Raw genomic sequence first — 1,082,609 nt, 5'->3', positions numbered from 1 at the left:
CAAGTTCCTGGTTCTCTTTATCCCTGAAATGTCTCAGTGTTTGAAAGTCGCACCAGCACCAATGTGTGTGCATTGCTAATCGTACCCCCGCCCAGCCATAAGAAATAGGAACAAGAGTAGCTCACATGGCCCTTTGTGTCTGCTCTGCTACTAAATATGATTACGGCTGCTCTTCAGCTTCAACTCCACTTGTTTCCTATATCCCCCGGTTCCCTGAGAGGCCTAGAGTCTGTCAACCTTAGCCTTAAACATAGTCAGTGATGGCGCATCTGCAACCCTCTGTACCAGAGAATTCCAAATTTTTCCTTTTCTCAATCCTAATTGATCGGTCCCTTATCCTGAGATTGTGCCCCCTGTGTTCTAGATTCCCCAGCCAGGGGAAACAACCTCTCAGTATCTACCCTGTCAAGCCCCTTCAGAATCCTGTACATTTCAATGAGATCACCTGTCATTCTAAACTCCAGAAAACGTAGACCTGAATCATTTAGCCCCTGACCCTGTGCAATGACAGCTCCCACTGCTATCACAGAATTTTAACAGTGAATTTATGCTTCACATGCTTCATGGAACTGTTAGAAAGTGATTCAGTACTGAAGTCAACACCAGCACTTTACTTCACATTACCTACACCAGGAGAAATCAGGAAGTCTGTTCTTTATGTAAAATGCAAGCTACTTGAAAGCGTTGGGAGTTCAGAGCCAATTTAGAAGTGAGGCTTGCATGATGCAAACTTGTAAATGTATCTTTTGTACATTTCTGTATCAAAACAGAAAGAATCTTGAAAGAAAGACGTGCATTTATATAGCGCCTTTCACAATCTCGGAACGTCCCAAAGCCCTTTGCAGCCAATTACATATTTTTGAGATGTAGTCACTGTTGTAATGTAGAAATGCAGGAGCTAATTTACACAAAGCAAGTTCCCACAAATAGCAACATGGTATTGACCCAATCATCAGTTTCTTCTTATTGATATTGGTGAGGACACCAACAAGAATTCCCCCGTTCAATGTACTGCTTTCAAAATATTGGCATCCATCTGCGAGAACAGATAGGACCCCATCAGAAAGGTATCACTGAGACTGCCACACTCCCTCAGTAGTGCCGCCCTAAGTTATCTCTGGACCAGGGCTTGACTCCAACAGCATGAGTGCAACCACTGAATAGCAAAGGGTTGGCTCCTTTCTGAGTTTTGTGAGTTGGTGCACTGTGCATTAAGAAAATGAGCCTCACAGACCAGGCAGATCCCAAGCTCAATCTGTCATCTGAGCTGTATTGGTGAATCTGAACCATATCATCAGCTTGAGTACCACTTTTGGCATCAGGGTCTCTGGGGAAGTAAAGGGAGGGGCATAGACAAGAACCAGGTTCTCGGCCCTGCAAACAAATTTGTGACTCCTATGCTCATGCAGCCTATACCAGCCGGAGTTTGCGCTTTTGGGAGAGATGGGGATGTCAGGAGCACTACTGAAAAATAGCACCCAGAACATCATAGATATCACTTCCAATACAGCAAAGGAAGGAAAATATCTGGATCCACCAGTCTAGGCAGCTCTTGTAGAGAGATATCAGCAGGTAGCCTGTGTGTCTCAGTCAGGATATAATGGACGGGATCAGAGAAGCAGCAGAAAAAAAGATAAGATCAGCAGGGCAATGGGAACAGCATCACCTTGAAGTGACACATTATGCTGATTTGTACGTGGGTCACTTTTCCTTCTTAGTCACTGGATGAAATTCCTGGAATTTCATACCGATTACCATTGTGGGAGCGCCATCAATGTCTGACTGCAGCTGGTCAGGGAGAAGACCCATCAACACCTTAGAGCAATTAGATTTGGGTAATCAATACAGCCTTGCCAGCAATTCTTACATTGTGAGACAAAATATATTAACAAAACTACTTGGGCTGGGCTCCATTAGACTTGCAATTATTCAACCTTACAAGTTTCTATGAGGTTCTGCACAGCAAGTTGCCATCAGCCAACCATCCAAAAAATGCAGCACCCTCTACAAAGGATCTGGGACCTGTGTGACAGGGCATGCAACTGTGTATTTCCTTAACAAATCAGACTGAAGAATCATTCATGAACACTGCAGAGTCTAACCCATAACGTGTGAGTTAGAATATTAATTCAATGCCAAATCATATACAGAGGTGACGGGAAGAAAGCTAGATTGAGAGCAATAAAAGACAAAGAAAAAAATGTATGTTGAAATATTTTAAAATCTCCAACAATAATTGACAGATGAAGGAATAAGATTCCACACTTATAAAGTTAATCTTCAATGCTAGCAAGATTGTTTAACAGTAATTTGGACTGACTACACTGCATAAGTGTACTTAGACTGGAATAGACAAGCCTTAACTTTCTGTAGCGAGTTTAACATGTATCTACAACTCCAGCACAGAGCTACTTGTCATTCAATATATTTGAATGGAGAGCCAGACAGCAAGGCGCCATTTTTGCGCAGCAGGGGCAGTACATCCCAGACAGCAAATTCCACATTTAACTGTACACCTGTACTCACTGGAAGTTGCTGTTCGATCTGCATATAAATAACAGTGAGTACTGTTAGCTTCCCCATTATTGTGCTTCACTGGGGCACAGAAGGACAGTGAACAGGGGTGACAAGATAGAGCAGGAACAGCTAGAGTGGAGGGATTTTAGGCTTTTCAAGGAAAGACATTGTACGGAATTTTATGGCCCTGTTGCACCAGAGGCTGGGCCATAAAATGCAGCGTGCCATTCAAAAGTCCATTGACTTCGGCGGGACTGGAAAACCCCATCAGCGGGAGGTGCCATAAAATTCCACCCATAGAATTATAGCAGCAGTAAACCAATCAAGGAGCGTAGCCCCTTCACAGCCTCTCAGTGTGAGCACATTGATGTTGTGAGTCCAGGCGCTCAGTCTGTAGGGCACCTCTTACAGCACAGATTGAATTGTAGGAGGTGGAGAGCAGCAGCGGATGGGTGACACCCTATACAGGTCAAATATCGCAGGTTCAGACTCTTGTCGGCTTCAGCGTAAGAACAAGAGAAGATGCTGCATGCGGCCACAGGATGGAGCTGTTGGTGTGTTAAACTCTTAAGGGTTCATGGACAATTCAACTGCGTTCGTACAGGATTACAGCTGTTTTCATGAACAGAGCAATCCCCTTTTTAATCTTAGCTAAAGTTTTAAAATGTTGTTTCGAAATCCACAAAGCAAAGAAAATAGTTGAGAAACAGATGGGTTTTTAAAAAAAATCCAGATAATATTATTCTGTAAAAGCTAAAGTGAGGGAAAAACTAAAGAAGCAGCTTCCCACCCTTCACCCCAGCACAGCATAGAAGCATGAATGTCGTAGAAATGTCAAGCACCATCTATGGGAATAGGACTGGAGAGTCATTTTGTCACTGTCGTTTATAATTTAGATCAAGTAATTCAGTCAACTGAGCACTGAACTCAGGCCCAGAAAGTCTAGGGTTCAAACCCCAGCTGTGTTTCCTTAGCTCTTCACCTTTCCTGAGGGGGAAATCATGAGTGTTTATGGTTTTTGGATTTGGAGGGAAAGCTGGGAGATGGTAGGGTCTGAGTAGATCTGGCTGTATTTGCCGGACTGTTGGGCAATGGGGATCAATGCTGCATCTGCTCAGCATTCTTCAGACTGACCTCTGCAAGTAACCTTCCACTCAGTCTTGTTATCAAAGAAATATAGACAGGTTGGAAATTTCCCCAAGGTCCCTTGTTTCTCCTGGTGCAAAAAAATTCATCGATCTCAGCCTTGGAAACATTCAATGACTGAGCATCCACAGCCCTCTGGAGCAGTGAATCCCAAAGATTCATATCCCTCTGAGTGAAGACATCTTTCCTCCTCTCAGTCCAAAATGGCCTAGCCTGAAACTAGGCCCCGGATTTTCGCGGAGTGCAAACGACTCCGGACATTTAAAAATGGCGGTCAGGATAAGATTCCAGGATTTCTGCCGCATTCCAGCGGTCCCAATTTTCACTGCTGCGGGATAAGGGTGTGGGTAGTGAGCCCATAGCCCTGCGCTCCCAACCTGGGGCAGGCATCTCCTGGCCCCCTGGCAATTTTTGTGGAGTTAAGCCAGCTCCATGACTCATGGTTCACAGCCTCTCCGAGTAACAAACCACAGTCTGGGATTCAGGGACCTTTTGAAAGGTAAGTTCAAAAGGTCCTAGCCATGCCCCTTCCATGCATTACTTGCCAACTTAATAGCCTCAATTAGGCCACAGGTCCACTCAACACCTCGCCCACCATAAAATCCAGCCCTATATCTTGTAATGGTATCGCCTCCCATACTATTAAAGAGTAAAGGCCCAATCAAATCGAACTCTCCTCATAGGAACACTCTCATTCCGCGAATCAATCATTGAACCTTTGTTGCACCCGCTCTAAGCCAGGTATGTCCTTCCTTAGGGGAAGGAGATTAAACCTGTACACATACTCCAGGTGTGGTCTCCCCAAAACTCGATACAATTGCAGCAAGATTTCATTATTCTTGAACACTAACCCCTTTGCAATACAGTCCAACATTTGATTTGCCTCCATAATTGTTTGCTGCACCTGCATGCTAACTTTGTGTTTGTATACAAGGGCACCCAAATCCCTCTGAATATCCACATTTAACAGCTTCTCACCATTTAGAAAATATCCTGTTTTCTATTCTTCCTGCCAAAGTGAATAACCTCACATTTCCCCACATTATACTCCATCTGCCAATTTCTTGCCTCTTCACTTAACCTGGCTATATCACTAACTGACTCCTTGTGTCCTTGCAACTTACTTCCCTGCCATTGTATCGTCAGCAAACTAGATTACTGTGTACATGGTCCATTTATCTAAGCCATTAATATAGATTGTAAATTGTTGGCACTCCAGCAATGATCCTTATGGCACCTTGGAGTCTGCCATTTTAGTGTAAGGCCCAGTGGCTCCCATACTGGTGACTACCTCTGTGTGCTGTGAGCTGCCTCTGCACTAAGCAGGGGTCCTAATAACATTGTGCTGAGCACAAGTGGTGTAGCCAGATTTCTCTTCTTAAAGGCAGTCTGTCCCTCTTAAAGGGAAGCTGCTCTGAATGTCAGGAGGCTGCTTGTGTATTATTTTAGTTTTGAACTTAGCTGCAACATTCTGAAATGCAATGTAAAATTCTACCATATTATGATCACTCGATCCCAGAGTATCCCTTACTGTGAAATTACTAATTAACCTTGTCTCATTACACAAAACAAGTTCTAAAATTGCGTGATGTGTTGTTCTAGAAAATTGTTGGGAATGTATTCAATCAACTTGTCCTCTAAACTACTTTTGCCAATTTGACTTTTCCAATCTATACGAAGACTAATATCCCCCATGATTATTGCATTGCCTTTGTTAGAAACTCCTCTTATTTCTTGATTAATACTTGTCCAACAGTATAGCTACTGTTAGGGGCCCTATAAGGGGGGCCACCAGTGTTTTCTGACCCGTGTTCTTTCTTATCTCCACCCATATTGATCCCATTTCCTGCATCCCTGAGTCAAGATCTTTCTTCATTACTGTCCTAACATCACCTTTTATTTTTTGGGTTACTTTTCCATTCTGTTTGTCTTTTTGAAACATCAAGTACCCTGGAATATTTAGTTTCCGACCTTAGACACCATGTTTTGTGGTAGCTATTAAATCAAACTCATTTATCACTATTTGGGCTATTAATTTGTCTCGTTTGTTATGAATACTTCATGTATTCAGATAAAGTGCCTTTAATTTTAACTTTTTACCATTTTTCCCCAAGTTTACTATATTCATTAAGGCACTGTTACTGCTGCTAATTTTTTTTTTTGTCCCTTCCTGTCACAGTCTACATATCTTTTCAAAATACTACACTGCCCTATGGCCTTGCCTTTCTTCTTTATATTTATAACATTTCCCTCACTTGAATCCTCTCCAACCCTTTTAAGTTTAAAGCCTTAATTATCAAGTTCACCAGGGCATTGGTCCCAGCTGGGTTTAAGTGGAGCTCATTTCAATGAAACAGCTCCTTATTTTCCCAGTACTGGCTCCAATGTCCAATGAATTGAAACCCTTATCTCCCACACCACTCTTTGAGGCACATATTCAAGGCTATAATCTGTTTGACCCCCATACCAATTTGCAAGTGACTCAGGCAGTACCCTACAGAGTGGAGCCTTTGAGGCTCTGTGTTTTGATTTGGACCCTTAACTCCTCAAACTCCCTCAGCAGAACCTCATTCTGCTTATTTTGTTGGTTTTCTGTGTGGACCATGCAAACTGGATCTTTCCATTCCAGGTTCTTCTCCGGCTGCAAGGCAACATCTTTAACTCTAGCACTGGACAGGCAACACAACCTTCAAAAACTCCTGATAGTGGTTGCAGAGAACAGCATCTATTCCTCTGAGAATACCCTCCTCTGCCACTACCACAATTCTTTTCACTCCCTCACTTAAGTGGTCTCCTGTACGGAAGTGCCAATGACAATTTGTTCATCCACCCGGGAAACCTTGCCCTCAACAGGCAGCAAGGATCTCATACCTGTTCAATAAGAACCAAGGCTAGGGCTCCTCAAACACTGCACCTGGGGTCCCCTTACCTGCCTGCACTCGCAGTCACACCCTGCTGCCCCTGACCGCTAATCAGACCTCTACCACTACTTAACCTAATGGCTGTTGACTACCTCCAGGATCCAAGTGTGCAGGTAACCATCCCCCTCCCTGATGCCCCCACAATGACTGCACCTCACTCTCCAGCTCAACATCTCTGAACTGAGGTCCCTCGAGATGCAGACACTTACTGCCGATGTGACTGTCTTGGATCGCAATGCTTTCCACAACCTTCTGGCACAGCACCCACACTGCAATCCCTATGTAACATTGTTCTATTTATTTAATTAATTAGCTGATATATTTTGCAACTTTATTTATACATTTTAGTCTTTTAATGACTAGATATAATTTAGGTTATATGCAGATTGAATTAAATATTTACTATATATATAATATGAAAACATGAAAACTACAAGTATCACAAGCAAAAAACCACCACTACCTTCCCCCTCTGCACTGGATCCCCACTTACACCAAATTCCCAACTCTTACACTCTGTTTGTAACCACTCCATGCCTTTGGGGAGGAATCTTGTTGTGGTGTTGGGAGTCTGGCCTGCCGGCCGGAGAGCTGGAGAGAAACCCATGGTGCCTCTCTACAGGATGGTGTGCTGAATCATACATCAATCAGGCAGTGGTGAGGCCAGTGGCGGACCTTCCCATGTAATCAGGACCCCAGGGGCTGAAGTCCCACCTAGTGAGAGCTTTCAGCCAATCAAAACCCAGCTGCTCTTGCGCTCAGGAGTGCTACTGAGAAGGTCATGTCTGCTGCTGGAAAGACACCACCCCAGAGACCCAGGATCATGGAATGTGGGGAGAGGGGAGAGGAGGGGGGGTTTCACTTGGTGAGGGCCACAGAGAGAGGTGCGTATGGGGGGTTGGCAGCAAGTGCATCAGGGCGGCCCTCAACGGGCTCCCCCCACCCCCACCGCAACCCCTTCCCGATGTCCAGTAGTCCCTTGATCAGGCACTGATTGTCTTTGATCGCGCACACTCCAATTACAAACAAGAATCTTAAACTTAAACAAAGCCAATTACATATTTATGAGGGGAGAGCTGGCGAAGGTAAATTGGGTAAATAGACTAAAAGGCGCGGCTGTAAATAAATAGTTGGAAACATTTAAAGATACAATTCAAAATGCCTAACAAAAATACATTCCATGGATAAACAAAAACTCAGCAAAAAAGACTCATCGTGGCTCACTCAGGAAGTTAGGGGTAGTATTAGATTAAAAGAAGAGGCTTACAATATTGCAACAAACACTAACAAGTCTGAGGATTGGAAGTGTTTTAGAAATCAGCAAACAATAACAAAAACATTGATAAAAAGGAAAAAAAGTAGAATATGAGAGTTAACTAGTCTGTAGTATAAAAACAGATTGTAAGAGATTTTATAAGTTTATAAAAAGGAAGAGGGTAGCTAAAGTTACTGTTATTCTGTTAAGATCAGTGACAGGAGAAATTTTCATGGGGAATGAGGAAATGGCAGAGGTATTGAACAAATATTTTGTTTCTGTCTTCACAATAGAAGACACAAGTTTCATTCCAGAAATAGATGGTAAAGTAGGAGCTAAAAAGAGTGAGGAAATATCAACAGAAAAAAAATATTGGAGAAACTTAAGGGACGAAAATGTGACAAATACCCAGGGCCTGATGGCTTACACTCTATTGTTCTAAAGGAGATAGCTGCAGAGATAGTGGATGCGCTGGCTATGATTTTCCAGAATTCATTGGATTTGGGAATGTTCCCATCAAATTGGAAGTTGGCAAATGTTACTCCGCTTTTCAAGAAAGGGGGGAGAGAGAAAACAGGGAACTGTAGGCTAGTTAGCCCAACATCATTTGTTGGGAAAACGCTGAAATCTGCTGTTAAGGAAGTGTTAACAATGCATTTAGAAATGTATAGTATGATTAGAACAAGTCAGTATGATTTTACTAAAGGGAAATCCTGTTTAACAAAATTATTGGGTTTTTTTGAGGATGTAACTAGTAAGGTAGATAAAGGGAAACCAATAGATGTAGTGCACCTGGATTTCCAAAAGGTTTTAATAAGGTGCCACATAATAGGCAAGGTAGGTGCACATGGAGATAGAGGTAATATATTAGCATGGATAGAGGATTGGTTAACAGATAGGAAGCAGAGAATGGGCATAAACAGGGAATTTTCAAGTTGGCAGGTAGTGACTAGCGAAGAACCACAAGGGTCATTGCTAGGGCCTCAGTTATTTAAAACCTACATTCATGACTTAGATGAAGAGACAGGGTAATGTACCTAATTTTGCTGATGATACAAAGCTAAATAGAGAGGTAAGTTTTGCAGAGGGCACAGAGAGGCTGTGAAGAGGTATAGACAGGTTAAGTGAGTGGGCAACAAGATGGTAGATGAATTATAATGTGGGGTAAGTGTGAAGTTATTCACTTGGTCGAAAGAATAGGAGAGTTGAATATTTTTTAAAAGTTGAGACACATGTAAGCATGGATGTTCAAAGGGACTTGGGTGTGCTCGTACAAGGAACACAAAAAGTTGGCGTACAGGTACAGCAAGCGATTAGGAAGGCAAATAGCATTATTGGCCTTAATTGCAAGAGGATTGGACTACAAGGATAAGGCGCCAATTATTTAGGACTGAGATAAGAAGAAATTTCTTCACTCAAAGGATTGTGAATCTTTGGAATCCTCTGCCCTAGAGGGTTGTGGATGCTCCATCATTGAATACATTTAAGACTGGGATGGACAGAGTTTTGGTCTCTCCGGGAATCAAGGGATATGGAGGGAATGGGCAGGGAAGTGGAGTTGAAGCCCAAGATCAGCCATGATCATATTGAATGGTAGAGCAGCGTGTCGGGCCATCTGGTCTACTCCTGCTCGTATTTCTTGTGTTATTGAAAGTTCGCGAAGTTCTGGTACTCCTCTACCCTGCCTAAGTAAATGCCCTTCCCACCCCCAAGCTCATCACCAATGAGAGAAGAAGGTTCCAAGTTTACTTTTATACAACTTTTACAAAGACAGCCAAGCAACAAGTGCTCTGGATCAGCTTCATGTTGACAGTAGTTAGCACTTAATCATACAGCTGATTTATCATTAATTGCCACTGACAGGCAGTTTGCATTAACTAACTTGCAGTTTCTTTTACAGTTTTTGTTTCATATCAAATTTTTAAATTTAAACTGAATCTTTGTTTGACACTACTCACCCACTACTACTTACCAGAGAGCTCCACTTACACCAAATTCCCAGCTTTTGCACATTGTTTGCAATGCACTTCACGAATGATCACACTGCATCAACCACTTATTTCCATTGAGAAAAGGGTTATAGAGATAACAAAGTCAATGATTCACGTTTTCTTTCAGGGGATTGCCTTAGCAACAATTACAGAGTATTTACAGCACAGAAGCAGGCTTTTTGGTCCAACACAGTATCACAGAAATGTTACAGCGCAGAACATAGGAACATGAGAACATAGGAGCAGGAATAGGCCATTCGGCCCTATAAGCCTGCTCCACCATTCAGTAAGATCATGGCTGATTTGGTTGTGGTCTCAGCTCCACTTTACTGTCTGACCCCATAACCCTTGGTTCCCTTGACTAACAAAAGTCTATCTAACTCTGCCTTAAATAAATTCAAAGATCCAACCTTCAAAACATTTTGGGGAAGAGAATTCCACACGCCAATGACCTTTTGGGAGAAAAAATTTTCCTTATCTCTGTCTTATCTTTTCTTACCTTTTTATTTCCTTTATAGTTTCCTTATCTTTTAAACTATGTCCCCTAGTTTTAGTCTCCCCCACAAGAGGAAACTATCTCTGGGAATCCATCCTATCAAGTCCCCTCAAGATCTTATATGTTTCAATTAGATCACCTCTCATTCTTCTAAACTCCAATGGGTATAGGCCTGAACTGTTCAACCAAGGAATCCATTCAGCCCATCGTGTCTGCACCAGCTCTCCAAATGAGCATTTCACCGAGTGCCACTTCCCCAACATCTCCCCGTAACTCTCCAGATTGTTTATTTTCAAATAACCATCTAATTCCCTCTTGAATGCCTCGATCAAACCTGCCTGCACCACACTCTCAGGCAGTGCATTCCAGACCTTAACCACCTGCTGTGTGAGAAAGATATTTCTCATATCGCCTTTTACCAATTATTTTAAATCTGTGCCCTCTGGTTCTCAATCCTTTCACAAGTTTCTCCCTTTCTACCATGCCCATACCTCTCATGATGTTGAATACTTCTATCAAATCCCCTGCCAACCTTACTTTCCCCAAGCAGAACAGTCACAACTTCTCCAATCTACCTTCATAACTGAAGTTCTCATCCTTGGAACCATTCTCATAAACCTCTTCTGCACTCTCTCCAATGCCTTCACATCCTTCCTAAAATGCGGCACCCGGAAATATACGCAATACTCCAGCTGAGGACTAACATGTCCATACCAGCGCTTGTATTCCACACAACATGCCTGTCATTTCTTTTCATTTAATCCTATCAATATATCTTTCTATTCCTTTCTCAGTTATATGCTTATCTAACATTCACACTAAATGAACCCTTGCTTTTCGGTTCAAATACCTCCTGTGGTATTATTTTAATGGACCTTCTTGAAACCTCTCCAGTGTCTCTATATCCTTTATATAATTTGGAGACAGACCTACTCACAGTACTCCAAGCGAGGTCTAACCAAGGTTCTATGCAAGTTTAAAATAAATCCTTTGCTTTTCAATTCTACCACTCTTGAAATTAATCCCAATGTTTTATTTGCTTTTTTTTATGGCATTATTAGTCTTTGTCATTCCTTTTAGTGATCTGCGTATCTGCACCCCCAGATCTCGCTGTCCACTATTTTATTGAGATACTTACTTTCAAGGAGTATTATCTCAAACTTAATTCCATTGAAGTTCATTTGCCAATCACCTGCCCCATTCTGCAAGTTTGTTAATATCTTCCTGTATTTAGTCAGAGTCCTCCTCTGTATTAAGTACACCCCCAAGTTCGGTGTTGTCATCAAATTTTGAAATTGTAATCTCAGAGTAGATTTGGATTCCCAAGTTGAAATGGTTTATGCAAATGGTGATCTACAAGTAGCTACATTTAAGTCTTTGTTTTCTGTTTTGTTTACCTTTACATTCATTCTACTACTTGTGCCCTAACTCCACATGTTCTCACCTTAGTCACGAATCTACTATGTGGTATCTTATTGAAGGCTTCCTGAAAATCCAAATATATTACATCTACTGCATACCCTATCTATCTTTCTGTTACTCCCTCAAAGAATCCTCTAGGGGTCATCAAGCGTCACCATCCATTTAGAATCTGTGCTGATTAATTTTTGTTATATTTTCAGTTTCTAGATGTGTTTTCTATTACAAATTTAAGCAAGGATTCCATTACTTGCCCTATAGCCAAGATTAAACTATTGGCCTATTAACATCTGGACTTGTTCTATCTTCATGCGTGTGTGTGTGTGTCTTTGTCTGCGTGTGTCTGTGTCTGTGTCTATGTGTGTGTGTGCGTGTCTGGGTGAGTGTATGTAATAATGCCTCTGCTATCTCTTCTCTTCTCTTCCCTTAGAGTAGGCTGTGATGTTATAGGTTGGAGGTTAGTGGGGTGGTGGTGCAGTAGCAAAAAAGTCAGTGATAAAAAAGTCCTACACAGGAGCAGGCCTGAAGAACCAGCTTGTACTTCAGATGTAAGGAAATCTCACCTAACCTGACATTTCACTGCACAGTTTGAAAAATAAACCTGAAATAAAAATAGAAGAGGCTAAATAAAATGTTCAGCAGGTAGGGCAGCATTACTTTCCCTCATTGAAAGGTGAATAACCTGGCACCATGCCAGTCTTGCGCCCATAGAACCTGTATGTTTTGCTGATTTGGTGATTTCATTGTTTTCATTCCAAAGTTATACAAGGAATGCCTGTAGATATAGATCCGGCTGACAGCCACAACGTAAGAATCAAAATGACAGCAGCAGAGAAATCTATCTTCCCCACTTTCTGATCTATTTAAAGGTTACATTTCAACTTAAAGGTTTTACAGTTATCAACAGTTTATTTCTGTTTGTGACAAAGACATAAACTGAGATTCGAACTGGAGCCAAATCTAATCAATTCCTTAACCACAGATTTTAATCGTCACTAAATTAAACAGTAAACAAATCTTGTCACGACCTGAAAGAGGCAGAACTGTGAACTGGAAAATTGAAAACAGTAACTTAATATTCCAATTAATTTGTTTCTTACTAATTTCTACATTCTCACTGCTCATGCTGGAAGAGGGTAAAGGAGAGATTTCTTGAATCACTTCACACTTCTCCGCACTGAGATTCATTTGCCACCTGTCTGCCCGTTCCACCAGCTTGTCTGTGTCCTTTTGAAGTTTTACACCGTACACCTCACTGTTCACAATGCTTCCATGCTACCCACCTGTAAAGATTATGCCAATGATATAACTATAGCTAGACAGGAGCTGTCAGCGCCACGAAAATGTCTGAACTACGGAGGGAACTCCTCTGGGGGCAAGGAAGAACATGGAGAGACAATATAAAATAAAGGGCACAATTCTAAAGGCGGGATCTGGGTGTAATTGTGCATGTCATTGAAAGTGGCAGGATAGGTTGAAAGAGCGGTTAATAAACCATGTTGCATCCTGGGCTTTAGTAATAGGGGTATAAACTACAAGAGCAAGGAGGTTATGTTGAATTTGTATAAGTCACTAGTGTGGCCTCAGCTGGAGTATTTCATCCAGTTCTGGGTGCTGCAATTTAGGAAGGATGTGAAGGCATTGGAGAGAGTGCAGAAAAGATTCCCGAGAATGGTTACAGAGATTAGGAGCTTTCGTTATGAAGATGGATTGGAGAAGTTTGGACTGTCTTTCTTGGAGAAAAGAAGGCTGAGAGGAGACTTGATAAAGGTATTCCAAATCCTGAGCGGGCTTGAGTAAATAGGAGGAAACTGTTCCCACCTGTGAAAAGATCAAGAACAAGACGGCACAGATTTGAAGTAATTGGTAAAAGAAGCAAACATGAGGAGAAACTTTTCCACACAGCAAGTGGTTAAGGTCTGGAATGTACTGCCTGAGAGTGTGGTGGAAACAGGTTCAACCGAACATTCAAAAGGGAATTTGATTTGATTATTGATGATAAAAGACACATTCTGTCAAATTAGACTGTTATAGAACAAGAACAAAGAAAAGTACAACAGAGGAACAGGCCCTTCAGCCCTCCAAGCCTGCGCCGGTCACATTGCCCGTCAACTAAAACATTTTGCACTTCCGGGGTCCGTATCCCTCTATTCCCATCCTATTCATGTATTTGTCAAGCTGCCTCTTAAACACCGCTATCATCCCTGCTTCCACCACCTCCTCTGGCAGCGAATTCCAGACACTCACTACCCTCTGCGTAAAAAACTTGCCCCGCACATCTCCTTTATAGTTTTCTCCTCTCACCTTAAATCTATGTCCCCTAGTAATTGACTCTTCCACCCTGGGAAAAAGCTTCTGACTATCTACTCTGTCCATGCCACTCATAATTTTGTAAACTTCTATCAAGTCGCCCCTCAATCTCCGTCGCTCTAGTGAGAACAATCCGAGTTTCTCCAACCTCTCCTCATAGCTAATAACCTCCAGACCAGGCAGCATCCTGGTAAACCTCCTCTGCACCCTCTCCAACGCCTCCATATCCTTCTGGTAATGTGGTGACCAGAATTGCACGCAATATCTGGAAAGGAAGAATGTACAAGATAACAGGGAGTAGGTGGGAGAATGGTGGGGGGGGGGTCCAAATTTTTTAATTTATTCTTTCATTCCGTCACTGGCACGATCAGCATGTCTTATCTAATTGCTCTTAAACTGAGTGGCTTGCTAGGCCATTTCAGAGGGCAGTTAAGAATCAACCATTTTGCCGTGGGTCTGGAATCACATGTAGGCCAGACCAGGTAAGGATGGCAGATTTACTTCCCTAAAGGACATTAGTAATCCAGATGGGTTTTTCTGACAATCAGTGATAGTTTCATATAAGATAAAAGCAAAAAACTGCGGATGCTGGAAATCCAAAACAAAAACAAAAATACCTGGAAAAACTCAGCAGGTCTGGCAGCATCTGCGGAGAGGAGCACAGTTAACGTTTCGAGTCCGAATGACCCTTCAACAGTTTCATGGTCACCATGACTGAGAAGAATTTTCAGCGCAGCTCCCTCTCTTCCAGTGCTCCACCATAAGGCTGGAGGACCACAATCCAAAAAGAGTCACATGGGCAGAATAGGCCTGTACCTGCAAGGTACCACAGCTGCTTCCCCTCAAGGGAGCCCAGGATGTTCTGGGCCAAACATAACAAATCATTTGGTTCCAAAAGGGGTCATTTCTACATTCAGGCATAAATGTTTCATAGCAAATCAAGGGCCTTTCAAAGGATGTTGGAAGAACTCATGCCATGCACTCAGCTCCATGCCCTTTAAGAGCATTAACGGTGCAATTCCTGGTGCAGCTTGGGAACACCCCTCCACAATAGGGCTCTATGGCCTGGCAGAGATGAACAGATAATCAGCTGCCCTCTCCCCCTGCTGAATAGAAAATGTTGTCACCAAAAACCAGTTGTGATCCTGGCATAAACAGGTTTGGCCAGAAATTCCAGCTAATCCGGCCTGATCCGGCCCAGAATTGTTCAAAAGGCAAATAGACTGGGAGAGTTAAGGTATGGGAAGGGTGAGTTTCAACAGGATGGGTGGCCTTTCCTTTGTTAAATGCAGTTGCAGCCCCAGAGAGACTGGAACATTAACTAATGACCCCTCTATATATTCTCTAATATATTTGCACCAGGTTATCCAGTTCAGCGGCCACTTGTCCATTAATGTTGATCTATGCAGAAATAGACGTGGGTGACTTGTCAGTATGAGTGAATTTGTAGCATTAAACTATAAGAATAATCTGTATATTAAATAGCCATTGCACAATTTTAGTAGAATGCAAACATTTTTTTTTCAAAAATAGAACACCTGCATTTTGTTTGCTTCTCCTGTTTCTGTTTCCAACTATGGATACTGCAAGAGCAACTGAACGCTTGCCAAATATTGCAATGCAATCACTTAACAGTTCCTTGTGTAAACTTTACATGTACAGTACCTGGCACCAAAACATAAAGAGAATTTCATTGTATCAAATTGAGTGAACTGCCAACATTTTATCCAATGCCTGTATAGGAGCTGATACTGAGTGTGGTAATGCATTTGGGGAAGGCTAACAAAGCAAGGGAATACACTGGTGTATTATTTACTGAAAAGTATAGAGGAAAAAAAGGACCTTGGAGTCTATGTTGTTGTGTCAACATGACAGAAAAAGAAATCCAAAACTATTATTTTTGCCATTTTTAAAATAGACTTTCTGCTGAACCAATAAAGATGGCTGCTACATGTCACATGACCAACAGGCATTACAAAGACAAAAAAAACTCTCTTTCATCATTGTGGAATCTCACACCCAATTGTAAGGACATTATAATCACAAAACCAGGGGACTCACAGATCAAAACTCATTATGCCTGCAGAGCTGTTAACAGATTCATCTCACACCTGGGGCTGCCCAGGCCTATTTCAAAAGGGGACCATTGAGGGGAGAATGGATGTCATTTGCATCTTGATAAGTTTACCCATCTAGCGGAGTCAGAGGGTCTGGCTAGAAAATGGCTTTTTAACACAAGACCCTCAGTATGGATGGTAACACATTCAAAAGCCAATGACTGGGACATTGTCAGTCCTGAAACCAAAGCCAATTCCAGACACTGAATAAACATCCCTTCTGAAAACATTGTAGAGAAAGAAGGTCACATGACTCAAGTGACCATTTTGAAATCTCTATATTCCTTTGAGAGCCAAGAAATCCTCATATTGCTGCTTTAACACCAAGTGGAAAGGATGCCACCAGCCCGGCTGACCAAGCAGGCAGTTACCATCTCTCAACTCCACAAAGCCTGCTTCATTTTATAAGTCTCTGATCAATGTCTGACAAGCAGCCTAAGCACAGAAATCCCATCGTGATGCAGCGTTATTCGTTTCAAGGATTTTTGGGTTGTTGTTTCCAACCAGAAATTCAACGGTACTGACCTCCGCCATAAAGGAAACTCCCTGTGTACTTTGATTTCTCGGACTCTGGAAATCATGTGAACTAATATTCATCCTGTAGTTCTTGTACTTTAAAACCTCATTTTTTTCTATTCCCCCTTACTGTGTGCGTGTGTGTGTGCAGTGGAATGGGACGTTGCAAACGCTCTTCCCTTGTGCTTTGAATGTGAATAAACTGACCTTATGAGTTCATCATAACCTGAGTTTGTTGCAAGTAAATTGGATCGCACAAACTGAGGGCTTGGAAACCATGCCACAGCATACTTTAAAAATCATTCAAAACACCTTCTGCTTACGGACAGTTGGCGAGAGGAAAGAAGAACAGTTTACCTGTCTGTCCTGTCCGTAACAATGTCCACAGATCCCTGAAGGTCGATGGATAGGTAGATGAGGTGGTATTTGGGATACTTGCCTTTATTAATGAGGCATAGAATGGGAGAGCTGGGAGGTTACGCTAGAACTGGATGAAAGACTAGTTAGGCCACAGTGGGAGTACAGCATGCAGCTCTGGCCACTGCTCTATAGGAAAGATGTGAATGCACTCGAGAGGTACAGAGGAGATTTAACAGGATGTTGTTTCTTTATTCTTTCCTGGAATGGGTACTTTACTGGCATAATACCCTTGAGCTGCATACCTTACTAGTCCATTTCAGAAGGCAGTTACTATGGTAGGATTTGAACCCTAGCCCCCAAAGCATTAGCCTGGGCCTTGGGGCTACTAGTCCAGTGATGTTACCACTGCCTGAATTGGAAAAATTTATTGATTGGACCAGCAAAGGTTGTTTTCTTTGGAACAGAGGCGGTGAGAGGGAGACCTTATTGAAGTGTTTAAAATTTTGACCAACCTGGGAATAAGGCCATATACCCCTTGGTTTGAGGGGTCTGTAACCATGGGGAACAGATTTAGAGTGAGAGGTAGGAGATTTAGAGGGCATTTGAAGGGAAACTCTTTCACCCAAGGGCTGGTGGGGATCTGGAACTCACTGCCTGAAAGGGTGGTAGAGGCAGAAACCCTCATAACATTTTATAAGTACTTGGATATGCACTACAAGGCTACAGACCAAATGGGATTAAGCCGGATGGCTACTTGTCATCCAGCACGGACACAATGGGCCAAATGGCCTCCTACCATGCTGTAAATTTCTATGATTCTGAGGCACACTCTAGCCATATAGGTTTTATCCAGTTCCTAGTGTATAGGTACAGGAGATGACACTTTGACACAGAGATCATAGTGAGAGCTGTGACTGAATGGTCAGTGTTTAGCTGAGGTGTACTGTACACATGCAGGATGCCCCACTGACACAAATAGGGGGATGATAGCACAGGGGTAGTATTTATGGACTCGAAATCCAGGGGGCGGGACTAATGTACCAGAGACATGAGTTTAAATCCCACCAGAGCAGCTAAGGAATTAATTAATAAGAATCATGAAACTACTGGATTGTAGTGAAAATCCAGCAGGTCTGGCAGCATCGGCGGAGAAGAAATCAGTCAACGTTTCGAGCCTTCACGGCCCTTCGGCAGAACTGAAGCATAGTTAGAAGAAGGGAGAAATATAAATTGGTTTAAGGTGGGGGTGGGGTGGTGGGGGGAGAGAGAGACATTGAGGGTGTGGTGATTGTGGAGATGAGCAGATAGTCAAAAGATGTCACAGACAAAAGGGTCAAAGAGGTGTTTTGTCTGAGAAAAGTGCTAATTAAGAATGGAGGACAGGATATTCAAAGTACAGCTCTAGTGGGGGTGGGGTGGAAAGACTAACAGGTTTTAGTTTTAGATTTAAAAATAATGGAAATAGGTGGGGAAAGAAGAATCTATATAAATTATTGAAAAAAAAGCGGGGGAGGGGGGCGTGGAGTTTAAGATCTAAAGTTGTTGAATTCAATATTCAGCCCAGAAGGCTGTAAAGTGCCTAGTTGGAAGATGAGGTGCTGTTCCTCCAGTTTGCGTTGGGCTTCACTGGAACAATGCAGCAAGCCAAGGACAGACATGTGGGCAAGAGAACAGGGTGGAGTGTTAAAATGGCAAGCGACAGGGAGGTTTGGGTCTTTCTTGCGGACAGACCGCAGGTGTTCCGCAAAACGGTCGCCCAGTTTGCGTTTGGTCTCTCCAATGTAGAGGAGACCGCATTGGGAGCAACGAATGCAGTAGACTAAGTTAGGGGAAATGCAAGTGAAATGCTGCTTCACTTGAAAGGAGTGTTTGGGCCCTTGGACGGTGAGGAGAGAGGAAGTGAAGGGGCAGGTGTTGCATCTTCTGCGTGGGCATGGGGAGGTGCCATAAGTGGGGGTTGAGGAGTAGGGGGTGATGGAGGAGTGGACCAGGGTGTCCCAGAGGGAACGATCCCTACGGAATGCCGTCAGGGGGGGTGAAGGGAAGATGTGTTTGGTGGTGGCATCATGCTGGAGTTGGCGGAAATGGCGGAGGATGATCCTTTGAATGCGGAGGCTGGTGGGTTGATAAGTGAGGACAAGGGGGACCCTATCATGTTTCTGGGAAGGAGGAGAAGGCGTGAGGGAGGATGCGCGGGATATGGGCCGGACACGGTTGAGGGCCCTGTCAACGACCGTGGATGGAAAACCTCGGTTAATGAAGAAGGAGGACATGTCAGAGGAGCTGTTTTTGAAGGTAGTGTCATCAGAACAGATGCGACGGAGGCGAAGGAACTGAGAGAATGGGATGGAGTCTTTACAAGAAGCGGGGTGTGAGGAGCTGTAGTCGAGGTAGCTGTGGGAGTCGGTAGGCTTTTAATGGATATTGGTGGACAGTCTATCATCAGAAATTGAGACAGAGAGGTCAAGGAAGGGAAGAGAAGTGTCAGAGATGGACCATGTGAAGATGATGGAGGGGTGGAGATTGGAAGCAAAATTAATAAATTTTTCCAGGTCCCGATGAGAGCATGAAGCAGCACCGAAGTAATCATCGATGTACCGGAGAAAGAGTTGTGGGAGGGGGCCGGAGTAGGACTGGAACAAGGAATGTTCCACATACCCCATAAAGAGACAGGCATAGCTGGGGCCCATGCGGGTACCCATAGCCACACCTTTTATTTGGAGGAAGTGAGAGGAGTTAAAGGAGAAATTGTTCAGTGTGAGAACAAGTTCAGCCAGACGGAGGAGAGTAGTGGTGGATGGGGATTGTTGGGGCCTCTATTCAAGGAAGAAGCTAAGGGCCCTCAGACCATCCTGGTGGGGGATGGAGGTGTAGAGAGATTGGACATCCATGGTGAAGAGGAAGCGGTTGGGGCCAGGGAACTGGAAATTGTTGATGTGACGTAAGGTGTCAGAGGAATCACGGATGTAGGTGGGAAGGGACTGGACAAAGGGAGAGAGAAGGGAGTCAAGATAACGAGAAATGAGTTCCGTGGGGCAGGAACAGGCTGACACGATCAGTCTGCCAGGACAGTTCTGTTTGTGGATTTTGGGTAGGAGGTAGAAGCGGGCCGTCCGAGGTTGGGCGACTATCAAGTTGGAAGCTGTGGGAGGAAGATCTCCAGAGGAGATGAGGTCAGTGACAGTCCTGGAAACAATGGCTTGATGTTCTGTGGTGGGGTCATGGTCCAGGGAGAGGTAGGAGGAAATGTCTGCGAGTCCTGGCAGACCGATCGTGTCAGCCTGTTCCTGCCCCACGGAACTCATTTCTCGTTATCTTGACTCCCTTCTCTCTCCCCTGATTTCTTCTCCGCCGATGCTGCCAGACCTGCTGAGTTTTTCCAGGTAATTCTGTTTTTGTTTTGGATTTCCAGCATCCACAGTAACTTTTAGCTTTTTGTTTTTATCTGTAGTAAAAACCCATCTGATTCACTAATGACCTGCAGGGAAAGAAATCTACTATTCTTACCCAGTCTGGCCTACCGTTCACTCAAGATCCACAGCAATGTATTTGACTCTGAACTGCCCTCTGAACTGGACTGGCAAACCACTCAGTTGTACCAGACTGCAGGTTATCAAGAAGGCTGCTCACCGCCACCTTCTCAAGAGCAATTAGGGATGGGCAATTAATGCTGCCAGCAATGCTCAAACCCCAAGAACAAATAAAAATAAAACCTAAATAAAACCTAAACGAAGAACGTACCCAAGGAAATTGCCAGGTTTCACAGACAATAGCCTTTCAAAGACAGTCAGTACTTTAACAGTTAACAGGTGTGTCGGATGTGAGCTGGGGTTGAAGTTTCCTGTGTCAATCGGACTGTCAACGTTTCCAGTCTCACATTAAGATTCGTGTTTGTTTATTTTTAATGATATCTAGAAGAGCTAATGATTTTATAACAGTACTGAGGCAGAGCAGATTAGTGCAATTTATTGTTTCCAACTAAACTCATTAATCCTGGAAAATCCTATAAAAAGGGGATCAGGCCAAATTGCTGGCATCGCTCTGCTCTGACTGATTCAATATTATCGGTCCACACAGCAGTCTACACTCACCAGCTAATAAAGATCTACGCATATTCCCCTTTATAGAAACATTCCTCATCTTATCCTGGAAATTGCCTTATTTTTTGTTTCAGCTTTACCTCTTGGTTACAGTTTACAGAGGCCAATGCAACTCCATAGCACCTCCCTCCTCTGTGACCTCTAGGTCAGAAAGGACAAAAGGAACCTCCTGTCTCCCCAAAGCCTGTTCACCATCCACAAGGCACAAGTCAGGAGTGAGATGGAATACTCTTTGCTTATCTGGACGTTGCAGCTCTAACAGCACTCAAGGAGCTTGACACCATCCAGGGCAAAGCAGCCTGCCTGATCGACACCCCATTCATCATCTTAAACACTTGCTCCCTCCATCACACACAGTGGCAGCAGTGTATACCATCTACAAGACACAGCAAGGCTGTTTTGACAGCACCTTCCAAAGCCACAACCTCTGTCACCCTGAAGGACAAGGGCAGCAGATAGATGGGAACACCGCCACCTGGAAGTGCCCCTCCAAGCCACTCACCATCCTGGAAATGCATCACCATTCCTTCACTGTTGCTGAGTCAAAATCCTAGCGCCCCCTTCCTATTGGCACTGTGGGTGTACATACACCACATGGACTGCAGTGGTTCAAGAAGGCAGCTCACCACCACCTTCTCAAGGGCAACTAGGGATAGACAATAAATGCTGGCCTTGCCAGCGATGTCTATCGTGAGAATAAATACAGAAGCAAATGAACCAATTAACCTTTCCTCTGTACTGGAGGGAAGACTCTTTTCTATTTAAATTGCATCTTGCTTTACTCTTTTTGCTGTTTGGTTAATACAGGTATCTCCTCCTTTGTTCTCTTACACTTCTCTTGGCCTTTGTTTTTAGTTAATTCCAAATGTGTCAGTTGTCTCTGGATCCTCAGCACTTAATGTTGAAAGTTGCCTTTCTTCAGGCAGGAACCCAGACTATGGGCATTGCTAGTTCTCTAGCAATGACATTCAATTGCATTACTGTCACTGATTCCCCCACTATCAACATCCCAGGGTTACCATTGACCAGAAACTGAACTGGACTAGCCATATAAATACTGTGGCTACTGTGATGCGTAACTCACCTCCTGACTCCCCAAAGCATGTCCACCATCTACAAGGCACAAGTCAGGAGTGTGATGGAATACTCCCCACTTGCCTGGATGAGTGCGGCTTCAATGACATTGAAGAAGCTTGACACAGTCCAGGACAAAGCAGCCCGCTTGATTGGCACCCCATCCACAAACATTCACTCCCTCCACCACCTACACACAGTAACAGCAGTGTGTACCATCTACAAAATGCACTGCAGCAGCTCACCAAAGCTTCTTTGACAGCACCTTCCAAACCCGCAACCTCTACCATATAGAAGGACAAGAGCAGCAGATGCATGGGAACATCACCACCTTCAAGTTCCCCTCCAAGATTCACACCATCCTGACTTAGAAATATATCGCTGTCCCTTCACTGTCGCTGGGTTAAAATCCTGGAACTTCCATCCTAACAGCATTGTGGGTGTGCCTACACCACATGGACTGCAGCGGCAATTAGGGTTGGGCAAATAGTATTGGCCTAACTAGTGACGCCTGCATCCCATAAATGAATAATTTGAAAAAAGTTACCTTCACGAGTGGTAGACATCCTCGCCCAAGCGAGGCACTTTCCACAATGGGCAGCGATTGGAAGCAGAAATCCTTGGATGGATTTTCCCTTTTTCCTGCCTAGCAGTGCTGCAACTTTCCTACCTCTTGCTACTCCGACGGAATTCAGATAACTTAGTGTAGAATGAGGATCAAACCTGGGATCATACTGCAGTTCTCCACACTGAGTGAGTATCACCAACTAGCTGAGCCATCAAGGGAATCTGCACCTGGGACTGCATTTAGACATCTGCTCACTTTATCCCCTGGCTGTGATCCCAGGGCCCTCCAAGTGGTTATAGGCCTTACGCCAATGTGCCTGTGCCATGTATTGAAGCGTTCCACATGACCAGATGTCCCCAGCGAGGAGGCACATCACGTAAGGAATATCTCTGGAGGTGTTTGCACATAACACCAAGCACAGACAGGAAACTTAGCTTCACAAGAGCCATAGAATAGAGTAGAATAGAATAGAATGATTGTAGCACAGAGAGAGGTGCGCAACTCATTGTGTCCATGCTGGCTCTCTGCAAGAGCAATTTAGCTAGTCCCACTTCCCCACCATTTTCCCGAAGTCCTGCAAATATTTTCCCTTCAAGTGCTTGTCCGATTCCCTTTTGAAAGCTACGATTGAATCTGCCTCCATCACACTCCCAGGCAGAGTATTCCAGATCCTAACCACTTGTTGCATAAAGAAGTTCTTTCTCATGTCGCCACTTCTTCAATTGCCAATCATGGTGTCCTTTGGGTTCCCAACCTTCCCACCGATGGGAACACCTTCAATCTATCTATTCTGACTAGACAACTTATGATTTTGAATGCCTTTATCAAACCTCCTCTCAACCTTCTCTTCTCTAAGGAGAATAACCCTAAGGAGAATAGCTTCTGCAATCTGTCCACATAACTGAAGCCCCTCATCATTGGAATCATTCACATAAATTTTTTTCCGCACTCCCACTAAAGCTTTCACATCCTTCCTAAAGTGCGGTGCACAGAATTGGGCACAATACTGCAGTTGAGGCCAAGCCAGTGTTTTATAAAGGTTCATCATAACTTCCTTACTTTTGTCTTCAGTGCCTCTGTTTGTGAAGCTCAGGATCTTGTATGTCTTACTAATCACTTTCTCAACCTATCCTGCCACCTTCAACAATTTGTGCACATATACCCCAGGTGTCTCTTTTTCCGCACCCCTTTAGTGTTCCGCCCGTTAATTTTTATATTGCCTTTCCTCTGAATCATTTCACACTTCTCTGCATAAAATTTCATCTGCCATGTGTTCACCCATTCCACCAGCCTGTCTACATCCTCTGTAGTCTATCATTATCTTCATAGTTCACAATATTTCCCAAGTTTTGAGTCAACTCCAAGTTTTGAATTTATGCCCTGTACACCTGAGTCTATGTGTGTATAGGGGCATAGAGCTGGAGCAGGTTGCAGAGTTAGGATGGAGTGAAGCCATGGAGAGATTTGAAAATGAGGGTTTCAGGGTAAATCAGTGAGGATAATATAATAAACAAGCTGGATTTAGTGTGAGAGAGGATACTTGCTACTGAGTTTTAGACAAATTGGAGTTTTATTGATAATGGAAAATGGGAGGCCAGAAGGAAGAGCGTGGGAATAACGGAGATGACAATAGGGTAAGAATTTCAGCAGCAGAGAGGCTGAGGTAGGGGTAGAGATGGGTAATGTGCACAGGGTAAATAGACAGTCTTGCTCTTGGGTAGGATGTGTAGCTTGAATCTGTCCTCTGGGTCAAATGGGGCACCAACTTTTTGTTGGCATGGCCTGGTTCAGCCAGAATGAGTGGACAGGAAGGGGATGAAGTGTTTAACAAGGCAGAGAGTTTAAGCGGAGGCCTCTCTGCCAAGTTGTAGCAAGCTGTGGCTTCACCAATGACTTGATGTCAGACAAGCAGTCTGTCAGCTTGGAGGTGGTGATGGCTTTGAGAGAGGTGGAAAAGAGTGTACGTCATCAGCATAGAAATGAAACTCAGTTGAGTATAAAGTTACTGCGGAGAAGTGTGTGGATGAAGAAGAGAAATAGCCCAAAGATGAAACCTGGTGGATATGTGGAGGTGATAATGCAGGGTGGGAAGATAAATCATTGATTAAGGGGTGCTGGTCTTTTTCAGATTGGTAGGAGTGAAACAAATGTCTTGTATTTAAGTAGCACCTTTCACAACCTCAGGACATCTCAAAAGTGCTTCACAGTCAATGAAAGTCTTTTGAACTGTAGTCACTATTGCAATGTAGGGTACATGACAGCCGATATGTGTACAGCAAGCACCCACAAACAGCAATGTGATAATGACAAGATAATGTTAGTCAGTGGTGTTGCTTGAGGTATAATATTGGCCAAACACTCTTCTTCAAGAATAGTGCCAGAGGAGCTTTATCTCAGGTGCTTGCACCTAGACCAAGACCGGAACCTACAAATCTTCTGTACACAGAGACAAGAGTGCTACGAACTGGGTTACAGTAAGGTCATCCTATGGCAGATGACAATGGAGGAGTAAGTGGTAGTCCCTGCCTCCAATCCCAAATTTAAATGAGCAATTGTGCAGAACCTTAGTCTTCCATGTATTGGGTGTTGATTGATCCGGCTTTATCCACCACTTTAGTAACTGTGTCAAGGAATTAATTAGATCTCTTTGACAGGGCCTATCTTTCACAAAACCATGCTGACTCTCTCTAATCAGCTTATACTTTCCCAGATACTGACTGCTATCCATTCTAGGAATGTTCCTTCTATAGAAATTAAACTTGGTGTCTTCTAAGTCCTTGGCTTATCCTTCCTTTCTTCCTTTGAATGGTGATTCGAGAAGGGGGAGGGTGGTAGTGGTAGTGGTGGTGATGGTGGTGGTGGAATTGAAAGCAGCTAATTGGCACCAGATCAATCTGAGCAACAGGAGGAATTGACAATCCATGAGTTTGGATTTTCACTTCCTGTAAAATTTGCCACTAATGAGAGTGATTAAAATTTTTCACAGCCAATTGTTATATTGAATGGGTAGAAAGGATAAGGGGAGAAAATAAAACCATGTCATGAAAAGAAATAAAGCACTCAGCCACAACCACACCCCACCCCACCCCTCCCCCACCCACCCATCCCATGGAGTATCCAGCCCTCCCACATTGCCTGACTGGCCAGCCAAGGTCCACACACCCAATGTTTTTGGAAATTTATTTGGCATGAGGGGCATCAACTGGCATTTGAAGACATGTGGGTCTGAACTCCTGCAGCATTGTTCCTTGTGGAGATTGCTGACAATCCCTTGGTGATACTCAGGCTCATTAGCCACTTTATCGTGGCTTTAACCCAGTGTGCTCTCATACAATAAGATCCAGCCTCCAAATCACAAGAATCACACAGCTTTGAAGGAGACAATGACCCATTGCGCCTGTGCCGGCTCTTTGAAAGGACAGCCTAATTAGTCCTACATTCACCTGCTCTCTCCCCATAGCTCTGGCAAAGCAAAGCTTCCTGTCCGTGAGTCATGGTGTGTGCAAACACCTTCAAAGATATTCTTCATGTGTCCTGGACAACCACATGCGCATTCTAGGAGGTGGTTAGGAAGGCAAATGTCATACTGATCTTTATTGCAAGGGAATTGGAGCACAAGAATATAGAAGTCTTGCTACAATTGTATATGACTTTGGTGAGATTGCATCTGGAGCACTGAGTGCAGCTTTGATCCCCACATTTAAGAAAGGACGTACTTGCCTTTAATGAAGGTTCCCTAAACTGGTCTCTGGGATGAGGGGCTGAGTAAATTGGGCTTATATTCTCTGGAATTTAGAAGAATGAGAGGCGATCTCATTGAAACCTACAAAATTCTGAAGGGCTTTGATAAGGTGGATACTGAGAGATTGTTTCCGCTGGTCAGGAATCCTACAACACGGGGTCTCAGGATAAGGGGCCAATCATTTAGGACTGGGATGAGGAAAAACCTCTTCACTCAAAAAGGTTGTGAATCTTTGGAATTCTCTACCGCAGAGGGTTGTGGATGCTCCATCGTTGAATACTTTTAAGGCTGAGATAGACAGATTTTTCTCTCGGGGAATTAAGGGATATGGAGAGCGGGCAGGAAAATGGAGTTGAAGACCAAGACCAGCCATGATCGTACTGAATGGCGGAGCAGGCTCGATGGGCCATGTGGTCTACTCCTGCTCCTATTTCTTATGTTCTTATGTCAACCCTCAGCTTAAAGAGGGATCAGGCAGAGAAGGAATGGGAGACTGCTGCAGGCAGTCAAAGAGAAACAGGCATGTGGTGCACGAGTTCCCTGAGTGCATCTTAATCTCTAACCTACATCTAAAAGGTGGCAGAATCATGAATATGGGGGCATAATTTAAAAATTGGAACCAGGCCTTTGAAAGTGAAATCAGGAGTCGTTTTTCACATGAAGAATATGGAAATTTGGAACTACCTGCCCCTAAACGTTGTGCATGCTGGAACATTCAAAACTCAGTTCAATAAGGATTTTGTCGGGGAAGGGCGGGTAAATGGAGCTGAGGGGCAGATCGGCCATTATCTAATTGAACTCCAATTTGTCTGAAACTCAGTAGCAAGTATCCTCTCTCACACTAGTGCAGGTTCGAGGGGCTGAATGGCCTACTCCAGTTCCTAATGCCCTTTAAGAAGGAACATGAGCTGTCTATTCCAATTCAGACATTACGGACACAAAAAAGGGTGTCACACCCCTAGCCCAAGACAATGAACAGCGGCTGCCCATTTTTAGCAGGGAGAGATTTGCACACGAGTTGTATCATTAAGGTACAGATTTACATGCGTCCCTTTTCTGTTGTTGTGATGGCTTTAAGTTATGGCCTTTGAAGCCTAACCAAGAAGCATTGGCCTTTTGAAGTTGCTGTGTGACAGAAACCATATTAGAGTGCATCAAGCTTCAAAACAAAGTTCAGTGCTTTAGTGGATTAAAGCGTAGTATTAAGATTCAGATCATGAAAAGGGAGGAAGGCTTCAGGCAATGTTTGGACAGATGGGAGCTGTATATCATGCTGAAGATGGAGAATAGAACACCAAAAGTCCCAGCGTGCCCATTAGAGTTTCCATGGCTATGTTCTGCAGATTCCCTAACACTTAATAAGTACATTCCTTTTCATCTGACTGCTACAGGCGCACTTTCAGGGCCGTCACCCCTCCCACCCCCACCCACCCCCCCGACTCCTGCCACTCCCGATTCCCCCGGACGATCCAACACTTTTCAAATTGTCACTCTCTTACAACGCCAGGTCCTGAATGCATCACTATTCGGGCCAAAATGAGGACAAAGAGGACAGGGGGCCAACACACAAAGGAACCTGTAAATAAACACTATCAGTGGGGATTGCTGATTAAACGATACTTGAACTGGCCCGTCGAGACTTCTCATTTCCAAAAACGAGATTTTTGACTGTGGCAGCCAAGTATGTGCACAGCTAAGGCTGTGCTTCAATGCAAGCGACTCTTAGCAGATTTCCTAATCAATTAATTAGCGGCTTGTCTTTTAACAGGAGTGTCAGCAATGCTGCAGATTGGAATGCTGCCCTTCTGCATGCAGTCATCATCTGAGACAGTCAACTGAGTTAAATAGGCATTACAGGCACAAAATAATGAAAGCTCTTTCCTTACTGGGGAGAAAAAGAGCATTGATTTTGCTGCGCCGTTTCAACCAGGGAACATTCTGGAAGACAAAAGAAATAATCAAATGATTTACAACGCATTGATAACACAAGCCCAAACGCACTATCCGGATTGTCAGAAGTGAGTTGATGCCACAAGGGTGACATGGTTGGCAGCACCGATTCAGACCCCATTAGGATCTTATCATAGCCAATCACATGATGAGCATTTGAGGCCATTGGAAATGGATTTGAGGATAGGCCAGGTTAGCTGCAGCATGTCTCACACAGCCTTAAGCTTTTCAGGCTATAAGATGTCATCGCCTGGTTTTTCCCAAAGGGAAACGTTGATTGAGATGTTTACTCCTGCAGGCCTTAAGAGTTTTTCACCTTTGAATTGGCTGGCAATGTTCAATCTATACCAACTGAACCCAATTACTGCTCTCTTACTGATAAATATGTAGGGCTTTCTCAGCACACTGCCCCAATTTGTTTCACTTAGGACTCTGTTGTAACAACCTTCAAAAATGTGGAATGTTCTTTTTTCAAATCCTACTCATGCCCCTTCCCTCACCTCTTTTTCCGGGACGTTGATGACTGAATCAGTGTCGTTTTCTGCTCTCACCCTGACCTGCAAAATTTCATCAACTTTGTTTCCAATTTCCACCCTTCTCTCACCTTCACACGTCCAGCTCCAACTCTTCATTTGCCTTCCTCGCCTTCTCAGTCACTGGGCTGAATGTTATGGAGGGGCAGACAGCTTCGTCACCCCACCCCCCAATGCAGCCCCACCCCACCGCGCCCCCCCACCACCCCAGCCCCCGCGGAAGGGAAGTCCCTTCCTGACCTGCTTCATGCCGGCAGCCATAACGTGCTGCAGTGGGGGGCTAAACAAGGGCCAAGTGGGACTTCTGCCCCCTCACTGGGGTGCAAGTCCCGCCCTCAGGGGCTGTCAGTCAATCTGATTCGCCGGCATCTCCACTATTGTGCTCTTGGCAAGGCCGGGACTGCAAGAGGAGGAAGCGGAAGGCCCCGGAAACAGACAAATCTGGGGTCTTGGGCAGGGAGGGTTTGGGCAACTCAGGGAAGGGGGTGGGATGAGGTGGGTGGGTTTAAGGTTACGGGCAGGTAGAAAGAAAATGGATGTTCTATCTTAGTGGGGGGCCGCTCCCCCGATTGGCAAAGGGCGACCCCCGAAAATAGAAACTCCCCACCTCCTTTGATGAGATTATTTAAAAACTCAGGCTGCCCACTCCTGCCCGACTGCCCATGCCAAATATTTGGTGGCGTGGGTAGCTTATTATCAGGGTCAATTGTCTTGGTAACAAGCCCAATTGCCCCTTGATTATCAATTTAAATATGGTCCCACTGTATTATGGGGGGTGAGCTTGGGGGTGGGTGGGAAGGTGGTGGGATGAGCAGCCGCCCTATTTTACATGCCTCCCCCACCAGCCCCCGCTGAAAACATGTAAAATGCAGCCCTCCATTTCTGGGGATAGCTGATCGATCAATATTTATTATATTGACTCCCACAGTTACCTAGACCACTCTTCCTCACACACTGCTTCCCCCATTCGCTTATCCCAGTTTTCCTGTCTCCGTCAGGTCTGCTCTGACAATGCAAATTTCTAGATCAGCACTCCCGCTATGTCTTCCTTTTACTTCAACCAGGAGCTTCCCCACCAGTGCCCCCTCCCACCCCACCAAGCCCCACCAATCCCCCAACGTGGTCGACAGGCCCCATGTGATGCTCTTCTGCTCCCACCCCTTCCTTCCCCCGCCTGCAATCTCAGCCTTCCTTTGATCTCTAACAATCAAACCACCCAGGCTTACCATCAGGCTAACGTCAGAACAGGTCACATGACCCCCTTCATTTACCCTAAATTTAAAGCGACAGCCCCAAAATGTGACAGTCGCATAAACCTCGTCATTGTGACAACCTCTTCTGATTCCATTTCAGTTGAAGTCCATGGAAATAAAAGTTAGAAGAGATGTAAATTACTCAATTTTACACTCTCACGTTAAAAAAAAACCACAACTGCTCAAAAGTGGAGGTGAGAAAATTTGATCCCCAGAGTTAGCTGGAAGAAATCTTCCACTCTCTGAAATAAAAACAGAAAGTGCTGGAAAGCTCAGCGGGCCAGGCAACATCTCTGGAGAGAGCAATAGAGCTATAATGTTTCACCTTTTGTTTTCTAGCCATTGGATGTAAGCATTGCTGGTTGGCCCAGCATTTGTTGCCCATCCCTAATTGCCCTTGAGAAGCTGGTGCTCAGCTGCCTTTTTGAACCACTGCAGTCCATGTGGTGTAGGCACAATTGACTTGTTCTTTTTTTAAGCAGTTTGATCCAACTGAGTGGCTTGCTAGGCCATTTAAAAGACAACCACATTGCTGTGGGTCCGGAGTCATACATAGGCCAGACCAGGTAAGATAGCAGATTTCCTTCCTTGTAAAAGGGCATTAGCAAATCAGATGGGTTTTTGCAACAATCACTTTGTGGTCATCATTAGACTTTTAATTCCCAGATGTTTATTGAATTCAAATTTCACCATCTGCCATGGTGGGAATCGGACAGAGATCCCCAGAGCATTGCCATGAGTTACTGGGTTACTAGTCCAGTGACAATACCACTACACTGCACCACCTCCCACTGTGACTGTTCTTCAGAAATGGGAACATTTAGCGATGTCATAGGTTTTAAGGAACTGAAAGGGGGAGGGTGTTGAACACAGAAGAGATTAAATGTCAAAAGAGTTCATGGTGCAAGGCCTAAGGGAATGGTAATGGAACAAGTAAGGAAATTAAAAAATGCTTCTAGAAGAGGCAAATGGCAAAATAATGAGCAACTACCATATGTAGGCAAAAAAAAAGGAGAAAAACAAGAGAGAAAAACCAAAGCCAGCAAAGAAAATGGGCACAGGGGTTGTGATGTGGAATTGTTGAACCCAATGTTGATTCCAGAAGACTTCAAAGTGCTGAATCAAAAGATAGTGTGCTGTTTCCAGAGCTCATCTGGAGCTTCGTTGGAACACTACAGGAGGTTGAGGACAGGGGGTAAGAGTGGGAGTTTGGTGGATAATTAAAATGACAGACCACTGCAAGCTTAAGGTCATGCTTGCAGCATGAGCAGAAGTGGTCCACACAGTGGCCACCCAATCTTTAGTTGGTCTTTCCTATGTAGGGGAGTGTATAAAGTATACAAAACTGAACAACATACAGTAAATCACTCTTTCAGCTGGAAGGAGTGTTTGGGGCCTTTGATGGGAAGAAGGGAGGAGGTGAAGAGGGCAGGCCTTGCATTTCTTGTGCTTGCACGGAAATGTGCCATTGGAAAGGGGAGGCTGATTGAGGAGTGGACCAGGGTGTCGCGGACGCAACAGCCCCTTCAGAAAGTTGAAAGGGGAGGACAGGGGAAGGTGTGTTTGGTGGTGCAATCAGGCTGGAGGTGGCGGAAATGATGGAGGATGAGCCATTGAACGCGGAGGCTGGTCGGAGTGAAAGGTGAGCACAAGGGAAACCCTACCATGGTTTTGGGAGACCTGGGAAGGGATGAGAGCAGAAGTGCATGAAATGGATCATTCTTTCAACCAATAACTGGAAGTTCAACTCTCTTTAAAAGTTTTGGTCTCTATGGAGGTTGTAACAAGATGTAAAATATTATTTATTACTTGGAAGGTGCGAATCTAGGTGGGGTATCTCAGAGTACAAATGCACCAATCAGTAAAAGTTATGCCATAGCTTAGCAGGGCCATTAAAAAAAAGCACTGAGCTTTATTCCTAGACAGAATATTATTTCTAGGGTAGAATTGAAAAGTAGGGAACTATTGCATCTTGTACTGTGTACAGTTCTGGCGGCCATATTATAAAAATGATATAAAGACACTGGGGAGGGTGCAGAGAAGATTTACAAGGATGATACCAGAAATGGGCAGGTATACATATCAGGAAAGGATTGACAGGCTGAGTCTAAGAAAGCTGAGGGGTGACCAAAAGAGGGAGTTTAATATTATGAAAGATTTTAATAAAGTGGATACGGAGAGAATGTTTCAACTTGTGGGGCAAAGCATAACTACAGGCTATCGTTATAAACTAGTCGCCAGAATCTTCTTTACCTCAAAGAGTGGTGGGAATGTGGAACTCACTACCACAATGAGTGGTTGAAGTGAATAGTTTTGATGCATTTAAGGGGAAGCTAGACAAGTTTTTGAGGGGAGGTGAATAGTTACTGTCCATAGAACCATAGAACCATAGAAAAGTTACAGCACAGAAGGAGGCCATTCAGCCCATCTTGTCCATGCCAGCCCGAGGACACCCAGGTGCCCTTTCTAATCCCACCTTCCTGCACCCGGCCCATAGCCCTGCAGCTTACAGCACTTTAGGTGCAGATCCATCGTATGTTTTATATCTCAGGAACAAGTGTTGGCTCTGCCTAACTCTATGTATGTAGCAGGTTTTATTTACAATGCTTTAAAATGTCCACTCCATGCTTCAGCTCTGGCTTCCAGCTCTTTCCAACACTTTGTTTACTTTTCTCTGAGTCCACACCCAGGCTTAACTAATCAAGCACAGTGAGCATCAATAGTAAACAGGCTCACATAATCAAACACAGAACAAACAAACACAACAACTATTTCCCCCTTGTAAAACTAATGATTTTACTTTAAATTAAACCATCCTAAACAACAAACCTATGTACATCAAGTCATTTCTTAGCATTCAGCTTGTCCATTTCCTCTAAGTACAGAAATAGACTTGCGATATGAAGGGCTCTGATGACAATGCTGAGATCTATGAATCTGAGGTTGTGGTTCTGCATGATTAATTAGGTTGTGTGAAACTATGAGATATTCAACCCCGAAGTTATACGGATAAAGATGACCTGGTCATCTGTGGGTGCTTAGAAGTCAAAGACCAGACTCTGCCATGGCTAACAATGTAGTCAGCGTTGCGGAGGGTGAACTTTCTACTGTAGAGATACTTGTGCCAATGTTCATAAACGTAGATTCAGACTGATGCTTCCCACTCTCCAGGAGAGTATTTGCATTCAGTCTGTGTGACTAAGTTAGATGCTGCCTTTGCCAGCTAAACCACTGGGGGAGAAAGCTTTCATCCCATCAGGCCAGAATGGATTCAAACATGGGTACCATAAGCATTACTCCACTCGTCATGCAGTCTTCTCTTCGACCTCCTTCTCCAGCACCATTCCCAAACATCTTCCCTTGGCATCCATTTCCGATGGGATAGCATTCATTTACAAGGCGCCTGAGGGGTCTTTACAGGAATTAATATAACTGGAGTCTCTGAGTGAGAATGAGTTTGCCAATACAATCAGAAACACATTTCATGTTTAAAGGCCTCTCCCCAGGGGGAAGAAGGGGGCAGGAATGGGCTGTGATTAAAGGAGCAGAAACCATCATGAAAACTCAACACATGGTAATCAATATATATAGAGTGTATAGAAGTTGTCTAATACCGGAACCTCCCCTCCCACAAAGCCCATAAAACCCAGGCCCTAATAAAATCAATATGAGAATGTATTTTATGATTTAATTTATTCTCTCTTGCCAACTCTACTAACTGCCGTCAGATGTCGTCAGCCTCTATTGCAGACATCTCTTACACAATTTGAACAATGTTCAGTCCTGTGCGCTACTTGTTATTTTTTCCCTAGCCTCTAACTCACTTCTCTCTCTCTCTGTCTCTTTGTCTCTCTGTCTCTCTCTCTCTGCTGCCCACTCTACTCTCATGCTTGTGCCAAAATTGGGAGAGCTGTCTCACAGAATAGTCAAGCAACAGCCTGACATAGTCATCCTCACGGGATCATATCTTACAGATAATGTCTCCAACACCACCATCACTATCCCTGGGTATGTCCTGTCCCACTGGCAGGACAGACCCAGCAGAGGTGGCGGCACAGTGGTATACAGTCAGGAAGGAGTTGGCCTTGGAGTACTCAACATTGACTCCGGACCCCACGAAGTCTCATGGCATCAGGTCAAACATGGGCAAGGAAACCTCCTGCTGATGTTCGCTGATGATTGCACAATGTTCAGCACCATTCGCAACTCCTCAGATACTGAAGCACTCCACGTCCAAATGCAGCAAGACCTGGACAACAGCCAGGCTTGGGCTGACAAGTGGCAAGTAATATTCGCTGGGTGTGGACTCAGAGAAAAGTAAACAAATATATCGCCTTATAGGATATATATATCCTTCACAATCACTGGGTCAAAATCCTGGAACTCCGTCCCTAACAGCACTGTGGGTGTACCCACACCACATAGACTGCAGCAATTCAAGAAGGCAGCTCAGCACCATCTTCTCAAGGGCAACTAGGGATGGGCATTAAATGCTGGCCCAGCCAGTGAAGCCCACATCCCATGAATGAATAAAAAAAAATGCAATGACCATCTCCAACAAGAGAGAATCCAACCATCACCCCTTGATGTTCAATAGCATCACAATCACTGAATCCCCCACTATCAACATCCTGGGGGGTTACCATTGACCAGGAACTGAACTGGACTAGCCATAAAGATACTGTAGCTACAAGAGCGGGTCAGAAGCTAGAAATCGTGTGACGAGTAACTCACCTCCTGACTCCCCAAAGCCTGTCCACCATCTACAAGGCACAAGTCAGGAGTGTGATGGAATACTCCCCAAAAGCCTGGATGCGTGCAGCTCCCAAAACACCCGAGAAGCTTGACACCATCCAGGACAAAGCAGCCCACTTGATTGGCACCACATCCACAAACATTCACTCCCTCCGTCACTGACACACAGTAGCAGCAGTATGTACCATCTACAAGATACACTGCAGGTACTCACCAAGGCTCCTTCAACAGTGCCTTCCAAACCCACAACCACTACCACCTAGAAGGACAAGGGCAGCAGACACACGGGAACACCACCACCTGGAAGTCCCCTCCAAGTCACACAGCATCCTGACTTGGAAACATATCACCGTTCCTTCACTGTGGCTGGGTCAAAATCCTGGAACTCCCTTACTATCAGCACTATGGGTGTACCTACACCACATGGACTGCAGCGGTTTAAGAAGGTAGCTCACCACCACCTTCTCAAGGACAACCTGAGATGGGCAATTAATGCTGGCCCAGCCAGCGAAGCCCACATCCCGTGAATGAATAATAAAAAAATGCATGTCCGGCTAAAAAACTGGCAAAGGTCAACCTATAAAGAAAGATTTGACTTTTATATGGCATCTTTCACAACTTCAGGACATCCCAAAATTCTTTGCAGCCAATTAAGTAACTTGCTAAAGTATAGTCACAGTTGGAATGTATTAAACATGGCAAACATTGCGCACAGCAAGCTCCCACAAACAGCAACGTAATAGTGACAAGCTAATTCGATTTCTTTAGTGATGTTGGTCGTGGGATATACCTTTGCTCAGGACCCCTCCAAAATAGTGTCACGGATCTTTTAAACCACTTGAGAGAGAAGGCTTGGTTTAAAATCTCACCTGAAACGCATCACCTTGCAGCGCTCCCTCAGTGCGTCGAAAGAACTGAGATGCCCCAAACCCCTCCCACAAAAGCTAAACATTTAAAAATGTCCCCAACCTTTGAAATCAATGAGCTTTCTAGGTTCAGCAGTAAGTATGCCCATTGCTCCTGCTCTCTCCTGTGTTGTCCAGAGCTGTCTCTGCATGGTTCCACCAGTATCACTTGCACCGGCTTTTATACCCTCCCTGTGCTATTACCTCCAGAGTTCAGTGCCACCACTCCCAGCCTCCTCCCCGACACTTCTTTTCCTCTTCTGTGCAGTATGAACTCCCTTGGTGATTTCAATTGTATTCAATGGGTCATCTTCCATATGTATACCGAGATATACTGCTACCTCTCAACTCCCATCCACACACTCCTGTATCCCAGCCCCATGAAAGTCTCCATGCTCATCGCAATGTCAGTCCGATATCATCACTGATTAGACTCACCATTAGAAAGACCAAAGATATCTTTTTCTACACCGTCACAAACTCCAACTCCCTGACTGTGGTTCATACAAATTTCCCAGTCTGACGATCAAGTTAGGAAAACCTTGGCATCCTAGCCAACCCTTAAGCTGCACTCTTGGCTGCTGAGAATAGGGCCATCTGACTTCCTCTGTTGCCTTGCCTGTGGAGTCTTCAGCCCATACTTCCCCATCACCCTGTCCCTGGAAATGCAGGACCGCACTTCAGACAATGCAGGAGCAGGATGGCCAGTTTGTATTGATGTTTAACTGAAAGTGCTCACCATAGTGCTGACTGGTAGCACTGAATGGCGTTGATTAGTATATCCACACAATGCCCAATCCTTCTCCTGACCGTTCCTCTTTTGTCCCTCCTCAGCTCTGAACACGCTTCCTACTCTTGCTCACCTTACAGTCTCCTAATCAAACTCATTCTTTCCTGCCTAACTGGCACCTGGTTCTCCATCTTCATTTAAAAAAATCAGCATATCAGCAAATGTGTGTGTGTGTGTGTTTGTGTATGTGTGTGTGTGTGTATATGTGTGTGTGTATGTGTGTGTATGTGTATATGTGTGTGTGTGTATATGTGCGTGTGTGTGTGTATGTGTGTGTGTATATGTGTGTGTGTGTATGTGTGTATGTATGTGTGTATGCGTGTGTGTGCATGCATGTGCATATGTGCGTGTGTGTATTTGCGTGTGTGTGCGCGCGTGTGTATGTGTGCATGTGTGTGTGTTTATGTTTGTGTGTGTGTATATTATAATGAAGCTTGGCGTACAGTGAGGGGTCTGTAAATAGTGTATTTAATATATGAGGTTTGAGGCATGTGCATAATTCCAGTAAGGGCCTGTTATACTGTATAAAAGGAGATATTTTATAGAGCAGTATTATATATGAAGCATATGAGTGACTCTTGCAGTGAGAGAAGCTGTAAACTGTTGTGTATGTTTCATCGCGGCTCATAGTTTATGAATGATTTTCAATGAGGGGGTGTGTTATACTCCAATAATGAGGAAGCTGCAAATAATGGGAGAGCTGTGGTGTTTTTAACAAATGCTCTGTTACAACCCTATAACAAAAGGATCAAAGCTGGAAACACACAGCAGAACAGCCAGCACTCATGATGCGAACAGTCAGGTTCATGGTTCAGGGTTGGCCTTTCCTCAGAACTGAAAAGTTTTCTTTTTGACTTCATCTACGACTGTGCATTGTAGCCTATCTGTATTCATTTAACTCTGTTTTCTTTTATTCCTTTTGAGCAGCTGTGCAAAAAAAATACCTTCAGTGAATTTTATTACAGTGAACTATTCCTCTTGCAGCCAAAGAAGATAAGGTTGCTGCTTGATTGGTTTTATGGGACTATGTGGAAGCGTACAGGGAGGTTATGCACTAGACAGATGAGCTTTGAAGGTCAGCTGATGAGGTGAACATCTTGCTTAGTAATTTGATTATAGACTGTTGAATATATCTCGAGTTGTATATAATTTGGTAAGCCATAGCCCATATAAAGGTCACATGGCTCAATTTAACATTGGGTATAGGTGTAAAATGGGCCGTCCATTATACGCCAGGTCCAATTTTAAAAATCAGCCATGATGTGTTTAATGTGCAGCTAATTTGATATAACCACCGTCCAATGTTAAAATCGCACCCTGTAAGTATGTCATAGAAACATAGAAACTAGGAGCAGGAGTAGGCCATTCAGCCCTTCGAGCCTGCTCCACCATTCATTATGATCATGGCTGATCATCCAATTCAATAGCCTGCTCCCGCTTTCTCCCCATACCTTTTGATCCCTTTCGCCCCAAGAGCTATATCTAACTCCTTCTTGAAAACATACAATGTTTTGGTCTCAACTACTTTCTGTGGTAACAATTCCACAGGCTCACCACTCTCTGGGTGAAGAAATTTCTCCTCATCTCAGTCCTAAATGGTCTACCCCATATCCTCAGACTGTGACCCCAGGTTCTGGACTCCCCCACCATCAGGAACATCCTTCTTGCATCTACCCTGTCTAGTCCTATTAGAATTTTATAGGTTTCTATGAGATCCCCCTCATTCTTCTGAACTCCAGCGAATATAATCCTAATCGACTCAATCTCTTCACGTATGTCAGTCCAGCCATCCCAGGAATCAGTCTGGTAAATCTTCGCTACACTCCCTCTATAGCAAGAACATCCTTCCTCAGATAAGGTGACCAAAACTGCACACAATATTCCAGGTGTGGTCTCACAAAGGCCCTATACAATTGCAGCAAGACATCCCTGTTCCTGTACTCGAATCCTCTGGTTATGAAGGCCAACATACCATTTGCCTTCTTTACCGCCTGCTGCACCTGCATGCTTACCTTCAGTGACTGGTGTACAAGGACATCTACATATCTATTGCATTGTGGTCAAAGGTAGAAGCTTGTGGAAAGTACCTTACCTGGTATAACACCAAACCTCTTCACATAATTGCTGATTAGTTCCCAGAATAATGGGCAGGGTAACAGGAGCAGACTTTGAGAGATTCACAACGCAGACTAGAAGAACAGAAACCCAGTGGGTCCATCATTCAGCATCCTGAGTAAGTCCTAGGGGTTAAATGATGTATCCTATACCTAACGTACCCATGTTCTCATCAGCTCCATAAAAATAGCAAAGGTCATGGGAATGCAGTAGACTTTAAGCACTATTCACCCAGTGGCACTTTCAGACCAGCGGCTGAATTTTTTCCTAAGGGTAATGGTCATGGTGGAAGAACTGGAAGTGGGTGCCATTTCCATTGGATATTTGGCAGCCGGGCAAGGAAGGCAAGGCTTGGGGCTGTCCGTCCAAACCTGGGCCTGAGGTGGTAACACAAGTGGCAATGTCAACATCAGCTGATGCTGCAGCAGATGCTGGTGCCATATTTAAAGAGCTACCAGCCTGCATTTGTTGCTGCTTGAACAAAGGACTCCTTCCTGCTACAGCAGTCTTAACAGTCCTCCTCCTGCTGCCTTAACAGCCCTCCTCCTGCTGCCTTGAACAGTCCTCCTCCTGCTGCCTTGAACAGTCCTCCTCCTGCTGCCTTAACAGCCTTCCTCCTGCTGCTTTAACAGTCTTCTTCCTGCTGTCTTGAAAAGTCTTCCTCCTGCTGCCTTAACAGTCCTCCCCTGCTGCCTTAACAGTCCTCCTCCTGCTGCCTTAACAGTCCTCCCCTGCTGCCTTAACAGTCCTCCTCCTGCTGCCTTAACAGTCCTCCCCTGCTGCCTTAACAGTCCTCCTCCTGCTGCCTTAACAGTCCTCCTCCTGCTGCCTTAACAGCCCTCCTCCTGCTGCCTTGAACAGTCCTCCTCCTGCTGCCTTGAACAGTCCTCCTCCTGCTGCCTTAACAGCCTTCCTCCTGCTGCTTTAACAGTCTTCTTCCTGCTGTCTTGAAAAGTCTTCCTCCTGCTGCCTTAACAGTCCTCCCCTGCTGCCTTAACAGTCCTCCTCCTGCTGCCTTAACAGTCCTCCCCTGCTGCCTTAACAGTCCTCCTCCTGCTGCCTTAACAGTCCTCCCCTGCTGCCTTAACAGTCCTCCTCCTGCTGCCTTAACAATCTTCCTCCTGCTGCCTTAACAGTCTTCTTCCTGCTGCCTTGAACAGTCCTCCTCCTGCTGCCTTAACAGTCCTCCTCCTGCCGCCTCGAAAAGTCTTCCTCCTGTTTCCTTAACAGTCCTCCTCCTGCTGCCTTGAACAGTCCTCCTCCTGCTGCCTTAACAGTCCTCCTCCTGCTGCCTTAACAGTCCTCCTCCTGCTGCCTTGAACAGTCCTCCTCCTGCTGTCTTGAACAGCCCTCCTGAGTAGAGTAAGGGGCATTTGGTCAGCTCCTCAGCCTTGACACCAGGCAATGAAGTGCAAAATGAAGGAGGCAACAGCAGGACTGATTCAATCAAAGGCTTTGCTGGAACCTTTCTGAAAGAGCACAAGGGTCACAGGGAATGGTTCTGTGTTATAGGGTGTCTCGAGGCTCCCTTGCACATATCTCATTGCGCCTTTCCTGTTGGTCCAAGAGATCCCTCATCCTGCATCGTCTGGTCATCTGGCTCTTCCACATACCCACCGTCAGTGCAGGCATCACAATCAGTGATCTCCTCATTGTTCAACCCCTCCCCACTCTGCAGAGCACCATACTGACTCACAGAGGCATATTGAAGGGTTCCACTGGATCAGTGTACGCACCTGACTGGCATTTTCAGAAGGCCCAATGGTCTACTCGACCGTCGCTCAAGTTGACACATGGCAGATGTTGTAGCTCTCCTCTGCGTTCGTGCGTGAGTAGCCATGTATTTAGTGGGGAGCCCTTGTCTCCATGGATCCATCCCTGAAGGCATGCAGGGGAGGGCTGGAACAGCTGTGGGACTGCAAGGGTATGTAAGCGTCATGGCTACTTCTCAGGAACCATGTACATGGGAAGGATCTGCTTTAGCCGGTCGCAAACCAGTTGGACATTGATGGAATGGAAGCCCTTGCTATGAATGAAGGCTGCTCACCGGTCCATGGAAGCCTTGATGGCCACATGCATGCAATCCTTCGAAGCACCTTTCAAATCCATGACCTCCAATGCCTTGAAGGACAAGGGCAGCATATACATGGGTATTTTCTTTCCAAGCCACACAAAATCCTGACTTGGATCTATATCGTCATTCCTTCACTGTCACTGATACAAAAACTGGTTGCTTCCTTCTAAGAGTACTGTGGGTATAGCTACACCAAAAGGTCATAAGATGTAGGAGCAGAAGTAGGCCATTTGGCCCATCGAGTCTGCTCTGCCATTCAATGAGATCATGGCTGATCTGATAATCCTCAACTCCACTTTCCTGCCTTTTCACCATAACCCTTGATTCCCTTACTGATTAAAAATCTGTCTATCTCAGCCCCGAATACACCCAACAATCCAGCTTCTACAGCCCTCTGCGGTAAAGAATTCCACAGATCAACTATCTCTGAGAGAAGAAATTCCTTCTCATCTTTGTCTTAAATGGGTGACCCCTTAGTCTGAGATTATGCCATCTGCTCCTAGATTCTCCCACAAGGGGAAACAACCTCTCAGCATCTACCCTGTCAAACCCCCTAAGAATCTTACATGTTTCAATAAGGTCGCCTCTCATTCTTCTAAACTCCAATGAGTACAGGCCCAACCGACTCAACCTCTCCTCATAAGAAAATCCCTCCATTCCCGTGATCAACCTAGTGAACCTTCTCTGGACTGCATCCAATGCCAGTATATCTTTCCTTAGATAAGGGGACCAAAACTGTTCACAGTATTCTAGGTGTCATCTAACTAGTGCCTTGTATAGTTTTAGCAAGGCTTCCCTATTTTTATATTCCATTCCCTTTGAAATAAAGGCCAACATTCCATTTGTCTTACCTATTAGCTGCTGAACTTGTATGCTAGCTTTTTGGGATTCAAGCACGAGGACTCCCAAATCCCTCTGTGCTGCAGCTTTCTGCAGTCTTTCTCCATTTAAATAATATTCAGCTCCTCTATTCTTCCTGCCAAAGTGCATAACCTCACACTTTCCCACATTATATTCCATCTGCCAAGTTTTTGCCCACTCACTTAACCTGCCTATATCCCTCTGTAGACTCTTTGTGTCATCCTCACCACTTGCCTTCCCACTATTTTTGTGCAAACCTGGTGATAGTACATTCACTTCCCTCATCCACGTCATTAATATATATTGTAAATAATTGTGGCCCCAGCACTGATCCCTGTGGCACTCCACCAGTTACAGGTTGCCCCCCGTATCCCAACTCTCTGTCTTCTATTAGTTAGCCAGTCCTCTATCCATGCTTATATACTGGCCCCAACACCATGGGCTCTTATCTTATTAAGCAGCCTCATGTGTGATACCTTATCGAATGCCTTTTGGAAATCCAAATATATTACATCTATTGGTTCCCCTTTGTCTATCCTGCTTGTTACCTCCTCAAAGAATTCTAATAAATTTGTCAGGCATAGTTTCCCCTTTATGAACCATACTGACTCTGCTTGATTATATTATGCATTTCTAAATGCTCTGCCATTACAAGCTTTATAGTAGACTCTAACATTTTCACAATTATGGATGTTAAGCTAACTGGCCTACACTTACCTGTTTTTTGTCTCCCTCCCTTCTTGAATAATATGTTACTTTGGCAGTTTTCCTCTGGGACTTTTCCAGAATCTAAAGATTTTTGGAAGATTATTACCAGTGCATCTATTATCTCTGCAGCTATTTTCTTTAATATCCTAGGATGCAACCTATCAGGTCCAGGTGACTTATTGGCCTTTGGCCCCATTAATTTCTCTAGAAATTTTTCTCTAGTGATAGTTATTGTATTTATTTCCTCCCCCTCTTTTGCCCCGTGATTATTTAGTATTTTTGGAATGCTATTAATGTCTTCTACCGTGAAGACTGATGCAAAGTATGTATTCAACTCCACTGCCATCTCTTGGTTCCTCATTATTATTTCTCCAGCCTCAATCTCTAAGGGGCCGAGATTGACTTTGGCCTCTCTCTTCCTTTTTAAATAATTAAGGAAGCTCTTAATGTCTGTTTTTATATTACTTGCTAGTTTATTTTCTCCCTCTTTATTATATTTTTGGTCATCTTCTGTTGGCTTTTAAAATTTTCCCAATCCTCTAGTTTACCACTAATCTTTGCCACATTGTATATTTTTCTTTCACTTTGATACTATCCTTAACTTCCTTTGTTAACCATGGTTGGTTTATCCCCTTCCTACAATCCTTCTTCCTCACTGGGATATATCTTTGTTGTGAGTCATTAACTATTTTCTTAAACATCTGCCATTGTTTATGAACTGTCTTTTCTGCTAAACTTCTTTCCCAGTCCACTCCAGCCAACTTTGCCCTCATTTCTTTGTAATTACCCTTATTTAAGTTTAGCACAGTTGTTTCCAAACTAAGTTTTTCACTCTCAAACTGAATGTTAAATTCCACCATGTTATGATCACTGTTTCCTTGGGGATCTTTTACTCTGAGATAATTTATTAAACCTGCCTCATTACACATTACCAGATCAAAAATAGCCTGATTCCTGATTGGATCCACAACATATTGTTCTAGGAAACTGTCCCGAATACACTTTATGAATTCTTGCTTGTGGCCACCTCTGCCAATTTGATTTTCCCAATCTATATGGAGATTTAAGTCACCCATGATTAATGTACTGCCTTTTTTACATGCCCTCGTTATTTCCTGATTTATTCTCTGTCCAACAGCATAGCTACTGTTAGGGGGCCTATAGACTACTCCCACCAGTGTCTTCTTCCTCTTGCTATTCCTTACCTCCACCCATATGGATTCCACATCTTCTGATCCAAGATCATTTCTTGTTATTGTCCTTATTCCATCTCAAGCTAACAAAGCTACCCCACCAATCTTTCCTTCCTACCTATCCTTTCAAAAAGTCACACACCCCTAAATATTTAGTTCCCAGCATTGATCTCCTATAGCCATGTCTCTGTGATGGCTATAGGATCATACCCATTAATCTCAATTTGTGCCTTTAATTCATTTATTTTGTTCCGAATACAAAGTGCATTTAAATAAAACGCCATTAACTTTGCCTTTTTACCATTTTTTCCTCCATATTTGCTGTTGTTTTTTATGTTTGTACACTCTATCCCTTCCTGTCACACTCTGGGTATCATTACCTAAGTAGCTACCCTGCAATGCTGCCATATCCTTTTGCTTTGTAAGCCTACTTATCCCCCCTCCAGAACCCTTCCCCACCTCTATTTAGTTTAAAGCCCTCTCTACAGCCCTAGTTATTTGATTCACTGGGACACTGGTCCCAACATGGTTCAAGTGAAGCCCACCCCACCGGAACAGCTCCCTTCTACTCCAGTACTGATGCCAGTGCCCCATGAACTGAAACCCATTCCTCCCACACTAATCTTTGAGCCACGCATTTAACTCCTTGACTTTATTTATCCTATGCCAGTTTGCCCATGGTTCAGGTAGTAATTCTGAGATTATTACCTTGGAGGTTCTGCTTTTTAGTTTAGCTCCTGTTCAAGTTCTTTCAGCAGAACCTCCTTTCTCGCCCTATCAAGATCATTGGTACCAGCATGGACGATGACAACTGGATCCCTCCCTTCCTACTCCAAGTCCCTATCCAGCCCTGAGGAGATGTCCTTAACCCTGGCACCGGGAGGGCAATACAGCCTTCAAGACTCACATTCATGCCTGCAGAGAACAGTATCTATCCCCCTAATTATACTGTCCCCTAGCACTACTATGTTCCTATTTTCTCCCCCCACTTGAGTGGCTCCCTGTACCACGGTGCCGTGGTCAGTTCGCTCATCCTCCCTGCAGTCCCCGCTCTTGTCCACGCAGCTTGCAAGAACCTTTTAACTGTTGGACAATTTCAGGGGCTAAGACTCCTTGAACGCTACCCCTTGGGTGCCCATACCTGCCTCACCTGCAGTCACATCCTCCTGTCCCTGATCACAGACCAAATTCGAATTATCTAACCTGTGGTGTGTGACCACCTCCTGGAGCAAAGTGTCCAGGTACCTTTCCCCCTCCCTAATGTGGCGCAATGTCTGCAGCTCAGACTCCAGCTCATCAACTTGGATCCGAAGTTCCTTGAGCTGCAAAACTTACTACAAATGTGTTTGCTCCGGATCACCTTGGTGTCCAGCAGCTCCCACATGCCGCAGCTGCAACACATCACCTGTCCTGTCATCGCCATCATATTTTATTTAATTTATTAATTAATTACTCTAGTATCTCTGCTTTTTACACTTTATTGAATTTAATTATTTACACCAATATCAATCTTATACTTAACAGGCTATTTTTAAGAAAGAGAAAATAACAATCTAGAGATCTAAATACTAACCTTAATTTTAATCTAAAGACTAGAAATACTCACCAAACCAACTCACCAATCAGGTGCTCTCCACACTCTTTTTAAATAAAGTCTCCATGCTCTGTTTTAAATGAAGTCCACGCTCACTCACTCTTTGTTTAAATGAAGTCCATAAGCGCTCTCTCTGTAAATGGCCCCACTGTTTTTCACAAACTCTCTCTCTGTAAATGGCCCCACTGTTTTTCACAAACTCTCTCTCTGTAAATGGCCCCACTGTTTTTCACAAGTGCTCTGGCTGTAAATGGCCCCACTGTTTTTCACAAACTCTCTCTCTGTAAATGGCCCCACTGTTTTTCACAAGTGCTCTGGCTGTAAATGGCCCCACTGTTTTTCACAAACTCTCTCTCTGTAAATGGCCCCACTGTTTTTCACAAACTCTCTCTCTGTAAATGGCCCCACTGTTTTTCACAAGTACTCTCTCTGTAAATGGCCCCACTGTTTTTCACAAGTACTCTCTCTGTAAATGGCCCCACTGTTTTTCACAAGTACTCTGTAAATGGCCCCACTGTTTTTCACAAACTCTCTCTCTGTAAATAGCCCCACTGTTTTTCACAAACTCTCTCTCTGTAAATGGCCCCACTGTTTTTCACAAGTACTCTCTCTGTAAATGGCCCCACTGTTTTTCACAAACTCTCTCTCTGTAAATGGCCCAACTGTTTTTCACAAAATCTCTCTCTCTGTAAATGGCCCCACTGTTTTTCACAAGTACTCTCTCTGTAAATGGCTCCACTGTTTTTCACAAACTCTCTCTCTGTAAATGGCCCCACTGTTTTTCACAAACTCTCTCTCTCTGTAAATGGCCCCACTATTTTTCACAAGTACTCGCTCTGTAAATGGCCCCACTGTTTTTCACAAACTCTCTATCTGTAAATGGCCCCACTGTTTTTCACAAACTCTCTCTCTGTAAATGGCCCCACTGTTTTTCACAAGTACTCTCTCTGTAAATGACCCCACTGTTTTTCACAAACTCTCTCTCTGTAAATGGCCTCACTGTTTTTCACAAGTACTCTCTCTGTAAATGGCCCCACTGTTTTTCACAAGTACTCTCTCTGTAAATGGCTCCACTGTTTTTCACAAACTCTCTCTCTGTAAATGGCCCCACTGTTTTTCACAAGTGCTCTCTCTGTAAATGGCCCCACTGTTTTTCACAAACTCTCTTTCTGTAAATGGCCCCACTGTTTTTCACAAACTCTCTCTCTGTAAATGGCCTCGCTGTTTTTCACAAACTCTCTCTCTGTAAATGGCTCCACTGTTTTTCACAAGTGCTCTGGCTGTAAATGGCCCCACTGTTTTTCACAAACTCTCTCTCTGTAAATGGCCCCACTGTTTTTCACAAGTACTCTCTGTAAATGGCCCCACTGTTTTTCACAAACTCTCTCTCTGTAAATGGCCCCACTGTTTTTCACAAACTCTCTCTCTGTAAATGGCCCCACTGTTTTTCACAAACTCTCTCTCTGTAAATGGCACCACTGTTTTTCACAAACTCTCTCTCTGTAAATGGCACCACTGTTTTTCACAAGTACTGTCTCTGTAAATGGCCCCACTGTTTTTCACAAACTCTCTCTCTCTGTAAATGGCCCCACTGTTTTTCACAAACTCTCTCTCTGTAAATGGCCCCACTGTTTTTCACAAACTCTCTCTCTGTAAATGGCCCCACTGTTTTTCACAAACTCTCTCTCTTTCTGTAAATGGCCCCACTGTTTTTCACAAACTCTCTCTCTGTAAATGGCCCCACTGTTTTTCACAAACTCTCTCTCTGTAAATGGCCCCACTGTTTGTCACAAACTCTCTCTCTGTAAATGGCCCCACTGTTTTTCACAAGTACTCTCTGTAAATGGCCCCACTGTTTTTCACAAGTACTCTCTCTGTAAATGGCCCCACTGTTTTTCACAAGTACTCTCTCTGTAAATGGCCCCACTGTTTTTCACAAGTACTCTCTCTGTAAATGGCCCCACTGTTTTTCACAAACTCTCTCTCTGTAAATGGCCCACTGTTTTTCACAAACTCTCTCTCTGTAAATGGCCGCATTGTTTTTCACAAGCCCTCTCTCTGTAAATGGCCGCACCTTTTGTCACAAGGGCCCTCTCTGTAAATGGCCCCGCTGCTTTTCACAAGCGCTTTCTTGATAGATAGACAGCAGCGGTACAAGGAAGCAGCTCAACACCAGCTTCTCAAGGGCAATCAGGGATGGGCAATAAATGTTGCCCTTGCCAACGATGCTCACATCCCATGAAAGAATAATTTTTCACAGGAGCAATATAAAACAAAGGACAATACTGAAGAGATATTAGATCAGACGACCAAAATCTTGATCAAAGAGATGGGTTTTAATTGGCATTTTAATTACCTTAATTGGTGCCTCGCCGCCTGCCCTGAATGGTTTCACAGCTGGTAAAATTCAGAAGCAACATGTAGATGTCAGACTTCTGGCCAAAAATGGTCCACTCCCATTTTATGCCTCCACCTCACCTCCAAGCTCATTCTTAATAGCTCAGTAAAATACCAGCTCATGTTTCTTTTTCACTGAGTTAAGTTGCTAGATTGATAATGAAGTGCGATGTGGTGGAATGATTTGCTCGTTTTTGTCTGCAGTTTATACAAATCCTTTCATTCCTTGGCAAATTGCCTGTGTCTTTACCAGCATTCAACTCTATTACTGACTCCAGTGCCTGGAACTCTGTTTATGGAAGGAATGTTCCTTTAATCATATTGTTATTGCTTGCCATGCCATAATTTCCTACTGAAATGAGATCTTGTCACTGTTGATATTTATCAAGATTTTATTGGGCTGAAGCATTCCATATGTTGGAGTCAGATATAATCTAATGAATGATAAGGACCATGACTGTTGATGGTTCTGAAACCCCAAGGATGGTCCATTGAAAAAATACACTGTGTGGGTCTGAATCATCCTGGCGAACAAAGTCCCAGCTTCGAACACCGGGGTTCAGGATTATCAGAAACAAAGGCAGAAAATGCTGGAAAAACTCAGCAGGTCTAACAGCACCTGTGGAGAGAAAAACAGAGTTAACCTTTCGAGTCCGTATGACTCTTCCTCAGGCTAACGTGAAGTAAAAATGCGATGAAATTTATACTGTTTAAGGGGGGGTGGAGCAGGTGAAGCTGGATAGAAGGCCAGCGAGAGGTGGGGGCAAAGTAGAGATTGGCAAAGATGTCATGGACAAAAGGGCAAAGGGAGTGTTAGTGGTAGTGGTAAGGGCTTAAAAAAAGGTGCTGATGGTGGCATTAAGGTAAGAAAGCAGAATATGATAATAGCAGGACATGGATACGCACTCTGGAATGAACAACATGAACAAGTGACAGGTGGCCCTAGTTGGGGGTGGGGTGGGGGGAGGGGACAGTGGTGGGAAAAAAGATCGAAAATAGGATAAAAGGCGGGGATAAAACAATGAATAAGAATAAAAAATGAAAATAAATAAAACTAAAAATAACTAGATAAAAAAAATTAAAAATAAAAATGAATATTGAAAAAAAGGGATAAAAAAGGGGTGAGGGTGGAGGAGAGAGTTCATGGTCTGAAGTTGTTGAACTCAATGTTAAGTCCGGAAGGCTGTAAAGTGCCTAATCGGAAGATGAGGTGCTGTTCCTTCAGTTTGCGTTGGGCTTCACTGGAACATTGCAGCAGGCCAAGGACGGACATGTGGGCATGAGAGCAGAATGGTGTGTTGAAATGGCAAGCGACAGGGAGGTCTGGGTCATGCTTGCTGGCTGAGTGAAGGTGTCCCGCAAAGCGATTCCCCAGTCTGCATTTGGTCTCTCCAATGTAGAGGAGACCGCATTGGGAGCAGCGAATGCAGTAGACTAAATTGAAGGAGGTGCAAGTGACCTGAAAGGAGTGTTTGGGCCCTTGGACGGTGAGGAGGGAGGAGGTAAAGGGACAAATGCTGCACCTTCTGAGATTGCATGGGAAGGTGCTGTGGGAGGGGGATGAGGTGTTGGGGGTGATAGAGGAGTGGACCAGGGTGTCACAGAGGGAGAGGGCCCTACAGAATGCCGACAGGTGGGTGAAGGGAAGGTGTGTTTGGCGGTGGCATCATGCTGGAGTTGGCGGAAATGGCGGAGGATGATCCTTTGAATGTGGAGGCTGAGGGGGTGAAAAGTGAGGACAAGGGGGACCCTATCATGGTTCTGGGTGGGAGAGGAAGGTGTGAGGGCAGAGGCGCGGGAGATGGGTCAAACGCGGTTGAGGGCCCTGTCAACCACAGTGGGTGGGAAACTTCGATTAAGGAAGAAGGAAGACATGTCAGAAGTGCTGTTCTGGAAAGTGGCATCATCAGAACAGATGCGACTGAGGCGAAGGAACTGAGAGAATGGGATGGAGTCCTTACAGGAAGCAGGGTGTGAGGAGCTGTGGGAGTCGGTGAGCTTGTAATGAATATTGGTGGACAGTCTATCACCAGAAATTGAGACAGAGAGGTCAAGGAAGAGGAAGGGAAGTGTTGAAGATGGACCATGTGAAGGTGATGGAGGGGTGGAAATTGTAAGCAAAATTGATAAATTTTCCCAGGTCCAGAGAGAGCATGAAGTGGCACCGAAACAGTCATCGATGTACTAAAAAAAGAGTTGTGGGAGGGGGCCTGAGTAGAACTGGAATAAGGAATGTTCCACATATCCCATAAAGAGACAGGCATAACTGGGGCCCAGACCGGGTACCCATAGCCACACCTTTTATTTGGAGGAAGTGAGACAAGTTTAAAGAGAAATTGTTCAGTGAGAGAACAAGTTCAGCCAGACAGAGGAGAGTGGTGGTGGATGGGGACTGTTCGGGCCTCTGTTCAAGGAAGAAGTGGAGAGCCCTCAGACCATCCTGATGGGGGATGGAAGTGTAGAGGGATTGAACGTTCATGGTGAAGTGGAGGCAGTTAGGGCCAGGGAACTGGAAATTGTTGATATGATGTAGGGCATCAGAGGAATCGCGGATGTAGGTGGGAAGAGACTGGACAAGAGGATTATCAGATTAGCCATGATCTCATTGAATGGCAGAGCAGACTCAAGGGGCCGAAGGGCCTACTTCTGCTCCCACGTCTTATGATCTCATGGTCTTATGTGAGTGGCTTGAAGGGGAACTTCCAGGTGATGTTCCCATCTTTCTGCTGCCCTTGTCTTTCTAGTAGTGGTCGTGGGTTTGGAAGGTGCTGCCTAAGGATGCTTGGTGAGTTCCTGCAGTGCATCTTGTAGATGGTACACACTGCTGCCACTGTGCATTGATGGTGGAGGGAGTGAATGTTTGTGAAAGAGGTGCTAATCAAACAGGCTGCTTTGTCTTGGATGGTGTAAAGCTTCTTGAATATTGTTGATTTAACCAGTTGAGTTGAGTTAGCGAGGCTTATCCCAGGATATGGGACAGTAGAGGGTGCTAGTGTTAGCAAAGGGGGTGGGGAAGGAGCATTGGGAGGGAGCATGAAGTGAAACTAGCCAGGATTGCTAACCACCTCCCCCGTAGGATTAAGGGTAGACCATTCACCTTAATCAGATTGTTACCGCGTTCAATCTGATCATGGCTGACCTGAATGACTCCATTTACCTACCTTGCTTCCAGAACCCTTGATCCCCTTAACTACCAGTCTCAGTTTCTAAATTTTTGATTGATGCAGCCTTATAGCTTTTTAGAGGTGAGAATTCCAGATTTTTAGTACCCTTTGTGAAGAAGTGCTTGCTTATATAGCCCCTGAACAACCCACATCTAACTTTAAGGTTATGTCTCTTGTTCTGTGGTCCCACACCACCAACAGCAATTTGCATTTATATAGGGTTTTTAACATGGTAATGTGTTCTGAGGTGCTTCACACAAGTGTTAACAAAATTTGACGCCAGCCACATTCGGAGATATTAGGTCAGGTGACCAAAGCTTGCTCAAAAATGTTGATTTTAAGGAGAAGTGAAGAGGTTAAGGAAGGGTCTTCAGAGCTTAGCTCCTTGTAGCTGAAGACACAGTCACCAGTGGTGGAGCAATTAAAGTTTGGGATGCTCAAGAGGCCAGGATGCTCAATTGGAGCGCAGAGATCTGAGATCATTATAGGGTTATGGGAGGTTATAGGGTCAAAGCCATGGAGGCATTTAAAAACAAAGAGGGGAATTTTAAAATTGAGCACAGGGGTGATGGGTGAATGGGATCACGGCAAGTAAGGACACAGACAGCAGAGTTTTGGAATGACTTCACGTTTAAGGTAGAACATGGGAGGACAGCCAGGAGTAGCTGGAATAATCAAATCCAGAGGTAATAAAGGGGGTTTCAGCAACAGATGAGCTGAGGCAGAGGCTGAATTGGGCCATTTAACAGAGTGAAAATAGGCAGTCTTAGTCACAGCGTAGACATGTGGTCAAAAGTTTGTCTTGGGGTCAAATATGACCCTAAGGCTGCAAACAGTCTGGGTTAGTCTGGTATAGTCTCAAACAGTTACCAGGGAGAGAGATGGAGGTGATGGATAGGCAACAGAATTTGTGGTGGGAGCTGAAGGCAATGGCGCGAAATTCGGATCCATAGCACCACTGAAGGTGGCACTACAGAAGCTGAACACCCTCCTGGGCATGTGCCCTGTGCCACCACGTGCAGCACACCATGTTGAGAAAGGTGTTTGCCTGGCTGTCTCCAACCAGGTTTCAGGGGCAACTGATGTACTCTTCCAATTATGTCATTCAGCCCTACTGGCGGATGTGATTCTCATCTTCCAAATTTAGACCATGTAGATCCATTGAGTGAACTTGCTTGTCACTCACCAAAGTTCAGGCATTCAGCTGGAAGACATGCCCAGTTCAAGCATTACTTAAAGGGCCAGGCACCTAACTTGCAGGTAAGGTCATTCTAGCAAGCTACATATATTCATATGCAGGTCCCTGATTCTGCAGGCAAAGCAATATGTCCAGGCATTGCACCTTATTTGAATTAAGCAAAAGCCTGAAGAACAATAGTTCCCTGGTGCATTCCCCATGGCAACGTCTTGAACAATTAGATTCAACTTTGCAACCAATCAGCACCCTTTTCTAATGCAGTATATATTGTTGCTCCCTCTCAAATTTGGCATTTTTACTCCTGTCCTGATGAGTGCAAGATGAAAAGCTTCGACAACATGTCTCTTTCTTCAAAGTGTTTTTTTTTACAAAGTGTCTGGACCTACTGGGAATGGTTTTGGAGGTGTTGTGGTGAGTTCCTGGGGGGCGCGGGAGCATGAGGCATTACAGTTGCAATACCTCTGGGTCTGCACCATGATAGAGTGGGAGCAGAGGTTGTAGAGAGAGCATGCTCTGCACGATGTCCCCTGCCAAGCTACAACTGGACTCCTCAGCGCTCCTTGACAGTGACAGGATGCTGTCTGGTGGTATATCAGTGTGCATGTCCATCAGCATTCCCCTGTAGACCACACATCGATGTCCTCATCTAAGTCTCCCCATGGCAGAACTCATTTGCGACCTCACCCTCTGGAGACTTAGCACACAAACCACCCTTTACACCTAGCCTGGCTGCAGGTCACAGCCAGTGGACTTATCACATGCTGATCCCAACTCTGTACTAGCCTCCAAAGTATATGAAATGCCAATATCTGAGCGGGCGGCTAAGAGATCAAGTGACAAGGCCTTTTCATCAGCACTGCGCTGTTGCTCTCTCTCTGTCTCTGTCTCTCTCTCTCTTCCCCCCCCCCCCCCCCCCCCCCCCACCAACACCGCCTCTCCCCTCCTCCTGGGGCTGCTGTGGCTGGGTAGGTAGCAGCTTTGGGCATCTGAAATCAGATAATCAAAAGAGGGTCAGTGTGGAAAGCAAGAGGTTCATAGTGACACCATCAGCAGCTTGCTCATCAAGCCAGATAGCAGGATGCAGCTTCTGTCACAACTGACCACATGATGGCGCGATACACCCCCCTCTGTCAGGCTCAGGAGATGCCAGCAACAACCACATGCTGTGAATGAATTAAAAAAAGCTTAGAACCCTTACAGCTGGCAAAGGGAGGAGATTCTCTTGCCAACAAAGGAAGCCCAGGGGTAAAAGAACAGTGATCCATCCAGTCGCTAATGGATGTATAGCATTTGAATAGCCATATCAGCCTGAGTTAGCAGGGTTGTAAAGCCACTAGTTAGCTGACTGGGAATCTCCCTGTTTCCCCCTCCCTGTGGGACATGCTACTCTTGGGTAGGAACCTGGCAGCTGCTTGGGATTTTTAAAAATATCACAGCAACTTCCTCCAGAACGTCCAGAAAGCATTGGAAGCTTCCAGTGATTGTTTGTTCAAATTTCACCCATGACAATGCTGGTCATCAGGAATTAATACTGGAATCAACACAAAGGCTTCTCTTTGCCAACTTTTCTGAAGAGATTTTCACGTTAATCTGTGTGTATGAATAGACAATGAAAGATCAAGGTCCATCTAGTTCAACTTCTACCCTCCTGGTAACCATAATACAATGATAATGGAGTCGTTGACTAATCATAGGAATCAATCTCTGTCATTTAGTCCACAACAAACCCAGACATGGCACAAGGGTATCTCAGTGGGGGAGAGCTTTGGGAATCATAGATCCAAAGGTAGCCTTTTCCTCTCAGGCATGGTGTATTTAGCACATGCCATGTCATTAATCGCTCATACGCTGTATATCGTATAGCATGTCATTTTTTTACAGGAACTTATTTGTCCAAAAATGATTTCTCCATTCCCCCACTAACAATATAAAATAACCTCTCTAGCGTAATTAGTAAAACATTACAGAATGTTTCACATGGAACAGGAGAAGAGGAACAGGCATTGAGTAGGTGTTAGAAAAATTGGGGAAAGTAACCACGAAGAGGTATTTTTTTCTCATTCATGGGATGGGATGTGAGGATCGCTGACAAGGCCAGATTCATTGCCCATCCCTAATTACCCTGGAGAAGGCGATGGTGAGCAGCAATATATTTCCAACTCAGGATGAGGTGAATCTTGGAGAAGAGCTTGCAGGTGGAGGTGTTTCCATATGTCTGCTGACCTTGTCCTTCTGGGTAGCAGAGGTCGGGGCTTTGGAATATGCTGTCAAGAGCCTTGGTGAGTCGCTGTAGTGCACCTTGCACACTGCTGCCCCTGCACACTAGTGGTGGAGGCAGTGAATGTTTAAGGTGATGAATGGGCTGTCAATCAGGTAGGCTGTTTTGTCCTAAATGGTGTCAAGCTTCTTGAGTGTTGTAGGAGCTGCACTCATCCAGGTAACCAGGGAGTATTCCATCACACTCTCGGTTTGTGCCTTGTGAATGATGGGAATGCTTTAGGGAGTCAAAATGGGATACATACCACAGAATTCCCAACTTCTGACCTGAGTTTGTTGCCACAGTATTTAGAAAGCTGGTTCAGTTATGGTTCTGGTCAATGGAAACCCCCAGGATGTTGTTAATGGGGTTTCAGCGATGGTAATAAAACCGGACGGACCACCCAGCATCGACCTAGGTGCCGGAAATGGCAACGGCACATCCAGTCCAGCTGACCCTGTAAAGTCCTCCTTACTAACACCTGGGGGCTTGTGCCAAAATTGGGAGAGCTGTCTCACAGACTAGTCAAGCAACAGCCTGACACTGTCATACTCACGGAATCATACCTTATAAACAGTGTCCCAGACATCACCATTACCATCATCACCCAACGGCAGGACCAATTCACCAGAGGTGGTGGCATAGTGGTATACAGTCTGGAGGGAGCTGACCTGGGAATCCTCAACATTAACTCTGTACCCTAAGAAGTCTCATGGCATCAGGGCAAAAGGTCAACCACTTGCTGATTACCACATCCTTCCCCGTTCAGCTGATGAGTCAGCACTCCATGTTGAATACCACTTGGAAGAAGGACTGAGGATAGAAAGTGCACAGAATGTACTCTGGGTGGTGTTCAATGAAGAGTGCAGGAGAGCATGCCAGGAGCAGCACCAGGCATACTTTAAAATGAGGTGTCAACCTGGTGAAGCTACAACACAGGATTACTTGCATGCCAAACAGTGGAAGCAGCTTGCGAGACAGAGCTAAACGATTCCACAGCCAACATACGAGCATACGGACATATGAATTAGGAGCAGGAGTAGGCCACTCGGCCCCTTGAGCCTGCTCCGCCGTTTAATAAGATCACGGCTGATCTGATTATGATCTCAACTCTATTTTCCTATCTACTCATGATAACCTTTGACACCCTTGTCAATTAAGAGGTGAGAGTGACTGCCCTTGACTTCAAGGCCGCATTTCACCCCCTTGTTAATCAAGAATCTATCCAGCTCTGCCTTAAAAATATTCAAAGACTTTGCTTCCATCGCCTTTTGAGGAAGAGAATTCCAAAGACTCACAACCCTCTGAGAGAAAAATATTCTCCTCATCTCTGTATTAAATGAGCGACCCCTTATTTTTAAACAGTGACCCCTAGTTCTAGATTCTCCCACAAGAGGAAACATCCTCTCCACATCCACCCTGTCATGACCCCTCAGGATCGTAAAGGTTTCACTTAAGTCACCTCTTACTCTTCTAAATTCCAGTGGATACAAGCCAAACCTGTCCAGCCTTTCCTCATAAGACAACATGCCCATTCTAAGCTCTGCAGTCCTGCCAGATTCAGTCATGAATGGTGATGGACAATTAAACAACAAACTGGAGGACGGGGGTCCAGAAATATCCCCATGCTCAATGATGAAGGAGCCCAGCACATCAGTACAAAAGATAAGGCTGAAGCATTTGCAACAATCTTCAGCCAGAAGTGCCGAGTGGATGATCCATCTCAGCCACCTCCTGAGGTTCCCAGCATCACAGATGCCAGTCTTCAGCCAATTCGATTCACTCCACGTGATATCAAGAAACAGCTGAAGGCACTGGATATGTGACTAGACTATGGGCCCTGACAATATTCAGCAATAGTACTGAAGACATATGCTCCAGACTACCTGTACTCCGAGCCAAACTGTTCCAGTACAACTATAAAACTGGCATCTACCTGACAATGGGGAAAATTGCCCAGGTATTTCTTGTCATAAAAGGTAGACAAATTCAATCTGGCCAATTACCATCAGCAAAGTCCTGGAAGGGGTCGTTGAGAGTGCTATCAAGTAGCACATGCTTAACAATAATCTGCTCACCAATTCTCAGTCTGGGTTCCACCAGGCCCACTCAGCTCCAAATCTAATTAAAATCTCAGTCCAAGCCTGGAGAAAAGAGCTGAACTCCAAGTGTGGGTTAAAGTGTGACTATCCTTCACATCAAGGGAACATATGGCTGAGTATGGCATCAAGCAGCCCTTGCAAAACTGGAGTCATAGAAACATAGAAACTAGGAGCAGGAGTAGGCCATTCGGCCCTTCGAGCCTGCTCCGCCATTCATCATGATCATGGCTGATCATCCAACTCAATAGCCTGCTCCCGCTTTCTCCCAATATCCTTTGGTCCCTTTCACCCCAAGAGCTATATCTAACTCGTTCTTGAAAACATACAATGTTTTGGCTTCAACTACTCCCTGTGGTAGCGAATTCCATAGGCTCACCACTCTCTGGGTGAAGAAATTTCTTCTCATCTCAGTCCTAAATAGTCTACTCCGTATCCTCAGATTGTGACCCCTGGTTCTGGAGTCCCCCACCATCGGGAACATCCTTCCTGCATCTACCCTGTATAGTCCTGTTAGAATTTTATAGGTTTCTATGAGATCCCTCAATATTCTTCTGAACTCCAGTGAATTTAATCCTAACCGACTCAACCTCTCCTCATATGTCAGTCCCACCATCCCAGGAATCAGTCGGGTAAACCTTCGCTGCACTCCCTCTATAGCAACAACATCCTTCCTCAGGTAAGGAGACCAAAACTGCACACAATATTCCAGGTGTGGTCTCACCAAGGCCCTGTATAATTGCAGCAAGACATCCCTGCTCCTGTACTCGAATCCTCTCTCTATGAAGGCCAACATACCATTTGCCTTCTTTACCGCCTGCATGCTTACCTTCAGCGACTGGTGTACGAGGACATTCCCCCCTCTCAATTTATAGCCATTCAGATAATAATCTGCCTTTCTGCTTTTGCTACCAATGTGGATAACCTTGCATTTATCCTCATTATACTGCATCTGTCATGCATTTGCCGACTCACTCAGCTTGTCCAAATCACACTGAAGCACCTCTGCATCCTCCTCACAGCTCGCCCTCCCACCCAGCTTTGTGTCATCTGCAAATTTGGAGATATTACATTTAGTCTCCTCATCTAAATCATTAATATATACTGTGAATAGCTGGGGTCCCAGCACCGATCCCTGTGGTACCCCACTAGTCACTGCCTGCCATTCTGAAAAAGACCCGTTTATTCCTACACTTTGTTCCCCGTCTGCCAACCAGTTTTCTATCCATCTTAATACATTACCCTCAATCCCATGCGCTTTAACTTTACACGCTAATCTCTTATGTGGGACTTTGTCGAAAGCCTTCTGAAAGTCCAAATAAACCACATCCACTGGCTCCCCCTCATCAACTCTACTAGTTAATGTCAATGGGAATCAGGGGAAAAAATCTCCACTGCTTGAAGTCATACCTAACACAATGGCTGTGGTTGTTGGAGGCCAATCATCTCAGTGCCAAGAACTACAGTAGTTCCTCAGGGTAGTGTCTAGGCCCAAACATCTTCAGCTGCTTCATCAATATTCAGGCTTAGCCTGATAAGTGGCAAGTAACATTCACACCACACAAGTACCAGGCAATGGCCATCTCCAACAAGAGGCAATCTAACCATCTCCCCATGAAATTCAAGGCATTACCATCACTGAATCCCCCACTAACTACATTATGGGGGTTACCATTGACCAGAAATTGAACTGGACCAGCCATATATATATGAGAGCAGGTCACAGGCTAGGAATTCTGTGGCAACTCACTCTCTATTTTGAGTTGCTAGATCTAATAGGAAGCTATCTCATTTAGTGTGGTGGTGGCACCACACAACAGGATGGAGCGTGTCCTCAGTGTGAACTCTGCACTTTCTCTCCACAAGGAAAGTGCAGGGGAGGTTCCTATCAATCCTGTCACAGACAGATACATCTGCGACAGATTCCAATAGAAAAGATTTCAATAGTGATTGGGGGAAATGTTAAATGTGAGCACGTTAGAACTAAGAAAGGAGCTCAGGTAAAATGTTTAATTGAATGTGGTTTTGGAGTAAATTACTTGAGAAGTTCGGTGAAGCAGACAGTAAAATGGATTGAAGTGACAATGGGAATTATCCCAAGAAAGAGATGGGATTGAAGGATGTGAGAGAAAATGCAGGAAGATCTGGTTAAATTCAATGGTACATTTCTGTCCCTAACTATTACTACATGTTAATATTTTTTATCTTTTATTTAGGTGTTGCGCTCCTGGTCATGATACTTTTTATGTTCCTCACAGCAACATGTTTCCTTCTCATATCCCTTTAAATAGCTAGAGACTTGTCTTTCTTCAGTTGTTTGCTTTCTCATGCTGTTATCCACTTAATTCTCCTTGAAAATGATTTCATGGGCCAAATCTTTGATCTTTCAAAGCTCTGTATTGTTATTTTTGACCTTAATCTTTGTTTTGATATGAAGTCTAATTGTCCAGCAGTCACTGGAACCCAAGTGGAATTGATATCTCTTCCTTCCTCCTTCCCTGTGTATTTATTGTGCAAATCAAACAATGGCTGAATATATTCTTGTGCTAATTATGAAGATCACTAATTCATTTTTTTGCCCAAAGCTCTCAAAAAGAAAGTTTTAAATATACCTTCAGCTTCAAGCCCAGAGAGCACCAATGGCAAAAAATAGCAACCTCCATTTGGCCTTTAATATATGAAAATGTCCCAAAGCAAAAGGTGAAGGGACAGCCGCAGACACATGGAGCGAGGGATTAGGATTGGTGCCTAAAAGCTTCATCGTAATTATTGGTTTTGGGAAGGTTTTAAGAAAGGAGATAGATGAGGAGTTGTAACGGCTCAGGAAGGGTGATCCAAAGACTGCGGCCAAGGATACTAAAGGCTCAGGTCCCGTCTCTCTCCTGAGGTGAATCCCATTGCCATTTCAATCCATTTTACTGTCTAATTCACTGAACTTGTCAAGTAACTTCAAATGCTCATTAAACTTTGCAATAGAAGCTTCACCTGGTTTCCTATCTTAGTTCTAAATTCATCATATTTATCCCAATCACTGTTGGAATCTTTTCTCATATTCAGTAATTTCCTTGAGTCCACTTGTCAGCTCTTTCATAATCTCAACATATAAAACCATTAGACCATAAGATGTAGGAGCAGAAGTAGGCCATTCGGCCCATTGAGTCTGCTCTGCCATTCAATGAGATCATGGCTGATCTGATAATCCTCAACTCCACTTTCCTGCCTTTTCCCCATAACCCTTGATTCCCTTACTGATTAAAAATCTGTCTATCGCAGCCCCGAATACACCCAACAACCCAGCTTCTACAGCCCTCTGCGGTAAAGAATTCCACAGATTAACTATCTCTGAGAGAAGAAATTCCTTCTTATCTCTGTCTTAAATGGGTGACCCCTTAGTCTGAGATTATGCCATCTGCTCCCTAGATTCTCCCACAAGGGGAAACAACCTCTCAGCATCTACCCTGTCAAACCCCCTAAGAATTGTATATGTCTCAATAAGGTCGCCTCTCATTCTTCTAAACTTCAATGAGTACAGGCCCAACCTACTCAACCTCTCCTCATAAGAAAACCCTTCCATACCCAGGGTCAACTTAGTGAACCTTCTCTGGACTGCCTCCAATGCCAGTGTATCTTTCCGTTGATAAGGGGACCAAAAATGTTCACAGTATTCTAGGTGTGGTCTAATTAGTGCCTTATATAGCTTCAGCAAGACTTCCCTATTTTTATACTCCATTCCCTTTGAAATAAAGACCAACATTCCATTTGCCTTCCTATTCCCTGCTGAACTTGTATGCTAGCTTTCTGGGATTCAAGCACGAGGACTCCCAAATCCCTCTGTGCTGCAGCTTTCTGCAGTCTTTTCCATTTAAATAATATTCAGCTCCTCTATTCTTCCTGTCAAAGTGCATAACCTCACATTTTCCCACATTATATTCCATCTGCCAAGTTTTTGCCCACTCACTTAACCTGCCTATATCCCTCTGTAGACTCTTTGTGTCATCCTCACCACTTGTCTTCCCACCTATTTTTGTGCCAACCACAGACTTGGTGATAGTACATTCACTTCCCTCATCCAAGTCATGAATATATATTAGAAATAATTGTGGCCCCTACACTGACCCCTGTAACACTCTGCAGGTTGCCATCCTGAAAATGCCCCCCTTATCCCAACTCCCTGTCTTCTATTAGTTAGCCAAACATCTATCCATGCTAATAAAGTACCCCCAAAATCATGAGCTCTTATCTTATTAAAGTAGCTTTATGTGCAGTACCTTAACGAACACCTTTTCCAAATCCAAATATATTACATCTATTGGTTCCCCTTTATCTATCCTGCTTGTTACCTCCTTAAAGAATTCTAATTAAATTTGTCAGGCATAATTTCCCCTTTATGAACCATGCTGACTCTGTTTGATTATATTATGTATTTCTAAAAGCTCTGCCATTACAAGCTTTACAGTAGACTCTAACATTTTCACAATTATGGATGTTAAGCTAACTGGCCTACACTTACCTGTTTTTTGTCTCCCTCCCTTTTTGAATAATTTGTTACTTTGGCAGTTTTCCAATCCTGTGGGACTTTTCCAGAATCTACGGATTCTTCAAAGATTACTATCAGTGCATCCACTACCTCTGTAGCTACTTCCTTTAATATCCTAGGATGCAACCCATCAGGTCCAGGGGTCCTATCGGCCTTTAGCCCCCGTTAGTTTCCCTAGTACTTTTTCTCTACTGATAGTTATTGTATTTATTTCCTCCCCCTCTTTTGACCCTTGATTATTTAATATTTTTGGAATGCTATTAGTGTCTTCTACCGTGAAGGCTGATGCAAAGTATTTATTCAGCTCCTTTACCATTTCCTGGTTCCCCATTATTATTTCCCCAGCCTCATTCTCTAAGGGGCCTATGTTCACTTTGGCCTCTCTCTTCCTTTTTATATATTTAAAGAAGCTCTTACTGTCCGTTTTTATATTACTTGCTAGTTTACTCTCAAAGTTTATTTTCTCCCTCTTTATTTTTTTTGGTCATCTTTTGTTGGCTTTTAAAACTTTCCCAATCCTCTGGCTTACCACTAATCTTTGCCACATTGTATGTTTTTTCTTTCAGTTTGATACTATCCTTAACTTCCTTCATTAACCATGGTTGGTTTATCCCCTTCCTACAATCCTTCTTCCTCACTGGGATATATCTTTGTTGTGAGCCGTGAACTATTCTCTTAAACGTCTGCTATTATTCATCAACTGCCTTTTCTTCAAAACTCCTTTCCCAGTCCACTTCAGCCAACTCTGCCCTCATTCCTTTATAATTATCTTTATTTAAGTTTAGCACAGTTATTTCCGACCCAAGTTTCTCACTCTCAAACTGAATGCTAAAATTCCACCATGTTATGGTCACTGTTTTCTAGAGGGTCATTTACTCTGAGATCATTTATTAAACCTGCCGCATTACACATGACCAGATCCAAAATAGCCTGATCCCCGGGTGGATCCACAACATATTGTTCTAGGAAACAGTTCTGAATACATTTTATGAATTCTTGCTCATGGCTACCTCTGCCTGTTTGATTTTCACAATCTACATGAAGCGTGCCCATGATTGATGTACTGCCTTTTTTACATGTCCTTATTATCTCCTGATTTATACTCTGTCCTACACTATAGCTACTGTTAGGGGGCCTGTAGACTACTCCCACCAATGTCTTCTTCTCCTGGTTATTTCTTACCTCCTCCCATATGGATTGTACATCTTCCGATCCAAGGTCATTTCTTGCTATCATATCTATTCCATCTCATACTAACAAAGCTACCCTACCACACTTTCCTTCCTGCCTATCCTTTTGAAAAGTTACATACCCCTGAATATTTGCTTCCCGGCTTTGATTTCCTTGTAACCATGTACTGTCCCCTACCACTACTACATTCCTATTTCCTCCCCCCACTTGAATGGCTCCCTGTACCAAGGTGCTGTGGTCAGTTCACTCATCCTCCTTGCAGTTTCCACCCTCATCCACACAGCTTGCAAGAACCTCATAACTGTTGGACAATTGCAGGGGCTGAGGCTCCTTGAATGCTACCCCCTGCCTCACCTGCAGTCACACCCTCCTGTCCCTGATCACAGGCCAAATTTGAGTTACCTAATCTGAGGGGTGTGACCGCCTCCTGAAGCAAAGTGTCCAGGTAACTTTCCCCCTCCCTGATGTGACGCAATGTCTGCAGCTCAGACTCTAGCTCCTCAACTCAGATCCGAAGTTCCTCAAGTGCAAACATTTACTACAGATGTGTTTTCTCTGGATCATCTTGGTGTCCAGCAGGTCCCACATGCTGCAGCAGCAACACATCACCTGCCCTGCCATCGCTATCATATTTTATTCAATTTATTAATTAAGTACTCTAGTATCCCTGCTCTTTACACTTGAAAAATCCCCAATCTTTACACTTTATTCTAATTATTTTTTTACACTGGTATCGATCTAATACTTAACAAGCTAAGTAATAAAAAGAAGAAAAAAGACTAGAGACCGAAACACAAACCAAAGACCTTACTTTTACTTTAAAGACTAGAAATACTCACCAATCATACTCATCAATCAGCTGCTCTCCACGCTCTTTTTCCTCTCGTGCCTCTCAATGAAGTCTCATCGCTCTATTTCTCTCTCTCTCCTTGCTCTTTAATGGACACTCGCCTCTCTCTCCACACTTCTTAATGGACTCTCATCTCTCTCTCTCTGCGCTCTTTAATGGACTCTTGTCTCTCTCTCTGCGCTCTTTAATGGACTTTCATCTCTCTCTCCATGCTCTATAATGGACTCTTGGCTCTTTCTGTGCTCTTTAATGGACTCTCAGCTCTCTCTCCACTCTCTTTAATAGACTCTCGTCTCTTTCTCCACGCTCTTTAATGGAATCTTGTCTCTCTCTCTGTGCTCTTTAATGGACTCTCATCTCTCTCTCTCCGCGCTCTTTAATGGACTCTCATCTCTCTCTCTCTGTGCTCTTTAATGGACTCTCATCTCTCTCTCTCTGTGCTCTTTAATGGACTCTCATCTCTCTCTCCCCGCTCTTTAATGGACTCTCATCTCTCTCTCTGCGCTCTTTGATGGACTTGTGTCTCTCTCTCTCTGTGCTCTATAATGGACTCTCAGCTCTCTTTCCATGCTCTATAATGAATTCTCGGCTCTCTCTGCGCTCTATAATGGACTCTCGTCTCTCTCTCTGTGCTCTTTAATGGACTCTCAGCTCTCTTTCCATGCTCTATAATGAACTCTCGGCTCTCTCTGTGCTCTATAATGGACTCTCGTCTCTCTCTCTGTGCTCTTTAATGGACTCAGCTCTCTCTGCGCTCTTTAATGGACTTTCATCTCTCTCTCCTTGCTCTATAATGGACTCTCGGCTCTCTCTGTGCTCTTTAATGGACTCTCGTCTCTCTCTCTCTCTCCACGCTCTTTAATGGACTCTCGTCTCTCTCTCCGCGCTCTTTAATGGACTCTCGGCTCTCTCTGTGCTCTTTTCTGGACTTTCGGCTCTCTCTCCATGCTCTATAATGAACTCTCGGCTCTCTCTGTGCTCTATAATGGGCTCTCAGCTCTCTCGCTGTGCTGTTTGATGGACTCTCATCTCTCTCCTCATGCTCTATAATGGACTCTCGTCTCTCTCTCCCTGCACTCTTTAATGGACTCCCAGATCTCTCTCTGTGCTCTTTAATGGACTCTCGTCCTCTCCCCATGCTCTTTAATGGACTTTCATCTCTCTCTCTCTGTGCTCTTTAATGGGCTTTTTGCCCTCTCTCTGTGCCCTTTAATGGACTCTCCTCTCTCTCCCCACGCTCTTTAATGGACTCTCGTCTCTCTCTCTCTCTGCACTCTTTAATGGACTCTCGTCCCTCTCTCTCTGCGCCCTTTAATGGACTCTCCTCTCTCTCTCTGAGCTCTTTAATGGACTCTCCTATCTCTCTATGTGCTCTTTACTGGACTCTCGTTTCTCTCTCTCTGTGCTCTTTAATGGACTCTCGTCCTCTCCCCACGCTCTTTAATGGACTCTCATTTCTCTCTCTCTGTGCTTTTTAATGGGCTTTTGGCCTTCTCTCTGTGCCCTTTAATGGACTCTCCTCTCTCTCCCCATGCTCTTTAATGGACTATCATCTCTCTCTGTCTGCACTCTTTAATGGACTCTCGTCTCTCTCTGCGCCCTTTAATGGACTCTCCTCTCTCTCTCTCTGCGCTCTTTAATGGACTCTCGGCTCTCTCTCTCTGCGCCCTTTAATGGACTCTCCTCTCTCTCCCCATGCTCTTTAATGGACTCTCGTCACACTCTCTCTGCGCTTTTTCATGGACTCATGGCTCTGTCTCTCTGCACTCTTTATCTCAATTTGCTCACTCCGAATTGCCAAAGAAAACAGGTCCAACTTCCTTAACCTTCCCTCCTATCTTCAGTCAATGTTCCAGACTTCTCCATTAACACCAAGCAGCACCAATGATAGGATAGGGTAGGTGGAATGCACAAAAGGTCAGAGTGGGAAGACAAGACGGTTTGAGAGAGAACACAAGGATGGAGATGGTTGTGGAAGCATATGGGAGAGGGAACTGAAAATGTGAATAATGATTTCACATTTAATATGTTGATTAATATGTAGGTCAGCAAAAGGCAGGGTAATGGTCAAATTATATTGAGTATGGATGAGTGAGTTGTAGGCATGATGGATCAGTGTGATCAAATGCAGGGCTGATCAGCAGATGGGAATTATTGATGGGCAAGTGGATGAGAGGGTAACGGAGTGAGCAGGAGTTAGCGCAGGGAGTAATGGATGAGTGGGACTTTGTGATGGGAGCTATGGAGAGTGGGACTAGTGATGGGTGTTATGGTGAGTGGGACTAGTGATGGGAGCTGTGGAGAGTGGGACTAGTGATGGGTGTTATGGTGAGTGGGACTAGTGATGGGAGTTATGGCAAGTGGGGCTAGTGATGGGAGGTATCGTGAGTGGGACTAGTGAATGGAGATATGAGCAGGCTGAGCAGTGTAAGCAAGCCTTAGTGCAGGGTAATGGGCAAGAGGAATGGTTAAAAGATTTGAGCGACAGTGAATTAGTGCTGGGGTTCTGGGCATGTGTGTTATTGCTTTTATTTATTTAACTGATCAACATTTTAATTGTTGGCATCTTTGAAACGAGTGAAACCATAACAACATTAATTTGCATTTATGTAGCGCCTTCAACATATTGAAAAGGGGCTTCACAGAGTATAGAGCAGATAAGAATTGACAATGGCCAAGAAAGGAGACATTAAGACTGGCAAAGAGGTGGTTTTATGGAGAATTTTAAAGGATTAGAGAAAGGTTTTTTAAGAGGCTGCTGGAGTTAGATTAAATCCAAACTGATCGTAGCAGCAGTTGAGATGGAATTCTAGACCATTCGAAGAATATTGACATGCTAATGTGAGTTTAATCACATCATACAGAGCTGGGGCAATGCAACAGCCCACCAGAGAGTTGCTTTTATTCAAGGAATTGACTGCGTAATTTATAGTAAAGACCCAAGTGCAGGATGGCACACAAGTCGAAAAAGAAGCAATTTGGGATGCAGCTCTCCGGTATTTTATTGGCAGTGTTATTGCAGTTATTCTAAATGCTTCGTTTTTGGTTAAAATGTTTTGTTAAAATGGCAGACAAAGGAATTTCACACAAATTCATTAACACGTTTGCCCAACGTGCAAACTTTAAACCAGTATTGGGAGCGGGGGCGATTCTGCAATGCCACGATCCCGATCGTGCAGCTGCTCCCACTGCAAGCACGTCAACGGTACATGGGCACCCAGCAATAGCAACTTGCATTGATAAAGTAGTGAGGCAATCCAAAGTAGTTCACAGGAGCGTCATCAATCAAAATGTTCAAGTAACCAAAAATTTGGTCAAAAGAGGTAGGTTTTCAGGTCCGTCTTAAAGGAGGGAGAAATGCGGAATTTCAAGGAAGAAGTCCCATAGCTTAGGGCCCAGGCAGCTGAAGACCTGGCCACCAATCGTGGGGCAAAGAAAACCAATGGGTGTCAAATCAGAGGGTGTATTGTCTCTGTGGAATTGGCACCACAATACTCCGTATACTAGAGTTGGCATCTGCCTGGATTTCTTTCCACATTGGTTGCCTGAAAATTTATAAAGAGCAAGCGAGGCAGCATTACTCATCAAGGTTTCATTCGGTGACCTCACTTAGCAGGGAAATCATCAGGGGACTGAATTGTTCTGACAGACTCCTTCCGTAACGTCAGGGAAGTTGTGGTGAACTCCAGATGCCCTGGAAGTTTCTGGGACATCCTCGAGCAGTGCTTCCCAATTTCCTTTCCTGATGTGACCCCATTTTAATGCTTCAGACTTGGTGTGAACACCGCCACCCCCCCCCACCCCTCCCCCCCCCTCCAAGAGTGAAAATTTGGGATGGGGTACAAGAGTTGTTGAGCCAGGGTGGTGGAGTAGGGGCGGTAGATGGAGGCTTCAGCGGTTGGGGCAGAAAGGCTTTGAGGGGTGGGTTAGGGGCTTTAGTTCTTGATCAGGGGTGGGGAGTGGGAGGGGGGGGTGGGGGGCAACAGGAGTTGAGTGTGATGGGTGTTGACGAAAAGGCAGCTTTTCTACATAACAATGAACAACAACCTACTCTCAGGCTATTTTTACAGCTGCGATGAGACCTCAGAGAGCAGTCCATGAGGCCAGGCCCACTATGAAAAAAACCACAAGGATATAAAGGAGCCTCACAGCTTTCAGAAATTAGTTTGAACTCCAAGGCCTCCATTGCTGCCTCTGAGCTCACAACCCTAGAATTTTACCTCGTGACTTCAGTGGGGGCCACGACCCACAGTTTGGGAAACCCCTGCTTTTGAGGGAGCAGGGCCACTGGCAACCCCTACAAGATCATGCTGTAGGAACCCCCTGAGTTCGGAGTTCCCAGACACCTTCACCCCCTTACCCACCACCCCCGAAGTACCCCGCCAACCTTCACAAGTTGGGGACCCAGCAAATGGTGGGCACAAGCATGGCAGGTCTCACCAGGCATGCCTCACCGACAGGGCCGGGGTGCCGGCCTATTTAGTGGGTCCAGGCTGGCACTGGGGCCTAGATTTTTCTTTTTCATTCATTCATTCATGGGATGTGGGCGCCATTGGTTAGGCCTGTCCTTGAGAAGGTGGTGGTGAGTCGCCTTCCTGAGCCACTGCAGTCCCTGTGGTGTAGGTACACCCAGGCCAGAAGGACAGTGAAGATACCCAATGATGAGTAGCACAAATTTCTTTGCTAGTCAGGAGTCACTGGAGGAAGCCTGCTTCCCATTTCTGGGAAACATGCGACACTCCCTCTTGCCCAGGCCAATGTGACAAGCTCTGGCTGGTGTTCTCAGACTATGCAGCTGGATGCGGGGTGGGGTGTGTGGGGTGGGGTGGGTGTGGGGGGCAGGTGGAGGGGGCAGCGGGAGAGCAGGGTGGCTTGGTAGGGTGAGTGTGGGCTCTAAATGAGCACCCAAATTGCTAGAGGTTTGCTACTCGTGATTCCACTCCCTGGACCAGCAAACTTTAGTGGAGGGGTGGCGAGGGGGGCATTGGAGCTGGAGTGAAGAACACAAATGGCCACAACTCAGCACTCATGACAGGTGCCAACCCAACCCCTATCCCCAAACCCACCTGCCCTTATCCCCCGCTGCCCACCCAACACCCCTGGAGGATTCCCCAGCTCTAAAACTAAAGCCCCAGGTTCCATCTCCCTCCTGGGCCCTGGCTTGGTTCCAGCCTTGGCACTGAGAGATCCAATCTGGGTTCTTCCTCACCTGCCTTTTTTTCCCCAAACGACCAAATCCTCACATATCCTTTTTCTTCCTTAAATGTCAACCTTGGTGGTTTCAATTTGAAATATGTCTGCGTTGGATGACTAGTGGGGCCTCGTGCCATAACGGTCATGAGTTGCGCCACACTGAAGCAAGAAACTCTCAATAACACAACGCCAGCCAAGGAATCTTTACTGGACAACAACCATCCAGAACTCAAGGGTATGTGGGCAGCTCTTAAATGTCACTGCAGAGGCAACAGAGCATGTTGCTCTCAGTGACTCCACTGTTTTGAGCTTGTATAGTCCCTGCAGTCTGCAATATTGTCTTCTTATTATTCTTTCTGGTGTTATTCTAGCTGGTGTGACAACAGGGTGCATGCTCGAGCAGCTAATTGAGGCAGGGCAGAGTACAACCTTTTAGCAAGGCAGCTCCTGGCTGACAGGACCCGGTTCTGTGACATTAAAAACGTTTGGCATTAGAGCCTTGTTTTGACTGAAACCTCACTAAAAAGGGAAAGGGTAGCCATGCTCCCCCTCCCCTCCCCCAACTCCCCCCAACCACCACCACCCAACCCACCGCACTGACCTATCATCAGGAATGCGCAAGAGGCCAGAATCCGAGGAGCGCAGTTCTCAGAAGATCATAGGGCTGGAGAAGGTTACAGAGATTGTGTCTGGTCAGGTTGTTCATCCACAACACCCACGCCCGCCAACCGCTACCACCCTCCCCCCGGACACCCACCCTCCCACCTCCACCCCTGCCAACAATTTCCCCGCTTCTGTGCTGGCTTAAAGCCTGGTGCAACTTGAATCTCTTCCAGTCCTGAAAATAGATACTATTCGATATTCTCCAGTTGCAAAAGACCACACCATCCTTCCACTTGGTAAACACATTGGCAGCTTGGGATTTGTTCCCACGTTTTGGCTTGAATTTTCCCCGTGTTGGGCGGGCTCGGCGGGAGCAGGCAGGGGCAGTTGCGGAACCGACCGCTGCCCGCGATAGGCCAGGCACCGCGATTTCAGGCGGGCAGGCCAATTAAGGCCCACCCAGTGTGGATCGCGAGCAGTAGCGCTGAGCGCTACCTGTGCGGGCGGCGGGGGAGTAGGGAGAGTCGGGTCCAGCGCTCTTTCGCGCATGCTCGCAAAAGAGCGCTCCAATCTCCCTGAGGCACGGAGCCGCCTCAGAGAGATTGAAGTGCTTTTGAAAGAAATTATCGAAAACATTAAAAACGTAATGAAACATGTCCCCTCATGTGACTCGGACTTGTTTTTATTTTTCAACAAGAGATCTTGTTCAATTTGCTTTAGCTTTAGGAAGCCTCATCCCGCTCGTGGATGAGGTTTCCTAAAAAATGTAAAGGCCGCTTTTGCCTTTTTGCCTGCCCGCCAACCTTTAGGTTGGACGGGCGGTGTAAATTTCAAGTCATTGAGGTTGCTAATGGCCTTAATAGGCCTTTTAATTATCGGTGGGCGTGCAGCCAACTCCAGCACGCGCCCGTCGAACGAAATATTGTGAGACTGCGGAATGACGTCGGGACACATGCCCGACATCATCGCGCGTTATTTTACGTTCCGGTGTGTCGGGCCCGCCTCCGCACGCCAAATGTAAAATCCTGGTCTTAATGATTTAAAGTTGCTACCTCAGAGACAGCCTGGGAAACAGATGGGTTTTAGAGCTTCCCTCAGCTTGTAGCTATATTGTCTCTCCCACCCAAACATCATTCATAACTGTGAGGAGTTTGATGGTAGATGAGGAGAAACTCTTTCCATGAGCAGGGGGCAGTTGGTAACCAGGGGCAGAATTTTACATCCCGCGGGCGGGCGCGCCTGACCCGATCAGGCGTAAAATCGCACGAGAAGACGTCGGGGGAGTGTCATAGCCATAGAGTCATTGAGGTCTACAGCACAGAAAAAGGCCCTTCAGCCCATTGAGTCTGCGCCGGTCAAACAAGCACCTAATTATTCTAATCCCATTTTCAAGCACTAGGCCCATAGCCATGTATGCCATGGCATCGCAAGTGCACATCCAAATATTTCTGTCCCAACGTAATCCCGCGTCCACGCGATATTTCACTCGGCAGGCACGTGCAGAAGTCAGAAGCACACCCGCCGACAATTAAGAGGGAAATCAAGCCCACTAACAGCACAATTGTCTCCGGCTTTTCGTGGTCGGTCCAACCTTACGGTTGGCGGACGGGCGAATCAGCCAGGCGGACTTTGCATTTTTCATCAAACCTCATCCAAGGGTGGGATGAGGTTTTCGTTTTTAAATAAAATAAAAATAAAAATCTATAGAAAGCAATTTTATCATCTGCATGTTCAGGTGCCTGATTGTGATGTTTGGACATTTTTTTCCTGATTTTAAAAGTCTCAGGATGACCACGAAGTCATTGCCAATTGTCAAACAAACCATCTATTTCATTAACGCCCTTTAGAGAAGGAAATCTGCTGTCCTTATCTGGTCTGGCCTACGTGTGACTCCAGATCCACAGCAATGTGGATGACTCTTAAATGTCCTATGAACAAGGGCAATTAGGGATGGGCAATAAATGCTGGCCTAGCCAGCGATGCCCACATCCCATGAACAAATTTTTTTAAAGTATGGACATTCACAGCCAGCCGCAGAATTTACACATCTCTTTGTTTAGGGATGGACCATCCACAAAAGAACATTCCAGTCGGTTCATCTTTCTGTTTCACCCCATAGACAAAAGAAACATTAAAACTCAATGTGTGTTCGATAAATGTGAATGGATTTCCAATGCATTATGTTATGATGGTCTCTCATCAAACTAGACAGGAGGAATTTCAAAGTGTCAACGGACAACAGAGAGATGTATAATCAACACACCACCTCTTTTTAACAAAAAAGGACTTTCAATGTGGTGAGGAAGCCATTTTGTGTTCCAATTTAAAACTTCAGCAAGAAGCTGCTCAGACAGAAATTCATCAGAAGACATCAAACCCACTCTAAGTCAACTAAGCAGCCAAGGTAATAAACAGCCACACCTTGAAAGTGGAAGGACTCTCCTCAATCTGTTCCAACTTTGAGTTCACCTGAGAACCAACCTCCTGGAAAATCGACTACAAGAGTCTTCACAGCTTACTGAAAATCCTTTGTTTTACATGACCTTCACTTTAACCAAAGTATCAACTCAACTACAGGCCTACTACAACAATCATAAATTGTAATTGTATTGTTTTTCCCTTATCTAAATCTAATCTTTATGTGAGCGATAGTGTGGGTGAGTTGAGTAAATGAGATGTCACATTTTAAACCTCCAGGGCAAGTGTGTGAAAATAAATAACGTTCTTGTCTTTAAATGCACAAAAAGCTTGCTGCTGGAATGATTTAAATGGGGACAGTCACTCTGAGGATAAGAAAACACACAACCCTCACATATAAAATACTGATCATGGGCAGTAAAAGGAAAGACAAATTCAAAACATGACACCCGAAACGGAAAATAATGCAGTGGTTATGTGGGAATGGGACTAATTGAACAGCCCTTTCAAAGGATTGGCATGTTCAGAATGGGCCGAATCATCTGCTTCATGCTGTACAATTCGATGGTTCATTTTGTCCTAAATGGATTAATCAAGAGAGGCTATTTTCTGCCAATCGATGCCATGTGTTAAAAGGCCTGGCATTAAACAGTAGGAGACACATCACAGCAGTGACATGCTTACAATCTCAAATATGAGCTATGCAGCCAAGCTGGAGGTTTTTGAGGACAACATTATCCCTTTGTTTCTAGTAGCTGCTAAATACAACTATTATTGATGAAACATATGGAAACCGTCTCCCAAACAGACTTGGTGCCTCTGCTATCAAATTAATGAAAGCTGGATGTTGTTTATATATACATTAAATATATTATATATATATATATAATAAGTATATATAGTATATATACATATATACACACAAACATAAAGATGTATTTTTAAAAATCCTCACTAGTCTGCAGTCAAAATTAGCCTTATTACCATTGATAGGGAGTCAGAGGTGACTGCATCTTAAATATTCCGAAGCTGTTTGGGTGATTGGCGAGATAGAAATTTAGATTACCGTTTACATTCGCTATTGTCCTCAATCCCTGACTGGGACTGACCAATCGCTCGTCGGCCTGTTGGGCACAAGTGTGAGTGCTGTCGCGTGGACTTCAGTGGTGGAAACTTGGCAGGCTGGCACAGTATCCCATTGCATTCAGGGAATAAGCAAAAGCATGAAACCGACAATGCAAAAGAAGAGCAAGTGATCTTTCAGGGCTCAGCATATATCCTGGCTTGATTTAGAGAGGGTTGTAAACCTGCTGCAGCTTATTAAAACTTTGTATGTCACTCGAGTTTGTTGGGGGTGGAATGGGGTGAGCAGGGGTATAGGCAGCGAAATGGCCAATTGCTCCATCCACCCCTCTTGTTCACATAGTGTGACCCTGCATAGTTTCCCAAAACATTTTGAAATATTTAGCAAAGCTGCTATGTTTGTGTTACTTTTAGAACACCTTTCACTTTGACAATGATAGATCTTTAATTTATATATACAAGGGGAAATAATTGAAATTTTGGATTTATCCATATACCATGCGCCTATTTAACGAACGTTTCCCCACCCCTTGTCCCCTCACCCCTTCACCCACCCCTCACCCCCTCTGAGCCCTCATCTATCCCTCACCCGCTCAGGCCTTCCCCCTCAGCCATACCTCACCTTCTCACCCATTCCTCACCCCCTCACTCAACCCTCACCTCATCCAGCTCTCATTCCCTTCACAGAATCACACAGTGCAGAAGAGGCCCTTCGGCCCATCGAGTCTGTACTGACATATGAGAAACATCTGACCTACCTATCTAATCCCATTTACCAGCACTTGGTCCATAGCCTTGAATGTTATGATGTGCTAAGTGCTCATCCAAGTACTTTTTAAAGGATGTGAGGCAACCCGCCTCCACCATCCTCCCAGGCAGAGCATTCCAGACTGTCACCACCCTCTGGGTAAAAATGTTTTTCCTCACATCCCCCCTAAACCTCCTGACCCTTATTTTGAACTTTAGTCCCCTCGTGACTGACCCTTCAACTATGGGGAACAGCTGCTCCCTATCCACCCTATCCATGCCCCTCATAATCTTGTACACCTCGATCAGGTTACCCCTCAGTCTTCTCTGCTCCAACGAAAACAACCCAAGTCTATCCAACCTCTCTTCATAACTTAAATGTTTCATCCCAGGCAACATCCGGGTGAATCTCCTCTGCACCCCCTCCAGTGCAATCACATCCTTCCTATAATGTGGTGACCAGAACTGCACGCAGTACTCCAGCTGTGGCCTCACCAAGGTTCTATACAACTCCAACATGATCTCCCTACTTTTGTAATCTATGCCTCGATTGATAAAGGCAAGTGTCCCATATGCCTTTTTCACCAACCCACTAACATGCCCCTCCACCTTCAGGTATCTATGGACACACACGCCAAGGTCCCTTTGTTCCTCAGAACTTCCTAGTGTCATGCCGTTCATTGAATACTTCCTTGTCAAATTACTCCTTCCAAAGTGTATCACCTCACTGTTTTCAGGGTTAAATTCCATCTGCCACTTATCTGCCCATTTGACCATCTCGTCTGTATCTTCCTGTAGCCCAAGATATTCAACCTCACTGTTAACCACCCGGCCAATCTTTGTGTCATCCGCAAACTTACTAATCCTACCCCCCACAAAGTCATCTATGTTGTTTATATAAATGATGAATAATAGGGGACCCAGCACAGATCCCTGTGGTACGCCACTGGACACTGGCTTCCAGTCACTAAAGCAGCATTCTATCATCACCGTCTGTCTCCTACAGCTAAGCCAATTTTGAATCCACCTTATCAAATTACCCTGTATCCCATGTGCATTTGCCTTCTTTATAAGTCTCCAATGTGAATGTGGGACCTTGTCAAAGGCTTTGCTGAAATCCATATAAACTACATCAACTGCACGACCCTCATCTATACACCTGGTCACCTCCTCAAAAAATTCAATCAAATTTGTTAGGCGTGACCTCCCTCTGACAAAGCCATGCTGACTATCCCTGATCAAACCTTGCCTCTCCAAGTGGAGTTAGATACTCTCCTTCAGAATCCTTCCCCACTTTCACGCCCTTGCACCTACCTTGCATGGAGTGAAAAAGTTCAGGGGCAGGATTTTCCAGTTGTCAAGCGGGCGTGGCGGGCGGGCCAAGGAGCATGGGAAGCATGCTGGGAAACGGCCCGCCACTCCTGATTGGCCCCCCCCACCATGATTTCACGCTGGCTGGCCAATTAACGGCCAGGCAGCGTGAAAGGTGAGCTGAGGATCTCAGCGCTGCCAGGGTGAGGGTGGGAGGAGTGCAAGCGCTGAAGTCTGCGCATGCGCGAGGGAGCGCGCACTGAAAGCTCCCTGAAGGCACACAGCAGCCTCAGGGAGCTGAAGAACTTTAAAATCAAAAATAAAGACTTCAAAAATGAGAGAAACAGGTCCCCACATGTGACTCAGTCACATGACCAGGGACATATTAAAAATGATGTCCAAAGATCTTTTTTTCAATTACTGTTGGAAACCTCATCCCGCCCGTGGATGAGGTTTCATAAAAAATCCAAAGGCCGCCTGGCCGATTTGCCCGCCCGCCAACTGTAAGGTTGGACAGGCAGCGAAAAATGGATTTCAATTATTTGATTAATAGGCCTCTTAATTGTCGGCGGGCACGCTGTCGACTATCGCGTGCACCCACCAACCGAAATATCGCGCGAGTGCGCGCTGATGTCGTGACGCTTGCCCAATGTCATCGAGCGCTATTTTATACCCAATCAGGTGAGGCACGTGTGCACCCACCCACGGATCATAAAACCCTGCCCCAGGTGAATTATAAAACATATGGAAATGAGTCCCAGCTTAAAGAGTCCTGCTTTGTTCTGCATCCTAGCCCCACTCTCCTCTGTGCTGTTAGCTAGGGTAATATTAGGGTAAATCCCATAGGCACTGGCTCCTTTTTGGCACCTCGCCCTGTAACATGCCTTTAAGGGATAGCAGCATGTCATCACTCAAGGGGAAGTGTGTCATGAGATCCAGTCTCAGTTTCCCTTCGGCCTTTGAGAAGAACACAGCACACACAGCTCTGTTGCCCTCTGATGTCTTCAAGCTTTCTACTTTTATACATATGTTTTCATGTGCCTAGTCTTAATGAATGAACACATAAAGTGTTTACCCAATCCCTTATGAGTGATTGCTGCCTTTCCATCATTATAAAAACACAACATGCCCGAGGGACATGTGCATCGAGCTTTATGATCACAGGGGAAATCATGTACAAATCTAAACAGACTTGGCGCACATACTTTCAAGCAACAGGCCACTCAGCCCTGCTATTGCATTGAGGGTCAATTTCCTTTGTGCCTTGGGGCAGTGCACTAGCACTGGGCCAGGGATTGGGGGCCTGAAACCAGGCCATAGCCAGGTCACCTGACTACAGCGGATGCACTCAAAAGATCTGCACCCATGTGGAAATGCTAGAAATAGCCACAAAGATTATCTGACGGAAATATCATGGAGATACTCCTATATTGATGCTGGCAAGGCTACGAGAAATAACTTAAAAACTTTTGAGTGCAGAGGCATTGGTGCTTTTCAGTGGGATGCACATTGAGTTCCAGCCCTCGCTCATACTGCTGCAGCTGCAGGAGCTTATCTAGTGAGCTGTAATGAAAGAGTTAGTCTGGCCTTTAATCATTCATTTCAACATGGCTTCCTTCCAGTCAGCAGTGCATGTTTTATTAAATTAAAGTCAGACTGTGAGCTGATGCTACCCAGAGTTCAGACCATTAAAGCTGCACCCAAAGATATGTCATAAAAGTTTTACTGAATTGGCAGCGAGTGTGAGAAGCTGGCAGAGTCTCGATCGGGCTTAAAATGAATTAACAGCGATGTCGGTTTTCTTAAAGCTGCGATGGTCTGACTCTCAGCTTTGGTTGTCATTCAAAATCATCTCTCTTTGCTGGGCAGATGTTGTTCGTTGTCAGCCAAGCTAAGAGAGACTTACTAACTTCCTTATCGCCATGCTGAGCAGTGATTTGCTTTCGGGTTATACTTGCAGCTTTACTTTAACTCCTTGTTTTGACTTTTCCACCCTTCCCCCCCACTCCCTCTCTCTGACTGTATAACATTCCACAACTGGTAGGCTAGAAGCTAAAACCCACTAGTATAAAGAGCCCAGAGGTGAGGGGAAATCAGTTTGCAAGTCTAGCCCATGCTGTATTATATGTGGTAGTGGTGGTATGTTACAGTTCGCTAAGGGAATCCAAGTTGCTGTGGCTGTTGCATATTCAGTAGGCCTCACGAAGAGGTTCTGAGCCCTGTATCACAGAACCGCAGAATATTTACAGCGCAGAAGGAGGCCATTCAGCCCATCAACTCTGCACTGGCTCTCTGGAAGAGCATTCTACCTAGTTCCACTCCCCTGCCTTATCCCTGTAACCTTGCACATTCTCTTTTCAGATAGCAATCCAATTCCCTTTTCAATACCTTGATCGAACCTGCCTCCACCACCCTCTCAGGAAGCTCGTTCCAGACCCCAGCCACCCTCTGGGTGAAAAAATGTTTCCTCACATCACATTTACTCCTTCTGTCAATTATTTTGAATCTGTGCCCTCTAGTTCTTGATGCCCTCTTGAGTGGGAACAGTTTCTCACTATTTACCCTGTCCATACCCCTCAGGATCTTGTCTCCTCTCAGCCTTCTTTTCTCCAAGGAAAACAGTCCCACATCCACAAACATTCACTCCCCTCCACCACCAATGCACAGTAGCAGCAGTGTGTACCACCTACAAGATGCACTGTAGGAACTCATCAAAGCTCCTTAGACAACATCTTCCAAACCCATGACCACCACCTTCTAGAAGGACAAGGGCAGCAGATACATGGGAACACCACCGCCTGGAAGTTTCCTTCCAAGTCATTCACCATCCTGACTTGGGAACATATCGCCGTTCCTTCACTGTCACTGGGTCAAAATCCTGGAACGCTGTCTCTAACAGCACTGTGGGTGTACCTACACCACAAGACTGCAGCGGTTCAAGAAGGCAGCTCACCACCACCTTCTCAAGGGCAATTCACGATGAGCAATAAATGCTGGCCCAGCCAGCGAAGCCCACATCCCATGGGCGAATAAAAAAAGGTCTCCAATGTTCTTTCCACCACATGACCAGTAATCTCTCATGCTTTGATCACCTGTCATTGGCGTGTGTTGGAAGGATTTGCAGGTGGATACTCAAGCAGTTTGGCTGCATTTTGAACGCACCTTCCTTGGCCATCAAATCCTGGGGTGGGGCTTGAACCCAGAGCTTCTGGCTCCGAGGCAGGGACACTACCCATTGGGTCACAAGACCTCATGCATTATGAGCAGCACTAGCTTAATCTTTAGAAAGAGCACTTAGAAAACAAAAGCACTTTAGCCCATATTTTTCTGAGTGAAAAAAGCCAAGCTTTCACCATGTGAGAGAATCATGGGGTTTAGCAAATAGTGAGTGTAAAGGACTTTAGACAGGCCAACAATGAGGCCTGAGTCTCCAGTTTTGGGTTATTTATAATCCGCAGTTTTGGTTTCCTAACCAAATTTTGGGGTTCTCAACAAAACTCGCCATAACGTAGAAACACTAGGTATAACTGCTGGATCACTGCGTGCAACCATTTTAGCAAAGTTACTTTCTACAGACTCCCCTGCACCAGGGGCTTGTTGGGAAACTCTGAGTGAATAATGATTGGTGTGGTCAAACCCTGGCATATCCTCCTCACTGGGTGAGAGACAGAGACAATAGCTTGTTGGTGAATTTTCAGCATAGGAAGGTTGAAAGGTTTTTTTTAGTTCAATACATTGACTCACATATTAAGATACTTGGGGCAGCTGAGACAAATATTGACTTTGGAACATTGAGTGCTTTTGTTTACTCCTGCGACATATTGCAGCTGGTGCGAGGCTGCCCTCAGAAATTTAGGGCTTGTTGACACTTTCATACAAGAGCTTGTGCAGTGAAGGGAGCCAGCCATGTGTGCCCATGTTATCAGATCTGGTTACAAATCAGTATGGTCTGACTACAGAGTCTGGCATTAATCCCAGCAGTGCAATGAGAACAAAGTTGTGCGCAGTTGTCAGCTGTGGCTCAGTTGGTAGCACTCTTGCCTCTGGGTCCCACCCCAGAGACTTGAGCTCACAATCCAGGTCAATGTCCTGAAAGCAGTACTGAGGGAGTGCTGCTCTGCCAGGCCCCATCTGCCCTCCCCAAGAACCCATGGTGCTATTTTGAAGAAGAGCAGGGGAGTCATACCCGGCGTCCTGACCAATATTTATCCCTCAGCCAGCATCACAGAAAGAAAAATTAACTGGTTGCTCATCGCGAGCCTGAGGAGGATTTCCCATTTTATTGCTTCCTTTTCACATGCTGGTGGCTGTGGTGGCTCCACTAGATGGAGCTATAGATGCTCTAGGTAAGAGCAGCAGATCCCCACATCATCAACAGTGGACCCTTGAGCAAAGACTGTCCTAGACGATCTTCAATGGACAGCTCCAAGGTAGATCCAGTAGAACAAAAATAAAATATCACTGAAATCGTATTTCTCACCCTCTCACTCCTGTAACTGAGTGGAATCAATAATGCAATAAAAAAAATAAATGAGAAAGATTTCTTGTTGCTCCCCTGTCATTATTAAGCACACAAGTTCAGATCAGCTTTGATGATATTTATTCAGTCCTGACGGCTTACTGATCCTTAGGCTGGGGGAGTGATTATTAATGGAAAACTCGACTGAGTGAACTAAGGATTTGTTCCACTGCTATCACCGCCCAGTAACCCACCTAACATTACAAGCTTGATTGACTTGATACCGTGGTAGTATTGATAATTCTGTACACCTCCCCTCCCATCACTCCTCTGTCTGACTGGACCACTTCTGAGGACATCTGAAACTTGGGGCCATGAATCATAGAATCCTGGAGCACAGGATGAGGTCATTTGGCCCATCGTGACTTTGCTGGCTCCCTGAAAAGAGTTGCCCATTAGTCCCACAAATGTCAGGTATTCACTAATAAATCCAATAAGGAATTCGGGAGAAGTTTCTTTATTTATAGAGTGGTCGGAATGTGGAACTCGCGGAGTGCTTGGGACAAATGCCAGAGAGCCCTTTAAAGGGAAGGTAGAGAAAGATATGAAGAAGAAAGGAAGAGGAGGATTTGTCAGGAGGATGAGATGAAGTAGAACGGGAGAAGGCTCATGTGGAGTCTAAACACTGGCTTGGGCCATGGGATGAATGGCCTCTTTCTGTTCGGTGTTCATTCCCTTTATCCCACATCCATGCTACACCAACACACATACCAGCCTACTGAAATAGCCACTCAGGAACAAAATGGGGGCCCCCCAAAAATTACACAGCTCTCACTGAAAAAGAAGGGGAGGGGTTACAGTACATAGCTATGGAATCATACATAAGGGCAGTGGCAAGATCTCTCAATTCCCCCATTGCCAGTCTCTTGCCACTAATACCACTCCCTAACCCTTCTATCAATGGCTGATAAACAAGCACCACTGAATTCCAGCCATTAAGATAGCAAAAACGTGTGCCCACACCCTGCCCTGCCACCACTCAACAAACTGGTCACCTGTCTGCAGCAGGCAACACTCCATTGCTCCATCATCTACTTATTTCTACTATTCGGCCTCTCCTCCTCAAGTCCGAGTGACCACAGCTGATAGGAGATGCAGTGAGAGTGCTGTAGTGGCTCGGAGTCTGAATGAAGGGAGGGAAAGAGTGACAGACTCGGGGGAAAGCGACGACAGTGCAAGACCGGGCAAGAGAAAGGCACTTTTAAAATTTACAGATTTGCCTGCAGGAGGGGCCAGGACACACGGGCCTCTAATTTTAATCAAGATGGGATCGGTGCAGGTTGTGAGATTCCTGGGGCCTATGACAAACTCACCTTCTAGGGCCCAGGGAGCTTTTAACTTCTAGGCCTCATTATCAAAGTCAGACTTGGAATCCCACAGAAATATAGTCAGAATTACTGCCCAGTCAGTGGGCAGGAGCAGAAATTCAGATGGCAGGAGATCGCCACCTGGGACCTTCGAGAACAATGCCCAGTGAGAGGGGAGGGGAGGGGAATCCAAATCAGGAGAGGATGCAGAAGCTTGGGACTGGTGAAGCCTAAGATTTCTTTGTGGGAGCCAGAGAAGTAATTCTGCTTCTCCTGGCCCACGAGGAAACCGAAAGTAATTTTGAAGGCATTTACCTTGTTGAGCTTCTTCTAGCCTTCAATCCAGTTGGCTGCCTGGTTGGGAAACTATCCCTGCTCCCCTAACTGCTCATGTTTCCGCAGGTTGATGGTGTCACTTGCATACTTAATGAGGATCCCACTAGCCTGGGACAGGCTTGCTTTCTACATGCCACTTAAACTTGGAGTAGGTCAGATCAGAGTGAGAAAGGATGGGTAAGTCACCCCATTCAAGGGATTCAGTGATGATAATGCCATTGAACGTCAAGGGGAGATGGTTGGATACTGTCTTGTTACATTTGGCATTGCCTGGCACTTGTGTGGCACGAATGTCGCTTGCCACTTATCTGCCCAAGCCTGAATGTTGCCCAGGTCTTCCTGCATATGGACACAGATAGCTTCAGTATCTAAGAAGCTGTGAATGGTACTGAACATTGTGCAATCATCAGCGAACATCCTCACTTCTGACCTTATGATGGAAGGAAGGTCATTGATGAAGTGGCTGAGGATGGTTGGGCCTAGGACACTACCCTGAGGAACTCCTGAAACAATGTCCTGGGACTGAGATGATTGACCTCCAACAATCACAACCATTTTCCTTTATGCTAGGTATGACTCCAGCCAGTGGAGAGTTTTCCCCGATTCTCATTAATTTCAATTTTGCTAAGGCTCCTTGATTCCACACTTGGTTAAATGTCTTGATGTCAAGGGCAGTCACTTTCATCTCACCTCCTGAGTTCAGCTTTTTTGTCCATGTTTGGACCAAAGTTGTACTGAGGTTGGGAGCTGAGCCTGGTGCATCCCAAGCTGAGCGTCAATGAGCAGGTAATGATTGTGTAAGTGCCGCATGATAGCGCTGTTGACAACATCTTCTGTCACTTTGCTGATGATCGAGGGTAAACTGCTGGGACAGTAATTGGTTGGATTGGATTTGACCTGCTTTTTGTAGACAGGATATACCTGGGCAATTTTCCACATCACCGGGTAGATGTCAGTGTTGTGGCTGTACTGGAATAGTTTGGCTAGGTGCATGGCAAGTTGCTAGAATGTTGTCAGGGCCCAAAGCACTTTCTGCATCCAGTGCCTTCTGCCATTTCTTAATATTATGGGAAGTGAATTGAATTGGCTGAAGACTGACACCTTTGATGCTGGGGACCTCAGGAGGAGGCCGAGATGGATCATCCAATTGATTTTTCTGTCTGAAGATGGTTGCAAGTGTTTCTTTTGCATCGAGGCACTCGGCACCTCCATCATTGAGATGGGGATATTTGTGGAATCACCATTTCCTGTTGGTTGTTTAATCGTCCACCACCATTCACGACTGGATATGACAGAACTGCAAATCTTTGATCTGATCCATTGTTTGTGGGACCACTGAGCTCTGTGTCTTTTCTCTGGGGAAGACAAAGCCAAGAGGTGAGGGGTGACTTGATTGGAATTTGAAAGAGTAAATGTAGAAAAGGTGTTTCCACATGTGGGGGAGTCCAAACTAAGGATCATAAGTATGATATAATCAGTAATAGATCCAATAAGGAAGTCGGTAAAACCTCAGAGAGTGGTGAAAGTGTGGAACTCGATGCCACGTGGGGTGGTTGAGGCGTATAGCTTAGATGCTTTTCTGGGGAAGCTAGATAAACACACGAGGGAGAAAGGAATAGAACATTATGTTAATAGGGTTAGATGAAGTATGGTAAACGAGGCTCTTGTGGAGTATAAACACTGGCATAGACTAATTGGGTTGAATGAGCTGTTTCTGTGTTGTAACTTGTAGGTAACAACACTTGACTGACATTTTGAGCATCCAAACATTCACCAGTGGTAAAAGGAAGATCTCTGTGCCTTTTGTCATTGACATCTTTTGTCATATCTGAGATTTATATTTGTATATTATTCCAGTTTACAACATCAGCTTGTCCTGAGAAGAGTACCAACAACTCACCAAAACATCCCAAGGTGCTTAACAGTGGCGATTGAAAACCGGGCAGAAATGTGGAGAAGGCTCGGGTGGAGAGGTGATTATATGGACAAAGGTACTTTTGAAGTTCTTTAAAATTATGAGAAATGTGATTGTGTCCAGTAGGAACACTCTTGCATCTCACTCAGTTGTGGATTTAAGCCCCGTGTCAAGACTTGAGCGCATAATCTCAGTGCTGCAGGAGTGTTGCACTGCTGGGAGGTGCGCTTAACTCTCAACCAGCATTCATCTCACCACTGGTTTGTGGGACTTTGCTGTGTGTGACTTGGGTGCCATGTTTGCCTACAAAGCAACAGTGAAAATACTTCAAAAGTAATTCAGAGACAATTATCCCAGGAACCCATCTAGGTCCGTTTCCAAAATTTCGCACGAACTGTCTCTCCCACAGTAAATTTTCGAGCTTTGCTTCCACTTTCTAATCACTCTGGTTCTTCTCTACCTTCCCCTCTCAGTTAGGAAACACCAGACTCAACCTTGTACAATGGCGGCATTTCATTAGTAATTCAGACGGTGTTGAACCTGTAGTTGCATGAGGAGTTGTGCGACAATTGAGAAGGAATCGCGAAATTCGAGTTTCTAACGTTCCTTCGGATAACTTCTTCATTCGTGCCTTAGAAGTTTACATGGCTCTTTCAGATAACCCATTGGATAAGGGATGATATGGTGCTGTTCTAATATGTTTAATCCCATTTAAACTCATGAATCTCTGTAATTCCAAGCTAGTGAAGACATTATACGAAACAATGACTTCTGGTTGGCCGTGTACACTAAAACATTGGTGCAGCTTTTCAGTAGTTGCACACGATGTCAGTGATCTAACTTCATACACATCCATCCACTTAGAATGTGCATCGATGATCAATAAAAACATCGTACCTAAAAATGCACTGACAGTCACTATGTAGTCTAACCCAGAGTCGAACAGGCCTCTCCCACGGATGCAGTGGAGCTGAAACGGGAAGCTCCTGTTGTTGCTGACACTGGAGACAGTGTTTAACCATTTCCTTCTATATCACTGTCTATACCTGGCCGCCAGATATAGCTTCGCACAAGCATCTTCATCTTCAAAACACCTGATTGTGCACTGTGAAGCTCTGTCAGGAGTGATTCTCTTCCTTGTGAAGCGACGACGACACTTGCTCCCCACAAGTTTCCACATTGACAACTTAACTCAGTTTTACGGGCAGAGAGTAGTCTTATCTCTTCAGACACTGGTGCATTCGACCATCGTTGCAATGCCTGGTCTCGGACTTCTGATAAAATTGGATCCCAGTTTGTCCAATTCTTTATTTGCTTCGCACAGACCAGTGAGGATTCAAGGAAATTCAACACAAGTACAGCTTCTTGTGGCACTGGAGCATGTACAATGCTATCTGGCAAAGGAAGATGACTGAGGGCATCTGCATTTGTTATATGCATACCCAAACGGTGCATAAAGGTGTACTCATATGCTGACAAAATCAAAGCCCATCATTGAATTCTAGCAGAGACTATCGGCAGAATTGCTTTATCTTCACTAAATAAATCCATTAGTGGTTTATGATCCGACACTATGGTGAAATGTTGACCATGAAGATATTGATGGAATTTTTTTACTCCAAATATTACTGACAAACCTTCTTTTTCAAGTTGAGTAACCATTCTTGGCTGCAGAGCAGGTGCTGGAGACATAGCCAATTGGCCTTTCAGAACCATCTTCCAACCTGTGACAACACCGCTCCCACACCAAAGGGAGATGCATCATAGGTTAATATTAATTCTTTTGATGGGTCATAATGTACTAACAGACATGATGAGTGTAATAGCTTCTTGACTTTTACGAAGGTTTCTTCTTGTTGTGCCTTCCATGACCATCTATGGATATTTTTCGATAATAAGTGTAAAGGGGCTAACACTGTTGACAAGTTTGGCAAGAAGTGATCGTGATAATTCATCATGCCCAAAAATGGACTCGAGTTCAGTGACACTGGTAGGAGAGGGTGCCTCCTTGATTGCCCTGACTTTCTCCTCTACTGGATGCAACCCCTGGGCATCCACTCGATGACCCAAGTAAGTGACGTCAGTCGCTTGGAAAGTAACTTCTCTTTCTTCAATTGTACACCAGCTTCCAAAAATCTTTTCAAAACCTTTTCTAGGTTGGCCAAATGTTCAGCTTCCATTGATCCTGTGATCAGGACATCATCCAGGTACACTACTACTCAGGGAAGTCCTTACAATGGGCTTTCCATGGTTCTTTGGAAAATCACATATGTAGATGATACACTAAAGGATAGGTGTGTATATTGGTACAGGCTCTTGTGCGTGTTGATTGTTACATATCCTCTAGCTGTGCTGTCCAGCGGTAGCTGTTGGTATACATGGCTGATGTCCAGTTTGGTGTAATATTTGTCTAGCTTGGCGTACAGATCTTCAATCCTCAGGATAGGATATTTAACTAATTTAGCAGCCTTGTTCACAGTTAATTTGTAATCTCCGTAAATGCGAATAGATTGATCTGGTTTCATCACAGGGACTAAGGGCGCTGACCAGTCCGATAATTGGACTGGCTGGATGATGCCCAGCTTCTCTAGATGACACAATTCTGCTTCCACCTTCTCCTTTAGGGCATAAGGCACAGGCCTGACCTTAAAGAACCAGGGCGTTGCCTCCGAATTGACATATAGTTTTGCTTGTATCTTTTATTTCCAATTCATCACAGAATATGCAGTCATACTTTGTTAACAGCTCAGGAATTCCTCCTGTTTTACCTTGAAAAATTTCTGACCAGTTGAGCTTAATTTCTTTTAACCAATTGTGGGCCAGAAGACTACATCCTTCACCTGATACAATGATCACTGGAAGCTGGGCTGTCTGTTGCCTAGAGGACACAGGTACTATGGCGATGCCCTTGACTCTCCAGTGTATGTCTTCAGCTGAGCTGTGGTTTGCTCCAGATTCAGTGACTGGATACATTCATTTAGATATTTAAATGTGTGTTCTCCCACCACTGTGGTCGATGCTCCCATGTCTACCTCCATGACCAAAGGCTTCCCACTTACTTGAAGGGTGATGGTGATTGGTTCAGTTTTTACTGTTTTGGCAATGTATAGGGAATAGATATCAGTGTCAACAGCTTCCTGTTCAGTTATATTGTGCACTTCAATCATTTTGGTCTGCTGTCTGATTGGCTGTCTCGATTTTGCCCTGCATTGCTTTATAACATGCCCTTTTTTGTGGCAGTAAAGGCATTCTGCCTCTTTAAATCTGCAGGTTTCCGGTACATGGTTACCCCCACATTGGTAACAAATTAATTTCTGAATCACTGGTGAGATGCTTCCTGTATTCCTTTTAGTTTTTTGAGCAGTAGAAACTATTTCCCACTTCGCGGTTGTCTCCCAGGTTTTTGCGCCATGCCTGGTGGTAGTTTCCCACCCCAACTGAAGAACGGCGCCATGTTGCACACACTGCAAAGCCTGCGAGTCCCTCTCAGCGCTCTTCATTGCTAGCGCTATCTCCATGGTGTGCTTCAGATCAATATTAACTTCTGCAAGTAAACGGCGCTGAATGGCATCGTCATGAACGTCGCAAACCAAACTATCTCGCAACGTGACATTGAGCGTATCTCCGAAGTCGCAGTGCTCAGTCAATTGTTTGAGCTTCGATTGCGATTGACTTACCCAGGGGCCCTGACTCTGGAGTTGAACTTAAATCTTTGCATAATCACCAATGGCTTAGGCTGAAAACGTGCCTTCATGAGGTCCACCAGCTCATTAAAAGATTTAGAATTGGGTGTGTTCAGGGCCGTCAGACTACGGATGAGGTTATATGTTTTGCTCCTGCAGACACTTAAAAGAATTGCTTTCTGCATCTCCTCCGCTGTTATTTCATTGGCCACAAAATAAAAACCTAGTCGCCCTATGAACTGGCTCCAGTCTTCCATGGTCAAGTCATAAGGGTCGATCTTGCCGAAGAGTGGCATAACTGTTGAGTATACTTTTCTTTCTTTCCTTAAGAATTAATTTACCCACATTCAGGAGGCGAGGTGAAGCATTGGAACTATTTATCCTCGCCGCCAATTGTAATGAACTTGGTGTACTGGACAGGTTTCTTGTTAGAAACATTTAACTTTATTTATAGAGCTCTTGAAGAAGCTACATGCTTGAACCAGGCCCGAGGCTAGAAAGATCCGCCCCTAAGATTACCCGCACTTAGGCCTGATTTGTCAGTAAAATCACATGATCCCCAAAACAGCAGGAAAGGTTTTACTTACAATCACTACACTATGAATGTACAAACAGACTGAAAGGAAGAGATGAGCCAGAGCTCACCTGAGCCTTTGGACAGTGTCACCTTATTGCCCACCTTCACCAGGCACTTGCAAGACAGGCTTCCAGTGAGTCCAATAAAACTCAACCCACTGTCAGGAAAACACAGGAAAATCCTACCGGACTCTCTGAAGCAATAAAGGAAGCTCCAAGAAAACCATAGGTTACCCGTGACATACTCTTTGGGCAGAATTTTGCCGTTGGCGAGCAAGGGCCGGGACCTGCTCGCCGATGCGTAAAATGACGCGGGATGATGTTTGGCGTAACCCCCAACGTCATCCCGCCCCATTTAAATTTTCAGGAAGGCGGGCGGACAGCGAAATCAGCTGAGGGCCCACCGACCTGTCAATGGCCAATTGAGGCCATTGACAAGATCAATTATACAATCAAAGGACCTGCCCGTCCAACCTTAAGGTTGGTGGGGTCGGCCAGGAGCCCCGGCGGCAAAATAGTGGAAACATGAAACCTCATCCACCGGCGGGATGAGGTTTCATGTAGGGTTTTAAAAAGTTTAATAAATTTATTATGTAAATTATGAACATGTCCCATCTCATGCAATATTGTCACATGAGGGGGACATGTTAGGGAATTTTTTTTTCTATTTTTCAAAGTGTAAGCGATTTCCCTGAGGCAGCACTTTGCCTCAAGAAGATGTGAGCTCTTTCGTGTGCATGCGCAAAAGATCGCACTCTTGCTTTTGGGGAATCCCGCCCCCCCTGCTCGCACAGGGAGCGCACAGCGCTTCCCGCCGGACGTCACGCTGGGCGGGCCTTAATTGGCCCACCCACGTAAAATGGCGGCAGGGCCCGCTTCTCCGGCGGGGATTGGCTCCCTGCCCACCAGAGATTGGGTCAGACCCGCCTGCCCAACAGGCAGAAAATTCTGCCCTTTGAGTTTGCTCTGTGTTGCTGTGGACACACTAAGTGGAGAAAAAAAAACAAAATCTCACTGAATATATCAGTGCACTAGGAGAAGGTCAAACTTTCAGGAGCCAAAATACTGAAGTGTGTGAAGCCTGGAGTCTTCCTCTGAGTCTGGCACTGTAGGGGGTAGTGGTGTGTGTCAGCTTCACCTCTGACTTCTGAGCAGTCCGAATCGCTCCCACTCCCTGGGTTCTAGACCTTGGACTTATTTGGGGGTTGTGACAAAGTGCAGCAGACAACTGGTTCTGGTGCAAGAAAAATACTGAGTTTATTGAAGTCACAAATGAACTTATAACATTAGGATTACACTGAGATTATACAGACCTACAAAGTACACTTAGTTAAGAATGGGGAACACACGGCATAACGAGGGAAAATCACGCTACTAATCCCCTTACCCTTGTCCCACCCCCAAAACCTAACTAAATTGAACCAGGAGAGGTCAGGGATCATCTCACCAACCAGGGTTCCTTGACAGTTCAAAATCCAGCCAGGTAAGCCGGTTGCAGCTTTGGGGTACGCTCTTTGTGTCCTCTGGGGCCTGCCGTCCCCACGTGGTCCTGGTCTGTGGAATCTGCGAAGGTTCTTCAGCTGGGTAGAGGGCACGGTTGTGGGTGGTCGATCTTCGTGGAGGGCTCGTGGAGGGCTCGTGGAGGGCCCTGTGCCCCTCGCCGTGATATTGCCTGTGGGCCTGCAAATCTCCTCCCTGCGCTTGGCTCAGCTACCTCTCCCTGCTTAAACTCTGCTTCAACCACTCCAAAACTGCTCACCCTCCTCCCTTCGTAACTCGTGGCCCAGTTATACTGTTTTTTGAATTTCTTATCAGAAACCAAATCAAGGTTAGTTCTTCGTCTGAGTTGGGCTTCTTCAGGTGATTGTTTGTCTCGTTGTTTTTAATGGGCTCACATGATGTTTATCATTGTTTCCCTGTCCCTGTAACTAGTCTTGAACTGAAAGCCATTGTATATGTGGAGTATTGATTCATTTGCATAATTGCATTGATTGCTGCCTTCCTGCCTTAGTAGTTAGTAGCGATTATTTATGCAAGATTTTGATGGGCTTTAGTTTCAAGTAAGATGAAGTCTTTCTCTGGGTTGATTGTTTTAAAGGGAAGAATGCGTATTCTGTCTCCTCTTGTTGTCTGGTTACAGGCAACAATCCACATTGCACTCAACAAGCCCGGGCATGTCCAGTCCCAGGCCTTCATGGGCCTAGCCTCCTGTCTGCAGGGTTCTACACTTAACTCAGCAGTTGGGTCCTCTGCCATAAAACTCCAAAAAGTCATATCCTTGTTGATGATATGAAAAATGTGGGAATTTTGAGAACCCTTCAGCATACAACCATAACCTAGGAGAAGCTCAGATTCTTTTTTCAATGATATGTTACACCGAGGCATTCTTGCCTCTGAATTAGGAGCTTGTGGGGACGAATCCCTACACCATGGGCTCGAATACATGATGCAGGCTGGCACAGGGGTGCTGTACTGAAGGCATGCTGCATTGTCTGGGATTTTCATATGGGACCTGAATTAGACTCTCGTCTGTCCCATCCATGTGGACACTAAAGGTTCCCATGCCGCTATTTGGTTAAGAGCAACATTGCGCAAAAGAAACATTAGACGTGGGATCTTGCTGTGCACAAAATGCCTTCCCCCCCCCCCACCCCATTGCCCCCATTTGTTTATATAACATCAACCTCTACACTGCCAAGTGAGTCATTGTGTCTGGCGCTCTCTGGGGGGGCTTTTGACATGTGAGAGCCATATTGTCTGCACTGTGTGTGGTGTAACATGAACTGAATTACCATGACACCACTTCACATGATTTGGCCATCTTTCTTTTTTTATTTTTAAAAAAAAGCTCTGACGCACTTAACAGCGAGTTGTTTGACATGAAGTGCCAAGAGTTAAATTAAACACTGTTCAAGAGGATGCAAAGCAACCACCTCTGAAGCAATATTCGCTGAAATCAAAGGCAAAAATAGCTCCCAGCTCAAATGACAAACATCTTGAATTCAATCAAGATAATCAACCAATAAATAATCATATTCAAGTTTCCCTCAGCAATGATTCAAACGTCATTGCCATAGCAACCCAACTATGTGGGAAAAAAATAGCCCTTTTTGTTTTCCTGTCAATACATACAGAATTATGAAAATGGCTAAAATTACCATGACAAGGCCAACTCATTTGGATAGGCTCCCCGTGCTGGTGCACTCCAAGAGGATTATTAGCCCTATTAAAGGGCACACAACATCAGCTTTTGCTTCTGCCATCTTAAAACTTACTACAGTCGTAATCAACCCAAATAATAGCTCAAATGGACAAGTTTTTTTAAATTATAAAAATAAATACTCACCATGTAAGGGTAAAGAAAAATCTGGTTTTTACTCCTTAATAGGTCCCTGGCTTTATTATATTGCATTTGGCAAGGTATCTGTCAAAAACTGTTGGGATGATTATACCTAAACTGCCCTGGCAGGAAAGGCGAAGGTTCTGTTCAGTCAGTCGCATTACACCCCACCCAACCTTCTGAACGCAGAATTATTTTTTGTGCGTACTCTAGCAGACTAAGCCCAACCTCACTGCAGCCGTGGGTCTCGGTGTCTCACCCGGCCAACAAAAGAGGCCTTGAGGTAAATTGTGCGGCTGGCTATTAGTGCGAGGGTGTTGTCTGAAAAATTGGCAGAAAAATACAAAGGGCAGATGCAGATTCGAGCAAACACTTAAACTCGACTGCAGTCAGTCCCGAGGGCGAACTCCAAATTTTGTTCGGGGGCTGCCTGAACTCCATCTGGTGGCCGAACCAATATTGTCATAAATCTGACATTGGCACCAAATTTGAAGGGGCCTCAAATAGCACCATGGATCACAACCCATAAAGACTTGGCGATGCTTGTAGCTCTTCCCTCTGCTATTTTAGCTGCAATGCTAACCAAATTATTTTAAACTAGTTCGCCCCTTCCTCTAAGCCAGCACAGAGAGAGAGAGAGAGAGGGAAAGGGATTCCAGATGACTGCTTCAGGTCTTTCTTAGGGTTGCCAACCCTCCAGGGTTGTCCTGGTGCCTCCAATAGTTCAGGAGAAAGAAATAAAATCATAAAGGTTAAAATGAACTTTGTTTCATTTTTAACTTTCTCTAAGGACACTCACAAAAATTATTGGAGAGGGGAAGAAAAAAGGCTGTTTGACTGACAGTCGAGATTCATCCAGCTGGTTAACGCAGACATCATTTGCTTTCCGATTGATTGTATGACGTGGGCATGGGCATTTCAGGTCACCAATGGCAGGGCCATCAGCCTGGAGGAGGGACATCATGTGAGGGAGCCTCCTGGAATACATCCAACCAGAGCTAGAACCTTAGTGTGTGTACTCCAGTATCCGCTCTGCAACTTCAGGCTTCATGTTAATAAATGCAGGTAAGGAAGGCCACCCGGCCTGCTTAGCCCATCCTCCCATGGATACCTACAGTTCCCTCCATTCTCCACCCTTCCTTAGCACAGCATCTGACTGCCAGGCGTGTGAGATGGATCTGTGCATGGTCATTCTCACAAAGAAGTGATCTTAATGCCTAGAGTGAAGCAGGTCCATTAGAGATGATGGGGGATGGGGAGGGATCAGATAGAACCATAGAAAAGTCATAGCACAGAAGGAGGCCATTCAGCCCATCCAGTCCATGCCAGCCTGAGGACACCCAGGTGCCCTTTCTAATCCCACCTTCCTGCACCCGGCCCATAGCCCTGCGGTTTACAGCACTTTAGATGCAGATGCAGGTACTTTTTAAAAGAGTTTAAAGTTTCTGCCTCTACCACCAACTTGGGCAGCGAATTCCAGACACCCACTACCCTCTGCGTAAAAAGGTTCTTCCTCATGTCCCCCCCGACACCTTCTGCCACTTATCTTGAATCTGTGTCCCCTGGTTCTAGAATTCTCCATCAAGGGAAACAATTTTATCCTGTCCACTCTATCTATTCCCCTCATAATTTTGTACACCTCAATCAAGTCACCTCTCAGCCTTCTTTGTTCTAAAGAGAATGACCCCAACCTATCCAATCTCTCCTCGTGGCTACATTTTTCTAACCCTGGCAACATTCTTGTAAACCTCCTCTGCACTCTCTCCAGAGCTATTGCGTCCTTCCTATAATGTGGTGAGCAGAACTGCACACAATACTCCAGTTGTGGCCTCACCAGTGTTTTATACAATTCCAACATTACATCCTTATTTTTATATTCTCTACTTCTGCCAATGAAGGAGAGCATTCCATATGCTCCATTTGATGGAGGGAAACTCACAAAAACAATGGGTGGGGCAGATCTAAAAGCAGTTCTTGTGCTGAAACAGATCACAGGATATACAGTTCTCAGGCAAGCTAAGGAGAATCTAAGCAGTGAGTGGCTCACATTTAAGATCCATTAACTAATGGAATAGACGAACACAGCGTTGGATGTAGATTCAATCAAAGCATTCAGAAAGCAAAATGAAAAGACGCCCTGGGTTAGGAGGGAGAAGGGAATGCCTCACTTTCCAGAGCTGAATGGTCATCCTCTCAAAGAGCTGATCTTAATGACCCGAGTGAAACAGATCCAGGTTAGGACAGTCGTGGGAATGAGTTAGGATGTTTGCTTTGAGCTCCATAAATTCAATGGCTCAGCTTTATGAGACTTGGAGGTTATATGGACATTGGAATTTTACTTTAAGGAGCAGTCTTTTCAATCTGGAATTTTCAGCTACTTCATCGTGGGCACGGTTGTCAGGGAACATTCTTCAGCAGGCTTCCAGTACCATGTGCCTGATACAGTTTAATGTGACCGTCAGACTTGAGGCTGAACAGAGACAGAATGAAAAGCCCCTTAGTCTATACAGTCGATCTGTCCATGACCCATTACATATCCACACCCTGCATTGCAGTTTATAGCAATGTGAGACTGCAGTAACTACAAACAGTCCTTCCACCAGGCTTAGTTAAGGCGCAAAACACAGGAAATACATTTGCTGTTAGAGTACCATCATTTTCATTGATTTGGGAATGACCAGTTAATTTTTAATGACAGTGTTGGTTGGGGGAGGAATATCGGCCAGGACAACATACTTCAACTAGTACCACGGGATTGTTTGTAGAGGCCTGAACAGACAGAAAGCATCTCACCAAAAACAAAAACAAAAAATGCTGGAAAAACTCAGCAGGCCTGATAGCATCTGTGGAGAGGGAAACAGAGTTAAAGTTTCGAGTCTCTATGACTCTTCTTCAGAGCCAGGATCTGATACGGGATTCCATATCAGGGATCACCACTGAGGCCTACCTGACCCATATGGTTTTGTACACCTGAGGTCCATGGATGAATTCATATTTTAAATGGCTCTGGTTTCTGATTCTGTCCCGTGGCCTTTGAAACCTGATGGCCCTTGCAATTAATTAAACCTTGCAGTTCTCTTTTATTGCACGGCACAGTGCACAGATAAAGCACCTGTCCAACGCAGGGTGAACACTGAAGGAACATTCAGGCCGAATGCCCTGAAATTGTAAACATGGTTCACTTCAGTGCGGCGTTGCGGAAGTTCAACTCTCAAAAAACATTAATGATGAGCCAAAAATGTAAAACAATTTTGCGGTGAATTTTTTTGCTCCCAGAATGTGGGTAAATGTAGCATTTATTGCCTACCCTTTACTTGCCTGAGAGGCGACAGCGGGCTAATAAGAACAGAAAACGCCGGAAAAACTCAGCAGGTCTGGCAGCATCTGTGGAGAGAGAAACAGTTAACGTTTTCAAGTCCAGTGTGACCCTTCTTCAGGACTAGAGAGAGGTAGAAGTGTGATAAGTGGTGGTGGCTCCAGGCTGCTTCTTGTGGTGATGGTGCTGGTTCTTATTACTGTGTTTTACAACTGGGGCCTTTAAGGGTCAATCACATAACGTGAGACAAAAGCCAAATGTAGGCCGGGGCTGGCAGTTTCTCTTATCTAAAGAGAGGAAATCAATAAAAGAGAGGAAATGAGAAGAAATTATTTCACACAGACGGTTAAAATCTAGAACATTCTACCTGAAAAGGTGGTGAAATCAGATTCTATGAGAACTTTCAAAATGCAGTAACTGGAGAGAACTCATTTGCAGGATTGTGGGGAAAAAACTGCGGTGTGGGACTAAGTTGGACAGCCCGTTCAAAGAGCTGGTACAAATATGATGGGCCGAATAGCCTCCTCTGTGCTGTAATATTCTATGATTCTATCTAACAGCAGCTGCTTTGAGCCCTAAGGCTAACTGTGGCTCAGTTGGTAACCCTCTTACCTCTGAGCCTGAAGGTTGGGGGTCCCAAATCTTTGAATGATATAGCTTAAGTGAGGCCATTCTGCCTGTCGTGACTGTGTCAACCCTTTGGGGGGAGGAAAAAACTATCCAGTTAGTCTCTTTCCCCATACTCGTGCAAATTTCTCCAACTCCCTTTTAAAAGTTATGATTGCATCTGCTTCAACCACCTTTTCAGGCAGTGCATTCCAAGTCATAACAACTCGATCCATCAAAAACATTTTCCTCATTTTGCCATTGGCTTTTTGCCTAGTCTAGTGGATGGAGTGCTGCAATGTTGGAGGTGCCGTCATTCAGATGAAATGTTAAACCAAGGCCCCAGGTACCCTTGCTGATGAATATAAATGATCCCATGGAAGCGATGGCATTGTGGTATTGTCACTGGACTACTATTTCAGAAGAGTAATGCTCTGGGAACCTGGGTTTGAATCCTGCCACAGCAGATGGTGAAATTTGAATTCAATAAAAATCTGGAATTAAGTCTGATGATGACCACGAAACTATTGCCAATTGTTGTAAAAACCCACCTGGTTCAAACTAATATCCTTTAGGGAAGGAAATCTTCCATCCTTACCTGGTCTGGCCTACATGCGACTCTAGACCCACAGCAATGTGGTTGACTCTTAACTGCCCTCTGGACAAGGGCAATTAGGGGTGGGCAATAAATCTGGCCTAGTCAGTGATGTCCATATCCAATTTGTAAAAAAAAAGATTTTGTAGAAGAATGATATTTATCCCTCACTCAACGTCAATAAAACAGATTGATCGTCTAGGGAACTTTGCTTTGCACAATCAGCTGCCACATGTCCTACACAACAACACTGGCTGTATTTCCAAAGAATTTACATAGGAATTAGGAGCAGGAGTAGGCCATTCTGCCCCTCAAGCCTGCTCCGCCATTCAATAAGATCATGGCTGATTCAGATGTAGCCTCAACTCCAATTTCCTATCTACCTTCATACCCCTTGATTCTCTTATCAATTAAGAATCTATCTAAATCGGCCTTAAAGATGTTGATTGACCTTGTTTGCACTGGTCTCTGGGGAAGAGAGTTCGAAAGACTCAAGACCCTCTGAAAGAAAAAAATTGTCCTCATCTCTGTCTTAAATTGGAGACCCCTTATTTTTAAACTGTGTATCCTAGTTACAGTCCCTCCCACAACAGGAAACATCCTCTCAGCATCCACCCTGTCAAGTCCCCTCAGGATCTTATATGTTTCAATAAGATCACCTCTCAGGCCTAACCTATCCAACTTTTGCTCCTAAGATGATTCCCCCATCCCAGGTATCAGTCGAGTCAACCTTTTCTGAACTGCTTCTAATGCATTTATATCCTTTCTTAAACAAGCAGGCCAAAACTGTACACAATACTAGTGACCTCACCAATGCCCTGTACAACTGCAGTAAAACATCCTTATTTTTATATTATGTTCCCCCTTGCAATAAACGACAACATTCCACCTGCCTTTTTAATCACTTGCTGTACCTGTATACTAACTTTTTGTGATTCATGTACCAGGACACCCAGATCCCTCTGTAACTCAGGGTTCTGCAATCACTCTCCATTTAAATAATATGCTGCTTCTCTATTCTTCCTGCCAAAGCGGACACATTCATTGACTGTGAAGCGCTTTTGGGTGTCCTGAGTTGGTGAAAGGTGTTATATAAATACAAGCTTTTGTTTTTGGCATCTCCTGTGCACTGTGCAATTTTCCCGTCGTTGAGATATTGCGCTTTAGGACAATGCAGGCATATAGTGCCACTGAGCCGTTTAGCGATCTGGCATCTGACGCACGCATATTTATTTTCTGACATGTCCCATCTCATGTGACATTGTCACATGAGGGCGACATGTTAGGGAATTTTTTTTTCTCTATTTTTAATATTTTCAGAGTGTAAGTGATCTCCCTGAGGCAGCACTTAGCCTCAGGGAGATGTGAGCTCTTTCATGTGCATGCGCGAAAGATCGCACTCTCGCTTTTGGGGAATCCCTCCCCGCCCGCACAGGGAGCGCATAGTGCTCCCCGCCGGACGTCACGCTGGGCGGGCCTTAATTGGCCCACCCACGCAAAATGGCGGCAGGGCCCCCTTCTCCGGCGGGGATCGGCTCCCCACCCGCCGGAGATTGGGTCGGGCCCGCCCGCCCGACAGGCAGAAGATTCTGCCCCAAAGCTTTAAATATTTAAAGTAAACAGGTTACATCCTTCACAGGCAAAGGAACTTCACATATGCTTTAGTTCCCAAGCTTAATAGTGTCATAATCATGTAGGAATCGGAGCTGAATCAAGCTTCATTTCCAAACTGTACTGAACTCAAGCCTATATAAAGAGACAATTCACAAGTTAGGAAGAAAAAGCAGAATATAATCTCTGCTGGCGCATGACCACAACTGACCTCTTAAAACAGCTACAGGCTCCTATCGTTGCGGCCTGCATCGGGAGTCATAGCAACTAGAGAAGGGAGTTTTTCATTATATTTTTATAAATCAAGACATCTGGCTCTTAGTCAAGCGATGGAGCGTGCATCCGTTTCCTATGTGGTTGTGAATGTGTGTGAGCGTGTGCATTCTTTCTACATGTGTGTGTATGTGTCTGTACGGGTACGAGTGTGGAGAGTTTCACATTGGATTTGATGCTGGACACCTCCTCAAGGAGAGGGAAAAATGGGTGCAAAGCTCTCACTCTTGCATCCCCAGGAAGGCAGCACAGAGTAATGCTGACAGGACCCGAGAGCAGGCTGTTTACCTGTGACCTGACCTTGGTTTACTCTTCATCAGCAAGCTCTTCCTGCTCCAACATTTTAATGAAATAAAAGCAAAATACTGCGGATGCTGGAAATCTGAAATAAGAACAGAAAATGCTGGAAAAACTCAGCAGGTCTGGCAGCATCTGTGGAGAGAGAAACAGCGTCAACGTTTCGAGTCCGCGTGACTCTTCTTCAGAGCTAAAGAGTAGAAATGTGATGGCAGTTTAAGAGGGGGTGGAACAAGTGGAGCAAAATAGAAGGTCAGGGATAGGTGGGAGCTAAGGAGAAATTTGACAAAGATGCCATGGACATAGGACAAAGGGAGTGTTAATGGTAATGTTAAAGAAAAAGATGCTGATAGTGGCATAAAGGCAAGTCAGCAGAATGTGTTAATGACAGAACAAGGGTCAGCAGTCTGTGAAAGCACAAGAAGTGACAGATGACCCTGAACTACAGCTCCTCACACCCTGTTGCCTATAAAGACCCCATTTTCTCAGTTCCTTCGCCTCCGTTGCATCTGTTCCGATGATGCCACCTTCCAAAATGGCATTTCTGACACGCTTTCCTTTTTCCTTACCCGAGGTTTCCCCCACACTGTGGTTGAGAGGACCTTCAACCATGTCCGACCCGTCTCCCAAACCTCTGCCCTCACCCCTTCCCCTCCCTCCCAGAACCATGATAGGGTCCCCCTTGTCCTCACTTTTCACCCCACCAGCCTCTGCCATTTCTGCCAACTCCAGCATGAAGCCACCACCAAATGCATCTTCCCCTCACCCCCCGTAAGCATTCCGTAGGGACTATTCCCTCTGTGACACCCTAGTCCACCCCTCCATTACTCCCAACTCCTCATCCCCTTGCCACGCAATCGCAGAAGGTGTAACGCCTGCCCCTTTACCTCCTCCCTCCTCACTCCCCATGCTTCACTTGCACCTCCTTCGGTTTGGTCAATTGCATTCGCTACTCCCAATGCAGTCTCCTCTACATTGGAGAGACCAAACGCAGACTGGGTGACTACTTTGTGAAACACCTTCACTCAGTCCACAAGTGTGACCCAGGCCTTTCCGTCGCTCACCATTTCAACACACCACCCTGCTCTCATGCCCACATGTCCGTCCTTGGCCTGCTGCAATGTTCCAGTGAAGCCCAATGCAAACTGGAGGAACAGCACCTCATCTTCCGACTAGGCACTTTACAGCCTTCTGGACTTAACATTGAGTTCAACAACTTCAGACCGTGAACTCTCTCCTCCATCTTTGCCCCTGTTTTAATCTATTTATTTGTTTATTTTTTTAAATCTATTTTTAAAAAATTTTGAAATGTTAACTCTCTTTCTCTCTCTGACGTTAATGAAGATCATTATCAGTCGGTCCTTGGGCCTGAGTATTCAGGCGTAGGGATCATACCTGCTTCCAAGGACCACTCCCGTGCTCATAAATGGACTTCCTTGAATTTCTAGGCCATGGACTCCCGCTGGAGGAGACCTCCAGGCTTTCATGTTCTTAGGAGGAAGGCTGTTGTAATTATGAGAATACATTGTACTGGAGAGTTCATTCTAACAAAGCACCAGGGAAAGAGTTTCTGGACGTTCTGAGGCTGCAATCTAAGAACTGGAATTCGTAGGTGAGGCCTCCATTTAATGAAGGCAGCAACATTGTTGGGGAGGATAAATGGCAGCAGCCTGATAGTGGTGGGGGTGAGGGCGAGGTTTCAGCCAGGGTCTCTGATGATTGCTATCCAGAAAGGAAGGCTTAGATTTATATGGCATCATGTCCTAAAGTTTGAACAATTAAGAACGTTTAGCGTATAGTCACTGCTGTGGTGTAGGAAATAGCACAGCAAGATCCCACAAACAACTATCAAATAATTGACCAGATAATCTATTTTTGGTCATGTTGGTTGAGGGGTACTTGGTTGTAAAGTGCTCTGGGACATCCTGAGGTCAGAAAAGGCGCTATATAAATGCAAGGCTTTCTTTCTCTCTTGCATGTTTATTCCTTATTTTCCCCATTCCCCCTTCTCTCCTGAAGATGCCATCTCGGGCTGCGACAGGGTTCCGCTTACGTCATTCACCTCTTGCCATCTTCCAAACCCCGCAGGGCATTTTTTTATGTGCCAACTTAATACAAAATGTTAGTCAGCAGGGATGCGAGGCGGCAATCACATGGCACCGTAGTCTGAACCCATGCTCGTGTGGCGTCCACACGATAGTGAGCAGGCTGATTTCCTTACAATCTCTCTGAAGTAAAGTAGCAACTTGCCTATATCAAGCGCTTTTTACCTATTAAAACACCCAAGGCACTTCACAGGAGCATAATCAAACAAAAATTGATGCCAAGCCTGAAAGGAGGAGACAGAGGTGGAGGGGTTTAGGGAGGGAATTTCAGAACTTCGGGCTAGGCAGCTGAAGGCACAGCCACCGATGGTGGAGCCAAGGTAATCGAGGATGTACAGGAGGCCAGAATTGGAAGAACTCAAGAGTTCGTAGATTGTTGTAGGATTGGGGCAGGTTACAGAGATGGAGTGCGCAAATAATTTTTATTAAAAAAATTTGTAATTCAAATCCTCATCCACCTCTGGAGAGGGTGGCTAGGATTTTTTTTTAAATTCTTTCATGAGTCATGGGCATCACTGACTGGGCCAGCATTTATATTGCCCATCCCTAATTGTGCTTGAGAAGGTGTGACTCACCGTTTCAACTATTAGTTAACGGTACAAACATATCATGCCTGTGGTAGCTCAGTTAGGTGTCAAACCATCCTATGGCCTGTAGTTGAAGAATGCAGGTCTGGGAGGCCCCATAGCTCCAGACTTGGTCTCTGTCGAATAGCTTGATCTTAGCTGGGGTGGCAGTCGAGATAGTCAAAACTGCTGGGAATAAAGGAACTGCTAAACAAAAACTAATCAACCTCCATCGAGTTCACGCTCTACCATCCTGGTAGTCACATGATTCAATAATATTGGAGTTGTTGACTAACCACAGCAACAATCTCTGTCAATTAAGTCTACAACAGACCCAGACATAATGTGAGGAAACCCACAGCCAAGGAGAGCTATTGGTCTGAAATTATTTCTTCCTCCGCAAGCACATGTCTCTAAATCAGGATCAAGGAATGTTTAGATATTAAGGAATGTTTAGAAGAAACCTCGAATTCTCAGCCTACAGAAAGAAAGGAAACCACCTACACAATATTACATGTGGTGGAAACAGGTGACCCAGAGCTCAATTTCAAGTTAAGCTCTTATGACAAGGGGTCAATGGTACAAACTGGTAAAATTCAGGACTCTGATGCTGGGAAGGATTTCTTCACAAGAAGAACGATCAGTAGCTGGAACCAGATTTAGATACAGTTGGATGTTGTGATTGTTAGAGCTCTGCTCAAACTAATTGAGCTGATTGGGTTATCTGTACCTATCATTGTCATCTTCCTGCCAGGAGAGGCCATAGCTCAAGTGCATTCTTAGTCGAATGCCTTACTGGCACTTGATATCTAGACACACTCATAAGAAAAGGACGAGAGGATGATCATTGCTCCTGGAGGAGTTACCCCAGTGTGAACTGGTGCTTTTGAGTAAGATGGAGAGAAAATTAATGGAGGAACCATCAATTTTTGGCCACATCAGCTTGGTACCACCAACCTTGTTGTTGACTCAATGTGGACCCAGGTGATGCTTCTCTCTCTCTCACACACACACACACACACACACACACACACACATACAAAAGTGTTCTTTATTTAATATAACTATTCATACTAGTATAGCAATTTCAATGTCCACTGTCCTTCAATGGCTTTAGCACAGGCCTAGGAATGTTACGAAGCCCCATCTAGCAGCAAAGCTTCAGGCTTTTAGTCCACATCAGTCTATCAAAAATAATCAGCTCTTCAGGACTGCTCCAACAGGCAGGCCAGTTCCTTGTGGGAAATTTAAGTCCCATTGCTATATCATGGCTTTCCTCACAGCCAGGTCTCTGTAGTAAGGGGCAGCAGCTCCTTCAGTAGGCACAGGGTGGTTCTTCAACTGGAGCCATTGGACTCATGGGGGTCAAGGTGCTCAGGGAGCGGAATGCAAAGCTCGACGGGTCGTACAAGTATCGTGGCGGGGGGCAGCTGCCGCTGATGCTCTGGGGAAAAGACAAAGTGAAGACACGGTCAGCAATGGAGTCCAAGATGCTGTTAGTTTGAAGAAAATAGGAAGACTTCACAAGCACTTATCAGATCTCAGGTGCCCTCATACAATGAATTACTATGAAGTACAGGTATCTCTACAGGGTAAACATAGCAGCTATTTTGCACACATTAATAAAAGGAATCAATTCCTGGTTTTGCTGGTTGCGATAGCCAGAAAGTACTCACATTTATATAGTGCTTTTCACGAGCATCGGGCATCTCAAAGCACTTTACAGCCAATGAAGTGTAGTCATTTTGAAGTGTTGTCATTTTGGTAATGTAGGAAACACGGCTGTCAATTTGCACACAGCAAGCTCCCGTAAACAGCAATGTGATTATGACCAGATAACGAGGGCTAAGTATTGGTCAGGACACCCGAAATAACCTCCCTGCTCTTCTTCGAAATAGCGCCGAGGGATCTTTTATATCCACCCAAGTGGGCAAACTGGGCCTCAGTTTAACATCCCATCCAAAAGGTAGCACCTGTAGCACTGCCTGAGTACTGCACTGGAGTGCCAGCCTAATTATTGCGCTCAAACTCTGGAGTGGGGTTGGAACCCAGACCCTTGTGATTCAGAGGTGAGAGTGCTACCAACTGAGCAACAAGATATCTGAACTAACTGATCTTCTTTAAATAAAGGCATGGGGTCCTTCCCAATCTTTAACATAGGGCAGATGGAGACTTAGTTTAATCTCAGCATGATGGCAGCATCTGTGGAGAGAGAAACAGAGTTAACGTTTCGAGTCCGTCTGACCCTTCTTCAGAGCTGAAGCGCGGTAGGAATGTGATGGGTTTTACACTTTTGAAGAGAGGGAGTGGAGCAGGTAGGGCAAATTAGATGGTCAGGGATAGCGCGGAGCTGAGGAGAGATCTGACAAAGATGTCATGGACACAAGACAAAGGGAGTGTGAATGATCGCCTTAAAGGCTAGGCAGGTGCTAGTAGTGGCATAAAGGTCAGATAGCAGAATGTATTAATAGCAGAACAGCACTCTGAAAGGAAAACACAAGAACTAGTTACAGACTGGCCCTGTGGGGGGAGCGGGTTGGAAAAGATGAGGTGCTGTTCCTCCAGTTTGCATTGGGCTTCACTGGAACATTGTGGCATGGCAAGGGCAGAAACGTGAGCATGAGAGCAAATGGTGAATTGAAATGGAAAGCAGCAGGAAGGTCGGGGTCATTGCTTGCAGACTGAGCGAAGGTGTTCCACAAAACAGTCACCCATTCTGCCTTTAGTCTCCCCAGTGTAGAGGAGACCGCATTGGGAGCAGCAAATACAGTAAGCTAAATTGAAAGAAATGCAAGTGAATCACTGCTTCACTGGGAAGGTGATGTTTGGGGCCTTGGAAAGTAAGGAGGGAGGAGGTAAAGGGGCAGGTGTTACACCTCCTGCGATTGCATGGGAAGGTGACAGGGGAAGGGGATGAGGTGATGGGAGTGATAGAGGAATGGACCAGAGTGTCATGGAGAGAACGATCACTACGGAATGCTGACAAGGGAGGGGATGGGAAGATGTGTTTGGTTTAATCTCTCATTTGATTCAGGTATACACCTAACATTACTCCATCAATATTGCACTGTAGAATCAGACTAGATGATAGATAACGGGACATGAATTCACAAACTTCTGATTCAGACATGGAAACAGAAAATTTATGGGATAAAAGGAGGCCATTTGGTCTGTTGTGTCTGTGCTGGAATATATATTGTGCAGCAGGACACAGGGTGAAGGAGTGGGCAAGGAAGGTGAGAGGGCATTCAAAGATAAAAGACAGTGTCAAACAGCCTAGGAAGTGACAACAATCATTGGCAATTAACCTCAACCTTTACCTGACATCTGCAGAGCATGTTTGTGTGTGGTGTCTATGTGTACAAATGGTGTATGGATGTGCGTCCCTGGTATGCCATGGAGTTCCACTGGCTCCTCATCCCCCAATTTTCATTCTCAGTCTCACATTTAAATCCATCTTTGGCCTCACCTCTCCCTGTATTAGTGGTTCACTAATGTCCTTACCTGGTCTGGCCTACATGTGACTGCAGTCCTACAGCACTCTTAAATGCCTTCTGAAATGGCCAAGCAAGCCACTCAGTTGTATCAAAACTGCTACAAAGCCTACAAAAAGGAACAAAAGTGGGCAGATCACCCAGCATCGACCTAGGCACCAGAAATGAGAACAACCCCAGCCCAGGCGACTCTGTAAAGTCCTCCTTACTAACATCTGGGGGCTTTTGCTAAAATTGGGAGAACTGTCTCACAGACTAGTCAAGCAACAGCCTGACATAGTCATACTCACAGAATCATAGCTTACAGATAATGATCAGGCACCACCTGTTCACTGATTCTGTTTGGATCTGCCAAGGTCACTCAGCTCCTCACCTCATTACAGCCTTAGTTCAAACATGGTCAAAAGAGCTGAATTCCCAAGGTGAGGGGAGAGTGACTGCCCTTGACATCAAGGCAGCATTTGACCGAGTGTGGCATCAAGGAGCCCTAGCAAGACTGAAGTCAATGGGAATCAGGGGGAAAATTCTCTGCTAGTTGCAGTCATACCTAGCACAAAGGAAGATGGTTGTGGTTGTTGGAGGTCAATCATCTCAGTTCTAGGACATCACTGCAGGAGTTCCTCAGGGTAGTGTCCTCAGCCCAACCATCTTCAGCTGCTTCATCAGTGACCTTCCTTCCATCATAAGGTCAGAAGTGGGGATGTTCGCTGATGATTGCATAATATTCAGCACTATTTGTGACTCCTCAGATACTGAAGCTGTCCATGTCCAAATGCAGCAAGACCTGGACAATATCCAGGCTGACATTTGCGCCACACAAGTGCCAGGCAATGACCATCTCCAACAAAAGAGAATCTAACCATTGCTCCTTGAAATTCAATAGCATTACCATCACTGAATCCCCCATTATCAACATCCTGGGGGTTACCATTGACCAGAAACTAAACTGGACTAGCCATATAACTACTGTGGCTATAAAAGCAAGTCAGAGGCTAGGAATCCTGCGGCGAGTAACTCACCTCATGACTCCCCAAAACACGACCACCATATATAAGGCACAAGTCAGGAGTGTGGTGGAATACAAGATGCACTGCAGGAACTCACCAAAACTCCTAGGACAACCCCACGACCATTACCATCTAGAAGGACAAGGGCAGAAGATGCATGGCAACAAAACCACCTGCAAGTTCCCCTCTAAGCCACTCACCATCCTGACTTGGAAATATATCGTTGTTCCTTCACTGTCGCTGGGTCAAAATATTGGAACTCCCTGCCTGACAGGACCACAAGGACTGCAACAGTTCAAGAAGACAGCTCACCACCACCTTCTCAAGGGCAACTAGGGAATTGGCAATAAATGCTAACCTAGCCATCTATGCCCACATCCCATGAAGGAATATAAAAAAAAGTCTGCTCCTACCAACAACACAGACCCACCAGAGGTGGCGACACAGTGATATACAGTCAGGGGAAAATTGCCTTGGGAGCCCTTAACATCAACTCTGGACCCCATGAAATCAGATGGTATCAGGTCAAGCATGGGCAATGAAACCTCCTGCTGATTACCACAACCCCCACCCCCTCAGCTGATGAATCAATGCTTCTCCATGTTGAAGACCATTTGGAGGAAGCACTGAGGGTTGCAAGAACACAGAATATACTCTGAGCGGGGGACTTCAGCGTCCATCACTGTAGCACCACAAATGGGTGATAAGGAAGAGCCAGCATGGATTTCTAAATGGAAAATCATGTTTAATTAACTTGCTGGAGTTTTTTGAAGAGGTAACTGCGAGGATCGATGAGGGCAATGCTGTTGATGTGGTGTACATGAACTTTCAAAAGGCATTTGACATAGTGCCACAGAAAAGGCTTGTGGGAAAAGTTATTGCTCATGGAAAAAAAGGGACAGTAGCAACGTGGGTACAAAATTGGCTGAAAAATAGGAAGCAGAGAATAATGGTCAATGGATGTTTTTCAGGATGGAGGAAGGTTTGTAGTGAGTTCCCCAGGGGTAGGTATTATGACCCTTGCTTTTCCTGATATATATTAATGATCTAGATCTTGGCGTGCAGGGGACAATTTCAAAGTTTGCGGATGAAACAAAGCTTAGGAGTGCTGTAAACTGTGAGGAGGACTTCAAAAGGACACAGACATGTTGGTAGAGTGGGCAGATAGATGGCAGATGAAGTTCAATGCGGAGAAGTGTGAGGTGATGCATTTTGGTAGGAAGAACATGGACAGACAATATAAAATAAGGGGTGAAATTTTGAAGGGGATGCAGGAGCAGAAAGACCTGGGTGTATAGGTGCATAGATCATTGAAGGTGGCAGGATAGGTGGAGAGAGCAGTTAATTAAGCATGTAGTATCCTGGGCTTTACTGATAGGGGCATTGAGTATAAGAGCAAGGAGGTTATGCTGAATTTATGTAAGACACTCATTAGGCCTCAGCTGGAGTATTATGTACAGTTCTGGGCATTACTTTATAGGGAGGATGTGAACACATTGGAAGCAGTGCAGAAGAGGTTTACAAGAATGGTTCCCGGGATAAGAAACTTCAGTTACGAAGATAGATTGGAGAGATTGATAGAGATGTTCAAAATCATGAGTGTGCTGGACAGAGTAGATAGGGAGAAGCTGTTCCCGCTTGTAAAAGGATCAAGAATGAGAGGGCACAGATTTAATGCGATTTGCAAAAGAAGCAAATGTGTCATGAGAAAAAACATTTTCACATAACGAGTGGTTCGGGCCCGGAATGCACTGCCTGGAAGTGTGGTGGAGGCAGGTTCAATCGCGGCATTCAAGAGGGCATTAGATGATTATTTGAATAGAAACAATGTGCAGGGGTACGGGGGAAAAGGCAGGGCAATGGCACTAAGTCATAATGCTCATTTGGAGGGTCGGTGCAGACACTATGGGCCGAATGGCCCCCTTCCATGCCGTTAAGATTCTTTGATACTGTCTGAGCTGGCCAAGTCCTAAAAGACATAGCTGCTAGACTGGGTCTATGGCAGGTAGTGAGGGAACCAACAAAAGGGAAAAACCTACTTGACCTCAACCTCATCAATCTACCTGTTCCAGATGCATCTGTCCATGACAGTATCGGTAGGAGTGAACATCGCACAGTCCTTGTGGAGACAAAGTCTCACCTTCACATTCTGGATACCCTGCATCATGTTGTGTGACACTACCATCATGCTAAATGGGAAAGATTTTGAAGAGACCTAGCAACTCAAAACTGGGCATCCAGGAGGCACTGTAGACCATGCGCAGCAGCAGAGTTGTACTCAACCACAATCTGTAACCGCATAGCCCGGCATATCCCCCACTCTACCATTACCATCAAACCAGGGGATCAATCCTGGTTCAGGAATGAGTGCAGGTGGGCATGCCAGGAGCAGCACCAGGCATGCCTAAAAATGAGGTGTCAAGCTGGTGAAGCTACAACACAGGACGACTTGCATGCTAAACAGCTTAATCAACAAGTGACAGACAGAGCTAAGCGATCCCACAGCCGATGGATCAGATCTAAGCTCTGCAGTCCTGCCACATCCAGTCATGAATGGTGGTGGACAATTAAACAATTCACTGGAGGAGGAGGTTCCACAAATATCCCATTCTCAATAATGGGGGAGACCAGCACATCAGTGCAAAAGATAAGGCTGAAGCATTCACAACAATCACAGAATCATAAAGGTATTCAGCCAGAAGTGCCAAGTGGATGATCCATCTCGGCCTCCTCCTGAGGTCCCCAGCAACACAGATGCCAGTCTTTAGCCAATTCGATTCACTCCACGTGATATCAAGAAATGGCTGAAGGCATTGGATACTGCAAAGGCTATGGGCCCTGACAACATTCCAGCAATAGTACTGAAGACTTGTGCTCCCTTAGTCAAGTTGTCAGAGTACAGCTACAACATTGGCATCTACCCGGCAATTTGGAAAACTTCCCAGGTATGTCCTGTCCACAAAAAGCAGGACAAATCGAATCCGGCCAATTACCACCTCATCAGCCTACTCTCGATCATCAGTAAAGTGATAGAAGCGGTCATCAGCAGTGCTATCAAGCGCACTTACTCAGCAGTAACCTGCTCACTAATGCTCAGTTCGGGTTCCACAAGGGCCATTCAACTCCTGGCACTTGGTGGCATGAATGTTATCTGCCACTTATCTGAATGTTGTCCAGGTATTGCTGCATTTTGACATGTACTGCTTCAGTATGAATGGTGCTAAACATCTCCACTTCTGAAGGAAGGTCATTGATGAAGCAGCTGAAGATAGTTGGGCCAAGGACACTGCCCTCAGGAACTCCTGTAGCGATTCCCTTAGACCAAGATGGTTGACCTCCAACAACCACAACCATCTTTCGTTGTGCTAGGTATGACAACCAGCGGAGAGTTTTCCCCCTGATTCCCATTGACTCCAGTATTGTGAGGGCTCCTTGAAGCCACACACGGTCAAATGTTGCACTGATGTCAAGGGCAGTCACTCTCACCTCAATCTGGAATTCAGCTCTTCTTCTTTGTTTGGATCAAGGCTGTAATGAGGTCAGGAGCTGAGTGGCCCTGGCAGACCCCAAACTGAGCGTCAGTGAGCAGGTTATTGCTAAATGGACTAAATGCTTTGGTGCTAAATAAACAGTGGGAAACATTTAAAGAAATAATTCAAAATGTTCAGTAAAAATACATTCCATTGAAAAACAAAAGCTCAATGAGAAAGATCCATCTGTGAAGAAGGCATATGGGATACTTTCCTTTATTAGCCGCAGCATAGAATGTAAGGGCAGGGAGGTTATGTTGGAGCTGTATGAAATGCTAGTTTGGCCACAGCTGGAGTACAGTGTGCAGTTCTGGTCACCACACCACTGGAAGGATGTGATTGCACTGGAGAGGGTGCAAAGGAGATTTACCAGGATGTTGTATGGGCTGGAGCATTTCAGCTATGAAGAGAGACTGGATAGGCTGGGGTTGTTTTCCTTAGAGCAGAGAAGGCTGAAGGGGGACCTGATAGGGGTATACAAAATTATGAGGGGCACAGATAGGGTAGATAGGAAGAAACTTTTCCCCTTAGCGGAGGTGTCAATAACCAGGGGGCATAGATTTAAGGTAAGGGGCAGGAGGTTTAGAGGGGATTTGAGGAAAAGCTTTTTCACCCAGAGGGTGGTTAGAATCTGGAACATACATTGCCTGAGGGGGTGGTAGAGGCAGGAATTCTCACAACATTTAAGGAGTATTTAGATGAGCACTTGAAACGCCATAGCATACAGGGCTATGGGGCCAAGTGCTGGAAAATGGGATTAGAATAGATAGGTGCTTGATGGCCGGCATGGATACGATGGGCCGAAGGGCCTGTTTCTGTGCTATATAACTCTATGACTCCATGACTTACCAAGGAGGTTAAGGGTAGAATTAGTTTCAAAGAAGAGGCTTATAATATTGCAAAGAACAGTAGTAAGCCTGAGATTTGGGAGTGTTTTAGAAATCAGCAATGGGTCACCAAAAGGTTCATAAAAGGGAAAAAAAAGAATAGAATATGAGAGTAAACTAGCCCTGAATATAAAATGCAGATGATAAGAGCTTTTACAAGTATATGAAAAGGAAGACAGTAGTTGAAGTAAATGTTAGCCCCTTAGAAGCAGAGAAAGGAGAAATTATCAAAGGGAATGAGGAAATAGCAGAGACATTGAACAAACATTTTGTGTCTGTCCTCATAGTAGGAGATACAAGTTGTGTATCAGAAATAGAGGGTAAAAGGCTAATAAGAGTAAGGAAATTAATGTAATTGATATCAACAGAGAAAAAGTACTGGAGAAGCTCAAGGGGCTTAAATTTGACAAATATCCAGGGCTGAAAGGCCTGCAACCTCGAGTTCCAAAGGAAATAACTGCAAAGATAGCGGATGTGCTGGCTATGATTTTCCAAAATTCCCTAAATTCTAGGAAGGTCCCAAAAGATTGAAAGCTCGCAAACATGACACCGCTATTTAAAAGAGGAAGAATGAAGACAGAGAACTACAGACCAGCTAGCCTGACGTCAGTCATTGAGAAAGTGCTGGAATCGGTTAAGGAAGTCCTAACAATGCACTTAGAAAAGCATAGTATGATTAAAACAAGTCAACATGGCTTTATGAAAGGGAAATCTGGTTTGACAAATTTATTGTAGTTTTTGAGGATGTAACTAGTAGGATAGATGAAGGGGAACTAGTAGATATAGTATAATTGGATTTCTAAAAGCCATTTGATAAGGTGCCACAGAAAAGGTTAATACATAAAATAAGGACTCATGGAGTTGGGGATGGTATATTAGCATGGACAGAGGGATTGGTTTACGGTCAAGAAGCAAAGAGTAGGGAAAAATGGGGCATTTTCGTGTTGGCAGGCTGTAACTATTGGAATGCTGCAAAGATCAGTGTTGGGGCCTCAGCTATTTACAATCTATATTAATGACTTAGACAAAGAGATTGAGAGTAATGTATCTAAGTTTGCTGATGATACAAAGCTAGATGTGAAAAATCTGTAATTTTAAAAAGTCTAATGATGACCATGAAACCATTGTCGATTGTTGTAAAGTCCCATCTGGCTCACTAATGTCCTTTAGGGAAGGAAATCTGCTGTCCTTACCTGGTCTGGCCTACATGTGACCCCAGATCCACAGGAATGTGGTTGACTCTAAAATGGCCTAGCAAGCCACTCAGTTCTCAAGGGCAATTAGGGATGGCAATAAATGCTGGCCCAGCCAGTGATGCCCACATCCTGTGAAAAAAATTTTTTAAAGCTGTGAGGAGGCCACAAAGAGGCTGAAAAGAGATATAGACAGGTTAAGTGAGTGGGCAACAAGGTGGTAGATGGAGTATAATGTAGGGAGTGTGAGGTTATTCTCTTTGGTTGTAAGAATGCATGAAACTTCTAAACGTCGATGTTCAGAGGGACCTGACTCTACTCATACAAGAAACACAAAAAGTTAGCATGCAGGTACAGCAAGCAATTAGGAAAACAAATGTCATGTTGGCCTTTATTGCAAGGGGATTGGAGTACAAGAATTTAATTGTACAGGGCTTTTATGAGACCATACCTGGAAACATTGAGTGAACCTTAGCGGTACTGCCTCCAATTTAAGTATCTCCTTTATTAAATATGCAGTCCAAAATTGCACACAATCAGTCCCTGGGATGAGGGAGTTATCCTATGAAAGGCTGAGCAAATTGGTTCTATATTCTCTGGAGTTTCGAGACAGGTGATCTCATTGAAACATTCAAGATTGTGAAAGGGCTCGACAGGGCACATTCTAAGAGGTTGTTTCCACTGGCCGAGGAATCTAAAACAAGAGGGCACAGTTTCAGGATAAGGGGCCGGTCATGTAGGACCGAGATAAAGAGAAGTTAGTTCTTTCAAATGGTTGTGAACCTTTGGAATTCTGTGCCCCAGAGGGTTGCAGATGCTTCATCGTTGAGTATCTTGAAGGATGAGGAAGACAGATCTTTGGTCTCTCAGGGAATCAAGGGAAATGGGGAGTAGGTGGAAAAGCAGAATTGAAGCTGAAGATCAGACATGATCATTTTGAATGGCGGAGCAGGCCCGAAAGGCCATATGATCTTCTCCTGCTCTAACTTCTTATGCTTTTATGCTCTTATGTTGAAGGCCAGGTCTTCAGCTGTTCAGATCCTACATTCTTGAATTCCTGCCCTAAACTTCTCTTCATCTCTCATTTCATCTGAAAATCCATCTTTTACTCAACCCCCAACTTTAATCTGATAAGATTCCTGTGAAGGGCCTTGGGACGTTTCTCTGAATTATAGCCAGTCTCCTCAGAAAATAACTTCCAATTAGTGTTTACTTTATAAAAGGTGGGAACCCTTTAAAGATAAACCTCCTGTCACTCAAACTGGCCACAATATTGGCAACATAGGCAATGGAAAATGACGCAGTGGCAATTAGCAACACTCAACACCATAATTTCCAGACTTATTCTTTGTAGGAGAACATCTGTGATTCACACAGGAACGTTCAGTAAAGCTTTCTACACATTTAGACACATGAATCATGAGCATTTAAGAAGTGTTTACAAATCATGGATCTCTCAAAGTGCCACAGTGCTGCACGAGGGTGAGCAATTGTTAAATCAGGAACACAGGAACAAGAGAAGGCCATTCAGCCCCTCAAAGTTGTTCCAACATTCAGTTAAATCCACTTTGATTCTACAAGGAACCTCATACAACAAAAAGCTGTTAATCTCAGTTTTGAAATTTTCTATTGACCCCACAGCCTCAACAGCTTTTTTGCAAGAGGCGGTTCCTGATTTCCGCTACCCTTTGCGAGAATCCAGCATTACCCCCCGATTGGTCTAGCTCGAATTTTAAGGTGGCGTCCCCTCGCTGTGGGCTCCCCCCAACCAAAGGAAATACTTTCTCTCTATCTACCCCATCCACGCCTGTAATCAGCTCTAACACTTTGATTAGATCACCCCTTGGGAGTTGAGGCTTACTAGAGGAACCAGGCAAGCTTCACTCCACAGCTAACCCCGCTACGCCCGACCTGAGAATATCAGATCTGGGAAGGCATTTCATTCCGCAGCGCCCACGTGCCTCACAAAATTCACTCGAGAAAGAAAGTGCTTTACTGTTGCTAGGCTGCTGCTGCGAATCTACGTGGAGGCCTGGATTATCTTGTTGCACAACGAAACGGGACCCACTCAATTAAGCAAAAGAGCCCCCTCTCAGCACTGAGCCCGAACAAAATTAAATTTCACCAGCCTAAGCATTAGTGAAGCAGGAGGCAGGCCGCTTATTTTTTTATTTGGCTTTTGTGCTAATGGTTTACAAATGTTACAAGACTTGGTCAGCAGCCATCCCAGGCTTATTCACACGGTGATTTGATTACCAGAGTCATTGTGGCACAGGGAAGGGAGGGTGTGGAATTTGATCTTAAAGCTACAATATCACAGCTCATACTAATTTTTTAAAAAATCTCTTCAGTGCTGGCAGGAGCTAGGTGTCAACCATGTTATTTGGCAGCACGCTCATCTCTGAGTCAGAAGGTCATGGGTACAAGCCCTACTCCAGAGACTTGTGCAGAAAATCTAGGTTGACACTCCAGTGTTGTACTGAGAGAGTGCTGCACTGCACTGCCAACAAACCCAGAGCTCCCTGGGATGACAAGAGAGATAGAGAATAAGGCGAAACACAGAAAGTGTGCTTGTGGCAGATGTCCGGTGGATAATACAATTGAGAAGTAGGCCAAATATCGAAGATTCAGAGGGTAAGAGAAAAAGCAAATAAGAGAAGCAAAGTGAGAGTATGAGAAGAGACTGGCAGTTAACATAAAAGGGAATTCAAAAGTCTTCTATAGGTATATAAATAGTAAAAGGGTGGTATGAGGAGGATTAGGGCCAATGAGGGACAGAAAAGGGACTTACGCATGACGGCGGAGGTCTTCAATGAATACTTTGCATCTGTCTTTAACGAGGAAGAGCCTAAGTCATGGTGAAAGAGGAGGTAGTTCAGACACTTGAAGAGTTTAAAATTGATAAGGAGGAGGATTAGATAGGTTGGCTGCACTTAGAAGTTGAGGATAAGGACTTAAAAGGACTGGATAAGATGCATCCAAGGATATTGAGGGAAGTGAGGGTGGAAATTGCAAAGACACTGGTCATAATTTTCCAATCTTCCTTAGACTCAGGGGTGGTGCCAGCAGACTGGATAATTGAAAATGTTACACCATGTTTAAGAAAAAAAATGTTTAAGGATAAACCCAGCAACTACAGGCCAATCAGTTTAACTACAATGGTGGGGAAGCTTTTAGAAACAATAATTCAGGACAAAATTAATAGTCACTTGGGCAAATGTGGGTCAATTGAGGAAAGCCAACATGGATTTGTTAAGGCAAGATCTTGTTAATTTAACTTGCTTGAGTTTTTTGATGAGGGTAATGCTGTTCATGTGGTGTACATGGACTTCCAAAAGGCATTTGATAAAGTGCCACACAACAGGCTTGTGAGTAAATGGAATAAAAAGGACAGTAACAACAGATACAAAATTTTGCCAAGCGACAGGAAACAAGAGCAGTGGTGAACTGTTGTTTTTCGGACTGGAGGAAGGTTTATAGTGGAGTTCCCCAGCAGTCAGTGTTAAGACCCCTGCTTTTCCTGATATATATTAATGATCCATACCTTGGTGTACAGGGCACAATTTCAAAATTTTCAAATGACAGGAAACTTGGAAATATTGTGAACTGTGAGGAAGATAGTGTAGAACTTAAAAAGGACATAAACAGGCTGGTAGAATGGACAGACTAGTGACAGATGAAATTTAATGCAGAGAAGTGTGAAGTGATTCATTTTGGTAGAAAGAACGCAGAAAGACAATTTAAAATAAAGGGTACAATTTTAAAGGGGTTTGGAGCACAGGGATCTGGGTATTTATGTGTACTTTTTCACAGAGCGAGTGGTTAGGATCTGGAATGCACTGCCTGAAAATGCAGTGGAGGCAGATTCAATCGAGGCATTCAAGAGGGAATTGGATCATTATCCAAAAGGAAAAGTGATCAGGGCTACAGGGATGTGGCAGGGGAGTAGCACTGGGTGGATTGCTCCTGTAGAAGGCCAGCAGAGACACCACAGGCGAATGGCCTCCTTCTGTGCTGTAACCCCACTCCCCCACCTTTTCCCCTTAGCCCTGCAAGTTCTCTCTCTTCAGATAACTTTCCAATGCATTTTGAAAGCCACAATTGAATATGCCTCCACCACAGTCTCAGGCAATGAAACTCTTGTTTCACTTTAAAATTATGACATTAAAATCAAAACCTTACATAGTTAAAATGGGAAAATCTCATGAGGAATGTCTTCTCAAGCGAAGTGTCCTATCTTCCCCTTGCTATTGTCACTCATTCTTCCAACAAAGGTACTGTCCATCCTTTACCTTAACAGTGTGTGCGGGTGAGATAAGAGGCAGAAAGAGAGAGAGTGAGAGGCCATGACAGTCACAGGGAGTGAGCCAGACAGAGGATTAGGAAAAGATTGGAGAGACAGAGAGGCAGAGACAAGAATGAGCAAGGATTGAGAGAGAGAGATAGGAGAATGTAAGACAGTGAAAGAGAGAGGGGGAAAGAGAAATAAAGGAAGAGGAAAGGGAGAATAAGACTAGAAATTGAAAAAGATGGACAAGGAGATAGGGAGAAGTACAAGATATACAGGCAGATAAAACGATAAAGATAAAGGAATAAAAAAACAGTAAATGAGAGAGTTCAAAATTCAAAAGGAAGGATTATCAAAAGGTTCGATCTATTTGAGAATTCACCAGCTACAAAGGAACTTTGAGAAGCTCCAAGAAAGTACTGATTGGAATGAAAGATGATATCGAGCAGTGTTCAGCCGTGCAAAGCTAAAAAATCAAGCTCCATCTGGCTAGTTATTGAATGTTTGCTTAAAGCTGCAATGCATGCCCGGTGAATTTTAGGTCATTAACCCACAGAGGTTCCCTTTGTAAATTCATTGTAGTTTCCACACAGCTCTCCTATTTGGAAAGTGAGGGAGGAAGAATTATCACCTCAGAGATTCAACCCATGGAGAGAAAAAAGAAATAATGATCACCAAAGAAAGAGAAATGGAGAGACAGAGATTAAAGTGTGTCTTGCCTGCCTGAAGATGGCATAGAGAGCGGCGGAGAGAGCGAGAGTGTGGGAGCGCACAAGTGAGTGGGAGAGACCAAGTGAGCGTGAAAGAAAGCGCAAGAGAGGGAACAAGAGAGAGCAAGAGAGGCAGTGAGAGAGTGAGCGAGCACAAGAGAGCGAGAGAGAGAACGAAAAAGAGCAAGGGAGACAGCAAGAGCAAGCGAGAACTAGAGTGGGAGAGAGAATAAGGAAGAGAGCGAGTGCGTGCATGGGAGAGAGAGGGACAGCATGAGTGAGAAGGTGTGAGGGGGAGTGTGAGAGAGGGCTAGAATGAACAAGAGACTGGAGAAAAGAGAGGCAGTGAGGGTGAGCAATGGGAGAAAGGGAAAGGGCGAGAGGCAGAAACAGGAGGAAGAGACTGTGGAAGGAAAAAATCTGGGGGGGAAGAATAAGAAAGCAGACAGAGAAGAGAAGATAGGAAGAGGCAAAGAGAGACAAGGGAAAGAGGGAGAAGGGGAGAGAGAGTAAATGGGGAAGAAGTGGAGAGACAAAAAGAGGGAGGCAAAGAAGGAGAAAGGGAGACAAAGGATGAGAGAGGGAGATTTTGGGAAGAGAGAAAAAGGGGAAAAGGAAAGAAAAGATCAGGGAGAAAGACTAGGGCCTGAAATAGAAATTAATGGACACACAAGCTGAAGAGAGCTGAGGAATATAGTGAGTAATCGAAGTGGTGTGAGATCCTTCAGTCTATCTGCATCAATTAGGGCTGATTAGGGCTTTCCCCCACTGAATCCAGGCCAGGTTCAAAATTAAATTTGCCTTTTATACATAGATTTAGAAGTGGTAAACACTGTGTGACTCTTAAATTTATCGATAAAATTAAAATCGCTTTACATCAGCCAATTATAAACGGCGTTTCAGTGCTATTAATTTGAAACTGCTGTCTAAAGCTCAGCACCACATCAAACACTTTAAACTTTTCCACTCGAGTGTTATTTTTATTTGTTGACAGGTTCTGATGAAGTGCCACCGCCCTCCCTTTCCTCTGAAAAGTTGAGGTCATCCAAAACTCTGTTGCCCAAATCCTAACTCACACCAAGTTCCGTTTACCCATCACACCGGTGCTCGCTGACCTATGTTGGTTCCTGGTTGAGCCACACCTCAATTTTAAAATTCTCATCCTCGTTTTCAAATCCCTGCCATGGCCTCGTTCCTCCCTAACCTTTGTAACCCCCTCTAACCCTCCAAGATACCTGCGTCTCTTCAATTCTGGTCTCTTCAGCACTACCCCCTCCGATTTTACTCGCTCCACCATTGGTGGCCATGCTTTCAGCTGCCTGAGCACTAAAACTCTGGCACTCCTTTCCTGAACATCGCCTTTCTTTCCTCCTTTAAGCTGCTCCTCAAACCTTGCCTCTTTAACCAAGCTCTTGGTCTTTGGCACTTTATGTGGCTCTGTGCCAAATTTTCCTTTATCATGCTCCAGTGCAGTACCTTGGGACATTTTATGGTGAAGAAGTTATATGAATTTAAGTTGCTGTTGTTGATCATGACTAACAGTTTCCCTTCCTGATCCATACTTTCCTTGAAGTGATTTCACGATTTCCTGTCAGGGATTGAGAGTCTAAGAGGCAACAAAACTGCGTGGCAAAGAGGAAGATATTAAGAAAGTAGTAATAGTGGAACATACTGCAGTCTATCAGGACCAATTAGGACTAATGGTTTGCTCCTTGCTTTCCCCCACTGAATCCAGGCACTGACCCAGACAAGATTTACAAGTGCAGAATGGCAGATGAAATTCAATATAGATTAAGTGCTCATTGGAGGAAATAATGGCAATGTCGGAGCTCTTTATCCAACTGCACACACACACACACGCACACAGCGATTCTCCACAGCAGCTGCACAATTCGCAATTTCTGCCTTTACCCCGCAATAAATGGAACCAAACTAGATAAAGAAGGGGCTGAAAGAGAACATAAGAATACAAGAAATAGGAGCAAGATTTGCCATTCAGCCCATCCAGTCCACTCCGCCATTCAGTGAGATTATGGCCGATATTCTCCTTCAACACCTGCACTATCCCCGTATCCCTTGTGTTTTTAATATGTAGGAATCTATCGATCTCATTCTTGAACATACTCAATGACTGAACCTCCACAGTCCTCTGGGGTAGAGAATTCCAAAGATTCGCCACCCTTTTGAATGAAGAAATTCCTCCTCAACTCAGTCCTAAATGACCGGTCCCTTACTCTAAGACTTTGCCCCCTGGTTTTAGACCCCCCTCAGCCAGGGGAAACATCCTTCTTGCATCTACCATGTCGAGCCCTGTAAGAATTTTGTATGTTTGAATGAGATCATTTCTCATTCTTCTAAACTCCCGAGAATGAAGGCCCAGTCTATTTAATTTTTCCTCATAGGACAATCCCTCCAGCCCAGGGATTAGTTTGGTGAACATTCCCTGCACTCCCTCTATGGCAAGTATACCTTTCCTTAGGTAAGATGACCAAAACTGCACACAATGCTCCAAGGCTCTATATAATTGCAGTAAGACATCTTTACTCCTGTACTCAAATCCTCTTGTAAGAAAGGCCAATGGTTTGCCTTCTTAATTGCTTGCTATACCTGCATGTTAGCTTTCAGTGACTCATGAACAAGGACACCCAAGTCCCTTTGGAGTTCAACACTTCCCAGCCTCTCACCATTGAAGAAATACTCTATTTATGTTTATCCTTCCGAAGTGGTTAACCTCACCATTTCTCCACATTGTATTCCACCTGCCAAATATGGTTCTCTAAGCCTCTTCAAATCCCCTTGAAGTGTCTTTGCATCCTCCTCACAACTCACACTTCCACCTAGTTTGTCATCTGCAAACATGGAAATATTACATTTAATCCACACATCCAAATCATTGATATATATTATGAATAGCTGGGGCCCAAGCACTGATCCTTGCAGCCCCCCACTAGTCACATGCCAATCTGAAGATGATGACCCATTTATTCCTACACTCTGTTTATTTGAATAGAAACAATGTGCAGGGGTCTGGGGAAAAGGCAGGGCAATGGCACTAGGTCATAATGCTCATTTGGAGAGCCGGTGCAGACACGGTGGGCAGGATGGCCTCCTTCTGTACCGTTAAAATCCTGTGATTCTGTGAACCAGTTCTCAATCCATGCCAGTATATCCCCCCCACCGCTATCCCACATGCTCTAATTTTGTTTAATAACTTCTTGTGTGGGACCTTATCGAAAGCTTTCTGAAAATCTAAATATACACATCCACCAGTTCTCCCTTATCTATTCTGCTAGTTACATCCTCAAAAAGCTCCAACAGGTTTGTTAAACATGGTTTCCCTTTCATAAATCCATGTTGCCTCTGCCCGATCCTACCATTATTTTCTAAGTGTCCTGTTATCACATCCTTTACTATAGATTCTAACATTTCCCCTACCACTGATGTCAGAAGACGACACTGCAGAAGAGAACAGGTTAACCTAGAGCACTCATTCAAGTTAAACTACCATGTGCAGGACAAGGGGCCCTAGATACAGTTAGAATGTAAGTCAAGTACTGATGGCAGGAAGCATTTCTTCAGGCCGAGTGATCAATCTCTGGAGTGCTGGTCCAAAAACATCAACTCTCAGATGGACAGGGAAGATTCCACTGCAATATTTGAAGACAATTACTTGCCTAGCTAACACTCTTCCCACAGCCAACATTTCCAAAAACATTAACTGCTTACTGTTAGTGGGAACGTGCCATAACACGTTGGTTACTATACATTTGCCTATATAACAATAGTGGCTGCAGTTGAGAATTAATTCATCAGATGGGAAACATTTTGGAATGTTCTGAGGGTGTGATGAGGTATTATATAAATTATTTATCTTTTATATCTGCAATCCTAGACACTCTGCTAATATATCCTCTCAGACTCTGCCTTTGAAGACTGAAAAGCTAACCGCTCCTCATAAGGAGTTCCCCTGAAGCCAAGAACCAGCAAGTGGCTGTTCTCCATTTATCAGAGGTTATAGAAAACTAGGTCTACCAGGTCATCAGGCTGTCTATAATCTGCTTGGGAATCCATTCATTCACTCGAAACTAAAAAGTCCAGAAAGTTCATCGAGCCCTTTCTGGATCCATGTTGATGGCTATTTACTACAACACAGAGTCCTCAGGTTTATTCCTGATCATTAATTCTATTTTATCGGGTACTGATGTCTGCAGCCGTCTATTTCTTCTTAAAACCTTTGTTTGAATGCAAGCTCTACTATAGCTGGTTTCTAATCCAGTAGAGTCCCCTCAACACTCATCAAATTTCTCATGGTGATCATCAGAACTTCACAAATCTCATCCTAATTCTTTTATTCATCTCGAAGGATTTGTTCATCTTAAGCCCCTTTAGCTTGACTAGCACCTCATTGATGGGGGTGTTATCAAAGCTACTTAGATTATCTAAATTAATGATGGGGATGCTACTAAGTGAATACTTGAAGGAAATAATCAATAAGTACTTTAACTATTCTATGCCTTGTCCTTAGCTTCAGTCCTGTTAGCATCCTCTAATGTTTTGAACACATCTCTAACAGCATTCACATTTGAAAATAGCTCTTGACAATTTTGTTTTTGGTTTGGTTTAACATCTCCAGACACGCTCCTTTCAAATTCCTCTTTGCCCCTTTTAGCCATGTTGCAGGAGCTATCCGTACCCATCCGAATGGTTTCTCTTGCCTTACCCGGGAGATTTGAGAGCTTGTTTTACATTAAACTGCGTTGGCGATTCAATTAGAATCGTACTCGCTGTGTCTTGCTGATGCCGTTACGTTTACCATCCTCTGGGTAAAGTAACTAAACCATTTTCTGTCGAATTGCTCTCCTTCCTCATTCGCACCAACTTAGCAAAACTTAGAAAACCAGCAAGAGAGTTGATGCAGCACTCAAAAAGCTGACAACACAAAAGCAGCTCGAGTAGACTGTTCCTTCCACTTCCTGGGCCCTAAGCTCTGGAATTCCCACCCTAAACCTCTCAACTCCCTTCTTTCAGGATGCTCCTTAAAACCAACCTGTTTGACCAAGCTTTTTGTCGCCTGGCCAAATATCACCTTATGTGGCTCAATGTCAAATTTTGTTTGATAACACTGTCTTGGGACTCTTCATTATGTTCAAGGTCTTCAAAAAATGGAAGCTGTTGTTGAATCTGGCTGCTTTTGTAGTTGTTTCCTTCTGGTGCCAGCCCACAATAACCACATTCATTAAATTCAATTTGCCAACTTGATGGGGCTTGAACTCACAACCTTCGGTTTACTAGTTCACCAGTATGAGCAATGTGTTACCGTACCTATTACACTCAAAATATTTGTTCACACCAAAGTTAATATGCAAAGTAGAAGCTTGTGCCTGTGACAAGAGCAAAGTCGGGCAGAATCATCCCTGATTTGCACTAAGTGCGGCAGCGGGCGGGAAAAAGGACATTTTACACACCAGCCACAAAGGCGGCTTCACACGCTGAATTGTCCCGATCCCGCCTCGTTAATCATGCATTCCCAGGAAACATGCCCTTTCGATGGTGGGCGGGCTCTCATTTGCCCACCACGCCATCACGTCGCTGCTTCCTCATGCCGGGTGCCATATTTAAAGTGCAGCCGCACACATGCCTCTCAGTGCTTCCAGCCCAGGACTGCTGCACAGAAGACATGGCCTGAAAGGCAAGAAGACTGCAGTTCCCCAAATCAGTGACGCATCCCTGGGACGCCTTTTGGATGATGTGGAGGCATCACGTCCTCTACCCCCGCTCTGGCTGCAGGAGGTTCAGCAATCTCACCACTCCGGCTTGGTAGGTGATGGCAGTGGTGATCAGTGCCAATGCAACACAGAAGATGCTGGCCATCCAATGCAGATAGAGGATGAATGATTTCATCCGTGCTGCCAGGGTATGGCAACCATCCCATCACTCTAAACTCACGCACATTCACTGGCATTTCACTCACTGCCAGCTCAAGGGACATCACCACTCACTCTCTCACACATACCCTCACATCTCCATCTGGCTACATCTCCTCTGGAGGCTGCCTCCTCAGTCCTCATCACCTTGAGGCCACTTACACAGATCAACATATGCCCCCACAAAACCCCTGGGATACCCTCCTTCCCCAGTAATGCGCTAGCCCTGCAGCCTCTTCCCTTGCCTGAGGCCATCTCTTCCCCTTCCCCAAGCAAGCCCTAGCCCTGCAGCCATTGAAAAACCACACCCGCCTTACGGCTGGTCTGGTAAATAGAGACCTGCCTGTGAACCCCCCCAAAAGTGATGGGGTGCTGCCTGCGAAGCCTGGCGCTGATGGCCACAAGTGCAGCCCGAAGCGAGGTGGGCAAACAAACCTCAAAGTCCCAAGCGAAGTGCAGCTTTGCCAGGTGCATGTCGCTTATGTACAGTCGTGAAACACATCGGCGAGCAAGCACACCGACGTGCTCAGATGATCCAGTGTTGGGGTGGGGGGAGAATGATTCCAGCAAGCAGTGCAGATGTATTACAATGAAGTTCCCATTGCCCGACAGTGGGAAACACAGCCGGCCATTAACAGGCAGAGCGAAGGATTGTAAACTGGTTTCACAATGTCGTCAAACCGACTTTTGGCCTTCTCGCCATATTGTCCACTCACGCTGCCCAAATACGCCTGACGCCAGCGGGCACGGAGAATGCTGTCCATTATTTCCATGGACACGGTGCAGTTTGATCCCATATTTGTTTCCCCGAATTTAACCAGTATTTCTAAGGTAGATATCTGAAGAAAGAAGTCAAACAAAAGTCAAGGGTGTTCCTCGGACCCTTTCTGAACCAATGTCGATGGCTACTTACTATGAGACTGCTATAGAGCCCTCTACCCGACCAACACAGAGAGAGGGAGAAAGAAAGAGAGTGGGAAAGGGGTTTGGGATTGTTGTTATTGAGTTTAGGCCTGTGATGTCTAACCTGTATGCTGAGTAATATGCCTTCAGAGTCATTCCATTTCTCATCAACAGCAATGTTAACAGAAACATTTTATATGTATTTATTTCCACACCTCCAACAATTAGGATGTCACCGGTTAAGGATATAGAACAGAATGCGCATAAACACCAATTTGAAAAAAGGAATAATTGTTCAACATGAGGACTCGTTTTTTTTTTAAAAACAGGATACTGAGTGGGATGGCTGTGAAAAAAAATTATATTCTCAAGGGATTGACACAAGCTTACACGCTAAGGCAACACTCGCAAGTCGTTAGGTCACTGCATCAGATAAAGTACTCTTTGTGTTTAACACCTCCCACTCCAGCAGTATTCTGGTGGTGTTCTGAAAATACCCGAGTCCTATTATCTACTGCTTGTAACAAATCCTGCAGGAAGTTTCTCGGTCTTTGCTGCAAATTAATTTGACCAGAAGTTAATGGGTTGCAGCTGTTGCATCTAAAATTTAGAGTATGTCTCGTTAAAGGGAAAGTGTGCTCCAATAAATTGCTCCTTTTTTAAAAAAAAATCATTTTCAGGATGTGGGTGGTGCCCCACAAGGCCCATCACAATTGCCACCCCTCCCCCCCGGAGAAGGTTTTGTTGAGCCGAGTCCTTAAACCCTTGCAATCCATGTGGTGTAGGTACACCCACAGTGCTGTTAGGAAGGGAGTTCCAGGATTTGACTCGGTGACAGTGAAGGAACGGAGATATATTTCCGGGTCAGGATGGTGAATGACTTGGAGGGGAACTTGCAGGTGGTGGTGTTCCCATCTACCTGCTGCCCTTGACCTTCTAGGTAGTAAAGGTCGTGGCTCTGGAAAGCGTTGTCAAAGGAGCCTTGGCGAGTTGCTGCAGTGCATCTTGTAGGTGGTACACACTGCTGCTACTGTGCGTCAGTGGTGGAGGAAGTGAATGTTAAGCTAGCTTATGGTCTGCTAATCAGGCAGGCTGTTTTGTAAAATGTTTGGCCTTCAACTATCATAACTAACTTCTTATGTGAGACTTTATCAAAAGCTTTCTGAAAATCCAAATACACCACATCCACTGGTTCTCCATTATCTATTCTTCTAGTTACGTCCTCAAAGAACTCCAGTAGGTTGTCAAACATGATTTCCCTTTCATAAATCCATGTTGACTTTGTCTAATGCCATTGATATTTTCTAAGTGCCCGGTTATCACATCCTTGAAGATGGACTGCATGGATTTACTCACTCACAGCCGATAACTGAAGTTAGCTGGACAATCCAGGAACATGTCTGAGATGGCTTTGTGGCAAGGTATGGGAGCTCATGTTAAGAAAGAAACTACATTTCTTTTCCAAGGCAAAGGGATGTTTAAAATTAACCATTTATTTTTCCCAACCATAAAGGGCAAGATTGTGCTGTAACCCATGCTTCTGGGCACATGCTGGCATGGCCATAATAACTTTGCCCAATATACTTTTAAAAATTCCCAGATACTTTCTCCTTTTTTGCATCCTGATCTATTGGTCCTGTTCGGCCACCATCAAGTTGCAAGTCTTTTGCCCAATTATTCGTTGCATACATGAAACACGAATGCTCAAATGTTTCTGCAAGCAAAGCAATACGTGGCTTGTAGTTTAGCCAGTCAGAAATTGAGAGAGCCCAGTATAGTTGAGCGTTAAATTTAACAGCTCCTTTGCTTAGAGTCAAGATATGCCTCGAAGAAAAAGTCAAACAACGTGGTGTGCAAGCAACAGGAGGCCACTGTACTTGTGCAGCAACATTGGCCTCAAATTCCAACTTGTAATGCATCAGCTGAAATGTCTATTGGTTTTCAAGGTTCAAAGAGTTTCTGGATCAGCTCCTGGATGAGTTTTCCTCGTTTTCCTGCCTGTGATTCCAGTTCCATCGACCGGACTTTTCCAATGGTCCCTTAGGGGAGATCGCTTTACTAAAACACTTGGTGTGATTTTATCCAGGTCACATGTGGGAATTCTACAGCCTTCCCTGCACTGTGGATTCGGAACAAGTTCAATATTTGAGACACGCGCATTCACTCTAATGCTAACCATCACTTAACGCCAGTACAATGGCTCCAAATACACATTTGTCAGCATTAAGCTTTAGATTGATTCTTCTTGTAGCTTCAAATACTTTCCAAAGTCTGTCACGTTACTCTTCTAAAAAAAAAGTGATCTGTTAACAAATTTGCATGATCAATGCTCTCACAAAATGAATCTTTCTCCCATAGATTTCCAAAGCAAATGGAACATCCAAAAGAGAAGCCATAAGAATCTGTACCTTCCACAAACAGTATTGAATATGCAAATCTTGGAAGTTCCTTCATTCATTTTGAGCTGCCAGGGATCTCATTACACACTATACTGGTTCAGCTTTTACTTTGGCAAATGTTTGTTTTGTTGAGTCTGTGTGGTTGGCTATCCAAAACACAGGAGTCTCCAACTCACTTAATTTCCCTAGCAGGAAGCGTCCAAAGGGCACTGCACCACTTTCACTTGATCTTGTATTGCTTCTGATGCCCTGTGCTTTGTCAGAGATCAGATCCTGGTCCCTCAGCAGCTCAATGCTGTAGAATGACATCTGGTATCCCAGGCATCTGCCCCTCATTACCTGACTTACCAAACACATAGGTCTTACTGAAGTTACGTGTTTTTTTTGCTTTACGCATGTGCTGCATTTTTCTCTAAAGACATAAAACAGACAAGTCCGTTCCACCCCTAGCCCACCAGCCCATCCCACTCCAAAACTCTCAGAGTTTCTCCTCATAACTAGGCTCCAAGCGCTACAATATCCTCAATGAAAACAGTAAATGCTGGAAATATTCAACACGACACGCAGCAGATATAGAGAGAGAAAAACAGGTACCAAGTTAGGGCTATCTGTACCTTGCTCGTCCTGCTTTCAACCCTTAATTAGCACATTCCTTTGGATAATATCACCACCTTCAACACCTCTTTGTCCTTTTGTCTGTGACATCTTTTGGTTATCTCCACCTATCACTGGCCCTCTATCCAGCTCTACCTGTCCCAACAACCTCCCCCCCCCCCACCCCCCGCCCCTTAAACCAGCTTATATTTCACCCCTTTTCTATTTTTCCTTAGTTCTGTTGAAGACTCGAAACGTTAACTGTGCTCCTCTCCACAGATGCTGCCAGACCTGCTGAGTTTTTCCCGGTATTTTTGTTTTTGCTTTGGATTTCCAGCATCCGCAGTTTTTTTGCTTTTACCAAGTTAGAAATCGGTTTTGATTTGGTTTCTCGTCTCTTAAGGGGAGGGAGTGATGCACACGATGTTGCAACTCTGCATGCTAGCTTCTTTCCAGTGCAGAAATTTTTATGCTTTCGTAAATTGGAAATGACCTCTGCTGACTCATAATCAGATGTCCCTGGCCTGCTTAATAGCTTGATTAGCTGCATCAACAGATGAATGCTCTATAAAATGCCACAAATACTTAACCCTCTCCACTTTTATTGACTGGCACCCCTTGAGCATGTGGCTGATTTTTATGCTCCCTTTACCGGCATGCCTTGCAGTTCATGAATTTGCTTTACTAATGCGCGCAAAAAAACTGAGGTGGAAAATTGAAAGGCAATCACTCCCGCTACAAGTTGCCGCATAAACAGCATACCTGATCCTCACTCAACAAGGAGCATGGCAATAGGGTTTGTGTTTCGTACCCATACGACACCATTTTACCTCTGCACAAAATGGAGTCAGCAGCCAGCTCGCCCTGACAGGTAGGGGACCTACCTAAAATGTGGAAGACACAGCCCAATGAGGTTATTGGCGCTATAACACTGGAACAAGAGGAGGTCATTTAGCCCCTCCAGGCTGCTCCACCCAATTCCATGAGATCATGGCTGATCTGTGACCTAACTCCACATATCTGCCTTCACCCTACATCATTGAGTTTTTTGTTAGTCAAAAGTATTATCAATCTCAGTTTTAAGATTAACAATTGACCTAGCATCAAGCGCCTTTTGTGGAAGAGAGTTCCGAATTTCTACCAACCTTTGTGCATAGAAGGGCTTCCTAACTTCACTTAGAGTCTGGCTCTAATTTTTAGGTTATGCCTCTAGTCCTAATGTCACTAGCCAGCAGAAGTATTTTGTCTCTGTCTGCGCTATCTGTTTCCCCTTAATATCTTGGCAACTTTGATCAAATCACCATTCACCTTCTAAATTCCAGGAAATACAATCCTTTGTGCAATCATTCCTCGTAATTTAAATCTTAGAGTCCATGTTTCATTCTGGTGAAGCTTATTCAATTCCCAATACAATTCCCACTCCAGCTCACCAACAATGACCTCATTCCCTAAACCTCAATCTCTTAGTTTAGGGTGGGTTACAGATCCAAAATATTAAAATAAGGCTCCGGGGTTAAATTGGCCCAGGGAGTTACATTGAAACCTTCAAAGGGGCGTTGTGTGTCCAAATATGTCCAAAGTTAAAATTAGGCCAACAGTGAGGCACTAAAGGTATGGGGAAGGTAGGAGCGGCTGCACATTAAAACATAGCTTGGCATACTCACTCGAATTTTAATAATTCTTGTTTTAGCTCCACAGCTTTTCTTCAGTAACATCTTCTAAGAAAAATAAAATCAGATATTAAAAATTGAGTTTAAGAAAACCCACCTAGATCATTTTCAGAGATACAGAGCATAGGCCAGCACAGAATGGCAAAATGCCAGACAGTAGAGCACATCATAATACTGTGTTACATGCTGTATACTGCTGCATGTGGTACAATAAGAACATTAAGGAGCAGTAAACAGAATTAAGGAAAGAACTTGCCTTTCTGAAGCACCTTTCGCAGCCTCATGATGTTGCAATGTGCTTTACAGACTATAAAGTACATCTGAAGTGTAGTCACTGTTGTCTTGTAGGAAACATGACAGCCAATTTGAACGCAGCAAGATCCCACAAACAGCAAAGTGATAATGGCCAGATAATCTGTTCTAGCAATGCTTCTTAAGGGATAAAAATTAGCCAAGACACAAGGGAGACATGGTGCCAAGGGATCTTGATCTAAGAGAGCAGATGGGGCCTGAGTTTAATATCTCAACCAAAAAACTTGGTGGTCCCTGGTGAAGCCGCACCTAGAGCACTACGTACAGTTTTGGTCTCCTTACTTAAGGAGGGAGATACTTGCATTGGAAGCAGTTCAGAGAAGGTTCACTCGGCTGAATCCTGGGACAAGCGGCTGGTCTTTTGAGGAAAGGCTAAGCAGACTGGGCCTCTACTCTATGGAGTTTAGAAGAATGAGAGGTGATCTTACTGAACCATTTAAGTCCTGGAAAATTAAATCAGAATGGAAAAAATAGGGACAAAAACAGAAAATGCTGGAAAAACTCTGCAGGTCTAACAGCATCTGTGAAAAGAAAGACAGAGTTAACGTTTTGAGTCCGCGTGACTTCTTCAGAGCTCTGAAGAGTCATACAGACTCGAAACGTTAACTCTGTCTTTCTCTCCACAGATACTATCAGACCTGCTGAGTTTTTCCAGCATTTGCCGATTTTGTTTCAGATTTCTAGCTTCTGCAGTATTTTGCTTTTATCTGGGAAAAATAGGGGGCTGAGTAGAGCCAAGAAAGGTAAGCAGACAAGTGGAGGAAGAGACCTATATGTAAAGGCAGTTTTATGGTGCCCTCAAGCATTGTACTGCTCTTATAGCTCCAGATGTCCATCCATGGCCTTCCTGGCTGTGAAATATTGACCAATAAAAATCCTTATCCAGGAGTTCTGATGAAACGTCATCAATTTGCAATGTCAACCCTGTTTCTCTCTCTCTCCACAGATGCTTCCAAACCTTTGAGTATTTCCAGCCTTTTCTGTTTATATTTTAGCTTTCCAACATCTGCAGTATTCTGCTTTCGTTCTTACTCTTGTCTCTCGCTGTGAAGGAAAGGTAGGCAATGGGAATGCTGTTAGGTGGCAGGGCGGCTCTCCCAGCTTGTGTACAGATAGTCAAAGGCAACTACCTAATGGAAGGTGTTATTTTCCTCTTCCTCTGTAAACATCACAATGGGACGATTGAAATCATTGTGGTGCCTGGTGAGACAACACCTAAAGTGCTGTGTGTATTTGTGGTCACCTGACTTAAGGGGGGGATATATTTGCATTGGAAGCAGTTCAGAGGAATTTCACTGAGCTGAATCCTGGGATGAGGGGTTTTGTCTTATGAAGAATGTTTGAGCAGGTTGGGCCCATACTCATTGGAGTTTAGAAGAATGAGAGGTGATCTTATTGAAACATCTAAGACTCTGAGGTGGCTTGACAGGGTAGATGCTGACAGAATGTTTCCCCTCGTGGGGGAATCTAGGAGCAGAGGGTACCGTTTCAAAATAAGGTGTTTCCAATTTATGACAGAGACGGGGAGGAATTTCTTCTCTCAGAGGGTCGTGAGTGCTTGGGATTCTCATCCACAGAGAGCAGAGGAGGCTGGGTCATTGAAGGCTGAGTTAAGACAAATGTTTTGTCCACAAGGGAATCAAGGGTTACGGGGGTCAGGCAGGAAAGTGGGGTTTAGGCCATAATCAGATCAGCCGTAATCTTGTCAATTGGCGGAGTAGGATCAAACGGCCTATTCCAGCTCCAGTTTCTTATGCTCTTATGATAGGAATTGCAGACGCAGGCATGTCCCCTCAGTCCCTCGTGTGACATCCCTGAGAGTGACTCAAGATATAGGTTGGACTGCAGCCCTCAATAGGGGTATCAGTGAGTGATGCAGGACGTCACATCGTGATCAGCATGTTGCCAACAAAAAGATGGCTGAGGGCAGCACCTTTAAGGAGTGGCTCATCTCTGCATTGGGAAGCTACCAGTGATCAGGAAGAACGAGATAAAATTGGAATCATACATTTAAAGTGCAGAAGGAAACCGCTTGGCCCCTATAATGCCTATGCTGTCTCTTTGAGAGAGCTAACCAGTTATTCCCCTACTCTTTCTGCATAGCCCTGCAGGTTTTTCCTTTTCAAATCTTTATCTAGTTCCCTTTTGGAAAGTTATTACTGAATCTGCTTCCACCACCTTTTCAGATGGTGCACACCAGATCATGACAACTCATTGTTTATAAAAAAGGAATTCTCCTCACCTCCTCCCTGGTACTTTCGCCAATTATATTTAACCTGTGGAACGAAAGGGCTTCTTCATCAAAAGCCAAGTGCAATGGAATCAATGAGTCGGCCCCGACTTAAGAAACATGTCAGTACCAAATATTCCACAAAATTTAATATTGGGAAGCACTAGTGCCTTCAACAGAACACAGGGTATGGCCTCATCCTTTTCTAACTTTCCTCTCACTCCTCTGTCTCTTAAAAAAAAGTATCCTGGACAAAATGCTCTCATTAATTCACTCATGCAACACACAGGTTTGGGGGCTTCAAGAAAACTGAGGTGTGCTGCAGGGGAGGGGTCCTTATATTAGCAAGTATTTAAAGCTTTATCAACCCTTCAAGGAGTAAAAGGGCAGAAAGGTTGATCTAAAATCTCAAGATATCCACAGTAGAATTTTTCTCTTCCCTCTCCTATTTTGTAAATAATTGCCTCAGTATCTTTTGGGATTCTGCCACCGAATACATTGGTTAGGAGCCTCGGCCTGAATTAGCCGTCTCTCAGTTACCACGGTAACCGAATACCACAAAAGCGATCAACCCAGAAGCAGAAAATGGGTGATGAACGGGTTAAAAGGGTGAGTTTTTTTTTTAATCCTTGAGCAAAATGAAAGTGTCGGTGTTGAGACTGAAGACGGAGCCTGGCAGGGAGAATGACCCATTTCAACACAATAGAGTCTCGAGTAGTCTAGGCCTGGCTCTTTGTGCGAGGGAAAAACATCAACGTAGTGATGTCTGGTCTATTGTTGTATGTTTTCACCTTTACAGAAGTATATTTTCCATCAATTAAGATGATATTATGTGTCTGGAAGAGCGTGGACAAGAGAGGCCATCTCTCTCAGCTGCTTGTTCTACAGCTCACTTAGGATCCTGGCACCACAAAAGCTGGAAACAATATAAAAGCTGTCACAGTCAGAAACACAAGTTCTCCATGACACATTTCCAATAGTCCCTGATGTGGCTGCTCTGTGACCTGCTACCCAATCATACTGAAATCTAGGAAAGAAAGAAGAGGGGCTCCCAAGGGTTGAACCCGGCCTTGGACCTATCCTTAATCCCCTCCTGTTCCCTACCTACGTGTTGTCCCTCACACAACATCATCCACAGGCATGGTCAGCTTAGGCATGTACGCTAATGCTTCCAAAAGTCTACTACTCCAAAACTCCCCTTGATCTCTGCACTGCCCCTGTCTCACCAGAATGTTTGCCTTATTCGGATGAGCCACAAACCCAACATTGGAAAGGCTGAAGTCATCGTCTGCAACAAATTCCACACCAATGCCATTGATTCCAGCCCCTTCTTCAGGCGTCACACCGAAGCAGACCATTCACTATCCTGGCTCTCTATTCAACCGAGAGATTTAAATGCCACGACCAGTCCAAGGCCACTTACCTCCACCTCCGCAACACTGACCGTGCTTCCCCGACAGAAACGCTTTTTAAAAATGTATTCATTCATGGGGTGTGGGCATGGTTGGCTAGGCCAACATTTATTATCCATCCATGTGCCATTGCCGCCCACAGACTCAATGAGTGCTATGGTCTTTTTAATATCCTCCTTTCCTCCCAAAACTGCACTGTATGCAATCTGTCCCCCACTGTGTCCCATTTGACTATCGCCCCTGTCCTAGTATTGCCAACCCTCCAGGATTGCCCTGGAGTCTTCAGGAACTGAAGGTCAATCTCCAGGACACTGCTGTGTGCAACCCTGGTGAAAAATCATAAGGACATTAAAAAAGATTGGGGTTTATTTTTTGGTCATTTTCTTTGATTTGAACATTTCCCTTTAACTGGGTATAAAAATATTGAAAATGGGAAATAAAAGCTGTTCAGCTGACGGTCATGCGTCATCCAATTAGGTAATGAGTCTTTTTGCTTTCCCATTGGCGTAAGAAGGCAGCACGTCTCAAGGATGGATGTGTTGGTCGACTAATGGCTGGAGCATGGGGGCAGGTTGTAACAAAACCTCCAGGAATACATTTAATCGCAGTTGGCAACCCTACCCTGTCGTGGCTGACTGAAATAAGCATATCCTAAATGACAAAGTTCTTGAAATCTAGGGGGTGCTGATTTTAAGGGTTGGGGGTGCAGCGAAAAGGATCATAATGGGATTCTGAGTTTTACACATTAGGGGAAGTGAATGTGCAAAATAAGGAAGTGAAGCTGAATTTGTACATCACATTGGTTAAACCCAAAATAGAGCACTGCGTGCAGTTCTGGGGTCGCCATTATAGGAAGGAATGGTGCTGTGGAAAGGGTACAGCAAAGGCTTACAAGAATGTTACCAGCAATGAGGAGGTGACAGTTATAAAGAGAGACTTAAACACTCGAGGCTATTTTCACTGGGACAGACGGATGGGGTGAGGGGAGCAGGGGAAATTCCTAAAATATAAGCTAAAAATGGCAAATATTTTGAGAGGGCAAAAATACTGAATGTAAAATTGTTTCCACTAGTTGGAAAATCAGTAACAAGGGGACTTAAAGTGAGCGTTAGAACACAGGAGCAAATATGAAAAAAAATTCCATGGGTAAGGTTAGGGGGAATATTAGGACATGGTATGTTTTACCATAGCTATGGGTATAAGAAATAGGTGCAGGAGTAGGCCACTCGGCCCATGGAGCCTGCACTTATCCTGTCCTAGATGGTGTTATGCTTCTTGAGTGCTGTTGGAGCTGCACCCATCCAGGCGAGTGGAGAGTATTCCATCACACTCCCGACTTGTGCCATGTAGATGGTGAACAAGCTTTGGAGAGTCAGGAGGTGAGTTACTCTCCACAGAATACCTGGCTTCTGACATGATTTTTTTTTTATTCATTCATGGGATGTGGGCGTCGCTGGCTGGGCCAGCATTTATTGCCCATGCCTAGTTGCCCTTGAGAAGGTGGTGGTGAGCTGCCTTTTTGAACCGCTGCAGTCCCTGTGGTGTAGGTACACCCACAGTGCTGTTAGGAAGGGAGTTCCAGGATTTTGACCCAGCAACAGTGAAAGAACAGCGATATATTTCCAAGTCAGAGTGGTGAGTGAATTGAAGGGGAACTTCCAGGTGGTGGTGTTCCCATCTATCTGCTGCCCATGTCCTTCTAGATGGTAGTGGTTGTGGGTTTGGAAGGTGCTGTCGAAGGAGCCTTGGTGAATTCCTGCAGTACATCTTGTAAATGGTACACACTGCTGCTACTGTGCATCGGTGGTGGAGGGAGTGAATGTTTGTGGATATGGAGCCAACGAAGCGAGCTTGTTTGTCTTTTGACTGTTTCCAGCTTTTTGAGTGTTGTTGGAGCTGCACTCATCCAGGCAAGTGGGGAGTATTCCATTACACTCCTGACTTGCGCCTTGTAGATGGTGGACAGGGAGTCAGGAGGTGAGTTACACAGTATTTATATAGCTAGTCCAGTTCAGTTTCTGGTCAATGGTAACCCCCAGAATGTTGATCGTGGGGAATTCAGTGATGGTAATGCCATTGAACGTCAAGGAGCGATGGTTGGATTCTCTCTTGTTGGAGATAGTCATTGCCTGACACTTGTGTGGCGTGAATGTTACTTGCCACTTGTCAGCCTAAGCCTGGATATTGTCCAGGTCTTGCTGCATATGGACATAGGCTGCTTCACTATCTGAGGAGTCACAAATGGTGCTGAACATTGTGCAATCATCAGCGAACATCCCCACTTCTGACCTTATGATGCAAAGAAGGTCATTGATGAAGCAGCTGAAGATGGCTGGGCCGAGGACACTACCCTGAGGAACTCCTGTAGTGATGTCCTGGAGCTGAGGTGACTGACCTCCAACAGCCACAATCATCTTCTTTTACACTAGGTATGACTCCAAGCAGCGGAGAATTTTCCCCGATTCCCATTGACTCCAGTTTTGCTAGGGCTCCTTGATGCCACATTTGGTCAAATGCCTTGATGTCACGAGCAGTCACTCTCATCTCACCTTTGGAGTTCAGCTCCTTTGTACAGTTGATCTTTAAATTTCATTTAAACTGCACTCGCTTGCCAGGCTCAGCACAGTGCAAAGGAGAGACTCATAATCCAGATTTCCTCCTCTTTGATATTGCCCAGGCATAGAACATTAAAATCAAAAGTCCAAGATGGAAATCACCTAACCATTTTGCCTTGAGGCTCTGAGCAACATTGACACAATCCTGGAAGTAGATTGTCTATCCTATTTTTTCATGGGCTGGGGATAGCAGAAAGGACTAAGTTAAAGGAAGAAAAGTACATCTGGTTGCATGTGTTTCAATCCCACTGCTTAATTACAATATCTAGCCTAGCCAGGGGTCTATTAATTCATAACAAGGTCCCAGAAAAACAATAACATGTTTCACTTATTGAAAAACAAATGATGAAGAATTGGAAGGAAAAAAAAAGGCATTAATTTCAAGTCTCATCAACTCAACTTAAGGCCAACCCAGTCTGACAGGGCTGCAGATCCGTACGTCTTGAACTAGTTAACGGCAGCGTGCCTCCAAGCAGGGAGAACAATGGGGCAGAGGGGACGTCTGATGCAGCAGATGACAGGAGCACAAGGAGAGGGAGGAGGGGGGGTGCTGTGTTGGGGGCAGGGAGAGGGGTTGGCGTGAGGAGGGGCTTCGTGTCTGAGTAAAGTTCAACCGCACGGAAGCAGCAGTGGTTAGGTGTGGGTGGCCGAGAGCGGTGGGGTGGAGAGTGGGAGTTTATTCTGGGGCATGGAACAATAGGAATTGTGTCTTTGCCGCCCTATCATCAGCTAAGACATCTGCTCTCGAGCTATTTGTCCTCTCTCTCTCTCTTTCTCTCTCACTCAATCTCAGACTTTACCCCCTTTCTAATCAGCAGTGGTCTGAAGGGCCTTGCACTTCAGCAGTAATCCTTCTGAGCTGTAGCTGAATATAATAGCTGCTCTGTGACTCGACAGCCTGCACAGAATGCAGCCAAACCATGTAAAGAAGCAGGAGCGACTATGTTAATCTGTATAATCTACACGTTAAAACTCTTAATTCTGTCTCTCAGCCTTCCATTTCAAACAAACTCAAGACAAAAGGTGCAGCAAACACTTAAGACATATAAACACTTTGCAAATCCCAACAGAGGAGCCTAGTGTCTGTAGACTGACCGAGTGACAGTACATGTTAGATCCCTTGAGAAATGTATTAAACTGAGTTTGCATATTTGTCTTTTATTATACCTTTCCCTCTCCCCACACCCCAACCCCACTCTATCCCTGTCCCAAAAGGCACTGACTCCTTGCGGAGTTACTGTTTCAAAGGCAGTGGGGTTTACACTCCGTTACTTTGCCCAAAAGTGGCCATTATTTACATATATGCCTCAACCCTGATGCCAAAAGTTTTCTCCTGCAATAATTCTCACCCAACGTCCGGCAAGGGTGGCTGGGTGACTATCGGGAGTTTCCCCTTCCTAACCCCAGGGACATCTCAGCTAACCTTAGCACACATTCCTATTAAGTCAGCACAGATCCTGATCTCAGCATTGAAACACTTCCACTCCAGTTTACTTATTGCCTGGTTACAAAACAGCGGGATGACCCCGCCACCCCCACCCCATAACCCTTTCTGCATCCGTTAACTCTGGGGAATTCGAGTCTTTACATCACTGCACTCAATGGAATTTCTCTCCCTGATTTGGGGAGATTCTCGCCAGGCTATAATTCCTCCTGTACACAACCGTTATTCACCAGTCTCACGAAAGGCCTCAAGTCTAGTAGCAGAATTCTCTTTGTTTCTCCCCCAAGGCCACCTGGAAGAGGAATGGGAAAGGTGATCCGACCTGGATTAGCCAGCGTTCCCTCCCTGTTGCGGCGAATGGGGAACAAGGGAATGCAGTTAAGGATTGGGGTTAACCCAGTTTTCTTGCATCCAGCAACACTTGGCTTGGTCTACAGGTGAGAGCAAAGCTGGACAACAAAGAAGTCCCATCAAAACTTGCGTTGCCCCTTTCTTGAACCAAGGACATCCCAAGTGCTTTACAGCCAACGAAGTGCCTTTTTAAAGTGTAGTCATGGTTCCAATAGGAAGCGCAGCAGGCCGTTTGCACACAGCAAGCTCCCACAAAGAGCAATGTGATAACGATCAAATAATCTGTTTTCCTGATGTTGGTTGAAGGATTGATATTGGTCAGAGACTCCACTGTGCAGAAGCTTACCTGCAATGAAAGGTGCATAACTTCCACTGAGCTCCCCTGCACCATCTTCAAAATAGCTCCACAAGATCTTTTACATCCACCCAATAGGGCAGATGGGCCCTCGAGGTTACCGCCATTTAACGGTGTAGACTTAGACGTGTCCATGGTAAGGGAATGGAGGGGGGAAGGTTGACGTAAGCGTGCAATTTGAAACTATTTGAGTGGGTTACTACAGCAGGAGGTGAAAAGTCAAGCATGTATTTTCATATTCAATAACGTAAGCACCAAAGATAAACGAGCTGTTCAGAGAGATCGAACAAGCAGCATCTTTGAGAGGTTAAAGTCCTTGATCCAAAGGGGTTCAGTGTGTCGCAGATGGTCCATCACTGTGGAAGGAGACTAGCTGCTCTGCATGTTTATTCATCAAGCCCTCTAACAGGCCTTTGTGGCCACAGGATTAGATGCTCAATCCCTGCAAATAGGGATTTGCTGTTCTCAAGTACATGTCCAATCCTTGTAAACAGGGATGCTATTCTGGAATTAGGATCCCAATCCCTGTAAACAGGCTAAGGGAGTTAGCATCTTCAAATCCTGTTTTACAAGGAACTCCCTCCCTAACAGCATTGTGGGTGTGCCCACACCCAAGGGACTGCAGTGCTCAAGAAGGTGGCTCACCACCACCACCTCAAGGGCAATTAGTTTCAGGCAATCAAGTTCGGTCTTGCCAGCAACACCCATATCCCCAGAATGTTTTTTTAAACCATGTTGCTAACATGAAGTGATATCATCTACATTAGGCGGAATATAGTATAATAGGGTGCATGGCCAAACTTGACACTCCTAGTGTCTCGCCCTCAAACAAAAAGGGACAGACAATTCCAATCCCCTCCCCCAGCTGCAACACAACAGGTTGGCAAAACACAGGAACTCACCCAAACAAACCAGGACCCAGACACTTGAGAACTGAGCCCTTAATCTGCAGACTGGATGATGATGAAAACAGCATCTGTTTGAAACAATCATTAAGTATCCACAGGACTCTCCGGCCCCGACACCACAACAATAGAGCTCTTGTGTCAGGGCCACAGTAACACGCTTGCAGTGCTTTTTTTTAAGCTGGTGACAGTGCACAATGGGCTCTTGAGACAGGGGCACATTCGCAATGTTGCTTTAACCTCGCCTTACTGTCCTAAAAGGATCTAGTTTTGTGAGAAGTGCCTATACTTCATACACACTCGTCAATCAGGACTCCAAAAGGGACCTATGGTAAAGAAGAATGTGCATTTATATAGCACTTTTTCACTATTTCAGGACATTGCAAAGCGTTTAACAGACAATGAAGTACTTTTGAAAAGCAGTCACTGTTGTAATGTAGGAAGTGTGGCCACCAATTTGTACAAAGTGAGCTCTCACAAACAACAATATGACAATCACCAAATAAGCTTTTTTTTTTAAAATAAATTGACTTGTTCGAGGGATAAATATTGGCCCGGACATCAGGGAGAACTCCCTTGCTCTTTGTTGAAATGGTGCCATTTTACTTCCAGCTAAGAGAGCAGACAGGGCCTCGGCTTAATGTCTCATCTGAAAGGTGGTCCCTCCTGGAGCAGCAATCCCTCCAGTCAGCATTGGAGTCTAGATTTTGTGCACAAGTCTCTGCAGCAGGACTTGAACCCACAACTTCTTGACTCAAAAACAAGTGTGTTACCAGCTGAGAAATCACAGAAAATTTACAACACAGGAGGCCATTCGGCCCAGTGTGTCGATGCCGGTCATCAAAGAGCCACCCAGCCTAAGCTCCAGCCTCCGGCACTAGGTCCATAGACCTGCAAGTCACCATAAGTAAACATGAAGCCAGAGGTACAACAGGGCAAAGTTTGATCCACAGACTATGAGCCAAGGTCAAAAGCTTTGCTGCCGCCCTCGTAACGCATCTGTGCAGGTTGCTGTGGATCGCCCAGTGTATTCCTGGACTTGTTCTTCCCTCCAGTAGAATTCAATCCAGGGCACCTGTGCTTTAAAGCAGTCAAAACAACAAAGGATGTCTTCACCATCTTCCTATTTCAGAAATATAGGAACAGGAGGAGGCCATACAGCACAACAAGCCTGACCCACCATCAAATAAGATCATGGCTGGTGTGTGACCTAACTCCAAACACCCATCTTTGCCCCATCACCATTAATGCCTTTGGTTAACAGAAATCTATCAACCTTAAGAGCTAAAATAGTTTCCAAATTTCACTCCTGAAAGATCTGGCTCTAAATTTTGGACTGTGTTGCCAGGCCCAGACTCCCCAACCAGCAGAAATATTGGGTTAGGGTCCCCATGGACACACGAGACCAAAAGTAGGTCCCGAGCGCACACTTACAGGCAATGCAGCCAACAGCACAATCTTTCTGGGGGCAGCCTCCTCACTGGCCACCTCCGCGCTCAGCATCCTATTAAGAATAGCGGGCGGGCTTTTGATGCTGCCTGCCCAGAGCTCCAGCAGCTCTGGAGTCTCAGCAGGTCACTGGAGGGGTTGGGAGCTGCTAAGACAGACCAGAGGCTGAATGTGCCCGAGCTTGGAGGGGCTCTCAGAGGCACATATTTAAAGTTACAATGATTAAGGATGAAACGGGTAGGCCCCTTGAAGTGGAGGGGAAACTCCTCTGGGTGGATCATTTGGGCCCGTGCGTGTGGCCACTCTTGATGGCGGCCCCCTCTTTCAGGGGTGGCTCCAGTGCCACCCCCACCTCCCACCAGCCCAGGGAAGGCGTCTCCATGGCTTCCACATAGGGTGGGGAAGTGCTGCCATTTTATCCGCAAGATTGGGCCTAGATAGGTCCAAAAATCACATTAATTGGCTGCTTGCCTCTTTGCTGCAGGCATTTAATCCGGTTCCCCAACCACCCATAGAAAACTTCCCTGGAGACTTCCCCACCCCACAGACTCCAAGCCAGCCATCGCAGGGTTAGGAAAATTCAGCCCAGCTTCTTTCCATCTATCCTGTCTATTTTCCTTAAGTTCTTGAAAACTTATCAAATCACCCCTTCACCTTCTGAGCTGCGGGGAATACAACCCAGGTTTGTATTATCTCTCCTTGTAATTTAACCCTTGGAAATCGAGGCATCATTGCCTCCAAGACCAATTTATTCATCCAAAGGTGCAGAGTCCAGAACTGCTCGCAGTACCCCAGGGCTTTGTACAGCTGAAGCATGACCACAACCAGCAAAGGAGAACGAACGACAATGTTTTCAAAAACAACACGATGCGCTGGCTTCACTTGACCCTGGTTAGGATTCTAGCCCATCTCACCAACGACTGCACAAGAAAGGGTGCTGTGAGTGAAGTAGAATATGTAAATTCAGATCAAATCCCTCCACAAACGATTCAGTATTGTCGCTTAATAGCCAGGAAAAAGCTCCTTGTTCAACTGGCCTTAGCAACTCACTTGGCTAACTTGAGCTGCCATGGTGCTAATCCCCCCCTCACTCAATGGTAAACTCATTCACAAGAAGACAGATCCAACAGCTCATCGAAAATTTTGATGGCTCACTCACAGGCAGCTCATATGTTTAGCAGGGAACCTGCGCATGGAAAGCCAGGGACAGAACAATAAATGAAGACTTGAGAATTGCAAGCCAATCTGTTCTTCTGAACAATTCCAGATTAGAGTCCAATGTTCATTTGTCTTCTTGCCAGTTTTCTCTGCTTTCCTGATGGCGTTGGCTTCTGGTGAGGGTTTGGTTCCACAGATGTCAAGCGTCCTTCGCTTGTTGGAGGTCAATCATCTCAGTCCCAGGACATCACTGCAGGAGGTCTTCAGGGTCTTGCCTGAGGCTCAGCAATCTTCAGCTGTTTCATCAGTGACATTTCCTCCACCATAAGTTCAGAAGTGAGGATGTTCATTGATGATTGCACAATGTTCAGCACCGTTCATGACTCCTCAGATACTGAAGCAGTCCATGTCCAAATGCAGCAAGACCTGAACAATATCCAGGCTTGCGCTGACAAGTGGCAAGTAATATTCGCACCACACAAGTGCCAGGCAATGACCATCTCCAACAAGAGAGAATCCAACCATCGCCCCTTGATGTCCAATGGCATTACCATCACTGAATCCCCCACTGTCAACATCCTGGGGATTACCATTGACCGGAACCTGAACTGGACTAGCCATCTAAATACTGTGGCTAAAAGAGCAGGTCACAGGCTAGGAATCGTGCGATGAGTAACTCATCTCATGATTCCCAAAACCTGTCCACCATCTACAAGGTTCAAGTCAGGAGTGCGATGGAATATTCCCCATTTTCCTGGATGAGTGCAGCGCCAACAACACTCAAGAAGCTCAACACCATCCAGAATAGAGCAGTTCATTTAATCGTCACACTATCCACAATCTTAAACATTCACTCCCTCCACCACCAGCACGCAGTGCAGTACGTTGCAGAAACTTACCAACGTTTGTTCAGCAGCACCTCCCAGACCCAAACCCACGACCTCTGACCTCTACCACCAAGATGGACAAGGGCAACAGATGCATGGGAACACCACCACCTGCAAGTTCCCTCCAAGCCACTTGCCATCCTGATTTGGATATTCCTTCATCAGTGGGTCAAAATTCTGGAACTCCCCATCCGACAGCATTGCAGTCACGTGGAGAGTAGTGGTTCAAGAAGGCTGCCCATCACTGGTTTCTCAAGGGCAACGAAGGTTAGGCAATACATGTTAGCCTTGCCAGTGACATCTACATTTCAAAGAATAATAATATAAAGTGTAGCATACAAGCATAGAGCCTTATTTTATACACTTTTTAATACATCTGATATGTGGCCTCTACACCTGAGGCGTGGCTAATGGCCAGTGCTGTTCCAAGGGTGAGTTTGAGGGGGTGGGCTGAGGGGCTTAGATTTTCATGAGTAATTTGCACAGCAGCATCATTGCCAACACACTGCACGTGCTGAGGAAACAGACAACAGCTTATGTCGGCAACCTCTTCCCCTGTCCAAAACTGTATCTTCTTTCCATTCACACCTAACGCAATTTACCATCGAACAAATGGAAAACCAATAGCAACATGAGAGTTTTGATAAAATTGGAGAACTTTCTCTTTAAACAACCGTTACAACCTGTGGAATAAAAGCAAAAGCTTTAACTTATGACTATGCATGTGTATATATAATCTAATATATATACACATATACATAATATGTGTATATATATATACATATATATATACACACACACTGTACGTACACACACGCACAATAATGTGAGTATGTTTTTGAAGGAGAGGGATCAGAAAGCAAATCTGTGAACAAATCTGGCTGCAGAATCTCGTGTGTTTTTCCCCTCCGTTTCTCTTCCTCTCGCTGTCTTTCACCTCAACACTCACTGGCCTGTCTTGAACACTTGTTCCATTCACACCAGCCTCTCTATGCCTGTTTCCTGCCTCATCCTCCCACCGCTGGCTGCCTGCCCTCCCCCCTTGGCACCGACTGATCTGCCCTGGGCACTTGTTCCAGTCGCACCAGCCTCATCTCGCAGCAGCATCTCCCGTGCCCTAATAGAAACCAGCTCTAAAGTATCAGCTGCCAGCTTTGGGAGGGTGGGAGGGGGAGGATTTCCTCAAAATTCCACCAGAGTATGAATCTGCCAGTCTCTTTTAAATCCTTCTTTCTTCTGCCTGCCAAGCTGGAGAGCAGATATCAAAGAAAGAAGAAAAAAAATAAGCCCTTCTCAGTAAGGAGAAAGCATCATTCATGGTGGAAATGCAAGCAGTCTTGGCTTCAACACACAACGTCTCCTGTATAAGTCAAGCTTTGAAAAATATATTTTGGTCCTGGGATGACTGCTGTGGTGCGGCGGTGGTGGAGAGGGCATTAGGACCCTTGACCATGCGCAAGCGCCTCTTATGAAACAAGAGCAGAAAAACGCTGACAACTCCATGGAAGGGAAGAGACAGGTTAACGCATCAGGTAGGTGCCCTTTGCAATAGCAGAGGGATAAAAGCTGAAGGGTTTTCACCCGAAAATAATAATAGCCACTTACCACTTTTCTGTTTTTGTTTAATAGTCTGGCGATCCCTGACCTCCCAGTGACCCCGACCTCCCAGCCACCGAGAAGTCAGAAGTTTACATCTCAGATTCTGTGTAGAAATACACAGAAGTCACAAGACGAAAACAGGCCTTTCAGCCCAGTCTGTTATCGTGCTACCTTTCCACATCACCAAATAGGCCAAACCATATTTACTCACATTATTCCCATATAGTTTCAAACTCTTTTCCTTCATCCACCTATCCAATCTAATCTAGAACATTGACATTGTTTCTGCCTTAAACACTAACCCTGAAGTAAATGCCACATCATCAGAACTCTGTGTGATACTGTGTCTCCAGCCCTTCATGTTAAATCCCTTAACATTTTAACTTGTGTCTACGAGCCCCAACGTTTACAATCTCTCAACTACTAGAGATAGGTTACTTTTATCTGCTCTGACCCACACTTTCATAAATTTTAAACATTTCTACTGTACCATTCCATAATCTGCATTATCCTAACAAATAAAAACACCTCTTTCTTTAAAATCTTTCCTTATTTTTGCAGTCACTCAAATCTTCCAATTATTGTGGCCTATCTCCTTCCAGTTATTGACTGTCATTTCAATCATAGCCTTCAAAAAGAATTTGGAAATATACTTGAAAAGAAGGGATTTGCAGGACAAGAGGAGGGAACTGGTATTATTTTAGAACTGGGACTAATTGGACATTTCTTTCAAACAGCTGGCTCAGGCATGATGGGCCGAATGGTATCCCTCTGTGCTGTTAAGACTCTTATCTGACTTCTCAGATTGTAATGAGATGAAAATTCAGGGTTTGCACATTTTACCAAATGTGGGCTTCCAAGGAGTGAAGAATTTACCATTTCCCCTACTCTCCTGAGCCTTTTGTGTGAAATTGTGTTCGTTAGAAATAAAACCAATTTCAAGTGCTCCCAGCTCAGGCATGGCTTGATACTCAAAAGAGCACACACTGCTCTACCCCAACAATGCACATTAGACACATCGACACAAGGACTGAACACCTATTACTACCCCAGTGTCACATTCTCAGACTCCCTGCACCAGCCATCCTGCGGCCTATCATAGTCAGATGTGAAGTGAGAGTGAATACTCTTGACATCAAGCAGCATTTAACTGAATGTGACATCAAGGAGTCCTAGCAAAACTGGAGCCAATGTGAATCAGGGGGCAAACTCTCCACTGGCTGGAGTCATATCTAGCACCAAGTAAGATGGTTGTGTTTATTGGAGGCCAATCATCTCAGTCCCAGGACATCACTGCAGGAGTTCCTCAGGGTAGCGTCCTAGGCCCACCCATTTTCAGCTGCTTCATCACTGACACTCCCTCCATCATAAGGTCAGAAGTGGGGATGTTCGCTGATGGTTACACAACGTTCAGAACCATTCGCGACTCCTCAGATACTGAAGCAGTCCATGCCCAAATGCAGCAAGACCTGAACAATATTCAGACTTGAGCTGATGAGTGGCAAGTAACATTCATGCCACACAAGTGCTAGACAGTGACTATCTCCAATAAGAAAGAATCTAACTATTGCCCCTTGACATTCAATCGCATTACCATCACGGAATCCCCACTATCAACATTCAAGGGGTTACCTTTGACCAGAAACTCTGCCATAGGTCAGAGGCTGGGAACTCTGTGGCGAGTAACTCTGTCTCTGGTCAGTCCACATGTGTGAGAGGCCGAAAGAACACAGAGAAATGATGCTGCTATGGGTCTGTCCTTGCAATTCGGGCTGGATGGTTTAGCTTGGCCCCAACCTATCAATCAGTTGGCAAATAAACAAAAGCACCAAACCTCACATCCCAGCAACCAAAGATCATAGCTCCCAGGAGAGCCTCTCGATTCCCGCTTGACCTACTGGCCATACCAGGATTGCAATAGGAGCGGGAGCATACAGTGTCCGCTAGCATGCCTGGGGCATTCTGCGACCAGTGAACACACAGGTTGGGAATGTGTAAAAGAGACAGAAAATAATATTACGACTTTGATTATGCTTTGCCTTTTGTTTTGTTCAAATTAAACTTATGTCTAAATTATCCAATTAGTTGTGCCTTCTGATGATAAAGCGGTACCTGCAAAATAGTTCTTTATTCAGTGGTAGCGCTGGGGCAGCTCAGTGTCACTCTTACTGGTCAGGCAAAATTAGAATTTCAAAAAGCGATCTAACTTTCCGTGCACATGAGCTTCCACATGCTCTGGAGTGTTTTTTTATTCTTTCATGGGATGTGGGTGTCACTGGCTAGGCCATCATTTTTATTGCCCATTCTTATTAGCATTTGAGAAAGTGGTGGTGAGCCACCTTCTTGAATCACTTCAGTCCATGTGGTGTAAGTACACCCACAGTGCTATTCAGAAGGGAGTTCCAGGATTTTGGCCCAATGTAAGTGAAGGAGTGGTGATATAGTTCCAAGTCAAGATGGTGAGTGGCTAGGAGGGGAACTTGCATGTTGTGGTGTTCCCATTCATCTGCTGCTCTCCCCCTTCTAGGTGGTAGAGATCACTGCTTTGGAAGGTGTGGTCGAAGGAGGCTTGGTTGCTGCAGTGCATCTAGTAGATTATACCACTGCTGCCAATGTGCTTCGATGGTAGAGGAAGTGAATGTTTGTGGATGTGGTGTCAATCAAGCGGGCTGTTTTGTCCTGGATGGTGTAGAGCTTCCTGAGTATTGTTGGAGCTGCACTCATCCAGGCAAGTGGAGAATATTCCATCACACTCCTGACTTATGCCTTTAGATGGTGGATAGGCTCTGGGGAGTCAGGAGGTGAGTTACTCGCTGCAGAATTCCCAGCCTCTGACCTGCTCTTGTAGTCACAGTATTTATATGGCTGGTCCATTTCAGATTCTGTTCAATAGTAACCCATCAGGATGTTGATAGTGGGGGACGCAGCAATGGTAATGCCATTGAATGTCAAGGGGATATGGTTGGATTCTCTCTTGTTGGAGATGGTCATTGCCTGACATTTGTGTGGCACAAATGTTACTTTCCACTTTTCAACCCAAGCTTGAATGTTGTCCATGTCTTGCTGCATATGGGCACAGACTGCTTCAGTACCTGAGGAGTCATGAATGGTGCTGAACATTGTGCAATCATCAGTGAATCATCAGTGAACATCCCCAACTTCTGACCTTATGAAGGAGGGAAGTTCATTGATGAAGCAACTGAAGATGGTTGGGCCTAGGACACTACCCTGAGGAACTCCTGCAGTGATGTTCTGGAACTGAGATGATTAACCTCCAAAAACCACAACCATCTTCCTTTGTGCTAGGTATGACTCCAACCAGTGGAGAGTTTTCCCACTGATTCCTGTTAACTCCAGTTTTGCTTGGCTCCTTGATGCCATATTTGGGCAAATGCTGCTTGGTTATCAAGGGCAGTCACTCTCACTTCATCTCAAGTTCAGCTCTTTTATCCATGTTTGAATCAAAGCTATAATGAGGTCAGCAGTGGATTTGTCCTGCTTTTTGTATATAGAACATACCTGGGCAATTTTCCAATTGTCAGGTAAATACCACTGTTGTGGCTGTACTGGAACAGCTTGGCTAGGGGCACGGCAAGTTCTAGAGCACAAGTCTTCAGTACTATTGCTGGAATGTTGTCAGGGCCCAAAGCCTTTGCAGTATCCAGTACCTTCAGTTCTTTCTTGATATCACATAGAGTGAATCAAATTGGCTGAAGACTGGCATCTGTGATGCTGGGGACCTCAGGAGGAAGCCAAGATGGATCATCCACTCATCACTTCGGGCTGAAGATTGTTGCAAATGCTTTTGCCTTGTCTTTTGCACTGATGTGCTGGGCTCCCCCATCACGGAGGATGGGGATATTTGTGAAACCTCCTCCTCCAATGAGTTGTTTAACTGTCCACCACCATTCATGACTGGATGAGGCAGGACTGCAGAGCTTGGATCTGATCCATTTGTTGTGGGTTTACTTAGCTCTGTCTATCGCATGCTGCTTCCGCAGTTTAGAACGCAAGTAGTCCTGTGTTGCAGCTTTACGAAGTTGACACCTCATTTTTAGGTATGTCTGGTGCTGCTCCTGGCATGCCCTCCTGCACTCTTCATTGAACCAGGGCTGTTCCCCTGGCTTGATAGTAATGGCAGGATATGCTGGGCCTGAGGTTACAGATTGTGGTTATATACAATTCTGCTGCTGCAAGTGGCCCCAGTTTTGAGCTGCTAGATCTGCTCAAAATCAATCCCATTTAGCACAGTGGTAGTGCCACACCACACAATGGAGGGTATCCTCAATGTGAGGACAGGACTTCCACTCCACAAAGACTGAGGAGGTAACTCCTACCAATAATGTCATGGACAAATTCATCTGAGACAGGTAGCTTGGTGAGGACGAGGTCAAATATGTTTTTTCCTATTGATGGTTCCCTCACCACTGCAGCAAACCCAGTCTAGCAGCTATGTCTTTTCGGAGTCGGCCAGCTCGGTCAGTAGTGGTGCTACCGAGCCACTCTTGGTGATGAGAACTGAAGTCCCCCACCCAGAGTGCATTCTGTGTCCTTGACACCCTCAGTGCTACCTCCAAGTGGTGTTCAATGTGGAGGAATACTGATTCATGAATTGATGGGAGGTGGGGTGCAGGGTGTGACGGGTGGTAATCAGCAGGAAGTTTCCTTGCCCATGTCTGACCTGATGCCATGAGACTTCATGGGGGTCCAGAGTCTCTGGACAAGTTTCAACCTTCACCAACCAACACCACGAAAGAAAAAGAGATTATCTGCTCAGTAGCTCATTGCTGTTTGTGGGAGCTTGCTATGTCCATGTTTGACTGTCACATTTCCTACGATACATTCTCCATATTTTGGAAGCTTCCTTTCGATGAAGGCAGACATAGACGACAATTTCATCATCACTTGCAATGTGCCAGCGACTGAGGAAAAGAGTATTTGAGGACCAGGAACTTAAAGCTGGGATTAAGGTCATGATTTGCTGGGCAGCAGTGATCCCCATACTCCTATATGCTTTGGGGACTTGGACAACCTGTGGCAGCCACCTCCAAACATTGGAGAAGTACCAGCAGCAGTCCCTTCGCAAGATCCTCCAAATCTCGTGGCAAGAAAGGCGATCCGATAGCAGTGCCTGCTCCCAAAACAACATGCCCAGCATTGAGGCTCCAATCACTGTGCTGGCTGGGACATGTCGTTCATATGCCTGATACCAGGCTCACAAAATAACTGCTCTACTTGGAAGTTTGTTGCGGCAGCAGACTCCGAGGAGAACTGTGTAAAGGCTTTAGGGATGCCCTCAAAGCCAACCAAAATGAACAAGGTTCATTCGGGAAGGCAGCGAGCACAATGAAAGACTGCGGCAGGAACAAGCAGAGGCAAAGTCGAGGCATCAGAGGGAGCCCACAAACCTCCCGACAACTCTACCCAACCCTCCAAACACTCCCTGCCCTGCACATGGTAGAGTCTGCAGGTCACACATTGGACACACACACACACACAGACAAAGACAGGCGCAGGCACAGACATGCACAGAGACACAGACACGCACAGACTCACACACCACACAAACCACCCCAATTTATGCCCATTTGCATCTAAGGGATGACTTGAATGCTACCCGTGATAATGCTTAATAGAATTAGCCATACGGGGTAAAATTTCCTCCATGCAGTTATACCACAAATAGCAAACAGGAAATCTTTCATGAACACAGGCCACATTCATGTGCTCATGTCCTAACCGTCGAGAGGGGAGGGAAATGGGGGTTTGCTTCAAGGGTCCAGACTTGAGCACAAAAATCAAAGCTGACACTCTGGTGCAGTACTGAAGGAATACTGCCTTTTGGATGAGACATTAAACCGAAGCCCCCATCTGCCCTCTCAGGTGGGCACAAAAGATCCCATGGCACTATTTCGAAGATGTGTAAGGGAGTTATCCCCGGTGTGCTGACCAATATTTATGCCTCAATCAACATCACAAAAAACAGGTTATCTGGTCATTATCACATTGCTGCGTGTGGGAGCTTGCTGTATGCAAATTGGCTGACACGTTTCCTACATTAGAGCAGTGACTATACTTCAAATTAACTCATTGGCTGAAGAAACAGCCACCAGTGGAGTGATGACAACTGAGAGTGACCAAGGGGCTAGAATCGAAGCAGTGCTGAGATTGCAGAGGGTTTTAGGGTTGGAGGAAATTACAGAGATAGGGAAAGGTGAGGCCATGGAGGGATTTGAATATCAACATTAGGAACTGGAATGCACTGCCTGAGAGTGTGGTGGATGCAGATTCAATCGTAGTTTTCAAAAGAGAATTTAATAATTATCTGTAAAGAAAAAGTGTTATCGGGTTATGGAGAAAAGGTAGGGGAGTGGGACTAGCTGAAAAGCTCTTAGAGGGAGCCAGCATGATTACAATAGGCCAAATGAACAATATCCAGGCTTGGGCTGACAAGCGGCAAATAACATTTGCACCACACAAGTGCCAGGCAATGACCAAGAGAGAATCCAACCATCGGCCCTTGATATTCAATGGCATTACCATCAGTGAATCCCCCATTATCAACATCCTGGGGGTTACCATTGACCAGAAACTGAACTGGACTAGCCATATAAATACGGTGGCTACAAGAGGAATCGTGTGACGAGTAACTCACCTCCTGACTCCCCAAAGCCTGGCCACCATCTACAAGGCACAAGTCAGGGGTGTGATGGAACACTCCCCACTTGCCTGGATGAGCGCAGCTCCCACAACACTCAAGAAGCTTGACACCGTCCAGGACAAAGCAGCCTGCTTGATTGGCACCACATCCACAAACATTCACTCCCTCCACCACTGACGCACATTAGCAGCAGTGTGTACCATTGACAAAATGCACTGCAGGAATTCACCAATGCTCCTTAGACAGCACCTTCCAAACCCACGACCACTACCATCTAGAAGGACAAGGGCAGCAGACAGATGGGAACACCACTACCTGGAAATTTTCCTCCAAGTCACTCACCATCCTGACTTGGAAATATATCGCCGTTCCTTCACTGTCGCTGGGTCAAAATCCTGGAACTCCCTTCCTAACAGCACTGTGGGTGTACCTACACCACATGGGCTGCAGCGGTTCAAGAAGGCAGCTCACCACCACCTTCTCAAGGGCAACTAGGGATGGGCAATAAATGCTGGCCCAGCCAGCGAAGCTCACATCCCATGAATGAGTTAAAAAAAAGGGCTCTTTCTGTGTTGCAACCATTCTACAATTCTATAGTTTTACTTTGGTTCAGTTCTCTCCTCCATTTGGCACTTTTGTTCTTCACTCATGATTCTTAATGAAAGAACTGAATGATAAAATTTAAAGAATCGCTCCTTTTCTTTATTCTTTCATGGGATGCGGCATTTGTTCCCCACCCCTAATTGCCCTTGAACTGAGTGGCTCGCTAGGCCAATTCAGAGCACAGTTAAGACTCAGCCACATTGCTGTGGGTCTGGAGTCACATGTAGGCCAGACCGGGTAAGGATGGCAGATTTCCTTCCCTAAAGGACATTAGTGAACCAGATGGGTTTTTACAACAATCGATGATAGCTGCCATGGTCACCATTACTGAGACTACCTTTATACTTCAGATTGAATAATTGAATTTAAATTCCACCAGCTGCCTTGGTGGGATTTGAACCCATGTCCCCAAAGCAATAGCCTGGACCTCTGGGGTTATTAACCCAGTGACACTACCACTGCACCACCATCATAAATATAGAGAACAGAGCACCTTATATAGCACCTTAAACACCACAAGACGTCCCAAAGCACTCCTAAGGAGAACAAAATTGGACATGGTCCACATAAGGAGATATTAGGTCAGCATCTTCCAAACCCACAACCACTACTATCTAGAAGGACAAGGTCAGCAGACACATGGGAACACAACCACCGGGAAGGTCCCCTCCAAGCCACTCACCATCCTGACTTGGAAATATATCGCCGTTCCTTCACTGTCGCTGAGTCAACATCCTGGAACTCCCTTCCTAACAGCACTGTGGATGTGCCTACACCACATGGACTGCAGCTCACCGCCACCTTCTCAAGGGCAACTAGGGATGGGCGGATAAATGCTGGCCTAGCCAGTGACGCCCTCACCCCGTGTAAGAATTTGAAAAAGGATAACCAAAAGCTTGGTGAAAAAGGAGGTTTTAAAGAGGGATTTGAAGGAGGAAAGAAAAAAAGATACATAGGTTTAAGAAGGAAATTCGTGAGCTTAGGGCCTAGATGGTTGAAGGGATGGCCACCAAGGGAGGGGTGAAGAAAGTAGGGAATACACAAAGAGCCAGAGTCACAGAGTCGTAGGACTGGAGATAGCAATGAACATGGGGATGAGAATTTAATCAGGGTAGTGTTAAACAGACTTGAATGTACAGGAAGATAAAGCTGTAAATTAATAAAAGGTAACAGGGGCAGCATAGCTCTTTCAAGCAGCAGTTGAGAATTCGGAACAATACACTGGAGACCAGCTGTCTGGAGTTGTTGAAAACTGCCATGTTTGTAGTTCTCCCTGCCGAAACAGGGCCGAGTCTCACCGGAGCTTCTGTTAAGGCTTATCATTTGGTTATCTTAATTTAAAGAAAAAAAGGAAATTTTTATGAAATTTCACCCATTGTTTGCCATTGCGGTTTTGATTGGAGCCAAAGTATACTGAAAACACACACAGAAACTGATGCATACAAACAAACTCATGCAGGCGCATACAAGAAAAAGGGCTAAAGAACGGCATATCAAAAGATATCCATCTTAAACTCACAAGTGAATTCTAAACGTTCAGTCACCCGTCAAAAATAAATTGCATACACTTCCTGTGGTCATTTGGGCATTCCTTGCTGCAACATAGCCACGGAATGATTTATGATCTGAACTTGCACTTAGACATCCTTAGAAAGTGGAAGGGGAGGTGGGGAGGGGGTGGGGACTGAAGATTGACCTTTGACCTCCTCCCCACCCCCTCCACAGTTGAGCCTGTAGAACAGAATCATTTAAGGTGGGAAAAAAAGGATAACTTGCTATACCGAAACAGAATTACCTGGAAAAACTCAGCAGGTCTGGCAGCATCGGTGGAGAAGAAAAGAGTCGACGTTTCGAGTCCTCACGACCCTTCAACAGAACTCAGGTTCTGTTGAAGGGTCGTGAGGACTCGAAACGTCGACTCTTTTCTTCTCCACCGATGCTGCCAGACCTGCTGAGTTTTTCCAGGTAATTCTGTTTTTGTTTTGGATTTCCAGCATCCGCTGTAGTTTTTTGTTTTTATAACTTGCTATACCCACCATCCTGGATAACAACAACAACTTATATTTAAGGCCTTGACCTGGAGGCAGTGGAAGGATGTTAAGTCAGAAGTCTTGTGGCCAGTGGGTACAAAGAAGTGTTGCCTCACATCTCTTACTGCCATTCACTGAGCTGGTCCTCCTCCTTCCTGGTCTTCCATGTCCGATGACGACTGCTACTCTCCCCGTGACAAACACCGTCCTCTCTGTTATATCGAGGGTATGCAGGATTCAGCATGTCACTACGATGCAGGAGAATCCTAGGTTGTGTCATGATTCCTGGTACCTCTGCTTCAGCCTCTCAGTTGGATGTAAACTGATCCTGTGGTAGTATATTGAAGAGGTGAGGGGGCGGGGTTGGGGTGGGGTGGGGGGGGTGATGTTCTCCCCAGCATCCTGGCCAATTCCTAGCACTCAAACCACAACTAAAACAGACTACTTGTTTGTGGGAGCTTCCTGAGTGCCAATTACCTGCCACAATTCTTACATTACAACAGTGGCTACACTTCAAGCAAAAAGGCGCTCCAATGGCTGTAAGGTGCTTTGGGACATGAGGAAATGAAAGGCACAATAAAAATGCAAGTTATTTCTTTCTTTATGTTCAGTTATGTCCCTGGTGATCCCCTTGGCTTTGACGGTAGTCATCAGGGGTGATGGTGTTGAGGGGAGGGCTGTCATGAGCCATGTCGGTAAGGGGAAATCCTCATCACCCAGCAGCCATCCTACCACATTCTTGGGGAGGATCATTTTGGGAGGGTCAATTATTGGCGGGTAGAGTGGCACAGGATACAGTGTTGTGGCAGCTGCCAGGGTAACTTGCACAATTCTGTTTCTGTGATCAAACACTGACTGAAGAGTCTGAAGAAGAGTCATACGGACTCGAAAGGTTAACTCTGTTTTTCTCTCCACAGATGCTGTTAGACCTGCTGAGCTTTTCCAGCATTTTCTGTTTTTGTTTCCGATTTCCAGCGTCGGCAGTATTTTGCTTTTAACGGACTGACCATTATTGGGGAGGATGTTCACGGATGCTGCTCGCCTGAGATGGCAACATGCGGGCAGCCAGTGACGTCCCGCACACAAGGGAAGCTGACCATAGCTGCAAATCCACAAACTCACCCATGTCGGGCATTGAGATCAACGGGGGAGGTGGTGATGTCTAGGTCAGCCCAGGCAAAAAGGGCACCTGGGGGCTGCATAATACAGCTGGCTGCTGCAGGCTGAGAGACATGAGAGATGTCCACTGTAACAGACTGGAAGGAGACAGAGAAGAATAGGAGAAGGGCTGTGGTGACCCTGCAGGAGTTCCATAGGTAAACAGAAGAGGATATCCTACATTTTATTGGCCCAAAAGCAGAGACAAAATTGAAACATGAAAGATTTTATGTTTGGAAGGATTTGAGTTTCAAAGAGGTGCAAGAACAATGGAACCTGAGATGAAAGGGAGGAAAAGGTATTTTAAGAGTTACTGTGGAAAGCTTAAGATAGCTGTTAACTGTAGTTGTGGGCTATTAGCTGTGTGAGGAAGGTCTCATGGAAACAGCTCTAAGCTAAGAGAAGGTGCAGCTTGAATCAACCATCCAGTCGAGCCAGAAAAGTCTTGGGCTGCAAAAAGCCATCCTGTTCTAAAGTCTTAGATTTTCACAGCAGAGTGGGGGAAGAGTTTAAGAGATCATGTGGTATGCCTCTATTAAAGCTATAGTCTTGGGCAATAATACTGGGTTCTTATAGTTAAACATCTATGAGGGGCCATTGCCCGGAAGGTGTTTACTTGCGGGTCTGACCAAGTCCTTTTGGAGAATGGTTTGTAAGACTAATTTTAACTGTGCAACTGTAATCTTGTATGCTCAAATTTTCTTTTATTCTTGTTAATAAAACCTTCAATTTTTAAAATCCTAAAAGTGTTACTAAACTTCTTGCTGCTGAAATCAGTATGTTTTCTTCTCGTTCTCAGAATATAAAAAAAAGGGGTACGGCTCATAAGTCAACTTTCAATCTGGGATTCGGTTTGCACAGCAATTAACATCTGCTGTGGTCATAACACCTATCAAACCCCTTTCAAAACCTTAAAGACCTCCATCAGATCACCCCTCAGTCTTCTCCTTTCCAGAGCCCCAGCCTTTTTTATCTTCCCTCATGGAATAACCTCTCAGTTTTGGTGTTATTCCGGGAAATCGTTTTTGTACCTTCTCCAGTGCCTCTGATATCCTTTTCATAATATAAAGAACTGAACTGTTCACAGCACTTCAAATGTAGTCTAACCAAAGCCAGATACAAGTTTAACATAACCATGTGCTGAGTATGACCACCTACAAGCAGTGGTCACCCTTCCTCCACCCCTAATCTGTTGTCTTCCGAGAGAGACAGAGCTCCTCCAAACAGTCCTCAAACCAAATTAAATTAGCAATAATAGCACTCATGGTCAACACACAAAGCTTACGCAGATTGAAAAGGCACAAAACAAATTGCAAAAGATGCAATCTGGAAATTGGGTGTCTTGGCAAGCAAATTGCTTCTACGATCTATTTACCGCTCAGGGTTTCTTTCAGGAACTCGGTAGGGCTTTCCCCTTTTCTTTTGTTAAGAAAAATGAATTCTGGATCCCAACTGCGTCATAGAACTCTGATTTTAATATGTTCCGGGGATTGACATCTGCCTGTGATAATTGAGTGCCCTTCCCGAATCTAAATGCTACACAGTTAAAATGGCATCAGGTAAAAGAATGGTGCAAAAGGAGTGGTAAGTACGCTATCTCTATGTTAACCACCTATGTACCATGTTTCTCTCAGGCAGGCAGGGGTAAAATTGGACTCAGGCAAGCCACATCTTAATCCATTCTGGGCTACATTTGTTTATTCTGAGTTTGTTCATTTTAGAAATGAATTCAGACATAAGGCGGCTACAAAGTGACATAGGTAGGTTAACTGAGTGGACAAAGACCTGGCAGATGGAGTATAATGTTAGAAAATGTGAAATTGTCCATTTTGGCAGGAAGAATAAAAAAGCATATTATCTAAATGATGAGGGATTACAGAGCTCTGAGATTCAGAGGGATCTGGGTGTCCTAGTACATGAATCACAAAAGGTTAGTATGCAGGGACAGCAGGTAATTAGGAAAGCTAATAGAATGTTATAATTTATTATGAAGGGAACTGATTACAAAAGTAGGGAGGTTATGATTCCGTTATACAGGGCACTGGTAAAACAACATCTGGAGTACTGTGTACAGTATTGGTCTCCTTATTTAAGGAAAGATGTAAATGTGTTAGAAGCAGTTCAGAGAAGGTTCACTAAACTAATACCCGGAATGGGCGGGTTTGTCTTATGAGGAAAGATGGGACAGGTTAGGCTTGTATCCGCTGAAGTTTAGAAGAGTAAGAGGTGGCTTGATTGAAACATATAAGGTTCTGCAGGGCCTTGACAGGGTGGACATGGAGAGGGTGTTTCCTCTTGAGGGAGAATCTAGAACTAGGGGTCATGGTTTAAAAATAAGGGGTTTAATAATCAGAGATGAGGAGAAATTTTGTCTCTCAGGGAGTTTGGAACTCTCTTCTTCAAAAGGTGATGGAAGCAGGGTCTTTGAATATTTTTAAGGCAGAGCTAGATAGGTTGTTGATAAACAAGGAAGTGAAAGGTTATCGGGGGAAGGCAGGGATGTGAAGTGGAGGTGGCAATCAGATCTGCCATGATCTTATTGAATGGCTGAGCAGGCTCGAGGGGCCTACTCCTGCTCCTAATTTGTATGTTCCTATGTACCCTCATGCTTGACATTAAATGCATAATATTTGAAAGATATTACATAAAACGTACAGCCAAGAAAAAGGCCATTTGGCTCAACTGGGGTCTATGCCATTATTTATGTTCCACATAAGCCTCCTCCCAACCGCTAACCCTATCAGCAAATCCTTCTATCCTGTCTCCTTCATGTGTTTATCTAGCTTCCCCTCAAACACATCGATGAGGTCTTCATCATAGTTGCCTCAATTATTTCTTATGATGGCGAGTTCCACAGTCTAACCACTCTCTGGGTAAAGAAGTTTCTCCCGAATTCCTTATTGAATTTATTATCGATCAGCTTATATTTCTAACTTTGACGATCAAAACATCTTCTGTATGTCTACCCTATTAAATCCTTTCAGTCTTGAGACCTCTATCAGATCACCCCCTCAGCCTCTCTTCTCTAACTTTCCCAGTAAGTATAACCTCTCAGTTCTGGTATCATCCTTGGAAATATTTTTTACCTTCTCCAGTGCATCTAGATAACATGGAAATCAAAACTGTGCACAGTACTCAAAGCGCAGTCTAACCAAACTTTGATACAAGTTTAAGGTAACTTCTCTGCTTTTCAGTTCTCTACCAAGAATGAAACCTGTTTTGTGGCCTTCTTAACCCATATTCCACATGTCCTCTACGTTTATTGTACACCTATCTCAATCCATTTGCCTTAGTTAGTTCTGGAGAAAAGTCATACGGACTCGAAACGTTAACTCTGTCTTTTTCTCCACAGATGCTGTCAGACCTGCTGAGTTTTTTCAGCAATTTTTGTTTTTGTTTCAGTTTCAGATTTCTAGCATCCGCAGTAATTTGCTTTTATTTTTGCTTCAGTTAGTCCCTCATTTCTTTGAAGTGAACCCTTTTCATATTAAGTCCAACTCTCAGATCATACTGAAATGGATTGTTCTGTGGCTGTTATTCCCCCTGCCTCCCCGCATAATGCAGTGTTCATTTCCAGGACATTGGCCAGTTCAGTAATGGATACCAGGTTGAGATGAGCACTTCCTCATGCAGCTTCCATGATGGGACGGGTTATGAAGCAGTCATGGGTTGAATTTGACAATTTTGACTCTAAACCACTTGGGTTGCTCCCAGTTTACATTTGGTTAACTGAAGCCGCCCAGTAAATAACTCTCCACTTTTCGCATTCCCTTCCTATTGCTTTGTGAAGCAATTGCCTTCTACCTTACTATCTTATGTAGCAATTCTAGTTTGCATTTTTTAATATTTGGATGTGTCTAACCAGAGTGGTTGATATTTTAAGCTTTCCCTCCAAAGGCTCTGGTGCAGTGTGGCTGCAACACCTTGTTTCCTTTCTACTCTTATCTAGTCTGAGCACTCTATGGCCTTGAATATTAAAATTTGTGATGGTTCTCTTATTCTCACTACATCATCAGTCCACCACAGTGGCCATGTCTTCAGCTGCTTAGGCCCTAAGCTCTGGAATTCCCTCCCGAAACCTCTCTTCCTCCTTTAAGAACATGTATCTATTTGACCAAGCTTTTAATCGCCTATCCTAACATCTCAGTGTCAAATTTTGTTTGGCAATACCTCCTATGAAGTGCCTTGGGACCGCCATGTCAGCCATGGGTCAGTATCTAGCATTCTTGCCTTGGAGTTAGAAGGTTGTGGGTTCAAATCTCATTGCAGAGACCTGAACACAAAAATCAAAGCTATCATCATTGAGATGAGATACTAAACGAGGACCCATCTACCTTCTCAGATGGACATGAAAGATTCAATGGCAATACCTGGTACCCTGGTCAATATTTATCCCTCAAATATCACAAAAACAGGTTAATCTGATCATTATTGCATTTGTGGGAGCTTGCTGAGTGCAAGTCGGCTACTACATTTCCTACATTACAGCAGTGACATTTCGTTGGCTGCAAAGCACTTTGGGGCATTGAGGTCATGAAAGGCAGTAAAAGCAAGTCTACATAAATACTAGTTTTTGTTATTCTCTTGCCTTTTGTTAAGAAATTTCTAACGAGACACTTTTGGATTTATAACCGTCTTCTAATTAAATGAGGGATCTCCAAACACAATTGCTCCTTTATCAAAATACCACTACTCAAATTATACTTTTACCAGTTCCAATGCCAATCAAGGAAAGGGACAGCTTTAAGTGAGCAAGACAAGCAGATTCAAAATGCCAACCAGCAGCAGTCATGAGACTCAAACACAGTGTGTAGGTGTCCGAAGCCCTCCAGCAGCTAGACTTGACATTCCCAAAATACCTTTCTATATTAATTTTCACATTCAGGATGGCAGATAATCACTAAGGAGTAGCAGGATACGGAGAAATCATGGGTTTATTGTCCTAGGTATTGTTAATCCATAAATCTTGAATTCAAGCTGAGAACATCATGGAATTTAAGCTTTAGAAAAAGGAGCAGGCCTAATCGCCAACTTGGACACGTTCAACACTTTCATGATAAGCACCTTATACTCTGGCAATGATAACACCCTGCCTTCCTCCCCCACAAACTTTGAGAGCGCAGAAGAGGATTGAGGTGACAGAGATGGCTGAGCAAATTTGACCATTTACTGCTAATACTAAAATACACAAAAAAACTTACATTTACATAAACTCTTTTAGTATAAAGAAAATGTCCCAAGGAACTTCAGAGGCATAGAAAAAAAAAGCTGATCTCAAACCAAAGGGTGACGATTACAAGGGTCACATGAGGGAGGGTAAAAATGCCTACTCTATTATACCACTCCAAGTCTGACTATATCATTGTTTTTTTGTGAATTTAGCGAGGATGTGCTTTGCCAATAGTGCAGGAGTCCCACTGTGTACACTTTGATATTATAAAGACTTAACCAGACAGGGTTCCTGAGTTTAAACAAAGAACAAAACAAGTTTATTGACCCAACTTCGCAAATCAAAAAAAAACTAAGTAAACCGCAACCACCATTCATACTTCACACACATTCCCTGGGCTCACACACACTAGTATAGATGGTAGAATAAGAGAATAGTCTCAAAAATGTTTTACAGTTTGTGAAGAAAATAAACAACCAAAGACAGATCCGGTTAACTGTCCTTTGGCTGCTCTCGATGTGGTGATTCCATGTTCTGGCTGTTTTGTTCAATTGTCTCCCTGAGTGTAGTTGTACGGGGCAGATTTTCATATTTTAATCCCAAAAGATGTCAGTTTGCAGCAGGTTCCTCTTGCCAGGATGGCTACTTTGCAAATCCGGGTGCTATAATTTCAAGAGAGGGAGAGAAAGAAACAGTTTCCTTGCAGCTTTTCAGTGCAGCATTCTGATCTCAGTTTGTGTTCTCTCTGGCTTGGTAAACAAGCTCTTGAAAATCCTGCTGGCTGTATATTCCAGAGGAATTCAGTTACCATGACTGCTGCGGTCATTGTTTTTTTAGAGCAGGGTAATTGCATTCTGATGCCTCATCTCAGAAATTTTTGAAGAGCTTCAAGATAGTGTGAAAGCCAACAGGAAATGGGGGTTGGGATTCTCCAGCCCCAACAGGGGCGAGGTGGCCCCCTCAGCCAGAATTCCATTGACTTACAGCGAGACCGGAAGATTGCGGCAGTGGGCGGATGCGCAAAATCCTGGTGGGGATCTTTCACATTCCTCAGGTAGGGTTTGGGTGTCTGTTCCCTTTTCATCCCACTTGGGTGGAATGCAAGTTGTATATTCTGGTTGGTTAGCAGTCCTCCATTGTCTTAATAGGATTACAGTTTATTGTTTTTTTTTAAATCCAGCCAGAAAAAAAAGAGAATTAGAAATTGTCTATTTTTTAAAAATCCTCATAACAGTGATCAAAAAATATTAGTGACGGAGGTGGGTTTTAAGGATGGTCTTAAAAACATGAGCTAGAGACGGATGGGTTTCCAAGAATTGAAGCCTTGGCAGCTGAAGATACAGCCACCTACTGTTGGGCAAAAGAGTGCACAGGTCGCATGAGTTACAGAAACAGTGAGTATGGTGAGATGGGGGTAATTGCATAGAAGGAGGACATTACAGAGCGGGGCAAATCCATAGAGGCATTTAAACACAAGAAATAAATATTATAACCTTGCAGGGATAAGAGGGCCAGGAACCAATTTCCACCCGCAAGCACAGGAGTGATGAGTGAACAGGAATTGGTGCTGAATAGAGTGTCAGATAATCAATCAGAGTGTCAGGTGTGGTAGCGCTCACCTCCGAGTCACAAGGTTCTGGGTTCAAGTCCCACTCCAAGATTTGAGCACAAAAATCAAGGCTGACACTCCTGTGCAGTCCTAAGGGAGTGCTGCGCTGTCAGCGGTGCTGCCTTTCAGATGAGATGTTAAACCGAGGCCCCGTCTGGCTGCTCCGCAAATGTAAAAGATCCCTTGGCGTTATTTCAAAGAAGAGCAGGGGAGTTCCCCCCCCCCACCCGATGTCCGAGCCAATAGTTATCCCTCAATCGAGATCACAAAAGCAAATTATCTGGTCATTATCACGTTGCTGCTTGTGGGAGCTTGCTGTGCGCAAAATTGCTACCACGTTTCCTACATTATAACAGGGGTTACGTTTCAAAAGTACTTCATTAGATGTAAAGTTCTAGGAGATGCCCAGTAGTCATGAAAAGCGCTATGTAAATGCAAGCCTTTCTTAATAGGATATGGGCAGCAGAGTTTTGGATGAGTTGAAGTTCATGGTGCTTTGAGAATGGGAGGCCAGCCAGCGCTGATGTTACAAAGGCAAGTGAGTTTATGGAAGTGAAAGTACACAGTCTTTCTGCTCGAGACCATAGGGGCCAGAAACTCAGCTAAGGTCGAATGGGGAATTGTGTATGCAAATAGTAAGGTTCAGTTTAAGACAGTGACCAGGAGGAAAATGGAATCAGTGCCAAGGGTAAGAGGATCCTGGTGGTAGCCAAAGGAGGTTTTGATCAGGGAAGTGATCTGAAATTAACAGGGATATATGGTTATTTTAAATTTGTTTTATTATTCATTAAAATCGAAGGTTGAAAGGGGAAAAAAAAACTTGCATTTACATAAAACACCCTCCATGACCCATCCCCAAGCAGTTTACAGCCAATGAAGTACTTTTGAAGTGTGGTCATTGGTGTAGGAAACGCAGCAGCCAATTTACGCACAGCAAGCTCCCATCAATGGCAACGAAACAATGAACATGTTATCCGTTTTTGTGACGTTGATCAAGGGATAATTATTAGCCAAGGCACCAGGGGGAACTCACCTGCTTATTTTCAGAATATCACTATGGAATCTTTATCAGATAGGGAAGACAGGGCCGGAATTTTCCAGCCCCCCTACCGAGTTGGTTTCCCCTGCAGCGGCACTGACGAGCCATTGAAACCTCCATTCACATCGGCAGGACTGGAAGATTCCGCCAACGTGAGGGGCTGGAAAATTCCGGCCGTGGTCTCAGTTTAAGCTTTCATCGGAAAAAGGGCGCCCCTGACAGTGCAGCACTCTCAGTAGAGCACTGGAGCGCCGACCTAGACTTTGTGCTCATGTCTCTGAAGTGGGACTTGTGCCCACAATCCTCCAACTCTAGCGGCAAAAGTGTTACCAACTGAGCCACGGCTGAAACCATGGTTTACAATTATATTTAGTAAGGCTTTGAACAAGCTGACATACAAATGCCTCTTTTAGCTTAGAAATTCCATCTGGCAGACTTCTTGACTTGCACAGTCTGCACCTAACCGGTTGCATAAATGTTAAACCATCAGGCTGTTCAAAGACTGTTTATAAATGCTCATCCCAGACTGATGTGAAACAATGATAGTTCCTGAAGTAAGGGGCTATCTATAAAATGTTCAGCTTATATCATTCCTGGGTATTTGAGAGAAAAAAAATCTGGGGAGGGAGCAAAAGGCAGGATGAAAAGGTTTTAACTAGCAAAGCGTTGTTGGATTGTAGTCACCAGTTTGTTGGGACATATGGATCTGGGCTGTACGCTTGTTTTGGGATGGCCAAGTTGGTACAATAGACAGAGTTGATCAGCAGACAGTCCTTAGGTGGAACACGTTCTGTTTATTTACAAAGGTACTCAACAGCTACACTTGTGTGCCTTCAGCTCAAACCCTGTCTCCATACTTCTGCCTATTAACTCAGGCTACTGACTACAGAGGTAGCCCGTGCTACCCCTCTATAGGCTACAGAAGATCATGTGACCCTCCTTTATAACATCCTTCTTAAAGGTATACTATATATTACATAAAACCATAATTATCATGAGTGTGTAGGCAGTTTAGGGAGACTCTGGACTCCTTTACTTCAAATAATAGACAGGCAGCCATAATCTATCAGACCATAATTAAAAAGTGGCAGAGCGGAAAGAGAAACATGTCCCAACACGGCTGGTGGCCATTGTACTCCGCCTCAACCAGCCCAACATCCAACTGCTTGTTGAACACTTCTCATTTATTTAACTCCAATTCCTCATCTGGTAAACTATACCAAATATTATCGCCCTTTCACTGAAGAGCATTTTGCAAGATAGTTTTACGTTTACTCCAATAAATTTAACCTGCTTCCTCTTCCCCTACTGACTTATCCGAAAGAGGGGAGGGCAATCTGCAATTCGCTCTATCTACAGCTTCTAATAGTCGATCGGGACCCTCCTTTAGCCTTTTCTCTCACTGCCAGTCTTAGGTTTCTTTATTCTTTACTTTCAGCTCATTGCGTTTACTTTTGAGGTCAGGCTTGTTGCTTCTCTCTGCGTGTATGCCCTTTTAGAAGTGTGCTGACCAAATGTGTATACAGCATAAAGCCTCAGATAACCTTGGTAGATCATTACTTTGCTCTTATATAACCAAATATTCATTGCTTCTCCACATAGTCATGGCATTGAAAGTAACAGGTGCACTGTTATTCAGATTGCTTTCAGAGCTTCCATGTGCTCATTCCATTCCCTGCACTGCGGTTCCATTTGCGTTCACCTAATTTGCAAAACTTCCTATCTATTCTTGTTAAATGTAATTTGTCATTTGTCTTCCTAAGCCGATCGAAATCCTTCTATCCCAAGCTGCACTCCCTATTTTAGTGCTGAACACAAATCTACAGCGTTACATTTGGTTTCAAACAGGAGGGGTCCAAGCACCAAGCTGTCCGGTACTGCGGTCGAGATCTTCGGTCTGACATTAAATCCATACGCTTGGTTAAAATCTAGCCCTATGCCGCTAAAGAGCACTCAGGATAAAAACAGCTTCTTATTCAGTCCAACGTTTTGGATTTCCAATGTTTTTAGTTTTATTATGAGCTTTTCACCGAGGCCCTTTAATCAGAGCGATTTTGTCCATCTTCTCCTCCAACTCCAGCCTCTTGTCCATTTCCCACTTCCTTTGTCTCAACATTGACGACCCTGCCTTCAATCATTCAGGCTTCACGCCCTTGAATTCCTTCCCTAAACCTCACTGGCTCCCTACCTCTCTCCTCCTTTAGAGTCTATCCCTCAAATAATTGATTCTTTGGCTCAGTGTCACTTTTTATCTTGACTAGACACCAGTGAAATGCCTCTGGATTTTTCATACATCAAATGTATTTTGCAAATGCAAGCTGTTGTTCAACATGCAAATGTTCTGTGCAATACAATGCCCATCTGAAGTGAGAAAGCATCCAGCAATTCCAGATGTTGCCTTTCAATACGTGTCATAGCTGGAGAAAGCATCAATGGGCTACAAAACTCTATAGTTAAGTACTGAAAGTTACAAGTCTCTCACTATTATGGGAGCAATTTAACATGGTGAAATCAAGAGATCTCTTCCAGGTAATAAGCTTTCAAACTAACTTTTAAAAGGCAGCTTTATAATTTCATTGTACAGGGAGCAGATCTTCTCCTGTCACCAGGCCCCAAAAGAAGATTGGCACAACATGGATGATTGACTCTAATACAGTTTTCCCTGTAGCCTTTGTTTATTTATTTATGGGATGTGGACGTCGCTGGCTAAGCCAGCATTTATTGCCCATCCCTAATTACCCTCGAGAAGGTGGTGGTGAGCTGCCTTCTTGAACCGCTGCAGTCCATGTGATGTAGGTACACCCACAGTGCTGTTAGGGAGGGAATTCCAGGGTTTTGACCCAGCGACAGTGAAGGAACGGCGATACGTTTCCAAGTCAAGATGGTGAGTGGCTTGGGGGGTAACTTCCAGGTGGTGGAGTTCCCATATATCTGCTGCCTTTGTCCTTCTAGATGGTAGCGGTCATGGGTTTGGAAGGTGCTGCCTAAGGAATCTTGATGAGTTTCTGCAGTGCATCTTGTTGATGGTACACATTGCTGCTACTGTGTGTTGGTGATAGAGGAAGTGAATGTTTGTGGATGTGGTGCCAATCAAGCGGGCTGCTTTGTCCTGGATGATGCCAAGCTTCTTGAGTGTTGTTGGAGCCGTACTCATCCAGGCAAGTGGAGAGTATTCCATCACACTCCTGACTTGCGCCTTGTAGATGGTGGACAGGCTTTGGGGAGTCAGGAGGCGAGTTACTTACCACAGGATTCCAAGCCTCTGACCTGATCTTGTAGCCACAGTGCTTATGTGGCTAGTCCAGTCCAGATTCTGGTCAATCCCCCAGGATGTAGATAGTGGGGGATTCAGCGATGGTAATGCCAGTGAATGTCAAGGAGCGATGGTTAGATTCTCTCTTGTTGGAGATGGTCATCGCCTGGCATTTGTGTGGCGTGAATGTTACTTGCCACTTGTCAGCCCATGCCTGGATATTGTCCAGGTCTTGCTGCATTTGAGCATGGACTGCTTCAGTACTCAAATAGTAACTTATTACAGAATAAACTTGCTACAGTTATAGAGTTTGTGGCAGGGGCTGAAATCAATGGCTTCAACCTTCTTAATGTTGGAACTGGATGAAATTGTGGTTCATCCAGGAGCGAATGTCAGATAATCACCATCACACACCTTACTCTGGCCCAGGGCACATAACATTTTCAGTGAGAAGGTTTAATGAGTTTCACCAGTGGCCCCTCAACTCGTGACTGAATTTGCATTCAACAGCATAAAAGTGACTTCATCACCCCTTTCCTTGGCCCCAGGGTCAAGACCCCCACATGATGTGCACGGTGCCATAGGCTTCATCGCTCAGCAGCAGCTCCTGAGCCACCTTCATCAGGACATCTCGCGAGGCGAACCCTTCCACAGAGACAAGGACCAATGGCATGTACTCGCTGCAGTTTGACGTCGGCCCGGCTTGCGAAGCTGTTATAAGGTTAATGGCCAGGCTTTTCACCCAATTAATTTTCTGTGAAGCAAGCGGGGAATAATTCAGATTAAGGAGCCAGCCCTCCGTCTGTCCGAGTGGATTACAGGCCCCATTTAAATCACCCAAGCCCCCTCAGCTACTGTGCCAATTGCCACATTAAAGCATTTAAAAAAAAACACAAAAATAGGGATGGCTCAAGTGGAGATGTTTATCCAACTCATCAGAATTTAAAACATACATTGTAAACGCTGTCCACTATAACCCGAGATAAATGGCAGTCTGACCCTTGAAGGGATTCTATTGTATTTTAAACTCAAATGAGCCAGTTTACCAGAATGACTTCAGTCAAGGCAGTGAAGGTGAGCATGTGACCTGTGTATTTACTAGATACAAAAACATTATGACATTAAACTAGCTTTATTCCCAGGCCTCAGATGTAAGTGAATGTGCATTGCGTGTGCGCCTACCTAATGGATGGTAAACCTGGGTGAACATACCTAGCAACTTTCTTCCACTCTCCATGAGCTGTGAAATACTGCCCATCAGTGCTCCAGATATTTCAAGCTCTGGATACATCCCCCTTACCCCCTCTCCCCCCTTCATTTGTTGTGGACTCCACCCATCCAGCTGACTCAACAATTCATTTGTATACTGCTTTTAATGCAGAAAAACATCCAAAGACTCCCCACATCCAGCAGTCTTATAGAACAGCCCTGACATAAACAAGAATAACACAGTCTTGCCTCTTATGCTCCTCAAGCTCTCAAGCTGATGTGGTATGCAATAGCTGCTTTTATTTCAGAAACTTTGTACATTCTCCCTAGATATAACAAATAATGCAGGAGGGGATATGTTGGCATGCAACAGCCACATTATACTTGCTCCCAGTGAGTTCAGTTTACAACAGAAAATAGCAACACAAATCACCCTCCAATTTCAGAACATCAAGCTGACAATCACCCTCAAGAATAAGCCTGCTTAACAGTGACTATGCCATGTAATGAAGTGATTTAAAACAAATCATAGGACTTTCCTGATGATACCCATGGAAGACAGGACATGCCAACACCACAACCTTAATTGCTACAATCATAACCATTTACAAGTCCAAACGAGTTAGAGGTTTCCTTGATCTTTGAGGAGATCCTCGAGTAAGTTTGACAAGCTGAAACTAATAAGAGGAGCAGTCCATGGGAACCTCTCATGAAAATAAGCGAATTTCTTTGGAGACCATCCCAGGGTGCTCACACTAGAGGCAAGGCAATGTCCTGAGGATGAAACTGAAGTTGTTCTTCTTGAAGCAAAGGAAGTTGTGGGGAGACTCGATAAAGGTGTACAAGATTATGACAGGCTTAGAGTAAAGCTCTAGATTATGATACAAGGACCAGGAGACACAGAGATGCAGGGGATGAATGTGAGAAAGAACCTTTTTTTTTTTAAGTGCAGTGATTGCTAATGACCTGGAACTTGTTGCTTATGAGTGCGACAGAAGTGGATGAATGATCTCAAAAGGAAATTGGATGGGCACTTGAGGGAAATAAACTTGCAGGGCCACAGGGATAGAGTGAGGGAATGGACTGACTGGATTGTTCTACAGAGAGCTGGCATGCACTCAGTGGGCAGAATGGCCTCCTTATGTGCTGAAATGACTATGATTCCATGGCTGGCTTATGCCACATGGGAATAGGCAAACTATCTGCAACTTTCTGCAGAGCTGTAGCAGTTACTTAGTTGCCAATGTTAGGTTTTAAACAGCGGCATCACTTGGTATAACAGAGATAGATGATCAATGCCTTTTCATAATTGATCTTTCTTACACATCCACAGTAAACCATCCATTGAAGCTATAAGCTCCAATCTGTTCAGCAACAATTCATTTGTTGACATTCCCATGGAAATCATATATTATATTTCTCTCAACCAATATTGCTGCGAAGTTGGTGTCACAGTATGACAAAGCTTTCTTCTCAACACTGAGGAGAGGCTTAACTACAATTGGCCTTCCCCAGTTGTTGTCTATTTTCTCAGTTACGCCCTCATGCTCCATGCAAACCTAATCCACTAATATCCTTTCCTGTGGATCCACAGGAACAGCTATGGGTACACATTAAGGCGTACTTGAATGCCCTCTGTTATATCAAGTTTCAGACTGAACAAGGATTTGTACTTTTCCACAAGTACAGCTACAGGCCGAGGATAGGCAACTTTCTTCATATTGGTCCATTTCAATTTGAAGCTACCTTTGCCCTTTAACCCCAATTACAGTCAACTGCTTCACCAATCAATTGGTCAATCATCTCAAAAGGGCTGGCAATGGGTATCCAGAATAACTTTTTAAGCCACGTGTCAGTGTTTAGCAGAAATTTTCCAGACTCTTCTTATACATTTGATGATATAAAAATTCTCCCAGCCCCTGTAGGCAAGCCCAATCCAATCTAACTCTAACTTCCATTCTAACCCGACAGGGACCACAATTTCACATCACCCCTTTTCCTGTTCTGCAACATTCAGGAAGACACTGTTGTGGAGGTCATTAGATCCTCAGGCTCCTCATTATAATTAGCAGAATGGATGCTGCATTTTTCTTTTAACAGCCCCAATTCTCAGCTAAAAGTCCCAATTCTAAGCATTTATAGCACTTGACCATCTTAATAAGTGTTAATCTAGATGATGATCAGTTTTAGTACATCTCCAGCAAGGAGGAGTGTCTCTGTTCATTCAGGAGAAGTTGGGCCATCCCAGTGTCCTGAAACTCGCTGGCTTGGCAGCGTTCTCCATTCCAATTACTACATCAAAAGCTTCAGCCCACATTTTTGTTTTATTCTTTCATGGGATATGGGTGTTGCTGGCTAGGCCAGCATTTATTGCCCTTGAGAAGGTGGTAGGGAGCTGCCTTCTTGAACTGCTGCAGCCCATGTGGTGTAGGTACACTCACAGTGCTGTAAGGGAGGGAGTTCCAGGATTTTGACCCAGTGACAGTGGAGGAACAGCGATATATTTCCAAGTCAGGATGGTGAGTGGCTTGGAGGGGAACTTCCAGGTGGCGGAATTCCCATGTGTCTGCTGCCCTTGTCCTTCTAGATGGTAGAGGTTGCAGGTTTGGAAGGTGCTGTCTAAGGAGCCTTGGCGAGTCTGTCTTCCACTAAAAGTTTCCTTTGTGCCAGCCTTTCCATCACACCACATATCTAGTTGTCAAGAAACTCACTCAAAACCACATGCTTTGGACAGCACCCTCAGCTCTATCACGAGCCAAGAAACATTTTTATCCTCTATTTGCCTCCTCTGGTTAAACTTGAACCATTCCACAGTTAACCAATGGCCTCGAGCTTAAGATGTCCTTTGAGTACCTAGACTAGCTCCTTTCTTATTCAGGCTGGGCAGGTAACGATTAGATTCTTAATCGATGTATATGTTGCAGGTTCACAGATAACAAACAAAACTGGTCCTTTTTTCTTGCTGTCTGTTGTAAGTTTATTTTCCTCATGTGAAATATGAACAGAATCATTTTAATCTAACTCGCTGGACAGAATACCCAAGGGATCGAGTGGAATGCCGGTTTTACATCCAAACCATTGACTTCAATAGAGAATAACACTGAATGGGATATAAAACTAGCAGTGCACCGATCCTGTCAAATCCCAGACAGGCAACTGAGGTTAAATTGGCCTCTAAGGCTTTTTACATACTCACTCAAGCTAGATCTGGTTTAGTGCACCATGATTATTCCAATGCTGACAGGCAGTGCCAAGGCTGGGCCCTAACTAAATATTAGACATCTATTTTACTTAATCTTCATAACAACATTATCCGTTATACTTGTTGCCAACTGTTACACATTACAACTCAAGTCGGTATGGTAATGTAATGGCTGCTTTTATTTCAAACACACAAACATTACCCCTAAATATAACAACCTGTAAAAGAGGAAACCCTGGGGTGAAAGTCTCTTTCTCCCACCAGAATGCCTTCTACTGTTCAATTTATAATATACAGCACTGATCACCCTCCATCCAGGCTCCTCTCCTGCTTTGCCCATAATCCAGTGACAGGCCTCAACCCTGATCATTAATTCTTGTCTCCTTGTAAAGCAACCAACAGCACTGTTTTTAAGTCACGAAAATCACTTATACCAACTCATGTATCTGTATTCCCAAACTGCCCACCCCAAAACAACAACCACTTCCGTGAGGTTCCTTCTCCATGTCTGATCTGCTTGGGCCCACAGACCAATCTCCTGCTTTGCCACAAATAAAGCCAACCCTGCCCCAGTAGCATTATGTAGCATGGCTGTTTGTCCATTATACGAGCATCATCCTCCCCTCTTACAGAGCCTGTTCTCTCAATTCAATGACTATTGAATTATTTAAACTGTGATTGTGACCTGCAGAGAGCTCTGCAATCCTGATCATCGGGTGTTTGGAGACCAGTAATGAAAATGTAGGGTCTTTAGAGCTCCTTCGATATCCCCCAATGACTCAGCTGGTTACAGTGGTGACTAGTTGAGATACGCAGACCAGAATGGTCTCCCGGATTTGATCCCAGTTGCTCACGAATCAGTTAATATCAGCCAGGGGTTGTGATATAATTGGCCCTTGTTTACCAGGGTAGGTGAGGGGCATTTAACCAAGGCTCCCATTTTTTTTTTTTAAAACCACCATATAGATGGACACATGTACAGGTGCTGGGCAAAGAAAGGGTTTTGTCCAACTGTGGTGCCAATAATCACCATTTCGGTTCCCATATGAAGAACCGGTCATTGGATAAGGTACTAAACATTGTAAAGGTCATGAAATAAAAACAAAGTGCTGGAAAAACTGAGCAGATCACTGAGCCACATCAGTGGAGTGAAAAACAGAGTTAACAGAGTTTCAAGTCCAATATGACTCTTCTTTGGAACAGCTTTATGATATGGTCATGCACTTTGCTTTCATTGTATGGTCATGTACTGGGCTATGACACTGGGCTAGCAGACTGAGGGTTGTGAAGTCAAATCCCACCAGAATTTGATATATTTGGCAAGATAGGAGAGAAAAGTTAGATTTATTTTGGTTTAATCTAGTTAACATGGTTGTGGACTTTAGTGCAAACAGGGGTTAAAATTGGGACGTTAAAGTTGAGGGTTAAAATGCTCCCCCACCCTGCTATACAACAAGAGAAGACACCTGGGAAGAATTAGGCAAATGCTCTGATATTCAGTGCCTGAAATGGGATGAAAATAAAAAGGAGATCTATGTTGAGTACTGGATGTCACTAATCATCAACTTCATGTCACAGATACTGAGCTAACAAGTGCAATTCCCCTGTCACCTCAGCAAACACAAGAGTGCAACTGAAAAACAAACTGCCCCTTCCATTCCCCCCATCACACCTCACCCAATCCCCACCCCTTCCCCTCACCCATCCAGAACCATTAAGCTCAGGTGTCAGGTCTCGCTGTGTAGGCACATAGGAGGGTGGCCAATTTTAAACCCTGAATGCTTTAATGTCCATAACTATTCTAATTAGGTCGAACCATAATAAATCAGCAAATCTAACCTCTCTCTTCTAGCTTGCCAAATTTATCGAATTCAGCTTCATTACATGCCATGGTTTCATGACCTTTGGGTCTGCTGGACCAGTGCCATAACCAATTCATTTTTTTAAAAACATATGTCACCCATTTTAATGTAACTCATTAAAATTAAACATAGTTTTACGTGTTTAAATCAGTCTCACTTTTCTGGATCATAAAACCGCCTTCTAAAATTTCCCTTAAGCTTGGCAGATCTGCCCCAGTTCTGTTCCTTTGCTGCAAAATAATAGGAGGTTGACAACACAATGGAGGAGGGGAACATTTTACAATCAAACACTCGTTTATTGACCATTTTGTGTTCACCGGTAGGCTGGTTACCCAGTATGCTGAAGTTTGTGTAACTATCAGATAGCCGAGCATTTGCTACAGGCAATTTAGTTCCATCTGATCCCACTTTCCATCCTCCAGCCCCATCCCCCAGCCACCCAAAGGTCATTGGTGAAAGAGAAGGAGAATGAGAGAAGGAGAATGAGACCAATAAAAGCCCAGTTATCATACCCACACCCAACTTCACGCCATTAAAATCCTTCAGGACTTGGCAAAGTATCTTACAGCCAATAAATTACTTTCTATTGAAAGCACAGCCACTATTGTAATGTCAGGGCAACTCTTGTCCTCTCAGCCCAAAGACCTGTGGCTCCAGGGTTGGCCTGCCAAGACACCCAAGGCCACACAAATCATGAAACCAGGATGGTGTCTGCCAGGCTTCGAGGGACTGACAATGACAATTGTAGACAAGTACAGTAGTCAATTTGCATACAGCAAGTTCACACAAACAACGAGATAATGATCAGATTATCTGTTTTAGGGATATCTCTCTCTCTCTCTCGGCAGTCCCTCAGAATTGAGGATGGCGTCCGTCAGGCTTGGTGAGACTTCAGATGAATGAGGAGCCCAATTCTGGAGAAGCCCAGTTCTTCCACAGTGGGGGCACATTGCTGTGCAGGGGAGTAGAAATCGCAGCCTCGGGTTAGCTTCCTTCTCCTTCCTCTGCTGTCGCTGTTCCGCCTCACTGTTGAGTCGCTGAACCTCAATTGAGCCTGCGCCTTGATTGACCAGGTGCTGCCATGCTGAGCGATTGGCAGCGTTCTCCTCCCAGTCAGCGGTGTTAATGCCTCCGTGCTTTAGGGCAACCTTGAGCATATCCTTATAACATTTCCTTTGGCCGCCCTTTTGAGTGTTGGCCAATGGAAAGCTGTGAGAAGAGAACCTGCCGAGGGAGGCAGTTTTTGGGAATCCGGACACAATGGCCCATCCATCGGAGTTGGTTCTGCAGGAGCAGGTCTTCAATGCTGGTAGATGCAGTTTCATGGGGGACACTCGCGTTGGTCTGGCGGTCCTCCCATTTGATCCCCAGGATTCAACGCAAGCACCGCTGATGGTAGTTCTCCAGGATCTTAATATGGACTGTCTACCAACGCCACATTTTACTGCAGTAGGGGAGGGTCGTCAACACAATGGTCTTATAAGCCAGAACCTTTGTTGCCTTCCAAAGGTCGCTGTTGTCAGAGACACGTTGCAGCAGCTTGAAGAAGGCAGCGCTGGGACAGTTGACTTGACGCTGGACTTCCTCATCGATGGTAGCCCCTTGGGAGAGGTGGCTGTCGAGATAAGGGAAGTGTTGCACCTACTCCAGAGCCACCCCATTTACGTGGATGGCGCAGGGGATGCTCAATTGGCCCGGGGAAGGCTGGTGAAGGACCTTCACCGTGGCGATGTTTAAGCTCAGGCCAGGCTTCTTATACAAGATGTTAAAGAGGTCACGCATCCTTTGCATGTTCCATACAGAGTGAGCCATCACATAACAGTCATCCACAAACTGAAGGTCGTGGTTGTCCATGGTTTTGTTTTTGCCCAGAAGTGACCAAGGTTGAAGAGCTTCCCGTCCAGACCGTACTGAATGCTGACACCAGGTGGTAGCTCATCTCAGATGAGGTGGACGATGACGGTCAGGTAAATGGTGAACAAGGTGGGGGCGATCATGCAGCCTTGTATGACCCTGGTCTAGATGTGAAAGGTGTCAGTTTCGGATCCTCCACGCAGGATGGTGGCGGCCATGTTGTCCTGCAGGAGTCTCAGGACAGTGGCAAACTTCAATGGGCAACCAAAGTGTTGGCAGACGATCCATAGAGCTTCACGATTTAAAGAATCAAACGCCTTGGTCTAGTCAACAAAGGCGAGGGACAATTCTTGATTTTGCTCCCAACATTTTTCCTGGATCTGTCTAGCCACAAAGACCATGTCCGCAGTGCCCCAGGATGGTCAGAAGCCAAACTGGGTTTCCAGGAGGATCTCCTCAGCAACCAGACGAAGGCGGTTCAGGAGGATGTGGGCCAGTATCTTACCCACGATAGACAGGAGGGAAATCCCCCTGTAGCTTTCATGGAATTAGATTTGTCCCACTTCTTGTGGATAGTAATGATGGTCGCATTCTCGAGATCCTGGGGGATGTCCTCTTCATCCCAGAGGCGGAGGATAAACTGGTAGAGTCGTGACGTGAGCTGCTACATCTAAGGATATATCATCTGGCCCACAAGCATTGTTGGTTTTCATCTGTTGGATGGCCCACTTAAGCTCATCGATGATTGGTGGATCACCAAGGGAATCCTCCACAGGGCGTTGTGATGGCTTGGAGGGTCTCCTCCGATACGGTGGAGCCCCGGTTGAGGAGCAGTTCAGGTGACTGATGGCGCAGTCTTCCTCAAGGAGCCAGGAGTCATCCTGTGATCGGAGAGGGTTTTGTCTGGTCAAACAGGGTCCCTAGATCGTCTTGGTAGCCTGGAAGAAGTTGCACGTCATGCTGGCCGGCGTACCGAAGGTCGGGGATGTCCAAGGTGGTGAGTTTCGTTTTTGCTCAGAAGCGACCAAGGTTGAAGAGCTTCCCGTCCAGGCGATATGGAATGCTGACACTGGGTGGTAGGTCATCTCGTGCATCTTCTCCACCCACCAGTTGTTCTTCACATCTTGGATGCGTCGCTGGATCTCAGCTGGTGGTACACTGCTGTCATTCGCTGGGTACGTGGGAGATTTCGCCAGGCGATGAAGGATGCCCCATTTCCGCTTGAGGAGATTGCGGATTGCTGTGTCATTGGCATCAAGCCAGTCCTGGCTCCATCGTGGCACTAACCCAATAGTCTGTGCGCAGGTGTCCAGGACGGTGGACTGGAGTTGCTCCCAGCATGCCTGGATGGAAACGGCACCAGTGGTGGGTACTTGTTCCAGTGCACTGTGCAACTGGGCCTGCAGTTCTTCCAGCAGTCCCAGGTGCTTCACAGCTGCAACATTCAGCTTTCTCCAGGTGGCTTTTTGGGTCCTCTGGTGTCTTGGCACCGGGCAGATGTTCATCACTGAGCGCACAAGTCGAGCAATATTCAGAACCCTCCACGGCCCTCATGACAAGCATGTCCCTCGGGTCTCTGCCTCAGACAATGATGCAGTCCAGGAGGTGCCAATGCCCCGACCTCGGGTACCCCCATGTGGTCTTGAGCTGGCTCTTCTGGCAGAAGGCCGTGTGCGTCACAGTCAGACTGCATTGGATGCACTTGGTCAAGAGTAGGATGCCTTTGGCATTGGCCTTCCCCACGCCATTCTTGCTGATAGTTCCACTCCAGATTTCATGGTCACGTCCAATTCGGGCAATAAAGTCACCTAGGAGGATGACCTCATCATTCCTGGGGATGGAAGCCAAGGAAAATATTGGTTATAGGAGAAAAACTTTGTTCTTCTTGTAGTCTAGAGTTTTTATTCTCCATCCGAGGGGGCAAACAGGGCTTAGGTTTTGGCATCTTGTTTGAAAGATGGCACTTCTGACAATGCAACACTCCCTCAGTAGGGCCAACGTAGATTGCACAATCAAGCGCTGAAGTGGGGCTTGAATGCACAACCATCTGTCTTGTAGGCGAGGGTGCTACTGCTGAGCTGCGGCTGACACCACCAGTTCTGTGGCTGAGGTTCTAACCCTCAGTGTGGGCTCGCTTGGGCACTCCTGGCTTGCACTTGATGCTGCGATGGGAGGACGGGCCTTTGCTTTGGCTGGAAATGCTTCTGGAGTTTTTTGCGGAATCAGGAATCCTGCCCAGAGTTGCATGTTCCAGAGGAACAAATACCACCGAGACTCTCAGAGCACAATTTTACTGGAGAGCAGGCCACACTGTTATGATGGAGTGGTGTTACATCTAGCTTTGTTCATCAGGTAGCACAGATTGTGATCCTTGATCTCCTTATCTCAGGTGTAAAGTTATACATTGCTTATGAGACTCGTTATCACAGCTGGGGTCCTCTATCACATGAACTATAACCAGCGAAACAGTTAGTGGCTGCAAATTATTATTCATGATCCAATATAGCATACTGATGATTCAGTTATTGATGTAGTGTTTAGATGAGAAGTCATGTGAATTGGACAAGGCAAGCCATGACAGCATTGAAAATAGTGAGGCTGAATTTGTAAGTTGGGTATATGAATAGCATTAAATAGGGAGCTGGAACAGATCCTTGCTGCTCAGCGCTAACCAAGTGCCAATCCAATAGAAAGGGAATTTGAGAGAGCTCTCGGCTTTAGCGAAGCTGCTGATCAGCTTCTGGAGGTTTCCTGGGTTGACATATAAGCTGCATGCAACATCATTCTCACTGACATGTATACACACATCACATTGAATACCACTCACATCCACACATGCACATTTGTACATATAAAGCATCAAAACTGGACTCAAACAAACAGAAACAGAGGCCACATGCCGGAAATGGTCTCGCGCCACCGAACACGGCATTTCCTGTTTTCGCGGGGGCAGGACTAGAGTCGGGCCAGGGCTCACAAATGTGCATTTTAGGCAGACAAGTGACCATTTAAATCATCAGCTGCCTCCACTAAGTGAGATTGTGGCAGCCCAGGAGTGTGAAACCTGGTCTAATCTGCACACACCGGTAAGAACTGGTCTGAATTTGGTGAATTGGTTTGGGTAGCCAGGGTACCTCCTTTGGCGAGGCAAGGTACCCCCTGGGTATATCACAGTGGGGTGCCTGAAAAGTATATCTCCCCTTTGGGAGAGGTAAAGCACCCTTTGGGATTGTTAAAAGTAAACATTATTATGCACTTTTTATGCACAAACTCATTAGAATTGTCAAAGAACTGTCAAAGCTCATTGGAACTGCTAAAACTCATTGGAAACTGTCAAAGCCAAAAATGGATTTAACTTCTGCTGGGCTTTAAATTTAAATAAAACAGTCTGGAGTTCAAAAAAAAAGTGCTTGATATTTCATTGTCTGTTGGCATAAGCTTGAGGGTTATCATTATAGGATTTGTGCTGCAATGACTGATTTTACAAACTAACATCTTCACAGTGGGGTGCCTGAAAAGTGAGCAGTTTGATAGACAGCTCCAAGTGGTTATAGAATAAAAATGTTTGTTTTCATAAGAGAATAGTTGAAGGGGTTTCTATGTATTGAATTTATTTTTAGTCTATGAAAGTGTATGTTTAAAATTGTGATGTCATCAATAGACACAAAGCTTTATTTTATGTCAGCATGGGTCCTGAGGTTTGCCTATAGTGGATACTAGGTAAACTGGCATGGAGGCACTAAGGGCAAAGGGTGGTGCATGGGAGGGGCATGGGTTGGGATGAGTTGGCACTGAGTTGGCACAGGTGCTATGAGGGGCCATGAGAGATGGGTAGAGGGGGCACGTTTTGGTATAGGGGGTATGAGCAGCCATGAGGGTGGGTAGGAGCATGAGGTGGCATAAGTTGACATGAATAGGGCATGGGGAGTGTGTGGGGGGGGTAAGGAGGTTGGGGGTGGGGATTGAGGGGTGAGGGCTGTTTTTTCTTTTAGTTTCAAACATTTTTTTTATTGAATTTAAAAACAAGTGTCAGAGCACAGAGACAGGCCTTCTGCCCAGCCCACCTCCGCCCCCGACAGCCTCTGCACCCGTACGAGGGGCGGTGGGCTTGACTTCTAATCCAGCCACCGCCCGCCACCCCTCCCTCCCAGGAACGAAACTCAGGACCCCAGGCATCCATCTTAAAGGTCAGGTTTGCAGGACTAGGAATCCTCCCGTCTCTGCGCACCCAACTCGGGAGCGAGAATCTGGGCCAGAGTCACAAAGGACTTCTGTGAAGCAACTAAATTAAGCATATGCACAAACCGTTTCTGTTTCAGTAGTGTCAGCATCACAGACTAGTATCCCCATTCCACCGACATTTATATGGGTAGCACTAGCTGAAGCAGGCATGACCTGCTGAGATGGTAGTTTTGATGAAGAAAACTTATAAATGGGAATAACCCAAAGATGGGTCTTGAAGATTTCAAGTTTTGGGGCTGTCACTATTTCCTTTGGCAGATTGTTCCATTGTGGGATTGTTTTTGGGAAGAAAGATTATTGATGCACTGTCTTGGAAACAAATAGTTAGGTGCTCAGGACCTCCATATCAAACACTGGTAAGATGCACGGATCTTCCAGCTTCTTTCTAGAACATCCCAAACCACTCGAACTCTTGTCTCCTCCTTTAAGAATGGCCTCAAACCCACCCCTCAAGCCAAGCTTTTCCTCAACTATCCTAATCTTTCCTAGCTCCAATTCTGTTTTCCATGGGCCTCCGTGTAGTATTTAGGTTTTTTTTAATGTTTAAAAAGGTACTATATAAATGCAAGTTTCTGTTGTTGAAAGTCTGACACTGAACTATTTACCTAGTTATTGTAAGTTTTGTACGTGGGCAGAATCTTGAACTGTTCAACACTAGAGCAGTTACAGGTCCAGTGGCAGTAATTTGATGTTATGAATTTAGACTATTACACTCGGCAAGATCAAGTATAATTTTTGCCGCCAATAAGGTAAATATAGCCAAAACAACATCGATATCCCTCTTCCATCCCAATTGCTTCCATTCCATTGCTTATCACCACTGATGCTTTCTCATTCCATTCATTTGGACAAAACGCCACACCATTGTACCACAATGTCTTCTCCACAGCAACTGGTAGAATTTAAGTGTAATTATTATTTATTAATTTAAATAAAATCTGAAATTGAAAGCTGGTCTCAGTAATGCTGACCACCAAACCATCAATTGTTATAAAAACCCATCTGGTTCGCTAATAACCGCTAGAGAAGGAAATCTGCTGTCCTTACCCAGTCTGGCCTACATGTGACTACAGATCCACAGCAGTGTGGTTGATTCCTATCTGCCCACTGACATGACAAAGCAAGCCACTTTCAAGGGCAATTAGGGATGAGTAACAAATTCTGGCCTTGCCAGGGTCATCTACATCCCATAAAAGAATTACATATATATATATAAAAAAAGGAACAGCAGTGTCTCAAAGTTCTCCTCCAAGTCTCTCACACAACATTAACACATATCGTCATCCCCTCCAAGTCCTCTCCATACCCATTGTGACACCTTTTATTAACCGACATTCCATCCCTACACACCTATTCCTGCACCCGTTATCATAAACCAAACCCCAGGCTATCACATACTGGTAGAAATGCCATTTTGGAGGTAACTCATGGAAACGGGAGAGAGATTTCCCCCAAAAGTAACGCCCTTCCACGGCCCAGGACTTCATATGGGCGTCCTAGATAGAAAGATAAATGTTCACAAAGTACTTCACTCTCCAATTTCCATTCTGTAATTCAGGCTACTCCATACAAGTGTGTACTCATATTAAGTGGGTAAGAGACAATTGTTTCCTATTCAGTTAAGTGAGACCTGTTTGGTATAATATAATAGGAGGGCAAAGGTCAGCACTAGATAAAGGAAGCCATTTTGATTATCAGATTTTAAAAGGTTACCATCAACAGCACGATACATTCTGCATAAAAAGATCCAGTAGAGAATGAGACAGCCTACACCAAATTGCACAAGAGAAGCGACCAAACCAATACCATTGATAGAAGGTGGAATGAGGAGAGAAAAAGCACGGACAGGGCTCCCCCGATTCAGATGAGAGAGGGTGGGCAGGCTTGTCGGAGCAGGGCCCATGAGGAGAGGTCAGACAGATCAGCATGCAAGCACAATTGTTCCACTCAGCAGTATTCAGGCGACTCTTGCAGTTTTAATCTTCATTAAAAGTTGACAGAATAGTCAGCTCTTTATCAAATGATAAAAAGTATTGACAGTTTTCAAAAGGAAGCCAGTGCTGTGAAATGGGGCCAGTGCATGATCCCAAGCTTCTACTTGGAACCATTCTGTGGGTCATCGGCTTGGCAAGGTCACTCTCCCAGTTATGGTGTGGTCAGCATGGCACATGATTTGATACACGGTGAGCGTGGCATTCACATTCCTCCCTTTCTTGCGCACTCTCTGTCTCTCCCTTCTCACACGTGTTCTGTTCTTTTCTCCTTGTCTTGTGAAAACTTTAGTCGTGAGTTCCAAACAATCACTCAACATATTGCATCCTTCAGGCAACATCAGAGTGCATCACAAGGAGCAAAGGATGACAGCAAGCAGGAGACAGAAAGGATAAGAGGAGGAGGCACCATGACTGAAGGGTCATTTAATTTTTACAGAAATTTGAAAGAAGAAAAGGTGATTTTGCCAGTGTTCCAAAATTGGTTACAAAAAGTTTCCCACATTACAAATGGCGACGTCATTTCAAAAAATTACTATATTAGCTCTCAAGCACTTTTGGGGCATCCGGTGGCTGTAAGGATAGGAACACGAGGAAGCCATTTAGCCCCTTGAACCTGTTCCACCATTCAACGAGATAATGGTTGGATTTATGCCTTAACGCCAGCCACCTGTATATGCGCCATCATTTTATACCTTCGCCTAGCAAAAATCTATCAAGCTCGGATTTAAAAATCATCAACTGAGCGAGCATCTACTGCTTTTAATTGGAGAGATCCATTCCTCTAACACTCTTTGCGTGAAGTAGCGTTTCCTAACTTTGCTCTGATTTTAAAGGCTATGTTCCCTCAGCCTCGACTCCTCACCAGTGAAAACGGTTTCTCCATCTACCTATAAATTCGTTTCAAAATTCTAAAAGCCTCAATCAAAATCACCCGGTAACCTTGTACATTCCAGGAAAAACAAACCTAGTTTATATAATCTCTTCTCAGAATCTAACCCTTGGAACTCTGGTAACGTTGTGGTGAGTCTGCGCTGTACTCCCTTCAAGGCCAATAGATCCCTTCTAAATTGCGGTGCCAGAGTCGTTCAATGTAGAGTAATGGGTTAATTAATATGTTAATGAGACCATGATGATATTAGTGATGCAAGTGTGACATCAGTAGTCAGATGAGCGAGAGGCTCCAAGAGGGCGAGGTACAGCACAGACTGTGTCCTGTATACCTTGTGCATATGCTGAGGTCTTTGTAAATAGTTTGTAATATAAGGTTTGAAGTTAAACCACGTCGACTATCTCAAGTTACTAACATGCCCAACCTCACCCCTCCCACTGCTCCACCACCCCCCAGTGCCCCAGAATCATTACTTACTATCATCTAATTAGCTTCACCTATACCACCTTCCTTTCCAAAAAGTTGCTGAATTGCGTACCATCTATAAGATACACGGTAGCAACTCACCAAGGCTCCTCCGACAGCAGCTTCCAAACCTGCAATCTCTACCACCTAGAAGGACGAGGGCAGCAGACACATGGGAACACCACCAGCGGCAAGTTCCTCTCCAAACCAAACACCACTCTGACTTGGAACTATATCGCCATTCCTTCACTGCCGCTGGGTTAAAATCCTGGAATTCCCTCCCTAACAGCACTGTGGGTGTACCTACACCACATGGACTGCAACGGTTCAAGAAGGCAGCTCACCACCACCTTCTCAAGGGCAACTAGGGATGGGCAATAAATGCTGGCCCAGCCAGCGATGCCTACATCCCAGAAATAAATAAAAAGTGAAATGTGTCCAAAACTGGACGTGTTATTTTAACAGCAGCTGAATAAAAAGATAAAGAAAATTATTACATCTTTGCTTTTGTAGTCTATGCCCATATTTTCTAAAACTTAGAAGACCCTACGTGCTTTTAAAAACATATCATGAAAACCTTTCCACTTTTAAAAACGCAGTACAAGGCCAGAACATTGGCATGCCGGTGCTGTGCGGGGAGTGGGGGGGGAGGCGTGGTGAAGGGAAAAGCTACCCTTCAAGTAAGATGGTAAGTCAAACCATATACCGGTCGTGCTGCCATGTTTCTGGGTGTCAAATGTCCACAACTTACATTTGCCCACTTTATAACAAAAAGTAATAGATCGTGCACTTCGCAGTCAGCAGTAGGAAAAAGAGGCCGGCGGTCGCGTGTTTACTAGATCCTGAGAAAGAATTTGAGCAGATTAATTCTCAAGAGTCCTACCAAACATTTTCAGGAGTCTAATAGACCTTTCTGGCATCTCTGTGCTGCTGGCAGACAGTTCACAGGCCTTTCCGAACTGAATATGTGATGTGCACCAAGGGACTCTATCCTTAAAAGGCCTCTTAGCTAGACCTTTACTCGCCTCTGTCCCTCCTGGGTCTTGTTAAACATTGAAGAGTCTTCAGGCCCCCAGTTCTCCACCATTACCCCAGGTTAGCAGATACGAGCTGTGAGAGTCAGGGATCTGCTCAGGAATCCAACCCTTCACAGGTCTGAACTGAAAAAGCATCTTGTTACAGTGAGCCTGTTCATCGTAAATCACTGTCGCTATGGTTTCCGTTGTTACAAGCAAACAGACTCTGCTTTTATCGCCGACTTTCCTCATCCACACCATCACCGTGGATTCACCTGGTACCCTCCTACCATCAGATCGACCTAAGAAGACGCATTACACTCCTGTGCAGTATTGAGGGGGTGCTGTCTTTTGGAGGCCCTGTCTGCTCTCGGCTAAGAAATCCCATGCATTATTTTGAAAAAGTGCGGGGGTGCTTTCCCCTCGGTATCCTGGTCAATATTTATTCCTCAATCAACATAGTTTAAGACAGAGGATCTGATCGTTGTTGCATTGCTGTTTGTGGGAGTTTTCTTTGCACAAATTATCCCTACATTACAACAGTGGCTACACTTCAAAAGTACTTCATTAGCTGCAAGGTGCTTTGGGGATCTAGGTCGTGAAAGGTACTATACAAATTCCAGTGGGGATGGTAGCATAGTGGTAATGTTACCAGATTAGTGATTCAGAGACCTGGACTAATACTCCTGAGACACAAGTTCAAATCCCACCATGGCAGCTGTAAGAACTGAAATACGATTAATAACAATAATCTGAAATAAAATGCTACCCTCATTAATAATGGTCGTGAAATTACTGGATTGTCTTTAAAACTCATCTGATTGTACCTTCCAGAGCATGAAATCTACCATCCCTGCTGGTCCACAGCAAAGCAAAGTGGTTGTCCTCTAAAATAGCTGAGCAAGCATCTCAGTTGTATCAAACTGCTGCAGGAAAGAAGCAACATGTGTGTGTCCACACCAGATGGACTGCAGCCATTCAAGAAGGCAGCTAACCATCACCTTCTCGAGGGCAATTAATGCTGGCCTTGCTTGCAATGCACGTGTCTCAAGGACAAATGTTTTTTTTTAAATTCTTTTACCTGCCTTTGGAACCCGTATTAAATTTGGTCTACCACTCCTCTGGGCTGTTGGGCAATCCTGTTCTGAGGAACTGGGCTAAACTGAACCTTCCTAACTCGAGTAGCTTTTTCCACGTAGAACTCTCAAGGATCAACAGGCCCCATCGCCTCCTGAAGAGCGGAGCTCAGGAGTTGCTTCACGTGGGGTCTATTTGTAATGCAGATCCTCAGAGCAGCAGGCTATATGTAGCAGGAACTGTATTACATCAGGCCTACCCGTCCTCAGGGACTGGACAATGATTCATTTTTAAACCATGGAAGTAGCACCCACAGAAGTTAGATTCACAGCCAACTTTGCACCAACCTGTTGCATTTTCTCCAAGTCCAGGCTTGGCCTGCTGAAGTCTTGGCCCTGCCTGTGCCTTTTGCACGGGGTCGCCTGGTCAACCGAGGTGCCAACACTAGCCAGTATGATCTGTCCTGAGGGCCTTCGGACCAAGGGGTGGAGTCTCTTGGGAGGGGAGGCACTAAAGGGCACAGGGCTGCTACAGCTGTACTTCTGTTCGGCCTGTTGTACAGGCTTGAAGGACATGCCACACAAGTCTTTGACTTCTTCGTCACTGGAGGATGTACTGTCGCTGTAGCAACTGAGTCTGTTCACCTGAGACCACTTGCGCTTCTCCCTTCCAAACTCTCTGTTGATGCGTTCAAGTTCCTCCTCGGAGCTATCGCAGTCCAGGGGGTCAAATATTGTCCGTACTTTGCAAAGGTGCTCCTGATTATGTAGATGGCTTGGAGACAACGGTGACAAGCAGCAATTGCTTTGACTTTCTGCAAAGAATTTAGAAAAACAAGATCACATTTCATGCAGCACATCTTTAATTAACAAAAGAAAAAGCTGCTGAATGACACAGCACAAAATGAGGCCATTCAGCCCATCATGCCCATGCCATTGAAAATAAGCCGCGTCACGATTTGGATTCGGAATGAGGTTGCTGCGTAAAGCGTACGTTTAACAATCCCCCGTACACGTTTATCACAGCTTGAGAAAGATATCGGCCAGATAATTCTCAAGAGTTCTATCAAACATTTTCAAGAATCTAATAAGATGTTCTATTTAGTATGTTTACAACTACGGGATAAAAGCTGAAAATTCGTTAATTGAAAGTCCAAACACATTGCATTGACTCCAACATTAACTCATTCTGTTGCAAACAGGATAGAACCCCAGCCACTAGTATTGTGGCTATGTCACTACATAGTAATCCGAATTAACGATTCAGGGACGAGTTCAAACCTCACCACGGCAGCTGGGGACTTTAAATTCCGTAAATTCGGTGAATCGGGAATACAAAGTCAGTAATAGTGATCATGAAGCTGTTGTAAAAATGCATCTGATTTACTTTAGGAAACAAAATCTGCCAACCAACCTTATCTGGTCTGGCCCTATATGTGCCTCAAGGCGCGCAGCAATATGGTTGACTTTTAACTGCTCTCTGAAATGGTTAAGGTGGGCAGCTCACAGCCACTTACTCAGGGACAATTAGGGATGGGCAATAAATGCTAGACTTGACAGTGACACCCACATCCCATGAGCGAGTTTACAAACAAAACCTCCCTCACTCTCCACCCAACATTTCCGTATCCTTAAAAAAGCCGCGTTTAACACCATCTGAACATTAAACCATGATTTTCCTCATCATCCCTCCTCTTTCCAATTCCTTCCCGGAGGGGTAAAGAACTCCTGCAGCGCACGTTTCACGAGGTGATTTTTTTTAAAAATTAATTCAGCAGCATTTATTGCCCATCCCTAATTGTCCTTGAGAAGGTGGTGGTGAGCTGCCTTCTTGAACCGCTGCAGTCCATGTAGTGTAGGTACACCTGTAGGAAGGGAGTTCCAAGATTTTGACCCAACGACAGTGAAGGAACGATGATATATTTCCAAGTCAGGATGGTGAGTGACTTGGAGGGGAACTTCCAGGTGGTGGTGTTCCCATCTATCTGCTATCCTTGTCCTTCTAGATGATAGTAGTCATGGGTTTAGAAGGTCCTGTCTAAAGAGCCTTGGTGAATTCCTGCAGTACATCTTATAGATGGTACACACTGATGCTACTGTGTGTCAGTGGTGGAGGGAGTGAATGTTTGTGGAAGGGGTGCCAATCAAGCGGGTTGCTTTGTCCTGGATGGTGTCAAGCTTCTTGAGTGTTGTGGGAGCTGCACTCATCCAGGCTAGTGGAGAGTATTCCATCACACCCCTGACTTGTGCCTTGTAGTTGGTGGACAGGCTTTGGGGAGTCAGGAAGCCAGTTACTCGTTACAGGATTCCTAGCCTCTGACCTGTTCTTGTAGTCATAGTATTTATATGGCTAGCCCAGTTCAGTTTCTGGCCAATGCTGATAGTGGGGGATTCAGTGATGGTAATGCCATTGAATGTCAAGGGGCAATGGTTAGCTTCTCTCATATTGGAGATGGTCACTACCTGGCACTTGTGTGGCATGAATGTTACTTGCCACTTGTGAGCCCAAGCCTGGATATTGTCCAGGTCTTGCTGCATTTGGACATGGACTGCTTCAGTATCTGAGTGGTCACGAATGGTGAACATTGAGCAATCATCAGCGAACATCCCCACTTCTGACCTTATGATGGAAGGAACGTTATTGATGAAGCAGCTGAAGATGGTTGGGCTGAGGACACTACCCTGAGGAACTCCTGCAGCTGAGGTGACTGACCTCCAACAACCACAACCATCTTCCTTTGTGCTGGGTATGGTTCCAACCAGTGGAGAGTTTTCCCCCGACTCCCATCAACTCCTGATTTGCTAGGGCTCCTTGGTGCCACACTCGGTCAACTGCTGCCTTAATGTCAAGGGCAGTCACTCTCACCTCACCTCGGGAGTTCAGCTCTTTTGTCCATGTTTGAACCAAGGCTGCAATGAGGTCAGGAGCTGAGCGGCCCTGGCAGGACCCAAACTGGACATCAGTGAGCAGGTTATTGCTGAGCAAGTGACGCTTGATAGCACTGTTGATGTCCCTTCCATTACTTTACTGGTGATCGAGAGTAGACTGATGGGGCAGTAATTGGCCAGGTTGAATTTGTCCTGCTTTTTGTGTACAGGACATAGCTGGGCAATTTTCTGCACTGATTACACAATTACCCACAGCTAGTGTTTTGGAGAAATAGTGAGACAGAGGAGGGGACGCATCCTAAAAAAAAATGGAGGAAGGGGGAGAAAAAGGTGCTGAGGTTTAAATGAAGGAATTCCAGAGTTTACAGCCTAGACAGCTGAAGGCACAACCACTAACGGCACAGCGAAGGAAATCAAGGATGTGCAAGAGACCTAAAATGGAGGAACACAGAGATATTGGCAGATTGTAGGGCTCCAACAGTGCTTCCACCCATTCCCCCCAACACCCCACCTGCCGCATGTTTAAATGCCTTCCAGAATAAGCTCGAGAGATAACCAGGGACTGGGGGTGCAATTTGAAAACAGCTATTGGCCGTTACTAATGGAAGGAGGTCTACTGATAAATTATAAAACAGCAATCAAAACTTGGGTGGGTGGGTGGGTGAAGGTAAAACAGCTGAGGGATACACTGATGTATCAATGTACCAAGTAGGTAGAACATGAAGAATTCTCAACTTAAAAAGGAAACGTATTTAACTAAAATGTAACCTAACCCTCGATACTGTGAATGGGATCTCAATGTTCCCTAGGTTACTGAAGCTCACTAAGCAGTTACCTGGTTACGGTAACCCAGAGCAGCCTCAGTGCCAGGTGAGGTCTAATTCTCTTGTGGTGTACATGTACACCAAGGGAGGGCAACTTTAAAACTTAGTGGTGAATAAAAGCATACACTCCATGTGATCTGAAGTGGGCCATTGGTCCCGGGGGGCGGTGGTGGTGGGGGGGGGGGGGGGGGGGGGGGTGGGGGGGTTTAATTATTAGCCAAAGGGAAAAAAAGGGGTTGGACAGGGAGAAATAAAACCAACCAAGGTTCCCACCCAATGACCAATGAGTCCAAATATAAAGTGAAAAGTGGTGAAGCGGTTGGGGGGAGGGGAGGGGAAGGGGGAAAAGACTGTGACGCTCTTTGAGGTCAAACAGTGCGACACTCACTGCCTTCCCTCACACATTAGTCATCGCCACTTGAACAAACTACCAGATGGTTCACCTATGCTCATAGAAGAAGTGTTGATGTCCATTGTTTGACAACAAAAATAGGGCACTTGCAAGTGAAAGGCTCCTGAAAACAGCACTTTGCCTCAATTAGAGTGAGTGGGTCTGGGGTCAAAGGGCAGCCAGGGCTAAAAGGTCATTAAAAGTCCAAATAAATTGCCCACCACATCCATTTTTAAATGTAGGCTTTAAGTCATTTCCCTAACAATTTACATATTGTGCATTTAGATGTGCCCGTGCACAGTTGGTTCCAATTTTACTGAGAATGGTTAACAATGCAGGACTGACCAGGCCTTCATTCCCCACCTTGGTCGATCAGTGCCAGTTCCTGATTCTCTCCTTCAGAGTCGTCGCTGTTGTCCTCATCTCTTGGTGAGTAGGATATCTACGGAGACAAGTTGGCAAGATGAGGCACATTACTGAAAGGGATAAAAAGAGGAGCAGGTGACGTGATCAGTGAGCAGCTCCAGCCACACCGCCATATTGGAGGCGTGGCATGGCAGGAATGGTGCCATCTAGGGAACAAGGAGAGGATGTGCAGGGTTGCCAACTCTGGTTGGGCACATTTCTGGAGGTTTCATTGTATAGCCTTTCACCTGCCATCAAATACCTCCATCGTCAATTGTTTAAAGATGTTCACCCTTATAGTTTGCCAGCTCCCCCATCAATTTGAAGGCAAACAGTCTCTTCTTGGCCTTACTGAGTAAGTGATGCAGGCCCAAAGTCAGGAGTGCATCTTTTCCAATGCTTCACCCACTCCAGACTGATCTATTATATTCCAAGCACCCACACACACATGCAAAATTCATTTACTGAAGAAACTTAAAGAAAAAAAGCATAATAAAGACATTTTTTAACCTAGTCCAGTTTAGCAGAGCTGTGTCAATGGACTCTGCTCCATAATAGTGATTTGGCTGAACATACTTTGGCTTTTCTTTGGGTTGAGAGAAGACCTGTCTATTGCTCGCTCACATTTTCAGCCTGAGCTAGAGCGGGTCCACCTGTGAGCCTTCTAAAGGTGCATCCTAATGTGTGAGATTCATCTTAAGCTGACACCACAATACTCACTACCACACAGAGAGACACAGACACAGTCGCCCCTGGCCATTCTGAAATAAAACATTTCCTCCTGGTCATTTAATTTTCTGCAGTTATTTTTTTCAAATTCATTCTTAGGACAAGGGCAACATTGGCAAGGCCAGCACTTATTGCCCATACCCAGATGACCATTGAAAAGGTGGTGGTGAGTTGCCTTCAACCGCTGCAGGCTGCACATTGAAGATATGCCCTCCCTGCCAGTCGCTTGGCCAATTCAGAATTTTTGATTCAGCAACGATGAAGGAACAGTGATACATGCCCAGGTCAGGCTGGCGATTGACTTGGAGGGGGAACCTGGAGATGGTGGTCTTCCCATCTGCCTGCGGCCCCTGTCCTTTCAAGAGGTCAGCGTTGGGAAGTGCTGGAAAGTGTGGCACAGAATCTGCCTATATAGCAACAGTCTCCACCTTTCAGCAATTCACTATGTGAAACAGTTTGAAACATTTCAACAACACTAATGCTTTTCTATTGACCAAGATGAGCCAACAGTTTATTTCAAACACTTAATATCGCTCTCAGTAAAGAAGGTGGTCCTCATGCCCAGTTTAAATTTATTTTCCGCTAATTGTAATTCAGCTTATAAGTATTAACCTGGATTTACTTTATCTATATATAAATACCATTTAACATATTATACTTTAATGAGGTTCTATTTTAAACATGTAATTCCTTGATCTCAAGTTGTACGTTATATCAATGCAAGACAAAAAGGTTATGACTAAACCTGATTATTGCAACTCACAAGAATCTCAAAGCACTTAGCATACAATGAGATACTTTGAATACACCAACCCACTGTTGTGTAGGCAAATGCAGCAGCTAATTTGCATACAGCAACATCCCACTAAGAACAGCAACATGAACAACCAGCCCTTCTGTTTTTTTTTTAAAACCGATTTTGGCTAAAGGATGGATTTTGAGCAGAGGGTTATCCTCCTCAATGGCCCTGGAGTATCCAAAAATTAAAATATGAATCACCGGGGTGACAGCGGCAAATGGTAATGTCACTGGGCTAGTAATCCAGAAGCCCAGACAAATGCTCCGGGGACACATGTTTGAATCCCACCACAGCAGCTGGTGGAATTTAAATTCAATGAATGAAAACTGGAATCGAAAGCTAGTCCCAGTAATGGTGACCCTGCAACTATAATCGATTATTGTAAAAACCCATCTGATTCATGAATGTTCCTTAGGGAAGGAAATCTGCCATCCTTACCTGATCTGGCCTACATGTGACTCCAGACACACAGCAATGTGGTTAACTCTTAACTGCCCTCCAAAATGGCCTGGCAAGCCACTCAGTTCAAGAACAATCCAAGGTGGGCAACAAATACTGGCCTTGCCTGCGATGCCCACATCCCATGAAAGAATAAACGTCAGAGAACCCAGCCACTACCCAAAGACGTGTGTGTTGGGATTCGGTCTGTTCAGTCACATGAAGACCCATGGAAGAAACTCACAAACCTGAGTCGAAGTCATCCTCGAATCAAGGGACAGCCAACAACGACTAAAAAAAACCTGGGAGAACAAAATCGCACAGCTATTTTTTTTTTAAGAAACGTGTTTTCCACTTTTTTTAAACACTCACTTATTAGTTATGAAATATTGGAAATGGGAAAAAGAAATGGCTCTTTGAGGGGGTGGTGTAGACGGAGGCGGGAGATTGCATGATAAAAACCTCCGGAATACATCTAATCAGATTTGGTAAATTTATCTAAAAACGTCAATCTCTCAAACTGGCTGCAGGAGTCTCTGCCAAACAAGAGCACCTGTGACTAGCAACTTGTGGGGTACAGCACCAGCAAGTGTTGAACAGGCTAATCTCTACACAGCGAATGGTAGCAGAGACTCACTGTGGATCAATCCTTAGAGCAGAGTGTTAACGAAAGACTTAAATTTCTATAAGCACCTTTCATGGCCACTGGACATCCCAAAGCACCTTTCAGCCAATGAAGTAATTTTGGACTATAATTACTGTTGTAACTTTGGTTAACACAGTAGCCAATTTGCACATCTATTGCTATGATGTTGGCTAAGGGATAAATATTGGCCAAGATAGCAGGGAAAACACCCCTGCTCTTCTTCAAAATAGTGTCTCACAATCTCTTACATCCACCCAAGAGCATGGACAGAGCCTCCGCTCATCATCTAATCTGAAAGATGGCATCTCCGACATTAAAGAGCTCCCTCAGTACTGGAATGGTGAATCAGTCTAGATTTTTGTGAGCTAGTTCTAGAGTGGGGCTTAAAACCACAACCTTCTGTCTTAAGGGAATATTTAATAGATGTGTTCAAAACTATGAAGGGTTTAGATAGACTAAATGGGGAGAAACTATTTCCACTGCAAAGAGGGTTGGTAACTAAAGGATACAGATTTAAGATAGGTTGCAAAAGAAGCAGATGGTGAGGTGAGGAAAATTCTTCAAAAAAAAAGTGAAGTGTTATGATCTGCAATGCACTGCCTGAAAGGGTGTGGAAGCAGATTCAAACATGAAAGGGAATAGGATAAGTACTGAAAAGCAGGGCTATGGGGAAAGAAGTTGGACTAATTGGATAGCTCTTTCAAAGTGTTAACATAGGCACAATGGGCTGAATGGCCTCAACCTGTGCTATATGGAATTCTACAAATTTCCACTGGATCCAAGGCTTCCTCCTCTCATCAGCTAATTACAGTCAGCCAGCTTCATGAAACAGCATACGCACAAAGTGCAAAATAGCAGCGTGACACAAAGGTGCCCCCTATTTGAATCTCCCAAACCCAGCACCCTTTCCCCCAGGGAACCCACCACATGCAGTCACATCACAAGGAGGTAGAAAGGAGAAACTATTTCTTCTGGTGAGGGAGTCCAGAACATGATCTCTTAAAATTAGAGTTAACTGTTCCGGAGTGAAATCCAGAAACACATTTTCACAATAAGCGTTGTGAAAATCTGGAACTCTCCCTCTAAAAACTGCAAATGTTGAGCAACAGTTGACATTTTCAAGGCTGAAGGAGATAGTCTATTGCTGTTCCAATGTTCACAGCATCAACTACTTCCATAGTTTTTGTGTACACTACACTATCTTGATCCAATTTCATGTATTGAGCAGGGCTTCCCGATGTCAGTCTGAAGGCATGGAGCCAGTTTAAATCTACACCCATCCTGCCCTACTCAGAGTGCTTAGAACTGACAGCTTTGGAACAGGCTATTTGCCTCAACTGGTCTATGCCTGTATTGACACTCCACACAAGCCTCCTCCCACTGACCCCATATCTTTCTATCCCCTCTCTCTCATGTCTGCATCAAACCTCTCTCAGGTTTGACACATTCAATCTGTGTCAGCAAATTTTGAATATCACACAAGAAAAAGGACCAGGGAGTAAACCATTCATCCCATCAAGCCTGGGCCACCATTAATTATGGTGATCTTCTACTTCAAACCTATTTCCCACCCTTGATTGCTCCACTGTCCAAAAATCTATCAACCTCAGTCTTGAACATACTCAACAACTGAGCATTTACGGCCCTCTAGGTGAAGAAAGTTCTCATCTCAGTCCTAAATGCCCAACATCTGATCCCAAGATTATGATACTCGCTCGTTGTATTTGTAGACTCTCAGGTGTTTTATGAATTTACTACATCTCAATGGGATCACCTTTTGAAGTTCTAGAGAATATAGGTCCAATCTACTCAACCTCTCCTCACAGGACAACCCTCACATCCTCGGGCAACCCTCACATCCTTGGAATAAATCTACTGAACTTACACTGCTGCCTCTGAGGCAAGTATGTCCTTCTTAAGGTTCAGAGACCATGCACACTGTAGAGCAGTTCTGGTTCCAATTGCTACAAGATTTCCTTAATTTTATAATCCAATGCCTTTGCAACAAAAAGACAACTACAAGTTGCCTTCCTAATTGCTTGCTGCATCTGCATGTTAACTTTCTCTGATTTGTGTACAAGGACACACATCCCTTCTAAATATTAATGCCCAACAGTCTCCATCTTTTTTAAAAGATTCCAATTTCAGCTGCCAGTTGTGACTCAGTTGGCACCACACTTGCCTCCGAGTCAGAAGGTTGGTCCCACTCCAGGACTTCAGCCTCAAAACTAGACGGACCAACAAAACTGCAGTGCTGAGGGAGTGCTGCACTGTCAGTCAGAGGTGCAATCTTCCCAATGAAATGTTAAACTGAGGCCGTCCATCCTCTCAAGTGATTACAAAAGGTTCCACAACATGATTTTGAAGAAGGGCAGGGGAGTTATCCCTAGTGTCCCGGCCCTCAGTCAGCATTGCAAAAAACAGATTACCTGGTCATTATCACATTAGTGTTTGTGGGAGTTTGCTGAGCGCAAATTGACTGCTCCATTTCCTCTATTACAACAATGACTTGCACTGTGAAGCACTTTGGAATGTCTTGATATCACAAAAGGTGCTATACAAATGCAAGCTTTTCTTTCTTTTCTGTTCTTCCTACCACAGCAATTAATCTCACATTATCCCACATTATACTCCATCTGCCACCTTCTTCCCCATTCAATTAACCTCTCTATATTTTCCTTTGCAGTCTCTTTGCATCCTCCTCACAGTTTAGTTTCCCACCTCCCTCTGTATCATCCGTAAACTTTGATAAATTGCACTACATATGCTCACTACTCATAAATTCTTTATTTAATCTGATAGTACAGAAGATAGAAAGTGAAGATATAGAAATAAGAGGCACCTTCATTATAATTCTAAGGTGCCCCCTTGTTTGAAACCCAAGTGAATTAAAATGCACCAGCCATTCTCAGGGTGTGGCTGCAAGGCTAGTATTTTTTTTACTCAGGGTGAGAACAGGGTGGTTTGCTCAGCAGCTTTAAAAAGCAGTTATCAATCACATTGATGTGGAACTGGACTCACAAGTAAACCAAATCAGGTATAAGGAAGGCAGGTTTCCTCCCCAAAAAGATATTAGTGACCAAGTTTAATTTTTTTTGCAACTATCTGACAACTTCATGGTCACCTTTACAGATGCCAGCCATTTTTTTTTCAGGTTTTTTTTTTAAATGTAATTAAATTCTCAAATTGCCACGGTGGAGTCAAACTCCTACTCGCTGCAGTATGAGTCTAGGCCTTTCGATTACTGGTCCAGTAACAAAACTACGCCCAAATTTAAGTGGAAAAACTCAGCAGGTCTGGCAGCATCTGCGGAGAGGAACACAGTTAACATTTCGAGTCCTTATGACTCTTCAACAGAACTAAGTAAAAATAGAAAAGAGGTGAAATATAAGGGGGTTTAAGGGGGGGGGGTGGGACAAGTAGAGCTGGATAGAGGGCCAGTGATAGGTGGAGATAGCCAAAAGGTGTCATAGACAAAAGGACAAAGAGGTGTTAAAGGTGGTGATATTATCTAAGGAATGTGCTAATTAAGGGTAGAAAGCAGAACAAGCAAGGTACAGATAGCCCTAGTGGGGGCGGGGTGGGGGGAAGGGATCGAAAAAGGCTAAAAGGTAGAGACAAAATCTTTTAGCCTTTTTCGATTCCTTCATCCCACCCCACCCCCACTAGGGCTATCTGTACCTTGCTTGTCCTGCTTTCTACCCTTAATTAGCACATTCCTTAGATAATATCACCACCTTCAACACCTCTTTGTCCTTTTATCTATGACATCTTTTGGCTATCTCCACCTATCACTGGCCCTCTATCCAGCTCTACTTGTCCCACCCCCCTTAAACCAGCTTATATTTCATCTCTCTTCTATTTTTACTTAGTTCTGTTGAAGAGTCATACGGACTCAAAACGTTAACTGTGTCCCTCTCCACAGATGCTGCCAGACCTTCTGAGTTTTTCCAGGTATTTTTATTTTTGTTTTGGATTTCCAGCATCCGCAGTTTTTTGTGTTTCCTCCTTTGGGCCTAATGAGGAAAGGTCACGAGGATTACTGGTAAATTCACAAAACAATCTCTGGTACAGTTTGTTTCGTAAACAGGTCCATTTTAATTCTGCTGTGGGGGAGGAAAAAAACCGCTCCCAATCAATCAATCGACAGCATTTTGCTTTGCAACCATGTGGGCAACACAAAAGCCTCTTTATTCTCATCGAATCACAGGTCAGGTGAAGACCAACCAATCCCCGACATGGGCGGGAGGCTAACAGCTTATTCGCATTGTGTTCTTTATTTCTAGCCTTGATTGTGCTTTTTCTCTGTCACTGGAAACAAGGGGTAACAAAGGGACGTCATGGAAGTGGAGATATCCCAGAATCCTTTGCAGGACTGAAAGCCCTCTATTCCAACTAGAGGCTCTACATTTAATAGGGGGCATCCACTTCTGCTAGGAATGCTGGGACATTTCACGTCCATAAGCAAGTCTTGTCTTCTCCTTATTTTCAAAGGGGAGAAAACACACGTAAACCCCGTAATGCAGCCGCAGAAGGCATGCAAGCACACTGGCAAATATTCACAGTCAAAAAAAAAATAAAGAGGAGCAGGCAAAAAGAGGGACCAAGTGGATTAAGGGAAAACACAGAAGAATGTATAATACCATCTAACTATAACAAAAGCAAAATCATGGAAATCTGAAATATAAACAGGAAATACGGGAGTTACTCAGTGGAGGGTCAGACAGCATCTGTGACAAGATATACAGTCTTAAAAGTTTCAGGTTATGATCGGAAACCCATTCTGGCAAAAGGTCATTCGAAGAAGGTTCTCTTCCTACTGAGGCTGCCTGACCTGCCACGTGCTTCCAGCATTTTCTGTTTTTATGCATGGCAACAAAAGGACACTGAATACCAATCAGGAGGTGAAAGAACCAGGACAATTTTCACTTCTGCAATCCAGCAAGTACTCTGATCATAACATCATAAAATCATACAGCAGAGAACGAGGCCATTTGGCCCATTGTACCTGTGCTGATCTTTGAAGAGTGCTATCCAATTAACCCCAACCCACCCCTGCAATATTTTCTTTTTCAAGTGCACATCGAAGTGTAGCACTTTTATTGCTCCCCTGACCAAAATCAGCTCAAATCAAGAACTAATCCTTTTCTAACCTGAACCATCTGATCACATAATCACCTAATTGAACTGCAGGATGACATGGATTAGGACCTGAATATTGAAGGGTACATGACATTCAGGAATGACAGGAAGCTAGGAAAAGGTGGAGAGGTGGCTCAGTTAATTAATGATGGTATTAGCACAATAGAGAGGGATGACCCAAGTTCGGGAAACCAGGTTGTAGAAGCAGTTCAGGTTGAGATGAGAAATGATAAAGACAAGTTGTCATTTGTGGGACTGATGCACAGGCTCCCTAACAGTAACTGCATGGTAGGACATAGTATAAAGGAAGAGATAATGGGAGCTTGTCAGAAAGCTACAACGATAACCATGGGGGATTTTAATCTACATATAGACCAGAAAAATCAGATGCGAAAAGGTATCCTAGATGAGCAGATCATGGAATGTTTTCCGAATAGTTTCTTAGAACAGCACATTCTGGAGCCAACCAAAGGGCAGGGTATACCAGACCTGGTATTGTGCAACGCGACAGGATTAAGTGATGATCCGGTGTTGAAGGTGCCCTTAGGTAGCAACGATCATAATATTATTAAGTTTTACATTCATTTTGAGGAAGAGAAGAGTGGGTCCAAGACCAGTATTTTAAACTTAAGTAAGGGCAATTATGAAGGCATGAAAGTTGAGCTAGCTAAAGTGAACTGGCAAATTAGATTAAAGGGATAGGTCAATAGAGATGCAGTGGCAGAGACACTGTGTTCAGAAAACACAGAATAGGTATATTCCAACAAGAAAGAAAAATTCCAAAGGGAGGACCCACCATCTGTGGTTAACTAAAAAAAGGTAGTGTCAAAGAAAAAGCATATATTTGTGCAAAATGGACGGCAGGTCAGAAGATTGGACAGAATTTAAATACTGCAACGAAGGACTAAAAAATTGATAAGGAGGAAAAAATCAGTACAAGAGAAAGCTAGGTAGAAATATAAAGTAAGAGTTTATAAAGATATATTTTTTTTAATTAACAAAGGTCCTTTAGAAAGTGAGTCTGGGGAATTAATAATGAAAAATAGAAATGGCAGGTGAATAGAACAAGGTATTTTGCATCAATCTTCACTATAGAGGATACAAGTGACATCCAAGAAATAGCTGTAAATCAGGAGATGGAAGGGAGGGAGGAACTCAAGAAAATTACAATCACCCAGGAGGTAGTACTGAGCAAATTGGTGGAGCTGAGGGCTGATAAGTCCCCAAGTCCTGATGGGCTTCATCCGAGGGTCTTAAAAGAAGTGGCTAGTGAGATAGCTGACGTGTTGCTTTTAATTTTCCGAAACTCCCTAGATTCGGGGAAGGTTCCATTCGATTGGAAAATAGCAAATGTAATGAACTCCTTTTATTCGAAAAGGAGGGAGACAGAAAGCAGGAAACTACAGGCCAGTTAGCTTAATACCTGTCTTAGGGAAAATGCTAGAAGTTATTAAAGATATTATAAAGGTAATCAGGTAGGGTAAACATGGGTTTATGAAAGGGAATTTATGTTTAACCAATTTATTGGAGTTCTTTGAAGTAACAACATGTGCTGTGGATAAAGGGGAACCGGTGGATGTACCATATTTAGATTTCCAGAAAGCATTTGATAAGGTGCCACAAAGGTTATTGCGGAAAGTAAAAGCGCTTGGTAAAGGGGGTTACATATTGGCATGGATAGAAGATTGGCTAGCTAACAGGAAGTATAAATGGGTCATTTTCTGGTTGGCAAGATGTAACAAGTGGTGTTCCACAGGGATCAGTGCCGAGGCCTCAACTTCTTATAATTTATATAAATGACTTTGATGAAGGGACCAGAGGAATGATTGGTAAATTGCTGACTATTCAAAGATAAGTAGGAAAATAAGTTGTGAAAAGGACATAAGGAGGCTACAAATGGATATGGATAGGTTAAGTAAGTGGGCAAAGATCTGGCAAATGGAGGATAGTGTGGGCAAATGTGAAATTGTCCATTTTGGCAGGAAGAATAAAAAAGCTTATTATCTAAATGGTGAGAGATTGCAGAGCTCAGATTCAGAGGGATCTGGGTGTCCTAGTGCGTGTATCACAAAAGACTAGTATGCAGGTAAAGCAAATAATCAGGAAAGCTAATAAAATGTTGTTGTTTATTACGATGGGAATTGAGTGCAAAAGTAGGGAGGTTATGCTTCAGTTATACAGGGCATTTGTGAGACCACATCTGCAGTACTGTTACAGTATTGGCCTCCTTATTTAAGGAAGGTTGTAAATGCCTTGGAAGCAGTTCAGAGAAGGTTTATTAGACTAATACCCGGCCATAGGCAGGTTGTCTTGAGGAATTGTTGGACAGGCTAAGCTTGTATCCGCTGAAGTTTAGAAGAGTAAGAGGCAACTTGATTGAAACATATAAGATCCTGAGGGTTCTTGACAGGGTGGATGTGGAAAGGATGCTTCCCCTTCTGGGTGAATCTAGAACTAGGGGTCACCGTTTAAAAATAAGGGGTTGACCATTTAAGACAGAGATGAGGAGAAATTGTTTTCTCTCAGAGGGTTGAGTGTCTTTGGAACTCTCTTCCTGAAAAGGCGGTGAAAGGCTATCAGGGGTAGACAGGAATGTGGAGTTGAGGTTACAATCAGATCAGCCATGCTCTTACTGAATGGTGGAACAGGCTCGAGGGGCCGAGTGGCCTACTCCTGCTCCTAATTCATATGTTTGTATGCAATAAAAATGACCTCCCACTGTCCTCACACATATTCTGCTTTCAGGCCTTTTGAGAGTCATAAGGGAATGAATATGTGTGATAGTGATGGCCTATGGCTTTAATGTATGGCTTTCCAGTTGGTGCCATGATGTTCACAGCATGTTAGCAAGGTCCATTCTTACACTGAAGCACTAATCTGCTTGCAGTTGACCTAACATTGTCAACCTTTGTCATCTTGACATCCTCCAAACCTAGCCTTTGGCAAGTATTACACTTCACACTCCCATAAGCAATCCTTATCCCCGTTACTCTTACAAGGCATGATTGTGAAGCCAATTAAGCTGCATTTTCATTCTGTACGTGTAGTGCCTCAGTCCCCTGTTCACAGCTATGAGATTGGAGGGATGGCAAGTCAAGGTCTCTCCTGATTCACTCAATATCGTCCCTTGTGAAGACAAGAGCCAGGAAAAGGTCCAAGTGACAACTGAATGTAACACCAGCCCTGTGTTTGCAGAACGTGGGAAACAACAACAACTTGCATTTACATAGATCTCTTAACATCAAAAAACATTACAAGGCAATATGCAGGGGCAAAAACAAAATCAGACACTAAGCCACTTAAGGAAATATTAGATAATGGTGATTTTAAAAAGCACCTTAAAGCGGGGAAAAGAGAGACAAAGAGATAGAAATTGCTCTTAAAAGCCATTTAAGAGCAGTAAACTTCAAAAGCATTCTTTCTTTCATTCCACTACACCCTCCAATTTTAAAGTTATTGATTCCCTTCTATTCTCTAGCATCAGGCCTAATCCCAAATGTTAACAGAAAATGGTCTGTTCCCTAACATCTGTCCATGCCAATCTAGCTGCTTAGCACCCTGGTATAACTTGGCATCTGGCCTCAATGGGGAAATGGAGCCACTTTAGTTGAGACCGGAAACTTAGTTACAGAGGGTTTTTCTTTTGTTTTTAAAACCTTATTTTCTTGTTATTTCGCTCTTCACAGCAATTCCCAGACTAAACTTCTATTGACTCCGGCTACACTGCCATCTGGAGCAGAGGCTGATCAATCACCTGCAGGCCTGTGAAAATTACCAAACACTGCGGGAACATTACCTGGTCATTTATTTAACTGTTCTTTGCGGGAGCTCGTTGTGTGCAAGCTGCCTGCTGCATTTCCAATATTACAAATTGGCTGTAAAGCACCTTGGGACATCCTGAGGTGATGATAAGCAAACGCAAGCAATTAAAAAAAAAGATTATATATCCACATCCATTCACAGAAGCAGAGAGGTATCACACAACATAAGAAATGGGCACTTGGAATGACAGGAACAATTTGTATTTATATAGCTCCTTTAATGTATCAGAACATCCCAACATGCTCTTCAGAATTGTAATCAAACAAAATTTGACACTGTGCCACATATTAGAGATGATCAAAAGTTCAAACAAACAAAAAAAGATTTTAAGCAGCATCTTAAAGAGAGGTAAGAGAGATACAGAGGCAGAGAGGTTTAGGGAGAGAATTTCAGAGTGCAGGGCCGAGGTAGGTGAAGGCATGGCCAACAAGTGTGGAACAATTAAAAACCGGTGCAAGAGGCCAGAAATGGGGGTGCAGAGATCTCGGAAGGTTGTGGGGCTGGTGGAGGTTACAGAGGTAGGGAGGGGCGAGGCCATGGAGGGATTTGAAAACAAGGATGAGAATTTTAAAATTGTCCTTAGTCCGTGGAATTCCCTACCCCAGAGAGCCGTGGAGGCAGAGCCACTGAATATTTTTAAGGCTGAGTTTGACTCTACTTTCCTGTCTGCCCCTATACGCATTGGCTCCCTTGTCAGAGTTGGGGCCAAAATCAGGTCAGCCATGATTTTACCAAATGGCGGAGCAGGCTCTCAAGGGGTCGAATGGCCTACTCCTGCTCCTAATTCGTATGTTGATAGGTATGAGCTGTTGTTTAATAGGAACTATTATACATCAATGAAAACAGAGGTAATGGGTGAACAGGACAGGGTGCCAGTTAAGAGGACAACAGACGCCAGAGAGCTGCCAGCACCTGAGGACTTGTGGCCCAGTTGATGCCTTCAGAAACAAGGGGAGAAATCTGCATGGGAGGAAGGGCAGTTGTAAACTTCCAAGGCTGGACACAATCCCCAATCTGTTGATACAAGTGTGCCTCTGTCACTTTAAATCTGATGAAGCTTAACAGAATTCCTTCGTGCTACAAGTATGCTGGTGGGCCCCTCTTGTCAGAACAAAGCATTTGTTGTTGCTGCTGCATCAATACAGAAAGCAGACAATCATCTAAGTAAACTGTGAAATCATATCTAATTCAACCAGCAACAATCAAGTAACAGCACATTGTCTTGACTACAGCAACATTACCCTACGAAGGCTCAATCCATCAACTCACCTCTGAAGACCTTGTTTTGCTGAAGGCTGTTGATGATTCAGCATATTATTGTTTTGTTTTTTTCCTCTACAGATTAATATTAATTGTAGAGATAGAGAGGTACAAGATGCACTGCAACAACTTGCCAAGGCCCCTTCGACAGCATCTTCTAAATCCATGACTTCTACCACCCCGAAGAACAAGGACAGCAGGCCACATCATCCTTAGAAATATAACTGCCGGGTCAAAATCCTGGAACTCCTTCGTAACAACACTGTGGGTGTACCTGCATCACACCGACTGCAGCGGTTCAAGAAGGCAGCTCACTACCACCTTCTCAAGGGCAATTAGGGATGGACAATAAATAAATACTGCTCATGCCACAGTGGCCATATTAAAAACACAGAGATAGAGATATTGCCTTCTTTATTCTGGGGATTAGTATAGGTTGACAAACACAATTCCTCACACAGTCCATTTACAATTAGACACATACTGTAATGGAAGGAAATGGTAGTAAAGGCTGGGAAAGGGGGAAGGGTGGGGTGTGGTGGAATTCCTCTTTTAGTGATTAAAGAGGCATTGCCTGTTTCTCCCCTATATAAATAGCCCACTCGGAAAACACACCTTGGTCACGTTGCCAAATCCGGTTGGACCCTAGCCCAGGAAATTTTGTCAGGGTCACCTGCCAACAACCCCGCCCCCGCGCTCCCATCATTGGTTATCCGATATGTCCAGCATCTTGGAACGCCACCTTCCCAAACCAACTGGAAGCTCCACAGACTCATCATTAGCTGGTTGGCAGTCAAGAATCATCCAATTAAACAACACTTTCTTATCCGCAATTTTATTTTAAGTAAATAAAATTATTCAAAAGATGATGGCAAAAAACAATTTTGTTTAATGCTCCTAGGAATTATCTCCTGGATTATTCACAGCTGGTGTCCTGGAGATTAATCTTTAATTGGACTCCAGGATAATCCTGGAGCGTTAGCAACTCCACAGGTTTGGAATGGCTGAAATGCACAGGATTGTGTCCATTGAACTTTACCTCCCTCAAACTGGCTGTCAGGGGGCTAGAAATCTAGATCAGTCATGCAATGGCCAATGTTGAGCAAGATAAGTTAACACTGGGTGTTGTGTCCCTTCCCAAAAACATTTGGGGACAGAAACAAGCCATTCGGCCCAACGGAGCCATGCCAGTCACATGAGCTTCCTTCAGCCCTACCTCATCCAACTCCATCAACAAATCCATCTAGTTCTTGCCCTCTCATGTGTTCAATGCATCAATGCTATTCACCTCAACTACTCCTTGGAGGTAGCAAGTAATCATCTAAATCAGCATTTCCAGTACCAGCAAGTCATCATTATTTACATTATCTAAGGGTTCAGTTATCAGGCTGACCAGTTTGGGCCACAGTTTCGATAAACACACCTTATGCCCTACTCCTGCTCTCCGCTATCCAGTGCCATGACAGACGTCACCCAGCAGCAGGAAGAACAGGAGCAGCGCAGACTGGTTCACGTGCCAGTCTTTTTCAAGACCATCACTCAGTGCCTCCTGGCAGAAGTGAAAAACTGCTTCCGAGAATCACCAGCAGTCGATGGGAAGGTGGGGGGTGGAGGACAGGTGGAGAATGGGTAAGCAGGTTCACTCCAACCAACCACTCTGTAGCACAGCAAGTGGGCATATGTTACCAGCTGACTAGGTGCCAGCTCAATGTATTCAGCAGCTTCCAAAGAGGTCAACACCTTCTCTGCACATTAAGCAGCATATACCTCTCCAATGACCCTCGGCTCACTCCCTCACATATCCAAGAGCCCCTTGTAACTCAGGGAATCACCACAACTTCCCACGGGCAGAGAAAAATCATTGTTTGAGATATGGGGCTGTAAATGGGCCATGTATGTGAGGCACAGGAAGGGAAACAAGAGGTGAGGCAGTCCTTTTTACACAAAATATTAAGCAATATGGCATTTTATCAAACTGTGTGAACACACACATAAATGAAATGTGTAACATCTATCGATAGATATCTAAATGCTAATATGTCAAGTTAAGCCAGGGATCGATTTTTTTAAGAAACGGGTTTAAAAGTATCACAATTCTATTTATTTTTTTTTTAAAAAACCCCTCTGGTTTAATGGATAACTCGTATTAACTCGTATTAAACATCTCAAGATAATCGAATAATTAACTAACTCTCAATGTTCAGCGAGCCCACGAAACGGGCTTCTTTCTTCACGTGTCAGATGGTCCATTCATAAACTGACAAGGTTATTCACACGCTCCTGCGAGATATATATATATATATATTTTTTTTTAAAAAGTTGCAAACACGAGCCCTACTCACCTTAACTTGAACGGGCTGGATCTCATTTAGCGTCTGCGCTCTGAGCTTTTTGGTCAGGACCTTCAGCATTGTGTCAAAAGCAACAACAGCAACAACAACCAAAAAAAAACCCCAAGGGTTTATAAGATTGGAAACATTTAAAAAAAAAACCAAGAAGAAGTTGGAAGTAGGTGTGTTAAATATCAGTCAGTTAAGGCAGGACAAGAGGGGATCCCGAGAGATGCCAATAGCTGCGAGGGAACTTGTTGATTCTGCAGACGCTACCAATACTAAAGCCTTCCTCCTGACCGCCTCCTTTGAGTCCGATCTCCTCTATTAAACGATGCAATGGGAGTAGGGTTTTGTTGGAGGGAGGTGGTGGTAGTGGGGAGGGGATAAGAATGATCCGCAGCTTAACGATAACCAAGATCCGCTGCTTATAAGATCCCAGGACCTACACACACATACATACAGACACACACACTCTCTCTCTCTCTGCTCACACAGGCTGTTGAAGATTTTAATGATGTTTGAATGGGGGAGGGTCGATGAGGAAGCAGCCTTTACGCATAAAGCGTGCAGCCCACCCCCCACCACCACTCGTTCCCCTGATATTAGGACGTTACCATCTCTCCTCAGCCCACCGACCTTCCAGCACCCCGACAACCAGCACTGACCTGAAACTTAACGGAGAGAACCCCCCACCCACCCCAGCTCAGTGACAGCTAAGTGGCCCAAAGGGGAAAAAAAAAATAACATGAGCAGAGAAAGGCTGGCATCAGCCCTAAGGGGCGGAGTTAAACCTGAAAGAAGCTCTCTCTTTCCCTTAAATCTTGTACTTTTGACACCCCCTGTTGGTAATTGTAACACATTAGCTGTCTGGGGCTGTCTGCGAGTTAAAGGTGTTAATTGTAATGAGAGGTTTGCACGGCAATATTCCAGTTTGTATTTATGATGCTTGTAACTGATGTAGTAATCCTTGTGAAAAGTATGCTGACATGCAGATGGATAACTTTATGCAAATATGCGTGTCTGTGTGTGTGTGTTTGCACAGACTCAATAAAGGGCATTGGGTTAATTTATTTTCAAATTTAATTTGATTTAGTTTAAAACGAAAAAAAGATTGCATGGTTGGAGAGGGGAGGGCAGTGGGACTAATCGTTCAAAGAGCCAGCACAGGCAAAATGGGCTGAATAGGTCTCCTTCCATGCTTTATAACTCGATTTCTACACACACTTTCAGTTAGAGAATCACAGAATTGTTGCAGTGCAGGAGGAGGCCGCTCGGCCCATCGTGTCTGCACCTGCTCTCTCTGAGCATTTTAACTTAGTGCCAATCTCCTGCCTTTTCCCCGTAACCCTGCACGTTGTAGATACATTCAGAATAGATCCAGCAGCTCAAAACTGGGCATCCATGAGTTGCTGTAGTCCGTCAGTAACAGCAGCATTCAGCCTCATGGCCTGGCAAATCCCTCACTCTATCATTACCATCAAGCAAGGGAACTTCTAGAGGGGTGCAGAGGAGCATACAAGAACACAGCACGAGAGTGCAAGAAATAGGAGCAGGAGTAGGCCATTCAGCCCCTCGAGCCTGCTCTGTAATCCATCCATTTTCACACCGCCTCTCCTGGTGAGGGTCACGCTGGTAGTAAGCTGAGCAGGGCCAGCCAGACTTCCCTTTCCTCAGCCACAGCTTCCAACTCCTCCTGGGGGATTGCCAGGTGTTCCCAGGCCAGCTGAGAGATGTAATCGCTCCAGCGTGTCCTGGGTCGGCCTCAAGGTCTCCGCCCAGTGGGCTGTGCCCGGTACAGCTCCAGCAGGAACCTACCAGGGGGCATCCTTATCAGGTGCCCGAACCACCTCAACTGGCCCCCCCCCCCCACCCCCCCACCTTGATCCGGAGGAGCAGCGACTCTATTCTGAGGCTTTCCCAGATTGCCGAACTCCTCATCCTGTCCCAGAGCAACCCTGCAGAGGAACCTCATTTCCGCCGCTTACACCCACAATCCCTTCAGTCATTACCCACAGTTCATGACCATAGGTGAGGATGGGGACGTAGATCGACCGGTAAACCAAGAGCTTCAACCCTAAAACTCAGCTCCTGCTTCACCACCGTGGATTGGTAAGGTGCCTGCAGAAGTGCGGCCACTGCACCGATCCACTGGTCAGTCTCCCACTCCCCCCGCCATCACCTGGAGATAGCAACCCACTCCTTTCCGGGAGAGAACTGTGACCTCAGGTTTGGAGGTGCTGATCCACATCCCAGCCGCGTCACACTGGGCAGCGAAACAATCGATCACAGCAGAGATGTCACTCTCAAGCCCCCAAACTGGATGTTCTCCGTACCTCGGCTGCGCCTTGATATCCTGTCCGTGAAAATCACGAACAGGAGTGGAGACAAGATGCACCCTCGGCGGAGTCCAACGCCCCACCTTGAACGTATTCGACAACACCGGGAATGCGGACACAACTCTCGCTCTGTGGCTAGAGGAACCTGATAGCACACAGAAGCCGCCCCAGCACCTCATATTCCTGCAGCACCTCCCATAAAATATCCTGAGGAACACAGTCGTACGCCTTCTCCAGCTCCACAAAACAGAGGTAGACCGGATTAGCAAACTCCCACGAACCCTCAAATATACATGAGAGGGCAAAGAGCTGGTCCACTGTCCCACGGCCAGGGTGAAATCCGCATTGTTTCTCCTGAATCCGAGGTTCGACTAAGGGACAGAGCCTCCTCTCCAGCACTCTGGCATAGGCTTTCCTGGGGAGGCTGAGGAGTGTGATCCCTCTATTATTGGAACACACCCTCTGGTCCCCTTCCTTAAAGGTGGGGACCACCACCCTAGTTTGCCAATCCAGCGGTACAGTCCCTGCCTTCCACGTAACAGTGCAGAGGCGTATTAACCACAAGACCCCAAACTTGTCCGGCGCCTACAACATCTCCGGATGAATCTCGTCCACGCCTGCTGCCTTACCGCCACAGAGGCCCCTGACCACCACAGCGACCTCACCATCAGCAATAGATCCGATCTCGCTGGAGGGTTCTGGCACTGCCTCCTGTCAGGAGGATGTGTCCACCGGGTTGAGGAGTTCCCCAAAGTGTTCCTTCCACCACTCGGCGACCTCCCCAGTTGTGGTCAGTATTTCCCCACCTTTGCTGAGAACAGCTTGGGTGACCTCTCCTAAGGTGTCGAATGGTTTTCCAGAACAACTTTGATGCCGTCCGATAATCAGTCTCCGTGGCCTCTCCCAGCTTTCACTTCAGCGGCTGCTGTAGTCCTCCTGGCCTGCTGGTACCTCTCAACCGAATCAGGAGACCTCTCCGCCAGCATTGCCCGGGAAGCCTCCTTCTTCGATTTGAAAGCCTCCCTCACCACTGGTGTCCTAGGGTTGGCACCATGACAGGCACTAACGGCCTTCAAGCCACAGCTTTTCAAGGATTGAGGTCTTGCACATGGTCCATTCGAACTCAATGTCCTCGACCTCACCCGGGATGCAAGAGTAATTCTTCCAGAGGCGGGAGTTGAAATTATTTCACAGAGAAATGTCCGCCAGACTTTCCCAGGCGACCCTCTCAGCATGTTTGGGCCTCCCGTGGCTGTCTAGCCCAAGTCCTACTGTCAGTCATTAGCAAAGTGATGGAATGTGTCATTGACAGTGCTATCAAGCAACACCAATTCAGCAATAACCCACTTACTAATGTACAGTTTGACTTCATTGTAGCCTTGGTCCAAACAGGGATAAAAAAGCTCAACTCAAAAGGTGAGGTGAACTCAAAAGCTGAGGTGAGAGCGACTGCTCTTGACACCAACGCAGCATTTGATTTGACCAAGTGTGGCATCAAGGAGCTCCAGTAAAGCTGAGGACAATGAGAGTCAGGAGGTAAATTCTCCACTGGTTGGAATCATGTCTAGTTCAAGCACAGATGATCATGGTTCTTGAAGGCCTCAGTTCCAGGACATCCCTACAGGAGTTCCTCAGGGCAATGTTCTAGGCCCAACCATCTTCAGCTGCTTCATCAATGACCTTCCCTCCATCATAAGGTCAGAAGCAGGATATTCACTGTTGATTGCATTATGTTGAGTACTACTTGCAACTTCTCTGACAGTGAAGCAGTCTGTGTCCGTATGCAGCAAGACCTGGACCACAATCAGGCTTGGGCTGATAAGCAGTGCATAACATTTGGATCACAAGTGCCAGACAATGACCATCTCCCACAAGAGAGAATCTAACCATCTCCCCTTGATGTTCAACAGCATTATAATTGCCAAATCCCCCACCAATAACATCATGAAGGTTACCATTTGACAGAAACTTGACTGGGCCAGTCACATAAATACTGTGGCTATAAGAGTTGGTGGGCACTCTGTGGCGATTGACTAACCTCCTGACTCTGCAAAGTCTCTCTCCAACCTACAAGGCACAAGTCAGGACTGTGATGGAATGCTCTGCACTTGCCTGGATGAGTGCAGCTCCAACAACACACAGGAAAACCAATGCCATCCAGGATGAAGCAGTCAGTTTGATCGACAGCCCAGCTACTACCTTTAATGTCCATTCTCTCCACTACCAATGCACAGTAGCTGTCGTGTGTACTACCTGCAGGATGCTCTGCAGCAACTCACCAAGGTTTCTTCTGCAACACCTCCCAAACCTGTGATTTCTACCACCCAGAACGACGAGGGCAGCAGATGCATGGGAACACCATCACCACATAGTTTCTTCCAAGTCACACATCATCCTGCCGTGGAAATATATCACCCTTGCTTCATCGGCACTGGATTAAAATCCTGGGACTCCTTACGTAACAATATTTTGACAGCAGCTTCACCACATGGATTACAACAGATCAACAAGAAGGCTCACCACCACCTCATGGAACAACTGGGGATGACTAATAAATGGCAGACTTGCCAGCAATGCACATATCCAGGGAATGAATAAAATAAATATTCCATTCAGGCTTAGTACATTCCTAACAGATTCCTATTTCCTAATATTATATTGTCATTACGTTGAGACTCAATAGAGTCTCTTGCCTTCATGTTTTTGACCAAGGAAAGAATTTGACCATAAGTGATCTTAACAGATGCACCTAAGTATGGCACTTGGACCACATAAATGGGACTGAATTTCAAAACTGGCCACCCTGTAATTATCTTGATTTAAAAAACACAGCGCTCAGCCTCTGCAGTTAATTTAAACCTTACTGAAAATGAACTGGTTACAATGACTGTAAACGAGTAACCACATGAGTCTCTACCACCCGGATCCATGTGCAATGGAAAGGGGCCCACCATCTTTCATGTGTGGAGTCAAGGCACACAGTGCAGGGCTGCACTGGTTTAAGGAATAAAGAGTAGGAGAGAAGGAAGAGTAAATCAATATGGAGAAGTAAGGTGACATGAAATTTAAATTTTAAAGGGCTGAAGATTATAAGAGGGAGGGAAGGGATCTCACAGCTCTGAATACCTGAGAATTAAGTCAGGTTAGGAGGTGGTGTAGTGATTTTTAATTTCAATAAAGTGAAGATGCAGAAAGGTGGGGAGGGTATTGCATAGCGTACTGAAAGATTAGATAGAACAAGGGAAGAATCTGAGGGTCAAACTGGCAAAATGGTACCAAGGGCATTCATGTGGCAGGTGAACTTTAATGCACAGAAGTGTGAAGTGATGCATTTTGGTAGGAAGAATGAGGATAAGCAATATAAAATAAAGGGTATAATTCCAAATAACCACAACATATATTTACATAATACGTTTAATGTAATAAAACGTCCCAAGGTGCTTCACTGTAGCACTATAAAACAAAGGTTGACACCAAGTCATGTGAGGCGATATTAGGGCAGATGGCCAAAAGCAGCAGATGAGCTGAGGCAGGGGCTGAGTTGGCATATCTTACAGGGGAGGAAATACACGATCTTTAGCGATGGCGTGGAAATGTGTTCAGCAGCTCATCTCATGGTCAAATACGGCACCAAGGCTGCAAACAGTCGGGTTCAATTTCAGACAGTCACCAAGGAGAGGGATGGAATTGGTAGTGAGGGAAAGGAGTTTGAGGCAGGGTCCAAAGACAGTGGATTCAGTCTTCCCAATATCGGAGGAAATTTCCGCTCATGCAGTGTGATAATTTAGCAAAAGTGGAAGATCGCTGAAAAAAGAAACACAGTGTTGAAGCTTTCCATCTTGCATTCATCACAACAGGTTCACAAAAATACCATTTGTAAAGGAAACAACAATTTATACTGCATGAGAAGAGAGTGCTGATTGGTTGACAAGTGGACTCTGATCAGTAGAGGCATTGCCATGGAGAATGCACTAGGAACAGTTAACTGCCAAGCTTCTGTTTAAATTCAAACCAGGCAGGTCGATTCTGATTGGTCATTGCACTGCCATGGAGAATGAACCAGGGAATAGCTGTCCCCCAAACTTTTGTTTAGTTGAGAAAGGCACAATGCATGGACATGTTCCTTCTGTCTGAAAAGGACAGGGCCCTGTATGTGAATATCTGTAGCTTCTAGCACATGTAAGTGAGCGACACTACAAGCCCGGCTGATAATCTTAAATTGTTTGTCAATGTAAGTCTTGGCACAATCAGGATTGTTTAGCAAGTGTTGTTCAGTCATGGAATTACGTCTAATGTTGGACACTATGGATGGAATTTTCCGTTCCCGTTGGCGTCAGGTGTCATGGCAGGAGTGAGTGGGCAATATGGCAAGAAGGCCAAAAATCGGTTTCACGCCATCGTGAAACCAGTTTGTGACTGTCCACTCCACCTGTCAATGGTGAACAGCGTTTCTCACCGCTGCACGTCAGGAACATCATTTAAATACATCTGCGTATAATTATAAACCCTGCTCACCATAATCATCCTCCCACGCTGGATCATCCAGGCATGTCAGTGTGATTGCACGCCAACGTGTTTCACAACAGCCTTTAAAAGGCCTGCACCTGGCGAGCTGAACTTCAAAGGGAACTTGGAGGTGAGTGCACACTAATGTTGTTCAGCACTCACGAGGGTCGCCCGTTCAACCTCAAGGAAGAGGCGCCACGCATTCAGACGAGGACAAAGGCAAGTCACTTTTACCCGGCTGGCTGACAGTGCAGTTGGTGGGGGCAAGGCAACGTGGTCTGATGGAAGTGCACTAGCACATGCTGTGGTGGGAGAGGGAAATGGCCACGCATTAGGGAAACCTTGCATAAATTGACCATTCCTCGGCACCTCAGACAGTTCAGACACAGCCACACTGACATGCATGGAGTTGGGCCTCTAGATTATCTGCCCAATCAAGCAACACAGAGGCATGAAAGTGCCACAAAATGCTTCTGATCTTTTCACCTCTCGAGCACAGACTGCAAACTAATGAGCGTTTTAGAGGACTGCAGAACAGTTGGACAGCACACGTTGTACAATCTCCTTGCTAAAGCTGGTCATGGAGCAGTCACTGGTGGAGGCGTTCACAGCCCCTTGCAATGTCATCAACCTGGTTTGGACCAGTCTCCCCCATGGTTCAAGCTAATAGTGCAGCCTTGCAGCACGGGTTAGGAGAATGCCTGCCCCTGAGCTGAGAGCACAGCATGCAGTCCAATGGGCAAAGCTGCTGCCAATCGGTCAGGTGGAGTGGGGCAGAGGTGGGTGGGGTTTCAGGCAGCCATGCAGCGCACTAATCTCTGGCCATCCAAGTGGTGACCAGCACTCTCCGGGCTGCATTAAGGGGCCTTCAGACTTAACCAAGAGAGGTCCTTAATACACCCATGTTAACCCACATGTCTCTCTCTTACATCTTGCAGGAGGAGTACATCAGGAAAATGGAGCCTGGTGACCTAGCTGTATGCTTCATGGCTTACATGGGGTCCTGCTGTGTGGTGGTGGTACTGCCCTTGGCCTGTGGAACTGGAGCTGTTGGGGTCACAGGAAGAGGGGATTCGGATGGGCTGGACACTCGCAGAGTCACCTGGGTGGATGGCCCCAGGGTGTGCACCTGCTGATCTGCCTCCCTATAGGTGCCCGAGGGCCCTTCACTGGCTCCTTGAGAAGAAGGAGAAACTAGAGTGAGATTGAGCTGCCCCGTACCCCACTCACGTTGATGCTATTGGAGGCCAACTATGGCTTCAGCAATGGAGTTCAGCCCATGCAGCAGTGCAGGACCGATGCCCTGCACCAAGGTCTCTCTTGGCAGCCGCCATCCTACCAGTGTTGACCTCGATGTGTTGGCATGCCAGCACTATCATCTCAGGCTGAAGGCAGACAGACTCCTCCATTGTGCCTCGCAATCTGAGGAGTGCAGCAGACATCCCTTCCTGATGTTCCCGAGCTTGCCTTTGCAGCTCCAGCAACCATGTTTTGTATTCATTTTACGGGAAGTGTATGTCACTGGCAAGGCCAGCATTTATTGCCCATCCCTAATTGCCCTTGAGAAGGTACACCCACAATGCTGTTAGGGAGGGAGTTTCCAGGATTTTGACCCAGCGACAGTGAAGGAACAGCGATATATTTCCAAGTCAAGATGGTGAGTGACTTGGAGGGGAACTTGCAGGGGGTGGTGTTCCCATCTATCTGCTGCTCTTGTCCTTCTAGATGATAGTGGTCATGGGTTTGGAAGGTGCTGTCTAAGGAGCCTTGGTGAGTTTCTGCAGTGCATCTTGTAGATGGTACACACTGCTGCTACTGTGCGTGGTAGAGGGAGTGAATGTTTGTGGATGTGGTGCCAATCAAGCGGGCTGTTTTGTCCTGGATGATGTCAGGCTGCACTCGTCCAGGTAAGTGGGGAGTATTCCATCACACTCCTGACTTGTGCCTTGTCGATGGTGGACAGGTTTTGGGGAGTCAGGAGGTGAGTTCCTTGCTGCAAGATTCCTAGCCACTGACCTGCTCTTGTAGCCACAGTGTTTATATGGCTAGTCCAGTTCAGTTTCTGGTCAATGGTAACCCCCAGGATGTTGATAGTGGGGGATTCAGTGATAGTAATGCCATTGAATGTCAAGGGGCGATGATTGGATTCTCTCTTGTTGGAGATGGTCATTGCCTGGCACTCATATGGCGCAAATGTTACTTGCCACTTGTCAGCCCAAGCCTGGATATTGCCCAGGTCTTGCTGCATTTGGACATGGATAGCTTCAGTATCTGAGGATTCGTGAATGGTGCTGAACATTGTGCAATCATCAGGGAACATCCCCACTTCTGACCTTATGATGGAAGGAAGGTCAGTGATGAAGCAGCTGAAGATGGTTGGGCTGAGGACACTACCCTGAGGAACTCCTGCAGTGATGTCCTGGAACAGAGATGACTGACCTCCAACAACCACAACTGTCTTTCTTTGTGCTAGATATGAATCCAACTAGCGGAGAGTTTCCCCCCTGATTCCCATTGATTCCAGTTTTGCTAGGGCTCCTTGATGCCACACTCTGTCAAATGCTGCCTTGATGTCAAGGGCAGTCACTCTCACCTTACCTGAGGTATGACCAAGTCCAGAGGCTCCTCATCCGACTTGGACCCAGCAGATTTCTGGCACCCAGCAGCTTTCCTAGTGCCGGAGACCTGGGAAGTCCCTGCCGTCTCCTGCTGTGGATCAGACAGTGTAATGTGCTCACCAGATTGTGACCCTGAGGCTGCTCTAGAACTAGGCCCCACCGAGCCTAGTTGGTGGAGGATGTGGGTGAGTGCTGTGACGGGTCTTCAATGAGGGTGTCTTCAGATTCTTCTTCTGAGGTTTCTTTGGGTTTTGGCTCGAGGACGCAGACCCCTCTCGCTGCTTCCCAGATGTGCCTGTGAAAGCAAGGGGAGATCATTAGTGCATGACAGGGAACTGCGGAACAGGGAAACTGACTCACAGCATCGTTGTCCAACCGATGTTGCACCACTGGATCCTCACTTGGTTGAGCACTGCCAACTTCACCATCAGCACAGGAATGGTCCAGAGCATTGCCAGCCAGCTGGATGACTCTATTTTTAGGCATTCCTCCACCAGTCTATGACTTCTCCCTTTTGTTGTGTGCCAACTTGTCCTGTTATGAATACAGGTGAAGAGATTGTAAGCAGGATGCCTGCCAGACCAGATAATAAGGATGCTTGGCATGTGTGTGGGTGGTAAGTGGTACCATGGATGAAGACGCGATCCACAGGGCAGATGAAGGTGTGTGTGAAAGAACGAATGGTGATGTCTCTTGAACTTGGCAGTGAATGAGATCCCTATGGATGTGTGATGGGTTTGTGAGCGTGTGAGTTGAGAGCGATGAGAAGAGTGACTTACCCTGGCGGAATGGACGTCATTCATCCTCCTTCGGCACTGGGCAGCTGTCCTCTTTTGCAGGGCGTTGGCGTTGACCACCTCTGCCACCACCTCCCATGCTGGATTTGTCACCTTGCTTTCTGGCCTTGGCCCAGAGGGGGCGTAGAGGACATCACGGCGAGCCTCCACTGTGCCCAGTAGGCCCTCGAGGGAGATGTCACTCAATCTGCAGGCAGCATGTTTCCTCCCTTTGGCAGCCATCAGTTCCCAGCAGCTTCCTATCCCTTGAAGAGCACTCGCTCTTTGCAGGGAGGCTTTTAAATATGGTGCCCGGGTGACTGAAGGCCTGGGGTGATGGCGAGGAGAGCGAATCAGAGGCGGCCCCGCCAGCGACCCGGCGTGTTCCCCCGGGAATGAATTATTAATGAGGCGGGATACGCCAGGAGCGGGACGACGCAGCATGAGAAGCCGCCATTTTTCTCACCCATTATCGCGCTTAGCTCAAATCTGGGACGATTGTGCCTTACGTTTTGAGTTTTGCAAGTGCAGGCTGGTCGGGTACGGTCAGTACTTCGCCTGTTGTGAACAGCTGAAGGGACGTGATGTTTGATATAATCTGCTAGTCTTTGGGATTACACCAAAGACACCCTGCCTTTCCAAATTACCTTCACCCACCACGAGATATCCCTTACACTGGCACCAGGTAGGCAACATAGTCACATCTCCCTGCTGGACCCTCATTCATGGCTGCTACCTATTGTCCTAATTAGAGAATCACTACACCCCTAGCATCACACCGGCATTGAAATTCATACACCACATTGCTCATTTGTGTGATAGGCTAAACATCTTTTTGGCTCGGTGGCAGCATCCTGTTAGTAAAAGTACCACTCATGTTGCTACTTTTTACACTCCTGTTCTAGAACTCAATTTATTCCCTGACTATATATGTCCTCCCTCAGTTTCCCTGCCCAATGCTCTCCTTTCCTATTTCATTTATAATTTAGGCTTGTTTCATTTCTTGTGGATTCCTCTTCCTTTCTTCTTAGTTTAAAACTTTTGCCACCTCCTTATTTATATTGTTCCCATCCCAGTTCAGGCTGTCCCGTTGGTCCAGCTCCTTCCTCTCCCAGTGCCTCTACCATGAGAAGGACCCCCTCTTTCCCACGCCAGCCGTTTAGCCGTCTGTTAACTCTCCTGATCTGACTGTCTCTAAGCTAATTTGCTTAGACATAAATCCAATGATTATTACACATGAGGTCCAGCTTTTAATTTAGCTTCTAACTCATCAGGACTTATTCTCTTTCCCTCGCTATATTGCTTGACCTAGGATTGACAAGACTGGAATTTCCCCTGCCTTTCCAAATTACCTTCAGCCACTGCGAGATATCCCTTACACTGGCACCAGGTAGGCAACATAGTCACATCTCCCTGCTGGACTCTCATTCTGCTACCTACTGTCCTAATTAGAGAATCACTGTCACATTTCTATCCTGCTCTTCCCTGCCTGAGGCAGGGTGTAAACCATGGTGCCTTAGGCTACGTTCGAGGGTGATGGAAGGATGGTGGTAGTGTCACTGGGGTAATAATCCAGAGAGTCAGGCTAATGCTCTGTGGATACGGGTTCAAATCCCACCACGGCAGCTGGTAGAATTTAAATTCAGTTAATAAAATCTGAAGTTGAAAGCTAGTCTCAGTGGTGGTGACCATGAAACTCTCGTTAATTGTTGTAAAAACCCATCTGGTTCACATCTGCTGCCCTTACCTGGTTTGACCTACATGTGACTCCAGGTCCACAGCAAGGTAATGGCTCTCTAAAATGGCCTAGCAAGCCACTCAATTCAAGGGCAAATAAGGATGATAAATAAACGCTGCCTTGTCAGTGACACACACACATTCCGTGAAAGAATAAATAATGAACTTATGAACCCCAGCAACTTGTACAGTTGAGTTCAGTTTTAATGACACCATATATGCCCAAATAGGTGGTGTTGCCTTGGAATCCCCTCCAGGCCCAATTCTCACAAACATCTTTATTGGTTTCCAAGAGAAACGTGTCTTCGTGTCCCCAGAGCATTAGCCTGACTCTCTGGATTATTACCCCAGTGACACTACCACCTAACCTCCTACCCCTTGCATATTTCCAATACACCACCATCTAGATTGACAAGGGCAGCAGACACATGGGAATACCACCTCCTGGAAGTTCTCCTCCAAGTCACTCACCATCCTGACTTGGAAAGATATCGCCGTTCCTTCACTGTCGCTGGGTCAAAATCCTGGAACTCCCTTCCTAACAGCACTGTGGGTGTACCTACACCACATGGACTGCAGCGGTTCAAGAAGGCAGCTCACCACCACCTTCTCAAGGGCAACAAGGGATGGGCAATAAATGCTGGCCCAGCCAGCAAAGCCCACATCCCATGAATGAATTTAAAAATTGATACCTTTGCTATATTTGAATCTGCAGCTGTTATGTAAGAATTTCTTTACATGCCTTAAGGGCTCCATCCTGTGCTCGAATTCAACTTTGAAATGGAGCAGTCAAATTAAATCCCTCTCTTCAATGTGCTAGTTGAGAAATCTGCCAATGGATTCAAGGCTTCAGGTGGAATGCCATTGATTCCTTCATCTAAAAGTCCAACAAGGCAGCACTAGTTCAGGAACATTACTGAACGGAGTACGGGCCAGAGATGGGGGCTGCACCAAAGTGACGGCCTTAAATGATATGCAGGAATCCTGGAGTATGTAGAGCTTCAACCATAGCTTTTTAACTCAAAGGCATGAGCACTCCCACCAAGCTAAGCTGACGTTTAACATTCTGGGCTCACTTGATTTCTACTACTTAATATTTAATATACATCTCAATTTAACATATACCTCAGTCATACTCTGCCCCATCCACCCCACCTCCTTTTCCTAATCCACGAACTTCAAATTCTCTAACCCTTCCTTTGTAAGTAACTAACATTGGCAAACATGTTAATGAGACAAACTGTGCCATCGTTCTTTAGTCAGAGCTCCATCCTCTCAAATTACTGGTGCATTTCTAACCTCCTACCCCTCTAAGGCTATTGAAAATGTCACCAATAACCAACTTTGGCCACCTCTCTCATTACCCCCTTGAGGGGAGGCGGTGGCACAGTGGTATTGTCACTGGACTAATACTCCAGAGACTCAGGATATTGCTCTGGGGACCCGGGTTTGAATCCCACTCGGAATTTGAATTCAACAAAAAAAATCTAATGATGACCACAAAACTATTGCCCATTGCTGTAAAAACCCATCTGGTTCACTCTGGAAGGAAATCTGCTGTCCTTACCTAGCCTGGCCTACATGTGACTCTAGACCCTCCACAATGTGGTTGGCTCTTAAAATGCCCTCTGAACCAGGGCAATCAGGGATGGGCAATAAATGCTGGCCTAGCCAGTGATGCCCACATCCCGTGAAAGAATTAAAACCCTCGTCTTTGTCATTTCCAAACTTGATTACGCCAACATTCCCTCTCCGCCCTCTAGAAGTTTCGGATACAGGAACCTTACTGAACGGAGTATGGGTCAGAGATGGGGAAATGTAATAGCGTAGGAGCCTCGCTGAGTGGGATTGCTGGTTGGAAGTAAGGCTGGGACAGTCTAGGGAGAATTCTGTGAACCGCACCACCCTCACACTCCATTCCGTCGAGGCTACAGGTGAGGCGAGGTGTAATCTCAATTCTCATCACATTCAAACAGGATGGTAATAATTGTCCAGACATGAATTCCACTGCCATGCTGCTGGCATTGAACCCCTGCTCAGTGATTTTTGTTAGTGCAAACCGAAGCCAGGAAAAATGACCAGGCGCTTAAATCCTGTAAATTTATACACTTGTCCCTTCCATTGAATTTTTGCTGTCAATTTTATGCAAAAAATCCCAGACATATGAAAGTGATGGTTTCTATAAAGACCTGAGGGATGACAAGATTAGATAGTCGACGGAGTAGATAGGAAGAGACTGTTCTCATTGGTGGAAGGATCGAGGAGAAGAGGGCACAGACTTAAGGTAATGGGCAAAAGAAACAATGGAGACGTGAGGGAAGATGTTTTCGCGCAGCGAGTGGTTAGGGTCTAGAGTGCACTGCCTGTGAGTGTGATGGAGGCAGGTTCAATTAAGGCATTCAAGAGTGAATTGGATTATTATCTTTAGAGGAAGAATGTAGAGTTACAGGGAGAAGGTTGGGGAGTGGCACTAGGCAAGTTGCTCCTTCGGAGAGCCAGCATTAACAAGAAGGGCCAAATGGCCTCCATTTATTCTCTAACCATCTGTGACAAGTTTCTTACAATTATAAGATCTTACAGCCCAACAGGTGGCTTTTCATCCCATTGTGTCTGTGCTGGCTCTTTGAAAAAGCTATCCAATTAATCCTCTTGCTCTAGTGTTGTCCCCTTTAAGGAGACTGAAGTTTCACCATAGCGAATGCCAAAGAGAGTGATGATTATGCCCTTTGTTATCCTGGTTTGGTCAAATGCCAGAAAACATGGCGATCCTTGGAGTAATGGGAAAAGAAACAATGCCTTCGAGTGGCTGAGCTGGGAAGTGTAGCTAGGGAAAATGAGGTCAAACTTCCACAGCAGTTCCTCCTGATCGGCCTCCAAATCTTCAGCAGAAACCCCAGAGAGTTTCTCCAGAGTTCCAGATGAAAACCAGATGGGTCTTTAAACGATGATCTGGTTGTTTCATGATCATTATTGCAGAGACTGGTGAACCTTCAGAAACCTGTACAGATGTGAGATCGAGTGAGGCGAGGGCTGTTCACATTCCAAAATGGGTTGACCCAGAGTTTAAAGTAACCTCGCCTCGGAAAGTTTAGGCTTGCGCATGTGGAATAGACAGCCAAGTGGGCGAGGTGCTGGAGGACTGCTGGCAGCTATGGAACTTCACCGCAAGAAAAGAGGGAAAAGGATAAATTTGTCAGTGGGTGTATACTGTTTAAGGAAGTGGGGTTGCATTGTATTGCAACTGTATTGCATGGCATTCTGGAGGGAATTAGACTTGTTATCTGAAAAGAAAGAATGTGCAGGGTTACAGGGAGGTTATTCGGATAGCCGGTGCAGACAGGATGGGCCGAATGGCCTCCTTCTGCGCTGTAACAATTCTGTCAACAGTGCAACTTGCTGATAGAAACAGTCGACTGCAGCACCCTCTTCTGGTCATGCAAGTGCATTACACCACAGTGCTTATAGAAACTTCAGCTGCAGCACCATCTCCTGGTCTTATCAGCTCATTACATGACACCACGAACCTGGGCTGTAACTGCACCTCAACAAAAACAGAATTACCTGGAAAAACTCAGCAGGTCTGGCAGCATCGGCGGAGAAGAATAAAGTTGACGTTTCGAGTCCTCATGACCCTTCAACAGAACTGTTGAACCGCTGAGTTCTGTTGAAGGGTCATGAGGACTCGAAACGTCAACTCTTTTCTTCTCCGCCGATGCTGCCAGACCTGCTGAGTTTTTCCAGGTAATTCTGTTTTTGTTTTGGATTTCCAGCATCCGCAGTTTTTTGTTTTTATCTCTGTAACTGCACCTTACAGTCCAAACATTAGGCGTTACTCCCCTATATCAGCCAGAGTCCTTGGGTACCTTCATCTGTCGTCCTTCACCTGTACCCCATCACTGCCACAGACCTTACAAAATGTGTGTTCACAGCACCATAGCCCTTACAACAACAACTGGCATTTATTTTGCGCCTTTAACACAATAAGATGCCCCAAGGTGCAATCGTCAAGAACGTTTAACATCGAACCATATAAGGTGATATTATGTCAGGTGAGGTAGATTTTTTAAGGAGCAACTTAAAATGAAGAGGTAGAGAGGATTAGGGAGGAAAATCCAGAGTTTAGGGCTTAGCCACCTGAATACAGCTGCCAATGATGGAATAATTAATGAAGAGTCATACCGACTTGAAACATTGACTGTGTTCCTCTCCGCAGATGCTGTCAGACCTGCTGAGTTTTTCCAGCTATTTTTGTTTTTGTTTGTGATGGAATAATTAAAATTGGGGATGCACAAGAGTCCAGAATTGGAGGAGCACAGAGGTCTCGGAGAGCTGTAGGAGTGAGATAGCCAAGGCTAAAGGTAGCTATGTCATGAATGAGGGCTTCAGCAGCAGATCAGTGAAAGCAGAGGCAGAGACAGGCAGTGTTATCAAGAAGTCACATCTTGTTCTCTTTTCCCGATTCCTCTACCCCACCCTGTTTCAACTCTGTCTTTCCTCTCCTCGAATTTCTCCCCAAGATATCTTCCCTCTTGACCTCCATTAGCCTCCACATTGAGAGGCTTCAGTGTTCACCTCAATCTCCCTTATTCCTTACCCTCCAAATTCACTACCGTCCTGTTCCTCCCTAAGCCATGGCCTAGATGCCATCTCCTCGGCCTTACAGTCTCACAAGGACTCTCCTCTCCTGTGTAGCCAGGTCATGTTGACATCATCAGAGCAGGACATGCACACAATAAAATGGACCCCACGGGTGTCCTTATTGCCTGCTTGGTGGAGCCAGTTAAAATCTTAACTGGTGGCTCGAGGGTGGGTGTTTCCCCACCCAATTTTTGCCAGGCTAGTCAGATGAAAATTGTCCTACCCATGGATGAGCCATAATTTCCTCCCGCTAAGCATTGAAAAGACCATAGCCATCACCTTTGGCCTGATCAGAAACTTCAGACTCATGCCATGAATTGTACCTCACCACCAGTCAATGTGTAAGGCTGAACAAGATTGCTCTCAATTTTAGTGTCTTATTTGACGTGGAGCTGAGATTCCAACCCAAGATCCCTTCCATTGCAGAGGCTGCTAACGCTCATCTCCATAACATCTCTATTTTAATCTTACTTTAGCCCTTTCGTCGCTGAAACACTGGTCCATGTCTTTGCCAGCCCTGGAATTGACTATTGCAATAGTCTCTGAGCCAGTGCCTGGGCCCCAGCCCTTCACAATATATATCAATGATTTGGATGAGGTAACCAAATGTAATATTCCCAAGTTCTCTGACAACATGAAACTTGGTGGGAATGTGAGTGATGAGGAAGGCGTGAAGAGGCTTCAAATCAATTTAGACAGGTTGAGTAAGTGGGCAAATACATGGCAGGTGCAGTATAATGTGAAGTTATCCACTTTGGTAGGAAAAACAGAATGGCAGAGTATTATTTAAATTGTGATAGATCGGGAAATGTACAGTGGGACCTGGGTGTCCTTGTACACCAATCACTGAAAGCAAGCATGCAGGTGCAGAAAGCAGTTAAGAAGGCAAATTGGCCTTCATTGCGAGAGGACTTGAGTACAGGAACAAGGGTGTCTTACTGCAGCTGTGCAAGGCCTTAGTGAGACCACACCTGGAGTATTGTGTGCAGTTTTGGTCTCCTTACCTAAGAAAGGATATACTTGTCAGAGACTGAGTGCAGAGAAGGTTCACCAGGCTGATTCCTGGATTGTCGTATGAGGAGAGATTGGGTTGACTAGGGCTGTATTCACTGGAGTTTAGAAGAATGAGAGGGGATCTCATTAAAACATATAAAATTCTGACAGGGCTGGACAGATTGAATGTAGGGATGATGTTTCCTCTGGCTGGGGGGAGTCTAGAACAAGGGCTCACAGTCTCAGGATATAGGGCAGACCATTTAGGACTGAGATGAGGAGAAACTTCTTCATTCAGAGGGTGGTGAACCTATGGAATTCTCTACCACAGAGGGCTGCGGAGGCCAAGTCACTGAATATATTTAAGAAGAAAATATAGATTTCTGGGGTATGGGGAGTGCAAGGGATGACGGCGTTGTGGTAGAAGATTAGCCATGATCATATTGAAAGGAGGAGCAGGCCTACTCCTATTTTCTATGTTTCTATTTACATTACATTGGCTCTGCCTCCCCCCACCCCCCGCAAGAGTCCCCCGGTTAGAAGTTAAGTCTCTGTGAAGCCTTCACCATCCTTCCAGACCGTGTTGTTGTGACTGCCACGCGGGGCTGGTGGTCTGGAGGTGGTTCGTGGGCTAGGTCCGTATCTCACAAGGTGCTCGAAGCATTCTTAGGATCTTCATCCCACATCGTGTGGTATCAAAGACCTGTGGTCTGGTGGGTACTAGTGAAGCGAGGGCTCTCCTGTTGTGTTGGAAAGTACCAGATGATGTCTGGACCAGGGTTGATCATTGGTGTTCCGTTCTGGTAAGGACTGCCTTACCATCACGGATCCAAACTCCCTGGGCCTAGTGTTAAGGGTGGTAGTATCTTGACCGTATATCTGGAATTATACCACTGTTGTTGTTTCTCATGGAGACTCCTCTCCTTATTTCTCACCCTCTTGTGGTCAGCAGGGGTAACAGTTTGGAGGTTCCTTGCGAGTAGGGGAACATGTGTCTTTAGACATCAGCCCAATAGCAATTCAACTGGGGAGAATCCATTAGCTAGAGGCATGGCTCGATAATGCAACAGAGCTGAATGCCAGTCGGGATTCTTAGACATCAGGGTCTTGCTGGTCCTGGTCGCTTGTTCAGCCTCCCTCTTAGCTTGAGGATGAAGAGGGGAGCTGGTGATATGGGTGGTCCCATTGTCAGCAGTGAATTTCCAGAAGTGGGTCCTTGGCAAATTATGGACTGTTATCGTTGACGATTTTATCCTGGAAGCCATGGGTATAGAAGTTATTCTGCAGCCCCCCCGATCACCAACTCAGCGTGTGGAGTCTGACTACCTCCAGAAATCTAGAGTCACCTACGGCAACGAGGTATGTCTTGCCTTGACGGTCAAAGAGGTCGAACCCCAATTTCTGCTGAGGTCAGTGTGGAAAACTGGGAATGGCCCCAGGGATTCCATGGGTGTCTGGCTGTTAATGCGGCAGGTGTGGAGGGCGGAATCTCGAACAGGCGGCGAGATGCCCAGCCACCATGCAAACTGCAGTGCGCATGCTCTGTAATTTGCAATCCCCAGGTAGGCTCCCTGGAGCCTGTGGAGGATCTCCTTTCATGTGGGCCGAGGAATTACCAGGCGGTGATCAGAAAACTAAGAGGTCATCTACAATGGCCGAGTGGCTGTGTTGCTCGTGGGATTTATGGATGAGCTGGTCGGCAGGATTATATTGAGAACACGCTCGGAGGCAAAACTCTCGTATTGGAGCATATTCCACGTCCTCTTTCTGTGCTCGCCAGCTATCCTGGAGCTTCGTGGCAGAGATGGGCAATAGATTCACGACAGTCGAAGAGAATGCTTCCACTTCTGAGACATCCAAAACAATAGCTTGGTCTACTGTTGCTCTGGAGAGAGCGTCAGCCGTGGGTTGCAACTTTCCTGGGATGTAGATGTCCATGTGTTGATTATGCATCGGGTGAAGGTGAAACCGTTGAATGCGTAGGGGCATCTTAATGGTCTCCGTGGAATCCAAGAAGGTTTTTTTTTTTCATAGGACGTGGGCATCGCTGGCAAGGCCAGCATTTGTTGCCCAAACCTTATTGCTCTTGAACTGAATAGCTTGCTCGGCCATTTCAGAGGGCAGTTAAGAGCCAACCACATTGCTATGGGTCTGGAGTCACATGTAGACCAGACCAGGTAAGAATGGCAGATTCCCTTCCCTAAGGGGCGTTAGTGGACCAGATGGATTTTTACGACAATCAATGATAGTTTCATGGTCATCATTACTGAGACCAACTTTTAATTTTAGATTTATTAATTAAAATTAAATTCCACCAGCTGCCATGGTAGGATTTGAACACATGCTATTAGCCTAGGCCTCTGGATTACTAGTCTAGTGACATTACCTCTATACCACCATCTCCCCTGTGATGAGGGGTTTGTGGTCTGTCTCTAAGTGGAAGGGCAAGTCCATCAGGTAATCTGGGAACCTCTCAACAGCCCATGTGACAGCCAGTACTTCCTCCTCGACATTAGCGTAATGTTGTTCAGTTTCTGTTTACACTCTGGATACAACGTATACTGGCTTCCTGCCGCCATTCTTCTGGAGCTGGATAAGAACAGTGCCAAGGCCAGTGGAGGAAGCATCAGCTGCCACTACAGTGGGCAATGTGGGATCGTAATGTGCCAGCACATCAGAAGAGACTAGCCTGTCTTCATTACATTGAAAGTGTTAGGAACTAGGGATAGTTTAAGTAAGTTATATTTGTATTTCACAGAATCACACAGTGCAGAAGAGGCCCTTTGGCCCATCGAGTCTGCACCGACACGTGAGAAACACCTGACCTACCTACCTAACCCCATTTGCCAGCACTTGGCCCATAGCCTTGAATGTTATGACGTGCCAAGTGCTCATGCATGTACTTTTTAAAGGATGTGAGGCAACCCTCCTCCACCACCCTCCCAGGCAGTGCATTCCAGACTGTCACCACCCTCTGGGTAAAAAGCTTTTCCTCACATCCCCCCTAAACCTCCTGCTCCTCACCTTGAACTTATGTCCCCTCGTGACTGACCTTTCAACTAAAGGGAACAGCTGCTCCCTATCCACCCTGTCCATGCCCCTCATAATCTTGTACACCTCGATCAGGTCGCCCCTCAGTCTTCTCTGCTCCAATGAAAACAACCCAAGTCTACCCAAACTCTCTTCATAACTTAAATGTTTCATCCCAGGCAACATCCTGGTGAATCTCCTCTGCACCCCCTCCAGTGCAATCACATCCTTCCTATAATGTGGTGACCAGAACTGCACACAGTACTCCAACTGTGGCCTCACCAAGGTTCTATACAACTCCAACATGATCTCCCTACTTTTGTAATCTATGCCTCGATTGATAAAGGCAAGAGTCCCATATGCCTTTTTCACCACCCCACTAACATGCCCCTCCGCCTTCAGAGATCTATGGACACACAAGCCAAGGTCCCTTTGTTCCTTAGAACTTCCTAGTGTCATGCCATTCATTGAATACTTCTTTGTCAAATTACTCCTTCCAAAGAGTATCACCTCACACTTTTCAGGGTTAAATTCCATCTGCCACTTATCTGCCCATTTGACCATCCCGTCTATATCTTCCTGTAGCCCAAGACACTCAACATCACTGTTAACCACCCGGCCAATCTTTGTGTCATCTGCAAACTTACTAATCCTACCCCCCACATAGTCATCTATGTTGTTTATATAAATGACGAATAATAGGGGACCGAGCACAGATTCCTGTGATACGCCACTGGACACTGGCTTCCAGTAACTAAAGCATCCTTCTGTCATCACCCTCTGTCTCCTACAACTAAGCCAATTTTAAATCCACCTTATCAAATTACCCTGTATCCCATGTGCATTTGCCTTCTTTATAAGTCTCCCATGTGGGACCTTGTCAAAGGCTTTGCTGAAATCCATATAGACTACATCAACTACACTACCCTCATCTACACGCCTGGTCACCTCCTCAAAAAATTCAATCAAATTTGTTAGGCATGACCTCCCTCTGACAAAGCCATGCTGACTATCCCTGATCAAATCTTGCCTCTCCAAGTGGAAATAGATTCTCTCCTTCAGAATTTTCTCCAATAGTTTCCCTACCATTGATGTGAGACTCACTGGCCTATAGTTCCTTGGTTTATCTCTACAGCCCTTCTTAAGTAGTGGAATCACATTAGCTGTTCTCCAGTCCTCTGGCACCTCCCCCGTAGCCAGAGAGGAATTCAAAATTTGGGTCAGAGCCCCTGCAATCTCCTCCCTTGCCTCCCTCAGTAGACTGGGACACAAATTATCTGGACCTGGAGATTTGTTCAATTTTAAGCCTGCCAACACCTCCAATACCTTGTCACTCCCTATATCAATTTGCTCAAGAACCTCGCAGTCTCTCTCCCCGAGTTCGATACCTTCAGCCTCATTCTCTTGGGTAAAGACTGGTTGTGAAGTATTCATTCAACACTCTAGCGATGTCCTCTGGCTCCGCCCATAGATTGCCCCCTTGGTTCCTTATGGGCCCTACTCTTTCCCTGGTTATCCTCTTCCCATTGATATACTTATAGAACATCATGGGATTTTCCCTACTTTTACCAGCCAGAACTTTCTCATATCCCCTCTTTGCTCTCCTAATTGCTTTCTTAAGCTCCACCCTGCACTGTCTGTACTTCACTAATGTCTCCGCTGATTTGCTTCCCTTGTACCTGCTAAAAGCTTCTCTTTTCCTTCTCATCATAACCTGAATATCTTTGGTCATCCATGGTTCTCTGGGATTGTTATGCCTTCCTATCACCCTAGAGGGAACATGTTGAGCTTGTACCACCCCATTTCCTTTTTGAATGCCCCCCACTGCTCTTATGTAGATTTCCCCACAAGTAGCTGTTCCCAGTCTACCTTGGTCAGATCTTGCCTTATTTTACTAAAATCCACTCTCCCCCAATCCAAAACATTTTTTTGCAACTTGTCGATTTCTTTGTCCATAACAAACTTAAACTGTACCATGTTGTGGTCGCTATCACTAAAATGCTCCCCCACCACCACCTCAGCCACCTGTCCGGCTTCATTCCCCAGAATTAGGTCCAGCACTGTGCTGTCCCTTGTTGGACCCTCTACATATTGACCTAAAAAGTTCTCCTGTACACATTTCAAGAAATCCACTCCATCCAAGCCCTTAACACTATGTCTATCCCAATTAATGTTGGGAAAGTTGAAATCACCTAATATAATTACCCTATTGTTATTGTTTTTACACACCTCCGCAAATTGTGCACATATTTGCTCCTCAATTTCCCGCTGACTATCTGGGGGTCTATAATAAACATCTAACACTAAACACCTTGTTGCCCCTTTTTTATTCCTAAACTCCACCCACAAAGCTTCATTCAATGCCCCCTCCAAGATATCATCTCTCCTTACTGCAGTAACTGACTCCTTAACTAATAATTCAATTATTCCTCCTCTTTTACCCCCTCCCCTGTCTCACCTGAAGATTCTATATCCCGGAATGTTGAGCTGCCAATCCTGCCCCTCCCTCACCCACGTCTCAGTGATGGCTACTATATCACAATTCCACGTGTCAATCCTCACCCTTAACTCATCCGTTTTACCTGTAATACTCCTGGCATTAAAGTAGAGGCCATCCAGCCTTGCCTTACTCCCTTGAAGCTTATTGCAGCTGTACTCCCTCTGACTTGATTGTTTTACTGTATTATGACGTGTCCCTATTCTGCTAACATTCTGTGTCCATTCCCCCTGCCGAATTAGTTTGAACTCCTCCCAACAGCACTAGCAAACCCGCCCGCAAGGATGTTAGTCCCACTCTGGTTCAGATATAGACCGTCCCGCTTGTACAGGTCCCACCTTCCCCAGAAACAGTCCCACTGATCTCGGAATCTAAAACCTTCCCTCCTGCACCAATTCTTAAGCCACATACTCATCTGCGCTATTCTCCTATTTCTGTGCTCGCTAGCACGTGGCACTGGGAGTAATCCAGAGATTACAACCCAAGAGGTCTTGCTTTTTAGTCTACTGCCTAACTCCCTGAATTCTTGATGCAAGACCTCATCCCTCTTTCTACCTATGTCATTGGTACCAACATGTACCATGACCTCTGCCTTATCTCTCTCCCCCTTTAGGATGCCCTGCAGCCGTTCAGTGACATCCAGGACCCTGGCACCAGGGAGGCAACACACCATCCTGGAGTCACGCTGACAGCCACAGTAGCACCTATCTGTTCCCCTGACTATAGAATCCCCTATTACTATTGCTCTTCTTCCTTCCTTTCCTCCTGTACAGTCATATTTGTGGGTGTTAAGAATTCGTTTTAGCTTTAAGTTTAAGTTTCATTTGTGTTTCTGTATTGTTGTGTTAAGGAAGGGGGGAACTTGAGTTTTGGTTTCACATTAAAAGATGCCTGCATTTTCAATGAGGTTTTATGACTTTTGGGGCAGAATTTTGACCTCAGCGGGAGGGCTCGGCGGGGGCAGGCAGTCGCGGTTGGGAAGCCAACCCTCACCCGCGATCGAGTCCGGAAGGCAATTTTACGCAGGCTGGGCCAGTTAAGGCCCGCCCAGCATGAAACGCAAGCAGCAGCGCTCAGCACTGCCGCTTGGCCTTTTCGTCTGCCCGCCAACTGTAAGGTTGGACAAACAGTGAAAAATTGAAGTTAATTGATAATTTAAAGGCCTTAATGGGCCTTTTAATTGTCAGCAGGCGCACTGCCGCTTCCCACGTGTGCCCGCCAACTGAACTACTGTGCCACTGCGCGCTGACGTCGTGACGCTCGCCCAATGTCAATGCTCGTCATTTCACACTCGAGGGGTCAGGCGCGCACCCACCCGCCAGAGGTGAAAATTCTGCTCTTGAAGTAGAAAACTGTGCTGTTGCCTAGCAACCGGAGGCCCGCACAGACAGACAGAGAGAAACAGAAAAGCACTTTGAGTTCAGTTCGTCATTATGGTGACCTTAAGGTGAAGGAAGCAGTTTAAGTCTCTCTCTAGCTGACCATACTAGCAGATTGCTGAGGAAAATAAGTCTAAGAGTCTTAGAGGAGTTGCTCTGAAGTTAAAGCAACAATAAATTTCGAGTGAGTTCTCTTGATTTTAGGGAGATACCAAGTTGTCAGCAGTCAGCTGGGAGAGGGAGCTGCAGGAAGCGGGTCCTGAAGGAATAAGAAAAAGGTCCCAAGAAGACCTTTAAATTACAAGGAGCACAGAAGAAGGTTCCAGCTTAAAGGGAGAAAGCTGCAGGACACAGACTTAAAGCAAAATAGGCTTGCAAGAAGCCATAAGATTGACGGAGACAGCCGAAGGTCTGTGACTCTTTACTATAGGCATGTGAAGCAATGGTGTTCTGTTGGCATGGTTGAGTACCTGAGAGAGAGTGCGTAGAAGAAAGCTTGAATGCACGTGGCGATCCAGGGGAGAAGGACGTGGGAAGGAGAGTTCAAAAGCCTAGAGGTGGACTCTTGTGGGAGGTGCCTGAGAGAAAGCGTCATTTGGGAGAAGATTCCAAAACGAGTTCTTTGAGAGTGGAGATTGGGAACCCTCGTGTGAAAGAGTTCAATGAGATCGGTTGGCTCTCAATGTGACAAGCGCCTGTGGGGAGTTGATGAGGGATCCATAGCATCTGTTTGGGGTGGCGTCTGTCACTTGGTTTCAGAGGCCAGGATTTTGCCCTCATCGGGCAGGCTCGACAGGGGCGAGGAGGAGCTGTCAGGAAGCCAATGACCGCCCATGATCGGGGCGCGACCATGATTTCACGCTGACGGGTCAATTTAGGCCCACCCAGCGTGAAATGCATGCTGCAGTGCTCAGCGCAGCCTGTGTCAGGGGGGTGGAGAAGAAGGGCGAGAGCACTAGCTTAGGAAATGTAGATGGCCTTTGTATAACTCTCTTTGAATTTGATCTCTGCAGCCACAGGGGTCATTAGTGTCTCTTCAGAGATAATGAGGTGTCAGCTTCTTGGATATTGCCAGAAAGTTCCTTTTGCTCAGGGTTACAGGCAGACATTGCTTCAGCCTTTTTCAAATTTTTGTCCAGTTTTTAAAATTTTAGGAAATAGTCATATTGATATATACATAAAATATTGTGTGAGGTCTTAGCTGCTTAACGTAGTTTATTTACACTATGTCCAATATATACAAGGTGGATTACTGAGTAGGCACATCTCCCCTGAGTGCTGCCTGTCTGCTGTACAGAGCCTCTAGGACATGACTGCTGATGTCACAGATACATCACACTCTGCATCACTCTTTAAAATATGTATTCTATTAACTCATAACACTACACCAAGCATTCTTCCCTAACGCTGGGACCATTCTAGTAAATCTCTTCTGTACCGCCTCAAGAACCCTCACATCCTCCCTAAAGTGTGGTGACCAGAACTGGATGCAATACTCCAGGTAAGGCCTGACCAGGGCTTCATAAAGGTTCAGCATAACTTCCCTGCTTTTGTACTGGTTGCCTCTATTTATGGCTTCATGAATAGAGATATTGAGTTCAAATCCCACCATGGTACTTTGAGAATTTGAATTCAGTTCAAAAATTCTGGAGGGAAATAGCTGGTGTCAATAAAAAGGAACCATGAAGTTGTCAGGTTGTATTGTAAATCCACATGGTTCTTTAGGGAAGGAAACTGCTGTCTTGACCTGGTCTGACTTCTACGTGACTCCAGTCACACACCAATACAGTTGACTCTTAACTGCCTCCAAAGTTGCTTGGCAAACCCACTCATACATACATATGGACATGCGAATTAGGATAGGAGCAAGCCATTTGGCTCTTTGAGCCTGTTCCACCATACGATAAGATAATGGTTGATCTGGTCGTGGCCTCAATTCCACATTCCACCTACCTCTGATAACCTCTGACTCCTCTATTAGTCAAGAATCTATCTACCTCTGCCTTAAAATATTTATTGACCCTGCCTCCACTGCTCTCTGAGGAAGAGTTCCAAAGATTCAAAACACTCAGAGAAAATATCTTCTCATCTCCATCTTAAAAGGGGACCTCTTATTTTAAAACTGTGTCCCCTAATTTTAGTCTCTCCCACCCTTGACTCCCTTGCCGAACAAAAATCTGTCTAACTTTGGCTTGAATAAATTCAAAGATCCAGCCTCCACTACTCTCTGGGGAAGAGAATTCCACACACCAATGACCCTTTGGGAGAAAAAGTTTCTCCTGACCTGTCTTAGAAGGGAAACCTCTTATTTTTAAACTATGACCCCTAGTTTTAGTCTCCTCCACAACATATAAGATCCTGAGAGGACTTGATAGGGTGGATATCCTCTCTGTATCCACCCCATCAAGTCCTCTCAGAATCTTATATGTTTCAATAAGATCACCTCTCATTCTTCTCAACTCCAATGGGCATAGGCCCAACCTGTTCAACCTTTCTTCATAAGACAACCCCTTCATCCCAGGAATGAGTTGAATAAACCTTCTCTGAACTTCTTCTAAAGCAATTATATCTTTTTTTAAATAAGGAGACCAAAACTGCACATAGTACTCCAGATATGGTCTCACCAAGGCCCTGTACAGCTGTAGTAAAACTTCCCTATGTTTATATTCCATGCCCATTGCAATAAATGCCAACATTTCATTTGCCTTCCTAATCATTTGTTGTACCTGCACACTAACTTTATGGGCAGGATTTTACGCGTTGGCGAGCAGGGGGCGGGGCCCACTCGCTGACGCGTACAATGACGCACGGTGACATCAGGCGGAACCCCCGACGTCATCCCGCCCCATTTAAATTCTCAGGAAGGCGGGGGCGCAGCGAAATCAGCTGCGCGCCCGCCGACCTGTCAATGGCCAATTTTGGCCATTGACAAAGTCATTGAACTAATTAATGGACTTTTCCATCCAACTTTAAGGTTGGCTGGCAGGCCAGAAGCCCCAGCGCAAATTAGAAAAAGCATAAAACCTCATCCATGGGCGGGATGAGGTTTCATGTAGGATTTTAAAAATTTAATAAAGTTTTTGTGAAAATTATGGGCATGTTCCAACTAATGGGACATGTTAGGGAAATTTTATTTTTCTATTTTTAGGTTTTGTACATTTTGAGCCGATCTCCCTGAGGCTGCATTTAGCCTCAGGGAGATGAGTGTGCTCTTTCGAGCGCATGCGCGAAGGAGCGCACTCTCGATTTTGGGATTCCCCCCCACCCCCGCCCGCACAGGAAGTGCACAGCACTTCTGTGCAGACGTCACGCTGGGTGGGCCTTAACTGGCCCGCCCATGTAAAATGGCAGCACACCCCCAACCGGGGGCGCCGATCGGAAGCACACCTGTGCCCGCCCGCCCTTCAACTTCGCCACCGACGGGGGGAAAATTCAGCCCCTAAGTGATTCATGTACCAGGACACCTCATTCCCACTGTACAACTGAGTTCTGCAATCTTTCTCCATTTAAATAGTTTACTGCTTTTCTATTCTTCCTGCCTAATGGAACAAGTTCACATTTCCACATGTTATACTCCATCTGCCAAATTTTATACATCCTTCCCAAAGAGTCTTTCTTTCTCACTGGGATAAATCTTTTCTGAGCGCTATTAAACGCCTGCTTAAAAGTCTGTAAACACGCCCCAAGGTGCTTCTGCAAAGAATGGGCTACAGCCATTCAAGAAGATGGGCCCCCGCCAACTCCTCAGGGCAACTAGAGATGGGCAATAAATGCCAGTCTTGCCAGCGATGCCTCTGGCTGAATCTTCAGTATGCCACTCCAGGAATGCTACACTACCAGCAGTGCTGCCTTTGGGATGAGGTTGTCAGTATTTGACCTTCAGCCAGCCAACACCACCAAAAAAAGAGAGTATCTGGTCAATCCCCTCAACTTCCTCTAAGCCTAAGATCCCCAAGATCTCTGCATTCCTCCATTTCTGGCCTCTTGAGCATCCCCAATTTTAATCGCTCCACCATTGTTAGGCACGCCTTCAGCTACCAAGGGCTCCGAGCTCTGCAACACCCTTCCTAAACCTCTCTGCCTCTCTATCTCTCTCTCCTTTCTGACGTTCGTAAAAACCTACCTCCTTGTCCATGCTTCTTGTCACCTGTCCTAAAATCTCCTTATTTTTGTTTGATTACGTTCCTGTGAAGCACCTTGGGGTGTGTTTTATAGGGACGTAGGAACATAGGACTTAGGAGCAGGAGTGGGCCACCCTGCCCTTCAAACCTGCTCCGCCATTCAATAAAATCATGGCTGCTCTGGTTGTGGTCTCAATTCCACTTTCCTGTCTGCCCTCCCCACGCCATAACCTTTGACTCCCATATCATTCAAAAATCTATCTAATTCAGCCTTGAATTATGTTGGGTTCCTAAGACGCAGAAAGAAGCCAAATACTGCATTTTCAAAACTTTATCCTTATTGCTTACTTTTTAAAAACTGGGCTTTTTCTGCTAAGCAAAGAAGATTAAAATGGCTGCTACAAGTCACCTGATCATGGGCTTGGCCCTCTGTCCGGGAGTTATCCCCAGCAATTTCAAGAACAAAAGAATTATTTTCCCAGCTTCTGGAATTTAACACTTCATTGTACAAACCCCATTGTACAAACCCCTTGAAATCAACAAAAGCAGAGGAAGTGCAGATGAATTGGCTCCCCCATCCTGAACTAATCACAAAAGAGAAAGATTGAAACACGTTATACTGGAAGGGATGCTCATAACCCATTTTGTCTCTCTCCTAAGCAGCAACAATGGAATCCTGGCCAGAAGCACAGAAACTAATTGTTAAGCAGCAATTAACCGTTAATAGGCCACGTCACATGATCCAAGCCCATGGCCTTTTGGACAGTTTTAACATTGCAGCTTTGGACCTCACTGTCAGGTCACTGTTTTAACATCAGCTGGTCAGAACTCCAGCAGCCAGGCTGTGTAAGCAGCCTGTTCCATCTCTCAACTCCACAAAGCCTGCTAGATTTTGAAAGTCTCTGATCAACGCCTGCCAAACGGTCCAAACACAGAAAAGCCCATCGTGTCGCAGCATCATTCGTTTCAAGGATTTTCGCAACCAACCCAAAACTCATTGGAACTCAACTCCACTATGAAAGAAACAGCCTCTGGACTCTGGCTTCGGGCTCCGGAATTCATGTGAACTAATATTCCTTTTTTGCTGTGGCCCTTGTACTGCAAAACTCCTTTTCTCTATCCACGACCCCCCCCCCACATCACCAACCTTTACTGAATGTGTGTGAGTGTGTGCGTCTGTGTGTGTGTGTGTGTGTGTGTCTGTGTATGTGTGCATCTGTGTGTGTGTGTGTATGTGTCTGTCTGTGCATGTGTGTCTGTGCATGTGTCTGTGTGTGTGTGCATCTGTGCATGTGTGTGTATGTCTGTGCATGTGTGTGTGTGTCTGTGTGTGTGTGTGTGTGTGTGTGCACACTGAGTGGGAAGTTGTTAATACTCCTTTTTCTGGGTTTTGAATGTGAAAAATAAACTAATCTTCTGAGTTAATCCTAACTCGAATTTGCTATGGATTATTAGTAAAATTGGATCACAAAAACTGAGGGATTAGGAAAACATGCCATCACCTATTCTTTTAAAAACTAATTCAAACCATCTTCTGCTTCCAGACAGGAGGGGAGAGGAAGTCAGTGCAGGTTGTCTGTGTCTCTCCTGTCCATAACAAATAGATTCAATGACCCAGCCTCCACTGCTTTCTGGGGAAGAAAATTCCACAGACTAACGACCATCTGAAAGAAAACATTTCCCCTCATCTCCGTCTTAAAAGGGAGATCTCTTATTCTTAAACTGTGTCCCCTAGTTCAAGTCTCCCCCACTAAAGAAAACACACTGCTGGTACCCACCCTATCAAGTCCCTTCAGGATCTTCTATGTTTCAATAAGATCACCTCTCATTCTTTGAAACTGCAATGGGTATAGGCCCAACCTGTTCAACTTTTCTTCACAGGATAAGCCCTTCAACCCAGGAATGAGTTGAGTGAACCTTCTCTGAACTGCTTCTAATGCAATTATATCTTTTTTTCAAATAAGGAGACCAAAACTGTACACAGTAATCAAGATGTGGTCCCACCAAGACCCTGTACAGCTGTAATAAAATTTCCCTACTTTTATATTCCATTCCCCTTTGCAATAAACGCCAACATTCCATTTGCCTATCTGTATACTAACTTCTTGTGATTCATGTAGCAGGACACCCAGATCCCTCTGCATCGCTGAGTTCCGCAATCTCTCTCCATTTAAATAATATTATGCTTTTCTATTCTTCCTACCAAAATGGACACGTTCACATTTTCCCACATTTTACTCCGTCTGCCAAAGTAAATAGTTTTGCAGGTGCTATATTGCAGGTGCCGTTACGGGTGCTATACGAATGAGGTCAGAAGCTCAGTTCACCCACTCCAGTTGTGAGGTGTCCTCGGTTGCTGAGGGAAGCTAGTGTGGAGATAGCAGGAGCTCTGACTACAGCCTTTCAATCCACTTTGAATGTGGGAGCGGTAGCAGAGAACTGAAGGGTTGCAAATGTTCGATAAAGGGGGAGGGAAGAACCTGGTAATTACAGGCTAATCGGTCTAATGTCAGTAGTGGGGAATCCATTAGAAACTAATGTCAAGGAAAAAATTAATTATCACTTGAAGCATGGGTTATTAGGAAGCAGCCAGCATGGATTTGTTAGGGGAAAATTGTGTCTGATTGATGAAGTAACAGAGCGGGTTAATGAAGGTAGATGTCATACATATGGGCTTTCAAAAGGCAATAGGTAAAGTACTAAAATAGCAGTCTTATTTGGGGGAAAAAAAAAACACGTCCCTGGTGATAACTTGGGGACATAATTATCTAAGGGATACGATGCAGAGAGTAATGGTGACCAGATCCTTTTCTGGCTGAGTTTGCTCCAGGGTTCGGTATTAGAACCATGGGCAGGATCTTTCGGATGACGGGGTTTCCTGCCCCAGCACCTGAAGAATTGGCGGGGAACACAGCCCTGCTGATACTGGCTTCCCTGCAGCCATTTAAAGCTCATGACTCCCCCACCCCCCCACCCACCCCTGGGGAGGAGGTCCCGCCTTAGAGAGCTGCCAGGCTCAAGCGGCGGTCGCTGCCGGAAGTACAAGAGCTAACGAAGGCCGGGCTGAAGGACTAGGTCCAGGCTATCTGCTGGGCCTGGCTAGCAGGCCCCAACCAGGGGAGTGAGGAGGTCGGGGGGTGGGGTGGGGGGGGGGGGGGGGTGTTGGTTTTGAGATGCCGATGGTTGGGAGGGTTAATGGGTCTATGACCTTGGGGAGCGGTGCCTCCAATGGGCACACTGGAGCCGCAAAGGAGGTCCTTCCCCCTGCCGAACACCAGCCCACGCCGCTAAAGCTGCTGGGCTATCTACCTGGTGTGTGCTTCAGGTAAAAATAGCAGCGGGGTGGGATGAGGCATTAAATAGGCCCAAGATCGGACAAGCCGTCTGACACCTTCACTGCCCCCAGTATAATGGGAGATTGGTCAGTGCGATGAGGTAGGTGGCTGGCAGGCTATGTGCTGCATTTTATGAGCCTCCCCTCCCCCCACCTTTCAACCTGCCGCCAGGAGGACTGTAAAATTCCACCCCATATATTTTCTTGTGATAAATAAAAGAGCTGGACTTTTTTTTATTCTTTGATGGGACATGGACATCATTGGCAAGACCAATATTTGTTACCCATCCTTAAATGCCCTTGAACTGAGTGGCTTACTAGGCCATTTCAGAGGGCAGTTTAGAGTCAACCACCTGTTGATCTGGTGACATATGTAAACCAGACAGGTTAAGGATGGCAGATTTTCTTCCGCGCATGTGTGTGTGTTTGTGTGTGTGTGAGAATGTTTGCATGTGTGTGTGTGTGTATGAGCCAGATGTGTTTTTACGACAATTGGTGATCATTCCATGGTCACCATCACTGAAACTAGTTTTCAATTCCAGATTGTTTTTATGTTAATTGAATATTGTGTTCAAATTGAATTTAAATTCCACCAGCTGTACTGGTGAGATTTGAACCCATATCCCAAAAGCATTAGCCTGGGCCTCACAATTACTAGCCCAGTGACATCACAACCACACCGCCACTACCCCCCCCACCGTCAACTTGTATTTGGGCATAAGGAGTACAATCTTGAAGTTTGCAGATGATACAAAACTTGACAACATAGTAAGCAATAAACAATAAGCAGCAGACTTCAGGACAACATAGACAGACTGGTGAAATGGGCAGACAAATGGCAGATAAGAGTAAAGGGATGCACTGCAGGACAAACAATATGGAGAGGCAATAAAGTCTAATTGGTAATATTATGAAGGATTTGCAAGAAGGTGGCAAGAGAAGTTGATAAGTCAGTTAAGGAAGCGTATGGGTTGACTTTATAGGAGCTTTGAACACAAAAACAAAAAACCAGGGTACCACACTTTAGGGAGGATATCAAGGACCTTGCAAAGTACAGAGGGGGGCTTACCAGGATGTTGGGGGTTTTGGGGGTGGGCTTCAGTTATGTGGCTGGGATTTTCCTCCTCAGATCAGAGAAGCTTGAGGTAGGCCTCATAGAGGCATTCAAAATTAGGAGGAGTTTTGAAGTAAGCTGTTTCCTCGGGCCAGTGGGATCACAGACTTAAAATAATAGAACAAGGAGGGAAATGAGGAGAAATTTCTTGACACTTTGGGTGATTGTGTCCTGGAGCGCGTTACCTAAAAGAGCCGTGAAAGTAGATTTCACGGTAAATTCCAAAAGTCAATTGTACATGTATTTGAAGAGAATTAATTTACACTGTTATGAGGAAAATGTTGGGGTGCGGGGCTGAAGGTGAAATTTTCTGCTCTCATTGTTGGCGAGCTGGGAGGAGGGAAGGGCGTGCAGTCAGGTGGGATGGTGACGTATGGGAACCCCGCCGACTTCCCGCCTCTGTCAGAATTAAGTTCTGGCCGGGAAGGCCCATGGTCAACCATCCAGCCCCACTGTCTATTGAGGCCCTTAACTGGCCAATTAATCAACACTTAAGGGCCTCATCCCACCTCCGCCCGTTGACATGAAGTGTGCATGACAGGTAAAACAGCTCAGTCAGCTTGTGAGGGGAGAGGGGAGAGGGGCTGGGGTTCCCTCGGTCAAAGGCACTCGATGCCTGATCGAGAGACTCGCCATCAGGAAGGGAGGGCTGAAGGCCACCCACCAACCCTTGCTGCCGATCTCCCTACACCACTCTTCCAGTGACACCCACCATGCAAAAATCCCTCCCCCCCCCACCCCACAACCCACTTCACATTACTTACCTGTGGCCTGGGGCACTCCCCGATCCTAAGACTCTGGTGCCTGTCCTTCCAGCAGCAGCAACCGCTGCCTCATGCAAAACTTTTCCTTGGCTCCCAATCCCCACCTGTCAGGCTCTACATCTTCTCATAATCTGCCTTCACCACGCAAGACAAAAACCGTTCACTTGATCGGCACCCCATTCACCGCCTCAAACATCCACTCTCTCCACCACTGTTGTACCATGCAACATCGACTGCAGCAGCTTGCCAAAACCTTCTTTGACAGTACTTCCCAAACTCATGACCTCTCGCACCCAGAAGGGCAAAGGTGCATGGGAACACCATCACCTCCAAGTTTCCCTCCCAAGTTACACACCATCCTGACTTGGAATCATTCTGCTGTTCCTTCACTTTTAACTATTGGTCAAAATCCTGGAACTGCCTCCCTCACAGCATTATGTGAACGCCTTCGTCGGGCAGATTGCAACAGTTCAAGAAGCAGGCTCACCACCACCGTGTCAAGTACGACCAAGGATGGAAAATAAATGCCAGACTTATTGGTTATACCCACCTGCCCAGAATGAGTAATATAAAGAATTATGTAGAGATTACAGTGCAGAAACTGGCCATTCAGCTTAACTGTTGCATGCTAGCGTTCATGCCCCAAACAAGCCTCCTCCAACCCTGCCTCTTCTATGCCTATCTGCACATCCTTCTAGTCCTTTCGCACTCATGTGCTTATCTAGCTGCCCCTTAAATGCATCTGTGTTTTTTTGCCTCAACTACTCCATAGGAATTGCAAGTTCCGCTTTCTGGATAAATAAGTTTCTCCTGAATTCCTTATTGGATCTATCAGTGACTGCCTTATACTTATAGCCCCTAGTTTTGGACTCCCCACAAGTGGGACCATCTTTGCAACATCTACCCTATCCAGCCCTTTCATAATCTCAAGACATTGATCAGTTTCACCCCTCAGTCTTCTCTTTTTTAGAGAAAATGGGGCCACCTAGATATCACCTCTCAACTCCTGTATCATCCTTGAATTCAGCCATTATCTCATTGAGTGTCAGAACAGGCTAAAGGGGCTGAATGTCCTGCTCCTGTTCATAAAGCTTTTCCACACCTTCTCCAGTGCAACAAGCAAAAATGCCAGTGTTCTCTGCTTCACCGAGGGTATGGTTAGAGTTGGGTTAGACACCGTACAGTTCATCTTTTCCCAGAGTTTAGCATGCCTATATAACAAGTTATGTGGTGTGTTGTGTCTTGCACTGAGTAAGACCAACACCTGTTCAACTGCAGGCAGCCATCATTGAACAAACTTTATTTACACCTCCCCAACAAAGAGGGCAGCAGAGAAGGGTCTACACTACACTCCCTCCCCATTTAAAAAAAAACACATAATTTCCAAAAAAATTTATTAAAAATTTTAAAACGCTACATGAAACCTCATCCCACCTGTGGATGAGGTTTCGTGTTTTTTCTACTTCCCGCTGGGGCTCCTGGCCTGCCCGCCAACCTTAAGGTTGGACGGGCAGGTCCACTAATTACTTCAATTGGTCTGTCAATGGCCTCAATTGGCCATTGACAGGTCGGCGGGCGCACAGCTGATTTTGCTGCGCCCCCGCCTTCCTGAAAATTTAAATGGGGCGGGATGACGTCGAGAGTTCTGTCATTTTACATTCTACCCCAGCTCGCCGATGGCAAAATCCTGCCCTCTAAGTTTCATGCCTCATGGATCATGGCTCATCTTCACTTTGCCTTGCTTTTCTCTTACTTTGCTATTGGCATCAGGCTTAAGCAAACTGATCCTTGCCCCGGGAGCATGTTTAAGCACTAACTCATAAGGTGAGCAACCTGTTGTAGACTGTGGGGTTATTCTGTAAGAGAACAGTAAATTGTCTAATCTGTGTTGAAGAAAAACATGGAAATTGCTGCTTAGCTTGTCATCTAGGAAATATTTCTTCAAAGACCATTTCACAAACATGGACAAAGGAGCTGAACTCAAGAAGTGAGGTAAGAGTGACTACCCATAATGTCAGGGCACCATTTGATCAAGTGTGTCATCAAGGAGTCCTAGAAAAACTGGAGTCAATGGGAATCAGGTGCAAACTCTCCGTTGGTTGAAGTCATATCTGGCACAAAGAAAGATGGTTGTGGTTGTTGGAGGTCAATTATCTTCGTCCCAGGACATCACTGCAGGAGTTCCTCAGGGTAGTGTCCTAGGCCGAACCATCTTCAGCTGCTTTATCAATGACCTCCCATCCATCATAAGGTCAGAAATGGGGATATTCGCTGATGATTGCACAATCATCATTTAAGGAGAGGCAGTGGCATAGTGGTATAAAGGGGAGGTGGTGATGTAGTGGTATTGTCACTGGACTATTACTCCAGCGACCCAGGGTAATGCTCTGGGGACCCGGGTTTGAATCCCACCATGGCAGATGGTGAATTGGAATTGAATTAAAAGTCTAATGATGACCATGAAACCATTGTCGATTGTCGTAAAAACCTAATGTCCTCTAGAAAAGGAAATCTGCCATCTTTACCTGGTCTGGCCTACATGTGACTCCAGAACCACAGCAATGTGGTTGACTCTTAAAGATGCCCTCCAAAATGGCCTAGCAAGCCACTCAGTTCTCAAGGGCAATTAGGGATGGGCAATAAATACTGGCCCAGCCACATGAACAAATTAAAAATAAAATTCACAACATCTCAGATGCTAAAGAAATCTGTGCTCATATGCAGCAAGACCTGGACTTAGGTTGATAAGTGGCAAGTAACATTCATACCAAATAAGTGCCAAGCAATGACTGTTGCCAATAAGAGGCAATCTAACCATCCCCCCTTGACATTCAATGGCATTACTATTGCTGAATTCCCCCTCTATCAACACCCTGGGGGTTGCCATTGAGCAGAAACTGAACTGGATCGTCCATAGAAATACTTTAGTTACAAGAACAGGTTAGACGCTGGTTATGCTGCAGCGAGTAACTCACCTCCTGGCTTTCCAAAGCCTGTCCACCATCTACATGGCACAAGTCAGGAGTGTGATGGAATACTCTTCACTTGCCTGGATGAGTGCAGTTCCAACAGCATTCAAGAAGCTTTGTCCAGGACAAAGCAGCCTGCATGATTGACACCCCATCCACTATGTTAAACATTCACTCCTTCCACCACCGAAGCACAATGGCAGCACTGTGTATCATGTACAAAATGTACTGCAGCAACTGTTCAAGGCTCTTTCGACGGTACCTTCCAAACCCGCAACCTCTACCATCTAGAAGGACAAAAACAGACACTTGGGAACACCACCACCTGGAAGCTCCCCTCCAAGCCACTCACCATTCTGACCTGGAAATATATTACCATCCTTGGAACTATATCACTGTTCTTCACCATCATTGGGTCAAAATCCTGGAACTCCCTCCCTAACAGCACTGTGGGTGTACCTACACCACAGGGACTGTAGTGGTTCATGAAGACAGCTCACCACCACCTTCCCAAGGGCAATTAGGGAAGGGCAATAAATGCTGACCCAGCCAGTGATGCTCACATCACATGGAAGGCTAAAAAAAATATTAGTACACTTCTTTCTGCAGCACCATGGAATGATGAGTGATATGGTGGTATTAGAGTGTGATTGATTCCAATATTACTCAGAAATATTTCAAACTCTTCTGATGTCAACTGCGGATCATTATTCTACACTGACATCTTTGGTGACCCATAAATTGCAAACTAACTTATACAAACTTCAATAGTATTGGCACTTGTGACACTGGGCATTAACTAAACACTATCTCCTTGCTATAACTATTGACCAAAATAAGGTACTCTTTCTCTTCCATCACAAAAAAGTTGACATGTACTCATTCCCATGGTTTTTTTGCGTTTGAATGAAAGGAACCTTGATTGGAGCATTTCTCACCCTGAGACACACTTCACAGCTTTTCACCAACTCTTCAATATCTCTATCTACCTTTGGACACCAAAAGTAGTTCCTTGCTTCTGCTTTCATCCAGACTATCCCTGTGTGCTCTTGATGAAGTTCCTGTAAAAATCTCTATCTAAACCTTGGCAGAATGATGACTTAAACCTATATAGAAGACAGCCTTGATCTACACTCAGGTCATTTCTATGTGTGCAATATTCCTGCAATTTCTCATCATTACACCCTCTACACCAGCCATTCACAACATAATTGAACGCTTTACCGCATACCACACCCTCACGGGTTTCTTTACCAATGTCTCTGGCAGACACTGGCATGTCATTTGTGTATGTAAAGTAATTCACAGGTAACCCAGTGGCTAGAAATGAATCAGAATTCATGGGAAATCTTGAAAGAAGTCCTAATTAGCATGACCTGCTGACGTACGATATTTAATGTCATACTGGTGGGCCATCAAAATCAACGCCCATCTCTGAAACCATGTCGTCACTGAGGATGGTACTCCCTTCTTTGAACCAAATATGATCGCAAGGGCTTGTGGTCAATGAACCTAGTGAACTTCCGACCGTACAAATATTTGTAACATCATATGTGAGCACTAATGCCTCTTTCACAACTTGTGAGTAAATTGGCTCTGATTTTGTTAAAGTGCATGAAGCATATGCCATAGGCTTCTCCTCACTGACTTCCATTAGATGAGATAACACCACACCTAATCCATGTGGTGAGACATCACATGCCACAGCCAATTGTTTCTTGGGATCATAATGTATCAAAACAGCATCACTGGTCAACACTTCTTCAATTGCTTTCCGACACTCCACAGACCCCTCCCAATATATTCCATATTTGAGAAGTTGATACAGTGGAGGAAGTGTATTAGCTAAGTTGGGGATGAACTTAGAACATTCACAGGGATTGTTGTGCATTATTCTAAGCTCTCCTTTTTTCTCTGGTTTTTTTGCTTTCAAAATCCCCTCAACCTTCTCCTGTGTGGGTGGATATCTTCACCATCTATCTGGTGGCCCAGGTATGTTACACTCGACACCATGAAGCAAAACTATGCTTTTTAGCTTTGATGCCATATTGTTAAAGTCAATCCAAGACTTTGTTTAACCTGAGAATGTGCTCTTTTTCTGTCTTACTCTCAATTATGATATCATCTAAGAAGCAGCACACTCCTTCCATCCCATGGCGCTCTGGAACACCACGAGAGTTGTAGACACTGCAAATGATAACCTTTTGTACTGTTATAACCCTTTGTGTGTATGAATGGTAAGCAGTTCCTTGCTCTTGCCAGTTGATTCTAATTGCAAACATGCATTTGACAATTCATCTCACTGACACCTTTCCATTGGCTAAATTAGAAAACGAATCTTCACTTATGGGAGTAGGTAAGTATCATTTTCAATCACTTTATTTAAGTTTGTTTATAATCTCCACAAATCCAAAAGGACCCATCTGCTTTCTGAACCACCACAATGGATGCACCCCATTCACTGTTCTTCACCTTCTTGCCTGCCCATGTTCTTTCTAATCAATTCAGCTCTTTACTCACTTCTTCTGTGTATGAGGCGCTGCCTAGCCTTACAAAATGTTGGCTATACAAATGTCCTTTATCTTGACTTCGGCCTTATGATGCCTAATTTTATCATTTGGTCCTACTTGCTCAAAGACCATTTTGTGCTCTCTTATCACTTCCATAATGTCAGATGTATTGCTACGGACCCCTACTGTGAATAACTTGGTCCAGTTTAATCGTATTCTCTTCAATCAATTTCTTCCCGTCAGGGAAACTTCGTTCCCTCCAACTACTGCCAAAGGCAAGTAATAGGATACATCATCGTACTCCACCCTAACACTAACGTGACTTAGCGTTGGAACACTGTTATTAGAACAACTGGTGAGTTTCACACCAGTTTTGCAAAAGGGAATATGTATTAGGGACTTCTTGTATTCTTCTTCTGGGATAACAGACACGGTTGCAGCTGTATCAACAACAAAAAAAAAGTTTTGAATCTCCAACTTTCATTTCTACTCTTGGCACTGGAATTTTATTTTCACCCTTATTACTGTCATTTTCCATGTGCTGTTTTCTTTGCTCTCTGACTGAGTACAACTCTTGATCTTCCTGCTCGATAACATCACCTTCTGTTTCCACATTTATCAAATGTGTATTCTAGGGCTTCTAGGCTCCAGAATTAGCTTTAGCTCTATCACGACCTCGACTTGCTGCATGACTGAAACCTGGAGCTTTACCACAACCTGGAGCACATTACTGTTTCCTCTACTCCTGCAAGCTGTCTGGCTTTAACCAACTTTCCCACAGGCATAGCACTCTGACTGGAAATGGGAGCATTTAACTGATTGTTGGCTACTATGCTAACGGTAGCATCTAAATGTCTGACTCTGAGACTGTGGACTTGGCTGCCTGGATCTCACGGAAATCCAGTGGCCACCCACCGGCAGCCCAGGGAAAAAAAAAAACTCCCTTGCAATTTGCAACTATCTCTTTCTGCCGTTTCCATGGCTGTGGCCTCAGCACAGGCCTCCTTCCACATCAGCTTAGTGCCTTTGCTCAAAATATTGGCCTGGATTTTATTGTATTTTATACCCCCTATGAACCTGTCTCTAAGGCTGATTTCTAAGCTTGTGCCATACCCACAAGTGATGAGAGAGTTTCTTTAATTCGAGAATGTAATCTGCAACAGTTTCACTTGGCAACTGCTTCCTCTCACAGAATGAAACTCTCAGTGTAATCTCATCCCTAGTCATGCCATAATATAAATCCAGAACCTCATTAATTTCAGAATAGTCCATACTACGGGGATCTCATGGGCAACCTTGGTTAGACACCACCTCGAAAGCCCAACCTGTTGAGGAAAACATTTACTGTATCATCATCTCCTATTTATTTGTTTTCAGCCAAAGACACTACATTTGTTTATAATTACACCAGTCCCCTTTATTATTGTTGAAATCCCCTTTTGCCCCCAAATATATCTCCAGTGCCATTTTTCAATTGCATACCGTGCTGACTCACTGTACACGATATGCACACAGGGCAAACTGCTCCGAATCAATTTTAAGAGTTACCAAATATGTGTCACAATGTGCTCCAATCCTTAATTTCCCAAATGCTATCCCAGCCTCATTGCCACGTTTCTGTTGTGTATTGCGCTAAGACTAACACATGCTCAACTCTCGGCAGCCATATTGAACTAATTTTAATTACACCTCCCCAATAGAGAGGGCAGCAGAGAGGGCTCTGTACTACATGGTGAGTGCACATTCTCTGTACACCTTTAAGAGATTGCTTTCTTGATTAGAAAGAAAATCACATCTTATTAAAGATAGGTAACAGGTCTGGTGCTATGTGTATCGTCAGCGTGGTCCTTAGACTAGTTCTGATCGCCTAAGAGGTCAAAGAAGAATGTTGCAAATTTTAATTGCTGATTTGCCTTGTTCATTTTTTCCCTGTTATTTCCTTCACCCAGAAGATTACCTGCCAGGCGGGTGTGTGCGCTGGTGAAACACTATACCTAGATGCATGAACACTAAACACTAAACCCCGACTCAGTGAGGGTCCTCCCATGTTGTGGTTCTGTGGGCAACCTCAATGGACCAACTTGTCTTTCTCAGCCCATCAATTTTATATGTTTGAAGTGAAAATATGACAAAGGAAAGCAATACCAACAGCAGAAAGAGTACGAAGTCCTTGAAAACTGTTCAATTTTTTAACAAAGGATTTCGGTACACAGACTGCAGCAGTTCAAGAAGGCAGCTCACCGCCTGCTTCTCAAGAGCAATTAGGGATGGGCAATAAATGCTGGCCTAGCCAGCGACACCCACATCCCTTAAATGAATTTTTTAAAACTCCAATCCTAACTCATTTGCTATAATAAATGCAAAGTACTGCAGATGTTGGAATTCTGAATTAAACACAGAAAGTACTGGAAATACTCAGCAGATCTGGCAGCAACTGTGGAGAGAGAAACAGAGGCAACGTCTCAGGTCAAGCACCTTTCAGAGTTTCACAGAAGCTGCCAGACCTGCTGAGTATTTCCAGCATTTTCTGTTCCTTTTCTTTAATATTCAGGGCTGAAACTATTTCTCCTCCCCGCCCCCCCCCCTTAAAATGTTACAACTGCCTCCTGAATTTTATCCCTGTGAGCTTTATAATTGTCAACTTATGAAAGGGCCACTAGGTGGCTCTCTTAGACAGGTGGAGGTTACACTAGTTACAAAAGTTATGTAAGAACACAATGAGCAAGAGTAGGAATAGGCCATTCAGCCCTTTGAGCCTCCTCTGCCATTCATGGCTGTATTCTATCTCAACTCCACCTGACCACACTGTCCCAGTACCCCCTTAATTTCCTTAGTAACCAAAAATCTATCGACATCTGTCTTGAGTGTTTAAGAGCAGTCACACAGCCAAACCTACAGGTGGCAGTACAGCACAGTTTATCACTGTACTTTTTAATTAAGGTTAGCCTTCCAACTGGTTCAGAGATTAGTTTCAGTCTAATTTTAGAGTGTCCAAAATGTAGCTTTTCTACATATAAATCCCAATCAGCATTAAGCTATAAGCCCTTCAAATACTTATGGACTAAAACACAAACAAACTTACAAAGCCACCAAAATAATTGTCTTACCAGTCACCAAAACTCAAACCAGATCCCCTAAACCACAAAATCAAACTCATTATACCAGTAAACCAGGCTCACCATAGCTCCAGACCAAATAACCAACTCATAAGCAATCAGACACCAGACCAGAGAACCTACCAAAGCCAAATCCAGGCACAGACTGAGTAAACACCAAACACCAATCATTTAACTCAGTTCCAGGCTAATTAAACACCAAACCAGACTTACTATTACTACCAGAGCAAGCTATCAGCTCACAGGGGTGCAGTAGCATGGTGGTAAGATCACAGGAGTAATAATCTAGTTGCTTGCACTAGTGCTCTGAAGACTTAAGTTTAAATCTCCATCACAATTGCTGCAGGAATTTAAATTCAATTAGTTAATACATCTGGAATAAGTTGCTAATCATCATTACTAACACATCTGGTTCATTAATGCCCTTCAGGAGAGGGAAATCTGCCACTCTTACCTGGTCTGGCCTACATATGACCCCAGACCAACAGCAATGTGATTTACTCTCTTAAATGGCCACTCAGTTGCAGGTGACTCATTTCAGGGCCTACTGAATAGTTATTAGAGATGGGCAATAAAAATTGGCCTGACCAGCAATGCTCACATCCCAAGAATAAATAAAAATATACAAACTGATCAGACCTCAGGTTAGAGGAACAGCCAAATCCAGACTGACTAAACACCAATGTTTTTTTTAATAACAAAACAAAAGTATTTAAACAAATATTTATTTTAAAAAGCACATCGTTTTGTTTGATGCCCCTGTGATTTTCTGTTCATGCAGTCTCCTGAAGATTAGTTCCCTGGAGACTCCAGGGACAATACTGGAAGGTTGACAATCCATTGGATGTGCAGCAACTACAGATGACTTTATATCAGTCATTTGAAAAATTTCTTTTACTGTAATTGTTATAGAGTTGATCTTCAGTCAACTTTCTTAGTGGAAACATTTAACTTTATTTACAGGACAGCAGCAGTAACTACACGTGTGCATCAAACGCCATACTGAAGAACATCTCTACTATAGAGGTTCTCTGCGCTGCTAACACATTGGTTTACACAGATCATGCGATCTTACAACACAGGATTATTCTTAAAGCTACAGTCCTATATTTCCCAAAACTATAATTACTACAGTAATTAACTTCTCAAATGTGATGGGTGTTGATTTCAGGAGTTGCTGCTCATTTAGCTCCCAGTGCCACACCTCAATCTGACTAATGGTGGCTGGTACCCAGTATTTATCATGCCATTGGGTGGGTGTGCAGCATGAGCGGTTGGTAACGCTATCCTGATTCCCCACCGGCCTCACTGGGTTGTAGGTCCAGCAAATCATGGTATAAATATATAGGTTGATATGAGCAGTGAGCTGAAGAGCCCAGATAAACGTACAGTCTGTCAAACAGCCAATTCAGCCCCACAACATTTTAAAACTAGTGAGGGAACAGGCCACAACTTCAACAGCAACTTGCTTTTATATAGCCTTAAGTTTAGTAAAACATCCCTAGACATTTCACAGAGCCATCTAACAAGCAGACAAAAATTGACACCAACACAAAGAAGGAGATAGTAAGATAATTGACCCAAAAGCTTGATGAAAGGGGTAGGTTTTAAACAGCTCCTTAAAAGAGGAGAGATAGAGAGGCGGAGAGGTTTAGGATGGGAATTGCAGAGCTTAGGACCTCTGGCAGCTGAAGACATGTCCACCTAAGATGAGATAATGAAAATCTGAGCTCTGCAAGAGGGCACAAGAGGATTGCAGAGATCACGGAGGGGCATGGAGGGCCGTGGCCTTGGAGGGATTTGAGAACTAGGATGAGAATTTTAAAATTGAGGCATTGATGCACTGGCAACCAATATAAGACAGTGAACACGGGGGCGCTGGATGAACAGGACTTGGTGTGAATAAGGATACTGGAGACTTTAAGGAGTTGAGGCAGAGAGGTGAAGAGGTTTAGGAAGGGATTTCTAGAGCTTAGGGCCTAGATGGCTGAAGACACAGTCACCAATGGTGGAGTGGAGGAAGTGAAGAATAGGCAGAGTCCAGAATTGGAGGAACGCAGAGATCTTCTGTGCACAAACTGCCGTAAAAATAACCTGAAGAATTTGATACAGCTGTGGTTATTGACATGAATCATGGTACATGGTAAATGGTATGAAATATTTTGCACACCAAAAAACATTTTTTCTTTGTGTTTTTATTCATTTACAGGATATGGGTGGTGCTGGCCCTAGTTGCCCTCGAGGAGGTAATGGTGAGCTGCCTTCTTGAACTGCTGCAGTCCATGTGGTGTAGGTACACCCACAGTGCTGTTAGGAAGGGAGTTCCAGGATTTTGACCCTGCGACAATGAAGGAACAGCGATATATTTCCAAGGCAGGATGGTGAGTGACTTGGAGGGAAACTTCCAAGTGGTGGTGTTCCCATCTATCTGCTGCCCTTGTCCTAGATGGTAGTGGTCGCAGGTTTGGAGGGTGCTGCCTAAGGAGACTTGGTGAGTTGCTGCAGTGCAACTCACCAAGGTACATATGGTACATACTGCTGCTACTGTGCGTCGGTGGTGGAGGGAGTGAATGTTTGTGAAAGGGGTGCCAATCAAGCGGGCTGCTTTTTCCTGGATGGTGTCAAGCAGCCATCAGTCTAAAGCATATAGGCAATGAATAACCATCAATCAGCATGCACTTTTCAGTCTGCAGTCTTTTCAACATTTTTGAATCTTAAGACAAAAGGATGTGTTAGAGGAAGGAAAGATACTGGAATTAGTCAATCTGGCACTCCACATCCTCGTGGATGAGTGAGAGAGGACAGCGAGTGACACCTTTGACGGTGTGACCAAGGCCGCTGTGAAGCAGTGGTGGGCAGTGAGACTTGCAGGACTCGTGGTATCTAAGCAACGGGAAGGATTGATCATGGAAGAAGCAATCCAAGGGACAGATTTGCGCAGAACCAGTGAAAGAAGAGAGTGATTCACATCTACCAAGCATCTTTCACATCTACAGGATGTCCCAACACTCTCCACTACCACTGAAGTATATCTGAAATGTATTCGCTGTGGTTAAATGGACAAACATGGCAGCCAATTAGTCTCACCCACAGCAATGAGGTATTCAAACAATTCATCTGATTTTGGCTAAGGAGTACATATTGTAAAAAAGAAAAATTTGCATTTCTGTAGTGCCTTTCACAACCTTGTGACATCCCGAAGCACTCTGCAGTCAATGAAGTACCTTTTATTTAAGTGCAATAACTGTTGCAGTGTTGTAGTAGGAGGTGCATCAGTCAATTTGTACATGGCAAGATCTCACCAACAGCAAGGTGCTAATGACCAGTTAAAAAATCTGTTTTTAGGCGTTGGTTGAGGGTTGAATATTGGGACAGGCCACGACTTCCCCTGCTCTTTTTCAAAATAATGCCATGGGATCTTTTGCACCCCAGAGGGCCCAATGGAGCAGGACAGCTCACTGGTCTACTTTTACATAGTGGCACAAGATCTCTCAAATCCATCTGACCACACAGACAGAGAATCGGTTTAATGTCTCATCTGAACAATGGCACCTCTGACAATGCAGCACTCCCTCATTCCTGTGCTGTAAGTCTTAGCCTAGATAATGTAAGTCCTGAGGTGGGCCTTTTGGAACTCTCTCCCTGAAGAGGCAGTGGAAGTTGAGTCTTTGAATATTTTCAAGGCAGAGCTGGATAGATTCTTGGTAAGCAAGGGGATGATAAGTTATCAGGGGTAGGTGGGATGCAGATCTGAGGTTACTATCAGATCAGCCATGATCCTATTAAATGGCAGAGCAGGCTTGAGGGGTTGAATGGCTCCTTGTTCGTATGTTTGTATGTTTAAGGCACAATCCTTAAAGTAACCAAGCAAACTAGCGCAAACTAATATATAAATACAAGTCATTGGTTTCCTGTTTCCTTGGCTGAATCTCCCAATTTTTTATTTTAATTTATTTTATGCTTTAGTCGTTTTCTGACTAATCATTTGAAATTTTCATTTTTGTTCTACTCTTTTGTTTCTGTTCATCCCATATCTCTTACCTCAACCATCATCAGGAAGATCCTAAAGTGCTTCATAGAGTGAATCACTTAGACATCCAGTGACTGTTTCTTATGTAGATAAGCGCACAGTCATTTTGAACACAGCAAGGTCCCACAAATAACAATGAAACAAACTAGTTATAGAGTCATAGTCATAGAGTCATAGAGTTTTACAGCAAGGAAAGGGGCCCATCGTGTCCACGCTGGCCCTATCTACTCTAATCCCATTTTCCAGCACCTGGCCCACAGCCCTATATGCTATGGTGTTTCAAGTGCTCATCTAAATACTCCTTAAATGTTGTGAGGGTTCCTGCCTCTACACCCCCTCAGGCAGTGTGTGTTCCAGATTCCAACCACGCGCTGGGTGAAAAGGTTTTTCCTCAAATCCCCTCTAAATCTCTTGGGACAAGTGACCTTAAATCTATGCCCCCTGGTTATTGACCCCTCCAATAAGGGGAAAAGTTTCTTCCTATCTATGGCCCTCATAATTTTGTATACCTCAATCAGGTCCCCCCACAGCCTTCTCTGCTCTAAGGAAAATAACCCCAGCCTTTCTAGTCACTCTTCATCTCTTCATAGCTAAAACCCTCCATCCTGATGAATCTCCTCTGCACCCTCTCCAGTGCAATCACATCCTTCCTATAGTGTGGTGACCAGAACTACACTCCAGATGTGGCTTAACTAACACTTTATACAGCTCCATCATAACCTCCCTGCTCTTGTATTCAATGCCTCGACTAATAAAGACAAGTATCCCATATGCCTTCTTAACCACCTTATCTACCTGTCCTGCTGCCTTCAAGAATCTACGGACATGTACACCAAACTCCCTCTGATCCCCTGTACTTCCTAGGATCCTACCATTCATTGTGTACTCCCTTGCCTTGTTAGTCCTCCCAAAATACATCACCTCACACTTTTCAGGATTAAATTCCATTTGCCACTGTGGTGCCCATCTGACCAGCCCGTTTATATTATCCTGTAGTCTAAGGCTTTCCTCCTCGATATTTACCACACCACCAATTTTTGTGTTATCTGCGAACATACTGATCATACCTCCTACATTCATGACTAGGTCATTAATGTACACTACAAAAGGCAAGGGACCCAGCACTGAGCCCTGCAGTATGCCACTGGACACAGGCTTCCAGTCACAAAAAAAACCTTCGCCCATCACCCTCTGCCTCCTGCCACTAAGTCAATTTTGGATCCAATTTGCTAGATTGTCCTGGATCTCTTGGGCTTTTAACCTTCTCGACCAGTCTCCCATGTGAGACCTTGTCAAAAGCCTTACTGAAGTCCATGTAGACTACATCAACTACACTACCCTCACCTAGTCACCTCCACTAAAAATTCAATCAAATTTGTTAAACATGATCTCCCCCTGATAAAGCCATGCTGACTATCCTTGATTAATCCTTGCCTCACCACGTGGAGGCTAATTCTGTCCCTCAGAATTTTTTCCAAAAGTTTCCCTACCCCTGATGTTAGACTCACTGGCCTGTAGTTCCCTAGTTTATCCCTACCACCCTTCTTGAATAATAGCATCACATTAGCTATTCTCCAGTTCTTGGGCACCTCTCCTGAGGCCAGAGAGGAGTTGAAAATTAATGTCAAGGCCCCTGCAATCTCCTCTCTAGCCTTCCACAGCAGCCTGGGATACATCTCATCTGGGATTTATCTACATTTAAGCTTGCTAAAACTGCTAATACCTCCTCCCTTTCAATGCTAATTTGTTCAAGTATATCACAGTCCCCCTCCCTGATTTCTATACCTACATCGTCCTTCTCTATAGTGAATACAGATGCAAAGTACTCATTTAAAACCTTACCTACGTCTACTGGCTTCTCACACAGATTGCCACTTTGATCCCTAATGGGCCCTACTTTTTCCCTGGTTATCCTGTTGCCCCTAATATACTTATAAAACACCTTTGGATTTTCCTTTGATTTTTCATGACCTATCGCACCCCAACCTGTTTTACATGCCCCCTCTTTGCTCTAATTTCTTTTTTAAGTAACCCCCTGCACTTTCTATACCTCTCCAGGGCTTCTGCTGTTATGAGCCCTCGGTATCTACCATAAGCTTCCCTTTTTTGCTTTATCTAATCCTGTACATTCCACGACATCCATGGGACTTGTTGGTCCCACCCTTCACCTTTACAGGAACATGTTGGCCCTGCACTGTCACTAATTCCCTTTTGAATGACTCCCATTGCTCTGATGTAGATTTTCCTACAAGTTGCTACTCCCAGTCCACTTTGGTCAGATCCTGTTTTACCAGATTAAAATTGGCCTTCCCCCAATTTATTTCCGGTCCATCTTTGTCATTTTTCATAATTACCTTATATCTTACTGAGTTATGGTCACTATCACCGGAATGCTCCCCCACTGACACTTCTACCACTTGCCCTGCTTCGTTCCCTAAAACTAGATCCAGCACCACCCCCTCTCTTGTAGAGCTCTCTACGTGCTGGTTTAAAAAGCTCTCCTGGATACATTTTAAGAATTCCGCCCCCTCTAACCCTTTCACACTTTGTCTATCCCAGTTAATATTGGGGGAAGTTGAAATACCCTACTATTATTACCCTATTATTTTTACATTTCTCTGAGATTTGCCTACATATCTGCCATTTTATTTCTCCCTGACTATTTGGGGATCTATAGTACACTCCCAGCAATGTGATTGCCCCCTTATTGTTTTTAGGTTCTACCCATATGGCCTCATTAGAGGAACCTTCTAAGATATCATCCCCCCTTATTGCAGTAATTGACTCCTTGATCAATATTGCAACACCACCTCCACTTTAACACCTCTCCCTGCCCCCCACCCCACCCCCAGCCATCTTGCCTGAAGATTCTATACCCCGGAATATTGAGCTGCCAATTTTGCCCCTGCCTCAACCATGTCTCCGTAATAGCAATTATATCATATCCTCATGTGTTAACCAACACCCTCAGCTCATCTGCCTTACTTGCAAGACTCCTTGCATTAAAATAAATGCCATCCAGCTTTGCCATGCTCCCTTGTACCTTAACTTAACTATATACTCTCTGCCTTCCAGACTGACTTAGTTTTTCCTCTATATTTGTGTACATCTTCACCCTACTATACCTCCATTCCGTATCCCATCCCCCTGCCAAATTAGCTTAAGCCCCCACCAACAGCACTAGCAAACTCCCCCCCTCCCCCTCCCCCGCCCACCCTGCAAGGATGTTGGTCCTGTTCCGGTTCAGGTGAAACCCGTCAGACTTGTACAGGTCCCACATTCTGTGGACCCAGTGATCCAGGAATCTAAAGCCCTCCCTCCTGCACCAACTCTTCAGCCGTGCATTGATTTGCTCTATCCACCTATTCCTAAACTCACGAGCACGTGACACCGGGAGTAACCCAGAGGTTCCATCCTTTGAGGTCCTGCTTTTCAATCTGCTACCTAGGTCCCTAAATTCTTGCTGCAGGACCTCATGCCTCTGTCTACCTATGTCGTTGAGGGAGGGTTGGCCGTTCCACAACATTGGAAGACCTTTCTGCTCTTTGAAGGCCAATAGGATCTTTTTGACACCCACCAGACCAGTTCAGCATATAATCTAAAGGATGCTGCCTCTGGAAATGGGCCAGACATCACCTTCTACTATCGAGACACTCACATCTCCCATCTGTTTTCCTCTGCACATTCGCATTGCTGGCACCTCTCAGACGTCTTGGGATCTTGAGCAAGCCACCAAGCTTCTTCAGGTCAGCGAAAATTCTCAACAAAACTCGAGTCCTAGTGAAGATTACCATTCCCTAGGCCTAGGGCAGAGGAAGAAGGCAGTAATTACATCCCACCATCTCCTGAAGACAGGATCAGTGCTTCTACCAGATCCAGGCACAGGGTTGGCCTTAAAATAAAGTGCAGATGACACTCCTGCACTCCCTTTTCATTTGTATAGGAACAGGAGTAGGCATTCAGCCTTTAAGCCCTGCCCTGCCATTCTGTTAGATCATGGTTGATCTGTATCCTGTTTACCCGCCTTAGCTCAATATCCCTAGGTACCTTTACCTAAAAAATTTCAATTGACCCAGCACCTACAGCCTTTAGGGGGAGAGAGAGTTCCAGATTTCCACAATGTTTTGTGTGAAAAAGAACATTCAGTGTCCCAATAAATCTTGTTTCTCCATACAGCTTGTATGATAAGTTTGTATAATCTCATATCATCGAATCAGAAAGGAAGTCATTTGGCCCATTGTGCTTGAGTCAGCTTTTTGAAAGAGTTTTCCAATTAATTCCACTTGCCCCAGCTCTATCCCCATAAACATGCATTTTTTTTTCTTTCCGATCTGCTTCCAATCCCCTTTCAACGCCATAAAAACAAACTGGATAAAAAAAATTCTCCTCACTGCTATCTCTTTTTCTCTGCCTGTAAGATCAAACTCTGTTTGAAGTAGTCATTTGGTAGTACAGAACTTGAGTATTGCTGAAAAAAGAGACCTTCTTTTGTTGAAGCTTTTCATCTTGCACTCATCAGGACAATTCATACCAAATGTAAAGGGAACAACAATTTATACTGTATGAAATGAGAGTGCTGATTGGTTGGCAACCCACGCCACTTCCTCGAATCAGATTCAAAAAGAAGAAAGAGGTTTAAGCTCATGGAGTTTGGTGGTGGAAAACCTTCCAGGTTGACCCTCTGGCAAGTCACTGTCCAGGATTGAAGCCTCTGACAAAGACACGTTGATTTCTTTCCCCTTGGTCAGCACCCTACAGTCACAATAGGGAGGTTAGCCTGCCTCTTGATTTTCTCACTGTAAAAGTGCTAGGGAGCAGCAGTGATAATGGTGTGAGGCAAGGAAGAGGTGGGCAGCAGATATGGAGAGGCTGTGGCTCAGCGAAGATCACATATGCCCCTGAGTCAGGAAGTTGTGGGCTCAAGTGTCACTTAAGGACAAAATTTGGCACTTCAGTGCAACACTGTGGACCCCATGTGCCCTCCCAGGGGAGTGTAAAGGATCCCAAGACATGACTTGGAAGAAGTGCAAGTAAATTCTTCCAGGTTTCCTGGCCAATATTTATTCCTCAATCAACAACACTAAAAAATGGATGATCTGGTGATTATCATATTGCTGTTTGTGAGAGCTTGCTGCGAACAAATTGGTTTCCACATTTCCTTCATTACAGCAGTCGCGGCACTTCAAAAGTACTTCATTGGCTGTAAAGCATTTTGGGAGTCCCTAAAGCAATGAAAGGTGCTGTACAAATTCAAGTTCTGTCTTTCTTTCCCCTATAGCAGGGGGTTCCAAACTGCAGGTCACGACCCCCAGTGAGGTCACGGGGCGAGATGTTGGGGTTGCGAACTGTAAGGGCAGCAATGGCAACCTTTGCTGGAAATTCTTCTGTGCAGACTTCTGGTGAGTGCAGTTGTTAGGTTTTGATAGGATATATCCATATATTTTGATAGGATATGCAAAGATTAGATGATGAGGAAATTCTGAGACATCTAATTAATACCTTTTATCCATCAAATCAATGGTACAACCCAATACATGTCATGCCCCTGAGACTGACATGTTGAGTGAACTCATGCAGCAGTCTCATCGGGTACTATGTGTCATCTTGACTGCTCATAGCAGCCTAAACAAGACTAGATTGAAATCCCTGAGGGGCTTCAGTGTGTTGTACCTCTTAAAGAGATAATTATATTCTCCTGTTATGTCAACACTTCCTACCTGTGTCTATTTAATGACATGAGTATGTAAACCTACCTATGACGTTACCACATCAAAGGACATTCCCTATGTATCTCCTTGAAATGGGCCTATTCAGTACCATCTATCTTTTATTGATTGTGTTCTGTTCGTACCAGTCATGGCCTTTGCTCCTTTATCTCTTTTTGGTACATGACTTTTCTCTGTTGTGTTCCTGCACTGCCTTCTAACTATCTGGCCTTATGCCCAGTACATTACTCATCTCTTTCCACAAACTGTTAGTGACTAATGACTGTTATAACACTAGGCTGTGACCTCATCTTGTCTGTGACCTCCTAAAACTACTTGCAGTGCAGAATTAGTTCAATGTATGTGTTTTATATTAGGAAATGCTTGTTAAGATTAGTCTAATTGGAATCACCTGGCTCACCACTTCTTACAGCAGGAACAGGCTGGGGTGCAATATGGCTCAGTTCATAGCACCCTCGCCTTTGAATCAGAGGGTTGTGGGTTCATGTCCCACTCCCGGAAACCAAGAACTGTGATTGTACTCGAAAGAGTTGCAATAGGGCTCCAATATCTGGTTTCAAATGTTCACTGAGGGTGAGGTATCGATGGGTACCAGAGATTCACCGGACAATGTCCCAGCAAAGAGTCAACCCTTCAAGTGAGGAGTAGAGGGCAGGGGAGGAAACCAGAGGCTGGGGGGATAAACATTACTGGATGTACTCTGAGTTACTGAATGTGATCATACAGAACATGGAGGATTAAATGCCGTGGAGTCGGGCACTAGGAATAGAATAAGCAGGAAAGCAAAGATCACTTAAGTGCCAATTAAAGGGTGGAAGTGGTTTCCAGGGCACTGACATTAATTGCCAAGCTTCACATCTCCATGTAATGGCTTGGATTTTACACGTCATGTACCCAGCTTGGCAGATAACCGTCACATTAGCCCGATGGCTCTGTTTCCCAGGCAACACTGTGCTTCGGCAGAGAGAGAGGTGGGAAGCTGCGTATGTAGCAGCTTTACCTCAGAGCCAGAATTAGAGCATTAGACCAGGAATAAATCAACCTCCCAAAATAGCTTAGGAAAATAATACATTTTGCTGCAGTACCTCCTACCAGGGAGCAGCTAAGTGGTGTGTGTGTGTGCATATCTCTCTGTGTCTATGCATGTGATGGTGTATATATAGGTGTGTGTATGTACACATTTATATATATATATATATATATGTATCCTGAACATAAATACATACATACGTGTGTATATTTGTGAACAGTCCGGGGTTTCTTTATTTGCATTATATGGGAACCAATGGCCTGATAGTTTGTCAGGGCCCTTAGTACAGGAGAGAAACATGGACGACAGCCATGTGACCTCACAGCAGAAGCAGTCTCTTGCCCAAGCAATGCTGGTTAATGATTGCACTCTGCTCATGGATCCCGTTGCCTGTTTGTTTTGAAGCATATCTTATCTGACTCCAATAATGACCAAGTGACCAATCTATCTCCCCTGGTATTGCATATAAAGTGCCGGTATATTGAGCATAGGGCTTGTCCGAAATGTTTTACAGTTAAATAGGGCAGGCGTTGCTCATTTTCCTACTTCAGGGCCCAATATACTTGCGGGAGCAGGTTCCTAGTGGAAGTGCAAGTCTGCTACTATCCAAGGACAAACATGTTGTGGGGGCTTGCAGCAGAGGGCACGCACTGTAACAATGGAAGGCTCCTAATTGTGCCAGATTGGAAATTTCTACATGACGCTGAATGAATCCATCTTCAGAAAAACCATCAGTTGGAGGGGAGATGAGAGGGGGAGGCGGCCACGTCGAGGTCCATTCCTCCATTCCAAGGTTCTTGCTGGCTTCTCAGTACAACATTAACCCCCATTGCCCCCACCCACAAGACCCCCACTCCGCCACTCACCCACCCCCCACCCCGGCAATCTGCAAGCTCCATCTTACCGATCTCTCCCACTCCCTCAGAGCAAGAGATCAGGAAACTGAAAAGCTTGGTACGCAGCAAGTTACAAAGAGTGTTTTAAAGAAGGAGAGTGAAATGGAGAGGTTTAGGGAGGAAATTCCAGAGCTCAGGGTCTAGATTGCTGAAGGCACTGCCACCAATGGTGGTGCAGTTACAACCGGGGATGCAAAGGAGGCCAGAATTGCAGGAGCGCAAAGATCACTGACAGTTGTTGGACTGGGAGCAAAAAGGTTGAGAGGGACAAAGCCATGGGTTTCGAAAAAAAGGATATGGATTTCAAAATCGTTGGGCTGGTGGGCTGACAGCCACTGTAGGTCAGCGAGCACAGGGGTGATGGATGAATAGGATTTGATACTCGGAGTCAGGATACGGGAAGCAGAGCTTTGGATGAGCTCCAGAGGATGGAAGACGGGAGGCCGGTGAGGGGAGTGCTGGAACAGTCAAATTCACACGGGTAAGGTTTTTAATAGCAGGTAGGCTGCAACAGGGGAGATGACAGAGGTGGAAGTCGATGATCTTGGTGATAGAGATGATTACGAGATGGGATCAGGATCAAAAAGGGCCATCAAATGCACTTGGCCGGGTTGTCAATGAAGGGTGGCAGTGGTGGAAGGAGAAAAGAATCAGGCAGCTCATAGAGATGTTAATGCAGCAATAAGTACAGTGGCCCCTCCGCCTCCCCCGCCCCCCAATGATCCCCTCACCAACTTCACCTTCCTTTGTACAATGTAAAAATGGACATGTTCCCAAAAGAAAATGCAGCCCTCAAATTATTTACGGATGAAATCTTCTTGACACGTCAATGCTATTTTATGGTTTTGACTGATCTGTTTCTTCAAACAGACATTGCACCTGCTGCCCCTGATTCCTCACAGCCCCGGCAACAGCTTAAATGATCTACTGTTCCCAGGAAGCGGCGATACTAATGGATGTACAACATGATGATAATAGGTCTCAGAGCGGCTGATGTAAGTACTCAGAGTGACTTAATTGCAAACCATGTAATTGATTAAAGAGACCTGTCACTCATGTTCTCTCACTTATTTTTTCACACTGTCCCTTCCCAGCTCAGTATTTTACTTTTCTTTCTAGCCTTCCTTTTCTTGTCAGTTTGGCTCAACTTCATTTCAGGACATCGGGACATCCCAAAGCACTTTAGTTCATTAAGTATTTTTGAAGTGTAGTCACTGTTGAAATATAGGAAACACAGCAGCCAATTTGCGCACAGCAAGCTCCCTCAGACAGTGGTGTGATAATGAACAGACGCAGTCTTCGTAATGCTGATTGAGAGATAAATATTGCCCAGGACACCAGGGACAACTCCCCTTCCCGTCTTCGAAATAGTGGCCATGGATTTCTTTACTCAAACCTGAGAGGGCAGAGAGCCCAGATCTTCCGGTCTCCGGTTAGTTAGAGATCAAACCTGCCCTGGAAGATGCGCTATGGGACCCCTCGGAAGTCCCAACGCACTGACACTGTGGGAATTACTTGGGAAGTTTGAACTTCCGATGGGCATTTCCTCTGCTCTCTGGAGCCCTCCGAAAAGGTCTCTGACTCTGAGTTTGAGGCAGAGACTTCGGACAAATCCGCCTTACTTACCTGGATATTTACTCAGCAAATGTTAGACAGGAAAATCCTAGTCTAAGCCCTGGGTAACTTTAGAACTGAACCCCCCCCCCGAATCACTCATATTAACCACTGCACCTCTCCCAACTCCCTGCTCAGCTTCCAACTTTCCCCCTGACTTCTCCCAGCCCAACCTGACCTGATTTCACCACCTGACTACCCGCCTGACCCTCTGACTCCTCCCCCAACCCGATCTGACTGGCCTCCAAACTACTTTTGGCCAAGGAAGGTGTGCCCATAACATGGGCAACTTGCAAATCCTTCCAACGTATGCCAATGATGAGAGATTCCTGGCCAGCCATGTGTTGGAGAGAATTTGGGAGTCTTTACCGTCACTATTACCATCCATAGCTCCAGACTACAGCATGTATGCAAAAGTGAATGGGCCAGAGCTTCTGTTGAGTAGCAATCACTGTTGGAATGCCACGCTGCTCCTTTTTACTTACCCAGGCCGGGAGCTGTACATCTATCGCCCGGACTTCCACCCCGGGCCTGATGAGAAATGGTCAGCCCAGCAGGTCCAGAGTCCTTCCAGTGCAGGGCAGCAGTGCCGGGGATACTGAAGCCATGCCCTCCTTCTTACAACACTAGCTGCCATAAAGCGGGTAAGTTTAAATGCCCCAGCCACTTTGAGAAACCAGGGCGAAGGTAAGTGTGTAAGATAAGTGGGTGAGGGGTTAGGGCGGTCAGGGGTCGGGGGGAGTTGGGTGACCAGGGGGTGGGGTTGGGTGGCCGGGGGGTCGGCGGGGTGGGGGGGATGGTGCTGTCAGATGGTCAGGAGGGTGTTGGGAGTAGGTCTGGTGGAGGGTGGGGGGTTCCGGAGGGCGGTTGGAGAGTGTGGAGGGTAATTTGTGGGGGGGGGGGTTCATAGGGGTAGTCAGGGGAGTGAAGGGGTAGTTGGGAGGGGTTGGTTACGAGATGATGGGGTAGTTTGGGGGGTCAGGGGAGTGAAGGGGTAGTCGGGAGGGGTTGGTTGTGAGGTGAGGGGGTAGTTCAGGGGATCAGGGGAGTAGTCGGGGTTGTGTGGTGAGGTGGTCAGGATGGTAGAGGGGATCGTTGGGCGGGTGTCGGGTGGTTTAGGGGTGAGGGAGTGATCAGGGGGAGGAGGGTAGTCGGGGTAGTTGGGGGTATGAAGGGGTAGTCGGGGGTCCAGTGGTAAGTTACTCAGGAGTTAGAAGTGGTTTTAATCCTCCTAACATTTCCTAGGTGCCTATTCTGCAAAGAGAGCTGGACCCTCCGAAATCTCCAATTTAAATCGGGTGGTTCCCAGCGCAGGGTAATTTCCCATCGGAAGTTTAAACTTCCCGAGCAACTCCCACAAATTCTTGCATGGGAATTTCTGGGAGGTCCCACAGCGCATCTTCTGGGATACCTCTGGGGTACGATCCAACCTCCCCCACCCCCATGCTATGCTGCCACAGCAACTCAACTCCTGGGTTTGGGGGGGCAGTGGGGTGGCCTGTTGTCTCAGTTAGCTGGACAGCCAGAGTTGTGCCAACAGCATGGGGTTCGATTCCCGTTCTGGCTGGTGTGGATTCAGGATCTGCCCCCTTGTCCTACCTATGCTGGAGGATATGGCACTGTGCGTCATACAGTGAAGAGGATCATCCAAATGCAACACAGTGAAGCAGCAGGGGAACTGATGTGAAAGGGCCACTAGGGTCCAGAGCACGACGGAGGCAGCAGAGTTAGACTGACATAAGGCAGCTGACATTATGTGGTTTCTGAGACACCCAGAGTTACTGACTGTGTCTCTGATGTAGCCTTGCTTTGCTGGGCTTAACAAGTTTCCACAGGTATAATCCTTAATGAATTGCTCAATGTCTAAACAAGGCACTCCACAGGATGAAAGCCAGACATAAATACGAAAAGATGTCAATATTTGTTATAAATTATAATTGCAATGGACTGTTTTTATATTCCTAATATAGCTTGGGGGATGTGCCTTTTAAAGACATACATCTGCAGGCGCATCATAAATAAAATTCAACGATTTGGCAAGCTAAATAACATTGGATAAGATAAAATAACTAACATTGGTAGGGTTAGGGTGAATAACATTAGTAGTTAGTGTGCAGGTACAGCAAGTGATTAAGAAGGCAAATGGAATACTGGCATTTATTAAGTAGAATGCAATATAAAAGTAGGGAAGTTTTACTACAGCTGTACAGGGCCTTGGTGAGACCACATCTGGAGTACTGTGTGCAGTTTTGGTCTCCTTGTTTTAAAAATGTGTAATCGTTTTAGAAGCAGTTCAGAGAAAGTTCACTGGACTCATTCCTGGGATGAAGGGGTTGTCTTATGAAGAAAGGTTGAGCAGGTTAGGCCTATACCCATTGGAGTTGAGAAGAACGAGAGGTGATCTTATTGAAACATACAAGACCCTGAAGGGACTTGATAAGGTGGATACTGGGAGGATGTTTCCTCTTGTGGGAGAGACTAGAACTAGGGGACATAGTTTAAAAATAAGAGGTCTCCCTTTTAAGACAGAGATGAGGAGAAACTTTTTCTCCCAAAGGGTCATTGGTGTGTGGAAGTCTTTTCCCCAGAGAGTAACGGGGCTGGATCTTTGAATTTATTCAAGGCAGAGTTAGACAGATTTTTGTTATGCAAGGGAGTCAAAGGTTAAGGGGGGCCAGGCAGGAAAGTGGAATTGAGGCCACAACCAATCAGCCATGATCGTATTGAATGGTGGAGCAGGCTCAAGACGCCAAATGGTCCACTCCTGCTCCTAAGTTCCTATGTTCCTAGTAGGGCAGCAGGGTAGACAACATTGTTAGGGAAGGGTGAATAACATTGCTGTAACAGGGTGAATAACATTAGTCAGGCAGACTGACTGTCCTGAAGGGCAATTTTTTTACTCAACTATTGGCACAGCTCCTTCCTTCGAGCACTCTTAGAAACCCACCCACAGCAGCATGTGAACTTCTTAAAATCCTGCTCATGTTCCAACCCAATCTGAGAGCAGCCGACTAGGATTCATACCTCTGCTTCAGTGCTATCCTCAGCGGCTTTCTACCTGTGCTTATGCCGCACCCCTGTGAAATTATAACCTGGTTGAGTGGGGTTCCCACTCAATTTACACTTCCACTCAAGTGGATTAAGTGCACTACCCTTCTTCAAGTAATTCCATCAGTCATGTCCTATAATCTCCTGCCTGCTCCCTCGCTTCTGTCTGAACTCGAGTCCTGGTCCCAATTGTGGACTCCCCTATTTGAGATCCACAGCCCTCATGGTCCACCCCCATTCAAGACTTGCTCCCATGAAATGCAGCCCCATTCAAACACTGCTCCCACTCAAGCTGGGGCAGGGCAGGATTTAAGTTCTGCCCCATGTTCCAACCTTACATCTTACATCCCCTATTCTCTTAAGCCCCTATTCTCTGGAATGTGCCTTCTTCTGCCCAACATCATCAAGAGTGAATCCTGGGAACTGCAGAAGAGTTCATGAGTTACTGTATAGTATTATGTGTTGATACAGCTTTTATTTCTCTTCAACCTGAAGATCAAATATGCACTCTTACCAAACTGAGAATTCAGACTTTGTTGGAACAAAGATTTTATTTAGCAGACCACAAAACACGATGAAACATGAGTTACTCTACCCTCTTTGACATATAACTAACAAAAAAGCTGCTCACTTTCTATCTAGATGCTGGCCCAATATAGAATCGTAGAGTGGTTTCAGCATAGAAGGAGGCCATTCGGCCCATTGTGTCCATGCCGGCTCTCTGCGAGAGCAACTCACCTAGTCCCAAACACCTACCTTTTCCCTGTGGCCCTGCAAATATTTTTCTTTTCTGACGATTGTCCAATTCTCTTTTGAAAGCCACAATTAAATTTGCCTCCATCCGATTCTCAGGCAGTGCATTCCAGATCTTAACCACTCGCTGCCTAAAAATGTCTTTCCTCATCACCTTAATCAATCACCAATCACCTTAAATCTGTGCCCTCTAGTTCTCAATTCTTTCACCAATGGGAACAATTTCTCCCTGACCGGACCCCTCATGATTTTGAACACCTCGATCAAATCTCCTCTTAATCTTCTCCAAGGAGAACAGCCCCAGCTTCTCCAATCTATCCACATAACTCAAGTCCCTCATCCCTCTGGCCATCCTCACGAATCTTTTCTGCACCCTCTCTAAAGCTTTCATATCCGTCCTCAAGTGTAGGCCCAGAACTGGACTCAATACTCCAGTTGAGGTCCAACTAATGCTTTATACAGGTTTATCAGAGCTTCCTCCTTTTACTCCTCAAGGGTTCCACCAATAACCCATTTGAGATGTGTCATGTTGTCATCGGCCCAACTCAGCGGCCAGACTGATACAAGGGACAGTTGACAACTGCAATTTTCCTAATTATAACAGCCATTCGTTAATATTGAAAGGATAGCTAATATTTGATAATGGCAAAGATGCTTGTGATCATTGTGATGGCTCTGGACCAAATACATGTCCCACAGACAGCCACATTACAATAACCAGTTAATCTGTTTTTGGTAACATCGGTTGAAAGTAGAATAGTAGCCTGGGCACCAGGAAAGCTTCATGATCTTTCAATAATGTATTGCGGTTCTCAGTGCCCAGAGGAGCCACAGGGACAGGCAAATGGGCAGGATCCCTGTTCAACATCTCCTCTGAAGGATGTCACTCCTGACAATGCAGCATTCACTCAGTATTGCGTTAATGTGACAGTCTACATTATGTGGTGAAGTCCTAGTGTGGGGCTTGAAACCCACACGTAGCTTATAGACTATTTCTAAACATTGTCTACCTAACATTGACAACACAGCCAGAGTTGCTCATCCAACCATATTGAAATATCCACAACTTATTTTTGTTTTAAGTAAAAGCCAAACTGGATTGTTATAATCAGTAGGGCCCAGAAGGCATTATTTCCACTTGAGTTCAATCTTTCAATTACTGATGTGTTCCTAGTATTGCCAGGCTTCCTGGAAATACTGACATCTCACGCCAAAGCAAGCACTGGTGGTGAGCTACCAGTAAAAGTCACAACTTATGCAAACAGGGGAGTCAAAACTTTGTCAACTCACTGTTCCGTTGATCATTTCTGGTACTGGGCTGTGAGATTCTCAGGTTAATGCTGCTTTCCTTGTTCCTGCTCAGTTTTTGTATAACTTTTCACAATAAAGCCTGATTTGGTAAATAAGGATTGATGTGTAATGGCTGAGGACCTTGCGTCATTATACTTTATGCAATATTGCTCAAGCATTGCATTTATGTACATTCAGGAGTGAAACTGAAGCTGGGCAATAAGTTTAAAATAAGCCTCCCTGTTCCCTAGATTGCTTTGGCATGCTACCTGGTGTGAGTCACATGGAGCGGACAATCCCAATTTAATCTCCTTTTTGTTTTTTTTTAATTAATTTATGGGACGTGAGCATCACTGGCTAGGCCAGCATTTATTGCCCATCCCTAATTGCCCTTGAGAAGGTTGTGGTGAGCTGCCTTCTTGAACCGCTGCAGTCCATGTGATGTGGGTACACCCACAGTGCTGTTAGGGAGGGAGTCCCAGGATTTTGACCCAGTGACAGTGAAGGAACGGCGATAAGCTTCCAAGTCAGGATGGTGAGTGGCTTGGAGGGCAACTTCCAGGTGGTGGTGTTCCCATCTATCTGCTGCCCTTGTCCTTTTAGATGGTAGTGCTCGTGGATTCGGAGGGTGCTGCCTGAGGAGCCTTGGTGAATTCCTGCAGCGCATCTTGTAGAGGGTACACACTGCTGCCACTGTGTGTCGGTGGTGGAGGGAGTGAATGTCAGGGAATCAGGCAACAGTTGGTTTGCTCTAACTGGCGACGCTCCAAGGTCATAATTGAAATTCCATAATTGGCTCAAAACTCATGGAAGTGAAATAAAAAATGGGAAAATAACAAAGTGATCCATCAGCCACAGACAATGAGAAAGTATAAGCACATGATTGGTACTAAATGAAAATGGCAGAAATAAAAGAACAGAAATAAAATGCCTGAAATGATTTCCAAGGGAATGTGTTTTCTCCTTGCAGCACGGAGTAACCACACCTTGCTGACACTGATGGATACCGCTTACGTCTTGCTTCGCTGACTTATTTGTGTGATTCATTCACTACTGAAAGCGCATTCAGTAATGCCTCTGGGCCTGCCCAGCGCGCTATTGTTTCTCACTCTGGGGAGCACAGAGGCTTTGTTGGGTCTAATGACACTGCATTATCATCTACTGCGCTGAGGTAAAGAGGATTCCAATTGGGATATTGTGACGTAAGCCTCTGCCGCTGCTATTTTATGACCTTCTTGCTCATGTTTTCGATGAAGAAGGCCTTGGCACTGATATCCCATTGGATTAAATAGGTTCCTGAATGATGGGACCTCTTGGGAAAGATGGCAAAGGCTGCTTGCATCCTCTGGAAGTAAATGTCACTGTCTTCTGGAGAGACATGGGAAATGACTAAAGGTAAACTAAGAAGATGGATAGATGGATGGACGGACTCATACGTAACATTAAAATAAAAAAGAAACTACAATTACAGAGTTCAAATCAGCCTAGCAGATCAGTTGAGCATTTTAAAATGTGTCTTTGCACCAACTGCATTTGTAATACTGATGCTAAGACCAGGTAGAGTGAGGATTTTTAACAGGGATAATTACACATCTGTCACTTCAGTGGTTTTGGATGGGATAGCAGCAACCTCACCCCCGGATTATGCTACAGTAAAAACAGAAAGTGTTGGAAAAGCTCAGCAGGTCTGGCAGCATCTGAGAAACAGAGTTAATGTTTCGAGTCCAATATGACTCTTCTTTGGAGCTCCTGGATGATGCAGCCCATTATGAAACTGAAAGTGGTTCATATTCCTTTGAAAGCGATATTGTAACTACAGCCTTATTTAGTCAATGGTAAAACATTGACTGCAAGATTCAGTATGATGATAAAAGAAACCATCATACTTGTCCCTTGACACAGAGCTGAAACTTTGCCAAAAGCAGTAAACTAAGAAGCAATTTTCTGACATCTGGAGCCGACGTCAGGAAGCCAATGGAAAAAAATTATCACGACCGAAATTTGTCATTTGGTCCGGGAAATGATGCTGTATGATTTAAAGCGTGGGTTGCTAAAGAGTCACTTTGTCCCATTGCTTTACCTGTTTGAAATTGTGGACAAAGTAGTTCATCACGAGCATGTTAACCATTCTGAGGCTAACATTACACAGTTGTAGTCGCAAGGCTTCAGTTCAATTGCTGCAAGCACCATTGGAAACGGGGAGGGGGCTCAACAAATATGCTGGCAAATCCTGTTAATTTGAGAAAAAAATAATAAATAAGCTGCCCTCTGACATTATATTTGATGTGATGTGACAAAGAAACAAAATAAAAGACCCAAAGAACAAATTAAGTCACACAGAAAATAGTTGATGTACAGATTTAGCTGTCAATCTTCTCAATAATCTAGGCTGACACTTCAGTACAGTACTGGGGAATTGCAAGGCTACAAAGGGTGGGGAGGGGGTGGGTAGTGAGGAGGGAGTGGAACTTATTGGATTGTGCTTTCAAGGAGCAGCACAGGCATGATGGGCCGAATGGCCTCCTCCTAACATAGATACATAGAAAATAGGAGCAGGGGTCAGCCATTCGGCCCTTCCAGCCTGCTCCGCCATTCATCATGATCATGGCTGATCATCCAACTCAATAGCCTGCTCCCGCTTTCTCCCCATACCCTTTGATCCCTTTCGCCCCAAGAGCTATATCTAACTCCTTCTTGAAAACATACATTGTTTTGCCTCAACTACTTTCTGTGGTAGCGAATTCCACAGGCTCACCACTCACTGGATGAAGAAATTTCTCTTCATCTCAGTCCTAAATGGTCTACCCCGTATCCTCAGACTGAGTGTTTGATTCAATGGCTCTACAGGGGTGCTCTACAGGGGTGTATGCTAATATAGTGGCTGTTTTAGTAATGCAGGGTGCTGGACTAATGATCAGGAGATGTGGGTTCAAATCCCACCACTACAGCACAGGGGGAATTTAAAGTCTGGAATCAAAAGCATAGCATTCGGTAATAGTGAATTGCTAAAAATTTACTAATGCCCTTCTAGGGATGAAATCTGCTCTCCTTATAGGTCTGGCACCTATATAACTGTAGACCCACAGCTGAATTAACTGCCCCATGAAATGGCCTAGCAAGCCATTGTCCAAAAGGTGCAGATCCCCTGGGAATGTGACAGTGACACCCACATCCTGTAAATAAACTTTTTAAAAAAATCTAGACGTCAAACTGGAAACCATGAGGTGGGAGTGCAAACAGTGTCCAAAGCCGACTGATAAATGGCTGTGCCGGGTAAAAGGAAGCTTGACATATTTCCGGCAGAAAAATGCCTTTCCTGAGAGATGCAGCTGGCCCTTTAAGAGAAGGGGGCGCGGAGGTGACATTGGCACCGAGGCTGTGCCCTCCTGTTGAGAGCCTCTGAGCACTTTAGGATTTGCGTCAAGGAACTAGCTCGTAAAAGCAGCACCTTCTCTATATCGCAACATCCAAAAATAAGAGCGAGCTATTTTTTTTTTTTGCACAGTGCAGGAAGGGCGATTAAGCCGATTAGCAGAGTGTGTGATTCGATTGTTCCAGTTGGTTCACCTTCTTTGGAAGTGAATATATCTAGAGTTAAATATCACCGTTCATTGAATGCACTGAATTATTAGCAAAGCATACGTTTTATATTCTGACAAGCGTTTGCATATATTTATAGCTTATTGGCGACGATTTATGTAACTTGCATTGAAAATCCGTGATTCGAATGTAAGAAAAAAAATGTGGGTCGTGTCTCTTGTTGATGGTCTCGTTATTTCCTGGGTTGATGTGGAGGCTGCCTCCCACTATTTAAAGTATGCCCGGTAGTTTATTGCGATTCAGCCGCTCGTTATTCGATTGAGGGGGAGAGGAATGGGGTGAGAATGATATTTCCTTAAAACCAGGGAGAGGAGAAGCAGAAATGCTGGTCTTAAGGGTCCGATTTTAACTCAGTCACGTGGAGTTAAAATCAGGGTCACCTTAAGGAGAGGGGAAAATTGGGAATAAACAAAAACAAATGAAAATCTTACAATAATTACTGCACAGAAAGAGGCCATTCGGCCCATAAATACATTGTCAGCTCTCTGTAAGGCCATTAGATCTCCATCAGAGAGAGACAATTTGTTATACATAGCTTTGAGGAGCACCAAGCCATAAGTGTGGGGTAAGGTGAGGTAGGCTTCCATGAATTACTATGGCTGGTATGGGGATTAAACCCACACTCTAGCCATCTAGCAAACTGAGCTAACCAACCTGGTTAGAACCTAGAAAGCCAGTCCATCATCTACAAGGCCCAAGTCAGGAGTGTGATGGAATACTCTCCACCTGCCTGGATGAGTGCAGCCCCCACAACACTCAAGAAGCTCAACACCATCCAGGACAAAGCAGCCCACTTCATCGACACCCTCCATTCACCACCTTCAACATTCACCCCCTCCACCACCGATGCTCCATGTCAGCAGTGTGTACCATCTACAAGATGCACTGCAACTACTCATCAAGGCTCCTTCAACCACCTTCCAAACACACAACCACTACCATCTAGAAGGACAAGGGCAGCAGATAGATGGGAACATCAACACCTGGAAGTTCCTCTTCAAGTCACTCACCATCCTGACTTGGAAATATATCACCATTCCTTCACTGTCGCTGGGTCAAAATACTGGAACTCCCTTCCTAACAGCACTGTGGGTATATCTACATGGACTGCAGTGGTTCAAGAAGGCAGCTCACTACCACCTTCTCAAGGGCAACTAGGGATGGGCAATAAATGCTGGCCCAGCCAGCGAAGCCCACATCCCATGAATGAATAAAAAAAACCCACTCTCTGCAAGAGCTTCACAGTCAATCCCCTCCACCACTCTTCAAATTTTTTCCCTTCAGATAATTATCCAAGTCCACCTTTTGAAAGCCACGATTATGTCTGCCTCGGCCACACTACCTGTAAATTAATTTAAAAAAACTCAGGCAGTGCATTCCAGATCCTAACCAATTGCTGTGTAAAAAAGGTATTCCTCGTGTCGGCTTTGGCTCTAATGCCAACCACCCCAATTCTTGACCCTTCTGCCAGTGGAACAGTTTCTCCCTACCCCTAAGGAAAAAGCAAGAATTGACAAGAGATAGGCAGACATCGAGAAAGAAACAGAATGAAGATAGGGAAGAGAAGAGGGGGAATGTGGAAGGTAGAATGTGCAAGAGAGAAATGTCATAGAAAAGGAGAGAAGGCTGTCGTAACGGGAATAAACTAATATATTCTGACAGTGACTGTAAATCCAGAGATGTGAGCTGTGTTTTATCTGCTCTGTAACTCGCCCTGACCAAAAGGAGGTTCAAATCCCATTCAAGTCCTAAGCTGTGGGCTGCTTAACTCCCCTGAGGTTTCCTCTCCTCCACATGTCCAAGGCACGACATGCATTAATACTCCCCCTCCTCGGCTGCCGCCAGGGGCTTACATCATTCACCCATGTCCAATGCGCCTGATTTACAGGCACCGGGAGACCAAGGTTACCCGGAATCGGCTGTCTGGAAGGGGGCTGACTCAGGTCCCCGTAGCCACCGCTTCACAAACGATTTCCGAGCCGAGTCATCGGGAGAGCGGGACGGCAGGAAGGGGATTGCATCACATACACACACACACACACACACATTCACTCAAAGGAGAACAAGGGGTGGAAGCACACAATGATAAAAATTGAAAAGGACAAGAGGATGTGACGAGGGAAGGGAGGCGAGTTAGAATTGGGTAGGCAATTGAAGTGAACGGCAGGCGGGGGCGACATTGGGCGAATAAATCAGAGGATTGAACCGAAGAAACAGGAATTCCAGGGAAGCAAGGGTGTTTCATGGAAAAGAGGGATTGTGACAGGCTCGTTGAGAAAGAGGAATAGAATGAGAGAATAAATAGAGAGGGGAGATAGTATGAGGAAATATATAGAGGAGAAATAGGGTTAGAAAGTAAGCAGGGGTAATAGTGAGGATGTTAGGCAGAGGGGCAGTAGCATAAGGAGGTAGGCAGGGGTAATGGAGAGGGGAAAGTTAATACAGCGAAGAAGGGGGGGAAAGAGTCTCCCCCAAACATTTTCAAGCTTGATGGCAGATCTTCTCCACATGTGGTACAAAATCAGCACGTACTGCAAACCCAAAATAAAGACAGAGAATGCTGGAAATACTCAGCAGGCCAGGCAACATCTTACCAGTGATTTTTTAAAAATATATACCGGAATGCACCCCATGCGATTTTGCTCCCAAGCCATTCAACAGCTGTCAGTCACTCAAAATGTGTTACAAAATTCATGGAAAAAAAATACAATGTGAAGTTTGCCTGTTCAATCAGGCAATGTCCTAATCCAATGTCTGGTCTAATCCGGACATTGGATTAGGCCACAAGGGATCCAGACCCTTCCAATTGAGGGCCGACTCCACATCAAAGAAGGGCCCCACTGCATGAGGAGCATGGAAAGAGTGGGATGAAGGGTGCCAGCAGAGGAAGTAAAAAGGTGATAAAGAAAGAAGAAAAATAATGACGTTGGAGTGATTGCCTTTCTGGGGTGGGGGGGGGGGGGGGGGGAGAGAGAGAGAGAGAAATAAGTGGCTGTGGAAAGAGGGCTAAAAATATGTGAAAAAAAATGAAAGAATTGAGAGAGGAAAAAGAAGTGAAATGAAACACAGGGAAGGAGGGAAACATTTTAAAACCAGTCATGGTGTGTTAGTGAAAGTAAGGAGAGTAGGTCACAAATCAGCCATAATCTCATTTAATGGCAGAACAGGCTGGAGAGGCTAAATGGCCTATTCCTATTTCTACATTCCTATGTGCCTAGTTGGAAGTTGAATAAATATGCTATAAAATCATATATGAACATAGGAACAGGAGAAGGCCATTCAGCCCATCGAGCCTGCTCTGCCATTCAATACGATCATGGCTGATCAAACACTTCAATGCCTTTTACCCACACTATCCCCATAACCATTTCCATTATTGTTAATCAGAAATCTATCAATCTCTACCTTAAACACACTCAATGACTGAGCTCCCACAGCCCTCTGGGTTAGAGAATTCCAAAGATTCACAATGCTCTGAGTAAAGAAATTTCTCCTCATCTTGGTCCTAAGTGCCTTCCCCTTATTTTGGAATTGTGTCCGCTGGTTCTAGACTCCCCAACTGGGGAAACATCTTATCTGCTTCTATCCTGTCTATTCCTTTTAAGTATTTTGTAGATTTCAATGAGATCACCTCTCATTCTTCGAAACTCTAGAGAATACAGGCCCACTTTGCCCAGTCTGCCTTCATAAGACAGTTCCGCCATCTCCAGGACAGGCCTGGTGAACCTTCGTTGTACTCCCTCTACGGCAATAATATCCTTTCTGAGGTAAGGGGACCAAAACTGCACACTGTACTCCTGGTGCAGTCTAACCAAGTTTCTATACAATTGAAGCAAGACTTCACTGCTCCTGTACTCAAAGCCTCTTGTGTTAAAGGCTATCATCCCATTAGCCTTCCTAATTGCCTGCTGCACCTGCATGTTAGAATTATATAGCACCAAAGGAGTCCATTCTGCCCATCATGCCTGTGCTGGCTCTCTGAAAGACCTATCCACTTAGTTCCTATGTCCCTACTCATTCCTCACTACCCTGCAATATTTTTTCCCTTCAAATATTTTTCCAATTTTTTTGAAATTTATGATTGAATCTGCTGGCTTTGAGGTGGTGCCATTCCAGGTCACCACAACCCTGGGGGTGTTTTCAGCCAAGTTTCTTTTGCAAAACAGTACAAATAAATTGCTTTCAAGTTAAATCAAATTCCAGTTTCTCGACGTTAGGAAAGGCATTAATCCAGGAAAAAATATTTGTGAATTTGGAAATCTGTTATCAGTCAGGAAATGTGAGAACGTTTCTCAGAACAATTACTAATTTTCTCGGGAGATCGGCGTTGCTGGAAAAGTGTGAAGGGCAGATTGTAGTGTGAAGTTCTGATGTGGAAAGAATAAAGCGGTTTTAATGCCAGAAGGAGAGACACTTGAGAATGCATTATTAACTGGGGTTTGTGTTACTATGCGATGATTGAAATCACTCCCAGGGCGAGGTGAGTCTGCGAGGGGCGGTGTGGTGTTATTATTTGGGGATTGAATTCCTCCTCCAGGACACTCCGAGGGTGCAACATCACTGAAAGAGCGAGTTGCAAAATGACATTGGAGTCTCGCGTCTCAGAACGGTCGCGGCGGCCAATCAGAAAGTGGCATATTTGCATACACAGCGCGGCGAGATCGGAGGCGTCATCCGTGTGAAATGAGTCAAAACACCTTTAGTGCGGCGATTTCAAGATCATTCTATGAAGAGTTACCGAGTAATAGTCAGACAAAAAATAAGTCATCACAAACTAAAAGTGATGAAGAAATTCATCATATATATACTCCTTGCACAGTTTTTACACAGTGCCCGGATGATCCTCAGTGGTCTGGGGTGCAGGCTTCAAACCTGTAGCTGTTTAGCGACAGAGTGGTTCAATTCCACCTTTCGGGCGCAGCTGCCCAAAGCTGGCATTTTTAAAACTCCTTTCCATTTCATAGCTGCCATCCATCTCATTAAAGCTTTTAGCTTTTTGTTTTTATCATTAAAGCTTTGCATGGTGAGGCAAAGGGGGCCCCACCCTGGCATGGCACTTCTCGGCTGCATTTGGTGGGAGCATTTTGAAGACCTTTTCAATCAAACAATTGCTGACGAGCGTGTTTCCAACTCCATCTCAAAACAAAAACAGAAACAGAAATACCTGGAAAAACTCAGCAGGTCTGGCAGCATCGGCGGAGTTGACGTTTCGAGTCCTCATGACCCTTCAACAGAACTAAGTAAAATTAGAAAAGGGGTGAAATATAAGCTGGTTTAAGGGGTGGGGTGGGGGTAGTTTTGTTGGGACAAGCAGCCAGTGGAGATAACCAAAAGATGTCACAGACAAAAGAACAAAGAGGTGTTGAAGGTGGCGATATTATCTAAAGGAATGTGCTAATTAAGAGGACGGGACAGATAAGATACAGATAGCTCTAGTGGGGGTGGGGGAATACTAAAAGGTAGAAATAAACAACGGTGGAAATACATTTAAAATTAGTGGAAATAGGTGGGAAAAGAAAAAATCTATATAAATTATTGGAAAAAACAAAAAGGAGGGGGAAGAAATGGGAAGGGGGTGGGGATGGAGGAGAGAGTTCAAGATCTAAAATTGTTGAACTCAGTATTCAGTCTGGAAGGCTCTAAAGTGCCTAGTGGGAAGATGAGGTGCTGTTCCTCCAGTTTGCGTTGAGCTTCACTGGAACAATGCAGCAAGCCAAGGACAGAAATTGTTCAGTGAGACTACAAGTTCAGCCAGACGGAGGAGAGTAGTGGTGGATGGGGATTGTTCGGGCCTCTGTTCGAGGAAGAAGCAGAGAGCCCTCAGACATCCCGGTGGGGGATGGAGGTGTAGAGGGATTGGACGTCCATGGTGAAGAGGAGGCGGTTGGAGCCAGGGAACTGGAAATTGTTGATCTAATGTAGGGTGTCAGAGGAATCACGGATGTAGGTGGGAAGGGACTGGACAAGGGGAGAGAGAAGGGAGTCAAGATTGCGAGAAATGAGTTCCATGGGGCAGGAACAGGCCGACACAATCAGTCTGCCGGGACAGTCCTGTTTGTGGATTTTGGGTTGGAGGGAGAAGCAGGCCGTCCGAGGTTGGGCGACTATCAGGTTGGAAGCTGTGGGAGGAAGATCTCCAGAGGAGATGAGGTCAGTGACAGTCCTGGAAACAATGGCTTGATGTTCAGTGGTGGGGTCATGGTCCATGGAGAGGTAGGAGGAAGTGTCTGCGAGTTGACGCTCAGCCTCTGCGAGGTAGAGGTCAGTGCACCAGACAACAACAGCACCACCCTTGTCAGCAGGTTTGATGACAATATTAGGGTTGGACCTGAGAGAACAGAGTGCAGCAAGTTCAGAGAGTGATAGGTTAGAATGGGTGAGAGGAGCAGAGAAATTGAGACGACTAATGTCACGCCGACAGTTCTCAATGAAAAGATCAAGAGAAGGTAAGAATCCAGAGGGAGGGGTCCAGGTGGAGGGAGAATATTGGAGGTGGGTAAAGGGATCCTTTGAACGGGGAGAGGACTCCTGCCCAAAGAAGTGAGCACGGAGACGAAGGCGGCGGAAGAAGAGTTCAGCATCGTGCCGAGCCCGAAATTCATTGAGATGAGGGCGTAAGGGTATGAAACTAAGTCCTTTGCTGAGCATTGAATGTTCAGCGTCGGGGAGGGGAAGGTCAGGGGGTATAGTGAATATATGGCCGGGGCTGGGATTGGAAGACGGGGTGGGGACAGAGGGACAGGCAGGGGTGGAGGGTCCTGGATGGGTGTTGGTGTCGATGAGTTGTTGGAGCTTGCGTTCCTTAGCACTTGAGAGAAAGAGATAAAGTTTCTTGTTGAGGCGTCGGATTTCCAGCACCCGCAGTTTTTTGTTTTTATCTCTGTGTTTAATTGACTGCCACTTCTCTTCAAGAAATGCCTACCTTGAAGAAGTTCTGCTTTTCTCTCCGTCAGGATTTTCGCATCTCTCTTTTGCCTTGTTCACCTTCATTGCTTTCCATTTCTGTCCTGGTGTTTGACAAGGTGTTTACTAAAACCCGCTTTCACAGCCATATTTCCTTCCTCAGTGACTGTCTCCATCTCCGACTTATCCCACGTGGATTTCAACTGAAATTCCATCCCTCATGTTTCGAACCCACCCAGGATTACAGGTATCTCCGGGACATATAACGTTCCTCGGATTGTTGTTCCCGTCGCATTCTGAGATCCACACTCAGTGCCATGTGCCGCCATATGAACACACTCAACCTCTCCCTCCAGCAGCACCGCCGCAGCCTTTTTCAAAGCTGCACGTGCCCCCAGTTTCATTTTATTCTTCGTCTCATCCAATGACTTTTGTTTTTCGTTTGTTGGAGACGCAATACTCTGTCAACAGCAGCAGTCGGCTGTATTCCATCTCGTACAGCGATGGTTTGTACCGTGTTTCCCAACTCGGTGTGAGCTGGAGGAGCTCCGCTCTGGCATGGCAGCTCTTGGCTGCGTTCATTGCAGAGTTTTTCTGTTGCTGGGTGCAATTTGAAGACTTTTTCAATCACGTATCAGTCCCTGAAGAGAGTGTTTTCAACTCCGCCCCACAACAACTAGTTAGGGATGAGCTCAGAACTCCACCAACGTCTATGGAGGTGATGCAAGCCATCACACAAATAAAGGATGGAGGGAGGGGAGGAACTAACATTACAGCTCCATGCCCTGATCGTACAGACGTGGAATGAACAGGACGTCCCGAATTACCTCAAGGACACCATGATTGTGACAATCTTCAAGAAAGGAGACAAATCCAGTGGTGCAAATTACACAGGCATCTCCCTGATTTCCATTGCACAAAAGATCGTTACAAGAACCCTTCTGAATCGACTTATTACACTTGCTGAAGAGATACTCCTTGAATCTCAATGTGGGCTTAGGCCATCAAGAGGCACGGCCGACATGATTTTTACAGCTCGCCAGCTACAAGGACAATGTCACGAACAACATCAACCTCTCTACATAGCGTTCTTTGATTTGACAAAGGCACTTGACTCTGTCATTCATGAGGGACTCTGGAAGATTCTACTGAAGTGTGCATGTCCTCAAAAATGTGACCATCCTCTGCCTGTTTCATGATGATATGCGAGTGCCTATCCTTAACAATGGATCTGTTAGTCTGTTTGCAGTTAAGAGGGGAGAGAAACAAGCTTGTATGGTCGCTTCAACTCTGTTTTCGACCTTCCTTGCTTCCATACTCCGTCTGAATAGAGACGAGCTCCCAGATGGAGTGCAGCTTACTTATTGAATGGACAGTAAACTATTTACTCTCAGATGAATCCAATCACAAACTAAGACCTAGCCGACCCCAGTCACTGAGCTCCAATACACTGATGAAGCTGCAGCAAATGCTGTATTGGAAATGGAACTCCAGAGAATCGTTGATGTATTTACTGAGGTATTTGAGAAGACGGCACTGACACTCAACATTCAGAAAGCCAAAGCCCACCATCAGCAAACTCCAAATGCAGAAGTCCTTCCCCCATTGATTAGGATTCATGATGGGTGCCTGGGAAATGTGGAACACTTCCAGTACCTTGGAAGGTATCTTTCACAGATGGCTGATATTGACAAAGAGATCAAACACTGCCTGAAATCTGTTGGTGCAGCCTTTGGTCAACTGAGGAAGCGAGTGGTTGAAGACCGTGATGTCAAAATGAACACCAAACTCATGGTCTACCATGCGGTCGTGATCAATTCCGTACTGAATTGGGCTGAAACATGGGCAACGCATCAGAGGCACCTCAAAGCTCTGGAGTCATACCATCAATGCTGCCTGCACAAGATCTTACATTTTAAATGGGAGGACAGAAACACCAACATCAGTTTCCTCTCACACGCAGGTACCATAACCATCGAGGATATGATCATGTGCCATCAGCTTCGTTGGGTTGGTTATACAGTTCAGGTGTCAGATACCAGGGCCCCAAAGCAGGTCATCTTCTCCAGTCTCAGTCAGGGCAGGGGAGGACAAAAGAAACGCTCCAAGGATGTGCAGAGAGCCAATATGAAGAGAGGCAACATTGACATTCATTCCTGGGAGATCGTCACCTTGGACCAAAGCTCGTGGCAGCAGAGTCTGTGGAGAAGGATCCCAACATTTTGAGACGCAACGACAAGAAAATGAAAAGGAAAATCCAAAGTGGCAAAACGTTCACGCCATGACCCGAAGTGATAACACATGACCAGACATCCCGCATGACAACAAATGCCCCACATGCCATAAAGACTGCAGATCTGGAATCGGTCTCATCAGTCATCTTCGGACTCACGGGAGACAATCATCCCCACTACCAAGGGATAGCCAATAATAACAAGAACAATAACAGTAATAACAGACAGCGGCCTTAGAAGGTGTACAAGTCACTGGCCTCTGTTCTCTCTGGGCCCTCTCCTTGGCCGGCTAAGCTTTTCATTTTTTCCCGCCTATTCCAATGCCTCTCCAAACAGTCAGCATCCAGATGTCACGGCCACCAGTCACTGTCTTCCAGTTGTCAGTGTGGATGTCCGCAATCTTGATACCTGGCTTGCAGGTGTCCTTGTAACAGAGGTATGGAACCCCAGGAGGACATGAGCCAGTGACCAATTCACCATTCAAAATGTCTTTGTGTGTACGGCAGTCCCGCACCCCATAAACGTGGCCGAGCCAGCACACACGTCGTCGGCTTAACAATGAATATGTGCTGGTGGAATTAACAGGCTCCAGCACTTCTGAATTGGTGACCTTGTCCAATCAGAATGTACAATATTTGCATATGAGTCAGCAGATTGTTATGGGTTTGCAGGCATCATCCATGTGAACTGAGTTGAAACCTCTTTGCTGCGGTGATTTCAGTTTTTAATTTGAAGAGTTGCGCAATAATAGTCAGAGAGATATTTAATAAAGCACAGAAAAATCAGTGCAAACTAATAAGGATGAAGACATTGGTGGTTAATATACCACTCAGACAAGTGTTGAACATTGCCTGGATGACCTTCAGTGGTCTGGGGTGCAGCCTTCAAACCTGTAGCTGTCTAGCGACAGAGTGGTTCAATTCCACCTTTCAGGCGTTGCTGCTGAATGGATATGTTTTGGAAAGTTCTTTCCGTTTCGTTTGTTGGAGATGTAATACTCTGTCAACAGCAGTAGTTGGCTGTATTCCATCTCATACGGCGATGGTTTGTGCAGTGTTTCCCAACCCAGTGTGAGCACTCTGGCATGGCAGTTCTTGGCTGCGTTTGTTGCATAGGTAGCCTGTTGCTGGGTGCAATTTGAAGACTTTTTCAATCAAGTATCAGTCCCTGAAGAGAGTGTTTTCAACTCCGCCCCACAACACCTAGTTAGGGATGAGCTCAGAATTCCACCAACGTCTATGGAGATGATGCAAGCCATCACACAAATAAAGGATGGAGGGAGGGGAGGGACTAACATTACAGCTCCATGCCCTGATCCTACAGACCTGGAATGAACAAGACGTCCCAAATTACCTCAAGGACACCATGATTGTGACAATCTTCAAGGAAGGAGACAAATCCAGTGGTGCAAATTACACAGGCATCTCCCTGATTTCCATTGCACAAAAGATCGTTACAAGAACCCTTCTGAATCGACTTATTACACTTGCTGAAGAGATACTCCTTGAATCTCAATGTGGGCTTAGGCTATCAAGAGGCACGGCGGACATGATTTTTACAGCTCACCAGCTACAAGAAGAATGTCACGAACAACATCAACCTCTCTCTACATAGCGTTCTTTGATTTGACAAAGGCACTTGACTCTGTCATTCTTGAGGGACTCTGGAAGATTATACTGAAGTGTGCATGACCTCAAAAATGTCACCATCCTCTGCCTGTTTCATGATGATATGCGAGTGGCGATCCTTAACAATAGATCCATTAGTCTGTTTGCAGTTAAGACGGGAGAGAAACAAGGTTCTATGGTCGCTTCAACTCTGTTTTCGACCTTCCTTACTTCCATGCTCCGCCTGAATAGAGGCGAGCTCCCAGATGGAGTGCAGCTTAGTTATCGAATGGACAGTAAACTATTTACTCTCAGATGAATCCAATCACAAACTAAGACCTCGCCGACCCCAGTCACTGAGCTCCAGTACGCTGATGATGCTGCCGCAAATGCTGTTTTGGAAATGGAACTCCAGAGAATCATTGTGTATTTACTGAGGTATTTGAGAAGACGGCACTGACACTCAACATTCAGAAAGCCAAAGCCCACCATCAGCAAACTCCAAATGCAGAAGTCCTTCCCCCATTGATTAGGATTCAGCATGGGTGCCTGGGAAATGTGGAACACTTCCGGTACCTTGGAAGGTATCTTTCACTGATATTGACAAAGAGATCAAACACTGCCTGAAATCTGTTGGTGAAGCCTTTGGTGAACTGAGAAAGGGAGTGGTTGAAGACCGTGATGTCAAAATGAACACCAAACTCATGGTCTACCATGCGGTCGTGATCAATTCCGTACTGTATTGGGCTGAAACATGGGCAACGCATCAGAGGCACCTCAAAGCTCTGGAGTCATACCATCAACGCTGCCTGCGCAAGATCTTACATGTTAAGTGGGAGGACAGAAACACCAACATCAGTTTCCTCTCACACGCAAGTACCATAAGCATCGAGGGTATGATCATGCGCCATCAGCTCCGTTGGGTTGGTTATACAGTTCAGGTGTCAGATACCAGGGCCCCAAAGCAGGTCATCTTCTCCAGGCTCAGTCAGGGCAGAGGAGGACAAAAGAAGCGCTCCAAGGATGTGCAGAGAGCCAACATGAAGAGAGGCAACATTGACATTCATTCCTGGGAGGTCGTCACCTTGGACCGAAGCTCGTGGCAGCAGAGTCTGTGGAGAAGGATCCCAACATTTTGAGACGCAACTACAAGAAAATGAAGAGGAAAATCCAAAGTGGCAAAACGATCACGCCATGACCCGAAGTGATAACACATGACCAGACATCCCGCATGACAACAAATGCCCCACATGCCATAAAGACTGCAGATCTGGAATCGGCCTCGTCAGTCATCTTCGGACTCACGGGAGATAATCATCCTCACTAGCGATGGAAAGCAAATAATAACAAGAACAATAACAGTAATAACAGACAGCGGCCTGAGAAGGTGTACAAGTCACTGGCCTCTGTTCTCTCTGGGCCCTCTCCTTGTCTGGCTAATCCTTTCATTTTTTCCCGCCTATTCCAATGCCTCTCCAAACAGTGAGCATCCAGATGTCACGGCCACCAGTCACTGTCTTCCAGTTGTCAGTGTGGATGTCCGCAATCTTGATACCTGGCTTGCAGGTGTCCTTGTAACAGAGGTATGGAACCCCAGGAGGACATGAGCCAGTGACCAATTCACCATTCAAAATGTCTTTGTGTGTACGGCAGTCCCGCACCCGATAAACCTGGCCGAGCCAGCACACACGTCGTCGGCTTAACAATGACTATGTGCTGGTGGAATTAACAGGCTCCAGCACTTCTGAATTGGTGACCTTGTCCAATCAGAATGTACAATATTTGCATATGAGTCTGCAGATTGTGATGGGTTTGCAGGCATCATCCATGTGAACTGAGTTGAAACCTCTTTGCTGCGGTGATTTCAGTTTTTAATTTGAAGAGTTGCGCAATAATAGTCAGAGAGATATTTAAAAAAGCACAGAATAAATCACTGCAAACGAAAAAGGAAGAAGATATTGGTGGTTTATATACCAATCACACAAAGGTGAAACATTGCCTGAATGACCCTCAGTGGTCTGGGGTGCAGCCTTCAAACCTGTAGCTGTCTAGCGTACTTACGTACAGGCAGCCAAAGCCGACCACGGGGAAGCAGAAGAAATGTTCCGTGTCACTCCAACCACCAAGGCCCCCAGGGAGCTCAACGGGACAAAGGAGGACACAGAGAGAGACAAGGTGGAGAAAGAGATTGAGGCAACAGAGAGCCAATCAACAGCACTACCCCCTGAACCTTCCAGTCCTCAGGACAGCGAATCAATGGAGGAGGAGGCAGCAGTGGAAAAGCAGCAGGGGGAGTGGCGGACGGTGAAGAACAAGAAAAGTAAGAGGGAGCGAAGAAGAAGCAAAGGCGTTTCCCAGAGAAGCGGCAAGAGGCGTCTCCCATCCGACACGGATGACAAGGGCAGCAGCTCTTCGGATGAGGAAGTGCCAGAGCGGCACCGACAGAAGAGGCGGCAAAGCTCCAGGGCGTTGGAGGACGAGACACCCGAGCTCCAGAAAATTGGAGACAACAAGGAGACCAGCGCACCCCAACTTGGCCTGCAACCTGAGGAGGCCAGTGCACCACAGCCCCTGGAATCTGGGAGCAGTGAGGCAATCATCGCACCCCAGCTCCAGGAAGCCGGGAACAGCAACCCCCCAGAGGGGGTGAGTTTTGGAGAAGCTTCTCCAGCAAAGGTCATCTCAAAATCCGCTCACTACGTGAACCTCCAGATGCCACTGGAGCAGAACACGGCCAAGGAGATCTACCTCAGCCCATCCAAAGTGAAGGAATTTGAGCTCACTACGGGTATGAAGGAGCAGACTAAAGGTCTGGGACTCTCAGAGACAGTGGGTTTGGTAGGAGAATAAATGCTTTAATATGGGTTTAAAGATTGTATCCATAAATGTGCGTAGCATTAAATCTACTACGCGATGTGTTGCGACCTTGGACTACCTAGCCAAGGTCAAAGCTGACCTGTTGTTTCTGCAGGAGTGTGCGATACCGCACCTCAGCTCCTACAGGCAATGGTCACGATGGTGGTCCCACGGGCCATCGATCTGGTCGGGCGGAAACGACTCTCGTTCCTCCGGCCTGGGTATTCTGCTGCGGGGAGGCAACTTCACCGTCTCCGAGGTCAAGGAGGTGGTGGGCGGGCGACTCCTGGTAGCAGACGTAATGTACAAGAACGCTCCACTCCGGTTAATTAACGTGTACGGCCCGGCACAAGGGGCTGAGCGGCTGGAGGTTTTTCAGCAGCTCCCACTGCTGCTGGCGACCTCCAGGCCGGTCATTCTGGGCGGGGACTTCAACTGCATCATCGATGCGGCTGGACGATCCGGCAGGGCCGGAAGCAGATTGGACGCTACGTCCAGATCCCTGATGGAAACAGTTAAGGATGCCAAGCTGCACGACGTCTTCAGCAACCCTGCAGACGGAGCGCAGCGTAGATACACCTGGTCGCGGCCAGACGGGTCCATTCGTTCCAGGATAGACTTCCTGTTTGTGTCCCGTGCATTCACAGTCAGATCCACCGACGTCAAGCCGGTGTTCTTCTCTGACCACTGCCTCCTACTGGCGGACTGCCACTTGGAGGAAGACCTGAGGGTGGGCAGGGGGGCATGGAAGCTAAATGTGCAACTGCTGACCCCAGAGAACATTGAGGAGCTCAAGAGGGATTACAAAGGTTGGAGAACCGTGAAACCCCTCTTTGAGTCCCTGACACACTGGTGGGAAGTGATCAAGGGAAGCATCAAGAGGTTTTTCATCCTCAAAGGCACCCAGAAAGCTAGAAAGGAACAGAGGGAAATGTCCCGACTCCAGGAAAAGATGCAGAATCTGCTCCGGCTGCGGTCGAGGGGGGTCGATGTCAAGGAGGAGCTCCAAGAGGTGAAGGGCCAGCAAGCCTCGCACTTTGCCTCGGAGGCCTCCAAGATCATCTTCCGTTCCAGAGTCCGCTCCGTGGAGCAGGATGAGACGTGCTCACGTTTCTTCTTCCAAAAGGTACACAGAGAGCGCTCTGTGATCAGCAGCCTGAAGGAAGAAGACGGCTCAGTAAAGTCATCACGGTCCGACATTCTGAGGATCAGCAAATCCTTTTATGCCGGACTGTATGACGTGAAGCCCACGGACAGCACGGCCTCCCAGTCCTTCCTGTCCTCTATCACGGAGGTCCTAGACCACAGTACGCGGGAGAGCCTAGACAAACCGCTAACCCCTGACGAACTGACTAAGGCCCTCGAGTCCTTCGAGAAGAGTAAAACCCCCGGAAGCGACGGCCTGCCGGCGGAGTTGTATTCGGCTCTGTGGGACTTGATCGGCCCAGACCTGCTAGAAGTGTACGAGAGTATGCTCCTGGCCGGCAGCATGTCAGAATCCATGAGGAAAGGCATCATCACCCTCATCTACAAGCACAAGGGGGAAAGGGAGGAAATTAGAAATTGGCGACCCATTTCACTGTTGAATATGGACTATAAGATTCTGTCCAAGGTCATCGCCAACCGGGTCAAATCCGCTCTGGAATTGGTGATTCACCCTGACCAGACCTGCTCTGTGCCAGGCAGGAAGATCTCTGACAGCCTGGCGCTGCTCAGGGATACGATTGCCTATGTACAGGACAGGGGTGTGGATACCTGCCTCATCAGCTTGGATCAGGAGAAGGCCTTTGACAGAATATCGCACACCTACATGGGGGATGTGCTCTCCAAAATGGGGTTTGGGGAGGGAATTCGAAATTGGATCCAACTGCTCTACACTAACATCAGTAGCGCAGTCTCAATCAATGGGTGGGAAACAGATAGCTTTCCGATTAAATCTGGAGTCAGGCAGGGCTGCCCTCTCTCGCCTGTCCTTTTTGTGTGCTGCATAGAACCCTTTGCCGAGTCCATCAGGAAGGATCCGGGCATAAGAGGAGTGACGATCCCAGGCAGTGGAGGCACTCAGGTAAAAGCCTCCCTGTACATGGACGACGTCGCCGTCTTCTGCTCGGATCCGCTGTCGGTGCGCAGACTGATGCACGTCTGCGACCAGTTCGAACTGGCCTCGGGAGCCAAGGTAAATCGTGGGAAGAGCGAGGCCATGTTCTTTGGGAAGTGGGCTGACCGATCCTTTGTCCCCTTCACTGTCAGGGCTGACGGCCTGAAGGTGCTGGGGATATGGTTCGGAGGGACCGGGGCATGCGTTAGAAACTGGAAGGAGCGAGTGGCTATGGTGAAAAGGAAACTGGGCATGTGGGAGCGACGCTCCCTCTCCATTGCGGGTAAGAACCTGGTCATCAGGTGTGAGGTACTCTCGCTGTTGCTGTACGTGGCGCAGGTCTGGCCCATTCCACACTCCTGCGCGATGGCGATCACTCGAGCCATCTTCCGCTTTATCTGGAGGTCGAAAATGGATCGTGTCTGCAGGGACGCGATGTACAAGCCTCTAGATAAAGGGGGAAAAAACGTGCCCAACATAGCCCTCATACTGATGGCCACCTTTGTGTGCGGCTGCATCAAGCGGTGCGTAGACCCTCAGTACGCAAACACCAAGTGTCACTACGTGCTGAGGTTCTACCTGTCCCCGGTGTTGCGAAGGATGGGTCTGGCCACGCTGCCGCGGAACGCTCCAAGTAGTTGGACCGTGCCGTACCACCTGTCCCTGGTGGAAAAATTTATGCAGAAAAACACCTTTGACCACAAGTCCATCAGGCAGTGGTCAGCACGTAACGTCCTAGAGGCCCTGAGGGATAAGGAGAGGGTGGACCCTGTGGGATGGTTCCCCGAGCAGACTGTCAAAGTCATTTGGCAGAATGCCTCATCGCCAGAACTTTCCAACAAGCACCAAGACGTAGCTTGGCTGGTGGTGAGAAAGGCCCTCCCCGTCAGATCCTTCCTACACGCCAGGAGTCTCACCCCCTCTGCACGATGCCCTCGAGGTGGCTGTGGTGGGGAAGAGACCGTTGTTCACCTCCTTGTGGATTGTGCCTTTGCAAAGAAAGTCTGGAGAGAGATGCAGTGGTTGCTGTCGAGGTTCATCCCGAGCAGTTCTGTGACACAGGACTCTGTGCTCTACGGGCTGTTCCCAGGGACACACACCGAGACAAACATCAACTGCAGCTGGAGGATCATCAACTCGGTGAAAGACGCGCTTTGGTCTGCCCGAAACTTGTTGGTCTTCCAGCACAAAGAGTTGTCCCCGACTGATTGTTGCGGACTGGCACAATCCAAAGTCCAGGACTACGTGCTGAGGGACGCACTAAAGCTTGGGGCAGCTGCCGCCAAGGCGCAATGGGGAAGGGTCGCTGTCTAAGACCTTTCTACCACAGCGCACCGAGAGACTGGGAACTGTTTAGAGCCCCTCGGGCTGTACAGATCAAAATGAAAGGCTGTAAATGACTGTAATATTGTTTGTACTGATGCACCTGGTGATACATTTTGTAAAAGTTTAACCTGGATTGTACCCTTGTAATGTTGTTTTTGAAATGGTTTTGAATGTGATTGAAGATTTTTATGAATAAAGTATATTTTTACAAAAAAAAAAAAAAAACCTGTAGCTGTCTAGCGACAGAGTGGTTCAATTCCACCTTTCAGGCGTTGCTGCTGAATGGATGTGTTTTGGAAAGTCCTTTCCGTTTCATTTGTTGGAGACGCAATACTCTGTCAACAGCAGCAGTCGGCTGTATTCGGCGATGGTTTGTGCAGTGTTTCCCAACCCAGTGTGAGCACTCTGGCATGGCAGTTCTTGGCTGCGTTTGTTGCAGAGGTTACCTGTTGCTGGGTGCAATTTGAAGACTTTTTCAATTAAGTATCAGTCCCTGAAGAGAGTGTTTTCAACTCCGCCCCACAACACCTAGTTAGGGATGAGCTCAGAATTCCACCAACGTCTATGGAGATGATGCAAGCCATCACACAAATAAAGGATGGAGGGAGGGGAGGAACTAACATTACAGCTCCATGCCCTGATCCTACAGACCTGGAATGAACAAGACGTCCCAAATTACCTCAAGGACACCATGATTGTGACAACCTTCAAGAAAGGAGACAAATCCAGTGGTACAAATTACACAGGCATCTCCCTGATTTCCATTGCACAAAAGATCGTTACAAGAACCCTTCTGAATCGACTTATTACACTTGCTGAAGAGATACTCCTTGAATCTCAATGTGGGCTTAGGCTATCAAGAGGCACGGCCGACATGATTTTTACAGCTCACCAGCTACAAGAACAATGTCACGAACAACATCAACCTCTCTACATAGTGTTCTTTGCTTTGACAAAGGCACTTGACTCTGTCATTCTTGAGGAAGATTCTGCTGAAGTGTGCATGTCCTCAATTATGTCACCATCCTCTGCCTGTTTCATGATGATATGCGAGTGGCGCTCCTTAACAATGGATCCATTAGTCTGTTTGCAGTTAAGACGGGAGAGAAACAAGGTTGTATGGTCGCTTCAAATCTGTTTTCGACCTTTCTTACTTCCATGCTCCGCCTGAATAGAGACGAGCTCCCAGATGGAGTGCAGCTTAGTTATGGAATGGACTGTAAACTATTTACTCTCAGATGAATCCAGTCACAAACTAAGACCTCGCCGACCCCAGTCATTGAGCTCCAATGCGCTGATGATGCTGCATCAAATGCTGTATTGGAAATGGAACTCCAGGGAATCATTGATGTATTTACTGAGGTATTTGAGAAGACGGCACTGACACTCAACATTCAGAAAGCCAAAGCCCACCATCAGCAAGCTCCAAATGCAGAAGTCCTTCCCCCATTGATTAGGATTCATGATGGGTGCCTGGGAAATGTGGAACACTTCCAGTACCTTGGAAGGTATCTTTCACAGGTGGCTGATATTGACAAAGAGATCGAACACCGCATGAAATCTGTTGGTGCAGCCTTTGGTCAACTGAGGAAGCGAGTGGTTGAAGACCGTGATGTCAAAATGAACACCAAACTCATGGTCTACCATGCGGTCGTGATCAATTCCGTACTGTATTGGGCTGACACATGGGCAACGCATCAGAGGCACCTCAAAGCTCTGGAGTCATACCATCAATGCTGCCTGCGCAAGATCTTACATTTCAAGTGGGAGGACAGAAACACCAACATCAGTTTCCTCTCACACGCATGTACCATAAGCATCGAGGATATGATCATGTGCCATCAGCTTCGTTGGGTTGGTTATACAGTTCAGGTGTCAGATACCAGGGCCCCAAAGCAGGTCATCTTCTCCAGGCTCAGTCAGGGCAGAGGAGGACAAAAGAAGCACTCCAAGGATGTCCAGAGAGCCAACATGAAGCTAGGCAACATTGACATTCATTCCTGGGAGATCATCACTTTGGATCGAAGCTCGTGGCAGCAGAGTCTGTGGAGAAGGATCCCAACATTTTGAGACGCAACTACAAGAAAATGAAGAGGAAAAGCCAAAATGGCAAAACGTTCACGCCATGACCCGAAGTGATAACACATGACCAGACATCCCGCATGACAACAAATGCCCCACATGCCATAAAGACTGCAGATCTGGAATCGGTCTCGTCAGTCATCTTCGGACTCACGGGAGACAATCATCCTCACTAGCGAGGGATAGACAATAATTACAAGAACAATAACAGTAATAACAGACAGCGGCCTGAGAAGGTGTACAAGTCACTGGCCTCTGTTCTCTCTGGGCCCTCTCCTTGGCCGGCTAAGCTTTTCATTTTTTCCCGCCTATTCCAATGCATCCCCAAACAGTGAGCATCCAGATGTCACGGCCACCAGTCACTATATTCCAGTTGTCAGTGTGGATGTCCGCAATCTTGATACCTGGCTTGCAGGTGTCCTTGTAACAGAGGTATGGAACCCCAGGAGGACATGAGCCAGTGACCAATTCACCATTCAAAATGTCTTTGTGTGTACGGCAGTCACGCACCCCATAAACGTGGCCGAGCCAGCACACACGTCGTTGCCTTAACAATGACTATGTGCTGGTGGAATTAACAGGCTCCAGCACTTCTGAATTGGTGACCTTGTCCAATCAGAATGTACAATATTTGCATATGAGTCTGCAGATTGTGATGGGTTTGCAGGCATCATCCATGTGAACTGAGTTGAAACCTCTTTGCTGCGGTGATTTCAGTTTTTAATTTGAAGAGTTGCGGAATAATAGTCAGAGAGTTACTTAAAGATGCACAGAATAAATCAGTGCAAACTAAAAAGGATGAAGACATTGGTGGTTTATATACTGCTCAGACAGGGATTGAACATTGCCTGGATGACCCTCAGTGGTCTGGGGTGCAGGCTTCAAACCTGTAGCTGTCTAGCGACAGAGTGGTTCAATTCCACCTTTCAGGCGTTGCTGCTGAGTGGATGTGTTTTGGAAATTCTTTTCCGTTTCGTTTGTCAGAGACGCAATACTCTGTCAACAGCAGCAGTCGGCTGTATTCCATCTCATACGGTGATGGTTTGTACCGTGTTTCCCCACCCAGTGTGAGCACTCTGGCATGCCAGTTCTTGGCTGTGTTTGTTGCAGACGTGGCCTGTTGCTGGGTGCAATTTGAAGACTTTTTCAATCACGTATCAGTCCCTGAAGAGAGTGTTTTCAACTCCGCCCCACAACACCTAGTTAGGGATGAGCTCAGAACTCCACCAACGTCTATGGAGGTGATGCAAGCCATCAGACAAATAAAGGATGGAGGGAGGGGAGGAACTAACATTACAGCTCCATGCCCTGATCCTACAGACCTGGAATGAACAGGATGTCCCAAATTACCTCAAGGACACCATGATTGTGACAATCTTCAAGAAAAGAGACAAATCCAGTGGTGCAAATTACACAGGTATCTCCCTGATTTCCATTGCACAAAAGATCGTTACAAGAACCCTTCTGAATCGACTTATTGCACTTGCTGAAGAGATACTCCTTGAATCTCAATGTGGGCTTAGGCTATCAAGAGGCACGGCCGACATGATTTTTACAGCTCACCAGCTAGATGGACAATGTCACGAACAACATCAACCTCTCTACATAGCGTTCTTTGCTTTGACAAAGGCACTTGACTCTGTCATTCTTGAGGGACTCTGGAAGATTCTGCTGAAGTGTGCATGTCCTCAAAAATGTCACCATCCTCTGCCTGTTTCATGATGATATGCGAGTGGCGATCCTTAACAATGGATCCGTTAGTCTTTTGCAGTTAAGACGGGAGAGAAAGAAGGTTGTGTGGTCGCTTCAAATCTGTTTTCGACCTTCATTGCTTCCATGCTCCGTCTGAATAGAGACGAGCTCCCCGATGGAGTACAGCTTACTTATCGAATGGACAGTAAACTATTTACTCTCAGATGAATCCAGTCACAAACTAAGACCTCGCCGACCCCAGTCATTGAGCTCCAATGCGCTGATGATGCTGCATCAAATGCTGTATTGGAAATGGAACTCCAGGGAATCATTGATGTATTTACTGAGGTATTTGAGAAGACGGCACTGACACTCAACATTCAGAAAGCCAAAGCCCACCATCAGCAAGCTCCAAATGCAGAAGTCCTTCCCCCATTGATTAGGATTCATGATGGGTGCCTGGGAAATGTGGAACACTTCCAGTACCTTGGAAGGTATCTTTCACAGGTGGCTGATATTGACAAAGAGATCGAACACCGCATGAAATCTGTTGGTGCAGCCTTTGGTCAACTGAGGAAGCGAGTGGTTGAAGACCGTGATGTCAAAATGAACACCAAACTCATGGTCTACCATGCGGTCGTGATCAATTCCGTACTGTATTGGGCTGACACATGGGCAACGCATCAGAGGCACCTCAAAGCTCTGGAGTCATACCATCAACGCTGCCTGCGCAAGATCTTACATTTCAAGTGGGAGGACAGAAACACCAACATCAGTTTCCTCTCACACGCATGTACCATAAGCATCGAGGATATGATCATGTGCCATCAGCTTCGTTGGGTTGGTTATACAGTTCAGGTGTCAGATACCAGGGCCCCAAAGCAGGTCATCTTCTCCAGGCTCAGTCAGGGCAGAGGAGGACAAAAGAAGCACTCCAAGGATGTCCAGAGAGCCAACATGAAGCTAGGCAACATTGACATTCATTCCTGGGAGATCATCGCTTTGGACCGATGCTCGTGGCAGCAGAGTCTGTGGAGAAGGATCCCAACATTTTGAGACGCAACTACAAGAAAATGAAGAGGAAAAGCCAAAGTGGCAAAACGATCACGCCATGACCCGAAGTGATAACACATGACCAGACATCCCGCATGACAACAAATGCCTCACATGCCATAAAGACTGCAGATCTGGAATCGGTCTCGTCAGTCATCTTCGGACTCACGGGAGACAATCATCCTCACTAGCGAGGGATAGACAATAATTACAAGAACAATAACAGTAATAACAGACAGCGGCCTGAGAAGGTGTACAAGTCACTGGCCTCTGTTCTCTCTGGGCCCTCTCCTTGGCCGGCTAAGCTTTTCATTTTTTCCCGCCTATTCCAATGCATCCCCAAACAGTGAGCATCCAGATGTCACGGCCACCAGTCACTATATTCCAGTTGTCAGTGTGGATGTCCGCAATCTTGATACCTGGCTTGCAGGTGTCCTTGTAACAGAGGTATGGAACCCCAGGAGGACATGAGCCAGTGACCAATTCACCATTCAAAATGTCTTTGTGTGTACGGCAGTCACGCACCCCATAAACGTGGCCGAGCCAGCACACACGTCGTTGCCTTAACAATGACTATGTGCTGGTGGAATTAACAGGCTCCAGCACTTCTGAATTGGTGACCTTGTCCAATCAGAATGTACAATATTTGCATATGAGTCTGCAGATTGTGATGGGTTTGCAGGCATCATCCATGTGAACTGAGTTGAAACCTCTTTGCTGCGGTGATTTCAGTTTTTAATTTGAAGAGTTGCGGAATAATAGTCAGAGAGTTACTTAAAGATGCACAGAATAAATCAGTGCAAACTAAAAAGGATGAAGACATTGGTGGTTTATATACTGCTCAGACAGGGATTGAACATTGCCTGGATGACCCTCAGTGGTCTGGGGTGCAGGCTTCAAACCTGTAGATAAAAACAAAAAGCTAAAAGCTACTGCGGATGCTGGAAATCCAAACCTGTAGCTGTCTAGCGACAGAGTGGTTCAATTCCACCTTTCAGGCGTTGCTGCTGAGTGGATGTGTTTTGGAAATTCTTTTCCGTTTCGTTTGTCGGAGACGCAATACTCTGTCAACAGCAGCAGTCGGCTGTATTCCATCTCATACGGTGATGGTTTGTACCGTGTTTCCCCACCCAGTGTGAGCACTCTGGCATGGCAGTTCTTGGCTGTGTTTGTTGCAGACGTGGCCTGTTGCTGGGTGCAATTTGAAGACTTTTTCAATCAAGTATCAGTCCCTGAAGAGAGTGTTTTCAACTCCGCCCCACAACACCTAGTTAGGGATGAGCTCAGAACTCCACCAACGTCTATGGAGGTGATGCAAGCCATCAGACAAATAAAGGATGGAGGGAGGGGAGGAACTAACATTACAGCTCCATGCCCTGATCCTACAGACCTGGAATGAACAGGATGTCCCAAATTACCTCAAGGACACCATGATTGTGACAATCTTCAAGAAAAGAGACAAATCCAGTGGTGCAAATTACACAGGTATCTCCCTGATTTCCATTGCACAAAAGATCGTTACAAGAACCCTTCTGAATCGACTTATTGCACTTGCTGAAGAGATACTCCTTGAATCTCAATGTGGGCTTAGGCTATCAAGAGGCACGGCCGACATGATTTTTACAGCTCACCAGCTAGATGGACAATGTCACGAACAACATCAACCTCTCTACATAGCGTTCTTTGCTTTGACAAAGGCACTTGACTCTGTCATTCTTGAGGGACTCTGGAAGATTCTGCTGAAGTGTGCATGTCCTCAAAAATGTCACCATCCTCTGCCTGTTTCATGATGATATGCGAGTGGCGATCCTTAACAATGGATCCGTTAGTCTTTTGCAGTTAAGACGGGAGAGAAAGAAGGTTGTGTGGTCGCTTCAAATCTGTTTTCGACCTTCATTGCTTCCATGCTCCGTCTGAATAGAGACGAGCTCCCCGATGGAGTACAGCTTACTTATCGAATGGACAGTAAACTATTTACTCTCAGATGAATCCAGTCACAAACTAAGACCTCGCCGACCCCAGTCATTGAGCTCCAATGCGCTGATGATGCTGCATCAAATGCTGTATTGGAAATGGAACTCCAGGGAATCATTGATGTATTTACTGAGGTATTTGAGAAGACGGCACTGACACTCAACATTCAGAAAGCCAAAGCCCACCATCAGCAAGCTCCAAATGCAGAAGTCCTTCCCCCATTGATTAGGATTCATGATGGGTGCCTGGGAAATGTGGAACACTTCCAGTACCTTGGAAGGTATCTTTCACAGGTGGCTGATATTGACAAAGAGATCGAACACCGCATGAAATCTGTTGGTGCAGCCTTTGGTCAACTGAGGAAGCGAGTGGTTGAAGACCGTGATGTCAAAATGAACACCAAACTCATGGTCTACCATGCGGTCGTGATCAATTCCGTACTGAATTGGGCTGAAACATGGGCAACGCATCAGAGGCACCTCAAAGCTCTGGAGTCATACCATCAACGCTGCCTGCGCAAGATCTTACATTTCAAGTGGGAGGACAGAAACACCAACATCAGTTTCCTCTCACACGCATGTACCATAAGCATCGAGGATATGATCATGTGCCATCAGCTTCGTTGGGTTGGTTATACAGTTCAGGTGTCAGATACCAGGGCCCCAAAGCAGGTCATCTTCTCCAGGCTCAGTCAGGGCAGAGGAGGACAAAAGAAGCACTCCAAGGATGTCCAGAGAGCCAACATGAAGCTAGGCAACATTGACATTCATTCCTGGGAGATCATCACTTTGGATCGAAGCTCGTGGCAGCAGAGTCTGTGGAGAAGGATCCCAACATTTTGAGACGCAACTACAAGAAAATGAAGAGGAAAAGCCAAAGTGGCAAAACGTTCACGCCATGACCCGAAGTGATAACACATGACCAGACATCCCGCATGACAACAAATGCCCCACATGCCATAAAGACTGCAGATCTGGAATCGGTCTCGTCAGTCATCTTCGGACTCACGGGAGACAATCATCCTCACTAGCGAGGGATAGACAATAATTACAAGAACAATAACAGTAATAACAGACAGCGGCCTGAGAAGGTGTACAAGTCACTGGCCTCTGTTCTCTCTGGGCCCTCTCCTTGGCCGGCTAAGCTTTTCATTTTTTCCCGCCTATTCCAATGCATCCCCAAACAGTGAGCATCCAGATGTCACGGCCACCAGTCACTATATTCCAGTTGTCAGTGTGGATGTCCGCAATCTTGATACCTGGCTTGCAGGTGTCCTTGTAACAGAGGTATGGAACCCCAGGAGGACATGAGCCAGTGACCAATTCACCATTCAAAATGTCTTTGTGTGTACGGCAGTCACGCACCCCATAAACGTGGCCGAGCCAGCACACACGTCGTTGCCTTAACAATGACTATGTGCTGGTGGAATTAACAGGCTCCAGCACTTCTGAATTGGTGACCTTGTCCAATCAGAATGTACAATATTTGCATATGAATCTGCAGATTGTGGTGGGTTTGCAGGCATCATCCATGTGAACTGAGTTGAAACCTCTTTGCTGTGGTGATTTCAGTTTTTACTTTGAAGAGTTGCAGAATAATAGTCAGAGAGATATTTTGAAAAGCACAGAATAAATCAGTGCAAACTAAAAAGGTTGAAGATATTGGTGGTTTATATACCGCTCAGACAACAGTTGAGCACTGCTAGGATCACCCTCAGTGGTCTGGGGTGCAGGCTTCAAACCTATAGCTGTCTAGCGACAGAGTGGTTCAATTCCACCTTTCAGGTGTTGCTGCTGAATGAATGTATTTTGGAAAGTCCTTTCCATTCCATTTGTTGGCGACGCAATACTGTCATCTGTATCCCATCTCGTACGGCGATGGTTTGTACCGTGTTTCCCAACCCAGTGTGAGCACTTTGGCATGGCAGTTCTTGGCTGCGTTTGTTGCAGAGGTTGCCTGTTGCTGGGTGCAATTTGAAGACTTTTTCAATCAAGTATCAGTCCCTGAAGAGAGTGTTTTCAACTCCACCCCACAGCACCTAGTTAGTGCTGAGCTCAGAACTCCAGCAACTTCTATGGAGATGATGCAAGCCATCACACAAATAAAGGATGGAGGGAGGGGAGGAACTAACATTACAGCTCCATGCCCTGATCCTACAGACCTGGAATGAACAGGATGTCCCGAATTACCTCAAGGACACCATGATTGTGACAATCTTCAAAAAAGGAGACAAATCCAGTGGTACAAATTACACAGGCATCTCCCTGATTTCCATTGCACAAAAGATCGTTACAAGTTCCCTTCTGAATCGACTTATTACACTTGCTGAAGAGATACTCCTTGAATCTCAATGTGGGCTTAGGCCATCAAGAGGCACGGCCGACATGATTTTTACAGCTCGCCAGCTACAAGAACAACGTCACGAACAACATCAACCTCTATACATAGCGTTCTTTGATTTGACAAAGGCACTTGACTCTGTCATTCATGAGCGACTCTGGAAGATTCTGCTGAAGTGTACATATCCTCAAAAATGTCACCATCATGGCTGTTTCATGATGATATGCGAGTGGCGATCCTTAACAATGGATCCATTAGTCTTTTTGCAGTTAAGACGGGAGAGAAACAAGGTTGTATGGTCGCTTCAAATCTTTTTTCGACCTTTCTTACTTCCATGCTCCATCTGAATAGAGACGAGCTCCCAGATGGAGTGCAGCTTACTTATCGAATGGACAGTAAACTATTTACTCTCAGATGAATCCAATCACAAACTAAGACCTCGCCGACCCCAGTCACTGAGCTCCAATATGCTGATGAAGCTGCAGCAAATGCTGTGTTGGAAATGGAACTCCAGAGAATCATTGACGTATTTACTGAGGTATTTGAGAAGACGGCACTGACACTCAACATTCAGAAAGCCAAAGCCCACCATCAGCAAGCTCCAAATGCAGAAGTCCTTCCCCCATTGATTAGGATTCATGATGGGTGCCTGGGAAATGTGGAACACTTCCAGTACCTTGGAAGGTATCTTTCACAGGTGGCTGATATTGACAAAGAGATCGAACACTGCCTGAAATCTGTTGGTGAAGCCTTTGGTCAACTGAGGAAGCGAGTGGTGGAAGACCGTGATGTCAAAATGAACACCAAACTCATGGTCTACCATGCAGTCGTGATCACTTCCGTACTGTTTGGGCTGAAACATGGGCAACGCATCAGAGGCACCTCAAAGCTCTGGAGTCATACCATCAACGCTGCCTGCGCAAGATCTTACATTTTAAATAGGAGGACAGAGACACCAACATCAGTTTCCTCTCACACGCAGGTACCCTAAGCATCGAGGATATGATAATCTTCCATCAGCTTTGTTGGGTTGGTTATACAGTTCAGGTGTTAGATACCAGGGTCCCAAAGCAGGTCATCTTCTCCAGGCTCAGTCAGGGCAGAGGAGGACAAAAGAAGCACTCCAAGGATGTGCAGAGAGCCAACATGAAGAGAGGCAACATTGACATTCATTCTTGGGAGATCATCGCTTTGGACCGATGCTCGTGGCAGCAGAGTCTGTGGAGAAGGATCCCAACATTTTGAGATGCAACTACAAGAAAATGAAGAGGAAAAGCCAAAGTGGCAAAACGATCACGCCATGACCCGAAGTGATAACACATGACCAGACATCCCGCATGACAACAAATGCCCCACATGCCATAAAGACTGCAGATCTGGAATCGGCCTCGTCAGTTTTCTTCGGACTCACGGGAGACAATCCTCACTAGCGAGGGATAGCCAATAATAACAAGAACAATAACAGTAATAACAGACAGCGGCCTGAGAAGGTGTACAGTTGTCAGTGTGGATGTCCGCAATCTTGATACCTGGCTTGCAGGTGTCCTTGTAACAGAGGTATGGAACCCCAGGAGGACATGAGCCAGTGACCAATTCACCATTCAAAATGTCTTTGTGTGTACGGCAGTCACGCACCCCATAAACGTGGCCGAGCCAGCACACACGTCGTTGCCTTAACAATGACTATGTGCTGGTGGAATTAACAGGATCCAGCACTTCTGAATTGGTGACCTTGTCCAATCAGAATGTATTATATTTACATGTGAGTCTGCAGATTGTGGTGTGCTTGGAGGGCTGAATCATGTGAACTGAGTTGAAACCTCTTTATTTTGGTGATTTTTGTTTAAGATTGCGGAATAATAGAGTCTGAAAAATAATTTTAAAAAGCACAGAATAAATCACTGCAAAGTAACAAGTATAACGATATTGTTGGTTTATATACCGCTCAGTTATTTTCAGCATTGTTTGGTGCAGGTTTCCAGGATTCCCTGTCCAACACCTCTCCACCACCACTCTTCTTCTCAACAACTTCTTTTTCACCACATTTCTGTTTCTCTTTAATTCCGATGAAGTGTCATACGGATTCGAAATGTTAACTTTGTCTTCCTCTCCACAGACACGCATTGCCTGGTGTGAATCCTGTCAGGATTCAGACAGCAGAGCTTTGGATGAGCTGACGTTGACAGAGTGTCTAAAATGGGTGGGCAGCATGGACAGCGCCAGAATAATTCAGTCTGGAAGTAACAAAAGCATGGATGAGGATTTCAGCAGCAACAATTTTCAGTTATTATGGTACCTTTAACATTGGAAAATTACTCATTACTTCACAGAGGCGTAAGGAGAAACAGCCGCTGAGCCAACAAAAGAAAAATTAAAGGGAGCGAATGAAAGGTAAGTTTAAGAGGTGTGTTTTCAGGTAATGGGTTGGTTTTTAACAGGATCTTAAAAGAGGAGGGAGAGCTGCAGTGACCAAGGGGTTTAAGGGTGGGATTCCAAATCAATGCAGTCGATGGAACATTAGTAAAAACAGAAAATGCTGGAAAAACTCAGCAGGTCTGGCAGCGTCTGTGGAGAGACAAACAGAGTTAACGTTTCAAGTCCATGTGACTTTTTTGGAGCAGTCGATGGAACAATCTGAATTATTTTTTCAATTTGTTCTCAAGTTTTGAGTGATGCTGACAAGGCCACATTTAATGCTCACCCTTTGATATGCTACAGGCATTAAAAATCAGCCACATTTGAATTTTTATATTTTTCAGCATAAATTTTCATGTATTATTTTCCAGATCAAATCATAGAGGGAATGTTTCTGTGATGGCAGAAGCAGCTGCATCACGCGCTGGGTCAAAATCCTGGAACTCTCTCCCTAACAGCACTGTGGGTGTACCAACACCACATGGACTGCAGCGGTTCAAGAAGGCTGCTCACCACCACCTTCTCCAGGGCTACTAAGGATGGGCAATAAATGCTGGCCCAGCCAACGAAGTCCACATCCCGTGAATTAATAAAAAGAAAATTCCTGCTAACATCACAGAAAAATGGACTGTATTAAACTCTTGCCAATAGCTTATCCAAACAGAAGAATCACTAAAGAAGGCAGATTGCTTAAGTATCCTCCACAGTATCAACATTCATCCTTCCTTAGAGCGCTACTCTGCAGCTAATTGGAAGCTACATCACATGCAGCATCCTTTAGGTAGTCCCTTCTTCTAACTGATGTGTGGGCCGCATATCCCTAATATTACATTGCGTATTTAAATGACACAAAAGGAAAGAAGGCATGACATGGAGTTCAGAAAGCCTTACACACCTTACGTACCCAGCATATCTGCATGTGATAACAGACCAATCTGACAATGAACCTTGGGAACACTCTAGACTGGCTTTGAACCAACAAGGAGCCAGTTGGTCAGTTGTCACTGTCCCCTGTCACTTCCTGCAATATCATAATGCAAGAAATAGGAGCAGGAGTAGGCCATACCACCCATCGAGCCTGCTCCACCATTCAATGTGATCATGGGTGATCTTAGTCTTCAACTCCATTTTCCCACCCACTCCCATTTCCCTTGACTCCCTGAGGGACAAAAATGTGTCAAATAACTTTGAATATGGAGCACTCACAACCCTCTGGGTAGAGAATTCCAAAGATCCTTTGAGTGAACAAATTTCTCTTTATCTCAGCCTTAAATGATCAGCCCCTGTCCTGAAACTGTGCCCCTGTGTTCCCAGTCCTCTCAGTGTCTCCCCTGTCAAGCCTCTTCATGATCTTGGATGTTTCAATAAAATCGCTTCTCGTTCTTCTAATCTCCAGAGAATACAGGCCCAGTTTACTTAGCCCCTCATCATAGGACAATGCTCTCATCCCAGGGGCCAATCTAGTGAGCCTTTGCTGAACTTCCTCCAACACATGTATATCCTTCCTTAAATGAGGAGACCAAAGTTGTGCACAGTGTGCTCTCACCATAGTTCCATACAATTGTAGCAAGACTTCCTTATTCTTGTACTCCAATCCCCATGCCAACATACCATTTGCTTTCCTAATTGCTAATTTCTGGTGTTCCTTGTACAAGTACACCCAAGTCCCTATCTACATCAACCTTTACGAGTTTCACACCATTTAAAAATATTCTGCTTTTCTATTACGACTGGAGTGTATAACCTCACACTTCTCCAAATTATATTCCATCTTGTTGCCCGCTCACCTAATCTGTCTATATCTCTTTGCAGCCATTTTATGTCCCTCTCACAGCTGGCATTCACAACCTAGCTTTGTATCGTCAGAAATCTTAAATAGATTACTCTCTGTATTTTCATCTAAGTCATTAACATAGATTGTGAATAGCTGAGGCCCCAGCACTGATCCTTGCAGCACTCCATTATTCATAGCCTGCCAACTTGAAAATGCCTCATTTATCCCTACTCTCTGCTTCCTGTCTGTTAACAAATCCTCTATCCGTGCTAAAAAAAAAACATGCCCAACTCTATGAGCCCTTATCCAGTGTATTAAACTTTTGTGTTGCGTCTTGTCGAATGCATTTTGCAAATCCAAGTATACTTCATCTACTGATTCCCCTTTATCTACCTTATTAGTTACACCCTCAAAAAGTCTTAATAATTTTGTCAAACAGAATTTCTCTTTCATAAAACCATGTTGACTTTCTCCCATCATACATTGCTTTTCTAAGTGCATTGTTAAGATTTCCATAAGCACTTTTCCCATGACTGATATCAGGCTAATTGACCTGTAGTTCCCTGTTTTCTATCTCCCTTCTTTCTTGAATAGTGGTGTCACATTTGATAGTTTCCAATCTGCTGGGACCATTCCAGAATCTAAGGAATTTTGGAAAATTATAGCCAGCACATCATAGAATCCTAGCAGACTGGCGTCTAATTGAGGGGTTCAGATGGTTTATGTATAGAATAATGGATACCTGGGAGTGATTACAGACTGGAATCTAATCAAGGAGTTCAGATGGTTTATATATAGAATAATGGATATCTGGGGGTGATTACAGACTGGAATCTAATCAAGGGGTTCAGATGGTTTATATCTGGAATAATGGATATCTGGGAGTGATTACAGACTGGAATCTAATTGAGGAGTTCAGGTGGTTTTTTATAGAATAATTGATTCCTGGGAGTGGTCAAACTGTCCCCCAGTGAGGTTCCCCCAAATTGTTATGCTCCCGGTTGAGGAGGGATGAGCCGGCTCCCTTCCTTTATTCCAACCCCCTCCGTTGGTCACAACAAGGTTAGTTTAAAAAGGATCCCTTCCCCCATGGATACCTTTTCCCAGTCCAAATGTAATTATGTTTTAGAAGGAGCCAATTTAACCAGGCTTTCCTGAGTCAAAGAGAGTGAGTTTATTAGTTACTAAAACGTGAGAAATAATAATAAAAACACAACATACTTACACACAGATTAGAAATGAGAAGCGAGTGCAGAAATAAAAGTTAAAAGAAGGTACACAAATCAGTCTTTTGGCTTGTCCATGAGGAGTAACTGGCAAAATGTTACAACCATTAAGTTGCATGATTCCGGTAGAGCTGACTTTGGCAGTTGAGCACTGGGTTTGGAGATTCTTGGTTCTGCAGGTCAAATGAAAGGTCCTGTTTCCTTTTTGGCTGTGGCTTTGTTGACTTTGTGAATTCCCTCCAGCAATCAGAGAGAGAGGACTTTTTTACCACAAGCACAGGGATACCAAGTTGATGTTCTTCAGCTGTGACCTTCACAGCACACCCTCGCACACCAGGGCAGGAACACCAAAACTAGCACACAGAACTAGGGTTGCAGTTGGCTTTTTAACCCCTTTTCTTGCGTATTCCTGGAAGGGAAAAAACAAACATGCCTTTTCTCCGGATCTGCTTTCTTTCCAACTCACATCATGTCCACAGTCTGTGATATAACTCACACGAGATGGTAATGAGCCTTCCTTATCTCCGCAACAGGAGATTACAGTTCAGTTTTTGCATTGCATCTTTTCCTTTGAAGTGTCTCTGTCTGAAGAAGGCCTTGACACATTTTTAGTTGCAACATTCTGTTCTCTAGACTAGTTGGTCGAGTGTAATCCACGTCGGAATTTTCCAGCAAGTGGTTACTTTACAGTCTCAACCAGCTTTTGCTTGTATGTCCTTTTTAAAAAAAACACGTCTTACTTAAAAGTTCAATGTGCCTGTAAGTAATTCAGGGCTACGAACTCGCTGTCATGACAACTGGAATGTATTCAAGATGGTTTATATATAGAAATATGGATCACAATCTAATCAGAGTTCAGATGGATTATATATAGAACAATGAATGCTTATGTTTCTCATTAAATCCTGTGTATGGGTGTTACCAATTCCAGAAGATGCCATCTGATGTCATTATTCACTGCAAAAAATCGTGTGATAATCCACAATAAATTACAGGGAATTTAAATTTGCTTTTATTCATTTGTGAGAACTGGTGTCTTCTAGTGTGTTTAAAATTTGCAGACACTACTTTCAAATTTGGGGGTGTTTTTCTGGTGAACTTGATGTATTTCCACTCACACATCTTGGTTTCAAATCATTTTTAGCCCAAATAAGTCACAGGATTAGGATAAAGTTCTGCTATCTCACCTTCTTGGTGCAGTATTGGAAAACAAGAACTAAAACCTCATAAATTTAGATTCTGCGGATGCTGGGATGTCCCCCCGCGTTATTAAATTTGCCCCACCAATCAGTTATGTTACTGTTATGTAAAACAAACCATCTTTCCCACGATGCCCCCGCACCTCTGAAACTGCTGTGCTGTGTGAGCGAGGCAGACTAGCTGTGGGAATATCCACACCGGATAAACTGCGACGTTCCAGTTTGCAGTCTCCAGGCAAGCTTGAAAATCTTTTGCCCATATTGTTCACAGCACCTGAGAGTTCAATCTTCAATTTTGGGATGCTCCTAGGCAATCTGGGAGGGTTTTATCATGTTCTTCACGGCCCCGGTCTCAACCAAATCATTTCACTGCAAAGTAGCTTATTACGTTTCAGGGAATTTCCTTTGTGACACTCCCTCTACACTTGTAGACCCAGATACAGCCCCACATTTGTACTGTTTGCTGGATATCACCAGAGGTTCTTACATGTCTATCTTGCTCATCCTTGCGATGCAAGTAACAGTTTTTATTGCCCAACCCTGAGCATATTTAGTGAGTGAGACTACAGTCCCATGTTGGGGTACTAGTGAGAGCTTTCCAGGGTCCTGCACACATGATTATGTTTCCTTAGTTCTATTTGCTCAGTTGGTATTATGAACTACATTATGTCCATAAACCAGTACTATAACCACTAGACTACCACACCTGTCAGCTGAAGTAAGTACTATCTATTGATTGTAAGGAAAATCCAAAGAGCATTCTATTCTGTAGGTCTGCTATCAAACAATACATTCTGTGATAAAGAATGCAGCAGTGGAGGCAGAAGGCGCACCACAGTTGGCCACAATACCTTTGTGAAAGATGCATCTTCATCAACTCTACCCAGAAGGACAAAGGCAGCAGGCACATGGGAACACCATCCTGACTTGAAAGTGTATCGCCATTCCTTCCCTATTGCTGGGTCAAAATCCTGGGACTTCCTACGTAATAACATTGTGGGAGCACCTTCACCACATGGGCTCCAGCCATTCACAAAGAAGGCTCACCGCCCTCATCTCCAGGGCAACCAGGGTTGGATAATAAATTCTGGCCTTGCCGGTAATGTCTACAGCCCAAGAATGAACGCATCATTAAAAAAGGCTATTGCACTTTATATCGTGATGCTGTATTGGAAAGTGAATATGAGTCTAAAGCAGTGAGGACAGGATTAGGTGTAGCTATGATTACCCACCCTTAACAAATTGCCCTCACAGGGTATGGCCAGTTGGGTGAAGGATAAGAGGGTTGTTTAATCCCTGAGTAAATCCACTTCTTTCTCCTGCTCTCTCCCTAACAGGAGTCACCATGTTTTTAAATAATTCCCCACATGATGCATCATTTTTAAAATAGAGAAACGGTGAGTAACTTAATTTATAAATAAAACAGTTCTGAATTGCAGGTTGTGACCACGTGTCTCAAAGTGGGTGCCAGAATTCAAGAGAAAATTCAAGGCTGGAGGCATGTTCATATCAACAATAGAATAAAATCAGAATTTATTGAGGCAGAGTACTGCTGGAGGTTGTATACAGGAGGGTTTAAACACAAGAATCTTGAACTTTATTAAATCAGATGCTAGTCAGGAACCTGAGAGAAATAAATACATTTAGTACTAGATTTAAATTGTCGTCAAGCCAAGTGATTTAACTGCTTTATAGCCTACATTAATGCAACAGATCATATTATATACTTAAATTAATTGAATGATCTGTCCTTGCAGTGGAAGCTACAGAATTAATTCTCTGCCCCACCCAACCCAGCAAAGTTTTGCATTATGGAATTGTAAAGCAGCTTTCAAAAGATTACTTCTTACAATCAGAATAAATGAGGAGGCTGTGAGGAAGGAAGTTTAAAATAAAAATGCAGATGATGTTGCTGAACTGCAGCTTGTGCCCACGAGGTCTCTTGTGTAACTAACAGAACTGGGTGTTAGACGTCACTTAGCCTGGGAGGTGAAGCCACAATCTGGCTGCTGGGCGGGCTGACCAGAGGGCACAGCCTGTGTCACTCTTCAAGTTCAGACGTCATGGAAAAAGGATTCAGTGCAACAGAAAAAACCTTCAGTGAGTGCACCCACGCAGGATACTTTGCAGCAGCACCCACCATCCCACACCCGCAACCCCCCACCACCCCTTGTCCATCACCAGCCCCCAACATTACCGCGGAAACATACCACCAAGCACCCTCATTCATCCATTCATTAACACTTCTATTAAAATAAAGCTTGTCGCATGCAGCTATGTGTAATCTCCTCTGAATTAACACATAAAGCCAAGTGATAATTCTTGTCAGCAGGTTATTAATAGTCCTCCCTCTACACAGCAAGTTTGCTTGGCATCCAGCACTTCCTGTTGTCCCAGTCCACCCCACCCCCCACCATATTGGAGATACAAAATCTCTAACAATATACTTCACTTCTTCTGATTTCAGCTTCTCCCATTTCATTTGGGGTCACAATCTGGTTGATCACCCTTCTCCATCATGTCCTGTTGGTTACCCATTCCTCGTCCAATCCCAATGACTTTAAGTCTTTCGTCACTGCAGCTTTGTCTTAGACCTTCCTCTTCTCCTTCTGCCTGGCAACCCTATCTCCATCACTCACCTCACCAAATGTCCTCTCTCTCCACCATAGATGAGCATACCATTTTAATCTCTTCTTGGCCACTTCAATGCTCCCACAATCTTCACTGATATGCTTTTTAAAAAATTTAATCATTTATGAATGTGGGCATCGCTGGCTAGGTCAGCATTTATTGCCCATCCCTAATTGCCCTTGAGAAGATGGTGGTGGGCTGCCTTCTTTAATCGCTGGAGCCCATTTTAGGAAGGAAGTTCCAGGATTTTGACCCAGTGAAATGAAGAAATGGCGATATATTTCCAAGTCAGGATGGTGTGTGACTTGCAGGGGAACTTGCAAATGATGATGTTCCCATGCATCTGCTGCCCTTGTCCTTCAAACTGTTAGAGGTTGCAGATTTGGAAGGTGCTGTTGAAGAAGCCTTGGGAAGTTGCTGTGGCACATCTTGTAGATGGTACACACTGCTGCCACTGTGTGTTGGTGGTGGAGGGAGTGAATGTTTAAGGTGGTGGATGAAGTGTCAGCCAAGTGAGTTGCTTTGTCCTGGACGGTGTCAAGCTTCTTGAGTGTTGTCAGAGCTGCACTCGTCCAGGCAAGTGGAGAGTATTCCATCACTTGTGCCTTGCAGATAGTGGACAGGCTTTGGGGAGTCAGGAGGTGAGTTACTCTCTGCAGAATTCCCAGCCTCTGACCTGCTCTTGCAGCCACAGTATTTATATCGCAGGTGCAGCTCAGTTTCTGGTAAATGGTAAGCCACAGGATGTTGATAGTGGGGGATTCAGCGATGGAAATGTCTTTGAATGTCAAGGGAAGATGGTTAGATTCTCTCTTGTCGGATATGGCCACTGCCTGGCAATTGTGTGGCACAAATATTACTGCTTCCTAATCTTGTGCTTTCTTGTTACTACACATAACCATCTCAACATCCACATCTCATTAATATCCAGTCATTGTTCCTCTCTTCTTGATTTTGCCTAAGTTTCTGCACTGTATAACAAGGCTGGTCTCACAATTGTGAATAGATAGTTGACTTCAACATTTGACTTCACTGCTATCTGTAAACAGAGATGTGCCAGTGGTGCAGTGAGAGATGCCATGCCTCAACTTTATCAGATACAAAATCTAGGATCAGACTGGAAAAAGTTTGCAGATTATTTGGATATAAAATAATGAATGGCTGGAGTGAATCAAAGATGGAAGATAATTGAGGGGTTCAGAAGGTTTATATACATAGAATCATGGATAGCTGGGAGTGATTACAGACTGGAATCAAATCAAGGAGTTCAGGTGGTTTATATATAGAACAATAGATACCTGGGAGTGATTACAGACTGGAATCTAATTGAGGGGTTCAGATGTTTTATCTGTAGAATAATGGATAGAGATTGGAATCTAATAATGGGATTCAGGTGAAGCTGAAGATGTTTCAATGCCCAGGGGTAAAGGTGTCATGCCCACTATAATCAGAATCAGTTTACATTTTAATAAACTAAATGACAGCTCTCCAGTGCCAAGCAAAGCAACCACAGTGCATGGGACAAATAACAGTTATCTTGCACCACATGACTGTTACTCTACTGCTGTCATCTGACATGACATCGTACTGTTAAGCAATCTTTTCTATTTCACGAGGTTTTACAGATTTAACAGCGCTGTGCATATTTTAGAACAACTGAAGGGTTCAGGCAATTAGGCCAACCACAGAAGTGAAGTCTAGACAGTCTATGAGTGGCAACAGAAGCAAATCTGTTCGGTTTGTGTGAATTACTGTCGTGAACTCACCCAAACCCAACTGTCGTTATACATCTAGAAAGAACAAACTTGCATTTATATCCACCTTTTAATGTTATCATGTCCCAAAGCGCTTCACATGCAAATGAATTGGTTATTGAGATATAGTTGCTGATCTGTTGTTAGGCAATGATGACAGCCTTTGTGTGCACATAATCTCATAATAGCAAGTGAGATCAATCTCTTTTTGAAAATTTCAAGTATCAGGAACCAGAATTAATAATGTAGGGGAGCTCTAACGAAGTGAATGAGGTGGAATCTTTTCACCCAAGGGGAAATGCATTTATGGAATAGGTTTTCAGGGAAGGATTGGACATTTCAACAATAGCAACTTATATAGCACCTTTAACCTAATAAAATATCCCAAGGGGCTTCAGAGAACTAATATAAAGGAAAATTTGACAATGAGCCACATAAGGAGATAATAGGGCAGACGACCAAAAACTTGCCATGAGGATTAAGGGGAACCGCTGGATGTGCTGTACTTCAATTTCCAGAAGGCATTTGACAAGGTGCCACATCAAAGATTACTACGCAAAATAAGAGCTCATGGTGTATGGGATAACATATTAGCATGGATAGAGAATTGGCTAGCTAACAGAAAACAGAGACTATGCATAAATGCGTCATTTCCAGATTGGCCAGATGTGACGTGTGGAGTGCCACAGGGATCAGTGCTGGGGTCTCAACTATTTACAATTTATATCAATGAATGGGATGAAGGGACTGAATGTATTGTTGCTAGATTTGGTGGTGATATAAAGATACATAGGAAAGTAAGTTGTGAAGAGGACATAAGGAGTCTGCAAAGGGATATAGATGGCTTGGTTAAATGAGTGAACAAAAATCTGACAAATAGAGTATAATGTAGGAAAATAGGAACTTGTCGAGAAAGAATTAAAAAGCAGCATTTGTATAAATGGGGAGAATATGCTGAGAGATTGAAATGTTGCAATTTATTGCGAGGGGAATGGGATATAAAAGTAGAGGTGTGTTGCTGCAGTTGTACAGGGCATTTGTGAAACCACATCTGGAATACTGTGTATAGTTTTGGTCTCCTTATTTAAGAAATGATATAAATGTGTTAGGAGTTCAGAGAAGGCTCACTTGACTGCTACCTGGGATGGTGGGGGTTATATTGTGAGAGAAAGTTGGACATGTTGGGCCTGTATCCATTGGAGTTTGGAAGAATGAAACATATAGGGAAGAATTTTTGGGTCAGTGAGCTCGCTGGCGCGTAAAACGACGTGCGGTGACGTCAGGCGGGTGTCCCGACATCACCGGGCGTCATTTAGATTTTCAGTTCGGCGGGCGCGCAGCCGACTCGTTTGTGTGCCCACCAAACTGTCAAAAGCCTATTAAGGCCATTAAGAAAGTAATTAAAGTTGTTAAGAATGCTGCCCATCCAACCTTAAGGTTGGCGGGGAGGTGAAGAGCCCAGGCAGCCTTCACATTTTTCGTTAAACCTCATCCACGGCAGTTCATTGACATGTCCCAGCCCATGTGACACTGTCACATGAGGGGACATGTCTTAAGTTTTGTTTTCTTTATTAAAATTTTTAAAACATTTCCCTGAGGCACCTCTGTGCTTCTGGAGGCACGTCACGCTGGGCGGGCCAAATAAAATGGTGGCGCAGACCCGATCCGCGCCCGCCCGCACCCACCCCCGCACAACCCCCCCCAATGGGGGGAAAATTCTCTTCATAATGTTTAAGGAGGTTGGTATGTAGGAGGCCGGCCAGGAATGAGTTAGAATTGTTGAGGTTAGACATAACAAGGCATTGGTGAGGGTTTCAGCAGCAGATGAGCTGAGGCAGGGCAGAGTCAGGCGATGTTGTAGAAATGGAAATAGGCTGTCTTAGTGATGGCACGAATATGTAGTCAGAACCTCATCTCAGGATCAGATATGACACCGAGATTGTGAACAGTCATCCACAGACTGTTACCAGGGAGAGGGATGGAGTTAATAGCCGGGATTATCCGGTCTTGCTGAAAGCTAATGGGCTTCATGCTGGGCCGTTGAATCTTCTGAGGCAGATCCCGCCACGAAGGGGCCATAAAATCCCGGCCAATGGCTTCAGTCTTCTCAAAATTTAGTTGGAGAAAATTTCTGCTCATCCAGTACTGGCTGTTGGGCAAACAGTCTGATAAGTTAGCTACAGTGGGCGAGTCGATAGAGTTAACGGTGAAGAAGAGCTGGGCATTGCCTGCATAGCTGGGGGGGACTGCCGCTATGTTTTTAGGTCACCAAGGGGCAGCATATAGATGAGAAATAGGAGGGGACAAAGGATAGATCCTCAGGAAACAACAGAGGTAAAGGTGCGGGAGCAGGAAGAGAAGCCATTGCAAGTGATGATTACAATTAGATAGATAGGAATGGAACCTGGCAAGTGCAGTCACACCTGGGTGGTTGACATTAGAGAAGCATTGGCAGAGGATGGTGCAATCAAGCATCTCAAAGGCTGAGTACAGGTTGAAAAGTACAAGGAGGGAAAGCTTACCTTTACCACAGTCACATAGGATGTCATTCATACGAACATATGAACAAGGAGCAGAAGTAGGCCATTGGTCCTTCAAGCCTGCTCCGCCATTTAATAAGATTATGGCTGATCTGATAGTAACCTCAAATCTGTATACCACCTACCCCCAATAACCTATCACCCCCGGCTTACCAAGAATTTATCCACCTCTGCCTTAAAAATATTCACAGACTCTCCTCCACCGCCTTTTCAGGAAGAGAGTTCCAAATACTCATGACCCTCTGAGAGAAAAAATTTCTCCTCATCTCCATTTTAATGGGTGACCCCTTATTTTTAAACAGTGACCCCTAGTTCTAGATTCTCCCACAAGGGGAAATATCCTCTCCACATCCACCCTGTCAAGATCCCTCAGGATCTTATATGTTTCAATCAAGTCACATCTTACTCTTCTAAACTCCGTAGATACAAGGCTAGCCTGTCTAACCTTTCCTCATAAGGCAACCTGCCTATTCTAGGTATTAGTCTGGTAGACCTTCTCTGAGCCCATTTACATCCTTCCTTAAATAAGGTGAGCAATACTGTACACAGTACTCCAGATGTGGTTGCACTAGTGCTCTGTATAACTGAAGCATAACATCCCTACTTTTGTATTCAATTCCCCTTGCAATTATTGATAACATTCTATTAGCTTCCCTAATTACTTGCTGTGCCTGCATACTAGCCTTTTGCAATTCATGCACTCAGACACCCAGATCCCTCTGCATCTCAGAGCTCTGCAATCTCTCACCATTTAGATAATATGCGTCTCTTGTAGTCTTCCTGCCAAAATGGGCAATTTCAAATTTTCCCACATTATACTCCTTTTGCCAGATCTTTGCCCACTCGCTTAATCTACCTATACCTTTTCGTAGCCTACTTATGTCCTCTTCACAACTTACTTTCCTACCTATCCTTGTGTCATCAGTAAATTTGGCAAACATCCCATCCTAGGAAATAAATTAAAAAGCAGGACCTCAAAGGTAGTAATCTCAGGATCGTGCTAGTGAGATCAGGAATAGGAGAATAGACCAGATGAATGTGTGGCTGAAGAGATGGTGTAAGAGGGAGGGATTTAGATTCCTGAGGCATTGGGACCAATTCTGGAGAAGATGGGACCTATACATGCTGGATGGGTTGCACCCCAGTAGGACCGGGATCATTATCCTACCACGGGTATTTGCTAGTAATGTGGCGGAGGGTTTAAACTAAAGTGGCAGAGGGTGGGGGGGAACCTGAGTGGGGAGACACAAGAGAGGGAAACAAAGATATAAACGAAAGGCAGAAAAGTATTAAACAAAAGTGGAAGGCAGGAGAGACGGGGGCTAGCAGCAAATAGGGCCATAGCACAAAAAAATGTATAAAAAGACAAGTCTAAAGGCACTGAATCTGAATGCACGGAGCATTCACAATAAGGTAGATGAATTAACAGTTGTTAGGGAACAACGGATGGTAAATGCTAAGATGCTCAAATCCCAGAGGGAAAGTTGAAACAACTGCCACAACTGTTTTGTAATTTGTATTTTGATTTTGAGATGCGTACCTTGAATTCAGTAGTAATGAGCCTACCAAAACTTAGAAGTTTTTATAAAACTAAATTAAACATTTATTAATGAATCATTTTAAACACATGCATAGCTCTACAAATTACTACTATGATAACTCCTAGCTCCTCTAATTAATCTAACTCCCAGTTATACCTCCATTAAGGTAGCAGTAAAAACAAAATCGATTTTAACAGACCCAGGCAAAGCACACAATACTGTGGACAGGGATATTCACAGTAAATTCTCTTAGCTTCAGTTCCTATAAGCAGCAGCTTGGTACATGGAGGCTGGAGGCTTTTCACACTTGTTAGATCTTAGAATTCCTTCTTTCCTCACACATGACCTCATCTCCTTTATACATGTTTCTCCCTTTTTTAATGCAAATCCCGTAGTTTCAATGTGCCTTTGGACTTTACCTTTCTAATACTAAAAATCTTTTATAGTACCAATTTTATCAGTAAGCTTTGGGAAAAATAAACACACTTTGGCTTCTTCTGGCTAAATGTAACATTTCACCCTCTCTTTGAAATTCATGACTACTCTGGTTTATCTCAAAATGGAAATTTTCCTTTTACACCTCGTATTCTAAAACTTCAACCATGTTCACTTATTTAGCATTTCAAACCTAGCTTCTCTTCTGATACATCAAAGCCTTCATACCAACTGTCTTTAATTCAATTAAGTCCCCCCCACACACACACACACACACACACGCAGAGGCCGGGATTTTCCGGCCCAGTTGCTGGTGGCGCCCCAGCCAGAAGTCCATTGACTTGTGGTGGGACTGGAAGATCCCGGCGGTGGGTGGGTGCAGAAAATCCCGCCCATAGACACACACAGACACTATCCAGACTCCACTATTCCTACTTTACAATAAATCCCAATAACCTTTTAAAAATTATTACATTTTCATGACACAGCGCAAATAGATGTAAATGGTTATGATATGAATGCGATCACAGAGACATGGCTGCATGGTGACCAAGGCTGGGAACTGACTATTCAAGGGTATTCATTATTTAGGAAGGACAGGCAAAAAAGGAAAGGAGATAGTGTGACATTGTTATTTAAGGATGAAATCAGTGCAAAAGTGAGAGGATATTGGCTTAGAAAATCTAGATGTAGAGTCAGTCTGGGTGGAGCTAATAAGCAACAATGGGAGGAAAACATTAGTGGGAGTTGTCTATAGGCCTCCAAACAGTAGTGGTAAGGTAGCAGACAGTATTAAACAGGAAATTAAAGATGCATGTAACAAAGGTGCTACAGTAATCTTGGGTGACTTTAATCTACATATAGACTGGGCAAACCAAATTAACAATAATGCTTGATGGGTGAATTCCTGGAGTGTACGAGATGGTTTTTTTTAGACCAATACATTGAGGAACCAACTAGGGAACAGGCTTTCCTAGATTTGGTTTTGTGAAATGAGAGGGTCTTAATTAATAATCTTGTTGTGCAGGAATAGTGACCATAACATGATAGAATTCTTCCTTAGGTTGGAAAGTGAAGTAGTCCAATCTGAAACTAGTGTCCTAAATCTAAACAAAGGAAATCACGAAGGTATGAAGCATGAGTCAGCTAAAATAGATTGGGGAACTTCATTAAAAGGCATTATGGTGGATAGGCAATGACTAGTATTTAAGAAATGAATGTATGCTTTATGCTCCATTCTACCATGTGGTTACTATTAGGGGGCCTGTACATGACTTTATGACCTTGATAAGAGCAGTTTCGGTATTGTGACAGGGGCTCACAGGGGGGATTCAAACATGGAGTTCTGGTGAAGATAGGCATGAATTTGGGACGAGTTAGCTAGATCTCATCCAAAGCTCTGCTGTCCATATCCTAATTCGTATCACACCCTGTTCACTTGTTATCCCTATGCTCGCAGATCTACATTGGTTTCAGTCTGGGCAAACATCCATTTTAAAATTCCTGTCCTAGTTTTTGAACGCCTTCATGGCCTACCCTCTTCTTGGGTGGAATTTTCCGGCCCTCCCACCGGTGGGATTTTCCGGTCCCATCGAAGTCAATGGACTTTTGAATGGTTCACTGCATTTTGCAGCCCTGACACCATGGCGACGGGGGCGTAAAATTCCGTCCTTTGCCTCTGGAACCTCCTCCAGCCATCAAGCTTTCTGCACTTCTCCAACTCTGGCCTCTTGTGCATCCCTGATTTTCATCACTCCACCATTAGCAGCTGTGTCTTCAGCCATCTAAACACTAGGCTCTGGACTTCTCTACTTAAACCTCTTTGGCTCCCCACCTCTCTCTTTTCCTCTCCTTATAACTTACCTCTTTGACCAAACTCTTTTCGTCACTAGTCCTAATGTTTCCTCATGTGGCTCAGTGCTATGTAAGTGCAGGTTGTTGTTGCAGGAGAGATGCTTTGATATCTTTCTGGAGGGACCGGCTATGGCAAGAAGACAGGTAGGTCCAACAAACTTTTCTCTTTTTTGCTAGAAAGAGAAAGCTTGTTGAATCTAATGATTTTTTAAAACTATTTTCTAAAATTCTGATGTGCTTATGACGGTACATTGCTTGGGGCTGTTGATCTACTCACCACTCACTGCACTGATAAAACATCGTAGCCAGCAGTGCGTAAAGGTGTATTACACTGTTATAAGATCATCGTTAACCCTTCACTCAGCTCCGAGATATCAGAGACTGGAATCCAATTGAGGAGTTCAGATGAGGCACTTTATCTGTCACTGAGCAAAGCTAATTTAGACGCAATACAGTGACTAATCTGATTATAAACAGTGTGATAATGAACCTGAGCTTTCTACAGCAGGATGGTTGAGCGGGTAAATACATCAGCTATAGGAATAATTATCCAGATAAACCAGGGAGGTTTGAGCGTCCACCTATGCGCTGCGTTAAGTAATCTGTCATGTTGGTTCAGGGATAAATATTAACCAGGACAAGAGGGATAACTCTCCTGCTCTTCTTTGAAATAGTGCAGTGGGATCTTTTATGTCAACCTGAAAGGACAAAAAGTCAGCACCCCAGACAGTGCAGCAGTGCCTTGGCATGGCACCAATGTTCTCAAGTCTCAGGTGCAGGACTTGTTACACATTAGGACTAGTGACGAAAAGAGTTTGGTCAAAGAGGTAAGTTATAAGGAGAGGAAAAGAGAGAGGTGGGGAGCCAAAGAGGTTTAAGTAGAGAAGTCCAGAGCCTAGTGTTTAGATGGCTGAAGACACAAGTGGGTTCCTACCGGCTGATATCAATTTAATCAATCAAGGGGAAACTCCAGATTAAATGGTACGTGTGATAATTGAAGGATAACTCTGCCCTTCTGGCAGAAAAGAAGAACAAATACCTGTACTGCTTCAGTGTGTCCTTTCAAACACTTTAAAGACAGTCAAAGAAGTCCTTTCACTTTTGATGCAGATTTGGTAAGTGTAATGTGGCTCTAATCTTCTTTCAGAGCGGAGAAAGTTAGGAACATACGAAAAATGATGAATAGAAGAAGACCCTCTGTTGATTGCACTCTGTCCCAAACAAATAAGGTCGACACTACCCACCCTGTCCAAAAACATGCGATCTCCTGGGACAGATGAAAAACTAGACGAAAACCTCGACCAAACTGAGGAGAAAGAACCATTAAAGGGTCTCTACCTGGCCTGTTGTAACTGTCATTTTGTTTTTCTTTTCAGATGTTTTGTATTTTCAGCTTTTTCATTTCCTACTCTTCTTGTTGCTGTTTTATTTTCCTCCCTAAATGCCCAGTCACGCTATATGTAAACAGAACAGCAAAGATGATAGCACAGCCAAAAGTCAATATCTTCATGCACATAAATACGCATTGTTAAAAACTGGTGAACAAAGAGACGAGATGCAAGTGCTGAAGAGAAAATCCAGATCCTAACATTGGTCCTTGGATGCTGTCCTGTTCCACCTACAGTCGCAGTAACAAAAACAACATGCATTTCTGCAGTGCCTTTAAAAAGTAAAAAGTCTCAAGCTGCTTTACAGGAGTACTAACAGAATTGCCATAAATTCTAATTAAATACTTACAAGAGTATTTTGTATCACAACCTTTTGGGGTTTTCTCAAGCACTTAGTAAATTTATTCTCCCACTTGACAAAGCTTTTTGCCCTGCCCGCCCCTGTCTCAGCCAACCTGCTGCCAAAAAACCTCAGCCGTGCTTTCATTAACCTCCTGATTCTAGCACGTTTCAATGTTCTCCTGGTCAGACTCCCCTCTGCCATAAACTTAAAAGTTAACCAAATTTTTCTGCCTATATCGCAACTCACAACTAAGTCCCATTCAGCCATCACCACTATGCCTCCTGACCTACTTTGGTTGCTGATCCAGTATTAGGTTAATTTTAACATTCTCATCCTCGTGTTCAAATACCTTCATGGCTTAGCTACTCCTTACATTGGTAACCTCCAATAGAAAATAGACAGTATTGCATTGGCCACCTGTTTACATACAAAGTTTACATACCATTGGATATATGGCACAGAAATAGGCTCTTTGGCACAACCAGCCCCTGTTGCCATTTATGTTCCATTTGAGCCTCCTCCCATTTTTCCTTATCTAAATTTGCCAGCGTAACTGTTAGTTTCCTTCTCCCTCATATACTTCTAGTTTCCCTGTAAATGCATCTATCCTTCAACCAGTCCTTGTGGTAGCGAGTTTCACATTCTCACTGCTCTTTGAGTAAGTAAGTTTTTTTCTGATTTCCCTATTAGATTTCTTGGTGACTATCTTTTACTAATGGCTTCTGGTTCCACAAATGGAAACATTCTCTTTGTCCACTATCAAAACCTTTCATAATTTTAAAGATCTCTATCAGGTCACCCCTTAGCCTTCTTTTTCTTAAGAGATAAAAATGAGTCATACGAGTGAGGTTATTTGCCCTGCTTGATATTCAGGTTTACCAAGGTCAATGGTACTGAATATCAGGTGGGAGGTATAATGGCGGTTAATATGATGCCGCTGTTTAGTGCTATCGTAACCTCTATGACAGAGAGGAGGAACCCAGCACAGGGGGAGGAACAGGAAGAAGTGAGTCACCCTGGACATATTCAGGCACCCACTAAAGGTTGATTAAAGACTGACCTTCAGATTATCTGTGGGGCATGATGCCTTGAAGTAATAAAGAGAGAGGGGGCAGTGACAAAAATGAAAACTCCAATAGATTCATTACAATTGATTCTACCAACCTTTAAAAAGAGGGACTGGTTGTGAAACAGTGCCTGTGTAAACTAGACATGTGACTTTGTGGTTTATGGATTATTGTGCAATGTGCATTAACTTCTTATCTTCTATCGCATGATTTAATGTGTAGGATGTAAAAGTAGATCAGGGCTGGAAAATTCCACTTACTAACTGGCCTGGAACCAGTTAGTTTCTATTCCTGGTGAGCTAAGAAACAAATAATCATGTCGCTACATCGGCTTTGCTTCTTTTTCTATTTCCAACCCTTCAATGTGTTTATTTATGTCTCCCGCTCTGGTTTTTCAATGTTTCAATTCATCCCAATGTCGTCATACAGACTGTGTTTACCTCTCCATCTCCTGTCTTCAAATATAAGTGAATTTTAAAAATCAGGGTAAATATCTGGTCAGGGTTGGAATTGAATGTACAGAAGGTTAAGCTGAGGTCAACATGGTTGATTGTTGCACGGGAAACGAGTGCCTAATTTCCCAGTAAAGGCCAAAAATTTTCAGAAATTCCTCAGATCGGTGGTGTCAGAAAATGGAGTGCATCTCCATTATGTAGCCAACTTAGCACGGGCACAAATTTTTTTGCTATCATTTCTGGCGGGTGGTACAATTGCCCACTCTAAGACGAGTGAGGCTGTGTAAATGAAACTATATGGGGACATCATCCAACTTACTTTCCATAATTTCTGTCATATTAACACTAAGCATCAACCAAACATGTGCAAAGCAGTTGCCCAAGATTGCTAGGCATTACAGAAATGAATTTATGGGGCCCAGCTGATATCATACAAGGATCATCGAAAGGCCTTTTCTCCTCGGCTAATTTGGTCCATTTTATATTTCTTTTTCAGTTGACTGCTGCTTTGCATTTGTGTGTTCTGTATCTCCCCGCTGCAACTCTGAAAAAGTCACAAAAAGTAGAATATTACAATTGCTGGAAAATCTGAAAGTAAAACAGAAAATACTGGAAACACTTAGCAGAGAGAAAGGTAGGCTAGATGGATAACCAGTCTTCTCTTGCCCATAACCTCACCATGCTCCATTTTATGTATGTTATCAGGATAGATGGTGAAACTTCCACAATGTTTAAAGAAGTTAGCAATTGAGCTATTAGGGAAGACCTTTGGTTACCATTTTTTAATGGATGATGATGTTCTTCTAACAGTCTAGTTTGTGCTTTTTACGGGAGCTGGTTCAACTGATGCCATTAAATGCTGTAATATAAAGGGTTAATAGTAAATATGTAAATAGATAGTCTACACCATCAGTGAGATAAGATCACATGACAACAGTGTATACTGAAAAATAGTTCTACGTAGAGCTTCGTGCTAAGCCTATACTGTACATAGTTTAATGTTCAATAAAAGGTAAAGCTTACCAACAGCCTTGCCTCCAGCAGTAACTGTAAATCCACACCAGGATCAACCCCATCTAAGACCCACAATGATGACAACAGATGGTGACAGCAGAAACCACGACGGAAAAAGCACCAAGTAAAGAGCCCAGCAACTGGAAGAAGCATACGAACATGCATACGAACATAGGAAATAGGAGCAGAAATAGGCCATTCGGCCCCCCGCGTCTGCTTCGCCAGTCAAAAAGGCCATGGCTGATCTGTTTGTGTTTCGAGTTCTACATTCCCATCTACCCCCGAAAACCTCTGATTCCCATGACTAACAAGAATCTATCTACCTCTGCTTTAAAAATATTCAGTGACCCCGCTTCCTCTGCCTTCTGAGTCAGACAGTTCCAAAGTCACATAACCCTCTGAGAGAAAAAAAATTCTCCTCATCTCTGTCCTATAAGGGGCAACCTCTAATTTTAAAACAGTGCCCCCTAGTTCTGGACTCACCCACAAGATGAAACGTCCATCCCATGTCCACCTTGTCAAGACCATTCAGGATCTTATATACTTCAATCAAGTCACCTCTCCCTTTTCTAAACTCCAGTGGAAACAAGCCCAGCCTGTCCAACCTACTCATTCCAGGTATCAATCTAGTAAACCTCCACTGAATTGCCTCCAATGCATTTACATCCTTCCTGAAATAAGGAGGCCAAAACTGTACATAGTATTTGAGATAAGTTCTCATCAATGCCCTGTATAACTGAGGCATAACATCCTTATTTTTATGTTCAATTCCTCTTGTAATAAATAATAGCGTTCCCTTAGCTTTCTCAATTATACGCTGTACCTGCATACCAACATTTTGTGGCTCATGCACGAGAACACCTAGATCCCTCTGCACCTCAGAATTTTGTAGTCATTCTCTGGTCAAGTAATACTCTGCTTTTTTATTCTTCCTGTCAAATTGAACAACTTCACATTTTCCCACATGATACTCCATCTGCCGGATTTTTGCCCACTCACTCAACTTATCTAAAGTCGTCTGCATGTCTTCTTCATAACATCCTTTCCTACCAATCTTTGTGTCATCTGCAAATTTAGCTACCTTGCCTTCACCTCCCTCATCTAATTCATTGATATAAATTGTAAAAAGTTGAGGCTGCAGCATGGAGCTCTGAGGTAATCCATTGTCACATCCTGCCAATCAGAAAAACACCCATTTATGCACACTCTCTGTTTTCTGCCACCCAGCCAATCCCCTATCCAGGCTAATATGTTACCCCGTATACCATGAGCTTTTATTTTCCGCAATAGCCTTTGATATGGCACCTTATCAAATGCCTTCTGGAAATTCAACTACAATATATCTACAGGGTCTCCTTTATCCACAGCACATATTACTCCTTCAAAGAACTCTAATAAATTGGTTAAACATAATTTCCCTTTTACAAAACCAAGCAGACTGTTCCTGATTATCTTGTGTTTTTCTAAGTGCCCAGCTACAACTTCTTTAATGATCAACTCTAGCAACTTCCCCATGACAGCCGTCAAGCTAACTGGCCTAAAGTTTCCTGTTTTCTGCCTCCCTCCCTTCTTGAATGGAGGGGTTATATTTGCTACTTTCCAGTCTGATGGAACCTTTACAGAGTCTAGGGAATTTTGGAAAATTAACACAATGCAGCTACTATCTCATTAGCCACCTCTTTTAAGACCCTAGGATGAAGTCCATCAGGACCCGGAGACTTGTCAGCCCGCAGCTCCATCAGTTTGCTTAGTACCGCTTCCCTAGTGATTGTAATTTCACCAAGTTCCCCTCTCCCCTCCACCTCCTGATTTACAACTTTTACTGGAATGTTTTTTATATCCTCTTTAGTGAAGATCTATCACAAATTTCTTTCTCCTGATTAGCCTTTTAGTCATTCTCTGCCGTTCTTTATATTCTGACCAATCGTCTGACCTGCCACTCATCTTTGCGCAATTATATGATTTTTCCTTAAGTTTGATGCTTTTCCTAACTTCTTTAGTTAACCACGGTTGGTGGGTCCTCCCCTTAGAGTTTATCTTTATAGTAGGAATATACTTATTCTGAGTATTCTGAAAAATCCCCTTAAAAGCAGCAAGAGAAATGACTGCAAGAGGAGCACAGCATGGGAAAAATGCCAATGGAACTCAAAGAAAGACTACCATGAAGGAAAACCATGGAGAAAATCATACCGAGTGCTTCGACCACGTGGAAGACCTGGATCAGAAGTGGCAGAACTGGTTCCATTGGTTTACCAGGTACAGAATAGCTTCAAGACTAGCAGAGAAGACTAGCAAGGAACAGGTCAGTGCCTTACTCTATGCCATAGGCAGTAGCACAGATGATGTAATGATAAGGCAGGGCATAAACAAAGAGACAGTGGCATATGAAGAAGTTATAAAAGCCTTTGACACCTATTTTAGTCTCAGAAGAAACACCATTATAGAAATGGCGAAGTTCAATAGATAATTGGCAAAGGTAGCCTGGATGATGAGTTCATGTTTTGGGGCAGTTTCTTAGAGTGGCACATTTTAGCATCGACCAGAGAGGAGGCTATACTAGATCTGGTAATGGGCAATGAGACAGGATTAATTAATGACCTCATAGTGAAGGTACCCCTAGGTAGCAGTGATCATAATATGTTCAGTTTGAGGAAGAGAGGAGTGGATCTAAGACTAGTGTTTTAAACTTAAATAAGGGCAATTATAAGCGCATGAAGACAGGGCTGTCTAAAGTGAACTGGGAAATTAGGTTAAGGGATAGGCTAGCAGAGATGCAGTGGCAGACATTTAAGGAGGTATTTCAGAATACTCAGAAAAGATACATTCCAGTAGGAAAGGAAGGCTTTAAGGGAAGGACATACCATCCGTGGCTAACTAAAGAAGTTAAAGATAGTATCAAATTGAAAGAAAAAGCGTATAATTCCACAAAGATAAGTGGCAGGTCAGAAGATTGGACAGGATATAAAGAAAAGCAAAGAATGACTAAAAGATTAATAAGGAGGGAGAAATTAGAATACGAGAGAAAGCTAGCTAGAAATATAAAAACAGATAGTAAGAGTATCTTACTATTTTAAATACTAGGTATTTAAAAAAGAAGAGCAAATAAAGAGAGTGTAGGTCCTCTAGAGAGTGAGAATTGGGAATTAATAATGGAAAATAAGGAAAAGGCAGATAAATTGCACTGATATTTTGCATCTGTCTTCCCTGTAGTGGATACAAAAAACATCCCAGGAATAATTATGAATCAGAAGTGAAACGGAGGGAGGAAATTAAAACAATTACAATCACTGGGGAAAGAGTACTGAGAAAATTATTGGAACTAAAAGTTGACAACTCCTCAGGTCCTGATGGGCTTCCTCCTAGGGTCTTAAAAGAAGTGCTGCTGAAATAGTAGATATATTGGTTTTAATTTTCCAAAATTCTCAAAACTCTGAAAAGGTCCAATCAGATTGGAACATAGTGAATGTATCCCCTCTATTCAAAACTGGAAGGAGACAGAAAGCAGGAAACTACAGGCCAGTTAGCTGAACATCTGTGGTAAGGAAATAGCTGGAATATATTATTAATAAGGTTATAGCGGGGCGCTTAGAAAATCTCAATGCAATCAAACGTCAACATGGTTTTGTGAAGAGAAATCATATTTGACTAATTTATTGGAGTTCTCTGAGGAAGTAACAAGCAACGTAGATAAAGGAGAGCCTGTGGATGTGCTATACTTCAATTTCCAGGAGGCATTTGACAAGGTGCCACATCAAAGGTTACTGCGCAAAATAAAAGCTCATGGCTTTGGGGGTAACATATTAGCATGGATAGAGGATTGGCTAGCTAACAGGAAGCAGAATTTTTTTTTCTTCATTCATGGGAGGTGCGCGTCGCTGGCTAGGCCAACATTTATTGTCTGTTCCTTCTTGCCCTTGAGAAGGCGTGGTGAGCTGCCTTCTTGAATCACAGCTGTCCATGTGGTGTAGGTACATCCACAGTGCTGTTAGGGAGGGAGTTCCAGGATTTTGACCCAGCGACAGTGAAGGAACGGCTATATATTTTCAAGTCAGGATGGTGAGTGGCTTGGAGGGGAACTTCCAGGTGGTGGTGTTTCTATGTGTCTGCTGCCCTTGTCCTTCTAGATGGTAGTGGTGGTGGGCTTGGAAAATGCTGTCTAAGGAGGCTTGGTGAATTCCCTCAGTGTATCTTGTAGATGGTACACACTGCTGACACTGTGCGTCGGTGGTAGAGGGAGTGAATGTTTGTGGATGGGGTGCCAATCAAGAGGGCTGCTTTGTCCTGGATGGTGTCAAGCCTCTTGAGTGTTATTGGAGCTGCACCCATCCAAGCAAGTGAACAGTATTCCATCACACTGCTGACTTGTGCCTTATAGATGGTGGACAGGCTTTGGGGAATCAGGAGGGGGTTACTTGCTGCAGGGTTCCTAGTCTCTGACCTGCTCTTGTAGCCACAGTATTTATATGTGTGGTCCAGTTCAGTTTCTGACCAATGGCAACCCCTGTCTGATAGTGGCAGATTCAGCTGTCAGATTCGAACGTCAAGCGATAAATGGGTCTCTTTTGGGTTGGCAAGGTGTGATGAGTGGAGTGCCACAGGGATCAGTACTGGGACCTCAACAATTCACAATTCATACCAATGACTTGGATGAAAGGACCGAATGTATAGTTGCTAAATTTGCTGATGACACAAAGATAGATAGGAGAGTAAGTTGTGAAGATTACATACTGAGTCTGCAAAGGGACATAGATAGGTTAAGTGAGTGGGCAAAAATTTGGCAGAAGGAGTATAATGTGAGAAAATGTGAACTTGTTGACACTGCAGGGAGAATAGAAAAGCAGCATATAATTTAAATGGAGAGCGATTGCAGAGCTCTGAGGTACAAAGGGATCTGGGTGTCCTGAAACATGAATCAGGAAAAGTTAGTGTGCAGGTACAGCAAGTGATTAGAAAGGCAAATGGAATGTTATCGTTTATTGCAAGGGGAATAGAATATAAAAGTAAGGATGTTTTGCTACAGTTGTACACGGCATTGGTGAGACCACATCTAGAGTACTGTGATAAAAGCAAAAAACTGTGAATGCTGGAAATCCAAAACAAAAATAAAAATACCTGGAAAAACTTAGCAGGTCTGGCAGCATCTGCGGAGAGGAACACTGTTAACGTTTCGAGTCCGTATGAGTCTTCAACAGAACTAAGGAAAAATAGAAGAGGTGAAATATAAGCTGGTTTAAGGGGGGTGGGACAGGTAGAGCTGGATAGAGGGCCAGTGATAGGTGGAGATAGCCAAAAGATGTCATAGACAAAAGGACAAAGAGGTGTTGAAGGTGGTGATGACATTAAGGGTAGAAAGCAGGACGAGCAAGGTACAGATAGCCCTAGTGGGGGTGGGGTGGGGAGAAGGGATCGAAATAAGCTAAAAGGTAGAGATAAAACAATGGATGGAAATATATTTTAAAATAATGGAAATAGGTGGGAAAAGAAAAATCTATGTAAATTATTGGAAAAAAGTGGGATCGGAAAGGGGGTGGGGATGGAGGAGAGAGTTCATGATCTAAAATTGTTGAACAGTCCGGAAGGCTGTAAAGTGCCTAGTCGGAAGATGAGGTGCTGTTCCTCTAGTTTGCGTTGAGCTTCACTGGAACAATGCAGCAGGCCAAGGATGGACATGTGGGCATGAGAGCAGGGTAGAGTATTGAAATGGCAAGCGACAGGGAGGTCTGGGTCATGCTTGTGGACAGACCAAAGGTGTTCCGCAAAGCGGTCACCCAGTCTGCGTATGGTCTCTCCATTTGGTCTTTCCTCTACATTGGAGAGACAAACGCAGACTGTGTGACCGCTTTGCGGAACACCTTCGGTCTGTCCGCAAGCATGACCCTGGCCTCCCTGTCGCTTGCCATTTCAACATTCCACCCTGCTCTCATGCCCACATGTCCATCCTTGGCCTGCTGCATTGTTCCAGTGAAGCTCAATGCAAACTAGAGGAACAGCACCTCATCTTCCGACTAGGCACTTTACAGCCTTCTGGACTGAATATTGAGTTCAACAATTTTAGATCATGAACTCTCTCCTCCATCCCCACCCCCTTTCCGATCCCACTTTTTTCCAATAATTTATATAGATTTTTCTTTTCCCACCTATTTCCATGATTTTTAAATGTATTTCCATCCATTGTTTTATCTCTACCTTTTACCCTATTTCGATCCCTTCCCCCACCCCATCCCCACTAGGGCTATCTGTACCTTGCTCGTCCTGCTTTCTACCCTTAATGTCACCTATTAGCACATTCCTTAGATAATGTCACCACCTTCAACACCTCTTTGTCCTTTTGTCTATGACATCTTTTGGCTATCTCCACCTATCACTGGCCCTCTATCCAGCTCTACATGTCCCACCCCCCTTTAAACCCCCCTATATTTCATCTCTTTTCTATTTTTCCTTAGTTCTGTTGAAGAGTCATACGGACTCGAAACGTTAACTGTGTTCCTCTTCGCAGATGCTGTCAGACCTGCTGAGTTTTTCCAGGTATTTTTATTTTTGTTCTACAGTACTGTGTACTGTTTTGGTCTCCGCATTTAAGAAAGGATATAAATGTATTAGAAGCAGTTCAGAGAAGGTTCACTTGACTGATACTTGAGATTGGGGGGGGTTATCTTATGAGGAAAGGTTGGACAGGCTGGGCCTGTATCCACTGGAGTTTAGAAGATTGAGAGATGATCTTATTGAAACATACCGACTTGCTGAGAATTGCAAATATGGAGCCCTGAAAGATTAATTAATTTAGGATCGCATTGTTGTAGGAGCCTTAGAGGGGATTTTATCAGATTCTCTGCAGTCAAGGGAAGATTTGAACTCATTGAAGGCCGTGCAGTTAACAAGGCAGAAATGAAAAAACAAAATCAGATATTTATTCAAGGCAACAAAGAAATCTCATGGAGAAAAATAGCTGACGCAGTGCAGTTTGTCAGATACAGAAGTAGCAGCGCACCTAATCCAAAACACGGAAAGAGTGAAGAGGACGCGGTAGCTACCATTACTCAGTGTTCTCGCTGTGGAGGGGAAAAGACTGCATCGAAGTGAAGAATGCCCCACCAAAATTGAGGAGTGCCATTCCTGCAAGAAGAGAAGAATTTTTAAATTGGTATGCTACAGCAAAAAGCTCCTAGCACAAAAATTAAAGGAGAAACAACTAAAACCATGTGGCATTCAAGAAGTTGAAGACAAAAAAGACAATGAAGTACTATTCTTGGAAGAAATTATAGGATAAAATGGGAACTATTGTGGCACAGATATTATGGTCAACGGACATAAAACAAACTTCAAACTAGACACTGGGGGAGTTTCAATTCTTTCAGACATAAAACAATGGTTCAAGGAAGACTTCCTCTAGCCATCGATCTTACGACTCCACGGTCCAGGAGGTATTCAACTGAAGGTCAAGGTACAGTTGACCTCTACGCTTCAGTACAAAAGAAGAGAATCACAGGAACTTTATATCTGATCCACCAGCAAGTGTTCACTGTTAAGTCGAAAAGCTTGCACCGATCTACAACACATCTATAAACTAGATGAACTGGGAAGCCAAGACAAACCAAAAGAATTCAGAACAGAATTTGCAAAATTATTTAGAGGTCCTGAGAAGACTGAAACAAGTATCGGGAAACAGGAGCACCAGAACCCAAAGGAACCATGTGAACATCTCGAGAAAACCAGGCAGAAGATTTCCCATGAACTGCAGGTGAAGGAACCGCAAATTCATTATCTGGAAGGGTAGCTTGCATTAAGCAAGAATCAGATGGACAAACTTGAGGAAAGGAAACAACAAACAACAGTTAATGCATTGTCACAAATTCCTGTTAAAAAGCCTGAATGAGAGGACATAAATTTTGTTGCAGATGTAGAGTCATATACCTCGTTGACCACAAAATTCCTACCAGCAACAACACAGGGGGCAGAATTTTGCCCTTGGCGTGCGGGATTGGCAGGGGCGGTTGGGAATCCGACCGAATCGGGAAGCCGACCGCTGCTCGCGATCGTCGGGGCCATGCGATTTTAGGCAGGCAGGCCAATTAAGGCCCACCCAGCATGATACACGGCCTGGGAATGAGTGCGAAGGGGCGGAGGCATGGTGTCCGCCGGTCCAATGGCGACCTGGCGCTGATTCAAATCGGGCCTCAGAAGCCCCTGGGAGGCTGCCACCGAAGGACACGCGAGTGTTGCGAATGGAAATCGTAGCGGGTAGACATGGCAAGTGGGAGGACAGGCTGGCAGGGCAGTCGGCCCCACGTTTTGCGTATGAGCGCCTCACAGCCCTCCTGGAGGAGGTTGCTGCGAGGAGAAAAACCCTTGTCCCCAGGGACAGGAGAAGGAGGCCCTCCCACCTCACTAATAAGGCCTGAGAGGAGGTGGCATCCAGGGTCAGCAGTAATGACGTGGTGACATGGGTCCAGTGCTGGAAGCGCTTCAACAGTCTCCTGCGATCGGAAGTACCGTGTTGGCATGGGTCACTTTGCGGAACAGTTAAGAGCTGCCCACCACACACCCCCTCCCCCCGCACTCACCATGGACCTCAGAGGTGTTAGAGTGTGAGTGCCAAATGTCAATGAGGCAGGAGCTGGCCAAGGGGGTGAGCCCTGGCTTCTAGGACTAAGTGCCTTGCGGCTCCAGGGTCATGAATCGGATGAGCCCTGCGAGGTGTCCCTCAGGTGGGATTGGCCAGGCTGCAGTGACGCTGCGGGTAGTGAGTGGACTAATCAGTGCTCCTCTGCCCTTTCAGGAGAAAACAGCCCATAACAATGCTGAGAGGTCACGGACTGGCAGGGACCCCCCCCCCCCCCCCACCCAAGCCTCCTCATCCTCTCGCAATACGAGCAGGAGGCCCTGGAGCTGGAGAGGTGCCATGTACCTCGGTCAAGCAGCCGGAGTGAGGTTTGGGTGCCAGAGGAAGGTGAGAGTGCAGTTCACTGAGGTGAGAATGTCAGTTATTGTAACCATTCCAGTGTTGTCTCTATATTGATGTGAGCCTCGAACCTGGAATCCCCATTGATAATTGAAAGACGAGGGCACCATGATGCATATCTCCATCTCATCAGGGTGCCAGCCATGTACAGTGACAGTTTCATGACTTAAACTAATGTCTTTCTTCTCTCTTTTAGGCTCACCAGCAGCCATTCGTTATAAGGAGCCTAAAGGCCCACCCCTGACCCCTGAGGACCACCATGTTCACCGCGCACCTGCATCACGCCCTCTCTGTCAAGCAGGCACCAGCGCAGATACCAACACCTCGGTGGGCATAACATTGCCATGTTGTTTATCGGTGCACATTGGTGAAGGCACTTCACACTCGCTTGAGGTGCAGGCAGAGACAGAGGCAGAGTGCCCAGGGCGTCAGCAGTTGGAGGACTGCTGGGGACCAGGGCAATGCTCAGTCGATGGTTGATGATGGGCCTCTGGAATGGCAGAGGAATCTGAGGCAGCAGATGCTGGATGTCCAGCAGGGTGTGCGGGAGGATCTGGCAGAGAAACATGAGGGAATGCGTGCCATGGTATCCGTTGTGGAGGAATCCCTGCCGAGCATAAGCACTGTGTTGACCCTCATGGCCGAGTGCAATGTCTCTTCCATGGAGAGTGTGGCGACTCTCTTGGAGAGGTTCCTCCAGGGACTCAATCAGGGGTTCCTGGGGATGCGCTCGGACCTGCAAGCCCTCGCACCGGCAATGACCTCAACTGGTCAGTGTCAGTGTGGGAGATGGATTGGACACCCAGTATCCCAGCTAGGTGCCCGTCCATCAATGGTGAGCAGGAAGGTGCAAAGCGACCTGACGTTGGTGCATGAGCCACCTGTTGTCTCTGCGGGCTCCTCTTAGGGCGCTCTGGATGATGGCAGCAGCTCCTCCACCTCTCTGCCAGTGACTGTGGCATCCGATGAGGCTGTGGAGACTGGGGAGATGCCAGCCGTGGCTCTGGCCGCTCCTTCCCAGGTGGGGCCAGCACAGGCTCCACGGGCCAGAGGACGTCTGCCAAGGTCATCAAGGCCAACAAGACAGCAGAGTGAGCAGGCTGTCTCCAATGCCGGTGCCAGTGAGGGGGAGCACCTGGACGTAACACTCGCAAGCGAAAACTTAAAGCACTTTAAGCATAACACGGCCTTATCACAGGTGATATTTGGTTCTCCCATTTTTCTTTACTCTTTTTCATGGTGTGATTGAAAACCCCGGTTCATGTTAATTTCTGCAATGTTTCACATTCACAAGTAAATGAGATGTTATTTTGTGCAACTGGCCTCTGTATTCTTCATTTGTTCTGTAGGTACAGGGTAGGCCATGATGTTATGATGGATGTGTGTCTCCTGAAACTTTGTTGCAATGGCACATAGTTTATGTTGTTCACCAAGGAACTGGTCCTGTCAGGGATCGAGTATGGAGCCTGCCTCCCTGGCAATGTGGTGGTGGTTCTTATTCAGTAGTCTAGCTGAAGGAGCATTGGATCAAAGCGTCCCCGGTGTCCCTGCCTCCCTGGAGGTTACCCAGGTCAGCGTCTATGCCCTCAGCGTACTCCTCATCATGCTGGTCCCCTCGGACTCACTACTGGACTCATCGTCTGTTGCCCGTGCAGCTGCGTCAAGATCTTCTTCCTCCACTGCATCCCCCCTTTCCAGTGCCAGGTTGTGCAACGCGCAGCATGCAACCACTATCAGTGGCACACGATCTGGGGAGTATTGGAGTGCACCCCCTGAACGGTCCAGACATTGGAAGCGCATCTTGAGAAGACCTATGGTTCTCTCTACCATCGCCCTTGTGGAGGCATCGCCCTTGTGGAGGCATGGCTCCGATTGTACCGCTGCTCGCCCTCTGTTCTTGGGTGGCGGAGAGGCATCATGAGCCACCTTTTGTGGGGATAGCCCTTGTCACCCGGCAGCTGTCCATCCAGTCGGGCTGGAGCGCTGAAGAGTCTCGGCACCTGTGAGTGCCTCAGGATGTAAGCATCATGGGAGCTGCCAGGGTACCTTGCTCACACTTGCAGAATCTGCATCTTGTGATCACACACTATCTGCATGTTCATGGAGTGGAATCTCTTCCTGTTGACGAAGGCACCCGGCTGACCCGCTGGCGCCTTGATGGCCACATGTGCGCAGTCGATTGCAACCTGGATGTGGGGTAACCCAGCAATCACTGCGAAGCCTCTGGCTTGCTCAGCCTGACTGGCCTCGTCCGTACGGTAATGAATGAAAGTTTATGCACGCCTGAACAGAGTATCCGTCACCAGCTTGACACAACCGTGGGCAGCTGATTGGGAGATTCCACAAAGATTCCCCACTAACCCCTGGAAAGAGCCAGAGGCATAGAAGTTCAGGGCCAGCGATCCTGGCATGGAGTGTCCACGCAGACACTTGGAGCTGATCTCAGGGCCGATCCTCTGACAGATGGAGGTCACTGTCTCCCCTGAGAGACGGAGCCTCCTTCGGCATTGCACCTCAGACATATTGAGGTAGCTGCATCGCTGCCTGTAAATCCTGGCAGCAGGATATTGGTGTCTTCTGCGGCCCCTTCCGCTTTGGACTTCCTCTTGGCCCCGTGCCCCTTGTGCTTGCACCTCTTCTCCCACAGGTCGCTCCCCTGGAAGCTGAATAGGGACACCTGGCCTCCTCCCCCTTCTGGCCCTCTCTTCCTCCTCAGAGGAGGCGCCACCAGCGGAGACCAAAATCCCCATTACCAGGGTAAGGGAAGGCTGTCTGATACCTGGAAGGTCCCACACGGTGTGAATCCTCCGGGGGCCTGGAAAACAACAGTTGAGTTCTGAACTGAAGCCTCTAAAATCTCTGAATGCAACTAGGAAGCGAAATGAAGCTGTCCTGTTCACAGAAGCAACCAGCAGCAAGTGATATCCTGAACTCCTCACTAATCGTTTTGACAAGGCCACTGACCCCTCTTATCCCCCCATGGATGAGGCTTTGTAAACTGTGGCCTGCCCACCTGCCCGTTTTGCCCGTGCAGCAGCTTAAAACTCACATGGGCTACGTAAAGTCAGAGACAATTGGTGTCTCAAGGCCTTAACTGGCCACTTAATGGCGGGCACGCCTCCGTCTCCATTGCGTGTCCGCCTAGGGAAATATCGCGATAGTGTGCGTTGACCTCAGCACGCTCAACCAACATCAACACGCTTTATTTAGCGCTCCAGTGGGTCAGGCCTGCGCCCGCCAAGCTAAAAATTCTGCCCGGAGGCTGAATGAAATTCGAAACGCACAAAAGGCAGATGTTGAATGCACTAAAATTAGCGAATACTGCATCAAAGGATGGCCAGAATATGTTCCAAATAATCTCATCCTGAAACAATACTTCGAGCAACGAAGACATCTCAGTGTTGTGGATGACTTACTGATTTATGTTGAGAAGTTGGTCATACCCAGAGTCCTCAGACCAGCGATCCTTCAGAGGATACATCAAAGACACCTAGACATTACAAAGTGTCACGCAAGGATACAAAATTCAGTTTGGTGGCCAGGGATCTCAAAATCTTTGGAGCATATGATTTAGTGTTGTATCATCTGTACAATCCATTGCCAGGAGCAAAGAGAACCACTGATGGTATCCTCATTTCCATCCAGACCGTGGGAACATCTTGGAGTGGACCTTTTCAAGCTCAATGGGAAGGCATTCCTCATATTTGTCGGTGGTTATTCTAGATGGATTGAGGTCAAATGCCTTCATGGTACTACCTCAGGAGGAGTCATTAAATCGCTAAAAGAAATTTTGGCAAAAAGGGCATTCCAGATTTGGCCACTTCAGACATTGGCCCACACTAGTTTCCAAACAAATGATTTAAGAAATTTACAGAAGACTATGGATTTGTCCACACTAGTACACCACAAGCTAACGGAGAGGCTAAAAAAGGAGTAAAGACAGTAAAAGAACGGTAAAAGAAAAATTATGATAGCAACTTAGCACTGTTGAGCTACCATTCCGCACCATTCAGAATGGGTTGGCTCCATCAGAACCTCTGATGGGAAGATGACTACGGACTCAGCTTCCTGTTCTTCTACACACTCTTATGCCATGTCTCAAAGTAGCAAGTGCAGAGAGAGTAATGGAGAAGTAGGATGAGTATCATGCAAGTCAAACCAAGGACTATATTCAATGTCATACAGTGCATGATTTACTAGACTGTAAACACGTGAATCAGTATGGATTCGTGACCAGAAATGCGAAGGAAAAATCCACAATGTTACCTTGTAGAGAATGAAAGTGGAATAGTGAGAAGAAAAGAAGTGCAGTCATACCTACAAGAAGAGCATCAATGGAATGGACTTTACTTTTTATTTGCTCACGGGGTGAGGGCATCGGCGGCTAAATGAGCACTTATTGCCCGTTCTTAATTGCCCTTGAGAAGATGGTGGCGAGCCGCTTTCTTGAATTGTTGCAGTCCATGTGGTACAGGTACACCCACAGTGCTGTTAGGAAAGGAGTTCCATGATTTTGATCCAGCGACAGTGAAGAAATGGTGATATCATTCCAAGTCAGGATGGTGTGTGGCTTGGAGGGGAACTTGGAGGTGGTGGCGTGCCCATGTACCTGCTGCCCTGTCCTTCTACATGGTAAAGGTAGTGGGTTTGAAAGGAGCCTTGGTGAGTTGCTGCAGTGCATCTTGTAGATGGTACACACTGCTGCCACTGTGCGTTGGTGATGGAGGGAGTGAATGTTGAGGGTGGTGGATGGGATGCCAATCAAGCAAGCTGCTTTATCCTGAATGGCCGAGTTTCTTGAATGTTGTTGGAGTTGCACTGATCCAGGCAAATGGAGAGTATTCCATCACACTCCTGACTTATGCCTTGTAAATGTGGACAGGCTTTTGGGAGTCAGGAGGTGAGTTACTCACCACACCAGCCTCTGACCTTCTCTTATAGTTACAGTATTTATATGGCTGGTCCAGTTCAGTTTCTGGTCAATGGGATGTTGATAGTGGGGGTTTCATCAATGGTAATGCCAAGGGGAAATGGTTGGATTCTCTCTTGTTGGAGATGGTCATTGCCTGTCACTTGTGTGGTAGGTATGTTACTTGTCTCTTTTCAGCCCAAGCCTGAATATTGTCCAGGTCTTGCTGCATATGGACACAAACTGCTTCAATATCTGAGCAGTTGCAAATAGCACTGAACATTGTGTAATCATCAGCGAACATCCCCACTTCTGACCTTAAGATGGAGTGAAGGTCACTGATTAAGAAGCTGAAAATGTCGCTAATTTTGTTTAGCTGAAACAGACACAATGCGTACAAATTTCAGCTAAACAAAATAAGTAATAGCCATTCACTGACTCATTCCTTAGGGCAATGCCTTGACCAATCAGGGTCAAGCTGCCTTGTGTAAATTCCAAACAATGCTTGGCAGTTAACTGTCAGTCACCATCACTGGTGCATTCTCTACGGCAACACCTCTACCAATCAGAATCCACTTGCCAACCAATAAGCACTCTCTTCACATACAGTATCAATTGTTGTTTTCCCCTTATATTGGTATTCTTGCAAAGTGTCCTGATGAGTGCAAGACAAAAAGCTTCAACATGTCTCTTTTTTCAGCAATACTCAAGTTCTGTACTACCAAATGACTACCTCTGTGTACTGAGGATGAAAACAGAGACTGTGTGTGGAGATGTAGTATTTAGGGTTAATGCTAAATATGTAAATAGATAGTCTCATCTGTGATGTAAGATCACATGACAATAGTGTATGCTGAGAGACAGTTCTATGTAGAGCCTCTTGCTAAGCTTGTACTGTACATAGTATAATGTTCAGTTCACGGTAATGTTTACCAACAGCCTCGCCTCCAGCAGTATCTGTAAATCCACACCATGGACAACCCCATCTAAGGTCCACAATGATGATTACAGAAATGCCAGCAACCCGGTGAAGTTCTTTCCCATTTGCATCAAAGAGCAATATAAAACTGGTATTAAAATGTAATGCTTTTTGTGAAATTCCGAACACCTTGACTTTAATTGGAGCCAATAATAACAAGTAGGGTAGGGGTCACGATCTCTCACTAAATGGTTATGAAGCATCTCATTACTTTGAGAACAGGAAATACCATGTGGTCTAGATGTGACTTAAATAACACCCGATTTCACAGTTCAATGCTTCACATGTTTCAACGAGTCATTTGAAAAGGAAGTCTCACTCCAACTATTTCTTCCTCTTTCAATATAGGTTTAAAAATATAATTAGCAACAGGGCCAAACCACACTTATGTGATGCTAAGGTGGGGCTGTATTGAGGTGGTCGTATGTTAGTAATCATATGACATGAATTGGCACTCATTTTGCAAGTTCTTTATTCCTCTAGTATGGAAGATTAATGAGTAATCTAATCAAGGTGCTGAAGATAATTAATGGTTTTGATAGAGTGGGTAGAGAGAAACTATCTCCTCTGATAGAAAGTCCAGAGCAAGGAGGCATAGCCATAGAATTAGTACCAAACTGTTGAGAGGTGATATGAGGAAACACTTCCTCACTCAAAGGGTAGTGGAAAGCTGGAACTCTTGCCCGCAAAAAGCTATTAAGACAAGGTCAACTGAAAACTTCAAGATTGAGGTTGATAGATTTTTATTGGGGAATGATATTAAGGGATATGAATCAAAGATGAGTAAATGGAGTTGATGTACAGATCAACCATGATCTGATTGAATAATTTAACAAGTTTGAGGGGTTGAATGGTCTAATCCTGTTCCTATGTTCCTTCCTACCCTTAACCCTCTCTTTTAGGATCCTTCAATGCCATACATCATTCCTGGTCCAAAGGGAGGACAACAAGGCAGTCAGTTTGATCACCATCAATTTGCCTCTGATCACCAGGAAATATACAAGAGTAACTTGGTTGGGGTGGGAGGTAAAAGTATTGTATACTGAATGCCCAATGGAGAGTATGAATTTAGGATTAGGATGTAAAACTCTGGGTGCCACGCTTTAGGAAAGATGTGAAAGCCTTGGAGAGAGTGCAGAAAAGATTCACGAGAATGGTTCCACGGATGAGGAACTTCAGTTATGAAAATAGATTAGAGAAGTTGGGACTGTTTTCCATGGAGTAGAGAAGGCTGAGAGGGGATTTGATAGGGGTGTTCAAAATCATGAGGAGTCTGGACAGAGTAGTTAGGGAGAAACTGTTCCCACTTGTGAAAGGGTCACGAATGAGAGGACACAGGTTTAAAGTAAATGGCAAAAGCAACACGAGGAAAAACTTTTTCACACAACCAGTGGTTAAGATCTGGAATGCACTACCTGAGAGTGTGGTGAAGGCAGGTTCAATTGATGGATTCAAAAGGGAACTAGACTGTTACCTGAAAAGGGAGAGTGTGCAGGGTTACGGGGGAAAGGTGGGAGAATGGCACAAGGTGAATTGCTCAATTGGGGAGCCACTGCAGACACGAAAGCCCGAATGGCCTCCTTCTATGCTGTAACAACTATGTAATTCTGTAATTAAGATTAATAATAAAAGTTCAAAGGTGCTGGTTAGAAGAAACTTTTCACACAAATGATTTTCAGAATATGGAATACATTACTCAAAGTGGCTACCAAAACTGCATCAGTTACAACACTTGAGGAGGGGTTAGATAACACATAGAAACACACAGAAATTGCAATAAGGCAACAGGCCATTCAAGTCAGCTCTGATTGGTTGAGATGTTGCCATTGCACATGCACCAGGGAAACAACTTGCCAACCAATCAGCACCTATTTTCTCATGCAGTATAAACTGTTATTCCCTTTGAAATTTGGCATTCTTGCCTCCATCTTGATGAGTGCTAGAGAGTGCAGCTAGTCTATTTTTTCAGCAATAGTGCCTTTCATGTCTTCAGAGCATTCCAAAACCCATGAGGTACTTTTGAAGTATAGTCACTGCTGTAATGTAGGAAATGCGGCTGCCAATTTGCGCACAGCAAGCTCCCAGACAGTAATGTGATAATGGCCAAATAACCTGTTCATAGTGACACTGATTCAGGATTACATATCGGCCAGTACACTCCTGCTACAGCTTTGAAATAGTTCCTTTGTATCTTTGACGTCCACTTTGAGAGGGCAGATGGGACTTCAGTTTAATGCCTCATCCAAAAGAACAGAGCATTCCCTCAGTACTACACTGGAGTATCAGGCTAGATTTTATTTGTAGGTCTCTGGCGTTGGACTATGAACTGACACCTTCTGCCCAGAGACAAGAATGCTACTACTGATTCAGGCCTGACACAGATAGTAAAGCTCTTCACACTGCGCTTTTATGTGGGAAGCAATAAGCTAAGGCAAGGTCCTTTTCCCAGGGAAGAAAATAAAATCTATGGTAAGGTCACATTGGCCTGTTTTTGCTCACCTCTGCTACAGTATTACTATATCGCAATACTGTTGAAGATTTGAGAATGGGCCAGTTCTGTTCCCTTGTGAACAAAGAGAATTAAAAGTAATTGGATAACAAATGATTTGCCAGCAATAGATATCAAATCCCGTGTGTGCATCTTGGAGTTGTTTTCCTTTGCTTGAAGGTTACGTGGCATTCAGCATAATTCCAACATTCATGTTGTATCAAGAGTAAATGTTGCTTTGCATGCATTTTCCAAATTAAAGTTAGTTGGCAACAGGAAAGCCAGAATGTTCTGCCAAATATTCAAACCCCAAACTGGAACTTAAGAATGCTATTTTGAAGAGAATAGTGGGAAATAGATTTGCTCTCCACTATTTGTAGTGATTCTTAATTATGTGCTTTATAATTTATTGATGAATTTAAGAGGGAGTGCAATAAGTGCATGAGGGGGAGAGGAATAGAAGGATATGTTTTTATTTTCTTTCTTCTTTCATGGGATGTGATTGTCACTGCAAAGCCAGCATTTGCTGCTCATCCCTAATTGCCCTTGAACTAAGTGGTTTGCTAGGCCATTTAAGAGTCAACCACATTGCTGTGGGTCTGAAGTCAGATGTTGGCCAGACCAGGTAGGAATGGGAGATTTCTTTCTCGAATGGGCATTAGTGAACCAGATCAGTTTTTAATAACAAAAAATGATAGTTTCTTGGTCACCATTACTGAGATTAACTTTATATTCCAGATTTTATTAATTGACTTTAAGTTACACCGGCTGCCATGATGGGATTTGAACCCATGTCCCCAAAACATTAGCCTGGGCTTTTGGATTACCTGGCCAGTGACATTGCCACTACATCACTGACTCCCTAGGTGTTGATAGGGCTAGATGAGGTAGGGTGGGAGGAGACTCATGTGGAGTCTAAACACTGGCATGGACCAGCTGGGCCAAATGGCCTGTCTGTGCTGTAAAATTAAACAAGAAAAGAAAGGAAATCTTCCCCAGTGTGATGGTTGTTACGGTTGTATGAACTGAATATACACAGACAGGAATTGTCAATGTGGTGAAATGAATTGGCTGTTCGACCGCGAAATTCATTTTAAACATCTGCAGCAGCTGAATTTAAGAATCTAAGTTGATTTTAACTAGTCTTTTTCTGTTTTAGTTTAAGTATATTTTTCCCCATCTAATTTAATCCCCGCTCCTGAAGAGATAGTTCCACAGCCCCTGGCTACCTCCCGTCCCTCATTTCAACTCTGATCCAAATGGCCATTCTCCTAGTGTGACTGCAATGACCCTAAATAGAAGCAGAGTATTTGACTGTGCAGGCATCACAGCCAAGATTCCTATCAACACATGTGCACTCACTAGTGTTAAGAAGCTTGTTTTGACAGCCTACCCAAAAGCGCTTATGCTAAATGCAGAGGCTCCACTGTGGCTCCAGCTGAGATATCAGCCAACTGAACCATTAATATAGTTCAAAACAGAACAAGAAAATGCAAGAAGACCCGGGTACCTGTGAATGGGGACTGAGTGCAGAAAGGGTTAATGTGCAGTGTTTACAGAGTGGAATGAGAATATGTTAAACCACAAAAAGCATGTCCTTCCGAATCACATCAAATAAACTACTTAGAAACAAGCAGAGCCCAAAGGCCTCCGGGTGGAACATGTTGCCATGGAGACGTTTCCTTAATAAGGAGTTTGCTCTTGGAAGAACTGCTTGAGTTGGATAATAATGTCAGGTTGTTAAATCTGTTAGATGGTGGTGACAGGGTTAGCAGGTAACAGAGACAAAATTTAAAAAGGAATGCTAATCAACAGGTGTGAACAAGATTTACAAGGAAATGCAAAAAAATAAAGGGTCACAGCACGATGGTCCTCTGTGCTGTATGGTTCTAGGGGTTAAATTGTATAGCCCCAAATGGGTGCAGCAATCACAATGTGTGACTAAGCCGCGCCCATTCAATATAATGCAGGCAGCATGCCAACTTCATTGTAATGATTTCTGTGTTTTTTTATATATTCATTCATGGGATGTGGGTGTCACTGGCTAGGCCAGCATTTATTGCCCATTCCTAATTGCCCTTGAGAATTGGGTGGTGGTGAGCTGCCTTCTTGAACGCCAGCAGCCAGCACTGACTGTGCTGTTCGTTGGTCACACGCATCAATATTGTTGGTAACTTTCACTTAAAGCTGTCCTGCACTACTTAAAGCTAGTCTGCACCTCTGAAAGGAGAGGTATATTGTGGCTGGATAGATGCTAGGAGTGTTTCTGGAACTCATTCTGACCTGGGATATAGTGAAGAATGGTTGACCATGTGAAGCAGTGGGCTCCAAGGTTTTTGGACACTGCATTGGAGGTCTTGGTGGAGGAAGTGGAAAGGAAGAGGGATGTCTTGGGGGGCAGGGAAGACATGATAGGCAGTAGGAACTGATTGCACAAAGGTAAATGGAGTTCAGCCCCAAGGATCTGGATGCAGTGCCACAAAAAGCTTAATGGCCTCACATGATAGTCAAGGTTAACGAATGTATCTTAGTTCACCAACTTCACCACTAGCCCTAGCCACTGCTTAATTCAATCCCCAGCACCCACCTGCCAACAATCTCTATCAATCAGGATCCATAACCATCATTCATCGCTTCACCTCACCCTCTCAGACTTCACATTGCTGCAAGTCTCACACCCATATCTCATATCTGGCAGCTATTCAACCATGACAGCCATATCACCCAAATGTATTGCATGACACTCAGCAGCACATTTCCAACTGTCTTGCAGCAGAAGTTAGTGCACAGCTTGAGGCAGCAGGAGCAAACCAGATGAAGAGATGCACCTCCTCATATTGTAACTCCCACGGAGAAGACAGCACTAGCCATTATGAGAAGGGACATTGCTGAGGCCTTGGCAGCTGGCAGGGCTGAAGCAATCGATCAGGAGTGTATCTACATACCTAATCCTCCTCCTCACCCAGTCCCACTTGTCCCTCAATCCTGTCTTCTAATTTACAAGCTGCAGATGGTGTAAGCAGGCACTTTTTACTTTGCCCTCCCCTCTACCACAACCCAACCCTTGTCACTTGTTCATTTCAGATACTCAAGAACTGCAACCTTAAAGGGTGGAAAGGCAGGAAGACAGATACACCATTACTCGAGTTAAACACTCGGCCACCAGTTCAAATATAGACACTGCACATATCTTAGAGGATATCATAGAGGGGGGACCTGCACATAATGAGACAACAGTCACGAGTGTGCTGCAGCCAGAGTGGGGGTAAGGATGCCAGCACACGGGAAGATGAGGTTCCACATGTGTTCTAATGCAGAGGACTCAGAGGAGGATCAATTTGACTCAAAAGCAAGATACTGTGAATGCTGGAAATCTGGGAGAGGAGTGTAAGGGGGTCAGCAGCAAGGGCAGGGGCTGGCTCTCAGCTCCCCCCACCACCCACCTTTTCCAGATGTTGAGTCCCTTGATCAACTACTGAGTGCCTTTGATTGAGGATCCCCCCCGGATGTGACAAGCTGGCCGCAGTTTTATCTGTTGTGCATGCCACATGTCGACAGGCCCACTGGGTTAATACCAGCGGTGGTGGGATGAGGCCCCTAAGTGGTCATTAATTGGCCACATAACAGCCCCAATAGGCGGAAGCGTGGGAAGATCGACCATGGGCCTTCCTGCCTAGAACTTGATTCTGGAGGAGATGGGATTCTGGTACACCACCATCCTGCCTAATTACATGCCATTCCCGCCTCCAAGCTTGCTGCCAGTGAGAGCACAAGATTCTGCCCATTAATTCTATTTCTCTCTCCACAGATGCTGCCAGACCTGTTGTATATTACATGACATACAGGATGAGCAGAGGCCATGCAGAGGAGGGCAAGTTGCTGTAAGATGGAGGAGAGGGAGAAGGACTCTGATCAGGAGGCAATATATATGCAGGGTGCTCAGGAAACAATTCTCTTCCCTGTCTCTCAGTAATGATCAATGTTTGAGTCGCTCGCCCTTCACTAAGGAGGAAGGAAGAAAACAATTTGTTTTTTTAAAGGAAGTACCCAGCTGGCCTGTTGAATAAATTAATCATTTTTGGGGTCACTCAACAATGCTAACCAGGAAGGTCCCACATTTATCCTTGGTCCGTGTTGAATTAATTGATTTTATTTGGCGTGTACTGGGGCTGCTACAATAATTCTCAATTATCCTCAGGACAGTAATCATGATACTTAACTTGGACTCAGTTTCCAAGGATGTAACCAATTGATTTGCAAAGTGTTGATGGCACTAGCTGTTGACTTACATATGAGACCATAAGCATAAATTATTGCATTGTGAATCCAGATATATTTCATCAGCCTAACTGGATTTCATCCAACACTAATATGCTTCTTCCACTAAACAGCTGTAGAAACATATCCTTTCACTTGCTCTTGGGATGTGGGCAAGCCAGTATATATTGCCCATCCCTGTTTGCCCTGAAGGGATGATGAGTCATCTGAATAGGATGGGTCTGTAGTCACACATAGGCATAAAAACATGAAGGACATTAGAGAATTATTTAGGTTTTTGCAACAGCCCAGAGAATTACATAGAAATTACAGAATGGAAACAGGTCATTCAGTTTAACCAACGTCCACATCACCAATCCTAATCCCGTGTACCCACTCTTTTCCATATCCCCTTACCCTGCCATCCATATAATCTATTCTTAAATGTTGACATAGTCTTTGATTCAATCACTAAACCTGCCGGTGTATTCCACAGCCTTACAACCCTCTGTGTGAAAAGGTTACTCTGGCTCTCTGTCCTAAATTTCTTACGCCTTAATCTGACACTTATGTCCTCTCATCCTAGGCTGCTCAATCACCAGAAAGAACCTGTTTCTATTCCCTTCATAATTGCAAATACCCCTACCAAATCACTCCATTATCTCCCCTGTTGTAATGAAAACAGCTCAGTTTTTACAAATCTTTATTTGTACTTGTATTTCTTCATTTCAGGCAGCACCTCAGTGACTCTGCATTGTGCCTTCTCTAAAGCCTCAACATAGTAAGTGGTCTACCACTACACCCAATATCCCTACTGTGGCCTTATCAAGTTTTTATTTGGATTTACCATTACATCTTGACTTTTATATTTGATATGCCTATGTTTTTAAGTGACAGACAGGCTCGTTGGGCCAAATGGCCTACTGCTGCTCTTATATTCCTATATTCTATAGGTCTGATCATAAAACCTAATATTCCATTAGCTTTTTTTTTAATGATGCACTTGGTCAGTGTTAGGAAGGACTGGGTTGGTGAAGAGAGTTGAGATGCTCTTCATCCACAAAAAGTCACATGATCAGTGCCTCAAATAGCATCTCTTAATCAAACTCCTACTGTCCGGCTTCACCACCTCTAAGCAGGGGTGTGAAGGTGGGCGTTTGGTGTCTCTAAACCAAAAACTCTGGGTTGGTAGGACTTGTCAATCTTAATTAGCAGTCTACTGTGGAGAAGGTAACTCTGATTTCAAGCCCTTGAGCTATGGGTTAGCTAGCAAGGTCGGTTGACAGTGCCGAGGATCACAAATAGTGCCAATGGACTGGAAAGTGATGTCAAGGGTAGGTGAGGTACCTCAGCCTGCTCAGCAGCTCAACTAGGAGGCCAACTCCAAAAACAAACCTGCATCCTATCAGCTGCTACACTTGTGATATGCACTGACCAGTGCAGTATCAGCTGCCTTGGATGATGGAATGGGAGAAGCTCTGTACAAACCCCACCCACTTAAATATACTCAACGTGCAGATTGTTCAGCAACCAAACCCTGTTGTGATGAGGAAGTGACGACAGGGACAGGTAGAGGTTGCTACTGGCAGTCTTCAATGATAACCATGCACGCAGGTGGCTTCATGATGATGGTCGCTCTTCATAGATCGGGGCAGATATAGAGCTCGTATCCTTCTGTATCTTTTCAGGTACAGCGCTACTCTCCAAACCGGGGAAGGGGAAGAAAAGGAACCCTAAACATGGCCTGCTCTCCCTGCACCTGCCAGGTTACATCTCCTGGTTGGTCATTCATTCAGCATAGCTGAAATGTAAAGAACAACATTGTATGCTTTCCACCTACGGTGGTTGACAGGGCCCTCAACCGTCTCCGGCCCATCTCCCGCACATCCGCCCTCACACCTTCTTCTCCCTCCCAGAACCATGATAGGGTCCCCCTTGTCCTCACTTATCACCCCACCAGCCTCCGCATTCAAAGGATCATCCTCCGCCATTTCCACCAACTCCAGCATGATGCCAGCACCAAACACATCTTCCCTTCACCCCCCCGGTGGCATTCCACAGGGATCGTTCCCTCCGTGACACCCTGGTCCACTCCTCCATCACCCCCTACACCTCAACCCCCTCCCACGGCACCTTCCCATGCAACTGCAGAAGGTGCAACACCTGCCACTTTACTTCTCCTCGCCTCACTGTCCAAGGTCCCAAACACTCCTTTCAAGTGAAGCAGCATTTCACTTGCACTTCTCTCAATTTAGTCTACTGCATTTGTTGCTCCCAATGCGGTTTCCTCTACATTGGAGAGACCATATGCAAACTGGGTGACCGCTTTGTGGACCACCTTCGGTCTGTCCGCAAGCATGACCTAGGCCTCTCTGTCGCTTGCCATTTCAACACTTCACCCTGCTCTCATGCCCATATGTCTGTCCTTGGCCTGCAGCATTGTTCCAGTGAAGCTCAGCGCAAACTGGAAGAACAGCACCTCATCTTCCGACTAGGCACTTTACAGCCTTCCGGACTGAATATTGAGTTCAACAATTTTAGATCATGAACTCTCTCCTCCATCCCCACCCTCTTTCCGATTCCACCCCCCACTTTTTTCCAATAATTTATATAGATTTTTCTTTTCCCACCTATTTCCATTATTTTTAAATGTATTTCCTTCCATTGTTTTATCTCGGCCTTTTAGCTTATTTCGATCCCTTCCCTTCACCCCACCCCACCCCCACTAGGGCTATCTGTACCTTGCTTGTCCTGCTTTCTACCCTAATTAGCACATTCCTTAGCCAATATCACCACCTTCAACAACTCTTTGTCCTTTTGTCTATGACATCTTTTGGCTATCTCCACCTATCACTGGTCCTCTATCCAGCTCTACCTGTCCCCACCCCCCCCCCCCCCCGCCCCCACCTCCACCCCCATTAAACCAGCTTATATTTCACCTCTTTTCTATTTTTACTTAGTTCTGTTGAAGAGTCATACGGACTCGAAACATTAACTGTGTTCCTCTCCGCAGATGCTGCCAGACCTGCTGAGTTTTTCCAGGTATTTTTATTTTTGTTTTGGATTTCCAGCATCCGCAGTTTTTTGCTTTTAACATTGTATGAAGCTCAGTTCATGGAATTTCATAATGCTTCTAGACAGCAATATGAGACCAGAGCACAGAACAGCCCTCATAGCCATAATGCTGAGCAGGTACAACATTTATATAGCAGTAGTAAGTGAAACAAGACATGGTGCAGGCTGCACATTCTACTGGACTGGCAAGTAGAGGGACCAGCCTCGACAGTCGGGTGTGGGCTTTGTCATTCATTCTGAGTCGGTACGCAAGCTTGACTCACTCCCTACAGGGATCAGTGATCAACTCATGGTTCTTCGTTTAAGTCTTTCCTGTAACCAGCATGCAACACTCATTATTGCCTATGCTCCAACAATGACACTTAGCGGTGAGGTCAAAGAAGCATTCTATGATGATCTTAGCAAGATAATTAGGGGAGTATCCACCAGATCAAACTCATTATTCTTGGTGATTTTAATGCCTTTATTTTTGTTTATTCTTTCGTGGGATGCGGACGTTGCTGGCTAGACCAGCATTTATTGCCCATCCCTAATTGCCCTTGAGAAGGTGGTGGTGAGCTGCCTCCTTGAACTGCTGCGGTCCATGTGTTGTAGGAACGCCCACAATGCTGTTAGGAAGAGAGTTCCAGGATTTTGACACAGCGACAGTGAAGGATCGGCAATATAGTTCCAAGTCAGGCCTGAGTGGGTACAGACTGTAATACATAGAGGAATACTAGGACACCATGGTATTGGCAGAGCAAACTCCAATGCCAGCTCCTTCTCCACAAAGGAAGCTTGATGTAACTGTTGTTAAAGACATGGCCAAGAGAAAAGAACTGGAACACAAACTAGCCACAGCAATTATTGGTATCCTGGAGGATAATATTGCTATTGAAGATTCTTGGGAAAAGTTAAAGGATGTTACTTACAGCATGACATCTGACATTCTGGGATTTGTTAAACAGAAGCACAAAGGCTGGTTCAACCAAGAGGTTCTTGCAAAGTGCTGCATACTTGGCATCAAGAGCATGCTCATCAGAGCTCAGTTTCACTGGGTCGATCATGTGGTTCTCAAGGAGGATTCCCACATACCAAAGGCAGTACTTTACAGCCAGCTGAGCACAGGAACCCACTTCACGGGACAACCCAAACTGAGATGGAAAGACAATCTGAAAGCCAACCTCTGAGTTTGCAAGCTGGATCCCAATACATGGGGTAAAAAAACCTTGTACAGACCCAAATAGAGAAGTCTCCGTCATCTAGCAATCACGAAGATAACACAGTCAAGTGCTTTCAGGACAAGCCAGCATGGCACAAAGCTAATATCTCCATCCATTCCTCGAACACTGAATTCATTTGCAGTATTTGCAATCGGTTAGGCAAATCAAGACTTGGCCTAACGTCACATGAGAAGACATCAAACTAGATTGTAAACCGGTCTTATATTTGCTGAACACTCATCTGTTGAAGCGACAGAAGAATCCATCATCATTATGCATTTGAGGCTCTGCTTCTAATACTTTGTGAACCTGAACAGCCAAATCCCTCTGCTCTTCCACCATAACACCTTCCCCACCATTTAACGTATTTACTTTCCTTCCTAAAACCTGCCACGTTTTTGTCCATTTCACCATCTCATCAATAAACCCTTGGAGCTTCCTTCGGTCCCACAGCATTATTTACTACATTTCCCATTTTGTAATGCCTGTAATTGTGGGCACCAGTCTTCTAGATCTAGATTTAAATCACTGATGTACACAGTGAAAAGAAGCATTCCCACTAGCTGCTGCCAATCACTGTGAGAAACTGTACCCCTTCTTCCCTTCTAACCTGTTTTTAATCTAGTTTGATAACCTTCCTCTTATCCCACACCCTGAAATTTGTCCAGTAGCCTCCTGTGAGGTCTTATGAAGCTCCATGTATACTACATCCACTGAATTTGCTGCATCCACCATGCCTGCCACTCCTCACAGAATTCTATTTGGCTTTCTTTCTGAAATCCGTGTTGGCTACTTCTGGCTATTTTGTCTTCAACTAGCAATTGCCATTCTTTCTTGTGTTTGCCCACAATATACCAGGTTTGTTGAATTCAGTTTCACAATTTGAAAAGGGAAACATTTGCAGGGTGTATGAGGAATGTGCAGAGGCATGGGACCAATTGGATAGCTACTAAAAAGCCTGCGTGGAGGGCCGAATGGCCTCCTTCTGTGCTGTATGATTCTATGAAGTGAATTAGCACAAGCTTGTCTCAACACATAAAACAGGATAAGCTTTCAGCACAAGAGTATCATTTGGGCATTTGTTTCTGTGACGGTTCTTTGGCAGAACAATCCAAAACTAATCTCATTGCCCTGTTTTCTCCCCTCCAAGAAGCAAGGAATTCTTACCATCTCATAAGATACAACAAAAAAGTAATTTAATATTCACATTATATGTTCTTTAACAATAGCTTTTTTACCCTCCAGTGTACTTTGTAGAAATTCTCAAACAGACCAACAAAAGGCAGGAGCACCCACTCCAAAACTAGAGAGGTGTGAAGACTCTTTGTTCATGAGCATATGCAACAGTGACCTTTTTCTTAATGAGAAGCCCACTTTGCTTCCTAGAACAGAGGAATCCTGCACAGTGTGGGCTAGAGTCAAAAAAGCAGCATTGAGGAAACTTATCTGCTGAAATGGCAGGTGGGGGAGTTGACTGTGAGTTGAAAGGGTTTATTTGAAATTCTCAAGTACCACAGATTAGTGAAAAGAACCAGAAAGTCCCACTTCCTCAACAGATTCTCTTTCTATATTTGGCCCCCAACATTTATCTTGATTATTCTAGGAAGCCAATCACCCACTGGAATAAATGTGGCCTATTACACAATATATTATTATGTCATTCCACCCCCACAGAGTTAAGGCTAGGAAAGTTGTTTTTTTAAATTCTAAACTAGTTTTTGCTTTTGGGATAAGTGCCTTGTTATTACACTACAAAACAACTTTAGATTGGCAAAAAAGAAAGACTTGCATTTATATAGCACTTTTCATGACGACTGGATGTCCCAAGGTGCTTTATAACCAATGAAGTAATTTTTAAAAGTATTTTTACTGTTAGAATATCGGAAATGTGGCAGCCAATTTGCACATAGCAAACTCCCACAAACAACAATGTAATAACCAGATAAACTGCTTTTGTGATTTTGATTGAGGGATAAATATTGACCATGGCACAAAGGAAAACTACTCTAGTCTTCCTCGAAATAATGCCATGGAATTATTTACATCTACCTGAGAGGGTAGACAGGTCCTTGGTTTAACGTCTCATGATTAGATGCCACCTCTGACAGTGCCATATTCCCTCAGTACTGTACTGGAGTGACAGCCTAGCTTTCGTGCTCAAGATCTGGAGAAGGACTTAAATACACAACCTTGAGACTCAGGTGAAATTGCTACCAGCTGAGCCACAGCTGATGCTATAGGAAAAACAGAAAGTGCCGGAAATACTCAGCAGGTCTGGCAGCATCTCTGGAGAGAAGCAGAGTTAACATTTCAAGTTGAATATAACTCTTCTTCAGAACTTCAAATACTGACAGAATGCTAGGAACTCAATTCAAATACTGACATACTGGTGGAGACACCATTCAAATACTGACACACTGCTAGGGATTCCATTCAAATACTGACAAACTGCTGCAGATCCCATTCAAATAGTGACATACTGCTGGGACTCCATTCAAATACTGACACCCTGTTGAGAACTCCCTTCAAATACTACTGCACTGCTATTGGGTTTGTCTGTAGCCTTCTGGGGCATGGGGGGATGGTGAGGGGGCAAGTCCCTTGTTCAAAACAAGGCACCGAGTGCCCAATTGAAGGACTCAGTATTTGGCGGGGGGGGGTTGGCTTCTGAAAACCACACCCTGCCCTTGCATCCAATACCCATGCTTTCCCCTTCCGCAACCTCCTTCTTGCGGCCACTCTCCTGCTGTTACTCACCTTTGGCTTGGGTCCTCGGCGATCCTATGCCTCTTCCTGGGTGCATTACCATCAGCAGCCACTGCTTCCTGCGGCACTGCCTGTGCTGGAGAGCTGCCAGCCTCTGATTGGCTGGTAGCTCTCGGTGGGTGGGATTTCTGCCCCCAGGGTCCTGAATCCCAGGAAGGCACGGCACTGGCCAGTTAAGTGCCAGTCAGTCTTCCCCTTCAGAAGAGTTGCGGGTTTCCCACTGGTTCTCCAACCAGTGGGCTGAACCACTTCAATTGCATTAAATCACACTCACAAGTTCAGGGATCCCCATCCAAATTGTAACACTCTTCCAGGGATCATTTTGGGGATGCATTACTTTACTTGAAAGAAAGATATGCCAAGCAAAGCAATGCTATCAGTACCTCAGAAAGTTTTTTTTATAAAGCTGGTTTACAGTGACACAAATAATGTACGAATAAGGCAAGGAATACATTTAAAAAATAATGGTCTAGAAATTGGGTAATTCTTGCTTTTTTTCGTTACCATTTTCCAAGTGTTACCCAACTCCCACACACCATCCCTGTTTTCACACAATGGGGGGCCATTGAATCCCATTCAAATACTGACACACTGGGGGGACTCCATTCAAATACTGACACACTGTTGAGGACTTCCTCCAAATACTACTACACTGCTATTGGGTTTGTCTGTGGCCTTCTGGGGCATGAGGGGGTGGTGAGGGGGCAGGTCCCTTGTTCAAAGTGGTGCCCAATCGAAGCATTGGGTGGGGGGGGCGGGGTGAGTTTAAAATCTCTACACATGACACTGAGGTACTAGCCAACAAAAGGGGGGAAAATATTCCAACTGGTCAACATCTGTCACCTGGTTAAACATAAAATATCTGTGAGAAGAAGAGAGAAAAAGAAACTAGTTGCACAGATGGGGGAAACATAGGAAAAAATAGAAACGTATTTAAATAATAGGTTGACTGAAAACTATACTAAATAACGACAAACAAAGATTAAAATAGACAGGTGAGAGAGAAAGGGGAAGAAGGAATGATCAAAACTGCAACAGAATTGGCAACTCAGCTCTTATCAGGAGAGCACAAAGGTTGTAGCATTTACTCTGCCTTGTTGCAAGCTTCCTGACAGGAAACATGTAATACCGCTGCATGTCACTGTTACACAACGATCTCTATTTCAAGCATTATTCACCAAAACCTCCTACATAGAGTGTTCCAACAGCAGAAAATGTTATCTTGGAAACCACTTCTTTAAAAAAAATTGAGTCCATTGTAAAAGTATCGTTGTTTTCTATTATCTACTAACCAGTAGATGAACTACTTTTTCAAATCACATTGCTCATTGAATTTTTTTAAAAGTCTAACTTCAATGTTGCCTGTTACCTCTGAGGCAGAAAGTTCTGGGTTAAAGCTTCAGGACTGATGCACGTAATCTAGTCTGACACTTTAGTGCAGTTGTGGGGAATGTAGAATTGTTCAAGAACCTGTGAGATGTTAATTTCAGATCTTGTCTGAGTATTGGAACCCACTCAGCTCACTAGTATTTGCCGACAAAAATCAGCACAAACTTGGGCCCCTCTCCTACTCATGCTGCTCCTCTCTCAGCACAGCCAGATCCCACTTTCAGCCCTATTGGTAGGGATTGCAACCTCTCTAGGAACCTTTGTGGTGGATTGCTACCAAGAACGCTCAGAGATTGCAAACTCTACGATTAAAGAAAGATATGCATTTATAGCATGCTTTTCATGACCATGGGACATCCCCAGAAGCTTAACAGCTCTTTTTGCAATATAATCACAGTTGTAATGAACATGACAACCAATTTGCACACAGCTAGATCCCAGCACAGCTTTTCTGCAAAAGGGATACATAGTTGGATGGGGTATATTCACTCTGTGAACCCAGTCTTAAAGGAGTAGGGTGTTTTTATGAACTTTAGCATTGGGGGCTTAATGTTGGCAAATGACTCTCAAGGTAACTTTTGGGGAACTGATAGCCTGGCTGTTCAATTGAAAAAAATCCAGATGTCACTTAATTCTTCCTTTTTTGATGTATTGTTTAAAAATACAACAACTTATACTTACATAGTGCCTTTAACGCAATGAAATGTCTCTAGGCACTTCACAGGAGAATTATAAAACAAGACACCGAGCCACATAAGGCAATATTCAGGAAGATGGATGAAAGCTTGACTGTCAATATACCAAGAATTTTTGAAGTGGACCAGAATGCATTCTTTTAATGTAAAAATTAAAAATTTGCCAAGGCCCATGGGAAATCTCCATGAACTACAGCTAAACATTCTCTTTTCAATATTTAAATTTCCTGTTTAGCATTTTACTTACATACCATCCTTTCTTCCAATACAAATGAAGCAATTCTGTGTCTATCCACAGCTCAAGTTATAAAGCCCATGTGGGTAATTCTCGCTTTGAATAGTGCCAGAACATGGGTGATGGCAGTTTGGTCACCTGTTAACTATCCTGCCTGATTTTCTTATCTACTGAGATTAATGAAGATTGGGAACCTTGTGTACAACAAGCAGATAATCAGCTACCACCAGTTCTCTTCCACTGCCAAAAGTGACAATTGGCCCATCTGTAGCTACCAGCTTTCACATGTCATAGCTGTTATCAGGTAAGTTCTGTTAGGCACATGCAATCCTTTCTCACTGGATTTCCCTCCTGTGTTCTATCGGAAATAGGAATAAATCAGGGAACTTCCTTTTCTGGAATTCTCTGTTCCATCCTTAGCCACTATTACAGCACGAGAGTTCACAAGATTTTATCTCTATACAAGATGCTGGCATTGAGGAAGAGTAATGTTGAACAATGAGCAAATCTTGTAAATGCAACATTTAATGTCTGAATATTCCTAAATTATCACAGTTGAGTGAATCATCTCACTCACTCATGATGCTGACATTTGTCGTTATTCCCACTGTACTCACTGATCCTCAAGTGATGCCAGCTGTTATTTTTACTCCCTGCTGTGCTGAGTGAATGTGGGTTGCAGGATATGGCATCATGATGGCAGTGCACAATAAATGGCAGTGGCATTGGTGTTTACGATAGTTAGACTGCTAGTGTCCAATGTCAATGTCTTATTAATTACATTGTTAAGGTTTAGTGGCAATTACATTGTTAAACAAGTGACGGGTATTTGTACACCTAAAAATGGGGATAGCGGGGACACTGGGGGAGTAGCGTAGTGTTGACTGTGAACTAAATCAATAAATGCTCTCCAGCAAAGGAAGCTGCTGTGTCTTAGTTTTAACTTCACCAACTGGTGTGGATCCAGTTAACACTCAAATCCCAGGAAGCTGCTGAGAATACAAAAGCAAAATACAGCAATGCTGGAAACCTGAAATAAAAACAAAAACATGCTAGAAATGCTCAGCTAATCAGCAGCATCTGTGGAGAGGAAGAGAGTTAATGTCAGGTTGATGACCCTTCATCAGAACAATTTTGAGAATGTCATGTTGTAAACAGTTATGATTTAAACTGTCCATTTACTTCCAAAATAAAAGAGAGTTGGGATCAGAAGGGTAGCTAATTGGCATTTCTATATGGATACAAGGCCCATTTGATTCACATTGTCATAGAGATGGGCTTTGAGGGGAAAGCTTTCTAAGATATCCCTGAAAATTCAGACACATGCAGTCTGTCAGGATGTAGGGGAGAGGGAGCAGCTAGAGGCTGAAAGTCTCTATGATTCACTATGCATGTATGTGGGTGGGAGCTGGTGCTTGGATTGAAAAGACCAAATTCGTGAGGGTTTGAAACGAGGCTGGAAAATTCGCCTGGCTTGCACTAGAGGGAGAATCACCAGGAAAAACTGTCACCGTGAAAGACAGTTCTGGTGTTAAATGTAGGGAAAGGAAAAGAACAGAAGTAAACCTGGAAACTAAGAATCATTTTGGACTGGTTCCGGGAGAATTGAAAGTTTACTTAAGGCACAGTGTAAAGCATAACTGTGAAGTGGGCTTTTCAGTTGTTTTAAGAGTAAAAGGGGAAAGTTCTGTTCTGTAGTTTAAAGTATAAGAGGCCTACAACAATAGTGTTTAGTCAATGGTGCTTTTAGTCATTTTGTTACAGTAAAAGTCTTAAACTATGAAATGTTTTTCATAGTGATATCTATTATATCTTCATGTCACTCTTTCAGCTATCAACTAGAAGTTCAACTTTCTTTTTTAAAGCTATTGGTCTCTACCAGGATCGTAACACTGGGTGTGTGTACATCTTAACAGATCTTAAAAGGTGCCCTGAAACTGTATAATGTGCATTGCTGCGATTTCTTTTCCCCAATGCCAGCCAGGATCTACACCCAATGAGAGCATGGGCCAAGGAATCTTGGTTCCAGAGTTGGGGCCTTATCTATGTCTCATGCTTCCTTCCAGAATAGCTGGCAGTGTAGGAATGCAAAACAATCTGATTATTTAGAGATGGTTCTTTATTGCAATAAATATGACAGCTTAACTTACCGGCATTCCTTCACAAATGATACCGGCAACATATCATTAAGCAACAGGTTTGATCCAAGCTGCAAAACACAGTAGCCTGAAAGATGGAGTTTTTAAGCAGCAGTTGAGCTGCTCGATGAAGTAATATAAAGTTATTTAGAACTTTAATCAAGTTATTTATAGATGAGATAGAATTACATAAAAATCATAACATATAAACAGGATATCCGGCTGAACTGGTCTATGCCTGTGTTTACGCTCTATGTGAGCCTCCTTCCATTCTACTTCATCTGACCCTTTCAGTGTAACCTTCTATTCATTTCCCTCTCATGTTAATCCAGCTTCCCCTTAAATACAACTATGTTATTTGTCTGAACCATTCCATTTGTGTTCTAAATTCAACATTCTAGCCACTCTCTGGGTAAAGAGGTTTCTCTTGAATTCTCCTTTGGGTTCATTAGTAACTATGACCTCTAGTTTCAGTCTCCTCACAAGAGGAAACATTCCTTTTAGTTGTCCTGGATTATAATGAAAAACAAAATCAATATAATACTTCAACATTCCGTCTCTTTATCTTCCCTCCTGAAAGTACATTCTCCTTTTAAACAAATGAATTCAAACAGCATTGTGGACTAGAGCTAGCAATATCAAGGTGACCGTGGTAAGTTGTATTTGTTATGGTGAGTCTCAAGCACAGGCCACTTTATATCTCTACTGGCAAGTTGTTACATTCAGTCTGCAAGAAGGCAGGATTTGGTTTACTGAACTATCAATTTAACACATTACAGTAGTCATTTGGTAGTACAGAATTCAAATATTGATGAAAAAAAGACACGTTGAAGACTTCTGTCTTGCACTCAACAGGACAATTCACAAGAATACCAAATGTGAAGGGAACAATAATCTATACTGCATGAGGAGAATGCTGATTGGTTGGCAAGTGAACTCTGATTGGTTGGCAAATGGACTCTGATTGATAGAGGAATTACCATGGAGAATGCACCAGTTAACTGATGACTGAGAGTTAACTGCTAAGCTTTGTTTAAGTTCAAACCAGGCAGCTTGACTCTGATTAGTCAAGGCCTTATACTGGAGAATGAACCAGAGAATGACTGTCGCCTATTTTGTTGAGTTGCAAAAGGCACAATGTGCACTGGAGTGCTGCTTTGGGCTGCATTAGAATCCTTCAGTTGGAGTTTGGTGAGAGAGGGGCTTTTAAGGGTTAATTTCTATCTAAAGACTAATCTTTCTTTAATTTAGCAACCAATTAAAAGTTGCTCTTTGTGTTGGGAGAAGGTGAGTTTTAGTCCAGCTTTAAAACAGGGGTTATACAGGCTCTGCTTGCAGCTGTAGTTAGTTAATTAGTTAAACGGATTAACAGGTTTTCAGAGGCTAGATTCAGACAGAATAAAAGCAAGCCATCTACAGTGCTGCTTTGGGCAGCATTAGAGTGCATCAGTTGGAGTTTGATGAGAGAGGGAGTTTACTGAAGAGGGAAGGTGATCCTTCCATTTTCTACCTTCCTTCAGTAAGAAGAGCAGCTGCCTTGGTAAGTAGGACCTGGTAAGTATTTCTTCATCCTTAATATTCTCTAAATTAGGAGAAGTAAAAGTAAAGGGAATAATTTAAGGGTAAATCATAGCAGAGCAGCTGGGCCAAGTGGGATGCTTCTTATGTGCGATGTAGGAAGTCAGGGACACTCCCAGTGTGTGCAGGAAGTGTCTCCAGCTGCAGCTACTCAAAATCCATGTTTTGGAGCTGGAGCTGTGGCTGGAGTCACTGGAGCATCTGAAAGGATGAGATCTTCGTGGATAGCACCTACAGTGAGATGCTCACACCACAGGTAAAGCGTGCACAGGCAGAAAGGGAATGGAAACAGAGTAAAAGCACTAGGCAGGTAGTGGAATCCCCTGAGTGCATCTCCCTCTCTAACAGATTTTCCACTTTGGATACTGCCGGGGGAGATTGTTTCTCAGGGGAGTGCAGCAAGACACAATCTGTGGCATCACAAGTGGCTCAGCTGCACGGGGGGAGGGGGGGGGAAGAGTGGGAGAGCAATAGTGATGTGGGATTCTATTTCAAGGGGAACAGATAATGTTTCTGCGGCTGCAGGCATGACACCAGGTTGGTATGTTGCCTCCCTGGTGCCAGGGTCAAGGATCTCACTGAGTGGCTACAGGACATTCGGATGGGGGAGGGTGAACAGCCAGAGGTTGTGATCCATATTGGTACCAACAACATAGGTAAAAAGAGGGACGAGGTTCTGAAAGCAGAATATAGGGAGCTAGGAAATAAATTAAAAAGCAGAACTTCAAAGGTAGTAACTTCAGGATTACTCCTAGTGCCATATGCTAGAGAGATCAGGAATAGGAGAATAGGCCAGATAAATACGTGACTGGAGAGATGATGTAGGAGGGAGGGATTTAGATTCCTGAGGCATAGGGGCCAATTTTAGGGAAGATAGGGCTTGTACAAGCTGGGCAGGTTGCTCCCCAGCAGGACCGGGACCAATATCCTTGCTGGGATATTTGCTAGACCTGTGGGGGAGCATTTAAACTAGATTGGCAGGGGGATGGGAACCTGTGCAAGGAGACACAAGAGAGGGAAACAAAGATACGAATGAAAGGCAGAAAAGTAGAAAGCAAAAGTGGAAGGCAGAGGAAACAAGGGCTGGCAGCAAATAGGGCCATAGTACAAGAAAAGATGTGTAAAAATGTTAAAAAGACAAGTCTAAAGGCACTGTGTCTGGATGCACGGAGCAGTCACAATAAGGTAGACAAATTAACAGTGCAAATAGATGTAAATGTAAAGATGTAAGTGATATAATTGTGATTACAGAGGCATGGCTGCAGGGTGACCAAGGCTGGAAACTAAATATCCAAGGGCACTCGATATTTAGGAAGAACAAGCAAAAATGAAAAGGAGGTGACGTTGTTAGTTAAGGATGAAATCAGTGCAATAGTGCGAGAGGATATTGGCTCAAAAGGTTTAGATGTAGAATCAGTCTGAGTGGAGCTAAGAAGCAACAAGGGGCGGAAAACATTACTGGGAGTTGTCTATAGGCCTCTAAACAGTAATGATAAGGTAGGGACGGCATTAAACAGGAAATTAGAGATGCATGTAACAAGGGTGCTACAGTAATCATGGGTGACTTTAATCTACGTATAAACTGGGCAAACCAGATTGGCAACAATACAGTGGCGTGTGTATGAGATGGTTTTTTAGACCAGTATGTCAAGGAACCGACTAGGGAACAGGCTATACTAGATTTGGTATTGTACAACAAGAAGAGGTTAATTAATAATCTTGTTGTGCGGGGTCCTTTCGGGGACAGTGACCATAACATGAAAGAATTCTTCCAGGGGCAGAAAGTGAAGTAGTTCAATGTGAAACTAGGGTCCTAAATCTAAACAAAGGAAATTACGAAGGTATGAGGCATGATTTGGCTAAGATAGATTGGGCAACTTCATTAAAAGGCATGACGATGGATAGGCAATGGCTAATATTTAAGGAATGAATGTGTATATTGCAATATTTATACATTCCTTTCTGGTGCAACAGGAAAAGCGGCCCAACCATGGCAAACAAAGGAAATTAGTATTATATCCAAAGAGGAGTCATATAAAGTTGCTAGAAAGAGAAGCAAGCCTGAGGATTGGGAGCTATTTAGAATTCAGCAAAGGAGGACTTCGAGATTGATTAAGAGGGGAAAAATAGAGTGAGAGAGTAAGCTTGCAAGGAACATAAAAGTAGACTGTAAAAGCTTCTATAAGTATGTACAAAGAATAAGATTGGTGAAGGTAAATGTAGGTCCCTTACAGTCCGAAACAAGAGAATTTATACTGAAGAACAAGGAAATGGCAGAGCAATTAAACAACTACTTTAGTTCTGTCTTCACAGAGGAAGACACAAATAACTTCCCAGAAATACTAGTGAACCAAGGGGCTAGTGAGAAGGCGAAATTGAAGGAAATTAGTATTACTAAAACAACAATGCTGGAGAAATTAATGAGACTGAAAGCCGATAAATCCCCAGGACAGGATAACCTACATCCCAGGATACTAAAGGAGGTGGTCATAGAAATAGTGGATGCATTCATTGTCATCTTCCAAAATTCTGTAGATTCTGGAACAGTCCCAGCAGATTGGAGGGAGGCAAATGTAACCCCACTATTTAAAAGAGGATGGAGGGAGAAAACAGCGAGTTACACACTGGTTAGCCTAACATCAGTAGTAGGGAAAATGCTAGAGTCTATTATAAAGGATGTGATAACAGGACACTTAGAAAATATAAATAGGATGAGACAAAGTCAACATGGGTTTATGAAAGGGAAATCGTGTTTGAAAAATCTACGGGAGTTTTTTGAGCACCATCTAGAAGGACAAGAGCAGCAGATAGATGGGAACACCACCACCTGGGAGTTCCCCTCCAAGTCACTCACCATCCTTACTTGGAAACATATGATAGTTTCTTCATTGTCGCTGGGTCAAAATCCTGGAACTCCCTTCCTAACAGTACTGTGGGTGTACCTACACCACATGGACTGCAGTGGTTCAAGAAGGCAGCTCACCACCACCTTCTCATGGGCAACTAGGGATGGGCAATAAATGCTGGCCCAGCCAGTGAAGCCCACATCCTGTGAATGAATAAAGAAAATAATAAATAAGGGAGAGTCAGTGGATGTCGTGAATTTAGATTTTCAGAAAGCTTTTGCTAAAGTCCCACATAAGAGGTTAGTGTGTAAAATTAAAGCACATGGGATTGGAGGTAATATACTGGCACGGATTAAGAATTGGTTAGCAGTCAAGAAACAGAGAGTAGGAATAAATGGGTTTTTTTCAGAGTAGCAGGCGGTGACTAGTGGGGTGCCGCAGGGATCAGTGCTTGGGCTCCAGCTATTCACAATATATATCAATGATTTGGATGAAGGGACCAAATGAAATGTTTCCAAGGTTGCTGGCAACACTAAACTTGGTGGGAATGTGAGCGGTGAGGAGGATGTTAAGAGGCTTCAAGGCAACTTAGACAGGTCGAGTGAATGGGCAAAATACATAGCAGATGCAATGTAGCATGGATAAGTGTAAAGTTATCCACTTTGGTTGGAAAAACAGAATAGCAGAGTATTATTTAAATAGTGATAGATTGGGAAATGTTGATGTACAAAGGGACCTGGGTGTCCTTGTACACCAATAACTGAAAGCAAGCATGCAGGTGCAGCAAGCAGTTAAGAAGGCAAATAGTATGTTGGCTTTCATTGTGAAAGTACTTGAGTATAGGAGCAAGGATGTCTTTCTGCAGCTGTACAGGGCCTTGGTGAGACCACATCTGGAGTATTGTGGACAGTTTTTGTCTCCTTACCTAAGAAAAGAAATACCTGCTATGGAGGGAGTTCAGTGAAGATTCACCAGGCTGATTCCCGGGATGGCAGGGTTGTCTTTTGAGGAGAGATTGGGCCGCCTGGGCCTGTATTCACTGGAGTTTAGAAGAACAAGAGGGGATATCATTGAAACGCACAAAATTCAGTCAGGGCTGGACAGACTGGATGCAGGGATGATGTTTCCTTTGGCTGAGGGGAGGGGGGGTCTAGAACAGGGGGTTGCAGTCTCAAGATATGGGATAGACCATTTAGGACTGAGATGAGGAGGAACTTCTTCACTTAGGGGGTGGTGAACCTATGGATTTGTCTACCACAGCGGGCTGTGGAGGCCAAGTCACTGAATGTATTTAAGAAGGAAATAGATAGATTTCTGGATTCTAAAGGTGTTAAGGGACATGGAGAGAGCCCAGGAGTATGGTGATCAGATAGACGATCAGCCATATTCATATTGAATGGTGGAGCTGGCTCAAAGGGCTGAATGACATACTCCTGCTCATATTTTCTATGTTTCTATGTGTGTACATGTTCTTTCTCTCTGCAAAGGACAGGGCCCTGTGTATTAATGTATGTAGCTTCTAGCACACATAAGTGAGCCACACTGAGCTCAACTGATAAAAGCTGTGACGACATGTGTCTCTTTTCAGCAATATTCATGTTACACAGTATTAATTGTCCAGTTTGGAGGATATTTTTTCATGATGTCAATGATGCAACACAATAAATCCATGTAACAAAATTGTAGAGTGGCATAGAACCCTACTAAGAAAGATGCAGTGAGTAAGCTCTCTGGTTGCAACAACTTTCAGTGATATGTCATTGCTGTTAGCATCAGGACCTATTGTAAAGCTTTTGCTATGGGTTTCAGTTCTACAATAGAATGACCAACAAAAAAATTCAGCTTCAACAAAAGCTACAAAAAGAGTGGATTAATCGAAGTGCAAGAATACTCAGTGGCACCCGTAAGAGACAGCACAAAAATACTTAAGAACAAGATGGATAGGTGAACAATGGAAATGATAACTCGTGTGCAATTAGGACTATTGTTTCTAATGAAACACCAATGCAAACTGGTTGGTTGAATTGCTTGTTCCCATGTTATAATTTCTATGTAATTTTATGACTCAAAACTAACCTGTTACCAGCACAGATAAAACAAAAGCAATCTTGAAAATAGTGGTAGTAACATTCAACTCCATAGGCAAGATTTTTAGCCCAATCTGGGGGCGAGCAGAGGTGTGGAAATTTGCGCTGCTGGCCGGCATGCTGATTTGTCGCCACAATCCCGTCATCCACCTCACCCCTCCCACCAAACGCCCATTTTCCCAGAAGCAAGGCCGACAAAGGAGTTTGGGACTAGGCTAGCTGCATGGAGGCAGCAGACTTTGGGGCCAATGCTCCAGGCAGGCTTTGAGACCTTGCAGCTAGGTAGCCTGGCTGTTGAAGCCTATTTTTCATTTAAAGGTTTAAAAATTTGGAGAAAGGCCCTCCCCTCTCTTATCTGAACTGCAGGCTGCTGCTCCGTCTGAACTGGAGGACTTCCTATTGGGTGCCGGGTGACTTTTTCCAGATGGTGTGGGGTTGTGACCCCCGTTTGACCCCGTCGTCTGGGACCTGACCATAAGGGCAAAATCCTGTTCATAGAGTGAAACAGATGTCTTATTTGATACCCTACCTGAGCTGAATTGGGTTAGAGGCTATAGCGGTCTCCAGTGCAACCAATAGAAAATCAAGAGTCATTCTTATTCCTAGTGCAACCTGCAGCTGCTGCAAGGATGCTAGTGACAGACTTGGGAGCAGACTGTTGCTGGCCAGATAGGTGATCACAAAGAAAATTCAAAATGTTATTGATCAAGTATTGAAAACATGTGGGAAACCAAAGAGGAATATAATTATGAGGATCTAGGGGTAAGGAAAATGCATTTGTTGAACTCTAGGGTCCATGAAAAGACATGGCTATTATGATCACCAGTCACTCAGATCATTCTTTTATTGAGAAACTAAGATCTGTGGTGCTACAATGGTGGGAAATAGTAAGAGAAGTAATGAGGTCAATCAGGAGATAACAATTCGGTACATCGTTTATTTTTAAAGGCTGTTGGATTGTAGGAGAAAAGAAACTGTGCGGATGGAAGGAGGTCCATTGTTTTGAGTTCCTGAGAAAATATGAATTAGGCAGTAAAAGATGCCAATTTTGCTCATCTCTTCTCGTCTCCTGAAGATCTCCTGACTCCGTGATAGGTTAAGGTTCCACAGATAAACTCTTGGTGCACAGTAGCTTGGCTAAATGCCCGATCTTAGTCTGTGAGCTGAAACAGGGAGCATCATCAGGCTATTTGACTGCAGGGAACATCACTGTTGAGTCATACGGACTCGAAACGTTGACTGTGTTCCTCTCCGCAGATGCTGTCAGACCTGCTGAGTTTTTCCAGGTATTTTTGTTTTTGTTTTGGATTTCCAGCATCCGCAGTTTTTTGCTTTTAACATCACTGTTGAACCTGATCTTTCCCTGATCTGACTCCCACAATTGCATTTCTAGTAGTGATCACTGGATTGTGATCGGGAGTGTGAATCGTATTCAAATTTCTTCTTTTTTTTTTGCAAAAATATACTTTATTCATAAAATATCTTCAACCACATTCCAAACCATTTCAAAAACACCATTACAAGGGTACAATCCGGTTCAACTTTTACAAAATGTATCACCAGGTGCATCAGTACAAACAATATTACAATCATTTACAGCCTTTCATTTTGAGCTGTACAGCCCGAGGGGGTTTAAACAGTTCCCAGCCCCTCGGTGCACTGTGGCAGAAAGGTCTTAGACAGCGACCCTTCCCCATTGCGTCTTTGCGGCAGCTGCCCCAAGCTTTAGTGCGTCCCTCAGCACATAGTCCTGGACTTTGGATTGTGCCAGTCCGCAACACTCGGTCGGGGACAACTCTTTGTGCTGAAAGACCAACAAGTTTCGGGCAGACCAAAGCACGTCTTTCACCGAGTTGATGATCCTCCAGCTGCAGTTGATGTTTGTCTCGGTGTGTGTCCCTGGGAACAGCCCGTAGAGCACAGAGTCCTGTGTCACAGAACTGCTCGGGATGAACCTCGACAGCAACCACTGCGTCTCTCTCCAGACCTTCTTTGCAAAGGCACAATCCACAAGGAGGTGAACAACGGTCTCTTCCCCACCACAGCCACCTCGAGGGCAACGTGCAGAGGGGGTGAGACTCCTGGCGTGTAGGAAGGATCTGACGGGGAGGGCCTTTCTCACCACCAGCCAAGCCACGTCTTGGTGCTTGTTGGAAAGTTCTGGCGATGAGGCATTCTGCCAAATGACTTTGACAGTCTGCTCGGGGAACCATCCCACAGGATCCACCCTCTCCTTTTCCCTCAGGGCCTCTAAGACGTTACGTGCTGACCACTGCCTGATGGACTTGTGGTCAAAGGTGTTTTTCTGCATAAATTTTTCCATGAGGGACAGGTGGTACGGCACGGTCCAACTACTTGGAGCGTTCCGCGACAGCGTGGCCTGACCCATCCTTCGCAACATCGGGGACAGGTAGAACCTCAGCACATAGTGACACTTGGTGTTTGCGTACTGAGGGTCTACGCACCGCTTGATGCAGCCACACACAAAGGTGGCCATCAGTATGAGGGCGATGTTGGGCACGTTTTTTCCCCCTTTATCTAGAGGCTTGTACATCGCGTCCCTGTGGACACGATCCATTTTTGACCTCCAGATAAAGCGGAAGATGGCTCGAGTGATCGCCACCACGCAGGAGTGTGGAATGGGCCAGACCTGCGCCACGTACAGCAACAGCAAGAGTGCCTCACACCTGATGACCAGGTTCTTACCCGCAATGGAGAGGGAGCGTCGCTCCCACATGCCCAGTTTCCTTTTCACCATAGACACTCGCTCCTTCCAGTTTCTAACGCATGCCCTGGTCCCTCCGAACCATATCCCCAGAACCTTCAGGCCGTCAGCCCTGACAGTGAAGGGGACAAAGGATCGGTCAGCCCAGTTCCCAAAGAACATGGCCTCGCTCTTCCCACGATTTACCTTGGCTCCCGAGGCCAGTTCGAACTGGTCGCAGATGTGGATCAGTCTGCGCACCGACAGCGGGTCCGAGCAGAAGACGGCGACATCGTCCATGTACAGGGAGGCTTTTACTTGAGTGCCTCCACTGCCTGGGATCGTCACTCCTCTTATGCCCGGATCCTTCCTGATGGACTCGGCAAAGGGTTCTATGCAACACACGAAAAGAACAGGCGAGAGGACAGCCCTGCCTGACTCCAGATTTAATCGGAAAGCTATCTGTTTCCCTATTCAAATTTCCTCTATCACCCAATCATCGCACTTCTACTGCTGTCCCAGAAGAGGCCAGCTAACTCAGTATGGACTGGGGATTGAACCTTTTTGGTTTGCATGTCATGGATATGTAAAATAGTGCTTATTTTACTGGACCAGTAATTCAGAGGTGTGAATTAATAATCCAGAGATGTGAGTTCAAATCCTACCACAGTAGCTGGGGAATTTAAATTCACTTAATGAAATAAATCTGAAATAATAAAAAAGTGCTAGTGTCAGTAAAAACCCAACCAGGTCACTGATGTCCTTTGAGCACGGAAATCTGTTATTCTCACCCAGTCTGGCCCACTTGCGACTCCAGATCCACAGCAATGTGGTTGATTCTTAGCTGCCCTCTGAAATGGCCTATCAAAACTGCTATGATGAAATGCAGCGGTTCAAGAAGGCAGTGCACCACCAACTTCTCAAGAACTATTCAAGATGGCCAATAAATGCTGGCCTTGCTGGCAACACCCACCTCCTGTGAATTAATAAATATATTTTTAAAAATCAGTGCCTTGATCAGATTAAAGCAGGTGCAAAGAGTCAAGATTTCACCAGAAATGAGAACCAAAACCGGTTGCATTTCCAACGAGTTCTTAAAAAGAAAAATAACAATAATAGAAAATGCTGAAAACATACAGGCGGTATCTGTGGCAAGAGGAAGTCTAGACTAATATTCTGTCAAAGCTTTAATTTACTTTGTGGGATGGGAAGAATTATCAATGTAACTGTGGGAGTGGTTGGGGTTGTAGTGGATATCAAAGTATGGGCTGAACGTCCATAATGAAAAGCAGACAGTTAGGGTTGGGAAACTGGAATTGCTTAAAGCGGAGTCAGGAAAGTCTCAAATGTAAGTGGGTTAGAATTGGACAAGGGTGGAAAAATGGAGTCAAGATTAAAAAGAAATCCTCCACTTCTCCATCTCTCTCATCCCTATTAAACACCATCCCAAATCCCAATTCTGCAGCCAAGCTTTTGGTCAACCCTACTAAACTTTCCTTTCTTCACTTAATGTCTTTTTTCATCATACTTGGCTGCAAAGCACTTTGGGACTCTCTTTAAATTGAAGGGGTGTATAAATGCAAATTCTTATTTTCATGTTTTGTTTGATAAAAACGGAATACAACACTAGACATAGAAACATACGACAAAGAAAAATAAGAGCAGGAGTAGGCCATTCGGCCCTTTGAGCCTGCTCCGCCATTCATTATGATCATGGCTGATCATCCAACTCAACAGCCTGCCCCCGCTTTCTCCTCATACCCTTTGATCCCTTTCGCCCCAAGAGCTATATTTAACCCCTTCTCGAAAACAAAGAATGTTTTGGCCTCTACTACTTTCTGTGATAGTGAATTCCACAGCCTCACCACTCTCTGAGTGAAGAAATTTCTCCTCATCTCAGCCCTAAATGGTCTACCCTGTATCCTCAGACTGTGACCCCTGGTTCTGGACTCTCCCACCATTGGGAACATCCTTCCTGCATCTACCCTGTCTAGTCCTGTTAGAATTTTATAGGTTTCTATGAGAACCCCCCTCATTCTTCTGAACTCCAGTGAATATAATCCTAACCGACTCAATCTCTCCTCATATGTCAGTCCCGCCATCCCAAGAATCAGTCTGGTAAACCTTCGCTGCACAAAAGATCCCTTAGGATTTGTAGTCTGAGAAGCATACAAATTAGTGGGATCGTTGTTTTAATCGGATGATGTTTGGGCTGTCGAGATGTTTCTACTCTGGGATTTGAGCTCCATAATCCAGGTCTGCAAGGATCTACAGACCCAAGGAACACAAAAAGCCTTGGTGGTACTCCTGTGTAGTATTACTGATTTACTGTAGCTGACACACTAACTCATCCAACATTCAAGGTTTCATTTCTACTTTTTTTAAAGGACACAACATAAAAGACTTTGGGTGAAAAATTTGATAAGGCCCGAGCGCGAAGCACAATTAATATGCACCCATTTGTTCCGATGTAGGCAGCGTGCAAACTTTGAACTGCCTGTTCATTTACATGATTGCAATGTGCTGCTGGTGCTAGGCCTGATGTTGAGTGGCTGCACATGTGAGTAGGGGGCACAAAATCTTGTGAAGCTATTGTGAGTTCGAGCTTCCTGAGCTACTTAAAGCCAGTCTGTATCTCTTAAAGGGGAGGTGCATTCTGGCTGCTTCAGGTGCTGGAATTCATCCCAAAAGTGACTTGGTCCAAAAAAAAACACAGAAATAGCACAACCTGACAAAATGCAAGCTCCAAGGTCCTTTGACACGGCATTGGAGGCCTTGGTGCAGGAACTGGACAGGAGGGGAGAGAAGTTCTCTATCCTTTAGGGAACTAGGAGGTCCTCCAGACAAACTCTGAGAGAGACAATGAGTGTGGATAACTATGCAGGTCAATGCCAAAAGTGTAGCATTGAGGTCCCAGATGCAGTGCCAAAAGAAGTTCAATGACCTCATATGAATGGTCGTCAGTGAATGCATCTTCAAATGCCACATCCCACCAACTCAAGCACTACCTTCACATACTGCTCAATGCACCACATGCCTATCCCTCATCCATCAACAATCTGTAACAATCACAACTCATACCTCACATTCATAGCTTCAGCTTGCCCTCACACGCCTACCACTGTTGCAAACCTCACACCCAACCTCACTGCCAGCTATTCAACCATCACAACCACAGCACCCAAACACATTGAACCACATTTACTGACACACTTCCCTCTCTTATTTGACAAGCTGCTGCATAACCATAGGCAGCAGCATCTAACCTAGGGGGGCCATGTATGGCTGCATGATCTCACTCCAAAAGAGGGGAGAGAAGTCACCATCATTGGAAAGGCCATGACTGAGGCCATGGCCAGTGGCAGGGCTGGAAGGATTGAAGGTGAAAGTATGTTCCTCACTAATCCTCCATCTCACATCCCACATCCCCCTTATCCTCCAATTTCTTCTTATTCCCAAACTGCAAAATGCAGTTTTTCTTCCTTCCTTCCATTCCCCCCCGAAAGGCCTTTTCAACAACAATATGCTTGTGTTTTTCTCCTTTCAGATATCCAAGAGCTGCCACCTGGCTAATGGTGCTGGAGCATGATGTGCAAGAGGAAAAGATGACGGTGACGAAACACCATCACTTGATCTGACACTTGCAAACACCAGCTCAAATTCTGGTACTGTACTTTAGAGAATAGTGTAGAGGTAAGATCTGCATGTGGTGAGTGCTATATTGCTTTATTGTTGGGGGAGACGGTGGTGTAGTGGCAATGTCCCTGGACTAATAATCCAGAGACCCAGATTAATGCTCTGGGGTATTGGGGTTCAAATCCCAACATGGCAGCTGGTGGAATTTAAATTCAATTAATACAATCTGGAATTGAAAGCTTGTCTCAGTAATGGTGACCATGAAACTATCATCAATTGTCATAAAAATCCATCTGGTTCACTAATGCCCTTTAGGGAAGAAAATCTACCATCCTTTCCTGGTCTGGCCTACACATATGTCCAGACCCAAAGTGATGCGGTTGACTCTTAACTGCCTTCTGAAATGGCCTATTAAGCCCCTTAGTTGATGGGCAACAAATGCTGGCCTTGCCAGTGATGCCTATATCCATTCAATGATTTTTTTTAAATCGTAAAGAGCTAGGAAGTAATTGTTATGAGAATATACACCTAGGACGCCATAAATTACTGCTGCACCACTGTCATGTGCTGAATAACAATGTATCAGTCTATCAGCCCACCAGCCACATTGTCATTAAATATAATAATTCTCATAATATTATTGTGATTTGTTGTAAAGGTAGGTTAATAGTGGGGTTTTGGATAGTTTCTGTGTGTGTATGTGAGGGATTTAAGTGAATTGGAGACAGCTGGTCTGGAGGCTTTGAGTTATTGAAAAGAAACTAGGTTTGAAATGCTAAATACATAAACATGGCTGAAGTTTTAGAATGTGAGATGTGAGGAAAATTTGCATTTTTAGATAAATTAGGTTAGTTTAAATTTCAAAGAGATGCTAGGATGTTACACCTAGCCAGAAGAAGCTAACCCAAACAGTGTATTTTATTTTTCCCAAAGATTATTGATAAAATTAGTATTATGAAAAGATTTGTTTTGTGAGAGGGGTAAAGATTCAAAAGCATATCGGAAAATGGAATTTGCATTAAAAAGGGAAACAGGTATAAAGGAGAGAAGGCTCCTTGTGTAAGAGAAGAAATTCGAAGATCTAACATGAGTGTGAAAAGTCTCCAGCCTCTGTGCATCAAGTTGCTATCTACAGGAACCAAAGCTGAGAAAATTCACTTTGAATTCGACTGTCCAAGGTGTGTTGTTTTGCCTAGGGGGTAAAGATCCAAAGACATATCGGAAAGTGGAATTTGCATTAAAAAGGGAAACGTGTATAAAGGAGAGAAGGCTATATGTAAGAAGAGAATGAATTCTAAGATCTAACACAAGTGTGAAAAGCCTCCAGCCTCTGTGCGTCAAGTTGATGTCTACAGGAACCGAAGCTGAGAAAACTCACTTTGAATTCGACTGTCCAAGGTGTGTTGCTTTGCCTGGGTCTGTTTAAATTTATTTGTTTTTACTGTTGCCTTAGCGTTGGTGTAACTGGGAGCCAGATTAATTAGGGGTTTTAGGAGTCATTATAGCAGTAATTTGTAGACCTATTTATGTGCTTGAAATCTTTTCCTATGTCAATAAATGTTCAATTTAGTTTTCTAAAAACCTTTGAAGTCGTGGTGGTCTTATTACTTCTGAATTCAGGGCATGCATCTCAAAATAAAATACAAATTGCAAAACATTTGTGACCACGTGATCGAGTTTCCCTCGTGGATTTGAACCGCCTGGCATACATCATCTGCCACGTCATAACAACATTGAGAGTAGAAATGCATTTGATGGAGCTCCAGCATTGTGAGTCTAAAGCGTTGTTTCTAATTTATAGGAACCAGAAAACATAACATGGCATGACTGTGTGTTTAAAAAAAAAAACATTTTAAACAAATTTAATGCTGAATTAGAATGAAAAATCAACTTGGATTAGTGAGAGAGAAAAAAAACTGAATGAATGGTGCGAAAATAAGATGGCCACTGCTGCAGCAATATACAGCTCCAACCCATGATAAATTGGGAGACTAATGATGTCACAGAGGCATTTGAGAAGTTTAAACAAAAGTGCAGTTTGACATTCAGTTTTCGAAAAGGCACTTGTGAAGAGGATGTGACAGTTTCCAGAGAAAATAAATTCTCACAACCATTCAGGTCAGGAAGAGGGTGAGAAATAAGCCTAAAACCATAAATCTGAAGTTGAAGATTGAAACTGGAGCACAGACTAACATCATCCCACTCAGACTATACCAGAAGATTTTTCCTAAATATTTGAAAGAGAACGGTTACCCAAGGAAAGATGCTCTGAAACCAAGCGACATCATGCTAATTGCATAGGGATGAACTGAGATTCAATAGCTTGGACAACAACCCAGAGGGACACACAAAGGAAAATATGATAACTGTATGTTCTTCGTCACTGAAACAGATGGTCCTGGTATCCTGTGGTTGAGCAGTTGCAAAAAGCTACAGCTTATCTCAGTAAACCATGAGATAAAAGATCTAGGTATAAAGATCCATCACCTAGTGAATGCAACACAACCGTAACAGAGTCAAATTAGAGAGGAGACCAGCAAAGACAAAGGTTTACATATGTTTTCTCAGCAAATGATACAGGGATAGCCTGACAAGATACAGCAAGCACAGCCAGCCATATGAAGTATAGATCTATCAGAGATAACATCTCACTAGAAGATGGTGTTCTGCTAGCCGGATCCAGAATAATTATACCCAAAGCGATGCAGGAAGAACTTCGCCAGAAGATACCTGAAGGCCACATGGGGATGGAGATGTGTAAGCTCAGAGCCTGATCAGCTGTGTACTGGTTAGGCATCTATAAATACATCAAAAGAATGGTGTCACATGCATTGTATGCCAGAAGTACAAAAAAACTCAGCAAAAAGGGGTGATGGTAGTTACTGAAGTACCACCCAGATTGTGGGATTCTGTGGGAGCCGATTTATTCACACACAATCAAGAATGGTATCTCATAGTTGCACATTACTACTCAAAGTTCCCTTATATCCAAAGATTTGAGAGCAACAACAATCATCTCAGCAGGAAGTTTTGTTTGCTGAGCAAGGGATTCCTGAAAGAATAATATGTAGCTGAACTATATTCACTGAACAGTATGGGTTCAACATCATCACCACATTATCTAAGGGGACATGGGTTTACGGAAAGACACATCTAGATGGCCAAGAAAACCTCAAGGTTTGGGTCTTCCTTATTGTCATTCCAATCTACATATCTCAAGGCTGACATGAAACTGCCTGAGGAGCTGTTGAATGGAAGAAAGTATAAAACAACTCTGCCAAGCAAGATTCTTCTGCAGGTAACAACTCACTGATGCACAGGTAGCAGGAGATCAATACTTCAGCAACCATGCTAAATTCCTGCCTGAGTTGTTGAAAGGGCAAACTGTGCATGTGCGATAAAAGGGAACTTTGAGAAGTAGTCTGCAAATATGAGGTGCCATTCTTGATTGTATTTTGTTATGATACAGCAAGTGGTAGTCGTCAGGCTGACCAAATCCACAAGGGAAACTTAGCCATGCGATCACAACGGTTTTGCAATTTGTGTTTATTGCGAGAAGATTTGTGCACTGAATTCAGAAGTAATGAGTCCACTAACACCTTTAGAGATTTTAAAAATTAAATTAAAACATTAACAAAATAAAAGAATAAAACACATACACAAGATTACAATTACACAGTTACTTAATATTATAACAATTTCCAAAATTCCTGCTTAGCCAGACTCCCAACTACACATCCCCTTTAAAGCAACAGTCCAAAATAGATTTTAAATTTATAGTGACAATCCAGCAAGGTTACCACAAGCACCTACTTGATAGTGGAATTCCAAAGGCTTTTAACACAACTTTGGTTACTGGAAGAGCAGACTTCTACAAAATGGCTAGAGGCTTTTCCCCAAGTCTGTTTCACATGTGTACCTTTCAGATATTACATGGCCACTAATCCACACAGCCTTCCATCCTTCTTTAAATATATTTCTTCCTCTTTAATCTGTAAATCCCATTGTTCCCATGTCATTGGAATTTACTTTTCTCATAATATAAAAATCTTTTATGTTGTCATTATGGTCAGCACTTTTGGGAAAAATCGACGTAATAACCTGCCTTATTTATCTTGTTAGTTGTAAACATCCTACCATGTCTCTTTGAAACCAAACTCTCTCCCCTTATCTTAAAATGCAAACTTCATTTACACCCTATCTGCTGAGACTTTATCCCAGTTCACTCATTCGCATTTCACATGCCTTTTTATACCTAACTCTTTTGATAATTTCAATCTTGTGGTCTATCCGTCTCTAATTTAATTAAATCAGCCATACAGACAGAACCATCCACACACACAAACATAAGCCTACTTTACAATATCCCCCAATAGTATTATGAAAACTGATAGTTTCATGACAGTGTGAATAATCATGAAAACCTAGAACCCAGCAAAAGTTGTTGATGAAGCTCCAAGGTCATACATCATTGAGACCAAAACTGGTATGAGACCAAAACTGGCAAGTAAATGGAAGTGGCATAGTGGCATTGTCAGTGGACTGGTATTCCAGATGACCTAGGGTAATTCTCTGGGGGCTTGGGTTCGAATCCCACCACAGCAGATGGTAAAATTTGAATCCAATAAAAATCTGGAATTAAAAGTCTGATGATGACCATGAAACCACTGCCAATTGTCGTAAAAACCCATCTGGTTCACTAATGTCCTATGGGGAAGGAGATCTGCTGTCCTTACCTGGTCTGGCCAACATATGACTCCAGACCCACAGCAATGTGGTTGACTCTTAAATGCCCTCTGAACAGGGCAATTAGGGATGGGCAATAAATGCTGGCCTAGCTGGCGACACCCACGAATAAAAAAAAGGAACAGAGACCATATTCGACCTACACCTAAGCTGGACATCTGTACAGTGTGTCACTACTAAGAGTGATGAATGCCACTTGCCAGCCCAAGCCTGGATATTGTCCAGGTCTTGCTGCATTTGGACATGGACTGCTTCAGTATCTGAGGAGTTGCGAATAGTACATTGTGCAATCATCAGCAAACACACCCACTTCAGACCTTATGTTGTGTGTGATGCTAATATTGTATCACTTGTTGGTGATGTTGGCAATGCTGCTGATGCTGTCTTGCTGGTTAGTGATGTTACTGGTGTTGTTCATGAGCTTTCCTGCTTTTCCAGCTGAGGTGTAGGTCAAATATGGTCTCTGTTCCTTTTTTTTATTCGTGGGTGTTGCCAGCTAGGCGAGCATTTATTGCCCATTCCTAATTGCCCTGTTCAGAGGGCATTTAAGAGGCACAACAACCTACCACCCAAGTGATATCATGAATAATAGTTTGAGAAAAGAAAACAAGCCATAATTGACTTTAAAGACTTCAAAGTTTAATTATAAAATTTGATTGTTAATCTTCTTTAGCTAATACCCTTCTCTTCCTCGCCAAGGAGCTTGTCCTCTTCTGTGACGCCTCTGCTCACATTGTAGGCCAAGGCGAGGGTGGTAACTACAGCACCCTTGATTGGGAGCGAATGATCTGACCAGAACCCTTGAGGGGAGAGGGTGGCATAGTGGTAATGTCACTGGGCAAGTAATCCAGAAGCCCAGGTTAATGCTCTGGGGACGCGTTCAAATCCTACCATGGCAGGTGGTGGAATTTAAATTCAATTAATAAAATCTGGAATTAAAAGCTAGTCTCAGTAATGGTAACCAGCAAACCATTGTTGTAAAAAGCCATCTGGTTCACTAATGTCCTTTAGAGAAGGAAATCTGCCATCCTTACCTGGTCTGGTCTATATGTGACTCCAGACTCACAGCAACGTGGTTGACTCTTAACTGCCCTCTGAAATGGTCTAGCAAACCACTCAGTTCAAAGGCAATTAGGGATGGGTAACAAATGCTGGCTTTGCCAGTGTCGCCCACATCCCATGAAAGAATAAAAGAAAAAAAAGTCAGAAGCATGGCCTTCCCCACATGCCATACCATTCCCTGGAGACTTCACCAACCATAAATAGCAGTAGAAAATCCACATCACTCCTACAATTTCAGCAACACCCAGAAGAAATCAATCAGCAACTAATTTGAAGGTAATTGATGATCCCTTTAAATAGCATTGTTGGTTGGGGTCCTTCCTGTCGCTGAACACTGTGCAAGGTTCAAAGTGGGTGTAAGCTGTAGTTTTGAGGTTGAAAGGGCCACCGCTGGCATCAAATCAGTGTTACATGCAGGCTATTGTCAAGTTTTGCCTACGCTGTATGCATCTGGCGCAAGCTCCTAACTCCCTCACCAAAATTGTGAGTAGCATGAGTCACACAGGAAGTGTACGTCCGAAAATACAGGCCCCACAGAGCCAAATCTTGCGGCATTTAAAATTACCCAGAAATTCCTATTATGGTCATTCTATGAATTCTCCCCCAGTGCTGGTTCAGCAGGAATTGCTGTTTGGCTGAGAGGCATAATCCTGATACAACAGTTAGATTCGGCACAATTCCAGCTCATTTTGGCATCACATTTAAAGTTTTGAGATCTTAAAAAGGCTCAATTTAACAACCAAATTAGTTTTACACAACATGACAAAATACTAACATTTGTAGTATGTTACAAAATACCAGAGGTGAAAAAAATATTTGAACTTTACTTCAATATTTTGGAAATGAGTGCCAGAAGTCCAGTTGTGGTTAGTATTCAATATTTCTCCCTGACTGATAGCAAAATTAAAATTAATGAATTAAATATATATAGTATTTCTTTCTCATTCGGGGTTTAAAATCTGGTTTGTTGCTAGGACCATATACATAATTATGAGTTATGAAACTACGTTTGTAAAGTTTTTTTGGTCAGTTGTTAAGCCACGATTTTTTTTACTCCTAAAATGCAAGTCATGACATGTTCTGTGGTTACTGTATGACGTTCTTCTTTATTCTCGAGACAGCATCTGGGCAGATGAATTGCAAAAGCAAAGTAATATTGAGAAATGTGAGGAAATACGTCTTGAAACCAAAAATAGCAAATAAGGTTAACATTTTGCTTACTCTGGACCATGTCCTTACAGTCATTGTGGCATCGCCTTGGCAATGCAGCAAGATGGCGCAACACATCATCGCATCATAGGTTGGATAGGCCTTCTGTGGTCTCTAACCCTCAAATCAGAACTGGAGTTTACATTTTTGACAAATGGCTCATTAGTTAGATTGCACTAGTTCTAATCTTTATTTTTTGTTCATTCAAAGTAGGTGTTCAGTTGCCATTTCTACTATTTAAAAAAACACCAAATAACATGAATCAGGAAGAGTAAGACAAAACTTACATTCATATTGCATCTTTCATATCTTCAAGATGTCCCAAAGCATTTCACAGCCATGAGCTACTGATTGGAAAGGAAAATTGAGAGAGTTGCAAAGTGGGCTACTAGAATGCTGTTATCCAATTTTTGTCTGGCGATAAAAGTAAAATTATGTTCAGCTTGTCTCTTTTTCTTTGTCAGTCTCTCATGTTTCTCAGTCTCTCCTTTTCCTCAAAGACAGAGAGCACAAGCCTAATGTAGTCAGTAGGAGTCAGAGAGATTGAGCCTGAGGGAAAACAGTGCCAGAGGCCCAAAGCTAAAAGCGGGGAGACACAGAGAGAGAGAGAGAGAGAGAGAGGGAGAGAGAGAGCAAGTCTGCGGGAGTCAGTGGGAGACAGACAGAAAGCGAGTCTGTGGGATTCAGCGGGAGACAGACAGTCAGTGGGAAGCAGAGAGAGAGATAGAGAATCTGTGGGAGTTAGCGGGTGGCAGGCAGAGAGAGAGAGCTGGGAGTAAGTGACAGTCAGTGGGAGAGAGCGCTGTGAGGACAAATCGACAAAAAAAAACCCAAGAATCAGCAGGTGGGTGATGGGTGAACATGGATGTGAGGAGCGCATAGCTGAAGGAGTTCAGAGAAAGGGCAGCGGAGTGGAGTGCCAGCGTCAGGGAGCCAGGTTAAAAAAAGCAAAATATTGTCAGCACAAGCAAGGTAAATATAACAGTAAGTGAATTAATAAGAAGAGGATTAGCACAGAAGCGGTCTAGAGGCTATCATTAAATTAATTTAAACAACCCACATCGATTCTAACAGAGGGAAGAGAGATTTTTCAGATCACAGATGGGCAGCTAAGATCTGTTGCTTGCAATTCTTGCAGCTTCTGGGAACTTCAGGACACTTCATCTGTCCTGGGTCAAAATTGTGGGGTTGAGTGTGGACCATCAGCAAGCTAACTGAAAATACAAAGCTCCCTGTGTACCAGGCTTGTGTTCTCAACAGCCTCCTTTACAGTAGTGAAGCGATGACAACTTATACAAGCCAATAAAAGGGGCTGAACAGCTTCCACCTCCATTGCCTCAGATGAATATTGGGCCTCTCCTGGCAGGTCAGAGTGCTGAATACAGAAGTTCATCAGTGTACAGGGATCCCCAGCATGTTTGCCCTTTAGAGCTAGCAGCGGCTCCAACGGCTGGGTCACATGAACCGAATGGATGATGGCCACATCCCCAAGGACATGCTCTACGGCGGGCTTGCTATCAGCACAAGACCATCAGGTCACCCATGTTTGCGATACATGGACATTTGTAAGTGAGACCTCAAGCTGACTGGGACAAGAGTCAATGCATGGGAAGTCCTTGCCGCTGACTGGAGAGACTGGAGACAAGCAGTCAGGAAGGGTGTGCAAAAAGCAGAAGATAAAAGAAATGATCAGATAACAGAAAAGAGAGCCCACTGGAAGGCAGAACATCAGTTGGCCATGGGCCAACACTATTCATCTGTGCCAGCTGCAGAAGGGACTGCCTCTCATGATTTGCCTTCTACAGCCACAACAGATGTGACATAAGCCCCAGGCGCAGTCCATCATCTGCCGAGACGGACAGATGCCTATACTACATGCATCCTGGAGGAGCCACGTGTGTCAGAAGTGTCTCCAGCTGCTTGAGCTCAGGATGTCTGAACTTATGGGGCAATTGGAGTCACGCTGGAACAACATTTTTTTATTCATTAACAGGATGTGGGCTTCGCTGGCTGGGCCAGCATTTATTGCCCATTTCTAGTTGCCCTAGAGAAGGTGATGGTGAGCTGCCTTCTTGAATCGCTGCGGTCCTTGTGGTGTAGGTACATCCACAATGCTGTTAGGAAGGGAGTTCCAGGATTTTGACCCAGCAACAGTGAAGGAACGGGAATATATTTACAAGTCAGGATGATGAGTGACTTGGAGGGGAACTTCCAGGTGGTGGTGTTCCCATCTATCTACTGCCCTTGTTCATCTAGGTGGTAGTGGTCATGGGTTTGGAAGGTGCTTTCGAAGGAGTCTTGCTGAATTCCTGCAGTGCATCTTGTAGATGGTACACACTGCTGCTACTGTGCGACGGTGGTGGAGGGAGTGAATGTTTGTGGATGTGGTGCCAATCAAGCGGGCTGCTTTGTTCTGGATGGTGTCAAGCTTCTTGAGTGTTTTGGGAGCTGCACTCATCCAGGCAAGTGGGGAATATTCCATCACACTCATGACTTGTGCCTTGTAGATGATGGACGGGCTTTGGGGAGTCAGAAGGTGAGTTATTCATCATAGGATTCCTAGCATCTGATCAGCTCTTGTAACCACAGTATTTATATGGCTAGTCCAGTTCAGTTTCTGGTCAATGGTAAACCCCAGGATGTTAATAGTGGGGGATTCAGTGATAGTAATGCCATTGAACATCAAAGGGCAATGGTTGCATTCTCTCTTGTTGGAGATGGTCATTGCCTGACACTTGTGTGGCACGAATGTTACTTGTCACTCCAAGCCAGGATATTGTCCAGGTCTTCCTGAATTTGGACATGGCCTGCTTCAGTATCTGAGGAGTCGCGAATGGTGCTGAACATTGTGCAATCATCAGCAGGCATCCCCACTTCTGACCTTATGATGGAAGGAAGGTCATTGATGAAGCAGTTGAAGATGGTTGGGCCGAGGACACTACCCTGAGGAACTTCTGCAGTGATGTCCTGCAGCTGAGATGACTGACTTCCAACAAGCACAACCATCTTGCTTTGTGCTAGGTATGACTCCAAACAGCGAGGAGCTTTCCCCCAAGGATGAAAGTTTCAGGAAGGATGAAAGTTTCCTAGATTAAACACTCCTGAAGGTGGTCACCCCTCAGGGAGTGTGAACTCTGGATAGTAAATGGGTAGCTATTCAGAAGTGTAGGAAGAGGCATTAGGTGCAGGAATCTTTGGGGCGTTTGTGATGCTCTCAAACTGGTACTCAGCAGCAGAGACTGCTCGGATTGATGACACCTTGAAGGAATGCAGTTCAGGCCATGGGCAAGGGGCTGCATAGGAGGGAACAGCAAAGAGTAGAGATGCATAGGAGATTGCATAGTCAGGAGGACAGGCAGGTAACTGTCTTTGTGAGTCGCCTCCCTGGTGCCAGAGTAAAGGACATCACAGAGAGGGTGCAAAATATTCTGCAGGGGGAGGGATGTGAGCTAGAAGTTGTGGTACACATTGGTACCAACAATATAGTGGGCAGGTGTTGGCCTGATTTTCAGAAGCTAGGGAGGAAGCTAAAAAGTAGAACCTCGAAGGTAGTAATTCCTCAATTGCTCTCATTACACGCTACTGCACAAGTAGAAATAGGAAGATAGGGAGGGTAAATGTGTAGTTTGAAGCATGGCTTCAGATTCCTGGGGCATTAGGACCAGTTCTGGGGCAGGAGGCTCCTATTTAAAAGGGACGGGTTGCACCTCAACAGGATTGGGATCAGTTTCATCGTGGGGTGGTTCACTTGTGTGGCTGGGGAGAGTTTCAGCTGAATTGGCAGGGGGGTGGGCACGAGCATATCCAAGTAGAAAAGAGGAATAAGGTGCATAAAGTGAAAGTGTTAGATGTACTAGAGAAGGAAGTTATACCATCTTAGATAGGACTAGACTAAGGACTATGGAGGAATAGGTTGAGAATGCATGGATGCAAATGCACAAAGTGATGAATACTCACCAAGGGAAAAAGGGAGTTGGGATGGCAGTACTGATTAGGGTAGACATTGTCATGTTGGAAAGAGAGGATGTCCTTGAAGGGGCAAGGATTATGCACGTACGCTATGACCTCAGAGAGCGATCCCTGCAAAAATTAAATTGTCTCAGTGTGTTCACCCCTTCTCTTGCTTGAAAACAGGAGATTGACATTCCTTCCACGAACTGGAATATGCCCTGCCAGGCTGCTTCACAACCCTGCCCACCTTATTGACTAATCACAGGGCAGCTTGGGATCATATGGTGCTGATTTGGACCTGCATAGCCATTAATAGTGTTACGAAAGTGTAATAATTTTCATAATATTTTTCTGGTTTGTTGTAAAGTAGGTTTATGGGTGTGAGTGCAGATGGTTCTGTCTGTGTGATTTAATTACATTTGGAGTCAGGTAGACTGCAAGCTTGAAATCAGGAAAAGAAGCTAGGTGTAGAAACGTACTTGAAATGCTAATGCATAAACATGGCTGCTGGCTTAGCATATAAGGTGTGAAGGGAATTTGCATTTTTAGATAAGCGAAGGGATTGTTCCAATTTCAAAAGGGTGTTAGCCTGTTTACAACTAGCCGGATAAGTAAGGCTAAGGAGCGGAGGCGATGGCGTAGTAGTATTGTCGATGGACTAGTAATCCAGAGGCCCAGAGTAAATACTTTGGGGACCCAAATCCCACACAGCAGATGGTAGAATTTGATTTCAATGAAAATCTGGAATTAAATGTCTGATGATGACCATTGTCGATTGTTATAAAAACCCTTCTGGTTCACTAATGCCCTTTAGGAAAGGAAATCTGTTGTCGTGTGACTCCAGACCACTGTGTGGAGTGACTGTGCAGTGGCAATGTGGTTAAGCCACTCCGTTGTATCAAAACTGCTACAAAGCCACAAAAAAAGGAATGAAATTAGACGGACCACCCTAGGCATCGACCTAGGCACCGGAAACAACAACGGCAAATTCCGCCCAGTTGACCCTGCAAAGTCCTCCTTACTAACATTTAGTGCCAAAATTGGGAGAGCTGTCTCACTGACTAGTCAAGCAACAGCCTGAGATATTCATCCTCACGGAATCATATCTTATAGATAATGTCCCAGACACCACCATCACCATTCCTGGGTATGTCCTGTCCCACCGGCAGGACATGCCCAGCAGAGGTGGTGGCACAGTGGTATACATTCGGGAGGGAGTTGCCCTGTGAGTCCTCAACATTGACTCCGGACTCCATGAAGTCCCGTGACATCAGGTCAAACATGGGCAAGGAAACCTCCTCAGCTGATGAATCAGCGCTCCTCCATGTTGAATACCACTTGGAGGAAGCACTGAGGGTGGCAAGGGCGCAGAATATACTCTTGGTGGGGGAATTCAACGTCCATCACCAAGAGTAGCTTGGTAGCACCACTACTGACCGAGCTGGCCGAATCCTTAAGGACATAGCTGCTAGACTGGGTCTGCGGCAGGTGGTGAGGGAACCAACAAGAGGGAAAAACATACTTGACCTCATCCTCACCAACCTGCCTGCCGCAGGTGCATCTGTCCATGACAGTATCAGTATGAGTGACCACCGCACGGTTGTTGTGGAGATGAAGTCCCATATTGAGGACACCGTCCATCGTGTTATGTGGCACTACTGCTATATGGGAAGGCGATGGCGCAGTGGTATTGTTGCTGGACTAGTAATCCAGAGACCCAGTGTAATGCTCTAGGGACACGGGTTCGAATCCCACCACGGCAGATGGTGGAATTTGAATTCAATAAAAATCTGGAATTAAAAGTCTAATGATGGCCTACGTGTGACTCCAGACTCTCAGAAACGATAGTGAGGGGAACAGACAGGCATTTCTGCGGCCGTAGACATGACTCCAGGATGGTATGTTGCCTCCCTGGTGCCAGGGTCAAGGATTTCATTGAAGAGCTGCAGGGCATTCAAAAGGGGGAGGGCAAACAGAGATCGTGGTACATATTGGTACCAATGATATAGGTAGAGGGATGAGGTCCTGCAAGCAGAATTTAGGGAGCTAGGAAACAGATTAAAAAACAGGACCTCAAAATCTCTGGATTACTTCCGGTGCTAGTGAGTATAGAATTAGGAGGTTAGTCCAGTTGAATGCATGGCTGGATAGATGGTGCAGGAGGGGGAGGGCTTTAGATATCTGGGACATTGGGACCGTTTCAGGGGGCAGTGGGACCTGTACAAGGTGGATGGGTTGCACCTAAACTGGAATGGACCAACATCCTTGCGGGGTGGTTTGCTAGTGCTGTTGGGGAGGGTTTAAACTAACCTGGCAGGGGGATGGGATCCTGAGAGGAGGTTCAACAGGGGGAGATGCACAGTGAGTCTGGAAGGCATAGAAATTATAGGCCAGTTAAGGCACAAGGGAGGAGGATGGTATTTATTTTAAAGCAAGGAGTCTGACGAATAAGACAGATGAGTTGAGGGAACAAATTAACACATGGAAGTTAACACATTGCTGTCACAGAGACATGGTTGAGAGAGGGGCAGAATTGGCAGCTCAATATTCCAGGATATAGGGTCTTCAAGCGAGACAGGGAAGGAGGTAAGAGAGGAGGGGTTATTGCAATATTGATCAAGGAATCAATTACAGCAGTAAGGAGGGATGACATCTTATAAGGCTCCTCAAATGAAGCCATATGGGTAGAACTGAAAAACAAAAAAGGAGCAATCACATTGCTGGGAGTGTACTATAGACCCCAAAACAGTCAGCGAGAAATAGAAGAGCAGATATGTAGGCAAATTTCAGAGAAGTGTAAAAATAATAGGGTAGTAATAGTAGGGGATTTCAACTTCCCCAATATTAACTGGGTTAGACATAGTGTGATAGGTTTAGAGGGAGCGGAATTCTTAAAATGCATCCAGGAGAGCTTTTTAAGCCAGTACGTAGAAGGTCCTACAAGAGAGGGGGCAGTCCTGGCATTAATTTTAGGGAATGAAGCCGGGCAAGTGGTAGAGGTATCAGTGGGGGAGCATTTTGCAGATAGTGATCATAACTCTGTTAGATTCAAGGTTGTTATGGAAAAGGACAAGGATGGGCCAGAAATCAGAGTTCTAAATTGGGGGAAGGCCAATTTTAATAAGATCAGATATGATTTGGCCAGAGTGGACTGGGAGAAGCTACTTTTAGGTAAATCTGCATCAGAGCAATGGGGCTCATTCAAGAAAGAAACAGGGAGAGTACAGTGCCAACATATTCCAGTAAAGATAAAGGGTGAGACCAACAAATCCAGGGAACCCTGGATGTTGAGGGATATACAGGATTGGATAAAGAGAAAAAGGGAGGCTTACAGCAGATACCTAGGGCTCAAAACAGCGGAAGTCCTGGAGGAGTATAGAATGTGTAGGGGGGAACTTAAGAAAGAAATTAGGAGTGCAAAAAAGGGGCATGAAAAAACATTGGCAGGTAAAATAAAAGAAAATTCAAAGTTATTTTACAAGTACATTAAGAGTAAGAGGATAACGAGGGAAAGACTAGGGGCCATTAAGGACCGTAGTGGTAATTTGTGCGTGGAGCCAGAAGACGTAGGTAGGGTTCCAAATTAATAGTTTGTGTCGGTGTTCACAAGTGAGAGGGACGACGTGGATATGGAACTCAGGCAGAAGGACTGTGATATAATTGAAGAAATTAGCATAGAAAGGGAGGAGGTTCTAAGTGGTCTGGCAGGCTTAAAAGTAGATAAATCTCCAGGCCCAGATGAAATGTATCCCAGGCTGTTGAGTGAGGCAAGGGAGGAGATAGCAGGGGCGCTGGCAATAATTTTCAATATCTCTCTGGCCACAGGAGAGGTGCCAGAGGACTGGAGGACAGCCAATGTGGTACCGTTATTCAAGGGAGGAAGGGATAAACCAGGGAACTACAGGCCAGTCAGTCTAACCTCAGTGGTGGGGAAACTATTGGAAGCAATTCTAAGGGACAGAATTAATCTACACTTATAGAGGCAGGGATTAATCAAGGACAGTCAGCATGGTTTTGTTAAGGGGAGGTCATATCTGACCAATATGATTTAATTTTTCAAAGAGTTGACCAGGTGTGTAGATGAGGGCAATGCATTTGACGTAGGCTACTTGGATTTCAGCAAGGCTTTTGATAAGGTCCCGCATGGGAGACTGATAATGAAAGTAAGAACCCATGGGATCCAAGGCAATTTGGCAAATTGGATCCAGAATTGGCTGAGTGGCAGGAAGCAGAGGGTGATGGTTGAGAGGTGTTTTTGTGACTGGATACCTGTGTCCAGTGGGTCTCCACAGCGATCAGTGTTGGGTCCCTTGCTGTTTGTGGCATATATAAACGATTTAGACTTAAATGAAGTAGGGTTGATCAGTAAGTTTGCCGATGACACGAAAATTGGTGGGGTGGTAAATAGTGAGGAGGATAGCCTTAGATTACTGGAGGATATAGACGGGCTGATCAATGGCAAATGGAATTTAATCTGGATAAGTGTGAGGTAATGCACTTGGGCAGGACAAACAAGGCACGGGAATACACGATGAATGGTAGGACCCTGGGAAGTACCTAGGATCAGAGAGACCTTGGTGTGCATGTCCACCGGTTCCTTAAGGTAGCGGGACAGGTAGATAAGGTGGTGAAGAAGGCGTTTGGGATACTTGCCTTTATTAGCTGAGGCACAAAATATAAGAGCAGGGAGGTTATGCTGGAACTGTATAAAATGCTGGTTAGGCCACAGCTAGAGTATTGTGTGCAGTTCTGGAATCTGCATTATAGAAAGGATGTGATTGCACTAGAGAGAGTGCAGAAGAGATTTACTAGGATGTTGCCTGGGCTGGAAAGTTTTAGTTTTGAGGAGAGATTGGGTAGACTGGGGTTATTTTCCTTGCAGCAGTGGAGATTGAGGTGTATAAAATTAAGAGGGGCATTGATAGGGTAGACAGGAAGGAACATTTCCCCTTGGCGGAAGGATCAATAACCAGGGGGCATAGATTTAAGGTGAGGGGCAGGAGGTTTCGAGGGGATGTGAGAAAGAATTTTTTCACCCAGGGGGTGGTGGGAATCTGGAACTCACTGCCTGAAAGGGTGGTAGAGGCAGAAACCCTCATAACATTTAAGGAGCATTTGGATATGCACTTGCGATGCCATGGCATACAAGACTATGGGCCTTGTGCTGGAAAATGGGATTAGAATAGTTAAGTACTTGTTTGACTGGCGCAGGCTCGATGGGCCAAAGGGCCTTTTTCTGTGCTGTAGATCTCCATGACTATGACTAAACGTGGTTGACTCTCAAATACCCTCTGAACAAGGGCAATTTGGGATGGGCAATAAATGCTGGCCTAGCTAGCGACGCCCACATCCCATGAATGAATTTTTTTAAAAATGGGTTAGATCTAGCAGCTCAAGACTGGGCATCCATGAGGTGCTGTGGACCATCAGCAGAAGCAGAATTGTATTCAAACACAATCTGTAACCTCATGGCCTGGCATATCCTCCACTCTACCATTACCAATTACCATTAAGCCAGGGGATCAACCCTGGTTCAATGAAGAGTGCTGCAGGGCATGCCAGGAGCAGCACCAGGCATACCTAAAAATGAGGTGTCAACCTGGTGAAGCTATAACACAGCACTACTTGCGTGCCAAAAGCATAAGCAGCAAGTGATAGACAGGGATAAGTAATCCCACAACCAACGGATCAGATCTGAGCTCTGCAGTCCTGCCAAATCCAGTCATGAATGTTGGTGGATAATTAAACAACTCACTGGAGGAGGGAGCTCCACAAATATCCCCATCCTCAATGATAGGGGAGCCAAGCAGCACATCAGTGCAAAAGATAAGGCTTTGCCTACAATCTTCAGCCAGAAGTGCCAAGTGGATGATCCATCTTGGCCTCCTCCGGAGGTCCCCAGCATCACAAATGCCAGTCTTCAGCCAATTCGATTCACTGCACTGATATCAAGAAACGGCTGAAGACACTGAATAATGCAAAGGCTACGGGCCCTGACAATATTTTGGCAATTGTGCACCAAACCTTGCCGCGCCCCTAGCCAAGCTGTTCCAGTGCAGCTGCACCACTTTCATCTACCCGGTTATGCGGAAAATTGCCCAGGTATGTCCTGTACACAAAAAACAGGACAAATCCAACTCGGCCAATTATTGGCCCATCGGTCTACTCTCGATCATCAGTAAAGTAATGGAATGGGTCACACAGTGCTATCAAGCGCAACTTGCTTAGCAATAACCTGCTCACTGATGCCCAGTTTGGGTTCCGCCAGGGCCACTCAGCTCCTGACCTCATTACAACCTTGGTTCAAACATGGACAAAAGAGCTGAACTCCCGAGGTGAGGTGAGAGTGACTGCCCTTGACATTAAGACAGCAGTTGACCAAGTGTGACATCAAGGAGCCCTAGCAAAACTGGAGTCAATGGGAATCAGGGGGAATGCTCTCTGCCGGTTGGAGTCATACCTAGCAGAAAGGAATAAAGATGTGGTTGTTGGAAGTCAGCTATCTCAGCTCCAGGGCATTACTGCAGGAGTTGCCCAGGGTAGTGTCCTCGGCTCAACCATCTTCAGCTGCTTCATCAATGACCTTCTTTCCATCATAAGGTCAGAAGTGGGAATGTTCGCTGATGATTGCACAATGTTCAGCACCATTGGTGACTCCTCAGATCCTGAAGCAGGCCATGTCCAAATTCAGCAAGGCCTGGACAATATCCAGGCTTGGGCAGACAAGTGGCAAGTAACATTTGCGCCATTTAAGTGTCACGCAATGACCACTTCCAGCAAGAGGGAATCTAACCATCGCCTCTTAACGTTCAATGGCATTACCATCGTTGAGTCCCCCACTATTATCTTCCTGGGGTTTACCATTGACCAGAAACTGAACTGGACTAGCCATATAAATACTGTGGCTACAAGAGCTGGTCAGAGGTTAGGAATCGTGTGATGAGTAACCCACCTCCTGACTCCCCAAAGCCTGTCCACCATCTACAAGGCACAAGTCAGGAGTATGAAGAAATACTCCCCACTTGCCTGAGTGCAGCTCCCACAACACTCAAGAAGCTTGATACCATCCAGAACAAAGCAGCCCGCTTGATTGGCATCACATCCACAAACATTCGCCCCCTCCACCTCCGACGCACAGTAGCAGCAGTGTGTACCATCCACAAGATGCACTGCAGGAATTCAGCAAGACTCCTTCGACAGCACCTTCCAAACCCACGAGCACTACCATCTAGAAGGACAAGGGCAGCAGATAGATGGGAACACCACCACCTGGAAGTTCCCCTCCAAGTCACTCACCATCCTGACTTGCAAATACATTGCCGTTCCTTCGTTGTTGCTGGGTCAAAGTCCTGGAACTCCCTTCCTAACAGCATTGTGGACATGGACTGCAGCGGTTCAAGAAAGCAGCTCACCACCACCTTCTCAAGGACAACTAGAAATGGGCAATAAATGCTGGCACAGCTAGCGAAGCCCATATCCCGCCAATTAATTCTTTAAAAGTAGCGTGTTTATTTTCCCCCAAAGCTTCCTGACAATATTGGCAACATGGAAGTTTTTATATTTTGGGAAAGTTACAGTTCCAAAGACCTATGGAAGAATGGAATTTACATATTAAAGAGAGGGAAACATATAAAAGGGAGAATGAAAGGCCATGTAAGGTCTAACAGGAGTGTGTGGAGCAGCCTTGAAGAAGCCTCCAGCTATTTGTGCATAATTCTGTTGTGTCCAGTAACTGAATTTGGAGAAAACCATTTGGAATTCCACTGTCAGGTGGGTAGTGTGTTAACTTGCTGCTTTTTTAAAAATCTAAAATCTATTTTGGACTGTTGCCTTAAGGGGGTGTGTAACTGGGAGTCAGGTTAATTAGGATTTGTTATAGTATTAATAATTGTAGTCTTATGTATGTGCTTGAAATCTTTTATTTTGTTAATAAGTATTTTAATTCAATTTTTAAAATCTCTAAAGGTCTTAGTGGACTCATTGCTTCTGAAATCAGTGCACACATCTTCTTGTAATAAATACAAATTGCAAATGCATTGTGATAGCGTGGCCAAGTTTCCCTTGTGTATTTGGTCCGCCTGACACACGTCATCTGCCATGCCATAACAATATGGCATGCAGCTGGGAACAAATTTCATGAACCAGGAACATTTGACCCAAATCTTCTGGTATCCATATCATTGGGAATTGGTCGTAAGTTGGGAAATATCTTCAGGACCCCACCGGGGAGGGGGCCATGACACATGTGCAGTTTGAAATTCTGATGGGCTGATTTCTGCGGTTCAGGGCTTTCTGCGAAAGTCTCCGGCGCTGAACTCAGTGACTGAAACTTGGGTCAGACACACGGGACATACCTGCATACTTACATAGAAAATATTATACTGGTTAATTCCCAATCTGACTTAGTGATTAGCCAACATAAATGAACTGAGTGCCACAATCAAACCCCCCCCAACCCAATCAACACCTCCCACCCGATCAACCTCCAACCCGAACCAACTGTACCTCAAGCAGACATGAGAGCCGCCTGATCCGACCATCCCCACTCTGTGGAATTCTTTACTGCACAGGGCTGTAGAAGCTGAGTGATTAAGTATATTCAAGGCGGACAGAGACAGAGTTTTAATCAGTAAGGGAATCAAGGGTTATGGGCAAAGGGCAGGAAGGAGGAGTTGAGGATTATCAGATCAGCCATGATGATTTTGAATGGCGGAGCAGACTCGATCGGCTGAATGGCTTACTTCTGCTTCTATGTCTTATGGTCAGTCGACTACCTTCGACTTTACCTGACTACGCACCCGACCCAACTACTCCCCCCATTGGCTACCACCCGATGCAACCTTACCAGCCCCCACACCCAATTACTCCTCCCGACATGACCTGAGTACCCCCCACCCAATTATCCCCTAACCCAATCGCCACCCCCCTACCTGACCTGACTACCCCACCTGACTACACCTGCCATCCGACGACCTACTCACCCACACTCATTCACCCGCCTCCTCATCCACTTGCTAGCCCACTGAAAGAATCAAAACTTCCAAAAACTTACCCGAATATGGCAGCTAATATCATGAGAAGCAGGCCCGACGTCGCATCGTCCTTCTTTTCTTGTGCTCGACAGTCTTCACCCATGGGTGTCTGCACTGACCCATTGGTGCTTCAGCTGGAATCGGAGGTCCCGGATGAAAATAAAAACAATTTCAGAAATCTTCACATGCAGTGTCAATGCCAACCGAACTCGGGGCCATTGTTTGTTTGGGGACATAACCTCATCAAGGGACTGTCCAAAATGACGTAAGCGCATGGACACTCTAATTTTATATTGCGGCCACAAGGCATCTCAAGGTGCCTTATACCAAGTGAAGAGTTGGTATTTCTGAAGTGTAATGCAAAAAAAAAAGAGCAAAATACACTGCAGGGATAATGGAAATTTGAAAATACTGGAAAAACCCAGCAGGTCTGGGAGCATTAGTGGAGAGAGAAACAGAGTTAAGGCTTCAGGTCCAACTTAACTCTTCATCAGAACTGTTTCTCCACAGATGCTGCCAGATCCCCAATGAGTGTTTTCAGCTTTTTAATTAACTTTGAGTTAATTAAAAATAGTTATTAATAAAAAATAATTTAAAATCGACCATTATCAATGCTCTTGGCAGACAATGCACAGAAATGAGATTTAAATAAAACTAAATTTAAAAAAACCGTTGCCTCCTTCGTGCCCCGGAAGTAGTTCTGGGCTGCAACCCGGAAGTGCTTCTATTGGTTTCCAGGCGGTGGAAGATGCTGCTGACAACAGTGAACTGTGAGTTTATCCTTAGCTCGGAAGAGCAAGGGGCTGTGGCGGCAGGAATCAGCTGGAGGATATTTATTTAACCCAGTTGTTCGCGTTGAAGATGTTGCAAACGGTCTCCCTCACCCAGTGGAGTCCAGAGCAGAGCTCAGCTCAGGGGCATCTCAATATCTCCCCACATTTAAACATGTTCATCCTCATCTCTTTATTTCAGCAATGATTGGGGAAAGTGTGTGTGAGTTTTAAAGTTAAAATATGGACATTGCTGATTGGGTTTTCAAGCTGCGTTCAGCTCAAGTAATATCTGGGAGTGATTACAGACAGGAATCTAATCGAGGAGTTCAGATGGTTTATATATTGAATAATGGATACATCGGAGTGATTACAGACTGAAATCTAATCAAGAGGTTCAGATGGTTTATATATAGAATAATGGATACCAGGGAGTGATTACAGACTGGAATCTAATTTAGGGGTTCAGATGGTTTATATATAGAGTAATGGATCCCTGGGAGTGATTACAGACTGGAATCTAATTGAGGGATTTAGATATTTTATCTATAGAATAATGGATACAAGAGAGTGATTACTAACTGGAATCTAATCGAAGGGTTCACATATATATATAATAATACATATCTGGGAGTGATTACTGACTGGAATCTAATCCAGGGGTTCACATGATTTGTATACAGTGTCACAACCACATAAAAGGTGTTTCGTTAAAGTGGTCTGTGAGCTAAGTGGTGGGGAAACTATTGGAAGCAATTCTGAGGGACAGAATTAATCTACACTTGGAGAGGCAGGGATTAATCAAGAACAGTCAGCATGGTTTTGTTAAGGTGAGGTCATGTCTGACCAATTTGATTGAATTTTTTTAAAGAGGTGACCAGGTGTGTAGATGAGAGCAATGCATTTGACGTAGTCTACTTGGATTTCAGCAAGGCTTTTGATAAGGTCCCGCATGAGAGACTGTTAATGAAGGCAAGAGCCCATGGGATCCAAGGCAATTTGGCAAATTGGATCCAGAATTGGCTGAGTGGCAGGAAGCAGAGGGTGATGGTCGAGGGATGTTTTTGCGACCTGTATCCAGTGGGGTTCTGCAGGCATCAGTGTTGGGTCCCTTGCTGTTTGTGGCACATATAAACGATTTAGACTTGAATGTAGGAGGGTTGATCAGTAAGTTCGCGGATGACTTCAAAATTGGTGGAGTGGTAAATAGTGAGGAGGATAGCCTTAGATTACAGGAGGATATAGACAGGCTGGTCAGATGGGCTGATCAATGGCAAATGGAATTTAATCTGGATAAGTGTGAGGTGATGCACTTGAGCAGGACAAACAAGGCACGGGAATACACGATGAATGGTAGGACCCTGAGAAGTAACTAGGATAAGAGGAACCTTGATGTGCATGTCCACCGGTACCTTAAGGTAGCGGGACAGGTAGTTAAGGTGGTTAAGAAGGCATATGGGATACTTGCCTTTACTAGTCGAGGCATAGAATATAAGAGGAGGGAGGTTATGTTGGAATTGTCTAAAATGCTGGTTAGGCCACAGCTAGAGTATTGTGTGCAGTTCTGGAATCCGCATTTTTGGAAGGATGTGATTGCACTAGAGGGAGTGCAGAGGAGATTTACCAGGATATTGCCTGGGCTGGAGAGTTAGTTATGAGGAGAGATTGGATAGACTGGGGTTATTTTCCTTGGAGCAAAGGAGATTGAGGGGGGACATGATTGAGGTGTATAAAATCATGAGGGGCATAGGTAGGGTAGACAGGAAGGAACTTTTCCCCTTGGTGGAGGGCTCAATAACCAGGGGGCATAGATTTAAGGTAAGGGGCAGGAGGTTTAGAGGGGATGTGAGGAAGAATTTTTTCACCCAGAGGGTGTTGGTAATCTGGAACTTACTGCCTGAAAGGTTGGTAGAGGCACAAACCCTCATAACATTTAAGGAGCATTTGGATGTGCACTTGCGATGCCATGGCATACAAGGCTATGGGCCTAGTGCTGGAAATGTGATTAGAATAGTTAGGTACTTGTTTGACTGGCACAGACTCGATGGGCCGAAGGGCTTTTTTCTGTGCTATAGACCTCTATGACTCTAAGAATTTTTTGTGCATGTATGTAATTCACTTTTAATTAATAGTGGTTCAATTTAAAAATAATCCAGCAGACAAGCTTTAGTCTTAAACATGATGAAGATTAATTTCTTGCAAAAACTACTGCTGAAAGTTACTTAGGTAGAAGTGATAAAGTTATTAACTAAAATACAGATACAGAGATTAAAAATGCAGATAAAGGAAAAAGACACTTAAAGATGAGATTTCAAATCAGTCTAAGTGCGATTACGTTGCGGGCCTGATTCTTGAATTCCTTCTTTCCGAAGTGAAGGAGTTGAATCTTGAGGTTTGGTTTAGCAGCTGCAATGGCTTCTGTAGTTGATTATTCAGAAGTTTGCCTTTTCAGGTGAACTTGGCAGGTTTTTGGGAGAGAGAGAGGTTTCCTATTCCTCACTAATTCTGTGGTTACGGCACTTGTAGATTGCTTGGACTCTTTTGGCAGAACAGCAATTGATTTCTGAATACTTTCATCTTTGGCCTCCCTTGATCAAGAACACTGATGTTGTTTCTCGGAGTTCCTCCTGGGTTCTGCACGCTGCCGCACAAGATGGCTTTGTACAGCCTCCTTTGTATAGTTCAAAAAGCACAAATGGCTGTTCTGTTAATTTTCAAGGAGTTATTGTTCACCAGGCAAAGAAGTTAATTATGTTGTGGTCCTTTGAAGTCCCTTCCTGTTCTTACAGAAGTAAAAGGGTTTTACATACCTTTCATAATTCAGTGGACATCGTTGGAGGGGTCTTGTATTTTTTAATGACTGTAATGAATTTTTAATGAATTTATAGAGTGCATCAGGGATTGTTTCTTAGAGCAATACATTGCAGAACCTACCCGGGAACAGGCTATTTTGGATCTAGTAATGTGTAATGAGGTGGGATTAATAAGAGAGATCGTAGTTAAGGATCCTCTGGGGATAGCAATCACAAGATGGTAGAATTTCAAATTCAGTTTGAGGGTGAGCAACTTGGGTCTCAAACCAGTGTCCTCAGCTTAAATAAGGGGCAATAACAGGCATGAAGAAAGAGCTGTCTAAAGCGGGCTGGGAAAATAGACTAAGGGGAAGGTCAGTGGATGAGCAGTGGCAGACATTTAAGTAGATAATGCTCAGCATAAATTTATCCTGGTCAAAAAGAAGGACTTGATGAGAAGGATAAACCACCCATGGTTAACACAGATGGTCAAGGATGTTAATACGGCAATCACCCGGTTAAAAACGATTGCTAGTTAAACAGGTGATGGGCATTGATTATCCCAACTAAATAGAATAAAAAGATACAGCTGGGACATTTTGTGTGGAAGCTACTTGGAGGTTAGTAGCACTGAGTTGTTTTGAAAATAAACCAGCTTGAACCAAAAGACCAGCCTGGATTAATTCTTCCAACACAACCTCTTATTGTGAGTAACATGGTAGCAGAGGATGAACTTTAAGCTTTGCTGATTGATTGCTGTATATGAAGATTTCTGTCTCAGTTCTCTGAGGGAAAAGAAGTGTACTGTTGCTGACAATTTAAGTTATGGAGTGGCGGAAGGATGGTGCAAAATCGCAAGCTTTGACTATCCACCAATTTTTTTCTGACTCTGAACCTTATCAGCAATGGAAGACTGAAATTGAAATGTGGACCCGAGTTACTTCTATACCCCGGAAGAAACAAGGTATGGCTTTGACGTTATTATCAGCCAAAAATAAGATAAGGAGTAAGGTATTTTCAGAGTGGAAAGTGGATGATTTGGATCATGAAGAGGGATTGAACCTTCTGTTACAATTTTTGGATAAGTTTTACAAAAAGGATGAGTTATTGGAAGTGTGTGAAGCTTGGACGATATTTGATAGGTTTAGGAAATCAGATGAGCAGTCCAGGGAAGAATATATCATGGATTTTGATAAATGGTACAGGAGACTACAGAAATTTGAACTTGTAATTCCAGAATCGGTATTGGCATTTAAATTACTGGACTGTACTCGCATTTCTCACATTGATAGTCTTTTAGTACTAACGGGTTCCGTTCCGGGGGCAAGAATCTCTCCTAGAACAAATGACTGCTGCCCTAAAAAAATTTCTAGGGAAACAGTCATTCACTGCCACTTTTTAAGCAAATGCGAACAGCTGTGTTGTGAAACAAAAGATAGAGGATTCAATGGTGACTGAATTTAGTGGTCGACCAAATATTAGACGAAGATTCCAATACAAAGATGGGGGTTAATTACAAGAGGTCTGAAAATGGTCGTAATCCTAGCCAATTTGAGAGCCGGGACAAAAAGTGTGTCTGGGATGGTGACCGTAGGTGTTTAAACCCAAAAAATGCATGGGGAATGGTTAATCGGTGTTTTCGGTGTGATTCCCGGTACCATTATGCAATGAACTGCCCACAGCGAAGGAATCATGTTTTTGAAGTGACCCATGAGACGGATTCATCTGAAACTGAAAACGATGGTGACTGCCAAGATGGAATTGTATTGATCACGTGAGAGTTTGAATCCGGTCATGAGTATTTTGATGGTAGACCCCTTCAATTGTGCAGTTCTGGATAGTGGTTGCACTTCTACGGTGTGTGGCGTAGACTGGCTTGACTGCTATCTGGAGTGTCTCGATGCAGCAGACCGGCAGAGTATGAAAGCTCTACTTGCTTCAGGTTTGGAGATGACAATACATTAACATCCTCCAAACAGGTAGTCCTCCCTTGTAAGATAGCAGAGATCAATCTGTTTATCAGTACTGATGTGGTTTCTAGCGAGATACCGCTATTGTTGAGTCGATCTGCGATGAAGAAGGCTCAGATGGCACCGGGTATGAAGAATGAAGAGCAATTGTGCTTGGAAAAAATGTGGATCTACATTTTACTCGGTCAGGCCATTACTGCTTACCACTAAGGAAGCCAGAGATTTCTCATGGAAAAAGTTCATGAAGTTTTGTTAACTGCTGAGAAGAAGAATTTGGTGGACAAAAAGACGATCATTTGGAAATTACATAGGCAGTTTACACATCCGGCGCCACAGAAACTGAAGACTCTGCTTCGAGATGCGGGAGTGGTCGATAAAGGATATGATGAACTTATTGAGCAAACCACTGCTCAGTGTGACATTTGCCTTAAATATCTCGACACCACCGGGTCCCTGTTGTGAGTTTGCTACTAGTCAGGGAGTTTAATGATGCAGTGGCAATGGACTTGAAAGTTTGGGACAAGGATAGGGGTATTATTTTACTACACTTCATAGATATGGCAACCAGATTTAGCCTATCCACTGTGATACATGGTAAAGACAAAAGGACCATTGTCTATAGTCATGGAGAAATGGGTAGGAACAGGATTAGGAACACCAACGAAGTTCCTCACAGTAAATGGTGGGGAATTTGCCAATGAGGAATTTAGAGATGTGTGAAAATTAAACATCATAGTTATGCACACTGCAGTTGAGAGCCCATTTATTAATGGTCTTTGTGAAAGAAACCATGCGGTAATAGATGACAATAGATGTTACATAAAATATTAGCTGATAAACAGATTGTAAATTGCAAATGGCGCTAGCATGGGTGGTGCATGCAAAGAACTCTCTGAAAATGGTTGGGGGGTACAGTCCATATCAGTTGGTGTACAGAACAAATCTGAAGTTACCTTTGGTGTTGTCAGATGCTCCCCCTGCCCTAGAAGGGACGAGCATTAGTTCCACCTTTTCTGCTCATCTGAACGCTTTGCATGCGGGCAGAAAAGCTTTCATTAAAGCTGAGGTTTTGGAGAAAATTCGGCGGGCCCTACGGCACTGCATAAGACCATCAGGAATACAGTTTAGACAAGGAGACATAGTATATTATATAAAGGAAGGCCAGAAAGAGTGGAAAGGACCTGGCAAGGTTATAGGGAGTGATGGGAAAGTAGTAATTGTGCAACACGGCAATCAAACTGTTAGGGTACATTCTTCATGGTTAATTGGCACTGACTATACCTTTACAAGTTCTGAACAGGACATAGAACGCGAGGAGGCACCATGCACTACACGCATGCACGGTAATTATGAGGAGCAGATGACAGCAGATACAGGGTTGACTGACTATGAACAAAGTAGTACTGAGGTACAGGGCAACGCTATTCATCCAAAAGGGCAACTACCCAAAGTAGGAACAAAGGTAACATACATGCCAGAAGGAACCAGTGTGTGGAGGGATGCCAGTATCATAGGGAGAGCAGAAAAGGCCACTGGTAAATACAAACATTGGCTAAATGTGCAGGATGAAGGACAGGAGACAAGACCTATCGATTGGCAAACCGAGGTAAAGATCTGGAAACCCAGAAAGCACAGTATGAGTTCTGACAGTGGACCAGAAAGTGGTAATGACCCTAGAAAAAAAATCACAGACTTGCGAACGGAGTTCTGTTCGCATGGGAGAACGATCATATAGTAGCAGTCCAGAAAGGGAGAGGAATGTGAGTAGAGACTGTAGCTTAACAAGGAGGACCAGAGAGCAAGCTAGCAATCTCAATAGAAGTAGAAGTCCTTATGACTGAGAGATTCTAGTAGCTGCTAATAAATTGGAAAGTTAGCTGATAAAGGAAGCCAAACGGAAAGAGTTAGAAAGTTGGAAGGAATTTGGGGTATATTCTGAAATACCCGACCGAGGACAGCCAGCTTTATCTCACAGATGAATCTATACAGAAAAGGCACTCCCAGGCAGCACATATGAGGCCAAAGCGAGATTAGTAGCCTGAGGCTTTGGAGAGAGACTAGGAGATCAGGATGTCAGAGTGGACTCACCTGCTTCGGGGAAAGTGAATTTGAAGATTTTTTTTTTAGCTATTTTGGCATCATATTCCTGGGAGTGCAAATCGATTGATATAAAGGTTGCGTTTTTACAGGGGGAGAAGTTTCAAAGGGAAGTTTTTCTGAAACCACCCAAAAAAGCCGGGGATGTAGAAGGAAAGTTATGGAAATTGAACAAGTATGTTTATGGGATGAATGATGCATCAAGAGAGTGATATTTTTCCGTGAGATCTGCCCTGTTGAAAACGGGTTGCAGTCAATTAAAGGCAGACGTTCTACTGGTACCATAAGGAGAAACTAGCTGGAATCTTTATTATGCATGTTGATGATTTCCTGTGGGAAGACTCTGTAGAATTTGAACAATGGGTAATCAAGAAGATAAAGGAGGAATTCCAGGTCGGAAATAGGGCTTCAGGGGCCTGTAAATACATAGATTTAGACATTAAGCAGAGTAAGTTAGCAGTGACATTGAATCAACAATCTTATCTAGAAAATGTTAATCATATCCCAGTAACTCGTGGTAGATCCTCACAAAAAGAGGATCCCGCTACCAAGGAAGAAACGGAACAGTTGAGAAGCTTGGTTGGGCAGTTGAACTGGTTGTGCACTCGGACTAGACCTGACGCTGGTTATGGTGTTGGAGCGGAGTACCATGATGAAACATGCTACAGTTGAGCAAGTTCTGAGAGCAAATAAAACACTTTTTTTAAAAAAAAATTACATTTTGAGAGCTGTGCTCTCAAGTTTCCAGCCTTGGGTGATCCAGAAGATATGAGGTTGGTCATTTTCGGTGATGCTTCACATGCCAATCTTCCAGATGGGTACTCTAGCACAGCAGGGTTTATCATATTCTTGGTGGGAAAGAACGATAAATGTTGCCCACTGGCTTGGGAGGCTAAGAAAATAAAAAGAGTAGTGAAAAGCATCTAAGCTGCTGAAACGCTAGCCATAGTAGAAGCATTAGATATGGGGTAAAATCAAAATACTGCAGATGCTGGAAATCTGAAACAAAAGTTGCTGGAAAAACTCAGCAGGTCTGACAGCATCTGTGGAGAGAGAGACAGAGTTAATGTTTTGAGTCCGTATGACTCTTCAGAACAAAAGTGAAATAAAAATGTGGTGAAATACATACTGTTTAAGGCGGGGTGGGACAGGTGAAGCTGGACACAAGGCCAGCGATAGGTGGAGGCAAAGGAGAGATTGCGAAAGCTGTCATGAACAAAAGGTCAAAGGGGTGTTGATGGTGGTGATACTGGCTAAATGAGATGCTAATGGTGACATTGAGTAGAAAGCAAGATGGCCCTAGTGGGGGTAGGGTGGGGGCAGGGGATGGTGTGGGAGAAAAGATCGAAAGAGGCTAAACGGTCCTGGTCCACTGCTCCATCACCCTCAACCCCCTCCCATGGCACCTTCCCATGCAATCACAGAAGGTGCAACACCCGCCCCTTTACTTACCCCCTCCTCACCGTCCAAGGGCCCAAACACTCCTTTCATGCTTCACTTGCACTTCCCTCAATTTGGTCTACTGCATTCGCTGCTCCCAATGCGTTCTCCTCTCCATTGGAGGGACCAAATGCAGACTGGGGGACTGCTTTGCGGAACACCTTCGGTCTGCCCGCAAGCATGACCCAGACCTTCCTGTCACTTGCCATTTCAACGCACCACTCTGCCCTCATGTCCGTCCTTGGCCTGCTGCAATGTTCCAGTGAAGCTCAACGCCAACTGGAGGAACAGTACCTCATCTTCCGATTAGGCACTTTATAGCCTTCCGGACTTAACATTGAGTTCAATGGGTTGATCCCCTTTTTTCTTATTTTTATTTTAAAATTTTTATATATTTTTTCCCATCTATTTCTATTATTTTTAAATGTATTTCCATTCATTGTTTTATCCACACCTTTTAGCCCATTCCGATCTTTTCTCCCTCACCATCCCCTCCCCCCACTAGGGCCATCTGTCACTTGCTCATCCTGCTTTCTACTCTTAATGTCACCATTAGCACCTCCTTTAGCCAGTATCACCACTATCAACACTCCTTTGACCTTTTTGTTTATGACATCTTGCGCAATCTCTCCTTTGCCTCCACCTATCGCTGGCTTTGTATCCAGCTTCACCTGTCCCAACCCCCCTTAAACAGTATATATTTCATCACATTTTTACTTCTCTTTAGTTCTGAAGAAGAGTCATATGGACTCGAAACGTTAACTCTGTCTTTCTCTTCACAGATGCTGTCAGGCCTGCTGAGTTTTTTTCCAGCAATTTTTGTTTTTGTTGCATTAGATATGGGGGTTTACTTTCTCCAATATACTGACAGAAATATTACATAAGGGGCAATGTTGGAAAAGTTTGCCCATAGAATGTTATGTTGATAACCAGTCTCTTTGGGACACTGTTCATTCCACGAAAAGTGTCACTGAAAAAAGGCTAAGAATAGACCTAGCCAGCATAAGAGAAATGTTAGAGAGAAGAGAGATCTCTAAGATGGGTTGACACAAGTTACCACCTATCAGACTATTTTACGAAAAGATGTGCCTGCGGAAATACGTGACATTATTTCCTTCTGTTTGTTTAAAAAAATGTTCTTTAAGTTTTCTTAGTTTTAATTTAAAAGAAAGGAGGGGAATCTGTTAGTATGGCAATCACCTTGTTAGAAACAATTGCTAGTTAAACAATTGATGGGCATTGATTATCCCATCTAAATAGAATAAAAAGATACAGCTGGGACACTTTGTGTGGCAGCTACTCGGAGGTCAGTAGCACTGAGTTGTCGTCTTGAAAATAAACCAAAAGACCAGCCTGGATTAATTCTTCCACCACAATCTCTTATTGTGAGTAACGAAGGAGAGTATTCAATCAAAAACTAAGACATACAAAGCGGTGAAAACTAGTGGTAGCCAAGAGGATTGGGAATTTTTTTTGGAACCAGCAGCGGATGACTAAAAAGCTAATAAAGAGGGAGAAAATTGTTTATGAAAGAAAATTGGCAAGAAATATAAAAACAAACAGCAAGAGCTTCTACGGGTATATAAAAAGGTGGCTAAAGTGAGCGTGGGATTGTTGGAGGATGTGACTGGAGAATTGATAATGGGGAACAGGGAAATGGCAGATAATTTAAACCAATGTTTTGCATCAGTCTTCATGGTGGAGGACACTATAAACATCTCAAAGATACCAGATAAGCAAGGAGCTAATGGGAGGAAAAATCTTGTGACAGCCTCTATCACGAGGGGCAAAGTATTTGGCAAACTAATGGGACTAAAGGCTGACAAGTTGCCAGGACCTGATGGCCTGCATCCAAGGGTTTTAAAGGAAGTGGCTGTAGAGATAGTGGAGGCATTGGTCGAAATATTCCAGAACTCACTGGATTCCGGGAGGGCCCTAGCGGATTGGAAAACCACTAATGTGATGCCCCTATTCAAGAAGGGAGGGAGTAAAAAAGCAGTAACTATAGGCCAGTCAGCCTAACATCTGTCATTGGGAAAATGCTAGAGTCCATTGTTAAGGAAGAAATAGGACATTTAGAAAAGCATAATACAAACAAACAGTCAACATGGTTTTGTGAAAGGGAAATCATGTTTGACAAATTTGCTAGAGTTCTTTGAGGAAATAACAAGCAGAGTTGATAAAGGGGAACTGGTAGACGTAGTGTATTTGGATTTCCAGAAGGCATTCAGTAAGGTGCCACATAAAAAGGTTATTGCACAAGATAGGAGCTCACGGTATTGGGGTTAATATATTAGCATGGATTGAGGATTGGTTAACATACAGAAGACAGAGAGCTGGAATTAATGGGTTTTTTTTCAGGTTGGAGAGACCTAACTAGTGGAGTGCCACAAGGATCAGTCCTAGGGCCTCAATTATTTAATATCTATATTAATGACTTGGAGGAGGGGGCAGAGTGTAATGTATCCAAATTTGCTGACGATACAAAACTAGGTGGGAGAGCATGTTGTGATGAGGACATAAGAAATCTGTAAGGGAGTATAGTTAGGCTGAGTGAGTGGGCAGAGAATTGGCAGATGGGGTTTAATGTAGGAAAGTGTGAGGTCATGTACTTTGGTAGGAAGAATCAAAAGGCAGACATATTTAAATGGAGAGAGACTCCAAAAAGTGCAGGACAGAGGGATCTGGGTGTTTTTGTGCATTAAATAAAGTTAGCATGCAGGTGCAGTAAGTAATTAAGAAAGCAAATGGAATTTTGGCCTATATTGCTAGGGGGTTGGAGTTTAAAAATCGGGAAGTCTTGTTGTAACTGTACAGGGTGTTGGTGAGGCCACACATCTGGAGTACTGTGTACGGTTTTGGTCCCCGTATTTAAGAAAGGATATACCGGCATTGGAGGCAGCTCAAAAGAGATTCACTAGGCTGATTCCTGGGATGAATGGGTTGACTTATCAAGAGTGACTAAACAGGTTAGGCCTTTATTCATTCGAGTTTAGAAGAATGAGGGGTTATTGAAACTTACAAGATTCTGAGGGGGCTTGACAGGGTAGATGTTGAGAATGTTTCCACTAGTGGGGGAATCTCGAACTAGGGGACATAGTTACAGAATAAGGGGACGCTCATTTAAAACTGAGATGCGAAGGAATTTCATCTCTGAGGGTAGTGTGTCTGGAATTCTCTCCCCCAGAGAGTTGTGGAGGCTAGATCACTGAAAGTATTTAAAGAGGGAGTAGATAGATTTTTGAAATATCAGGGAGTTGAGGGCTCACGAGGAGCTGGCACGAAAGAGTAGAGGCCTGGGGCATCACAGCCTTGATCTTAGTGAATGGCAGGACAGGCTTTAGGGGCTGAATTGCCTCCTGCTCCTATTTCTTATGTTCTTATGTTTTTCATAGTCAGCTCCAGAGATATGAGTTTAACAGGCTTTGAATAAACATTGGAAGGTGCCATGTTGTCTCGCCATACTTCCATTTGAAAAAGGCTTTTAAATTCCATGTAAAGTTTTGAAAACAGAAATGTGCCTTGAAAACAGTTGTGCTTAAAATCTATATAATAACTGCACATTTGTGACAATAGCATAATGGATACCTGGTAGTGATTACAGACTGGAATCTAGTCGAGGGGTTTCAGATGGTTTATATATAGGATAATGGATACCTGGGAGTGATTACAGAATGGAATCTGATCGCGAGATTCAGATAGATTATTATGTAGTGTAATGAATTCCTGATAGTGAGTACATAGTTGGAGTCTAACTGAGGGTTTATTAATGCAATATTTCCAAGTTTGCTGATGGCACAAAACTGGGCAGGGTTGTGAGGAGGATGCAAGGAGGCTTCAAGGCGATTTAGGCAAGTTGTGTGTGTGGGCAAACATGCAGTATAATGTGGATAAATGTGAAGTTATATGCTTCGGTGTGAAAAATAGAAAGGCAGAGTATTATTTAAATGGTGATAAATTGGGAAATGCGGATGTACAAAGGGATCTGGGTGTCCTTGTGCACCAGTCAATGAAAGTAAACAGGCAGGCGCAGCAAGCAATTAGGAAGGCAAATGGTATGTTGACCTTCATTGCAAGAGAATTTGAGTTCAGGAGTAGGCATGTCTTACTGCAGTTATCCAAGGCCTTGGTGAGACCACACCTGGAGTATTGTGTGCAGTTTTGATCTCCCTACCTAAGAAAAGATATACTTGCAATAGAGGGAGTGCAGCGCAGGTTCACTCGGCTGATACTGGGGATGGCAGGACTGTCGTATGAGGAGAGATTGGTTCGACTGGGCCTGTATTCACTAGAGTTTAGAAGAATGAGCGGGGATCTGATTGAAACGTATAAAATTCTAACAGGGCTAGACAGACTAGATGCAGGGAAGATGTTTTCCCTGGTTGGGGAGTCTAGAACCAGGGGCCACAGTCTCAGGATACGGGGCAGGCCATTTAGGACTGAGATGAGGAAAGTTTTCTTCACTCAGAGGAGGGTCAATCTGTGGAATTCTCTACCACGGAAGGCTGTGGAGGCCGGGTCACTTGAGTATATTCAAGAAAGTAATGGATGATTTTTTGGATATTAGGGGCATCAAGGGGTATGGAGAGAAAGAGGGTTAGCCATGATCATATTGAATAGCGGAGCAGGCTTGAAGAGCCAAATGGCCTACTCTCCTAGTTTCTGTATTTCTGTTTAAATTATTGATTTCTCTTGTGATACCTGCACTTTAAATTGAGGGGTCCAGTCCCAGTGCTCAGAGATTGTTCTGAGCTACATAAATGATTTGGATTGTATGATATGAAGTAAATTGGTCAGATTTACAGATAGTAAATTTGAGAGTGGGGATGGTGAAGTAGTCTGTCAAAACCAGTCAGGATTGATGGACCCAATTAAAAATGGATAAAAGCAAACAACTGCGGATGCTGGAAATCCAAAACAAAAATAAAAATACCTGGAAAAACTCAGCAGGTCTGGCAGCATCTGCGGAGAGGAACACAGTTAACGTTTCGAGTCCGTATGACTCATCGGAAATTGGGCAATAGAATTGAATACAATGAAGTGCAAGGTCTTGATGTGTTTGAAGGAAGAAATATGGGAGAGAGTGAATGGTGTTGAACTAGCTTGAAAAGAGCATAAGGGAGATGTAGGAGTGTTGATAGACTCAGGACTGATGTTAGAGTGATCATAACGATTAACGGCTTGCACTTATGCATCAGTATCTGGGAAATTCTCCTCCAGGACTGGTAATAGAGGCAAAAACTCTGGAATTACTCGAGTGGCAATTGGACACTTTGACAGAGGACATTGTATTCATGGAATAAAAACAGAAAATGCTGGAAAAACCCAGCAAGTCTGGCAGCATCTATGGAGAGAGAAACAGAGCTAACGTTTTGAGTCCAATATGACTTCTTCAGAGGTTTGGAGTTCGTAGTTTTGTTTTAACTTCTACCTGTTCTGCACCCCTATCTTCCTGCTTATTTTTAAAGTTCTCAGGATTTGAATGGGTTATCTAGACTGATACTGTGAAGTACTGAGGGAGTGCTGCATTGCCAGATGTCAACTTTTCAGATGAGATTAAGCCTGCCTGTTCAGGTGGATGTGGAAAATCTCAGACACTCCTTAAAGAGGGATAGGAGAGTTTATCTGCGCTTTGAGCCAATATTCATCCCTCCACTGATATGGCTTCATCTGACCATTTGTTTCATTTGCTGTTTGTGGGAACTTGTGACAGTGGCTACACTTGAAATGAAGTTCATTGGTTGTAAAGTGTTTTGGGACGACTCAGAGACACAACAGATGCTATATGAATGCAAGTTTATTCGTTTTTGCTGACGAGTACTTGATTGACAAGATTGCTGTATCGCAGAGGAAACATTGGAGTTTTGCTGCTGTGCATTTTAGAAACTTGATTGCGGGCACAAGAAAATACTGGTGCCCTAACTCAGAGACTCAGTCATTGTAATAGTTATTGCACATTTGACAGAAAACCATTAATGCAGCAAATCTGCCATGAAGCTGTTCTGAATTTCCCTACTATCCTTAGCAATTTGAAAATGAAATGTTCCTGAAACATAAGCAAACATTAAATATGCTTTGCATTATTTTTCAATTGGACAGATGGCGTCAGATTTTTTTAAACCGTTTTTTGGAAACAAAATCTAAAACCTATTTTCCAGGGAATAAAATGGGATAGTGCCTTAACGTGGTCTTTTTCTTGTGAGTCTTGTGGGAACTATATCCCTCGTGCTATCTGTTTCCAGTTGAAAGAAAAATTTTTAAGTTACAAGAACTTTGTAAAACAAAGCCGGTCCATGTAGAATGAGTCCTTCCAAGTGGTGCTGCCGTTTCCCTGCTGTTTCTGAGGCTAGGATGTGGATATGTGATATTTCTCCATTTAATCCTGTTCCCAGCACTCCGTTCTCATTCCCATCTTGTTAGTGCTACGCCAAAAGCCACAGGCAGCTGCTGGTGGTGGTGGGGTTTGCTGAGAGCCAAGACTAAGCTAAGAATAGCTGTTTTTTTCCCCAAGGAATGCATGTGTTATAAGATGAAGGCAGCAGCTCAATCAAGCTTTCAGCAAAACATTTGTAAATGGAAGAAATGAGATATTTCGGGAATATTCGAGGATAAAGATGAAAAGAAACATAGATGCTGGAAATTTTTTATTTTATTTGCTCAAGGGATGTGGGTGTCGCTGGCCATGCCAGCATTTATTGCCCATCCCTAATGACTCTTTTGAGAAGATGGTGGTTAGCTGCCTTCTTGAACCGCTGCAGTCCATGTGGTACATCCACAGTGCTGTTAGGGAGGGAGTTCCAGGATTTTGACCCAGTGACAATAAAGGAACAGTGATATAGTTCCCAGTCAGGATGATTTGTGGTTTGGAGGGGAATTTTCAAGCTGTGAAGGCTGGAAATTATCGCAGAATTACAACAAGGGTAACAGGCTGTTTGGTCCAACTAGTCTGTGTTATTAATTATCTTCAACAGAGGTCCTTATCCTTCATCCCTGGTTCCCCCAACCTCCTCCCATATCCTCTTCTCTTTCAGTCACCAATCTCTAAGACAGGTTAATTAGCATCTGAAAAAGAGAGATTGACATTCACTGGAATGCAACAACAACTTGTATTTATATAGTGCCTTTAATGTGGTAACTCATGAGGTGTCAACCTGGTGAAGCTGTAAAACAGGACTACTTGTGTGCCAAACAGCATAAGCAGCAAGTGATAGATAGAGCTAAGCAATCCCAGATTTAAGCTCTGCAGTCCTGCCACAGCCAATCGTGAATTAAAACAACTCACTGAAGGAGGTGGCTCCACAAATATCCTCATCCTCCAAGATGGAGAAGCCCAGCACAGCAATGCAGAAGACAAGGCTGAAGCATTCACAACAATCTTCAGCCAGAAGTGCCGAGTGGAGGATCTGTTTCGGCCTCCTCTGGAGGTCCCCAGCATCACAGATGCCAGTCTTCAGCCAATTCGATTCACTCCGTGTGACAGCAAGAGACTGTCAGCTGAAGGCACTGGATACTGCAAAGGCTATGGGCCCTGACAATATTCCGGCAATAGTACTGAAAACTTGTGCTCCAGAACTTGCTGCGCCCCTAACCAAGCTGTTCCAGTACAGCTACAACACTGGCATCTACCTGGCTATGTGGAAAATTGCCCAGGTATGTCCTGTACACAAAAAGCAGGACAAATCCAACTGGCCAATTACTGCCCCATCAGTCTACTCTTGATCATCAGTAAAGTAATGGAAGGGGTCATCAACAGTGCTATCAAGTGGCACTTGCTTAGCAATAACCTGCTCACTGATGCCCAGCTTGGGTTCCGCCAGAGCCACTCAGCTCCTGACCTCATTACAGCCTTGGTTCAAATGTGGTCAAAAGAGCTGAACTCCCGAGGTGAGGCGAGAGTGACTGCCCTTGACATCAAGGCAGCATTTGACCGAGTGTGGCATCAAGGATCCCTAGCAAACCTGGAGTCAATGGGAATTGGGGAAGACTCTCCACTGGTTGATTCATCCCTAGCACAAAAGAAGATGGTTGTGGTTGTTGGAGGTCAGTTATCTCAGCTCAAGGACATCACTGCAGGAGTTCCTCAAGGTAGTGTCCTAGGCCCAACCATCTTCAGCTACTTCATCAATGACCTTCCTTCCGTCATAAGGTCAGAAATGGGGATGTTCACTGATGATTGTGCAATCATCAGCGAACATCCCCAATGTGCAGCACCATTCGCAACTCCTCAGATACTGAAGCAGTCCATGTCCAAATGCAGCAAGACCTGGACAATATGCAGACTTGGGATGACAAGTAGCAAGTAACATTCGCGCCACACAAGTATCAGGCAATGACCATCTCCAACAAGAGAGAATCCAACCATCGTCCCTTGATGTTCAATGGCATTACTATCACTGAATCTCCCACTATCAACATCCTGGGGGTTACCATTGACTAGAAACTGAACTGGACTAGCCATATAAATGCTGTGGCTACAAGAGCAGGTCAATGGCTAGGAATCGTGCGATGAGTAACTCGCCTCCTGACTTCCCAAAGCCTGTCCACCATCTACAAGGCACAAGTCAGGAATGTGATGGAACACTCCACACTTGCCTGGATGAGTGCAGCTCCTACAACACTGAAGAAGCTGGACACCGTCCAGGACAAAGCAGTCCGCTTGATTGGCATCACATCAACAAACATTCACTCCCTCCACCACCGATGCACAGTAGCAGCAGTGTGTACCATCTACAAGATACACTGCAGGAATTCACCAAGGCTCCTTAGACAGCACCTTCCAAACCCACGACCACTACCACCTAGAATGACAAGGGCAGCAGATAGATGGGAACACCACCGCCTGGAAGTTCCCCTCCAAGTCACTCACCATCCTGACTTGGAAATATATCGCCGTTCCTTCACTGTCGCTGGGTCAAAACCCTGGAACTCCCTTCCTAACAGCACTGTGGGTGTACCTACACCACATGGTCTGCAGTGGTTCAAGAAGGCAGCTCACCACCACCTTCTCAAGGGCAACTGGGGATGGGCAATAAATGCTGGCCCTGCTAGCGAAGCCCACATCTCGTGAATGGAAAAAAACTCTTCTGCAGCGTTAATTAATCTTGCTCTTCAAGATGCTGCCTTGCCTTTCTAGTTTTTCCTGCTTTTAACTTGAACAGCACATTTTAGAGTTCCACCTTAGGAGTGTTGTATTTAAGACCATAAGACGTAGGAGCAGAAGTACACCATTTAGCCCATCGAGTCTGCCAAGCCATTGAATGAGATCATGGCTGATCTGATAATCCTTAACTCTACTTTCCTGCCTTTTTTCCCCCATAGCCCTTGATTCCCTTACTGATTAAAAATCTGTCTATCTCAGTGTTGAATATACTTAACGACCCAGCCTCTACAGACCTCTGAGGTAAAGAATTCCACAAATTCACTACCCTCTGAGAAGAAATTCCTCCTCACTTCTTTCTTAAATGGCCAACCCCTTACTCTGAGATTATGCCCACTGGTCCTCGACTCTTCCACAAGGGGAAACAACCTCTCAGCATCTACCCTGTCAAGCCCCCTAAGAATCTTTTATGTTTCAGTAAAGTCGCGCCTCATTTTTTTATTCATTCACTGGATGTGGGCTTCGCTGGCTGGGCCAGCATTAATTGCCCATCCCTAGTTTCCCTTGAGAAGGTGGTGGTGAGCTGCCTTCTTGAACCGCTGCAGTCCATGTGCTGTAAGGTATGCCAACAGTGCTGTTAGGAAGGGAGGTCCAGGATTTTCACCCCACGACAGTGAAGGAACGGCGATATATTTCCAAGTCAGGATGGTGAGTGACTTGGAGGGGAACTTCCAGGTGGTCGTGTTCCCGTGTGTCTGCTGCCCTTGTCCTTCTAGATGGTAATGGTTGTGGGTTTGGAAGGTGCTGTTGAAGGCGCTTTGGTGAATTCCTGTAGATAGTACACACTGCTGCTACCGGTGGTGGAGAATGGCACTCCATCCACAAACAATCAAGCGGGCTGCTTTGTCCTGGATGGTGTCGAGCTTGTTGAGCGTTGTGGGAGATGTACTCATCCAGGCAAGTAGAGAGTATTCCATTACACTCCTGACTTGTGCCTTGTAGATGGTGGACAGGCTTTGAGGAGTGAGGAGTTGAGTTAATTGTCACACGATTCCCAGCCTCTGACCTGCTCTTGTAGCAAGTCCAGTTCAGTTTCTGGTCAATGGCAACCCTCAGGATGTTGATAGTGGGGGATTCTGTGATGGTAATGCCATTGAACATCAAGGGGCAATGGTTCGATTCTCTCTTGTTGGAGAAGGTCATTGACTCACACTTGTGTGGCGCGAAAGTTACTTGCCATTTGTGACCCCAAGCCTGGATATTGTCCCAGTCTTGCTGCATTTGGACATGGACTGCTTCAGTATCTGAGGAGCCACAAATGGTACTGAACATTGTGCAATTATCAGCAAACATCCCCACTTCTGACCTTATGTTGGAAGGAAGGTCATTGATGAAGCAGCTGAAAATGGTTGGGCCTAGGACACTGCCCTGAGGAACTCCTGCTCTTTTGTCCACGTTTGAACCAAGGCTGTACTGAGGTCAGGAACCAAGAAGTTCTGGTGGAACCCAAACTGGGCATCAGTGAGCAGATTATTGCTAAGCAAGTGATGCTTGATAGCACTGTTGATGACTCCTTCCATTACTTTACTGATGATTGAGAGTCTGGAACATTATCTGTAAGGTGTGATTCCGTGAGGATGACTATGTCAGGCTGTTGCTTGAATAGTCTGTGTGAAACAGCTCTCCCAATTTTGGTACTCGCCTCCAGATTTTAGTAAGGAGGACTTTGCAGGGTCGACGAGGCTGCGATTGCCGTTGTTGTTTCCAGTGCCAAGGGTGGTCCGTCCAGTTTCATTCCTTTGTAGCGGATTGTCGACCACTTTGCTTTGGGTCTGGACCAGGTAAGGGTGACAGATTTCCTTCCCTAAAGGGCATTAGTGAACCAGATGGGTATTTGCAACAATCGACAAAGGTTTCATGGTCATCATTAGACTTTAATTCCAGATTTTTATTGATTTAAAATTCCACCATCTGCCATGGGGGGATTCAAACCCAGGTCACCGGAGCATTACCCTGGGTCTCTGGATTACTAGTCCAGCGACAATGCCGCTACGCCATCACCTCCCTGTTCTAACTAGTTCTCCTAAATTCCAATGAGCAGAGGCCCAACCTACTTCAACCTCTCCTCAAGAAAATGCCTCCATACCCCGGATCAGCCTAATGGACCTTCTCCGGACTGCTTCCAATGCCAGTATATCTTTCCTTAGCTAGGGGGACCAAAACTGTTCGCGGTATTCTAGGTGTGGTCTAACTAGTGCCTTGTATAGTTTTAGCAAGACTTCCCTATTTTTATACTCCATTCTCTTTGGAATGAAGGCCAACATTCCATTTTCCTTCCCTATTGGCTGCTGAACTTGTATGCTAGCTTTTTGTGATTCATACAGAAGGACCCCCAAATCCCTCTGTGCTGTAGCTTTGTGCAGCCTTTCTCTATTTAAATAATATTCAGCTCCTCTATTCTTCCTGCCAAAATGCATAACTTCACATTTTCCCACATTTGTAGTCCATCTGCCAAGTTTTTGCCCATTCTCTTAACCTGTCTATATCCCTCTGCAGCCTCTGTATCACCCTCACTACTTGCCTTCCCACCTATTTTTGTGTCATCCACAAACTTGGCGATAGTACATTCACTTCCCTCATTCAAGTCATTAACATATATTGTAAATAATTGTGGCCCCAGCACTGATCCCTGTGGCACGCCACTAGTTACAGTTTGCCATCCTGAAAATGTCCCCCCCATCCCAACTCTCTTCTATTAGTTAGCCAATCCTTTATCCATACTAATATGCTAAAATGTAGTACATCTGCTACCCAAAGGAACATTATTGTAAGTTGAGGAAACATTGAGTTATGTATTCATGATAGTAAAGCTCCTTCCATTGTCCTAAAATTGTTGCTTCAGTAGATTGCCTCTTACAGTGGAGGAGGTGTCCAGACTTTCTATCATGAAGACCAGTTACAAGTGCTTGCGATGGAAGGATTGGGGCCTCGTGTAATGTTAAATCTTTGTTCCCATTAAACTGCTTGCATTGCAGCTTACTGATATCTACCAATCTGGTGTCATGACATAAGGTTTATTCGCACTTTCCAAAACTCCAGGCTCTCAAAGTACAAATGTTGCTTGAGTTATCTGGGTTTTGGGCCTGAAGATTGAACACTCCCAGCCTTATATGAGCGGCAATTTGTTTCCCAGCGCTGGCGATCCTTCTGCTGTCTCCTAGAGATGAACAACTTTGGTTTAATTGGGTCAGAACTATGCTGTAAGCTGATATCCAATGGGGAATTGGTGAAGATTGCTGAAGCTCATTTTGCATAGGACATTGAAGATCATCAGTGTTTAGCCCATCAGTATATCCTTGATACCAGTTCAGTCCAAGAGCTGAGAGAACTATCCACTATCTCTGTGGGGAGTACTTTTCTGTTAGCAAAATCCCTGTCCACAACCTTAAAGGAACCTTAAAATTTTGTGATTCCAGCAAACCTCTTTCTCTGGCGATGTCACTGATGGAGAGGAGCTGCTTGTTGCATTTAAATAGATTAAAATTTTAGGTTGGCCAAAGATTTGCTGCAGAGATTGCCTGGGTTATAGAGCATACACTGGCCCACGAGCATATTTTGCTGGATGTTTGCCAGTTATGACAAGTTAAAACTAATGAATATGCTGTGGTAGATTCGTGCCCTTTCCTTTCTCCTCATTTGATATTGTAACATTGCATTTTGGAGGATTTATAAACAGAATTCCTCATAATGTACCAATTCTCACTTACGATGGCTCACCAGGGGAGGTTGGGTGCCGGGGTGGGGAGGGGGGTGATGGGGGCTTGCTCCCAGTGGTTTTGAAGCTAAAAAACTCAGTCAAATAACCCATATACCGATGTCGTGCCTGTATTGTGATTAAGATTATGGATTGTTTAGCGGAACGCACTTTTCCCCCTTCAACCAGGATTTCAGTTAATGGGATCAGTCAACCATGAAAGCCGTCAACATTTGTTTTCTGAATTTGATAACATATATTTCTTATCGTTTGGAAACTCACCTGCACACTTGAGCTTTTTCCACTGAAAGTGAATGTATCACGTATCCTGCTAAATAGATGGGCTGAAATCTAGATACTGTACCTACACCATCCAGGCACAGTTACATGCATGCCTGTAAAGACCAGGAACTGAGGCAGAAACCAAACCAAGAGGTGCTTTTACTTTGGTAGCAAAACAAATTTAAAGAAATGATTCCACTTAACCGAAATAGGCCTCCTGATTCACCAGAACTTAAGTTTAATTATGAGCATGAGATGTTAGACCAAGAGCTTTCCTCTTTCAGGTGGATGCTAAGAGTTGCTTGTTAGTGATTTGAGACCTCGTAGGCGGCAAGGCCCTGCACAATGCCAGGGTCAAGGAATGGATGTGGGTGACATAAGTTCATATACAAAGCGAGATTGATTGACAACAGGAAGACTGAAGTCCGGGTGAGAGAATTCAGCTGAAGTCATGGAGGATGAGTCATCAATTGTTGCAAAGACATGTATCTTTTGGTCATAAAAGGTAGCTTTTGACGTGTTTTAGAGCCTATATCTGTTGTGTCAGCACTCCCTGCTCGTCAAGGCTGGACCCAGCCAAAGGGGCTGCTGTTAATTTGAGAGTGATGCACAGGCTGCTTGTTTAACCTGTAAATGGAGTTCCAGAGCACTGGGGCATTGTATTTCATTGCCTTTGTGAAATTCTGACTCTGCATCTATATTAATGTTAATGTCATTTGCAGGTCCAATTATGATTTTATATTGAAAGTATAAATTATAGCACTGCACGTATATTTTGTCAAAACAAAATTTTATTAAAAGTTTTGGGTCCAAATCTTGATAGTTCTGCTAAGAAACACCCTGTGACAGCTCATTGCCTCCCCATGTAATGGAGAACATTGTAGAGGGTAATTGGTCAATGGCTGATTCAGGGCGGATGTGCTTTGAGTCACCAACAATAAATAGGGGGGACTGGGGGAAAAAATATTACTGATACTTTCTAGAAAAGTCTGATTCATAGTGTTGCTCTGGGTTGTGGACAACACTGGTGAGGCAGTACTTATTGCCTATTCTGGGTTGCCCTGAGTGTATTTAGAGTCACCTGCCTAATGTGGGGCTGGAGTCACATCTCGACCAGACGAGGTAGGGTTGCCAAAGGAGATTAGTGAACCAATTGGGTTTTTATGGCAATCTGGAAGCTTTCATAGTTATTTTTCCTGGTGCTGACCCACACATGACCAGATTTATTTATTTTACTATTACAACTTGCTGTGTTGGGGTGTCAGCTCACAATATCGTGAGCTAGTCAGCTTGTAGCATAACTTCACGGCTACCATACCATATAATTACTAAACCAATTGTCAGAGCTGTATAGCACCATTCAGTGGTTGTAATGGCTATGTGTATGTTTGAGGGTATGAATCCCACTAGATTCAAATAACCACCTACCTATAATTGAGGTTGGCAGGTGAGTCATCCCCTTAGGCTGTACTTGAGTGTCTACTTGGCTCAGCTGGCAGTACTTTGGCCTCTGCTAGAAAGTTGAAGGTTCCAGGCCCACTCGAGGCCTTCTGTCACTTAATGTATATTGCTATTCCAATGCAGAAGTGAAGAAGTCCTTCATTGCAGGAGGTACTATCTTCAGCATGAGATATTAGACTGAGAGCTTGCCTCTTTCAGGTGGATGCTAAGAATTGCTTGTCAGTGATTTGAGACCTTGGAGGCGAGACCTCGGAGGTGGCACAATGCCAAGGTCAAGGGATGGATATGGGTGGCAAAGTTCATGTACAAGGTGAGATTGATTGAGGACAGGAAGACAGAAGTCAAGGGCGAGAGGAATTTAGCTGAAGTCTTGGAGGATGAGTCATTTGTTGCCAAATGATTACCGTTCAAAGCCACAGCTTTTATTTCGGTGGAAGACTATCAGTGGAGTACATTAGCAAGATGGAAATGTTTAAAATGTAATCCAGACGATTTGACCCTTGAATGCCCAACAATATACTGTAATAAAGGCAATATACCTTGACTGTTCTAATGGACAATAAGTTCCTTATATAAGGGTTATAAAAGATTTACTTGGAGCATTCTTCCATATTCTATAGCATGTGCAATTTTCATACTGTAATTCAGAGTGGCAATTGGAAATAAAAGTACTTCCTTGCCCATCTGTGTCCAACATTCCTCCATCAGTTAACAAGGCCCATAGACAGCCCAGCCCTAGGGCCTTTAGAAGTGCATCTGTTGAGCTAGTTTAAGCAGGCACAAAAGGTCAACTTTAATACAAAAGCAAAATACAGCAGATGCTGGAAATCTAAAATAAGAACAAATGAAGCTGGAATAACGCAACAGGTCAGGGAGCACCTGTGGTGAGAAAGAGTTAAAGTTCCAGGTTGAGCGACCCTTCGTCAGAACTTGTGATTGAGTTCTGATGGAAGGTCATCAATCTGAAACGTTAACTCCAGCTTTTTTTGTTCTTACATTACAAAAGATTGACCTCTGATTTTATTTCTCTCCATGTGCATATGACAGTAGTCGTTATATTTGCAAAACCCATGGGGAAGAAAAGCTGGCAGTTCAGTTATGGTGCATTCATGACACATGGTTTTGCTTCGCACCAATGCTAATTTCCTGGAGTGTAAATCGAGTGTCAAAATTCAAAACAACACTACAATATGGTTACAGTGTGAATGCACCCTCATTGAAACCAAGACTAATTTTACTGTCTCCTCCTTTAATTCTTTGAGGATTTCCGTGGAACTGACCCTTACATGTTCTGAAGGCGGCTTTACACAGCCACACATACTGAACATGTGCATGTGTATTGATGGTGGCTTTAAACACATGCATAAGTACTGAAGGCAACTTTACACATGCACATTTACTGAAGCAGCCGCACTCGCACTGAAGGTGGCTTTAAAGAAGTACAATCCTCTGGGTAATTTCCAGAATCTAAGGAATTTTGAAAGATTACAATCAAAGCATCCACCATCTCTGAAGCCACTTCCTTTAATACCCTAGGATGCAGACACTTGCACTTCCCTCAATTTAGTCTACTGCATTCGTTGCTCCCAATGCGGTTTCCTCTACATTGGAGAGACCAAACGCAGACTGGGTGGCTGCTTTGCAGAACACCTTTGATCTGTCCGCAAGCATGACCCAGACCTCCCTGTCGCTTGCCGTTTCAACACTCCACCCTGCTCTCATGCCCACATGTCCGTCCTTGGCCTGCTGCATTGTTCCAGTGAAGCTCAACGCAAACTGGAGGAACAGCACCTCATCTTCCGACTAGGTACTTTACAGCCTTCCAGACTGAATATCGAGTTCAACAATTTTAGATCATGAACTCTCTCCTCCATCCCCATCCCCTTTCCGATCCCTCCCCCTTTTTTTCCAATAATTCATATAGATTTTTTTTCCCCACCTATTTCCGTTATTTTTAAATGTATTTCCTTCCATTGTTTTATCTCGACCTTTTAGCCTATTTCGATCCCTTCTCTTCACCCCACCCCCCATTAGAGCTATCTGCACCTTGCTTGTCCTGCTTTCTACCCTTAATTAGCACATTCCTTAGATAATATCACCACCTTCAACACCTCTTTGTCCTTTCGTCTATGACATCTTTTGGCTATCTCCACCTATCACTGGCCCTCTATCCAGCTCTACCTGTCCCACCTCCCCCTTAAACCAGCTTATATTTCACCTCTTTCCTATTTTTACTTAGTTCTGTTGAAGAGTCATACGGACTCAAAATGTTAACTGTGTTCCTCTCCGCAGATGCTGCCAGACCTGCTGAGTTTTTCCAGGTATTTTTATTTTTGTTTTGGTCCTGGGATTGCTAGGGTGCAACCTGTCTAGCTTGTACAGGTCCCATCTTTTCCAGAATTGGTCCCAATGCCTCAGGATTGTAACTTCCTCCCTCCTACACCATCTCTGCAGCTACGCATTCATTTGGTCTATTCTGCTATTCCTGATCTCACTCGCACTTGGCACTGAATGTAATCCTCCAATTGCCCTGCTTTTTAATTTATTTCCGAGCTCCCTATATTCTGCTTTCAGGACCTCTTCTCTCTTATCTATGTCATTGGTACAAATAAGGACCACGACCTCTGGCTGTTCACCCTCCACCTTCAGAATGTCCTCCAGCTGCTCGGTGACATCCTTGACTCTGGCATCAGGGAGGCAACATACTATCCTGGTGTCACATCTGCAGCCACAGAAATGTCTATCTGTTCCCCTTATGATAGAATCCCCTATCATTTGCTCGCCCGTTCTATTTTTTCTCCACCCCCTCCACGCTGCACCCCCCACCTCACCGCAGGGGAGACTTCCTGCACATGTGGTTGCACTAAACACTGGAAGTGTCCCTGACTTCCCAGATTGCACAGGAGGATCATTACACATGGCTGAGATGCCCTCCCATGAATTACCCTTAAATTACTCCCTTTACTTTTGCTTCCTCCAGTTTAAGGAATATTAAGGGCAGTAGAAATACTCACCAGGTCCTACTTACCTCTTGCGCTGGCTCCTGGTCCTGCTCTGGTGTTGGGTCTGGTTCCCCTCGCGCATTAAGGCCACCGCTCCTCTCAGGTTATCAAATGCCAAAAGCAAAGACAAAGGATCACCTCTTTCCTTTCGTCCCTTAACTCCATTAATCACCCAACTCCCAGCACTCTAAGTTGCTCATGTGCTAAGTCACACTAAGTTGGCTGGCTTTATATTGTCCTAAGACAAAGGCTAGCTGACCCAGTTAACGGAGGAACCAGTTTCAGCTGCTAAGCCCAACTGCTCACCCAGTGGAGACCTTGTTGAAACCCAGCTTAAGGCTGAGAGCTTTAGAACTTAAACTGTAGATTTCAATCAGCAATACATTAAGGAATGGTCCAGATTCAATTCTATAGCACAAATCTCAGAATAGGGCTGGAAACAATAGTCTGACTCCAAACCAAGTGTGCTATCAATTGAGCCATATTGATAAATGTTTACGTAGTAACTAAGTTCAGCCATTTGTTATCTTTACTTTTTAAGGTTAACCGGCATGGCAATATATATTCTACTTAATTCTGATACCGCATACACCGCTCTCGGCCTGCTGCCATGTCTGCGGTACCCTTGGCCTTGCTGCCCTGCCTGCAGCACTTTTAGCAATGTTCATTCTGAGAAATGGCCAACCAGACACTGGGCAACATTTTCACCCTGTCGGTGGGGGTGGGGGGGAAGTGCAGGAGCAGGCCAGCTTCCAATTGGGGGTGTGCCATTTTACGAGGGCGGGCCAATTAAGGCCCGCCCAGCATGACGTCTGCCAGGAAGTGCTATGCGCTCCCTGTGCAGGCCGTGACGCACACCCAACGTATCCCCGCGTCATTTTACGCGCCGGCGAGCGGGCCCTGCCCCCACTCACCAACCGGAAAAACCTGCCCTATATGTATTGACCAATTAAAGACTCTCCTGCTGCAAAATTCTGTTCTTATCACTAGGTGATGCTAATATTCTGTGTTAAGTGCACTAGTGGTTGATCATGGTAGTACCCATCCTTCAATTTTATTCCACTTTATTGAGTATCTTTCAAGCCAAAAGGCAACTGTAACAGAATGATTACAAAGGAATCATCCAATATGTGATTAATGTCACAAGGGTGCAAAATACACCGGTGAATTGTGTTAACTAACCATAGACGCTTTAACAACACATAAAAGTGAATTTTCCTGAGGTGTCCTGGCAGTAGATTTGTGGGGTGGGGCGTGTTGGTGGATTTTGTAAATGGTTATTTTATTAAAGTACTGATTAGTTTAAAATTATAATGTAGCACTCTTTGAAGCTGTGAACTAACACACTTTTTCTCTTCTTTTTCAATTGAACCTGTTGATGACCGCAGTTGCCAAGAGCAAGTCAAAGTAAGTCAATACTTGTATTATTTATTACTATCGGTATGCCACACAGGCTGCAAAAATGCTAAGTAAGTTTTTTTTGCCTCAGTTTTTAATCAAGGAGGAGACGGTTAATTTATTTGGGAACTGAGAAGGGGAACTAGAGGGTGTTGTAGAGATAAGTTGCAGAACACTTCAAACTGCTACCAGTGTGGTTGGTGAACGGCCATGTCAGCTTAAGGTAAATAAAACCCAGGGGCTGGATATGACAGATCTGAGGATTTTTAAGGAAATCATGGAGGAAATAGCAGCAAGGTGGGCACAAATCTTCCAGAAATCACTGAATACTGGAGAGGTGCCTGGAAACTGGAGAAATACTGTTGTTCCTTCTATATATAAATAAAGGGAGCAAAAGTGACCCAAGCCAGTGAGTTTGACATCCATTGTAGGTAGGGTTAATGGAAGACCATGTCAAAGAAAAGATCCTGGAATATCTGGATAGAAATAAGATCATTAAATGATAGTCAATATGAATTCAGAAAGGGAAGTCTTGCAATCTAACTTACTAGTTTTCTTTGAGGATGTGACAACTTGATAAGGATAGGGCAGTATATGTGGAGTATTTGGATCTCAGTAATGCCTTTTGATAGTTTTTTCCTGGGAAGGATGAGACAAAGTAAAGTAAGTGGAAATCAGGGGTGATATTTTGCAATGGCTACACTATTTGATGACTCATAGAACCCAAAGGGTAGTGATACAGGGAGAATATGGAGCCGCATGGTACATTTTTGGGACCTATTTTGTTTGCTATCTTTATAAATGATCTGTTGCTCCGGATCACAAGCATAATGATTTAATAGCAAATGATAAATCTAATGAAGGTAGAAGATTCCAAAACTGACTAGATTAAGCTCAAGCAGGATTTGAATACATTTGGGAATTGGTCAGGTAGGTGGCAAATGACATTCAATGCAGAGAAATGCCCCGAGCTCCCCAGCACTGGTGTTTCCTTTGCTTCATGTCTGGCTCCGTTGTAGACTGATTAATAGCCATGATTAGTCAAGAATTTTATTATCATTGTACTATGTGGACCTTGATCATTTTTTGTCTAGCAGTTCCTGTCTTCTGATAAAACACGCAATGATGTGAGTTTTTTTTCATTCATTCGTGAATGTGGGCTTCGCTGGCTAGGCCAGCATTTATTGCCCATCCCTAGTTGCCCTTGAGAAGGTGGTGGCGAGCTTCCTTCTTGAACCGCTGCAGTCCATATGGTGTAGGTACACCCACAGTGCTGTTAGGGAGGGAGTTCCAGGATTAGTGTGATTTAAACTGTTGGTGCTGATATGTTAATCTAGTTGAAAAGTTGGAAGCGAAAACCCTTTTCACAACATCTACTAATTGAAGGGTCAGGCTTGTGAATATCATCCTCTGGGGGTGTGCCATCTTATTGGTATTTTACTGAAGAGTCAGCATGAACTTCGCTTCAAACAAACCTTTCATCTGACCAGGAACACCATTTTGTTGCACTATTTCAAAAGGCACCTTTAGATAGGGCAGGGCTGGCCAGAAACACAAGGAAATCCATTGCATTTATCTGCGTAAAACAGTTGTAGTTTGAAGGGTTTGGTCTTTTCTAATGTCTTTTGCTGTTGGAAATGGTTCACCTTTGTGTGCGTCATAGCCGGTTCACAGTAATAGTCTTGCTGGATACCTGTGGTTTCCATTTCAACAGTAACTATTTACATTACTCATTGTGTACTGTTTGTCCCTCTCCTAACAATCTTGTGCTTAACATTTATTGAAGTCCTTTTATCAGTTGCACCTGATTTCTCTTTTGAGTCAGTTCCTGTTGGAGGAAGAGATGGTGAAGTACCATTCCTTGTACTTTGGTGTTGGGAGGGGAGCAATATGGTTGTTCCTCAGCTGCTGACAGTGATGCTGTGTAAGCACCCGCTGGTAACTGTGAGAGTGGCTATTTTATCTCTTTTCCTCCTCTCTCTCTCTCTTCCACCCCCCCTTCCCCCCCCACCCCCCTCAGGGTTTCTCTCTCACTTCTGGAATGGCTGCTTTATATGTGAAGAGCCACTGAGGTGATCTCAGATCTTTATACGATGCCAGTTCCAGCTTTTCTGGTTCCTCAACTCCCACACTGGTCCTAGACAAGACTCTCATATATCTAAAGCTGTACTTCTGCTCATCTAATCACTAGAATCTGTCAGAATGTCCAAGATAGACTGAATGAAGCAATAAATCCTTGATGGGTACATCAACCCAGCACAACCAAAAATATTTGCATTTATTCTAAAATGGTTTGATTTAGTGCACAGCCTTGAACCACTAAAACTACCAGTTCTCCCTGGTTTAATCACTGATTAAAATATGTTGGAAATTGGATCCTGTAGTTAGCAATCCAACTCTATCCTGACCGTGTATTTTGTCCCCGGGATGAAGAAAATTGGGTGTAGTTTATCTTCACCAATTCCACCTCTTTAAACAAAGACTTTTGAGAATCTTTTTCATTAACAAAGAACAACACAAGAACTATCTGTTTCTACACACCCTGTTACTTCAATTTTCTCTTGCATGTAAAAATGTTAAATTGTTAGAATAGAAGTTTAAATTGAACCATTCAAATTAAACTACATGGGAGACATTTTTTCTTAACTCAAATTTTAACGTGAATTTTAAGTGAAGTGGGCTGTATTTTAGTTATAGGGATCGATGTTATGTTGGGATGTTACTGGACCAGTAATCCAAAAGCTTGAACTAACCATCTGGGTACAGGCTCCTATTTTCTCCATGTATGCATTGTTTAGAAATGACTTCATGAGTTCAAATCCCACCACAGCAGCTGGGGAATTTAAGTTCAGTTAATAATTAAATTTGGAATAAAAAGCTAGTATCTGTAATGGTGACCATCTAACTATCGGAATGTCTGACTCACTAATGTCCTTCCGGGAAGGAAATTTGCCATCTTTATCTGGTCTGGCCTGTATATAGATTCTAGATTCACAGCCATGTGGTTGACTCTTCAGTGCCCTCTGAAATGGCCCAGCAAGCCACTCAGTTGTCAAGTAAGCGGCTTACCATGACCTTCTTGAGGGCAGTTAGGCATGGGCATATGGCGCATAAATGCTGTGACACCCACATCACTTGCCAGTGATACCCACATCTCATGAACGAATAGAAAGAAATTAACTTTTTGCAGCATCTCTATCTGAAGAGAAGTTTTTCTGGTTTGTCTCCTCTTAGATGTGATTTGAAACCCAAGAGTATTCAAATAATGAGAGTTGATTATTATGCTAACCTCCCTATATTGCACAAATGGAGACACTTAGTGGGATCAAATCCATTCAGTGTCTGCTATTAGCCTAAAACTGAAATGTGGAAGTATTTTACTCAAAGGCTCCTATTATCTTAAGCCCTGTATTCTTTGTCTAGAAATGATTTCATTGCAGTATTTTATTGGTGTAACTGGGTCTAATGTATGTTTGCTAAGCCTAGTTATCGCTCTAAACTGTTTAACTCTTGCATTCAATGGAGATTTTGACATTGACGAATAGAAGTGTGGGAAAGATCTTGGCTCAGCCATGGCAAGAACATAGCTAGTGTAAGACCAGAAAAACCATTTTGATCCATCTGGTCTGTGTTGAAAATTAGAAAGGGTTTTTAATTATGAGAGATAGTCACTGGTTCCCAAGTCTTAATTTTCAGCTGCCAATCCTGAGTTTCAGTGGCCATTTTGTATGTTTGTTGACTGCTCGTTAAGTAAACTCTCAAGGGCATTGACTCTTCAATTAACACTACATTGTAATGTTGCGTATTTATGTGGATTTTTTTCAGTTTGTTCTGGGCATGTGGGTGACGCTGACAAAGCTGCATTACTGCCACTTGCCCTGAGACAGTGCTGGGGTGGTGGGTGGGTTCTTCTTGAACTGCTGCAGTCCTTGTGGTGGTGCTGCTCCCATAATGTTGTTTTGGTTAGGGAATTCCAGGACTTTGACCCATTGACTGTGAAGGACTGGCAGATGGTGTGTGACTTGGAGGGTATCTTTGAGGTGTTGGCGTTCCCATGATTTGCTGCTCTTATCTTCATGGTAGAGGCTGCAGGGCTGAGAGGTGCTGTCAAATCAACCTTGGTGCACTGTGCCCAGTAGATAGTTGATACTACAGTCACATTGCACCAACGATTGAGGGGCTGGTTATTCATACCACTTGCAGGGGTGATCAATCAAACTGCTCTGTCCTGGGTGGTGTTGACCGTTGAGTACTGCAGCTGCATTCACCCAGGTGACTTCGCCTGTCAATCAAAGATTATTGCGGGTAGGCAGAATGTGGAGTTGAGGTTACAATCAGATCAGCCATGATATTGAATGGAAGAACAGGCTTGAGGGGTGGAATGACACCCTCTTGCTCCTAATTCGTATGTTCGCATGTAAAAGCTGTGAGCTGTATATTTCAAAACACTGCAGTGTTACTGTGTTGAGAGATTACACTGTCACAAATGCTTAAAGTGTACGAGGTTCCATTGCTTAACATCGCCATTAAAAATAGCGTTTATACAATATGGCACAGCATAATTTCTAGGCTTTAGTGTATTGTAGGCTTGATGAATGAAAGAGTTGCAACTCTTTCAATGGGCTTGTTTTGTTGGACTGACTGTGAGAGGCAGTAAATGTCTCCAGTGACCTTTAGTCAATGTACACAAGTTGTTGCACCTCATACAGTCCTGACGGGTGCAAATTATAAGCATTCTGTTGTACTTTTAGCACTTGTTGGTAAGATGTAAGACATTTAGTACATTAGTGATGCAGACAAGGTAAAGTTCTGACAAAATTGCTGGAAGTATACAATATCGCCATCATCATCTGAAAAGTTGATGTTTATGGTGTTTCTCCTCGTTCCCCTATTAACCCATTTGTTAAGATCAGTATAATGGAAATACATAAGCTGGAAGGTCACAGATTTGATTCCTGACCACTGTGAGCTTATACCTGCTAATGTGTCTTTGGGGGTGCAGCAAGTGCTCTTGCTGTCTCTGAGCAGGGAGGGTTAAAATCACTCAGTGTTCCTCTCCTGCCTGCTATCCAGTGACTCCTGCTAGGTGGCTGTTGTGAGAGGGCAGGGTTTTGTTCCACAGTGATGCACCTCACACTGCAATAATCTGTCAATACTGTTGTTCATGGATGACCATGAAGAATGGTCATTTGAAAAGCATTCCTGGAGTTGAAACGTGAGGAGAAGAGGATGAGGGAAGAAAATGTGCAAATCTTGTTTATAAATCATGTTTTTGAGATGCTGACACAGACTGCACACCTCATTAGCTCTTGCTATTATTTAAATGTATTACATTGGCTGCACCTAATTCAAGGAAACTGACAATTTTATTTTAACCCTTGGGGGAGTCATTTATGAGGCAAGGCAGAGTTTTTCTTAGAGTTCTATATGAAGAAGAAAATTTGGAAATACCCAACCAAGCAGTTGAATACGGCTCAGGTACATAAATTAATTTCAGTAAGTGTATGGTAACATAGTCGTTACGTTACTGGACTAATAATCTGGAGGCACGAGTTCTTATCCCACCGTGGCGGTTGGGGAAATTAAGTTCAAAGAAATAAATCTGAAATCAAAAACTAGAATTGGTAATAGTGACTAATAGTGACTGGCTTATCATAAAAACTCAATTGGTTCATTAATGTCCTTGAGGGAAAGAAACGTGCTGTTCTTACTGACTCTGGCTTATATGTGACTCCAAACACACACAATCTGGTTGACTCTCTCAATTGCCTTCTAAAATGACCTAGCAAGCCACTTATTTGTATCAAAACACTATGAAAAACTATAGTGCAAAGGGACTGCAGTGGCAAGAAGGTAGCTTAAGTAGGCAATTAAAGATGGGTAAAAAATGCTGGTCTTCCCAGCGAAGGCCACAGCCCATGAAATGGTAAAGAAAAGTGGTAAAGTGCCATCCATTTCTAGGAATAATTTTTAATAAGTTCTGAAGTAGGGGTTAATAGCCCCATCCTAAAACTTGTAATCTGTCTCTGTTTTCATATTGTGAATCATTAGCTGCAATGGATTGCACAATTGTCGGTTTGCCTGCTTCTGTGTGGCTATCTACAACTGATGCAAAACATCATGACCCATACTCTGATGACCTCTGGCCTCACCGAGCTACATTGGCTCCCAGCATAAAATTATACAAAGCGGATTAGCCCTTATTCTTCACCTAGCCATTGCAGGCCACTCCTTCAGCCACTGTGCCTGTTTAATACCAATAATTGCACTTTAAAAAATAATACATTTGTTAAAAGCACACTTGAGTATCCTGAGGATGTGATAAAGTTGCTACATGAATATGAACCCTTCCTTCCAATTCCCAACCCTCTAGAACCCTGTCACTTAATACACTCCATCTTGTCATCTCCTTTCTTGCTTTTCAGAAGTCTCCTAAGAACCCTTTTCTTTGGCTATGCTGCTCCCTTCATCCACTTTCCCATTCATTCAATGACCCTCCCCTTTAAAGCACTGAGGCACAGTTGTGAGGAGTGTGTGTGGTCACTGATAAATGAAGATTTGACTCATTTACTGGCAGAGCAGAATCTGACTAATGTTTTGAATTTTCACAGGTCCATCCTTGTGAGGATGGTGAGTGCAGCTGGAAGTGGCTATTGCTTCAATGTAAAGAGGAGCCGACTACGGGAAAAAATAGTCCTGAGAAAACACGATCCTATAGGTAAATTGTAACGTGTAGCTATGGCAGGTAGATGGAGAATGTGTCACTAGTTGGCGTCTTCATTAGGTACCCTTTATTGATGCTACTAACTTATTCATTCATTTCATATTATAACTCTAACCACCAATTCGTTATCTATAATATATTAAAAATGTTGTGTGTGTGTGTGTGTGTGCCCTACTCTAGTTATACCTTGCCCTCTAACCCAATTTCACCTGAATTCTACACATGATCTTGACTCCCTATGTGAAACACCATGAGAGATTGACTAATACTCTAAAATATTCATTCTGGAATGTAATCTTGTTAACGAAATGGTCTCATACCATACAAAACTAGAAGCAGCATGTAACATCTTAATTCTTGTACTCTGTTGGCAATGATCGACATGCGTCACATATTGCCAACTGAAAATGGGGTGATCCGTTAAAATACAGAAGCGGGCTGTTCGGCCAAGCAGGCCGTGTTGGTATTAATCTTCCACACTAACAGTTGTCCTAATCCCATCTGCCTGCCCTCTATTCATTTCCTTTTTATACCCCTTTGCTTCAGCTACCTACCTGTCTATTCTTAAATGTCAACATGGTTACTGTTGCAATCATTCACTCATGATATATTCTACAGCCTCACAACCCTCTGTTTGTGTGTCTATATATATTTTTTATATATATATATATATATATATATATATATGTGTGTGTGTGTGTGTGTGTGTGTGTGTGTGTGTTAAAGTTTCTCCTAGTAACTACGACAACAATACTGGCCTGAGAATGAGTTTGAATCCCTCTTGTTGACATTTGCAGGCTGATTCTCTAGAGCAGTGTGATACTCACTTCCCCTTCATCTGTGGTGCTCAGGAGACTGGCTCTGGGCTTCCTTCCACCGTCTGCTAGTTTAGGCACAGCTTTCCCTAGGGGGTGAGTCTGTTGTGCTGCTTGGCAAATCAACCAAAAGGCATTACAGATATCTGAGAATCTATGATCAATGTCTGTGTGTGTGTGTGTGTGCGACTCCTTACTGAGGACGATTTGGACCAAATAGAAAGGGAAAGTAAGGTCTGAACAAAACACACGGTACTGCATTCTTTGGCTTTACTGTTCAACTTCTATAACTGGCCTTGAATTTCAGCACACTGACTGACTAGTGAATTGGTACTGGGTTCTTTTATCACAACTTTTTCCTCCACTCCCTGCCATACCACCTGTGATTGGAATCCAGTGTTCAAGATCTACTCCAGATCAGATCCAGGCCAGATTAAAATTATGTTCCCTGTACTTTTCTTCAATAATGTGCTTCCAGCCCTACTCTTTCTGCACTCCTTCAATTATGTCCTCTTGCACATCCCTGATTTTTCATCGCTTCACTATTGGCACCCAAGCTAAGCTCTGGAATTCCATCCCTAATCCTCTCCACTTCTCTCTCTCCTTAAAAGTTCTCCTTGGAATCTACCTTTTTAACCAAGCTTTTGGTTACCTGTCCTATGATCTCCTAATATGGCTCAGTGTCAAATTTTATGTAATGGTGCTCCTGTGAAATGCCTTCGGATGTTTTACTATGTTAAAGGCACAATGTAAATGCAAGTTTTTGTTGTAAATCTCAATCCCTAGAAGAACATTTCCCACCCAGTACCTGAGCAACATGGTGATTCCTTTTTCACACCGGTATCTCTGCGAGCTCAGTACACGAGCCTCCCAAGTTTAGTGCTGTGAACACTCACCCATTTAAAACAGAAGTATTCAAACTCATTGGCCCAGATCTTCCAATCAGGATCGGAAACCCTATTTCTGACCCTGATCAGACAAAAAAAATATGCACTTACTTTGCTCCAATTTTTCTGAGCAATTTTCTGAGGGAGGATCCTTCAAATCTGATTGAATGCAACATATCTCGTAGGGAACAACTCAGAATCGGCGCAGTGTCATGTCCCAAAGCTTCTTTGAAAATAGCCAGGGAGAGGTGTGTAAGGTGAGGGAGTAGTGTGGGGAAGGGTAGCAGATGGGTGAAGTGGGTTGAGGTTAGCGGGGTCAGGAGGGGTTGTCAGGTAGGGGCAGAAGTCAGGTCAAGTTGGCTTGGGTCAGAGGGTGTCAAGAGGGGGTATCGGGCTGGGGCGAGTCAAGCCAGGTTAGGTGAAGTATTTGTGGGGGGATCACTGTGAGTGATTGGGGGGGTCAGTTGTATAGTGACTCAGAGTTGGAGACTTTCTTGGCAGGGCCCAGGAGCAGGGGAATTCTCCACCGGAAGTTTAAACTTTCCAGGCAATTCCCACAGAGCATTGTATTTGGACTTCCGAGGGGTCCCATAAGTGCATCTTCCAGGCCACATCTGGTCGCTGACTATCTGGAGACTGGAGGATCTCAGACATTGTGGAAGATCCTTATAGCCAAAGATTAAATTACAGTGTTAAATCATTTCAGATAAAACAAACATCATGGGGAAATAATGATATACACCTATTCACATATTCCGTCATTAGCTGACTCCATGTGAAAATCCTTTCATTTTATTATGATATCACAAATTCATGTATGCTTTTAATCACATCATTTATTATGATGAGTGCAGAGATCACGGAGAGTTTTCAGATCGGAGGCACACTATTGGAGAAAAGTATGGGGAACAATTTTTATCTGGCCTGGATGTTGAATGTTTGACTCGTCTCACTAGGAATGGATTCAGGAACTGCTTTCTCAGTCCTGTATGTGATCCCCCAAAGAAAAGCATTCTGTTAGTTTGTTGCTGTGATCTATAATATTCTAATCCTTCACTAAATATGTATCCACTCATGGAAACAACTGGACATCAGTCGTGGCAGGACATTGGTTTGGGTGTGTTTCCTTTTTAAAAAAAGAAAAAACCTCATGCCACTTACGTCATGTGTTAGAGACTTTTAAATGATAGGTGTGGTTCCAGAAAATATTTGGGCATAAAAAGGGCTGAGAAAACATTTGCTTTCTGTACTGTACTTTATATCTGGGCTATAATACAAAGTCTCCTTTTACTTGTTAAAACATGAAAGACCCAAGGGCTTAGTGTTATTGTGAGTGTCATGTTGTTGAAAAAGTGAACTTTTAGTGCACTTCAATGCAGAGCATTTGGCTTGAAGCAGTTTTGAAAAGCTTCATTTTCAGTGCTTGTAAATATTTTAACTTTCACTGCTGAAATTGCCAGCTTGCTCTAATTGGTTTAACAGAGTTATCACTTTGTTACACCTTCGATAATTATTTCATTTGGTTACTGTTTTTTCACCTCTACCTTTGAGAAAACAAATGGCATCAGTGTCTTGAAATAAAGTCCGTTGAATACAAGTATATGCTACTGAGCTCGTATTAAATTCCCTTCTGTTTTTTTTAATAGCAACATTAACTGGTTATTTTTAATGTGCTTCTGTTGAAGCTGTACACAAAAGAAATTCGTATCGACATGCAACATTGTACACAAGTACTGGAGCTTAATTTCAAGGGACAAGAGCTTCCTCCACCAATAGTTACTGGCATTGCTATTAGCAAGATATGTCCATTTTAAAAAAAAACCTTCTCCAGCTATTAGCTGGATTTTCAGTAAAAGCAGATGAGGGTGAGTCAGTGAAAAAATTTCTCTGGTGAGATGTTTATGCTGTAACCCGCTTATAACCTGTTTACGCTATAACCCACTAAGCAGCGGCAGCACTCTTCCTCACATGATGACTCCCTAATCTCAGTTGTTCTGTGTAGTCAGATGGGTTCGTAGCAGCTGCTAACTTTGTGCCAATTTTGTTTTAGTACCCTGCATAGTAATCACACTTTTATTTCCTTTGCAGTGAACAAGCATGTCCTTTTCTTTGAAAAGAAGAAAATCAGGTCAATCTGATATAGGATGCTTAAATGGACTGGCTTTGTAGAAGGATAGTTTAGAAACTGAACAAGATTTCCTGGAATTAGAATATCATCTGTGGCTTTGGGGTGACGCAAAAGGTGATGGTGATATTTCCAAAGGAGACGATAACATGAGAAGTGTTCCTTTTGCACTTTTATTTACAATTTTTTATTTGAAAAAAATTCAATAAAATTAACTATGAATATTACCATGATGAATGGCCCATTTCTTCATTTTTTCCTGAAACACGCAGCCTTTTCCTAAAATAGTTCCTGTGGGAGCTGTGCTCTGTAGGGGTAGCTAGCTTGAGTTCCTTGTGATTGGACGCTCACCGAGGCAATGTCACAGGCCCTTCTGCTCATTTCGTCCAGTTCCATGCAAGGATAGTGAGCCATGTAGAATGCCAGGGCACCCACAAAGCTGTCACCTGCACCCTTAAAAGTAATTAAAAAAAAATAATTAGTTTTCATATTCCCTACTACTTAATTTAAAGGTCTAATGGCAATTCATTTTGTAAGCTATGATATATTTTCTTGCTGTCTTGTTAAACTCACAACTACTGCCAACTCCCTTCAGTAACAAGCATGAAGGTCTGGTTTATTCTCCCTCCCTATCCTTTTTCTTTGGGAAATAACCTGTCGGCTAAACAGGAGGCCTGCTAAGATCATGAACATGATCGTGTTACTTCCAATGAGAGGTAAGCACCTCCGAGGATGGCTGTAAAGGAAAATGGTAAATCCTATACTGCTCCCTCCTGAGCAGATTCACTGAAACAAAATACCCAGTGAAGCAAAATTGCAATTTATTGCATACTTTTTGTAAATCTGACTGATTAGCAATCTAGCCATATGCCACACCATGTTGATAGTGAACTCACTAAAATGGTGTGGAATATGGCTGTCATTTAAAATAATAATAAGAATGTAATGATGAGGTCCAATCCACTGATTTAGCTTGCTGTTTCCAGTGGACCATGTACAATTTGGATTGTTTGGGGTTCAATTTATTTAATCTGGAGCAGCTAAAAGCAGGTGAGCGAGTCAAGAAAACAGAGCTTTCTTGAAATAAATTAAGCATAAACTCTTAGCTTCTAGTCCTGCTGTTACCAAAGGGACGTTTGGCTGTCAAATGATACTTTGTCAATTTGACTCCTATTTTTAAAAGGAATTGGATGAATAGATTGAAAGATAGAAGGATAACTACACAGATAGAGGTATGAATATTCTGTGGAACAATGTAGTTCCATTTTTGATAGGCCACAGGAATGTTATCTGTGGAATGCAATTGTAATGCAGTGTACAATTATAGGAATTGTATTAAGATGTTGTTCTCGTTTTTGCTCAATTATTACCTTCTGAGGGTCAGGGAGAATTCTTGCTTACTAGTTCCTAGTAGCTAGCCACTCCCTCAAAATTCAAAAAGCTAGATCTGTGACAGTGTCAATTAAACATGCTCTGCTGGAAGGAGCAGAACACGAGTGAACCTTGACCGTTTGCATTCTACATACCATATCTTTTAAATTGAGAAAACTAACAGGGCTAAGGTTGGAGACACAGGTAACCACAAAAGTTGCAGAGCATGAGATGGTTGGGTAAATCAGGAAGTAGAGAGGTGGTGGCACCAAGATTGGATTTTAAAATGTGGAAGATGGCACAAGAAAGGTAGAGGAATCAAAATTTTAAAGTCCTTGAAAAGAATTAAGTTTGTGTAGGTCACTGCAAAAAATCTGAGGCCTGGATTTTCCTCCAATGTCCTGTCTCTGAAGGTGGAGGGGCACGTTAGTGGGGTGGTGAAAAAGGCATTTGGGACACTTACCTTTATCAATCGAGGCATAGATTACAAAAGTAGGGAGGTCATGTTGGAGTTGTATAGAACCTTGGTGAGGCCACAGCTGGAGTACTGTGTGCAGTTCTGGTCGCAACATTATAGGAAGGATGTGATTACACTGGAAGGGGTGCAGAGGAGATTCACCAGGATGTTGCCTGGGATGAAACATTTAAGTTATGGAGTGAGGTTGGATAGATTGGGTTGTTTTTGTTGGAGCAGAGAAGACTGAGGGGCGACCTGATCGAGGTGTACAAGATTATGAGGGGCATGGACAGGGTGGATAGGGAGCAGCTGTTCCCCTTAGTTGAAGGGTCAATCACAAGGGGGCATAAGTTCAAGTTGAGGGGCAGGAGGTTTAGGGAGGATGTGAGGAAAAACTTATTTACCCAAAGGGCGGTGACGGTCTAGAATGCGCTGCCTGGGAGGGTGGTGGAGGCGGGTTGCCTCACATCCTTTAAAAAGTACCTGGATGAGCACTTGGCACATCATAACATTCAAGGCTATGGGCCAAGTGCTGGTAAAAGGGATTAGGTAGGTAGGGCAGGTGTTTCTCACGTGTCAGTGCAGACTCGATGGGCCTCTGCACTGTGATTCTGTGATCAAATAGGACAAAAAAAGGCAGGAAAAACCAGGCCGTGAGCTACCACCACAATTTAATTTCCACTGCTGGCTGCATTCTTCCTGCCTGCTGGGTAGGTGGGGGTTTTGGCAGTAGCAGGGTTCAGGTTCCCAGCCCTTCTGTGTGGCTTTCGCCAATGCTCACCAGGACTCCCAGGTGCAGCCTGCTACAGCACCATATGAATTTTCCTCAGGCGGACTGGCAGGCTATCAGATACTGGCAGGAAGCCAGTCAGGAATACATCATTACCCCAGCCAAGGAAAGTGGGTTTTAGGTTGGAGTGACACATTTTATTCACTCAACAGATTAAAGAAATTCCAACCCATACTGTCAGAAGTGTGAATGCAAGTAAGAAAGATTATAAAAGGAGATTGAGGGGAGAATTGATAGAGGTGTATAAGATCATGACAGGTTTAGATAAGATAGACTAAGAAAAGATGTTCCCATTAGCTAATAATAAAAGGAGTAGGGGATACCGATTTAAGGTTTTAGGGCAAGAGCTGCAGGGGTGTTGAGGAATAACTTTTTTTATGCAGCGAATGGTTGACCTGAAGCTCGCTGCCTATGAGGATGGTGGAAGAGGAGACATTGATTTCACAAGGAAATTGGATGGGCACTTTAGGGAAATGACCGTCCATAGCCATTGGGATGGAGCAAGAAAATGGGACTGATTGGATTGCTCTACAGAGAACGAGCATACGTTTGATGGGCTGAAAGGCCCCTTTCTGTGCCGTTATGACCCTATGATCTTGACTCCATGGTGTCTAGGACATGCACAATTATTCAGGGCATATAAACATTATGTTGAACTTGTACAGGACACTGGTTCAGCCTCAGCCGGAGTATTGCATCTAGTTCTGTGCATCACACGTCAGGAAGGATGTGAAGGCATTGGAGACAGTACAGTAAAGATTCATGCGAATGGTCCAGGGATGAGGAACTTCAGGTATGAAAATAGATTGGAGAAGTTAGGACTGTTTTCCTTGAAGAAGGAAAGGCTGAGAGGAGATTTGATAGAGGTATTCAAAATCATGAGGGGTCTGGACAGAGTGGATTGGGACAACCTCTTCCCAATCGTGAAAGGATCAAGAACGAGAAGGCATGGATTTAAAATAATTGGAAACAGAAGTAAAAGCGATGTGAGGGAAAAACCTTTCACACGGCAAGTGGTTAAGGTCCGGAATGCACTTCCTGAGAGTATGGCGGAGGCAGATTCAATTGAGGCTTTCAAAAGGGAATTGGACTATTGTTTGAAGAGGAAGAACGGCAGGGTTATAGGGAAGAATGAGGGAGAGTGGCACTAAGCTAATTGTTCTTTCGGAAAGCTGATGCAGACACGATGTGCCGAATAGCGTCCTTCTGCACTTTAACAATTCTGTAATTAGCTAGTCAAGGATAACTTCACACAGAATAACAGAATCTTAACAGCACAGAAGGAGGCTATTCGGCCCATCATGTCTGCACGAGATCTCCAAATGAGCATTATGACCTAATGCCATTGCCCTGCCTTTTCCCCGTACCCATGCACATTATTTGAATAAAAACAATCATCTAATGTCTTCTTGAATGCCTTGACTGAACCTGCCTCCACCACACTTCCAGGCAGTGCATTCCAGACGCGAATCACTCGTTGTGTGAAAAAGTTTCCTCTCACATCACAGAATCTCACAGTGCAAAAGAGGCCCTTCGGCCCATTGAGTCAGCACTGACACGTGAGAAACACCTGACCTACCTACCTAATCCCATTTACCAGCACTTGGCCCACAGCCTTGAAAGTTATGACGTGCCAAGTGCTCATCCAGGTATTTTTTAAAGGATGTGAGGCAACCCGCCTCCACCACCCTTCCCGGGTAGCGCATTCCACCCTCTGGGTAAAAAAGTTTTTCCTCACATCCCCCTCTAAACCTCCTGCCCTTCACCTTGAACTTGTGTCCCCTCGTGACTGACCCTTCAACTAAGGGGAACAGCTGCTCCCTATCCACCCTGTCCAGGCCCATCATAATATTGTACACCTCAATCAGGTCACCCCTCAGTCTTCTCTGCTCCAACGAAAACAACCCAAGTCTATCCAGCCTCTCTTCACAACTTAAATGTTTCATCCCAGGCAACATCCTGGTTAATCTCGTCTGCACCCCCTCCAGTGCAATCACATCCTTCCTATAACGTGGCGACCAGAACTGCGCACAGTACTCTAGCTGTGGCCTCACCAAGTTTGTATACAACTCCAACATGATCTCCCTACTTTTGTAATCTATGCCTCGATTGATAAAGGCAAGTGTCCCATATGCCTTTTTCACCACTCCATTAACATGCCCCTCCGCCTTCAGAGATCTATGGACACACACGCCAACGTCCCTTTGTTCCTCAGAACTTCCTAGTGTCATGCCATTCATTGAATACTTCCTTATCAAATTACTCCTTCCAAAGTGTATCACCTCACACTTTTCAGGATTAAATTCCATCTGCCCATTTGACCATCCTGTCTATATCTTCCTGTAGCCCAAGACACTCAACCTCACTCTTAACCACCCGGCCAATCTTTGTGTCATCCGCAAACTTACTAATACTAGCCCCCACATAGTCATCTATGTCATTTATATAAATGACGAATAATAGGGGACCCAGCACAGATCCCTGTGGTACGCCACTGAACACGGACTTCCAGTCACTAAAGTATCCTTCTGTCATCACCCTCTGTCTCCTATAACTAACCCAATTTTGAATCCACCTTATCAAATTACCCTATATCCCATGTGCATTTGGCTTCTTTATAAGTCTCTCATGTGGGACCTTGTAAAGGCTTTGCTGAAATGCATATAAACTACATCAACTGCACTACCCTCATCTACACGCCTGGTCACCACCTCAAAAAATTCAATCAAATTTGTTAGGCATGACCTCCCTCTGACAAAGCCATGCTGACTATCCCTGATCACACCTTACCTCTCCAAGTGGAGATAGATTCTCTCCTTCAGAATTTTCTCCAATAGTTTCCCTACCACTGACGTGAGACTCACTGGTCTGTAGTTCCCTGGCTTATCTCTACAACCCTTCTTAAATAGCGGAATCACATTAGCTGTTCTCCAGTCCTCTGGCACCTCCCCCGTGGCCAGAAAGGAATTAAAAATTTGGGTCAGAGCCCCTGCGATTTCCCTTGCCTACCTCAGCAGTCTGGGACAAAAATCATCCGGACCTGGATATTTGTCCACTTTTAAGCCTGACAACACCTCCAATACCTTGTCACTCCCTATATCAATTTGCTCAAGAACCTTGCAGTCCCTCTCCCCGTGTTCCATACCTTCATCCTCATTCTCTTGGGTGAGGACGGATGTGAAGTATTCGTTCAACATTCTACCGATGTCCTCTGGCTCCGCCCATAGATTGCCCCCTTGGTCCCTAATGGGCCATACTCTTTCCCTGGTTATCCTCTTCCCATTGATATACTTATAGAATATCTTGGGATTTTCCTTACATTTACCAGCCAGAGCTTTCTCATATCCCCTCTTTGCTCTCCTAACTGCTTTCTTAAGCTCCACCCTACACTTTCTGTACTCCACTAATGCTAGAAGCCTCTCTTTTCCTTCTCATCGTATCCTGAATATCTCTGGTCATCCATGGTTCTCTGGGCTTGTTACTCCTTCCTATCACCCTAGAGGGAACATGTTGCGCCTGTACCCTCCCCATTTCCTTTTTGAACACCCCCCACTGCTCTTCTGTAGATTTACCCACAACCATAGAACCATAGAAAAGTTACAGCACAGAAGGAGGCCATTCGGACCATCTTGTCCATGCCAGCCTGAGGACACCCAGGTGCCCTTTCTAATCCCACCTTCCTGCACCCGGCCCATAGCCCTGCAGCTTACAGCACTTTAGGTTCAGATCCAAGTACTTTTTAAAAGAGTTTAAAGTTTCAGCCTCTGCCACCAACTTGGGCAGCGAATTCCAGACACCCACTACCCTCTGCGTAAAAAAGTTCTTCCTCATGTCCCCCCTACACCTTCTGCCACTTAACTTGAATCTATGTCCCCTGGTTCTAGAATTCTCCATCAAGGGAAACAATTTTATCCTGTCCACTCTATCTATTCCCCTTATAATTTTGTACACCTCAATCAAGTCACCTCTCAGCCTTCTTTGTTCTAAGGAGAATAACCCCAACCTATCCAATCTCTCCTCGTAGCTACACTTTTCTAACCCTGGCGACATTCTTGTAAACCTCCTCTGCACTCTCTCCAGAGCTATTATGTCCTTCCTGTAATGTGGTGACCAGAACTGCACACAATACTCCAGTTGTGGCCTCACCAATGTTTTATACAATTCCAACATTATATCCTTACTTTTATTCTCTACTTCTGCCAATAAAGGAGAGCATTCTATATGCCTTCTTTACCACCTTGTCTACTTGAACTGCTGCCTTCAGGGACCTGTTTACTTGTACGCCAAGATCTCTCACTTCATCTACCCCTCTTAGTATATTCCCATGTATTTTGTGATCCCTGTAACTGTTTGACCTCCCTAAATGTATGACCTCACACTTCTCAATGTTAAAATCCATCTGCCACTTTACCACCCACTCCACCAACCCACAAGTAGCTGTTCCCAGTCTACCTTGGTCAGATCCTGCCTTATTTCACTAAAATCCACTCTCCCCCAATGCAAAACATTTTTTAGCAACTTGTCTATTTCATTGTCCATAACAAACTTAAACTGTACCATGTTGTGGTCACTATCACTAAAATGCTCCCCCACCATCACCTCAGCTACCTGTCTGGCTTCATTCCCCAGAATTAGGTCCAGCACTGCGCCGTCCCTTGTTGGACCCTCTACATATTGACCAAAAAAATTTTCCTGTACACATTTCGAGAAATTCACTCCATCCAAGCCCTCAACACTATGTCTATCCCAATTAATGTTGGGAAAGTTGAAATCACCTAATATAATTACTCTATTGTTATTATTTTTACACACCTCCACAAATTGTGCACATATTTGCTCATCAATTTCCCGCTGACTATCTGGGGGTCTATAATAAATACCTAACAATGTGGCTGCCCCTTTTTTATTCCTAAGCTCCACCCACAAAGCTTCATTCGATGCCCCCTCCAAAATATCATCTCTCCTTACTGCAGTAACTGACTCCTTAACTAATAATGCAATGCCTCCTCCTCTTTTACCCCCTCTCCTGTCTCACCTGAAGATTCTATATCCCAGAATGTTGAGCTGCGAATCCTGTCCCTCCCTCAACCACATCTCTGTGATGGCTACTATATCTCAACTCCACATGTCAATCCTCACCCTTAACTCATCCATTTTACCTGCAATACTCCTGGCATTAAAGTAGAGGCCATCCAGCCTTGCCTTACTCCCCTGAAACTTAATGCAGCTGTACTCTCTCTGACTTGATTGTTTTATTATGTATTATGTATTTGTATTATGATATGTCCCTATTCTGCTAACATTCTGTGTCCCCTGCCGAATTAGTTTAAACTCCTCCCAACAGCACTAGCAAACCCGCCCACAAGGATGTTAGTCCTGCTCTGGTTCAGATGTAGACCGTCCCGCTTGTACAGATCACACCTTCCCCAGAAACGGTCCCAGTGATCCAAGAATCTAAAACTCTCCCTCCTGCACCAACTCTTAAGCCACATATTCATCTGCGCTATTCTCCTATTTCTGTGCTAGCTAGCACTTGGCACTGGGAGTAATCCAGAGATTACAACCCGAGAGGTCCTGCTTTTCAGTCTACTGCCTAACTCCCTGAATTCTTGATGCAAGACCTCATCCCTCTTTCTACCTATGTCATTAGTACCAACATGTACCATGACCTCTGCTTTATCACCCTCCCCTTCAGAATGCCCTGCAGCCATTCAGTGACATCCCGGACTCTGGCACCAGGGAGGCAACACACCATCCTGGAGTCACATTGAGGGCCACAGTAGTACCTATCTGTTCCCCTGACTATAGAATCCCCTATTACTATTGCTCTTCCTCCCCTCCTGTACAGATAGGCTGCTTGTGGTGCCAGAAGCTTGGCTCTGTCTGCACTCCCTGGAGGAGCCAGCGCCCTCATCTGCCTCCCAAATGGAATACCGATTTGCGAGCGGGACCCCAGGGGACTCCTGAACTACCTGCCTGTTTCTCTTGGATTGCCTAGCGGGCACCCATTCCCTTCCTTCCTCAAGTCCCTTCAGCTATGGTGTGACCACCTCTCTAAATGTGCTATCCACGATGCGCTCAGACTCGAGGACGCTCCACAGTGTCCCCAGCCGCCATTCCAGCTCTGAAACCCGAGCTTCCAGGAGCTGCAGCTGGACATACTTCCTGCACACATGCTGGTCCCAGGCACTGGAAATGTTCCTGGCTTTCCACATGGAGCACACCACGGCTTTGAGCTCTCCTGCCATGACTTATCCCTTTAAATTAAACCTTTTAAATCAATTACTCTAGGGCCCTTCTTTCCTGATCCTCGTTACTACTGAATATACAAACTATAAACCACAAAAAGACCTTAAACTATAAGTGATAAAAGTAGTAAATACTTACATGACCTTACCCGCTACTTCCCAGTTATTTCTCTCCCTTGTAGCCTCTACTGCTGCAGCAGGGCAAGACCACTCTCTGAAGATTTAAGAAGTTGGATAGCAAAGAAAAAATTGCAAAGAGCACTTCTTCCCCTCTGCACCGAATTCCCACTGTGCACCAAATTGTCAATACCCACACTCACTCTGGTTGTGTCTCACTCAGGGTGAGGTCTCTCCCCTGCTTGTGCGCAAGCAGTCACACTTGTTTCTTTTGCACATCACTTTAAATCTGTGCCCTCTCGTTCTTGATCATTTTACGAGCGGGAGCAGCTTCTCCCTATCTATGCTGTCCAGCCCCCTCATGATTTTGAACATCTCTATCAAATCTCCTCTCAGCTGCCTTCTCTCAAAGGAGGACAGTCCCAACCTCTCCAATCTATCCTCATAGGTGAAGTTTCTCATCCCTGGAACCATTCTTGTAAACCTCTTCTGCACTCTCCACTGTTCACATTCTTCCTATAATATGGTGCCCAGAACTGTACACAATATTCCAGCTGAGGTGTAAGGAGGAATATAAATTCAGTATAACCTCCCTGCTCTTCTATCTATGATCCTATTAACAAAGTCCAGGATATTATATGCTTCATTAACTGCTCTCTCCACCTGTCCTGCCACCTTCAATGATCTATGCACATATACACCCAAGTCTTTCTACTCCTGCACCCACTTCAAAATTTTACACCTTATTTTATATTGTCTATCCATGTTCTTCCTACCAAAATGCATTACCTCACACTTCTCTGCATTGAACTTCATCTGCCACCTATCTGCCCACTCCACCAACTTGTTTATGTCCTCTTGAAGTTGCACACCGTCCTCCTTGCAGTTGACAACACTCCCAAGCTTCTTAACATCCGCAAATTTTGAAATTGTCCCCTGCACACCTAGATCTAGATCATTAATATATACCAGGGTCCCAATACCGACCCTGGGGAACTCCACTACAAACCTTCCTCCAGCCCGAAATAACTTCATGAACTATCTATGCTTCTTGCACGCTGTTCTCCCATCCAGTACTGTAGTCTTTCAATTTATTCTCATGCAAACAGAACACCTGTTAGGGCACACATTGGTTATGATATCTAAACGGACAAACTAGACTGCATAACTTGTATATTAAATAAAAATGATATAATTGATATTGAGTGTAAAATTAAGCATGATGATCTAATAAATCAGCACCGAAGGGGGAAATCCTGAGAAATCATTTTTTTAAAAACATGGTAAGCTGAGAGTCTTGGTGAACTTAAATTTCAGTAGTTTCTCGCAGAGGATTGCTGCTAAAACTGGAAACATTGAGCATTCATGGTAAAGCCTGGGTGTGAATAACAAATTTACAAAATGCAAGAAAGCAGCAGGGCAGGGTGGGTGAGGTGCTGAGTGGGATTGTGTTGTAACCCCTACTGTTCCTTATTTGCATTAACAACTTGCAATCAGGAACTCAATGCAAATTGGTCGAATTTGCAGATGACTCCAAACTAGGAGGCAGATTGAGACTTATAATATATTGGTGAGTAAAACGCTGCATTGGGGAAGGGTGTAGAGATAGGTAGAGATAGAAAAAGGGTGATGTAATGTGATGTGTTTCCAAGAGATATGGGGATAGGATGCGAAAGTGGAGTTGAAAGATCAGCCACAATTTTGTTGAATGATGGAGCAATTCAAGGGGCAGTATGGGCTATGCCTTCTGTAGTAGATTTGTCACTCAAGAATCTCAGAATCACCAGAATAGTGATTAATACATGAACCAATTTCAGGCAAAGGACTGGAGGTAAAATCCCAGGAATAATTTAAGAAATAATTGAATGTGAATTGTATAGGATGGGTTAAAAAGTCTTCCTCATCTGCATTTATCTGACACGATATTCATAGTCAGTCAGATAAATCTACCCTGTATAGTCCTGTTAGAATTTTATCAGTTTCTATGAGATTCCCTCCTCATTCTTCTGAACTCCAGCGAACATAATCCTAATCGACTCAATCTCTCCTCATATGTCAATCCCACAATCCCAGGAATCAGTCGGGTAAACCTTCGCTGCACTCCCTCTATAGCAAGTACATCCTTCCTCAGATAAGGAGACCAAAACTGCACACAATATTCCAGGTGTGGTCTCACCAAGGCCCTGTACAATTGCAGCAAGACATCCCTGTTCCTGTACTCGAATCCTTTGGCTATGAAGGCCAACATACCATTTGCCTTCTTTACCGCCTGCTGCACCTGCATGCTTACCTTCAGCGACTGGTGTACGAGGACACCCAGGTCTCGTTGCACATTCCCCTCTCTCAATTTATAGCCATTCAGATAATAATCTGCCTTCCTGTTTTTGCTACCAAAATGGATAACCTCATGTTTATCCACATTATACTGCATCTGCCATGCATTTGCCCACTCACTCAGCTTGTCCAAATCACACTGAAGCATCTCTGCATCCTCCTCACAGCTCACCCTCCCACCCAGTTTTGTGTCATCTGCAAATTTGGAGATATTACATTTAATTCCCTCATCTAAATCATTAATATATATTGTGAATAACTGGGGTCCCAGCACCGATCCCTACGGTACCCCACTAGTCACTGCCTGCCATTCGGAAAAAGACCCGTTTATTCCTACTCTTTGTTTCCTGTCTGCCAACCAGTTTTCTATCCATCTCAATATGCTACCCCCAATCCCATGCGCTTTAATTTTACACGCCAATCTCTTATGTGGGACTTTGTCGAAAGCCTTCTGAAAGTCCAAATAAACCACATCCACTGGCTCCCCCTCATCAACTCTACTAGTTACATCCTTGAAAAATTCCAGTAGATTTGTCAAGCATGATTTCCCTTTCATAAATCCATGCTGACTCTGTCCGATTCTGCCACTGTTTTTCACATGCTCAGCTATTAAATCTTTTATAATGGACTCTAGAATTTTCCCCACTACTGACGTCAGGCTGACTGGTCTATAATTCCCTGTTTTCTCTCTGCCTCCCTTTTTAAACAGTGGGGTTACATTAGCTACCCTCAAATCTGTAGGAACTATTCCAGAGTCTATAGAGTCTCGGAAGATGACCACCAATGCATCCACTATTTCTAGGGCCACTTCCTTAAGTACTCTGGGATGTAGATTATCAGGCCCCGGGGATTTATCGGCCTTCAATCCCATCAATTTCCCCAACACCATTTCCCTACTAATAATGATTTCTTTCAGTTCCTCCCTCTCACTAAGCCCTGTGTTCCCCAACATTTCTGGTATGTTATTAGTGTCCTCCTTTGTGAAGACAGAACCAAAGTATGTATTTAGTTGGTCAGCCATTTCTTTGTTCTCCATTATAAATTCTCCTGTTTCTGACTGTAAGGGACCTACATTTGTCTTCACCAATCTTTTTCTCTTCACATAGATACAAGAAGCAATCATCAGGCTACCACAGAAGAAAAGAAGAACGGTGCACAGCTGGAGTAGGCTTTACTGTCATGAACCACCTCGTCAGTAAGTTGACTTGCCTTCAAAAGGGTGTTAATGATCGTCTGATGTGCTTAAGCGCCCCCTACATCAGCTGCCATCTCCAATGTTCTCCTATGCTGTTGGAAATGACGAACCTAATCAAACTCTTGTCTAGCTGCAAAGTTCCAGGAGCTGATGCTATCCCAGCTGAGGTCTACAAGGCTGGAGGCCAATGCCTGGTCAAGAAGCTCACTGAACACTTTCAGTCCATGTGGGAACAAGGAACCATCCCATAAGAATACAGTGATGTCTCCACTGTTCATATGTACAAGCCATTAAGAACTTACCAATCTGTGTGACAATCATAGAGGAATCTCACTCCTCTTCATCGCCAGCAAAATCATCTTCAAAATTATTCTGAATCATTTAGTGCAGGCTTGCCATGGCCCGCGAAGCCCCATTACGTGACCCCCGGATCGACTGGTCAAAATGCCAGTAAGACGGGTCAGTGAGTTTGAAGATTTCTGCAGGGAACTACTCCTCCAATCTCAATCTTCAATAGTAAGCCTATCAGCTTCAAACTTGGAAGAAAAACAGGCTGTGATTGGTGGAGCAGTGAACACCAGGAACTGTGAGTAAGTGAAGGTAGAGAGACTCTGGAGCATGCGGGCCTCCACTCACCATGCTTTTCCGTGGCTCGGGCCACTTTCCTGCAGCTCCCAATGCTCTGGCCGCTTATTCCCGGCTCCAGCCCCTTTCCCCTGGCACCAGCCGCGACCCTCTCGGCTCTTCGCGTTCCTCTCGGCAGGCACCTGCGTTCAGGCGCCGCTAGGCCTCAGGCCTCATTCCAGGTCTCTTCTCCGCTCTCAGTGCACCTATCTGCCCCAGTCGATTTAGTGAGTGAGGGCAAGTGTGTGAGGGTGGGTGAGTGAGTGAGCGCGTGTGAGGGTGGGTGGGTGAAGGTGGGTGTGTGTGTGAGGGTGAGTGGGAAAGTGTGTGAGAGGATGGCTGAGTGAACGAGTGTGTGTGAGGGTGGGTGAGAGTGAGTGTGTGTGAGGGTGGGTGAGAGTGAGTGTGTGTGAGGGTGGGTGAGAGTGAGTGTGTAAGAGGGTGGGTAAGTGAGTGAATGTGTGAGAGGGTGAGTGTGTGTGAGGATGAGTGTGTGTGTGGGAGGGTGGATGAATGATTGTGTCTGAGAGGATGGGTGAGTGTGTGTGTGTGAGGATGGGTGATGAGTGAGTGAGTGTGAGGGTGAGTGACTGAGTGTGCGTGTGTGCGAGTGAGTGTGTGCGTGTGAGAGGATGGTGGGTGAGTGCATGTCTGTGTGAGGATGGGTGAATGAATGTGCATGAGGATGAATGAGTGTGTGTGTATGTGTGTGTGGGTGAGTGAGTGAGCGTGTGCGGATGTGTGAATGAGTGTGTGTGAGGATGGGTGAATGAGTGTGTGTGAGGATGGGTGAGTGAGTGTGTGTGAGGGTGGGTGAGTGACTGTGTGTGTGTGAGGGCGGGTGAGTGAGTGTGAGGATGGGTAATTGAGTATGTGTGAGGGTGAGTGAGAGTGTGAGAGGGTGAGTGAGTGTGTGTGTGTGAGGATGGGTGAGTGAGTGTGTGTGTGTGAGTGAGTGAGTGTGTGTGAGGATGGGTAAGTGAATGTATGTGAGGGTGAGTGAATGAGTGTGTGTGAGAGTGGGTGAGTGAGTGTGTGTAGGGAAAATATTAGAGGCTATTATTAAAGATGTTCTAGCAGGGCACTTAGAAAAATTCAAGGCAATCGGGTAGAGTCAACATGGTTTTGTAAAAGGGAAATCATGTTTAATCAATTTATTGGAGTTCTTTGAAGGAGTCACATGTGCTGTGGATAAAGGGGAATCGGTGGATCTACTATACTTAGATTTCCAGAAGACATTTGATAAAGTGCCACATCAAAGGTTATTGCAGAGGAGGCGGTGGCATAGTGGTATTGTCACTGGACTGGTATTCTGGAAACCTAGGTTAATGCTCTAGGGACCTGGGTTTGAATCCCACCATGGCAGATGGTGGAATTTGAATTCAATTAATATCTGGAATTAAAAGTCTAATGATGACCATGAAATGATTGTCGTAAAAACCCATCTGGTTCACTAATGCCCTTTAGGAAAGGAAATCTGCCATCCACTTGGTCTGGCCTACATGTGACTCCAGTCCCTGACTCTTAATGTGCTCTCAACAAGGGCAATTAGGGATGGGTAACATATTGGCATGGATAGAATATTGGCTAGCTAACAGGCAGCAGAGAGATGGGTCGTTTTCTGGTTGGCAGGATGTGACGAGTGGTGTGCCACAGAGATCAGTGCTGGGGCCTCAACATTATATAAATGACTTGGATGAAAGGCCCAAAGGAATGGTGACTAAATTTGTTGATAACACAAAGATAGGTAGGAAAGTAAATTGTGAAGAGGATGTAAGGAGGCTACAAAGTGACATAGATAGGTTAAATGTGTGGGCAAAGATCTGGCAAATGGAGTATAATGTGGGCAAACGTGAAATTGTTCATTTTGGCAGGAAGAATAAAAAGGAAGCTTATTATATAAATGGTGAGAGATTGCAGAGCTCTGAGATTCGGAGGGATTTGGGTGTCCTAATGCATGAATCACAAAAGGTTAGTATGCAGGTACAGCAGGTAATTAGGAAAGCTAATAGAATGTTATCTTTTACTGTGAGGGGAATTGATTACAAAAGTTGGGAGGTTATGCTTCAGTTATACAGGGCACTGTTGAGACCACATCTGGAGTACTGTATACAGTACTGGTCTCCTTATTTAAACAAAGATGTACATTGTTAGAAGCAGTTCAGAGAAGGTTTACTAGATTAATACCAGGAATGGGCAGATTGTCTTATGAGGAAAGGCAGGACAGGTTAGGCTTGTATCCGCTGGCATTTAGAAGAGTAAGAGGCGGCTTAATTGAAACCTTTAAGATCCTGAGGGGTCTTAACAGGGTGGATGTGAAGAGGATGTTTCCTCTTGTAGGATAATCTAGAGCTAGGAGTCACTGTTTAAAAATAAGGGGTTGCTCATTTAAGACAGAGATGAAGAGAATTTTTTTCTCTCAGAGGGTTGTGAGTCTTTGAAACTCTTCCTCAAAAGGAGGTGGAATAGAGTCCTTGAATATTTTTAAGGCAGAGCTAGATAGATTCTTGAGTAACAAGGGGGTGCAAGGTTATCGGGGGTAGGCAGGAATGTGGGGTTGAGGTTACATTCAGATCAGCCGTGATATTATTGAATGGCGGAGCAGGCTCGAGCCAAGTGGCCTACTCCTGCTCCTAGTTCGTATGTTCATATGTATGTTCATGGGTGAGGATGGATGAGTGAGTGAGTGTGTGTGTGTGTTTGTGGGTGAATGTGTGTGTGTGTGTGAGGATTCCTGGAATGGCAGGACTGACATATGAGGAGAGATTGAGTCGGTTAGTATTATATTCGCTAGAGTTCAGAAGAATGAGGGGGGATCTCATAGAAACCTATAAAATTCTAACAGGACTAGACAGGGTAGATGCAGGAAGGATGTTCCCGATGGTGGGGGAGTCCAGAACCAGGGGTCACAGTCTGAGGATACGGGGTGGACCATTTAGGACAGAATTGAGGAGAAATTTCTTCGCCCAGAGAGTGGTGAGCCTGTGGAATTCGCTACCACAGAAAGTAGTTGAGGCCAAAACATTATATGTTTTCAAGAAGGAGTTAGATATAGCTCTTGGGGTGAAAGGGATCAAAAGATATGGGGAGAAAGCAGGAGCAGGCTATTGAGTTGGATGATCAGCCATGATCATGATGAATGGCGGAGCAGGCTCGAAGGGCCGAATGACCTACTCCTGCTCCTATTTTCTATGTTTCTAGGTGGGTGAGTGAACAAGTGTATGTGAGGATGGGTGAGTGAATAAGTGTGTGTGAGGATGGGTGAGTGAATTAGTGTGTGTGAGGCTGGGCGAGTGAATGAGTGTTTGTGAGGGTGAGTGAGAGTGTGTGAGGATGGATGAGTGAGTGAGTGTGAGTGAGTGCGTGAGGGTCAGGAAGGGCATGTGAGTGTGAGAGAGAGAGGAGTGTGTGTGTGTGTGAGAGAGAGAGGGGTCTGTGTGTGACAGAGGGGGATGATCATGTGTGTGTGTGAGAGAGAGAATGGGTGAGTGGGAGGGGAGTGTGTGTCTGGCTCACTCCCAGTCTCAGGGTTCTTATTCACCCTCACCCCCACAAACAAACAGGCACTCTCGCTGACCCTTGCACACACACTCAGTCATTCACCCATCTTCACACTCACTCACCCACACACACTCAGTCACTCACTCACCCACCCTCACACACACTCACCCACCCTCACACACTCAATCACTCACCCTCACACTCATCCTCACCCATCCTCTCACACACTCACTCACCCATCCTCACACACACTCACTCACACCCACTCACTCATCCCCCCTCACACACTCACCCACTCTCACACACACTCACCCACCCTCACGCTCTCACTCACTCATCCATCCTCACACACTCTCGCTCACTCATCCGCCCTCACACACACTCACCTGTCCTGACACACACACACACATCCTCACACACGCTCATACACTCACTCACACTCACCCATCCTCTTACACACTCACTCACTCATCCTCACACACACTCACTGATCCTCACTCACTCAGCCACCCTCACACACACTCTCACCCTTTCACACTCTAATGGTGGTCTTTATTTATTACTCATTTTTTCTTAATTATCAATTTATTGTCATGATTTTTTTTGGTTCAGCAAGTTGTTTTTTTTCATATGTCAGCTTTTTTTTTGAAATTCATGTTTAACGTTGTGCCAAGCTTTGTCTTTCTGAAATTTGCTCATTAGCCTCCCAAGCGTGAGAAAAGGTTGGACAAGCCTGGTTTGGTGTAACATCTTGACCAGGATCTGTTGTCAGAGAGTCAGTGTGGTTTCAGAAAGGTCTAGGAATCACTGATTTGGTATTTGCAGTTAGACAGCTGCAGGACAACATGAACCTCTGCAGCATGTTTGTTGACCTGACCAAGGCCTTTGAGGCAGTCTGCAGTGAGCGCCTTCATAAGTAAATGGAGAAATCTGGTTGCACTGAGAAATTCATCTCAATGGTTCAACAGTTACTGAATGGCACCTTCATGCATGTCCTGGATGACAGTGGGTCTTCTGACCCATTCCCAGTCATTAATGGAGTTAAGTAGGGCTGTGTACTTGCACCAATTCTCTTCAGCATTTTATTCCCCGCCAGGCTTTCTGATGCTTTCCACGATGGAGATCCTGGCATCAAAATCAGATATTGCATGGACGGGAAGCTGCTCGATTTGTGATGACCAAAGGCAAAGAGCAAGGTCTCCAAGGACATACTTTGTAATTTCCTGTTTACTGATGATGGTACACTTGCTACAGATCAGAGCTGGAAATGCAGTGTACCATGGATTTGTTCTCCAGTGCATGTGACAACTTTCAGCCTTATGATCAGCATGAAGAAAACTGAAGAAATGTGCCAGCCTGCTCCAGGAAAGACCTATCTCAGGCCCAATGTTTTAGTCCATGACCAAAACCTGTCAGCAGTGGATAAGTTCACTTATCTTAGCAGCAAACTCTCTCGAGCTGTCTATATCCATGGCAGGACACATTGCCAAAGCAGACTTTGAACATCAGTCTGGTAAGGAAGAAGAATAAGTTTTCCTACCAAACTGAAAGTTTACAGAGCAATTGTCCTGCCCACTCTGACTTGGACTCTGTACCAGCGTCATGCCAAGAAGCTCAACCACTTTCATTTGAGCTGTCTTCAGAAGCTTCTGAAGGTCAGATGGCAGGACAAAATACCAGACACTGAGGCGCTCACCTAAGCTGGCATGGCAAGCATCCACACCGTAGTGAGATGGCCACAACTGAGTCGGGCTGGTCATTAGCCAGAATGCTTGACATTTGGTTACCAAAGTTAATCTTCTATGGAGAGCTTGAGTCTGAGGTGTGCTTTCATGGGGGTCAAAGGAAGTGCTACAAGGACACTCTGAGGGCTTTCCTTAGTAGTTTTGATATTGATCCCGAGAGCTGGGAGAACGCGCCCAGGATTGCATCACCCGGTGCAGCTTCCTTCAAAAGCAAGTGCATATCAGAAGCAAAGAGAAAACACAAGGAGAGGAAATCCCGAGCCAGCAAGTTGTCCAAAACCCAATTGTCTGACGAACCTTCCGGGAGCAGATCAACCTTAACAGTCACATGGGTATCCACCAGAACCCTACCAAACACTGCTGATGATGAAAATGGTTCTCTTGACCTCGAAGGACGAACGACACTGCCCATACATAATGAGAATTTGCACATCATTTGTAATGATGGAAGGAGTGAGAGAAGTTGTAACTTTCAGGCCATTTGACAGGAGAGTAGGGCCTACATTTAAGTGTTTCCTGGGTTGTTTCTGTTAATTGACATCAATAGTGATTAAGTAACTCATTATGTGATTTTCCACCTCCAATTTCTCAAATCTAAATGTAATTACTCGGTTCATTAAAAGTGGAAGTACTTCTCCTCCCTTGCCAGAGTTCTCAATTACAGTTGAGATGGGAAGTTTCTCCCTTGGATTGCTGCCTTGTCATTCACTTACTTAATGTCCACAGCTCAGCAGCATTATACACAAATATCAGCAGTCAATTCTTATCTTTGTTTTTACACTTAACATTGGAATGCACAGCACTCTGCAAATCCACTCCAGCTGACCAAATGTGATTTGGAGTTACAATTTTGGCACACCAAACCACTTCATGTTCACAGGTGAGCTAAGTGCAACACTTAATTACAATGTCTAGCCCTGTCCAAAAGTCAGCTGCTCTCTCAATTATCCAAGTATTGAATGCAGTTAATATAGACATTTCACTTAGAGTCAGCAGTGGCTTCTGGGTGCCTAATCATGTTTGTAGATGTTTTTCTTCAGAATGAATTGCTTAGCAAATGATTAAACAGGCTGCGGTTCAAATATGTGCAATTCAGCTTATCTGTGATCTAGTTTTTAGAAAATGTAACCCAAACAATGTTTCTTGGCAAACTTTTATCTGGATCTGAACGCATGAACAGAATTTTGTTGGCATAATTTAATAGAAACTTGTGCAATCTTTACTTTGCATAACTCGCCTGTACACAATTTCTCTGAATTAATTATGTAGTGTATAGATTTGTACCTTCATATTTCACGTCATTCCAGACTTGTCTGCACATTGAGTACAGGAATACCTCCCACATGATGCTTATTCAACTCTTCAACTTATCTTTCTTTCCCCCATCCCTTCAAATGACTGCCCCAGCTATTTGTAAGGTTTTAAATTGTCTGAGTGTAGTTCTGTTAAGTGGGCCCCAATCGTATACGCCATCCTTGTTCAGGTTTTAAATTTAAAACTACGACTTGCAAAATTCTGGTCCCTGTGAGATTGTTAAATTTAGTAACGGTTATGATGGTTTCAAGATGCTAACATGCTGAGTGTTTGTATAGAATTTACAACACAGAAACTGATCACTTGGCCCAACTGGTCAGTGACTTTATGTGCTTTGCTCTTGCAGATTAGGAAGGCCTTTTATCTCCTTCAATGTGCTATCAGCTAATATTACACACACAAGGTATATAACAACTTATATTTATATCATGCCGTTCACATAATAAAATGTTCCAATGTCTTCCAGGAGCACACTAAAGGCAAAATATGACACCAAGCCACAAGAGATAGTAGGTCAGATGACCAAAAGCTTGGACACAAGAAGGTTTTAATGAGTGTCTCAAAGGAGAAAAGCGCGATAGAGAGGTAGAGAGATTTAGAGAGGGTATTCCAGAACTTAGGGCCTAGGCAGCTGAACACAGCCACCAATAGTGGAGCGATTAAAATTGGGGGTGCTCAAGAGGCCAGTATTAGATGAATGCAAATATCTCAGAGGGTTGTGGGGCTGGAGGAGATGACAGAGATAGGGAGGGATGAGGCCATGGAGTGATTTAAAAATAAGAATGAAAACTTTCAAATTAAGACATAAAGGTTGGGAGTCCATGTAGGTCACCAAGTACAGGTGAACGGCAGGGTGCAGGTTAGGACACAGGCAGCAGAGTTTTAGATGACCTCAAGTTTACAGAAGGCAGAATGTGGGAGACCAGCCAGGGATGTCCTGGAATAGGCAAGTCTGGAGGTTACCAAGGCATGAACGAGGGTTTCAGCAGCAGATAAGCTGATACAGAGATGAAGTCAGGTGATGTTACAGAGGTGGAAATAGGCGGTGATAATGATGATGCTAATATGTGGTAGGAATCTCAAATATGACACCAATGTTGTAAACAGTCTGATTTGGTCTCAGACAGTTGCTAGGGAGAGGAATAGAGTCAGTACCTAGGGAACTGAGTTTGGAGTGGGGACCAAAATGGCTTTAGTCTGTTAGTCTAAATAGCCAATATTTAATTGGAAGAAATTTCTGCTCATCCAGTCCTGAATGTCAGAGAAGCAATCTGATAATTTAGTAACAGTGGGGGTCAAGGGAGGTGGCGGTGAGGTAGAGCTGGGTATCATGAGCGTAAATGTGAAAATTGACATTATATTTTCATACCAAGATACCTTATTGTAACATGGAGGTGAAGTAAATTTTTTAAAGACTCACAATTCCAGTTACACAATGTTGCTACTTCTACCATGATGTCCACATAAGATAAAGTACACAACCAGAATATGCCCCAGAAGCCACGACCATAACCTGGAGTATATTTTAAGGAGGGAGCTCACCTTGGGGTCTTGCTGCTGTCTCACTGTGTACTGCAGCATCTGAACTTGATGTATTACTGCCTTGTAATAATACTCTCTCATTTTCTCACTTATACATAATCAGAATTGCACACCATTAAATTTTCAACAAAATTGAAAAGTTCAAACAAAAGCACCTGCGAAGAATGAAGTCAAAGGTGACATCAGACAAAATTCCACCTAATTTAAAGATTCACTCTTTTTGGGAACAGGCTTGTGTTTCATTTACATACAAATAATTTTTTTGTAAAAGAAGAAAGAGATATATTTCAGACAGGCCTTAGCTAGAGTTCACAAGCAGGAGGTCGTCACAACCACTGTGGGCCGCTGATCATTGTGAGAGTGCCTGCATAGAGCTTTGTCTAGTATTACTGATGACTGTGAGGATTTGTTTTGTTTAAGAAAAAGAAGCAATGCTGGTTAACAAGAATTTCTAGACTGCAGAATTTGAACAAAGAAAATATTGTGTACTAGAGCCAAAAAAGACTGAGGAGATAAATAACTCCAACCTTAACCTAAAGAGAGTAAGTGTTCTAGCAATCCTTTTGAAAGGTGAAATTCAGGGCATCTAAAGATGGAAAATTGCAATTTATTGTGGGAGGGGTGAAAATTTCAATAACGATTTTATATTTATTAGAAGACTAACACAGAGATGCTGCTTCTTTAAACGTGCATCAAAATACAAAGCTTTGAAAGGCATATTATTATTAGCATCTTCAAAGTTGCCTACTCTTGATAACATCTTCCATTTCACACAGCAAGCTTTCATCCAACAGTTGTTTCCAGAGTGGTAGGAGAAGTATGTGTAGAAGTTGCTTTTTAATTCCTCCCCCGAGAGCTTTTGGGAAAACTCATCCCACCTTCCATGCAATCGTGCACTTGACTCATTTAGCCACAGAGCCAGGGTTGACTGGTTAATCATTCAAAGAGACTGCAGTTGATAACCATTGCATTCCTATCTGCTGACATACCATTTTTTTTTCACTGAACATTGCTGTTTTCCTTTTTTTAAAACAAACATGCCTCACCACAAAGCAGATCATTCACAAAGACAAATGAGATCAAGGATAGACAATATGACAGTGTCCACAGGGTAAAATGCCTGTGGTCACAGCCAGCTTTTCCACCGCATAGATTAATTTTCTACACAGTAAAACTATAGAAATCTGGTAGTCAATTTCAGGCTATTGAAAATATTAATTCATAAGCTGGTCAACCATTACACTGATTCATAAATGAGTCACTGAAATAACTTTGAAAAGAGAATTACATGCATTTACAAAGGGTCTTATCACATTGTCGAAATGTCTCATAGCCCTTTCCGCAATAAATAACTTCTAGATGGCATTGACTGCTGTGTAGGCAAATGTTGCAACCATTCTGTGCCAGTGATGACACACAAACAGCACCTAGATGAATGAATAGTCAATCTGTTGTTACTGGTGGCGTAGGTGGACGGAAGAATATTGGCCAGAAAGACTCGCTACGCTTCTTCAAAAGCAACTTACAGCCCACGTTCACATCACTACCACCCTATATACACCGGAAAACAGGAAGGTAATGGGGACAGGATCACAGGCAGTATTGTCCACTCATTATGACTTGCGATCTTGATTTAGTCAGTCAGCTCCAGCCAGAAACAGGTAGGGGACTCACCGAGAGAGATAAATTGGAATAAAATGATGCAGTTAAGACATGTGTTTTTCATCTCCACCTGCATTGCTGCCACAATTTCCTCAATCTGTCCACAAATCGTGGACAGTGCAAATCAGGAGGTAGCCTTTTCCAGTGATATTTAAAGGATCCTCACCTATTATCATTTAGGGGCTTCTGGCAAAGCACTTTATCTCTTCACAGGCTTGGGATGAGGAAGAGCAGCAACAAGAGGAAGAAGCAAACAGAGCTGCAGCTGCAGGGTTGGCCAACAGTAGTAGGCATGCTTGCAGGAATCCTTGACCTCCTAATAAAATTTTTTGGCTCAAGTTAACACATCTGCAGTTCTCTGAGAAGTAGAGCATAAGTAGATTTCACATGGGATTAAAGGAAAACTGGTAACCGGAGTACAAATTGGCTAAGGGATAGGAGGTAGAAAGCAGCGGTAAACAGATAACTAGAGGGACTTACGTTGTGGGGGCCCCAGAGATGGCTATTAAGAATATTCGCTTCTCTGCTTCCCTTTCCTACCTAAAGAAAGACCTGGAGATGCATATTGACAAATATTTTAAGGTGACAGGTAAATTGATGAGGTAGTTAAGAAAGCACATGGGATACCTAGTCTTGTAAATAAAAACATTGACTACAAGAGCAAGGAAGTCATGCTAAACCTTCAAAAATCATTGGTTAGGTACCATCTGGATTATTGTGTAAAATTCTGGGCACCACACTTTCAGAAGGATGTCAAAGCCTTAAAGAGGGTACAAAGGATGTTTATCAGAATGATGCTGGGTTTGAGGGACTTCAACTATGTGGAGAGATTGGAGAAGCCGGGATTGTTCTACTTAGAGCATGGAAGGTTAAGGGGAGTTATTCACAACTCTGAGCAGTTTTGATCAAGTAAATGCGGAAAAACTGTTTCCTCTAGCTAGTGGGTCAATAACCTAGAGGACATGGCTTTAAAATAATTGACAATACTAGAAGGAAAATGAGGAGTATTTTTCCCACAAAAAGAGTTGTCATGATCTGGAATGCATAAACTGAAAGAGTGACGAAAACAGCTTATATGGGAACTTTCAAAAGACAATTGGACATGTACTTAGAAGAGAACTGACTTTCAGGGTTATGGTGGAAAAAGCTGGGGTGTGAGACTAAATTGGACAGCTCTTTCAAAAGAGAGTCAAGATAGGCCGAATGGCCTCTTCCATCCTGTAAGATTTTCTGATTATCTTTGGAGGCTGAACATTCCTGAACATTAGTTCCTCCACTGCATTACTTGTCATGTCCAGCTTCTGACTCAGTCATTTCACCCTCAAATAAACTGTTTCTGACCAAACACCAACATTAATATTCAGGTCATAGGAGTAGGCCATTCAGCACCTCGAGCCAGTTCCACCATTCAATTCAATTCAACATAGCTGACCTGTGTCTTAACCATCCACCAGGTATGGTTCTGTAGCCCATAATTCCCTTGCCTAAAAACAATCTATCAATCTCAGTTTTGACATTTTCGATTGGCCTAGCCCAAACAACTTTTTGGGGGAGTAAGTTCTAAATTTCCACTACCCAAAAATGCTTTCAGACATCACCTCTCAATAGATTAGCTCTAATTTTAAGGTTATACCCCCTTATTCTGGAAACCCACCAGAGAAAATAGTGTCTCTCTCTTTCTATCCTATCGAGTCCTTTAAACATCTTAAATACCTCAATTAGTTCACCTTTTAATCTTCTAAATTCAAGGCAATACAAGCCCTTTGTAACTTGCTCTCATAATTTAATCCTTCTTGTGTTAAGTATCATTCTGGTGAATCTGTGTTACGCCCCACCCAAGGCCAGGGTATCTTTCCTTCCCAAAGAATCTGCTTTCACCACCCTTTCAGTTTATACGTTCCAGGTCATAACAATCATTTTTCTGAAAAATAACTCATTTTCCTGAGGTGCAATGCTCAGAACATGACACAATACTCTAAATGGGGTCTGACCAGAGTTTTATATAACACTAGATTAACTTCTACTCCTTTGTATTCTACTCCCCTGCAACTATTGTTGCCAGCGGCTACCATAGCAACACCTTCTATACACAAAGGTTTGCAGGACATCAAGTACGCAGATATGAAGCAGTTGTCTGACCTATTAGATTATACATTTAAATGCTTATGTGGGACCCAAACTCACAACCATCTGAATTAGAGGTGAGAGTGTGACCAACTGAGCCAAGAGAACATCTTCAAAGGTGAAATATTATGAAAACAACAAGCACTCCACACTAATAGGCTGCTTGTCTACTGTTTATTTTCATTAGCTTGAAGACATTTTTAAGGAGTCTTTTCTTTTTAAAAAACTGCACCTATTAGACTGTATGGAATTCATTGCTTGCTGCTGGAAATTACTCATTCATGTTTAATGATGTTTGTACATTCTCAGCGAGGAGCTGCCTTAGAAATGCCTGGGTACTTCGCCTTTTTACTCTTAACTTCACATCTGAAGATGGATGATGCAAAAACAAGACTACACAGTGGGGGAGAGGGGATGGGGGGAGTTGGTGGAGGAATAAAAAAATGATGGGTTTCAGGACAAATAAATCTTAGTGTAGTCACCAACTCCATTATCACTCTATGATGAGACTACCCGGACGGTAGAAGGCAAATTAGATCAACCTCAATCTTCTTTTATCTAGCAGTCTGTTTAATGTCTGGATTTTTGCCTGTGTTGCACTTTTTTTTGAACTTGTACAGTATTATTACTAGAAACAGTACACAGGGGGTGAACTGTTGTTTTCTATGAGCTAGGCTCTGCAAAGCACTGACAATAAACCTATGTTTTGGCAGATAAAGGTTGGTTAATTTACATCCGGGTGATGATCCTTGAAAAAAAGCGTGGAAACTGGATTCAAGACATTCAGTTCCAGTTCTTACAAACAGATCACTGAAGGGATAAACAGCATTGTAATCATGAAAAATTGCCTATATTCTGTTTTGATTATGAGAGGTGCAGTCATTTCCTGGTTTTCTCCTGGATGGTTGGACAAATGGTCCCATGCCACTTCGACATAGTTCAAAGGATAGGCTTCAGTCTAGGACAGCAGCTTTGGCTGACAGCTGTATTTATGACCTTTGAGAAGACAACCAGGTCATTGAATATAGTCCTCTTTGACAGACAGCTAGAGTCAGAGACCCCCCCGCCTTATGAAATTATATTGAGTCACATGTGTGGCTGAAGATCCAGTCTTTAGCAAGGGTTTCAGTCAGTGTTCTGCAGATCCAGCTAAAGGAGTCTCTTTAAGGTAGAAAAGGCATACCCAGGATCATAGGGCTACAAGGTCAACTAGCAGGAGTGGCAGTGATGCTGAACCCAAGAAAATATCCAATGTATAAATCCATGCTCTATGCCTGTTTCGACTTTTCGTTCCCAAACATTTCATCAAATATACAGAGGGGCAACAGTTCCAAAAATGAATGATACCTTGCTGGCATCTTTCACTGCCAAGGAAGGTCTAATGCTGCACCAGTAACTGGCATTAAGACTGGCTCTTGTGTGCAATTTCAAAAAAAGAAAACAATTTATCATATATTGGACTTGTGAGTGAGAAACAGTTGTCCCACTCACTAAAATCAATTTTTAATTCGCAAATAATTAGCTCAAAAAGAGTTTAGAACACAACCATCTTGGGATACATAAGACTTGAGTTCAAAAATGGATCTGTTGCAGGATCGTTGCAAGATTGACTATCTCTGTTAGTACTCAATGCCTCTCAGAAACCAAGGATGCCACTGCCGATGCGGTAACCCAAGATCAGAATTCCTGCTCTTATCTTGGCTTTTTAAAATAGCAGCTGGTGCAAAAGGAAAATTCAACAACAGGCAGCATCAAGCATGAGAGACATTCCAGTATCTGGAGTAGTCTGCCATCCCTCAACCCTTATCAGTCTAGATCAATCACTTGTTTAAATTTGATTGAGCTGAATTTTTCAGCTCCATCAGCACTGTTCAAGCCAAGAAACATTTAAGTTAGGAATGCTAATTGAGAAAAAAGAGCTTAAAATGGGATGGGATAAAGGCCACTTGAGGCAGTCTGTTTTGAGATTGTCTACCAAAGACTACAGAAATATTTGGTGCTATTTATATTAAAATGTTGCTATTAGGCATCAGCCAGGGCTCAGTGCTAATATCTCTCACTTCTGAGTCAGAAGCTTGTGGGTTCAAGCCCCATTCTGGGCTCTTGAGCACATAATCTAGGCTGACACCTCAGTGCAACACCGAGGAGGTGCTGCACTGTCAGAGCTGTTGGGGGTGATTTTTGACAGCACGTTCAGATGCTAATGATTCTCCGAGGTAGACAAGCTTAAATCTTGAGCTGAAATGCTGGTGTAACCTATGCTCAGTGCAAGACCCCATCTTAGTAAAGGAATTGAAGCCATCACTGGGAAAGGCTGTCTAAAAGATCTTTAAACATCTGATTGCCACTTAGATTGCCTGCTAGTACTCATTAAAGAAGCTCCATGGCAATTTAGTGATTAGTGCCTGACCAAAATGCCCTCTATTAACAGTTTGGGAGTAAACACAACATTGATGTTAATTTCAAGCCCTACATAAAGGGATATTCACCTATAAAATAAAATAATGGGTGGATAGCGGATACTTAAGCTTCTTACTAGTGATGTGGTAAGAGTGTGGTGAGCAACATAGCTGACCATAAATCATGTGAGTGCATTGTTGCCATCTTCCTGACTACAGCATAAACAGACACTCTACCACATGGGGTAATGGTTATACGTCATCTCTCCTTTCAAGTTTGAAGAGCCCAAGTTTCTCCAGTTTCTACTTACAACTGAGACTTTGAGGAGTCAGAGAGTCATTATGGCATAGAAGGAGGGCATTTGGCCCATTGAGTCCATGCTGGCTCTCTGTAAGCAATCCAATCAGACCCATTTTCCTGTTCTATCCCAATGGCCCTGTAGGTTTATTTCCCTCAAATGCCCACCCAATTTCCTTTTGAAATTATTGTCTCCACTTCCACCAGCCCTCATAGGCAGCAAGTTCCAGGTGATTATCATTCACTGCACAAAGAAGTTCTTCCTCACATTGCACCTGCAGCTCTTATCTTAAAACTTAAATCTGTGCCCCCTAGTCCTTTATCATCAGCTAATGGGAACAGCTCTTCTTTGTCTATCTTATCTAAGCCTGTCATAATCTTGTACACCGCTATCAAATGTCCCCTCAATCTCGTTTGCTCCAAGGAGAACAATTTCACCAACCTAACCTTGCTGACTGATTCTTATAGCCTCATTCATGTAGCCTCCAAGTCTTGAACATCTCCTTTGTATCTTGATCAGAAGTAGACATAATACTCAAAATGGGATCTGACCAGAGCATTGCACAGTTTGATCATAACTACCTCTGATTGAATGTTTTGGTTATGTAGTTCAACATTCTGTTGGCTTTGTTAATTCCTGCTCTGTATTAGTGCAGCATTTTGAGCATTTAATCCAGTAAAATTCTTAGGTCTTTCTGAACTTCATTCTTAGTCATTTCAACAGCATCCATGCAGTACATGCACTACCCATGTTTCCTTTCTATGTGTAATACTATACATTTGTTACATGTGCGTGTATACAGTAAAGCTCGGGCTGTTGCAGATATTTTAAAAGCATTGTAAATAAAGCTCCTATTTGGACTTAGAAACTGATCTGTCATCTCTGCATATCTCTGAGGCATAAAACACACTATCAGTTTGGTATCATCTTTTTAAATCTGACCTACTGCATTGGGTTTCCAAGACCAAATCCATTAATGTAAATTAGAAAGAATAGTGGCCAACACCGATCCCTGGGCACCCCATTCAGTTTTCTCTTGCTCCACTCGAACCAGACATAACTTCCCTTAAAGAAATATCCATTGCTTTCTACACTTCAGTTAATTTCTTAACCAATGCACAATTTACACAGAACACCTGTAGTTTTGATCTTAACTTATGCCATTTTTGTGCAACTTTATCAAAGGTGTTTTGCAAGTCTAGGCACGACATGTTGTAGGGCTGGCAATAATCTACTTGCAATGCCACTTGCTTCATGAATTCAAGAAGGTTGGTAGGACAGGGCCTTTTTCTGAATCCATGTTGACTGCTGTTAAGTAGATTATTGTAGGGATAAAATCTTCAAGTTTACATCTGACAGTTATTCATGGTATTGAAGTATGGATCTGTAGTTTGCCAAGATCAATTAATTGCCCTTTTTGAATATATTAGCCTTTTTCCAATTTATTGGTATGTCTCAAAACATCTAGTGATTCCCTTGTAATGACTGTATTCCTCACAAATCTTCTCCTCAGTCTTCTTTAGCACTCCAGGATAAAGAGCATCTATCCAAAGTGATTTAATAATTTTTGAGCCTTTTCAGCCTATCTAGTACCTCACCTCTTTCTCAATCAGTATCTAGCTGTCAGAGGAACTCCTTTCTGCTGAGAGAAACCACTGTAAAACATTACTCAAAAAACACTCTGCCGACTCACATTCCTTGCCACATGGGCTATTGCTAGACTTCAAGGCCACTTCATTTTAAGAGGCAATACAATTCCACATCTCAGCATCATGGAATGTTTCCACTCATATTGGAGAAAGTGCTTATGTCACTCACATGCCCTTCTCTTCCTCAAACAAAAAGGTTTCCCTACAGAAATACAGCCAGAGAGAAACAGTAGAGTTGAAAATCTTAACGAGGAGGTGATACAAATCATGCACAGACAGACAGGCAAGTTTGTGGCAGAAGCTGCAGGCAGGGCGGCAACAGAAGGTTGGTAAAAGCTGAGACATGCTAACCATAGGTAGTCCCATCTTTACATACTTTCTCAAAGTATTGTAAATGCACTCAGCTGCGTTTTTTTTAAAAAAAGGCAATGTCATTGTGTGTTCAGTAAAATAAGCTCTTCTGTGCTGTACCAATATAGGAGAAAGCTAGGATAATCTGTTGCCCAATTCACAGCCTCACTGTTATGACTCGTCACTAACTGCATCATAGCATTTTACTTGTGCAAGACCAACACAGATGCATCAACTTGAGAGAAAGTATCTAGTGGGTCAGAAGAATTTTCACTCAGTGAGAAGCTTTGCACAACAGAGCACATCTGTTTTTGCCAGGGGATGGTCAAAACATTTCTGAACATGAAGAACTGGGAATGGAACGGGAAAACTGTTGTCCCTCTATGGAGGATGGCAAAATGACTGCCCTCAGCTAGGAGCCTGGGGACCGGGATCTCGGGATGCAATCTTCAAAAGAGCTAAGGTTAGAAAGCATCAATCTCATGTGTAGGCAGTGGAGATGATTTCCTCACATACAGTTGAAATGATACCTAAATTGCAATGTTTTGTGGAAAATTTTCCACAACCTGTTGAATATTTTGGAGACTAGAATTTATTTAGTGCCTTCCATGACCTCACACCATCCCAAAGCACTTTGCAGCCAACAAAGTTATTTTTGAAGTGTAGTCACTGCTGTAATGTAGGGATAGGTAGTAGCCACTTTTCACACTGCAAGTTCCCACAATAGGCGATGAATTAATGACCAGTTAATATGTTTGAATGACGTTGATTGTGGAATAAATAATACCTAGGATGCTGGGGAAGAACTCCCTTTCTCATCTTCAAAATAGTGCTATGGTATCTTTTTATATCCCTGAGAGTGCAGATGAAGCCTCAGTTTAATATATTGGCCTGGATTTTGTTGTCAGTAGTGAAGGAATGGTGCTTGCTGGTCAGTTCGTTGACAGCTGCCAAATTTCCGTGGGTTTCTCAGCGTCAATTTCTTCTAATCCGGTATCTTTTCCAGCATGGCACCCTCTACAGGAGACCCGTGGTGCCTGTGAGCAGCACAAGTAACAGTGAGGTTTTTCAATCAAGTACCTACACCACATGGATTGCAGCTGTCCAAAAAGGCAGCTCACCACCACCTTGTCAAGGGCAACTTGGGATGGGCAATAAATGCTGGCCCAACCGATGAAGTCCACATCCCGTGAATGAATAAAAAGAAAGTTGAAGAATCCTCACTGAGACACACAAAATCCAAACCAGGAAGTACATATTAGATTTAATTGATATACAAAAAATGAAATAAAGATTTGGAGATACAGATGGAATTAAAGGAAAGATAAAAGAGACAAAGAAAAAGTTAAAACAAAATTATTTTAATTTTTATTTGTTTTAAAATCTCCCAGACTAGGTTTTTTATATATAGAAAGTATAGAAACTGGCCATTTGGCCTAACTGATCTGTACTGGTGTCTATACGCCACACAAGTCTCCTCCTATTCTATCTACCTCATCACAGTCTTTCAGCATATTTTTCTATTCCCTTTTCTCTCTTGCACTTATCCAACTTCCTTTTGAAAATACCCAAACCATGTGCCTCTACCACTTTCGTGGTAGCAAGCCCCACATCCCAAACCACTATGATTAAAGACATTTCTCACCTCTGTGACACTTTATGTAATGGCACAGATCTCATGGTACCTGTCACTCCCCCTCTCTGTACAAACTTGACTTGAGCCACCATCCATGACTGCAAAGAATTGCTCTGATCACCAATCAGCCGTCTGAATACATGGCCACAAGTCAACAGTGCTGGTAAGGTGGATTGTCACATGATACAAACATCATGACACCTTCCTGGTATCTGCCATTCAAGTGCATGATTAGTTAATTAGTATAGCAATTATTAGAATGAAAGTCTTTCCTATTCATAAAATTAAGGGGGAGGTAGGTAGTCATATGGGGAATTTAAGTGGTACATGAATTTTTGCAATTGGTCTTTGCACATGTAGGAACCCTACTAGCACTGGTCAGCTCTCTCCTGGTATGCTTTCATTACAAAGGATCTGAACTGCTCAGCAGTGTTCCTGAATACAGCATTCATGATGCAGCTGTGAACAGTTGTCTAACTAATGTGACAAAAGTCCCCCTGATGTTGTCTGGAAGAATCCAGTCACAAAGAAATTCAAGGCAGTAGGGACTTTGACTTGCACAGACAGTGCTGTTCTCTTGCTGGAAGTGAAACTGGAAGTGAGCTGCTGGTCTTTAGGTATCAGTTGCAAAATTTCCCCAACAGACTATAGGAGAAGCCCAGCTTTCTGAGGTATTAACAGCCAGAAGACTTTAGGCATGCCATTCATGATACATGCATATGAATACATAAGGAAAAGCACTTCTGTGATGCCCACTCCAAAAGCCTCCAATCTAGTCATTTCCATAATGCAAAGCAGGACTTTGAGCACAACTGAGTGGAACTGGCAGCAGAAGAACTGCCTGAAGAATCACCATCACTGGTGCATTCTCCATGGCAACGGCTATACCGATCAGAGTCCACTTGCCAATGAATCAACAGTCACCATCACTGGGGCGTATTCTCCATGGTGGTGCCTCTACCAATCAGAGTCCACTTGCCAACCAATCAGCACTCTCTTCTCATACAGTATAAATTGTTGTTTTCCCATTATATTGGTATTCTTGTAAAGTGTCCTGATGAACGCAAGACAAAAAGCTTCGACATGTCTCTTTTTTCAGCAATACTCAATTACTATCTAGTTATCACATAACATCAGATCTGAAGTTATAATTATTATGTTGACCCAAGAAGTTTGCAGGGTTCAGAACACATGTTTGAGGATCTGACATCTCACTTTATCTTTAGATCCCTCGTTAAGGGACTTGCTCTGGTGGATGACAGTAGATGGATTAAGCATTTTACAGTGTGCACTTTAATTTAATGGTAGACCTGAAACAACTTGCAAGAACACTTCAGTAAGCATTTAACAGGCTTGGATTTTGATTATCCTTACATAATACTGTATTGAAAAAGTGGCCAAAGATTAATTAAATGCTAATGTAATCATCGTGTTGTATCATGTCAATGACATGCAGCCTACGGGACAGTATACAGTGAAAGCATCTTGTATTTTACTGGAAAAATATTCCTTGCCATTTAATATGGCCATTTATTTCTAATAAAACACATCATTGTATAAAATGCCAAGAACCACCCCCCACCCGCCACCCCCACCCCAATAGGTAAGAAATTAAAGTAGAAAACGTTGGAAACATTTGGCAGATCAGCTATCTCTGAGAGGAAGGTAGATCGAATATTTTGGTTCTGGGGAAAGATTCCACCTGAAATTTCAATTCCCCTTTCTCTTTCAGAGTCTGACTGGGATCTGGAGATAGCTTTTATGTAACTTTCTGTATTTAAACTTCTCATTGTGCTGTGCAAAACCGTAGTGGTAATAATGGACCATAGTTTATAAAAAGGCAGTAATTTAAATGCCAAAGCTGAATTGGGAAAGCTTACTAACTGAGAGGAAGACAGACTGCCTATCATCAAAAATTGGTGGCTCTGTGCTTGCAGATTGAGTTCTTTGGATTCCTGTTCTTATAGGAAAGATGCTGGATAAGCATTACACTCATATGGATGCATTGTGGAATATATTAGAGAACAAGAGGCAGATGGCAGAGTTTGTATATGACAAACTCCAATGCCATCCCAAATGTCAATACCTAAGAAGCGTTCAACACAGTGTTGAATGGACCACAAACATTGGCATCTGTACATCCCAGCAAGAGAGGTCTCCAGGCCAACCAGTTCATTCAGCCTGCTTTGATATTAGTCTTCAGACTTTGGGGACCATTTTGGAGAGATGAAAAGTAGCTTCCAAGGCAGCATCGCTCAAGAATTTCCATGATACCATCAGGTATGTTAATCATTGGGCACTTAGATCCAGAGCCCAACAGAAGTGCCATGGCTAAAGTCCACATTCACCTTGCCATTTTCTGTCCCAATGACGTTTCATATGAGCTCTCCAGCCAGCTCCCTCAGACGTCTGCTCACAAAGATGTAAGGATACAGACAGGCTGCCCACACACCTGCAGTGGAGATGCGTCCTCCTGGGAATCAAAAGCCCAGAAAGGGCCATTTTACTTCCAAGATGCTCATTAGCAGAAGAGTGGATCCTAGCAGCATTAGCATCTCTGATACTCAGGAATCATCATGGTCTAACACCAGGGTAGGCTGCATATAGAGACACCAGGATAGGCAGAGTGACACTAAGAAGCAAAATGTAAATATACGTCTGCAAAGTAAAATCACTTTGTGATATGAAGTCCAATGTTCTGAAGTGTGCCTGCTTTTTTCTGTTACTGATCGAGTTGAGGTCAATTTGCAATGGAAACAGAGTTCCTTTTACACAAGCAAAATACTGCAGATGCTGGAACTCTCAAGTAAGAACAAAATGCTGGAAATACTCAGCAGGTCAGGCAGCATCTGTGGAGAGAAACAGAGTTAACATTGCAGGTCGATGACCCTTCATCATAACTGATGTTAACTCTGTTTCTCTTCGCAGATGCCCCTAGCTTGCTGAGTATTTCCAGCATTTTCCATTTATATTTCAGAATTCCTTTTATATTTCCTTAATGAACCATTGCTACCTTAAGCAGCTTCACCAGAGACATAATCGAGAGATTGTGTGGTACGTAGACTCTGGTACCTTCTAATTGGTCTTCTCCTTTTGCTGCATGGTTTAGTCATTTCCTCTTCCTCCTGTTCTATCTTGTCTTAGTTGCACAGCTGAGAAAATATTTTCCTAATCACTCCAGTCAGTCAAAGCTGTTGTATCAGGTAAGACTTTGGACATTTGAAACTGTGAACTCAATCACTATCAGGCTTGGTAAATAACAAAGGTAACTTATCCTTCTTTTCTACAAGCGTAAGTCAGGACTAATTTTACTGTAAATGGCAAATTTCTGGCACTGTATCTTTGGTCTTCATTATCCTGTCACTTCCTGCAAATATTCATCACTTTGAGGAAGGTGACATCTTCAGCTAGACAATTCCATCAGATTGTAATGTGCATTTTGGAATGGGTATAGCTCTGGCATATCTGACTTACAACTAAATTCTGGTTGCTAGACGACTACCACATAATTTTTACATCAAAAAACCTTCAGCACTTCAAGTCCAAAGTCGCTTTCTTCTGGATTGAAAAATTTCCTTTTCTGTCACAGGTGCGAACAGTGGAATGGGGTGAACTTTAGAGCTTTTGTATCATCCTCAATGCAAAGGCAACTGAATTGTTACCTGCATCTCCTTTAAATATAATGTGCTGCCATTCTATGCTTCAATTGTTACACCATCATCATAATTTTTCCAGTGCTGCTGAGGCATATAAAGCAGTAACCAAGCAACACCATTAAATTTTGACTTGGGCTTTTGCCTCCAGCTTCCACAGTTACAAGTGCATTGCAGCTGCATCTGTTGTTATTCTAGCATAGAATGCCTCTCGTCTTGGTCAATCTCTAACCTTTTTCCCTTGTAGCTTCCCATTCCATGCCTGCATAAGGATTCTTGTGTCAGGCGTTCTCAGAACATGACCTATATGGGGCCATCTTCTCTCACAGCCAATCGTTGTCAGTGATGGCTTTCTGAAGAACACTTTCACTTACCACTTCGTTAAGCTGCTGGATATGAAAGAGCCACCAGTCATTCTCACTGGAATACATTGAGCTTCTTTTCAATAATTTTATTGGATTTCGGATCCATATAGTAGCATGGCCAACATATTGTACCTAAGAACATGAGAAATAGGAGCAGAAGTAGGCCATTCGGCCCCTCAAGCCTGCCCCGTCATTCAATAAGATCACAGCTGATCTGCCCCAGGCCTCAACTCCTCTTTCATACCAGTTCCTCATAGCCTTCAACTCCCTGATATTTCAAAAATCTGTCTCCTCTTTAAATACTTTTAGTGATCTGGCCTCCACAACTGGGGTAGAGAATTCCAGGCATTCACTACTCTCTAAGAGAAGAAATTAATTTGAATCTCAGTTTTAAATGAGCGTCCCCTTATTGTGCAACTATGTCCCCTAGTTCGAGATTCCCCCACTATTGTGGTACAAATTGGTCCTCATGCCAAACAGGTGGTATAGTATGGCAGCCCCCATTTGGTATTCCGTTCTAATGAAATCATTGGAACTGAATATTGGGTTTATCAAAGCTCAGCAAGTATCTCCTTTCAGGCTCTACTATTCTCTTTATGCAGGAAATACAGCATTAGTGCCTGGCTATTTGTTGATTAGGTAGGGCTAGGCTCCTCTCACTAAAAATGGCAGTCAAGCAAACCCTGGCACACTCTGATTAGGGACTGGATGGTTTAAAAGTATATTTAAAGATTTTTTTTAAATGCATTGTACCGTCCAGAAAATGCCTTACTTAAAAAATACAGATGATAGCATCATAGTTAAGTGGCTAGTGCTACTGAAGAAAAACAGACATGATAAATGAGAAAATAGGGAATAAGAAAAGGCTATTTGACCCATCAAATCTACTTCTTCAATAGACCAGATTATTGTAGAATTTGGGGATTTTTGAGGATTGTTCCACAGAAAGAATTTGAATAACAATTTATACTTAAAAAGCATCTTTAACATAATGAAATGTCCCAAGGCACTTCATAGGCACATTATAAAACAAAGTGTGACACCGAGCCACATAAGGAGATATGAAGTCAGATTATCAAAATCTTGCTGAAAGAGGTCAGTTTAAAGGTGTGTCTTAAAGTAGGAAAGTGAGGAGGGGGAGTGGTGTAGGGAGGGAACTCCAGAGCTTGGGGCCTAGACGACTGAAGACATGGTCACCGGTTGGTGGAACAATTAAAAGTAGGGATGCACATGAGGCTAGAATTAGAGGAACACAGATATCTGGGAGGGTTGTGGGGCTGGAACAGATTACAGAGATAGGGAGGGGCGAAGTCATAGAGGGATTTGAAAACAAGAATGAGAGTTTTAAAATCAAGAATTACTTTAATATGTTGGCTTTTTAAAGCAAGGTGCTTAAAATGCTAATGAGCTGAGCCTTAATGTTGTTTTCCCATAGTCTGTAAATATTAAACAACTTGTTAGCCTGTATTGGCAGTCTATAAATATCTCATGTCCATTGTCTTGGAAAGTCCCTTGATGGGGTGATTAAAAAAGAGGCAGAAACAGTCAGCATGTAACTAAGAAAGTAGCTTACTATAACTCAGAGTTTATGAAGTCACTTTCTACAATACAAAATGTGGAACTGAACTCAATATATTTGATAGTTTGTATGCTAGTACAAGTAATGATCTAGCCAGCCATTCAGCTTTAAACAACTGCTATGAAGCTCAGTAATATGAAAAATTCACCATAAGGAAAACAATGATTCAAAAAGAAGGCCCACTACCAACTAGAGAAATTCAATAAATGAACAAAGCCAACAACCCAAGACTAAATAAACACAATAATTCAACTTTTTAAGTCAAATAAGACTGATGTGGAAAATATAGTGGGATGCAATTTCCCAGACACTTTAAGCACTAAAGAGCCTCCCACACGACTAAGATGTTGAACCTCAACACTGGATTTAGCCTACATTTAGAGAAAGATGCCCTCTATTTAAAGCAATTGAATCCAACATGAGGATCAGCCACCCGGAGGCTCATTAAGGGACTGACTGCAATTATTTACAATATATAATAATGACTTAGATGAGGGAAATGAATGTACTATCGCCAAGTTTGCAGATGACACAAAAACAGGTGGGAAGGCAAGTGGAGGGTGACACAAGGAGTCTACAGAGGGACAGACAGGTTAAATGAGTGGGCAAAAAACTTGGCAGATGGAATATAATGTGGGAAAATGTGAGGTTATGCACTTTGGCAGAAAGAATAGAGGAGCTGAATATTATTTAAATGGAGAAAGGCTGCAGCACAGAGGGATTTGGGAGTCCTTGTGCATGAATCCTAAAAAGCTAACATACAAGTTCAACAGGTAATAAGGAAAGCAAATGAAATGTTGGACTTCATTTCAAAGAGAATGGAGTATAAAAATAGGGAAGGTTTGCTAAAACTAAAGAAGGCACTAGTTAGATCACACCTAAAAATTACAGAGAGAACTGTGAACAGTTTTAGAACATAAGAACATAAGAACTAGGAGCAGGAGTAGGCAATTCAGCCCCTCGAGCCTGCCCCACCATTCAATACGATCATGGCTGATCTCATTTCGGCCTCAACTCCCAATTTCCCGCCCTTTCCCCATAACCTTTCAGCCCGTTACTAATTAAAAATCCGTCTATCTCCTCCTTAAATTTATTCAACGTCCCAGCATCCACTGCACTCTGAGGTAGTGGTCCCCTTATCTAAGGAAAGACACACTGGCATTGGAGGCAGTCCAGGGAAAGTTCACTAGGTTGATCCCGGGTATGGAGGGATTTTTTTATGAGGAGAGGTTGAGTAGGTTGGGCCTGTACTCATTGGAGTTTAGAAGAATGAGTGGCGACCTTATTGAAACATATAAGGTTCTTAGGGGATTTGACCGGGTGGATGCTGAGAGGTTGTTTCCCCTTGTGGGAGAGTCTAGGACCAGAGGGCATAATCTCAGAGTAAGGGGTCGCCCATTTAAAATAGAGATGAGGAGGAATTTCTTCTCTTAGAGGGTAGTCAATCTGTGGAATTCTTTACCGCAGTGGGCTATAGAGGCTGGGTTGTTAAATATATTCAAGGCTGAGACACAGATTTTTAATCAGTGAGGGAACCGAGGGTTATGGGAAAAAGGCAGGAAAGTGGAGTTGAAAATTATCAGATTAGCCACAATCTCATTGAATGGCGGAGCAGACTTGATGGGCCAAAAGGCCTACTTCTGCTCCTACATCTTATGGTCTATGTGGCACTTTATCAAAGCGCCTTCTGGAAATCTAACTATAGTACATCCACTGGTTCCCCTTTAACCACAGCACATTTGACTCCTTCAAAGAACTCCAATAAATTGGTTAAACATGATTTCCCTTTCACAAAACCATGTTGACTTTGCCTGACTGACTTGAATTTTTCCAAGTGCCCTGCTATAACATCTTTAATAATAGCTTCTAACATTTTCCCTATGACAGATGTTAGGCTAACTGGCCTGTAGTTTCCTGCTTTCTATCTCCCTCCCTTTTTGAACAAAGGAGTTATATTTGCTATTTTCCAATCTAATGAAACCTTCCCAGAATCTAGGGAATTTTGGAAAATTATAACCAATGCATCAACTATCTCACTCGCCACTTCTTTAAAGACCTGGGGATTTGTCAGCCTGCAGCCTCAACAATTTGCTCAATACCACTTCCCTAGTGATTGTAATTTTCCCGAGTTCCTCCTTCCACTTGCTGATTTACAACTTTTACCGGGATGTTACTTGTGTCCTCTATAGTGAACACCAAAGCAAAATACCTATTTAATTCACCCACCATCTTCCTACTTTCCATTATCAATCCCCCAGACACAGTCTCTATAGGACCAGTGCTCACTTTGTTAACTCATTTCTTATTTAAATACTGAAACTCTTACTATCCGTCTTTATATTACAAATGCTACATACGTTTAGAAACAGAATTTTGTTTTGCCCTTTTGTTATTTTTGTAGTGTCTAGCCTTATCTGCTGATTTACTCATAGAATTGTACTCTCTGTCCCTTCCTGGCACAGTCTGTTTATCATTTCCCATAGTAATACCTTTCTCTCTTGCCTTGTCTCTACTCTTTGGTTTACCACATCTTCCCAAATTTGATCCCTTGCCCCACTTTTCAGTTTAAAACCCTCTCTACTCATGCAAGAGTCACAAAAAGTTAGTATGCAGGTAAAGCATGTAACCAAGAAGGTGAATGGAATGCTATCCTTTATTATGAGAGGAATTGAACATGAAATTAAGGATGTTATGCTTCAGTTATACAGAGTGTTGGTGAGACACATCTCGAATACTGTGTGCAGTTTTGGTCTTTTTATTTAAGGAAAGATGCAATTGCATTGGAGACAGTTCAGAGGACGTTTACTAGATTAATGCTTGGAATGAGTGGGATGATCGGTTAGACAGACTGGACTTGTTTCCACTGGAGATTAGAAAAGTGAGGGGTTGATTGAATTATACTGCGACACATCAGAGAGGGGGAAAATTACCTGCACGCTTTGTACCAGGAGGTGGGTGAGTCCAGAACTAGGGAGCATTGTTTTAAAATTAGGGGTCGCCCTTATAGGACAGGGATGAGGAGAATTTTTTTCTCCCAGAAGGTTGTGCAACTTTGGAACTCTCTGCCTCAGAAGGCGGTGGATGTGGGGTCACTGAATATTTTTAAGGCAGAGATAGATAAATTCTTGCTAGGCAAGGGAATCAAAGGTTATCAAGGGTAGATGGGAATGTGGGACTCGAAAAATAAACTGATCAGCCATGATGTTATTGAATGGCAGAGCAGGCTCGAGGGGCTGAATGGCCTACTTCTGCCCCTATTTCGTACATTTGTATGTACTTCCCTAGTTATGTGGCTTGCGAGGACACCAGCCTCAGTACGGTTCAGGTGTAGATCGTCCCACTTTCCCCAACACTGGTGCCAGTGCCCCATGAACCGGAACCCGCCTCTCCCACACCAATCTTTGAGCCACACATTCATTTCTCTAATCTTATTTGTCCTCTGCCAAGTTGCATGTGACTCAGATAATAATCCAGAAATTATTACCTTTGAAGTTCTGCTTTTTAATTTGGTGCCTAGATCCTCATACTGACTATGCAGAGCCTCCTTCCTCATCCTGCCTATGTCATTGGTACCTACATAGACCACGACCACTGGATCCTCCCCCTCCCACTGCAAGTTCCTCTCCAGCCCTAAGCAAATGTCCCAAACCCTGGCACCAGGCAGGCAACATAGCCGTCTGGACTCTCGCTCCTTGCTACAGAGAACAGTGTCAATTCCCCTCACTATACTGTCCCCTACTACCGCTGCATTCCTTTGGGCTCCTCTGACTAAACGGCTTCATTTACCACGGTGCTATGGTCAGTCAGTTTATCCATCCTGCAGCCCCCACTCTCCTCCAAACAAGCTGAAAGAACCTCAAACCTGTCGGACAATTGCAGAGGCTGTGGTTCCTGCACTCCTGCCCTCCTGGTCCCCTTACCTGCCTTAGCTACAGTCACACCCTCATGTCCCTGACAACGTTCCAGATCAGAAGATCCTATCTTAACAGGGTTTGACCACCACCTGGTACAAAGCATGCAGATAACTTTCCCCCTCCCTGACATGTTGCAGTGTTCGCAGCTCAGCCTCCAGTTCAATGACTTTGACTCACCATATTCGCACACTCAGTGCTGGTCGCACTAGGATATCTGAATTTATATGTTCTAAACAAAGCGACCAGCAGAATCTCTGGGTCTCTGGGTCCTCTTTTCACCTGCTCTTCTAGGTAGTAGTCACTGCCTCTGGGTCCTCTTTTCATTCGCTTTTCTAGGTGGTGGTTACTGTCTCTGGGTCCTCTTTTACTAGCTCTTCTAGGTGGTGGTTAACTGCATCTGGGTCCTCTTGCTCTTCTAGGTGGTGGTTACTGCCTCCGGGTCCTCTTTTCACCCGCTCTCTGACAGACCTGATGGATCATCGCTGACAATGGCCCGAGACTGTGGTCTCACCAATGCCCTGTACAACTGAAGCATAACCTCTCTACTCTTGCATTCAATTCCGCTTGCAATACACAATAACATTCTCTTTGCTTTCTTAATTACTTGGTGTACCAGTCATTCATGCACTAGGACACCCAGATCCTTCTGCATCTCAGAGCTCTGCAATCTCTCACCATTTAGATAATATACTTCCTTTTTATTCTTCCTGCCAAAATGGACAATTTTACATTTTCCCACATTATACTCCATTTGTCAGATCTCTGCCCACTCACCTAACCTATCTATTTCCTTTTTTAGCCTCCTTATGTCCTCTTCACAGCTTACTTTCCTACCTATCTTTGTGTCATCAGCAAATTTAGCAACCATCCTTTGGTCCCTTGTTCCAAGTCATTTATATAAAAAGTTGAGGCTTCAGCTGTGCCACATCACTCGTTACATCTTGTCAACTAGAAAATGACCCATTTATTCCTGTTAGTTCCCAAACTTCTATCTATGCCAAGATGTTACCCCCTAGACCATGAGCTTTTATTTTCCGCAATAGCCTTTGATGTGACACCTTATCAAATGCGTTGTGAAAATCTAAGTACAGTACATCCACTGGTTCCCCTTTACCCACAGCACATGCTACCTCTTCAAAGAACTCCAAAAATTAGTTAAACATGACTTCTCTTTCACAAAACAATGTTGACTCTGCCTGATTATCTTGAATTTATCTAAACACCTAGTTATAACATCTTTAATAGTAGTTTCTAACATTTTCCCTGTGACAGATGGTCAGCTAACTGGCCTATAGTTTCCTGCTTTCTGTCTCCCTCCCTTTTTGAATAAACAAGTTACATTAATTATTTTCCAATCTAATGGAGCCTTCCCCGAATCCAGTGAATTTTGGAAAATTAAAACTAACGGATTAACTACCTCACTAACCAATTCTTTTAAAACCATAGAATGAAATCAATCTGCACCCAGAGACTTGTCAACCCCGCCAAGAAACTATTAATGTATATAATGTTATTGGAAATTATGTTTTTAAAATAGAGGTTTAGTTTATGGGTGTGTCTGTGTGTGTTAATTGAATTAAAGACAGCTAGTCTGGGTGCTTTGATGTATAGTAGTTTTGAGATGTAAACAGAGAGGTAAAGGGTACATTTGCATTTTGTTGAATAGAGCATTCAAGAAGGGGAGTGAAATCTTGCACCTAGCTAGGAGACACCAAGCAAGATGTTTATATTACTAATAAAATTGGTACTATAAAAGGGGTTTTACTGTTAGAAGAGGTGGAGTTTAAAGGGCCTGATGATACAATGAAAATTTACATTCAAAGAGAAGTGCTGGGTATAACAGAAAGCAGTTTTGTGTATGCAGGGCAGAGGCATGTAACATCAAAGTAGCTGTAAGCCTACAACTGACTGCAAAGGAACCAAAGTGAAAGGAACCTCATTTTGAATGTGTAAGGTGACAATGCTTTGCCTGGTGTCTGGTTCAAGTCTATGGGTTGTTGTTGCCTTAGTGGAGATTAGTTTGGGAATTTGTTCAAAAGTTACAATAGTAGTAATTTGTAGCCATGTGTATGTGTTTAATTTGTGTAAATTAATAAATGTCTCATGTAGTTTGATATAAAAACCTCTCGAGAACTGGTGGTCTTATTCCTGAATTTAGAGCTGCAACTCAAAACATACCACTTGAAAAAATAGGTTATGACAGTTGTTTAAAGTTTCCCTCTGGAATTTTAAATAACACCCTTAACCAACTGCTGTGTCATAACAATCCGCAGTTCCAACAATTTGCTAAGTACTGCCTCCCTGGTGGTTGTAATTTTCTTGACTTCCTTCCCCCACTTCCAATTCCTGATTTACAGCTATTTCAGGCATGTTACTTGACCGATGCAAAATAATGTTTCAATTCATCTGCCTTCTTTTTTTCCATTAATTCCCAAGACTCACTTTCTATCGGACCAATGCTCACTTTGTTCACTCTTTTCTTTTTCAAATATGTACAAGCTCTTACTATCTGTCTTTATATTTCTGGCTAGCTTTTTCTTGAACTCTAATTTTTCTCTCCTTATTAATCTTTTAGTCATTTTTTGCTGTTTTTTGTATTCTGTCCAATCTTCCGACCTGCCACCCATTTTGTCCAATTATATGCTTTTTCTTTAAGTTTGATACTATTTTTAACTTTTTTAGTTGACCACAGATGGTGGGTCCTTCCCTTGGAATGTCTCTTTCTTGACAGTTACAGTGATTATGTAAACTGGGGTCTCAGGAGGTATCAAAATTTGGAGAATTTCTCTATCAATTATCGTTGGTGAACAAAACGATTTGTCACTTAGCAGTTATATATTTAGATTTAAATTGAAAAGCCAAGGGGAAAGGCCAAGGCGCCATCAACAATGGTAGAAAAATGTTAAGGCAAAGTAAGTATTAGACACAAATTTACTTTTAAATATCTGAAGATTGCAAGAAGCGATAAGGAGGTCCAAAGTGTCATAGTTGTAGGAAAGTTAGAGTATGAGACATTGCAATGAGTCAACTTCAATGAGAGATAGAGAAGCTGAAGGGTATGTAGAATATAGTACCTCGATCTTAGGGAGAGTGAGAGACAAAATTTTATAGAGGCTCTGAGCAAAGTAGAATTGTTAAATATGGCAAAGATTGCTGCAGAGGAAGAGAAATAGGTCAAAGGCTAGAGGTGAGGTAGAGAATTACTTAGCAGACAATAAGCTTTTCTTTATAGTCTGTCCAAAAATGCGAGAGTGGTGCTGACAGAGCTTCTTTAGATATGAAAGCAGTATTCAAATCTTATATGAATCAGAATAAAATTGTACGAGAATGAGCTCTGGAAAAGGTTCTACTTGACACACCTACCTCGCTTGCTATTCTTGCCGTATATCATCTTACTTTAAAACATAATTTTTCTTTATTCGTTCATGGGATGTGGGCGTCGCTGGCTCAGCCAGTATTTATTGCCCATCCACTATTGCCCTTGTTCAGAGGGATTTAAGAGTCACCCATATTGCTGCGGGTCTGGAGTCACATGTAGGCCAGACCAAGTAAGGGCAGCAGATATCCTTCTCTAAAGGGCATTATTGAACCAGATGGGTTTTTATGACAATCAGCAGTGGTTTCATGGTCATCATTAGACTTTTAATTTTAGATTTTTATTGCATTCAAATTCCACCATCTGCCATGGTGGGATTTGAACCCAGGTCCACAGAGCATTACCCCTGAGTTTCCGGATTACCAGTTCAGTGACAATACCACTACCTGAAGGTGACACATTACTGAGATCAGGAATTTACCACCTTAGAAAAATTACAGTTGTAAACTCCATTCTATTACTGGAAATTAAAATCCCATTGTTACAATTCAATTTAAAGTTAAAATTAAACTGCATACATAAAAATACTGGACTAAACTCAAACATGCCTACAAATGCTTTCCAAAGGCATCATAGTGTGTCAACAAAATCTGCTTCATCTACAAGTGAGAAACTTTCAGCAGGAGCTCTTCATCTGTGGAACACTTTGAAACCAAGAATTGCAGGAAAGCACAGGAGACTAAGTGCCTTAAGAGAATAAGTATTTTTTTTAAAATTTCCATTTAACATTCTAATATTTCCAAATACTATTGTGCACACCATTCCTCTGCCCTGTGAGAAATGGAGGTTATGCTTTTTAATATTTTGGGGGAATATTGTGTTATTCTGTAAAGAAGGCTGTGTGTCTGTGTATAAATTGTTTAATTGCTAGAGACAGATTATCTTGGGGGGGGGGGGGGGTTTAAAACATGAAAAGGATAGAGGTGTTAGGTTTGAGGTACAAGTGAATAGGTTGGATTTAACATTTACATTTTTAGATAAGTTGAGAGTTTGTTTGAAGATCAAAGACAGAGGTGACAAGAAACATGTCTGTATCTTGTAGGAGTTCCATAGGTAAACAGATGGGAGTATATTATATTTTATTAACCTGAAAGCAGAGACAAAATAGAAAACACAAAAGATTTTATATTTGGAAGGATTTAAGTTTCAAAGAGGGGTGAGACCAATGGAGCCTGAGCTGAAGGGGGAAAAAAGATATTTTAGAGTTACTATGGAAAGCTTAAGGTAGCTGGAGCCGTGAGATGTAGCTGTTAGTGGAACTGTGAGCTGTAGAGCTGGAGCTGTGAGTGGAGCCGAGGTGGGAGTTGTTAGCTGTTGGCTGTGTGAGGAAGATCTCCTGGAAACAGTTCTAGGCTGGGAGAAGGTGAAGGTTGAATCATCCATCCAGTCAAGCCAGAAAAGTCTTGGGCTGCAACAAGCAGTTCTGTTCTGAAGTTGTGGATTTTCACAGCAGAAGTGGAAGAGAGTAAGAGGTCATGTGGTATGGCTTTATTAAAGCTACAGCAGTTTGCCTTGGGTAATATAACTGGATTTTTATAGTTAAACATCTGTGAGGGAGTGTTGCTTGGAAGGTGTTTACATGTGGGTCTTTTTTTTTATTCATTCACGGGATGTGGGCTTCGCTGGCTGGGCCAGCATTTATTGCCCATCCCTAATTTCCCTTGAGAAGGTGAGCTGCCTTCTTGAACCACTGCAGTCCATGTGCATGTTAAAAAATGGGGAATTTTTAACTGTAACTGTAACCTTGTGCTTAAGTTTTCTTTTATTCTTGTTAATAAAACTTTTACCTTTTAATTTTTAAAATCCCAAGAATGTTACTGGACTTCTTGCTGCTGAAGTGAGTGTGTTTTCTTCTTGTTTTCAGAGTACAAAAAAAGGGTATGGCCCATAATCCAAGTTTCCCTCGGGGATTCGGTTTGCACAGCAATTAACATAGGCTGTGGTCATAACAGCCTTAAACATTACAGTCTACAGATTTGTAAGATGTTTGTAAATAGATCCTTTCAACTGCATAGATCTTTCAAGCTGTACTTTACATTGATAGTAATTCTTAGTCACTAGGTTTGTTACACCATGTCCACATAAGACAGAGAATATTTTAATTATATTTTATAAATCCTCAATGATCCTGAAATAAAGCACCAAATTCTCAGTTCTGATGAAAGGTCAGGCCGAAACATTGGGCCGGGTTATCAAATCATTGCAGGGCACAGGATCTGGTGTAAGTTTGATTTCAAAACCATGGTCACGGAGGTCATCTCAGCATCCTGGACAGTTTGAGATTTTCAAAGGATTGGCAGGGAGGAGGGGACGGGAAACCCGCTTGCTACAAATTAACGGACTTTAATGAACCAGCTAGTGCCAGGTCAAGCGCTTTACCTTAACTTGATGTCCATGGGCCACTCTCCACCTTGTTTCAGCTCCTGGTCTTCTAAGGAGTTGTCTCCTCTATCCAGCAAGCAGCAGCAGAGCCCAAAAAGGCTGCCACCTGCCTTTGTTTCTGGCACCTCCTGGAGGTGCTCGACAGCACTAATTGGGCGCCAAGTTTGCCTCCTGTCCAATTAGGACATCTAAATTTTAAAATAGTGCCACGAGAGTGACACAGCTGAGGTATGGGAACGGGACCCAGACCGGATGTTGGGTTTCCGACCCTGCTTTGAAAATCTGTCCTCGTTAACTCCGTTATTCGCTCCACAGATACTACCAGACCTTCTGAGCATTTCCAGCATTTTCTGTTTTTAAAACATTTTCTAGTTTATTTGGACCACAATCTAAAATCTCTGCGATCCATACATTTTAAAGAAAGAAAGAAAGAAAGAGTAAGATAGATTAAGTTCAAAAGTAAAGTCTTGAACTGGAGGATGTTGCTCCTGAATGCTTGGGGTTTGTTTAGCCGTGTAAATCAGGAAACCTTTCTGTTCCTTACTAGTGAACCTGGCAGCTCTGCCTTCCCTATCCCATGGTAGGCTAGAATTTGTTTTCCTCACCTTACATGAAACTTAGCAGCTAACAAATTGTACCCAACTGAGGAACAACAGGCCTGTTGGGAGATCCAATGGGCATACATAGGAGGGTATTTTCCATTTTGAACCAGTTGCAACACATCAAGACAAATTCATCACCTGTTTGATATCAGTTAAATCAATGAACTCCTCAAAATTGGTGTAACATTAAATCTCCAAAAGAAACAGAACACAAGAAATGTTTTGGCGGTGAGGTGAAGTGAAACATTGGGAGTTAAAGATAGAGAAAGCAAATTTCACCAGTCTGGCAGAAGCAATCAATTGAGACAATGAAAATTTTGAGTAATTTAGAATATGCACAGGTTGTAAACTTGCATCCCTTTCAATACAATAGCTAAGCTCCAGGCAAACTATTCAGCTATGCTTTATTCTCAGATGGGTTTTTGTAAATTGAAATTTCATCTAACTTCTTGTTTGTAATAAAAGTTGAATCCTTTGAACAGTGAATTGTCAAGGAATGCAAGAATGATATCATGTTTAACCACAAAATAGTCCCCATCCTTGGCCAGAGGTTTGTATGGTTAGTCACAGTGCTTTGTTCTTTCAATTAAGCCCCGGAGCAAAACCGTTAAATCACAAAGCATACCGTAGTATCCACTGCCTTTACTTTTCTTGTGGGAATGTAGTGAGGAGTCCGCTTGTCCAGCGACATCAGCACACTGCCCTCTGCTCCCAAAGTGATGATTACCGAACAGCAGCCCTTCTCCAGCAGTATGGAGCCTGCCTTTCCAGCATGGTCCACGTTGCTAACTTCAATGCCTGTCAAAATCTCTGCCTGCAACAAAACAACAGCTTTGATTTGATAAATTTTTCCTTAATTGACACTTCTCTCTTTTACAGACAATTTGTATATGCAAGAGCCCCTAATGCTTAGATTAAAAAGGGAAGACTACAAATACTTGAAGTCTGAAATAAAAGTATAGCAGACATATGGATATTTGAAACTTTAAAAAAGTACATTGTTTTGTGAATATCTTTCATGAAACTATGAAAGGCTAACACATGAAACATTAACAGATCTTTACTTCTTTCAGTTGCATTACTAGCCAATGGCTTACTTGAGAGAGATTTCTTCAAATGATGGGTGACTGTCAACACTGCAGCATGGAGGACTTAACCTGAGGTGGTGGTTTTTGGTTTCAATAATTTCAAAAGGGGCAAAGTTGAGGTCATTATGGAATCTAAGAACAGACTCTTTCCCTATTGATCAGTTGCAAACCACTATTTTATCTTCAAGGATTATATGCTCCACAGTACAGTAGCAAGTATTGGGCAGGTAGATACATTTCTTCCCCCTCCCCCACCCACAAAAAGATAGCATGGGAACGCATTGTCTAAGACTTTCTTTAAATCAGAAATTTCCCTCTTTGTTCTTGTGGATCTAATCACACTTATCTGTCATTTCATTCTAATGCTAATCTGCAAAGTACCCAAGGGTATTCTCTACATCACAGGTACAATAAAAATTGCAGTTTTTGTTGTTTTTGCTCATCTCTGTAACAGTTTCACCTCACTCCCTTTATGCTCAAAGAGAAAAAGATTTGCGGTGTCAAAAACATTAATTATGCCAACTGTTAGTGCAGCTATGCCTCAACACAGGACACTTTGGAGAGGATGGATGGGGAGGGCGAGGAAAAGAGATCAGAAATATAGACTTGGGCCTAGGGGAGACAGTGACGTAGTGGTAATCCAGAGGCCCAGGCTGATGCTCTGAGGGTGTGGGTTAAAATCCCACCATGACAGCTGGTAGAATTTGAATTCAGTTGGTAAATCTGGAATATAAAGCTAATGTCAGTAATGGTGACCATGAAACTATCATCAATTGTGATAAAAGCCTCACTAATGTCCTTCAGGGAAAGAAATCTGCCATCCTTACCTGGTTTGGCCTACAAGTGACTCCAGGTCCACAGCAATGTGGTTGACTCTTAACTGCCCTCAGAAATGGCCGAGCAAGCCACAGTTCAAGGGCAATTAGGGATGGGCAACAAATGCTGGCCTGGCCAATTAAGCCCACATCCCATTAGAGAATAAGGAATAAAAATTGCTTTCAACTGAGAAAGAGGCACATTGGTATCCAGTGCCAACTTTAGCCTGAGTGCACCAAGCCCAAAGACTGGAGGTGGTGAACGCATGAGGGCTTGAAAAATGATTAGAGGTGCTGGTTGAGGGATAAATGCTGGATTGTCAGTCTAGATTTTTTGCTCAAGTCCCTGGAGCGTGACTTGAACCCACAGCCCTCTGATATGGAGGCTAGAGTCCTAGCACTGACATAAGCCTCACGGAGCTTAACGAGTACAGTGGTTGTGCTTCAGGGAGGAACTTTGCAGGTTCCTGCTCTTAACTGCTATCCTGTCACTCCATGTTGGAAAGTGCAAGCATCAGATTTGGTTGTGTCATGCACTATGGTTAAACAGCTTGCTGGCATTGCTATCTAGGTTCATACACGAGGAATGGCCATTTGGGTGAGGTGTTTCCAGTGCTTGGTGAACTGTAACCCACCAAAAACCCACACTTTCAGCAGAGGGGAAGAATGTTGAAAGCTGGGTGGAGGGGGAGGGGCAGAAACGGGGGAACTGAAGAGTAAAAAAATAAAAATACACATAGAATTTCCCATGACAACTGGCAGCAGCTGGATTACATAGCAAAGTCCGTACATCATCAAAATGATGTCTGCATTGTTTGTTCGTTTGTATTGTTGTAGTGAAATGTCAGACACAATTAAACACAGAAAGTGGTGCAATCACCATAGGAACAAAATAAAAGAAAAAGGGGAATATCTGACAGAGACTGTTGTTAATGTGGTTACGTTAGCATTGGTGAACTCTGAAATGAGTTTCAGTACGTTGGTACCATCATCAAGTTCCCCTACATACTGATATTTACAAGGCCTTTCCTCTCATTTGCAGTGATGACGTGGAGCTGATTTAATACACACATTGGCATTTACAACCACTAGAGTCAAAGCAGTACTGACCCAGAGAGGTAAATTTCCCTTCCCTTTTTATTTAAAAAAAGACAATAGTTATGAGGTTGTCATAAAGCTTCAATGCTTCATTCCCAATGAAATAAAAAGCTAATGAAGTATCATAAATATTGCCATCAGGGTTGTTCACACAACAGTTGCCAGGCATCTGACCATATCGGTGTTCTTTTACAAGACCTGTTGCCTATTTTCTCCTGCAAAGTATGTAACCAAGAAAGATTTGTTGAGAAAAGCATTCAGGGCACTATATGCCAAGTGCAATAAATGCTAATTAGTAGCACGTCATATGTGAAGGTCAGTGCTTTTTCTTAGTGGGTTTACTGACACATTTTGAATCATCCTGGAGAAAATATTTAGTCAGATGTATCAAAATGAAATCTCCAATTTTCCACAAGTCATTAGTTGCTACACATGTCGAGTGCAGCTGTCATTTTAAAATGTCAGATAAGTTGCTTGTCACCATGGAGAGTTAGTGGCCTCAAAGTAGTAATGGTACAACGCATGGCCTGAGGAAGGGAGGAGCTTCAAAGCATGAAATCTTACATTCAACTTGATTGAATTGGCTTTTTTTAAGATAACAAATTAAATTTGTGTTCAGCTGGTGGAAATCCCCAGGACAGAACACAGCCAGTCCAAAGAGGGAACTTTCTTGGGGACAACACCTGTGATTGAGATGACCTCAAGGAAAGTCCCCCTCCAGTTATCCCAAAAAAGAGGGACTGCAGATACAATCTTGTAACAAAAAGAGACTAAAAGAAAGATTTGCATTTATATAATGCATTTCACGGCCTCGGGTCATCTCAAAGCACTTTACGAAGTATGAAGTACTTTGAAGTGTATTCACTGTTGTAATGTAGGAAACATAATAGCCAATTTATGCACAGCAAGGTTCCACAGACAAAAACGTGATAACGGCTAGATAATCTATTTGACAGATACTGGCTGAAAATATTGACCAATACTTTGGGGATGAGCGCCACACTCTATTATAGACCATGTAATTTCTAATTATTTACACTCCTCGCAACCATTTAGTCAATTTTATAACTTACCTGTCCTTGTTACAGCTGTCTCTAACTAAAACTCGTTCTAACGCCACCTACAGCAACAATAACTAGCACTATATACCAGCACTATAATCACCTTTAATGAACTGAAACCTCCTGTGATTCATAAAGTGGGCCAGATAAAGGCAAGATGAATTGCAAGCTGAAGTTAGAATAGTTACCGGAGGAGACCAAAGCAGTGTATAAAAGAGTAGATTTTGAGGAAGTTGTGAAGGTGGGAAGAATTGTAGTAATGGGGAGGGATTTAGAAAGAGAATTGCAGAGTGCAAGGCCACAATGGTTGAAAGTTTATTGCTGATTGAGTACGGTCAGGTGGCGCTGATGGTGGGGAAGGGTGGATCAAAATACACAGGAAGCCATAGTTGGAATACTAGAAAATTCAAGATGGGAGGGAAATTGGGCTGAATGGGGTGAGGCCATGCATTGTTTTCCAAATAAATGAAGGCAACTTTTAAAACCAAAACACTGGAGCTAGGAATTCAGTGGTGATCAGTGAGGGCAAGAATAATGGGTGAGCAATGCTTACTATAGAGTAGAATGTGGACATGGACCAGTTGGAATTTGTGTAAAATGGAGCTTGAGAGCACAGAGAATAGAGCACTGAAAATAATCAAGCTTGCAGATGCAAGGATAAAAAGTCTTAGCTGCAGTCTAGGTAAGACAAGTTTAGAGATGGTTGATTTAGAGATGGGAATAGGTGGCTTTATCAGTGGATAGGACATACATAGCAACTATCTATAGCAGCATATCACACTGAGCAGTACGTACATAAGAAACAAAAGATGCACTGAGCCATACATTGGGGTGTTAATTTATGCCTAATTTCAAACAACGAGAACATCTTCCCTAATAACCTCTCACTTCTTAAGTCAATGGTTCTCATTAGTTCAAAAACTGAGTTCAGAAACAATGGACTAGCAACCAGTGTGTTGCATCCGGTTTTAAGTGTGAATTAGGCAAAACATTTAGCAGTGGGACGGCCTGCATCTATTCTGCATGAATTTCAGTCCTACTGCTAATTTTGTGGAACTTGTTTTAGGCGAAGTAGGCTTCAGGTCCCATAAATATGCAAATTAGGAGCCTAATACCCAGGAAAGGATTTTTTTTAAAAAGCCCATCCTGTGGATCCAGGAGTCTAAGACACCAATGGCTAACCTTCTCCCTATATCCCACTCCAATACCCACTCCCAGGACTGGCCAGAGGCGTGTTACCAGTGACCTGACATTGATGTCTTCATTCAGGTGCCCTGCTGAGTATGCGAGTCATTCCTGGAGCTTCAGTTCTGCAACGCTGAGTCTGGGTCCAAAGACAGGAACAAAATCATTTGTAATCCAAGAGGTCGATGAGAACCATAGTCCCATTCCTCATCTCCATCCCCATAGCCTTGCAAATATCTCCCATTCAAGTATTTACAAAATTCTCTTTTGAATCTGCTTCCACCACCCTTTCAGGCAGAGTATTTCAGATCATGACAACTCACTAAATAAACAAAATCTTCCCTCCTCTGATCTCTGCTTCTTTTGCCAATTACTTTAATTTTGTATTTTCTGGTTCCTGGCCTGTCTGCCACTATAAACAGTTTAACCCTATTTACAACAAAACCCTTCATGATTTTGAAAAGACCTATTATGTTTCCCCTTCTGCTCTAAAGAGAACAAGCCTGATTTCTCTAGTTTCTCCCCTACACTGAAGTCCTTTATTCCTGATATTTTGATATTCTTCCTAAAATGTGGTACTCAAGACTGGACACAATACACCAATTGGAGCTGAACCATTGGTTTATATAGGTTTAGCATGAATACTTTGTTTTTATACTTTATTCCTGTATTACTAAAGTCAAGGATCCTAAATGCCTTTAATAGCCTTCTCAACTTGTACTGCCACCTTCAAAGATTTGTGTACATACACACAAAGTTTTTGTTTTCTTATTCTCTTTAAAATTGTACCTTTTAGTTCATATTGCCTTTCATTCCTTCTACCAAAATGCATCACTTCAAACTTCTCTGCAGTAAATTGCAACTGCCAAATATCTGCCCATTTCACCAGTCTGTTTATTTTGTCTTGAAGTCCAAAACTATACCCCTCGCTGATTATTACATTTCCAAGTTTGAACTTTTCCACTTATGCCCTGTGCAAGGTCATTAATATATACATCTCAAATCCTTTCCACCTCCTACAAGACCCAGAAGTGTTATGGAGTATTGAAATAAAGACAGAAAACACTGGAAATACTCAGCAGGTCAGGCAGCATCGGTGGAGAGAAACAGAGTTGACGTTTCAGGTCAATGACCTTTCAATTTGCTTTCGTATTTGTGTTACAGTGTCTCCACTTGATTGGATAGATGCAGCTCCAACAACATTTAAGAAGCTCAACACCATCCAGGATAAATCCAGGTACTCCCTCCACTGCCAGTGCAATGTTGCTGCAGTATGTACCATCTGTAAGATGGACTGCAGCAACTTGCCAACGATTCTTTGGCAGTGGATGTTATCTACATGGATTTCAGTAAGGCCTTGGACAAGGTCCCTCATGGCAGACTGGTACAGAAGGTAAAGTCGCACGGGATCAGAGGTGAGCTGGCAAGATGGATACAGAATTGGCTTGGTCATAGAAGACAGAGGGTAGCAGTGGAAGGGTGCTTTTCTGAATGGAGAGCTGTGACTACTGGTGTTCCGCAGGGATCAGTGCTGGGACCTTTGCTGTTTGTAGTATACGTAAATGATTTGCAGGAAAATGTAACTGGGCTAGTTAGTAAGTTTGCAGACGACACCAAGGTTGGAGGAGTTGCAGATAGTGAAGAGGATTGTCAAAGGATACAACGGGATATAGATCGGTTGCAGACTTGGGCGGAGAAATGGCAGATGGAGTTTAATCCGGACAAATGCGAGGTAATGCATTTTGGAAGGTCTAATACAGGTAGGAATTATACAGTAAATGGCAGAACCCTCAAGTGCATCGACAGGCAGAGGGATCTGGGTGTACAGGTCCACAGGTCACTGAAAGTGGCAACGCAGGTGGATAAGGTAGTCAGGAAGGCATATGGCATGCTTGCCTTCATCAGCAGGGATATTGAGTATAAAAGCTGGGAAGTCATGCTGCAGCTGTATAGAATCTTGGTTAGGCCACACTTGGAATATTGTGTGCAATTCTGATTGCCACATTACCAGAAGGATATGGAGGCGTTGGAGAGGGTGCAGAGGAGGTTTACCAGGTTGCAGGCCTGGTCTGGAGGTTATTAGCTATGAGGAAAGGTTGGAGAAACTCGGATTGTTCTCACTAGAGTGACGGAGATTGAAGGGTGACTTGATAGAAGTTTACAAAATTATGAGTGGCATGGACAGAGTAGATAGTCAGAAGCTTTTTCCCAGTGTGGAAGAGTCAATTACTAGGGGACATAGATTTAAGGTGAGAGGAGAAAACTTTAGAGGAGATGTGCGGGGGCAAGTTTTTTACGCAGAGGGTAGTGAGTGTCTGGAATTCGCTGCCAGAGGAGGTGGTGGAAGCAGGTACGATAGTGGTGTTTAAGAGGCAGCTTGACAAATACATGAAAAGGATGGGAATAGAGGGATACGGACCCCGGAAGTGCAAAATGTTTTAGTTTGACAGGCAATATGAATGGCGCAGGTTTGGAGGGCCAAAGGGCCTGTTCCTGTGCTGTACTTTTCTTTGTTCTTTGTTTTTTTTTAACACTGCCCAAACCCACGAACTCTACCATGTAAGAGGACAATGGAGCAGGAGTTACACACCATCCTGACTTGGAACTATATCACTGTTTCTTCATAGTTGCCAGCCAAAATCCTGGAACTCCTAACATAGCAATGTGTGTTCAATTCATGGACTTCAGCAGTTAAGAAGGGGGCTCACCTTCTCAAGAACAAGTAGGGATGGGTGATAAATGCTGGCTTTGTCAGTGAAGCTTTTAAAAATATATTCTTTCACAGGGTGTGCGTGTCAGTGCTAGGCCATTTATTGCCCATCCCTAATTGCCCTTGAGAAGGTGGTGGTGAGCTGCCTTCTTGAGCCACTACACTCCATGTGGTGTAGGTACACCCACAGTGCTGTTAAGGGAGTTCCAGGAATTTAACCCAGCAACCGTGAAGGAACATTGATATAGTTCTAAGTCAGGATGGTGAGTGGCTTGGATGGGAACTTGCAGATGGTTGTATTCCCATGCCTCTACTGCTCTTGTCCTTCTAGGTGGTAGAAGTCACGGGTTTGGATGGTGCTGTCTAAGGAACCTTGGTGAGTTGCTGTGGTGCATCTTGTAGCTGGTACACACTACTGCCACTGTGTGTCTGTGATGGAGAGGGTGAATGTTTAAGGTGGTGGACGGGGTGCCAATCAAGCGGGTTGCTTTGTCCTACATGGTGTTAAGCTTCTTGAGTGTTGTTGGAGCTGCACTCATCCAGGCAAGTATTCCATCACACTTCTGACTTGTGCCTTGTAGATGGTGGACAGGCTTTGGGGAGTCAGAAGGTCAGTTACTCCATACAGAATTCCCAGCTTCTGGCATGTTCTTGTGGCCACAGTATTTATATGGTTGGTCCAGTTCAGTTTCTAGTCCATGGCAACCCCCAGGATGTTGATTGTGGGGGATTTAGTAATGGTAATGCCATTGAACGTCAAGTGGCGATGGTTAAATTCTCTCTTGTTGGAGATGGTCATTGCCTGGCACTTGAGTGGCACAAATGTTACTTGCCACTTATTAGCCCAAGCCTGAATGTTGTCCAGGTCTTGCCGCATTTGGACATGGACTGAACATTGTACAATCGTCAGTAAACATCCCCACCTCTGACCTTATGATGGAGGGAAAGCCATTGATGAAACAGGTGAAGATGGTTGGCCCTAGGGCACTACCCCGAGGAACTGCAGCAATATCACGTGATTGAGGTGGTTAACCAACAACCACAACCACTTTCCTTTGTGCTAGGTATGACTCCAACTAGTGAAGAGTTTTCTCCCTGATTCCCATTGACTCCAGTTTCATTAGGGCACCCCGATGTCACTCGGTCAAATGCTGCCTTGATGACAAGGGCAGTTACTCTCATCCCGCCTCTTGAGTTGAGCTCTTTTGTCCATGTTTGAACCAAAGCTGTAATGAGGTCAGGAACTGAGTGGTCCTGGCAGAACCCAAACTGAACATCAGTGTGCAGGTTATTGTTGAGCAAGTGCTGCTTGATAGCACTGTCAGCCCCTTCCGTCACTTTGCTGATGATCCAGAGTGATGGGACAGTAAATGGCTGGGTTGGATTTGTCTTGCTTTTTATGGGCAGGACATACCTGGGCAATTTTCCACATTGATGGTAGTGGTGGGGGGGACTTCCAGGGCAACTCCCTCCTGACTGTATACCACTGTGCCACCACAGTTCATGTCCTGTCGGTGGGATAGTACATACCCCAGAATGGTGATGGTGGTGTCTTGTACAATGTCTATAAGGTATGATTCCGTGAGTATAATTATGTTGCTTGACTATATTGCTTGACTAGTCTGTGAGACGGCTCTCCCAATTTTGGCACAATCCCCCAGCTGTTAATAAGGAGGACTTTTCAGGATCAACAGGGCTGGGTGTACCATTGTTGTTTCCAATGCCTAATTTGTGTTTGGTGGCCCGTGGGGTTTCATTCCTTATCAACTTTTGTGTAGTGGTTTGATACAACTGAGTGGCTTCCTCGGCCATTTCAGATGGCATTTAAGAGCCAACCACATTGCTGTGGGTATGGAGTCACATGTAGGTAAGACGAGGTATGGACAGCAGATTTCTTTTCCTAGAGGGCATGAGTGAACCAGATGGGCTTTTACGACAATCAGCTAGGGTTTCATGGTCATCTTTACTGAGACTAACTTTCAATTCCAGATTTATTAATTACATTCAAATGGTGGGATTTGAACCCACGTCCCTAGAGCATTAGCCTGGGCCTCTGGATTACTAGTCTAATGACATTACCACGAGAGCACCACCCCCCATCCTTTGAATGAATAAATAAAAATAAGAGCTGTGGTCCTAATAAGAACATGAGAACATAAGAAAAAAGGGTAGACCATACAGTCCTTTGAGCCTGTTCCGCATTTTAATATGATCATTGCTGATCATCAGCTTTAATTCCACTTTGCTGCCTGCTCCCCATATCCCTTGATTCCCTGACACCAAAGATCTGTCTTTCATACAATGATGGAGCATCCACAACCCTCTGGGGTTTGGCTGGGAGCGGGGGTGGGGAAGAACAACAATTGGGAAGATCTGTGATAGGGTACAGTGCAGGAGAGATTAAATGACAAAAGCTTTCATGGTTCAAAAAGAAGATAACTGCAGATGCTGGAAATCTGAACCATGAAACCTTTTGTCATTTAATCTCTCCTGCCCTCCACCCTATGACAGACCTTCCTTTTATTCTTCTTCCCCCTCCCCTCTTTCACTGCTCCAAACCTATTACCCTTCTAACTTTCAGCAGTTCTGATGACAGGTCACAGATCTGCAAAGTTAGCTTTGTTATTATCTCCACAGATGCTACCTGATTGCCTGAGTATTTCCAGCACTTTGTTTTTATTTGTTTCTCAAATGTTGGCCGACTCCCATCCACCACTTCTGGCAGTTTTCAGCTGTCTTGGTCCTCCTCCCTTGACACCCTCCCTAAATCCCTCTGCCTTGTCACGTGTCTTTATCTTTCCAACCTTAAAAGCTCCCTCAAAAGCGAACAGTTCCACCATGGATTTAGTATTGACTTCCCCTTTAAACGTTTGATATCTGTCCAGAGTGAAGTACCTTGGGACGTGTACTCAATTCCAGGTGCTATGTAAGTACATGTTGCTGCTGAAGGCAATCTACACAGCAGTGTATAAAATATACTATGAACAGTGTCAATAATTCCTTTCTATTTTTACAGAAATGTTAATGTAGCTCTTGTAGAGTTAACGGCTGTACTTACTATTAAGATCATTTCACTGCCTGTTTTAACTATGCCATTTAGCAGGGGCCAAGACCCACTGATTGGCTTATTGCTTGCAGGCAGAGTTGTTTTTTAAAATCCGTTGAGTAGTAGAAGTTGATGAAAACCAAATCAAATACAAAACAGTAGACTAATAACATTTCTTTTCATGCGTTATTAGTCAGACAAGCCAAGATAAAAGAAGTCTGTAAATATTATTGGTACCGAGACAAATTACTTCATTTGCTTGAAGCAGCTTACAAATCAGCTACCACATCTATAGTTACAAAAAGTTCTCTATAGATGAGTGTTTTTCTTTCAAATATGCTAAGTGGCATTTAAAACTCTGACTCAATCATATTTTACATATTATCATTTAGAGAAAACAGCTGGTCCACTGCCAGTCTTAGACTTTTATGCCATACCGATGTAAAACAAAAATATTAAATGCATTGCTTGCACAGAGTAGTTATATTTTTCAATGGTTGTCTTTTTGGTGACAAAACATACACCTGAATCCATTTCTTATTGCTGAAGAAATACGATTCACGTTCATTGAGAATCTCTCTCTTGTACTTATCTCAGTAGAAGGCGAAGTAGTCAGATGTTCAGCGTATTGCTAGGCACTGCAATTTGGCTGTCATATTTGATCCCCGGATAAGTTTCTGACCACATATCTACGCCATTACTAAGACGGCCTATTTCCGCCTCCATGACATCATCGATCTATGTTCCTGCCTCAGCTCATTTATAACTGAAACCTTTACCCATATCTCTCCACAATCTCCTCAAACCTCAAAACTCTTATAGGTATGGGTGCACTTCTAATTCTGATCTCCTCAGCATGCCCAATTTTAATTATTCCACCATTGGTGACATGCCTTCAGATGCCAAGGCCTTCAGCTATGTAATTCCCTCTCTAAACACCTCCACCTCTCTTTGCTCATTTTAGACGCTCCTTAAAACCTACCTCTGACCAAGGCAAGTTGAGTGGTCAGTAGTTTAGTGGAAATAGTCAAGGGAGCAGGAAGTGGGTCTCATGGACAGGAGTTCAGAGAGGGCATGAGGGGAGATAGAAGAGACATTAGAAAAAGTTGCAAGTTCACAGCTAGGACAGGAGAAAACTTGTTTCAGTGTCGAGCTGAGTGGATGGTTTTAATGGTGACAAAGAAATCCATGAGTTCCTCACCCTTAACGTTGAGCTGGGGGCGAGGGAGGTAGGGAAAGAATAAAAATCAAGGAAAATCATACATTATAGGCAGAATTTAGCCCTTGTCGGGGGGCTCACCGGGTGCGGTTGGGAAGCCGACTGCTGCCCGTGATCAAGGCTGGAAGGCGATTTCACACTGGCAGGCTAATTAAGGCCCGCCCAACGTGAAATGTGAGCGGCAGTGCTCAGTGCTGCCTGTGCAGGCGGGGGGGGGAGGAGGGTGAGCGGGGTGAGAGCGAACTTCGCGCATGTTCGCTAGTGCATGCTTCAGAATCTCCCTGAGGCAGCTCTGTATCTCAGGGATGTAAGCCAGAGGAGCAAATAATGCTTAGGATTGGACAACAGCAGTTACTAGCCAATGCACTGCTATTAAACACAGATGTTGCCCATTTGACATTAAGTTCCTCCAAAGCATTCTCTGTAGATTTGGAGAATACAATTATGCAAGTAAAGTCCTAATTAATAGTTTCATTTTATTTGTTCTTGAGTTACGCTGGCAATATCAAATTATAAGTTCTGTTGACTTCTTTGTAAAAGCATTTTGCTTACAGTATGGGGTTGTTTCACTAACACAGGATAAAAGCAGCCCAACTGTCCAAGCCCTCCCATTCCTTGGTATACTCATAGTGCAGATGTTTTACTGAATCTTTCCCATGTGGTGTTTCCTAGTAACTGTGCAAAATTGTAAAATTAACGTAAATTTCATTAAAAAACACTGCGTGAATCACTGCACAAACATGAGGAAATGTGCATTTCTTACCATCCTGGGGGCAATCTGGGCATATGGGCAGTGTCGCCTTCCAGGAAAGAGTTGCAGGCTGCCTGATGCATCAAAATTCCAGGCAGAGGCAGTAAATTGTCTTTTCCAACTGGTAGGTGCCCAATTGCATCTATTGTGAAGTTGATGGGAATATATGTTCTGTGGCTTTGCAGCAGCTACATACTGCCAAGAGTTGCTCATATCAATTGCATAGACCCAACAGGCAGAGATCTGGCTCTGTAGGAAGAGTCTAATCATGCTGCCTGCTGGATTGCTGCTCAGAACAGTTGAATGCTGAAGCATGACAGAACATGCACAGAATGCTTTTCTGATCTTAGCCCATCCAATAGTCATTCTCCAGGAGGAGGAAAACTTATGAAGCATCAGTGGGATAGGATGTATTATCTTAAGATGGTCCTCTCGCATTCTGATGCAACCAGCAACTGTGAGAGCTTGCTTCCATACCAATCTCCAATTCTTTCACAGTTATGTAGCAACCTCAGGCAAATACTCACAAGGAAACTAGGATTGGGCAATAAGTGGGTCCTGCCAGTGTCACCCACATCCTATGATTAAAACAAACTCTTCACATAACTCCGTAAATTGTGTACATAATCACCCTTGCTATCTCTTGTGGTCTTTCCACCCCTAAAATCTCAACCACTGACAAAGGTGTGGGAATACTCCCCTATTATTCACACTGGCTCACCATCGACCTAAGGATAAAACCTCCCCCCAGCTCTCATTAATTTAATCTCAAAATTACCAACTCCAGCATTGCACTGGCAATGTCTCTGCTGCTCTGGGCTTGTTTAACTGTTCCCTCACCAATACATTTGATGCTCTCCAGATCACTCAACCATGCCCAATCCCTGAATATAACCCCATCTTCATTCTCCCAAGACACAAAACAATAAACATCCTTTAACTCCTCTCACTTCCTCCAAATAAAAGGTGTGGCTATGGGTACCCGTATGGGCCCCAGCTATGCCTGTCTCTTTATGGGGTATGTGGAACATTCCTTGTTCCAGTCCTACTCCGGCCCCCTCCCACAACTCTTTCTCCGGTACATCGATGATTACTTCGGTGCTGCTTCATGCTCTCGTCGGGACCTGGAAAAATTTATTAATTTTGCTTCCAATCTCCACCCCTCCATCATTTTCACATGGTCCATCTCTGACACTTCTCTTCCCTTCCTTGACCTCTCTGTCTCAATTTCTGATGATAGACTGTCCACCAATATTCATTACAAGCCTACCGACTCCCACAGCTACCTCGACTACATCTCCTCACACCCCGCTTCCTGTAAGGACTCCATCCCATTCTCTCATTTCCTTCGCCTCCGTCGCATCTGTTCTGATGACGCTACCTTCAAAAACAGCTCCTCTGACATGTCCTCCTTCTTCCTTAACTGAGGTTTTCCACCCACGGTCCTTGACAGGGCCCTCAACCGTGTCCGGCCCATCTCCCGCGCATCCGCCCTTACGCCTTCTCCTCCTTCCCAGAAACATGATAGGGTCCCCCTTGTCCTCACTTATCACCCCACCAGCTTCCGCATTCAAAGGATCATCCTCCGCCATTTCCGCCAACTCCAGCATGATGCCACCACCAAACACATCTTCCCTTCACCCCCCCTGGTGGCATTCCGTAGGGATCGTTCCCTCCGGGACACCCTGGTCCACTCCTCCATCATCCCCTACTCCTCAACCCCCACCTATGGCACCTCCCCATGCCCACGCAGAAGATGCAACACCTGCCCCTTCACTTCCTCTCTCCTCACCGTCCAAGGGCCCAAACACTCCTTTCAAGTGAAGCAGCATTTCACCTGCATTTCCCCTAACTTAGTCTACTGTATTCGTTGCTCCCAATGCGGTCTCCTCTACATTGGAGAGACCAAACGCAAACTGGGCGACCGCTTTGCAGAACACCTCAAGGCTGATCCTTGTTTACTGGCTGAAGAGAGCAAGGGCCAGTAATAGTTGATGTGATCTCGCCAAATCACCGCAAGAAAGACCCAAACCTCCCTGTCGCTTGCCATTTTAACACTCCACCCTGTTCTCTTGCCCACATGTCTGTCCTTGGCTTGCTGCATTGTTCTAGTGAAGCCCAACGCAAACTGGAGGAACAGCACCTCATCTTCCGACTAGGCACTTTACAGCCTTCCGGGCTGAATATTGAATTCAACAACTTTAGATCTTAAACTCCCCCTCTCCCCATCCCCACCCCGTTTCTCCCCCCTCCCTTTTTTTACAATAATTTATATAGATTCTTCTTTCCCACCTATTTCCATTATTTTTAAATCTAAAACTAAAACTTTGTTAGTCTTTCCACCCCACCCCCACTAGAGCTGTACCTTGAGTATCCTGCCTTCCATTCTTAATTAGCACTTTTCTTAGATAATATCACCACCTTCAACACCTCTTTGATCCTTTTGTCTGTGACATCTTTTGATTATTTGCTCCTATCATTGCTTGCTTATCTCCACAATCATCCCACCCTCAACTTCTCTCTCCCTCGCCTCCCCACCTTAGACCAGCTTATATTTCACCTTTCTCCTAACTATACTCAGTTCTGCCGAAGGGTCATGAAGACTTGAAACGTTAACTGATTTCTTCTCCACCGATGCTGCCAGACCTACTGAGTTTTTCCAGGTAATTCTGTTTTTGTTTTGGATTTCCAGCATCCGCAGTAGCTTTTAGCTTTTTGTTTTTAATAAAATGAGAGCAACTGGTGCACCGCCAGTCTGATCATTTGTTATGTGATTTGGCAAGATCACATCAACTATTACTGGCCCTTGCTCTCTTCAGCCAGTAAACAAGGATCAGCCTTCAGCACAAGCACAATCCAAGACTCCTTTCTCTGCAGCTAACCACCTCCTTAGAGTCTCCTTTAACCATCCATACTTATCTCAAATGCCAGTGTGAAGAGCTCGTGGATCTTATGGTTTCAGAGGTCAGACCAACTTCTCAACTCCCAGCTTCTATCCGCGAAACCTTCCCTCCTGGCTTCCATGCTACTTGACATTACAAATGGTTTCCTTTCCTAGGGCACTGTTCCTTCCCTGTTAAAACAGTCGCTACCTCTCCTTTCTCAAAAAAATCTTCAACCCCTCAGTCAATTGCAAACTGTTTCCTTTCTAGGTTCTCTTGTTATCTCTTACCTCTGTGCTCACGTCTCTTAAAACCTGCTTGGGGCCCTTCAGTGAAATGTTTGTCCTGCTTACAGCACAGAGACAACTCTGGTTAAAGTTAACAATTAAACCTCAGTGGGTTAGTGTCCTCCTTAATCTCTCTCTGCAGTGTTTGATACTGTGGGCTGTACCATTCTCCTCCATCTTCATTCTCTATAGGACTGGCTTGTGTGGTGCCACTCCTACTTACCCAAATGCAGCCAGCACGTCAGCAATGACTGCTCTTCTTGCCCATGCATTGTCGCAAGGTCCATAACCGCTACTTCAGTCATATGCTGCTCCTTGGCAACGTCATACTAATACAAAAAAAATAAACTTCTACATGTATGCTGGCAACCCCCAGCTCCATAAACATAAGAAAATGACAGTGAAGAAAAGAGCACCTGGTCCTTGAAGACCTTTCCACATAAAATGCCTGGGACATCATGAATAATTGTTACTAACCCCCTACATGTATGTAATTTCCTGAGTGAGGGAAAAAGAAACAGAATAACTCGGGACCAATAAAGGGAAAAAAATCCAGAAAATTCCTTTCCCACCCCTCCAGGTAATGGAAACCAGACTAGGAGATTACCATCTCTCTCAAACCCAATACCAACTCTGTGCTGTCAGACTGCTTGGATGAGCCACAACATTGTCCAACTTAACTGGGGAAGCTGGAGACTTTGTTTTCAACAACTGGCATAAATTTCACTGCCTTGACTGGTAGATTGTCCAAAACTTTAGTGTCCTGATCGAATTTGCCAAGTTTAAATCACAGACCTGATCCATCAGCAAGATTGCCTATTCCTACCTGCACAATGCTGCCTACATCTCTTCACTCTTCGCCCATCCACTGAAACTCTCATCCACCCTATTGTCACCTTTAAACGCTATTATCCAATTCCCTCATATTTAGCTATTCATCTCCCATATTCTACAATCCCTAACTTGTCTAAATACAGCTAGTCTTCAAATAAGTCCTACTTGCTCATCATCCTTATCCTTGTCATGAAAATATAATAATTTTCATAATATTATTGTGATTTATTGTAAAGGTAGGTTAAAGTTGGTATTTAATTAGTTTCTCTGTATGAGGTTGTGTGTGTGGGGGATTTAAATGAATTGCAGACAGCTAGTCTGGAGCTTTTGAGTTATCAAAAGAGAAGCTCGGTTTGAAATGCTAAATATGAAGTTTTAGAATGTGAGGTGTGAAGAATGTTTGCATTTTTAGATAAATCAGTGTAGTGAATTTCAAAGAGATGGTAAGGTGTTAACCTTTTCCCAAAGATTACTGATAATATGAGTACTATGGAAGATTTATATAATGGAAAAGGTAAAGTTGCAAAGACATATTGGGACAATGGAATTTACATTTAAAAGGGAGAAACCTTATAAAGGAGGTTACGTGTAAGCAGAAGGCATTCTAAGATCTAACAAGTGTGAAAAGCCTCCAGCCTTAAGGTGTCAAGTTGCTGTCTACAGGAACCGAAGCTAAGAAAACTCGCTGCAAATATACTTTCCAGGGTTTTGTGTGTTTTGCCTGTGTCTGTTGAAATTTATTTGTTTTTACTGTTGCCTTAACGGAGATGTATCTGGGAGTCAGATTAATTACAACAGCTAGGATGTTATCATAGTAGTAATTTGTAGACCTGTGTATGTGCTTAAATAATTTATTTTATTAATAAATGTTTAATTTCGTTTTGTAAAAAGCCTCTAAGACTCGGTGGATTTATTACTACTGAATTCAAGGCACGCATCGCGAAATAAATACAAATTGCAAAAACAGTTGTGGCAGCTGTTTCAAGTTTCCCTCTGGGATTTGAGCAGCTCAGCATTTACCAACTGCTGTGCCATAATAATCCTTACTGATCTAAACTAGCTCCCTGCCCTCAATGTCTTTAATTTAAACTGTTTCTCCTCATCTTTAAAACCCTACAGGTTCCTGTCTCACCCTATCATTGCAATCTCTTTGAGCCTAATACCTCTCCTTGCACCCTTCAGTCCTCTGATTCTGGCGTTTTGTGCATTTCTACTGTGAAAGAAAATTTTCAAAACTCAACTTTGCAAAGTTAATGGCAATGGTAGAGTGGACTGCAGGTAAAACTGCAGAAGTATGAGTATTGGGAAGTGCAGGAGTACTTACGAATTTTGAGGCTGACAGCAGTTATTATTTGGTGGTTAATGCCTTTACTTTAGCCAAAAGAAAATTCTAAGCTCTATTTGCACAGGTGCCAACCCATGTGCAACATTGAAGACATGAGCCAAAACTGTCATACTAAATCCTACTGATGGGGCAGACATAAATCAAACTGCTTGCAATGAATGTGTCAAAATGAGGGGAAAGGCAGTATAAATTTCAATCCAACTGTGTGAATTGCTGGAAGCTTATCCCCCACCTCAAGATGAATACCACACCCTACCTCAAGATTAATACCAATGAATTTCAGAAAACAAACAAAAAACAGGATTTCACTGTGTTTAGATCTCCTTTTTTAATAAAAAAAAACTTTCTGTAAAACAAGACACCAGCATAAAGCAATCAGACACCAAAAGCTCACAAGCACAAATTTATCTTCAGGCACTTTCCAATCTTGTTATTATTGGGGCACCAAGTGAGTAGATGAAGATGGGAACTACAAGTCAGTAAACTACTCTGCAAAACCACGATATGAAGAGAGAGTTTAATTTCCTTTTCACACAAAGTGGCTAGTAACAAGCTCAAATAAGGCAATCATCAGAGGATGGGTTGGGCCTGTTCAGTCAGATTAGATGCACTTGAAAAATTGCCTTTGGGCAGCAGTTGCAGGAAGCTTCCAATGTATATTGAGAGCACGGATGTCTTGAAGAGCAGTTGCTCAGTTTTAGAAATAACTTACATTCCTACCAAAATCCTTTCAGGCAAGCAAATTATAAGATAAGGGTTATCCAATTACTGTAGGTTTACATGGTTTTTCAGAAGGTATACTGTGTATATATGTTTTGAATACCAGTCTTTTAAAGAAGTCTCAAGCTTCTAGGACTAATGGTAAGTTAGCTGGAGTGAAAGCTGTCTTGGCAGGATGAGGCACAGGAAAACATTCAACAGCAGAAACGTACAGCTTTTGCTGGAGGCAATAACAAGCAGAGCTCCCCACGTCTCCAGTCTGGATCCCCAAGTGTTTGGAAAATGAAAGAACTATAAACGTAATCTTATCGGAATCAATCGTGGCAACAGCTATATGGCCAAGAAATGAATATACAGGAGATTAATGGCATTCTAAGAGATCTGGCCAACTATGTTGATGGGCTAAGAGATTGTAACTGTAAGATGAAGCATAAAGGAACAAATTATATAAAATGTGTTTCTGTTGAATTGGTGCCTATTAACAAAAGGCAGGTAAAACTATGTTTGTGATTACTGATTGAAATCATCCAGTCAATATTGAGGTGTTTTCTATGAAGGTGATTGTGCTGGTATGTGCTTTGGGGGCATCTGATTATACCTCAGAATAAGTTTCTCTGAAGTTATCCAGGTCTTTGTTGAAGCCATATTTGGAACACCATGTGCTGTTTAGAGATCAATGTATTTGAGAGGTTTCAGAGGAGAACAAACACAATTTTATGGCTTTGGTTTCATAACTGTTAGCTTGGCTCACCCATGAGTCAGCAAGTTGTGGTTTCAAGCCACAGTCCAGAGACTTGAACTCATAATCGAGGCTAGCAATTCAGTTCAGTACTGAAAGAGTGCTGCACTATCCTAAGAATTTTGGATGAGATCTTGAACCAAGCTCAGGTCTGCCTCTTCAAGTTACTGTAAAACATCCAATGCTATTATTTCATGAGTAGGAATGTTCTTCTGGTGGCCTGACCAAGATTTAGCTTTTAACCAGCACCACCAACAGAATTGTTTTTGATTCGATCATGGGCTGTGAATGTCACTGACCATCCCTAATTATCCTTGAGAAATGGTGGAGAGCTGCCTTCTTCAACCGCTGCAGTCCATGTGGTGTAGGTACACCCATAGTGCTGTTAGGAAGGAGTTCCAGGTTTTTGACCCAGTGACAGCAAAGGAGCAGTGAGATACTTCCAGGTCAGGATGGTCTGTGGTTTGAGGTGAACGTGGGGTTACCATTTGTCTACACCCATGTTCTTCGAAGTGGTAGAGATCGTGGGTTTGGAAGCTGCTGTCAAAGGAGCCTTATCAAGTGATGCAGCGCATCCTTGTAGATGGTACACACTGCTTCCACTGTGTATCGGTGGCAGGGGGAGTGAATATTTACGGTGGCAGATGGGGTACCAATCAATTGGGTTGCTTTATCCTGAATTGTGTCCAGCTTTTTGAGGTTTTTTGGGAGCTGCATTCACCCAGGAAAGTGGAGAATATTCCATCACACTCCTGACTTGAACCTTGTAGATGGTGGACAGGTTTTGGGGAGTCAAGAAGTGAGTAACTCGCTGCATACTTCCCAGCCTCTGACCTGCTCTTGTAGACACAGTATTTAGGTGGTTAGTCCAGTTCAGTTTCTGGTCAATGGTAACCCCCTGGATATTGATTGTGAGGGGTTCAGCAATTGTAATACCAAGGAACATGAAGAAGAAATGGTTAGATTCTCTTTTGCTAGAGTTGGTCCTTGCCTGGCACTTGTGTGGTGCGAATGTTACTTGCCCCGCTTATCAGTCCAAGCCTGAATGTTGTCCAGGTCTTGCAGATTGTGGGCATAGTTTGCTTCAATATCTGAGGAATCACAAATGATACTGAATACTGTGCAATCAACCCACTTCTGACCTTATGTTGGAAGGTCAATAGTAAAGCAGCTGAAAATGGTTGGACATAGGACACCATCCCCTAAAAAACCCCTCCAGTGATGTCCTGGGACTGAGGTCATTGACCTCCAACAACCACAACCATCTTCCTTCGTGCTTGGTATGACTCCAACCTATGAAGAATTTTCTTATCGATTCCCATTGACTTCAATTTCACTCAGGCTCTTTAATGCCACTTTTGGTCAAATGCTGCCTTGATGTCAAGGGTAGTCATTCTCACCTCGAGGAGCAATGGATCAGTGTTTGCACAGCACCCCCCATCAGTACCCAGGCCCCCCTAGGAAATTAGGATTAATTCGTGAAGGCACCCCTAGGTAGCAGCGACCATAATATGATGGAATTTCACATCCAGTTTGTAAGAGAGAAGGGTGAGTCTAAGACTAGTATTTTAAACTTAATTAAGGGCAACTATGTGAGCATGGAAGCTGAGCTAGCTGAAATGCACTAGGCTAGGGGGATAGATCAATAGAGAAACAGTGACATACAATTATGGGGATATTTCAGAATACTCAGAATAAGTACAGTCCAATAATAATGAAAAATTCTAAGGAGGGGGCCACCATCTGTGGTTAACTAAAGAAGTTAAGGAAATCATCAAACTTAAGGAAAAAGCATATAGCTTCACAAAGATGAGTGAGAGGTCAGATGATTGGTCAGAATATAAAGAATGGCAGTGAATGACTTAAAAGGTTAAATGGGAGAAAAGAAACAAGAGTATTAGAGGAAGCTAGCTAGAAATGTAAAAATGGACAGCAAGAGTTTCTACAGGTATTTAAAAAGGAAAAGAGTAAGTAAAATGAGTGTTGGTCCTCTAGAGAGTGACAGTGGGGAGTTGATAATAGATAATAAGAAAATGGCGGATGAAATGAACAAATATTTTGCTTCTGTCCTCACTATAGAGGGTACAAAAAACATTCCAGTAATAGCTGTAAATCAGGAGGTGGAAGAGGATGGGGAACTTGGTGAAATTACAATCACTCGGGAAGCATTACTGAACAAACTGATGGAGCTGTAAGCTAACAAGTCTCTGGGTCCAGATGGACTTCATCCTAGGGTCTTAAAAGAGTTGGCTAATGAGATAGTAGATGTGTTGGTGTTGAAGGGTTCTCAAAATTACCACATTTTTCATATCATCAACAAGGATATGACTTTTGGACTTTTATGGCAGAGGACCCAACTGCTGAGTTAAGTGTAGAACCCTGCAGACAGGAGGCTAGGCCCATGAAAACCTGGGACTGGACATGCCTGGGCTTGTTGAGTGCAATGTGGATTGTTGCCTGAAACCAGACAAAGATAGGAGACAGAATATGCATTCTTCCTTTTAAAACAATCAACCCAGAGAAAGACTTCTACTTATACGAAACTAAAGCCCATCAAAATCTTGCATAAATAATGGCTACTAACTACTAAGGCAGGAAGGCAGCAATCAATGCAATTATGCGAAGCTATCAATACTTCACATATACAATGGCCTTCAGTTCAAGACTAGTTACGGGGACAGGAAGACAACGATAAACGTCATGCGAGCCCATTAAAACCAACGAGCCAACAATCACCTGAAGAAGCCCACCAAAATCAGACAAAGAACTAACCTTGATTTGGATTTCAGATAAGAAATTTGAAAAACAGTATAACTGGGCCACCAGTTACGAAGGGGAGGAGGATGAGCAGTTTTGGAGCAGTTGAAGCAGAGTTTAAGCAGGGAGAGGTAGCTGAGCCAAGCGCAGGGAGGAGATCTGGAGGTTTGCAGGCCCGCAGGCAACATCATGGCGAGGGGCACGGGGTGGCAGGCTCAACCGAAGATAACAAGGTCGCAACCGCAGCCCTCCACGAAGATCGACCACCCACAACCGCACCCTCCACCCAATTGAAGAACCTTTGCAGAGTCCACAGACCAGGACCACGTGGGGACGGCAGGCCCCAGAGGACACAAAGGGCGTACCCCAAAACTGCAACCGGCTTACCTGGCTGGATTTCAAACTGTCAAGGAACCCTGGTTGGTGAGATGATCCCTGACCTCTCCTAGTTCAATTTAGTTAGGTTTTGGGGGTGGGACAAGGGTAAGGGGATTAGTAGCGTGATTTTCCCTCGTTATGCCGTGTGTTCCCCATTCTTAACTAAGTGTACTTTGTAGGTCTGTATAATCTCAGTGTAATCCTAACGTTATAAGTTCATTTGTGACTTCAATAAACCCAGTTTTTTTTCTTGCACCAAAACCAGTTGTCTGCTGCACTTTGTTACAACCCCCAAATAAGTCCAAGGTCTAGAACCCAGGGAGTGGGAGCGATTAGGACCACTCAGAAGTCAGAGGTGAAACTGACACACACACCACCACCCCCTACATAATGACGACCGCGGCAGGACCTTGGCAAAAGGGATGTGATGCAGTGGACACTGATTTGGAAGAGAGAACTGTAATGGAATAGAGGATTTCAAATTATGTGTTCAGTGAGGTGAATATGGAAACAAAATGGGTCACTAATCTGTTAAAGGCTGGGTGCCTGGTAGATGCTGCAGCTAAATGGACAGGAGGGAATGATCATAAAAAATCCATAGAAAAGGCAGTCTGGCTGATGTGCTTCAAGAAACAGATCCAGCTTTTGGACAGGCTCGTTGAAGCACAGGCAGCTGAGATTTGGGAGTCAGCCCTGGAAGTCCAAAGGCCCTAGCAGGGGAGAAGTCACTGTTAGCATTGCAGGCTCTGAGCCAGGAAAGGGTGCAGTTAGTGGGGGAGCATAAGATCCAGCAGGAATATTTACAGTGTCAGGTCACCGAGGCCAAGAACAATGAGCTGGGGTTGCGGGAAAAGAATGCCCGCCTAGCAAGACAAGTAAGAGAGCAGGAGGAGAAAGTAAAAGGCTTACAGGCAGCCTATAAGATAGTGAGCGCACAGGGCTTTGAGTTTGCGTGAAGCAGATAGAGAGTCTGAACCTTGCTCTAAGGACGGCAAAAGGCATGGTGTGCCTCATAAGCCCTAGTGCAGCCCAGGTCGACTTCACAGGGAACCTGGGGAGGACGGTTCAGACACCACAGGTAGTGCCAAGGGACTATCCAGTTGAGGAGCAGGAGGACCCACGACCACCACCCGTAGCGCCAAGCTTTAGTGAAATCTGGCGGGGGAGGTGGGGGGGTGGTGGAATTAGGGGCAGAAGCTGAGGAGGAAAACCCCCAGCAAGAGAGGCTGGGACCGGGGCTGATGTGCCCGGCCCGGCAGCAAAGGTTCGGCCCGCCCGCTGATAACGGGGATGAGGGACCCCTCCAAAACCAGTTCATAGTTCCCCACGGCACCCAGCAGCTTAGGGCCATGGTAAGCCATTTAACTAAACTTGCGGCAAATGGGGATCCCTCGGTCCACTTCAGGGGAGTGGAACAAGCAGCAAGCATCAATGAGTGCAATGATGCTGAACAGGCCAAAATGCTGCTATTCTCCCTGGAGAGTAAGCTCTTCCAGTCCCTCTCTGACCAATGTAAGATGGGACAGTGCGATTATGGGGAGCTCAAGGGGGAAGTTCTTCAGGCCATGGGGTTGGATGAGGGAAGTCCTTTCTTCCGGGTGGAAAAAACAGTGCAGCTCGCAGGAAAACCCCCACAGGCTTTTGCAGACAGGTTGTGGCCAGTGTATAGGAGCGCATGTAGTGGGACGCCTAACCGGGCTAACCTGGACCAGGATCAGCGCGCCCACTGGCTCCGTTGCCTGGTGACAAACAGCTTGTCACAGGTCAGGGCCGCGGCAGGAATGTGGTTTGACCCAAAGAATCACCTGACTACCGAACTCACAGTGATCAGACAATTGACCATAGCTTACCGTAATGGTAAAGGAACCGATGCACACCCACCTAAAGGGATAGTGCATGAAATGAAACCCGGCCAGGGTAGGAAGGAGTGGCATCAGGAAGGGAATAACCCTTCCAGCACAAAGCTCAACTGTTATGGGTGTGGGAAGAATGGACACTGGAGGAAGGAGTGTAAGAATCCTTGGAAAGATAACAAGGGAAAGAATTCCTCAACCCCAGCCCAAAAGGCAAAGACAGGAATCCCTCCCATGACAGTCGAGTCATTTTTGGACAGCATGAGAATCCTATTGACTGGCCCAGTGAGGGTAGCAGCCACCACCGGCGCGCTGACCCCATCAGCCCCATCTAACCCACAACCCTGACCAGAGCCAGCGCAGCCTGTTTACCTGAGTTCCCTTACCTACGACTTAAGGAAGAGACCCCTCGTTGAGATGAAGGTAGAAGAGGTAAAGGGGACCTATCTGTTGGACATGGGAGCATCATGTACCGTGATCCATTCAGCTAACCCCACCACCTCACCTCTATCTAACGGGGTCCCATACAGTCTGTCGGGATTTACAGGTAAAGAACAGGCTGGCTCATTTTCCATCCCGCAGACCATTCGTTTAGGAACACTCCACTCGAAATGGACCTGTATCCTAATGAAGTGGGAAGTGGAAGGTAGAAAAGGGATCCTGGGAGCCGACTTTATTGTAGGCCACGGGATTCTAGTGGATTTGAGGAATCACTGCCTATGGGGAGCACAAACAGGAAAGGAAGGCGGAGTAGTATCATCCCAGGGAAACAGGGGAAGGGGACCCTGTGCACCATGAAGCCTAAAGAGGGTTATAACCTCAAACTGTTGGTCAGTAATACCCCAAGGGAGTTCCAGGCATTTGTGTGAGCCCAGCTAGCCACATTTGCCACACACAAACACAACTGTGGGAGGGTCAACGGGTTCGAGGTCAATGTAGATGGGGACCCTATGTCCCGACCACAAAAGCAATATAACATCCCCAGGGAAGCGGAGCCAGACATGGAAGCAGCCATGTCCTCCTTAGTGCAACAGGGGGTCCTGAGACCAATAGCCACCCACGTGAACTCTCCACTGTGGCCAGTTAGAAAAGCGGACAACTCCTGGAGGGCCACAGTGGACTATCGGGTGCTCAACAGTAACATCCCAGCCTGTGCACCCACGGTAGCAGCAGTTGCCAACCTGATAGGAAGTATCCCAGCATCTGCGACCACTTTCACGGTGCTGGATATCTCCAACTGGTTTTGGTCCATCCCTTTAAGGAGAGAGGATCCATACAAGTTTGCCTTTACCTTTAAAGGGCAACAGTACACCTGGAACTGTCTGCCTCAGGGCTTCCACAATAGCCCCTGCATTTTCCACCAATGTGTGGCAAACAGTTTAAAGGGCTTCAGCCAGCCCAGGCGGCTGGTACAATACATGGATGACCCGCTCCTATTCACCGATTCGAGAGAGGAGCATGGCCCACTTCTGGCCGAACTGCTGGAACTGCTTGGGCAGGAAGGTTTTAAAGTGAAACCAAAGAAAGTGCAGATCGGCCAGCAGGAGGTGAAATTCCTGGACCTGACAATACGCACTGGGGAAAGGGCCATTGACAAAGCTGGACGGGAAGCAGGACAGGAGTTACTAGTCCCCAACACAGTCACAGGAGTGAGATCGTTTCTAGGGCTAACCGGGTACTGCAGAGACTTCATTGAGGGCTATGTGGCCACAGCAGCCCCTCTGCTCTGACTCCTGCATAAGGGAGTGGAGTGGGTCTGGGATGAGGGGTGCCAGGCAGCATTTGTCAGGCTCAAGAAAGATCTGCACATTGCACCAGCTCTAGGGGCCATAGATGGAGGGAAAGAGTTCTTCTTGGAGGCAGCAGCCAGCGGGGACAGCCTGAGTGCTGTGCTGCTCCAAGAGCGGCATGGCAAGCTGAGACCGGTGGTCTACTCCTCCAGGATACTCACAGATGTGGAGAAGAGCTACTCCAATTGTGAAAGGCACCTCTTAGCCACACATTGGGCTGTGAAAAGATCGCTGATCTTCACAGGCACCTCTCCCATCACCCTCCTCACACATCACACACCCACCCAGATGCTCCTGGATGGGAGAATCAAGGATGGGACAGTGAGCAGTGCCCGCATTGCTCGCTGGACCCTGCTTCTCTCACAGATGGACCTAAAAGTAAAAGGGCTCTGCGAGCCAAAGCTCGCAGCTAACCTGGTATATCCTGGAACAGCCCACCGGTGTTCCATAGAAGGGGTTTGGGAAGTAGACATAGGTTTACGGGCCGGGATACACCCCACAGGCCGTGAAATCTTTGTGGATGGCTCCAGCACAGTATCTGCTGGTGAGAAACTCACGGGGTGTGGAGTTTATGACCCAGCGGCAAACCTTGCCCTGGCAATTAAGCTCCCCAGCACCATGAGCGCCCAGCAGGCTGAACTGTCTGCGGTAGTGTACGTGGTTATACACCCCGAGATCTTCCCTACCCCATACACGATTTGCTTGGACAGCATGTTCACATGCAATTCGTGTACGGAGTACCTGGCCATCTGGTCCCACCGTGGATACACCTCCGCTGACGGGAGACCCTTGCTGGAGAAAATCTTAGCAGCAGTGGGGGAGGAAGGGGAGGTTTTCATCCATAAGCTGAAAGCCCATTCCTCCGCAGAACCCCGGAGTGAGGGCAACCGGCAGGCTGACGTGCTAGCTATGAAGGGTGCCTGCACAGGCATTTTCTGGGACCCATATGGGTCCCGTCCTATAGCAGCAGTCACGGGTAGGAATGGGACACAGGTGAGTGCAGGGGTAGCTTTAACCCCGGATCTTAAGACGGTCCAAGTCCAAGACCCCTCAAGGCAGTCCTCAGTGCAGTGGCAGAAGGGAAAAGGGTAGAGGGCCCTTACAGCACAGCAGCCCTCTCTGTAAAGGGAGGCATGCTGTTTAAGGGAGAGCAATGGGTAATACCGCAGCAGCACAGGAGGGAATTCCTTCTACTGGCCAATGAGGGCCCAGGAGCGGGGCATCCCGGGCCTGAGACCACCTGGCAGTGGGTGGAACAGGCAGGATGGTGGCCAGGACTCAGGGAAGATGTCCGCGAGTTCTGTGCCAGCTGTCTGGTGTGTGCTGCTAACAACCCTGACCCGCACAAAAGGAAGGTACCTATGGGACACATCAGGAGGATAGAGGGACCATGGCAGTCGATCCAGGTCGACTACATCGTGCCCCTACCCACCGCCCAGGGAGGCTATAAGTACTTCCTAGTCCTGGTGGATGTGTTCACAAATTGGGTAGAAACCTTCCCCTGCCGAACAGCCACGGCTCTGAGCACAGCCAAGATCCTGGTCAGGGAGGTGTTCTCACGATGGGGGCTACCACAGTACATGGAGTCCGACCAAGGGAACCACTTTACCGGGCAGGTCATGCAGAATACCCTTATGGTACGCGGCATAGAGGGGAAATGGCACGTTGCACACAACCCATGGTCCTCAGGGATTATAGAGAGGATGAACAGGACCTTGAAAGAAAGGCTGAGGAAAGAGACGGTAGACTCACCTAGAAAGTGGGTAGTCTTACCGTTGGTCCTAATGGGGATCCGAGCCAGCCAGTCAAAAAGCACGGGGTATTCCCCACACGAGCTCATGACTGGTGGGGTTATGCGGACCCCACCCGTGTGCTAGCCCCGGTGCTCACGGAGGGTCAGCTCAGAGAGATGAACCGGGACAGCTTCGTCAGGAATCTGTTTGAACACCTTAAACAGGTTAAAACAAAAAGCTAAAAGCTACTGCGGATGCTGGAAATCCAAAACAAAAACAGAATTACCTGGAAAAACTCAGCAGGTCTAGCAGCATCGGTGGAGAAGAAATCAGTTAACGTTTCGAAACGTTAACTGATTTCTTCTCCACCGATGCTGCTAGACCTGCTGAGTTTTTCCAGGTAATTCTGTTTTTACCTTAAACAGGTTCACTGGCAGGCTGCTAGCAACGTGGGAAAACAGCATCGGAGTAACCGACTGCTGCTAGAACCCCGTACGCACCACGAGTGGGAGATAGGGGATCAGGTTATGGTTAGGAATTTTGCTCGGGTAGGCAGTCTAGAACCATTATACATGGGGCCCTACAGCATTGTAGATAAGGCAATCCCCATGGTATATGCCATAAAGCTGCCTCGGCGCACCAAATAGTTCCACATTAACCAATGTAAGTTGTTTAAATCCAAGAGAAGGGAACAGCCAGTTGGGGCAAGGTCTGAGGATAAAAATCCTCAGCCTGCAGCAGGAACAAACTCACAGACTGCACAAGCAGGTGCAGTGGCTTGTTTTAAGGGAAGGGCCATCCCACCCACCGCCTGGGACACTCCCCCGCTCATCTGGGACTCAGATGAGGTGGGACCTGAGGGCAGAGAGTTACCTACACCTGACACAGGTTTAGAAGAGGTACAGCCTGAGGATAGAAATCCCCAGCCAGCGGCAGTGGAGATTCCACAGGCCGCACAAGAGGGGACAGTGGCTCGGGTTGAAGACCCGCCAGCCAGAAAACCCCCACCAGCCAGAGTCCCTAGAAGGTCCCCACCAACGCCACGGCCAAAGAACCCGTGGTCACCGGCTCCCCAGTTTAAAAGGGCAGCCCCTCAAGTCAGGGATCAATTTGAGGACAGAGGACCCCAGCCAGCAGCCGCAGGCTGTGAGGGACCAAAGGTACAGGACAGGGCGGCCACACCGAAGGGAGTAGTGTGCTGTAGCCCGAACAGGGATTAACCTGGCCGCCCGGGGACGGGGGGGTGGATGTACATAGCTTCTGTTATTTAATTTTGAGATTGTTAAGTTTGGGTGTTTTAGTTAAATTTTAAGTAAGGTGGTTGGTAGTTTAAGTATTATTGTTTAAGAGTGTTTGTATTGAGTCGAGGTCGCAAGACTCGACTATGCTTTACCCAAGCCAGCGAATCTGTTCGGGACCTGGCTATATGCTCTTATGTCTCCCTACAGTGTTAATTTTCCAAAATTCTCTAGATTCTGGAAAGGTTCCATCAACAGGAAAGTAGCAAATATAACACCTCTATTCAAGAAGGGAAGGTGGCAGAAAATAGGAAACTATAGGCCAGTTAGCTTGATGTCTGGGAAGGTGTTAAAATCAATTCTTAAGGAGGTTATAGCTGGGCACTTAGAAAAAATGGGAAGAGTAATATATTAGCATGGATAGAAGATTAGCTGGCTGGCACAAAACAGAAAGTATGCATAAATGGGTCTTTTTCTGATTGGCAGAATGTGACAAGTAGAGTCCCGCAGCGGTTTGTGCTGGGGCCTCAACTTTTTACAATTGATATCAATGATTTAGATGAGGGGAGCGAAGGTATGGTAGCTAAATGTATAGATAACACAAAGATAGGTCGGAAAGTATGTTCTGAAGAGGACATAAGGAGGTTGCAGATGGATATAGATAGGTTGAGTGAGTAGACATAAATCTGGCAGATGGAATATAATGTAGGAAAATGTGAAATTGTTCACTTTGACAGGAAGAGTAAAAAAGCAGAGTATTACTTAAATGGAGAACCTACACCACATGGACTGCACCGGTTCAAGAAGGCAGCTTACCACCACCTTCTCAAGGGCAACTAGGGGTGGGCAATAAATGCTGGCCCAGCCAACGCAGCCCACATCCCGTGAATGAATTTAAAAAAAAACGGCTGTAGAATTCCAAGGTGCAAAGGGACCTAGGTGTTTTAGTGCATGAAACATAAAAAATTAGTATGCAGGTACAGCAAGTAATTATGAAAGCTAATGGAATGCTATCCTTTATTGCGAGAGGAATTGAACATAAAAGTAAAGATGTTATATCTCTGTTATACAGGGAATTGGTGAGACCACATCTCAAATAGTGTGTGCAGTTTTGGTCTCCTTATTTTAAAGGAGCAATGTAAATGTGTTGGAGGCAGTTCAGAGATTACTAGATTGATACCTGTTGTCTTATGATGATAGGTTAGTCTGACTGCACTTGTTTCCACTGGAGTTTAGAAGAGTGAGGGGTGACTTGATTGAAGTATATAAGATATTGAACGTTATTGACAAGGTGGACGTGGAATGGATGTTTCCTCTGGTGGATGAGTCCAGAATTAGGGGGCACTGTTTTAAAATTAGGGGTTGCCCTTTTAGGACAGAGATGAGGAGAATTTTTTTCTCTGAGGGTTCTGCGCCTTTGGAACACTGTCTCCAAAGGCAGTGGAGACGGGGTCATTGAATATTTTTAAGGCAGAGGTAGATAAATTCTGGCGACGCAAAGGAATCAAGGTTGTCAGGGGTAGATGGGAATGTGGAATTCAAAACACAAACAGATCAGCCATGATCTTAATGAATGACAGAGCAGGCCCGATGGGCCGAATGGCCTACTTCTGCTCCTATTTCATATGTTCATATGTACCAGCTGACTGAATTCCAAGGAAAACTTACAGAATCTGTGCGGAATCCCAGTCCCCCCAGAACTGCCAATCTCAACACTGAGCAGCCCTCTGGCTTTATAGCAATAGGGCATGTTCACCGAATCTTACAGCTTAAGGTTGAGGGCCTCTCGGCTGCCAAGTAAAACTTCATTGGATGGCGTGCTACCCAAACTCCACTGACATCATTTGCCTGCAAGAGATCCATACTGGAACTGAAGAAGCTGCCACATCAAAGGTTTTGACTAACGGTACTATTCCTTCATGCTAAACACGGCTGTGCCATCTATGTCCGATCCGACATTGCCAATGCAGCCACCCTGTCATTAACCACCTTCTGTGACACTATACAGGTCGGTGATTTCCATATTGCAAAGGCGCACAAGCCTCCAAGCGCCAGCTGGGATTAACAAGTCCTGCCAATACCTCCTCATTCAGCCACTTTTATGGGAGACTTCAGCTGCCACCACAGTGACTGGGGTTACTCAGTGATGGTGAACAATTCCTAGAGTGAACCTCCAGAAATTATCTCGCCCTGATACATAACACTAAGCAACAAGGAACATTCCATTCAGCCAGATGGGTCAGATCCCTTGTTGGTCACCCTCAGCCAGCACAGTGCCTAGTTCTGGCTGACTTCCCACATAGTCAACACAGGCCATCACTCATTCACATTGGCCTTTGCCTTTCAGTATTCAACAGTGCAAGGAAAATGTGATGGAATTTCTGAAAGCAAATTAGCCAAAATACTGTTATGATTCCAGCTAATGTTAACGCTGGACAAGTCAGATCCCAAAGTGGAACCTGGCTTGATGGGCCCTAGTTTTTATTATTTTTTTTTAAAACTGTGGAGGGCAGTTACAGAACAGATTCACAGGAGTCTGCTGATAAACTTTTAAAAAAAGAATAAAACATTTATTAAACAAGAAAAATGAATTATATTACACTGGACAAAAAGATTGAAAAGATTTCAATACAATCACCAGTAAATTTGCCAAATCACACTATTCCTTCACCCCCAACTACTCCTTTACAGATACATACAAATACATAAAGAGAACACAGGTTACAAAGTTTATCTTATACTCTAATATTCATGCTAAGTATGCAGTACATATAAATTAATAGGTGAACTGTGGTCGGACATACCACGCTCCAAAACCCAGTGACAGATGCTGCCAAATGAGACTCTATGGATTTCTCATCAACCCCCCACCAGGTGCTTTTCACATTGTGAGCCAACCGGTCTCTCTGAAACTCTGTCTTTCCCATGAGGGCTTCCAATTCCCACACTAAAAAGAACTCGCCTTGGAATTCCCTCCCAAACGATGCTTTCACTTGGACGTCTTCAACAAGGATCCGCCTCCAGGGTTTCAATCTCTCCTTCCGATTTTCCTTTACCCTGGATCTGTAAGTGCATTCAAGCTTCACCTTCCACACACACTTTCAGATATTCGGCCATGCCAAACAAAACATCACTGCTCCCAAAGGCCGTGGTAAGGAGTCACCAAAATTCGATGTCTCCTTAGACCTTCTGGTGTCTCTTAAGCCCACTTTGTTTCAAGTCTGCTCCTCAGAGTTTTTTCCTCTGCTCCTTACTTTTAACTTCACTTAACAGGACCTGTTTCAGATTCTTGTCCTTATCCCTTAACTGGACTGTCTTCTTGGGGCCTATTTCTGTCTCACTCCCTGGTTTGGAACCTGCTCCCTGTCCTGCTCCTTTGAACAACTTCTCCGAAATGGCGTTCCTCTTCTAGGACTCCTAACCTTCTTTTCACGCTGTTTCACTTTTGGGTCTTCTTTCCCTTCCTTGTAGGCACACAGAGCTGCTTTCCTGGCTGAAGATATAAAAGAAATAAACTGCGCATGTGCACAGAGCCATTTACCAGCTTGAAGTTGAGAAAATCCATTAACTGCGTATATGCAGCCATTCCAAGGCCGGCGCATGCACAGGGACCACCGGGAACTATGGTTTCTGAACTCCAAGGATCTGACCTCCAATTTAAAAGGTACGTTTTTTCGTCTCTTCGGGATTCGTCACAATACCATGAGATCTTAGACCACATTATTGTAACTATATCCATTCATAATATACCTGAGGAAGAGACATATAACTGCTTTTGTGGTGTCATTCATATAGCTGCCTGTACAGCCATCCCTCGTGGCTATCAACCCACCTATGTCCCATGCCTTGATGCAGAGTGCAGCACTCCTAAAGGAGTATGAATCATCTGGTGACACCGATATACCAGACTACCTCTCAACGCTGCATATCACCCCAAATGGGAGGAAACGGCAGCAGGGCTCAATTTCACCCACTCCAGTCGGATTTGCTGGCGCCTGATTCGTCGCCTTGGAGCAGCCCAAAAATTACCTGTACTAAATCGTCCATTAGTCACCACAAACCAAGTTGTCAGTTGCCTGCTCCAAGTAACAAAGATACCTCTGGAATAGAAAATAAAACGCGTCACCTATAACATACTGAAAAAACAATGCCAACAACATGCAGAACACAGCAATCCTGATCCCTCAAAGATCAAAGAACTGGAGAAAGTAGTAAGGGGTCTGAAATGTGACAAAGCAGCAAGATAATGACAACATTGCACCAAAATTCCTGAAACAATTTGGCTCCCATGCTCGTGCAAGGGAGAAGTGCATGGAGAAGAGCGGCATTGGACTACCACAGTGTTCAGTGTCAGCCCCAACCCTGTTCAACATATATATAGATGGCTTGCCAATAATCTATCCCGGAAGTTCATCTATGCTGATGACATCTGTTGTGCCACCCAAGCTCCAAGCTTCAAGCTTCTACACTTTCGTCAGTCGGCAGATGTGTGGGGGAGTGATGTTTGCGAAGGAAGGGTGTTAAGCAGAGGGTTCCAGTTATAATGTGCATTATAGCTTTCAATTCAGTGTCCAGGATGTGTGTGCGTGTGTGTGTGCGTGTGTGTGGATCTCTGCCAGACAGCTGATGAGTATAATAGGGTAAGGGCTGAGGTCCGGAGTGTTGTGGCAGCAGTGCCCCACATAGATCCAGAAAATTTGGTTAGTAGATTCTTTCTGATTTCAACCTTTTCTGCTATTTGCTTCAGATGTTTCCAGAAGGACCGAGTCCTATCCAGAGACATTCCCAAGTATGTTGAGTTGGGATGTGCTTTAACCTCTGGCTATCCATGTAGATATGCAATGTTCTTTTGGCACTGGCATTGTGGGGATGGAATACACTGGCTATAGTTTTGGAGGGATTCAGCACGAGACGTCATGTGCTGCAGTAGTCCATCAGCTTTGTAACATTAAGGGTCTGGTCCAGAGTGCTAACAAGTTCCTTGTGACAAACACCATCTGTGGCTTTGAATTACCATGGCGGGAGTGGTCCTAGCTAAACAGGTTCAGAGTAGGCCAAGGCCCCTGTGCAGCCAACCTCCCTCAGCACAGACCCTTATGCACTTGTGGAGACAGACAAACAATACTTTACATTACCGAGGAGTGTCCCCTCTACAGACTAAGTGGCAGACTAATCACCTTAAACTCAGCAAACGAGGAGGATATCACATGGTTCCAGGATTTGCATTTCCTAAATAATAAAATACTCTCACCTTCAGCTTTTTGGCTCATGTTTGGACTAAAGCTCTAACATAGTCTGCAGTCAAGTGCCCTCGTGGAACCCAAATTGAGCATCGATGAGCAGATTATTGCTGTGTAAATATGGCTCGATAGCACTGTCAATAACATCTTCCATCAAAAACAGAAGATGCTGGAAAAACTCAGCAGGTCTATCACTTTGCTGATGATTGAGAGCAGACTGATGGGCAGTAATTGGCCAGGTTGGATTTGTCCCGTTTTAAATGGATAGGACATATCTGGGCAGTTTTGAACACTGTCGTGTAGATGCCAACTTTGTAACTCTTTCGAGTTATCAACAGTCACAGATTGTAACTCTTTCGAGTACATTCACAGTTCTTGGTTTCCGGGAGTGGGACATGAACCCGCAACCTTCTGATTCAAAGGCGAGGGTGCTATGAACTGAGCCACAGCTAGCTGCACTGGAACATCTTGGCAAGGGACACAGCTAGTCCTGGAACACAAGACTTCAGTGATACAATCTGAATGTTGTCAGGACCCATAGCTTTTTCTGTATTAAGTGCCTTCAGCCATTTCTTGATGGCATGTGGAATGAATCAAATTGGCTCAAGATTGACATCCGTGATACCGGGGACCTCATGAGGAGGTCAAGATAGATGTGAAGCTGAAGATGGTTGTAAATGTTTCAGCTTTGACTTTCACACTGACATGCTGGGCTCCCCCATCATTGAGGATGGAGTTGTTTGTGGAGCCTGCTCCTCTGGTTAGCTATTTAATTGTCCAACACACTTCACAAATAGATATGGCAGGACTGCAGAGCTCTGATCTGATCCTTTGGTTGTGGGATTTCTTTGCCGCGTAAACACATGTTGCTTCTGCTGATTGGCATACATGTAGTCCTGTGTTGTAGCTTCACCACGTTGACACCTCATTTTTAGATATGCCTGGTGCTGCTCCAGGTCTGCTCTCCTGCACTCTTCAATTGAACCAGGGTTGATCACTTGGCTTGATTGTAATGGTAGATTGAGGGATATGCCAGGCAATGAGGTTACAGATTGTGGTTGCATACAATTCTGCTGCTGCTGCTGATGGTCAGAGCACCTCATGGATGCCCAGCTTTGAGCTGCCAGATCTTTTCTGAATCTATCCTATTTAGCACGGTGGTAGTGCCACACAACGTACAAACATATGGAATAGAATCAGAAGTAGTCTATTCGGCGTCCCGAGCCTGCTCCGCCATTCAATAAGATCATGGCTGATCTGTTTGCATTTTTGATTCCACATTCCCATCTACCCCTGATAACTTTTGATTCCCTTGCCCAGCAAGAACCTACCTCCGCCTTAAAAATATGTGGTCAGACTTGCTAATACAGTCATTGACAGATGCTTCTGAGAGAGGTAGATTGGTGAGGGCGAGCTCAAGTAGGTTTTTTCCTCTTGTTCGTTCCCTCACCACCTTCTGCTGGTCCAGTCTGGCAGATTCGTCCTTCAGGACTCCGTCAGCTTGATCAGTGGCGGTGCTATAAGATAGTCTTGGAGATGGGCGTTGAAGTCTCCCACCCAGTGTACATTCTGCCCCTTGCTGCCCTCAGTGCTGGAGAAGTTGTTTACATGTTTATGTAAAAATGGCAAACTTCACAACTAATTTTTTGAGCAACACTAAGCATGTGAAAAATACTACATAAATAAGAGGTTTTTTTGCTCAAATTGTAAAACAAGATTCAATGGGATGAACTAGTTTTCTTTGGAAAAATTAGTGGGAAATGGAGACAGACACACATAAACTGGACCTTTAAAACAATGAGAAGCATAATGATAAATGAAAAAGGTTGTTTATGTTGCAATGTAAATACAGGACTCAATTAGAAAATTAACAAGTTTTCAGTGAGACGATTGATTTGAAGAGACTATTTACTCCCCCACCTCCAACAGCGCAATTAATATATAGAAGATGACTGCCAGCAAAGTAACAATTTATTGAGATACATAAGCATCTTGTTTGGAATTAGATTGCAGAAGATTATGGCGGTGGGGGAGGCGGAGTGTTGGGTGGAACAATGGATAAAACCCTCAATGGAGCACAACATTTTATTCTACCTATTCTACCTGTCCCACCCCCCTCCTTAAACCACCTCTTTTCTATTTTTACTTAATTCTGTTGAAGAGTCATACGGACTCGAAACGTTAACTGTGTTCCTCTCTGCAGATGCTGCCAGACCTGCTGAGTTTTTCCAGGTATTTTTATTTTTGTTTTACAACAATTTATTTATTGCTTGTATAAAGGGCTGACTGGTGGAGATGTAGATTTTCCCTCTTCATATACATCAGGCAATTGAGAGGGCTATAACCTACAATGGGGTAGGTTGTACATGGTCTGTGAAGTGATTGAACTTGATGGGAAAATTATACTTTTCCTGTTCCATTCCCTCTTGTGTGTCAGTTTAGTTGGTTAGTAGTTCTAGCTGAGTCAGAAGATTGTGGGTTCAAGCTCCATTCCTGAACCTGAACACGTAATCTGAGCCAACACTTCAGTGCAGTACTGAAGAGTTAAAATGAAGCACCATCTGTCCGTTCAGGTGGATGTATAATAATCTACGTTACTAGTCAGGGAACATGGAATTCAAAATCGTGGTCAATTTTTCTTTCAACCAACTCTAACTGATTAACTGAGCATCAGGTTGAGAGTGGTTAATAAAACATACAGTATCCCTGTATTAATAGGGGAATAGAGTAACAAGAGCAAGGAGGTTATGTTGAACTTGTGTAAGACACTAGTTTGGCCTCACCTAGAGTATTGCGTCCAGTCCAGCCTTTAGGAAGGATGTGAAGGCATTGGAGAGAGTGCAAAAAATATTCATGAGAATGGTTCCAAGGATGAGGAACTTCAGTTATGAAGATAGGTTGCAGAAATTAGGATTGTTTTCCTTGGAGAAAAGAAGGCTAAGGGGAGATTTGGTAGAGCTATTCAAATTTATGAGGGGCCTGGACAGAGTAGATCGGGAGAAACTGTTCCCACTTGTGAAAGGATTGAGATGAGAGAGTACAGATTTAAAGTAATTGGCAAAAGAAGCAAAAGCAACATAAGAAAAAACTCTCCCATACAATGAGTGGTTAAGGTCTAGAATGCACTGCCTGAGAGTATGGTGGAGGCAGGTTCAATTGAAGCATTCCGAAGGGAATTAGACTGTTATCTGCAAAGGAATGGCACTAAGTGAATTACTCATTTGAAGAGCCGGTGCAGACACAATGGGCCAAATGGCCTCCTTCTGTGTTGTAACAATTGTGATTGCATAATCTAAGCTGCACTATTAAGGGAGGAGTGCTGCACTGTTGGAAATGTCGATTTTTACAAGAGAGTTAAAATGTGGCCTCATCTACCTATTCAGGAAGATATAAAAGTTTTAAGGCAACATTTGAAGATTACTATGCAGTTCTTCCAGCCAACATTTCTTCCTCAGATGAAACCCCTAAAAAGAGATTAACTGGTCATTTATGATTGTTTGTGGGAACTGGCCTGCACAAAATTTGCACTGTGTTTTCGTACATAACAACAGTAACTATACTTCAAAAATAATTAATTGGGTGAGAAATGCTCTGGCACATCTTGAAAGGCACTATAAAAATGCAAGATCTTTAATATTCTTATTCCCTTACCATGTAATACTGAATGCATGAAGGAACAGGTACAGTCAAAATTTGCAACTGTGTTTGTCCAATTTACGCAGTGAAATGTAAATAAATCTCACTGTGTGCCTCACCGTCTGGACTTTTTACTGTTTCTTATGCTTTTGGTTATGAAGCTTGACTTGTTGCTAGCAGCAGAGCTTAAAAATTCAAATGCTGCACCTTTTGATGGAGGCTGTTTAAAGTACAAGTGCAGACATGATTTCATCACTGGCCATATGTACTACAGGTAATTGCAGACATGACTTCAGTCTATAATGTGTGCAATACAACTTAATTGCTGAGAAAGAAAAAGCAGCATTGTTATTCCAACTTATGCATGTTGCATGAGTTATACTGCAAGTCAAATCATCAATCATGGTTACATCCTCGTAGTTGCACCATAGTATGCCTCGTCCGATGTCCTGCAGACATTGTTACATCAAAGGTATCCGACAAAAAAAACATTACAGGCCTGTAAGTACAACATATCTAAATAAACTTTTGAGAACATTAATCATGTTCCCTGCATCACAAGAAATCTCAATGAGCTCATACAGATTTATTTCAATAAATCAACATGTAATTGTGCATTCCTGCCCCACCCCAGGTATGCTAATCTCAGTCTGCACCAGTGCCAATCTAGAGTTGTCCACAAGAGCAACCAGAAAGATGGTCCCCCTGATTTTGGCACCATCAGGCAGTAAAATGGCCCGTCTGTACAAATGTGGACGCCAACCCTCTCTGCCCCGAAAGATTTAAGTTTAGTAAATAAAGAGAATATTTCATAATGCCATGAAGAAAAATCTGATTTACTGTTAAAGATTAGTTAATTAAATAAATCCTTTGCAGCTTCTGATATATATTGCGCCGCTCATGTTATTTTGGAAGTTCAACAGGGGTCCTCAGGAGTTTACCAAGAGTAGCAGAGGTTCATACACAGGGAAATAAATTAAAAACCACTGTCTATTTATTTGATTACTGAGAATTAATGAAAACAGTAGGACAGAACTTCGTTGTCAGCCATGGCTCAGGTAGGTAGGCAGTGGCGTACTGGTGTTGTCACTGGACTAGTAATCCAGAGACCCAGGGTAATGCACTGGGGGCCTGGGTTCAAGTCCCACCGTGGAAGATGGCAGAATTAAAAGTGGCCATGAGTAACAACCATGAAACCAGTGTCAATTGTCATAAAAACCTACCTGATTCACTCATGTCCTTTAGGGATGGAAATCTACCATTCTGGTCTGGCCTACATGTGACTCCATATCCACAGCAATGTGGTTGACTCCGAAATGACTCGGCAACAGCCTAGCAAGCATCAGTTGAATCAAACTATGAAGTCTAAAAGGAATGAAACCCGATGTACTACAAGGCATTGATCGAGGCACCGGAAATGACAATGGCAAACTGAGCCCTGTCAACCCTGCAGTCACCCTTACTAACATCTGGGGGCTTGTGCCAAAATTGGGAGGGCTGTCTCAAATTAGTCAAGCAACAGCCATAGTGATACTGATAGAATGATACCTTACAGATAATGTTCCAGACACCACCATCACCATCCCTGGGTATGTCCTGTCCTACCGACAGGACAGACGCAGCAGAGGTGGTGACACTGTGTATACAGTTGGGAGTGAGTTGCCCTGGGAGTTCTCAACATCAGCGGCAGGTGGTGAGGGAACAAAGAAGAGGGAAAAAAATACTTATGGTATCAGGTCAAATATGAGTAAAGAATCCTCTTGATTATCACGTACCGCTCCCCCCTCCCTCAGCTGATGAATCAATACTCCTCTACTTGGAGGAAGCACTGAGGCTGGCAAGGGCATAGAATGTGCTGTGTATCGGGAACTTTAATCTTCATCACCAAGAGTGGCTCGGTGGCACAACTGTAGACCAAGCTGGCCAAGTCCTAAAGGACATAGCTGCTAGACTGGGTCCACGGCAGGTGGCGAGAGAACCAACAAGAGGGAAAAACATACTTGACCTCATCCTCACTAACCTGCCTGCCACAGATGCATCTGCCATGACAGAATTGGTAGGAGTGACCACCGCACAGTTCTTGTGATGACAAAGTTTTGACTTCACGTTGAAAATACCCTCCATCGTGTTGTGTGGCACTATTATGCTAAATGGGATAGATTTCGAACAAATGTAGCAACTCAAAGCTGGGCATCCATGAGGCGCTGTGGGCCATCAGCAGCAGCAGCAGTAGAATTGTACTCAAACACAATCTGTAACCTCATGGCCTGGCATATCCCCTACTCTACCATTGTCACCAAGCCAGGGGATGAATCCTGGTTCAAAGAGTGCAGGAGAGCATGCTAGGAGCAGCACCAGACATATCTAAAAATGAGATGTCAACCTGGTGAAGATTTCACACAGGACTACTTGCGTGCCAAACAGCATAAGCAGCAAGCGATAGATAGAGCTAAGCGATTCCACAACCAATGGATCAGATTTAAGCTCTGCAGTCCTGCCACATCCAGTCATAAATGGTGGTGGACAATTAAACAACTCACTGGAGGAGGAGGCTCCACAAATACCCCCATCCTCAATGATGGGGGAGCCCAGCACATCAGCACAAAAAATAAGGCTGAAGCACTTGCACCAATTTTCAACCAGAAGTGCTAATCCATCTCGACGTCCTCACAGGTGCCAGTCTTAAGTCAATTCATTTCACTCCATGTGATATCGAGAAATAGCTGAAGGCACTGAAAAGGCTATGGGCCTGACAATATTCTGGCAACAGTACTGAACACTTGTGCTCCAGGACTTGCTGCATCCCTAGCCAAGCTGTTCCAGTACAGCTACTACACTGGCATCTACCCAGTAATGTGGAAAATTGCCCAAGTATGTCCTGTACTCAAAAAGGAGGACAAATTCAACCTGGCCAATTACCACCCCATCAGTCTACCCTCGATCATCAGTAAAGCAGTGGAAGGGATCATCAACATTGCTATCATTTGCTTAAAAATAACCTGCTCACTGATGCTCATTTTGGGTTCCACCAGGGCCACTCAGCTCCTGACCTCGTTACAGCCTTGGTTCAAATTTGGATAAAAGAGCTGAACTCCAGAGGTATCAAGGCAGCATTTGATGAAGGGTGGCATCAAGGAGCCCTAGCACAACTGCAGTCAATGGGAATCAGGGGGAAAACTCTCCACTGGTTGAAATCATATCTAGCACAAAAGTAAGATGGTTGTGATTATTGGTGATCAGTCATCTCAGTTCCAGGACATCACTGCAGGAGTTCCTCAGGGTAGTCTCCTCGGCCCAATTTTCTTCAGCTCCTTCATCAATGACCTTCCTTCCATCGTAAGGTCAGAAGTGGGAATGTTGGCTGATGATTGCACAATGTTCAGCACCACTTACGACTCCTCAGACACTGAAGCAGTCCATGTCCAAATGCAACAAGACATGGACAATATCCAGGCTTGGGCTGACAAGAGGCAAGTAACATTCGTGCCACACAAGTGCCAGGTAATTACCATCTCCGACAAGAGAGAATCTAACCATCGCCCCTTAACATTCAATGGCATTGCCATCACTAAATGCCCCACTATCAACATCCTGGGGGTTACCATTGACCAGAACCTGAACTGGACTAGCCATTAAATACTGTGGCTACAAGAGCAGGTCAGAGGCTAAGAATCCTGCAGCAAGTAACTCACCTCCTGACTCCCCAAAGCCTGTCTACCATCGACAATGCACAAGTCAGGAGTGTGATGGAATACTCTCCACTTGCATGGATGAATGCAGCTCCAACAACACTCAAGAAGTACGACATCATCTAGGACAAAGCAGCCTGCTTGGTTGGCACCCCATCCACAAACATTCATTCCCTCCACTACTGACAAACAGTGGCAGCAGTGTGTGCCATCTACAAGATGCAACGCAGCAACTCACCAATCCTCCTTAGACAGCACCATCCAAACCCACGACTACTACCAGCTAGAAGGAGAAGGGCAGCAGACACATGGGAACACCACTATCTGAAAGTTAAAAACAAAAAAACCACTGCGGATGCTGGAAATCCAAAACAAAAACAGAATTACCTGGAAAAACTCAGCAGGTCTGGCAGCATCGGCGGAGAAGAAAAGAGTTGACGTTTCGAGTCCTTACGACCCTTCAACAGAACTGAGTAATATTAGGAGAGGGGTGAAATATAAGTTGGTTTAAGGTGGCGGGGGGGGGAGAAGTTGCGGGGGGTTGGTGGGGGGGGGGGGGTGGTGATTGTAGGGACAAGCAAGCAGTGATAGGAGCAGATAATCAAAAGATGTTACAGATAAAGGAACAAAGAAGTGTTGAAGGTGGTGATATTATCTAAGAGAATGTGCTAATTAAAAATGGATGGCAGGACACTCAAGGTACAGCTCTAGTGGGGGTGGGGTGGAAAGACTGACAGGGCATTACTGGTATAGATTTAAAAATAATGGAAATAGGTGGGAAAAGAAAAATCTATATAAATTATTGGAAAAAACAAAAGGGAGGGGGAAGAAAAGGAAAGGGGGTGGGGATGGAGGAGGGAGTTCAAGATCTAATGTTGTTGAATTCAATATTCAGTCCGGAAGGCTGTAAAGTGCCTAGTCGGAAGATGAGGTGCTGTTCCTCCAGTTTGCGTTGGGCTTCACTGGAACAATGCAGCAAGCCAAGGACAGACATGTGGGCAAGAAAGCAGGGTGGTGTGTTAAAATGGCAAGCGACAGGGAGGTTTGGGTCTTTCTTGCGGACAGACCGCAGGTGTTCTGCAAAGCGGTCGCCCAGTTTACGTTTGGTCTCTCCAATGTAGAGGAGACCGCATTGGGAGCAACGAATGCAGTAGACTAAGTTAGGGGAAATGCAAGTGAAATGCTGCTTCACTTGAAAGGAGTGTTTGGGCCCTTGGACGGTGAGGAGAGAGGAAGTGAAGGGGCAGGTGTTGCATCTTCTGCGTGGGCATGGGGAGGTGCCATAGGTGGGGGTTGAGGAGTAGGGGGTGATGGAGGAGTGGACCAGGGTGTCCCAGAGGGAACAATCCCTACGGAATGCCGCCAGTGGGGGTGAAGGGAGGATGTGTTTGGTGGTGGCATCATGCTGGAGTTGGCGGAAATGGAGGAGGATGATCCTTTGAATGCGGAGGCTGGTGGGGTGATAAGTGAGGACAAGGGGGACCCTATCATGTTTTTGGGAGGGAGGAGAAGGCGTGAGGGCGGATGCGCGGGAGATGGGCCGGACACGGTTGAGGGCCCTGTCAACCACCGTGGGTGGAAAACCTCGGTTAAGGAAGAAGGAGGACATGTCAGAGGAACTGTTTTTGAAGGTAGCATCATCAGAACAGATGCGACGGAGGCGAAGGAACTGAAAGAATGGGATGGAGTCCTTCGAGGAAGCGGGGTGTGAGGAGCTGTAGTTGAGGTAGCTGTGGGAGTCGGGAGGCTTGTAATGGATATTGGTGGACAGTCTATCACCAGAAATTGAGACAGAAAGGTCAAGGAAAGGAAGGGAAGTGTCAGAGATGGACCATGTGAAAATGATGGAGGGGTGGAGATTGGAAGCAAAATTAATAAAATTTTTCCAGGTCCCGACGAGAGCATGAAGCAGCACCGAAGTAATCATCGATGTACCGGAGAAAGAGTTGTGGGAGGGGGCTGGAGTAGGACTGGAACAAGGAATGTACCACATACCCCATAAAGAGACAGGCATATCTGGGGCCCATGCGGGTACCCATAGCCACACCTTTTATTTGGAGGAAGTGAGAGGAGTTAAAGGAGAAATTGTTCAGTGTGAGAACAAGTTCAGCCAGACGGAGGAGAGTAGTGGTGGATGGGGATTGTTCGGGCCTCTGTTCAAGGAAGAAGCTAAGGGCCCTCAGACCATCCTGGTGGGGGATGGAGGTGTAGAGGGATTGGACGTCCATGGTGAAGAGGAAGCGGTTGGGGCCAGGGAACTGGAAATTGTTGATGTGACGTAAGGTGTCAGAGGAATCACGGATATAGGTGGGAAGGGACTGGACAAAGGGAGAGAGAAGGGAGTCAAGGTAACGAGAAATGAGTTCCGTGGGGCAGGAACAGGCTGACACGATCGGTCTGCCGGGACAGTTCTGTTTGTGGATTTTGGGTAGGAGGTAGAAGCGGGCCGTCCGAGGTTGGGTGACTATCAGGTTGGAAGCTGTGGGAGGAAGATCTCCAGGGGAGATGAGGTCAGTGACAGCCCTGGAAACAATGGCTTGATGTTCAGTGGTGGGGTCATGGTCCAGGGAGAGGTAGGAGGAAGTGTCTGCGAGTTGACGCTCAGCTTCCGCGAGGTAGAGGTCAGTGCGCTAGACAACAACAGCACCACCCTTGTCAGCGGGTTTGATGACAATGTTGGGGTTGGACCTGAGAGAACGGAGTGCAGTAAGTTCAGAGAGAGACAGATTAGAATGGGTGAGAGGAGCAGAGAAATTGAGACGACTAATGTCACGCCGACAGTTCTCAATGAAAAGATCAAGAGAAGGTAAGAATCCAGAGGGAGGGGTCCAGGTGGAGGGAGAATATTGGAGATGGGTAAAAGGATCCGTTGAACGGGGAGAGGACTCCTGCCCAAAGAAGTGAGCATGGAGACGAAGGCGGTGGAAGAAGAGTTTAGCATCGGGCCGAGCCCGAAATGAGATGAGGGCGTAAGGGTATGAAACTAAGCCAGAGGTGCTGTCTTTCTGATCAGATGCTAAACAGAAGCGCACCCAACTTCTCAATGGACATTAACTTGGTGAAAGTGGTCTTTGATTTGCCTGAAACTGGTTTGTCTTCCAGTGCAAAAAGTTGGCCACAAGCAAGTATTGCAGACCGGTGCATTCCAAGGTCCAGGACTTTGTGCTGAGGACGCACTAAAGCTTGGAGCAGCCACAGCAATGGCTTAATGGGGAAAGGCCACTGTCTAAGACCGAGGGGCTGGAAACTGGGTAAAACCCCTTGGGCTGTCTGTTTAACGCATAACAAATCTTATAAATGTTAACTGTAATTGTAAATGTACTGAGTAACATAACAGTGTTGGAAGAAATTGATTTGTTTGCACCTTATGTAATGTCAACTTTGGATGCTCATGTAATGTATTTTTATAAATTTTATGAATGAAGTATATTTTTGAAAAATAATTGGACATAAAAAATTCCATTACACTATTTCAAAGAGCAAGGCAGTTCTTGTGGAGAGAAAGACAGAGTTAACATTTTGAGTCCGTATTACTCCGGACTCGAAAAGTTAACTCTGTCTTTCTCTCCACAGATGCTGTCAGACCTGCTGAGTTTTTCCAGCATTTTTTGTTTTTGTTTCAGATTTCCAGCATCCGCAATATTTTGTCTTTATATTAAGGCAGTTCTTCCCAGTGTCCCGGCCAATATTTATTCCTCAATTAACATTACTAAAAAAAAATTATCTGGTGATTATTGCATTGTTTTTTGTAGGACTTCCCTGTCTGCAAATTGTCTGCCATGTTACCGAGATTACAACAGTGACTATGTGCCAAAAGTACTTAATTGGCTGTAAAGCACTTGGGAGATTCTGAAGTCATGCAAGATCCTATATCAGTGCAAGGCTTGCCCCACTCTTGTGGAGCGGTGCGTCTCAAATTATATATAATCAATTATTTGGGCTGACAAACGACAAGTAACATTTACGCCACACATGTGTCAGGCAATGACCATCTCCAACAAGAGAGAATCCAACCATCGCCCCTTGATGTTCAATGGCATTACCATCACTGAATCCCCCACTATCAACATCCTGGAGGTTACCATTGACCAGAAACTGAACTGCAGTAGCCATATAAATACTGTGGCGACAAGAGAAGGTCAGAGGCTAGGAATCATGCAACGAATAACTCACCTCCTGATTCCCCAAAGCCTGTCCACCATCTACAAGGCACAAGCCAGGAATGGGAATACTCCCCCACTTGCCTGGATGAGTGCAGTTCCCACAACACACAAGAAGCTTGACATCGTTCAGGACAAAGCAGGCCGCTTGATTGGCACCACATTCACAAACATTCACTCCCTCCACCACTGATGCACAGTAGTAGAAATGTGCACCATCTACAAGATGTGCTGGAGGAATTCACGAAGGCTCCTTAGACAGCACCTTCAAAACCCATGACCACTACCATATCGAAGGACAAGGGCAGTAGAAACATGGGAACACCACCATCTGGAAGTTCCCTTCCAAGTCACTCACCATCCTGACTTGGAACTATATTACCAATCCTTCATGGTCACTGGGTCAAAATCCTGGAACTGTCTTCCTAACAGCACTGTGGGTGTACCTGCACCACATGGACTGCAGTGGTTCAATAAGGCAGCTCACCACCACCTTCTCAAGGGGAACTAGGGATGGGCAATAAATGCTGGCCCAGCCAGCGAAGCTCACATTCCGTGAATAAATAAAGGGAAAAAAAATTGTCCCTCTCTCTAATGGAGGGAGCTGCTTACAGTCCTTTGTGGACTATGGCTAATTAATTTCTTTTACTCTTCACAGAGACATGAAGTAGTGCAGTGAAACATCATGGAGTGGTAGAATACCAGTTCACAATACACAATCTGTTAAGTTGTAAACTTAATAGTGCTACTGTAATAGGGAAGGAAAGGCCATCAAATGGAAGTCTGTAAGGGAGAGAAGAAAAGAAAAGCACTGGTAGGTGACATGGTGAGGAAACAGTTGTTGGATGCTTAAGATCAAGTTGCCTATCCATCATTAGTACGTGGTCCATGAAGAAACTTATTCTTACAGAAAACAAACAAAAAAAACGGCCAGAAACTCTTTTAGCCTGAGGATTACTGGATGATACAGATGGATCTGAAAATAGAGGCCAAACTATGTTTAAAAATAAATTAAGTATACACAATAATCCTGATCAATTTTCACAATGTCAGAATCTACACATACACTGATGAACTCAGCTGTACTTCACTATTTCCCTCAATCTCTCCATTACTTCTGATTTGTCATGCTGCTTTTCTGACATCCAGTATTAGATGTATAAAAATTTTCTCCAGTAAACTATTGAGAACACCAAAACCATTAGCCTGAATTTTGCAGCAAAAGTAATGCTGAAGCTATAAAAAAGTAAATCGGACAGTAACTTCTGGCAATTACAGATGAGCAGTTAAATGTGGAAATTAGGACGTTGCTGTCCAAGTTGCTCTACTCCTCCAGGAACTGAACTACATCAATAACTTACCGAGAAACTTGGCATTGAAACACATGGAATGGCATGAAGTTGTGGCACTTAAAAAATATATAATCACTAAACACCCCGGAAAACTTTGGACTTTCTACTCTAATTCTTAATTACTGCCAAACAATCTATTTGGGATAAAAATTAAAAGTGTGAAGACATATTCAGGTTTTAATTATTGTTAGAGTTGAAAAGAATAAAACTTTAAAAAACTTTCTCTTTCTGTCCCTTTTATCACTCTTGCAAAATCTCACCTTTCTTTCCCTCTATTCCGCTCTCTGTAAATGATTCAATATTGAATTTAATGTACTTACTGGTTTGGACTCTGTGCACCTCATTAAGAATTTTTCTATCTAATTGGTTCAGGAGATACCCAGTTTGTTGTCCTGTTCACAAAGGTCCAAAATGTCCTATAAAGAGTGCTGTGCTGAAATGAATTCCTAATTGCAATTTCAATGCAAAAGTCCATAAGTTTTTAAGTGTAATGAACGGCTGGTGTTGTTTATTCACCACAAACTCCATTCCTTAGCCACTAACTCCATTGCCTATCCCTGCCGCATCATTGTCTAATGGTGAAATAGACTGTTCATAACCTCGGTGTACTATCTGAACCTGAGCTGAGCTTCTGACCTGATGTCCTCCCCATCACCAAGACGACCTACTTCCACCTCTGTAATAGTCTCCACCCCTGCCTCAGTTCCTCTATTGATGTGGCTGCCAATGCTCTCCTGGAAGGCTTCCCATTTACCATCCTCTGTAAACTTCAGCTCATCCAAAACTCTGCTGCCCATATCCTTACGCCCATCAAGTTCCATTCACCATCACCCTTATGTTCATTGATCAATAATGGCTTTTGGTTTGGCAACTTCTTGATCATAAAATCCATCAACGGCCTCACTGCTCCTCTTCTCTGCAACTTCCTCCAGTCTTAAACTCTGAGATTTCTCCGCTCTTTGAATACTGGCCACTTAGGCTTCCTCAATTTTAGAGCTGTGCCTTCAGCTGCCTAGGCCCTTAGCTCTAGAATTTTCTCCCTAAATAGCGCCACCTCTCTCTCCTCCTGAAAGCTAATCATTAAAATTGACCTCTTTGACCAAGCTTTAGTCTTTTGTCCTAATAGCATCTTATGTGCGTGGTGTGAAATCATGTTTGATAATGCTCCTGTGAAGCGCCTTGGGGCATTTTAAGTCAAAGGTGTTCTAAAAATGCAACTTGTTCTTGATATGGTTAATCAGCATCTTTCTCAACAGGGGATGTTAAGCTAAACCACAAACTGGAGACCTCTCGCTGTATACTGTGATTGCCACCGGTCCAGCTATGTCAGGTGTCGGTTTCTCTCTTAACAAGGCCCTACCGAGACGTCAAGCACAAGCCAGGACCTGGCGTATCTGCTTCAAATATATTGTTGTTCTGTTTAATATTGCTTGTGCTCTGCTGAATTTTACAGACAAGAAGGCTGCAGGACAGATTCAGTCACTGAAATAATCCTTTTTTAAAATGGGTTCTGTTCATTATCTGGGCATGCTACAATATCTTACCAGATATCAGTGCAAGTGAAAATGCGCTTCAAGATGTAGTTAGTGACGGCTTCTTTATCAAAGTAATAAGAAACAGGGAAGCTAAAAATATCTATAGAGAAAAAGATAAAAGAAATCCAAGGAAGATAACACTCACTTTGATTAAGGCTTGGCTATAAGCAACATCATAGAATCATACAGCACAGCAGGACGACATTCAGCCCATCATGCCTATGCCACTCTTTGAAAGAGCTATACAATTAGTCTCACCCTCTCCCCACAGCCCTGTAACTTTGTCCTATTGACTATACATCAAAGTCCCTTTTGAAAATTACTGTTAAATCTGCTTCCTTTCAGGCTGTGCATTCCATTTTATAAAAACTTGCTGCATGAAAAAAAGGTCTCACTTCCTCCCTGGACTTTTTTTTTGCCAGCTAGTATGATTTTAATGCTGCTGAAGAAACAAACCAAACTTTTCAGAAATAAATAGAAAAAAATATTAGCAACACACAGCAGGTCCACCAAAATCTGAAATGTGAAAAGGCAGGTTCACATGTCTGTTGAAGGGTATGCACCCATAACAGTTAATCTGCCCCCTGCTGATGCTGTTGGGCTTACTACATATTTGCAGTATTTTCACATTTTCTGCATTTGCAGATTTTTGTCTTTCCTATTCAAACGGAGTAGGAGCATTGCTGAATAAAGACATTTTGTCAAAACTTTCCGTCTTGCACTCATCAGGACAATCACAAGACTGTCAGGGTGCTCATACGGTATGAGAAGAGAGTGTTGATTGGTTGGCTAGTGGACTCTGATTGGTAGAGGCGTAGCCATGGAGAATGCACCAGTTAATGGTGACTGACAGTTAACTGCCAAGCATTGTTTGAAATTTTAAGCAGGCAGCTTGACTCTGATTGGTCAAGGCATTGCCTTGAGGAATGAACCAGCGAATGGCTATCACTTATTTTGCTTAGCTGAAACAAGTGCAATGTGTGTAACATGTTCTTTCTGTCTGCAAAGAACAGGGCCCTGTGTATTAATATGTGTAGCTTCCAGCACACGTAAATGTGTCATACAGCGAGCCTGACTGACAATCTTAAATTGATTGTCAGCTTAATTATTTAGCAAATGTTGTCCAATTATGGAACCACATCTAATGTCGGACACTGAGTTTTGAGTTTTGCAAGCACGGGCTGGTTGGGTATGGTCTGTACCTTGCCAATTTTGAACAGCGAAAGAGACATGCTGTTTGATACAATCTGCCAATCTTTGTGATGTATGGCCTACATACCTAGCATCGCACTGGCACTGAAATTCATATACCACATTACTGATTTGTATGATTGGCAGAACATCTTTTTGGCTTGATGGCAGCATCCTATTAGTGGCAAGTACCACTCGTGTTGCTACTGCATAGTAGCAGCGTGAAATAGCTAGCTTCACTTGGTGCATCCTCCATGGCAACACCTCTACCAATCAGAGTCCACTTGCCAACCAATCTGCACTCTCTACCCATACAGTAAAAAGTTGTTGCTTCCTTGACATCGGTATTATTGTGATTGTCCTGATGGGCGCAAGATGAAAAGCTTTGACAAAATCTTTTTTCAATAATAGTAAAGACCTGTACTACCAAACAACTATTTAATATGAATATTTTTAAATATGCTGTATTCCCCCATCTCCTGTAACTCCAAAAAGAACTTGCATATTGTATATATTATATCTAGCACTTTTCACAACCTCAGAACATCCCAATGTGCTTTTCAGCACATTAAGTACTTTTGAAGTGTAGTTTCATCCAAAAGAATATACCTGTGACAGTGCAACATATGTTCTGCACTGGAATATTACCCAAGATTTGAGGGTCTTCCCTATGGCCTTCCGACTTAGAGGAAAGAATGCTAACAACAGAGCTAAGAAAGCTGTACAGCAAGTTTTAGCTTTAGAAGGTGCATGAGAATTTGGGAATGGTACTTCAAAGTAAAAACCGATCAAAACGCAGAAAGTTCAGAGCTCTTGGTTTCAGCTGTGCTGCCATGAGGAGTGCAGCTATTTCCCCAAAATTAAGAAAGGTAAGGTCTCATTTAGTGCTGAAAGCCTGTTTCAGTTTTCAAAAGGTTAACACAAGTATCAGGCTTGGAACAAAAAATTCTGGCACTCTATTAAGTAGCAAGAAACTATGTTTGACTACTGGGATATATCCAGATGGCTTTTGTGAACCCACAGCATATTCAATATATGAAATCATATCTTCACCATCTGACCACAAACAGATCTCAACAGATTATAACAAAATCCAAATTACTGAGTCAGTCACTACAATATAAATCAATTCTTTCAATGTTACATACCTAGTATGTGTATGATCTAGCTTTCATTACAAGTAAAGTTTCTCATCTTGCCATGTTTATTATAGAATCATAGCAATAGAGTCATAGAGTTATACAGCACAGAAACAGACCATTCAGCCCATCATGTCCATGCCGGCCACTAAGCACCTATCTATTCTAATCCCATTTTCCAACACTTGGCCTGTAGCCCTGTATGCTATGGTGTTTCAAGTGCTCATCTAAATACTTCTTAAATGTTGTGAGGGTTCCTGCCTCTACCATCCCTTCAGGCAGTGTGTTCCAGATTCCAACCAACCTCTGGGTGAAAAATATTTTCCTCAAATCCCCACTAAACCTCCTGCCCCTTACCTTAAATCTATGCCCCCTGTTTATTGACACCTCCGCTAGGGGGAAAAGTTTCTTCCTATCTACCCTATCTATGCCCCTCATAATTTTGTATACCCCTATCAGGTCCCCCCTCAGCCTTCTCTGCTCTAAGAAAAACAACCCTAGCCTATTCAGTCTCTCTTCATAGCTGAAATGCTCCAGCCCAGGCAACATCCTGGTGAATCTCCAGTGTACCCTCTCCGCTGCAATCACATCCTTCCTATAGTGTGGCGACCAGAATTGCACACTGTACTCCAGCTGTGGCCTAAGTAGCATTTTATACAGCTCCAACATAACCTCCCTGCTCTTATATTCTATGCCTCGGCTAATAAAAGCAAGTATCCTATATGCCTTCTTAACCACCTTATCTACCTGTGCTGCTGCCTTCAGGGACCTATGGACATGTACATCAAGGTCCCTCTGATCCTCTGTACTTCCTAGGGTCCTGTCATTCACTGTGTATTGCCTTGCCGTGTTAGTCCTCTCAAAATGCATCACCTCACACTTCTCAGGATTAAATTCCATTTGCCACTGCTCTGCCCATCTTACCAGCCCATCTATATCGTCCCGTAATCTAAGGCTTTCCTCCTCACTATTTACGACACCACTAATTTTTGTGTCATCTGCGTACTTACTGATCATACCTCCTATTTCATGTCTAAATCATTAATGTACACTACAAACAGCAAGAGTCCCAGCTCCAATCCCTGCGGTACACCTCTAGTCACAGGCTTCCAATCACAAAAACAACTTTCAGCCATCACCCTCTGCCTCCTACCACTAAGCCAATCTTGGATCCAATTTGCCAAATTGTCCTGGATCCCATGGGCTCTTACCTTCTTGAACATTCTCCAATGCGGGACCCTGTCAAAAGCCTTACTGAAGTCCATGTAGACTACATCAACTGCACTACCCTCATCTACACAACCAGTTACCTCCTCGAAAAATTCAATCAAATTTGCTAGACATGATCTCCCCCTGACAAAGCCATGCCGACTATCCCTGATTAATCCCTGTCTCTCCAAGTGGAGATTAATCCTGTCACTCAGAAATTTTTTCCAATACTTTCCCTACCACTGATGTTAGACTCACTGGCCTGTAATTACCTGGTTTATTTCTACTACCCTTCTTGAATAATGGTACCACACTCGCTGTCCTCCAGTCTTCTGGCACCTCTCCTGTAGCCAGAGAGGATTTGAAAATTAGTGTCAGGGCCCCTGCAAACTCCTCCCTTGCTTCCCACAGCAGTCTGGGATACATCTCATCTGGGCCTAGGGATTTATCCACTTTTAAGCCCACTAAAACCACTAATACCTCTTCACTTTCAATGCGAATTTGTTCAAGTATATCACAGTCCCCCTCCTTGATTTCTATACCTACATCGTCCTTCTCCATAGTGAACACAGATGAAAAGTAATTTTAAACCTCACCTACCTCCTCCGGCTCCAAACACAGATTGCCACTTTGGTCCCTAATGGGTCCTACTCTTTCCCTGCTTATCCTCTTGCCCTTAATATATTTATAAGATGCTTTGGGATTTTCCTTTATCTTGCCCATCTGTGTTTTCTCATGCCCCCTCTTCGCTCTCTTAATTACTTTTTTTTAAGTACCCCCTGCATTTTCTATACTCCTCCAGGACTTCTGCTGTTTTCAGCCCTCTGTATCTGCAATAAGCCTCCTTTTTTTCCTTAGCCAATCCTCTATATCCCTTGTCATCCACGGATCCCTGGAATTGTTGGTCCTACCCTTCACCTTTATGGGAACATGTTGGCCCTGAACTCTCACTATTTCCTTTTTGAATGACTCCCACTGGTCTGATGCAGACGTTCCTACAAATAGCTGCTCCCACTACACTTTGGCCGGATCCTGTCTTATCATTTTGAAATTGGCCTTCCCCCAATTCAGGACCTTTATTTCTGGTCCATCTTTGTCCTTTTCCATAATTACCTTAAATCTTACAGAATAATGGTGACTATCCTTGAAATGCTCCCCCACTGACACTTCTACCACTTGCCCAGCTTCATTCCCTAAGATTAGGTCCAGTACCACCCCTTCTCATATAGGACTTTCTATGTGTTGGCTCAAAAAGCTCCCCTGGATGCACTTTAAGAATTCTGCCCCCTCTAAGCCTTTCACAGTAAGACTATCCCAGTTAATATTGGGGAAGTTGAAATCCCCTATTATTACCCTATTATTTTTACACTTCTCTGAGATTTGCCTACATATCTGATCCTCTATCTCCCGCTGACTGTTCAGAGGCCTACAGTACACTCCCAGCAAAGTGACTGCCCCTTTTTCGTTTTTAAGTTCTACCTTCTATGATACCACCCCTCCTTATTGCAGTAATTGACTCCTTGATCAATAGTGCAATGCCACCTCCTCTTTTACACCCCCTCCCTGTCACACCTGAAGATTCTATACCCTGGAATATTGAGCTGCCAGTCCTGCCCTTCCCTCAACCATGTCTCTGTGATAGCAACAATATCTTATTCCCATGTGTTAATCCACACCCTCAATTCATCTGCCTTACTTGTAAGACTCCTTGCGTTAAAATAGATGTAATCCAGCCTGGCATTATTCCCTTGTGCCTTAACAGGTCTATATTTGCTCTGCCTTCTAGGCTGACTTAGTTTCTCTTCTAAAATTGGCTGTGCATCAACCCCTACTGTACCTTCACTGTATATCCCATCCCCTGCCAAAGTAGTTTAAACTCCCCACAACAGCACTAGCAAACTTTCCTGCAAGGATGTTGGTCCCATTCAGGTTCAGATGCAACCCATTCGACTTGTATAGGCCCCACCCTTGCCAGAAATAGATCCAGTGATCCAGGAAACTAAAGCCCTCCCTCCTGCACCATCTCTTCAGCCACGCATTCATCCTCTCTATCCCCTTATTCCTATACTCACTAACACATGGCACAGGTAGTAATTCAGACATTACAACCTATGAGGTCCTGCTTTTTAATCTGCTACTTAGCTCCCTAAATTCTTGCTGCAGGACCTTATCCCTCTTTCTACCTATGTCGTTGGTATCAATGTGAATCACAATCTCCGACTGTTCGGCCTCCCCCTTTAGAATGCCCTGCGGCCGTTCTGTGACATCCTTGACCTTGGCACTAGGGAGGCAACACATCATCCTGGAGTCACGTCTACGGCTGCAAAAGCACCTGTCTGCGCCCCTCACTGTTGAGTCTCCTACCACTATTGCTCCTGCATTCTTACCCCTCTCCCCCCAACTTGTGCAGCTGAGCCACCCACAGTGCCTTGAACTCGGCTCTGGCTGCACAAGGAACCTTCACCCTCACCGTTTTCTCACACAGAAAAACGGTTCTCGAATGAGGTGCACTCTGGGGCTTTCCTGACTACCTGCCTGCTTCCCCTCTTCTGACTGGTGGTCACCCATTCCCTCTCTGACTGCACTTCCTTAATCTGCGGAGTGACCACATCTAAAAACGTGCTACCCACGTAACCCTCGACCTCGCGGATGTACCGCTGTGTCTCCAGCTGACGCTCAAGCTCCAAAATCCGTTGCTCAAGCTAGTCAAGCTGATGGCACTTCCTGCACATGTGGTCATCCAGACTGCAAGGAATGTCTAAGAATTTCCATATGGTGCAGGCCATTCAACACATGGGACTGAGCTCCCTTGCCATACTTTTAGTTTGCTTTTAATTAAAAGACTATTTCCTTAAATTTAAACCAAGGAGAAAACTATTTAGTTTTCCTTAAAATAAAGAAATGCTGAGACTCTTACCTTCTGTAATGTCGCTTTAAAGTGCAAAATAAACAACTTACCTACTGCCTACCAATCAGCTCTCTCCCTTGTCCTGACGTCACTCCTTTCAAATTCCAGTGCTGCTGAGTGTCTGGGTGAGAACCAGCTCCCTCACAGGTAAACTCCACTCTTTATACAGTTGCTCTGCTCCCTCACAGGTAAACTTTCTCTCACAGGGTCCTCCTCTCGCACTTTCCTCTAAGTGCTGCTGACTGCCTGTCCCAGGTTCCTCCTCTCGCACTCTCCTCTAGGTGCTGCTGACTGCCTGTCCCAGGTTCCTTCTCTCGCACTCTCCTCTAGGTGCTGCTTACTGCCTGTCCCAGGTTCCTCCTCTCGCACTCTCCTCTAGGTGCTGCTGACTTGTTTTTTTGCAAAAATATACTTTATTCATAAAATTTCTTCAACCACATTCCAAACCATTTCAAAAACACCATTACAAGGGTACAATCCGGTTCAACTTTTACAAAATGTATCACCAGGTGCATCAGTACAAACAATATTACAAACATTTACAGCCTTTCATTTTGAGCTGTACAGCCCAAGGGGGTTTTAAACAGTTCCCAGCCCCTCGGTGCACTGTGGCAGAAAGGTCTTAGACCGCGACCCTTCCCCATTGCGTCTTTGCGGCAGCTGCCCCAAGCTTTAGTGCATCGCTCAGCACGTAGTCCTGGACTTTGGATTGTGCCAGTCTGCAACACTCGGTCGGGGACAACTCTTTGTACTGGAAGACCAACAAGTTTCGGGCAGACCAAAGCACGTCTTTCACCGAGTTGATGATCCTCCAGCTGCAGTTGATGTTTGTCTCGGTGTGTGTCCCTGGGAACAGCCCGTAGAGCACAGAGTCCTGTGTCACAGAACTGCTCGGGATGAACCTCGACAGCAACCACTGCGTCTCTCTCCAGACCTTCTTTGCAAAGGCACAATCCACAAGGAGGTGAACGACGGTCTCTTCCCCACCACAGCCACCTCGAGGGCAACGTGCAGAGTGGGTGAGACTCCTGACGTGTAGGAAGGTTCTGACGGGGAGGGCCTTTCTCACCACCAGCCAAGCCACGTCTTGGTGCTTGTTGGAAAGTTCTGGCGATGAGGCATTCTGCCAAATGACTTTGACAGTCTGCTCGGGGAACCATCCCACAGGGTCCACCCTCTCCTTTTCCTCTAAGACATTACGTGCTGACCACTGCCTGATGGACTTGTGGTCAAAGGTGTTTTTCTGCATAAATTTTTCCACCAGGGACAGGTGGTACGGCACGGTCCAACTACTTGGAGCGTTCCGCGGCAGCGTGGCCAGACCCATCCTTCGCAACACCGGGGACAGGTAGAACCTCAGCACATAGTGACACTTGGTGTTTGCGTACTGAGGGTCTACGCACCGCTTGATGCAGCCACACACAAAGGTGGCCATTAGTATGAGGGCGATGTTGGGCACGTTTTTTCCCCCTTTATCTAGAGGCTTGTACATCGCATCCCTGCGGACATGATCCATTTTTGACCTCCAGATAAAGCGGAAGATGGCTCGAGTGATCGCCACCACGCAGGAGTGTGGAATGGGCCAGACCTGCGCCACGTACAGCAACAGCGAGAGTGCCTCACACCTGATGACCAGGTTCTTGCCCGCAATGGAGAGGGAGCGTCGCTCCCACTTGCCCAGTTTCCTTTTCACCATAGACACTCGCTCCTTCCAGTTTCTAATGCATGCCCTGGTCCCTCCGAACCATATCCCCAGCACCTTCAGGCCGTCAGCCCTGACAGTGAAGGGGGCAAAGGATCGGTCAGCCCAGTTCCCAAAGAACATGGCCTCGCTCTTCCCACGATTTACCTCGGCTCCCGAGGCCAGTTCGAACTGGTCGCAGATGTGGATCAGTCTGCGCACCGACAGCAGATCCGAGCAGAAGACGGCGACATCGTCCATGTACAGGGAGGCTTTTACCTGAGTGCCTCCACTGCCTGGGATCGTCATTCCTCTTATGCCCAGATCCTTCCTGATGGACTCGGCAAAGGGTTCTATGCAACACACGAAAAGAACAGGCGAGAGAGGACAGCCCTGCCTGACTCCAGATTTAATCGGAAAGCTATCTGTTTCCCACCCATTGATTGAGACTGCGCTACTGATGTTAGTGTAGAGCAGTTGGATCCAATTTCGAATTCCCTCCCCAAACCCCATTTTGGAGAGCACATCCACCATGTATAAAAACAAAAAGCTAAAAGCTACTGCAGATGCTGGAAATCCAAAACAAAAACAGAATTACCTGGAAAAACTCAGCAAGTCTGGCAGCATCGGCGGAGAAGAAATCAGTTAACGTTTCGAGCCTTCATGGCCCTTCGGCAGAACTGGAGCATAGTTAGAAGAAGGGAGAAATATAAATTGGTTTAAGGTGGGTTGGGGGGGGGGGGGGGCGGAGAGACATACTGAGGGTGTGGTGTGATTGTGGAGATGAGCAGATAATCAAAAGATGTCACAGACAAAAGGGTCAAAGAGGTGTTGAAGGTGGTGGTATTTGTCTGAGAAAAGTGCTAATTAAGAATGGAAGACAGGATATTCAAAGTACAGCTCTAGTGGGGGTGGGGTGGAAAGACTAAAGGTTTTAGTTTTAGATTTAAAAATAATGGAAATAGGTGGGGAAAGAAGAATCTATATAAATTATTGAAAAAAAAAAGCCGGGGGGGGAAAAGAAACGGGGTGGGGATGGGGGGAGGGGGAGTTTAAGATCTAAAGTTGTTGAATTCAATATTCAGCCCGGAGGGCTGTAAAGTGCCTAGTTGGAAGATGAGGTGCTGTTCCTCCAGTTTGCGTTGGGCTTCACTGGAACAATGCAGCAAGCCAAGGACAGACATGTTGGTAAGAGAACAGGGTGGAGTGTTAAAATGGCAAGCGACAGGGAGGTTTGGGTCTTTCTTGCGGACAGACCGCAGGTGTTCTGCAAAGCGGTCGCCCAGTTTGCGTTTGGTCTCTCCAATGTAGAGGAGACCGCATTGGGAGCAACGAATGCAGTAGACTAAGTTAGGGGAAATGCAAGTGAAATGCTGCTTCACTTGAAAGGAGTGTTTGGGCCCTTGGACGGTGAGGAGAGAGGAAGTGAAGGGGCAGGTGTTGCATCTTCTGCGTGGGCATGGGGAGGTGCCATAAGTGGGGGTTGAGGAGTAGGGGGTGATCCACCATGTAGGTGTGCGATATTCTGTCAAAGGCCTTCTCCTGATCCAAGCTGATGAGGCAGGTATCCACACCCCTGTCCTGTACATAGGCAATCGTATCCCTGAGCAGCGCGAGGCTGTCAGAGATCTTCCTGCCTGGCACAGTGCAGGTCTGGTCAGGGTGAATCACCAATTCCAGAGCGGATTTGACCCGATTGACCTTGGACAGAATCTTATAGTCCACATTCAACAGTGAAATGGGTCGCCAATTTCTAATTTCCTCCCTTCCCCCCTTGTGCTTGTAGATGAGGGTGATAATGCCTTTCCTCATGGATTCTGACATACTGCCGGCCAGGAGCATACTCTCGTACACTTCTAGCAGGTCTGGGCCGATCCAGTCCCACAGAGCCGAATACAACTCCGCCGGCAAGCCGTCGCTTCTGGGAGTTTTACTCTTCTCGAAGGACTCAAGGGCCTTAGTCAGTTCGTCAGGAGTTAGCGGTTTGTCCAGGCTCTCCCGTGTACTGTTGTCCAAGACCTCCGTGATAGAGGACAGGAAGGACTGGGAGGCCGTGCTGTCCGTGGGCTTCACGTCATACAATCCGGCATAAAAGGATTTGCTGATCCTCAAAATGTCGGACTGCGATGACTTTACTGAGCTGTCTTCTTCCTTCAGGCTGCTGATCACAGAGCTCTCTCTGTGTACCTTTTGGAAGAAGAAACGTGAGCACGTCTCATCCTGCTCCACGGAGCGGACTCTGGAACGGAAGATGATCTTGGAGGCCTCCGAGGCAAAGTGCGAGGCTTGCTGGCTCTTCACCTCTTGGAGTTCCTCCTTGACATCGACACCCATCGACTGCAGCCGGAGCAGATTCTGCATGTTTTTCTGGAGTCGAGACATTTCCCTCTGTTCCTTTCTAGCTTTCTGGACGCCTTTGAGGATGAAAAACCTCTTGATGTTTCCCTTGATCGCTTCCCACCAGTGTGTCAGGGACTCAAAGAGGGGTTTCACGGTTCTCCAACCTTTGTAATCCCTCTTGAGCTCCTCAATGTTCTCTGGGGTCAGCAGTTGCACATTTAGCTTCCATGCCCCCCTGCCCACCCTCTGGTCCTTCTCTAAGTGGCAGTCCGCCAGTAGGAGGCAGTGGTCAGAGAAAAACACCGGCTTGACGTCGGTGGATCTGACTGTGAATGCACGGGACACAAACAGGAAGTCTATCCTGGAACGAATGGACCCGTCTGGCCGCGACCAGGTGTATCTACGCTGCGCTCCGTCTGCAGGGTTGCTGAAGACGTCGTGCAGCTTGGCATCCTTAACTGTTTCCATCAGGGATCTGGACGTAGCGTCCAATCTGCTGTCGGCCCTGCTGGATCGTCCAGCCGCATCGATGATGCAGTTGAAGTCACCGCCCAGAATGACCGGTCTGGAGGTCGCCAGCAGCAGTGGGAGCTGCTGAAAAACCTCCAGCCGCTCGGCCCCTTGTGACGGGCCATACACGTTGATTAACCGAAGCGGAGCATTCTTGTACATTACGTCTGCTACGAGGAGGCGCCCGCCCACCACCTCCTTAACCTCGGAGACGGTGAAGTTGCCTCCCCGCAGCAGAATACCCAGGCCGGAGGAACGAGAGTCGTTTCCGCCCGACCAGATCGATGGCCCGTGGGACCACCATCGTGACCATTGCCTGTAGGAGCTGAGGTGCGGTATCGCACACTCCTGCAGAAACAACAGTTCAGCTTTGACCTTGGCAAGGTAGTCCAAGGTCGCAACACATCGCGTAGTAGATTTAATGCTACGCACATTTATGGATACAATCTTTAAACCCATTTTAAAGCATTTATTCTCCTACCAAACCTGTTGTCTCTGAGAGTCCCAGACCTTTAGTCTGCTCCTTCATACCCATAGTGAGCTCAAATTTCTTCACTTTGGATGGGCTGAGGAAGTTCTCCTTGGCAGTGTTCTGCTCAGGTGGCATCTGGGGGTTCGCGTAGAGAGCGAGTTTTGAGATGACATTTGCTGGAGAAGCTTCTCCAAAACTCACCCCCTCTGGGGCGTTGCTGTTCCCGGCTTCCCGGAGCTGGGGTGCGATGATTGGCTCACTGCTCCCAGATTCCTGGGGCTGTGGTGCACTGGCCTCCTCAGGTTGCAGGCAAAGTTGGGGTGCGCTGGTCTCCTTGTTGTCTCCAATGTTCTGGAGCTCGGGTGTCTAGTCCTCCAACGCCCTGGAGCTTTGCCGCTTCTTCTGTCGGTGCCGCCCTGGCACTTCTTCATCCGAAGAGCTGCTGCCTTTGTCATCCATGTCGGATGGGAGACGCCTCTTGCCACTTGTCTGGGAAGTGGCTTTGCTTCTTCTTCGCTCCTTCTTCCTTTTGGCTCTCTTCACCGTCTGCCACTCCCCCTGCTGCTTTTCCACTGCTGCCTCCTCCTCCATTGATTCGCTGTCCTGAGGACTGGGAGGTTCAGGGGGTAGTGCTGTTGATTGGCTATCTGTTGCCTCAATCTCTTCCTCCACCTTGTCTCTCTCTGTGTCCTCCTTTGTCCCGTTGAGCTCCCTGGGGGCCTTGGTGGTTGGAGTGACACGAAGCATTTCTTCTGCTTCCCCCTCGTTGGCTTTGGCTGCCTGTGCGTAAGTACGGCAGCGTTTGGGGCAGGTCCTGTAGAGGTGACCTGCCTCGCCACACAGGTTGCAGCACTTAGTCTGTTTGCAGTCTTTTGTCTGGTGCCCTTCCTGTTTGCAGATCTTGCAGAGGGAGGCGCTGCAGTTGGCCGCCACATGACCAGCCTTGCCGCATGAGCGACAATGCTTGGGTTGCCCAGCGTAGACCAGGTAGCCACGGTTTCCCCCGATAGCGAATTTGGAAGGAGGGTGGAAAATGGCTCCCTTACCGTCGGTCTTTAGCGTGACCTTAAACTGGCGTTTGCCTGTCCAGATCCCCAAGTCGTCTCGAATCTCAGTGCCGCTCCCCACCTTATCGAAGTACCTGGTGAGGAAGGTGACCACGTCGGCGACAGGGACGAAGGGGTTGTACAGATGCACCGTCACCACCCGGTCCCGTTGCAACGGCAGAGCAAAGAGCGGCTCCGCCGTCAGGATCTTCATCTCCGGCAGGTCTCTCTTCTCCTCGAACACCCTCAGGAGCTGGACGCAGTCTGCTACTCGCTGGAACATCACGTCGAAAAATCCAGCACTGGGGAAGTCCTGCAGGGTGTAGATCTCCGGAGCTTCAAAACCGCACGCCTTCAACAGGATCCTCCTGGCGAAGAAGGCCCGATCCATAGGTGATCCTCCTTCGCTGTACTTCACCGTGACTCGGACGGTGTTAGATACCCCATGGTATCGGTTCCGATTGGTTATAGCCTTTGCTTCCCGACCTTGCCTTGGCAGAACCATGCTCATGGTCTCTCCCCTCTCCTCTAGGTGCTGTTGACTGCCTGTCCCAGGTTCCTTCTCTCGCACTCTCCTCTAGGTGCTGCTGACTGCCTGTCCCAGGTTCCACCTCTCACACTCTCCTCTAGGTGCTGCTGACTGCCTGTCCCAGGTTCCACCTCTCACACTCCTCTGGGTGCTGCTGACTGTTTGTCCCAGGGTCTTCCTCTTGCACTCTCCTTAAATTGACTTCAAAATCATTCCTAACCAGTTATTATTGATGATTGTGCTAACCCCTCCTCAGCATTCACCTCACTAACTCTCCATTATCCATGGTTTTGTCATTATAAATCTGAATTAGAAATATGAAACTGATCATTTTTCCCCCAATCTAAAAACACATTTGGATGGATTGTAGAAAAGCTTCATGTCAACAGATCAAATGTTTGAATAGACAATGATAAACTGTTATACCACAAACCATTTAAATTAGACAAACATTTAAAAGAAAACATCTTTAATACAAATATGTGGAGAAGTCCAGAAACCAATACTGTCACGAGGGGACATTGGCAACCGGTAATGCATATTGAGCATCAAAAACAATATAACTGGAGGCACATTTTGCACATGGGTGTTGATTTTGTAACAACTGTTATTCTTGGCGAAGGGATCCCTATCGTGGGAGCAAAGAGGAAATGGCCTAGAACACTTGAAAACCAGGCTTGGCTCAGGTATATGCATGTATCTAGGAGTTCTTGTTGGTGGTGGCCTGGGCATTTGCATTTGCTGCCCAATAAATCAGCCCAGTAAGAAAATAATTCCCTTACTATATCACATCATGTACAAGCAGCAAGCTATATATTTCTATAGGTATGCTCACAGAGTAGCATGTAGAAATGCATTCTGCTTTATTCACAGTTGTCAGCGTTATGCTGTAGGCAAGAATTAGGAATTCTGTTGCACAATATTAGTTCCCAAAGTATGAAAGGGTCATTTATCAACCATTAATATACAAAAATGAGAACAATGCAGTTGCTGAGTTACACCAACAGCTGTGTGCAAAGAAAAACCACAACTTGAATAAAACTGACCACTAGTTGAAGTTGGTGAATTGAAAAAGTTTCTTTACACATCTATTTTACAAGTATTTTATTAATTTATACACTATGGGAACAGAAAATGTTGGAAAAGTAGTTTTTGATCCATGCATTCAAACTGAGAGGCCCAACGATCTTTCGCATAAGTCATGGGAGGTGGGGACTGAAGTGGGCTATGGGTTGAGTGGTTGGAGGCGGTGGAGGGGGGAAGAGGTGGTGGTAGGCAGTGGGGGAGGGTGTGGGAAAAGTAGGGTAAGCAATTCTAATTCATGTGGAGTCATGGGACCATTCCTATGCCTCCTGGCTCCACTGAATAATCCTGAACTGGGTAGACATAATACATGCCTTCTTCATTGGTAATTTCTCAATTTCTCAACAGGAGATCTGACATCTGACAAAATTGGGGATTTAGCAGAGGGTCAGTGAATTCCAGAACTTGACATATTCAGCATCAAGTGCTCCAAGATCCAGTCAAGCTTGAGCAGATAAGACAATTCTTCCACAATTCACAAATGTGTCAACCCCAATCTTAAAAGAGATGATGTTTCCATTTCCAACACCAGCCTTGTAGATTACTGGTGTAAGTGCCAATTGCAGAGTGAAATTTTGAGCAGTTCTGCATCCTTCTAACTAGCAGAGAAGGACAAGCTTTATCTCATTAATCTGGGTGCTTCTGAACCTACACCCCAGGGCCGAAAAAACAGCTAACTCAGTGCATCAACATGTGTAAAATAAGAAAAAGCAACACAGTACCTCAGTCTCGTTGCAACAGAAGACATCTGTCTCTTTGTAGAACTCGGGATCAAGGTCAGCAACAGCCGGTGCAGGATTAAAGATGGTTTTCGCTGAAAGATTTGTTTCATAAAAAGAAAAGGGCATTAAAAGAGAATAAATGTTTTGAGATCAATGTTTCGGAGAGATTACAAGAAAATAGCTCCAGGGAGGGGTTCAAATAAAGTAATAAACCACAAGTGCTGAGCTCAAGGTGGTGCATCCTCTTGAATTCTGAGCCACTAAACTGCTGTCTGTGGAAGATACTATTCCTTCAGTGAGAAGTATCCAACATCCTTCCCAGTTTGGATAGAACATTAGCCTCTTTAATGAAGTCTTTTTCATCCCTTTCTCAAGCTGGAATTGGAATTGGGAAAGGATATACTTTTGTACAGGGTAGGAGATAGAAAATTTCTTTTTTCCCCAAGAGTATCTACTTGTTTTGTCAGTAAAGAGGTATTTGTGATCTCCATATTGGATTTTAAAAAAGTCCCATTTGGATGATGTCCTCAGGATGGTATTACATTTGTGTTACCACTGCAAAATTACAGGAATTGCATCTGTACTGGATTACTGAGAGAAGAAAAATAGATATACATTTTTTTTAAACTGCTGTCAGACAAAGGATCAATATGCATATCTACTTTTAGTGCTTTTATATTATATAATGTGATTCCACAAGAATGACACTTGAATGGACACCTGAGACCCCTCACCATCCTACTGAAACTTCAAGCCAAACTCAAAAAACTTATAATTCTCAAAGCTACAAGGAAGAATCCAGTTCCATATTTTTGGTTTATCTAGAGATTCCAGAATAATTCTTGAGACCAATAATAACGTTGGTTTCCGATTCTGTTGGATGTCTGGAGGTTGGCTTTTTAAAATATATTTAACAGTATCTTCAACAGCGTTGTCAATGGTAGGAGGCCCACACACTTTCTGTCAAAGGCACACCTTCATTGTAACGCCACCATTAGCTCTTAGTTTATGTAGAAGTGCAAAACCCGAGTTCTCATTAAATATGGAATAGGAAACCTAGAACTAAATGAATAAGACCTGACTGTTCTTTCAAAATTTTAGTGGCCTTAAATTCTGCAATCCAGTTCTCGAGCAAAACCATCTGAAACCTTTTCTCAGTGTTTATGCAGATGGAAATTGGGACACTTAAGTAAGAACTAGTTAAATGCAATTTGTAATGAACAAAGCTATTTTGGTAAAGGGCATGTTAGTATGAGCTCATCATTTGCAAGGCAACACTTTCTTTTGACAATGAGGCTCTCTGTCAGACACGCCTACAGACAAGAGTTTAGTGCTCTGAAACACCCACTGATCCTCATATGCAATTTGAGCCAGCAGGTGACTTATGCCTTAACTGCAGTTGCACTTCCCTTTCTTGCAGTCATGTTAAAAACTGCTGTTCGAGAAGGTCAGCATGGCAAAATAATAACAGACCATATGCAACACAACCACTCAAATACAAAACAAAATTGCACTGTAATGGAGGAGGAGAAGAGATGTGAGGCTGTAACATGATTATCATCCAAGCGATCTTAGTTTTGTATTTGTGGTTTATGAGATCAAAAGATTGCTTTGATTCTACAGCCATGTATAACAGACTTCAACTCAACTTTATTTCAAATATGATAACAATTCACTCAATACGGATAGGCAACTTGTAAGAACAAACAAAAAAAGTAAAAAACACAAAATTATTAAAAAGTAAAGGAAATGCAATTTTTATTCAAAGTAGTCTTCCTTTTCATAGAAATAATAAAAGACACTTGATTTTAAGATTTTTTAAAAATCCTTTCACAGGATGTGGGTGTCACTAGCTAGGCTAACATTTGTTGCCCATCCCTAATTGCCCTTTAGAAGGTGATGAGCTACCTTCATGAACTGCTACAGTCCATGGGGTGTAGGTACACCCAGTGCTCTCAGAGAGGGAGCTCCAGGATTTTGACCCAGTGACAGGAACAGTGATATAGTTCCAAGTCAGGATGTTGTGTGGCTTGGAGAGGAACTTGCAGGTGGTGGTATTCCTATGCATCTGCTGTTCTTGTCCTTTTAAGTGGTAGAGGTCACAGGTTTTGGAAGGTGCTATTGACAGAGCCTTGGTGAGTTGCTGCAGTATATCTTGTAGATGGTACACACTGCTGCCATTGTACATTGGTGGTGGAAGGAGTGAAACATTCAAGGTAATGGATGAGGTGCCAAACAAGCAGGCTGCTTTGTCCTGGACGTTGTTGAAATTTTTGAGTGTTGTTGAAGCTTCACTCATCCAGACAAGTGGAGAGTATTCCTTAACACTCCTGGTTTGTGCCTTGTGGACATTTGGGGAGTCAGGAGTGAGTTATTCACCATAGAATTCCCACCCTCTGACCTGCACTTGTAGCCACAGTATTTATATGGTTACTCCAGTTCAGTTTCTGATTAATGGTAACTCCCAGGATGTTGGTAGTGGGGGATTCAGCAATGGTAATGCCATTGAATGTCATGGGGAGATGGTTAGATTCTCTCTTTTTGGAGATAGTCATTATCTGGCACTTGGGTACTTGAATGTTACTTGCCACTTCTCAGCCCAAGCCTGAATGTTATTTTGATGCATCAGATTAAGCTTGACCTGGATATCTTTGAATATGATATTTCGCCTTATTAGACGGCTCTAAAGATGTCAAACATGGAGATTTCTCCTGTGTATCATAGAACAACTCCATCATTGCAAACATCCACAGTTGCAACGAGAATCCTGCCTAAGGGCCTTTTGAGAGTGCTAGGCTCAGGGATCAGGCATCCTTAGATTTCAGGCTAAAGTTGCACTTCTCACTGGGAAGTCATTCCCTATAGTTTGATTTAGGGTTATAGAATGGTTACAGCACAGAAGGTGGCCATTTAGCCCATTTTGTCCATGCCAGCTCTTCGTAAGAGCAGCTCAGCTCAACCCACTCCCCCATTGTCCGCTTTTCCCTGTAGCCTGAAGTAGATTTGGCGGGAGGGAAAATCTTACCTGAGGGTTTTTATTTTGGCACTTCAATTTCTAGTTTAAACTTTAGTTTAAGAAATATTTGGTAACTGTACAATTTTGTTGTATAACACAGGGAAGCAAAAGGTACTCCTCTGCACTCTTCTTTCCCTTCAATGACCAAAAAATATTGAAAAATGGTTTCCCAATGCTAGCTTGCGAAACTGAATGTCAGCTAATGTATTGACAATCCTTTAATTATTTAGCCTTTCACTGATCCTGCAAGATAGTACACGCGAATTGCTTAATCTCTGGACGGTTTCAATCTTTCAACATACCAGGCAATTCATCAAATTACTCTTGTCAACAAACGAAATGACCCAGTACACTTCCAGTTACATAACTATAATATTCCTTAATTTGAGCAGACCATTGCTGATCATCTTTGATTTTATTTTTTACATTATCCTCAGAATATTATCAACTATCTCTCTAGTTGCCTGCACCTAATAAATTTTACAGTATATGTACATCACAGTCTCGAGTACTAAGTTTAAACTCCCCACTCTGCTGAAGTGATTATTCTACATTTTTCTTTAAAGAAAAGTGATTTCACACCAAACATATGACCCAATTGTGATAGACAGACTTCAAACCTAACTGTTACACCTCAATATGTCTGATCTATAAGCAAAGGTTGGGATGGAGAATAACCTCCACCAGCTTTACAACCCCCCCAAGATCTTTGTGCTCATACAGATCTGGTCTCTTACCCATCCTCAGTTTAATCGCTTCACAATTGGTAGCTTTGCATTTATCTGTGTAGGACATAAGTTCTGTAATTCCCCTCTTAAAGTCTCTGCCTCTCCTTGAAGATGCTCCTTAAAAAAGGTGCCAGCTTCTATCTCTGATCTTTGCCGAGTTAGTTGATCTTATTCAGGTTGGCTTTAAGGGCATTACAATTGGCCTGGGTCAGAGTGAGGAACAATTAGCCAGCATTTCAGCTCTGTATTCCGATCTAGTGACATTTCTGTGAATGTGTAATAAAGGCAGCATCATCCAGAATGCTCTTCAGTCAACTACTTGTCACTCACAATGCTTAATTAAACAGCATAGCTTTACAAGAAATAGGATCGGTCAGGGAAAAGTATCCTTCACATCTCAATTTGAATTTTGGAACGCATCAATGCTTCACCTGACAAAATCCTCCTTTTTACACTTGTTTATCTGGGCCAAGGTAGGAGCTGCTGAAAATCGACAAAAGGCACAAGATCACATTTGATAACGCGGGTTGTTCATACATCGGTAATCTTCTAATCTTCCTCCAATTTACCAGTATCAATTGGCCAAGGATTTACTACTCCTTCACTTATGGCCATACATTACTCCCAATTCTCCACAGTTTAAAGCTAAGTATTCAAACTTCGCCTTCTGATTTCACTGTTGGAACAATTGTGATTGCAGTTATTCTGCATTTAGCAAAACGTGATGCCCTTCTGTGAAAGGTGAGGGAAGGTCTCATACCTTAAGGATTTAATGGGTTCAGTAGTTTCCAGAGTTTTACTGCCACTTGTGTACAATAATGTATACCCAAAACACACTGTCTAACTGCATCTGGAAGCCCCTAAATATCATGATCCATAGTTTCTTGAGTGATGAAACTACTCCATCAGATTACATAGCAATGACATATTTGCAAAATAGCATGGTTCATAATCTCTGTCAATTTAAGAAAAAAAGACAGATATTGAGAAAACAGAATATATTAACAAAACACAGTAGAATGGAGGTAAACAAGGACATTCATAAGAAACCAAGATACAAGGAATTAAAACATAAATGTTGATAATCTTTTTCCATTCCTCTAATAGGCGTCTAGGACTTCATGTTTCACTGATTCTAAAGAGAATGGCAGCTCAGAGGCTGAAAAATCAGAGGAGAAAAAATGCTGTTGTTGCAATTTTAACCACACACATCTATCACAGGATTATGCAACTTAAAGGCACATCTTGCTTCCAGAAATGAAAAATTGCAAGCCAAATGATCAAATATGGCAATAGTGTTACCCTTCAGTGACTAGCAGAATGACACATCAACATCAGAAAGCTGATGGTGGTATCATGGCAAACAAGGATGCTGCTTGATCACTTCCCTGTGATAGCTTTAATCTGAGAATGTGACTTAATCTGAGAGAATTCAGAAATAAAAATCCAGTTAACTAACCGAACACATCAGGCAAGACTCTTGACTTGTTGTTTGGGCTCTGCATTGTGGAATAGTTGCCCATTATAGAAACTGCCTAACCCTATAAGGGGCAGCAAGTTGAAAATCATCTTCATCAAATTAGAATAATTTGATACACCATTGCTCAATCTTTAAACAACATTGTGCCCACCTCCAGCCTTGTGAGCTATTTTCAAGGCTTCCAATGTGATGGCAGGTCGAATTTCTAGCTGACAGACAACCACCTTCGCACAACCGATTACTTGGGAAGCTCGCTCCAAATCTTCTGAATTTAACAGCAGGTTAGCACCAGCTACTATGATGATTGCGTTCTGTCCTGTAATAGTAAAAAGTTACAATGCTCAAACCATGGCAGAAGAGGACAGGCAAGGTGTCTTGGGTTTGGATCCTTCCTCAGAACTGTTACCCAAACTCAGGAAGGATCCATAGCCAAAATGTCCAGTCTTTTCTCTCTTACATACTGTCTGACCTGATGAATCTTTCCAGAATTTGCTTTATGTTTTGTTTCACAATACTAGCATCTGAAGTGTGTTGCTCATGGGGGTAGATTTCCTCTGTGCACAATGTATAACAAAATCATACACCCACTCCTTATAAATGGGTTCATGATTTCATTACACAAAACACTATTCGAAAGATTTACCAAGGTGCTGTTCAGTTTACTAATAGTGAAATTCCTTTTCACACAAACTATCAGCAGACCGTGAATGAGAAATGACAAAATTATAATTACCTTTAACACACTGTTGTGTATAAATGAATACCGATGACATTGAGAATTCGCTTGTACGAGATCCTAACCCAAGTGCGGATGAGCTGAATTCTCAAAGAACCAGTTATGAACCTTGAACGATCTTGTTGCTTTATCGGGTGTTTGTTAATCCAGCTCCCTTATACTGTCAGGCTTCATAGCACTAGTCCAGTTCTCCTTGAAGCCACAAGTATTCATCACTCAAACAAAATATAATCGGGCTACAGTGAGGTGACTCATGAATTAAACTCGCTATCTTCCCATATAATTGTGTCTCTGTCTGTTGTCCTTAATTATTTTGATTTCCTTTGATCTTTGTTTGTTTTCTGCTTTTTGTAGGTGTTTTTATCAATTTCCCCCTGTACATCTCACACACCCAATCACGCTGACCTCAATATATTTGACTTTTCAGTTCTTCAATAATCATATCTGATGAGATTTGCTTTAAATATTTTAGGGCATCACTCTTGTTTCTGTCGCTTATTTTTTAATCACAGAATTTAATTCTATGACTTAAAGTGACTGCTGGAAATCGCTAAAGGTATGGCAGAGAATTTTCTGTAGAGTTTCAAGGAGGATGTGTGCTCCTCCCAGGTCCGGAGAACTACTGGAGCAGATGCTGTTGCTCCATACTCAGCCCTTTTTCATCTCAATTCTTGGAATATGTGATGCTTCCAGTGCTTTGTGATAATGCTCAGTCTCCATTCCCTTGTTGCCCTTCATCCACCAATAAAAATAATTCTCACTATTTAGCCACAGTAAGGTTCCAGGTTTTGCTCCACCCTTTATGGATTCCTCCTCTCTTGGCACTGCTTCCTGCTACAGCTCCTGACTCTACAGGAAGTTAAGGGGCCCACATTCATCTCTCCCTACACTCCAGCCTATTCCCCACAACTACCAGGCCACTATTCCCTCCTCAAACCTCAGTTCCAAAATTCCCAAGCGCCAATCTCTGGACTGCTTCCCATTCTCCAAGACCGCGTCACATTCCAAACCTTGCAAACCGCAACCCCCACTTCTCATCCCAATCTCAGTCTCATGATACCGCTGCCCACCCCCCCCCCCCCTCCCCCCCCCGTCCCTATCTTAACCTGGTAATGGTGTACATAGTGAAGAATGGTTATGGTGACTGTGGCCAAATAGATTTTTGTTTGGTAAAATGTGCTTCATCATTTTTGTGACCGAGCCAATCAGAGATTTTACTGTAAACCGTTTTTAAAATCAGATTGCTTTCTGGTTCTGGGGTTTTATTGAGTTGAAAGAGCAGTAATCTGAGGGATCTAGCTGGCCCACATTTTGGGATACAATTATGTTGCTTATTGGTTTATGATGTGGTGGCTCAGGAGTTTCTTCTCTCTGTCTTTGTGATCTGAGGGTATTCCACAACACTACACTCACAGGTAGGTCACAAAAATAACCTCCCTTAACCTACTTAACTTTCTGCAGGGTTTCAAAGAAATCTCTGTATGGCAAGAGGCCAGCTAATAATCTTCTACCTTCTGTTCATATTAAAAGGCAACAACGTACTCTTGCAAAAATTGATGGGCAGGCATCCTACTGCCAAGCCTTTGCAAATGCAGACTAATGAACGTTTATTATATACTCTTGTTCAAATTAAAAAAACAGGCCAATTTTACACAGTTCTTTCCTAATTAAAGACATTTTTTAAGTCAGCTAAGGAGGAAGCATAAAAATGTCAATCCTGTGCAGTACCTTCATCATTCACTGTAATAGGGGCAACTCCTGTCGATGCTTCATCTGTTTGACCCACATAGACTGTAATGAGAAATCAATATGAGTGTAATAATAATTCTCACACTGAGATACAGCTATGTAATTAGAATGTATTGAGGGTTGATTTATGCCAAACCGGTCTCCAATCAATTGTGTTTAGTTACAGCTGTAAAAAATTATTTACAACTACAACTATATCAAGCAAAAGCAGCTTCTGGCAGAAAAAGAGGCAACTAAGAAATGTCCAAGAGATCTGCAATAACTCCACTGCAGATAAATAATCTCTCCAAAAGAGAAGACAAAATTTTGAAGTAATACCTGTAGACACGCCATTACTTTTGAAGTTTTCGATGTAATTATCTCCAAATGAATCTTTCCCAACCTGTTTTGCGAGGGAAAGAATGGTTAGGTGATGGCTTCTTGAAACTAAACACTTTATTCCATCTTATTAGAGAAACCATCTTTAAATTAATTTCTGATAGCGAGATTGAAATTGTTCAAGATGCAATTTAAGTGAAAGCATTTTCAAAACAAAGTTGTATGAGTTGTTGCCAGTAACAGCCTAGCTTCCCTATTCATCAGTAGCCCAGTGGAGTTTTGACAAGTTTATTCAGCCTTCATCTGCACAATATGATGGCCATGAACAGTTGCTAATATGTTCTCTAAAACATAATGTATTTTTCAATTGAAGTAATTGTATGAGTGGGTAAGGACTGTCCAGTGTATTTATCTTACTTTGAATTTAAGGCATCTGACAAAGTTTCTCATGCGAGGCTTTCAAAGAAGGATCAACTCAATGGAATTAAAGCCACCTGGATTGAAAATCAGTAATACACAGGCCCCATGGAGCACACAATTTATAAACCTGGAAGAAGCTACTTTTAGAATTAATACAAAAATAAAATGCTACAGATGCCGGTAATCTGAAGTAAAAACAGAAAATGCTGAAAATACTCAGCAGGCCTGGCAGCATCTGTGGAGAGAAGAACAGAGCAAACATTTCAGGTTTGTGATCTTTCATCAGAAAAGCTAGAAATGTAATAAGATTTGAGCGAGGCAAAGGGAAAAGAGTATGATAAGAAAAACAAAAGGGAAGGTCTGTGATAGGGTCGAAATCAAGAGAGATTAAATGACAAAAGGGTTCATGATGCAAGGCCAAAGGGACAAGTAAAGAAACAAAAGATGTGTCCAGAGGAGGTGTGAATGGCAGGATCATGAAAAGTCGCCATTCCCAAACGGAAAAAAAGGAAAAAAGAAAAGAAAACGAAAAAGTGAGAACCAAGGGTGAAAAAAAATAAACCAACAAAGAAAAAGAAACAAAATGAGGCAGAAGTTATAATCGAAAAATTGTTGAAATCAATGTTGAGTCCAGAAGCATGTAAAGTGCCCAGTGAAAAAGATGATCTTCTGTTCCTCGAGCTTAAGTTAAGCTTCACTGGAACATTGTGGAAGGACAAAGCCAGAAAGGTCAGCGTAGGAGCAAGGTGGAGAATTAAAATCACAACTGACTAGAAGTTTGGGGTCACACTTGCGGACTGAAAGAAAGTGCTCTGCAAAGTGGTCACCCAGGGGAGGTGGTGGCGTAGTGGAGACACTGGTTTCTTCGGAATTCTAAAATGGGGAATGGGAATATACTTTTGATGATGGCATCATGTTGAAGGTGGCGGAAATGGCGGAGGATGAAAGGTTGATTACAGAGGCCAGTGGAGTGGAAGTTGAGGTGGACAAGGGGAACCCTATTGTTTTTGGGAGGAGGGGAAGGAGTGAGAGAAGTGTATGAAATAAAACTGACATAGTCGGGAGCCCTGCTAACCATGGAGGGGAGGAATCCTCGGTTCAGCAAAAAGCAAAACATGTGGGAAACTCTAATATGAAAGGTTGCATCATCAGAACAGATACAATGAAGAAGCAGAAGCTGGGAGAATGGAAATAGACTGCTTACAGGGCGTGAGGAAGTGTGGTCAAGGTAACTATGAGAGTCAGTGGATTTATGGCGAATATTGGTTGATAGATCACCCCAAAAATGGAGGCAGAGAAGTCAGGGAAAGGAAACGGGAGGGTCGGAGATAGACCATGTGATGGCAAGAGAAGGGTGGAAATTGGAAGCAAAGTTGATAACAAATGGATGACAATATTAGGATTGGAGCTGAGAGAATGGAGTACTGCAAGTTCAGAGGGAGATAGATTAAAATGAGTGATGGCAGCAGAGAAATTGAGATGGCTAATGTCATGCCAGCAGTTCTCAGTGAAAAGATCTAGAGAGGTTAAGAGGCCAGAGGGAGGGTTTATGTGAAGACAATACAGTAATTGGATAAAAGGGTCCACTCTGTGGGTAGAAGACGCCTAGCCAAGTAGTGGCCACTGAAGCGAAGGCAACGGAAAAAGAGCTCAAGTGTCATGCTGAACTCAAAATTCACTGATGTGGGAACAGAAGGGGATGAAGCTGAAGCCTTTGCTAAAGACTGATCAGAGAGGGGAAGGTTGGAAGGTATTGAGAGTACGTGGGAAAGGGCGAGATTAGAGGAAGGGATGGGGTTAGAGACGTTAAGGGGAAGAAAGATCCTTTGTGAAGGCTGTTAAGCTTCAACAACTCATCGGTACCAACATCCCTCCGGATCCTTCCTCTGACGCTGTCCCGCTTCTAGTGAGTTTCCAAGGCGCAGGCTCCTGCAGGTATTGACAGTCCGCTCCATGGAATGGGCAGCCAACTGATCTAACTGAGGAGCCAATCAAGGGTTATCATTATACCACACCATTGGAACTTTCCTGGTAATGCACGGGCTCCCCCGTTGACTTTGGAGCCCAGAACCATTTGGGGGCAGCTTCCCGGTGGCAGGCCGGAGAGCCTCCTTTCAAACCCCCAGTAACAGAGCCGCAAGGCTGAAATGGCCATAATCATTCTTTTCCCCTTTCACACTGATGGCCCTAAGACCTCCAGGCCCTTTTTCTTTCAGCAGCCATTCAAGAGTTTTTTGAGGCACCGTCACATTCACCTACCTGCCTCAGAGGCACTCACCTCACCCAATGGGGCTGCTGGTTATCTGGTGCGGCAGGCCCTCTCATTGGTCCTCCCATATTGCTGCCCTGTCAGCTATCATTAATTGGCTGCCTTCTGTAAGATCACCACGCCATGCGGATGTTAGAGATCAGCAGGGTCGGTCCCCGGAAATGGACCCAATTCCTAATTTTCTTTACTCGGAAGATCCTGGCCATTTAAACTGTTTCTCTTTCCACAGAATCTGTCAGACCTAAGGAGTATTACCAGCATCTCTGTTTTTACATTTAGAATTATACTAATTTACTGATGTTTAAAGAGACTTCAATGCACAAGGAACATAGAAAGTTAGCATGCAGGCACAGCAAACAATTAGGAAGGCAAAAGGCATGTTTCTGTTTATTGCAAGAGGATTGAAATACAAGAATAAGGAGGTCTTGCTACACTTATACAGGGCTTTGGCGAGACCACACCTGGAATCCTGTGCGCAGTTTTGGTCTCCATATTTATGGAACAATAGACTTTCATTGAAGGCAGTACAGCAAAGGTTCACTAGATAGGTCCCTGGGTTGTTCTATGATGAGAGGCTAAGTATATTGAGCCTATACTCCCTGGAGTTTAGTAGAATGAGAGTTGGTCTCATTGAAACATACAAGATTCTGAAGGGGCTTGATAGAGTAGACACAGAGGTTGTTTCCATTGGCTAGGGAGTCTAGAACAAGGCAGCACAGGTTCAGAATAAGAGGCTGACCATTTAGGACAGGCATGAGGAGGAATTTCTTCACTCAAAGGTTTGTCAATCTTTGGAATTCTCTACCCCAGATGGTTGTGGTTGCTCCATCATTGAATATTTTTAAGGCAGAGATAGATTTCTGCTCTCTCAGGAAATCAAGGGATATGGGGAATGAGTGGGGAAGTGGAATGGAGCCTAAGATCAGTCATGATCGTATTAAAAGGTGGGGCAGGATTGATAGGCCATATGGTCTTCTCCTGCTCCTAGTTCTTATGTTCTTATGCTCTGATAATATAAGATAGAAATTCCGCTAACTAATGGAAATGAGACAGACCAAATTCAAAGGAATCTGGACCAGTTAAGGGGATGGATGAAAGAGTGGTATTTGATGTTAACATTGGTAAGTACAAGGAAATCACACTTGAAAAAAACATGCCTGATAAATGGATACTAATTAGCAACAGTGGGTAAGGAAAAGATTTTGTATGCAATAGTCAACAGATTTAGCCAATTTCAGAGTGTGATTAGCAAGGCTACAAGTACAAAGTTGCATTTCAAGAGAATCTTTTTCTAAACCTTATACAACACATTGATAAGGTCTCCACTTACATAAAACTCTGGTTAGGCCATAACCACAGTATTATCAGCAGTTCTGGTCACCACATGTTAGGAAGGATGTGACGGCCCTTGAGACAGTGCAGAGGAGATTTACCAGAATGCTTCCAGGGATGAAAGAATTTAGCTACAAGGTTAGGTTACAGATACTGGGGTTGTTCTCCTTGGGGCATAGAAGGTTGAAAAGAGATTTGATAGCGATGTACAAGATTATGACAAGTCTAGATAAGGTGGACAAAGAAAAGCTGCTCTAATTAGCTGATAGTGCAAGGACTAAGGGTTCACAGAGTTAAAGGGCAAGATACAGGGTTGATGTGAGGAAGAACTTTTTTTTTTAAATGCAGCGAATGATATTGACCTGGAACATTGCCTATGTGGGCGGTGGAAACAGAGATGATGAACGATTTCAGAAGAAAATTACATGGACACCCGAGGCATGTAAACTTGTCAGGGCTACGAGGATAGAACAAGGACCGACATGTACTTGACTGACTTCTTCTGTGCCGTAATGACTCTATGAATGTGCACCAACAATTATGTTTGTAGCGTCTATTATTCTGTAGGCAATTTGAGGACTTGGTAGGTCACAGAAAGGCCAAATTCTCCTCATGGTCCCTCCTTCCACAACAAAGATACAAGTTATTAGTCTAGAATTGTTTTTAGTCTTACTTTGCTAACCATTGCTGATTTAGCTCCGAGTCGTGCTGCCTGGATACACTGATTGGCACCTTTTCCTCCAAATCCAATAAAAAACTTGTGCCCATGTATCGTTTCTCCCGCTTTAGGTAATCGTGGTGTGTAACTATTGAAAAAGAACAGAAGCTATTTTAAATACAATACATGAGTGTATATAGCATTCCACACAACACTTCTCTAGCTCTTCCAATATTAATTTTCTAGATAACACTGGCAAATGATTCAGTACTGTGACAAGTGTGTTGTGTCTGGTTATTAGGACGATTGACAAGGTCTATCCAGAGTGAAATGTTGTTGAATGTTCCCCCTCTCCAGGTTAGAGAAGGACAATGTGTTCATCTGGGCTTCCCCCTGCCCTTCCCACCCCAACACTCTTCAAACCTCCAAAATATAATTGGCATCACAGTTACAAAAACCAAGGCAACCAAGAATATTGCAATTTAAAAAAAACCTCCCCTATCCCACTGTGTTATTTTAAATCTTGCTATTTTTTTTCAGAAAAGCAATGTTAATAAACAAGATCAAATTAGAATTTGGTAACAATTAGTACATATTAGGGCACAGGCAGAAATTAGCACTGATTTGAATTCTATGCAATTGAATTTGACTGAAGTATCCTCCTTGCACTTGCCCAAAACCACACCGCAGTGAGAAAATTAGAAGAAATGATTATATTATTGTTAAACCTGTAGTAAGTCGACAGCAATACTTGTCTGAATGCCCCAATCTTGTCTGATCTCGGAAGCTGAGCAGACTCAGGCCTGGTTAGTACCTGGAGGGAAGACTGCCTGGGAATGCCAGGCGTAGTAGGCTTTCTAGCGAGAAAGGTATTGCAATAATCGTGGGTGATTTCAATCTACGTGTAGATTGGACGAACCAGATTGGCAAAGGTAGCCTGGATGATGAGTTCATGTTCCCGGGACGGTTTCTTAGAGCAGCACGTTCTAGGGCCAACCAGAAAGCAGGTTACACTAGACCTAATAATGTTCAATGAGGCAGGATTAATTAATAACCTCATTGTGAAGATGCCCCTAGGTAGCAGTGATCATAATATGATTTAATTTCACATTCATTTGAGGGAGAGAGGGGGGGATCTAAGACTAGTGTCTTAAACTTAAATAAGCGTAATTAAGAGGGCATGAAGACAGAGCTGGCTAAAATGAACTGGGAAATTCATTTAAAAGATAAGTCAGTAGAGATGCAGTGGCAGATATTTAAGGGGAAATTTCAGAATACTCAGAAAAAATACATTCCAATGAGAAAGGAAGAGTCTAAGGGAAGGACACACCATCCTTGGCTAACTAAAAAAGTTAAAACTAGTGTCAAATTGAAAGAAAAAACATAATTCCACAAAGATGAGTGGTAGGTCAAAAGACTGGACAGAATATAAAGAACAGCAAAGAATGACTAACAGATGAAGAAGAAGGGGGAAGTTATGGTATGAAAGAAAACTAGCTAGAAATATAAAAACAGGTAGTAAGAGCTTCGACTAAAGGAAAGGAGTAAGTAAAGTGATCACTGGTCCTCTAGAGAGATAGTCTGAGGAATTAATAATAGAAAATAAGGAAACAGCGGACGAACTGAACAAATATTTTGCATCCGTCTTCACTATAGAGGATACAAGTAACATCTCAGAAATAAGTGTGAATCCATAGAACCATAGAAAAGTCATAGCACAGAAGGAGGTCATTCGGCCCATCTTGTCCATGCCAGCCTGAGGACACCCAGGTGCCCTTTCTAATCCCACATTCCTGCACCCAGCCCATAGCCCTGCAGCTTACAGCACTTAAGGTGCAGATCCAGGTACTTTTTAAAAGAGTTTAGAGTTTCTGCCTCTACCACCAACTTGGGCAGCGAATTCCAGAGACCCACTACCCTCTGTGTAAAAAAGTTCTTCCTCATGTCCCCCTACACCTTCTGCCACTTATCTTGAATCTATGTCCCCTGGTTCTAGAATTCTCCATCAAGGGAAACAATTTTATCCTGTCCACTCTATCTATTCCCCTCATAATTTTACACACCTCAATCAAGTCACCTCTCAGCCTTCTTTGTTCTAAGGAAAATAACCCCACCCTATCCAATCTCTCCTCATAGCTACACTTTTCTAACCCTGACAACATTCTTGTAAACCTCCTCTGCACTCTCTCCAGAGCTATTACGTCCTTCCTGTAATGTGGTGACCAGAACTGCACACAATACTCCAGTTGTGGCCTCACCAGTGTTTTATACAATTCCAACAGTATATCCTTACTTTTATATTCTATACCTCTGCCAGTGAAGGAGAGCATTCCATATGCCTTCTTTACAACCTTGTCTACTTGAACTGCTGTCTTCAGGAATCGGGAGGTGAAAGGGAGGGAAGAATTTAAAACAATTACATTCACCAGGGACAGGCTACTGAGAAAATTATTAGAACTAAAAGCTGACGAGTCCATGGGTCCTGATGGACTTTATCCTAGGGTCTTAAAGGAAGTGGCTGCTAAAATAGTAAATGCATTGGTTTTAATTTTCCAAAAATCCTGTGATTCTGGAAAGATCCCATCAGATTGGAAAGTATGACTCCTCTATTCAAGAAAGGAGGGAGACAGAACACAGGAAACAGGTCAGTTAGCTTAACATCTGTCATTGGAAAAATGCTGAAATCTATTATTAAGGAGCTTATTGCAGGGCACCTAGAACATCTCAATGCAATCAGGCAGAGCCAACTTGGTTTTGTGAAAGGGAAATCATGTTTGACGTATTTATTGGAGTTCTTTGAAGAAGTAACAAGGAGCATGAATAAAGGGGAACTTGTGGATGTCCTGTACTTAGATTTCCAGAAGGCATCTGACAAAGTGCCACATCAAAAGTTACTGTGCTAAATAATAGCTCATGGTGTAAGGGGTAACTTATTAGCATGGACAGAGGATTGGTTAGCTAACAGGAAAGAGAGGGTAGGCATAACTGGGCCGTTTTCGGGTTGGCAAGCTGTGACAAGTGGAGTGCCCCAGGGATCCATGCTGGGGCCTCAACTATTTACAATTTATATCAATGACTTGGATGAAGGGACCAAATGTATTGTTGCTAAATTTGCTGATGACACACAGTTAGGTAGGAAAGTAAATTGTGAAGAGGACATAAGGAGCAAAGAGATATTGATAGGTCAAGTGAGTGGGCAAAATTTTGGCGGATGGAGTATAATGTGGGAAAATGTGAACTTATCTACTTTGGCAAAAGAATAGAAAAGCAGTATATTACTTATATGGGGAGAGATTGCAGAATTTAGAGGTGCATAAGGATCTGGGTGTCCTAGTGCATGAATCACAAACAGCTAGTGTGCAGGTACAGCAAGTGATTAGGAAGGCAAATGGAATGTTGTCAATTATTGCAAGGGGAATAGAATATAAAAGTAAGGATGTTTTGTCACAGTTGTATAGGGCATTGGTGAGAACACACCTGGAGTACTGCATGCAGTTTTTGTCTTCTTATTTAAGGAAGGATATAATTGCATTAAAAGCAGTTCAGAGAAGCTTCACTTATTTGATACCTAGGATGGGGGAGGAGGGGGGGTTTACTTTTGAGGAAAGGTTAAACAGGGTGGGCCTGCATCCATTAGAGCTTAGAAGAATGAGAGGTGATCTTATTGAGCCCTGAGGGGACTTGACAAGGTGGATGCTGAAAGGATGTTTCCCCTCGTGGGGGGAGACTAAAGCTAGGGAACACCATTAAAAAAATAAAGGGTCTCCATTCAAGATTGAGATGAAGAGAATATTTTTTCTCTCAGAGGGTCGATAGTCTTTGGAACCCTCTTCTGCAAGGAACGGTGGAGGCAGGGTCATTGAATATTTTTAAGGCAGAGGTAGATAGATTCTTGACTAATAAGGGAGTCAAAGGATAATTGGGGATAGGCAGGAATGTGGAGTTGAGGCCACAATCAGATCAGCTATGAATGGCGGAGCAGGCTTGAGGGGCTGAATGGCCTACTCCTGCACCTAATTCATATATTCATAGAGATCACACATTCAAGCAACTTTTTAAGTTGAAGAACTGATAGCAGAAGTTGAAGGTATTACCAGTTAGTTAGTGTAAAATTGTGTGTGTATCCTATAAAGTGGAGATCAATAGACTAGATTTTAACACAATATAAAAATATTAATATACATGCAGCATTAATTCCTTTTAGCAACCAGTATGACGCGGTCTTGGTAATAACTATTTCCGATGCACAAAATGTTAGAAATCAGCATGTCAGTCACAAAGTATGTGAAAAAAATTAAATTCACATGCAATCCTAGCGTAAAGCAGCATTGTCACTATGGTTTTACTGAAGTGTATACATAGGTATACAAAATTTTCACTCAGTTTTAATGAAATGGTTGCTGTGTGAAATTATTGCACTATAAATTTGAACAACGGAAAAAGTTACAGTTGCACAAATACAATATAGATTTTCACTTTCTAAATTGGAGTTGTGTCTGGAAAGCACTTTGAATCGATACCACGCCAGGATAGAGTACCAATGGGATTGCTGTTATAACATTAATGGCAGCAGTTGGAGGTGAGGTTTTACAATATTGAACGAAATGGGTGTTAGCTTAAGTGAATTCTATTCTATATGGATATTAATATGCTAAATAAAGCTTGTGATAATCATAAGGGAATTTCTGACATCCTGATCTGTAAAAATTGTTGTTGAGTCCTACTTTAACTCTTTACAGTCAGTAAAGCAGATAGCAAGCATTGTAGGCTTTATTTTTGGCAGGTGTGTGAGCCTGTCAAATCCAATACTGTATTAGTAGTGTTTGAATGAAACAATGTCTCCTAACTGGCCTTTGCCACTCCTCATTGCCAATCTATGGGAGGTCTGGATACTGACATCAGCAACACATCTCCTAACTGCGCATGGAGAATTAGATCTAAGAACATAGAATTTATTGCACTCCAAAAACGGCCATTCACCCCAACTGCTCCATGCCTGTTCTTTATGCTCCACATAAACCACCTCCCATGTCTTCATCTAATCTAATCAGCATAACCTTCTATTCCTTTCTTCCTCGTGTTTATTCAACTTCTCCTTGAATGCATCCATGCTATTCGCCTCAGCTACCCCCTGTGGTAACGAGTTCCACATTCTTACCACTCTCTAGGTAATTAAGATTCTCCTGAATTCCTTATCAAGTTTATTAGTGACTATCTTTTATACATGGCTCCTAGTTTTTGTCCCCTCCATGTGGAAACATCCTGTCTACATCTATCCTATCAATCTCTATCATAATCTTAAAGAACTCTATCAGGTGACCTATCAGCCTCCTTTTCTCGAGATTGGAGTCCAAGCCTGGACATTTAGGTTGATGGAAAAATTACAATGAGGATGAATATTGCAAATACATCCTATTGGTCATTGGAGGTTAAAAGCGTTTTTCAATTCACTTAGTGCTGTTCCCAATTAAGAATGCTCAGTCATAAAAGGTCATCACATAATAGAAGACAATTAATTGAACCAACGATCCATGAGAGCACAGAAAAATTGACAGAATTTGTACTGTTGCTCAAAGAAAAAATGTTAAGACAATCTGCATGCCGAATATGTATCACAATCCAGGTTTGACAGGTGATTGGTAATTTGGTCTCCAGGCACAAGAGTCAAAAGAGAGAGTTCTATGCTCCTCTATTTGAGGGCGTTACACATCTGGAAGTAATGGTCTATGAACTTTCACCACTGCCATTCTTTGTGTTTTGCACTGATACAGAATGTTGAGTTGCAAACACATTTCATAATCTTTGCCCAGCTTAATCAATTCCATACACTGTTCTCTCCCCCAATATCCTCCATATGTCCTGCATCCCCAGCGAGTGTGCTTCATATGTCCCACCTCCCCAATGCATCCTCCAGATATCCCTCCACTTCTAGTGAGATGGTCAAGTGTTCCCAATCACACCATCAACCCTCTTCAATTAAAAGGTGGAATTCTCAATTGCCCAGCTTTGACAATACCGAGAAGATTAAGTAAATTGCTGTTAGTATTATAAGGGAGCCCTTATGCACTGCTCAGTCATATTTCAACTTTGTTGTCCTGTTTTTCTAATGTGTAAATAGAGTGATACATATCAATACAAATATATGCTTTTGGATTTATAGCAGACCAAAAATTTCATACCTATCAGATTTTCTCTTATCAGTTCCAATTTAAGGTAACCCAAATTGCCAAGATCTACATAAGATTTGGTTTCATAGTTGAAGCGAACATTTCAGGTTTTTAAAGTCAATATTAATTTCTGTAATAAAAGATTGTTAGGTGAAAAGTTTGCAGACATTACCAAAGCAGAAGGCAATGAAAATACTGGGAAACAATGTTATTGAAAAAGATTCAAATCTTTTAGCAAGCTGTCTTGGTAAATGGCAAATGCAGTTCATTGTATGAAATAATTAGTATGGGAGCAAAAATTCAAAAACATGTAGGGCGTAATTTTCCCAGATTTGCACTAAGTGCGGTTGCGGGCAGGTAAAACGTTTTACCCACCGGCCGTAATGGCAGGTTTTCACGCCGTATTGTCCCAAACCCGCCACATTATTTATGCATTCCTGGGAAACACGCTGTTTCCATGGCGAGTAGGCTTTCATTCGCCCGCCCGCCATCACCCTGCCGCTGCATCACGTCGGATGCCATATTTAAAGTCCAGCTGCAAGCGAACATCATAGTGCTTCCAGACCAGCATTGCTGCACAGAAGAAATGGCCCTGAAACCGAAGACAACTGCGGCTCCCAGGTTCAGCGACATGCCCCTTGGGTGCCTTTTGGATGCCGTGGAGGCCCAAGGGATGTCCTCCACACCCTCTCTGGCCGCAGGATGAGCAGCAACAGCACTAACCCAGAATGGGAGGTGGTGGCAGCGATGGTCAGTGCCAATGCCCTTCAAAAGAGGACAGCCACCCACTGCTACAAAAGGATGAATGATCTTCTCCGTTCTGCCAAGGTAAGTCACTCTTCTCATCGCTTTCAACTCGCTCACAAACCCATCACACATCCACAGTGATCTCACTCACTGCCATTCAAGGGACATCACCATTCACTCTCTCACACTCACCGTCATTGTCCACATCCCGTCCATGGGACCACTCACCACCCACACAGGCCAGGTATACTTATCATCTGGCCCTGCAGGCGTCCTGCTTACACTTTCTCCATCTCTATTCATGCAGGACAAACTGGCAAACAACAAGAGGGAGAGGTTGCTGACCAGTGGCGGAATGCCCGAAATCAAGGTCCTCACAGACTTGGAAAACATAGCCATCCAGCTGGCCAGTGACGATCTGGACCGGTCACTGGCCAGTGAGCTGACGGTGAAGTCGGCAGCGCTCCACCAAGTGAGGGTCCAGCACTGCAACATACGTCAGACAATCATGCTGTGATTAATGTGTCCTGTTTCACAAGCCACTGCCATGCACTAATTATCTCCCCTTGGTTCCGCAGGCACATCTTGGAAACAGCCGATGGAGTCCATGTCCCAGGACCTCCAATCAAGTCCCAAAGAAACCTCTGAAGAAGAATCTGGTGGCATCCTCCTTGAAGTCCCATCATAGCGCTCACTCACACCCTCCACCTGCGCAGAGACACACACCTCGGTGGGACCTTGCTTTAGAATAGCCTTGGGATCACAATCTAGTGAGCACATCACACTGTCTCATCCACAACAGGTGGCGGGGGCAGGGACCTCCCTGGCGTCCGGCACTCGGAGGACTGCTGGAGGCCAGAAATTTGCTGAGTCCGAGTTAGATGACGAGCCTCTGGACTCAGTCATGTCACAGTTGCGTCCTCATCATTGGAGGAGACACGCAGCTCCTCCATCTCCTCCTCAGCCAGTTCGTCTCCCTGTTGCAGCACCAGGTTGTAAATGGTGCAGCAGACGACAACAATGCATGGCACCCTCTGCGGACTATACTGCAAGGTTCCACCAGATCGGTCCAGGCACCGGAACCTCATCTTCAGCATCCCGATTGCCTGCTCCAACAAGTTGCGAGCTGCAGCATAAGCTTCATTATACGTCGCTCTGCTGCAGTCTGAGGCCGCCACACGAGTGTCATCAGCCACAGCCTCTGTGGGTGGCCCTCGTTCCCGAGGAGCCATCCTTGTAGCTTCTGTGAACCCTGGAAGACTCCAGGGAACTATGACCGACTGAGGAGGTAGGCGTCATGCACACTCCCTGGAAACCGTGCGCACACCTGTAGGATGCTTTTCTGGTGGTCGCACACCAGCTGCACATTCAGCTAATGGAACCCCTTGCGGTTCTTGTCGTCCACTGCGTGTTGTGACGGAGATCTGAGCGCCACATGAGTGCAGTCGATTGCATCCTACCCCTGTGAGAAGCCCAAGATCAGGGTGAATCCAATCGCTCTGGCATCCTGTTCTGGGCAAAATGCACAAAGTTGTGTGCCCTCGCAAAGGTGGCATCCATGACCTCATGGATGCATTGGTGGGTGGAGGCTTATGAGATCCCACGGAGGTCACCTGTGGAGCCCTGAAAGGAGCCACGGGTGTAGAAATTGAGCACCGTGGTCACTTTCACAGCCACTGGCCCTCCATGTCCATGTGACGCCAAATCCTGCAGTAGCTGGCAGATGTGACCGACCAGTTCCCTAGGCATGCGCAGTCTCCGGCGACACTGGTTCTCGGTCATCTGCAGGAATGAAAGGCGGCGTCTATAGACCCTGGGTGTCGTTAGGCGCTGGCCTGCGACGGCTCGCTGGGGCTCTTGGACGGCATGTACGGGAGCCCCAGCGCCCTTCTTCCTGCGGTTGCTGATCCTGCCTCTGCACAGCCAGGAGCCTCAGTCACTCTCTCCTCCGTCGTCTTCGCGCTCTGTAGGCCATCAGGCATATAGCTAGTTCACCAGGCTCCATGGTAGGGGTGGGGGGTGGGGGGGGGGTTAGGATTTTCGTATCTCTCTTTTGCCTTGTTCACCTTCATTGCTTTCCATTTCTCTCCTGGTGTTTACTATAATATCACCACCTTCAACACCTTTTTGTCCTTTTGTCTGTGACATCTTTTGGTTATCTCCACCTATCACTGGCCCTCTATCCAGCTCTTCTTCCCCCCCCCCACCCCCCCCCCTTCCCCCTTAAACCAGCTTATATTTCACCTCTCTTCTATTTTTACTTAGTTCTGTTGAAGGGTCATTCGGACTCGAAATGTTAACTGTGCTCCTCTCCGCAGATGCTGCCAGACCTGCTGAGGTTATACTGGTGCTTATGCCCAGGCAGCATAAACTGTTCGACCCAGGAATGAGGGGAGTGGGAAAGGTTGGAAGAGAGAGTTAGCAAGAACAATAGAGAGAAAGGAGAGAAATGGGAGAGAGATGCATATGAAAACTCAGTTTGTGGAGGAAAATGGAGAGGTAAAGAAATCCTCAAATAGGAATGAATGGAGAAGGGCCTGTTACACAAGGTAATCTTAACAGGTTGATGCTATATGACAGCATATTCTCCAACTTAACACATGCAAAGCCACCAGAGAGCTACACATCAATTCAATTAATGTTATTAAAGAAGATAAATTTAGGGTGTATCGTTTTGGTGCAAATTTTCCTATCCATGGGTCGGGTACCCCTCCCTGCTCTGCATCACTGACAAACCATGGGGGCCATGGCATTGGGCTTTACAGCCAGTCAGGAGCTGCAGAACACAGAGAAGCCAAGTTCTAGCCTGAAAATGCAGTGTTCCAAGCCAAGATTGTGGATTTTGGAATCCTGCGGTTCCTATACAACACCAAGGCCCGGTTAAGTTATTGAGGAAAGTGGTGGAAGAGGCACATTCTACTCAGACTTGAGAATGTTCCTCTTGAGGACATCCCCCAAGCAGTGGGGAGGCGATGGCATAGTGGTATTGTCGCTAGACTAAAAATCCAGAGACCCAGCGTAAGTTTGAATCCCGCTATGGAAGATGATGGAATTTGAATTCAATAAAAAAAACATTTGGGAATAAAAGGCTAACGATGGCCATGTCGATTATTGTAAAAACCTATCTGGTTTGCTTTGTCCTTTAGGGATGAACTGTTTGTACCCCTCACCATTTCTCTCTCATGCAGTGTAAATGACACAGACTTAAAAAACTCCTGCATTACATTATTTAGATGTCCTGTCAGAACAAGATAAAACAAAATAACGCACAACTTTCCATAACATTGTACAGATACCTTGATTTTTTTGTGGAACTATTCCCCTGCCCTGCAGGCCATAGGGCCCCTTGAGTCTGCTCTGCAATTCAATAAGATAATGATTGATCTTCTATCTCAATTTCATTTTCCCACCCTACCCCATATCCTTTGATAAAAGCAAATTGCTGCGGACGCTGGAAATCTGAAATAAAAATATCCTTCGATCCTGTTAATGCCCAAAATCTATTGATCTCAGCCTTGAATATACTCAATTACTGAGCATCGACACCACTTTGGGGTAAAGATTTCCAAAGATTGACAATCCGTGAAGTGAAGAAATTTCTTCTTATCTCAGTCCTAAATAGCTGTCCCCGTATCCTGAAACTATAACACTTAGTTCTAGACTCTCGGGTCAGGGAAAACAACTTCTTACCCTGTGCGACATCCTGTTGTGCGAGGAAGGTTACATAAATGCAAGTTGATGTTGGCAAAGACATCCACACATGTGCACTTTCCAGCAGGAGTCACTGAATTATTTTCCCAGGTGATCTGCTGCCAATTCTCTCGCCTCTTAATGCTATTCCTAACTTGACACAGAATAGAAATCAAACTGGTCGCTCCCTGGTCTGTGCGAGACAGTTACATGCGTGTCTTTGCCATCTGCAAAGTTGAACCCCAACGCTACTGGAGCCAGCACTTTTAGTTTTCCCGATTGTTAACACTTCACCAGCAGTTACCTCCTTAAAAATGCACAATTTAAACAAGTTTTGTTCTCAAAAATGTTAAACCATAACATTTGTTGAAAGGTATTTGAAATAATCACTCTTCATTTCTGATCAACTCATATTTCAGCATGACATGACATTCCTCCTCTGTATGTTACTGAACCATAACATTTAATTGATTTGTGCTTTGACATTTATTACCAAAATTTGTTAAGAGGAAACTTAATATGCCAGCAATAAAAAGCAACATGTTTGAACTACGCCAACAATTCACTTAGACAGTTCCTAACTAATCCCAGAGAGATATGTTAGGAGGAATCGTTGCTTGACCACAAGCATTTAAATATAGCAGCCGGAAGAGCATAGTTTTCCCTAAAGCTACAACAAATTCTAATAGTTAATCAACAAGAGGTTCTTTTAAAGGTAGTTCTAGATCCTTCCTCTCATGGGTTACTCTCTGGAATTAAACGACCCCGATATTAGGGATTCACTTTCATCAAAATTAATATGGGAAACATTAGGGAATTGCAGATAAGGACGAATTTTTACATGCAGTGAACAAATTTTTTAATGGATTTGGTTGCTTATACAGGCCATATCAGCACTTTTTTAAAAACAATTTTGTTTGGAGTAGGGGATGTAACAAGTTCCATGATGGAAACCATACATTCTAAATAACTAAAACAAAAACAATCTTTTAAAGATGGATGATGCCGTTTTAAGGATATTTGTTCTCTCAACTTACTGATCTTGCTCAAAAACATAACATCACGTTAATGATGCATGGCATTATTAACATGCAACAGGGGATTAAGAGATATAATGTCAGTTGTGAATCTCCAGAACTTTGCTAGTTTTTTCACATATCTATTCACTAGGTGTGAGGCATCGTTGGTGTTTATTCCCTAGTTGCCCTTGAAAAGGTGGTGGCGTGCCAGCTTGTTGAATATTGCAGTCTGTGGGTGAAGGTACTCCCTCAGCCTTGTTAGGAAGGGAATTCCAGGATTGACGTCCAGTGATGATGAAGGAACAAGGAGATATCTCTAAGTCAGGATGGTGTGGGACCTGGAGGTGATGTTTTCATGTGCCTGCTGCATTTGCCCTTCTAGATGGTGGTGCTTATGGTATTGGGAGGTGCTGTTGAAGAAGCCTTGGCAAGTTGCTGCAGTGCATCTTGATGATACACAATGCAGCCATGTGCGCCAGTGGTGGAGATGATTTAAGGTGGTGGGTGGGCTGCCAACCAGGCAGACTGCTACATAAAGTTTCTTGAGTGATGATGATGAGGATAGGAATGTTAATGAAGCCTCCTCCTCTAACTAGTTATTTAATTGTCCACCACCATTCATGACAAGGTGGCAGACTGCAGCCTTTTGATCTGATCCATTAGCTGTGGAATTCCTTAGTTCTGCCTATAGTATGCTGCTTCTGCTGTTGGCATCTCATTTTCAGCTATGCCTGGTACTGCTCCTGGCATGATCTCCTACATGCTTCATTAAACCAGTGATGGTCCCCTGGATTAATGGTAATGGAAGAGAGAGAGATATGTCAGGCTATAAGGTTACATATTATGGTAAAAGCAAAACACTGCGGATGCCGGAAATCTGAAACAAAAACAAAAATTGCTGGAAAAACTCAGCAGGTTTGCCAGCATCTGTGGAGATAAAGACAGAGTTAACGTTTTCAGTCTGTATGACTCTTCTTCAGAACATATTATGGTGCCTCCTGGATGCAGACTTTTGAGCCACCAGATCTGTTCTGAATCTATTCCATTTAGCACAATGGTAATGCCACTCAACACAATTGAAGGTATACTCACTGTGAAGATGGGAGTTTGTCTCCACAAGAACTGTTTGGCGGTCACTCCTAGCAATATTGTTATGGATGAATCTGTAACAGGTAGTTTGGTGGGTCTGGACATGGATGGTGATGGAGCAGTCTGGGATGTTGGCTGACAGTTACAATTTTGTGAATATGACTGTGTTAGTCTATTGTTCAACTAGTCTGTGGGACATCTATCCCAACATTAGCATAAGACTGCATATGTTAGTGAGGAGGACTTTGCAGGGTCGTCTGGGCTGGATGTACCTCTGTCAAATCTGGTCTAGGTCAAAGCCAAGTGGTCCTTTCAGTTTTATTCTTATGTGAAGCCTCTTTGGCCCAGTAATTGAAAATGAACAGCTTAAACAGTGGAGTTTTATTCCTTTGGATTGTGCACTGTTCTTAGAGATGTTTGAGCCTTAATTTTATTCTTACTCTTTTCTTGTACATACTGTTGTAGCTTTATTTTTTTCCACACTCACTCAATCCAATATTTTTACCCGCTCTCTATTTCTTTCTGTGCTTGACTTGACTCTAATTCCCCCTCCTTCACAGTTGTTCATCTCTGTTTCTTTCTGAATCCTTAAATCTCATTGGCTAAGGGGATACACTTTTGGTCCCACCGTTCACTAGGTCCCGGATGCCTTGTTACTCTCGCCTACAGGACATACTGCAAGATACCCAGCTCCGCTAAGATCAGTTCCCCTTAATTTTTTATTTCAATATGTAATATCAATTGAGCAATATGTAAAAGCTTTGAAAATGAAATCTTGAGAACTGAATGCTATTTTATAAGTGAACATCTTGTGCTACACTTCATAAAAATTAGTCACAAATACAAAGGCCTGGATTTTCATCGAAGCCGGTAGCGGGAGTTAGGAAAATGCATAGCTTTGCATGTCCACCTTGGGAGAAAGTGCCTGCAAAGACGGGTTCTTCATTGTTGGGGAGATGGGTGCAGGCTGCAATCAGGCCAACTGACCAGGGAAAGGGATTGGAGGCAGCCACAGGGACTACCAGGTGCAGAGGCGGACTATTTAAAAGACTTTGTCCCAATTGTAATGAGAAAAGTAAGGCCCTATAGCCCTCATGCGCCACACACAGCCCATGCCCCATCAATGCCATCTCATTCCCCCCATGCCAAGCTATGCCCTCCACCACACTGTGACCACTCATGCCCAGCTATGCTCCTCCAACCATTCCCATAGGCCCTCATGGTCCCTTGGCCAAGCCATGAAACTTCAATGCACATTGACCCACTATATAGAACCAATGAATCCTATATTGACAATTGGATGTGTTTTAAAAAAATCACTCAATATTTTACACTATATTAAGAACATCCTTTTACTACAGTGCAATAAAAGTGTCAATCATCCAGACCCTTTAAATGTATGAATAACAGAAACTTCAAACACTTAAACTTTCCTCACCTTGTGTAAATAAACATTGTGCAATCGACAACATAGATCAGACAGCCAGAGCTGTCAATCAAGCAATTTATTCCTTGGGGCTCAGCTGTTTCAACAGAATAATGGATTTCTGGATACTTAGCCAAAAATAAATAATAAGAGCCCAATTACACATTGAATTTACTAAATAGGCAATTCTGGAAGCTGTCAATTAAGTTGTTATCTGAGTAAAAGTGGTTCTCTAGAAAGGGTGTCAGACAAATACCTTCAAATTAGTATAAACTTTGTGTTTTTGTCTCAAAAGAGGTTTGTAATACTGAAAGTTAAATGGCAGACAAGTAACCAACAAGGAAAGCTCTGCAATCTGAAAAATGGAAGGGATTCTTGTAAGTTAATTTAAAAAGTTTAATTCTGGATAATTATCATTGCCACTCTTATGGTCTTACAAGAAATTGCATTGTTTATTCTGGTGTTATGTGGTACAGATTTGGATCTTATTAAATACGAGCAGACCATTGTTAAAATTCAGAGGAAATGGACCACTGGTTTACAGGAAACATTCCCGACAACTTCCTTACTTTTGATAAATTCCTGTGCTTTACTGAAATTGAAAAGGAAATTGTAAAAAAAAGCATAAAGAAAACAAATTAGCCACTCATGATAATTATTTTTCCCTTCCTAGATTAACAGGACATATGTCATTATTCATTAATGAATCACCTTCCTGATCCTAAGCAATCCGTTGTAAACGTTGCAAATATAATACATCTGCAAAAAGACATGAAAACAAATTACCATGTCTTAACTTGACTGAATACAAACCCCTTACCTGCTGAGCTTCCTTTCCTATAAAATGGGCACACTCCCATAAAGCTAAATTTGAATCCTTAATGATACACAGTTTGACTAATTTATGTTTCATGCTGGGGAATAAGTATCTCACACATAATCTAAATGTTATTACAGACACAAACGCAGAAGATGCTGAAAAGGAAATATCTTTTGCAATGCAGTAAACATGTTGTAGTCATTTCTCCTCATAGGCAAACTTCCTATAATCAAATCAATATCCAGCAAGGGTTTTATTCTCCCCATTATTAAAGGAGATGGGTCTCCATTAGTCCAATACAGATTACCATTTTATATGGTATGACTCTCTTTTAAAAATAGTCAGCTTGAAGTACTCAAGCAACACAATAAGTTTTTGCCTCATCCTTTTTGCGTCACGTAGAAAAAGATCTGATTCACCAAACAGAATGGGAAGAATAAGTAAACCACTTTTGTTGTGGCTAAATTACCTTTTATTAAATCAAGAGATTCAAATCCTTGTTGAGTTTATGGAAGCCTGTTTTGCAAAGAATGAAGACAGACATGATCTGATAATTGGCCACATGCTGCCATCCCCACTAGGCCACACACCCACTCCATGGGGATCCACTTGTCTTATGCGACTGGACTGCGTACTCTGGGCTCTTCAAAAAGAAAAACATCTGGGTTTGATCAGGAAGCCCGTAAAAATCGTTTGAAACAGCCACAAAAACCTAGTATGCCAGTTACATTTTCATGCAGCTTTTTTATAGCTGGTAATATTTTCAAATTTTTAAAATATATTGAAAAATGGAATACTGCTACGGTTTCATACTTCAACAGAGCTCTTGACTTTTGTCCAGTAATTTTCCTTTTTGTAAAAGTACTCATGGAATGTGAATTATTTTGTTCATAGTATTATTGGGCTCTAAAGACCACTGATGAGTTGATCTGTGCCATGGCATATAAAAAATGAAAAAAATGCCCTAGTTTTATCTAATGATATGAAGGGATCAATTGTCAGAAGTTTGGCACTGGATTGGCTGAAGTAAAGTTAGTTAGAAATTAGCTGGAAAAATTAAGTGACCTGAAAAGTAATTACATTTTATTTGCTTAATTACTCTTAAATATTTTAACTAAATTAAGCCAATTACTAAGAGTAATAAAAACATGTGAAATGGTGAAATAGGTGATGTGGTTGCTGTTTAGCATTGATATTGCAGTAATAAAGCTACCTCCTGTCACACAAGTAATTTTATTACAATTAGTGAAACACTCAGCAGGTCAGGCTACACCTGCAGAGAGGAAGGAAGGGTTAACATTTCAAGGCAATGACCTGCTACTCTCCATACATGCTGCCTGACCATCCAGCTTTTCCTGATTTAATTGTAAAATTTCTAGCATCTGCAGTATTTCGCTTTTGGTTTTTATTAAATTGGTGTTTGTTACAGTGCTATTGGGTTTTGTTTGAACTGGACTTTTAAAAAATGGTTGGCTAGACAGTCTGGAAGTTCAAGGAATAAAGAGGAGAAAAAAAAATTGAGGAAAATTGGTGCCACCCATAGTTACTGACCCATTGCCACAAATATAATCATTAACTCATACAGAAAGGCCTAAATAGGGATTACTCATAAAAACAAGTAACAGAAAAAAAACTGTAACTAATAACTAAAAGGTTTGACCACAGTCAGAGCATTACTCAACATGTCCCTATAAAAGATAATTAATTGAGGTTGACTGGAAAAGTCACAATAAAAAGAAAACTGCTTTTCACCAGGAATCAAGAGCTCTTAGTTTATCAGCTATTTATGCAGAAAGGTTTTACCATGGGGAAAAAACCTACATTATCAGATGATGTCCCAGTGATCTGTTCTGATGCAGCAAATTTAAAATTATAGAAATATTTTTACAATTGCCAAACTGTTGTAATAATAATTTAAAAAGTTCAAGGGAACTCTATAAGATACTAATTAGAACCACTACCCAAGGGATAAGGGAAACTGCACAATGAAAATTACATATATCAGATTGTGATAAATATTGGAGAGAACATGAAAATGTTATTTGTCCCTCAGAATTTTACTTAATTTTCACAGTGACAGCCCCTGCCAATCCAACTAAGTGGTTTCTGCTTTATGCAGGAGATTAGCAATTTTAGTCATAGAACTGTAGTCAGCATTATTAATGGTCAATTAGCTGTATAATTGAAAAATAAGCATGTCGAAGCTTTTTGTCTTGCACACATCAGGACACTTTGCAAGAATACCAACATAAGGGGAAAACAACAATTTATGCTGTTATGTGTAGAAAGTGCTGATTGGTTGGCAAGTGGACTCTGATTGGTAGAGGCGTTGCCATGGAGAATGCACCAGTGATGACTTGTGGTAGACCGTGGTAGGCTTGCGGTAGACCTTCCTTGATGTCCTAGTTGAGAAATCAGTCAGGGGGTTCTCTACCACGATATACCGCAAGCCTACCTTCACTGGTCAATACACGTGTTGGGATTCTTACAGTTACACATGCTATAAGATTGGTCTTATTGGCAATCTTGTAAATAGGGCCTGAGCCATTTGCTCACCATGCAGGTTTGATGCTGAAATAGGGCTCATCAAAGGCATACTATAGAATAATGATTATCCTGATCAGATCATTTTGCACTGCAAACTCATGAACGGGCCTAAGATAGTCATTTCAGCCCTGAAAAGTGCCCAATCTACCTCAGATTACTCTGGAAAGGCAAGGTATCTCAAACATTTGAGCAACAAGGTAAGTAGCAGTGTGAAACAGCTAGCTATGCAGTAGCAACGAGTGGTATCCGCCACTAACAGGATGCTGCCATCAAGCCAAAAAGACATTCTGCCTATCACACAAATAATGCGGTATATGAATTTCAGTGCCAGTGTGATGCTAAGTATGTAGGCCGTACATCCCAAAGACTAGCAGATCATTTCAAAAACCATGTCCCTTCGCTGTTCGCAATGGGCAAGGTACAGGCCGTAACCAAACAGCCCGTGCTTGAAAACCTCAAAACACCAGTGTCCAACATTAGATGTGATTCCGCAATTGGATAACATATGCTAAATAATCCTCCGTGTGCTAAAAATTATGCTGTCAGCCAATTTAAGATTGTCAGCTGGGCTTGCAGTGTGGTGCATTTGCCTGTACTGGAAACTACATATATTAGTACACAGGGCCTTGTTTTTTGCAGACAATAAAAACCATGTGCACACATTGCGCCTGTTTCAGCTAAACAAAATAAGTGACAGCCATTCTCTAGTTCATTCCTCAGGGCAATGCCTTGGCCAATCAGGGTCAAGCTACATGGTTTAACTTTCAAACAGTGCTTGGCAGTTAACTGTTGGTCACCATAACTAGTGTATTCTCCATGCAACACCTCTACCGGAGTCCACTTGCCACCAATCAGCACTCTCTTCAAATACAGTATAAATTGTTGTTTTCCCCTTATATTGGTATTCTTGCAAACTGTCCTGATGAGTACAAAATGAAAAGCTTCAATGTGCCTCTTTTTTCAGCAATACTCAGGATCTGTACTATCAAATGACAGTTAGCTGTATAAGCTGCAGCAGGACATGAATAATTCTCTTAGTTGCCCCTCTGCCTCTCCACTATTTAATCTCTCAAATATAAACCGTCCAAGTGCATCTGTTATAAATGCTGTAGTAGCTGTTCTGGGTTTACTGGTTGTCAATAAAACTTGTGAAATCAAATATAAGCCAACACAAAGGGAGTTGGCAGAAATGTTCCAACTGAATCAGTATTCCTTATGATCATGGATTAAACTCAGCCTTTCGTCTTTAAAACAATCTTTGTTTACCTTTTTAAACTCAGAAATCTGGATTGAGGGGCAAGGCTTATACTCCAGGACAGCACCATGGTTAAAGAGTAGGAGGGGTAAATCAGGAATTAGTAATTAGATGACACTATGATTGAGCTTCTAAAGCCCTGCATTGCAATTTAAACTCTTAATAAATTACTTTTCTCATGCTTAGTACTTCTTCTGCAATGCCTTGGGATGGTTTTATAATTAAAAAAAAAGACTTGCTTGTACATAGGACTTTTAACAACCATCAGACATGTCAAAACGCTTTACGGCCAATGAAGTACTAGTAAACTGCAGTCACTTTTGAAATGTGGGAAACACAGCAACTAATTTGAGCATGGCAAACTCCCACAAACAGCAATGTGATCATGATCAGATGGTCTGTTTTCCCCCATCCATTCTATCAACCCCGTTCCCACCCCACCTCCACTCCCCACACTAATATTCCCTGCTCTAAGGAGAACAACCTCAGCTTCTCAATTCCCTCCATATAACTGGAAGTCCCTGATCCCTGGTAACATTCCAGTAAATCTCTGCTCCCTCTTCAAGGCTTGGACACTGTTCCTAAAGTGTGCTGCTCAGGATTGGACACAATAATCTAGCTGAGGCCTGACCAGTGATTTATAAGGGTTCACCATATCTCACTAGTATATAATACCGGGAATAATCCGGAAATTACTACTTTTGAGGCCCTGCTTGCTAATTTCCTACCTTGCTCCCTAAATTCAGACTGCAGGACCACATCCCTCTTTCTACCCATGTTGTTGGTACTGACATGGACCACAACCCCTGGCTTTTCACCCTCTATCAACAAGGTACTCTGCAGCCATTCAGTGATGTCCTTGATCCTGGCACCAGGGAGGTGACATAGCATCCTGAATTCACATCTGTGGCTAGAGAAACACTTGTCTGCTCCCCTATCGAATCTCCTATCACTATTGCTCTTCCATCTTGTTTTTGATCCCTGTACAACTGAGCCAGCTGTGATGCCAAGAACCTGGCATTGGCTGCACTCCCCAGATGAACCATCACTTTCACCAGTATTCAGAACCGAATATTGGTTGCAGAGTGAGATAAAGTCAAGGGACTCCTGCACTACCTGTCTGTTCCTTCTTGATTGCTTGCTGGTCACCCATTCCCTCCAGCTGCAGGGTGACTACATCTACTAGCATGCTATCCATGAAGCTCTCGGATGTGCCACAGTGACACCAACTGATGCTCAAGCTCTGGAATCCAGAGCTTGAGCTGCTGTAGCTGACGACACTTCCTGCGCATATGGTTACCCAGAACATGGGAAGTGTCCTGAAATTCCCACATGAAGCAGGATGCACACTCCACACATCCAAGCTGCCCTGTCATTCCTTTATTTAATAGACAATAAAAATTAGCACTTAGATTAATAAAGACTCACCAATCAACTCTTCTGCTGATGTCACTTAAATATAGGGAGCTTAACTGAAGTGTTTTACTTAAGCCTGATTATCTAAAAACCTTAGCGTTTACTGAAAATTTAGAACTGTTTAGTGTTACTTTCCCTTGTTATTTAAATATAACTTTATCCTCTAGATCTGATTAACTAATTGAAATTATATGATCAGTTATAAAATTGGTTTCAGATTCTAGTATCTGCATTAATTGATTGATTAATCTAGCCTAGATCTGAATTAAGCTTCCCCCTGACATCGCACTCTGATTCCCCCTCCCTCCTCCAATGTGGTAGCGTCACTCTTCGTACTGCCTCCGCTCTATGTTCCTGCTGCTGCCATTCTTACGGTTTTCCCATTGCTGCTCTTGCTCTTTATACTGCAGCGACTTTTACTCTGTTCCCACTCTTTATGCTGCCTCCATTCTCACTGTGTTCCTACTGCTGGTCTTGCTCTTTATACTGCCACCTCTCTCATTGCAGTATAGCTTTTAAAAAAAAACAGCTTCATCAACCTATCCTGTCTCCTCCAAAGATTTCTGTATGTGAACCCCCAGGTTTGTGTCCTGCACCCCCATTAAAATTGAACCTTTTAGTTTATAATGCCTTTTTCTCCTACTGAACTTAATACTTCACATTTCTCTGCAATAAATTTAATCTGCCATGTTTCTGCTCATTTCACCAGTCTATGTCCTGCTTTTCCTACTATCCTCCTCACTGCTTACATTTCCAAGGTATATTTCACCTGTAAACTTTGAAATTATGCCTCCCATACCCAAGACCAGGTTATTGTTATAGATTGTAAACATAGGCAGATCAAAGCCCGAGTGATCCGGGTTAAATAAATAACATCATCTTGGTGAAATTCTGAACTTTTCTCGCTTGTACAATAAAGTGATAAATGTCTATTCTATCTGCTTGGCGCCCTTTTATGTAATATTTTGTAGATAACTAACAACATCAGGTGAAAAAGAGGAACACAGGGACACCTTATTTAGATAGATAAGAGCTAAGAACTTCAGATGCCAATTGGCAAGCCTATGTTAATTTTAAGCAGCAACCACCTTTTAAGTCCCTACAATGCTCGTCAGCTTGGAAATTCCATGAAAGAAATGAGGGGTAAATTTCTGCGTGGGTTCTCCCACTGTCACTTCAGCAACAGTGCTCCGGAAAGTCTGGAAAAACAACACAGAATGGTTCACACAATTTCTGGTGTTTCCTTGGGTCTTCTGCCAAAGTTACAGCTGGCAAGTGGGAGAACTCCCACGGAAATTCACCCAAATCATAATTATGATTAGAAACCTAACAGGCCTCCAATCAGTTTCTATCTTGGACACGTTTTGTAAGGAAGTACTGGCAAGAGTTATGTACAACTTCAGAGGAAATATCTAAGTTATAAATACAGTGAATCAGAAACTTCTTTCAATTGGGCTGCCATTATTAAAGCTTGACCCTCCGTTTTCTTTTGGAGTTTTTCTATATCAATCCTCAAACATGATAGGACACAAAATATAGTATATTTTCTTTTTGCATCCGTATATTTGACTAACAGGCAAATGGAGTGAAGAAATTAAAAATCCATGATAAATGTAAAATAGTTCAGTAAAAAGAGCATATTCCACTTAATCCCAATTTGTTGTTGAACATGTCCATCATAGCATACAGAACGCTGTGAATTAGGCTTGGAAAATAAATATAATATAATGACCCACAAGATCTATTAATGTTTCACTTTTACAACTTGGGGAAATGAACAGACTTGTTGAATTTTATCATAGGACATGCCAATGCTAATTAAGCCAGCCTACAGAAGCTTGAAATACTTGAGATTTTCCATTGGAATGTCAAGCTCGTCAATTAACTTTTGCTTTAAAGTTTTTTTTTAAAAAGTGAAAAGCCTCATTTCATCTTCGAAAATGCCTCTGAGCTCAGAAGCTTTTTGCAACTAATTAGACGATTTGATGCTCCTTTTCAATTTTCAAAATGTTTGGGAAGACTGCGCTCTATTATTTGCACTCTTTTGGCTGATTATATTCAGTGCCCTTAACTTTCAGACACAAAGAGGCCCTGCAAGATGATTCCTTGCTGCTGCTACCCCTCCCCATTGTGCTTTGAAATCATCACCATTGATAAAATTGTTACTTATTGGGTACAAATGCATTCAAAAATAATGAAAATAGTGCACAGATGTAACATTGACTGTGGATTATGCTCACTAATAACACTTTTTGTGAGGATGGGGGTTAATAGGTTTTGGAGAAATTGCTGCCTTTCAATGAAAGATGGAGTAGGTTCTGATTGCGGTTGAGGTGGACATCATTGGCAAAGCTGGGACTGCTCTCCTTAGAGAAGATTCATAGGAGATTTGGCAGAGGTGTTCAAAATCATGAGGGGTCTGGACAGACAAAGCAGAGAGAAATTGTTCTCGTTGGTGGAAGGGTAGGTAGCCAGAGGGCATTGATTTAAAGTGATTTGTAAAAGATAGAGATGACGTGAAGAAAAACTTTTTAATGTATTTATGTTATTTTATGCAGAATGCACTTCCCGAGAGTATGGTGGAGGCAGATTCAGTTGTGGCATTCAAAAGGGAATTGGGCAATTATCCAAAGAGAAAAGGGAGTGAATGAGACCAGATGAGTTGCTCTCACAGAGCGCATGGCCAACACCTTTGAAGCAATGTTACACCACATCCTCACATTTCACTCCAAATTGAAACTCGAAGCAAATTACAAGTAACTTCCATCTGCCAAACAGTCAAATATCTGGCTGCAAAAATAGTTTGTCAACATCAAAAATTATAATGCAAAATTGTAGCCAGGCATTTGATAATTTTAAGATGGAGGCATTGCTGGTTCTATGTCCTGCATATTTGCTTGTGGGTTCTGGAGGAAAATGAGCTGTGTCCCTGGCAGAGCCAGGTCTGAGTGGAAGCCAGCATTAAAGTTTACGATGAAGTTCGTTACCCCATTGAGATCTGGGTTATGTTTGTTAGGAAGAGCTGGGTGTCAAGGAGTTGGATTGATTTGTTAGAAAAAGAAAAACTATAAAGAAGTTAAACCTGGGTGGGAGGGAACCAACGGGCCTGAAAAGAGAACACAGGCAGAGAGGGGTGTAAGCTCCTTAAATCTAATGTGGGGCACAAGGAAGCCTGTTTTTTAAAAATTCGTTCATGGAATATATGCGTCGCTGGCTAGGCTAGCATTTATTGCCCATCCCTAATTGCCCTTGTCCAGAAGGCATTTAAGAGTCAACCACATGGCTGTGATTCTGGAGTCATATTTAGGCCAGACTAGGTAAGGGCATCAGTGAACCAGATGGGTTTTTACAACAATCGGCAATGGTTTTGTGGTCATCATCAGACTCTTCATTCCAGATTTTTATTGAATTCAAATTTCACCATCTGCCATGGTGGGATTCGAACCCAGGCCCCCAAGAATTAACCTAGGTCTCTGGAATAATAATCCAGTGATAATACCACTATGCAATCACCTCCCCGAATGATGCAGCCACTGGGGCAAGCTTACAAATACAAACAATCTAGGCTCACACTTCAGTGCAGTATTGAAGGAGCACTGTGCTGTGAGGGGTTCAGCCTTTCAGATAAGACATTAAACTTAGATGTCACAAAGATCTCAGTGACTATACAAAGAGGAGAAGAGGAGTTCTTCCTGTTGTCCTGGTCAATATTTATTCATCAATCTAAAAGAACCCAATGATTTGGTGATTTATTTCATTGCTTTTTTGTGGAAGCTTACTGTGTGTAAATTGGTTGCTGCCTTTCCTACATTGATCTATGCATCAAAAAGAACCTTACTGGTTGTAAATGTTTTGAGCATTCGTATGTCAGTGTGCTGTAATGGAGTTGCAGTTGTTGAGGATCTTTTTGCCACAAAATTTGAAGTTTGTTCCTTATTCATAAAAATTCTGTTCATATTACAAACTAGTGATAATTTGAAATTATTCAAATTCAAAATAATTCCGAAATGACATAGCTGCTAGACTGGGTCTGCGGCAGGTGTTGAGGGAACCAACAATAGGGAGAAACATACTTGACCTCATCCTCACCAGCCTGCCTGCCGCAGATGCATCTGTCCATGATAGTATCGGTAGGAGTGACCACCGCAGCCATTATGGAGACGAAGTCCCACCTTCACATTGAGGATACCCCCTCCATCATGTTGCGTGGCACTACCACTGTGCTAAATGGGATAGATTTCAAACAGATCTAGCAACTCAAGACTGGGCATCCATGAGGCGCAGTGGGCCATCAGCAGCAGCAGAATTGTACTCAAACACAATCTGTAACCTCATGGTCTGGCATATCCCCCACTCTACCATTACCATCAAGCCAGGGGATCGACTCTGGCTCAATGAAAAGTGCAGGAGGGCATTCCAGGAGCAACACCAGGCATACCTAAAAATGAGGTGTCAACCTGGTGAAGCTATGACACAGGACTACTTGCGTGCCAAACAGCATTCTCACTGGAGGAGGAGGCTCCACAAATATCTCCATCCTCAATGATGGGCGAGCCCAGCACATCAGTGCAAAAGACAAGGCTGAAGCATTTGCTACAATCTTCAGCCAGAAGTGCTGAGTGGATGATTCTTCTCGGCCTCCTCCGGAGGTCCCCAGCATCACAGATGCCAGTCTTCAGCCAATTCGATTCACTTCTTATGATATCAAGAAACTGAAGGCACTGGATCCTGCAAAGGCTATGGGCTCTGACAACATTCCGACAATAGTACTGAAGAGTTGTGCTCCAGAACTTGCCGTGCCCCTAGCCAAGCTGTTCTAGTACAGCTACAACATTGGCATCTACCCAGCTATGTGGAAAATTGCCCAGGTATGTCCTGTATACAAAAAGCAGGGCAAATCCAACCCAGCCAATTACTGCTCCATCAGTCTACTCTCGATCATCAGTAAAGTAACAGAAGGGGTCATCAACAATGCTATCAAGCAGCACTTGCTTAGCAATAACCTGCTCACTGATTCCCAGTTTGGGTTCAGCCAGGGCCACTCAGCTCCTGACCTCATTACAGCCTTGGCTCAAACATGGACAAAAGAAATGAACTCCTGAGGTGAGCTGAGAGTGACTGCTCGTGGCATCAAGGCAGCATTTGACCAAGTGTGGCATCAAGGAGCCCTAGGAAAACTGGAGTCAATGGGAATCAGGGGGAAATCTCTACGCTAGTTGGAGTCATACCTAGCACAAAGGAAAATGGTTGTGATTGGTGGAGGTCAATCATCTCAGCTCCAGGACATCACTACCTCAGGGTAGTGTCCTCGGCCCAAACATCTTCAGTTGCTCCATCAATGACCTTCCTTCCATCATAAGGTCGGAAGTGAGGATGTTTGCTGATGACTGCACACCGTTTAGCACCATTCACAACTCCTCAGATACTGATGCAGTCCAAGTCCAAATGCAGCAAGACCTGGACAATATCCACGCTTGGGCTGACAAGTGGCAAGTAACATTCATGCCACACAAGTGCCAGGCAATGACTCTCTCCAACAAGAGACAATCTAACCATTGCCCCATGACATTCAATGGCATCACCATCACTGAATCCCCCACTATCAACATCCTGGGGGTTACCATTGACCAGAAACTGAACTGCACTAGCCATATAAATATAGTGGTTACAAGAGCAGGTCAGAGGCTAGGAATCATGTGATGAGTAACTCACTTCCTGACTCCTCAAAGCCTGTCCACCATCAGGAGTGTGATGGAATACTCTCCACTTGCCTGGATGAATGCAGTTCCAACAACACTCAAGAAGCTTGACACCTTCCAGGACAAAGCACCCCACTTGATTAGCACCACATTCCATCACACTCCTGATGGACGACAGGCTTTGAGGAGTCAGGAGGTGAGTTACTTATCACATGATTCCTAGTCTCTGGCCTGCTCTTGTAATCACAGTATTTATATGGCTAGTGCAGTTCAGTTTCTGGTCAATGGTAACAAACATTCATTCTGTCCACCACCGACGTACAGTGGCAGCAGTGTATCCCATCTACAAGATGCACTGCAGAAATTCACCAAGGCTCCTTCGACAGCACCTTCCAAACCCACAACCACTCCCATCTAGAAGGACATGGGCAGTAGATAGATGGGAACACCACCACCAGGATGTTCCCCTCCAAGTCACTCACCATCCTGGCTTGGATATATATCGCCATTCCTTCACTGTCACTGGGTCAAAATCCTGGAACTCCCTTCCTAACAGAACTTGTGGGTGTACCTAAACCATATGGACTGCAGTGATTCAAGAAGGCAGCTCACCACCACCTTCTTAAGGGCAACTAGGGATGGGCAATAATTGCTGACTCGGCCAGTGAAGCACACATCCCATGAATGAATTTTTTAAAAGTTCAGGAATCTGAGCAGAGCAAACGTGAACTGAGTAAATACACAACAAAAAGGAGCGTGGGAAGCAGAGATAAAGTAGTAATATAACAGGAAACAAGAAAAAGTATACAGTCGAGGATACAGTAGGGAGGTTATGCTTCAGTTATGCAAGGCATTGGTAAGACCACATCTGGAGTACTGTGTACAGCATTGGTCTCCTTATTTAAGGAAAGATATAAATGCCTTGGAAGCAGTTCAGAGAATGTCTACTAAGCTAATACAAGGAATGGGCAGGTTGTCTTATGAGGGAAGTTTGGACACGCAAGGCTTATATCCACTGAAGTTTAAAAGAGTAGGAGGTGACTTGATTGAAACATAAGATCCTGTGGGGTCTTGGCCAGGTGGATGTGGAGAGGATATTTCCTATTGTGAGAGAGTCTAGAGCTAGGGGTCACTATTTAAAAATATTTTATTCCATTTAAGACAGAGATGAGGAGAAATTTTTTTCTGAGGTTTGTAACTCTCTTCCTCATAAGGCAGTGGAAGCAAAGTCTTCGAATATTTTTAAGGCAGAGGTAGGTAGATTCTTGTTAAGCAAGGGGTTCAAAAGTTATTGGGGGTAGGTGGGAATGTTATGGGTAGGTTACAATCAGATTATCCATGATCTTATTGAATGGTGGAGCAGGCTCAAGGGGCTGAGTGGCCTACTCCTGCTCTAATTCGTATGTTTGTATGTACATAATCCACAATCTTAAAAAAAGCTGATCCTAAAACTCCAGATCCTCACAAAGAAATAAAACAACAAGGGTTGCAAATCCTGTTGGTTTATGATGAAACAATTTTTCAGCTTTGATGTGCAATATGGCATACATGCATTTCAGTTAAATTATAAACAAATTAATTGATGTATGTCTGTCAGAATGGTAATTACTAATGCACTACAGAGTTACACAATGGCACACTCTGGGCACTATTCCAGACTTTTGGGAGCTCTCCTACCTTGCTCATCATCCCCCAAAAACATTTTCCAAACATGTTTGATAGGTGTATATTTTTTTGATTTTGCTAAGTTTAATTTCATGCGTTGAATTTATGTAATGCTATAATCACTATACTTTGTAAACTATTTTATACTGTGCTTGCTTATTACAGCCTCAAGCATTAGGAAATGTTATTTCAGATGTTGTGGTATACCTAAGTTGCCCTCCCTCTTTCACAGCTGTGCTGTGGAACAGTGGGAGGCACGTTCATGCCTCAACATCCAGCCAAACACAAGGTTTCCCAAATCACAGCAATGCTGTTTTCAGGAGGTGCAGATCTGAAATCAAGCATTGCCCTCCAGCAATTGGCAGAGGAATCAAAGGGGAGTGTACTGCTCTTGCCAAGTCCCTTGCAGCAGGCTTCCAAGTGTCTTGTCCTGGGAGCTAACCTCATCCTACTGGCTGATGATGGCAAGTTGGAAAAGGAGCTTCAGAAAGAGGAAGGGTAGAAAATAACTTAAAAAGAGGAAGAAGCCACATACTAAGAAAGCACAGGGTAGTCATTCCATAACTTATTTTATGCTTATGAAATTTTTAAAGAGGCTTCCAGAAAATGATCACCCAGGGGAAAGTTTGTGAAGCTTGATAGTCCCTCTGTGTAGCCACTGTACATCCAGATGTACAATTGAGCAGGAAATGACAATGGTACAGTGTACATGGGGGTAAAAGCAGTTTCATTTACGTAGTGCTATAATCATTACACTGCATTAAATACACTGCGATACTATTTGACCTTTCGTGTCCATAGGCCACAGTCAGCGACAAGTGGGGATGCTTTGTGAAGGGCCAAGAAATAAATGACGATGGCAGTCCACGATAAAATAAGAGAGTGTGTGGATGGATGACTATGAATTCCATTATGGATTTATCCATTTCAGTGTGATTTATTATTTTATATATAAAATACAGTTGTTAAATGATGTTCTGTCTACTGAGCTTTGGAAACAGGGCCTGGACCCAGGGAAATCTTATGTCAGCTGCAATATACAGATCTTACTGATAGAATGTGATTGATTGTTGCATGAATCAATCAATAAAATTCCATTAGAAACACTAACACAAACTGCAGGAACACTAACCCAGTTATGAGCCTATCATCAGCCACCAGTCTTCCCACCATAACTTTTTTTTTAAATGTTAAAGTTTGTTGTTGAACCTACACAACCACTTACTGCCTAAGTTCAGGCAGGACAGGACGAGGCAAAAAAAAAGGATTCATATCAGTGGCAGGTATTAAATTATATTTTCAGCGCAAGTTAGTTTTGCAAAATTAGAATATGCTATTGCTTCTTTGTATTTGTAAAAAAAAATTGGAATAATCCAAATTTTAGATATTTCAGTTGAAGCAACAGCAGTTTGTAATATAGTGCTGGCTAAAATGCATGGTGGTGTCACATTGTATTATCTATCTTTTCAACCAGTGAACTTTAGACATTCATCATGGCCAATAAATTATAAGTCATGGTACTGTGAGTACAGTGATTTAACTAGCACTGTGTTCTTTGTATAGAACAGTATATTATCATGTCATTATCATGACAACGTGACTGGAATGGATTTTGCTAATGTGGCAAATTAATGCATTGTGAAGTTTATCTGAAGCTATTTTCTCAACTGCATTGTCTCACTAGCACATGATTATGTCTCTTAATGATGTACTGCCAGTATAATGCTTATACAATATAAAAAAGTACTTCTAAAACATTGATGTCAGCAACTGAATCAGCTGAAGAATGAGTGGGATGAATGCATGAACTTTTAATAGAAACCAAATAGATCTGAGCACAGGAAAATAGGAATAAACAGCAAAGGAGTAAGAAATATCAGGGCAATAGGTTAACTACTAGACATTTTTTTTAAATGTAGTGAAGTAAATGTAGTACTTCTGGTGACTTCTGAAAATAAAGAGAGGAAAACAGTAAATGTTTGAATAAAATAAAGCTTCTTCATATCATTTTATGATTCCTTTTGCAATGTTACATAGGTGGCTTAGACTGAGAAAAGAATCCCAACAAATTTAGGATTCCTAAATTTGATAGAAACTTCAACTCTTGGTGTGCGCAGCAAATGCATTGTTTGATACTGTTGACTTGAAAGAAGTCGCAAAGTGAACTAGTAATTATTAGTTTTCACTGCTAATGGGACAGTAAGTTTTCAAAAAATGTGCTTCTAATTAGTTAAATGAATAAGCTAATAACCAAAGCTATACACTAATCACTGACGATTGGACATATTATGAATGGATTAAGTACTTATCCTAATTCTTTAGGAGTACAAGTGCATTTTCTAGAAGACAGGTGTAGTGTTCTGTGAACTCCTACTGCTGAATGTGATGAAACAGGGTAATAAAGTGTCAGAAACATATGTAGCTGTAAAATTTATTGAAACAGGTGAGTAGTGCCAGCCAGAAATTGTGACTTTTTTTTCATAATTGACTCTGAAGACAACTGCTTCCAAACCTCCACTTTGGTACAAAACATTGGTTAACAAAGTAAGTTCTCTAAAGGGATTGCAATGATCTGCGTTTGTCTGCAAAATATAAGACACGATGTTCATTTTTGCAGTTTACACATTGCCTCAGTGGAAGGGCCATTTCTTATTACATTCATCTGAAAAAATTCGTACGCAGTCAATTAATCAGCAAAACTGTCAAGAGAACTAAAATTAATGCCTGTGAAGTGCCAAATAGGCTGTTCAAGGTTTGCCCCTTCACACATTGTGCACTGTACAAACTAATGCATGCCTTACCAGAGTTTTAATCTCAATCTGCTCATTTATGTAACGTTACCTAACAATGGTATGAAACAACAAGCAGTTTTTTTAAACTGAGCAACCTGTCGCTAATTTGTTTTGAATGTACCCAATCTAAACAGGGAGATTGGTAGATCTGCTCTAGCTGGACAGTTTATATGGAAATTTAATTTTAAATATGTTGATAAAATGAAGTAACAAAGGGAAACAAAGCACATTTTGTGACTGAATGTATAATACAAATATACCAAATTGTGATTTGAACACATAAATGATCAAAATTTAAAGAATTCAGAAGTAAATTTCTCTTTTCCCCCCTACACGAGATTTGTTTTTGGGTTCAGCATTACCTGTTACCCTTGTAGGCAGGCCTTGTATCCCCCATGGCCTACCGTGTAACTGTACATGCCTGAGTCATAATGGGACCCAGCAAAATATATCTCAAGTATTGACCAGATGATTTGATAAATAGTTGTGCAAAAGATTCAAAAGGTTTGGCAGTTCGGTTGATCCTTTTTTAGGGGAACGAGATTACATCTACATAGAAACTTATCTAGTGCTACTTCGCAACTCGAGGGATGAATAGGAATTTGAATCAGATTTGAGGCAACAAGACCACCACGAATGTTAGGGAGAGAGAGGACATAAATGCTTTCCCTGCTGCCCAAGCAGAGAGAGTTTTGTCAGAAATTAAGAGCCTCTAATTTAGTCACCCTTTCACAATGTCAGTGTGCATCAGGTGAAACCAGGGCCAAAATACACAACTTACAGTTCTCTAGTAATCTTCCTGCAGGAGAAGAAACAATGAATGCTGAAGGTTGGGGGGGAAAAAAAGAAACGGGAGACAGGTAAATGGGGAGCTGAAGGCACAGTCAAAAGTGTAAAGGATTAATTCTAATATTAGCTACTGAGCATGTGTATAAGGAGCTATGTCACAGTGATCCCACCCACTCAGAGATGAGTGTGAAGCATCCCAAGAGTAGCTCCGGAACGTCTTGGTCTTATTTAACCTTTGTAAATAGTCAACAAGTAAATAAATGTTTTTGAACAAAAGACCATTGCCTCCAGCAAGATCTCTTCTAGAATAAGACTCAAATGAAACCCAGCAACAGTGCAGAGCAGCAGGTGAAGGACTTGGAGGCCAACCCAGCAACCATACTGGAGACAACCAAATAACAAGGGCAGCTCAGCCACCAGCAAGACAAACAACACGGGAAAAAACAAACGTCAAACCAGGGTGAGAAATGGCTTCTACTCTGCCCCTCCCAGGTCAAAATATAGAGGGCCCCAGACAGGCTGAGCAATGGCAAAATTGGTGAAAACATTTTATCGGGTACTGCAATGCCTCAGGTCTTGCGAACAAAGATCAAGTTAGCACTTTGTTATTTGCAGTTGGGAGCATAGCAGATAACTTGCTAGCCAGATAGGGGGCGAACAAAGAGGCAGCCTCCTATGGGGATGTCATCGGAGCCTTTGACTCATACCTACAAAAATATTGTCATAGAGAGGGCAAAATTTAATCAGCGCACTCAAAACTGGGTGAAGAGACTAACTCGTTTGTTAACGAATTGGACTGCCTAGCAGAAATTGTAAGTATTGAACACTAAAAGACGACCTGATCAGAGATAGAATAGTCATTGATGTTCATTAATGTTTTACAAGATTCTCTCTGACTTCTTACAATCTCAGGAAAATGTAAATTTAAGCTCAGCTGTACAACTGGCCAGACACAGCAAAGGGCAGAGGCAGAATAATGCTTTTGTCAGAGATGCAAGGAAAATTTTCCAAGGACAGCTTGATGGAATCATTCCATCTGTAGGTTGTAAAACTGCAAGTAGAGCAAGGCAGCAAACAGGGAAACGCCCTGAAAAGGCACTAACTGCCATTTTCCAATATCCCTGCTGTGACGGGAAGAAGGTGCAAAGGTGGGGAGAAGGTCCATTGGTGGAAAGAATGCTTTGCTTAAATTGCACAGTGCTGTGGCTGTGGCGAGTTAGGCCATTTTAAAGTGGTTTGCTGTGCCCAGAAATCTGTGTTTACAAGACAGAAGGAGAAATCTGTTAAAGGAACTTCCATTCAAAAAAGTCAAATTGACTCTGAATACTTCACAGGCAAAACTCCATCCCTACTAACACAGGAGGTAATCGTAGATCTTTAATTTCTCTTCAAGGTAAAGCTAGATTCAGCAGGAGACAGATGCACCAAAGATGAAGATGACCAACTGCAAGATGACATTCTAGACCTTAACAGAAAGTGCTGGAAAAACTCAGCAGGTCTAACAGCATCTGTGGAGAGAAAAAAAAAATGGTTAACATTTCGAGTCCGTATGACTCTTCTTCAGAGCTCTGAAGAAGAGTCCAAGGGTTCGAACGTTAACTCTGTTTTTTCCCTCTCCACAGAAGCTGTTAGACCTGCTGAGTTTTTCCAGCATTTTCTGTTTCTGTTTCAGATTTCCAGCATCCGCAGTATTTTGCTTTTATTCTAAACCTTAATTTGTTCTTTTGGGAAAGAGTGGAAGAGGATGATGCCACTGATATTGATGATTCTTGCAGGAGAAGCTCCTGAATTTTGCTTTAGTTTTTGAAGACAGCATACATTCTGATGAAGTTCCAGAGATGCTCAGGCCCACTGAGGAGCAAACTCACACTCAAGAGTGTGCGCAAGCTGAACCACTGCCTACAGAAAAAGAAATTCCTACAGTATTAGCAGGACAATCATCATTTCTTTCTTCGGAATATTCTTTGTCCATCTGATTCGTTCATGGATGAGGCATTACGTAACACTATTTGTTGCAGCAGTAGAAGTTTGTGAAATCTCTATAGCTGCACAAATCTTCACAGGAGCTGACCGAGCTTCATTCTTTCAAACAACAGCAGCCAGCAGTCCAACCTTTCCCCAAAGTACCAAGAAGAAATGAAATAAGAAAAGTAAAGGAAAATCTCTGTTCATCGCCTTTATACTGCAGACCAGAAGCAGAAATCTCTGTCTGAGGAGCTTGGTGCCTTCCAAGGAGAAGAGTCCAGAGAGCACACATCCTATACATCTCAAAGAGAGCTGAGGACACAATCAGAGATTGATGCCACCGGCGCAAGAGACAGTGAGGGGGAGGTGTAGCAGAATGTGTGCATAATACTATGTGGATAAAGACTCAGAAGGAGATGTAAAGGGTTTACTGAAATGATAGCTGCTGAGCATGTGTGTAAGAAGCTATGTCACAGTGATGTCACTCACTAAGAGGAGATGAATGTGAAGCATGTCAGAGAGTAGCTCCAGCTATATCTTGGTCTTATTTAACCTCGAGTTTGAAAAGGCCATGGAGAGCGGGAGAGACTTCAGTTTAAAAAGGATGCGGAGAGCGGCGGGGACTTCAATTTGGGTACCTTGGGTACTTTGCTGGGAGTCAGAGCGGACCTGCGGGAGACAGTCGGGAGCGGAGGAGTGTGTTGTTTCACTGTTTCAGCTGCTGGGAAGCTGCAGCCCGGGTAAAAGAGAAAAAGCAACTCTGACGTCATAGGAAGGTAGTGAATTGATTGGCCGGTAAGTGCTCAGTCTAAGGGACAGTGTGTGAGAAACCAGTTAAGGACAGGCGAGTTAAGGTAGATCTATAAATAAAAAGAACTAAAACTTTAAAATAATAAACCAAAATTTGAAAACTTTTAAATTAAAATCAAACAATAAAGATAAAACAAAAGCAATAAAAATAAAGTAATTTAAACAAACATCTAAAACACATACCTTGTAGTTAAGATGCACATAACCTTTAGTTGTCAGTGGTACTAGAATTCAATAAACACAGTAAATTGTAGCACACAAAGGAAGAAAGTAATTAAAGTAACTTAACTAAATAACATAAGTAAGAATGGCAGGAGAGGTGTTGTGTTGCAGCTGAGAGATGTGGAGCTTTTGGACGCCAAGGCGATCCATGACAAACACGTCTGCAGGAAGTGTAAGCAACTTGAGGAATTCCTGATCAGGATTATTGATCTGGAAGCCAAAATGCAGACACTGCGCAACATAAGGGAGGGGGAGAAATACCTGGATACTTTGTTCCAGAAGACAGTCACACCTCTTAGAATAGGGTCATCTGTTTTGGTCAGCAGTGAGGGACAGGAGGTTGTGACTGTCAGTGAGGCAGATAATGGGACCGAGCAGACAGTAGGAGAGGAGCCTCAGGCTTTGCAATTGTCAAACCGGTTTGAGGTGCTCACAACCTGTGTGGATGAAAGCGAAGTCCGCAAGGTGGATGAGCCGGCTAGCCATGGCACTGTGATACAGGAAGCTGTTCAAGCGGGAGGAGCAAAAAAGGGATGTAATGGTAGTAGGGGATAGTATAGTGAGGGGGGTTGACACTGTTCTCTGCAGCAAAGAGCGAGAGTTCAGGCGGCTATGTTGCCTGCCCAATGCCAGGGTTCGGGACATCTGCTCAGGGCTGGAGTGGAACTTGCAGTGGGAGGGGGAGGATCCAGTTGTCATGGTCCATGTAGGTACCAATGACATAGGTAGAACTAGGAAAGAGGTTCTGCAAAGTTAGTATGAGGAGCTAGGTACCAAATTAAGAAGCAGAACCTCAAAAGGTAATAATCTCTGGATTATTACCTGAGCCACATGCAAACTGGCATAGGACAAATAAGATTACAGAGATGAATGTGTGGCTCAAAGACAGGTGTGGGAGAAGTGGGTTCCAGTTTGTGGGACACTGGCATCAGTACTGGGGAAAGTGGGGGCGTGCCATTGGGACGGTTTACATCTGAACCATGCTGGGACGTGTGTCCTCGCAAATCACATAACTAGGGAAGTAGAGAGGGCTTTAAAGTAAACAAGAGGGGTGAGGGATCAAGCTTGGGTAGAGGTAGCAATTCAAGCTGTGGAGTCAAGACAGGAGCGCAAAATAGTAATTTGAGAAATGAGGGTCACAGAGAAAAAAACCTAAGAATACATCAACAGTCAAGAATAGATGCTACAACAGTGACAAAAAGACAAAACTGAAGGCTCTCTATCTGAATGCACGTAGCATTCATAACAAAGTGAATGAATTGATGGCCCACATTGAAGTAAATAAATATGATCTGATAGCAATTACGGAGACGTGGCTGCAGGACGACAAAGACTGGGTCCTTAATACTGAAGGGTACATGACATTCAAGAATAGAAAGCTAGGTAAAGGTGGAAGGGTAGCACTATTAATCAAAGAGGGCATTGGTGCAATAGTTAGAGATCAGGATGTAGAATTGGTTTGGGTGGAGATGAGGAATAGTAGGGGGAAAAAGTCATTAGTCGGAGTGGTCTACAGGCTCTCTAACAGTAGCCACAGTGTAGGACAAAGTATTCAAGAGAAAATATTATGCGCTTGTGACAAAGGGACGGCAATAATTATGGGTGATTTTAATCTACACATAAACTGGAAAAATCAGACTGGCAGTAGTAGCCTGGATGAGGAGTTCTTAAAAGGCTTTCAAGATAGTTTCTTAGAGCAGCATGTTCTGGAACCAACCAGAGACCAGGTGATATTAGATGTGGTATTGTGTAACATGACAGGATTAATTAACGACCTCAGAGTAAAGACACCCCTAGGTAGCAGCAACCACAATCTGACTGAATTTTACATCCAGTTTGAAAGGGAGAAGAGTGGGTCTAAGACTAGTATCTTAAACTTAAATAAGGGCAGCTATGTGGGAATGAAAGCTGAGCTAGCTGAAGTGAACTGTGAAACTAGGCTAGAGGATAGATCAATAGAGAAGCTGTGGCAGACATTTAAGGGGATATTTCAGAGTATTCAGAATAAGTACATTCTTACTATCAAGAAAATTTCTAAGGGGAGGATGCACCATCTGTGGTTAACTAGAGATGTTAAGAAAAGCATCAAATTTAAGGAAAAAACATACAACTTCACAAAGATGAGTGGCAGGACAGATGATTGGACAGACTATAAAGAACAGCAGAGAATGACTAAAAGGTTAATCGGAGAAAGAAATTAGAGTATGAGAGGAAGCTAGCTAGAAATGTAAAAACGGATAGCAAGAGTTTCTTCAGATACTTAAAAAGGAAAAGGGTAAGTAAAGTGAGTGTGGATCCTCTAGAGAGTGATAGTGTGGAGTTAATATTAGATAATAAGGAAATGGCAGAAGAAATGAACACATATTTTGCTTCTGTGTTTACTATAGAAGATACAAGAATATTCCAGTAATAGCTGCAAATCAGGAGGTGAACGGGAGAAAGGAACTTGGTGAAATTGAAATCAGTGGGGAAATGGTACTGAGCAAATTGATGGAGCTGCAGGCTGGCAGGTCTCCGGGTCCCAATGGACTACGTCCTAAGGGTTTAAAAGAGGTGGCCAATGAGGTAGTTGATCCGTTGGTGTAGTGGGTAACATATTAGCATGGATAGAAGATTGGCTGGGTGGCAGAAAGCAGAGAGTATGCATAAATGGGTCTTTTTCAGATCGGCAAGATGTGACGAGTGGCATCCCATAGGGGCCTGTACTGGGACCTCAACATTTTACGATTTACATCAATGACTTAGATGAGGGGAGTGAAGACATGGTAGCTAAATTTGCAGATGACACAAAGATAGGTAGCAAAGTATGTTGTGAACATAAGAACATAAGAACTGGGAACAGGAGTAGGCAATTCAGCCCCTCGAGCCTGCTCTGTCATTCATTATGATCATGGCTGATCTCATTTCAGCCTCAACTCCAATTTCCTGCCCTCTCGCCATAACCTTTCAACCCATTACTAATTAAAAATCTGTCTTTCTCCTCCTTAAATTTATTCGGCGTCCGGGCATCTACTGTACTCTTGAGGTAGTGAATTCCACAGATTCATGACCCTCTGAGAAAAGTAATTCCTCCTCATCTCTGATTTAAATCTACCACCCCTTAGCCTAAAACTATGGCCTCTTGTTCTAGAATGCCCCAGAAGAGGAAACATCCACTCCACGTCTACTTTGTCTATCCCCTTTAGCATCTTATATACCTCAATTAGATCTCCTCTCATCCTTCTAAACTCTAGCGAGTATAAGCCTAAACTGCTCAAACTCTCCTCATAAGACAAGCCCCGCATCTTTGGAATCAATCTGGAACCGCCTCCAGTGCAAAGAAGAGGACATAAGGAGGTTGCAGATGGAAATAGATAGGTTGAGTGAGAGGGCAGAGATCTGGCAAATGGCGCTTAATGTGGGAAAATGTGAAGTTGTTCACTTTGGCAGGAAAAACAAAAAAGCAGAGTATTTCTTAAATGGAGAACAGCTGCACAATTCTGAGCTGCAAAGGGGTCTAGGTGTTCTAGTATATGAATCCCAAAACGTTCATATGCAGGCACAGCAAGTAATTAAGAAGGCTATTGGAATGCTATCCTTTATTACGAGAGGGATTGAACATAAAAGTAAGGATGTTATGCTTCAGTTATACAGGGCATAGATGAGACCGCACCTCAAATACTGTGTGCAGTTTTGGTCTTCTTATTTAAAGGATGTACATGCATTGAAGGTGGTTCAAAGGAGGTTTACGAGATTGATACCTGGAATGAGTGGGTTGTCTTATGAGGAAAGGTTGGACAGACTGGGCTTGTTTCCACTGGAGTTTAGAAGAGTGAGGGGTGATTTGATTGAAGTATACAAGATCCTGAACAGCCTTGAGAAGGTGGACGTCGAATGGATGTTTCTGCTTGTGGGTGAGTCCAGAACTAGGGGGCACAGTTTTAAAATTAGAGGATGCCCTTTTAGGACAGGGATGAGGAGAATTTTTTTTTCTCAGGGGCTTGTGTGACTTTGGAATTCTTTGCCTCAGAAGGTGGCGGAGGCAGGCGGGGCCATTGAATATATTTAAGGCAGAGGTAGATTGATTCCCTTGCCTAACGAGAATCTAAGGTTATCGGGGTTAGATGGGAATGTGGAAATCGAAACACAAGAAGATAAGCCATGATCTTATTGAATGGTGGAGCAAGCTCGAGGGGCTGAATGGTCTACTCCTGGTCCTAATTCTTATGTTCGTTGTAAATAGTCAGCAAGTAAACAAATGTTTTTGAACGAAAGACCATTGCCTCCAGCAAAATCTCTTCTAGAGTAAGAAGCCAACAAATCTAGAGACGAACTCACAATAACAGAAAAAGAAGAACATTAAAGGCAGAAGGAAAGATAAAAGACGAATGAACCTAGGCAAGAAGATGCAAATGATAGGAGTACAGTGGCCAGCTGAGGAGTCAACAGAGTGGGATGGAGGTATACAATATGCAGCCTGATGTTCAAATAGATGGTGCATGGGAACATAAGGCAAGAGATGACTAAAAGTACAGTGAGGCATAGCTAAGGAAGAATTTGAAAATTAGGATGAGAATTTTGACATCAACTTGCTAAGACATATGGAGCTTCTAGTGCAGTATTTAGTGTGGCAGGGAATCTGGGATGCCATGTTTTGAATGAATTGTAACTTGTGGGGGGCTGGAATGCAAAATACTGGCAGGTGCTGGTAAACCAAAATTAAAACAAAATTTTGGTAACAATTAGCACATCTGGCAGCATCTGTCAACATGGAAATATAGGTTTAGGGTCAATTATCTTTCAGAGAAGTTGAGCCTTGAGCTGATGAAGTCATGGATTTGGAGAGGGGGAGAGGGGTGATGGTTGCAAAAGAGAAAGAGGTGGAGACAGGCAAAGATGTGGAGAAAAGCAAATATGGAGAGAAAGCAAGGCTTGTGGCCAAGCCGTATGCCATAGCTACTTGAGTCTCAGGTAGCAGCTAGCAAAGTAAATAGAGTTAAGACTGGCAGGAGCCAAAGAGAATGACTTTGGCTTACTGACAAGAAGTTGGAGGAAATTTTAGTTCATCTGCATCTTGGTATTGGCAGGGTGGACTGATAGAGGAGGTAGAGGTGTTGAGTTGTGTGCTGCCAGCATTATATAGGCTGATGCCATGCTGCAGTAAATGATATGTCAAGAAATCAGATTGGCCTTCTCAAACTAGGAAGGCTAGAAGCAAGCCAGCAATGCATTGCAACAGCTTAGAAAGGAAGGGAAGATCGGAAACAGTGCGGTACTTGGAAAGAGGCTGATGTGGGTCTCTGAGGAGCATGTGATAATGACAGTTTGAATTGAAATAATTGAACAGATAAGAAAATTACTAAAATCATAGAAGATGCTCCTTATGCAAGAAATAGCAGTCCTCACAATGTAATTTATCCATTATTTTTTATAATTGCTTAAAGATACTTTGTGATCTAGACACAGAAAGTTCTGATTAAAGATAGAAAGAACTTGCATTTATATTGCACATTTCACGATCTCAGATTATCTCAAAGTACTTCACAACCAATTACTTTTGAAGTACAGTCAGTCTTTTAAATATAGGGAAATATGGCAGCCAATTTGTGCACAGCAATGACCCACAAAGAGCAATGAGATTAATAACCAGACAATTTGTTTTTAGCGATGTAAGCCAGGACACTGGGAGAATTCCCTTGCTCTTCTTTGATTGTGCCACGGATCTTTTACGTCAGAGTCATTACGGCACAGAAGGAGGTCATTCAGCCCATCGAGTCCATATCAGCTCTCTGTAGAGCAATCCAGTCAGTCCCATTTTCCTGTTTGGGGCCATGGTTTAATGGATCATTCAAAAGAAGACATCTCCAATGATGAAACACTCCCTCAATGCTGAACTAAAGTCTCAATAAAGAGACCATAGACCAACGCTGGAGCCAAGACAACTGAATCCGCAGCAGCAGATTTTTATCTTCAACTGTGTGATTGCGCCAGACCTTGGAAGTGTTTAACAAAAGTGAAATACTGCGGATGCTGGACTGCAACAAAACAGAAAGTGCTGCAAACGCTTAGCAGGTCAGGCAGCATCTGTGGAGAGAGAAACAGAGGTAATGTCTCAAGTCAAATATGACTTCTTCGGAACTGAGGAGAGGTAGAAATCTTATTTTATGCTATTGAAAGGAGTGTGGGGAAAGAACAAAAGGGAAGGTTTGGGATAGGGTAGAGGCAGAGGAGATTAAATAACAACAATGTCACGGGACAAAAGGCAAACGGAGTGGTAATTATTGTAGTAAAGAAACAAAGCATCGGTCCAGAGCGAGTGTTCATGGCAAAATAATAAACAGCTGTGTGTGAAAGAAAAAAAACATGAAAGCAAGATATAGGCTGGCACTTGGCAAAAAAAATGGAGGATAGAGTTCATGGTCTGAAGTTGTTGAACTCAATGTTGAGTCCAGAATGCTGTAAACTGCCTAATCTGAAGGGGAGATGCTGTTCCTCAAACTTGTGTTGAGCTTCACTGGAATATTTCAGCTGGCCAAGGACAGAAATGTGAGCATGAGAGCAAGGTGAATTAAAATGGCAAGCAGCCGGATCACGTCAGGGTCATGTGGCAGAGTTTAAACTTACTACAAGAATAAAGGTTTGCACATAGAATATATCTAATCAGACTGAAAATGTCGACCAACCCCCTTAACGCCCTTTAGGTAAGACGGTGGCATAGTGGTAATGGGGATGAGCGACCATAATATGATAGAATTCTTCATCAAGATGGAGAGTGACGTAGTTCATTCTGAGACTTGGGTCCTGAATCTTAATAAAGGAAACTACGATGGTATGAGGCGCGAGTTGGCTATGGTGGATTGGGAAATGTTACTTAAAGGGATGACGGTGGATAGGCAATGGCAAACATTTAAAAAGCGCATGGGTGAACTGCAACAATTGTTTATTCTTGTCTGGCGCAAAAGTAATACAGGAAAGGTGGCCAAACCATGGCTTACAAGGGAAATTAGAGATAGTATTAGATGCAAGGAAGAGGCATACAAATTGGCCAGAAAAAAAACAGACCTGAGGATTGGGAGTAGTTTAGAATTCAGCAAAGGAGGACCAAGGGATTGATTAAGAAGGGGAAAATAAAGTACAAGAGTAAGCTTGAAGGGAACATAGAAACTTTTATAGTCAGTTTTTATAAGTATGTGAAGAGAAAAAGATTGGTGAAGACAAATGTAGGTCCCTGACAGTCAGAAACAGAGGAATTTATAATGGGAAACAAAGAAATGGCTGACCAACTAAATACATACTTTGGTTCTGTCTTCACAAAGGAGGACACTAATAACATACCAGAAATGTTGGGGAGCACAGGGTTTAGTGAGAGGGAGGAACTGAAAGAAATCAGTATTAGTAGGGAAGTGGTGTTGGGGAAATTGATGGGATTGAAGGCCGATAAGTCCCCAGGGCCTGATAATTTACATCCCAGAGTACTTAAGGAAGTGGTCCTAGAAATAGTGGATTGGTGGTCATCTTCTGAGATTCTATAGACTCTGGAACAGTTCCTACAGATTGCAGAGTAGCTAATGTAACCCCACTGTTTAAAAAGGGAGGCAGAGAGAAAACAGGGAATTATAGACCAGTCAGCCTGACGTCGGTAGTGGGGAAAATTCTAGAGTCCATTATAAAAGATTTAATAGCTGAGCACTTGGAAAACAGTGGCAGAATCGGACAGAGTCAGCACGGATTTATGAAAGGGAAATCATGCTTGACAAATCTACTGGAATTTTTCGAAGATGTAACTAGTAGAGTTGATGAGGGGGAGCCAGTGGATGTGGTTTATTTGGACTTTCAGAAGGCTTTCGACAAAGTCCCACATAAGAGATTGGAGTGTAAAATTAAAGCGCATGGGGTTGGGGGTAGTGTACTGAGATGGATAGAAAACTGGTTGGCAGACAGGAAACAAAGAGTACGAATAAACGGGTCTTTTTCCGAATGACAGACAGTGACTAGTGGGGTACCGCAGGATCGGTGCTGGGACCCCAGCTATTCACAATATATATTAATGATTTAGATGAGGGAACTAAATGTAATATCTCCAAATTTGCAGACGACACAAAGCTGGATGGGAGGGTGAGCTGTGAGGAGGATGCAGAGATGCTTCAGTGTGATTTGGACATGCTGAGTGAGTGGGCAAATGCATGGCAGATGCAGCATAGTGTGGATAAATGTGAGGTTATTCATTTTGGTAGCAAAAACAGGAAGGCAGATTATTATCTGAATGGCTATAAATTGAGAGACGGGAATGCGCAAAGAGACCTGGGTGTCCTTGTACACCAGTTGCTGAAGGTAAGCATGCAGGTGCAGCAGGCGGTAAAGAAGGCAAATGGTATGTTGGCCTTCATAGCAAGAGGATTCAAGTAGCAGGGATGTCTTGCTGCAATTGTACAGGGCCTTTGCGAGACCACACCTGGAATATTGTGTGCAGATTTGGTCTCCTTATCAGAGAATGTATTTGCTATAGAGGGAGTGCAGCGAAGGTTTACCCGAATGATTCCTGGGATGGCGGGACTGACATATGAGGAGAGATTGTGTCAGTTAGGATTATATTCGCTGGAGTTCAGAAGAATGAGGGGGGATCTCATAGAAGCCAATTAAATTCTAACAGGACTAGACAGGGTAGATTCAGGAAGGATGTTTCTGCTGCTGGGGGAATCCAGAGCCAGGAGTCACAGTCTGAGGATACCGGGTAGACCATTTAGGACTGAGATGAGGAGAAATTTCTTCACCCAGAGAGTGGTGAGCCTGTGGAATTCACTACCACAGAAAGTAGCTGAGACCAAAACTTTGTATGTTTTCAAGAAGGAGTTAGATATAGCTCTTGGGGCGAAAGGGATTAAAGGGTATGGGGAGAAAGCGGGAGTAGGCTATTGAGTTGGATGATCAGCCATGATCATAATGAATGGAAGAGCAGGCTCGAAGGGCCGAATGGCCTACTCCTTGTTTCTATGTTACTGGACATCCAGAGGCTCAGGCTAATGCTGTAGGGCCATGGCATCTTGTGAAATTTGAATTCAACTAATAGATCTGGAATTGAAGTTTAGTCTCAGTAATTGTGACCATGACAACTATCATCGATTGTTGCAAAAACCCATCTGATTCACTAATGAACCTTTACGGAAGGAAATCTGCCATCCTTACCCAGTCTGGCCTACGTGAGACACCAGATCCACAGCAATATAGTTGACTCTTACTGGGCCATTTCAGATGGCAGTTAAGCCACTCAGTTCAAGGGAAATTCAGAATGGGCAGCAAATGCTGGCCTCCCCAGTGATGCCCACATCACATGAAAGAATAAAGAAACATGCTTGGGTGTCCAAAACTAAAACAGAAATACCTGGAAAAACTTAGTAGGTCTGGCAGCATTGGCGGAGAAGAACAAAGTTGACGTTTCGAGTCCTCATGATCCTTCAACAGAATTAAGTAGAAATAGGAAAGGGGTGAAATATAAGCTGGTTTAAGGGGGGTGGCGGGGGGGGGTTTGTTGGGACAAGCAAGCAGTGATAGGAGCAGATAACCAAAAGATGTCACAGACAAAAGGATAAAGAGGTGTTGAAGGTGGTGATATTATCTAAAAGAATGTGCTAATTAAGATTGGAGAGCAGGACGAGCAAGGTAGCTCTAGTGGGGGTGGGGTGAAATAAACCATGGGTGGGGTGAAATAAACCATGGGTGGAATACTTTTAAAAATAATGGAAATGGGTGGGAAAAGAAAAATCTATATAAATTATTGGAAAAAACAAAAGGGAGGGGGAAGAAACGGAAAGGGGGTGGGGGTGGAGGAGGGAGTTCAAGATCTAAAGTTGTTGCTTGGGTGTCAGTTGGCCAGCCAGGGTATTTCAGCCCAAACTCCCACGTGGCACTACCTCCTCATACACTCAAAAACATGGCAGCTACAGACAGAAGATGAAGTGTGTGAAGAACATGCATCATCAATTGCCATAGGAAATCCCATCACATGCCAGCTAAAGCCAACATCATCCTGCTGCTGCCACCACAGGGGCAAAGTGCTTGTTAGTTCAGATATGAAGATAAACCAAATAAGACAACTTGCAACTGCTAACTGTATAGTGCCCCAACCAATAAAGTGCACCCCAATTCAGGCCAGGATATTTGCAAGTAGGAAAAGGGTCAAGGAAGATGAAAGTAAAAGAAAGAGGAACACAGCACAGAAAAGATAATTAACCAAAATTCAAACCAAGCAACAATTAGCTTATAGTGGGAATGAATACAATATGAAGGGTTATCATTCATATAAGTAGCAGATGGGATGGGGGGGGGGGGGGTACAGATGAAATGAGGTGCCTTTCCACCATCTAGATTCCTCCCTTAAAAACAGCAGTCACAACTCCTTCACTTAGGCACATCTTAGTTATCACGCACTCAAATGTTGAGGTAGACTATTCAGTTAGTAGGAAGTAGTGACCTAGCCATAACTAAACTTCTGCTCATTCCACACAACCATTCTTCAAATTTGAGTGTATCCAGTCTTGTTTGGAAATATGGATAGATCCATCAAAATAACACACTTAGCCTGAGCAATTTGCTGAAAACACTATTATTGCAAATTTATTTATCTTCATCAATTCTCTAATAGCAGTTATGTGTGAAGGTGCATGTTATTAAATACACAGCACTGATGGGGTATCAGCCTCTGAGAACAACAGGAGTTGGCAGTCAGAGGATATGATGCAAATTCGCTGCCTTGCATAGGGAAAACACCATGTAGCCTGGAGATATATACACAAACAGTTTTGTTCTCCCAAAGCCCACCACACACCCCTGCAGAAAAAGGGATTAATGTCAGCGAGAACACACATTACCACCTGACTCCAATTGTATAGCAAGGATGACCCGACCCAAAAACACCTTTAGGAGATGGATCAGCCCAACACCACCTGTCTGAAGCATATTAGATGGCTATTTCAAAATAAAAAAAATACACATGGACATTTATAAACTGTTTTGCCAATCTATTTGACAGTTCCTCTAACCTATTCACAGCATTTGGGTTCATTTTAATAAAATATAATTTCAGCACAGTTTAGATAACGAGTACCAACCTCCATTTAGGATACAAAGATAAACAGGATACACATATATATAATATATATATATATCACTAACCTGACCAAGTCAGTCATACAGGATCCTACAACCACTACATCAAAAACCACAGAATCAGAAGGAAGATTTGCTGGGAATGACATATTTAGGAAATGTTTTAAAGATAGGAACAGCAGCAACAACCGAATATTGCAATAGCAATCAGCTACAGCAACTCCAGGCTCAAAATCCACAGCAGGCGACCATGGTTACGGGAGGACCCCGTCGCATAGCGGGCTGCATTATTTGAGCTAATTAGATGGTTTAAAAAAAGGAAAGGAATGGCTTTACCGAGGTAAAAATGATCTCTTTAATACTGCGTATTGTTCTGCTCAATAAAAACAATACCTATATATATTTTAAAAATATGAATGTATGAATCAGGCAGTTGTTTGGACGGCAGCAGCGCCCTGTTGCCGGGTGTGAGCGCTTGGATCCGTTGGTGTTTGAAGAGCGGGAGCGGCCGGCGCGAGGCAGTGTGACTCTGGTCACTGGACGCTGTGTGTTAATGGGACTCGCGGGTAGGTCCCAGGCAGGTACCCAAACGCCGCTCGCTCGCTCGCTGTCTGTATATAAAATATATTTCATCACCGTCAATTGCTCTTCACTGGGCCTCACGGAGCTTTTTTTGAGGCCCAGTGGTTCACCTATCTTTTAATAAAGTGTATATTATTATTCATTGTACATTCAGCCCGTGCCGGCTTTCACTTTAGATAGGATTATTTTTAAAGTGAGAAGAGTGTTTTGGGGTGGGTGGAGAGGGGGAAGCTCGATACAACAGATTTTGCCTTTGCATTGTATGAGGAGGAGGTTTATGCGACCCTGTCTGTTTACAAACCCCCTTGTGTCATTTCCTGTATTTTAAAGGACGAACACGCTGCATTTACAACCAGTGTTGCAAACATCCTGGAAACGTAAGGCGTGACATTTTGTCATCAGCAGCAGGATTGACGCAGATGGCAAAGATCTGCTAAGCGTATGGAAGCTGTATTTAGGTTTCAGAGTGACCTACATACAGGTCACAGTTTTCTTCATTGGAACTTTTTGCCCAAAAAAATTAAATCACTTCTAATTAGTAGCACTTGGTCAATCTGTAATGAGGATTGGTGCATTATTGCAACATTTTAAATCTATCTAAGTGCATCTCTGCAACTCCCTTGTCAGAAATAATCAAATATTCTTTTGGGTCCACGCTGCAAATAGACCGTAGGTCTATTAGTATCTGAAAAGCTGGGGTGATTTTTTTTTTCATTCTTTCATGGGATGTGGGTGTCGCTGGCTAGGCCAGCATTTATTGCCCATCCCTTGTTGCCCTTGAGAAGGTGGTGGTGAGCTGCCTTCTTGAATCGCTGCAGTCCATGTGGTGTAGGTACACCCACAGTGCTTTTAGGAAGGGAGCTCCAGGATTTTGACTCAGCGACAGTGAAGGAATGGCGATATATTTCCAAGTCCAAGGTGAGGGAACTTCCAGTTGGTGGTGGTGTTCCCATGCATTTGCTGCCCTTTTCCTTCTAGATGGTAGAGGCTGTGGGTTTGGAAGGTGCTGTCAAAGGAGCTTTGGTGAGTTGTTACAGTGTATCTTGTAGATGGTACACACTGCTGCCACTGTGCGTCAGTAGTGGAGGGAGTGGAGGTTGAAGGCGGTGGATTGGGTAGCAATCAGGTGGACTGCTTTGTCCTGGATGGTGTCAAGTTTCTTGAGTGTTGGAGCTGCAAGTGGAGAGTATTCCACCACATTCCTGACTTATTCCTTGTAGATAGATGGTAAACAAGCTCTGGGGAGTCAGGAGGTGAGTTACTCTCCTCAGAACTCCAACTTCTGTCCTGCTTTTTTAGCCACAGTATTTATATGGCTGGTCCAGTTAGTTTCTGGTCAATGGTGACCCGCAGGATATCGATAGTGGAGCATTCAACAATGGTAATGCCTTTGAATGTCAAGGGTAGATGGTTAGATTTCCTCTTGTTGAAGATGGTCATTGCCTGGCACTTGTGTGGCATTAATGTTACCTGCCACTTATCAACTCAAGCATGAATGTTGTGCAGGTCTTCCTGCATATGGGTATGGACTGCTTCATGAGTCACGAATGGTGCTGAACATTGTGCATTCATTAGCGAACATCCCCACTTCTAACCTTATAATGGAAGGAAGGCCATTAATGAAACAGCTAAAGATGGTTGGGCCGAGGACACTACCCTGAGGAACTCCTGCAGTGATGTCCTGTTGTGAGTTCAAACTTTACAACCCATTGTTGACAAAATGCCAACACCCAGAATGTTAATTTGCCTTTTTGTTTTTTAGATGCTCAATCACCTATTGCCTATTTCCAACAATTATTAAATAAAGATTGAGGTCCTATTTCATGCAATTCGTCTTTTGCCATTGTTGTTAGCTGCCCCTCAATTTCAAGATAACCTAAGAAATAGGAGCAAGAGTAGACCACATGGCCCATCGAGCCTGACCCGCATTCAGTACGATCATGGCAGATTTTGGGCTTCAACTCCATTTTCTTGCCTGCTCCCCATATCCCTTAATTCCCAAAAATCTGACATCTACTCAAGTTTGCAAGTTTCAGACATGGGTCTTCATGTGACTGAACAGGACAATTCTCGACCCCCAGATCTTTGAGCATATGGGGCATGATGTCCCACACTTTAGTGGAGTGCAGGATTTGCTTCCTTTTCTCTCCTTCTCTGCTGCTGTTAATCAAAAGACGTTGTGACTCAAAACGCGATGCAGATTGGTGGAACAAGTAGTTGCTATTCTGAGCAACTGATAAGTTGTTCCCAGTCATTAAGGTCAATGCTGCTGCACTTCAAGGAGAGAGTGTCTTTGAAGCATTTCCTTTGTCCTCCCCTGGAATGCTAGCCATTAGAGTGTTGAGAAAACAGGCCCTAGCGAAGGAAATGGTTTTTGGCCATCCAAACAGTGTACAGTCCATCATTGTTGATTTTTCAGGAGCTTTGCCTGAATGCTTGTGGAGCTGACTTCAAGAAGGATAATAGTGTTTGTTCGACGGTCCTCCCATAGAATCCAACGGATGCGGCAGAGTGATTGCTAGTGCTCTCTTGTGTTCTTATCTCCCTGATACACAGTCCAGGTCTCACTGCAGTACGAAGTGCGGTGACAACAACTGCCCTGTACACTAGGACTTTTGTTGACTTGATGAGATCTTTGTTGTCAATCACTCACTGCCGTAGTTTGTAGTAGGTCAAGCTGACACAGCTTATCCAGTGTTGGATCTCCTTGTCAATGGTGGCCTTTTGATAGAGGTGGCTGCCATGGTATGGGAAGTGCTCAAAATATTTGAGAGCCTTTCCTTCAGCATATATTGGTGGTGGAATATTTGGGTGACTAGGTGTGGGTTATTTATTTTGGCAACATTCAAGGACAGGCCGGGTTTCTTGTGTGTAGAATTGAAGGGATCGAGAATGGCTTGCATATCTGTTGCAGAGTGGGAAATGACACTACCGTCATCTGCAAACTGTAGGTCATGTATGTCTAGGGTGGTCAGTTTAATTTTGGCATAGAGGCAAATGAGGTGAAATAGTTTTCCATCTAGGTGGTATTTACTTTGTACTGGAGGGCAGTTGATCTTTGTTGAGATGAATATCCACTGTCAGGTAGATTGTAAATAGTATGGTGGCTATCACACAGTCTTGCTTGACACCAATCTGGATTTTGAAGGCGCCTGTTTCAAACCTCCCACTCAAGACAGTTGCAGTCACATCACCAGGAAGCAGTTCTAGGATTGTGATGAAGTTTCTTGGACATCCAAATCTTTGGAGCACAATCCACAGAGCCTTGCAATTTACTGAGTCAAATGCTTTGGTCAAGTTCTTTAATGCAATGAAGAGTTCCTAGTGTTGTTCTCAACATTTTTCTTGCATTTGTCTGGCAACAAGCCCGTGTCAGAGGTTCTTCTGGAAGGACTAAAGCCACACTATGATTCTGGGAGGATTTCCCCAGCCACCGGATGTAAGTGATTTGGAGAATATATGTCAGGATTTTCCCTGCTATGGACAAATACATAGGAACATGGGAGCAGGAGTTGGCCATTCTGGCCCTCAAGTCTACTCCACCATTTAACTAGATCATGACTGACCTTCAACCTCAACGCCATCTTCCCACACTATCCCCATATCACTTCATGTCATTAATATATAGAAATCTTTAGGGGAACTGGTGGATGTACTGTACTTAGATTTCCAGAAGGCATTTGATAAAGTGCCACATCAAAGGTTATTGCAGAAAATAAAAGCTCATGGTATAGGGGGTAACATATTGGCATGAATAGAAGATTGGCTGACTAACAGGAAGCAGAGTAGGCATAAATGGGTCTTTTTCAGGTTGACAAGATGTAATGAGTGATGTGCCGCAGGGATCAGTGCTGAGACCTCAACTGTTTACAATTTATATAAATGACTTGGATGAAGAGATTGAAGGGATGGTTGCCAAATTTGCTGATGACACAAAGATAGGTAGGAAAGTAAGTTGTGAAGAGGACATAAGGACACTACAAACAGATATAGATAGGTGAAGTGAGTGGGCAAAGATCTTGCAGATGGAGTTTAATGTGGGAAAATGTGAAATTGCCCATTTTGACTGGGAGAATAAAAGAGAAGCATATTATCTAAATGGTGAGAGATTGCACAGCTCTGAGGTGCAGAGGGATCGGGATGTCCTGGTGCATGAATCACAAAAGGCTAGTATGCAAGTACAGCAAGTAATTAGGAAAGCTAATTGAATGTTACATATTGCAAGGGGAATTGAATACAAAAGTAGGAAGGCTATGCTTCAGTTGTACAGGGTATTGGTGAGACCACATTTGGAGTATTGCGTACAGTATTGGTCACCTTAAGGATGTACATGTGTTGAAAGCAGTTCAGAGAAGGTTTACTAGACTAATATCAGAAATGGGCGGGTTGTCTTATGAGGAAAGGTTGGACAGACTAGGCTTGTGTCCACTGGAGTTTAGAAGAGTAAAAGGCAACTTGATTGAAACCTTTAAGATCCTGAGCGGTCTTGACAGGGTGTATGTGGAGAGGGTGTTTCCTGTTGCGGGAGAATCTAGAACTAGGGGTCACTGTTTAAAAACAAGGGGTCGCCTGACCCTCCACAACCCTTTGGGTTTACCACCCTCTGAATAAATTCCTCCTTACCTCGGTCCCAAATGAGCTACCTCTTATTCTGAGACTGTGCCCCCTGGTTTTAGACCCTGGGGGAAACATTCTTCTTGCATCTAACCTGTCAAGCGCTGTAAGAATTTTGTACACATACCTCAATAGTTCACAGCATGATTTATCTCCCTTCTTGAAGATGCTTCCAGTTGTCACATTCCTGAAGTTGTTAGGGAGGGCATAGCACTTTCCTCCCAAATTCATAGGATGAGTGCATGGAGTTTTGAGCCCACCAGCTTTGAAGACCTCAGCTTGAATACCATCGGGACAGCAGGCTTTGTTGATTTTCATCCATTTGATTGCTGTTGCAGCTCTCCCATCGATGATGGTTCACCCATGGATTTTTCCACAGAGTACTGGAAAGTATCAGTTGCCACTGTGGATTCATGGTTGAGGAGTTGTTGAAAATGTTCTTTCCAGCATTGATGGGTGGCATTGTCATCCTTAAGAAGTGAAACACCATTGTGTGAGCGAAGGGGATTTTGCCTATTTAACCTTTGTCCATAGATGCTCCTGGTAGCTTCAAACAAGTATTGCATGTCATGATGGTCAGCATTTTGATGGATCTCTCGTGCTTTCTCTTCACGCCACATGACCCTTATCTTCTGGATTTGTCGATGGACTTCTTAACTTGCGACCTTGGGTCGTTCTGCCAGGCAATGAAGGTTGCTTGTTTTTGTTCTCGGAGGTCACATATTTCACCATTGTTTCTGTTGAAACAGCCCTGGTGGCAACGATACTCAAAGCCAATGGACTGGACACCAGGGCCTAGTACAGCTGATCCCACTGTTCTGGAATTGCGTTGGGGGTATGTGAAGATTTTCCAGATTGGAGGCAGGTTCAATCGAGGCATTGAAGAGGGAATTGGATTGTTATCTGAAAAGGAAGAATGTGCAGGGCCAAGGTGATAAGGTGAGAGAATGGCACTCGGTAAATTGCTATGGAGAGTTGGCGCTAACATGTCAGGCCGAATGGCTTCCTTCTGTGCTGTGTAACAATTGTGATTCTGTGGTCATGAGCTGCTCTTGGAATTCCTCTCTCCTGTTTGCTTTAGGGCTGGGACACATCTTTTTCCTCTTGGACTTTGGGGTCTTGCAATATCTTGGTACGAGGCGGATGCTCATCACTGATCGAGCAAGTCGATGATCTGTCCAGCAGGCATCAGTCCCCGCATGGATTGAGTAGTACAGACATCAATCATTTTTTTCTTTGACTCGAGCAATGACAAAATACAGGAGATGCCAGTGCTTTGATCTAGCTAGGATGCCTCCAAGAAGTCCTCAACAGTAGAACAGGTGTCCTTTGCCATTGTGATCACGTAAAATACAATAAACTTCTTCATACGCATCGCCAATCACCAAGTAAAATACCGTTACCTACCAAGGTAACAATGTGTACTCCATGAGAAAATGACACACCTAAGACATGATTGGTGGTACAGATAACCCGGAGTGGTCGAGTTATTGTGGCAACATACACTTTCCTCCTCCAGCTGCTTTGATCTTGCGTCGCTCTCAGTGCCCTTGTGAAACTCGAGCCTGTTACTTCCATGATGGCTTCTTCCTACCCACACAACATTCTATACCTCTACCATTCCTTCCAGCATCATCTTTTCTATACCACTTCGTGCCACATGCCCAAAAGACTTCAACTTGCATCTGTCCACCACTGATAACAATCTGCCTGTGTTGTCAACTTCCACCTGTTGTAATACCCAACCGTTTGTACATCTGAGTGCATTTCACACTGAACATCCTTCGGAAACACTGAAGTTTTTTAAAGAATAATTTTTTCCTGGCTATCTTTTTTTGTGCTCCAACGTTCTGCACCATAAGTGGAAATAGGAAACACCAATGCTTTAAGAAGCTTAAGCTTAGTTGTTTTCCTGATAGATTTCTTTTTCCAAATTCCAAATGTTATTTAGCGCAGTCATTGCTTGTTTGGTCATTCCAACCCTGCGTTGAATTTCTTTATTATTCAGTTCACATCCTTGTTCACATTAATACCCAAGTAGGTAAAGTCAGTGATTACTTCAACTTCCTTCTCGTTGAATTTTATTTTTTCATTAGGCTGTGCCACTTGGTTTTTTTTTTAGCTCTCATCATTTTAGTCTTTTTAACAATTAGTTTCAGATCTTTGTTTTTTCCTGCATTGTTTACTTCATTCAAAATATCTCCTAGCTCTCTCAGGTTTCCAGTAATCAAGGATGTGATTGCACTAGAGAGAGTGCAGAGGAGATTTACCAGGATGTTGCCTGGGCTGGAGAGTTTTAGTTACGAGGATAGATTGGATAGACTGGGGTTATTTTCCCTGGAGCAGAGGAGATTGAGGGGAGACATGATTGAGGTGTATAAAATTGAGGGGCATAGATAGGGTAGACAGGAAGCAACTTTTCCCCTTGGTGGAGGGATCAATGACCAGGGGGCATAGATTTAAGATAAGGGGCAGGAGGTTTAGAGGGGGTGTGAGGAAGAATTTTTTTCACCCAGAGGGTGGTGGGAATCTGGAACTCACTGCCTGAAAGCGTGGTAGAGGCACAAACCCTCATAATGAAGTATTTGGATGTGCACTTGCGATGCCATGGCATACAAGGCTATGGGCCTAGTGCTGGAAAATGGGATTAGAATAGTTAGGTACTTGTTTGACTGGTGCAGACTCGATGGGCCAAAGGATCTTTTTCTGTGCTGTAGACCTCTGTGACTCTAAGAGGTTACCCCTGTTATTTTAAAAACTGTAATTCTGTCTTTATGTTTCAGGAAGTTTTATAATAACAACAGAGCTCCCAAATTTGATTATTGCAATACTTTCTGCATTATTCTAATGGCCTGCTTTAGTGATTTCATTGCAAAATAGATCTCATCATATAACATGAGAAATAGGAGCCAGGAGTAGGCCATATGGCCCCACAGGAATGTTTAGCCATTAAATTCGATCATGGCTAATCTTCTACTTCAGTTTCACTTGTCTGCTCTATCCCTCGAATCCCTTAGTGCTCAAATATCTGTTGATCGCAGGCTTGAATATACTCAATAACTTAGCAATCACAGCCCTCTGATGTAGCGAATTCCAAAGATCCACAACCAACCTGTTATTCCTGAGGTTATGAGCCCTACTTTGACGCTTTCCAGCCAGGGGAAGCAGCATCTTACCCTTTCAAGACCTCATGTTCATCGAATTCATACCAGTGACATGAAGTGTTTGGAAACTTTCAAAAATTAAACTCTCTTAATGATGACTGCAGAGTAGGTATGAAATCTTGAGAGTAATTTTAACACTGTAACGTTGGGGGTACTTCACACACGTTGAAATTTTAATTCTTTTGGTTAATTACTATTCAGAATAGACTAAAGTTGGTTCATTTATGCAACAGGTGAGACTTCTTGATGGATTTTGAAGATCCTCCCACCCCACTCCACTAATACACTGCTCTCCCCTTCCCACTTTGACTTGCCTCTCCTTAGGAATTTACATCATTTTGTTCCTTAGTTTAGAAAGGAGCCTCACACAAAGGGGCTTTTGGAAATCCAGACGTACTATATCATGACCCTTTCCTACCCCATCAGTTGGCATGCCATGTCTTCAAAAAATCTAGCTTTGGTATACCAGAGTCATATTGTTGGGCTAATTCCCTCGTTTGTTCTGCCATTTTGCTTCTACTTATTGATTATCTTAGTTTTCCAATTACCATAATAGAATTGAGATTCCTAAGTGATGCAAATATGATAGTAATTAAAAATAGAAAATAATTAACATACGAAAAGACCATCTGGTCCATCAGACTATGGTGTCGTCACACACTTCATTGTCTTCTGACAAAATAGTCTCATCATATTTCGCCTATAATGATAATTTAGTGCTCTGAGTATCATTTTGGCTGTTCTTTTCTGTATCTTCTCAAAGACCATCTGAGGAGAGCAAAACTGCAGCTGTACTGAGACTTTGTACAGCGACTGCAGCCTAGATATAATATTCTTAGCATTTTATTGTAATGCCCTGATAATACCTGAAAGCCTAATTGCCTTCTTAATGACCTTGTCACACTTCATGTAGGTCTCTAATGATTTATCAACTGAATCCTGTATCCCTCTGTGGAACCTTAGATGTTAACCCTGTATTTTATACACACATTTATCTCTGGGAAACTCCAAGTGTCGTGCTGCACTGAACCATATGTCAAGACTTCTGTACGCTAGAGATCATTCTTTTAATGTATTTCAGTCTGCCTGTTACTTAATTACTTTGGCTTAAACTACCAATTCCTGTTGACATTTTGATGTTCACTGTACCCTAGTAAATTGCTCAATAGTGCCCTTAACTAAATTATTTATGAAGATGAACAGAAATGGTCCCAACATTGATCTTTGCAGTTTCATATGAATCTACCTCATTCGTGTCAACCTACTGCCTTACAAGATTGCAGCCAATTTCCTATATTCCTTGGAAAGATCATAAGAAACGAGCAGGAGTAGGCCATTCGGCCCATTAAGCCTGCTGTGCCATTCAATAAGATCATGGTTGATCTCATGGAGGCCTTAACTGCACTTTCCTGTCTGTCCCTCATAACCCTTGACTCCATAACGCAGCCTTGAATATATTTAGTGACCCAGCCTTCACTGCTCTCTTGGCAAGAGAATTTCAAACACTAATAACCCTCTGAGAGAAGAAATTCCTCCTCATCTCCACCTTATTTTGAAACTGTCTCCCCAAATTCTCGGTTCCCTCAGGAGGATGAAACATCCTCTCAGCATCTACCCTGTCAAGCACCATCTGGACCTTATATATTTTAATAAGATCACCTCATTCTTATGAACTCCCAATGAGTGTACACCCAGCCTGCTCAGCCCTTCCTCATAAGACAACCCCCTCACCCCAGGAATGAGCCAAGTAAACCTTCCCTGAACTGCAGGCATCTACTGGACTTCCATCGTGTGCTAATTTGGCCAGTTGCTCAAGATTATAATCAGGCTAATGAGACTCCATTAACGAAAGCCCTCTGTGGCTCTCAGAGTTGACACTCTTTCCACATGACCATAAATCTAGCTAATCACCCATTTAAGCGTTCCAGCATCTTCTCTACTACTGATGAAAAACTAGCAGTCCTCTAATTCCCAGGGTCTGATTTTTAGGTCTTAAACTTGACTCAGTGGTAGCATTCTCATCTGTATCAGAAGGTTAAGATGAACAGGTGAGGTGAGAATGACTGCCCTTGACATCAAGGCAGCATTTGACCGAGTGTGGCATCAAGGAGTCCTAGCAAAACTGGAGTCAGTGGGAATCAGGGGAAAAACTCTCCAATGGTTGGAGTTATACCTAACACAAAGGAAGGTGGTTGTGGTTGTTGGAGGTCAATCACCTCAGTCCCAAGACGTCACTGCGAGAGTTCCTAAGGGTAGTGTCCAGGGCCCAACCATCTTCAGCTGCTTCATAATTTCCTTCCTTGCATTGTAAGGTCAGAAGTGGGGATGTTCGCTGATGATTGCAGTATGTTCAGCATCATTCACAACTTCTCAGACACTGAAGCAGTCTATGCCCAAATGCAGCAAGACCTGGACAATATCCAGACTTGGACTGACAAGTGGCAAGTAACATTTGTGCCACAGAAGTGTCAGGCAATGACCATCTCCAACAAGAGAGAATCTAACCAATGCACCTTGACATTAAATGGCATTATCTTTGCTGAATCCTGGGGGTTACCATTGACCAGAAACTCAACTGGATTAGCCATATAAATCCTGTGGCTACAACAACGGGTCAGAGGCTAGGTATCTTGTGGTGTGTAACTCGCCTCCTGACTTCCCAAAGCCTGTCCACCATCTACAAGGCACAAGTCAGGAATTTGATTGCATATTCTCCACTTGCCTGGATGAGTGCAGCTCCCACAACACTCAAGAAGCTCCACACCACCCAGGACAAAGCAGTCTGCTTGATTGGCACCCCATCCACAAACATTCACTCCCTCCACCACCGACGCACAGTGGCAGCAGTGTGTACCATCTGCAAGATGCACTGCAGGAATTCACCAAGGCTTCTTCAACAGCACCTTCCAAACCCACGGCCATTACCATCTAGAAGGACAAGGGCAGCAGACAGATCTTGCTGTTAGTGGTATAAATTATTTAGGCTAAAATACAGTGGGCGTAATTATGAAGCTTGTTGATGGTAAAAAAGAAGACAGCAATGGACTGGTCAGGTGGGCAGGAAAGTGACAAATAGAATTCAACCTAGAGAAGGTGAAGTAATGCATTTAGGAAGGACAAACCAGGAAAGGGATACACAATAAACAGTAAAGTTTTGAGAAGTGTAGAGGGGCAGAAGGATCTTGGAGTGCATGCCAACAGATCCTTGAAGGGAGCAGAACAGGTAATTAAGGTGGTCAAGAAAAGGAAGGTACTTTCCTTTATTGGCTGAGGCATAGACTATAAGAGCAGAGAAATTATGCTATAACTGTATAGAACACTAGTTAGACTGCAGCTAGACTAATATGCACCGTTCTGGTCACTACATTATAGGAAGGATGGGATCTCACTTAAGAAGGCATATAGGAGATTTACGAGGATTTATGTTACCAGGAATGGAGAATTTTAGCTACGATTAAATATTGGATAGACCAGGGTTTTTCTTTGGAACAGAAGGCTGATGGCAGATCAAATTGAGGTGTATAAAATTGCAGGGGCCCTTGACAGAGTGGATAAGAAGGACCTATTTCTGTTAGAGTTCAATAACCAGGGGGCATAGATTTAAAGTTATCAGTGGAAGCATTAGAGGGGAGTTGATGGGTAATTTGCCTGAAAGGGTATTAGAGGCAGAAACACTCATCACATTTAAAAGGCACTTGGCTATGCACTTGAAGCGCCATAACCTGCAGGTCTACGGACCAAGAACTGGAATGTGGGATTGGGCTGGAAAATTCTTTATTGGCTGGCAGAACATGATGGGCAAAATGTGCTCCTGTGCTGTAAATTTTTTGATGCTTCTAACTTACTAAACTTGAGAGAATATAGGCTGAGATGTGCAACATCTCCCATAATTGAATCCTTTAAGCCCTGACATAATTGATGAATTTGTACTTCCAAGGCCCAAAACAGAACACAGTATTCTATTAGGTATCAGATCAAGGCTTTGCACAGCTGAACCATAGCTTATCCTACTCTTATGGTTGTATAAGCTGGGTCGTTAAGTATATTAGATTTTTTTAATCAGTAAGGGAATCAAGGGTTATGGGGAAAAGGCAGGAAAGTGGATTTGAAGATTATCAGATCAACCATGATCTCATTGAATGGCGGAGCAGATTCGATGGGCCGAATGGCCCACTTCTGCTCTTACGTCTTATGTATTCTTCCCCCCCCACAGAAAATAAAAGCCAATGCCTAATGCTCCTTTAGCCTTTTTGATTATTCTTTGTACCTGGGTATTAGCCTTTAGCGATTCATGTAAATGGAAAGACCCTTGTTCCTCTGTATGTCCTAGTCTCTCACTTTAAAGGAAATATTCTTCACATTGAATTCCCATCTGCCACAGTTTTATCCAATCGATTAGTCTATGCTCGCTTTTAACATCTTGATCCAATCCACACAATTTACTGTGTCTTGCAACAGTGTCATCTGCAAACTTGGGTATACTATTCTATTTCTTTCATCCAAGTCATTGATTTTATACAATATAAATAAGTATACATATGGTGAAAATTTGATGCCTCATTACCTATCTCTGCAGAACACCACATCACATCCCACCAATTACAGCATATTCCCTTTATCCTTGCTCTCTGTTTCCTACTATCAGCATCCCGGGGGTTACCATTGAACAGAAATCGAATTGGATTTGCCATATAAATACTGTGGCTACAAGAGCAGATTAGAGGCTAGGAAGCCTGCAGTGAGTAACTCACCTCCTGACCCCCTGAGGCCTGTCCTCCATCTACAAGGTACAAGTCAGGAATGTGATGAAATACTCTCCACTTGCCTGGATGAGTGCAGCTCCAACAACACTCAGAAAGCTTGATAGCATACAGGACAAAACAGCCCACTTGATTGGCACCTCATTTACAAACATTCACTCCCTCCACCACCGACGCACAATGGCAGCAGCGTGTACCATCTACAAGATGCACTGCAGACGCTCACCAAGGATCCTTAGGCAGCAACTTCCAAAACCACGACCGCTACCATCTAGAAGGACAAGGGCAGCAGATAGATGGGAACACCATCCTGACTTGGAAATATATCGCTGTTCCTTCACTGTCACTGTCGCTGGGTCAAAATCCTTGAACTCTCTCTCCCAAACAACACTGTGGGTGTACTTACACCACAGGGACTGCAATGGTTCAAGAAGGCAGCTCAGCACTACCTTATCAAGGGCAATTAGGGATGGGCAGTAAATGGGAATAAAAACCTGGTATACAGTGCAAGTAGCCCTGAAGCTATTGATTGTCATTAAACTCTTTCAGTAATGTTGTATAATGAAGAAAACCTGATGTCCATAACTGATCTAGCCTATAAACTATTCTAATCCAACACTAGCATGTCCTCTGAAGCTGCTTGGAGGCAATTACAGGTGGGCAGTAAATGCTAGTCTTGCCAGCAACACTCACATCCCAAGATTGATTTTAAAAAATCAATCCTAATTCTATTATAAATATTCACCTGCATCCAGTGTATTTTTTGTTTCCAAGCCACCTTTTTCTTTACAGTATGATTTTGTCCCAAATGTTAACTGTTTTTCTTTATTGAATATTTAGCACTGCAGGCTGTCCTGTTCGTTGGTCTTTGACAGTGTCACTGTGGATGTAATTGCATTGAAATGTCACCAGAAGTTGCCTTAAACAGAATTTCCCCTGCACTTCGTCCCTTTATCTCCAATGTTGTCAGAAATGGAAAAATTGGCTTAGATGCTACAAACAATCTCAAAATAACAGACCTTAAATCAGGGTAAGTGCTGATTGAGTGCTCCAAGTTGATTCATCCTATTATTGTGTCAGTTTTATTCATTTTTTTGTGTGCATGTGAAGCATAGGAAATAGGAGTAGGCCATTCAGCCCTTCGAGCCTGCTCCGCCATTCATTATGATCATGGCTGATCACCCAACTCAATAGCCTGCTCCCACTTTCTCCCCATATCTTTTGATCCCTTTCGCCCCAAGTGCTATATCTAACTCTTTCTTAAAAACATACAATATTTTGGTTCAACTACTTCTTGTGGTAGCGAATTCCACAGGCTCACCACTCTCTGGGTAAAGAAATTTCTCCTCATCTGAGTCCTAAATGGTCTACCCCGTATCCTCAGACTGTGACCCCTGGTTCTGAACTCCCCCACCATCGGGAATATCCTTCCTGCATCTACCCTATCTAGTCCTGTTAGAATTTTATAGGTTCCTATGAGATCCCCCCTCATTCTTCTGAACTCCAGCGAATATAATCCTATTCAACCCAATCTCTCCTCATATGTCAGTCCCGCCATCGCAGGAATCAGTCAGGTAAACCTTCGCTGCATTCCCTCTATAGCAAGAACATCCTTCCTCAGATAAGGAGACCAAAACTGCACACATTATTCCAGGTGTGGTCTCACCAAGGCCCTGTACAATTGCAACAAGGTATCCCTGCTCCTGTACTTGAATGGTCTCGCTATGAAGGCCAACATACCATTTGCCTTCTTTACCGCCTGCTGCTCCTGCATGCTTACCTTCAGCAACTGGTATACGAAGACACACAGGTCTCGTTGTACATTCCCTTCTCTCAATTTATAGCCATTCAGATAATAATCTGCCTTCCTGATTTTGCTATCAAAGTGGATAACCTCACACCTATCCATATTATACTGCATCTGCCATGCATTTGCCCACTCACTCAGCTTGTCCAAATCACACTGAAGCATCTCTGCATCCTCCTCACAACTCACCCTCCCACCCAGTTTTGCGTCATCTACAAATTTGGAGATATTACATTTAGTTCCCTCATCTAAATCATTTATATATATATAGTGAATAGCTGGGGTCCCAGCACCGATCCCTGCGGTACCCTACTAGGCACTGCCTGCTATTTGGAAAAAGACCTGTTTATTCCTACTCTTTGTTTCCTGTCTGCCAACCAGTTTTCTATCCATCTTAATCAATACACTACCCCCAGTCCCATGCGCTCTAATTTTACACGCTAATCTCTTGTGTGAGACCTTGTCGAAAGCCTTCTGAAAGTCCAAATAAACCACATCCACTGGCCCCCTCCTCATCAACTCTACTAGTTACAATCTCGAAAAATTCCAGTGGATTTGTCAAGCATGATTTCCCTTTCGTAAATCCACGCTGACTCTGTCTGATTCTGCCACTGTTTTCCAAGTGCTCAGCTATTAAATCTTTTATAATGGACTCTAGAATTTTCCCCACTACCGATGTCAGGCTGACTGGTCTATAACTCCCTGTTTTCTCTCTACCTCCCTTTTTAAATAGTGGAGTTACATTAGCTACCCGCCAATCTGTAGGAACTGTTCCAGAGTCTATAGAATCTCGGAAGATGACCACCAATGCATCCACTATTTCTAGGGTCACTTCCTTAAGTACTCTGGGATGTAGATTATCAGGTGTATGCATGTGTGTGCGTGCATGGTATTAATTATTGAATTTTTTAAGCACTTAATGTTTACATTTTGTTTGTGTAGTCCGGGCCCAAAGTTGGCTACCATTTATACTGAATTCTCAAAGTAGAGAAGTCCAACTATGTGTTGATCCAGCTTTAAGTACAATCTTTGTACGAATGAGTACAGTATAATCAGCAACCATATCACTGAAAATAATAATTATATAGAAACTATGTAACAGTTTCAGAGAAGATAGTTGCGAAATAGTGAACTTGTCCACAGCTATGTACTTCTATTTCCTGTAGGGTGCTTTCTAATTATTATACTTCCTTTGCATTGTAATATTAGCTACTAATACTTGTATAAAAGAAAAATGTGTTTCATATGTTTAAATAATTACTGGTCACAAAGGATTATTCGACGCGCAACACTTGCAAGTGCAGTACGTGTTGAATTTACTTAAATACAAATCTTGCTGCATGGCAAAATCTTTGCATTAACATGCTGACCTGATGTTAGCTAAAACAAGAGGCTTGTCCTAGTGGCAAGATGTCCCTATGCATAGTCAAAGTCTGCAGTACTTGGCAAGTGGTCATACCCACAACCAAATAACCAGATGTTAAACCATGATGATTCTAAGAGCAGAAGGGAGTTTTCTGATCTCCTGGTTATTGTTCCTCTCTCCACAAAAGCAAATTAAGTGTTTATTCAATTCATTGCTGTTTGTGGCATTTGGTGTGTGCAACATGCAAACTGTGTTTGTGTACGTAAGAAAAGAGTTTTTAAAAGTGATTTATTGTTTATGAAATGCTGTGAGGTGTTTCTGAGACATGTTATTACAACTTATTTTTTGAATGTGAAAAGTGAATTCATAGAAATGTTATTCTACCTCAACACGATTTGCCTGGTATTGAAAGTTTGCAGTTTTTCATTTTGGTCTCGCGAACTAACTAACAACAAACTGAATAAAAGACTTGGGTTTTGTCTAGAGAAATTCCTGTTTTGTATTGCAATTCCAGCATTTTTATAGATGGTTATTATGATATGAGTGTTGCCAGCCATTGTTTTCCTTCATTGTTTTCCCTTTTTTTTTGTTATTGAAATTTCTCTTTGGTTCCTCCTATCAGGTGCACATCACTAACACCTGGACCCTGTTGTGACCGGTTTAAACTGCATATTCCTTATGCTGGCGAGACCCTAAAATGTGAGAATTATTTTATATTCAGTGATCATTAATGAAATGTTTCAATAATGGCAGGATTTTTTTTAAAACATACCGTAGAAATGGTGTAGTTGGTACCATTCATTAATTGTCCAATAATTACAACTGTTATTTTTGAACATCAAAAATATATTTACAAACACATTGTTTCACTGAGGGCTCTGAACCGTTTAATGCTGATTGTTGAGAAATATATCTGCCAACATGTCTTTTTTTGTATCACCAAGGTGGGGAAGGGAAATTGTTTCCTTCCACCAGTGTTCTGTTGATATCATTGTGGCTGGTTTATGATGTTTAATTTTGCTAAGTAACTTTCCACAGAGTTTTAGTGTATAAATTGACATTTCTTTTGAAGAGCTAAGTCTCCAAAATTGTAGCCATAGGGTCAAAAAGATCAAAGCCAATGCCAATAATAGTGCTTACTGACTAATCACTTGGTCAACAATGGCAATTATCACTATTCCACGAGACTGCTCGTGCATTGGTGGTAATTACCCAAAGTTCCTTAGATTCTGTAAAGGTACCAGCGGATTGGAAAACTGCAAGTGTAACATCTCTCTTCAAGAAAGGAAGGAGGCAGAAAGCAGGAAATTATAGGCCAGCTAGCCTAACATCTGCCATTGGGAAAATGCTAGAATCCATTATTAAGGAAGTAGGGGAGATGGTGGTAATGTCGCTGAGATCAGAGACCAAGGCTAATGCTCTTGGGACAGTAATAGTGCTTACTGACTAATCACTTGGTCAACAATAGCAATTATCACTCTTCCATTGGATTACCTGTGCATTAGACATGGGTTCAAATCCCAACATGGCAACTGGTGTAATTTGAATTCAGTTAATAAACCTGGAATGTAAAGCTAGTCTTAGTAATGGTGACCATGAAACTATCATCATAGTTTGTCATAAAAACCCACCTGGTTTACTAATATCCCTTTAGGGAAGGGAGTCTGCCATCCTTATCTGGTCTGGCCTACATGTGACTCCAGACCAACAGCAATCTGGTTGACTCTTAACTCCCCTCTGACGTGGCCTTGCAAGCCATTCAGTTCAAGTACAATTAGGGGTGGCCTACCTCCCATGAAAGAATAAAGAAAAAAAGGGAGCAGGACATTTGGAAAATCTTAATACACCAGGCAGAGTCTGGTTTTGTGAAAGGGAAATTTATTAGAGTTCTTTGAGGATAAAAGCCCATAGTGTTGAGGGTGATATATTAGCATGAACAGAGGATTGGCTAACTGACAGGAAGCAGATTCGGGATAAATGAGTTATTTTCAACTTCACAACCTATAACTAGTGGAGTGCCACGGGGATCAGTGCTAGAACCTCAACTATTTATGACCTATATTAATGACTTGGATGAAGTGAAGTGACCAACTGTATTGTAGCCAAATTTACTGATAATACAATGATAGGTAGGAAAACAAGTTGTGGGGAGGATACAAAGAGTTTGCAAAGTGATCTTGAGCGAATGGGCAGATGGATTATAATCTGGGGTTGTCCACTGTGGCAGGAAGAAAAGAAAAGCAGTATATTATTTAAATGAAGAAATTATGCAGAATGTGGCAGTGCAGAGGGATCTGGGTGTCTTTGCATATAAATCACAAGAAGTTAGCATGAAGGTACAGTACGTAATTAGGAAGGCAAATGGAATGTTGGCCTTTATTGCAAGGAGAATGGCAGATAAAAGTAGGGAGGCCTTGCTACAACTGTACAGGGAATTGGTGAGACCATACCTGGATTATTGTCTGTAGTTTTGGTCTCCTGACTTATGGAGAGACCTACTTACATTGGAAGTGGCTTAGAGAAAGTTTACTAGGCTGATTGTGGGATGAAGAAGATTTAAGAAGAAAGGTTGAGTGGGTTGGGCCCATACTCTTTGGAGTTTAGAAGAATGAGAGGCAATCTTATTGAAACATATAAGATTGAGGGGCTTGACTAGGTGGATGCAGAGAGGACGTTTCCAACCATGGGGAATCGAGAACTAGGCCCAATTTAAAAATAAGGGGTCTCCCATTTAAGATGGAGATAAGGAGGAATTTCTTCTCTGAGGGTTGTTAGTGTTTGGAATTCTATTCCACAGAGAGCATTGGAGGGCTGAGTCATTGAATATATTCAAGGCCGAGTTAAACAGATTTTTGATCAACAAGGGAGTCAAAGGGGCAGGCAGGAAAGTGGAGTTAGGTCACAATCAGATTAGCCATGATCTTATTGAATGGTGGAGCAGGTCCGAGAGACCAAATGGCCAACTCATAGAGTCATAGAGGTCCACAGCACAACTGCTCCTGTTTCTTATGGAATTTGCAAAAAGTCAGCTGCCCAGCTGAAATATATTGTTTGACTTGTGACTAAACATGGGACACAAGTAATCTCTGCAGTCTGAAGGGCTTCACTCATGGAGGAATCCATGGTTTGTGTTGCCTTATTCAACTGGTTGGAAGGAGCCAGTGTGAAACTTTTTTCAAAGTTCAAAGTGTAGTTGTAGTTGATGGGCTGTAATTACCTAGGTATTTTGCTGATATTGGTTTTTTTGTCGTCGTTTTATTTGACTTATTTTTGAAATCCGTTTTTTATACAGTCCATGTTATGCATTCTTCTTTGATTATGAGCCAGGAAGACAGATGAATTGTTCTGTGCTAGTATGTTCTGTAACTAGCCACTAAAAAAAATTGAAAGAAGTACTAAAAACCTTGATAATCAGTTTTTTATTCAACATTATTATTTGAGCGTTTTGAATTCACATAGAAAAACACCCCACGGTGCTTTACATAGGGGAAAGTAATAGATGCTGAGCAGTAGTGTAAGAGTTGGGAAGAGTAATCAACAGAAGTTTTAAGAGGCTTTTAAAGATGGGAAGAGTGGTGGCAAAGCCAAAGGTATAAGGAGGGACTTCCAGAGAGTTAGCTCAGGGTGGCTAAAAGCTCTGCCATTGATGGTGAAATGGAAAAGAATGAGAATACACAGGAGGCAATAAACCCGAACGAAAGGACACTGGATAGGATATAAAGCTGGAAGAGGTTGTGGAGGTAGGATACAATAATCATGGAGGAAATTGCAGAGGAGTAAGGCAGTTTGGAATGCCAATGAAATTTGGCAAGGGCAGAGTGAGTGGGACTGGATGTGGGTAGCAGAGTTTTGACAAGTTATTGTTTATGAAAACAAGAGCTTGGAAGAGCTGCCGAGGAGTAATTGAAGAAGCTGAATCATATGTTAATGAAAGTGTGGGTAAGGGCTTTGGCAGTGGACGTAGATAGAATCATAGGTCAGAATTTAAAGTGCCCCTAGGTAGCAGATTATGAGGTGGGGAGGGAGGGGTGGCAAATTAGGAGGGAAGGTGAAGCTTCTGTTGTTCACAGCTCTGAAGAAGAGGCATATTGGACTTGAAACATTAACAGATGCTGCCAGACCTGCTGAGTTTTTCCAGCATTTTCTGCTTTCATTGCAGATTTCCAGCATCCACAGTATTTTGCTTTTATCATTCCTGGTAAACCTCCTCTGTACCCTGTTCAAGGCCTTGACATTCTTCCTGAAGTATGATGCACTTCAACACAATCCAGTCATAGATTATAAGCCAATGTCTGTACATTTATATACAACCTGTTTTAAAAAGTTGACACAGAGTAGAGCTCATTACTTATTTTTTATATATGTATAAACAGATTTTTATATTTAATCATACACAGTACCCCAGTTGAGGCCTAGCTAGTGATTTATAAATATTTAACATGACTCCCTGGTTTATGTATGGTAATGCCTCTATTTACAAAGCCAAATATCCTGTACACTGTCTTAACCCCTTTATCAATTTACCCTCTAGTCTTCAAAGATTAGTGATTATGAACCTCCAGGCCCCTTTATTCTTTCACTCCCTACCTCGCTGTAAATAGTACCATTTAAATTATATTGCCTCTTGATGTTGTTCCTTCCAAAATACATCCCTTCACACTTAACCACATTCAGTTGAATCTGCCAAGTGTCTGCAGGTTTCACTGGCCTGTTTATACTCTTCTGAAGTTTGGTACTATCTTGCTCACTACTTTGTGCCAAGTATTGTATTGTTTGCAAACTTTTAAATTGTACTTCCCATACCCATGTCCAGATCATTTATCAAAATCAAGAAAAGCAATGATCCTAAAACTGACCCTTGAGTTGGGGGGGGAGTGCAACCTTACTGCATACATCTCTCCAGTTGGAAAAAACATCCATTCATTCTATCCTCTAGCAATCTTGGTGTTTGGCTAATGAACTCCAACTCTGCTCCACACCTTTCTGATAGCTTAGCGCATATTGCGAGCTTCCACTGGTAAAACATTATGCATTCAAACCAGTCCTCCCTATTCATATGTAACATATAGATGCAACAGAGTACTGCCTGAAGACTTCTAATATTAGAAATGAAAGTTAAACTGTATTTAATTTTGGATCACAGAAAGTGAACAGTCCTAACGAAGGTTATTTTTTATGGAATTGAGTAAATTGTTCTGGTGCTTTTGTAAAACACCAGACATTGAGAAATGAAGATCACTAAACCTTGATAAGGCATTTTACTTACTCGGGATGTTTTGAACTTTGTTTTAATGCTGCAATATTTTGTAACTATTTTACAAGATGTAAATAGCAGAGTGGCAATACACTTTGATACAGGAGAATTTCTTTGAGCTAGAGTTCTTACCTTGTGGACCTTTTGCGGCTTTGCTCTTTGCTTACATTGTCCATATACGTACAGGAAATCAGCTAACTGATCTCTTTCTGAAACTGGGTGTTTTAAGCACGTAATACATAAGGTTAGAATCCTGTGATATTGCTCTTTGACGCCTGATTGTTAAAGAAAAGGTCAGTTAACCAACTTGTACCGTAAATAGCTGAGTTGCTTAAAACCCTAATTCCAAAATGTCAAATGCAGTAAATTTGGGAGGATGAAGGGTCAATTATTAAACTGTTTTAATCAGAATTAATGTTTAAGAACAAATTTTTGAGAAAAAAGCATTAATTGTGGTCGACAGCTCTTTTTGGGGGAAAAACACCTGTAGGTTGAATTTATACTGTTTGGATTTTTTTTATGAAGGGAAAATGCTTTTGTAGTTGGTTTGGATAAAAAGTTACAAGATTTGCCACATTTTGATACGATTTCCTTGTCAGATTAGTTGGAGTGCAGTTTTATATTAGGTATTAGTAGTTCTTATTTCCTGTCATAACTAGTTGAATATATCAAAATCAGAACCATTTGCTATAATGTATTCACAGAAATATGTTACTGTACAACAGGTGATTCAAACCAATTCATTTAATTTTGGCATTTACCCTTTATGCAAACAAATAATTCAAATTATATTTACTCACCCTGTTCCTATTTACCTTCAACCTTTTTGTCTTCATTCACTTATTCAGTCTAACCTTGTATGTTAATATAGTTTCTGTAACAACTGCTAAACCCTGGAAGTCAATTCCACAGCCTCACAACTCTTCTGTATAAATAAACCTTTCCTTCATATCCTAACACTACGTTTATTGTAAGGATCCAACATTTCCTGATTCAGGAGGTCATAATAAATTTTAAAAACGAAGACATAAATTTTCTTTTTTAGCGTGCATAATCATGCATTTTCTGCTCTAAATTTGAAGCGTGATATTCTAATTAGTGTATATATATATATATATATCTATATCTATATATAGATAGAGATATATATAGATAGATATATCTATATCGATAAATATATCTATCTATATATCGATAAATATATATATCAATATATATACCTATATGTCTATCTATATAAAATCTATATATATATATATATATATACACACACACATATATATATAATATATATGTATATATAATCTATATACCCACATACATGTAATCTATATATCTATAATCTATATTTATATATATATATTACACCAAAAGGGATTAACTTTAGAAATCATATGAATATATTGTTGTAAGTTTTGAGGGTAGCTGAAGCCAGGTTTGGCAGCTGGATAATGAACGTGAAGATAGGAAAGCTGAAGTTAGATTTATAAAATAAGCTCACTGGAGCATAGCCAGTTGCCTTTCACTATTGCTATTAATAAGCTTTTTAACAAGAACAATTCTGTTCCCACTTTTTTTGCCTGGTGTCCATAAAATAGCAAGTACCCTTAGTGTTTGTATTTAATGAAGGTCTCTTTATTTTCACACAAGTAAAATGCTGCAATTGTTAGAAATCTGAAAACAGGAAATGCTGGAATTACTCAGCAAGTCAGGCAGTATCTACATGAGAGAGTATTTTCATTCCTTTATTTTCCTTTCTTTTCTCTCTTTCCTTAATCTCTAACCATATGGACAAGATATGGACATATTTCTCCCTTCTTCTAACTATGCTTCAGTTCTGCCGAAGGGCCATGAAGGCTCGAAACGTTAACTGATTTCTTCTCCGCCGATGCTGCCAGACCTGCTGAGTTTTTCCAGGTAATTCTGTTTTTGTTTTGGATTTCCAGCATCCGCAGTAGCTTTTAGCTTTTTGTTTTTATCTTTGTGTTTAATTAACTGCCACCCCTCTTCAAGAAATGCCCTCTTTGAAGAAGTACGGTTCTGTCCTCCGACAGGATTTCCGACTGTCTCTTCTGCCTTGCTCATCTTCATTGCTTTCCATTTCTCTCTCTCCCCCCACCACCCCCCCACATCCACCTTAAACCAATTTATATTTCTCCCTTCTTCTAACTATGCCTCAGTTCTGCCGAAGGGCCATGAAGGCTCGAAACGTTAACTGATTTCTTCTCCGCCGATGCTGCCAGACCTGCTGAGTTTTTCCAGGTAATTCTGTTTTTGTTTTGGACAAGAAAATTGTTTGCTCTCAGGTAATCTGATAGGGATGTATAGAATGGCTTAGGCTGACTGTGATCTTTAACGCTACCCAAAATTGAAGAACTGAAGCCCTCGCTACCTTTCCCTTTCTCTTCATCCACTGATGCTGGAATAAAATTTAGTACTTCCTTTACTTTCCTGACAGAGATCAGATTAGCTAGCTTTACAGACAAGAAATGAAATCTGAGGCCATCCTGTTCGCCTGGTTTTGTACTTGGAGCCACCTGGTTTGCATTTTCAGGGGTATTATATATAAAGGGCAAAAACATTATTTTATTCACTGTAGTCTACCATTGCCACCTATCTTAGAATGTGGTGGACAATCTTTTTCACAGGCATCAACTCTGCCTTACTATTGACTGACAAAGGAGGTTACAACACACCTCTCCTTCACTTGCACAATAATTTTCTTATTCTTCCATCTACGTAAGATGATAGACATGCAGCAAATCAAATCTGTTGCGAATGGGGTGGCTTCACTTTTGCTAAGGACCGAAAAGACCAATTCGTGAGAGGCAGGTTCTGCCACAAGTGCTGCATATGGAGCGGTTATCAGTTGTTATGGGTTGTTGTTTTCAGTGTTGCCACCTGTTGCCAAGCTGCTGTAACTGCTGACCACCATGGTGGTACAAGCTGGCCCACGGGTCATGTTGCTATTTTCTTCTGTCGTCAGCTAGTGTCTCCCAGGTGTGGAAATCGGTGTTTCAGGGCTTCCTGTTTTGCAAGCTTCCTTGAAGCAGACTTTGGGCATCCTACTGATCTTCTGGCTCCAGATACCTCACCATACAGAAAATCCATGGGTATGCGACCTCCTTCCATTCTGCAAATGTCCCCGAACCAGCAGTCGCCTCTGCTCGACGAGTGTGAACATACTCGGGATTTGCCTTTGTAAGGACTGCTGCATTCTTGATTTTGTCCTTCCATGAGATGCCTAGAATGCACTGCAAACAGAGAAGGTGAAAGTTGTTGAGTTTCGTTTCTTAAAAGCTGTAATTTATCCATGTTGCACAGCATACAACAAGGTGCTGAGAACACAGGCCACATAAACCTGCATCATGGTCCCAAAAGTCAGCTTGATGTTATTCCTTGCACCTTTTGTGAGTCAGCCAATGGTAGCTGCTTTCCCTATGCATGTATTGAGGTCTGCATCAAGAGCCATTGTCTGCCACCATGAACCTAAGATAGCAGAATTTGCTAACCAATTTCAGCAGGGTGTTATTTAACATGATCAAGGGCAGAGATGTGACACCCTGTCTCATAACCATGGTTTTCTTGACGCTTTTCGTAAGGGAGAATAAGTTACAGGCATGGGAGAGACAACCCATGAGCCTTTGTAGCTGTGTTTCCATGTGTGTGACTAGCACATCATCAGTGTAGAGGAGTTCTCCGATCAAGGCATGCTGCATTTCTGTTTTCACTTTCATTCTGGACAGATTGTGAAGCTAGCTGTTGGGCCCGGTATGCAGGTAAACTTCTACCATATTTACAGGGAAGGCAAAGGTTAGGAACATGGAAAAGAAAGTACAAAACAAAGCGGGGCATAGGACACAGCCCTCTTTCACTCCATTCTTCATCCTGAAACTGTTAGAAGTGGAGCTGTCAAACTGTACAGTGCATGTCATGAAAGGAGTGGATGAGACTGAGGACTTTGGACGCCAATTTTCTCTCTTTTAGAGTCCTTCCCTACAGATGGTGTTGAATGCTTCAGTGAGATCTACGAAAAGCTAGCATTTGGAGAAGATTATGTGCCCTGTAGATCTACTAGCATGGAAACTGCATTGTGCTTCTGGATACGCTCGGTCTGTAAGTAGATGGAGTCTTTTAAGCATGACCCTTACGAAGGCCTTCCCAGTAACAATAAGGAGTAAGGTGCCCCTGTAGTTGTTGCAATCTCCTCTGTCAACTTTGTTTTGTGTAATGTGATGATTTTTGCATCACACATGTCCTGTGGAATGCAGCAGATCCTATCTTCCAACAGAGAAGGAGGTCATGAAGGTGTTGCAGTGGATGGGAATTTCCATGCTTGAGTGGTTTGGCTGGAATTCCATCCTTGCCAGTACCTTTCTGCTCTCAAAGCAATTAATGGCCTTTTTGAGTTCAAGTGATGAGGGTTCTTCGTCTAACTCAAACATGACAGCAAGCTGCAGAAGAGCACTAAACACAGACTGGGTGATGTCCATCTCACAGGAGTACCTAGCCAAGCCATGACTAACAGTTATGCAAAAGACAGAGATGTTGCGCAAATAAGTACTGGATCAACCTATATAAAGAAATCAAAACTGCTTGTGATAATGGAAATCTACACGTTATGTATGATGGGATCAAGTAAGCACTTGGACCTACCATCGCCAGAGTTGGTCCCCTGAAATCAGATGGTGAGGAACTCACCAACAGAAGTAAACAAAAGTCCTGCTGGGTTGAACACTACTTGCTCAATAAAGTTAAAAAGTGGATGCATTTTGGCATGTGACTTTCAAATTGAGTTATTGTTCTCAATGGTACTGTGAAGGAGGTCAAAGGTATTTCTCCATCAAAATGAATTTGCCAGTCAGGTGGGAACAGTTTGAGAGCAAATGATTTTGGATGCTATTCTGCCACTGCATAACTGGTGACAAAGCACCATTGGCAAATGGTGGATCAACTTATCCATTGCCTCAACTGTTAGGCAGCAAAGAGGATCCAAAGATTCACTTTGAAGATCGAGCTTAAAAAATTGATACAATGCAAAAAAAAGTTTAAGGACTGAGCATAGCTCCAGCCACAGAATATCTTGTCACAAGTTTCATCTGACACAATGGGTGAATTTATCTTTCTGACAAAAAGGGAATTTCTGATCCACCTGTGACTCATCTGTGCATTTTAGCATATGTGCTGCTCATTGTATGCCTGAGCCTATATCAAGAGTGCTCCAGCTCCAAGTGTCTTTAATTGTATACAGTATTTATTGGAGGTGCCCTACCAAGTAATATTTTGATTATGCAGCAGTCTGCATTTTATCTGGCCTGACTCTTGGATGTATATTACAGTCCCCAGTTTTTTTCTTTTGTTTATTAAAATGGTTGCTTGAATTGAGTTGTGTGTTGAAAGTGAATGAAGTGGTTAAAACTGTCTTAAAAATTATGGCAGAATGTAAAGCACATAAAATTACACAATTATGTATGTGTGCCCATCTTTCCCACACTCTATGTTTGAATCGCTCCAACGAGGTTTCCACCTCCACCACAGCACAAAATAGCTCCTAATAAAATCATCATGACACCACCTGGATTGTGACTGCGTTGCATTATCCCAGTGCAAGCTCTTTGACACAGTCCTCCTCCATCAATTACTCCGCCATTGTCCAGCTCAGTGGGACTGCCCTCACAGTTCTACTTTTAACAATCTGATCATAACTAAAGTAAATCCAGCAATGGCTGATCTACGTGCATCCTTTCCTCTGGAGTCTCCCAAGGATCTGTCATTGGCCTCCTCTTCTGCCTGATCAACATAATTCCATTAGCCCTTGGCAGTTTCATCTACGAATAATAAAGTCAGTTTCTACATTGTGCTGATGACGCCTATACCTCTTCACCACATCTCTCAAGTTTGCCATTGACTCTTTATCGGCGTGCTTTTCTGACAGTCAGCTTGTTCTCCAGTTAAATACCGGGGAGACTGAAGACATTGCCACATTGTAATTGAGTATGCCATCCTTCTCTCAGGCATTGTCTCAGGCTGTATCAGACTGCAAGCAGTCTCGATGTTCTATACAACCCCGACATGAGGTTACCACCCCTATTCCCTTCGCCACAAAGACCTTCTGCTACCACCTGTATTACATAGCCTGCTTCATCCCTTACGTCATCCTCCCTGCTGATGAAATCCTCATCCATGCCTTTGTCAGGTCCAGGCTATACTGGCTGCTGGACCCCCAACGCCTTCAATTTAAATTTTTTGTATTCATGTTTCACTCCCCTCCATTCCTCTGATTCTGGGCTCCTTTGCATAACCTTCTCCTCAGGTGCCTTCAACCATCTAGGTTTTTCCTAAGCTCTTTCAATTCTCCATCTATAAGACCCTCTTTAACACCTACCTCTTTGATCAAGCTTTTGGTTGCCCTTCTTAATATCCCCATTGATTTTGTGTCCTTATTTTTGAATATGCCCCGGTGAAGCACCTTGAATATAATGTATCCTCTATATTAGAGGCATCATTTAAATGCAAGTTATATGATATATGTTTCGAAAACTACTGAAGTTTGATGAAAACTGTTTCTTGGCCAGTAATGAAACAAAAGAAAATTACTGCAGTTCCTGGAAATCTGAAATAAAAACAAAAAATCTTGGAAATACTTAGCTGGTCTTGCAGCATCTTTGGAGAGAGAAATCGAGTTAATTGACTGGATTTAATGGTGCACCGGGGTCCCCGCGTCTCTGGCGAAAAAGCCAGGAGCAGCAAGTCCTGCCTCAGTGCTGCTGGTCAATTAAATGGCCGACGGCTCTCTGGTCCCAGGAGCGCGAGAGGGAATAATGGCCACTGCTGGGTCTGCATCCAGCCCCCAACGGCATGGAGCCGGAGTTAAAGGTTAAGCGTGCAGGTGGGAGGGTGTTGGCGGGGGGCAGGCCCCAGAAAGGGGGGTGGGTGCCTGGGTAGCCAGGCAGGGGCAGGGGAGAGGTTATGGGGTGGTCCAGGAATAGGGAGTCCCTCTGATGGAACCAAGGGACCTTTAAGGTGAACCCACCCCCACTGCCCTTGCCCACCACCACCTCATGCAGTGAAAGCTGCCAGGTTGGATGCTTGCATGGGCCTTTCCGAGCAGTGGTTGGATGAGATCCTTATGTAGCCATTAGTTGACCACTTGAGGAGCCGAAATGGCCTGTGGATGGGTGAGCCGCCTGACTCTTCCCTTGCCACTGGTAAAATTACGGCGTGGCAAACCTGGTGCCATGGCATTTTATGGGTCCCCTTGCATGTGATTTAATTGTGAACTGCAACAGAATTTCAGGTTAGAGCAGATTGCAGTAGAAGTATTCATGTCTTATATATCTTTAGGAGCTCAAAAGCCCATAGCCTTTGTTTGCAATACGGTCACTTAGTTTTTAGTTGAAAGTCATACGACAATTTCACAAAATTCAGTAATTCATTTTGTTCTTTTAATACTAAGGGTGTTTGAATTGATGAGCTGCATTTGGTCCTCTATGACATCTGCAAGTTTTTTCTGTTGCAAATACGTTTTTGTTAATTGTAAGCAAGGCGCAGTGAAGATTTGGGTTTTATACAATAAAATTGTTGATATACAACGGTGATTTTTGTCTGGCTTTTTCCATTGACTGCTGTCAGTGGACTAGGATGTGGTAAAAATTTCACAGGAAACTCTAATCACTTTAGAAAGCTCCTGCAGTGTAGCATGTCCTGTTAGAACATAAGAAAGAGGAGCAGGTGTAAACCACGTGGCCCATCGAGCCTGCTTTACCATTCAACACAATCATGGCTGATATTGGCCTTCAACACCACTTTTCTGCCCACTCACCATATCTCTTGATTCCTCAAGAGACCAAAAGCCTATCTATCCCAGCCTTAAATGTATTAAATGATGGAGCATCCACAACCCTCTTCTGGAGCGGAGAGCTCCAAAGATTCATAACCCTTTGAGTGAAGTAATTTTTCCTTATCTCAGTCCTAAATAATTGGCCCCTTATCCTGAGATTGTGACCCCTTGTTTTAGATTCCATGACCAGCAGAAACAATTTCTGAGTTATCCTGTCAAGCCCCTTCAGAATTTTGTCTCTCATTCTTCTAAACTCCAGCCCTGTTTACTCAGCCTCTTGTCACAGGACAGCCCCCTCATCCCAGGGACCAATTTGGTGAACCTTTGCTGTACTGCCTCCAGTGCAAGTATATCCTTTCTTAAATGTGGAGACCAAAATTGCATACAATATCCAAGATGTGGTATTACCAAAACCCTGCTGGGGTATCAGTAGTGGTAGAGTGGAACTAGACTGTGCCAACAGTGGAATGGCAGTTGAGAGGGTTCATATAGGAAGGATGGAAATGGTAGCAGGAGTGGAGATAGGGCGAAAGAGCAAGAAGAGTAGAGAAAAGGAAAAGAATGGAAATGTAGGCAATGGGGAAGGTGAGTAAGTTTGGGGGAAGGAGTGGATATTAAGGGAAAAAGGAGGAGGAAGGGACAAAAAGAAGACACACAAAGTGTGCAGAAAATATGGCAACAGGAAGTTAAATGGTGCAAATAAAAAGTGTACAGCTGTCAGAATTTATTAAGATCTGGAAGCTCTCTTAGCAAACACAGTAAATAAAAGAACTTGCATAAGAACATAAGAACTAGGAGCAGGAGTGGGCAATCCAGCCTCTCGAGCCTGCCCCGCCATTCATTACAATCATGGCTGATCTCATTTCGGCCTCAGCTCCAATTTCCCGCCCCCTCCCCATAACCTTTCAACCCATTACTAATTTAAAAACCTGTCTATCTCCTCCTTAAATTTATTCAGTGTCCTGGCATCCACTGCACTCTGAGGTAGTGAATTCCACAGACTCGCGACCCTTTGAGAAAAGTAATTCCTCCTCATCTCTGATTTAAATCTACCACCCCTTAGCCTAAAACTATGACCTCTTGTTCTAGAATGCCCCAGAATGGGAAACATCCGCTCCACGTCTACTTTGTCTATCCCCTTTAGCATCTTATATACCTCAATTAGATCTCCTCTCATCCTTCTAAACTCCAGCGAGTATAGGCCTAAACTGCTCAATCTCTCCTCATAAGACAAGTCCTGCATCTCTGGACTCAATCTAGTGAAACTCCTCTGAACCGTCTCCAATGCAACTACATCCTTCCTCAAGTAAGGGGACCAAAACTGTGCACATTACTCCAGGTGCGGTCTCACCAATGCCTTGTACAGTTGCAACAACACTTCCCTATTTTTATACTCTATTCCTTTAGCAATGAATGCCAAAATTCCATTTGCCTTCCTTATTACCTGCTGTACCTGCATACTAGCTTTCAGCAATTCATGCACAAGGACACCCAGATCACTCTGCACTGAAGCATTCTGAAGTTACTCTCCATTTAAATAATAAGTCGCCTTTTTATTTTTCTGACCAAAATGGATAACCTCACACTTATCCACATTAAACTCCATCTGCCAAATTTTGGCCCATTCACCTAACCTGTCCATATCCATTTGTAAATTTCTTATTTCTTCATTGCAATTTACTTTCCCACCTATTTTGGTGTCATCTGCAAATTTAGCTATAGTACCTTCTATCCCTGAATCCGAGTCATTAATATAGATTGTAAATAATTGGAGCCCAAGGACCAAACCCTGTGGCACCCCACTAGTTACAGCTTGCCACCCAGAAAAAGACCCTTTTATCCCGACTCTCTGCTTTCTGTTGGTTAGTCAATCCTATATCCAAGCAAATACATTACCCCTAACTCCGTGTGTTTTTATCTTGTATATTAATCTTTTGTGCAGCACCTTACCAAAGGCCTTCTGGAAGTCCAGATATACTACATCTACAGGATCACCATTATCCACTTTGGTTGTCACATCTTCAAAGAACTCTAGCAAATTAGTCAATTTACTCTTCATAAAACCATGCTGACTCTGATGGATTGCATTTTGACTTTCCAAATGCCCCATTATTACTTCCTTAAAAATGGATTCCAACAATTTCCCAATGACAGACGTTAAACTAATTGGTTTATAGATTCCTACTTTCTGCCTCCCCCCTCATTCCCACCCCCTTTTTGAATAAGGGCATTATATTAGCATTTTTCCAATCCACTGGAACCTTTCCAGAATCCAGGGAATTTTGGAATATTATAGCCAATGCATCCACTATCTCTGCTCCCATTTCCTTTAAGACCCTGGGATGTAGGCCATCAGGTCCTGGGGACTTATCTCCCTTTAATCCCAATAGTTTGCTCAGTACTTTTTCTCTAGTGATGGTGATTGTTCTAAGTTCCTCCTCCTCTATATCCTCTGTACTATTGGGGTGGTACTAGTGTCCTCCACTGTGAAAACTGAAGCAAAATATTGATTAAGCGTCTCTGCCATTCCTGCGTTCCCCACTATTGACCCCCCAGTCTCGTCCTCCAAGGGACCAACATTCACTTTAACTACTCTCTTTCCTTTTATATACTTGGAGAAGCTTTTGCTATCAGTTTTTATATTTTGCGCTAGCTTTCTTTCATAATTTACCTTTGCTCTTTTTATTATTTTTTTAGTAACCCTTTGTTGATCTTTAAAAGTTTCCCAATCTTCCAGCCTGCCACTGACCTTTGCAATTTGGTATACCTTAGTTTTTGCCTTTATGTTATCTTTAACTTCCTTGCTTAGCCATGGATGCTTTTTCCCCCTCTTACCATCTTTCTTCCTCATTGGGATATATTTTACTTGGGAGGAATTGAATATCTCCTTAAATATCTGCCACTGTTCATCAACTGTCCTACCTTGTAGTCTTCCTGCCCAGTCCACTAGGGCCAAATCTGCCCTTATGCCTATGTAGTGACCTTTGTTTAACTCCAGAACACTAGTGTGGGACTCAAGTTTCTTGCTCTCAAACTGATCTTGAAATTCTAGCATGCTATGATCACTCTTCCCTAGAGGATCCTTTACTATGAGATCATTAATTAACCCCATCTCATTACACAAAACCAAATCCAGAATAGCCTGCTCCCTGGCTGGTTCCACAACATATTGCTCCCAGAACCAATCTCTAATAACTCTATGAACTCTCCGTCAAGCCTTCCCTTGCCAATTTGATTAATTCAGTCTATATGCATATTCAAATCATCCATGATTATTGCCGTGCCTTTCTTACATGCTCCCAGTATTTCCTGGCTTATACTGTGTCCTGCTGCTGAACTACTGTTTGGGGACCTATAGATTACTCCCACCAAGGGCTTCTTTCCCTTGCTATTTCTTATTTCTACCCAGACTGACTCTATGTCTTGTTCTCCAGTGCCTATATCATTCCTCACTATAGCACTGATCTCTTCCTTTACTAACAAAGTTACACCACCTCCTTTTCTTTCCTGTCTATCCTTCCGAAACACTGAGTACCCTTGGTTATTCAACTCCCAAACCTGTTCTCCCTGTAACCACCTCTCAGTAATCGCCACCAAATCTATTTATCTCTATTTGCACTGTTAACTCATTAGTTTTATTCCAAATGCTACGTGCATTCAGATACAAAGCCTTTAAGTTTGCTCTATTGTCAATTTTCCCTACTCTTATATGATTCTTTGGTGCAATATGGCGTTCACACACTCTGTCCCTTCCTTTCACTTTTTGATAGCAAAACTTGAGACTGATTTGTCAGTGGCAGATGAGATTGCGACAGTCAGTTTTTGGATGGTAGGATGGTGAATTGCCATGTGCTTAGAACAGAAACAGATGGGAGGAAGTGAAAGGCAGAATAAAAGTAGAGGGGGCCAGCAGCTAATGAAAAACAAGGACAGAGGATACTGTAGATTAGTGGTTTTAGTACTTGATTAATAATCAATTGAAGATGAGTTCAACTTCCATCATGGCTTTTTGAGAATTCATGGATTTGATTTTAAAAAAACAAAATTCACACAAAAAGCTATTTTTTGTGACCATAAAACTGTTGGATTGCAGGAAAAACCTAACTGGTCAACTAACGTCCTTGCTTGGCCTGGCCTTTTTGTAACTCCTGTCCCACACCAATGTGTTTACTTTTAACTGCCATTTTACTAGCTTATTCAGTTGTAAGAAAGAGGCCCACTGCCAGCTGCTCGGCAACTGGGATGAGCTATAAATGTCAACTTTGAGAGTTAAGCCAAGAATGAAATAAAAAAGGAGGAACATGGTGGAAGTACATATGAAGAAGGGTGAAGTTCAGAGTAGTTGGAAGGGAAAAGGAGAAGGAAGGTCATCTTTTACCCCACCTCATCTCTAACTCAGCTTATAATGGTGTGTGTGTGTGTATGAGCACGTGCACAGGTCATTGATACAGTGCCACTTTCTTTAGATTGGAAGAACTTTTTGATAAGTATCAAATATAGTTTAAAAAGGGATGAATCTGATTAGCAAAAGTAGCCTGGATGATGAGTTCGTATAGTGTTTTTGCAATAGTTTCTTAGAGCAGCACATTCTACCACCAATCAGAGAGCAGGCTACACTAGATCTGGTAATGTGCAATGAGACAGGATTAATTAATAACTTCATAGTGAAGGCTCACCTAGGTAGCAGTGATCAGATTATGATTAAATTTCACATTCAGAATGAGGGAGAGAGGAATGAGTCTATGACCAGTGTTTTAAACTTAAATAAGGGCAGTTATGAGGGCACAAGGACAGAGCTGGCTAATGTGAACTGGGAAATTAGGTTAAGGGATAGGAAGGGAAGGACGCACCATCTGTGGCTAACTAAGGAAGTTAAAGATAATATCAAATTGAAAGAAAAAATCTATAATTCCACAAAGATGAATGGCAGGTCAGAAGATTGCACCAAATATGAAGAACAGCAAAGAATGACTAAAAGATTAATAAGGAGAGAGAAATTAGGGTATAGGAGAAAGCTAGGTAAAAATATAGAAACAGGTAGTAAGAGTTTCTACAGGATTTAAAAAGGTAAAAAAGGAAATAAAGTGAACATTGTTCCTCTAGAGAGTGAGAATGTGGAATTAATACTGGAAAATAAAGAAATGGGGGCTATTTTGTATCTGTGCTCACGGTAGAGGATGCAACTAACATCCCAGATATAATTGTGAATCAGGAGGTGAAAAGGAAGGAGGAACTTAAAACAATTACAATCACCAGGGAAAGGGTACTAAGAAAATTATTAGAAATAAAAGCAGACAAGTCCCTGTGTCCTGATGGACTTCAGCCTAGGGCCTTAAAGGCAGTGGCTGCTGAGATAGTAGATGCATTGGTTTTAATTTTCCAAAATTCCCTAGACTCTGGAAAGACCCTATCAGATTGGAAAATAGCGAATGTGATTCCTCTATTCAAGATAGGAGGCAGACAGAAAGCAGGAAATTACGGGCCAGTTAGCTAAGTCTCGTCGGCAGCTGAACCATACAAATTGGGACAATCCCAGGTTAAACCTCTCAGTTTGTGATGAGTTCCCTGATCTCAGCCAGGATGACAACAGGAGAGCCATAGTTGATCTCCATGCCTCTGGATGCAAAGTATTGGCTAGGGTTTCCATTCCTGATCACTATCCAGTTACCCCTGCTGGACATGCACATGTGGAATTTTGCCATCAATCTTGAAGAAAGGAGCAAACTCATTAGGAAAGAAGAATTTTTTAACTTAATTTTGCCTAAAGCATGTTTTGCTTTATTCAAGCTGGAAACAATTATTCAGAGTTAATTGGAAATTATTTGTGTGCTGTGATTTAGCAAAGATTATTTGTATGCTTTAATCATGAATATTAACATAAATTATGGATTTTGTTTGTTTTGTCAAGGGGACATTATTTTCAACTGTCATTACCCAGACCTGCCTCCAGATTTCATCTTTGGAGAAGATGTGGATTTTCTGCCTGAACCCACAATGCTCCATGTGAGTTTGATTTAGAATTAAAATTATCTGGTTCTTGCTTACAGCACAGTAGCTTTGGAATATGGTCTCTGAATGAGCTGACATCAGCAGGACCTTCAGGCTGTCATGTGATCCATGTTTGAAATTATGCCAGTATTTGTGAAGCCTATTATTAAATTAATAGATTAAAATTTAAAGCTGTGTGAACCCTCAATTTTTGATATAAACATTTCTGTGAAAAAGGCTATTTTAAAAGAGCTTTCCATAGCAGTCTGATGCATGTATTTTTATTGTTCTCTGTTCTGCATACCAACAAGGTTTAGGGGAGAGTTGCGCTAAACTTGTCCTGCAGCTTGACATTTTCATTTTGAGTCAAAACAAATAACTTATTTGACAGGTTCAGCTTTTTCTTTCCGACATAGTTGTGATCATGTTTAAAGTAATTTGAGGTTACTCATTGAGTTGTGGCTTTGTTGAAAAGGTGTTCTCAGTGGTTTGAAGTTGAATTGATGCAAAGTCAACCTACTGACTGGAAAGGACAGCTAAGCATTTTTTACCAGCAGTGGCTACTGAGTAAGTTGTTAGCTTTTGTGTTTCTTTTTACTCTGAGGGTGATATTGATGAGGCCACAAATATTGCCTATTGCAATTGCCCTGAGAAGTTGGTGGGGCCCTCTCTCCTTGAAAGACTGCAATAATTGTGCTGTTGGTGCAACCACAGTGACAATGCAGAAATCGTGATATAGATCCACAGGGCAAATTGGAGGTGATGTTGTGAAAGTAGAAGTGGAGGGAGATGCTATCTAAGTTACTTTTTGGAGGTACAGGTACATTGATGGATCTCCTGGATGTCAAATGTCGGAATTATAGGATGGATGTTGAATGGATGGATGCCAATACTGTCAGCCCTGGTTTAGATGATAGCACTCTCACCTCTGAGTCACGCTTCAGGGCTTGAGCAGAAAAATCAAGGATCATTACTAAGGGAGTGCTGCACCGTAGGAGATACCATCTTTCCGATGGAATGTTGAGTCGACGCTCGATATGCCTACATGTCTGGATGTAAAAGATCCCATGCCACAATTTAGAAGAACAGCAGGGAAGTTAGCTCTGGAGTCCTGGCCAATATTTACCCTTCAATCAACATCACAGAAACAGATTATTTGGCCATTATCACATTGCTGTTTGTGGAAGTTTACTGTGCACAAATTGGCTGCTGCATTTCCTACATAACAGTGACTATGTTTCAAAGGTACTTCATTAGCTTAAAGTGCTTTGAGATGTCCAGTGGTGAAAAACACTATATAAATGCAAATCTTTCTTTTATGTATGATAGAAGAGCAGAGTAGTTCTCTTCGGACTTCTGATAAGATAAACCTGGAAACAAAGCTATTTCCACCAGTTAACGAGTCATTAATTAGAGGATATGAAATTAGGGTAATCAAAAGAGTGAAAGGAAAGTTTCGGAGCCTGCTATGATGCAAAATGTAGTTAGGATATAGTAAGTCCCATGCAGGCATAATGAGCTGATTAGCTACTTCTAATCTACAATTAGTATCATAGTATTTTCCTGTTCCTTGGTGAAAGTTGGAAAAGATATGCATACTTTGTTATGGCATATGTCCCGATCTAGAATTGGGAAAAGTTAATTAGTCAGTTAAGACATTTTTATACTTTTAGTTGATGCGTAGTTGGATGGGGAAGCAAGGTATGTGCTAGATATCTTGTTCCACTCTCTCTCTGACCTCAGGATAGGTGAGACAAGGGGGATATTTGTAACTTGCTGGCCTTAACGGCATCCTCCTGGTCAATTGTCTGCTTGAAATGGAGGGAAAAGGCAGCTAGCAAGTGGGAGGAACAAAATGTTGGGTGGCAAGATGCTGCCAAACAGGACCGAAGGAGAACTGCAAGCCTCAGGCATGGCCTCCTGGCTCCACGGAAGCTTTTATTTTAAGTTTTTAAAACTTAATTGTTTGGGCCTCTTCTGACCCTGCGTTTTCTTTCCAAGCACTTAACTGCAGTTGGAGCCTGATTATGCTATTTGGCCTTGATCTGCAGAAGGCTGGCATTCTTGCCACCTCGGAAAAGCATGTTATTCTTTGCTTTTTAAAAAAACGTTCAATAACTCTCAAATTGTTAGCGATTTTGACAAAGCCTAGATCTCTGTAACAACGAGGTGTGAGTGTTGTTTTAAAGAAGTGTCTTTTTGATTTGAGAAATTAAACACTGCCTACAATACAGCTGAAAGCAATAATCCAATGACTGCTAGCACTCATTTTCTGGCTGATGCCACAGTCACCTGTAAGTGGGCAGGGGGGAGAATTCGGCAGGAGACCCAAAAATCGGTTTCACGCTGGCGTGAAATGACAGCGGGATCTTCTGATACTGCCCGCTATGGTGGATCGCGATTCCTGCCAGAGCTGGCATGAAACCGATTTACATCCCTCTACTGGGATGCAGAGGAAGGCCCGACCGGAATCTTCGCCTTGCCAGATTCTCCATGACGGCAGTGGGAAAACGCGCCAGCCCAGAACACGTCTGGACCAACATGGCCTGCTCGCGGACATCTGACGACAAGGTGGAGGCCTCCAGCTACTGCACCCTGGAGCACCATGTGCACACAAGGTGGGTAGAGCTTCATCCATGTGGCTCCTCCACAAAGCGGCTTCCAGAAGGTGGGAGTTCTCTGCACAGTAATCTCAGTCAGGCTTCGGACCTTCTTCCAGGGACTTCACACCAGATTCTTCCAAAGACTTCACCATGGGATCAGATATTCTTCCAGGGTTGTTGCCATGGGTTTAGACTTTTCTATTATTCATTCATGGGATCTGGGCGCCGCTGGCTAGGCCAGCATTTATTGCCCATCCCTTGTTCAGAGGGCATTTAAGAGTCAACCACATTGCTGTGGGTCTGGAGTCACATGTAGACCGGACCCGCTGCAGATTTCCTTCCCTCAAGGACATGAGTGAACCAGATGGGTTTTTATGACAATCGGCTGTGGTTTTATGGTTTTTATTGAATTCAAACTCCACCATCTGCCCTGGTGGAATTCGAACGCAGGTCCCTAGAGCATTACCCTGGGTTTCTGGAATGCTAGTCCAGTGACAATACCGCTACACCCCTGCCTAACAGGTTCGTCACCATGGGTTCGGACATTCTTCCAGGGACGTTGCCATGAGATTGGACATTCTTCCAGGATGTTGCCATGGGATCAGATCCTCAAGTTGCAGGATGGAAAGTAGCAGGAGATACAATTCGGCAGCGATAAAGTGTTGAGGGGTGGGTTTATAGGCAGCTAGGAGGACTGAAGATGTAGTGGGAGTGTGGAGGCCTAGAGTGGGGGTGTTGGTGGTTCGGGGTGCAGGAAAACGTTTTACAGGGGTGCAGCAAGGTGGTAAAGGAAATGGAAGGGGAGGTTGGTTGCCGGATGTGAATGGGGTGTTATGTCCAAGTGTGTGAAGGGGCGGGGCGGGGGAGAGGGTTATGTCCAGGTGTGTGAAGGACACGATGGGGAGGAGGGTTATGTCCAAGTGTGTGAAGGAGGCGGTGGGGGAGGGTTATGACCAGGAGTGTAAAGTGGGGGGCGGGGGTTAAGTCCAGATTTGTGAAGGGCGTTATGTCCAGGTGGAGGGCGTTATGTTCAGGCGTGTGAAGTTGTCCAAAATGGTTGTGTCGAGGTCCCTCCAGAGCGCTCAGGCCATCCGCATGCATGGAGAAGGCTCGAGCAGGCATCTGATTTGCAGAGATTGCTGCTGCCCTCTGCGCCTCGTTGCTTCCCCCCCCACCCCCTTCCATATAGTGATCTCTGTATGTTGAAGTGTAAACGAGGCACAGTGGTCACCTCATCGCAGAGTGGATGTGCTGCAGTGAGGCTATGAAGTACGACTGAGAGACCCATGCACCCTGACATATTGGTCTCGTTGTAGTCAGTGCTAGCAGCTGAAGCTTTACTTACCCTGGTGAAGCGAATGAGGTCGTCCATCCTTTTGTGGCATTGTATTACTGACCTTCTCTGGACAGCCTGGGCATTGACGGCATTGGCCACCTGCGCCCACGCAGGGTTGGTTTCCCTGCTTGGCCGCCTCCTCCTATCAGCTGGGTGCAGTACATTCCTCTGGACCTTGACATGGCCCAGGAGAACACGCAGGGAGATGTCACTGAACTTCGGCGCTGGACCTTCACCTCCCCTTCCAGACACCCCCGTGGCTCGTTTTGATGATGAGGATGTCCAGGCATATTTTAAATATGGCGCTCAGCGATGGATTCATGGTCATTAGACTTTTAATGCCACCACCTGCCATGGCAGGATTCGAACCTGGGTCCCCAAAGCATTACCCCGGGTGTCTGGATTACTAGTCCAGCGACAATACCACTGCGCCATTGCCTCCCCGCAATTATGCTGGGGCCAGAAGATACCGCGGGATTTCCCGGTGGCTTCCGCAGTGGTAAACACTCCCCACACCTGTCCCCGTCCCCGCCATGGGACTTAATCCTGGATGGAAGAATTCCATCCAAAGTTTTGCAACCCTATCTTAATAACTTCCGATTGTTAAAGCATTGTACGTTTAAGTACTAATTACTAATGGTTCTGTTTATAACTGTCATATATTTTAATGACTTTTGGTGGGGCAGTAAGTAATTTGGTATATTTCACAATGCGTCTTTGATTCTAGAAGAACTACTGTTGTTGGTGTGGCATCACGCCAAGACCGGAGGGCGTTATGTCAAAATTCTTGTTAGGAAGGTGTTGATCCAGTGGATACAATAGAAAGTTCTGAAGCCCATTTTGTGACTGGTTTCTTTTCAAATCTCCAAGGAATTTACTTTAGTTCAGTTTGTGCAGAAACAAAAAATAGTTTTTTGTATTGTGGTACCATTGCAGTTTTTCTGGAGTCTTAGTGCAGGAGTCACCCATGACCATGCTTCAGTGAAATTTATTGTATTAGTTCAAACCAGCCAATGACTTGTTTCTGTTTTCTCGATTGAAACTAGCACCTGCTTGTTTAAATGCTTTGTGTGTAGTGAGTCATTGTTCCATGGCAACCATTTTGCCCAACTGACATAATTGAATAACCAAAGTAGGTAAGGAGTGACAGACAGTAAGAGCAGAGTACCGTCATTCTGTAAATATCACTCAAGGGGCAAATTCTAAGAATATTAGTATCATATTATCGGTAATGCACAGGAAGAGAAAATTCTGGGCCTTTGCAAGTAGCTGATTTAAATAATTTTGAACAACTTGGCAAGAAATGCTAGTCTTTCTATTGATACTTAATACTGAATTTAAATGATGAAACTGCCCAATGTTACGTGCAATTTGTAGTGCAATTTTATTCATAGTTGCGATTCCAATTTTTGTTTTTCTAATTTCATGCTCTTTAGTAGCTTATCATGCAATTGAAATAACATTTCAAGCTCAAAATAGCATTCACTAGGGTAGAAAATTGTCAAGTACAGAAATTTGCCTGTCACAGACATTCTGTGCTGAACTTCAGTGGAAGAAATGAACATTTTTTTGAGATACACAAAGTAACATTTGAAAGATAATTGAGCAGAGAGTGGGATCACTTGACATTTTTCAAACATCAACACTGACCCAGGAAATTGCTGCAGTGGTGAGCAACGTTAATTGCACTCCTTACTTCACCATTCAGAATGCAGTACATTTGTACCACATATTGCTGAAAAGTCAAAGCAATACTGGCACAACAATGTTAATGATGCATCTGGGATCTCATGAATATGACGCTCAATGGTCCATACCATCTATGCATAAGTAAATAAATCAGAATATATGAGGAGTGGCATTGTACCTTTCATGTTACCTGTTTTATACTTTTAAATAGCAAATAATCAAGAAACATACAAACCTTGCATGATTTATATCTTTAATGGGAAGTCTTCAAAATGGAGATAGTTCACGTACAATCTAGAGACTTTTCCACAGTGTGTAAAAGGACATCCATAGCTGGAGCACAATAGATAAAATATATAGAAATTAAAGTGAGATTGAAAAAGAAAGGTTATGATAAATGTTTAATGTATATCTCATTGAAGAACCAAACCTAATACAAAAGCTACAAGAGAGAACAGAAAAAGGAAATAAGAGGGACAGGATAAGTGCATGACAGTGGATTAGCAGGTAACAATTCAGATTATAATTGTAAAAATATTAAATGAATGGTTGAAGGAAGAGTGGGTCGATAAGAAACCATTAAGCACATCTTATGGAGATAGAGGGCATGGCTAAGATACTAAATGAGTACTTTGTATTTGTCTTCATTAAAAAAGAGGTTGTTGCCAATGTCGCAGTAAAGGAGGTAGTACAGAAATTGATAGGGTAAAAATAGATAAAGAGGAGGCACTTAAAAGATTGACAGCATTTAAAGTAGAAAAGTCACCCAGTGCAGATGGGATTCACCGAGGTTGCTGCCAGAAGTAAGGATGAAAATTGTCGAGGTTCCTGCCAAAGTATTCCAATCCTCCATAGATCTGGAGTGGTACCAGAGGGCTAGAGAATTGCAAATGTAGTCAACAATAAGAACAGTTACAGACTTCAGTAGATATACAGACTAGTGAAATGGGGCAGACACGTGGCAGAAGAATTAAAGGCAAAGAAGTGTGAAGTGATTCAGTGTCAACATAAGAACATGAATAAGGCAGGAGTAGGCTACTCAGACCTTCAAGCCTGCTCTGCCGTTCGGCAAGATCTTTTACTTCAGCTACACCTTCTCCACAATACTTGGTTCCTTTAGTATCTAAATATCTATCAACCTCAGATATAAAGCGAAAGGTGCATTTTAAAACAGGATGGAGGAACACGTGAAACCTGGGGGCATGGAAGTAACAGAAAAAGTTCAGAAGACTGTCAAGAAGACATATGGGACTCTTAGCTTTAGAGATCGAGACAGTATAAAAAAACAAGAAAGTTACGCCAGCCCCCTCTAAATCACTGGTTAAGCCCCACCTGGAGCATTGTAGAAATTGTGGGCACCACACTTTAAGGCCTTGACATCTTTCCTAGAGAGGGCACAGATGAGGTTACCAGAATGTTTCCAGGGATGAAAAGCTTCCTTTACGTGGAGAGACTAGAGAAACTGGGGTTATCTTTAGAGCTGAGAAGATCCTGGGGTATTTTGATAGAGGCCTTGAAACTCTTGAAGAGTTTTGATAGTATAAATAAGGAGAAACTTCTGTTGGCAGAAGAGTTGCTAATCCAAAGACACGGATTTAAGATCAATGACAAAAAAAATGAGAGGCATCATGTGGAAACATTTTGTGCATAGTTGATTTCTGGAATGCACTGCCTGAAAGGACAGCAAAAAGATTTTTTTGTGTGGAGAATAACAGTGAAGCGATCAGCACTCACTGTTATAAGAGAGAAAATCAGAGAGAACTTACAGCGTCTATATGTGTGCACTTAAATGTCGAAATCTGAAAGTCGCTGTAAGAGATACCCAGCTCCTCCACAGTGTGCAATATTTATTCGCTTTCTGTACAAGATTTAAATCTAATACACTTAAAACTTTACAGTTTTGGTTTAAAAGTCTACAAGTGAGGATTCTTCAATTTGGCTATTTTGAAGACTCTTGTTTCTTGACCTGCTCATGGAAACTACAGGTGTCCTGTAGAGGGCACTGCACAGATTCAGAGGCCTGATTTTAACAAGTCTGCACTCAAAAGCCTGTGAAAGCTTTGGGCAGTTAGCAGAAAAGTGAACAACAAGCACCATTACTTTGTCACTGACCGCAAATCAATGCCAGTAATAGCTTTCAAAAGGAATTTGAATAAATTATTGAAAAGGAGAAATTGGCTGGGTTATGCAGAAAGAGCAGGGGAATGGGTTTAATTACGTGGCTCTTTCAAAGATGGCATAGATAGAATGGGCTGAAAGACCTCCTGTGTTATATGATTCTATGTTTTATTTTCTTTAACAATATCTCTGCGCCAGCGCTTGCTTTATTAATCAGAACCTTTTGGGAACCATTTTGGTTTGGGTTCATTTATTCAGAAGCTCTCTCCCTTCAAAACTAGATGTTACTCAAAAATAGTAGTTCTTCGTGTAAACATGCAAGAGCTATAGCTACTGTTAACAATTTAGAATATATTAAACATAACAAATCCACTCTCATTCTTTCATTTTCTCTATATTCAGCTATCTTGTATTTGCTGACTGTAATTTCAGGACATTAGTATGTAATGTGCACATTACCTCAGAAAAAATTGAGAGGTGACTTAATCATCTTGAATTATGCTAATTTTTTAGAATCAGTTACTTTGCTACAATTAGCTTGACCAGTTGTTCCATATCTTCCTCTATACATCCGTTTTCTCTTTTCTACCAAAATTATTTAAAAAAGGAAAATATTGATTTAATATTTCCACCACCATTTTTCTTTATGATTAGATTCCCTCCTTGAGTGGTCCTATCTTCATTTTAGTGTTGGAAATGGAGCACTTTCAGATATTCACGATCAAGCCCTCATAGATGAGTTATAGCGAAGACAGTTAAAGCTTCCTCTATTCTGGTCTGACAGCATCCTTCACAGCCATACAGAAGAACATCCCTACTGCACCAGTGTGCATCCTTTCATTTTTCACATTAGTTCTTCTTAGGCCTGCCTGAGTGAATGGTATTGATAGTTAAGGAACGTTTTATGCCGCAGACCTATACACAGGACTGGATTAAGGCTGCCCAAACTCATTTACACTCTTGCAGCAAACAAGTATGCTCTTCATGTTATTATGGACTGGATTTAAACCAAGAGGCTCTGAAGAAGAGTCATACGGATCCGAAACGTTAGCTTTGTTTCTCTCTCCACAGATGCTATCAGACCTGCTGAGTTTTTCCAGCATTTTCTGTTTTTATATCAGATTTCCAGCATCCACAGTATTTTGCTTCTATCGTAGTAATAGAATAGGGTCTAATCCACTACACCATCTAGTTTCCAACATTTTTGAAAATTAATCTCTGAATAAAGTGAAATAAGATTGGGAGAAAGAAACATAATCTACTCTTTCCTGAAGCCAGGAAAACTTGTGTGGTAAATTCAGGAAAAGAACAGCAGTGTCTAATTATAATATTGGTGCTTATAATTATATATTAACCCAAAAGTAATGTTTTTAGTTTATTGACAGTGAAATATTCTGGTGCATTTCTGCTTCTCAAAATGTTTCAGTCGTTTCGGAATCCTTGGATTGGATAAGCCACGTGAAATGTTTTTATTTACTACAACCTTTTGAAGAAAATTATTAAATTTTGTTGGAAAATGTATTATCAAAAACAGCAAAAATTATCAATAGCATGGATATTAACCTTTTCAGTCCATCCATTGCGTAAATAGAGTAGATAAACCTGAGTATGTACAGCTGTGTGACATATCATTTTGCTTTGAGATTGGTTCATTTTCTACTCATCATCTTGTGTATAATGAAAAACAGTTACAGACTCCACAATCTGTTTCCCTACTATATAGATCTCTCTCCCTGTCTTCCCCACATTGACGATCGTGGGTTAGTTAACCACCAGAGAGGAGCATCAGGTCATTGCTTGTTTTTTTTTGTACAGTTAAAGAAAGGAAAATTTGTACTTGATTTTTGTTCCATCACTACTCTCAGATATCTGAAAGTGCTATACAGTGAGGCAGACTACTTTGCCCTGGATGGTGCTGAGCTTCTTGACTGTTGCAGCCATCCATGTAAGTGGAGCATATTGTGCCTTGTAGATGGTGGGGAGGTCAAGGTGTGAGTTACTTGCTGCAGGATACCCAGTTTCTGATCACTCTTGTAGGCATAATATTCATGTGGCTGCACCAGTTAAACTTCAAGTCAATGGTTGCCACCCCCAGGATGGGAACTTAATACTTAAAATGATATTGGTTGTCATGAGGTTGTGGTTAGGTGTCCCTTGTTGGAGACAGTCATTGCCTGGCATTGGGGTGTTGCAAATGTTTTTTGCCACATATCAGCTCAAACCTGGATGCTATCCAGTTGCTGGTGCATGCAAGCATGGACTTCTGACTTACGATGGAAGTAAGGTCATTTATGAAGCAGCTGAATATAGTTGAGCCTAGGATATTGTCTTGATGAACCACTATAGTGTTGTCTGGGGCTGAGACTATTTACCTTGAATAACTACTTCTTGCATCATGTATAGCACCAGCCGCAGAAATAGTTTTCCGCATTGACTTAAATTTCATTATGGTTCCTTGGTGTTACATTGCCCAAATGCTGTCTTAAAGTCAAGGACACTTGCTCTTATCTCACCTCTGCAAGTCTAATCTATCATCCATGTTTGGACCAAGGCTCCAATGAACTCTAAGCCTTTACCAAAACCCAAACTCAGCATTCGTGAACAGGTTATTGGTGAGTCCTCAATGTGAAGATGGGACTTCGTCTCCACAAGGACTATGTGGTGGTTGCCCTTACTGATACTATCTTGGGCTGATGCATCTTCGGCAGGCAAGTTGGTGAGGATGAGGTCAAGTATATTTTTCCCTCTTGTTGGTTCCCTCCCAACTGCTGTAGACCCAGTCTAGCAGCAATGTCCTTTAGGGCTCGGTCAGTAGTGATGCTGCCAAGCCGCTCTTGGTGATGGACATTGAAGTCCCCCACCCAGAATACATTCTGCGCCCTTGCCACCCTCGATGCTTCCTCCAAATGATGTTCAACATGGAGGAGCACTGATTCATCAGCTGAGGGAGGGAGATATGTGGTAATCAGGAGGAAGTTTCCTTGCCCATGTTTGACCTGATGCCGTGAGACTTCATGGGGTCCGGAGTCAATGTTGAGGGCTCCCAGGGCAACTCCCTCCTGACTGTATACCACTGTGCTGCCATCCCTGATGGTGCTGGTGGTATCTGGGGTATGATTCCGTGAGTATGACTGTGTCAGACTTGAATAGTCTGTGAGGCAGCTCTCCACTAGCCCCCAGATGTTAGTAAGGATGACTTTGCAGGGTTCAACAAGGCTGCGCTTGTCGTTTCCAGTGCCTAGGTGGATGCCAGGTGGTCTGTCTGGTTTCATTCCTCCTTGCCTTTCTAGCGGTTTGATATCATTTCAGAGGGCATTTAAGAGTCAACCATGTTGCTGTGGATCTGGATTTACATGTAGACCAGACCAGGTAAGGATTGCAGATTTCTTTCCCGAAAGGACATTAGTGAATCAGATGAGGTTTTTATGACAATTGACAGTGGTTTCATGCTCATCATTAGACTTTTAATTCCAGATTTTTATTGATTGAATTCAGGTTCCACCATCTGCCGTGATTTGTCACGTACAGTATATGTTGTATCGCTCCAGAACATTAACCTGAGTCTCTGGATTTGTCGGTGGCGGTCCCTCGGAATCGAGGATGACGTCCGTCAGGCTTGATGAGACTTCAAATGACTGAGGAACCCAATTCTGGATCTGCACGTTCTTCCACAGTCGGGGCACGTTGCTGCGCAGGATAGTGGAAATCACAGCTCCGGATTGGCTTCCTTCTTCCTCTGGTGCCGCCCACCTCGCTGTTGAGTTGCTGAGCCTTGAAGTGGCTTGCGCCTTGATGGCACCAGATGATGCCAAGCCGAGCGATTGGCAGCATTCTCCTCTCAGTCAGTGGTGTTAATGTCTCTGTGTTTTAGGGCAACCTTGAGCGTATCCTTATACCTTTTCCTTTGGCTGCCCTGGAGAGCTGTGAGAAGAGAACCTGCCAAGGGAGGCAGTTTTCGGGCATCCAGACGCAATGGCCTGTCCATCAGCATTGGTTTGCAGGAGCAGGGCTTCAATGCTGGTAGATGCAGCTTCATAGAAGATGCTTGCATTAGTCCAGCGATCCTCCCATTTGACCCCTAGGACTCGACACAAGCACCACTGATGGAAGCTCTCCAGGATCTTAATGTGGCGTCAGTAGACAGTCCATGTTTTGCTGCAGTAGAGGAGGGTGGTCAACACAATGGCCCTATAAACCAGAACCTTTGATACCTTCCCAGTCCTTGTTGTCAAAGACACGTTGCAGCAGCTTGAAGAAGGCAGCGCTAGCACAGTTGACTCGGTGTTAGACTTCCTCATCGATGGTAGTCCCTTGGGGGAGGTGGCTTCCAAGATAAAGGAAGTGCTGCACATACTCGAGCCACCCCATTTACGTGGATGGCGCGGGGGATGCTCAACTGGCCCGGGGAAGGCTGGTGAAGGATCTTCACTTTGGCGATGTTTAAGCTCAGGCCATGCCTCTTTTATACGAGGTGTTGAAGAGGTCAAGCATCCTTTGCATATTCTGTACAGAGTGAGCCATCACGCAACAGTCGTCCGCAAACTGAAGGTCGTGGATGTCCATGGTGATGAGTTTTCTTTTTGCCTGGAAGCAACCGAAGGTGAAGAGCTTCCTGTACAAACAATACTGAATGCTGACACCAAGTGGTAGCTCATCTTTGATGAGGTGGACGATGGCAGTCGGATGAATGGTGAACAAGGTGGGGGTGATCACACAACCTTGTATGACCCCGGTCTGAAAGGCATCAGTTTCAGATCCTCCACTCAGGACCATGGCAGGCGATTCAGGATGGTGACAAACCTCAACAGGCAACCAAAGAGCTGGAGGATTACTAGTCCAGTGACAATACCACTACACCACCACCTCCCTCTATACATTGTAGCGTGTAGGTGCGTATTTGTGATACAAAATGTTTTGCATTATATACAACAAACCTGCTTCCCCTAAAAGTAAGAAAAATCTTTTCAGTGATTTGAGAAAACCATAACATGCAGAAAAGTTTGAGGCAGATGTTTTTGCATCTTTTAAATGAATTAAGTAAAGATATGAAGCAGAATAAAATACAGGATTAAGGGAAGAAAGCAGGATAGTGCCTTCATTTTGTATTGTTCTAGCAAGCAGCTAGATAAGAGGCTGAAGACCCTCCTAGTGCTTTAAATGTTTTTGGTTCTGCTGAGTTTTACACAGTTTCTTTAACAACCCAATTGCTGCAAGTGATGGAATGATAAGTCATTTTGCAGTCTAGGTAATCAATGCCAGTGATACTCAATCTCCTAGAACCATAGTTGATTATAGCAAAAGTGGAGGCCATTTGGTCTGTTTGAATCCATGCCAGCTCTCTGCAAGACAATTTAGCTAGTCCCACTCCCTCGCCCCTACCCTGTAACCCTTTCTCCTCAGGTGCTTATCCAATTCCTATATGAAAGCCACAATTTGAACCCGTCTTCACCACCCTTTCAGACAGTGCATCCCAGATCCTAACCAATTGCTGCATAAAAAAACATTTCCTCATATCACTTTAGGTTCTTCTGCCATCTTATAGTCTTCGACTCTCTGCTAATGAGAACAATTTCTCTCTGTTTACTCAGTCTAGACCCCCTGATTTTGAATAATTCTCCGAGGAGAATAATCCCAACATCTCCAATTTACCCATGTAACTGAAGCACCTCATCCTGGAACTATTCTCAGAAATATTTTCTGCACCCTCTTTAAAACCTTGGCATTCTTCCTAAAATGTGGAGCCCAGAATTAGACACACAGCTCCATTTGAGGCTGAAAAGATATTTTATAAAGATTCATTACAATTTTCTTGCTTAGTCCAGGATCCTGTATGCCTTTTTAATCACTTTCTCAACCTGCCCTGCCACATTCAACAATCTGTGCACATATGCTCCAAGGTGTCTCTGTTCCTGCCCTGATAGTATGTCTTTCTTTTTCCATCAATATTCAGAACACTACAAAGTTTTGTGTCACCAGCAAATTTTGCAATTCTACACTACGCTCAAGTCCAAGTTATTACTACAAATTAAGAAAAACAGTGGTTCTACTGTCATCTTTATTCTATTGGGTTCAACTTACAGGCAAGCATATTATGTGGCATTTTATTTTATTTATATTCATCCATGGGATGTGGCCTTCACTGACTGAGCCAGCATTTATTGCCCATCCCTAGTTGCCCTTGAAAAGGTAGCAGTGAGCTGCCTTCTTGAACCGCTGCAGTCCATGTGGTGTAGGTACACCCACAGTGCTGTTGGGAAGGGAGGTCCAGGACTTTGACCCAGCAACAGTGAAGGAACGGCGATATATTTCCAAGTCAGGATGGCAAGTGACTTGGAGGGGAACTTCCAGGTGGTGGTGTTCCCATGTACCTGCTGCCCTTGCCCTTCTAGGTGGTAGTGGTCGTGGGTTTGGAAGGTGCTGTCTAAGGAGCCTTGGTGAATTCCTGCAATGCATCTTGTAGATGGTACACACTGCTGCTACTGTGTGTCGGTGGTGGAGGGAGTGAATGTTTGTAGATGTGGTGCCAATCAAGCGGACTGCTTTGTTTTGATGGTGTCAAGGTTCTTGAGTGTTGTGGGAGCTACACCCATCCAGGCAAGTGGGGAATATTCCATTACACTCCTGACTTGTAGATGGTGGACAGGCTTTGGGGAGTCAGGAGGTGAGTTACTCATTGCACGATTCCTAGCCTCTGTCCTGCTCTTATAGCCACCGTATTTGTATGGCTAGCCTAGTTCAGTTTCTGTTCAATGGTAATCCCCCTGGGACATTGATAGTGGGATGCCATCAGTGATGGTAATGTCATTGAACATCAAGGAGCAATGGTTGGATTCTCTCTTGTTGCAGATGCTCATTGCCTGACACTTGTGTGGTGCGAATGTTACTTGCCACTTGTCACCCCAAGCCTGGATGTTGTCCAATTCTTGCTGCATTTGGACATGGACTACTTCAGTATTGGAGGAGTCCTGAATGGTGCTGAACATTGTGCAATCATCAGTGAACATTCCCACTTCTGACCTTATGATGGAAGGAAGGTCATTGATGAAGCAGCTGAAGATGGTTGGGCCGAGGACACTACCCTGAGGAACTCCTGCAGTGATGTCCTGGAGCTGAGATGACTGACCTCCAACAACCACAACCATCTTCCTTTGTGCTAAATGCCTTTTGGAAGTCTATATACGCCGGAACAATCTCATCAATCCTCTTTTACCCCATCAAAAGCTCAAATCAAGTTTGTTAAATGTGATTTGCCTTCATTTCCTTAATTAATCTATTCTTGTGCAAGTGAATATTATCGCAGATTATCCTTTCTATAAACTTTGCCCTCACTGAGGCTAAACAGGTCTGGCTAAACTGATTGGCCTGTAGCTTTTGGATTTATCTCAAACTTTGTTTTGAACAAAGGTGTAACATTTCCAATTCTCTAGTCCTCTCTAAAGAGTTTTGGAAGATTAAGGCCAGTATCGCCACAGTTTCTTAACTAACTTCCGTCAGCACCCTCAGGTACATCCCCTCTGGTCCTGATTATTTACCAACTTCAGGTACACCCATCAGTTTTTAGCCTGTCCAGCATTTCAACTATCTCCTCAGTCACCATGACTCTGGCAGTACTCAACAACCAAGCCCTCTGCCTCCATGCCCCTGATTAAGTTAATTTATTATTAGACATGAAAGATGAGCTGGTGCATGTTTTATACTTTTGGCATATCTTTTGTATCCAAGGCATTAAAGCCTTAATGCCAAACATGTGGCACCATGAAAGCATAATGTAAACTTGCATTTCAGTCTTGTACTGATCCATCAAGCTGCCCAAAGGTTGCACTTCCCTTTCATTTAATCCTGGGAATTTAAAGATTTCAGTCAATTCTACAGTCTTCGGATAATTCCATAGCCATCTGAAGATTGGGCTCAACTTGCAGGCAAACCTATTATGTGGCACTTAATAAACGCCTTTTGGAAGCCTATAGATGCCACATCAACCCTCTTTTACCCCATCAAAAGCTGAAATCAAGTTGGATAAATATGGTTCACCTTCACTTCCTTAATTAATCTATTCTTATGCAAGTAACTATTATTTTATTGTGGATTATCCTTTCTAAAAACTTTGCCACCTTTGAGGATAAACTGGGCTGTGGAGCCTGTCAGTAATTTTGCTTTGCACCAATGCTGGATTTATGGTATAGAGGTATCCTGTGTCCAGCATCCAATCCTAACTTGACACTGAACAAATTGAGACTCTCTGGGAGATGGAATCATAGTTCATTTCACTTCAGATTCAATTCTGATTAACAACCAACTTAGGCCCCCTAGTTTAGTGTCTGTTTAAAGCAGTTTAGATTCCACCTCTCCACTAAGCTTGTGGAGTATAAACAAGAGTTTGGTTACAGAGACATTGTCAAGCTTTCAACTATTTTCACCTCTGTAACATTGCTTGATTTCACCCCTGTCTCAGCTCATCTGCTGTTGAAATCCTCATTCATGCCATGTTACCTTTATACTCAACTATTCCAACACACTCCTGGCTGGTGTCTCGTCTTCTTACTGTAAATTTGAGGTAATCCAAAACACTGCTGACTGTCTCTTAACTTGTGCTAAGTCCCTGTTCCCTGATCACCCCTCTGCTCACTGACCTACACTGGCTCTCAGTGAAGCAACATCTTAATTTGAAAATGCTCATTCTTCTTTCAGAATCCTTCCATGGCCTCACCCCTCCTCATGTCTGTAATCTCCTCCAGCGCCACAACCCCCTTAGATATTCGTGCTACTCTAATTCTGGCTCTCATGCATCCCTAATCATAATTGCTCCACCATTGGTGGTTGTGCCTTCAGTTGCCTCGGCCTCAAAGTGTGGAATTCCCTCCATCCTTCTCCACTTCTCTACCATAATTTCTCCCTTTAAGAAACTCCTTAAAACCTGTGTCTTTGATCAACCTTTTGGTCTTTTAACCTAATGTCTCCTTATGTGACTCGTTGTCATACTTTGTTTTATAATGCTTCTGTGAAGTGCCTTGGGACATTTCATTAACTTTAAAGGTGCTATATTAAAAAAGCTATTGTTGAAAGCAACAAGGTAGGGACCAGTATCTCATTGTGGTAGATAAAATGAAAAAAAAGCACCAGCAACTTTGTTTTACTCTCAAGGCTTGTCCCTTTCTTTCCTGATAACTGTAATAACTCATTAGTAAAACATCTCTATGCACAAGACTAAATTTCAGCAGGCAAGACTTTACAAAGACAAAGATTTTACCAAACAATGTGGGTGGGAGATGCAACATAATTAATTCTCGACACAGCAGTAAGGCATTATATTACTGAGATAAGTCAGTGAGCACAGCAGCAATTGTTTCTGTTCCAGTCAAAGAAAACAATGGAATTCCTTTCTGTAACCTATGGAGTGGTGCTATATGATGGTATTCTGTTGTTTTTTTTGGCTAGATGAATTAGTGGCAGACAAGATGCAGATAATTTACTATGATGTAATCCCCCAGGAATAGAGTTGACTGTTTTGCCCTGAAAGAGACAATGCCCCTTTTTTTGTTCTAGATGTACAGATTAACTGAGCACAGTTCTTGGAAGTCAGAATATCGTCATGTGAAGACAGAAGTTGGCTGATGCAAGTAGGCTGAGCGGCACTGTGTACAAGACCATTACCCTTTCACCTAATGGGATCTGCTTTTGAACCCATCAATGGGAAGAGGGTAACCAGGGAAAGAGTAGGGCCCATTAGTGACCAAGGGGGCAATCTATGGGTGGAGCCAGGGGACAACAGTGAAGTGTTGAACGAGCACTTCATATCCGTCTTCACCCAAGAGAATAAGGATGAAGGTATCGAATTCGGAGAGAGAGACTGCGAGGTTCTTGAGCAAATTCATATAGGGAGTGACAAGGCATTGGAGGTGTTGGCAGACTTAAAAGTGGACAAATCTCCAGGTCTGGATGATTTGTGTCCCAGACTGCTGAGGGAAACAAGTGGGGAGATCGCAGGGGCTCTGACCCAAATTTTTAATTCCCCTCTGGCCACGGGGGAGGTGCCAGAGGACTGGAGAACAGCTAATGTGGTTCTGCTATTTAAGAAGGGTTGTAGAGATAAGCCAGGGAACTACAGGCCAGTGAGTCTCATGTCAGTGGTAGGGAAACTATTGGAGAAAATTCTAAAGGAGAGAATCTATCTCCACTTGGAGAGGCAAGGTTTGATCAGGGATAGTCAGCATGGCTTTGTCAGAGGGAGGTCATGCCTAACAAATTTGACTGAATTTTTTGACGAGGTGACCAGGCGTGTAGATGAGGGTAGTGCGGTTGATGTAGTTTACATGGATTTCAGCAAAGCCTTTGACAAGGTCCCACACGGGAGACTTATAAAGAAGGCAAATGCACATGGGATACAGGGTAATTTGATAAGGTGGATTCAAAATTCACTTAGTTGTTGGAGACAGAGGGTGATGACAGAAGGCTGCTTTAATGACTGGAAGCCAGTGTCCAGTTGCGTACCACAGGGATCTATGCTGGGTCCCCTATTATTCGTCATTTATATAAACAACATAGATGACTATGTGGGGGGGTGGGGTTAACAGTGAGGTTGAGTGTCTTGGGCTACAGGAAGATATAGACGGGATGGTCAAATGGACAGATAAGTGGCAGATGGAATTTAACCCTGAAAAGTGAGAGATGATACAATTTGACAAGGAAGTATTCAATGAACAGCATGACACTAGGAAGTTCTGAGGAACAAAGGGACCTTGGCGTGTGTGTCCATAGATCTTTGAAGGTGGAGGGGCATGTTAGTGGGGTGGTGAAAAAGGCATATGGGACACTTGCCTTTATCAATTGAGGCATAGATTACAAAAGTAGGGAGATCATGTTGGAGTTGTATACAACCTTGGTGAGGCCACAGCTGGAGTACTGTGTGCAGTTCTGGTCACCACATTATAGGGAGGATGTGATTGCACTGGAGGGGGTGCAGAGGAGATTCACCAGGATGTTGCCTGGGATGAAACATTTAAGTTATGAAGAGAGGTTGGATAGACTTGGGTTGTTTTCGTTGGAGCAGAGAAGACTGAGGGGTGGCCTGACCGAGGTGTACAAGATTATGAGGGGCATGGACAGGGTGGATAGAGAGCAACTGTTCCCCTTAGTTGAAGGGTCAGTCATGAGGGGACACAGTTCAAGGTGAGGGGCAGGAAGTTTAGGGGGGATATGAGGAAATACTTTTTTACCCAGAGGGTGGTGACGGTCTGGAATGCGCTGCCTTGGGAGGGTGGTGGGGGCAGGTTGCCTCACATCCTTTAAAAATTACCTGGATGAGCACTTGGCACGTCATAACATCCAAGACTATGGGCCAAGTGCTGGTAAATGTGATTAGCTAGGTAGGTCAGGTGTTTCTCACGTGTCGGTGCAGACTCGATGGGCCGAAGGGCCTCTTCTGCACTGTGATTCTGTGGAAAGAGAATAGATTGAATGCCTTTTGCCAACAGTTAAGTCATTTCCAGAAGGCAGGAGTGTCCTGTATAAAATTAACTTGAATAAATAGGCAATTCATTGTGTTTACATTTTTGAGTGGTTTGAAGGGAAAAACATTGTTATAAAGGAAACAAAAATATTGCGAGTCTTGTCTTCAATGAATGCCTCCTGTTGGCCATGGTTTTGCCTGTACATTTTGTTGATTGGCTTAAAGCAAACCAGCAAGAAATCAAAACTCAAGAAGTGGGAAACAAATGAGGTGAGGAAACATTTAGAAAACTGCCAATTTGAAACAGCAAAGCATTTATGAAAATAAGCAGTTGTAAATGAGTAAACATATCAATAAAAACAAATTTAGGGAGAGAGGTGACCTGATTGAATTATTTTTTGATTAAGTGTCACATAGAAAATTAGTAGAGAAGATTAGCAGGCACGGCATTGGCAGAGGCACTGCGACATCAAAGCATGGCTGTGTAAAGGGATGCAGAGAGCCGATATAAATGGCTGGATGGTAGGTTCTGTTGTGTAGAGATAGGACTCGGAGCCAGTCCTCGAACTAAATAATTTGGAGTTGTGACAACTTCATCTGAAAACTTACATATCATGGCAAAGACCTACTATCTACAATCCTTGTCATACCCTGTTCTCTTCCCTTCCCTAGAAGAAAACCTGTTAGCCCCATAACACTGATGTTGGATTCTGACTCATTGCTTTCCACTTAGAGAAGAGTTGTCTCTGACCCAGTTTTGGCCAACTCTTTTGCTATCTTCCCTCTCCTCCACCTGTCCTCTATTTTTTCTCTCCTGCCCTCTCCGTTACTCCAACCCCATCCATTCTGCTCTATCTCTACCTTTTCCCATTTTCTTACCTCCCCCTATGCTTGATCATAGTATTCCTCCATTCTCCTCTTCTCCTCTCTCTTTCCTCTCTTTCTGCCTTCCCCTCCCACTTGCCATCTACCTACTTCTCTGACTCCCTCCACCACATGGGCCAATTATTCTGCCACCTTCCGTGCCTGCTTAATCTTGACTCCCTGTGCAACACCACAGTATATATATATTCCATGGTGAGCAATTTGCTAGAAACAATAGTTTTATTCCTGTCATTCATCAAATGTAATTCAGTCCAGACTTTTGAGCATTTAGCCTGGCTCAGTTGAATCCATACAGGGACAATAGACAATAAAGCCAAATCTGGGATTGTGCCAGTCAAATCCATGCTTTCCTGTTTGCACTGTTGAAATGTTTAAAAGTACGGACTGATCAAATTAAACAAAGAATTTTTTGGATGCCAAATTTTACACTAAAATATTTTTAGACTTATGGTAATTATGACATTTAATCTTCAAATTGAGACATGATGTTATACAAATCATTGCTTAATCAAACTAAAGATCAGCAGAACTAATAATAGACTTAAAACTGGAAATATAGTTTAGTCATCAGAAATCAAGTATTATTCGACTATCATGAAAATTGGTCTGATTGCCCAAATGAAGTGCTCATACGATACCCACAATGCAATATAATCAACCTAACTTGAGAAAGATCAAGAAATTCAAGCTTACGAAAAGTTTTAGTTTCAGTCAATTGTTGTTTATCTGCTGTTTGGTCACTTTGTGACGCTCTGTCAAATGAGATGAGAGTCAGAGGGCTCACCTTTATTACTGTGGCCATTTTTAATCCACAGCATGTACTCCAATTTGTACATCTACTGCATGAATATTGTATTCCATTATCTTTATGACCTTAATATGAAAGCCAGTTGACATACTTGTGAAGTGTAATAACCATTATAATGTAGAGAAATACAGCTGCAAATTTGCACACAGCAAGGTCCTAAAAGCAGCACTGAAATAAATGACCAGATAATCAATATTGGTGGCACTGTTTGGGGGATAAATGTTGGTCATGCTGCTTGTCCTTTGAATAATGTTATATTCACCTCAGAGAACAGATAGGGCCTTAACTTCTCTTTTGAAAAAGGTCATCTCGGGCAGGTCAGCTCAGGACCTCGGGACTGTACTAAAGTGTCATCCTAGATTATATTCTTAAATCTGTGAAATGGGACCTGAACCTATAACACTCTGACTTGGAGGAAATTGCTACATCTGAGCCAAGGTTGACAGGGGTCAGGGGGTGTCAGATATATAATTGGAGGTTGGGGGTTTAGATGGAGGAATTGGGAGGGGGGTCAGGTGTTCAGGGCGAGGAGGTAGGGGTGAGAAGGGTTGGGTGGTTGGAGGGTTAGGAGAGGGAGAGGGGGAGGGGGGTGTATGATGGTCAGGGTGTGGGTGGATAGTTTGGGGAGTTTGGGGAGGTTGGGGGGTCAGGAGGGCAGTCGGGGTTGGGGACAGTCAGGAGGGTAGTCAAGGGGTCGGAAGAGTAGCCCAGGTGATTGGCGGGGGTGGGAGGGTAGTTGGGGGCTTGGGAGAGTGGTTGGGTGGGGATAATGGGGGGTCCAGTTGGGGGTCAGGATGAGACGGTGGTCAGTAGTATAGTTACCCAAGAGTTAGAAGTGATTTTAATCCTTCTAACTTTTCCTGGGTAACTATTCTGCTAAGAGAGTCGGAACCATCCGATGTCCCCAATTTAAATCAGAGTATAGGATGGTTCCAGGTGCAAGGTAATTGCTCATTGAAAGTTTAAACTTCCCGGGCAATTCCCTTGCAGTGCCTGTATGGGGAAGTCCCCCAGCACATCTTCTGGGATACCTTCGGACACAGCCGCCCAGGGAACAGATGTTCTGGGCCAATGAGTAACTCCAGTTACTAATCACTGAACAGTCTTATTTATCCCAGCACAGTGATGAAATGATCCTTACATTTCACACACATTTTCTCCTGTTAACATTTCCACTTTCAGAAGCCAGTGGTCATTACATAATTTTATTTGACTGTCCTCCTGACACCCAGCCCATGTCACCAACTGAATATTTTTGTTGTAGTATAGATCTTGCAAAGCTCAGTCTGTTTTTGGAGATTATACAGTCATTCAAATGAGTTATTAGGTTTTTGTACCCTATAGCACTCTGGATCCATAAATTGCTATTTACAAAACAAACTAGTTTTGTAAAATTTATTAGCAAAATATAGCAAAATGTATTGTTGTTTGGAAGTGTTTTTGCTGTTGCACTGAGAGATTAGATTCCAGGATTAAGATCCTGTCACATTAAGATCTATCAAAACCTGACACTAGAATGTTGAGACCCATATTTTCATTGTAAAATCTAAATAAACTTCAAGTGTCAGAATGTTCAAATTCTGTTAAGAGTAAAGCTCTGCTTCATGGACAGTTATTATCTGGTTCTCAGTTAAAATTACCTGTGAGGTAGCTATGTTTTCAACAAGTCTGTTAGTTGCTGAATTTTGGTTCACTATGAAGGGCTTTCTCATTTTTTTTTGTGCGTCAACTGAGTCAATCTCCTATCTTGTGTGGAGAATAAAGAAATAAGATTAGCTACCTTGAAAGGCCTGCAAATGTTCTTTAAATTGAAGCACCTTCAATGCACTATATGCATACCTCCCAGTCACCTGGCTTGCTGAGAATGTTTATTTTATAAGACCATAAGACATAGGAGCAGAAATTAGGCCATTCGGCCCATCAAGTCTGCTCCGCCATTCAATCATGGCTGATAAATTTCTCAACCCCATTCTCCCGCCTTCTCCCCATAACCTTTGATCCCCTTACCAATCAAGAACCTGTCTCCGTCTTAAATACACTCAATGACCTGGCCTCCACAGCCTTCTGTGGCAATGAATTCCATAGATTCACCACTCTCTGGCTAAAGAAGTTTCTCCTCATCTCTGTTCTATAAGGTGACCTTTACTCTAAGGCTGTGCCCTCGGGTCCTAGTCTCTCCTACTAATTGATACATCTTCCCCACGTCCACTCTATCCAGGCCTTTCAGTATTCTGTAAGTTTCAATCAGATCCCCCCCTCCATCGAGTATAGACCCAGAGTCCTCAAACGTTCCTCATATGTTAAGCTTTTCATTCCTGGGATCATTCTCGTGAACCTCTTCTGGACCCTCTCCAGGGCCAGCACATCCTTCCTGAGATACGGGGCCCAAAATTGCTCACAATATTCTAAATGTGGTCTGTCCAGAGCCTTATAAAGCCTCAGCAGCACATCCCTGCTTTTATATTCTAGTCCTCTCGAAATAAATGCCAACATTGCATTTGCCTTCCTAACTACCGACTCAACCTGCAAGTTAACCTTAAGAGAATCCTGGACTAGGACTCCCAAGTCCCTTTGCACTCCAGATTTCTGAATTCTCTCCCCATTTAGAAAATAGTCTATGCCCCTATTCTTCCTACCAAAGTGCATGATCTCATACTTCCCCACGTTGTATTCCATCTGCCACTTCTTTGCCCATTCTCCTAGCCTGTCCAAATCCTTCTGCAGCCTCCCCGCCTCCTCAATACTACCTGTCCCTCCACCTATCTTTGCATCATCTGCAAACTTAGCCAGGATGCCCTCAGTTCCTTCATCTAGATCATTAATGTATAAAGTGAAAAGTTGTGCTCCCAACACTGACCCCTGCGGAACTCCACTAGTCACCAGCCGCCATCCTGAGAAGGACCCCCTTATCCCCACTCACTGGCTCCTGCCAGACAGCCAATCTTCTATCCATGCTAGTACCTTACCTGTAACACCATGGGCTCTTATCTTACTGAGCAACCTCCTGTGTGGCACCTTGTCAAAGGCCTTCTGAAAGTCCAAGTAGATAACATCCATTGGCTCTCCTTTGTCTAACCTACTCGTTACCTCCTCAAAGAATTCTAACAGATTTGTCAGGCATGACCTCCCCTTGATGAAACCATGCTGACTTTGCCCTATTTTACCATGCACTTCCATGTATTCTGAAATCTCATTCTTAATAATGGACTGTAAAATCTTACCAACAACCAAGGTCAGGCTAATCGGCCTGTAATTTCCCATCTTTTGCCTCACTCCCTTCTTAAACAGGAGGGTTACATTAGCGATTTTCCAGTCCTCTGGGACCCTCCCTGACTCGAGTGATTCCTGAAAGATCACCACTAACGCCTCCACTATCTCTTCAGCTATCTCCTTCAGAACTCTGGGGTGTAATCCATCTGGTCCAGGTGATTTATCCACCTTCAGACCTTTCCGTTTTCTTAGCACCTTCTCCTTGGTAATGGCCACCATACTCACCTCTGCCCCCTGACTCTCTTGAACTTTGGGGATGTTACTCGTGTCTTCCACCGTGAAGACTGACGCAAAGTACCCATTCAGTTCCTCCGCCATTTCTTTGTTCCCCACTACTACTTCTCCAGTGTCATTTTCCAGCGGCCCAATGTCCACTTTTGCCTCTCTCTTACCCTTTATATATCTCAAAAAACTCTTGTAATGTTCTTTTATATTACAGGCTAGTTTACCTTCATATTTAATCTTCTCCCTCCTTATTCCTTTTTTAGTTGTCCTCTTTTTTTTGCTTTCCACAACTCATTTTCTTTGATTTGAAATGAGTTGAAGTTCTGCCCTTGGAAGAAGATTTTTAGTACTAGAACATCATGGTTTTCACAAATGTTTTAGAGAGACATTGGGCTCGATTTTCATGGAGCCAAGAATGCATAACAAGGCTTGGCTGAGAGCCCAGAAATCCATTCGACTGTTGAAACAGCTGATCCCTAGAAAGAACATTGCTTGATTGACAGCTCTGCTCTCTGATATCTTCTGTCAATTGCGCAATTATTATTTACACAAGATAAAGAGGTTTCAAGTGCTTACAGTTTCTGCTGTTGATACTTTAAATGTCTGGATGATTGCCACTTTTATGGGCCAGGAGTAAAAAGGAGGTTTTTTTAAGAAAGTGAAAGTTATCAATGAATGACTGGCTCTTTTAAAGGTTTTGTTTTACACATTCTGTTGCCATGATAGGGTTCATTGGTTTTATATAGTGTCTTAGTGGGTGAGCGGACATGGAAGTGCCATAGCTTGACATCGGGGGCATGAGGGGCTTTGGGGTTGTTTGGGGGCATACCTTGGCATGGGGGGGCATGAGGGGCCTTGGGTGGCACAAGTGGGGCATGGGGAGTGTGTGGGGGCTGAGGAGGGGTGAGAGCTAGAGGGCCTTACTTTTTTCATTATAACAGTGACAAAGTCCCAAAGCAATGAGGCGAGCCTTTCAAACAGCTTGCTCAGCACCCGGCAGCCCTTGTGGCTTCCTGCGAACTTTCTCCCGGGTTGGCTGGCCCAATTGCAGCCCACAGCAACCCCCCAACCCCAAACCGATCGAATGAAGCATCCTGTCACTTTATCCCAAGGCAAGTGGGCTGAGCTGGGAAATTTCCCGACTCCCAGTACCCACCTGGAAAATGAAAATCAAGCCCGTTGTCCCTTGCAGTTTTCCCCAGAGATGGCATGGAAAGCCCTAGCCTGTAATTTATGGAAAATACCTGATTTTTCTAAATCATTATCAAATTTGGTGGCTTGATACCACTGTCACTTGACGACCAAAAGAATCGATTTTTAAAGTAATTGCAGATGTTTGTGAACAGATAGCTGTTTCTGCTAATACACATATATGGCGGGTATTTCATTACTATAGTTTTAAAGGTGTTAATTGAATGTAATCTCTAATCTTGGAAAATGTTACTTAGTCTTTCTTGATATGGAAAGGAGGATTGCATGGAAGCTCACTGGGCACTTGGAGCTTGTGCAGCAGAAGCTCAAATATTTCTGCATCAGCTGGTGCTGAAATCATGAATGGAATTGAAAGAGTAATTGAGTATATTATGGTCATTATCACTGTAGGAGTTTAAACAGGTAGTTCAAAGAAGGCTGTGCCAAGCTATTTATAGGCTAATAATTTTAACTTGGCCAAACCTGTGTATGTACATCTTGGAATAAGGTAGTGATGTTAATCTTCAAATAACTGAATATCATCCATATGACTAATTACCATTGCTCAAATAATAGTCTAAAAGTAATGTATTTTAGTGCAATTTTATAGCAATAATGATATTAGCAATTTCTTCGGAACAGTTCTGTCCTGAGCTCTGAAGAAGTCATATGGACTTGAAATGTTAACTCCATAGATACTGCCAGACCTGCTGAGTTTTTCCAGCATTTTCTGTTTTTATTTCTTCTGTACATGTGATGAGTTATCAGCCCAAAACTATGTCTGTTGAATTGTGATAAGATTTACCATAGTTTCTGCACATTCAAATAACTGTTCAAATGATTTTATTGAAATGCCTGTGAAAGGTTTGAATTACAAGAGCTACTTATTTCTATTATTAAATGCTCATAAAACTTTCTGGAAGCATATCTTTCTTTTGAAAACATTGCCCACTACTTGATCTGCATATTTCACTTGTCTATCCAAGTTTGAAAAAGGGTTGTGGAAGCCGACCCTGCAGTAACTTTCAAAGGGAACATAAGAAATAGGAGCAGGAATAGGCCATTCGGCCACTCAATCCTGCCCCTGCATTCAATGCAATTATGGCTGATCTGCCCCAGGCCTCAACTGCTCTTTCGTGCCAGCTCCCCATAGCCCTCAACTCCCTGATATTTCAAAAATCTATCTACCTCCTCTTTAAATTCTTTCAGTGATCTAACCTCCACACCTCTCTGGGGTAGAGAGTTCTAGACGTTCACTACCCTCAGAGAGAAGAAATTCCTTTGCATATCTGTTTTAAATGAGTGTCCTCTTATTCTGTAACTATGTCCCATAGTTCGAGATTCCCCCACTAGCGGAAACACCTTCTGAACATCTACCCTGTGAAGCCCCTTCAGAATCTTGTATGTTTCAATAAGATCACCCTCATTCTTCTAAACTCCAATGAATAAAGGCCTAACCTATTTAGCCATTCCTGATAAGTCAACCCCTTCATCCCAGGAATCAGCCTAGTGAATCTCTTTTGAACTGCCTCCAATGCCAGTATATCCTTTCTTAAATATGGGGACCAAAACTGTACACAGTACTCCAGGGTGCAGCCTCACCAATACCTTGTACAGTTGTAACAAGACTTCCCTACTTTTAAACTCCAACCCCCTAGCAATACATGCCAAAATTCCATTTGTCGCCTTAATGACTTACTGCACCTGCATGCTAACATTTTGTCTTTCATGCACAAGATCATCCAGATCCCTCTGCTGAACTTTTTGGAGTCTCTCTACATTTAAATAATAGTCTGCCTTTTGATTCTTCCTACCAAAATGCATGATCTCTCACTTTCCTACATTAAACTCCATCTGCCAAGTTTTTGCCCACTCACTCAACCTATCTATATTCCCTTGCAGAGTCCTTATGCCCTCATCACAATATGCCCTCCCACCTATCTTTGTATTATCAGCAAATTTGGATACATTACATTCTGCCCCCTCCTCCAAGTCATTAATATAAATAGTAAATAATTGAGGCCATAGGACTGATCCTTGCGGCACTCCATTAGTTACGTCTTTCCACCCTGAAAAAGACCCATTAATCCCAACTCTGTTTTCTGTGTGTTAACCAATCCTGAATCCATGCTAATAGATTTTGATATACGTTTGAAAAGAAAAGGTGTTGCTGGGCTATGGAGAAAGAGTGGGGGAATGGAACTAATTAGATAGCTCTTTCAAAGAGTTGTAGGCATGATGGGCCGAATGGTCCCTTCTGTGCTGCAAGATTCTGCAATTCTCCATGGTATTTTACAATAGAAGTGTGCAGCCAGCTGCTGGTATAGAGTTCTCTTTAGTATAAACTGGTCTTACAGGGAAATGACTATTCAAATTTGGGTCGACAAATCTGCTATCAGAGTGAGCCCTTTTTGTTTGTACAATTGTGCCACAGTCTCTGTATTACACTGTGGAACCCAACAGCCCTACAGAGCTCTGGCATTGAATACAACTGTGAACTGGGAGCAGAGCACTACATTTATCATGGAAGCAGCAAAAAAGTTAGTAAAGTAAAAGCACCTGTGGATAGAAAAGCATGGTGTGGTCTAAACCCAATATAAGTGTTTAAAATAAATTTGTGTTGAGGTCTGCAGAGAGCTTCAGAACACTAATCCAAATATTTTTTCTGTCTCTGTCTTTGCCACATTGTGCAGCATCTGAATGACTGGAACTCCCAGAATCCAGACTGTCTTCTGCTTGTAATTAAAGAACTGGTGCAGCAGTACCACAAATACCAATGTGATCGACTCCACGAGAGCTCACGCCTTATGTTTGAATATACAGCCCTACAGGAGGGGCCTGAATTTGGAGACAACATGGAAATCTATGCAGGAAGAAAGAATAACTGGGTAAATTTGTTGTTTAATAGATACTAAAAGAGCGACTAGTATGAATAATTTTTGATTTTAATAGTAACTTCAGGTATAAAGAGGGCTACTGTATCATTAGCCTGGAGCTCTTTATGTCTATGTCTTCTCCATCTCAGAGTCCTGATTCATTTTGTTGACTTTTTTAATGTGAAACCTGTACTCATCAAGGTGAAAGATCGTGACTGGATCTTGCTGAAACAGGACATGTCATGGTATGGCCCATTAGTTACACTTTTTCCTGCATCCTTCAGCTCATCATAACTTGTTGGAAGTGCAAGCTGATAACAGTGTTAGAAGGAAAACAGACATCTGGGATCTTAGTGAACAGTGGAACTAACAATGTATCTCCTTAACCAGTGAGAATGTAAGAAATAGGAGCAGGAGAAGACAATATGGCCCATTGAATCTGCTCTGCCATTCAATACAATCATGTCTGATCTTGGGCTTCAACTCCACTTTCCTGCCCCCTCCCCATACCACTTGATTTCTTGAGAGACCAAAAATCTGGCTATTCTAGCCTTAACTATATTCAATGATGGTGCATCCACAACCCTCCGGTGTCGAGAATTCCAGAGATTCACAACCCTTTGAGTGAAGAAATATCTCCTCATCCTAAATGCTCGGCCCCTTATTCTGAAACTATGCTCCTTTGTTCTAGGTTTAAGGATTGAGAAAGAAATAGGCATTGAAGAAGGACCGGGTAAAGAAAGAAATGAAGAGCAGGGAAGAAATTAAATTAAAAGGGTGAAAGGTCAGAAAGGGAAAGTAAGAAAAATAAATTAAAATTTGATATTTTTAAAATCTCTAGCAATCATTTATTACATACAGAAAAGAGATTGAACACCTTAAATTGTTCCCATCTGGGCCAGTGAGGTTGCTCTGCATTGTGTTAACTGTTATAACATCATTAAAAGGGTACTTGCTTTCTTAATTACAAGACCTAACTCTCTGCAGTAAATTTAATGGGAAAATAATGTGTAAATCAAGCAAGTTCTTAATAACGGGGAGGCTAAGGGTGAGATGCATCTGTTCAAAAGAGGTGTCAGCTGTGGCTCAGTTCATAGCACCCTCGCCTTTGAATCAGAAGGTTGTGGGTTCATGTCCCACTCCCGGAAACCAAGAACTGTGAATGTACTCGAAAGAGTTACATGCGAACTGTTGATAACTCGAAAGAGTTACAACTGCCAGAGATCAAAAATTGGTGCATCTGTTCAAAGCAAACAGCAGCTGAGCAGCATAAATGGAATGGTGAGTTCTGGAGATACACAACTTGCATCGTATATCCTAATCCCATAAATTTGCTGACTAATTTGCACATTAACACTACCATACATTATTAACACACCATTATTTTCCCAGCAATATCTGGCCCATTAGTCATCATTAAGTGGCCTAACATAGTTTGACATAGGGTACAATAGAGGGAATATTACTTTAACAGTGGGACTGAGAAGACTAAGTCCTGCTACACCAGCATGGTATTTATTTTCATTTACCGCACAAGCTGTCCTATGCATGTCTGAATGAGATTGTTAAGTAAAGAATATAAACAGAAATGCTGGAAACACTCAGCAGGGCAGGCAGTTTCTGGGGATAGCAAAACAGATTTAGTATTTCAGATCTGTGACCTTTTGTCAGAACTGGAAATTGTTACAGATGTAACGAGTTTTAAGCAAGTATGGAGCCTTTGAAAGGGGGTGGTGGAGGGGAAGAAAGCATAGAAAGCTACGTCTTTGATAGGGTGGAAGGCAGGGAGCGATTAAATAACAAAATGGGATGATGGTGCACAGCAAAGGGGGTTAGTAACGGGACAAATTCAACTGACTGAGACTGCTGAAACACATTATCTTAAAGCCCCTGTTCATGCCCACTGACTATTCAAAGAACTTATTTCTGTTTAAAAACACCAGTCCACAAAGTTCTGCATTAAATTTGCATATTAAAGGTGTCTGTACATATTTCTTTTACCATAACAGTAATGTACAATAATATTAGATGTTCAATTCTAATTAATATAAAGAAATTAAAGACTTGCTATATAATACTATTCACATCCTCAGGATGGCCCAAAGCACTTCACAGCAAATTAAGCACTTTTGAAGTATAGGCACTGTTGTATTCTCGGCAAGGACTGCAGTCAATTGCACATGGCAATGTTTCATAAGAGCTGTGAAATATTTGAGCAGATTATCTATTTAAATTGTTGACTGAGAGATAGATTTTGGCCTGGTCACTAGGAGAACTTCGTTGTGAAACAGCAAGCAATAAACAAAAGCTGAATGTTGAAACAAAATAAATTATAATTCCTGAATATTACTATTTCACCCATATTTGATCCTGAAGGATGATTTGTTGCTGACACAGGAAAATACTGTTACATGGGCATACCTAATAATAACGTAAACACTAAAAAGAAACACACTGAGGTCTTGTTATTTACAACATGTGTCTCAGCTGGGATTTACAAGCAACTATATTAAAACAGAGTTTAGCATTTGAAAGTATATTTGGTAAGGTGCATCAGACATGGTCAAGGGTACAACAATTTTGCCAGGCCTTCTGTGATACTTCAATACCAAATAAACCATCAGTGTCCAGATGTAAATATTTTAATGTGCGTTATACTTACGTACGAGAATGGGCAGGGCAGCAGAGAAGATTCCCTTTTAGATCTGAAAAGGCCCATGAGCTTCTCACCTTTAGCATTTGAAGCAGGAACAGAAGATGCATCGATCAAACAAGAGTTGTTTCTCCACTACTTGAAGAATGACATTCAAATATGTGGTGTGCAACTTCGCTTTTCTTACCAATCTTCGAGTAAAGAGGTTTCTCGCAGGAGAATATTAGATTTCTTGTTGATTATCTTAACTTGATGGCCTTTAGTTATGCTGTTCCTCATGAGGCAACATTCTCTCTCTATTCACTCTTATGAAAATTATTCATAAGTTTAAAGACCTATTAGGTCACCCCTCAGCCTTTTTTCAAGAGAAAAAGAGACCCAGCCTGTCAATCCTTTTTTGATATGTATACCCTTGCATTTCTGATATCATCCTTGTAACTCTTCACTGCTTCTCTGCACCCTCTCCATTTCCTCTATCTTCTTATTAAAATATGGTGACCAGAACTGCACATGGCACTCAAAGTATGGTCTAAGTAAAGTTTGACACAGTTTTAACTATAACTTCCCTTTCAATTCTATATTACAGGTTTTTAAGAGCGGCTGTGTCCTTCATTTTACACCTATGTGCTCTGTGGCAATTAGGGTGTGACCTACAGGGGTCATAGGTATTGCAAAAAAATTTGTGCACTTGCAGTATCCTAAAAATGGAAGTTACCATAGGTTTGCCACATATGCAGAATTAATGATGTTTTAGTCAGGCAATTTATTTGGATTGCCTTGTATTTGTTACTGATGAAAAGAGTAAACAGTTTGGTAATTTTTCTGCATACTAAGGAAAATATGAAAACTATTTAGTTTCCAAATATTTCCTCAGTAAACTTGTCATCTTTTTAGTACAATGTAAATAAGAGAGAAAAAAATCCTCAGCTCTTCATTATTCTATGCTTAATCATATTATCTAATCTGATAGTCTACTTCAGCTGAGGGAATACTGCATTGTCCATAACAGTCACTGCATTTAAAATTAATTTTAAGTAAAGTGTTTTGATATATTTCTAAGACACATGATAGGCAATGTACAAGTTTTACATGCTGTGTCGGAGAAGTTTTGTTTAAGCCTGTTTAGATTTATAGTCTTGGAGAAGTAAAAAATTTCCAGAAAAAAAATAACATGCTACTTCCTTCTGTTCAGGCTCTTGGCAAATACCAAATTACTTCCTTTGTTGAGTTGCCAACAACATAATGTTCTTTGAAAATTATAAAATATGTTTCTGCTCATAAATGTTTCAAATTGCCTATAAGTCTTCTGAAACTGTGGCATGCACTTTTTCACATCCCGTTGTGTTTCCTTTGAACTATATGTTCCCTTATAGATTTTTCATAAAACTAAGTCACTAATAGAAAAAGGAAATGGATAAATTCAAAAGCAGTTCAGAGCAATAAACAACAGGATTATACTACAGTGTGACTAGTAGCTACACAAATCACGTAAATAAAAACTTTTTAGTAGTAGTTTTATTAACAATAATGTGTATATATAAAATATATATAAATATTATATATACACACACACAACTTCTCCATCCAACCTCCAAGGCAGTACTTGGGAATCCCCCAATGATCTATCCTTGAACTCTCACTTCCTTATCTACACACTACCCCTTGATGACATAATCCTCGAGTACGGAGTAAGCTTCCCTATTTACGCTGCTGATGCTCAGTTCTACTTCTCTAGCATCTTGCTGTGCTGCTCCAATATGCCTATAATGTCATACTGCTTATCTGAATTTCAGTGTTGATTTCCTATGGGCAAATATTGTTAAGACCAAAACTATTATCTTCAGCCCTGTTCACAAAACTCCCTTCCAAACATCTCTGCCTCCCTAACTCTCTCCTTATTAATGTCCACCTCTTTAATCAAATTTTTTGTCATGCTTCCTAATATCCTTCTTTAGCTGCACGTCTTTTTTTCTCATGACACATTCACAAAGTGCCATGAGATGTTTTCTCTACATTAAAGGTGCTTCTTTATAGATGCAACTTAAAAAGCACAAATTTTTCTCAGAATTTATGAGCAACGCTTATAATGTATAGAATTCCTTTTACCCATTCCCTGTTAAAATCTCTTCGGATGATAAGATACCTAAAGAGTTACCTGCTTCCAACCTATCTGACCAAGAGGTGTGTGTGGTGGAGGTGGGAGAAAGCAGTATAGCTGCCACTCAGTGTCTCCTCAAAAGTCTCATCTTGCATTAGTTGATAGCACTCTTCCCTCTGCTTGAGAAGGCTATGGATTCAAGCCCCATTCTCAGACTTGAACATGTAATGTAAGTTAACAATGAATGCGCTGCAGTACTCAAGAACTGCTCCAGGACTTGCCTTTTGGATGAAATATTAAAAACAAAATCACAGGGAACTCTGAAAGAAAAGGAGGGAGATCTTCTCTGCCTTGGCCAACATTCCTGTGAACTAACACCAACTAAATGGATTACTTAAAATCTGTTATTAAAAGAGCCTTTTTTGGTGTTTAGAAGAGTAGTGACAGCAAAAGTCCATCTGGTCCATGACACCAATGCAGCTTCACCTACATATACAGCATTATCCCCATCCCAACTACCCGCCCCTTACCATCACACAATTTCATAGAAGAGACTAGAAAAGAGTAAAAGCCTTAAAGTATTTACCTAAATTGACCAATAAAATTCCACTCTGAAACTCAAAACCAGTCGGACATACTGCAGGATACCACAGTGACTGATGTTGCTAGGACTTTGTAACCACCTATGTATTATAACTCAACATTATTTCCACTCACAAGAGCCCTCCATCTCCCTTTTGAATTGTTGCAGTAAACCCATGCTCATGGCATGTACTCTCAACCTATTCTTGAAGTCAGCAACTCTGCGGAAAGTGCTTCCTAGTTTCTAACCTTGGCTTTTGTAACTTACACTGATGGTCCTAGCTCACCCCTGCTTTGCTTGCTCAAATAACCTATCCAGTTTGGTTGGAATCTACTCATTTCGTTATTTTAAAGATCTCAATCATATCCTTTTGAAGTCTACCCATGGTAAAAGGATCTAACAGTAAGCATCTAAGTCTGTCCTGACAACCAAGAGTCTTTAAGCTATATAAGGGGCTATGGCGTAGTGGTAATGTCACTGAGCTAGTAATCCAGAGACCCAGGGTAATGCTCTGGGAACCCGGGTTCAAATTTCAAAAAAAAAAATAATGACCATGAAACCATTGTCAATTGTTGTAAAAACCCATCTGGTTCACTAATGTCCTTTAGGGAAGAAAATCTGCTGTCCCTACATGTGACTCCAGACCCACAGCAATGTGGTTGACTCTTAAATGCCCCCTGAAATGGCCTAGCAAACCACTCAGTTGTATCAAACCGCTACAAAATCTCAAAAAAGGATGGAAACTGGACGGACCACTCAGCATTGACCGAGGTACCGGAAACGACGCCGGCAAACTCAGTCTGGTCGGCCCTGCAAAATCCTCCTCACTAACAGCTGGGGGCTAGTGCCACAATTTGGAGAGTTATCTCACAGACTAGTCAAGCAACGGCCTGACATAGTCATCCTCACGGAATCATATTATACAGTTAATGCCCCAGGCATCACCATCACCATCCCTGTCCTGTCCCACCGGCAGGGCAGACCCAGCAGAGGTGGTGGCACAGGGGCATATAGGCGAGAGGGAGTTGCCCTGGGAGTCCTCAACATTGACTCTGGACCCCATGAAGTCTCATGGCATCAGGACAAACATGGGCCAGGAAACCTGCTGATTACCACAGACTGCCCTCCCTCGGCTGATGAACCTGTGCTCCTTCATGTTGAACACCACTTGGAGGACACACTGAGGGTGGCAAAGGGGCAGAATGTACTCTGGGTGGGGGACTTCAATGCCTATCACCAAGAATGGCTCAGTAGCACCACTACTAACTGAGCTGGCTGAGTCCTAAAGGACATAGCTGCTAGACTTGGTCTGCGGCAGGTGATGAGAGAACCAACAAGAGGGAAAAACATACTTGACCTCATCCTCACCAACCTGCCTGCTGTAGATGCAACTGTCCAAGACAGTATCTGTGGGAGTGACCACCGCACAATAGTTGTGGACACAAAGTCCCGCCTTCACATTGAGGGTACCCTCCATCGTGTTGCATGGCAATATCACCATGCTAAATGGGATGGATTTCAAACAGATCTAGCAACTCGAGACTGGGCATCCATGAGGCACTGTGGGCCATCAGCAGCAGCAGAATTGTGCTCGAACATAATTGGTAAATTCATGGCCTGGTATATCCCCCAGTCTACCATTACCATCAAGCCAGGGGATCAACTCTGGCTCAATGAAGAGTGCAGGAGGGCATGCCAGGAGCAGCACTAGGCATACCTAAAAATGAGATGTCAACCTGGTGAAGCCATAACACAGCACTACTGCCAAACAGCATAAGCAGCAAGTGATAGACAGAGCTAAGCGACCCCACAACCAACGGATCAGATCTAAACTCTGCAGTCCCACCACACCCAGTCGTGAATGGTGGTGGTCACTTAACTCACTGGAAGAGGAGGCTCCATAAATATCCCTATTCTCAATGATGGGCGAGCCCAGCACATCAGTGCAAAAGATAAGGCTGAAGCATTTGCTACAATCTTCAGCCAGAAGTGCCGAGTGGATGATCCATCTCGGCCTCCTTTGGAGGTTCCCAGCATCACAGATGTCAGTCTTCAGCCAATTCGATTCATTCCACGTGATATTAAAACACGGCTGAAGGCACTGGATACTACAAAGGTTATGGGCCCTGACATTATTCCAACAAAAGCACTGAAGACTTGTGCTCCAAAACTTGCCGCTCCCCTAGCTAAGCTGTTCCAGTACAGCTACAGCACTGGCATCTACCTGGCAATGTGGAAAATTGCCTAGGTATGTCCTGTACACAAAAAGCAAGACAAATCCAACCCAGCCTATTACCGTCCCATCAGTCTACTCTCAACCATCAGTAAAGTAATGGAAAGGGTCATCACCAATGCTATCGAGTGGCACTTGCTTAGCAATAACTTGCTCACTGACGCCCAGTTTGTGTTCCGCCATGGCCACTCAGCTCCTGACCTTGTTACAACCTTGGTTCAAACATGGACAAAAGAGCTGAACTTCCAAGGTGAGGTGAGTGTGTCTGCCCTTGACATCAAGGCCACATTTGACTGAGCGTGGCATCAAGGAGCCCTAGCAAAACTGGAGTCAGTGGAATCAAGGGGAAAACTCTCCGCTGGTTGGAGTCATACAAAGGAAGATGGTTGTGGTTTTTGGAGGTCCGCCATCTCAGCTCCAGGACATCACTGCAGGAGTTTCACAGGGTAGTATCCTCGGCCCAACCATCTTCAGCTGCTTCATCAATGACCTTCCTTCCACCATAAGGTCAGAAGTGGGGATGTTCACTGATGATTGCACAATGTTCAGCAGCATTTGTGACTCCTCAGATACTGAAGCAATCCATGTCCAAATGCAGCAAGACCTGGACAATATCGAGGCTTGGGCTGACAAATGCCAAGTAACATTCGCACCGCACAGGTGCCAGGCAATGACCATCTCCAACAAGAGCACCTTCCAAACCCATGATCGCTACCACGTAGAAGGACAGCAGACAGATGGGAACACCACCACCTGGAAGTTCCCCTCCAAGCCACTCATCATCCTGACTCAGAAATATATCTCCATTCCTTCACTGTCGCTAGGTCAAAATCATGGAACTCCCTTCCTAACAGTACTATGGGTGTACTTACACCACAGGGACTGCAGCGGTTCAAAAAGGCAGTTCATCACCACCTTCTCAAGGGTAACTAGGGATGGGCAATAAATTCTGGCCCAGCCAGCAAATCCCATAACCTGTGAATGAATAAAAGAGCTCAACATTCTTGAACTGTATTCAAGAGAACTATTTTAGCCAGCATGTAACAAACCCAATGAGAGGGAGTGCAATTCTAGGTTTAGTCTTAGGAAATGAAGCTGGGCAAGTGGATGAAGTCGCAGTGGGTGGAAATAATAACCATAATAGATTTAGCATAATTATGGAAAGGGATAAAGATGGAACAGGAGTAAAAGTTCTAAATTGGGGAAAGACAAATTTTATGATGCTGAGAGATGACCTGGTGAAAGTGGACTGGTTACAGCTACTTGAAGGAAAATCAGTAGGAAGTATTCAAAAATGAGATTCTATGGACACAGTGTGGACATGTCCCCACAAAACTAAAGGGTGGTACTGCCAAATCTAGAACCCCCTTGTTATCTAGAAGCATACAGGGTAAGATGCAGCAGCAAAAGAAACCTATGACTGTCGCAAAAGAAAATACGTTGGAAAACTTAGAGGTGTATAGTAAATGAAGTGGTGAACTAAAAAAGGAAATCAGGAAAGCAAAGAGAGGAAATGAAACAATATTGGCGGGTAAAATCAAGGAAAACCCAAAGATATTTTATCAGTACAATAAGAGCAAAAGGATAACTAAGGAAAGGATAGAGCCCATTAGGGACGTACAAGGTAACTTGTGTGTTGATGCAGAAGACGTGGGCAGGGTTTTCAATGAGTACTTTGTCTCTGCACCCACAAAGGAGAGGGATGATGCAGACATTCTAGTTAATGAGGAAGAGTCTGAAATATTAGATATACTGAGAGAAGTCGCACTCGAGGGACTGACATCCTTGAAGGTGGATAAATCACCAGGGCATGATGGATTATATCCCAGACTGTTAAAATAAGCCAAGGAAGAAATAGCAGATGCCCTGAAGATAATTTTTCAATCTTCTCTGGATACAGGTGAGGGACGAGAGGATAGAAGGTCTGTTAATGTTGTACCATTGTTTAAAAAAGAGTGCGAGGGATAGGCCAATAATTGTAGGCTGGTCAGTGTGACTTCGGTGGTGGGCCAATTATTAGAATTAATTTTGAGAGCCGGAATAAACTGTCACTTAGAAAGGCAAGGATTAATCTGGGATAGTCGGCATGGTTTTGTTAAGGGAAAGTCGTGTCTTACTAACTTGATTGAATCTTTTCAGGAAGTAACAAGGAGGAGTAATGAGGGTAGTGTAGTGGATGCAGTCTACATGAATTTTAGTAAGGCATTTGACACGGTCCCACATGGCAGACTGGTCAGAAAAGTAAAAGCTCTTGGGATACAAGGGAATGTGTTAAGTGGGATCCAGGAAGCGAAGGGTAATGATCAACAGATGTTTTTACGAATGGAAAGAGTTTCCAGTGGTGCTCCACAGGGGCCAATGTTGGGTCCATTGCTGTTTATGGTTATATTAATGATTTGGACTTAAATGTGGGAGGCATCTTTGGGAAATTTGCAGATGACACAAAAATCGGCTGCGTAGTTGATAGTGAAGAGGATAGCCTTGGACTCAAATGATATTAATAGTTCGGCTGAGTGAGCTGAAAAGTGGCAGATGGAATTCAATCTGGAGAAATGTGTGGTAATGCATTTTGGGAGGGCAAACAAAGCAAGGGAATACACAATAAACGGGAGGGTATTGAGAGGGGTAGAAGAAGTGAGAGACCCTGGAGTGCATGTCCACAGGTCCCTGAAGGTGGCAGACAGGTAGATAAGGTGGTAAAGAAGGCATATGGAATGCTTTCCTTTATTGCAAGAGGTGTAGAATACAAAAGCAGGGATGTATTACTGGAACTTTATAAAATGCTGGTTAGGCCACAGTTGGAGTTTTGCGTACAGTTCTGGTCACCACATTACCGGAAGTACATAATTGCCCTGATGAGATTTACAAGAATGTTGCCAGGACTGGAAAATTGCAGCTATGATGAAAGATTGGGTAGGCTAGGGTTATTTTCCTTAGAACAGAGGAGGCTGAGGGGTGACTTGATTGAGGTGCACAGAATTATGGGACCTAGATAGGGTAGACAGAGAGGACTTGTTTCCCGTAGCTGAGAGGTCAATTACCACAGGGCACAGATTTAAGGTGATTGGGAGAAGAATTAGAAGAGAGATCAGGAAAAACTTTTTCACCCAGAGGGTGGTAGGTGTCTGGAATTCACTGCCTGGGTTGATGTTGAGGCACAAACCCTCAACTCATTGAAAACATACCTGGGCCAGTACCTGAAGTGCTGTTACCTGCAAGGAGTTGGATCAGGATGAGTACAGCCTTGTGCTATAAGCCTCAGTCAGGGTACTGTCAGGCTGTCTGCTTATGAGTAGACTAGAGCCCAGCCAAATACTAATTTGATGACTGCAATCATTGAGCTGTGTAAACCCTGAACAACCCAACTGCAATGTGTAGGGATATCTGCAGCATGTTACATGTGTACTGTAGCCGTGGCCCCTTTATAGTTTGATCCTTCTTGTCTTTTCACATTCCTTTGTGAGGGGCAAATGATCAATCATACCAAATCAAAATTTTGCCCAAATTCTAATGGATTCTAGCAAGAATATGCACCACGAGTTAAAGTGCCCAAATCCATCAGTTGCCATTTGAGCCTTCTGAGCATGTCTCAGTGGAACCTTGATCTCCATGTCCCAAACCAGTAATTGTTAGAGTGCCCCTTCAATCAGCCCAAAAGTGTAGTAGTCGACCATTCCTACAAGTCCTCAGACTATGGCATTATTTTTTCCAAGGTTATTTTTCATCTGTGTCATTACATCAGGCTGTCGAGATGGTGCTGCTCCAATTCTATTTCGAGACAAGCTTCCAACCTACTCATGTTAATGTCCTTCCTATTGCTCTTGAAGCTCATCATTTGCAAGTTTCCCTCCTTCCAATAACTCTCCTGCCTCTTGCTTGAACCCTGGAGCCCATTGTCATTGTCGTCAATATGCCCCGCCCGCCCCCACGCCCCCAGAACTGTTTTCTGTGGATATCCTCGTGCCCCTTGTTGGACCCCCCCCCCCCCCCCCCCCCCCACCCACAATGAGACCATCGACTCCCCTTCTCTTACTGACCAGTTCCTCATTTACGGGTTGAAGATGCCTCCCCTAACAGTGCCACCTGCTGCCTAGTACCAAGCCACCAACCCCCCAGGACCTAAATGTGTGAGGCTCTGACCATGCCCTGCGCACCATGCTGTACACGAAAGATACTGTACAGACAGACCCTCCCGTCTCACTGGACCAGGACCAAGACATGGGTGCCAGGCATAGTCCATGTTAAAAAGCATGCAGAGAGCCGAGGGGAGTTCATTTTAAAAAGCACGCGGAGAGCGAGGGGAGTTCATTTGACGAATCGAATAACTAGGGATGTAGAGAGGGCTTTAAAGTATGTGGAGGAGAGGAAGGTTCTGGAGAGGGGATACATAGGCTTACAAAGCAAAAGGATATGGCAACTTTGAAGGGCAGCTACTTAGGTAATGATACCCAGAGTGTGACAGGAAGGGACATAGTGTACAAACATAAATAAACAGCAGCAAATAGGGTCAAAGGGGGAAAAATGGTAAAAAGGCAAAATTAATGGCTCTTTACTTAAACGCACGCAGTATTCAGAACAAAACAAATGAATTAATAGCACAAATAGAGGTAAATGGGTATGATATTACAGCCATTACAGAGACATGGTTACAAGGAGATCAAAGCTGGGAACTAAAGATTCATGGGTATGTGACCTTTTGAAAGGACAGGCGGGAAGGGAAGGATAGTGGGGTAGCTTTGTTAGTATGGGATGGAATAAGTACGATAGCAAGAAATGACCTTGGATCGGAAGATGTAGAATCCATATGAGTGGAGCTAAGAAATAACCAGGGGAATAAGACACTGGTGGGAGCAGTCTATAGGCCCCTTAACAGTAGCTATAGTGTAGGACAGAGAATAAATCAGGAGATAATGGGGCATGTAAAAAAGGCAGTACTTTAATTAGGGGTGACTTTCATGTAGATTAGGAAAATCAAATTGGCAGAGGAAGCCACGAGCAAGAATTTTTAGAGTGTATTTGGGACAGTTTCCGAGAACAATATGTTGTGGATCCATATCAGGCTTTTTTGGATCTGGTTATGTGTAATGAAGCAGGTTTTAACAAATTACCTCAGAGCAACAGATCCCCATGGAAACAGTGACCATAACATGGTAGAATTTAGCATTCAGCTTGAGAGTGAGAAACTTGGGTCGGAAACAACTGTGCTAAACTTAAAGAAGGGTAATTACAAAGAAATGAGGGACAGAGTTGGCTGGAGTGGACTGGGAAAAGAGTTCAGCAGAAAAGACGGTTGTTGAACAGTGGCAGACTATTAAGAAAATAATTCATGACTCACATCAAAGATATACCCCAGTGAGCAGGAAGGATAGTTGGAAGGGTGTAAACCAACCATAGTTAACTAAGGAAGTTAAGGATAGTATCAAATTGAAAGAAAAAAAACGTACATTGTGGCAAAGATTAGTGGTAAGCCAGAGGATTGGGAACATTTTAAAAACCAACAAAAGATGACCAGAAAAACAATGAAGAGGGAGGGAGAAAATAAACTTTGAAGGTAAACTAGCAAGCAATATAAAAACGGACAATAAGAGCTTCTTTAAATATATGAAAAAGAAGAGAGAGGCCAAAGTGAACATAGGCCCCTTAGAGAATGAGGCTGGGAAATAATGGGGAACCAGGAAATGGCAGAGGAGTTGACTAAATACTTTGCATCAGCCTTCATGGTAGAAGACACTAATAGCATTCCAAAAATACTAAATAATCAAGGGGCAAAAGAGGGGGATGAAATAAATACAATAACTATCACTAGAGAAAAATTGTTAGAGAAACTGATGGGGCTAAAGGCCGATAAGTCCTCTGGACCTGAGGGTTGTGTCCTAGGATATTAAAGGAAGTAGCTACAGAGATAGTGGATGTAATGGCGGTAATCTTCCAAGAATCCTTAGATTCTGGAAAGGTCCCAGAGGATTTGGAAACTGCCAATGCAACATCCTTATTCAAAAAGGGAGGAAGACAAAAAACAAGTAACTATAGGCCAGTTAGCTTAACATCTGTCATTGGGAAAATGTTAGAGTCTATTATAAAGGATGTAATAACAGAGCGATTAGAAATGAATAATACAATCAAGCAGAGTCAGCATAGCTTTATTAAGAGAAAATCATGCCTGACAAATTTATTAGAATTCTTTGAGGAGGTAACAAGCAGGATAGATAAAGGGGAACCATTAGATGTAATATATTTGGATTTCCAAAAGATGTTCAATAAAAGATAAGAGCCCATGGTGTTGGGGGTAGTATATTAGCATGGATAGAGGATTGGCTAACTAATAGAAGACAGAGTTAAAATAAGGGGGCATTTTCATGATGACAACCTGCAACAAGTGGAGTGCCATAGGGATCAGTGCTGGGGCCACAATTATTTACAACATATGTTAATGACTTGGACGAGGGAACTGAATGTACTATCATCAAGTTTGCGAATGACACAAAAATAGATGGGAAGCCAAGTGGTGAGGATGATACAAAGAGCCTACAGAGGGACATAGACAGGTTAAGTGAGTGGGTGAAAACTTGGCAGATGGAATATAATGTGGGAAAGTGTGAGGTTATGCACTTTGGCAGGAAGAATAGAGGAGCTGAATATTATTTAAATGGAGAAAGACTGCAGAAGGCTGCAGCGCAGAGGGATTTGGGGGCCCTCGTGAATGAATCTCAAAAACGTAGCATACGAGTTCAGCAGGTAATAGGGAAGGCAAATAGAATGTTAGTCTTTATTTCAAAGGGAATGGAGTATAAAAATAGGGAAGCCTTGCTAAAACTATAGAAGGTACTCGTTAGATTACACCTAGAATACTGTGAACAGTTTTGGCCCCCTTATCTAAGGAAAGATATACTAGCATTGGAGTCAGTCCAGAGAAGGTTCACTCAGTTGATCCTGGGTATGGAGGGATTTTCTTTTGAGGAGAGGTTGAATAGATTGTGCCTGTACTCACTGGAATTTAGAAGAATGAGAGGCAATCTTGTTGAAACATATAAGATTCTTAAGGGGCTTGACAGAGTGGATGCTGAGAGGTTGTTTCCCCTTGTGGGAGAGTCTAGGACCAGAGGGTATAATCTCAGAGTAAGGGGTCACCCATTTAAAACAGAGATGAGGAGGAATTTCTTCTCTGAGGGTGGTGAATCTGTGGAATTCTTTACCGCAGAGGGCTGTGGAGGCTGGGTCATTAAGTATATTCAAGGTTGAGATAGACAGTTTTTTAATCAGCAAGGGAATCGAGGGTTATGGGGAAAAGGCAGGAAAGTAGCATTGAGGATTATCAGATCAGCCATGATCTCATTGAATGGCAGAACAGACTCGATGGGCCGAATGGGCTACTTCTGCTCCTACACCTTATGGTAGCATGGTCATGCTACCATAAAGGCAGGACTGCCTTTAAATTCTGTCCTCGACAATGTGGTGCGCACTGTCTCAAGACTACCTTTAAATTCTGCTCTCGACAATATGCTGCGCACATCCCCAGGACTGCCTTTAAATCGAAGCCCTGACACTATGCTACACACTGCCTCAGGATTGACTCTCACTTATCCCCGACTCTACCTTTAACCCGGCACCCCCCCACCAACCCTCAGTCATGTCTCGCTGTCCACCCCTTCACTCCCAGGCTCCAGTTACCAGCACCCCCCACCCCACCCCCCGCCCCCCTCCCCCCCCCCAACCCCCAGTCAAGTGCCTGCCTTCCACCGCTTTCCTTGCCTCTGTCCGATTATGCCCCCCAATCAAGTGCCTGCCTTCTACCCCTCCCTTGCCTCTATCCAGTTAGCCCTCCACCGTCAAGCTTCTGCCTTTCACCCTTGCCTTCCCGTTGGTCTTGCCTGAACAGCCTTGGCACTGAGTCAGAGCTGCCCCAATTGCAGTGCAGTGAACAAACCTCGAAGTCGCGAGTGAAGTGCAGGTCACCGGGTGCACACCACTTACATCTGGTAGTAAATCAGACCGGCCTAATTATCCGCTGGCAGGGCAATTAGATTTGGAGTGCGAATGTAATTCCGACAAGCTGGGCTTTTAATGAGTATTCATGAGGTGCAAATGCAGTTCCTGACATGGAACAGCATGAAACTTGAACTGCCATGAAAGTTGGGAGGGGAAAACTCCAACTTATTTTCCTGTCAACGGAACACTGACTTTTGCTATCATGCCAAATTTTGTGTCCCTGCCCGCCATGATTCCCGCTGTTGGTGGGAGCGGAAATTCCCACCCAATCTTTGTGTCTACCCTGTAAAGCTGCTTCAGAATCTTATACATTTCAATTAGATCACGTTTCACTCTTTGGAAGAAGTTTAGTAGAATTTCAGCCCAATTTACTCAGCTTCTCATCATAGCACAACCCTCTCATCCCAGGAATCAATCAACGAGTCTTGGCTGTACTGCCTCCAAAGCATGTATATCTTTCCTTAGATATGGAGACCAAAACTGTGTTGAGTATCCCAAGTCTCACCAAAGCTCTATACAACTGTAGCAAGATTCCTTTATTCTTGGATTCCAATCCCCTTGCATTAAAAAACAACATGCCATTTGCCTTCGCAATTGCTTGCTGTACCACCATACTCAGGTTCTGTCCTCCTGTGCAAGCACACCTGAGCCTCTCTAACCATCAACATTTAGAAGTTTCACGCCTTTAAAAAAAAATATGCTTTTCTATTCTTACTACCAAAGCGAATAACCTCACACAGTTGCCTACTCACTCAACCTGCATTTATCTATTTGCAGCCTCTTTCTGTCCTCCTCACTGCTAACATTCCCACCTAACTTTGTATCGTCAGCAAATCTAGACGTTATACTCAGTCCCCTCGTTTAAGTTATTAATAGATTGAAAATAGCTGATAAACAAGTACTGATCCTTGCAGTAGTCCACTGTTAACTACCAACCAACCCGAAAATGTCCAGTTTATTCCTGTTGTCTGTTTTTCTCCATGAATCAGTCCTCAATCCATGCTGATTTATTACCCCCAATACCATGAATCCTAATTTTATGTAATAACCTCCTATGTGACTTCTAATCGAATGCTTTTTGAAAATTCACGTACACTACATCCACTGGTTCCTCCTTATCCATCTTAATAGTTGCATCCTCAAAAACCTCTAATAGATTTGTCAAACATTATTTCCCTCTCTTAAATCCACGTTGACTCTGCCTAGTCATATCATGATTTTCTAAGTACTCTGTTACCACAATACCTAATAATTGAATCTAGCATTTTGCCTATGACTGAGATGAGGCTAACTGGACTGGCCTATAGTTAGTTCACCATTTTCTCTCTTCCTCCTTTCTTAAATTATTGGGTTATGTTTGCTACCTTCCAATCCTTGGGAATTGTTCCAGAACCTAAGGAATTCTGGAAAATCAAAGCAATGCATCCATTATCTCTGCATCTACCTCTTTTAAACCTTAGGATGCATATCATTAGGTTCAGGGAATTTGTTGCCATTTAGCCCTATTAATTTGCCAGTAGTATTTACTTATCCTGACTTCTTTAAGCTCTTCATTCTCACTAGATTCTGTATTTCCCCATTACTTCCAGAATGCTTTTTCTGTCTTCAGCAAATAGATACAAAGTACATGTTTAATATCTGTATTATTCCCTCATCTCCATTGTAATTTCAGTTCTCTGCCTCAAAAGGTCCCCTGTTTACTGCCACTATTCTCTTATTTACATACTTACAGAAAAGTTAACAATCTGTTTTTATGTCTCTTGCTAGTCTACTCTCTTGTTCTCTCTCTTTCCATATCAATTCTTAGTCATCCTTTTCTGAATTCTAAAATTCTTCCAATCCTCAGGTTTATTCCCCCTTTTTTTTAGCAACATTGTAAGCCTCTCCCTTTCATTCTAATAATATCTTTAACTCTTGTTAGCCATGTTTGGAGCAATTTTTAGTGGCATTTTTGTGCCTTAAAATGTGCTTTTGGTGCAAATGATGTATTAATCTAGCTCTTGCTTGTCTATTGCCATATCTTTTAATGTTAGTTTCCCAGTCTACCATAGCTCTGGATTTAACTAAATCATTTTCAGACTCAATATAAATTTCTATATTATGGCATTCTTCCGTGAGGCCCCCTTACTACAAGATTATTAATTAACCCTTTCTCATTGCACTAGATCCAAAATAGCTTGAAACTCGATGGTGTTTGTGTTGGGATTTACACTGACACTCAATAGGGTTTGCGTTAGGGTTTACACTGACACTTGATGGGATTTGTGTTAGGGTTTACACTGACACTCGATGGCGTTTGTGTTAGAATTTACATTGACACTAGATAGGGTTTGTGTTGGGTTTGTGTTCCTTGATATACTGGTCTAGAAAACTATCTTGTTTACATCCCATGAACTCATTCTGCACGGTATCACTGCAAATTGGTTTGTTCGGTCTATTTGAAATGAAAGTCCCCCCCATGATTGCAGTATTATCTTTGTCTCCTGTGTCTCTAATTTCCTGATTTATATTCTGCCCTACATTACAACTATTGTTAGGGGCCTATAAACAATTCCCACCCATGTTTTCTGCCCCATAACTGTATAGATGGTGTTCCCAGTCAATGTAATTATATGAATCTCATATTTAAATATAACTGCTGTCATCAAAGGATATGTAACATCTGTCCACTAAACTACAACATATTTCTAAATAGTTGCTCTCAGAATGGAAAGCATTGGGGAGCTAATTTTCATGCTGTTCCAGCAACCCTACCCTCCCCACTCACAGCCCCTCCAAATAAGTTTGCTTTTCTTGCTGACTGTATTAATTCAGAATTTGAGTCCCTCTTAAATTATAGACAGAAACTCCTGGAACTATGCGTCTGGTCAATAATCATCCATAAAAGTTAGAGATGGGTATGTGATGTTTCAGGACTTTCAGCAAATACAAGTACCTGATCCATGCTGAACCTAGAATGTCTACCCTGACAAAGATGAATTTCTTGTTTAATTCTTGTATCAGTTCAATTGAGTTGTTCCAAAATTTCTATTTGATCTGTTTCAAAATGTCACTTGTCACTTCTGATTAAAACGTGGAACACACTGCTGAATCCTACATATAAAATGGAAAAAAATTTTGCCTCGACCAGAGTTACTTCCTAGTTTTACATTTAATTGCAGAATTTTGTGCACAAATTGGCTGAAGCAAAGGTTTGGGAGCTTTGTCAGAAAATGCCTGACCTTTGCCAAATCTAGGATGCCTGTATTGTCATGAATGATAAGTTTAAACCTAAATGATTTCCTTTGCTTTAATGAAGAGAGTCATAACAACAAATTCAGACACTCTGGATTTAACTAATCTGATCAACAAAACTTGAAAGAGCATACTGTCCAATTTCTGAGAGACTAATGCTGTGAAGTAAGTTTAGGTTTGTAATTGTTCTATTTTACCACGCTGGGCTGAATTTTCCTAGAATTCCACTAAGTGCAATAGCGGGTGGGTAAAATGGAGTCCTACCCGCCGATGAAAATGGCGGGTTTTCACACTGTATCTTCCTGAGCCCGCCTCATTATATATTCACTCCCACGAAACACACTGTTTCCATGGCGGTTGGGCTGTCATTTGCCCGCTCACCATCACCCCACTGTTGCATCACGCCGGCCGCCATCTTTAAAAGGCAGCCGCTAGCAAAGCGCTCATCGCCACCAGCTCACCACTGCTGCCTAGGAGACAAAGCCAGCAAAGGCAAAAAGACTGCAGCCCCCTGCTTCGACAACAGGTCCCTCGAGCGACTGCTGGATGCCATGGAGGCCGACCGGGATGTGCTCTAGCCCCGCTCTGGCCGTAGGATGGGTAGCAATGTCACCAACCCAGCTTGGGAGGCGGTGGCAGCGGCGATCAGCCCGAACGCTCTGCAGAGGAGGACAGCCACCCAGTTCCACAAAAAGATGAATGATCTACACGGTTCTGCCAGGGTAAGTCACTCTTTCCATCGCTCCCAACTCTCTCACTCACAAACCCATCACACTTCCACAGGCCCTCACTCACTGCCAGTGCAAGGGACATCACCATTCACTCTTTCACATGAACCATCATTGCCCTCATCCTGTCCATGGGACTACTCACCAGCCACACAGGCCAGGCATACTTATCATCTAGCCCAGCAGGTGTCTGAAACACTCTCCGCACCTCTATCCATGCAGGACAAACTGGCTCGCAACAGGAGGGAAAGGTCGTAGGCAGGTGGAGGGATGCCAGAAATCAAAGTTCCGACAGAATTCAAAAACAGAGCCATCTGGTTGGCCAGCGATGTCCGGGACCGGCCCTGCACTGACGGTGAGGTTGGCATTGTTCTACTAATTGAGGATCCAGCAGTGCAACATCCATCAGACAGCCGTGTCGTGAGTGATATGTCCCCTATCACAGGCCACTGCCATGCACTAATTATCTCCCCTTGCTTTCGCAAGCACATCTGCCAAACAGCCGACAGAGTCCATGACCCAGGGCCTCCAATCAAGCTGCGAAGAAACCTCTGAAGAGGAATCTGAAGGCATCCTCCCTGAAGTCCCATCACAGCGTTCACCCACACCCTCCACCAGCGCAGAGACATACACCTCAGTGGGGCCTAGCTTTACAGTAGCCTCAGGATCACAATCTGGTGAGCAAATCGCACTTTTGATCCACAGCAGGCGGAGGCAGGGACTCCCAAGGTCCCCGGCACTCAGAGGACTGCTGGAAGCCAGAACATTGCTGAGTCCAAGTCAGATGACGAGCCTGTCACAGTTGCTGCAGCTGCAAAGGCAAGGGAACAACAGAAAGGGATATCCGCTGCACTCCTCAGATTGCAAGACACGATGGAGGAGTCCATCCGTCTTCAGGCTGAGATGATAGCATAGGCATTGCAATGCACTGAGGTCAACGTTGGCAGGATGGCAGCAGCCATGGAGACCTCGATCCAGGACGTCACTCCTGCACTGCTGCGCAAGCTTAACTCCATCGCAGATGCCATAGTTGGCCTCCAACAGCGTGTATGCAAGAGGGGTCTGGGCAGCTCGATCTCACTCCAGCTACCCCTTCTGCTCACAAAGCCAGCCAGGGGCTCTCGAGCACCCATAGGGAGGAAGATTAGCAGGTGCATGCTCTGAGGCCATCCACCCAGGTGAATCTGGAATTGACCGCCCCATCTGACTCCCCTCTTCCTGTGACCTCCACAGATCCAGCTTCACAGGCTAAGGAGGGTGCCACTCAGCAGGACTCCGAAAGCAGGCTGGGGCCTTCCAAGTCTCGGCATTCCAGAGGACGCCTGCCAAAGTCATCACAAACAAGGCGTTACAGTCAGCAGGCTGCCTCCACCTCTGCTGTACATGTCCGGGGAGCACCAAGACGTAGCAGCAGGGTTAGGAAAGTTAGGTAAAAGTAGTTGCGCAGCCAGGCCACGGTTGTTGATCACTTGTACATACTGTTCACCATTGTCAATAAACTCCTAAGAATGTCTCCCTGCCTGTGGCTCCTTGTTCTGATGAGCAGTGTTCTTGTCACTCAGATGTGAAACCTTTCTGCACAAGATAAAAGGCAGGTGCCTCAGTCCAGGGCCTCTTCCCTGTGCTCTGTGCGGCCTTCAGACCACAGTGATGGTCCAGCCTCACACTCCCTGGAACATTACTGATGCCTGCACCTCGGCAGTGCTGGTCATCGCTGCCAGAATGTAGTGGGCAGGCGCCACAGAGCTCTCTCATACTCTCTGTGTGCTCAGCACCTTTAAGGTGAGGCTGGCCCCCATCACACCCTCATCTGCGACCATGCTGTGCACCAGCTCCTGAAGGGCTGAGGTGCTGAAGGCGGACACAGCATCGGATGCATCTAAAGTTTCATGACTGCGTCTCTGAGATGGCCCTGATCATGGAGCTTAAGCCTTCGGCCAGACAGGAGTCCGACATTCTCAGACTATGTGAAGATCTATAGAGTGCCCTCACTGCATGTTGCCATCATCCTCTTGTGATCGAGCAACTATTAGGGCCTCCACTGCATCTCTTTGACAGGAGCATCCTCACAGAGGGTATTGGTGCTGCAATAAGCCAGCCTGGAGTCAAACGTTCACAACTGCGAAGTGAGCATCTACGGGGACATGTCGTCATCCTCCTCCACAAATCTAGGGGTCTCCCGAGTGCGCCTGCCTTGTCTAGCCAGTGGGACAGCCTCACCTCCCATCGCCATCACCAAGGAGCCCCTCACCCTCATGTCTGTTGGTGTCCTCCTCATCAGAGGAGACGTGCAGCTCCTCCATCGCCTCCTCAGCCAGCTCCTCACCCTGTTGCAGTGCCTGGCTGTAAGGGCTCAGCATCGACGACGATGCGTGACACCCTCTCCGGACTGTATTGCAGGGCTCCTTCAGACCGGTCCAGGCACCGGAACTGCATCTTCAGCATCCCAATGGTCTGCTCCACCAAGTTGCGAGCTGCTACATGAGCCTCATTATAGCGCTGCACTGCTGCCGTCTGAGGCCGCCACACAGGTGTCATCAGCCACGGCCTCTGCGGAGGCCTTGTCCCCTCGGAGCCAACCCTGTAGCCTCTGTGGACCCTGGAAGACTGCAAAAACCTGTGAGCGACTCAGGATGCAGGCACTGTGCACACTCCCTGGAAACCTTGCGCATACCTGCAGGATGTGTTTCTGGTGTTCGCATACCAGCTGCATGTTCAGTGAGTGGAAGCCCTTGCGGTTGATGAAGTTCACTGAGTGTAGTAATGGAGACCTGAGTGCCACATGAGCGCAGTCAATCGCACCTGTGGGAATCCCGAATCAGAGCGAATCCAATGGCCCTTGCATCCTGGCTATCCCGGTCCCGGACGAAATGTAAACAAAGTTGTGTACCATGGAGAAGATGGCATCCATGACCTCATGCTTGCATTTGTGGGTGGTGGATTGTGAAATCTCACAGATGCCACCTGTGGAGCCCTGAAAGGAGCCACTGGCATAGAAATTGAGTGCCGCGGTCACTTTTACAGCCATTGGCAGTGGATGCCCTCCATGTCCCCTTGGCGCCAAGTCCTGCAGTAAGTGGCAGATGTAAGCTACGAGGTCCCTAGACACGTGCAGTCATCGGCAACAGTAGTTCTCAGTCATCTGCAGGAATGGAAGGCGGCGACTATAGACCCTGGGTGTCACTAGGCACCAATCAGCCACGGCTCGCTGTCGCTCCTGGGCAGTGTGTGTGGGAGCCCCTGCTGCCCCTTCTTCATGAGGTTACTGCTCCTGCCTTTGCACGGCCAGGTGCCTCAGTCGCTCTCTCCTCCGACTCCTACAGTCTCTGTAGGCCATCAGGCATACAGCTAGGTCACCAGGATCCATGCTCTTGACGTGGTCCTCCTGCAGCATGAAAGAGAGAGAGAAACATGGTTATCATGGCTGTACTTAGCACCTTTCCTGGCCCTGTGTGACCGCCCCTTAACGCTTACCAGAGAGTGCTGGTCACCCCTCGGATGGCCAGAGATGAGTGTGTTGCATGGCTGCCCTGTCAACCTGTGACATGGGAGACACTGGTCAAAATCAGGATGCTGAGATTTCAAGGGGCTGTGAATGCCTCTAGCAGTGACTGCTACATGGCCAGCATTGGCGAGGAGGTTGCACAACTTGTGCAGTCCAACTGCTCTGCGGCCCAATAAAGTGGTGGCGGAATCGAAGTCTGTGCGGGGTGGGGGGAAGGCATGGAGCGCTTTGTGGCCCTTCGGTGCCTCCGCATTGCTTGCATGGGCGGGCAGGCTATGAGCCTGACCCCAATCGTATCACTGTGACTGTGCCTGACCTGTCTTAGTTGCAGAGGCATGGCCAGTTTATACAGGTGTCCCTAATGCATGGCCACTTCCCTCGCTTACCCTGCCCCCACCTTGATTACCTGTGCGCGGGATACAGTGCCAGGGCAACACTTGACCCCCCTGCTCAGTAGTCACCTCCGAGGCTGGCCAGCATTTGCCCCCAGACACCCCTACCCCTCAGCAGTTGCCTCCAAGGTTGGCCAGCACTTGCCCCCAGACACCCCCCCTCAGCAGTCACCTGCAGGGCCCCAGTCATCAGTTTCTGGCGTAAACAACGGGCGAGCTATGGAGATCGCAGCTGCTCACTCACCTCAGTTCCCCCAAAGTGAAGGCCGCAAAATGCACTTCGCCTGCATGCTGTTGTGAAACACATCGGCGTGCTTTCCCACTGACGTGGACGGGTGATACGGCGGGGTTCCAAGAGCCTGGCGGCATGGACTTTTAATTAATTAATTATATGCCAATGTATTACTATTAGCTCCCCACCGACCGGTGGTGGGAAACGTGGCCAACCATTGGCGGGCTGAGCGGAGGATTGCGACCTGCCTTCACGCCGTCGTGAAGTGGGTCCCGCCATATTTTCCGCACACGCCACTTATCACGCCCGCCATTAGCGGGCTTAGAAAATTCCGCCCAGGAGGACCACGTCATGGGGAATGGGAATAATGCATCAAATTCCAAGGCAGAAGCAATAGTTCAAATTATTCCAAACCCATTTAAGAATAAAATCAGACCATCCTGTGAAATAGTTGCTTCTGATATGTCTTATTTGAAGAATGGTGGTGATGGAGTCAAAGATACAGGGTCTTGCTTGTATAAATAGGTATACAATTATCTGACTATCTAATATTAGAGCAGGCTGACACTTCTATTCAGTAACTCAAGACTTTTACTTGTACCAAGCCTGTGATAAAGTGATAACCCAGTATCCTGCTCAGAATTGTGGTAACAGAGCACATTTGTTAGTCAGTTGGACTCTCATTTGCAGAAACCCAGAAAAAATAGACCATTTCAGTAATTCCCTTTGCAAGTGTGTTTCTACACTGCTGTACCTAATTTATTTCTATAATTTGAACATTTTGTTACATTCTGCTGTACTGTGTGATCTGAAAACACTAATAAATTTATTCCTATGAAAAATGTCAAAGTATTGTAAGTCATTAATTCATATTGCCAAAGCCATTTCAAATTGCTACCTATTGTAGTTATGCTTCCTTGCAATAAATAGAGAAATTACTATCGGATGAGTGGAGTAACCCAGCAATAACTTGCTTTTGTATAGCAACTATAAAGTAGTAACTGCCCCAAAATTTTGCAAAAGAGAAAATAGGCAATGTTCAAGATGAATAAGGCATGGGTTTAAAGCTCAGCTTGGGGTCAAATAAGCTGCAGAGATTGTGCACTGTGGTTCATGCAGGTGATAAGCCAAGGAATGGAATCCAGGGTTCAGAATGCAATTTTTGGTCAGAGCAAATCAAGGTAGCTATGGTGGTATAGGTTGAGGCAGAATTATTGGCCAGGACACCAGGACTTTCTTAGAAAGTTATTTATTCATATCTGGGATATGGCTTTGAATCCAGCCTACTAAAGAGAAGTGGAGAATTATAACTTTTGTTTGAAAAAAGGTATGTGCACTTTGAAAAGGTGTTTAAATACAACAGAGTCAGCTTGATTGTGTTAAGCATTATTAGTGGATGTCTCAGGTATTGGATTCCAGTTTCTGAAACCAACTGTCCATTTAGATGTTGAATGTTGCTTAGTGCTATGATGTGGCAGATGATGTGTGTCAGGCGGACCAAATCCGCAAGGGAACTTGGTCACGCTATCACAACAGTTTCACAATTTGTATTTATTATGAGAAGATGTGTGCACTGAATTCAGAAGTATTGAGTCCACTAAGACCTTTACAGATTTTAAAAATTAAATTAAAATATTTCTTAGCAAAATAAAAGATTTCAAGGACATACATAAGACAATTACTTAGCACTATAACAACTCATAAAATCCCTAATTAACCTGACTTCCAGTTACACACCCTCTTTAAGGCAACAGTCCAAAATAGATTTTAGATTTTTTTTAAAACAGCAAGTTAACACAGCACCCACTTGACAGTGGAATTCCAAATGGCTTTCTCCAACTTTAGTACTGGATACGACAGACTTATGCACAAATGGCTGGAGGCTTCTTCAAGACTGTTTGACACACACCTGTTAGATCTTACATGGCCTCCAACATAGCCTTTCATTCTCCTTTATATATGTTTCTCTCTCTTTAATATGTAAATTCCATTGTTCCATATGCCTTTGGAACTGTACCTTTCCCATAACATAAAAATCTTCATGTTGCCAATATTGTCCGTAAAACTTTGAGAAAATAAATACACTCCTTAGCCTTGCTTATCTGGCTAGTTGTAAACAGTCTAACATCCCTTTGAAATCCAAACAATCCCTTCACTCATCTAAAAAATGCAAATTCCCTTCACACATTACATGCTAAGACAGCATTCATTAGCATTTCAAGCACATTTCTACACTTAGCCTCTTTTGATAATTTTAAGCTTGCAATCTGCCTGACTCCAAAAGTAATCAATCATACTGACAGAATCATATACACTCACATTCATATACCTACTTGACAATCAACCAGAAAAATGATATGAAAAGTAGTATACTTTCGTATCACTTAGAGGAGTTTAGGTTTCCATAAAAATGAACTGTCTGGGGGTCTTTGTTTTGTATATTTATAATAGAAAAAATCCTAACTGTGTTGATGAAATTGGTAAGAGTGTACATTATTTATGTTTCATCTATTCAATTTGTTTGATGTGCTTTTTATATACGGAATGAAAGTTGTGCTCTCAGAAGTTATTATATGCAACGTTATCCAGTGAATACATAGCCACATGATGCATACTGCTATATTTCACAGTCTTACTTTTAGTGATAATGGATACACAAGAGCTACAATTGAAGGTGATATAATCATTTTTTCCTGTCAATTCTACAGACTGGCGAATTTTCCGCACGTTTCCTTTTGAAGCTTCCAGTGGATTTCAGCAATATCCCAACATACCTTCTCAAGGTAAAGTCCTCTACATATTCAGGACAAAATCAAGTTGTGTTTAAAACTGGCACTTCACATAAGTGGCCATATGCTTTAGTTTTACCCTTGATCAGCCCAAACATCATAAGGTAGTTAAATGAGGTATATTTTTTGCAAGAAAATTTATTTTGGATGGATTCTTGTTGTGGTGTCTGGTACCAATTTACTCATTGGGTGGGTTGTGCTGTGGGGAAAGTTTAACTCATGGGCTTGGGGAGACAGAAAAAAGAGGAAACAGAAAGGAAAGTTTAAAAAAAAGCCAAGGAAGGCAACAAAGAGAAAACAGAGCTAATAAAGTACAGCTTATGAGAAAAATGAAGGACTAATATTACTAAGATAAAAATTGAGATCAACGTTGTATGGTATGTGGGTGAATTCCTGAATAAAATGTTTCAAAACAAATGGCAAGTTAAAAATGATAATAACTGTGGAGTGGCGTGATACAGTAACTATAATGGAGGCATAGCTTATGTTTGACCAGGACTTGGAATTCCATATTTCTAATTATAAGGAATAGAGTGGTATGGTAGTATCAATAAAGGATTCTATCACAGTAGTAAAACATTAATATCTAGGATGTTGGCATATGGGTATCCATATGGACAAAGTTAAGGAATACAAAAGGGAAAAGGTACAATTGTGAATATGCATAGAGATGAAATTGGGAAGATTTGCTTACAGTTCAGCAAGTTTAAAAAAACATTAATTTTAACTATTGTAAAATAGATTGCGATTAAGTTGAGGCATGTGGTCAAAGCTGTTAGTGGGTTTTCATTTAAACCCATCCAAGTCTGCTTGTCAAGAAGGGAAAAAGCATGTCTGGCTTTAGTTCCAGTTCATGAAGTGTGCCATATAGCTGAAGTGAGAGTAGGCGACTCAATACTGGGCATCCATGAGGCGCTGTGGGCCATCAGCATCAGCAGACTTGTACTCGAACACAATCTGTAACCTCTTAGCCCAGCCTCTTGTACCTTTTCCCTTTTGTATTCCTTAACTTTATCCATACGGACACCCATATGCCAACACCCTAGATATTAATGTTTTACTGCTGTGATAGAAACCATTATTGATACTACCATACCACTCTACCGTTACCATCAAGCCAGGGGATCAACCCTAGTTCAATGAAGAGTGCAGGAGGGCATGCCAGCAGCAGCACCAGGCCTACCGAAAAATGACGTGTTAACCTGGTGAAGCTATAGAAAAGCAGGTCTACTTGCGTGCCAAACAGCATAAACAGCAATTGAAAGACGGAGCTAAGCAATCTCACAACCAATGGAACAGACCGAAGCTCTGCAGTCCTGCCACATCCAGTTTGAATGGTGGTGGACAATTAAACAACTCACTGGAGGAATTGGCTCCACAAATATCCCCATCCTCAATGATGGAGGAGCCCAGCACAGCAGTGCAAAAAAAAAGGCTGAAGCATTCGCAACAATCTTCAGCCAGAAGTGCCAAGTGGATAATCCATCTCGGCCTCCTCCGGAGGTCCCCAGCATCATAGATGCCAGTCTTCAGCCAATTCGATTCACTCGCGTGGTATCAAGAAATGGCTGAAGGTCCTGGATACAGCAAACGCTATGGGCCCTGACAACATTCCGGCAATAGTGCTGAAGACTTGTGCTCCAGAACTTGCTGTACCCCTGGCCAAGCTGTTCCCGTACAGCTACAACACTTGCATCTACCTGGTGATGTGGAAAATTGCCCAGGTATGTCCTGTACACACAAAACAACCCGGCCAATTACCGCTCCATCATTCCACTCTCGTTCATCAGTAAACTAATGGAAGAGGTCATCAGCAGTGTTATCAAGCAGCATTTGCTTAGCAATAACCTGCTTACTGACGCCCAGTTTGGGTTCCGCCAGGGCCACTCAGCTCCTGACCTCATTACAGCCTTGGCTCAAACATGGACAAAGAGCTGAACTCAAGGGGTGAGGTGAGATGACTGCCCTTGACATCAAGGCAGCATTTGATGAAGTGTGGCATCAAGGAGCCCTAGCAAAACTGGAGTCACTGGGAATCGGGGAAAACTCTCCACTGGTTGGAGACATACCTAGCACAAAGGAAGATGGTTGTGGTTGTTGGAGGTCAGTCACCTCAGCTCAAGGACATCACTGCAGGAGTTCCTCAGGGTAGTGTCCTTGGCTCAACCATCTTCAGCTGCTTCATCAATGACCTTCCTTCCATCATAAGGTCAGAAGTGAGGATGTTCGCTGATGACTGCACAATGTTCAGCACCATTTGTGACTCCTCAGATATTGAACAATCCATGTCCAAATGCAGCAAGACCTGGACAATATCCAGGCTTAGGCTGACAAGTGGCAAGCAACATTCGTGCCCCACAAGTGTCAAGCCGTGACCATTTCCAACAAGGGCGAATTCAATCATCGCCCTTGATGTTCAGTGGCATTACCATCACTGAATCCCCCACTATCAACATCCTGGGGGTTACCATTGACCAGAAACTGAACTAGACTAGCTATATATATATATATATATATATATATATATATATATATATATATATATGTATATATATATACTGTGGCTACAAGAACAGGTCAGAGGCCAGGAATTGTGCGACAAATAACTCATCTCCTGACTCCCAAAGCCTGTCCACCATCGACAAGGCACAAGTCAGGAATGTGATGGAATGCTCCCCACTTGCCTGGATGAGTGCAGCTCCTACAACACTGAAGAAGCTGGTCACTCTCCAGGACAAAGCTGGACACTGTCCAGGACAAAGCAGGCCACTTGATTGGCACCACATCCACAAACATTCACTCCCTTCACCACCGATGCACAATAGCTGCAGTGTGTACCATCTACAAGATGCACTGCAGGAATTCACCAAGGCTCCTTAGATAGTACCTTCCAAACCCATGACCGCTACCACCTAGAAGGACAAGGGCAGCAGATAGATGAGAACACCACTCCCTGTAAGTTCCCCTCCAAGTCACTCGCCATCCTGACTTGGAAATATATCACTGATCCTTCACTGTCGCTGGGTCAAAATCCTGGAACTCCCTGCCCCCCGCCCCCATCCACCCACCCCCAACAGCACTGTGGGTCTACCTATACCACATGGACTGCAGCAGTTTAAGAAGGCAGCCCACCACCACCTTCTCAAGGACAATTAGGGATGGGCAATAAATGCCTGCCCAGCCAGCGAAGCCCACATCCCATGAATGATTTTTTTAATTTGGAAAATACCAACCATATCTTAGTTGGGTTAAAAGCCCATAACTTTGTTGGGTTTATAGTCAAAATTGGAGGATAATAAAACGTCAGAGATAGAGGTGTTCCTCTGGAAAAGGGTAGTGTTCAGATGGTTAAGAAGATCTGACGTAAAATCACCGGGGCGGGTGGAGGGTTATGTTGGCACAAATGGATTAACAGTGAGGAATCTTCAAACATGAGGTGGTGAGTCCCAAATTGATACATTCCTGAAGATGAAAAGGAATATATCAAATGACAGATTTCTGTAGAGAAATCGAGAGATTGAAACTAAACTGAAAATTGGAAGCCTGATAAAATTTTGCAGAAGAAAATTGTGAGGAATATAGAAAGAGTAATGAGGAGGTAAAAAGGGGGATTGGAAGGGAAGATGAGGAAGGCCTGTATAACAAAGGAAGTTGTTAGGGCTTTTATGAGCATAATGAACAATAAAAATAAATTAAAGAATGTGTAGGATAAAGGGAGGGATCTGATTTTGGAGGAAGAAGGTGCAGCAAAATAGGAATTGGTTCTTATCAATTTTGAATTCTACTAAATTTTAAGTTACCAATCTTGATCTGCAACTCCAGGACTTTGAAGAAAATCAGATGGGAGATAGCAGTGAACTTGATCCACAATTTGTCAGTCTTCCTTAGATATGCAAATTGTGGTAGGGGGCTAGGATGGCTAATAAAACAAATTCGTTAAGAAGGGACACAAGGATAATGCAGCATAGATTCACTACAATGATGCCAGTGATCAAAAACTATAGCTATGAAAACAATTTATAGTTTTAATTATGAATAGTTTTGTTGCTCTGAATAGGGAGTTGATGACAAGGAGTCAGTAATTTAATAATGACACTGTGTGAGGAGACAACTTTTTATGTGGATTTGTTCAGCATTGAAAGGAAATAGTTGAATATAGTTGATGCAGAACAATGGGTAGAGAGCAAAATTATGGAACAGTTCTGGATTGCTCTAGTGAAGATCTGCCACTGACACAATGGGCACTTTGGGGAATAAAGGAGTTTCTTTTGTGGGCTGTAAGCTTCTATGGTTCTAAACTACATATAACTATCAGCTATTGATTTGATTATTGTACGGTCTTGCAGTATAATTCGCATTTTAAATAATCTAAGCCCAAGATTCTTGCCTGTAACTGGACGTGTAGAAGGACAACGTTTTATCCTCTCAAATCCTAGGATCAAGGCAGTTTGCTTTGGGCTGGGAAGTATACTGTCCATTTTTCAGTTTGTCCGGGATGTTTGTCCTTAAGATTTTATAGGAAAAATATGAATTTTCAAGCATATTTAACCACAGTGTTTAGGGACTGGCTGCTCCAACAGAAGGAGACTAAAAGCATTAATAGGTTTCCTATTTCCCTAACTGCCTTTGGAGCAACAATGGAACCAGCTTACATCTCCTATTTGAGCTTACATGCCCCAATTGTTCTGCTGCTGGTGCATCCTTATGCCCACTCAGAAACTTTGACTCCTGTCGTTTCTCTTTAACTCCCTTTTCTAGTATGACTATTTGTGGTCTGTATTTCTACTATTCAGTGTTTCAGACCACTATTTGTAACATTATACATAATTTAGTATGTGACATGAAAAAAGATTTTGGCTATCTATAATTAGATCAGAGTTGTTGGGTAAGTTTCTATTTAGTGGATATTCTTCCCACCAGGAAAGAATAAACAATTCTAAAAGACACAAACAATTCTTAGTATTCATATTTTAAAATTTCTGAACTTCCTTCAGTAGTTTTGCAGTAGCTAATACCTAGTCTCTGAATGTCCAGAAACTGTGGAACTGAATTTCCACAGTGGATATTTTGCTTTTCTGTTGTAGCTTTAGCAGAAAAGCCACAAAAGCATGGGAAAACAGTGTAAATGCTATTTTTACAGAGCGCATACAAATCATCCACCAAAAATTATGGCAGATGTTTGGGAGAACCACTGCAAAATTTTACCCATGTGTGTTTTACACTTACCGTTGGTCCACTCCATCCAGGATAAAGCGGCCCACTTGAGTGGCACCCTATTCACAACCTTAAACATTCACTCCTTCTACCAACAACACACGGTGGAAGCAGTGTGTACTATTTATAAGATGCATTCAACAACATCTTCCAAACCCATGACCTTTACCACCTGGAGGGATAAGGGCAGCAGACACAGAAGAACAACACCACTTGCAAGTCCCCTTCTAAGCTACACACCAGTATTTTTTAAAAATTCATTCGCGAGATGTGGACTTCGCTGGCTGGGCCAGCACTTATTGCCCATCCCTAGTTGCCCTTGAGAAGGTGGTGGTGAGCTGCCGCCTTGAAACACTGCAGTCCATGTGGTGTAGGTACACCCACGTTGCTGTTAGGAAGGGAGTTCCAGCATTTTGACCCAGTGACAGTGAAGGAATGGCAATATATTTCCAAGTCAAGATGGTGAGTGACCAGGAGGGGAGCCTCCAGGTGGTGGTGTTCCCATCTATCTGCTGCCCTTGTTCTTCGAGGTGGTAGTGGTCATGGGTTTGGAAGGTGCTGTCTAAGGAGCCTTGGTGAATTCCTGCAGAGCATCTTGTAGATGGTACACACTGCTGCTACTGTGCGCTGGTGGTGGAGAGAGTGAATGTTTGTGGATATGGTGCCAATCAAGCGGACTGCTTTGTCCTGGATGGTGTCCAGCTTCTTCAGTGTTGTAGGAGCTGCACTCATCCAGGCAAGTGGGGAGTATTCCATCACACTGCTAACTTTTGCCTTGTAGATGGTGGACAGGATTTGGGGAGTCAGGAGGTGAGTTCCTCGTCGCACGATTCCTAACCTCTGACCTGCTCTTGTAACCACAGTATTTATAAGGCTAGTTCAGTTTCTGGTCAGTGGTAATCCCCGGGATGTTGATAGTGGGAGATTCAGTGATGGTAATGCCATTGAACATGAAGGGGCGATGGTTGAATTCTCTCTTGTCGGAGATGGTCATTGCCTGACACTTGTGTGGGGCGTGAATGTTACTTGCCACTTGTCAGCCCAAGCCTGGATATTGTCCAGGTCTTGCTGCATTTGGACCTGCACTGCTTCAGCATCTGAAGAGTTGCGAATGGTGCTGAATATTGTGCAGTCATCAGTGAACATCCCCAATTTTGACCTTATGATGGAAGGAAGGTCATTGACGAAGCAGCTGAGGTTGGGCCTCGGACACTACCCTGAGGAACTCCTGCAGTGATGTCCTGGCGCTGAGATGACTGACCTCCAACAACCACAGCCACCTTCCGTTGTGCTAGGTATGACTCCAACCAGTGGAGAGTTTTCCCCCTGATTCCATTGACTCCAGTTTTGCTGGGGCTGCTTGATGCCACACTCTATCAGATGCTGCTTTGATGCCAAGGGCACTCACTCTCACCTCACCTCTTGAGCTCAACTCCTTTGTCCATGATTGAACCAAGGCTGTAATGAGGTCAGGAGCTGAGTGGTCCTGGCGGAACTCAAACTGGGCATCAGCAAGCAGGTTATTACAAAGCAAGTGCCGCTTGATAGCACTGATGACGCCTTTCATTACTTTACTGATGATCAGGAGTAGACTGATGGGGTGGTTATTGGCCAGGCTGGATATGTCCTTTTTGTGTACAGGACATACCTGGTCAATTTTCCACATTGCCGAGTAGATACCAGTGTTGTAGCTGTGCTGGAACAGTTTGGCTAGGGACGGGGGAAGTTCTGGTGCACAAGTCTTCAGTATTATTGCCGGAGTATTGTCAGGGCCCATAGCCTTTGCAGAATCTAGTGCCTTCAGCTGTTTCTTGATATCACATGGAGTAAATCGAATTGGCTGAAGACTGGCATCTGTGATGCTGGGGACCTCCGGAAGAGGCCGAGAAGAATCATCCATTGGGCACTTCTGGCCGAAGATTGTTGCGAATGCTTCAGCTTTACCTTTTGCACTGCTTTGCTGGGCTCCTTCATAGTTGAGGATGGGGATATTTGTGGTACCTCCTCCTCCAGTGAGTTGTTTAATTGTCCACCACCATTCATGACTAGATGTGGCAGGACTGCAGAGCTTAGATTTGATCCATTGGTTGTGGGGTTGCTTAGCTCTGTCTATCACTTGCTGCTTATGCTGTTTGGCACACAAGTAGCCCTGTGTTTTTGCTTCACCAGATTGACACCTCATTTTTAGGAATGCCTGGTGCTGCTCCTGGCATGCCCTCCTGCACTCTTCATTGATCCCCTGGCTCGATGGTAATAGTAGAGTGGGGGAAATGCCGGGCCATGAGGTTACAGATTGTGTTCAAGTACAGTTCTGCTGCTGCTGATGACCCCACAGCCATTGCTGTTCCTTCATTGTTGCTGAGTCAAAATCCTGGAACATCGTTCCTAACAGCACTGTAGGTATACCAAATAGACTGCAGTGGTTCAAGAAGTTGGCTCACCACCACCTTCCCAAGGGCATTAGGGATAGGTAACAAATGCTGGCCTTTCCCACAACGCCCATATCCTATGAAAGAATAAAAGGTTACAATTGAGTCAGGGTTGAAAATTAATTTTTCACCTCGACTGAGGTTCGTTTCCATTGGCTTCATTGGAAAGTAAAATCAGGTAGGGTGCGAAACAAGCAACTGATCCTAATATAAAATAGGTAGGGTGTAAAACAGACAACTGACCTTGTCAGGCAAATTCGGTGAAAATTAACCCAGTGCCCCTCCAGTATGCCTGGAAGCAGATAGCAATTTTATGTTTGCATTTTGTAACTATCAGCAAAACCCAGGTAATAGAGGCATTCCCTTAACTTTCAATATTCAGGATTCTTTAAAGATGAAAGCAACTCTGTCTTTTGCTCTCTGTGTCTCACTAATTGTAATTTTTGCATTAGCTAATTAATGTAAATGCTAATGAATTCAAATTAGGATGAGAAAAGACTTCCAGCTTAACACGCTTTCTGAAGTATATGGAGCACAACAAAAGCTGTAAAGATGTGTAATCTGCCATCTACTCTCTTTATCTCTCTCTCTCTCCTCCTGTCTTCTCTTGCTCACTCTGTTGAAATGTTTACATGGAAAGGTTGTATTATAACTATTGTCATATGTGTTATTTGAAGCACCTATACAGTACTGATAAATTTCTGGTGATGTTTCACAGGATATTTTGTATATTGCTATTAGAAATTCTGTCTACATGTATAGTGAAAATTCCCAATGTAAGCTCATACTATAATTACACTCTTACACCATTGGCCCTCTCCCTTCAGCTCCTCTTTCCCTCTTGCCGCCAAGCATTTTCTCTCTTTCTCTTCCTTCACCCCCACCTTCTTTCCCTTCTCCTCTTCACTTGGGATCAGTCTCTGGGTTCTTCTTTGCACCTAGTGCTTGAATGTCTTTCGCCTGTTTCATTTGTTGGAATTGGACACAATGCTTTAGTTGTGCTCTGATCAGGAGGCAAGAGTTTAATTATGACTTGTACTTTATTTTTGCTGTTTGGATCAGCATTTTATTTTGCATGTTGCTTGCTGGCATTCTGAGATTGTACATGTTGAATTCCAAATGTACTAAAGCCCCCAGAAAATGAACTGGTACATGTGTAGCAGCTTGTTACATCTTTCAGAAATGTCCCAAAGCACTTTATAGAATGAATTACATTCTGGTTACTTTTATGTGGATAAACACTGCAGTCTTTATTTCTTTCCATTTGACCCACAGCTATTTCATCAACTTTCATGGTCTTCTGAGTTGCCATTATTTTCCTCCTTCTATGTGCAGTATGTTATATTTGTCTACATTAAATGTCATCTGTTATGTTTGCCCATTTGCAATGATTGACCTCATATCAACAGACTGACAATGAAATACTGGAACACTAAGGTCCTATTAAGCAGCTTTATAGATACATGCCTTTGTCTACTCCAAGTCCCTAGTACATTTTCTACCATAGTTTATACCGGTTCTCTTATTTTTTCTCTATGGTAAATATGAAGAAAAGTTCTGAGTTTTCTGATGGTGTAATGTTTATCGTACAGTCCTTTTCCAAAGTTAAGAGTTTAAAAAAATATTTGCAGAGTCTCTGACATTAGCCTCCAGTTTCAAAAGATGATTTTTTTTCCTGGCTGAATCTAGTCAGCCCTTTTTTCTTCAGTGCCAGTAACTGAATTCAAGACCTATATCCTGTTACAAATTTAATTGTTGCTATTTCTTTCAAAAGAAGAGAATTTCAATGATAGCCTAAGACTTTTTCTATCTGGAGGCCTGAGAAATCCCATGCTGATGACTACTGTGAAATACTAGACTCTTAAAGAGTCAGCTCCCTGTGGTTTCTGCCATTTGCAGGCTGACTTGGCCACTAAAAATAATGAAAGAACAAGAACTTACCAAATGTACAGTATCAAGCATGGGATCCAGCTTTTCTAAGAATGAGTAGAACCTAAAGTTTGACATGACAGTGCTATAATGTTACTTCAAAAAGACAGTTGTTGGGAACCATGCTTTCAGAAGAGTTTACCAATTCTTTCTATCCCTTCCACAGCTGAGAAAGCACTTTACATCAATAAGGCATTGTATCCATCAACCTTAATTAGAAATCTGGAAATTATTAAAGACCACTGAGGTTTGAAATGCCTTCTGAAATATATCATACTGTTATTTAGCAAAGACATACTTATTACACAATATCAGTGTCTGCCCAGAAGGGCATAGGAAATGTTTTGCAACAGTGAGCTTAAACCATTGCAAAGACGATAAGCTGAAAGGAAATAGTTAGACTTTTAGCTTTTCAAAAATAGACAATGTTACAATATTTCTAACCTTCCCTCATAATCATCATTACTACCTGCATCTTTCCTGCATCTTTGCAGTTAACTTGCAATTAAAATTTTGTGTTTAGAACTGGTGATCTCTGTTGAGACAGGTTTAGGGCACTAAACTTGGCCTCAATTCAAGGAAGAATTAGTTTGCACTGGGTGTATTGCAATTGAAGTTGCTTTTTATGAAGAACAGTTTTATGATTTTTCCTAGCATACAATTGGAATCCTTGCCTACTGTCCAGTTAATAAATCAGGCCAGATTCCACATACTTGTTCACTAGTTGGTAATTCTGACTGGGAAGCAAGAGGAAGATGTTTTAGAAAAACTTGGTTATGGTATATACCATGGGCAAATAGGTTACTCATTAATATTTCAATTTTCCCTTCAAAAAATATCATTTTGCAAGTCTTTCTTTTGCTTGTATCAGAAGTTTTGCCCTTGTGCCAGTCACAATAACATGTATGATTGGCTGGCGTTCTCAGATTTCATGTGTAAAGGTTGGGTGTAAATTATGAGCAAATGCTTAAGGGCCAAAGATTTGTAAACATTGGAACTATTTTCTCCAAGTTTTCTCTCCTCCTCACCCAATGGAGTCTCTCTAAATTGATAAGACCACAGATCTCTAAGTAACATCAAGTCTTGATTTGTGTTACTGACCAATTTTCACACCTCACTGTCTGATTGGCTTGCAACACTGAAAAATATATTAGAAAATAGCATTCCAGTATGATTATCGTTGAATTTTTTTTTAGGCTATTGTGAATTGTGTTGAAACAATATGTATACACGATAGGGAACAGGCCAATGTTTTTTCAGCACGTTTCCTCTGAAATCAGCCAAACTGGCAGAAATAATTGAGGAATTTCAAGTGCAAAATCATTTCCAGCACAAGCTGAGTTTCCATGATCTTTTGCGTTCATTCAAGGAACATTGGCTAGAAGCCGGCCTCACTCCCATATCAAATGAATTGCCATTGCAAGGTTCCAGTAATTGTGCCTGTTTCTGAGCCAATTGCAGTGACTCTTAACATAAATGCTTTTTTTAGACACTAGGGCCCTAACGCGCACGTTTTACAAGCTTTTTTAATTTACTAAGGAACTGACTAGTAAATAGTTCTGTATAGTGTCATTTTCAGTTATTTAAAATCTGGTTGCTCAGTTGGTTGCCTAGACACTGATTAATAATGCTTATTTTTTGTCATAAACCCATTTTCAGTTGTATAAATAAAATAGCACCACAATACCACTTAAATATATCAAAGAATATTTTTTATGCTTTTTTTAAAAGAAAATTATATTCTAAAATGGTGCCTGATTTCACTGAAAGATTTTGTTTGGCAATATATGAAACATAAGCAAAAAGCAACCTTTAAAACTAGCACAATCATGGCACAGTTTGCACCCTGATCACCAACTGTGCCTAAAGCAAAAACTCTTTGTCAATTTATTTTCCTATTATGTAAGAACAGAGCTTCACTTCCAGTTTAAAAAAAATCTTTTTGTTTTCTACCATATTAACCAGCAAGCTTTGGCTGCCAGAATTTCAATGGCATTTGAGAAATGACCAAGTGACTCAACATATAAGCTTTGATAGGAAAATATAACAATGGAATAGGGGCTATTTTGTAGGCACTGTTATGGGCTTTGGATGGTCAAACCAAAGATGAGTATCTAATGTGAGCGATTGAACATTCATTTTCAGGTTTACAACTTTATTTTTACTGATTTTGTTGTGATCTTGTCATGCACTTTGTTTGATATTTAAGTTTCTAACAACAGTAGAATGGCATGGAAGAACCTAAGTTGGTAACTTTATGCCAAGAGTTATGGATAAATGGTGCATGGTGAACATTACAAACTCTCACATAATACTCCGATAATTAAATAATAGAGAGCTTCTGGCAGTAGATGTGACTGTGCTTGTTTCAGCCTTCATTACAACCAATGAGTAACAAGGAATCATTTGTTTTGGAAAATAAATACTTTCTGACCTAGAAATAATGGGAGCAGTTTTAATGAAATACGAGTGATTGTGGTAAGAATTGGCTAAAAGAGTTTAACTGATTCTGTACAATATTGACCACAGTGGCAGACGTAATGCTGAATCGAACAGAATACAATGTGAACCAATCATGGAAAAACATCAAACACGCTTCTATTTATAGTCCAGTTGCAGAAAATAGAGTTTTCCAAGCTCTGATTGTTTATGAATATTGTACTGAAATAGTCCTTGTAGTGATTCAGGGTTGCTGTTGTTCGGTTTATATTCTTATGGCTTCTGTGTCAGCATGTTATGGACTAGAAGTATATGTGCTGTCTGACTGGCGTGGCTCTAAGGAATCTTGCCTGATTGCTGTTTATTTTTGTTTTAAAAAAAGTTAGGTTATATGTTTTTGAATGTTTCATTGAAAATTCCAATATAAGGTAGTATTGCCTGTAAAGAATAGTTTGTCCAGACATGGTTTGCTGTTGAGATTGATGTCATAGACCTTAAGTGCACAGACATTATTAGTATCCTTGTCTAGACATGAGATCAGGTACCTATGTGGTCATGACCTCACTCATCCTTCAAAAAAACCACACTGGTTTCAAAGGTGTATGTGCTTAAAGAACTCAGTACCCAAAACACTGAAAGACTTGCAGCAAATACAGAGGATAATGCTAGTTTGGAGTGTGTCTGAGACAGTGTAGATTACAAAACTAAGATGCCCTTAACCATTCCTTTACATACTTCAATCAAATCTCCTCAGTCTATATCTTTCTAGATGATAACTAATGGTTTTTAAACTCTATCGATCCAATGGCTCTCTGCTTAATTTTTTCCAGGGCCTCTTTCTCCCATGATCTAGAAGGGGTTCAACCAGAACCATGTAAAAGGATATTGTAGTGCTTTTTGTTTCCTTTCTGATCATCCTAGCTAAACAATGGAATGCTATTTTACTACAGCCTTTCAGTACTGGTAATGAAACTTCAGAGATTTACACACTAAATTCATGGGATGTGGACTTTGCTGGCTGGGCCAGCATTTATTGCCCATCCCTAGTTGCCCTTGAGAAGGTGGAGTTGCCTTCTTGAACTGCTGCAGTCCATGTGGTGTAGGTACACCTACAGTGCTGTTGGGAAGGGAGGTCCAGGATTTTGACCCAGCGATAGTGAAGGAATGGCAGTATATTTCCAAGTCAGGATGGTGAGTGACTTGGAAGGGAACTTCCAGGTGGTGGTGCTCCTATGTATCTGCTGCCCTTGTCCTTCTAGATGGTAGTGGTCTTGGGTTTAGAAGGTGCTGTCTAAGGAGCCTTGGTGAATTTCTGCAGCGTATCTTGTAGATGGTACACACTGCTGCTACTGTGTGTCGGTGATGGAGGGAGTGAATGCTTGTGGATGTGGTGCCAATCAAGCAGGCTGCTTTGTCCTGGACGGTGTCAAGCTTCTTAAGTATTGTGGGAGCTGCACTCATCCAGGCAAGTGGGGAGTATTCCATCACACTTCTGACTTGTGCCTTGTAGATGGTGGACAGGCTTTGGGGAGTCAGGTGGCGAGCTCTACTTGCCTGAATAACACTACATTTATGTACATAAATGACATAAAACGTCAATTGCCAGACGCAGGCCCATTCCCATCTCATTTACATTAAAAGCAAACACACAATGTTTACCGGGCTACCTTGATCTATCAACCTAATAAATTTTTCCAGAATTCAGCCGTGTTGATAAGTCATGACCTTTTTTGGAAACCATGTTGCGAGTCTCTAAGTTCTTCTCTGTCAAGGTCTTCAAAACAGAATATCCCTAATGATTCCTTCTAACAACTATAACTGATAAACTGAGTTTATAAGTTCCCAGTTCTAACTTTTTGCCCTTTGTAAGTATCAGTATAGCAAGAGCTTCCCTCCAGGCCTTTGAGTCGATCCCAGGCGGTAGCAAGCTATTAAATATAAGAACAAGAACTTCACTTGACACAGCTCTCATTTTCTTAAACAAGGGAATTCTTCCCTTCAGAAAAGAAGAAAACCAAATGGCTTTTGCCCATCAACCAGCATGCCTTTTCACTTATAGAAATTCAGATCTGTCACTCGCTTGCTGACTCTTCTAACTAAAGGAGCATAAATATATCGAGCGCTGAAAAGAGGAGCTTGGGCAGTAGAATAGCGGTGCTGTGCTATTACATGGCATATTTCAGGTAATTCAGTAAATCCCATTATACCCTGGGAAATGTTAGTTACTTTTTAATATAGGTAAAATTAGTTTGGAGCATTAACGCCAAACATGCTAATGTATAAAAGCTTAACAGTATAAGCGATATTACATGTAAAAAAAAATTGAGAAATATCTGCTTTTATTCCTAATTAATGAGTTATAAACAACATTTCAGAACTGTGCATTCACAGTTTTGTTCGTGGTTGCATTCGAAGTATACAGGCAAGTACAACAGGCAAAATACTGCAGGTGCTGGAAATCTGAAATAAAAACAGAAAACGCTGCAAGCACATAGCAGATCTTCTCTCTGTGGAGAAAGAAACAGCGTTAAGATTTCAGGTTGATGACCTTTCATAAAAGTATGCACCCTTGTGAAATTGGGTTTCTGTCTTACATAGCCCAACAGATTTATGATGACCAGCACCTGAAACCAAATTTAAAATAAGAGGAGAACAGTTCTTGATGGTCACTTTCCCTAAGTTGGAACAAAAAGAGATTCCCAATTAACATTAGCAGTCTCCAGATTTGTGGGCTGTCTGATTTAGCAGACTTCTGCATTCAAGTGCTATAAAACTAACAAAGTGGACCTAACTGTTCACCAGGCAGAACTTAATTTCTCTTAAAGTACTATAGGTTCATAAAAGAGATTTAAGGATGTTTTAAATGCAGGATTTTTACTGAGCTGAGAATAGTTAAAGGTCACTTATACCCATTTTGGGACCTCTGGTGCAAAATGCCATACAGGTCAACAATTTATTACAATAAATTTTGATATTAATATGTAATCTATATAAGTAGGGTCATGGTCATAAAAACACATTGTGTTGCGTGACTCGTTTTGTTGCACAGCTAGCTACTCCAATTAGTGGGAGTGAGATTGCATTGCTGTAAACATCGAGTAAGAGCATTGGAATGTCAATGCTATAGAATAATTGCAGGTTATTGCATCATGACGAATGTTTTTCAGACACTAGCCTAATTCTGCAAAACAAGCATTCCAACTGAACCTTGAAGCTCTTCTATGGCTGTCCTATTTTTCCTGTAAATATTTGATTTATACAAATATAGATTTAAAATATATGGCAAGAGTGGTGGTTCATGCATAAGTTCCACAATTTTCTTTTTGCCTTTCACTTAATTAAAAGGAACAAATTTAATGCATTGATTAAAACATTGTTTAGCCATTTAAAGTGAATTCCTATTTTCAATCAAACCATTACAAGGACATTTTCCAAGAGATTCTTAACTTGATTTGCTAATTATCAATGAGCCGAACACCATACAGAAAATAGCATCAAAGGCATGTTGAAGAACATGCAGGACAAATACATGCCTAAGATTATCAAGTAGGTATACAGAAAACATGCAGTAATCAGAAGTGAAATATGAAAGAAAAATGAGCTTTGCAATGGTTTGCCTGCTTAAAGAAGAAAGCAGGGTCTCGCAAAAACTTGAGTGTGCCAGAAGGATAATTTGAGGGCTAAAGGCAAACTGGAAATAAGTACAGCTGTATATGCCAAGAATAACAGCTAGAAAGACTTCCATCACTATAACAACAAAAAGATAGTCAGGACTTTCTGCTTCTCTTCAAATAGTGCTTTGAGATCTTTTATGTCCACTTGACAAGGCAGGTGGACCTCAGTTTAATGTTTCCGAAAGTGGGCACCAACAGCGGTGTACAATTCCATCAGCATTGTATTGAAATTTCGACTAAGATTATTTGCTTAAATGCTGACTTAAGACAACCTCTGATTCAGGGGAGAGAGTGCTGCCAACTGAGCCAAGCTGATACCTGAGAATCCTGTGGCTGTCAGTCAGCATCCTAGTGAGGATGTTGTTAAGGATGCCAGGCCCTTTAAAACCTTTTTCATCTAGAACAATATGATCTACTCCAGCAAATGAAGGTGGAAAATGCTGGAAATATTCAGCAGGTCTGGCAGCATCTGCGGAGAGAAAAACAGAGTTAATGTTGCAAGCCGTGACCTTTCATCAGAACTCGGTCCACTCCTGCCTGTGCTAACAGCCATCTTCATTTTTTGGGATCTGCTGGTTTTAATATTGATGTTGCAATGGAAAAATAAATTTGTTACAGACAATACTATATCCATGTTTGACCTACAGAACTTAAGATGTATTGAAGTAAATTTTTAAGATTAGCTTGACATTTTTTATTTGATTTGTTCCAAATTGTGCTTTTTAAAGTCTGCATCAACAGCAGGAAAGCCTTGCTATTGTTCTGTTAAAGATTCCAGGGAATCTTGGAGACACAGCATGAGAACTTGAGAAGTTGACTCAAGTACACGAGAGCTCAAATTGTGTTCCACTTAGTTAAGTATATCTTGTTCCGGCACAAGTCTTCCTCTTCACATCCACATATGGAAACCAGCCAGCAGAAATAAATGGCATTGGACTTAGTGCAAACATCTAAAAATACTATTCCTCAGGCCCGATAATCATCATATAAGTACTCAGAAAACACATACTCTGAGGAAGAAAGTCCTCAATATTAGCCTAGTTACTGTCACTAAAATGACCACTTGACTTTGTGGGGTATGGTCAGCCCAGGCATCTGCAAGCTGACTTGTCCGTTGCATTAGCACAGCAAGGTTTTCCCACATAGAAGACACTAGTGCTTGCTTGAGTGTTGGTCATCTTTGGTGACCATTACATTGGAATTTTTGGATGATTTAACTCTACTTTGTTGAAATACCAAATCTCAACATCAGCTAGTTCAGCCTTTTTATCATTAAGACAAGAGGCTATTTCAAAGCCCAACTCAGTCAATTCCTAAAATGCTCACTTTGTGCCATTAAAGGTGAACATCTGGCTTACTTTAGTGATTGTTTAGTTTCAGAAGATGACACCAGTGCAGTCCCTGCCCTGGTTGTGATAATTCAATTCCTTGGAAAGAATTTCAAGTGTTCTTGGCTGTAGTACGGTGTACAGTTCTCGTCTCCTTATTTAAGGAAAGATATAAATGCATTAGAAGCAGTTCAGAGTAAGTTCATTTGACTGATACCTGGGATGGGGGTTATTTTACGAGGAAAGGTTGGGCAGGTTGAGCCTGTATCCACTAGAGTTTAAAAAAAAATGAAAGGTGATCTTACTGAAACACATGAGACCCTGAGGGGACTTGACAGGGTGGGTGCTGAAAAGATGTTTCCTTTAGTGGGAGAGACTAGAACAAGGGAACTTTCTAAATTCATTCATAGGATGTAGGAGCCACTGGGTAGGCCAGCATTTATTCCCTATCCTCAATTGCCCTTGAGAAGGTGGTGGTGAACTACCTTCTTGAACCGCTGCAGCCACAATGCTGTTAGGGAGGGAGTTCCAGGATTTTGACCAAGCAACAGTGAAGGAATGGCGATATATTTCCAAGTCAGAATGCTGAGTGGCATGGGGGGAACTTCCAGGTGGTGGTGTTCCCATATGTCTGCTGCCCTTGTCTTAGATGGTAGTGATCAGGGTTTGTTGGTGCTGTCTAAGGAGCCTTGGTGTGTTACTGCAGTGCACCTTGTACATGGTACACACTTTTGCCCTTGTGCGTCAGTGGTAGATGGAGTGAATAGGAACAAAGGAGCAGGAATAGGCAATTTGTTTGTGGATGGGCTGCCAATCAAGTGGACTGCTTTGTTCTGGATAGTGTTGAGCTTCTTGAGTGCTGTTGGAGCTGCACTTATCCAGGCAAGCGGAGAGTATTCCATCACACTCCTGACTTGTGCCTTGAAATGGTGAGCAGGCTTTGGAGACTCGGGAGGTGAGTTACTTGCCACAGAATTCCTGGACTCTGACAGGCTCTTGTAGCCACAGTATTTATAAAGCTAATCCAGTTGATTTTCTAGTCTATGATAACCCCTAGGATGTTGATGTTGGGGGGATTCAGCACTGGCAATTTTTTTATAATTCATTCACAGGATGTGGGCTTCGCTGGCTGGGCCAGCATTTATTGCCCATCCCTAGTTGCCCTTGAGGTAATGCCATTGATATTATGGGGCGATGGTTAGATTCTCTCCTATTGGAGATTGTCATTGCTTGGCACTGTGTGGCGTGAATGTTACTTGCCACTTGTCAGCCCACACCTGGATATTGTCCAGGTCTTGTGACATCTGGACATGGACTGCTTCAGTATCTGAGGAGTCGCGAATGGTGCTGAACATTGTTCAATCATCAGCAAACAACAAAACTCTGGCCTCATGATGGAAGGAAGGTGATTGATGAAGCAGCTGAAGATGGTTGGGCCTCGGACACTACCCTGAGGAACTCCTGCAGTGATGTCCTGGAACTGAGATGATTGACCTCTAACAATCACAACCATCTCCCTTTGTACTAGGTATGACTCCAACCATCGGACAGTTTTCCCCCAATTCCCATTGACTCCCATTTTGCGTGGACACCTTAATGCCACACTTCGTCAAATGCTGCCTTGATATCAAGGGAATCATTCTCACCTCACCTCTGGAGTCCAGGCCTTTTGCCCATGTTTGAACCAAGGCTGTAATGAGTTCAGGAGCTGAGTGACCCTGGTAGAACCCAAACTAATTGTCAGTAAGCAGATTATTGCAAAGCAAGTGTCACTTGATAGCACTGTTGATGTTCCATCACTTAACTCATTTATCCTGCAGGACACACCTGGGCAATTTTCCACATTGCCAGGTAGATGCCAGTGTTGTAGCTGTACTGGAACAGCTTGGCTAGGGGCGCGGCAAGTTCTGGAGCACAAGTCTTCAGTCCTATTGCCGGAATATTGTCAGGGCCCGTAACCTTTGCAGTATCCAGTGCCTTCAGCCGTTTCTTGATATCATGTGGAATGAATCAAATTGACTAAAGACTGGCACCTGTGATGCTGGGGACCTCTGGTTTAAAAATGCACATTTTAAAAATAAGGTGTCCCCCATTTAAGACAGAGATGAAGAGAAATTTTATTCCAAGGTTCGTGAGTCTTTGGAACTGAGAGCAGTGAGGCAGGGTCATTGAATATTTTTAAGGTTGAGATAGATAGATTCTTGACAAAGAGGGGAATCAAAGGTTATCGGGGGTAGGCAGGAAAGTGGAGTTGAGGCCACAATCAGATCAGCCATGATCTTATCGAATGGCGGAGCAGGCTCGAGGGGCCAGTGGCCTACTGCTGCTCCTAATCCGTATGTTCGTATAGTCATATTTTCATCCCAAAATGTTGTTTGAATTCATAGATTGGGAGAATACTAACTAAAATGATGGAGTTTACTTTGATTTACTTAACGCACACTCATGTCTTTCAACTGTGGCCTAGACTTGAATGAATTCCGCAGGGTATGTTGCTTTTTGTTGTGCGTGTGGTAGCCATCACTATTTAATTTTGAATAATTTTGTCTAGGGACGTGGCAAGTTCTGGAGCACAGGGGTGCTGGCAATAATTTTCAATACCTCTCTGGCCACAGGAGAGGTGCCAGAGGACTGGAGGACAGCCAATGTGGTACTGTTATTCAAGAAGGGAGGAAGGGATAAACCAGGGAACTACAGGCCAGTCAGTTTAAAAGTCAGGGGAAACTATTGGAAGAAATTCTGAGGGACAGAATTAATCTACACTTGGAGAGGCAGGGATTAATCAAGGACAGTCAGCATGGTTTTGTTAAGGGGAGGTCATGTCTGACCAATTTGATTGAATTTTTCGAAGAGGTGACCAGGTGTGTAGATGAGGGCAATTGCATTTGACATAGTCTGCTTGGACTTCAGCAAGGCTTTTGATAAGGTCCCGCAAGGGAGACTGATAACAAAGGTAAGAGCCCATGGGAACCAAGGCAATTTGGCAAATTGGATCCAGAATTGGCTAAGTGGCAGGAAGCAGAGGGTGATGGTCGAGGGGTGTTTTTTTGACTGGATGCCTGTGTCCAGTGAGGTTCCACAGGGATCGGTGTTGGGTCCCTTGCTGTTTGTGGTATAATATAAACGATTTAGACTTGAATGTAGGAAGGTTGATCAGTAAGTTCGCGGATGACACAAAAATTGGTGGGGTGGTAAATAGTGAGGAGGATAGCCTTAGATTACAAGAGGATATAGACGGACTGGTCAGATGGACTGATCAGTGGCAAATGGAATTTAATCTGGATAAGCGTGAGGTGATGCACTCAGGCAAGACAAACAAGGCACGGGAATACGCGATGACTGTAGGACCCTGGGAAGTACTGAGGATCAGACGGACCTTGGTGTGCATGTCCACCGGCCCCTTAAGGTAGCGGGACAGGTGGATAAAGTGGTTAAGAAGGCATATGGGATACTTGCCTTTATTAGCCGAGGCATCAAATATAAGAGCAGGGCGGTTATGCTGGAACTGTATAAAATGCTGGCTAGGCCACAGCTAGAGTATTGCGTGCAGCTCTGGAATCTGCATTATAGGAAGGATGTTATTGGACTAGAGAGAGTGCAGAGGAGATTTACCAGGGTGTTGCCTGGGCTGGAGAGTTTTAGTTCTGAGGAGAGATTGGATAGACTGGGGTTATTTTCCTTGGAGCAGAGGAGATTGAGGGGGGACATGATTGAGGTGTATAAAGTTATGAGGGACATAGATAGGGTAGACAAGAAGGAACACTTCCCCTTGGTAGAGGGACCAATAACCAAGGGGCATAGATTTAAGGTAAGGGACTGGAGGTTTAGAGAGGATGTGAGGAAGAATTTTTTCACCCAGAGGGTGGTGGTAATCTGGAACTCACTGCCTGAAAGGGTGGTAGAGGCAGAAACCCTCATAACATTTAAGAAGTATTTGGATGCGCACTTGCGATGCCATGGCATACAAGGCTATGGGCCTAGTGCTGGAAAGTGGGATTAGAATAGTTAGGTTCTTGTTTGACCGGTGCAGACACAATGGGCCGCAAGGCATTTTTCTGTGCTGTAGACCCCTATGACTCTAACTGCAAAAATTGATTATTGTCTCTGCCACTGATTATTCTTATGCACTCTTGGCCAGCCCCCTACCTTCTACCCTCTGTAATCTTGAGGTCATCCAAAATTTCTGCCCGTCTCCTAACTTGCGCCACACCTGGTTCACCTGACACTCCTGTGCTTGCTGACCTATGCTGGCTCCCAGTTAAGCAGCACCTTGATTTTAAATTCTCATTCTTGTTTTCAAATTCTTCCATGGCGTGGCCCTTCCCCATCTCTGTAATCTCCCCCAGTCCCATAATCCTCTGAGATAATTGTACTCCTCTAATTCCTGACTCCTGAGTGTCTCTAACTTTAACCCCTCCACCACTGGTTGCTGTGCCTTTAATTAATCTGCCTCTAAGCTATGGAATTCTCTTCCTAAACCTTTCCACTTCTCACCTCACTTTTCTCGTCGAAGACCCGCTTGTGTGATCCACGGCAACCACACCTGCAGTAAATGTCAAGGAATTTCAGCTCAGAGTTGGTGAGCTGGAGTCCAAATTTCGGACACTGCAATACATCATGGAGAGGGAAGTTACCCAAAAACTTTCTTCCAGGAGGCAGTCGCATCCTTAAGCTAGGTACTACAGATTTGACCCATGGTCAGTGACAGGAGGTTGTCGATGTCACTACAAGTGAGGCAGGTATAGACTACCACTGTTGGGTCAGGTGAATGCCTAAATCAGACATTAGGCCACTTAAATATATTAATATCAGGTTCTTTTTCTTTTCAGCATATTTTCACATTTGCCTGCACCACCCTGTTGGGTAGTGCACTCCAGATCATTACAACTCACTGTACTTAAAAAGAAAAGGACTCATCCAAGATTTGAACACAACACAAATTCTACCAACACCCATCAAAACTAGAATTTATCCCTGGTTGAACAGGTTATCTAAACCTTGATGCTATATCCTTGAAATATAGGGATTTACTTCACCTTGTTTCATGAATTCAGTTTCCTGACTTGCCATGGCATATTCTTGGCTGCTAGCCCATTATCATAAGCACTAGATGACAGTATGTATAAACACTGCATGCTGGTACTTCAATACATTGCGCCACCCTACACCCATTGAGTTCTGATTCTACAATATTTCACAATTATTAATTTTTCCTTCAAAAATATATTTTTTGTTGAGCCAGTTTTGGTCGTGAGCCTTTGGGAAATTATTTACCTAGTGAAGGCTGGTCATGCATAGAAAAAGTGCTGATAGCAGCTTGAGTATTAAACAATGGTGGGGATTTTTTTATTCATTCACTGGATGTGGGCTTCGTTGGCTGGTCCAGCATTTATTACCCATCCCAAATTGCCCTTGAGAAGGTGGCGGCGAGCTGCCTTCTTGAACTGCTGCAGTCTATGTGGCATAGGTACACCCACAATGCCATCAGGAAGGGAGTTCCAGGATTTTGACCCAGCGACGGTGAAGGAACGGTGATAACGGTGAGTGACTTGGAAGGGAACTTCCACTTGATGGTGTTCCCAGCTATCTGCTGCCCTTGTCCTTCTAGATGGTAGTGGTCTTGGGTTTGGAAGGTGCTGTCTAAGGAGCCTTAGTGAATTCCTACAGTGCATCTTGTAGATGGTACACACTGCTGCTACTGTGCATTGGTGGTGAAGGGAGTGAATGTTTGTGGATGTGGTGCCAATCAAGCGGGCTGCTTTGTCCTGGATGGTGTCAAGCTTCTTGAGTGTTGTGGGAGCTGCACTCATCCAGGCAAGTGTAATTTGTAATTTCAAAGATGATAGACTCTGTAAGTTAAATAAAGATAATATAAATTTGTAAAATATAGTGACTGATTACGTTCCATAGCAAATTTAGTTTAAAAAAAAATTCAGATGCCATTGGATCCTTCCATTCGTTTGATATTCCTTGTTCTCACAACTGACATACCTGGCTGTGGGTTCAAGTTTGACTCAAAGATGAATAAAATTGCATTAGCAGGCGATCAGAGGTGTTGAACCAAAGCTATTGTTTTTTTTATTCATTCTTGGGATGTGACCATCACTGGTTAGGCCAGCATTTATTGCCCATCCCATTGCCCTTGAGGGTATTTAACCACGTTGTTGTGGGTCTGGAGACATATGTAGACCAGACCATACAAGAACGGCAGTTTTCATTCCCTAAAGGACGTTAGTGAACCAGATGGGTTTTTACAACAATTGACAATCGTTTCATGGTCATCATTAGATTTTTCATTCCAGATTTTTTTTATTGAATTCAAATTCCACCATCTGCCGTGTTTGGATTCGAACCAGAGTTCCCAGAGCATTGCCCTGGGTCTCTGGATTACCAATCTAGTGACAATACCACTATTCCACTGAGCATTTGGTGAGCATTAAAGATGCCATACCTGCCAGTACTTGAAAGGCAGAGGATCCTTCAGGTATCCTCTCGTAATTAATATCACAAAATAGATTAAATGTCCATTGTGTTATCTGTGTGACCTTGGTACATGCAACATCTGCTTTTGCCTGTGCAGCAAAGTTGTTGCCGTTCAGATTAATTGATGAAATGTACTCGGATATTTCTAAAATGGCTCTATACGAATGCAACACTTTTTAATTCATGTTATGCCTCTATCCCAGCACTATCTTTAGAAAATTGTCATGATGGACAGAAGTTAAAGCAATATAACAACAGAACTACAAGATACCGTATAAAACAATAATTTAAATTGAGTTTCAAGCTTGCAGTACATTCCACTCCTACTGTTTATTTATTTTGCACTTTGTTACAAAAGGATCCAGTGCCTTGCATATGTGTTATTACCAAAGTCAAAATATATTTAACATTATTATGGTTTGCAATTAGCGTAATGGGAAAAAAAAATATTATGCATTTAACCCATTAGTGCATTTGGCATGTTGCCAAATAGTGACATTGCCCTGTTCAGAACTCAAACTTTGAGGTGAGTGAGTTCATGACAGATTCTTTCTGAATAATCCAAAATACTTTCATGAGTGCTGCAACTGTTATTCCACACCCATGTTAAATACAAATAATAAAGGGAGATAAGAATGTTTGCATAGATTTCTGGAATAAAAAAAACAAATTTGTTGGAGATGTATTACTGTCTTTGAAAGCACTTCTAAGTTACTTGCATGCACATGAAGGAGAACAATCAAATTGGTAAGAATAGTCCTTTTTTTTTGCAAGAAACTGCTGTAGATGTGGATGAACTTCAAAAATATTAAAGGAAAGTGGTAGAATAATTAAGGCAGTACTCACTAATGTAGGTTACAACCCATGTCCCATATTTATTTTAAAATTGTTGTAAGAAGTATCTGAAGTTTTGAAATTAATATGTACATATGTGGAACCTGCAACTGTGACACAATTTTCTGACTAATGTCAGTAGCTTTTTGTGGCAATTTATTTTTCTCTATTATATTAATTGCTCAGTTATTTTGACCAAGTATACTAACTATTAATACCATCTCTGGAGTACTTCTAAATGTTTCCATGTACACCTCTTTCTACTTCTGATTATTTTTCATAAAGTTGTCACTTCAATAAATGAGATTGCTTTATAACTAAATGCAATATATACTGTCATGACATTCCATTCCAATGTACCAGAGCAGATAAGCTGGAAAGTTAAAGGAAGAATCAACAATACCCTCAAACAAAAGCTTTTACATCCATTTTTTGATCTATAGCAGGCCTTTGGCTTCAGTGGCAATTTTCATGCTTCATTGATCTTGTTGCCTTTAAATTAGGGTTCCTATTCCTGATTTTCTTATCTGGCCACAGCTGCTGGGATCAGGCTTGGTTTGCCATTTTAACGTACCGCCCTCCCCCCTGCCCCTTTAATAACTTATTGGTGCTCTCTGTCTCGGTTCACACACTCACAATAAACACTTTCGTGAGATACTGGAAGTGTCAAAGTCCATGGGACTGTGCCCCAAAAAATGTCAACTTCCGAGGAAAGGGAAGATGCCAGCCTTGACTCATGGCGCCCCTAGCCAAGCTGTTCCAGTATAGGTACAACACTGGCATGTACCCATCAATGTGCAAAATTGCCCAGGTATGTCCTGTACCCAACAATACACCTCATCAGTATACTCTCAACCATCAGTAAAGTGATGGAAGGGATCATCAACAATGCTATCAAGCAGCACTTGCTTGGCAATAACCTGCTCACTAGTGCGCAGCTTGGGTTCTGCCAGGGTCACTCAGCCCCTGACCTCATCACAGTCTTGGTTCAAACATGGACAAAAGAGTTGAACACCAGAGGAGAGGTGAGAATGACTGTCCTTGACATCAAGGCAGCATTTGACTCAGTGCAGCATCAAAATTGGAGTCAATGGGAATCGGGGGGGGAAAACTCTCCACTGGTTGGAATCATACCGAGCACAAAGGAAGATGGTTGCGGTTGTTGGAGGTCAGTTACCTCAGTTCCAGGACATCACTGCAGGAGTTCCTCAGAGTAGTGTCCTAGGTCCAACCATCTTCTGCTGCTTCATCAATGACCTTCCTTCCATCATATGGTCAGAAGTAGGGATGTTCACTGATGATTGTGCAATATTCAAATTGTGCACCATCCTGACTTGTAAATAGGTCGCCGTTCCTTCACTGTCACTGGGTCAGAATCCTGGAACTTCCTCCCTAACAGTACTGTGGGTGTACCTACACCACATGGACTGCAGTTGTTCAAGAAGGCCACTCACCGCCACCCTCTCGAGGGCAATTTGGGATGGGCAATAAATACTGGCCGAGCCAGCGACCCCCACATCCCCTGAGTGAATAAAAAAAATCTCCCATCTTAGTCATAGATTCACACTATTATCTAGGCTTGATACTCAGTACACTACTGCAATTTTGGAGTTGCCATCTTTTAGATGAGACGTTGGGCCAAGGCCCTTGTAGATAGTGTTATCTGAACAAAAGCAGAGGCTTTTTTCCAGTTTCCTGGCCAATACCCTACATCATGGCATATAAGTCAACCCAACATATAAGCTGATCCCGTTTTTTCAGCACCAGCATAGGCCTAAACGTACATTTCAGTGCTGAAAAACAGGTATTCGGCTTATATACCGAGTATAGGCCTAAACATGCATTTTGGCCTGTATTTGGTGTATAACGCATGTTTAGGCCAATACTCTGTGTATAAGCCAAGCCCCCCATTTTTCAGCACCGAAATGTATGTTTAGGGCTATACTCGCATTAGGAGTTGGCTTGAATTTTTCAGTTCAGGGGTATATGTTTAGGGTTATACTCAATTTATAATTCAGCACATGGGATCAAGCAGGCGATATAGAGTGTGTTGCCAAGATGATGAGTGGGATGCGCCCACACAGAGCAGTCCGCGCACAATTACCGACAAACAGATATATTCCCAAGTCAGGATAGTGAGTGACTTGGAGGGGTACTTCCAGGTGGTGGTGTTCCCATCTATCTGCTGCTCTTGCCCTTCTAGATGGTAGTGATCATGGGTTTGGAAGTGCTGTCCAAGGAGCCTTGGAGGGAGACAAAAATCAGGAAACTATAGGCCAGTCAGCCTAACACCTGTTGTTGGGAAAATGCTAGAACCCAGTATTAAGGAAGAAATAGCAGGACATTTAGAAAAGCTTAACACAATCAAACAGAGTCAACATGGTTTTGTGAAAGGGAAATCATGTTTGACAAATTTTCTGTAGAGTTCTTTGAGGATATAACACAGGCAGAGTTGATAAAGGGGAACCGGTAGATGTAGTGTATTTGGATTTCCAGAAGGCATTCGATAAGGTGCCACATAAAAGGTTATTGCACTAGATAGTATTAGCATGGATTGAGGATTGGTTAACACACACAAGACAGAGAGCCGGGATTAATGGTTCTTTTTCAGGTTGGAAAGACATAACTAGTGGAGTGCCACAAGGATCTGTCCTAGGACCTCAATTGTTTACGATCTATATTAATGACTTGGAGGACGGGGCAGAGTGTAATGTATCTAAATTTGCTGCTGATACAAAAATAGGTGGAAGGGCATGTTGTGATGAGAACATAAGGAATTTGCAAGGGGATGTAGATAGGTTGAGTAAATGGGCAAAAAACTTGGCAGATGGAGCTTAATATAGGAAAGCATTTGGTAGGAAGAATCAAAAGGCAGACTATTATTTAAATGGAGAGAGACTCCAAAAAAGTTTAGCACAGAGGAATCTGGGTGATCTTGTGCATAAAACACAAAAGGTTTTGTCCTGTATTGCGGGGAGCTGGAGTTTAAAAATAGGGAAGTCTTGTTACAACTGTACAGGGTGTAGGTGAGGCCTGGAGTAGCTTTGATCCCAGTATTTAAGAAAGGATATACTGGCATTGGAGGCAGTTCAAAAGAGATTCACTAGGCTGATTCCTCTGATGAAGGGGTTGACTTATCAAGAACGGCTAAACAGGTTAGGCCTTTATTCATTTGAATTTAGAAGAATGAGGGGTGATCTTATTGAAACGTACAAGATTCTGAGGGGTTTGACAGGGTAGATGTTGAGAAGATGTTTCCACTAGTAGAGGAATCTCGAATTAGGGGACATGGTTACAGAATAAGAGGTCATTCGTTTAAAACCGAGATGCGAAGGAATTTCTTCTCTGAGGGTAGTGAATATAGTTACTAGATGGTGGATAGGCTTTGAGGAGTCAGGAGGTGAGTAACTTGGCACAGGACTCCTAGCCTCTGACCTGCTCTTGTAGCCACAGTATTTATATGGCTAGTCCAGTTCAGTTTGTGGTCAATAGTAACTCCCAGGATGTTGATAGTGGGGGATTCAGTGATGGTAATGTCATTGAATGTCAAGGGGTGATGGTTAGATTCTCTCTTGTTGGAGATGGTCGTGTGGCACAAGTGTTACTTGCCACTTGTCAGCCTAAGCCTGGATATTGTCCAGGTCTTGCTGCATTTGGACATGGACTGCTTCACTTAAAATATATTATCTTCTCATATACTAGTTTGAATGCAACATCCCTTTGCATTACAGTAGTAACTATATCTATAATACTTGATGCAAAATGACATGGTTGCTGGATAGCTGAAATATACAAAAAATGCTGGAAATATTTAATAGGTCAGGCAGCACCTGTGGAGAGAGGTGAAAACCACAGATGCTGCCTGACCACCTAACTTTCCAGCATTTTCTGTTTGTGCGTCAAAAGTAGTTAATTGTAAATGCATTGATGAAGCAACTGAAGATGCTTGAGCCTAGGACACTATTATGAGAGAAGATTTCTCCTGCTTTCCAGTTTACAAAATAGTAAATACATTCTTTACATAAACCTTTATGATTTTACAGAATGAGCATTAAACAGTGGAAGCCTGCCCTATAGATTTTGTCAGGCTTAATCTGAGTTTTAAAAATTACTGTTCTGGAGTGAAAATTACATTGGTGTTGGTTAAACCCAAAAATTGGGAGGCTTATATTTATGGCACCGAGACCATTAGCTGTGAGGAATTGAACTGCTGTTAACAAGCGTATAATTTTTCCAAGTCTGTAGAAAGCTTATCGAGGACCACAATAGGGCTTGTGACCCCTACCAATAGTTAAAAACAGAACTAGTTCCACACAGCAACCAATCAGAATATTTTTCCTTTATTAAAAATCCAATATGTTCTTTACTATTTTAATAAATGTCGCCAACAGTTTAATTGTGGTTGGAAATTGTATCTTCAGTGTATTCTATGTAATCAACTTCACATTATTTTGGTTTAAATCTGCGGTAATGTACCTTGCTGTGAAGCCATGCTGTACTGATCAAAGTTGTCAGTTTACCATACAATTCCACATGGTCTTACAGTATTGCTTTCATTTACATTTTTGTCAAGTATATTTTTAAAATCCTCTGCTCCTATTAGCCTTCATTTTTAATTGCCTTTGTTGGTGAGAAGGAAAATTGCTAACAGCAGAGCAATGAGGAATAAAACTACTGACATTAAAGTGTCTCACAGATTTCTTCCTTCATAATGTATCCAGGTACAGTCCACATGAACAGCAAAGATGAGTCTAGTATGTGTTATAGATGTCAGAAAGGTATAATAATTTCCATTATGTTATTGGAATTTATTGTAAAATAGAGTAATAGTGGGATGTGTCTATGTGTGTGTGGGTGTGTGAGACTTAATTGAATTAGAGGCAGCTAGTCTGGGTGTTCTTCTGTAAAAAGAGAAGTTAGGTTTGAAATGTTAATTAAGTAAACATGGAGGAAGTTTAGAAACATGGGTGTCAAGGGAACATTTGCATTTTTAAATAAACCAGACTAGATTGTTTTCAAAACAGGGAGTGAAATGTGTCACCTAAGCAGGTGAAGTTTAGAAAGTGTGTTTATTTTTCCTAAAGATTACTGGTAAAATTTAGTGCTGTGAGAGATTTTTATTATCAGAAAGTTAAAGTCCAAAGACATAGTGAAACAATGGGTATTTGCATTCAAAGGAGAAAATATGTATAAAGGAGCAAAGGCTGCTTGTAAGGGTAGACATTTTAAGATCCTACAAGTGTGAAATGCTTTCAGCATCTATGCTTCAAGCTGCTGCCTTCAAAGGACTGAAGTTAAGAAAACTCACTTTGAATTCAACTTGTTCAGCGTATCATGTTACTTGGCCTGCGTCTTTTAAAATCTATGGGTCTTACTGTTGCCTTAACGAAATTGTAACTGGGAGTTAGATTGATTAAGGGAGTTAGAAGTTATCAGTAGTAATTTGTAGATCTACGTACGTATTTAAAAATCATTTCTCTTATTAATAAATGTTTAACCTGGTTTTGTAAAACCTGTAATGCTTGGTGGTCTTATTACAACTGAATTCAAAACACGCATATCGAAATTTATACAAACTGCAAAACAAGTTGTGGCAGTTGTTTCAAGTTTCCCTTTGGGATTTGAACAATTCAGCATTTACCATCAGCTGTGCCACAACAATAGATAACCAATTAACTTAGATACACATGCTGGAGTTCAGCGTTGGAGTTCAGATATGGTATGAACAACTTAAGCTTCGCTTTTCCATTTATGCATTATTCGATTTGTAATAGATTAGAGCTGTATAATCATACTTTCTATGTTACGTGTGTCTTTTGGCAAGAATTCAACTACGAGCAAACCCAAGTGAACAAAGTGACTGGCAAGAAATTCAATGCAGCCCACACAATTGAAGACATGATGATTAAATGTACTGATTAAGCAAATTAAATCCTTTTTTAATAACTTCCCATGTTTTTCAGAGCCTTTTAAGTGAATTAGATACTGAAGTCAATGAACTAAAGTTATGCATATGCAGCTGAGCTGTCATTCACTGACTTACAGATACCTATAGCCCCATTGAAACTGTGGAAGGGCCATTGATAACAGTGGGAATACATGTGAAAGCTTTTTGTTCTGACCCAACTTCCATTTATGTAGCACCTTTAACACTGTAAGGGGTCCTGAGCTTCTTCACGAAGGAAGAACTGATACCAAATAGTGCAAGTGGTGATCAAAAGCAAGATCAAAAGGATTGAAAAGAAAACTTGCATTCATGTAATACTTCTCATGTCCACCTAATGTCTCAATGTACTTTACAGCCAATGAAGTACTTTTGAATTGTAGTCATTGTTGTAATGTGGGAAACACGCAGCCAATATACGCACAACAAATTCTCACAAACAGCAACCTGATAACCAGATAATCATTTCTTTTGTATTGTTGATAGAGGGATAAATAGTAGCCAGGATACTGAGGATAACTCCCCTGTTCTTCTCCAAAATAATGCCATGGGATCTTTTACATCCATGCAAGGAGGCAGATAGGGTCTCAGTTTAACATCACATCCGAAAGACAGCATCTCCAACAGTGCAACACTCCCTCAGTACTACGCTGGAGTGTCAGCCTTGATTTTTGATTTTTGGCTTGAACCAGCAACCTTCTGACCCAGAGGTGAGAGTGCTACCAACTGAGCTACAGTTGACACCTAAAAAGATTTAGAGAAGACTTTTAAATGGGAAAAAAATAAGAAGCAGTGTGCCTACCAAATTAAATCTGAAGGTTCTGTTGAAGAGTCATACGGACTCGAAACGTTAACTGTGTTCCTCTCCGCAGATGCTGTCAGACCTGCTGAGTTTTTCCAAGTATTTTTATTTTTGTTTTGGATTTCCAGCATCCACAGTTTTTTGCTTAAATCTGAAGGGATTTGGGGAGAGTGTTCAAGAGAGTAGAGCAAGGTGACTGGGCTTAGATGAAATAGGGCCCCAAGTTATGTCAATGCAAATCATGACATTTAATGTATTGGTGACATTAATTTATCATGAGTGACAGTTAAATGACAAGTGGCAGTGTGGTATAATGCTGTCACCAGATCTCTGGCCACTCCTATCTCTCCACTGCCAGTAGCCTGCTCTTGTCCTATCCTGATGATATTAAGGGCTTTCTCCTTCATCAATGTCAGGGTGGCTGTTATGACACAGCAATTGGTAAAGGCTGAATTATTTAAAATCCCAGAGAGAGATAAAAACAATTGTCATAACCTATATTTTCAATTGGTATGTTTGAGATGCAACTCTGAATTCAGAAATGAAACCAACAAGCCGCCAGAGGTTTTTTATATAAATTAAACATTTATTAATTTTAATGAGAAATCAAACTCATAAAAGTTTACAAATTACTTCCATAATAACTATTAAATAAACCCCCAAATTAATCACTCCCAGGTAATCTTCCCCAAGGCAACAATAACCCCTGGAGCAAACAGACACCAGGCAAAGCACATTTTATCTTACAAATTCAAAATGAGGTTTCTTTCAATTTGTTCCTTTGCAGACACAGTGGCAGGCTTACAGGCTGAGATCTTACATGCCTCTCACTTTCACACACAACCCTTTTTCATAGTAATTCAATTATATTAGTATTATAAACATATTGCTTGGTGTCCCCTAGCTAGGTGCAAAGTTTCACCCCCAATCTTTGAATGGTTCATTCAACAAAATGCAAATGTACCCTCTACCTTACTGTTTACACCTCAAAACTACTATCCAGCAAAGCACCCAGACTAGCTGGCTTTAATCCAATTAAAGCGCACACACTCACAGCCATAGACATAGACCCTACTACAAGACCAATTTAAAATAAATTCCAATAGCATTATATACATTAATATCTTCATGACAGTGGCCATGGCTGCAGCTCCACCTCTGGTTCTCTGTCTCTCTCTGGAGTGTGGCTGTCTTCTCCTTCAATGAGAAAAAACTGAGAGTTAGGAGTGTGAGGAGTTAACTGATTGCTGAGGATGAAGGGTAGACATTTGAGAAAAGTAACTGTAAGGAATTAGAGTGAGAGGGCAATCGGGTTACAGTGAGTGTAAGTGTTGTCTGTTGAGACAGAGATTTGAGGAGAAGGCCAGAGAGAAAGTAATGTCTGTATGACATTAAAGTGTGTCAGTCAAAGGAATGTTGTGCAGAAGACTTCTAGAGAGGTAAGAGAGTGATGGCTGCCAGCTGAGAGTCATTGAATATTTTCTAGCACTGTACCTGGGAATGCTGCACCACATTCTTGCCGCTTATCAACTCAGCAACTTGAAGCCACACCTGTTTGGCGAAGCTAGCTGGCCTCCCACCATCCTCGGTGAAGGGGGCTTCTCTCTGTGCCCACACTGCCTCAATTGTCACCTTCAGTATATCTGTGAGCCAGGGTGACCTTTCCAAATGTATCCATGCTGCAGATCTTTACTCCCTAACAGTGGACTTTTCACTCCAGACATAGCCCCCATTGAGAGTCTGGCCAGAGCCCTTTTAATTAGAGACCCTTCACTGCTGCATTAGGCAAGTCATCCTGTCCACCCTCGTTGATTAGTTGGGGAACTTGGAAGCAGCCTGCTAATTGGTTTGCTCTGGGAAAGAGCAACCATATGGCACACACATTGAAAAGTTGAATTCCTGAACCGAGAATGGTCCCACTGTTCCACCAGAAACTAAGGTGATAAGATTCTGCCCATATTAACTGATAGTTATTTCACAGTTGTTTATAGAACCTTGCAGTGTGCAAATTAGTGCCATGTTACAATAGTGACTACACTTCAACAGTGAATGAAAATAGTAAATAAATACTCGACTGCAGATAGATATTACTGATTTCACCAAATATTTCTTTGAACATATGATATTGAATTATGGTAGTTTCTCTCTTTTCACATTTGACTGAAGATTCCTTCAATGCGCTGAGGCAGTATGTTCATTTTTCCATCCATACTACCTGGTATTTACTACCGAGGACAGTGCCATAAATAATTTTTAAAGGATAATGGTCACTTCGTTTTAGTGTAATGCTTTCCGAAGTATTCAGTATTGGGTTCCATGTTGTGTTTACTCTACTGTAAAAGTGAGAATAGGGTCTGAGATTCCTCTTATTGCACGTTTCCACTCTAACTGGTGTTATTCAGTCCCCTGAGACAGAAGGACAATAAGAAGACTGTCTATTCCAGGTACAGTAGCATGGCTGTTCCAGCTGGGCCACGATCCCAACATCGGCTTCACTTCTGAGTTAGTGGTACATCAGTTGCGAGCTTTCCAGAGGTGGCCAATTAAGAAGCTGCCTGCAGGATCGGCATCCAATTAAGGATGACCAATGGACCAAAAAACAACAGGCCCAAAAGGAGGGCCCATAGCAATGTCCAATCCAGTAGCTGCACTGGCAGGGTTGGCTGCTGTTGAGATAGGCAGAAGAGCATGGAAGCACCTCAGAGGAGAATGCGAGAGGAGGACCTCGGGACAGGCAGTCAGTAGCACCTACAGGAGAGTGCAAGAGGAGGACCCTGGGACAGGCAGTCAGCAGCACCTAGAGAGTGGACCTGTCTGAGAAGGGCAGCAGCTGATAAAAACCGGCGGCAGAGAGGGAGACCCAGCACATAAAGAGTGGACCTGCTTGAGAAGGACAGCAGTAGTGGGAGATAAAAACCGGCGGCAAGGGCCCCTTCAACCTGTTTCTACTTGTCAGAGCCGAAGTGTGACATCAAAGGAAAACAGGTAGGTGATTAGTGGGTATCTCTTCCGTGTCTCTTTTGATTGGCCAAGCGGTTTAAATCAGGAGACCTTATTACAGCTGAAGAGTACAGTTAAGAAACCAAAACAAAAATTGCTGGAAAAACTCAGCAGGTATGACAGCATCTGTGGAGAGAAAGAGTTAACGTTTCACGTCTGTATGGCTCTTCTTCAGAACTGAAGAAACTCACTTTTAAAATTAATTAATTAAATAGAAGAGAGATGGCAGGGCAGGAGATGTGTTGCAGCTGTAGTGTGTCGGTGCTGGTGGAAGCCGGTGCGATCCACGGTGACCACGTCTGCAGCAAGTGTTGGCTGCTTGAGGAACTTCAGCTCAGGGTTGATGAGCTGGAGTCCAAGCTGCAGACACTGCGATACATCAGGGAGGGGGAGAGTTACCTGGACATTGTGTTTCAGGAGACGGTCACACCCCTTAGATTAGTTGCATCAAACTTGGACCATGGTCAGGGACAGGAGGGTTTGACTGCGAGTGAGGCAGGTATGGGAAGCCAGAATTTAGCTTTGGAGGTGTTTCAGCCAGTCCCCTTGTCCAATAGGTACGAGGTTCTTGCTTCCAGTGTGGACGAGGGCACAGACGGTAGGGAGGATGAGTGAACTGACCACAGCACTGTGGTACAGAGCACCATTCAAGTGTGGAGGGAGAGAAGAGAAATGTAGTAGTAATAAGGAATAGCATAGTTAGGGGAATAGATACTGTTCTCTGCAGCAAAGACAGAGTCCCGAAGGCTGTATTGCCTACTTGGCACCAAGGTTAAGCACATCTCTTCTGGGCTGGAGAGGAACTTGGAATGGGAGGGGAAAGATCCAGTTGTCATGGTCCACGTAGGTACCAATGACATAGGTAGCACTAGGAAAGAGGTTCTGCTGAGGGACTACGAACAGCTCAGGGCTAAATTAAAAAGCAGAACCACAAAGGTGGTAATCTCCGGATTATTACCTGAGCCACGTGCAAATTGGCGTAGAGTAAATAAGTTTAGAGAGGCAAATGCATGACTCAAAGATTGGTGTGGGAGAAATGGGTTCTGATTCATGGGATACTGGCACCAGTACTGGGGAAGGAGAAAACTGTTCTTTTGTGACAGGCTTCATTTGAACCATGCTGGAACCAGTGTCCTGGCAAATCGTATAACTAGGGTTGTAGATAGGACTTTAAACTAATTAGTTGGGGGGAGGGTTCAGTTGAAGGGAAGTTTAAAATATCAAAAAGAAACGAGGGAGCAGAGGTGCAGGGTAGTGAAGAAGCCAATGATAATCTAAGTGCGACAGGAAGGGGCAGAAAATATAAGCAGTAGAGTGCAGCAGAAAGTAGAACCAGAATGAGTAATAATGGGAAAAAGTCAAAGCTTAAGGCTCTTTACCTGAATGCACACAGTATTTGTAACAAGACAGATGAGTTGACGGCACAAATAGAAATAAATGAATATGATTTGATTGCTATTGCAGAGATGTGATTGCAGGGTGACCAAGGCTGGGAACTCGGTATTCAAGGGCATTCGACATTCCAGAAAAATAGGCATAAAGAAAAAGGAGGTGGTGTAGCTTTGTTAATAAAGAAAGGTATCAGTGTGGTGGTGATTAGTGATATAGGTGCAATAGATCATGATATGGAGTCAGTTTGGGTGGAAATGAGGAATAGCAAGGGGAAGAAGTCACGGATGAGAGTCGCCTATAGGCCCCCAAAGAATTGCTTCATTGCAAGACAAAGTATAAATCGGGAAATAATGGAGGTGTGTAAGAAGGGCACCACAATTGTCATGGGTGATTTTAATCTGCATATTGACTGACAAATCAGATTGGCAGAAGTAACATGGAAGGCGAATTTGTAGAGTGCATCAGGGACTGTTTCTTAGAGCAATACGTTGCAAAACCTACCCGGGAACAGGCTATTTTAGATCTAGCAATGTCTCATGAGGTGGGATTAATAAGAGATATCGTAATTCAGGATCCTCTATTGGGTAGCGATCACAACATGATAGAATTTCAAATTCAGTATTTGACGGACTAATGGGACTAAAGGCAGACAAATCACCAGGACCTGATGGCCTGCATCCAAAGGCATTAAAGGAAGTGGCCAAAGAGATAGTGGAGGCATTGGTCGAAATATTCCAGAACTTACTGGATTCCGAGAGGGTCCCAGCGGATTAGAAAATCGCTAATGTGACGCTGCGTTCAAGAAAGGAGGGAGACAAAAAGCAGGAAACCTTAGGCCAGTCAGCCTAACGTCTGTCGTTGGGAAAATGCTAGAGTCCATTATTAAGGAAGAAATAGGACATTTAGAAAAGCTTAGCGCAATCAAACAGAGTCAACATGGTTTTGTGAAACGGGAATCATGTTTGACAAATTTGCTAGAGTCCTTTGAGGATGTAACAAGCAGAGTTGATAAAGGGGAACCTGTAAATGCAGTGTATTTGGATTTCCAGAAGGCATTCGATAAGGTGCCACATAAAAGGTTATTGCACTAGATAGGAGCTCACAGTACTGGGGGTAATATATTAGCATGGATTGAGAATTGGTTAACGCACACAAGACAGAGAGTCGGGATTAATGAATCTTTTTCAGGTTGGAAAGACGCAAGTAGTGGAGTGCGACAAGGATCAGGCCTGGGGCCTCAATTATTTACCATCTATATTAATGACTTGAGGGGGCAGAGTGTAATTGCTGACAATACAAAAATAAGTGGGAGGGCATGTTGTGATGAGGACATAAAGAATCTGCAAGAAGATATAGATAGATTGAGTGAGTGGGCAAAAGCTTGGCAGATGGAGTTTAATGTAGGAAAGTGTGAGGTCATGCACTTTGGTAAGAAGAATCAAAAGGCAGACTATTATTTAAATGGAGAGAGACTCCAAAAAAGTTTAGCACAGAGGGATCTGGGTGATCTTGTGCATGAAACACAAAAAGTTAGTATGCAGGTGCAGCGAGTAACTAAGGAGGCCAATGGAATTTTGGCCTGTATTGCTAGGGGGCTGGAGTTTAAAAATAGGGAAGTCTTGTTACAACTGTACAGGGTGTTGATGAGGCCTGGAGTACTGTGTACAGCTTTGGTCCCAGTATTTAAGAAAGGATATACTGGCATTAGAGGCAGTTCAAAAGAGATTCACTAGGCTGATTCCTGGGATGAAGGGATTGATTTATCAAAAATGGCTAAACAGGTTAGGCCTTTATTCATTAGAGTTTAGAAGAATGAGGGGTGATCTTATTGAAATGTACAAGATTCTGAGGGGGCTTGACAGGGTACTTGTTGAGAAGATGTTTCCACGAGTGGGGGATTCTCGAACTGGGGGATGTGGTTACAGAATAAGGGGACACTCATTTAAAACAGATGCGAAGGAATTTCTTCCCTCGGGATAGTGAATGCCTGGAATTCTCTATCCCAAAGAGTTGTGGGGGCTAGATCATTGAAGGTATTTCAGGAGGAGGTAGATAGATTTTTAAAATATCAGGGAGTTGAGGACTATGAGGAGCTGGCACGCAAGAGGAGTTGAGGCGTGGGGGCAGATCAGTCATGATCTTATTGAATGGCTGGGCAAGCTTGAGGGGCCGAATGGCCTACTCCTGCTCCTATTTCTTATGTTCTTAAGATGCACGCTGCTTCTGAAGAATTATGAAATGATAAAAATTAAGTTTAGCTACAGCTGTCAAGCCATCATTGTGAAAGGGGTGTCCTTGTGGCCTGTTACTACCCTTGGTTCCTGCCCACCTGCTCTGTTTGGTTCCACCGGAACCACTTGGCTCCAGATCTCATTGCAGCCTTCATCCAAGCATGGACAAAAGAGTTGAATTATGGAGGTGAGGTATGAGTAACAGCCCATGACATCAAGATAGCATTTGGCACAAAAGAGCTTGAATAAAAGTAAAGGATCAGAGGCAGACTTTTCACTAGCTGGTGTCATACCTAGCACAAAGGAAGATGGTGTCATTGTTGTAGGTCAGTCCTCTCAGTCCCATGATATTGCCGTAGTTCCTTAGGGCAGTGTCATTGGTCCAACCGTATTCAGCTGCTTCATCCTACGGCCAGAAGTTGGGGGGTTTGCTGATGATTGCATTGTGTTCAGTTCCATATGCAATTCCTCAGGTAGTAAAGCATTTTTACCCACATACTGCAAGACCTGGGCTTCATTCATGCTTGGACTGATAAGGTGGAGGTAACATTTGTGCGATACAAGTCCTAGGCAATGACATCTCCAGCAAGAGTCTTACAACTTCTCCATTACATTCAATGACATTACCGATGTTGAATCCCCCAGTATTAAAACCTGTGAGTTACCATTGATCAGATACGTAACTGGACTAAGCACATAAAGACTGGCTGCAAGAGCAGGTTAGTGGCTGGGCTTTCTGAGGAGACTGACCCACCTCCTGACTCCCCAGAGCTTTCCGACCACCTACCCGGCACAAGTCAGGAATATGCTGGAATAGTCTGCATTTGCCTGGATGAGTGCACCTGCAACAACATGAAGCTTGAAACCACTCTAGATAAATTAGCCCATTCACCACCTGAAATATTCACTCCCTCCAACAGCAATGCACCAAGGCAGCAATGACTACACTCCCCAAGGTGTACTGCTGCAGCTCACCAAGAATTCTTTGACAGCTCCTCCCAAACCTGTAACTGCTATCTCCTAGAAGGATATGGCAGCAACCCCATGGGAATGCCACCACTTGCAAGTTTCCATCCAAGCCACAATCCTGACTTGGAAATATATCACCATTTCTCCATCATCACTTGGTCAGAATCTTGGTACTCCCTACCTCATAACACTGTTGGAGCACCATCACCACACAGGCTGCAGAGATACAAGAAGGCGGCCTCCACGACTTTCTCAAGGACAGTTAGGGATGGGAATTAATTCTGGCCTAGCTAGTGATACCCACATCCCATGAATAAATAAAGAGGAAAGTCCACTTGAGGTTATAAAACAGTACTAGCAAATCTTAGGGATCACTGCCCATCTGTAGCTGAAAGTCAAGGTAAGAAATGGACCAGAGGAAGAAAGTGTGGGGAAAAAAATCAATCTTTGAAGCATTTTAAATAGGTTACATCCAATTTCCTTTCTGCAACTACTAATGGCACAATAAACCTGAATATTGTGCCTAGAATTATGACATTTCAATTTGTGCTATGTTTCTAAATTATAAGCATTTCAAAGTAATTCATACCTATTTGCATAATCTTGTGCTAGAATTTAGGAATGCCTCAATATAAATTTGAGTGAAATGAATGGTCCAAAAAAGGCAGTAGAATAATTAAATATTGCTATCTAAAATGTAATCTGCTGCTAGAAAGAGAAGGAGCTTGTTATGAAATTGTAGCAGATGCTCACATACAAACAGTACTTAACACAAATGTGCTTGTTCATATTTGCATCATCTTGTCTTTTTGGTCTGACTTTTTTGTCGCAACATTTATAATGGGTCAAATCCAGGCACTGATCAGCTACACAGCCCAAATGTCCTTGGATGCTATGTTATAACTGTTACATTCAATGTTTTCTAATTTCAGGTAGCAAATACAAAGATTCTGTGCAATATCACAGCTCCACTCTCATGGTGGAAAATTTGCCCACTCAAAGGAATGCCTGTGGTTTTCCCATGATTATCAGAATTGACATTCTGACAAATATTTTTGAGAGCAAAACTAGAAATCTGGACTTGTTTGTTTTTTTTGGTTTAGCAAAATTAAATATATGAAACGTTCCAAAGACAAATTTCTATCTGCTGCCTTTGGTCTTGAAGGCCAACTTTCCAGTGATGGCAAAACTACTCAATCAAAAATATTTTTAGATTTTTGTTTTATTTAATCTGAAGCACAGTGTTGGTACTTCAAAAACATTGTTAAAAGACAAATTCAATTCTGTGCCAGTTAGCACCAAACTCCAGGTAGCACTCCATTTAGAACAGGGGTTCCCAAACTCTAGGCCAAAAAGCAGAGGATGGAGGTGGAAGGAGGGATGATTACTGCATATGGGTGGGGGAGAAAAGAGGGTCTAATTACAATGTGTGTGGGTGGGGCAGAATGACTGATTACTATGTGCAGGTAGGGAAAGGGAGAGGGACTGATGACTGTGTGTGGGGAAGGGAGAGGGACTGTTTGCTGTGTGTGTGGAAGGGAGAGGGGCTAATTGCTGTGTGTGGAGGGGAGAGAGGGGCTGATTGATTGCTTGCGTGGGGAGAGGGGCTGATTGCTGTTTGTGCAGGGGGAGAGGGGCTGATTGCTGTGTATGCGTGGGGAGAGGGGATGATTGTTGTGTGCGCTGGGGGGAGAGGGGCTGATTGGTTGCTTGTGCGGGGGGAGAGGGGCTGATTGCTTATGTGCGGGGGGAGCGGGGCTGATTGCTGTGTGTGTTGGGGGGAGAGGGGCTGATTGCTTTGTGTGCCGGGGGAGACGGTCTGAATGCTGTGTGTGGGGAGAGCGGTGCTGATTGCTTGTGTGCAGGGGAAGCAGGGCTAATTGCTGTGTGCGTGGAGGGAAGCGGGGCTAATGGCTGTGTGTGCAGAGGGGACAGCGGCCGGCTGCTGTGTGAGCAGGGGGCGAGGGGCAGGCTGCTGTGTGAGCAGAGGGAGAGGGGCTGATTGCTGTGTATGCGGGGAGAGCGGGGCTGATTGCTCTGTGCACAGGGGCAGAGGTGCTGATTGCTGTGTGTACGGGGAGGGGAGAGGGGCTGATTGCTGTGTGCAGGGGGAGAGGGGCTGATTACATCTATTGTGTGCGGAGGGGGAGTGGGGCTGATTATGTTGTGTGTGGAAGGGGAGAGGGCCTGATGACGTGTGTTCTTATGGAATGGAAAGGGTCTGATTGTTTTTTTTGTGGAAGGGAGAGGAGCTGATTAGTGTGTGTGTGTAGAAGGGAGAGGGGCTGATTAGTGTGTGTGTGTGGAGGGGAGAGGGGCTGATTAGTGTGTGTGTGTGGAGGGGAGAGGGGCTGATTAGTGTGTGTGTGTGGAGGGGAGAGGGGCTGATTAGTGTGTGTGTGTGGAAGGGAGAGGAGCTGATTAGTGTGTGTGTGTGGAAGGGAGAGGGGCTGATTAGTGTGTGTGTGTGTGTGGAAGGGTGAGTGGCTCTGGGCATCCTGGTACCTGAATACAAAAAGTTAGTTTGCAGGCACAGCAAGTGATCAGGAATGCAAATGAAATGTTGTCCTTTATTGGATGGGGAATGTAATATAAAATTAGGGATATTTTGCTCCGGTTGTACAAGGCGTTGATGAGACCACTTGCACAGTTTTGGTCTCCTTATTTAAGAAAGAATGTAAAAGCGTTAGAACTCTCTTCCCCAGAGAGCAGTGGAGATGGGGTCATTGAATATTTTTAAGCCAGAGGTAGGTAGATTCTTACTAACGAGGTAGTCAAAGATTATCGGGTAGGTGGGAATGTGGAATTGCAGTCACAATTAGGTCAGCCATGATATTATTGAATGGCGGAGCAGGCTCAAGGGGTTGATTGGGCCTACTCCTCCTCCTAATTTGTATTTTCTTTCTGGGGGGGCGGCTGGTGTGTGAGGAGCATGATTTCACCAGCATCCCGCACTCCCTGAAAAATTCAGCCCAGGGAGTACTTTACGTTGAAATTGCTGCACATGCACACTCATTGACCTTCTCTTTTAATGTTTACGGTGTATTTTTAGCATCAAAGTGGAATTGATATCTGACAATAAAGCAGAAAATGCTGGAGCGACTAAGGCAGCATCTGTGGAGAGAAAAAGGTAGGATTAGCATTTCACGTTGATGACCTTTGACTAACTTAGGGGTGTCATCAACATGAAATTTTAACCCTACATCCCTCTCTCCACAGATGCTACCTGACCTGCTGAGGGTTTTCAACATTGTCTGTTCTCATTTCAGATTTCCTTCATTACTTGAATGGAAAAAAGTTGCAGGGCTATGGTGATAGAGCAGGGGAGTGAGACGAGTTGGTTAATTCTATCAAAGATTCATCGTGGATACCTTCTGGGCTATGTCATTCTATTTGTACTATTTTGTTTTCTGACTTTGAGACCTAGTTTACAAACAAATTAAACTTTTAAAAATAATAACAGAAAATGCTGGAAATGCTCAGTTTGTCTGGCAGCATCTGTGGAGAGAAAAACAGGCTTAACATTTCCAATCTCTGACCTAACATCAGTACTTTTTTTATTAAATGCCTAAGCCTCTTTATTTCACGAAAATTCCCTTACATGCTGTTTCTGCAATGTTTTGTTCCAGACAACTTTAATTGAAACTTTTATTTGTTGATGAGAACTAATTGATTCGGAAACATGTGATTCAGACCCATACATGCATCTCTAACTGCACAAACAGAATGACTACATTAGTACATTTTATGTTTATCAGCCAGGTTCAGTTGGTAGCGAACTTGCCTTTGAATTACAAGGTTCGAGGTTCGAGTCCTGCTCTAGGGCTTGAGCAGAAAAATTCAGGTTGACACTCTAGTACAGTACTGAGGGCCCATTGTATGGTCAGAGGTTATGTCTTCCAGATGAGACATTAAACCGAAGCCCCATCTGCCTGCTCAGATGGATGTAAAAGATCCTGTGGCACAATTTTGAAGAAGACCCAGGGGAGTTCTCACCAGTGCCCGAGCTGATATTTATCCCTCAATCAGCATCACAAAACACAAGTTTTTTGGTCATTATCAAGTTGCTGTTTGTGCGAACTTGCTGAGCACAAATTCGCTGCCATATTTCCAACGTTACAACAGTCGCTGCACTTCATAAGCACTTAATTGGTTGTAAAACCCTTTGGGACACCTGGTTGTCATGAAAGTTTTTTATATTCATTCATGGGATGTGGGCATCGCCGGCTAGGCCAGCATTTATTGCCAATCACTAATTGCCCCTTGCTCAGAGGGCATTTAAGACTCAACCACATTGCTGTAGGTCTGGAGTTACATGTAGGCCAGACCAGGTAAGGACGGCAGATTTCCTACCCTAAAGGACATATAAGTGCTATATAAATGCAAGTCTTTTATTTTTTATGCAAAATTCGCTATTTCATAGCTACCATCAGTTTTTAGCTTATAGTTTATCAGGTTATCAGATATCTGTGGCTTCTTCACTGCCATAAAGACCATTTATGGCCCAACTACTCAAGAGCCAGCTCCTCTGATGCCAAAGGATGGGGGAAGATCTGACCAAGTCAACGCCCGCTGGGGAGAGCATTCTGAAGACCTTTTCACGTGAGTTAATTGGTGACGAGAGTGTCTTCAACTCCATCCCACAACACCCAGTTAGAGACAAGCTCTGAACTCCTCCAACGTCTATGGAGGTGATGGAAGCTATCACGCAAAGGAAGAGCAACAAAGCAACAGGAGGTGATGGAATCTGCACTTAAATCTTTAAGCATGGAAGAGAGGGACTAACATTACAGCTTCATGCCCTTATCCTACAGATCTGGAATGAAGGGGAAGTCCCAAATTATCTCAAGGATGCCATATTTGTGATAGTCTTCAAGAAGGGGACAAATCCAACTGTGGAAATTAGAGGCATCCTTCTGTTTTGCATTTCAGGAAAGATCATTAAAAGAATCCTTCTGAATCGACTTATTACACTTGCTGAAGAACTACTCCCCGAAACACTCTGTGGGTTTAAGCCATCAAGAGGCACGGCCGATATGATTTTTACAGTTCGCCAATTACAAGAAAAATGTTGTGAGTAATATCCACCTCTCTACATAGCATTCTTTGACTTGACAAAGGTCTTTGACTCTGTAAATCGTGAGGCACTCTGGAAGATTCTGCCGAAGCATGGATGTCCTCCAAAATATTACCATCCTTTGCCTGCTTCATGATGATATGCGAGCAGTGATCCTTAACAATGAATCCGTTACAGACCCCTTAGAGGTTAAGACAGGAGTCCAATTCTCTTTTTTTCGATCTTCCTTGCTGCCATGCTCCATCCGACTGGAGACAGCCTCCCTGCTGGAGTGCAACTTACCTATCGAATGGACGATAAACTATTTAATTTCAGACGACTGCAATCAAAAACTAAGACCACTCCGACCTCTGTCATTGAGCTCCAAAACGGTGATGATGCTGCAGTAAGTGCTGTGTCAGAAGTGGACCTCTGGAGAATCGTCGGCATATTTACTGAGGCATATGAGAAGATGGGACTTACACTCAAAATTCAGAAGACCAAGTGAGCTTCAAATGTACACACCTCAGCCCCATTGATTAGGATTCATGTTGAGTGCCTGGGAAATGTGGAATACTTCCCGTACCTTGGAAGTTATCTTTCACACAAGGCTGATATTGATGCAAAAATACAGCATTGCCTGAAATCTGTTGGAGCAGCCTTTGGCCATTTGAGGAAGCAAATGTTTGAAGATTGCAACATCAAAACTGAAACCAAGCTCTTGCCTCTACCATGTGGTGATGATCCCTTCCTTACTGTATGGGGCTGAAACATGGACAATGTATAGGAGGCACCTCAAAGCTCTGGGTTCATACCATCAATGCTGCCTGCGGAAGATCTTGCATATTAAGTGGGAGGATAGACACACCAACACCAATGTCCTCTCACAAGAAGGCACCTCAAGCATCGAGGCTATAATCATCCTCCATCAGCTTCATTGTGTTGATTATATGATTTGGATGTCAGATACCAGGCTCCCAATGCAGGTCGTCTTCTCCCAGCTCAGAGCAGACATGCCAGAGGAGGACAGAAGAAGCGATTCAAGGGTTTGCTGATATCCAACATGAAGAAATGCAACATTGACATCAACTCCTGGGAGACCATCACCTTGGACTGAACCAGATGGTGGCAAAGTCTGTGGGGAAGAATCATAGCGTTTTGACACACAACAACAACAAAATTAAGAGGAAAAGCGGAAGTGGCGAAAAGAACATGCTATGACCTGAACTGATGATACGCGACCAGTCATCCCACATGACAACAAATGTCCTATGTGCCATAAAGTCTGCAGATCCTGAATTGGCCTCATCAGCCGTCTTCAGGCTCATGGAAGACGATCATCCTCACTAATGAGGGATAGCAAATAATAATGTCAGTTTTAACTAGGTAAGTTTCACATTACAAATAAAATGTTAATGATTTTCATTAGCCATGTGAATAATCACCCTGCCAACTTAACTGTCTCGATGTATGTAGTTTACTATAAACTCGATTGCCAAAGAAATGAACAACCCCATCCTGTGCAGTTTCACCATCCACTAATATTCCCTAAATGTAATACAAAGAAGCAATTATATCTGCACTAAAAATATCTTGGTAGAGACATAATTAAACTGAATATGGTTTGCCATAATTACTGCTTGTTTTGTCACCAACATAGTAAGAGATTACAGCATTAAGTGGTGCATAAAATAATATACTTTGGCCTGGATTTAGTGAGGTTTTTATACCTGGTTTTGGGAGAGAATGAGCTCAAAATGGAAGGCATAAGTATAATGCAAGATCCCCAACACTGAAAGTGATGATCGCAAGTTTCCTTCAGAAGTCATGTTGGCTGGAGGAATTGCCTGTCCAATTGAGTTTGCCAGTATTTAAATAAAAGAAATAATATATCTAAATGCCCAATTTCATGAATTGGGACACCTGTTCGCCATCCCAATTGACTTTAATCAACATTATTCATCCAAGTGATTCAATCCAATTTATTCAATTCAGTTGAATCAGCAAAGGGTCTTCTCAATTATTCTCATTCTAACTGGAGGATGTTAAGCAACCTTACGTGAGTGGTCACATATCTTGAAAAGGTTCCTGCACCTAGGCACCAATAATGTTTTTTTATTTGTTATTACTGAATGTGGGCAATGCTGGCATTGCCCATCCCAAATTGACTTGCGAAGGTGGTGGTGGTGAGCCATCTTCTTGAACCGCTGCTGTACATGTGGTGTACGTAAACCCACAGTGCTGTTAGGATATGAGTTCCAGGTTTTGATCCATCTACTGAAGGAATGACGATATAGTTCCAAGTCAGGAATGGTGCGTGGCTTGGAGGAACATTTGAAGATAGTGGTGTTCCCATGCATCGGCTGCTTTTGTCCTTCTAGGTGATAGAGGTCACAGGTTTGGAATGTTCTTTTGAAGGATCCTACGTGAGTTGCTGCCACTGTGCGTCGGTGGTGGAGGGACTGAATGTTGAAGGTGGTCCATGGGGTGCCAGTCAAGTGGACTGCTTTGTCCTGGATAGTGTCAAGCTTCTTGAGTATTGTTGGAGCTGCACTCATCCAGCAAGTGGGGAGTATTCCATCGCACTCCTGACTTGTGCCTTGTAGATGATGGACCAGCTTTGGGGAGTCAGAAGGTGAGTTACTTTCTGCATAATTCCCAGCCTCTTACTTGCTCTTAGAGCCACAGTATTTATATGGCTGGTGCAGTTCAGTTTCTGGTCAACGGTTGCATCGCTAGAAGGGAGCTTAACTATGAGGCTAGGTTCAGAACAGATTGGACAGTTGAGTAGTACCATGTACTATCTGTGGTAATGTATCTCATCTGGAAAGCAAGACCTACAATTTCTTGGGTCACTCTTGTATGGATACAAATATGAGGATGTGATGCATCAGTTGTGCAGAACCTTGGACAGACTCCATCTGCAATACCACACTCGGGTTTAGGCATCTGAGCTCAAGAAAGATATATTAGCCTCAGATGCAGGGCAAAGTCATCAAAATGATACCAGGAATTAATGGGTTGAATTATGAGAACAAATTGCATAAATTTGCATTGAATTACTGAGAGTTTGGAAGACTGAGGAGTGATTGGGTGTATACAAAGCAACTGTTTAGTATGGTGAGGAATCCAGAACAGCAGGGCATAATATAACTGTCATTTAGGAGTGAAATCGGGAAGCATCTTTTCACATAATAGGTAGTGGGAATTTGGAACACACTCTCTCAAGAAGGTGCTGTCCATTGAAATTATCAAAACTAAGTTCCATAGATATTTGTTTGATATAAGGGTATCAAAGAATATGGAGCAAAGTTGTGTAAATGGAATTGAGGTACTGATCAGCCATGATCTAACTGGCTGAACAGACTCGAGGTTCTCAATGACTTTCTCTTGTTGTTACGTTCCAATGAGTAAGGACATTGAATTTTATTTGCAACATGGAAGCACAAACTGTAGTCTTCAGGCAAGTAACTGATCCTCTGAACACTTGATTCCTGTCTCATGGTGGGCGAAATAGAGTTGTGCTGCATGAGAGGTGTTTGCAAAGAGGATGATTCTGTTTGCTGCTCCAGGGTTTTCCCCACAGGACAGCTATACAGTATAAATGATAAGGAGGGGACGTAGATAGACGGTTTAGCTGACCATGACTAATATTGTATGTGCATGTTGGCTGCAGCTATTCTTGCCAGGCCAGGTGTCTTCTGGGAACAGTAGCATAGTGGTTGTCCAGAGATGTGAGTTCAGTTTCCACCATGGCAGATGGTTTCCTAAATTAGCTAATTAAATGAATCGGAAATAAAAAAATATTAGCAGTAATGAGACCATAATACTCTCAGATTGTTGTAAAAAACCATCTGGTTCACTGATGTTCATCAGGGAAGGAAATTTTATCCAGTATGGCTTATGTAGGACTTCAGACTCACAGCAATGTGGTTGACCCTTAACTGCCCTCTGAAAAGGCCTAGCAAGCTGCTCAGTATTCAAGAAGGCAACTCACCACCACCTTCTCGAGGGCAATAAATACTAGCCTTCCTAGTGACGCCCACAACCCATGAATGAGTAAAAAAAAATTAGGCTAATCAGCTCTTGCTGGTAAACAATCTCTCTGGAATCCCTTCTTTCACCTAGTACCACCTACAACACAAAGTTGGAACTTCCTGCACCATAAAACACTAGAACCAGAATTTCACATGATGTGCTAAATGTACAGAGTTCTACTGTTACCAGACTAGTTTCTTTTTGATTAGTGATCCTCAAGATCTTGTTTTTAGTTTCAATTGGTTTCCTAAATTAGTTAATTAAATGAATCAGAAATAAAAAAAATAGTATCAGCAATGAGCCCATAATACTCACAGCTTGTTGTAAAAACGCATCTGGTTCGCTGATGTCCCTTAGGGAAGGAAATCTACCAGTATGGCTTAGAGAAGGACTCCAGACCCACAGCAATGTGGTAAAACCTTAACTGCCCTCTAAAAAGGCCTAGCAAGCTGCTCAGGGCAGATACCTCCTTCAATTCAAATACCAACGATAGAGATCCTTTACCACATTAGCTGTACATGGTCCAAAATGGTTACTTGTCACTGGTGTGTGTGGAGGTTGAGCTTTTTATCAAATGGGTTATTTATGTTGATGTTTTTGATCTTAAATTCTGTTATAGTTCTTCCAAGTTGGCTAAGGATTGATTTAACCAAAACAGTTATTTTAGTTATGAATCTGACACTCTAATATCAGTAATCCAGTTTTTGTTGTGGTTGGTCTGAAAGGAAACCGTTCAGATGTATAGCAGTCATGCTGACTGCCATGAAATACAACCCTGGGCAATTCTTGATTCAGTTTTCTGAGCCTCCTTTTACCTGACATTTAAAAGTTACACTAGTATCACTGTGACTTTGTAATACTTTAGTTGTTGGCTCATTTTGTCCATGCCTTAATCAAATATGGAGTGTTCCTGATCTCATTATTTCAGAATATGAATAAGGTTGTTCATATTGCTTATGTATAACCTTTCTTACCTGTTTGTTTCATCCAAAAATTTCCATGTTGCTCATCATTCCTGAACCTAGAAGTCAAGACAGCTTCGGTCAAAGGAGCTCCGTGGCCAGTCATTCATAGCTGCTCCATTTTTTCCCCTCCTTGTGTGAAAGTACTAGAGTAGGTTTTCTGGTCACGAGTGTGGCAAGAGCACCTGGCTGACATGTTAAAATCTCTGGGGTCAGTTGGAAAGCTCCAGGAATAAAAAATGTCTTGATTTGAAGTTTGTCTATTGTGTGAAGAATATTGAGATGCTTACAGGATTAAAATGCCTGTAATAGCTTGGAAGAGTCAGCATGATGATTTGAAAATTTGGAAGCCAGCAAGTTTCTTTATAAAAACAATGTAAAGTGTACAGGAGGCCTGAAAAGCTCTTAACTGAGGTTGGATCAAGGTAGGTTCTTGCAGACCATAGAAGGCCTTTACATTCAGCCACATTCTTTACTGAAGAGCAATTAAAATTGTCTCAGATCCAAAAGTCCCACAAAGCTCAAGGAATTTACTAGCAGCTTTCCTACAAGATGCTTATTGGTTTGAATCCCAGTGTCTTCTGTAACTAACCACAGGTGCAGTGAGATGCTGACAGTGTTTCTCCTTGAAGAAGGAGAAATTCCTGTTACTTACAAACCGACAGCATCTTTCATGACTCATTTGTAAGCACAAAGTCTACTCCCTCAACTAAAATATCTCAGACTACAAGGAAAAATGGCAAATATTTGACGAGGGACAATTCTAAAGCAGTTCAATAAAATCGTACATCCTACATTCACAATATTTGTTGTTTCCTCTCTCCCAGGACACAGTAGTAGACCCAGGAGAAGATGTTGCTCTCCTTTCTGTCAGTTTTGAGGATACCGAAGCTACTCAAGTGTTTCCTAAACTGTACCTGTCTCCAAGGATTGAACAGTAAGTGCAGTACTTCTCTGTAGCCCCAGTTGAAAAGCCAAAAATCTCTCAAATTGCTTATGTTTTACTGTTCTATTTTTGCTTGGATTTTCTTCTTACTTCCAACCTTTTGGAGATGGAGATTCCTGCTGGAGTGCCATTCATTGGACATGACTAGTCCTTCAATATTTTGCCCCTGCATTTTTCTTATTTTAAACCAAATAGTTATATATTATAAAATATTCTTGCAGAATAGGCCTTAAAGGGAAGTGCAACAGCAGTTATGGGATAAGTCATATGCTTGGCTCAAGTTGTACGTTGAGGGCTAATGGGTGTTTCAGAGCACTAAACTCTTGCCTGTTGGTGTATGTGACACAGAAGCTTTGAGACAGCCTCATTGTCAACAGAAATGGTCACCTTGCAAATGGTGAGCTCACAAGGGTCAAAAGAATTTCTTTCTCATTGGCTCTTTTTTTAGAGAGAAAAAAAATGTCTAGCTTAATTTTGTCAATGGCTACTTTTTCATATTCACATGAGTTTAGGGTGCCATTCTTCATTGGTTCCTTGGTATTTTCTCAAATTTGGATTCTAAATACAACTCTCAAGTTACAAATTAAACTAATATCAATTTCATCTCAAATTCTAAGTATTTGACACAATGAAACAGAAATTATACAGGCATAAGAAGCAGTTTATGTAAGTTAGTAACAGACTAAATGAATTCCTGCATGGTTGCTCATGGGTATAGGCACCACATCTCTCGAGACCTCAGTGTAGCTGATGCAGCTTTCCAGCACTCATGAATGATTGAATCAAGCAATGGCCTTCAATGGGAAGCTACAGAATGTGGAATTTGGGAAATGGAATATGCAATCAGAAAAATAATAAGCACAGCTGGTATGAAAGAATTCAGTCACAATTGGGGTAAATTATCCATCCAGTAGCTTGCCCATTGATTGTGCAAACTACTATACAAATATATCACAACATAAGCAGATGTATAGTAATTTTTACAAGAGGAACATTTTTTTTCTTTTTTTCTTTCCTGGGATGTGGGTGTCACTGGCAAGGCCAGCATTTGTTGCCCATCTCTAATTGCCCTTGAACTGACCTTGCAAGGGCAGTTAAGAGTCAACCACATTGCTGTGGGTCTGGAGTCACATGTAGGCCAGACCAGGTAAGGATGGCAAATTTCCTTTCCTAGGGGACATTAGTGAACCAGATGGGTTTTTACGGAAATCGTCGACAGTTTCATGGTCACCATTATTGAAACTAGCTTTATCATTCCAGATTTATTAATTGAGTTCAAATTCCACCCGCTGCAGTGGTGGGATTTGAACCCATGTCCCCAGGACCTTAGCCTGGGTCTCTGGATTACTAGTCTAGCAACATTACCACTAAGCCAACATCTCCCCACTTGTCCCATGTTTGTGTTCCTTCACCACTTTGCTGATTGTAGTGTTCATTTACTGCTGTAACATTTACAGTATCAGCTTCAGAGAGGTGCTTAAAATCAGGAAGGGTTTTGATAGAGAGTATATGAGGAGAAACTGTCTTCAGTGTCAGAAGGGCTGGTTACTAGAAAACACATATTTCAGATGATTAGAAAAACAATGGGAAACAGCATAAAGAAAAAAATATTACACACCAAATTTTGATCTGGAAGGATGGTGGAAACAGAATGAGAGTGCCTGCCCTTGACATCAAGGCAGCATTTGATCATGTGTGGCATTAAGGAGCCCTAACAAAACTGGAGTTAACGGGAATCAGGGGGAAAACTCTGTTGGTTGGAGTCATACCTAACACAAAGGAAGATGGTTGTCATTAATGGAGGTCAAGCATCTCAGTTCCAGGACACCACTGCAGGAGTTCCTCAGGTTAGTGTCCTAGACCCAACCATCTTCAGCTGCTTCATTAATAACCTTCCTTCCATCATAAGGTCAGAAGTGGGGATGTTCGCTGATGATTGCACAATGTTCACCATTCGCGATGACTCAGATACAGAAGCAATCGATGTCCAAATGCAGCAGAATCTGCACAATATCCAGACTTGAGCTGACAAGTGGCAAGTAACATTTGTGCCATAGAAGTGCCACACAATGACCAACTCCAACAAGAGAGAACCTAACCATCACCCCATGACGTTCAATGGTATTACATTGCTGAATTCTCCAGTAACAACATCCTGGGAGTTACCATTGACCAGAAACTCAACTGGACTTGCCATCTAAATACTGTGGCTATAAAAGCAGGTCAGAGGCTAGGAAGCTTGTGGCATGTAACTCACCACCTGACTCCCCAAAGCCTGTCCACCATCTACAAGGCACAAGTCAGGAGTGTGATGGAATACTCTCCACTTGCCTGGATGAGTGCAGCTCCAACAACACCCAGGAAGCTCAACACCAACCCGCTTGATTGGCACCCCATCCACAAACCTTCACTCCCTCCACCACCGACGCACAGTGGCAACAATGTGTACCATCTGCAGGATGCACTTCTGCAAGGGTCCTTAGACAGCACCTTCCAACCCACGATCGCTAGAAGGACAAGAGCAGCAGACATGGAAACAGCACCACCTTGAAGTTCCCCTCCAAGCCACTCGCCATCCTGACCTAGCAATATATTGCCATTCCTTAACTGTCGCTGGGTCAAAATCCTGGAACTCCCACACTAACAGCACTCTGGGTACACCCACACCACATGGACTGCCGCGGCTCAAGAAGGAAGCTCACCACCACCTTCTCAAGAACAATTAGGGATGGACAATAAATGGTAGCCTAGCTAGCGATGCCCACATCCCATGAATGAATTTTTTAAAATTACTTGCAAACGGATTTTTGACAAATATTCAAAAGGTCTAAAGGGAAAGATCAAGGGTGTAGGACTAATTACATAGCTCTTTCAGAGAGCTAGAACAGGTTTAACATACCAAATGGTCTCTTCCTGAGCTGTAACAATCCATGAGGATTCTTACCTTGGGTGTATCTAACCCCTTCAGCACTTGATGCTATCATTCTCTATTGGGGAGACTGAATGTTTGACTTTCTGGTCATTATATTGATTTGTAACATTCCCATAAGAAGGGCGTCGATTGGAACATCTTAGCTCTTTGCCTTTTTTTCTCCTCTGTCAGAAAATGCTTAGCAGCATTCCCTCGCAGCTTTGTTAGTTACAGATTGCATATAACTATTTCTGACTTCGAAATGTCTAAATTACCAAACTAGGAAAAGATTTCGGGTGGTTTTACTAGAGAACTGGATTGCGGAATTTAAGCCCACTAAAATTTTGAAAGAACAGTCAGGTCTTATTCCTTTAGTTCTACGTTTCCTGTTCCATAATTAATGGGAACTTATACATAGGATGAGAGGTGGTGTTACATTGATGAAGTGTCTTTGACAGTGTGATGGAATCGTGGTTTCAAAGCTTGTATTTTTTGAGACAATTGAAAAGGGAAACTGAACTTTCCAGTTTCTAAGGAAACTAAGACTGAAATTCTGATCAGAAATCAAAACTTCTGGGGAGACTGAAGCTGGTTTAAACCATATAAAAGGGTACAGAACCAACAGAGCTCAAATGATGGTCCCAGTGGTGCAGCACAGGCAAGCTGAAGAAGATGGAGGCTAGATCCGGAAGCTGAGAATAGGCTTTTGCTGCAGCTGTTTCTGTTACTTCAAGATAACATTGGATTTACCCTGTCCGACCGCCGCGACGTTCTGCAGACATGTGCTATATTTGGTGAAGACTGTGCTTGTAGAACTTGGGTGGTTGTGCGCTGCTGTTGGCTGGGGATGAGGCTAAATCCGAGAAGAGCAGCTGATATTCTTCATGAGGAGTTCTGAGGGACTTTGTGATGGAGATTGATGACATATGTACTGAGTGGACTGTCAAGTCAGCCTCTAAAATCTGTCTTGGTTGTATCTGCCATTTAATGAGTAATTTATTGTTTATAATCAACCACAAATTGCCTGTTAATTCATGTTTAAATTATGTTGATTCTGGGTTATAGAGTACAGATGGTTACCTAAGATAGTACTTAGTGTGTGCTCTGTTTGACTCATGTAAAGTAAAACATTTTTTGTTTAAAGCATGGAATCTTTGGGCTTCATCCAGCAAATAACGAGGATCTTGGATTTCTTTTTTCTTAAACTATTGGTCTTAACAAAAATTGTAACAAAATTAGGGGTTCATCTGTGATCATAACAACAGAAAGTGTGTGGTACTACTACCATTGACAACCCTGTTAAATATTTTTTTAAAAACAACCTCAAAGACCCAAAGGAATTGGAAGCCAACGTTATTATTGATCTCAAGAACTTTTCTGGGGCCTGCACTTAAGCTAAAAGTATGGAACTTCCTCCTTGTAACTTTAAGAAGCACAGATTTTTGAGCTTGACTTGGAGTTTCAGTAAGACAACAAAAGTAATGGGGAGAGGCCGCAGGTCTCCTTTCCAGTGTCACTCTTGTGAGATCACACTATACAATATAAAAGTACCAAAAGTAGTTAAGGATAATCACCCTTAGGTCTAGATGTCTGAAAGCATTTAAAGTATGTACGGCTATTTTTCTTCTCTCAATAATCCAGTACAGATTAAATCCCTGTAATGTTGCAGTTGTTATGAAAATGATACTTATCTTAATGTTGAGAGCAGAGGTTGGGAACTTCAAATCCCAATGGACCTTGGAGCTTTTGCGTATGTGCAGTCTGGAAGCAAGCTGCACATGCGCACATCTGCATTCTTATGTCCAGTCATGAATGTGGTGGACAGTTAACTTATTGGAGGAGGAAGCTCCACAAATATCCCCATCCTCAATGATGGAGCAGCCCAGCACATCAGTGCAAAAGATAAGGCATTTGCTACAAGCTTCAGCCAGAAGTGCTGAGTGGATGATCCATTTCTGCCTCCTCCAGAGGTCCCCAGCATCTAAGACGCCAGTCTTCAGCTAAATCAACTCACTCCATGTGATATCAGGAAATAGCTGAAGGCACCGTCTAACAAAAGCTATGGGCCCTGACAATATTCCGGAAGTAGTACTGAAGACTTGTGCTCCAGAACTTGCCACACCCCTAGCTAAACTGTTCCAGTACAGCTACAACACTGGCATTTTCCCAGCTATGTGGAAAATTGCCCAGGTATATTCTGTAGACAAAAAGCAGGACAAGTCCAACCCAGCCAGTTACTGCCCCATCAGTTTACTCTCTATCATCAGTAAAGTGATAGAGGGGGCCATCAACAATCCTATCAAGCAGCAATCCTATTGCTTAGCAATAACCTGCTCACTGACACCCTGTTTGGGGTCTGCCAGGGTCACTCAGCTCCTGACCTCATTGCAGCCTTGGTTCAAACATGGACAAAAGGGCTGAACTCCAGAGGTGAGGTGAGAGTGATTGTTCTTTACATCAAGGCAGCATTTAACCAAATGTGGCATCAAGGAGCCCCAGCAAAACTGGAGTCAATGGGAATCAGGGGGGGGAAACTCTCTGCTGGTTGGAGTCGTACCTAGCACAAAGGAAGATGGCTGTCGTTGTTGGAGTTCAATCATCTCAGTTCCAGGACATCACTGCAGGAGTTCTTCTGCGTAATGTCCAGGCCCAACCATCTTCAGCTGCTTCATCAATGACCTTCCTTCCATCATCATGTCAGAAGTGGAGATGTTCATTAGTGATTGCACAATGTTCAGCACCATGCACAGTTCTTCAGATACTGAAGCAGTCCATGTCCAAATGCAGCAAGACCTGGACAATGTCCAAGCTTGTGCTGACAAGTGTCAAGGAACATTTGAACCTCAAGTTAAGGGAATGACCATCTCCAACAGGAGAGAATCTAACCATCGGTCCTTGAAATTCAATGGCATTATCATCGCTGAATCCCCAACTATCGACATCCTGGGGGTTACCGTTGACCAGAAACTGAACTGGACTGGCTATATAAATACTGTGGCTACAAGAGCAGGTCAGAGGCTAGGAATCCTGTGGTGAGTAACTCACCTCCTGACTCCCCAAATCATCATCAACCTCACCATCCACAAGGCACAAGTCAGGAATGTGATGGAATACTCTCCACTTGCCTGGATGAGTGCAGCTCCAACAACACGCAAGAAGCTTGACACCATCCAGGACAAAGCAATCCGCTTGTTTGGCACCCCTTCCACAAACATTCACTCCCTCCATCACCGACGAACAGTGGCAGCAGTGTGTACCATCTACAAGATGCACTGCAGAAGCTGACCAAGGCTCCTTTGACAGCACCTTCCAAACCCATGACCACTAACGTTTAGAAGGACAAGGGGATGTCATCATATGAATCACCGCGTTGTTTTAGAGCTTTATAATTCCCTCATCATGATGATTTTATACATTCATTTCCACAACTTCCTAGAACCTATGACCACTCTTCATCGGTGAAGTACTGACTCACATTTTCTTTGAAATTGTGGGCGATCATTGTCATAATTCAAAAATCTGGATGTTTATATTTTCCATTCTACCCCCTCCCGAAAATGATACATAAGAATGAGATGTCAACTGGAGGCTACTTCCCTGAAATAGAGAGCTGATTCAGAGCAAGAAGGATCCAGTACTCAGAGTATTATAGTTGTAGGTGACTTGAGTCTTTGACAAATAGAATAAATTTTAAATTTAAATTTTAGAAATCCATTTACTGTTTTCACTGTATATTTCTGTTATCACTAATCAGGATGATCATTAATAACACTGAATAGATCATGTAAGCTACCTCCCCACCCTCACCAAAAATAAATGGGCACCATACTTCTGGTGGAAGTGAATAATTAAATTGAATAGACCAAAATAGAATGTATTGCTGCACATGGAGCTAGAATTAGGTTTTAATAAATGAAAAGAAAGGAAGCCTTGCACTGATGCGAAAAAACAGCATAAATACTTTTTCAAGTGATTTGACCATATGCAGAAAGACAATTTGTTCAGTTGTGTAAGCAACAGTGAATTTTCCTTCCACAACCTTTTCACACTTATTAGTTCTTAAAATGCCTACCCTTACACACAGCCTCGCTCCTTTATACATATTTTCCCCTTTGAATGCAAATATCCATTATTTCACTATGTCTTTGGCTTTACCTTCCTGATCATAAAAATTTAGCAAAATACGCATTTTACCAATAATGTTTGGGAAAAATAAACACACCATTTCTAAACTCCACCTGGCTAGGTGACACATTTCACCCCTCCTTTGAAAACAATCTAGTCTGGTTTATTTAAAATGCAAATGCCCTTTTACGTCATACATTCTAAACTTGCCCCATGTTTACCTCAAAGCCTTCAGAACAGCTGCCTTTAATCCAATTAAGTCTCTCTCACGCAAGCACACACGCACGTACACACACACACACACACATATACATACCACTACTTTACAATAAATTCCACTAACATTATTAGAATTATTATTCAAGCTTTGCCTTCCACACGCACTCTCAGATCCTCAGCCGTCCCAACAGAACTCACTGCTTCACATGCCCATAGTAAAGGGTCACCAACCTTTGGCTGTCTCCTTGGATCTTCTGGCTTCTCGCAAACCTATTTTGACTTGATCCTGCTTCCTGCAGCTTTTTCTAAACTTGGAGCCTTCCTCTCTACTCCTTGCTTTCACTTCCACTGAGCAGATTCCTGTCCTTGTCCTTTGACTTAACTGAAAAGGGCTTTTTGGGGTCTTTCTCTTTTTCCTTTAGGACCTACTCTCTGCAGTTCCCTCTCCCAGTAGACTGCTGACAATTTAGTGTGTCCCTTGAGATCCAGAACTCACTCGACATTCACCGTTCCTTTAACTTTACAGCAACTCATCTAAGATTCTTATGCTTATTTTCGTCAGCAATCTGCTAGTACGCCCAGCTAGAGGGAGACTTAAACTGCTGCCTTAACCTCGGAGCATAATCAGCAACTGAACTTAAATTGCTTTTGGTTTCTCTGCATCTGTGGGTCCTCCTCTCTGGACCCCTGTTGCCAGACGACAGTTTTTTTACAACAAAAACAGGAAATGCTGGAAAAACTCAGCAGGTTTGGCAGCATCAGTGGAGAGAGAAACAGAGTTAACGTTTCAAGTCCGTATGACCCTTCTTCAGAGCTGAAGAGAAGTCATAATGACACCAAAGGAGGCCATTTGACCCAGTAGCTCTTCCCAGTGATCAGATGAAGGAAGTCGTGACTCATCCATGATTTGATGTCACCCAGGCTGTCTGCATACGAGTGGTTATGGGATTGATAGATTTGGTGGAGAGGTAAACTGAGGTGTTATTTGTGCCACATGGAAGCTCAGCCCATTCCTGTGAATGATGTCACTGAGGGACAACATGTAGCTGAGGAAGGACAGGGTCATGGATCTTACCATCACTGAATACCTACCATCAACATCCTCGGGGTTGCCATTGACCAGAAACTGCACTGGACCAGCCATTTTGAGAGATGGGGGCATAGTGGTAATTTCACTGGACTAGTAATCCAGGGGTCCAGCCTAATGTTGTGGGAACAAGGGTTCAAATCCCACCACAGCAACTGGTGGAATCTCAAAAAAAAACAATTAATAAAAACCTGGAATATAAATCGAGTCTCAGTAATAGCAACCATAAAACTATCATTGATTGTTATAAATATAACAATATAAAAACCCATCTAGTTCACTAATGCCCTTTAGGGAAGGAAATCTGCCAGCCTTACCTGCTATGGCCTATATGTGACTACAGATCCATAGTAATGCGGTTGACTCTTAACTGCCCTCTGAAATGGCCTAGTGAGCCACTCAGTTTAATGGCAATTAGGGATGGGCAACAAATGCTAGTCCTGCAACGACACCCGCATTCCATGAAAGAATAAAGAAAAAAAAATGTATAAATACTGTGGCTACAAGAGCAGGTCAGAGGCTAGGAATTAACCCCTAGGAATGAACAACATCCTGGGAGTTACCATTGACCAGAAACTCAACTGGACTAGCCATCTAAATACTGTGGCTATAAGAGCAGGTCAGAGGCTAGGAATCTTGTGGCGTGTAACTCACTTCCTGACTCCCCGGAGCCTGTCCATCATCTACAAGGCACAATTCAGAAGTGTGATGGAAACCTCTCCACTTGCCGGGATGAGTGCAGCTCCAACCACATTTGAAGTTTGACACCATCAGGGACAATACACTTCACTTGATTGGAGATAAAACTGCCATGATTCAGAGTTAGTGGAACCATGTAAGACCAGTTCTCATAGATGGATACTGGAGGAGAAGTGCTAAAGGATAATTGATGTCAAATGCTGTGTCAAAGGGAAGGTGCGATGATGCAAGTGGTCATGGGATATGTCTAACTGGCCAGAGCTATCTTACAGCTGTGAGAATTGGAGCTGAACAAGAGGGATTCAAACAAGGAATTTTTGGAGATGGGAGGCGATGGCACATTTAAGCACCTTGGAGAGGAATGGGAGGTCTGAAAAGGGGCAACAGTCAGAGATCTCAGACAAGTTGAGAGTTTTTTTGAGTAGGAGTACGATGTGACTTGGATAAGTGGAAGAACAAACGAACAAGGAGCAGGAGTAGGCCATTCAGCCCCTCGAGCCTGCTCCGCCATTTAATAAGATCATGGCTGATCTGATAGTAACCTGAAACCTGCATCCCATCTACCACCCGATAACCTATCACCTCCTTGCTTACCAACAATCTATCCACATCTGCCTTAAAAATATTCAAAGACTCTGCTTCCACCACCTTTTCAGGAAGAAAGTTCCAAAGACTCACGACCTTCTAAGAGAAAAAATTTCGCCTCATCTTTTGACCATAAGACGTAGGAGCAGAAGTAGGCTATTTGGTCCACCATTCAATAAGATCGCGGCTGATCTGATAATCCTCAACTTCACTTTCCTGCCTTTTCCCATAATCCTTGATTCCCTTACTGATTAAAAATGTCTGTCTCAGTCTTGAATATACTTAATGACCCAACCTCTATAGCCCTCTGCAGTAAAGAATTCCACAGATTCACTACCCTCTGAGAGAAGAAATTCCTCCTCATCTCTGTTTTAAATGGGCAACCCCTTACTCTGAGATTATCCTCTCTGGTCCTAGACTCTCCCACAAGGGGAAACAACCTCTCAGCTTCTACCCTGTCAAGCCCTGTAAGAATCTTATATGTCTCAATAAGGTCGCCTCTCATTCTTCTAAACTCCAATGAGTACAGGCTCAACCTCTCCTCAGAAAATCCCTCCATACCTGGGATCAACATTTTTTTTGTTTTAAATGGGCGATCCCTTATTTTTAAACAGCAACCCCCTAGTTCTAGATTCTCCCACAAGAGGAAACATCCTCTCCCTATCCACCCTGTTAAGACCCCTCAGGATCTTGTATGCCTAAAGGAAAATTAACAATTGACAGACAGCCACTGCGGAAACTTGGGCAATCCAAAGTTCTGAAAAGAACAGCATGCATTTTGTTCCAAAGTGCTTTACAATGAATTAAGTACTTGTCAAGTATAGTCACTGTTGTAATGTAGGAAGCATGGCAGCTTATTTGCAAGCATCAGGGTCCCACATCAGTAGTGTGTATAATCATTTTTATTGGTTATGGTTGAGGGCCCAATATTGGTAAGAGAACTTACCTACTCTGGTGCCTTGGGATCTTTTACCTTCACCTGAGTGGGAAGATTTGGTTTACTGTCTCATCCAAAAGGTAGTGCTTCCAGCATTACAGCACTTCCTCAGCACAGCACTGGAGTCTCAACCTAGACTGTATAGGTGGTGGTGTAGTGGTATTGTCACTGGACTGGTAATCCAGAGACCCAGGGTAATGGTCTGGGGGCCTAGGTTCGAATCCCACCACAGCAGATGGTAGAATTTGAATTCAATAAATATCTGGAAATAAAAGTCTAATGTTAACCATGAAATCATTGTCGATTGTCATAAAAACCCATCTGGTTCACGAATATCCTTTAGGGAAGGAAATCTGTCCTCACCTAGTCTGGCATACATGTGACTCCAGACCCACACAAATGCCCTCTGAACAAGGGCAATTAGGGATGGGCAATAAATGCTGGCCTAGCCAGCGATGGATGCCCACATCCCATGAATGAATATTTTTTAAAATGTGCACAGATCTCTGGAATAGCAGCTTCCTGATTCAGAGTTGGCATCTTGCTGGACCTACATAAATTCCAATTGTTATTGACTTTTATTTTCTTGCTTGACAAAACATTGTATTTTGAATTATATAACTTTAATAATCCGCAAAACCTTTGTTAGTAAATAATATGTAGCTTAAATTTTAAAGAGACAAATGTGGCACGATATTTCATTTTGGAGGCATTTTTGCATCTAAAAAACCGGTCTTGTAGTTTTCTAAACTAATAAGAATCTTCTTAAAATTTAAGATTTTACAATCATTATTTTCTTAAGGACAGCTTATTGATTTTTTTAAAAATCACATTTTCAGCTCTTTTCTAAATTTTTAATACTGCAGAGCATATGTGCGAATATAACTGAACAGGATTAATGAGAAGTCCTGCTTTCCCAGGTCTGCAGGTTCCTGCTCATCACAAAAGACTATTCTTTATTCAAAACATGGTCAAATTCCCAGACAGTATTCAAGCAACAGAAAGAAAAATGTTGATTTCAAACTTGACAATTTCCACATTGCAAGTTATTTTAATTTGTTAAGGGAAAACTCAAGGTTAGTTATTCAGATTTAATTAAGCAGTAATGGTGAAGCTAAGCCTTCCATATGTGTCATTTCTTTGTTGCTTACTAAATAATTAGTTTGTAGTGTAAACACCTCACAAATCCATTGCATTCAGAACATAAAAAAAGTCTCAGGCATCCTGTTTATAACAACCATATATTTTAAAAAATAAACTTTTAATAGTTCTTGTTGGCTGGCTAGGGAAGAATAAATCATATGATATAGTCCCTTCTGTGTTGGATTAAATCCAGAACTGCGAATTTTCTCTTTGCAGTCCAGGATCACACAGCTGGTTGTCATGATCATTATCAAATACTATTAAAGTAATACTTTATATGTGAGTAAATTGAATTATAATAGTACTGAATTCACCTGAAGACTAGGAAAAAGTAGTTAAATTTGTTAAAAGATTTGGTCCAAAAACTCATGAACTATGTGTCTGTCGCACAGACATTAACAGCATGGCAGTAAGCTCTAATGTAGTAATGTACAGTCCGTGCAGGAGGATCAGTAGAGCTCCACAGTTATTCTAAAGGATTATGGTGGAAGGGTTCCATGCTGATGTTTGTTCCAATACTTGCGTAAGCATGAGAAAAAAATGTCAACTAAGCAGTGCTGATAGAAGTTGGCAGAGGGCAGCTGTGATTTGGTGCTGCAAGGAGGGGTGTGATAAGTGCAATAGAGTGATTCAGCTTTAAGTTCACTTATAGTTTTATGCCTCTTGAGATTTAACTCTTGCATGTTCTGATTCAATAACAGAAGTTATATTGAAATCCTGATTTTTGCCAGTTTCTCATGCAGTCTGATTTCTGCCCTAGCATCTTAATACAAAAGTAATACCAACCTTTTATCTCTGCTATTACTACATAAACTCTTCAATCAAAGCATAAAATGGCTGCTGGGACTCACTCTTGATATAAAACATCTAGCTATAATTTCTTATTGCCTTCCAAGAGAGATAATGGAGTTCTATGAGGAGATATTGACCAACATAATTTCATAAAGATCCTCCTGGGGTTAAATTGAATGTATACACATTTTCAGTATCCATAATAAGAACTGGCTTTGCTACATAGACGTTTTTTTAATAGGGCAGCTGTAATCCTTGATACAAGCAGCCCTTGGAATGAGCTAAATAAAAAATTACTCTGGGTACAAATGTTGCCTATGCTACAGTTCAAGTGTGCTAGCTCACCTCCCCAATCCCTTTGGAATAAAGAACCAGCAAAAATTACTCCAAGGTCAACGTGGTTCACAGCATTGTTAATATTTTATTACTTAGAAGGTGACATAATTGTGATTTGTATTTGGGAAAGGTGACATGGTAGTTATTATTTGCACCACCCATGGCTAATAAGCTCCCAAAAAATACAGTGGCAGGCAGGAATTCTGCATAGTGCTGACTCTGACTCTTTGTCAAACAAACAGTTTCCCCTCTTGTAATAGCAATGCTTATGTAACTAGAATTGTTAAATATTGTGTTGAAAATCTTCAGTGGATTTGTAGAAATCTGCCAACTTCTTCCAAATTTAAGTTTAGACCCTAAAGGACGTTCAGTTTCAAAATGTGTTTTTTGTGGTGTTCATTGCTATATTTTGCTAAAAAAAAATAATGTTCCGTTTACTTTTCTTTGACTCCTTCCACTTATGTTCTTTGCTTTGTTTTCTTCATCTTTTTCCTCAATGTATTCTGTTCCCTCTTTTTTGAACTTTCTGTCAATAGAGTCCAAAACAGTCAAGTAAAATGTACTTTCTCAAAACTTAAAAGTTTATTTCCATTCGTGAAGCATTCAACAGCAAACTATGCAAAAAAACATGAAAATAAACTGGCAAGATCTTGCAACTTTTCATGACATTGGTACTGAGTGTGCAAAAAGAAATAAATACATCATTAAAAAGGTACTAATTGCACATCTTACATTATAGGTGAATTCTTGTAATTATCACCGCACTTAAATTTTGTATCAGAATTCAAGGTATACCAAAAATTGATGGCTCGCTAATTCACTTTCAAAAAACATGCGAAAAATATATTATGCACATTACAAATGGACACCCAAGGTTGCTGGTGGGCAGTAAATATTTGCAGTAAATAATTAATGTCTGGCTTCCTGCATGCTATAAATCCTGAAATATTTTGTCAGAACCCAAATGGTTATTAAAATATATATTCCTACCAACACTGGTCCCACCCACAGGAAGATGCATCATTATGCAAACCTGCTCTAGTCTGGTGGGAATCTACCTCTTGCAAACAGGCACCCAGTTGGTTAGTAATAGCTGAGAATCCAGGCTTTTAGCTCTGTTGCATAGAAATCATTCCACAATTTCATTTTTGAACCCTTTTTGACGTGAAAAATTAACAAGCCATTAATTTCTGTTGCATTTGGAAAGTACTACAATAAAGGAGCAATTCCTTTTATCAGATTGTGCTATATAATATTCAGTGTTGGAACCTGAGGATTATACCCTTAAGTAGCCTGTCTTTTCGTTTCTCCGCTGCTGACATCTCCAGATGTATTTCCAGCATATTATGTTCTTATGTCACATTTGCAGCTGATGTAGTGTCTTGTATTGATTCATTACACTGGAGTCTTAGCTAAAAAAAATGGATAAATCGATTATTTAATAACCATGGAGCCTGAGGCTGTAAAACTAAAACCTTGGGCGGGGCATTCAGTTGCCCTGCTTTTACACATACCAGAACTTCTTAGGTGCTACCTTTAGAATGATTCACAATCCCTTCAAAGTGAGATGACGTGCTGCATTGGGTACACCTGATCTAGTGCTTTTAGAATCTGTTCTGCCCTCAAATATGGCCTGTTGCAAATAATGAAGTCTTTCCCAGGCTTGTTTCTTTTAGTCAACAAGTGGGTTTGGGTAACAGCTTTGTAGTTGACCCCAGGCAAACAGAAATCAGTAAACTTAAGAAATGCATGTAACATTTCTGGGCTGTGCATTAATCAATCCATATGCTCACGGAAATTTCAAGGAGGACTCCATGTGCTATTAGACTTACTTTGTGATGATTTCTTCCTCGTAAAGATTTAATCAAATCTCAGGGGTAAAATACAACAGCTTTTGACACTAGATCATGTGTGCTTTGGGCTTCTGTAAATCTCCTGTGTAACGATATTTGCTTGTAAGTAAATGAATTCTCAACTCGCAAACACACCTCATGTTTGTGTTACTTTACCACTTTCATTCTGTTATGAATTTAGCTTTTAACAAAAACAGAAAACTGCAATAGGCATGCTGTATTGCCAAAAAAGTCAAATGTAGTTTTCGTTCAATTTGATATGATTTGCTCCTCCTAGACATTTAATCGGATTTCAGGGAAAATTTAACGAAGTTGAGTTCCAATCTTAGGTTATCAGATCAAATCAGCAACTGGTGGTTTACTTGCATCCGCACAGAACAAGAAGCACCTTAGCCACGGTCACAACCCATTCAGCAACAAGTAGCAGAGTAGCACTAACAGAGTTTTGGAAGAAGGCTTTCTTTTATTTCCACCCATTTTTTACCCTGGGACTCGGGCAGAGTTGTCTGATAGAAAATGCTGACTAGCCACAGTTGTGATTCCATTAACACGGTTTTAGCCAGATGCACTAACGCCTTGCCTGCACCCACACAATAAAAATAAATATATTCCATATGTATGTTTATTTAATAATCATGCAAGTGTAAGTATTAAGATCACATGCCCAACGACAGTCCTTATTAAACTTTATGTTTACTAACCAGAAATGCAATTAATCACTCTTGGATTCCTAATTAGCCATGTGAGAATAATCTATAGTATGCTAGGAAGAAGGTTTTTTTTAAGTACTGTAGTCCAGTCAGTCATGGAAGGTTTGATTGATTAATGCTGGTGCAAGAAACCTTCAATATCCACAATTATGTTTTAAACTAGCATCACTCTGGAACCAAGACACTGTTAACTTCTGCCTCAAGTCCCATATAGTATTGACAAACTAAATCCAGAGAATGGAATTTCAACATTGAGATTAACCATTGAGATCTGTTTTGTGTTCGCTCAGTGTTACAAGCAAAAAGTAGATAAATATTTGGAAAAAGAGTTTAAAGGGATAAGGAAAATACTAGCTGAGGGCCATATATAAAAATTTGTACCGAAAAGCACTTTTTAATTTAAGATCAGGTTTCTCATTGAATTAATGTTTCAAAGGCGTCATTGGGCATTTGCCAGATCAGCCTCCATGGGATGCAACAAATGTGGCAGAAGCCTTGTTTTCCAGTGGAAATGTCATCATCATTTTTCCCATGTCCCCCTTCCCCTGTCCCGCCTCCCATCCCCACCACCAGCACCTCTTTGCTACACCAATTATGGTGCTGAGGAAGAGGCTTTCCTAAACACTCATCCCTAAATTCCTTTTGCTGCACTTCTGGAGACTATCCAAGTTATCTTCATCAAAGGTATGCGCACACTCCATTAGCTAGGTTCTATTCCTTGGTTTCCAGCAGGCTACTAAACAGGCCCCCAGTCCACCTAATATGGTATTCAATTTTATGTGGACTTACAACAAGGTCCTAGAAGACAAATTGAATATTAGATATGTGCAGAAACAGACCTATTGTGGAATAACATCAGTCTACAAACTGCAATGAGGATTTATTACTAAAAAGGTATAAATACATGTTTAGTTTGATTGTTTTAGCCCCTTCTTGCGAATTTCAGTATATTCTGCAACCCCTTAACCTGACCGTTAACAATCTCCCATTTCCATTCAAATTATTCAAATATCATTGGACTTCTGATTCTGGCAATTTAGAGATGCAATTCTAAACCATCTGATCAAAATCCCAAATTATCATAAACCAGCTTGCCGCTGGCTTAAATTAAGAGTCATCGTCTTTCTCAAAAGGGTTAAACAGAATCCACCTGGATTGTTTAGTGCTTGGCTTTGCATGCAGGAAAGGATTCCATTCACATTAACATTTTACCACATTTAATTTGATCATGAGGATTCAGTTACTAGATGATCAAACTTTCAGCATCAGGCAGATTTAAACAGGAAGGAGATTTTTGAGGTGGATGTGTGGTCACATTGTTTGATGTGGTTTCCTGTAGTACTAGAGCTGAAACAATGTAACCTGTTTTTCCTTTTTCAAATGTACTGACTCTACAAAATAGCTAATAGCACCAGATTACAAAAGCAACCTTGAAAGGCCTGTTCTTTTCACAGTGATGCGTCGCCTTAAATGTGCTCTGTATGGCAAGATTGCCAAGTGTGATAGTTGTCCATTTATTCCATTGTGTCCTTTGTTGAAATTATAGATAAAAACATTGTAGTGATCAATGCTTCCATGTGGTGGTCCTAAAGAGCTGAACAGATCAAAATGCCTCAGCATATATGCTGAAACTCTCATCCATGCCTTTGTTACCACTAAGCTTTGAATATCTTTAAGGCAGAGGTGGATAGGTTCTTGGTAAGTAAACGATAGGTTATCAGCGGTAGGTGGGTTGCGGATTTCAGGTTACTATCAGATCAGCCATGATTTTATTAAATGGCGGAGCATGCTTGAGAGCCTAAATGGCCTACTCCTGCTCTTTGTTCATATATTTGACTATTCCAGTTACTACTCTCAGTAAACTTGAAGTCATCCAAAAATGCTGCTCATTTCCTAACTCCAATTTGGGCCATCACGGAAAACGAAAAGGTAGATACTAGGCACCATGATAACATGACTCCGATGTGCAGCCCACGAGTAACCATAACCCCAATTCCCCATTACATACATACGAACAAACTAAAATACAAATTAGAAGCGGAAGTAGGCCACTTGGCCCTTCGAGCCTGCTCCGTCATTCAATAAGATTATGGCTGATCTAATCATAACCTCATCTCCACATTCCTGCCTACCCCCGATATCCTCTCAACCCCTTGTTTATCAAGAATCTATCTACCTCTATCTTAAAAAGATCCAAAGGCTCGCTTCCACTACCTTTTGAGGAAGAGAGTTCCAAAGACTCACGACCTTCTGAGAGAAAAAATTCCCCCTCATCTCTGTCTTAAATGAACAACCCCTTGTTTTTAAATGGTGACACCTAGTTCTAGATTCTCCCACAAGAGGAAACATCCTCTCAACATCCACCCTGTCAAGACCCCTCAGGATCATCTTACATGTTTCAATCAAGTCGCCTCTTATTCTTCTAAAATACAGCGGATACAAGCCTAACCTGCCCAACCTTACCTCATAAGACAACCTGCCCATTCCAGGTATTAGTCTGGTAAACCTTCTATGAACTGCTTCCAATGCATTTACATCCTTCCTTAAATACTGTACACAGCACTCCAGATATGGTCTCACCAATGCTCTATATAACTGAAGCATAACCTCCCTACTTTTGTATTCAATTCCCTTTGCAATAAACTATAACATTCTATTAGCTTTCCTAGTTACTTGCTGTACCTGCACACTAGCCTTTTGTGATTCATGCAGTAGGACACCTAGATCCCCCTGCATCTCAGAGCTCTGCTATCTCTCACCATTTAGACAATATGTTTTTTATTTTTCCTGCCAAAATGGACACTTTCACATTTTTCCACATTATACTCCATTTACCAAATCTTTGCCCACTCAATTAACCTGTTATGATGTGGCTGATGATGTGTGCCAGGCAGACCAAACCTACAAGGGAAACTTGGTCCTGCTATCCCAACAGTTTTGCAATGTGTATTTATTACGAGAAGTTGTGTGTGCTGAATTCAGAAATAATGAGCACTAAGACCTTGAGAGATTTTAAAAATTAAATTAAAATATTTATTAACAAAATAAAAGATTTCAAGCACATACATAAGACTACAATTACTTACCGATGCAACAAATCCTAAAATTCCTAATTAACCTGACTCCCAGATACACACCCAGTTTAAAGCAGCAGTCCAAAATAGATTTTAAGAGTTAAAAGAAAACTAGCAAGTTAATATAGTACCCACATGACAGTGGAATTCCAAATGACTTTCTCCAACTTCAGTTACTGGACACAGCCGATTTATGCACAAATGGCTGAAGTCTTCTTGAAGGCTGTTTTACATATTCCTGTTAGATCTTACATGGCCCTCTACTCACATAGCCTTTCATTCTCCTTTATATATGTTTCACTCTCTTTAATATGTAAATTCTATTGTTTCATATGTCTTTGGAATGTTTCTCATAGTATAAAAACTTTTATGTTGCCAATATTGTCAGTAACCTTTGGGAAAAATAAAGATACTCCTTAGCCTTTCTTATTTGGCTAGTTGTAAACAGACTTACATCCTTTTGAAATCCAAACAATCCCTTTACTTATCTAAAAATGCTAATACCCTTCACACCTTATATGCTTAGCCAGTTTACTCATTAGCATTTTGAGCACATTTCCACACCTAGCTTCTTATGATAATTCCAAACTTGCAGTCTACCTGATTCCAAGGCCAGAATTTTTAGCTCGGCAGATGGGTGCACACCCAACCCAACCAAGTGTGAAATGACACCTGATGACGTTGGCCGAGCATGCTGACGTCAACTCGCAGTCGCGCAATAGTTCAGTTGGCGGACGCACTGCCAGTTCCGGCACACACCCTTCGACAATTGAAAGACCTATTAAGGCCATAAATTATCAATTGTTAATTTTCCACTGCCCATTCAACTTAACAGTTGGCAGGCAGGTGAAAAGGCCAAGCAGCCTTTGCATTTTTTTGGAAGCCTCATCCACAGGCGAGATGAGGTTTCCAAAAGCAAATGCAAATAAAATGAAAACTTTATATCTTAATTAAAAACATGTCCCTGTTCATGTGACAGAGTCACATGCGGAGACATGCTCTCTTACATTTTTCTGTTGTTTATTGATTTTTCAATATCTTCTTCATCTCCCTGAGGCACGGAGTTGCCTCAGGGAGATTATTCAGCGCTCTCTCGTGTGCATGCGCAAAGTTTGCGCTGCTCGCCCTCCTCCCCCCAGCCCGTACAGGCAGCACTCAGCACTGCCGCTCGCGTATCACATTGAGTGGGCCTTAACTGGCCCACCAACATGAAATCGCGGTGCACTGTCAATTGCAGGCAGCGGTCAGCTTCCTGACTGCCCCTGCCGATCCTGCATGCCAAGGGCAAAATTCTGCCCCAAATGTAATTAAGTCTCACAGACCCAACTATACTCACGCCCATAAACCTACTTCACAATAAACCAGAAAAATATTATGAAAATTATTATACTTTTATAACAAACCTAACTTAACCATTCACCAACAATCCAACAGCTTACCTTCCCTTTGTCACTGATCATCAGTGTCCCCTTGGTCACAATGCAAGTATAAAAGCCACCACCAAATAAACATTCCAAAACAAATTTAAAAATGTAATCATTCTGTATTGAATACAAAAGTCAACTGATAGCACTTTGCAATCCCTTAGTGTCTGCTTCTACAAAATGCTGCCCCAGTGGCTGCAATAAAACTGGTCGAAGGCTACTGACGTTTAGTAGAATAGATTAAGATGTCCTGAGAGAACAATCTGGAGCAGCTCTTCGCATACGTGGCAACAGTCTAGACTGCCTGATGGACAATAGCAAGGGAACTGCCAGAGAGGCAAGGATGGGAGGATGAATGCTGTCTACTTCAGAGAGGACAGCAGCTTCTTGGTCCATGGAGCCACTCACTTGTCTCAGGTGGTGCCTCAGCAATCCTAGTAATCCGTTGGTGGCTGCTGTGACACCCTGCAAGCCCTTTAATACAGTGTAATCCACAGCCATGATAGCAGCTGTCTGAGCTTGCCAGGCAGCATGCTGACCTTGCATGACAGCAGTCTGATGAGCTTCCACTGCAGCATTCCAATGTTGGGTAGTTTCTGGTTGTGCTGCAGTGGAGGCTGCAACATCAGTCATCAGCTGCTGCATCATTAATAGGTTCACAAGTGTGCGATTGTATTTGACCACTATTTCCAATCTGAAAAGGATGGGCTTCAATCTCTGCACAAAGCCCTGTGCCAAGTTAGTTCAGATTCCTCCATGTTTCTTGACATTGACTGCAGACTTTTTGGCAGGCTTCCCAATACACCAAACATTTTGTTGTGCACACCCATTAGTATTGTTCTGTAGGTTACCCCATCAAAGTGTTCCTCTGAGTTCTTTGCAGAAGAACTCATGTTCAACATCTCCCTCTGACAAGCTGGCACATGTTCCTTCCTTGCCTTCTGCCTTGGCAGCAGTGATCCTTAGAGGTGAAGATCCCGCCTCTGTGCTTTCCTTTAAGATTCTGAGTATCTGAGCTGATGGCTGCGAGTGCAAAATTGAGTATTGGTGTGTCTTCTTCACCACTGTCATCTTGCTGTTCCTCCACTGCCCCGTCAGGTTGCACTCTTGGGCATCTGAAATAAAAAAGCATAAGGGTAAGATTGTGGTGCAGGAAAAGGGAAAAAGTAAGAGGTGCGTGCCTATAAATCAGAAGAATGTGTGCGAAGAAAGGGAGATAGAATGTAAGATTAGTGAGACTAGATATTGGGTATTTTTGATGACTGTGTTTGATGCCAACGTGGTGCATGCGCAGTTGTACTGATGCAATGTCATTGCATGCAATGGAGGTCAGAACTCGTTCCCCCAACTTCAGTGTACTTATCCTCTCAGTTTAGTTTCTTGTTTTCTTTAAGCAAAATTCACAGCAATCCTAATGAGAACTGAAATAGACTGTCTCTGCTCTTAAAGTATAAAGTCTGATAAGCAGCAGCATTTTCAGAAGAGGAGGAAAAAAGGGGAGAGAATTGAATAAGAATATCTTGGTGGCTGAGAGAAAATAATTCTTAGGGTAAAATTTTATGTGGATTGGGCGGGCGCACGCCCGACCCGATTTGATGTGAAATCACGCGAGATATTTCAGTTGGAAGCGCGCCCGCCAACAATTAAGAGGGCAATTAAGCCCATTATTGGTGCAATTGACTCCGATTTTTCATGGTCCATCCAACCTTATGGTTGGCAGATGGGCGAATCGGCCGGGCGGACTTGCATTTTTCATGAAATCTCATCCAAGGGTGGGACGAGGTTTCCATTATTAAATAAAATAAAAATTTATGGACAGCATTTTTATCATCCATATGTTCAGGTGCCTGGTTGTGATGCTTGGGTATTTTTTTTCCTAATTTTCAAAGCTTTATTTCATGGTTTTCAGGTCTGCAGCTCCCTGAGGCAGCTCTCTGCCTTCAGGGAGCTTTCTCTCGGCGCTCGCACCTGCCTGTACTGACATCATCGCCCGCCCGCCCACCCACCCAGGCCGTCAAGCTGGCTGGCCGTTAATTGGCCGATCGCGGCTGGTAGTCCATTTCCAGACTACTCCTGAGCCCACCCATCGCGCCCGCCTGCCGAGCTGAAAATTCAGGCCTTCGTTTTATCTTATGAAAAAAACCTGTGTGAAAATATGCAAATGAATTACAGCATTGCTCCAAAACAGCAAGATTGCTCCTGGCACTTTTATTTCTCTATCAACCTAAATAACTTTTGCTGTCTGCTGATCCTCAAGGCACCTCTCTTTTCTGTAATGATGCAGCTCTTGTTTTCTTCACTTAAAAAAAGACTTTAAAAAAATTGGTTTTCTGTGCATGCACGGACAAGTGCGCATGCAGAGATGGGTAGCGATGGCCATCTTTGCGGTCATCTTCCATTGGCAGGTGGCACAGTGATCTTTGATAGTTTCAGCCCTGCCACTGACCATGGCTTCAGCAATCGTCCCAGCAATGGCCAGCATGCCCTCTTCCATGAGACTTAGGACATACAGCCACGCTCCAGATTTGCTCCACCTTGTCCAGCAAGAGAAAGGGAAGTGTTTCAGTAGGTATTATGCCATCTGTTTGAGTGATTTGGCTTTCATTGTTGAATAGCTGGCAGCGTGCAAGCTTTGAGATGTGGGTGTAAGGTTTGCAATGGTATTAAGTGTCTGAGTGTGCCGTGAAGCATTTGAATGTCGGATACGAGGCCTGATTGCAAGAGATTGTTGGTAGGTGAGTGATGTGGATGTAATGAATTGAGCAGTGTCTGAGTCTAGTCATGCAGTCAGTAGGGCATGGCATTTGAAGATGCCTTTGACCACTCATAAGGTCATGCATGTTCTGCTCCCACTGTTTTCTAAGTGCATGTCCAAAGAGCCTCCCGGCCCCCTGCTTTCACTTCTTCCGACCCGGCCTCCAGTGCTGCATCTGAAAACCTGAGAGCCTGCTGTCTCCCCTGCTGTGTCTTTATTCAGTGTTTCCCAGGTCATATTTTTGTATTAAAAACAGAAAATGCTGCAAAAAACTCAGCAGGTCTGTGAGAGAGAAACAGAGTTAACGTTTTGAGTTTGTATGACTCTTCTTTAGAGTTTCACTTTCTCTATGACTGCCAATATCTGCTCCTACCGCAATGCATCTTCCTTCTAAGGTGCAGGCTAGCTTTAAGAATTGCAGCTTTAACTGTCTAGTCACCTACAATATTTGCCTCCTGCTCATGCACCCAGTCAATCAACAGCACAGTTCAAGCTGGCTAGACGCTGAAATCATTGAAAAGTGCAGGAGCATGAAGTTGGCACGCTCCCAAAATTGCTGTCAACAGGTGCAAGTTATTTGCGCATTGCAATGCCCTTGACCATTTTCAAAGTTATCAAATGTAATCCCTTCCCCCACCCACCCCACCCCACATTGAAAATTCGCAAAATAATTCAGCATTCTCCATGACAAGTTCTTCATATTTGTTAAAAATATCACACACCCATTTTGATAAGCAAGCTGTGTTTACCATTTGGGTGGCTAAGTATTTGTTAAGGTGGTGTGTGTGTTAGCCTTGACTCATTGGACGCAAACTTGTCTCAGGAGGTAATTGGTACAAGCTCCACACCAGAAACTTGAGCACATAATCAAAATGGCGTGCCGCATTGCTGTAAGATTCCACAGCACTATTTGAAGAAAAGCAAAGAAGTTTGGTTGGTATCCCAACTAACATTTATCACTCAACCAACATCACTAAAGTTGCTTGCAAGGCTTCACTTTGTACATTTACTAACAATTGCACTTCAAAAGTATAGTGTATAGTAGATTGGGGGTAAATGGGTCATTTCAGGGTTGGTAAATGTAACTATTGGGATGCCAGAGGAAGCATTGCTGGGATCCCAAATACTTACGTTTTGCTGAAGCTACAGTACGATGTGGGAAAGTAAGTTGGGAAAAGAACACAAATATAGACATATAGATAGGTTAACTGAGTGGACAAAAAAATGACAAATGGAGTATAATGTGGGAAAGTGCATTTATCCATTTTGGTAGGAAGAACAGGAAAGCAAATTATTATTAAATGGATTGGGACTACAGAATGCTATGGTACAGAGGGATCTGGGAGTCCTCATACAGGAAATTAGGAAGGCAAATGGAATATTGGCCTTTCTAGCAAGGCAGATGGAGTATAAAACTAGAGAAATCTTGTTACAGTTGTACAGGGCGCTGGTGAAATCACACCTCGAGTACTGGGTACAGTTTTGATCTCCTTATTTAGAACCATAGAAAAGTGACAGCGCAGATAGAGGCCATTCAGCCTATCGTGTCTGCACTGGCCAAAAAAAGAGAAAAAAAGAAACTAGCCACTCATTTTTAATTCCACTTTCCGGCACCTGGTCCATAGCCTTGCAGGTTAGAGCACTTCAGGTGCAGATCCAGGTACCTTTGAAATGAGTTGAACGTTTCAGCCTCAACCACCAATTTAGGCAGCAAATTCCAGACGCCCATCAACCCTCTTGGTGGACCTTAAATCTATGGCCCCTGGTAATTGACCCATCAGCTAGGGGAAACGGGTCTTTCTTGTCTGCCCTATCTAGGCCCCTCATATTTTTGTACACCTCAATTAGATTACCCCTCAGCCTCCTGTGTTCTAAGGGAAACAACCCTAGCCTATCCAATCTTTGCTCATAGCTGCAATTTTCCATCCCTGCCAACATTCATGTAAATCTCTGTACTCTCTGCAGAGCAGTTATGTCTTTCCTGTAGTGTGATAACCAGAACTGTACACAAAATTCCAGCTGTGGCCTGACCAGCGTTTTATACAATTCCATCATTACATCTCTGCTTTTGTATTCAGTACCTTGTCCAATAAAGGAAAGCATTCCATATGCTTTCTTTACCACCTTATCCACCTGCCCTGCCACTTTCAGGGACCTGTGGGCATGCACTCCAAAGTCTCTCACTTCCTCAACCCCTCTCAATATCTTCCCACTTATTGAGTATTTCCTTGCTTTGTTTTCCCTCCCCAAATGCATTACACTTTTCCTGATTGAATTCCATTTGCCATTTTCTGCCCACTCAACCAAACGGTTGATATCATTCTGGAGACAACAGCTATCTTCTTCACTATCAACTACATGCCAATTTTTGTGTCATTTGCAAATTTCCCAATCATGCCTCCCACATTTAAGTCCAAATCATTAATATATACAACAAAACAGCAAGGGCCCCAACACTGAGCCCTGTGGAATGCCACTGGATTTCCATTCGCAAAATCATCCATCGACCATTACCTGTAGTTTCCTGTCGATAAGCCAATTTTGGATCCAACTCACCACTTTCCCCTGTATCCTACGGGATCTCACCTTTCTGACATGTCTGCCACGTGGGACCTTGTCAAATGTCTTATTAAAATCCATGTAGACAATATCCACTGCATTATCCTCATCGATCCTCCTTGTTACTTCCTCAAAAATTTCAATTAAGTTTGTAAGACATGATCTTCCCCTAACAAAACCATGCTGACTATTCCTAATCAACCTGTGCCTTTCTAAGTGACAGTTTATCCTGTCATCAAAGTCAGACTGACTGGGCTATAATTTTCTGGCCTATGCCTTGCACCCTTTTTGAATATTGGTACAACGCTTGCAGACCTCCAATTCTTTGGAACCTTGCCTGTATCTAATGAGGAACATGATCCTCGGAGCATCCACTATTTCCTCCCTGGCTTCCTTTAACAGCCTGGGATACAATCCATCCGCCCTGGTGATTTATCCACCTTCAGGGATGCCAGTCCCTCCAGTACTTCCTTTTTCATTATGCTTATTGTATCTAATATTTCATACTCCTCCTCCTTAACTAGAATGTCTGCATCATCCCTCTCCTTAGTGAAGACAGAGACAACGTACTCATTGAGAACCCTGCCCACTTCTTCAGCATCAACGTACAAGTTACCATGTACATTTCTGATGGGCCCTACCCTTTCCTTAGTTATTCTCTTGTTTATTGCTGTAAAAAGATATTTTGTCGAAGCTTTTCATCTTGCACTCATCAGGACAATCATAAGAACATCAGTAGCAACACAAGTGATATTCGCCACTAACAGGATGCTGCCGTCAAGTCAAAAAGATGTTCTGCCTATCACACAAATGAGTAATGTGGTATATGAATTTCAGTGTCAGTGTGATGCTAGGTATGTAGGCTGTAGGTCCCGAAGACTGGTGGTGCCAAACAGCATGTCCCTTCTGCTGTTCCCAATGGGCAAGGTACAAACCATGCCCAACCAGCCCATGCTTGCAAAACTCAAAACACAGTGTCCAATATTAGATGTGATTCTCCAATTGGACAACATTTGCTAAATAATTCTCTGTTAACAATTACTCTGACAACCAATTTAAGATTGTCAGTTGGGCTCGCAGAGTGGCGCATTTGTAAGCACTGGAAGCTACATATATTAATACACAGGGCCCTGTTCTTTGCAGACAGACAGAACATGTACACACATTGTGCCTGTTTCAATTGAGCAAACTAAATGATAGCCATTCACTGGTTCAGTCCTCAGGGCAGAATCTTGACCAATCAAAGACAAGCTGCCTGGTTTAAATTTCAAACAATGCTTGGCAGTTAACTGTCAGCCACCATTAAGTGGTGCATTCTCCATGGCAACACTTCTACCAATCAGTGTCCATTTGCCAACCAATCAGCACACTCTTTTCATGCAGTATAAAGTTGTTTCTTTCCTGACATTGGTATTCTTGCGATTGTCCTGATGAGTGCAAGACGAAAAGCTTCAACAAAACGTCTTTTTTCAGCAATAGTTGGAAGTTCTGTGCTAACAAGCGACCATTTATTCCTTTGCTCTTAAATGTACTGGTAAAACATCTTTGGGTTTTCTTTGATTTTACCTGTCAATTTTTTTTGATCCTTCCCTTTGCTTTCCTAACTTCCATTTTTACTTCACCTCTGTATTTTCTATACTTCTCTAGGCTTTCTACAGTATTAAGCTTTCTGTGCCTACCATAAGTGTTTTTTTTTGCTTTATCTTACGCTGTATGCTTCTGAATAACCAGAGGTCTCTAGATTTGGCGGCGCAATTCTTTTTCTTTGTGGGAACATGTCTACACTGTGCCCATAGAATCTCACTTTTGAATATCTCCTACTGATTTGACATTGTTTTCCCTTCTAGTAGCTGCATCCGGTCCACTTTCACCAGTTCACCTCTCAGCTTTGTAAAATTTGTCTTCCCCAATTTAGAATTGTTACTCCTGTTCTATCTTTGTCCTTGTCCATAATGATGCTAAATCTAACTGTATTATGGTCACTATCTCCAAAATGGTCCCCCACTGCTACTTCATCCACTTGTCCAGCTTCATTTCCAAAGACTAAATTTAGAATTGCACCCCCTCTCATTGGGTTTGTTACATGCTGGCTAGAAAAGTTCTCTTGAATGCAGTTCAAGAATTTTGTGCCCTCTTTGCTCTTCACACTGTTGGTATCTTCAACTATTACTGCCCTATTGTTTTTGCACTCAGAAATTTGCTGAAATATTTGATCTTCTAACGTCCATCCACTATTTGAGTTCTATAGTGCATTCCTAGCAATGTGGCTGCCCCTTTTTTATTTCTGAGCTCAACCCGTATGGCCTCATTTGATGCTTCATTTAGTATATCAGCCCTTCTCATAGCTGTAATTATGATTTTAACCAATAATGCTACACCCTTTACTTTAATCCTCTTCTCATGTTTGAAAACGCTATATCCAGGGATGTTGAGCTGCCATTTTTGCCCCTTTCGAAGCCAAGTTTCCGTTATAGCAATGATATCATGCTGCCATGTATCTATCTGTGCCCTCAGCTCATCAGCTTTATTTGCTATGCTCCTTGCATTTACATATACACTTGTCAACACTGCCATATTCCTGTACTGTACACTTCTTAACCTACGCTGCTTCTGTCTTTCAGAGTCACTTACTAATTCTCCAGCTCCCGTTCCCTACTCTGAATTCGCCCTCAGGATTCCAGCCCCTTGCAAATCTAGTTTAAACCGCTAGCCCCCCCACCACAACCCCCCCCCGCAACAACACTAGCAAATTTCCCTGTGAGGATATTCATCCCAGTCCTGTTGATGTGTAGACCATCCAGCTTGTACAGGTCCCATCTTCCCCAGAACTGGTCCCAATGCCTCTGAAATCTGATGCCCTTCCTCCTACACCAGCTTTACAACCATGTGTTCAATCGCTCTAATCTTCTATTCCTATACTCACTTGCATGTGGGACTGGGAGTAATCCTGAGATTACTGCTTTAGAAGCCGTGCTTTTCAATTTCCTTCCTAACTCCCTAATATCTGCTCTTAGGACCTCATCCCCTTTCCTGCCTAAGTCACTGGTACCAACGTGGAGCACGACCTCTGTTGATCACCCTCCTCCAGAAGAATGCCCTGTAGCCGCTCTGTGACATCCTTGACCCTGGCACCAGGGAGGCAACATGTCATCCTAGAGTCATGCCTGCAGCCACAGAAATGCGTGTCTGTCCCCCTAACTAATGAATCTGCTATCACTAATGCTGTTGCCCTCTTCTTCCTCCCCTCCTATACAGCAGAGCCACCTGAGGTGTCACAAACCTGGCTCTGATTGCTGTCCTCTGAGGAACCACCAATATACAAAATGGAAAACCGATTGGCAAATGGGACCCATTCCCTTTCTGCATTGGGGTTCCTAAGCCGCAGTGTGACCAACTCTCTGAACATGTTATCCATGTAGCTCTCAGCCTCGCGGATGTGCCACAGTAACTCCAGCCACTGCTCGAGCTCCAAAACCCAGAGTTTAAGGTTTTGCAGCTGGTGACACTTCCTGCACAGGTGGTCGTCTTGGACAGCAGTAGCTGTAGAAAAATAGGAACATAGGAGCAGGAGTAGGGCATTCAACCCATCAAACCTGCTCTGCTATTCAGTATGGCATTGCTGATCATCCACTTCAATGCCTTTTTCCCCACACTATCCCCATATCCCTTTATGTCATTGGTATTTAGAAGTCTGTCAATCTCTGCTTTAAACACACTCAATGACTGAGCTTCCACAGCCCTCTGGGGTAGAGAACTCCAAGGATTCACAACCCTGAGTTTAAAAAAATTCTCCTTGTCTCGTTCCTAAGTGGCTTCCCCCTTATCTTGAAATTGTGTCCCCTGGTTCTAGACTCCCATCCAGGGGGAACACCTTACCTGCTATTTCTGGCAACTTTATAGGCCTTTTCTTTTAATCTTATACAATCCTTCATTTCCTTTGTTAGCCATGGTTGACTGATTTTTCGTTTTAGGTTTTTGTGCCTTGAAGGAGTATAATTGCTGTAAACTATGTAATAATTTTTTTAAGACTATCCATTGCCTGTGTACCATCATATCTTTTAATGTATTTTCCCAATCCACCTCGGCCAATTTTCCCCTCATACCTTCATATTTTCCTTTGTTCAAATTTAATACCCTGGCTTCAGATTGGGCTATCTCACATTCAAACAAAATGGAAAATTCTATCATATTATGGTCACTCATCCCTAAAGGTTCTTTTACAACAGGATTATTAATAAGCCCTTTCTCGTTACATAATACTTGATCTAAAATAACATGTTCTTCAGTCAGTTTCTCAATATGCTATTCTAGAAAAGCACCCGTAACACTCCAGAAACTCTTCCTCCGCAGCGTTAGTGCTCATTAGATTTACCCAGTTAATATGCAGATTGAAGTCACCCATGATTAATGTATTACATGTTTCTCTACTCTCCTGATTAATACCATGCCCCACACTACCATTACCATTTGGTGGCTATAATCAATTCCTACCAATGTTTATTGTCCCTTGCTGTTTCTTAGTTCCACCCAAACAAATTCCACATTTTGTCCTTCCAATCTGAGATCCTCCCTTACTAAAGCACTGATCCCATCCCTTATTATCAGCGCAACACCACCTCCTTTTCCTTTTTGCCTGTCCTCCCTAAATGTTGAATATCCTTGAATCTTCGGTTCTCAGTCTTGGTCACCCTGTAGCCTTGTTTTCATAATTGCAGTTAGATCATACCCATTTGCCTCTATTTGTGCCTTCAAATCATCTACCTTATTGCAAATGCTGTCTGTTTCAGGTAGAGTGCCCTTAACTTTGCCTTTTTAACATTATTCTGCATTCTAAAGCCCAGATAATGCTCACCTTTGTATCACCTGCCTTCTAATTTTGCTTGCTACTTTTCTACCTTTTGTTACAGCTTTACTTCCTTCCAATTTGAGCTACCACTCAGATAGTTTAAACCCTTCCCAACAGCACTCTCAAATTTCCCTGCGAGGGTATTAGTAACGATCCTGCTAAGGTGTAACCTGTCCATCTTGTTCAGGACCCACCTGCCCCAGAACCAATTCCAGTGCCTCAGAAAGCTGATGCCCTCCCTACTACACCAATTCTCCAGCCATGTGTTCAATCGCTCAATCCTCCTATTCCTCTGCTCACTAACATGTGGCACTGGAAGTAACCCTGAGATTACTGCATTTGAGGTCCTGCTTTTTAATTTCCTTCTTAACTCCCTAAAACCTATTTTCAGAATCTCATCCCATTTCCTATCTGTTTCACTGGTACAAATGTGGACCAGAACCTCTGGCTGTTCACCCTCCCCCAGAAGGATGTCCTGTAGCCGTCCTGTGACATCCTTGACCCTGGCACCAGGGAGGCAACACAACATCCTGAAGTCACATTTACAGCTGTAGAAATGCCTGCCTGATCTCCTGACAATTGAATCTCCTATCACTATTGCTCTTCCACTCTTCTCTCCCCCCTGTTATACAGCTGAGCCCTGGACTTGGCTCTGGCTGCACTCCCCTGATGAACCATCGTCCTCACCAGTATCCAATATGGAAAGCTGATTCGAAGCAATATAGACTCAGGGGACTCCTGCACAGCCTGTCTGGTTCTTTTAGACTTCCTGGCGGTCACCCATTCCCTCTCTGCCTGCATGCTCCTAACCTGCTGCGTGACCACCTCGCTAAACATGCTATCCACATAGCTCTCTGTCTCACGGATGCACAACGGTGACTCCAGCCTCTGCTGGAGTTCCGAAACCTGGAGCTCAAGCTTCTGCAGCCGGTGAAAGGGAAATCATGTTTGACAAACCTACTGGAGTCTTTTGAGGACATAACCAGCGGAATAGATAAGGGAGAACCGGTGGATGTGGTACATTTGGATTTTCAGAAAGCTTTTGTCCCACATAAGAGGTTAGTATGCAAAATTAAAGCACATGGGATTGTGGGTAATATATTGACATGGATTGAGAATTGGTTAGCAGACAGGTAAGAGAAAGTAGGAATAAATGGGTCTTTTTCGAAGTGGCAGGCAGTGGCTAGCAGGGTACTGCAGGGATCAGTGCTTGGGCCCCAGATATTCACAATATATATCAGTGATTTGGATGAAGGAACCAAATGTAATATTTCCAAATTTGCTGACAACACAAAACTTGGTGGGAATGTGAGCAATGAAGAGAGTGTTAAGAGGCTTCAAGGTGATTTAGACAGGTTGAGTGAGTGGGCAAATACATGGCAGATGCAGTATAACGTGGATAAGTGTGAAGTTATCCACCTCGGTAGGAAAAACAGAATGACAGATTATTATTTAAATGGTAATAGATTGGGAAATGTTGATGTACAAAGGGACCTGGGTGTCTTGTACACCAATCACTGAAAGCAAGCTTGCAGGTGCAGTAAGCAGTTAAGAAGGCAAATAGTATGTTGGCCTTCATTGTGAGATGACTTGAGTTCAGGAGCAAGGATGTCTTACTGCAGCTGTACAGGGCCTTGGTGAGACCACATCTGGAGCATTGTATGCAGTTTTGGTCTCCTTACCTAAGAAAGGATATACTTGCCATACAGGGAGTGCAGCGAAACTTCACCAGACTGATTCCTGGGATGACAGGATTGTCTGATGAGAGATTGGGCCAACTAGGCCTATATTCACTGGAGTTTAGAAGAATGAGAGGAGATCTCATTGAAACACACAAAATCCTGACAGGGATGGACTGAATAGATACAGGGATGATGTTTCCTCTGGCTGGGGGGTCTAGAACAAGGGGTCATAGTCTCAGGATATGGAGTAGACAATTTAGGACTGAGATGAGGAGAAACTTCTTCACTTAGAGTGTGGTGAACCTATGGAATTCTCTACCACAGGAGGCTGTGGAGGCCAAGTCATTGAATATATTTAGGAAGGAAATAGATAGGTTTCTGGACTCTAAAGGCATCAAGGGGTATGGGGAGAGCGCAGGAGTATGACGTTGAAATAGAGGATCTTGAACGGTGGAGCAGACTTAAAGGGTTGAATGACCTATGCCTGCTCCTTTTTTTCATGTTTCAATGTTTCTATGTGACGCTTCCTACAGATGTGTTTATCTAGGACACATGGTGCGTCCATGACTTTCCACTCGGCCGAGCTGACCTGCCATACAGTAAATATTTATTACAGTAATGTACTGGCATTGGAGGCAGTTCAGAGAAGTTCACTAGATTGATTCCTGGGATGAAGGGGTTGCCTTATGAGGAGAAGTTGAACTTAAACTCATTGGAATTTAGAAGAAAGAGACAAATGGTGCAAAGACATGAGTTAAAATCAAAAAGATTCTTAGAGGACTTGACAGGGTAGATGCTGAAAGAGTGGAAATCTAGAAATAAGGGGTCACCTATTTAAGACTGAGATGAGGAGGAATTTCTTCTCAAAGGGTCATGAATCTTTTGAATTCTCTACCCCAGAGAGCTGTGGAGGCTGAGCCATTGGATATGTTCAAGTCAAAGATAAGACAAATTTTTGGTGAGAGAGCCAACAAGAAAGAGAAACCTACTTGATCTTGTCCTCGTCAATCTACCTGACGTAGATGCACCTGTCCATAATACTATTGGTAGGGGTGACCACCACACAGTCTTTGTGGAGATGAAGTTCTGCCTTCACACTGAGGATACTCTCAGTGGTGTTGTGTGGCTCTGCCACCCTGCTAAGTTCAGAACAGATCCAGCAAGTCAAAACTGGACGTCCTTGTAGCAGTTTAAGCCATAAGCAGCAGCAGAATTTTATTCGTTCACAGCCTGTAACCTCATGGGCAGCATATCCCGCACTCTATCATCCATCAAGCCAGGGGAGCAACCCTGGTTCAATGAGGAGTGCAGGATAGCATGACAGGAGCATTACCAGCTATACCTAAAAATGAGGTTCCAACGTGGTGAAGGTACAACGTAGGGCCACGTGCATGCTAATCAGTGAAAACAGCATACTATTGAAAGAGCAAAGTGATCCCACAACCAACGAATGAGATCAAAGTATGCAGTCTTGCCACATCCATGCATAAATGTGGTGGACAGTTAAATAACTAACCAAAGGAGGAGGGTCTACAAACATCCCCATCCTCAATGATGGGGGAGCCCAGCACATCAGTGCCAAAGACAAGGCTGAAGCATTTGCACCCATCTTCAGCCTGAAGTGTCGGGTGGATGATCCATCTCGGGCTCCTGAGCTCCCTGGCATCACAGGTGCCAGTCTTCAACCAATTAACTCAGTTCACGTTATAGCAATAAATGGCTGAAAGCACTGGATACAACAAAGCCTATGGGCTCTGGCAACATACCAGCGGTAATACTGAAAACTTGTGTTCAGAACTAGGCATGCCCCTAGCCTAGCTGTACAGCTACAACAGTGACATCTACCCAACAATGTGGAAACTTGCCCAAATATGTCCTGTCTGCAAAAAAACAGGATAAATCCAATCTGGTCAATTACTGCTGCATCAGTCCACTTTTAATCATCAGCAAAGTGATGGAAGATGTAATCGACAGTGCCATCAAGTGGCACTGACTCAGCAATAACCTGCTCAGCGATGCTCATCAGGGCCACTCCGCTCCAGAACTCATTACCACCTTGGTCCAAATATTATCAAAAGAACTGAGTTCAAGTGATTAAGGTGATAGTGAGTGCCCTTGACATCAAGGCAGCATTTGACTGAGTGTGACATCAAGGAGCCCTGGCAAAACTGGAGTCAATGGGAATTGGGGAAAGCTCTCCACCAGTAGGAGTCAAACCTAGCACAAAGGAAGGTGGCTAATGGTTATTGGAGGCTAATCATCTCAGCCTTAGGACATCACTGCAGGAGTTCCTCAGGGTAGTGTCCAAGGCCCAACCATTTTCAGCTTCAAATCAATGACTTTCCCTCCATCATAGGGTCAGAAGTGGAGGTGTTAGCTGAAAGTGCCACAGTGTTCAGTACCATCTACAACTCCTCAGTCGCTGAACCAGTCCATGCCCGCATGCAGCAAGGCCTGGACAAGATACAAGCTTGATCAGTGGCAAGTCACATTCACACCACACTAGTGCCAAGTTATGGCCATCACCGTAGAGAAGTTAACCATTTTCCTTTAACATTCAAAGCATTGCCAATGCTGAATCCTCCCACCATCAACATCTTGGGGCTTACCATTGACTGGATACTTAACTTGACTGGACCAGCCATTTAAATACTGTGCCTCAAGAGCAGGTCAGAGCTCGGTATTCTATGGTGAGTAATTCACCTCATGACTTCCCAAAAGCCTGTCCACCATCTATCTACAAAGCACAAGTCAGCAGTGCGATGGAATACTCTCCACTTGCCTGGATGAGTGCATCGCCAACAACACTCAAGAAGCTCAACACCATCCAGGCCAAAGCAAGCCCACTTGAGCAGCACCCCATCCACCACCTCAAACATTCATTTCTTCCACATCGACACACAATGGCAGCAATGTGTACCATATACAAGATGCACTGCAGGAACTCGCCATGGCTCCTTGGACAGCATTTTCCAAACCTGCTACCTCTACCACCTAGAAGAGCAAGGGCGGCAGACACATGGGAACACCACCACCTGCAGTTCCCCTCCAAGCCTCACACCATCCTGACTTGGAAATAGATTGCCATTCCTTCATCATCACTGGGCCAAGTTCCTAGAATAAACTCCCTGGCAACGCAGTGTGTGTACCTATGCCACATGGACTGCAGCAGCATAAGATGGAGGCTAGCCACCTTCTTGCCTTCTTAAGGGCAGTCAGGGATGGGTCGTAAATGCTGGGCTACATCCTATGAATGAAAAATAAAAGTTACTGATTCCAGGTGGTATGCTTAGAATTGGTTTTCTTAGGGTGATGGTAGGCAACACAACCTCTAATTTTTTTTTGTAGTATGCAGACAATTTGATTAATTGTGCAGGCCCTTCAATATTTTTATTTGGACACACATGCACAATAATTTAAGGAGACTGACATGTGCATGGAATTTGCAGGAACTTTCAGGTTAATGCATGACTTACGTGTCCAAATGGCTGCAAAGCTTAAAGGGAAAATTGGTAGTATTCTTGAATAAGATGATGTGAGTTTGCATATTCATTTAGAACTCATTCGTTTGTCTCCTTGTGGACTCTTGGGGAGAGCTGTGGGCTTTCCGCATTTGGCTCTATCGCAGCTAATTTCCTTTGCTTTTCTCATACATCGTTTAATCATGGTACTTTTTTTGCCTTTGTTTTGTGTTCCTTCATACTTTTCGGGTATTTTCCTTAGAAAATTTGGGGATTTCTTTCCATTTTGCTACTAATAATTTATTGGGAGTTGTTTTCTGTTTCTTCAACTATCTGTGTCAGTTTCAGTTTCCAAATTGTACAGGACAAGTTTACTACAAGATGTGTGTCACTATGTTTCACTTTCCATTAGACCAAGAGGGAATTCATGTTGAGCAGAATTATGACAGCTTCGTGTTGAATTTTTTGATTGAAAAAGAATAGAATTGCATATAAAAAACACATTTGTATCCAATTTTACTGTTACAAGGCCTTTTATCTTTACCAAAACATCAATCATAAAAAAACATGGGAACAGGTTTTGCCTCATTCAAATATAGGTCATAATCTAGATTTACCAAACAAAACAGAATTAAAATGTGAAAACAATGTACACGTCCCAATGACTCAACAGCATTCAGTAGTATCAAGGAATATGTTTGCTACAGAGATATAAAACAAAATTCTCAATGTTGTTAAAAGTGACAATCTCTTTACGGCAAAAGGTGCTTTGAAGAGCTAGTCTTTACAAGCTGGAAGAAATTCAGGCTATATACAGATAAAAAATGTGAACACCAATGTTGCTTGTTGAATCACACTGAAAGTAGCATCAGAGACTTTTGAACCAATATAAATTTGATAATTGCTGGCTACTTTTACTTCACACAGTTCAGAGTCAAACCACTTGAGGAGCAATCAAGCTTTGGTTTCTTTTGGGGTGAACGATCCCTAATTTTGGATTTGTTTGTGATGACTTTTTACATGAGTTATTCCATAATAATATGCCCTGTTTTGAAATTTTCATTTAGAGAATTTTTTTTCTTATCCCTTTACAGTGCGCTTGGTGGGACCTCTGCTCTCCATATCCCACCATTTCCAAGTGGTGGCTGTCTCATTGATTATGTGCCACAAGTTTGCCAATTACTCACCAATAAGGTAACACTAAGAAAAATAAGATTCAGTTCATTATTCAGTTGTAGTCTATCTTAGAATGTACGCAGTAAAGAGTGTTTAAACACATTCAGTTGGAACTATCTCCTACAGTAGGCTGAAAAGTTCAAGAACAGAAGTCAAGGAAAAATTGTTTTTGCTTTTTGTAGGCTGTTGGCTGGCCTGTGATGTAGTCTTAGTTTGGACTTCAATTGCTCCCAAACAGATCTATTTCACTAAACAAAACAGTGATAGTTATTTGTATCCATGTGCTGGATATCAATATAGTACATAAGTTGTAACATAATTTCTCATGCATTAATTTGCATATGAAAAACAATTGCAATACAGCCTTGTATTCTTTGATGATTGTTACTATTGGAAACCGCATGCTGAATGTATAGAACCAACCATAGAAGAAATTATTAGGGCTTATGCAATATTATTAGTTCACTTTTAGCCTCTGAGATCCATTTGCATTTGACATTGTGTATGTGTTAACCCTTCCTCCCTTTTACATTTCCCAAGCAATTCCTAAGGACCACAGGCTCTGATAGCACCACTCAGTAACCAATCACAAAAGTAATGTTGCTCTGTTGATAATCATCTGGTCTGTGTTCAGCACCACATAGTAAACAACGTGATTAAGATTAGGAACTTACTTTGTAGGTATTTAAACTCCATTCATCTGGAAAATGATTTGTGCCATCAGTGTGCTTTCATGCTACACAAATATAGGTTTAAGGCCAGTCAGGGCAGATAAGATGAAAGACTGTCTACAATAGATGTTCTAGTTGAGATAAATAGTCAAAATGAATGTCAGTAGAAAACTAATTAAACAGTAGTTAGGGCAGAAATTTCCACTCTTGCCAGTAGCAGGAATCGTGGCATCGGGTGAGCAAGATTTGGCAGGAGGCCAAAAATCAGTTTCCCAAAGTTAGAAAATTAGTTTGGAATCTTGTTCACTCAACTTTCATGGCAGCTTAAAGGCAGGTCAAGTGTCCCATGGGAACCCCATTTGTATCTTATGAATGCTCATTAAAAGCCCAACATACTAGAACCTTGTTCCCCCTCCAAATTATGCACCTCGCCAGCGGGCATATGGAACGTTCACTTTCACAACTGTACGTAAGTGGTGTGCGCCTGGCATGGTAGACTTCTTCCTGGACTTTCAGGTCAATAAGGCCCATTTCCGCCTTGCTTTTGCACTATCAGTAAGAGGTATCAGCTGCCTGTCACACAAGCTGTGACAAGGCTGAGCACAGGGGAGGGGTGAAACAGAGGCAGGACTGGGGGCAGTCAAGGAGCAGAGTGAAAGAGTGAATGGCTGTCCAGGTGCCATTCAAATGTGTTCAGACGTTGGAGCCTATCAAATGACGGCCACTTCCTGCCTGCCCTGCCACGAAATTCGACGTGCTCCTCGCGGCTGCATAATTAATTAACTGAACAGCACAAGGTGTCTCATATTCAGCCGCCTCGCTCTCCAGCAGAAGTCACTCCAACTTCCGCTTCTGCCACTGCACTTAGTCTCTGGAACAGAAAATTCTGCCCAAAGTACTTAAGAGGATAATCTCACTTTGGATGACTGAAATTTGAAATGAACAGATCCTACAGGAATAGCACAAGTTGTTTACAGAAATGCACATTCTAAAAGTACTCCTTTCCCTGATTTGTTTTTGTCTTATAAATGAAGATAAACTCAGTGAAGATAAGACTTTTTTTGAAAATGTTTTTAATTTTGCTCAAATACTGCCCAAAAAAAAAACTTCAAAACAATGCTCTCTGGATAGAGGTAAATTAAGTAGGAGGATTAGCTAGAAATAAATAATTGTTGTTCCTAAAAAGCTGGTAGCAGTACAAGTGACCATAACTGTTGTAAAAATCCAATGGGTTCACAAATTTCCTTTAGGGAAGGAAACCTCCAAGGACTCCAGTGATGCTTTGTGTCGGTGTTCATAAGTGAGAGGGACGACGTGAATATGGAAATCAGGCAGAAGGACTTGATATAATTAAAGAAATTAGCATAGAAAGGGAGAAGGTTCTAAGTGGCCTGGCAGGCTTAAAAGTAGATAAATCTCCAGGCCCGGATGAAATGTATCCCAGGCTATTGAGTGAGGCAAGGGAGGAAATAGCAGGGGCGCTGGCAAGAATTTTCAATACCTCCCTGGCCACAGGAGAGGTGCCAGAGGACTGGAGGACAGCCAATGTGGCACCATTATTCAAGAAGGGAGGGAGGGATAAATCAGGGAACTACAGGCCAGTCAGTCTAACCTCAGTGGTGGAGAAACTATTGGAAGCAATTCTGAGGGACAGAATTAATCTACGCTTGGAGAGGCGGGGATTAATCAAGGACAGTCAGCATGGTTTGTTAAGGGGAGGTCATGTCTGACCAATTTGATTGAATTTTTCGAAGAGATGACCAGGTGTGTAGATGAGGGCAGTGCATTTGACATAGTCTGCTTGGACTTCAGCAAGGCTTTTGATAAGGGAGACTGATAACGAAGGTAAGAGCCCATGGGATCCGAGGCAATTTGGCAAATTGGATCCAGAATTGGCAGAGGGTGATGGTCGAGAGGTGTTTTTGTGACTGGATGCCTGTGTCCAGTGGGGTTCCACAGGGATCAGTGTTGGGTCCCTTGCTATTTATGGTATATATAAATGATTTAGATTTGAATGTAGAAGGGTTGATCAGTAAGTTCACGGATGACACGAAAATTGGTGGGGTGGTAAATAGTGAGGAGGATAGCCTTAGATTACAAAAGGATATTGATGGGCTGATCAGCAGCAAATGGAATTTAACCTGGATAAGTGTGAGGTAATGCACTTGGGCAGAACAAACAAGGCACAGGAATACACGATGAATGGTAGGACCCTGGGAAGTACCGAGAATCAGAGGGACCTTGGTGTGCATGTCCACCAGTCCCTTAAGGTAGCGGGACAGGTAGATAAGGTGGTTAAGAAGGCATATGGGATACTCGCCTTTATTAGCCGAGGCATAGAATATAAGAGCAGGGAGGTTATGCTGGAACTGTATAAAACGCTGGTTAGGCCACAGCTAGAGTATTGCGTGCAGTTCTGGAATCCACATTATAGGAAGGATGTGATTGCACTAGAGAGAGTGCAGAGGAGATTTACCAGAATGTTGCCTGGGCTGGAGAGTTTTAGTTATGAGAAGAGATTGGATAGACTGGGGTTATTTTTCCTGGAGCAGAGGAGATTGAGGAGGGACATGATTGAGGTTAATAAAATTATGAGGGACATAGATAGGATAGACAGGAAGCAACTTTTCCCCTTGGTGGAGGGATCAATAACCAGGGGGCATAGATTTAAGGTAAGGGGCAGGAGGTTTAGAGAGGATGTGTGGAAGAATTTTTTCACCCAGAGGGTGGTGGTAATCTGGAACTCACTGCCTGAAAGGGTGGTAGAGGCACAAACCCTCATAACATTTAAGAAGTATTTGGATGCACACTTGCGATGCCATGGCGTACAAGGCTATGGGCCTAGTGCTGGAAAATGAGATTAGATTAGTTAAGTACTTGTTTGACCGGCGCAAACACGGTGGGCCAAAGGGCCTTTTTCTGTGTTGTAGACCTCCATGACTCTATGATTCAAGATGAAGATGCACCATCATAAGGGAACTAGGGATGGGTAATAAATACAAGCCTTGCAGTGGCGTAGCGGTAATGTCACTGCACTAGTAATCCAGAGACCTAAGGTAATGTTCTGGGGACCTGGGTTTGAATCCGGATGGTGGTGGAATTTGAATTTAAAAAAAGAAGCCTGGAATTAAAAGTCTAATGATGACCATGAAACCATTGTCAATTGGTTCACTAATGTCCCTTAGGGAAGAAAATCTGCTGTCCTCACCTGGCCTGGCTTACATGTGATTCTGGATCCACAGCAATGTCTTTGACTCTTAAAATGTCATCTGAAATCGCCTAGCCAGTCAGTTTCTCAAGGGCACTTATGGATGTCCCGTCACTGAATAAAAAAAATTCCAAGAATGAATCTCTTTTAAAAATATGCAGAAATTACTTGCTGAAGTAGAAGCATTTGCTTCTCATCTCTGCAGTATGATTGAAATGTTGTTTTTCTCCACATGAGCCTCTTATTCTAATCTCACTCTCCTGCTCACACCTTCATATCTTTTATTATCTTTTGTTAAAAACGAATTTATAAATTTTTCTTGGACAATAGTTTGAGCAGCAAATCCACATTCAAAAACTTGTGCACCGATTTTTCTTGTAGTTTATCATAAACTTGTCCTCTTGTTACTACCTTACTAACCTGTGGAACTAAGCCATCATACTACTTTACAACATCCTTTATCTTGGTTAGTATGGTAGCAACCAGAAACTTCATGAGTATTTAATAATTTTTGACTATAATTGCCCTCACTAACTTCAATCCCTTTGTTACGCAGATCTATATTTTTTCTAAATAAGTTAATCAACTGCTTTTACTTAGAATATGTTCCACATATCCAGTACTGTGGTGTGTAGGGATAATATTCTAGTATGTATTCTTCCTTGAGAATGGTTATTTTCTACCTGTATGCTTTTTTTAAAAAGAATTCCAATTTAAATTTAAGGGGATACTTAATCTATCTCACCCATTAAAAAAAAACACCTAGACTTCAACACACCGCCACACGGCCCCTCACGCACCCCCCCCCACACACACACCAGCCCCGCCACCGCTCCCCCTTGAGTTTCTCTCCAATTAAAACAGTGAGTCTGGGAACATGCAAAATGAAGAAGTACTATTCTCCCACACTAACATTGCTCATCGCAGTGAGCACAGCAAGTTTTAAAAGCACAGACAATAAAGCATGGAATGGATATAAATCTTAAAAGGGCTCTCTAATATTTTGCTTCAAATAATGTACCATATCTCTGAGTTTGAAATGACCGTCCTCATTTGTCTTGTTAATATATTAACTATTTTGATTTACATTTGTTTTCGCTTTATTTAAAGGTGCAGTATATCATTCAGGGTTACCACAGGCGAAGAGAGTACATTGCAGCTTTTCTGAGTCACTTTGGAACGTAAGTTTATATTTGGATTCCATTAATTGTTCCAACAGGATAATCTAAGCAAAGACTTTATAATTGTGAGAAAAGGCACAAATAACAGCCAGAATGGAAAATACTTTCACCTTGATTTCCATATCATTTTTTGTAAAGGTATAAAATACCCAAAATCAGATCAAATTATTGTCTTGCAGGAGCTGATAATGCAATATTCTGATCCCGTCCTTCTCCACTTCCCCTTTCTCCTTCTCACTGTAACAACTTCTCCTCCTCCTCTTTCACCAACTCCTCCTCCTTTTCCCCCTCCTCCTTCATGTCCTTGAACATTTGAAAAAAAGGATAACCATGAAGACTTTTAGAGCACTTGATGTCCATTGTGCTTGATAATCTGCCCCAGAAGCATTGCCATGTCTGTGCACATTTTGTGCATTATTAATGCCTCTAGAAAAACTTCTGTTGGGGCTAGGTGCCAAATAGCAGCTGGAACACTGAACAGCAATCCTGCTGCTCAAGGTCAAAAATGGGGATGTTTGCTGATGATTACACAATGTTCAGCACCATTCACAACTTCTCAGTGTCCATGTCCAAATGCAGCAACACATGGACAATATCCAGACTTGGGCTGACAAATAGCAAGCAACATTCATGTCACACAAGTGCCAGACAATGACCATCTCCAACAAGAGAGAATCTAACCATCACCCCTTGACATTCAATGGCATTACCATCGCTGAATCCCCCACTATCAACATCCTAGGGTTACCATAGACCGGAAGCTGAACTGGACTAGCCATATATATACTGTGGCTACAAGGGCAGGTCAGAGGCTAGGAATCCTGTGGCAAGTAACTTACCTCCTGACTCCTCAAAACCTGTCCACCATCTTCAAGGCACAAATCAGGATTGTGATGGAATACTCTCCACTTGCCTGGATGAGTGCAGCTCCAACAACACTTAAGAAGCTCCACACCATCCAGGGAAAAAGCAGCCTGCCTGATTGGCACTCCATCCCCAAACATTCAGCCCCTCCACCACCAATGCACAATGGCAGCAGTGTGCACCATCTACAAGATGCACTGCAGGAATTCACCAAGGCTCCTTAGACAGCACCTTCCAAACCCACAACCTCTACCATCTAGGAGGACAAGGACAGCAGACACATGGGAACACCACCACCTGGAAGTCTGTCCCGTGTGTCCCCCCAAGCCACTCACCATCCTGACATGGAAATATATCTCCGTTCCTTCACTGTCACAGATCGAGGGTGGGCGGGAAGGCAGCGGGCTGGTCACCTGCTTTATGAGCTCCCTGCTTTCAAATACACCAGTGGGGTGGGTTGTAAAATTCAGCCCCATAAGTTTGTAGCTTGTAAAGAATTTTCCTTAAGCAATTAGTAAAACGCCACATTTCACAGAATGCATTGTTAGAATGGAGGCATCATGTTCATTGAAAAGGAAGTTAACTTTTTACCAAGTTAAAGAAAATCTAGCTGCCTATCTGGCCGGATTTGTAATTCAGTTTTCGAGAACAGCCAAAGTGTCACTACCTAATTTGACCATGTGGGTTGCATATCAGGTGAGAGTTTATTGCCATGTATAGGTGTATTGATGTTATAAGCATGTTAATTATAAATGTTTTGCTATAAACTGGAAACAGAGGAAATCTTTCCCTATGGTTTGTTATTTTGCTACCATTTGTAGTTCTGCCACTATATTACTATATAAATTGAATTTTTAAAATGGAGTAAAATAGACCTTTATTTATATTCTGAATGTCATTTCCTTACATTATGTACAAACTATGATTATTAATAGAATTGCATAGACTATACTGCACAGAAACAAGCCATTCAGCCCAAGCAGCATATGCCAGTGTTTAATGTTCCACTTGACCGCCTCCCATCCTTCCTCATCTAACTCGATCAGTGTAAACCTTTATTTTATTCTGTTCTTCCTCGCATGCTTATCTAGTTTTCTGTTAAATACATCTATACTATTTGCCGCAACTACGCCTGAGTTCCACATTCTCGTCACTTTCTGTGTAAAGAAGTTTTTTTCTGAATTCCCAGTTTGATTTCTTTGTGACTGTCTTATATTGATGGCCTCCAGTTTTGTGCTTGCCCACAAGTGGAAACACATTCTCTGAGAAGCATTTTCCTGTGGCTTTAGGAGTCCAGCATCAGGGCCAAAACATGCGCTGTGTGGAAAATAGTCACTCATCTGTGATTTTTTTCTTCCCAGAATTAGCTAATTATTGGCCATAGGGCTATCCCCAGAGTCTGCCTGGAGGTCTGGTCCTCCAGCCTGGCACCGGGAGGCCATCTCCGGGCAGCTGTGCTGTCCCGCACCGTCTTGTGGGGACCTTGAGGTGAACTTTAAAATTCCAGCCAGTTTCCCACAACAGGCTTCAATGAGTCTTTAATTAGTTCAGTTGGCTATGGGCAGGTATGGGCCCTATTAGTCTGCCCAGCCTCCCCCCCACCCCCACCATACCTCTGGGAGAATGGCACACCTGCCTGCCTTTGTTTCTGATCCCAGTAGGATCTAAAATTCCTGCTCCCTGAGTCTACTTGCCAAAATCTTTCATAATTTTAAAGTCATTTATTAGGTCACTCCTCAGTTTTCCACATCCTTTACTGGTGGTATAACCTCACGATTCTTGTGTCATCCTTGTAGATCTATTTTGCACCCTTTATATTGTTTTGATTCAGTGGAACTAATTTTCCTTTTCTTTTCCAGAGGTGTTGTGGAGTATGATGCTGAAGGATTTACCAAACTTACATTATTACTAATGTGGAAGGACTTTTGTTTTTTAGTTCATAGTAAGTATTTTTTATATGGAAAACCTGCATGTGATTGTGAGTTTTTAGGAATGCTGGAGTTGCTTCAAAATTTTGAGCCAAAGAATTCCAATCCTTTTTGTTCTTTCATGGGATGTGGGCGTCATTGATTAGGCCAGCATTTATTGCCCATCCCCAATTGCCCTAGAGAAGGTGGTGGTGAGGCATCTTTTTGAATCGCTGCGGTCCATGTGGTGTAGGTACAATCACATTGGTGTAATCAGATTAGGCAGCAGCTCTCTGAGGCTGACTTCCTCCCCAGATGGGGGCGGAAGTCTCGACTTTAGGAGATTAATGTTGTTTCCAACTTAAAACAGCTGTGGGGCAGTCGGCTTTTTGGTGGCCGGGCTCCCTAATGACTTTTTAGTCAGCGTGGGGACGAAGAATATGGTGCCCTGTAAAATCCAGCTCAGTATTTCAGGTCAATGACTTTTCATTACAACTGAAAAAAAATAAAACATGTAATAGGTTTTGAGCAAGGGGTAGGTGGGAAAAGAGACAAAAGGAAGATCTGTGATAGGGTGGAAGACAAGAGGGATTAAATGACAGAAGAGTTAATCTTAAAGGGTCAAAGGAAATGGTGATGGAACAAAACAAGAAGCAAAGAAACAAAAGATGTGCCTAGAGCAGGTGTGCTGCTGTCTGAAAGCAAAAATAAGAGAAAAACCGAAACTTGCGAAGAAAAGGAAACAAAATGGAGACAGAGATTACAGTCTGAAATTGGTGAACTCAACAAATATTGAGTCCAGAAGGCTGTAAAGTGCCTAATTGAAAGATACTGCCAGACATGCTAAGTTTTTTCTGTTTTTACTTCAGATTTCCAGCACCTACAGTATTTATTTTATGGCTCTGAAACAATAGTTCTTATCCCAATCATAAAATTTCAGTAAACAGTTAAATTGCTTCCTATTATGTAAAATATATATTTTTTAATTCGAATCTACCTGTCTTCTACCTTATCACAGATCTTCCTTTTGTCCCCTTTCCCACCCACCCATTGCTCAAAAGCTATTAAAAAATTGGTAGGGAGCCCATTAATGTTTCAAATCCAAGATAAGTCCAACTCAGTTCCAAAGAGTCATATTGGACTCAAAACATTAACTTTGTTTCTCTCTCCACAGATGCTGCCAGACCTGCTGAGTCTTTGCAGCACTTTCTGTTTTTATAAGCAGAGAAATAATTTGTTATGTTGTTTAAAAACTGTTGCGGTTTTGTACCTAGATTTCTATTTGGCATAAAGAAGTGAACAATTCAGTAATTTAGAAATTACCGTTTTACACAAACTGTCTGTATTTAAGGCCAGCACCATTCTGGAACTGGACAATATTTACTGTTCAAGGCTGTGCTTAAAATGTAGAGCTACCAGTCTAAGACTGGCAACAGAGTTAATTCTAATCTGCCAGTACCTGCTTTATGCTAGTAGAGTTCTATATGTATATTCATGTCCAGCTGATAAATTTTAACAGAACATAGCTAAGCATTTTAAAAATCTGCTTTAACACAGCACTAGGCTTATAGACCTAGCCCAGGTTTGTTAAACAAGCTGCCTCTGAGTATTCCACTCTGGAATCAGGACGATTTACCACTCTGGATTCATGAGATGGCACATTTTCCCTGCACCCCGTCCTACACAGTGAAGAACAGCATGGCAAGGAATTTGTCATGAGTTACTGCTACCGTTTTAAGTAGCCTGAGATTAAACATAGGAAGGCCACCCAGAAGAGCTGAGGCCTAATTTATCTAGCATGTGTATCCCAATCATGCTGTTTTAATCAAGGTCCAACTACGGGTCACATTGTCTCCAACGCACCAGCATTCTGGTCACAGGATGCCTGGGTAAATTTAATATTTTTCAAATTTTAAATGAGTGCTTCTCCTGGCCCCACAAGAACACCTTGGGTTTCCCCTGGCCCAGGCTTGCTACCACTATTGCAGACTTTTAGGATTTCTCCACTTCTCCGCCCCAGCCTCCATTTCTAATCTTTGTCGGCACCATTTCTCTGCGTCCCAGGGAGCCAGGCCCTTGTGAACTTCAGTTTTGGGTGGGAGACAGTGCCTGGGAATCTTAATTAGGTTAAGAGTTAAAGTTTCTTCTTTTGTGCAAAAGGTTTGCCCCTGCTTTGGCCTTCAGTACCCCAATTCCTGCCCTCAAGTTGAGGCATATTACTAATCAATACATGTGCAACATCATTGTAACCGTAATTGTCATTTTTTTTTCTTTCACAGGAATCATTTGTACTAAACCAGAATATTTTTATCTAGTCAGGATGGCTATAAACTATGGCCTGAATTTTCATCCTAGAGGCGGGGAGTGGGAGTCAGGAAAATTTCCGGCTTGGCCTGCCCGCCTTGGGGCAAAGTTCCTGGAAAGGCAGGACCTTCATTGCCAGGGAGCGGGAGCAGGCTAGAGTCGGGCCAGCTGATCCAAGAAGAAGTTCAGAGGCAGTCACAGGGGCTGATGCATGCAGAGATGTGCTGTTTTAAAGGCCCACCTGTGGGACTTCATCCCAGTTAAAATAAAAACACAAAGGCCCTCCAATCCCCATCGCCTCATATATGCCCCCTTTGCCAAGCTATGGCACTCCACACACCCCTCCATCACCCCTCATGTCCCCTATACTAAGCTATGGCACTTCCATGCCCATTGACCCACTATATACTTTATTGAACCAATAAGCCCTATAGTGATAGTAGGATGTGTTAAAAAAAAGCTTTATAAAAGTTATTCATTCGTTACTTTCCACTATGTTTAAAAAAAAGTCATTTCACAACAAGGTAATAAAAGTGTCAATGAGCCAGACCCTTTAAAGTGTCAATAACAGAACTAGAAACTCTTAAATTCACTTAACCTTGTGTAAATGAATATTGTGACATTGACCGCAGAGATCAAAGAGCCAGAGCTGTTAATCAAGCAATGTTTTCTCTGGGGCAGAGCTGTTTCAACAAGAGTAATGGATGTCTAGACTGTCAGCCAAGCATAATGGGGCAGGAGGGGCTATATAGGGTGTGGGGCCTTACCTTGGCTTAGGGGCCATGGTGGTTGTGGGGAGGGAGGGGGGACAGTGGAGGGCCTTGTCTTTGCAACTACCTTTTAAAAGATCCTCTCATGCAGACTAGGCTTTGCGACTCTTCTGAGGGGCCATTAACCACAACTCTTTAAAATCCTGGCCTTGACTCTCATGAAAATTGTGATGGAGTAGGACTTGCATATCTCAGCAGTGGAGCTGGCCAGGTCAGGAGTGCCGGGTGTGAACTTTTGATAGGAACCAGCCTGCACCCTTTAAAGGCCCCCCAGAAATGAGTTTCGGAATCCCAGAATTGGAGCCTGCCCCTACCCTTGTTAAAGGGCCCCCAAATCATCGCTACTCATTGAAAATTCAGCCCTATGTATCTCAAACAATCGCTTCCTTGTATAATTCTCTGCTGTTTAACTTTAAAATCACTGTTGTTTATTCTACACAACCTGTGATGCTATTTTGGTTTTCTTTTACAAACTGTACAGTTTGTATAAGACTCTTTTAAATTGTCTTCTGATCTGTTTGCCTGTTAGCAAAGTATGTCGTCAGCAAACTACCTTGAACCTGATAAACTAGGGTGGGGCTGGAGAATTTCCTAATAGGTTTCTAGTTTAGGAATCCGTACACACCCACAGTCTTGATAACCCAAGGACAGAAATGATTTTAAACAACATAATTCTAGGCAGGAAACATTCTAAAAGCTACCATTTTGGTTCAGAAAAACTAATTTGATTTCTATCTTTGAAATTGTTTGGAAAGATAACTTTTCAAGATTTGTGCAACAGTTGCATTTTTAATACTCACCAACTTTCACCACAACTTTCAAAATCATTAAACTCTGCAGATAAGTTTCATAGCCTTTGTGCTAATACAAATCCTACTCTCAATAACACACCCCTGTTTATTTTGTCGTTTAGTGTACTATATTAGTTCTGTAAAGCTATCTTTTAGAGCTAAGGGGTGTACTTCGCCTTGGGTGATAGCGAATCAGCAGCCAGTTTTACACTCCGCTCAATTTTCTTTCCCATCACATTTTCCTTCAGAATTAAGAGCCTTGCACATGAGTGATGACATCTTCCCCCTTTTTGAAGCCTCCTTGCCTGGCTCTATTTTTCACCATGCCTGAACCAAACCCCAGTGGCACCATAACTGATATGGAAAAATCACACTCTTTCTCATTTGGCACTATCTCTTCAATCAAATATTTCTTTTTTAATTTTCCATTGATTAACAGCCCACTCAAAGTTTCTCCCTTCGATATTGCCCCTTTCTACTCTCATGCTATTCGATCTCATGGGGATGACAGGGGGCTCATGAGTTGGCACTAAGCGTCAATGTATCAGTAATTATATTGTCAAGGTCCAATAACAATCATCTTGTTGACTGGCAATTACACTGTACAGCACTTACATTGGTAAGACAATCGCATTGTTAAAACAGGTGATGGGCGTTGGCTCACCTATAAATGTGTACAGCTGAAACATTCTGGTGTGGAAGGGGCTGGGAGAGTCTGCTCCACTGCAGAGCTGTCTTCAGAATAAACATGCTTGAGGTAAAAGACTAGTTTTGGACTTGCTCTTCCATGACAAGCACTTATTGTGTAACACTATGTTGGCATAGGGGCTATAAGGGGCTGTTGGAGATGGGTGGAGGGTCCTGGGTTGTCATGGAGGGTATGAGGGGCCTTTGGGGGTGGATGGAATGGCATGGGTTGGTATAGAGGGTATGAGGGACCATTGGGGTGGGTGGGCATGTTTTGGCATGGAGGGTATGAGGGAAATTGGGGTGGGTGGGCATGTGTTGGCATGGAGGATATGAGGGTCATTGGGGTGGGTGGGGAGCATGGGTTGGCATGAGTTGCCATGGATGGGGCATGTGAAGCGGCTGGGGAGGGGTAAGGGTTAGAGGGCCTTATATTTAACAACACAACTGGGATGAAGTCCAAGAGAACCGAGGTGGGCCTTTTAACCAGCCTGCCTTGGCATTCAGCAGCCCCTGTGGCCACCTCCAATCTGTGTCCGGGGGCGGTGGGCCAGACTCCATCTCGCGCCTGCCTCCCCATAACAAAAATCGTGCTTTTCAAGGCACTTATTCCTAAAGCGGGTACGCCAAGCCGAGAAATTTCCAGACTCCAGCTACCTGTCTCTAATGATGAAAAGATTTTTTCAAAATCTCCAGCCCTTTACACATGAAAAAACAGGCTTAAACTGTCAGATTAAACAATTAGCTGTCTTTGATGTGGTTAGTAAATAGAACTTTGTTTTTAATAACAGGTGGAACGCTTGATGGGATTTAAAACTGTATAAAATGCTGGTTAGGCCAGAGCTGGAATTTTGTGTACAGTTCTGGTCACCACATTACAGGAAGGACATAATTGCCCTGGGGAGAGTGCAAGGGAGATTTATGAGAATATTACCAGGGCTTGAAAATTGCAGCCATGAGGAGAGATTGGTTAGACTAAGGTTGTTTCTCCTAGAGCAGAGAAAGCTAAGGGGTGACCTAATTGAGGCGCACAAAATTATGAGGGGCCTAGATAGGGTAGACAGGAAAGACTTGCCTCCCCTAGCTGAGGGGTCAATTACCAGGGCGCATAGATTTAAGGTGATTGATAGAAGGATCAGAGGGGTCATGAGGAAAAACTTTTTCACCCAGAGGTGGTGGGTGTCTGGAATTCACTGCCTAAGTTGGTGGTTGAGGCTGAAATGCTCAACTCATTAAAAGGTACCTGGATCTGCATCTGAAGTGCTGTAACCTGCAAGGCTACGGACCGGTGCTGGAAAGTGGGATTAAAATGAGCTGCTAGTTTCTTTTTTCTCTTTTTGGCCAGCACAGACACGATGGGCTGAATGGTCTCTTTCTGCACTGTAACTTTTCTATGGTTCTAAAAGTTTTTAATAGGAGTTTTATTTCCATGTCAAGTGTACATAAGTGAGGGCTGCACTAGATTGTTAGAAATTTAATTATTTTTCATCTCCACATGGCTCCTGATGTCTGCCCATAATGGATACTGGATGAGTAGCTATGGAGGTGGCATGGGATGCATGAGTTGGCATGGAGGTGGTATGGAGATGGGTAGGGGTGAGGGGATATGATGAGCGTGGGCTAGAGGACACAACTGCCCTTTATACAACTGGGCTGAAGTTCTAGAGAACCAAGCCTTCTAACCAGCCTGCCTTGGCACTCGCCTGTCTGTAGCAGCTGACAATCTGCTTTGGGGTCAGCAGGCCCAACTCTATCCCGCCCCATCTCCCCAGAGCGAAAATTAGGGGTAAGGGAGCCCTTTAAATCAATTTTGCAGGGTCTGGAAATTTCCCGACCTGAGCTACCCTCCATGGCAATCCACGAGCCTCCACCCAGCTCCAACAGACCATTCTAGCCCTTATGCCAATTTAGTGCCAACTCATGACCCCACACTTATCCCCATGGCCCCTTATAGCCCTTGTGCCAATACTTGCCAACCCATGCTCCCTGCCACCCTTTGCCCTTATACCCTCCATGCCAACATGCCTAGTATTCAACATGGTCAGGCCTCGGGACCCATGCTGAAAAGAAATAAAATTCTATCTATTACAGATTCCACTCTGTAAGAAAAATCACTTTCATTCATGAAAGCCATTTAATACACTTAAATTCCTTCAAGTTCGTCATCCTTTATAAAAACAAACATTTGTATTCTTAACCCTACAACAAAGACAGTTAATCCTTTAATAACCACTTGGAGCTGTCAATTAAATTGTGAACGTACAGCCCCAACATGATAACAGTAGGTTGTGGAAGTAGTCAACCAGCAATAATACTACAATGATAGGTGTATGTCAGCAAAACTCAGAGACACAGGCAGGGGTTTAAATAACTTGACAGCTTGACAGTTCTACATACCTTATCCACCCTTCGCAAGGATTTACATCTCCACTGTGAAGTCGTGGAGCACATACTGTTGGTTGATGCTGTTCCTGGAGTGAAACTCTGGTCTGCTTGTCCTGTGCACTGAGTTTAAATGGCCCAGCCAACTCATAATCCACGCATGTACACTTTCATCCCACCCCCTTTCCCCTACCCATGAAAATGGAGACAGAATTTCGTACTTATCAACCATACCCGTACAAACCAGGCTTTAGCCACACTTCGGAAATACTCCTTCTGGACAGCGTTTGGAAGAGAGCATGAAATCACTGCCATCAATAGCCATCGAGCTGAAGAAGACTTGAACCACTGGGTTATTGTCACTAGAGATCCCGGTGTCCCACATGGCATCTTGTTTCAGGCACCTCTGCCTATTTGTGAGGATGAAAAATCAAATGAAAAGCATCCTCGGGCATCACCTGACCATTCAACTCAACAGCCCACTTGTTAATTTAATGACCTATAACTAATTTTAAAGGTCCCCAAAGTCTCCACAATGCCACGAAAATCCAGCCTCATGACACTTAAATGCATTTGAAGGATAAGATCTGTTTACATCCATTCCATGAATTTGAGATTCCCACACTGCAAGTTGAGGCATTTGGAACGGGGTCTTTTGAACTCGATGCTAATTTCAAACGGCCCTGCTGAGTTCAGGTTTTCCACCCGTGTGATTCATTCCCGCCCCTTCCCCTGTTGGCAAAAATGGGATCTGTTGAAAATAGGGGTGGGACTTCCGCAAACAGGTCCCGTGTGCCATTTTAAAGGTCTCCAAAGTTGGCCTGACTCTGCAAAAATCCAGCCCTTTATCTCAGCTTTCCTGCCTCCCCTGTTCATCCTAAATATCTCGTTTCAGAAAAATTATTCTTCTCCTCAAATGCTACCTCTCTGTCTTTCAGAGTTGACATCATTCCCTCTTTATAAGAAACTGTCTCCTCCAACCTCTCTTTCCTCTCCAAAGTGCTTGCAGATTTTCTCACCTCCTAGACCTATGCTTATCTCTCCCATAACTCACTGTTTGAATACTTACAATTAGGGTTTCTATCCCTCTAACAGCTCTGAGAAGGCCTTTCTAAAGTCACATTCTCTGTGATTGTGCAGCATTATCCCCATTTGACCCATGCAGGCTTTAAAACGGTAAATAATAGCAACCTTATTAATATCTTATTCATTGTCCAGCTCTGTGCAACTGCAATTGCTTGGTCCACTCTTAACTCTGCAATAATAATCAGAATATTCCTGCCAATGGCTTCTGTTCCCACCCCTCCATTGTCACCTTGAGTCCCTGAAAAATCCTTGTCCACCTCCTCTTCCTTGCTGCCTTTTAAAACATCATTTGCAGGCATCGGGTCAGATTTCACAAGTATACTAATGATGCAACAGCAATTTGAATTTATATGGTATTGTAACACAATAAAACATCCCAAGGTTCTTCACAGGAATGTTATCAATTTGACACTGTGCCACATATTGAGATATTAGGGCAGATTACAGTCAAAGAGGTAGATTTAAGGAGGGGAAAGACAGGTAGAAGTTTAGGGAGGGAATTCCGGAACTTGGGGGTTTGGCAGCTGAAGATAAAACTGGTAGTGGTGGAGAGATTAAAATAAGGAATGCCCAAGAATAAATAGAGCATAAATATCTAGGAGAGTTGTGGGGGAAGGCATTTACAGAGATAGGAAGGGTTGAGCCCGCAGACATATTTGAAAGTAAGAATGAGAACTTATAAATCAGGGCATTGCTTAACTGGAAGTCTGTGTAGGTAGGCAAATACAGGATTTTTTTTTATTTGTTCATGGGATGTAAGCGTCACTGGCTAGGCCAGCATTCATTGCCCATTCCTAATTGCCCTTGAGAAGGTGTTGGTGAGCTGCCTTCTCAAACTACTGCAGTCCATGTGATGTAGGTACACCCATTGTGCTGTTAGAGAGGGAGTTCCAGGTATTTGACCCAGCAACAGTAAAAGAACAGTGATATATTTCCAAGTCAGGATGGTGAGTGGCTTGGAGGGGAACTTCCAGATGGTGGTGTTCCCATGTATCTGCTGTCCTTGTACTTCTAGATGGTAGTGGTCGTGGATTTGGAAGGTGTTGTCTAAGGGGGATGCTGGATGGGACATAATGTGAGGTAGGACATGCAGAACATGGTTTTAGATGACAATTTTATGGAGGGAGACCAGGTAAGATTTCACTGGATTAGTCAAGTTTACAGGTAACAAATTGAGGGTTTCAGCAACAGATGATCTGAGACATGGGCGCTGTTACAGAGGTGGAACTAGATGGTTTTAGTGATGTGTGGTTCGAAGCTCATCTCAGAATAATCTGGCACAACATTGCAATCTACAGAGAGCCAGCATGGACTCGGTGGGCCGAATGACCTCCTCCTATGTCGTTCTGGCTCTCAGTGGATGCCATCTCTCCACAACAAATAGGTATTCTGTAAATGGGAATGATTCATTTGGCAGCTTATTTTTTATTGTGTGGTGACATAAAAATTAACTTGGATCAGATATTGGAGGAGTATTCTGTATGTTTGCTTGATTGTGCATCAGTTCAAGTATTACTTATTTATGCTGCCTATTTGTGCTATTCCCTATAAACTTTCTTTTAGTTTAATCTGAACAAAATGATGGCAGGGCATCTTGTACTATACCACTTGAAGGGACATTTACTGTGGAAAGGTTTCCACACAATTTTCGGTGCAGATTTAACAGCACTCAGAAGTAGCACCTGTGGTTAAGAAAGCAAAACTGCTTTGCATTATTTTACAATCTTTCAATGTTTTCAATTTTATGTAACCAAACTTTTTAGCAGTTGGGCAAAAAAAGAAAAAGCTTAAAATTGTGAAGAAGTAATTTTTAAAAATAGAAATTCTTCTAAACTGTCCCATCCATGTTATAAATTATTATGTTTATTCCACCTATGTTTAGAGGGAGTGTTTGGTCAGTTTCTATCTTCCACATTTTCAGATAGTTGATTCACCAGTAATCATGATATGAAACTAAATTTCAAAAGTAAATTACATTAAGAAGTGCAAGGTACCAGTGATGTCTGAGGCTATTGTAGGAAGACATGTCATTTGATGGAGTTTCATTCCACTCTGCTATTTTACTTGATAACAATAGATGATAGCAGACCATTTGCTGCCTCTGTCACTCAAAGCAGTCTTAGAAGTCCTCTTCATTAATTACTTAATAACAATTGGTTCAATTTGTTTATGTGGAAGCTCTCAGAATAATACCAAGTTCTGTTGTTTGGTTTGTCTTTTTTGCTTCCTTTAATACTATGAATTTTTTTTGTGTCAGTATCTCAAATAATGCAAGTCAAATGATAAATCATGAGGACACCTTTGCTTCTTTTCAGAAGCATCTTTCAGCAGCTTTTAGCTGGGCAATTAGGATAATCTGGGGTGCATACTTTTCAATAGCTGTTTTCCATGATGATCCAGATCAGCTATAATGTACTTTCAGAGAGAGATCTATCTGTCTGATACTGACACAGACTCCTCTCCCATTCAGCTAATTAAACCAGTCTGGAACTGTCTTTACTGTAAATATATGTGTTGCTACATAGTTGAAGGGTCAGTCACAAGGGGACTCGAGTTCAAGGTGAGGAGCAGGAGGTTTAGGGGGGATGTGAGGAAAAACCTTTTTTGCCCAGAGGGTGTGACGGTCTGGAATGCACTGCCTGGGAGGGTGGTGGAGGCGGGTTGCCTCACATCCTTTAAAAAGTACCTGGATGAGCACTTGGCACGTCATAACATTCAAGGCTATGGGCCAAGTGCTGGTAAATGGGATGAGGTAGTTAGGTAGGTAGGTCAGGTGTTTCTCACGTGTCGGTGCAGGGCCTCTTCTGCACTGTGTGATTCTGTAATGGACAAATACTGGTCCTAGAGAGGGACAAATTGCTAATGGATTATTCTTGATAAACTTGAGTATGCATAAGGTATTCAGCAAATAAATACACAAAGCTTTTCCAATAAAGAAGATTGGCCTTCTTTCATTAAAAAAAATTGTAGGCAGACCAGAAAGGTGACTTTATTTATATAGAGAGGGAAGGGTATTGGCTGCTTTTATAACCTCAACCTTGCCTATCTGCCTTCTCACCATATCTCGACTTCATTCCATCTCCAGAATTGCAAATAGTGTGTCATTCCGTATTCTACAAAACAGTTATCATTTGGTTGAAAGGTTTTGCTCACATTCCCTTCTTACTCCTAACCTCCTAAATTTTAATTTGCGTTTCCTGGTATTTAAACTTTTTTCCCTGTATTTATGAACTTCGGAGACCTGCACTGAGTTTAAATTGTACTGCCAAACTGATATGCTCCATTAATCCCTTCTGTAAACTGAGGTAAGGGCACATTAAATGTTGCAGACAACATTGACAGACATTGATAACATTGAGAACAAATGGTTGGGGCAAACAGTAATGTGCTAGACAGGTTAATTACATCAAAGAATTACCCTGCAGCATGTCAGCTGTAGCTGGCTCCTTCACCTGATGTAAATGTTGTCTTCTGGTGGACTTTCACTGGGTATAAAATCTCCAGCCACTGCCTTTGTAATTGTCTCCTGTTAGATAAGTCATTTTGGCATACTTACATACCTTAAATTGGAGAAAGGAAACTTTTTATTACAGGATTAGATATGATCAATTTTACTAATTTATAATATTTGATGGGGAAGAAAACATAGGAAATATTGCTTTGAGAGGATGAAATACTCCCAAAGTTGCTTTGTAAGATCAATATGGTTTATTTCAACACCTAGGGGCTGAATTTTCCCCCCGTTGGGGGCGAAGCTGAAGGGCGGGTGCGCACAGGTGCGCTTCCAATGGGGCGCCGCCGTTTTATGTGGACAGGCCAGTTAAGGCCTGCCCAGTGTGACGTCTGCACGGAAGCGCTATGCGCTTCCTGTGCGGGTGGGGGGGGGGGGGGGATCTCAAAATCGAGAGTGCGCATGAAAGAGCACACTCATCTCCCCGAGGCCAAGTGCAGCCTCAGGGAGATCGGCTGTGAATGTAAAAAAGTTCAAAATAGAAAAATAAAATTTTCCTAATATGTCCCCTCATGTGACACTGTCACATGAGTTGGGACATGTCCATAATTTTTACCAAAACTTTATTAACATTTTTTAAAACCTACATGAAACCTCATCCCGCCCGTGGATGAAGTTTCATGCTTTTTCTAATTCGCGCCGGGCCGGCTCCTGGCCTGCCCGCCAACCTTAAGGTTGGACAGGCAGGTCCTTTAATTACTTAATTGACTCTGTCAACGGCCTCAATTGGCCATTGACAGGTCTGCGGGCGCGCAGCTGATTTCGCTGCGCCCCCACCTACCTGAAAATTTTAATGGGGCGCGGTGACGTCGGGAGTTCCGCCCAACGTCACCATGCGTCATTGTACACGTTGGCAAGCCGAGGGGCAGGGCCCGCTCGCCGATGGGAAAATCCTGCCTCAGGCGTCTTTGAAGATGCACTGCTTCATGATTCTGTCTAGAACCTACTGGGGTACACTTTTGATAATTGCGGGGCTTATTTTAGTTAATTTTGTTATTTCTTTTTTAGTGATTGTTGACAGTGAATGTACTGCTCAGAAAAAAACTTTGGAGACTTAGACCTTGTTTTCAGTGATGTGCAAAAGTTTTATGAACAGGCCACCCTTAATGGGGAAGCTAGCACACTCATGTAAAAGGGGTACGGCTTAATGACATTCTTCATAAGCTGATGAAGAATACATTTTCCAGTTTGAGTTGCATTGCTATTTCTTAGCAAAAATAATTGCCTCACAGTAAAATAGATATCTATATGGGAAGTAACAGTTTTGAAGGATATGGAGAAAAGGTAAAGAATTGGAATTAAAATAGGACTGCAGTCTGAATGAGCCAAATTGCAGTTCTTGTTCTGTTTTTGTGGATTTCAGGAAACTAAAACCCTCTTTTTAGTACTTATTTCACCCTACTCCATGGTACAAATATTGTATATAAGCCTAACTATACCAATCAAAGGGCAGATGAGACTACAATCTCCCCAGAGCGCAATGCAAATATACGTCTCCATATGTGCACACATTTGTTTGGCTTTGTTCCAATCATTAAAAAAAAGTATTATTTCCCTATGTATTGAGGAAATTTTACATACAGGTGAAGGCAAAAATAATATAACAAAATACATGCATCATTAACGGATGCCCATCTTGGTTTAGAGAAGAGAGCTAGCTAAAGAACAGATTCTGATTTTGAATCATGTAGTTTAAAATGATACTGCTGTGGGTGATGTTTGGAAATCACAATGTAGTCTCTTAAAGATGAATAAAATTGTGCATAAGCAGAGCTTCTGTTGCTGGAGCCATATTATTATTTAGCAATTTTGAAAAAAAATTTTTGTTTCTTTTGCTGTTCCTTTTAATAAGTAGATTAGAAATTCTTTATGTTTAGATCGTAGATGTTGTATGTGCCATATGCATAGGTGCAATCATGTGACACTTGGATTTTGGACTTTAAAATAAAGGTTAATTGAAGTTAATAAAACAGAAAATGCTAGAAATACTCAGCAGCTCAAGCAGCAATTGATGCTACTAGTTTATCTAAACTATGGTTTGAAACAAGAAAGTATCATTTCTGAAGAACACATTATTGTAGAATATTGGTCAGCCACTACTGGCTATGAGAAACTAACAGAGATTTGGTAAAGATAAATAACATTTGAATGCAACTGACCAAGTTTCTGCTCAAATATACAGCTAGTGCTGTAGCACAACTGTTGGAACACTAGCATCCCACACTAGTTATGTAACATGGATTCATGCCCCAGATTCTGCATGCAGCTCCCAGTTTCAGTGACATTGGGCCAGATTTTGCTGTAGCAGGGCGTTTGACAATACCTGCCATTAGCTAGAATTGCCTCTGCATCCTTCTGCGCAAAAACTGTATGCCCACAAAGTTGCTAAAATTGCAAGTTGATAATGACACATCAAGAAAAATAGAATCACCAGCATGAGTGAACAGGGCAACCAACTAGGTTTCTGCTTAACCAGTTTGGAAATAAACAGCAGAAGGTCCGAAAAGAAGGGTCAATTCAATGCCAAATCAGGTACAGAAAGATCGGATTAGAAGGTAAAAGAGAAAAAAAAGAAAAAGGAAAAGGGGGGAAATGTAAAATATTAAAATCTCTCTCATAAATTCAAAACCTGAAGGATTGAGGCTCTACACTTATAATAGTTAATTTTCAGTGCCAAAGAGATTGATTGGCAGTGAATAATAATTATGTAATTAAAAGGGTGCTTGGGCTCCTAATTAGTAGCTTAAATACCTGTGGTGGGTGCCCTTGGTGAGTTAGACAACAAATGCTGTTTTGTGAAGCTAACAGCAGATCAGTACAGCAAGGACAGCGACTTCTAGATATTTGTATTTAACCACATAGATGGTCTTCAACTGATGTTGCTGTATCATTTACCTATAAATACTGGTGAGTGACATTAACCTAACCATTATTTTGACAGCAAATTCTGGCCCATGGATTTATGTCCCAAATTTTACACACTTCTTTCCAGCCTTAACTGTTGTTATGGTGAATGCCAAATGGAGGAGAGGATTTGCCTTGCGCAGGGAAAGAAGGAAAGCTGGAGGAATGGTTTTCCTATACATTTCCGACAGAACAGCATTGATGCAGAGCTGGGAGAAGATTGCTCTCCCTTTAAGTGGAGGAAAGAGGAAATCTTTTTCTTAAAAGAATTGTACTTTTTTATTGTAACTTGTGCTCATCATGGTAAGGGATGACACTTTTGGAGAACAGAAAATGCCAGGCTTCAATGTTGGTGTCAAACATCAATGGTTTAACAACATAAAACATAAACTGTTCAACAGTTCAGCTGAAGGGTCATTGAACTGAAATATTAACTCTATTTGTCTCCACAGATATTGCCTGACCTGCTGAGTATTTCCAGCATTTTCTGTTTTTATTTCAGATCTCCAGCACCTGCCTTATTTTGCTTTTGTACGCTGACTCTGTAATGCTAAGCATCAGTAAAGCCCCCATTCATATATCTCTCTATTTCTTATATCAGTTATCCTTGAGAGACAGACAACTTTGGCTATTTGTATGACATAGTCAGCAGATGCATATTAATTTTTTTTAATCATTCATGGGGTGTGGGCGTCACAAATTGCCCTTGTTCAGAGGGCATTTAAGAGTCCGGAGTCACATGTAGGCCAGACCAGGTAAGGACAGCAGATTTCCATCCCTAAAGGGCATTAGTGAACCAGATGGGTTTTTACAACAATCGGCAATGGTTTCATGGTCATCATTAGACTTTTAATTCCAGATTTTTATTGAATTCAAATTCCACCATGTGTCATGGTGGGATTTGAACCCAAACCCCCTGCACCCCCCCCCCCCCCCCCACCCCGCCCCAGCATTACCCTGGGTCTCTGGATTATTAGTCCAGCAACAATACCACTATGCCATCGCCTCCCCCACTGCTGAAGGAACTGCATGCTAAAATAAAGTTGCTAAAATAAAATTGCAAGTTGATAATGACACATCAATAAAACAGAAGCACAGGCATGAGTGATTTAGTGATAACTTTACTATAATTGAAAAGATGTATTTTTCTTGTCAGCTTTTTCTATAAGATTTTCCCCATCTCTTCTGAAGGCATCAACTACGAACTTGGGTACACAACTTGGCATCTTAGGCAAATGCCAGCAGTCCTTAACATAGTACCTCCCAAAGCCACATCCCCTACCAGCTGGAGGGACAAGGGCATATGGGAACACTGTCACCTGCAAGTTCTCCTCCAAGTCACACAGCATCTTGACTTGGAAATATATCGGCATTCCTTAGCTGTTGCTGGGTCAAAATCCTGGAATCCTTACCTAACAGCTCTGTGGGACTACTTACACCAGATTAACTGCAGCAGTTCAAAAAGGTGACTCACTAGCAAGGGAATTAGGATGAAAAATGATTTTAACAGCGCAGACCAATGGGGCTGAATGGCTTGTTTTTCTGCTGTATATTGTATGTAAGACAGAAACCATGGTCAGGATTTTTCCTATGGCAGGCGGGCTGGCCGGGGGCGGGCGCGGAGCTGATCACCGCCATTTTACGTGTGTGGGCCAATTAAGGCCCACCCAGCGTAATACGCAGGCGCGCGAAATAGCGCAGCAATCTCCCTGAGGCATGGAACTGCCTCAGGGAGATTGAATGGATGTTAAAAGGATTGAATAAATGATTTATAAATTTATTTAAACATGTCCCCTCATATGACTGTGTCACGTGAGTTGAGGCATGTTTTAAATTTATAAAAATTTACTTATTTGTTTAATAAAAGCTTCAGGAAACCTCAACCCTCCCATGGTTGAGATTTCCTAAAAACGTGAAGGCTGCTTGGGCTTTTCGCCTGCCCACCAACCTTAAGTTTGGACGGGCAGCATTCATAAGTGCTTAAATTAATTTCTTAATGGCCTTAATAGGCCGTTTACGCTTTGGCATATGCACAGCCGACTCCGGTGTGCGCGCGCTGATCGAAGTATCGCAATGGTGCGCAATGTCATCGCATGTTATTTTATGCGTCGGTGTGTCGGGCCCACCCCCACATGCTGACCGGAAAATTCTGCCCCATGAGTACAACATAGGTCTTTCTGGGTCTCTTGGGATAAACGTGCTGGCATATTTCACTTAAATTCTCACAGAGGTCAAAGAGAAGAAGGATTTGTGCTATCAGCTACAGTTCAGATTAAGGCCCAAGGGGTACAAAATGCAGTCTTGTTAACTGCTGTGCCATATAGAATTCTTCTACTGTAATGCAGTTGCCCACTCACTGAAGGTAGATCTTTCACTGCACTGAACAGCACTCGTGCCATTTGCTGAGCTTAATGGTGGTTAGGGTAAATGCTTCTGGCCTCTTCCACAGTGTCCTCTCAGCTAATGAAAACATAAGCAAGGAGAGGTATCAATAGCAAAAACATAAATAAGAGTGCAGTGTAGATTTGATTTTAAATGGTTAATTCTGCACATAAAGGAATGCTTGGCATTCATCTTTTCAACAGACTCTGACAGGCTTCCTCTTTGTTCAAAGGCATTGCTGGATCAATATCCTGGAATTCACAACCTAACACCATTGTGAGCACTATTACTACATGGGCTGTGCTGATTCAAAGAAAAGATCTAAAACCACATTCTTGGGGAAGTTATGGATGCCAGTGTCACCCACCTCACAAACATTTTTTTTACATAGAAGTGCATAAATTGTAGAGCCTTTTTTTTTGATCCACAACTAGCTAGAAGCACAAAACAAAGAAAGAAAATATAGGTATCACTAAAATGTATCCAGTTGGGTCAAAATCCTGGAGCTCCCTCCCTAATAGCACTGTGGATGTACCTGCACCACATGGACTGCAGTGTGCTCACCACCACCTTCTCAAGGGCAATTAGGGATGAGCAATAAATGCTGCCCTAGCTAGCGACGCCCACATCCCATGAATGAATAAAAAAAATGTAAAACAGTGTGGTGCAGAGAAGGACTGTTTATTCATTTTCCCTTCAGCATGTTTAACATAAAAGGCATATTCGGCTAAGTGTTAAATTTTATTTTAATTTAATTAACATTGCATAAAGTATTGAAAGTAAACTCATTGGATCTTACAAGCTAGCCCTAGCAAATTAAAATTAGGCACAGATTACTCTCCTTGATTCTTGTCTTGGTGAAATGACTCATCCACCATTGTTTGACACAACCACAGCAGGAATGATTCAATCCTTACTTATGTCTGCCTGTTTCAGTATGAGTAACGGCTGCTTTTTTTCCTCTCCCCTCATTTGAAAATATTCCTCACTTTTTTCCTTTCACCTGCAGTCGATTTGCCTCTATATTTTCCACGGGATCAACCCACCTTGACGTTCCAGTCGGTGTACCATTTTACCAACAGTGGACAACTCTATCAACAGATACAGAAATCTTACCCATACAGTCCGCGCTGGGATGGCAATGAGATGGCTAAAAGAGCAAAGTAAGTGTCTTTAAAGAATAACAGCTTAGATTTATTGTTACCATGGGAATCACATTTGCTATGAGTTGAAGCCAATGTGCTAGATTTTCTTTCCTGATTCTTCTGTTTTAAGCATTGATTATTGTTACGAAATTAATGTCATTTCCCCCTCTTAAACAATGCAAGAACATTAGCTTAACTACTCTCTACAAAGATAAACCATTGCAGAGAGCAAGCAGGTGGGCAAGTCCATAATTTGCACTCAGCTGCAATGCAATATCCTCAGTGTGTGTTTGTGAAGGTTAAGTGGCTTGCATCTACATTGAGGAAGCAGATGGAGTTCCAGGATACTGAGAGATGGGTTTGAAAACCTCACTACCAGAGTTTTGTCAATAGCTCAAGGCTGGCTAACAAAAGTAGAACATCTATAGGCACTGTGTTAGCGAACCATTCCATTTAACCCAAGACATCCTTTTAATTCTTACCTTGTGTTCCCATTATTAACCCTTTGAGGATATCAATATTATTTCTGTAACAAAATCATAAATGCCTGAAGGGCATCATTTTTATGCTAGGCACACCTTGAATTTAGTTACTTTTGTTGTGCAATTTTGTGTATTTCTCCCACATGCTGCCTTTATATATCTGATAATTTCTAAAATTAAATGAAAAATCAAATCCATGTAAGAAGTATATTTGTACTTGCTGTTAGTTGCCCTCATTATACAATATTTTTCATCTTAATGACAGTGCAAGCTAATTTATCTTAAATGTGAAAGTAAGCACTGAGATGCAATACGCTGAATGTAAACATATTTCATAAATCTATCAATATTAATCTCATCTTACAGCTGAGATTTAATTTTCCAGACCAGCAAAGACTTATCCTTCTTGGCTCTCCAAACTTGCCACAGGTCAATGAGTGGCTTCAGACAGTGATTAGCATTCTTTGTTGTAAGACTAGTATAATCACAGATATTTGAGGATGAGCTTGACATTACTATGCACTCAGCTGGTGACTCTGACAAGCCAGGAGGTCCAAAATGGTAGCTGTCCATAAAATTCAGTAAATTACAATAACCATTTTTTTCTATAAAAAGGCTAAGGTGCCACATTATATTAGAATGGTGTCTGTCATCAGTACAGCTCCAACTGAGGTAATGAAAGTCTGTGGTTCTAAGTAAAAGAAATTTGTCCAATCTCAACCCAGTTTTTTTCTGTGGGTGCACAGCACAAAACTGCTTGCTAATTAATATGAAATTGCCAGTCTTTGTGGAAAACCAAAACATTCACACTGATACAGTGTGAGGTTCTTTCCTGAGGTTCAAGCTCAGACATGTTGGGGCAGAGATTTACTCTGCATCTAGGTATGCATTCCCTGACCTAAGAATGCATGAGGTTGAAACTGAGTGCCAATATTGATGTTGCTTTCAGCTTGGTTGCAAATAAAGATTCATCAAAAAGTGCACATTTTTTAAAAAATTGTTCATTAAGCGAGGAGAGTAGTTCATTTTGGAAGTACCACACATTCGACTCCTATAATATTCGGGCACCTGTAGTAGCATTTAAGGAGAAATAATTATTTTTACTGTGAATTAGTAAAGCATTCTGTGGCTTAGTCTATTTCTGAAATTCTGCATGTAATATTTGGTGTTAGAATATACCAAGGTGTCTGAGACAGAGAAGTGAAAGCTGCAAAAGGAGTAGGAGTTGAAGTCCACCGCTCTGATAACTTTCAGCATCCCCAGGTGTAATTAGCAGGAATCTCACTAACTAGTTCTGTTTCAGTCAATTTTGATGCTTAGCTCTAATTTTACGATCTTACCATTTTTAGTGCTGTTTGCTACAGCTAACTCCTTCCATTACATTGCTTTTACTTGTTCCTTGTTTTGGTTTCCAATTTTTTTCTCTTATCAAATGACATCGCGACTTCAAAATAAAGCAATTAACATAGTTTAGTATTTGCACATATGGCTGTCTTCAGTGTGTCCCAAGATATTTGTTGTCACTGTTTTAATTTTTGTACTTAAAAATAATGGTGGTAGTTTAATAATCATATCAATTAAGTTCCATTAAGGGGAAAGTTTTAACTTTAGTAATATGCCACTTGTTGAGAAACATTTATCTCCTGAATTATTGTCATTTTGAATAGGAAAAATAAACAAAATTATGGTTTTGAAATTACCAGCCATGATCTTATTTACTGGCAGAGCAGGCTTGAGGGGCCGAATGGCTTTCTCTTCCTATTTCTTATGTTCTTATGTAGTGGGGTACCAAACACATTTATAATCAAATCTTTCCTTCATTGTTTTAATGGAAGTTTTGACCTATTTAAGTTAGAGGAAGGAATTTCATCATAAGTTGCATTATGTTTAGGCAGACGATGTAAATAGACTGGCTTGGTGCTTTTGTTGCGTGTCTTCAGGTGACAGAGACCATAATGATTGTTTATAAAATTGATGTGAGTCTGTGCATGGAAGAAAAACCAGCAGGGATGTTTTTACCTGGATATCAGTGAGTGAGGCTTTTATAATGAAATAGCAAATAATTATTTAGAAAATGCCGGTTTCAGTGTGTAACAGGAAATGCCTCATAGTAATAAATAAAGATCAGTTTCATAGCAGAAGTTTGTGAGTAATGTGATATTTACTTTGTTATTCCAATGTTTCAACTCAACTCTAATTTTTCAGTTATCTTTTTAATCTTTGTCAAAGTGGAATTAGTTTGCTTTGATGTTCTGAACCCTTGTGGTTATCATGTTCATCAGCCATTTTATGCTCTATTTTTCTTAGTAGGAGAATTTTTATAAGGTTAATTGATTATCATGCCTTTTAAGTAGAATTCTATCCATTGTCTGTCTCTGCCAATTTATATAGCAGTAAATTGTTAAATGAAGGGAAAAGTTGCAGAAAGTTTGAACTTTTACATGGAGGGAATGCATTTTCTCCTTTTCTCCACCCATCCTCCCCCCACTGACATACTGTCACCTTTGCGTCTTGAAAATGGGGAGGAGCAGAACTATTTCCATGGAAATTGTCTTTCGATGAATAACCAAGAGCTGTTCTTTAACAAGATGGGAGGAAGCAAGACTCCATGACATTTGTGTCTTTTATTCATTCCCATCTGTTTCTCTGTCTTTGAAATCTGGAGGGAGGGATTAATTATTTTTTTTTTTTGTTTCCTATGTCTCCCTGGATGGTTCCTTAACTAGGCTTGTTCCTGAATAACTCTCAAGTTAGATGTTATAAGATGTACAAGCGAGGCCCAAGATATCTTTCCCCTATTCTGCACTTGCTAGATAATAATCCAAACCTTATCATGGACACAGCTTTGCAGCTGAAGTTTCGCCTACTGATAATTTTAGCAAAAAACTCATGGAGTATATAGATTTCAATAAAATTATTGCCAGGAAGTGTTTTGCCCACCACTCTATTTCATTAAAATTACAAAATCTTTTGCACTTGAACAATGACAGTCAATTTATGTACCAACATGCTATACCATGGAATGTCAGGATGGGCGGTTTCCCTGTGACTTCACTGTAGAAGGAGTTCAATCTCTGCTGGGTCATCACTTGGCAGAAAGTATGTGCCTTCTGACAAGAGAAGAGAAAAATTGCTCTTCACAGGTGGTTAAGAATAGCAATGCAGCAGCCTGGGCTAGCTCTCTCAAAGTAAGAACAGTGTTCGGTATAGAGGGAAAAGGTAAAAAGGAGAAATTCTTATGACAAAATGTTAATTTTCAGTTTTACATAAAATTTGAGTTTTAAAATAAAATATATGTAGTAAGCTACAGAGACTGTTCAATCATCAAAAATTTCATTGTCTTTTCTATGTCCTTGTGCTCTTCATTTTTAACCACTGCTCCCTCTCTTTTTTTATTCATTAGGGCTTACTTCAAAACCTATGTTCCTCAGTTCCAGGAGGCAGCTTTCGCTAATGGGAAGTTATAGTTGACACCAGAATCCAGAAGGAAGCCAATCAGACAAATGCATTTGTTTATTTTAGGAAGTCTTTTGCAATTTTTCATTCTTCCTCCTGTGTGCTGAAGTCTAACTGTAAGGGCATTGATTTTTATTTGGCTGCAATTCATTGAAGTGTGCCTAAACTATCCTATATAAATGAAGGTCTTTTCTTAAGTTGTTCAGCGAATATAAGCCAGATCAAGTTTATATTGCAAGTAACGTGAAATGTTTCAAATAAATGAGAAGAATGTTCTAAGTTACAATAAATACTTCCATTGCAAAGCTTGAATGGTCTATGCTGCTGTTAAAATGACTGTGCAATTATCTTCCTCTTCCCGTTCCCCCACTTTTTGGAATTCATTTCTTTCAAATAGTGAATCCTATTCAACCATAGTGACAGATATTAATGCTAAGAAATCAATATTAATCAACGCCAGGTTAGATACAACATTAATTAGATACAGAGTAAACCTCCCTGAATTATACCTTCACACTGTTTTGTAGTCTTACTCTGAGCTAGAACAAACCTTAAATTTCCCATGCCCTATACTAGACATATTTAAGACCTCTCCCTGAATAACACTGGCGGTTTAGTACAAACTTATGCCAATTATGTTTGTGATGTAAACTTAGATCTTTTAACAACTAACCTAAGAGTGCCCAAATCTGCTCCTCATAGAACAATTACAGGTAGCAGGGCAGAAGAATTTCAGCACTACATAGCAGCCTTGATTTAGATCTAGATTTCGGAGGTGTCATCTTGCCCTGTTGGAAAAAGGCATTTGGATGGGCTGGATGAGGAGGAGGTAGGTGGGGGTGTGTATGTTTTAAAGGACCCTGGCCTGGGAAGTGGGCAGTTTTAGTAAGCTGGGCCTTTCGTGCTATGTAACAACAACTATTTACATTTATATAATGCCTTTAACATAATAAAGTATCTCAAGGCCCTTCACAGGAACATTGCAAAACAGAAAATGACACCAAACCACATAAGTAGACCAAAGCTGACCAAAAACTTGGTCAAGAGTTAGTTTTTAAGGAGGAAAGTGAGGTGGAGAGGTTTAGGGACAGAATTCCAGAGCTTAGGGTCTAGGCAACCGAAGGCGTGGCCACCAATGGTTGAACAATTAAAATCGGGCATGCTCAAAATTAGGTGATCGCAGATATCTCAGAGGGTTGTGGAGCTGGAGGAGAATACAAAGATAGGGAGGGATGCAACCATGGAGGGAATTGAAAATAAGGATTAGAATTTTCAAAGCATTACTTGAGCCAGTGAACGTCAGCAAGCACAGGGGCAATAGGTGAACGGAACTTGGCGTGAGCTAAAAGAGGGACCTCAAGTTTACAAAGGGTAGACCAGCCACAGGTGCAGTGGAATAGTCAAGTTTAGGCGTAACAAAAGCATGAATGAGGGTTGCAGCAGCAAGTGAGCTGAGATGGATGAAGTCAGGCGATGTTACAGAGATGGAAATTAAAGCAATTAATACAACAAATCTGCATTTTCAGTTGTTTAAAGTGGTTGGTTGATTGTTTGCTTTGGGTTTTTCAAACTTGAAATTTGTGCAATTTAAATTTTTTAAAAGTACTGAATTTTTTTGTAGTGAGCATTATAGAATGGAATGCTTTCCACATGTCAGCACTCTTGAGATGACATGGGCTTTGAGGGACATTACTCTTGATCTGACAATGTATTATTACCTTACCTTGCCTGGCCTCAGAAGAGCACCTCCTATTTGTACATATGCACAAATCTCAGGCTTTATTTTTCAAGCCTGTCACATGGGAATGCTACGGTGAACAATCATTTTTGGGTAGTATTGTGCTCTTGGTTTAAATCTTTTACATGTTATATATAAAATTTACAGTACAAAAACAGGACATTTTACACCAGTGTTTATGCTCCACCTGAGCCCCTTTAACTCCCCTCTTCATTGAACTCTTCTCAACATAACCTATTCCGTTCTACCTTCTGTATTGTTCTAGCTTTCCTTTTAATGCATCTGTGCTATTCACCTCAACTATACCTTGTGGTAATGAATTCCACAATCCAACCACTCTGAGTAAAGAATCTTCCCCTGAACTTCCTGTTGGATTTATTGATGACTATTTATATTTATGACTCCTAGTTTTAGACTTTTCCCAAAAAGTGTTTATTTTCTACATTTAACTGCTCTACATCTTACCAATCACTTTCATAATCTTGGAATGATATCTATCAAGTCACCTCGTCCAGTCGATAAAAGAGACCCTTGCTGGGCGTTGGTATGGAAGTTCTGAACACATTTCATCTTTGACCCTTCATAATTATCAGAGGAAGCATAACCTCACCCCACCCCACCCGTCCGTTCCCATCACATGCCCCCTCACACACCACCAGCTTTTCTTTGTGTTGTTAACATGGCTTTTGAGTCTGGACCTGCAAACATTGGGGTATTACACTCCATTTACCTTGTCATATTATACAAGAATTATTTATGGATGTGCTGCTAGGACTTGCAAACTTGTTATAAACTGACAGGATTTTCAGTGTGCCAGTGTAGTGTCTTTTGTTGCCTGAATATCCATTTCCCACTGTTACAGTGCTACTGTTGTCTGCCCATTTACAGGCATTTTATTTTTATATTGAATTGTGCTTAGATTTCAACGTGCCCTACAAGCTTGTGCTGGAATTTAATGGACCTACATGCTCAAATTGGAGACAAAACTGCTGTTCCATCTAAAGGTGTCTGATGAGCAACAATTATTGCTTCATGCTGATATTTACACACGAGTCGTGATGCTTATGTGTAGATTGTGTGCAACTGGAACCTATAAAAGCTTTGCACACCTCCATGATCATTTTATCCAAAGTAAGGTTATGCATGAAGCAATGTTTGCTTCAGCAATTTGTTTCAAGATCTGTCTAGCCCTCCAATTTTTCAGACACTGCTGAACCCTAAATTTGTTTACCTTCTGACTCAGGGACATCCCAAACAGCAACCACTGATAATGTAGTCTGCAGTAGTTGGAAAAACAATTTAGATGGCGATGTCAGGTAAAGTAATTATACTACTTTCAGGCTATCTGTATACATTAAAAAGGAACTTGACACAGTTACAGGTAAGCACATTCAATCTGCAAAGTTTCCTGATCAAAGAACAACTAAACTCTAACCTGAGCTTTCATTTACTTAACAACAATTAGACTTAAATTACTTGAAGGAACACAGATCCACTTTAGTGGAATAATGTGGTGTGTGTTACATAATATAATATGGAGGGACGTAAACCAGGACTTTGAATTCATTCTCTTAAGTCGCCAATGGAAATTGCTGAGAATAGTGTCGGTGGACTGGTTTGGCATGGGACAGGACAATTGTGACAGAGGTTTGGACAAGTTGGAGTTTGTGTAGCTCAGGGGGCAGGTGTTGCACAAGTGGAGTGTGGAGGTAACAAAAGAGCAGATAAGGGTTTTGACAGCACATTTTGAGGTAAGGATGGTAGAAGCTGTGTTTCAAAGGTAAAATTAAGTTGTAATGGAACAGATGTGAAACTTGAAGCTCACTTCATGATTAAACAGGTTACCAAAGTTACTTCTCTCTGCTTTAGACAAATGAGCAACTTAAGAGTTAGTGACAAGGGTACAGAGATTTTGGGGGAAGCCCAAAAAGTTGGAGTTGGCCTTCAATTGAAAATTTTTGCATCTTGATGGAAAAAAAGGCTTGAAAGAGAAACAAAAATATACATATAGCGCCATTCGTGATCTCAGCACATCTCAAATGCTTCACAACCAATGAAGTATTTTTGCACTGTACTCAACTGAAGTGTAAGAAACGCGGCAACGAATTTATCCACAACAAGTGTGGATGTTGAACGCACAGACTAACAACGCAGACAGAGCAGCGGTGAATGGTGCTCAGTTATCGACACATTGATCCTATGTCTGTGCATAACATCACTGAGAGGTAGTGTTTAAGTGGGGAGCAGGAGCCTTTGGGGTACAGTATTGGTGATCATTTAAGCACAGAAGGAAAAGCCATTTTTATATTTTGTTCTGTGCGTGGTAGTATAAAGCTGTGTTCATTGCCCATCTGTAGCCTCCATGACAACTGATTAGTTTATTGGATGACCTTTGGGTGTTGTGCATCTACCATATATTGTGGCACTGGAGTCATGTGTAGGTCAGACCATGGAGAAATGGCAGGTTTCCTTCACAAAAGATCATTATTAAACCAGTTGGAATTTCACTGTAGCTTTTATGGTCATTTCTGATTTCAGCGATAAATTAAACATATTTATTGAAAGCAATTTTCACAATTTGTCATGGTAAGATTTAAACTAATGGCTTCAGGGTTGTGAGTGCAGTACCATAATCACTCGGCTACTGTACTCATTTTTAATCTATTTCTAGATATGTGGTGGTTACATTAGGAGTGCTGGGAATAGAATCCAGCAAGAGCAGTTTTGCAGAGCTGATTATGAAGAAAAGGAAGGAGAATGGATGGATAATGTACAAAGTATGGTAGTTGTGACTTTCAGCAGGACAGTCTCAATACTATGGACACCAAGAAAGGCAAGTATAGTAAACGTAAACAAAAGCAACCCCATCTTACAGGGAGAGTGATAATTCTGAAGCTGTGTACTTATGTGATTTCAGTGAATAAGGAAATAGTTCTAGGAAACAATCAAAAAACACTTCATTGTCTCTGGCAGGAATTCTTTCTAAATTGTAGAGGTGAAGCCCTCTTGCACTTCCATACCCAGCAAACTGACTTTGTGACAACACAACTTCTGACTCAACTACAACCAATGTGTGACGGGTTGGATTTTTGTTGTAGAGACAGCTAGCAGGAGTCAGGAAATTTCCAGGCTCCGCCTGCCTGCCTGCCTCGGGAGAAAGTGCCAACAAAGACACAATTTTCGTCCTGGGCGAGGGGATGGGTGATAATAGGAGTCATGCCCTCCACCCCTGGAAAGAATGTGGAGGCAGCCACAAAGGCTGCCAAGTAATGAGCCAGCTGCTCAAAAGGCCTACCTCAGTGCTCTGGGGCTCCATACCAGTTATGATAAAATCAATAAAACAAAAAATAGCCCTCATCCTCACACCCCCAGCCTTCACAACCCCATGTCCCATCCATGCCACCGCATGCCCCCAACCTACTCCTATAACCTCAATGCAAAGCTATGTGTCTCCATCCACCATGCCCCCTTGTACCCTCCATGCCAAGCCATGCCCTTCTACCCATCCTGTGGCCCCTCATACCCTTGATACTAAGATATGCCCCTCTCTCCACAACACCCCCCATGGCCCTTCATACTCTCCATGCCAAGCTATGGCACTTCCATCTCCATTAACCCACTATACACTCTGTACAGAACCAATGAATCCTATAGGAACAATAGGATGTGTGAAAAGGCTTTTCAAAAGTCATAACTTCCTTTAAATAAAACCCTCCTTTCTCTATGCAGCCCTATAAAAGCGTCAATCATCCAGACCTTTCAAAGTATCAATAGCTGAAATTGCAAACACTTGAAACCTCTTTATCTTGTGTAAATAAACATTGTGTAATTGGTAGAATAGATAAAGAATGCAAAATTAGGCTTGGCTGAGAGCCCAGACATCCAGTAGACTATTGACACAGCTCCATCCCGGGGAAAACATGGCTTGATTGGCAGCTCTTGCTCTCTGATCATAGCTTGACATTGAGAGTATGAGGGGCCATGGTAGATGGGTGGAGAGGCATAGCTAGGCATAGGGGGTCTCACATTTCAAAGGGTTCCCTCATCCTGAATATGGTTCGTGACATCTCTGATGTGCCTTGGAACCATGAGCCCTTTGAAAGCTGGCCGGACTCCATGAAAATTTTGGAGGACTAGAACATGGCTATTCCTGCAATAGAGCCAGCCAGGTCAGGAGTGCAGGATGTGGACTCGCGAGCTGCACCAGCCTGCATCCTTAACCCGCAGTGGTGAAAACTGGGGGTGCCCGGAATGGGATTTGGAACGCAGGAATCAGGTCCCGGCTGCCATTTTTACATCTCCATCGAGTCTCCCCGACTCCGTGAAAATCCAGCTCAATATGTATGTTGCACAAAAAACTGGCTCACACTTTCTAGCATTGAATACTTTTTTGAAAAACCACACTGTCTCAGATCTTTGCAATTCCTTCTAGTGTACTTTTTATCCAAGAAACAATATCCTGCTAACAATTAAGGACTAGAACAATCTTCCACAAACCACAAACCTTAATCTCCTTACCCTCTATGGATTAATTTAAGGAAAATGGTTTAAGGATGGGCAATAAATGCTGGCCTAGCCAGCGAAGCCCACATCCCTTGAATGAATTTTAAAAAATGTTCCAGGATTTTGACCCAGTTACAGTAAAGGAACGTGATATAATTCCAAGTGAGGGTGGTGAGTGGCTTGGAGGGGAACTTCCAAGTGGTGGTATTCTCATGTATCTGCTGTCCTTATCCTTCTTAGTGGTAGAGATCGCAGGATTGGAAGGATTGCCCTGATTCCCAATGATTTCAAATTTTACTTGATCTTGATGCCTTATTCAGTCAAATGTGGTAGTAAAATAACAGCTTTGTTAGAAATCAGATCTTCAGATGAAATGGCAACACATCCTGGAAATGAATCGGCAGGAATGGACAGCAGACAAAATCCCAAGTAAATAAGGGGACAATGCACACATACATATTGAGTTGAACTGGAAATATACATGGGGTTTACACAGGAAATGAAAAGGGATAATTCACTGCTGTAATCCTCTGTTTTTGAGTGGGAGGCACTGTATAATTGCTGTGCAGAAAATCTGAATAACATCACTCCTCAGAAAATATGAATCCATTTTTCAGATCTCTTCAGTGGTAAGTTTTTATGTTTGTACAGTATTTCCATTTGGTTTAGACAACAGGTATACTTTTACCCAGATTGGAATTTCTGAGTTGTATTTCTAGGTAACTTACTGTAAAATCTACAACCCACATCTCACATCTCACAAACACTCTACTAGCACACCACAATAAGGGCTGCTTTTATTATTAACAGAATAATGTGGCAGTGTGGAAGACTAACCAGTGCTGTACTGGAAGTCAATGTAATTGTAATTAGTGTAAGTTTATGGAAAAGATTTTTTTCTGTGTAAACCTTCTGAACCTTTCCAAATGTGATGATGACATTGTCTGGAAGTTTGAATTCTGGTAGGTTACTCATTTGATATTTTAATTTCTGCTAAACATGGTTTATAAGGCAAATGTCCAATTGCTTGATCCGTTATGTTCCCAGAGTTTTTTTAATTTGTTCTCAGGATATGAGCATCTCTGGCATTTATTGCATGTCCCTCCTTGCCCTTGTGAACCTGGTGGTGAACTACCTTCTTGCGCAGTGCAGTCTGCATGATGTAGATACACCCATGGTGCTGTTGGGAAAGGAATTACATCGCCGTTCCTTCACTGTCGCTGGGTCTAAATCCTGGAACTCCCTCCCTAACAGCATTGTGGGTGTATCTACACCACATGGACTGCAGCTCGTTCAAGAAGCCACCACCTTCTCAAGGCAATTAGGGATGGGCAATAAATGCTGGCCTAGCCAGCGAAGCCCACATCCCTTGAATGAATTTTAAAAAATGTTCCAGGATTTTGACCCAGTTACAGTAAAGGAACGTGATATAATTCCAAGTGAGGGTGGTGAGTGGCTTGGAGGGGAACTTCCAAGTGGTGGTATTCCCATGTATCTGCTGTCCTTATCCTTCTTAGTGGTAGAGATCGCAGGATTGGAAGGTAATGTCATCGATGGCGCAACTGAAAATGGTTGTGTCTAGGACACTGCCCTAGGGAACTCCTGCAGTGATGTCCCCAGACTGATGTGATTGACCTCCAACAACTATAATATCTTTCTTTGTTCCAGGTGTGACTTCAGTCACTCAAAAATTTTGCCCTGATTCCCAATGATTTCAAATTTTACTTGATCTTGATGCCTTATTCAGTCAAATGCTGCCTTGATATTAAGGGCAGTCACTCTCACCTCACCTATGGAGTTCTGCTCTTTTTGTCCATGTCTGGACTAAGGCTGTAATGATCTGAAGCTGACTGATCCTGACGGAACCCAAACTGAGCATCAGTGGGCAGGTTATTGGTGAATAAGTGCCACTTGATATCACTGTTGACGACACCTAGGCCAGAATTTTCCCATTGGCGTGCGGGGCCCGCCCGCACGTAAAATGATGTGCGGTGACATCGGGCGAGCGCCCCGACATCACTGCGCGCCATCGCGATATTTCGTTGGGCAGGCGCACGTTGATCTCCGATGCGCCCTGCCATTAATTAACCGGCCACTTAAGGCCCTTGAGGCATCAATCAATGGCGATTTTTCGGTGCCCATGCAATCGTCAGGTCGGCGCACAGGCGCAATGGGCAAGCGGGTAGGACACATTTGTATAAACCTCATCCATGGGCGGGATAAGAGAGCTCAATGGGGTCGCAGGCGTGCACTCTCAAATATTGTTTTTTCAAAGTTACTGATACTTGCCTGTGTGATCTGCAATACTTCAAAATGCATACCAGCTGTTTGGTCTGGACTGAACCTTCAGGTCAGCACTCTGCAGTGAGGAATCTTTTTCGGACCCACAGGTTTCAGGAAGCCTTCCCTTAGCCTGGGAATGGGAGCTGAACTCCACTGGAGGCACCTCCTGTGAGGAGGAAGGGAGGGCTAGAAGGGGGAGGAGGCCAGGAGTGCTCATTCAGCCTCCAGGGGAGCCACCTTTGGGAGGCCAGGCGCAGGCACAAGGAGTGCAGGACCAAGAAGTAGTCCAAGGCGGAAGGGGCCGCAGAAGATGCCACTATCCTGCTGACAGGGTATACAGGTGGCAAAGTAGCTACCTCAATATGACTGAGGTGCAGTGTCGAAGGAGGCTCCGTCTCTCAAGGAAGACAGTCACCTCCATCTGTCAGATGATTGGGCCTGGGATCTCCCCTAACTGTGTGGGTGGACACCCCATGTCAGTAGCTCTAAAGGTCACAGCTGCCCTCAACTTCTATGCCTCTGGGACCTTCCAGGGCTCAGTGGGTGATCTTTGCAGTGTCTCCCAATCAGCTGTCCACACTTGTGTCAAGCAGGTTACAGGCGCTCTGTTCAGACATGCATTGACCTTCATCCACTACCGTTGGGACCAGGCAAGTCAGGCACAGTGAGCCAGAGGCGTCGCAGCCATTGCTGGCTTCCTCCGTGTCCAGGGTGCTATGGACTGCACACACGTGGCCATCAAGGTGCCAGCAGGTGAACCCAGTGCCTTCGTCAACAGGAAGGGCTTCCACTCCATGAACGTGCAGATAGTGTGTGATCACAGGATGCAGATTCTACAAGTCTGTGCAAGGTACCCAGGCAGCTCCCACGACGCCTACATCCTCAGACACTCCCAGGTGCCAGGGCTCTTCAGTGCTCCAGCCCGGCTTGATGGATGGCTGCTGGGTGATAAGGGCTATTCCTTCAGAAGCTGGCTCATGACGCCTCTCCACCATCTAAGAACAGAAGCTGAGCAGCGCTACAATAGGAGCCAGGGCACCACAAGGGCTGTGGTGGAGAGAGCCATTGGTCTTTTCAAGATGCACTTCCGATGCCTGGACCGTTCAGGAGGCGCACTCCAGTACCCCCCAGATTGTGTGTCGCTCATAGTGGTTGCGTATCTTGCGATGGAAAGGGGGACACTGTGGACAATGAAGACATTGATGCAGTGGCTGCTGCTGCATACGATCAGTCCAGCAGTGAGTCTGAGGACGAGCACGCACAAGTAAATGCTGAGGGGGTAGATGCGGACCCGGGCATACTCCAGGGAGGCAGGGACACCAGGGAGGCTTTAATCCAATGAACCTTTGGCTAGCACACTACATATGGACCTCCAGGACAAGCCTGGTCTGCAGGATCTATACTTGATGCCTAAGTGCAAAATCTACCTGGATAGGAACATTAACTAAGTGCCTTGTTAATAAAGCTGAATGTCCTACAAATCACTCATAACATTTTTGGAAACCATGCACCTGCAGAAGAAAAGAGGCACCCTCAGCCATGGTGACATGTCTGAATTTAATATTACAACCAAAGGAACTTAAGAAAACAAAATGACAAAGGTGTTAAAAATCACGCCAAATCATAAAGGCCTCTTTGTGGGCCAACATAAAAGCACCAGTGATAAACCCATGGAGTGCCTAATGTGCCTTATGTTTACACTTTCAGGTGCTACGTCTTGGTACTGACTCCTTGCTGGGAGTGGCATCTGAGACAACCTGCTGACTCTGCTGTCCTGTTGGCCTTGCTGACCTTGGCAGTCATCCTCTGGCCTGTGGAGCTTGTGCTGACCCCGCCTGGGAGGGAGCTGCCAGTTCCACAGCTGGCATCTACCCAGTCATCACAGCCTCACCAGATGCAGTGGTCACTGGCAGAGGGGCGGAGGAGCTGCCGCCCTCATCCGGAGCGCCCTGAGAGGACCCCCCGCCAAAGACGACAGGCAGCTGCTGCGCCGATGTGAGGTCGCTTCGGACCTCCCTGCTCACCGTGGATGGATGGGCACCGAGCTGGGAAGCTTAGTGCCCAGACGATCTCCCACACTGGCAATGTCCAGCTGAGTTCAATGCCGATGTGAGGTCTTGCTGGTCCAAGCACATCCCCAGGAAGCCCTGATTGGTCTGCTGGAGGAGCCTCTCCACAAGAGTCGCCACTCTCTCCATGGAGGACGCATGGCGCTCGGCCATGAGACTCATTGCTTCAGCGATGGTCCGCATAGACTCCTCCACGACGGACACCAAGCCAAGTATAGCCTCAGGTATCTCCACCAGATGCTCCTGCACACCCCGCCGCATTTCCAGCATTTACTGCATCGCGGACATGACTCCAGAGGCACATCATCAGGCACCAACTGAGCAACTGCCTAGTCCTCTGCAGTCCTCCAACTGCTGGCACCATGGGCACTCTCTGTCTCTGCCAGCTCCTCCAGCGATTGTGAAGTGCCCTCACCGCTGTGCCCCGGGACACTAGCCAATGATCTAACTCCCACTGAGGTGCTAGTATCTGCGCTGATGCCTGCCTGACACAGATGGTGTGACGCTGGTAAGTCCGTGACTTCAGGGCCTTCAGGTGTGAGAGGGGGCCCCTGCACCTCCTCCTCCCGGCCCTGCTCCACTGATGCTGAAAGGAAGAACAAGGACATTAGATCAGTTAACGTGGAGACAATGTCAATGTGCATCCCTGTCCCCCGGATCATTATGCGCTCATCCTTCCATAAGCAATGGTCAAGCCATGTTGCAAACTTCAATCACTGAACATTCAGCACGGCCATGGCTGTTGGGAGAACAATGGTGACCTCACTGCTGTGCAAGCATACCTGCCCGTGGCACCCCAGCCTCACCGACACCGGTGGACCTGGGCGCCTTTCCAAATCTAAGGCCTCATGCTCGAAGCGGCTGAGAATCACCAACTGTGCTGGCCCACCGCCAGTCCTCACCCGCTCGGCTGCATTATGTGCATTCCTCTCCTGAAAAGGAGAGAAGAGCATTGATTAGTGCTACTTGAACCTGGATTCTCTACGCGGATGGCCCACCCCAACCAGAGTGGGACATATCAGGGCTCCAGTGCCTCCTCACCCTGCTGCTGCCAAACACTCACACAAAGATGCTAGGCCTTTCCCCACCCCCCACCTCACGGCTAAATGCTGCCTACGTCACATTAGACACCACACGGTCTAACCTTCCATTGCAAGGAGGCACAAGCACATGGAGCACAGAGGACAGCAAATCGATTGGTGCCACGCCACCTTGGAGCTCCCCTCCCAGTATGTCATCACCCTGACTTGGACATGTCCTGGAGTTCCAGCACTGCGCCTAGTTGCAGCTCCTCCAGGTTGCCCCCAGAACAGTCATGTGGGTCACAGTGTACCACATGCTGCGGGGGCAGAACCCATCTCTTCACCACCCTCTCATGGTGACCTTGGCATGGGCAATATATGCTGGCCCACCCAGCGAAGGACACATGCCATCAATGATTCAATGCAGTCACTACTCGAGGAGGGCAGCAAGGCAGTCATCAGAAAAATGAGGGGCACAGTGCCCCCCTGCCCTACCCTCCTGCCTGGCCTGCTCACCAGCAGCGCTCTGGGGATCCCTTCCACTTGCCATGATTCACAGCCTTTGAAAGGCTGCAGCAGCTTTTTAAAAGCAGGCCACCGGGGTCGCCATTGGATCTGGCGGTCACTGCAGTCCTGGCACCACTTGCCCACTCTGCTGTCCTCGGGAGCCGCGATTCACGCTGGGGGAGTCTTAATTGGCCCGCCCGCGTCAAATGGCGGCATGGGCGGTGATCGGGCCCGCGCCCACTCCCACTCCGCCCAACAGGCAGAAAGTTCTGTTCCTAATCATTTTGCTGATGATTGAGAGGATGCTGATGGCACAGTAATTGTCGGATTGGATTTGACCTGCTTTTTGTGGCCACCTGGCATACCTGGGCAATTTTCCACTTTGTTGGGTACATGTCAGTGTTGTAGCTGTACTGGAATAGCTTGGTTAGGAGTGCAGCTAGCTTGTGAGCATAAATCTTCAGCACTATCGTTAGGATATTGTTGGGTCTATAGCCTTTGCTGTATCCAGTGTGCTCAGCAGTTTTTTAATGCCACGAAGAGGGAATCAAATTGGCTGAAGACTGACATCTGTGATGCTGGGCACCTCCGGAGGAGACTGAGATGGGTCATCCATTCAATGCTTCTGGCTGATGATTGTTGCAAATGTTTCAAACTTGACTTCACTCAGTGCCCATTCCAAGTTGCCCTTGAGAATATCATGGTAACCCTTTGTCTTGAACTGAATGAGGACTAATGGTTATATTTTAATTATGATCACAAGATAATTGCATATGAGGAAAGGACATTTGGTCCATTTTCATTCATCCATCCAGAATTATCTTAACATTCTCCCTCACCAATTATACCATCAAATTATTTCTGAGGTGATTTCCTCCACTACTGTACCTGAAAGTTTAGTCCAAATGTTGATCTCTCTTTCTGTGAAGAATTAAAACCTTGAAATCTGTCTTAAATGTACCTTTTCTATCATGACCCTGTGTCCCCTTGTTCTGTTCAGTAATATTCTGAATTAACTTTCTATACCTTAAACAATACTTTGGTAAGATTGATTCTCAGTTATCTCTTTCAAGGTTGAAATGGCCAAGTCTTTCCGAGTAACACAAATCTATGAACTGGATATCAGTCTTGCAGCTCTTCTCTGCATTGCTTCTAGCATTTGAGTGTCTCTCTTCTTTCTTGGTAACCAAAAGTAGAAACAATATTCAAGGTGGTGTCTGACTTTATAACCTCTGTTTTATATCCTCTGACTTACATTCTACGCCTTGTAATTCATCATATTACTGACTGCATATCTTGTATATGTTGCACCTTGAATCCACTAAAACTCCTGTGTCACTTTCACAGTCAGGCTGCTCATTCATTCATGGCATACACTTTTCTTTCTTTATTCCTTTGTGTAGTAATTTACATTTGGCTGCATTCAAGATAAGAACATAAGAAAGAAAAGCAGAAGTAGGCGCACAGCACATCCCCACCCCAAGCCTTCTCCAGCATTCAGTAAGATAATTGTTGCACTTTTACATCAACTTCACTTTTGCATCCTGTCCCCATATCCCTTTATTCCCTTAGTACCCAAAAATCTATTGATCTGAGTCTTGAATAGCTTCTTCTTAGGCAGTCCCTCACTTGCTTTCGGTTCGATGAGTTCTGAGATGGCTGATAAGTCTAATGTACGATCTGCACATGTGAGGCAGGAGGTGCTTGAAGGGTCGGTAGGTGAGTTGTTTGGAGGTTTGTGGGCTCCCTCCGATGCCTCGACTTTGCCTCTGCACTTTCCCAACAAAGTCTCTCAATGTGTTTGATACCTTCCTGATTGAGCCTTCTCCGTTTTGGTGCGTCACCAGCCAGGGTCTCCCATGAGTCGACGGTTATGTTTTATCTCTTCAGGGTTGCTCTGTGGGCATCTTTAAGGCATTTCCGTTGTCCTCCTGGGAGTCTCCTACTGCAACCAAGTTCGAGTAGAGCAATTGCTTCAGGAGTCTGGTGTCAGGCATACAAACAACGTGTCCTGCCCAGCGGTTGAGTGATTAGCGCCTCAATGTTGGACAAGCTGACTTGGGAGAAGACATTGAATATATTCAATGACTGATCATCCATTGCCCTCTGGGGTAGAGAATTCCAAAGATTCACATGCCTCTGAAGAAGCATCTCCTCATCTCAGTCCTAAATGGCCACCCCTTATGCTGAAACTATGACTCATAGTTCTAGACTGCAGCCAGGGGAAGCAGCCTCTCAGCATCTACCGTGTCAGGCTGTCTGAAGGTTTTAATGCATTTCAGTGGTATCACCTCTCATTCTTGTAAAACTCCATAAATATCAGCCCATTCTACTTGATCTCTCCTCATTATTCCAGAAATCAATGCAGGGAACACTGTTGCACCCATTTTAAGGCAAGTATATCCTTCCTTAGGTATGGGGACCAAAACTGTACATGGTACACCAGGCGTGGTCTCACCAAAGCCCTATATAATTGTATAATAATAAAAACAAAATACTGTGGATGCTGGAAATCTGAGAAGAGTCATATTCGATTCCCGATATAATTGCAGCAAGACCTTTTTACTCTCATATTCTGACCCCCTTGCAATAAAGATTGTTATTCATGTACACCAAGCGACTCTGAAACCCAACATTTATTAGCCCCTTGCCTTTTTGAAAAATATTCTACTTTGCTTTTAATTTCACACTTCTCTGTATTACACTCCATCTGCCATCTTGTTCAATCACTTAACTGGTCTCCAATTGCACACCCTTTACAGTCTCCTCACAGCTTAGTTTTCCACCTAGCTTTTTTAAAGCTAATTTACCATCTTTCAGGCGAGCTTACTTATTCTGAATTGCCTCTTCTGGTTTCACTGCCCTGCCTTGTTTGATATCATCTGCAAATTTCACTACTTTACATTGAATTTCTGAATCCAGGTCACTTATGCAAATTCAAAACAGTAATTTTCCCACCAGTGACCCCTGAGACACCCTGTTCGGTACACCACTCCCCTCTGGCATAACTCTAGCAATAAGTATCCATTGTTTCTTATCCTTGAACCAGCTTTAGAAAAATTTTCAGGAAGGAGAAACACACCATCTTCTTCATTATTATAAATAGACCTGTAAAGCTGTTCAAAAAACTGAAATTAAAAAAGAAAATGATTACTGTTTGATAGTAATTGTGTAAATATTTAACTGAAAGAGCTGAAGGGATTTCAATATGATGTTTAACTTAGAAAACGTTAATTGCATTGCCCATGACAACGAAACCTTTTTGCAGATCCGCATCAAGGGCACAATTCAGATTCTAAAAATGAACCTTCCATTGTAATGTACCAGGGATTTACCAACTGAGATTTATTCAAAAAATACAAGTGAAACCTTTTGAATATGTTAAGAGAAAAGACAATTCTAATGTTTCTGGATAAAGCAATGCAAAAGCACCAGGGCCCTGAAAGGTATAAAAAATGGAAAACTTTGTCATTCAGACAAATCTAGTATCTATTATTCATCTAACGAAAGATGTGGCTTTCAGTTTTTATCAGCTGAAGTATAATTGATGTCATTTGTGGTGGCTAGGAAATGCGAAACTATGTGTTTGAATAAGCAAATTGATCTTTGATTTTTAAAAAAATAGTCCAGCAGTGTTACAGTATGTTCCCTAAAATTCAAGGCACCAAAGGAAACCCTTATCAGAACACAGAGGTTCGCATCTCACCGGGACTGAATTTGCCAGGTTCAGCTCACATGGAAGAGGAAGAGAAGATTAAATTGGTGAGAGAGGTTGGTGGGGATTGGGGCACTACTGGCCCTATGCCTCATGAAGGCATTGACTGTATCTGTGGAGGTGATTCACCCTTGTAGCATAGGAATATGTTGTGCAATTTAAAAGCATATAATGTAGTCAAAGGCATAAAATGGTAAAACCACCAGCTGTATAATCAAGGACAGACAAGTATGCAAAAAGTAATGACCGTATCACTGGCTATCACTCCAAATGTTTCTGTAAAATTTTACTTGTCCTGCCTGTAGATCTTTTGTTCTCACTATTGATGTAAATAATTTTTGGTTTTAAGTAATGCCTGATATTTACCTCTCATAATAATAATGATCACCAATGTTCACGGGTATTGTGGTTTGAACTATACCAGCATTCATTTTAGCTGTTGCCTTCAGCCCATTCCAAAGCAATCAATGGACCTTTGCTTCAGGCAGACTGCATGTTCTTATTTATTATTGCTCAAGTAACGAAATATACATTTAATTTAAAATTGAAACCCTTTATGGCCCAAGTTAGGTTCCTGAAATAAAGGAAATGGCAAACCATGGCCATCAAAGGTTGGATGGTGTTACTTTACTGATTTAATGATTAGGAATTGTTTCTCCAGGCAAATTACTTAGCTCCATGAGAAACTGTGTTTATTTCCAAGCCAGGCCCTGTTTATATTGCGATCTCAGCAGGCCCCTTCTCTTCATTGCCAATAATCTATTGTAAGAATCAAGTAGGTCCAGAGTTGTTGTGGAATGCACTGCCCAAGAGGGGTGGTAAGGGGGGCAGGTTCAAGCAGTTTCAAGCAACAGCGCTGGCTACATGCCCAAGTCATTATAAAGAGCTGCCATCAGGAATTTCACATTGTCATTGCACCCCCATGAAAAAAGGTATACATTGTGTCCCTCCACCTGCCCATCCCACCCAACCCAACTCCCTGCATGCCAGTTTCAAACGCAATTGAATTTCTAGGCTATAGGATTTTTTTTTACAGCGGTAATTTTGAGTGGATGATTTTTGTTTATTTTTATTTTGAAGCTGAGTCTGAATGGACTTTTCCTGTGCCTGCAAGATCAAGGCAAGGAGGAAATATAAAATCATAGTTACCAACTATTATAGAGAAACCGGTTAAAAAGAATCTCTTTTCAAGGAGTTCAGCAGAATAGGAAGATCCTTAAAAAAGATAGGATTTGGGGATGACCTTTCCCAGTATCACCTAGGGTGCACCAGCCTTAGTGCAGGAGATTGCTTTGAAAGTGCCCAGTCAGGGTATTTCAAGCATTAAGTGGAACTAGATATAAGGAGAGCTGTCGGGGAGACCAACGAGCAGTACAGCCCCATTCACCACACCCAGCAAAACATGTCTGCACACATACCTACCTGGCATTGACTGTGCAGGGTTGGTTCCAGTTTAACAGGAAGCCAGTTCTAGAGCTGTATTTACAGTTAGGATGCCTGCAGATAACCTGCGTCAACGTCACTGACCTCTTCAATCTTTCTGCGTCTGCCTTCTTCCAAGCATACTGCAGCTTCCTCCAGCTGCCTAGACTGCACACTCTAGAATTTATTCTCCAAGCCTCTCCAACTCCCTCTCCTCCTCTGAGGCTTGCTTAAAATCTACCTATTTCTACCCCTTCTAATATCCCCTTCTTTGGCTCTGTGCCATTTTTTTCTTATGGCTCTCTGAAGCGGCTGGCATCAATTTCATTTTCTCGTTGGAGACACTATATTAGTACAAATTGTTAAGAACAAAGAACCAGGAGCAGGAGTAGGCAATTCAGCCCTTCGAGCCTGCCCCGCCATTCAATATGATCATGGCTGATCTCATTTCGGCCTCAACTCCAATTTCCCGCCCTCTCCCCATAACCTTTCAACCCATTACTAATTAAAAATTTGCCTATCTTCTCCTTAAATTTATTCAGCGTCCCGGCATCCACTGCACTCTGAGGTAGTGAATTCCACAGATGCACAACTCTTTGAGAAAAGTAATTCCTCCTCATCTCTGATTTAAATCTACCACCCCTTAGCCTAAAACTATGGCCTCTTGTTCTAGAATGCCCCGCAAGGGAAAACATCTGCTCCACGTCTACTTTGTCTATCCCTTTTAGTATCTTATATACCTCAATTAGATCTCCTCTCATCCTTCTAAACTCTAGCGAGTACAGGCCTAAACTGCTCAATCTCTCCTCATAAGACAAGCCCCACATCTCTGGAATCAATCTAGTGAACCTCCTCTGAACCCCCTCCAATGCAACTACATCCTTCCTCAAGCAAGGGGACCAAAACTGCACAGTACTCCAGGTGCGGTCTCACCAATGCCTTGTACAGTTGCAACAACATTTCCCTATTTTTATACTCTATTCCTTTAGCAATAAATGCCAAAATTCCATTTGCCTTCCTTATTACCTCCTGTACCTGCATTCTAGCTTTCAGCGATTCATGCCCGAGGACACCCAGATCCCTCGGCACTGAAGCATTCTGAAGTTTCTCTCCATTTAAATAATAAGTCACCTTTTTATTCTTCTGACTAAAATGGATAACCTCACACTTATCCACGTTAAACTCCATCTGCCAAATTTTGGCCCGTTCACCTAACCTGTCCATATCCATTTGTAAATTTCTTATTTCTTCATTGCAACTTACTTTCCCACCCATTTTGGTGTCATCTGCAAATTTAGCTATAGTAGCTTCTATCCCTGAATCCAAGTCATTAATATAGATTGTAAATAGTTGGGGCCCAAGGACTGAACCCGGTGGTACCTCACTAGTTACAGCTTGCCACTCCAATAGCTTCTCAGTCATTATGGCCTGGATGAGCCAAAATTTCCTCCAGCTTAATGTTGACAAGATCAAGGCCATCCTCTTCAGCTCTCCCCAACATTTACTTGCCTTTGTTATTGACTCTGTTGACCTCCCTAACTGCCATCTCAGGCTAAGAGTAAAGGTGCAAAACCTAAATATACCAATCAACATTAAACTCTGCTTTTGTTTTACTCGCCACCAAGGTATTGGCCACCAAGGTTTTATTTTTTCACCTCCATACAGTATCTGCTTTTTCCCCTAACTCCTTCCAACTCCCCACCTCAGCCAACAATTTTCATATCCGCAAACAATGCCTGCAACCCCTTAAGGTTTCATCTCTTTATTATCCAATGCACTGGGCTTCTCTACTTTCAATGTCCACAAATGCAGCACTCATTCAGAATACCACTCCCCACTTCCTCACCTTGCACAAAGTCTCACGGTCCCATCATTCTTGTCAAATTCCACCATCTCCCCTTACCCCAATAAATGGACTTCAACACCTCCACTATCTCCATATTGGCCTTGAAACATTAACTCCGTTGCTCTCTCCACAGATGTTGCCAGACCTGAGTTTTTCCAGCACTTTCTGCTTTTATTTCAACATCTTCAGCGTGCTTTCAAATCTCTCCATGACCTTAGCCATCTCCAGCCTACTCTCCATTCTCCAACACAAGTTGATTCCTGGTTTTCTTCTGTTGTGTTTTGTTTCCCTTTCAAATATTTTTATTCCTTTTTTTTGTCTTGGCCATTGTGTTTCAGACCAGTCGTTTAGGTAAGTTCTCACACTCTCGCTGCACTTTTTGGATAAAACACCCTGGCCCACTAAGAACAGACATGGCATCCTATTTTTGGAGTACTTCGGCTGTTACTCTAACCTTGCGTCTAATGCAATTTCCTTGCCTTCCTAAACCAGCAGAGCTATACCAACGTTTGGCCTTGTTTAGGTAGATAACAGCAAAAGCATAATTGGTACAACAGTAGTTAAACTCTACTAGTTGCAGAGTAGGAAATAATAAATAGTTGTACTTATATGCCTGTCTTGTTAATTCCTTGTCAACTATGCAAGTTATCTGACTTATTCTCTTCAGAAGTTCCAGTCATATAAATTCCAGATAAAAACTTTTTGATTTCAATTATCCCTGAAAATGGTTGCTAAAGCCAAGCAGTTATTTAAGTAATTTCAAGAAGCTGTCAATCAGACATAGCTCTGAACGAATCACACAGTGAACTGCCTTTGCCTCATTTGGAGTGGAATATGGCAGAGCAGGACTGCTGCAGCCCCTCTAACTCTGTCACGACCATTATCCTAGGTTGTGGATCATTGGCCAGGCAGGCTCCCAGCAGGATTTCTGCCACCAAGAAGAAAACTGCCAAGGCCGAGGAAGAGATTGGAGCGTAGCTGTAGCAGAGACTGAGACCAACAAAGGCTGCTAAACTGGAAGGGACAGCGGCCTATACTGGGCCTTCGCCTTCCATGTGTGAACAGTGGTGTTGTTACTGGTGGACCTACTACCATCTTCCACCAGGTAGTTCCAGTGAAAAGCAGTAGGGGAAAGAAAGACTTGCACTTCTATAATGCCTTTCACAACCTCAGGATATCCTAACCCCATTCCAGCCAATGAAATGCTTTTCACGTGTAGTCACTTTTGTAATGTGGTAAGAAGGACAGGTGAGTAGGAATCTGAGAACTCAGACCCTGGCAACATGTGCATGATGAGGATGGAGAAGGTATGGCAGGGCTGGCTGTAGGTCAATTTTGCTGCCATTCCTGCCACTAAGGATCAGGGGGAAATCCAACCTAACATGTTTTATTTCAAATAAATCACTTATTTCAATTAAGTGGCTTGGCTCCTTCCTCAACTGAACTGCCTAGCAACCAACGGAGCAATCCTCACAAATTGTATTGTGTTAAGCTTCGACAAGATTTAAGTGAGTGAAATTAGTTATCAAATCATATAGACCAAGTAATAATTAAAGAAGTTAAAAAATTAAAGAAATAACAAATTAAACTTCCAACAGATAACCTTCATTTTTTTCACATCTCTCCCCTCTGCTCTAACATCAGTGCCCGATTTTTTTGACCACTACACCCTTGTCCTATGGAATTCCCTTCTCAAATACCTCTCTTTTGTCGTCTCTGTAATTAAATGGCAGAACAGGCTCAAGGGGGTGAATGGCCTATTCCTGTTCTTATCTCTCTCCCTACTTTTGTGCCCCAACCCATGCTCTCCCCCATCTCTTTGATCAACACAACTTGTATTTATATTGAACCTTTCAAGTATTATAATATCCCAAGGTTCTTCACAGAAGCGTTATCAAGCAAAATTTGACAGCAAAACACATATCACACTTTTTTCAGTGGAACAGAGGAGGTTGCTGGATGATCTGATATAAGTCTTCAAGTTCACTGTGTCTGTTTTTTGGATAATTTTAAGATCATCAGTAAAAGAGAAAAGATGATTTTTTTAATATGCAGATAGTTGCTAGGGCATGGATGGTCTATCAGAAACAGCAGTGGGAGCAAAGTATGAGTGAGGACATGCAAATAGAACTAAGTAAACAGACTTCAGGTGCAGGTGTGTTAGACCAAATGGGCTCCTCCTATGGTATAAAGGTCAATGATTATGAAAAGTTTTGATGGGTTAAATAATTATAGATTGTTTCTATTGATCTGTGAGATGGAAATGCAACTGCAAAAGGAATTATGTGGGAAGTTAAGGAAAGATTTCTTTGCATAGAGAGTGGTTATAGATGTGGCGTTCTCCATCACAAACAAAAAAAGTACATATTCAAACACTATTAAAAAGGGATTCAATAGTGGCTTATGAAAGACAAATGTTAAAGACTATGGGAAATGAACAAGAAAGTTAAGATGAACAAGGGAATTAAATGAGATGGCTCCTATGGAGAACACCAGCTCTGATTCTATTTCTGTGCTGTAACATTTTATGATCCTGTAATCCCATTTCTTTTCACTGGTATGAAACTTCCATATTTACTTCTAAACAAGCTTCTGGCAATCTTCTCCTCTTATCCAACACCACTACAACTGTAGCTGTCCAGTCTGGCTCAATTTATTTGCTATTCATCATTACTGCACAGTCCCATAAATAGAGCTTCAGAAAATCTTGTACCATGAAGGGGGAGAAAAGAAGCTGAATTGGCACCTATTGTAAAGGTGGCATCCGTGATTTCAAAATGAGCTGTCTGTCTACAAGTCTTATAGTTTTTCCCTTTAAAGCCCCACAAGAAGTCATCCACCTCTGCATTTCCTCTTTCAACAGGAATGAGAAGGCGGAACCAAACCGTCATGCTTAAACCACAATCAGTAAGGTTCTGTAATTGATAGGTGTGTCCAATGGAGACATGGTGCAACTAATTCCACTGGCTATTAAGAGCAGCAGGGTTCAAATGTCAATCAGGATTCACAACTTTTGTCATTCCTCCAAACGGAAGTCCAGAGTTCAATAAATAGTGTCATCTAAGTCAAAGACTAAATGTATTTTGGGGCTAAAAAGAAACATTATAAATGCTAGAAATACATCGTAGTAGATCCATTATAAAAAGATAAGGTTCATAGTAATGTTTTGGGTGCAGACACATTGCACACACTTTGCTTGAGCTTTTAAGCATAACTGTACTACAAAGTGTAGCTGACAATTACTTCCTGATAAATCATTGTGAATTATCACTCTTCTCACATATTAGGTGAAATATCAGCAGGTTAAGCTAAAGATAACACTCAATACGAACCACGTAATTCAGAATTTACTCTCCATAAACATGAGCTCAAGAGCCCTGTGTTTGTATCCTAACTCATGCCAAACTCTGTTCATCCACCTCAGCTCTGCTCAATGACCTATATTGGCTCCCAGTTTAGCAAAATTACTACTGTATTTAAAAATTCTCATCCATGATCTCAAATCCTTCCATGGCCTCATTCCTCCCTTTCTCAGTAACCTCCTGTAGCCCTACAATCCTCCGAGATTTCTGCATTCTGCTGCTTCTGGCTTGTTGCACAACCCTGATTTCCTTCACCCCACCAATGGTGGCTGTGCCTTTAGCTGTTTAGGTCCTAGCTCTAGAATTCCTTCCCTAAATCTCTCCTTATCTCTACTTCTCCTTCTTTAAATGTGGCAGCTTTCCATCTCATAAGGCGATGGTTTGCGTCATGGTGGTCAACACTGTGCTAAGCATTGCCTGGTTTGGATCAGGAGCCCCACTCTGGCATGACGGTCTTTGGCACACTTGCTGCAGAGGAAGACAGTGGGTTGAGAAGGTGCACAATTCACTGGCCTCTGTTTTCTCTAGGCCCTCTTATTAGCCTTATTAGCTGAGCCTTTCGTTTCTACTTACCTCTTACAAGGCCTTTCCAAACAATCAACCTCCAGAGGTCACAGCTGTCAGTCCAGGTTGTCAATGCCAATGTCGGACATCTTCATACCTCGCTTGCAGGTGTCCTTGTAGTGGAAATATGGACGCCCAGGAGGTCGTGACCCAGTGGCCAGTTCACTGTACAGAAGGTCTTTGGATATAGGGCCATCATCCATTCAATGAACATGGCCAAGCCAGTGCAGATGCCATTGGCTGAGCAACATCTGTATGCTGATGGAATTCGCACACTCCAGGACCTCAGTGTTGGTGACATTGTCCTGCCAAGAGATGTGGAGCTTATGTCTGAGATAGTGAAGGTGGAAGCTGTTCAGCCTTCTCTCCATGTATTGTCCAAGTCTCTCCACTATAGAAAGCACAGAGGACCCAAGCTTACTAGACTCACTGTTTGGTGTTCTCAGTCAGGTTGCTGATGTTCCACACTCTCTTACTCAGCTTGGACATGCCGGCTGCAGCTTTTGCAATCCGTATGTTAATTTACGCATCAAGTTTCAGATTGCTGGTGATTGTGGAACTTAGATATGTGAGACTATTAACAACCTCCAATGTCACATTGTCACAGATGTATGGCAATGTTCCGCACCATGACATTTGTATTCCTAATGCTGATGGTCAAACCAAACACTTTACAGGTGTGAGAGAGTCTGTCCATTTGCCTCTGCGGATGTTTCTCAGTATGGGCTGTTAGTTCTGCATCGTCAGCATAGAGCAACTCTCTGATGAGGACTTGGCGCACCTTTGTCTTGGATCTCAGGCGAGCGGGGCTGAACAGCTTTCCATCAGTTCTGGTATGTAAGTAGACATCCTCTATCGATGACCTGAAGGCATATGACAGCAGCGAAGAAAAGAATATGCCAAAGAGTTTCGGTGCCAGAACACAGACCTATTCCACCCCACTGCGGATCTCAAAGGGTTCCGATGCAGCCCCATCATCGTTCACATTACCCATCCTGTTGTCATGGAACACGGGGATCACACTGAGCAGCTTCGGCAGGCAGTCAGTTTTCTCCAGCAGTCTCTTCTCACATGATCAAATGCCTTTGGTGAGGTCAATGAAGGCAACTTACAATGGTCTCCCTTGTTCACGGCATTTCTCTTTCAGCTGCCGACTGAGAAGATCATGCAGATTGTAGCTCTTCCAGTTCTGAAGCCATACTGAGATTCGGGATAGGTGCGTTCAGCCATGATCTGCAGCCTGACAAGGGCAACATGGGCAAATACGTTTTCCACGATGCTCAGCGGGGAATTCCCTTGCTAAACCACTCCACCAATCTACCTCTCTCTCCTCCTTTAAAACACTCTAAAACCTACCTCTTTGACAAAGCTTTTGGTCACCTGTCCTAATATGACCTTATGTGGCTCAATGTCAATTTTGTTTATAATGCCCCTATGAAGCATCTTGGAAAATTTTACTATGTTAAGGTGCTATGTTGTTTTTGTTGTAGAGAATGTCTTAAAGTTGTATTAGAGTATAGCGGGCATCAAACCATCTTGCACATGACCAAGGTAGTGGAAAATGCCCAAACCATAATCTTGATTGGCCTACCTTTCCACCTTAACTCACAGGTTGTTGTCCCCATGGTTTTGTGTTATGCACATCATTTTGTTTTGATAAGAAACGTGTGCAAATAAAGCAAAAAGTCAAAGGTGAGAAGACAAAAAGTCTGCTCCTATAGGTAACACGTTAATGTATGAATTCTGAGACACAACTTTGCACCAGTGGGTGAAGCAGGAACTTAAATAAATTTACAAGAGTGTACTTAAGTCAGATGGGGGAGCAACTAATTCTTCACCTTCAGTTAAGACCAGGGAAAGGTCAGGCAAGTACCATTATTGAGAGGGCAAATCCCTTTTCAACAGATAGCTGTAGTTCTAATTTTGGACAGGAATTGTACTAAAACGTCAGTGAAAGATTCTAGAAGGAGCATGAACAGCTGTTTTAAGTTCTTTCTATGGATTTTCCAACTAGTTCCCACTGAAGTTACAGCCAGACATTTGAAGAACTACTTCAAAAATAACTGGCGCTATTTTTTTCTCGACTTTGACCTGATCAAAGGTCTTCTAAAAATTTATACACACTTCATCTATCTCAAACCCATTATCTATCTCATCAGTCAATTCTTCAAAAGGGGCCTGCCCTGCTCAGAATTCTTCCATGGCCCCTTAGAACTACCAACAAAATATAGGACTTTTTTCCAAATCTTTTTTTCCCAAAGAAAGCACCTTGCGGAACCAAGAGTGCTTCCATTGTCAAAATGGTTGCTCACACCCCTACCCCTTGCCTCCTCCCTGGAAACCCACTACAACACTCCCAGCCCCAGACTTAACTGACGGCTGCCACTCTCACAAAGTGGTCTGAAATTGACTTCTCTCCTTGAACGAGCTGCCTATGGTGGCGGGACAGTTGCCGACAGCTTGCCTGAAAATAGATGAGGCCCGAGGACCAATTCCCGCCAATCCTTGGGGCTCTTGGTACAGTCAGGAATCCAAAACGTAAATGCAAATCTACCCCCAGCCGGCAGTCAAGGAATCTTAAGTCCAATGAAATTGTCCTGGCAGCCTAGAGCATCAGTGAGATTGCACTTTCAGCAACGTGCCCAGAGAAAAGCTGCTGGCAAGGGTTGAGAGGGAGGAAGCAGGATGATAATGGACCTTACATCAGTACAATAAAAAAAAACAAATAAGAAATTCAAGAGAAATTTTTCTACTCAGAGTGTAGTAAGAATGCGGAATTCACCACAGGGAGTAGTTGAGGCAAATAGTACAGATACATTTAAGGGGAAGCTAGATAAACACACGAGGGAGAAGGGAATAAGTTATGCTGATAGAGATGAGGAAAGATGGGAGGAGGCAGCATAAATGCTGGCATGGACTGGTTAGGCTGAATGGCCTGTTTCTGTACTGCATATTCTATGTAATGAACTATTAAGAGGTTTAATGGAATTAGATTTGTCCCCTTTGGAAAGAAGACTGAGGTGTTTTAAATCATGGGGGCAGGTTGCAGTTAATAGGACAGACTTAGGAAAATGGCAAAAAAAATTACATGAAAGAATAACCTTTACAACCTTTTGAGTTGTTGACCTATTTTGTTCAGCTTTTATCAGTATTATTTGTTGAAACAGTGCTGAGGACACCTTTGATGAAGCTGGCCTGGTGGAGTTGCTGAAGTAGACAGTACAAGGGAGCTGAATTACATCAGCAAAGACATTCGCACCATTAACCCTGAGGGCTTCAGTCCTTTAGGACCAAGCTTGATCATCCAGCTCGCTTTTTCACGAGCCATGATATTGACAACACTCATTTATTTAGGCAAAAGCATCCAAAGAAATCAAAAGGAAGAGACACAAGGAGAAAATAAGAGATGTTAATCACAGTTATTTGCTGTTTAATGAAAGCTACTGTGACTGCCTTGAAAAATCACATCTGTCCATACAGTGAATCCCAGATGTGAGACTATTGTCAACTCAATGGACCTATGTTGATTAGTTGCATTATATATTCCAGTTCCCAAGTTATATCCTTCATGTTCCAGTAAAGTAACTACGTGTGTGATCCTCAGGCTTTAAGACTATCTTGTGGATCAGCTCTGTTCACACTGTTATCAGCTCTGGTAAATTCTGCTTACCCAGCTAACTTGAGATGACTTTGGTTCCAGCTTTGGCCAGGACAAAGAACAAAGGAACTCAGCAGCTCCTAAGTAATATCAGAGTGTTTATCTCTCTGCCATAGTTTATTTCGTTGTATTCTCCGTTAGTATCTCTGCCTTTGTAGTTGGGTGAAATGCTTCCCTACCCCACTGACTAGCTCTGTAAGAAACAAAATGCTAACTCTGATGACTCACTGGGTGAACCCACTTTGTGCTCACTTAGCTGACTGCAGTTGGGGTTAGTCTAAGCACCCATGAAATTTGGAGGGGGAAATTAGTCAATGTTCCTACTTCTCGTACATTTATAGTATGTGTAGTGAAGTTTCAGATAAGGCCAGAATCAAACTCAGCTGCAATACCATCCACAGTCAAATAGCCACTTAACACCTTTCACTTCAGTATGCAGATGAAGGATGTCCACTTGGGTAAAGTACTAGAGCGTAGTTGGTGACAATAGAATATAACTCAAGTAGGGGTCATTACCTTCAGGAAAAGGAAACTAGAAAGGAAACAGGAATAAAATAAATTAATGCAATTTTTTTTTCCTCATTAAAATTAACAGCCATTGATGGGGCAACAGGTTTATTTGGGGGTTTCAAAGGGTTCTTACTCACTAAGTAAGCAAATAACTTTATATCTTTTTTTCCAGCACTGGTGGTGCATTACGTAGCAAGATCAATTATAGATCGTGTAGTGAACCAGAAATGTTATGGACAAAAATAAGTAACTCAAGAACAACAAGTGTTTCTATAATGCTCCACACATACACAAAAACACATCAAAGTGGAATGGAGGGAGAAGGTGCTCACTGAGCAGGAAGGAAAATGAGGGGCTGAAAAGTTCAAAAGAAAGGCCTTTAAGATGTTAGTGAGAATGCAAAAGGCAAAGTAAGCCAGTAATATTTTGAATAGGATAATAAATAGTTCACATTTCTTTTTACAGCTCTGTAACAATTCATCTGCTGGTGAAATCCTCATCCATGCCTTTCTTACCTCTAGACTTGACTATTCCAATGCTTTCCTGGTCAGCATTCCTCATTCTACTCTTTGTAAATTTGAGGTCATCAAAAACTCTGCTGCCTGTGCCCTAACTCTCACCAAATTCTGTTCACCCATGACCTATACTGGCAACCAGTTAAGCAGGGTCTCAATTTTAAAATTCTCATGAAAGCAAAATACTGCAGATGCTGGAAATCTGAAACAAAAACAGAAAATGCTGGAAAATCTCAGCAGTTCTGGCAGCATCTGTGGAGAGAGAAGCAAAGTTAACGTCTCGAGTCTGTATGACTCTTCTTCAGGGCTCAAATACCTCACGGCCTCATCCCTCCCTACCTTTGCCATCTTCTCCAGCCTCATTATCCCTCTGAGAAAGCTGCATTCCTCTAATTCTGGATCCTTGAGCATCCCTGATTTTAATTGGTGGGCTGCCTTCAGCTACTGCCACCCAACTCTAGAATTCCCTCCCTCTTCTTTCCCTAGCCTTCCTCCTTTAAGACACTCCTTAAAACCTACCTCTAACCAAGCTTTTGGTCACCTGGCCTACTATCTCCTTATGTGAATCAGTGTCATACTTTGTTTCATAATGTTCCTGTGAAGCAACTTGAGACATTTCATTGCATTAAAGGTGCTATAAAAATACAGGGTGCTTTTCTATGGTGACCTCAGGACAACCCAAAGTATTTTACAACTGATTAAGTGTTGCCTGAAGTAAGTCAACGTTGTAATGTGGCAGCTAATCTGCGCACAGCATGGTCGCACAGACAGCGATGTGATAATAACCAAGTAATTTGTTTTTTTTCCCCTTCGCCAGTCTAGTCTCTCCTTCCAAACCTATCATCAGACTCCTTATTTTGATACTAGAGTGAACAGCCCTGAATCGCCTTCACTGTTAGCTCTTGTTTTTTTGATACCTAGCCTGATTTTCTGTTTCCACCCCTACCTTCACCCCCACTCCCCCACCCCACTGCTGTTGGGAAACTATCCGCCACAATCACACTCATAATTAAAAGTGCGGCCTAAATGTCTTGCTGTTCTTTGGCACCTTTTAGTTTAAACTAGGGAATGAGTTCCAAATGGCAAAAGGATGGTCACTAATGAAGACAAGGTGAACATGGAGTAACCTAGTGTTAGAAGAGTGGAGGCTGCAAGACTGGAAAACACTGAGGTGGGATAGAGTGAGACAATGGAGAGATTTGAAAATGAGGACAAGGATTTTGAAATCAATTCACACAGAAAACCAGCGAATCTCGGCAAGAATGGGGGCACAAGTGGTGCTGGAACGGCAGTGCTTTGTATGGAAGTGATATGGTCCTTGGTATTTAGAATTAGTAGCTTGCAGAGGATAAAGCCTGGCAAGTGCTTTGGAGAAGTCAAGCCTTATAATAGAGGGTTAGTGTTTGGGAAATAGAAAGGAAGAGCTAGGGGCAGAAGTGGACAGGTTAATGCAAACACTTCAACCAGCCGTCCTGCAGAGCTTCCCTATTATATCCCACAGGAAGCAATCAGGTCTCAGGTCTGGTCTGGTCCTCATGGTGATAGAGAGATAATGCATTACAGTAAATCCTGCACACAGCCGCTCTCACAGTTACCAGTCATAAATACATTCCTGACAAGTTGGGGCATGCATCTGAAAGTAAATTGGGTTCAAAGCAAGTGGACAATGGAATGCCTAAATCTGGCATATCAATCAATTGGAACTAAGAGTAGAAAGGCTAACTCTAGAGATTGTCCAAGCAGGGTACTGAGCTTGCAAACAGTCTCGATCATCCGGCGACAATAGTTGGGGAGGGAGATGGCCTCACTATTGAGGATATAGACTGTGTCGTGGAGGTCAATGATGTGGCGTGTTTAACTAAAATAAATTATGGCTTCTTCAGGATTATACACCAGACAAGTAGTTTGATAACCCAGTGATAGTCAAGAGAGATGGAAGGGCTGCATGACATCAGTCTACATGTCTTTGGATGACATTGCCAAGGGGCAGTATATTGATCAGGAAGAAGCAGGGGACAAAAATGATCCCAGGCTGGAAAGGGAGGCCATTGTTGGAGATTCTCTTGGGATGATTAAATAGGTAAGAGTGGAAACAAACAAGGGCAGTCACACTGGACTGCGCATTGGAGGAGGACAGTCCAGTTGACTGACTATTCTGAGGGCTTCAGAGAGGCTAATAAGAAAGTGAAGGAGAGTTAGTGAAGCGTGATCACAATTACAGTGGCTGTCATTTGTGACTTTGATGAGGGCTATTTGATTAAGGTTGTAGTGGGGGCAGAAACCTCATTCAAATATAGAGGCACGGAGTAGGAAAGATTTATTCTTGGAAAACTGTTTTGATATTAAATCAGTTAGCCCTATGTCATTTGATGCCTCAATCATTTGCAGAATCTCTTCAAAACTGGTCTAATACCTATTTCTAATTGGCTGTATGTAGTGACTGTCTCAATTCTTTATACCGCATTTTCATTACGATTGCTAGATAATCACAACTTGATGACCCATCTAATGTAAGCTACCTGAAAATTATGCCCAGTTAATTAAGAACTTGGGCTGGATTTTATGGCCATCTGCCAATGTATTTGAAGACAGTGCATGGCTTGTTCACTGTCTTCCCCCCTGCCCCCAAACTAACTTCCAGTTTACGGGGGCGGGGGAGGTGGAGGTGTCAGGCGGCCCGCTCGCCCTTGAGAATATTGAGGCCCTTAAGTGGCCAATTAATGGCCACTTAAGTGCCTCACCCTGCCCCCGCCCCCCTCCCCACCACCACTAATTTACCCATGGCAGGGGGAGGCCTAGGACTAGGCCAAGCGGGGAGCCCAGCAGCTTTAACTGGGCGAGCTGGCATTGGGCAAAACAGGAGAGATACCTTTGGGGAATCCCTGTGCCCATCAAAGGCAACCCCCTGCCTCATGGTCATACCACCTTCACCACCCCCCTTCCCCAGCCTTTCAAACGCAGCACTCCACCTTCTCTCACCCCTACCCTCCCACCCCTCACTGGGGCCTACCGGCCAGGCCCTGCCAACACCCGGACTTATCTGAAGTCCAGCTTCCATAACATCCTCTTCTTTGGGGATAGGCTGTAAACCCAGCAGTGGCCACCACTCGAACATGGCACTGGTGGGGCTACAGAGCTGCCGGCCAATCTGAACCAACTAATGACTAATGTCCCATTGAGTGTAAGATGGCTGCTGTGCAACCGGCTTTTCCATGGGCGGGCTCCTGACTGGCTTTTTAGTCAGAGAGTGGGGGAGGTGGGGCGCGGGTAACACAGCTCCCTGTAAAATCCAGTCCCTTATTTTAGTCTTTCACAAATTAATATACCCAAACTTCAAACCTCTGTGAACATATGAATTTAAGCTTCTTGAATGGGAAACTGTTTTAAACATTCATTTTGACTCATTAGGATAATAAATTACAAAACAAAAACAGAAGCAGAAATACCTGGAAAAACTCAGCAGGTCTGGCAGCATCGGTGGAGAAGAGCACAGTTGTGCTTTTATCTTTATATTAATAAATTACAAATCTTTATTCCAGACCAGCTGTGTTTGATTTGGGATTCAGACAGGGCAGTTCTTGGAATTTCCCTCGAACTTTTACTGAAATTTCCCGGTTTGTTTCCCAGTGAAAATATTGCTCTTTATCTAATGTCACATACATCTCAACTGGAGCACCATTTCTCCCCACTCAAACCTTAGGTCTCACAATGAGCAACTTAGACAGGCTACACAGTTATTCATTTCCAATAGTGCAAGGGACCGAGGCGAACCAATGACTAAACAGCAGATATCCAAACAAATGGTTGAATGCATCCCTCTTATCTTGAAAGAAATAAACCCAATCAGCAGATTAAAGGGTAAATGACCCAACCCATGGCTGTTTCCTGGACAGCACTTGATCTTGGTTCCAGTTGGTGCATATGGAGAAATCCTCATACAATTACTGTTCAGATGTAACAGCAGCACATAACCATACTTTTGTTAGATCAGTGCTGAAAAATAGGCATGGTTTTGGGGAGAGGATGTGGCAGTGGTTAGTTAGTTTCACTTCAGCTTCAAATCAAAACCCGCTGGTGCAATGAAACAGGTTCAGCAGCATGCACTGCAGAAACAGATCACAGATGGTACATTCCATCTGTAATATCATGATGACACTTTCATTTGTATTCAGCAAGTGAATGATATAAGCTAGATTATCTTGCTAAAGTGTATGTTGGATACATATTCAAAGTATGTAGAGGACCTTATGTGGTAGGTGATCTATCTTTACAAAGTTAAACAGGAAATATATTTTGGATATTACATCACAGAGAAAGCAGTGTGCTTCCATATTTTTGTGGAGCCATTGTACATTTTTAGTGCCCTGTGGTTGTTGCAAAGACTACACTACTTTTCATTGTGATGGGGGAATGTGTGTTTAAAGGAGTTTGAAATAATTATTTGAGGTCTTGGTACTAGGTGCTCGCATGCTAACTGGGTCTCCTTTCGGATGGGATTGTTGTGTTTGCCTGTTTTTTGCTAGCGGCTGATCCTGGCTTATTTATGACAACAGGGAGTGTACTTTTGGAAATTAATAACAAACTTTCAGGTCTTGAAGCACAACCATAAGAGTTTTTGCAGCTCAGAAGAAGGCTATTTAGCCCATTGTATAAGTGCTGTCTCTTAGGGCAAGTTACTATTTGGTCCCATTGCTGGGCTGTTCCTCTCATTTGCTCCTATTTTTTTTCTTTTTCAAATATTTATCCACCTCACTTTTAAAAGTTATTACGGCTTCTGTTTCTACCACTGCTTCTAACAGGGAATTCCATATCACAGCAACCCTGTGCATAAAAGAATTTCTCCCAATCTCTTTTTATTTATTCTTTTGGTGATTATCTTAAACTGACCTAGTCAGTGACTTAGTAAAAGTCGATTTTCCCTATTTACCTTTGCAAAATCCCTCATAATTTTGAATATGTTTATCAGATTTCCTCTCAGCAGTTTTGTTCTAATTATAAAAGCCTTTGTCCCTCTAGTCATTCCTCATAACTAAAGCTTCTCATCCATGGTATTATTTAAGTGAATCTATTTTATACCTTCTCTGTGGCCTTAACATCCTACCTAAAGTAAAATGCCCAAAACTAAAAAGGATATTTGAAACCCTGCCTGATTTGTAAAGTTTAACATTTGCTTTTCCTCTCTGTCTCCGTATTCATAGAATCTATCCATATTCTCTTTTAATCACATTCTCAATTCACCCTCTTGTTTGCAAAGATTTATGTATCTCAATCTCTGAATGTCTCTGCTTATCTACTATTTATAAATTTTAACATTTACCATATGTATACCTCTTCACATTACATTTCATCTGACATCAATTTTTCCAATATATTAACCTGTGTTAAATGTTACTATCTATGCATCTGGGGCACATAATCCCATTAACCTCTGTTTAATATCAAATCAGCAGCTGAATTCGTTATGCGAACCCTGGAAACATTGAGTTGTGCAATATCACAAAAAAAGTTAAAGGACTCCAACGAGATTAATACTGGGTTAATGGTTAAACATAGTTGAATTCTTTTTAAGGAAGGAGTTGGTCCATCAAAATTCCTTTTAAAGATTAAAAAGATTTTAAGAGACTGAGATTTTTTACTTTTTTTCTCGCTAGCTGTAAATTTTGTTGGAAGTTTTTGAAGTAACAGTGGGCACTGACAATTGGGGAGCTGCTAATTTCTTGGACAAACCATTGAGCCAAGGCATTACTGGAATAGTCAAATTTGCTGTAATACCTGGGATTAATAATTAGCTCATGTTAATCCGGATCCTTCACTCTTATCGGCCTTAGTAACTCACTCAAACTAGAACTTCTGATAATGTCATCAGCTCTCCCTGTTTACAAAATACCTGAAAGAGATTAAATCGGCCGAGTAAAAATAAAACAAAATACTTACTGGTTCTCCTACCTTTAAGTACTCATAGGCTAACGTCACACAACATATTTTCTAGGCTTTAATGTCCTTGCATTGATTTATTGTCACGTTTTTAAAAATTTGGTCATGGGATGTGGGCATCACTGGCATTTATTGCCCATCCCCAATTGCCCTTGTTGGAGGGCAACAAGAGTCAACCACATTACTGTGGGCCTGGAGTCACGTGTAGGCCAGGCCAGGTAAGGATGGAAGATTTCCTTCCCTAAAGGGTATTAGCGAACTAGATATGTCTTTACATCAATTGGCAATGGTTTTGTGGTTATCATGAGATTTTTAATTCCATTCTTTTTATTAAATTCAAATTTCATCATCTGCCATGGTGAGATTTGAACCCAGGGCCTTGAAGCATTACACTGGGTCTCTGGAATATTAGGCCAGTGACAATACCAATAAGCCACTGCCTCCTCTTAAATAAATAAATAAATAAATTTAAACTAGAAGCCCGCTATTCAATTTTAGAACATGATAAAATAAAATGTTCACTGGTTACAAAGGGCTATATTTAATCTGTATGAAACCAAATCTTCAATAAAATGATCTTGAGCATGAAGTGAAACATTTAGCAGAGCACAGCAGTGTTTTCTTTATTGAAGTTGAATGAGGATAACTATTTTATTCATTTTTTGAAATACCAACACCAAACAACATTGTGCACGTGCTTTCTTCTTAGGTAAGTCACAATCGGTTCAGCTGTAACCTGGTTATTAAAGTATATATGCAGACTAACAATTTCAAAAATGAAAGGAAAGATTTGCTTGTACTCATATAAGCATCTGTCATGACACCAGCAAAGGAAGTACTTTGAAGGATACTATGCCTGATACATGAACTTAACTTATCTGAAAATGAGCACAGGGTATATTCAATTTTTTTATTCATTTACAGAATGTGGGCATCACTGGTTAGGCCAGCATTTGTTGCCCCATCCCTAATTGTCCTTTAACTGAGTGGCTTGCTAGGCCACTTCAGAGGGTAGTTAAGAGCCAACCACGTTGCTGTGGGTCTGGAGTCACATGTAGGCCAGACCAGGTAAGGACAGCAGATTTCCTGCCTTAAAGGGCATTAGTGAACCAGATGGATTTTCCTGACAATTGATGATTGTTCCATAGTCACCATGACAGAGAGTAGCTTTATATTCCAGCTTATTTTAATTGAATTTAAATTCCACCAGCTGCCAAGGTGGGATTTGAACCCATGTCCTTAGAGCATTAACCTATGCCTCTGGATTACTCATCTAACGACATTACTACTATGCCACAATCTCACCATCATCCAGTTGGCCAGTCCCATATAAAATTGTGTACTTTCAAAGAAAGTATCTGGAAATGTTTTTCAGGAAAAACTGCCACTGAACCAGCAGCTGTAGAAATTCAAGATACAACCTGTATGTAGTTAAGGAAACTGTAGCTTTTTTTGTGTTCATGTAATGTGGGCATCACTAGCAAGGCCAACTTTATTGCCCATCCCTAATTACCCTTGAGAAGGTGGTGATGAGCCATCTTCTTGAACTGCTGTAGTCCATGTGGTGAAGGTTCCTCCACAGTGCTGTTAGGGAGGGAGTTCCAGGATTTTGACCTGGTGACAGTGAAGAAATGGTGATATAGTTCCAAATCAGGATGGTGTGTGGCTTGGAGGGGAACTTAGAGGTGATTGTGTTCCTATGCAGATCCTGCCTTTCTTCTTCTAGGTGTTAGAGGTCATGGGTTTGGGAGGTGGTATTGAAGAAGACTTGGAGCATTGCTTGAGTCATCTTGTACACACTACTGCCACTGCGCACCAGTGGTGGAGGGAGTGAATGTTTAAGATGGTGGATGGGCTGGCAATCTAGTGGGCTGCTTTGTCCTTGGTGATGTGAGCTTCTTGAGTGTTGAGCTGCACTCATCCAGGCAAGTGGAAAGTATTTCATCACACTCCTGATTTGTTCCTTGTTGGTGGTGAAAAGGCCTTGGACAGTCAAGAGGTGGGTCACTTGCCATAAAATGATCAGTCTCTGACCTGCTGTTGTAGCCATAACATTTACATGGCTGGTCTAGTAAAGTGGCTGGTCAATGGTGACCCCCAGAACTTTGAAGGTACCTGTTAGGACAACAGAGTCAGATTGGGGGGAAGTACAGAGTGGAATGCAGTGGGAAGCAGCACTAAGGCCTCAACTGCTCCTAACCTGCATTCACAGCTGTGGATTCAGAAAGCCAATGTACATCGGTCAAATTTACACCTTAGAGAAGGGAGCAATCTACTTGGAGGAAGTAGACAAATATGTGACCAATTGACAAATGAAATGAAATAGAGACAAGTGTAAGGCACTACACAGTGAAAGGGAAAATAGCTGTCCCAAAGATATTAGGTATGGTGTAGATTTAGCCGGGGGTGAAGCAGAATGGGGTCTGGAGCGATAGTAGATTTAACACTTGACTTGTTAAATCTGTTGGAACAGGAGAAAGCAAAGTTTTTTATTTATTCATTCACAGGATGTGGATGTCACTGGCTGAGCCAGCATTTATTGCCCATCCCTAATTGCCTTTGATAAGGTGATGGTGAGCCGTCTTCCTAGTGGCCTGGCCAGTTGACTTAAGCAAGAATAAGCTGTTATCTGGTCAGATCATATTCAGTTTTTTGTATTCAGTTTTAGTTAACAAGATATAAAGGAAATAGTCAAGTCTTTGAAGCATGTAAGAGGAGAGTAATAGAAATAGTTCCTAGGAACAAATAATTGAGTTATGAGGGGCACTGGAGAAACTGGGATCTCTCTATCCTTGAAGACAAGTGATTCTGAAGCACCTTCCACAATTATAAAAGTGTTGCCACCTTGGCGAGGTCCCCCAATTTGTTAACTTTCTGAACGGGACCCCAATTCTGTTATGCTCCAGGGTGAGGAGGAATGGGCAGGCTCCCCTTCTTTATTCAATGCTCTCAGTCGGTCACAACAAGGTTAATTTAAAAGGGATCTCATCCCCCCATGGATACCTTTTCCCAGTCCAAATTTACTTAGTTTTAGAAGGAGCCAATTTAACCAGGCTTCCTTGAGTCAAAGAGGGGGTAAGTTTATTAGTTTCTAAAAACCCGAGAAAAATAATAAAAATGCAACACACATACACAAGGATCAGAAATGAGAAGAGTCCAAATAAATGTTAAAAAAAGAGATACAAATCAGTCTTTAGCTTGTCAGTGAGGTGTAGATGGTGGTATGTTGCAGCCTTTAAATTAGGTGATTCTGGTAGTGCTGCCTTTGGCAGTTTCGCAGTTGGAGACACTTGGTTCTGCAGGGTAGTTGAAAAGACTGTCCTATTTCAGTTTTGATTGTGGCTTCTGCTGAGCCTTGCCCCCAGCAACAGAGAGAGAGAGAAGGGGAGAGAGAGACTTCACCTATAACTGCAGGGCTGACTAGTTGGTCTTCTTGTGCTGTTACTCTCACAGCATACACTGCATTGTTTTGCAGCTAGCTTTTTAACCCATTTTTCCCTGTGTATTCTTGTAAGGGAAAAAAAACATATCTTGAGCTCAGAGTCTCCGATCTCATGAAAGAATGAAAAAAAGATTATTTAGGAGATGTTAGGGATGCTACAAACATATTCAGTGCCCATGGCTAATGTGGGGGGAAACCAGTCAGGATTCCTGCTCCTCATTGTCACGTGGAAAGCAAACAATTGGGTTTGGATAATACTGGGATGAGCTGGAATATCCCAAAGTTCATATAGCTCTTGGGCACATCATCTGGGTGATCTTTTGCCATACTCCAGTATGAGCTATTCTCTGGTTAAGGGAAAAACTACAGAAAATCATACTGAAGGATTAGAATTTTATATCTTGAATAAATTCCTATTTTTTCAACTAAAAAGATAATTATTTCCATTGTCATCTCCGATCATTTTACACATTCTGGGATATGAATCAACAGGAGATGAATTTTATATGCCTGCTGAGATGTAGCAATCAGTCTTTTGTCTCTACAACCACAGGAGATTAAAGTTCAATCTTTTGCATCTTTCCTATCTCCCTTTCAAGTGTCTCTATTTGAAGAAGGCCATGACACCTTTACAGGTGCGACATTCCATGTTCTCTCAGGACAGGTCTGTCTGTATAATCCAAATAAGAATTTTTCAGAAAGTGGTCACTTTACATTATCAGCCATCTTTTGCTCAGTGTCCTTGCTTGTATTTCTTTAAAAACACATAAGTATTCCTTAAAAAGTTCAATATGACCATGAATAATTTGTGGCTGTAATCGGTTTTTCATGACACAAGATATAAAACATCACAGTTAAAGTTAATCTGGAGCAATGCATCAAGTTATGCCAGGATACTAGAATGAGGAGAGAGGTCAGTACTGAGGAAAGGTCAAGAACATATGCACCAAGAATGATCAGCACTTGGAATAGTATAACTACAGACTTGAGGACAAAAATCCAGGCTGACACTCCAGTGCAATACTGAGGGAGTGCTGCACTATCAGATGTACTGCCCTTCAGATGAGATGTTAAATCGAGGCACCACCTGATCTCTCAGGTGGACATAAAGATCCCTCAGCACCATTTTGAAGAGACTGAGTTTTTCCCAATATGCTCTCCAATATTTATCTCTCAATCAACATCACTAATCTGGTCATTATCACATTGCTGTTCATGGGAATTTGCTAATTGATGTTAAACCAAGGCCCTGTCTGCTCTTGCAGATTCACCTGTGCAAACTGTTTCCTGTATTATAACAGTGGCTACTGTTCAAATGTTCTTCATTAACTGTAAAGTGCTTTGGGACACCCTGAGGTTGTGAAATATAAGGTGTAATATAATTGCAAGTTCCTTTTTCTGGGAAGGGTAGTTTAAAAGAAAGGCTTGAGTGGAGCATAAATAGCAGTGTGGAGTTTTTGGCCAAATGGCCTATTTCTTTGCTCTTTACCCTATATAATGAAAGCAAGGGCAATAAACCTACCTAATCAAAATGCAATTGGATGAGATGAGAGAAGAATGCAAGTTTTTGTTAAGATAAGACAATGACCTCCTTCATTTGTATCTATCTTGTGTATTTTCTTTCTAATTAACCTGAAAAGAAGTGAGTGAGATCCATGTAATGTAATTTATGTGTGTCAGTGAGCCAAAATAGAACATCATCGTCAAAATAAATCTAATTCTGGAAATCCTGCAACACAAACCTAATATTTCTTGAGTTCTGCTCAAATGATCAATGGAAAGGTGACAAACTTTCATTACACATTAATGGCAAAACACAAATCACAATGGAAATAATTATCTTTTTAGTTGAAAAAATAGGAATTTATTCAAGATATAAAATTCTAATCCCTCAGTATGATTTTCTGTAGTTTCTCCCTTAACCAGAGAATAGCTCATAGTGGAGTATGGCAAAAGATCACCCACATGATATGCCCAAGAGCTATATGAACTTTGGGATATTCCAGCTCATCCCAGTATTATCCAAACCCAATTGTTTGCTTTCCACGTGACAATGAGGAGCAGGAATCCTAACTGATTTCCCCCCACAATAGCCACGTGCACTGAATATGTTTGTAGCATTCCTAACATCTCCTAAATAATCTTTTTTTCGTTCTTTCATGAGATGAGGCTGTCACAACCAAGGCCAGCATTTATTGCTCATCCCTCTTGCCCATGAGAAGAGGGTGGTGAGCTGCAGCCTTGAACTGTTGCAGTCCATGTGGTGTAGGTACACCCGCAGTGCTGTTAGGAAGGAGGTTCCAGGATTTTGACTCAGTGACAGTGAAGGAACAGTGATATATTTCCAAGTCAGGATGGTGTGTGGCTTGGAGGGGAACTTGCTGGTGGTGATGTTCCCATGCATCTGCTGTTCTTGTCCTTGTCCTTCTAGGTGGTAGAAGTTATGGTTTGGAAGGTGTTGTCAAAGGAGCCTTGGGGAGTTGCTGCAGTGCATCTTGTATATAATGGTTTTGAGCTACGCAGACCAAGATATTCCAGGTTCAATCCACTGTGTATGCTGAGTTGGTTCTGCCACTGTGATAATAAGAATGCTAGAGCTGGCCCAGGAAGCAGAAAGTTAAGAACATAAGAAATAGGAAAAGGAGTAGACCATTTGGCCCCTCAAGCCTGCTCTGCCATTCAATAAGACCATGGTTGATCTTCTTGTGTTTCGATTTCCACATTCCCATTTAACCCCGATATCCTCTGATTCCCTTGCCTAACAAGAATCTCTCTACCTCTGCCTTAAAAATATTCAATGACCCCCAACTCCACCACCTTCTGAGGCAGAGAATTCCAAAGTTGCACAACACTCTGAGAGAAACAAGTTCTCACCTCTGTCCTAAAAGAGTGAACCCTAATTTTAAAACACTGCCCCCTAGTTCTGGACTCACCCACAAAAGGAAACACCCTTTCCATGTCTGCCTTGTCAAGGCTGTTCAGGATCTTGTATACTTCAATAAAATCACCCCTCACTCCTCTAAACTCCAGTGGAAACAAGCCCAGTCTGTCCAACCTTTCCTCATAAGACAACCCAACCACTTGGTGTCAATCTAGTAAACCTCCTTTGAACCGCCTCCAATGCATTTACATCCTTCCTTAAAAAAGATGACCAAAACTGCGCACAGTATTTAAGGTGCGGTCTCACCAATGCCCTGTATAACTGGAGCATAACATCCTTACTTTTATGTTCAACCCCTCTCATAATAAAGGATATCATTCCATTAGCCTTCTTAGTTAATTGCTGTGCCTGCATACTAACTTTTTGTGACTCATGTACTAAAACTTTCAGATCTCTCTGCATCTCAGAATTATGCGGCCGTTCTCCATTTAAATAATACTCTGCATTTTTGTTCTTCCTGCCAAAGTGAATAAGTTCACATTTTTCCACATTAAACTCCATTTTCCAGATCTCTGCCCACTCACTCAGCCTATCTATATCCATCTGCAACCTCCTCATGTCATCTTCACTACATACTTTCCTACCTATTTTTGCATCATCTGCAAATTTAGCTACCATGTCTTCACTCCCCTCATTTAAGTCATTGATGTAAATCGTAAAAAGTTGAGGCCCGAGTGCAGACCCCTGTGGGACTCCACTTGTCACATCCTGCCAATCTGAAAAAGACCCATTTATGCATACTCTCTGCTTTCTGCCAGCCAGCCAATCTTCTATCCATGCTAATATATTACCCCCTACACCATGCGTTTTTATTTTCCGTAATAACTTTTGGTGTGGCACCTTATCAAATGCCTTCTGGAAATCCAAGTACAGTACGTCTACAGGCTCTTGTTTATCCACTGCACTTGTTACATCTTCAAAAATACTCCAATAAATTGATTGAACGTGATTTTCCTTTCACAAAGCCATGCTGGCTCTTCCTGATTACCTTGATCTCTTCTAAGTGCCCACCCATAACGTCCTTAGTTCTTAAACAGTGTTACTATCCAGTGTCCCTTTTTGAAGTGGCTGTATATATGGATATTGGATGAGAACACAATTTTGGTTGCCATTGGGCCCTCCACTCCTGAGGTGAGGTGAGAGTGACTGCCCTTGACATCAAGGCTGCATTTCCACAATTTTCCTAACTCTCAGTCTCAGGATACACATTAAGCAAAACCACTTAGATAATTGGCACGGGTTCTGCTAATTCCTTCCTGTGTGACCATCTATCTCTTTCTCTTTGGAGACTTGAGTGCAAAGTGCAAAATCTACAGTGCTGAGGAATATCTGCAACGTCAGAGGTGCACGGCGAGATGAACGATCCCACGGCACTGTTTTGAAGGGGTGTCCGCCCTGGTGTCCTGGTTTTTAAAAATTCATTCATGGGATGTGGGGGTCGTTGGCTGGGCCAGTATTTATTGCCCATCCCTAATTGCCCTTGTTCAGAGGGCAGTTAAGAGCCAACCACATTGCTGTGGGTCTTGAGTCACATGTAGGCCAGACCAGGTAAGGACAGCAGATTTCCTTCCTAAAGGACATTAGTGAACCAAATGGGTTTTTACAACAATCAGCAATGCTTTCATGGTATCAGACTGACTTTTAATTCCAGATTTTTTATTGAATTCAAATTCCACCATCATTCCACCCAGAGCATTATCGTGGGTCTCTGGGTTACCAGTCCAGTGACAATAGCACTACACCACCACCTTCCCTTAGCCCCTCACTGAACACCTAATAAAAGATGATAAGGTTATTATCACATTTTGTTGGGGGAGTGGGGGGCGGTTGGGGGGTGCTCTTTGCATGAAATCAGCAGCCATATCTCTTCCAACATTCCATTTCAAAAGTATTTCATTGGCTGTAAAATACTTTGAGATGACAAGGTTGTGAGAGACACTATAGAAATGAAAGTCTTTTTTTGACCTACCTATCCGTCTCTATCTAATCATTCTTAGTGCAAAGGCTATGGGCCCTGACAATATTCCGGCAATAGGACTGAAGACTTGTGCTCCAGAACTTGCTGTGCCCCTAGCCAAGCTGTTCCAGTACAGCTATAATACTGGCATCTACCCGGCTATATTGAAAATTGCCCAGTTATGTCCTGTACACAAAAAGCAGGACAAATCCAACCCAACCAATTACCGCCCCATCAGTCTACTCTCAATCATCAAGGTAAGGTAATGGAAGGGGTCATCAACTGTGCTTTCAAGCTGCACTTGCTTAGCAATAACCTGCTCATTGATGTCCAGTTTGGGTTCCACCAGGGCCACTCAGCTCCTGACTTCATTACAGCCTTGGTTCAAACATGGACAAAAGAGCTGAACTCCCAAGGTGAGGTGAGAGTGACTGCCCTTGACATCAAGGCTACATTTGACCTAGTGTGGCATCAAGGAGCCCTAGCAAAAATGGAGTCAATGGGAATTGGTGGAAAAGCCTCCACTGGTTGGAGTCATACCTACCACAAAGGAAGATGGTTGTAGTTGTTGGAGGACACTGCAGGCGTTCCTCAGGTTAATGCCTTCGGCCCAACCACCTTCAGTTGCTTTATCAATGACCTTCCTTACATCATAAGATCAGAAGTGGGGATATTTGCTGATGACTGCACAATGTTCAGCACCATTTGTGACTCCTCAGATACTGAAGCAGTCCATGTTTAGCTGCAGCAAGACCTGGACAATATCCAGGCTTGGGCTGAGAAATGGCAAGTAAAATTGGTGCCACACAAGTGCCAGGCAATGACCATTTCCAACAAGAGAGAATCCAACCATCACCCCTTGACATTCAATGGCATCACCATCACTAAATCCCCCACTATCAACATCCTGGGCATTACCATTCACCACAAATTGAACTGAATTAGTCATATAAATACAGTGGCTACAAGAGCAGGTCAGAGGCTAGGAATCCTGCAACGAGTAACTCACGTCCTGACTCCCCAAAGCCTGTCCACCATCAACAAGGCACAAGTCAGGAGTGCAATGGAATACTCTCCACTTGCCTGGATGAGTGCAGCTCCAACAACACTCATTAAGCTTGACACCATCCAGGACAAAGCAGCCCGCTTGATTGGCACCACATCCACAAAGATTCACACCCTCCACCACCGACGCACAGTAGCTGCAGTGTGTACTATCTCCAAGATGCACTACAGGATTTTACCAAGGCTCCTTAGACTGCACCTTCCAAACCCATGACCACTACCATCTGGAAGGACAAGGATAGCAGATAGATGGAAACACCACCATCTGGAAGTTCCCCTCCAAGTCACTTGCCATCATGACTTAGAAATATATCACCGCTCCTTCATTGTGGGTGGGTTAAAATCCTGGAACTCCCTTCCTAACAGCACTGTGGGTGTACCTACATTACATGGACTGCAGCGGTTCAAGAAGGCAGCTCACCACCACCTTCTCAAGGGCAACTAGGGATGGGCAATAAATGCTGGCCCAGCCAGCGAAGCCCACATCCCATGAATGAATTTTTTTAAATTCTTATGTTAGATTTTAGGTAATGGCTGAAGGATAAAGGGCATCAGGAGAACTCCCTGCACTTCTTTGCACTTTTTCCGTGCGATCTTTATGTCCGCCTGAGAGGCCGATGGGGCCGGGCTTTCATGTCTCTTTCAAGAGGTGGCGCCAGCCACAGCGCAGCACTCCTTCAGTACTGCACTGATCAGAAAAACAGCACTGACACACGAGTCTGTAAAGCTGGCATCCCTCATTGCTTCTGATGCGTCTAACACCTCGGCCTTGGAATTATATTAGGCACGGGATACTTAAAATTTCTGGACCCTTTTTCTTTAATCAGGAGCGCTAACTTTAATACCGTCATTTAAACAGCAGAGGAATTTCATGTAGGTGTGTTAAGATTTGTCTCTGCACAGCATAGTTCAAGGATTCAGTAGAGACGGAGAGTGTTAGTTCTAACGAACTGTGAGTCCTTGACAAAGTGAATCTACAGCAAATGCGGTTTTTTTTTTGTAGAACAAGTGGCAAGATATTGGGAACTGGATCTTCATGAGGCTATTTTCTAAATTATAACAGCGACTGCCCCAAAAAGTACTTCAATGGTTGTATAAGCGCTTTAGGATAATCCGGGGTCGTGAAAGGTGATATATAATTGCGAACGCTGTGTGTATTTAACATTTTGAAAAGACGAACAGCAATAAGAACGATTTAAAATGGGTCAACCAGCGGGTATTAAAATGCATCATCATGCATTTAAGTGAAGACTGTGTTTTGTCAGCTTGTTCTATCAGTGGGGTAGCGACACTCGAGAAGCTGCGGTCACGTGTAAACTAGGACACAGCAAACATACAACACCGCCCTATCTCACTGGGGATTGTGTTCCACTTCACTTGTTTTTATTTCCCCTCTCAAATCAATCTCCCATTAACCTGCAGCTAATTCACTTTCAACGCTGTTTCTGCAGGCTGGAGACACGTCTGTCTGACGTGAGCGGTCACTGGCGCGTCATCTGTCCAGGGACTGAAGACAAGAAGGCTTCAATTCCTAATATACCTTCGATTTTCCTACTTTATTTTCCATGGTGCAGCTCACGGATCGCACGCAGCCACACACACACAAAAAAACAACCTAACACAATAACACGTGCTTATGTTCAACTGAGGGGAAAAAAATGGATTCAGGCTCTCGTCACCTGAAACACAACAATAAATAATATGTAATCCCCTAAAGGTAAAGGCAAGCCTGGTCTGAACTCTTGTCATTATAAAGGGTGGGGAGCAACACCAGTGTTCCAGCAGAAATTCAGCCTTACGCACTTACTACCTCATTGATTTCCTGCAAGTCGGTTCTTGCTTGAATCTTTAGCGTTTTAAATGACTTAAGTGGGGCAATTTTGCATGCAAGTGGTTGTTGGATCACAGCTTGCATAAGATTTTTAAAGTGCATGCCTTATGTTGGTAAGTATTTTAAAAAAATAAAAATGTTTTAAACATGACAACTTGCCTCATTTAATGCCACTCTGACTTTTGAAGGTTTTGAAGGTAGCATTACATAGAATGTTTTTTTAAAATTCTTTCAAGGGCCTTGTTGGCTGGGCCAGCATTTATTGCCCATTCCTAATTGCCCTTGAGAAGGTGATGGTGCGCCACCTTCTTGAACCTCTGCAGTCCATGTGCCGTAGGTGCACCCACTGTGCTGCTAGGGAGGGAGTCCCAGGATTTTCCCCTAATTGCAACTATGCAGCAGGTCAGAGTATAAAAGAGATAATGGGAGCTTGCCAGAAAGGTACAGCAATAACCATGGGGGATTTTAATCTACATATAGACTGGAAAAATCAGATGGGCAAAGATAGCGTAGATGAGAAGTTCACAGAATGTTTTTGGGATAGTTTCTTAGAACAGCACATTCTGGAGCCAATCAGAGGACAGGCTATACTAGACCTAGTATTGTACAATGAGATAGGATTAATTGATAACCTCCTGGTGAAGTCACCCCGAGGTTGCAGCGATCATAATATGATTGAATTTTACGTTCATTTTGAGGGAGAAATGAGTGTGTACAAGACTAATATTTTAAACTTAAATAAGGACAATTATGAGGCATGAAAGCAGATGAACTGGTAAACAAGGTTAAGGGATGTGAATAGAAGTTCAGTGGCAGACATTTAAAGGGATATTTCAGATACACAGAATAGATACATTCCAATGAGAAAGAAAAATCCCAAGGGGAGGGCCCACCATCTGTGGTTAACTAAAAAAAGTTAAAGACAGCATCAAACCTAAAAAAAAATCATATGATTACACAAAGATGGGTGGCAGGTCAGAAGATTGGAAAGAATATAAAGAACAGCAAAGAATGAGAAAAAGATTAAGAAGAAGGGAAAAATTAGAGTATGAGAGAAAGCTATCTAGTAATATAAAGACGGATAGTAAGAGTTTCTATAGATATTTAAATAAGAAAAAGTTAACAAAAGTTGGTCCTATAGGGAGTGCATCTGGGGAATTGATAATGGAAAGTAGGGAGATGGCTGATAAATTAAACTGATATTTTGCTTCAGTCTTGACTGTAGAGGACACAAGTAACCTCCCAGAAATAGCTGTAAATCAGGAAATGGAAGGGAGGGAGGAACTCGGGGAAAACTACAATCACCAGGGAAGTGGTATTGAGCAAATTGTTGGGGCTACGGGCTGACAAATCTCTAGGTCTCACCCTAAGGTCTTGAAAGAAGTGGCAAGTGAGATAGCTGATGGCTTGGTTTCACTTTTCCAAAATTCCCTTGATTCAGAGAAAGATTGGAAAATAGCAAATGTAACCCCTTTATTCAAAAAGGGAGGAAGATCAAAAGCAGGAAACTATAGGCCAGTTAGCCTAACATCCGTCATCAGGAAAATGTTAGAAGCTATTATTAAAGATGTTATAGCAGGGCACTTAGAAAAATTCAAGGCAATCAGACAGAATCAACATGGTAAAAGATTAATCATGTTTAACCAATTTATTGGAGTTCTTTGAAGGACTCGCATGTGCTGTGGATAAAGGGAAACCGGTGGATGTACTGAACTTAGATTTCCAGAAGACATTTGATAAGATGCCACATCAAAGTTTATTGCAGAAAATAAAAGCTCATGGTGTAGGGGGGTAACATATTGGCACAGATAGAAGATTGGCTAGGTAACAGGAAACAGAGAGTTGGCATAAATGGGTCTTTTTCTGGTTGGCGGGATGTGATGAGTGGTGTGCTACAGGGATCAGTGCTGGGGCCTCAAATTTTTAAAATTTATGTAATTTATTTGGATGAAGGGACTGAAGGAATAGTGGCTAAATTTGCTGATGACACAGTTAGGTAGGAAAGTAAATTGTGAAGAGGACGTAAGGAAGATAAAGAAGTGACATAGATAGGTTAAGTGAGTGGGCAAAGATCTGGCAAATGGAGTATAATGTGGGCAAATGCGAAATTGTTCATTTTGGCAGGAGGAATAAAAAAGAAGCTTATTGTCTAAACGGTGAGAAATTGAGGAACTCTGAGATCCAGAGGGATCTGGGTGTCTTAGTACATGAATCACAAAAGGTTAGTACAGCAGATAATTAGGAAAGCTAATAAAATTTATTTATTAATATTTATTATCACTTATTGTAAGGTGAATTGATTACAAAAGTAGGGAGGTTATGCCTCAGTTGTACAGGGCATTTATGAGACCACATCTGGAGTATTGTGTATGGTATGGGTCTCCTTATTTAAAGAAAGATGTAAATGCGTTAGAAGCAGTTCAGAGAAGGCTTACTAGACTAATACCAGGAATGGGCGGGTTGTCTTATGAGGAAACACTGGACAAACTAGATTTGTATTCACTGGAATTTAGAAGAGTAAGAGGTGACCTAATTGAAACCTTTAAGATCCTGAGGGGTCTTAACAGGGTGGATATGGAGAGGGTGTTTCCTCTTGTGGGAAAATTTAGAACTAGGGGTCACTGTTTAAAAATAAGGGTCTCTCATTTAAGACAGAGATGAGGCGAATTTTTTTCTCTCGGAGAGTTGTGAGTCTTTGGAACTCTCTTCCTCAAAAGATGATGGAAGCAAAGTCTTTGAAAATTTTAAGATAGAGCTAGATTCTTGATTAACAAGGGGGTGAAAGGTGATTGGGGATAGGCAGGAATGTGGGGTTGAGGTTACATTCAGATCAGCCTTGATCTTATTGAATGACAGAGCAGGCTCAAGGAGCCGAGTGGCCTTCTCCAGCTCCTATTTCATATGTTTGTATGTATCTTGACCCAGCAACAGTGAAGGAATGGTGGTACATTTCCAAGTTGGGATGGTGTTTGGCTTGGAGGGGAACTTGCAGGTGGTGGTGTTCCCATGCATCTGCTGCTTTTGTCCTTCTACATGGTAGATATTGTTGGCTTGGAAGGCACTGCTCAAGGAGGCTTGATGAGTTGCTGCAATGCATCTTCTAGATGGCACAAACATGCGGACACTGTGCACAGCTGTGCAGGAAATGAATGTTTAAAGTGGTGGATTGGGGTGCCAATCAAATGGGCTGCTTTGTCCTGGATGGTGTCAAGCTTCTTAAATGTTGCTGGACCTGCATTCATCCAGGCAAATGGAGAGCATTCCATCACACTCCTGACTTGCAACTTGTGGACAGGCTTTGGGAAGTCAGGAGATGAGTTCCTAGCCTTTGACCTGTTCTTGTATCCATGGTATTTATAAGGCTGGTCCAGTTCAGTTTCTGGTCAATGGTAACCCCCAGGATATTGATAGTGGGGGATTTAGCCATGGTAATGCCATTGAATGTCAAGGGGCGATGGTTAGATTCTCTCTTGTTGAAGATGGTCATTGCCTGGCACTTGTGTGGTGCGAATGTTACTTGCCACTTATTAGCCCAAACCTGAATTTGTCCAAGTCTTGCTGCATTTGGACATGGACTGCTTTAGTAGCTGAGAAGTTGTGAATGATGCTGAACATTGTGCAATCATCAGCAAACAGCCCCACTTCTGACCTTATGATGGAAGGAAGGTCATTGATGAAGCAGTTGAAGATAGTTCGGTCTAGGACAATATTCTGAGCAACTCCTGCAGCGATGTCCTGATGACCTCAAACAACCACAAACATCTTCCTTTGTGCTAGGTATGATGCCAACCAATGGAGAGTTTTCCCCCAATTCCTATTGACTTCCATTTTGCTAGGGCTCCTGGATACCACACTCGGTCAAATGCTGCCTTGATATCAAGGATCATCACTCTCAACTCACCTCTTGAATTTAGCTCTTTTTTGTCCATATTTGGACCAAGGCTGTAATGAGGTCAGAGCTGAATGGGCTAGAACCCAAATTGAGTGTCATTGAGCAGGTTATTGCTGAGTAAGTGCCACTTGATAGCACTGTCGACGACACCTTCCATCACTTTGCTGATGATTGAGAGTAGACTGGGCGGTAATTGCCAGGTTGTCCTGCTTTTCATGGCCAGGATATACCTGAGCAATTTTCCACATTGTCAGGTAGATGCCAGTGTTGTACTGGAACAGCTTGGCTAGGGGTGTGGCAAGTTCTGGAGCACAGGTCTTGGGGCTAAGGGCACTCAAGTCTTCAGCACTATGGCAGGAATGTTGTCAGGACCCATAGCCTTTGCAGTATTCAGCACAGAAAACAGACCATTCAGTTCAACTGATTTATGCCAGTCACATGCTCTTCCTCCTCGTCAATGAACCCGATTAGACAAACTAGCGTTATACTTCCTGAAACTTAGAAAGTGTTTTGATCAAAGTTTCCAAGTTATTGAGGAACAGGAGAAACTGCTAGTTGGGGAGTCTAAGAATAGGGGGCAGTCAAAACCATTAGAGACAAGCCTTATAGGAATGAAATTAGGAAACACTTCTACACACGAAGTATGGTAGAAGATCGGGACTCTCTTCCACAAATGACAGTTAATGCTAGATCAGTTGTTAGATTTAGTACTGAGATGGTTGGACTTTTGTTAGCCGGGTGGCTATATTATAGTTAGGTCGCAGATCAGCCATGATCTCACTGAATGTAGGAACAGGCTCGAGGGGTTAGATAGCATACTCCTGTTCCTATTTTCCTATCATCAAATCCGTTTATCCCTTTCTCCCTCATGTGTTCCTCTAGCTTCCCCTTAATGTGAGGACATAAGGCAGCTCTCGGGACTGTTCTGCTGGCTTTACCCATTATCAACTGATAATGTTAAAGAACCCGCTCTTGGGACACAAGCAGAGAGTGTCTCCGACAACACACCTGCCTGGACCAAAACTATATTTAAAATAAAAACACAGCCAGCAGCTCGCTCATCATCTCCTGACTGACCTTGCCTACTTAACAACAGACACTCTGCTTCAATTCCTTGTAGTTCACTGTGTGAAAGGCTTTGAGACATTTCGCACACATGAGAAGATACATCAGCGCCAGCCTGAAAAAGCATTCAGCTGATATGCAGAGTGGCGTTTTTTTGGAGTGGAAAATATCTCTCATTGTATTATAACCTTTAGCACAAAGAAATGGTAAAAATAAATGTTTATTTTTAAGCATCGCGTAAATGCCGGGTTTCCAACACATGAGAGCCTTTGCCAGGCATATTTTTTTTTCCACATGGAAACAAGCCAGGTGGCGTGAACCGCCCTCTTCTCCCTCCCCCCCCCGTACTGTAGTACGTGCAGTATGTCATTTCTGGCCATAAAGCGATTGGTGTTACATTGTGGGGCGAAATGAACCCATTTGTTGTGGATTTCGAGCCAATGCGGGGGACGGGTACCTCACTAGTCTTGATATGACCAGATGCATCAACCCGAATTTAATTTGGACAGAGTCTTGTAGGAAATTGCGTTCACTTCAATCCTTGTTTACACTAGCACATCTTCCCCCCACCCCCCCTAACAACACCATGGTATATTGGAAGAAAGCTGATTTTTAAAACTCATTTATTGTTAACCTGATAACTTCACTGGAAAAAGTTGTCATTATTTCGAGATTCGGAAACCCTTTGATCGGACAGCAGTTATCGATTTCACGAAACCCATCAGAAAACATCTCAATAGCGAAAGAGAGAAACAAAAAAAAAAACGATTTTTAATTCCAGAGAGATTTCTGTGGTAACAGTGGGGGTTTTTTTAAATACAGTCTGGAAAACAAAAAAAAAAGGGATCTATCTTGATTTTACTTGAAACAGGGAAGAAGCGTCTGTGTACTGTCGGTCGGGACTTAACATTTCCCCCTGCCTCCCTCCAACCCCAGCTAAGATTTCACTTCAAACACCAAGGATTTCACTTCCCCTTGTGGACACTGTCTTCCTTCCGCAGCCCTTTGCCCGCTTCGGGGCGGGAGGGAGGAAGGGAGGGAGGAGGGGGGGTAGGGAGAAGAGCTTGAGCCGGGTGTGTGGCAACACTCTACTCTGACATGAGGGGGTGGGAGGAGCCGGTGGTGGACACAGACACCAGACAGGCGAGTGCCAGCCGTTCTGCACCCCTGAAGTTGTATAAGAAAAATGTAACTTGGGTTCGTGTCGGAAGCAGGCGGCGCTAACACGCTAACCTTCCCTTAAAATTGCAACATATCCTTTCCACCCACCCTTAGCGGTATGGGCATCTTCACTCTTTGCAACAGTTAGTGGGGAGTGGGTGGGTGGGGGGGAGGGTCTGTGTGAGTGGGAATGTGTGTAGAGAGGGCGGTTAGATCTCTGCAACACACGAAAAGGGAATCCCTCCGTACAGACGTCACGTTAACCAAGGAAACCCACACCTCGCATCATTTGACGCAAATACCCATTTTTAGGCAACACGCTACGTCAATGGACGGTACCATCGACCAGAGCTTAGTCATAGAGAGAGGAGCAAGGAGCTGGCCCCGCTCCTATGTCACAACTGGGGTCGTTTACAAATAAGTTCCTTTTCAACAACAACAAAAAAAAAAGATACATGTGCAAAAGGAAAAAGGTCAGGGTGGAAATAAAGCAATGGGCTGGATGATCGGGTAGGGTGGTGGTGGTGGTGGGGGGGGAAAGCTTGTGAGCTGCTGAATGTCAGAGGCAAAGGTTTCTCTGAGCTCCCTCCCCGTTTGCTGGATGGTTGGGCGGGTCCAGCAGCGTTGACGTGAATTCTTAGCTGCGGGAGAGCTGGAAATAAAAAGACCAGACTTTAATACCAGAGGACTGACTCATCAACCTCGGGGAAACAGCGAACAGCAACTCGGAGACTATCAGATCGAGGGGTGGTGGTTGGTGGTGGTGGGGGCGGCGCATGGCGAAAAAAAATTATTAGTCACTGCAAAGGCTATCAGTCCCGCGAAAGGGAGTGTGTGAGAAAACAAAAGAGACTGTGACTCTTTTAAATTATAAATATTAATTAAAGTTTCATTCTAGAAAAGTGGGGCGTGTGTGAAAGTTTGGAAGCAGGGTTGGGGGGGTGGGGTGGTGGGGGAAAACGAATCCAGGAAGTTTTATGGATTTTTTTGCAGTTCTATCAGCTGCAAGAAGAGAAACAGACCAGAAAAGAGCAGAGTGGGAGAGGAAAACTTGTTTTAACGCTTTGCGTATCTTGGAAATAACTGAAGGAGACGTTTTAAGCGGACTTGCATTTTTTTTGGAATTATATTAACACAGATATATATATTTCAATTATATATATATATATATATATCTATACATATATACATAGGAGCAAATCTACGCAAGAGAAATTACGGTCGGTCCCGCTTTAAAAAATAACATTTCCGCGGGGGAACATGTACCAAGATTATCCTGTGAACTACGACACATCGTCCCGCAGCAGCGCGTCTCCAGTTCACCAGGACAGCGTGTTCGGCAGCGGCTCCCTCAGTGTTTCCCAGGTAAGGCTCGGCACCCTGTGGAAGGGAGAGAGAGAGAGAGAGAGATTCCTGATACTTTACCCCCTCCCAACCTAACCCTTGAAACACATCTCCCTCCCATCTCCACCACCCTTCCCTTCACAAAACTATTTCATTTAAGAATATTCAACCTGTGGATTTTTCCAAATAGCTGATAGTGTTGCCACTATTGTAAAATTGTCATTAATTTTTTTAAACGTACGGATTTCGGTAACCGGTCGCCGTTTTTTTTACTTCCTTAGCATAGCCAGTGAGGCGATCTGGCGTGTTTGTGTGAACGAGAGAGAGACAGAGAGAGAGAGAGGCTTATAGTCCTTTCATTTACCTGCCCTAGACCCCAGTCTGTGGCTTGTGTGTTGGTTCCTGATCCCGGTCGGCGGTTGTCTGTGAGAGTTGGGACTGTGTGTTTGCCCAGTGTGTAGTGAGAGGCTTGTTAAAACATTGGCACAAGTGTGAATCACCAGGTTGTACTAGCGGAGCGGCGTCAGATGGTCTCCCTGCTCCCACTGTGTGTACAGGTGGTCTTTTTTAGCTGAATAAACGACACTTTCATTTTAATGAGTTTGATTACTCTTTGGATTTACATCCGCGGGGAGGAGATTTTTCTCCTTGCCGAGTCCTTTTCCAAAAATAAGTGTGTAGTCTCCCCATTCCCTCCCCCCACCCCCCCCCGGTTTAAGATTTCTCTCTCCCTCCCTCTCCCTCTCGGCAAATTTCGTGTACCCTTGGTCCATTTCACGTGAAGTAATGTCACTTTGCTTCCAACCTGCCGGGCGAGGCGGGGGGGAGGGAATGGAATTCCGATGCAGTCAGATTTTCCACCAAGTGCACAGATTTCTTTGAAAAGAGGCAGCATTCAATTAAACCAACGAACCCAAAGCTGGTCCAAAAATGTCACTTTTAAATAACTTATTCCACTGTAATGAAATGACCAATTATTGGACCCCTCTCCCCCCCCCTTTTTTTAAAAAAAAAACCTATTTCAATCCCTCACTTTATAAAAAAAAACTAATGATTATAATTTATCATCGATGAAAGAACAGTGCATTTCTCTCCGGCTTAGTTAAATCTAGGGCGCTGTCACTTTAATTGGAGAGCTGGTCTGATGTAACTTTCCTCTCCCTGTTTATTTAACGCAATCCTTCACGCATTGTTCCTGCCTTTAAGGTTGATGAAGAAATGAGGCGAGTTGGAGGGAAGCTTGCGCAAGATCAGAGTTGGCTGGGATTACAAAATCGGTTTCGTAACTCTTGTGTGTTTTTTTTTAAAAAAAAAGTCTCTGGACTTTTCTGCTCCAGCTCAGTGGCGGAAGTCATTAGCCAATCCTGGTGCCAACATGATAACGTGTAAGAGATGGGGCTTTTGTTTACCGCCCCCACCAACCCCCACCCCCCCCCAGCGCTATCTCCATGGCCAAATAACACTTCTCGAAATTGTAATTTCCAAACTCTTTCCGGGTAGTAGTTGGCGACATTCCTCCTGCTGCTTAGCTATTTTCATTTCTTAACTGGAATTCTTGCCAACGTTTGTACTGACTGTTCTTTTGGGCAGTCAGCCCCACCCCGCTTTGACCAATCGTGGGCCGCGAACTTCATCCTGCTCCCCGGGAGTTTAGCTGTGTCAGTGTGTTTAATGTACTGACTTACTGTAAATACGCTGCTACAAGGCAGCTTTCTGGCCCCACCCCAACTCCCCCCCCCACCCTCCCTGCCCGCCCCCTTTATTTTACACAGTGGGCGTTTTGTTGGCTCCATAGCTTGTGGTTTGAAACCATACCGGATTAGAATGTTTCTAGCTTTTATTACACATTTTTATATTTAGAAAATTAAATGTACCTCTGTGATACTTCGTCTACTAACTGTGTGTGCTTTGTGTGTCTCTCCATCTCTCCGGACTTTGGGTACTGCCAGAGGCCCTTTGACAACGGTGGCTCGGGTTCCTTTCTGTTTCCAGCTATCTTTTTCTCCAGTGTTGTTTTTTTTTTTAGCTCACTGTCTGGGACCCTTGTTCCTAAGAATTTCGGCAGCTGATTGTGAAGATCAAAACTAGTGGATAATGGATGTGATTCTGTGACAAGGGAGCTCCCTGCCTCGTTGCCACCAATACTGCACAGCTTCTCTCCCTCTATCATGGAATCACAGTAGAGGAGGAGGCCATCCAGCCCATCAACTCCACGCCCTCTCTCTCTCTGCAATTGCAATTTGGCTAATCCCACTCCCCCTCCCATCCCCCATAGCCCTAGGAATTCTTTCCCTTTCAGATGCTTATCCAATTCCCTTTTGAAAGCTGCGATTGAATCTGCCTGCACCACACTCTTGGGCAGTGCATTCCAGATCCTAACCACTCTTCCTTTTTTTTAAAAAAAAAAGTTTTCCCTCATGTTGCCTTTAGTTCTTTTGCCAATCGCCTTAATTCAGTGTCCTCTATCCACAGAAGTGAAAAAGAAAGTGTCACTTTCGTAGTGCCTTTCAGAACCACAGGGTAACTCGGAGGGCTTTAAAGCCACTTAAGGATTATTTATTTGAAGGGCAGTCAACTGCTGTAATGCAAGAAATGTGGCATCCAATTGATGCACAACAAACTCCCAAAACCAGCATCTGATAATGACCAGGTATTTTGCCTTAGTGATGTTGGTTGAGGGATATAATGTTGGCCAAGACACCAGGGAGAAATGTACTCTTCTTCGAAAGAGTGCCGTAGGATCTTTCATGTCCTCTGAGAGGGTGGGTGGGGGGTAGGAGGAGGGGGCTGGTTTGGTTTAATGCCTCATCCAAAAGTTAGGCTTGGCTGCCACCATTTGCCAAGTCCTAGGTGGGTGGGTCAGGGAATGGGATTAAGATTTAAATTCTGATGTTTGCTGAGAAAAGACAATTGTAAATGCTAATAACAACCTCTGCATCAGAAAGTGTGTGTGGGAGGGAGTGGGGATAGGGTGGTGGTGGTGGATGGCTGAGAGGAAGAGTATGTTGGGGGAAGTGGGGATAGGTGGTTAGGGGGTGGATTTGATTTTGCCACCAGACTTGTGCCCAGATTCCATTTGATAATTTTTTTTCAAATTGATTCGCTCAACAAACCACATGATCGCCTCTAAAACTGGGCAACTGGCAACCCTAACTGCAAGTAACCCTTATTGCCCGACTGACATACAATCTTGAAGGTTTAAGAATAAGGTTATATTACAGTTTGTTCTAGGCTTCCTTAGTAAGAACTATTGCTGTAAGTGACTGATTAATTTAACAAGGATTTTATCACAATTTTTTCTGGTCTTTTTGTACACTCTCCCTTTGGAGGAAAAGTACCACGTTTAGAAGCCCACGGATAAGGAGTCCAGCCTAAAGCCCCTAGCTCCATGGCAAATAAACAATGTAAGCAATGTTCTCATGCCGAGGCACCTCAGACATCCTCGTTAGGTTACGCAAAGTGAGACACAGCACTTATGGTCAAATCACTCCTGGCAAATTATATTGCATAATACTGAGTATCACAGCTTTATATGTATTGCACGTGTTTGTGTGTGCATGCAAGTCATGTATATTTAATACAGATTTTGCCATGACAAGATTCCCCTACATTAATATATTTTTTGCCTTTTGTATGCAGTCCTGGTCATTTTTCACTGGATAGATCTACTATAATTGTAATTTCTACAAAAAAACATACATTAGCATTTCTATTTCATTGGCCTATTAAGTTGCTCTTTATCCACAGTCTTCCGGTACTTATAGTTCAGTGAAATGACAGCTGAATATACCACAGCAAGGCAGGAAATAGCCATTAATGTTGGTTACAATATTGAGACTTCCCTGGTGTGTGTCTATTATGCGTTGTTTGCATAGATGATCTCCACCATGAATCTGAAAGAAAACATCCATTATAGAATGGATACCTTCCATATTTCATACTCTGGTCACTTTCAACTCATAACCAACATCTGATTTGAACAATAGATGTTTTGATCTTTTTCAAAAGAAGTTTCACGGTTCACAGTTTAGAATTTAAATTAGCGCCATCTTCCATTTTGTAAGAATGGAATCGCTTCCAGGTTACACATTATCCTGTCTTGGGCATATATCATTATTTTTTTTATCATTGCTACTGGAAATTGCTAAGTGATGAAATTGTGGGAGTATAATTGCCACAGGGATTCAGTGGTTCAAGGAAGTGGCCCACCACTAGCTTCTCAGGGCCACTGGAGATACACAAGAAAGCCCACATTTATTGTCTGTGTATATACAAAGTAATATTGAATGCAAGGCACTGTGTGATGCGGTGACATGCCATAGAAATGTCAGTCTTTTGACCATTCATTAACATTCCCTTTCCTCAATAAGGGAGGTTACTGCCGATACAACATGCTTGTAGGTATGACATGAATGCTGGTTGATGAGGGTATCCCTTAGCAGTGGTGGGCAACTCTCCTTCCCTTCATGCAATCCTATTTGAATTTCTTCCCCATTAGACATCTATGGGAATGCTGATTTCTATATCACAGCTGTCAGGTTAGCTCTTAAAACCATGTTGGTTGTCAATTTCATGGTAGCTTCTCTGTATTTCTTGAGTCAGTGTGGTCCAAGTTATTTTTTACTGCTTCCTTTCGCAGAACAATAAAAATGAAAGAAGGTTATGGAAGAGTAGAGGTTATATTTGTGGGTTAGTAATCTGAAACTTGGGCATATGAACTATAGAATTAAAATTCAACCATGCAGTTCAAGACTTTGGGATTTAAAAAATATTGAAGCTAAAAAGCTGTTGTCAGTAAAACTGGCCAGAAGCTGTTGGATTGTCAAAAAATTAATGTATTTTATGGGAAGAAACCTGCTGTCCTTGCTCCCTCTGGTCTACATGGGACTTTAGTGTATCTCAGTGCATTTCCAGTCATATATATGGGACTTTAGTCCCACATTAATCTACTTGACTCTTAACTGCCTGCGACCATGGCTAGTTGTATCTGGGAGTTAAAAGCTGTGATACAATCGTCATTCAACATTCACATTCAGGTTTACACATGCAGCATAGAGATCTAGATCAGATCTGTCTATTCTATAGCCTGTCTATGACATAGCCTTCCACAAGCACTGGAAAATCAGCCCTATTTGTGCTTTTCATGCTCTTGTTTGTCCTGTTTGAATTCTGTGGGCTTGGATATTTGGAAAAGACTTTTTGCATCATTGGCTGTTAAAATCGGAATCAGAACAGCAGGATGTGCTAATGTTAGCAGCTGTTTTAATCATTCTGTGGATGTGGGGGTAGCTGTCAAGGCCAGCATTTATTGCCCATCCCGGAGTTGAGTGGCTGCTAGGTCACTTTGGAGCATATCTAAGAGTACGAGAGAGTATGGCATTGAGATAGAGGATCAGCCATGTTCATAATGAATGGCGGAGCAGGCTCGAAGGACCAAATGACCTGCTTCTATATTCTATGTTTCTATGTTTATGATAAGTGGGGCTGGAATCACAGGGGTCAGACTGGGTAAGGACAGCTGATTTTCTTTGTTAAAGAAAATTAATGAAGCCTTTGGGTTTTTCTGATCATCCAACAGTTTCTTGGTGATTTTTTTTTGTTTTGTTTTTACTGGTTATTATTTCCATCTTATTTATTTATTTATTTATTTATATCTTATTAACGTCTTATTTCCAGACGTTTTAAACTAAATTCAAATTCTCCACCTGCCACAGTGAGATTTGAACTCTGGTTCCCAGGGTTATTAATCCAGTCCTCCTAGATTTCCAAACCAGTAACATAACTGGTGTGTTACCATACCAGTTGTAAATTTGAGCTATGTACTAAGGAATAAAATGGATAAAGAAAAAAGGAGAAAATGGAGAACAAGGTATGATTTCCTACATCTCAACGTTGACTTAAAGTAGTTCATTGGTTGTAAAGGACTTGGGACCTTCTATGTTTATGAAAGTCGCTATATAAATGCAGCTTTTTAATGCAAACTGGAGTTGGGCTCTATGTGGTTATAACAATGTTGCTTAAAATGAGAGTTTTTTGAGGATGAAAATTGGGAACCAGAAATGGTTTTCCTCCACCTGTACCAGCAGCAGAATTTCCCATGGCTTTTGTGAGATGTTTATGGATACATTTTTGATTGCGTCATTGTGGGGCTGCAGCAATTGCACTCACTGACCTTATTTTATTGTTTTTATTTAACCTCCTCAGAAATATAGATCAGACATGCCAGGATCCAGCAGTGCCTTTGTTCCGACAATCACCGCCATTACTACCAGCCAGGACTTACAGTGGATGGTTCAGCCCACGGTTATAACCTCAATGTCCAGCCCTTACTCCCGGTCGCACCCTTACAGTCTACCCGGGGCCAGCATCTCATCACCTTCCTCCACCACTTTACACCGACCGGGGGTTATTAAAACCATTGGAGCAACAGTATTACGAAGAAAAAGAGACGAGCAGGTGAGATTGCAGCCTTGTGTCTGCAGAGATTAATGTATCAACCCTTGTCCCATTCATTTAGCTATCTGGAATTTTATCCAATTTCCTGCTCTCCTTACTTTTTATAATCATATTTCTCCAATTTACTTTCTTCCCTTTAATCTTTGTAATCAAGATATTTATGTGAATCACCTCATAGGAAGTTTTGGATGGGAAAGATCAAGTTCCATCTGGTTCACCTTCTACCATCCTGGTAGTTCATGATACAATGTTAGTGGAGGTGGGGACTAATCATGACCATCATCCTGTAATCAACAAGACACCCAGACATAAGATGAGGAAAAGCCTAGTAATGGAGAGCTTTGGGAACCAGACGTCCAAAGTTCCCTTCTAAACCCCACCTTTCCACTTTTTTTTTTAAACAGAGATTTCACATTAAAGGACATGAGTTAAAATAGCACATCAAGAACTTTCTTTTAAATAAATATCAGTATCTTGGAGCACAGCTTCAATACATAAGGTTCTATTGTCACCCAGTTTGCATTGGGATTGAGAGGCTAAAGTTCACTTTAGTACTAAAGTAGGATAATGTTTTTTTTTCTAGTATAATCAAGACAGGGATGGTGGGGGTGAGGGGAGATGGGTGGGGGTCAGCATAATCCATAGAGAGGTCAATGCAGAGATAACAGCATGTGTGCTATTTTGAAGGTTGAGGAACCACAGATTTTCCAGCACAAAAGATGTCTTTTGGCAGCTCTTTAACTGGAAGTATTTACTTTAATCCACTACTCTTGCTCTTTCCTGACATACTATTCTTGATTTATCCAATTTCTTTTGAAGCTATATTCTAGTCTCTACCTCAGTAATAATAATCCTCTATCTGGTGGAGGAGGGGTTGGGGGGAGACGTTCTTTGCTCTTAACTTCCTCCTGGTGATCTTTCTCCATCTTTTTATTTGTTAAAGGATGTGGGCGTTGTTTGCAATGCCAGTATTTACTGCCCTTTCCTATTGCCCTGGAGAAGGCAATTAGTCTTGCAAGCAACACCCATGCCCCATGAATTAATAAAGAAAAGAAACATGTAACTGTCTCCACTTGTTAATAACAAATCCTTCACTACCTTCTCAAAACCTGTTATCATTTTGAAATTCTCCATTTAGGTGCCTCCTGAATTGTTTCTGCTTCAGTCAAGAAAGTGTGCCTCTATACCCCTCATCCCAACTCCCCCCAACCCCCACCCATGTTTTCAACTTTTTTTTCCCACTACAATAACCTCTCATTCCTGGCATCTGTCTGTATACCCCAACTGTGACCTAAATATCCTCCTGTAATGGGATGCTCAGAACTGCCCTCAACCTCTGACTCAGCCAAGTTCAGTACAAATTCATCATCACTCACCTGCTTTTATATTCAAAACACCTACGTATAAAATCCTTTTCTGAAAAATAAATAAAGTTACAAATATATAGGTCTTTTTAATAGAGGATGTGTAGACCACAACATATATGGGTGTACGACAAAACTGAATTGCAGATTGTTTTATGCAGTCAGGATTTTGGGTTTCTTCCCACATCGGATGTTCTGTTGGACTATCGCACAGGCCAGGTTTCTGTAATCGAATCGCATCACCTGCGTTAAGTTTTGTTGTAACGTGTAATTAGGCCTGTTGTAAGGGAGCAGCACACCTAGTGTATATTACACCATATATACACCATATATGTATACCATGTGCATCTTTACAGTTTATTGTGCTTTTGACTGGTAATTAGAACATAGCCCTTATCGTTTAAGCACCTTGGGACATTTTACTATGTTGAAGGTGCTGTATGAATGCATGTTATTTTTGAATGTAGGGTATAGACATGTTTTAAATTTTGATAAAGCAATTTACCATGGAAATAAAATTTGAAATAGTAACTTTGAAGGTTGTTGAAATAAAGTCGAGTATAAATAATGACAACAAAGTGCAGACACTGCCCAAGTTTTTAATACTACACACGGGGCATTATTTATGTACAATGAATAAGACACCATGTATATTGTAGAGAATAGCATAAACTGTTCATGCTGTGCATATTATAAGGAATATCTCATGCTGTGTGTATCGCAGCACAAATGCCTGTGTATATGACAGTGAATAGCAGCTGCCTCGGAATATCAGTGAATAACATACGTGAATATTAAAGACGATTTCACAATGTATGTCTTGTATTGTAAATGCATCCAACATGTTAGAGTGAATAACAATCTCTGTACATATTATAGAGAATTACACACTGGACATGACAGCAGAAAAACACCATATGGATACATTACAGAAAAAGAGCACAGCCTACTTGCATTGTGGCAGAATAGCACAGATTAACTGAGAAGTAGGAATTTAGTTGATTCTGTGTTTGGGATAATGGTGTGCAGGAAGATGGAGATACATTGCGCAATAGTTTTGAGATTCTGGAGTAGAATAAATTGGAATTGGGAGCCTGGGGATTAACAGGAGGTAAAGGTATCTGTCTGTGTCACTGGCTGCGTGTGTATGTAATAAGTGCAGGTGCAGTCCCAAAATCTGCTTGAAGCACAATCTAGTGGATAACTTGCTGCAGTGATGTGTGTGCAATTGCCTGCCACTTGAGGCTCACCTGGCATGAGATGGTGCTCATGTATCTGATATCTGAGTAATGAAGGTGTTTTACTGGGATCTAGCAACCATGTAGAAAGAAAGAACTTGCATTTGTATGGCACCTTTCACACCCTCAAGACACTCAGCGAAGTTCTTCACTTCAAACAAGCGATTAATTGGCTGTGCAGTTTTTGTTCTGTTGGCAAAAGCAACGCGCAGCAAGAAGGTTCCGATTAATGGACGCATGGCATTGGCGGCTTTGTGGGACTTGTGAACAATGAGATATAAAATAAAGAAGCCACAGAATCACTTGTCACCCTGAGGGAGAAATCCTTCAATGATTAAACCTGGTGGAATTTTCTGGAATGTTTACGGGAGTTTCTTGAGCAGGTATTACAGGATTGTGAGTTTTTTTTTTATTGTGAAACCTTGAAGGGCTAAGGGCCACAGTGCACAACACACCAAGATTAAAAGGTAGGAGTGTCGATGAGCTAAATTGACAAGCAATAAGCAGGCGAGAGCGAGGTTGGGGTTTTTAAAAGCTCTGGAGGTTTTATAGGGTGAAGGAAGAGACTGAGCGAGGTTAGAGGTTTTGTGGCTTCAGGAAAGAATGGAAAGTAGGAGAGGAGTTGAACGAGAACAACAGTTTTTTTTTTGTATTGCTGCTTTTTCAAGAAAGTAGTTCATTTGCCAGTCCATCTGTTATATCTTCAGTTAAGTCACAAGATGAATAAGCGAAAGGGGACCATTTGCTCTCTTCTAGTTACCTCCTCCAATTCCATACAATTATACAGCCTGCTTCCCATTCTCATCACCAAATCCACTGACACTTATACCATCCAATTATTTTTGCCTCCACTGCCCTACTTGGAAGTTTGTTGTGTTGCTCATTCCTTTTGGCATGAACCCGAAGTCCCCTCTTTATTAGATTGAACCTGTACCTACCTCACAATGGAGACACAAATATAATTTCACCCTAACCCTCCAGGTTTGCATACGATGCCTGACTTTACTCCTACACCCAGCTTGACTGATGTTAAAGCAAATCGAGTGGTCGATGTGACCCTGCCTACTTCTCCCTTGGTGGGTTAGGTTTAAATTATGTTCACGTTGTTGGGAAGGGTGACCTTATCATCCTAATTATTATCTATGTCTAGGTTTGTCAGCTCCATTATTGTATAAGGGTTGAGGTGAATTGACCTGATCCAATATGGTCTGTTTGTGAGGGGGTCTGTATAGGGCAATTAGCCGTACCAGCTCCCTCCTACGTTAAGGTCCCTAACATGCACCACACAAACTGTTCGAGTCTGTGGATAATTGGTCATCTCAATCTAAACTTGTACAAAATGTACTCGGGCTGCTTGATTGGCTCTAATCCATCTATGTAATGATGAGGAGAGAGGAAAACAGTCAGAGCGAATTTCCTTACCTCTGTCAGATTTTAAGACTGCCTTGTATTTATGTAGCACCTTCCGCACCCTCAGGGTGTCCTAAAGTGCTATACAGTAAAGGCTCCTTCAACAGCACCTTCCAAACCCATGACCACTACTATCTAGAAGGACAAGGGCAACAGACATATGGGAACAACACCATCTGGAAGTTCCCCTTCAAGTCACACACCATCCTGACTTGGAAATATATCACCGTTCCATCACAGTTGCTGGGTCAAAGTCCTGGAATTCCCTACCTAACAGCACTGTTGGTGTACCTACACCACATAGAATGCAGCAGTTCAAGAAGGCAGCTCACCACCACCTTCTCAAGGGTAATTGGGGATGGGCAATACATTCTGGCCTAGCTATTGTTGCCCACATTCCATGAATGAGTTAAAAAAAAAACAGCCAATTAAGAACATCTAGTCACCATGTAAGAAATGCATCAGCTAATTTGCACACAGCAATATCCCAAACAGCAATGGGATAAATGACCACATCATCTTTTTTAGATGTTGATTGAGGGGTAAATATTAGCCAAGACAGCGAGGGAGGCGCTTCTCTTCTTTGAAATAGTGTCATGGGATCATTTATGTCCACCTGAGAGGGCAGACACTGCCTCTAATCCTTCAGTACTGCACTTGAGTGTCTGCCTATAGTTTGTGCTCAGGTTCCTGGAGTGGACTGAGATGTGGAGAAATTTCTTCACTCAAAGGGTTGTGAACCTTTGGAATTCTCTACCTCTGAGGATCACGGATGCTCCCTCACTGACTACATTTAAGGCTGGGGTAGACAGATTTTTGGTGTCTCCGGGAGTTAAGCGATATGGGGAGCGGGTGGGAAAATGGAGTTGAAGCCCATGATCGTATTGAATAGCGGAGCAGGCTTGATGGGCCATATAGTCTACCCCTATTTCTTGCGCCCTCGAGTCGTGAACCAGTGATTTGCAGCTTGAGCTGAGAGCGGCACCAACTAAGCAATGGCTGTCCCTCGTTGTTTTTATTTCCAAATCCAAATCACCTTGTTCATTCAACAACAGGCAGTGGTGTCATCCAAAATCAGCCCTCGTCCTCCTGAAACACCTGCCTCCCAAAGCTGGACGTGATATTTAAACTCACTGCGGTGGTGCAGCATCACCAGGGAACCGCAGAGTCGGATTGTTCGGCCCTGTCCGAACCCTTTGGTTGGCATTTGCCTGCTTTTAAACTGCTGAATTCTGTGGAACACTGAGAGGAGAGCTCCACAGGCTTGGCAGGCCGTGCTTTATGAATGTCATTTTCGTTGGTTTGATTTTATTTGCCTGTTTTTTTTTTTCTTTAAATTGTACTTTTTATTCCCTTCCCCATCCCACCCCCCCACCTCCTCCCCTCCTATTTAGATTATCCACAGTCGCCTGCCACTGCCATTGCACTTTCTCCATCCAACAGGGCAGCATGGCCTGGGCCGTGGACTTCCCAACGGCCATCGTCAGTGCTGCTCCGGGAGTGACCAAGAGCTGACATGTTTCTGCAGGGTAGGTCTGCTCCTGCCAGTTTCTCCTGCCCATCAGGTGGGGCTGCTCCGCCTAATGGGCCGGGCAAACAAGCATTTCTCTTTAACCCTCCTCGTTGATTTTTTAAAAAAAAAAAATTTGATTTGTACCCCCGACTCTTCCATCCAACGTCTTATTTTTGTGAAATCGGTGTTGAGAGATACTTCTGTGTGCGAATTCTAATATTTCCCATCGGAGTGTGTAACTGAGGTTTTGGCTTATGTATTTGTTTACCTCGTTTCCTTTTCATCCGCCTCGTTTTTAAGCAATTATTTAGTTGCCTGTGAACCGTTTCCGACTCGGTGGCCTGGCAACTAATATGTGACTCGGCTGACAGCTGGTTCTGACTGTTTTGTGCTCTTCTGGTCTGTACGTGTATATTTGCAGTGACCTCAGTCTCCTTATGTCCCCTGACTTCACTTGCTATCATAAGACCATAAAACATAGGAGCAGAACTAGGCCATTTGGTCCATCGAGTCTGCTCTGCCATTTAATGAGATCATGGCTGATCTGATAATCCTCAACTCCACTTTCTTGCCTTTTCCCATAGCCCTTGATTCCATTACTGATTAAAAATCTGTCTATCTCAGCCTTGAATATACTTAGTGACCCAGCCTCTACAGCCCTCTGCATTAAAGAATTCCACAGATTCACTACCCTCTGAGAGAAGAAACTCCTCATCCTCTCTGTTTTAAATGGGCGACCCCTTACTCTGAGATTATGCCCTCTGGTCCTAGACTCTCCCACAAGGGGAAACAACCTCTCAGCATCTACCCTGGCCTACCCCCTAAGAATCTTATATGTTTCAATAAGGTCGCCTCTCATTCTTCTAAACTCCAATGAGTACTGGCCTAATTTACTCGACCTCTCCTCATAAGAAAATCCCTCCATACCGGGATCAACCTAGTGAACCTTCTGCTTCCAATGCCAATATATCTGTCCTTAGATAAGTGGACCAAAATTGTTCACAGTACTCTAAGTGTGGTCTAACTAGTGCCTTGTATAGTTTTAGCAAAACGTCCATATTTCTATACTCCATTCCCTTTGAAATAAAGGCCAACATTTCATTTGCCCTATCTATCTGCTGCTGAACCTGTATGCTAGCTTTTTGTGTTTCATGCATGAGGACCCTCAAATCCCTCTGTGCTGCAGCTTTCTGCAGCCTTTCTCTATTCAAATAATATTCAGCTCCTTTATTCTTTCTACCAAAGTGCATAACCTCACATTTTCCCACAATGTATTCCATCTACCAATATCTTCTGGTTTTCCTCTCTGTATTTCTCTCTCTGTATTCTCTCTCTCTCTCTGTCTCTCTGTATTCTCTCTCTCTGTCTCTGTATTCTCTGTCTCTCTCTCTGTATTCTCTCTCTCTATTCTCTCTCTCTCTCTCTCTTTGTATTCTCTCTGTATTCTCTCTCTCTGTATTCTCTCTCTGTCTGTATTCTCTCTGTCTGTATTCTCTCTGTATTCTCTCTCTCTGTATTCTCTCTCTCTATTCTCTCTCTCTCTCTCTCTGTATTCTCTCTGTCTGTATTCTCTCTGTATTCTCTCTCTCTGTATTCTCTCTCTCTCTGTATTCTCTTGGTGTCTCGCTCTCTTGCTCCCTCTCTCTGTATTTTCTCTCTCTGTCTCTGTATTCTCTGTCTCTCTCTCTATTCTCTCTCTCTCTCTCTCTCTGTATTCTCTCTGTATTCTCTCTCTCTGTATTCTCTCTCTCTCTGTATTCTCTCTGTCTGTATTCTCTCTGTATTCTCTCTCTCTGTATTCTCTCTCTCTATTCTCTCTCTCTCTCTCTCTGTATTCTCTCTGTCTGTATTCTCTCTGTATTCTCTCTCTCTGTATTCTCTCTCTCTCTGTATTCTCTTGGTGTCTCGCTCTCTTGCTCCCTCTCTCTGTATTTTCTCTCTCTGTCTCTGTATTCTCTGTCTCTCTGTATTCTCTCTCTCTCTGTATTCTCTCTCTCTCTGTATTCTCACTCTCTCTGTATTTTCTCTCTCTGTCTCTGTATTCTCTGTCTCTCTGTATTCTCTCTCTCTCTGTATTCTCTCTCTCTCTGTATTCTCACTCTCTCTGTATTCTCACTCTCTCTGTATTCTCACTCTGTATTCTCGCTTTCTCTTCTCTGTATTCTCTCTCCCTCTCTGTGTTCTCTCGCTCTCTCTCTCTGTATTCTCTCTCTCTATTCTCTCTCTCTCTCTCTCTGTATTCTCTCTCTCTGTATTCTCTCTGTATTCTCTCTCTCTCTGTATTCTCTCTCTCTCTGTATTCTCTTGCTGTCTCGCTCTCTCGCTCCCTCTCTCTGTATTTTCTCTCTCTGTCTCTGTATTCTCTGTCTCTCTGTATTCTCTCTCTCTCTGTATTCTCACTCTCTCTGTATTCTCACTCTCTCTGTATTCTCACTCTGTATTCTCACTCTCTCTGTATTCTCTGTCTCTCTGTATTCTCACTCTCTCTGTATTCTCACTCTCTCTCTATTCTCACTCTCTCTGTATTCTCACTCTCTCTGTATTCTCTCTCTCTCTGTATTCTCTCTCTCTCTGTATTCTCACTCTCTCTGTATTCTCACTCTCTCTGTATTCTCTCTCTCTCTCTGTGTTCTCCCTCTCTCTGTGTTCTCACTCTCTCTGTATTCTCTGTCTCTCTGTATTCTCACTCTCTCTGTATTCTCACTCTCTCTGTATTCTCACTCTCTCTGTATTCTCACTCTCTCTGTATTCTCACTCTCTCTGTATTCTCACTCTCTCTATTCTCACTCTCTCTGTATTCTTTCTCTCTCTCTGTGTTCTCCCTCTCTCTGTGTTCTCCCTCTCTCTGTATTCTCACTCTCTCTGTATTCTCACTCTCTCTGTATTCTCACTCTCTCTGTATTCTCTCTCTCTCTCTGTGTTCTCCCTCTCTCTGTATTCTCAGTCTCTCTGTATTCTCACTCTCTCTGTATTCTCACTCTCTCTGTATTCTCACTCTCTCTGTATTCTCTCTCTCTCTGTGTTCTCACTCTCTCTGTATTCTCACTCTCTCTGTATTCTCACTCTCTCTGTATTCTCTCTCTCTCTGTGTTCTCCCTCTCTCTGTATTCTCACTCTCTCTGTATTCTCACTCTCTCTGTATTCTCACTCTCTCTCTATTCTCACTCTCTCTCTATTCTCACTCTCTCTCTATTCTCTTGCTGTCTCGCTCTCTCGCTCCCTCTCTCTGTATTTTCTCTCTCTGTCTCTGTATTCTCTCTCTCTCTGTATTCTCTGTCTCTCTGTATTCTCTCTCTCTCTGTATTCTCACTCTCTCTGTATTCTCACTCTCTCTGTATTCTCACTCTCTTTGTATTCTCTCTCTCTCTGTATTCTCTGTCTCTCTGTATTCTCTCCCTCTCTGTATTCTCACTCTCTCTGTATTCTCACTCTCTCTGTATTCTCTGTCTCTCTGTATTCTCTCTCTCTCTGTATTCTCACTCTCTCTGTATTCTCACTCTCTCTGTATTCTCACTCTCTCTGTATTCTCTCTCTCTCTGTATTCTCTGTCTCTCTGTATTCTCTGTCTCTCTGTATTCTCACTCTCTCTGTATTCTCACTCTCTCTGTATTCTCACTCTCTCTGTATTCTCACTCTCTCTGTATTCTCTGTCTCTCTGTATTCTCTCTCTCTCTGTATTCTCACTCTCTCTGTATTCTCACTCTCTCTGTATTCTCTGTCTCTCTGTATTCTCTCTCTCTCTGTATTCTCACTCTCTCTGTATTCTCACTCTCTCTGTATTCTCACTCTCTCTGTATTCTCTCTCTCTCTCTGTGTTCTCTCTCCCTCTCTGTGTTCTCTCGCTCTCTCTCTCTGTATTCTCTCTCTGTATTCTCTCTTGCGTGCTCTCTCTCTCGCACGCTCTCTTTCTCTCCCTGTTCTCTTCCCCTCTTCCCTCTCCCTGTTCTCATCCCTTCTCGTCCTGACTGTGCCTCTGTTCACACTTTCTCTTTTCTGAGTATCTATTGTGTGCAATTCTCTCTCTGAGTGTCTCTCTGATTCCTATTATTTGTTTGCTCTCTGTCCCAATAGCCCTGCAAGATTTTACATTCCAAGTATTTCTGCGATTCCCCTTCCAGCACGCTTTTAGACAGTGCATTCCAAATCCCAATATCTCTCTGTGTAATTTCTTCCCTCATATCACCTCTGGTTCTTAGTTACCTTCAATCTGGATTCTCTGGTTGCTGGCCCTCCTGCCACAGGAAACAGCTTCCCCTCTTTACTCTATTGAAACGCTCACATGTGTGGAGTGATTGATTGACCATTTCCACCCCATGTGCCAGTAGATTCCTATTCCTACACTTTAGACTACCTTCTCTTTATTCAGCACCCCAACAATAGCAGTGGACACCCTATTCAATCTGGCTATCTACACTGACCCTTTCTGTAGTTAATAGATTCATATACACAATTCAGCTCAGTATCTGTGGGTTACAGAAGGGAAAATAAAAGCAGACCGTGTCTCTGTTCGCTATCTGGTGACCCTCCTGGAAATGGTGTGCACGCACATTGAGTCACAGCAGGATCGTCATTTTTTTGATGAACGCCCCCGACTCCCTTGCCTGAATAGCCCAGTGACACTGTGTGGTACGCGACCATTTGACTGGTGTCACCCGTGGAATCTTATCCTGGCCTGAGGCAGCACCTTCAGGAGGGGTGGAAGAGAAGGAACGGAAAAAGGATAGTTCCCGCAGCAGACCAGTCATTGGAGTCACTGGGACAGAGAGTCTTGGCCAATGTCATTGTCCCAAATCACTTTTGAAGCACGGCTCCTCCACAAGCAACCTTCTTCAGATCGATAGAGTCTGGTATTCTCTAAATGTGCAGCAGGTGAAATGTGCTGTAAATCTTCTTCCCAATCCCAGCTCCACATCCTCAAAACCCCAGGTGCCAATAAGGCTCAGTGTGTAATTAGAGGCTGTTCTCAACAGTGATCTGTTCCTTTCTTTGTAACTGCAGGCAAGTAGTACCAACAGGCTGCATGTTATCGAATGTGTTTCAGTGGAGCTTATCTGATCTATGTGGCTGTCACTTTGGGCCTGGCACCAGCACTCCCGTACCAAGAGCTGAGTCCCACATTCTACTAGACATGCTCGTGCAGTACTGAGGGAGCACTACATTGTTGGAGGCACACAGGGGGTGCATTTGAATTGAGTTCTCTCTTCAACATTCCTCCTTCAAAAAAAAAAAAAATCACCGTGAATTAGTTAATTGGCCACTCATTTCAGTGCTGCTTTTGGAATCTTGCTGAACACAAGTTGGCTCTCACATCTGTCTAAGTGGTGCTGAGAACGTTGTTTATTTTGGGATTAATATCCTGAGCTAGTGTCTGCCTGTCTCTCTCTCTTTCTCCTGTGGATTAGGGTGTAGAGGCGTGAGTACATGAGTTCTTGTACAATGGACTTAAAAAAAAAAACTAAATGTTGTTGTTGAAAATGTGCTTTGAGTGCAGAAAATTCCAGAAATACATAGCAGGCCTGTCAGCATCTTGAACCTGAGAAGAGGCAGCTTGACTTCATTAGTAGGCCCGAGTTTAGGAACCTTGGGTTAAAGCTGTCACTAGTAGTCACTTATACCACTCCCCCACCAACCCCCCCCCACCATCGCCAATTGTCTTGCTAACGTAACAAAATCTGCTCCAGTTGCTAATGTAAACTCTTCATGCTTTGAACAGCTGACTCCAGAGGAGGAAGAGAAGAGAAGGGTACGGCGGGAGAGAAACAAGCTGGCCGCGGCAAAATGTCGGAACAGACGTCGGGAGCTGACGGAGAGGCTTCAAGATGTAAGTGCAATGGGATTTAAATAGAACAGTGTGTACCAAATCTTAGCAGAGGACTGTTAAAACTGCCAAAGGGTTACCACCTTTCAGTATTTTCTTGAAATTTCCAGGAAGGAGAGGGTGATCTCCAACACACGGCTGTGAGCAATCCAGGAGGAAAAAGTCCAGGGATGTCAAACTAAATTGTTTTTTTTTTTTGGTTCATTTACTTTATATTTAAATTATCAAATGCCCATGTACTAGGGGTTGGTGGGGGGTATTGGTGGTGAAGGACGATTGACTGACAGTCAAGGTTCATGCAATTGGACAACAGAGCTTGGTCTCTTCCCAGTTGATGGGAAGACTCTATGTTGTGAGGAAGGGCATGTCAGGCCACCAATGGTGCAAGTGTGTGGGTGGTGAGGTGAGAGGTCAAGTGGTGGGGACCGCCTGCAGTAGATCTGACCAGAACTGGCTACCGTAGTCTACCACTCAAATCAATGTGGCACTTGTGACTGTTCAACCTATTAAGCGTCAATACCCGAGAATGACGTGTCGGGAGGCAACTCCACGTGAACCGAGCCAGCCTCGTTCTTGATTATAATCTGCAGGGTGGATGGGGAATGATATTCCATCAAATAACCATCCATGCAGTTGCACTAGGGAATGTAACATAGAGCTGTAGCATCGAGTCATGTCTGGCAGCAGTGCCATTGGGGGGCAGACTGCTCCGGTTTGGAATGTACCAACCCTGGTGTAGTGATCTGGTTCGGAACATACTGATCGGGTTGCATGTGTGCCAAACCAATGTGAGCTCTCCACCCCTGCCCTGCATTGTCCAATGCGCAACACACATTTCAAGGCTTATGTCAAAGCCTGGCAGTCAGCATCTTTGCACTGTGCAGAGAAGATTGAGATCGAGAATAGGTGTGAGCTTGGTTAGAATATCAATGTTGCAAAGCATTTTTGTGCCATCTGAAGTAACATGTAGAATCTTGCAAAAAGAGGAAGCCTGTGCCAGAAGCAGGTCAGCCTGCAAAGGACAACAACGTTGAGAAACAGATCCGAGCATTGTTTAGCACAAACAAGAAGAAACTTGCAGTTTGTTAGGCAATCCTTTTTCCGCTCTGTGCCTGCAGCCCATGTGCTAGGCTTTCTCAGGCCCTGCTCTCCTCTTAAGTGATCCCTGGGCCATGTCCCACCAAAAAAGTTTCCGATCTCCGTCCCCACCGCATTAACTCTTGGTAGAATGACACGGAATCTCTAGTGAATGCCCTGTGACCACCATGACGTTTTCCTGCCTCATATTTTTACTTGGCGATTGCCACTTTAAACCCAGTCACAATCCAACATGGGCCGAATTTTCCCCCTCTCATCCCATCACGTCCGAAATCTGAGCGGGGGGGCGGTGGTATGGGGAGAATGGACGGGTGTGGAGATAAGAGTGAAAAACTAGGTTGCCTTTGGCGGCAGCAACTCCTTGCACATCCCTGACCCCAATCCTCTGATTAGGCCGCAAGAAGGACCTGGTTTCCCTGGTGATGACTACACCCAGGGTGTCCTAATTGGGCTGAGAGCTTTAACCAACCGCTGGGATCCTATTACACAAATCTCCAAATTTCTGTTTTAGGTTCTGGATGAGTAGTTTATTGTCCATACCAACATGGTGGGTGGCATAAGCCCAGCTTGTTAATGAACATGAACATTTCCCACCTACTATACTGGAGGCTGGAGAATGGGCTGGGCAGTGCCATTGAATTGCTAGGCCCTTGAGAGGACAGACTCCTCCAGTGTGTGGAAAGAGATGGGATTGCTAGATGGAATGGCTTATTCTTGTCCATAATGATTGACCCATTCATTTAGTAACTGCTGGTCTGGGGTTACAATTTTTCATTTGGTTTCATTGGCCAGAAGCGAATTCTGTTCATTATCCAATGCAAAAGTGTGATTTTTTTTTTAAAATTACGTAGACTGCCTAATGAGGCCAATAGGCAGGCGGGAGCATGTCACTTGGGATTAAAAAGCAGGCTGGAGTGTGTCAATCCAAGGCCAAGGTTGCAGGTTGAGGTGCAGTACACCGAGGGTAACACAGACTGGAATGTGTTAGACACAGAATTATATAGAGGCCAGATATATTAGACTGAGGGTGTGTGACCAGGCTGGAGTGTGTTTCCCTGAGGGTGGGTGATGGTAGGAATGTGTCATTTGGAGGGTGGGCCCCTGGGCTGGGGCCTGTCACTAAGGGGTGGGGAGTGTGGGGGTCAGGTCCCCAGGCTGGGGCCTTTCACTGAGAGGGGAGGGAAGTTGAGGAGGATGGGCCCCCAGGCTGGGGCCTGTCACTGAGGGGGGGGGGAAGTTGTGGAGGGTGGGCCCCCAGGCTGGGGCCTGTCACTGAGGGCAGGCCCCGGGCTGGAGTGTGTTGCGCAAGTGCTAAGTATAGACAGATGGCTGCATTTTAGGGGTGAGTAAACATAAGCTGGAGTAAGCCATATGGCCCCTCAAACAAGCTACACCATTCAGGATGATAAGAGTTGATCCTCTACTATTACACTCTCCCCTGCCCTGTCCCACAATCCTTGATTCCTTTTGATTTGTAAGTAGGTCAGATAGAAAACACCAGAGAATTAAATTTCTTTTTGGAGACCTCCATGGTCTCCATGGTTATTTTGTGTTCTTGGGATGGGGACATTGCTGGAAAAGGCAACAGTTAATGTCCATCCCAGTTGATTTGTTACAACCCTTGCTCAACCATTGTAGAGGGTAGTCGCCACGTTTCTGTGGAGTCACTATAGGCCAGAGAGGTTAGGGTGGCAGGATCCCCTTCCCTAATAGACAGTGTTCAGCGACAGAGTGTCATCATAGCTGCAGCTTGAGCTCCCAGTTTCGGAGCTTGAGTCACTGTGGTGCGTTCGTGAGGCTGAGACTGGCGTGGTTGATATGTTTATCGATGTGGTTACCATGAAGTTCGAGGGCATGTAGGCAGGGGCACCGCCAGGCAGCCGAGGAAGACCAGCCGGGTAGTGCAGGGGTGCCTTGAGTGCATCTCACTCCAACCAATGTTCCATTCTGAGAGGGAAGGCTCCTCTAAGTCGTGCAGACAGAGCCAAGCCCACAGCACCATGGCTGGCTCGGCTGTATAGGGGGACAGGAAGGATATTGAAAAAGCACCAGTTATAGGAGATTTGACAGCTAGGGGACTTTACAGGTGTTTCTGCAGCTGCTAAAATGAATCTAGGATGGTATGTTGCCTCCCTGGTGCCAGGTCAAGGATGTCACTGAGGGGTTGCAGAGTCCTCTGAGGGGGAAAGGGGAACAGTCAGTGGTCGTGCTCCATATCTGTGCCAATGACATAGGTAGAAAGAGGGATGAGGAACTGGAGGTGGATTTTGGGAGCTCCGAGATCCTTCTTGTTCATCTGTCCCCAAGGTCATAATCTCCAGATTACCATATCATGTGCAAGTGAGTATAGAAAAAAAATAGAGCAGGTGATGAGAAGGGCAAACTTCAGTGGGGTGAGAATGGGTCTGGTCCAGGTAAATTGAAATCAAAGCCTGGCAGACAAAGCCATAACTGAACAACAGGCTGCCTTTGAAGAGGAGAGCGTGCAGGTATAGATGAGGCACATTCCTATAAGGGAGAAAGGCAGGACAAGCTCATTTACAACTCCCTGGATGATGAAAGAGATGGAGAGTAAGGTGAAGCAGAGAGAGGGTGCATGTGACAGGTGTCAGATGGAGAATACAGCTAAGAATCAGGCTGAATACAGAAGGTTCAGAGAGGAATTGAAAAATCAAATAAGAGAGAGTATGAGAAGAGACTGGCAGCTAACATAAAAGGAATCCAAAAGTCTTCTATAGGCATATAAATGGGAAAAAGGAGAGTCGGGCCAATTAGGGCTGAAAAGGGGATTTTTGCATGGAGGCAGGGGACATGGTTGAGATACTAAATGAGTACTTTGCATTTGTCTTTACCAATGGATAATGTGTGACAAGAGTCATGGCAAAAGAGGAGGTATTTGAGATATTGAGTGGGTTAAATATTGATGAAAAGCAGACATTTGATAGGCTGGCCGTACTTCAGTTGATAAGTCACCAGGACCCGATGAGATGCATCTGAGGATGCGGAGGGAGATTGCAGAGGGACTGGCCATAATCTTCCAGTCCTCCTCTGATACAGGAGTGGTGTCAGACAACTGGAGAATTATTAATGTTACATATGTCCTTGTTCAAAAAAGCGTGTAAAGATAAGCCCAGCAATTCAAGGCCAGTCAGTTTAACCTAGGTGGTGGGAAATCTTTTAGAAATATTATTTAGGGACAGCATTAACAGCCATTTGGACAAATTTGTATTGAGATAAGAAGCCAGCATGGATATAGGGGTGAATCATGGTTAGCTAACCGCTTGAGTTTTTTTTTGATGAGGTAACTGAAAGGTTTGTGGGTTGAAGTGGTGTACATGGATTTTCAAAGATCATTTGATAAAGTGCCTCACAATAGACTTGAGCAAAGTTAGGGCTCATGGAATAAATGGGACAGTAGTAAATTGGATGCAAAATTGGCTAAGTGACAGGAGACAGAGTGGTACTAAATGGTTGTTTTTCAGACTGGAGAAAGGTTTGTAGTGGAATTCCCCAGGGATCACTTCTAGGACTGTTGGTTTTACCAATACATATTAATGACCTAGATTTGGGTGTACAGGGTACAGTTTCAAAATTTGCAGATGGCACATAACTTGGAAATATTGTGAGTTGTGAGGGGAATAGTGATAAATTTCAAAAGGGCGGAGACAGGCTGATGGAATTGACAGGCAAGTGGCAGATAAAATTTAATGCAGAGAAGTATGAAGTGATTCATTACGGTAGATCAAGAAGAGGCAATACAAAATAAAGGGCACAATCCTAAAGGGAAGTGTAGGAGCAGAGGGATCTGGGTGTATATGTGCATAAATCATTGAAGGTGGTAGGATGGGTTGAGGAAGCGGATAATAGAGCATGTGGGATCCTGAGCTTTATAAATAGGGGCTCAAAGCACACAAGTTAGGAAATTGTGAAATTGTGAGAGTGACTGCCCTTGACATCAAGGCAGCATTTGACCGAGTGTGGCGTCAAGGATCCCTAGCAAAACTGGAATCAATGAGAATCGGGGGGAAAACTATGTTTGTTGGAGTCATACCTAGCACAAAGGAAGAAGGTTGTGGTTATTGGAGGCCAATCATGTCAGGCCCAGGACATCACTGCAGGAGTTCACCAGGGTAGAATTCTAGGCCAACCATCTTCCACTGTTCCATCAATGACCTCCCTCCATCATAAGGTCAGAAGTGGGATGATGGCTGATGATTTTATAGTGTTCAGTATCATTTGCAACTCCTCAGATACTGAAACTGGCTGTGTCCATATGCAGCAAGACCTGAACAATATTCGAGCTTGGACTGATAAGTGGCAAGTAACATTTGTGGCACACAAGTGCCAGGCAATGAATGTCTCCAATAAGAGAGAATCCAACCATCGCCCCTTGACATTCAATGGCATTACCATCACTGAATCCGCCACAACAACTACCTAGGGGTTACCATTAACCAGAGACTGAATTGGATCATTTAAAAAAAAAACATTTGTGGGATGTGCGCACTGCTGGCGAGGGAACCATTTATTGCCCATCCCTAGTTGTCCTTGAAAACGTGGTGGCGAGCTGCCATCTTAAACCACTGCAGTCCATGTGGTGTAGGTACACCCACAGTGCTGTTTGGGAGCTCCAGAATTTTGACCAGCGACAGTGAAGGAATGGTGATATAGTTCCATGTCAGGATGGTGCGTGTCTTTCAGGGGAACTTATAGTTGGTGATGTTGGTCTGCTGTCCTTGTCCTTCTAGAAGGTAGAGGTTGTGGGTTTGGAAGGTGCTGTTGAAGGAGCCTTGGTGAGTTGCCGCAGTGCATCTTGGAGAAGGTACAACTCCGCCACTACATCAGTGGTGGACGGAGTGAATGTTTGAGATGGTGGATGGCATGCCAATCAAGTGGGCTGCTTTATCCTGGATGGTATTAAGCTTCTTGAGTGTTGTTGGAGCTGCACTTTTCCAGGCAAGTGGGGTGTATTCCATCACACTCCTGACTTGTGCCTTGTAGATGGCGGACAGGCTTTCGGGAGTCAGGAGGTGAGTTACTCGCAGCAGAATTTCTGGTCTTTGACCTGCTCTTGTATCCACAGTATTTACATGGCTGGTCCAGTTCAGTTTGTGGTCAGTGGTAACCTGCAGGGATGTCGACAGTGGGGGTACAAGTGCAGGTCAGAGGCTGCAGGGAGTAATTCACCTCCTGTCTCCCTAAAGCCTGTCCACCATCTACAAGGCACAAGTCAAGAGTGTGATGGAACACTCCCCACTTGCCTGGATGAGTGCAGCTCCAACAACACTCAAGAAACTCAACTGACCTGGATAAAACACCCATAGTCACCAATATCTCAAAGTGATTTACAGCCCATGAAGTATTTTTGAATTGTAGCCATTGTTTTAATGTAGGAAATGCAGCAGCCAATTTGCACTCGGCAAACTCCCACAAACTGTAATATGATAAGCAGATAATCGGGTAAATATTGGCCCGGACACCAGGGATAAATCCCCTTTCTCTTCTTTGAAATAGCCATGGGATCATTTGCATCCACCCCCAATAAGCAGATGGGGCCCTTTTTTTGAACTGTAATCTGAAAGATAGCAATTCCACAGTGAAATGCTTTATCAGTACCGCACTGGAGTGTCAACCTTGACTTGTGTACTTGAGCCCTTGGAGTGGGACTTGAACCTGGAACCTTGTAACACGAGTGCTACCAACTGAACCGTGGCTGACACTTGTGACGTAATTCCCACTTAAATTAATTTGAAGCTGACCTCGGATCCAACTCTTTCCCCATGAGTTCAAGGTACCAGAAAGAGGACAAGTCAGACGGGAAAAGTGCTTCATTTGCTCACATGTGAAAGGAAAGATTGATTTGTTTTCTGTCTCTCTCTCTCTTTCAGGAAACTGAGAAACTTGAAGAGGAAAAATCCGGTCTCCAGAAAGAAATAGCTGTATTGCAGAAAGAGAAAGAGAAGTTGGAGTTCATGCTAGTTGCTCACAAGCCTGTTTGTAAAATGGCACCTGGGAATGATGGCAGGAGATGCTCCCCGTCCCCTGATCTACGAGTTGGCCGCATGCACAGTGCAGTGGTGGTCAAACAGGAACCACAAGAAGAGTCAAAGCTGGCCATCTCCAACCTGTCCAAAACGCAGAGATCTGTCATCAAACCAGTGACCGAGATCTCCATAGCCAACAGCTACTTCCTGGAGGCCGAGCCCCTTAACACACCAGTGGTGGTCACGTCGACGCCTGCGCCCAACATCACCCCATGCGCTGCCAGCCTGGTCTTCACTTACCCTAATGTGCCCAGCCTTGACCAAGAGCCTGCGTCAGAGTCCTGCTCCAAGGCCCACCGCAGAAGCAGCAGCAGCGGGGACCAGTCCTCGGACTCTTTGAACTCCCCCACCTTACTAGCACTCTGAGGAAGTGGCTGGTGGCCTAGGGAAGGCACTTGAGGGAGATGGGCGAGGGCTGCCTCTTAACGAAAATGAACTTCTTTTTATCGACTGGAACTCATGGAATCGAAACTATCTCTAAACACTTCAGACTCACGGGGGATGCGGGATTGGGATGGGTGGGTGTTAGCTCAAGCAACTCAAACGTGGCCATTATCACTGCGTATAGACTCTGTCAATGACATTCTGTGCTGGCGGGTGGCCCTAGGGTGAGGGGAACACGGCAGCCGTAAGGGAGCTGTTACCACAGCAACGGCCATTGGTGGAATAGCTAGGCCCTTCCAGCAGTGGGCAGCTTCACAGTTGACCAGCGCCAAGCAAAGGGAGAAGCCTACGTTCTGAACTTTGTTTTAAAGCATTTTATTTTCCTGATTTTACTTCCTCAAAAGTATTTACTACACAGCGACATTTTGCTGACCCACGGTGTGTATATAAATATATATATATTCTTTTGGACCATGCAGTAATTTTGTTTTAAAATTTGTGCTATCTCCATATTTGCAACCCTTTCATTTCCAGCAAGGTCTGGAATTGAAAAACGCTCTCTAACATGACATTCTTGTACTGTAAAGAACAAATTACTTTGTGACGCTTACTCGGTAATATCATGGAAATTTCTGCAATACTGGAATTGCTGTCGAAACCTGTCAGATTTCAGCATTAATAGAGCAAAAGGATTTGTATCACAATGTTACAGTAGGATGATTATATTGTGTCCTTCCAACATCAACCTTATATCCTTTTGCCTTTTAGCCTTCTGACCTTAATTTTAGTATTTATAATTTTTAAAAAAACTTTAAGTGAATAAAGTGAATACTGTAAAAGCTCCAGGTTGGAACATAAAGGATTGTAGGCCCGATGAAGGCAGAGCAGGGTGTAGGATTTTGGCTCAAAGTCTAAGGTTTGCTTATCTACTGAGGAGAGGAAGAGTGGAAAAGCTAGCATTCATTAGTATTAAAAGGAGGAGTCACGTGTGTGTGTCTGAAGATAAATTGAGCACTACTACAAAGGCAGTGGAACACACAGGCTTGGGCTAAACTGGCAAAAGGGCCAATATCCAGCAGGACTTCTTCGCGCAGAGTGATCGACGCTTGCAATAGCCTTTCGGTAGGGTAGCAGAGGCAAAAAATAAACTTTTGACCCATGCAAGGGTCAGTCAGATGAGGTAACGGGATTGTGCGAGCATTTATTTCTGGAATGGATGTGCTGAGATAGACTAAGGGACCTCCCGTCATCAATATTGAAAATGCCATCAATAACTAACGGAACACCCACGCTCCCTGACTCTGAAGTGAAAGGAATTGACTTCTATTGAAAAGACTCAGGCTATCGGTCTCTGATTTTAGAAAGGTCTGGGTTGTTCACTTGCTGACTGGATTGTGAGGCAAACTGACTGTTTTTTGAAAAAAAAAAGGTTTCCTAGTATGAATCATTGAAAATTTTTTTTCTTCTTCAAAGGCGCGAGAATGTTGGATTTTCACAAGTACCACATTTTATTGCCATTCTAAGTTGACCTAAAAAGGGGGATGTCCCAAGACATTTTCCCCCTGTTAACAATGCGATGAAAAAGTCAATGAAAAATTGGCAGAACCCATCTTTAACAATGGTACCAATGTTTTTTTTTTACACCCCCCCTGTTAGCAATGGGCAGAACATAAACCCAATTGTTTCTTTACATCATGCTGCTGGGAGGTATGGATACCTGTACACAGAATTAAAGGAGGGAGGGAGAGCGAGCCCTGGTCTTTTTTTCCCCCTCTCTCCTTCCCACCCCTTTGTAGTTGAATGGAGCCACCCACTTGCTGTGTGGGCAGTCTGCAGCATCCCGCAGATTCCTGCGCAGACATCAGCAGTGACCAAAGCAGACATTTTTCCAGCCTTTTATTTAAAGTCATCTTAAAATTATATTTATAGCTCTTGTTATTTCCTGAATTTAAAAAGATCGTAGTAGATAATCTGTTTACAGTTAGAGCAGGTCTCCAATGAATTAGTAATTTTGACACAAAAGTTTTACACTGGTTTTATATTGTACTAGTTGACCTCCTGTGGCATTGCTCCTTGTGAATGGGGTGGGGGGTGGGAGTAGGGTCGAAGTTGGTGAGAGATGTGGGGGGAGAGAGACAGAATGAACAGAGTGGAAAGCAGGACCATGTTTTCCCGTTTGGCCCAAGTTTGCCAGGAACTAACATCAGTGCAATAAACTTATTCTGGTTGACAGACCATTCAGGGTGAGTGGTCAAGGGTGAACAGTTTTCTGATTTGGTGGGTCGGTCCCGAGAAGGGCACACATTGACCTGACATTTATACCACACTTTTGAAGAGGGGGAGGGAAATTCATGCCTGTTGAGAGTGTGTCTCGCACTGCATCCAAGACTTTTAACATCATTTTGATTTTCCACTTGAGATGGAACCGACCAGTGTGCCCTATCGGTTCGTGAGGGCTCCTGATCATCTTCGAGGTGTCACACCCTGTCCCAAATTCCCTTGTTTCCTAGCAACAGATTACACTTCCGCTTATTAATGGCGTACTCCTGATCCCTGTTGCTCGAAAGCAGCAAATGATATTTTCCATATGTAAAAGCAATCCCAAATTAATATTATCCGTGCTGACCTTGCAACTAAAGGCCATTGGCTTTATGCTTCCAGATTGCAAGACTTCCTATAGGAGTACAGTCAGAAAATAACCCTGGATAAGGCTTCTTTCACCTTCTAAACCGTACCTCGATATTTACAATAAGTTCGGTTCAAAGAAAACTGCTTTTCCTATGTTCAGTTTTCCCTTACAGTAATATATTTTTGTTGCTGAGAAGCCAGCGTGAAGGGTCATGGTACAGGACACCAACAAGGCTGACAGGAACAGGGTGGAAAGGAGAATCAGGCTTGAATTTTATAGACTAATTGATTCTGGGAGGGAGGAAGGGAGGGCGAAGACTGAGAAGGTGAGGAGTTTCACACTCTGAGATCCATAAAAGAGAATTAGTTCAGAGTAATAGATGATGCAATGATCTTGCTTTTGACATGGGTGAGGATGCAGAGAGGAGCCAGAAGTACGTGTTCGGTGGTGGGTTTGACACTTGGAAGGAATCAGCGAGAAAAGCTTGGACAAGCAAGGACTGTACTAGTTTAGTGTGTACAGTAAGGTAAAAAAGGAAATGAGAAATGTTATGACTTGCAGGCGGTGGGGGTGGGGTTGGGGTAGGGGTGGTGGTCGGCGATATTACTATCTAACCTATAGTGTGCGCCGGGGCATTGGGCCCAAAGGATGTACATCTTTTTGAAGCTGAATCATTTGAAAATCTGAAAGAGGAAGTTTCTCTCGATTGCTCATTTGAGCAGCTGAACCACACTTGGTGGCCCTATGCCCACAGTGAACTGGCTGTTCTTAGCTGAGGCAGCTTACGGTGTGTACTACAATGCCATTGTGTTGTATTATGGATCAGCACTTGATGGGCCAAATGACCTGTATTCACTGTGGACTTACTTAACCTTATGTCCTCGCTTGACCAAGCAAAGGTCTTGCTTGCTGCCTTGGGCAGGTCAATTTGAGACACCAAGCTGTGCCTTTGGATGTATGTTTAGAGCAGGTCGTCGTTTTAGGGCGAGGATTACAGTTACATGATTTGAGGAGGAGAAGCATGAGAAAAAGACAACAAAAATAGAAGGGCCTCTATTTCAGGTCGATTTAAAGGAAGAATTCATCAGCACATTTTGTTGTTTTTTTTTAAATTGTTCTTTTTGAGGTGAGTGGGTGACCAGAATAGATGAACAACATGATGGTATCAGAGAGTGAAGACAACCAGAATATAGTCACTGCTTTGTACATTAGTAAAAAAAAATAAAATGACCCATGAATGCAATGGCCAAGTCCTCATGAGCCTCGGTGTGTCCAGAATATTGAGACTTTACAGGTCCTCCCATATGCTCTATGAAGTGCCTAGACCTGAGTGACACTTAATAAAGTTAAAGAAAAGTAGTGAAGGATGGAAAACCGGAATAAGAAGAGTTGCTGGAGGTGAACAGTGGGTCAGCCAGCATCCAAGTGAGAACTGTAGGACAGTCAGCTCATCTCAAACTTTAATTATATCATTAGCACTTATACGGAAGGTCTGCAAGTGTGCAGAGTGGTGTGGAGCTTTTGCTAGTACACTCAACTCTTGAGGCTTGTTGCCAGAGCTAACTTACTGCTTGCATTACAAAGGGGTAACAAGGGACATTGCGACTGTGCTGGGTGCACTGAAAACCAAGACTTTGCAGCAATGCTGTGGGGGTTATGGCTGCACCAAGAGAGGTGGCAAAAACCGGATGGTCTTGGGATCCCATCTGTTATAAATATTTCAGGGAGATTTTGGTGAGAAAACATTTGATTTTAGTATGGATTTTCTGAGCACATTCATCTTGCGTGCACAGGGTGGTGCAGTCTTGTGTTTTATTCAGCACACTTGGTGGGTGGCAAATGCCCATTGTACAGGACACCGCCAAGGCTGAGAAAGAGGAGGAGAGGAGGTGAGGCAAAGGAAAATGGTGGTTAAGTGCCGCCAAGTTTAGATTTTAAAAGGCTACGGGTGATCGGGAGAGTGAGTGAGTTGAGGAGTTCCACAGATTTTGAGATCTTGGGATGGAATGAATTTTGAGTCGGAGAACCCAGAGAGTCAGATTTCTCTAAGATGAAGATGCGGAGCTTAAATGGTCTCCTTCTGTGCTGTAAATGTCTGATTCAGTGCAGAGCTCAGTTACTCTCAACAGGGCCAGATTTTGTTAGAATGTATGAATATTGCAATTGCGGGAACAGAAGGGACCGTAACTGGGCCTGAACTCAAGTGATAAGACTGTCTCCGTGGGCACCAGCGCTGTGCTGGAAGGACTGGAGATCAATAAGCATCATAACAGGGATGAATGCTCCAAAAGCATTATTGAGATCTGCAATCTCTCTCACAGGGACCGTGATAAGAAATTGTGAATCTGTATGATTAACTGTTCTTTTTTTAAAAAGAAGATATGAGTAATTGTTTAAAAAAAAAGTCTAAGTCAGGTCTACTTTTGCTATTCAAAATTGTATGTGTCAGTATTTATTAAACCACAAATCAATATTTTAGATTATTGCTGTCTCCTGAATTCATGCTGATCGTTCTCTAAATGCACCGAGACATTGCATACAGCCTTCAATCTACTGCAGGAAGTGGTTTATGTTGCAGTTTCAATTTTACACACAGCCATGTAAATAGATTGCATTTGAGTTGGGATCCAACTATTGCTGGAAGGAAAATGTTCACCTGTCGAGGATCTCTTTCTTTCCGAATTGTAACGGGTTGAGCCAAGCAATGACAAAAACGCCCTCGCACCCTGCTTCCTGTAAGGATTCCATTCCATTCTCCCAGTTTTTCCATCACCTCTGTTTGGATGGTACAAAATTCCATACTTATACCTCGTCCCTCCCCCTCACTCCCAGAATCATGATTGGATTCCCCTTGTTCTCACCTTCCCACTCCTCCTCTCCTGCGGCCACGTTCAAAAGCTGCTCTTGAGACATGTACTTTTCCCTGTCGGTTGAAGCAAGCATTTGTGTTGCAGGAAAGGTTTCTCCAATGGAAGTGTATGTGTCAAAATGTGCTGTCAGAGCAGAGCCTGCCCATTTGCCATGCTCACCCTTTCATGTTAGAAATGGGAGCAGGAGTAGGCCATTCGGTCCCTCAAACTTGCTCCGCCATTCAATAGGATCATGGCTGACCTGGTTGCGGCCTTAACTTCAATTTTCTTGCCAACCCCCCATAACCCCTAATTTATTTGTAGATCAAAAATCTGTCTAATCCAGCCTTGAATATATTCAGTGATGCAGCCTCCATGACTCTTGGGGAAGAGAATTACAGAAACTAATAATTCTTCAGGAGATAAATTCCTTCTCATCTCTATCTTAAATGGGAACCCTATTAATGTGAAACTGTGCCCCCTAGTTCGAGGTTCTCCCATGAGGGGAAACATCCTCTCAGCATCTACCCTGTCAAGCCCCCTTGCAATCTTATGGCCCAGAACTTCTGTTGCACCCAGAGGTACCCAGAAGATGCGCTGGGTCTCCCAACCCCCACCAACCGTCCCCATGCAAGGACTGCACAGCAATTGCTTGGGAAGATTAAACTCGTGATGAGCATTTACCCTGCACTGGGAACCATCCGATACTCCAATTTAAATTGGAGACGCTGGAAAGTTCTGACTCTCTTAGCAGAATAGTTATCCAGGGAAAATTAGGAGGATTAAAACCATATACTGCGGACCCCTGACTACCATCGCTTCTTCCCTCCCCACCCCCAACTAACCCCCACCCCAAATTCCCACACCCGTGACTACCCCCTGCCCCATTCCACTCACCCGCCACCACCACAACCACCCTAACTCCTCACCCACTTATTCTCCCTCACTTCTCAAAGTGGCTGGGACCTTTAAACTTACCTGGTTTACTGCAGCTGGTGCTGTAAAAAGCTTCACTTCCCCCACCGCTGCTGCTCTGCATTGGTAGGGCTCGGGAACCAGGTAGGCTGCATGTTTCTCACCAGGCTGGGGTCAGAAGTCCGGCTGAGAAATGTGCAGTTCCCGACTAAGGTAAGTGAAAAGGCACGAAGCAGCAACGTGACTGCGAATGCCACTCCACAGTGTATATTTGGCCCTGTATATTTCAGTAAGATCGCTTCTCATTCTTCTAAACGCCAATGAGTACAGGCTCAAGCTACTCAACCTTTCCTGATAAGACAATCCCTTCATTTTGGAATCAACCTCGCAAACTTTCTCCGTTCTCAAAACTGCTTCCAATGCAAGTATATCCCTCCTTAAATCAGGAGACCAAAACTATACACAGTACTCCAGGTGTAGCCTCACCCAGTGTCCTGTATAGTTGAAGCAAGACTTCCCTACTTATATATTCTATTCCGCTTGCAATAAAGGCCATTTGCCTTCCTAATTACTTGCTGTCCCTGCATGATAACTTTTTGTGATTCATGTACAAGGACACCCAGATCCCTCTATGCTGCAGCACTCTGCAGTCTCTCTCCATTTAATAATAAATAATGTAAATAATATTCTGACCCATTCATGCCTAAACTGCAATTCTCTCCCTTAACCTTTCTGCCTTGCACATCTTTTTGCAGGCTCAAAACCCTCCTTAAAATCTATCAATAATTCACCTGTGCCCAGTCCTTCCTGACCCCTATTTGGATCTGGTTCCTCACTTAATAAAGGCTTTTGCTACCACCAAGGTACTATGCTAATTCAAGCTGTTTTCTTTTTCCAAGGGGTAACAAACAATCAGCGCCCTCCTTTGTGAAGCCACGACTTAGTCCTTGGGATTCCCTACTGCTAACTGATCAATGAGGACAGGGAGAACTCCGGTGCATTGCAAGCACAAGAGCTGGTGGTCTGTCATAGAGTGAAGGGACTTTAGTTCACTGAAAATGGCTAGCTCACTCTCAGTTGAAGGTGGCAACCAATGCTTAAATAAGAACCTGCAGCCAGTGAACTTGGACAATGACTATTAAACTGAATGGGTTACAACAACAAATTTTCCCACATCCAGTGCCTATCACTTCCCAAAGTAATCGAGTAGGAACCCTAGTTAGTTTCCTTTTGAGGTCAATGATGTCATCTTGTTACCATGGCTGCTATCCACTAACTCAGGACAGACTAAAGGTCCAGACTAGGTCTCCAATCTCCAGCTCTGTGTTACATTTACCATTGATGCTGAAATCTTACTAGATAATAAATGTGGGGTAAGAGAATGGCAGGGCATTGAAGGAGGTCGTTTGGCCCATCAGGCCTGTGACAGCTCATTGATACAGCTATCCAATTAATCCCACTCCCCTGCTATTTCTCCATAGCTCTTCAATTGTTTTTTCCCTTCAGGTACTTATTCAATTCTCTTTTGAATGTTACTATTTGAATCTGCTTCCACCACCCTTTCAGGCAGTGTGTTCCAGATTGCAAAAACTCTCAATATAAGAAAAATAAACAATGTTTCCTCATATTGCTTCTGTTTGTTTTGCCCATTCACCTTTCAACCTCTGTCCCATGGTTATTCTTCCTCTGCTACTGCAAACAGTTTCTCCATATTTCTCTACCAAAATCATCCATAAATTTGGATACCTTTTTTAAATTATTCATTCATGGGATGTGGGTATCACTGGCTAAGCCAACATTTATTGCCCATTCCTAACTGCCCTTGAGAAGGTGGTGGTGAGCTGCTTTCTTGAACCGATGCAGTCCATGTGGTGTAGGTACACCCACAGTGCTGTTAGAAAAGGAGTTCCAGGATGTCGACCCAGTGACAGTGAAGGAACGGCGATATATTCCCAAGTCAGGACAGTGAGTGGCTTGGAGGGGAACTTCCAGGTGGTGGAGTTCCCAAGTGATGGCTGCCCTCATCCTTCTAGATGGTAGTGGTTGTGGGTTTGGAGGGTGCTGTTTAAGAAGCCTTGATGAGTTTTTGGAGAGCACCTTGTAGATGGTGCACACTGATGCTACTGTGTGTTAGTGGTGGAGGGAGTGAAAGTTTGTGGATGTGGTGCCAATGAAGCGGGCTGCTTTGTCCTGGATGGTATCAAGCTTATTGAGTGTTGTGGGAGCTGCACTCATCCAGGCAAGTGGGGAGTATTCCATCACACTCCTGACTTGTGCCTTGTAGATGGTGGGTAGGCTTTGGGGAGCCAGGAATTGAATTACTCATCACAGGACTCCTAGCCTCTGACCTGCTCTTTTAGACACATGTGGCTATGTGGTTAGTCCAGTTCAGTTTCTGGTCAATGGTAACCCCCAGGATGTTGATAGTGGGGGATTCAATGATGGTAATGCCATTGAACGTCAAGGGAGAATGGTTAGATTCTCTCTTGTTGGAGATGGTCAATGCCTGGCACTTGTGTGGCGCGAATGTTACTTGCCACTTATCAGCACAAGCCTGAATGTTGTCCAGGTCTTGCTGCATTTGGACATGGCCTGCTTCAGTATCTGAGGAGTCACGAATGGTGCTGAACATTGTGCAATCATCAGCGAACATCCCCACTTCTGACCTAATGATAGAAGGAAGATCATTGATGAAGCAGCTGAAGATGGTTGGGCCGAGGACACTACCTTGAGCAAATCCTGCAGTGATGTCCTGCAACTGAGATGATTGACCTCCAACAACAACCATGTTCCTTTGTGCTGGGTATGATTCTAACCAGTGGAGAGTTTTCCCCCTGATTCCCATGACTCCAGTTTTGCTATGACTCCTTGATGCCACACTCGGTCAAATGCGGTCTTGATGTCAAGGGCAGTCACTCTCACCTCACCTCGGCAATTCAACTCTTTTGTCAATGTTTGAACCAAATCCCCTCTTAATCTTCCCTGTTATAAAGAGAGCAAACCTAGTTTCCTCTGTCTCTCCACAGAACTGAAGCCCCTCATCCCTTGCACTGCTCTAGTAGGTCTCTTCTGCACCATCTTCAAGGCCTTGACATCCTCCCTAAATTAAGTAGCCAGAATTGGAGGCAATACTCCACTTAAGGCCAACTGGAGCTAGTGAAGTTGCTGGGCAGATCACAGATTCCAAAGAAAATCTCTGGGGGAAGATAAAGGTGGAGAACACCAGCATAATACTTCTGATGAAGTTAGTCCAGCCACTGACAAAGTGGAAGATGTTAAAGATCCAAGGATTCCATAAGCTTTTTTAAAGTCTTCTCAATTTGTCCTGTTATCTTCAAAGATTTTTGTACACGCACCCAGTCTCTCTGTTCACACACCCTCTTTAAAACTGCACCGTTTGGCATTCTCTCCTCAGTCCTCCTACCAATTATATCACCTCACAAATCAGTGCATTACATTTCATCTGCCAGCTGTCTGCCTATGTCCTCCTGAAATCTGTTACTGTCCTCCTCATTGTTTATTATATTTCTGAGTCTCATATCGTCTGGAATTTTTAAAATTATGCCTCGCACACCAAGTCTAGGTTATTAATATTGATCAAAAAGAGGAGTGGTCCTAATACTGAACCCTGAGGATACCACTGTGTACAATAATTATGCCCATCAATCTCACGTGTCTACTTCACAATGTACTCTGTATACAATTACTCAAATTATGATGTCTGCTTATATCCCAAGGGACACGACAATCTGTCTCATAACACACTGCTACCATTACAGTTTCAAAATCACTAACTTCCCCATGGAACCACAAAAGCAGAGAGAATGGGTTTGTTTGTATTTGTACCCATGCGTGTGTGTGTGTGCCTGCAGATGTGTGTGTGTCTGAGGATGTGTGTATGTGAGATACTGCGGTTGTGTCTGTGTGCCTACAGGTGTGTGTATGTGTGTGCGCGCGCCCGTCGGGTGGTGGTGTGTGCGCTCATGGGTGTATGTGTGTGTAAAAGAAAGTGAGAGAAACCAATTCTTGCCAGTGGCTGGTTTTCCAAAGTGCAGGGTCCCATTAATGGCCCCTATGTCATAATAAAGTCCCCACCGGAAAACATCATTAATTTCATGAACCAGCAGAAATTTAATTCACAGAATGTGGAGATAATGGCCTGGATCTTCCACAAAGCTGCAATTATCATCAGGTTGCTGCGCTACTCAAACTTTTCAATGGTGTGAGTCATGAGTCACATGTAGGCCAGACCATGTAAGGAAGGTAGATTTCTTTCCTTAAAGAGCATTGGTGAACCAGATGGGTTTTTATAACAATCAGTGACAGGTTCATGGGCTAGCTTATAATTCCAAATTTTCTTTTACTAATTGAATTTAAATTTGACCAGCTCCTATAGCAGGACATGAGCCCATGTCTCCAGAGAATTAGCCTTCATCCCTAGATTAATAGTCCAGTGACATTACACTACACCACCATCTCCCCAACTTTTGTGAAAGGCAGTCAAATAGATCTAACTGAATTCTGAAAGCCCTGATCAAGGATGTCCTTCAAGGCATCTATTTCAGTTGATGCTGGAAGCAACAATTGACCTTAGAACACCCTCCTGGCATATTTCCTGAATTATCACATGCACTAGCGTGTTCTTCAGACCATTGCTCCTTCAAGGTAGATGTGGTATGTGGACTTATCCAGTATCTGCATTAGGGAAGACCGTATCCATTGTCTGCTCATGAGATCTGTGCTCCTAATTCGTAGTCTTTTAAAGAATGGGCTTCTGTGTTCTTGATTCTTGTGTTCCTCAGTGAGTGTAGCTTTTTCTACATACGCAGCCTCTTGCCCTGCATGTTTCCTCAACATTTCCTCCCAGTTATCTCTTGCTCGCAGATACTCTGTGATGCATATTGTGATATACCCTCTGCCACATGAATTACTTAATTTGAGTGATTTTTCCTGGCCTGCTGTTTGAACAAGTGTGAGATGACATGATGGAATTGATGTATCGGCTGCAAAAGTGACTTCCCAGACAGAGCTGGGCTGATGGCAGGTGAGTTAATCTGTAAGCATTCAGCACATCTGAGGGACATACAGGACATGTATTTTGAATTTGCATTTGTGGAATCTGATGGTGTGACTGAGCTACAGTAAGCGGTCCTTCAGGATGGCCGAAGATAGTAAATGTTCACAGTGCTGTAAACCCTCCATCCCATTACCAGCCTGCTCTCCGCCAACTTCTCCATCTCCCCCTGCCTTCCCCAGTTTATCTAACACGTAGCTATGGAGGTTTCTCCTCACACTTACTTATGGACTTGCTGGTTGCCTCTACTTCTACTCTTCTGTTTTGGTTATGCACATGCTCTGCCTTTATAAAGAGGATGCAAACCAATCCACAGTTGCAAGTCACTGAGTTGCATCAAAGCTGCTACAGAAAAGTCAAAAACTTTCATCTGGGTGTATACAGACATGCTCCACCATCATACATCTCCATCTCCCCAATCTGTTATCCTGTTATGGTAATTCTTTCAGGTGCAGGTAAGGCAGAAAAACTTTCCATTCAAGCACAACACGAAATGTGACATGAGTTAGGTAAGAAACAATTTGGGTGCACAAGACCAAAGAGTATATGAGTCAACTGATTTGACATCCTTCCTAAAGAGCAAACCAATTCCTTATATCACAGGAAGACCCCAATAATCAGATTGCTGAAGACGTCTGTTTTCTAACCCGCAAATGACACTGAATATTGCAGTCAAGAAGACTTAACCATTTAGGTCTGGTCTGTTACTCAACAGGGGTGTTTTAGCTCAGTTGGCTGGACAGCTAGTGTGTGGGTCAGGTTAACTACAGGCAGCTCAGGGTTCACTCCCTAGTCCAGCAGAGGTAGAGTCTGGGTTTGCTTTCTCATCCTACATGTGGGGAAAAATCATGGCATTTTACAACAGCTCAACAAATAATCACTACCACGGACCTGCCTTCAAGCAGAGAACTGAAGAAGAAGACATTGTTCAAACTGAAGTACTGCTCCCATATATGGGAGTCTTGTCTCACACCTCACTCATAGCACTGGGCAGGAATAAGAGAGAAACCTTGGTGGTAGATTTTCTCATTCTTCTCTCATTATTTCAGTGAAAACCCCATTTTTGTGCACATGCCAAGTGTCCGCTGAACACCCAGCGCTGTTATGTGGCTGAACAGGCTAAGTCCCAATATAATTCCTTGAAGCCTGATCCTCGCCTCACCCTCATTGCAAACCTTCTGCCATTTCTCAGTGTTACCAATGTGGCCATCAATCGTTGCCTGCAGAAGTGTTACCTTGCACAAATACCCTTGTCACTGTGTTAAAATCAGATTCATTGCTCAGTGCACTCCTTCTCTACTTAAACTTAACAATGAGGAACTTATCACTCTGTAACAACAGCAGTTTACATTTATAAAGCACCTTTAATGGAGTAGCATGTCCCAGGGCCCTTCAAGGCAGTGTTATCACACAAAATTTGACAATGAGCTACATAATGAGATATTAGGGCAAATGACCAAAAGCTTAGTCGAAGCTCTAGGTTTTGGGAAGAGTTTTAAAGGAGAGAGGTAGAAAGGTTTATGGAGGGAATTCCAGACCAAGAGGCCTTCGGAGCTGAAGGCACAGCTACTGATGGCAGATGATTAAAATCGGGGATACAAAAGAGGCTGGAATCACAGAATCACAGAATCACACGGTGCAGAAGAGGCCCTTCGGCCCATCGAGTCTGCACCAACACGTGAGAAACACCTGACCTACCTACCTAATCCCATTTACCAGCACTTGGTCCATAGCCTTGAATGTTATGATGTGCCAAGTGCTCATCCAGGTACTTTTTAAAGGATGTGAGGCAACCCGCCTCCACCACCCTCTCAGGCAGCGCATTCCAGACCATCACCACCCTCTGGGTAAAAAAGTTTTTTCTCACATCCCCCTAAATCTCCTGCCCCTCACCTTGAACTTATGTCCCCTCGTGACTGACCCTTCAACTAAGGGAAACAGCTGCTCCCTATCCACCCTGTCCATGCCCCTCATAATCTTGTACATCTCGATCAGGTCGCCCCTCAGTCTTCTCTGCTCCAACAAAAACAACCCAAGTCTATCCAACCTCTCTTCGTAACTTAAATGCTTCATCCCAGGCAACATCCTGGTGAATCTCCTCTGCACCCCCTCCAGTGCAATCACATCCTTCCTATAATGTGGCGACCAGAACTGCACACAGTACTCCAGCTGTGGCCTCACCAAGGTTCTATACAACTCCAACATGAATTGGAGGAATGCAGAGTTCTCAGTGGGTTGCAGATAAGGAGGAGCAAGGTGATGGAGGGGTTTTGATCCAAACCTGATACCTTGTCCTCAAAAGCTTGGCCCTTCACCTGGGTTTCTCAATATTATTCTCGCAATCCTTCTCGTGCCACTGAACAGATAAACCTTTTTTGCTGAAATGCCTGGAGATATGGGAGTGGTGAATCAATGTTTTACTTCCTGGCACACATCCAGTACAAGTGCAGGATGTGCTTGCAGGAGAGAGCACAGCGAGCTATCCTGCAGCTGTTCACTCCCAGAATGAATAACACTATGCTGCAGCCAATAAAAGGATCAAAATCCTTCTCCAACTTGCGTGATTAGTGGTCAGCATATTTGTTCCCATGTTCTGCAGGTGTTGTTTATCCAACTATTTAGGATTTGTCCATACTGGTTAATGAATCTAAAACTGACTTGACACTATTGCTGGCATTGTTGCACTAGGGAAGGAACTAGACCGAACCAGTTCCTGACACCGCTGGGGGATAATTTAGTGCAGTTCTGTGTCTCAGCGGCTCCAGTACTGCCATTTTACTATGCTGGGATCTCTTCTTCATACGGACATGAAATGCCGAACAAGCCTAGGTCATCTGGGCTTCCAAAAGGCTAATTTGTCTCTTTTGGTACAGAGAGGGGCTCACAGATTTCAGCTGTGGGCTCAGGGGGTAGCACTCTTGTATCTTGGTCAGAAAGCTAGGGGGTTCAAGTCCCACACCTGGCAGTTAAGCATAAAATTTGGGCTAACACTTCAGTGTTGTCCTGGGCAGTGTTGCCTTGTCTGAGGTGCCATTCTTCAGATGTGACATTAAACCGAGGTCCTGTCAACCCTGTGTAAATTGGCTGCTGTGCTTCTCACATTATAACAGTGACTATACTTCAAAAGCACTGGCTGTAAAGTATTTTGGGGTATCCTGAGGTTGTAAAACATATTCCATAAATACAAGCTCTTTTGTTGAGAACATTTCTACAGGTAAGACTTGGAAGAAAGTGAAATTTGATGGTTGCTCTTTTGACCCCACAAGGTAATTGAGCAAAATCTTCTGCTAATTAAAATAATGTCAACCTCAGGCCAAAGCGCCTCCTCTATCTTTATTTTTAAATGGCAATTGCCATTATATGAAGATCCTTATATTACAGCAACAGTGTTGTTGAGTTAGCAGGTTGACTTTGTCACCGAGAAAGGCCACCCTGGATTTGGAACCTGGTTGCAAAGTGATGGGTCACTGAACTTAACTCAGTGAGCCACCCAGTCACCTTCTCCCAATCCGCCCTCAGTCACCAGCTTCAGAGTAACAGCACATTGGTTCATCAGAATTACATTGCCACTTCCTAGACTGAACTTGTTTGGCCTAAGACTTCCAACTGAATAGCTGTTCGTGCCAATATTACGTAGTTTTGTATCGTATACATCTCATGATATATCCTATGTTCTACCCTCTGAAAACTTGAGGTCATCCAAAACTCTGCTGTCCGTGTTTTAACTCAGAGCAAGTCCCATTCCCCTATCACACCTCTGCTCCCTGAACTACACTGGCTCCCAGTCAAGCAATGTCTTGAATTTGTTTTCAAATCCCTCCATGGACTCATCCCTCCCTATTTCTGTAATCCCCCCAGCCGTGTAACCCTCCGAGATATCTGCCCCTCTAATTTGTGAGGCGTTGTAGAAGTTTGGAACTTCTTTCTGCAAATGGCAATTGATGCCAGATCAATTGTTAAATTTAAAACTGAGATTGGTAGATTTTTGTTAACCAAAGGTCTTAAGGGATATGTGGGCATATGGAATTAAGTCGCAAACTGGCCATGATCTTATTGAATGATGGAACAGGGCCGAGCGGCTGTTCCTATCCTCCCATTTTCTAGCCTCTTGTGCATCCTCGATTTTAATTGTATCATCTTTGGCAGACGTGCCTTCAGTTGCCTGGGCCCTGAGCTCTTGAATCCCCCCCTACATCTTGCTGCCTCTCTACCATTCTTTCCTCCTTTGAGATAGTCCTTAAAACCTACCTCTTTGGCCACGTACCCTAATATCTCCTTATGTGTCATATTCTGTTCATAACGCCCCTGTGAGGTGCCTCGGGATGCTTTATTAGGTTAAAATGTAAGTTGTTGTTGTACAGCTATGCCAATGTAGGACTATTAATGCCAGTCTGAAGAGGGAACTTTCATTATATCAATCTGGTCTCGATTAGAAGGCACTAGTGCCTGTAGATCCATAACTCAGTATCAATCTTCAGCTTTAAGGGGGAAGTGAAGAAAACTGAAGAATAATAAGTTACAAACAAAATGCCAAAGACATGTGACATGTCTACGCATATAAAACCAATGAGCTCAAAAAAAAGGGCATTTTGTACATGCAGTATAGGCAGATGCTGGTTACTCTACAATGAGTGACTCACTTACAGATCACTCCAAGCCTCTCCGTTGTCTCCATGGCTTCAGCCAGGAGTGGTAGCATACTCACCACTCTCTTGGATGGGTGCAGCTACAACAACACTCAGACAGCTCGACACTCTCCAGGACAGAAGGATCTGCTTGATCAACAGACCTGCTACCGGACTCAATGTCAACCTCATTCACGTCGGCTTACTGTGGCTGCAGTGTATAGAACCCACTACCAGAACCCATTGTGCTAACTTTGCCAGCAGTTTCCAGCCCCAGGAGCAGCCGCATCATGGGAACATCATCGCATATGAGTCCTCCTAGAAGTCACATGTCATCCTGACTTGTACTTTTATCGGCCTCTTATTGTGATCCCAGCTGAGCTTACCCCTGGACAAGCCTGATCCCAGGGTGGAACCCAGCTTGATAGACCCTAACTAGATCCTAACTTTTATTTGTTTGTTTAGGTACATGGAGAGTAGCTACTGAACAGAGTCACAGGAGTCAGCTGATGAACTTTAAACAAAATAATAAAATATTTATTAAACAAGAAAAGATGAACTATATTACAATACTCCTTCACCCACAACTATACCTTTACAGATATATACAGATTTTTAAGGATAACACAAGTTACAAAAGCTACCTTATACTCTAACGTGCACAGTAAGTACACAGTCCATGTTCCAATTGGTGACCTGTGGTCAGACGCACCTCACTCTGAAACCAAATGACAGATGCCACCTCAACCAGATGCTATGGATCTCTCCTCAACTCCCCCCAGATGCTTGTCACACCGTGAGCCAATCAGTCTCACTGAACTCTGTCTTTCACACGAGGGTTTCCAATCACCACTCTGCAAGAACTCGCTTTGGAATCTTCTCCAAAACCATAGCTTTCTCTCAGATGCCTTCCGCAAGGGTTCACCTCTGGGGTTATGAACTCTCCTTCTGATGTTCCTCACTCCTGGGTCACTGCGTGCATTCAAGCTGTCTTCCACGTGCTCTCTATCTCTTAGCTGTCAATAGTACCACTGCTTCACATGCCTATAGTAAAGAGTTACAGACCTTTAGCCGTCTCTTTGGACCTTCTTGCCTCTTGCAACATGTGCTCACTTTAAATCTGCTTTCTGCAGCTTTTGTCTCTTTAAATCTGAAGCTTGGAGCCTTTCTCTCTGCCCCTCACTCTTAACCTCACTTAACAGGACCGTTTCCAGGTTCCTGTCTTTCTTTTGACAAGAAGGTCTTCTTGGGACTTTCTCCTGTTCCACTCCCCTGGATTTTGAGATCGTTTCTTTAGTTTGGGAGTGATTATCTTTGCTCCAGTCTTTCCTGGCAGCTGCTATCAAAACTAACTTAACTCAAACAGCTTCCAAATCAAACTGCTGTTGATGTGTGTGTGTGTGTGTGTGTCTGTGGGAGGGACCTGCCTCTCTGGACACCTGTTGCTAGGTAGTAGCACTGTTTTTTTTCTACTCTTGTTTGCTTAACTTAGCTTACAGTTGCAAAATTCTCATTTTTCTCTCAGAGATCGTCCCCACTTTCAAGTTCATGACATCAGATTCACAAGTGTATGGCTTGAACAGAATGACCAGCGAGACAAGTTTCTTCTGATAATTCACAATTGCTTTATTGAATCACCCACAACCCCACAGTACAAAACCCAAAGTTTAAAACAACTTATTCCCAGTACCCAACACGAAGTCACCACAGCTCAGGCTTAAACTTGCAAAAATGCTAACTCCACACAAAGCCCTCATGACTCGGTTTAAACTTACAAAAACACAGGCAAAAGGCCATGCCTTGTCCTGAAACCATAAGAAAAAACCCTCAGACCAATATCACCAAGATATGGCTGAAACAAGTTACAAGGCACCAGCAAAAAACACCAAGTTTTCACCCCAAACCTTCACAAAACCCTCAGACCAATATCCTTACGATTTGGCTGAAACTTACAATCCCCAGCACGGCTGGTCTGTCCGGTGTTGATTGTAGGCCTGAGTCAAGGTGACCAAACTCGACCCTTCTTCCGATTGCAGCCAAGATACTCAGGTCTGCTCTTCTTTAATAATAATTTAACTCAGACATGGCAAAACATATTTTCTTTAGTTCCAATGTCCATTTAGTTGATTCCACGCAAAGTTCAGACAGATGCCATCAGCTCCTGCTGGTTGAAACAAAATGGGGTTTTCCATGGAAGATGTATCCAGATGAATATTATCAGTTCTCATTGTAAGAGCAATCCTCCTGCTGTTTGAGATGGCACACTAAAAACACAGTATGAGCACCTGGCTCCAAAGTGATGAGGGTTTGAATGATCCTATTGCAGTACTGTCTGTGGTGCAGACCTTAGTTGCATAATTCCTTGAGTACATTGTATTGATGATATGTCCTTTGTCCCATTGTATTGGGTAACCAGACTTCTTGATTGCATTAGTTGGTAGCAGGTAATGGTATTCCCCTGGTACCATTGTTCCCTGATAGCAGGCAATCAATGCCCGAACCCTTTTGATGAGTCACCTTTTTTACTAAATGTCCGAATTAACCTCTTGCAGCCCAGCCCTGCACTGCTGATTGCAGCTTATCTTTTTTGTAGTTTATAGTTCCAAGCATGAGGTCAAAATATGTTCGTGGGTTTGAAATTATATACATAAATTTCCCAGTTGGAAGTGATTTCAATCCTACACCTCGCACCTGTCCCTGATGGAGGAGAGGGGTTTAAGAAGATGGTTTGCAACTTAAGAAGTTGGGGTTATCTTTATATTTCAGGATGATCCAGTGATAGTGAGCATATTTGGAAGGTGAGCCAGATCTGATAGTGCTTTATGTAGTCCAGCCAGATTTGGTGGTGAATAGATAAACTCATTGTCTACTTTATCCATTTGAAACTGCAAAACTGGAAGGATTGGGATGATTAAATCAACTAATAAGAATTCTGGGTCAGGGGAAAGGAAAGTGACCCGAGAGGTATAAAAACTAAATGCTCTCAAACAATAACTGGATAAGTTCATCAAACAACCTCAAGATTAATTAATCACAGTCCATGCTCCATTGATTTGTAGTATATATTGAACAAGTTAATTTACTGGGCTAGTCTACACCTTTTTCTCCCAAAATTGGTGGCTGTGCCTTTGGCCATCTAGGCCTTAAGTTCTGGGATTCCCTCCATAAACCTCTGTGTATCTCTCTCCTCCTTTAGCATGTGCTTTAAAACTTACCTCTTCGACAAAGCGTTTGGTCACCTATCCTAATGTCTCCTTCTTTGGTTCAGTGGCAATTTTATTGTCTGATTCACTCCTCTGTGAAGCACCTTGGGCCACTTTACAATGTTAAAGGCATTTATATAAATCTAATTTTTTTTTGAGAAACAGAAAGAGCTCAACTCTCTGTAAGCAGCAATTTTATATAATGGAAATGCAATAGGGATAGCGTTTTATGGCCGTCTTAAACAATTGCTCGATTTAAACCTGGGGGAATCTGAAGTTACGGCGGATTGTATGACACTGTCACTACGCTTTTATCAATCTTTAAAATTTCTGATATCAATTCCACTCAGAACATTACTGGCAGATCCATCAGGCTCGTTAACTCGGGCGCTCTTGGTGAGGAACTTCCTTATTGCAGCCCTTTCTTTACTGCCCCACAGAGGGCGTGACCTCTTGGGCAGGGGTCCACTTGAACTTAATGGGAACTGTTGAAATGTTGTCCCAAAATAGTGCTTTGTGCACTGAGATTATAGCTCGTTTGTTAAAGATGTTGTATCAGCCATCAGGAGTGAAAATTGTTTCGGGTAACTAAATTAAAGTAAGTTAAATTAATATGATAGAGTGACACCAATAGGCATGCTTGAGGGAAGGCATATCTAAGCTAGAACTTGTAGTCAGGCCAATTTTCTCTTCATTTTGGTTACATTATTCGCAATTGAAAGAAAATGTAAAACTATCATTATCTTTTCACATAATGTTCTTCAGCCTTAAAAATAGAGCTGTAAAAAGAACACTTTTGAAACTCTTTCATAGGGCTATAGTTGAGAGACCTATCCTTTTCGAATGTCTCTCCTGCTATTGTTGTCTTAGGGAAATAGACTTTTTAAGGATACAGAAATTATTGAACCAGACAGGAAGTGTATTTGATGAGCAGATTTTTGTGATGAAATCTGTTCTTGAAGAATCTTGATGAAAGTAAAAATCTTTTTGAACTGTGAGAATCACCTCTTGTATTACAGTTGGCTGTATTTGGGAAAAGGCTACAATCATTCAGATGCTAGACAAATCGTTGAATCTCCCACTATCAACATCAGAAACTGAACTGGACCAGCTATATAAATACTGTGGCTACAAGAGCAGGTCAGAGGCTAGGAATCCTGTGGCGAGTAACTCACTTCATGACTCCCCAAAGCCTGTCCACCATCTACAAGGCACAAGTCAGGAGTGTGATGGAATACTCTCCACTTGCCTGGATGAGTGCAGCTCCCAAACACTGAAGAAGCTGGATACTGTCCAGGACAAAGTAGTCCGCTTGATTGGCATCCCTTCCACAAACATTCAATCCCTCCACCACCGACGAACAGTGGCAGCAGTGTGTACCATCTACAAGATGTGCTGCAGCAACTCTCAAGCCTCCTTCGATAGCACTTTCCAAACCCACGACCGCTACCATCTAGAACGACAAGGGCAGCAGACGCTTGGGAACACCACCACCTGGAAGTTCCCCTCCAAGTCACACACCATCCTGACTTGGAAATATATCGCCGTTCCTTCACTGTGGCTGGGTCAAAATCCTGGAACTCCCTTCCTAACAGCGCTGTGGGTGTACCTACACCACATGGACTGCATTGGTTCAAGAAGGCAGCTCACCACCACCTTCTCAAGGGCAATTAGGGATGGACAATAAATATTGGCCCAGCCAGCGATGCCCACATTCCCAGTGAAAGAATTTAAACATCGGTTCTTAACTCATTCGTGCCTTTCTCTATAAGAACTTTCAACAGGAGTTTAATGAATGGATGAGGAACTTAACTCATAATGAGACTGATTATTTTAATGTACTGGAATAGTTTTTAACATGTATTTTAATCAAAGTTAGACTTTTGAGATAGGGTGATTTTCTTTCTTTTTATTGTTATTATTTATACATATGTAATATTTGAATGAACACACAATATGAGTTTCCATATGGACAATATATTTACTGAATAAACTGAATTGAATAGGGATATGTATAAATTAATTAATGGGATAAAACAGTTTTTTTCCAAAGCATCCTTGGGGGTTACCATTCACCACAAATTGAACTGGACCGGCCACATATATACCGTGGCTACAAGAGCAGGTCAGAGGCTGGGAATTCTGTGGAGAGTAACTCTCCTCCTGACTCCCCATCTACAAAGCACAAGTCAGGAGTGTGATGGTACGCTCTCCATTTTTCTGGATGAGTGCAGCTCAAACAACACTCAAGAAGTTCGACCCTATCCAGGACAAAGCAGCCTGCTTTGTTGGCACCCCACCCGCCGCCTTAAACAGTCACTCCCTCCACCACCGACACACAGTAGCAGCCGTGTGTACCATCTACAAGATGCACTGCAGGAACTCACCAAGGCTCCTTAGACAGCACATTCCAAACCCACGACCACTACCACTTAGAAGGACAAGGGCAGCAGATAGATGGGAACACTACCACCTGCAGTGCTCATGTTCCTGCACTAAGTTTGTCAGTAATCCATAGGAAATATTACAATGAGGTTGAGCTTCAGAATTCCCTTGGTGACTGTTGTATTAGTGTTGGTTACAGAATACGTCTGTTAAGGAAGTCTTCATAGTCTTCCCTATGTTAACAGCAAGGCCTGAATTTCACACTTGGCGTGTGCGCCAAGTTGGCGGAAGCGGAAGCAGGTGTGGCATCCGCTCCCGGCCGCAGTCGCATAGTAAACGCAATTTCACGCTGGATGGCCAATTGGCCAATTAAAGTCTGCCCAGTGTGAAATGTGCCCTCTCAATGGTCGGGAAGGGCTGGGCGGGGGCGGGGGCCGGGGCCTGTCGGGCACCGGGTCCAATGGCGACCCGGCGGGAGCTTTAAAACCGGCAGAGGCAGCTCCCTGAAGGCTGTCAGGGGAGGATCCTTGGAGTCTGCCCAGGAAACCATTTTATTCGGACAATGGCCTCACCAGCGGTTGGAGACGTCAGCCAGGAGGGCACTCGGGCCCCCCCCGCAACCCCCACCGGCTCCCTGCCGTTTCCTGGACGGGTGCTTCGCGGTCCTTGTGAGGGAGGTCGGTGTCAGGCAGGACACTCTACTACCAGGGATGGCAGGAGGAGGTCACTGCACCTGACCAAAAAACGCCTGGGAGGCGATGGCAGCCGAGGGTCAGCGGCCGCAACGTTGTGCGGCACACATGGGTGCAGTGTCGCACAAGGTTCAACGATCTATTGCACTTGGCAAGGATGAGTACTGAGTTGGCATGGATCAGTGTGGAGAAGTGTTAAGGGCTGGCTGCCCCCCACCACGGAGCTCAGGGGTGGCAGAGTCTGAGTGCCAACTGTCACTGACACTGGCGCCGGCCAAAGAGGTGAGTCCTGGCTGCTTGGCCTGATTGTCTTTCGGGCCATGATTCGGATGTGCCCTGCAAGGTGTCCCAGAAGTGTGGGTGTTTGCCAGGCTGCAATGGCGCTGAAGGTAGGGAGTGGACAAATCAATGCTCCTCTGTTGGGAGAATAGAAGCCACAACACCAACACAAGAACTAAGACAGGCTGAGGCTCCCCAAACCTCCTCATGAGGTACAAGATGGATGCCTTAGATCTGGAGAGCTGCCACCCACCTCGGTCAGCTGGTCGTGGAGACGCAGGGAGTTCTGACGAAGGTAAGAGTGCAGTGCACAGAGGTGAGAGTGTCGGACTGTTGCAACACCCCTGTGTAGTCTTATCATTAATGGGAGCCTCAAACCTGGAGTCCCCATTGATCATTGAAAGACGATGGCACCATGATGCAGATCTCCATTGTCTCACTAGGGTGCCTGGCGAGCACAGTGACAGTGCGATGACTTAAACTAATGACACGACATTGTTCTTCCCTAGAATCGCCAGCTCGCACACGACCCTGAAGAGCCAACCCCGACACCGGAGGACCGCTGGGCTTTAGGTGCATCTGCGTCACACCCACTCACTGCACCAAGAATCAGCGCAGATACCAGCACCTCGGTGGGCATCAGATCGTCGGCTGGACTGTTGGTAATAGCGATGAGGATACTTCACACTCGCTTGAGGGGCAGGTGGAGGCAGAGAGTGCCCAGGGCGCCGGCAGTCGGAGGGCTGCTGGAGGCAAGGACGATGCTGATTCGAAGGCAGAGGGTGAGCCTCTGGGCGTTGTCCATTAGGTGGCAGATGCTGGACGTCCAGTGGGATGTGCGGGAGGGTCTGGCAGAGATCCATGGGGGTATGCGTGCCATGGTCTCTGTGGTGGAGGAGTCTGTGCAGAACGTGAGCACTGCATTGAAGCTCATGGCTGAGTGCACTGGCCCCTCCACTGAGAGAGTGGCGACTGTAATGGAGAGGCAGCTCCAGGAACAGGATCAGGAGATCCTGGGGTTGCACTCGGGCCTGCAAACCCTCACACAGGCAATGACCTCAGGTGGTCAGTTCCAATGTGGGAGATGGATGAGGCACCCAGTATCCCAGCTAGGTGCCTGTCCATCAATGGTGAGCAGGGAGGTCCAGAGCGACCTCACGTTGGCACATGAGCTGTTTGTCATCTCTGTGGCTCCTCTAAGGGTGCTCTGGATGAGGGCAGTAGCTCCTCTGCCCCTCTGCCAGTGACCGTGTCATCTAATGAGGCTGCGACGACTGGGGAGATGCCAGCCGTGGCACTGGCCGCTCCCTCCCACGTGGGGCCAGCACAGGCTCCACTGGCCAGAGGACAACTGCCAAGGTCATCGAGGCCAACAGGACAGCAGAGTCAGCAGGCTGTCTCCAATGCCGGTGCCAGCGAGGCAGGAGCACCAAGACACAGCACTCGTAAAGGTAAGTTTAAGGCACCATAAGCACAAGAGGTACTTGTGTTCAGGTGTTGTACACCTGTACACTTGTACAGGTGTTCTTCTGGTCTCCGATATTTTGTTAATATGTTTGCTGTTGTGGCCATTAACACCTCATGTAGTTATGTTCATTTGATATGAGTGCCAAAATGATATAAATTTTGATTTTGTCTTAATGACCTGAGTATGCTTCATCTTTTTTTTTGGTGCAGGGTATGCCAGTATGTAATGCTGGATGTGAGTGGCTCTAAACTTTATTGCACAGGCACTGAGTGGACTTTGGGTTCAAATGAAAGGGTCATTTCAGACATCAGGGATCGAGGCGGCAGCCCTGGCATGAGGTGGAAGCAGATCTTTGGCAGCCTAACTGAAGGAGCGTTGGATCAAGGCATCCCTGGTGTCCCTGCCTCGCTGCAGGATCTGGAGGTCTGCCTCGGGGTCCTCACCATGTTCCTCACCGTGCTCCTCTTCTGCCTCAACACTGGATTCATCCTCTGTGGCCTGTGGAGCTGCACCAAGATCCTCTTCCTCCAGTGGGTCCCCCTTGCCAGCGCCAGATTGTGGAGAGCGCAGCATGCAACCACTATCAGTGACACCCGCTCTGGGGGGTATTGTAGTGCTACCCCTGAATGGTCCAGGCATCGAAAGCGCATGCAGAAGATCTATTGTCCTATCTATCACCGTCCTGGAGGAGGCATGACTCCTATTATAACTCTGTTCTTGGGTGGCAGAGAGGCGTCATAAGCCACCTTTTCAACAGATAGCCCTTGTCGCCCAGCAGCCATCCATCCAGCTGGGCTGGAGCACTGAAGAGCTCCGGCACCTGGGAGTGTCTCAGTATGTAAGCGTCATGGGAGATGCCTGGGTACCTTGCTCAAGCTTGTTTGCATCCTGTGATCACACACTATCTGCACGTTCATGGAGTGGAATCCCTTCCTGATGACAAAGACACCCGGCTGACCTGCTGGTGCCTTGATGGCCACATGTGTGCAGTCAATGGCACCCTGGACACGTGGGAAGCCAGCAATCGCTACAAACCCTCTGGCTCACTCAGCCTGGCCTCATTCATATGGAAATGAATAAATGTCATTACCCGCCTGGACAGAGCATTAGTCAGCAACTTGATGCAACTGTGGACAGCTGATTGGGACACTCCACAAAGATCCCCCACTGAGCCCTGGAAAGAGCTGGAGGCGTAGAAGTTGAGGGCCACTGTGACCTTCAGTGCCACTGGCATGGGGATATACTTCAGTGACCTAGTTGGATAGATGCAATGCCTGACAGGCTGGCTTCTCACTGAAGTTCTGCCAAGGTGGAAAATCCCACCTCGATTCTCTCCCAGAACAGAAAAAAAAGTAAAAACTGGGAAATAAGGATACTGGTCTGAACTGGTCTTGTATACCTTAAAATGGAACACCAGCAACAACTGTGAACTAAGAGTACTGGTCCAAACTGTTTTTTCCTATTGGGTTTCCTTTTCAACCTATTGCATATCACATTCACTTCCACTAAGTCATTGCATGAACCTCGAAAGTGGTAACATGGACTCTGCTCTTCAGGAAGCCATTTGAACCTTGTTTTCTCTTTTCCTCCTCTAGACATACCAGAGGAAGAAGGCCCACCCCCACCCACACACCCCCACCCCACCCAGTACACCTGGCACATGCAGAAGGTCATGACAAATACCATTGCCCACTTCATCCCTCCTAAGCAGCATCTCAGAGACAGCCTGCCTGGGGTTGGGGGAGGGGATTTAGAGAATGAAGCAGAAAGAACTGGATAGCACACACAGAGCATGAGTTAGATTTAAATACTTGGGCTACGGCCTTGCTTTCAACATGGCCAGGATCAGGAAGGAGGAAGACGGTGTAGGACAGGACATAGCAGGAGCTTAAAAGTCAAAATGGAGGAAAGTTGAAAGGGTAGGGACCTCTACAGCGTCAATAATAGTATTGCAATGGAGAGATCGGTGTTGGAAAGTGAAGGTGAGAGAAGCTTCACTTATCAAATGATAACCTCCTATTTGAATCTGTCTCCAATTATTTTGCCCCCCACTTACAATCACTGAGTGGCCTGTTCTCCAGTTCCTTGCCCAAATGGCCATCATATGTAGGAGCTTAGACAAAGAGTCAATGAGGCCACCACCCTGTGGAGAATCTCTGAGCCCAATAAGAGATAGAGGAGAGTGCGAGAGGAGGACCCTGGGACAGGCAGTCAGCAGCACCTAGAGGGGAGTGTGAGAGGGGGACTCTGGGACAGGCAGTCAGCAGCACCTAGAGGGAAGTACAAGAGGAGGACTCTGGGACAGGCAGTCAGCAGCACCTAGAGGAGAGTACGAGAGGAGGACCCTGGGACAGGCAGTCAGCAGCACCTAGGGGAGAGTACGAGAGGAGGACCCTGGGACAGGCAGTCAGCGGCACCTAGAGGGGAGTACGAGAGGAGGACTCTGGGACAGGGCAGTCAGCAGCGCCTAGAGGAAAATGTGAGAGGAGGACCTGGGGACAGGCAGTCAGCAGCACCTAGAGGGGAGTGTGAGAGGAGGACCCTGGGACAGGCAGTCAGCAGCAATGAGAGGAAAGTGTGAGAGGAGGACCCTGGGACAGGCAGTCAGCAGCAATGAGAGGACAGTTGAGGAGGTATAAAAACAACGCGAGAAACAGTGAGAGTTCGAGAGCAGAGGTGACTGAGGGAGTTCAGTGAGGATGGAGGAGGTGTTCCTTTCCTTTTCTACCTTTCCTCAGAAAGAAGAGCAGCGGCCTTGGTGAGTAGGACCTGGTGAGTAAATTAGAAGAGTGTAATACTTTTAAACAAGTTGCTGTACTATATTTAACTGAGAAGCACCAGGAATAAGGGAAATTTAGGGCCAATATAGATAATCCAAAGTAGAATAAAATTAACGTAAGGGAAGAAGAGTTAAGACATGGCAGGGCAGCTCACTAGAGTGGAATGCATATCCTGTAACGTGTGCAAAGTCATGGATGCTACCGGTGTCCTAGGCGACCACATGTACAGGAAGTGCTGCCAGCTGCAGAAACTTGAGCTCCGGGTTTCAGAGCTCGAGGGGCGGCTGGAGTCACTGTGGCACATCTGTGAGGCTGAGAGCTATGATAGCACATTCAGAGAGGTGGTCACACCGCAGTTTAAGGGCCTGGAGACAGAGAGGGAATGGGTGACCACCAGGCAGTCCAAGAGAAGTAGGCAGGTAGTGTAGGAGTCCCCTGGGGTCCTGCTCACAAATCAATTTTCCGTTTTGGAAGCTGGTGAGGGCGTTGGTTCTTCAAAGAAGTGCAATCAGAGCCAAGCTTATGGCACCACGAGCAGCTTGGCTGTACAGGAGGGGAGGAAGAAGAAAGGAAGAGCAATAGTGATAGGCGATTCATTGGCTACAGGAACAGACGGGTGTTTCTGAGGCCATAGACGTGACTTCAGGGTGGTATGTTGCCTCCCTGGTGCCAGGGTCAAGGATGTCACAGAGCGGCTGCAGGACATTCTGCTGGAGGAGGGTGATCAGCTAGAGGCCGTGGTCCACATTGGTACCGATGACTTAGGTAGGAAGGGGGGTATGGTCCTGCGATCAGAATTTAGGGAGCTAGGTAGAAAATTAGCAAGCAGGACCTCAAATATAGAAATCTCCAGAGTACACCCAATGCCACATTCCAGTGAGTACAGGAATAGGAGGATAAGACAGATGAATGCATGGCTGAAAATATAGTGCAGGAGGGAGGGCTTTAGATTCCTGGGACACTGGGACTGGCTCTGGGGAAGGTGGCACCTGTACATGCCGGACGGGTTGCACTGAACAGAGCCGAGACTGAGTTCCTTCTGGGGCGTTTTGTTAGTGGTGTTGGGAGGGCCTTAAAGTAACTAGGCAGGGGTCTGGGAACCAGGAGGGAATATTATAGAGGAATACCAAGGTGCACAAAATACTGGGAGGGACAGATATCACTAGTATAGAGAATAGTAAGTTAATAGGTAAAGTCAGGGTAAGGGAGAAAGCAATAAAATCTAAATCAGGGTTATACAGCATGTATGTGAACGAACGAAGTATAGTAAATAAGATTGGGGAGTTACAGGCGCAGATTGACATGTGGGAATATGATGTTGTGGTGATAACAGAGACCTGGCTCAAGGAAGGGCAGGACTGGGTGTTAAATATTCCCGAGTACAAGGTGTTCAGAAGAGTTAGGAAAGGAAGGAAAGGAGGAGGGGTGGTGGTATTGGCTAAGGAGAGCATTTGCAGTACTGGGGAAAGAGGGTATCTTAGAGGGTTCAAGGACAGAATCAATTTGGCTCGAGCTAAGGAACAAAAAGAATGCAATTACATTGCTCAGTGTAGTCTATAAGCTGCCAACCAGTGAGAAGGATGTAGAAGAACAAATCTGCAGGGAAACTGAAGAGAGATGCAAACGTTACAGAGTAGTTATAATGGGGGACATTAATTATCCGAATGTATACTGGGACAGTGGTAGTGTAAAGGGCAGAGAGGGGAGAAAGTTCCCAGATTGTGTTCAGGAGAATTTTCTATGGCAGTATATGTTCAATCCAACAAGAAAAGATGCACTATTGGACCTGGTTCTTGGAAATGAGATGGGCCAAGTAGATCAAGTGTCAGTGGGGGAGCATTTAGGAGACAGTGATCATTGTACTGTACGTTTTAGGATGATGATAGAAAAGGACGATAGGCAATCCAGGGTAAGAATAATTAACTGGACAAGAGCCGACTTTGATGGGACAAGAACAGAGCTGGGCCAGATAGACTGGAATGAAAGATTGGCAGGAAAAACTGTAGCTGAACAATGGGCTACCTTCAAAAAAGAATTGGTTCAGGCACAGTCAAGGTCTATTCCATCGGAAGGGAAGGGTAGGACAAACAAATCCGGAGCTCCCTAGGTGAAAAAGGAGATCGAAATGAATATGAATAAGAAAAAGGTGTCAGGCAGAAAATACAACTGAGAACCAAGAGGAATACAGAAGGTTCTGAGGGAAGGTGAAAAAGCAGATGAGAGAAGCGAAGAGGAATTATGAGAAAAGACTGGCAGCCAACATAAATTGGAATCCCAGTCTCCTATAGGCATTTAAATAGTAAAACGGTGGTAAAAGGAGGATTAGGGCTGAATAGGGAATGTACACATGAGCAAAGGAGCCGTGGCTGAGGTATTAAATGAATACTTTACATCCATCTTTACCAAGGAGGTAGATACTACCCAGATCATGGTGACAGATGAGGAAACTCTGTCACTAGAAGGTTTTAAAATCGACAAGGAGGAAGTGTTCAATAGACTGTCAGTACTTAAAGTTGACAAGGCAACGAGACCGGTGATGCATCCAAGGATATTGAAGGAAGTGACATTAGAACATTAGTGACATCAGGGGCACTGGCCATAATTTGTCAGTCTTTCCTAGGCTCAGGGAAGGTGCCAGAGGACTGGAGAATTGCAAACATTATGCCCTTGTTCAAAAAAGTTTATAAGGATAAACCCAGTCATTACAGAATTACCTTCAGTGGTGGGCAAGATTCCAGAAACAATTATTCGGGACAGAATTAGTAGTCACATGGAAAAATAAGAGTTGATAAGGAAGAACCAGCATGGATTTCTAAAGGGGAAATTATGTTTAACTAACTTCCTGGAGTTTTTTGAAGAGGTAACAGAAAAGGTCGATGAGAGTAATGCTGTTGATGTGGTGTACATGGACTTTCAAAAGGCATTTGATACAATGCCACACAACAGACTTGTGAGGAAAGTTATTGCTCATGGAATAAAAGGGACAGTAGCAACGTGGATACAAAATTGGCTGAAAAATACAAAGCAATGGATATTTTTCAGGCTGGAGGAAGGTTTGTAGTGAGTTCCCCAGGGGGTCGGTATTGGGACCCTTGCTTTTCCTGATATATATTAATGATCTAGATCTTGGTGTGCAGGGGACAATTTCAAAGTATAAGGATGATACGAAGTTTGGGAATGTTGCAAACTGCGAGGAGGACAGTGTAGAACTTCAAGAGGACATAGACAAGTTGGTGGAGTGGGCAGATAGGTGGCAGATTAAGTTTAGTGCAGAGAAGTGTGAGGTGATGCATTTTGGTAGGAAAAATGTGGACAGACAATATAAAATAAGGGGTGAAGTTTTGAAGAGGGTGCAGGAGCAGAAAGACTTGGGTGTATATGTGCATAGACCATTGAAGGTGGCAGACAGGTGGAGAGAGCAGTTAATAAAGCATATAGTATCCTGAGCTTTATTATTAGAGGCATAGAATACAAGAGCAAGGAGGTTATGCTGAATTTATATAAGAAACTCATTAGACCTCAGCTGGAGTATTGTGCACAGTTCTGGGCGTCACATTATTGGAAGGATGTGAATGCATTGGAGAGAGTGCAGAAGAGGTTTACAAGAATGGTTTCAGGGATGAGAAACTTCAGTTGCAAAAATAGATCGGAGAGGTTGGGACTGTCTCCCTTGGAGAGAGGAAGGCTAAGAGGAGATTTGATAGAGATGTTCAAAATTATGAGGGGGCTGGACAGAGTAGATAGGGGGAAGCTGTTCCCACTCGTAAAAGGGTCAAGAACGAGAGGGCACAGATTTAAAGTGATTTGCAAAAGAAGCAGATGTGTCATGAGAAAAAACTTTTTCACACAATGAGTGGTTCGGATCTGGAATGCACTGCCTGGAAGTGTGGTGGAGGCAGTTTAATCAAGGCATTCACGAGGGCATTAGATGATTATTTGAATGGCAACAATGTGCAGGGGTCTGGGGAAAAGGCAGGGCAATGGCACTAGGTCATAATGCTCATTTGGAGAGCCGGTGCAGACACGATGGGCCAAATGGCCTCCTTCTGTGCCATTAAAATTCTGATTCTGTGAACCTTTTCCTGTGCATTTTCAGTGGAGTGACAGTACAGTGATCGGGAATGGGGAGCCAAACTAATGTTTCTTTCTCTAAGCAGATGATGGTGTGGCCTATTGTAGTAACCTGGACCAGCACCCCAGGTGACATCAGCTAACAGTACAGACCAGAGATCAATATCTAAGACCTTCGCTGTCTGCGATGTAGTAGGAACCTTCTGGAAGCTGACCTAAAGTTAGCTCTGATGGTTTTCACAATCAGTACAAATCTACTTTAGTCTTTGTTTAAGACAAGGTCTCATGCACAGAAAGCCTGACGTGGAAGTAATGGGGAGGCTGATTGACACGCTTGTGGTCTGCTCTTGTCTGATCATGATCGTAAGCACCCTGAGAGGAAAGTTGTACAACAGCCTTCTCGATTTCAGTATCTGGAGACGGCTGGGATGGTCTGGATCAAAAACTGAGAAACTCCAGATGGTGCAGTTTTAAAAACTCTGCCATAGATCACTCTTCCTCTGCCCTGACCTGATTGCAAAGCATGTTTGCTCAGTTGGATGGAATGTATCCTATCAAACAGTCTCAATCTATGATTTATAAAGTTTTGCTTTAATTTTCTCTGTTTCACTGGAGAAGACACTTTCTCACAGCTGGAACTCAGTATCATAGGCCTACGCCCCCCCCAGAGCATCTGGTCAACCTATAGGACCTCACTAGTCTTCTTATGGCACATCATTGGTCACTCTACAGTACGGTACCTCACTGGTCAGTCTACAGCACCGCACTGGTCATTCTATAAATCTCACTGGTCTCTCTTTAGCATCTCATTGGTCACTTTATGGTAACTCACTGGTATTTTGCTAAAATTGTCATTACTCTTATATGACTATGAACAAGTAATCCAGAAACCCAGAGTAATGCTCGAGGGACCCAGGTTCAAATTGCACAATGGCAGATGGTGTAATTGAATTCAATAAATATCTAGAAATAAAAGACTAATAATGACCATGAAACCATTGTCAATTGCTGTAAAAACCCATCTGGTTCACTAATGTCCTTACCTGCTCTGGCCTACATGTGACTCCAGACCCACAGCAATGTGGTTGACTCCTAAATGCCCCCTGAAATGACCTCACAAGCCACTAAGTTGTATTAAACTGCTAACAACAAGTCAATAAGGAACGGAACTGGACGGACCACCCAGCATCGACCTAGGCACGGGAAAGGACAATGTCAAACTCAGCCCTGCCAACCCTGCAAAGTCCTCCTTACTAACATCTGGGGGCTAGTGCCAAAATTGGGAGAGCTGTCTCACAGACTAATCAGGCAACAGCCAGACATAGTCACACTCATGGAATCATACCTTACAGATAATGTCCCAGACACCGCCATCACCATCCCTGGGTATGTCCTGTCCCACCAGCAGGACAGACCCAGCAGAGGTGGCAGCAGAGGTGATGACAGTGACATACAGTCAGGAGGCAGTTGCCCTGGGAACCCTCAACAGTGATTCCGGACCCCATGAATTCTCATGGCCCCAGGTCAAACATGGGCAAGGAAATCTCCTGCTGATTACCATGTACCACCTCCCTCAGCTGATGAATCAGTGCTCCCCCATGTTGAACACCACTTGGAAGAAGCAAGAAGGGCGCAGAATGTATCCTGGGTGGGGGACTTCAATGTCCATGACCAAGAGTGACTTGGTAGCACCACTACTGACCGAGCTGGCCAAGTCCTAAAGGACAAAGCTGCTAGACTGGGTCTGCGGCAGGTGGTGAGGGAACCAACATGAGGGAAAAACATACTTGACCTTGTCCTCATCAACCTGCCTGCCGCAGGTGCATCTGTCCATGACAGTATCGGTAGGAGTGATCAGCATACAGTCGTTGTGGAGACAAAGTACACCTTCCATCATGTTGTGTGGCACCACCACCATATTAAATGGAATAGATCTGGCAACTCAAGACTGGGCAACCATGAGGGGCTGTGGGCCATCAGCAGCAGCAGAATTGTACTCAACCACAATCTATAACTTTATGGCCTGGCATAACCCCCACTCTACCATTACCATCAAGCCAGGGGATCAACCCTGGTTCAATGAAGAGTGCAGGAGGGCATGCCAGGAGCAGCACCAGGACTACTTGAGTGTCAAACAGCATAATCAACAAGCGATAAGCAGAGCTAAGCATTTTCACAACCAACGGATCAGATCTAAGCTCTGCGGTCCTGCCACATCCAGTCATGAATGGTGCTGGACAATTAAACAACTCACTGGAGGCGGAGGAGGCTCCACAAATATCCCCATCCTCAATGGTGGGAGAGCCCAGCACAGCAGTGCAAAAGATAAGGCTGAACCATTTGCAACAATCTACATCCAGAAGTGTCGAGTGGATGATCCATCTTGGCCTCCCTTGGAGGTCCCCAGCATCAAAGATGCCAGCCTTCAGCCAATCCGATTCATTCCACGTGATATCAAGAAATGGCTGAAGGCACTGGATACTGCAAAGGCTATGGACCCTGGCAATATTCCAGCAATAGTACTGAAGTCTTGTATTCCAGAACTTGCCATGCCCCTAGCCAGCCTGTTCCAGCACAACTACAACATTGGCATCTACCCGGCAATATAGAAAATTGCCCAGGTATGTCATGTACACAAAAAGCAGGACAAATCCAGCCCGGCCAATTACCACCCCATCAGTCTACTCTCAATCATCAGTAAAGTGATGGAAGAGGTCAGCAACAGTGCTATCAAGTGGCACTTAGCAATAACCTGCTCACTGACAGTTTGGGTTCCAGCAGGGTCACATCAGCTCCTGACTTCATTACAGCCTTACAGTAGGCAAAAGGGCTGAACTCCCAAGGTGAGGTGAGAGTGACTGCCCTTGACATCAAGGCAGCATTTGACTGAGTGTGGCATCAAAGAGCCTAAGCAAAACTGGAGTCATTGGGAACCAGGGGGAAAAATCTCCAGTGGTTGGAATCATACCTAACACAAAGCGAGATGGTTGTGGTTGTTGGAGGTCAGTCATTTCAGCTCCAGGACATCACTGCAGTAGTTCCTCAGGGTAGTGTCCTAGGCTAACCATCCTTAGCTGCTTCATCAATGACCTTCCTTCCATCATAAGGTCAGAAGTGGGGATGTTTGCTGATGATTGCACAACGTTCAGCACTATTCGCATCTCCTCACATACTGATGCAGTCCCAATGTCCAAATGCAGCAAGACCTGGACAATATCCAGGCTTAGGCTGACAAGTGACAAAGTAACACAAATGCAAGGCAATGACCATCTCCAACAAGAGAGAATCTAACCATTGTCCCTTGACATTCAGTGGCATTACTATCGTTGAATGCCCTACTATCAACATCCTGGGGGTTACTATTTACCAGAAACTGAAATGGACTAGCCATATAAATACTGTGGCTACAAGGGCAGGTCAGAGGCTACGAAACCTGCGGTGAGTAATTCACCTCCTGGACTCCCTAAAGCCAGTCCACCATCAACAAGGCACAGGTCAAGGGTGTGATGGAATACTCTCCACTCGCCTGGATGTGTGCGGCTCTAACAACACTCAAGAAACTTGACACCATCCAGGACAAAGCAGCCCACTTGATTGGCACTACATCCACAAACATTCACTCCCTCCATGACCAATGCACAGTAACAGCAGTGTGTACCATCTACAAGATGCACAGTAGCAACTCACCAAGGCTCCTTAGACAGCACCTTCCAAACCCACGACCACTACCATCCAGGAGGACAAGGGACATCACATAGGAACACCGCCACCTTGAAGTTCCCCTCCAAGCCACACACCATCCTGACTTGGAAATATATCGCCGTTCCTTCACTGTCGCTGGGTCAAAATCCTGGAATTCCTTTCCTAACAGCACTGTGGGTGTACCTACACCCCATGGGTTGCAGCAGTTAAGAAGGTGGCTCACCACCACCTTCTCAAGGGCAATTAGGGATGGGCAATAAATGTTGGCCTAGCCAGCGTTGTCCACATCCCATGAATGAAAAAAACAAAATGAACCTTGTTGGTGAGTGGTGACTGGCCTTGAGCTGTGGAGAGGGGCGTTTGTGAGGAGGGCTTGGCCTGATCTTGTCTTCTCCTGAAGTTCACAAATGTGCACTTTCCAGCAGGAGTCACCAGATAGTAACCAGGGCTAGGACACTTAGGCCAATTGTGTGGGGAGGGGTTCAGTTCCATCCAACTGGCTGGCGAGCTATCATCAGGCGAGTTCCAGGTTTTAGTTGATCCCTAATCTATCAGGACAAAACTGGATTGGTCTGGTATTTGGATAGTTAGGGAACTCCCAAGAAAACTGAAGGATTTTTAAACTGTAACTCCCAGGTTTCCAATGAGTTATCTGTAACATATTGCTAATTGGGCATGAAAGCTCTTGTTACGTTTAGACTTTGACTAATCTTTGACTGTGCTGTTTGACAGTGGGTTTGAATAAGCAGCTTCAATTTGGGTTGTAGCCAAAAACACGATGGCAAGATTAACATTATTGATACAACAGCTCCCTCTGGTGAGTTCACACTGAGATTCATTTCCTATTTGCCCACTTATCACCATTGGCTTCACTGCTCATTCCTGAGAACTCAGGTTTCTTTACCTAATATGGTTTTGATGATGCTTTTGCTGGCATTTCCTGGTGGAGGAATTCAGAGCAAGAGGATCTTAACATTAATCAGACAATTTGGGAGTGAAAGCGACACTTTTTCAGGCAAATCGTCATGTGAAATATGGAACTTCCTTCCCAAACTTGGATGCTGGGTTAGTTGGAATTGTCAAATAATAGATTGAGAAATTTTTGTGAGGTGAGGCCATCCAGGGAATATGGAATGGTGATATGGAAAGCTTTTTTTTTGCACAGGAAGGGTTGTTGATATATGATTCCATGTTGAATAGAATAATTGAAAATTTGACTGAAATTCCTCAGTGAGAGTGGTGGCAGTGTAAAGAGCGAGACCAGTAGTGGGAACTCAGCCAGAGTGGCAGTAGTATAAAGAGTGAGACCAGTAGCAGGAAAATAATGAGAGTGGCAGGAGAATAGCGAGTGAGACCAGCAGCAGATACACAGTGAGAGTGTCAGCAGTATAAAGAGTGAGACCAGCAGCAGGAACACAGTGAGAGTGGCAGCAGTGTAAAGAGTGAGACCAGCAGCAGGAACACAGTGAGAGTGGTGGCAGTGTAAAGAGTGAGACCAGCAGCAGGAACACAGTGAGAGTAGCGGCAGTGTAAAGAGTGAGACCAGTAGTAGGAACACAGTGAGAGTGGCGGCAGTGTAAAGAGTGAGACCAGTAGTAGGAACACAGTGAGAGTGGCAGCAGTGTAAAGAGTGAGACCAGTAGTAGGAACACAGTGAGAGTGGCGGCTGTATAAAGAGTGAGACCAGTAGCAGGAACACAGTGAGAGTGGTGGCAGTATAAAGAGTGAGACCAGTAGCAGGAACACAGTGAGAGTGGTGGCAGTATAAAGAGTGAGACCAGTAGCAGGAACACAGTGAGAGTGGCGGCAGTGTAAAGAGTGAGACCAGTATCAGGAACACAGTGAGGTAGCGGGTGTATAAAGAGTGAGACCAGTATCAGGAACACAGTGAGAGTGGCGACTGTATAAAGAGTGAGACCAGTAGCAGGAACACAGTGAGAGTGGTGGCAGTGTAAAGAGTGAGACCAGTAGCAGGAACACAGTGAGAGTGGCGGCTGTATAAAGAGTGAGACCAGTAGCAGGAACACAGTGAGAGTGGTGGCAGTATAAAGGGTGAGACCAGTAGTAGGAACACAGTGAGAGTGGTGGCAGTATAAAGTGTGAGACCAGTAGCAGGAACACAGTGAGAGTGGTGGCAGTATAAAGAGTGAGACCAGTAGCAGGAACACAGTGAGAGTAGCGGCAGTGTAAAGAGTGAGACCAGTAGTAGGAACACAGTGAGAGTGGCGACTGTATAAAGAGTGAGACCAGTAGCAGGAACACAGTGAGAGTGGCGACTGTATAAAGAGTGAGACCAGTAGTGGGAACATGAGAGCGGTGACAGTTAATTTGTTACAGACTGGGGTTGATGGCCCGATTGTTGCCCAGTTTTCCACCTCTCGACTGACCAAAGGCATATGTATTTTAAAAGGCAAAAAATTGTTTTAACGCCGAATGTTGTGCGTGCTAAAAATGGACTATGACAGGTTTTCCATAGGTTTTTACAAAGAGGGATAAATGTTTATTAGTCAGCACTTGAAATGTAAACACAACAGTACCCACTCAGACGCTCACACACACACGCACACACACACAGTTACACTCACACACACAAACGCACACACACACAGTCACACTCACACACATGCACAAACACACACAGTCACACTCACACATGCACACACACACAGTCACACTCACACACGCACACACACACACACACAGTCACACTCACACACACATGCACACACACACAGTCACACTCACACACGTGCACACACACACAGTCACACTCACACACACACACGCACACACACACACAGTTACACTCACACACACACACGCACACACAGTTACAATCACACACACATGCACACACACACAGTCACACTCACACATGCACACACACACAGTCACACTCACACACACACGCACACACACACACACAGTCACACTCACACACACACATGCACACACACAGTCACACTCACACACACACGCACACACACACACGCACACACACACAGTCACACTCACACACACACGCACACACACACACACAGTCACACTCACACACACACACACACAGTCACACTCACACACACACGCACACACACTCAGTCACACTCACACAGACACAAGAAACGGTGATTATAAAAGAAGCAGCCTGCACTTAGGTCTTAAAAGTGCAAGAGTTGCTGTCACACTTGCTCCCTTCAAGATTAAATCTTGGAATGTTGAATGTCTTTGATTCCTTTTGGTCCATTGAAGAAATAGAGATTGGAGGTTTATGAAGATGGATTCGCAGTGTCTTGCTGCTTGCATTGGCAGGTTTTTCTGGATCCACTCATTCGACTGAGGTGCAGTCGAACCCTTGCTGCGAAAACCTGGTTTGGAAGGTATTAGGCCAGCCTGAATTCTCTGCCTTTTGATGGATCTCAGGCCTGGTCCTGTTCCTACGCTGGCCGTGCTCCTCCCTTTCTGCTGTTCCTACTTCCAATAATGTCTTATTAAATGTCCTTTACCAGAAACCTGGTGTGGAATAAAGCAGTGTCAGCATGAAGCCGACCTGCTCCATGCCAACCTGCCCCGCAGCCATAAATCCACCCATCACTGGCAGGAGTTGGGGGGGGGCGGGGGGGGGGAACGTCCCACGATCGGGGGCTGCCGACCAATCCAATTGGCTGGGAGCTCCATCAGTCCCGATAACACCAAGAGCGCATTAGTGGGCGCTGCCCGGACTGCAATGAGGAAGCACGAGATGGCCCAATGGATCCCCAGAAGCAGGTAAGCCCCAGGTCTTGGGCAGGGGAGGTTTGGGCAGATTAGGGAAGGAACAGGGGGAGGTCTTGGGGGAGGGGGGTATGTTTAATGCAGCAGGTGGGCAGAAAGAAAGGAGGGGTACTATCTATCTTGGGGTGGGGGGGGGTCCGCTCCCCAACCCACAAAGGGCACCCTCTGAAGATAAAACACCCCCTCTTCTTTCCTGCCCTTTGAAGAATTTATTAAAAAATCGGCCTGCCACTCCCACCTGACAGCCCTTGCCAACTGTTTTATGGTATCAGCAGCAAATTATCGGGGTCAACTGGGTCGGTAACCAGCACAACTGACCCTCGATTATCTACCTAAATATGGTGGGCGGGTTGCCGATTTCGTGTGTCTGCCCACCCCTTGTATTATGGGGGTGAGTTTGGGGGTGGGTGGGTAGGTCGTGGGGTGGACACCCACCCTATTTTACATGCCCCGCCTTTGAAAACATTTAAGTGCGTAAAATCCAGCCCCTGCTTTCTGTCACGTGGCCATTTGTTTTTCATTGCCTTCACACATGAATGGTCTCTGATGCCTTGGCTATTGACATTCAATAGTATTCAAGTTTCACTCATTCATGTGTGTTTGTGATAGAATGGGTTTATTTCACGCCCATTCTTTGCAAGTCCGCTCCACAGCTGAGAAGTCTGCAAGTCCATTGTGAACTTTTATGTAACTATTTGAAAAAGGGCAGCCATTAATTCAACAGGAATGATCTGTTGCATTTTAATGCCTTCTGAATGAAATGTCCTGAAAGGTAATTTTCATTTTAATATCTTGTCCAGAATGGCAGGTTAGCTTCAACGGCTTTGTGTAGTTCCACGTATATTGACTGAAAAGGAAAAAAAGGTCACCTGACCTCTCAACTCCATTTTGGTCCAAGATCAGAGTGTCCATGTTCATTTTGTTTCTGTCCATTTTCCAAATATCCACGAGTATAATTGTGTGAATGTGACACAGTATAAATGAGACCAGTAGCTGGAAGACAGCGAGAGTAGCAGCAGTTAATAGAGTGAGACCAGCAGCAGGAACACAGTGGGACCAGCAAGGTAATAAAAGAGCAGTGGCGTCAGCTGCGGAAAGGGGAACAGAGCGAGATCAGTGGGGAGGGTAAAAGAGGGGCGGCAGCATTGAGAGCAAAAACAGCGTGGGAGCAGGAGGGAGATAAAAGAACAGCAGGTGTGTGGGCTCAGAGTCTACTGACCATGTTTGCAAAAAATCCTAGTGTAACGTTAGAGAGATATAAGTAAGTTAGTGGTAATTTTCCACTTCTCTTTCTAAACTTGAAGCTGAGAAATTAAAGTTTTCAATCGAGTGGCTATAATATGAAGTGTACGAACAAGACTATAGAACAGAACAGGTCTAGAGGCATTAACTCACTGGGGCAGTAGGTTTATGTGGTATGGAGTAGATATAAATATTGTATTACATTTATAGCTTAACTAGTTAAACTACTTAATATAACTGCATATAATTTTTGAGAGACATTTCTAAACTTGACTTGCAGTTAGTTAAATAAAACACATTAAAGATGACATGGCAGGATGATGTGTTGTAGCTGTAGTATGTGTGAGCTGGTGGACTCCAGTGTGATCCATGATAACCACATTGGCAGTAAGTGTTTGCAGCTCAAGGAATTTCGGCTCAGAGTTGATGAGCTGGACTCCAAGTTTCAGACACTGCGGTATACCAAGGTGGGGTAAAGTTACCTGGACACTTTGTTCCAGGAAGCATCACATCCCTTAAGCTAGGTACTTCAGATTTTATGTTTTTATTCATTCATGGGATGTGGGCTTTGCTGGCTGGGCCAGCATTTATTGCCCATCCCTGGTTGCCCTTGAGAAGCTGGTGGTGAGCTGCCTTCTTGAACTGCTGCAGTCCATGTGGTGTAGGTACACCCACGGTGCTGTTAGGAAGGGAGTTCCAGGGTTTTGACCCAGCGACAGTGAAGGAACGGCGATATATTTCCAAGTCAAGATGGTGAGTGACTTGGAGGGGAACTTCCAGGCAGTGGTGTTCCCATCTATCTGCTGCCCTTGTCTTTCTAGGTGGTAGTGGTCATGGGTTTGGAAGGTGCCGTCTAAGGAGCCTTGGTGAATTCCTGCAGTGTATCTTGTAGATGGTACACACTGCTGCTACTGTGCGTTGGTGGTGGAGGGAGTGAATGTTTGTGGATGTGGTGCCAATCAAGCGGGCTGCTTTGTCTTGGATGATGTCAAGCTTTTTGAGTGTTGTAGGAGCTACACTCATTCAGGCTAGTAGGGAGTATTCCATCACACTCCTGACTTATGCCTTGTAGATGGTGGACAGGCTTTGGGGAGTCAGGAGGTGAGTTACTCATTGCACGATTCCTAGCCTCTGACTTGGTTTTGGCCTGTGGTCAGAGGCATGAGGGTGTGACAGTCTGTAAGGTAGGCATGGGGACCCAGAAGGTAGAAATGGAGGAGCCTCAGCCCCTGTAATTGTCCAACAGATTCAAAGTTCTTGCAGCTTGTGTGGACAAGAGCAGAGACTGCAGGGAGAATGAGCTAACTGACTGCAGCACTGTGGTGCAGGGAGCCATTCAAGTGGGGAGCAGTGGGGGGTGGTGAGGGATGGAGTGAAAGGGAATGTTTTAGTAGTACGGGACAATATAGTTAAGGGGATAGATACAGTTCTTTGCAGACAAGAGCGTGAGTCCCGAAGGCTGTGTTGCTTGCCTGGTGCCAGGGTTAAGGACATCTCCTCTGGGCTCTAGAGGAACTTGGAGTGGGAGGGAAGGATCCAGTTGTCGCGGTCCATGTGGGTACCAACAACATACGTCGGACTAAGAAGACGTTTTGCTGAGGGAGTATGAGCAGCTAGGGGCTAAATTAATAAGCAAAACACAAAGATGATAATCTCTAGATTACTACCTGAACCACAAACAAGTTGGCATAAAATCAGAGAGTTTAATGCACAGCTCTAAGATTCTCCTGGGAAAAATGGGTTTCGATTCATGAGGCACTGGCGTCAGTACTGGGGAAAGCAGGAGCTGTAATGTTGGAACCTGGACCGCGCTGGAACTAGTCCTGGTGAGTTATATAACTAGGGCTGCAACAAAGGCTTTATGCCAACTAGTGGAGGAGAGGAAGGGAGAGGGAGGTAGAGGGTTCACATGAGAGAAGATTTGGAAAGTTAAAGAGAAAGGATAAGGCAATAGTGCAGAGTAGCAATACGGGTAATGGTAACCGAAATGAGACAGGAAGGGGCAGAGCATACAAACATAAGAATGGACCAGCAAATATGGTCAGAGTAGGGAAAATAGCTTTAAGCTAACAGAGGGGAAGGAGGGTTTGGGTGAAGGGGGATTTAGTAATCCAAAGATAAAAGTTGAGGCAATAGAAAGTATATTGATGTGGGTCAAGACAAGCTGAGTGGGACAGGAAGGGACAGAGAGTTTAACGGTAGTAGTGAATCAGAGAGTAAGGTCCATGCACAGAATAGAGGTAATAAAATAAAATTGAAGTCACTTTATCTGAATGTGCGGAGCATCCCCAATATGATAGATGAACTTGTAGCACAAATGGAGATAAATGGTTTTTATCTAATCACCATTATAGAGACATGATTACAAAGTGATGAAGGCTGGGAAATAAATATTCTGGGACACGACATTTCAAAAAGATAGGCATATGTGTTATGATGTGGCAGGTGATATATGCCAGGTGGACAAAATCCACAAGGGCCACGCTATCACAACAGTTTTGCAATTTGTATTTACTACTCGAAGATTTGTGCACCGAGTTCAGAAGCAATGAGTCCATTAGCACCCTTAGTGATTTTAAAAATTAAATTAAACATTTAGTAACAAAAGAAAAGAATTCAGACACGTTCATAAGATTACAGTTATTTGATATTACAACAAATCTTATACTTCCTAATTAACCTGACTCCCAACTTTAAGGCATCAGTCCGAAATAGATTTTAAATTTAAATAAGCGGTCCAGCATGGTTGCCACAGCACCCACTCGATAGTGGAATTCTAAAGGCTTTTAACACATATCTAGTTACCGGAGTAGCACCTCATCAGAGTGGCTAGGTCTTCTTCCAAGTCTGTCACACAGGGCTGAAATTTCCCCCTGTTGGGGGGATTGTGTGAGGGAGGGCAGGAACAAGTGTGAACCCAATCGGTGCCCATGATCGGGTCTGCGCTGCCATTTTATGCGGGCGGGCCAATTAAGGCTTGCCCAGCGTGACGCACACCTGGAAGCACTGTACGCTCCCTGTGCAGGCGGGGGGGATACCCTGAGTCGGGGCCTGCGCTCCTTCGCGCATGCGCGCGAAAAAGCGCAGAAATCCGTGCCTCAGGGAGATTAGTTTAGGTCTTGGAAAATTTAATAAAGGTCAAAAAAAATTTTAAGGACATGTCCCCTCATGTGAAACTGTCACATGAGCTGGGACATGTCCATTAATTTTTTCAAAAAATTTTATCTATTAATGAACCCTTCATGAAACCTCATCCCGCCCGTGGATGAGGTTTCATAAAAAATGTGAAGGCCGCCTGGGCTCTTCGCCTGCCCACCAACCTTAAGGTTTGATGGGCAGCATTCTGAACAGTTTTAATTATTTTGTAAATGGCCTTAATAGGCCTTTAACAGTTCGGCGGGTGCGCAGCTGACCTCATTGTCCAATTTGACAAGAAGGAAAATCAATTTCAGTATCTTTCATTTCTACCTCTTTCTCCTTATCTACCACCACTAATACCTCATTTTGGTTTCCTTCCCTGTCAAAGCATATTTACATGACACACTCTCTACTTGTTTCTTCTATCTGGAGTATTTATTAAATGATGTACTTCACTCAGTTTCTTTTCAATCCTGTAAGGTCCACTAAACCTTGCCTTTAATGAATCACCTAGTACTGATAACAAAACTAACACTTTTCCCCCAGCAACTAAATTACGAGGTTTCATCACCTGCTGCGATATCTGTAAATGTTCACTAGCTAACTTACAAGCCCTGTTTAATCTTTCTCTGCAGTTTGAAACATAATCCAGGAGGGTAGTTTCCGAATTCACCTGTTTTCAACTTATTTTTTAAACTTACCTTTCACAATGGAATAGATTAGCATCTTCATGAATCCCACTTATTGCCATGTTTTCCAGCAATACTCCCTCTGACAACAAATATCACTACCCCATAACATTAAGGGTTGACTAGCCCCTGGAGCTCTGAAGAAGAGTCATATGGACTCGAAACGTTAACTCTGTCTTTCTCTCCACAGATGCTGTCAGACCTGCTGAGTTTTTCCAGCATTTATTGTTTTTGTTCCCGAAGACCTACTTCTTTGGTAAAGCTTTTGGTCACCTCACCAAATATCTCCTTATGTAGATCAGCATCAAATTTAACTCAAACAAAAACAAAAATTGCTGGAAAAACTCAGCAGGTCTCACAGCATCTGTGGAGAGAAAGAGTTAATGTTTCGAGTCCAGATGACTCTTTAACTGTTGTTTATACACACCTCTAAAGTTTTTATGTCCATGTGCAAATGCTGCAAGACCTGGACAACATTCAGGCTTGGGCTGACAAATGGCAAGTAACATTGGTGCCACACAAGTGCCAGGCAGTAGACCATATCTAATAAGAGAGAATCTAACCTCGCCCCTTGATGTTCAATGGCATTACCATCACTGAATCCCCCACTATCAACGTCCTGGGGGTTATCTTTGACCAGAAACTGAACTGGACTAGCCATATAAATACTGTGGCTACAAGAGCAGGTCAGAGGCTAGGAATGCTGTGGTGAGTAACTCACCTCTCGACTCCCCAAAGCCTGTCCGCCATCTACAAGGTACAAGTCAGGTGTGTGATGGAATACTCCCCACTTGCCTGGATGAGTGCAGCTCCAACAACACTCAAGAAGCTTGACACCATCCAGGACAAAGCAGCCCACTTGATTGGCACCCCACCTACCACCTTAAACGTTCAGCCTCTCCACCACTGATGCACAGTGGCAGCAGTGTGTACATCTACAAGGTGCACAGCAGGAACTCAACAAGGCTCCTTAGACAGCACCTTCCAAACCCAGGACTGCTACCATCTAGAAGGATAAGGGCAGCAGGAGCATGGGAACACCAACACCTGGAAATTCCCCTCCAAGGCACACCCCATCCTGACTTGAAAATATATCGCCGTTCCTTCACTGTCGCTGGGTCAAAATACTAGAACTCCCTTCCTAACAGTACTGTGGGCGTACCTACACCACGTGGACTGCAGCGGTTCAAGAAGGGAGTTCACCATCACTTTCTCAAGGGCAGTTAGGGATGGGCAATAAATGCAGGCCCAGCCAGTGATGCCCACATCCCATGACTGAATAAAAAAATGACAAAAGCCTTTAAAGAAAATGTAAAAACACAATTTCGATGGCCCTTTGAGCATTCTCCTGTTGTTTCCAACAGTGTCCAATCTGCGTAATCTTTAATTCTTGGACACACCAGGACAATTCTGCAGGGATGGCAAACATAGGATTGAGCTATGTTGGTTTTTGTGGTTAGCTATGAAAATGGTGATTCTATGCACTTACTCACTAAAGCCAATAGAGGGAGCCATCAACAACATTTTAGAGAACATTAGACTGCATTCTACTTGCCCCTGCCAGGTGAATTTTCGGCGGGTGAGGGGCACATAAAATAGGGCGGGTGCCCTCCCCACGACCTTACTGCCCACCTCTGAGCTCAGCCCCCTATTATGGAGAGGTGTGGATGGGTGGCAAAATCCCCAGCCTGCCCGCCATATGTAAATAAATAATCAAGGGTCAATTGAGCTGGTTAACAAGGCAATTGACACCAATAACACTCTGCCCACGTCATAAAATGGTTGGTGTGGGCAGTCAGGCTGGATTGCGCAGCCTGATTTTTAAAAAAAAATATTTTTCAAAGGGCAGGAAAAAAGTCTATCTTTGGGGGTGCCCTTTGCAGATCGGGGTTGGCTCCCCTAAGATAGAACTCCTCCCTTTCTTCCTGTTCACCTGCTGCATTAAATACACCCCTCCCACCTTGCCTCTCTCCCTAAGTTGCCTAACCCCTCCCTGCCCAATACCTTGGACTTGCCTGTCTCCGGGGTCCATTGGGCCATCTTCTTCTTCCTCGTTGCACTCCTGGCAGCGCCCACTAACGCGCTCTTTGCGCTGCTGGGGCTCATTCAAGTCGGCTGGCACATTCTGAGGACGGGACTTTTTCCCCAGTGAAGGTTGGATGTGCCACCATCAGGCCATTTAGCTCGCCCGCTGTGTGTTATGGGGTTGGCTCCACGCTGACTTTGCTTCTGGGGCGTGGCTGGGACGAACTCTCTGCTCCCTTGGAGTATTTTGCCTCTAGTCAAAGTTAAAGAGAAACAGGGTTTGCAGATGAATACTGAATTGCTGTGACTGCCCAGCTCTTTTACCTGTGTCTTCTGTTACTGCTTACTGTCTTACTGCTACCCAACTGCTCACTTCATCCACATACAGACTGGGTGTTATTTCAGCTTCTAAGCATGTTTGCTGTCCAAAGCATTGCATGTTGATTAGTCTAGCTTCAGAATGATTACTGAGACAGTTGATGTGCTCAAACAACAACTGGTTTATTTTATACAGCTCAAATATGTATAGCTATCCTTGACTAGGTGTTACACTTCTGAAGCCATGAACATTCTCCTCTCCTCACTGAGTCAGGTGTTTTCTTACAGCATCATTTTGGGAGATGCTTGTTACACAGTCCCACACATTAACCCTTACAAACCCTAATATTACATCTCCCTCCAAGTCTTCGTCCATACCTTTTACATTCATATTTACATTCGACCCCATCTGCCCCCAAGCCTCTGACATCACAGATTCAATCTGTCAGGAGGCTTCACAACTCTCTCTGATTGTGTTCTTGTCAGACTTGGAAGATCCGTATTCGCCCTTTGAACTCCTTTTTCTTGATTTGGATAGTCTTCGTTGAGAGTTTAGTATCTGGCTCCTTCTTAATTTTTGACTCAACATCTGGTTCTTCCAAATGTATGACTGATTGTCATCTTTGATGAATAGAAATCAGCTTACTCCGGTTTTTATGTATAGTACCTTCTGAAGTATGTACTTAATAAGATCTCTGTTGATTGTCATCTTTCTGGACTATGACTCACCTCATTAATGAAGTTGACATCCTGTTGTGCAGAATGGTCAATGGTGGCTCTGGACAATGTGCCCACTGTGACTTGCAGCTTGCCCTGGACATATACTCTTTCTTAGGCGAAGCACATTAATCTCAACTGGAATCTCTGGATTCTCGGGGGCATTCTGGTGAGTTCTTTTTCATCAAGTAAGGAAACTAGGAGTTTGTACTCTATCTCTATGATGACCTTAAAGCTATGATATAACCCGGGAACTTCTCGCAAGCCCACATGAGTGCAGGAGCCTCTTTCTCTATGACCGCATACCTCCTCTCAGAGTCAGGCAATGTCTGAGACGGATAATAAACCGATCAACAACACCCACCTTGTTGTTCTTGAAAAAGGACTGGCCCCAGACATGTTGGCTCCAACTATGGTCAGAAGTGCTGATCATGTTGCGCTAAGATGTCCGGTGAAAGCAGAGTTCCCTTAATTTCTTGAAATGCTGGCTCCTGATGTGCATCCCAACCCAAGCCTGGGCTTTCTTTAATAGCTGTCGTAAGGATTCAGTAACTTGCGCTAGGTTAGGCCGGAATTTTGCCAGCTGATTAACCACATCAAGGAATTGTTGAAGATCGGGGATGGGAGTAGGGATTGGAAATTCACTAAGGGCTCTTGTTTTTTGTGGGTCTGCCATTATGCCATTGCTACTGACAATGTGCCCTAGGAAGCAAATAGACATTTTCAAGAATTCACACTTTTCATTAAGTGCCAGGCCTTCTTTCTGCAGACGGTTTAAAACCGCTTTAACCCTCAGGTCATGTTCTTCGGCAGATGCGCCATGGACTAAGATATCATCCATGTGACATATTACTCCTTCGCGGCCCTGTAGAATATTAGGCATGGCTCTTTGGAAAATTTCTGGTGCTGATATTATACCAAATGGTAAACGATTAAAACAAAATCTGCCGGGTGGAGTAATGAAGGTCATTAGTAATTTTGACTTCTCATCCAAAGGCACCTGCCAAAATCCGTGGTTGGTGTCCAATTTTGTGAGCATGGTGCTATTGGAAAGCTTCGGCAAACCTTCGTCTATCGAGGGTGTTGGACGAATTTCCCTCGCTGTGGCCTTATTAAGTTGAGTAAAGTTAACACAAATGTGAAGGGGGTCCATTAGGTTTAGGAACCGGAACGCTTCCTGAGCACAAGTCTGTAGGCCTAGTGACAGGTGAGATAATTCCCATCCTGGTCATCTCTTCCAGCTCCAGTTGAATCTGTTTCATCAGTGGGTGTGGTATCCTCCTAGCTGTGAAAAGACATGCAGGTTTATCATCTCTTTGCAGAGTAATGCGATATTCAGTCTTAATTCTTCCCAGGCCTGTAAGTAATTTCGGGAAGTCTTTTCTGAAGTTACACTTGGACTCATGCTAATTTACTTCTTCCAATTTCCCGACAAGATTGAGATCTATAAAAGTTCTGGCACTTAAAAGAGAAAATTCCTGATTCTGCAGAACATACAATGTTTCCAATATCTGCTTCCGCTTGTACTGGAGTGTTGCCTGTAACTTTCCCTTGACTTTTAGTTCGATCCCTCCTGGACCATGTAGCTGGGCTGCAGGCAGCGCGTTGTTAATCACAGTTTGTTGTCTGAAAAATACGTTACACTCGCTCCAATGTCTAGTTTAAGGTTGGTGCTATGTCCATTGACAGTATATCTGCGTTCCAGTGTGCATCACTGGGGTCATTGATCTCACCCAGGAAATATTTTTGTTCCTCTTCTGGTGGAAATTCTTCAACTCCATTAGTAGCCTTTTGTGCGAAGACTTTTTCTTCGAAACCTGTGAAGTTGGAGGTTTTACTTTGACACATTCTTCCTGAAATGGCCAATTCTTCGGCAGAGAGAGCATTCTGCAATGTTTGCAGGACACTATTCATGCCTATGGGTCTTTATGGTGCCACAGCGCTGGCAGGGTTTTATGGAGTCTTGCACTTTCCCTCCAAATTGTACCTTCTTTTCTGATACTTCTTTTATATGCCTGGGCTTAGGAACTGTATGGTTACTGGAGGTTTCCTGAGCCAAGGATTTTCTTCATCTCTCAGTATTGCCCTGTTCTATTTGCAGCCCTCTGTTTGTCTCACCATCTGTATTGCTTTTTCTACGGTGAGGTCTTCCTTAGGTTCCAAAAAGCCTGATAGGGATTCATCAGTGACACCAACGACAGCAGAGTCTTGTATTAATTGTGCTTTTAGTTCTCCACATTCGTATCCTTCAACCAGCCTGAATAGGTCACTATTAAAAGCATCTACTGGTTCACCTGGTTTCTGGGCCCTTGGGTTGAATTTGGCCCTTTTCAGGATCTTATTGCTTCACAGGTTGAAATAATTATCGAAGATTTTTAAGATTTCTTCAGATTTATCCAAGGTCTCATTGATGCCCTGTCTTTCAGTAACATCATCTGTTACTGTTCTTAAGGAGTAAAGTAACGTGTTGACCTGTTTAGCTTCAGACTTAGGGTGGAATTGTCCCAGATTTGCACTAAGTGCTGTAGCAGGCGGGAGAAAGATCATTTTACCTGCCGGCTACAATGGCGGCTTTTCATGCTGTATCATCCCAATGCTGCTTCGTTAATTATGCATTCCCAGGAAACAGGCCGTTTTGATGGCGGGCGGGCTCTCATTTGCCTGCCACACAGTCACCTCACCTCTTCCTCACGCTGGGTGCCATATGTAAACTGCAGCCGCGTGCACATCTCTCAGTGCTTCTAGCCCAGGATTGCTGCACAGAAAACATGGCCCTGAAAGGCAAGAGGACTGCATTCCTACCCCCGCTCTGGCTGCAGGAGGTCCAGCAATCTCACCACTCTGGCTTGGTAGGTGATAGCAGTGGTGATCAACGCTGCGCAGAAGGGGTTGTCCATCCAATGCAGATAGAGGATGAATGATTTTATCCATATAACCAGGGTAAGGCAACCATCTCATCACTCTAAACTCACACATTCAAGCCCATCACACATTCACTGGCATCTCACTCACTGCCAGCTCAAGGGACATCACCACCCATTCTCACACACACACCCTCACATGTCCATCTGGTCTCATCTCCTCTGGAGGCTGCCTCCTCAGCCCTCACCATCTTGAGGCCTGTTGCCCAGATTAACATATGCCCCCTCCCCACACACCCTGGGATACCGCCCTTGCCAGTACAGCCCTCGCCCTGCAGCCATTGAAAAGCCAGCCCCACTTCATGGCTGGTCTGGTAGGTAGAGACCTTCCCATGATTAGCCCCTAAAAGTGATGTGGTGCTGCCTGCGAAGCCTGGCGCTGATGACCACGAGTGCTGCCTGAAGCAAGGTAGGCAAACAAGCCTCAAAGTCCCGAGTGAAGTGCAGCTCACCAGGTGTATGTTGCTTATGTACAGTTGTGAAACACATCAGTGTGCAATCGCACCGATGTGTCCGGATGATCCAGCGTGGAGGGATGATTCCAGCGAGCTGGGCTTATAATGATATGCAGATGTACTAAAATGAATTTCCCAATGTCCTATGGTGGGAAACACAGCCCACCATTGTCGGGCAGAGTGGACAATTGCAAACTGGATTCACAATGTCGTGAAACTGATTTTTGGCCCTCCCACCATATTGTCCACTCACACCCGCCACACATACCTGCCGCCAACGAGCAGGGAAAATTCCACCCTTAGTTTCCAGTTCTGAAGCAATTCAAAACCTCAAGAACCTTTTTCTCCAAAGTGCTCAGTTTGGAGTTTATTTTGATCCTTCCATGTGCCCAAACCTCTCAGGTGGCATAAATTTCGGACCCATGGCTTTTCTAAGTTTTTAGGTGGTTTACCCAAAGTTTGAAATGTTTCTTCCAGTATTTGAAGCTTTCCTGCACTGGTCAGCCTCTGATTGAGACTCGCTGTGATCACTATCTCTCTCTCTCTCGAGGATCCCTCAGTTAGGCTTGGTGTCTATTTCTTGAACACCGCAAAGCTGTTAAAAATTGCTGTTTTAAGTTATTTCAATGATCTCTTCCCTGACGCAATGGAGCCAACTTCAGGCCTAGACAGCAGGGTTTTCGGATACCCGCCCTTGCTAGGGATCTGGTTTCCACAGTGCTGCCTGCCCAGTGTACTGGTAAAATTGTTACCCTTTTTTAGGGATATCTCACCAGTTCCACGATCTTTGCTTGGTTCTCCAACTTGAAGCCTATGACCGCTACATCAGGATTTTCGTCACAGACAACCACATGCTGTGGTGCAGTCCTGAATGACTTTGAAAGTTAATTTTCTGATTCTGCCAGCCTCCACTTCATCTATGGAACAGCTTTGGAGTTCTTCAACTATGTCAGAGGAGGTTTACTAAGCTGACACTTGAAATGAGCGGGTTGTCTGATGAGGAAAGGTTGGACAGGCTGGGCTTGTTTCCACTGGAGTTTAGAAGCATGAGGGGTGACTTGATTGAAGCATATGAGATCCCGAACGGCCTTGACAAGGTAGACGTCGAAAAGATGTTTCCTCCTGTGGGTGAGTCCAGAGTTAGGGGGCACTGCTTCCAAATTAGGGGGTCGCCCTTTTAGGACAGAGATGAGGAGAAATTTATTCTCTCAGAGGGTTGTGCGACTTTGGAACTCTCTGCCTCAGAAGACGGCGGATGTGGGTTCACTGAATATTTTTAAGGCGGAGGTAGATAGGTTCTTGTTAGGCAAGGGAATCAAAGGTTATCGGGGGTAGATGGGAATGTGGAATTCCAAAACACAAACAGATCAGCCATGATCTTATTGAATGGCGGAGCAGGCTCGAGGGGCCGAATGGCCTACTTCTGCTTCTATTTCATATGTTTGTATGTTCTGCAGCTTAGGTGCCATTTTTACAGGCCTGACATTTAATCTTCTTTAAAGGTGTATTTTCAGTGTTTTGGTGTCTAACACTGCTGTCACCATGTTGTATATTAGTTACTCTAGCTTCAGGATGATTGCTGAGACATTGGCATATTCAAACAACAGCTGGACAGCTATCCATGACTAGGGGTTACACTGCTGAAACCATGAACATTCCCTCTCCTCCCCTTGTCATGTGGTTCTTACATCATCATTATAGGAGCTGCTGTTTACACAGTCCTACACATTAACCCTTACAAACCTTAGGACCACACATTGTACCGTATACAATAACTTTAAACACAGATCATGCTGTTGTGAAGGGAGGTGTTGTTGTGGGAACAGCATTTGAGGGTTTGAGGAAATGCCCAACAGAGGTGCGGCAACATCTTCACTGCCACACAATGGACAACAATAGGCTGTGAAGGAAGGTTCCATATTAGGAGGGGCTGGAGGGGTAAGGGTGTGGGTTGTGCCTTTGCCAATGGAAGCAATTAGAGATGTGGGATGCATTTTCTATCGAGCTGCTTTTGGCGAGGTCGCTGAATTTCTTGTGGCATTGCATCCAGATCTTTTGGTAAAAGCCGTTAACTTTGACATGGTTGGTGATCTCTTGCTAAGATTCCTGAGGCATAGGGACTGGTTCTGGGGCAGGTGGGACCTGTACAAGAAGGTCAGGCTACATCTGAACATGACTGGGACTAATGTCCTCGTGGGGAGGTTTGCTAGTGCTGCTGGAGAGGGTCTAAACTAGATTGGCAGTGGGGATGGAAACCTGGGGGGAAATTCAGTTCTGATTCCAATTCAGAAAGAGTTCAGAAGAGAAAAACAGGCAGTGGGGAGTAGTGAACTGAATCAACTGATAATGAAGTGATATCAGAGAGTTGTATCAAGGTAGATACAATATTTGGAGTGTATGATAGAATTAGACTGGGCAACAGTTAGTCATTAGATGGGGTCAGAATAAGCAGGAAAGTAAAAAAGCCTAAATCAGGACTAATGTGCATGTATGTGAATGCACAGATTGTGAATAATAAGATTGGTGAACTGCAGGCACAGATTGACAAATTGGATTATGATATTATTGCTATTACAGAGACCTGGGTCAAAGAAGGGCAGGACTGGGTGTTAAGTATTCCTGTTTACAGGGTGTTTAGGAGAGGCAAGAAAGGAAGAAAAGTGGGGTAGTGGCAATATTGGTTAAAGATGGTATTACAGTACTGGAGAGAGAGAATGTCCCAGAGGGGCCAAGGACAGAATCTCTCTGGCTAGAGGTAAAGAATAGGAAAGGTGCAATAACATTGATTGATGTAGCATATAGACCACCAACTAGTGGAAGGGATGTGGAGAAACAAATTTGCAAAGAAATTACGGAGAGTTATAAAGTAATCATAATGGGGGATTTCAATTATCCAAATATAGACTGGGATAGGGATAGTACAAAAGAATAAGAGGGGTGAGAGTTCCTGGAATGTGTACAGGATAACTTTCTACAGCAATATGTTTCCAACACATCGAGAGGACATGCACTTCTGGACCTGGTTCTGGGGAACGAGTTAGCCCAAGTGGATCAAATATCAGTGGGACAACCTCTAGGGAACAGTGACCATTATATCATAAGGTTTAGGTTAATCATGGAAAAGGACAGAGAACAATCCAGAGCAGGGATAATTAATTGGAGGAAAGTCAACTTTGATGGGATGAGAATGCATCTGAGTCGAGTGAGTTGGAGTCAAATGTTGGCAGAAAGGATGGTGGCTGAACTGTGGGCCACCTTAAAAGAAAAAATATTGCAGGCAGTATCAAGATATATTCCCTTGAAGGGAAAGGCATGACAATCCAGAATGCCTTGGATGACGAGAGAGATGGAGGTGAAGATGAAAAGGAGGGAGTGCATGTGCAACAGATGTCAGGTAGAAAACACAATGGAGAATCAGGCTGAATATAGAAGGATCAGAGGGGAAGTGAAAAAAATAGTAAGAAAAGCAAGGAGAGAGCATGGAAAGAGCCTGGCAACGAACATAAAAGGGAATCCCAAGGTTTTCTATAAGCATGTGAATAATAAAAGGGTGGTAAAAGAAAAAGTAGGGCCGACTAGCGACAAAAAAGGGGACTTGCATGTGGAGCCTGGAGAAATAGCGGAAGTATTGAATGAGTACTTTGCATCTGTCTTTACAAAGGAAGAATTTGTTACCCAGACCAAGGTGAGAGAGGAGGTAACTGGCACGCTAGAAGAACTTACAATCGAGAGGAAGGGGTGTGGGAAAGGCCAACTTTACTTTAAATAGATAAGGTACCAGGACCAGATGAGATGCATCCAAGGGTACCGAGGGAAGTGAGAGTGGAAATTGAAGAGGCAGTAGTGATAATCTTCCAGTCTTCCTTAGGCACGGGAAGATGCCAGAGGACTGGAGAATTGCAAATGTTACACCCTTGTTCAAAAAGGGGCGCAAGGATAAAGCTGGCAATGACAGACCTGTCAGTTTGACCTCAGTGGCAGGGAAACCTCTGGAAACTATGGTACAGAACAAAATCAATAGACAAGTGCAGGATAATTAAAAGGGAAGCCAGCCTGGGTTCATCAAGGGAAAATCATGTTTAACTAACTTGCCGGAGTTTTTTGAGGTGACAACAGAGAAGGTTGATAAAGAAAACACTATTGATATGACGTATATGGATTTTTAAAAGGCATTTGATACAGTGCCACACAACGGACTTGTGAGCAAAATTCTAGCTCATGGAATAAAAGAGCAAGTGGGCACTTGGATAAGAAATTGGCTGTGTGACAGGAAACAGACGACAGTGATAGATGGTTGTTTTGCAGATTGGAGGAAGGTGTGTAGTGGAATTCCTCAGGGGTCAGTGTTGGGACCTTTCCTCTTCCTGATATATATTAATAACCTAGACTGTGGTGCGCAGGGCATGATTTCAAAATTTGCAGATGATTGAAGATTGGAAATGTCAACTGTGATGGGGATAGTCTTGAAATTCAAATGGACATAGACAAGCTGGTGGATTGGGCAGACAAGTGGCAGATGAAGTTCAATGAGAGAAGTGTGAAGTGATTCATTTTGGCAGGAAATATATGGTGAGACAGTATAAAATAAAGGGAGAGCCTTTAAAGGAGTTGCAGGAACAGAAGGACCTCAGTGTATACATACATAGGCGATTGAAGATGACAGGGCATGTTGAGGGAGCAGTTAATAAAGCATATAATATCCTAGGCTTTATTAATAGGGGCATTGCGTACAAGAGTAAGGAGGTCATGTTGAACTTGTACAAGGCACTAGTTAGGCCTCATCTGGAGTACTGCATCCAGTTCTGGGTGTCATACGTGAGGAAGGATGTGAAGGCATTGGAGAGAGTACAGGGGAGATTCATAAGAATGATTCCCAGGATGAAGAACTGAAGAGGATAGATTGGAGAGGTTGGGACTGTTTTCCTTGGAGAAAAGAAGACTGAGAGGAGACATGATAGAGGTATTCGTGATCCTGAGGGGTATGGACAAGGTAAATAGTGAGAAACTTTTCCCACCCAAGAGAACATCAAGAACCATAGGGCACAGGTTCAAAATAATTGGCAAAAGGAGTAAATGTGATGTGAGGAAAATTTTTTTCACTCAGTGGGCAGTTAGAGTGTGGAACAAACTTCCTGAGAGGGTGGTGGAGGCAGGTTCAATCAAAGTATTTGAAAGGGAATTGGATTGCTACCTGAAGAGACAATGTGCAAGGTTACGGGGTTAAGGCAGGGAAGTGGGACTAGGTGGAATGCCCTTTCAAAGAGCCAGTGCAGAATCGATGGGCTGAATGGCCTCCTTCTGCATTGTAAAGGTACTGTGATATTGTGAACTGTCTTCTGCAGCTGACTCTGCCGACACTCCACTTGTCCAGAAGAAAAAGAATGTGCTCCGCCTCTCCCAATATTTTGGCTTCACCAATATTTTCCCTGAAAACAGCTGCTGGTGGACATCTTGCAGAAGGTCAGTCACAGTTGTGCCTAGCTGTGGCTCCATTGGTAACTTATTCTTTTTTTCATGGGATGCGGATGTCACTAACAAGTTCAGCCTTTATTGCCCAATCCTAATTTCCCTTGATAAGGCAGTGATGAGCCGCCTTCTTGAACAGCTGCAACCACATGGCATAGGTGCACCCACAATTCTATTAGGAATGGGCAGGGTGTTGACCTAGCGACAGGGATGGGCTTTATTTCCCAGTCAAACATGTGTAACTTGGAGGGGAACTTGCAGGTGGTGGCGTTCCCATGTGTTTGCTGCCCTTGTCCTTCTAGGTGGTAGAGGTCACGGATTTGGAAGGTGCTGTCGAAGGAGCCTTGGTGAATTGCTGCAGTGCATCTTGTAGGTGGTTCACACTGCTGCTACTGTGCGTTGGTGGTGGAGAGAGTGAATGTTTAAGGTGGTGGTAGGGTGCCAATTAAGTGGGCTGCTTTGTCCTGGACAGTGTAAGCTTCTTGAGTGTTGTTGGAGCTGCACTCATCCAGGCAAGTGGAGAGTATTCCATCACACTCCTGACTTGTGCCTTGTAGATGGTGGACAGGCTTTGAAGAGACAGGAGATGAGTTACTCGCTGCAGAATTCCCAGCCTCTGACCTGCTCTTATAGCCACTGTATTTATGTGGCTAGTCCAGTTCAGTTTCTGGTCAATGCTGACTCCCAGGATGTTGATGGAGGGGGATTCAGAGATGGTAATATTGTTGAATATCAAGGTGGATGGTTAGATTCTCTCTTGCTGGGGATGTTCATTACCTGGTACTTGTGTGGCACAAATGTTACTTGCCACTTATCAGCCCAACCTGAATGCTGTCCAGGTCTTGCAGAATGTGAGCATGGACTGCTTCAGTATGTGAGGAGTTGCAAATGGCACTGAACACTATACAATCATCAGTGAACTCTTCTGGCATGGTGGAGGGAAGGTCACTGATGAAGCAGCTGAAGATGGTTGGGCCCAAGACACTACCCTGAGGAACTCCTGCAGTGATGTCCTGGAACTGAGATGACTGACCTCCAACACCCACAACCATCTTCCTTTGTGCTAGGTATGACTCCAACCAGTGGAGAGTTTTCCCCCTGATTCCCATTGACTCCAGTTTTGCTAGGGCTCCTTGATGCCACACTGGGTCAATTGCTGCCTTGATGTCAAGGGCAGTGACTTCCACCTCATCTGTGGAATTCAGCTCTTTTGTCCATGTTTGGCCTAAGGCTATACTGAAGTCAGTAGCTGAGTGGCCCTGGTAAAATCCAAACTGACGTCAGTGAGTGGGTTATTGCTTTGTAAGTGCCACTTGATAGCACTGTTGACGACATCTTCCATCACTTTGCTGATGGTTGAGAGCAGACTGATGGGGCGGTAATTGGACAGATTTGCTTTGTCTTGCTTTTTCTGGACAGGTCAAGTTTCCACATTGATAGTTGAATGTCATTGTTGTCATTGTATTCGATCTTCTTGACCAGCGGTGTGGATAGTTGTGGAGCACAAGTCTTCAGGACAACAGCTGGGATGCTGTTGGGACCCATAGCCTTGACTGTGTTTAGTGCACTCAGCCATTTCTTGATAGCAAATGAAGTGAATTGTTGCTGCTCCTGGGATACTCACCTATATTCACCACTGAACCAGGGTTCATCCCTTGTCTTGATGGTGATGGTGGAATGAGGGATATTTCAGGCCATGAGGTTATAGATTGTGTTGAAATCCACTGCTGCTGCTGATAGCCCCAATATCTCAGTTTTGAGCTGATGGATCTCTTCTTTGCATCTCTGAGGCAGAAGGTTGTGAATTCAAGTTCCAGAGAAACCTATGCACAAAGCCTCAGCTGAGACTCCAGGGCAGTACAGGGGGAATGCTGCACTGTCAAAGAGGCCGGGCTGAATTTTACTTTCTTGCCGGCCAATCTGATTGGTGAGTAGTCACCGCAGCACCAGAACTTAGTAATGGGTGTTCTGTCCAATATTTATCCTTAAACCAACATCACCAAAACAGATTATTTGGTAACTATCTCATTCCTGCTTGAGGGACCTTGCAATGCACAATTTACCTGCATTTCCTACATTACAGCAGTGACTACATTTCAGAAACTACGTCTTTGGTTGTAAAGCACTTTTGGATGTCCTGTGGTTTGGTGAAAGACACAATGGATGTGCAAATTTCCTCCCTTCCTCTTTTCTTCCCTGCATCCCTTCCTTCCTCCCATACTCCTTCCTTCCCTCCTTCCCTTGCGCCCTTTCTCCTTCCTCCCAATTCCTCCCTCCCTTCCTCCTTTCCTCTTTCCTTCCTTTCCCTTGCCTCCTTTGGCCTGAGAAAGCAGACTGGCTCTTGAAGCTGCTGCAGGCCTTTAAGGCCCTCCTGCCCCTAATGAGTGAACCCTCAATCCCAGTGACTGGTCAGGCCTGCAGATTGACCAGGATGTGTCAGTCAGATGCGGCCCAACATTCATGGAGTTTTTGTGCTGGTTGACTCAGGCAGATACTACCTGAGTTTGTCAGTTCAAATTCAACATAGTAAAATTAGTAAACTCGATCTCTCCTGCCACAGGCCTTAGTCACATTTCACCTTTCCCGGTGTTTAAACATTTTTAAAAACATTCAGTCTGACAGCTTTACTGGTAGCGGCTTTTAAGAAATATTTAATTTAATTTTTCAAACTGCCAGGGTGGGATTTGAACTCACGTTCTTATAGGTTGCTTAGCCTAATATAACTTGGTTACAAGGCCCATAACGTAATCACAACACTACAATACCCAAAGGGGATGAGCTGAGGGAGGGATGGCCGACTGATGCAGAGTTAGTATAAAAACCCAACTGTAACCATGTCCACATGATGATCCACTTGTCGGTGCCCTCTCTAACATAAAGGTTAAGTGAAATCTGATGAGATAGAGAGAACGGACATGGCTCAGCAGATGGTGCAGATATTTGCATCCTATGCGAAGAACAGTGGCTTTATAGTACCTTCTTCTCTGTGTTAAAGTACAAACTGCAAACTATTGATAAAAAAAGTGTAAAACGATCTTTCAAAGGGTACACTGAACTCAGAGCCATTTACCCTATAGAATTAATCTGTTTGCTTTATGATACTAACTGATACTAAGGATAAGATATTTTGCTTTTATTGTGACATAAAGCTGTAGCGAATTGCATTACAATTTATTATCTGATGTCCAGTTTGGACAGCTTCCTTCTTTTTGACAGACAGATTGACTGCAGCTGGAGGCAAAGTTCAGGATCAGTCCTCTTTCCCCTGCTTTGATGATTGAGAATAACATCTGCAGTTGGGAATGAGCAGGAGCAAATGAAACTGGGGTGGGGGGGGGGGGATCTGTGGGAAGCTTGGCAATTGAACTAACTTGAACAAATGAAATTCAAGTCTTCACTTCTTAAAAACACTTTGAAATCTGGCATAAAAACAGAAAATGCTGGAAATACTCAGCAGGTCTGGCAGCATCTGTGGAGAGGGAAACCTGGCCCAGATCTTCCAGACTCCTGGTGGCCAGACAACGGATGTATCATGGAAGATGCTCTATTGGACCCCTCGGAAGTCCCAACACAAGCTTTCCGTGGGAATTGATAGGGAAGTTTCAACTTCTGATGGACAATTCCCCTGCATCCAGAACCCTCCAAAAAAGCCTTCAACTCTGAATTAGGGTCGGAGACTTTGGAGTGTCCCGACTCACTTACCTGGATAGTTACCCAGAAAATGTTAGACAGGGAAAAAAAAATCTAACTCCTAAGTCACTAGGGGGGTCCACCAGTGGGGATGTGGTAGCATAATGATATTATCACTGGACTAGTCATCCAGAGTCCCACGGTAACTCTCTGGGGACCAGGGTTTGAATCCCACCATGGCAGATGATCAAATTCAATAAAATATCTGGAATTAAATGTCTAATGATGACCATCTGGTTCACTAGTGCCCCATAGGGAAGGAAATCTGCTGTCCTTACCTGGTCTGGCCTACCTATGACTGTAGATCCACAGCAATGTGGTTGACTCTTAACTACGCTCTGAAATGGCATAGCAAGCTACTCAGCTGAATCAAACTGCTAAAAACAAGTCCATAAGGAATGAAATAGGAGGGACCACCCAGCATCGACCTAGGCACCAGAAACGACAATGGAAACTCAGCACTGTCGACCCAGCAAAGTACTCCTTACTAACACCTGGGGCCTTCCCCCAAAGTGGGAGAGCTGTCTCACAGTCTAGTCAAGTAACAGCCTGACATAGTCATAATCGTGGAATTGTACCTGACAGGTAATGTCCCAGGCACCACCATCACCATCCCTGGCTATGCCCTGTCCCACTGGTAGGACAGACCCAGCAGAGGTGGCAGCACAGTGGTATACAGTTGGGAGGGAGTTGCCCTGGGAACCTCAACATGAAGTCTCATGGCATCAAGTCAAGCATGGGCAAAGAAACCACCTGCTGATTACCATGTACCACTCTTCCTCAGCTGATGAATCAGTGCTCCTCTATGTTGAACACCACTTGGAAGAAGCACTAAGGGTGGCAAGGGTGCAAAATGTACTCTGGTTGGGGGACTTCAATGTCCATGACCAAGAGTGGAACCACTAAAGACCAAGCTGGCTGAGTCCTAAAATACATAGCTGCTAGACTGGGTCTGCAGCAGGTGGTGAGGGAACCAACAAGAGAAATACTTGACTTCATCCTCAGCAACCTGCCTGCCACAAAACATGATGGAGGGTGTCCTCAATGTGAAGATGGGACTTCGTCTCCACTAGGACTGTGCGGTGATCACTCCTAATGATACTGTCATGGACAGGTGCATTTGTGGCAGGTAGGTTGCTGAGGATGAGGTCAAATATTCCTTTTCCATCTTGTTGGTTCCCTCACCTCGCCCTTGTGGGGATGTGTTGCATTATACAGTAATTACGGCTAATTACGGTGCCATCAGTCTACTCTCGGTCATCAGTAAAGCATTGGAAGGAGTCATCAACAATGCTATTAAGCGGCACTTCCTTAGCAATAATCTGCTTGGTGATGCTCAGTTTGGGATCCGCCAGGGTCACTCAGTTCCTGATCTCATTACAGCCTTAATTCAAACATGGACAATAGAGTTGAACTCCAGAGGTGAGGTAAGATTGACTGCCCTTGACACCAAGGCAATATTTGACCGAGTGTGGCATCAGGGAGCCCTGGCGAAACTGGAGTCAATGGGAATCGGGGGAAAAATCTCCGCTGGTTGGAGTCATACCTAGCACAAAGGGAGATGGTTGTGGTTGTTGGAGGTCAGTCATTTCAGCTCCAGGACATCACTGCAGGAGTTCCTCAGGGCAGTGTCCTTGGCCAACCATCTTGAGCTGCTTCATCAATGACCTTCCTTCCATCATAAGGTCAGAAGTGGGGATGTTCGCTGATGATTGCACAATATTCAGTACCATTCATGACTCCTCAGATACTGAAGCAGTCCATGTCTAAATGCAGCAGGACCTGGGCAATATCCAGGCTTGGTCTGATAAGTGGAAGTAACATTCACGCCACGCAACTGTCAGGCAATGACCATCTCCAACAAGAGAGAATCCAACCATCGCCCCTGACATTCAATGGCATTATCATCACTGAACCCCTCCACTATCAACATCCTGGGGGCTATCATTGACTAGAAACTGAACTATCCATACAAATACTGTGGCTACAAGAGTAGGTCAGAGGCTAGGATTCCTATGGCGAGTAACTCACCTTCTGACTCCCCAAAGCCTGTCCATCACCTACAATGCACAGGTCAGGAGTGTGATGGAATACTCCCCTCTTGCCTGGATGAGTGCAGCTCCAACAAACTCAAGAAGATTGACACCATCCAGAACAAAGTAGCCCGTTTACCTGGCACCATAAGCACAAACATTCACTTTCTCCACCACCGACGCACAGCAGCAGCAGTGTGTACCATCTACACGATGCACTGCAGGAACTCACCAAGCCTCCTTAGACAGCACCTTCCAAACCCACGACCTCTACCACCTAGAAGGACAAGGACGGCAGACACATGGGAACATAACCACCTGGAAGATCCCCTCCAAACCACTCACCATCCTGACTTGGAAACATATCGCCGTTCCTTCACTGTCGCTGGGTGTTATGATGTGGCAGATGATGTGTGCCACGCGGATCAAATCCACAAAGGAAACTTGATCATGCTTTCACAAAGGTTTTGCAATTAGTATTTATTTCGAGATGCATGCCCTAAATTTAGAAGTAATAAGTCCACTGACTTCAGAGATTAAAAAAAAACTAAAGTAAACATTTATTAACAAAAAAAAGATTTCAAGCACATACACAGGTCGAATGATTACTGCAATAACTCCTAAAACTCCTAATTAACCTGGCTTCCAGTTACACCTGGTTATCTCGGTTAAAAAAAAAAGATTTTAAACAGATCCAGCCAGTTAAACACAATACCCTGAACAGTGGAATTCAAAGTGGCTTTTCCCAGCTTCGGTTTCTGTAGACAGCAGGCTTAATGCACAAATACTGGAGGCTTCCCAAACTTCTGTTAGATCTTACAATGCCTTCCTCCTGACACATAGCCTCATTCCGCTTTATGCATGCTTTTCCCTTTAATGTGTAAATTCCATTGTCCATATGTCTTTGGAACTTTACCTTTCTCATAATATAAATCTTTTCATGTTGTCACTATATTGTCAATAGCACTTGAGAAAAATAAACACAGTCCTTATCTTGCTTGTCTGGCTGTTTGTAAATACACTGAGATCCCTTTGAAAACCAAATCCTCTTTTCTTTTTAAATATGCAAATTCCTTTTACACCTGACATGCTAAGACCCCAATCATGTTTACTGATTAACGTATTAAAGACACTTCTACACCTTTCCTCTTTTGATAACTTCAACCTGCAGTCTGCTTGGCTACAAGATGTAATTAAATCACATACACATAAGCTATCCAAGCCCCACCGTTAACCCACTTTTACAATTAATCGCAATAATATTATGAGAATTATTGTACTTTTGTGACAGGGGTCAAAATCCTGGAACTCTCTCCCTAACAGCACTGTGGGTGTACCTACATCACATGGCCTGTAGCGGTTCATGAAAGCAGCTCACCACCACCTTCTCAAGGGTAATTAGGAATAGGCAATAAATGCTGGCCTAGCCAGTGACACCCACATCCCGTGAATGAATAAAATAAAACTGACCCCCACGAATCTCCACTGATGCCCCATCTGACTCCCCACCTTCCCTCCAACTCACGCCCAACCTTCTGACTCTCCCCAACCATCTGACTCCCCACTAATCCTCTGACTCTCCCAACATTCCAACTCCCCTGGCCCCCTAAATCCTTCGACCCTCCAGCTCCCCACCAGGCCCTCCGAACCCCCTGACCCTCTGACTCCCCTGACCCTCTGACGCGCGCCGGCCATCTAACCTCCCCAACCCTCCGACCACTCCCAATCCTCTGACTCCCCCTGACCCTCTGAACTCCCCGAACCTCCGACTCCCTTGACCCTCCAGCTCCCTGCCTGACTCTCCGAACTCTCCTGACCCTCCGAAACCCCGTGACCCCCTGGCCCTTGGACTCGCCCCAATTCTCTGACTCCCCCCGGTTCTCCAACTCCCTACTTGACTCTAAGAACCCCCCTGATCCTCTGATTCCTCCTGACCCTTTGACCTCCCCTGCCCCTCCGACTCTCCCGACCCTCAGACTCGCCCCCAAACATCTGACTCCCCAGGTACTCCAACTTCCCACCTGACTGTCTGATTCCCCCCGACCCTCTAACCTCCCCCTGACCTTGCGACTCCCCCCGACCCAACCTGACCCTACCTCACCACTCTAACTTCCTGCCGCTGACCACCCTGCCACCCTCCACCTTATCACCTACTATCTTGCCACTTTACCCAGCTGGCACCCCACACACCCTACCACCCTGCCACCCTACCCACCTACCTCATTCACAATCATTCACTAACACAATGAAAAGCTATTTAAATGTCCCAAAGCTTCTCACTGAGTTAGTGAATGAAGACTTACCAAAATATGGCAGCTGGTGCTGTAAAAAGGGGGTGTGGCTTGGCTTCCCCCATCGATAAGATGCCACATCAAATATTATTACGGAAAATAAAAACGCATGGTGTAGGGGGTAACATATTAGCATGGATAGAAGATTGGCTGTCAGGCAGAAAGCAGAGAGTATGCGTAAATGGGTCTTTTTCAGATTGGCGGGTTGTGACGAGTGGAGTCCCAAAGGGGTCTGCACTCGGGCCTCAACTTTTTACGATTTACATCAATGACTTAGATGAGGGGAGTGAAGACATGGTAGCTAAATTTGCAGATGACACAAAGATAGGTAGGAAAGTATGTAGTGAAGAGGACATGAGGAGGTTGCAGATGGATATAGATAGGTTGAGTGAATGGGCAAAGATCTGGCAAATGGAGTTTAATGTGGGAAAATGTGAAGTTGTTCACTTTGGCAGGCAGAACAAAAAAGCAGAGTATTACTTAAATGGAGAACAGCTGCATAATTCTGAGGTGCAGAGGGATCTAGGTGTTCTAGTATATGATTCACAAAATGTTAGTATGCAGGTACAGCAGGTAATTAAGAAGGCTAATGGAATGCTATCCTTTATTACGAGAGGGATTGACATTAAAGCAAGGATGTTATGCTTCAGTTATACAGGGCATTGGTGAGACTGCATCTCGAATACCATGCGCAGTTTTGGTCTCCTTATTTAAGGAAAGATGTAAATGCATTGGAGGCGGTTCAAAGGAGGTTTATGAGATTGATAAAGGGAAAAGAAGAAGAGTCATACAGACTCGAAACATTGACGCTGTCTTTCTCTCCACAGATGCTGTCAGACCTGCTGAATTTTTCCAGCATTTTTTGTTTTTGTTTACTAAATTGATACCTGGAATGAGTGGGTTGACTTATGAGGAAAGGTTGGACAGACTGGATTTGTTTCCACTGGAGTTTAGAAGAGTGAGGGGTGATTTTATTGATGTATACAAGATCCTGAATGGCCTTGACAAGGTGGACGTGGAAAGGATGTTTCCTCTTGTGAGTGAGTCCAGAACTAGGGGGCACTGTGTTAAAAGTAGAGGTTCGCCCTTTTAGGACAGAGATGAGGAGAATTTTTTTCTCTCGGGGTGTTGTGCAACTTTGGAATTCTCTGCCTCAGAAGATGGTGGAGTTGGGGGTCATTGAATATTTAGGCAGAGGTAGATAGATTCTTGCTAGGCAAGGGAATCAAAGGTTATCAGGGTTAGATGGGAATGTGGAATTCGAAACACAAGAAGATCAGCCATGACCTCATTGAATGGTGGAGCAGGCTTGAGGGGCCGAATGGTCTACTCCTGTTCCTATTTCTTATGTTCTTATCTTCTTATGATCCTGCACTATGAAGGAAAGCTCCTAGAACAGATGCACTCCACATTTCTGAAGAGGCCCAGTTCGGAAGCCTGGGCCAGAAATGCGGAGCTCCAGCGATGCGTGAAAAAAAGGTTCAGCGTGGCAATCCAATGGTGACTTTTTTCATGGGATGTGGGCGTCGGTGGCTTGGCTGGCATTTATTGCCCATCCCTAATTGCCACTTCTTGGAAGATTGGGCTCAGAGTTAGTATTTCGAGTTGAATATGGCTTAAACCGAGGGCCCATCTAGTTGTTCATGTGGACAAAAACAATCCTTTGACACCATTGGAACAGTGCAGTTGGTGGACCTTGCTGTGTACAAGTTGACTTTGTAAACATGCTTGTCTACGTAAAAACAGTGATTATACATCTAAAGTAAGGCATTGGCTGTGAAGCATGTTAAGACATCTTGAGGACAATGGAAGATGTTATATAAATGTAAGTCCTTTCTTTGGTCCATTGCTCCAAATGGTTTAAAACCTCCCACTTGTACAATCATTTTTATTCTTGTTATATTTATAAATTATGATGGGCCAGTAAAATATTATTTCTCACAGAAAATGAATTGCCACAAGAAAAGAAAACATTCTGGGTTGTCCTGTCCGCAAACGGTGGAGGAAGTTACTGGCTGTGAAAAGAGCCCACGTATCAGATAAGTCGCGCACCACCACTTCAATCATTTGGCACACTCACTTTAAAGTACCATTGTGGAAGAGAACTTGTTGACTGTTGACACTGGTAGGTTATACTACAGGAAGGCTGCCCAAAAATACACACACAATGAAGGCAGCATGCCACTTTCAACAATTTTTTACTCTGGTGCAAAAAAGGCAGCCCTCTCATTTCTGAATCGGAAGGCCATGGATTCAAACCTCACTGTAGGAACTTGAGCACAAAATCTACTGAAACAGATGATCTGCTAGATTACCCCACTGCCATTTGTGGGTGTTTGCCCTGCACAAAATATGCCTTTCCTACATTTCAACAGTAATGGCATTTCAAAAAGTATTTAATTGGTTGTGAACAGTTTGAGACATTGTGAGATCTTGAAGGGTGTTATAGAAAAGCAGTTATTATCTGTTTTTCCTTTTTTTGGGGCTGGGACTTAACAGTTACGATTTGTCTAATTCTGTGCAGTCTGCCAAATGTCAGCAGTAGTTAAGTGTAGTTAAATCTGACATGAGTAGAAGACTCCATCAATTCTGATCAAATAGTCAGTTTAACACTTGCATAGACACCAGTGTGCACTGGCCACGATGCATCATCAGCATACTTGAATACATTACACTTGATCACCTGATCTAAGTCATTAATATAGATTGTAGATAGCTGAGATACAAATACTGATCCTACTATACCCCACTAATTACAGCCTGTCAACCAGAAAATGACCTGTTTATTCCTACTCTGTTTTCTATGCATTAACCAATCCTCAATGCATGTGAATATGTCACCTTGAATTTCATGAACCCTAATTTTGTGTAAACTTATGTAGCTCCCCGTTAAATACATCCATGTTCTTTGCCTCAACTACTTGCTTGATTGAAATGTTGAGAGACATCAATAAATCACACTCAAATTGATGCAGAAAGACACAAGGACATAATAAATAGAAGCAGGAATAGGTCATTCAGCCATGTGAAGGTGCTTCACCATTCAACAAGATCATGGCACTTTATCAAATGCTTTTTCAAAACCAAATTGTTATGATCTTGGTAGAGACCATTAACTTTTAAAAATAAATTTGATCACTCAGTTATTAAATGAAAGAACTGTGCCACAAGATTTCACGTTTTAAACATAAACCTTTACTGTATAAGAGTTAAACAGAACCAGCACTCCTAACTTAACACTATATTTTGCAAACGCTTATACGTTACACCTTGTTTTACTTTTACTTCAACCCAAGAGTTCTTCTATTCACCCTTATTCAAAAAGGGAGGGAGACAAAAAACAGGTAACTATAGGCCTCTAGTCTATATTGACCTCTACCTCGCGGAGGCTGAGCGTCAACTCGCAGACGTTTCCTCCTACCTCTCCCTGGACCATGACCCCACCACAGAACATCAAGCCATTGTTTCCAGGACTGTCACTGACCTCATCTCCTCTGGAGATCTTCCTCCCACAGCTTCCAACTTGATAGTCGCCCAACCTCGGACGGCCCGCTTCTACCTCCTACCCAAAATCCACAAACAGAACTGTCCTGGCAGACCGATCGTGTCAGCCTGTTCCTGCCCCACGGAACTCATTTCTCGTTATTTTGACTCCCTTCTCTCTCCCCTTGTCCAGTCCCTTCCCACCTACATCCGTGATTCCTCTGACACCTTACGTCACATCAACAATTTCCAGTTCCCTGGCCCCAACCGCTTCCTCTTCACCATGGATGTCCAATCCCTCTACACCTCCATCCCCCACCAGGATGGTCTGAGGGCCCTTAGCTTCTTCCTTGAACAGAGGCCCCAACAATCCCCATCCACCACTACTCTCCTCCGTCTGGCTGAACTTGTTCTCACACTGAACAATTTCTCCTTTAACTCCTCTCACTTCCTCCAAATAAAAGGTGTGGCTATGGGTACCCGCATGGGCCCCAGCTATGCCTGTCTCTTTATGGGGTATGTGGAACATTCCTTGTTCCAGTCCTACTCCGGCCCCCTCCCACAACTCTTTCTCCGGTACATCGATGATTACTTCGGTGCTGCTTCATGCTCTCGTCGGGACCTGGAAAAATTTATTAATTTTGCTTCCAATCTCCACCCCTCCATCATCTTCACATGGTCCATCTCTGACACTTCTCTTCCCTTCCTTGACCTCTCTGTCTCAATTTCTGATGATAGACTGTCCACCAATATCCATTACAAGCCTACCGACTCCCACAGCTACCTCGACTACAGCTCCTCACACCCCGCTTCCTGTAAAGACTCCATCCCATTCTCTCAGTTCCTTCGCCTCCGTCGCATCTGTTCTGATGACGCTACCTTCAAAAACAGCTCCTCTGACATGTCCTCCTTCTTCCTTAACCGAGGTTTTCCATCCACGGTCGTTGACAGGGCCCTCAACCGTGTCTGGCCCATATCCCGCGCATCCTCCCTCACGCCTTCTCCTCCTTCCCAGAAACATGATAGGGTCCCCCTTGTCCTCACTTATCACCCCACCAGCCTCCGCATTCAAAGGATCATCCTCCGCCGTTTCCGCCAACTCCAGCATGATGCCACCACCAAACACATCTTCCCTTCACCCCCCTTGACGGCATTCCGTAGGGATCGTTCCCTCCAGGACACCCTGGTCCACTCCTCCATCACCCCCTACTCCTCAACCCCCACTTATGGCACCTCCCCATGCCCACGCAGAAGATGCAACACCTGCCCCTTCACTTCCTCTCTCCTCACCGTCCAAGGGCCCAAACACTCCTTTCAAGTGAAGCAGCATTTCACTTGCATTTCCCCTAACTTAGTCTACTGCATTCGTTGCTCCCAATGCGGTCTCCTCTACATTGGAGAGACCAAACGCAAACTGGGCGACCGTTTTGCGGAACACCTGCGGTCTGTCCGCAAGAAAGACCCAAACCTCCCTGTCGCTTGCCATTTTAACACTCCACCCTGTTCTCTTGCCAACATGTCTGTCCTTGGCTTGCTGCATTGTTCCAGTGAAGCCCAACGCATACTGGAGGAACAGCACCTCATCTTCCAACTAGGCACTTTACAGCCTTCCGGGCTGAATATTGAATTCAACAACTTTAGATCTTAAACTCCCCCTCCCCCCATCCCCACCCCGTTTCTTTCCCTCCCCCCCCCCGCTTTTTTTTCAATAATTTATATAGATTCTTCTTTCCCCACCTATTTCCATTATTTTTAAATCTAAAACTAAAACCTCTAGTCTTTCCACCCCACCCCCACTAGAGCTGTACTTTGAATATCCTGTCTTCCATTCTTAATTAGCACTTTTCTCAGACAAAGACCACCACCTTCAACACCTCTTTGACCCTTTTGTCTGTGACATCTTTTGATTATCTGCTCATCTCCACAATCATCACACCACACCCTCAATGTGTCTCTTCCCCCTCCCCACCCACCTTAAACCAATTTATATTTCTCCTTTCTTCTAACTATGCTCCAGTTCTGCCGAAGGGCCATGAAGGCTCGAAACGTTAACTGATTTCTTCTCCGCCGATGCTGCCAGACTTGCTGAGTTTTTCCAGGTAATTCTGTTTTTGTTAACTATAGGCCAGTTAGCTTAACATCTGCCATTGGGAAAATGCTGGAGTCAATTATAAAGGATGTGATAGCAGAGCATTTAGAAACACATAATCTAATCAAACAGAGTCAGCATGGCTTCATGAAGGGGAAATCATGCCTGACAAAATTATTAGAATTCTTTGAGGAGGTAACAAGTAGGATAGATAAAGGGGAACCAGTAGGTGTAATATATTTGGATTTCCAAAAGGCGTTCAATAAAGTACCACACATAAGGCCACTTAATAAGATAAGAGCCCATGGTGTTGGGGGTAGTATATTAGCATGGATAGAGGATTGGCTAACTAATAGAAGACAGAGAGTTGGGATACGGGATGCATTTTCAGGATGGCAACCTGCAACTAGTGGAGTGCCACAGTGATCAGTGGTGAGGCCACAATTATTTACAATATAAGTTAATGATTTTGATGAGGGAAATGAATGTACTCTTGCCAAGTTTGCGGAAGACACAAAAATAAGTGGGAAGGCAAGGGGTGAGGATGACACAAAGAGTCTACAGAGGGAAATAGACAGGTTAAGTGAGTGGGCAAAAATGTGGCAGATGGAATATAATGTGGGAAAATATGAGGTTATGCACTTTGGCAGCAAAAATAGAGGAGCTGAATATTATTTAAGTGAAGAAACACTGTAGAAAGCTGCAGCACAGAGGGATTTGGGAGTCCTTGTGCATGAATCCCAAAAAGCTAGCAAGTTCAACAGGTAATAGGTAAGGTGAAGGGAATGTTGGCCTTTATTTCAAAGAGAATGGAGTATAAAAATAGAGAAGTCTTGCTAAAACTATACAAGATGCTAGTTAGACCACACCTAGAATACTGTGAACAGTTTTGGTCCCCTTATCTAAGGAAAGATATACTGGCATTGGAGGCAGTCCAGAGAAGATTCACTAGGCTGACCCCAGGCATGGAGGATTTTCTTACGAGGAGAGGCTGTGTCAGTTGGGCCTGTACTCATTGGAGTTTAGAAGAATGAAAGGTGACCTTATTGAAACATGTAAGATTCTTAGGGGGCTTGACAGGGTAGATGCTGAGAGGTTGTTTCCCCTTGTGGGAGTGTCTAGGACCAGAGGGAATAATCTCAGAGTAAGGGGGCACCCATTTAAAACAGAGATGAGGAGGAATTTCTTCTCTCAGGGGGTAGTGAATCTGTGAATTCTTTACTGCAGAGGGCTGTAGAGGCTGGGTCGTTAAGTATATTCAAAGCTGAGATAGACAGATTTTAATCAGTAAGGGAATCAAGGGTTATGGGGAAAAGGCAGGAAAGTGGAGTTTGGGATTATCAGATCAGCCATGATCTCATTGAATGGTGGAGCAGACTCGATGGGCTGAATGGCCTACTTTTGCTCCTACGTCTTATGATCTTATACTTTACAGGATCTTGAGGGTTCTTTTACATCTCCTGGGGCCAAACCAAAGTATGCCACAGCTTTCAGGAATTCACTTTGGTTCTCTTTAGTGTTCCAGCTATTCTCCGAGGCATGAGATTTCTTGAGGTCCTTCTATTAGGTGACCCCCCAACTCTCCTTCAAAACATCCATTTGATTCTGGGACCCATATGAATAATTTACATCTCTAATGGGAGAGAACTGTCATTTTACCAGACACGGTGGCTGCATCAAGAAGCCCATTGTTTATAAGTTGCTTTCAGAAGCTACAATACAAATGCCAGCAATGCAAGCAAGGGGTCAGCAAAGACCATTTCTCACTACTGGCAAAGGGCAACTTCGTATGTGGTACTTGTGGCAGACTTTGCCTTTCTGGAATCGGCTTGTACAGCCATTAAAAGAGGTGCAGCAGCTGATCTAATCTGACCTCACCAAAGTTCTGAGGCTGCAATCCCATCATCTCTCACAGATGGAAGGATGCCAAACCTGAGGACAGATATATTTGCCTTAGAGGGAATGCAACAAAGTTTCATAAACTGATTCCTGAGATAAGGGGATTATCCTCTAAGGAGAGATTGAGTAAACTAGGCCTATATTACCCAGAGTTTAGAAGAATGAGAGATGATCCCAGTGAGACATTTAAAAATCTTAAGAGGGTTGGCAGAGTAGATTCTCGGAGGATGCTTACTCTGGCTGAGGAATCTAGAACCAGGGGTCACATTCCATTTAGGACTGAAATGAGGAGGCATTTCATCAAAGGGTTGTAAACATTTGGAGTTCGCTATCTTAGAAGAATGTGCGTGCTCAGTCTATTAGTATATTCAAGCCATAGATCGATAGATTTGCAGATAGTAAGGAATCAAGGGAAATAAGGATTGTGTGGGAAGCTGTAGCTGAGGTAGAAGATTAGCCAAGATCTTATTGAATGGTGAATTCAAATGGATGAATGACTGATTCCTGCTCCTATTTCTTATGCACTTGTGTCTTTGTGCATTAACTTGAGTGTGATTTGTTGGTGTCTCTCAACATTTCAATCAAGCAATTCATTGGGGGAAAGAACATAGGTGTATTTAAAGGGAAGCTACATAAGTTCATGAAGGAGGAAGGAATAGAAGGTTATGCTAATAGACTTAGATGAAGTAATGTGGGAGGAGGCTCCTGTGGAAACACTGACAGAGACCAGCCCTGGGCAGCTATACACAAACTACAGTCTGCTAGGTAGAATTGATAAGCAGTGGCGAGCTGCTGAATATTGCATGATTAACAAATGCAGCTGAGACTGCTTTGTTATTCAACACCTAATTATTCAGAAGCTTAATAATCGCAAGTGTAGAGTGAAGTTAGAAATTAGAAAATGTTTTTACTCCCACAGAATAAATTACCACGTGGGACAGAATCCAGGGGAACTGGGTGAACTGATGCCTTTAACAGGAGTTTGATTGTTAATTATTGAGAAGCAAGGTTAGGAGCTATAGAAATAATGATTGCGCTGACTGCTTTTTCTTTTCAGGGAGATAGTGAAAGGCACTTTGGCACCGAAAAGTAGAGGAGCGATAGATGTTATGGGTGGGGTGAGCGGGAATTCTATGATAAACTAATCATCCTGGATTTCGAATAAGCAGGTTTGATGGGCTGAATGCACTTTCTTCCTTCACTGTACTTCCTTATGTGCTAACAATAAAAGCAACACAATTGGGGAATGGTATGCTTTTTATATTGCCTCATTGAGTTCTCTCTTCTGTGATTGTAATTGCAACTGTGAAACAAATTTATTATCTGTTCTTGATTAATTTAATCATAAATATCTGAAAGAGAGATAGAGTCCAAGAGGGAACTAGGTAAAGAGAGATAGTGTTGGAAGTTTTAAAATCAAGAATTTTAATCTGATTTGCCTTGACCATTTTGTAGCCTGATTCAATATGTTATTTAATATCGTAAGCTATCCTGGTCAGAAGCTATTTTGAACTAATCCAGGAGACTTTTAAAACTAACTAACTAGATACTGCATGATTGGAAACTAGCCAAGATTGAAATAAGTAATTAATCTATAGATGTATTGGTAAAGGCTGGTAATATAACCTGTAACAGAAAATCTGTAATGTTTTATGTTTTAAAATAACACAAAATTAACACAATTTTAATTGCAAATATACCAAATCATATATTATGAGAATAGCAAAATGAAGGTTCTCAAACCAGCCTGGTAAGATAAGGTGTGCTAAAGGTGAAGCCTTCATGACCTTGGGAAGTTACACTCAGGTGGGTAAAGAACGAGGCATTATTGTTTGACACTCAGGCTAACCCGAGATAATAGAATGTGAGCCGAGGGGAGAAAATGAAGGTTTCGAGAAGCCATTTTGTTAGCATATTATCCGCATACCGAGTGTCCTATGGACCAGAGGGTTATCATCAATCCACGCCTTTGGCCTGATCAACCAAGGAAGCTGTGAGAAGTCTGTTTGGTTATTAAGTTACCCTTTCTCCTTTTACTATTAATTGAAACTTTGCCCTCTATCTTTTTAACTTGTTACCTTTCTCCCTTTCTTATTGTCAATAAATCTTTTGAATTTACCATCTGAAGTGTTCAGTCTTGCCTGATGGCTAAATCTAGTACAAGCCAAATGATTTATTAGAGAATTCACAATTGGGGATTTATTGCAAACAAGTTTGAAGTAACTGAAGGTATAGCCTCTCCTGCCCTCTACCAGGGATCACGGGAATTTCTTGGAGGCTCCGATTAATAAGCCCTCAGCACGGGCAATCCAGGGGTGGGACGGGGCTTCTTGATGAGAGTCCTGATCGAGCATGTAGCATCTTAAAAGCTGTCTGTAATAAAGTTTATCTGTTTCTTGTTGAAACCTGTCCAATCATTACATTTGGCGACGAGGGTAAAATAGCTCCAACGCTGCACCTCACCATGTTAACGTGAATACATCGAATCTTAGGAAAAAAGAAAAGACTACTCATCAGTCATGCTACTCTTTGGCAGAATTGATCCTTATGGCACAACTATGGAAGACTGGAGCCAGCATGTAGAGCGCTTTGGTTTTTACTTCGTAGTGAATGAAATTACCCCGGAGGAAAAAAAAGGAAAAAATCCTTTTGGGTGTATGTGGCAGTAAATCGTACAATCTCATCGGCAGCCTGATGGCCCTGACCGCACCCAATTCTAACTCCCTTCTTGAAATAGTGGATCTCGTGAAAATGTATTTCCAGCTGAAGCCACCCGTAATAATGTAGAGGTTTAAGTTTAATTCCAGAATGAGGGCCCCGGGAGAGTCCATCACAACCTATGTAGTGAAGTTGAAGCAGTTGGCAGAACACTGCCACTTCAGGGACACATTAAATGATATTTAATGCAGGACCGACTAACTTATGGAGTTCAGGGCGACACCATTCAGCGCCGTTTACTCGCAGAGGTCGACATCAACTTGAAGCGCGCCCTAGAAATATCCCTTGCCATGGAAAGTGCTGCGAGAGATTCACAGGCTTTACAGCACATACAACATGGCATGGTTTTTTCATGGGGTAGAAACCTACCGTTGAGAGTGGCGTGAAAACCAGAGACACAGCATTGAAGCGAGAGTCAATGTCTGCTGTTAGAAAACCTAGCAGAAACATTTCAGCAGTGACTCCAAGGTTAATTTGTTACAGATGTGGGGGTGACCACAGGCCGGATACCTGTAAATGCTAAGAGGCGGAATGCCATTACTGCCATAAGAGAGGACACGTAGTAAGGCAATGTAGGTCGAAATCGAAACAGCCCATAAAGCAGCAAACCAACATGATTAAATTGAAAAATACAGCAGAACCTGAAGATGCCGATACCGATATCAATGCGCAATACAACATCACCGCTATAAAAACTGAACCTATCACCGTCACAATCCAAGTGAATGAGAAGCCACTAATAATGGAGGTGGATATGGGAGCCTCAACCACAATGGTGGGAGAGCGCACATTCAAATAGCTAAATGAAAGTACACAGCCACTGAATCTGGAGCAGACAACCACTAAATTGAAGACTTACACCGGAGAATCCATACAGGTAAAAGGCATTGCCGCAGTACCTGTGTCCTATAGGTAACAGACAGCCCAGCTTCCAGTGATCATAATGACAGGTGAAGGACCTTGTCTTCTGGGCCGAGACTGGTTACAGAAGATCAAGCTTAACTGGTCTGAGATATTTCATCTGAAAACAGGAGGAGCTCCTGAACTGTTAAGGAAATATGACAGTGTATTTTGGGATAAATTAGGGAAGCTAGAAGACTTGCAAGCAAAAATATATGTGGATCCTCAGGTGACACCATGTTTCTTTAAGGCCAGACCTGTGCCTTATGCGTTGAGGGAGAAGGTGAATGCAGAACTGTGCCAGTTAGAAAAACTGGGCAGCATCCAACCTGTCCAATTCACAGAATGGGCAGCACCCATTGTGATCAAGCCTGACCAAACCATACGTATTTGTGGGGGCGATAAATTGACTGTAAATCAGGCAGCAAAACTAGACAAGTACCCCATCCCAAGGATGATCAACTTATATGTAAAGTTGGCTGGAGGCAAGTCCTGTACAAAATTGGACATGAGCCACATCTACCAACAATTAAACCAGGATAACATGTTGAGAGAATGCGTGACTAATAACACACTCAAGTGACTTTATCAGCACACCCGCTTAGCCTTTGGAGCATCGTCGGCATGCGCTATCTTCCAGAGATCAACTGAGAGTCTTTTGCAAGGACTCCCCCGAGTGGTAGTTTGGACCTGGAGGAGGGGCTAAGAAGGTTCATGGAAGCCGGCGTACGATTAAAGAAGGCAAAATGTACATTCCAGAAGTTACTTACCTGGGTCACGGGGCAGATGTCATGGGTTTGCATCCGGGAGAAGAGAAAGTTCTCATCGCCCAATGTGACCGAACTCAAGTCTTTCCTGGGTATGATCAACAACTATAGACTCTTGCCAAACTTACCAACTGTGTTGGCACCATTACACTTGTAGTTAAAAAAGAATCACCATTGGCCGTGGAATTCACAACAGGAAGAAGCCTATGTGAAAGTAAAGAAACTGTTGCATTCATCACGTTTGTTGGTACACTATGACCCATCGAAAGAATTGGCATTAACATGTGATGTGTCTCCTTATGGTGTAAGAACTGTGTTATCATATAGAATGGAAAATGGATCAGAAAAGCCCATTGGCTATGTCTTTAGAACCCTCTCCATAGCCGAGAAGGGTTACTCCCAGCTAGAAAAGGAAGGTTTGTCGGTGGTATTCAGAGTGAAGAAATTCTACCAGTACCTACATGGATGACATTTCACCATTGTGTTGGACCATAAACCATTAATGGGTTTATTCAGTGAGGATAAGACCAATCCAAGAATACAACATCGGGCTTTGATATTATCTGCGTATGAGTATACTTTTATGTACTGCCCTGGCTTACACATTGCAAATGTGGACGCACTCAGGCGTCCATGCTCCTGTTCCACGAGAAGTTGTGCTCTTACTGAATTTCCTGGATTCTTCATCTGTGTGCATGAAGCAAATTAGAAATTGGATGAACAGAGGTCAAATTTTGTCGAAAATCAGAACCTTGTTTTCAAGGATGGTCAAATTTGTCTGTATCAGAAGAGATGACAAGGAAAGCAATTTTACTGCATCTGTGTACAGTAGCAAATATCTCTCTCTCACAGACTTTAGTGGTTCTGTGCCTCATCCTTGGCAAGCAGTCCTGAAGCTTCAAAATTGAAATCAACTTGCAGAGTCAAGAAATGGACCTTTATCACAGAGATGAGCAGCTCAGGCTTCAACCTTTTGCTTGCAAAAAAAATACTTCTGCTCTGCGCATTCCTTCCTCCAGTTTTTTTTTTAAATGGAAGTTCCCTCAAGTGCAAACACCTTTCTTCACAGTGGCGCTGTTCAGGTCACGGGACCCAATGTCAGATGAACATTAAACGAGCTGATGCGCAATGACACTTAATGATGTAAAAACGGAAATTGTAACGTAATTCGGAGAAACTGACCCTGAAAAAGAAATGACTTTAAAATGAAACAACATTGAGCGGGTGACTTAAAGTGACAACTTACTGTACCGAGAACTACTGATTAGCTAAATAATGTCCTGGCCACAGTCAGTTCAGACTTGGCAAGAGAAAGCACTGTGCTCCGAGATTTATCTAATCTAATATTCACCTGATCCCAGTATTAAGTGCCTGGGATAGATTGTTCCAGTAGCACATGCACTTCTTGAGCGCAGGAGTCAGTAACACACAGCAGAGTGAAAGTACCAAGAGCAGCCAAATCTAATATGTACCCTCTGACATTGAGAATTACTCTCATGATCGGTTCTTGCCAATTTAATCTCACTGAAACACGTCAGAAAATAACAAATCTCAGCATGTATAATGCACTTGTGTATGTGTGTGTGGGTGAGATGTATGTGTGTATGTGAGGTGTCTGTATGTACGTTTGTGTGTAAGGCGTATGTGAGCATGTGAGTAAATTTTTATAGAGATGCTAATAAACTACATCATGACCTAGAATTTGTTTGGAGCTAATCCTGCCTGGCTAATGTAAATTTGATAGAAGTTCAGCACAAACTTTGTAAAAATCGCAATATCAGCTTCCACACGTACACTGATGACTCCCAGTATTACCTCACCGCCAACTCTCTCAACTCCTTTACTGCCTCCGATTTGTCACACTGCTTTGACCAACATCCAGTACTGGATGAACAGGAATTTCCTTCAATTTAATGTTGTGACAACCAAAGCCATTGTGTTTGGTCCCACCACAAACTCTTTACCCTAGTTACTGACTCGCTGACCATCGTCTAAGGTTGAACCAGATCATTTGCAAACTTCTTGTCCTATTTAAGCCTGAGCTGAGCATTCAACCCCATATCTGCTCCATCACCAAGATCACCTACTGCCAACTCTTTAACATCACCTGTATGTGCCCCTGCCTCTGCTTATCTGCTGCTGAAACCCTCATTCATGCCTTAGTTACCTTCACATTCGACTATTCCAATGCTCTCAGGCCAGCCTCCCATTTGCATCTTCTGGGAATCTGAGCTCATCCCACGCTCTACTGCTTGTCCCCTAACTCGTACCAAATTCCGTTCGCTGTACTCACTGAACTATATTTGCTTCTGGTTGGGCCATAACTTGATTTTAAAATTCTCATCCCTATTTTCAAATCTCTTCATGGCTCTGCCCAATTCTATCCTCCTCTTGGCCAGCCTTGCAGCTATCTGAGATCTCTACACTCCTCCAATTCTGGCCCCCGGAGCATCCTGATTTCATCCCCCAATCCCCAATGTCCCATGGCGAGATGTCCCTTATTTTTTTCTCCCAGAGTTGTCCACCCTCCTGCATCTCCACCTCTCTCTCTTTTAAAGGTTTCTTAAAAGCTACCACTTTGACCAAATTTTTGGTCACCTATCCAAATATCGTCTCATGTGACCAGATCCTTTTTCGTTAATACACCTGTGAATTCCCTGGAATGTTTTACTCCGTTAAGAGTGCTATGTAAATGCAACCCAGTTGTTGTTGTACATAGGCTCCAAGAATATTCCCTGTCATGGAGATCCTCTTCTCTGCTTTCCGCACTCCCTCTACAGCCGGCATGAGACAGCTCTTACTCTTTGGTTAGGGTTGAAAGAAACGTATATAGTTCACTGATCTAACTATATAGAGATCCCACTACACTCTTAAATCAACAGCAATAAGATACAGTACATCACAGTATGGATGCAGTTTGCACTTAACTCGACTTCCTTTGTTTTTTGACTTGTTCTCATGATGTGGTTGTCGCTGACAAGGGCAGCATTTATTTGCTTATTTAGGAGGGCCCATTTGGTGGCACCCTTGCTTCTGAGTCACGAGGTTCCAGGTCCAAGTCCCATTCCAGGGTTAGAGCACAAAAATCAGGGCTGACACTCTGGTGCAGTCCTGCACTGCACTGTTGGATGTGCTGCCTTTCAGATGAGCCATTAAGCTGAGGCCCCATTTGCGCACTTGGTGGAAGCAAAAGATCCTGTGACACTATTTCAAAGAAGAGCAGGGGAGTTATCCCTGGTATCCTGGCCAATATTTATCCCTCGATCAACGTCATTATGACATTGGTGAATGTGGGAGCTTGCTCTCTGCAAATTGGCTGCCGTGTTTCCGACATTACAACAGTGAGTACACTTCAAAAATACTTTGTTGATTGTAAAGCATTTTGAGACACCCAGTGGTCATGAAAAGTGCGATATAAACGCAAGTCGTCCTTTCTTCTTTTTTGCCGATCACTAGTTGGCCCCAGGAGATGGTAGTGGAGCTTTTCCTTGAATCACTTGAGGTACTACCACCATGGTGTGATGAAGGAACCACCTCCAAATCAGGATGTTGGCCATACCCCATTTTGCACGTAGAGCCTAATTGTAACTATAAATAAAGCCTGCTTCAACCTGGGCCTCTTGGTTTTTAGTTAGTTGGGGGAACCACAATAAATACATTAGAGGTTGGTTGCCATAGATACAGCCATTTATAACAATGACTTCACACAAAGGGCAGTGTGAACCCCAAATTCTGTCCTCCCAGAAGCTGCTGAGGCTGGGGGTCAATTGAAAATGTCAAAACTGAGATTGTTAGGTAATTGTATTTAGAGATATGGAGTAAAGGTGGGTAATTGAAGTTAGGGTACAGATTAATCATGATCCAATTGAAAAAGAAAAGAAAAACTTGCATTTATATAGCATTTTTCATACCACCATATGTCTCAAAGTGCTTTACATCCAATGAAGTACTTTTGAAGTGTAGTCACTATTGTAATGTATGAATGGGCAGAACTGGCTTGAGGGATTGAATGGCCTATTCCAGTTCCTATATCTGGATATTATTCCATGCCAGCTTAATTTTGAAGTTCCAGTCTACCCTGGAAAATGTACAGTTACTTCCCATGTGTGAGAGGAATTGCTTTTTACTGTATTGCTAAATGGCCTCGCCCCTCCCTATCTCCTCCACCCCCACGACTTTCCAAGATATCTGTGCTCCTCAAATTCTGGCCTGTGTGCATTCCCAAATATAATCGCTCCATGATCATACAACAGCAAAATACAGTGGAGGCTGGAAATCTGAAATGAAAACAGAAAATGCTGGAAAAACTCAACAGGTCTGACAGGATCTGTGGAGAGGGAAACAGAGTTAGCGTTTTGATTCCGCATGACTCTTTTTCGTAGGGTTTGACAAGACACTGAAGATGTCCTGGTCACCCATTGCATCCAGATCTATCCACAGCCATCTAGACTCGTCTTGCCACTTGACCAAGACAAGAGACAAATCAGGACAAGAAAATGAAACTGATGATGCACAACTCTCCCTCACTATAAACCAATTCACGCGCAAGTCAGGATCATCATCTTTCTAGCTGTCATTCATTAGCTATGTGTCCCAATTCCTGAGGTGATGGGTGAGCAATGTAGCAGCAGGTGTGGATTCACTGGGAGCTATAGCTGTGAACCTTCACACAGGCAGGAGTCACTGGAAGGAAGTGGAAGTGGAATTCAGAAGCTCCCTGTGCAACTGAGCTGCCCTTTTTGGGACCACACTACTCACCTCCCTAGTGAGGAAGGGGCCAGGATAAAATTGTTTCCCTTGGTGGAGAATTCTAGAACCAGGGGACATAGATTCAAGATAAGTGGCAGAAGGTGTAGGGGGAACATGAGGAAGAACTTTTTTACGCAGAGGGTAGTAGGTGCCTGGAATTCGCTACCCAAGTTGGTGGTAGAGGTAGAAACTCTAAACTCTTTTAAAAAGTACCTGGATCTGCACCTTAAGTGCTGTAAGCTGCAGAGCTATGGGCAGGGTGCAGGAAGGTGGGATTAGAAAGGGCACCTGGGTGTCCTCGGCCTGGCATGGACAAGATGGGCTGAATGGCTTCCTTCTGTGCTGTAACTTTTCTATAGTTCTAAATGGTGCCACAAACATTGTCTGCTCCAGCTCCCTGGCCAGCAGGCCGCAGTCGGCAGGGATCCCATCAATGCAATTGAAAGTCAATCTCAGAAAAGAAATTCAAGGTGACATTAGCACGTGGAATGTGTGAACCCTCATGGATGATGCCACAGCCGACAGACCTGAGAGAGCATCTGCTCTCGTCAGTAGTAAACTGGCTAGGTACAATGTCCTGATCGCCACCTTCAGCGAGATTCATCAACCTGAGGAGGGCCAGCTCAGGGAAATTGGTGCAGGATACACATTCTTTTGAAGCAGACATGGAAAAGAAGAATAGCGTGAAGCTGGTGTAAAGCTTGCATCATGAACCGTCTCATCAGTAAGTTGACTTGCCTTCCCAAGGATGTTAATGGCTGCCTGACGACACTTAAACACGCCTGTACGGCAAGAAGCAAGCAATTATCATCAGTGCATGTACCCCCACCATGAACAGCCCTAATGACATCATGAATAAATTCTATGATAACCTTCATTGCTTGATTGTTACTGTGCCGAAGTCAGACAAGCTAATCACTCTTGGCGACTTCAATGCAAGAATTGGTTCAGATCACCAGGTGCAGGAAGGGGTCATTGGAAAAATGGGCTGGCAGTTGTAGCAACAATGGTCTCCTCTTGCTGAAGCTCTGTGCTGAGCATGAGCTCTTAGTCAACAACACAGTTTTCCGCCTCCCTAATCTCAACAAGGCATCTTGGGTGCATCTCTGTTCCATTCATTGGCATCTAATCGAATATGTCATCACTAAGCAGGACGTACATGTGATGAACGGTATGTGTGGCGCTGACTGCTGGACTGACCACCATCTTATCATTTCAAAGCTAAACACCAAGATCTATCCCCCTGGATGTCCCAGGTTACACAGGTCCAGAAGCATCTCAGCTTCTCAAGGCTTAAACAGACAGTCATGAAGGAATCACTCTCAGAGAAACTCAAGAGTTGCCTGCGTGCAGTGAAAATGGACACTTACTGCATTAAGGATAACGGAGCGACATTCAGCAGTGCACTCCACTGCTCTACTGGACCTTAGCGCTGCCTCTCATAAGGTTCAAGATTGGTTTGATGAAAACAATGATCCAGAAACGACTGGAGGAAAAACATCTCCTCTACAGGTTTACCTCAATAACGAGTCATCACTATCTGAGCACAATGCCGACTGAAACATCTGCAGGATGGTTCAATGCAAGCTCAGGGAGATGCAAGATATTTGACTGTATCAGAAAGCAGATGAACTTCAGTCATATGTTGACCACAAAGACTGGAAGAGATTCTATTATGCTCTGAAATCTGTCTGCGTGCCTCAGTCTACTGAGTTATCACCAATTCTCTGTGTCAACGAGTCAACGCACCTCACTGAAAAAGTCCAAATTCTAGAAAGATGGGCAGAGCACTTTAAGCACAAGGCCTCAATTGGCCTTCAGCTATCAATGAAGAAGCAAAAAGTCTAATGATGATCATGAAACCATTGTCGATTGTTGTAAAAATCCATCTGGTTCACTGATGTCCTTTAGGGAAGGAAATCTGCTGTCCTTACCTAGTCTGGCCTACATGTGACTCCAGACCCACAGCAATATGGTTGACTCTTAAATGCTCTCTGAACAAGGGCAATTAGGTATGGGCAATAAATGCTTGCCTATCCAGCGATGCCCACATCCCATGAATGAATTAAAAGAAAATCACCAGGCTGCCTCAGGTTGCATCAATCTCTCTCTTGACGACCCTCCCACGCTGTTAGAAATGATGAACACAATCAAACTCCTGTCTAAGCAGCTGAGGTCTACAAGGTTGGAGGTCATGGCCTGGTTAAAAAGCTCACTGAACTCTTTCAGTCTATTTGGGAGCATCCTGCAGAAATACAAAGATGCCTCCCATGTCCAGCTGTACAAACAGAAAGGAACTCATCAATATTGCAACAATCATAGAAGAATCTCACTCTTCTCTATCACCAGGAAAATCTTCATCAGAATCCTCCTTCTGAACAGCTTAGTGCAACACCTTGACCAGGATCTGTTGCCAGAGATCAACGCTGTTTCAGAAAAGGTCAAGGAACAACTATATGGTGAAAACTGGAGAAATGCCAAGAAAGAACATGGACCTCGACACCACAATTGTCGACCTGACAAATGCCTTAGGCACAATCAGCCATGAGGGCCTTTGGAAGGTAATGGACAACAGGGCACATACAAGAATTGTCAAAGCAAGTGTAGCTTTCAGCAAACTTTGAACATTTCAATGGGAACAAAGTCTGCCTACCAAACTGAAAGTCTATAGAGCAATAGTCCTACCCCCCCTCTGCTCTATGCATGTGAAACTTGGACTCTGTACCAGTGTGATGCCAAGAAGCTCAACAACTTTCACTTGAGCTGCCTTCAGAAGTTTCAGAAGATCAGATGGCAGGAAAAAGTACTGAGACTGACACTGAGATGCTCATCTGAGCTGACATGCCAAGCATCCACACCATATTGAGATAGCCACAACTGAGTTGGGCTGGTCGTGTAGCTGGAAGGTCTGACACCTGCTTAACAAAGTGAATCTTCCATGGAGAGCTTGAGTCTGGTGTGCGCTGTCCTGGCAGTCAGAGGAAGCGCTACGAGGACACTCTGAAGGCTTCACCTAGGAGTTTTGATATTGACTTTCAGTCCTGGGAGAAGCTCACCCAGGATCGCTGCTCCCAGAGCAAACAAATAAAATATGGTATGGCCTCCTTCGAAAGCAAGCTCATTTCAGAGGCACAGAGAAAACACAAGGAGAGGAAATCCCGAGCTAGCAGCTTGCCCAAAACTCAATCATCTGTGGTATCCTGTCCTATTTGCAGAAGATTGGGAACAGATTGGCCTTAGCAGTCACCTATATATCCACCAGAACCCTACCAAACACCCCAGGTGACAAACATGGTCATCTTCACCTTGAAGGACAAACAAGAAGGCAGTGCTCCTGCCTTGAAGCCAGAAGGCCTGGGGTTCAAGCCCCATTCCAGGACTTGGTGGCCAGGGAAGGGGTTTTTGTCACCTGGTTCAACAGGTTGCTATTCAGCCAGCAAATTCTTCACATTATCGTCCATGGGAGAAAAGAGTGTGAAGGTATGCAAAATAAGAAAATCTCTCTGAGACCACAGGCAGAATTTTAACTGTGTCATGGTGTAATCGGCACTTTCTGCCACTTTTACACTTCCATTCTCTTGCTCCTTCCCATTTCTCATGCAATTCTTATAAAAATCTAAGTGCCAGCCATGTGCACAGGAGATATGTGTGATCATGAGACAGGGGAAGCTTTTCATTGGTGAAACCCGCTGTCAGCTGGCAATGCTGCAGACTATAAAAGAGTCTCCTGGACAAACACGGAGGCTCTGCATCATGGCCGCAACTTTGCTGCCAAACACCAGCGCCCATCTTCTACCAGCCTTCCCCCTCGGGTGCTGCCTGTTGCTGGCATTGTGCCCTCTTTTGTTGACTGGCAAGATACAAGTAACATGCCAGAAGTAGCTATAAATCAGGAATTGGGAGTGGGGAAGGAAATCAGGAAAATTACAGTCACCAGAGAAGTGCTACTGAGTAAGCTGTTGGATCTGCAGGCTGACAAGTGCCTGGGTCCTGATTGGCTTCATCCTAGGGTCTCAAAAGAAGTGAGATAGCTGATGCATTTGTTTTAATTTTTCAAAACTCCCTAGATTCAGGGAAGGTCCCATTAGGTTGGAAGATAGCAAATGTAACTCCATTATTCAAAGAGGAGGGAGACAGAAATGGGAAATCTACAGGCCAGTTACATTAACATCTGCCATAGGGAAAATGTTAAAAGCTATTATTAAAGAAGTTATAGCAGGGCACTTGGATAAGTTCAAGGTCATCAGGCAGAGTCAACATGGTTTTGTGAAAGGAAAACCATGTTTAACCAACTTATTGGAGTTCTTTGAGGAAGTAACATGTGTTGTGGTTAAAGGGGAACCGGCGGATGTACTGTACTAAGATTTCCAGAAGGCATTTGATAAAATACCACATCAAAGGTTATTTCAGAAAATAAAATTTCATGGTATGGGGGTAAATTATTGGCATGGATAGAAGATTGGTTGGCTAACAGGAAGCAGAGAGTAGGCATAAATGGGTCTTTGTCAGGTTGGCAAGATGTAATGAGTGGTGTGCCACAGGACCTCAACTGTTTGCAATTTATATAAATGACTTGGATGAAGGGATTGATGGGACGGTTGCCAAATTTGCTGATGACAAAAAGATAGGGAGGAAAGTAAGTTGTGAAGAGGACACAAGGGGGCTACAAACAGATATGGATAGATTAAGTGAGTGGGCAAAGATCTGGCAGATGGAGTATAATGTGGGAAAATGTGAAATTGTCCATTTTAGCAGAAAGAATAAAAGAGAAGCACATTATCTAAATGAAAGATTGCGGAGCTCTGCGGTGCAGAGGGATCTGGGTGTCCTAGTGCATGAATCACAAAAGGCTAGTATGCAAGTACAGCAAGTAACTAGGAAAGCGAACAGAATATTATCATTTATTGCAAGGGGTATTGAATACAAAATAGGGGAGGTTATGCTTCAGTTTTACAGAGCACTAGTGAGATCACGTTTGGAGTACTGTATACAGTATTGGCCACCTTATTTAAGGAAGGAAGGGTATAAATGTGTTGGAAGCAGTTCAGAGAAGTTTTACCAAGCTAATACCTGGAATGGGTGGGTTGTCTTATGAAGAAAGGTTGGATAAACTAGGCTTGTAACCACTGGAGTTTAGAAGAGTAATAGGTGACTTGATTGGAACATATAAGATCCTGAGGGGTCTTGACAGGGTGGATGTGGAGAGGATGTTTCCTCTTGTTGAAGAATCTAGAACTAGGAGTCACTGATTAAAAATAAGGGGTCGCCCATTTAACACAGAGATGGTGTGAAATTTTTTCACTCAGAGGGTTGTAAGTCTTTGGAACTCTCTTCCTGAAAAGGCGGTGGAAGCAGAGTCTTTGAATATTTTTAAGGCAGAGGTGGATAAATTCTTGGTAAGCAAGGGGGTGAAAGGTTATCGTGGGTAGGTGGGATGCAGATTTCAGGTTACAATCAGATCAACCTTGATCTTATTAAATGGTGGAGCAGGCGCGAGGGGCTGAATGGCCTACTCCTGCTGCTTCGTTGTATGTTCGTAAGAGCTCTCCTTTGTAGCGTCCTCTCCTCCTTCTACCAAGGTTGCAGGAATGTTGGGTGTATGAACCCCACAGCACTCGAACTGTATAAAGAAGGCAGACAGTGAGATGAGAGCATGTGTGTCCATGAAGTTCACCCATAGAACTGATGAGCAGTGAGATTTTCAATTTCTTCCATTATCCACAAGCAAAACTCTACACACCACACACAGAACGCTAGGACCTTCCCTTATCCACTGCTCAATGACTCACTCTTGCTGGTCCTGAGCCTCTGTTCAAGCCGCCATTCTCCTGCTCTCCTCCCCTGTGCCACAGAGCTCGACTGGGAAAACTGCTAACCTCAGACACAACTGCACAAATCCAACTGGTGCACACCACTTTTTAACAAACCTGAGCCTCATGCCACGAGATTCTCGCGCACTGCTGGGTTTATCATGAAGGTAGGTTGTAATTATAAAAAGTTTCATGCTAATGAGAATTCATGGAATGTAGATATATTACGAGTACAAACCCGTGAGGCGTGAGGCACGACATGTCGTAGACATGCTGCTGACTTAATCTCGATATCTCAACCTGCATTCGGGAAATTGAAATTTCGGCTCCCACCTAATCAAGTAACCCCGTACGTCCTGTTTCCTGCTCTTGCAGACTCCACAAAATCCCACTCCACTTCTTAGTTGCCCATTTTTAAAGTTGAACAGCTTGCATTTACGTAGCATCTTCCATGACCTCAGGATGTCCCAAAGCGCCTTACAGCCAATGGCACACTGTTGTACCGTTGTAACATAGCAACCATTTGGCCAATCTCACAAATAGCAATGAGGTAACAGCCAGATAATCTATTTTAGTGAGGTTGGTTGAAGGATAAGTATTGACTTTGGCACCAGGTAAAACACTCCTGATTTTCTTTGAAATAATACCATGTTATCTAAGTTCGTTGGCAAGGCCTTGATTTAACATATCATGCAAAGATAGCGTTTCTGATTGTGCAAAACCCTCCCTCACGGGACAGGACAGATTATTTGCTCAAATCTCTGGAGCGGGACTATTGAACTCAATCTTTCAGTCCCCAGCAGCAAGAGCGACCCAAATGGAAGCACAGCAACTTAGCTTTCAGGATGACAGAACCCAAGTTTCTCGTCTTATTGCATAATTCACGCCTTGAAAGCTTGTGATCAGGCTTGTGGCTCTTCTCTGTATACTTCAGGACTGGGCTGTCTCTCTGGTGTCTTAGCTACACGTAGAGCTATTACCGTATATGTTATTAGCACCTTCCACAACTTAGAGGCAGCTTTGGCACATGTAATTTGTCGCAATTTTTCCTTAAAGTGGCATCAAAATGTTCTCGTAACAAAAATCTATCCATCTTAGACTAGAAAGCTTCAATTTATCCCCAGCATCCACAGCCTTCTGGGGAAGAGTTCCAGATTTCAACTGACCAATTTTGCACCTGAATGGTCAAGCTCCGATATGAAGATTATGCCCCCTGTTTCTTGCTTCCCCCACCAGAGGAACTAGTTTCTCCATATCTACCATATGGAATCCATTTAACATATTACGCACTTCGATCAGATCACCCCTCAATCTTCCTTAGGTATCCTGTCCTCATAATTTAACCCACTAAATCCTGGTATCATTTTGGTGAATCTGTACTGTATGCCCTCCAAGGCTAATATATCCTTCCTGAGGTGCTGTACCCAAAAGTGAATGCAGGACCCTCATTACGGTACGGCTAACACCCCATACAATGGGAGCATCACTTCCTCCTCGCTGTATTCCCGGCCACTTGAGATACAGGAGAACATCTATTAGCCTTTTTGGTTTTGGTATTTTGACACCACACCTACCCTACACAACATCCTCCAATCCCTATTCCAATCCTTCACTATCCCTTCACCCTCCAACTCTCCTGTCACCTTCTTAGGCTGGAATGCCTTTCAAATATACCCACAGCTGCCTTCTCTTGGTATGCTCTAAAGGGCCTATTGAGATACTCGTTCTGTTTTTTTTACACAACAACCCCAACTGCCCCCTCCCCCTCCTCTCTCACTGAGGTTCCAGCCAAACGCCCCTACCTGTGGCAACTTCCGCCAACCTGCTTATCGTTTCACTCACCCCACCCATCACCACCACCCTCAGACTCTGTCTCCGGCCTTCTTCACATTTTCCTGAAGAATGGTCATTCATTCATGAATAAGGCCCTTGACACCCATGACCACTGGATTGACGGAAAGTTGGCTATCTATACCATCCACCATACACCCCAACCAAATCGTCCCTATCACCAGATCATACCTTGCTATCTCTCTTGCACCTATTCCTTCGGCATCTTCTCAACCCTCAAGCACATTAGGTTGTTCCACCCCCTTTAAAATCCTTGTTCTCTACCACTTAACATGGTTACAGTCCTAAAATTCCACTGTGACTCCATCGTTCCCCCGGCATAATCTCTATGCAAGACCAGTGAAACCCCCTTCCCCACACACCCTAATTCCCATTGGGCATCAATGGGACCAATGGTCAGTTTCTCTGATCTCTGTGGTGACTCTCAATTTCAGGGCTGATTCTTTTAATCTGGAATCATAGAATGATATAGCACAGAAGAAGGCCAATCAAATGCATACTAACCAGCGCATGCTATAAACAGAGCACAGCCCAACAGATAAAATCAAAGCTATACAGTCCTGTCACATCCAGTCATGAACGGCGATGGACAATTAAACAACTAACTGGAGGAGGAGCCTCCATAAACATCTGCATCCTCAATGATGGGGGAGCCCAACACATCACTGCAAAGTCATTCAGCTTATTCATGGGACTAAGGGATTGTCTTTTGAGGAAAGGTTGGACAGGTTGAGCCTGTATCCATTGGAGTTTGAAGAATAACAGGTGATCTAATTGAACATATAAGATCCTGAGGGGACGTGACAGGGTGGATGCTGAAAGGATGTTTCCCCCTTGTGGGAGAGTCTAGAACTAGGAGGCACAGGTTAAAAATAAGGTGCTCCAAATTCGTACATTCCTTTGCAAAAGACGAGGCTGAAACATTTGCAACTTTAGCTAGAAGCGTGAAGCGGATGATCCATCCCAATCTCCTCCTGAGGTTGCCTGGCAGTCTTCAGCCAATTTGATTCACTCCATGTGATATCAAGAAACGGCTGAAGGCACAGGATACAGCAAATGGTATGACAACATGCTGGCTGTAATGCAGAAGACTTGTGCTCTGGAACTAGCTGTACCCTTAGCCAAGCTGTTTCAGCACAACTGCAATACAGGCATCCACCCATCAATGTGGAAAATTGCCCATCTACGTCCTATCACTAAAAGCAGGACCAATTACCACCCCATCAGTCTACTCGCAATCATCAGCAAAGTGATGGGAAAATATCTTCAGCAGAGCTATAAAGCAGCACTTGCATAGAAATAACCTGCTCACTGATGCTCAGTTTGGGTTCTGCCAGGGCCACTCATTACAGCCTTGGTCCAAACCTGAACAAAACCGCTGAATTCCAAAGGTTGAGATGGGAGTGCTTACCCTTAATATTAAGGAGCATTTGACTGAATGTGGCATCAAGGAGCCCTGACAAAATTGAAGCCAATGGGAATCAGGGGGAAAATTCTCCACTGCTTGGAGTCATAGCTAGCACAAGGAAGAAGGTTGCGTTTGTTGAAGGCCAATCATCTCAGCCCAAGGACACCGCTGCAGGAGTTCCTCAGGACAGTGTCCTAGACCCAACTACCTTCAGCTGCTTCATCCAGCTAAAGGTCAGAAGTGGGGATGTTTGCTGATGATTGCACAGTGTTCAGTGCAATTTAGCATTCCTCAGACACTGAAGTAGTCCGTGTCCAAATGCAGCAAGATCTGGACAATATTCAGGCTTGGGTTGATTAGTTGCAAGTAACATTCGCGCCAAACAAGTGCCAAGCAACGCCCATCTCCCACAAGAGAGAATCTAACCATTTCCCCTTGACACTTAACAGCATCATGGGGAAGCAGTGGCGGTAGTGGTATTGTCACTGACTAGTATTTTTGAGACCTGGGGTAATACTCTGGGGACCTGAGTTTGAATCCCACCATGGCAGACGCTGACATTTGAATTCAACAAAAAATAAAATCAGGAATTCAAAGTCCAAGGACGACCATGAAACCACAGCTGATTGCTGGCTCACTGCTGTCTTTTAGGGAAGGATATCTACCTACATGTGACTCCAGACCCACAGCAATGTGGTTGACTCTTAAATGCCCTCTGAACAAGGGAATTAGGGATCGGTAATGAATGCTGGCCTAGCCAGCGATGCCCACACCCCATGAACAAATTTTTTTAAAATTACCATCACGGAATCCCCCACTATCAATATCCTGGGGATTACCATTGACCAGAAACTGGGGGTTACCATTGACCAGAACAGGGCCAGCCATATAATAGCACTTTGTTGATGATTGGGAGTACACTGATAGGGTGGTAATTGGTCAGATTAGATTTGTCCTGCAGTTTTTTTTATTCATTCATGGGATATGGGTGTCACTGGCTAGGCCAGCATTTATTGCCCATCCCTAATTGCCCTTGTTCAGAGTGCATTTAAGAGTTAACCACATTGCTATGGGTCTGGAGTCACATGTAGGCCAGGCCAGGTAAGGATGGCAGATTTCCTTCCCTAAACGATATTAGTGAACCAGATGGGTTTTTACAACAATTGACAATGGTTTCATGATCATCAATAGACTTTTAATTCAAGATTTTTTATTGAATTCAAATTCCCCCATCTGCCATGGTGGGATTTGAACCCAGGTCCCCAGAGCATTACCCTGGGTCTATAGGATTACCAGTCCAGCGACAATGCCACTAGCCATCACCTGCCCCCACCACCCCCCTAATTTTGTGAACAGGACAAACCAAAGCAATTTTCCGTATAGCCAGGTGGATGTCAGTGTCATACGGCACTGGCTTCATTGGCTATAACCCACTTTGGGAGATCCTGAGGTCATGAAAGATGCTACATCAATGCAAGTTTTTCTTTTAATAGTGCAGGCTAGTAATGCAGTGCTGGAACTGTACTAATGATTTATAACTATGTTTGTGCAATTGTTAGAGAAAGTAAACATTGAATTATTTTACAGTGCGTACAAAGGCTTGTTAAGCAATTCACAAGACGTATCCAAAATGTTTTCTCTCGCAATCAGCAATTTATTTGTAGGCAAACTGGAGATGTCATAAAAACTAGGAGGAGGAAGGAGAGACAAAGGTGCCTCCTGATATAAAGCAGCCCGAGTGGTGGATGATCATTCAGCATAACTGATTCTCTGAGGTGACGAGTTGCCTGGCTGTTTGAGTGGCGCTGATCCAAATAATGGGGCACTGGACTGCAAACATGTTGGTTTTAACTCTTTCCCTGCAATTACTTCAAGGTAGGGTTCTCCTGGACTACTTTGACGCTAAGCTTAATGTTTAATTCATAAAGACTTGCATTTTAGGTAAATCCATGAAGGAATCAATTCAGAAACCTGCGAGTGTAAAGGAGTGTAAGGTGTGCCATTAAAATGATAGCACGCCTAATTGGAATTGATCAAATAACTGCACAGGGGCTCTATCAGGTCTGAATTCAAAGAATGGTTAGAATGAGGAACGTGCTGTAATAGCGGATAATATTGGTGCACTTAAGGGAGTGCTAGACAAGCACACAAGAAAGAGAGGAATAGGAAGATATTTTGGTGGAGTTACTTGAAGTGGGGTGGGAGGAGGTTCACCGGAGCCTAAACATTGCTATGAACCAGTTGGACTGATTGGCTGGTTTCTGGGCTGTAAATTCTGTGTAATTCAATGTAAGATTGTAAAGATTGAAGCAATTGATTTTAGCTCCCGCCACGAACTTGGTTGACAACCCAGTGATTCCATTCACATACCCAGCTATAGTCTCTGACTGAAAACTCTTCACAACCTCTGCATCCTATATAACCTTGAGCTGAGTTGTTGGCTCTCTCTCCTCCCCATCACCGAGGTCGTCTCCTTCCATCTCTGTAACATTGCCCATTTCCACTTCTGCCTCAGTCCATCTGTTGTCAGCTGAGGCTCAAGGTAGTAGCACTCTTGCCTTGTGAGTCTCAAGGTTTTGCATTCAAGACCTACTCCAGGGTTTATGCACAAAAATCAGGGCTGATATTCCAGCACAGTACTGAGGGAAAGTTGCGTTGTCAGAGGTGTCATTGTTTGGATGAGACATTAAACTGAAGCCCCATCTGCTTGCTTGGGTGGATGCAAAAGATCCCATGACACTGTTTCAAAGAAGAGCAGGGGAGTTTTCCCTGGTGTTCTGGCCAACATTGATCCCTCAATCAACATCACAAAACAGCAGATGATCTGGTCATTGTTAAATTGCTATTTGTGGGAGCTTGCTATGTGCAAATTGGTGGCCACCTTTCTACATTACATCAGTGACTATATTTCAGTTGTACTGTAATGGCTGTAAAGTGATTTGGGATGTCCAGTGGTCATGGAAGTGCGATATAAATACAAATTTTTCATTTTTCCATCCATGCTTTTGTTATCTATTGACTTGATTATTTCAATGCTCTTCTGACTGGCCTTCTATTTCCCTCCCTCCAGAAGTTCAGCTCATCTAATGTTTTTTTATTCATTCACGGGATGTGGGCTTCGCTGGCTGGGTCAGCATTAATTGCCCATCCCTAATTGTTCTTGAGAAGGTGGTGGTGAGCTGCCTTCTTGAATTGCTGTGGTCCATGTGGTCTAGGTACACTCACAGTGCTGTTAGGGAAGGAGTTCCAGGATTTTGACCCTGCAACAGTGGAGGAATGGCGATATATTTCCAAATCAGGATGGTGGGTGGCTTGGAGGGGAACTTTGTGGTGGTGGTGTCCCCATCTATCTGCTGCCCTTGTTCTTCTAGATGGTAGTGATTGTGGGTTTGGAAGGTGCTATCTAAGGAGGCTTGGTGAATTCCTGCAGTGCATCTTATATATGGTACACACTGCTGCTACTGTGCACCTAATACCCTGCTGCCTGTATCCTAACTCACACCAGGTTCTGTCAACAGGCAGCCTTTGCTCGTTGACCTAGATTGCTCCTGGTCCTGCAATGTCTAAAGTTTAAAATTCTCATCCTCATGTTTGGATCTCTCTATGTCCCTAACTCTCCCTGTCTCTGTGCACTCCCCCACCACCACCACCCCACCCAGTCAACATTACAGACCTTTCAAGACTCTGCCTTTCCTCCTTCCCAGCCCTATGTGTATCCCTCGCTTCTTGCAGCCCAGCATTGGCTGTTGTGCCTTCAGCTACATACACCCTAGGTTATAGAATTCCCTTCTTTCCACCTCCCTCTCTGTCTTTAAGACTATCCTTAAAACCCACTTCTTTCACCAGGCGTTTAGCCATTCCTCCTAATGTCTCTTTCATTTACTCAGCGTCCACATACATTTGTGACAGGCTTTGGGATGCTTTCTTACGTTAAAGGCATTGTGACAGGACTGATAGAGCCCCTGTGCAGTCATTTGATCAATTCCAATTAGACGTGTTATCATTTTAATGGCACACCTTAATATAGCTTCTTTACACTCGCAGGTTCAGCAATTCCTCCAAACCAGCCCTCATCAGCACAGGGAGCTTAATCAAACATGGATCACATTATGCACTTGGATTAACATAAGAACATACTAATTAGGAGCAGGGGTAGGCCACTCAGCCCCTCGAGCCAGCTCTGCTATTCAATAAGATCATGGCTGATCTGGATGTAACCTCAACTCTACATTCCTGCTACCCCTGATAACCTTGCTTATCAAGAATCTATCTAGCTCTGCCTTAAAAATATTCAAAGTCTCTGCATCTACCGCCTTTTGAGAAAGAGAGTTCCAAAGGCTCACAACCGTCTGAGAGAAAAAAAAAATTCTCCCCATCTCTGTTTTAAATGGGCGACCCCTTATTTTTAAATGTGACCCCTAGTTCCAGATTCTCCAACAACAGGAAACATCCTCTTCTCATCCAACTTGTCAAGACCCTTCAGACTCTTATATGTTTCAATCAAGTCGCCTCTTTCTCTTCTAAACTCCAGCGGATACAAATTCAGCCCTGTCCAGCCTTTCCTCATAAGACAGCCTGCCCACTCCAGATATTAAGCTAGTAAACCTTCTCTCAGCTGCTTCCAACACATTTACATCATTTCTTAAATAAGGAGACAAGTATCAGTTAAGAAGCCTCTTCAATCATTTGATCTCAGGACACCAATCCTACCACCTTCCCATGATATCACCCTTCTAGGTAACCTGTTCCAGCTGCTGATGGCCCTGTGTGTAAAGAAAAACTCCCTTCCATCCTTCCTAAAGCTTCCCTCGAAAATTCAGAAACTTTAGAAATCTGAGTAACGTTCCCATCGCTCACACCTGCGGAGTCTGTGCCAATGCAATTTGCCTGCTTTCCGCAATGCTCAGTACCATGCCTGAGGAAAGTTTGTTTACTCTCTCCTGTCATCAGCCATCCCCATCCCTATCTGCCCCAGTTTGCAGGCTCTTTAAATGAGAATGGAGGGGAAATGGTGGCGTAGTGGTACTGTTGCTGGACTAGTAATCCAGAGACCCAGCTAATGTATTGGGGGTCATGGGTTCAAATTCCACACATGGCAGCTGGTGGAATGTGACTTCAGTTAATAAATCTGGAATATAAAGCTGGTCTTAGTTAATGTTGACCATGAAACTATCATTGATTGTTGTGAAAGCCCACCGGGTTCACTACTGTCCTTTAGGAAAGTAAATCTGCCATCCTTACCTGGTCTGGCTTACATGCCATCCTTACCACCAGGAAAGCTTTTTAACCATCACTCCCTGGGTGGGAATCAAACCCAGGAAGAGTCACACGGACTCGAAACGTTAACTTGGTCTTTCTCTCCACAGATGCTGTCAGACCTGCTGAGTTTTTCCAGCAATTTTTGTTTTTGTGCTGTCCTTACCTGGTCTGGCCTACATGTGATTCCAGACCCAGGGCAATGCGGTTGACTCTTAACTGCCCTCTGAAATGACCTAACAAGGTCAGTTCAAGGGCAATTAGGGATGGGCAACAGATGCTGGCCTTGTCAGCAATGCCCACATCCCACGAAAGTATAAAGAATAAAAAGAGATGGTGGCGATGCAGAAAAGTTGACTTTTACAGGAAGCACAAGCTGTGACAGATGTGGAAGCAGCATGGGAAGCCAAGCTAACATTCAACACAGTTTGTTCTTGCTTTGTTTTTACCTGGACGTATCCAGGCACCGTCACAGATGGCGGAACTCTTTGCCGCCATCCTTTCTGCTCTTGTTGTAAAGGTTGCAAATCAGGTGTGTGGGGGAAATGGAGAGTGAAAATGTATTTTCTTCATTGTACCAACCATTATATTGTAACAGAGGTCCATGTTTGTACAATGCCAATCAAACCCCATTGCAGCAAAGCTAAGGAAAGCTGGAGGAACAGAAACTGGAAAAGGCTCTGACTGAAAGTCCCATAGCTTTTTCATGCTCAATGGCTGGCCTTGTAAATAAATTGTGAATTGGGTAGGAATTACCTGAAGAAAAGGGACAGCTAAGTGGGTGACCTGACGGAGATCTTTATGATTACGATAGGGTAGATATAGTAAGACTGTTCCCACTTCTGGTCGAGTCCAAGTGTAGGGGTCGTAAATGGAAGGTAGTCGCTAATTGTATAACAAATTCAAGAGAAACTTCTTTACCCAACGTTTTCTTTTATTCATTCACGAGATGTGGGCTTCACTGGCTGGGCCAGCATTTATTGCCCATCCTTAGTTGCCCTTGAGAAGGTGGTGGTGAGCTGCCTTCTTGAACCCTAGTCCATGTGGCATAGGTGCACCCACAGTGCTGTTAGGGAGGGAGTTCCAGGATTTTGACCCAGCGACACTGAAGGAACCGTGATATATTTTCAAATGAGGATGGTGAGTGACTTGGAGGGGAACTTCCAGGTGGTGGTATTTCCATCTATCTGCTGCCCTTGTCCTTCTAGAGGGTCGTGGTCATGAGTTTGGAAGATGCTGTCTAAGGAGCCTTGGTGAATTCCTGCAGTGCATCTTGCAGATGGTACACACTGTGCGTCGGTGGTGGAGGGAGTGAATGTTTGTGGATGTGGTGCCAATCAAGCTGGCTGCTTTTGCCTGGATGCTGTCAAGCCTCTGAGTGCTGTGGGAGTTGCACTTATCCAGGCAAGTGGGGGGTATTCCATCACAATCCTAACTTGTGCCTTGTAGATGGTGGACAGGCTTTGGGGAGTCAGGTGGTGAGTTACTCATCATGAGTACTAGCCTCTGACCTACTCTAGTAGCCACAGTATTTATATGGCTAGTCCAGTTCAGTTTCTGGTCAATGGTAATCCCCAGGATGTTGATAGTGGGGGACTCAGTGATGGTAATGCCATTGAACATCAAGGGGTGGTAGTTGGATTCTCTTTTGTTGGAGATGGTCATTGCCTGACACTTGTGCAGCGTGAATGTTACTTGCCACTTGTCAGCCCAAGCCTGGATATTGTCCAGGTCTTGCTGCTTTTGGACATGGACTGCTTCAGTATATGGTGCTGAACATTGTACAATCATCAGCGAACATCCCCACCTCTGACCATATGATGGAAGGAAGGTCAGTGATGAAGCAGCTGCAGATGGTTGGGCCTAGGACATTACCCTGAGGAACTCCTGCAGTGATGTCCTGGAACTGACTTGACTGACCAACAACCACTCTCACCTCACCTCAGGAGCTCAGCTCTTTTGTCCATGTTTGAACCAAGGCTGTAATGTGGTCAGGAGCTGAGTGGCCCTGGCGGAATCCAAACTGGGAGTCAGTGAGCAGGCTATTGCTAAGCAAGTGCCGCTTGATAGCACTGTTGATGACCTCTCCCATTACGTTACTGATGATGGAGAGTAGGCTGATGGGGCGGTAATTGACTGGGTTGGATTTGCCCACAAAAGAATGGGGAACTTGCTAAAACAAGGAGTAACTCAGGCAAACAACATAGATGCATTTATGAGGATGAAAGGATATTTTGATGGGGCTAAATGATGGGAGGAGACTTGTGTGGAGCATAAACACTGGCATAGGCTTATTGGGCTAAATGGCCTGTTTCTGTGCTGTAGCCTCGATGTAACCCTATGTGGTGTGCCATGTAGAAAAATTGCCCAGACATGATGTTGGAGTTAAATGAAGGAGAACCTTCATAAGGTGCCAGCTGGTGAGAAAGTACAGCTGTTACTGCCCAAGGTAAACAGAATGCTTAAGATGCTGTAACCAGCAATTTTGAAATTGGTGTGAATGCAACTGGACTTTATGAGACTATACAAGTGACTGCCCAATTTAAATGGTAGGATCTGTCCTGCCATTCCATCAATTCAGTATGGAGTCCAGGCCAATACAAATCCAATGCTTGCAATTAAAAATTCCACTTGTAGAAAAGGAACTCCAAGGATGAGCAAAAACCCATTCCCTCACCCCCATTGACTAATTCTTCCATCATTGGGTGCTAACTCCTTTTCCAGGTCACAGTTTTTTTGTGTCTCCGCTACATCGCTTGGGAGATTAATCCAAATGTAAATCGCTCTTTGAGGGATCTCTATCAGAAGTTCTTCCTGAAATCTGTTTTAAATTAACCTTTCGCTCATTTTAGCTTATGTCCTTCAGGCCTACATTCCTGATTAGGTTTGAGTTTAAGCTTCGGTGTGTGATGGAGTGACTGCAGCGAATCTTTCCCCACAGGCTCTACAGAGAATCTGGCTGAAAGGAAGCAGATTGGAGAGAAGGAGAATGACATCTACCAGCTGGGAGATAGAAAGGTAAAAATGTAACTGGAACTGCAACAGCTCCTCTCCTTAAATTGGGTCTTTCTGTGCACTTAATGGGGTTGCTGCCTTCAAATGTCTATTTTAGGGAGACAGTGCCTCTCCCTGCTGTTACACCAAATGTCAAGTTAAATGATCAAATATTCAAGATCAGTTTGTGAGGAAAAATAATTTCATAAGGCGGTTGGAGTCCGGAACAAACTTCCTGAGAGGGTGGTGGAGGCAGGTTCGATTGAGGTATTCAAAAAGGAATTAGGTGGTTACCTGAAAAGAAAGAATGTGCAAGGTTACGGGGATAAGGCAGCAGAGTAGGGCTAGGTGGAATGCTCTTTCAGAGAGCCAGTGCAGGCTCAATGGGCCGAATGGCCTCCTTCTGCACTGCAAAGATCCTGTGATTCTGTATAAGCGTGACAGGAATGTTTTCCTCACCAGCAGCCCAAACTGGAGACAACACTTTCTTCCTGTCTATAGTAAGCTTTGTTAGAATGCTGTGCGTTTGGGCTCAGGGTGTGAATTCAGGCGGACTGATGGGGACGATCGCTTCTCTTATTTCCTGTCAGCAGTTTATCTTTATGAAACAAGTTTGGGACCATCTCAGCCAAGTTCCTATTGAGTTTGAGCCCACAGCATCTGGTGACCTAAGTTTTACCTTCAGTTCACAATGAATGACAATCCCACTCCAAAGATCCCACTCTGCGGCTGGCTTGTGTAAAAAAAAATTGACACGAGGTGACAAAATCCCACGAGCACTAAAATACCTCACAGTTGTGCAGCTCAGTTTGTTCAGTTCCAACGAGGTTCTCTAAGGCTTGCATCTTTCTGAGTTAGCTGTGGCTCAGTGGAAAGCCCTCTTGCCTCTTTCATCAGAAGTTCAAGCCCATGAGCACATCGACTAGGCTGATATTTCAGTACAACGCTGAGGGAGTGCTGTACTGTCGGAGGTGCTGTCTTTTGCTTGCGATGTTCATCCCTGTGTCCTGGCCAACGCTTATTCCTCAACCGATTCCACTAAAACACAGTTTTTCCAGCATTTTCTGTTTTATACCACCAAAACACAGGTTACCCAGTGGTTTATCTCATTGCTAGCCATGGGACCTTGCCATGTGCAAATTGGCTGCTGCATTTCCATACAATATAACAGAGGCTGCACTTCAAAGGTACTTTATTTGTTGTGAAGTGCTTTGGGATGTCCTGAGGGTGTGAAAGATGCTCAATAAATAAAAGTGCTTTCTTTCTGAGGTGAATGGAAATGGAGTGTGAGGAGACTGATGTGGGCAGGAGCAGTACTACTCACATCGCCCTGTGTCAATGGCCATGCACACAAATCAGTACTGCCCCAATGCTTGCATTTCATTCCTGGAGATGAAATTCTGGGACTAATTTCTCTCTCATTAACTATCTTCACTCGACAAATGACAAAAAGATGGAAAAATCTTGAATCTAGTTACAGTGACTTCAGGTTAACAGAAACTGGATTTCCATACTTAAAGCTAAGAGATTTTGTTAACTGTCGTACAAGATCTTTTGATAGTGGCTTCTTCGTGGTTTGGAAGCCTCTTTTGAAGAATATGTTTGATATAGAAGGCTATTTTAGTTACTAAGCAGCATCCCAGTGAGTGCTGATCATTGCCCACACACACACGCACACACACACACGGACACACACACACGGACACACACGTGCACACACACAGACAAGCACACATGCATGCTCACACAGGCACACACAAGCATGCACACACACACAAACACACACACGCACACACAAGCACACACATGCACACACAAGCACACACACATGCATGCACACACGCACACATACACACATGGACACATGCATGCACACACACATGCACAAACACACGCACACATGCGCACATGCACGCACACACACACACAAGTATGCAAGCACACACACGCATGCACACACGTATATACACACACATACACACATAAGCATGTACACACACACACCACACACAAGCACACACACACACACATACACACAAGCACACATGCACAGACACACACGCACACAAACACACACACGCACACAAACACACACACACGCACTTGCACACACACACACACACACACACAAGCACACACGCACACACACACGCACACAGCCATTCTCCTTGTATGAGCCAGGACAGGGAGTGTTCAAAGGTTATGGAGTCCGATTGTGTCCTCAATCAGCCTCCACTCTGCTCCATTTGGGGTCACGAATTAATGATTTGGAAGGCAAACCCTGACCAATTACTTTCCCTTTCTTAGCCCAGAAGATGCTGAGGCTAATTGTGAGGTCCACTGAGATCAGCAAGCCAGTGGAGGACTTAGGTCCAAGACCTCTCTACCTGCACTGGAGAGGTGGGGTCTTCAATGGGCAGCTCCATTACCAGCACTGGGGGGAGAGGTATAGAAAGTTGTTGTGTGTTGTGTTCCATGATTGGAACACTTTTGTACCTGGAGGTAGCTGCATCCCTCCCTTGTATCTCTGCTGTGTCGATGACATATTGATGTGACTGGGTCTAACTGTAAAGCCTTTTCTCTTGTAGAGCTTCGCGGGCCCTGCTTGGTTCAGCTGCAGCAAAGGCACATTTTCCAGCTCGCCTTCCAAATCGGGTAAGTGTAAATGCACACAGTCAGAAAGAGGGAGCAATAAAAAGCGAATGGGAGACTAGAGAATTTTGGGTTGTTCCCCGAAAAGTAGAAAAGGTTAACAGGAGATTTGACAGAGGTGCCCAAAATGATGAGGGGATTTGGTAGCTCTTTTTTTTATTTATTCTTTCATGGGATGTGGGTGTTGCAGGCAAGGCCAACATCTTATTGAACTGAGTGGTTTGCTAGGGCACTTGCCGAGGGCAGTTAAGAGGCAACCAGACTACCGTGGGTCTGGCATCACATGTAGACATTAGTGAACCAGATGGGTTTTTATGACAATCTATGATACTTTCATGGTCACAATTGCTGAGGCTAGCTTTCAATTTCAGATTTTATTAATTAAATTTAAATTCCACCAGCTGCATTAACCCATGGCTCTGGATTACTAGTCCAGTGACATTACCACCATGCCACCATCTCCCCTATGTAAACAAAGCAAGACTGTTTCCACTTGGCATGTTAATATAATGATATACTTTGGCCTTATTTACTGTACAGACACAAGGCACCAATCACTCATAAGGGATTGGGTAAATACATCGTGGGTTCATTTATTAAGTCTAGGCATGTGAGGACAGTTATATATAGGTATAAAGCTTGAAGAGATCAGACCCGTGTGTGTGTGCTCTGCACAAAGCAAAATCAAAACTAAGACTGGATCACATGACACACTTCCCTTCTAGTGCTGTCATGCTGATATCCCTTAAAGGCATATTACAACACCACTGGCAGGAGGGTTGGTAACCGGAGGACTCTGGTTTAAGATTATAGGCAAGAGAACCAAAAGGGAAATGAGAAGAACTATTTTATCAAGCGAGTTGCTATGACCTGGATCGCATGGTCCGAAAGGGTGATGGAAGCAGATTCAACTGTAGCTTTCAAGGGGAAATTGGATATATACTTAAAAAGCAAAATATTGCTGGGCTGGGATTAAGAGCTGGCACAGATGTGAATGGCCTCCTTCTGTTTTCTATGTATGTTTCTATGAGTGAAGCAAATGCTCAATATCTGTAATGCCAACAGAAAAGAGATAACAGGTAATAATCATGGGTGATTTTAATATGCATATAGACTGAACTAATCAAATTGGCAAGGGTAGCCTCGAGGGAGAGTTCATAGAGTGTATTAGAGATTGTTTCTTGGAGCAATATGTTGTGGAACCAACCAGGGAGCAGGCTATTCTGAGTTTGGTTTTGTGTAATGAGATGGGGTTAATTAATGATCTCATAGTAAAGGATCTTCTAGGGAAGAGTGATCATAGCATGCTAGAATTTCAAGTTCAGTTTGAGAGCAAGAAACTTGAGTCCCACACTAGTGTTCTAGAGTTAAACAAAGGTAACTACATAGGCATGAGGGTAGATTTGGCCCTAGTGAACTGGGCAGGAAGACTGCAAGGCAGGACAGTTGATGAACAGTGGTAGATATTTAAGGAGATATTCAATTCCTCCCAAGTAAAATATATGCCAATGAGGAAGAAAGATGGTAAGAGGGGGAAAAGGCATCCATGGTTAAGAAAGGAAGTTAAAAATAACATAAAGGCAAAAACTAAGGCATACCAAATTGCAAAGGTCAGTGACAGGCTGGAAGATTGGGAAACTTTTAAAGATCAACAAAGGGTTACTAAAAAAAAATAAAAAGAGCAGAGGTAAATTATGAAAGAAAACTAGCGCAAAATGTAAAAACTGATAGCAAAAGCTTCTACAAGTATATAAAAGAAAAGAGAGTAGCTAAAGTGAAAGTTGGTCCCTTGGAGGATGAGACTGGGGAGTTAATAATGGGGAACGCAGAAATGGCAGAGACACTTAATCAATATTTTGCCTCAGTTTTCATGGTAGAGGACACTAGTACCACTCCAATAGTAACAGGTAGTGCAGAGGGTACAGAGAAGGAGGAACTTAGAACAATCACCATCACTAGAGAAAAAGTACTGAACAAACTTTTGGGATTAAAGGGTGACAAGTCCCCAGGACCTGATGGCCTATATCCCAAGGTCTTAAAGGAGAACAGCAGAGATAGTGGATGCATTGGCTCAAATATTCCAAAATTCCCTGGATTCTGGAAAGGTTCCAGTGGTTTGGAAAAATGCTAATATAACACCCTTATTCAAAAAGAGGGGGAGGCAGAAAGTAGGAAACTATAGACTAGTTAGTTTAACATCTGTTGTTGGGAAATTGTTGGAATCCATTATTAAGGTAGTAGTAATGGGGCATTTGGAAAGTCAAAATGCAATCCATCAGAGCATGGTTTTATGAACAGTAAATCATGCTTGTCTAATTTGCTAGAGTTCTTTGAAGATGTGACAAGCAATGTGGAAAAGGGGATCCTGTAGATGTAGTATATCTGGACTTTCAGAAGGCCTTTGATAAGGTGCCGCCGTAAAAGATTAATACACAAGATAAGATCACACGGAGTTAGGGGTAATATATTAGCTTGGACAGAGGATTGGCTAACCAACAGAAAGGAGAGAGTCGGGATAAATGGGTCCTTTTCTGGATGGCAAGCTGTAACTAGTGGGGTGCCACAGGGTTTGGTCCTTGGGCCCCAACTATTTATAATCTATATTAATGACTTGGATTCAGGGATAGAAGGTACTATAGCTAAATTTGCAGATGACACCAAAATAGGTGGGAAAGTAAGTTGCATTGAAGAAATAAGAAATTTACAAATGGATATGGACAGGTTAGGTGAATGGGCCAAAATTTGGCAGATGGAGTTTAACGTGGATAATTGTGAGGTTATCCATTTTGGTCAGAAGAATAAAAAGGCGACTTATTATTTAAATGGAGAGAAACTTTAGAATGCTTCAGTGCAGAGGGATCTGGGTGTCCTCGTGCATGAATCGCTGAAAGCTAGTATGCAGGTACAGCAGGTAATAAGGAAGGCAAATGGGATTTTGGCATTTATTGCTAAAGGAATGGAGTATAAAAATAGGGAAGTGTTGTTGCAACTGTACAAGGCATTGGTGAGACTGCACCTGGAGTAATGTGCACAGTTTTGGTCCCCTTACTTGAGGAAGGATGTAGTTGCATTGGAGGGGGTTCAGAGGAGGTTCACTAGATTGATTCCAGAGATGCGGGACTTGTCTTATGAGGAGAGATTGAAGAGTTTAGGCCTATACTCACTAGAGTTTAGAAGGATGAGAGGAGATCTAATTGAGGTATATAAGATGCTCAAGCCGATAGACAAAGTAGATGTGGAGCGGATGTTTCCCCTTTTGGGGCATTCAAGAATGAGAGGCCATAGTTTTAGGCTAAGAGGTGGGAGATTTAAATCAGAGATGAGGAGGAATTACTTTTCTCAAAGGGTCGTGAATCTGTGGAATTCACTACCTCAGAGTGCAGTGGATGCTGGGACGCTGAATAAATTTAAGGAGGAGATAGACAGGTTTTTAATTAGTAATGGGTTGAAAGGTTATGGGGGAGAGAGCTGGAAATGAGGAGTTGAGGCCGAAATGAGATCAGCCATGATAGTAATGAATGGCGGGGCGGGCTCGAGGGGCTGAACTGCCTACTCCTGCTCCTTGTTCTTATGTTCTAATTGTTGGCTAATGCATGGAGTTTCCACCTGATTCTGACAGAGAAAGACAGGGTCATGCTTTATGGACTAAACTCTACCTTTTAGCCTATTTCGATCCCTTCCCCCCATCCAACCCCCACTAGGGCTATCTGTACCTTGCTCGTACTGCTTTCTACCCTTAATGTCACTTATTAGCACATTCCTTAGATAATATCACCACCTTCAACACCTCTTCGTCCTTTTGTCTATGACATATTTTGGCTATCTCCACCTATCATTGGCCCTCTATCCAGCTCTCTTGTCCCAACACCCCACCCCACCTTTAACCAGCTTATATTTCACCCCTTTTCTATTTTTCCTTAGTTCTGTTGAAGAGTCATGCAGACTCGAAACGTTAACTGTGCTCCTCTCCACAGATGCTGTCAGACCTGCTGAGTTTTTCCAGATATTTTTATTTTTGTTTAGGATTTCCAGCATCCGCAGTTTTTTGCTTTTATCACATGTTAAAATCCACCCTGCTATGTGTAAGAGCTCTCTTCATTCCTTATCAGCAATAAACCTGCATTCTAAAGTAACGCATGATTGGGCCAGAATTTTACCATTGCTTTTGTAACTCTCTGCAGTGCATGCTTTAAGACCTTCACAGATCAAGGTCGTTGCGAGGATGGGAGATTCGCTAACTGTGAGTAATGTCACTTGGTTAAAGCTGGCTGGAAATTGGTCTTGTTATTTCTGTGCATTGTGTTGATATACGATACTCACTGGCTGTTCACTTATAGGTAGAGCCTACACAGCACAATGGACTTTTGACAAGGTAATGGCTAAATGTTCTTCCTGAAAATTGGTGCTTATTTTTTTCCCTTCTTTTTACACATATAAGCCCCTAAATTGTGATGAATAGGGGGCGCACAATTTCAGGGCTTTTTAAAAAATTCATTTACAGGATATGGGTGTTGCTGGCTAGGCTAGCATATATTGCCCATCCCTAATTGTCCTTGAGAAGGTGGTGGTAAGCTGTCTTCTTGAACTGCTGCAGTCCATGTGGTGTAGGTACACCCACAGTGCTGTTAGGAAGGGAGATCCAGGATTTTGACCCAGCGACAGTGAAGGAACGGTGATATATTTCCAAGTCAGGATGGTGAGTGGCTTGGAGGGGAATTTCCAGATGGTGGTGTTCCCATGTGTCTGCTGCCCTTAACTCAGTGAGTGTACTGCAGTTGGCAGCAGTAGCAGAGGCTAGTTTAATGAGCCATCGTATCTTGTTTGCCAATTCCATTTGACAACATTGGTCGCCGTATTAGCCAAACCTGCAACTTCAACAACCTGGAAGGACAAGGCCAGCAGTTGCATTGAAGAACCATCACATCCAAGTTTCCCTCTGGGTCGCTCATTATCCTGCCTTGGAAATATATCACCAATCCAGTGGTTGGGTCAAAATCTTGGAACTCCCTTCCTATGAATGTACAGACGTGAATTAAGAGCAGGGTGAGGCCATTTGGTCTCTCGAGCCTGTTCCACCATTCAATAAGATTGTGGCTGATCTGATTGTGGCATCAACTCCCCATTCCACTTAACCCCAACATCCCTTGACTCCCTTGTTAGTCAAGAATCTATCTACATCTGCCTTAAAAATATTCAATGACCCTACCTCCACTGCTGTTCGAGGAAGAGAATTCCAAAGACTCGTGACCCTTTGAGAGAAAACAATTTCTTCTCATCTCCGTCTTAAATGGGAGACCCCTTATTTTTAAACTGTGTCTCCTAGTTCTAGTTCCTAATTCCTAATTTCCTAAATTCCCAATTTCTAGTTCCTGGTTCCTGTGAATGTACCTACACCAGATGGACTGCACTGGCTCAAGAAGGTAGCTCACCACCACCATCACAAGGGCAATTAGGGATGGGAAATAAAAAAGATGCTTGCATTTATATAGTGCTTTTCACAACCACCAGACATCTCAAAGTGTTTTACATACGTACATACAAATTAGGACCAGGAGTAGGCCACTCTGCCCTTCAAGCCTGCTCCACCATTCAATCAGATCATGGCTGATTTGATTGTAACCTCTAGTCCTTAGCTGATTTTATAGCCAATGAAGTACTTTTTGAAACGTAGTCACTGTTGTAATGTAGGAAATGTAGCAACCAATTTGCACTCAGCAAACTCCCACCTACAGCAATGGGATAATGACTAGGTAGTCTGTTTTTTTGTGATGTTGATTGTGGGATAAATAATCAGTTAGGACACCAGGGATAACCCCTTTTGCTCTTCTTCAAAATTTTGCCATGAGATGTTTTCCATCTGCCCAAGTAGACCTCAGTTCAACCCTTCATCTGAGTGATAGCACTCCCAGCAGTGGAGCCTTAGCTCAGTATTGCACTAGAGTGTCAGCCTTGATTTTTTGCACTCGAGTCCTGGAATGGGACTTAAACCCAGCACCTTATAATTCAGAGGCAAGTGTGTTACAAACTGAGCCACAGCTGACACAAATTGCTGATGATAAATGCTGCCCTTGCCAGTGATGCCCTTATCCCAAGAATGGATTTAAAAAGGGGCAATTCTAACTCCTGCTATCACCAGCAAAGAAGCAGCAAAAATGTTGTGGTTCAATAAATCCTCTCTGGTTCCAGGGTAAGATTCACTTATAAATGCAAATTTGGGAGGGGGGGGCTTCCCATGACAGACATGGGACCCACTTTCAAAAGGAATGTTCTTCACGACTGATCCCTCCAGGTAAATCTATTGGGTGGGAATTCTGTAATCCAAATAATGATTGCGGCAAAGGAAACTTGCAACTTAATATGGAAACTGTAAGAGGATTGTAGCTACACAGCAAGATCCTGAACTTGGGCATCAAGCAAACTGAGCAGTTGGCATTACTTCCCAGGGAACTGAGAGCAAGGCTGACAATGTCAGCCAGATCATTCTTACCAGCAAAGGTGTGTTTCGCCAAACATCGAGCTGTTTCATCAATGTTGGCATTTTCCATTGCTGAAGTTTCCAATAAGCAGCTGACAGATCAGTGATCCTTGCAGAACTGTTCAATTTTTCCAGGATTGCCTGCTAAGCACTGAAAGAAAGTAAAAAAACTTCCCCTTAGTGGGGCCAGGAGGAGTTGGAATGGAGGGAATTGCTCTGGGAAGCAGGTCCCATGTCTGCCATGGAAACCCTATTTATTAATGAGGCTCCCACCCCAGAACTGGAGCAGATAATGGAATCCCACCATTTTAACTGTTCCTTTTCCACCAATCAAGGGGGTTAAATTTCTGCCTTTGTGAATTCATTCTCTGATTAAGGGTGTCACTGGCAAGGCCAGCATTTGTTACCCATTCCAAGTTGCCCTTGAGATGGTGGTAGTGAGCCGCCTTTTTGAATCGCTGCAGTCCATGTGGTGAAGGTACACTCACAGTCAGGTCTCTGTTGCCCAGGGCTTACCCTCACACTTGCTGGTCATGAAACTATCCTGGGCATACCTTGCTTCTTCTATTGGCAGTTAGTCCTGGGCTGCTCAATCTTAGTCTCCCACCCACCACCTTCCACCCACACCAGACAAGCAGCTGACTGCCAGTATTTAAACATAATATGGAGAATGTTAATGGTAAATCAGTTGTGTCTAATTATATGTAGATGGTGGGCATTAATTGGAGTTTCACTTGATTACATACATGGAGACACTTACTGAAACTGTCATATGGTTTAGGTAGGAGGTATATGCTTACAATCTTTCACTCTGTAAATAAATGTGGGAATGTATAAAGATTGATTTGAGTATCACCCTTCATTAACTGGCTTTCTGGAGTATAACAGGGATTGGGTGAAATGGACAGCTGTTTCAGAAAGCCAGAATAGGCCCAATGAACTGATCAGCCACCTTGTTTTCTGTACAGTTTTAGGATGGTAATATAATTCTATTTTGTTTGTTTTCTGGCTGTAGCAATGATGAAGGTCCAGATACCTGGATGCCAGATTCCTTAACAGGTACGTGTAACAGGCAAGTAGTCACCAGTGAAATAAATTGCCATCATATTTTTCGACAAGAAATGTTATGTGTCAGCCTGGATCTGTTGGGAAACTTCTTGTCCCTGGGCCTGGTTTGACCCCTGGACCATGGTTTGTCCTCCTCCCTCAGGTGGATACTCCAGTGCAGCATTTGAAGGAGTGTCGCATCGTTGGAGATGGCATCCTTCAAAGAAAATCTTAAATTAAGATCTTGTCCGAATGTTCCATAGATGTGCAAAAATCCCACGGCACAATTTGAAGAAGTGCAGTGAGTTCTCCTAGCCAGAATCCAACCATAACCAAAGGACAGACAAAATGGACATCCACCTTTCCTGTTGATTGTGGGATGCTACAATTGTTTGGGATTTAGAGTTAAGCACTAGATTAAGCTCTGGATTTTTGGATCAGTTCTTATGCCAGTGGAAGTGTGGCAGAATCGCCTGCTGTGTGTGAACCACTGGCTCCATCTGATCTTTCTGGCCTTGAAGGACACAGTATTGTGTGGTCAATGGCCTTTGTATTGCCTGTGTAATAGTTAAGCAAGCTTTTAAGAGGCACGATACTGCACACAAGTGATCACCCTGCAATTGATCACATTTGCTTTTTGACTCTTTAAAACTTAACTGCTTCTTCTTGCGTTCATAACTAGCATTGCTATGGTGCAAAGAGCATTAATTCAGAATAGCAATATGACGATGATGAGATTAGTTGTTTTTTTTTAGTAATGTTGATTGAGGAATAAATATTGGCCAGAACACTAGGGAGAATTCCATTCTTGTTCTTCAAAATAATGCCTTGGGAACTTTTTACACCACCTGAGAGGTAGATGGGGCCTTAGACGGATGGTATCTCAGGCCAGCTCCCTCTGCGACAGCCTAAACTTTTGGGCTCAAGCCTCTGAAGTGGAACTTGAATGCATAAGCGCTTGACTTGGAGGAAGTGCTACCCACTGAGCCACAGTTGACATTCTTGAGGGTGTTAAGACGCAAAACAAAATTATGCTTGAATCATGCCCAGAGGCTCCTGCAGCTGAACCAGAAAACCCAGGCCTGAATTTAAGTGCTTTGAAATATGAGGGTATATGAATATTATAATATTAATAGTATGAATATTACCATATTAGCATAACAGGTTATAATTAATATCCCTGCCCATGTTTTTACTCCACAGATATTTTAAAATTGTTTAACCCTGACCTGATTGGATACTCCCCGGGCAATGGAAACCATGACAACGGCTCCTTAGATCAGTTGGTTTTGAGAGCAAAAGCTGAGTAGGTTAACTCTTTCTGTTTGAGATTATCTCACTTTAACCCGTATTATATGTGAGAAAATACAATGAGCGAAGTAAATCTGTTTTTCCTCCCTTCACTGAGCAGTCCAACTGTGAGTAGTGGGCAACATGCTCTCAGGATTCCAGCAATACCAGTTTGTAGCCAGCTGCCAGGAATTCCACAAATAGCTTTCCTGACAGTTTTCCCTTTTCCCTGTAGAAAGGCTGGAAAAATACAGAGCGGCCTAAAAGACCAGATAAGCTGACATTTAAAGGATTATAGTAAGCAGATGAAGCTATAAGAGTATGAATGGGAATTTGGATGTATCCATTAGTCTTTTTGATTGGAGCGATCCGTGAGTGAAAGGTGAATTACGCCATACCCTACAGCAGATCCAATTTGCCCCTGACCTGGATGTGCTCGACCTTCACAAGATGCCACAAATGGGAAATTTCTCCATTTCCCAGCAGTGACATTGAGCATAAAAATCCATTAAAAAAATTAAAATTGGTTGACAATGCTGTGAAGTATGAAAAATAATCACAGGTTCCATTATTGTTCATCGCATCGCCAGTCCTGGTTATCTGATATTATGACATGGCAGGTGATGTGTGCCAGGTGGACCAAATCCACAAGGGAAACTTGGCCACGCTATCACAACAGTTTTACAATTTGTATTTATTACAAGAAGGTTTGTGCACGGAATTCAGAAGTAGTGAGTTTAACAACAAGTTTAGAAGTTTTAAATATTAAAATAAAACATTTATTAACAAAAGAAAAGAATTCAAGCACAGACATAAGATCACAGTTATTTGATATTATGACAAATCCCAAAATTCCTAATTAACTTGACTCCCAACTACATGCTCCCTTTAAGGCAATAGTCCAAAATAGATTTAAATTTAAAAAGGCAATCCAGCAAGGTTAGCAAATGCATCCACTTGACAGTGGGATCCCAAAGGCTTTTAACGCAACTTTATTTACTGGATACTGCAGACTTCTGCAGAAGTGGCTGGAGGCTTTTCCCCAAGGCTTCGGGAGAGAGAGGTTAAAACAGCGAGACTTCGGGAGAGAGAGGTTAAAACAGCGAGGCTTCGGGAGAGAGAGAGGTTAAAACAGCGAAACTTCGGGAGAGAGAGGTTAAAACAGCGAAACTTCGGGAGAGAGAGGTTAAAACAGCGAGACTTCGGGAGAGAGAGGTTAAAACAGCGAGACTTCGGGAGAGAGAGGTTAAAACAGCGAGACTTCGGGAGAGAGAGGTTAAAACAGCGAGACTTCGGGAGAGAGAGGTTAAAACAGCGAGACTTCGGGAGAGAGAGGTTAAAACAGCGAGACTTCGGGAGAGAGAGGTTAAAACAGCGAGGCTTCAGGAGAGTGAGGTTAAAACAGCGAGACTTCGGGAGAGAGAGGATAAAACAACGAGGCTTCGGGAGAGAGAGGTTAAAACAGCGAAACTTCGGGAGAGAGAGGTTAAAACAGAGAGACTTCGGGAGAGAGAGGTTAAAACAGCGAGACTTCGGGAGAGAGAGGTTAAAACAGCGAGACTTCGGGAGAGAGAGGTTAAAACAGCGAGGCTTCGGGAGAGAGAGGTTAAAACAGCGAGACTTCGGGAGAGAGAGGTTAAAACAGCGAAACTTCGGGAGAGAGAGGTTAAAACAGTGAGACTTCGGGAGAGAGGTTAAAACAGCGAGACTTCGGGAGAGAGAGGTTAAAACAGCGAGACTTCGGGAGAGAGAGGTTAAAACAGCGAGACTTCGGGAGAGAGAGGTTAAAACAGCGAGACTTCGGGAGAGAGAGGTTAAAACAGCGAGACTTCGGGAGAGAGAGGATAAAACAACGAGGCTTCGGGAGAGAGAGGTTAAAACAGTGAGGCTTCGGGAGAGAGAGGATAAAACAGCGAGACTTCGGGAGAGAGAGGTTAAAACAGCGAGACTTTGGAAGTGAGATTTTGGGAGAGAGATGTTAAAACAGTGAGACCTCTGGACAGAGAAGTTAAAACAGCGAGACTCAATTAGGAGTAAGGGTAAAATATTATATTTAGTTAAGATATGGCCGGGGAGCTCAGTCCCATGATTTGCACATCCTATGCTTTGTGGTAAATCCTAGATGCTCCTGGCAGTCTGGATGATCACTTGTGCAGGAGGTGCCTGCGACTGGAGCAACTCGAGCTCTGGGTTTTGAAGCTTGCACGGCAGCTGTGGGCACTACGGTGCATTCACGAGGCTGAGAGGTTTGTGGATAGCACGTTTCAGGATGTGGTCACCCCGCAGCTTAAGGAACTGCAAGCAGAGAGAGGAAATGGGTGACCACCAGACAGAAGAAGGGGACCAGGCAGGTCGTGAGGGAATCCACTGAGTACATCTCACTCGCAAACTATTTTTCAACCTTGGAAAACAGTGAGAGCAACAGTTCCTCTGTGGAGGCTAACCAAAGCCAAGGCCATGGCACTGTGGGTGGACCAGCTGTTCGGGGGAGGAGCAAGAAGTGTGGAAGGGCAATAGTGATAGGGGATTCATTAGTGAAGGGAGTAGACAGGTGCTTCTGCGGCTGTAGACGTGACTTCAGGATGGTATGTTACATCTCGGGTGCCAGGGTCAAGGATGCCAGGGGAAGGATAGAGCTGCAGGGCATTCTGAAGGGGAAGGGTGAACAGCCAGAGGCTGTGATCCATATTGGGACCAATAACATGGGCAGAAAGAGAAACAAGGCCCTGCAAGCAGACTTTAGGGAGTTAGGTAGGAAATTGAAAAACAGGACTTCAAAGATAGTAATCTCCGGATTACTCCTGGTGCTACGCAGTAGTGAGTATAGGAAAAGAAGGATAGGGCAGATGAATGTGTGGCAGGAGAAATGGTGCAGGAGGGAGGGCTTTTGATTCCTGGGGCATTGGGACTGTTTGTGGGGTAGGTGGAACAGTACAAGTTGGATGGCTTACACCTGAACAGGAATGAAAATAATCTTTGCAGGGAGGGTTGGAGGGTTGCTAATGCTGCTGGGGTGGATTTAAACTAAATTGGCAGGGGATGGGATCCTGAAAAGTAGTTCAGAGGGGAGAGAAGCTGAGATGGAATTAGAAGTTAAAATGCTAGTAAATGAGTCTGGAAGGCAGAGGAAACATAGAGTAGATAAGGAAGAAGTGAGTTTAGCAAGGCTAAATGGAATATATTTTAATGCAAGGAGCCTGAGGAATAAGACGGACTAGCTGAGGGCACAGAAAGGTACGTGGGAGTATGATACCATGGCTATGACTGAGACTTGGTTAAAAGAAGAGCAGAATTGGCAGCTCAACATTCCTGGTTATTGGGTATTCAGACGAGATAGAGAGGGATAGAAGACAGGGGGAGGTTGCAATATTGATCAAGGAATCAATTATAGCAGTGAGGAGGGACGATATCTTAGAAGGATCATCAAATGAGGCCATATGCGTAGAAGTAAAAAACACAAAAGGGGCAAACACTCTGTTGGGTGTGTACTATAGGCTCCTAAACAGTCAGGGAGAGATAGAGGATCAAATATGTAATCAAATTTTGGAGAAATGTAAGAATAATAAGGCAGTAATCGTAGGGGATTTTAACTACCTAAATGTTAACTGGGATAGTTTTAGCGTGCAAGGTAGGGAGGGGGCAAAATTCTTAAGTTGCATCAAGGGGAACTTTTTTAGCCAGGAAGTAGAAAGCCCAACAAGGGAGGGAGCTGGTCTGGACCTAATATTCGGAAATGTGGCCCGGGCAGGTGGAAGGTGTATCAGTACGGGAGCATCAGTAGGAGAGATAGTGACCATAACTCAGTTAGATTTAGGCTAGTTATGGAAAAGGATAAGGATGTGCCGGGAATAAAAGTTCTAAACTGGGGAAAGGCTAATTTTACTAAGGTGAGATACGATTTGGTCCAAGTGGACTGGGTGCAGCTACTTGCAGATAAAACTGTCAGAGCAGTGGGAGGCATTCAAGGAGGAAAAAGCGAGAGTACAGGGCAAATATGTTCCCATAAAGAAAAGGGGGTGGACCAAGTCTGGAGAACTCTGGATGTCAAGGGATGTAAAGGTTAGGATTAAGGAAAAAAAAGAAGCTTATGGCAGATACTGAGGGCTCAATATGGCAGAGTCCTTAGAGGAGTATAAAAAGTGCAGGGGGGAACTTAAAAAGGAAATTAGGAAAGCTAAGACAGTGCATGAGAAAGCATTGGTGGGTAGAATAAAGGAAAAGCCAAAGGGGTTTCTTAAATATATAAAGCACAGAAGAATGATTCGGGAAAGAGTTGGGCCAATTAGGGACAGTAGAGGTAATCTGTGTGTGGACCCAGAAGACGTGGGTACAGTCCTCAATGAATACTTCGCATTGGTCTTCACAATGGAAAAGGATGACACAGGTATAGACATCAGGGTGGAGGACTGTGAAATATTACAGGAAGTTATTGTAGAGAGAGAGGAGTTACTAACGGGTTTAACGGCCTTAAAAGTGGATAAATCCTCAGGCCCAGATGAGATGCATCCCAGGCTGTTGAGGGAGGCAAGGGAAGAGATATCAGGGGCCCTAGCAGTAATTTTCAAATCCTCTCTGGCCACAGGTGAGGTGTCAGAGGACTGGAGGACTACTAACATTGTTCCATTATTAAAAAAGGAAGGAAGGGATAGATCAGGAAATTACAGGCCAGTCAGTCCAACCTCGGTGGTGGGCAAGTTACTAGAAAGAATTCTGAGGGATAGAATATATCTGCACTTGGAGGAACACAGATTAATCAGGGATAGTCAGAATGGATTTGTTAAGGGATGGTCGTGTTTGACAAATTTGATCGAATTTTTTGAGGAGGTAACCAGGAGTGTTGATGAGGGTTCTGCATTTGATGTGGTCTACATGGACTTTAGCAAAGCTTTTGATAAGGTCCCTCATACTGGTCAAGAAAGTAAGAGCCCATGGGATACAAGACAAAGTGGCATGTTGGATCCAAAATTGACTGACAGGCAGGAAGCAGAGGGTGATGGTAGAGGGATGTTTCTGTGACTGGAAGTCTGTTTCCAGTGGGGTTCCACAGGACTCGGTGCTGGGGGTCTTGCTGTTTGTGGTGTACATAAATGATTTGGACTTAAATGTAGGGGGTATGATCAAGAAGTTCGCGGATGACACGAAAATTGATAGGGTGGTAAATAGTGAGGAGGATGGCCGTAAACTGCAGGAGGATATCAATGGACTGGTCAGGCGGGCAGAGCAGTGGCAAATGGAATTCAACCCGGAAAAGTGTGAGGAAATGGGGAGGGCTAACAAGGTAAAGGATTACACTATGAATGGTAGGACCCTGGAAAGTACTGAAGATTAGAGGGACCTTGGTGTGCATATCCACAGATCCCTGAAGGTAGCAGGGCAGGTAGATAAGGTGGTTAAGAAGGTGTATAAACATAAGAATATAAGAAATTGGAGCTGGAATAGGCCATTTGGCCCCTCAAGCCTGCCCAGCCATTCAATAAGGTCAAGGCTGATCTGCCCCAGTCCTCAACTCCTCTTTCATCCCAGCTCCTCATAGCCCTCAACTCCCTGATATTTCAAAAATCTATCTACCCCCTCTTTAAATATTTTCAGTGATCTAGCCTCCACATCTCTCTGGGGTAGAGAATTCCAGACATTCATTACCCTCAGAGAAGAAATTCCTTCGCATCTCAGTTTTAAATGAGTGTCCCCTTATTCTGTAACTATTTCCCCTAGTTCAAGATTCCCCCACTAGTGCAAACATCTCCTCAACGTCTAACCTGTAAAGCCCCCTCAGAATCTTGTACATTTCAATCCGATTACCCCTCATTCTTCTAAACTCTAATGAATAAAGGCCTAACCTGTTTAGCCATTCTTGATGAGTTAACCCCTTCATCCCAGGAATCAGCCTAGTGAATCTCTTTTGAACTGCCTCTAATACCAGTATACCTGTTCTTAAATACGGGGACCAAAACTGTACACAGTACCCCAGGTGCAGCCTCACCAACACCTGTACAGTTGTAACAAGACTTCCCTATTTTTAAACTCCAACTCCCTAGCAATACAGGTCAAAATTCCATTTGTCTTCTCAATCACTTGCTGCACCTGCATGCTAACTTTTTGTGTTTTATGCTCAAGAACAGATCCCTCTGTGCTGCACTTTTTTGGAGTCTTTCTTCATTTAAATAATAGTCTGCCTTTTGATTTTTCCTACCAAAGTGCATGACCTCACACTTTCGTAAATTAAACTCCATCTGCCAAGTTTTGCCCACTCACTCAACCTACCTATATCCCCTTGCAGATTCCTTATGTCCTCATCACAACATGCACTCCCACCTATTTTTGTATCATCAGCAAATTTGGATACATTACACTCTGCCCCCTCCTCCAAGTTTTTAATATAGATAGTAAATAATTAAGGCCCAGGACTGATCCTTGTGGCCCTCCACTAGTTACGTCTTTCCAACCTGAAAAAGACCCATTAATCCCAACTTTCGGTCTCCTGTGTGTTAACCAATCCTCAATCCATGCTAATTCACTACCCCCAATACCGTGAGCTCCTATCATGTGCTTTAACCTTTTATGTGGCACCTTATCAAATGCCTTCTGGAAATCCAAACACACTACATCTACCAGTTCCCCCTTTTCAACTCTGCTTGTTTTATCCTCAAAGAGCTCTAGCAGATTTGTCAAACATGATTTCCCTTTCACAAAACCATGTTGACTCTGATTGCGTTAAGCTTTTCTAAATGTCCTGCTATTTCTTTCTTAATAATGGGTTCTAGCATTTTCCCAACGACAGATGTTAGGCTGACTGGCCTATAGTTTCCTGCTTTTTGTCTCCCTTCCTTTTTGAACAGAGGCGTCACATTATTGGTTTTCCAATCCAGTGGGACCCTCCTGGAATCCAGTGAGTTCTGGAAGATTTCAACCAATGCCTCCACTATCTCTATAGCCACTTCCTTTAAAACCCTTGGATGCAGGCCATCAGGTCCTGGTGCCTTGTCTGCCTTTAGTCCCATTAGTTTGTCAAATACTTTGTCCCTCGTGATAGAGACTGTTACAAGATCTTTCCTCCCATTAGCTCCTTGCTTATCTGGTATCTTTGGGGTGTTTAAAGTGTCTTCCACCATGAAGACTGATGCAAAATATTGGTTTAAATTTTCTGCCATTTCCCTGTTCCCCGTTATCAATTCTCCAGTCACATCCTCCAATGGCCCCACGCTCACTTTAGCCACTCTCTTTCTTTTTATATACCCGTAGAAGCTCTTGCTGTTTGTTTTTATATTTCTTGCCAATTTACTTTCATAATCAATTTTCTCCCTCTTTATTTGCTTTTTAGTCATCTGCTGCTAATTCCTAAAAATTCCCAATCCTCTGGCTACCACTAGTTTTCACTGCTTTGCATGTCTTAGTTTTTGATTGGATTCTCTCCTTGACCACCTTTATTAACCACGGGTGGTTTATCCTTCTCATCGAGTCCTTCTTTTTGACCAGGATAAATTTTTGCTGAGCGTTATGAAATATCTGCTTAAATGTCTGCCAATGCTCATCCATTGACCTTCCCCTTAGTCTATTTTCCCAGCCCACTTTAGACAATTCTTTCTTCAAAACTCTGTAATTGCCTTTATTTAAGTTGAGGACACTGGTTTGGGACCCGAGTTGCTCGCCCTCAGATTGAATTTAAATCTGGGATACTTGCCTTTATTAGCTGAGGCATAGAATACAAGAGCAGGAAGGTTATGCTGGAACTGTATAAAATGTTGTTTTGGCCATGACTAGAGTACTATGAGCAGTCTGGTCACCACATTATAGGAAGGATGTGATTGCACTGGAGAGAGTGCAGAGGAGATTTACCAGGATGCTGCCTGGGCTGGACGCTCGAAGCTATGAGTAAAGATTGGATAGGCTGGGGTTATTTTCCTTGGAGCAGTGAAGGTTGACAGGGGACCTGATAGAGGTGTATAAGATTATGAGGGGCATATGTAGGGTGGATACGAAGGCATTTTTTCCACTAGTAGAGAGGTCATAACCAGGGACCATGGATTTAAGGTAAGAGGTAGAAGGCTAAGAGGGGAATTGAGGAGAAATTTTTTTCACCCAGTGGGTAGTGGGAGTCTGGAACTCACTGCCTGAAAGAGCGGCTGAGTCAGAAACTCTCGTAACATTTTACGACGTATTTAAATATTTACTTACATTGCCATAGCCTCCAGGGCTATGGGCCAAGCGCTGGAAAATGGGATTAGTGTAGTCAGATCTTTGTAGACTGGCGTGGACATGATGGGCTGAATTGCCTCCTTCTGTGCTGTAAATATCTATGAGTCTATCTGTGAGTCAAGAAGGCTGCTTTACGCAGTGTGCCTTTCAAGATGTTATGTGGCCACACCCCACATAACCTTCCATCCCTCTTTATATATGTTTTTCCCTCTTTAATGTGCAAGATCCTATTGTTCTACTTGTCTTCGGAAATTTACTTTCCCTGCATAAAAATCTTTCATGTTGTCAATATGGCCTCTTTCCTTTCGGGAGTAATATACATAACAACCTTGCCCTATTTATCTTGTTAGTTGTAAACATCCTACCATCCCTTTGAAAATCAAACAACCCCTTCACTTATCTAAAAATGCAAATTTCATTCACACCTTATCTATGGAACCCTCATCCTTGATTGTCCATCTCCATTTCAAAAGTCTGCTTTACACCTGACTCTTATGATAATTTCAACCTTGCAGTCTGTCTGACTCTAATTGAATTAAATCAGTCACAGACAAAACCATCCATACTCACACCCATAAGCCTACAATAATATTATGAGGTTTTCATTATATGATCTAACATTATTTCATGGACTAATTAAGAGGTGTGTTTATTTCAGAGAATTACCAGGACTGGCTCAAAAACTGGTGACCAGTTTGAAAAATAACATGGTAAGTGTTTAGACATTTCCTTGTGTGGCAACAGTAATTAGCATTCATGGGAAATTCCTTTGCCTGCTATTTTAACCAACATCGGGCTCCAGTTAAATATGTAGCATAGTGTCATAATGGGCAGGGTGATCTATCTGGATGAACAGTGGAAAGTTTACTGATGATCTGAGCTGGCACGCAGTGTGATTGCAGATTATTAACATCCATCAGTATCATTGCACACTGTTGGGGGTTTTATATCGTTGAGTGATATAATGATGCAGCACAGAAGGAGGCCAATTCGGCCTTTTTTGCTTGTTCAGCCACTTTGGTAAAATTATAACTTGGCTTTTGCCAACCTGTACCCACTTACTTTGGACTTAGAAAGAAAGCATGCATTCTACATGAGTCTAGTTTTATATTTGTGGACTTTTCAGCAGGTTGATGTTTGGTTTCGGCACTTACCGGAAAAAGGCCAAAAATAAAATATCTGTATTGACTTTCGGACTTTGGATCAAGCTTGTTGACTTTTCCAATGCATGTTTACCTGTTTTGTGGCATGAGGGCCGATATTAAATGGATTAGTCCTGGATTTCCTTGGGACTCCAGCCTGGTGCTTATTCTGGAACCCCCTGCTCTGACGCCCCCAGTGTTTGCGGGATCATTGTGAGGGAACATGTTGCACAAGGCAAAAGTGGCGAGAAGTGTCGCTGTGGGTGCGTCACCGCCATGATATCTGGTCCATGCAATCAACTACAAAATCATCTGGCATTTATATCACACCTTTAAAGTAGCAAGACATCCCAAAGAGCTTCACAGGAGCATAAATTACACAAAACTGACATTGAGCCACAATATCAGATACTAGGACAGGAGACCAAAAGCTTGATCAAAAAGACAGGTTTTGAGGAGTCTTTAGGGAGGAGAGAGAAAGGCAGCGAGGATTCCAGAGGGAATTCCAGTGTTTTTGGGCCTAGATACTTGAAGGCACGGCCGCCAAAGTTGGGTCAAACCTCAGCAAGAAAGCGTAAAAAATGCTTTCTTTCTCTATTTGCATGGGCAGATTATCCAGCAGGGACATTTTTGTTTCTTCCTGTGATGTCCAACTGAAATATGCTTTGGAAGTTTGTACATGCCTCTGGATTAACATTCTTCATGCAGGTTAGAACATAAATTCTGATTGTGTCAGGTTAAAAGTTATACATGTTAATCGTTGTCTGTTTTACTTCAGCTCATCGACTTTCAGAAGGATTGGAAGCTGATCACAGTTTACCTCGGCATTGCTGATACGTGCACCTATTGCACAAATCAGGTACCATGCAACAATAACAGTTTAACTCTCATTAAGTAATTGATTTGTTTTTGTGCATTCAAGATAGTTTTTCTGGAGCAATGTGTTCTAGAATCAACATGAGGGCAGGTTAATTAATGGACAATGAGCCAGACTTGGTTAATAATCTAACAGTAAAGGAACGTTTATCGAATAATGATCATAATATGCAGCCAAACAAAGCTCTGGTTAGACCACATCCAAAGTGCAGCACATTATAGGAGGGATTTATTGGCTTTGGAAGGGGTGGATTCACTAGAATGTTACCAGAGCTCCCAGGGTTAGATTATGAGGAGAGGTTACATAAACTAGGCTGGTGTTCCCTGGACTATAGAATCATAAGCGGTGATTGAATTGAGATTTTTGAAAGAAATTGATAGGGGAGATAGAGATAAGCTTTTTCTGCTGGTGGGCACTCTGACAAGGACACAATCTTAAAATCAGAGCCAAACCTTTCAGGAGAGAAGTTCAGAAACACCTCTTCGCACAAAGGGTGGGAGAAGAGTGGAGCTCTCTTCCACAATAGGCAAATGCAAGCTCAATTAATAATTTTAAATCTAAGATTGATTGATCTTTGCTGGTCAAGGGTTTTAAGAGATGTGGAACCTGGAGGGGCGGGTAGGAGTAGGACACAGATCAGCCATGATCTCATTGCATGGCGGAACAGGCCTAAGGTGCCGAATAGCCTACTCCTGTTCTTAGATTCCTATGTATTATCATTGCTGAGTTGAGGTTAGGTTACAAACATTTGAGGACAAAGTTCATCAGCAATTTATTATGGCTCCATGAAACCTTAAAAGAGGAAGTGTTGAGGCAGGTGGGTGGCAAGTTCAAACTCTGCTTTGCAAATTAGGTGGGCTAATAAATCTCTAGTTTTATTTGCTCGGATGTATTCCTGTTATTCCAGTAGACTGTTGACGAATTCCCACTTTTTTCTCACTGGAAAATCAAACATTGAGAGGTGATGTGGTTGCTGAATTCTAAAGGGACTAGATAACATAGACTGTGACAAGCTATATTTTTATTCATTCACGGGATGTGGGCTTCGCTGGCTGGGCCAGCATTTATTGCCCATCCCTAGTTGCCCTTGAGAAGGTGGTAGTGAGCTGCCTTCTTGAACCGCTACAGTTCATGTGGTGTAGGTACACCCATGGTGCTGTTAGGGAGGAAGTTCCAGGATTTAGACCCAGCAACAGTGATGGAACGGTGATATAGTCCCAAGTCAGGATGGTGGGTGGCTTGGAGGGGAACTTCCAGGTGGTGGTGTTCCCATCTATCTGCCGCCCTTGTCCTTCTAGATGGCAGTGGTTGTGGGTTTGGAAGGTGCTGTCTAAGGAGCCTTGGTGAATTCCTGCAGTGCATCTTGTAGATGGTACACACTGCTGCAACTGTGCGTCGGTGGTGGAGAGAGTGAATGTTTGTGGATGGGATGCCAATGAAGCGGGCTGCTTTGTCCTGGATGGTGTTGAGCTTCTTGAGTGTTGTGGGAGCAGCACTTATCCTGGCAAGTGGGCGGTATTCCATCACACTCCTGACTTGTGCCTTATAGATGGTGGACAGGTTTTGGGGAGTCAGGAGGTGAGTTACTCATCGCACGATTCCAAGCCTCTGACCTGCTCTTGTAGCCATGGTATTTATATGGCTAGCCCAGTTCAGTTTCTGGAACAGTTCAGTTCAGAACAGCAGAACCAGAGGAAAGGGGGTAAATCAAAACTGACCTGCAGAAACAAGAGAGAGAAAATGGTTAATGTACAGAATAGATTCCCTAGGGAGATGGTGGAAACATGAATATTGATTCCTTCAAATGTAAATTGAACTGCCATGATTGATTGATTGCCATGATGGGTGGTGTAGTAATTATGGTTTTATTTAGTGTACAGTGTACCTTTAAGAATAATACTTGTTAAGCAAGATCACATGATCTGTAGTAACCAATAGGAGAATAGCGCAAGCTACCTCAGCAGTCAGTGCAGAGTCAGAGTTGGAGAGAAAGCACATATGTAGTTGCTGCTGAGTATATTGTAAATTAAGTTAAAGTTTCCACCAAGAAGTGTCTGCTGATCAACTCTATCATTAATGGTACAACTCAGCCACCCTACAACAAACTGGTGACAAAGATAAAACAGGATTGAACAGAAGAAATCAAGTTGGAAAGAAATTGGCGCTGTCACTTGCCTGGTGATTGTGAGTGTTTAAGATAATTAAAAAGAAAGGAAGATGTACTCACCAGGTATGCTGTCGCTTTAAGTTAAAGAAAAAATGGGCCCGATCCAAATGGCTGAGAAATTTCCTGGAGCACTCCCAACATTTCAAAAAAACAAAATTGCAAGAGCCCCAGGTGAGAATCACAAGACGAATGAGCAAAACAAAAAACACAGAGAATCTGTACTTATGTTGTAAAATAGGCAACAACCCGGCAGGTCAGTAGGTTAGAGAAACTGGTGCAATAAATTTAAACAAAAAAAAAGGCCTGATTGGACCATGAGGCCACTGGGTCTCCCGAAGTGCAACGTCAAAAGAACCTGTGGAATAAAAAAAACCCTGCAGAATTGTAGAGAAAAGGGAGAAGAAATCACTGTTGCATTTTTTTCCAAGCGGGAACGAAATTTTACAAAGTTAAAAGAGGAGGAGGCCCACGATCGCAGGGATCCCGCCAAAACTAAAAAAAGTTTGGAAAACACGGCAGAGAAAAGCCAACAGCTGCAGAGACAGCCTGAGTTTTAAAAAAAACAGTGACTGCTCTTAAAGCGGCAATACATTTAAAGTGGTAAATACAGGAAATTAAAAGAGACACCAGAGAGAGGGCAACTCTGCAGAAGGGAATAAAAGACCCCAGAGAGAAGGCAAATCGGCAGAAGGCAACAAGAGACCCCAGAGAGAGGGCAGCTCTGCTTAAGGGAACAAGAGACCCAAGAGAGCGGGCAATTCCACCAAGGGCAACAGGACACCCCAGAGAAAGGGCAACTCTGCCGAAGGGAACAAGAGATCCCAGAGAGAGGGCAATTCCGCCAAGGGCAACAGGAGACCCCAGAGGGAGGGCAACAAGAAATTAAACAGTTGAAAGAACAGTTGATTGTCCTTCATGATCAAACGCAAAAGGAATGTGTAATCATTCAGCAATGTGAAGAAATGAAGGCTGTCTCATACGGCAGAATGGAAGCACAGCAGAAGAAACACAAAGAGGGCTCGGGGAAGCCCTGGTGATAGAAAAGGGCTCAAGAGAAGCCCTGGTAATCAGAGAGGGCTCAGGGGAAGCCTTGGTGATCGAAAAGGGCTCAGGAGAAGCCCTTGTAATCAGAAAGGGCTCAGGGGAAACCATGGTAATCGTAGAGGGCTCAGGGGAAACCATGGCAATTGTATAGGGCTCAGGGGAAGCCATGGTAATCAGAGAGGGCTCAGGGGAAGCCATGGTAATCAGAGAGGGCTCAGGGGAAGCCATGGAAATTGGAGAGGACTCACAAGAAGCCCTGGGAGCTATGTATAGCTGGATACAGCCAGGAGACAGGAGTTTGGAAAAACTCCAAGGCTGTGGCAGCTCAGTGAAGTTAGCTGTCTAGCAAAAAGCTGAAGAATCAGCTAAATGAAGCCAAAGAGGCTTTGGAAGCAAAAGTCGCAGAATTTTCCAAGAAGCAGACAGATAATGAAATTTTGGGAGACTCAGCCACTGAGCTCAGACAAGTTGAACTTGCATCTGTGAGAAGTCTGGCCAACAGTGAAGTCATAAAGAAGGCCGATGCTAAAAAAAAAGGAAAGTGCACGTTCCAAGTGAGGGAGGTAATCTATTTGGGTCACTGGGTAGATTCACAGGGCCTCCACCTGGTTGAGGAGAAAGTGAGAGCCGTAAGAGAGGCACTTGCGCCAAAGAACCCCTCAGAGCTCAAATCATTCCTAGGAATGATCAACTATGATGGGCGGTTCTTACCCAATTTGTCTATAATGCTGGCTCCCCTGAATTTTCTACTCGAAAAGAGGTGCCTTAGAAAGCAGCTTTCATAAAGGTGAAACAATTGTTGCACTTGTCCAATCTATTAGTGAATTATGACCAGACGAAAGGATTGGTGCTGACATATGACGCATCTCCCTTCGGAGTGGAAGCAGTGTTCTCTTATCGGATGGACGATGGCACAGAACAGCTAATAGGTTAAGTATCAAGAACAGCGGAAAAGGGATACTCACTGATAGAGAAAGAAGGCCTGTCCATCATCTTTGGTGTCAAGAAATTTCACCAGTACGTACACAGACGCCATTTAACAATTGTTTCAGACCACAAACCATTGCTAGGATTGTTTAGTGAGGAATCAGCTTCAACGGTATCACTCGTGCGAAAACTGCATTATAGCACCAATCCTCAAATGGACTGGCCGAAAGGGTGGCTCAAATGTTCCAGGCAGGCATGAAAAAGCTAACTGGCAATTCCTTGGCAACCAAGCTAGCACGCTTTCTCTTTCATTACATGACCACCCCTCACACAACAACAGATGTCACACTTGCAGAGTTATTGTTGAAACGCCGTCTCAGGATGAGATTGAGCTGAATAATGCCGAATTTAGAGGGGAAGGTGGAAAGGAGTCGGGGAAGCGAGAAAACTAGACACAGCTGGCATAATCGTGAGAGGAAATTTACCATGGGATAGCCGGTATACATGAAAAACTTCAGGGAAGGACCAAAGTGCTTACCGGGTGAAATAAGTGCAGTGACCGGGCCTCTATCTTACCACGTGGAGGTGGAAGGCCGGATCATCCATAAACATGTGGACTCTTTAAGGAAGAGAGAGACAAATCACCAAGATATGGTTCCACAAGGGATCATGACTGGGTTCTGTGTTTCCTGTTGAGGATACTCAACCCAGGACTGACATGCCTGATGTCCCTGTAAGAGTTGAGGATACAGAACTACAAGTGCTAACTGAAGCACCTGATGTTCAGGCAACTCCAGTAAAGGAGGCACTGGACAAAGAATCTGACGTTGTGGAGCTGCAATGTTCCACATGTACCAGGAAACCACCTGAAAGACTACACTTGTAAATTTCTTACCCAGTGTAAATATTATATTGTCTTGAAAAATATGCACTTGTAAACATAATATGAAAAGCCAAGTTAAAGGGGGAGGAACGTAGTAATTATGGTTTTATTTAGTGTGTAAGGTACCTTTAAGAATAATACTTGTTAGGTAAGATGACGTAGGAACCAATAGGAGGGTAGTGCGTGCTACCTCAGCAGTCAGTGCAGAGATAGAGTTGGTGTTGAAAGCACACATGTGTAGTTGCTGCTGAGTATATTGTAAATAAACCTAAAGTTTCCACCCAAGAAGTGTCTGCAGATAAACTCTATCATAAATAGCACAACTCGGACACCTTACAACAGCCAGAATCGTGGTGGGTGGGGGCACTTAATTTGGCACGAGCCAACAAACCAGTTTCCCGACGGCGGGAAAATAGTCCAGAATTTTGTTCTCCTGACGTTCAAGGTGGGTTAAAGGTGTGTTGAGTTTCCCACCAAGTAATGTCAGGAAACCCATCTGCATTCATTAGCATGTCATGAATGCTTATTAAGATGCCAACTTGCCAGAATCATGTTCCAACTAGGGACAGGAGGACCAGAAGGGAAGGGTGAAAGACAGTCTTGGGAGGCACGTTGAAGAGACTGTCCAGGGAATGAGGCCACATTGTCCGGGCCATGTTAGAGATGGCATGCATGTCTTGGGCGGGGGAAGCCTTTCCGGACAGTTACAGTTGTACACAGCATTATGCGTAGGCCGTGGTCCATCATTTACAGCATTTGGTCCTGGGGGTCCGATGCTTGGTACTGTGACACAGAGAGCACAGTCACACTCAGGGGAAGCATTTGGATCTGGCACGGTGGTAATTCTAATGTCATGGGGGGGTTTAGATGTTCTCACAGTGGGGGGGGGGGGTTCTTTAAAAGTAAGGGTGAGGTGGCCTCAAGAAGGGGAGGGGTCAGCTTCATGAGAGGCATGGGGGCATCAACAATGAAGGGAATATGGGGGAGAACAGGAATATCCACATAAATTATAATGGGGTCAAGGGTAACAGAGGGAGGTTGGATGGAGGAGGGAGTGCAATTAGGAGGCGGTGACTGTGGAGTAGGATAGGAGGAACTTGGTAGGTAATGGGGAAGGCAGAAAGTTGCTGGATGAACTCGCAAAAATCAGCAGAACCATCTTCATTTCTTACTCAGTAATGAACAAACATGAAAATAATAAAAAAACCAGAAAATTCTGGAAAAACTCAGCAGGTCTGGCCGCGTCTGTGGAGAGAGAAACAGAGTTAACATTTCGAATCCGCATGACTCTTCTTCAGAGCTGAAGAGAAGTGAGAAATAACAATATGGGAGGAGTCTCAAAGCAGGTGGGAGGAGTTCAGAACTCCTCTTTTGGGCTGAGCGAAGGAGCACCCTATTAATTATTTGCTAAAGCAATGGAGACCAGACTCAGCTGAGTATAGTTCTCGAGGGTCAAATGCCTATTGAAGAAGCATTGCTCATGACTAATGGGGCGCATTCATACAGGAACCCTTTAAGTTTTGGGGCTATATTTGAGTAGGTGTGATTGGCCACCTATTCCTGACAGAAGCACGTACAAAGGGGTGGAGGTTAAATCATTCAAGGGGCACGGCTGTTGGACAGCAGCTAGATGCACACTCCAAGCCTCACCAATCCCAGTTAAGCGGTTATGGCTCACAAGGCATAAGGCTTAATGTCCTTGCATTATGACAGGGCAATGTTCCCTATATAGAGTGGAGGAAAGCTAACAATCCCCTGTTGGAGGGTTCTCACACATGGCTGTAGTCACCCTGATCAAGGCCCTCTTTGTGAATGCTCAATCATGCCTGAAGGGAGGATCAGCCACGTGGTCCTCCAGGATGTGCTTCACCTGCGAGGGGTAGCCTGGGGATGCCATAGACAGAGGCCAGGCCAGGGGCTTTGCACTGGCCTCCAGGCTTGGAGATGGAAGGAAGCCAGTCAAGTTTCCAAATGTATTTGTTGACAGATGCAAAGAGGTGTGGAGAATGCAGGCTGCAGGTAAACCTGCCTTGTTTACAGCTCGAATATGAATGAGAAGAAGGGCCCATCACTGGTTGCCACAGGGCCAGGATGTCCAGCAACATGAGCTACAAGAGGGAGTGGGGCCTCAAGAAGTTTAAGATGCTCCTCAAGAGGGGCACATACAATGAAGACCAGTGGCCCGACCATGGGTATATAGAAGACACTGCTCATGTATGGAGATGAGCGAAAGCCAATGTCACAAGTGCCTTCGATTGTCCAGGGATGTGACAGCTCACATTTGCCATTTTCTCCATGAAGAACTGATGCCACAAGGATTTGGAGGGCATCCATGCCATTGGCTTTGAAGGTTACTGCTGCACTGAACTTTTTTGCCAATGGGTCCTTCCAGGGCTCCACTGGGGACCTTTGCGGCATCTCCCAATCAGTGACACACAAATGCATAAGGGAGGTCTTAGATGCCTTGTTCACTAGAGTTCACCAGTATGTCCAGCCCACATGGATGCTGAAAGCCAGGCTGCCAGAGTAGTGGGATCTGCAGTGATACCTGGTTTACTACAAGTGCAGGGCACCGTCGACTGCACACATGTGGCCTGAGGTCCCTGGCAGCAGCCTGTAAGATTCGTAATTCATAAAGGATTTCACTCTCTGAACACCCGGCTAATTTGTGATCACAGAAGACAAATTCTGCATGTTTGTGCTAGGTACCCAAGGAGCTCTCACGACTCTTACAGGTCACAGGTGCCACAGATCTTTGAGGGACCTTGGTGCTTACAGGGCTAACTCTGCACAGACAAGGAATATCTCCCAGGAGAAGTGACTCACAATATCTATTCGCAGTCCTCATGGTGTAGCTGAGAAGAGATACAATGCTGCATGTTCTGCCAACAGACCCTTGATAGAGCAGATGATAGGCCTTTTGAAGATGCATTTCTGATGTTTGGACTGCTCAGGTGGGGGCCTCCAATACTCGCCACAGAGAGTGCACAGGGTCATCATTGTCTGCTGCTCCCTGCACAACCTTGTGCTGCAAAGTGGGTATGTGTTTCTTGAGGGAGAAATGGAAGAACGGGAAGTCTCCTCTGACAAGGAGGATGATGAAGGGGATGGGCCTGATAAGGGCCAGGATGTAGAGGAGCCACATGAAGAGGCCATCGCATGGGTGTGATGCGGCAGATGTCAACATGACAATCTGATAGTTACAAGATTCCAGGAAGAGTAAAGTGCAGACACATTCTCACAAATGTTAGCTTGGTCTTTGCTGCCTGGGAGGCCCCAGCACTTGTCTGTCAGAGAGAAATTATCTTGAAAGTGCAATGCTTTCTTAATGTTTAGGGAAATCAGTACTCACCATCTGCCCTACTGATGGGTACAGCCTTGGAAGGCTTTAAACACAGTTTACTGAGTAGCCTTGGCAACATATGACCACTAGAATCTGAATGCTTGCACTTAGGTAACTTATAATAGTACAGTACTTTCACTCATGCCCTCACTAAGTCAGTGTGCATGGCAGCTTATAAGCAGCTGGAACTCCAAATTATCCACGGATGCACTCGTGTCAGTCTGACACCTGCTCAACAAGGTGGGCCAACCACACATATCACTCTTTCAGGCATAACCACATGGATGGTTCAGAGGGAAGCAGCAGCATAGGAGCACCGTATAGAGTCATAGAGTCACAGAGTTATACAACACAGAAAAAAGCCTTTCAGCCCATCATGTCCATGCCAGCCAACAAGCATCTCTCTATTCTAATCCCATTTTCCAGCACATGGCCCATAGCCTTGTATGCTATGGTGTTTCAAGTGCTCATCTAAATACTTCTTAAATGCTGTGAGGGTTCCTGCCTCTACCATCCCTCAGGCAGTGTGTGTTCCAGCTTCCAACCACCCTCTGGGTGAAAAACTGCTCCTTACCTTAAATCTATGCCCCCTGGTTATTGACACCTCCGCTAAGGGGAAAAGTTTCTTCCTATCTACCCTATCTATGACCCATAATTTTGTATACCTCTATCAGGTCCCCCCTCAGCCTTCTTTGCTCTAAGGAAAACAACCCCAGCCTATCCAGTCTCTCTTCATAGCTGAAATGTTCCAGCACAGGCAACATCCTGGACAATCTCCTCTGCACCCCCTCCAGTGCAATCACACCCTTCCTATAGGGTGGCGACCAGAACTGCTGTGGCCTAACTAGCGTTTTATACAGCTTTAACATAACCTCCCTGCTCTTATAGTCTATGCCTCAGATAATAAAGGCAAGTGTCCCATATGCTTTCTTAACCACCTTATCTACCTGTGCTGCTGCCTTCAGGGATTTATGAAATGTACACCAAGGTCCCTCTGATATTTTGTACTTCCTAAGGTCCTACCATTCATTGTGTGTTCCCTTGCTGAGTTAATCCTCCCAAAATGTATCACCTCACACTTCTGTCCCATCACCAGCTCTCCTCAATGCAGAATAATGAGGAATCATCTTGATAATGCCTGCCGGTGGCCATTCAGACATCAATGAAACAATAAGCATTAACATCTTGATCATGCAGTTAAGTCTTGAGGTTTACTTGCATTGTCCTCACTGAGAGTGGCTCACCAGGACTATGGTTTGCTGAGGTGCAACCAATTGGGACCCTGCAGTCATCAGAAACCTCAAAGTACGCTGTTCTGGTTAACCTTTACGTTAGGGTGAGATCTTGAGCAGTCATTTTGGACACACCAGCTGATGAAGCATTGTTTCCTGCAGGGACCCTGCAGAGGACGTAGAGAGTTGGCTTTGCATCACATTGAAAGCATCACAAGTCCTCGAGACAGTACAGCACACAAGGCCATTCCCCTCCCTCTGTCCGAAGTCACTGAAAGCTCTGCCTGATTTTCTGTTTGAGTAGAGTGCTTCCTTTACCCAAGGAATACTGAAACCCTTGCTAAGGAGGTGTGCAGGACCAAATGTGAGCTCAGGAAGTGGCTTCATCAAAATGAACATCACCCCTTAAATCATACACTCTAACCCCTCCTGAAGTCAAGTCTAAGGTGTGTGTTGTATCCTTACTTGCCTAGTTCAGCATCATGCATGCAGAGAGTGACAAATCATCAAGGAAGCATATTCAGCATTAAGTGCAGACACTCCCTCCAGACAGGCATGGAAGTCTATGCATTTCGAGTGTTAACATCACAGTGCTCAAAAACAGTTTCTCATGCCTGAAAAATCATTCTAAATGAGCTTCACCAAGAAACAGAAAACCTGTTGAAAGATCTTCACTTGCTACAGGAATCTCTCAGGACAAAGTTTATTCCTTTGGAAAATTACGAAGAGAAGGAGAATGAATTTAATGTCACTCTGAACAAGCTGAAGAACCAGCTGGCAGAAAAGACTCAGCAATGTTCTCTATTCAAGGAGGAAGATGAAAGCTACAAAAAACAGACTGAAGAGCTGAAGAAGCAGTTGAATGGAAAAGAGGAGGCATTCAAAGGAAAAGCTGTCAAACCTTCCAGACCGCGAGTGGATAATGAATTGCACAATTACAGAACTGACACTAGTTAAGACTTCGCTGGTGACAGACCAGGCTAACAGTGAAACCAAACTGAAAGACAAGGACAAAGTACATCCTCACTGGCTGTTGAGAGAGGCCAATCTCACCTTCTGTGTAGGTGTGGTCTCTCTCTCCTGCCAGCTCTGCGGCCTGTTCCTCAAAAGTACTGAGGGGCGGATTTCCAGGGTGTCACCTCCCATCTTTGTATGCTCTCTTTTGTTACCGAATATCTTGTCTTGCAGAAAGACAGAAGGATTGATTGCGAGCCCGTTGTGTGAATGCGCAGTTCAGAAGCATGCATGCCTATTGTAGCTGCTGATCCCTCCCCATTAAGTGATTAAGAAGCCATTTGTCCGGGCACGAATATGAGGTTGAGAGCTTAAAGTGGGTGGCATGCTCAGTGCTGATGTTCCATCTGCTGGGTGTGTGTGACATCCCTGTGCATTTTGACCCTTAGACTGCCTGATGCCCTTATGAGAATGTGAGTTTTCAGTGAGTAATTTTTCATTTATCCTGGCAGAGAATAGCAGATCGTTTATTCTCGTCCTGCATGCAGGCCAGTCCTGGTTCATTTTTAGGCCCCACGGATGCTAACAGCCCCGATGACCTCCTCCCAGGCTGCTGTGGTCGGGTGGGAGGCCTCCTGCTCCCATCCCTCAGAAAGAGCACCTCCCACCTTTCCTGGACAGCCAGGAGAAGAGTCTCCAGGGAGTTGTCGCTGAACTGTGGGGCTGAAGGTTGCTTTCTCCTCTTCGATATACCTGTCCATTGCTCCTGGCCTGCAGTGAGCCAGTGGCTGTCCGGGGTGCTGTTGAAATATGGTGCCAGCACCTTCGACCCCATGATGTAATGGCGGGATGGGTCACCTCCTGCTGGCCTGCCACAAGATTCGCCAAACTCCTTGCTGATGCATAATTAATGAGCTGAAATCGGATGATCGCCCAAGTTCAGCCATCCTGCCGCCCAGCGGGAATTCACTCGCTAGAACTTAGACTCCAGAATGGCAGATTCCGTTCAATGAGTCAACAACTTCATTATTTTTATGCCATTTGATTACCTGGATGGGCGAAGGTAAACTAGGATGGACGTTGGTCTATTCTCGGCTATTAATTTCTATGGGCTGCATGTTATGGGAGGGTGGAGTGCTGGCCCCCCTCCGCATAAGTAGTCAGCTAGAAGCCCATTCACTTCATGGCAGCCCACCCCTCAGCCGTAACATGCTGCGGGTGGGCTAAAGTGGTGGAGTGTGGGACTTCCGCCTCCCACTCGGGAGGAAGTGACGCTTTCCGGAGCTGCCGGCCAATCCAATTGGCCAGAAGCTCCATCACTCCCAGCAGCGGCAGAGCTGGGTAGCGGATGTTGCCGGGATTGCAGGAAGAAGGCCGCTGAAGAGGAACAAGGCTGTCCTGAAAGATAAGTCCTGGGGTTTTAGGATGAAAAGGGATCCCAGAGCTTGAGGAGGAGGGGAGGGGGGGGGCGCCAGGGCCCTGTTCTCTCAGGCAGGTCTCACGTAACCTTGGGTGGGTGCCTCCGATATGTGCAGGGCACCCCCAGAATTATGTGCCCTCCCTTCCTTCCCGCCTTTGTTCATGCTGCTTACACCAACCCAACTGCCTACGCCAACCGTGTTATGGAGTGGGCAGCATATTATTCAGGTCAATCAGCTTGTTAACTAGCCTAAATAACTCTTAGTTATTTATTTACATATGACAGGCGGGCTGCCAATTTCTACACCCGCTCACCTCACGTATTATGTGTGTGAGCTTGGGGGTGGGTGGAAAGGTAGTGGGCTTGCCGCCTGACTTATTTTACATGCCACCCGCCACCCCAGAACCAGCCAAAACATGCCTGCCAGGGCACGTAAAATCCAGCTCAATGTCCCTATTATACTCATGCAGTGATTCTTGGTTTGAGGGGGAGTGGGGCAAGCACTGGGCATGCTTTCTACAGGGATCTTGTGTATGACCAACTCAGAATGGCATTGGTGAAGGTTGAGAGTCAGCTTAGCCATTGGTGGCTGTCTAATCTGAGAAGACCAGATGTGTGGAGAAAATAAAGGGGTTTGATGCCTTCAGCAAATAACCCTGGAGTTTAGAAGAATGAGAGGTGATCTCAATGAAACCTACAAAGTTCTGAGGGGGCTTGATAGGATAAACGTTGAATGATTGCTTCGCTGATCGGGGAACCTAGAACTCAGGGTGCAGTCTCAGGATAAGCGGCCGATCATTTGTAGGACTGAGATGAGGAGAAATTACTTCACTCAAGGGTTGTGATTCTTTGGAATTCTCTATCCCAGAGGTTTGTGGATGCTCCATCGTTGTTTACATTTCAGGCTGGGATAGACAGGTTTTTGCTCTCTCAGGGAATTAAGGGATATGGGGAGTGGGAAGGAAAATGGACTTTAAGCCCATGATCGTACTGACTGGCAGAGCAGGTTCGATGGGCCATGTGGTCTACTCCTGCTCCTGTTTCTTATGTTCTTATAAAATTTAAAGGAATTCCAAAAACACAACATAACATTAGCAGAGAAAAAGCATGTCTTAGCCTGAAAGAGACATTGTATGCATAGTGTTTAAAGTGTTTCTGTTTCTTTATTTCCTGATCTAGGAACATTACTCACCAGAGAAGGTTACGCTTAGAATAAAAGAGGCTATTGATATATTGCAGCGAGAGGTAAGCATGGCATGGCCTTGCCCCTTGGAAAACATGACCATTGATACAGGAACTGTCATCTCATCAGTAATTAATAACTTATTTATGTTGCCTCAGATTCCTGGTTGGAATGCAGTGTTAGCACCTGGAAAAGGATGACTCGCTAACGCGAATCCAATGGGCTAATGCAATGAATACTTGTCTATCAAAACCTGATGTGGCTTTCATCCTGATGGGAAAAGTCACATTCTTCGACAGGGAGAGGGAGGGGTGCTGAGGCAGGCTGGTTAGCTTTGGCTACATTTCTAGTGCCTTCTGGTGGTTGCAACTTGCCACTGCTGAATCTTAGTCTAAAGGTTGAAAGTGTACGGTGTAATATCAGTAATGTATCTGCATGTTAAATTTTTCTCTCTCCATTTTAATCTATTTAAAACTATTGAACATAGTTTAGAGAGATAAATTTTAAATGCATGCTTTAACACTTTCATCATTGGTATTGCACAGCACGAGTTCAACCTTCCAGTGGCTTTATCTTCTAATTATTCTTTCTTTTTGCTCTGATTAATATTGATCAGGAAAATCCTGGTTCTAATGTGTTAGAGGCGGTTCAGAAGAGGTTTACTAGATCAATGCATGGAATGAGTGGGTTGCCTTATGAGGAAAGGTTAGACAGGCTGGACTTGTTTCCACTGGAGCTTAGAAGAGAGGGGGTGATTTGATTCAAGTATATAAGATCCTGAACAGCCTTGACAAGGTGGACATGGAAAGGATGTTTTCTCTCGTGGGTGAGTCCAGAGCTAGGGGGCAATGTTTTAAAATTAGGGGTTGCCCTTTAGGACAGAGATGAGGAGATTTTTTTTCTCTGAGAGGGATCATAGGAACATGTCAAACATGTGTGCGACTTTGGAACTCTCTGCCTCAGAAGGCAGTGGAGGCGGGTCATTGAATATTTTTAAGGCACAGGTAGATAGATTCTTGTTAGGTAAGGGAATCAAAGGTTATCGGGGGTAGATGGGAACGTGGAATTCGAAACACAAGCAGATCAGCCATGATCTTATTGAATGGTGGAGCAGGCTCGAGGGGCTGAATGGCCAACTCCTGCTCCTATTTTGTATGCTTGTATGTTCTAATAGTTCTATTAAATTGTTCCACTTTAATAAGGCCTCTCCACTGAACGCAGAGAGAGCTAGCAGCCTGCCAAGGCTCATAGATGAAAGGGAGGAAGGGCTTCAAATGGCCACCCAGGTTGCATTATGTATCAGCAATAAGAACAGGATTAGACCATTCAATCCCTTGAGCCTGTCCTGCCACTTGGTTAGCTCAAGGAGAAATGTACCTCAGCTCCATTTACCCCCATTGTTCTGTATCCCTTGATACCCTTAGTAGGAACATAACTGTAATTCCACTAAACAAAATGTGCTCCTGCAGGTCCCACGAGCCTTTGTGAATCTTGTGGAGATGCCAAATATCGACATCCTGCACCAGCTCTTTGACATGGACACTGAACTGAGGTAAAAATATTTGAATTAAGCTCTTGTCATTAGTTTTCAAGGGGAGCACAAGACTTTGTAATGACAAGTTTGTGATTGCTTTTCTTCAGGGACTGGTGCAAGTGTCTGGTCGAATCCCGGGAATCAGCAGCTATGTCTGCGCAAGTGATTAGCTGGGATTTCCAGGTAGGTGACTTATTACCTCACATACATTTCATTTGTCCAAAATAGCTTTAGTTGTTTTCAATGAATTATATGAGAATTTGTATTTCTAAAACAATACAACTGTAAAGTATAGAAACTTAATAACACAACACAAGCTGCTGTACAGCTTGAACTGAACATATGCATAGACACATATTGAAGGCCCTGTAAAATTATACACATCAGGGTTACTATTTACCCAGTCTTTTCTTGCTAAGGTGAACAACTCATTCGGGATACTCAGACTTAATTGCTATCCACTGACCTGGCTAGAACATATCTGCACATGTGGGCATGTATATGTGTGTATATATACACTTGTATTTGTTTGTGTATATTCACTTATGTGTATGTGCATGAATGTGTGCTTGCATAAGCACTTGTATACCTGTGAACATGTGTGTGTGTATTTGTGTATATGTGAGGTAAAACCATGATGACATTTGACTTGGACTGCACATGAACTCCCTCAATTGATGTAATGGACAGCAACAGATACAAGTGGAACTAGGCAGCAGCGTGAGTCAGAAGACCAATCTAAAGGGGATTTTTTTAAAAATAAAGCAGCTATTCTGACCTTTATAATGTGCTTCTATCTCTAGAACGCCCTCCAGGAGCTGGTGTATTCTGGGATCTATGACAAGCGTGATGACTTCACTTTGGTTCTGCAGCCCTTTCTTAGAAACATGGAGATACCTCTCACTGCAGTAAGTTTCTTAAAATCCAATGGCTCCGATATTTACAGGGAGCGGGGTGGGGGGTGGTGGGGTGGCGTCGTAGTGGGAGTAGTGTATCTGGAAAGCCAGGGGATGCAGAGTTCCTGCCAAATTTAATGGCAGGATCCCATCATAGGCTTTTCCTCTGTTTCCTGCTGGGCAGCCAATCAAATTGACAAGCTGAGAGCCTGATTTAAATGTGTTAATGCAGTGTCACGCCTCTCCAAGGCTGAACATGTGTGTGACATGAAACCCGCCACTCTGAACAGCAGCCGGCTCTTACACAGTGGGTTTGAGGAACCAACCCCATTTATACAATTTTAACCTCCACCTTGACCCTCTCCCACCCATCGTGAGCAGATTTAATTAAGAGACCAGTGTCTTTTGGTTTGAAAGTTTCACAATGTGATGACTTTTTAAACAGAAATGTTGTTAACACAAAAAGTATTTGTTGCATTGCAGGAGGCCGTTGTGAAGGCTATTGGCCTCATTCCAAGGGTATTATCACCCAGGGTCCTCCCACAGGAAGGTTCCACTTCTGTTTTTTGGCTTCTGGCCATGAGGCAGGGAGAGTTGGTTTGAAGCAGGGAGGCTGAAGGCAAACCCTGTTAATACCACTTTAAAAATATCAGAGCCCACAAAGTGAATTGAAAACAGAGTGTATTAATCAGTCTCTGGTGGTGATTTTCTAACACAGATGTTAGGGCAAGAATTTTATGTCATTGTAGCGGTGATGAGGAAGGAACAGTGGCATATGACCAAGTGAAGGTGTTGTATGAGCTGGAGGGGAGCTTGAAGGTGATGGTGTTAACAAGACATTGCTGCTCCTGCACATCTTGGTGGGGGAGGTGGGGGGAGGTGTGGGAGCAATTAAGGGGCTCAGATGAAGGGGCTCGGATGGTTTATATATAGAGCAATGGATACCTGGCTGTGATTTGAGACTGGAATCTAATCGAGGGGTTCGGATGGTTTATGTATAGAATAACGAATACCTGGGGAGTGATTACAGTCTGGAATCTAATCGAGGGGTTTGGATGGGTTATATATAGAATAATGGATACCTGGGTAGTGATTAGGGTATAGTGGTATTGTCGCTCGGCTAGTAATCCAGTGACCCAGGGTAATGCCCTGGGTTCAAACCCCGCAATGGCAGATCCACGCCATTGTCAATTGTTGTAAAGACCCATCTGGTTCACTAATGCCCTTTAGAGAAGGAAATCTGCCATCCTTACCTGGTCTGGTCTACATGTGACTCCAGACCCACAGCAATGTGGTTGACTCTGAAATGGCCTAGCAAGCCACTCAGTTCTATCAAACTGCTGCAAAGTCACAAAAAGGGGAATGAAACTGGATAGACCACCTGACATCGACTTAGGCGCCAAAAAAGACAATGGCAAACTCAGACCTGTCAACCCTGTTAGTCTTCCTTACTAACATCTGGGGGCTAGTGCCAAAATTGGTAGATTAACAGCCTGACATAGTCATACTCACAGAATCATACCTTATAGATAATGTCCCAGACACCACCACCACCATCACCATCCCTGGGTATGTCCTGTCCCACCGGAAGGACAGACCCAGCACAGTGGTATGCAGTCAGGGGTTGTTGCCCTGGGAGTCCTCAATATTGACTCCGGACCCCATGAAGTCTCATGGTGTCAAACATAGGCAAGGAAACCTCCTGCTTTTTACCACATACCACCCGCCGCCCCACTCACAACCCTGCGTCCCCTACCTCGCCTCAGCTGATGAATCTGTACTCCATGTTGAACACCACTTGGAGGAAGCACTGAGGGTGGCAAGGGCACAGAATGTACTCTGGGTGGGGAACTTCAATGTCCATCACCAAGAGTAGCTCAGTAGCACCACTACTGACCGAGCTGGCCGAGTCCTAAAGGACATATGTGCTAGACTGGGTCTGCGGCAGGAAGTGAGGGAACCAACAAGAGGGAAAAACATACTTAACTTCATCCTCCATGAAAGTATCGGTAAGAGTGACGACCGCTCAGTCGTTGTGGAGACAAAGTCCCTTCTTTACATTGAGGACACCTTCCATCGTGTTGTGTGGCACTACCACCGTGCTAAATGGGATAGATATCGACTAGATCTAGGAACTCAAGACTGGGCATCCATCAGGCACTGTGGGCCATCAGCAGCAGCAGAACTGTAGCTGAACACAACCTGTAACCTCATAGCCCGGCATATCCCCCACTCTACCATTACCAACAAACCAGGGGGTCAACCCTGGTGCAATGAGGAGTGCAGGAGGCCATGCCAGGAGCAGCACCAGGCATATCTAACAATGAAGTATCAACCTGGTGAAACTATAACACAGGACTACATGCATGCCAAACAGAAAAAGCAGCAAGTGATAGACAGAGCTAAGCGATCCCACAACAACACATCTGATCTAAGCTCTGCAGTCCTGCCACATCCAGTTGTGAATGGTGGTAGACAATTAAACAACTCACTGGAGGAGGAGTCTCCACAAATATTCCCATCCTTAATGATGGGGGAGCCCAACACATCAGTGCAAAAGATAAGGCTGAAGCATTTGCTGCAATCTTCAGCCAGGAGTGCTTACAGACAAGATTAAGTCGATGGGTTCAGATAGTTTATCTTTATACGTCTGACCTGTTGCACTGGCTTGTTATTCCGTGAGGGACTATTTTGACCACATTTGCTTTTTGTTTATTCTTCTTTGCAGGATCTCAACTGCTTCACACAGGATGGCTTCCATTTCAGTGCCAAGGGCCATGCTCTGTTAGCCAGAGAACTTTGGAATAACATGGTGCGTGTGACTTCTTTTTATTTTTCATTGAGCTGTAACTGCCTTGTCACTATCCACTTTCCACTGAAAGCAATTAAATGAAAATCAGGTTTGTATTGTAATAAGGAGCAATATTTGTTTTACATTTCAGTGGTAATTTCTTCCCTTGCCCCGCGCTACTCCCGCCAACATACACAGTCAGTTGGTGGAATGAAACCTGGATTGTAACCTGTCGTTGGGCAGAATTATATAGAATGCCCAACTCATCCTGCCTGTGATCTTTCTCCTAACTCTCACTTAGATTCCATCTTGTAGTCACTGAGATATCCATTATTCTGCAATATTGTGCATTAATGTTGTATAAAGCCCCCTTGTCTACTATGTCAGATAGACATATGTGAAAGACAGATTTTTGGTCTCTCAGGGAATTAAGGGATATGGGATCGGGTGGGAAAATGGAGTTGAAGCCTAAGATCAGCCATGACAATATTGAATGGCGGAGAAGGCCTAATGGGCCGTGGGGTCTACTCCTGCTCCTATTTCTTACATCCTTGTGTTCTTGTGCGTCATCTGAGATGTTAACCTATTTAAACTACTAGATAGATTACACAAAAGCAAAATACGGTAGACGCTGAAAATCTGAAATGTGAAAAAGCAGAAAATGCTGGAAATGCTCAGTAGATCTGGCAGCATCTGTAGAAAGAGAAAATAGTTAATGTTTCAAGTCAATGGCCTTTCTTCAGAAGTGGAAAACGTTAGAGATGTAACAGGTTTTCAGCAAAGCAGGGAAAGCGGGGAGGGAGGAAAGAACAAAAGGGAAGGTCTGTGGTCAGATGGAAGGCAGGTGAGATTGAACGACAGAAAGGATGAAGGTGCAAGGCAAAAAGGTCATCAGACAGGTTAATACTCCCGTCAAGTGTTTTTACATTGACATCATGTAGTGTGGTTTACCATGTTCATGTAGTTCTCTCTTCTGGGTGCGAAGGATGCCATTCCTCATTTCACTGTCACTACTTTGCCTAACAAAAAAACAAAAACAAGAGACAGCATTTACCCCTCTCAGTCAAAATGGGGTGTCCTTTTTCTGGGTTACTCTAATAGATCCTCTACCTGTCAACATTGCTACAAATTGCTGCTTATTCAACCATGTCGAGGTGCTCTGTAAACAATGGTGTTTAAAAACTAAGCACCAAAAGATGATCTCCAGTCAGGCACTGATCAGGAATTTCTACCTTGATAATAGCACAGCTGTTTTTGTAATTCATAAGATGTCACCAGCACATTGAAAGTTATTTGAGCTTCCAAACATTTTGGGTTCATTGACCTTTTAGCATTGCTGTTTCTACAGAAGAGAAAGCAAAGCAGTATTCCTGCAAAAGTGATAGCTCAGCTGAGATGCTTCAGATAAGATAAAGTATTGTTAATGAACTGTTTATTTTTATGCTCCATTATTGCGGTACTTCTTTCTTAGTAAGTGATGAGAAAGAAAGCAGAAATTTGTTCAGATCAGAGGTTAAATTCCTTGGGCGTTCCAATATTGTCTAATTTAAAAATAAAATGATAGGAGATTTCTGCTGATACAACTCCACTGGGTATTGAACAGGAGATTGAGTGGATCACGCACATCAAACTGGGGCCGGTTGAAATCTGATAAATGATGAACCCTTTACGTCATTAAGTGGAAATTATATATCGTTGATCGCTTCAACTCAAGAGATGAGATAAATAAGAAGCTTGCACATATACAAGACTCGTTTCATGAAGTCCCAAAGCGCTTTGCAGACAATGAAGGACTTTTCAAAGTATAGTCACAGTAGGAAACACGGCAGCCAATTTGCACACAGCAAGCTCCCAAAATTAGCAATAAGTTGATGACCAGATAATCTGCTCTTTTTTTCGAGATGTGGTTTAAAGGATAAATATTGGCCAGGACCTCCCAACTCTTCTGTGAAACAGTACCATGGGATCTTTTATAATCATCTAAGAGGTCAGATGGCCTTACCACCTAATCTGAATAATGGCAATTCTGACAGAGAGGCACTCCTTTAGTACTTCACTGAAGTACCAGACTTGATTGGAAACACAAGCCTCTAGAGTGGGGTTTGAACTCTCACCATTCTGACTCAAAGTCGAGTGTGTTTCCAACTGAGCCACTGCTAATGCACTTCAATTAATCGGCAGTCCTCATTTTAAAATAACGAAAATCTTGAACCTTCAAATGTTTTCACTCCGAGGGGTTGATTTCAAATTGACAGTCTCCATCGGGCAGGAAACAGATGGTACAGAGGAACATCCCTCTCCTCACAACACATAGATCAAATAAAATCTTTGCCCTACCTTTTTAGGTACCATACAGCAGTCCCTTTTAAGATCACTGGTTAGGAAACTCCATGCCTAATCTGAACATTAGTGCTTCAAAATTGCTCTGGACACAAGCTAAGCAGTTCACCTTCTTTCAGGACATGACTAGCCTGTGAGAACTTTGTTCACAAGACCCATTGATGTGGCAATTTTGAAGCCAATGGACAGAAGTATAAACAATTGCTGGCCTGGTTATCATCTTACATTGCTTCTATTGTTTTTGAATGCTCTTAATAACTGTTTGCACAGACATAAATGTCTGGCAGCATGCAGATATACTGTCCAGATGTAATGTTGGTGAATTTTTTATATTCTGCTTTGCACCTGAAAAAGAAAATGAAACATTGTAGCTTGTTCATATCAAATGGCGGAGCAGGCCTGAGTGACCTACTCCTGCTCCTAATTCTTGCATTCTTCTGTTACCTACCTGCTCCTTTCCTAACAACAGAAAAGACAAAAGTAGACAACAAGTTGGAGGGGATATTTGGAAGGAAGACCAAGAGCTTGGCTGAAGCGGGTCTTAAAGGAAGAGGAGGATGCAATGCTGAAAACATTTAGAGAGAGTATTTCTGAGCCTAGGGCTTTATGGCTGAAAACATTTTTTTTACTTGATCATGGGACATGAGCACCACTGGCTATGCCAGCATTTATTGCCCATCCCTAATTGCCCTTGGGAAGTTGGTGGTGAGCTGCCTTCTTGAACCGCTGCAGTCCATGTGGTGTAGGTACACCCACAGTGCTGTTAGGGAGGGAGTTCCAGGATTTTGACCCAGTGACAGTGAAGGAATGGCGATATATTTCCAAGTCAGGATGGTGAGTGACTTGGAGGGGAAATTCCAGGTGGTGGTGTTCCCATCTATCTGCTGCCCTTGTCCTTGTAGATGGTAGTGGCCATGAGTTTGGAAGGTGCTGTCTAAGGAGGCTTGGTGAGCTCCTGCAGTATATCTTGTAGATGGTTCACGCTGCTGTTACTGTGCGTCAGTGGTGGAGGGAGAATCAAGTGGGTTGCTTTGTCCTGGATGGTGTCGAGCTTCTTGAGTGCTGTTGGAGCTGCACCAATCCACACTCCTGACTTGTGCCTTGTAAATGGTGGACAGACTTTGGGGAGTCAGGAGGTAAGTTACTCTCTGCAGAATCCCCAGCCTCTGACCTGCTCTTGTAGCCACAGTATTTATATGGATGGTCCAGTTCAGTTTCTGGTAATGGTAATCCCTATGGATTTTGATAGTAGGCGATTCAGTGATGGTAATGTCATTGAATGTCAAGGGGCAATGTTTAGATTCTCTCATGTTGGAGATGGTCATTGCCTGGCACTTGTGTGGCACAAATGTTACTTTCCACTTTTCAGCCCAAGCCAGCAGGACAGACTCAGCAAAGGTGATGGCACAGTTGTATACAGTCAGGATGGAGTTGCTCTGGGTGTCCTCAACATTGACACTAGACCTCATTAAGTCTCATGGTCAGGTCAAACATGGTCAAGGAAATCTTCTGCTGATTAACACGTACAGCAGCCCCCCCACCCCCACTGCACCCACCATCACCCCTAGCTGATGGAACAGCACTCCTCCATGTTGAACACTGCTTGGAGGAGGCACTGAGGGCACAGAGTGTACTCTGGGTGGGGACTTCAATGTTCATCACCAAGAGTGGCTTGGTAGCACCAGGACTGACCTAAAGTCACAACTGAGCCCTAAAGGAAATAGCTGATAGACTGGGTCTGTGGTAGGTGGTCAGGGAACCAACAAGAGACTTGACCTCATCCTCACCAACTTGCCTGCCGCAGATGCATCTGTCCATGACAGTGTCGGTAGGAGTGACCACCATACGTCTTCACATTGAGGAAACCGTCCGTCGTGTTGTGTGGCACAACCACCGTGCTATTTGGGATAGATATTGAACAGATCTAGCATGTGAATACTGGCCAAGGATGATGCACTGTGGGCCATCAGCAGCAGCAGATTGTAGATAACCAAAATCTGTTACCTCATGGGCCGGCACATCCCCCACTCTACCATTGCAACCAATCCAAGGGATCAACTCTGGTTCAATGAAGAGTGCAGGAGGGCATGCCAGGTGCAGCACCAGGCATACCTAAAAATGAGATGTCAACCTGGTGAAGTTATAACACAGCACTACTTGCATGCCAAACAGCATAAGCAGCAAGTGAGATAGACAGAGCTAAGCAATTCCATAACCAACGGTTCAGATCTAAGCTCTGCTGTCCTGCCACATCCAGCTGTGAATGGTGGTGGACAAGTAAACAACTCACCGGAGGAGGAGGCTCCACAAATATCCCCATCCTCAATGATGGGAGAGCCCAACACAGCCGTGCAAAAGATAAGGCTGAAGCATTTGTTACAATCTTCAGCCAATGATCCATCTCAGCCTCCTCCTGAGGACCCCAGCAACACAGGTGCCAGTCTTCAGCCAATTCGATTCACTCCACGTGATATCAAGAAACGGCTGAAGGCTCTGAATACTGCAAAGTCTATGGGCCTGACAACATTCCGGTAATATTACTGAAGACTTGTGCTCCAGAACTTGCTGTGCCCCTAGCCAAGCTGTTCCAGTACAGCCACAACACTGACATCTACCCGACTATATGAAAAATTGCCCAGGTATGTCCTGTACACAAAAAGCAGGACAAATCCAACCGGCCAATTACTGCCCCGTCAATTTACTCTCGGTCATCAGCAAAATGATGGAAGGGGTCATCAACAGTGCTATCAAGCTGCACTTGCTTAGCAATAACCTGCTCACTGATGCTCAGTTTGGGTTCCAGCAGGGCCTCTCAGCTCCTGACCTCATTACAGCCTTGATTCAAACATGGACAAAAGAGCTGAACTCCAGAGGTGAAGTGAGAGTGATTGCCTTTGACATCAAGGTAGTATTTGACTGTGTGCGGCATCAAGGAGACCTAGCAAAACTGGAGTGAATGGGAATCAGGTTAACTCTCCAGTGGTTGGAGTCATACCTAGCACAAAGGAAGATGGTTGTGGTTGTTGGAGGTCAATCATCTCAGCTCCAGGACATCACTGCAGGAGTTCCTCAGGGTAGTGTCCTAGGCCCAACAATCTTCAACTGCTTCATCAATGACCTTCCTTCCATCATATGGTCAGAAGTGAGGATGTTCGCTGATGATTGCACAATTTTCAGCACCATTCGCGTCTCCTCAGATATTGAAGCAGCCCATGTCCAAATGCAGCAAGAACTGGACAATATCCAGGTTTGGGCTGACAACTGACAAGTAACATTCGCACCACACAAGTGCTTGGCAATTACCATCTCCAACAAGAGAGAATCTAACCATCGCCCCTTCACATTCAATGGCATTACCATTGCTGAATCTCCCACTATCTACATCTAGGAGGTTACCATTGACCAGAAACTAAACTGGACTAGCCATATAAATACTGTGGCTACAAGAGCAGGTCAGAGGCTGGGAATCCTGCGGCGAGTAACTCGCCTCCTGACTCCCCAAAGCCTGTCCACCATCTACAAGGCACAAGTCAGGAGTGTGACGGAATACTCTCCACTTGCCTGGATGAGTGCAGCTCCAACAACACTCAAGAAGCTTGATACTATCCAGGACAAAGCAGGCCACTTGATTGACACCCCAGCCACAAACATTCACTCCCTCCACTACCGATGCACAGTGGCAGCAGTGTGTATCATCTATCAGATGCACTACAGGAACTCACCAAGACTCCTTAGGCAGTGCCTTCCAAACCCATGACCATGAGTGTCTAGAAGGACAAGGGCAGCAGACACATGGAAACACCACCACCTGGAAGTGCCCCCCCAAGCCACTCACCACACTGACTTGGAAATATATCGCCGTTCCTTCACTATCCCAGGGTCAAATTCCTAGAACTCCCTCCCTAACAGCACTGTGGGTGTATCTACACCACATGGACTGCAGCGGTTCAAGAAGGCAGCTCACCACCACCTTCTCAAGGGCAATTAGGGATGGGCAATAAATGCTCATCTAGTCAGCGACGCCCACATCCTATGAATGAATAATAAAAAAACTGTTTATTTTGTACCAATTACAGTCATGTAAAGCTGAAGTAGTTTGAGATTAAGGGCTGGATTTATCCGGCTCCATGGAAATTGGGTTGGAGGTGAGGGGTTGGAAGCGGTTGGAGGGGACCCGGATCCCGACTGTTTCCCAACACGTTCCCACCTCCAGGGTCTTTACCAGGGGTGCTCTCGGCTGCCAGATCCACAGAGAGGAACAGCAGTTAGTACATTTAAGGCCTACTCAGAGGCCATTTTGAGCCAGCACCAGAATTTTACCGATGCCAGAATTTGCCTCACGCCATGTGCAGAGGCCATCGGCTCAATCGAGATGGGCATCCGGTGGCAGGACAAGGGCCATTGTAGTAATGATGGCTTTGTTAAATGTTGGACTGTATCTTTAAGAATAGTCCTGTGATTTAAGATCACATGACCTGTGTAAAGCAAATGTGTTAGCAGTATGGGCTACCTCCACAGTCAGTGTAGACATAGAGATGGAGTTGAAAGCACACGTGTAGTTGCTGCTAGCTGTATTGTAAATAAACCTAATGTTTCCACTAGAAAGTTGTCTGCAGATCAACTCTATTACGAATAGGCAACTCGGCCACACTACAACAGCCATCTGAGACAGAGGCCCCATGTCTCAAAGACAGGGCCCCAGGGATGAAAGGCTGCAACCCCCTCTGTGATGAGTCCCATGGAGGGGGTTCCCCTTCACTCCAATGGCCCTATTACTTTAGGGCCTCTTTATTTCAAGAATTCTAAGGAAGTAACCGAGGGCACCTTCATCCTCGTGCTCACCCAGCAGTGCCCACCTCTCCCACTGCGGGCCTCTGATTAATAGTACAGCAAGAGCAGAGGCAGCCAATTAGGAGGTCGCTTCCTGGAGGTTTGCGCCAGCGGTTGCAGTGATGAAATGGGCAGGCTTGAGATCGCCATATTGACCTGGCATCGGGGTCCCTCCTGGCACCGGCTAGAAAATCCAGACCAAACGGTGGCTTAAAGCCATCCATGTGGCTTTGCATTGAATCACATCATTGGAGAAAATATTAAATGGGTGTAAAAGAGGCACAATACATACCAGGGTTGGCAGCGGGATGGTCCACGCCCAATCTCGGCAGCAATGGCCTCACTGCTAAATTCGTCAATCCCACTCACACTGTGAAATAGCCATAGGTTCATTTGCAAATGCTAATGAGCGGCCTCATATCGTTTGAAGGATTCAGCTGTAAATTCAGTGCCTCACTCATAACTCTGCATTAGCTTTGGAGCACCCAACAAAGGTTAAGTCTGCGAAGTATTCTGATGAAAGGTCATCGACCTGAAACTTTTAACTCTGTTTCCCATATCGCCTCAGATTCTGCTGAGTGTTTGTCAGTGTTTTCTGTTTTTTTTCTTTCTCTCTCACAAACATGTTTGTTTAAGACAGTTTAGGGGAAAGGTCTTGTCCCTAGTTAAAAAATAATTCAGCCGCGCTATTGTGTGGTCTCCCATAAAGCTCCAGAATACTTGGCAATTGGCTGCTAAGATCAGCCAGTCTCTGATAATGTTGTGTTAACTACTGCAACAATATGAAAATGGTCAAAGATAGTTTAAGTGAGATAAGATATCTCCCTTGTTTTTCACTACTGTTATCTCCACTTCCCTTCAGTTGCTGCCTTTGCCATTTCTATAGTGTGGTCAGTCCAATTTTCTTTGAACCCTTCTGTTTAATCTGGCCTCATTGCTATCACCCCACCCCGCCTCTCCATTCGTCTTTCTGCTTCTCTTATTTATTCTAAAGATATGAGCACTGTTGGCAAGGCTGGGCATTTATTGCCCATCCCTAGTTGCCCTTAAGAAGGTGGTGGTGAGCCACCTTCATGAATCACTGTAGTCCATGTGATGAAGACACTCCAGAACTGTGAGCAATCTTTCAGGTTATCTCTGTCCTTCCTGCTACATCCCTTACTATAAGGGCATTCGAAATAGGAGTAAGGCCATTCAGCCCCTTGGCCTGCTCTGCCATCCATTCAGATCATGGCTGATCTGCAGCTCAATTTCATATCACAGAATCACAGAATTGTCACTGTGCAGAAGGGGGCCATTCAGCCCATCGTGTCTGCACTGGCTCTCCAAATGAGCATTATGACCTAGTGCAATTCTCCTGTTTCTCCCCTGTACCCTTGCACATTGTTTCTATTCAAATTGAAACCAATTTAGATTCAAATCTGATGCCCTCTTGAATGCCTCAATTGAACCTGCCTCCACCACACTTCCAGGCAGTGCATTCCAGGTTCAAACCATTCGTTGTGTGAAAAAGTTTTTTCTCAGATCGCATTTGCTTCTTTTGCAAATCACCTTAAGTTTGTGCCCTCTCTTTCTCGATCCCTTGACGATCGGGAACAGTTCCTTCCTATCTACTCTATGCAGCCCCTATGATTTTGAACACCCTTGTCAAATTTCCTCTTAGCCTTCTCCTCTCCAAGGAGAACAGTCCCAACCTCTCCAATCTATCTTCATAACTCAAGTTTCTCATCCTGGGATCCATTCTTGTGAACCTCTTCTGCACTCTCTCCAATGTGATCACATCCTTCCTATAGTGTGGCACCCAGAACCATACACAGTACTCCAGCTGAGGTCTAACTAGAGTCTTATATAAGCTCAGCATAACCTCCTTGCTCTTGTACTCTATAACCCTATTAATAAAGCCTAGGATACTGTATGCTTTATTAACTGCTCTCCCCCCCTGTCCTGTCACCTTCAATGAACTATGCACACCTGCTCCTGCACACCCTTAAGAATTGTACCCCTTATTTTATATTGCCTTCCCATGTTCTCCCTACCAAAATGAATCACCTCACACTTCTCCGCATTGAACTTCATCTGCCACCTATCTACCCACTCCACCAACTTGTCTATGACCTTTTGAAGTTCTATACTGTCCTCCTCACAGTTTTCAATGTTTCCAAGTTTTGTATCATCTGCAAACTTTGAAATTGTCCCCTGAACACCAAGATCAAGAACATTAATATATATCAGGAAAAACAAGGGTCCCAATATCAACCCCTGGGAAACTCCACTACAAACCTTACTCCAGCCCAAAAAATACCCATTGACCATTACCCTCTGTTTCCTATTACTCAGTCAATTTTGTATCCACGTTGCTACTGTTCCTTTTATTCCACGAGCTATAACTTTTCTCACAAGTCTGTTGTGTGGCACTGTATCGAATGCCTTTTGAAAGTCCATGTACACCACATCAACAGCATTATCCTCATCAACCCTCTTGGCTACCTCTTCGAAAAACTCCAGCAAGTTCGTTCAACATGATTTCCTCTTTATAAATCCATGCTGGATGTTCCTAATCAGCCCACATTTTTCCATGTGACTACTAATTCTATCCTGAATAATTTTCTCTAGAAGCTCGCCCACCTTTCCCCATATTCCTCGATACCCTTCCTTAAATTTCTAATTATCTCAGAAATCCACTGCCTTTTGGTGGAGAAAGTTCCAGATTTTGACTACTCTTTATGTGAAAAAGCTTTTCCTGATTTTGCTCCTGATTGGCCTAGTTCTAATTTCAAGATGAAGTCCTCTTGTTGTGATTGTGCCACTGGGAGAAAATAGTTTCCTCTATCTACCCAAACAAATCCTCTTAACATTTTAAACACCTTGGCCAGATTACCCCTCAATCTCCGATATATTCTCAGGGGTACACAAGAACAAGTTTGTTTGTATCTCCCTAAAATAAAAACAAAACACAGCAGATGCTGGGAAATCTGAAATAAAAACGGAAAATGCCAGATAAACTCAGCAGGTCTGGCAGCATCTGTGGAGAGAGGAACAGAATTGATGGCCAGAATTTCTCTCTCGTCGGGCAGGCACCACCCGACCTGAACGAGCCTTAAAGGCGTCCTGCGATGATGTCGGGCGAGAGTCCTGACATCATTGAGCACTCATGCCATATTTCGGTTGGCGGGCGCGCCTGGGAGTTGGCAGCGCACCCGCCGATGATTAAGCGGCCTATTAAGACCCTTAATCAATTAATTGAGTATAATTTTTCATTGCCCATCCAACCGCTCGGGTGACTGGTGAAAAGGCCAAGCGGCCTTTGCCGTTTTGGCAAAACCTCGTCCATGGGCGGGATGAAGTTTCGGTCAGTGATTTTTAAAAAACCGTTTACGCTCCTACTTAACATGTCCCTGCTCATGTGGCAGAGTGACATGAGGGGACACGTTTTCACTATTTTATATATTTTTATTGTTAAAAATCTTCAGCTCCCTGAGGTAGCTCTGTGCCTCAGGGAGCTTTTACTGAGCGCACCCCCATGTACGTGCGAACTTCCGCCCCCACCCCGGCAGCGCTGGGCGCTGCAGCGCATGTTTCACGCGGGCTGGCCGTTGATTGGCCAGCCAGTGTGAAATCACAGCCAGGGTCCAATCGCGGGTGGCGGTCGGCTTAGTGACCACCCCTGGGCCCACCCACCGTGCCCCTCCCCCGATGAGGGAAAAATTCTGCCCAAAATTTCGAGTCCAATATGACTTTTCTCCTGAACAAATTTTTTATATTTAAATATAGTTTTTGTCTCTGTACACGAAGTTGTCAGTTTTGAGTCACAAGCCCCTCATCACAACAACATCCTGGTTTTGATTTTTAATTCACAATGTTGGCGTTAAAGTCTTAGGAATATTTATTCATGCTGTAGATAACTTATCCATCTGAGCCTTCAAATAATAGAACAATTCAGCACTGAAGGAGGCCATTCAGCCCATTGTGACTGTACCACTTGTCTGAAAGAGCTTTAAAATGGTTAAATAGGACCACTTCTGCAATTCCTTGAAAATTGCCGAGGTATTGCCATATGCAGGCAAATTTTAATGTCTGGGGAGTGGGGAAGCAGGTTCTGCCCTCACTGAATTCAGCAAGTTTAGCCCCTTTTAATAATTATCTGATGTACCTTGAGTGATTTCCACAAGGTCAGTAGAGGTAGGAATGGGAAGAAGTAGTGAGGGGCAGTGTTATAGCTGAAAGCGGTTGGGGAAGTGAGGAAAGCAGCAGCTTTTTAAGGGCTGCTGCACTTTGGAAACAATGGGGTAGATTTTAATTACTCCGCCAGGAGGTACACTGTCATTGTGGATCGGTCACCCATTATACATCCAGTTTGACTTTCCTTTCCATTGATTTCAAATCGGGAAGGGTGTATAATGAGCCACTGATCCACGCATCACCAATGTTAGCAGCTGGTGGTGAATGTTAGAATCTACCCTGACTGCTCTTCCAATATGGGAATCTTGCGAACGTTTGGGTGGACCGACCCCTTCAGTGGGGAGACTTTGGATCTTCATGAAAGAGATGTGCCAGATATCTTTGCTCTGTAAAGGAATCAAGGGTTCAGCAACCCTTTAAGATGGAACTCAGCCATGATCTAATTGAATGGCAGAATAGGGTCGAGGGGCTGAATGGCATACTCCGAAACTCCTTCCTATGTACCTACGACAGAGGAATTTTTCAATAATTGGTCAGGAGGAGATCCACTTCAACCAATTGCGAAGCAGGGGTTGGCAGGTGTTTTGCTAAGGAAGTGACTGTTGCTTACCAGGTCCATAGGATGGAGGGGCAGATGAATAAGACATTTTTTTGCCAGCAGGAAGAGTGCCAAGGTATTTGGGCAAAAAGCAGATGGGAGAGGAAGGGAATTTTGTTTTTAGGTAGTGAATTGTTTTTAGAATCTGAAATGCACTGCCTGAAAGGATGGTGGAAGCAGATTCAACAGTAATGTTCAAAAGGCAATTGGACATGCCCTGGAAAAAAGTGCAGTGTTATACAAAAATAGTGGGACTAATTAGATGGTATGTTGAAAGAGCCAGCATAATCACGATGGACTGAATGGACTCCTGTGTTATATCATTCTGTGATTCTCCTGAAGGATCAAGGTTCATAGGTTCTATGGGCGGGATGTTCCATGCCCACCTGCCACTGGGTCCCACCACAAGTCAATGGGCTTCTGACTGGGGTACTGCCTCGCCTGCAGCGGGTCCCGCCTGCAACAAGGCCGGAAAATCCCGGCCTATGATCCTAGCAAGTTGCCTTCAGGCTAACAAGGCCAATTAAAACCATGCTAATAGTAAGCAAGTTGGAAGGCACTGTGCTGTAAATGTGGTGCAGTGCCGGTAACAAAGCGTGAAAAGCAACTCTCTGGTCTGTCTTTCATCTCTCATAGCACAGAATCAATCATTGTGGTTCTGAAATGCCAGGATGTTGACTGAACTCAATAGCGAGTTTCACAACGGGTCACATGGTGCAGTTACTTCACGCTGTACTGTGCCAATGGTGTAATAGGCATGAGTTTTCAACCCATCATATTGGACACAGCAGCAGAAGAGGTGTTGCTGAATGACTTGATCAATTGACTGATTTTCACCTCTCTAACTTCAGCTAAGATTGCAATCTGAACCAAAGATAACCACAGGGAAGGTCATTTCAAGGTCTAGAAGCATCTTTCAGGGAGTGAAACACTTTACGTGTCTTCCTCATATGCAGGTCCCTATCAATACTGGGCCTTATAATCATGATATTGTGCATTTTGCAACATTTTCAAATTCAAATTGGCAATTGCCTAGGTCAGAGTGTGCGCTGTTAATTACACTGCAACAAGTGAGACACTGAACCCTAATCTTCGTCTGTTTTCCTTCACAGCTGGAACCCAATGTTGATAGAAGCGAAGCCCTTGAATGTACAGCAATGATTCCTCAGCTGCACTGTCCATCCCAGGTATGATCAGACTGGTGGTGTCTGCTTCTCCCCAACGATATAAGTTACTCTGTACTCCAAACATTCCTCCTGTGTTCAGTCCCTTCACATGTTTACTCTTTAAATGGAAAGTTTCCTCATTTAACTATTGTATCACATTAGTTCACTCTCTGTCTATTCCCACAGGAGAGACCCTACCTCTTCACTTACCGAAACAGCAAACATGGAAACAGTCCGAATGTGGAGGCGAGGAGGGCAAGCTGGCTGGTAAACTACTTCACGAGTGAATGTTCTCCATCTTCACAACTTGCACCTCAATCACCTTCTCTCTTGTTTGGTTCCTTCCATCTTCCCGGTTCTTGTCTAATTTTTTTCAGCTCATTTTCACAACTTGGATCACCCACATGTGTAGAGTATCATTCTGCCGGCACAAGTCTTATTTCCTTTATTTCTAAATTATTTTCTTTCCCTTTTCACTATAAGACAGCTCTGTGCAGCCTTGCTGCTGTTGAAAATGAACCTTTCAGACATGACCTTTCACCAAGGATCTCTGAACCAATCACATTCAAACAGACTACCTGCCATACAATTTCTGTTTTATTTAACTGTATTAATTTAAATGAAGAAGTAAACAATTGCATCAACAGTATTCTTTCAATAAATTTGTGCCTCATTTTGAAATAGGATTCCGGCAGTGAACTGACCTGTTTGGAACGGGACCCCTCCAATACTGTTCCAGTTTCAGGTACTGTAAAGATACACGGTTACAGTAACGTCCTATCGATCCGGTCAGACTCTATTTCAGGTTGTTCATCTACTGGCAAGCAACAGGTATGCAAGAAATATTGGCTCAAGAAGGTGAGCCAAGCAACAATTCACAATGTCAGAGGGAAGAGAGTATTTGTACCAACCTCCTCTTGTTCGCTCATTGCTTCACTTCAAGAGTTCGAGATGAAGAAGCCAACTCCCCTGGGAATTTTTCTCCAACACTTTTGCAGGTGACATCAGCACTGATCTCTCCCAGGTCAGGTGCTGAGTCACAGCAGTGTTACTTAACCCTAGGACGTAGTAACATAGGAACAGGAGTAGGCTTTCAGTCCCATGAGCCTGTTCCCCCATTCCTTAACAGCATGGCTGATCTGTACCTTGATTCCATTTACCCACCTTGTTTCTTTAACCCTTAAGATTCATGCCTCTAAAAATCTAACAAGTTCAGCTTTGAAATGGTCAGTTGGCCCCCAGCTTCAAAGGATTTTTTGGAGAGCTAAAAACTTCCACTACCCTTTATGTGAAGAAGTGCTTCCTGACATCTCCTTTAAATTACCTAGCCCTAATTTTAATGGTTACACCTCTTTGTTCCTGTCTACTCCACCAGAGGCAATAGGTTCTCTCTATCCGCCATATCAAATCCTTTAATCATGTTAAACACTTCAATTAGATCAATTTAATCTTCTATGCATAAAGGAATACAGGTCAAGTCTGTGCAACCTATCTTCATAATTTAATCTTTTTAGCCACAGTATAATTCTGGTGAATGGGATTCTATAATACTCCGGCATTATCTGTCCATTTCCTAATGCCAGCCATTCCTCAGTGACACTCCCGATATTAGTTCCCATCCCACTCAACTCTTGCTGTAGCCTCAACCCTTCTCTGCTACCAGACCTGCTCTGATCTGATTCCATCAAGCAATTGTTTGAGGAATCTAACATGTGGACAGTTTTGCCACTGTGGAAAATGAACTTACCAGTCTCGGGTAGCTTTAACATACCAGTGAAAAAAACTGGATAATTTGCTAAGTCAAATGGCTTGACTTATGGCAATGAAGCAGCAGCCATCAACAGAAGTTAGCTCAGGCTGGGAATGAGCATGGGAATCAGATAGTTTGAAGGGGTTGCCACAACAATCAGGCCCAATCAGAGATTCATGAAAACTCCATTGCACCAGTTTGACCAAGTCTGATCTACTCTACACTTGAACTAGACACTTTTGTCAATTTTCTCAGCTATGAGGCAATTCAGGTGTTTGAGGAAGCAAGAAGCAGCACTGGCCCGGATGAGGCGATGTATGTTCATTAACATGGACAGATTGGGATAGTAAAAAGGCATCAAATATCTTCCCTTCACATATCATCTTCCTTCACCCCTCCTGTCGGCATTCCATAGGGACCATTCCCTCTGGGACATCCTGGTCCACTCCTCCATGATCCCCAACACCTCAACTTCTTCCCACAGCACCTTCCCATGCAATCACAGAAGGTGCAACGCCAGCCTCTTTACTTCCCCCCTCCTCACCATCCAAGGATCCAAACACTCCTTTCAAGTGAAGCAAGGCTTCACTTGCACTTCATTCAATTTGGTCTACCGCATTTGCTGCTCCCAATGCGGTCTCCTTTACATTGGAGAGACCAAACGCAGACTGGGTGACCGGATCTTCGGTCTGTCCGCAAGCATGACCCAGACCTTCCTGTCGCTTGCCATTTCAACACACCACCCTGCTCTCATGCATGTGCGTCCTTGGGCTGCTGCAATGTTCCAGTGAAGCTCAACGCAAACTGAAGGAACAGCACCTCATCTTCCGACTAGGCACTTTACTGCCTTCCGGACTTAACATTGAGTTCAACAACTTCAGACCATGAACTCCTTCCTCCAGCTTTGCCCCTTTTTTCAATATTCATTTTTATTTTTAAATTTGTATTTGTTTTTTCCATTTATTTTTATTGTTATTATTTTTAAAGTTTATTTCCATTTTTATTCTTTGTTTTATCCTCAGCTTTTAGCCTATTTTCGATCATTTTTCCTACCACCGTCCCCTCCTCCCATCCTGCCCCCACTAGGGCCATCTGTCACTTGCTCATGTTGTTCATTCCAGAGTGCTTACCCCTGTCCTGCACATTCTACTTTCTACTCTTAATGTCACCATTAGCACCTCCTTCAGCCAGTACCACCACCATCAACACCCCTTTGACCTTTTGTTTATGACATCATTTGCAATTTCTCCTTTGCCTCCACCTATCGCTGGCCTTCTATCCAGCTTTACCTGTTCCACCCCGCTTAAACAGTATATATTTCACCATATTTCTACTTCCCTTTAGCTCTGAAGAAGAGTCATACGGACTCGAAATGTTAACACTGTCTTTCCCTCCACAGTTGCTGTCAGATCTGCTGAGTTTATCCAGAATTTTTTGTTTTTGTTTCAGATTTCCAGCATTTTGCCTTGCTCTTAGTGTCAAATATCCATGGACTTTCTCGCATACCTCCACCACTCACCAGTTGGAGTGCACTGCAAGGATAGCAAATTGAGCAGAATTAGGGGCCTCGATATAGTTCAGAGTTTCTGTCAGGCTTTGATTGGTGGGGTGGGAAGGCAGGCCTCTGTTCACTGCTAACAGGGCCATTGCTGCAGGAAGGGACATAGCATTAGTTCAAAGGTGAAATTGATGTAGGCCTGCCACAGATGCAAGGACATGATCACAGCATGAACCCTCAAAGAGCTAGAGGCCATATTTTAGCCCAATAGTTTTTAGATGGCTCCCTTTGAAAGGGCGCAGCCTTCAGCTGATGCATTAGCCTGTGCAATTTGGCATTCATGTGAGACTCGCCCCTGGTGGTACAGGCAACACCATTGCAGTGGTAATGAAGGAATATTCCCATGATCATGCCATGCTTTTTTTAAAATTCATTTGATGTGGGCATCACTGGCTAGGCCAGCATTTATTGCCCATCCCTAGTTGCCCTTGTTCAGGGGCATTTAAGAGTCAACCGTATGGAGTCACATGTAGGCCAGGCAAGGATGGCAGATTTCCTTCCCTAAGGGACATTAGCGAGCCAGATGAGTTTTTATGACAATCATTTCATGGTCATCATTAAGCTTTTAATTCCAGATTTTTATTGAATTCAAATTCCACCTTCTGCTGAGATTCGAACCCAGGTCCCCAGAGCATTACCCTGGGTCCCTGGATTACTAGTGCAGTGACAATACCATCACCTCCCCTTGGCAGCAAAGGTTCCCAACAAAAGTAATATTAGGTTAAGGGCTGGGTCTATCCTCTCCCACTGGCAGGACAGACTTGCAGAGGTGGCAGCACAGTGGTATACAGTCGGGAGGGAGTTGCCCAGGGAATCCTCAACATTGACTTCGGACCCCATGACGTCTCAAGGCATCAGGTCAAACATGGGCAAGGAAACATTCTGCTGATTATCACATACCACCCTCCCTCAGCTGATAAATCAGTGCTCCTCTATGTTGAACACCACTTGGAGGAAGCACTGAGGATGGCAAGGGCACAGAATGTACTCTGGGTGGGAGACTTCAAAGTCCATCACCAAGAGTGGCTCGGTAGCACCACTATTGACTAAGCTGGCTGTGTCCTATAGGACATACCTGCTAGACTGGATCTGCAGCAGGGTGAGGGAACAAACAAGAGGGAAAAACATACTTGACCTCGTCCTCACCAATCAACCTATCGCACATACGTTAGGGGGAGGTGTTGGTGTAGTGGTATTGTGACTGGACTAGTAATCCAGGGACCCAGGGTAATGCTCTGGGGACCTGGGTTTGAATCTCGCCAGAAGGTGGAATTCGAATTCAATAAAAATCTGGAATTAAAAGTCTAATGATGACCATGAAACCATTGTCAATTGTTGTAAAAACCCATCGGGTTCGCTAATGTCCTTTAGGGAAGAAGATTTGCCATCCTTACCTGGTCTGGCCTACATGTGACTCCAGACCCACAGCAATGTGGTTGACTCTTAAATGTCCTCTGAACAAGGGCAACTAGGGATGGGTAATAAATGCCGGCCTGGCTAGTGACGCCCACATCCTATGAATAAAAAAAAAATACATCTGTCCATGACAGCATTGGTAGGACTGACCACTGCACAGTCCTTGTGGAGTCAAAGTCCCGTCCTCACATTGAGGATACCCTCCATCTTGTTGTGTGGCACTACCACCGTGCTGAATGGGATAGATATCGAAAAGATCTAGCAATTCAAGACTGGGCATCCATGAAGAACTGTGGGCCATCAGCAGCAGCAGAACTGTACTCAACCATAATCTGTAAACTCAAGGCCTAGCCTATTCCCCACTCCACCATTACCACCAAGCCAAGGGATCAACCCTGGTTCAATTAAGTGTGCAGGAGGGCATACCAGGAGCAGCACCAGGTGTCCCTAAAAATGAGGTGTCAACCTGGTGAAGCTGCAATACAGGAATACTTGTGTGCCAAACAGTGCATGCAGAATGCAATAGACAGAGCTGAGCGATCCCACATCCAATGGATCAGATTTAAGCTCTGCAGTCGTGAATGGTAGTAGACAATTAAACAATTCATTGGAGGAGGAGGCTCCACACATAACCCCATCCTCAATGATGGGGGAGCCAAGCACATCAGTGCTAAAGGAAAGGCTGAAGCATTTGCAACAATCTTCAGCCAGAAGTGCCGAGTGGATGAACCATCTCCTCATCTTCCTGAGGTCCACAGCATCACAGATGCCAGTCTTTAGCCAATTCTATACATTCCACGTGATATTAAGAAATGGCTGAAGGCACTGGATACTGCAAAGGCTATGGGTCCTGACAATATTTCGGAAATAGTACTGAAGACGTGTGATCCAGTACTTTCGGTGCCCCTAACCAAGCTGTTCCAGTACAGCTACAACACTAGCATATACCCGGCAATGTGGAAAATTGCCCAGGTATGTCCTGCACACAAAAAACAGGACAAATCCAACTTGGACAATTACCACCCCATCAGTCTACTCTCGATCATCAGTAAAGTGATGGCGGGGTCATCAATAGTGCGATCAAGCAGCACTTGCTTAGCACCAACCTGCTCACTGACTCTCAGTTTGGATTCTGTAGGATAATTCAGCTCCTGACCTCATTACAGCCTTGGTTCAAACATGGACAAAAGAGCTGAACTACAGAGATGAGCTGAGAGCAACTGCCTTTGACGTCAAGGCAGCATTTGACCGAGTGTGGCATCAAAGAGCCCTAGCAAAACTGGAGTCAATGGGAATCAGGCGGGAAACTCTCCACTGGTTGGAGTCATACCTAGCACAAAGGAAGATGGTCGTGGTTGTTGGAGGTCAGTCATCTCAGCTCCAGGACATCACTGCAGGAGTTCCTCAGGGTAGTATGCTAGGGCCAACCATATTCATCTGCTTCATCAATGACCTTCCTTCCATCATAAGGTCAGAAATGGGGATGTTCACTGATGATTGCACAATGTTCAGCGCCATTCGCGACTCCTCAGATATTGGGGCAGTCCATGTCCAAATGCAACAAGACTTGGACAATATCCAGGCTTGGGCTGACAACTGGCAAGTAACATTTGTACCACGCAAGTGCCTGGCAATGACCATCTCCAACAAAAGAGAATCTAACCATTGCCCCTTGATGTTCAATGGCATTGCCATCGCTGAATCCCCCACTATCAACATCCTGGGGGTTACCATTGACCAGAAACTGAACTGGACTAGCTATATAAATACTATGACCACTAGAGATGAACAGAGGCTTGGAATCCTGCAGCAAGTAACTCATCTCCTGATTCCCCAAAGCCTGTCCACCATCTACAAGGCACAAGTCAGGAATGTGATGGAATACCTTCCATTTGTCTGGAGGAGTGCAGCTCCAACAACACTCAAGAAGCTCAACGCCATCCAGGACAAAGCAGCCCCCTTGATGGGCACCCCATCCACTGCTGTAAACATTCACTCCCTCCACTTCCACCACACAGTGGCAGCAGTGTGTACCATTTACAAGATGCACTGCAGGAACTCCCCAAGCCTCCTTAGAAAGCACCTTCCAAACCCACGACTGCTACTGCCTGGAAGGGCAAGGGCAGCAGACGCATGGGAGCACCACCACCTGGAAGTTCCTCTTGAAGCTACACACCATTCTGACTTGGAAATATATCGCTGTTCCTTCACTGTCACTGGGTGAAATCCTGGAACTCCCTACCTAAGAGGACTTTGGGTGTACCTACACCACATGGACTGCAGTGGTTCAAGGCAGCTGAGCACCACCTACTCAAGGGCAATTAGGGATGGGCAATTGTTATGAGACAGCCTTTCGGTAAAGCAGAGTTATCTAAAAATCCCAGAGGGAAACTTTAAACATCCGTCATAACCTATATTTTTAAGTGGTATGTTTGAGATGAAACTCCAAATTCAGGAATCAGACCAACAGTTCTCGAGAGGTTTTACATTAAACTAAAAGGAACATTTTATTAATGTATACAAGTTTAATATATATACAAATTACTACTATCATAACTTTTAACAAATTCCCAAACTAACCTCCATTAAAGCAACAGCAACCCATAGATTTTTAAGCAGACACCTGGCAAAGCATTTTCACCTTACAAATTCAAAGCGAGGTTCCTTTTACTTTGGTTCCTTGCAGAAACACTGGTAGGCTTACAGGCTTTGATCTTACATTGCCTCTGCTCTGCATACACAAAACTGCTTTCTCTTATACCCAGCACTTCTCTTTGAATGTAAATTTTCGTTGTATCATCAGGCCCTTTGAACTCCACCTCTTTTAACAATAAAACCCCTTTTATAGTACCAATTTTATTAGTAATATAAACATCTTGCTTGGTCTCTGCTAGCTAGGTGCCAGATTTCACCCCTCTTCTTGAATGATCTATTCAAAAAAATGCAAATGCACTATTACATCTCAAAACTAGTACACAAAGCTCCCAGACTAGCTGGTTTTAATCCAATTAAGACACACCCACAGACTAAACCTCTATTTTAAAAGAAAAATATTTTCCAATAATATATATATTAATAGCTTCATGGCAGCAATAAATGCTCACCAAGCCAGCGATGCCCACATTCCATAAATGAATACGGTTAAAAAATTAATTCTCCTGTGGGTTTTCAGGCCCTCAAATCTCCTGAAGCAAAATCACTCGCTCTGCCATGTTCATTTTGATTTGTTCAGATTCTACAATAAGTGTGATCAACTCTTCTTTCATCAAAAGAGTAAGATCATTTTGAACATTTCCTTATGAACAGCCTCTAACTTAGTATAAGCTGTCTCAGTCAATAGTTAATCAGGAAATCACACAAGGCACAAAGGGTGTCCACAGTGATAAATATCTCTTTCAGCTGTTATCGTTTGAGCTGACCTGGTTGGAGCCTGAGTGCTCTAGACTGGCTGTAAATGCATTTTTAATGGCATATATATCTAGTTACAAATAAACAGATACAGGGAAGGATGCAAAGGACATTGAAACCAATGCCCTGCTAGGCTATGGGTCCAAACCTACTGACCTCACCTAAGTGCCCGCAATAGCCTTTGTAACAGTTTGCACTATAATGGAACTGCTGTTTCTAAACTATTACCAGCATTATTATCCCCAAGAAAATCTAAAGCGTGAACATGTTGAAACAATGGATGGATGCAAATGGCTTTTTGTGCTTACTTATCCTCTCCTATTGGCTTTAAGTACCATGGTTTTAATGTCACTCATGCCCTTTTCTTTCTCCGCTAGTCCACAAGCTCAGACCGGCGGACATAAAGGTCATCGCTGCGTTTGGAGACTCCGTCACGGTGAGTCCGCATAGCATTGCTTTGAATTTTGTTTTATTGCTCAGAGGAAAGAAAATTCTTTTGTGGGGTTGTCCTGATATGCACGAGATTTGCAATGCTTGCTTTAGGCAACCTACTGTTTTCAGCCACTTGGGTACCAGCCATCCTTCAGCCCTGCCAAGTAACTTCTTGAAGCTACCAGCCATCCTTCCAAGGTTTTGGGGGTACTGCCAAGAAAGCCGACTGACCTTTGTTAAATAAGGCAGCAGAGCCAGAGAATTGTAATGGTTTAAAATCTCTCCTAATTTCCTATCCCTGGCTCCACCGCACACTGCCAGGATCATCCTGTCCCGCTGAAAGTCAATGGACTTTTGGCTGGGCCACTGCATCCCCCACAGTGAGTCCCACCATGGCGGGGCCAGTAAATCCCGGCCTAAGTTTCATTTTGCTTCAAAATGAGGAATTTTGTCTTTAAGGCCCCCTGCTCTGTAAAGCGTTTCTTTTCCACTGACATGAATTACATAGAATTTACAGAAACAGGCCAGGAATTACACTCCACATGAGTCTCCTCCCACTCTATCTTGCCATCACATGTCTTTCTATTCCTTTCTTCATGTACTTATCCAACTCCCCCTTGTGAAACTCTGCCATTCTGTTCAACCCCTCCATAAATTGATGAATGAGTAGAGATTAAGGTGCCAGCGTAAAAAATGCTACTGGCACCTGTGAGGAGATTACAGTCTTCACTTGATTTTAAAAATTGTCCAATTTCTTACTATTCTTCACGTGTGGCCTGAGATAAAAATCGATACCAGCCCACCTTTTTTAATTATTGAATAGGAGTAGGCCATCTGACCCCTGAACGTCCTCTGCCATTAAATAAGATCATGGCTGATCTTTTACATCAACTGCACTCTCCTGGCCCAATCCCCATATCCCTTGATTCCTTTAGCATCCAAAAATCTAACAATCACAGCCTTGAATACACTCAACAGCTGAGCATCCATAGCTTTCTGGGGTGGAGAATTCCAAAGATTACCAGCCTTCTGAGTGAAGAAATTTCTCCTCATCTCAGTCCTAAGTAGCCGATCCTTTATCCTGAGACTAGTTCTAGATTCTCAAGCCAGAGGAAACAGCATGTCAGCATCTACTCTGTCAAGCCCTCCAAGAAATGTATACATTTCAATGAGATACCAAGCTGTTTATTGAGATACCAAGCGGGGGATAGGTGGCTACTTGACAAACTGGTAAGATAATTGTAAGGAGAGAATCTGGTGAGCTTCTCTAATGATCTCTCTGACAGTCAGCTGGGTGTGATGTTGGGCACTAGCCAGCAGGAGGCCCCCTTGCTCCCATTTCTTGGTTTCCCGGGCAGCTACATGCAAGGGAAAACGCAGGCAGGAACAAAGAGTGATTTGTGATTTCACTGGGAATGTAGCATCTAATAAGTGACCATAAGGTTTCCCAATTGTCTTGATAGATAAGGCACTGAATCAAACAAACCAAAATTGCGAATTGTACTTGCAGTCTTCAGCATCAGTTTTGACAATTGTCATTTTCACCCCTGCTATAGGCAGCTAATGGAGCGGGATCAAAGCCCACTGATCTTCTTGATGTTCTCACTCAGTACAGAGGACTTTCCTGGAGGTTAGTAACTTTTTCTATCTCTTTCTCTTGAGTTCTATAAGAAAAGGCCTGTCATTTTGCTCTCGGCTCTGTGTTTATTGCAAATCTTTTAAATGGACTTTCCTAAATGGTGTGGTGTGATAATGATTCAACATTAGGGAGGCTAATGGTAGGTTGTGGAGAAACGAACATCTACCTTTTGTGTTCCACAGCATCGGGGGAGATGAGAATATAACAACTGTTACCACATTGACCAGTAAGTAGCACATATTCTATCAATATTATTTATTCAGATCTTTTTTCCCTCAAGCCATAACTCTTGCCTCACTTTCAATGCCTGGGACTATTGACAGTCCCCGCTGACGGCTCTTGAAGATACCTGGCACAGGAGCCTGCCCTGGGAGGGGTCAGGGAAAGTTGTAGGGGTAGGTCAAAGGCGGAGAAGACAAATCAATCTGATTCTCACCTGATGATTCATTCTCCAGTTGCAACCAGAAGCTCCGGCAACCTGCACCTGGCTTTGGATTTCTGTCCTTAATTTCAATTCTGAAAGGCCTGGCTTTAATTTTTAGTCGATGTCCCCTAGTCTTACATCCCTCAATTAGCAGGAAGTTTCTCTCTCCACTATCAGTTTCCCTTAAAAGCTTGAAAACTTCAAACATTCTAAATTCCAGAGAATACAACCCCAGTTTGTATAATTTTGCCTTATAATTTAACCTTTGGAGTCCAAGCATCATCCTAGTAAATCTATCTTGCACTCCCTCCAAGACCAGTATACCCACCCGAAGGTGTGGTGACCGGAATTGAACACAGTGCACCAGAGCTTTGTATAGCTGTAGCATGACCTCTACCCTCTTGTGTACTACTCCTCCACAAATAAATGGCAGCATCTACAGGATGCAATGCAGCAACTCACCAGTGAGGTTACTTAGACAGCAGCTCCCTCCCCTGCAATCTCAGCCACTAAACAGAATAAGAGCAGTTGTACCCAGGGTTGCACAACAATCTTGACACTGGCATATATGTTAATCTGCTGGAATTCCCAACCCAACAGGAGCAGCATCAGCTAAAGCACTTTCAGTGATTCAATGTGAAAGCCCAACACAGGGCCACAGGAGAAGGGCAATAAATGGGGCCTTGTCAACATCATCCAAATCCTGAGAGTAAATTAACAGAGTGGTGTGCTATTCCCATCATGGGCTTAGCAGGTATCTATAGATGAAACTCTACGCTAACTTCTTCCCTGATCCATTTACAGTTCTGCACTTAATTCTGCAACACATTGTTTCCTGTTTATGGCTCTCTCAGATACTGATATCAAGGCAAATACTTAGGAGCCTCTTAGGTTTGCATGTATTTAGAGCGTACACTTCCATTTTATTTGGATCATATACCTTAATATTTTAATTACCTTTAACACCTTAATACTTTTCCAGATATTCTCCGTGAGTTCAACCCTTTGTTGGTCGGATATTCCACTGGTACTGGTCGTGAAGACAGCCCCCAGGCCTTTTTGAATCAGGCTGTCGCAGGCTCTACAGCTGCGTATGTTTAACATCTTTGAGCTATTACATGGGTGCCTGGTCTTGTCATCCCTAGATTATTAAGTCCACTGCATCCTAACATCATTGAGCTGAATAGCATATGTGCTATATGATAAATCTGAGAGTCGGGGAGAGGTTCCACAGACCTTTATGCGAATGATTGGTTGCCACCTTCAGACGATCAGGCGGGTGAGGGATAGCGCATGGTGGGGAAAATGGCTGTGACACATTCCATATTCCAGCTCTTAAGATCAAATTGTGAGAGCAGCATGCCAATGTTCGAAGACATGCTCCGCTTGTATTAGTGAACTTAGACACTTGGTCACAAGGGCAACCAAAGTAATTGAATTGTCATACTTTTGGGGAGAATGCCAGTTAGTGGCTGTCACTGGTGATATAGATCATATTTACAGGACCAATATTTTCCTTATCACTTAGAAATAAGGAACAGGAAGAAAATCCATTAAAAAGCACAATCAGATGAATCAGTTTTACAATGATCTACAATATCAAATCTCAACCAATTGAAGAAACTCTGTTTAGCATGCAGCTTGTTGACTGTATCTTCTTTTATTCCCCCAACACTTCACAGGGATTTGATAACCCAAGTCAGGAAACTGGTGATGCTGCTGAAAAACAATTCGGTAAACCTCTGACCTTATTAACATTAGTACCATGGCTTTAGGATTATACAAAGCTGCCCCATGCCCGCCCCGAGCTGGAATGCAGTCTCACTCAGGGAACCATATAAGGACTGATGTGGAAAACAGTTTTCTCACTCTGATAGGCAGAATGGAGGGAACTTTGGGCTGAGGCGAGGAGGGTTTCAGCTTTGCAAACATACTCAAGGTTCCCCTACTTCTCTGTTCCATTGTTGATTTGCTCCTCATCAGGTTGTCACTTCCCAAACCAGCCTACCTGTCATTTTGACTCACTCCTAATTGGCCACACTTGAGCTCGCTTCTACAGGCCAGTCATTCATTAATCTATCAATCTCTTTTACTGAGTCCGTTCCATTATCCATCTCACGGTTCCCAGATGAGCGTCGCCCTGACACTTGCTGCTGCACTGACCTTACTTAGCCTTGCTTGCGAGCAGACACAGAAAGAAACACACCCGGGAAATCAAGTCTTTTTTTTTTAAAATGTGTATATTGAAAAGTCCAAAATGCTTCCAAATATTTGAGGCTACTGCTGAGATTCTTGAGTGGGAAGTATTCCACTCCAGCACTAACATCCTTCACCTTGATCAGCATGAAAAAACAATGAAAATATAAATAAATGGCACAGCTCCTTGTATTTTATTTTATTGATTGCTACATACAAATGTACATACACATAGAGTTGTATAAGTATGTATACAATATAAATGTTCAGTGTCTAAGTATTACAGGGTATCCTGAGTTGGGATCCTTGACTATATTTCCATATAAAAACTAGATTAGACGAGTAAAGGAAGGAAGGCGCAAAGCTGCTGAGCAAAGGCTGTGCAAATATACAGGTTACTGGGTGGACAGGCTGAAATCTGGATTGACAAGCTCTGCAGAGGGGCAGAGATGTGAAGATAGGGATACACATTTGGATGCAGCAACCAAACTCAAAAATGAGAAGCAGTATAGACAATGATCCATTGGGTAATAGGGTTGCCAATGCTGATTGAATGTATTCCTGGTGGCATCATAATGAGACCTCCCACGTCCAACTACCTCGCTCCCACTTTTTTGCTATTGGATGGCTAACAGACAATCTTGCTGAAAAGAGAGACATGTTGTTGAAGCTTTTCATATTGCACTCATCAGGACAAATGTGAGAATGCCAAATTTCAAAAGATCACAACAATTTATACTTCAGTAAAAAAGGGTGCTGATTGGTTAGCAAATCAACTTTGATTGGCCGAGGTGTTGCTATAGAGAAAACAATGGGGAACTATATGCACCCCAAGCTCCCAGTAATTCAAAAAAGGTGCAAAGCTTGAACATCTTCTTTTTGTTTACAAAGAACAGATCCCTGCGTATGAATGTACGTCACTTCTAGTAAGTGTAAATGACCTATCTTACAAGCTTGACTGATTATCTTAAATCAGTTGCTAGTGTAGCTATTAACACACTCAGGATTGTTCAGCAAGTGCTGCCCAATCACAGAATCACATCAATGCAATCTTCCAACTGTGCTATAGGATATGAATCCACTTTTGTCACTGCATTCACCTTTTGATAATCCATACACAGTCTTTGTGTTCCATCCAGTTTCGGTCACAACAGGCGAACTCCAGTTGCTCTATGATGTCATTTTGAAGCACGAATTAAATCTCTTTCTGTACTTCTGATAACTTTGCTGGATTTAATCTATAAGAATGTTGCCTTATTGAAGATGAACCTTCTACACTCACATTGTGTGTCACTAAATTTGTTCTCCCCAGCTTATTCCCACAAATAGCTCTGTGCAACTGCAATAGCTTCTCCACATCACGTTGACACTTGCCTGGAAGGTTACTCAATATTACATTTACATTTTCAAACACTCCCTCATTATCCAATTTGATTAGAGGAAAATCAATTTCAGAATCCTTCATTCCTACCTCTTTCTCCTTATCTATCACCGCTAATGCCTCCTTTTGGTCCTCTTCCCTGTCAAAGTACTCTTTAAGCATATTTACATGACACACTCTCTGCTTCTTTCTTCTATCAGGAGTATTTATTAAATAATTTACTTCACTCAGTTTCTTTTCAACTCTGTAAGGCCCACTAAACCTTGCCTTTAATGAGTCACCCAGTACTAGTAACAAAACTAACACTTTTGCCCCAGCAACAAAACTATGAGCTGTGGTTCTCCTATCTGCCTTCACTTTCATCATTTGCTGTGATATATTTAAATGTTCCCTAGCCAACTCACATGATCTGCCCAATCTTTCTCTGAAGTTTGATACATAATCCAGGAGAGTAGTTCCTGAATTTTGACCCATCAATTTCTCATGAATCAATTTCAGTGGTCCCCTTTCCTCATAACCATAGGCTAATTCTAAAGGACTAAATCCAGTCAATGCATTAGGAGCATCCCTGATAGCAAATAACCAGAATGGAATTCCCCTATCCCAATCCTGTGGACAGCCCTGACAATACGCCCTCATCATAGTTTTTAAAGTTTGATGCCATCTTTCAGGATGGTAAGCTGTTGACTTAAACTGTTCTCTCACCAAACTGTTCATTACTTCCTTAAACAGCTGTGACATGAAATTTGAACCCTGATCTGATTGTATTGCTTTTGGTAAACCATATCTTATTAAAAATGTAGTCAACTCTTCCACAATTCTCTTTGTTGAAATATTTCTCAAAGGTATCACTTCAGGAAACCCTGTAGACACACCCATTATTGTCAGTAAGTACTGATTTCCAAAACAAAAACAGAAAATGCTGGAAAAATTCAGCAGGTCTAGCTGCATCTGATTTCCACTTTTAGTCTTAGGAAGGGGTCCTACACAATCAATTATGACCCTAGTAAAAAGTTCTTCAAATGCTTGAATTGGAATTAAAAGTGCTGGCTTAATCACTATTTCCCTATCACCTGACATGTGTGACATGTTCTACAGAATTTGACTACATCGCTATACAATCCAGGCCAATGAAAATGTTTTTGTATTTTCACCCGTGTGTCTTTCTAATTCCTAAATGCGCCCCCCCCTACCCCCCCCCCCCCAACATTGGAATTTCATGAGCTATTCTCAGTATCTCATTTCTATATCCAAATGATATAACAATATAATAATTTTCATCTGCTGAAACCTGATATAGCCGCCACTCTCTCATAAACACATTAACCTTAAGGCAATCACATTCTGGAATACATCCTGCCTCTGTTCCTGAGTAAGCTGTCTTATATAACGGTTTTATTTGTTGAACCTTTTTCTGTAACTCTACCAACTGCCTTGAGCTAAATACGTCAGCTGCATTCTCTTCCATCCTTTCTTCCTGAACAATCTTATCAAAGACAGTGTCAGCTAATTGAACTTCAACACCTTTGCCTGCCTTTTAACTTCCTCTTCTTCCTGTTTCAACCTGTGGGCTTGTGATCTTGTTACCATACAATCTGGAAACAAGATGCTCTTTCTGCAACACTTCTGTTGAAAACATCTCTACAGGCTGCTCAACTACCATAGGCATCACCCACATCTGTGACCCAGCTATAGCATTACCTAAAATAAATTGAACTGCTGCAATGGGCAATTTTTCCACTACTCCAACAATCACATCACCTGTTTTCCACTTAATCTTTAAATTTACATTCCACATTGGAATAAGTTTAGCATCTCTTTGAATCCCACTTATTATCACTTGTTCCTGCAATACTCCCTCTACAGCTTCTCTTACCATTTTAACCCTCTGTTCCTCTACATGAGTTCTCATTACCGAAGGAATTGAACCTTTAAATTCTTCCAAAAGAATTACTTCTCTAAGAGCTGCTTATATTGTCTCTATCTTTAATGCCCATATCCAATGGTCAAAATTACTTGTTTTACCCTCTCAAACTCAATATAAGCTTGCCCAGGCTGTGCTAAATTCCCGTCAGTATACCTCAGCAACTAACTCATACGTACTTAAAATTGCCTTTTTTTAAACCATAATCCATTGACATTTCTTCTGATAGTGAAGCATAAACATCATGAGCTCTACCCACTAGCCTAGATTGTAACAGCAATGTACAGTTTTCTTGTGGCCATTTCATCTGTTTAACTATCTTCTCAAATGAAATAAAGGATGCTTCCACATCTCTTTCTTCAAACTTCAGAAGAGCTTGCACAAATTTAAACATCTCCCCCCTGGGTTTTAGATGAAAGGTTTTTTCATCATCAGAAATTTCCTCAGCATCTGATGTCTCTTTTTTAAAGTCCAGCTTTTTAAGTTGGTACTCTTTTTCTTTCCTTCTCTCTTTCCCCCTTTTCTAACCTTGCCATTTCCAATTTCCATTCCTGTCTTTTTTCTCTCTCCTGCCTTTCTGCCAGTTCCCTTTGGAATGCCCTTTCTTTCTCTGCTGCCTCTCATTCCAGTTTTCTCATTTCCAAATCTTTTTCCTTTTCTTTTGCCTCCAATTCAAGTGTTTTCAGTTCCTCTGCTTGTTCAAATTCAAGCTTCTTCATTTGTAACTGAAGTCTCACTACCTCCAGCTGTGACTCACTAGTGTCAGGTATCACTTCCAACTTCAAATGTTGTGCTATCACTTCAGATATGTCTGCTTTCTTTGCCCCTACAGGTAACCTCAGCTGCAACTTACCACCAATTCTGTTAACTTATCCTTAGATACTTTTTATAACCCAATCAGAGTTATATCTTCTACTTCAAAAAAAAGGTTTTAGCCATGGATACAGCCCACAATTTGTTATGACGTGGCCAATTTGTTATGATGTGTGCCAGGAGGATCAAATCTACAAGGGAAACTTGATCATGCTATCACAATGATTTTTCAATTTGTATTTATTTCAAGAAGCATGCTCTGAATTCAGAAGACATAAGCCAACCAAGACATCAGAGACTTAAAAAAAAACTAAATTTAACATTTATTAACAAAAGAAAAGATTTCAAGCACATACATAGGTCTACAAGTTATACTATAATAACTCCTAAAAACTCTAATTAATCTGGCTTCCAGTTATACTCCCCATTAAGGAATTGTTAAAAAAAAAACTGATTTGAAATAGATTCTGGAAAGTCAACACAATACCCTGGACTGTAGAATTCAAGTGGTTGTTTCCCAGCTTCGGTTTCTGTGAACAGCAGGCTTAATGCACAAATATTGAAGGCTTCTCACACTTCTGGTAGATCTTACAATGCCTTCCCTGACACATAGCCTCATTCTCCTTTATACATGTTTCTCTCTTTTAACGTAAATTCCATTGTTCCCATACTTCTTTGGAACTTTACCTTTCTCATAATATAAATCTTTTCATGGTGCTAATATTGTCATCTCTTTGAAATTCAAACTGCCCTGATTTATCTAAAAATGCAAATTCTCCTCACCTTACTTTCTAAGACTTCAGCCATGTTTACATATTTAACATTTCAAACCTAGACTCTTTTGATGAGTCAAAGCCTCCAGACCAGCTGTCTCCAATTCAATGAAATCACACACGCACACACACATACACACACACGCACGCGCAAAAAAGAAACTATCCAAACCCTACTATTAACCTACTTTTACAATAAATCACATTATTATGAGAATTATTATACTTTCATGACACCGCCCATCAAATCAATCTGCCAACCAACCAAAAAAGCGTGGACGGACAAAAACTGCATATTATCATTATAGATTTCTGCAGACTCCAGGATAATCCTGTGGGTTTGGCAACCCTAGTGGATAATGGAACAACAACCAGACCATAGGAGATATGAGCACTGGGATGAAAGTCAGGCAGAGGGTTGAATATGGAGGGTGGAGAGATCAGCAGGGGGGTGGGCAAGTGACCAGTGGGTGGCACAGACAAGGAGACACTCAGATAGGTGTAGTGGAATGGATAGTGGGTCGCCAGGCCATGTAGGATTATCAGTGAATTGCTAACGTCTGTGTAACTGTGTTTCAACAGAGAATCAACTTTCAAGAAGATTGGAAGATTATCACCTTGTTTATTGGAGGGAATGATCTCTGCAAATGTTGCAATGATCCTGTAGGTGATATATGCACAGACTTACATTGATCCTTCTCTAGAGCATAGTATCTCTTCGTTTCCTCACTTAGCTCCACTGAACAGTGTTTCATCTTTTATCTTTTGCTCTTCTCTCCCTTCTATATTCTAGTGGCAAATCATACTGTGGAGCAACTCCACAGGATAAAATATATTCAGAGAGGGTTGCACCTATTATGTGGATGGGTTGGATTATGGCAGATTGATTCTAATGTAGGAAAGCAAGAATTGCATTTATATTGCACACATCACACCCCTGGGATGTCCCATGTTGCCTCATAATCACTGTTGTCATAAGTAAATGCAGTCGCCAATTTGTGTACAACAAGCTCCCACATATAGCAATGAGATGAATGACCAGTTAACCTGTTCTTGGTCATATTGGTTGATGGATGAATATAGGTGAAGACACCAGGACAACTTCCTAATCTTCTACAAAGGGTTCTTGGTAGAAAGGACCCTGGTTAACCCTCTAACTTCGACAACAAGGGCCAATGCATTTGGAATGGCACACATGTATTATATGAAACGGTCAACTCTAGCCATCCTGGTGGAAAGTGCCAATGATTGTGCATTTGTAAAATGCTGACCATTCCTACCTTTTTACAATCAAGCACAACATCAAATTAAATGGTCTACTTCCCATCTTGCTGGGATGCTGATGGAGGTATGTGAGTACTTCCTGGTGGCTGGGGAAATTCATACACTGGTCACTGGAAATGGACCTTCTCATTCACAAGATAAATCACTCTTGGTCGCTCTGGATGCAGAACATCATTGGGGCTACCGGAGCCCAAGGATCCAGAAATAAGCCATAGCTCTTCTCCATCTCAGCATTTAGTGCCCATTCCTAATTGTCCTTGGGAAGGTGGTGGTGAGCCACCTTCTTGATCCACTGCAGGCCATGTGGTACACTGTAAGGAAGGGAGTTTAAGGAGATATTTCATAACACTCAGCAAAGAGAGAAAGAAAGACTCTAGGAGAAGGATGCATCGTTCATGGCTACCTGAGGAAGATAATATCAAATTGAAAGAAAAATTGTACAATTCCACTTTAAGATTAGTGGCAGGTCAGAATATTGGCCAGAATCTAAAAAACAGCAAAGAGTGATTTAAAAAATAATGAGAAAGAAATTAAAGTATGAGAGAAAGCTATCTCGGAATATAGAAACAGATGGTAAGATCTTCGACAGGTATTTAAAAAGGGAAAGAGTAACTAAAGTGAGTGTTGGTCCTCTAGAGCGTGGGGAATTAATAATGGGAAATAAGGAAATGGCAGACATGCAGAAGTGATTTTGTGCCTGTCTTAACTCTAGAAAACACAAAAAACATCCTAGAAGTAATTGTAAATTAAGAGGTGAAAGGAACTTAAAACAATTACAGTCACCAGGGAAAGGATACTAAGCAAATTATTAAGACTCAGGGCTGACAAGGCCTCCTAGGGTTTTAAAAGAAGTGGCTGCTGAGATAGGAGATGCATGGGTTGCAATTTTCCAAAATTCCCTAGGTTCTGGAAAGGCCCCATCAAATTGGAAAATAGCGAATGTATTTCATCTATTCAAGAAAGGACAAAGACAGAAAACAGGAAACTACAGGCCTGTTAGCCTAAAGATCTGTCATAGAGAAAATGCTAGAAGCTATTATTAAGGAGGTTATAGCAGCGCACTTAGAAAATTTTAATTAAATCAGGCAGAATCCACATGGTTTTTATGAAAGGGAAATTGTGCTTGATTAATTTATTCGAATACTTTGAGGAGGTAACATGCCACTTGGATAAAGAGGAACCTGTGGATGTGGTATACTTGGGTTTCCAAAAGGCATTTGACCAGGTGCCACGCCAAAGGTTATTACACAAAATAAGAGCTTATGGTGCAGGAGTTAACATATTAGCATGAACAGATGATTGGTTGGCTAACAGAAAACAGAGATTAGGAATAAATGGGTCATTTTCAGGTTGGCAATCTGTGACTAGTTGAGTGCTGGGACCTCAACTACTAACAATCTATATCAATGACGTGAATGAAGGGAGGGAAAATATGGTTGCTAAACTTGTTGATAAGATAAAGGTAGCTAGATGAGTTAGTTGTGAAGAGGACATAAGGAGGCTACAAACAGATATAGATAGGTTAAGTGAGTGGGTAAAAATTTGGCAGATGGAGTATAATGTGGGAAAATTTGAACTTATCCACTTTGGCAGGAAGAATAAAAAAGCAGCATATTATTTAAATGGAGGGTGGCATGAACAGAATTTATGTGTTTTAATAATGTCCATGATCAAAGTGTTTTGTATGTGAGGTGTGTGTATTTTCTTACCCTCAGAGTGGTTGCACCAATTTAAATAATTCCTATAGCAAGCTTTTTTGCAAGTTTAAAAATAAAGAGGATTATTTATCATCCCACACCTGCCCTGGAGGTCTCATACACACTATCACTCACACTAAGATGAGAGACAGATGGAGAACAAAACAAGACACTTACAGTTTGGGATTATTTCAGTCTCTTTTGTAGAAGGCCTGTAGTCCTTAGATGAGCTGATGCTTTGGCTGGAATGAAAGTCTTGAGAAACAGAGGATTATCAGTAAACTGCAAGATTTCTTGCAGCTGAATTGCCAGGAGATTGGTTCTCAGGTGAACTTGAAGTCAGAACAGATTGGAGAGAGTCCTTCTCCCACTTTCAAGGTGTTGGTCTTTATTACATTGGCTGCTGAGTTGACTGCAGCCAGTTTGATGGCTTTCTGCTCATCTCTCTGTGTCTGCAGAGCTGATTCTTGCTGTTTTAAAAGCAGGCAGCAAACATGGCTGTCTCACCCATGTGACCTGTTAAAAGTCCAAACTCCTTTTCCAATTAAGATGGTGTGATAGGCTGATAAACATCCTGTATTGTGGCTTTTCACACTCTGAAAGTTTGAGACAGGCAATGTCTTTGTCTTTAGATATGCAGCCATCACAATTCAATGAAAGGCCAGTGGGATCCATTCCACATTTGTCTAACGTCCATTGAGTTTTGATATCCCCGGTAAAACAGAGTTGTCTGCAAACTCCATTGTCTGTAGGTTTTGGGCCATATTTAATCAGGTATTGACCACAGACTCCACTGTCTACAGTTCAAAGGCCAAAAGTCACACAGGGCAGAATTTTCTGCCTGTCGGGCGGGTGGGCCTGACCCAATCTCCAGCGGGCGCAGAGCTGATCCCCGCTGGAGAAGTGGGCCGCGCCGCCATTTTACGTGAGCGGGTCAATTAAGGCCTGCCCAGCATGACATCCGGCAGGAAGTGCATAGCCCATGGTATGCTGTAGCCACCTTAACAGCTTTTGTGTTCACTTTTTAAAATATAGCTTTAAAATTTGTAATTCCTGTACTGGACACGACAGAGATTGCAGAACTCTGTGTTACAGAGGGATCGGGGTGTCTTGGTACGTGATTTACAAAAAGTTAGTATGCAGTGCAGCAAGTGATTAGGAAGGCAAATGGAGTAATGTTGTTTATTGCAAGGGGAATGGATATAAAAGTAGGGAAGTTTTACTATGGTTGTACAGGGAGCCGGTGAGATCACATCTGGAATACTGTGTACAGTTTTGGTCTCCTTATTTAAGGAAGGATATAATTGCATTAGAAACAGTGCAGAGTAGATTCACCCAGTTGATTCCTGGGATGAAGGGGTTGTCTTATGAGGAAAGGTTGGACAGATTGGGCCTGTATCCAATGAAGTTTAGAAGAATGTGAGGTGATCTTATTAAAACATATAAGATCCCGAGGGGACTTGATAGGGTGCATATTGAAAGGATGCTTTCCTTTATGGGAGAGACTAGAGCTAGGGGACACAGTTTAAAAATAAGCGGTCCCCCATTTGAGATGGCAATGAGGAGAATTTTTCTTCTCTCAAAGGATCGTTAGACTGTGCAACTCTTTTCCCCAGAGAGCAAGGGCAGCAGGGTCATTGAATATTTTTAAAGCTGAGTTAGAGAGATGCTTGTCTGACAAGGGAGTCAAAGGGCATAGGGGGTAGACAGGAAAGTAGAGGCCAAGCATGATTTTATCAAATGACGGAGCAGGCTTGAGGGGTTGAATAGTTTACTCCTGCTCCAAATTCATATGTTAATCTGTTCAATAGGGATTGCAGTTTAACAAACACTTTAATTTTCAGAATGCGGAAACAAAGCCTGAGGAAATCCAGGTTCTCACTGAAGGCAACAGGCAAACTCAGCAAAGCCACACTCCGTGATGGGGAGGAGAAACCTGGCTCGTGCCCAAGTCAGTGTGCGACTGCTCCACACACTGGCCTGAGGCCCAAACCAAATTCAGCATCGCAGCCTCGTTTGAATGAAAGCAGAAGCCTGTGGTTAATAAACAGGGCATCAGGACTCAGCTTGCCGATCAGGGCCTGCCAATCTCCAGCCAGTTCGAACACCGAGTCAGGCTGAACAGGTTGGGGGTTGATAGGTGGGTGGAAAGGAAGGTGAAGTGAAGTGCCATAGCATGAAACATTCCGCCAGTGTCTCACAGCTCATCCTCCTTTTGGCCCTGATTCGAGCAGTCCCCAGCGGCCCCTCCAACCACAACCAGTTAGGTCCCTCGAAACCAAGGACAACTGGTTGGTGCTGGCCTGGAAGAAACACCCATTGCCAGCTGAATTTTACATAAGCGACTACAGCCAGCATAGGACCCCGACTTCCTTAGTAAAGCTGCCTTTATCAAGCAGAAAAATCCAACCCGGCCAATTCCCACTCCATCAGTCTACTCTCAAACATCAGTAATGTGATATCAAGCGGCACTTACTTATCAATGACCTGCTCACTGATGCTCAGTCTGGATTCCACCAGGATCACTCAGCTCCTGACCTCATTACAGCCTTGGTTCAAACATGGACAAAAGAGCTGAACTCCAGAGGTGAGGTGAGAATGCAGTGCTTGACATCAAGACAGCATTTGACCAAGTGTGGCATCAAGGAGCCCTAGCAAAACCCTGCCTGACTCCCCAAAGCCTGTCCAACATCTACAGGTCACAAATCAGGAATGTGATGGAATATTCCCCATTTGCCTAGATGAGTGCAGCTCCAACAACACTCAAGAAGCTCAACATCATCCAGGAAGAAGTGACCCGCTTGATTGGCACCACAACCACAAACATTCACTCCCTCCACCACCAATGCATAGTAGCAGCAGTGTGTACCATCTACAAGATGCACTGCAGAAATTCACAAAGGTAGCTTAGGCAGTAGTTTCCAAACCCACGATCATTACCACACAGAAGGACAAAGATTGCAGATAAATGAGAACACCACCACCTGGAAAGTCCCCTCCAAGTCACTCACCACCCTGCCTTGGAAATATATCGCCGTTCTTTCACAATTGCTGGGTCAAAATCCTGCAGCAGTTCAAGAAGGCAGCTCACCACTACCTCCTCGAGGGCAATTAAGGATGGGCAATAAATAAATAAATAAAGGCCCAGCCAGCGATGCTCATATCCCATGAATGAAAATTTTTTAAAAATGGACAGGCTGGTCACACATTTACAGGTCCACATGAATATAGAATCAGATTGGCCAATGGCCAATGTCCATGGACACCAATGCCCAGCAACCCTCACCCACGCATCTAATTTTCAACTGTTGGCTTCTCATTTCCCTGGCACAAAACAGATTTTCCACACTCACCTCGACACCTCCCAGTCTGGAGAGGACAAGTTAGAGATAGGGAGATAGTGCTCACTCTCCAATGTGCAGTGAATTTGTCCACTCAGCAGGGCTGAGCTACTTCTTTCCCAAGGGTTTCCAAGTGTAACACTGAGGGTAAGCCATTAAGATGTATGGGCTACTGGTACTGTTTGTCAGGAAAGCTAAGCCGATATGACATGTAAATCCCAGCAGATATTTTTCTCTGATTAGCTTGGACTTGTACTGGATCACTGCAGTGAGAAAACCTGCCTATATTATGGGATCTTGCTGTGTAGAGCTTGCCTTCTTGTTAACAGACACCACATTTTGAAGTAAATCATTGTGTGATGGAATATGAGATGTTTCATCGTAATAAGGCGCAATTTAACTTTTCTTGTTAAGTAATAATTCTCTATTCTTTTATAATCTGTAGAACAAATACTCTCCAGATCAATTTGCTAACAGCATACAGGAAGTGCTAGATGTTCTACACAGTGAGGTAAGTGTAACAAATACTTTACATCTTGTGACTGCTGACCCTTTGTGCTTTTGGCCAATTGGCATTATCCTCAAAACCTGCCATTTGGTTGGCACCCTTGGCATGAACTGGGAAATTAAAAAATCATTAAAAAAACAGACATATTAAATGAATTAATTAAACTCAAAGAGGATAAAGCCCCTGGTCTAGATGGGTTGCATCCATGTATTTTAAAAGAATCTAGGGAAGAGATGGCAGAGGCATTAATACATATATTTAATAATTTATCAGAAAAAGGAGAAGAGCCAGAAGACTGGCGGAGAGCTAATGTAATTCCTGTACTTAAGAAGGGGCTTAGAACATGTCCAAGGAATTATAGACCTGTCAGTATAACATCGGTGGTATGAAAAATAATGGAATCCTTACTAAAGGACAGAATGGAAGAACATCTAAAAAAAAGTATTATAATGAATAGTCGGTACAGATTTTAGATTTTAGAAGGAAAATCTTGCTTGACCAAACTTATTGAATGTTTTGAGTAGATAACAGAGAGAATAGACAATGACAATGCAAAAGATGTGATTTTTCTGGGTTTTCAAAAGGCCTTCGATAAGGTGTCCCATAATAGGCTAATGAATAAGGTCAGAGAATGTGGAGTCAGGGAACAAGAATGGATTGCTATCTGGCTTCAAGACAGAAAGCAGAGAGTGGGAGTAAAGGGTAGTTATTCAGAGTGGCAGAAGGTGGGAATTGGTGTTCCACATGGGTCTGAGACCACCAATATTCACAATTTACATTAATAATTTGGACTTTGGAATCAAAAACACAATTACTAAATTTGCAGGTGAGGAGGACTGCAACAAATTACATGAGGACATTAAAAACTTGCAGAATGGGTGATTAATTAGCAAAAGAAGATCAACACAGATAAATGTGAGGTAATATATTTTGGTAGGAAGAAAAGGAAGGTCATTTGAAAGGTGCATGTCTATGTGGGGTACAGGAACAACACAATCTTGGAGAACAAGTACACCAAACACTAAAGGTTGTGCCACAGGTTAGGTCCATAAAAAAACCAAAGCAAGCACTAGGCTTTATTTTTAGAGAGATAGAATTGAAAAGGGAGGTCAACCTGTATTGAACCTTGGTTAGACAACAGTTAAAAGTACTGCCATATTATAAAAAAGATTTGGAGGCGCTGGAGAGGTTGCATGGAAGATTTACAGGGATGATACCCTCACCTTTCCCTTGAAAAGAATGAACAGGCTAGGTCTCTTTTCCTTTGAAAAAAGAAGGCTTAGGGGGTGAACTAATAGATGTCCTTAAAATTATGAAAGGTTTTGAAGGAGTATGCACAGAGAGAATACTTCCCATTGTGGAGAAGAGCATAACTAAAGGCCACCAATATAAGATAGTAACCAAGAAATTCAGTGGGGAATTCAGAAGAAACTTCTTTACCCAAAAAAGTGGTGAGAATGTGGAACTCGCTATCACAGAAATTGGTTGATGAAAATAGTATAGACTCTTTTAAGGGGAAGCTATAAAAGCTGACGCAGGAGAAGGGAATGGATAGTTACACTGATAGATATAGATGAAGAAAGATGGGAGGAGGCTCAAGAAGAGCATAAATGCTGGCGTTTATATCCTATGTTTGTAATGTAATGTAATCGTAATGTAATATGTTGGTGACCTACTGTTCTTCCATTTTCTGCTGATTAAAGTTTTATATTCACTCCATGATAGAACGATGCCTGTAAGAGGGTGCAACTTAGTGCCTGAACATTTCTTACCCACCCCTGTGGCACAGACAGGTGCAGGGCATCTGAAGCACATGCTGCCCGTTTAGCCTATTGTGCTTCTTCAATTGGGCAGGTTTGGAGTGGCCCCCCCTTTCCTCTTGCCCAGCAATGTAGGCCAACTCCCTAGTGCTGGGTATCAAAGTTGGAAGAATGGGACACAGCTGAAGGCCTGGCAAGTGTGAGCTGCAGTCCTGGTCACCATCCTCGGGGTGTCACTGCTGATGGCTCTCCAACAGCAGTCAGAAGGACTGAACAAGTTGCATTTACTTTAAAAGACATTATAATCTAAATGGGACAGAGGAGCAAAGGGAGTAGAAACACACCAATCAAAATCACACAGGTTAACAAGGCCATAAAAAAGCACACCAAGTACTTGGATTTGTTTCTAGGGGATGGAGTTGAAAATACGCTAAACTTATATTGAAACTTGGACAGAAAAATCCTGGAGTACTATGGACAATTCTGATTGATGTATCAGAAAAAAAATAGAAGGACTGCAGAGCCTGCAAAAAAAAATACAAGGATGATAGCAGGAATGCAGATATGTACCTGTCAGCAGACTTTTGAAAACAGAAAGACTCTTGAAAACAGAAGGCTGAAGAGTGGCCTAATAGAGGCCTTTAAAATTATGAAAGGTTTTGATAAAGTGGATGCAGGGAAAATGTGTGGGAAGCAGCATAACTAGAGGCTATCAACATAAGATAGTCACCAGGAAACCCAGTAAGGAATTCGGAAGAAGCTTCTTTGTCCAAAGAGTGGTAAGAATGTGGAACTTGCTACCAAAAGGAATGGTTGAAGTGAACAGTATAGATGCATATGCAGCCAAGACCTGGAAAACATTCAGGCTTGGGCTGTTAATTGGTAAGTTTCATTTACACCACACAGGTGTCAGGCAATGAGCATCTCCAATAAGAGAGAATCTAACCATCTCCTCTTGACATTCAATGGCATTACCATCGCTGATTCCCTCACTATCAACATCCTGAGGGTTACCATTGACCAGAAAATTAACTGAACCATACTGTGGCTACAAGGGCAGGTCAGAGGCTGGGAATTCTGTAGTGAGTAACTCACCTCCTGACTCCACAAAGCCTGTCCACCATCTACAAGGTGCAAGTCAGGAGTGTGATGGAATACTCTCTACTTGCCCGGATGAGTGCAGCTCCAACAGCACTCAAGAAACTCAACACCATCCAGGACAAAGCAGCTCACTTGATTGGCACTCCATCCACCACCTTAAACATTCAGTCCCTCCACCACCATAACTGGAGTCCCTCATCCATGGTACTTTCTAGGAAAGCTCTCCCCTTCTGTCTAAGGCCTTGGCATCCTTTCTAAAATGTCATGTCCATAAATCATAGAAAAGTACAAGACCAAAAGAGATCTTTTCCATCGTGGAGATGAAACTTATATAAGCGCTTCATCACGGAAGAAATTTACGCATCATCTTTCATAACCTCAGGTTATCCAAATATGTTTCACAGGCAATGAAGTATTTTTGAAGTGCAATTCCTGGTGTCATGTAGGAAATGTGGCAGCCAAATTGCGCACAAGTTCCAGCAAACAGCTTGAAATAATGACCAGATGATTTGGTTTGGTGATGTTGATGGAGGGATGAATATTGGGTAAAATATTGGATAATTATTGGCCAGGGCATTGGGGAGAATACCCTCCTCTTCATTTGTGCTGTGGCACCTTTTAGGGCTTTGGCTTAACATGTACATCTGAAAGATAGCACACCTGAGAGTGCAGCACTCCTTCAGTACTGTACTGAAGCATCGGCCTAAATTTTATGTTCAAGTGCCTGGACACGATACTTGAACCCACAACCTTCTAAAATCAGAGGTGAGAGTGCTCTCCGCTGAACCACAGCTGACTTTGCACCAATCAGGAACTGTCCTGATAATGTGTTATCCTCAATCTCACCTTGCTCAGCAGCAATTGGTTTTGTGCATTTTCAGTTGGCTAGCCAGCAAGTTCGAGATTAATGTTAATTTTTCATTTTGTGTCTTCAGGTCCCAAGAGCTTTTGTGAACCTGGTGACGGTTCTCAACATTTTACCATTACGGGAGCTTTTTGCTGACACCAGACTGAAGTGTCCACGGTCCTTATTACGGTTTGTATTCCACTTAACCAAGCTTTGTGTGAGAAATTGGACCTTATAACTGCCAAGCACACTTTGATTACAAATTCTATCAGCAGGAAGTAAGAGAGGGAGTGGTGAACACCTTGACCTTTTCAAGCACTAACGTAACTCTTTTTGTGGGGGATTTATTTTTATAACTTTTATCAGTAGGTATTGTATAACTATATTGGAGCCTACAGTTATTAAGGCTCAGAGTTACACGCTGTCCTGTCTTGAACTATTATCACAGTTCATTGTCACTGGGTCAATATTGTGGAATTGCCCACCTAATGCTATTGTGCCTTCACCAGGGGAACTGATTAAAGGAGAAGACCCATCATTGTTTTCTCAGAGTAACTAGGGATGAGCAATAAACATCAGCTTTGTTGTTGCTGACCATATCCCAAGAACAAATAAAAGTAAAGATCGAGGCCTATCTCAATTTGTTTCAAAGGTTTGCTAACCTAACTGGCCAGCCGGGAAATCCACGTGAGTGGGTGGCATGTCAGTATTACACCCCACCCCCATTGACTTCAGTGGAGAAGAACGTTGGGCAGGGGGTATAAAACCACCCAATTTCATCAGGTAAGGTTAAAACGACCCTCAATTTTCCCAAATATCTATTACCCACTGCCAGTGGCGTCACTCTGAGCGAGCCGGGATTATGACCTGCTGGTGGACTGCTACCCACTGCCATTATCAGAGGAACTGGACTCAGGGTGCAGTTAGAAAGTTTGAATGATTACAGACAACATCTGCATCAGTGTTTGTGCATCCTGTGTTGGGAATGGGGGGAGAAGCTGGGGGTGGGGGGAGTCTCGATTGAGGTGAAGGCATGGAACACTATGTTCAGTGGAAGATGATGGAAGATAAATAACAGAAGCCACTGCCAGCCAGCCACTGCCCCTCACACCTCCCCTTCTGCCACTGACCTCCATCCCATGAAATCCGGGGGACATTACATTCACAGGAAATCGCTGTCCACTATTTTAACAGACGTTGATCTGTTTCATTTTAAAGAGAGGGTCTAGTTTTCCTGCAATCCCACATATCCTGGGAAATCGCTACAGAAGTTAGCCCATCATTGCAGACTGTCCACTTTGTGCTTTCTATTTCCCTGCCAGTCTACAGGAACCAGTTGACCCATCAAAGACAGGGTTTGTTGTGAACCTAAATGGGGCCAGGTGATCTTCTAACCCCAATAGCTTTCTGCCAGAACACTGCCTTGCAGTTTAGACCAGGCCTGACCCAGAAAAGTCCAGTCCCCACTGAATGCTGAATCCAGCCTCTAGCACTAAGTTTGGCAGCTTGATGCACAAAGCCTGATAATGCTTGGGTATTAACAAGCTGCACATTAATGTGGAATAAAAACAAAAAATGGTCTGAATATTCAGCAGGCCAGGCAGCGTCAGTGGAGAGAGACAGAGTTAACATTTCAGGTTGAGATGAGCTTTCATCAGAACATCTTGATTCTGAAACAGTTCCTGCAGATTGGAAGGTAGCCCATGTCACTCCATTATTTAAGAAGGAAGGGAGAGAGAAAACAGGGAACTACAGACCTGTTAGCTTTACATCAGTAGTGGGGAAAATGCGAGAATCTATTCTAAAGGATGTGATAAATGGATACATGGATGATAATGATCTGATTGGACATAGTCAACATGGGTTTATGAATGGGAAATCATGTTTGACGAACCTGTTGGAGTTTTTTGAGGATGTTATTAACAGAATTGATAAAGGGGAGTCAGTGGATGTAGTGTACTTGGATTTTCAGAAGGCTTTTGATAAAGTCCCCTACAGGAGGTTGGTTGCAAAATTAAAGCACATGGAATAGGAAGCAATATACTGGCATGGATTAAGGATTGGCTAACAGGCAGAAAACAGAGAGTAGGAATAAACGGAACATTCTCGCGTTGGCAGACTGTGACTCGTGAGGTACCGCAAGGATCAGTACTTGGGCCCCAGCTGTTCATGATATGCATCAATGATTTTGATGTGGGAACCAAATGTAATATTTCCAAATTTGCGGATGACACAAAGTTGGGCGGGAATGTGTGTTGTGAGGAAGATGCAAAGCAGCTTCAAGGGAATTTGGACAGACTTAGTGAGTGGGCAAGAACATCGCAAATGAAATATAATGTGGAAAAATGTGAGGTTATCCACTTTAGGCAGAGGAACAGATATGCAGAGCATTTCTCAAATGATAAGAGATTAGAAAGTACAAAAGGAACTGGGTGTCCTCGTCAATAAGTCACTGAAAGCTAACATGCAGGTACAACATGCGATTGTGAAAGCTAATGGTATGTTAGTCTTTATTGCAAGAGGATTTGAGTACAGGATTAGCACAGTCTTGCTTCCATTTTATAGAACCTTGGTTGAACTGCAGCTGGAGTATTATGTGCAGTTTTGGTCCCCTTCCCTTAGGAAGGATATTATTGCCATCAAGGGAATGCAACAAAGGCTCACCAGACTTGTTCCTGGGATGGTGGGCCTGTCCTACAAAGAGAGATTGGGGAAACTGAGCCTGTATTCTCTAGCGTTTTGAAGAATGTGAGGTGATCTCATTGAAACCTACAAAATACTTAAAGGAATAGACAGGGTAGATGCGGGTAAGATGTTTTCCCCTGGTTGGGGAGTCTAGAACCAGGGGGCACAATTTCAAAATAAGGGGGAAGCCACTTAGGAACGAGATGAGGAGAAATTTTTATGCACAGAGGGTTGTGAATCTTTGGAATTCTCTACCCCAGAGGGCTGTGGAAGCTCAGTCATTGAGTACGTTTAAAGCAGAAATAAAAAGAGAAAATGAGGAACAGAGTTAATGTTTTGAGTCTGTATGACCCTTCGTCAGAGCTCTGTTCTCTCCCCTCAGATGCTGTCAGACCTGCTGCGTTTTTCCAGCATTTTCTCTTTTTATTTCAGATTTCCAGCATTTGCAGTATTTTGCTTTTATCTTAATGTTTAAAGCAGAGGTTGTCAGATTTCTAAATACCTATGACATAAAGGGATACGGGGAAAGTGTGGGGAAAAAGGCATTGAAGTGGATGATCAGCAATGATGATATTGAATGGCAGAGCAGGCTCAATGGGCTGAATGGGGAGGCAGTGATGCTTTGGCATTATCACTGGACTAGTAATCCAGAAACCCAGGGTAATGCTCTGTGGGCCTGGGTTCAAATCCCACCACAGCAGATGGTGAAATTTGAATTCAATAAAAATCCAGAATTAAAAATCTAATGACGACCATGAAACCATTGCTGATTGTTGTAAAATCCCATCTGGTTCACTAATGTCCTTTAGGGAAGGAAATCTGCCGTCCTTCCCTACATGTGACTCCAGACCCACAGCAATTGCCCTCTGAACAAGGGCAATTAGGGATGGGCAATGAATGCTGGCCTAGCTGGTGACACCCACAACCCATGAACGAATTTTAAAAAATGGCTGACTCCTGCTCCTATGTTCTTAAACCAGTTCTGGTGAAAGGTCATCTCAACATGAAAACCATGTCTCCCTTCACAGGTGCTGTCTGACTTGCTGAGTATATCCAGGCATTTTTCTGTTTTCATTTCCAGCATCTGTAGTATTTTGCTTTTCCACATCAATGTGGTTTGGAAGCTGATGCTGTTTGTCACCATTCAGATTCAGGAAACCTGATGCAGTCCCCACCACTTCGGTGGGTCGGAGCTTGGTGTGACTATGGTTTGGTTGCTATATGCTGTGGATGGTAAAAGAATTCGGTGTTCTCAAACATGAGCCTCAAGTCTAATACGTCCGCTATCTCAAATCGGATCTGGCTGTTGCACTTAAAGTAATTGATGTTATTAGTCCCCACATTACTGGAATTTGAAGAGTTTGTGGACCAGGACAGCTGCACAGAAACCGCTGCAGATTAGGAGAAGCAGTAACCCAACCTTAATTATTGAGGGAATCATACCTTAATGAGATGTGAATTGCTGGTTGAACAACTAAATCAGCTCAAAATAACCTGGGCGCTTAACAAGGCAAAGCAATGCCTTTATAACTGATATCTAGAGGAATCCCAAATAATTTCCCACTGAATACAGACAATAGGCAGCATGGTAACATCCAAAGTGGTGGAGATTGTATTAGTACACCAAGTATTGGTTACTGCTACCTAACATGGACTGCCTCAACTGACTGGGCAGTAGCCATGTGTGAGCCATCATACTTAAGGAGAAACTATTTCCACTGGGCGGGGTGGCATGGGTAATGAGGGGATGGAAGATAATTGGCAAAAGAACCAAAGCAAGTTGTTAGGCCCTGGAATATATTTCCTGAAAGCTTGGTGGAAGCAGATTCAGTGATAGCTTTTAAAAGGGAATTGGAGATATTGAAATGGAAACATTTGGTAAAGAGCAGGGGAGATTAGGTAAACCAGACTTGTGTTTCCTGCAGCATGGAAGGTTAAGGGGTGATTTAACTGAGATTTTTAGGACTTTTAAAGGAGTTGATGGGATGGATAGGGAAACTTGATTTTTTTTTGATTCATTCATGGGATGTGGGTGTCACTGTCCAGGCCAGCATTTATTACCCGTCGCTAGTTGTCCTAGTTCAGAGGGCATTCAAGAGTCACATGTAGGCCAGACAAGTTAATGATGGCAGATTTCCTCCCCTAAAGGACATTAGTGAACCAGATGCGTTTTTACAACAATCAACAATGGTCATCATTAGACTTTTAATTCCAGATTTTTATTAAATTCAAATTCCAATATCTGCTGTGGCAGGATCTGTACCCAGGTCCCCAGGGCATTACCCTGGGTCTTTGGACTACTAGTCCAGCGACAATACCACTAACACCATCGCCTCCCCCGACCACGTTGTGGGAATCTAGGACAAGGTGACATAACCACAAAACCAGGCCAAACCATTGCAGAGCATGGTTAGGGAGCAGATCTTCAAACAAAGGGCGGTGTACGCGGAACTTTGTCCCATAAAAAGCAGCAGATGCTAGCTCAATTAATAACTTTAAACCTGAGATCAATAGATATTTCCCTAGCCAAGGGTGTTGTGGGTTAAATAGCTAAGGCAAATGGATGGAGTAAGGATACGGGTCAGCCATGATCTCATCGCATGGCAGAACAGGCTTGAGGAGCTGTACTCCATAGTAATTTGCATATTTGGTCAGAGTCTTCATTTTTCTGCAGGTTGCTGTGTGGATGTGTCATTAAACCACAAAACAACTCAATACAGTTGGATAAACTCCGAGACCTGAATCGGAAATATCAGGTATGAGAAAAAGGAAGGTATTATTTATATTATACCCTTTACAGCATCGGGGCATCACAAAGTGCTTTACAGTCAAGGAAGTACAGTCACTGTTGTAATCTAAGAGACATGGAACCAGTTTGAGCATTGCCCTCAGGCCCCTATGGGCCCTGACAATATTCTGTCAGTAGTACTAAAGACTTGTGCTCCAGATGTTGCTGCATCTCTAGCCAAGTTGTCCAGTACAGTTACAACACTGGCATCTACTCGGCTGTGTGGAAAATTGCCCACATATGTCCTGTACATAAAAATCCAACCCAGCCAATTACCCACCCATTCGTCTACTCTCAATCATCAGTGAAGTGATGGAAAGGGTAATCAACAGAGCTATCAAGCGGCACTTGCTTAGCAATAACCTGCACCCTGACGCTCAGTTTGGGTTCCGCAAGAGCTACTGCAGAATTTCCTCAGGGTAGTGTCCTAGGCCCAAACATTTTCAGTTGCTTCATCAATGACCTTCCTTCCATCATAGGAACTCCCTTCCCAACAGCACTGTGGGTGTACCTACACCACATGGATTGCAGCGGTTCAAGAAAGCGGCTCACCACCACCTTCTCAAGGGCAACTAGGGATGGGCAATAAATGCTGGCCCACCCAGCGAAGCCCACTTCCCGTGAATGAATTTTTTAAAAAAGTGGGGATATTCGCTGATGATTCCACAATGTTCAGTACCATTCATGATTCCTCAGATACTGAAGCAGACCATGTCCAAATGCAGCAAGACCTGAACAAGATCCAGGCTTTGGCTGACAAGTGGCAAGTAATGTTCACGCCACACAAGTGCCAGGCAGTGATCATCTCCAGCAAGAGAGAATATAACCATTGCCCCTTGACACTCAATGGCATTGCCATCACTGAATCCCCCACTATCAACATCCTGGGCGTTGTCATTGATCAGAAACTGAACTGGACCAGCCATATAAATACTGTGTCTACAAGAGCAGATCAGAGACTAGGAATCCTGTGGCGAGTAACTCACTTCCTGATTCCCCAAAGCCTGTCCACCATCTACAAGGCACAATTCAAGAGTGTGATAGGAAGTGACACACCATCGTGACTTGGTACTATATTGCCGTTCCTTCACTATCCTGGGTCAAAATCCTGGAACTCCCTTCCTAACAGCACTGTGGGTGTACCTACACCACAGGGACTGCAGCGGTTCAAGAAGGCAGCTCACCACCACCTTCTCAAGGGCAATTAGGGATGGGAAATAAATGCAGGCCTAGCTGGCAATGCCCACATCCCATGAACAAATTTTTAAAAAAGCAAGTTGCCACAAATAGCACTATGATGATGACTAGGTAATCTGTTTTTGTGATGTTGTTTGAGGAATAGATATTGGCCATAGAAGCCCCGCTGTCTGGTCTTCTCCAAGCTAGTATCATGGGATACTTTTACATCCATCCAAGAAGGCAGATGGGGCCTTGAATTTACACTTCACCTGAAAGACAGTACCTCTGACAGACTGGCACTCCATGGGATAGAATTTATATTTGCATAGTGGGCATAAAGAATACAAATTTAGCAGTCGGATGTCCTGTGCCTGAACTGTACAGTCTTTAACCCCATTGCTACATTCATGGGGCCTGCCTTTTTGGTATTAGGCCCTTTGAATATATAATTAAGGGGCTTAATGCCCATAGAGAGCACCACCGAGGAATTAGTCAGAAATATTCAGTGTCCCTAGTGGCTAAAGGTAGGTTGTGAAAAATTCTCTGGAGCTGGAGCAAGAGTCCACAGGATTCATGAAATTGTTACATTCATTCAAATGGAGCTTTTTGCCTCTTTCAGGAAATAACACACATGTTGGTTGAGTCTGGAAGGTATGATACCAGGGAAGACTTTACTGTGGTCATCCAGCCATTTCTAGAGGATATTGAAATACCACAGGACAAGGTAACTGAAAGAAAATGTAGCGGTAGCAGACTGTGTTTGATTCCAGTGGTTGCATGGTTAAGATGGGATATTCGAACTCTTGAGCACCTGCCTAATCCAGGCACAGGATAAAGATAAAGATGCTAGAAGGTTTACAAAAATACCCTGGGTTAGACCATAAGACCATAAGACATAGGAGCAGAAATTAGGCCATTCGGCCCATCGAGTCTGCTCCGCCATTCAATCATGGCTGATAAGTTTCTCAACCCCATTCTCCCACCTTCTCCCCATAACCTTTGACCCCCTTACCAATCAAGAACCTATCTATCTCGGTCTTAAATACACTCAATGGCCTGGCCTCCACAGCCTTCTGTGGCAATGAATTCCATAGATTCACCACTCTCTGGCTAAAGAAGTTTCTCCTCATCTCTGTTCTAATGTTAAGTTACACATAACATTTCTGCCTTTTCATCAGTTCAATGAATGTCACAAACAGTTGAGATTAACAGGGTTGAGGAAGTATTTTATGGGCTGGACGACTGCCAGCCTACTGTGAAGTCTGACTCTTAGGAGAAATTTTAACTCTTGCATGGCTGACCAGCAGAACACCGGGAGGTCCGGTCCATGTTAATAACCAAACCTGGGTTAAATAGAGCCAGCAAGCTGCCCATTCCAAGCAGACATCCAGGGGCAGCTCGTGGGGTTTGAGCTGATGTAATATTGCCCAGCTGGCAGCTAAGGTAGGTAATTCTGGGTACGAACATACAAATTAGGAGCAGGAATAGGCCACTCAGCCCATCAAGCCTGCTCCACCATTCAATAAAATCATGGCTGATCTGATTGTAACCTCAACACGTTCCCGTCTATCCCCAATAACCTTTCGCCCCCCTGATTATCAAGGATTTATCTACCTCTGTCTTAAAAATATTCAAAGACTCTGTTTCCACTGCCTTTTGAAGAAGAGAGTTCTGAAGACTCACCTCCCTCCGAGAGAAACATTTTTTCCTGATCTCTTTCTGGTCGGGAGTTTATGAGCATTTCTGGACTGTGGAAAAATGGGGGGGCATGTTGGGCAGCAGAAAGCTCAGCATGGCAGTGTCCCAAACTATTTTTGTGTGGTTTTCAGGAGCTCTTTTGCTCCCCTTGGTACAGATGTACTTAAAGGGGAACAAAGGATTTTACATCTCCTGGAAATCTTCATAAAGTATCTCAACAGTGTGGTAGCTGTGGTCAAGGCTATAGTGGGAGGGAGTAAATTATTGATGTGCAAAAGAAATGTTCGGGCTTGAGTTTGCAGTTTGGTTTGGAAATGATGCACTGTTCGTTGACTTCTGAAGTGGAGGTGTTATATGAAGTGGTTAAGACCCTACATGTCACTCCAGAGTGCCCTGACCCATTGGTCAACAGATGACTCAACTCTACATCTGGATCTCTGCTGACCTATGAAGACATTTAAACATGCTATTGCCGGGTCAGTGCAACGCTGGCTACAATTATGGCTGGTGCCACCAAAAGTTGGTGTGGCGTATCTTCCTTAATGTACGTAGAACCATTTAGAACATAACACAGTGTTTCCAGGGTACATTACTCTTAATCAAGCATTCATTTCCTGTCGCTGTGTCACTGGGGCTGCTGCTCCAACTTCCCTTAGGATCGTCTGGTAAGGTGAAGTATGTGCACCTCCATCATTAGACATGGCTATGTACCAATGACAAGCAGATTTCAGCCTTTCACTAATATAACGCCTATTCTTCTTTCCCTAGTATGGCCGGCCCGATAGAACCTATTTTTCACCAGACTGCTTTCACTTCAGCTTGAAGGGTCATTCTCAGGCAGCACGGGGTCTGTGGAAGAACATGGTTAAGTATTTGATCATTAATTTTTAAATTTGGTGCGGATGTGTTTGTTCAGTTGGTGAGTGATTCCCTTTCCAAGGAATAGAGTAAAGTACTGCAGTACCTGAAATCCAGACAATCTGCAGCTCCTATACCTCACAGGGCAATCATAGTGTAAGGATTTTGACTATTGCTAAATTCTAGGCTTTGATAAGCAACCTAATCTCATTCCTTCTTGGGTGGACGAAGAAAACAGTAAAATGATCTCTTCTGGGATAATTTTTGTTCCAAATTAGAATTACATATCGACTGTGACAGGCCATTTTGCCCAAATAGTATGGGCTAGAAATTATGGCCTACTTTCAAATGCAGGGGTTGTGATTCACAATCAGCCCATTCCCCTTGAGACAGGCAGCACACAAACCTGGTGCTGCCTCTTCGTTTACCTGATTGTGTCATTGGTCCAAGTGGGGCCAATGCTGCCAGTGGCCTCAGCATACAACAAGGGGCTGAGCAACATTATTCACCTCATGTGATGCCACCAGCCTTCTCTTCATAAAGGTAGCCTTCCCCCTCTTAACGGGGAGCCACAGTCAGTGAAAGGGAGCTTCTGCTGCCTGCCTCTACTTGTTGGGTCACTTGATTTCTTCATACAGATTCACCAATCATGCACAGAGGGTTAGTAAACAATAATGTCAGCTCTTTTATTTGAAGATTAGTGCTAATCCATACAAATTACAGGAGAGTTTATGAAACAACTAGGGATTCAACACATCAACACTGGCTAGTTATACTGCGTTTTACATCACTTGCTTCAGCTATCACCTGTACACTATTTGCATATTCTCTTACTATGATACTGCAACATCCCCCTTTTCTCCAAAGTTGAAAATTAACATACAGTAAGAGTAAATAGACATAATGCAGTAGGTGTTTGCAAAAAGTATTTACACAAAAAATAGATCTCCATTTATCATTGAAGAGTGCAAGAGTCTGCATAACATATCGGTGGTTTAATAATCCTTCTGGATCTCATGACAGTATAACTCTTCTGAGAGCCCGACTCATCACTTCAGTGTTATTGACTTGCAGGCACATTAGCATCCTGTGTATTATTGTAGTGCTGATTGTTTTCATTGTGATCTTCCACAATTTCATTCCCTGAGCTGACCTTAGAAAGTGTTCTTGATGCAATTGGAGTATTGGGAGATGCACAGTTGGACAGCTCCCTCAGCTGGCTTCTGTTTATCCTTAGCATCACTCCATTTGGTGTTGTAACCTAATAGGATGTAGGCTTGCCACATACTTTAGATATCTCTGCAGGAAATCAGGTTCCCTCCGTAGGATGCAACACTCGAGCTTTTGTCTTATGCACAGGTTAGATAGTTCCTCACCTGCATGTCGGTTATGCACCATTTCCATTCTCCCTTGTTTATTGAGAAGTTCCTCCTGTATTCCTAAGAATTTGGACAGGCAATGGCTTGGCAAGGTCATCCTAACTTTCCTCCCACCAAGATTTCCAGTGGCAATGGTAGACCCATGTCTAAAGGTGTTGTTCTCAGATGTAACATGGCAATAGGAAGCCTTGCTTTGTTTCTCTGCGCTTCACGATTAGCGCCTTAATGATGCTGACCATCTGTTTTGGCAACACCGTTAGATCTGGGATAATGTGGAGAGGCCATTATGTGGTTTATTCCCCATTTGGCACATATCTCTCTAAAAAGTCAGTCAGTATATTGTGGCCCGTTTATGATATGATCTCCTCAGGTGTACCAAGCAAACTGAAGATTGCACTCATTGTGTCCACCACAGAAATGCTCAAATATCTTTCAATTGTCTGATGATTGGAAACTTGGAGAAGTAATCAGTGATTAGGAGGAAGTTGTCATCGCACTGAACAAACCTTTTGCAATTTTGGACCAAGGATACGAAGGAGCATTGTGAGGGTGTAGTGGCTCCTTATGACCCCGGGCTGGTTCCACGCCACAATCCTTATTCTGGTGGTCCCGGTCTTCAAATTCACAATGCTGCTGCCATGTTGCATTATTTGCTTTCTTCATGCAGATTCGCCAATCGTACACACAGGATTGGTAAACAATAACATAGGTTCTTTTATTTAAAGACCAGTACTTAACATATACAAATTACAGCGGAGCTCACTAAACATTTCTAACCAAGGGATTCATACCAATGCCTGCCAGTCACATGGTGTTTTTCATCACGTGTTTCACGGATAATACGTGTACAGTATCTGCTTATTCTCTTAAAGCTATCCTGCAACACTACTGATGTTGGCTGCACAAATTGAGTGCCAGGGCAGAGAGAGGGCTCGTAGGTTCAAGGATGTGGTTCTGAAGGCCTTAGTGATGGAGATTGACAAGATGAGAGATATGATGTGTCCATGGGGACCAGGAATCCTTTAAGGATCACCCTCCAAAGGCAATGGGAGCAAGTGGGCAAGGAGGTTAATGCATCTAGTCTGAGTGATCAAGGTCAGTGAATGTACCATCACAGGACATCTCCTACTCTCAAAGCAGAATGCTGGGGTAAGGGAGTTTGGCAGGGAGGTGAGTTGGAAAGCAAGAGGTCCATGGTCACATTATTAGCAGCTTAAACATCATGTCCTATAGCAGGTTGATGGTAAGCTGCAAGTTTAAAAGGGGAATAAGAGAGAAACATTCTACCCTCAATATTCTCATTGATGCCGGGTGCCATCGGCTCTGTCACAGCCAGCCTCATGATGCTTAAAGCCATTTCCTCCTTGGTGTTCAGGAGGTACAGGCTCCTTGTCCCCCACCGGTTCTGCTCTGTTTTCTTCTATTGTGACACTCACACTAGAGTTCCTTGTGCAGTTGGCGAAATCCAACCTTCCTCATCAGCTCTCTGCTGTGAAGGAGCAGCTTCTCCGGTTGCATGTATGTGCCTGCAGTTGCAACAATACACCTGGTTGTTCACATTCAGTGTACGATCAGGGTGACAATAGCTTCACACAGGTTCCAAGGTGCCAAGTTTCTTCTTTTATTTATTCACAGGGCATGGGTTTCACTGGGGGGGGCCAGCATTTATTGCCCATCCCTAGTTGCCCTTGAGAAGGTGGTAGTGAGCTGCATCCTTGAACCGCTGCAGTCCATGTAATGTAGGTACACCCACAGTGCTGTTAGGGAGGGAGTTCCAGGATTTCGACCCAGCGACAGTGAAGGAACAGTGATATATTTCCAAGTCACGATGGTGAGTGACTTGGAGGTGAACTTCCAGGTGGCGGTGTTCCCATCTATCTGCTGCCCTTGTCCTTCTAGGTGGTGGTGGTCATGGGTTTGGAAGGTACTGTCTACGGAGCCTTGGTGAATTCCTGCAGTACATCTTGTAGATAGTACACACTGCTGCTACTGTGCGTCGGTGGTGGAGGGAGTGAATGTTTGTGGATGGGGTGCCAATCAAGCAGGCTACTTTGGCCTGGATGGTGTCAAGCTTCTTGAGTGTTGTTGGAGCTGCACTCATCCAGGCAAGTGGGGAGTACACACTCCTGACATGTGCCTTGTAGATGGTGCACAGGCTTTGGGGAGTCAGGAGATGAGTTACTTGTCGTAAAATTCCTAGACTTTGAGCTGCTCTTGTAGCCACAGTATTTATATGGCAAGCCCAGTTCTGTTTCTGGTCAATGGTAACTCTCAGGATGTTGATAGCGGGGGATTCGGTGATGGTAACGCCATTGAATGTCAAGGGGCAATGGTTAGATTCTCTATAGTTGGAGATAGTCATTGCCTGACATTTGTGTGGCACGAATGTTACTTGCCACTTGTCAGCCCAAGCCTGGATATTGTCCAGGTTTTGCTGCATTTGGACATGGACTGCTTCAATATCTGAGGAGGTGTGAATGGTGCTGAACGTTGTACAATCATCAACAACCATCCCCACTTCTGACCTTATGATGGAAGGAAGGTCATTGATGAAGCAGCTGAAGCTGGTTGGGCTAAGGACACTACCCTGAGGAACTCCTGCAGTGATGTCCTGGAACTGAGACGATTGACCCCCAACAACCACAATCATCTTCCTTTACGAATGCTAGGTATGACTCCAACCAGTGGAGAGTTTTCCTCCTGATTCTCATCGATTTTAATTTTGCTAGGAGTAAGGGGAGTCCAGATAATCCCATGAGGGAGAAAGAAATGGAGGATAGGCTGCTTGGATGAGATAAAGAGGAATAGGAGGAGGCTTTGAGGAGCATAAATGTTGCCAAATGGCCCGTGTCTGTGCTGTAAAATCTATATTATTTGACTTCTAGATTGGACTACCACCTAATATAAGAACTACAGGCTCGGTGAAGCATTAAAAGTGTAGTTCAACAAGCTTCTAATTTTATGGCGAGAGGAGGTCTGGGATAAGAAAAAGACAAATAATGGCCAGATTCAGTTCAGACCCAGATGGATGGGCAGAATGACATTTGTTTTTTTGTCTTCTTGTAGCTGGAGCCAATTGGTGGGAAGACCACCAATCAAACATTTGACGATCGCATTAACCTCAGCTGTCCTTCAAAGGTATATTTTATATGGCTTGTTTGTAAATAGATTTGGTATTTTTCTATGGAATACTGACTCTTATTTGGTTCCTTCTATGGTACTTTCCATGGATTGTCATGTTTTGGCCTTCACCTGTGGGTTAGCTTAGTTCTCTGCGGAGTCCATTGTAAAATTGAGCAGCAGTGTTAAGCTGTGGCAGTCTCATAATAATGATTTTCCATCAATGATAGGAAATCCCAGGGTTTTGACCCAGTGTTGAGTTTAATTCTCTAAATTGGTTACCCTGGCAATCATATTATGCAAATACTTGCTCACCAGTTTCAACTTTCTCGCTAGTCGCAATCGAATCAAAAATAAACTGAGCACAAGCACATTCTGTCCCCTAAAACCATTCCAGCCAGACCGCTTTCAACCAAAGTCTGCCCAACTATATTCTGTATCTAAAAAATTTCTAGCCAATTCAGTCTAACAAAATAAACCTGACCCCTGCCATCATGATTGTTTCACGCTGATGCCAAATGTACTCTTTTAAATAAATTTTCAACATAATAATTATGTAAAGATGTCAACAATTCAGGGAAAAAATAGACCGTTTTCTTTTCTAGTAGCTCCAACAATTTTCCCACTACAGCTCAGTTGGACCCTTGGACACCATGAGTTCACTGTTTCCAAATACTTCAGTGCCTAGCCCACCTGAATGAGGCCCAACACCCCGAGTCAGGTTACTGCATGTTACCTGGTGGCTCAACATCCAACTCATGTAGCAAGAGCACATTACGAGGCTGATCCATTATAACCATTCATCCTGTTTACAGTTGTCTTGGTGACGCTTTTATAATGGGGTTTGAAGAGAATGCCAGGAAATTGTCCCAGCAATGACCATGATATACATGATATAAAAATAAATGTAAATCAGAAGAATCATGACAAGTGTAATTACATTGACTGCAAGAATAGATCTGAGAATTATAAACTAAATATCAAAGGGGAATTTTTTAAAGAGTTAATTGATATAGAGTACAAGCAAAAAAGGAGATAATGTAGTAATAAATTATAAGGATATGAATATTCTGTTAAAGATGATAAAATTATGTCTAATATCTTTTCCGTAAGCAATAATAACTTTCCAACGGGTTCATTGTTCTAGAAATCAGTGAACACCATTAGTTAAGTGTTACTGATACTCCAAGACTGAGCCTGTGATCTTTTGCTCTGTAATGCCATATGTTCAGGGTACTTGAGTATTGAATATAGAACATCCAACTTGGAAAACATCCCAAGCTACTTCACAGAAGGAAAGGAGGAAAGGAAACCAAGCCAAAGGAAATAGTAGCAGGGCTGACCAACAGCCAGGTCAAGGAGCTAGCTTTTAATGAGGGTCTGTAGGAGGACAGGGAGGTATGGAGGTAGTGTGGTCTAGGGAGAGAATTCTAGAGCATGTGGCCAGGCGGCTGGTAGTATAGCTGTCAATTGTGGAGTGAAAAGAGAGGCTGCACCACCAGCCAGAGTCAGAAGAGTGGAAACTATGGAAGGGAAGAGGCTCCTAAGGCTGGTAAATATTATCGAGATATGGATGCCACAAGGACTTAAGCATGAGGTACCTTTAATTTGAGGTTTTGACAGACCCAGAGCCAATGTAGGCTGGTGAGGACAAGGTGATGGGTGAGCAAGATTTGGTTCCGAATAGGATTCAGATAACAGAATTTTGAATGAACTGGAGTTTACAGAGGGTGCAGAATGGGAAGCTGGTGAGAAGAGCATTGGAATAGTTGAATCTAAAGGTGAATATTCCAGCATCTAGTGGACTGAGGTCAAGGCAGAGTTGGACACTTAATGAGATGGAAGTAGGTGTTTTTTGTTATGGAGGGTATAAAGGATCAGACATCAGTTTAAGATCAGATAGGGCACTGAGGTTTGAATAGCCATTTAGGTGGATGGAATATGGGTGTTGAAGGTATGGAATCTGTAAGAAATTTTCAGTTATCCAATTTCAGCCATGTAATCTAACAAGACAAAGGTGAGAGAGATGGTGGAGAGCTGGGTATCATTAGCACACATGTGGAAACTGACATCATGTTCTGTGGATAATGATGCTAGAGGACAGCACACTGATGAGGAAAAAGAGCAGACAAAGGATAGATCCATGGTGGATCCCAGAGATGATAATACTGGGTTAAAAGGACAACGCGCCTGTTGCTACAATTGGAGAGGGTAAAGTGGAACTAAGTAGACCAGTTCAATGGAGATTAACAATGGAAGAAAGGCATTGGATTAACATGATGTGGTTGACCATGTCAAAGGTTACAGAGAGGCTGAGGAGGAATAATTCACCAAGGACACCTGGCTGCATAAACTTATGGGGAATGCGGGATAGATAAACCTCTGCACCTCCCTGTCCTCCTACAGACCCTCATTATAAGGTAGCTCCTTGACCAGACTGTTGCTCAGCCCTGCTACTATTTCCTTTGGCTTGGTATCCGGTCCTTTCCTTCTGTGAAGAACCTTGAGCAGTTTATATGGAGCATACCCAATGGAAGATGGGAGGCTCGAGAACGTCCGATGATGAATGATGGGTTATAAAGATGATAGTTGGTAGGATATAGAAATGATGCCCAGTGGTGAATAGGGAAAGATATAGAGAGCACCCAATGTGGTTGAAATTCTGACCATGAATGGAGGGATAGGACGTGAACATATTCCCACATAGTGGCTTTCTGATCTTAGTTTCACAGCTAGGTATGTTATTGAGCCAAAAGAACTTTCTCACAGTAAGGGAAGGAAAATTTTTCATTCTGAGCTATGATATTAATAATAACCAAATCAGAATAAGCATTCAATTGCAAACTAATCAAATTATTCTATTTTTTCTATGGTAATACCAGGAGCAGCCTTATTTGAGAACATACAGGAACAGTAATTTTACCTATACAAATAACTCTGGGCAGCTGACCACTGTGACACCTGGGACCATCAGGGTCACAACAGCTCCATCGCACAAGGTTAGTGATAAATACAATCTTAAATTGCTTCAAAAAATGTTTATTTGAAAAACTTACTTACCTTCAATTCCTTTCCATGCAGTAAGGGGCGGCTGGTTTCAAAAATCAAAACTGGGTTTGGGGTGTGTTCGGGGAGCGTACAGCGGAGTAATAATTCGCTATCGCCCATTCTACTTTACTGTCCAAGATGAGCGTAGACACTGGGCAGGATTTTCGGGTCGTCAGGCGGGCGGGACTGGCAGGCCTGGGAGTGGCCGGGAAACAGTCCGCCGCCCGCGATTGGCCCCCGCCCGCGATTTCACACTGGATGGCCAATTAATGGCCAGCCAGTGTGAAAGGCGCGCTGAGAAGCTCGGTGCTGCCAGGGTAGGGGGGGGCAGGAGGAGTGCAAGCACAAAAGTCAGCAGATGTGCGGGGGTGCGCTCAGGGAAAGCTGCCTGAAGGCAGGAAGCTGCCTGAGGGAGCTGGAGAATATTGAAATCAAAGATAAAGATTTTTAAAATCAGAAAAAAAATGTCCCGCCATGGGACTAACTCACAATTACATAAGCACAATAAGAATTCTGCCCAAAATTTATATATTTTTTAAAAATTTAATTGTGGAAGCCTCATCCCGCCCGTGGATGAGGTTTGCTAAAAAATCAAAAGGCCGCCTGGCCGATTCGCCTGCCCGCCAACTGTGAGGTTTCAATTAATTGATTAAGGGCCTTAACAGGCCTCTTAATTGTCGGCGGGCATGCTGCCAACTCTCGCACAGGCCCACCGACCAAAATATCGCCCAAGCGCGTGATGACATCGGGACGCTCGCCCAACGTCATCGTGCATTATTTTACACCCAATCGGGCCAGGTGTGCGCCCGCATGCGGGACGTAAAATCCTGCCCAGTGTAACGTTTTTCATATTGGTAGCTTGGTCCTTCTTGTTAGCGTCAGCTACCTCTTTGTTCTGCAAAATCTGTAACTGTCCATTGGTAGAAAACCAGATTCCTGTTGGTAGATTCTTTATTGTTTCATGGGAAGTCAGCGTTAGCTAGGCCAGCATTTGTGCCCATCCCTGATTGCCCTTGAGCTGAGGGCAATTAAGAGCCAACTACTTTGCTTTGTCACATATAGGCCAGACCAGGTGAGGATGGCAGATTTCCATCCCTAACGGTAATATATTGGCATGGATTGAGAATTGGTTAGCAGACAGGAAACAGAGAGTAGGAATAAATGGGTCTTTTTCAGAGTGGCAGGCAGTGAATAGTAAGGTACCACAGGGATCAGTTCTTGGGCCCCAGCTATTCATAACATATATCAATGATTTGGATGAAGGAACAAAATGTAATATTTCCAAGTTTGCTGATGACACAAAACTAGATGGGAATGTGAGGATGTATAAAAGCTTCAAGGTGATTTAGACTTGAGGTTGAGTGAGTGGGCAAATACATGGCAGATGCAGTATAACGTGGATAAGTGTGAAGTTATCCACTTCGGTAGGAAAAACAGAATGGCAGGGTATTATTTAAAAGGTGATAGATTGGGAAATGTTGATGTACAAAGGGACCTGGCTGTCCTTGTACACCAGTCACTGAAAGCAAGCACGCAGGTGCAGCAAGCAGTTAAGAAAGCAAATAGTATGTTGGCCTTCATTGCAAGAGGATTTGAGTACAGGAGCAACGATGTCTTACTGCAGCTGTACAGGGCCTTGGTGAGACCACATCTGGGATATTGTGTGCAGTTTGGTCTCCTTAACTAAGAAAGGAAATATTTGCCATAGAGGGAGTGCAGCAAAGGTTCACCGGACTGATTCCTGGGATGGCAGGATGGTCGTATGAGGAGAGATTGGGCCGACTAGGCCTGTATTCACTGGAATTTAGAAGAATGAGAGGGGATCTCATGGTAATGTATAACATTCTGATAGGGCTGGACAGACTGGATGCAGGGATAATGTTTTCTCTGGCTGGGGTGGGGGGTGTCTAGAACAAGAAGTCAGAGCCTCAAGCTACAGAGTAGGCCATTTAGGACTGAGATGAGGAGAAATTTCCTCACTCAGAGGGTGGTGATCCTGTGGAATTCTCTACCACAGAAGGCTGTGGAGGCCAAGTCACTGAATATATTTAAGAAGGAAATAGATAAATTTCAAAAGTCCAAAGGCATATGGGGAGAGAGCAGGGGTATGGCATTGAGATAGAGGATTAGCCATGGTCATATTGAAAGGTGAAGCAGGCTGGAAGGGCTGAATGACCTACTCCTATTTTTTGTTTCTAGTGAACCAGATGGGTTTTTGAACAGCAATTGATGATAGTTGTCATGGGTCACTATTACTGAGACTAGCTTTATATTCCAAATGTATTGTTGCATTTAAATCCTACCAGTTGCTATGGTGGGATTTGAACCCATATCCCCAGAGCATTAACTATCCCTCTGGATTGCTCATCCTGTGACATTACCACTACACTATCATCTCCCCCACTGATTGTGCAGAAAACACATTCCTTGTCCCTGGCCTTGACACAGTTTCAACCTGCATAAATTAGTAGAGCTGGAGAAGAGAGCTGGAACAGATAATTCTCATCAGCATTGCAAATGTTGTAGCTGGGCTGTCAGTTCTTTATAGGATTGTGGTTGGGCTTGCAGCATTCTATCATTGACTGGCATTTAAACCATACTATTTTGTTCATGCCAGGAACTTAACAGCTGGTTCAACTGCTCCCAACCATTCTGGGGTTGAATTCCTGCAGGGAAACCCCTGCAGGGGTTTCTCTCAATTATCCACTGTAACATCGCTGGAAGATCCAGAGTCATCCTGGAGAAGGACAGCAGTAACATCTGGGAGTTGTTCTGTTCCATGGTCTTCGCCAATCCCTTTTCCAAATTTCTTCCCCGCCTTTTTCTGCCAATCATCCCACCTTTCCTAAAAGGATTGCAGGAGAGTCAAAGATTTTCAAACTTGGCTGATTCAAATGCTCATCCTCCTCCTCCTTCAGGTGCTTTGGTGACCATGGACTTCCAATGGATTGCTCCATGATGATGCTTGGCTAAGTGCTGCAGCAGTTTACTGTTGCCTTCTGCAGTTTGACTGACCAGGAAACTCTCTCACTCTTGCCACGCCATGAGGTGTACTGGACAGATTTACAGGCTGGTAATCAACCTGTTTGGCCACATTATGAATGCACCTTCCATGGCCATCAAGTCCTGTAGTGGGACTTGAACCCAGGGAAGGGGACGTACCACAAGACTTCCCCTCAAATGGCTCATTTTAAGAGCAGTGCTTATTTTTTTTTTTATTATTTGTTCATGGGATGTGGGCATCAATGGGTTTTTACAAAAATGGCTTCATAGTCATCATCAGACTTCAAATTCCAGATTTTTATTGAATCCAAATTCCACCATCTGTCATGGCTGGATTTGAGCTTGGCCCTCAGAACATTACCTTGGAATACTAATTAGTGACAATGCCACTATGCCACTGCCTCCCCTGATTTCAGTCTTGATGTCTAATGTAGTAAAAGGTTTGGCTGATGGGTCATATGAGGCTGATACTGCAATTCCATTTCAGTTCTGCTCAGATCACTGCTGCTAAGGTGTCCTCGCCAATGCAACTGATCTCACCTGAGAACGTGTGGTTAACTCAGTTCTTTTGTGCTGCATGTGACTCTCAGTGCACAGCCTGCCAGCATATTATAGGTGTGGGGAGTGCAAAATCTGGTAGCAGCAGTTAGTGAAGAGCTGCTGATTGCCTTAAAATAGCAGTCAGAAATGGTCTGATGGAATGGCCCTATTAATGGATTATGGAGTGAAAGACCAGCAACAAAACGATTTGTAAATGCCACAGGTTAGAAATCATGGCTGGTGCTATCAGCATATTAATGCTTAATGTTTTCTCATGATATTACTCTGTCTGCTATTTTAATGGAGGTACAAGTTTTTTATTCATTCAAGGGAAGTGGGCTTTGCTGGCTAGGTCAGCATTTATTGCCCATCCCTAATTGCCCTTGAGAAGGTGGTGTTGAGCTGCCTTCTTGAACTGCTGCAGTCCATGTGGTGTAGGTACACCCACAGTGCTGTTAGGAAGGGAGTTCCAGGATTTTGACCCAGCGACAGTGAAGGAACGGCGATATATTTCCAAGTCAGGATGGTGAGTGGCTTGGAGGGGAACTTCCAGGCAGTGGTGTGCCCATCTATCTGCTGCCCTTGTCCTTTTAGATGGCAGTGGTTGTGGGTTTGGAAGGTGCTGTCTAAGGAGCCTTGGTGTGTTTCTGCAGTGCATCTTATAGATGGTACACATTGCTGCCACTGTGCATCAGGGGTGGAAGAGTCAATGTTTGTGGATGGGGTTCCAATAAAGCAGGCTGCTTTGTCTTGGATGGTGTCAAGCTTCTTGAGTGTTGTTGGAGCTGCACTCATCGCGACTGGTGCCAGACAGCATAAGCAGCAAGTGATAGGCAGAGCTAAGCGATTCCACTACTAATGGATCGGATCTAAGTTCTGCAGTCCTGCCACATCCAATCGTGAATGGTGGTAGACAATTAAACAACTCACTGGAGGAGGAGGCTCCACAAATATCCCCTTCCTCAAAGATGGGGGAGCCCAGAGCAACAATGCAAAAGATAAGACTGAAGCATTTGGTACAAACTTCAGCCAGAAGTGCTGAGTGGATGATCCATCTCAGCCTCCTCTGGAGGTCCCCACCATCATAGATGCAATAATCTTCAGCTAATTCAATTCACTCCACATGATATCAAGAAATGGCTGAAGGCACAGGATACTGCAAAGTCTATGGGCCCTGACAATATTCCAACAATAGTATTGAAGACTTATGCTCCAGAACTTGCCACACCGTAGTTAAGCTGTTCCAGTACAGCTACAACACTGGTATCTACCCAGCTATGTGTTTTAGCTTCACCAGGTTGACACCTCATTTTTAGGTATGTCTGGTGCTGCTCCTGGCATGCCCTCCTGCACTCTTCATTGAACCAGGGTTGATCCCCAGGCTTGACAGTAATGGTAGAGTGAGGGTTATGCCAGGCCATGAGGTTACAGATTGTGTTTGAGTACAATTCTGCTGCTGCTGATGACCCACAGCACCTCACAGTCTGGAGTTGCTAGATCGGTTCAGAATTGGCACCATTTGGGTGGTAGTGCCTCACAACATGATGGAGGGTATTCTCAATATGAAGACAGGACTTTGTCTCCACAAGAACTGTGCGATGGTCACTCCTACCGATACTGCCATGGACAGGTGGATCTGTGGCTGACAGGTTGATGAGGACAAGGTCAAGTATGTTTTTGCCTCTTGTTGTTTCCCTCACCTCCTGCCACAGACCCAGTCTGGCAGCTATGTCATTTAGGACTCGACCAGCTCGGTTAGTCGTGGTGCCACCGAGCCACTCTTGGTGATGGACATTGAAGTTCCCCACCCAGATTCTGCACCCTTGCCACCCTCAGTGCTTCCGCCAAGTGGTGTTTAAATAGAGGACAATAAGACCATAAGATATAGGAGCAGAAGTAGGCCATTCAGCCCATCGAGTCTGCTCCACCATTCAATGAGATCATGGCTGATCTGATAATCCTCAACGCTACTTTCCTGCCTTTTCCCCATAGCCCTCGATTCCCTTGCTGATTAAAAATCTGTCTATCTCAGCCTTGAATATACTTAATGACCCAGCCTTTACAGCCCTCTGCGGTAAAGAATTCCATAGATTTACTACCCTCTGAGAGAAGAAATTCCTCCTCATTTCTGTTTTAAATGGGCACCCCCCTTACTCTGAGATTATGCCCTTTGGTCTGAGACTCTCCCACAAGGGGAAATGACTTCTCAGCATCTAACCTGTCAAGCGACTTAAGAATCTTATATGTTTCAATAAGGTTGCCTCTCATTCTTCTAAACTCCAATGAGTACAAGCCCAACCTATTCAACCTCTTCTCATAAGAAAATCCTTTCACCCCCGAGATCAACCTAGTGAACCTTCTCTGGACTGCCTCCAATGCCAGAATATCTTTCCTTAGATAAGGGGACCAAAGCTGTTCACAATATCCTAGGTGTGGTCTAACTAGTGCCTCGTATAGTTTTAGCAAGACTTCCCCATTTTTATTCTCCATTCCTCTTGAAATAAAGGCCAGCATTCCATTTGCCTTCCCTATTACCTGCTGAACTTATATGCTAGCTTTTTGGGATTCATGCACGAGGACCCCCAAATCCCTCTGTACTGCAGCTTTCTTCAGTCTTTCTCCATTTAAATAATATTCAGCTCCTCTATTCTTGCTGCCAAAGTGCAAAACCTCACACTTCCCCACATTATATTCCAGCTGTCACATTTTTGCCCACTCACTTAACCTGTCCATATCCCTCTGTAGACTCTTTGTGTCATCCTCACCAGTTGCCTTCCCATCTATTTTTGTGTCATCTGAGCACTGATTCATCAGCTTGGATGTGGTAATCAGCAGAAAGTTTCCTTGCCCATGTTTTACCTGGTGCCACAGGACTGGAATGTCATTTAAACGTATTAATTATTGATACGATAACCTGACTGATTAATTTCCTTATTTCATAGATATTTCCTACATTTTCCAAGCCTTTTGACAAGGTCCCACATGGGAGACTTATAAAGAAGGCAAATGCACATGGGATACAGGGTAATTTGATAAGGTGGATTCAAGATTGGCTTAGTTGTAGGAGTCAGAGGGTGATGACAGAAGGATGCTTTAGTGACTGGAAGCCAGTGTCCAGTGGCGTACCACAGGGATCTGTGCTCGGTCCCCTATTATTTGTCATTTATATAAACGACATAGATGACCATGTGGGGGGTAGGATTAGTAAGTTTGCGGATGACACAATGATTGGCCGGGTGGTTAACAGTGAAATTGAGTGTCTTGGGCTGCAGGAAGATATAGACGGGATGGTCAAATGGACAGATAAGTGGCAGGTGGAATTTAACCCTGAAAAGTGAGGTGATACACTTTGGAAGGAGTAATTTGACAAGGAAGTATTCAATGAACGGCATGGCACTAGGAAGTTGTGAGGAACAAAGGGACCTTGGCGTGTGTGTCCATAGACCTCTGAAGGCGGAGGGGCATGTTAGTGGGGTGGTGAAAAAGGCATATGGGACACTTGCCTTTATCAATCGAGGCATAGATTACAAAAATAGGGAGGTCATGTTGGAGTTGTATAAAACCCTGGTGAGGCCACAGCTGGAGTACTCTGTGCAGTTCTGGTTACCACATTATAGGAAGGATGTGATTGCACTGGAGGGGGTTCAGAGGAAATTCACCAGGATGTTGCCTGGGATGAAACATTTAAGTTATGAAGAGAGGTTGGATAGACTTGGGTTGTTTTCATTGGAGCAGAGAAGACTGAGGGGCGACCTGATTGAGGTGTAGAAGATTATGAGGGGCATGGATAGGGTGGATAGGGAGCAGCTGTGCCCCTTAGTTGAAGGGTCAGTCACAAGGGGACATAAGTTCAAGGTGAGGGGCAGGAGGTTTAGGGGGGGATGTGAGGAAAAACTTTATTTACCCAAAGGGTGGTGATGGTCTGGAATGCGCTGCCTGGGAGGGTGGTGGAGGCGGGTTGCCTCACATCCTTTAAAAAGTTCCTGGATGAGCACTTGGCATGTCATAACATTCAAGGTTATGGGCCAAGTGCTGGAAAATGGGATTAGGTAGGTAGGTCAGGTGTTTCTCACGTGTCGGTGCATACTCGATGGGCCAAAGGGCCTCTTCTGCACTGTGATTCTGTGATTCTGTATTTAATTGCAATAAAGGACATTGGTACAAAGGACTTAATTTTCCTTTTGTCTTTTTGTGATTCCAGCCATCAGTACCACAAACACCACCATCCATCACCAAAACCACAGAAAAGCCAAATCAGGTTTGTTGTAGCAATGTTGATTAAGGAAGGGGAGATGGGGCGGTGGAGGCATTCGGATTCATAACTCCTGACATCATTCTTTATCCAACCAATCTTCTACTGAAAACATTTGTTGGTTCAGTTTGGTAGTATCCTCGTCACTGGGTCAGAGAGAGATTGGGAATCAACCTCTTCCTGAAGCTTCAAATGGCTAATATTGAATGAGTTACTGCATGGACTTGATGTCATGTCAATGGAGGAACCTGAATATCAGTGAGACAGTGGTTCAGGATGGATCCAGCTCTCCTTAACCTAATTCCACAGAAAAGACGCCTTCCATGAAAACCCAGTCCCTTGACTTTTCTCAGAACTGTTGTTACTTTGCCAGAAGTGCAGTGAAAACTTAGTTTCCTCTATCACAAATGCATTTCCTTAATTATTTTTGCCGCTCCTAAGTTATGTCTACTGCAACTGCGCTAAGCTCATTAACACAGCCCCGCACCCATCCAAAGACCAGGGAACATTAATTTCCTCCACTTACACCAATTCTGAGTGGGAAATGTTGAGGCGTAACAGAATCTGAACCTTGTTTAATAGCAATCTTTCTTTTGGACGTGGCTGGTAACATTGCAACTGCAGAGGACACACTTCCTTATGCGGGTTGTTAAGAAACTCTTATCCTGCCATTTAATCACATATCCTGTATGGTTTCTGTGCTATCATTGATTTATCACTAATAACGATCAAACCTACCAACCGCTGCTCTCTCATCTCAAAATTGATTTTCCACCCGGGGCTGATTAAAAGCATTGATATTTGTGCTGAGGGAGAAAGGGCAAGGGACTGGAATTGAACAGATAGAACAGCCAGATAGACCAGGTAATAGAATGGTTTGGGCCCTACCAGACTAACTCCTAATTCAGAATTCTTGTACAAAAGACGGCATGATGATAGTAAAACCATTAAACTCCCCTTGGCACTGATATCATGCACCCAGCCAACAAGGGTAAACAAAGACGCCAAGGATGCCATCGAGTCAACATTACTGTTTTACCTTTAGCTTTATAAAAACTTTTCCTTACTTCTGCCAGTGCTGTATTTTTTATATTTGTGAATGATGGCCATCATAATCTGTTACATTAAAAGGGGAAAAGTTTCCACAATCGCTTTTTCCTACGCAATCTGTGCTTCATATGCGTAAATGGTACTTTGATTTTCCAAACCTTGATGAGATGGCTTAAATATGGAAGATGGCATCTATTCAGTGCTTCCCTTGGGTCACGTTTGTATACACTGATTTACGCGTGTTTTTACTATTCAGGGAACAGGTTGTTTTAGATCTGATAATATGCAGTCAAACAGGATTAATTAATGGCCTCATAGTGAAGGATCCTTTAGGTAAGATGATCATAACATGGTAGAATTTCACTTTCAGTTTGAGGGTGAGAAATGTGGGTCTGAAACTAGAGTCTTAAACTTAATAAAGATAATTACAAGGGTACAAAGACAGAGTTGGTGAAAGTGGACCGCAAAAGTAGATTGAAAGGTAAGACAGTAGAGAAGCAGTGGCAGACATTTAAGGAGATATTTCATGACTCTTAACAAAGATATATTACTTTAAGAAGGAAAGAGTCTATGAGAAGGATGCACCATTTGTGGCTAACTAAAGAAATTAAAGGCGGTATCAAATTTAAAAAAAAGACGTACAATGCTGCAAAGATTAATGGTAGGTCAGAAGTTTGTGAACATTTTAGAAACCAGAAAAAATAATATAGAGGAGAATAAAGAGAGAGAAAGTAATAAAAATAATAAAAATAAATTAGAATTTGAGAGAAAAGTAGCAAGAAATATAAAAACAGGTCATAGAATCATAGAGTCATAGAGGTCTACAGCACAGAAAAAGGCCTTTCGGCCCATTGAGTCTGCGCCGGTCAAACAAATACCTAACTATTCTAATCCCATTTTCCAGCACTAGGCCCATAGCCTTGTATGTCATGGCATCGCAAGAGCACATCCAAATACTTCTTAAATGTTATGAGGGTTTCTGCCTGTACCACCCTTTCAGGCAGTGAGTTCCAGATTCCCACCACCCTCTGGGTGAAAAAAAAATCTTCCTCACATCCTCTCTAAACCTCCTGCCCCTTACCTTAAATCTATGCCCCCTGGTTATTGATCCCTCCACCAAGGGGAAAAGTTCCTTCCTGTCTACCCTATCTATGCCCCTCATAATTTTATACACCTCAATCATGTCCCCCCTCAATCTCCTCTGCTCCAGGGAAAATAATCCCAGTCTATCCAATCTTTCCTCATAACTAAAACTCTCCAGCCCAGGCAACATCCTGGTAAATCTCCTCTGCACTCTATCTAGTGCAATCACATCCTTCCTATAATGCAGATTCAAGAACTGCACGCAATACTCTAGCTGTGGCCTAACCAGCGTTTTATACAGTTCCAGCATAACCCCCCCTGCTCTTATATTCTATGCCTCGGCTAATAAAGGCAAGTATCCCATATGCCTTCTTAACCACCTTATCTACCTGTCCCACTACCTTAAGGGACCAGTGGACATGCACACCAAGGTCCCTCTGATCCTCGGTACTTCCCAGGGTCCTACCATTCATCGTGTATTCCCGTGCCTTGTTTGTCCTGCCCAAATGCATAACCTCACACTTATCTGGATTAAATTCCATTTGCCGCTGATCAGCCCATCTGACCAGCCCGTCTATATCCTCCTGTAATCTAAGGCTTTCCTCCTCACTATTTACCACCCTACCAATTTTCATGTCATCCGCGAACTTACTGATCAACCCTCCTACATTCAAGTCGAAATCTCTACCACCTAGAAGGACAAGGGCAGCAGATGCATGGGAACACCACCACCTACAAGCTCCCCTCCAAGCCACACACCATCCTGACTTGGAAATATATCGCCGTTCCTTCACTGTCGCTGGGTCAAAATCCTGGAACTCCCTTCCTAACAGTACTGTGGGTATACCTACACCACATGGACTGCAGCAGCTCAAGGGCCACAAGGGATTGGCAATAAAAATGCTCTCCTAGCCAGTGATGCCCACATTCCACAGAAGAATTAAAAAAATCAAATTCTGATAATCACATCGAAATGTGATTAATTCTGATGGGACTCAGGCTGTCACAGAAGGCAAATGGAAAGTTGGTCTTTATTGCAAGGGGGATGGAGTGTGAAGTAAGGAAGTGTTGCTACAACTATAAAAGGCATTGGTGAGACCACACATAGAGTACTATCTGCAGTTTTGATCAGTCATGATCATATTGAGAGGAGTAGCAGGCTTAAGGAGTCACATGGTCTACTCCTGCTCCTATTTCTTTTATTAATTTGCCACACATTTGGATCAGGGTGACCAACCTTCCCACATTTTACAGGACCTGGACTTATGTTCTGTGTCCCAGGTCAGGCCTTCCTGGGATGTATTTTGTCCCTGCTCTCTTCTTTTGGAGGATGCTTTGCTTCTGCATTGGGCCCAGCATGTACACAGTTCTGACTCCTGGGACCTCCTGTGGCTTTTTTAAAATTTGTTCATAGGATGTGGATGTCGCTGGCAAGACCAGCATTTATTGCGCATCCCTAATTGCCCTTGAGAACTGAATGGCTTGCTAGGCTATTTCAGAGGACATTTAAGAGTTAACCATGTTGCTGTGGTTCTGGAGTCACACGTAGACCAGACCAGGTAAGGACGGCAGATTTCTTTCCCTAAAGGGCATTAGTGAACCAGATGGGTTTTTACAACAACCGGTGATGGTTTCATGGTCACCATTAGACTTTTAATTCCAGATTTTGTTTTTGAATGCAAATTTCACCATCTGCCGTGGTGGGATTTGAACTCAGGTCCCCAGAGCATTACCCCTGGTCTCTGGATTACTAGTCTAGTGACAATATCAGTGTGCCACTGCCTCTCCCAAACATTCTTAAAGGCCAGGCAGCAACCCGCACCACCCCCTCCGCTCTAGCGCCCCACCCCATCGCACCCGCACACCAACCCGCCCACAGCTGTTACAGATTCAAACCCCCATGCCAATGTGCCCCTTATATTTTTCACTGTGAGTTGGTCACCCTGGTTTGGATGGCTGCTCTGGACCCAGATCACGCCCAGATTCATGGATATGATCCAATTTCTAAGCCAGTCTGTTTCCAGTGATTGAATGGTGTGGTTTGAGGGGACACAGGTATAAATTAAATGAGGAAAAGCTTTTTCACACAGTGAGTGGTTAGGATCTGGAATGTACTGCTAGAGTGTGTGGTGGAGTCAGGTTCAATCAATGCGTTCAAAAGGGAATTAGACTGTTGTGGGGAGGAGGCAGGGGAATGGCATTAAGTGAATTCACAGGCACAGTGGGCTGAATAGCCTCCTTCTGCACTGTAACAATTCTGTGATTCTGTAAGAAATGTAGGTCAGGGAGCAGGAGAGTCCTTTTTACATAGAGGGTTGTGAGGCTGTGGAATGCCTAGGAGTTAGTGATTGAATCAGAGGCCATTTAAGAATACCTAACGAGTAATGACGGACTGGCAAAGATGCTCTTGTCCATCCAGCCTCTCCCACACAAATGTTAAAAGTTGTGTATCACAGTATAGACACTCAATGTTAATGTCTTGTCAATTCCATTGTTAAGGTTTGTAAACGTCAATTACATTGTTAAGGTTAAGAGAAACAGGTGATGGGTATTAATTGTCTTTGAGCGCATATAAACAGAGGATATCTGGGACACGTGGGGTAAAAAATAAACCGGGAAAGTTCCTCTCTGACCCGCTTAACATGATCAAAACTTGTTCAAGAGACCACTCTGGCCCTGATAATTCCACACAATACTTATCTTTAGTATGAAGTGATCTCCGCCCCTGCCAGAAACAGATTATTGTAGGTGGCTGTAGGACAGGGAGTTAAAGGAATACAGGAACAGATTAGCATATGGTATTAGGGCAACTACTTGTGTGGAGAATACACCAACACAGACTGGTGAGCCTCTTTCTGTGTTTCAATTTCTCAGTAAATCAAAGCAAAATACTGTGGATGTGCTTGTGTGTTTGTGTATGCATGTCTATGTGCCTGTATTTGTGTCTGTGTGTGTCTGTATCTATTTTTGGGTATATGTGCCTGCATGTGTGTTTGTGTTTGCGTCTGTATGTGTGTGTTTGTGTGTGTGTGTGTGAGTGTGTGTGTTTTTCTACCTGTGTGTATGTGTATATGTGTGTTTGTGTGTGCGTGTGTGTATGTCTCTGTCTGTGTGTATGTGTGTGTGTGTGCTTCTGGCTGTGTGTGTGTCTGTCTGTCTGTGTGTCTGTGCCTCTCTGTGCCTGTGTGTGTGTGTGTGTTTATATATGTGGGTGTTTTTGTACTTGTGTGTGTGCGTATGTGTGTGTGTGTTGTGTGTGAGAGGAGGAAAGAGAATGAACATGAGGGGAAGTAAAAGAGCAGCTACGTCTATGGGGAGTAATTTTATCCTAACCCTCCCACCAGGAGACTAGCAGGAATCGAATCAGACCCCTGTTTTACAGTTGGCTCGGTTTTATTCTCCATCAAAGTCAATGAGAAGTAAAATCAGATCCCTACAGTTTCTCACCGGATGTGAGTGGATTAGTTTAAAATTATCCTCGTGTATCACTTACTATAGAGAAAGCCATCAGGCCACTGACATTTCAACATTCCAGGGCTTCCGATGCTCCTGAAAAACTGGCAGCTAAAATAACAGTGGGAATGAATGTGTGGCAAGATTCAACTATGCAAAGTCTACTGCAGAGCACATATCACTTGTAGATATCTGAAAAAGTGCAAATGTGGATAATAAAGGTGATCAGAGGCAAAATTCAGGAACTTGAAAAGAAATAACAACAATTTCTATAGCACCTTTCATGATCTCAGAACGTCCTAAACACTTTACAGCCAATGAAGTGTTTTTGAACTGTAGAGTCATGAAAGCTTCTACGAGTGTATAAAAAGGAAAAGAGTAGCTAAAGTCAGCATTGATCCCTTAGAGGGTGAGACTGGGGAATTAATAATGGGAAATACAGAAACGGTGGAGACTTTGAACAAACATTTTTTTTCTCTGTCTTCACAGTACAAGACACAAAAAGCATCCAAAGAGTAGTCGAAAATCAACAGGGAAAAGGGAGGGAAGAACTTAAAACAATATCGACCACGAGCGAAAAAGTACCAAACAAACCAATAGGACTAAAGGCTGACAAGTCCCCTGGACCTGATCACCTCCCATTTAAGATGGAGATGAGGAGGAATTTCTTCTCTCAGAGGATCATTAGACTTTGGGATTCTCTACCCCAGAAAGCAGTGGAGGCTGGACCATTGAATACATTGAAGGCTGAGTTAGACAGATTTTTGCTCTACAAGGGAGTCAAGGGTTATAGTGGGCAGGCAGGAGAGTGAGTTAAGGCCACAATAGGTCAGCCATGATCTTATTGAATGGTGGAGTAGGCTTGAGGGGCCATTTGGCCTATTCCTGCTCCTATTCTTGTGTTCTTAAGATCTTGTGATAGTGGTGCATGCCAATGAGATTCTCAAGAAATTTTAGCGTAAATAACTTTTGGCAAGATTGGTGTGGAAACTGGTGTAAATTTAATCATAATTTCAATGTAAATTGGATTGAGGAAATTCTTGTTCAATTGTAACACATAGAAGAAATACAGGAAGTTATTCTCTACTTATTCATAACCATATAAGAATGGGTTGAATTTTAAGCCTGTGATTATTTACAGGTCTTTGGAAGTGAGTTACTTTGCAAAGACATGTCTCCATCAGACATCATTCCAAATTCAGGTAATTACAGATTATTTAATGTGTTTTTTCTACCTTGTCCCTTCTTCCGCTATTACCTCCCCAATACTCACACCATTACTGGGCTAGGTGAGTAGACCTGTTCCTAGGCCACTATTTATGTGAACACTAGAAGGTGCACAGTGATTATTTTCAACTTGACTTGAATTTCCCATTTTTCTCTGCCCAGTGGCAAAACCCTCTTTTATTTTGTTAGCTGGTAAACTCAACTGACTGAGATCTAGAGTTCAGCATGCAGGGGATCCCTCACCATTCAATGAGCTGTTAAGTATTCCATAAGTGATGAAGTGCACATCAATTTTTTTTGAAATTATTAATCGTTTTCACTTCCACCACCCTGGTGGGCAGCGAGGTCCATTTCATTACCACTCGCTGCGTAAGAAAAATTCTTCCTCACATTCCCCCTCCAACTCTTGCCCAAAACCTTAAATCTGTGTCCCCTAGTCCTTATACTATCAGCTAACAACCCCTTGATCCCAGGAATCGGCCTATTAAACCTCCTCTGAACTACTTCCAATGCAAGTATTATTTACTTAAGTAAGGAAGCCAAAACTGTCTACAGTACTCCAGGTGTGGCCTCACCGATGCCCTGCACAGTTGTAGCAAGGCTTCCTTACTTTTATATTCCCTTCCCCTTGCAAGGAAGGCCAATATTCCATTTGCCTTCCTAATTACGTGCCGTACCTGCATGCTGACTTTTTGTGATTTTCCTTGCCCATCTTATCCAAACCTGTCATAATCGTGTACATTTCTATCAGATCTCCTCTTAAACTCCTTTGCTCCAAGTAGAACAACCACAGCTTTTGCAACCTAACCTTGTAACTAGACTCCTCAATCCCTGGTGAATCTCTTCTGCACCGTCTCAAGGACCCTCACATCCATCCTAAAGTGTGGTCACCAGAAATGTGTTGGTGTTAGCACTTGGGTTGGGACTGGGGTTCTGCACAGGCCTGATGGGGCAGAAGTGACAGTTCTCTGATTAACCGACAATCCGAGAGCTTTTTAATCTGGTACCAGCCCACAGATTATTACACTTATTGAATTTAATTTGACACAAATGCTGTGACTGGTGTTTCCTAATGGTTTTCATCCCATCTACCTCCTCAATCATAAATGGAATTTATAACTATTCTTGCCTTGGCTTTTTTCAGTTCATTCTCTGCGACCAGCTGATGTGAACGTTATTGGAGCAGTGGGGGACTCTCTGACGGTTTGTGTAGCATTTATGTCTCTATTGTCAAACTTTTTTTAAAAGGGCATATTACAGAATCTGCGCGTCAACAATGAATGATCTTACTGCACCATATATAATAGCAGCTGGTCAGGGATGTGGTAACATATTAACTGTACTGATAGTGGTATGTACACCTGAATTATCAATTCCCTGCCATCTGTCATTTATGTATTTATAACCATGGTAAATCAGGCCTTTTTAATCCCCAGAGCAACAACCAATATATTATCACTAGCAATAATGATAAAGCAAAATGTAAAATACAACTGCTGTGATGTTCTGACTTTGCAGTGATAATTTTAACCTGACCTGCCCCGGCAGGAATGCGATGGGTTTGTGGGTTGGTTGTCCAATTTCCAGCCTGGCTGAATTTTTAAACATTCATTCATGGGGTGTGGGCATTTCAGGCAAGGCAAGCATTTATTGACCATCTCTAGTTCCCTGTGAGAAGGTGGTGAGGAGCCACCTTCTTGAAAACTGAACGTTTTGCTAGGCCATTTCAGGGGCAGTTAAGAGTCAAGAACATTGCTGTGTTTCTGCAGTTCTGTATAGGTCTGACTGGGCATAAGGACAGAAAATTTCCTCCCCTGCGGGAAATCAGTGAGCCAGATGGGGTTTTAATGATCAGATTGATGTAATTAACTGAATTTAAATCCCCAGCCACCGTGGTGGAATTTGAAACCATGGCCAGAGTTTCCCAGCCCTTCATGCTGGCAGGGTCTTCCGGTCCCACCGATGTGGATGGAGATTTCAATGGCTGTGGGGTAGTCCAGCACGGGGTGGGGGGAGGGCTGGAAAATTTCGACCCATGTTTCTGAACTAATATAACCACACCCGATTTACACTCCCACATCTGACTTATTCCGGCTGGCTGATTTACACCATGTAATTAGAAAAGCCATGGGATTCTAGAACACTTGCTTGGCTGCAAAGTACTTTTTTTTATGAACTTCTTTTCAAATCCTTTCAGCTGTTATTCCTAACTCCATGCATGCCTAGACATGCAAAACCACTTTCAACAGTGCAAACTCAAACTCGCTGGGAGTAGATCTGTGAAATGCAAGGAACCTGAAGGGGATTTTTTTTCCACTGTCTTTGCCTGGCATTAGCATAGGAACAGGAATAGACCATTCAGCTCCATGAGCCTGGGTCATTATTCAATTATATTATGGCTGAGCTGTATCTTAACTCTATCCACCTGGCTTGGTACCATTACCTTTAATGCCCTTGCCTAACAGAGGTTGGTAAGAGCCTGAAAGTGGGGTCAGAAACCATACCTGCCCATATTCACTATGTGACTGACTCTATTTTGAAAGAAGCCTATTACTGGGACCCAAAGCCCCTGCCTGTTTCAGGCGACAGGCCCCTTTTAATATGGAAATCAGGCTCCTATGATATAGAGAAGAGTGGGAAAATTAATATTGTACAAGATATGCTTCTGACATCTGAAAGGCAAATCGAGTGGTTTTATTCATTCAAGACCCAGTCACTTGACTGATAGCAAAATTCATGCAATCTCAACAACTTCTTTCTTGAAAGCACTGGAAGAGATTTATCTTATCTCAAGGAAAGAACTTGCAATGAGTCCTCGTGACTTTTGTCTTACAGGCTGGCAATGGAATTGGGTCGAAACCCAATGATGTTCTGGATGTGCTGACTCAGTACAGGGGGTTGTCCTTCAGGTAAGAGGCACTGTTAACAAAATAAAAGTCCTACCGAATTGTTGGCAATGAGCAGCATCGTCAGAAATTCCTGCGCACTGGAGCGAGCTCTGAATATTTGCAGATGTTGCTTTGGTTCCATTTGAATTCTCTGTGGCCAAAAATGAAAAAATAAATACCAAAATCAGATTCGCCATCAAGTCATAGAATCGTTTCAGCACAGTAGGGAGCCATTTGGTCCATCTTTGCCTTTACGCCTCATTTTTATATCTCTGTACCTCGGATGATCCAGGCAAAAATGCTGTAATCATTTCAAGAG

At 43.7% G+C, this 1,082,609-nt stretch overlaps 6 protein-coding genes, 2 long non-coding RNA genes and 4 other non-coding genes across 27 annotated transcripts; 9 read left to right on the top strand and 3 right to left on the bottom strand.

Annotated features, from left to right (window-relative positions):
• Nucleotides 1-100,405: 100,405 nt before the first annotated feature.
• Nucleotides 100,406-200,201, bottom strand: LOC144680376 (uncharacterized). 4 transcript variants are annotated; one of them, XR_013576555.1, is made up of 6 exons: nucleotides 199,692-200,201; nucleotides 184,472-184,550; nucleotides 180,353-180,819; nucleotides 125,950-126,003; nucleotides 101,033-101,558; nucleotides 100,664-100,800 (listed from the first exon to the last, which is right to left on the bottom strand). XR_013576555.1 is itself a non-coding variant. In XM_078541341.1 (5 exons), the coding sequence occupies exons 1-5, from the start codon at nucleotides 199,758-199,760 to the stop codon at nucleotides 100,672-100,674; spliced, it is 795 nt and encodes a 264-aa protein (XP_078397467.1). In that variant the 5' UTR covers nucleotides 199,761-200,201; the 3' UTR covers nucleotides 100,406-100,671. The 4 variants fall into 4 exon arrangements, 3 of the variants coding, with proteins under 3 accessions (XP_078397467.1, XP_078397466.1, XP_078397468.1); XM_078541341.1 differs by lacking the exon at nucleotides 101,033-101,558 and having other exon boundaries at nucleotides 100,406-100,800; nucleotides 125,950-126,000; XM_078541340.1 differs by lacking the exon at nucleotides 101,033-101,558 and having other exon boundaries at nucleotides 100,406-100,800; nucleotides 199,692-200,198.
• Nucleotides 200,202-268,938: 68,737 nt separating this feature from the next.
• Nucleotides 268,939-269,025, top strand: trnastop-uca (transfer RNA opal suppressor (anticodon UCA)). Its single transcript has one exon. It is a non-coding gene; the product is annotated as a tRNA-Sec (tRNA).
• A 5,068-nt stretch (nucleotides 269,026-274,093) lies between these two features.
• Nucleotides 274,094-274,180, top strand: trnastop-uca (transfer RNA opal suppressor (anticodon UCA)). Its single transcript has one exon. It is a non-coding gene; the product is annotated as a tRNA-Sec (tRNA).
• A 9,879-nt stretch (nucleotides 274,181-284,059) lies between these two features.
• Nucleotides 284,060-284,146, top strand: trnastop-uca (transfer RNA opal suppressor (anticodon UCA)). The gene has a single exon. It is a non-coding gene; the product is annotated as a tRNA-Sec (tRNA).
• Nucleotides 284,147-289,632: 5,486 nt separating this feature from the next.
• trnastop-uca (transfer RNA opal suppressor (anticodon UCA)) lies at nucleotides 289,633-289,719 on the top strand. Its single transcript has one exon. It is a non-coding gene; the product is annotated as a tRNA-Sec (tRNA).
• Nucleotides 289,720-378,576: 88,857 nt separating this feature from the next.
• On the top strand, nucleotides 378,577-416,692 carry mrpl33 (mitochondrial ribosomal protein L33). The gene is made up of 4 exons (XM_078542707.1): nucleotides 378,577-378,621; nucleotides 405,905-405,923; nucleotides 412,526-412,632; nucleotides 416,429-416,692. Exons 1-4 carry the CDS (start codon nucleotides 378,600-378,602, stop codon nucleotides 416,476-416,478), a joined length of 198 nt encoding a protein of 65 aa, XP_078398833.1. The 5' UTR covers nucleotides 378,577-378,599; the 3' UTR covers nucleotides 416,479-416,692.
• rbks (ribokinase) lies at nucleotides 416,625-585,855 on the bottom strand. Of its 4 annotated transcripts, none has more exons than XM_078542703.1 (8): nucleotides 585,638-585,854; nucleotides 540,387-540,519; nucleotides 535,693-535,756; nucleotides 535,354-535,416; nucleotides 533,041-533,205; nucleotides 527,666-527,757; nucleotides 464,320-464,508; nucleotides 416,625-416,911 (listed from the first exon to the last, which is right to left on the bottom strand). In XM_078542703.1, the coding sequence occupies exons 1-8, from the start codon at nucleotides 585,718-585,720 to the stop codon at nucleotides 416,843-416,845; spliced, it is 858 nt and encodes a 285-aa protein (XP_078398829.1). In that variant the 5' UTR covers nucleotides 585,721-585,854; the 3' UTR covers nucleotides 416,625-416,842. The 4 variants fall into 4 exon arrangements, with proteins under 4 accessions (XP_078398829.1, XP_078398828.1, XP_078398832.1 ...); XM_078542702.1 differs by having other exon boundaries at nucleotides 416,625-416,918; nucleotides 585,638-585,852; XM_078542706.1 differs by lacking the exon at nucleotides 464,320-464,508 and having other exon boundaries at nucleotides 416,625-416,918; nucleotides 585,638-585,855.
• Nucleotides 585,856-585,993: 138 nt separating this feature from the next.
• Nucleotides 585,994-791,913, top strand: babam2 (BRISC and BRCA1 A complex member 2). 7 transcript variants are annotated; one of them, XM_078542692.1, is made up of 13 exons: nucleotides 585,994-586,152; nucleotides 599,532-599,721; nucleotides 602,487-602,563; nucleotides 620,867-620,961; nucleotides 649,211-649,405; nucleotides 675,746-675,820; nucleotides 725,378-725,487; nucleotides 736,980-737,135; nucleotides 761,789-761,888; nucleotides 766,860-766,930; nucleotides 769,654-769,736; nucleotides 787,528-787,681; nucleotides 791,549-791,913. In XM_078542692.1, the coding sequence occupies exons 2-13, from the start codon at nucleotides 599,594-599,596 to the stop codon at nucleotides 791,610-791,612; spliced, it is 1,308 nt and encodes a 435-aa protein (XP_078398818.1). In that variant the 5' UTR covers nucleotides 585,994-586,152; nucleotides 599,532-599,593; the 3' UTR covers nucleotides 791,613-791,913. The 7 variants fall into 7 exon arrangements, with proteins under 7 accessions (XP_078398818.1, XP_078398824.1, XP_078398822.1 ...); XM_078542693.1 differs by having other exon boundaries at nucleotides 585,998-586,137; XM_078542695.1 differs by lacking the exon at nucleotides 585,994-586,152 and adding an exon at nucleotides 586,509-586,634.
• On the bottom strand, nucleotides 724,557-843,986 carry LOC144681026 (uncharacterized). Of its 3 annotated transcripts, XR_013576671.1 has the most exons (6): nucleotides 843,870-843,986; nucleotides 781,140-781,281; nucleotides 776,651-776,824; nucleotides 739,613-739,742; nucleotides 738,769-738,856; nucleotides 724,557-724,609 (listed from the first exon to the last, which is right to left on the bottom strand). It is a non-coding gene; the product is annotated as an uncharacterized LOC144681026 (long non-coding RNA). The 3 variants fall into 3 exon arrangements; XR_013576670.1 differs by lacking the exon at nucleotides 724,557-724,609 and having other exon boundaries at nucleotides 738,550-738,856; XR_013576669.1 differs by lacking the exons at nucleotides 724,557-724,609; nucleotides 738,769-738,856 and having other exon boundaries at nucleotides 738,891-739,742.
• fosl2 (FOS like 2, AP-1 transcription factor subunit) lies at nucleotides 843,530-874,384 on the top strand. Of its 2 annotated transcripts, XM_078542700.1 has the most exons (5): nucleotides 843,530-843,968; nucleotides 850,152-850,403; nucleotides 855,810-855,944; nucleotides 861,642-861,749; nucleotides 868,733-874,384. In XM_078542700.1, the coding sequence occupies exons 1-5, from the start codon at nucleotides 843,864-843,866 to the stop codon at nucleotides 869,252-869,254; spliced, it is 1,122 nt and encodes a 373-aa protein (XP_078398826.1). In that variant the 5' UTR covers nucleotides 843,530-843,863; the 3' UTR covers nucleotides 869,255-874,384. The 2 variants fall into 2 exon arrangements, with proteins under 2 accessions (XP_078398826.1, XP_078398827.1); XM_078542701.1 differs by lacking the exon at nucleotides 855,810-855,944.
• A 103,645-nt stretch (nucleotides 874,385-978,029) lies between these two features.
• LOC144680375 (uncharacterized) lies at nucleotides 978,030-988,272 on the top strand. Its single transcript, XR_013576554.1, has 3 exons — nucleotides 978,030-978,104; nucleotides 986,940-986,991; nucleotides 988,202-988,272. It is a non-coding gene; the product is annotated as an uncharacterized LOC144680375 (long non-coding RNA).
• Nucleotides 988,273-996,382: 8,110 nt separating this feature from the next.
• Nucleotides 996,383-1,082,315, top strand: LOC144681143 (phospholipase B1, membrane-associated-like). Its single transcript, XM_078542870.1, has 25 exons — nucleotides 996,383-996,484; nucleotides 1,001,450-1,001,515; nucleotides 1,002,923-1,003,005; nucleotides 1,003,095-1,003,170; nucleotides 1,003,791-1,003,895; nucleotides 1,006,612-1,006,695; nucleotides 1,019,974-1,020,054; nucleotides 1,020,472-1,020,532; nucleotides 1,028,297-1,028,355; nucleotides 1,029,908-1,029,981; nucleotides 1,030,173-1,030,216; nucleotides 1,031,397-1,031,505; nucleotides 1,032,097-1,032,148; nucleotides 1,038,084-1,038,164; nucleotides 1,044,269-1,044,334; nucleotides 1,048,128-1,048,228; nucleotides 1,053,399-1,053,480; nucleotides 1,055,311-1,055,415; nucleotides 1,057,158-1,057,253; nucleotides 1,061,693-1,061,764; nucleotides 1,064,629-1,064,745; nucleotides 1,072,539-1,072,595; nucleotides 1,079,317-1,079,377; nucleotides 1,080,547-1,080,605; nucleotides 1,082,238-1,082,315. The coding sequence occupies exons 1-25, from the start codon at nucleotides 996,383-996,385 to the stop codon at nucleotides 1,082,313-1,082,315; spliced, it is 1,971 nt and encodes a 656-aa protein (XP_078398996.1).
• The last annotated feature ends 294 nt before the right edge of the window (nucleotides 1,082,316-1,082,609 follow it).

Source organism: Cetorhinus maximus, chromosome 5, assembly GCF_964194155.1.
Source record: "Cetorhinus maximus chromosome 5, sCetMax3.hap1.1, whole genome shotgun sequence".
NCBI classification, from domain to species: Eukaryota; Metazoa; Chordata; class Chondrichthyes; order Lamniformes; family Cetorhinidae; genus Cetorhinus; species Cetorhinus maximus.
The sequence above is the reverse complement of the archived record's forward strand: the minus strand, read 5'-3'. Positions and strand labels throughout refer to the sequence as shown.

Coding starts and splice junctions, on each gene's coding strand:
- LOC144680376 (XM_078541340.1), bottom strand. CDS start 199,760: ATGCTGAAGGTCCTGACCAAAAAGCTCAGAGCGCAGACGCTAAATGAG. Junction 126,004..180,352: donor ACTTGGAGAAAATGCAACAG/GTTGGTGCAAAG, acceptor TATTTTTCTTAG/AAGATGTTACTGAAGAAAAG. Junction 100,801..125,949: donor CAAGAATTATTAAAATTCGA/GTGAGTATGCCA, acceptor TCTTTTCCCCAG/AGCATCAGCGGCAGCTGCCC.
- mrpl33 (XM_078542707.1), top strand. CDS start 378,600: ATGCTGCTGACAACAGTGAACT. Junction 412,633..416,428: donor GAGAAAACACGATCCTATAG/GTAAATTGTAAC, acceptor TTTCCTTTGCAG/TGAACAAGCATGTCCTTTTC.
- rbks (XM_078542702.1), bottom strand. CDS start 585,720: ATGTCATTCCCAGCAAATCTTCCTTCTGATTCTGTGGTTTTTGATGTA. Junction 527,758..533,040: donor AATAGCTCACAAGGCTGGAG/GTGGGCACAATG, acceptor CAAATCTTTCAG/CGAAAACCATCTTTAATCCT. Junction 416,919..464,319: donor TAAAGGCAGTGGATACTACG/GTATGCTTTGTG, acceptor ATTACTTTTAAG/GGTGCAGGTGACAGCTTTGT.
- babam2 (XM_078542692.1), top strand. CDS start 599,594: ATGTCACCAGAAGTTGCCTTAAACAGAATTTCCCCTGCACTTCGTCCC. Junction 599,722..602,486: donor ATAACAGACCTTAAATCAGG/GTAAGTGCTGAT, acceptor TCCTCCTATCAG/GTGCACATCACTAACACCTG. Junction 737,136..761,788: donor TTGTTAAGGGAAAACTCAAG/GTTAGTTATTCA, acceptor ATCCCTTTACAG/TGCGCTTGGTGGGACCTCTG.
- fosl2 (XM_078542700.1), top strand. CDS start 843,864: ATGTACCAAGATTATCCTGTGAACTACGACACATCGTCCCGCAGCAGC. Junction 850,404..855,809: donor GAAGAAAAAGAGACGAGCAG/GTGAGATTGCAG, acceptor CCTCCTATTTAG/ATTATCCACAGTCGCCTGCC. Junction 855,945..861,641: donor AGCTGACATGTTTCTGCAGG/GTAGGTCTGCTC, acceptor TGCTTTGAACAG/CTGACTCCAGAGGAGGAAGA.
- LOC144681143 (XM_078542870.1), top strand. CDS start 996,383: ATGGAAGAACGGGAAGTCTCCTCTGACAAGGAGGATGATGAAGGGGAT. Junction 1,028,356..1,029,907: donor CGTTTGGAGACTCCGTCACG/GTGAGTCCGCAT, acceptor CCCCTGCTATAG/GCAGCTAATGGAGCGGGATC. Junction 1,057,254..1,061,692: donor GGGGTCTGTGGAAGAACATG/GTTAAGTATTTG, acceptor GTCTTCTTGTAG/CTGGAGCCAATTGGTGGGAA.